Genomic DNA, 1,153,433 nt, shown 5'->3' with positions numbered 1-1,153,433 from the left:
ACTCACTTCCTCCCAGGACTAAACAAGAATTACAAAATTATAGAGCAATCATCCTGAATAACCAACTGAAAACTAGCTGAAGAGAAATCTTATAATGAAGAATTTATGAAAGATGCCCCATCAAGACTGGTAGGAAGGGTGGAAACATGAAGAAGGTTGGCCACGCTCCCGCAGTAGCTGAGATACCAGAGGGATATCTCAGCTGTAAAAGTTCCCACTGAGGAACTGTGTTTTTAGCATCATACAAGGCTCTCAGTTCAGAGCACTAGAAATGGAAAGAGGAGCCCACATAATGTCTACCCATAAAAATCAACAGGTATTCTCTCCACCAGAGAGAGAAAGGAGGCCTTTAGAGACACAGGCACCCTCTTAAAGGGTCAATGCATAAAATATTATTCATAGCTTTTCACCCTGGGCTTCCGGGGAAGAAGGATGGAGTGGGTTAGAGTTATGTGAGGAGAGACTGGGATTTGCGGCTCCGGAGAGAGAACTGAAGGGTCATCTGTCAGGATTCTTGTGCTGAGTTCCTCTCCCACACCATGGACATCATCTTTCTTAGGTGGAACACTCCCCTCCTTATGGCATTAGCATGGTGAATGCAATAGTCCAAACTCTGTCAATTTTTCCTGTGATCACCTTGTGTTGAGGAGTCAGATATCTGGGTCAAGGAGCAGAAGTAGAGGATGTCAGTGACTGAAGTGTGTGGCTGAGAGGTGGGGGTCATTCTCCTCACTTTCTCATGAACCTGAGATCCACTAGCCTCACCCTCCATGCTCTTGGCAGCTGCACTCTCTAGGAACTTGGTGGCCCCTCCTTAAGGAAGAAGTCTGGGCAGAATCCAGAACAGACTGAGTTCTGTGGCTATGAGGTATGGGCCAATTTTCCTACCTTCCCCCAAGCCTGACCTGCACCTCCCTTTGTGGGAGATCCACTTCTCCCATCCTCTCAACTCTTGGTGAACCTCCCTGCTGAAGTTGGACTCCTGGCAGAATCTGGGATAGACTGAGTTGTGTGGATCTAGGATGGGGCCACATTTTCCCTTGCATGCAAGACCACTACAGAGCCCTTCCTTCACACAGCCAAATCTTGGTCTGTTTGGACCTAATAAACTCTGCTGACCTCACCCTGACTACTCCCTGAGACCCCACAACACCAAAGAGTATTCAGGAACTCTGAGACTTTTGCTGAGCAGCTTGAGAATAGTACTGGTACCAAGTCTGAACACCACTCTCTTTTATTTAGTGACTCAATGAAAAATTTCCTCATACAACTCGAGTACTACCAGAGGTTCTTTCTGTGATGGAACCAGGATAACAGGCAGCTGGCAGAAGGAGGCAGGTTGAGGCTGATCTTAGGTAGCTTTGGGCCTTTTGTTAACCTGCCATGGCTTCAGTGCTGGAGGAGCCAGCATTGGTGAACACTTTGGTCCTGGGTAAGCACATGCAACCCAGGACAAGCAGAGGAAGCCACAAACTGTGGATTACTTGGATCTACAAACAGATTGCCCAGGGCCAGTCACAGGCAGCATCTGATGTTGAGCTGCATGAGAGTCCCTCTCAATAGGCCCCAGAACCAACAAACCCAGGGGCAAGCTTCAGAAAACATCAGAGCAGGATCCAATTAGTTTCACAAGTGGCATATCCAAAAGAAGATCTCAGCAGACACCTGACCTTGGTAAGGCAAATTCCACTAAGCATGGTCAGCAGCTCATACACTATGGTCAGCATAGAACATAACAGTCATCCGGCCCGAGGGTCAATCCCACACATGAAGGGGCCAATAACAATCAAGACCCAATTACAACAGAAGAGCTCACATAACCCACACAAGGGACATTGTTGGATTACCCCACTCAGGTGATCAAAAGACTTCACCACTGGGTCCTACAGAATACCTACTACATAAGGCCACTCTACCAAGACTGGGAAGCATAGCAGATCTACCTAATACATAAAAACAAACCAAAGAGTCAGCCAAAATGGTTAGACAAAGAAACATGCCCCAAATGAAAGAACAGGAGAAGATACCAGGAAAAGAACTGAACAAAATAGAGCCAAGCAATTTACCAGATATGGCGTACAAAAAAAATGATTAAAAAGGTGCACAATGGTAAATGGGATTTTTTTTTTTTTTTTTTAGTTTCTCTTTCTGAGAGTTCATTACTGGTGTATAAAAATGCCATCAATTTCTGAATGTTAATATTGTATCCAGCTACCTTGTTGAATTCATTTATTAAATCTAGTAGTATTTTGGTGGAGTCTTTAAGATTTCTATGTACAATATCATGTCATCTGCAAATAATGACAGTTTTGTTTCCTCCTTTCCAATTTGGATGCCTTTTATGTTTTCTTATTGTCTGGTAGCTGTGGCTAAAACTTCCAGTACTGTGCTGAATAAGAGTGGTGAAAGTGGACACTCCTGTCTTGTTCCTGTTCTCAGGGGAAATGGTTTTAGTTTTTGACCATTGAGTATGATGTTGGCTGTAGGTTTGTCATATGTAGCCTTTATTATGTTGATGTATGATCCCTCTATTTCCAATTTGCTGAGAGTTTTTAACAAAACTGGGTGTTGGATTTTATCAAATGCCTTTGCATCTATTGATATGAGCATGTGATTTTTGTCTGTCAATCTGTTTATGTGATGTATCATGTTTATTGATTTGTGAATATTATATCAGCCTTGCATCCCTGAATAAATCCCACTTGGTCATGGTGTATGATCTTTTTAATATATTGCTAATATTTTCTTGAGGATTTTAGCATCAGTGTTCATCAGGGATATTGGCTTGTAGTTCTCTTTCTTTGTAATGTCTTTATCTGGTTTTAGAATTAAGCTAATGCTGACCTTGTAAAAAGAGCTCGGAAGTGTTCTTTCTTCTTGGATTTTTTGAAATAGTTTGAGGAGGGTAGGTGTTAATTCTTCTTTGAATGTTTGGTAAAAGTCCCCTCTGAAGCCATCTGGCCAGGGCTTTTATGTGTTGGGAGTCCTTTGATAACTGCTTCAACTTCATCAGCAGTTATCCGCCTATTCAGGTTTTCTGACTCTGCCTGATGGAGTTTTGGAAGGTTGTATTTTTCTAAGAATTTGTCCATTTCATCCAGGTTGCCCAGCTTGCTGGCATATAGTTGTTCATAGTATTTTCTTACAATCTTTTGTATTTTTGTTGGGTCAGTTGTTATTTCACCTCTTTAATTTCTGATTTTATTTAACTGGGTCTTCTCTCTTTGTTTCTTGATGAGTCTTTTTACCCCACTGGCCCCCTCCACCCCACAGCCACAGACCAATGTCTGTGTCCATGGGTTAAAAGGGGACAATTGTAATATTTTTAAAACTAAAGATAAAGAAACAATTTTTTTTTAAAAAAAAAAGGTGCACAAGGAACTTAGTGAGAGCTTCAACAAAAGATAGCAAGCATAAAAAAGGGCATATGAACCATAAAAAGAACCAGTCAGAAATAGAGAATACAATACCTGGGATGAAAAATACTCTAGAAGTAATAAGTGGTAAGATGGATGAAGCAGATAATTGAGTCAGAGATTTGAAAGCAAGGTAGCAGAGCACACCCAATCAGAGCAACAAAATGAAAAAAGTTTTTTTAAAAATTGAGGAAAGCTTAAGGAGTTTTGGGGACAACATGGAGTGCAACAACATTTGCATCTTAGTGGTACCAAAAGGAGAAGAGAACGAGCAGGGGAATGGGAACCTATTTGAAAAATTAAGTACTGAAAATTTTCCTAACCTAGTGAAAAAATAAGGCAAAAAATTCCAGGAAGCACAGAGAGTCCCAAACAAAAGGAACCACACCAGGAGGCAAACACCAAGACACATCATAATTAAAATGCCAATGTTAAAGCCAAAAAAAACCCCAAACAAACAAACAAACAAAAAAACACCTTAAAAGCAGCAACAAAAAGACAGTATATTACTTGCAAGGGAGCTTTCATAAGATTCTCAGCTGATTTCTCAACAGAAACACTTCAGGCCATAAGGGATTGGCATAAATTATTCCAAGCGATGAAAAGCAAAAACCTGCAACAAAGACTAATTTACTCAGCAAGGGTATTTTTAAAATTGAAAGAGAAATATAATACTTCAAAGACAAGAAAAGCTGAAGTAATTCATTACAACCAAACCAACATTATAAGAAATGTTAAGGGGTCTTCTTTAGAAGAAAAAAAAAAAAAAAGGAACATAGCTATAAAGAATAAAATGGCAATATATACAAACTTATCAATACTCACTTTCAATGTAAATGGCTTAAATGCTCCAATCAAAATACATCTGGTAGCTGAAATAATAAGAAAACAAGACCCATATATATGTTGTCTACAAGATACCCACTTCAGAATAAAAGATACACACAGACTAAAAGGAAAGGGGTGGAAAAAGATACTTCATATAAATGGAAAGGGAAAAAAAGCTGGGGTAGCAATACTTATATGAGACCAAATAAACTCTAAAACCAAAGCTATTTCAAGAAACAAAGAAGGACACTACACAATGATAAAGGGAGCAACCCAACAAAAGGATAGAACACTTATAGACATTTATGCACCCAACATAGGAACACCTAAATATTTATAGCAACTCTTGAGGGGCATAAAGAGAGAAATCAATAGCAACACAGTCATAGTAGGAAATTTTAGTACCCCATTGGCATCTATGGATAGATTTTCCAGACAAAATATCAACAAAGAAATGGCAGCTTTAAATGACACACTAGATCTGATGGACTTAATTGATATCTTCAGAGAATGTCATGCCAAAGAAGCAGAATATGCATTCTTTTCAAGTGTACATGGAACATTTACTAGGATGGAACACATGTTAAAACACACAACAGGTCTCAATAAATTTAGAAAGATCAAAATCATATCAAACATTTTCCCTGACCATAATGATATGAAACTAGAAATCAATCACAAGAAAAAAACACACACAAAAATATGGAGGCTAAATAATATGTTACTAAACAATGAATGGGTTAACAATGAGATCAAGGAAATAATGAAATAACATATTTAAACAAATGACAATGAGAACACAACTACTCAAAACTTATGGGACATAGCAAAAGCAGTCCTAAGAATGAACTTCATAGCACTGTAAACATAATTCGAAAAAGAAGAAAATTCTTAAATAAACAGCATAACTTTACAATTAAAAGAACTAGAACAAGAAAAAACAAAGCCCAAAGTGAGTAGAAGAGAAGAAATAATAAAGAGCAGAGCAGAATTTTTTTAAAAAATACAGTCGAAAACAAAATTACAAAAGGTCAATGAAACCAAAAGCTAGTTCTTTTAAAAGATAAACAAGATTGACAAATCTTTAACTAGACTCATCCAGAAAATAGAGAGACGATCCAAATAAATAATATCAGAAATGATAGAGGAGAAGTGACAACTGACACCATAAACTACAAAAAACTGTGAGAAAATATTACAAAGAACTATATGCCAACAAATTGGACAATCTGGATGACACAGATAAATTTCCAGAAACATAAATATTCAAAAACTGAATCAGAAATAATAAACAAATTACACAAATTACAGTTAATTAAATTGAATCAGTAATGATAAAAATAAAATCTCCTAACAAACAAAAATCCTGAACTGGATGGAATCACAGGTGAATTTTAATAAACATTCAAAGAGGAACTAACACTTATCCATCTCAAACTATTCCAAAAAATTCAAGAGAAGGGAAAACTCCCAAGCTCATGTTATGAAACCAGCATTATCCAAATTCCAAAACCAGATACACACTAAAAAGAAATAAAATTATAAGCCAATATTCTTGAGAAATATACACGCTAAAATCCTCAACAAAATGTTAGCAAACTGGATCCAGCAATACATTAAAAAGATCATGCACCATGACCAAGTGGGATTTATTCTGGGGACTCAAGGCTGGTACAATATTCACAAATCAATATATGTGATATATCACATAAACAAAATGAAGGTTAAAAATTCTACAATCATATCAATAAACGCAGAGAAAGCATTTGATAAAGTACTCTACCCATTTATGATAAAAATCATCCAGCAAAGTAGTAATAGAGCAAATGTTTCTCAACACAATAAAGGTCATGAATAACAAACCCACAGCCAACATCATACTTAACACGCAAAAATTAAAAGTGCTTCCTTTAAGATCAGGAACTAGACAGAAATGTTTGATTTCAACACTCTTATTCAACATAGTCTTGCAAGTCCTAGCCACAGCAGTCAGACAAGAAGAATAAATAAAAGTCATCCAATTGGACAGGAAGAAGTAAAACTGTCATTATTTTCAAATGACATGATATTGTACATAGAAAACCTTAAAGACTTTATGAAAACACTACTAGATTTAATAAATGAATTTGGCAAAGTAGCAGGAAACAAAATAAGTGTCCAGGAATCAGTTGCATTTTACACACAAATAATAAACTCTTTCATTTTTAATTGCATAAAAACATACCCGGAAATAATTTTAACCGAGTATGTAAAAGATCTGTACTGAGAATATTATAAGATACTGAAGAAAGAAACTGTAGTAGATACAATCAAGTGCAAGCATATACTATGTTCATAGATAGGAAGCAAAAATGTCATTAAAATGTCCATACTACTCAAACAGTTGATGGATTCAATGCAATTCCTATCAACATACCATTGGCATATTTCACAGGACTAGAACAAATGTTCCAAATATTTATATAGAAATACAAAAGACTCCAAATAGCCACAGCAATATTGAGAGGGAAGAAAAAAGTTGGGAGAATCACACTACCTGATATCGAAAGGCCATTTTAATCAAAACAGCATGGTACTGGGATATAAACAGTTATATAGATCAATGAAAGAGAATAGAGAGGCCGGAAATAAACCACGCCTTTATGGTCAGTTAATACTTGACAAAGGAAGCAAGAATATACAATGGGATAAAGACAGCCTATTTAATAAATGGTGTTGGGAAAATTGGACAGGTACATGCAAAAAATGAAACTAAACCACCTTTTACACCTTGCAAAAGAACAAATTCAAATGGATTATAAACTTAATATAAGATACAAAACCATAAAAATTCTAGAGGGAAACACAGGCAGCATAATCTTGGAAATAACCCTCAGCAATATTTTTTCTGACATACGTCTTGGGGAAAGGGGGACAAAATAAAAGTAAACAAATGATACTACATTAGACTATAAAGTGTTTGCACAACAAAGGAAACCATGAGCAAAATGAAAAGACAATCTACTGAATGGGAGAACATATTCACCAATAATACATCTGATACAAGGTAAATCTCCAGAATTTATAAAGAACTCAGACACATCCAAATCAAGAAAACAAGTTATCCAGCTAATAAATGGGCAAATGATCAGAATAGATACTTATCAAGAAAATACCTACAAGTGGCCAATAGACATATGAAAAGATGCTCAACATTACATATTATCAGAGAAATTGAAATTAAAGACAAAATGACATATCATATCACACCTGTCAGAATGGATATTATCAATAAATCAACAAACAACAAGTGTTGGTGAGAATGTGCAAAAAAGGGTTACCCCCGTGCATTGTTGGTGGGAATGCAGATTGATGCAGCCACTATAAAAAGAATGGAGATTCCTGAAAATTTTAAAACAGAACTGCTGTATGACCCAGAGATTTCACTTCTGGGAATATATCCAAAGAAATCCAAACACTAATTCAAAAGAATAAATGCACCCATATGTTCATTGCAGTGTATTTTACAATATTCAAGATTTGGAAGAAGCACAAGTATCCATTAGTAGTTGCATGGATAAAAAAAGCTGTGGTACATTTACACAATGGAAAACTACTCAACCATAAAAAAGAAAGAAATCTTACCTTTTGCAACAGCATGGATAGACCTGGCGAGTATTATGTTAAGTGAAATAAGCCAGTCAATGAAAGACCAATACCATATTTTATTTCACTTATATGTGGAATCTAATAAACAAAATAAACTAACAAAATAGAAACAGACTCATAAAAACATAGAACAGATTGACATCAGAGGGGAGGGGGTTTTGGGGGCTGTATGAAAATGATGAAGGGATTAAGCAAGAAAAAACTTATAGACACCAACAACAAAATCTTAGGAAAGGAGGGTGAGAAGAGGTAGAAGAGGGTGAAGGGGGGGATAAATGGTGACATATAGAGACCTCATTTGGGGTGGTGAGCACACAATACAATATCCATGCGAGTAAAATATTTTTGTTTTTTAAATCATTACTGTAGAATATGTTTATTGATTTTTTTTTTTTTTAGAGAGAGGGAAAGGGAGAGCGAGATAGAGAAACATCAATCAGTTGCTTCCCATACACACCCTGACAGAGGATTGAACCCGCAACTTAGGTATGTTCCTTAATTTGAAATCAAACCCACAACCTTTCAGTGTACAAGAGGATGCTTCAACCAACTGAGCCACATCTTCCAGGGCTGAGTAATATCTTTTTGGATACATTCCATTGATCAAGGGCAACAAAGCCAGAAATAAACAAATAGGATTACATCAAAATAAAAGCATCTGCACAGGGAAGGAAATCATCAACAAAAGAAAAAGGCAACCCACTGAATGAGAGAATATATTTGCAAGTGATATATTTGATAAGGGATTGATATCCAAAATGTATAAAAAAACTCATAGAAGTCAATAACAAAAAATAAACCATAAGATCGAGAAATGGTCAAAAGACAGCAAAAAAAATTTCTCCAAAGAGGACATACAGATGATCAACAGCCATATGAAAAGGTGATCAACACCACTGACCATCAGGGAAATACAAATCAAATCCACAATGTGGTACTACCTCACACATGTTAGAATGGCTATTTCCAAAAATCAACAAACAAGTGTTGGCAAGGATGTGGAGAAAATGGAACTCTTGTTCACTGTTTGCTGGTCTACAGACTCATGCAGCCACTATAGAAAACAGTATGGTGATTCCTCAAAAAACTAAAACTGGATATACCATACGATCTAGCATGTCCACTTCTGGGTATTTATGCAAAGAAAACAAAAACACTAATTCAAAAAGATGTATGCACTCCTATTTTCATTGCAGCATTATATATATATATATATATATATATATACAGTAGTCAAAAGAAATGAAATCTTGCTACTTGTGATAACATGGATGGATCTAGAAGGTATTACACTAAGTGAAATAAGTCAGGCAGAGAAAAACAAATATTCTGTTGTTTCACTTACATGTGGAATCTAAAAACAAAACAAAAACATACTCATAGAAACAGAGATCAAAGGGATAGTTACCAGAAGGGATGGGGTGGGGGATGGGTGAAAATGGAAGGAAATTATAGCCAAAAATATTGTGATAAGTTTACATGGTGACACATAATTATTTTAATTAATGTGAACACATTGTAAAGAATAAAACTGTAGAATCACTGTATTGTACACTTGAAACTAATATATATTTTTAAATTTATCTTTGTTGCTGAGAGTATTACAAATGTCCCTCTTTTTTTCTCCATTTACCCCCTCCACCTCACCCTCAACCCCCCAGGCCTTCATTGCACTATTGTCTGTGTCCATGGGTTATGCATATAAGCATATAAGTTCTTTGGTTAATCTCTTCCCACTCCCCCACTCCCCCCCCTCTGAGATTTGTCACTAATATATAATATAAAATTGTATACTAACTATACTTAAATAAAAATAAATTTTAAAATAACACATATCTTCTTCAAATGAGGAACTATTACTAATAAGAGTAGACAGTGCTATTTTATTATGGCCTATGAAGAAAAAAACACCACACCATTCAGAAACTATGAGAGGTATTTGGAAATACAGTCAAAGGCAGTATTAATTCTTCATATGGGTCAAGTATAGAAATGCTAGTTCAAACTCTTTCACTTATCCCCAAGCAGTGAGGAGTTAGAGACAAGGAAGGACAAAATGGAAGGAAGCTCCAGGCACTGTTGTATCCTCTACCTCAGAACAGGGAGATGGGCTAAAAATGAAGCATCTTTCCATCTATTTCTCTTGATTTATATCAGGTTATATCACAAGTTCCCAAACATTCTTGTTTGCTGATACCCTTAACATCTCATTTTTCCCCACAGTGTTTCCTAACCAAAATAAATAAGAGTTCATTTATTAAGTATTTAAAATCAAACAACTCAATAAGTATGTATGCCCTAAAAACTTAGTAGCTACTTAAACTTTAATAAACCTAAATTGAGAGTAATATTAATATACATTAAATATTATTAGATTTCATTTTGAATAGCCACATTTTGGGCAAAGCACATCTCAATTTTTGAATCAGATTTGAAATCACCACCCCTATTTCCTGTTCCATGTGAATTTTCATATAGTACTTTATTTTTATCATGGCAGCCATCAAAAGAATATAGCACATCTAATGTTGAAATTGTCAACCACCTCAATCTAGTCTCTTGTGGAATGCCTGACAGATGTCAAGTATTGTTTCACTCAAAAAAGAAACAAATATGCCACAGTGTCTCTGTGAGTTCACTATGACACCCTGAAGAACGTCAGCTAACAATTTAGGAAACCAAGGGCTACAATATCCTGGCCTTTCTTAGTCATGACTTCCTCCCTTTCCTTCCACTGGCTTAAATGTCTTTCTTTAGTTCTATTTCCCCCATCACATCCTTTTTAGTTACAACAATCTGAAATAAGATGAAGAGCATGTATACATCATCCATAAAATTGCTATTGAAGAGGCGTTCTACTCACTCCTTCCAATGCATGCTTCACATTGCATCTGGGGACAACTTTTTAAAAGTGCATACCTGAAAAGCCCATCATATTGGAAAACATTTAGAAGCCTGAAAACAGCAAGTGGTGGTGAGAATGCAGAATAACGGAAGCTCTCATATATTGCTGGTGGCAGTATAAATCGGTACAACCACTTTGTGAAGATGTTTTAAATTATTTACTAAAGATGGACATATGGATAACCTAAGACACACATGTTCCACAACAGGTGGTATAATCTAAAAACTAATGTATCCATGTATCATGATGCATATACCAGAATGGCCATAATAGTATTGTTCATAATAGCACCATTTTTTTAAGCATCTAAATGTTGATGTAGAGTATAATGGACAGAAAGTAATGCATTTGTACAATGGAATACTATATGGTAATGTAAACAAAAACTATATTTATATGCAACTACATGTATTGATCTCACAAGAATAATTTTGAGCAAAAGACACCAAAGAAAAATATACACTATAAGATTCCATTAATATAATTAGTCAAAAGGCAAATCTAGCTATATTTTAATAGTTGTATTTGCAGATGGTAAAAACATATTTAAGACTCCACTAAAAACTATTAGATTTAATAAATGAATTCAGCAAAGTAGTAGGATACAAAATTAACACCCAGAAATTTATAGCATTTTCATATACCAATAATGAACTCTCAGAAAGAAAAACTAAAAAACAAAAAACAAAAACAATACCATTTACCATTGCAACTAAAAAAATAAGATACCTAGGAGTAAACTTAACCAAAGATATAAAAGACGTGTACTCAGAAAATTACAAGACACTGAAAAAGAAATAGAGGAAAATATAAACAAATGGGAAAATATACCATGTTCATGGATTGAAAGAATCAACATAATTAAAATGTCCGTACTATCCAAAGCAATCTGTAAATTCAATGCAATCCCTATTAAAATACCAACAGCATATTTCACAGAGCTAGAACAAACACTTTGAAAATTTATATGGAGCCAAAAAAGACCCCAAACAGCCACCACAATCTTGAGGAAGAAGAACAAAGTTGGAGGGATCACAATACCAGATATCAAGTTATACTATAAAGCCACTGTGATCAAAACAGTCTGATACTGGCACAAAAACAGATATATAGATCAGTGAAACAGAAAAGAACCCAGAAATTGACCCACGCCATTATGGCCAATTAATATTTGACAAAGGAGGCAAGATCATACAATGGAGTAAAGACAGTCTCTTCAATAAATGGTTTTGGGGAAATTGGACAGGTACACGCAAAAAAAAAAGAAAAAGAAAAGAAACTAAACCACCAACTTACACCATACATAAAATTAAATTCAAAATGGATAAAAGACTTAAATGTAAGACATGAAACCATAAAAATCTTAGAGGAAAATACAGGCAGCAAAATCTCAGACATCTCTCCTAGCAATATGTTTGCTGTTACATCTCCTAGGGCAAGAGAAACTAAGGAGAAAATGAACAAATGAGACTACATCAAAATAAAAACTTCTGCACAGCAAAAGAAGCCATCAACAAAATGAAAAACGAAAAGGGAGCTCACTGTATGGGAGAACATATCTGCCAACGACACATCTGATAAAGGGTTAATATCCAAAATATATAAAGAACTCATACAATTTAACAAAAGGAAGAAAAACAATCCAATTAAAAAATGGGCAAAGGACCTAAATAGACACTTCTCCAAAGAGGACATACAGATGACCAAGAGACATGAAAAAATGCTCAACATTGTTAATCATCAGAGAGATGCAAATTAAAACCACGATGAGCTATCACTTCACACCTGCCAGATTGGCTACCATCAAAAAATCAACAAATGACAAGTGCAAAGCAGAAATAGGTGGAACTCCTGTCCCCTCCTCCCACCCCCTCTTGTGTCAGCAGTTCTAGTGGAAACTGAATTTCCATCTCCACCATGCAGCAACAGAGCAATTTTAATTAGCTCTCCATGAGGGTTTACCTCACTCAGAGACAACAATATGGTGCCCTGATTTCAAGTATTAAGGGAGAAGGGGCGTTAGATTTCTACCCTCATGATCTACAGTGAAGCAGTGTGAGTCAGTATAATAATTTTGCAGAGTTGGAGTCAGCAGGACTCAGTGAGAAGCTGAACATACACACCCACCTATTCCTTATATTACACCTTAATAGGGGGACTACATTTTTTTTTAAAAAAGGAGATAAAATAATATATTTAAATATGACTTGGAATATCATTATATAATGTCCAAAATACCCAGAATTTAATAAAATATCACACATCATATCAAAGAAGAAAATCACAACTTGAATGAGAAAAAAGAATCAGATGACACCAATATGCAAATGTACATTTCTTTTTCCACCACCAAACCAACAAAATGTCCACAGACATTGCATGTCAGTGTCTCAAAAATACATTCTCATCACATTCCCAAGGTTTACCCTTCTCTTGTTTCCCTCTTTAAAAACAAAACAAACAAACAAACAAGAACTTGTTTCACTCTTCTGGTCCTTCAGATTCCTCTCTATGTTGACTAATTTTGGCATTTCAACTCAACTCTCTAGAGTATTTGCAGTCCCCTCCCACCACCATCACTTTTCTATCTTTCTTAATGTGCAGCTACAAGTTCTTCACAACCATGCTTTCCCAGTTCACATTTCTCCTGTATATATTTTTACTTAATTTTTATTTATTTTATTTTTTTGACAAACTTTGTGTATGGGCAGTTTTATTTTTTTAATATATCCTTATTACAGAAATTATTACAGATGTTCCTTTTTTCCCCCCATTGGTCCCCGCCACCCAACATTTGCCCCATCCTCAGGCTTTCCTATATTATTGTCTGTGTCCATGGGTTATGCATTTATGCATATAAATTATTTGATTAATTTCTCCTCACCAAATTCCCCATCCTTGAGATTAACCACACTGAGATTCCTCGGTGTGTTCCATGCTTTTATGTCTCTGTATCTATTTCATTCATCAGATTATTTTGTTCATTATCTTCCAACATGAGTGAGATCATGTGATACTTGTCTTTCCCTGACTGGCTTATTACATTTAGCATAATACTCTCCAGTTCCATTCATGCCATTCCAAAGTGTAAGAGATCCTTCTTTTTTACAACTGCATAGTATTCCACGGTGTAAATATACCACAGCTTTTTTATCCACTCATCTATTGATGGGTACTTGGCCTGTTTCCAGATCGTAGAATTGTTAAATTGCCCTGCTATGAACATAGGGGTGCATATATTCTTTCTTATTGGTCTTTCAGGTTTCTTAGGATATATTCCTAGAAGTGGGATCACTGGGTCACATGGTAGTACAGTTTTTAATTATTTGAGGGACCTCCATACAGTTTTGCCATAGTGGCTATACCAGTCTGCATTCCCACCAGCAGCATACTAGGGGTCCCTTTTCTACACTTCCTCACAGCACTTATCATTTGTTGATTTGTTGACTGTAGCCATTCTGACAGATATGAGGCAATATCTCACTGTGGTTTTAATTTGCATCTCTCTGATGATTATTGACTTTGAGCATTTTTTATATGTTTCTTGACCATCTGTATGTCTGTTTGGAAAAGTTTCTATTTAAGCCCTTTCCCCATTTTTTTTTTTTAAATTGGATTATTTGTCTTCCTCTTGTTAAAGTGTATGAGTTCCTTATATATTTTGGATATTAACCCTTTATCAGATGTGTCATTGGCAATAAGCTTTCCCATACAATGGGCTTCTTTTTCATTTTGTTGATGGTTTCTTTTTCTGTGAGGAAGATTTTTATTTTGATGTAGTCTCATTTGTTTATCTTTTCCTTTGTTACTCTTGCCATAAGAGATGTATCAGCAAATATATTGCTACAAGAGATGTCTGAGATTTTGCTGCCTGTTTTCTTTTATAATTTTTATGGTTTCAAGTATTACATTTAAGTCTTTTATCCATTTTGATAAAATGGATAAAATATTTTTATTTTATGTGTATGGAGTAACTTGTTGGTCTAGTTGTATTTTTTTGTTTTTACTTGTCCATTTTACCAACACCATTTATTGAAGAGACTGTCTTTACTCCATTGTATGCTCTTGCTTCCTTCGTCAAATATTAATTGAGCATAAAGGCTTGGGTCGATTTCTGGGTTCTCTTTTCTGTTCCAATGATCTATATGTTTGTTCTTATGTCAGTTCCAGGTTGTTTCAGTTACACTGGGTTTGTAGTATAACTTAATATCTGGTATTGTGATTCCCCCAAATTTGTTCTTCTTTCTCACAATTGCCATGGCTATTCCAGGGTTTTTGGGTTGCATATAAATTTTTGAAGTGTTTGTTCTAGATCTGTGCAATATGCTATTGGTATTTTAATAAGAATTGCATTGAATTTATAGATTGCTTTGGCTAGTGTGGACATTTTAATGATGTTAATTCTTCCAATCCATGAACATGATATATTTTTCCCTTTCTATCTTCCTCTATCTCTTTCTGCAACATCTTGTAGCCTTGTAGTTTTCCAAGTACATGTCTTTTACCTTTTACCTCCTTGGGTAAGTTTATTCCTAATTATCTTAATTTTTTGTTGCAAATGTAAATGGGATTGTTGTGGGGTTTTTTAGTTTCTTTTTCTGAGAATTCATTATTGGTGTATCCAGATGGCTTCACAGGGGCGTTTTACTAAACATTAAAAGAACTAACAGTTATCCTCCTCAAACTATGCCAAAAAAATCCAAAAGGATGGAGCATTTCCAAGCTCTATATACAAGGCCAGCATTAGCTTAATTCCAAAATCAGATAAAAACATTACAAAAAAGAGAATTACAAGTCAATGTCCCTGATGAACATAGATGCTATAATCTTCAAAAGAATATTAGCAAATTAGATCTAACAATATATTAAGAAGATCACACATCATGACCAAGTGGAATTTATTCCAGGGATGCAAGGTTGGTACAATATTTGCAAATCGATCATCGTGATACATCATACAAACAAATTGAAAGAGAAAAACCACATGATCATATCAATAGATGCAGAAAAAGCATACAACAAAATCCAACACTTATTTTTGATAAAACCTGTCAGTAAAGTGGGAAGAGAGGGATCATACATCAACATAGTAAAGGCTATATATGACAAACCTAGAGCCAACATCATACTCAATGGGCAAACACTAAAATTATTTCCCCTAAGAACAAGAACAAGACAGGGATGTCCACTTTCACTACTCTTATTCAGGACAGTACTGGAAGTCCTAGCCACAGCAATCAGACAAAAAGAAAACATAAAACTCATCCAAATTGGAAAGGAGGAAGTAAAATTGTCATTATTTACAGATGACATGATGTTGTACATAGAAAATCCTAAAAGACTCCATCAAAATACTCCTATATTTAACAAATGAATTCAGCAAGGTTAGCAGGATATAAAATTAACACCCAGAAATTGATGGCAATTTTATGCACCTTGTATATATTTGGTGGGGAGAGGAACTGGGGAGGGGGAGGGGACGGGGTGGAACAGGTCATTGGGGAGAAAAAGGGACATCTGTAATATTTTAAACAAAAATAAAATTAAAAACAAAAAGAATGAATATTAAAAAAAGAGTGAATATTTTTAAAAAAGGAAATTAAAAAAGTTATTTTCTTTAAAAAAAATTAAATATATTTTATTTTTTAATTACATTTAAGGTATAATATTTTATTAGTTTCAGGTGTACAACACAGGTGTACAAGACATTTATGTAACTTACAAAATGATCTCCTTGATAAGTGCAGTACTCATCTGAGAGCATGCATACTTATTACAATATTGTTGACTATATTCCCTATGTACTTTCCTTACCCATGATTCACTTTAAATAAAATGGTATCACTAAGTCAATGTGAAAATATAGAAAGGTATATCATGCAAATCTATGTTCATTTATTTACAATAGCCGAGATCTGGATACAGTCCAAGTGTTGATCAGCAGATAAATGGATAAAAAAAAATCTGTGGCATATTTACACAATGGAATACTACATGGCTGTAAAAAAAAAAAATATTTTCATTTGCAGCAGCATGAATGGACCTAGAGATTATTATGCCAAGTGAAATAAGCCAGTCAGAGAAAGACAAATATCATATTACACCACTTATATGTGGAATCTAATCAACAAAATAAACTGATAAACAAAATAGAAACAGAGGCATGAATGCATGGAAAAGACTAATAGCTGTCAGAATGTAGGGGTTAGAGGGACTGGATAAAAGAAGGTGAAAGTATTAGCCAAAAACATGCATATATAACACATAGACACAGACAACTTTGTCATGATATGCAGAGAGAAAGGGAGTTGGGGTAGTTTTAAAGGTGGACAAAGGGTGGTGGGAATGGGGACTCATCTTGGAATGATGAGTCCATGATGCAGTGTGCAGATGATGTTTTATTAAGTTGTACACTTAAAACCTGTGTGGTTTTCTGAACCAATGTTACCCTAATAAATTCAATTAAAAAATGAAAGTAGATTAGTAAAGAGCAGGAATAACCATATTAATATGTTAAAGTATACTTTGGACCAAAAAATTTACTAGAGACAAAACACATTACATAATGATAAAAGAATCAGTCCACCAAAAGTCATATATTTCTAAATGTGTGTGTATCAAAACACAAAATGCAAAACAAAACAAAATAAACAAAAAAAAACTGAAAGGATAAATAGACAAATCCACAAGTGTAGTAGAAAACTTCAACATCCTACTCTCAAAGATTGATAGAAGCAGTGGACAGAGAAAAAAAAACAATAAATTCAACTCAAATGATTATAAATGTACATATCTCTATATATCTATATAGATATATATATATGATCTGACAAGAAATTGTATGTATAAAGAACTCTCAAACATAAACAGTTAACAATCCAATTAGAAAATGGGTAAAAGACATGAAATGACATTTCACTGAAGAGGATATATAGGTGGCAAATAAGCACATGTAAATGTTCAACATAATTAGACAATGGGGAAATGCAAATTAAAACCACAATGAAACATTAATGCACATCTATCAGAATCACTAATCTGAACAGTGGTAATACCTAATACTGGTGAAGACACGACAAACTGGATAACTCTTGCATTTCTGGTGATACTAAAATGATACACTGGAAAACAGGCAATATCTTAGAAAATTAAACATGTACTTCTCATACAGCCCAGAAATTGCACTTGTGGGTATTTATGGCAAAGAAATTAAAACTATGTTCATACAAAAACCTGTACACTAATGTGTATAACATCTTTATTCTTAATAGCTCCAAAATGGAAACAACCCACATGTGCTTCAATGGGTGAATAGTTAAGCAAACTGTACTACACCTATTCCAAGGAATACAATAAAAAGGAACAGACTATTGAACAATCAACAATTTGAATGAATCACCATGGAATTATGCTGAGTGAAAATAGCCATTCCAAAAATATTACATACTATAAGATGCCATTACAACTTCTTGAAGTGAAAAAACATTAGAGAATTGGAGAACATAGAAAGCAGATGAGTAGTTGTCAGGGTTCATGTCAGGGGGACAAAGAGGTAAGTATGGCTACAAAAGTTCAACAGGAGGTGATCTTGGGGAGACAAAACTGTTCTGTACCTTGACTGTATCACTATCAATATCCTGGTTGTGATATTGTACTATAGTTTTTTTTTAAGTATATTTTTATTGGTTTTTAGAGGAAGAGGAAAAAAGAAGGAGAGAGATAAACATCGATCAGTTGCCTCCCATATGCTCCCTGATTAAGGATCAAGCCCACAACCTGTGTATGGGCCCTGACCAGGAATCAAACTGGTGACTATTTGGTGCAGGGGATAATGCTTCAACCAACTGATCCACACTGGCCACAGCTGTACTATAATTTTGCAAGTTGTGATTATTGAGGTTACTTGGTAAAAGGATCTCTCTAAATCATTTCTTACAACTACATACGTATGTACAATTAGCATAAAACAGAAAGTTTAATTAAAAAAAAAAAAAGATGTGTATCACTAAAGTCAGAATAGCTATTATCTCTGGGGGAAGGGAGAGGACTGGGATCAAGAAAGTTCAAATGAGGAGGATTAAAGATGGCAGGGGACTGAGCAGAAGCTACAGTGACATTCTCCTGGGACCAAACTGGAATTACAACTAAAATATAGAAAAAAACATCCTGAATGATCAACTGCAACTGAAGACAAGCTGGAGAGCACCTTTATAACCAAGGAGGAAATGTGGTGACCGCATAAAGACTGGTAGGAAGTGTAGAGGCCTGAGAAGGCTGACTGGGCTCCCACGGGCAGCAGCTGAAAGTCCAGAGGGATATCTCATCTGTGGGGGTTTCCCACTTAGAACTCTCAGGTCTAAACCCCAAGCTGGGATCCCAAGCCTAGAACACCAGAACTGAGAAAGGTGCCCACATAATATCTGGGTATGAAAAGCAGTGAAGTTTCTGTGGGACAGGGAGAAATGGCAGGAAATGCAGGCACCCTCTTAAAGAGCCAACAAAGAGAGCTTCGTGTGCAGCCACTCACCTTGGGCTCCAGCAGGGGGAGGGCAGAGCAGGTTGGAGCTGTGTGAGGAGAATCTGGGATTGTGGGCTCTGGAGATAGAGCTCATAGGGCATCCTTTTAAATTACTGTAAAGAGTCATTCCCCCATATAGCTGAGGACATCTTTCATAGGCAGGCATTTATCTTACAAGCACTTTTGCCTGGGGAGAAGCAATTTCTCCACCCTGCTAGAAAACCTCTTGCCCTGTCCCATGGAGTTTCAATAGCCTGAGGCTCATTAAGAGAATCAGATTAATCAGCCTGCAGGCAAAGGCAGACCTCAGAGTGCTTTGAGTCTGATCTGCTTCTGGACTCGGGTCTTGGAAAAGCAGACTTTAGCGTGCATATTGGTCCTGTCCAAATGCACCAATCCCCAGAAGAGGGGATTTGTTGACAGCTCCAAACAAGGTACACAAGGCCACTCAATAACAGCGTCTGACATTGGCTTGCACCAGAAACTTTCCAAAAGAGTCTGAGGAGGCCTATGTAATACATAGAAACAAACACAAATAGACAGCCAAAATGGAAAGGCAAAAAAGAAGCCCCAAATAAAAGAACAAGAGATGTCCCCAGAAAAAGAGCTAAATGAAATGAAGATAAGCAATCTCTCAGATATAGGGTTCAGAATACTGACTGTAAGGATGCTCAACAGCATGAGAAAAGAAGTGGAAATTATGAAGAAAATTAAGAATGACATAGTAGAAATGACACTGGAAGGAATAAACAGCAGATTAGGGGAAGCTGAGGATTGGATCAGTGAATTAGAAGATGGGTAGAAAAAATAAATCAGAGATCCAAAAAGAAAAAAACAATTAAAAAATAGAAGGACAGTCTAAGGGAGCTTAGACTGGAACAACATGAAATGTAACAATATTCGCATCATAGAAATGCCAGAAGAGGTTAAAAGTAAGAAAGGGTTAGAGAACATGTTTGAAGAATTAATGGCAGAAAACTTCCCTAACTGGTGAAAGAAAAAGTCACACAACTTCAGAGGGCACAACAAAGAGTCCAAAGCAAGAAGACTCCAAAGAGGTCCATGCCCAGACACATCAAAATTAAAATGCCAAAAAATTCAAGACAAAGAGAGAATCTTAAAGGTAGCAAGAGAAAAATAATCAGTTACCTACAAAGCAGCTCCCATAAGACCATCAGCTGACTTCACATCAGAAATTCTACAGGCGAAAAGGGAATGACATGAAGTATTCAAGATAATGCAAAACAAGGATCTGAAACCAAAACTGCTCTATCCAGCAAGGTTATCATTCCAAATAGATGGTGAAATAAGGAGCAGACCAGACATAAAAAGGCTAAAGGAATTTATCACCACCAAACCGGCATTGCAGGAAATGTTAAGCAGACTGCTGTAATTAGAAGTAGAAATAGAAAAATTGCAAGAAATGTTAAATAGACTGCTGTAATAATAAGTAGAGAGAGAAACATAGGCATAAAGATTTAAAATTACAATAAACAAGGACCTATCAATAATAACCTTAAGCACTTTAAGGGAGAGATCAACAGCAATACACTCATAGTTGTGGACTTTAACAGCCCAGTGACTTCACTGAATAGATCTTCCAGACAAAAAGTCAACACAGAAACAATGACTATAAATGGCACACTAGATCAGATGGATTCAATTGATATTCAAAGAACATTTCAACCCAAAGTTGCAGAATATGCATTCCTCTGAAGCGCACACAGGTCATGCTCAAAGATAGACCACATGTAAGGACACAAAACAAGTCTCTACAAGTTCAAGAAGACTGAAATCATATCAAGCATCTCAGATCACAATGGCATGAAATTAGAAATCAACTAGAGTAAAAACACTCAAAAACATTCAAACACATGGAGGCTAAATAGCCTATTAATAAACAATGAATGGTTAACCAATAAGATCAAGAAAAAAATCAAAAACTTCCTGGAAACAAATGGAAATGAACACACAACAACCCATAATCTATGGGACACAGTGAAAGCAGTCCTAAGAAGGAAGTTCATAGCACTACAGGCCTACCTCAAAAAGCAAGACGAATTTCTAGTAAACTATCTAACCCTACAACTTAAAGAATTAGAAAGCTCCCCCGTGAAGCTACCTGGACCAGGGCTTTTGTTTGCTTGGAGTTTTTTGTGGGTTTTTTATTGCTGCTTCAATTTCATCAATTGTTGTTAGCTTATTCATGTTTTCTGATTCTTTCTGATTCAGTTTTACATGATCCTACTCATATGTAGAATCTAATAAACAAAATTGACTGAGGAACTAAAGCAGGAAATCCCACAGGGGTGAGGACGACAGAGCCCGAAGCCCCTAGAACGCCTCCATGCACAACTCCTGAAACCAGGTTCAGTGACGCAGGTCTAATTTTATTGCGGAAGTTCAGCAGTATATAAAGGGTATTTGACCAACGGGATGGTGACACGTCCAGCTGGGCACCCAATGGAGTAAAGGGTCAGGGTACTGTGTATGCGGCCTCTTAGAGATGCCTCAGGTGGGTGTTGCCACTTCCTGGTGTGCCAAGGAAGTATGTTTGCTGGAGTGTGCTCACAGCATTGTATCCACCACTGCACCGAGGTATATCTCTTGGGCTCTACCTACAAGGAAAAAAATAGATCCAGAGACATAGAAGCATGGAACAGACTGATGAATCTCAATAGGAAGGTGAGGTTGTGGGAGTGGGTAGGGAGAGATTAATCAAAGAACTTATATACATATATGCATAACGCATGGACACAGAAAACAGTGTAGTGACGGCCTGGGTGGGGAGGATGGATGGGGAGTGGAGGTGATCAATGGGGAAAAAAGGGGGGATATCTATATTACTTTCAACAATAACGATAATTTTTTTAAAAAAAGTAAACATGACCTAAATATATGCTGTCTACAAGAGTCCCACCTCAGAACAGAAGATTCACACAGGCTGGAATAAACAAAAAACTTCTGAAGGACTTTAAAGGAGAGATTGACAGCAATAATACAATCATAGTAGGGGACTTTAACATCTCACTGACTTTACTGGACAGATCTTCCATACAAAATCTCAACAAGGAAACAATGATTCTAAATGACACACTAGATAAAATGGATTTAATTGACATTTACAGAACATTTCACCCCAAAGCTACAGAGTATACATTTTCCACAAGTGCACATGGGACTCTCTCAAAGATAGACCACACGTTCGGACACAAAACAAGTCTCCACAAGTTCAAGAAGACTGAAATCATATCAAGCATCTTCTTGGACGCTTACTTCATGGAATACTCTGCAGCTCTAAAAAAGAAGGTTCCCTTACCCTTTGAGGCAGCATGGTGAGACCTGGAGAGTATTATGCTAAACAAAATAAGCCACTCAGAGAAAAACAATTATCACATGACCTCACTCATATGTGGAATATAATGAACTAAATAAACCGATGAACAAAATAGATCCAGAGACATAGAAGCATGGGACAGACTGATTAATCTCAGAGGGAAGGCAGCAGTGGTTGAGGAAGTGGGTGGGGAGAGAATAACCTAAGAACTTATAGCATACCCCAGGGACACAGACAATAGTGTTTTGAAGGCCTGGAGGAGAGGGTGCAGTGTGGAGAGGATCAGCGGGGGGGGGGGGGGGGGCATTTGTAATACTTTCAACAATAAAAATAAATTAAAACAAAACAAACAAACAAAAAGAAATTTCACATGAATGTGTTTCTGTGGTCTTGGTAATATGTTGTTTATTGATTTTATAAATATTTATTGAATTGTACGAAGAAGTTTTATGCAGCTTATGCATACATGCCATATATCATAATGCCAAAATTATTTTTAAAATAAACATTGGATCATTTCATTCCTTTCTGTCAATTTCTCCAATGGCTTCCTTAGTTCATAAGATAAAATTCAAATTATTTTTAAATTAAATTTACTACAGTAACATTGATCAATAACATTTTATAAAATTTAGGTGTACAAATTATAATAAGATAACTATATACTCTATATTGTGTCTTACAGGGCCTTTGATTCCTACAGGGCCTTTTTCACCAATGATTACCCTCCTCATATTCTGTGCTACTAACGTATTGAGCTTTTTTCAGGCCTTCCCATCATAGAATTTTTGTACAAGCTTTTCCATTAGGTTGGAATGTTTTAGCACTCTCCTTACTGTCCTTCACCTACAGATTTAACTCATCCCTCCCAGACTACATTAAACCCCTTCAGTGATATGCTTTCTTAGCACCCTGTGTTTTCCCTTGTTATTTTCATAATTCACAATAACATATTTTAAGTAATAATTTGAGTATTGCCTGTGTCCTCCTTAACCCCTTGGCCTCCAGACCATAAACTTCATGCGTAAAAGAACCCTATCCACCTTTCTCCTTACAGTGCCTAGGACAGGGCCTGGCACATAGGACAGACCTAATATATATTTGTAGAATAAATTGAATGCAATTTTATTATGTCCTTCTGGGTTACTTTTGAAGGTAACAAGGTATGTTGGAAAGGTTCTTTAAAATTAAATTGATCAAATCTTGGTCAAATCTTGATTCTATCACTGACTAGCTATTCACCTTGGGTAGGATTCTTTACCTCTCTGATCCTTAATTTTATCATCTTCAAAATAAAATTTAATAATTCTTATTGAATTGTCACAAAGTTGAAAAAAGACAATTCATGTCAAGGTGCCTCATATAATGTTGAAATATAGGAAACATGCAAAAACTTTAACTGCATAAATACCTTTTCCATCTAATCCATGAGAAACTTTGATTCTCCTAAACAACTCATTTTCTTTAACAAAATACAGACATTATATAGTCCAGCATATTTCTCTTTTTCCACTAGCATAGAGAAAGCTCAAGCACTAAACTCCTCAGTGCAAGCGGTATAAGTGCCTCAGTTACACTAGATATATCTAAGGACCTTTTCAGGTCTATTTTTTTCTGGTTCCAGGATAGTGCTCAGTATAAGTAGAATAACATGCGCCAAATGAACCCCTATAGGTTGAATGAAGCTGTCAACCTCATGATTTTGCATACATGAAGCAGATAGTTGCTTATTTAGTATGATGTGATAGACCTAAGCAGGGTTGTAAATAGATATAATTTTTTTCCAATGCTTATCCATTGGCAGAGGATGATTTTGAGGAAATATCTAAGTTCTGTAGAGGAAAGTGGTATAATCAATTAGTGTCTTGTACACAGGTACAAAATGGGGGAATGTTGCCATTTTTACTCTATTAGTCCAGATCCTGTGTTATATCTCCCCATTGCCTGATCCAAAGCCTGAAATTACACTATTGGCGTTTTATACCTCTGGGAGGGACCAAGGGAAAAACTTGAGGCTAATAAGTAGGCCTCATAACAAGAACTGATTGACTTGATAGTAATGACACATAGGATAAGTCTGGCTGGGACTTGATAGTAATGGCACATAGGATAAGTCTGGCTGGTGAAAGTTCAGGGTATTGAAAAGGCATAAAGCTACTGATTCACAGGCTATATTCATTGTTTCTCTGGGCCTCCTGGGGTTCCTATACTCTTCAGAAGTCACTGTACAGAGGTGATGGAGCTGGAGCTGACTCTCACCTTGGCCCCCTAAATTAAGTTGTGTTCTAAGGCAGGTCATCTGATACCTGTGGGCTTCAAGAAATGAAAAGCTATAAAAGAGACTATATCAATAACCCAGTTCTATATACTAGCTAGGAAAATTTCCTCAAGTCTCTCCCTTATTCTTCCCTTCCCTCCTTTTTTTCCTCCCCCCCTTCCTCCTTTATCATCTCTTCCCTCCTTTCCCCACTTGTCTCCCTGGCCTTTTTTATAATGTTTCCTGCCAAATCCCAAGCTGTGTCTCCTCTGGACACTTATCAGGTGAGTGTCCAATCCACCTTCCCCACCTTGGCTTTTTTTAAGAAACTCTATTCAGGAACACTTATGGTTTACAGATGCCAAGTAATTATTCCCCACTTACCCCAGACTCAGGACAGGTTAGTGTGGCCTCCCTGCTCTTGCCAAAGTAGGAGCTCTGTGAGGAAAAGATAATATCTTGTTCACGTAAGGCCTGACATTAAGAAGGTGATTATTTAGTGATCATATTTGGACTGACTGAATGAGTAAGCTCAAAGAAATGTTAAGGGTCACCTAGTTGAAGTCTCTGGTCTATATTTTATTACATATTGTATTACAAATACGGAACTTGAGATCTGGAAAGGAGAAGGTTACACAGTGACTTAGGCAAAGAACTAGGGCTTAATTCTAAGACTATTTAGGTCCTTAGACAAGGGGTCTTTCTGCTACAGAGAACCAGGCTTTGGGAATTTAAGCCTTGGTTGTGCTGCATCTTAGCTGTGGTAACTTGGATCTCTGTTTGTGCCTCAGTTTATTCATATGTAAAATGAGGACAAGAATAGTACCTAACTCTTCCAAAAAATGTGAAGTTTAAATTAAATGAGATCATCCATGTTTAGCCCTTAAACTACTCATGGCCCATAGAAAAGTGTTTATACTGGCTATTATTATTCTCTTATTACACTGATTTCATTATATATAATATATTGTATTATTATGTTGCTATAATTCATCTTAAATGGAATTGCCTATCTCAGTTTGTTGTGATCACAGCTGATAAAAAAAGATCTATTTAGAGAAATTGGGATACCTTAAAAAGTGAAAAGTCAGGAAGGAGCTCTGCTCAAGAGTTCCTTCTGAGAACTCCCTTCCCATACTCCTTTTCAGGCATTTCTGTCTGCTCACTCACCTATAAGAAAACCTGTAAACCAGATCCTGAAATGCCCAGGGTATTGGTGGTAGAAACAGAAAAGCACTCCTGCTTCCTGGAAGACTGTATTTCATATAGTAGTCACTGGGCCAGACAGATCCATCCATAACCTCTGAGCTCATTCTACCACATGAAATCTGAGAATGACCTAGCTCTCTTGATGTATTTTACTTTTTGGATGGAGCCTCTTACAGAGAATTTCCATTTCACTCTAAAGTCCCACAAAAGCAATTATCAGTGTACCCTTCACTACCTATCTTTTGGGCCTTTCTGCCTCTCTAGCACGTGGCACAGATAGCTGACCTGCTCTACTCCAGGAGGCAGAGCTAGCACCAATGAGTGACAGCTATGAACAGGCCAATTTAGATTTAGTTTAAAGAATTGTCTAGTAATTTGTGTTGTCAGTCTAGCAGTAGACTGAATAGACTGCTTTGTAATGTGTGGACAGTCTCACTTTAGTGGTGTGGGAACAGGAGCTGGAAGAGATGTTGGAGAGGGGATTCTTGCCCCACACATTTCTGAGATTCAATTATTTGATAAGATTTTAAAAACCCTCAAAAAAAAAAAAAATCAGAGGATCCCACTGCCTACCTTAGTGTTTCTCAAAGTGTGGTTTATGAATCCTCTGCATTACTATCATGTGAGGCACCTGTTAAACATGATATTCATGGGCCCCACCTTATGCCTATTGAATCAGAATTATTGAAGAGTGGTAACCAGGAATCTGAATATTTAACAAGTTCCCTGCTACTCCAGATTGCTCCTACCCACTTGTTGGGTTCATTTGGTCCCCCAAATCTGCATCATTTGCCTGTCCAACCACTGACACCTTTCCTTCTTTTCTGTATTTCCATAGCTAAACCAAACCTGTTCATCTTCATTACTACTCCCTTCAACTTTTTCCTCCTTTTTATTAGTCTTCTAGCCTTGAACAAATTACTTAACTTCTCTAAGACTAAGAAGCCTAGCATACAATAGGTGCTCCTTAGATCTCAATTCCCTTCTGCTCTTTCCTTCCTTCTTTACTTTCTCTTCCATCTTGAACCCTTTGCTTTTAACTCTTTCTGTGATCACCAATACACTGACTCCCCACTCTCTTACTTGTATGATCATGTGTGTACACACATACATACGAAAAAAAAGAAATAAAAAATAGTAAAAAAATAAACTTCAATTAAGAATTATTTGAGTACTTACTACATGGCAGACCCCCTGATAGGCACTAGTGCTACAGAGATGAACATGACATGGTCCCTACTATCAAAGTTATAATTTTCCAGCAGAGGATTTCACATATAAGTGTTCAGCCTATACCCAGAGTATTAAAAGAGCTGAGAGATGGATTCTGAACTGCATGTGAGAAGGAACTAGAATTAGGGAAGGCAGTAAGGAGGTACAGGTCAGAGTTGTAAACAGAGCAATGTGGAGAAGAGTAGAAAGTGCATCTGGACAGGCAAGTAGAAATTGTCTAACATAGATGGGGACTATTGGCAGAAGAGGTGTTTTAAAAGTACCGTGAGTGTGAGATATCTGTATGTTCTAGAAGTGAAGATTATAAATAGATAATTGAATACCTGTCTGAAGTTAATGAGTAAAGTTCGGGCTGAAGAATTGGATTAAAGACAGATAAAAATACTTGGTAAGACTTAAAGCCTTGAAGTAGAGGATGCCAAATGTTTAAAGTGAGTGGCCAAAGAAGGCCTACTTAGTTCTTAGAGGCCTCTCTTTTTGGAATTCTGACCATCCTAGAGAGGTTTCTTGAATATTTCTTTCAAGAGGAGTTCTTAGGGTCTCCTCAGTGTTGCCCTAGCTTATACAGCATGAATTTGGGTGGAAGTTTCACTTTTGATGAGTGAAGTACTGTGATCAGCCATTTGTTCTTGGAGAAGGGAGATAGATGCTGGAATCTAGGTACGGTTCAATAAAAAAAGTCCAGGAAGCCATATTGTTTATAGCTGTTCCCATCAGTCCATTAGTCACCTCTTCCCTGCCTAAACCAGAGAGCTGGCTTGTGGGGCAGCTATGCATGCGGGCTGCATTCCTCTTCCTTGCCCTTCTCTTGGCTAATAGGAGCATGTAACCGGACACTGACTCTGAGGATAGAAGCTGTCAATAGCAGAGTAGGTCACTGCTCACAAGGCTTGTCAAAAAGTCTAGTGCTGATCCTTGTGTACAGAGTCCATCAGGAGGCTGATTAAATCTTGTTCATCAGACCATTCACCAAATGCTGGTGAGTACTTAGTGCCAGCTCTGGCCTATGGGGCTTGCTATACCTATGGGAATAAGCCCTGTGTTGCTACAATTCCTGTTGGAAGGAAGGAGTCCCAAACTATAAGTCACAGGTTCTAGTTCTGGCTTTGTCACACATTTGAAATACAGCCTTCAGCATGTCCTTTTCTTCTTTGTATCTCAGTTTCTCCATCTATAGCATGAATGATTTGAACCCCCTTAGTTCTATTACTTTGTAGCTTCCCAGTGACTCTAGCCTGGCCTATCCTTCTAGTGTCAGGCCTTAACTTCTGTCATTATTTATCTCAAGAAAAATTTCTGTATTTTAAGAAAGGCTTTCAAGAGATAACACCTTAAATCAGTGTTTTACAAACCATGGGTCACAACAAACTAATAAATTATGAAATCAATTCAGTGGGTAATAACTGGCACTTCTTAAAAATTAAATAAAATAAAATTTTCAAATCACAGTGATTGTACACACTCAGGGTATTGTTTAGTAAAACTTTTATATTTTGTTGAACAACATAAAATTGCCAATATTTAGCAATTTTTGACATATAAAAACTACAATTCATATGTACATGAAAATATATATGAACGCGCGCGCACACACACACACACTAGTGAAAGCATTTACTGGTTCATACTATAAAATGTATCCTTTACTGTGGAACAAAGTAACAATTAGTTAAAGCCACTGCCGTAAACAGAGGAATTGGCCAGAGGTAAGCTATAGGTAGATCACTGGAGGAAACAACTTTGGGCAGACATCTTTTGGGATTCTGCACTTGTCAAATAAATCCAGCAACTTTCTCTGTTATTTGTAGTATGTTCTCATTCTGTTTATACTGTAGTTCTGGTGCATTTTATATAGTCCTACCCTCACACCAAGAAAATAGTATGCATTCACGGTATTTTTTCTGAATAACCATACCTAGAAGGGGAAAAGAGCAACTAGGCTTTCTGGGACTGGTGGACTGAGGCTTCCATCTTTGGTCTTCAGTGTTTGCTGGGCTACTAGAAAACTCACTCACCCTGGTGTGTCCTCTACAAGTCATAATATACCAGGCTCAGCATTCCAACACTTCCTGTGTTTGCCTAGCTTTTAGAGCATGGATTCATTTTTTTATTGAGGAATAATTGACATAACATTATATTAATTTCAGGTATATAACAAATGATTCAATATTTCTATGTATTGTGATGTGAACACCAAAATAAATCTTTTTAACATCCATCATCATAGTCACAATTTTTTTCTTGTGATAAGGATTTTTAAGATCTACTAAATTAGCAACTTTTAAATATGCAATAAAGTATTATTAACTAGAGTCACCATGCTGTATATAACATTTTGATGACAATTATTCTATAATTATTCCATGATTAGAAGTTTGTACCTTTTGATCCCCTGCATCCATTTGCCTATCCCCTACCACTTGGCTCTGGCAACCACCAATTTATTCTCTGTATCTATGAGCTTAGTTTGTGTGTATTTTTTCAGATTCTGCATAAAATGAAATAATACAGTATTTATCTTTCTGTCTGACTTATTTCACTTAGCATGTTGTCTTCAAGGTCCATCCATGCTTTGTTTTGTTTTTGTTTTTTTTAAATATTTTTTTATTGATTTCATAGAGAAAAAAGGAGAGGGAGAGAGAGATAGAAACATCAACCATGAGAGAGAGTCATTGGTGGGCTGCCTCCTGCATGCTCCCTACTGAAGATTGAGCCTGCAACCCTGGGACGTGCCTTGACCAGGAATCAAACTGTGACCTCCTGATTCCTAGATTGACTCTCAATCACTGAGCCACATCAGCAGGGCTCCATTTATGTTTTCACAAACAGCAAGATTTCATTCATCTTAAGGCTGAATGACTATATAATGCAATAATGCTGCAATGAACAAGGAGATGCATATACCTTTATAAAGTAGTGTTTTCATTTTCCTCAAATAAATACACAGAAGTGGAATTGCTGAATCATAAGTAGTTATATTTTTAATTTTTTGAGGAACCTCCATATTGTATTCTATAGTGTCTGTGCCAGTTTACATTTCTACCAGCAGTGCACAGGCATTCCCTTCTCCTCACATCTTCTCCAACACTTATTATTTCTTGTGTCTTTGATACTAGCCTTTCTAACAGGTGTGAGGTGATATCTCGTGGTTTTAATGTGAATTTTCCTAATAATTAGTGATGTTGAGCATCTTTTCATGTACCTGTTGGCCATCTGTATGCCATCTTTGGAAAAATGTCTATTCAGATCTTCTGCCTATTTTTTAAATCAGATTGTTTGATTTTTAACTATTGAGTTGTATGAGTTCTTTATATATTTTGAATATTAGCCCATTGTCACATATCTCATTTGCAAATACTATCTTCCATTCAGTACATTGACTTTTCATTTTGTTCATGATTTCCTTTGCTGTGGAAAACTTTTTAGTTTGATATAGTTCTACTTGTTTATTTTTACTTTTTGTTGCCTTTGCTTTTGGAGGCAGATTCAAAAAGTTATTTTCAAGGCTGATGTCAAGAAACATACTACCTATGTTTCTTTCTAGGAGTTTTATGGTTTCATGTCTTACATTGAAATATTTAATCCATTTTGACTTAATTTTTGTGTATGCTTGTAAGAGAGTTGCCCAGTTTCATTATTTTGCATGCAACTGTCCAGTTTTTTCAACACCAGTCACTAAAGAGACTGTTCTTACCCCATTGAATATTCTCATCTCTTTTGTTGTATATTAATTGACCTAATAAGCATGGGTTTGCTTCTGGACTGTCAACTCTGTTCCATTTATCTATGTGTCTATTTTTATGCCAGTACCATACTGTCTTGATTAATATAGCTTTGTAATGTAGTTTAAAGTCAGGGAGCATGATTCTTCCAGTTTTGTTCTTCTTTTTCAAGAATGCTTTAACTATTCAAGTTCTTTTGTTGTTTCATACAAAAATTTTAAAATTCCTTTTCTATTTCTGTGAAAAAATGCCATTGGAAGTTTGATGAGGATTGCATTGAGTCCATAGAACACTTTGGATAGTATGGACATTTTAACAATATTAATTATTCCAGTTCATGAGCACAAAACACGTTTTCATTTATTTGTATCTTCTTCAACTTATTTCATCAATGTCTTATAGTTCTCAGTGTAAAAGTCTTTCATAAATTATTTTTTGTACGGGAAGAGAAGATCTTACAGTTCAAGGAAAAGATAAAGCATCAACTCTCTCCACAGGATTATATGCAATGGGATTGTAATCAGCTCCTCTACAGGTTGAGGGGTGCCAGGGGCATGGTTAGAAAGTAAAATTAAGAATATTCTAGAATGCAAAGCTATCCTAAATAAAGTGAGTGAAGTGGTCAGCCAGTTGTTGCAGTTCTTAATCCTCTCAAGACCCAATTCACTGGCAGCTATTTTCTCCTACTTGGCTTTTCCAGATAGAAAGGTCATTGGCCAGTGTTAGGAGGACAGGGCCTTTCTGGCACTGGGACTGCCACTGTTTCTAACTACCAAAATGGATCTCCTCAAGAAAATAAAACTAATCAAATCCTAGATGCCTGAAATGTAATGTTAACCCAGAGAAAGAAAGTGGCCAATGAGCTCTCATTCCTGTCAGGCTCTGAATGACTTTACTTCTTTCTAATCACAGTAGAAAAGGGGAAGCAACATCTAGGAGAGGAATCATGGGACATTCATGTAAAGAAAACTTTTTTTTTTAAATATTAGAATGTACATTCAATATTATTTTGTATTAGTTTCAGGTGTACAGCACAGAGGTTAGACAATTATATACTTTACAAAATGTTTCCCCTGATATTCTCAGTACCCACTTGTGTCCCATAGTTATCACAATATTATTGACTATATTCCCTATGCTGTACTTTACTCTCCCATGACTATTTTGTGACTACCAATTTGTACTTATTAATTCCTTCATAATTTTCAACGAGCCCCCCAACACCCCTCCCCTCTTACAACCATCAGTCTGTTCTCTGTATCAATGAGTCTGCTTCTTTTTTGTTTATTTTGTTTTATAGATTCCACATATAAGTGAAATCTACAGGTATTTATCATTTATAAATCATATGGTATTTATCTTTCTCTGACTCAGCATCATACCTTTTAAGTCCATCTATTTTGTTGCAAATGATAACATTTCACCCTTTTTTCTAGTGGAATAATATTCCATTGTATATATGTCTATTGATGGGAACTTGTGTTGCTTCCATATCTTGGTTATTGTAAAAAATGATGCAATGAAGTTAGGAATGCATATACTTTTTTCAATTAGTACTTTGTGTTTCTTCAAATATATGCCCAGAAGTGGAATTGCTGGGTCAAATGGCAGTTCCATTTTTAATTTTTTGAGGATCCTCCATACTGCTTTCCACAGTGGCTGCACCCATCTGCATTCCCACCAACAGTACACAAGGGTTTATGTAAGGAAATCTTAATGTCTAGATATCTTCATTTCTTGCCTCCAAGGTTCCAGACTTTTCTCTTGGTCTACCTTGTGTTTAAATTCTTTGAGACCCACTTAGCTGCTACCTCTTTTGATAAAATTTTCTTCCCTCATCCAGAATTGACATCACCATTTTCTATCATGCTATAGTACTTTATCTGCCTTATGATTCTTATCACTCTGACTCATATGTAAGCTATATGTATCCATGTCATAACCATCAGAGTCAGACAAAGCTGATTTCAAATCCAAGGACCAATACTTACTGAATTATTTTGGACCAATTTTTAATATCTCTAAGCCTCAATTGTTTAATCTGGAAAATTGGCACAGCAATAATATCCATCTCATAAAGTTTCTTGTAACTGTAAGAAGGAAATAATCTTTTCTGTCAAAGGGATTAGAATAGAACAAACTGAATAAACATCCACCTCAGCATGTTCCATTTTTCCTAGCAGCCTCCATTTTGTACTCAGTATATGTGTAAGCAATTGCCCAACCCAAGGGTCTACTCCGAGCACACGTTTTCCAAATTAGCCAATCAGTTTAGATTGTGAAGCTTCACCCTAAGGCATTCACATTAGGGAAAAAAGCCAAATGGACTTCCAGTTAGGTGTGCTTGCTTGCCTGATTTGGGTAGCTCCACAGCTTTCTGAAGAAGTAGAGTTTGCCCTTACCAAGTTACTTTTGACTTGTTGTGTCTTTATTTGCAGCACTGTTGAAACTTATTCCCAAAAATTTTGGGGCTCATCTGGGATCTCAAGTCATTCAGGTGAGTGCCCTGAACTCCTCACACAGGGGAAAAGCATCCTACTGCTCCATTGTGGTAACCTCCAAGTGTTTGGGGAACTCGGCAACTCCCTAACTGGCAGAGACCTGGTGATGAAGGTCTCTCAGCAACGAGGGCAAGGGCCCAAGTAAGCACTGCAGTGATCAGGTAACTCTGTGCATGGACCAAGGTAAGAAATGCCACAGAGGATGGCAAAGTATTACCTTGGTGGTCGGGTCATTCTGGAGACTGCAAGAGTGTGAATAAGACATGTCTGGGACAAGAAGCAAATGTGGAGTTCCAATCCACAGTTCTGTTAATATCTTGATGACTTCATAAGGCTTAAGACAGTCCTTTAAGACCTAGTCATGGGCTTATACCAACCTGCAAATTGCTAAGAAGCACTGGGCTAGAGATATAATCCCGCGAGAGAAATGGTCGGAGACGGACAAAGCAAGTCAGGAGAGTGCAAGAAACCTCCAATAGCGGGGTGTTGAGCCTTGACAGCACTCAGGGCCAAGGATCCAGAATGGGAAACAGAGTAGGAGAAATTCTGACTATAAAAAGAAAAATGAGGGTAAGATCCCCTCACACAGTCCCCTAAGTAGAATGCTTAATTATTGGAATGATAATTCTCAAACTGAGGGTAAAGAGAAGTAGAAAATGGTTAAATATTATTGTTTTATCTGGACTCAAGGACCCATCTTAAGGCTAGCTGTATTCTGGCCCAAATTCAGGTCAGATGAAAACTGGGTCTGCCAGTTGTTAATTGAAAACGTCAATGATAAGAGTCCAGTTAGTCGGGAAGAAATTGATTATGCTTTATGCTGGAGAAAGGGAGCAGTTGTATTGTTCTGTTTGAAGACAGGAGTTTGGGAGAAAAAGGAAAGGGAGGAGGAAGACAAACACTGCAACTCCCTCACTTGCTTACTTCCTCCTTATAACTCAGGAAGAGTCCCTCCAGGCCTGCCTCAGGAATTTAAGGAGGGAGAAAGAGAAGTGGGAACAGAAGAAAAAGAGTTCCGGTTGGCTGCAGGGGCCTCAGCACCTCCCCCACCACTTTATCCCTCCCTTTCCTGACTATGGAGAAAAGTAGAACAATGCAAGAAAGATATTCAAAATTTGCTTTCCCTCCCAAAAAAAGGGAAACCCCGAACTCTCTACCCTCTTTGGAAGGTTCCTTTAGGACAAGGGAGCATTGGATTTCTAAATGCCCCCTTCCCTAGTTCTGAGGTTTGGAACTTAAAGAAGGAACTCAAACCTCTCTTAGAGGACCCTCATGGAGTAGCGAACCAACTAGACCAATTTTTAGGCCCTCAACTCTACACTTTAGAGGAATTGATGTCTATTCTAAGTATTCTCTTCTCCAGGGAAGAAAGGGCAATGATTAAGAGAGCAGCTATGGCTGCCTGGGAGCAGGAACACCCAGCAGGTCAGGGTGTAACTTCTTCGGAGATGAAGTTCCCTAGTTAAGAACCTCAATGGGACAATCAAAATGAAGTTCATAGGGGTCACATGAGATATCTATGAGTTTTAGTTATCAAGGAAATAAAGGAATCAGTACCCCTCTCCCAAAACATAGGTAACGCCTTTGATGTACAACAAGGAAAAGAGGAAGGTCCTGCTGAGTTTCTCAGCCAGCTTAAGGATCAAATGAGAAAATATTCTGGGCTAAATCTAGATGATCAACTAGACCAAGGAATGCTGAAACTCCATTTTATTACAAACAGTTAGCCAGACAGCCAAGAAGCTACAAAAACTACAAAACTGGAAGGGCAGGAGTTTAAAGGAGCTGTTGAAGGAGGCTCAGAAACTCTATGTAACGAGGGATGAGGAGAGCAAAAGCAAAAAGCCAAGATAATGCTCTCCACAATTGAACAGGCAAATAGAGAGAGGGTTGGGGAGGGAGGCCCAAGACCTAAAGGGCAGCCAAAAGGGGCAAGGCCTTAAGGTAATCCCAAGGGAAGAAACAAGTCTTACAACTGTGGCTGGGAAGACCGTTTCAAGAGAGAGTGTCTTGAGCTAAGAAAGGAAGAAAAAGTAATACCTCTTATGACCTTTGAGGAGGACTAGGGAGGTCAAGGCCTCTTTTACAGACAGGAGTCCTACCAAGAGCCCTTGATAAATTTAGAAGTAAGATCCAATAGAGAAGAATTCATTTTTTTAGTTGATTCAGGGGTGGCCTGTTCCTCTCTCTCTCTACACCCATCTGCCTTGAACTTACCTGAAACCCACCTAGTAGTGTCAGGGGTAAACGGGGAGGGATTTACAGTGCCAATTTTTAAAGGAACTTGGGTCAGTTATCAGAATAGACAGACCCAGGTAGAATTTCTATTTGTCCCTGAGACAGGGACTAATCTCCTTGGCCTAGACCTAAGGTCTAAACTGAGAATAGGACTTAACATCATACAGGAGCAAATTCAAGTTTATCTCAACTTGTTATCCACAAAGGATGAGGAAAGGATACTCCCTGAAGTCTGGAAGAGGGAAGGTAACAGAGGCTGGTTAAAAATTTCCCCCATCAGGACTGAAATCAAAAATAAAGGGGAAACAGAAGGAAGTGAAATCCCATACCCCTAGAAGGAAGGTTAAGATTAAAACCAATCATAAAGATGGCCCCCTTGAACCCTGTATGTCCCCCTTTAACACCCCAATCCTACCAGTAAAGAAGCCTGATGGATCTTACTACCTTGTCCAAGATTTGAGGACAGTAAATCAGATAGTTCTAAGCAAACCCTTACACTGTCCTCAGTAAAATTCCACCATAGCATAAATGGTTTAGTGTAGTAAATTTAAAGGACGCCTTTTGGTCTTGTCCTTTAGCTGAGGAAAGCAGGGACCTATTTGCTTTTGAATGGGAAGACCCTCTTACAGACAGAAAACAGCAATATCTGTGGACTGTCCTTCCCCAAGAGTCACCAAACTTATTTGGACAAGTATTAGAACAGGTACTAGAGAAGTTTACATTACCTCCAAAAAATCAAGCTTATCCAATATGTAGATGATTTGCTACTCTCAGGGAGTCAGAAGAAGGAAATGGTAGATATAACCATAAACTTACTAAATTTCTTTTGTCAACAGGGCCTGCGAGTCTCCAAAAACAACTTACAATTTGTAGAGAAAGAGGTTAAGTACTTGGGACACTTAATAAGTGAAGGAAAGTGAAGGTTAGGCCCTGAATGAATCAACACACCCTTACCAAGCACGAAGAGAGAACTTCAGAAACTCTTAAGGCTAATTGGATACTGTAGGTTGTGTATAGACTTGTATGCCTTCTAGATCAAGTTTTATACCTCAAACTATTAGACAAGGAGCCTGACCCCCTCCTATGGAAACCTAGAGAAAAAGAATTAGTAGAAGTCCTCAAACAAGCACTTATCAGTGCCGCTGCACTAGTGCTACCATCATTATTAGAAAAGCCCTTCCATCTATTTGTTAATATTGACAAAGGGTTCTAACTCAGGAGCAAGGGGGTCAAAGGCAGCCAGTAGCCTACCTATCTAAGCTCCTTAACCTGGTAACAAGGGAATGGCCAGAGTACGTCCAGTCAGTAGCTAGCTGAGGAAAGTAGAAAAATAACCTTTGGGGGGCAATTGATTATTAGCAGCCTCCATCAGGTCAGGGCAATTCTCCATCAGAAAGTAGGAAGATGGCTAACAGATTCTAGAATTTTCAAATATGAAGCCATCTTGTTAGAAAGGGATGACTTCACTCTAACTACAGACAGTTGCCTGAATCCGGCTACTTTTTTAACTAGAAGTAAACCCTCGGACTTGGTTAAACATTGTTGCATGGACATCATAGACTATCAGACCAAAGTCCGGCCTGACCTTAGTGAAACTCCCCTTCTAATGGGGTTAAAAGTCTTTATAGATGGTTCTTCTCAAGTACTTGAACCAAAAAGACATAATGGGTACTCTGTTGTAGATGGAGAGTCATCCACTATTATTGAATCAGGAAGGTTACTTAATAGATGGTCAGCCCAGACATGCAAATTGTTCATACTAAATCAGGTCAGGCCTTAAAAATTCTAAAAGGAAAAGAAGGAACTAACTAGACAGATTCCAAATATGCCTTTGGGGTAGTACACACATTTGGAAAAATTTGGACTGAATGGGGCCTTATTAACAGTAAAGGCCAAGAGTTAATACATAAAGAATGAATTACTCAGGTCTTCAAAAACCTCAAGTTGCCTGAAGAAATAGCTATAGTACACATACAGGGCACCAGAAGGGCTATTCTATAGAAACCCAAGGGAATAGTCTGTCTGATGAAGTTGCTAAGGTAGTGGCACTCCAACAAGAAGCTCCAGTTTCCCATCTTAATCCTATCCTATCCTTTCCAGTTATTACTCCAGTCTTTACCCCTCAGAAGGAAGCTCAATTAACCAAGAGAGAAGTTGTCAAAAATTCTGAAGGAAGGTGGTTATTGCCAGACGGAAGAGAAATTCTCTCTAAGCCGATTATGAGGGAACGGATAGCTCAATTACATCAAGGGAGCCATTGCGGTCCACAAGCTATGTGTGATGCAGTCTTAAGAAACTATGGGAGGCCCGGCAGGGTGTGGCTCAGCGGCTGAGTGTAGACCTATGATCCAGGTGATCAAGGTTTGATTCCCGGTCAGGGCACATACTCAGGTTGCAGGCTCGATCCCCAGTCGGGGGCATGCAGAGGGCAGTGAGTCAGTGACTCTCATCATTGGTGTTTCTATCTCTCCCTCTCCTTTCTTCTCTCCGAAATCAATAAAAGATATATTTAATAAAATAAAATAAAAAACCTATGGGAGTATAAGAATATATACTACAGCTAAACAGGTAACGGAATGCTGTCTCAGTTGTCAAAGGGTAAATAAACAGACCCTCAAGAAACAACCCCAAGGGGGACAGAACCCAGGTTTAAGACCCTTCCAGGGTACTCAAGTAGACTACACTGAAATGCCTAAGGTAAGATGCCTCAAATATCTCTTAGTAATAGTAGATCATCTGACCAACTGGGTTGAAACTATTCCACTATCAAGTGCCACTGCTAATAACATAACCAAGGTATTATAAGAAGTTATCATTCCCTGATTAAGAATAGTTGAGAACACAGACTCAGACAATGGAAGCCACTTTACCACAAACATTATTAGGGAACTAAGGAAGATCCTAGGAATAAAATGAGAATATTACACTCCGTGGCACCCTCCCTCCTCTGGTAAGGTAGAGAGAATGAACCAGACATTAAAAGGACATTTGACTAAGTTAATACTAGAAACCAGATTTCCCTGGACAAAATGACTTTTGATTGCACTCCTCAAGATTCAAATAGCACCCCGTAGAGATATTGGGCTGTCCCCATATGAGCTACTATATGGGATACCATACTTAGGTAGGACTACAGATCTACCCACCTTTGAAACTAAAGACCAATTTCTTAGAAATTAGATACTTGGTCTGTCCTCTATTCTGTCTTCCCTTAGGCAATGGGGCTTATTAGCCAAGACTCCACCTCTTGAGTTCCTGGTACATCCATATGGACTTGGAGACCACGTGCTAATCAAATTCTGGAAATAGGACAAGCTAGAACCAACCTGGGAGAGACCATACCAAGTACTTCTAACAACCGAGACTGCAGTACACACCGCTGAAAGAGGTTGGACCCACTACACTAGGATTAAGAGCAGCCCTGCACTGCTGCCATGTACACCATGGACTGTAGTCCCAGGTCCCAATCCTACCAAATTAACCCTAAAATGAACATAATAAGGATCATTTTCTTAGTACAGACTACAACCAGTATATTAGTTATTAATATCACTGAAAGCTGATCACCAATAACCATTAGATTTGATGCCTGTTTAGTCCTCCCCTGTGGGAATCTACTCTCCCAACGTCAGCTCCAGTCGGCAGACATATATGTGTCCTAACCCAAACCCTGACCTAATACCTGCACATCCACCAGTGTAGGGCCATGTCCCTCTTCAACAGCATCAGGAGAGGTCTTGTAGGTCATGTAGGTTATAGTTGGGATGATGTATGGTGGACCACTCAGTTTAAAAGATGGATATCTAACTCCTCATCTTGGAAGTCCTCTTGGAAGTTAAAGAACAAGATCCAGTTATTTAGGGGAAGTACTTCCCCAAGCTGTCTGGAGTTCCAGTGCAATTCTTTACTATTAGTCATTGACAATCCCCAAACCATGACCCAGAGTCCCTCAGTAATAAGATATTATAGATTAGGTGCAGATGTCTCTGGTCGGGACCCTCGAGGAAGATTCACTTTAAGGCTAGTAGAGAATATATCAGCCACCACTACCCCAAGTACTGGAACCCCTAGCTCGGGCCTTATCCCAAACACCCCATTGACACCCATTAACGATCTTACCAAGGTCACAGTTGTAAAAGTTAAGGACCTACACCAGACCATAGTTATTGAGACTGGATAGGGGAAATGACTGCCTGGTTAGAATGAATCAAATATTCTGACCGCACCTTAAATAAAAGTGATTGTTACGCCTATGCAGCAGGCAGGCCAGAGTCTCAACTGGTACCCTTTCCCCAAGGATGGATCTCGGACTCTGCAGGCATGGGGTGTATGATAGCTCTCTTTCAGGACATGGCATGGGATAACCAGTCTTATAAGAACCTGTCACTACTCTTCCCAGCTGTGAAGGATTCCAGACAAAAAACCCCGAGGACTGTCAGGCCCCCGCCCCTTGAAGCTAATTACACCTCGTTCCTCTCTCAGTGGGAGGAGCAATTAGAATTCTTGGGAAATGTGTTGAGGTGCAGTGAAAGCCGGTCCTCTAAAGAGATGAGCAATCAATCTACTTTAGCAGTAGCCTATGCTGATGTCTGGTGGTACTGTGGGAGGCTACTACTAGAGACCCTACAGGCCAATTGGAGTGGCACCTGTACTTTGGTCTAATTGGCTATCCCTTTCATTCTGGCATATCAGCACCCTGAACCAACTCATGAAGGAGACCAACACCGAGCTAGGAGGGCAGCCGCCCATCCCTGGTGGCTCATTTGACTCTCACATTTACATTGACTCCATTGGGGTCCCAAGGGGAGTTCCTAATAAATTCAAGGCCAGGAATCAGATAGCAGTGGGTTTGAATCAGTATTATTTTGGCCGTCCACCATTAACAAGAATGTAGATTGGATAAACTATATTTACTACAACAAACAAAGGTTTGTTAATTATACCAGGGAAGCCATGAAAGGAATAGCTGAACAACTAGATGCCACCAGCAGAATGGCATGGGAAAACAGGTTAGCCTTAGTTATGATTTTAGCAGAAAAAGGAGGGGTATGAGTTATGAAAAGGGGGCAATGGTGTACTTTCATCTTGAATAATACCACCTCAGATGGAATCATAACTAAGGCCTTACAGGGTGTAATTACCTTAGCTAATGAACTAGTTGAAAATTCAAGATGACCCTTTCAACAATCTAAAGGAACAATAGTTCAGGAAGTAGAAAGGAATAATGACCTCAGTCCTGACCTTTCTTATCATTGTTTTCAGAGTAATGACTAGTAAGGTGATGTATAATTCCCTGTATAAGGGGGCTAGTTTAACAGTTTATAGAAGCAGTTATTACTAAACAATCCCCAGTCACATGCCAGAATAATCTCTTATTGTTAGAAACCTCTGACCATGAAAGTCAACGTATGCTAACCAAGTTTGAAGAAAAGAGTGAAAATGCATAGTAAAAGAGGAGGGAATTGTAAGAAGGAAATAATCTTTTCTGTCAAAGGGATTAGAATAGAACAAACTGAATAAATATCCACCTCAGCATCCTCCATTTTTCTGCAGCAGCCTCCATTTTGTGCTCAGTATATGTGTAAGCAATTGTCCAACCCAAGGTTCCACTCCGCAAGCACGTTTTCCAAATTAGCCAATAGGGTATGGCACAGTGGCATTCGTGTTAGGGACAAAAGCTAAATGGACTTCCCCTCTGGTGTGCTTTCTTGTTTGATTTGGGTAGCTCCGCACCCTTCTGCAGAAGTAAAGTTTGCCTTGTTGAGTTTCTTTTGATTTCTTGTGTCTTTATTTGCCTCACAGTCAAAACTTATTCCCAACATATGGACTAAAAAAGCATACTTAAAATACTTTCCCTGACTTCCATTTTTAGATCCATCACTCCAATCCTAGCAACAAGGAAAAAACTGAACAAACTAAGTATCAATTAATTTTCTTGGACCCATCAAAGCATTGACATTGCAGGGCAAACCACTATACCAAAATCTGAAGAAATAAGTGAATCCACAGAATCACAACCTAGAACTAAGACAGAAGTAAATTGAGTGATAGACTGGTAAAACAAATGGTAATTTTCACAAATTGTTGGAAGCAGAGAATGTATTAGTATGGGTTGAGTCATAGTGCAGGGCCCACGATTTTATGAAGTTTATCTCCAGGAATCCTGTTTTTTCTTATGGGGAAGAGCTAATGAAAATCCCCCAGTGACTCTGGCAAGGTAGAGAAAAAAGAACTTTTAAATGCACATAGAGCATTTTGCATAAAAAAAGGCTTACTCTCCAGTATATAAGACTTTACCAGAGTCTTATCCCATTTAAGAAGGGTATTAACTTACATTTAATTCCCTCAACCCTTCTTGTTTCAGATAAGGGGTAAAAAAAAGCTAAAAATCCACTTGTGAAGGTCATAGCCCAGTAACCAGGCCCACTAAAAGACAGAAATTTAATCATAAGACTATAGAACACTTCCCCTTATCCAGTATAATAACAGTAGTTTACAGCAGAAAGAGCTGCAAATCACAGAGCCTATTTAAGGAGGTCTTAGGTAAAATTAAAGATAACAGAAGAAGGATAAACAGGGACAAGAGGAATTTGAAGTATCTGGCGCTTATTTCTACAGCAAACATTAAACACACACCAACTCCTCCACAGATAAATGAAACCTCACACCAAAGGCCTATTTACCTCAGTTTCTACTATCTGATAAAGTTTTCAACAAAATATTACATGGTGCACTAATAACAAACAGGCAAAAACACAGTCTGAAATGATAAAGCAAGTATCAGAACTGGTATCTACGATTAATATATAAAAGACTAATAAAAAGTAGATAACATTAATGAACAGATCACTATTGAAAGTAGAAAGATGGAAACTCTAAGAAACAATCAAAAGGAAATCCTAGAAGTAAAACACACTATAACAGGAATTAAAAATCAATAGAATGGACACAGTCAAGGATAAAATCAATAAACTTGAAAATGTATCAATAGAAACTTCCCAGATAAAAATGAAAAAAGAATATCTCTATAGCCCACAACTCTAGATCATATGTGGAATATAATAAACAAAATGAACTGATAAAAAAAAAAAAAGAGATCCAGAGACATAGAAGCATGAAAGGATCAATGGGGGGGAAAGGAGACATCTGTAATACTTTCAACAATAAAGATAAATTTTAAAAAAATGAAAAGAGAAAAAGGAAAACAATATGCTATAACTATAAGGCAATATCAAAATGTGTAAGATATGCTCACTTAGAATACCAGAAGGAGAAGAAAAAAAGCATGGGGAAGAAGAAATATTTGAAATATTAATTGCTAAGAACTTTCCAAACAGCAAACCACAGATCCAGAAAACAGAGAGATCTTATCAAACCAGAATAATTAGCTACCAAAATATACACCTAGAAATATTATATTATAAATGTAGAAAAACCAAAGAAAAGAAAAAATCTTCAAAGGAGCAGGGTTGAGGATGGTGGGATGTGATAGGGAGGACACCTTATTTATAGAACAAGGATAAGAACAAATTTCTCATCAGAAACCATGTAACCAGAAAAGAGCATAGTGAATAATTTACAGTACTGAGAAAGAAAAAAAAATCCATGAACCTAGAATTGTATATCCAGCAAAATCATTCTTTAAAATAAATGGAAATATAAATACTTTGTCAGACAAACAAAAACTGAGGAAATTCATTCCTAGCAAAACTGCTCTGAAAAAAATTTTGTAAGAAATTAAAATAATATGTCAAAAATATGAATGCACATTGAGAAAAGGCATTGTAGAAGGAATAAATGGTTAAAAAAATTTTATTACCCTTAATTGATTTAAAACTGCTAGTTTAGGATGATACTAGTAACCATGTATTGCAATAATAGCATATAGATAAATGACACAAATGATAGTAATTGTATAAGGGACCTGAAGGAGGAATTGGGAATACTCTAAGGTACCTTCACTATACATGCAAGTGGTATGGTGCTGTTTGAAAGTAGACATAGATTAGTTGGAAAAGCCATGCCAGATATAGACTAACAGTTGTAAATTAATTCAATTTAGATCAGTTACAAATGAATTTAGATTGAGAGAGACGAGAAAACTAAATCATGTAAAATGCTCAATTGAAAACAAAAAATGCATAAACGAGGGGAAGAAAAAAGAAAACACAGAACAAATACAACAAATAGAAAAGTTATAAGCATTATAGATATTAATAAAATTACATCTATAATCACTTTCTATGCAAAAGCCTAAGTACACCAATTAATTATGACAGAAATTTTCAGAATAGATTTATTTTTATTTATTATTTATTTATTTATTTATTTATTTATTATTTATTTATTTTTAATCCTCAACTGAGGATATGTTTTTTAGTTGCATTTAGAGAGAGTAGAAAGAAGACAAGGAGAGAGAGAGAGACATCAATGCGATACAGAAACATCTATCGGCTGTCTCTATTTCGTGCCCTAATAAGGGAATGAACCCACAAACCAGGTATGTGCCCTGGTGGAAATCAAACCATCAACACTTCAGTGCATGGGACAATGGTCCAACCCACTGAGCCACACTGACCAGGGCAGTTCAGAATGGATTTTTAAAAAACACCAAAACATCACCTTAAGTATAAAAACTCTTGATAAAACTATAGGATTGAGTAAAAAGTAAAAGGCTGGAGAAAGATATACAAAAATATAATGATAAAGTGCTTTCAGAACATGGTAGAAGATTAGGTGGAAGCTACACTGACCTTCTCCCAGGCCCCAACTGGAATTAGCCAGTCCTAAATAACCAACTGAAGACTAGCTGGAGAAAAGCCTTATAACCAAGGACTTAAAGAGGAGGCCACATCAAGAGTGGTAGGAAGTGTGGAGGCAAGAGAGGGCTGGATGAGCTCCTAAAGGTAGCAGCTGAAGTTCCAGAAGGATATCTCAGTTGCAGGGGGTTCCCCCTGAGAAGTCTGATGTCTAAACACCAAACTGAGCTCACAGTCCAGAGCACTAAAACTGGGAAAGGTGCCCATATAACATCTGGCTGTGAAAAGCAGTGGGGTTTCTGTCTGCCAATGAGAGAGAGCTATAAATGCAGGCACCCTCTTAAAGAGTTAACACACAAAATTTCATTTGAAGCCACTCACCTTGGGCTCTAGCAGAGGGAGGGTAAAGTTGACTACAGCTGTGTGAGCCAAGTCTAGGATGGTGGGTCTGGGGAGAGAGATGGAAGAACAGCTGCCTGTACCCCTGAGCTGAGTCATTCTCTCATACTGAAGAAGTCATATTTCTCAAGCAGGCCTTTACCATCCAGGTGGCATTAGACTGGGAGGAAACAGTAATCATACACGTTGGAATCCCTTTAGCCCCACTATGTAGAGTTTAAGCACAACAGGAAGAGGAGGACATCTGGGTACTTTGAGTCTATGTCTGACTTGCTCCTGGGCCAGGGCTAGTAAAAGCAGACCTTAGTGCATAACTTGGTCCTTTCCATATGAACACAGGCCCAGCAGAGAAAGCCACAAGCTGTGGATTGCTGATCATTTCAAACAGGTTGCTCAGGGTAAAGCACAGACAGTGTCTGACACTGGCCTGCACCAGAGTTACTCTGAAGAGGCCCAGACAAGTACAACTTATAGCCAGCTTCAGACAACAGAATAGGATACAGTAAGTCCACAAGCAGCATATCCACAGGCAGATATTGGCAAGCAATATCTGAGGTGAATTTCTCTTCATGTGGTCAGCACCTGCACAGAACCTTGCATGATCTGTTGGTAGCTGAGTCTCATTGTCAGCCAGCTTGAGGATCAAACTCATGCATAAATTGGCCAATGGCAATCAAGACTCAATTATAACAGGAAGACGAACACAACAGGCACAAGGGACATATTTAGAGCACCCAGTTCTGGTAATCAGGGAGACTACATCACTGGGTCCCACAGGTCAGCTAGGACACAAAGCCACCCTACCAAGACTGGGAGTCAAAGCAGATCAACTTAATATATAGACACAAACACAAACAAGCAGCAAAAGTGGGGAAACAAACAAACAAAAAAGACCCAAAATGAAAGAACAAGAGAATTCTCCAGAAGAAAAGCTTAATGAAATGGAGATAAGTAATTTATCAAATATACAGTTCAGAGTAATGATTATAAAGATGCTCAAAAGCATGAAAAAAGATATAGAAACCTTAAAAAAAAGACCAGTCAGAAATTTTAAATGTTATATTGGAAATAAAGAACATACTGGAAGGAATAAACAGCAGGATAAATTAAGCAGAGGATGGGATCAGTAATTTAGAAGACAAGGTAGAAAAACACTCAATCAGAGCAGCACAAAGAAAAAAAAATTAAAAATGAGGATAGTTGAAGGGACTTTGGGACAAATGAAATGTAACAACATCCACTTGATACGGAAACCAGAAGGAGAAAAGAAAGAACACAGGATCAAGAGCCTATATGAAGAAATAATCTCTGAAAACTTCCCTAATCAGATGAAGAAAAAAGACATACAAGTGCAGGAAGCTCAGAGAGTCTCAAACAAGATGCACACAAGAGGCCCACACAAAGACACATTATAATTGAAATGGCAAAAGTTAAACACAAAGAAAGGATCTTAAAAGCCACAAGAGAAAGGCAGCCAGTTACCTACAAGGGAGCTCCTTAAGACTGTCAGCTGATTTCTAAATGGAAACATTTCAGGCCAGAAGGGATTGGCATGAAATATTCAAAGTGATGAAAAACAAGGACCTACAACAAAGACTACTGTACACAGCAAGAATATCATTTAAAATTGAAGGAGGAAATAAATAGCTTACCAGACAAGAAAAAGCTAAAGGAGCTTGTTACCAAGTGGCCAGCATTACAAGAAATATTAAAGACCTTGCTTTAAGAAGCAGAAGAAACAAAACAAAACAAAGCAAAACAAAAAACAGAGGAACACAGTTAAAAATATAATGGCAAGATTCCAAGATGGTGTGAGATTAAGTGGAAGCTACACTGACACTCTTCCAAGATCAAATTGGAATTACAACTATAATACAGAAAAACCATCCTGAATGATCAACTGAAGACTAGCTGGAGAGCACCCTCATAACCAAGGGCGAAAAATGGAGACCACATAGAGACTGGTAGGAAATCCAGAGGCATGAGAGGATTGGCTGGGTTCCCACAGGCAGCAGCAGAAGGTCAGGATGGATATCTCAGCTGTAGGGGGTTCCCACTAAGAACTGTGAGGTCTAAACCCTAAGCTTGGCTCCCCAGCCAAGAGCACTAGGCTAAGAAAGGTTCCCAAATGACAACCAGGTGTGAAAAACAGTGAATTTTCTGTATGCCAGGGAGAGATGGCTGGAAATGCAGGCACTATCTTAAAGGGCCAACATGCAAAAATTTTGTGTGCAGCCAGTGACCTTGGGCTCCAGCAGACGGTAGGGAGGGCAGAATGGAATACAGCTGTGTAAGGTAAATCCAAGGGTTCTGGCCCTGAGGAGAGAGCTTAGAGTAAAACCATCTGGATTCTTATGCTGAGTCATTCTTCAATAATAAAGAGGATATATTTCTCAGGCAGGCCTTTACCATCCAGGCAGCTTTTGCCTGAAGGGGAAGCAATTGCCTCACCCAGTTGGAAAACCTTTCACCCCACCTATGGAGTTCAAGGCTTGCTGTGGTACACAGCCTAAAGCCATCAAGTGACTGAAAGAAACAATCAGCCTGCAGGCAAAAGCAGATGTCAGGATGCTTTGAGTCTTTGCTTGATCTGCTTCTTAACCCAGGACTAAAAAAATCAGACACTGGTGGACACCTTGGTCTTTTCCTAATGCACCCAGCACCAGCATAAGGAGCCACAACTTTCAGAGTGCTGATAGCTCCAAACGAGGTACTCAGTGCCAGTTGTGAACAACATCTGACATTGTGCTGCACCAGAGACCTTCCAAAAAGATTGGGAGTCATACCAGATCTACCTAATACATAGAAACAAACCAAGAGGAAGCGAAAATGTAGAAACAAACAAACAAAAAAACAAGCCCCAAATGAAAGAACAAGAGAATTCTCAAGAAAAAGAGATAAAAGAAATGGAGATAAGCAATCTATCAGACATAGAGTTCAGAATAATAATTGTAAGAGTGCTCAACAGCATGAGAAAAGGTGAAAACTATGAAGAAAATTTAGAATGACATAGCAGATATAAAAACACATTGGAATGAATAAACAACAGATTAGGGGAAACAGAGGATCAGATACAGTGAAGGAGAGAACAAGGTAGAAAAAAATCACTGGGAGAACCCCTCTCCCCCACCCCCCAAAAAACAATTAAAAACCAGGAGGACAGTTTATAGGAGCTTTGGGACAATGTGAAACAGGACAATATTTGCACCATAGGAGAACCAGAAGGAGAAGAAAGTAATCAAAGGTTAGAGACCTGTTTGAAGAAATAATGACAGAAAACTTAACCTAGTGAAGGAAAGAGTCACAAAAGTTCAGCAGGTATAGAGAGTCCCAAGCAAGAAGAATCCAAAGAGGCCCATGCACAGACACATCATAATTAAAATGCCAAGAATTCAAGAGAAAGAAAGAATATTAAAGGAAGCTAAAGAAAATCAATCTCTTACCTACAAAGGAGCTCCCATAAGGCAGTGAGCTGACTTCTCATCAGAAACTCTGCAAGCCAGAAAGGAATGACATGAAGTATTCAAGGTAATGCAAAACAAGGATCTGAAACCAAGACTCTCTATCCAGCAAGTTTATTATTCAAGATAGATGGTGAAATAAAGAGCTTTCCAGTCAAAAAAAAAAAAAAAAAAAAGGCTGAAGGAGTTTATCACCACCAAACCAGCATTGCAGGAAATGTTAAAAAAAAATGTTGTAATTAGAAGTAGAAATAGAAAGAGAAACATAGCCATAAAGAATTAAAATGGCAATAAATAAGTATCTAGCAACAATAACCTTAAATGTAAATGGAGTAGATGTTCCAATAAAAAGACGTAGGATGCCTGAATGGATAAGAAATATGACCCAAATATATGTTGTCTACAAGAAACCCACCTCAAAACATAAAACTCACAAAGGATGACAGTGAAGAGATGGAAAAAAATTTTCCATGCAAATGGAAATGAAAAGAAAAAAATAAGCTCATATTGGACAAAATAGACTTGAAAATGAAGACCGTAATGAGAGACAAAAAAGGTCACTACATAATACTAAAGGGATTGATCCAACAAGAGGATATAACCCTGATAAACATATATGCACCCAATATAGGAGCACCTAAAGTCATAAAAATCTTTTAGAGGACTTTAAGAGAGAGATTGACAGCAAGACAGTTATAGTAGGGAACTTTAACACCCCAGTGATTTCACTGGATAGGTCTTCCAGTCAAAAAATCAACAAGGAAACAGTGACCCTAAATTACACATTAAATCAGATGGATTTAATTGACATTTACAGAACATTCCACCCAAAAGCTGTAGAATATACATTCTTCTCAAGTTCACATCAGTAGATGAGTGGATAAAAATCTGTGGTTCATTTATACCAGGGAATACTATGCAGCTGTAAAAAAGAAGTATCTCTTATCCTTCTGGACAGCATGGAGGAAACTAGAGAGTATTATGCTTAACAAAATAAGCCACCCAGAGAAAGACAAGTACCATGTCAGCTCACTGATATGTAGAATGTAATAAACAAAATAAACTGATGAACAAAATAGGTTCAGAGACATAGAAGCATAGAACAAACCGAGGGATTCTCAGAGGGAAGGTGGGGGTGGGAAAGTGTGTGGGGAGAGATTAATCAAAGAATTTATATGTCTGTAAGCATAACCCATGGACACAGACATTGTTAAGGGGAAGGCCTGGGATTGGGGTGGATGCCTAGTGGAGCGGATCAATGGGGGGAAAAGGGAGACATTTGTAATACTTTCAACAATGAAGATAAATTTTAAAAAATAATAAGAGAGATCATCAACAATACAGTCATAGTAGGAGACTTTAACACCCCACTGACTTCACTGGATAGATCTTCCTGACAAAAGAATCAGCAAGGAAACAGTGAGTCTACATGACACATTAGATCAGTTGGATTTAAATGACATTTACAGAACATTTCACCCCAAGGCTGAAGAATATACATTCTTCTCAAGCACATATGGGTCATTCTCAAAGACAGACCACATGTTAGGACAAAAACAAGTCTTTGCAAGTTATGTGGTGAAAAGTGAACCTCAGTACACTGCCGGTGGGAAGGTAAACTGGTGCAGTCACTATGAAAAACAATATGGAGTTTCCTCAAAAAATTGAATAAGGGACTGCCATTTGACCCAGTGATCCCACTTCTAGAAATATATCCTAAGAAACCCGAAACACCAATCAGAAAAAATACATATGACCCTATTTTCATAGCAGCTCAGTTTACAATAGCTAAGATCTAGATACAGTCCAAGTGTCCATCAGTAGATGAGTGAATAAAAAAGCTGTGGTGCCTCTAAACCATGGAATAATATGCAACTGTAAAAATGGATCACTTACTCTTTAAGACAGATGGAAGGACATGGAGAGTATTACGCAAAGCAAAGTAAACCAGTCAGAGAAAGGCAAGTATCACATGATGTCATTCATAGGTGGAATCTGAAAAACAAAATAAACTGATGAACAGAATTGATCCAGAGACATACAAGCATAGAATAGACTGAGGAATCTCAGAGGGAAAGCAGGGGGTCAGTGGGTAGGAAGAAATTAACCAAAAAACTTTCATGCATATTTGCATAACAGGTGGAAACAGACAATAGTGTGCAGAAGGCCGAGGGGGCTGTAAGGGTAAAGTAAAAGGGGTCAATGGGGGAAAATTAAACATCTGTAATACTTTCAAAGATAAAGCTAAAATTTGCCAGGCCTGGCATGGCTCAGCAGTTGAGCGTCGACCTAGGATCCAGGCGATCGGGGTTCAATTCCCAGTCAGGGCACATGCCTAGGTTGCGGGCTCGATCAATGATTCTCTCATCATTGATGTTTCTATCTCTCTCTCCCTCTCCTTTCCTCTCTCTGAAATCAATAAAGATATATTTAAAAAAAAAAAAAAAGATAAAGCTAAAAGTTTTAAAAATAAATAAAAAGCATTAAATGCTTGCCTATCAATAGTCACTTTAAATGTAAATGGCTTAAATACTCCAATCAAAGGACATAAGGTAGCTGAATGGATAAGAAAACAAGACCCATTTATATGCTGTCTTCAAGAGTCTCACCTCAGAACAAAAGTTACACACAGTCTAAAAATAAAGGGATGGAAAAAGATATTTCATGCAAATGGAAAGGGGGGAAAAAAGCTGAGGTAACAATACTTATATCTGATCAAATAGACTTTAAAACAAAGACTATAGTAAAAGACAAGGATGAACACTGCAGAATTGTAAAGGGATCAATCCACACAACACAGGAGCACCTAAATATGCAAATCAAATCTTGATGGACATAAAGGGAGAGATTGACAGCAATACAGATATATTAGGGGATTTTAACACCCCATTGACATCAATGGATAGATCTTTCAGACAAAAAATGAATAAGGAGATGGCAGTTTTAAATGACACAATAAATCAAATGGATTTAATCCATATCTTAAAAGCATTCCATCCCAAGGCAGCAGAATATACAGTCTTTTCAAGTGTTCATGAATGTTTTCTAGGATAGATCACGTAGTAGAACACACAACAAGCTCAATAAATTTAAGAAGATTTAAATCATATCAAGCATCTTCTTGGACCATAATACTGTGAAACCTGAAATCAACCACAAGAAAAAACACACACACACACACAAAAGTGGACGGTAATAACATGCTACTAAACAATGAATGGGTCAAGAATGAGATCAAAAAAGAAATCAAAAGATACCTTGTAATGAATTAATATCAGAACACAATCCCAAATAGGAGGGACACAAGGAAAGCAGTCCTAAGAGGGATATTCATAGCATTACAGGGCTCTGAAGAAAAAAGATAAATCTCAAATAAACAATCTAACGTTTCTCTTAAAGGAACTAAAAAAAGGCTCTGGCAAGCATGATCAGTGGTTAGAGCACAGCCTCCTACACTGATGTATCAGGGGTTCAATTCCTCTTTAAGGGAATGTACTTGAGTTCCAGGTTCATTCCCCATACTCAATTGGGCGGGTGCAGGAGGCAACAAGTCGATCAGTTGATGTGTCTCTCTCACATTGCAGTTTCTCTCCCCCCCTTTTCCTTTCTCTCCCTCTCCCTCTCCATCCGTAACTTCCATTCTCTCTGAAAAGCAATGGAAAAAATATCATCAGGTGAGGATTAACAAAAATATAGGAACTATAAAAAGAACAACAGACAAAGCAGAGAGGGAGTAGAAGCAGAAAAAAAAAAAAAAAAAGATCAGAGCAGAAATCAGTGAAAGAGCATTTAAAAGAGAAATAGAAAAATCAATTAAACCAAGAGCTGGTTCTTTGAGAATATAAAAAAGATTTGACAAACCTATAACCAGACTCATCAAGGAAAAAAAAAAGAGAGAGGACCCAAATAAATAAAATCAAAAATGAAAGAGACGCCCAGCGAGGCTTGGCTCAGCTGTTGAGCATCGACCTAGGATTCAGGAGATAGTGGTTTGATTCCCGGTCAGGGCACATGCCTGGGTTGTAGGCTTGATCCACAGTTGGGGGCATTCAGGAGGCAGCCAATCAATGATTATTCTCTCATCATTGATATTTCTATCTTCCTCTCTCCCTCTCCCTTCCTCCCTCTGAAATCAATAAAAATATGTTAAAAAATAAATAAATGAAAGAGAACGGAGAGCAAAAAAATACAAAAAAAATTATAAGAAAATACTACAAACAACTATATGGCCACAAATTGGCCAATTATGAAAAAATAGATAAAATCCTAAAAATATACATCCTTTCAAAACTAAATAAAGAAGAATAAGAGAATCTGAATAGATTACAATTAGTGACATTGAAGCAGTAATTAAAAAACTCCCAACAAAGAAATGCCTTCGTCTTGTTGGCTTTTCAGGTAAATTATACCAAACATTCAAAGAAGAACTAACACTTATTCTTCTCAAATTATTCCAAAAAATTCAAGAGGAGGGAAGACTCCCAAGTTCATTTTGCAAGTCCAACATTATCCTAATTCTAAAACCAGATAAACACATGACAAAGAAAGAAAATTATACACCAATATTCTGATGAACATAGATCCTAAAATCTTCAAACAAATATTAACAAACTGAATTCAGAAATACATTAAAAAATCATACACCATGATCAAGTGGAACTTATTTTCGGGATGCAAGGTTGGTTGGTATGACATCTGCAAAACAATAAACGTGACACACCACATGAAATAATTGAAGGATAAAAACAACATGTCATATCAATAGATATGTAAAAAGCATTTGATAAAATCCAGAACCCAGTACTCATTTATGATAAAACAAAAACAAAAAAAAAACCTCTCAGCAAAGAGGGAATAGAGGGAACATACCTCAATTTACAAAAGTCATATATAACAAACCTACAGCCAACATCATATTCAATGGGCAAAAATTACAAGTATACCCCTTAATATTTTGAAAAAGACTAGGATTTCCCTTTTCACCACTATTATTCATCATGGTACTGGAAGTCCTTGCCACAGTAATCAGACAAAAAGAAACAAAAGGCATCCAAATTGGAAAGGCAGAACTAAAACTCTCATTATTTGCAGATGACATGATATTTTATATAGAGGACCCTAAAGATTCCACCAAAAAACTGCTAAATAAATTTAGTAAAGTAGCAGGATCCAAAATAAATATCCAGAAATCAGTTTCATTTTTATATACCAGTAATGAATTATCAGAAAGGGAAACTGAAAAAACTATGCCTTTCACAATTGCTTCAAAACGAATAAATACCTAGGATTAAATTTAACCTTAAATGTAAAAGGCTGTACTCAGAAAATTATAAGACATGAGGAAAGAAATTGAGAAAGATACAAATAAGTGGAAGCATATACTGTGTTCATGGAAGAATTAATATCATAAAAATGTGCATACTACCCAAATCAGTCTTCATATTCAGCGCAATTCCTACCAAATTACCAATGGCACATTTCACAGAACTAGGATGAATATTCCAAAAATTTGCATGGAACTACAAAAGACCCTGAACAGCAACAATGATCTTGAGAAAGAAGAACACAGTTGAATGAATCACCTGCCCTGATGTCAAATTATTCTACAAGGCCATAGTAATCCAAACAGCATGGTGCTGGCATAAAAACAGAAGAATAGATCAACAAAACAGATTAGAGAGCCCAGGAATATATCCATGTCTTTATAGTCAATTAATATTCGACAAATGAAGCAACAGTATATAATGGAAAAAAAGAGAGTCTATTCAATAAATGGTGATGGGAAAATCAGACAGACACGTGAAAGAAAATGAAAGTAGACCACCTTACACCACACACAAGAAAAAAAACTCAAAATGGATTAAGACTTAAACGTTAGACGCAAAACCATAAAAATATTAGAAGAAAACATAAGCAGTAAAATCTCGGACATTTCTCATAGCAATATTTTTTCTGATATATCTCCGTGGGAAAGAGAAACAAAAGAAAAAATGAAACAAATGGGACAACATGTACCTGAAGAGTACTTGCACAGCAAAGGAAACCATCAACAAAATGAAAAGACAAACCCCTGAATGGGAGAACATATTCATCAGTGATACATATGATAAAGGGTTAATGTGCAAAATTTATAAAGAACTTATAAAACTCAACACTAAAATAAGTCCTTAGACCAATAGAACAGAATAGAGATCCAAAATTTAAACCCTGCCTGTATGGACAATATTCAACAAGGGAATCAAGGACACCCAATGGGGAAAATATATTCTCTTCAACAAATGGTGCAGGAAAAACTGGATTACTATATGCAGAACAATGAAATTCTACCCTTATCTTACACTACTCACAAAAAATAATTTGAAATGGATCAAAGATTTAAACACAAGATCTGATATGATAAAACTCCTAGAAAGAAATGTAGGGAAATCTTGCCAATGATTTTCTGGAAATGAGATGAAAAACCACAAACAAAAGCAAACATCAACGAATAGTACTGAATTCAAACTTAAAAACTTCTGTGCTGCAATGGAAACAATTAACTAAATACAAACACAACCAACAGAATGGGAAAAATTTCAAACCAAATATTGGATAAAGGCTATTATTTAAAAAAATTAAGAACTCTTAAAACTAAATAACAGAAAAACACACAACTTGATTAATAAATAGGCAGAGGAACCAAATAGACATTTTTGCAAAGAAGACATCCAAAGGGTAAACAAGTACATGAAACGGTGTTCAATATCACTAACCATCAGGGAAGTGCAAATCAAAACCACAATGAAATATCACCTCATGCATGTTAGAATGGCTATCATCAAGAAGACAACAAATAACAAGTGTTCACAAGGATATGGGGAAAAAGGAGCCCTTTTACAGTGTTGGTGAGAATGTAAACTGATTCAGCCATTACAGAAAAAATATAGAGGTTCATCAAAAAATTAAAAATAAATCTGCCATATGATCCAGAAATCTCACTTCTGGGTATATACCAAAGGAAATAAAGACAGAATATCAAAGAGGTATATGCACTCCCATGTTTATTGTAGCATTATTCACAATAGCCAAGAAATGCAAATAACTGAAGTGCCCATAATGGATCAATCAATAAAGAAGATGGCATATATATACATAAATAAAATTTTACATATATAAATAAAATTTTATATATATTATATATATATATATAATATATATAAAATTCAGCCTTGAGAAAGAAGGACAGCCTGCCATTTGCAAAAACATGTGTGGATAGTGAGTACATAAAGCTAAGTAAAGTAAGTCAAAGTATTGTGTGATATCACTTACATGTGAAATCTAAAAATGTCAATTAATCCTGGTACAACAACAGGCATATAGATCAATGGAACAGAACAGAGATCCCAGAAATAGACCCACAAAATTATGGTCAGTTAATATATGACAAAAGAGGCAAGAGCATACAATGGAGTAAATACAATCTCTTCAATAAATGGTGCTGGGAAAATTGGACAGCTACAAGCAAAAAACTGAAACTAGACCACTAACTTACACCATACACAAAAATAAAATAAAAATGGATAAAAGACTTAAATGTAAGTCATGAAACCATAAAAATCCTGGAAGAAAACAGGCAGTAAAGTCACAGACATCCCATGTAGTGGAATTCTTATTGATACATCTCCTAAAGCAAGAGAAACAAACAATAAAATAAACAAATGAGACTTCATCAAACTAAAAAGCTTCTGTGCAGCCAAAGAAATGAGTTTCAAAATAAAAAGGAACCCCACGGTATGGGAAAACATATTTGCCAAGGATGTATCTGATAAGGGGTTAATTTCCAAAGTGTCCAAAGAACTCATAAAACTCAACAAGAGGAAGGCAAATAATCCAGTTAAAAAATGAGCAAAAGACCTGAATAGACACCTCTCCAAAGAGGACATATAGATGGCTAAGACACATATGAAAAATTACTCAACATCGCTAATCATCAGAGAGATGCAAGTTAAAACCACTATGAGGTATCACGTCACACCTGTCAGAATGGCTACTATCAACAAATCAAGAAAAGACAGGTGCTGGCGAGGATGTGGAGAAAAGAGAACCCTGGTACACTGCTGGTGGGAATGCAGACTGGTGCAGTCACTATGGAAAACAGTATGGAACTTCCTCCAAAATTTAAAAATGGAACTGCTTTTTGACCCAGTGATGCCACTTCTCGCAATATATCCTAAGAATCCTGAAACACTAATCAGAAAAAATATATTCACCCCTATGTTCATAGTAGCGCAATTCACAATAGCTAAGATCTGGAAACAGCCCAAGTGCCCACCAGTAGATGAGTGGATTAAAAAGTTGTGAGACATTTACACCGTGGAACACTATGCCACTGTAAAGAAGGGCCTTTTACTCTTTGGAACAGTATGGATGGACCTGGAAAGTATTATGCTAAGCGAAATAAGCCAGGTAGAGAAAGACAAACATCACATGACCTCACTTATATGTGGATTCTAAAACACTTAATAAACTGACGAACAGAATAGATTCAATAACATGGAAGCATAGATCAGACTGATGAATCTCAGAGGAAAGGAGGGGAGTTTGGGGGGGGGGAAGATTAACCAAAGAATTTATATGCATATTTTCATAACCCAAGGACACAGACAATGGTGTGGTGAGAGACTGAGGAGGAGGGGAGGGTGGGGTGGAAGGAGTCAATGGGGAGAAAAAGGGACATCTGTAATATTTTGAACAATAAAAATAAACAAAAAAAATAAGAAAAAAACTAAAAAATTTTAAAAAATTAAAATTAAAAAGTTAATTCATAAAAACAGAATAAAATGCTGGTTACCAGGGTATTGGAGTGGGGGACAAATTTGCAACAAGTAGTAAATAAGTCCTAGAGTTCTAATGCACAGTGTAGTGAATATAGATAATAGTAATGTATTATAATCATCAAACTTGCTAAGAAACTAGAACTTAATTATTCCAACCATTGGAAAGAAATAATAGTTATATAATGTGACAGAAGTGCAATCAAATTATAATATATAAGTTAAAATTAATATATAAATTTACACAATGTTATATTTCAAATAGTTCAAAAATTCAAAATAAAATAAAGTGGTGATACAATATCCCTTGCTGCCTTCACAATTTTATCTAATAGCGTAATACATAAAGATGGTTTTGAAGAGAAATAAAACAAGCTGAGTGCTCAGGGCCATGCATGGAGTTAGGCTTAGCACTTCTCAGATAGAGACGTGATCCAAGACATAGCTAACTGGAGAGTCATTGGATCTGACATATCCTGACATTAGAAGAGTAATGTTGGTGTTGCCTGGCCTGACATCCCAGAGCATGATCCCTGGAACCCAACTGGAAATCTTACTCTATCCACTGCTGAATGATCAGGCTAATGTATGGGCTTCTCTTTGACAGAGACACAGTTAAGCTGAGAAAGAGGTTGCATTGAAGGTGATTTCTCAGCTAAGGTTATGCTTGTGCTCACTGATCAAGGTCATTTTTACATCACAGGCCTTGAGTACCACCTCTTGGAGCCTGGAGAAGGTGCCCTTCATGCTCCTAAAAGAATGAATGAGGTACTGCGTGTCTCAACAAAATTGCAAAACAGTCTTACATAGAGAGAAGAGAGGAGATTACTGTTAAAATTTGAAAGCTGTAAAAAAGCAGGGGTATATTTCATGCAAAAGAATTAGGTTCTAAAAATATATCAACAGGCTAAAAAAGTGATTGAACCTGAGGATATGGTTGATAGTTATACATGGAGAGTCCTGAACTTGGGTGCAGAAAACCAACTGGCTATAAACAGGATGGAAGAGACTGTCCAGGACACATTTTACAGGGCAGACTTGAGACTGTATAAGTATCACCATTGGGATGATGAGGCCAAGATATCTAATGGAAATTTAAGTTGAATTGCTATAATTATAGTATCCAGATAGAGAGAAGTAACAATCCCTTTCCACTCAGAAGATTCTGTCAGATACTCCACAGCTTTTCCTCTGGGAGTTCACAAGCTTATGTGCTGACTTATCTACTGACAAAGATGCTTTGCCATTCATAATTATAAAAAGTATCCTTTACAACCTTTCTTTTTTTTACCTTTTAATTGAATTTATTGGAGTGACATTAATTAATAAAATTATATGGGTTTCAGGTGCACAATTCTATAATATGTCATCTGTATATTGTATTTTGTGTTCACCACTCCCATTTTTTTATTCCTCCCTTTCCCTTCTTCTACCTCCACTCACCCCCCTTTCCCTCTGGTAATCATCATACTGGTGTCTGTGTCTATGAAGGGGTTATTTTGACTTAATCCTTTCACCTTTTTCACCAGTCTCCCAACATCCTTCCCCTCTGACAGCTGTCAGCCTCTTCTTTGTATCTATGTGTCTGTTTCTATTTTGCTTGCTAGTTTACTTTGCTCATTAGATTCCACATATAAGTGAAATCATATGGTACTTGTCTTTCTCTGACTAGCTTATTTCACTTAGCATAATACTCCCCAGGTCCATCCATGCTGGGTGGAATATTGCAGCCAAGTAATATTCCATTCTGTAAATTCACCATAGCTTTTTTATACACTTATCTACTGATGGATACTTTAGCTGCTTCCAAATCTTAACTATTTTAAATAGTGCTGCAATGAACATAAAGGTGCATATTTTCTTTTGAATCAGTGTTTTGGATTTCTTCAGGTATATTCCCAGAAGTGGAATTTCTGTGTCATAAGACAGTTCCATTTTTAATTTTTTGAGGTAACTCCATACAGCTTTCCACAGTGGCTTCACCAATTTGCATTCCTACCAACAGTGCACAAGGGTTATCTTTCTCCATGTCTTCATCAACAGTTGCTTGTTGATTTATTGATAATAGCCATTCTGACAGGTGTGAGGTGATATCTCATTGTGGTTTTAATTTTAATTTATCTGATGATGTGTGACAAGCAACTTTTCATGTTTATTGGCCATCTGTATGTCCTCTTTGGAGAAGCATCTATTCAAGCCCTTTGCCCATTTTTTAAAAAAGATTTTTTTCTTTGGTGTTGAGTTATATAAGTTCTTTATAAATTTTAAATATTAACCCCTTATCAGATGTATCATTGGTAAATATGTTTTCCCATTCCTTGGGGTTGTCTTTTCATTTTGTTGATGGTTTCCTTTGCTGTGTAAATATTTTTAATTTAATGTAGTCTCATTTGTTTATTTTTTCTTTGGTTTCTCTTTCCTGAGGCAATATTTCAGAAAAAAAATATTGTGATGAGAAATGTGCAAGTTTTTATTGCCTATGTTTTCTTCTAGGAGTTTTATAAGGCTCACATTGAAGTCTTTAATCTATTTTGAGTTTATTCTTCTGTATGTTGTAAGGTGATCTAGTTTTTGTTTGTTTGTTTGTTGTTGCCTGTAGCTGTCCAATTTCTTAAACACCATTTATTGAATAAACTATCTTTACTCCATTCTATGTTTTGCCACCTTTTTCAAATATTAATTGACCATAAGTGTGTGGTTTTATTTCTGGGTTCTTTTTCTGATTCACTGAACTATGTCTGTTTTTATGCCAGTACCATGCTGTTTTGATTACTCTGGCCTTGTAGTATAGTTTGATATCAGGTAGAGTGATTTCTCCAACTTTGTTCTTCTTTCTCAATATTGCTGTGGCTATTCAGGGTCTTTTACAGTTCCACATTAATTTTTGGAATATTTGTTCTAGTTCTGCAAAATATGCCATTGGTGTCTTGAGAGGAATTGTATTGAATCTATAGGTTGCTTTGGGTAGTATGGACATTTTAGTTATGCTAAGTCTTCCTATCCATGGACACAGTATATGCTTCCTCTTATTTGTATGTTCAATTTCTTTCTTCAGTGTCTTACAGGTCACCAAGTACAGATCTTTTACATCCTTGTTAAATTTATTCCTAAGTATTTTATTTTGATAGTTGTAATTAGACTGTTTTCTTAGTTTCTCTTTCTGATAGTTCATTAATGGGGTATAAAAATGCAACTGATTTATGGTTATTTATTTTGTGTCTTGCTACTTTACTGAAATCGTTTATCAGTCCCAGTAGTTTTTGGGTAGAATCTCTAAGGTTCTCTATATACTGATTCATGTCATCTGCAAATGATGATAGTTTTATTTCTTCCTTTCCAATTTGGATACAATTTATTTCTTCTAATTGTCTGATTGTTGTGACTATGGCCTCCAGTACTACATTGAATAAGAGTGGTGAAAGTTGACGTCCTTGTCTTTCCAGATCTTAAGGAAAACACTTTTAGTTTTTCCTCATTGAGTATGATGTTGGCTGTGGGTTTTCCATTTATGACCTTTATTACATTGAACTATCTTCCCTCTATTCCCATTTTGCTGAGAGATTTTATCATAAATAGGTGATGGGTTTTTCTGTATCTATTGATATAATCCTGTAGTTTTTATCCTTCATTTTGTTTACGTGATGTATTACATATATTGATTTGTGGTTGATGTAGCAACTTCATGTCTCTGGAATAAATCCCACTTAATCACAGTGTATGGTCTTTTCAATGTATTCCTGGAACCAGTTTTATCTTTTTTTAAGGATTTTAGTATGTATGTTCATCAGGAATATTGGCTTATAATTTTCCTTCTTTGTAGTATCTTTATCTGGTTTGGGAATTAAGATAATCCTGGTCTTATAAAATGAGTTTGAGAATCTTCCTTCCTCTTGAATTTTTTGGGTTAGTTCTTCTTTGAATGTTTGTTTAAATTTGCCTGTGAAGCCATGCAGTCCAGCACTTTTGTTTGCTGGTGTTATTGTAAGCAGGCATCAGTTAAAGTGCTGGCCTGGTTGGCCACTTTTGAGGCATGGGCTATACAGAGGTTACACAGAGGATGCAACACACTGGGATTAAAGGGTTACCAGCATACTCCAACCAGTTTCCCCACATGTGTGAGTGATGTGACCAGCATCAGGAGGTTAGCTGAAGGCTGTGGCATCTTCAGGGTTCCTGATAGCTGGTCCTGCAACTCCTTTCTCCTCACTACCATCAACAGTCAGTAAACACTGGAGAGTCTTCCCCCTTGTCCAAGATGGCACAGGAGGAGGTTTTTACACTGAGCATGCCAAAAGCTATAAAGATGAATGAACAGGGCTTAAGTGTAGCAAAGGCCAGCAAGAAAATTGGATAGGAAAAAAGCCCTCTTTTCCATATCCTTGTAAGGACTGCAGATTTGAGCAGAAAGGAGGGATTGTCTTTGAAATGGGAGTCCACCACTCTCTCAGGTCGTAGCACTTGAATAAAAACTCTTTCCTTTTGCACCAGCACATATCTCCGAAGTTTGGCTTTTGGTGCTGCAGACAACAGAACCTACATTTGTGGTTACAGTTTTTGGCAACCATGAAGGGATAGTATGGACCTCGGTAAGCTTTGGAGGGCCTTGGCTGGGGTTCCTGCTTCTTGTGGTAGGCAAACCCTGGAGTGGGACTGTGGGGATTTCCCAGCAGCTACCAAAAACTTGTCTCTGGAATTTTTCTCTATTCCTTCTAATAGCATCAGCCACATGAAATGCTCAACTGGTGAAAGAAAATGGGTTTCTGGGGAGCAGATGGACTGCAAGACTATGTATGCCAAACTGGCAAGCACACCAGGGGGGCACTATCCCTGTCACTTGAGCTTAGTGTCACTTGGGCTTTGTGCCACTTGTGTCTGGTTAGGACTATTTGCAGTACCAGTTAGTAAGCTATACTAGGCTATCCTGCCCCTTCGGCTTCATGCCACTTGGGCTTTGTGCCATTTGGGTCCAGTTAGGACCATTTGTGTACAGATTGGTAGACTATCTCTTCTGTTTGACCTTTGTGTCACTTGGGCTTCATGCCATTTGAGTCTGATCAGGACTGCTTGCGGTATCCATTGGCAGGAGATAAAATGCTAGGACTTGCTTATGAACACTCATTTGGACAGATGAAATTATGGATTCAAGTTTTGTTCATATGTTTCCACTTTTTCTGCTATCTTTGAATGGTTATGGCTTTAGGTTTATACTTCTGTGCCTTCAGGGGTTTTTCTGCTTCAACTCCTGAAAGGAGCTCACAGGGCCTCAATTTTAGTAAATTGGTCCACATACAGCTATGATCCACTGACTAAGAAGGAACTGATTTTCTACTGTAACACTGCTTGGCCTATGTATATTTTAGACTATGGGGGAAATGGTCACTAAATGGTTCCCTAAATTACTACACCATCAATCAATTGAAATTGTTTTGCCAACAGTCAAGGAAATGGGGAAAAAAAATCCCTTATGTCCAAATATTTATGTCTTTACACAGTAAGGATTGTGCAAAGAAAGAAAACTAATGAAACAGGGGAGGGAATTGGCTTCAAAACTCTTCCTTGATAGTAAGACACAGGAAAAAAAATAAGGAAAATGAAGAGATGAGTCTCTTTAATGCCTTGAACCTGTGGGACCCAGGATTAACAACAGGAAGATTTTCCACATGATCACCCCACAGGGCTCAGAAAATATTATGGTAAACATGACTTTTGTTGAGCAAAGTGTCCCAGATATTAGAAAGAAGCACCAATGTTTAGATGGGGGCATTTGGAATAAAACCTTCCTAGCTGCTAGACATAGCCATGCCTAGGAAACAAGAAAATTAAAGCAGGCCACCATCTTTCTTAAAAAGAGTGTGGGAAAATTAAAAAGACAGGAGGACACAAAAGCAAAAGGAAAGGACCCACTAGGTGCCAATCAATGTGCCTATTGCAAAGGAGAGGACCATTGGAGAAAGGACTGCCCCAAAACACAAAAATAAAATAAAAGTTCTTGCAGAGACATTTTAAAAAGGAATGACAGATCTTATGATAAATGAGGAGGGCCAGAGGCTCCCATAGACACATCCTGACCCCTGACCTATTACTATGTCCCCACAGGAGCCCCAGGTACAACTGACAATGAAAAACAAGGTAATTGACTTCCTTGTAGATATGGAAGCTACATACTCAGTGCTAAATACAAAACTAACCAGCTGCAGTATTTGTTATTGCAGTGACTGGACAATTACAAAAATAAGTGTTCCTTCAATCTCTAAAATGATAGCTTGGGGATCAAAAACTGAAGCATAGTTTTTCTCCTTCCAGACTGCCCTATTGCATGTTTGGGCCAAGATTTACTTTGTAAATTGCATGCACAAATAACTTTTCCCCCTTAGAAGAAGCAATTATGTTCAGAAGTCCTGCTGGAACATGTTTTCTGGCTCCAGATGCTCCTGACTTTCTTGGAAGGACCCAGAGGTGAAGTGTTTCCACCCTAGATCTGCAAGCAGGTTGATCGAACCTTTTGGGTGAAGGGAACTCCAGGTTGGGTGGTTAATACCCAACCCATAAAAATTAACCTAAAAGAAGGGGTGTGAATCCCATGGAAGAAATAATACTACCTTAAAAATGAAGCTTTAGAAGGAATTCAACCAGTATTGCTGAAATTCTTAAAATCAGGATTAATTTGGCCATGCCAGTCTCCCTATAACACCCCATTTTGCCAGTCAAAAAACCTCAAGCTAATGAATATAGATTTGTACAGGGTCTTAGGGCCATAAACTATGTTGACCAGGACATTTATCCTATTGTGCCCAACCCTGACACTTTGTTGACTACAGTGCATGGGATAGCAAATGGTTTTCTGTCCTAGGCTTAAAGAACTTTATTTTCTGCATCCCAATAGATGAACAGGTTCAACTATTATTTGCCTTTGAATGGCAAGACCCAAAAACTAAAGCCACACTCCAGTACTGTTGGACTGTGTTGCCAAAAGGATTTAAGAATTCCTTGACTCTATTTGGATAAATATTAGCAAAAAATTTAAGGGATAGTCAGTTGAAGTTGGGAATTCTTCTACAATATGTAGATGACTTACTAATAGCTAGCAATACTTATGAAGACTGTTTTCTCAACACCATCACAGGTCTGAATCATTTGGCAAAAAGAGGATACAAAATATCACCTCATAATGCCCAGATTTACAAACAGGAGGTGGCATACTTAAGATTCCAACTGAAAGAGGGCACTAGGAGCTTGATGGATGATTGAAAACAAGTCATCAACATAATAAACATTCCAGAAAATCAGTGGCAGCTTTGTGGATTCTTAGGGATTACAGGTTTTCCAGAATTTGAATTCCAAACTTTGGCCTTATAGTGGATCCATTGCATAATTCTTTGAAAGGACTAGATTCTGAACATTTTGAATGCACCAGAGACTGTCAGGCAGTATTTGACACTTTGAAGGAAAAACTAGTTTTGGTCCCCACACTAGGATCCCAATTTACAATAATCTTTCAAATTATACATTCATGAAAGGTAAAGAATTGGACTTGGGATAGTAACTCAGACCCTGGGAAATACCCCTCAATTTATAGCCTATCTCTCAAAGAATCTAGATCACATGACAAAAGGATGGCCACGATGCCTCCGGGAAATAACAGCTACTGGTGACATCTTACAGAAAGCTGAGAAATTCATTCTAAGGTAACTTACCATTGTATTTGTACTTCACCAGGTCCTAACCCTATTAGAACAGAAAAGAGGGTATTGGCTGATGGTAGGACACATAAGAATATATCTGGCCATTTTATTAGATAACTAAAATATTACCTTACAAACCACCACTACCTTGAACCTGGCCACCCTACTCCTAGACTCAGGCCTTCAACATGATTGCTTAGAAATCATTGACATAGTTTATTCCAGCAAAGCAGATCTACTGGACCAGCCACCAACAGAACCTGACTAGGAATTATATACAGATGGAAGAAGCTTCATGGGGAATTGTCAACGACAAGCTAAGTGCATGGTAGTCACCATAGACAAGGTATAGAGGCCCAGACCCTTGCTGTAGGAACCTCAGCACAAAAGGCTGAACTGATAACCCTAACTAGAGCTTTAGAATGATGCCCGGGAAAGAATGTGAACATCTACACTTACTCAAAATATGCCTTCAGGGTACTCCATGACCATGGGGCAATTTGGAAAGAAAGGGTTCTCTTAACTTCTGGGAATAAGAATATCTAATATGCAAGGGAATATTAAAATTGCTACAGGTAGTAAATATACCAAACAAGGTTTCTATAATGCACTGCCCAGGACACAAGAAGGAAAGTTCCCAAACAAGCCAAAGAAACCAAATGGCCAATAAAGCAGCAAAATAACTGCCTAAGGGACACCACATCTTGGGGCTTTAATTCTCCACCTAGACTAGTCAGAATTTAAACCCCATTACACAGAATGAGATGAGGAACAGGTCCATGATTGGGGATTCTCTAACACTGATCCTAATCCAAATGGAATATCAACGTTCATGGTATGGATATAATCTTACTTACTGAAGCTCTAGTATATCCCATCCTCAAACACCTACACGAAGGGGCCCATTACGGAAGTGATGCTTTAATGGGCCTCATTAGATTACATTTGAAGGGCCCTCATTTACAAAGGATCATTCAGAAGATTATCCAAAACTGTCAGTTATGCATTAAAAACATTCCTAAGAATGTGCCCAACAGGAAAGGGAGTACAATATAAAGGGATATGCCCATTTGGGGACTGGCAAATTGACTACTCCGATACTTGAAATCATAGGAAACTTTACATTTTTATTAGTTTTTGTAGACACATTTTTTGGATGAGTAGAGGCATATACCCCACTAGAACTGAGAAGGCAACTGAGGTAGCAAAATTTCTACTGAAAAAACTAATCCCTAGGTTTGGACTTCCTTACAGCATTCAAAGTGACAATGGACCATCATTCACTTCAGAAATCTCCCAGAAGATAACATAAGCACTACAAATTCAACGGAAATTACATGGATCTTGGGGGCCTCAATCTACTGGAAAGACTGAGAAAATGAAACACACAATAAAGAAGATCTTGTTGAAAATATGCCAGGAAACTAATTTGAAATGGGACAAGGCATTCCCTTGATTGGGTTTAGAGTAGTGTCCCAAAATGTGTTTAAATTAAGCTCTTTTGAAATAATTTATGGGGGACCCTTGCAAGTTTCTGTTTTAAGAACACTCTTTTAGATTTTAAATATGAATCAAAAGAATATTATGCTAAGCGAAATAAGCCAGGTAGAGAAAGACAAACATCACATGACCTCACTTATATGTGGAATCTAAAGAACTTAATAAACTGATGAACAGAATAGATTCAATGACATGGAAGCATGGATCAGACTGACAAATCTCAGAGGGACAGAGGAGGGTGGGTGGATGGAGGGGGAGAGATTAACCAAAGAGTTCATACGCATATATGCACAACCCAAGGACACAGACAATGGTGTGTAGGGCGACTGGGGAGGGGGATGGGAAGGGCTGGAATGGGTCATAGGGGAGAAAAAGGGACATCTGTAATATTTTAAACAAAAATAAATACACACACACACACACAAAAGTTAAACAATATGTGCAACATTGAGGACAAACACTAACAACTTCCCACAAGTTTTCTCATTGCAGGTCTATCTAACTGTCTGATGAGCCCTTACACCTTCCAGCCGAAAGACTGAGTCTTACTAAAGACCTGGAAGACTCAAGGTCTTTAAAAGCAGTTAGCCAAACAATGGACTGGTCCCTATGACATCCTACTGACAACACACTCTTCCCTAAAGCACACAGAAACCAAGCCTTAGATCCACCAAACACAGATACAGTGGGCACCTCCTGAGGAGGACTCAGATCTTACTGCTGCTGTTGATATTGCAAGGGAAAGCTGGACCTGTACCCCTGAAAGAGATTTAAATTTTCTCTTGAGGAAAAGTACAGCACCTCCCAAAGCTAAGTGAAAATATTACTATTTTATTATTTTTTGACAATTGCTATACTGTATAACCATGCTTGGATTATAACACCTTTGTCAGCATTTCCTAGAGTGTGGCTTCCTCAGCAAAATTATCCTACTGTTGGGTGTGCCACCCAAATCCTTGCTGAAGATTAGATCATGGGGACCCTTTAAACTCTCCAGTTTCTGATTTCATTACAATTACCCCTGCACACCCTAGCCAGTTTGTCTCTGTGGTTAGAGCATTGGCCTGTGAACTGAAGGGTCCCAGGTTCAACTCTGGCAAAGGGCATGTATCTCACTTGCAGGCTCAAGCCCTGGTCCTGGTAGGGGTATTTGTGGGAAGCAGCCAATCGATGTGTCTCTCTCACATTCATGTTTCTCTCTCTCTCCCTTCCACTCTGTCTGAAAAGCAATGGAAAAAAGAAATATATATTTTTAAAAAATTACCACACTATATATTTGATTGCTTGTCAGTCTCACTTTGCAAGCCCATCTGCAACACTACCCCTTGAAAAATTAAGCAGTCTACCAGGTTCACTTGTTCAACGGTGTGATCCTCTAGACATTATGTATGCCCCCTTCCAAAGAGAGGAGTCATTATCCCCCATGTAAAAACTTCCCTCCATTCTTGAACCCCTTCTTCCTTTAGTAGAGAGAAAGACTTTCTGGTTGCTACCTCCATCATTTTACCTTTGGACCCAGAGCTGAAAAAGGAGAGTTGTTACCACAAGCAGACATCAGTCAGAGTGTGGGCCTGGCTGGCCACTTCGTAGGGGGAAGCTACATAAGGCTGCACAGATGATGTGGGTGTGCTGGATCCATGGGTTCCCCAAAAGTTCCAACCAGCTCCCCTGTATGTGTGAGCACCATGTCCAGCATTGGGAGGTGGAGTGAGGGCTGCAGCACCACCCTTCCCACTACTATACACACTCAAGGAGCAACAAGGAGTCTCCTGCATTGGCCAAGATAGCACAGGAGGTGGTTCTTACGCCCAGTGTGCCAAAAGCTAGAAAGATGAATGGACAAGGCATGAACATGCCAAAAGCTAGCATAACTGGGAAGGAAGAAAGCCCTACCCTCCCTATCCCTATAAGAACTGCAGCCTTGACCAGAAAGTGGAGATGGTCTTTGAGACAAGAGTCCACCATTCTCCCAGGTCATGGCACCTAAATAACCTCTTTACTTTTTCACCAGCACCAGTCTCACAAGTTTGGCTTTAGTTGTGGCAGGCAGTCAAACCTACATTTTTGGTAACACTGAGTTTCACTAGTTGTAATCTGTCCACATTCTCTGATTTTTTCCTGATTCAGTTTTAGAAGATTGTATGTTTCTAGGAATTTAGCCATTTCATCCAGATTGTCCATTTTATTGCCAAATCGTTGTTCATAGTATTTTCTTATAATTTTTTTGTATTTCTGTGGTATCAGTTGTTACATCTCTTTAATTTCTAATTTTATTTACTTGGATCTTCTCTCTTTATTTGTGACATGTTTGGTTAAAAGTTTTTCAATCTTGTTTATCTTTTCAAAGAACCAGATCTTGGTTTTATATTGTTTTTTTTAGACTTTATTTCATTTATTTCTGCTCTGATCTTTATTATTTCCTTTCTTCTACTCACTTTGGACTTTGTTGTTCTTTTGTTTAGTTACTTTAAGTGTAAAGTTAGATTGTTTATTTGAGATTATTTCTGTTTCTTGAACTAGGCCTGTAATGTTATGAATTTCCCTCTTAGGACTGCTTTCACAGTATCCCATAGGCTTTGGGTTATTGCATCCTCATTTTCATTTCTTTCAAGGTATCTTTTGATTTTTCCTTGATCTCATTGTTAATCCATTTATTGTTTAGTAACACGTTATTTGAACATCAAGTCTTTGTGTGTTTTTCAATTTTTTTCTTGTGATTGATTTCTAGTTGTATACAATTATGGTAAGAAAAGATGCTTGACATGATTTCAATCTTCTTAAATTTATTGAAACTTTATTTGTGTCCTAATATGTGGTCTATCATAGAAAATTTTCATGTGCACTTGAAAAGAATGTATATTCTGCTGCTTTGTGGTGAAATCCTCTGAAGATATCAATTAAACCCATCTGATCTGGTGTGTCATTTAAGGCTGCTGTTTCCTTAAACTTTCTGTCTGGAAGACATATCCTTTGATGTCAGTTGTGTGTAAAATTTCCCTACTATGGCCCTAGCTAATTTGGCTTAGTGGTTAGAGTATTGGCCCATGGACTAAAAGGTCTAGGGTTTGATTCTTGGTCAAGGGCATGTATCTTGGTTGCAGGCTTGATCCCCGGCCCCAGTCAGGACATGTGGGGAAGGAAACTAATCGATGTGTCTCTCTCACATTGATGTTTCTCTCTCTCTGTCTCTCCCCCTCCCTTCCATTCTCTCTAAAACAAAATCAATGGAAAAAATACCCTTGGGTGAAGAAGGACAAAAAAATAAAAATAAAAAATCCCCTACTATGACTGTATTACTGTCAGTCTCTCTTTTATGTCCATCAAGATTTGCTTTACATATTTAGGTGCTCTTATGTTGAGTGCATAAATGCTTATAAGGGATATATCCTCTTCTTGAATTGCTCCCTTTATCATTCCGCAGTACCCTTCTTTGTCTCTTACTATAGCCTTTGTTTTAAAGTCTATTTTGTCAGATATATGTATTGCTACCCCAGCTTTTTTTTCCATTTGCATGAGATATCTTTTTTCATCCTTTCACTTTTAGTTTGTGTTTATCTTTCATTCTGTGGTGGATCTCTTGAAGAAAACATGTACATGAGTCTTGTTTTCTCATCCATTCAGATACCCTATGTCTTTTGATTAAAACATTTAATCAATTTACATTTAAAGTGATTATTGATAGATAAGAATTTGTTGCAGGCAGTCAAATCTTTATTCTTTTAACTCTGTTCCTCCTCCTCCTTCTCCTTTTCCTCCTCCTTTATCTACTGGAAGGGCCTTTAATAGTCTTGTAATATTGTTTTCTTCATAACAAACTCCTTCACCTTTTTCTTGTCTAGTAAGCACTTTAGTTCTCTTTCAATTTTAAATGATGCATGGCTAAGAACAGTAGTCTTGGTTGTAGGGCTTTGCTTTCTCTCATTTTGGTTAAATCATGCCAATCCTTCTGGTCTTGATTTATGTTGATAAATCCTCTGTGAACCTAATGGGAGCTCCCGTGTAGGTAACTGTCTTTCCCTTGCTGCTTTTAAGATTATCTCCTTGTCTTTAAATTGTGCCATTTTTATTATGATGTGCCTTGGTGTTGGCCTCTTGAGTTCATATTATTTGGGACTCTCTGTGCTTCCTGGATTTGTGTGTCTTTTACTTTCACTAGGGAAAGTTTCATTCATTATTTCTTCAAATAGGTTCTCAAGCCTTTGCCCTCTCTCTTCTCTTTCTGGTACCCCTATGATGCAGGTGTTGTTAGGCATCATGTTTTCCCATAGGTCCCTTAAATTATTCTCATTTTTTAATTTAATTTTTCTTTTTGCTGTTTTGCTTGGGTGTTTTTTGTACTCTGCCTTCCAGATCACTCATCAGACCTGATGCTTCATCCAATATACTGTTTACTTCTTCTAGTGTGTTCTTCATTTCCAATATTGTATTCTTCATTTTTGATTGGTTCTGTTTTATGCTTTCTATGTTTATTTTCATGCTGTTGAGTATCCTTTCGACCAATGCTTTGAACTCTATATCTGATAAATTTCTTGCCTCCATTTTATTTAGCCCTTTTTCTGGATATTACTCCTATTCTTTAATTTAGGGCATGTTTCTTTGTCTCCCCTTTTTAATGCCTCTTTATTTTTGTTTCTATGTATTATATAGGACTATGATTTCCAGTCTTTGTGGGGTAGCTTTATATAGTGGGTGTCTTGTGGGTCCATTGGTGCATTGTCCATGATTACCTGAGCTGCATGCTTCAGGAATGTCCTTTGTGTGGTTTAATGTGGGTCCTCCTGTTGTAATTGAGTCTTTATTGCTATTTGGCTTCTTTGTACATGGGAAAAATCTTCAGACTGGCTAACTGTGAGGCTCAACTCTGACCACAGCATGTGAGCTGTTGTGCAGGTGCTGACCACACACTCAGAAGAATTTGGTTCCTCCTGAGATCTCCCTTTGGATATGTTGCTAACAAAGGTTATTGGATCTTGCTCTTAAGTTGTCTGAAGCTGGCCACTGTGTGTTGGTTCTGGATCTTATTGTGAGAGACTCTTTTGAATGCCAATATCAAGTACTGCCTAGAACTGGCCAGAGGCAACCTATTTGCAGCTACAAGTGATCCACAGTTTTTGGCTGCCTCATCTGGACCTGGGTGAGTGCAGGAAGAACCAACCTTCACACCAAGTCCAGGGGCAGGTCTACAAAATTTTCAAGGCACCCTGAGATTTGTCTCTGCCTTCCTTCCCCCGCTGGCTACCTGTTAAGCTCAGTCACTGAAAGAGCCTCTGGTGGTGCTCAAGTTGCATGAGGTAGGTTCTTAGTGAGTCACATAGGGACATATAGTATTCACCAGATTGGTATGAGTTCAAACTTATGCCAGTGCTGGGTCTGAGGCGACTCAGCAAATTTTCCCAAGTATATCAAGCTTAGCTGCAATGTGCTAGGTTCTCCCACACCTCTTTGTGTTGGGACAGGATTTAAGGCCATCATCAGGATGATGTCAACAGAGTTTATCAGGCCCCAAAAGACCAAGATTTGGCCATGTGAATGAAGGGTTCTGTTCTGGTCTGGTGCATAATGAAAAAATAGCCCTTGTCTTAGAGCCACATAACTCAGTCTGTCCAAGATTCTGCCTAGAAGAGATGGAGCTCTGGAGGGTAGGGCCACCAGGAGTTGGGAAGATGAGCCTAGTGTATTCTTGAGTAGGAAGTGCCAGACAGGCTTGGGGGAAGGTGGGAAGTGTGGACCTGACTCAGAACCACACAACTCAGTCTGCCTCAGATTTTTCCCCTACATCAGCAGTGTAGAGTCACTAGGAGTCAGGCAGGTGGATCTGTCAGATTCCTGGAGAGTGGTTCTAGTGGATATACCCTGAGAATGAAGCACAAGTAAATTTCACAGGAAAGTGGGGGAAATAGCCCTGTCCTAAAGCCATGCAACTGTCACTGACACCCCCTGAGTCTGCCCATATATTAACATCCTGACAAAAGCATCTGAAACTTAAACAGGGCATGAACTCTGCAAGGTGGAGCCAGAGGGAATCCAGAGGGTGGGGTTATTGCTTTTTCCCAGGCTGATGCTGCACAAAGGGGAGTGTTCCAACTGAGAAAGATGGCATCTATGGTATGGAAGAATGATTCAGCACAAGGATCACAAGACTCTAGCTCACACTGCTCTCCCTCCACCAGAGCCCAGGGTGAGTGGCTGCAAATGAAATTTTGTGAGTTGACTCTTTAAGAAAATGCTTGTATCTCTAATGGACTTCTCTCTCTCCCTGATAAAAAAAAAACAAAAACAAAAAAAAAAACAACAACAACAACAACAAAAAACAAACCTACTTCTTGTCACAATCAGATGTTATGTGGGTGCCTCTTCCCAGCTCTGGTGTTCTAGCTTGAAGTTGAGACTCTATGCTTTTTAGGGGGAACACTCTGCAGCTGAGATATTTCTCTGGAGACTCAGATGCTGCCAGTAAGTGCAAGGCCAGCACTTTTTGCATCTCCACCTTTCTTTGCAGTCTCGTGGCTTTTTCTGTAAATTTTTGGTTATGATTTCTCTTCAATTAATCTTCAGTTGGTTATTTAGAATAATTTAGTTATAATTCCAGTTTGATTCTGGGATGATATGAGTGTAGCTTCCACATACTTCGCCATCACCTTAAAAATGTTTCTTTTTTAACACTATATTAAACTTATTAGGGTGAAAAAGTTAATATGAAATATAGGCTTCAGGTGTAGGTTTCTAAGTTAGAAGATCTGTATATTGCTCTATGTGCCCACCACTCAAAGTCATATCTCCTCCCATCACCATATATTAAGACTCCCTTAACCTCCACTCCACAAACCTCTTCCTTCTGGCAACAACCATACAGTTGTTTGTGTCCACAAGTTTCAGATTTATATCTCGCATATAAATAAAATTATATGGTTTTTAGCTTTTTCTGATTGGCTTATTTCAGTTAGCATAATATTATCAAGGTCCATCCATGTTGTTACAAATGGCAGTATTTCATCCTTTCTTATGACTGAGTAGTATTCCATTCTGTACATGTACCACATCTTCCATTTCCAGTCCTCTATTGCAGGACACTTTGGTTGATTCCATGTCTTGGCTACCATGAATAATAGTGCCATGAACATAAGGGTGCATATATCTTTGTGAATACATGTTTTTTAGTTTTTCAGGTAGATACCCAGGAGAAAGATTGGTGGGTCATATGGTAACTCTATTCTTAACTTTTTAAGAAATTGCCAGAACGTTTTCCATAGTGGTTGTACCAATCTACATTCCAACCAGAAGTGAATGAGAGCTCACTTTTCTCTACAATTTCTCCAACACTTGTTATCACTTGTCTTGTATATAATAGCGACTCTAACAAGCAGCATATGGTTGGGTGTGTTTGTTTTTTTAATATATATTTATTGATTTCAGAGAGAAGAAGGGGAGAGAGAGAGAGAGAGAGATAGAAACATCAATGATAAGAAAGGTGTCATTGATTGGCTGCCTCCTGCACACCCCTGACTGGGGATCAAGTCCACAATCCAGCATGTGTCCTAACCTGGAATTGAACCATGATCTCCTGGATTCTAGGTCAATACTCAACCCCTGAGCCATGCCTGGCCAGGCAGGTTTTGTTTTTTGATCCACTCTGCTACTCTGTGCCTCTTTATTGGTGAATTCAGACCACTTACATTTAGGGTAATCATTGACGTATAAGGATTTCCTATAGCCATTTTATCTTTTGTTTTTTGGTAGCTCTGTGCCTCTATTGGCTCTTTTCCTTTGTACTTCAGTCTGTTGTTTTTGTTTGGTGGTATTTCAAACTTCTTTCCTCTGTGTCGTCTTTTTTTAAGCTATGTGTCCTGGTTTGGGGATTTTTGTGTGTGGTTACTATTAGGTTTATAAAAAAGAAAGTTGCATATATACAATAGGTTTTTGGTGTGTTTTTTTCCTTTTAGTGCATCTGATGTTCATCCTCCTTTGCCAACTCAGACCATTACCTCCTCCCCCTTTATGTTTTGATTGTCACAAATTACCCCTGCTATGCTGTAAGTTTTTTGGTGATATTACTCATACTCTTTTGACCTTTTGCTCTTTGTTTCAGGTAGAATAACTTTCTTGAGTATTTCCTGCAATGGAGGTTTTCTGGTGATAAAATTTCTCAGCTTTTGTTTGTCTGGGAATGTCTTTATTTCTCCTCCAAATTTAAAGTATAATTTTGCTGAATATATTATTCATGTTTGGTACTTTCTCTTTCAGATGTTTGAATATTAGGTTCCACTCTCTTCTGGCTTGTAGAGTTTCTGTTGAGAAGTCAGATAAAATTATGATGGGTTTTCCTTTGTAGGTCACTTCTTTTTTCCCCCTAACTGCTTTGAGAATTTTTTCTTTGTCATTAATATTTGACAGTTTTAATACTATGTGCCTTGGAGAAGGCCTCTTTGGATTGAGATAACTAGGTGTTCTGTTTGCTTCTTGGATTTGAGGATTTAGTTCTTTCCATAGGTTTTGGAAATTCTCATCCACTATTTGTTTGAATACATTCTCTATTCCCTTCTTTATCTCTTTTCCTTCTAGAATACCTATTATTTGAATAATACTCTTTGTGATGGAGTCAGATAGCTCTCTTAGAGTTCTTTCATTTTTCTTTATGCTCAGGTCTCTCTCTTCTTCCCTGACTTATTTTTAGATTCCTACCTTTGATATTACTAACTCTTTCCTCCAACTGGTTGGCTCTGTGATCTCTAGCATAAATCAAAAGATTTTTTTTTTAACTCTGTTGTCTCCCAGGCATGACCTGCAAGGGTTTTTGTAAGACAGTACAGCTTCACTGCTTGAGGTTGAGGTTTGTTTTGTCCTCACTGTAATGATGACCCTGGACTTTAGTGGGGTCCAGCTCCCAGTAACAAAACTGGGGATCAGTCTTGAAGGAAACAGTGGTTGCACTGCAATAGCTCTTGGTTTACAGACAAAATATTCTTCAACCCGACACCAAAGGAAATGAGAGGTGAGTTTTGGAGGTACAAGGGGTGGCAGGGCTCTGTAGTTCTGTTTCTTTGTCAGAAACACCTCCGCCCAACAGTGGACAACCACATGGAGAAATCCACTCTCTGTCAAGCATCTGCTTGCTCAGTCACTTTTCTTTTTGCTCACCCTGCTTCACTGCTCCCCAGAGCTCTCTATTCCTCCAGGTGGAAGAAAGTGCCTGCTACTGCTGGCTTCCTCTGCTCTCCCAGCTGTACTGTGAGATCCTGGCTCTAGGGCTTTGTCTGAGGGCCTTCTGAGATTTCCTCCTTTCTCACCTCCTTGCTTATTACCGGGTTCCCACCTTTAGACATTTTGATGCATGGATCTCTCAGGTGTGCCTCTGTATTGAATAAGGAATTCTTTATTGAATTATAATTGGCTAACTTGTTGAAATTTCAAGGGGAGAGGCCAAGGTAATCTCTCATGCCACCATTCCTCTAGTGTCTGGAACCAACCTGTTTCTTAAGATGTGGATTGAGAACCAGAGAGTGACACTGAGAAAAATATAGGCATATGTTTTGATCAGGTCACTGAGAAAGATCAGGCTCAGGGAAGACACATGAGGTAGTGTGGGAGACAGGAAGACAGACAGACAAGAAACACACAACTCACAAGAGGATAAGGCAAATGAGGAGAGGGGTAGGAAGTGAACAGAGAAAGCCAAGTTGCTTAAATTGTACATTCATTGGACTCTCATTATAATGACAAAGCTCTCACCATCCTGTGTTTAGCAGTTAACATCTGGATATCTGAGACCTTCATAAGTATCAATTACTTCTGAATTCATTCTATCAAAAAGGGGTCAATTTCTATTAAATATGCCACTTATGCTAATTGGGGATTGGGTGTTTATTTTACACAAGGAAAGAGCAGAACAACCTCTACCTCCACCCATGCAAGGACCTCACCATCCACGGAAGGCAGATACAAGTCTAGACTGACACATTGTACTGAACTCCTGACAAGCTTGCAGGCTTCCCATTGGACATGGTCACAAACCTTGCAGCTAGGACTGTCACAAACTCACCTTAGCATGGGGTAGAGTGGATGGACAACAGCTGTGAAGATAAGCCAAAGAGAAGAATACATATTGACTATGCCCAATATTTGCCCAGCTCAGCATATAAAAAGACAATGAGAATACTCAAGATTATAATTTCCTATAAACAAGGAACTCCCATTTGTTCTTTTATTTAATCTTCATTCATTCATTTAACAGCTTCTATTGAAATCACACTATATATTAAGCACTATCCTAGGTTCTGGACATACTGAAGTGAATGAAGCAGCAAAAAATATCTGCCCTCATGGAGTCAACATTTCACTGGGAAGTTTGGAAAACAATAATCAAAGGAATTATAAAATATGCAAGAAAGTGGGAAATAGTTTGAAAAAAATGTAAAGCTGGAGAAAGAGAATTAAGAGTGCCCAATGAGCTAGTTCCATTCAAGATGACAAAATAAACTGTGCTTGCTTCCTCCCATAACTACCTCAAAATTACAACTTGATCATAGAAAAACCATCACTGAGAACGACTTGATGATTAACTGAATGGAATTCCTATAATAAACCGTATAAAGAAGAAACCATGTTGAAACTGGTAGGAAGAGCAGAGATGCAGAAATGGGTGGTCCCAAGTACACAGTTTTGCATATAAAATCTGGATAAACATCTCGGGTGTGGAAGTCTCCCCAGGAGGAACAAAGGGTCCCAGGACCACATTAGGCTACCCAACCTAGGGGACCAGTGCTGGGAAGTGGAATCTCCATAACATATGACAGTGAAAAACAGCAGGGATTTCTTCTGAGAAAGACTAAGAGCTCCTACAAGTCTTAGAAAGAATAAGGGCTGCTACAGGGACAATACAGAGATTCACTCACTTTAAGCTCCACTGCAGGGACAGTCACTCAAAAACTTCTAAGGACCTATGAAGAGGGACTAAATTGAATAATTTCAGGGCTAGTAATGGAAGAGCAGGGGTTGGAATAACTCATTCTTGGGATGGGAGCACAAACAGGCACCATAGTCCTTTTGTTGAATTCCCTTCCAACCCAACCATCCTGCCCAGCAGGTACCAAATTGGTGCTCTTCCTTAACTTGGCTAAAACTGTTTGCTCCACCCTTGTGTTTTCCTGAGACCTGGAGCAAACCAACATAACCACATGGACCTAGCTTATTCTAGCAGCTCTTCTACACAAACCTTGGCTCATGCTGCAGATTTCACCAAAATATCTCAAAGGTCCAGAAAACCAAAACAAGTAATGTCCCATCTCAGCATGTCTCATAGCTCTTGCTAAGCAGCCCAAAGTTCTGCACAAGGGGTCACCAGACTCAACTTTCATTATAAATCCCATCAGTTGTCCCCAAGCGTGGTATAAGTGGTGGCCAGTCTTGACTTCCAGGTCAAGAATGTAACTTCAACTAAGCAGCCACACATTAGGCACTAGGAACAGCTGACCTTAGCTCCAATCATGGTGCTCTCCAAAGGATATGAAACCAGGCACAAGTGGCAGCTAGCCTTGCTTCACAACATAGCTACTCCCAAGAGCTTACAAAAACAGTGCAAGCAGCAACAAGGCACATATCACTTTGTATCTCTTACCAAGAATCTCCAAGTCTGACACAAGTGGCAATTGATGTTAACTTACAATAAAGCACCTCCCAAGAGGTTCCAGAAGATGAAGACCAAAAGATTAGCTTCAGAATCCAGTAGAATGTCACCCAACTAGCTCCATAAATGAAACACCTGTAAGGGAAACATGACTAGCACCAGAGCCATGCTAAAGCTATTCCCATTGTGAGGTTACACTCAACACAAAAGCTCATCGGCTGTAGTCATGAAAAGCCTTCACAGCCAGTTCACCTGAGGGTCAATCCCACCAATTTTCATGCCAAAGCTATTGAGGTTCACCTACAACATAAGAGCACACACAATCCACACATGAGACACCCCTGCAACACCAATCTGAGGTTACCAGGTAGACAGCAACTAGATCCCAAAGGACACTTCCTACATAAAGCCACACTGTCAAGATTGGGACATGTAGCAGATCTATTTAATAAATAGAAACACTTAAAAGTCAGCAAAAATGTGGAGATAAAGAAACATGCTCAAGTAAAAGAAGAGAACAAAACTTCAGAAAAGAGAGAAAACTCAATGAAATGGAGACACACAATCTACCAGATACAGACTTTACAACACTGGTTATAAGAATGTTTAATGAAATTAGGGAAAGGGTGATAACTTAGTGATAACTTCAACAGATAAATATGAAATATAAAAGATGACATATAAACCATAAAAAAGAACCAGTCATAAATGAAGAATACAATAGAGAGTATGAATATCAGATTAGATGAACCAGAGAATTAAATCAGCAATCTTGGAAAATAGGTAGTAGATAACACCAAATCAGAACAGAAAACAAAAAATAAAATAAAAAATAGAGTTTATGAGACCTCTGAAACAACATCAAGCATACCAATGTTCATGTCATAAGGGTATTTAGAAGAAGAGAGAGAGCAAGGGGTTGAGAACCTATTTGAAAAAACAGTGACTGAAAACTTCCTTAACCTGGCAAAAGAAATGGGCATACAAGTCCAGGAAACAAAACAAGTGTGAAAAAAGATTATCCTAAAGGGTCACATAATTAAAATGCCAAAGGTTAAAGATAAAGAGAAAATCTTAAAGTCAACAAGAAAAAAACAATTAGTTACCTACAAGAGAGATCCCATTAGACTGTCAATTGATTTCTCAACAGAAACTTTGAAAACCAGAAGGGATTGGCATAAAATATCCAGGGATGCAAAGTAAAGATCTGCAAACAAGATTGCTCTACTGAGAATGTGCATCATTTAGAATCATAAGAGGCATAAAGTTTTCCAAACATAAAAAAGTTAAGGAGTTAGTTACCACTAAATAAATATTACAAGAAATGTTTAAAGGATTTTTTAAAGACAATAAAATATTAAATATATGTATAAAAAAATATAGGAGATGAAAGAATTCTCACTGACAAAGGCAAACTTGATAAAAGCAGTGAATCAATCAACTATAAAACTAGTCCAAAAGTTAAAAGACAAAAGTAGAAAGATCATGTGTAATTGCCACAATAATTTAAGAGATACACACAAACAAACACATACACAAAAGAAGTAAAATAAATGACAAAATCATAAACCTGAATGAGGTGAGTAAAACTAGTAGGCATTTTTGAATGTGTTCAAATGTAAGTAACCATCAACTTAAAGTAGACTGATATAAAAGTAGCTTAATATATAGGAAACTCATGGTATAAACACTAAAAAGCTACAAAATTATATATATATAAATTAAAGAGAAAGAAACTCAAACTTTGCACAACAGACAGTCATTAAGATATGAGAGAAGTAAGCAAGAAAATAAGAAAGAAACAGAGAATAACTACAAAACACTCTGAAAACAATTAATAAAATGGCAGTAACTATAAACCTGTCAATGATTATTTAAAATATAAATGGAGCCCGGTCAGTGTGGCTCAGCGGTTGAGCATCAACCTATGATCCAGAAAAGCACAGTTCTATTCCCAGTCAGTGCACATGCTCGCTTTTCAGGCTCTATCCCCAGCAGGATTATGCAAAAAGCAGCCAATCACTGGCTCTCTCTCATTATTGATGCTTCTATCTCTCTCTCCCTCTCCTTTCCTCTCTCTGAAATCAATATAAATATAAATAATAATAGTAAGAAATAATAATAAAATAAATGAATAAATAAAATGTAAATGGACTAAATTCTTCAATCAATTGGCACAATGTGTCTGAATGGATAATAAAACAAGACCTATTCATATGCTGCCTAAAAGACAGCCACTTTAGATAAAACACACACAGACTGAAAGTAAAGGAATGGAAATTATATTTCATACAATGAAATTATTTTAAAAAATATATAGTTATTGATCTTAGACAGAGGAAGGGAGAGGGAGAGATAGAAACATCAATGATGAGAGAGTCGTTATTGATCACCTGCCTCCTGCATGTTCCCAACTGGGGATCAAGCCCACAACCCAGGCATGTGCCCTGACCGGGAATTGAACCTCAATCTCCTGGATCCTAGGTCGATGCTCAACAGCTGAGCCATGCCCAGCCAAGCCATACAATGAAATTTTAAATAGTTGAGGTAGCAATACTTACATGAGACAAAAAAACCTTGAAACAAAGGTTGCAGCAAGAGACAAAGGGCATTCCCTAATGATAAATGGATCAATCCAACAAGAGGATACAACACTTGTAAAATCTACTCACCCAATGTAGAAACACATAAATATATAAAACAAATATTGATGGAGATAATGGAAGAGATTGACAGTAATACAGTAATCATAGTGGATTTCAATGTATCATTGGCATCAATGGATAGATCATCCAGACAGAAAATAAACAAGAAACAGTGGCTTTAAATTACACACTAGACCAGGTGCATGTAATTGTTAATTTTAGAACATTTCACCTCAAAAACAGAAGAATGTACATTCTTTTGAAATGCACATGAAACATTTCCCAAGATAAAGCAAATATTAGGCTGCAAAACAAGGCTCAATAAACTTAAGAAGATTGAAATAATATCAAGCATCTCTTTTTAAATCTTAGAAAACAATTGCAAGAAGAAAGCTGAAAAACAAACAAAAATGTAGAAGCTAAATAACATACTACTAAACAATGACTGAGTTAAGAACAAGATCAAAGGGAAAATATCGAAGGATATTTTGAGACAAATAAAAATGAAAACACTATGAGACAGTACTGTTTTGAGTTCCCACAAGCAATGAATGACAGTTCCTGTTGCTCCACATCCTCACCAGCATTTGGTGTTGTCAGTGTTTCAAATTTTGGCCATCTAATAACACCATTTGTCTCAACAGCAATTTTCAACCTTTTCCTTTTCATGGCACACATAGTTATTAAAATCCTGCAGCAAGACAGATTTGAAGATGGTGGCAGATTAAATGAAAATTACACTGACACTCTTCCAGGACCAAACTGGAGTTACAACTAAAATATAGAAAAACTGTCATGAATAATAAACTGAAGACTAGCTGGAGAGTACCTTCATAACCCAGGACATAAAGCAGAGACCGAATAGAGACTGGTAGGAAGTGCAGAGGTGTAAGAAGGTTGGCTGGGCTTCCCTAGGCAGCAGCTAGAGGTCTGGATGTATATCTCAAATATGGGGGGTTCCCATTGAGAACTCTGGGGTATAAACCCCAAGCTGGGCTCCCCAGTTCAAAGCACCAGAACTGAGAAAGGTGTCCACATAACATCAGGCTGTGAAAAGCAGCAGGGTTTCTGTCTGCCAGAGAGAGATGACTGGAAATGCAGGAACCCTCTTAAAAGGTCAAAACACAAAGTTTCATATGCAGCCATTCAGCTTGGGCTCCAGCAGAAGAAGGGCAGAATGGACTAGAGCTGTGTGAGGAGAATTCAGGGTTGTGGACTCTGGAGATGGAGCTCAGAGGGCAGCCATCTGGATTCCTGTGCTGAATTACTCCCCCATACTGCAGAGGACATCTTTCTCAGCAGACTTTTGCCAGCCAGGCATCTTTTGCCAGGAGGGAAAGTAATAGCCCCACCCACTGGAAAATCTCTCATCCTACATTGTACAGTTTAAGCCTTTCTGTGGTCTACAACTTGAGGCTCATTAAGATAATCAAATTAATCAGTATGCAGGCAGAGGTGAATTTCACAGTGCTTTGAGTCTTTGCCTGATCTGCTTTTGGACTTGACCCTTGGAAAAGAAAACTTTGGTGTGCAATTTGATCCTTTGCAATTGGGCAAGATAGTAGGATATAAAATTAACGCCCAGAAATCGATGAGATTTTTATCCACCAATAATGTATTCTTAAAAAGAGAAAATAAAGAAACAGTTCCATTTACCACTGCAAAAAAAAAAAAAAAAATAGGATATTTAGGAATAAACCTGACCAAATAGGTAAAAGAGCTGTACCCAGAAAACTACATGACATTACAAAAAGGGATAGAGGAAGATATAAACAGGTGGAAGAATACACCGTGTTCATGGATTAGAAGAATTAGCATCATTTAAATGACCATACTACCTAAAGCCATCTATAAATTCAATGCAATATTTATTAACATACCAATGGCATATTTCACATATGTAGAACAAACACTTCAAAATTTATTTGGAACCAAAATAGACTTCAGATAGCCATGGCAATCTTGAGAAAGAACAAATTTGGTAGGATCACAATACCAGATATCAAGTTATACTACAAAGTCAGTGTAATCAAAATAGCCAGGTACTGGCACAAGAACAGGCATATAGATCAGTGGAACAGATCAGAGAACCCAGAAATCGACCCAAGCCATTATACTCAATATCTGAAAAAGGAGGCAGGAACATACAATGGAGTAAAGATAGTCTCTTCAACACATGGTGTAGGAAAAATTGAACAGGTACATGCAAAAAAATGAAACTAGACCACCAACTTATACCATACACAAGAATAAACTTAAAATGGATAAATGACTTAAATGTATGTCATGAAACCATAAAAATCTTAGATGAAATCATAGTCAGCAAAATCTCAGACATCTCTTACAGCAATACATTTGCTGATACATCTCCTAGGGCAAGAGAAACAAAGGAGAAAATAAACAAATGGGACTACATCAAAATAAAAGCTTCTGCACAGAAAAAGAAACCATCAATAAAACAAAAAGAGAGCTCACTGTACTGGGCTCTGCAAATGATACATCTTATTAAGTATTAATATCCAAAATATATAAGGAATTCATACAACTTAACAAAAAGAAGATGAACAATCCAATTATAAAATGGGAGAAAAGCCTAAATAGACACTTCTCCAAAGAGGACATACCAGAGCCAAGAGACATAAAAATGCTTAAAGTCACTAATCATCAGAAAGATGCAAATTAAAAAACCACAATGATATATCACTTCACACCTGTCAGAATGACTACCATCAACAATTCAACAAATGACAAGTGCTGGTGAAGATGTGGAGAAAAAAGAATCCTAGTGCACTACTGGTGGGAATGCAGACTGGTGCAGCCACTATGGAAATCACTGTGAAGTTTCCTCAAAAAATTAAAACTTGAACTGCCGTTTGACCCAGTGATCCCACTTCTAGGAATATATTCTAAGAAACCTGAAACAGCATTCAGAAAACACTTATGCTCCCCTATGTACATAACACCTTAATTTTCAGTAGGTATGATCTAGAAACAGCCCAAGTGCTTATCAGTAGATAAGTGGATAAAAAAAGAACAAAACTGTGGTACATTTATACCATGGAATACAATGCAGCTGTACAAAAGAAGGATCCCCTGCCCTTTGGGACAGCATGGGTGGAACAGGAGATTATTATGTTAAGCAAAATAAGCCAGTCAGAGAAAGACAAGTATAACATGTGGAACATAATGAACAAAATAATCTGGTAAACAAAATAGATCCAGAGACATAGAAGCATGGAACAGGCTGAGGGATCTCAGAGTGAAAGTGGGTGTGAGGGAGTTGGTGGGGAGGGATTAATCAAAGAATAAATGCATAACACATGGACACAGATAATAGTCTGGGGAAGGCCTAAGTTTGGGACAGATATGGGGTGGAGAGCATTAATGGGAGGGGAAAACAGACATCTGTAATACTTTCAACAATAAAGATAAATTTAAAAAAATAAACACTCTGAGCCAAAATCTAGAACAGGTAGAGAAAGTCACATATAATAATGTGCAGTAGCTTAAGGTATTATTGTTTGTTTTGTTTTGTTTTGTTTTGTTTTGTTTTGTTTTAAATATATATTTTATTGATTTCAGAGAGAGGAAAAGAGAGGGAGAGAGAGAGAAACATCAATAATGAGAGAGTCATTGATTGTCTGCCTCCTGACTGGGGATTGAGCCCGCAGCCCCAGCATGTGCCTGCCCTGATCGGAAATCGAACCCCGATCACCTGGATCCCAGGTCAATGCTCAACTGCTGAGTCACGCCCAGCAGGGAAAGGTATTATTGTAAGGTCACCCAAGCAGTTGTCTTGTTCACAGTCTCCTTCCTCCCTCCAAGGATTTTATTTCTTGATATCTGTGTGAGTTACCTAGGGGTTTTAAACTTGTAAAAATTCAGGGAGATGTGCACTTAAGATAAGTAAAACTTTGTAAATACATATTATGCTTTAATAAAAAGCTGAAAGTACATTTTTTAAAAATCTGAGACACAGCAAAAGCAGTTCCAAGAAGGACATTCTTAGCAATACAGGCATAACTCTGTAAACAAGAAAAATATCAAATAAAAATCTAACTTCACACCTAAAAATTAGAAAAAGAACAACATACAAAACCCAAAGTGTGTAGAAGGGAAGATATATTAAAGATCAGAAAGGAAATAAACAAAATGGAATCTGGAAGAACAATAGAAAATGTTAATGAAACTAATATCTGGTTCTTTTTAAAGATAAACTTAATTGATAAACATTTATCCAGATTTATAAATAAAAAAGAAAGAGGACCCAAATAAATGAACTCAGAAAAGAAAGATGAAGTGACAGCCATCACCACAGAAATATATAAGACTATAAGAAAACACAATGAATGATTATATGCCAACAAACTGGATGACCTGTAAAAAAGGATAAATTCCTAGAAACATAAAATCTTCCTCAACTGAATCAGGAAGAAGCAGTAAACTGAACAGAAAAATATATACCAAGAAGTTTGACAGTCATCAAAAAATACTCCCAAAAAACAAGTCCTGACTAGATGTCTTCACAGGTGAATTTTACCAAACATTCAAAGGAAAATTAAAGCCATACTTCCCAAACTAATTGAAAAATTTGGAAAGGAAGGAAAGCTCCCAAGTTCATTGAACAAGGCCAAAATTACCTTAATATGAAAACTAGACAAAGACAACACCAAAGACAATTATAGGCCAATATTCCTTATGAACACAGGTGCAAAAATCTCCAACAAAATATTACCAAACATAATCAGCAATACAATGAAAAAATCATACATCATGATAAGGTGGGATTTATTATCTGGGATGCAAGAATGGTTCAGTATCTGTAAATCATTTAAAGTGATAGACCACATAAGCACAATGATGGATAAAATTATATGATCATATCAATAGACACAAGAGAAAGCTTTTCACAAAATCTAACATCCATTTATAATAAAATCTCTCAGCAAGTGAAGGGAATATTTTGCAACATAAAAAGGCCATAAATGATAAACCCACAGCTAACATTCTACTCAATGGTAAAAAAACTATAACTTTTTCTTTAATATTAAGAACAAAACACGGATGTGCACTTTTACCATTTTTGTTCAACATAATATTGGTAGTTTTAGCCACAGCAATTAGACAAGAAAGCGAAATAAAAGAAATTCAGACTGGATAAGAGTAAGTAAAAATGTCATTTGTAGATGACATGATACTGTATAGAGAACACAAAACATTAAACAAAAAAGTATTAGAACTAATAAAAGAATTAGGAAAATAGCAGGATGCAAACTTAATGTTGAAAAATCAGTTGCATTTTTATACACCAATACAAACTATCAGAAAACAATCCCATTTACAATTGCATCAAAAGAGTAAAATATCTAGGAATAAATTTAACCAAGGAGGTAAAAGACCCATATTCATAAAACTATCAGAAATTGAAGAAAGAAACTGAAGAAGACACAAATAAATCGAAGGTTATACCATGTTCATGGATAGGAAATATTAACATGGTTAAAATGTCCATGCTACCCATAGCAATCTACAGATTCAATGCAATCCCTATCAAAATACCAATGGAATTTTTCACAGAGCTAGAACAAATAATCCCAAAATTTATATGGAATCACAAAATACCATGGATAGCAAAGTGATATTTGGGGAGGAGAACAATGTTTGAGGTATCATGCTACCTGATATCAAACTATACTACAAGGACATAGTAATCAAAACAGCATGATACTGGCATTAAAACAGACACACAGATCAATGGATGAGAATAGAGAGGCCAGAAATAAACCCATGCCTATATGTTAAATTTATATTTGAAAAGGAAGGAAGAATATACAATGAGGTAACAATGTTCTCTTCAATAAATGGTGTTTGGAAAACTGGACAGATACATGTAAAAATGAAACTACACTACTTTCTTACACCATATGCAAGAATCAACTCAAAATAGACTTAAGTGTAAGACCCCAAACAAGTAAAACTCATAGAAGAAATCATAGGCAGTAAACTCTTTGATATCACTCTTAGCAATATTTTTTTTGGATATGTCACCCAGGGCAAGGGAAATGAATGAAAAAATAAACAAAAGGGGCTACATAAAACTAAAACATTTTCACAGTGATGAAAACCATCAACAAAATGAAAAGACAACCTACTAAATGTGAGAAGGTAATAACCAATAATATATCTGATAAAAGGTTAATGTCTAAAATATATAAAAAATTTATACAGCTTCACAACAAGAAAACAAACAATGCAATTAAAAATTGGGCAAAGGTCCTGAAGAAAGATTCTTTTAAAGAGGACATACAGATAGCCAATAGACATATGAAAAGATACTCAACATCACTAATCATCAGAGAAATGTATATTAAAACCACAGTGTGTTATCACTTCACCTCTGTCAGAATGACTGTCATTAATAAACCAACAAACAGGTGAGGATCTAGAGAAAAGGGAATCCTCGTGCACTTTGGTGGGATTGTAAATTGGTACAGCCACTATGTAAAGGAGTATGGAGGTTCCTCAAAAAAGTAAAGATAAAACTACCAGAAATTTCACTTCTGGGTATTTATTTGAAGAAATCCAAAATAACAATTTGAAAAGACAGATCCACCCCTATGTTTATTGCAGCATTATTTACAATAGCCAAGAAATAAAAGCCACCTAAGTGCTTATTAATCTACAAATGGTAAGGTAGATGTGTTACAAATATACAATGGAATATTAGTCATAAAAAGATTAAATCTTGGCATTTGTGACAGCTTGGAGAGGCCTACAAGGTATTATGTAAGGGCAGTCAGACAGAGAAAGAAAAATACCATATGATTTCTTTTATATGTGAAACCTAAGAAACAACCAACAAAACAGAAACATTCATAGATACAAAAAACAAATTGATGGTTGCCAGAGGGGAGGTGGTTTGGGGGCCTAGGTGAAAAAAGGGAAGGAATTTAGAAGTACAAATTGGTAGTTATAGAGGAATGTAAAATACAGCATAGGAAATATAGTCAATAACATTGTAATAACTATGCATGATATCAGATGGCCGCTAGATTTATTGGAGTGAGCACTTTTAAGGTATATAAATGTTTAATCCCTGTGTTGTACACGTGCAACTAATATTGTATGTCCACTTTAATTTAAAAATATTTTTAAAAAATATTCAGTGAAGTACTGTCCTAATTTTACAGATAAATTACCAGAGCTTTGATGAGCAAAGTGACTTCCCTAAGGTCACCAAGCTGGCAAGTGTTTTATCTGTTATAGAAACCCAATCTGTGGGACTCTTTCCATTTGTCATACTCTCTCCAAGGAAACATATCTAAGGAGGTGATAGCCAGAGTGTTTACCTGGTGGCAGAAGTGAGAATGGGCTCTATTAGGGCATAAGATTAGGAACAAGAGTGGTGGGGCCTAAGAAACCACCAGGTTCATCCATGCTGTCTGCAAAGTGAAATAAGCTAGTCAGAGAAAGACAAGTACCATATGATTTCACTCATATGTGGAATCTAATGAACAAAATAAACTAACAAACAAAATAAAAACAGACTCATAAATAGAGAGCAGGCTAATAGGTGTTGGGGAGGGTTTGGGTGGGTACAGGGCTATAGCAAAAAGAAATATAAAGAGAAAAAACTCATGGACAGAGAGTGATGATTACTGGGAAGTGGGGGAAGTGGAGGATGTTATAGGGGGGATAAATGGTGATTGATGGAGACTTGGTGGTGAACACATAATACAGTATACCGATGATGTATAGTAGAATTGTGCACCTCCTGCATACTTTTGTTAACCAGTGCCACCCCAATAAATTAAATAAAAAAGAAAAATTATATTTAAACAAACAAAAGAAAGAAACCACCAGGTTAAAAGTTTTTCCTGCTGGCCAGGGCTTCAAAATGAGATTTTCAACACCATCCCACAAAGGGCAAAAGATAGTCAGGAAATGTTTAGCGTGCTAGAGAGATCTAGGATTCACATATATATTTGAGGTACAGTTTCAGCTCCTTAATTCTTGTGATGGCAGGATCATCTCTTTGACTCTCCTGTAATCAAGGAATTAGACTTAAACTTTCTAAGACCTTCTGACTTTCTATGAGTCTTTGAGGTTAGTAACAGAACTCAGCCAGTTACTCAGAAAATTCTGTAAGATTCTATATTTATTGTGGTTTTCCCATGGTCCAGAAGGAGTAGTACTAACATACAAAGCTCCTGGGTGCTCACTTTGGGGGATGGTGGAAAAAGGAAGAAGCTGAGAAGATTTCATTCCAATCCACAGTTAAACTGCAACTGGGTAGATGGGAGTAGATCCCAAGGAAAATGAGTCAGTGATAATGTGAGAAGAAAGCATATACAATCCTGGAGCAAGAGGTAAGGAGGAAGGGGAGGCCTCAGCGAGACATGGATAAGGCACTCTGGTAACTTCCCAGCAGATTTCTGGATTCACTAACCATATTCTACTCTCCAGTCTGTACTATGACCTAAAAATACAGTCTGCATTGCACTTGCTGTCCAACTCTAGCTTACTACTATCATTACCTTCTTTTCTTCCTCTATGAGCCCATGGAACAACAGTTTGAAAAATTTAATAGATTATTGCATTGTACAAAGGGTGTATGCTTTTGTTTCAGAGGTTTGAGTTTTAGTCCAATTTCTGCTCCTGAGTAACTCTGTGGCTTTGAAAGTCCCAGCCCCTCCTGCCTCTTCTCAGGGACTCATCTGTAACTTAAAGGGATTGGAATGCTTCTTAACCTTTTTTGGATCACAGACTTCTGAGAATCTGATGAAATTTCTGAATTCAGATGCCACAATTTTGCATATAATTTCAGGAGACTCATAGATCCCTAAGCTAGGAATTCCTGCATGATAGCTAATGGCTCTTTCAGGTCTGAGTCTGTGGTTCTGTAATCTGGGCATGAAGCCAAGGCATGCCTGCCCCTTCCAGAGGAAGAGGAGGAAGGAACATCCTTCCAGATATATCCCTTAGCCTGTCCTTCCAGCTGCTTTTGGCTTTAACCCATGACACTCTAGGGTATGGGGAGTTTTTGTTTCCACCAGAGGGCCTGAAACTGAGTAAAAGAGACAAAGGCAAGGTGCTAGAGTTCCCTTCAAAACTGAGTGCCTCTAAGCTCCCTCCCTAGGGCCTTTTGGTCCCAGAAGAAAATTAAAGGCAATAGTAAGAGGGCCTCTGGTCTATGCAATAAATGACTCCAGGAAGACCGGCTTGCATTGCCGGCTGGTGAGGCTTGTTCCAGACTGCACTGTCCTCTGATGGCTGTTAATATGTAAGGGACCTTAGCTAGAGGCCTCAAACTTTAATGGTAGTATAGGGACAGGGACCAACGAGTAAATCCAAGGGAAATCCTACAAGGTGCTTGAATTTTGTCCAGAGCTACTGCTATAAAACAAGCTCAAAATGTGGCCTGTGGGGAGTGAGGAATGGGGAATCGTACTACTAGCACATTCTGATGTCAGCCTGCACAAGTACCAACACAGCCTTGAAGTTATCATCACTGATTCTAGTGAGCCCCATTTTTAGCTCCTTCCTATTCTTTCCCTGTGACCCTGTAGAGCTCCCCTATTATGACTCTGTCAAAATATTAAGCTAAAGAAAGGAAGGGGTGGTCACAATGGATAGCCAAGCCTCCATTTACAATGAAGGCCAGGGCTCCTTCCCCACTCTCAAGACAATCTCAGGTCTTCTTTTGGAATGAAACCCATTTAGCCAACAGCATGTGGGATTCACAAAACTAGATGTGTCGCAGACTGTTTTCCAAACTTAACATATCAAAATTTAGCTCATCACTTTCTTTTCCAAGCCAGTTTGTATGATTTGGGGGGGTAGGTGCAAGTTACAGAAATTTAAATAAAATAGATTGAATTATGATAAAATGTATAAACATTTATTGTCTTTAACAAATAATCTGGAGATGTTCAGTTAGGATGTTGTTCAATTCAGTGGCTCAGTAACATCAAGGGCCCAGGCTTTTTTTAAAAACAGGATTCTGAACTTTTTAAAATATGTTTTTATTAGATTCAGAGAGAGGAAGGGAGAGGGAGAGAGATAGAAACATCAATGATGAGAGTCATTGATCAGCTGCCTCCCACAACCCTGGCATGTGCTCTGACCAAGAATCAAATCTTGACCTCTTGGTTTATAGGTTGAGACTTCACCAGTGAGTCACTGCGGCTAGGCAATACATGTTCTATTTATCTGCCTCAGCATACATGCTACACCTCTTAATTTATTTTTAATATTTTATTTTTATTGTTCACACTAATACTTCTTTTTTAAATTAATCTTTATTGCTGAAAGTATTACAGATGTTCCATTTTTTCCCCATTGTCCCTTCTACCATGCCCCTCCCCTGCCCCAGGCCTTCACCACACTATTGTCTGTGTCCATGGGTTATACATATGTGTATATAAGTTCTTAGGCTGATCCTTCCCCTCCCACCCACCAATCCAGCCTACATTCAAAGATTCATCAGTCTGTTCCATGCTTCTATGTCACTGGATCTATTTTGTTCATCAGATTATTTTGTTCTTTAGATTCCACACATGAGTGAGATCATGCGATACCTCTCTTTCTCTCACTGGCCTATTTCACTTAGCATGATACTCTCCAGGTCCCTCCATGCTGTCTCAAAGGGTAAAAGTTCCCTCTTTTTTACATCTGCATATTATTCCATGGTGTAAATGTCCCTCAGCTTTTTTATCCACTCATCTACTGGTGGGCATTTGGGCTGTTTCCAGATATTAGCTATTGCAAATTGTGCTGCTTTGAATATAGGGGTGCATAAATTCTTTCTGATTGGGGTTTGGGGTTTCTTAGGATATATTCATAAGGGAGGATCACTGGGTCAAATGGCAGTTTGAGTTTTAATTTTTTGAGGAACCTCCACACTGTTTTCCAAAGTGGCTGCATCAGTCTGCATTCCCACCAGCAGTGTACTAGAGCTCCCTTTTCTCCACACCCTCACCAGCACTTGTCATTTGTTGAATTGATGGTAGCCATTTTGACAGGTGTGAAGTGATATTGCACTATGTTTTTAATTTGCATCTCTCTGATGACTAGTGATGTTGAGCATTTTTTCATATATCTCTTGGTCATCTCTATGTCCACTGTGGAGGAGTGTCTATTCAGGTCTTTGCCCATTTTTAATTGAATTGTCTCCCTTTTGTTAAGTTGTATGAATTCCTTATATATTTTGGATATTAACCCTTTATTAGATGTATCATTTGCAAATATATTCTACCATAAAGGGGGCTCTTTTTCCATTTTGTTTTTTTTTTTCCGTGCAGAAGCTTTTATTTTTATTTAGTACCATTTGTTTATTTTCTCTTTTGTTTCTCTTGCCCTAGGAGATGTATTGGCAAACATATTGCTACAAGACATGTCTGAGGTTTTGTTGCCTATGATTTCTTCTAGGATTTTTATGGTTTCATGACTTACATTTAAGACTTTTATCCATTTTTGAGTTTATTCTTGTGTATGGTTTAAGTTGGTCTAGTTTCATTTTTTTGCATGTACCTGTTCAATTATCCAACGCCATTTATTGAAGAGACTGTCATTACTCCATTGTATGCAGTTATCTCCTTTGTCAAATATTAATCGAGTGTAATGGCTTGGGTTGATTTCTGGTTTCTCTGTTCTGTTTCATTGATCTTTATACTTGTTCTTGTGCCAGTACCAGGTTGTTTTGATTACAGTGGATTTTTAGTGTAACTTGATATCTGGAATTGTGATCCATCTAACTTTGTTCTTCTTTCTCAAGATTGTTTTGGCTATTCAGGGTCTTTTTTGGTTCTATATAAATTTTTGGATTATTTGTTCTAGATCTGTGAAATATGCCATTGGTATTTTAATAAGCATTGCATTGAATCTATAGATTGCTTTGGGGAGTATGGATATTTTAATGGTGTTAATTCTACGAATTCATGAACACAGTTTGTTCTTCCAGTTGTTTATATCTTCCTCTATCTCACTTTTCAATGTCCAGTCATTTTCCAAGTACAGGTCCTGTACCACCTTGGTTAAGCTTATTTTTAAGTATCTTAATATTTTTTGTTGCAATGGTATTGTTTTTTTAGTTTCTCTTTCTGACAGTTCATTATTGGTTGTAAAAATGCTATCAATTTCTGAATATTAATTCTATATCCTGCTAGATTGTTGAATTCATTTATTAAACTTAGTAGTTTTTTGGTGAGGTCTTTATGGTTTTCTCTGTACAATATAGTGAAATATGCAAATAATGACAGTTTTACATTCTCCTTTCTAATTTGAATGACTTTTATTTTTTCTTCTTGTTTCATCACTGTGGCTAGGACTTCCAGTACTATTTTCAGTAAGAGTGGTGGGAGCAGACATGTCTGTCTTATTCCTGTTCTAAGGGGAAATGGCTTTAGTTTTAGCCCATTGAATATGATGTTGGCTATAGGTTTGTGATGTATGGCCTTTATTATATTAAGGTATGATCCTCCTTCTCCCACCTACCTAGGAGTTTTTATCAAAAATCAAGCTTGGGGCCTAGCTGCTTTAGCTCAGTGATTAGAGTGTAAACCCAAGGACTGAAGAGTCCTAGGTTCTTTTCCAGCCAAGGGCATGTACCTCAGTTACAGGCTCTATAACTGGCCCTGGTTGGGAGTCATGCAGGAGGCAATGTCTCCCTCACATCCATGATTCATTCTCTCTCTCTCTCTCTCTCTCCCTCCGCCCCCCTTCCACTATCTCTGAATAGTCATAGAAGAAATATCTGCAGGAGAAGATTAAAATAAAAAATGTGTGTTGGATTTTGTGGAATGCTTTTTCTGCATCTATTGATATGATCATATGATTTTTGTATATTTCAATTTGTTTATGTCACGTATCACATTTACTGATATGTGAATATTGTACCAGCCTTGCTTCCCTGGAATAAATCACACTTGGCCATCGTCAATGACCTTTTAAATATATTTCAGGGTCTGATTTGCTAATGTTTTGTTGAGGATTTTAGCATCTATGTTCATCAGAGATATTGTCCTGTAATTCTCTTTCTTAGTAGTGTCTTTTCTTGCTGTTCTTGTTCTAGTTCTCTTAGTTGTTGTGTTACACGGTTTATTAGAGCTCTTTCTTATTTCTTGAGATATGCTTGTACTGCTATGAACTTTCCTCTCAGGACTCCTTTTGCTGTGTCCAATAGATTTTCGGTTGTTTGTTCATTTTTGTTACTTTCATGAAGTGTTTGATTTCTTCCTAGCTCTCATTGGTAACCCATTCATTGTTTAATAACATGCTATTTAGCCTCCATGAGTTTGAATATTTTTGAGATTTTTTTATAGTGGTTGATTTCTAGTTTCATGGCATTGTGATCAGAGAAGATGCTTGATATGATTTCAATATTCTTGTATTTGTAGAGACTTGCCTTGTGCCCTAATATGTGGTCTATTTTTGAGAATGTTCCATGTGCACTTGAGAAAAATGTGTATTCTGCTGTTTGGGGTGAAATGTCCTATAAATGTCAATTATATCCATTAGGTCTAGTGAGTCGTTTAAGGTCTATGTTTCCTTGTTGAGTTTTGTCTTGATGATCTGTCCAATGCTGACAGTGGGGTGTTAAAGTCCCCCGCTATGATTGTGTTACTGTCAATCTCCCCCTTAAAGTCCACCAAGAAATTTTTTATATATTTAGGTGCTCCTATATTGGGTGCATAAGTGTTTATAAGGGTTATTTCCTCCTGTTGGATTGATCCCTTTAGTATTATGTAGTGAATATCTTTGTCTGTTGTTATGGTCTTTATTTTGAAGTCTCTTTTGTCAGAAATAAGTATTGCTACTCCAGCTTTCTTTTTCTTTCCATTTGCATGGAATAATTTATTCCATCCCTTCACTTTTAGCCTGTGTGAGTCTTTTGCTCTCAGATGGGCCTCTTGTAGACAACATATATTTGGGTCCTGTTTTCTTATCCATTCTGCTGATTGGACCATTCATTCCATTTACATTAAGGTTACTATGGATATAAAATTATTTAATGCTATTTTTCCTCTTAATGCTGATGTACCTTTCTCTCACTATTCCCCCTTTTTCTTAGAGCAGTCCTTTTAACATTTCTTGCAATGCTGGTTTGTGGAACTGAACTCCTTTAGGCTTTTTTTTTTTTTTTTTGTCTGGGAAGCTCTTTATTTCACGTTCAACTTTTAATTATAACCTTGGTGGATAAAGCAATCTTGGTTGCATGTCCTTGCTTTTCATTTCTTTGAGAACTTCATACCACTCCCTTCTGGCCTGAAGTTTCTGTTGAAAAATCAGCTGTCAGCCTCATGGGGGTTCCCTTGTAGGTCACTGCTTGTCTCTCTCTTGCAGCCCTGAATATTTTCTCTTTGATCTTGACATTTGCCATTTTAATTATGATGTGCCTTGGAGTGGGTCTCTTTGGGTCCCTCTTGTTTGGAACCCTCTGTACTTCTTGAACTTGGGTAGCTTTCTCCTTCTCCAGCATCTTTGCGGATCTCAATGTGATTATTATCTCCAACAAGTTCTCTATCCCTTGCTCTCTTTCTTCCCCCTCCGGTACTCCTACAATGCAAATGTTGTTTCACTTTACGTTGTCTCAAAGCTCCCTTAGACTGTCCTCATGCTTTTTAAGTATTTTTTCTTTTTGCTGCTCTGATTGAGTGACTTTTTCTACCTTGTTTTTTAAGTCACTTATTCTATCCTCTGCTTCATTGAGCCTGCTTTTAATTCCTTCCAGTGCATTCTTGATATCAGATACAGCATTCTTTATCTCTCTCTGAGTTTTATTTATGGTATGTATCTCTTTTTTCATTTTTTCACTAAGGTCCTTGATCTTATCATCTAGTGTCTACTTAAGTTCCTTGAACATCTTCATCATCCATACTCTGAACTTCATTTCTGATAACTTGCTTCACTTTATCTCATCAAAGTCTTTTTCTGGCGATTTTTCCTTTTCTTTAATTTGGGGGTTGTTTCTTTGTCTCTCCATTTTGGTAAGTCTTATTGTTTGTATCTATATATTAGATGTATTTGCTGTCTCCCTGTCTTCTGTGTTAGGATTTTGTATTGTAAGTTTAGTGGATCTCAGAGGTGTGTTTTCCTTATACCTCTGAGTTTTTTGCTCTAGGTGTGTCCCTTTTGTGACTGTCTCTTTTGTGGGTTCTTTGGGTTCTCCTGTTATGGTTGAGTCTAGATTGTTGTTCACCAGTCTTTGGGAGCACTCTCCTCTCAGGTTAGCATACTGTGTGTCTCAGTTCCAACCTTATCATGTAAGCTGTTGTATGGGTGCTGGCAAAGCAAGACAATACACAACTAACCTTTCAGGAAACAAGGGGTATCTTACATAATATCTTAACAGTCTAAATGAAAACCACCCAAGTGAAAATAGAACTAGGAAAGTGAAGAGAGAACACTCACACACACACACACACACACACATACACACACACACACACACACAAAAGCTTAAAAAAAAAGAAAGAGAAAAAGAAAAGTAAAGCTTAGAGAGCGAGAAGTATATTGTTAATAGTGATGAAAATTTAGAAAATAATAATAATAAACTAAAAGGTAAAATATAGAGAAGCTACTGTGAGATAACAGAGGCAGAGAAAAGATTCTGAAAGAAGGGCCAGCAAAAAATTAAGAGAGAGAATAGGAACAGGATTATAGTTGAAAATGAAAAAATTAAAATGCAATAAAAAAATAAGAGAAATTAACAATTGAACAAAAAAACAGGAAGACAGAAAGGAGGATAACAAAAGAAAGAAAGAAAAGAAGAAGAAGAAGAAGAAGAAGAAGAAGAAGAAGAAGAAGAAGAAGAAGAAGAAGAAGAAGAAAAGTTATGCTAATGTATGGAGAGGAGAGAGAGATAAAGCCCTAGCAGGGAAGGAGTCCAATAAGAGATATGGGGGAAACTATAGAGGAAAGCAATAAACTTCTTGGTTATAATGATAAAGTCCCAGCAATTAAGCAGGGAATATCAAGGAAGTGTTGATAGTAGAAGCAAGGACAAAACAAAACAAAGCAAATAAAACAAAACAGAGAAACAAACAAACAAACAAAAAAAAACACAAAAAAACAAGCTAAGCAATACAAAATTCTTTTATAAAATAAGAAAAAAAATAGTTAAAAATGTTTTTAAAAAATTATTATAAAATTTGAAAAGGAGAAAAAACAAATAATTTTTCTTTTTTTCTTCTTCCTAAAAGAAAAAGAGAAAAAACAAACAAACACACAAACAAAAACAGAAAACAAAAAAAGAAAAGAAAAAAAACAGCCGGAAAAAAAAGACAGATAAGTTTCTTCTGGGCAGCTTATGTTGTCTGCAGCTCACCATTTTGTATGCTGATTTCCGTTTTCCTGGGAGGTGCTTGTGTATCAGCCAATGTGAGGAGCTGTCTAGGTTTGGCTCTGGTGTCCTTAGGTAGATGGTTGATGTGAAGCTCTCTGTGGATCACCTCTTCTTATTAGCTATTTTGCAACCTTGTATTTACTGGTTTTACTCCAGAGTCTTCTGTAGAGTCTTTAAAGTGCAGGTTAGTGTAGCTCAGAGTATCACTTGACTCAGAGGTTTTGCTCTCAGGCACTCACTGTGAGGGAGTTAGTCTCTGCTCCATATCCAGTTTCTCTGTCTCTACCTGTCCTCTGATTTTAGTTCCCCATGCACTGGCCTGATGCAGTCTCAGATTGATTTCAGCCTGTTACTTTTTCTGTATGGGCCATTTCAGCAGTCTGGGCTCAGTGGGTTCTATTATAAAACATTCTGGTGTGCCCTTTGCCTGCCTACCCCCCAACAGGGGTTTTCAGCTTTTCTTTCAGTTCCCAAACAACAATCCCTGGGAGTCTTATTCTTGTAATGTCCTCCTGTGAGCTGTTCTCCCCTCCCCCTTAGGACTGTGCCCTGTGTGTGTGTGTGTAGGGGGTGGGTCTCAATGAGCTGGAGCAGCCACTTTCCTGTTGGGAGTGGTGCTCCTTGGCTGCAGAAGAGACAGGTGTGCTCCACTCCTCCCTTCCCAGATCTGGTTGGCTAGTCGCACTAGGCCCACCCCTCAAACAGTCTATTGTGTAGACACCAATCCCAGACTCTGTTGGCCCAGTGCATGCTGGGAAGGCAGGAGCCAATTCAGAGATCAGAATTCAAAAATGCACAAAGCAACACATAGGCAGAGAGTCAGCCTTACAAGAGCCTGCCACCCAGCCACCAAGGCACCCAGGGAGAGGAGACTCAAAATCAGCTCCCTGAAGCTCCCTGCACCACTGATCTCAGCAAAGCTGGGGTGGCTCCAAGTGCCACCATGGCACCCCTCAGGGCTGGTCATAAATCCTAGACTCTCCACACCCGGGTGGGGGGAGGGCTCTCCCCCCCTTCCCTGTTCCATGCAGATTCAATGCTTTCTGAGGCTCAACACAATGCCTTACAGGGAGGCAGAAGGTCCCTGTGTGTGGCTGCTCAGTGCAGACCTCTGGTTCCATACTACTTGGGTGGCACACGCTTTGGGACAGCCTTTCCTGTGGTCAGCACCCTGAGTATTAGATGCCAGTTGAGTCCACCATTAGAAGCTTTGTTTCATTAGGAGTGCGCCGTCCCCTCCTCATGGGCACACTGCTTCCCTGGAATCCTCTGCCTTCCGCTCTGGACACTCCTCCACTCTGGGTGTAAGATCCTTGCTTTTGGATTTTGGTGCACACTCCTGAGGGCAGGGAACTTTGCATCCTCCAAGCCTCAGTGTTTGGCGTGTAGCACAGGTTTCAGGTGGGACTCCCCCTTTCTACACCCCCACTCTCTTATCGGACTCTATGATGTCTCTTCAGCGCTCTCTACTCACACTATGTCCACTCAGGCATGTTTCTCTGGTTTTTCCAAGCTGGCTATGCAGTTTTTTAGGAGTAAATCAAGTCTGTGGCTGGGAGCGCGGACACTCTGCTGCTTCTCACAGTGCCACCATCTTCCCTCTTCTTAGTAGTGTCCTGGTCTGGTTTTGGAATTAGGATAATGCTGGCCTCATAGAAAGAGTTTATTAGTGTTCCTTCCTCCTAGGTTTTTTGGAATAGTTTGAGGAGGATAGGTGTTAGTTCGTCTTTGAATGTTGGGTAAAACTTTCCTGTGAAGCTGTTCAGACATGAGATTTTTCTTGCAGGGAGTTTTTGATTACTGCTTCAACTTCATCAGTTGTTATTTCCCTATTCAGGTTTCTTAATTCTTCATGATTCAGTTTGAAAGATTGTATTTTTCCAGGAATTTGTCAATTCCATCCACATTGTCTAGTTTATTGGCATATAGTTGTTCATACTGTTTTCCTGCAGTCCTTTATTTCTCTGGTGTCAGTTGTTACTTCATCTCTATCATTTCTGATTCTATTTATTGGGGTCCTCTCTCTTTGTTACTTGATGTATCTGGCTAAAGGTTCATCAATCTTGTTTATCTTTTCAAAGAACCAGCTCTTTGTTTCATCGATATTTTGTATTGTTTTTTAGCCTCTATGTCATTTATTTCCTCTCTGTTCTTTATTATTTCCTTCCTTCTACTTACTCAGGGTTTTCTTGTTGTTTTCTTTCTGATTATTTAAATTATAGGGTTAGGTCATTTATTTAAAATTTTTCTTGCTGTTTGAGGTAGGCCTGTAATTCTAAGAACTTCCCTCTCAGAATTCCTTTCACTGTGTCCCAAAGATTTGAGTTGTTGTCAGTTCATTTTCATTTGTTTCCAGGAATTTTTTTAAATTTCTTTCCTGATGTTATTGATAACCCATTCATTGCTTAATATCATGTTATTTAGCCTCCATGTATTTGAATGTTTTTGAGTGTTTTCACTGTTGTTAATTTCTAATTTCATGCCATTGTGATCAGAGATGTTTGATAGGACTTCAATCTTCTTAAAATTGAATAAACTTGTTTTGTGTCCTAACATATGGTCTATCTTTGAGAATGACCCTTGTGCACTTGAGAAGAATGTATATTCTGCAGCTTTAGAGTGAAATATTTTATAAATGTCAACTAAATCTATCTTATCTAGTAAATTATTTAGAGTTACTGTTTCTTCTTTGATGTTTTGTCTGGAAGATCTAGCTAGTGAAGTCAGTGGGGTGTTAAATTCCCCTACTATGACTGTATTTATGTTGATCTCAACACTTAATGACCTCCTGAAGTTTTTAATTATTTCAGTGCTCCTATATTGGATGCATATATGTTTACCTGGGTTATATCTTCTCCTTGGATTGTGCCTTACTTATTATTTAGTGACCGTTTTTGTCTCTCGTTATGGCCTTAATTTTTAAGTCTATTTTGTCATTATGAATATTGCTATCCCAGCTTTTTCTTTTTTCCATTTGCATGAAAAAAATTTTTCTATTTGAATGGAAATTTTTTTTCCATCCCTTCACTTTAATCCTATGTGTCTTTTGGTTTGAGGTGGATCTCTGTAAACAGTGTGTATATGGATCACTTTTTCTCATCCATTCAACTACCTTATATCTTTTGATTGGTGCATTTAATCCATTTACATTTAAGGTTATTATTCATTAGTACTTATTTATTGCAATTTTAATTCTTTTTTAAATTTGTCTACATTTTTGAAAGAAATACAGAAGTCCCCCTTTTTTTCCCATTGACACTTTCTACCCCACACATACCCTGAGCCCCAGGCCTTCATCACACTGTTGTCTGTGTCCATGGGTTATGCATTTATGCATATAAATACTTTGCTTAATCTCTCTCCCTATCATTGACCCACCCCTGCATTCCTTCTTAGATTCACCAGTCTGTTCCATGCTTCGATGTCACTGGAAATATTTTATGTTTATTTTGTTCTTTAGATTCCACATATAAGTAAGAACATGTGATATTTGTGTGTCTCTGTCTTAATTCCTCTTAGCATAATTTTCCTCATTCTATCCATGGTGTCCCAAAGGGTAAAAGATCCTCCTTCTTTACAGCTGCATAGTATTCTATGGAATAAATGTACCACAGCTTTTTTATCCACTCATCTACTAATGGACACTTAGTCTGCTTCCATATCTTAGCTATTATAAATTGTGCTGTTATGAACATAAGGGTGCATAAGTTATTTCTGATAAGTGTTCTGGGTATCTTAGGATTCTTAGAAGTGAGATCACTGGGTCAAAAAGCAGTTCCTTTTTTAATTTTTTGAGGAATCTCCATACTGTTTTCCACAGTGGCTGCACCAGTCTGTATTCCAACCAGCAGTGTACCAAGGTTCCCCTTTCTCCACATCCTCATCAACACTTTTTATTTGTTGATGGTAGCCATTCTGACAGGTGTGAAGTGATATTTCATTGTGGTTTTAATTTGCATCTCTCTGGTGATTAGTGACGTTCAGCATTTTTTCATGTCTCTTGGCCATCTGTATGGCCTCTTCAGAGAAATGTCTGTTCAGGTCCTTTGCCTATTTTTTAATTGGATTGTTTTTCTTCCTCTTGTTGAGTTTTATGAATTTTTCGTATAATTTGGAAGTTAAACCCCTTATCAGATGAATCTTTGGTAAATATGTTCTCCCATACCATGGGGTTCCTTTGCCTTTTGAGGATGATTTCTTTTGCTGTGCAAAAGTTTATAGTTTGATATAGTCCCATTTGTTTATATTTTCTTTTGTTTATCTTGCCCTAGGAGATGCATTATTGAAAATTCCACTATGTGAGATGTCTCTGACTTTACTGTCTACGTTTTATCCCAAGATTTTATTGTTTTTGAAATTTACATTTAAGTCTTTTGTCCATTTTAAATTTATGCTTCTGGCCCGGCCTGGAGTGGCTCAGCAGTTGAGCGTCGACCTAAGATCCAGGCTATTGGGGTTCAATTCCCGGTCAGGGCACATGCCCGCGTTGCGGGTTTGATCAATGACTCTCTCATCATCGATGTCTCTCTCTCTTGCTCTCTCTCTTTTCCTCTCTCTGAAATCAATAAAAATATATTTTTTAAAAAATTATTATTGTGTGTGAAGTAACTTCATGATCTAGTGTAATTTTTTTGCATGTACTTGTCCAATTTTCCAAACACCATTTATTGAAGAGACTGTCTTTACTTCATTCTATGCTCTTTCCTCCTTTGCCAAATATTAATTGACATAAAGGTGTGGGTCAGTTTCTGGGGTCTCTGTACTGTTCCATTGATCTATATGTCTGGTTTTGTACCAGGATCAGGCTGTTTTGATTACAGTGGCTTTGTAGTATAGTTTGATACCTGGTAAAGTAATCCTTCCAACTATGTTCTTCTTTCTCAGGATTGCTGTGGCTATTAGGGGTTCTTTTTTGTTGTTGTTCCATATTAATTTTTGTGATATTTCATCTAGTTCTATGATATATGCTATTGGTATTTTAATAGGTATTGCATTGAATCTATAGATTACTTTTGGAAGTATGGACATTTTAATGATGTTAATTCAATCAATGAACACGGTATATTTTTCCATTTGTTTATATCTTTCTCTATTTCTTTTTTCAGTGTCTTGCAGTTTTTGGTGTACAAGTCGTTTACATCTTTGATTAAGCATATTCCTAGCAAAGGGATTAAAGATGGCTGTAGACTGAGTGGAAACTCACTGACACTCTTCTGGGACCAAACTGGAATTACATCTAAAGTATCAAAAAACCATCTTGAAAAATCCACTGCAACTGAAGATGAGGTGTCGAGCACCCTCATAACGAAAGATCTAAAGCAGAGACTGCATAGAGACTGGTAGGAATTGAAGAGGTGTGAGAGGGCAGACTGGGCTTTCACAGGCAACAGGAGTTCAGGAGATATATCTCAGCTGTGGGAGGTTCCCACTGAGGATTATGGGTCTTAAACCTCAAACTGCACTTCCCAGCCTAGAGCACTAGAACTGAGAAATATGCTCACATAACAAATGGCTGTAAAAAGCAGCCAGGTTTCTGTCAGTGAGGAAGAGATGGCTGGAAATTCAGGCAACCTCTAAAAGAGCCAACATGTGCAGCCACCCACCTTGGACTCCAGAAGAGGAAGGGCAGAGTAGAATGGAGCTGTGTGAGGAGAATCTAAGGTTGTGGGCTCTGGAGATAGAGATCAGAAGGCATCCTTCTAAATTCTTGTGCTGAATCATTCCCCCATGCTACAGAGGACATCTTTCTCAAGCAGACATTTTACTGCTTTTGCCTGGAGGGGAAGCAATTGCCCTGCCCTGCTATAAAACCTCTCACCCTACCAAGAGAGGTTACTACAGCCTGAAGTTCATTAAGAGAATGAGATTAATCAGATTTATGGCAGAGGCAAACCTCAGAGTGCTTTGAGTCTTTGCGTGATCTGCTTGTGGACCCAGGACTTGGAATGTCAGGCTTTACTGTGCATATTTGTTTTGTCCAACTGCACCCATCCCCAGCAGAGGAGCCCTCAAGCCAAGGGTTCTTGAAAGCTCTAAAAAGGATACTCAGAGCCCATCACAAACTGCATCTGGCATTGGCCTGCACCAGAGACCCTCCAAAAGGACTGAGAGTTCCAGAAGATCTACCTAATACATAGAAACAAACCCAAATAGGCAGCCAAAATGGAAAGACAAAAAAAAAAAAAAAAAACCCAAATAATAGAACGAGAGAAGTCTCCAGAAGAAGGGCTAAATGAAATGGAGATAAGCAATCTAACAGATATAGAATTCACAATACTGATTGTAAGAATGCTCTACAGCATGAAAAAAGATGGAAACTATGAGGGAAATGAAGAATGACATAGCAGAAATAAAGAATACATTGGAAGGAATAAACAGCAGATTATAGGAAGGTGAGGATCACATCAGTGAATTAGAAGACAGGATAGAAATAATCACTCAGTCAGAGAACCAAAAAGAAAAAAAGAGAAAAAACAGGAGGACAGTTTAAGGGAGCTGTGGGACAACATGCAATGTGACAAAATTTGCATTATAGGAATGCCAGAAGAGGAAGAAAATAAGCAAGTAATAGAGAATTTGTTTGAAGAAATAATGGCAGAAAACGTCCCTAACCTGGTAAACAAGAAAGTCACACAAGTTCAGGTGGCACTGAGAGTCCAAAGCAATAAGAATCCCAAGTGTCCCATGACCAGAGACATCATAATTAAAATGCCAATAATTCAAGAGAGAGAATATTAAAGGAAGCTAGAGATAAGCAATCTGTTACCTACAAAGAAGCCCTAATAAGGCTGTGAGCTGACATCTTATCAGAAAGTCTATAGGCCAGAAGAGAATGGCATGAAGTATTCAATGTAATGCCAAACAAGGGTCTGAAACCAAGACTACTTTATCCAGCAAGGCTATCATTCAAGGGATATGGTGAAATAAAGAGCTTCCCAGACAAAAAAAAAAGTTTAAAGTGTTTAACACTACCAAACCAGCTTTGGAGAAAATGTTAAAGGAATTGCTGTAATTAGAAGCAGAAATAGAAAGAAAGAGAAACATAGTCATAAAGATTTAAAATATCTATAGATAAGAATCTATCAAAAATAACCTTAAATGTAAATGGAATAAATGCGCCAATTAAAAGACATAGAGTGGCTGAATGGATAAAAAAACATGACCAAAATATGTGCTGTCTACAAGAAACTCACCTCAAAACAAAAGACACACAGAATGAGACTGAAGGGATGAAAAAAAGTTTCCAAGCAAATGAAATTTTAAAAAAGGTGGGATATCAATACTCATATCAGACAAAATAGACTTCAAAATTAAAACCATAATGAGAATCAAGAAAAGTCATTACATAATACTAAAGGGGATATAACCCTGGTATACATATAGGCAGCCCTTATAGAAACTTCTAAATTTATAAAAAACAAAAACAAAACAAAACAAAAAAACCTTCTAGAAGACTTTAAGGAAGAGATTGACAGCAATACAGTCATACTAGGGAACTTTAACACCCCAGTGGCTTCACTGGATAGGCCTTCCAGACAAAAAATCAACAAAGAAACAGTTACCCTAAATGACAGTAAATCAGATGGATTTAATTTACATTTACAGAACATTCCACCTCAAAGCTGCAGAGTATATATTCTTCTCAAGTTCACATCAGTAGATGAGTGGATACAAAAGCTGTAGTACACTTACCCCATGGAATACTATGCAGCTATAAAAAAGAAGGATCTCTTATACTTTGGGGCAGCATATAGGGACCTGGGGAGTATTATGCTTAGTGAAATAAGGCACTCAGAAAAAGAAAAGTACCACATGATCTCATTCATATGTGGAATGTAATAAGGAAAATAAAATGATGAACAAAATAAATCCATAGACATCGAACCACGGAACAGACTGAAGGATCTCAGAGGGAAGGTGGTAGTGGGGCAGTGGGTGAGGAGACATTAATCAAAGAACTTATATGTTTATAAGCATAACCCATGGCCACAGACATTGATATGTGGAAGGCATGAAGGTGGGTGAATGTGAGGTGGAGGGGATCAAAAGGGTAAAAACGGGACATTTGTAATATTTTCAACAATAAAGATAAATTTTTATAAATGTCTATTACTAGATATCTTTTTTTTTAAGTTGCAAAGGTAAATGGTATTGTTTTTTCTGTGTCTCTTTCTGAAAGTTCATTATTAGTGTATAAAAATGTCATTAATTTTGTATGATGTTTCTTGCCAAATTCTTTCATTAAATGTAGTAGTACTTTGGTGGAGTTTTTAGGGGTTTCTATGTACAATATCATGTCATCTGCGAATAATGACCATTTTAATTTCTCCCTTCCAATTTGGATGCCTATTATTTTTTCTTATTCTCTGATCACTGTGGCTTGAACTTTAAGTACTTTGTTGAATAAGAGTGGCTATAGCGGACAACCCCGTCTTGTTCCTGTTTTTAAGGGAAATGGTTTTAGTTTTTGCCCATTGAGTATGATGTTGGCTATAGTTTGGTCATACATGGCATTTACTATGTTGAGGTATGATCCCATTATTCCTACTTTGCTGAGAGTTTTTATTAAAAATAGGTGCCTGATTTTGTTGAATGTTTTTTCTGCATGTATTGATATGATCATATGATTTTTGTCTTCATTTTGTTTATGTGGTGTATCATGTATCATATTTATTGATTTGCAAATATTATATCAGCCTCGAATCCCTGGAATCAATTCCACTTGGTAATGTTCTATGATCTTTGTAATGCATTGCTGGATCCAATTTGCTAATATTTTGTTGAGGATTTTAGCACCTATGTTCCTCAGGTATATTGGTCTCTAAATTGCTTTCTTTGTAGTGTCTTCATCTGGTTTTGGGATTACGATAATACTGACCTCATAAAAAGAGCTTGGGAGTTTTCCCTCTTCTTGAATTTTCTGGAATAGTTTGAGGAGGAGGATAGGTGTTAATTCTTCATTGAATGTTTGGTAAAACTCCCCTGTAAGTCCATCTGGACTCAGTCTTTTGTTTGCTGAGAGTTTTTTGATTACTGCTTCAATTTCATCAGTTGTTATTGGCTTAATCAGGTTTTCTGATTATTCCTGACTAAGTTTTGGAAAATTATATGTTTCTAGGAATTTGTCCATTTAAACCAGATTGTCCAGATCGTTGACACATAGTAGCTCATCATATTCTCTTACAATTCTTTGTATTTCTGTGGTGTCAGTTGTTATATCACCACTTTCATTTCTGATTTTCTTTATTTGGGTCCGCTCTCATTCTTTCTTGGTGAGTATGGCTAAAGTTTCAACAATCTTATTTATCTTTTCAAAGAACCAGATCTTGGTTTCATTGATGTATTGCTTTTTTTTTTTTTTTTTTTTTAGGTTCTGTCATTAATTTCTGCTCTGATCTTTATTATTTCCTTCCTTATACTTCCTTTGGTGTTTTTCTTGCTGTTTGCTTTTTAATTATTTTAGCTGTTGTGTTAGATAATTTTTTAGAGCTTTTTCTTCTTTCTTGAGATATGCCTGTAATGCTATGAACATTCCTCTCGGGACTACTTTCACTGTGTACCAAAGAATTTGATAGTTGTTTATTCATTTTTGTTTGTTTCCAGAAAGGTTTTTTTTATTTTTTGCTATTACTTTGAGAGGAAAATGATTTTTTTATATATTTTTTTGTTTAAAATATTACACATGTCCCTTTTTCTCCAAAATGACCCGTTCCACCCCGACCCATCCCTCTCCCCATTCCTTCTCCCCACCATTGTCCATGTCCTTGGGTTGTGCATATATGCATATAAATTATTTACTTACACTCCTCCCCTCCACCCACCCGCCCTCCTCCATCCCTCTGACATTTGTCACTCTCATCTATGCTTCCATGTCATTGAATCTATTCTATTCATCAGTTTATTAAATTCTTTAGATTCCACATATAAGTGAGATCATGTGATGTTTGTCTTTCACTGCCTGGCTTATTTCACTTAGCATAATTTTCTCCAGGTCCATCCATACTGTCCTAAAGGGTAAGAGATTCTTCTTCTTTACAGCTGCATAGTATTCCATGGTGTAAATGTATCACCGCTTTTTTATCCACTCATCTACTGATGGGCACTTGGGCTGTTTCCAGATCTTAGCTATTGTAAACTGTGCTGCTATGAACATCGGGGTACATATATTCTTTCTGATGAATGTTTCAGGATTCTTAAGATACATTCCTAGGAGTGGAATCACTGGGTGAAAAGGGAGCTCCATTTCCATTTTTTAAGGAACCTCCATACTGTTTTCCACAGTGGTTGCACCAGTCTACATTCCCACCAGTGTACCAGGGTTCCCCTTTCTCCACACCCTCGCCAGCATATGGCATTTGTTGATTTGTTGATGGTAGCCATTCTGAGAGGTGTGAAGTGATACCTCATTGTGGTTTTAATTTGCATCTCGCTGATGATTAGCGACATTGAGCATTTTCTCATGTGTCTCTTGGCCATACCTATGTCCTCTTTGGAGAAGTGTCTGTTCAAGTCCTTTGGCCATTTCTTAATTGGGTTGTTTGTCTTCCTCTTGCTGAGTATTATGAGTTCTTAGTACACTTTGGAAATTAACCCCGTATCAGATACATCCTTGGAAAATATGTTTTCCCAGACAGTGGTGCTCCTTTGTATTTTGAGGGTGTTCTCTTTTGCTGTGCACAAGCTTTTTAGTTTGATGTAGTACTATTTGTTTATTTTTTCTTTTGTTTCTCTTTCCCTAGAAGATGTATCAGTTAAAATTCCACTACTTGGGATGTCTGTGACTTTACTGCCTATGTTTTCTTCCAGGATTTTTATGGTTTCGTGACTTACACTTAAGTCTTTTATCCATTTTTAGTTTATTTTTGTGTATGGTGAAAGTTGGTGGTCTAGTTTCATTCTTTTGCATGTATCTGTCCAATTTTCCCAGCACCACTTATTGAAGAGACTGTCTTTACTCCATTGTAAGCTCTTGCCTCCTTTGTCAAATATTAACTGACCATAATTGTGTGGGTCTATTTCTGGGGTCTCTGTTCTGTTCCATTGATCTATATGCCTGTTGTTGCACCAATACCAGGCAGTTTTGATTACAGTGGCTTTGTAATACAGTTTGAAGTCTGGTAATGTGATCCCTCCCACTCTATTCTTTTTTCTCAAGATGGCTGCAGCTAATCGGGGTCTTTTTTGGTTCCATATAAATTTTCAAAATATTTGTTCTAGGTCTGTGAAATATGCTGTTGGTATTTTAAAAGGAATTGCATTAAACCTATAAATTGCTTTGGGTAGTATGGACATTTTAGTGATATTAATTCATCCATTCCATGAGCATGGTATATTCATCCACTTGTTTAAATCTTCCATTTCTTTTTTCAGTGTCACATAGTTTTCCAAGTACAGGTCTTTTACATCCTTGGACAAGTTTATTCCTAGGTATCTTATTTTTTTAGTTGCAATGGTAAATGGTACTGCTTTTTTAGTTTCTCTCTCTGAAAGTTCGTTGTTGATTTATAAGAATGCAATTGATTTCCAGATGTTGATTTTGTATCCAGCTACCTTGCCAAATTCGTTTATCAAATCTAGTAGAACTTTGATGGAGTCTTTAGGGTTTTCTATGTACAATATTATGTCATCTGCAAAGAATGACAGTTTTACTTTCCATTTTGGATACCTTTTATGTTTTCTTCCTGTCTGATGGATATGGTGAGGACTTCCAATACTATCTTGAATAAGAGTGGTGAATGTGGACAACCCTGTCTTGTTCCTATTTTTAAGGAAATTGGTTTTAGTTTTTGTCCATTGAGTATGATGTTGGCTATAGGGCTGTAATATGTGGCCTTTATTATGTTGAGGTATGATCCCTCTATTGCCACGTTGCTGAGAGTTCTTATCAGAAATGGGTGCTGGATTTTGTCGAATGCTTTTTCTGTTGAATAAGAATGGTGAAAGTCGACATCCCTGTCTTGTTCCTGTTTTTAATAGAAATGGTTTTAGTGTTTGCCCATTGAGTATGATGTTGCCTGTAGGTCTGTCATATATGTCCTCAGTTATGTTGAAATACGATCCCTCTATTCCAACTTGGCTGAGAGTTTTTATCAGAAATGGGTGCTGGATTTTGTTGAATGCTTTTTGTGCATCTATTGATATGATCATATGATTTTTGCCCTTCATTTTGTTTAAGTGATGTATCACATTTATTGATTTGCGGATGTTGTTCCAGCCTTGCATCCCCAGAATAAATCCCACTTGGTCATGATGTATGACCTTTTTAATGTATTGCTGGAACCGGTTTGCTAGCATTTTAGTGAGGATTTTAGCATCTATATTCATCAGGGATATTGGCCTGTAATTTTCTTTCTTTGTAGAATCTTTATCTGGTTTTGGGATTGGGATGATGCTGGCCTCATAAAAATAGTTTGGGAGTTTTCCCTCCTCTTGAATTTTATGGAACAGTTGGCATAGAATAGGGGTTAATTCTTCTTTGAATGTTTGGTAAAACTCGCCTATAAATCCATCTGGTCCAGGACTTTTGTTTGCTGGGAGTTTTTTTATTACTGCTTCAATTTCATTAGTTGTTATTGGCCTCTTTAGGTTTTCTGCCTCTTCTTGATTCAGCTTTGGAAGGTTGTATGCTTCTAGGAATTTGTAGATTTCCCCCATGTTTTCCAGTTTGTTGGCATATTGTTGCTCAGAATATTTTCTTACAATCCTTTGTATTTCTGTTGGGTCAGTTGTGATCTCGCCTTTTTCATTTCTGATTTTTCTTATTTAGGTCCTCTCTCTTTGTTTCTTAGTGAGTCTGGGTAAAGGTGCATCAATCTTATTTACCTTTTCAAAGAACCAGCTGTTGGTTTCATTGATTTTTTGTATTGTTTTTTTAGTCGCTATGTCATTAATTTCTGCTCTGATCTTTATTATTTCCTTCCTCTACTTCCTCGGGGTTTTCTTGCTGTTCTCATTCTAGTTGATTTACTTGTTGTGTTAGGTGGTTTATTAGATCTTTTTCTTATTTGTTGAGATAGGCCTGTAATGCTATGAGTTTTCCTCTCAGGACTGCTTTTGCCGTGTCCCATAGGTTTGGGGTTGTTGTCTGTTCATTTCCTTTACTTTCCATGAAGTGTTTGATTTCTTCCTTGATCTCATTGGTAACCCATTCATCCTTTAATAACATGCTATTTCGACTCCACGTGTTTGAATATTTTTCAGTTTATTTTATCATGGTTGATTTCTAGTCTCATGGCATTGTGATTGGAGAAGACGCTTGATATGATTTCAATATTCTTATATTTGTAGAGACTTGCCTTGTGCCCTAATATGTGGTCTATTTTTGAGAATGTTCCATGTGCACTTGAGAAAAATGTGTATTCTGCTGCTATGGAGTGAAATGTTCTGTAAATGTCATTTAAATCCATTATGTCTAGTGATTCATTTAAGGTCTGTCGTTTCCCTGTTGATTTTTTGTCTTGATAATCAGTCCAATGCTCATAGCGGGGTGTTAAAGTCCCCCACTATGATTGTGTTACTGTCAATCGCCCCTTTAAAGTCCCCCAACAAATTTTTTATATATTCAGGTGCTCCTATATTGGGTCCATAAATGTTTATAATAGTTATTTCCTCCTTTCGGGTTGACACCTTTAGTAATATGTAGTGACCATCTTTGTCTCTCGTTATGGTCTTTATTTTGAAGTCTGTTTTGTCAGAAATAAGTATTGCTACTCCAGCTTTCTTTTTCTTTCCATTTGCATGGAATAGTTTACTCCATCGCTCCACTTTTAGCCTGTGTGAGTCTTTTGCTCTCAGGTGGGTCTCTTGTAGACAGCATATATTTGGGTTCTGTTTTCTTATCCTTTCAGCTACCATTTGTCATTTGATTGGACTATTTATTCCATTTACATTTAAGGTTACTATTGATATCAACTTATTTAATGTCATTTTTCCCTTTATGCTGATGTACTTTTCTCTCACTATTACTTCTTTTTCTTAAAGCAGTCCTTTTAGCATTTCTTGCAATGCTGGTTTAGTGGTACTGAACTCCTTTAGCCCTTTTTTTTTTTTGGTCTGGGAAGCTCTTTATTTCAATTTCAATTTTAAATGATAGCCTTGCTGTATAAAGCAATCTTGGTTGCATGTTCTTGCTTTTCCTTTCTTTGAAAACTTCATGCCACTCCCTTCTATCCTGAAGAGTCCCTGTTGAAAAATGAGCTGTCAGCCTTATGTGCGTTCCTTTGTAGGCCACTGCCTGTTTCTCTCTTGCAGCCCTGAATATTTTCTCTTTATCCTTGACTTTTACCATTTTAATTTTTATGTGCCTTGGAGTGGGTCTCTTTGGGTCCCTCTTGTTTAGAACCCTCTGTGCTTCCTGAACTTGTGTGGCTTTCTACTTCGCCAGCCTAGGGAAGTTTTATATCATTATTTTCTCCACCAAGTTCTCTATCCTTTGCTCTCTTTCCTCCCCCCTGGTACTCCTATAATGCGAATGTTGTTTTGCTTCATGTTGTCCCAAAGCTCCCTTAGACTGTCCTAATGCTTTTTAAGTGTTTTTTTTCTTTTTGCTGCTCTAATTGTGTGATTTTTTTCTACCTTTTCTTCTTAGTCACTTATTCTATCGTCTGCTTCATTGAGCCTGCTTTTAATTCCTTCCAGTGCATTCTTGATATCAGATACAGCATTCTTTATCTCTCTCCGAGTTTTATTTATGGTATGTATCTCTTTTTTCATTTTTTCACTAAGGTCCTTGATCTTATCATCTAGTGTCTTCTTAAGTTCCTTGAACATCTTCATCATCCATACTCTGAACTTCGTTTCTGATAACTTGCTTCACTTCATCTCATCAAAGTCTTTTTCTGGCGATGTTTCCTTTTCTTTAATTTGGGGGTTGTTTCTTTGTCTCCCCATTTTGGTAGGTCTTAGTGTTTGTATCTATATATTAGATATATTTGCTGTCTCCCAGTCTTGTGGGATGGGATTTTTGTCGTGCGGGTCCAGTGGAGCCCAGAGATGTATTTTCCTTATACTTCTGAGCTCTTTGTTCTATGCATGTCCCTCTTATGGGTGTCCCTTTTGTGGTTTCTTTATGTTCTCCTGTTGTGGTTGGGTCTAGATTGTCATTGGTCAGTCCTTGGGAGGACCCCCCTTTCAGGTTGGCTAACTGTGTCTCAGCCCCACCTCGTCATGTAAGCTGTTGTATGGGTGTTGGCAAGGCAGGACAATACATAACTAAACTTACAGGAAACAAGAGGTATCTTACAAAATATTTTGACAGTCACAATGAAAACAACTCACGTGAAAATAGAACTGGGAGAGTGAAGGGAGAACACACAAACTAAAAAAAATGCTTATAAAAAAGAGAGAAAGAAAAGTAATGCTTAGAGAGAGAGAGATGTATATTGTTGTTAATACTCGTGAAAATTTGGAAAATAATAATCAACTAAAAGGTAAAAAATAGAGAAGCTACTGGGAAATCACTGAAGTAGAGAAAACATTCTGAAAGAAGGTCCTGCAAAAAATTAAGGGAGAGAATAGGAATAGGATAATAGTTGAAAATGAGAAAACCAAAATACAATAAAGACAATAAAAGAAACTAACAATCGAACAAAAAGACATGAAGACAGAAGGGAGGATAACGAATGAATGAAATAAAAGTAGAAAAAGAAAAAAGAAAAAGAAAAAAATTATGCCAATGGATTGAGAGGAGAGAGAGATATAAAGCCCAGGCAGGGAGGGAGTCCATAAGAGATCTGGGGGAAACTATAGAGGAAAGCAGTAAACTTGGTTATAATGATAAAGTCCCAGTCATTAAGCATGGATATCAAGAAAGTCTTTATATTAGAAGCAAGGATAAAACAAAACAAAGCAAATAACCAAAACAAAACTAAAAACAAGCTAAGCAAGACAAAATTCTTTTATAAAAAAAGAGGAAAAAAATAGTTATAAAACATTTTTAAAAAATTATTATAAAATTTAGAAAAGAAAAAACAAAAAACAAACTTTCTCCCCTTTCTCTCTTCCTAAGGGAAAAAGGGAAAAAATAAACAAACCTACAAACAAAAAATTAAAAAAAAAAAACCCAAAACCAAAAAAAAAAAAAAAAAAACAAAGAAAACAAAAAAACAGTAGAAAAAAAATAGTCAATCAGGTGAGTTACCTCTTGGAAACTTATGTTGTCTGAGAGTCACTGCTTTATGTGCTGATTTCAGTTCTCCTTGGAGCTACTTGTGTATCAGCCAATGTGAGGAGCTGTCTAGGTTTGGCTCTGGTGTCCTTAGGTAGATGGTTGATCTGAGGCTCTCCATGGACCACTCCCTCTTGTCAACTATTTTGCAACCTTGTAGTTGCCTGGTCTTACTCCAGAGTCTTCTGTCAAGTCTTTAGGGTGCAGGGTGGCTATTATAGCTCGGGGTATAACTCCCCTTAGAGGTGTCACTGTCAGGATCTCCCTCTGAGAGAGTTAGTCTCTGCTCCAAAGCCAGTTACTCAGTCCCTACCTTGTCCACTGATTCTAGTTCCCCATGCACTGGCCTGCTGCAGTTTCAGATTGATTTCAGCCTGTTGCCTTTTCTATATGGGACTTTTCAGCAGCCTGGGCTCAGTGGGTTCAATTAAAAACACATTCTGGTGAGCCCTTTGCCTGCCCAGCCCCCAGCAGGGGTTTTCAGCATTTCCTCCAGTTCCCAAACTGTCCCTGAGAGTCTTATTCTTGTAATGTCCTCCTGTGAGCTTCTCTCCCTTCCCCCTCAGGACTGTGCCCTGCGGGGATGTCTGGGGCTTCAGTGAGAGGGACCCACCCCTTTCTTGTTGGGGGCTGTGCTCCTGGCTGCAGAAGAGGCTGGCAGGCTCCTCCCTTTCCTGTTCAGCCCTGGTTGGCTGATCGCACCAGGCCGGACCCTCAGACAGTCTACTGTGCGGACACCAATCCGAGCCTCCACTGATCTGTCAGTGCAGTGCAAGCCAAGAAGGTGGGAGCCAGTTCCGCAATCAAACTTGCAAATGCACAAAGCAACACAGGCAGAAAGTCCGCCCTGCAAGGTCCCACTGCCTGCACACCAAGGAACCCAGCTGGAGGGGACCCAAAGTCAGCTCCACGCAGCTCCCCGCACCGCTGGTCTCAGCAAAGCCGGAGCGGCTTCACATGCCACCACAGTGCCCTTCAGGGCTGGTCACAGATACCAGCCTTTCCTCACCTGGAGCTCAGGAAGGGGAGGAAACCCTCAGAGCTGGTCACAGATCCCAGCCTCTAGGCACCAGGAGCTCAGGGTGGAGAGGGATCCTCCCCTCCCCACGGCATACAGATTCAGTGCTTTCTGGGGCTCAACACAATGCCCCACAGGGAGCCAGAGGGTCCCCATGTGCAGCTGCTCAGCTCAGTCCTCTCGTCCCTTACCACTTAGGTGCCACAGAACTTGGGACAGCCTTCCATATTGTAGGCACCCAGAGCACTAAGCACCGATCGTAGCAGCCACTAGCAGCTTTGTTTCGCTAGGATGCGCCGTCCACCATTAGAGGCTTTGTTTCATAGAAAGGTGCAGAACCTTCCGGGATTCACTGCTTCCCTGGGCCCCTCTGCCCTGTTTGCAGGTATCTCCTTCCCTTCTCGTCTCTCCGGGTGTGGGATCCCCACTTTTGGATGCTGTCTGCACTCCCAAGGGGAGGGAGCTTTGCAGCCTCCAAGCCTCTGGGCTTGGAGCCCAGCACAGGCTTCAGGGGGGACTCCCCGTTCCTATGCCCCTGCTCTCTTACTGGACTCCATGATGTTTCTTCAGTGCTACCCATTCGCATTCTGTCCACTCAGGTACATTTATATGTTTTTTTCAAGCTGGCTACATAAAATTTTAGGAGTAAATAGAGTCCGCGGCGGGGAGCTGGGGCGCTCTGCTGCTTCTCACAGTTCCGCCATCTTCCCTCTCCCCAGAAAGTTTTTTATTTCTTCTTTGATCTCATTGGTGACCCACTCATTATTTAATAACATGCTATTTAGCTTCCATGTGTTTGAATACTTTTGAGGGTGTTTTTTATTTATTCTGGTTAATTTCTAGTTTTATTCCACTGTGGTTTGAGAAGATGGTTGATATGATTTCAGTCTTTTGGGACTTGTTTTGTGCTGTAACTTGTGATCTATTTTTGAGAATGTTCCATGTGCACTTGAGAAGAATGTATATTCTGCTGATTCGGGATGAAATATTCTGTAAATGTAAATTAAATCCATTAGATCTAGTTTTTCATTTAAGGTCTCTGTTCTTTTGTTGATTTTTTGCCTATATGATCTAGCCATTGATGACAGTGAGGTGTTTAAGTCCCCCACTCTGATTGTGTTGCTGTCAATCTCTCCCTTATAGTCCACTAAGATTTTTTTTATATATTTAGGTGCTCCTATATTGGGTGCATATATTTTTATAAGGGTTATATCCTCCTGTTGGATTGATCCCTTTAATATTGTGTAGTGACTTTCTTTGTCTCTTGCTATGGTCTTTATTTCAATATCTATTTTGTCACAAATAAGTATTGCCACCCCAGCTTTTTTTTATTAAAGCTTTTTATTTCATCATGTATTTTGAATGATAGCCTTGCTGGATAGAGTAGTCTTGGTTTCAGATCCTTGCTTTTCTTTATTTTGGAAACTTCATTTTTTCTGGCCCATAAAATTTCTGTTGTGAAATCAGCTGACAGGTTTATGGGAACTCGGTAACAGATTGCTTTTCTCTTGTTGCCTTTACTATTGTCTCTTTGTATTGACTTTTTGGCATATTGTGATGTGTCTGGGTGTGGGCCTCATTGGGTTCTTGCTTGGGACTCCCTGTGCCTCCTGAACTTTTGTGACTTTTTCATTTACCTGCTTAGAAAAGTGTTCTGCCATTATTTTTTGAAACAGGTTCTCTAGTCCTTGTTCACTTTCTTCATTTTCTGACACTCCTATAATGTGAATATTGCATGTTTCATGTTGTCCCACAACTTCGTTAAGCTGTCCTTCTGTTTTTTAATTGTTTTCTTTGTGTTTCTCTGATTGAGTGATTTTTTTCTACCCTGTCTTCTAGTTCCCTGATCCAATTCTTGGCTTCCTCTAATCTGCTGTGTATTCCTTCCAATGTGTTTTTTATTGCTGCTCTGTCATTCTTCATTTTTGCCTGGTATTTTTCATAGTTTCTATATCATTTCTCAAGTTGTTGATCATTCTTATAATCATTACTGTGAATTGTATATCTGATAGATTCTTTATCTCCATTTGACTTATCTCTTCTTTTGGATTGTTCTCTTTTCCTTTCATTTGGGTCTTGTTTTTTTGTCTCCCTATTTTGGCTTTCTCTTTTGGTTTGTTTCTATATATTAGGTAGATATGCTATAACTCTTAGTATTTTGGTGGTTCTTTCTGGCAGACCAGTATCAGATGCAGCTTGTGACTGACCCTGAATACCTTGTAGCTCCTTCTGCTGGGCCTGGGAGCATCTGGAAAAGACCAAGATGTACACCAAGGTCTGCTTTTCCTAGCTCTTGGTCAAGAAACAGATCAGGCAAAGACTCAAAGCATTCAAATACCTGACTCTTCCTGCAGGCTGATTGTTATTCTCAGTCTCTTAATAATCCTCAGGCTGTAGACCACCACAAGGTGAAAACTCCATAGGGTTGAAAGAGAAGTTTTCCAGCAGGGTGGGGCAATTACTTCACCCCCCCCCAGACAAAATCTGCCTGGATGGTAAAGGTCTACCTGAAATAGATGTCCTCTGCAGTATGGGTGAATTACTCAGCACAGAAATTTGATCTCTATCCCTTGCACCAGCACCTCTCGATTCTCCTCACACAGCTCTTGTCCACTCTGCCCTTTGTCTGCTGGAACACAAGCTGAGTGGCTACACACATTCTGTGTGTTGGCCCTTTAAGAGGGTGCCTGCATTTACAGCTGTCTCTCCATGACACACAAAAATCCCCACTGCTTTTCACAACCAGATGTTATTTGGGCAACTTTCTCAGTTCTGGGTCCTTGAGCTGGGGACCCTAGCTTGAGGTTTAGACTTCAGAGTTCTCAGTGGGAACCCCTCACATCTGAGACATTCCTCTGGAACTTCAGCTGTTGTCTAGAGATCCTGGCCAGCCCTTTCCTGCCTCCACAGTTCCTACCAGTTTCTATCCAGTCTCCACTTTACATCCTTGGTTATGAGGGTTCTCTAAAGCTAGTCTTCACTTGATTATTCAGGATGGTTTTTCTATACTTTAGTTGTAATCCCAGTTTGGTCCTGGGAGAGTGTCAGTGTAGTTTCCACTTAATCCACCATCATATTTGAATCCTCTCCATGCTACATCTCTTGATCACTGCTGCAATGCACAGTGTCAAGTTCTCATACCATAATGTCCAAAGGCTGAAAGACAGCACAGTCTTCTCTTTTCACCCTTTGTAAAGAGGAGGCATCTTTCAAAGGAGCTCCACAACAGACTTCTCATATGTCATTGATAAGAACCGCAACATATACTATATACTTTAGAAGTTAGAATTAGATTAAGCCGCAACAAAGTAGAAATACAAACAAACAAAACAAAAAAGAATGATCTTACTATGATAAAATTGTATTTCTGTATTGAACATAGACAAGCATTCCATATCTGATATGATAGCCTCATGAAGTCATCAGAGATCCACATATTTTTTCAGTCTTCTGTTTTGTCATCTTTAGGGAATTTTCCATATCTATGTGGTCCCATATAGCTGTTGAACATCTAGTCATCATATTTATATTCAAGAAGGAAGATGGAATAAATAACTGAGATGATACATTTTCTCCCTTTTCAAAGTGTTTCTAGAAGTCCTATATAATGCTTCCACTTAAATATCATTGGCCAAAACTTAGTGTCATTGCTACACCCAGCTGTAAGAAAATCTGGCAGTAATGGCCCAGCCCAGCTAAAACTGGAACTCTATTGCAAAGTAAGAAGTAGAGAATGGATATTGTTGCTCCATCAGACCTCTGAAAAACATTCCACTTCCTAATCAATCACTAGCAAATAAAATTAAATTGCCATGGTTTGTTCAGACCAGTGGTTCTCAACCAGCAGCATTTTGCCCCCAGGCAACAATTGACAATGTCTGGAGACACCTTTAGGTACAACTTGGGGAAGCTTTTGTTACTGGTACCTAGTGAATAGAGGCTCAGGGTGCTGCTAAACATTTTACAATGCACAACAAGGATTATCTAGCCTAAAATATGAACAATGCCAGGGGATCAAAATTTGTCTTATACTTATCAAGTGCCACCATGTACCTACCTTTGGGCTGAAAAAGGGCCCAGGATCCTCTGTTTACCTATTTCAGTGAGTGGTACCACAATCTATCCAGTCTCTCAGACTAATATTCTGGGTATTGTCCTTTCTCTGTTTTAAACTCTACAGTGGCTTCTCCTTGCTCTCAGGATAAAGATGAAAACCCTTAATGTATCCTGAGAAAAACTACATGGTTCTCTATACCCTACCAGTCTTATATCACACCACTCTCTTCTCTCATTCTCTGTGGTCCATTCATACTAGCCTTTTGTTTTAGTTTTTCAAACATGCTGTGTTATTAACAATCTCTCTTCCTTCACTTTATCTTTCAAATCCAATGACAGTTGATTGATATCATTAATTGTCTCAATTAATCATCCTTCACTCTATGCATACCCATTGGCATGTAACATTATAGTGTCCTTCCATTCTGACTCTAGGCCTGGCTATATGATTTGCTTCAACCAATGGAAGGTTAGCATAAATAACAGCATGCCAATTTTGTAGCTAGGCTTTATGAAGCATCTCGTACCTGTAACCAATCCAAAACAAGCCAAGACTAAATAAAACCCCAGATGACTTGCAGACATTTGAATGAGAAATAAATTATTATTGTTAGAGAGCACTGAGGTTCTATGATTGTTAGGCAGCATTAGTATGGTGGAAGCTCACTGATAAACACCTCAATCCAATATTACCCAGATTCCATTCATTCTACTGCTTAAATATATTTCTTATCTATTCCATTGACTCAGTTCTGACTTAAAAAATGTTCTACCTGGTCTCTGCATTTCTAAGCCTCTCTTCTTCCAGTCAATCCTCCATTATGCTTCCATAATTATCATCCAAAACAAAATAAAACAATGATCATATTAGTCCCCTGTTTAAGATTTATTAATGTATATTAATTGCCTCCAGGGTAAAATCCAAACCCCTTAGTCTTGCATTACAGGCATTCTTTTTATGGCACTTCTACCTTTAAACCTTCATGTACCTTGTTCTTGGCATACTACAACCACAATACTCAAACATGCTCTGTACTATCAAGCTTCTAGACTTTGTTCTTCCCTTTGTTCTTTTCCCTCCACTCATTCGAATAAAAATTTTTTCAGCATTCTAACTGTAACTCAAATACCAGCTCTGCAGTGCAGGTCTCCCTGATTCTTTTCACTTCGGCCCAAATGGAAGATATCATGCCCTTTCTTTGTGCTTCAATGAGGAGCTGTTTAGCTCATACTTCCTTTAGCTTTAGGTTATAATTAGTTCTTTTTTTGCACTGTTAACAATCTTTTATTTTATATAACTTTGTTTCTCAATGCAATATATATTATACTCAGAGTTGATTTTTATCATTCTTTTATTTTTAATAATTATAACAATTACAAATTACAGAGAATAACTTCCTTATTCTTTGTGAGCATCCTTGTGTTATTTTTTCCAGACCCCTTCTTCACTCACACTCCTTCACCATACTTAGCACAGAACCTGGAATAAAATAAGCACTCAGTAATGTGTTGCAGAAAAAGAGTTCTCTAATTTTAAGTCTGTAATGGTAGATCTATAAGGTGTTGTTATATTAAAAGCAGTTATACTCTCCCAATTATCTTCCCTTCTGCCTTCACATTTTGAACCATTATCATCCATCAATAAGAAAGTAATTGGGCATAATGAGATCTCCCTTTTAAAGTAATATAAGACCAGGAAAGGGGAAGAATTTCATTAATGTGTAGTCTAGGTCTTCACTCTCACACATCTACTTGTGTTAAGGTAATAAGCATTTTGTTGTAGATACAAGTGGAGCAAGGATGCTGCATAGAATTGAACAGTGCCACTCAGAGAGGCTAAGGGTGGATTAAGATGGCATGGGAGCTAAGCATAATGATTCTGATAAAAGGGAACAGGGACGACAGAGACCAGAGTGTACTAAAGAGACCAAGAGATGAGAGAAGAAATAGAGAGAGATAAGAAGACAGGAGATATGAAAACCACGAGATGGAGGCTGTAGCAATTTTTCCACGTGCCGTGAGTCCAAGAGCATTTATTCTGCAGCTATCTTAGGACATGGAGACCACGATCCAGGATTAAGATTTCTTTAGAGAGTAAACATACAGTATATGGGTGGTCTGCATACTAAGCCCCTGGTGCCAAATATCCTCCACTTTTGCTTTCATCCCCAACTTTATGCTTCAAGAAGTTGCCAAATACCTCCTACTCTGTGACTCAATTCCCTACCTCATCACTGACTCCCTGTGTGACCTTAGGTTGATCCTTTCTACCCTATAGGCTACTGGACCCCCATTTATAGCATGAGGGAGGTTTGATAAGATGTTTTACAACAGCTTGGAGGTACTGTATCTATGATTCCAAAACTGCAAGGTATGTTTGTGAGTGTGAGTGTGTATGTATGCATATGCATTTGGACATGTCTTTGCCCCTTGGGCTCCAGTTAACTTTTAAAATGGGGATATTTGATCCAGACAATTTCTTAAGTCCTTTCTAGTTTTTAAAGGTCATAATTCCACAATTCTACAGTCCAGATAACTCCAAGTCAGAACCTAAGGATCCTCCTTATTTTTTTTTTTTTTAACATCTTCTTAATCATTTTCTCTGTAGCCCAAGGATACTTCCCCTATTGTAACTCCCAGAAAGAAACAAAGATTTCCAGGCCTTGCCCTAGAGCTTGGGAGCCAAGTTACTTTCTGGCCACACCACTGTCAGCTCCAAAGAACTAAAAAAATGCCAGCTGCTTGGAACTATGTATCTTACAACTTAGGGTTTTATAACAGTTGTCCTGAGAAACTAGTTATTCTCCAAACAAACTCCATTTAGGTATATAATGAATGTGATTTAATTAAGAAAATTATCACCCTCTCAGGCTGATAAAACCAGTCCAATCTCTCCAAGGAAGAAATGCCTTCATTAACCAGAAAATCCTGGAAAATTAAAGAATCTTACCCTGGTGGTGGAACTCCAAGAAATACAAAGACTGAGGGACTAAACTGAGTTTACAATTAGCCCCAGCACTTCTGGATGACACAGACATTCAGAGCCCATTGAGCCCTCAAGGGGATGATCCTACAAAGCAACCTGATCTCACATTGAGCTGCTTCTCTTACAAACCAGACAAATGAGATTTCTCTTTTTGTAAAGGTCTTTGTATATCTCATTCTACTATTTATGCTATAATTTAAATAACTTTATGGATTTTTAAAGATGATTAGATCTAACTACCTTGTTGAAGACATGAGGAGACTGAAGCCTAGAGAATAAAAGGATTCACCCAAGGTTACAGAGTGAGTCAGTGGTAAAACTAGCATCTTCCCAGCCTGTGAAAGAACAGCAACCACATTGTAGTTTAATTTTGCAAATTCTCCCTCCCTCATTCTTTGCCCTTTATAACCCAGTGCTCTAGTCTAAGTTATTCTTGTCAGTTTTGGTTTTGGATACAAGGAAAACTATCAGAGAGAGGGACCTACCACTTCCTTCAGTCTGGTTAAAATCACTTACCAGCCACAGTTAACTCTGCTTGAAACCTTGCTTACCTGACAGCAAAAGCTTATTACAAGCTCCTGGTATTTTTTTATGATTTCTCCGAGTTAGCATCCATAAGTAGGGATAGCTGCCCCATTTTTTCCATAGACAAAGCTCCACCCCACCCCTAAGAGCATGCCTCATGGGAAAAGAATAAAATGAAATCTGTTCATTGTGGAGATCTTGGTGACTTAGCCTTCTTCCACCCCAACTTCTGTCTTCTCCCCCATCCACCCTCACCACCAGTTCCCTTTGCTGACAGCTAGCCCAGTGCATTTGAGCAGAATACATTGTCTTACACAAAACAGGAGTCCTGGAGATGCATTTTAGGACAACATGAAAGAGATTTATCAACTTTGTCATTGGGAAGTTTAGGGTACAGGTATAATATGATGTCTATTGCTGCATTCCTTATTCATTTATTCATTTATTCATCCATTTCTGAACAATCATCAAGTGTCTATTGTGGGTCAGGTCCTGTGCCAGATGCTAAGGATAAAGATATTAGGCATAGACTGTTGCCCTCAAGGAGTTCATAGATTAGCAGAAACAGATGTCATAATATTATAATATACAGTAATTACTGTCAGATCAGGGTTTTGCACAAAGTATTGAGTAAACATATTTAAAGCAACACAAGGAGATATTTTTTAAGTGATTTTGGAAGGACAGTGGGAGTTTACCAACAAAAGTGAAAAACGGTGCTCCCAGCAGAGGGACTGCCATGTGAAAGGCCCATTGTTGAATTATAACAGCAAACAGTTATTGAGAACCTACTATGTGTCAGGTGTTTTATACACTAACTCATTTAATCCTGACAATAGTCCTATGAAGCAGATAATATTATTACCCCTTTTACAGAAGGGTGACTGAGGTACAGAGGTAAAGTGACTTGCCCAAAGCTATTTTAACTAGATAAAAGGAAAAGCAGTTGGACTTCAGGGATCGAGCTCTTAGCTACAACATTATATTGCCTCTTTCAGATGCCAGTAAAGAGCATCTTGACTGGCATGTAAGGTTGAAAGGAATGAGACACAGAGAGTGAAAATGGCAAGAAGAAGGTTGGAGAGATCATAATCAAAAGGCCATATGAAGAAACAATAAGAAGCCATTAGAATGGAGTAAGAATTTGCATTAGGTATGATAGTCAGATACAAATTCAGATCTATTTGGAATACCCTGTTTGCTTAGCTCTATGTATGACATTATTGACAACTCCCAAATTGGCACCAAAATCCAGAAGTATTTCGCAGTGTTCAGAAAAATGGGGCAGAGGGCAGAAGTGAGCCTAGCTTTAAAAAAAAAAAAAAAAAAAATTTACAAAACTAAAAATAATACTACACCTCTCGTCTTCTTTTGCCTCTCAAATGGATGGAGAGATGACTTAGTTCAATGGGGGTAGTCACAGTGGAGCAGTGGGCACATAATTTTTGCCTTTTCCTGTCTTTTCTTCCCTCAATGCAGATATGATGCATGGTGTTACAGGAACTATCTATCTATCTTGTAGATAGATTCTTATACCCTTAAGATGATACTGCAGATAAGAATGGTAGAGCAAAAAGACACAGGGGCCTGGATATACAGTGGGCTTTGACTCTAACTCCCAATTTCTTGTTATACACAAAAAATAAACCCCTTACTTGTTTAAATCTTGGGTTTGTTTGCTTTTATTATTTGTGGTCAAATGCAATCCCACATTGTTATAGTTTACATATGTTCTTGAGCTGGAGTTTGAAGAGTGGTGGGGCATGGAGGAAGAGGTGATTCTGAGGGGTAAGCTATGGGCAGCCACTCCTTAGCTCCTGCAGGCCTTTCTCCACAAGCTCCTCTTTGTCCAAACGTGGAAATTTCTTTGTTCTGATTATATCAGGAAGGCTGTTCCCTTACAAGGGGTAACAGTGTACACCAGAGCCTTCGAGGGAAAGCAAAAATTCAGTAGATAAAATATGGGCATTTGATACAAGCTGTACCTTCTTTCCTACATCTCTGTCTTTTGGAACTTTTCTCTGACAAAACCTAAGATTTTCCCTGTTCTGTTCTGTTTTGTTTGTTTGTTTGTTTGTTTTAGATTACACAAATGTGATGATTTAAAGACTATAAATAAGATGGAGTGATAGAATTTTGCTTCTTTTACATTGCTGAAAATGTTATGTTTATAATTTTTCCATACAAACTTGAAACAATTCACATTGAATAAAGAACTTGACAAATAACTTGTAGGTGATGAACACTCACACAGTTTGATCAAAGCAGAACATAAATTTAAAATAGTTGGAGTTATTCATATTTTCAATTTATGTTTGCTCTATTTAAAAATTAATACCTGTAAAAGATGACAAAAATGTTTATATATTCAGATTTTACAGAGAAGATATAGCCCATTGTTTATAACTGATAAAATAACTCAAATTAGAAAATACTGCTATGCCACATATTAAAACAAAAAACAAAAACATGATGATTTATTTTAAAAATTAAACATTTTTAAAAAAAAAATTACTTCAGAACAACAGTTATTAGTGTATATTTTAAAAGAATAACAAAGAAAATAGAAACAGACTCATAGATACAGAAAACAGACTGATGGTTTCCAGAAGGGAGAGTGGTTCTGGGGTTTGGTTAAAAGACGAAGAGATTAAGAATACTCAGGGATATTTTGAGTAAGGAGCATTAAAGAAACATCATGAAGTTTGGTAAGGAGGGGGGGGCATAGAAAAAGGGATTCTCCCCTGAAGCCAGTGTTTGGCTGCTAGGCCTGAGGGTTAGAGGCTGCAAAGTTCCCTCCCTTTGGAAGTGTGAACTGGCATCCAAAAGCTGGGATCGCAGACTCAGAATGGAAGAGAATGGAAGGAGAGTTAGTGCAAGGTGGGCAGAGGGAGCTAAGGGTGCAGTGAGCCTGAGAGGAAGGGGCCATGCCTTCCCAGTGAAACAAAGTGCCTAATGGCAGAAACACTGGCAGGAGAAATTCACTCCAGGTGTTGACCACAAGAGAGGCTATCCTGCAGTGTGTGACTTTTGAATAGAAAGTGGCCAGAGAAGTGTACTCATCAGTGACCTAAAGGGACTCATTGCTTTCCTGTAAAGCACTGTGTAGAACCCCAGAAAGCATTTGAACTGTATGGCACAAGGAAGGGGACGAGAACCCCCTCTCACCCAGGGAGGGGGACCAGTGCTGCTGGTGTGGCAAATCTAGGATTTTTTAACTCCATTGAAGAGAGCCAGGAGAGTGAACACAGAGCTACTTCAACTTTTCTGAGATCAGTTGTGCAGGAGACCTGCATGGGGTTGACTTGGTAAGCCCTCCTTCTTGTATCTGAGGTGCAAGGGAACCAGACACTCTCAAAGTAAGTTCTCTGCCTGTTAGTTGCTTTGTGAGTTTTTGATTTCTGAATGGACATCCACATTCCTGCCTTGCATTGGGGAGACAGAACAACAAAAGCTGGGATTTGTGCCTGCACCGTGAAGAGTTTGAACAGAGAGCCCTGTGAAATCAGTTAACCAGAACTGGGAAAGGAGGGTGGAGCATGCCTACCTCTCCTGCTGGGTTGGAGCACCACCTCCAACAAGAAAGGGGCTGCTTCTGCTCACTGAAGCCCCAGATATTCCCTGCAGGGCACAGTTCCAAAGAAGGGAGAACGGCTCACAGGATGACCAGAGAAGAGTAAGACTCTCAATGACTATTGTTTGTGAACTGGAAGAAAAGCTTAAAACCCCTTCTGGGGGCTGGGCAGGCAACATGCTCACAGGAGTCTCTTTTGATCAAACCCACTGAGCCCAGGCCAGCTGCAACTGCCTATGCAGAAAAGGCAACAGACTGAATTCAACCTGTACCTGCAGCAGGCCATTGTATGAGGGATTAGAATTGGTGGATTTTGTAGAAATAGAGGCATTAGCTTTGAAGCAGAGATCAACTTCCTCGCAGGGAGTGCCTGACAGCAAAGTTTCTAAGAAAGGGGAGCAATATCCTGAGTTACACTAGCTAGACTGCACCCTAAAGACTGCCTTCACATGACTCTGGAGAAAGAACAGGCAAGCACAAGGGGGAGGGAAAATAGGTGACAAGAGGAGGTGGTCCACAGAAAGCCTCAGACCAACCAGCTACATAAAGACACCAGAACCAAACCTGGAGAGCTCCTGACATTGCCTGAAAAACAGGTACCTCCCAGGGAACCTGAAATCAGCATACAAAACAGTGAGGCTCAGAAACATGAACTGCCCAGACAAAACTCACCTGGTTGACTTTTTAATTTCTTCTTTCTTGCTTGCTTTCTTGCTTTCTTGTTTTCTCTCTCTCTTTCCTTCTTTCTTGTCTTTTTGAAAAAAGAGGAAAATTTTTTTAAACTTTTTAATTAATTAATTTTATTTTTGTGATTTTTTTTAATTATTTTTTTTAGGATTGGTTTTGTTCTTGCTTTGCTTCTTTTTTTGTTTGTTTTGTTTTGTTTTTTTGGTCTATTAAGAATTTCTTAATATTGTCTGTTTTATTACTGGGATATTATCATTATAATCAATAAGTTTATTGCTTTTCTCTATTGTTCCTCCATATATCTTATTGGTCTCCATCTCTGCCCAAGCTGTACCTCTTTCTCTCATCTTATTCCATTAGCATAACTTTTTTTTCCTTTTCTCACCCTTTTAACCTCTTTTCCTTTTTGATTGTTTGTTTGTGTTTTTCTTTTTTTCATTTTTCAATAATTTTCTTAATTCTACTCTCTACCCTTATTTTTTACTTGCCCTTCTTTCTTTTCAGAATGTTTTTTCTGCTCTTTTTATCTCCTAGTAGCTTTTCTATTTTTAAAATTTTAATTCAATTTAATTTAATTTTTATTAGTAATAATAATATCCTTTTATCTTTCTTTTTGTTTTAGTATTTGTGTTCTCACTTCATTCTCCCAATTTACCTTCTCTTGGATAGTTTTCATTGGGATTGTCAGGATATTTTGTAAGTTCCTGTTTGCTTCCTGGCACTTTGGTTGTGTTTTGTTTTGACTTGTCAGCACCTATAAAAGAGCTCAAATGACATCATTGTGGCTGAGCCTCACAGTTATCCAAACTGAGGAGAGGGTCCACCCATGAATGGGTCAACAACAATCTAGATCCAATCACAACACAAGAGCCCAAGAAATTCTCAAAATGGATACACACAAAAGAGACATGCCTATAGCATGTAAGGGGGATGTATAAGAAAAACATACCTCTGCGTCTCACTGGAAATACACTATAAAAATATCACCCTACTAGGCTGGGAGGCAACAAATATATTTAATATACAGATTTAAACACTAAGAGTCACTAAAATGGGGAAACAAAGAAAAAATCCTCAAACTAAAGAAAAAGAAAAAATGGCAGAAAAAGGCCTTGATGAGATGGAGATAAGCAAGTTATCAGAAATAGAGTCCAAAGTAATGGTTATAAAGATGCTCAAGGAAATTAATGAGAACCACAGAACACTTAATGGGAAAGTCCAGGAACTTAGTGAAAGCTTCATCAGAATGAAAAAAGGTGTAAATGTGATAAATAAGAACCAGGCAGAAATGAAGATTACTATATCTGATATCAAGAATATGCTGGAAAAAAATTAAAAGCAAGTTCAATGAAACAGAGGATAAAATAAGTGATTTAGAATGGAAGATAGAAAAAACACTCAATTAGAGCAGCAAAAGGAAAAGAACACTTAAAAAGCAAGAGGATAGATTAAGGGAAATTTGGTATAACATGTAGCACAACATTTGCATCACAGGTGTGCCAGAGAGGGAGGATAGTGAGCAAGAAAGAGAGAACCAGGTAGAAGAAATAATGACAGAAAACTGCCCTAAGCTTGGGAAGGAGAAAGTCACACAAGTTCAGGAAGCACAGAGGTTTCCAAACAAGAGGAACGCAAGAGACCTACTCCAAGACACATCATAATTAAAATGGCAAAAGTTAAGGACAAAGAGAGAATATTAAGGTCTACAAGAGAGAGACAAGCAATGACTTACAAGGAAGCCCCCATGAGGCTGACAGCAGATTTATCAACAGAAACACTTCAAGCCAGGAGAGAGTGGCATAAGTTCTCAAAATTGTGAAATCAATAGCCTGCAGCCAACACTGCTTTAATCACAAAGGCTATCATTTAAAATTGAAAGTTGCCTGGCCAGGCATGGCTCAGAGGTTGAGCGTTGACCCAGGATCCAGGTGATCGGGGTTCGATTCCCAGTGAGGGCACATTCCCGGGTTGCAGGCTCTATCCCCAGTTGGGGGTGTGCAGGAGGCAGCCGATCACTGACTATCTCATCATTGATGTTTCTATCTCTCTGTCCCTCTTCTTTCCTCTCTATGAAATCAATAAAGATATATTTTTTAAAATAAATAAATAAATACATACATACATAAAAATAAAATTGGAAGTTAAATAAAGAGCTTCCTTGACAACAGAAGGCTAAAGGAGTTCAGTACCACAAAACCAGCACTGAAAGAAATGCTAAAGGGACTTCTTTAAGGTGAAGAAATATTGAGAGAAAGGTACATCAGCATAAAGGGAAAAAATGACATTAAATAAGGTATATATCAATAATAACCTTAAATGTAAATGGATTAAATACTCCAGTAAAAAGACATGGGGTAGTTGAATGGATAAGAAAACATGACCCATATATATGCTGTCTATATGCTGAGAGCAAAAGATTCACACAAGGCTGAAAGTGAAGGGATGGAAAAAAATATTCCATGCAAAAGGAAATGAAAAAAATGTGGAGTAGCAATACTTATTTTTGACAAAATAGACTTCAAAAAAAAGAGATAACAAGAGACAAAGAAAGTCGCTACATAATACTATAGAGATTGATCCTACAGGAAGAAATAATCCTTATGCATATATATGCTCCCAATATAAGAGTACCTAAATATATAAAAAATTCTTGGTGGACTTTAAGTGGGAGATGGACAGAAACACAATTACAACTGGGGACTTTAACACCTCACTGTCAATATTGGAAAGATCATCAAGACAAAAATCAACAGATAAACAGAGACTTTAAATTACACACTAGCTCTAATGAATTTGACATTTACAGAACATTTTATCCCAAAGCAGCAGAATACACATTCTTCTCAAGTGCATATGGAACATTCACAAAAATAAAACACATGTTAGGGCACAAATCAAATCTCTACAAACTCAAGTTTGAAATCATATCAAGCACCTTTTCAGATCACAAATGCATGAAAATAGTAATCAACCACTATAAAAAAACAAAAATATTCAAACACATGGAGGCTAAATAGCATGTTATTAAACAATGAATGGGTTACAAATGAGATCAAGGAAGAAATCAAACATTTCCTGAAAAAAATTGAAAATGACCCAGTCAGGGTGGCTCAGTAGTTGAGCATTGACCTATGACCCAGGAGATTCCAATTCAGTTCCCAGTCAGAGCACATGCACAGGATTCAGGCTCGATCCCCAGGGGGTGGAGTGCAAGAAGCAACAGATCAATGACCCTCTCCTCATTGATGTTTCTATCTCTCCCTCTCCTTTCCTCTCTCTTAAATCAATAAAAATATTTAAAAAAATAGACACCAACCCAAAATCTATGGGACACAGTGAAGACCATCCTGAGAGGTAAGTTCACAGCATTACAGGCATATCTCAAGAAATAAGAAAAAGCTCTTATAAACCATCTAACACAACTAGAAGAACTAGAAATAGAAGAGCAAGAAAAGCCCAGAAGAAGTAGAATGAAGAAAATAATAAAGATAAGAGCAGAAATTAATGACATAGAGACTAAAAAAAACAATAAAAAAATCAATGAAACCAAGAACTGGTTCTTTGAAAAGATAAACAGGATTGATGACCACTTAGTGAAACTCACCAAGAAATAAGAGAGAGGCCCCAAATAAATAAAATCAGAAAGGAGAGGCAATATAACAACTGACCCAACAGAAATACAAAGGATGGGAAGAAAATAAATACTAGGAGCAACTTTATACCAACAAATTGGACAACCTGGGGGAAATGGACAAATTCCTAGAAACATACAATATCTTCCAAAACTCAATCATGAAGAGGCAGAAAACCTGAACAGGCTAATAACAACTAATGAAGTTGAAGAAGTAATCAAAAAACTCCCAGCAAACAACAGTCCAGGACGAGATGGACTTACAGGTAAGTTTTACCAAACATTCAAAGAAGAATTAACACGTATCATCCTCAAACTATTCCAAAAATTCAAGAGGAAGGAAAACTCCCAAACTCTTTTTATGAGGCAGCATCATCTTAATCCCAAAACCAGATAAAAAATCTACACAGAATGAAAATTACAGGCCAATATCCCTGATGAACATAGACTCTGAAATTCTCAACAAAATACTAGCAAACTGGATCCAGCAATACATTAAAAAGTTCATACACCACAACCAAGTGGGATTTATTCCAGGATGCAAGGCTGGTATAATATTCTCAAATCAATAAATGTGATACATCACATAAACAAAATGAAGGACAAAAATCATATGATCATATGAGTAGGTGTAGGAAAATTGTTCAACAAAAAAATCCAAGAAACATTTTTGATAAAAACTCTCAGCAAAGTTGGAATAGAGGGAGCATACTACAACATAATAAAGACCGTATACTACAAACCTACAGCCAGCATCGTACTCAATGGTCAAAAACAAAAACCATTTCCCTTAAAAACAGGAACTAGTCAGGGTTTTCCGCTTTCACCACTCTTATTCAATATTGTACTGGAAGTCCTACCACACCTATCATACAGGAAGAAAACACAAAAGTTATCCAAATCAGAAAGGAGAAAGTAAAACTGTCATTATTTGCAGGTGACATGATATTGTACATGGAAAACCCTAAATACTCCACCAAAGTGTTACTAGAGTTAATAAATGAATTCAACAAGATAGCTGGTTACAAAATTAGCATAGAAAATGGGCAGCATTTTTATACACAAACAATGAACTCTGAGAAAGAGAAGCTAAAAGAACATTTACCATTGCAACTAAAAGTATAAGATACCTTGAAATAAACTTAAAGAAGTATGTAAAAGATCTGTACTTGGAAAACTACAGGACTCTGAAAAAAGAAATAGAGGAAGATATAAACAAGAGAAAGGATACACCATGTTCATGGATTGAAAAAATTAATATCATTAAAATGTCCATACTACCCAAAGCAATCTATAGAGTGAATGCAATTCCTATTAAAATATCGACAGCATAGCTAGAACATATATTCCAAAAAATTATATGAAACCAAAAAATATTCTGAATAGACAGAGCAATCTTGAGAAAGAACACAGTTGGAGGGTTAACTTTACAAAATATCAAACTTTATTACAAACCAGCCTAGTATTGGTACAACAGACATATTGATCAATGTAAAAGAAGAGAGACCCCAGAAATATACCCAAGCCATTATGGTCAGTTGATATTTCACAAAGGAGGCAAAAGCATACAATGGAATAAAGATAGTCTTCAACAAATGATGTCGAGAAAATTGGACAGCTACATGCAAAATAATGACGCTAGATCACCAACTTACTCCATACACAATAATCAATTCAAAATGGATTAAAAACTTAAATGTAATTCATGAAACCATAAAAATCCTGGAAGAAAATATAGGCAGTAAAGTCAGATATCTTAAGTAGTGGAATTTTCACTGATACATCTCCTAGAACAAGAGAAACAAAAGAAAAAATAAACATATGGGACTAAATCAAACTAAAAAACTTCTGCAGAGCAAAAGAAATCAGCCTCAAAATACAAAGAAACCCCAAGGGATGGGAGAACATATTTACCAAGAATAGATCTGATAAGGAACTAATTTCCAAAGTCTACAAAGAACTCATACAACTCAACAAGAGGAAGACAAAGAATCCAATTAAAAAATCACAAAGGACCTAGAAAGGCACTTCTTCAAAGAGTATGTACAGACGGTGAAGAGACATATGGAAAAAATGCTCAATGTCACTAATCATCAGAGTGATGCAAATTAAAACCACAATAAATAAATAAAGAAAAAATAAAAATAAAACCATAATGAAGCATCACTTCCCACCTTTTAGAATGTCTACCATCAACAAAACAATAAATGACATGAACTGGCAAAAGATGTTTAGAATGGGGAACCCTGCTACACTGCTGGTGGAAATGCAGACTTCTGCAGCCACTATTAAAAAAACAGTATGGAGGTTCCTCAAAATATTAAAAATGGAGCTGCCTTTTGGCCCAGTAATCCCACATCTAGGAATATATACTAAGAATCCTTAAACACTAATCAGAAAGAATATATGCACCCCTGTGTTCATAGTAGCACAATTTACAATAGCTGAGATCTGAAAACAGCCCAAGTGCCCATCAGAAGATGAATGGATAAAAAAGCTGTGGGACATATACACCACGGACTACTATGCAGCTGAAAAGAAGATGGTTCTCATACCCTTTGGGACAGTATAGGTGGACCTGAAGAAAATTATGCTAAGCAAAATAGCCAGGCAGAAAAAGAGAACTATCATATCATCTCACTTTTATGTGGAATCTAAACACAATAATCTAATGACCAAAATAGATTCAGTGACATTGAAACATGGCACAGACTGATGAATCTCAGAGGGAAGTTGGGGGTGGGTGGGTGGGGAGAGATTAACCAAACCATTTATATGCTTATATATGCATAACCCATGGGCATAGACAATAGTGTGGTGAAGGCCTGTGATGGAGAGTGAGTGTTGGTGGAAGGGGTCACTGGGGAAAAAAAGGGATATCTGTAATATTGTGTACTAGAATAAATAATAAATCAATAAATAATAAATAAATAAAAACAGTTTTGCAGTGGGGGAAAAAAGGATACATAGGAAAAAATTTCCTCAATGTGGAACTTGGCAATGAGGTTTTTTTGAGGGGTAAGGGAGGGTGTGACACCTAAAGCAAGAGCAGCAAAAAACAGAAATAAAGAAGTGGAAATATATCAATTAAAAAACTTGTGCACAGCAAAAGAAATAATTAACAAAATGAAAAGGTAATCTAAAAAATGGTAAAATTATTTGCAAATTCTATCTGACAATGGAATGATATCCAAAATTCATATATAACTCATACAACTCAATAGCAAAAGAAACCAAAAATCCAATTAAATAATGGACAAAAGACCAGAAAATGCATTTTCCAAAGAAGATATACTAGTTCCCATCAGGTAAATGAAAAGATGTTCAACATCACTAGTCATTAGGAATATGCAAATCAAAACCACAATGATTTTTCACTTCATGCCTGTTAGAATGGCTATCCACAAAAAAGGAAGAAACAACCAGTGTTGGTGGTGATGTAGAGAAAATAGCACTAATCTGCTCTGTTGGTGGGAACATAAATTGGTACAGGCACTATGAAAAACAGTATGGCGCCCGGCCAGGCGTGGTTCAGCAGTTGAGCACAGACCTAGGATCCAGGAGATTGGGGTTCTATTCCCAGTCAGGGCACATGCCCAGGTTACGGGCTAGGCAGCTGATCAATGACTCTCTTATCATTGATGTTTCTATCTCTCTCTCTCCCCCTATTTTCCTCTCTCTGAAATCAATAAAGATATATTTTTTAAAAAAACAAAACAGTATGGAGGTTTCTCAAAAAATTTTAAATAAAACTACGATATGATGTAGCAATTCCACTTCTGGGTATTTATCTGAACAAAATGAAAAAAGTACCTGCACCCCATTTATTGAAGCATTATTTACAATAGCCAAAAACAGTATTCATCAATGGATAAATGGATTAAAAAGTTGTGGTATATATATAAAATTAAATATTATTCAGCCTCAAAAAGAAGAAAATCTTGCCATTGTTGACATGATTGGACCTTGTGGGCATTATGCTAAATGAAGTAAGTCAAACAGATAAAGACTCTATGATTTCACTTATTGTGGATTCTTTAAAAAATTTAGAAATGGAGGTTATATTTGTTGTTATCAGAGGTGGGCATTGGGTTGCAGTATTAAATGAAGTTGGTCAAAAGGCATGAACTTCCAATTATAAGATAAATAAGTACTAAAGATGTAATTTGCAGCATGATGACTATAGGTAACACTGCTTAGAACTAACAAGTAAAATAGTGACACACTCATAGATAGAGAGCAGGTTGACAGCTTGAGGGGGGTTGGAGTGGAGTGGAGTGGAGGGACTGAGTGAAACAAAAAAACTCATGGACACTGACAACAGTGTGTTGATTGCTGATGGGAACGAGTGTGGAAGGAGGTGGAGGATAGTGTAGTTGGATAAATGGTGATGAATGGAGACTTGACTTGGGGTGGTGAGCACTCAATACAGTGTACAGATGATGTGGTATAATTTTGCACGTTTATTAACCACGGTCACCCCAATAAATTCAATGAAAAAGGAAAATAAAGAAAAAAACACTGCTGCAAGGTGTATTTGAAAGTTACTAAGAGAGTAAATCCTATAAGTCCTCACTACAAGGAAAAAACATTTTATTCTTTTTTTCTTAATATCTATTTGTAGTGATGGATGCTAAATAAACTCATTGTGGTCATCAGTTCAAAATAAATGAGAGTCAAGTAATTATGCTGTATACTTTAAATTATAAAGTATTTTGTGTCAGTTATATCTCAGTAAAACTCAGAAGAAAAACTACTGATTTGTCCATGTTGATTTTGTTTCCTGACATTTTACTAAACTCACTGATTAGCTCTAACAGTTTTTTAGTGGTTTTTTTTTTAGGGTTTCCTATAAATAAAAGTATGACATCTGCAAATAAAGTCAATTTTACTTCTTTTCTAATTCTAATGCATTTTATTTCTTTTTCTTGCCTAATGGCTCTGGCTAAGACTTCCAGTACTATGTTGAATAAGAGTGATGACAATGGACAACCCTGTCATGTTCCTGACATTGGGGGGAAACTTTAAACTGTCAGCATTGAGTATGATTTTATCTTATGGGCGTGTCAAATCTGGCCTTTATTATGTTGAGGTACTCTCCTTCTATAATGTGTTAAGAGTACCTTCCTTCTATAATGTGTAATGTGTTAAGAATTTTTATTATAAATCAATGCTGAATTTTGTCAAATGCTTTTTCTGCGTATATTAAGATGATCATATGATATTTATCTTTCATGCTCTTAACCTGATGCTTCACATTTTTTAATATATATATGTTCAACCATCTTAGCATCCCAGAGATAATTCCCACTTGATCATGGTTTATGATCCTTTTAATGTGCTACTGAATTTGGTTTGATAGCATTTTATTTAAATATATCATCTGTATTCATCAGGGGTATCAGACTGTACTTTTCATTTAGTGTTCTTTTTTTTTCAATTACAGTTTATATTCAATACAATTTTCATAAATATTGAACACTTTATGAACTTGTATGTTATCATTTTACAGGGGCCATGCTAAACTCTATATTGTTCCAGTTTTAGTATATGTGTTCCTGAAGCAAGAACTCCTGCTAAATTTGAGCTCAATTTGTTCTCTTTATTTCTAGTTGTTTGATATAGAGATTGTTTATTTGAGATCTTCCTACTTTTTTTGGTGCTGTGCATTTATAACTATAAGCTTCCCTCTCAGAACTGCTTTTCCTGCATCCCACAGGTATGTGCTGTGTTTTCATTTTGTTACTCTCAAGACACTTTTTAAATTTTTCTTTAAATTTCTTCTTTGATCCATTTGTTAAAGCAAGTGGTATTCCATTTCCTTGTATATATAAATTTTCCAGTGTTTGTCCTGTTATTCATTTCTAGTTTCATATCAGTGTTGTCAGAGACAATACATGGTATGATTTTAATCTTTTTGAATTTGCGATAACTTGTTTTATGCCCTAATATATAATTTATCCTAGAAATGGTGCATGGAAGAATGTGTATTCTGCTGCTGTCTGATAGAATGCACCATATATGTCTGTTATATCCATTTGGACTGTGGTGTTCAAATACAGTGTTTATGTATTGATTGTCAGTCTGGATTACCTACCCTTAGTGGAAAGTGGGGTATTTAAGTTCCAAACTATTATTGCATTACTACTTATTTGTTAGTATTTCCTTTATATATATTTTGTGCTGATATCAAGTGCATAAATATTTACAAGTATATTTTCTTGATGAATTGACCCCTTTATTATTTTATAAATATGGTCTTTGTCGATTGTACCATTTTTATCTTGAAGTCTATTTTGTTTCATACTCTTGCTTTTTTTAGTTACCATTTACTTGAAATATCATTTTCCATCCTTTCATTCTCTGTGTGTCTTTAAAGCTAAAGTGAGCTTTTTATACAGAGTATATCCATGGATCTTGTTTTTTATTCATACAGCAATTGTATGTCTTTTGATTGAAGAATTTAATTCATTCCCCTTTAAAGTAATTACTGATAGGTAATGACTTGTTATTGCCATTTTGTTCATTGTTTTCTAGCTGTTTTGTAAATTAATTTTTCCTGCTTCTTATCTCACTGTCTTCTTTTGTGATTTCATGATCTTTTCTATCAGTATGCATTGGTTTTTTTTTTTAAGCAAAAAAAAATGATAATTTATTTGTTCATATACCTGGGAAGTCCAGCAGTAGTTTTAACTCTCAGGTATGGTTAGGTTAGATACAGAGGTTTAAATGTTTCCTTTTTCCCTCCCTTCTTTCGTTCCTATCATTTATCATTTTTATGTTTCCCTCTATATTTCTTTTTTTTTATTAAATTTATTAAGATGGCAATAGTTAATAAAATTATATAGGTTTCAAGTGTACATTTCTATGATACATGATCTGTATATTTCATGTGCCTAACACCCAAAGTCAAATCATCTTCCATCACCATATATTTAACCCCCTTAACCCTTTAGTACCTCCACCCCACTTACCTCTGATAATGACCATACTGTTGTGTATTCACTTCTTTATTGTGATCTTTTGTGTAACTACTATGGGGTTTCCTCTCTGTTAACCATGAAGCTTACATAAAATATCTTGAAATTATAACACCTTATTTTAATCTGATATCAACTTCAATAGCATTTCTAAATTTTACACTTTTACTCTCTCCCTCACATTTAGAATATTAATGTTACAATTTAATATATTTATATTTTGAATCAAATAACATTATTTTATTTATGATCATTTTAAATGTATTTCTTTTTTAGCTTTTATACTAGAGCCATAAATAAATTATGCACACCATTACCATATTACAGATTGTCTTTGACTATATAGTTACCAGTGAGTGTTACACTGCCTTCATATTTTTCTATGATGTTGTTTAGTGTTCCTTTATTTCCACATGAAGAATGCCCTTTAGTATTTCTTGTAAGACAGATCTGGTGGTGATGAACTCCCTCAGCTTTTGTTTGTTTGATGGTCTTTATCTCTCATTTCTGAAGGATAGCTTTACCAAGGTGTAGTATTCTTGGTTGACAGATTTTTTTAGCCATTATTTTGAATATATCATCCCATTCTCTACTTCTTTGAAAACTTTTTGTTGAGAAATCTGTTGATGGTGAGAGACATTGACCATGATCTCTGCTCAAGTGCCACTGTAAGTGAGAATGTAGGGTGGGTTTTCCAGCTTAAAATGTACTGTGAGTAGGTTCCCTTATTAGGCAGGTAGAAGACTGTTTCTAGCAGTGGGTGAGGCTACAAAGTAGTTTTCCTGCCCATGTGTAGCCACCGTATAACCCCCAAGGTCAACAAGGCTCTTATGTGGGAACTATGCACCAAGTTTACTGCCCTGATGAAACTGCCCAGATTTTGCAGATGGACAGGGCTGATGGTTGGGCTCTCTACTGAAGTGCCACTATATTCAGTGTTGTAGAATGTTCTACACAGGTTTCTGGAGGTATGGAAATGTTTCCTGGTCAGGCAATACTACTGCCTATATTTAGCAGTGGGCAAGACTATAGATTAGTTTACCTGCTTTAAAGAAAAGGTATCAAGGCTGGCAAGTTTCTCATTTGGGGACTAAATCAAACAGAACTGTGCACCAAGCTTCCTTGCCAGACAAGGCTATTGATTTTGCTCTGAACAAAGTCACTGGTTGTGATGTCTGATTAAGTGTTGTAGGGCTAAGCAGCTTTCTAGGTGCTCTGGCAAGGCTTCCAGGTCAGACAGGACTGAGAGTTACACTCAGCAGTAGGCAGGCATTAATTCATTTTCCTGCCCCACAAGGCCATCAAGATTTATTGTTTTGGGTCCTTAATCAAGCAACCCTGCACCCTGTTGAGCTCCCTGGTAAGACTGGGACATCATCTTGACTCTACAGATGAGTAATGTTGCTTGTAAGTACTTCTACTTGGGCACTGTTGCAAGTAGAAAGTCTGTTTGATAATATTTGAGAACTGGTTGCTGAAAGCCTTATCCTTTTTCTTTGTCACTACCTGATCACATTAAATGAGCCCCACAGATTCTCACACAATCCTATTAATCTAGACAAGAGTGGGCCTTCTGAAAAGCAACCCGAAACACTGGAGCACCTGGATGTCCATCTTAGACTCTTTTTTCCACTGGAGAAATTGTAGGCTCATGGTGACACTCTCAGTGAGTTGTAAAGTCACCCTGGTAAAGGGTCAATATGGTCAGAGTGTAGCCACACCTATTACCCTTCTAATGTGATCAATCTTGATTTTTGTCATGCAATAGGCAACCTTACTTATCCCTATGTTATATGACTTACTCAGTAGTGACTTGTTCATGGATAGTTGTTAGTTGGCCTTTTAGTGAAGGGTACTGAAGTTGGGCTCATCTTAGGTCATCATTTTGATGATGTCACCCTAGGAAACTATATATTTTATTTTATTTTTTCAATTTTTAAAAAAAATTATTTTTCAATTACAATTTACATTCAATATTATTCTGTACTACTTTCTAGTGTACAGAATAGTGATTAGATACTCATATATTTTACAAAGAGGCCACCACCCCAATGTTTCAAGTACCCATCTAGCATCATATATATTTTTTGCAATATTATTGACTATATAGCCTATGCTGTACTTTACATCTCAAGTACTATTTTATGACTACCAATTTATAGTTCTTAATCCCTTCAACTTTTTCACCTAGGCCTCCAAACTCTCTCCACTATGACAACGACTGTTCTGTTCTTTTTATTTATTAGTGTGTTTCTATTTTGCTTCTTATTTATTTTGCTCTTTACAATTCACATGAAAGTAAAATCACATGGTATTTGTCTTTCCCTGGATGACTGATTTCACTATCATAATATCCTCTAGGTCTATTCATGCTGTCACAACTGGTAAAAAATCATTAATTTTTATGTCCAGGTATTATTTCATTGTACATATGTACTGTTAACATAAGAAACATTCAACCCTGTGAAGAATTTTTTGTGAGTTTATTTGAACCAAACTGTCAATATATACAAGGGAGCCAAAATCTCAATGAGTTGAAATAGACCTCTGGAGAATGGCTGCTTTGTATCTTGCCTTATAAATTATAATCAAAGGAAAATACACAAGTAGGTTACATAAAATCCATTGGTGATAGATTAGGGAGGTGAGAGAAAGCAATTCGGGGAAAGCTCTGGGATTGGATACAAAGTAAAATGATATACATATACTTCTTTTACATGAGTGGGTACAAGATAGTCAACAGTTAACAAGATAACAATAACAATGAGAGGATTAGTGGTCTCTGCCTTGGTGCATTGTGGGTCCAGAAAAGGGGGAAATTACTTATGTTTTGCAAAGGCATGTTATGTTTGCAAAGGCATGTTATGTTTGCAAAGACATGTTATGTCAGGTATGTTAGCTCAGATGCAAAAGACAACCAACAGACTCAGTTAAGGTGAAAATTAATCATTATTAGGAAAAAATACTGCCTCAGGACATGGTTCTCAACCATAAAATGCTTATGTTTAAAAATTTTTAATTTGAGATCCATTCTTGGTGGTTATTTTAGGTCTCTGAGTTAACAAAGCTGCAAAGCAGGACTGCCCTAAACTTTTCAGGTTTAGTATGTGGCACCTTTTCATCAACAGTACCATGGATTTTTTTTATCTGGTTGTTTATTAATGAACACTTGGGTTACTTCTATATCTTGGCTATATTAAATAATGCTGTAATAAATATAAGGGTGCATCTATTCTTTTGAATCATTATTTTGGATTTCTCCTGATATTGGATTTCTTTTTCAATTTTTGAGGAAACTCCATACTGTTATCCAAAGAAGCTGCACCAACATGTATTTCCACCAACAATGCATGAGGGTTCCCTTTTCTCAACATCTTCACCAGCACTTGTCATTTGATGATTTGTTAATGGTAGTCATTATAGCAGCTGTGAGGTGATACTTCATTGTGGTTTTAATTTGCATCTCACTGATGATTAGTGACATTGAGCATTTTTTCATATCTCTCTTGGAAACCTGTATATCTACTTTGGAGAAGTGTCCATTTAGGTCCCTTCCCCATTTTTTAGTTGGATTTTTTGTCTTCTTATTGTTAAGTTGTATGAGTTCCTTATATATATTTGGATATTAACTCCTTATCAGATGTATCTTTGGCAAATATAGTCTCTAGTATGGTGAGTTCCCTTTTCATTCTGTTGCTGTTTGTTTTCTTAGGCTCCATTCCTAGAGATGGACCTTTTCAGTCAAGATTGCTTCCCAGAAAGAATGCAGCAATTCACACTCTACCCAACAGAAGGAAAAATGTAATAGGAAATAAAAATGTAAGAGTGGAAATAAATGCTATAGGGACTAAAAAATAATACAAAATATCAATGAAACCAAGAACTGGTTTTCTGAAAAGATATACAATATTGATGAGCCTTTAGCCAGACTCATCAAGAAACAAAGAGAGAGGACCCAAATGAATAAAATCAGAAATGAAAGAGGTGAAGTAACAAGTGACCTTTCAGAAATACAAAGGATTGTAAGAAAATACTTTGAACAATTGTATGCCAATAAACTGGACAAACTGGATAAAATTCACAAATTCCTAGAAACATATAACCTACAAAAGCTCAATCAGAAATAATCTGAAAACCTGAATAGGCCAATAACAACTAATGAAATTAAAGCACTAATCAAAAAACTCCCAACAGCCTGGCTGGGCATGGCTCAGCAGTTGAGCATCAACCTAGGATCCAAGAGACCATGGTTCATTCCCTGGTCAAGGCACATGCTCAGGTTGCGGGATTGATCCCCAGTTGAGGACATGTAGGAGGCAGCAGATCAATGACTCTCTCTCATCATTGGTGTTTCTATCTGTCTCTCACCCTCTCCCTTCATCTCTTTCTGAAATCAATAAAGATTTATTAAAAAACAAAAAACAGCTCCCAACAAACAAAAGCCCTGGACCAGATGTCTACACAAGTGAGTTTTACCAAACTTTCAAAGAAGAATTAACACCAATCCACCTCAAAAATTCCAATAAATTAAAAAGGAAGGTAGACTTCCAAGTTCTTTTTATGTGGCCAGTATTATCTTTACTCCAAAACCAGATAAAGACACTACAAAGAAACAAATTATAAGCCAATATCCCTGATGAACATAGATGATAAAATATTTAAGAAATATTTGTAAATTGGATCCAGCAATACATTAAAAAGATCATACACTATGACCAAATGGGATTTATTCTGGGGATGTAAGGATGGTTCAATATTTGCAAATCAATAAACATAGTACACCACATGAAGAAAATGAAGGATTAAAATCATATGATCATATCAATAGGTGCAGAAAAAGCATTAAAAAATTATGCACCCATTTATTATAAAAACTCTCAGCAAAGTGGGACTAGAGGTATCACACCTCACCATAATAAAGGCCATATATTACAAACCTTCTGCCAACATTATACTCAATGGGCAAAAATTTAAAACATTTCACTTAAGACCAGGAACAAGACATGTATGTTTGCTTTCACCACTCTTATTAAACATAGTACTAGAAGTCCTAGCCAAAATGATCAGACAAGAAGAAGAAATAAAATTGGAAAAGAAGTAAAACTGTCATTTTTTTTACAGATGACTTGACATCCTACATAGGAAACCCTAAGGACTCTACCAAAAAACTACTATATCTAATAAATGAATTAGGCAAAGTTACAGGATACAAAATCAACATCCAGAAATTGATGGCATTTTTATACACCAATAATTATCTATCCAAAAGAGAAACTAAGAAAACAACACTATTTACCATTGCAACAAAAAGAAAAGGATACCTAAGAATAAATTTAACCAAAGAAGTAAAAAACCTGTACTTGGAAGATTATCAGACATTTAAAAAGAAAATAGAAGAATATACAAACAAGTGGAAGCATATACCTATTCATGAATTGGAAGAATTAACATAATTAAAATATCCATACTATACAAAGCAATTTTAAGTTCCAATGCAATCTTTATTAAAATGCCAACATTGTATTTCAATGATGTAGAATAAATATTCCAAAAATTTATATAGAACCAAACAAGACGCCAAATAGCCTCAACAAGCTTCAGAAAGAAGGACAAAGTTGGAGGGATAACAATATCAGATATCAAGTTACACTACAAAGCCATCATAGTAAAAACACCCAGGTACTGGCTCAAGTACAAGCATATATACCAAAGGAACTGAACAGAGACCCCAGAAATCAACCTACACCAATATGAACAATTAATATTTACAAAGGAGTAAATAACATACAATTGAATAAAGATAGTCTCTTCAATAAATGGTAATGGGAAAATTGGACAAGTACATGCAAAAATGTGAAACTACATCACCAACTTACACCATACACAAGAATTAATCCAAAATGGATTTATTCATAACAGAGAAATTCAAAAGAGCCAAATTTAAGTTATGAAATAATAAAAGTCCTAGATGAAAACATAGGCAGTAAAATCTCAGACATCTCATGTAGCAACATTTTCACTGATACATCCCCTAGAGGGCAAGGGAAACAAAGGAAAAAATAAATAAACAAATGGAACTACATCAAACAAGAAACTTCTGTACAGTAAAATAAACCATCAACAAAATGTAAAGGGAACCTACACTATGGGAGAACATATTCTCCAATGATACATCAACTAAAAGGGTAATTCCAAAGTATACAAAGAACTCATAGAACTCAACACCAGGAAGACAAACAATCCTGACCTGAATAGTCACTTCTCCAAAAAAGACATACAGATGGCCTTTAGACATACGAAAAAATGCTCAACATCTCTAATCATTAGTGAGATGCAAATTAAAACCACAATGAGGTATCACCTCACACCTGCCAGAATGGCTACCATCAATAAATCAACAAACAACAAGTACTTGCAAACCTACTCATGGGAATGCAGATGGATTCAGCCTCTGTGGCAAACTGTATGGAGTTTCCTCAAAAAACTAAAAATGAAACTGTTCTTTGATGCAGTGATCCCACTTCTAGGAATATATCCTATTAAACTGGAAACACCAATTGGAAAGTATATATGCACCACTATGTTCATAGCAGTGTTATTTACAGCAGTGTTATTCCAGCTAAGATCTGGAATCAGCCCAAGTGCCCATCAGTAGATGAGTGGATAAAAAAGCTGTGGCACATTTTTACACAAGAAGCTCTTACCCTTTCAGACAGCATGGATGGGTCTGGAGACTGTTATCCTAAGCAAAATAAGCTTATTCAAGAAAGACAAATATCACATGATCTGTTATATATGGAATCTAATGAACATAATAAACTGACAAAAGAAATAGGTATGGATGCATGGAACAGAGTAATAGTTCTCAGTGGGGAGGGGTGTAGATACAAGTGGGAGAAGAGATTAATCAAATGACATATATCCATAAATGCATAACCCATGGACAAGGACAATAGTATGGGGATGGTGTTGGGTGGAGGGGGACAAAAAAGGAGAAAATGAGAGACATTTATAATACTGTAAACAACAAAAAAGGCACTGAGTGGTACAATGGATAAAAAAACAAGAACCAAATGTATGTTGCCTATGAAAGATTTACTTTAGCTCTAAAGGCATGCATAGACTCAAAATGAAGGGATGGGATAGATATTTCATGCAAGTGGAAAACAAATGTGATTCCAGATACAGATAGTTTCAATGGTAAATGCTATGTAACATTTAAAGAAAAATTAATATTAATCCTTGGCAAACTTTTAGAAAAATTGAGTAAGGGAAACACATCTAACCTCCTCTTATGAGGCCAATATTAATCTAATACTAATATCAGATAAGAATACTAATATTATTATTAATATTAATATTATTAAGCCACAAAAGAGGAAAGATTGTCATTTGTGAAAAAATGAATGAATCTTAAGGACATTATACTACATGAATTCAGTCAAAAGTGAAAGTCAAATTCTGCATCATCTCACTTGTATGTGTAACTAAAAAAAGTGAACTCATGGAAAAAGAATACATTGTTGACCGCCAGTGTCAGGGGATGGAGGTGAGGGACATGAGTGAATGTGTAAAAAAAATAGAAACTTCCCATTGTAAAATTAAAAAGTTATGGAGATGTATTATACAGCATTTTGACTATAGTTAACAATATTGTTTTGTATTTTTCCAAGTTTCTAAGAGAGTACATTAAAACTTCTCATCACAACAAAAAAACCCTGTAACTATGTGAAGTTATTGATGTTAATCATTATTGTAATCATTTTGCAATATATCCATATATCAAATCAATATCTTGTGCACCTTAAACTTATACAGTGTTATATGCCAATTATATCTCAATAAAACTGGAACAAAAGAACATATTATAATTTAGTGTGATATTAAGGCAGTGTTATAAAATTTTATTTGAATTTATTGGGGTGAAGTGGATTAATAAAATTATATACATTTTAAGGTTACAATTTTATAACACATAATCTGTATATTGCATTGTGTGTTTACCACCCAAAGTCAAATCTCTTTCCATTACCATATATTTAACCCCCCCTTTACCCTTTGCTACCTCTCCTCCACCCCCTTTCCCTGTGATAACCACCATACTGTTTGTGTCTGTGGGTTTTTGGTTATCTCTTTGCTTTGTTTGTTCATTTGTTGCTTTCAGATTTATATCCCCCTTGAGTGAAATCAAGGTTCTTGACTTCTTCCATCTGACTTACTTCATTTAGCATATTTTCAAGATCCATCCGTGTTGTTGCGAATGGCAGTATTTCATCTTTTCTTATGGCTGAGTTGTATTCCATTGTATATATGTGCACATCTTCTTTATTCAGTCACCTATGGAAGGACACTTAGGCTGTTTCCATGTCTTGGCCACCATGAACATAGGGGTACATACAAATATTTTTAAATTACTCAAGTGGATGATCAAAAGAGGTGTTACTGGGTAATACGGTAACTCTATATTCTTAATTTTTGAGGAAGCTCCATACTGTTTTCCATAGTGACCATGCCAGCTTACATTCCCACCAGCAGTGAATGGGGGTTTCTTTTTCTCCACAACCTCTCCAACACTTATCACTTGTATTTTTGACAACAGCCATTCTAAGAGGTGTGAGGTGGTATCTCATTGTAGTTTTGATTTGCATTTCCATAAAAATTGAGGATTTTTTTTCTAATATCTGTTGGCCACTTGTATATCTTCCCAGGAGAAGTGTCTATTCAGGTCCTCTGCCCTTTTTATTTTGATTTTTGTTTCATTGCTGTTGAGATGTATGAGTTATTTAAATATTTTTTATATTAACCCCTTGTCTAAGCTGTTGTTTTCAAATATCTTCTCCCATTCAGTTGTTTGTCTTTTGGTTTTGTTGACAGTCTTGTTTGCTGTGCTGATGCTTTTTAGTTTGATATAGTTCCATTCATTTAATTTTCCTTTATTTACTTGCTTTTGAAGTAGAATTCATAACATCCTCTCTAATACCAAGATCAATAAGCTTAGTACCTAAGTTTATTTCTGTGTAATTGATTGTTTCAGGTCTTATATTTGGATCTTTGATCCATTTTGAATTATTTTTTCTGTGTATGATGACAAATAGCCATCTAGTTTCATTATTTTCCATGTGGATTTCCAGGTTTCTAGCACCATATATTGAAGAGGCATTCTTTTTTTTTTTTTTTTTTTTTTTTTTTGGCTTAAAATATTACAGATATCCCTTTTTCTCCCGAATGATCCATTCCACCACTTCCTATCCCCCTCCACAGTCCCTCTCCATGCCATTGTTTGTGTCCTTGGGTTGGGGATATATGCACAAAAATTCTTTAGTTAATCTCGTCCCCTCCATCCACCCTCCCTCCTCCATCCCTCTGACATTAGTCAGTTTGATCCATGTTTCCATGTCAATGAATCTATTCTGTTCATCAGTTTATTAAGTTCTTTAGATTCCACATAAAAGTGAGATCATGTGATGTTTGTCTTTGTCTGTCTGACTTATTTCACTTAGCGTAATATTCCCCAGGTCCATCCATACTGTCCCAAAAAGTACGAGATCCTTCTTCTTTACAGCTGTGTAGTATTCCACGGTATACATGTCCCACAGCTTTTCTATCCACTCATCTATTGATGGGCACTTGGGCTTTTTCCAGATCTTAGCTATTATAAACTGTGCTGCTATGAACATAGGGGTGCATATATGCTTTCTGATGAGTGTTTAGAATTCTTAGGATATATTCTTAGAAGTGGGATCACTGGGTCAAAAGGCAGCTCTAAATTTAATTTTTTGAGGAACCTCCATACTGTTTTCCATAGTGGTTGCACCATTCTGCATTACTACCACCAGTGTACTAGGATTCCCCTTTCTCCACATCCTCGACAGCCCATGTTGTCTGTTGATTTGTTGATGATAGCCATTCTTACCGGTGTGAAGTGATACCTCGATGTGGTTTTAATTTGCATCTTTCAGATGATTAGCAAAGATGAGCATTTTCTTATATATCTCTTGGCCATCTCTATATCCTCTTTGAAAAAGTGTCTATTCAGGTACTTTGCCCATTTTTTAACTGGGTTGTTTGTCTTCCTCTTGCTGAATAGTATGAGTTCTTTGTACATTTTGGAAATTAGCCCCTTATCAGATACATCCTTGGAAAATATGCTTTCCGAGACCATGGGGTTTCTTTGTACTTTGAAGTTGTTTTATTGTGCTATGCAGAAGCTTTTTAGTTTGATGTAGTCCCATATGTTCATCTTTTCTTTTATTTCTCTTGTTCTAGGAGATGTATCAGCGAAAATTTCACTACGTGGGATGTCTATGACCTTACTGCCTGTGTTTTCTTCCACGATTTATATGGTTTCATGACTTACATTTAAGTCTTTTATCCATTTTGAGTGTATTTTTGAATATGGTGAAAGTTGGTGGTTCAGTTTTATTTTTTTGCATTCATCTGTCCAATTTTCCCAGCACCACTTATTGAGGAGACTGTCTTTACTCCATTGGATGCTCTTGCCTCCTTTGTGAAATAGTAACTGACCATAATGGAGTGGGTCTATTTCTGGGATCTCTGTTCTGTTCCATTGATCTATATGACTGTTGTTGTACCAATACGGCGCTGTTTTGATTAAAATGGCTTTGTAGTACAGTGTGATGTCCAGTAAAGTGATCCCTCCCACTTTGTTCTTTTTTCTCAAGATGGCTGCAGCTATTTGGGGTCTTTTTTTGGTTCCACATAAATTTTTGAAATGTTTGTTCTAGGTCTGTGAAATATGCTGTTGATATTTTAATAGGAATATAATTGAATTTATAAATTGCTTTGGGTAGTATGGACATTTTCATGATATTAATTCTTCCAATCCATGAGCATGGTACATTCCTTTTTTCTTTTTTTATTTTTTTCTTTTTTTAATGCTCTAGGACTGTTCTCATATTTTTATTTTATTTCATTTTATTTTTGTTTAAAATATTACAGATGTCCCTTTTTCTCCCCAATGACCCATTCCACCCCAACCCTTCCCCCTCCCCAGTCCCTCTTCCCACCATTGTCTGTGTCCTTGGGTTGTGCATATATGCATATAAATCCTTTGGTTATTCTCTCACCCTCCACCCACCCGCCCTCCTCCATCCCTCTGACATTCGTCAGTCTCATCTATGCTTCCATGTCATTGAATCTATTCTGTTCATCAGTTTATTAAGTTCTTTAGATTCCACATATAAGAGATATCATGTGATATTTGACATTCTCTGCCTGGCAGATTTCACTTAGCATAATATTCCCCAGGTCCATCCATGCTGCCTCAAAGGGTACGAGATTCTTCTTCTTTACAGCTGCGTAGTATTCCATGGTGTAAGTGTCCCACAGCTTTTTTATCCACTCATCTACTGATGGGCACTTGGGTTGTTTATAGGTCTTAGCTATTGTAAACTGTGCTGCTATGAACATCGGGGTACATATATTCTTCCTGATTAATGTTTTAGGATACTTAGGATACATTCCTAGGAGTGGAATCACTGGGTCAAACGGCAGCTCCATTTTTAATTTTTTGAGGAACCTCCATACTGTTTTCCATAGCGGTTGCACCAGTCTGCATTCCCACCAGCAGTGTACTAGGGTTCCAATTTCTCCACACCCTCGCCAGCACATGTCGTTTGTTGATTTGTTGATGGCAGCAATTCTGACAGGTGTGAAGTGATACCTCATTGTGCTTTTAATTTGCATCTCGCTGATAATTAGCGACCTTGAGTATTTTCTCATGTGTCTCTTCCAATCCATGACCACGGTATTTTCTTCCACTTGTTTAAATCTTCCTCTATTTCTTTTTTCGGTGTCACGTAGTTTTCCGAGTACAGGTCTTTTACATCCTTCGATAAGTTTATTCCTAGGTATCTTATTTTTTAGTTGCAATGGTAAATGGTACTGCTTTTTTAGTTTCTCTCTCTGAAAGTTCATTGTTGGTGTGTAAGAATGCCATTGATTTCCGGATGTTGATTTTGTATCCAGCTAACTTGCGAAATTCATTTATCAAATCTAGTAGTACTTTGATGGAGTCTTTAGGGTTTTCTGTGTACAATATCATGTCATCTGAAAATAGTGACAGTTTTACTTCCTCCTTTTCAATTTGGATACCTTTTACGTTTTCTTCCTGTCTGATGGCTATGGCGAGGACTTCCAGTTCTACGTTGAATAAGAGTGGTGAAAATGGACATTCCTGTCCTGTTCCAGTTTTTAATGGAAATGGTTTTAGATTTTTCCCATTGGTTATGATGGTGGCTGTATGTCTGTCATATATAGCCTTTATTGTGTTGAGGTATGATCCCTCTATTCCCACTTTGCTGAGCATTTTTATCAGAAATGGGTGCTGGATTTTGTCAGATGCTTTTTCTGCATCTATTGATATGATCATAGGATTTTTGTCCATTTTGTTTATGTGTTGTATCACATTTATTGATTTGCCGATATTGTACCAGCCTTGCATCCCCGGACTAAATCCCACTTAGTCATGATGTATGATCTTTTTAATGTATTGCTGGATCCAGTTTGCTAGTATTATAGTGAGGATTTTAGTATCTATGTTCATCAGGGATATTGGCCTGCAATTTTCTTTCTTTGTAGTGTCTATATCTGGTTTTAGGATTAGGATGATGTTGGCCTCTTAAAAAAAAGTGTGGGAGTTTTCCCTCCTCTAGAATTTTCTGGAATAGTTTGAATAGAATAGGTGTTAATTCTTTGAATGTTTGGTAAAATTCGCCTATAAATCCATCTGGTCCAGGACTTTTGTTTGCTGGGAGTTTTTTGATTACTGCTTCAATTTCATTAGTTGTTATCGGCCTATTGAGGTTTTCTGCCTCTTCTTGATTCAGTTTTGGAAGGTTGTATGCTTCTAGGAATTTGTAGATTTCCCCCATGTTGTCCAGTTTGTTGGCGTATAGTTGCTCGTAATATTTTCTTACAATCTTTTGTATTTCTGTTGGGTCAGTTGTTATATCGCCTCTTTCATTTCTGATTTTATTTATTTGGGTCCTCTCTCTTTGTTTCTTAGTGAGTCTGGCTAAAGGTGTATCAATCTTATTCACTTTTTCAAATAACCAGCTCTTGGTTTCATTGAGTTTTTGTATTGTTTTTTTTTAGTTTCTATGTCATTAATTTCTGCTCTGATCTTTATTATTTCCTTCCTTCTACTTCCTTGCGACTTTTCTTGCTGTTCTCCTTCTAGTTCATTTAGTTGTTGTGTTAGATGGTTCATTAGATCTTTTTCTTGTTTCTTGAGATAGACCTGTAATGCTATGAATTTTCCTCTCAGGACTGCTTTCGCTGTGTCCCATAGGTTTTGGGCTGTTGTCTGTTCATTTTCGTTGCTTTCCATGAAGTGTTTGATTTCTTCCTTGATCTCCTCGGTAACCCATTCATTCTTTAATAACATGCTATTTAGCCTCCATGTGTTTGAATATTTTTGAGTGTTTTTTATAGTGGTTGATTGCTAGTCTCATGGCATTGTGATTAGAGATGATGCTTGATATGATTTCAATCTTCTTATATTTGTAGAGACTTGCCTTGTGCCCTAACATGTGGTCTATTTTTGAGAATGTTCCATGTGTACTTGAGAAGAATGTGTATTCTGCTGCTTTGGAATGAAATGTTCTATAAATGTCAATTAAATCCATTAGGCCTAGTGATTCATTTAAGGTCTGTGTTTCCCTGTTGATTTTTTGTCTTGATGATCTGGCCAATGCTGACAGTGGGGTGTTAAAGTCCCCCACTATGATTGTGTTGCTGTCAATCTCCCTTTTAAAGTCCTCCAAGAGTAGCCCAGCCGGGCATGGCTCAGCGGTTGAGCGTCGACCTAGGATCCAGGTGACCGGGGATCGATTCCCGTTCAGGGCACATGCTTGGATTGCAGGCTGCAGCCGATCAATGACTGTCTCATCATTGATGTTTCTATCTCTCTCTCTCTCTCTGAAATCAATAAAGATATATTTAAAAAAAAAAAAAAAACTCCTCCAAGAAATGTTTTATATATTTAGGTGCTCCTGTATTGGGTGCATAAATGTTTCTAAGGGTTATTTCCTCCTGTTGGATTGATCCCTTTAAAATTATGTAGTGACCATTTTTGTCTCTTGTTATGGTCTTTATTTTGAAGTCAGTTTTCTCTGAAATAAGAATTGCTACTCCAGTTTTCTTTTCTTTTCCATTTGCATGGAATATTTTACTCCAGCCCTTCACTTTTAGCCTGTGTGAGTCTTTTGCTCTCAGGTGGGTCTCTTGTAGACAGCATATATTTGGGTCCTCTTTTCTTATCCATTCAGCTACCCTATGTCTTTTGATTGGACCATTTATTCCGTTTACATTTACGGTTACTATTGATATCAACTTCTTTAATGCCATTTTTCCCCTTTATGCTGATGTTCCTTTCTCTCACTATTTCTTCTTTTTCTTAAAGTAGTCCTTTTAGCATTTCTTGAAATGCTGGTTCAGTGGAACTGAACTCCTTTAGCCTTTTTTTGTCTGGGGAGCTTTTTATTTCACCTTCAAATTTAAATGATAGCCTTGCTGGATAAAGCAATCTTGGTTGCATGTTCTTGCTTTTCATTACTTGCAGAAATTCATGCCATTCCTTCCTGGCCTGAAGAGTCTCTGTTGAGAAATCAGCTGTCACCTTATGGGGGTTCCCTTGTAGGTCACTGCTTGTCTCTCTCTTGCAGCCCTGAATATTTTCTCTTTGTCCTTTCCATTTGCCATTTTAATTATGATGTGTCTTGGAGTGGGTCTCTTTGAGTCCCCCTTGTTTGGAACCCTTTGTGCTTGCTGAACTTCTGTGGCTTTCTTTTTTGCCAGCCTAGGGAAGTTTTCTATCATTATTTTCTCCACCAAGTTCTCTATCCTTTGTTCTCTTTCTTCTCCCTCTGGCACTCCTATAATGCGAATGTTGTTTTACTTCATGTTGTCCCAAAGTTCCTTTAGACTGTCCTCATGCTTTTTAAGTGTTTTTTCTTTTTGTGGCTCTGACTGTGTGATATTTTCTACCTTATCTTCTAAGTCACTTATTCTATCCTCTGCTTCATTGAGCCTGCTTTTAATTTCTTCCAGTGCATTCTTGATATCAAATACAGCATTCTTTATCTCTGTCTGAGTTTTATTTATGGTATGTATCTCTTTTTACATGTTTTCATTAAGGTCCTCGATCTTAACATCTAGAGTCTACTTAAGTTCCTTGAACATCTTCATCATCCATACTCTGAACTACATATCTGATAACTTGCTTAACTCCATCTCATTCTGTCGATGTTTCCTTTTCTTTAATTTCGGGGTTTCTTTGTCTCCCCATTTTGGTAGGTTTTAGTGTTTGTATCTATATATTCAATATATTTGTTGTCCCACATTCTTGTGGGATGGGATTTTGTCTTGTGTCCAGTGGAGCCCAGAGGTGTGTTTTTTGAGGTCTTTGCTCTATGCGTGTCCTTGTGGGTGCCCCTTTTGTGGTTTCTTTATATTCTCCTGTTGTGGTTGGGTCTAGATTGTTGTTGATCAGACCTTGGGAGGACCCTCCTCTGAGGTTGGCTAACTGTGTCTCAGCCCCAACCTCAACGTGTAAGATATTGTACGGGTGCTAGCCAGGCAGGACAATACACAACTAAAATTCCAGGAAATAAGAGGTATCTTACAAAATATCTTGACAGTCACAATGAAAACAACCCACGCGAAAATAGAGCTGGGAGAGTGAAGGGAGAACACACACACACACACACAAAATGCTTAAAAAAAAAGAAAGAGAGAAAGAAAAGTAATGCTAAGGGAGAGAGAGACGTATATTTTTGTTAATACTGGCGAAAATTTAGAAAATAATAATCAACTAAAATGTAAAAAATAGAGAAGCTACTGGGAGATAACAGAAGCAGAGAAAAGATTTTGTAAGAAGGTCTAGCACAAAATTAAGGGAGAGTGTAGGAATAGGATAATAGTTGAAAATGAGAAAACCAAAATACAATAAATAGAAAAAGAGAAAGTAACAATCAGACCGGAAGACAGAAGGGGGCATAATGAAAGAATGAAAGAAAAGTAGAAAAACAAAAAAGAAAAAGAAAAAAAATGTTATGCCAATGGATTGAGAGGAGAGAGAGAGATAAAGCCGAGTCAGGGAGGGAGTCCAATAAGAGATTTGGGGGAAACTATAGAGGAAAGCAGTAAACTTGGTTATAATGATAAAGTCCCAGTCGTTAAGCTGGGATATAAAGAAAGTCTTGATATTAGAAGCAAGGATAAAACATAACAAAGCAAATAACCAAAAGTAAACTAAATACAAGTTAAGCAAGACAAAATTCTTTTATTAAAAAGAGGATGAAAAAAATTTAGTTAAAAAAAAACTTAAAAATAAAAAAAATCTTTTTAAATTATTATAAAATTTAAAAAAGAAGTAAAAACACATATTCTCTCCTTTCTCTTCTTCCTAAGGAAAAAAGGGAAAAAATAAACAAACCCACAATCAAAAAAAAACAAACAAAAACAACCAAAAACCAAAAAAACCAAACCAAAACAAAACAGAAAAACAGCAGAAAAAAAAAAGGTAGTCAATCCTGTGAGTTTTTTCTGGGTAACTTATGTTGTCTGAGGATCAGTGTTTTGTATGCTGATTTCAGTTCTCCTGTGAGGTGGTTGTGTATCAGCCAATGTGAGGAGCAGTCTAGGTTTGGCTCTGGTGTCCTTAGGTAGATGGTTGATCTGAGGCTCTCCATGGACCACCTCCTCTTGTCAGCTATTTTGCAACCTTGTAGTTGCCTGGTCTTACTCCAGAGTCTTCTGAAGAGTCTTTAAGGTGCAGGGTGGCTGGTGTAGCCCAGGGAATCACTCCTCTTAGAGTTGTCACTGTCAGGCGCTCACTCTGCGGGAATTAGTTTCTGCTCCATGGCCACCTCCTCAGTACCTACCCTGCCCTCTGATTCTAGTTCCCCAGGCTCTGTCCTGCTGCAGCTTCAGATTGATTTCAGCCTGTTGCCTTTTCTGTGTGGGCCGTTTTTGCAACCTGGGCTCAGTGGGTTCGATTAAAAACACATTCTGGTGAGCCCTTTGCCTGCCCAGCCCCCAGTAGGGGTTTCAGCAGTTCCTCCAGTTCCCATACAACAGTCCCTGAGAGTCTTTTTCTTGTAAAGTCCTCCTGTGAGCTGCTTTCCCTTCCTCCTCAGGGCTGTGCCCTGTGGGGGTGTCTGGGGCTTCAGTGAGAGGGACCTACCTCTTTCCTGTTGGGGGCGGGGCTCCTGGCTATGGGAGAAGCTGGCGGGCTCTGCCTCTTGCTGCTGGTCGCACCAGGCCCACCCCTCAGACCTTCTACTGCGAAGAGGTCAATCCCAGCCTCTGCTGGTTTGTCCATGCAGTGCCCGCCGGAAAGGTGGGAACCAGTTCCGTGATCAAACTCACAAGTGCACAAAGCGACACACAGGCCGAAAGTCTGCCTTGCAAGATTCCAGTGGGAGTGGACCCAAAGTCATCTCCACACAGCTCCCTGCACCACTGGTCCCAGCAAAGGTGGAGCGGCTTCACATGCCACCACAGCACCCCTCCCGGCTCTTCACAGATCCCAGCCTCTCCGCACCAGGAGCTCAGGGCAGGAGGGCTCCTCCCCTCCCCCACACCACACAGATTTAGTGCTTTCTGGGGCTCAACACAATGTACCACAGGGAGGCAGAGGGTCTTCGTGTGCGGCTGCTCAACGCAGTCCTCTGGTCCCTTACCACTTGGGTGCCACAGACTTTGGGACAGCCTTTCCTATGGTTGGCACCCTGAGCACCAGACGCTGGTCGCAGCCACGACTAGAAGCTTTGTTTCCCTAGGAAGGCGCCGTACCCTCCAGGACTCACCACTCCCCTGGGTCCCTCTGCCCTGTGCCCGGGGCACTCCTTCCCTTCTCGTCGCTCGGGGTGTGGCATCCCCTCATTTGGATGCCTTTGCAGCCTCCAAGCCTCCGGGTTCGGAGCCCAGCACAGGCTTCAGGGGTGACTCCCCCTTTCTATGCCCCCCTTCTCTTACCGGACTCCATGATGTTTCTTCAGTGCTCCCCACTCGCACTCTGTTCACTGAGGTATGTTTCTCTGTTTTTTTTTAAGCTGGTTACATAGGATTTTTGGAGTAAATCAAGTCCGTGGCTGGGGGCGGGAGTGTTCTGCTGTTTTTCACAGTGCTGCCATCTTCCCTTGACTACTTTTTTATATTCAATGTTTTTGGTTCCTTTCTTAAAAAATATTCGCCCATACACATCTGTGTTTATGTCTGGTATCTCAATTCAATTACACTGGTTTGTGTGTCTGTTTTTCTACCAATACCATCTGTTTTGATAATTTTTCCTTTGTAGTACAACTTGAAGTCAGGGATAATGATACCTCTGAAATTTTTCCTTTATCTCAGGATGGCTTTGGCTATTTGGGGTCTTTTGTGGTTTCATACAGATCTGGTGATTTTCTGTTTTATTTCTTTTAAAAAATGCCACTGGCATTTTGATGAGGATTGCATTAAAGCTGTATATTGCTTGGGTAATATGGCCATTTTAACTGTATTGATTTTTCCAATCCATGAACACATCATATCTTTTCAATTCTTTGTGTGTTCAATTTCTTTTAATAATGTACTGTGGTAGTCAGTGTATAGGTCCTTCACATTCTAAGTTTATTTCTAGGCATTTTATTCTTTTTGTTGCATTACAAAAATTTTGTTTTTCATTTCTTTCTCTGAAATGTTATTGTTAGTATGTAGGAATGCAAGAGATTTTTGTACATTGATATTGTGTCCTGCAAATATACTGTATTTATTTATTGTTTGTAACAGTTTTTGGAGTGTTTGGTGTTTTCTATATAAAGAATTACATGTTCTGTAAACAGTGACAATTTAATTTATTTTTTAAAAAAGATATTGTTATTGATTTCAGAGAGAGGACTGGAGAGGGAGATAGACTGATTGGCTGCCTCCTGCAAGTCCCCAACTTAGGATCAAGCCCGAAACCTGCCCTGTTGAGGAGTCAAACCTCAATCTCCTGGATCATAGCTTGATGCTCAACCACTGAGCCATGCCGGTTGGGCAACAATTTTATTTCTTTATTCTCAATTTGGATGCCTTTTATTTCTTTCTCTTGTCTGATCACTCTGGCTAAGACTATGTGCTGCTATGGTTAGGACTAGTGCTTGTACTCATTACTGTGTTGAATAGCAGTGGTGAGAGTATGCATTCGTGTCTTCTTCCTGATCTTAGAAGATAAGCTTTCTGTTTTTCACCATTAAGTATAATATTAACTGAAGTTTTGTCATATATGGCCTTTATCACATTGAGTAAATTTCCTTCTCTACCTATTTCATTGATTGTTTTAATAATAAATTAGTATTGCATCTTTTTAAATGCTTTTTTCTGCATTTAATGATATGATCATATGATTTTTACCCTTTATTTTGTTAATGTGTATTATATTTGTGTATGTTAAACCATACTTATGCCCCTCCAATGTACCCCACTTGATCGTGTTGTATTATTTTTAAATGTATTGCTGTATTTGATATGCTAGCATTTTGTTTAGAACTTTTACATTTGTATTCATCACAGATATTGGTCTGTAGTTTTGTTTTTTGTGTTATTCTTGCAGGCTTTGATATCAGGGTAACGTTGGTCTAGTAAAATGTATTAGGAAATATTGCCTCTTCTTTAATTTTGGAAGAGTTTGAGAAGAATAGGTTTTAAATCTTCTTTGCCCGTTTAGTAGAATTCATTGGTGAAGCCATCTGGCTCTGGACTTTTATTTTGTGGGAGGTTTTTGATAGTTATTTCAGTTTCCTCACTGATAGGTCTATATAGATTTCCCAGTTCTTCATGATTTAGTCTAGGAAGATTATAAATTTCTGGTAATTTATCCATTTCTTCTAAATTATTGAATTTGGTGATATGTCATCTTTCATAGTATTTTAGTATGATCTTTTGTATATCTATGATATTTGTGGTAACTTCTCCCCTTTCATTTCTGATTTTGTTTAAAAATTTTCTCCTTTTTTCTTAGTGAATCTAACCAGAAGTTTCTCAATTTTATTTATGTTTTCAAAGATCCAGCTCTCTGTTGCTTTAATTTTTTATGTATTGTCTTTCTCTTCTCTGTTTCTTTCAATTCCATTCTCTTATTTCCTTCTTCTGCTGACATTGGGCTGCATTTTTTTAAATCTTTTTCTAGTTCTTTAAGATGTAATGTTAGGCTTTTCTTTTGGGATTTTCTTGTATCTTGAGATCGGCTTGTAATGGTATAACTTTCCCTCTTATTACTGCTTTTCCTGCTTCCCAAAAGTTTTGATGTGTCATATTGTCATTCTCTTTTGTCTCTATGTATTTTTTGGTCCCTCTTTTTATTTCTTCTTCCATTCACTTGTTTTTTTAGTAGCATGCTGTTTAATCTTCATGTATTTGTGGTTTTACGTACTTTTTGTTGCAGTTGATTTACAATTTGAAAACTTTGTGGTTTGAGAAAATGCTTGGTATCATTTCACTCTTCTTAATTTTGGGTCTCAACTTATGGTCTATCCTTGAGAAATTTCATTTCCCCTAGAAAAGAAAGTGTAATCTAATGTTCTGGGATGAAAGTCTCTATAAATGTTAATTATGTCTATTTGATCTAGTGTGTCATTTAAGGCTGATTTGTGTGTGTGTGCTGTCCCTGTAGAACTGGTAAATGTTAAAGATAAAGAGAGAATATTAAATGCAGCAAGAGAGAGAGAGAGAGAGTTACCTATAAAAATGCTCCCATTAGACTGTTCACTGACTTCCCAGTACAGAGAATTTTATCTTTACTGATTTTTTGTTTGAATGATATATCTAGAGCTGTTAATGGAAATTTTTTTTTAATGTATCATTATTTTTGAAAATATTAAAATGTCCCCTTTTCCCCTCCTTTGATCCCCTCCACACAGCACCCCCTCCAAGCATTCAGCACACTGTTGTCTGTGTCCATGGGTTGTGCATATATGCATATAAGTTCTTAAGTTAATGTCTCCCCACCCACTCCTCCCTCTCTACCTTCCCTCTGAGATCCCTCAGTCTGTTACATGCTTCTATGTCTCTGGATTTATTTTGTTCATTGGTTTATTTTCTTCATTAGATTCAACATATGAGTAAGATCATTTGATATTTGACTTTCTATTACTGGCTTATTTCACTTAGCATAATTTTCTCCAGGTCTCATCATGCTGTCTCAAAGGGTAAGAGATTATTCTTCTTTACAGCTGCGTAGTATTTGAAGGTGTAAATGTCCCAGAGGATACTTGAGATTATTTCATTCTTTATGAACTTGTAGAGATTTGTTTTGTGGCCTAACATGAGGTCTAGTTTTGAGAATGTCCTATATACACTTGAGAATGTACATTCTGCAGGTTTGGGGTGAAATGTTCTGTAAATGTCAATTAAATCCATCTGATCTAGTGTGTCATGCAGCATCACTGTTTCCTTGTTGATTTTTGTCTGGAAGATCTATTCAGTGAAGTCAGTGGGGTGTTAAAGTCCCCTACTATGACTGTATTGCTGTACATCTCTCCTTTAAAGTCCTCCAGAAGCTTTCTTTCTTCAGCCTTTATATGTCTTTAGTTCTGAGGTGCGTCTCATATAGATAGCAATATTTGGGTCATGTTTTCTTATCCATTCAAGTATCCTATGTCTTTTGATTGGAGCATTTAATTTGTTTATATTAAGGTTATTGTTGATAGGTACTTATTTTTTGCCACCTTATTTCTTTATGCCTATGTTCCTCATTCTCTGTATTTCAACTTCTTATTACAGCAGTCCCTTTAAATTTTCCAGCAATGCTGGTTTTGTGGTGATAAACTCCTTTATCCTTTTTCCGTCAGGGAAGCTCTTTATTTCACCATCTCTTTTGAATGATAGCCTTTCTGGATAGAGTATCCTTTGTTTCAGATCCTTGTTTTGCATTACCTTGAATACTACATGCCATTCCCTTCTGGCCTGTAGAGTTTCTGATGAGAAATAAGCCATCAACCTTATGGGATCTCCTTTGTAAGTATCAGATTGCTTTTATTTTGCTGCCTTTAAAATTCTCTCTTTGGGTCCTGGCTAGTTTAGCTCAGTGGATAGAGCATTGGCCTGTGGACTGACTGAAGGGTCTTGAGTTAGATTCCAGCCAAGGGCATATACCCTGGTTGCAAATTTGAACCTCAGTCCTGGTCAGAGGCAACCAATCAATGTGTCTCTCTCACATAAATGTCTCGCTCTCGCTCTCTCCCCTTCCACTTTTTCTGAAAAGCAAGGGAAAAAACATCCTCAAGTGAAGATAAAATAAATTACCTTTGTCTTGAATTTTTGGCATTTTAATTACGATGTGTCTGGGTGTGAGCCTCTTTGGATTCTTCTTGCTTGGAGCACTCTGTGTCTCCTGAACTTGTGTGACCTTTACCTTCAACAGTTTAAGGATGTTTTCTGCCATTATGTCCGCAAATAGGTTCTCTCTACTTTGTTTATTTTCTACATCTTCTGGTACTCCTATGATGCAAATATTGTGACATTTCATGTTGTCCCACAGTTCGCTTAAACTTTCCTGTTTTTTAATTTTTTTTTTTTTTTAGTTCTCTGATTGAATGATTTTTCTGCCTTGTCTTCTAATGCACTGATCCAGTCCTCAGCTTCCCATAATTTTCTGTTTATTCTTTCCAATGATTTTTGTTTCTACTCTAATTCTTAATTTCCTTCATAGTTTCCATTTCTTTTCTCATGCTGCTGAGCATCCTTATGATCAGTATTCTGAATTTTATATACGACAGATTGCTTATCTCCATTTAATTTAGCTCTTATTCTGGAGAATTCTTTTATTCTTTCATTTAGGGCTTATTTTTATTTCCCCATTTTGGCTACCTGTTTGGATTTGTTTCTATGTATTAAGTAGATCTGCTAGGACCCCCAGTCTTTTGGATAGTCTTTGGTGCAAGGCAATGTCAGAAGCTGTTTGTGAATCACCTTGAGTACACTATTTGAAGTTTGCAGAACTCCACAGCTTGTGGTTTCCTCTGCTGAGGCTGGGTTCATTTGGAGAGGACCAAGATGCACACCAAGTTCTGCTTTTCCAAGCCCACTCAGAGTACTCAGAGGTTTATTCATATTCTGAGTCTCTTAATGAACCTCAGGCTATAGAAACTACACAAGGTGGGGCGGCTGATTGTTAGCAGTCTCTTAAGGAGACTCAGGCTGTAGAAACTCCACAGGGTGGGGTGAGAAGTTTTCCAATGTGTGGGACAATTGCTTCCCCCAGGCAAACTTGCTTGGAACATAAATGTGTGCCTTAGAAAATTGTCCTCTGCAGTATGGAGGAATGACTCAGTACAGGAATCCAGATGGCTGCTCTCTGAGCTGTATTGCCCAAGACAGCATCCCTATATTCTCTTCACACAGTAGTCTACTCTGTCCTCCCTCTGTTGGAGCCCAAGGTCAGTGTCTGTGCATGAAACTTTGTGTGTTGGCCCCTTAAGAGGATGCCTGCACTTTCCAGCTGTCTCTCCCTGGCAGAGAAAAACCTTGCTGCTTTTCACAGCCACATGTTATTGTGGGTACCTTTCTCATATCTGATGCTCTGGCCCGGTAGCCCAGCTTTGGGTTTAAGCTCCAGAGTTCTCAATGGGAACTCCTACAACTGATATATCCTTCTGGACCTTCAGCTGTTTCCTGTGGGAGCCCAGCCAGCCCTCTCCTGCTTTCACAATTTCTACCAGTCTGTGGTCTCCCCTTTTTATCCTTGGTTATAAGGGTGCTCCCCAACAAGTCTTTAGTTGTAATTGATCATTCAGAATGGTTCTCTATATTTTATTTATAATTCTAGTTTGGTTCTGGGAGAGTGTCAGTGTAACTTCCACTTAATCTATCCCATCTTGGAATTAAAAACAAAAATAAAAACAAAGCCCTCTTGGATTTTTTAAAAATACTTTGAGCAGGACACATTTCCGTTCTTTGAATATTTTGTATAACATTCTAGTGAAGCCAAATGAACTAGTCTTTTTGTTTGCCGCCATCTTGGAATCTCTCAATGGCACACTAAGGTCTCCAACTATGACTGTGTTTTAATCTGTTTTTCCCTTTAGTTTTTTGAGTAGTTGCTTTATATACCTCTGTGTTCCCTAATTGGGTGCATATATATTAAGAAGTGTTATACTTTTTGGATGTATTAAAACCTCTATCATTGTAAAATGTCCATTTTAGTCCATTGTTATCATTTTTATCTTAAAATATATTTTTTCAGCTAGAAGTACAACTACACACACTTTTCTTAGGATGCCATTTGCTTGGAAAATTATTTTCTACCTTTTTATTTTGACTCTATATTTGTCCTTAGAGATGAGATATGTCTCATGAAGACAGTATAGCATTGGGTCTTACTTTTTTATCCAATCTACTACTCTGCGCATATTAATGGCTTAGTTCAGTCCATTTACACTTAGGGTGGTTATTAATGTATAAGGTTTTTCTATAAACATTTTACTTTTTGTTTTTTTGGTAGCTCTGTGTCTCCATTGTTTTTTTCCCCTTGTGTTTCTGCTTGTTTCATTTTGTTGATATTCTGTGATTTTTTTCTTCTGTTTCAACATTTTTATGTTATGTGCCTCAGTTCTGGAGTTTTGTTGTGTGGTTAACATTAGGTTTATGCAAAAGAAAGTTTTACATACACAGTGCTCTTTTTTCTTCTTAATGTGTCTCACCTCCATTCCTCTTTGAAAATTCAACCCTTCAATCCATCCTGTATTATGTTTTTTGTCACAAATTATTCCTAATTATTCTGTGAGTTTATTTCTGAATTGCAGTAGCTATTGTCTTCTTTTTTTTATGTTTTTACCTCATTTAACCTTTCTGTTATATTTAAATGTATGATACCATATTCCAAAAAAGGGTTTTAATATAGTCTACTTTTATCTGTCTGTTAGTATCTTACACATAGTTTTGTATCCTTTTGTCTTTTGCTTTAGGTGGAATATCCCCCTTCAATATTTCCTGCAGTGGAGGTCTTGTGCTGGTAAATTCCCTCAGCTTCTCTATGTCTTGAAATTCTTATTTCTCCTTCATATTTAAATGATAACTTTGCCATATATATTATTTTGGGTTGGTAATTTCTCCCTTTGAACAGTTTGGATATTTGATTCCACCCTGTCCTAGCTTGTAGGGCTTCTGCTGAAAAATCTAAAATTAACAATAAGATTTCCTTCAGAACAGAGATACCAGAACTAGACCTATGAAATTATGGTCAGTTAATATTTGACAAAGGAGGCAAAATCATACACTGGAGTAAAAGAGTCTCTTCAATAAGTGGTGCTGGGAAAATCAGAAAGGTACAAGCAAAAAAATGAAACTAGATCACCAACTTACTCCATACACAAGAATAAATCAAAAATGGATAAAAGACTTAAATGTAAGTCATGAAACCATTAAAATACTGGAAGAAAACATAGGCAGTAAAGTCACAGACATCACTATAGTAGAATTTACACTGATACATCTCCTAGTGCAAGAGAAATAAAAGAAAAAATAAACAAATGAGACTCCATCAAACTAAAAAGCTTCTGCACACCCAAAGAAATCATCCTCCAAATACAAAGAAACCCCATTGTATGCTAGAACACATTTGCCAAAGATGTATCTGATAAAGAACTAATCTCGAAAGTGTACAAAGAACTCATACAACTCAACAAGAAGAAGGCAAACAATCCAATTAAAAAATGGGCAAAAGACTTGAATAGACACTTCTCCAAAGAGGACATACAGATGGCCAAGAGATGATTGAAAAAATGCTCAAGTTCTCTAATCATGAGAGAGATGCAAATTAAAATCACAATGAAGTATCACTTCACACCTCTCAGAATGGTAACCATCAACAAATTAACAGATAGCATGTGCTGGTGAGGATGTGGAGAAAGGGGAACCTTGGTACACTGCTGATGGGAATGAGGACTGGTTCAGTCATTATGGAAAAGAGTATGGAGGTTCCTCAAAATATTAAAAATTGACCTGCCATTTGACCCAGTGATCCCACTTCTAGGAATATATCTTAAGAATCCTGAAACACTAATCAGAAATAATATACGCACCCCTATGTTCATAGCAGCACAATTTACAGTAGCTGAGAATTGGAAACAGCCCAAATGCCCATCAGAAGATGAGTGGATTAAAAAGTTGTGAGACTTTTACAACATGAAATACTATGCAGCTCTAAAGAAGAAGAATATCTTACCTTTTTGGACAGTATGGATGGCCCTGGAGAAAATTATTTGTTAAGCAAAATAAGCCAGGTAGAGAATGACAACATGGCATGATCTCATTTACATGTGGAATCTAAAGAACTTAAACTGATGAACAAAATGATTCAGGGCCATGGAATCATGAATCAGACTGATGAATTTCAGAGGAAATGTTGGGGTGGGTGGGCGGGTAGGGAGAGATTAACTAAAGAATACATATGCATATATACGTAACCCAAGGACACAAACAATAGTGTGGTGAGGGACTGGGGAGGGGGTTGGGGGCAAGGTGGAAGGGGTTAATAGGGAGAAAAAGGGACATCTGTAATATTTTGAACAATAAAAAAAATTAATAATAATAATAGGATTTTCTTTACAAGTTATCGTCCTATCTTCCCTGGCTCCCTTGAGAACTTATTCTTTGTACAGCTTACCATTTTATCTTCCCTGGTTTCCTGGAGAATGTATTCTTTGTCATGAATTATTGACAGTTATAATATAGTGAACCTTTGCGAAGGCCTGTTTTTCATTTTTAACCAAAACAAAATATTATGGATATCATAGCTTATATAGAACACTACTATTTCTAGGGCTCAAATATAAGTGCTAAAATTAACCATAGTGGACATTATCCCTTGTAATTATTGAACTACATGCTCTGATAATGAGAAAAATATTAAGTCAAATCCCTGACCTTAAAGAGTCACTGACTTTAAAATCAGGGGCAGTCACATGCAAACTTAAAAGTCCAGTACATTGTGGTGGCTGTGAGACACACAGAAAGAGGTGGTGAGGAGGAGGACTCAGAAAAGATTTCCTAGTATTCCTGATTCTTAATTTAAGCAAATTTGAATTGAATTATAAAGAGGATGGTCCTGGAAAAATGAAAGCTGTGAATAAATCATGGAACAAGTTTGCATAATAAGAAATGCTAAATGTTTTTGTAAGCCAGAGCACATTGTTCAAGTTGAGAGGAACACTTGAGAGAATGGTGGGTGACCTCCAAGTCATGCAGGAGCCATGCATCCATCTGTAAAAACTTCAATTTTATCTTATTGTTGTGGCCTTTATCAGATTGTTTGATATTTGGTTCAGGATTTACTTTGTAAGAGTTGAATCAAAAAAATGAACAAGGTCACTCAAGTAGGAGCAGAAGGCCACAGTCAGATCCCCAGGGATACTGATATTTAGAATTGGAGAAGGTGTTTTTGGACTGAGATAGTTAGGTGTTTTATTTATTTCTTGGATTTGAAAGTCTAGCTCTTTCCAAAAGTTAGGAAAGTTCTCATCAACTATTTGAATTGCCTCTTTGTTTTCTTCTCCCTCTCTTCTCCTTCTGGCATACCCATTATTCTTATATTGCTCTAATGGAGTCAGTTTCCTACAGTTCTTTTGTTGTTGTTTTTTTACTCTCAATCTCTTCTTCCATCTGTCATTTCTAGATTTCTACCTTCAATATCACTAATTATTTCTTCTATTTGGTCAGCTCTATTTCCCAACTTGTTAGTTCATTATCCATATCTTGTGTTGAGTTATTCATCTCCATTATTTCTATTTTGGTTTCTTTTGTTTGCTGATTTTATTTCTGAATCTTTAAACTGCCTATCTGTGTTTTCTTGTATCTCATTGATTTTTTTCAGAAGTTCAATCTTGAATTCTCTGTCTTTTAAATTACATATTTCCATTTCTTTAAGTTTATTTTCTGGAGATTTTTTTTTTTTTTTTTGGTAAAATATGTCTTTATTGATTTCAGAGAGAGGAAGGGAAAGGAATAGTGAGATAGAAACATCAATGATGAAAGAGTCATTGATCAGTTGCCTCTTGAACGCTCCCAGCTGGGAATGAAACCTGCAACCTGAACATATTCTTTGACTGGGAATTGAACCTCGATCTCCTAGGCCATAGGTGAATGCTCAACCACTGAGCCACTCCAGCAAGGTATATTTCCTGGAAAATTTTAATTTTCTATCTGAATTGCTTCATTACCTTGGTTATTCATGATATTTGATAAATTCCTTCTCCATCTAAGAATCTATGGGAATGAAATTTGCTTTTACATTTTTTAAAGAGTTGCACTTTTCTATTTAGTATGTTGACAAGTTTTTATTTTCTTTTCCAGTAGATGGCCCTGAATCACATGTTTTTCTGTTTCTCTTGCACTGCTCTGGTTTGTGAGATCTCTGTGGGGTAAGGGGAAATGCCCTGTATTCTCTGGAGAGGGTGACGTCTCCTCTGTGACCAGGTCCCCTTGGTCTCAGGGAAGTACCTCGGGGAGAAATGTGGTGGGAGATTCAGTTCTGAGCTCAGAAAATCCAAGAACTGCACCTGCAATCAAACGATGCTGAAAGTGCAGCCATGATGAGTGGGGTTGAGGTGAGCTATAAGAGGCTAGCTGGTAGAGTTTGTGGCTTTTTTCTCCTTTCATTAATGGTAATTGTCAGACCTCAGCTGCCTCACCTCTGTATCCCCACCCTTGTCACTAGGATTAGCCACAGTGTTCACCTGCCACTCAGGGAAAAGTGCTTCTGTCTCTAGTTTTCAGGACAGCAGGTTATGTGCTCTGTAGCCCAACACTCACTGCTCACTTCTGGGTCTTGCTGCTACCTTTGGGAAGGTGTAAGGAAGTGAACTTTGGAAGGATGAGGAGAGGTGACTAGGCCCCATGGCTTTGTTTTTCTGCCTGGCAATGGCAGCCACCAGACAGCAGTGGTTGTACCTCTGTGCTTTGTCTCTGCCCAGGTCACTGGGTTATGTTGCAGAGCATACAGTCCTCTTCACCAGAAATGTTCACCTCATTGTATCTGCCTCCTCCTCTGGGCTACAATGAGTGCAGATGGTAAGCTGATTATTCTCTCCTAAGACCTGGGCTGCACTTTTTGGCACCATTCTCTGCTCTTTTCCCTTTACTCCTTCCCCACTTGTTCACTCACCCTCCTTTGTCTGTTTCAATGTGCAGATCTCTCAGACATGTTTCTGTGTTGAGCAGATAATCTTTGTTGAATTATAGCTGTTCACATTGTTATAACTTCAAGGGGAGAGACTATGGTGACCTCTCAAATAAGGTGGCTTTTCAAATCAATAGGAAAAGTATAGATTACTGAACACATGGTACTAAAAAAATTTATTCATTATTTGCATATGCAATGAGGATACTTTCTGAGAAATGCAATGTTAGGTGATTTTGTCATTGTGCGAACATCATAGAGTATACTTACACAAATCTAGATAATATAGCCTACTACACATGTAGGCTATATGGTATGCCATCATTGTATAAGCAGACTGCAACTTTGTTATACAGTGTACGGCTGTGTGTGTGTGTGTGTGTGTGTGTGTGTGTGTATACATATATATTATATGACTATAATTTGTTGAGTGTCTCTTATGTACTAATGATTTTACCTGTAATGTCTCCAATATTTGCAACAATCATGTTAGGTTGACATTTTGTCATTGTTAGGTAAGAAAAGTGAGTTTTATATAGTTCAGGTGTATTGATTGAAGTAAAGAACATGTCTCATGATCACTGCCATATCCACATTGTCTAGAACAGTGTCTGGCACATATAGCCCCTTCAAAATATTTTTTGAATGATTGATTCTTAAAATTATTGTGGAAAATGTATTTCATCTATGCATTATTCAACTTTTCCTTCTTAGTAACATAATTCTGATTTCTTTTGTTTGTGACAGTTTTTATCATTTTCAAAAAGAATATATTCCCAACTTTTTATGAAATTAGAAGTGGTAATATGACAAAGTTCAGGTCATTGAGATGTAAGTGGGAGTGTCTAAATAGGGTTTCCAGAACAGTTCTTTAAGTCAGGATGACTCATCTTGTGTATTTCCTTAGCTCTTTGCCCTTCCCCTTCTTCTTATCTAGCAAATGTATATGATACAGGAAGTAGAGTAACCAACTTGTTGTCTTAAAAAGGTATGACTGACCATAGCCAACCCATGTAGCTACTTCCAATCACAGCGTCCATTTCAGCTTTCACTTACCCCCTCACTGGACAATATTGGACTGTAAAAATCATCACAACTATTTGTGGAAGTTCTGGTTGAGCGGAAGACAAGAAGAAGCTTGAATTTCTCAAGGAATTACCTACCTCTGGACATACCATGTAGAAAAATAAAATCTTTAATAAAAACCACTGTATGAAGTTTTCTGTTATTCACAGGCAAATACAATGTTTAACATATATAACTATACACAAGGCTTTTGGGGGATGGCCATCATTGCCAAAATAAGGAGAAACCCACATGTTTTTGTTGACACTTGGTTAAAATGGATTTTCCTGAGGAATGTGAAGTGCTTATTTGAAAATTGGAAAGAGGAGCTGTCAGGCCTAAATATAAAAAAATTAAACTATATTCTTTATTTATCAGGAGTTTTTTTTCCTCTAAGATGACTAGCAAGAAAAAAGTATTGCTGAAATGCTGAGTTCTGATAATGACCCAACAGGTATTTCAACCTGGGTATGTAGACTGAAAATTTGTATAAGATGACAACATTGCATTCTCTTTATCTTATCAGTCTTGTCTTGACGCTGGAATGAACACAAACCATAAAATACATAACGGTTTTAACTTTTCTAACCTCTGCACCTTGCACTTTATCTCTGCTTTCCCAACATCTGCCTCCTGAACAGAAGCCCAAAGACCTAGTACTGGCTAGGTCATGGAGTCCTAATATCTTACTTAGAATTCAAGTACACTTTCTTACAGGCTGTCTTAAAGTGAGTGGGACAAGTAAAGCTTAAGGTGAGGGTTGGGATTATTCAAAGGTCAGTATTTCAAATATGTAAGCCGATATCAAAGACTAGCACACTCTCAAACCATTTATCCAAAAGATTCATCCCAGGCAAGAAATATTTAGACCACATTCTGCCACTCAACCTACACTCATTATATACAGTAGCACTCAGTCACCGTATTCTTTCCTATGAAGGCCAGCTAGAGCCACATAATTCTGTCCAACATGGTGCATAAAGCAATCACAACTAAGTAATTTGTCAGTACATGTGTTAATGTAAGAAACATTCAAACCACTGAAGAAATGTGTGTTTATTTGAACCAAACTGTTGACATGGTGCTGGGAAGCAGAATCTCAATGGATTGAGATAATGCTCTAGAGAATGGCAGTTTTTCACCTTGTTTTTATAGATTAAAATCAGATGGGGAGAAGTAAATGGGTTACATGAAATTTATTGGTGATAGACTGGGGAGATTGGAGAAAGCTAAGCGGGCAGACCTCTGGGGTTGAATAAAAAGTAAAATGTAGATATATACGTATTTTACGTTGGTCGGTACAAAATAGTTAACAGTTAACAGTTAACAAGATAACAACAGCAGTGAGAGGATTAGTGATCTCTGTCCTGGTGCATTGAGAGTCCGGAAAAAGGGGAAATTACTTTGTTTTGCAAAAACACGTGTTAGTCAGGTATCTTATATCAGATGCAAAAGACAATCTACAAGCTTAGTTTAAGGTGAAAATTAACCTTTGTGAAGGGAAAATACTGTCTTAGGACATGAATAACTACCATAGACTGCTTTTAGTTGAAGAGTTTTAATTTCAGACCAACTTCTGTGGTTACTTTAGGTCTCTGAGTTTTCAAGGTCACCATGCAGGCCTTCCCTGAGCTTGTCAGGTTTAGCATGTGACACCTTTTCATCCACACATGAAATATTACCTATGTGTCACTCTTAAATTGAGTAGAAAGGGAGAATCTGGACATGAGGCAGTCAAGTGATAAATAGGGATTAAGACAAAAGCAAAAAGATTAAAAATGGAGTGCAGAAGTATAGCCTCCAGAAATCAACTGAGTCAAAAGTGTAGGTACATAAGCTTTGTGGAAAGTAACTGAAAGCTTGGCACTGGTAAGAAGGAATAGGAGCACCTCAACAATGTTATGTCACAGGAATCGCTGGAGACAAGGCTCCTGGGAAATTCAAAGATGAAGGTCAAGTCAGAGAGCTGTGATATTGGGACTATGGAGAGGAAAAAGAAACTAATAGGTTTAGCATGTCTGGTCCAGTTTCTAGGAGTTTAAACATCTCATTCCTGCCTCTAGTCTAACTTCACTGGACTTTGGTCTATGACATAATTTTATTCTTATTTCCTTAAATCCTTTCAGAACTGCATCCTTCACTCTTGGACCCTTCTATAAGGCTGTTTTATATATCATTCCTTCAATTTCTTTGGAGACTGTTGATGTTGATTTATTCTGTTCAAGCTCTGAAGCTGATTCTGCAAAACATCATCTGTTCAACTGATCCTCAGAAGGGTGCCTTTCTAAAGGGACTCCAATTCTCAAGGCTAGCACTTGGAAAATGTCCCTCTTTATGAGATCACAATTATTTGGAGGCCCCCAAAAGCATCCATGTTTTTCAGAAATTTGTCAAAGGTAGCTCCTTAGAGACAGAGCACCATCCTTTGTTATGCCTCAAAACATCTTTCGCAAAATGTGTAACCTATGTTACTAATATTGAATACATGATTATTTGTTTTCTCTACTTCCTCAGTATGAGCATTCTACCCTACTGGAAGAATTGTTGCCCCTTTGCCTAAGTTCACTCATTCATTGTCCTCTGATTTTTCCCCAGAATCTAATGCTTATTATTATCAATTGCAAATTTACCTTCACTGTATTTCCCAGGAGGACTTGAACCCTGGTTTAACCAATTATCTTGATCTTAGACTTTGTTAGATCAAAATACCAAAGGTGGGTGTGTATATTAAGCCCTCTGCAACAATAATAATAACACATGTATAAACAGAGTAGTAAAGCTTTCAAAGCATGCATGCCCATGATTTATTTTAATCCTTCCTTGTCAAGTAAGTGAATTAGAGGTTATTATCTCTGTTTTCAAAAGGAAAACAGCTATGTTCCAGAGGGGTTATTGTGATAGGCAGTTAGACAGACATGAGCAGAGCAAGGGCGATGGTCCAGGTACAGAAGGTCTTCAGGATGGAAAACCTTATATGCCTAGTAAAGGACAATTGTAGGCTCAGACCTCACCCCAAGGTGGCCTTTCTTCCCCTAACATTTCACTGGTCATGTTGCTTGGACCCCTGACCTTTCTTCCCCAGAGATAATACCTAGGCCTCAGTTGTATTTCAATTCCAGGCCCAGAAAAGCAACAAAACCAGCCACAGTTGATCTCAGGACCAGCTGCTTAGAATGATACCCTTACCCACTGCAGTATGTGAATATGCAGTGGAAATCTGCTTTCCATTTGCAGTTTGCAGACTTAAAACCACAAAGTACTGGTTTGAAGCTCAAGAGGCATGAGAATGTTTGAGTGTGCCTACACTCCAAGAAAAGAACAGCATTTCCAGTACAGAGTCTTGGAAGAAGAGAGGAACATTTGTTTAAAACAGAAACTACTAAAGAGATGGAAGTAAGTGGAAAAGTGGTTATCAAAACACACTTTACACCACTGAGTCTCAGAAAAATGAAAGGATGTGATTGAGATCCTACTACAAATACTTGACAAGTGGTAGAATTTCAACTCAGTGGGTGTGCCCCCCAAACTGGTGCTCTCAACATTGTACTCCACCGCCATGGTAGGTGCCCTCTAATGAAAGTTTCCTATTGTGATTTGAATCCTTTCTTCCTTTGAATCAAGGCCTATGGTGCTCAACTTTCAAGTCCCCAAGAGAAACTTGGTGAGGTGGAATAAGGAGTAGTGGTGGATGATTTTGTCTTGCCCTGTATATATGATGAGAGAAGATGAGGTTTGCTCTTTCCAGCATGTTCAGAAATGAAGCAGTTTATTCTGGCTTACAGGCTAGCTTATTTTATCTCTTTTAAATTATTTAATAATTCATAGCAAGTGATTTATAATGTACCAGACATGCAAAAGAAAGATTTACAATGACTTAACTTTGTAAGTTAAATAAAGAATTTAGTATTGGCAAGTTCATACCTAAGTTTTAAACTAGATGGCCTCACATCTGCTTATAGCTAAATGTCTGGTGGAAGGTGTTCTCGCAGAGTTCAAGCCCTGAAGGGGCCTCCAACTTGCTTTGTGATATTTAGATAGTCATTTAAGTCTATGTTGCCTCTGAGGAGGAGGAGATACTGCCCACTCTTCAGGTGTGGGGTTATGAAAGATCACAATTTGTTCATATTTGATTTTGCAGTGCAACATAAATGTCTAGGCTATTCCTTGGAATTAGTGAATATAGTTTTCCAGGCAATTTCTGTCCTTTCCTGTCTAGCTTTACACTAGGTTGTTTGATTAAATGTGGTAGTAGGGAAGATTAGTAGGCTAGAAATCAGAACATCAAAATTCTAATCTTAACCATGATCTTTCTCTTCTTTGTGCCTTGGTTTCCACATCAGAACACAGAGAGGTAGATTAAGTAGTATCTATGGGCTTTTCTATTTATGATAGGCTCCTTTGGGCCTCCATTGTACTCTCACAGATTTAAGAATTTTTGAAACACTTTATTTTAATTAAAATATATTGTACAAGTATTACAAGTTCACTTGTATAACAATAAGAGAAAATGTAAACAACAAAACAGAATAATTTATTCAAATTTTACTCTTAGAGATAACTACTGTTAAAATTAAGCACTGTCTACCCTTCTAAACTTTTTTTATATGCCTACTTATTTATGCTTATAAATTGTGTTTTAATTTTATTTTAAAAACAGAATAAAAACATAAAGACTATTTTGTAATCTGCTCTTTTCTACTTCACAATGCATCATGAATATTGTGCAGAGGGAGAAAATTTATGCCACTCTACTCATGTTGCAGATTTAAAACAGAGGTGATCTCCATTCTCTCTCCCCATACAGGTTTATACTAGACAAACATTACATCTATTCTTTACAATTTCATTAACTCCTTTGATCCTTCTCATTAGTGTAGTTGTTAACTCTGAAAAATTTGTGGAGCCATATGTATTGATGAGCAAGACTGCAATACTTAAAATGAAGTATACTCTTTCCTTTCATTCCTTGTGCCTAGACACTTCTGGATTTCCTCCACATCCTGTTTCTATAAGGTAAGGAAACTACATAAAAAGACATAACCTGCCTTTTAGCTATCCTTTTAACTATTTTTCTTCTTCAGGCAATTAATATGTGGCAGTCTTTCATCCTCATCCACAGAACTTGTTGAGTAAAGTTACCCAAGCCCATTTTTCAGATTTAAGGGGCAGCAAAATGTAGCAACTCATCCTCAAACCTACATTATTATCTCTAAACCATAGCTTTACATTGCTGGTTATAACACTCTTGACCAATTGAATAAAATTAGCACTTGTTTCACATTTGGCTAGTGATCTCTGTGTATGCTTTACAATTCTCAGAAATCTGAAGAAACAAAAAAGATTAATAGTATTCTGATGTTTAAGAATGATGATATATGTCAATAACTACCTTTCTAAATTGTCATTTGAACTGGCTACAAGGTATCTCATTGTAAAAATGTTCTATATTTATTTAAACAATTCACAATTGTTAGACATTTAAACTTTTTTAACCCCAAGCTATAAGATCTATATGCTGAAAGTTACAAAATTCTGATAATAAAAATCAAAGAAGACAAAAATAAATGGAAATAAAAACCATGTTCATGAGTTAGGAGAATAAGTGTAGTTTAATACAATTCCTGTAAAAATTCCAGCAAAATATTTTGTGTATAGAGAAACAATTAATTTAAAATGTAGATTAAAAGACAAGAAAACTAGAATAGCTAAAACAGTTTTGAAAAGATATATAAAGTGGAGGGAATAACTTTATTAGACACAAAGACTTCCTATATAGTTAGTAATCAAGAGTGTGTAGATATGGCTGAGGGATAAACATATAGAACAGTGGAACAGAATAGAGAAACCAGAAATAGACTCACACAAATATGTTCAACATATTTTTGACAAAGTTGCAATAAATTCAAAAGAAGGTGGATAGGGTTTTCAACAAATGGTGCTGGAGCAATTGGATATTCATGGGTTAAAAAAAAAAAAAAAGAACTTTGATTTAAAACCATACCTTATACAAAAATGAACTCAAAATGTATCACAGACTTAAATGTAAAACATAAACTCTAAAACTTTTAGAAAAATATAGGAATTTTTTTTTAGAATCTAAGGCTAAGTAAAGAATTCTTAGATTTGACATGAAAGCCTGATCCATCAAAAGAAAATCTGATGAATTAGACCTCATCAAACTATAAAACTTTCATTCTGTGAAAGAACAAGTGAAAAGAATGAAAAATACTGCAGACTAGGAGAAAATATTTGCAAACCACATATCCAATGTGTGTGTGTGTGTGTGTGTGTGTGTGTGTGTTACATCATTGATAGGTTCTGTGATATTAAGTGAAACAATATATAATGAAACTAATTTTATCATAAGCTACTTGATTTTAATAAATGTCAAAAACCTGTGCCACCTTGTGAACATTATAATAAAATGGCATTAAATGAAACAACATTATTAAAGGACCTTTCCTCTATATTATCTCAAAATTCACCAGTAGAAAATTTGTTTTTGGTATGATAGTGTGAAGAGTTCCACTCCCTAGTGAAACTCATGAACATTATTTAAAAACAATCACTTAAAGACTCTGTAAATGGCCCCAAGAGCAAACAGCAAATGAAGCAACATCCATTCAGGGAGAAAAATATGAAAATGAAATAAGAATGTCAAGAATCTGTGATAATTGAACCAAGAACACTCCACCTCATCCTGCTCCCATTTTAATAAGGTGAAGACGCCATTCCAAATAGATGCAGCCAAGACAACAGGGCTCACTTTTCTTCTACCTACTAGTCAGAAGACATTCTTCCTTGGAAAAATAAGACATCAACATTTCTCATGTTTTCCCAAGATGCTTGTTCCTGAGGTTAAATACCAAGGCAGTTCCGCCTAGAGGTGGAGATTGCCTTCTTTTGCTTAACCTCCGCTTGCAGAATGCAGACTCTTTCTTGGGTCTGACACGTTGATAACTTTGAGACAACAATAATGTTTCCTGAACATGTGAGATGGTGATTCTACACTAGAAGGAGAAAGGTGAGAAGACCTGATGCTACTGTCCAGCTTTCCCACCACTACTGAGCACTCAGCTTCTAAAATAAGAGTGTCAGTCAGAGAAATGCTTGCCATTGTGCCCTGGTTTAAAACCCTAGTTCAAAGTTTTTGCTTCTTTGGAGAAGCAAGACCTAAAACAGTGAGCTCTTAATCTCTTCCCAAATGAGCTGGCTTCATTTGTAAGATGTTAAAAAAATCTAAACTAAGTGCTTTCAAAACAAGTGAGGGCCCAGCCGAGTGTGGCTCAGTGGTTGAGTATCGACCTAAGATCCAGGCCATTGGGGTTTGATTCCCGGCAGGGCCCATGCCCGGGGTTTTGGGCCCGATCCCCAAGAGGCAGCTGATCAATGACTCTCATCATTGATGTTTCTATCTCTCTCGCCCTCTCCCTTCCTCTCTCTGAAATCAATAATATATATTAAAAAAACAAAACATTAATAACAAAAAACAAACAGTGAGGTTGAGGTGAAGGGAATTGAGAGAAGATTTACATATCAAATGAAGATACAGCCTAAACTATAGAGTGGCAAGTTTTCAAGAGAGAACTAGGGAAGAAAGCAATTGTGCGGAGTTCTGTTGAGGTCAGAACAAATAGCAAACAATGACCATTGAACTGATTCTATAAAAGTAGTCACAATTTGATTACATTAGTTTCTAGATGAATTTTATGCTCCATTGCATTGCTGTAAACAATAAAGCATTAGGAAAGCATTTAGTGGAGCTTAACAGATTGGTGTGGTCAGAGAAAAAGTAGAAAAGAGCTTTAACATTACCACTGTCTACCCCTTGTGACTGTGGCCACACCCAAAATTTCACTTCCTCAAGGAAAAACAGCAGAGATTTAAAACTGTGAAGGATAGCCTGGCCAATGTTTCTCAGTGGTTGAGTGTTGACCCATGAACCAAGAGGTCCCCAGTTTGATTCCTGGTCAGGGCACATGCCCAGACTGCAGGCTCTATCCCCAGCGGGGGGTGTGCAGGAGGCAGTAGATCAATGTCTCTCTCATTGGTGTTTCTATCTTTCTGTACCTCTTCCTTCCTCTCTTCCTAAAATCAATAAAAACATATTTTAAAAATAAAAATTATTAAATTTTAAATTAAATTAAATTAAATTGTGGAAGGTAGAAGGGAAGCAGACTTCACTAAAACAATCCTATCATTTACTAAACAACTAAACAAGTCAATAATAATAGCAAATCCAAGGGGTTGCATGATCAGTAAACAGAACTGCTGCAATATATTATCTAAAATTTCACTTTCCCAACAAAAATATTACAAGAAATGCAAAGAAATGGGAAAGTATGACCCATACAACAGAAAAAGAAACATAAATTACCTGTAAAGGTGGCCAGATGCCAGATTTAAGAGAAAATTATTTCAGAGTACTCATTATAAATATGTTCACAGAACTAAAGAAAAATGACTACAAAGTAAAGGAAATTGTTATGAAAATGTTTATGAAAAATATAATAAATAGGGGTAAATTTTTTACAAGAAAGAAAATTTTTTAAAGAATGAAATGAAAATTCTACACTTGAAAATTATAACAGAAGTAAAATACTAAAGTGGCTCAATAATAAATTTGAATGGCAAACAAAGAAATAGCAAACTTAAACATAATTTGATAAAGATTGTGTGAGCTAAAGAATGGAGACAAAATAAAGAATGAAGACAAATTAACAGAGCTTCAGAGAAATGTGCGACACCATTGAGAACATCATAATGCACTTGATGGGAGTAACAAAAGGAGAAGAGCAAAAAAGTAGGAAAAAATGTTCAAAGAAATAATAGTAAAAAAAAAATCTATTTCATTTAAAAAATGATAACATACATATTCAGGAAGATAAAAATAGTCCAAGTAAGGGAAACTCAAAGAGACTCACAATTAGGTACATCATAGTATAAATGCTGAAAATCAAGGAAAAAACCTTGAAAGTACAAGAGAAAAATGTAAGATCAACAGCTGATGTATCAAGAGAAACAATGGAGGCCACAATGTGGTGGGATAACATATGCAAAGTACTCAAGGAAAAGCACTGTCAAGAATAATATATCCAGAAAATAAAATTACAAATTTAAAGCAAAAAAATAATAAATTTCCAGATGCAATAAAATTGAGAGAATTCATTACAAGCAGACCTACCTAATGAGAAACACACATAAAAATGTTTTCAAGCTGAAAGAAAGTGACCCCAGGTAATAATTTGATAATTTAAATCCAAAAAAACAAATATTGGTGCAGTAAATGGAAACTACACTCACCAGCTTTCAGGACCAAAGTGGAATTACAACTAAATTATAGAATAATCATCCTGACTAACCAACTGAAGACTTGCTGAAGAGAAGTCTTATAATCAAGGATTTACGGAAGAAGGCACATAAAAACTGGCAGGAAGTATGGACACACCAAAAAGGCTGACTCCACTCCCACAAGCCACATTTGAGGTTCTAGAGGGTTATCTCAGCTGTTAGAGTTCACCCTGTGAAGTGTGGGGTTCTAAACCCAAGCCAGAATCCTCAACCCAGAGCACCAGAGCCAGGAATAGGCACCTACATAAAATCTGGCTGTGAAAGGCAGTGAAGTTTCTGCCCATCAGGAAGAGACAAGAGTCTCCTAGATAAACAGACAACTTTTTAAAGGGCCAATGCACAAAACTTCATTCTCAGTCACTCACCCTGGCCCCTGGCAAAGAGAGGGCACAGTGGACTAGAGTCACTTTATTTATTTATTTATTTATTTTAATATATCTTTATTGATTTCAGAGAGAGGAAAGGAGAGGGAGAGAGAGACAGAAACATCAATGATGAGAAAGTCATTGATCAAGCCTGCAACCCGGGCATGTGCCCTGACCGGGAATCGAACCCCGATCACCTGGATCCTAGGTCGACGCTCAACAGCTGAGCCATGCCCGGCAGGGCAGGACTAGAGTCACTTTAAAAGACTGGAGTTTGTGGCTCTGGAGAGAGAACTGAAGGGAGAGTCACCAAGATTCCTGTGCTAAGTCATTCTCCTATACTGAAAACACCATCTTTGTTGGACGGATCACTTTTCTCTCAGTGGAATCAGCCAGGGGGAAAGCAATAGCCCCATCTGCTGGACTCCCTCTCACTCCACACTGACTTCCTTGTTGAGAAGTCAGCTGCCTTGGCTAATATGATGAGGTCTGGGCAGAATCAAAGGGTGTCAGTAACTCAGTTGTGTGGCTTTGGGTTAAAGCTATCCTCCTCCCACTTTTCCATGAACCTGATTGGTACTCCCATTACATGGAAGGTCTGCTAGAACCACCTTCAGAGCTTACTGCAGACCCACTTTCTGGGCTCCCACTCCGGCTCCAAGGACCAAACCCAACCAACACCTAATGGCTCCAACCTGCCTAAGTTGTGGGAAAATCTGGGACAGACTGAGTGGTGTGATTCTGTGTAAACGCCACTCTCCCACCTTTCCTGAAGCCTGACTGGCACTTCCCCTTCATGGGATATTTACAAGCCCAATCCTCCTGACTCCTGGCAGCTCCACTCTGCTGAACTCTGTCCACCCCCAGCAAAATCTAGGGCAGAACTGAGCTGTGTGGCTCTAGAACAGGGGTTGTTTATTCATCACAAGCCCAACCAGAGTAGAGAACTCCCTTCACATAGCCAAATCTTTCTCTGTTTGAATCTGATCAAATCTGCTAGCCTCACCCTGACAACTTTCTGAAACCCTGCCCCAGCACAAAAGGGTGTGAGCACCCAGTGGGTGGCTACTAGAGTTGGTATACCAAAGACTATTTGCTGAGTCACCTCAGACTCAGCACTGGTACCAAGTATGAACCTGTATCAATCTGGTAAACACCACACATCCCTAACTGGTGACTCACTCTGAACCTACCTCATGAAACTTGAGTAGAGACAGAGGCCCATCCAGTGACTGATCCTAACAAGCATCCAGCAGGTAGAGGCAGATAGAAGTTGATCTTGGGGTGCCTTGGGACCTTTGCTGACCTGTTCCCAATGCCAGTGTTAGTAAAAGTTGGTTTTTGTACACAACTTGGTCCTTCCTGCATGCACCCAGGTAGAGCAGAGGCACCCACAAACTGTGGATGGGTTGTAACTTCAAACAGGTTACCCAGGGCCATTCATAGGCAGTGTCTTACATTGTCCTGCACCTGAGTCCCTCCTAAGAATCCCAGAATGAACACACTCAGTAGACAGCCTCAGGTGTCATCATAGAAGGATCTAATAAACTTCACAAGCAGTTTACCCAAAGGGAGTCCTTGGCAGACACCAAAACCTGCAGAGGCTAATTTCCCTTTGTGTGGTTGGTACCTGCACAACAGCTTGCATGCCATGGTTGAAGTTGAGCCTCACAATCACCCAGCCTGATAGTTGATTCCACACACTAATAGGCAAATAGAAATCAAGACACAATTACAACAGGAGGGGCCATATAACACACAAAAGGGACATTCCAGGAGCACTAAGCTCAGGTGATAAAGGAGGCTGCATCACTAAACTCCACAAGACACCTAATACAAAAGGCCACCCCAAGAAGATTGGGAGTCATGGCAGATCTATCTAATACATAGAAACAAACACAAAGAGGCAGCCAAAATGGGAGGCAAATAAACATGTCCCAAACAAAAAAAACTCCAGATACTTCCAGAAAAAGAGCTCACTGAAATGGAGGCAAGCAATTTATCAGATATAGAGTTCAAATTAATGGTTAGAAGGATGCTCAACAGCATAAAAAAAAACAAAAAAACAAACCCAGGAACTCTAAAAAAGAACCAGTCAGAAATGAAGAATACAATATCTTAAACGAAGAACACACGGGAAGTAATAAACAGTATATTGGATGAAGTACAGAACTGAATCAGCAATTTGGAATGCAGGATATGAATAAAACACAGAGAGAAGCAAAAAGAAAAAAATAATGAGAATAGCCTTGGCCAGATCGCTCATCTGGTTAGAGTGTCCACTAAAACACAAAAAGGTTGTGAATTCAATTCCCTAACAGGGCACATACTGAGGTTGCAGGTTTAATATCTGGTCAGGGCATGAATGGGAGGCAACCAATCAAGGTTTCTCTCTCACATCAATGTATTTCATTCTCTCTCACTCTCTCTCCAAAAATCAATAAAAACATATTCTTGGGTGAGGATTAAAATAAAATGATGAAAATAGTTTAAGAAACTTTTGTAACAACATAAAATATAAGAACATTTGCATCACAAGGGTAACAGAAGGAGAAAAGAGAGAGCAAAGGATCAAGAACCTATTTGAAGAAATAATGAGAGAAAACTTTCCTAACATAGTGAAGAGAAATAACACACAACTACAGGAAGTGCAGAGTCCCAAACAAGATGTATCCAAAAATACCAACACCAAGATATATCATAACTAAAATGCCAAAGGTAAATTACCAAGAGAGAATCTGAAAATCTGCAAGAGAAATACAGTTAGTTACCTACAGGTGAGCTCCCATAAGACTGTCAACTGATTTCTCAACAGAAACATTTCAGACCAGAAGAAATTTGCTTGAAATATTTAAATTGATGAAAAGTAAGGACCTACAACCAATACTACTTTACCCAGCAAGGCTATCATTTACTACTGAAGAAGAAATAAAGAGCTCTCTAGATAAGAAAAAAATAAGGGAGTTCGTTACCACCAAATCAGCATTACAAGAAATGTTAAAGGGTCTTGGAGAAGAAGATAGAAGAGGAAGAAGAAGAAGAAGAGGAAGAGAAGGAAGAGGAAGCCTTACCTACCTAGTTTGGCTCAGTGGTTCGAGCATCAGCCTGGGGACTGAAAGGTCCCAGGTTCAATTCTGACCAAGGGCACATACTTCTGTTGGAGGCTCGATCCCTGGCCCTAGTTGGGGTGCATGCAGGAGGCAACCAGTCAATATGCCTCTTTCGCATCTATGTTTCCCTCTCTTTCTCTCTTTCTCTCTCTCTCTCCCTTCCAGTCTCTCTGAAAAAAAAAGGGGGGGGGGAGGAGGAGGAACAGAGGAATATAGTAAAAAGAATAAAATGTCAATAAATACAAACCTATCAAAAATCACTTTAAATTTAAATAGTTTAAATGGTCCAAACAAAGAACATAAGGTATCTGAATGGATAAGAAGAAAAACCCATATATATGCTGTCTACAAGAGACTCACCTCAGAATGAAATCTACACACAGACTAAAATTAAAGGGAGGTAAAAAGATATTTCATTGAAATGAAAAGGAAAAAGAAGCTTGTGTAGTATTATTTATATTTGACAAATTAGACTACAAAACAAAAGATATAGTAGGAGACAAAGAAGGGCACTACATAATGATAAAGGGAGCAATCAAACAACAGGATGTAACCCTTATAAACATTTATGCACCTAACAGGGGCACCTAAATATGTAAGCAAAATCTTGATGGACATAAAGGGAGAGATTGAGTCATAGTAGGGGATTTTATCACCCCATTGAGATCAATAGATTAACCTTCCAGACAGAAAATCAACAAGGAAACAGCAACCTTAAATGACACACTAGATCAGATGGCTTTAATTGATATCTTCAGATCATTTCACCCTAAACCAGCAGAATAAACATTCTTTTCACGTGCACATGGAATATTTTCTAAGATAGACCACATGTTAAGACACAAAAATCTAAGCAAATTTAAGGAGATTGAAATCATATCAAATAACTTCTCTATTATAATATGAAACTATAAATAAATCACAAGAAAACAACTGAAAAACACACAAAGACTTGGTGACTAAATATCATGTTACTAAACAATGAATGGGTTACCAACAAGATCAAGGAAGAGATACAAAATTACCTTTATATAAATGAATATGAGAATACAACAACCCAAAATCTACAGGAAGCAGTAAAAGCAGTCCTAAGAGGGAAATTCATAGCATTACAGTCCGACCTAAAGAAACAAAAAAAATCTTAAATAAACAATCTAACATTATACTTAAAGAAACTAGAAAAACAACAACAAACAAAGCCAAAAGTGAATCAAAGAAAGGAAGAAAATAAAGGTCAGAGCAGAAATAGAGTCCTTATAAAATGCAAAAAATCAATGAAACTAAGAAATGGTTCTTTGAAAATATAAACAAGATTGACAAAACTTTAACCATACCCATTAAGAAGAAAACATAGGGGAGTTAAATAAATAAAATCAGAAATGAAAGAGGAGAATTAACAGCTGACAGCACAGAAATGCAAAAGATTGTAAGAGAATATTGAAAAACAATTGTATGGCAACAAATTGAACAAACTGGGTAAAATGAATAAATTCATAGAAATGTACAAATTTTCAAAACTGAATCATGAAGAATCAGAAATATGGACAGATAGATTACAACTAATAAAAACGAAGGGAAAAAAAATATTTCCAACAAATAAAAGTCCCAATCTGAATGGCTTCACAGGCGAATTTTACCAAACATTCAAAGAATTAACACTTATCTTGCTCAAAATATTCCAAACAATTCAAGAGAAGAGGAGACACAGAAATTCATTTTATGAGGCCAACATTATCTTAATTCCAAAACTAGGCAAAGACACTACAAAGAAAGAAAATTATGGGCCAATATCCTTGATGGACATAGATGCTAAAATCTTCAACAAAATACTAGCAAATCACATCCAGCAATATATTAAAAAGGTCATACACCATGATCAATTGGGATATATTCTGGGAATCAAGGTTGGTACATTACACGCAAATCAATAAATGTGATATACCACTTAAACAAAAAACACATAATCATACCAATAGATACAGAAAAAAGACTTCATACAACCCAGCACCCATTTCTCAAAAAAGCTCTCAGCAAAGTGGTAATAAAGGAATCATACCTCAATACAATAAAAGCCATATATGACAAACCCACAACCAACATCATATTTAAAGGGCAAAAAATACAAGTATCCTTTTGATAAGGAACAAGACAGGATGTCTACTTTCACCGCTCTTATTCAACATAATACTGACTGTCTGAGCCACAACAAATATTCAATACAAAGAAATAAAAGGTATCAAATTTGTAAATGAAGATGTAAAACTGTCATCATTTACAGATGACATAATACTATATAGAGAGAACCTTAAAGATTCCACCAATATCTATTAAAACTGATCAATGAATTCAGTAAAGTACTAGGATACAAAATAGTTATTCAGAAATCAGTTGAATTTTTATGCACTGATAATGAAGAATCAGAAAGGGAAACAAAGAAAACAATCCCATTTACAATTTGTGGAGAAAGTGAAAACACTTAGACTTTCTCACTACCTTACCAAGGCTGAAGGCCCCAGTTATGTAAACATGATATACCACAGTCATAACAGATTCTGTACAGCTGACTAAGGCCTGACCCAGACCCATCCTTGGCTGAGAGACACTATTGTTCTCATGTCTTATAAGACAGGCCTGGGACTTTCAGAGTTTGTCCCCCAGGGTGAGATTTTGTCCCTTATGTATGCTGGACCAGCCACCAGCAAGAAAAGTGCAGTTTGTTTCTCTTGTTCAGATCTGCTGCAGGCTGAAATAAAGGCATGTCTCATCCTTCTTTGGCTCCCTAGGTTTTCTTCAGACTGTCTGGATCCAGTGTGAACCTCCCAGGCCTTTATCTTTGGCATTACACAATTGCATCAAAAAAATAAAATACCTAGGAATAAATTTAACCAAGGTTGTAAAATACCTGAACTTGGCAAATTATAAGACACTGAAGAAAGAAATTTAAGAAGATACAAATAAGTGGAAGCATATACTGATCAAGTATATACAAGATCAAGAAAGAAAGAAAAAAAATTATGGACAGGAAAAATTAACATCATTGAAATGTCCATACTACCCAAAACAAGATAGATTCAACAAACTTCCTCTCAAGATACCAATGGCTTATTTCACAGAACTAGAACAAATATAACAGAAATTTATATGGAAACTCAGAAGACCCCGAATAGCAAGAGCAATCTTGAGAAAGAAGGACAAAGTTGCAGGAATCATGTTACTTGATATCAAATTCTACCTCAAGGCCATAGTAGTCATACTAGCATAAAAACAGACATATAGATCAATGGAACAAAATAAAAAGACCAGAAATAAACCCATACTTTTATAGTCAATTAATATTTGACAAAGGAGGCAAAAACATAAAATGCACTCAAGATATCCTATTCATTACATGATGTTAGGAAATTTAGACAGAAACAAGCAAAAAATAAAGCTTGATGACCTTCTTACATCACACACAATAATGAATACAAAATGGATTAAAGCCTGAAATGTGAGACTCGAAACCTTAAAAATCTTAGAAGGAATCATAGGCAGTAGAATCTCTAATGATTCTCATAGCAATATTTTTTCCTACATTGCCTCGGAGAAGAAAAACAAAAAATAAACAGATGGAACTACATCAAACTAAAAATTTTTGCGTAACAAATAAGCCATCAACAAAATTAAAAGACAATCCAGTTTATGGGAGAACATATTCACCAATGACACATCTGATAAGGGGTTAATACCCAAAATTTATAAAAAACTTATACAACTCAACACCAAGAAGGCAAAAAAATCCAATTAAAAAATGAGCAAAAGTCCTGAATAGTTACTTCTCAATAAAACCAACACACAGGTGTCCAATACATGTATGAAAATATGTTCAACATCACTAATCATCGGAGAAATTAAAATTAAAACCACAATGAGATATCACTTCACACCTGTCAGAATGGTTATAATCAATAAATCAACAACAGAAAATGTTGGTGAGGATGTGGTAAAAGGGGAAACATGGTGCAGACTGGTGCAGCACCAGTGGAAAGCAGTATGGAATTACCACAAAAAAATTTAAAATGGAACTGCCTTATGACCCAGTGATTTCACTCCTGGTAATATATCCAAAGAAATACAGAACACTGATTCAAAGGAATATAAGCACCCCTATGTTCATTGCAGCATTACTTGCCAAATTTGGAAACAGCCCAAACATCCATCAGTAGATGAATGGATAAAAAAGCTGTGGTACATTTACCCAGGGGACTACAACTTGACTGTGAAAAAGAAAAATTTTTTTTTTACAAATATATTTTTATTGATTCCAGAGAGAGGAAAGGAAAGGGAGAAAGAGAGAGAGATAGAAACATCAATGATGAGAGATTCATTGATCGAGCCCACAACCCGGGCATGTGCCCTGACCAGGAATCGAACCCTGATCGCCTGGATCCCAGGTCGACGCTCAACAGCTGAGCCAAGCCCGGCTGGGCTGAAAAAGAAAATCTTACCCTTTGTGACAGCATAGATTGACTGGGAGAGCAGTAAGATAAGTGAAATATGCGAATCAGAGAAAGACAAGTACCATATGATTTCACTCATATGTGGAATTCTTTGAAAAAAGTGAACTAATAAGCAAAATGGAGACAGACTCATAGATAGAGCGCAAGCTTACAGCTATGACTGCGGAGATTGGAAGGCTCAGTAGTGGAGTGTGGAGGGATAGAGCAAAAAAAAGGGAGAGGAAAACTCATGGACATAACAACAGTGTGGACAATAGTGTGGTGATTGCCTGATGGGTGTAGAGAGCGTGACAGACAAAATTGGGGGGATAAATGGTTATGGAAGAAGGCTTAGCTTGGTGTGGTTAACACACAATACAATGTACAAATAATGTGTTGAGGAATTGTGGACCTGAACACATTAATTTGGTTAACCAGTATCACCCTAATAAATTCAATAAACAGGAAAAAAATCCAAACTGACAAATATCTTTTTATACTTATGTTAGTGTATTAGAGAGTACTAATGTATATATTATTTTTCTTTTCTTAACTCATTTAAACAAGAATTGTTTAAAATTATAAAAATTATATGTATATGCTAAACTTATATATCATAGTCTGAAGTTGTATATTATATATCATAAATTATAAAATTATGTATAAGTTATATGTATATATCTTTAAACAATTACAGTTTAAATGAGTTAAGAAAAGACAGTAGCAAAATATAAGAATAAATATATACAATTTACATTGTATATTAATGTATATAATATATATGATGTATGCCCAAGCCTGTAATATACAAAAAAATAACATAAGTGTAATATGTTTTCCAATAACAACACAAATTATGCGAGTGAGGCTAAGCTGTAGCATTCCAATTTCATTACTAATTTTTCTTTATATTTTAAAATTATTTTTAGTTCTTGCTCTTGGGCTTACCATGCTACATTAAGAAATGTTCACTTAATGCAAGTAAGACAGTAAAGAAAGAATAGAGAAATAAATATATGAAAATATAAGAACAAAATAAAGGCAGAAGTAAGTTGAACTATATCTATAATAACATTAAAGCTGATGGAATAAACAATCCAAATAAAAGATAGAGATTGTCAGGCTGGATTACAAAACATGATTCTACTCTATTTTATCTATATTAGAGAAACATTTGATTTAAAGACACATATAATAAAAGTAAATGGATTGAAAAAGATAAAAAATGAATACAATAACAAGAAAACTTAAGTGTAAATATTAATATCAGACAATGAACATTAAAACAAAGTTTTATGAAAGATTATACTAAATGATAGCAACCAGTCACAACAGTCCACATACTATGCGATTCCATTTATAAAAACTCTACAAGAAAGAAATCTATAGAGGCAGAAGGCAGGTTACTCATTGTTTAGGGCTGAGTGAAGGGGGTTACAAGTGAATAGAAAAGTAAATAAAGGAGAATAATTTAAAAATATGGATTTTTCACCCAAAATCTATGGATCACAGCAAAAGCAGTCTTGAAAGAGAATATTATAGGGTTACAGGCCTACCTCAAGAAGCAAGAAAAATCTCTAATAAATAATCTAACCTTCATGTGAAAGAATTGGAAAAAAGCAGCGGGGAAAGCCCAGAGTAAACAGAAGGAAGGAAATAGTAAAGATCAGAGCAGAAATAAATGACATAGAGACTAACAACCAATACAAAAAAGTCAATGAAACCAAAAGCTGGTTCTTTGAAAGGATATACAAGATTGATGAACTATTAACCAGACTCATCAAAAACCAAAGAGAGAGGAGCGAAATAAATATAATCAGAAATGAAAGACAGGAGGTAACAACGGATATCACAAAAATACAAATGACTGTAAGAAAATTTTGCAAACAACAAACTACAGGCCAACAAAATAGACAATTTTCTAGACAAATTTCTAGAACTTTCTAGACAAATGAACTAGATAAATTTCTAGAAATATATAATCTTCTAAAACTGAATCAGGAAGAATCAGAAAATCTGAATAGAGGAAAATAACTAATGAAATAGAAGGGGTAATAAAAAAAACTTCCAGCAGACAAAAGCTCTGGATCAGATGGCTTCAAAGATTAATTTTACCAAATATTCACAGAAGAACTAACATCTATCCTCCTTAAACTATTTTTAAAAATTCAAGAGGAGGGAAGATTTCCAAGTTCTTTTGTGAGGCCAAAATTATTCTAATACCAAAACTAGATAAAGACACAATAAAGAAAAGCAATTAGAGCCCAATATCCCTGATGAACTTAGATGCTAAAATCCTCAACAAAATATTAGCAAATTGGATACATTTTTAAAAATTATACACCATAATCAAGTGGGATTTATTCCAAATATACAAGGATGGTACAATTTTCACAAATCAATAAATATGATACATCATATAAACAAAATGAAAGGGAGCCCACAGTATGGGAGAAAATATTTGCAAATGATACATGTGACAAAGGGTTAATTTCCAAAATATAAAAGGAACTCATACAACTCAACAGTAAGACAAACAACCTAATTAAAAAATGGGCAAAGGATATGAATAAACACTTCTCCAAAGAGGACACACAGATGGCCAGGAGGCATATGAAAAATGCTCAATGTCATTAACAATCAGAGAGATGCAAATTAAAATCACAATGAGGTATCACTTTAAAACTGTCAGAATGGCAACCATCAACAAATCAACAAATGACTCCTGCTGGTGAGGATGTGGAGAAACCGGAACCATAGTACACTGTTGGTGGGAATGCAGACTTATGCAGCCACTATGGAAAACAGTTTGAAGTTCCTTCAAAATATCAAATATGAAACTGCCATTTGACCCAGTGATCCCACTTCTATGAATATACCCTAAGAAACACAAAACACCAATCTGAAAGAATTTATGCACATTTATATGTTAATAGCAGTGTAATTTACAATAGCTAAGATCTAGAAACAGCCCAAGGGCCCATCAGTAGATGAGTGGATTAAAAAGCTGTGGGACATTAACACCATGGAATACTATGCAGCTGTAAAAAAGAAGCATATCAGGGAGCTGGGAAGATGGTGGCACTGTGACAAGAAGCAGAGTGCTTTTACTCCAGCCACTGATTTGATTTACCGCTAAAATACTGCATAACCAGCTTGTCAAAAACAGAGAAAAATACCTGAGTGGAAATGTTTCAAGTAGGGAGCCCTGAAGAAACATCATAGAGTCTGGTAAGAGAGGGGTGGAATAGAAAGGGGCAGACCCCCTTGAAGTCTGTGCTGGGCTCAAAGCCCTGAGGATTAGAGGCTGCAATACTCCATCCTCTTGGTAGTGTGAACTGGCATCCAAAATCTGGGATCTCAAACCCAGAGCAGAGGAGAAGGGAAGGAATTACCGTGCACAGAGGGCAGAGGGACCCAGGGGAACAGTGTGCCTGCTAGGAGGGGACTGCACCTCCCAGTGAGACAATGCACTTAATGGCAGCCAACGGCTCAGAGCTCCTTCATCCCAGTTGCTGACTGTGGGAAAGGCTGTCCCACAGTGTGTGGCTCCTGAATAGAAAGGGTAGGAGGGCTGCACTGAGCAGCCACATACAGGGAGCCTCTGGGTTCCAGTGAAGCATTGTGTATAACACCAGAATGTGGGGAAGGGAACGAGAGCCCTCCTGCCACCAGAGAGGGTCCAGAGCCACCAGCTGCCAGAACTTCTGGGTTTTTTTGACCATTCTGTGGGGAGCCATGATAGAGTGCAAGGAGCTGTCCCAGCTTTACTGAGATCAGCTGTGCAGGGGAGATGCAGGAGGCTGATTTTGTGATCCCTACTTCTTGGTACCAAGGCATGGGGCAGACAGGAGTTCTCTGGGTGAGATCTCTGCCTCTGTATAGCTTTGTTTGCTTTTGGGTTTTGATTGCTGAATGGGCACCCACCTTGCTAGCTTGCATTGAGGAGACAGACCAGTGAAAACTGAGATTTGCGTCTGCATAAGAGACCGTTTGAAATAAGTGCCATGTGTTACCACCCAACCTGATCTGGGAAAGGAGCGGTGGAGCACGAATACCTCTCCTGCAGTCTAGGGAGCACCACCCCCAACAGGAAAGGGGCTGGTTCAGCTCACTGAAGTCCCAGATATTTCCCACAGGACACAGTCCTGAGGGGGCGGGGATAACAGCTCACAGGATGACAATACAAGAATAAGTCTCTCAGGGACTATAGTTTGGGAAATGGAGAAAAAACTTAAAACCCCTTCTGGGGGTTGGGTGGGCAAAGAGCTCACTAGAATTTTTTTTTTAATCAAAACAACTGAGCCAAGGCTACAAAAATTGCCCAAACAGAGAAGGCAACAGAATGAAGTCAAATTGAAACTATAGCAGGCCATTGTATGGGGAACTAGAATTGGAGGATAGGGTAGAGAAGGAGGAGCTGGCTTTGAAGCAGAGAATAACTTCCCAAAAGTGATTTCTTGATGGAGAACCCTCAAATTGAAGTGAGAAATATCCCAAGCTACACTAGCTGGACTGCACTCTAAAGACTCTTTCAAGAGACTCTGGAGTAAGATCAGGCAACAAGGGGGAGGCAAAATAGCTGACAAGTGGAGATCCAAAGAGATCTTCAGATCAATCAACTACCAAAGGACACCAGAGCTAAACCTAGAAAGCTCCTGGCATTAGCTGATACAAAATTACCTCCCAGGAGAACCAAAATCAGCATAGAAAACAGTGAGCCTCAGAAAACATAAGCAGCCCAGAAGAAACTCACCTATTTTTTTTTAGAAAAAAGAAAAAAATTTTCTTTTCAAATTTTTTAATATTTTTTTTAACTTTTAAACTTTTAAAATAATTTTTAAAAAATTGGCCCAACTGGGGTTGGCTCAGCAGTTGAGCACTGAACTAGGATCCAGACAATCAGGGTTTGATACCTGGTCAGGGCACATGCCCAAGTTGCAGGCTCAATCCCCAGTAGGGGACGTGCAGGAGGTAGCCTATCAATGACTCTCTCATTATTGATGTTTCTCTCTCTCTCTCCCTCTCCCTTCCTCTCTCTGAAATCAAAAAAGATATATTTAAAGAAAACATTTTGTTTAGCTTAGCATTTTTTTTTCTTTGTTTTGTTTTGTCTTTTGTTTCATTATCAAGATTTTATTGATATTCCCTGCTTAATTGGTGGGATATTAACATTATAACCAATAAGTTTACTGATTTTCTCTCTTGTTTCCCCTATATCTCTTATTGGACTCCCAAAGTGCCCTTGCTTTATCACTCTCTCTCTTCTTGTTCCATTGGCATAATTTTTTTTTCTTTATTTCTTCTTTCTTTTCTTTTTCTCCTTTCTGTCTTCCTATCTTTTTGTTTGTTTGTGTCTGTTTGTCTCTCTCTTGTATTTTTCATTTTTTTATTTTTCAAATGTTTTCCTATTCTTATGCTCTACTCTTAATTTTATCCTCGCCATTTTTTTGGAATCTTTTTTCTACCCATCTTTCAGAAACTTTTCTCTCCCCTCCTTATCTCCCAGTTGTTTCTATATTTTTTACTTTTTATTTTCTTTTTTATAATTATTTTATATTTTTCAATACTATTAGCAATAACATCCTTTTCTCTCTCACTCATTTTTTTTTTTTTTTTTGGCATTAGTTTTTGTGTTCTCCCTTCACTCTCCCAATTCTACTTTCACTTGGGATGTTTTCATTGTGATTGTCAGAAATTTTGTAAGATATTGCTTGTTTCCTGGCAATTTGGTTGTGTAATTTCTTGCTTTCCAGAAACTGTCATACAGCTCACATGATGTGATTGGAGCTGAGCTACACATTTAGCAAACCTCAGAGAAGAGTGCTTCCAAACATGGGTCAACAACAATCTAAATCCAATCACAAAAGGAGAGCCCAAACAACCGAAAAAGGGACTCCCACAAAAGGGACATGCCTAGAACAAATAACTCTGAAGTATAAGGAAAACACACCTCTGGGCACGATTGGACATACACTACAAAATCCCACCCCATAAGACTGGGAGACAGCAAATATATCTAACGTACAGATACAAACACTAGAAGCCACCAAAATAAAGAGACAAAGAAACAACCCCCAAACAAGAAAAGAAAAAAAATCACCAGAAAGATCTTTATGAGACAGAGTTAAGCAAGTTATCAAAAATACAGTTCAGAGTAACGGTTCTAAAGATGCTCAAGGAAATTAATGAGAAGAAAAAGACACTTAATGGAAAGGTCAGGGAACTTAGTGAAGACATGAAAAAGAACTAAATATCATAAACAAGAATCAAGCAGAAATGAAGAATACTGTATCTGATATCAAGAATACACTGCAAGGAATTAAAAGGAGTCTCAATGAAGCAGAGGATAGAATAAGTGACTGACAAGATAAAAGTAAAAAAAAAATACACTCAATCATAGCAGCAAAAAACCCCACACATACTTAAAAAGCATGAAGACAAACTAAGGCAGCTTTGGGACAACATGAAGCAAAACAATATTCACATCATAAGGGTACCAGAGAGGGAGGAAAGAGAGCAAAGAATAGAGAAATGGATGGTGGAAATAATGACAGAAAATGTTCCTATGCTAGTGAGAAAGAAAGCCACACAAGTTCAGGAAGCACAGAGGGTTCCAAACAGGAGAGACCCAAAGAGACTCACTCTAAGACACATCATACTTAAAATGATAAATGTTAAGAACAAAGAGAGAATATTAAGGGCTGCAAGAGCGATACAAGCAGTGACTTACAAGGGAACCCCCATAAGGCTAAAAGATGATTTCTCAACAGAAACACCACAGGACAGAAGGGAGTGGAATGAAGTTCTCAAAGTAATGAAAAGCAAGAACATGCAACCAAGAATGCTTTATCCAGTAAGGCTATCATTTCCAATTGAAGGTGAAATAAAGAGCTTCCCAGACAAAAGAAGGCTAAAGGAGTTCAGAACACCCAACCAAGCATGGCAAGGAATGCTAAAATAACTGCTTTAGAAGAAGAAATACTGAGCAAAAGGTACATACGCATAAGGAAAAAAATGGCATTAAATAAATATATATCAATAATAAATTTAAAAGTAAATAGATTAAATGCTCCAAATCAAAAGACATAGTGGAGAAAACAGGACCCAAATATATGCTCTCTTCTACAGACCAAACCAAGAGCAAAAGATTCACAAAAGCTAAAAGTGAAGGGATGTAAAAAAATATTCCATTCAAGTGGAAAGAAAAATAGTGTTGGAGTAGCAATACTTACAATACTTACTTCTGACAAAAGAGACTTCAATATAAAGACCATAATAAGAGACAAAGATGGTCACTACATAATGCTAAAGGGATCAATCTAACAGGAGGAAATAACCCTTATATATATGCACCCAATATAGGAGCACCTAAGTATATAAAAAATTTCTTGCTGGGCATTAAAGGGGAGATTGACAGCAACACAATCATAATGGAAGACGTTCAAACCCTACTGTAATCATTGGACACATCATCAAGACAAAATATCAATAGGAAAACACAGACCTTAAATGACACACTAAATCTAATGGATTTAATTGACATTTACTGAATGTTTCATTCCAAAACAACAGAATACACATTCTTCACAAGGACACATACAACATTAAATGACCACATGTTAAGGTACAAGGCAAATTTCTACAAATTCTAGAAGACTGAAGTGATTTGAAACATCATCTCAGATCAGAATGGCATGAAACTAAAAATTAACCACTATAAAAAACCTCAAAAATATTCAAACACATGGAGGCTAATTAGCATGATATTAAACAATGAATGGGTTACCAATGAGATCAGGGAAGAAATCAAACACTACCTGGAAAAAAATGAAAATGAAAAGACAACAACCCAAAATCTATAGGACACAGTAGAAGCAATCCTAAGAGGAAAGTTCATAGCAGTACAACCGTACCTCATGAAAGAAGAAAAAGGTCTAATAAACCACCTACCACAACAACTAAAAGAACTAGAACGAGAAAAGCAAGAAAAGCCTGAGAAGTGGAAGGAAGGAAATAATAAATATCAGAGCAGAAATTAATGACATAGAGACTAAAAAAACAATACAAAAAATCAGTGAAACCAAGAGCTGGTTCTTTCAAAAGACAAATAAGATTGATGCACCATAGCTAGACTCACCAAGAAACTGAGAGACAGGCCCTAAATAAAGAAAATAAAAAATGAAAGAGGCACTATAACAAATGACCCAACAGAAATACAAAGGATTGTAAAAAAATACGATGAGCAACTAGATGCAAGAAAACTAGACAACCTGGGTGAAATTAACAAATTCATAGAAGCATACAATCTTCCAAAACTGAATCAGAAAGAGGCAGAAAATCTGGATAGATCAATAACAGCTAATGAAATTGAAGCAGCAATCAAAAAGCTCTCAGCAAACAAAAGTCCTAGACCAGATTAATTTACAGGTGAGTTTTACTAAACATTCAAAGAATTAACACCTATTCTATTCAAAGTATAACAGAAAATCCAAGAGAAAGAAAAACTCCCAAACTTTTTATGAGGCCAGAATCATCCTAATCCCGAAACCAGATAAAGACAATACAGAGAAATAAAATTACAGGCCAATGTCCCGGATGAACATAGATGCAAAAATCCTTAACAAAATACTAGCCAACTAAATCCAGCAATGCATTAAAAAGATCATATACCATGACCAAGTGGGATTTATTCCAGGGATGCAAGGCTAGTATAATATCCCCAAATCATTAAATGTGATACATCACATAAAATAATGAAGGATAAAAATCATATGATCATGTCAATAGATGCAGAAAATGCATTTGACAAAATCCAGCACCCATTTTTGATAAAAACTCATGGCAAAGTGGGAATAGAAGGATCATACGTCAATATAATAAAGGTCATGTACTACAAACCTACAGCCAAAATCAAACTCTGGTCAAAACCTAAAACCATTTACATTAAAAACAGGAACAAGACAGGGTTGCGGGGTTGCCCACTTTTACCACTCTTATTCAACACAATATTTATTGGAAGTCCTTGTCACAGCCATCAGACAAGAAGAAAACATGAAAGGTATCCAAATAGGAATGGAGGAAGTAAAACTGTCATTATTTGCAGATGACATAATATTGTACATAGAAAATCTTTAAGACTCCATCAAAGTACTATTAGATTTGAGAAAGGAATTCAGCAAGGTAGCTGGCTACAAAATTAACTCTCTGAAATCGATGGCATTTTTATACACCAACAATAAAGTCTCAAAAGGAGAAACTGAAAAAAATACCACTTACCATTGCAATTTAAAAAATAAGATACTTAGGAATAAATTTAACCAAGGATGTAAAAGAGCTGTACTCAGAAAACTACAGGACACTGAAAAAAAAAAAAAAAAATAGAGGAAGATATAAACAAGTGGAAAAATGTACCATGTCCATGGATTGGAAGAATTATCATTAAAATGTCCATACTACCCAAAGTAATTTATAGATTCAATGCAGTTCTTATTAAAATACCAACATCATATTTCACAAAGCTAGAACAAATATTCCAAAAATTTATATGGAACCAAAAAAGACCCAAATAGTTGCAGCGATCTTGAGAAAGAAGATCACAGTGGGAGGGATCATATTACTGAATATCAAACAGTACTACAAAGCCACTGTAATCAAAACAGCCTGATGTTAGTACCACAACAGACATATAGACTAATAGAACAGAACAGAAATAACAGAAATAGATACAAGCCATTATGAGCAATTAATATTTTACAAAGGATGCAAGAACATACAATGGAGTAAAGACAGTCTCTTCAATAAATGGTGCTGGGAAAATTGGACAGCTACATGCAAAAAAATGAAACTAGACCACCAACTTATACCATGCATGAGAATAAACTCAAAATGGATAAAATGCTTAAATGTAAGTAGCAAAACTGTGAAAATCCTCGAAGAAAACACTGGCAGTAAAGTCACTGACATGTCACAAAGAGGAATTTTCTCTGATTCATCTCCTAGGGCAGTAGAAACAGAAGAAAAAATAAACAAATGGTACTGCATAAAACTAAAAAGCTTCTGCACAGCAAAAGGAATAAGCCTCTAAATATAAAGGAACTCCACGGTATGGGAGAACATATTTGTCAAGATTTTATCTGATAAGAGGCAAATTTCCAAGGTGTTCAGAGAACTCACACAACTCAAGAGGAAGACAAACAATTCAATTTAAAAATGGGCAATATACCTGAATACACATTTCTCCAAAGAGGACATACAGATGGCCAAGAGACAATTGAAAAAATGAAGAATGTCACTAATCATCAGAGAAATACAAATTAAAACCACAATGAGATATCACTTCACACCTGTCAAAATGGTTACCATCAACAAATCAACAAATGCCATGTGCTGACGAGGATGTGGAGAAAGCGTAACCCTGGTTCACTACTGATGGGAATGCAGACTGGTGCAGCCACTATGGTAAACAGTATGGAGGTCCTTCAAAATATTAACAATGGAACTGCTTTTTGACCCAGTGATCCCAATTCTAGGAATATAATCTAAGAATTTTGAAACACTAATCAGTAAGAATATATGCACTCCTATTTTTATAGCAGCATAATTTACAATAGCTAAGATCTGGAAACAGCCAAGTCCCCATCAGTAGATTAGCGGATAAAAAAGCTGTGGGATATTTACACCATGGAATACTATGCAGCTGTAAAGAGGAGGATCTCTTACCCTTTGGGACAGTATGGATGGACCTGAACAATATTATTCTAAGCGAATTAAGCCAAGCAGTGAAATACAAATATCACATGATTTCGTTATATGTGGAATCTAAAGAATTTAATAACAGAATAGATTCAATAACATGGAATCATGGATCAAAATGAAGGATCTCAGAGGGAAGGCAGGGGTGGGTGGGAGTATTTTGGGGGGAGGGATTAACTTAAGTATTTATATGCATATATGCGCACCCCAAGGACAAGGGCAATGGTGTGGTAAGGGTCTGGGGAGGAAGTTAGGGCAGGGTGAAAGGGGTCAATGGGGAGAAAAAGGGACATCTGTAATATTTTGCATAAAAAAAGAAGCATATCTTACCCTTTGAGACAGCATGATTCGACCTGGGGAGTAATATGGCAAGTGAAATAAGTCAGTGAGGGAAACACAAGTAACCCATGATCTCTCCTATGTGGAATCTATTGATCAAAATAAATCCAGATACATATTGCATGGAACAAACTGACACATCTAAGAGGAAATTTGTGGGTAGGGGAGTGGCTGAGGAGAGGTTGAAGAAGTTATATGCATATATACATAACCCATTAGCCACATACTATAACGTAGGTAAGGCCTGGAGGGTTGAGGATTTAGAGTGGAAGGGATCAATTGAGGGGGGAAAAGGGGACATCTGTAAAACTTTCAACAGTAAAGATAAATTTTTTAAAATGCTATAGTCCATTTACAAAATGGAATACTATGCGTCTGTAAAAAAGAAGGAACTGTTATCATTTCTGACAGCATGGATTTACCTGGAGAGTATTATGCTAAACAAAATAAGCCAGTCAGAGAAAGACACATACAATATGGTCTCTCTAATATGTAGAATCAAATGAACTAAATATGCTGACATACAAAGTGGAACCCGAAGCATGTATAAATAGAATAGACTAGCTGGTGCCCAAGGGAAGTGTGGCGAGTATAAATGCCTAAGTAAGATGAAGCTAAAAAACGTATATGTAGACCACATGGACACTGACAATATTTTGGAGAAGGCCAAGAGAAAAGGAGACAGAGCTGGGTGGCAGTAGGCAAAGGAGTGGAAAAGAGGGACATCTGCCATAATGTCAACATAAAATTTTATTTTATTTCATTTTTATTTTTGCATGATCTGTAAACAATTTTTTTTAATTTTATTTTTGTTTAAAATATTACAGATGTCCCTTTTTCTCCCCAATGACCCGTTCCCCCCCATTCCTTCCCCCTCCCCAGTCCCACTCCCCACCATTGTCCGTGTCCTTGGGTTGTGCATATATGCATATAAATTCTTTGGTTACTCTCTCCCCCTCCATCCACCCACCCTCCTTCGTCCCACTACATTCATCAGTCTCATCTATGCTTCCATGTCCTTGAATCTATTCTGCTCATCAGTTTATTAAGTTCTTTAGATTCCACATATAAGCGAGATCATGTCATATTTGCCTGGCTTATTTCACTTAGTATAATACTCTCCAGGTCCATCCATACTGTCCCAAAGGGTACAAGATTCTTCTCTCTTTACAGCTGTGTAGTGCTCTATGGTGTAAATGTCCCACAGCTTTTTTATCCACTCATCTACTGATGGGCACTTGGGCTGTTTCCAGATCTTAGCTATTGTAAACTATGCTGCTATGAACATAGGGGTGCATATATACTTTCTGATGAATGTTTCAGGACTCTTAGGATACATTCCTATGAGTGGAATCACTGGGTCAAACCGCAGCTCCATTTTTAATTTTTTGCAGAATCTCCATACTGTTTTCCATAGTGGTTGCACCAGTCTGCATTCCCACCAGCAGTGTACTAGGGTTCCCCTTTCTCCACACCCTCGCCAGCACATGTCATTTGTTGATGTGTTGATGGCAGCCATTCTGACAGGTGTGAAGTGATACCTCATTGTGGTTTTAATTTGCCACTCTGATGGTTAGCGACTTCGAGCATTTTCTCCTGTGTCTCTTGGCCATCCCTATGTCCTCTTTTGAGAAGTGTCTATTTAGGTTCTTTGCCCACTTTTTAATACAGTTGTTTGTCTTCCTCTTGCTGAGTAGTATGAGTTCTTTGTACACTTTGAAAATGAGCCCCTTATGAGATACATTCTTGGCAAATGTGATCTTCCAAACCATTGGGCTCCTTTGTATTTTGAGGCTGTTTTATTTTACTATGCAGAAGCTTTTTTGTTTCGTGTAGACCATATGTTTATTATTTTTATTTTGTTTCTCTTGCCCTAGGAGATGTACTAGTGAAAATTTCACTATATGAGATGTCAGTGACTTTATTGCTTATGTTTTCTTAGAGGATTTTTATGGTTTTTCCAGCTTACATTTAAGTCTTTTATCCATTTTGGGTTTATTTTTGTGTATAGTGAAAGTTGGTGGCCTAGTTTCATCTTTTTGCATGTAACTGTGCAATATTCTCAGAACCACTTATTGAAGAGACTGTCTTTACTCCACTGTATGCTCTTGCTTCTTTTCTTAAATATTAACAGACCATAATGGCTTGGGTCTATTTCTGATTTCTCTCTTCCATTGATCTATATGTCTGGTGCTGTACCAATATCAGGCTGTTTTGATTACAATAGCCTTGTAGTACAGTTTACTATCCAGTAAAGTGATTTCTCCCACTCTTCTAATTTCTTAAGATGGCTGAGGCTACTCAGGGTCTTTTTTGGTTCCATATAAATTTTTGGAATATTAGTTCTAGCTCTGTGAAATATGCTGTTGGTATTTTAGTAAAAATTGCATTGAATACATAAATTGTTTGGATAGTATGGACATTTTAATGATACTAATTCTTTGAATCCATGACCATGGTATATTCTTGCACTTGTTTATATCTTCCTCTATTTTTTTTTTTTCAGTGACCTGTAGCTTTCTAAGTATAAGTTTTTACATCTTAGGTTAAGTTTATTCCTAGGTATCTTATTTTTTTAGTTGCAATGGTAAATGGTATTGTTCTTTTAGTTTCTCTTTATGAAAGTTCATTTTTGGTGTATAAAAATGCCAATGATTTCTGAATGTTAATTTTGTATCCAGCTACCTTGCTGAATTCCTTTCTCAAATCTAGTAGTACTTTGATGGAGTCTTTAGGGTTTTCTATGTACAATATCATGTCATCTGCAAATAATGACAGTTTTACTTCCTCCTTTCCAGTTTGGATGCCTTTCATGTTTTCTTCCAGTCTGATGGCTGTGCCAAGGTCTTCCAGTACTATGTTGAATAAGAGTGGTGAAAGTGGACATCCCTGTCTTTTTCCTGTTTTTAAGGGAAATGGTTTTATATTTTGAGCATTGAGTATGATGTTGCCTGTAGGTCTGTCATATATTGCCTTTATTATGTTGAGGTATGATTCCTCTATTCCCACTTTGCTGCTTTTTATAAGAAATGGGTGCTGGATTTTGTCAAATGCTTTTTCTGCATCTATTGATATGATCATATGATTTTTGTCCTTCATTTTGTTTATGTGATGTATCATGTTTATTGATTTGCGGATGTTATACCAGCCTTGCATCACCGGAATAAATTACACTTGGTCGTGGTGTATGATCTTTTTAATGTATTGCTGGATCCAATTTTAGTGAGGATTTTAGAATCTATATTCATCAGGGTTATTGGCTTGTAATTTTCTTTTTTTGTAGTGTCTTTATCTGGTTTGGGGATTAGAATGATGCTGGCCTCATAAAAAGAGTTTGGGAGTTTTTTCTCCTCTTGAATTTTCTGGAATAGTTTGAATAGAATAGGTTTTATTTCTTCTTTGAATGTATGGTAAAACTCACCTGGTAAAATTCATCTAGTCCAGGACTTTTGTTTGGTTAGAGTTTTTTTTTGTTTGTTTGTTTGTTTTATTACTGCTTCAATTTCATTCGTTGTTATTACCCTATTCAGGTTTTCTACCCCTTCCTGATTCAGCTTTGGAAGATTGTATGCTTCTAGGTATTTGTCCATTTCACCCATGTTCTCCAGTTTGTTGACATATAGTTGCTCATAGTATTTTCTTACAATCCTTTGTATTTCTGTTGGGTTGGTAGTTATATCACCTGTGTCATTTCTGATTTTATTTATTTGGGTCTTCTTTCTTTGTTTCTCGTTGAGTCTGGCTAAAGGTGCATCAATCGTATTTATCTTTTCAAAGAATCAGCTCGTCGTTTCATCTATCTTTTGTATTGTTTTTTCCGTCTCTATGTCATTAATTTCTGCTGTGATATTTATTATTATCCTTCCTTCTACCTCCTTGGGGCTTTCCTTGCTGCTCTCATTCTAGTTCTTTTAGTTATTGTATTTGATGACTTAGTAGAGCTTTTTGTTATTTCTTGAAGTATGCCTTTACTGCTAGGAACTTTCCTCTCAGGACAGCTTTCACTGCATCCCATAGATTTGGGGTTGTCTGTTCATTTTTATTTTTTCCCAGGAAGTGTTTGATTTCTTCCTTGATCTCATTGGTAACATGTTCATTGTTTAATAACATGCTATTTAGCCTCCAGTGTTTGAATATTTTTGAGTTTTTTTATAGTGGTTGATTTCTAGTTTCATGACACTGTTATCCGAGGAGATGCTAGATATGATTGCAGTCTTCTTGAATTTGTAGAGACTTGCCTTTTGCCCTAATATTGTTGAGAATGTTCCAGACATACTTGAGAAGAATGTGTATTCTGCTGCTTTGCTGTGAAATGATCTGTAAATATCAATTAAATTCATTAGGTCTAGGTGTCATTTAAGATCTATGTTTCCCTGTTGATTATTTTGTCTTGATGATATGTCCAGTACTGACAGTGGGGTGTTAAAGTCTCCAACTATGATTGTGTTTCTGTTGGTCTCCCCCTTAAAGTCCAACGAGAATTTTTTTATATTTATAGGTGCTCTTATGTTGGGTGCATATATATTTATAAGGGTTATATCCTCCTGTTGGATTGATCCATTTAGTATTATGTAGTGACCATCTTTGTCTCTTGTTATGGTCTTTATTTTGAAGTCTATTTTGTCAGAAAGAAGTATTGCTACTCCAGCTTTCTTTTTTGTTTCTATTGGCATGGAATATTTTATTCCCTCCCCTCACTTTTAGCCTGTGTGAATTTTTTTCTCTCAGGTGGGTCTCTTGTAGACAGCATATATTTGGGTCGTGTTTTCTTATCCATTCAGCTACCTTGTATTTTGATTGAAGCATTTATTCCATTTAAATTTAAGGTTACTATTGATATATACTTATTTAATGCCATTTTTCCCCGTTATGCCGATGTACCTTTCTGTCAATATTTCTTTTTTTTCTTAGTACAGTCCTTTTAGCATTCCTTGCAATACTGGTTTGGTGGTACTGAAATCCTTTAACTTTCTTTTGTCCTGGAAAGTCTTTATTTCACCTTCAATTTTTAATGATAACCTTGATGGATAAATCAATCTTGGTTGCATGTTCTTGCTTTTCATTACTTGCAGAACTTCATGCCACTCCCTTCTGGCCTGAAGAGTTTCTGTTGATAAATCAACTGTTAGTCTTATAGGGGTTTCCCTGTAGGTCACTGCTTGTCTCTCTCTTACAGCTCTTAATATTTTCTCTTTGTCCTTGACATTTGCCATTTTAATTATGATGTGTCTTGGAGTGGATCTCTTTGGGTCCCTCTTGTTTGGAACCCTCTGTGCTTCCTAAACTTGGATGGCTTTCTCCCTAGCCAGCATAGGGAAGTTTTCTGTCATTATTTCCTCCACCAACTTCTCTGTCCCTTGCTCTCTTTCTTCCTTCTCTGTAAATCCTATAATGTGAATGTTGTTTAACTTCATATTGTCCCAAAGCTCCCTTAGACTGTCCTCGTCCATTTTAAGTGTGTTTCTTTTTACTTTCCAGATTGAGTGTTTTTTTTCTACCATATCATCTAAGTCACTTATTCTATCTTCTGCTTCATTGATCCTGCTTTTAATTCTTTCCAGCGTACTTTTGATATCAGCCATAGTATTGTTTATTTCTGCCTGATTCTTATTTATGATATTAATCTCTTTTTTCATTAGTTTTCACCAAGGTCCACGACCTTTCCCTTAAGTGTTTTGTTTTCATTAATTTTCTTGAGCATCTTTATAACCATTACTCTGAACTCTATTTCTGATAACTTGCTTAAGTCCATCTAATTAAGGTCATTTTCTAGTGATTTCTTCTTTTCTTTAGTTTGAGAATTTTTTTAGTCTTCTCATTTTGGTGGCTCCTACTCTTTTTTTCTATATATTAGATATATTTGCTCTTTCCCAATTTTGCGGGATGGTATTTTATAGTGTGAGTCCAGTGGATCCCAGAGTTGTGGTTTCTTTATATTTCTGAGCTCTTTCCTTTAAACATGTCCCTTTTGTGGATGTCTCTTTTGTGGGTTCTTTGGGCTCTCCTATTGTGATTGGGTCTAGATTGTTGTTTACCAGTACTTGGAAGGCCTCTCCTCTCAGGTTGGCTAACTGTGTGTCTCAGTCCCGACCACATCGTGTGAGCCTTTGTAGGGTGCTGAAAAGTCTGGACAACACACAACTAATCTTCCAGGAAACAAGGGGTAGCTTATAAAATATCTTGACAATCACAATGAAAACAACCCAATTATAATATAACTGGGAGAGTGAAGGGAGAACAAAAATGCTAAAGCAAAAAAATAAATAAAGGAAAAAATTTTTAAAAGATGAAGGAAAAATAAAGCTAGAGTGAGAAAAGTTTATTATTGTTAATAGTAACAAAAATTTTAAAAATTATCATAATAAACTAAAATAAAATGTAAAAAATAGAGAATATACTGGGAGGTAAATGGGGCAGAGAAAAGATTCTGAAAGAAGGGTGAGCAACAAATTAAGGGTACAGTATAGGAATAGGATAATAGTTCAATATGAAAAAATAAAAATACAATAAAGAGACAAACAGAAACTAACAATCAAACAAAAAGATAGGAAGACAGAACAGATAAGAAGAAAGAAAGAAAAAGTTATGACAATGGATCAAGATGAGAGAGAGAGATATAAAGCAGGTGCATGGAGGTAGTCTAATAAGAGATATGGGAGAAATTATAGAGAAAAGCAGTAAAATTATTGGTTATAATAATAATGTCCCAGCAATTAAGCTGAGAATATCAAGAAAATCTTGATAATAGAACAAAAGACAAAACAAAATAAACAAAAAACAAGTTAATCAGAACAAAATTCTTTTTTAAAAAAATTAATTTAAAAATTAAAAAAATACTCTAAAATTTAAAAAGAATTTTTTTTTTCCATTCTGTTTTTCCTACGGAAAAAAAGTTGGGTGAGTTTCATGCCCGTCCGGGCATGGCTCAGAGGTTGAGTGTTGACCTGGGATCCAGGCGATCAGGGTCCAATTCCTAGTCAGAGCACATGCCCTGTTATGGGCTTGATCAATGACTCTCTCATCATTGATGTTTCTGTCTCTCTCTCTCTCCCTCTCCTTTCCTCTCTTTGAAATCAATAAAGATATATTTAAAAAAAATAAAAAAGTTAGGTGAGTTTCATTTGAGCTGCTTATGTTGTCTGTGGCTAACTGTTTTGTATGCTGATGATAGGTCTCCTGGGAGGTACTTGTGTATCAGCCAATGTCAGGAGCTGTCTAGGTTTAGCTCTGGTGTCCTTAGGCAGTTGGTTGATCTGAGGCTCTCTGTGGACCACCTCCATTTGTCAGCTGTTTTGCCTCTCCCTTGTGGTTCCCTGGTCTTACTCCAGAGTGTTCTGTAAAGTCTTTATGGTGCAGGCCGGCTAGTGTAGCTTGGGATATCACTCCCCTTCCTTAGAGGCTTCGTTGCCAAGCACTCACTGTGAGGGCGTTAGTCTCTACTTCACAGGTAGCTCTTCAGTCTCTATACTATCCTTCATTTATAGTTCCCCATACAATGGCCAACTGTAGTTTCAGATTGACTTCAGTCTGTTGCTTTTTTTCATGGGCAGTTTCAGCAGCTTGGGCTCAGTGGGTTTGACTGAAAAACATTCCAGTGAGTACTTTGCCTGCCTAGCCCCCAGCAGGGGTTTAAATTTTTCCTCCAGTTCCCAAATAATAGTCCTTGAGAGTCTTATTCTTGTAATGTCCTCCTGTGAACTATTCTCCCTTCCCCCTCAGGACCGTGCCCTTTGGAGGATATCTAGGGCGTCACTGAGCTGAACCAACCCCTTTCCTGTTGGGAGTGGTGCTCCTAGCCTGCAGAAGAGGTATGCGTGCTCCACCCCTCTTTTCCCAGATCTGGTTGGCTGGTCTCAGGGGGCACATATTTCAAACACTCCTCTATTCAGACACAATTCACAGCTTCGGCAAGCCTGTCTGCTCAATATAAGCCAGGAAACTGGGATCCAGTTGAACAATAAAAAACTCAAAATCACACAAAGCAACACAGAAGCAGAGAAACTACCCTGCAATGTCCTACTGCCCAAGTGTCAAGGCATCAAGCAGGAAGGGACACAAAGTCAGCCCCATGCAGCTCCCTTGCACTTCTGATCTCAATAAAGCTGGGATGGCTCCTTGTGCACAATTCTGGAACCCCCTCAGGGCAGGTCAAAAATCCCAGAATCGGCCCAGCAGGAGCTCAGACAGCTGGAGAAAAACTCCCTTCCACAGGTAACTCTAGCCCATCTCCTGTGGTGGGAGAGCTTTCTTCCCCTTCCCAGAACCACATAGTTTAAATGCTTTCTGGGGTTCTACCCAATGCCTTACAGGAAGGCATAGAAAGTAGGAGCCTCTCCTGAAGCCTGTGCTGGGCTCCAAGCTCCAAGGGTTAGAGGGTGCAAAGCCCCCTCTCTGTTTGTTGGTGAGCCTAACTAAAGGTACATTTATCTTTTTTTATCTTTTCAAAGAATCAACTCTTGGTTTCATTGATCTTTTTTTATTGTTTTTTTTAGTCTCTATGTCATTTTTTTTTTCTTCTCTTATCTTTATTATTTCCTTCCTTCTGCTTCCTTGGGCTTTTCTTGCTATTTCCTTTCTAATACTTTTAGCTGTAGTGTTAGATAGTTTATTAAGGATTTTTCTTGTTTCTTGAAGTATATCTGTAATGCTATGAACTTCCTTCTCAGGACTGCTTTTGCTTTGTCCCATAGATTTTGGGTTGTGTTTTCCTTTTCATTTATTTTTCTAAGCTGGTTACCCAGTATATTAGGAGTAAATCAAGTCTATGGATGGGAGCAAGGGGATTCTGTTTCTTCTCACAGTGCTGTCATCTTCTGAAAAAAAATAATCTGATCCTCTTAGTGAGCCTCAGGCTGTAGAAACTCCAAGGCATAGGGTGAGAGGTTTTCCAGCAGGGTGGGGAAATTGCCTCCCCTTCAGGAAAAAGCTGCTTTGAAGGTAAATATCTGCTTGTGAAAGATGTCCTCTGCAGTATGTGGGAATTACCTGGCACAGGAATCCAAAGGGGTCCCCCTTATCTCTATCTCCAGAACTCACTACCCTAGATTCTCCCCACACAGCTCCAATCCACTCTGCTCTCCCTCTGCTGGAGTCGAAGGTGAGTGGCTGCACATGGAACTCTTTGTGTTGGCTCTTTAAGAGGCTGCCTGCAGTTCCAGCCATCTCTCCCTGGCAGACCGAAACCTGGCTGCTTTTCACAGCCAGATGTTATGTGGGGACCTTTCTCAGTTCTGGTGTTTTTGGCTGGGAAGCCCTGCCTGGGGTTAAGGCCCCAGGGTCCTCAGTGGGAAAGCCCTAACACTTAGATATCCCTCTGGACCTTCAGCTACTGCCCATGGGAGCCCAGCCAGCCCTCTTGCCCCTCCAGACTTTCTACCAGTCTCTATATGGTCTCTAATTTTCCTCCTTGGTTATGAGGGTGCTCTCCAGCTCATCTTCAGTTGAAGTTGATTATTCAGGATACTTTTTTCTATATTTTAGTTGTAATTCTAGTTTGGTCTCAGGAGAGTGTCAGTGTAGCTTCTACTCAGTCCACCACCATCTTTAATCTCCAGTAATGTAGCTCTCTAAATTAAAAAATACTTGAAGCAAATATGAGAAAATAGAAAATATTAATAATAATTTATTTGTTATTAAAATATTAATTGTGAAATCTGCATGATTGATAGAGAAATATTTTTTCTATTTTACTTGTAGTTTTCTGTGTTACTTAAAATATATCATAAATTAAACATATGCAAAAAACATAAATATGTATTTTCAAAGTAGGACAGATAATTTAATTAATGTCAGTCTAAATCAAAGTTCATTCTTTTGCTTTCTCCCTCTCTGTGACAAGTGTTAACAGAGTCTAGTTCCTCAGAGTACATAATATACAGAAGAAACATAACAGCAACAGGTAGTTTTCAGAATGATCACTTGATTCCCAAAGGACCAGCAGTTAGTAATGTAGGGGCTACTGGACATGGGGAGCACAGTGATGGAGAGACCTGGAAGAGGGTTTTACCAGAGATCCAGGCAGCATCTTGGATATCTGTTCACAGGCATTGGGGAATCACAAGTGAGAATGAATGTGGAGTTTGGTAATCTGAAGTGTTGTGACTTTCGAAGCTACAGTGAACACATTTCACAATGCAGAACTTATAGTTAAACACTAAAAATAAAATGGATGTCTGCTCACATCTGTGAACAATTCTAAGAGATACTGGCTCTGACTATAGTTATTTCTCTGATAGGAAGAGATGTTGGCTGGGACTCCACATCTCTGGTTCCTTGACCAGCTGCAGACTATCATAGTAAGTCCTCAAAGAACATACTGCTCAGAGGACAAACAGACACTTCAGGCCAACACAGAGTTTTTGTTCCATGTCAGTGGTGTAGAGTGGAATGCTACTGTTGTTTTTTACCTCCAAGATCAAGCTGGAGCCATTCCTGGCATGGCATGGCTCAGTGGTTGAGCATCAACCAAGGATCCTGGAGATTGTGGTTTGATTCCTGATCAGGGCACATGTCCGGGTTGAGGGATCAATCCCCAATTGGGGGCCTGCAGGAGGCAGCCAATCAATGACTATCACCATTAATATTTCCACTCTCTTTCTCCCTCTCCCTTCCTGTCTCTGAAATCAATAAATATATATTTAAAAAACAAATCAAGCTGGATCATTCAGTGCTATCAGGAACCAGAGAAAGGGCCAACCAGTCTGTCCTAGGCCATACTCACTTAAAAGGCCCTCAGAATCTTAGATATTGTGGTCCTCCTGATGTTATTGTTCCAACTGCCAGCAGAGGCCATGAAAATATGAGCTCAAAGAAAGAGCCCCTGGCTAATTCATATGTCCTTAATTTCCTAAACACCTTGACCCCATTTTTGTGTTCTTAATTATTGTATTTTGCTCTTATCTCTCTGGTAGAAAACAAAAATAAGGAGGAGTAGAAGCTTTTGTACTCCCCTTAGGTGTTAAAGAATGCCACTACTACTCTTTACATAATGTGGAGAATAGGATAAGGAACTTAGAGACTAGTTAATTTGGATACTTGAGTGTTTTTTTAGGATTATATTTTACTTTATTTTTAAATGCAGCCATATGAGATATAGAAACAAGAGCACCAACATATCCAGGCAATCTACTTCATGTCAAAACTTAAGACATACAAATGCCAAGAATGAGCAGATGGGCATGAGACACAGATACATCAAACAGTAGCAGCAGTGGGCATCTATTTCCTCCCATAAAGGACCAGCATTGAAAATTCAAGGCAGTATACACAATAGGCATCAGGATGTAAAGGGTGCCAGTAGGGGTAAACTGCTGCATAAATGGTTGAAGAAAGAGGATGCTATTGGCCACTGATCACTGTCAGAATCAACTGAAGTTTAGTTTTCTTTCAATAAGAAAGATAATTGGTTCCAGCTTACTACAGAAGAAGGCTTTATTTTGGCCCACCAGCATACTAATAGAACATCAGTAATAATGGAGTTCAGAATCAAGTCAACATACATTAGCAGTTACCAATTAGAAAATTTTACCGGGAAAAAAGATGTTTTTAATATCAGTCAAACTACAAAATATCTATGAAACTTAACAAGAAATGTGTAAAGCTTATGTGAACAAAAACTTATAAAACTTTACTTAAGTATATAAAAAAATCTGAATAAGTAAAGAGATATGCCATTGACATGGATAGAAAGACTCAATATTAAAGAGATGACCATTCCTTCCAAATGCTCTATATATTCAAAGGGATCTCAATAAAATCTAATCTGTTTTATTCCAACAGAAATAAACCCACTTGTATTAAATTTTATTTAGAAAATAAAATAAGCCTCTATAGAAAAATATTTTTGGAAGTAAAAATAACAAAGAAAGCTTTTCACAATGAGATGTCAAAATGTGATGAAGCTATTATAATTTTTGAAAATGTGTAATTGGCACAAGAATAGACAAATCAATGGAATAAATGGAGCCCAGTAACAGACCGTTGATACATAGATATATAGATGTTAACTGAAATGTAGATATAGATGTAAATTGATATATGACCAAAGTGGCATTTCATATTACTGTAGAATGGATGGTGAAATTTAATAATAGGTTAGGAATAATTGGTTATATATTTATTGAAAAAATGAAAAGTTTTAAAAAGTATGTAGCTAGTCTGACACTAGCTACAAAAAAAATTCCACATTAATTAAAAAGTTTTATGTGGAAAACAATTAATAAAGATTTTTATATGTAAATATATATAAATTTGGAGCTTGAAACGTCTTCTTATATAAGACATACATGCAAAACTTTAAAGAAAAAGACATGAATTTGACACCATCAAAATGCAACAAATGTTTATATATAAAACAAGACAAACAAAAAACAACAACAGATAGACCTGACAAAAATATTTTCATGGAACCCTGGTTCAGTTGGTTGGAGTGTAGTCTAATGTATCAAAAGGTGGTGAGTTCAATTCAGGTCAGGGTACATACCCAGGTTATCGGTTCTATCCCCAGTTGGGGCACATGTGGAAGGCAACCGATCAAAGTTTCTCACATCAATGATTCTCTCTCGCTCTCTCTCTCTCCTCTAAAATCAACAAAAAAAATTGAGAACTAAAAATTTAGCTTTTTATTTTTTAAAATATATCTTTATTGATTTCAGAGAGAGGAAGGGAGAGTGAGATAGAAACATCAATTATGAGGGTCATCGTTGATCGGCTGCTTCCTGCATGCCCCCTCCTTGGAATAAAGCCCTCAAACTGGACATGTGCTGTGACTAAGAATAGAATCTCCAGTTCCTGGATCCTGGGTTGATGCTCAACTCCTGAGCTATGGTTGGTCAGGCAAGAACTGAAAATTAAAAAGTATATTTTTTCATGGAATGAATACCTGGACTATAAAAAGAATAAAAACAAAAAAGAAAAAATGAAACAATTCAATTGGAAATGGACAAAGATAAGCAATTCACAGAATAGAGAATACAAATGGCCAATAAACATATAAAATGATGCTCAAATGAAAATGAGATATTTTTTGCTAATATAATAGCAAAAAATTTCAAGTATGATGGTATTAAATACTAATGAAGTTATAGGGGAAAATATTCTCATGCACTGTTGATGAAAATATAAATTCATACAGACTCTTTTCAAGTGAAATTAGTAGTTTCCATTAAAATTAAAAATGTATGTACCACTTAATGAAGTAATACCACTTCTTTTTCAACAGTCTCAATCATTTATCTTTTCCCTCAGTGACACAGAGTACAATAAATTCTTTGGATGTAGTAAACTGTTACAATAATACCCTTGAAACAATCATACATCCCTATGTCCATATTCTTATATGAGCTTCTTCTACACTGACTCGATGCTTAGACATGTGGTTGGCTTTGGTAAATGGAACACTAGCAAACATAATATAAGCAGTGGCTTAAAAGGTGCTTTTATTTTAAATTATTATTATTATTATTTTAAATTTTTGGAATACTACGCAGCTGTAAAGAAGAAGAATCTCGTATCCTTTGGGACAGTATGGATGGATCTGGAGAATATTATGCTAAGTGAAATAAGCCAGGCAGTGAAAAACAAATATCACATGATCTCAGTTATACATGGAATCTAAAGAACTTAATAAACTGATGAACAGAATAAATTCAATGACCTGGAAGTATAGATGAGACTGATGAATGTCAGAGAAATGGAGGAGGGCGGGTGGGTGGAGGGGGAGAGAGTAACGAAAGTATTTATATGCATATATACACAACCCAAGGACATGGACAATGGTGGGGAGAGGGACTGGGGAGGGGGAAGGAACAGGGTGGAACGGGTCATTGGGGAGAAAAAGGGACATCTGTAATATTTTAAACAAAAATAAAATAAAAATAAAATAAATGAAATAAAAATAAAATAAAATGAGGAAACAAAGTAATAGAAGAGTTAAACGACATATAATGGTCATAAACATAATAATCAGTGGAATCTGCATTTAAATCATGGCAGCTGAACTCCAGAGCTCATTTTCATAATCCCCAAACTCTAATGTTTGAATTTAATATTTCTTTATTGCCATAAGAATACAAAATCTGAATAGAGCAGCTTTATAATTCTTGATTTCAATGGTGGGAAAAAATCTTGATTATTAAGAAACAGTATTTTTCCCTCATGAACTGACTGGTATTTTAATAATTCATTAAACAAATAATCATTGAAAATAATAATAAAATAAAATACTAAACATGTCCCTTTTTCTCCCCAATGACCCATTTCAATCCCTCCCATCCCCCTCCCCAGTCCCTCTTCCCACCATTGTCTGTGTTCCTGGCTTGTGCATTTATGCATATAAATTATTTGGTTAATCCCTCCCCCTCCACCCACCCTCCTCTATCCTCGGACATTCATCAGTCTCATCTATGCTTCTATGTCATTGAACCTATTCTGTTCATCAGTTTATTAAGTTCTTTAGATTCCACATATAAGCTAGATGATATGATGTTTGTCTTACTAAGCCTGGTTAATTACACTTAGCATAATATTCTCTAAGTCCATCATTACTGTCCCAAAGAATATGAAATATATTTTTTTTACAGCAGCGTAGTATTCCATGGTGTATATGTCCCATAGCTTTTTTATCCACTCATTTACTAATTGGCACTTGAGCTGTTTTCAGATCTTAGCTATTGTAAACTCTGCCGCTGTGAATATAGGGGTGCATATATTCTTTCTGATTAGTGTTACAGGATTCTTAGGATATATTCCTAGAAGTGGAATCACTGAGTCAAAAGGGGGCTCCATTTTTAATTTTTTGTGGAACTTCCATACTGTTTTCCATAGTGGTTGCACCAGTCTGCATTCCCACAGCAGTGTACTAGGGTTCCCCTTTCTCCACATCGTCGCCAGCAGAAGTCATTTGCTGATTTGCTGCTGGTATCCATCCCTACAAGTGTGAACTGATACCTCACTGTGGTTTTAATTTGCATCTCTCTGATGATTAGCAACGTTAAGCATTTTCTCATGTGTCTCTTGGCCATGTGTATGTCCTTTTTGGAGAAGTGTCTATTCAGGTCCTTTGCCCATTTCTTAATTGGGTTGTTTGTCTTCCTCTTGCTGAGTAGTATGAGTTCTTTGTATACTTTGGAAATTAGCCCCTTATCAGATGCATCCTTGGAAACTATGTTTTCCCAGACCGTGGGGTTCCTTTGTATTTTGAGGTTGTTCTCTTTTGCTGTGCAGAAGCTTTTTATTTTGATGTAATCCCATATGTTTATTTTTTCTTTTGTTTCTCTTGCCTTAGGAGATGTAACCGTGAAAATTCCAATACGTAGGACATCTGTGACTTTACTGCTTATGTTTTCTTCCAGGATTTTTATGGTTTTGTGACTTACATTTAAGTCTTTTATCCATTTTGAGTTTACTTTTGGTAGGGTGAGAGCTGGTGGTCTAGTTTCATTTTTTTGCATATATCTTTCCAGTTTTCCCAGGACCACTTATTGAAGACACTGTCTTTACTCCATTGGATACTCTTGCCTCTTCTGTCAAATATTAACTGACCACAATGGCGTGGGTCTATTTCTGGGGTCTCTGTTCTTTCCCATTGAGCTATATGTCTGTTGTTGTACCAATACCAGGCTGTTTTGATTACAATGGCTTTGTAGTACAGTTTAATGTTCTGTAATGTGATCCCTCCCACTCTGTTCTTTTTTCTGAAGATGACTGCAGCTATTCAGGGTCTTTTTTGGTTCCATATAAATTTTTGAAATGTCTGGTGTAGATCTGTGAAATATGCCGTTGGTATTTTAAAAGTAATTGCATTGAATTTATAAATTGCTTTGGATAGGATGGACATTTTAATGATATCAATTCCTTCAATTCATGAGCATGGTATATTCTTCCACTTGTTTAAATCTTCCTCTATTTATTTTTTCAGTGTCACGTAGTTTTCTGAGTACAGGTCTTTTACATCCTTGGATAAGTTTATTCCTGGTATCTTATTTTTTTAGTTGCAATGGTAAAAGGTATTGCTTTTTTAATTTCTCTCTCTGAAAGTTCATTCTTGGTGTATAAGAATGCCATTGATTTCCGGATGTTGATTTTGTAACCAGCTACTTGGCAAAATTTGTCTACCAAATCTAGTAGTACATTGATAGAGTCTTTAGGGTTTTCTATGTACAATATCATGTCATTTGCAGAAAATGACAGTTTTACTTCTTCCTTTCCAATTTGGATACATTTTATGTTTTCTTCCTCCCTGATGGCTGTGGCTAGAACTTCCAGTACCATGTTGAATAAGAGTGGTGAAAGTGGACATCCCTGTCTTGTTCCTGTTTTTAATAGAAATGGTTTTAGTGTTTGCCCATTGAGTATGATGTTGCCTGTAGGTCTGTCATATATGTCCTTTGTTATGTTGAAATATGATCCCTCTATTCCAACTTGGCTGAGAGTTTTTATCAGAAATGGGTGCTGGATTTTGTTGAATGCTTTTTGTGCATCTATTGATATGATCATATGATTTTTGTCCTTCATTTTGTTATTGTGATGTATCACATTTATTGTTTTGTGGATGTTGTACCAGCCTTGCATCCCCAGAATAAATCCCACTTGGCCGTGGTGTATATTTGAATGTATTTCTGGATCTGGTTTGCTAGTATTTTAGTGAGGATTTTCCATCTATGTTCATCAGGGATATTGGCCTGCAATTTTCTTTCTTTGTAATGTCTATATCTGGTTTTAGGATTAGGATGATGTTGGCCTCTTAAAAAGAGTTTGGGAGTTTTTCCTCTTCTTGAATTTCCTGGAATAGTTTGAATAGAATAGGTCTTAATTTTTCCTTCAATGTTTTGGTAAAGCTCGCCTGTAAATCCATCTAGTCCAGGACTTTTGTTTGCTGGGAGTTTTTTGATTACTGCTTCAATTTCATGAGTTGTTATCAGGCTATTCAAGTTTTCTTCCTCCTTTTCATTCAGCTTTGGAAGGTTGTATACTTCTAGGAATTTGTCCATTTCACCCAGGCATATAGTTACTCATAGTATTTTCTTACAATCCTTTGTATTTCTGTTGGGTCAGTTGTTATATCACCTCTTTCATTTCTGATGTTATTTACTTGGGCCCTCTCTCTTTGTTTTTCAGTGAGTCTGGCTAAAGGTGCATCAATCTTATTTATCTTGTCAAAGAACCAGCTCTTGGTTTTATTGTTTTTTTTGTATTGATTTTTTAGTCTCTATGCCATTAATTTTGGCTCTGATCTTTATGATTTTATTTCTTCTACTTCATCAGGGCTTTTCTTGCTCTTTCAGTTGTTGTTTTAGATGATTCATTAGATATTTTTCCTTTTATTTTTAAGATAGGCTTGTAATGCTATGAATTTTCCTCTCAGAACTGCTTTCGCTGTGCCCCTTAGAGTTTGGGTTGTTGTTTCTTCATATTCGTTTTTTTCCATGAAGTGTTTGATTTCTTTCTTGATCTCATTGTTAACCCATTCATTCTTTAATAACATGTTATTTAGCCTCCAGGTATTTGAATATTTTTGAGTTTTTTGATAGTTGTTCTTTTTTAGTTTCATGGCATTGTGATCCAAAAAGATGCTTGATGTGATTTCAATCTTGTATTTAGAGCGACTTGCCTAGTGCCTTAACATGTGGTTTATTTTTGAGAAAGTTCCACGTGCACTTGAGAAGAATGTGTATTCTGCTGCTTTGAAATGAAATTATCTGTAAATGTCAATTCAATCCATTAGGTCTAGTAAGTCATTTAATGTCTGTGTTTCCCTGTTGATTTTTTGTCTTGAATATCTACCCAATGCTGACAGTGGGGTGTTAAACTCACCCACTATCATTCTGTTACTGTCAATCTCCCCCTTAAAGTCCACCAAGAAATTTTTTATATATTTAGGTGCTCCTATATTGGGTGCATAAGTGTTTATAAGGGTTATCTCCTCCTTTTGGATTGATCCTTTTTAGTATTATGTAGTGACCATCTTTGTCTCTTGTTATGGTTTTTATTTTGAAGTCTATTTTGTCAGAAAGAAGTATTGCTACTCCACCTTTCTTTTCCTTTTTGTTTGCATGGAATATTTTATTCCATCCCTTCACTTTTAGTTTGTGTGAGTCCTTAGGTCTCAGGTGGGTCTCTTGTAGACAGCATATTTTTGGGTCCTGTTTTTTTTATCCATTCAGCTATTCTATGTCTCTTGATTGGACCATTTATTCCATTTACATTTAAGGTTAGTATTGATATTTACTTATTTAGTGTCATTTTTCCTCTTTATACTGATGTTTCTTTCTCTCACAATTCTTTCTTTTTCTTAGAGCAGTCCTTTTAGCATTTCTTGCAATGCTGGTTTGGTGGTACTGAACTCTTTTAGCCTTCTTTTGTCTGGGAAGCTCTTTGTTTCACCTTCAGTTTTTAATGATAACCATGCTGGCTAAAACAATCTTGGTTGCATGTTCTTGCTTTTCATTACTTTTGGAACTTCATGCCACTCTCTTCTGACCTGAAGAGTTTCTGTTGAGAAATCAGCTGTTAGTCTTATGTGGGTTCCCCTATAAGTCACTGCTTTTCTCTCTCTTGCAGCCCTGAATATTTTCTCTTTGTCCTTGACATTTGCCATTTTAATTATGATATGTCTTGGAGTTGGTCTCTTTGGGTCCCTCTTGTTTGGAACTCTCTGTGCTTCCTGAACTTGTGTGGCTTTCTCCCTTGCCAGCATAGGGAAGGTTTCTGTCATTATTTCCTCCACAAAGTTCTCTATTCATTGCTCTCTTTCTTCCCCCTCTGTGAGTCCTATAATGTGAATCTTATTTCACTTCATGTTGTCCCAAAGCTCCCTTAGACTGTCCTCATGCTTTTTAAGTGTATTTTCTTTTTGCTGCTATGATTGAGTGATTTTTTTCTACCTTGTCTTCTAAGTCATTTATTCTATCTTCTGCTTCACTGAGCCTGCTTTTAATTCCTTCCAATGCTTTCTTGATATCAGATACTGCATTCTTTATTTCTGTCTGATTTCTGGTTATGTTATATATTTCTTTTTTTATGTTTTCACTAAGGTCCTTGATCTTGTCATCTAATGCCTTGTTTTTCTCATTAAGTCCCTTGCACGTCTTCATAATCAATACTCTGAATTTTGTTTCTCATAGCTTGCTTAACTCCATCTCATCAAACTTTTTTCTGGCTATTTTTCCTTTTCTTTAATTTGGGTTTTTTTTTCATTGTCTCCCCATTTTGGTAGGTCTTAGTGTTTGTATCTATATATTAGACATATTTGCTGTCTCCCAGTCTTCTGTGTTTAGATTTTGTCTTGTGAGAGCAGTGGAGTCCAGAGGTGTGTTTTCCTTATACTTCTGAGCTCTTTTCTCTAGAGGTGCCCCTTTTGTGGGTTTCCCTTTTGTGGTTTCTTTTGGTTTTCCTGTTGTGATTGGGTCCAATTAAACTGTTGTGCGGTGCTAGCAAGGCAGGACAATACACAACTAAACTTCCAGGAAAAAAAACAGTATCTTACATAATATCTTGACAGTCACAATAAAAGCAACCCAAGTGAAAATAGAACTAGGAGAGTGAAGGGAGAACACGAACCACAATAACAAAAAAAGCTTAAACAAAAGAAAGAGAAAAATAAACAAAGTTTAGAGAAAAAGAAGTATATTGTTAATAGTGATGAAAATTTAGAAAATAATAATAAACTAAAATGTAAAATACAGAGAAGCTACTGGGAGAAAATAGTGGCAGAGAAAAGATTCTAAAAGAAGGGCTAGTAAAAAATTAAGAGAGAGAATAAGAATAGGATAATTATTAAAAATGAAAAAATAAAAATATAATAGAGAGAATAAGAGAAACTAACAATCAAACAAAAAGACAGGAAGACAGAAGGGAGGATAACAAAAAAAAGAAAGAAAAAAAGAAGAAAAAAAGCTATGCCAATAGATTGAGAGGAAAGAGAGGGAGATGAAGCCAAAGCAGGGAGGGATTCCAATAGGAGATTTGGGGGAAACTATAGAGAAAAGCAGTAAACTTGTTGGTTATAATGATAAAGTCCGAGCTATTAAGCAGGGAATATCAAGAAAGTCTTGATAGTACAAGCAAGGATAAAACAAATCAAAGAAAATAAGCAAAACAAAACAGAAACAAAACAAAAAGCAATCTAAGCAAAACAAAATTATTTCATAAAAAAAGGAAAAAATTTAGTTAAAAAAAATTTTTTTAATTACTGTAAAATTTTAAAAGAAGAAAAAAATATTTTTTTCCCTTTTTCTTTTTCCTAAAAGAAAAATAGATAAAACAAACAAATACACTCACAAAACAAAAAAACAAAACAAAGAATAAAATGGGGAAAAAAGGTCAATCAAGTGAGTTTCTTCTGGGGCAGCTTATGTTGTCTGCTGCTCAGTGTTTTATATGCTGATTTCCTTTCTCCTGGGAGGTCTTTGTGTATCAGCCAATGTGAGGAGCTGTCTAGGTTTGGCTCTGGTGTCCTTAGGTAGATGGTTGATCTGAGACTCTCCATGGACCACCTCCTCTTTACAGCTACTTTGTAGTTGCCTGGTCTTACTCCAGAGTCTTCTGTAGAGTCTTTAGGGTGCAGGATGGCTAGTGTAGCTCAGGGTATAACTCCCTTTATTTAGAGGTTTCACTGTCAGGCACTCACTGTGAGGGAGTTAGTCTCTGCTCCACGGACAGCTCCTCTGTCCCTACCCTATCTTCTGATTCTTGTTCCCTATGCACTGGCCTGCTGCAGTTTCAGATTGATTTCAGCCTGTTGCCTCTTTTTGTATGGGCCATTTCAGCAGCCTGGACTCAGTGGGTTAGATTAAAAAACATTTCAGTGTGCCTTTTTTTTGCCCAGCCCCCATCAGGGATTTCAATTTTTCTTCCAGTTCCCAAACAACAGTCCTTGGGAGTCTTATTCTTGTAATGTCCTCCTGTGAGCTGTTTTCCCTTCCCCCTCAGGACTGTGCCTTGCAGGTATGTCTGGGGCCTCAGTGAGGTGGATCGGCCCCTTTCCTGTTGAGGGTGATATTCCCAGGCTGCAGGAGAGGCAGATGTGCTCCTCCCCTCCCTTCCAGGATCTGGTTGGCTGGTCACACCAGGCTTGCCCCTTAAACCATCTACTCTGTAGACACCAATCCCAGCTTCAGCTGGTCTGTCTGCCCAGTGCATGCCAGGAAGGTGGGATCCAGTTCGGGGATTGAAAATGCAAAAACGCACAAAGCAACACACAAGCAGAGAGTCTGCCCTTCAAGTTCCTGCCTCTCACTCTCCAAGGCACCCAGCAGGAGGGGACCCAAAGTCAGCTCTTTGCATGTTCCTGCACCACTGATGTCAGCAAAGCTAGGGCTGTTCCACACGCCACCATGGAGCTCCTCAGGGCTGGTCACAAATCCCAGACTCTCCATGCTGGGAGTTCAGGGGGGAGGGCTCTTCTCCCCTTCTTGGTGCCACACAGATTCAATGCTTCTGGGACTCAACACAATGCCTTACAGGGAGGCAGGGGCCCTTGTGTGCGGCTGCTCAATGAGTAAGTAGTAGACCCCTTACTACTCAGGTGCCACATGCTTTGGGACAGCCCTTCCTATGGTCAGCACCCTGAGCATTAGATTCCAGTGGCATCTGCCATTAGAAGCTTTGTTTTGCTAGGAAGGCACTGTCTCCTCCTCGCACACTCCCCACTCCCCTGGGCCCCTCTGCCCTCCGAACGCGGCACTCCTTCCCCTCTCTTCTGCCCTGGGTATAAGATCCCTGCTTTTGAATGCCAGCCCACACTCCCAAGGGAAGGGAACTTTGCAGCCTCCAAGCTTCTGGTCTTGGAGTCCAGCACAGGCTTCAGGGAGAACTCCCCATTTCTATGCCCTCCCTCTCTTACTGGACTCTATGATGTTTATTCAGTGCTCCTTACTCGCACTCAGGTATGTTTCTTTGTTTTTTCCAAGCAGGCTATGTAGTATTTTAAGAGTAAATTGAGCCTGTGGCTGGGAGTGGGGGTACTCTGTTGCTTCTCACAGTGCCGCCATCTTCCCTCTGCTTAGAAGGCGCTTTTGCACTGAGACTTGAACCCTCTCTTTTGCTGCTCTTGGAACACAGTAGCATATGAATAAGCCCATGATAGCCTGCTGGAGATGCATGACTCAATTCAATACCAGCACTAACCATGTAACATGTGAGTGAAGCCATTTTAAAAAATCTAGCTTTCTCCAAGTTGGCTCAGCCTAGGTGAAATGAGCAGGAGAACTTTCCTTTTGAACCCAGCCAAAATTTTTGATGCACAGAATTGTGAGTAAATAAAATGATGGCTATTTGGGGATTTTTTAACTTAATTTTATTCTTTTCATCACCTTGTATCCCCCTTATACCCCTATTACACCTTTACTCACAACCCTCTCCTCTCACAACCACTACACTGTTGTTCATGTCCATGATTTCTTTTTCTTTTTTTCTTTTTTGTTCAGTCTCTCCACCCCCCTCCCCGCCTCTGCCCCTCCTGAGAGCTGTCAGCCTACTCTCTGTCTATAAGTCTGTCTCTATTTTCTTGTTAGTTCAATTTGTTCAATATATTAGACAAATGAGTGAAATCATATGGTACTTGTCTTTCTCTGACTGGGTTATTTCACTTAGCATAATGTTCTCCAGGTCCATCCATGTTGTTGCAAAGGGTAAAATTTTCTTTTTTATGGACAAGTAGTATTTCATTGTGTAAAAATACTATAATATAGCTGTTTTTTCTACTCACCTATTGACAGACATTTTGGTGCTTTCAAATCTTCAGTATTGTAAATACTGCAGTGAACATAGGGTGTCATATATTCTTTTGAATTCTTGTTTTGGGTTTCTTCATATAAATTCCCAGAAGTGGGATCACTGGGTCATAAGGCATTTACATTTTTAATTTTTGGAGGTAATTCCAATAAAGCTTTCCACAGTGGCTGCACCAACATGCATTCCCACCAACATTGAACAAGGCTTCCCTTTTCTTCACATCCTCACCAACACTTATTTTTTGTTGATTTACTGATGATAACCATTCTGATAGATGTGAGGTGGTATCTCATTGTGACTTTAATTTGCATCTCTTTGATGATTAGTGATGTTGAACATCTTTTCATATGTCTATTGTCCATATCTCTACCCTCTTTGGAGACATGTCTAGTCAGGTCCATTTGTCCATTTCTTAACTTAATTGTTTGGTGTTTCGGTGTTGAGTTTTATAAATTACTTATAAATTTTAAATATTAAGTCCTTATCAGATCTATCAGCAAATATGTTCTCCAATTCAGTGTGTTGTCTTTTTGTTTATTGATAGTTTCCTTTGCTATGCAAAAACTTTTTAGTTTGATGTAGTCCCATTTGTTTATTTTTTCTTTTGTTTCTCTTGCCCAACAAGATATATCAGAAAAAAATATTGCTATGGGAAATGTTTGCTATTGTACTGTCTATGTTTTCTTCTAGGAGTTTTATGGTTTTGAGTCTAACATTTAAGTCTTTAATCTATTTTGACTTTATTCTTGTGAGATATGCTCCCTCTTTTCCCACTTTGCTGAGACTCTTTATCATAAATGGGTGTTGGATTTTATTATAGGTTTTCCCTCTATATATTGATATGATCATGTGTTTTCTATTTTTTGTTTTTTATGTGATGTATCACACTTATTGATTTTTGAATATTGTACCAACTTTGCATCCCCAGAATAAATTCCAATTAATAATGGTGTATGATCTTTTTAATGTATTACTGGATTCAATTTGATAATATTTTGTTGAGGATTTCTTTGTAGTGTCTTTATCTGGTTTTGGAATTAGGATAATGTTGGCCTCATAAAATGAGTTTGGGAGTCTTTCCTTCTCTTAATTTTTTGTAATAATTTGAGGAAGATAGGTGTTAGTTCTTCTTTGAAAGTTTGGTACAACTTGCCTGTGAAGCCAGAACTTTTGTTTGTTGGGAGTTTTTTGATTACTGCTTCAATTTCATTTGTTATAATCAGTCTCTTCAGGTTTTCTGATTCTTCCTGATTCAGTTTTGGAAATTTGTATGTTTCTATGATTGTGTCCAATTATCCCAGGTTGTCCAGCTTGGTGGGGTATGCTTGTTCTTAGTATTTTCTTACAATCCTTTATAATTTTAAGGTGTCTGTTGTTACTTTGTGTTCATTTCTGATTTTATTTATTTAGGTACCCTTTCTATGTTTATTGATGAATCTGGTTAAAGGATTGTCAATTTTGCTTGTTTCCAAATAATCAGTTTCTAGTTTCATTAATATTTTGTTTTGGGTGTTTTGTTTTGTTTTTACATTTTTTAATGTTTTTATTTATTTCAGAGAGAAGAAGAAAGATAGAAACATCAATGTTGAGAGAGTCATTGATCAGCTGCTCCCTGCATGCCCCATATTGGGGATTGAATCCACAACCCAGGCATGTGTTCTGACCAGGAATTGAAACGCAATCTCTGAGCCATGTTGGCTTGCTGTTTTGTTTTATTTTGTTTGTTTGTTTGTTTTGTTTTTGGTCTCTATATCATTTCCACTCTGATCTTTATTATTTCCTTCCTTCTACTTACTCTGGGCTTTGATTGTTGCTTTATTTCTAGTTTATTTTTGTTGTAGAGTAAGATTGTTTATTTGAAATTTTTCTTGATTCTTGAGGTAGGCCTGTGTTGCTATGAATTTCTTTTTGGGAATGTTTTTCCTGTGTCCTATAGATTTTTGATTGTGTGCTTATTTTTATTGTGTCCAGATAATTTTTTATTTCTTCCTTGATCTCATTGCTAAGCCAGTCATTGTTTAATAACATGCTATTTAGCTTCCCTGTGTTTGAATGTTTTCCATTTTTTTTATTATAATTGATTTCTAGTTTCATATCATTGTGGTCAGACAAGATGCTTGATATAATTTCAATGTTCTTGAATTTGTTAAGATTTATTTTGTGTCCTAACATGTGGTTTATCTTTTAGAATGTTCATTGTGCGCTTGAGAAGAACGTATATTCTGCTGCTTTGGGATGAAATGTTCTGCAAACACCAATTAAATCTATGTGATTGAGTGTGTTGTTTAGAGTCACTGTTTCCTGGTTGATTTTTTGTCTGGAAGATCTATCTATTGATGTCAGTGTGGTGTTAAAGTCTCCTACTCTGATGGAATTGCTGTCAATCTCTACCTTAAAGTCCACCAAGATTTCTTTATATATTTAGGTGCTCCTATATTGGGTTCATGTATGTTTACAAGGGTTATATCCCCTTCTTGGATCAATTACTTTAGTATTTTGTAGTGATGTTCTTTCTCTCTTTTATGGATTTGTTTTGAAGTCTATTTTGTGAGCTATAAGTATTACTTCCTCAGCTTTTTTACATTTCCATTTCCATGGAATATTTCTTTTCCAACCCTTCATTTTCAGCCTGTGTGAATTATTTGTTTTGAAGTGGATCTCTTGTAGACAGCATATATGTGGTTCATGTTTTTTTTTATACATTCAGCTACCCTATTTTGTCTGATTGGACCATTTAATCCATTTACATTTAATGTTATTTTAGATAGGTACTTATTTATTACCATTTTTTATTCATACTTATGTTCCTCTATCGTTATTTATTCTGCTTCTTAAAGCAGTCCCTTTAACATTTCTTGCAATACTGGTTTAGTGGTAATAAACTGCTTTAGCCTTTTTTTTTTTTTTTTTTCCTGGAAAGCTCTTTATTTCAACTTCAATTTTAAATGATAGCCTTGCTGGGTAGAGTAGTCTTGGTTGTAGGTCCTTGCTTTTCATTACTTTAAATGCTTCATGCTAATCATTCCGGGTCTGAAGTGTCTCTGTTCAGAAATCATCAGACAGCCTTATGGGAGCTCCCTTGCAGGCAACTAACTGTCTTTCTCTTATTGCCATTAAAATTCTCCCTTTGTCTTTAATTTGCCATTTTAGTTATGTGTCTTGGTATGGGTCTCTTTGGGTTCCTCTTGATTGGGACTGTCTGTGCTTCCTGAACTTCTGTTGCTTTTTATTCACCAGGTTATGGAACTTTTCTACCACTAGTTCTTTAAACAGGTTCTCTACTCACTTTAATTATTTTCCTTCTGGTACCCCTATGATGCAAAATCTGTTAATTTTCATGTTTTCAAAACTTCCCTTAACCCATCCTTATTCTTTTAAAGTTTTTTTTCTTTTTGCCACTCTAATTAAGTGTTCTTTCCAACCGTGTTTTCCAAACCACTGATATGATCCTCTGCTTCATCCATCCTACTTTTTCCCCTCTTCCAGGGTATTCTTGATGTCAGATATGACATTCTTCATTTTCAACTGGTTCTTTTTCATGGAGTCTCTTTCCTTTTTTATGCTGTTGTTCTCACCAGTTTCCTTGAGCATCCATATAACTGTTACTTTGAACTTTATGTCTGATAAATTGAATGCCTCCATTTCATTTAACTCTTTTTCTTTAGATTCCTCCAGTTATTTCATTTGGGGTCTGTTTCTTTGTATCCCCATTTTAGCTATCTCTTTGTGTTTGTTTCTTTCTGTTAAACAGAATGGTTATAATTCCCAGAGTTCATAGGGTGATATTACTTAGTAGATGTCCTGTGTAACCCAGTGGTGCAATCTCCTTGATGTCCTGAGCAGGGTGCTCTTGGAATGTCCCTTGTGTGGGTTATGCAGGTCCTACTATTGTAATTTTGTCTTGATTGCTGTCGGCCCATTTGTAAGTGGTATCAACTCTCAGGCTGGCTGACTGTGAGGCTCAACCCAGACCATGGCATGAAAGCTGCTGTGCAGCTGCTGTCTTGAGTTGTCTTTTTGACTCAGTGTCAGAATCTTCCAGATCACCTGAGCTATGATCTCCAGGAAAGATTTTTGTGGGTTATGTGCACCCCCTGTTGTAGTTGAATCTTGAATGCTGTTGGCTCTTTTGTGGGTGTAGTTAATCCTTCAGGCAGGGCAACTCTAAGGGTAAACCTCAATTACTGTTTATGAGACACTGTACATGGTATGTCTCCCAAGGTTGGTTTGTTCCCAGCAGGGTCTGGTGTTTTTCAGAATCCCCCTTTGGGTGTGCAACTTATTAGGCTAGTTTGACTGAGCTCTGGGGAGATGTGAAGCCCACCACCTGTGGTATTGGTTCTGGGTCCACTTGAGTGGAATTCAGGTACAAGTAACTATCAGACATTGTGTGTAACCAGCTTTCAGCTATTTGTCTGTAGCTACCACGTTTTTCACTGTTTTTGTCTGCATCTACTGGACTTGAGTGTGCATCGAAGGTGCCAACCTGTATTAATGGGTCAGCTTCTTCCAGCTTAGAGCTGGGGGCAGATCTTTAAAAAGACTGAGGCTTCCTGATGTCCACCTCCACTTGCCAGCTACTTTGCCTACTCCTGAGGTTCTGCGGTCTTCCTCCAGAGCCTTCAAAGGAAGATTGTAGGATGAGTCCAGGCTAGCCAAGATAGGGTTAGCGGGTCCCCTACTTGGGGATTATGCATTCAGGCCCTCAAAGAGGAGAAAGTAGCCCCTTTGTTCAAAGCCAAACCCTTCAGTCACTGCTATAGTCTCCAACTCTAGTTTTCACTAGGGGGGCTTGCTGCAAGTTCAGGTTGGGTACAGTCAGCCATCTCTTCTGCAGGAGCAAGCTCAATCATCCTGGGCTCAGGGGGATAAATCAAAAGTGTCTCTCATTGAGGATAATGCTGGCTCAGAACTTTGTCTTCTGTCCAGACAGTAGCTTCTGAGGGTCTCACACTTAGAATGTCCCTGCTCTGAGCAACTCTTTTCTCCCCTCACAGAACTGCACCCAGTGAGGTTATCTGGAACATGGCAGGGCTGATTCTAACAGTTTCCCACTGGAGGTGGTGCCCACCATCTGTAGGAAGATGTGGGCACTCCTTCTCCTTCCTGGGATAGCATAGGCTGAACTTGAAGGGGAAACTAGATTTGCCTTCACACAATCCAGCCACTCAGCCCAGCACTCTCCCCTCTGGCTCCAGGACAGAAAGATTCGCAGGAGACACAGCCTGGAAATCTCAGCTCTGCACAGGTCCCCAGACTTCACCTCCAATGCTGAAGAACCAAGCAGGATGGACCAAAGGTCAGTCTTGGGTGGCATTCTGACCTCTCAGAACAGCTGATCTCAGCAAGGTGGGGCCAAAAGTCCCAACTCCACTTGGGCCCTGAACCCAGCAAGACAAGGCCAAAATTCCTACTCCCCCAAGCCACCAAACTCAAGATCTGGTCAAAATTCTCAACCCTGCTCAGCTCCCCTGTGCAGCCAAACCCAGCAGTACAGGGCAAGGGGGTTGTTAGCTGTGTATTTGAAGTGGGCGAGACCATTTCTCCTTCCCAAGCCTCATAGTTTGTTCACTGTCAGTGCCTCCAAGACAAGCCTCCCCAGAAAACATAGGCCCACTTAAAGTCACTTTTGGTTGTAGTAGCCCCTTTACAGGACATGAGTATGGCAGCGTGGCCTCTCCAGCAGGCAAAGTTGAGTGAACTCCCCAGGCTTCTGCTGTAACTTTTGGAATGTTCTTTCCTTGGGAGGGTGCAGTCTGAGTCTTCCAGGCAGACCATATCCCCACTAACTCCTACTGCCACCTGTCCTTCCTGTCTCTGTTGCTCTGAGATAGGGGTACCAGTGTGGGCTTTTAATCCCACACTCCTAGAGGGAGGGAGTTCTGCAGCGGTGGTATCCCTCCAGCTTCTCAGTTGCCACCACATCTGTGTGAGGGGGTTCTCCTTTTCTGCTTCTCTGCCCTCCTTTGCAGTCTCTAAAAGGATTCTTCTCTGCTCTTTGTTTATAATATTTCAGATCAGATAGACTTTAATTTGTTTTTCAGGATCCTTTCCCTGTAATTTAGCTGTAAGTCTGGTTTAGGGTTGAGAGCAAGTAGGCACTGCTTCCAGCTACTATGCAGCTATCTCAGAATCCTTATATTGCTATATCTAATGGAATCAGATAGTTTTTGTAGAGTTCTTTTATTTTTTTACTCTCAATTCTCTCTTCTTCCACTCGAGTCATTTCTAGATTTCTATTTTCAGTATTACTAATTATTTCCTCTGTATAGTCTGCTCTATTTCGTAAACTTTCTAGTTTATACTTACTCAGCTATTAATTTCTTAAACTTCAGAATTTCTGTTAGGTTCCTTTTTAAATTTTCAACATCTTTAGTTCATTGATTTTAATTCTGAGCCTGTTGAATTTCTTTTCTGAGTTTTCTTGGATCTTGTTGAGTTTTTCAAACTACAATCTTGAATTCTCTGTCATTTAAATCAGTCTTCCATGTCTTTATTTTTTAGAGATTTTTAATTTTCTTTCTGAACTCCCTTTGTTACCTTGACTATTCATTTTGATTGATGGATAATTTATCTGCCTGGGCATTTTTAGAAATCAAATCATTTTTTTGTTTTTTTAAGTTTTTGACTCTTCACTATTTAGCAGGTTGATAAGTAGAGGTTTTTCCTTTGTTTTCCAGTAGTTGTTGCTGAACACAAGATTTCATTTTTCTCTTACCTGCCTCCTTGGGTAGGATCTTGGAAGATCTCTATGGGGTGGTGTTGCCTCTGCCATGAAAAATGCCACATATTCCCTGAGGAGGTCAGTGTCCCTCTTACAACCTGGCCACCTCCGTCTCAGGTTTCAGGGCACCACTTCTGTGGTTGGGTGGGTGGGTTTATGGGTCTCCTGGCCTGTGTGTTTTTGTAGCCAGAAGACCTTAGCAGAGCTGTTCTGTCTGAGTTGACCCAGCTGCCTCTCCCAAGCTCCACCAAGATGGAACGGGTGGGGCAGGTTGTGTAGTACAGCAATTTTGCATACCTGTGGCTCTGTTCTTTATACTGGGTTTGACTGCAATGAGTATAAATCAATTAGGCTGGAAAGTTTTTTCTGCCTCTTCATGATCTGCTGAGTGAGGATTTTACTGCCAGGTGGGTCACAGGAGAATGGGGTTGGCTGGTTCTCACATCTGGGTATTCCTTTGTCTGGTAGTGGCAGATTATTGAAAGCTGCCACCCTTTGCACTTCTTCCTTGCCCTTGCCCCTGTCCCTGCCTGTGGACTAAGCCTCAATGTGTACTGGTTACCCAGGCCCCATTGCTCTATATGCCCCTCTGGTTTGTCCAGTGGGGTTTCACCCTGACCCTTCACTGCTACCATGTTCACTGGAGCCACAGTGAGCACTTGATTGCATCTGAAACTCTTGTTCTGTACTTCCTCAATCCCAATTGCATCTCCTGTGTTTGCTCTGATATGTCCACCTTTAAATATCTCAATTTGTGAATCTTTTGGAGATGATTGTGTGTTGAGCAGTTCTGTCAGATGTGTTTTTGTGGTTGTCCAACTTGATGTAACATCAAGAGGAGAAACCTGGGGGTCTTTTCACACCACCACGCTAATAATATCACTCTTCAGAGACTTGCAATTTTGATGAACTCCAATTAATCAGTTTTCTCTACTATAGATAATGCACTTGGCATTATATCTAAGAAAATTTTGCCTACCCTAAAGTTACACAGATATTTTTCTTTTTTCTTTCTTTTTTTCTTCTTCCAAAAGGTTTATAGTTATATTGATTACATAGGTCTGTCATCCACTTTGATTTAATTTTGGGGTATAATGTGAGGTAAGAGTTGAGATATTTTTCCATACATATATCCAGTTGTTTCATAATACCATAAATCTTTATTGGTAGCCTTTTCTTTCCCAATTGAATTTCCTTGGCACATTTGTAAAAGAAAGAAAAAACAAGTGTGTGTGTGTGTGTGTGTGTGTGTGTTTATGTATTTCTGGACTCTCTGACCTATTATATTGATCTATATGTACATATTTTCACCATTACCACACTACTGTAATTATTTTAGCTTTAGAGTAAGTCTTGAAATTAGGCAGTGTAAGTTCTCCAACTTAGTGTTTTTCTTTTACTTTTATAAAATTGCTTTGGTTATTCTAGGTTGTTTTCCTGCCATATAAATTTTACATTCAGGTTGCCAATTTCTTCAAGAAACCTACTGGAATTTGTCTTCAAAAAGAAATTAACCAAAGAATGTATATGCATATATGCATAACTCATGGACACAGACAATAGTGCAGTGAGGGCTTGGGTAGGAGGAGGAAGCGGGGAAGAGAGGGTCAGCAGGCCAAAATGGGGACATCTGTAATACTATCAACAATAAAGATAATTTTTTAAAAAATTATGTTGAATCTATTAAAAATTTGACAAGAAATAGCATATTAATGCTAATGAGTTTTTCAATTAATAAAATTAGTATGTCCCTAAAAAATTTCATACCATAAAATTGGTATGTCCTTGCATTTATTTAGCTTTTCATTTATTATTGTCTGCAATATTTTGTAGTTTTAGTGAGTAAGAGGCCATGCACATTTTCAGTTAAATTCAGAACTGAGTATGTTGTGTTTTGGTGATATTTTAAATTGTATTTTTTAAAAATAATTCATTTTCAAGTTGCTTAATGCAATTATATAAAAATACATTTCATATATATATATTAACCTTTTTATCTTCTGACCTTGCTAAATCTTATGAATTTTCCTATGTTATTTATGTAGATTCTTTAGGATTTTCTATGTAAGCACTCATGTCATCTGAAAACAAAAAAAGTTTTACTTCTTCCTTTCTGAAGTTTATGCCTTTTCCCCCTGAGCTATTAAACTGAATAGAACCTCCAGTGCAATATTGAATAGATGTGGTGGGCATGGGAATACTTTTCTTTTTCCGATATTAGGAGAAAAGTTTTTGATATTTCATCATTGTAAGTAATGCAAGCTGTCATTTAATTCATAGTGTACTAAAGTTGCAGAAGATGCTCCCTATTTCTATTTTCCTCTGGGACTTTAATTATGAATGTGTCCTAAATTTTGTCCAATGCTCTTTCTGCACCTATTAAAATATTTTTAAGTTTTTCTCATTATTATATATATTCTGTCAATATGTTAAATTACATTAATTGATTTTAAAATGTAAAACCAACCTTGCATCTTCCTATTCATGGTGTATTGGCTTTGTGTATATTGTTGGATTTTATTTCTAATTTTTTGTTAAGGATGCTTCTATTTGTGTTTATTATTTATACTGATTTGCATTTCTTCTTCCATTCCTCCCTCCATTCTTTACTTCCTCCTCTTCCATTTTCTCTTCCTTTTCCTCTTCCTTTTTCCTCTTTATAATATCTTTGTTGAGTTTTTTAAATAGGGTTACACTGGCCTCTTAAATTGAGTTAAGAAATCTTTCCTCATCTTCTCTCTTCTGAAAGTTTTTCTGTAAAGTTAGTATTTTTTTTCCTTAAATTTTTGATAGAATTCCTCAGTGAAAATAGATGAATGGACGTAGAGTTTTCTTTGTGCAAGGTATTTTAATAATAAATTCTATTTTTTTTGTAGATATAAGACTCTATATTAAGATTTTCTGTTTAGTGTTGTGTCAATATTGTTAATTTGTATTTTTTAATGAATTTGTACATTTCACCCAAACTGATGAAGTTTTGGAATAAGTTGTTTGTAATATTATCATATGTTAATGTTTGTAAGAAAAGCAGTGGTGATACTGCTTTAATTTCTGATACTGATAATTTATGACATTATTTTTATTGTTTAGTTTACATAGGGGATTATCAGTTTGTTGAATGTATTTTTAAGAAACGAACTTGTGGTCTTTTTAATTGGTTGTATTATTTGTCTGTTTTTTATTTTATTTATTTCTGCTCTTACCTTTATTATTTCCTTTTTTTTTCTCTTAGTCTCTGCTGTTTCTCTTTTTTTTATTATTTTCAAAGTGAAGTTATAGTTCATTAATTTGTCATTTCTTATTTTCCCATATAAACATATAAAGTTATAAGTTTCTATATAAACACTGCTGTAGCTGCAGCCCACAAATTTTGATATGTTGTATTTTAATTTAACTTCCAAATATCAATAGATGCAGAAAAAGCATTTGATAAAATCCAACACCCATTTTTGATAAAAAGTCTCAGCAAAGTGGTAATAGAAGAATCATACCTGATCATAATAAAGGTCATATATGACAAACCAACAGCCAACATCATACTCAATGGACAAAAACTAAAAACATTTCCCTGAAGAACAGGAACAAGACACGGGTGTCCACTTTCACTACTCTTAATCGACATAGTACTGGAAGTCCTAGCCACAGCCATCAGACAAGAAGAAAACATAAAAGTCATCTAAATTGGAAAGGAGGAAATAAAACTGTCATTATTGCAGATGACATGATATTGTACATAGAAAATTCGAAAGACTTCACCAAAAAACTACTAGATTTAATAAATGAGTTCAGCAAGGTAGCAGGATACAAAATTAACACCCAGAAATTAGTGGCATTTTTATACACCAATAATGAACTCTTAGAAAGAGAAACTAATAAAACAATCCCATTTACCATTGCAACTAAAAAAATAAGATACCTAGGAAAGGTTTTTTACCAAAGATGTAAAAGACCTTTCCTCAGAAAACTACAGGACACTGAAAAAAGAAATAGAGGAAGATATAAACAAATAGAAAAATATACTATATTCATGGATTGGAAGAATTAAAATCATTAAAATGTCCATATTACCCAAAGAAATATATAAATTCAATGCAATCCTTATTAAAATACCAACAGTATATTTCACAGATCTAGAACAAAGACTTCAAAAATTTATATGGAACCAAAAAACACCCCAAAATAGTCATGGCAATCTTGAGAAAGAACAAAGTTGGAGGGATCACAATACCAGATATCAAGTTATACTACAAAGCCATTGTAATCAAAACAGCCTGATATAGGCACAAGAACAGTGGAACATAACAGAGAACCCAGACATTGACCTACTTCATGATGGTCAATTAATATTTGACAAAAGAGGCAGGAACATGCAATGGAGTAAAAACAGTCTCTTCAATAAATGGTGTTCGAAAAACTGGACAAGTACATGCAAAAAAAAAAAAAATGAAACTAGACCAATAAATTACACTATACACAAAAGTAAAATAAAAATGAATAAAGACATGAAACCATAAAAATCCTAGAGGGAAACATAGGCACCAACATCTCTCCTAGCAATATGTTTTCTGATACATATCCTAGGGCAAGAGAAACTAAGGCGAAAATAAACAAATGGGACTGCATCAAAATAAAAAGCTTCTGCACAGCAAAAGAAACCATCGGCAACATGAAAAGGGAGACCACTGTATAGGAGAACATATTTTCCAATGACACATCTGATAAGGAGTTAAGTTCCAAAATATATAAGGAACACATACAACTTAACAAAAGGAAGACAAACAATCCAATTTAAAAATGGGCAAAGGACCTGAATAGACACTTCTCCAAAGAGGACATACAGATAGCTAGGAGACATATGAAAAAATATTCAAAGTCACTATTCAGCAGAGAGATGTAAATTAAAACCACAATGAGGTATCACTTCACACATCTCAAAATGGCTACCATCAACAAATCAACACCTACAAGTATTGGTGAGGGTGTGGAGAAAAGGGAACCCTAGTACTCTGCTGGTAGGAATATAGAGTGGTGCAACCGCTATGGAAAGCAGTATGGAGGTTCCTCATAAGATTAAAAATTGACCTGCCATTTGACCCAGTGATCCCAACTCTAGGAATATATCCTAAGGAACCCCAAACACCAATCGCAGAGAACTTATGCACCCCTATGTTCATAGCAGCACAATTCACAATAGCTAAGATTTGGAAACAGCCCAAGTGTTCATCAGTAGATGAGTGGATAAAATAGCTGTGGCACATTTACACCATGGAGTACTATGAGGCTGTGAAGAGGAAGGATCTTTTGGCCTTTGGCACAGCATGGAGGGAACTAAAGAGTATTATGCTAAATAAAATGAGCCAGGCAGAGAAGGACAACTACCAAATGATCTCATTTATTTGTTGAATATAATAAACAAAATAAACTGATAAACAAAGTGGATCCAGAAACATAGAAGCTTGGAACAAACTGAGGGATCTCAGAGGGAATGGGGGGAGGAGGGTGTGGGTGGGGAGAGATTAATCAGGGAACTTGTATGTTTGTGATCATGGCCCATGGAGTGGACATTGATTGGTGTGAGGAGGGCCTGGGCGTGGGATGGATGTGGGGTGGAGGGGATAAGTGGGGTTAAAAGGGAGACATCTGTAATGGTCTCAACAATAAAGATAAAGAAACATTAAAAAAAGAAAAAGAAAAAAAAAAGAAACCCGAAACACCAATCACAAAGAGCTTGTGCACCTCTATGTTCATAGCAGCAGTATTTAAAATAGCTAAGATCTGGAAATAGCCCAAGTGCCCATCAGTAGATGAGTGGATAAAAAAGCTGTGGGACATTCACACCATGGAACACTATTCAGCTGTAAAAAAGAAGGATCTTTTATCCTTTGGGACTGCATGGAGGGAACTAGAAAGTATTACGTTGAGTGAAATAAGTCAGTCAGAGGAAGACAAGTACCAAGTGATCACACTTATAATTTGAATATAATAAACAAATTAAACTGATGAACAAAATGGATCCAGAGGCATAGAAGCATGGAAGAGACTGAGTGATCTCAGAGGGAAGGTGTGGAGGGAGGAGTGGGTGGGGAGAGATTAATCAAAGAACTTATATGTTTATAAGCATAACCCATGGACATAGACACTGGTCTGGGGAATGCTTGGTGGTGAGATGGATTCAGGGTAGAGGTGATCAATGGGAGTAAAAGGGGGGAAAAAATAGAAAACAATAAAAAAAAAAAGAAAAAAAATTTGATATGTTGTATTTTAATTTTCCTTCCAAATAAATTTTTAATTTCCTTTGTGATTTCTTTTATTTAGAAGCATATTGATTAGTTTTTAAATACGTGCTGTTTTTCTAGATATCTTACCATAATTTATTTTTACTTTAAAACTGTTGTGGTCAGAGAACATTCTCTGTACGTTTTAAATCCATTTGAATTTAATAAGTTTTGTTTTATGGACCCGTAGCTGGTGAATGCACAATGAACAATTGAAAAGAATATATATTTGGAAGTTATAAGGTAATCTATTATATAAATATCAATTTCAAGTTGGTTGATAGTACAGTTTAGATACTCTATGTCTTTACTGATTTTTTGTTTCCTTTTTATATCAGTTGTTGAGAAAGGGGTATTACTACAACAGTGCAATATTGCCTCTTTACCTCTTTAACTCTCAGTTTTGTCTTTATGTGCTTGGAGGCTTTTTAAAATTAATCACATACATGTTTATGATAATTATGCATTCTTGATTAATAGACCCTTTTATCTTTATTAAATAGCCATCTATTTGGGGTAATATTTCTTATTCTGAAGTCCATTTTACCAGATATTAATATATCCATTTCAGCCCTGCATTGCTTATTATTTTTCTAGTATATACATTCCCATCCATTTACTTTCAACCTTTCTATGTCTTTACAGTCCTGATGTGCCTCTTTTAGATAGCACACAGTTTGGCTTTCTTTTTAAATATGTTTTGATGATGCTGTCTTTTAATTAGAGCATTCGGCTTATTAATATTTAATGTAATTGTTGAAATTTAATTTAGGTATACCATTTTATTATTTATTTTCTATTTATCTCCTCTAATTCTTGTTCCACTGTGCCTTTTTCTTGTCATTAAAAAAATTAGATTATGTTCATTTTCTCAGTGTGAATATCTTATAGAGATTCATTTAATCTTTTTTATTGGTGTTTCAGCTATTCTTATTTGCATTATTCCTTAAGTAGTTGTTCTAAAGATTGTGATATGTGTACCTAACTTTTCACCATGTACTTAGAGTTAATATTTTTCAAATTCACATAAAACATATATCTTGCAACCATGTACTCCCATCATTCCTAACTATCCTAATTCTTTCATGCCATTCTTAATACACACAAAAGCATACATTATATATACAATGTCACACACACAAATACAGTAAGATACATTTTTAAGAATTTAAGAGGAAAATGTAACTTTTCATATTTGCCCAAATATTTATATTTTTGATGCTCTTCATTTAATCCTGAAAATCTGAGAATCCCTGTGTCATCATTTTCCTACAGACTAAAGAATATTGTTTGTTTAATATTTTGTGTTCTGCAGGTCTACTGATAGTGAATTATTTTAGAATACCTTTTTCTGAGAATATGTTTATTTGATCTTCATTTTTGAAGGTTATTTTCACTGGGTATAAAGCTATAAAGTGACAGTTTTTCCTCTTTCCCTTTAATGATGCTGTTCCACTCTCTTCTTGCCTCCATGATTCTGATGGTAAATTTCCCCCCATACTTAAGGTGTTATTTTGCACTGGCTACTTTCAACATTTCTCTTTATTTTTGGTTTCTAGCAGCTTGACTCTGATGTACTCAGACATGATTTTCTTTATATTTGTTTTCTTTAGGCTCTGATGTGGTGAATGAATATGTAACTTGATGTCTTTTACCAAAAGTTGAAAGTTTTCAGACATTTACTACTCAAATAAGGTTTGTTTTCCTGTCCCATTTTTCTCTCCTCTCTTCCTAGTACTCTCATTACCTACTTGTTAAAATTTTTCACAGGTCACCGTGGTTCCTTTTGATTTTTAATCTGTTTATAGTTCCTTATTTTTCAGATCTGGTTATTTCTATTGAACTTTCTTCAAGTTCACTCAGTTTTTCTTATACATCTCTATTTTGTCATTATGTCTAAATAGTAACTTCTATTAAAGAAATTGTGTATTTCCATTGAAGTTATTTACTTATTTTTTATATTTTCTATTTCTCTGCTAATATAACCTACATTTTTATTCCTTATGAGAATATTTTTCTTTAAATCACCAAGCAGCTGCTCTAAAGTCCTTGTTGATCACTCTAACATTAGGTGATGTTGGAATTGCCACCTTTATTCTTGAGAGTGGCTTATACTTTCCTGGCTGTTTATTTGTAGAATAATATTGGATTGTTTCTTAGACATGTTAAATATTATATGTAGAGCTCGGGATTGTCTTGTATGCCTTCTAAGAGTGTTGATTTTTTAGCCACTAATCAACTTTGTTAAAGTCAAATTATTAGTATTAATTATGAAAAGAACACTCAAATTTGGTTAAACTAAAATGTCAAGCTCTCTCATGCCTTCTAAGGGATGCAGCTCAGATCTCAGAAAAAACACTATCAAACTGCTCCATACAGCCATCGTTTAGCCAGTGACTTAGAAGGATTTTTACACAGAATGTACTATTCTCTATCTTTGGATTTCTCCTTTAGGGGAGCCCTTCAGTCTCTGGCAACCCTAGTTATATTTAGCACCTTCCCCTAGTCTTTCTAGTTAGAAATACAACAAGATTTCTATCAGAATTTTCTTTATCCCAAGATGGGCCACAATTTTAACTTCCCTAAGAAGAAAGCAATGAAAATGAAAAGCCCACCCCATTTGGTCACTTCTTCCAAGTTTAGATTTTCCTACAAAATATAATTGCTTTCATTTGTTCCCTATAGAGCAGGGGTGGTTGTTTTATTGTATTCAGCTCAGAGTTTATTTTTGTTATTTCAGAAGAGTTAATTGGTCAGGAATTTATTCCTCCACAAAGGGAGCAGTACTGTATAAATTTAAAATAAATATTTATAGTTATAAAAAGGCTACTCAAGGTTATAAAATTAGTATATGATAAAATCTGTCCTCAAAACCATTTTTCCCACTGTACAATGATTTTCAAATAACACTCACAAAGATAAATATACACCACTTATGCTAAAATGAGTTTTACAGTAAATTTTCATGATGCTTCTAGCTTGATATAATTTCTCAGGTGCTTCTGAGACAATGTCTACCCAATGAACACAGTATGGTGTTTCAACTGCCCTTTAATTACTTTACTTTTAAATATACCATTCTATCCTGAAAGCTCACCTTTAATACTTATAGATTCATAAATATCATTGCATTAGCTTCTCTGGGGATAAATTGGACTCAAAGGGGTTAAATTTATATTCACCAAACCACCAGAGAAGAATTGGTAAACCAGCCTATTAATTTTCAATGAACAATGTCACAGCTGAGAAATTTTTAGAACTCATGCCAGCTTATTCTCTTCTCAGTAGTGAAACACACATGGAAAAGCAAATCAAGACCAAAAGTCCCTGAGTGGATGCAGTCCGGGTATACCGAGTGAATGGTTTGAAGGAGACCATCAACTCCTGACAGTTGTGAATTTCTGCCCTCCTTAGCCACTTCTAGCTGAAGTCATGAATTCCTTCTGCTTGCCTTACACAATTCTGGAACTGGAAAGCCAAATTCAATAAAACATGTTGGAGTGTGGGATTAGTTTTCCTTCCTGCTTTGGTTTCAACAGGTTTTAATCCAGTAACTTGTTGAATCTAAGACTCTGCTCTGATTGATCTCCATTCTATCTAGTTTGGCCCTCTTCCAAGGTTGCTGCCTACTGTTCTTTCCCCATTTCAGCCAGATAGAGACTTGATGATATGACCTGTCTGCAATCTGGGCTCTCACTGCTGCCAATTACCCCCTCAGCAACTAAGCCTACACAAATTATGCTAAAGATCTATTGAGTCATCTTTTTTCACTGTCATACTCATTGTCATCATCATCATTATCATATTCATTATTCCATTTTAGTAATTCCAGCAAAGTGGATTTACTTACATGTTCTAATGCTATATTCCTAGTAGCTCTGTGAAGGTATAATCAGCTTTATATGTGAAAAATTTAAAGCTCAGAAAAGTTATTTACTCAAACATGTGCAGCTAGCTAGTAATGAATCCAGAACTGAGATCCATGTCTTTTACTTTTTAGTCTCAAACACTTTTCCCTACAATAGTATTTCACTGAAGATGCCTATTATAATATAGATTCCTAAGACTCATGCTCTTTTATCAGAAACTCAGTGAGAAAATTCTTCAAAGGGTCTTTAAAGGGTCTCCAAGGTCTTTCTTATGAACAGGCAAAATGGCAGACACTGCATAATATTCTACCAGCCAGGTTTAGAAATTAGTGCCTCCTTTCCCACATACAGTGCTGGAAATATTCTGTAAACATATACTTGTTGTTCTAGGTCTTTGAATTACATCATTTTTAAAAGTTCATATTCCTTGATATGGGCCACTTCAGGTAAGGAATTATGGCAGGCCAAAGGATAATCAGAGATGTTCTGCTATAGTCCCCACACACTTTTATTTCTGAGATTTCACTTATAGGAGTCTTCAACATTATGATTATTTTCAACTCTTCTTTTGTATGAGTCCCAGGTAACTCATATTGTTGTGTCTCTTTTTCACCCAATGTGAAATTGATTTTCTCTTCAAATGTCATAAATATTGCAGCCGACTAGTGTTTAATCATCCAAGGTCTTAGTTCCTCCATTAATACAGAGAAATTTCCATTGTATCCCATGGATCTAAAAACTGCTGGTGAGTTAGAACATCTGCCATAATTTTAAGGAGACTCTGTAGCTCAGCTGTTGAGAAATACTGTCAAAGTGCCCTTCAACCTTAGCTCTTCTAATTTTATAGCTTCCTCTTTCAGGAAACATGTACTCATTTACTTGAGGGGCCCATTGTTCTGCCCGTCCTTTTAGAAAGACAAGTGAGAAAGACAAAGGGGGCTATAAGAAAGGAGGCCACATAACCTGTTTAGTCTAGGAAAAACAGAGTCCTCCTAGTTTTGTAAAGCTGAGTCTACCTCACCAGGACTAAAGTTCAACAGTAAGATTTGGTCATCAAATCTTCCTTTTCCTTACACTGTTTCTTTTGCATATATTTCCTTCTGGGACCTCAGAGGCTGACCAAGCATAGGATTTTAGGATCTTTTGACCATATTCTCTCTTATCTTTTCCTCTCCTCCCCTCTCCCTCCTCTCCTCTCCCCTCCCCTCCCCTCTTCTCATCCTTTACCCTCCCCTCTTCCTTGTCCTCCTTTTTCTCCTCCCCTCCCCTCCCCTCCCCTCCCCTCCCCTCCCCTCCCCTCCCCTCCCCTCCCCTCCCCTCCCCTCCCCTCCCCTCCCCTCCCCTCCCCTCCCCTCCCCTCCCCTCCCCTCCTCCCCTCCCCTCCCCTCCCCTCCTCCTCTCCTCCTCTCCTCCTCTCCTCCTCTCCCTCTCCCTCCTCCTCCTCCTTCTTCTTCTTCCTCTCTCTCTCTCTCTCTCTCTCCCTTTCTAGATCAGTGACCTTAGCTAAGTCACTTAACTTCTGTGGAATTTACTTTGCTTACACGATAAATAGGGAAGAGAATTTAGCAACAACTTCTAAGTAAGTAGTTTTTAAACTGTGATCTACAGTATTTTGTTCTCATCACACTTCACTTTAGAGTAGCTGTTATTTTATCTGTAGTATAAGGAGGCTCCAAGTAAAAGTACAGTGAACAAAGGGTTTCACCACCAAAAACATTTAAAAATACTAGCCTAAAGTGTTTTTGAAGATCAGCCCTATCCTGACATGTATTTATCTGGTTGTCCAGGTAAGCAATGCCATCAATCTGGTTGGCCAGGTAAGAAATGTCATGAAAGATTGGTGAAGGAGATATTTGAGGGCAAGTTCATGGTCATTAAAAAATAATCCCAGAGCATGACCACCTTGTGGCATGCATCCAATAGATACTGAAGTCACCATAAGTTGTGTTAAAGAACAGAAAATCAACTGAGTAAAAATGAAGAGTCAAATGGTTTTATTAAACAATTCATGAATTGGGCAGCATCCCATTCCCATCTAATATGTAGAGAGGAGACTGAGAAATTTTACAATATAGAAGGTCTTATAGGTAGAAACTAGGTAGGGCAAGAAAGTTATTAGAAAAATAAAATGAAGGATTTTTTAGGAAATGTTACCTTCCCTTTGGGAAAGGCAGGGTGTCATTACACAGATTGCCTCAAATTCATTTTGGAGATAAAGACAGCCCACAGGGCAAATTACTTCATTGGTTCTTACCAGAAAATACCAGACTGTCTGATTAAGAACAAAATAAATGAACAAACCAAATTTAAAAAGACTCATAGATACAAAGAACAGACTGATTGTTGCCAGATGGGAGGATGGTGGGGGACTGAGTGAAAAGGTGAACAGATTAAGAGCTACAAAATTGGTAGTTACAAAATAGTCACAGGGCTATAAATTACAACATGGGAAATATAGTCAATAATATTATAATAACTATGTATAGTTGCAGGTGGATACCAGAAATATCAGGTGGAACACTTTAAAGCCTATGATTGTCCAAACGCTATTTTATACACCTGAAACAAATACAATAATATCTAAAGTAAACTGTAATTTTAAAATACTTATTTGGCCTCACCAGCATGCCTCAGTGGTTGAGCATTGACCTACGAACAAGGATGTCACCATTCCATCATTGATGTTTCTCTCTCTCTCTCTCTCTCCTTTCCTCTCTCTGAAATCAATAAAGATATATTTAAAAAAAAAAAAAGGATGTCACCATTCGATTCCTGGTCAGGGCACATGCCAGGGTTGCAGACTCCATCCCCAGGAGAGGAGGCAGCCGATCAATGATTCTTTCCCATCATTGATGTTTCTAGCTCTCCCTCCCTTTTCCTTCCTCTCTCTGAAATCAATAAAAATATATTTTAAATAAATAAATAATCATATTTGTTCATTTGTTACTTTTGGTTTTATATACCACAATAAATTTAATTAAAAAAAAATAAAAATACTTTAAAAAATAAAAGGCATTATGAAGAAAAAGAGAGGGGGAGGGAGATTACAATCTTGAAGTTTGAAACTGAAATTTGGTAAAGTATTAATTGTAGTATTGGTATCATGGATTTTAGCAAAAATTACTCCATTTGGGAACTGTGGTGTTTTCAACAATTCCTGACTTTTGATTAAACTCTCAGCTTGACTGAAAAATGTGATCAAAATTTGAGGCATTAGTGCCATTCTAAACTACTCCTCTGCACTTCTCACATTTGTTGATACTCTGATATTTACAGGTTATTGTTAGATCCCTGTGATGCTCACAAGCCAGGGCTTCCAGTTCATGATTTTTTTTTTATTGTTCAAAATATTACAGATGTCCCCCTTTTTCCCCCATTAACCCTTTCCATCCCGCACACACTCCCGCCTCAGGCCTCCACCACACTATTGTCTGTGTTCTTAGATTACACATATACGCATATAAATTTTTGGTTAATCTCTCCCCACCCACCCAACCACCCCCACATTCCCTCTGAGATTCACCAGTCTGTTCCATGCTTCTATATCGCTGAATCTATTCTGTTCATCAGATTATTGTGTTTAGATTTCACATATAAGTGAGATCATGTAATGTTTATCTTTCTCTGTTTGGCTTATTCGGCTTAACATAATTATCTCCAGGTCCATCCATACTGTCTCAAAGGGTACGAGATCCTTATTCTTTAGAGGTACATAGTATTCCATGGTCAAAATGTCCAACAGCTTTTTTATTCACTCATCTACTGATGGGCACTTGGGCTGTTTCCAGATATTAACTATTGTAAATTGTACTGCTATGAACATAGGGGTGCATATATTCTTTCTGATTAGTGTTTCAAGATTCTTAAGATATATTCCTAGAAATGGGATCACTGGGTCAAAAGGCAATTCCATTTTTAATTTTTTGAAGAACCTCCATACTGTTTTCCACGTGACTGCATGAACCTGCATTCCCACCAGCAGTGTACTAGGGTTCCCCTTTTCCCACTTCCTTGACAGCACTTGTCATTTGTTGATTTGCTGATGGTAGCCATTCTTACAGGTGTGAAGTAATACCTCACTGTGGTTTTAATTTGCATTTCTCTCATGATTAGCGACCTTGAGAATTATTTCATAGGTCTCTCAGGCCTCTCTATGTCCTCTGGGGAAAGTGCTCATTTAGGTCCTTTGCCAATTATTTAGTTGGATTGTTTGACTTCTTCTTGTTGAGTTGTATGCATTCTTTGTACATTTTGGAAATTAGCCCTTTATCAGATACATCTTGGGCAAATAGATTCTCCCATCCTATGGGGTTTCTTTGTATTTTGAGGCTGATTTATTTTGCTGTACAGAAGCTTTTTAGTTTGATTTAGTCTCATTTTTTATTTTCTATTTTGTTTTTCTTACCCTAGAGGTGTATTGGGGAAAATTCCACTATGTGAGATCTCTGTGACTTTGCTGCTCATGTTTTCTTCCAGGATTTTTATGGTTTCTCAACATTCATTTAAGTATTTTATCCATTTTGAATTTATTCTTGTGTATAGAGAAATTTGGTTAACTAATTTCACTTTTTTTCCCCATGTACCTGTCCAATATTCCCATCAACATTTGTTGAAGAGACTGTCTTTACTCCATTGTATGTTCTTGCCTCCTTAGTCAAATATTAACTGACCATAATGCCGTGAGTCAATTTCTAGAGTCTCTGTTCTGTTCCATTGATCTACATGTCTGTTGCTGTAACAATACCAGGCTGTTTTGATTAAAATAGCTTTGTAGTATAGTTTGATATCCAGTAAAGGGATCCCTCGAGCTCCACTCTTCTTTAGCAAGATTGCTGCAGCTATTTAGAGTCTTTTTTGGTTCCATATAAATTTTTAAAATATTTGTTCTAGCTCTGTAAAATATGCTGTTGGTATTTTAAAAGGAATTGCATTGAATCTATAGATTACTCTGGGTAGCATTGACATTTTAATGATATTAATTATTCCAATCCATGAACATGGTATATTCTTCCCCTTGTTTATATCTTCCTCTATTTCTTTTTTCAGTGTCCTCTAGTTTTCTGAATACAGGTCTTTTACCTCCTTGGTTAAGTTTATTCCTAGATATCTTATTTTTTAAATTTCAATGGTAAAGTTTCTCTTTCTGAGTGTTCATTCTTGGTGTATAAAAATGCCATCGATTTTAAGATGTTAATTTTGTATCCAGCTACCTTGTGGAATTTGTTTATCAAATCTAGTAGTACTTTAGTGGAGTCTTTATGGTTTTCTGTGTACAATATCATGTCATCAGCAAATAATGGCAGTGTTCCTTCTTCCTTTCCAGTTTGGTTACCTTTTATATTTTCTTCCTGTCTGATAGCTGTGGCAAGGACTTCCAGTACTATGTTGAATAAGATAGGAGAAAGTGGACAACCTTATCTTGTTCCTGTTTTTAAGGGAAATGGTTTTAGTTTTTGACCATTGAGTATGATATTGACTGTAGCTTTGTCGTATATGGTCTTAAACGTGTTGAGGTATGATCCCTCTATTCCCACTTTGCTGAGAATTTTTATCAAAAATAAGTGATAGATTTTGTCAAATAATTTTTCTGCATCTATTGATCTGATCATATGATTTTTTCCTTCATTTTTTTAATGTGCTGAATCGCATTTACTGATTTGTGAGTATTATACCAGCCTTGCATCCCTGGAATACATCCCATTTGGTCATGGTATATGATGTATTTAATGTATTGCTGGATCTGGTTTGCAAGCATTCTGTTGAGGATTTTGGCATCTATATTCATCAGGCATATTGGTCAGTAATTTTCTTTCCTTGCAGTGCCTTGATCTGGATTTTGGATTAGGATGCTGCTGGGCTCATAGAAAGAGCTTGGGAATATTCTCTCCTCTTGAATTTTCTGGAATAGTTTAACAAGAATAAGTTTTAATTCTTCTTTGAATGTTTGATAAAACTCTCCTGTAAATTCAGCTGGTCCAGGAATTTTGTTTATTGAGAATTTTTTGATCACTTCTTCAATTTCATTAGTTGTTAGCCTATTTATGTTTTCTGATTCTTCCTGATTCAGCTTTGGAAGATTTTATGCGCCTAGGAATTTTTCTATTTCAACTAGGTTGTCCAGTTTGTTGGCATATAGTAGTTCCTAGTATTTTCTTATAATCTCTTTTATTTCTGTTGGGTCAGTTGTCACATCAACTCTTTCATTTCTGATTTTATTTATTTCAGTCCTCTCTTTGTTTTTTTGATGAGTCTGGCTAAAGATGCATCAATCTTTTTTATCTTTTCAAAGAACCAGCCCTTGGTTTCATTGATTTTTTTGTATATATATATTTTTAGACTGTGTCATTTATTTCTGCTCTTATCTGTATTATTTCCTTCCTTCTACTTGCCTGGTGTTTTTCCTGCTGTTCTCTTTCTAATACTTTTAGTTGCCGCTTTATATGGCCTTTTAGGGTTTTTTCTTTTTTCTAGAGGTATGCCTGTAATGCTATGAACTTTCCTCTCAGGACTGCTTTTGTTGTGTCCCATAAATTTTGGGTTGTTTTCTGTTCATTTTCATTTTTTTTCCAGGAAGTTTTGATTCCTTCTTTGATCTCATTGATAACACATTTATTGTTTAATAACATGTTATTTAGCCTCCATGTGCTTGAATATTTTTGAGTTTACTTATAGTGGTTGACTTCTAGTTCATGCCATTGTGATCCAAGAAAATGTTTCATATGATTTCAAATTCTTGAATTTGTAGAGAATTGTTTTGTGTCTTAACATGTGGATTATTTTTGAGAATGTTCCATGTGCACATGAGAAGAATGTGTATTCTTCTGCTTTGGGATGAAATGTTCTGTAAATGTCAATTAAATCCATTAGGTCTAGTGTGTCACTTTAGGCCTGTGTTTCCCTGTTGATTTTTTGTCTAGATGATCTCTCCAATGACGACAGTAGGGTGTTAAAGTCCCCAACTATAATTGTGTTGCTATCAAACTTCCCTTTAAAGTCCACAAAGAAGTTTTTTCTATATTTAGGTGCTCTTATATTGGGTGCATATATATTTTTAAGGGTTATTTTTTCCTGTTGGATCGATCCCTTTAGTACTATGTAGTAAACTTTTTTCTCTCATTATGGTCTTTATTTTGAAGTCTATTTTGTCAGAAATAAGTATTGCTACTCTAGCTATTTTTCCTTACCATTTGCATAGAATTTTTTTTTTATTCCTTCATTTTCAGCCTGTGTGAATCTTTTGCTTTCAGATGGGTCTCTTGTAGACAGCATATATATTGGTCATGTTTTTAACCCATACAGCTACCTTATGATTTTTTTTTTTTGAATGTTAACAATGCTTTTTATTTTTATATTTATTTATTTTATTTTATTTTTCCTTTTTATTTCCATTAATCCCCTCCACCCTGCATCCATCCCACCCCCAGGGTTTCCCTATACCAGTGTCTGTGTCCATGGTTGTGCTTATAAACATGAAAGTTCTTTGATTAATCTCTCTCCAATAACTCCCTCTTCCTTGCCTTTCCTCTGAGATTTCCATGTTTCTATGTCTCTGGATCCACTTTGTTCATCAATTTAATTTGTTTATTATATTCCACATATAAGTGAGATCATGTGGTACTTGTCTTTCCCTGACTGGCTTATTTCACTTAGCATAATACTTTCTAGTTTCCTCCATGCTGTGCCAAAGGATAAAAGATCCTTCTTTTTTACAGCTGCATAGCATTCCATGGTATAAATGTGCCACAGCTTTTTTATCCACTGCTCTACTGATGGTCACTTGGGCTGTTTCCAGAACTTAGCTATTGTAAATTGTGCTGCTATGAACATAGGAATGCATAAGTTCTTTCTGATTGGTGTTTTGCGTTTCTTAGAATATATTCCTAGAAGTGGGACCACTGGGTCAAATGGTAGGTCAATTTTTAATCTTTTAAGGAAATTCCATACTGCTTTCCATAGTGGTTGCACCAGTCTGCATTCCCATCAGCAGTGTACTAGGGTTCACTTTTCTCAACACTCTCGGCAGCACTTGTAGTTTGTTGATGGTAGCCATTTTGACGTGTGAAGTGATACCTCATTGTGGTTTTAATTTGCATCTCTCTGATGATTAGCAATGTTGAGTATTTTTTCATGTCTCTTAGCTATTTTATGTCCTCTTTGGAGAAGTGTGTCATGTCTTTTGATTGGAACTTAATTTTGTTTACATTTAAGGTTATTATTGAAATATCCTTATTTAATGCCATTTTTCCCCTTTATGCTGATATACTTATCTCTCATTAGTTTTCTTCTTAAAGCAGTCCTTTTAGTATTTCATGCAATGGTTGTTTGGTGGTACTGAACTTTATTAACCTTCTTTTGACTGGGAAGCTCTTTATTTCGCCTTGAATTGTAAATGAGAGCCTTGCTGATCAAAGCAGTCTTGGTTGCATGTTCTTGCTTTTCATTACTTTGAAAACTTCATGCGGATCCCTTCTGGCCTAAAGTATTTTTGTTGAGAAATATGCTGTCAGCCTTATGGGAGCTCCCTTGTAGGTCATGGCTTATCTCTCTCTTACAGCCCTTAATAGTCTCTTTGACCTTAACCTTTGCAATTTTAATTATAATGTGTCTTGGAGTGGGTCTCTTTGGGTTCCTCTTCTTTGGATTCCTCTGTGCTTCCTGAACTTGTGTGGCTTTTTCTATCACTAGCTTAGGGAAGGATTCTGCCATTATTTCTTCCACCAGGTTCTCTATGCCTTGCTCTTTTTCCTCCTCCTCTGAAACTCCTATGATGTGAATGTTGTTTCACTTCATATCGTTCCCTAGTTCCTTTCAATTTTCCTCATTTTCTTTAAGTGTTTTCTCTGTTTGCTGCTCTTATTCAGTGTTTTTTCCTACCTCAATTTCTAATTCACTAATTTTATCCTCTGCTGCAATGAGCCTGCTTTTAATTCCTTCCCGTGTTTTCTTGAATTCTGATATAGTGTTCTTCAGTTCTGCCTGGTTCTTATTTATCATGTCTATATCTTTTTTCATGCCTTTGAAGCTTATACTAAGTTTCTGGCCCTTCCCATTAAGTGTCTTGTGGTTCTCATTAATTTCCTTGAATATCTTTATAACCATTACTCTGAACTCTATTTCTGATAACTTGCTTAACTCTATCTCATCAACGTCTATTTCTGGCAATTTTTCCATTTCTTTAGTTTGTGTGTCATTTCTTTGTCTCCCCATTTTAGTGATTCAGTGTTTGTATGTGTATATTAGATATATTTGCTGTTTCCCTGTCTTGTGTGGTGGGATTTTGTAGTGTATGTCTACTGAGACCCAGAAGTACATTTTCCTTATACTTCTAAGCCATATGTTCCTAGGCGTGTCCCTTTTGTTTGTGTCCCTTTTGTGGGTTATCTGGGCTCTTGTGTTGTGATTGGGTCCACCCGTTCATGAAAAGACCCTCTTCTCAGGTTGACCAATTCTGCAGCTCAGCCACAACCACATCATGTGAACTGTTATAAAGGTGCTGGAAAGTCAAAACAAAACACCACCAAACTTCCAGTAAGCAAAGAGGAACTTAGAAAATATCATGAAAATCACAATGAAAGCCACCAAAGAGAAGGTAGAATTGGGAGAGTGAAGCGAGAACACAAATATTAAAGCAAAAAGAAAGAAAAGAATATTATTGCTACCAGTAAAATATAAAATAAAATAAAATTAAAACTAAAAAAAAATAAAGTAGCTACTGGGAGATAAAAGGGGCAGAGAAAAGATTGTGAAAGAAAAGAAAAGCAAGCAAAAAATAAGGTTAAAGAGTAGAAATAAGAAAGTGCTTAAAAAAGAAAACGACAGACACAAACAAAAAACAAAAGACAAGGAGACAGAGGCTAAAATGGGAGGAGAAAAAAAGTTATGCCAATGGAACAAGAAAAGAGAGAGAGGTAAAGGGAGGGCAGGGAAAGATATCAATAAGAAACATAGAAGGCCCGGCCGGGTGTGGCTCAGCAGTTGAGCAGCGACCTAGGATCCAGGTGATCGGGGTTCTATTCCCAGTCAGAGCACATGCCCAGGTTGTGGGCTCAATCCCCAGTTGGGGGTTTGCAGGAGGAAGCCGACCAATGACTCTCTCATCATTGATGTTTCAGTCTCTCTCTCTCCTTCTCCTTTCTTCTCACTGAAATCAATAAAGATATATATATTTTAAAAAGAAATATAGAGGAAAAATAGAGAAAAGCAGTAAACTTATTGGTTATAATGGTCATATCCCCGTAATAAAGCAGACAATATCAAGAAAATCTTGATAATAGAACAAAAAAAACCAAAACAAAACCAAAAAATTAAACAAGTAAAACAAGACAAAACAAATCCTTAAAAAAAAATAATTACAAAAATAAAAAATTAAAATCGGTGAAAAAATTTTTAAAAATTTCCTTTTTTCTAAAAACTTTAAAATTAAAATTAAAATTTTAAAAAGTCAGCCAGGTGCATTTCATTTGGGAAGCTTATGTTTTCTCAGGCTCACTGTTTTGTATGCTTATTTTGGGTATCCTGGGAAGTACTTGTGTGTCAACCAATGTCAGGAACTCTCTAGATTTGGCTCTGCTGTTCTTATGTAGTTGGTTGGTCTGAGGCTCTCTGTGGACAATCTCCTCTTGTCACTTATTTTGCCTCCCCCCTTTGCTTGCCTGGTCTGTCTCCAGTGTCTTCTGAAGAGAGTCTAGGGTGCAAGCCGGTTAGTGTAACTCAGGATATTGCTCCCCTTAAGAGATTTTGCTGTCAAGCACACACTGTGGGGAAGTTTAAGTCTCTACTTCAAAGCCGACTTCTTTGTTTCTACAAAATCCTCCAATTCTAGTTCCCCATACAGTGGTCTGCTACAGGTACTGATTGAATTCAGTCTGTTGCTTTTTCTGTATGGGCAGTTTCACCTGGGATGTGCTCAGGGGGTTTGATTCAATGAGACTCCTGTGAGCATGTTGCCTACCCAGCTCCCAGAAGGGTTTTAAGCTTTTCCTCCAGTTCCCAAACAATAGTCCCTGAGTGTCTGATTCTTCTCTTGTAGTCCTGTGAGCTGTTCTACCTTCTCCCTCAGGACTGTGCCCTGTGGGGGATATCTGGGTCTTCAGTGAGCTGAGCCAGCCCCTTTCCTGTTGGGGGTGGTGCTCCTAGCCTGCTGGAGAGATAGGCATGCTCTGCCCCTCCTTTCCCAATTCTGGTTGGCTGATTGCACAGGGTGCTCAGTTCAAACTCTTCACAACTCAAGCACAAATGCAAGCTTTTGCTGGTCTGTCTCCCCAATTCAAGCCAGGAACCTGAACACTCATTCAACAATCAAATATGCACCAAGCAACAAACAAGCAGAGAACTTACTTTGCAAGGATCTGGTGCTCTTGCACCTCAGATCCAAGCAAAAGGAATTACCAAGTCAGCCCCATGCATGTCTCCAGCACAGCTGAGCTCAGAAAAGCTGGGGCAGCTCTGTGTTCACTATTCTGGCTCTCCTCAGAGTAGGTCAAAAATCCCTAATTCACCGCACCAGCAGCTCTGGTTCCTCTCTCTGGCTGTGGGAGGGCTCTGCTCTCTTCCCTTCCCTGTGCCACACAGTTCAAATGCTTTCTGGGGTTCTACATAATGCCTCACAGGAAAGCAGCGGGTCCCTTTAGGTCGCTGCTGAGTGCAGCAATCTGGTCCCTTTCTGTTTGAAAGCAGCATCTTAAGGGAAAGCCTTTCCTGAGGTCAGTACCTGGGGTGAAAATCTCCTGCCAGTGTTGCTGCCATTAGGCTCAGTGTTTCACAGGGAAGGCGCAGACCCCTCTTCGTAAGCACACTGTTCCCCTGTCTCCCTCTGCCCGCCCTGCACAGGCTCTCTTTCCCTTTTCCTTCACTCTGGGTTTTATATCTCAGCTTTTGGATGCCAGTCCACACTCCCAAGAGAAGGGAGCTTTGCAACCTATAACCCTTGGGCCAAGCACTGAATTCAGGGAGGACTCCCCTTTTCCATACCCCCTGTCTTACCAGATTCTATGATGTTTCTTCAGTACTCCTTACTCAAAATATGCCCAATCAGGTATATTTCCTTTGTTTTCTCAAGCTGTATATGCAGTATTTTAGCTGCAAATCCAGTCCATGTCTTGGAGCAAGGGTACACTGCTTCTTGTCAGAGTGCTGCCATCTTTCCCAAGTATCCAGTTCAGGATTTTTAGGTGGGTTATTCACTTCATCCTTTTTCTGATGTTCCAATCTGAGGGAGATCACTTGCCTGGTGGTTAGTGGCTTCAAACACACATTTAAAGCTTTTGAGGAAATACTATGAACCAGAGAGATTATTATGATAACTATAAATGAGATGATTCTCAATGTTTGGAGTGCCCTTTGTAGCCATGGTCCCCAAGACCTAAACCAATGAAAATCGAATAAATCAGACTCTATTAATGGAGTCATATTTTTAAGCCATGTGGTTTTCTTAGTGATTATGTGTAAATGAATTTCAAAATTCCCAGAAGTATTTTAAAATTTATTTTATTATTGAGAGTATTACAGATGTTCCCCATTTTCTCCCCTCTCTCGCTTCTACCCATCTCCCACCCCATTCCAGGCCTTCATCTGTCTATTGTCTGTGTACATGGGCTATGCACATATGCTTATAAGTTCTTTGGCTAATCTCTTCTCACCTTCCTTCCTGTGGGATTAATCAAGGTGTAGAAAATAATGTTGCCATAGCACAGACACATTCTTGTTTAGCTAAGAGATAATCAAAGCTTATCCTATTGTCAAGAGAAACATTACTCAGCAGCTATTGATTTAACAATAGATTCTGCAATATTTTAAGGCCTAAGGAGAGGTTCCTGATTATAACCTCATTTGTATTTACTCCTAACCAGGTCCACAACTACTAGGCACCTGCCAATGGTAGTGAATACTGAATCATAAACAACCTTGTAGTCCTTTCAAACTAAACAATGTAAATGTAGGAGAGTTGATCAATGAGGTGTCTCAATTTGTTTGTGAACAGTTAGGGACACAGTTAGATAACAAGTATTGCCTGATTTTGTGCCAACCATCTAGGCATTTATAGCCCAAGGAGAATGATAACCTCCACAAAAAAAGATAGATTATGTATGGCATAAGTCACTTCTTCTGCTAAGGTGGCATTGTTAATGGACAAACCTGAGTTTTTAATGAGAAAACCCATATCTGAATGGTTATCCTCCCAACCACCTCTTAGCAATGACCTGGGATATACCAATGATGGTGTTATTTTTTTCAGGTCCATGCCAGAGTAAAAGAAATAAAGAAAACAAGGAAGGGCTTTATGTTTAGTTAAAGTATAAAGTCTTGTTCTGATGTCTTGGGTGGAAGCAGTCTACATTGATGACAGCTACTTCTCTTCCCTATCAATTTGATTTATAGGTCTCCAGCATATGTAAGGAACAAATTTCAGGTGGAGCTTTCTTTAGCTTTGGGATGTGTAGCCAAGGCTCAGTGCCTTTAGTTTTGCATCAATGTCTGTGCTTAGAAGTATTTGGTAAGGTCCTTTTAATGGGGCTTTAAGACTGTCTTCCTCTAATGATGCTTCCAGAATACCTAGTCACCAAACTCTAGGCTGGGGCTAACAGAATCCCTTGAGTTAAGATCTGGAAAAGCTTCTTTAACTTAGTGATAATAGGAATGAGTATAAAACACTGAAAACTTAAAGTAGTTGGTCATAGTAGCATAAAACAATAGGGATACACTGAAAGTTCTATAATAATATACATTGGTCTACTGCTGACTATCTCATGTGTAGTGATTTTGTTTCGCAAAAGGTGTACTGAAAAGAGTCAGCAAGACCAAAGGCAATATCTTAGGTCAAGGGATTCAGCAAGTTTAGAGATTTTGTTTGTGGATGATAGTGACAGTGATAATATTTTTTAAATTTTATTTTTCAATTACAGTTTACATTCAATATTATTTTGTATCAGTTTCAGATGTATAGCGTAGTAGTTAGACAATCATATACTTTACAAAGTGTTTTGCCTAATATTTCAAGTACCCACCAGGCACTACACATAGTTATTACAATATTATTGACTATATTCCCTATGAACAGTGATAATTCTAAGGACCTTTTCATTAAGGCTTGTATGACTTGTCCATGAATTTGGTACATAACCACTGAGGATTGTAAGAGGTATACCCCACGTGGAAACACAGTTTCTAACAATTACTTTGCCACTGTCTTCACAGCCTTGTGGACAAGGAAGACTTCAACCTATCCTGAAAACATACATAGAATAAAAAACATATTAATAACCCATAATAAGTGCAGTTAATAAAGTCCAGGTGCACATGTTCAAAAGGTTCAGAGAGAGGATGTCTGAGGCCTCTGGGGACAAAATTAGTTTTTCCAGATTTATGGACCTCGCAGATCAGACATTACTGGCAGACTGCTTTCATAAATTATAGAAGTCTCTCACCAATGCCTTATCATAATTTGAGTCGTCTTAAATGAACTGCGGTGGGTGAAGGAATGCAAAAACCAAAAAATGTTTGCCAGGGAGCAATGAAAACCAAGTGGCTCTAGGGTTCGCTTTTCTCCATATCCTCACCAACACTTGTTGTTTGTTGATTTATTGATGATAGCCATTCTGACAGGTGTGAGGTAGTTCCTCATTATAGTTTTGATTTGCATTTCTCTGATGACTAGCAATATTGAGCAACTTTTTTTATGTCTAATGACCATCTGTACATCTTTTTTGGAGCAGTGTCTATTCAGGTCTTCTCCCCACTTTTTAATATGGTTGTTTGTTTTTCTGGTGTTGAGTTGCCTGTGTTCTTTATAAATTTTGGATAATAACCTCTAATAGATGTATCATTGGTGAATATCTTCTTCCATTCTGTAGGATATCTTTTCATTTTGTTGATGGTTTTTCTTTGCTGTGCAAAACCTTTTTAGTTTGCTGTAGTCACATTTGCTGGTGAGAATGAAGACTGGTGCAATCACTATGGAAAACAATGTGGAGGTTCCTCAAAAAATTAAAAATAGAATTGCCTTATAAGCCAGCAATTCCACCTCTGGGAATATATCCAAAGGAACCCAAAACACTAATTTGAAAGAATATATGAACCTCCATGTTCATTACAGCATTATTTACAATCACCAAGAAATGAAAGAAACCCAAATGCCCATCAAGAGATGAATGGATAAAAATTCTGTGGTACATTTATACAATGGAATGCTACTCAGCCATAAAAAAGAATGAAATATCACCATGTGTGATAGCATGGATGGACCTAGAGGGTATTATGCTAAATAAAATAAGTCAGACAGAGCAAGACAAATATCATATAATTTCACTTATATGTGGAATATAAAGGGCAAAATAAACAAACAAACAAAATAGAAACAGACTTTTAGATATAGAGACTAGATTGATTATTGCCAGAGGGGAAGAAGGTTGGGGAGATGGGTGAAAAATTTAGAGGGTTTAAGAAGTACATATTTGTAGTTACAGAAAAGTTACAGGGATGGAAATTACAGCCTTGGGAATATAGTCACTAATATTGTAGTAACAATGTATGGGGCTAGGTGGGTACTTGAAACATTGAGGGTACCATTCAATCAAGTACATGACTGTCTAACAGCTATGCTATAATCTGAAACTAATACAGAATAATATTTAATGTAAACTGTAATTTAAAAATAAAAAATAATTTTAAAAATCAAGTGGTTATCTTGGGTTTCTCATAGCTCTGACTGTTCATTTAATTTATAGTCATTGTTGCTTGGCAGGCATGATTCAGTGGTTGAGCATTGACCCATGAGCCAAGAGGTCACCGGTTTGATTCCCAGTCAAGGCACATTGCACAGGTTGTGGGCTGATCCCCAGTAGGGGGCATGCAGGAGGCAGCCAATCAATGACTCTCTCATTATTGATGTTTCTATCTCTCTTTCTCTCTCCCTTCCTCTCTCTCTAAAAAAAAAAAAAAAAATCAATAAAAAACACAGTTAACTTACAGCCATTGTTTACCCATATTAATTTATTTGATTTAGGATCAGACTGTTGCCATGTTACAAGGATATCAGCAAGGCAAGGCCTTGCAATAGGGGTTATTTTTTGTAGAAGCAAAATGGATTTCACCCACATGTGCCACCATCTTTATAGATTCCATTGCTGCTGATTTCCCATGAAAGTCAACTAGGGCATTTCCTTGATACTCAGGTTCAGTATTTTTAGTTTGAGCTTCTATTTTAATGACAGTAGTTTCAGAAGGTAAGAAAATAGTAGTAAGAAGATCATTTACTCATTGCCAATTTTTTATTGGGGTCTTAGAGAATATAAGAAAATCCCTTTTCCCCATGACATTCCAAAATCATGGATGAACCCAAAGGCATACCAGCTATTTGTATAAATATTTACAGTTTGTAGTTCTGATAACTGGATAAAGGTATGAAGTTCTCCTTGTTGTGCTGATTTAGCTTGTGAAATGCTTCCCTTTTTAAGTGAATCATATTGTTTAGTCATAACCAGCTTGAAAATTTTCTTTTTTATTAGTATAGTATGACCCATCTTCAAACAACATTAGATCAGGATTAAAGGGGTGGCTCATAAGTCAAGATCCAGTGTCACAAAATGGGGTGTTATTACTTCATAGTCATGATGTTTGCCTTCATCAGGTAGAGGTAGTAACGTAGTAGGATTAAGGGTGTTGCAACATTTAAGATGTAGATTACGTGGTGAAAGCAGATGGCTCTCATAAGAAGTTAGTCTACTTGCAGAGAAACGTTGAGTCAATTCAGAGTTAAGAAGACTTTGAACAGCATGTACAGTTTACAAATAAACATCATTTTCCAGAATTATATCTGCTGAGGCTTACACTGACCTTGCAGCTACAGCTATAGCCATAAAAAATCTAAGATAGGCAAGAGCAACTGAATGAAGTTGTATGCTATAATAAGCAACAGGCTTATGTTTATTACCATGTTCTTGTACAAGCATTCCGAGAGCTTGATTATCTCTTTCATGCATATGTTACTTTCAAAACCTAAAGTAAAAGGTTTTGAATAGTTAGGTAGCCCTAAAGGCAAAGGAGTTCTTGCAGTGATGGTTTTAGTCTTATAAAACCTTGCTCATGTTTATCTTTCCAGGGAACACGTCCAGGGACTCAAGTTTTAATAAGTTTATAGAGTTGGGAAGCTAATAGAGAAAATATAGGAACCTATAATCTGTAATAACCAGCCAAGTGTAGAAATCCATGAAACTTCCCCTCCATAATGACAAGTCTAAGAAATTCCTGGATTAGCTTGATTCTTTTGGGAGACTGCTGAATTTGTTCAGTGCTTAGATCATGACCTAGGTAGTGACAATGTCTAAAGATATATTTAATTTTTCTGTAGAGACTTTACGTTCTTTTTCAGCTAATGATTACAGCAAATAAATGGAATATTTTATGGATGGTTTTTTTGGTAACTGAGCACATCAAGAGGTCATCTAAATATTGTAAAAGGGACAACTTTCTTGGGAACTATGGGTGCTCAAATCTTGGTGAAATACTTGAGAAATAAGAAGCCTCAGGCCCCAGTTGGGTGACTCATTTGGAGTGTCATCCCATACACCAAAAATAAAGGTTGTGGGTTTGATTCCAGGTCAGGGCATATATCTGGGTTGAGGATTCAATTCCTGGTGGTGGTGCATACAGGAGGCAACTGATCGATGTTTCTCACATCGATGTTTCTCTCTCTCTTCCTCTCTCTAAAATAAATAAACATATCTTCTGGTGATGATTAAAAAGAAAAAAGAATAAGCCTCAGTGAGCTCGTGAGGCATAACTGTCCAAATATGTTGTCAATTGTTTCAATTAAATGCAAATAGATATTGACTGTTGGGATTTGCAGGAATGTTGAAAAGGCTGAACAAATGTCTCCAACAGTGAACCATTTTGAGTCTGATTAAACTTGTGACAAAAGGGTATTCATGTTTGGAATGATTCAAAAAAGAAGAATAACTATCTTATTAATAGTTCTCAAATCCTGGAAAAATCACCATTCCAATCCATTTGGTTTCTGGACCTGTAAGATTGGCATGTTGCAGAGGCTAGTACAGGAAATAATTAGCCTCTGGGCAACTAGGTCTTTGATACGTGTGTTGCTTTGTATGGCCTCAGGATTTAATGGATATTTTGGTAATTTGGAAAGTTAAGTTATATCTATCTGAATTTTCCAATGTCATTGTTAAAGGTAGTCCACAGATTTTGGGACACCTTGATTAAATTTAAGGACATTTGTTTGAATACTTCCTCTTCTATATGAAGATTAAATTGTAAGATCATGTTAAGTTTGGCAAGGAAATTCTAAGGTGAAGTCTCCTTTTAATTTAGAAAGAAGATCTCTACCTAACAGATGGACTGGGCCTGTATCACATAGCAAAAAGGAATGTTTTTCAGGAAAAAAAAAGCCAGTGTCATTTGTAGTAGTTGAGATAAAAATTCTATCTGAACTTTATTAGATACCAGCACTATGGAAACCTTCTTTTCACTCCAAGGAATTTGTTGTCTTGTGAGGGTGAGTTTTAAAGTAAAAAAGGTAGCTCCAATATCAACTAGAATTTGACAAGTTTTCCCATTAGTTTTAATTTTAGTTTCTCCTTGGCTGTTTAAAGGAATTACTACTAATAATTTACTAGAAAACTAATCAGATCCCCGTAAACTATGAGAGAGATCCATATGGGGGCACTCTTTCGGAGTGCATTCGAGTTGATGTTGAAGAATTTGCATAGGGCTTTTGAAGAAAATATCTTTTCCAGTATCGCTGTTAATTAAAAACAAGACATTGATTTCCAGGTCAGTGATTTAATAATAAATCCCCAAGGAATGCAAAATGACAAGCTAAGGAGTTATTTTGGGTCTTTGGCCTTAGAAGCTTTGTAGCTGTGAAGCTAATAGTATGACAGATTTTTTTATTCCAATCTTCTTCCAGGATCCTTTCAAAATACTCAGTTATAGAGTCTTAGCTTGACTTGCTTCTGGACTCAGGGCTTGTGAAAGAAGACCATGGTGTGCATCTTGGTCCTTTCCAAACACATCCAGCCCCAGCAGAGGAAACCACAAGCTGTGAGGTGTAGAAAGCTTCAAACAGGGTACTCAAGACCAATCACAAACAGCTTCTGATATTGGCCTGCAGCAGAGACCATCTGAAAGACTGGGAGTCCTCACAGATCTACCTAATGCATAGAAACAAACACAAAGAGGCAGCCAAAATGGGGAGACAAAAAAACAAGCCCCAAATGAAAAAACAAAATTCTCCAAATGAAATGGAGGTAAGTAATCTATCAAATATATAGTTTAGAATACTGATTATAAGGATGCTGAGAAAAGATATAGAAACTATGAAAAAAATTAAAAATAACATAGCAGAAATAAAGAATACATTGGAAGGAATTAACAGCAGATTAGTGAAAGCTGAGGACTGGAACAGAGAATTTGAAGACAGGGTAGAAAAAAATTACTCAAACAGAGATCCAAAAAGAAAAAACAAGAGGACAATTTAAGGGACTGTGGGATGACATGAAACATAAAAATATTTGTATCATAGGAGTGCCAGAAGGGGAAGAGAAAAAGCAAGAGACAGACAATTTCTTAGAAGAAATAATGGCAGAAAACTTCCCCAACCTGCTGAAGAAAAAGTCACACAAGTTCAGGAGGTACAGAGAATCCCAAGCAAGAAGCACCCAAAGAGGCGCATGCCCAGACACATCATAATTAAAATGCCAAAAATTCAAGACAAAGACAATCTTAAAAGCAGCAAGAGAAAAGCAAGCCGTTACCTACAAAGGAGCTCCCATAATGCTGTCAGCTGATTTCTCAACAGAAACTCTACAGGCCAGAAGTGAATTTCATGAAGTATTCAAGATAATGCAAAACAAGGATCTGAAATCAAGAATACCCTATCTGCTTGTTCAAGTTGGGGTACCTTGCTCTCAAGCACACTTTTTTAAAATTTATTTTTAAATCTTTTAAAAATTTTATTCAGTTACAGTTGACATATAATATTGTATCAGTTTCAGATGTACACCCAGGTGATTAGACATTACACAACTTACTAAGTGATCATCCTGAAAAATTCCACACTCATCTGACACCATATACAGTTATTAGAATATTATTGACTATATTCTCTAAGCTGTACTTTACATCTCCATGACTATTCTGTAACAACCAATTTGTACTTCTTAATCCCTTTAACTTTTTCACCCATTCCACCAGCCCCTCCATTTTCATAGCCACTTTCTTAATTACAGACTCATAATTTATATTCTGGACTACTGCAATTACTCATTGCAAATGCCATACAAAAGTTCTTGCCTCTCCAATCCATTCTTCACTCAGAATCAGTATCCGTATATAAAACATATCTAATCCTTTTGCTTCTCTTTTTCAATGTCTTCAAAACTCCCACTTTCTTTAATAAAGCCTGAGCTTAATATGAAGCATGAGACACTTCATGATACCACCCACATGCTTAAGCCAAAGCTTTGGAATCATCCTTGGTTTTCTTCTCTTCCCTTTATCTCCATTATCTATCGGTAAATTCTGTGTCCAGAGTCTCTAAGACATATCCCAAATCTGTGCACTTCCCAACACACTCCCATGGCATTTATAGCTACCATCTGTACCTGAGCTACCATAATATGATCTCTGTCACTCTTACTATTGCAATGGCCTTCTGTTTCACTCTTGACTACCTATATAAAGCGTATTCTTTGAACAAGAACCAAAGTAGTCTTTTTAAAAAGCAAATCATATTATACTATTCACCTGCTCAGTACCTCCAATGATGTCCTATATCATTCAAAGAAAGTTACATATAAGACTCTAAATAAACAGAGGGTGGTCACTGATGCTGGTATAAGAGGATGCATAGATCATTCCTTTCATGAACACACTTATAATTAGAGCAATTCCTCTGGAGAGACAACAGGGACAACTGAACAGCTTCTGTACAACGAAAAAGAATGAAAACAGAGAGACCACACAGAAAAGATTGAGGAAACCTGGGAGTCCCCAGATTTTGAAGGAACCCACCAGGAACAGAAGAGCTATTTAGTGTTATTGTTTAAATTCCCCCTTCACTTAAATAGTCCATGCAGAAGCTCTATCCACCTTTTTTTTTTTTTTAATGCACCTGGAACATTCTCCAGGATTCATAACATATTTGGCTACAAAACAAGCTTCAGTAGATATAAAAAAACCTAAAATTATATCAACTGTTTTTCTGACCACAACAATATGAAACTAGAAATTGACTATAAGTAGAAAACTAGAAAGAATTCAAACATGTGGAGATTAAAGAACATGTTACTGAACAATCAATGGGTCAAGGAGGAAATCCTAAAATACCCTGTGACAAATAAAAATGAAAACACAAGTCCCTCAAATTTATGGGATGCAGCAAAAGCAGTTCTAAGAGGGAACTTCATAGCTATACAGTCATAACTTAAGAAACTAGAAAAATCCCAAACAACTCTACTTCACACCTAAACGAAGTAGAAAAAGAAGTACAAACAAAACCCAAAGTAAGTAGAAAGTGGAAATAAATACTAAAAAAAGTAGAAGAGATCAATGAAATGGAGCTGATTTTGTGAATGAATAAACAAAATTAATAAACCTTTAGTCAAACTCATCAAGAATAAAAGAGATAGCCCAACTAAATAAAGTTATTTATGAAAGAAAAGAGGTTACAACCAGCACCACAGAAATACAAAAGATCATTAAAAATACTATGAACAATTATAGGCCAACAAATTGAACAACCCAACAGAAATTGATAAATTTCTAGAAACAAAGCCTTCAAAGACTGAACACAAAGAGAGAGGAAGGGAATGGAAAGGGGGGGGGGAGAGAGAGAGAATCCGAACAGAATAATTACTAGCAAAGAAAGTGAAGCAGTATTAAAACAAAAACAAACAAACAAAAAATTCCTCCAAAAATGCCCAGATCCAGATGGCCCTACAGGAGAATTCTACCATATATTTCAAGGTGAATTTATATCTATTAATCTCAAAATAATTTTAAAGTGAAGACAAAGAAACACTTCCAAACTTATTCTATGAAGTAAGCATTAGCCTGGGAAAACCAAAGACTCTACGAAAAAAGAAAAATGCAGGCCAAAGTCTTAGATGAACTTACATGCAAAAATTCCCCCCAAAATACTAGCATAATGAATTCAACAATACATTATAAAGATTATACACCAGCATAAAGTGGAAGTTATCCCAGGGATGCAAGTATGGTTTAATATCTACAAATCAATTAACATGACACACAATATCAACAAAACCAAAGATAAAAATCATATATGAGCTTCTCAATGCAAAAAAAGAATTTGACAAAATTCAATACCCATTTATGATAAAAACTATCAGCGAAGTGGGTATAAATGGGATTTACCTCAACAAAATAAAGGCTATATATGACAAACCCACAGCTAGTATCATACTCAATGTGGAAAATCTGTAATCTTTTTTTCTAAGGTCAGTAATAAGACAAAAATGCACACCCTCACCAATATTATTCAATATAATATTGAAAGTTTTAGGCACAGCAAAAAGAAATGAGTGGCATCCAAATTGAAAACTAAGAAGTAAAAATATCACTATTTTCAGGTGCCATGGACTCCTTAAAGACTCCATTGAAAATTATTAGAATTAATTAAAGAATTCAGCAATAGCAGGATATAAAGTTAATATACAGAAATCTGTCACATTTGTATACACTAATAACAATGATGAGGAGAAATTAAGAAAACAATGCCATTTATTTAATTTTTTATTGAATTTTTAAGGTGATATTGGTTAATAAAATTATATTGGTTTCAGGTGTACAATTTTCTAATACATTATCTACAATCATACAATTGCATCAAAAAGAATAAAATACCTAGGAATGAATTCAACCAAGGGGGTTAAAGACCTGCACTCTGGAAACTATAACACATGAAGAAAAATATTGAAGAGGGCACAAATAAATTAAAATATATATTATCATGCTTATGGATTGGGAAGGTCAATACCATTAACATTTCCATACTATTCAAAGCAATCTAGAGATTTAATACAATTCCTATTGAAATATTAATGTCAGTCTTAGACTGTCAGAACTAGAATAAGTATTCCTAAAATTTATATGGAACAACAAAAGACTGCAAATAGCAAAAGCAATCTTGAAAGGGAGGAACAAATTTGGAAGTATTATATTCCTCGATTTAAACTATATTACAAAGCTAAAATAATCAAAACACTATGGTACATGGTATTGGCACAAAAAGAGACACATAGAATAATGAATGGAACAGAAGCAAACCTTCTCTTATATGGTCAATCAAACTATGACAAAAAAGACAAGAATATATAATGGAGAAATGACAGTTTCTGCAATACCTGGTGTTGTGAAAACTGGACAGATACATGCAAAAAATGAAACTGGACCACTCTTTTCAACATATATAAAAATAAACTCAAAATGGATTAAAGACTTAAATGTAAGACCTGGAACTATAAAACTCCTAGAAAAAAACATAAGTGGTGAACTACAGGTGTCCCCCCAAAAATGTATTCACACTTTAAATGCTGATAGCTCAATTTTGAAAATAAAATGTATTTTAATAAACACTGCCTTTATAATTATTCACAGTGTATGTATACATTTTGGGGACACCCTATTTTTGACATTAGTCTTAGCAATATCTTTTTGAATATGTCACCTTGAGCAAGGGAAACAAAGCAAAAACAAACAAAAGGGACTACACACTAAAAAGCCTCTGCACAGCAAAGGAAACCCACTAACAAAACAAAAAGTGAAACTATTGAAGAGAAGAATGGATTTGCAAATGATATACTCTGATAAGGGATTAATATCCAAAATATGTAAGAAATTCATATAGCTCAATAAAAAAATAATAATAATCTGATCCAAAAAATGAGCAGAGGACATGAAAAAAACACATTTCTCTAAAGAAGGCATACAGGTGGCCAAGAGACATATGAAACGATGCTCAACACCACTAATCATCAGGGAAATGCAATCAAAACCACAATGAGATACCAACTCACACTTTTCAGAATGGCTATTATAAAAAAGTCAACAAATAAAAACTACTCTCAAGGTACAGAGAAAAAGGAACAATAGTGAACTGTTGGTGGGAGTGTAAACTGGTGCAGCCATTATGAAAAACAGTATGGAGCTTTCTCAAAAAAATTAAAAATAGATCTAATATATAATCCAGTAATTTCACTTGAGAATTTATCTGAAGAAAACAAAAACTCTAGTTTAAAAGACAGAGACATCCCTATGTTCACTGCAGCATTATTTACAATATCTAAGATATGAAAGCAACCCAGATGTCCATCAATGGATGAATGGATAAAGAAATGTGAGATTATATATATATATATATGGAATATTACTAGTAATGGAATATTACTCATCAATAAAAAGAATGAAAATTTGCTATTTGTGACAACATGGATGGATCTAGAGAGTATTATGCTAAGTGAAATCTGTGAGACAAAGACAAATAATGTATCATTTTACTTATGTGTGGAATCTAAAAATAAAACAAAACAAATGAACAAACAAAACAAAAAAGGACCCATAGAAACAGAGATCAAACTGATGGTTGCCAGAGAGGAGTGGGGTGGGTTAATGGGTGAAAAAGGTGAAGGTGAATAGACTAAAAAATACTATGATTACTTTGCACAGTGACAGATGGTTACTACACTTAGTGTGGAATCACATTGTAAGGTATATAAATGTCAAATAACTATAACATACACCTGAAACCAATATAATATTGTATGCCAAAATATAAATAAATAGGTGGCAGTGCATGGAACACATGAACTACCTTAAACTCTGTTATTTTTTTGTAAGAAGTCTGATTATTCAAATTTATTACCATCAAGTGTTATGCAATGATTCTGTAGTTTTCTTAACAAATAGAAAGCAATATTCCCAACTACTCTATTGCTATCTATCCTCTTTTTTTGCTTTTTGTTTATGCAAAGCACTATCACAACTTGACATTACATCATTTAGTTTACTATAGGTTTACTGTTTATCTGCCTTTGTTATTATCTCCAGTGTTTAGAACAGTGAAGGATAATATTTAATGTTACATAAATAAATAAGCAAATAAAAAGTATAAGTAAATAAATAAATAAATAAAAAGGACTCTAGAGAGTCAGTCTTTACTCCCTGCTACTCCATCTTCCTACTACCTCTCTTTCTGTTCCTCATACACATCAAATTTATCCCCATATTAGTGTTTTCTCTAAGCAGTTCCTTCCGCCCTAAATGCACTTCCTCTCTAATGTCTCATTTCTGGTTTCTTCTCACCATTTTGGTCTGTTTAAATGTCACCTCCTCCAAGAGGCCTCTCTGGACCACTCAAGTTAAAATCTACCCAGTTAGTCCTTCATATCACTTGATTTTTTTCTTTGCATAGCACTTACAACTATCTGCTATTTTTTGTTTATTATTTGTCTTCCTACACTACAGAGTAATTTCCATGAGGGTAACAACATTGTCTTGCTCCCTACTTTATTCCTAGTGCCTACAATAGCGTGTGGAACACAAGAAATACTCCATAGGTATATGTGGAATGGTTAAATTATCCCTTCCTACATCTCCAATTTCTTCTCTTACCGCTCCCTTTCTCACTCTGTTCTCAAGAATCCTTTTCAATATTGTGAAAGTCCCAAAAATTCCATGTTCTTTCTTGATTTTGTTTCCTCTTTCTAAGATGCCCTTAAACTGAATTCTTCTCCTGGCAAAATCCTAGTTATTTTTTCAAAACTCAGTTCAAATGTTATTTCCTCTAAGAAGCCTTTTCTCATGTCTACAGGAAGAATACAGACTGCCTCTGTGTTGCTAGGGAGCCTTGTCCATATAATCATTATACTTTGTATTTATTTACTATCATCAGTTTATTGTCTGTCTCTCCTTCTGAAGTGATTTCTAGTACTTTGCATAGTGACTGGCATTAAATAAATGTTTGCTGAATGAATAAATGATGTCAAAGCTGAAGCTGTCTATGTTCTACCAGACCAGTTCCTTAGCCCCCTTGAGCTACTGGTGAGACTGCTCGGATCTGAAAGACTTGACCATTGGAGTCAGATAGTCTCGTCTATGTTTCTTACTAGTTGCATGGCCTTGGATAAGTTATTTCACCTCTATAAGACTCAGGGTTTTCATTTGTAAAGTGGGCTAACAAGGGTAGCGAACAGTCTCAGTTTGTCTGAGCCTGAAGGATTTCCTGAACACAGGAATTTCTGTGCTAAAACCAGGTAGGTCCCAGGCACACCAGAAGATATCCTAGATAATGCCTACTTTGTTGTGTTCCAATAAAACTTAGAAATAACATATATGAAGGGCTTTGTACCTCTGTTATCTGGCTTTTCTAACATCTTTCTCTGTCCCTTCCCCTTACTGATTTAACTGCAAATATTGGCCTTCCACAGGATTTCTCAGAACTTTCTTTGTTAGCTTTCCCTTTGCTAGCTGACACTCCCAAATCCAATGAAAGAAATATAGCATGGTGTTTAACCTTTTGGAGTCTAGAATAAGACAGAACTGTTTTGACTACTAACTATGTCTACTAACTCTGTGATCTGAGAAAACTTATGTAATCTCTTTGAACATCAGTATCCTCAAATAATGAATAAAAATAATAATACTGATGTAGAGGAAAAGTTGCTTCCACCTTTTTCTTCATCCTCTGCCTCCTCTCTTCTTCTAAGAACAGGTAATGCTAACACCAATAACAGAAGCCTGTGGCATCGATTGGGTCATATTTACTAGTGAGTTGTCACTATGAATAAAAAGGTCATGTGCATCTTTATGCAGCTTCTACCTTTCTTTTGCATTTCATGCAAGCCTGCTTTTATAGGACAAAACTAGCTCTAAGTTCGCATATATCTCTGTTGTTCATCATTGTTATTGTCTCTCTGTTATTTTGGACTCTGTTCTACTTAAGCCCTCCTCTTCACATGCACACAAATGCACACTTTATCCTCTATGCGACTGAGTGAGACACTGAATTCAGAACATGCCCTTGGCATGTGCATATATCTTCTCTTAATCTCCCGATTCCATACATGTTGTTAGAGGTAGCAAAGTCCCAAGTTTGTTATTATGAGCCCCAAATGCACTGAAACAGGATCCTCACTGTCTCAAGATACCAAAAAGTGTATACATAAGATCCCTGGTCTATGATCCTAGACTCCTGGAGTTTGTGTTTTCCAGAGTAATGGGCTTAGGACACTCACTCATATAAGACCTGATAGTCTGTTTGGGGTTTGCAAATATCCACTTGTAGGTATAGAAAAGAACACTGAATTAACTTCACAATTGACATCACTACCTTTGTATAAACACAAAACTTTTCAGATCCCCAACATCTGGACCTCTGATAGATGTATCTTTAAGTTAAACCTTACTTAGTTTCTCAAGTTCCCCTCTCAGGCTGGGATCTTCTGGCACAATGGTAGGCAATGGGCTCCTACACATTCCCCAGATCTTAATCTCTAGTTAGACCTGGAGACTCCAGGATGTCTCCAAAGTCAATCACATGTACCTATATCAAGATTTCCCTTTTTCTCAATTCAATGAAACTATGAGCTCTGCCTCCTGCTTTTATCCTTACTATGAATTTCTGTCCACTCACCTTTACTTGTATTACAACCTATTCCCTGAAGACAGAATCCAGGTTAGTGGCCGTTATAATTTTGTTCAATTAAGTGGGTTCAACAACCCATTGCTATGCCCCAGTCAGTCAATAAAAAAACAGCAATGGACATTGTTCCTGACTACTTTGTGCATGGTTTTATCTCCCCAGCTCTGATTTCACAGCTCCATACCTTTGCTCCCATGACTACCTTCAATTGGGGGACTTTTCAGGCTTTGTAGACATTGGTTTCCCCATACAAATTTTTATTCTGCCCCTCTCCTTTGTTTTGGCATTTCTCTGTTACCTCAAAAGAAAACACAGTGAATTAAGAAATTTGGACAGCCTAGAACTTAATATATACTCTACTTTGGTATTAGTAGGGCACAGGAAAGATGAGTATCACATTTTTAGCTCTGGATTCTATTTTTATATTATTGCAGTTAAAGTTATGAATGACCTTTTTGACAACCTTTTCCACAAGCCATTCAATGAGCTTACAAGTTAAAGAAACTATAGACAATGACTATAGTCAAAAATTTCTAAGTAAATTTCACATCTGCTAATACTAAGCCAGGTCTTACGCATCCTGGTCCTTGTTTAATTGATTATTTGAATGTAAATGCTGGTTTGTACATTTAGTTATATTAAATGTAATTTGGTTTCATCACATTGTTCTTCTCTATTAACAAAGTTGGGAGAAAAATCAGTTCTAATCCACCCCTTCAAAATCCTGATTATAGTTAAAAGGGACTATTGGTTGCATATCACTCACTTTGCACTGTCAATGCTTGGCATACTTGAAAGATATTACTCTGACTTCTGACACTCAAACTTTTGGACACCTTAAGATAAACATAATCATGCACCCACCATCTGCCAAAGGTCATAATGCCATCCTGATAGAAGTGAACACCTTATCCTAATTATTCTTATCATTTTCTTTTAAGAATTATTCAATTCTCAATACATATCTTAGTGTTTGGGATGTCTCTTCCTATACATCCATCCCTACCATTTCTATTTCCACCTGTATACATCCCATCATGTGGAAATTGGCAGAGAGATGCAAAGTAGAATATTTGCTATACCTCCTACAGATGTAATAATCAATTTGTCTTCTTTCCCACTGCAGAATTTGCCTTGGTAGTAGAATATTCTCCTTTAACCAGAATTACATCTTCAAAGCAATCATGGAAACTCACCATGTAGGGTTGTGGAAAGTCAACAGAAGTCCTCAAACCTATAGATCCTGGATCCAAATATTCAACTGACTACATAGATTTAGCCCATCGTCCATCACTTCTTCCTTTGCCTAGCCCACAAAGGACTTGTTTTTTACTTCATATCACTATATTGTCCCCATAAATATAATATGAGACACTGTACCATGTTGTGGAAGAACTTCTGGACTTACATGAGCATTGGGGTCAGCTCCACTCTTTTGTTTAATGGATATGTGTATGAGAGTGATCATGGGAAGCTTCCCACTCCCAAATCAACAACTCCCAGGAAAATGTTAAGGCTTCTTAGTATGCAAATTCAGGGAAACTCCAATCCTGATCCTCCAGAGGAATGGAGTGAAAGTGCTATGATAGTAGAGAAAGGTGTATTTTCTTCCCTGAGTCACTTTAATCTGGGCAAACCTACCCACCCATCATATATACCTAAAGGGTCGAAAAGTAAACCACCGGCCAAATTTCATTCTAAAGAATAATTCAAAGCCTAGTACTGCTTCCTTTCCACTGCTTCTTATTGATTCCACATTCTGATAATTCCAGCACGTGCTCTGGCCCTCTTCACCATTGGCAATCTATTTCTACAAACTAGGAAACCATACTTCCTTCCAGGCTAGCTCCCTTCTACTGTTTAGACACATTGAGTTGTAAAGGTTTAAGTTTAGATAAGTTTGCCTGGGGGTTGGCCACATATAAAGTGATCAGTATAATTGACTGGACTTCTGAATCTTTCCCACCTAACATTTCCTGGCATAATATAGCAGTGGCTGTTATAACATTATGGTCAGAAAGAGCTAAGTTTAAATCCTGGCTCTGCTACTAACAAGTGACTTAATGTCTCTGAGCCTCAGTTTACTCATACATAAAATGTGAATATTAAAAGAAAAACAAAATTGAACTGGCAATGTTAATATGTGCTATAAGTCTTTCTTCCCCTCATGTTAACCATTGGCTTGACAGCACCTTTGTTCTCAATATCTGTGGCTGGTCCAGTTATTGCAACCCTTGTTCTGGCCCTAGAAGTTGGTCCCCAACAGATCCTGGCTCACTGCACCCCATCTATTTCCCTCCTAAATCAAGTTTCTGAATGCTGAGTCCTAAAAAAATAACCTTAAGTTACATTTCTGGACCAGAGGATTGTCCCCTTACTCACCCAATAAGGCCGGATAAGGATGCTTACATTTCAGACACAATGAGAGGAAATGCTCTAAAGTTGTAAAAGGAAATAGGTTCTTATAGTGTCGCAGGAAATGAATTTCAAGGACACACACATAGGAGGATTTTAAGTTCTAGTGTCAAAGTTTATTAGAGTGAAAACAAAGGGAGTGCTTAGGATAGAAGAGGCAAGATCACAGCAATGGGAGTGCGCATAAACTGAGCTGCCTAGACTCAGGAGAGGAAGTTATAGAGGCAAAAAAGAGAGTCCTTAAAGTCTACTGCTTTTCTAGTTGTACATTTTGTGGGGACCCTTAGAGTTTAGGAGGAAAAAAAAGGAAAAATACAGCCTGAGAGAAGGAAGGGCACATAGGGCACAGATGTCCCTTAAAAGGTTGCTGCACTCAACGAGGGGCTTCCCAGGCAGGTCTAGCAGTGGAAGCTGGTTGACGTTGTTGGTCTGTCCCCAGGTACTTCATGCCTGATGTCTCATCCACAACCAGTTTAGCTCTGTCTCACTGTGGGAGAAGCCCAGCTTCTGGGGCCCCAGGCCCACACCCGTGCCCACCAGGACCAGGAGGGCCACAGCCCAGAGCTTCAGTGCCATCATTCCAGCACCCAAGGCTCTGCTCGTCTAGCAGTTTCTGCTCCTGGCTGCACTCTGGCTCAACACTGCTGCCAAAAAGAGACTGGGGTATTTGATAAGCTTTGTTATGTTTCCTTGGGCTTGAGAGAGAACAGGCTTGCTTTCAAACTATTCAATCTTTTCCCTGGCTTTTCCTGGGCTTGCATCCTTATTGAATCTGATCTGTTTCCCAGATTTCCCAGGTTTGTCTCCTCCCCTTTATGGTCACCATTTTGGCTTCTATTGCACATGCACCCAATGAAAGGACTTCCCCCTGTGCCATCTCTTCTTTCACCAGTGGTAGTGGGGCAGATTCCCAGGGGTGACTATAAAGTTTTATCAGGCTTAATCAGATATCTGCTTTTGATTGGTTTGCTCCTTCCCTTTTGGTTAAAATCTAACTGCCTACTATAACAAAGTGACTATTTCTATCATCTAGTTGACAATCATTTTTCTGGCCTATAAGTATTTGTAGGTCTAAATTCTGAGACTCTAGCATGTGAGATGCTCCGTGGCATACTAGGAAGACAATAGGGACTTTAGAGTAAGAAAATCCTTGATTAAAATCCTGCTATGAGGCAAGTTTAATTCTTTGAGCTTTTGTTTCCTTTAATATAAAAATTAAATGACCCAGAAGAGTGTGTTCTCCCCTTATCCCTTCTTTTGTTTCATGGAAAAAAAAATTTAGGTTGACCTAGCCTAAATTTTTTAAGATAGGGAAATGGGCGGTGGTTGGTGAACTTTATCTCAGCCATATAAAGGGGAGGCTTAGAGTGCAAAGAGTGTTACAAAAAGAGCCAGGGAGAATAAAGCAGAGTTCCAGATTTAAACAAATTAATTAGATTACTAAAGCTATGGCCTTCTTGGCATTGTTGTTTTTGTTTCTGGTTTCTTTATAGTGCTCCTTCATTCTTTACCTCATGTTGTTTTTCCATTCTGACCTCTATTTGCCAACCTTTTCCACCCCCAACACCCATGCACAGGCACACACACACACACACACATACATACTTGGAGTGAATGACAATAAAATCCTACAAGCACAAAGAGCTTCTCTAAGGGACAGCAGCAAATGGAGCAGGTAGGCTAACTCTACTTCCAACTTTGTGGGAGTGGTATCTTGAAGGGTGGAGTGGTAAGGACAGATTAGAGGAGAAAAGCAAGCCGAGTCCTCAGGGCCTGTGTGTGGCAAGGAAGAGAAAGGAAACTTGGTGGCTAAGGGCAGCCAATGTAATTCAGAACCTCTCATGTCCACAGAGCAATAGGCCAAAAGATACTTTGTCTTTGTCCTGAAACCATGGTTTAAGCATATCCATGCATATTTGTAATACAAAATTACTCCACAACACATCTCATCTTTATTGTTGTTGGAATAGTAAACACATGTCCCTTTTCTACTTCTCCTCCAATTCCCAAAACCTTTTCCTTGCACTAATTGAATTCAGAAAGACAGATTTAATTCACAATCTCTCTCAGATAAAACAACAGCTATGTAAGGCAGAACTGTTTAGTGAAAACTGAATGGGCTTTTGAATAATAGTTTTTTGGTTCAGATCTGAACTGTGTCACTTACAAGCTGTGTGACCTTTGGCCAGAACTTAAGCCTCCATTTCTGGGTTTATAAAATTGGAATTATAGTATATTACTCATGGGTTGTTGTGAGAGCTAAATGAAATAAGGATTATAAAGGATTTGACACTTAGTGATTGACTAAATAAATAAATGTTATTTACATCTCCATCACAGACAGAGGAATTTCTAGGTACAGGCTACTATAGTTTATGATTCATTTGGTTGAGTTTTATGCTTAAGGCAGAGCATCTGCAGCCACCATATGCCTGGGTTTGAATCTTGACCCTGCTGCTTACTAGGTTTTTCAACTCTAAAACTGAGATTGTGATTATGATAATACGAGTAGCCATCCTATGTGAGAATTAAATGAATTAATATGTATAAATGTTTAGAATGGTAGCAAGCACATAGTAAGTGCTCAATAATGTTTACTGTTCTCATTTACCTAATAACTCCAAACGTGTAGGGAATTTTGGTCTGCTTTATTCACTGCTATTTTCCAGCACCTGACAGTACCTGGAACATAGTAGGTGCTTAGTATGTATTTTTTGAATGAATGAATGAATGAATGAATCATATTCACCTTCTATCCTCACAAAAATTTGAATTGGGAAGTCTCAAGAGAAGAAAGAAGTTAACAACAGGAACTAAAGCTGAAAAGGTCATAATACAGAAAAGTTGGAAGAACAATAAAGGGCCATGACAAGTCAAGTACAAGGCAGAGTTAAGAGAGAGTAGAGCATCTGAGGAAGTAAAACCTAATGGTCAATAAAAGATATAGAGAAAAGAAAGGAGCAGATACAGGGCCATATTCATAGCAGCACACAGCAGAATACAGAATCTAGTATTGCTATATAGAATGATAAGAAAATCTGGATAAAACAAAATCATTATTGAATGCAATATAGAATTACTGAGGCAACAAGAACTAGAGGAGTTAATAATACAGAAATGAAAGTATCTTGGAGGCATAAGCAAAATTCCATAGCCACTTTTATCTTTGTAGCATTTGCCTATTCTGGGCATGGGCGAGAACCTGGAAATCCAGTCTTTTCACTAGTGTGGAGCTGCTGCTGGGTGACAATGAAAACGGCAGAGCTTTTGGTGGAGATGGGAGACCTCAAGTACATGGCCTATATCCCCACATATCATTGAGAGATACTAGAAATACCTGGGATAGGAGGTGAAATCCTCCGAGGAAATATTCTATAATGTAGAGCAGGGTTTTATGGCACTATTGTGAGTCAAAAATTAGAGTTCAGGATCCACTAGGAGACTAGCCATATGAAATTCCCCAGGCACTGAGTTGAAAGCCCTTCAAGTGCTGTAGCAAACCAGATGAATATTGAGCCTTTCAAGGAGTGCAACTCAGAAGCAATTTAGCACATTCCTTGATTGGATTAATGCCAGTAGAGTAAAGGTTGAGGCCTTTCTATAGGAAGATAATCTTAATCTCACCTTCAACAATGTTTTGCACCATATCTAGCATTCACAAGAAAAGAATCATGTGTAGCTACAATACAGGATCATGTAATCAAATGTGAGAGAAAAACAGACATTAAAAATGCATCCATTCTTTTGAATAGATGTTTCAGGTTTCTTCAGATATATTCCCATAACTGGAATTGCTGGGGTATTAAGGCAGTTCATTGCAGCACTACTTACAATAGCCAAGATTTGGAAGCAGTCCAAATGCTCCTCAGCAGATAAGTGGATTAAAAAGTTGTGGCACATTTACAAAATGGAATACTACTCAGCTGTAAAAAAGGAAGAAATCTTAACTTCGGTGACTGCATGGATGGACCTAGAGGGTATTATGCTAAGTGAAATAAGCCAGTCAGAAAAAGACAAGTACCATATGATTTCATTTATATGTGGAACCTAATGAACAAAATAAATAAAATAGAAACACATTCATAGATACAGAGAACAGACAAACAGCTGTCAGAGGGGAAGGGGTAAAATAAGTGAAGGAAAAAAGAAAACACACACACACACACAAACAAAACCCAAGACACAGACAACAGTACAGTGATTACCAGAGGAACAGGTAGAAGAGGGGGTATGGGGGATAAATGGTGACAGAAGGAGACTAGTCTTTGGATGGTGAACACACAATACAATATACATATGATGTATTATAGAATTGTACACTTGAAACTTATATAATTCTATTAACCAATGTAACCTCAACCAAATCAATAAAAAATATGTCCAAAGATGGTTCAAATATTAGCATTAGCTGACAAGAACTTTACAATGAATACAATTAATATGTTCATGAAAGAGAAGAGTGAGTGAATAAAATAGGTAAAAGGAGAATTTCCTCAGATATTTGAAATATATAAAAACGAATCACAAGGAAATTTTAAAACTGCACAATACCTAAATTTAAGAATGAGTATAGTCCTGGCTGGTGTGGCTCAGTTGGTTGAGCATCATCCAGTGAACTGGAAGGTCACCAGTTTGACTCTGATCAGGTACATACCCAAGTTTCAGGTTGTATCCCTGTTTGGGGTGTGTATGGGAGGCAACCAAGCAATATTTCTTCCTCATATTCATGTTTCTCTCTCTAAAATAAAAAAATATATATATTTTAAGAAAGAGTGAGTTTAATGGGTTTGACTGAGGGTCCCTTATACATGATATGACAGCTGGATATCCATATGCAAAAGAATACCTCACTATAAGGCATACATTTTTCTCTTGATGCTCTTAAGATTTTCTCCTTGGCTTTTACTTTCAGCATTTTTATTGTGGATATCTTTGTGTTTACCCTATTTGTTATTGTTGAGCTTCCTAGATATTTAGGGAATTTCAGTAAAATTTTCAGATGACTTTTCAACAGAAGTTATGTAAAACAAAAAGGCAGTAGGATAACATATTCAAAGTGGAAAAGGGAAAAAAACAACAACCTGTCAGTTAAAAAGCCAAATGCAAGAAAACTACTCTTTTAAACCTGAAGGTAAAATAAAGATATGCCATGATAAACAAAAAATCAGAATTTGTTGTTAACAACTTGTCTTTCAAGAAATATTAAAGCAAGTTATTTAGGCTGAAAACAAGTGACTCCAGATGGTAATACAAATCAACACATAAAATAAAGAGCAGTAGTAAAGAAAACTATGTAATTATAAAAGCTAGAATAAGTATATATTATTTCCTCTTTTTTTCCCTTGACTGATTTAAGGAACAGTTGTATAAAATAATATGTATATAAAGTATTATTTGGGCCCAACAAATATAGAAATACAGTGGTACCTAGGTTTTTGAGTGTCTCCGTTGATGATCATTTTGGTTTACAGACACCGTAAACCTGGAAGTAAATGCTTTAGTTTTTGAACACACTTCAGAAGTCAGACATGCCACATGGCTTCCACTGAGTGCAAGATCCTGAGGCCTAGCTGTCAGCTGTTGACCCCTCAGTTTTTGAACAATTCAGAACTTGAAGAGTATTCCAGAATGGATTATATTTGAAAACAGAGGTACTACTGTATAGTATTTACCACTTGTAGCACAAAAAAGATGGGTGTGGAAAAAAGTATACTTGGGGGAGTTACAGATGGCGGTGGAATAGGTGAAAGAAATATACACCTGCTCCCAATGCCAAACCTGAAATACAGCTAATACTTTGAGCAATTAACCTGAATTAACAACAGAAAGACACCTAAGCAGGAGTAGTATATCCAAGGATTGAAAAATAGAAGCTACACAGAGGCTGGTAAGAGGGGCAGAGGTGCAAAAAGGGCTTGTCCTTGCACAAAGGGGCAGTGGCTTTAGCCGGAGAAATATTGTGGCTGCAAAAGCCCTCCCAGACGAAAGAGGACTCTCAATCCCAAACCAGGATATCCCAACCCAGAATATCAAGGCCTGAAAGAATAGCTTGCATAACATTTGGAAGCAAAAAATAACTGGAGAATTGGCCCACTGGCAAGGGGAGGAAGTCTGACTGAATCCAGAACATTCTTTGTAAAGGCCACCACACAGGTACTCACTCTCAAGCACTCACCTGGGGCTCTGGTGGAGGGGAGGAGACTCAGGGCCTACAGAAGCTAGAAAGAGAAGATCAGAGTGGCATGGTGCTAGAGATCTGGAAAGCAGGGTGCTGAAGTCCTAGTCCCAAGGCAACATCCCACACCATCCCCAGATGCCATCTCCCAGGGTCCAGCACTTCTATTCTTACAGCACCAGCTGGGGTAAATGCACTAACCCTGTCTTCCAAATACTGGCAACACCACCTTGCCAAACGTGAGTATGGTATAAAGAACTGTAAGCTGTACCTAAAAGGGACCTGAATAGTGCTTTTTGCTCTGGAGAAACGATAGACAGCCTTAGATGAACATTGAACTGAGTGGCTGAGGAATAAGAGCCAATCTTACTCCCTTCCCATGAGGTAGACTGGAGCAGTCCCCAAAGGAGGATGCCCTGGGCAGGGCCTCAAGCTACAGGCAGCTGTGGAATAAAGATGCACTTGCAAGCCTCCCTTCAGGATCTTTAGCAGGGCAGGTGCCCCCAAGCTAGAAAGCTAGCCACTAACTAACTCGCTAAGGTCCAGCACCACCTCCCAAAAGGGGCCACCTGAATATGCATTCCCAAAGCCTGGATTTGCATTCCAAAACTTGCCTGCAATGCAAGTCAAGTGCAGATCCACAGCTGGAGCAAAGTGCAAACCACAACTGGGACTTTGGAGGCCCCTCCTCAGAAACCTTCACCAAGGCCTCTGGCAGTGAGCTGCAGGGATAGAGGAGGGTAACAAGCTCTCTAATCCCCCACAAGAGCTAGTGCAACCTGAAGCAGATGGGGCAGCCTTGTGCTATCACTCCAAACCCCACCTGCACTGTCCTGCAGGAGCAGACTCTCTGGGAAAAGGGGTATCACAAATCAGAACTGTGAAACTGTGCATCCCCTAAGAGCCTCCTTACAAGAGTTCTGGTGGGGTGCCTCTGAGCTGTAGGGCAAGTGCTTAGTTACCTTCTTGAGAGCCAAGCACCTGCACTACTCCCAAGGGGCCACCTGAATTTGCATTCCCAAAGCCTGGATTTGCATTGCAAAACCTGCCTGCACTGCAAGCCAAGGGCAGATCCACAGACTGAACAAACTGCAAACCAGAACGGGGACTTTGACTCCGCCCCCCAGAGGCCTTCACCAGGGTCTCTGGCAGTGAGCTTCAGGGTGACAAACTCTCTACTCCCCCCACAAGAGCCAGTGCAACTCCAAGAAGAAGGGGCCACCTTGTGCTATCACTCTAAACTCCACCTGCACTGTCTTGCAGGGGCAGATTTGCTGGGAAAAGGGGCCACAAATCATATCTGTGAAACCTGGTGAATACCCTAAGAGGTTCCCTACAAGTGCTATAGTGGGGTGATCCTGAGCTGAAGGGCAAGTGCCTACCTCCCTTCTTGAGGACCTAGCACCTGCACCACCATCAACAAGGGGTCACCTGATTTTGCATTCCCAAGGCCTGGATTTGCATTCCAAAACCTGCCTGAACCACAAGTCAAGGGCAGATCCACAGCCCTTGTGCAAACCAGAACTGGATCTTTGGAATGCCCCCTCAGAGGCCTTCACTAAGGCATCCCCCACAAGAGCCAGAGAAACCCCACAAAGAGGGAGCAGCCATGTACTATCACTACAAACCCCATCTGCACCATCCTGTAGGGGCAGGCTCACTGGGAAAACGGGTCACAAATTAGAAATGTGAAATCTGGTGTGACACACTAGAAGCCTCCTTTCAAGAGCTCCCTTCTTGAGGGCTGAGGACCTGCACCACGTCCAACAAGGGGCCACCAGGATTTGCATTCCCAAAATCTATCTGCACCACCAGACAAGTGCTGACTAAAAGGGGGGAGGAATTGCAGGTCAGAACTGGGGCATCTGGAAACAACTCCTTGGAGGTCAACATCAAGGCCTCTTACAGTGAGATGCAGAGAGAAGAGGGTGACAATCTCTCTCCAACTCCACACAAAAGCCGGTGATACCTCAAGCAGAGGGGCAGCCTTGATCTATTACTCTAAGCCCCATCCACATTTTCTTGGAGGTGTAGCCTCACAGGGTAAAGGGGTCACAAATCAGAACTGTGAAGTCTGGTGCATCCCCCTAGGAGCTTCCCTTCCAGAGCTCTGGTGTGGAGCTTAAAGGAGAGCACCCACCTCCCTTCCTGAGGATTAAAGACCCTTGCAACCTTAATCAAAGGGTGGATTAGACTAGCATCCCCAGATTCTGCTGGCAACTCTCTGCTAATCTCATGTCCACTGGGAGAAGAGGATGCAAAGCAGAGCTTGGACATTGGACCTCATTCACATGAAGCACTCCAACAAGGCCTCTGGTAGAACACTTCAGAGACAGAAGCATGCAATCAGCTTTCTCTCTTCTCCCAAGGGAAGGTGACACTCCAAGTGGAGGAGGGCAGCCTTGTTCTCTTCCTTTAACCTCTGCCTGTACATCCCTGCTGGGGAAGCCACACAGGAGAAAGAGGGCATATCCCAGAGCTGGGGCGTCTGGTGTGATTTCCTCAAAGCCTCTGCTCAAGGTTTCTGACAGGGTACCATTGAGCTAGAAGGCAAACAGCTAGTTCTCATTTAGAGGTCTGAGATCCTGTGTCACACCATTCAAAGGGAGGATTGGATTTGCACTCCCATCTCAAGCTGACTCCATCATGTTAAACTCAATTCTGTGGGGTGAAAGTCATTCACACGATTGAATGGGAAAACAATCAGCTCCCAATCACTAGAGCAGGGTCCACATAGCCCACACAAGAGACATTACTAGAACAGGAGTTCAAGGAGACTTTATCACCTTGTCTCACAGGACACATAGTACATAAGGCCACCCCATAAAGAATGTGTGTCATAGTAGTTCTATCTTACACATAGGAACAAAAGCAAAGATACAGGTAAAATGGGGCAACAAAGAAATGACCCCTAAAATAAAAGGTTAAATCCCCAGAAAAAGACCATGAAGAGATGGAGGTAACAAAGTTATCAGAAATGGAGTTCAGAGTAATGGTCATAAAGATGTTCAAGGAAATTAGTGAGAACCACAAGACACTTAATGGGACCATTTAGGAACTTAATGGGAAATACAAAGAACTTAATGAAAACTACATGAGCATAAAAAAAGACATAGATACTATGAATAAGAACCAGGCATAAATAAAGAATACTATATCTGACATCAAGTATATGCTGGACAGAACTAAAAGTAGGCTCAATGAAGCAAAGGATCAAATAAACAAATTAGAGGATAAAGTAGAAGACATCACTCAATCAGAGAAGCAAAAAGAAAGAATATGTAAAAAGCATGAGGACAGTTTAAGGGAAATTTAGGACAGCATGAAATGAAACAACATCTGCATCACAGGGTGCCAGAGGGGGAGGAAAATGAGCAAGGCATAGAGAACCAGTTTGAAGAAATAATCACAGAAAACTTCCCTAACCTGGTGAAAGAAAAAGCTACACAAGTTCAGGAAGGACAAAGAGTCCCAATCAAGATGAACCAAGAAGGCACACACTAAGAGACATCATAATTAAAATTAAAAATGTTAAGACAAAGAGAGAATCCTAAGGGCCACAAGAGAGACAATCAGTAACCTTCAAGGAAATTTACATAAGGTTGTCAGCAGATTTCTCAACAGAAATACTTCAGGCGAGAAGGGATTGGCATGAAATTCTCAAAGTGATGAAAAAGCAAGAACCCACAACCAAGACTGCTTTATCCAGCAAGGCTATAATACAAAATTGATGGTGAAATAAAGACTTTCCCAGACAAAATAATACTAAAGTAGTTCAGTACCACTCAACCAGAATTGCAAGAAATGCTAAAGGGACTACTTTAAGAAGAAGAAGAAATATAGAGAGTAAGGCTCATAAGCATAAAGGGAGAAAACGGCATTGAACAAATAAATATCAATAATAACCTTAAATGTAAAAGGATTAAATGCTCCAATCAAAAGACATAGGGTAGCTGAATGGATAAGAAAACATGACAAATATATATGCTATCTGCAAGAGACCCACATCAGAACAAAAGATTCATACAGACTGAAAGTGAAGAGATGGAAAAAAATATTCTATGCAAATTGAAAAGGAAAAAAAAGTGTGGTGGCAATACTTCATTTTGACAAAATAGACTTCAAAATAAAGACAATAATAAGAGACAAAGAAGGTCACTACAGGACACTAAAGGGATACAATCAAAAGGAGGATATAACACATATAAACATATATCTACCCAATATAGGAGCACCTAAACCTAAAAAAAAATTTTGGTGGACTTTAAGGGTGAGATTGACAGCAACACAAACATAGTAGGGGATTTGAACAGCCCACTATAATCATTGGATAGATCATTCAGACAGAAGCTCAATAAGAAAACAGAGAGCTTAAAGGGCACACTAGAGCTAATGGATTTAATTGACATTTACAGAACATTTCATCCCAAAGCAGCAGAATATACATTCTTCCCAAGTGCACATAGAACATACTCAAAGATAGAACACATGTTAGGACACAAAACAAGTATCTACAAATTCAAGAAGATTGAAATCATATCAAGCATCTTTTTGGAATGAAACTAGAAATCAACCACTATAAAAAAACATAAATATTCAAACATATGGAGGATAAAAAGCATGTTATTAAACAATGAAAGGGTTACCAATGATATAAAGGAAGAAATTTTTAAACCCTGGAAAAAACCAAAAATGAACACACAACAACAAAATCTATAGAACAAAGCAAAAGTAGTTTTGACCAGAAAGTTCATAGCATTAAAGGCATACTTCAAAAAACAAGAAAAAGCTGTAATAAAAAATCTAACACAAAAACTAAAAGAATTAGAAAGAGAACAGCAAGAAAAGCCCAGAGGAAGAAGAAGGAAGAAAATAATAAAGATTACAGCAGAAATAAATGACATAGAGTCTTAAAAAACAATATAAAAGATCAAGGAAATGAAGAGCTGGTTCTTTGAAAAGATAAATGAGATTGATGCACCTTTAGCCAGACAAACCAAGAAACAAAGAGAGAGGACCAAAATAAATAAAATCAGAAATGAAAGAGGTGAATGAAAAATGGACATCGCAAAAACACAAAGGATCGTAAAAAAATAATGAACAACTATATGCAAACAAATCAGACAACCAGGGTGAAATGGAAAATTCCTAAAAACCTACAGTCTTCCAAAACTCAATCTGGAAGAATCAGAAACACTGAATAGACTGATAAAAAAAGAAAAGAAATTAAAGCTGTAATAAAAAAAACTTCCAGCAAAGTCCAGGACCAGATGGTTTTAGAGGTGAGTTTTACCAAGCATTCAAAGAAGAATAAACAACTATTCTCCTCAAACTTTTTCAAAAAATTCAAGAGGCGGGAATACACCCAAGCTCTTTTAATGAGGCCAGCATTATCCCAATCCCAAAACCAGATAGACACTACAAAGGAACAAAATTACAGGCCAATATCCCTAATGAACATAAATACTAAATCTTCAACAAAATATTATCAAATCAAATACAGTAATACATGAAAAAGTTCATATACCATGATCAAGTGGAATTTATTCCAAGGATGATAGGATGGTATAATATTCAAAAATCAATAAATGTGGTACAAACAAAATGAAGGACAAAAATCATATGACCATATTAATAGATGCAGAGAAAGCATTTGACAAAATCCAGCACCCATTTTTGATAAAAACTCTCAGGAAAGTGGGAATAGAGGGATCATACCTCAACATAATAAAGGGCATATATGACAAACCTACAGTTGGCATCATACCCAATGGGCAAAAACTAAAACCATTTCCCTTAAAAACAGGAACAAGACAGGGTTGTCCACTATCACCACTGTTATTCAACATAGTACCGGAAGTCGTTGCCACAGCTATCAGAGAAGAAGAAAAAATAAAAGGCATCCAAATTGTAAAGGGAGAAGTGAAACTATCATTATTTGCATATGACATGATATTGTATACAGAAAACCCTAAAGACTTAACCAAGGACTGCTAGATTTGACAAATGAATTCAGCAAGGTAGCTGGATACAAAATTAACACTGGAAAATCAATGGTATTTATATACACCAGCAATGTACTATCAGAAACAGAAACAGAAACTAAAAAAAAAAAAAAAAAAAAAAATACCATTTACCATTGCAACTAAAAAAATTAGATAACTGGGAATAAAATTTAATCAAGGATGTAAAAGACCTGTACTTGAAATTTTACAGTACGTTGCAAAAAGAGATAGAGGAAGATATAAAAAGGGAAAGAATATACCATGATCATGGATTGGAAGAATTAATATCATTAAAATGTCCAAACTACCCAAAGCAATCTATAAATTCAATGCAATTCCTATTAAAATACCAACAGCAAACTTCACAGAACTAGAAAAAAATATTCTAAAAATTTCTATGGAACCAAAAAAGACCCCAAATATGTGCAGCCATCTTGAGAAAAAAGAACAGAGTGGGAGGGATTACTTTACTGGATATGAAACTATAACACGAAGCCATTGTAATCAAAACAGCCTGGTATTGGTACTACAACAGGCATATAAATCAATGGAACAGAACAGAGACCCCAGAAATTGACCCAAGACATTAGGCTCAATTAATATTTGACAAAACAGGAAAGACTATACAACGGAGCAAAGACAGTCTCTTCAACAAATGGTGCTGGGAAAAATGGACAGGTACTTGCAAAAAAATGAAATTAGAACACCAACTTACTGTATACATAATAATTAATTCAAAATGTATAAAAGACTTAAATATAACTCTCAAAACCATAATAATCCAGGAAGATATCATGGGCAGTAAAGTCACAGATATCTCACACAGTGGAATTTTCACCAGTACATATGCAAGGGCAAAGGAAAAAAAACAAAAAAGAAACAAATGGGACTACATCAAAATAAAAAGCTTCTGCACAGCAAAAGAAATCAGCAAAAGAAAATACAAAGGAATCCCATGGTATGGGAGAACATATGTGCCAAGGATACATCTGATAAGGGGTTAATTTCCAAAGCGTACAAAGAACTCATACAAGTCAACAAGAGGAAGACAAACAATCCAACTAAAAAATAGGCAAAGAATATGAATAGATACTTCTCCAAAGAGGACATACAGATGGTCAAGAGACAGATGAAAAAATGCTTAACATTGGTAATCATCAAATAGATACAAAATTAAAACCACTATGAGGTATCACTTTACACCTGTCAGACTGGCTACCATCAAAAAAATCAAGAAATATCAAGTGCTGGCAAGGATGTGGCAGAAAGGGAACCCTAGTACACTGCTGGTGGGAAGGCAAATTGGTGCATCCACTATGAAAAACAGTATGGAGGTTCTTCAAATAATTAAAACTGTACTGTCATATGACCCATTGTTCCCACTTCTAGGAACATAGCCTAAGAAACCCAAAACACCAATCAGAAAGAACCTCTATGTTCACAGCAGCACAATTTACAATAGCTAAGATCTGAAAACAGCCCAAGTGCCCATTAGTAGATGAGTAAATAAAAAAGCTATGGAAAATTTACACCATGGAATAGTATGCAGCTGTAAAGAAGAAGGGTCTCTTACCTTTGGGACTGCATGGATGGAGCTGGAGAATATTATGCTAAGCAAAATAAGCCTGTCAGAGAATGATAAGTACACTTCTGGTAGGGATGCAGACTGGTGCAGCCACTCTGAAAAACAGTATGGAGCTTCCTCAAATAATTAAAAATGGAACTGAAATTTGACCCAGTGATCCCAGTTCTAGGAATATATCTTAAGAACCCTGAATTACTAACCAGTGTGAATATATGCACCCTTGTGTTCCTAGCAACACAATTTACAGTAGCTGAGATCTGAAAATAGCCCAAGTGCCCATCAGAAGATGCGTGGATAAAAATCTATGGTACATTTACACCATGGGATACTATGCAGCTGTAAAGAAGAAGGAACTCTTACCCTTTGGGACTTTATAGATGGTCATGGAGAATATTATGCTAAGTGAAATAGGCCAGGGAGAGAAAGACAAATATCACACGATCTCACTTATATGTGGAATCTAAAGAACTGAATAAACTGATGAACAAAATAGATTCAGTGACATAGAAGCACGGAACAGACTGTCGAATCTCAGAGGGAAGGTGTGGGTTGGGTGGGTGGGTGGGGAGAAATTAACCAAAAAATTTACATGAATATATGAATAATCCCTGGACATAGACAATAGTGTGGTGAAGGCCTGGGGTGGGGAATGGGTGCAGGGTAGAAGGGTCAATGGGGAAAAAAGGGGATATCTATAATACTTTCAAAAACAAAGATAATTTTTTTAAAAAAACACATATATTTTGTTAATTAAATGAATTTATATGTCAATTCAAATTCAAAAGAACCAATAATAATAAATAAGAAGGTTATTATTAAAAAGCTAAACTATATACTTGTTCCCCTTTCTCCTTTAAATTGCTTTCAAACCTAAAATTATATAAAATATTTATTATAAAAATGAATTGAGTTTGCAACTTATAGATCAAATATGTAACAATAATACCACCAAGAAGGGTAAAGGAGAATATAGATAAAAAGGAATAACATAAATTACTAATTGAATAATTTAAAAACATATAATAAAAATATCATCAAAGAAATTAAAATGGCACATTAGATAGTGTTTACATAATTCAAAAGAAAGCAGTAAAGAAGGAACAGAGAAATGATATGCAAAACAGAGAAACAAAATGTTAAATGGCAGATGCAAATCCAGCTATATTAATAATAATATTAAAAGTGAATGGAGCCTTAGCTGGTTTGGCTCAGTGATTAGAGCGTCAGCTCGTGGACTAAAGGGTCCTGGGTTCAGTTCTGGCCAAGGCTATATTCCTCAGTTGCAGGCTTAATCCCTGGCCTTTGTTGGGGCACTTGCAGGAGGGAACCAATAGATGTGTCATTCTCACATCAATGTTTCTCTCTCTCTCTGTCCCTCTCTCTCTGTTTCTCTCTCCCTTCCACTCTCTCTGAAAAACAATGAAAAAAATGTCCTCAGGTGAGGATTAAAAAAAAGTGAATGGATTAAATAATCCAATAAAAAAACAGAAATTGTCCTGTCTGGGTGGCTCAGTTGGTTGGGGCATAATCCCATACAAATAAATATTCTGGGTTCAATTTCTTGTCAGCACACATACCTAGGTCGCAGGTTCAATCCCCAGTTGGTGCATATATAGGAGGCAACAGATCAATGTTTCTCACATCTCTCTCTCTCCCTCTCTCTCTCTCTCTCTCCCCTCCTTCCTCTCCCTCTAAAATCAATAAACATATCCTCAGGAGATTATAAAAAAAGAAACTGAAATTATCAGAATGGATTAAGAAAATATCCAACTATATGCTGTCTACAGGAAACATGCTACAGATTTAAAAGTCAATAACCTAATCGTCTACAATAATACACTGGATAAATCAATACGAGGTAGAAATTAGACCTAAAGCAAGGTGATAGACCAAATAACAAAGATTAGAGAAAAATTAATGAAATGGAGCATCCAAAAATAATAGAGAAAATTAATAAAACAAAAATTTACAAAACTTTAGTTAGAATGACAAAGAAAAAAAGTGAAAAGAATCAGATTAGTGGAACCAAAAATGAAGAACTCACTAATGGCCTTACAGAAATTAAACAGAGTATAAAGAAATACTAGGAACAACGGCTATAAGTTAGAAAAATTAAATGAAATGGATAAATTCCTAGGAAGACACAAACTAGTAACATTGATTCAAGAAAAAATAGAGAATATAAATAGACTAATAACAAGGAAAGATATTGAATTAGTAATTTAAAAACTACCCACAAAGGAAAACTCACATCCAGGTGGCTTCACCATCTAATTCTACATCAAAAGTGTAAAGAACAATTAACACCAATTTTCATAAAAACTTCCTAAAATAGATGAGGAGGGAACACTTCCAAACTCATTCTATGAAGCCAGTATTACCCTGATACCAAAAGCAATGACATCACAAGATAAGAAATCTAAGACCAACATTGTCTTTCAATATAAATACAACAATCCTCAACTAAATACTAAATAACCAAATCCAGAAACATATTTTAAAAACTACATCACATTGGTTCAATATGCAAAGAATTGAATTAATATAATACATAATTATCAATAGAATAATAAACAAAAACCACATGATCATCTCCATAAATGCAGAGAAAGCATTCACCAAAAATTTACACCTTTTCATGACAGAAATATTGAATAAGCTGGGAATATAAGGGAATGTTTCATGTGTACTTGAGCAGAATGTATATTCTGCAACTTTGGGGTGAAATGTTCTGTAAATGTCAATTAATTCCATCTGATCTAGGGTATCATTTGTGGTTACCGCTTCCTTATTGATTTTTTGTCAGGAAGACCTATCCAGTAGGGTCGGTGAGGGGTTAAATTCCCCTGCTATGATTGTATTGCTGACAATCTCTCCTTTAAAGTCCACCAGAAATTTTTTTATATATTTAGGTGCACCTATATGGGGTGCATATATGATTACCAGGGTTATAGCCTCTTCCTGGATCCATCCCTTTAGTATTATGTAGTGACCTTCCTTGTCTCTCACTATGGTCTTCAGTTTGAGGTCTATTTTGTCTGGTATGAGTATTGCTACCCCAGCATTTTTTTATTTCCATTTTCATGGAAAAATTTTTTCAGTCCCTTCACTTTCATCCTCTGAGAGTCTTTTGTTCTGAAGTAGGCCTCTTATAGACAGCAGATATTTGGGTAATGTTTTCTGATCCATACAGCTACCCATGTCTTTTGATTGGAGCATTTAATCCATTTATTTGTATGGTTATTATTGATAGGTACTTATTTTTTTGCCATTTTAATTCTTTGTGCCTATGTTTCTCTCTTTCTCTATTCTTATTTTTACAGCAGTCCCTTTAACATTTCTTGAAATGCTGTCTTGGTGGTGATAAACATCTTTAGCCATTTTCTTGTCTGGGAAGACCTTTATTTCACCATATATTTTTGAATGATAGCCTTGCTGGATAGAGTAGTCTTAGTTTCAGTTCCTTGTTTTGCATTACCTTGAATATTTCATGTCATTCCCTTCCAGCCTGTAGAGTTTCTGATGAGAACACAGATGACAGCCTTATGGGGGCCCCTTTGTAGGCAATAGATTGCTTTATTTTTGCTGACTTTAATATTCTCTCTTCATCTTGAATATTTGGTATTTTAATGTTGATGTGTCTGAGCGTGGGCCTCTTTGGGTTCTTGTTGCTTGGGACTCTGTGCCTTCTGAACTTGTGTGACTTTCTCCTTCACCAGGTTAGGGAAGTTTTCTTCCATTATTTCTTCAAACAAGCTTTCCAATCCTTCCTTACTTTTTACATCTTCTGGTTTTCCTATGATGTGAATATTGTTATGTTTCATGTTGTCCCACAGTTCCTTTAAACTGTCCCCCTGTTTTTTAATTGTTTTTACTTTTTGGTTTTCTGATTGAGTGATTATTTTTACCCTGTCTTCTAATTCACTGATCTGATCCTCAGCTTCCGCTAGCCTGCTGTTTATTCCTTTTAATGTATTCTTTATTTCTTCTATGTCATTTTTAATTTCCTTCATAGTTTCCTTTTCTCTTCTCATGCTGCTGAGTATCCTTACAATCAGCATTCTGAACTGTATATCTGATAGATTGCTTATCTCCATTTCATTTACTTGTTCTTCGGGGGAATTTTTTTGTTCTTTCATTTGGGCCTTGTTTTTTGTCTCCCCATTTTGGTTGCCTGTTTGGATTTGTTTCTATATTTTAGGTAATCTGCTAGGACTCCCAGTCTTTTGGATGGTCTCTGGTGCAAGTCAATGTCAGACGCTGTTTGTGACTGATTTTGAGTACCTTGTTTGAAACTTTCAGCACTCCACAGCTTGTGGTTCCCTCTACTTTGGTTGGGTACATTTAGGAATGACCAAGATCGATTTCTTTACCTTTATAATCCACTATTACAAACTCCAGCTCCAAAACATACACCTAAAGAGCCTCTACATGATCTGCAACCTTGACACCAGAAAAAATCTTCCCTTCAGTCTTGATGTAAAAAATCTTATCAGATACTATTAACTGATATAGTAATAAAATTCAAAGGTATAGATACTTGCACTTGTGTTTTCCAGCTCAAAATATCTACATTCTTCCTCTTAACTTATAAACATCTAGAAATCATAAACAGGGTTCTTTGAAATACTCTGGAATTCACTGACTTCAGGGAAAGACAGCTTCTTTCTAAAACAGCGGAAAAATATTAGTTTTCTGATTATTCAATACTCTTTCCTGTCCCTTTACTACTAATATGACCTATTATTCCACTTTGGTATCTTGTAGAACACTAGGATAGTCTCTCTTATCTTAATCCTTTATTCTTATCTCACCTTTATGGTCTCTTATCATTTAAGAGAGAACAAAACTCTCTTATGCATTTTTCCCAGACAATAACTGCTGCTCTAAATCTAACAGGTTCCTGGCCCTGTCCCCTTTTACCTGACTCTCCTGAAAAAAAATTTAATAGCTATTCCTGTAACTCTTTCAAAAGACAACTTCCCTTTAACATCCACCTCCCATACTTAAGTTTACCTCAGATCATTAATCACAAACTTCAGTCTTATAAAAATTAAACATTGACCACATGTCATCAAAATGCTGTTACAATCCTATCAACAAGGCTTAGTCAATCAGAAATAAGCTCACATATTGGGGGATGTCCCAGCTATGAAAATCAGTTAGTTCTCTTAAGAGGTACTTTGGCTTCCTTAACAGAAATGGTTTAATTCCACTCAAAAGAATATGTGCACTTCAAGGTACACATAATTTACTCACTCCTATTATAGTAAATGATACAAACTGTATTCCACTAAGATACTATTTCATACATGGATATCAGGCTTATACCTGTCTACAGTACACTAACTTATTCTGTGTATTAGGAGTAATTGTTAGAAATTTGCAGATATTTAAAACTACCACACTTCTAGTAAACCATGTTTCCTTTAATATATCATCCAGAAACCGCCAAAATAAAACAAGCACAGATAATCCTAGAAAAAGTCATGAAGTATAATTGATATGTCTCATGTGACATATAATCTCCACAATGAGAATAATATAATTGGAAAAGGTAGCTCAAAACTTGTCTCAGACTTTAACAGAAGTCATTAAATGATAGTATTTCTGCTCTGGAAGTCCAAGAAATTCTGAACCTAAATCTATTAATTAATGTTATCATGGAAAGGGGTACAGCCTTTGATTTCCTCTTAGCTAGATTAGAGAGTTATTATAGCAAATACTTTTTGATGCATCAGTGTAAATACTAAGGGCAAATAGAATAGTCTGTGACTAAGCTAAAAGAAAAAGCACCTGGTTCTACAAAACAGATCCTGCTGAATTCTGAGACATTTTATGGTATGTGTTACATATTCTAGGCCCTTGGCTTCAAAAAAATGGGCAAAGGGCCTAAATAAACAATTCTCCAAAGAGGTCATATAGATGGCCAAGAGGCATATGAAAAAAATGCTCAAAGTCACAAATCATCTGAGAGGTGCAAATACCACAATCAGGTATCACTTCACACCTGTCAGAATGGCTACCATCAGTAAATCAACAAATGATATGTGCTGGCAAGATTGTGGAGAAAGGGGAACCCTAGTACACTGCTCATGGGAATGCAAACTGCTGCAGCCACTATGGAAAACAGTATGGAGGTTCATCAAAACATTAAAAATGGAATTGGATTTGTCCCAGTGATCCCACTTCTAGGAATATATCCTAAGAATCCTGAAACACTAATCAGAAAGAATATATTTAGCCCCTATGTTCAAAGCAGTACAATTTACAATAGCTAAAATCTGGAAACAGCCAAAATGCCCATCAGAAGATGAGTGGATAAAAAACTATAGGACATTTAAACCATAAAATACTATGTAGCTGTAAAGAAGAAGGATCTCTTACCCGTTAGGACAGCATGGGTGAACCTGGAGAATATTATGCTAAGTGAAATAAGTCAGGCAGAGAAAGACAAACATCACATTATCTCAGTTATATGTGGAACCTAAAGAACAGAATAAATTGATGAACAAAATAGATTCAATGACATAGAAGCATGGAACAGACTGACAAACCACAGAGGGAAGGTGGGGGTGGTTGGGTGGTTGGGGAGAGAGTAACCAAATGATCTGTATGCATATATGCAAAACCCATGGGCACAGACAATAGTGTGGTGAAAGCCTAGGGCGGGTAATTGGTGTGGGGTGGAAGGGGTTAATGGGAAATGGAGGACATCTGTAATATTTTCAAAAATAAAGATAAATCTTTAAAAATAAAAATAAATGCTCATCTTTATAACCTCAAATATCTATGTGCCCTTAGAGGTTTGTGAGTATAAATACTTGTATGCATACAGAAATACATGTGAATAAATGATATCTAATTATGTAAATGTAAAAAAAATCATAGCTGGAAACCTTGATACTCTATTGAAAGCTCTAGACAAATAAACCAAATGGAAAATCAATAAAGAATTACTGACCTTAAATGAAATGCCAGACCAAATGACATAATTGACATTTACAGAGCTTTTTACCACAAAATATCAGATTATACATTCTTCTCCATTGCACAAAAACATTCTCAAAGAGAGACCATATGTTGGGTCACAGAACTATCATCAACAAATTCAAGAAGATAGATATTATGCCAAGCATATTCTCTCACCAAGATGTCTTGATTTAGAAATCAACTGCAAAAGGGAAGTAAAGAAACCCACAAATACATGGAGATGAAACAACATACTACTAAAAAATGACTGGATCAAAGAAGAAATGAAAGACAAGATCAAAAGATATTCTCATTTGAGGCAAATGAGAATGACAATACAACATATCAAAACTTCTGGGATGCAGCAAAAGTAATAATAAGGGGGAAGTTTATATCATTACTGGCCTATCTCAAGAAACAAGAGAAATCCCAAGTAAACAACATAACATCACATTTCAAAGAACTATTAAAAGAAGAAAAAAGCAGTGCAGAGTCAGCAGAAGAAAGGAAATAAAAATTAGAGCAGAATTGAATAAAATAGAGAACAAAAAGACTAAACAAAACATTAATAAAACACAGAGCTGGTTCTTTGAAAAGATTAATAAAATTGGCAAACCCCTCACTAAGAAAAAAAGGGAGAAGACCCATATAAACTAAATCAGAAATGACACAGGAGAAATCAGCAGACATCACACATATACAAAGGATCCTACTAGAATATTATGAAGACTATATGCCACCAAATTCAATAACCTAGAAGAAATAGATAAGGTCCTAGAAATATGTAACCTTCCTAGACTAAATTATGAAGAATTGGAAAATCTAAAAAGCCAATCAGCAGCCAGGAAGTTGAAACAACCATCAAAACTCCCCCCAAAAATAAAAGTCCAGGAACCAATGGCTTTACCAGTGAATTCTACCAAAAGTTTAAAGGAGATTTAAAACTTATCATTCTCAAACTCTTCCAAAAAATTTAAGAAGCAGCAATACTTACTAACACAGTATATAAGGCCAATAGAACCCTGATACCAAAACCTGGTAAGGATAACACAAAAACAGAAAACTACAGACCAATATATCTGATGAATACAGATGCAAAAATCCTAAACAAAATATGAGCAAATTGAATACAGCAGCACATCAAAAAAATAATACTTCATGATTCAATGGAGTTCATTCCAGGGACACAAGGATGGTTCAACATATGTAAATCAATCAATGTAATACACCACATTCACAAAGAAAGTATAAAAATCACACAATCTTATCAATAGATGCAGAAAAAGCATTTGATAAGATACAACATCCATTTGCGATTAAAACACTCCATAAAATAGGAATAAAAGGAAAGTATCGCAACATAATAAAGGCCATATATTATAAGCCCTCAGCTAATTTCATACTAAATGGTGAAAAACTGAAAGCTTTTCCTCTAAGATCAGGAACAAGACAAGGGTGTCCATTCTCACAACTCTTATTCAACATAGTTCTGGAAGTCCTAGCCTGAGCAATAAGGCAAGCAAAAGAAATAAAATGCATCCAAATAAAGAAGAAAGAAGTTGCCACTTTTGCAGACAACATGAATCTGTATGTAGAAAATCCTGAAGACTCCACACTAAAATATATACTAGAAACAATAAACAAAGATAGTAAAGTTGCAGGATACAAAATCAATGTACAAAAATCCATTGCCTTCTTGTATACTAACAAGAAAGCTGCAGAAAAAGAAATGAAAAAAAATAATTTCTTTGGCAAGTGCAACCAAAAGAATAAAATGCCTAGAAATAAATTTACCAAAGAACATGAAAGACTTGAGGATTAAAAATGGCAGTGGACAGAGTGGAAGCTACACTGACACTCTCCCAGGACCAAACTGGAATTACAACTAAAATATAGAAAAAGCATTCTGAATAACCAACTGCAACTGAAGATAAGCTGGAGAGCACCCTCATAACCAAATAGAAAAAGTGCAGACAGCATAGAGACTGGTAGGAAGTGCAGAAGAGTGAGAGAGCTGGCTGGGTTCCCACATGCAGAGGCTGAAGGTCCAGAGAGATATCCCAGCTGTGGGGGGTTCCCACTGAGGATTATGGGGCCTAAACCCCAGTCTGGGCTTCCCAGCAAAGACCACCAGAACTGAGAAAGGTGCCCACATAACACCTTGCTGTGATAAGCAGCTGGGTTTCTGTCTGCCAGGGACAGATGGCTGGAAATGAGGGGAACCTCTTAAAGAGCCAAAGCACAAAGTTTTATGTGTAGCCACTCACCTTGGGCACCAGCAGAGGGGGGCAGTGTGGGCTGGAGCTGTGAGAGGAGAATCTAGGATTGTGGGCTCTGGCGATAGAGCTCAGAAGGTACCCCCTCTGTATTCCCATGTCAAGTCATTCTCTCATACTGCAGAGGCAGACATTGACCTTCAGAACAGCTTTTGCCTGAGGGGGAAGCAATTGCCCCACCTTGCTGGAAAACCTCTCACTCTATCCCTTGGATCTTCTATAGCCTGAGGCTCATTAAGAGAATCAGATCAATCAGCCTGCAGGCAGAGGCAGACTTCAGAGTGCTTTGAGCCTTTTCCTGATCTACTTCTAGACTCGGGCCTTGGAAAAGCAGACTTTGTTGTGCATCTTGGCCCTGTCCCAATGCACCCAGTCACAACAGAGAGCACCTCCAGCCATGGATTGCTGATAGCTCCAAACAGGGTAATCAAGGCCAGTCACAAACAGCATCTGACATTGGCCTGCACCAGAGACTATCCAAAAATACTGAGTCCTAGCAGGCCTACCTAATACATAAAACAAACCCAAATAGGTAGCCAAAATGAGAAGACCAAAAAACAAGCCCCAAATGAAAGAACAGGAAAGGTCTCCAGAAAAAAAGAGCTAAATGAAATACAGATAAACAATCTAACAGATATAGAGTTCAGAATACTGATTGTAAGGATGCTCAACAGCATGAAAAAAGATATGCAAACTATGAAGGAAATTAAGAATGACATAGCAGAAATAAAGAAAACAAAACATTGGAAAGAATAAACAGTAGATTAGAGGAAGCTGAGGATCAGATCAGTGAATTAGAAGACAGGGTAGAAAAAAATCAATCAGAGATCTAAAATGAAAAAGTCACACAAGTACAGGAGGCATAGAAGTCTCAAGCAAGACGAATCCAAAGAGACCCATGAATATAATAAATAAAAGGCTAAAAATTCAAGTTAAAGAGAGGATATTAAAGGGAGCAAGAGAAAAACAATCTGTTATCTACAAAGGAGCTCCCATAAGTCTGTCATCTGAGTTCTCATTAGAAACTCTACAGGCCAGAAGGGAATGGCATGAAGTATTCAAGGTAATGCAAAACAAGGAACTGAAACTAAGACTACTCTATCCAGCAAGGCTCATTCAAAATAGATGGTGAAATGAATAGCTTCCCAGACAATACAAAGGCTAAAGGTGTTTATCATCACCAAAACAGCATTGCAAGGAATGTTAAAGGGACTGCTGTAATAATAAGAAGAAATAGGGAGAAAAGCATATGCATAAAGATTACAATGGAAATAAATAAGGACCTATCAATAATAACCTTAAGGACTTGAAGAGAGAAATCAATAGCAATACAGACATAGCTGTGGACTTTTACATCTCACTGACTTCACTGGATAGATCTTCCAGACAAAAAGTCAACACAGAAACAGTGACTGAATGGCACACTAAATCAGATGGATTTAGTTGATATTTACAGAACATTTTACCCTAAAGCTGCAGAATATACATTCCTCTCAAGTGCATATGTGTCATTCTAAAGGTAGACCACATGTTAGGACACAAAACCAGTCCCTACAATTTCAAGAAGATTCAAATCATATCAAGCATCTCAGATCATAATGTGATGAAATTAGAAATCAACTACAGTAAAAACAATCAAAAACATTCAAACACATGGAGGCGAAATAACATGTTATTAAACAATGAATGGGTTTCCAATAAGATCAAGAAAGAAATCAAAAACTTCCTGAAAACAAATGAAAATGAACACACAACAAACCAAAATCTATGGGACATAGAGAAAGCAGCCCTAAGAGGGAAGTTCATAGCACTGCAGGCCTACCTCAAAAAGCAAGAACAATTTTTAGTAATCTATCTAACCTTACAACTTAAAGAATTAGAAAACTTCCCTGTGAAACCATCCAGACCAGAGCTTTTGTTTGCTGGGAATTTCTTTATTACTGCTTTGATTTCATCAGTTGTAATCAACCTATTCAGGTTTTTTTATTCTTCCTGAATCAGTTTTACATGATCTCACTCATATGCGGAAACTAACCAACAAAATAGACTGAGGAACAAAATAAATCCAGAGACATAGAAGCAAGGAACAGACTGATGAATCTCAGTGGGAAGGTGGAGATGGGGTAGTGGGTGGGGAGAATGTTCTGGGGTGACCCACAACAGACAACCACCAGAATTTGTGTTTGAATTTTTGGAGCCTTTATTAGCTGGCCAGCGGCTACAGTTGCAGTGTCTCACCTATGTAAGAGCCGAACTGCAGCCCTGACCCTTAGTTCTTCTCTCATTTTATACTCAGTAACCACAAAGGCACTGCAGTAAAGGGGTTTCCAAGAATTTTTTAGGTTGTCAGCTTTTGGTACAGGAAACAAGGGGGTACCTTTAGCAACATAAAAGGGACGATTTAAACACAATATTTTACAATGAGTAATGGGGTTATGCTTGGCCGGAGCATGACTGGTTTGTTCTTTCTATAGGAACTCAGGGGGAGCGGTAATTATTGGGCTAGCTTGTCGAGCTTTGTCCTGTACAATAGGGATCTTGTTCTACCTTTACTGTTAGTTCCTTAGGTATATTCTTCTGGCCATGGTGGCCAGAGCAGAGATATTAATAAAAGAACTTCTATGTATATATGCATAATCCATCAACATAGACAATAGTGTGAGGGAAGCTTGGAGGAGGGGAGGATGCAGGGTGTAGGGAATCAAGGGGGGGAAAATAGGGGGAACATCTGTAATACTTTCAACAATATAGATAAAATTTTAAACTTAATTAATTAAAACAGGATAAAAGAATGTGGAAGACTTATATACTGAAAATTGCAAAGCATTATTAAAAGAGATTGAAAAAGATATAACAAAATGGAAAAATACAGTGTATTTATGGATCAGAAGAATCAACATCATTAAAATGGCCATATTATCCAAAGCAATATAGAGATTTAATGCAACCTTCATCAAAATCCCAATGTCATTTTTTTTAAAGAAATAAGATGAGAAATCATCAGATTTGTAAAGAACCACAAAAGACCCCAAATATCTAAAGCAATCCTCAGAAAAAAGAATGAAGCTGGAGATATCATGCTCTTTGACTTCAAATTATGCTACAAAGCTATGATAATCAAAACAGCATGGTATTGGCACAAAAACAGACACACAGATCAATGGAACAGAATAGAGAGCCCAGATATAAAACCACATGAATATGAGCAGAAAATGTTCGATAAAGGAGCCAGAAACACACAGTGGAGTAAAGAGAGTCTCTCCAGCCAGGCCAGGTGTGGCTCAGCGGTTTAGCGTCCACCTAGGATCCAGGAAATCGGGGTTTGATTCCCGGTCAGGGCACATGCCTGGTTGCAGGCTTGATCAATGACTCTCTCATCATTGATGTTTCTCTCTCTCTCTCCCTCTCCTTTCTTCTCTCTGAAATCAATAAAGATATATTAAAAAAAAAAAAAAAAAAAAGAGAGAGAGTCTCTCCAATAAACGGTGCTCCGAAAATTAGAAAGCCACATGCAAAAGTATGAAAGTGGATTACAGCTGGTCCCCATGTACAAAAAGTAACTCAAAATGGATCAATGACCTTAATTTGAGACCCTAAATAGTAACTTACATAGAAGAAAACAGGTACTAAATTGATAGACTTTGGTTGTAGAGAATATTTTGTGAACTTGACCCCAAAGACAAGGGAAATAGAGGCAAAAATAAATGAATGGGATTATATCAAGCCAAAAGGCTTCTGCACAGCAAAATTAACTGACAACAAAACAAAGAGGCAGCCAACCAGATATGAGATGATATTTGCAAACAGTAGCTCAAGAAGGTTTAATTTCCAAAATATATAAAGAACTCATAAAACTCAACACCAAACAAACAAAAAAAAAAAACCCAATCAAAAAGTGGACGGAGGACCTGAACAGACACCGCTCCCAAGAAGACATATGAACAGCCAATAGATATATGAAAAGATGTTTAGTCTCACTAGCAATTAGGGAAATGCAAATCAAAACTACAATGAGATACCACCTCACACCTGTGAAAGTAGATTTATCAACAAGACAAGCAATCACAAGTGTTGGAGATGTTGTGGAGAAAAGGAAGCCCTCATTCACTGTTGGTAGGAATGTAGACTGGTACAACCACTAGGAAAGCAGTCTGGTGACTCGTCAAAAATTTAAGAATAGAGCTACCATATGACCCAGCAATCCTTCTCTTGGGTATATACCTGAGAAACTTAAAAATATGTAGTAGCAAAGATATATGTACCCCTATGTTCATTGCAGCATTATTCACAGTGGCCAAGACATGGAAAAAAAACCAAAGTGTCCTGTGGTAGAGGACTGGATAAAGAAATGTGGGACATGTACACAGTGAAATACTATTCAGCCATAAGAAAAGATGAAATACTGTCATTTGCAACAACATGGATGGACATTGATAATGTCCACATATAATATGCTATGTGAAATAAGTTGGTCAGAAAAAGCCAAGAGCCATATGATTTCACTGATATGTGGGATATAAGACTGAAACTTGTGGCCACAAACAGCAGTGTGGTGGTTGCCAGAGGACAGGGGGTGAGGAGTGAAGGAGGTCCTAATATATGGTAACAGAAAATTTGACTTTGGGTAGTGGGCAAACATTGCAATACACAGATCTTGTAACAGAAACCCACACTTGAAACTTATATGTTCATATTAAGCATTGTCACCCCAATAAATTTAATAAAAAAGGAATGTAAATATCAAATAAAAGATAATATCTGTAGTGGTGAAAATCTGGATATCATGTGTCTTTGGCCATATGTAGGGGACTGAGAGAAGAAAATAATCAGTCCCTCACACCCAGAATTGATCTGGCATTCACAGCTGGAACTCATTATTATTACGAACTAGTCTGAAATTTTAACCAGCACATTTTGTCCTCTTGTTGCACATAAACAATACTCTGAGACTATGATATAACAAAACTAGGTCACTTCATAATTTTGTTGAAGCACAGACTAAAACTGTTCATAAAATGGCCCCACTTTCTGGCATCATCTAATCTAAAGCAAAACCCCACTTCCTTCAGCCCTTTCCAAAATCACCCAACAAAGCCTAAAGCCTGTAATAGGTTCTATCTAGCACCCTTCTTCTAAGAGGAAACCCCACAGTATGTATCTTTCCTAACTCCAAGGAACAATAAATTTCACCTTGTTTAAATACAGGTGAATTTCTGGTTACCTTTGGCTAAAAGGTCATTAATTTCACCTAGTAGGTGCTCAATAAATATCTGTTAATGAATTACTCATAAAATCTGCTTCCTTTTCCAATCTGTTCTACACAAGATGACCTTGGAATTACCAAATCCAGTGTTTATTTCTCAGATTAAATGCTCCAACCCAGTGTGGGCCTTCATACACTTGACTGCTCTGTTACCCTCCAAACCACCAATATAAGGGTAGCCTCCCCTGGTTTTCTTCTATCATTCTTATTTCTTCGCTGCCTTCTCTTCTTAGTCCATTATTAGATCTTGGAGACTCCTAATATTCTACACACTCTTGGGAGATTTCATTCACTCCTAGGGCTTCAACTACCAACAATAAGTGAATTATTTCAAATGTTTTATTTACTACCAAGATTTTTCTCCTGCCTCCACATTAACTGCACCTGGATGTACAAACCTAACAACTGCCAAGCCATTCCCTTATACACTACCCTTTAGAATCCTTGCTTGCAAATCATTGATTAGGAAGCCATGCCTCCATGCTGGCACATATCTCCACCTCTTACAACGCAAGACAGTGAGATACCAGTATTTACCATCTAAAACATGGTGTGATGGAGTCTGAAAATTAGTATGGCTCAAGATTTTCTTTTTTGTCTTAATTCTGAAAAATTAGAATGCTGAAAAGAAAACATGTCCTGTAATAGTAACAGCCTGCCTTCTAAACTGCTATGTAATGTAAGGAAAGCAGACATTGATACTTAAGAGAGAAATGCTCCCAAACACTTAAAAACTTCCAAAATATAAATACTAATAGAGAATATAATATAAAATAAAGAAAAATAAACACTCATTAATTACGTGCTATGTGCCTGGTGTGGTATGCATCATCTTCTTTAATCTTCATAACAACCCTATGAAGCAATATTTTAATGAAAAACTAAAGGCTAGGGAGGTTAAGTGACTTGGCAAAAGTCATATAAATAGAAAGTGGTGGAGCCAGTATTCAAACCCTGGCAGTCTTGGAGGAGGCAAAAAGTTTTTAAGTGGTATATACAAAGTGTTAAAGATATTTAAAAATTGATAAATTGAAGTATATTAAGATTAATAACTCTGTTCATATAAAGATATCAACAAGAAAGAAGAAAAACCACTCTAGCCAGATTGAAGGAAGATGTTTGCAATGCATACATTTGACAAAGGATATATTTTCAGAATATATATAGAACACTTACAAACCAATGACAAAAAAGACTAATAAAAAATGAGCAAAACTATTAAAAAGGCACCTTAAAAAAGATTTCCAAATGTCCAATAAACATATAGGAAAGGTGATCAACTATTAGTCATCAGACAAATGAAATAGAAAGGAAACCATAATAAGATGCCACTCCAGAAAAACCAGAATGGCTAAAATGAAAAATACAAAATCCTCGTGTTGGTGAGGATTTAGAGCAACTAGAACTCTCATATACCACAGATAGAAATGCAAAATGGTACAACTAGGTTGAAATACATTTTGCAGTATCTACTAAAGCTGCATATATGCACATACAATAATCCAGCCTTTCCATTCCTAGGAATATAGTCAACTAAAATGAATGCATGTTCACTACAAGGCATGTAATTAAATATCCATAGCAGCAATATTCATAATTTCCAATAGTCAGAAATTACTTTATGGCCATCAATAACCAAATGGACTGGATACATATATTGTGGTTCATTCTGTAGAACAATGAGAGTGAACCAACTACAACTATTAGAACTATATTGTTGACTATTGCAAATATAACATTGAACAAAAGAAGTAGAACAAAAAGTGTAGATATGGTATGATTCCATTTATATCAATTACAAAAACAGGCAAGAATAATCTATGGTGTTAGAAGTGAGGACAATATTTTCCATTGGATGGGTGTGGTTACTATAAGGGAGCATGGTATGGGGGCATCATTCCAGGGTGCTCATAATGGTCTGTCTATTGATCTAAGTGCTATTACATGCATATGTTTATTCTGTGAAATTCAGTGATCTATACACATATGATTTATGCACTTTTCTGTATGTATGATATACTTCAATAAAAAAAAAACAAAAAAGGAAGTCTGCCTCCAGATATGACACACTTAACAATAACCCCATACCACTAATGAGGAGAAAATTGCAGAGCCAAGATGAGATAAAGATTCTGGTCTACTCATTAGTAAGTAACTCATACCACCAGACCACATTTGGCTTAATTCCTTCTTTGACATTTGACTGCATGTCAAGGTTTCCTGGGGTCAGATGCAAGTATTTAAAGCTCTGATTGTTAAATTTTCAAAATCTGAGTCCTGCCCCAGTCAGCTGGCAGCTGGACCTCTCCTCACAACACGTGGGTGAGACCACTCTTAAATAATCACAACAATAAATGTATAATTATACATTAAATAGGTAGATCACAACAAGGAAATTGCCTGGTTTAGTTTGAATCCTCAAGGCATGATTTTCTGAGGAATTAACATTTAATCAGTGAGCTAGAGCTGATCAATAAAAAGTTACCCAAGCAAAGAAGGGGAGAGAAAGTGTCTAAATCAAAAGAAAAATGTATGTGCTAGAACCCTGAGACAGAGAGAATGGCATGTTTGAGAAAACAGAAGTAAGCCAACGTAACCGGAGGAGTCTGAGATGGGGGAAAGAATGCTGTGAGGAGACTGGAGAAGTAATCTTGGGAGATATGAAGAGGTTTGTAGGGCATATTAAAATTTTGAATGTCAAGTGCAAAAGGAAATTATTCCAAGCAAAGGTGTAGTATGATCTGATTTACATGTATATGTATGTGTATATGTATATGTATATGTATATATACACACATATTTTATTGCTGACACTATTACATATGTCTCCCATTCTCCCTCCTTTACCCACCTCCACCGAGCCCCTGTCCCCCTCCCCATCTCTGGCCATCACCACAGTGTTGTCTGTGTCCATGGGATATGCATATATGTTCTCTGGCTTATCTCTTCTCCTTTTTTCATCCAGTCCCCCATTCCTCTCCCATCTGACCTCTGTCAGTCTGTTTCATGTATCCATGACTCTGGTTCTATTTTGTTCCTTAGTTTATTTTGTTCATTAGATTCAACATGAAAGAATAGTATTTGTCTTTTTCTGGTTGGCTAATTTTGCTTAGCATAATAATTTCTAGGTCCATTCATGCTGTCGCAAATGGTAAGAGTACCTTCTTTTTTAAAGCCACGTAGTATTCTATTGTGTAAATGCACCACTTCTCTACTGATGGGCACTTGGGCTGCTTCCAGATCATGGCTATTGTAAATAATGCTGCTATGAACATAGAGGTGCATATATTCTTTCTTTTTTTGTATTTGAATTTATTTATTTATTTATTTATTTATTTATTTATTTATTTATTATTGTTGAAAGTATTGCAGATGCCCCCCATTTCCCTCCCTAATCCCTTACTCCCTTCCACCCATCTCCCACCTGTGCCCAGGCCCCCACCTGTCCAATATCCCAGTCCATGGAGTGTTCATATATGCTCATAAGATCATTGTTTAATCTCTTTCTGCCTTCCTCACTGCCTTCCCTCTGAGATCTGTCCATCTGTTCCATGCTTCCATGTCTGTGGTCCTATATAGTTCATCAATCTATTCTGTTTCTTAGATTCCACATGTGAATGAGATCATGTGGTACCTGTCTTTCTCTGACTGGCTTATTTTGCTTAGCATATTACTCTCAAGGTCCATCCATGCTGTCCCAAAGGGTAAGAGATCATTCTTTTTTTACAGTTGTATAGTATTCCATGTTGTAAATGTCCGACAGCTTTTTTATCCACTCATCTACTAATGGGTAGTTGGGCTGTTCCCAGATCTTAGCTATTGTAAATAGTGCTGCTCTGAACATAGGGGTGCACATATTCTTTCTTATTGGTGTTTCTGGTTTCTGAGGATATATACCTAGAAGTGGGACCACTGGGTCAAAAGGCAGTTCCATTTTTAATTTTTTGAGGAATCACTATACTGTTCTCCATAGAGGCTGCACCAGTCTGCATTCCCATCAGCAGTGTACCAGGGTTCCCTTTTCTCCACATCCTACCCAGAAGTTGCCTTTTGTTGATTTGTTGATGGTGGCCATTCTGACAGGTGTGAGCTGATAATTCATTGTAGTTTTAATTTGCATCTCTCTGGTGATTAGCAACATTGAATATTTTTTTATATGCCTCTTAGGCCATAACTATATACTCTTTGGAGAAGTGTCTAGGTTTTTGCCCATTTTTTAATTGGATTGTTTGTCTTCCTCTTGTTGAGTTGTATGAACGAGTTCTTTGTACACTTTGGAAATTAGCCCCTTATCAGATGTATCCTTGGCAAATATATTCTCCCTTACCCTGGTGTCCTCTTGCATTTTGAGGATTTCTTTTGTTGTGCAGAAGCTTTTTATTTTGATGTAGTCCCATTTGTTTATTTTTTCCTTTGTTTCCCTTGCCCTAGGAGATGTATTTGCGAAAATTCTACTACTTGAGATGTTTGTGATTTTATTGTCTATGTTTTCTTCCAGGATTATTATGGTTTCACAACTTACATTTAAGACTTTTATCCATTTTGAATAATTCTTGTATATGGAGTAAGTTGGGGGACTAGTTTCATTTTCTTACAAGTACCTGTCCAATTTTCCCAGCACCATTTATCAAAGAGACTATCTTGGCTCCATTGCATGATTTTTCCTCCTTTGTTAAATATTATTTGACTATAATGGTGGGGGTAGATCTCTGGGGTCTCTGCTCTGTTCCATTGATCTATATGTCTGTTGTACCAAAACCAGGCTCTTTTGATTACAATGGCTTTGCAGTATAGTTTTAGATCCAGTATAGTGATCCCTCTAACTCTGTTCTTTGTTCTAGAGATTTCTGTGGCTATTCTGGGACTTTTTTGGTTTTATATAATTTTTTTTATTTTTGAACATATCTTTATTGATTTAAGAGAGAGGAAGGGAGAGAGAGAGAGATAAAAACATTAATGATGATAGTCATTGATCGACTGCCTCCTGCATGCCCCCACCTGGGGATCGAGCCCTCAACCCAAGCATGTGCCCTGACCAGGAATCGAACTGCTATCTCTTGGATCTTAAGCGGATGCTCAACCACTGAACTATGCCCTGCAGGGCTCCATATAAATTTTTGAAATATTTATTCTAGTTCTGTGAAATATGCTGTTGGTATTTTAATAGGAATTGCTTTGAATCTATAGATTGCTTTGGGTAGTATGGACATTTTAATGGTGTTAAATCTTCCAATCCATGATCATGTTATATTCCACTTGTATATATCTTCTTTTGTTCCTTTTTTCAGTTTCCTCTGGTTTTCCAAGCACAGGTTTATTACATCCTTGGTTAAGTTTATTCCTACGTACCTTATTGTTTTAGTTGCAATGGTGAATGGTATTGATTTTTAGTTTCTCTTTCTGAGAGTACATTATTTGTGTATGAAAATGTCATCAACTTTTGGGTGTTAATTTTGTATCTTGCTACCTTGCTGAATTCACTTATTAAATCTAGTAGAACTTTGAAGGAGTTTTTAGGATTTTCTATGTACAATATCATCTCATCTGTGAATAATGACAGCTTTACTTATTCCTCTCTAATTTTGATGTCTTTATTTCTTTTTATTGTCTGATCACTGTTGCAAGGACTTCCAGTACTATGTTGAACAAGAGTGTTAAAAGCAGAAAACCCTGTCTTGTTTCTGTTTTTAATGATTTCAGTTTTTGCCCCCTGACTATGATGTTGGCTGTAGGTTTGTCACACATGGCTTTTATAATGTTGAGGTCTGATCCTTTTGTTCCCACTTTGCTGAGTTTTTATCAAAAATGAATGCTGGATTTTTTCAAATGCTTTCTCTGCATCTATTGATATGATAATATGATTTTTGTCCTTCATTTTGTTTATGTGATGTATCATGTTTATTGATTTACAAATGGTAAACCATCCTTGCATCTCTGGAATAAATCCCACTTTGTCCGGGTGTATGATCTTTCTAATGTATTGCTGGATCTAATTTGTTAATATCTTGTTGAGGATTTTAGCATCTATATTCATTAGGGATATTGGTTTGTAATTTTCTTTCTTTGTAGTGTCTTTATCTGGTTTGGGGATTAGGATAATGCTGGCCTCATCAAAAGAGCTTGTGAGTCTTCCCTCCTGTTAAATTTTCTGGAATAGTTTGAGAAGAGGTGTTAATTGTTCTTTGAATGTCTGGTAAAACTTGCCTATAAATCCATCTGGTCCCAGTCTTCCGTTTGCTGGAAGTTTTTGATTACATCTTCAATTTCATCAGTTGTTATTCGCATATTCAAGTTTTCTGATTATTCCTAATTGAGTTTTGGAATATTGTATGTTTCTAGGTATTTGTCCATTTCACCCAGTTTGTCCAGTTTGCTGGCATAAAGTAGCTCATAGTATTTTCTTACAATTCTTTCCATTTCTGTGGTGTCAGTTGTTATATCACCACTTTAATTTCTGATTTTATTTATTTGGATCATTTCTCTTTGTTTCTTGGTGGGTCTGACTAAAGGTTCATCAATTTTATTTATCTTTTCAAAGAACCAGCTCTTGGTTTCATTGATCTTTTGTATTTTTTTGTTTGTTTCTATGTCATTTATTTCTGCTCTGATCTTATTTCTTTCCTTCTACTTCCTCTGGGTTTTTCTTGTTCTCTAATTCTTTTAGTTGTAGTGTTAGATAGTTTATTAGGGCTTTTTCTTTTTTTGAGGTGTGCTTGTAATGCTCTGAACTTTCCTCTTAGGACTACTTTTGCTGTGTCCCATAGATTTTGGGTTGTTGTGTGCTCACTTTCATTTGTTTCCAGGAAGTTTTTTATTTCTTCCTTGATCTCACTGGTAACCCATTACTGTTTAATAACATGTTATTTAGCCTCTATGTGTTTGAATATTATTGAGTTTTTTCATAGTGGTTGATTTCTAGTTTCATAGCATTATGATATGGCAAGATGCTTGATATGATTTTAAATTTCTTCAACTTGTAGAAACTTGTTTTATGTCCTAAAATGTGGTCTATTTTTAGAATGTTCCATGAGCACTTGAGAAGAATGTGTATTCTGCTGCTTTGAGATGAAATCTTCTGTGAATGTCAATTAAATCCATTAGCTCTAGAGTGTCATTTAAGGTGTCTGCTTCCTTGTTGATTTTTTGTCATGATGATCTGTCCAGTGATGACAGTGGAGTGTTTAAATATACCCCAATATGATTTTATTGCTCTAAATCTCCCCGTAAATCCCCCAAGATTTTTTTTAAACATATTTAGGTGCTCCTCTATTCGGTGCATATATGTTTATAAGGGTTATTTTCTCCTGTTGGATTGATCCTTTTAGTAATATGTAGTGACTTTTTTTGTTTCTTGTTATGTTATTTTTAAGTCTATTTTGTCAGAAATAAGTATTGCTACTCCAGCTCTTTTTTTGTTTCTATTTGCATGTTATATTTTTTTGTATCCCTTCACTTTCATCCTGTGAGAATCTTTTGCTCTGACTTGGATCTCTTGTAGACAGCATATGTTTGGGTCCTGTTTCTTATCCATTCAGCTACCTTATGTCTTTGATTGAAGCATTTATTCCATTTATATTTAAGTTTATTATTGATATATACTTACTTAAAACCATATTTTTCCTTTATGCTGATTTACTTATCTCTCAATATTTCTTCTTCTTCTTAAAGCAGTCCTTTCAGCATTTATTGCAATGCTGCTTGTTGTTACTGAACTCCTTTAGCTTTCTTTTGTCTGGGAAGCTCTTTACTTCACCATTTATTTTGAATGATAGCCTTGTTGGATAGAGTAGTCTTTGTTGCAGGTTCTTGCTTTTCATTACTTTGAAAATTTCCTGCCACTCCCTTTGGCCTGAAGTGTTTCTGTTGAGAAATCTGCTGACAGCCTTACGGGGGCTCCCTTGTAGGTCACTAATTGTCTCTCTCTTGTGGTGCTTAAAATTCTCTCTTTGTCCTTAACATTTGCCATTTCAGTTTGATGTGCCTTGGAGGTGGTTTCTTTGGATTCCTCTTGTTTGGAACCCTCTGTGCTTCCTGAACTTGTGTGGTTTCTCCTTCAGCAGCTTAGGGCAGTTTTCTGTCATTATTTCCTCCACCAGGTTCTCTATCCCTTGCTCACTTTTCTCCCCCTCTGGCACCCTTACGATGCCAATGTTGTTTTGCTGCATGTTGTCCAAAGTTCTCTTAAATTATCCTCATGTTTTTTAAGTGTTTTTTTTTTTTTTTTTTGGCTGCTCTGATAGCGTTTTTTTCTACCTTATCTTCTAATCCATCTATTTGATATTCTGCTTCATTGAGCCTGCTTTCAATTCCTTCCAAAGTATTCCTGATGTCAGATATAGTATTCTTCATTTCTGCCTGGTTCTTATTTATAATATCTATATTTTTTCATGCTGACATAGCTTTCACTAAGTTTCTAATACTTACAATTAAGTGTCTTGTGATTCTCATTAATTTCCTTGAACATCTTTTTAACCATTACTCTGAACTCTATTTCTGATAACTCGGTACCTCCATCTCATCAAGGCCTTTTTCTGGAGATTCCTTTTCTTTAGTTTGGGAGTTGTTTCTTTGTCTCCCCATTTTGGTTTTCTCTTTGTGTTTGTATCAGTGTATTAGATATGTTTGCTATCTCCTAGTATTGTGGGGTGGGCTTTTGTAGTGAATATCTTGTGGGACCCAGAGATGTGTTTTCCTTATACTTCTGAGCTGTAAGCTTCAGGAGTGTCCCTTTTGTGGGTTCTTTCGGCTCTGCTGTTTTGATTGGGTTTAGATTGTTGTTGCTCGCTTTGTGAGAAGACTTTACTTTCAGGTTTGGTAACTGTGAGGCAGAGCCACTACCATGTCATGGTGAGCTGTTGTAAAGTTGCTGACGGAGTAAAACAAAGCACAACCAAACTGCCAGGAAACGAATAAGAACTTACAAAATAACCTAACAATCACAATGAAAACAACCCAAGAGAAAGTAAAAATAAGAAAGCAAAGAGGGGACACAACTACTAAAGCCAAAAAGAAAGATAAAAAGAGTATTATTGGTAATAGTAAAAAATAAAGAAGCTATTGCAAGGTAAAAAGGTCAGAGAAAATATTCTGAAAGGAAAGAAGGGAGAACCAAAAATAAGGGAAGAGAGTGGGAATAAGAAAATGGTTAAAAAACAAAAAAATATAATAGGACAGAGAAAATAAAATGGAAAGAAAAAAAAATATGCCAATAGAATAAGAAGATAAAGTTATAGTAAGAGTAAGGAAGAAGGCCAATAAGAGATACAGAAGAAACAATTCAGAAAAGCAATAAATTTAATCTAAATAATAATAATATCCAAGCAATAAAGCAGAGAATATCAAGGAAATTTTGAAAAAAACAAAAAACAAAACAAAGAAACAAACAAAAAAGCAAATCAAGACAAAACAAATCCAAAAATATATATATATTTTTAAAGCCAGGCAAGTGAAGTTTATCTGGCCAGCTTATGTTGTCTGAGGCTCACTGTTTTGTATGCTGACTTCGGGCCTCCTGGGAGGTACTTTTGTGTCAGCCAATATAAGGGGCCCTCTAGATTTGGCTCTCATCCTTATGTAACTGGTTTGTATGAGGGTCTCTATGAGCCACCTCCACCTGTCAGCTATTTTGCCTCTCCATTGTGGTTGCCTGCTCTTACTCCAGTATCTTCTGAAGAGAGTCTTTAGGGTGCAGGCAGGCTAGTGTAGCTCAGATTATTGAGCCCCTTACTTAGAGGTTTTGCTGACACGCACTCACTGTGGGGAAATTATTTTCTCTTTCAAAGCCACTTCCTCAGTTTCCTCCAACTCTAGTTCCCCCTAAAATGGTCTGATGCAGGTTCATATTGTCTGTTGCCTTTTCTGTTTGGGAAGTTTTAGCTGACCTGGGCTCAGTGGTATTGATCAAAAGAGACACCTGTGCACAAGTTGCCATCCCAGTCCCCAGAAGGGGTTTTAAGCATTTTCTGCAGTTCCCAAAGAATAGTCCCTGAGAATCTTACCCTTGTAATATCCTCCTATGAGCTTTTTTCCCTTTCCCCATCAAACCTTCCCAGCAGGGGATATCTGGGTCTTCAGTGAGCTGAACCAACCCCATTCCTGTTGGGGATGGTGCTCCTAGCCTGAAGGAGAGGTAGACTGCTCCACTCCTCCTTTCTCAGTTCTGGTTGGCTGATCTCACAGGGCTCTCCATTCAAACTCTATACAATGCAGGCACAAAACCCAGCTTTTGCTGGTCTGTGTCCCTAACGTAAGCCAGGAAGGTGGATGCCGTGTGATGCCGACTAGTAGTCAAAAACATATAAAGTAAAAAACAGGAAGAAAACCTGCTTTTTGAAGATCTGGCACCCTTGTATCTTGGATCCAAGCAGGAGGGGTCACAAAGTCAACCCCAGGCTGCTCTCCGGCACAGCTGATCTCAGCGAAGCTGGGGCAGCTCCTTACATACTACTCTCTCAGTTTTCTTCAGAGCAGGTAAAAAATCCCAGATCAACCCCATCAGCAGCTCAGGTTCCTCTTTGGCAGAGTGGGCTCTCTTCCCCTTCTCCAAGCCACACAGTTAAAATGCTTTCTGTGGCCCTGTAAAATGCCTAAAGGAAAGCAGACGGTCCCTTTAGGTTGCTGCTGGGTGCAGCCCACAGGCTCCTTTCTATTCTGAAGCCACACACTGTGGGACAACCTTTCCTGTGGTCAGCACCCAGGGTGAAAGGCTCCTGCCCTGGTTGCTGCCATTAGGCGTGTTGTTTTACTGAGAAGGAAGGGCCCCATCCTTGCAGACACACTATACCCCTGGCTCCCTCTGCCCATGCAAGGGCTCTCCACTTCTCCACCACTCCAGGTTTGAGATCCTTTTTTCGGATGCCAGCCCACACTCCCAAGGGGAGGGAGCTTTTCAGCCTCTAACACTTGGGCCTTGCAGCCAAACACTGGCTTCAGGGGGGACTTCCCCTTCTATGCCTCCCCCTCTATGATGTTTCTTCACTACTCCTTACTCGAAATATGTCCATCAGCTATATTTCTCTTATTTTTCCAAACTGGCTATGCAGTATTTTAGCTGTAAATCCAGTCCATGGCTAGAATCAAGGGCACTCTGCTTCTTGTTAGAGTGCTGCCATCTTGCCAACCTTGATTTACATTTTTAATATATTTTTATTGACTTTAGAGAAAGGGAAAGAGAGATAGAAACATCAATGATGAGAGAGAGTTATTGATCAGTTGCCTCCTCTACTGGAGATCAAGCCGGCAATCTAGCCATGTGCCCTGACTGGGAATCAAACCATGACCTCCTAGTTCATAGGTCAATACTCAACCACTGAGCCATGCCAGCTGGGCATGGATTTACATTTTTAAGTGATCTCTCTGACTGCCATGTGGTGCATTTATTATAGGATGAGATGAGAGGAACTGAGGAGACCAATTAGTAAGACTTTAATAGTATTACTTTAGTACTATTAAAGTATTCCAGGTGAGAGATGGTGATAGCTTAGACTTAAGTGATGACTACAGGTAAGGACAGAGTGTAAACTTTTGACATACATTTTGCATGTAGAATTGTCAGGAGTAGTGATGCACTAGATTGGTAAATGAGAGAGAAGGAGACATTAACATGATGCCCAGGTCTTTTGACATGAACAATTCGGTAGATGTAGCTACTCTTTACTAATAAAAGGAAAATTAAGAAAGAGTACATTTAAATGAAGAGAGAAGAATAAATCAGAAGCTCAGTTTTGAACATGTTAAGTTTGAAATGCCAGGGATACATTAAAATTGAGATGTTAACTGGGTAGTTGGATTAGTAAATCTGGAACTCAGAAGAATGTATGGGCTGAAGAGACAACCTTGACAGTTGTTGGCAAAAAAAGATATATTTAAAGCCATGAGGATCTAGGAGGCCCCTGGAAAAAAATGTTTATAAAACAGATGGAAAGGGCCCAGGACTGAGCTCTGAGAAAAGTCTAATAGGAACAAAAAGAAGAGACTAAGAAAAAGTAGCCAAGGAGCAGGAGGAAAACTAAGATACTGTCCTGGGAAGAATTTCAAAGAGGAAGGAGTGGACACTGGTATCAAATGTAGAAGAGAGGACAAATTGAACCAGCATTGAAAAGTGTTGTTAGATTTAATATCACTGAGGTGCTTGGTGACCTTGGTAAGAGCAATTTTTGTTAAGTTGTGTGAAGGAAAGCTAGGTTGTAGTGGGTTGAGGTGTGAGAGGAATCTGAGATTTTGAGTATAACTGGCTCTCTCAAAAGTCATGGATATGTACAGAAGAATAATAAGGCAGGAACTAGAGAGGGGTAGAGCTAGAGGAGAATGAGAAAGACATAATGGTTGTGGAAGAATTTTTAATTAAGATGGAAGAGATTTGAGTGTGTTTACAGGCCTGCAGAGAAGTGGTCAGTTTACAGGAAGTTACTGAGAACACAACAGAAGGACCAATGTCTCATTGGTTGAATATTTTAAATTATTTTTGCATCAACACCTGCCACAACAGTCACATTGTGATTACCTTAGTTTAAGTTTTCATAATTTCTTGCTCATGTTATCTGTGACCATCTTTTAACTCTTGGTTTTTTTGTTTGTTTGTTTCCAGTCATCTCTGCCTTCAAAATATCTCTATACCAGCAGTTCTCAAAGAATGGTCCATGGTCTCCTGGAGGTCCCTGAGATACTTTCAGGGTGTCCATGAGGTCAAAGTTGTTTTCATAACAATACTAAGATTTTAGTATTTTAGTATTAAAATCATTTACCCCTCTCACTGTGTCAACATTTGCATGGATGGCAAATCAGTGTGAATCAAGGTGGCGAAACCAAAAGGTGCTAGTAGTCACTGGATTATTCACCACCACTAAATCTCATAAAAATAAATGTCATTTTTGCTTTTAAAATGTCCTTGATTAAACGGAAAAATAGTTAATTTTGTCAAATCTCAATTCTAGAGTATATACCTTTACAATATTCTATGTGACAAAATTGAAAGTACTCATAAAATACCTCTGTTGCACAACAAAGTAAGATTGTTTTCTAAGGGAAAAGCACTTAGGAGTTATGGGCTGACCTAACTGCTTTTTCATAGAACACCCATTTTAATTGACAGAGCAACTGACAAATAACTATGGTTATTCAGACTTAGGCATTTCGCAGGTATTTCTTGGAAATGAATAGTGTGAACCTGGAACTTGAAGGAAAATAGCTGACAATATTTGTTGTCAATGATAAAATTTTAATTTTCAAGTGAAAACCAAATTTTAGAAAATTTGGATCTGCCAAGATGAGCTAGACAGTTTCCCATAACTGTTTTGATAAGATCAATGGTAATTTTAGCACATACTTTTTAAACTATTGTATAATGAAATGTACATGCAGATTTGCATGACTAAGTGCACTAATATTTTCCAAGTAACCAATACATGATGCCACAAAATCATGCCTGAGTAAATGAAGCATTCATAGTGTAAGATAGGCCAATGATTTTAATGTAATAGAAAATGCAAAGTCCATTAATATGGATTCTGGTTCCACATTGCAACTAACTTTAAAAAACCTACATGTAGGAAGGGAACAAAATGGCAGCATAGGTAGCAGCTGTACCTGCTGCCTCTTGCAACCACATAAAAACTACAACTATCACTCAGAACCTCCTAAAATCTGGCTGAGCAGAAGCCCTACAACTAGGGAACTGAAGAAGCACCGAGACTGGTAGGAGGGGCAGAGATGAGGTAAGATTGGAGCTGAATCATGGAGATGCTGCTGTGGGCCCACACCCAGTGCCGCGGGTTAAATCGGGGAGGGACATTTTGGCGGTAGAGGTTTCCTGGAGGAGCGAGGAGCTCCAGCCCCACATTAGACCCCCAGCTCAAGGCTCCAGGGCTAGAAGAGATGGCCCTACACCTTCAGCTGTGAAAATCAGAGGGGACTGTGGCTGAGGGACACAGAGGCTGTGGGAGCTCCAGGACTTCTTCTTGAAAGGCTGTGCATGGACTCACTAAGTTGCGCTCCCTCTGAGCCCCAGTGCCGGGCAGCAACTTGAAAGGAACCTGGGACATTTGGGGAGAAACTAACCAGCCTGGAATTGGGGCGAGAGGTGGAGGGGCAGCTTTCTCCCAGAGAGAAGAGCTGGAGGAGGCCATTGCTCCTTTGGCCAGTCCTCCCCTCACACAGCTGGGAGGCAGGTGCCATATTTGAATCTCCAGCACCTGACTCACACCTTTGGCCTCACCCCAGAGATTCCTGGAGGCTCCACTCCTTCCTACCTGCAAGCTCATCCAGGCTATTTCCAGTGTCTTTTCTGTGCAAGTGGCCTCTCAAGCCTTATACTAGGACTTTCCTAAAATCCCTCAAACAAACAGCAGCTGGCCTCAGCATGCCCCATACATCTTGATAAGGGGTCCCAGGCCTGGCACTAGCAGTAGCCTGCATTGGTTCATAGCTTGGCCTCTCCTGGACAACACCAAGCCCAGCACAAGGAGCAGCCAACTACGGTTTGCTGTGTAGCTCATGCTGGGTGGCCCTGGGCAAGGCATTGACAGAGGCTGATTGTGCACCTCCTGGCAGACCCCAGAGACAGTGCACCTGGTGGTCAGACATGACCACACTAGTTTACAACCCTACCACATCCATGAGTGACATACTCAAGGGGTGCACTTGGTGAACACCAAAGCTCCACTGAACTAAATCCTGCTCCTTAGCAGTGTATCCAGTACAGAAGCTCTTTGGCTGTAGTTGCAGCTGGTCTTCACAGCTGATTGGCCTGGGGTCAGTTCCTCCCAGTGATGTCAACAGCAACCAAGGCTCAACTACAACAGGACAGTGCACACAGCCCACACAGGGGAGTACCTAGAAGGCCCAGCTCAGGTGACTGGGGAGGCTGAGCCACTGGACCCTACAGGACACCTACTACACAAAGCCACTCTACAAGTTTCAGGAGACATAATAGCTCTACCTAATACATAGAAACAGACACCAAGAAGCAGCCAAAATGTGGAGACAAAGAAACATGTCACAAAGGAAAGAACAGAAGAAATCTCCAGAAAAGAAACTAAATGAAATAGATCCAAGCTAGCTAACAGATACAGAGTTCAGAATAATGGTCATAAGGATGCTCAAGAATATTAGCAAGAGTATGACAAAAATAACTGAGAAAATAGATGACATAATAAAGTACCAATTTGAAATGAAGGCTACATGAACTGAAATGAAGAATAATTTACAGGGAATCAACAGTAGAGTAGAGAACACTGAGAGTCAAATCAGCAATTTGGAACATGAGGAAACAAAAAACACCCAACCAGAAGAGCAAAAAGAAAAAAGAATCCAGAAATATGAAAATAGTATAAGGAGCCTCTGGGACAACTTCAAGAGGCCCAACATTCATATTATTGGGAAGCCAAAAGGGGAAGAAAGAGACCAAGAAATTGAAAACCTATTTGAAAAAATAATTACAGAAAACTTCCCCTACCTGGGGAAAGAAATAGACTTACAAGTCCAGGAAGCACAGAGGGTCCCAAACAAGAGGAGCCCAAAGAGGCCCACAGCAAGACACATCATAATTAAAATGCCAAAGGTTAAAGACAAAGAGAGAATCTTAAAAGCAGCAAGAGAAAAGCAGTTAGTTACCTTCAAGGGAGCACCCATACAACTGTTAGCTGATTTCTCAACAGAAACTTTGCAGGCCAGAAGGGAGTGGCAAGAAATATTCAAAGTGATGAAAAACATGGAACTACAACCAAGATTGCTTTACCCAGCAAAGCTATCATTTAGAACTGAAGGTCAGATAAAGAGCTTCTCAGACAAGGAAAAGCTAAAAGAGTTCATCACCACCAAACCCGCACTACAGGAAATGTTGAAGGGTCTTCTTTAAGAAGAAGCTAATGAACAAAAGAATGTGATAAACTAAATAGATCCAGAGACATTGACACATGTAACAGACAATCATATTTCAGAGGGGAGAAGGAAGAGGGGTGGGAGGTCGGAAGAGATTAACCAAAGAATTTATATGCATATGTGCATAACCCATGGACACAGACAATAATGGGTGAAGGCCTGGGGAGGGGGTGGGAATGAGGTGGAGGGGGTCAATTGGGGAGAAAAAATGGGACACCTGTAATACTTTCAATAATAAAGATATATTAAAAACAAAAACCTACACGTGTTGAGGTTTGGTATTGTCTCAAAGAAGACTATGCATGTACTTGAGTAAGGTCAGGGTTTCTGCATTTCCTTCAAACAAAACAACACATCATAATAGATTAATTGCAGAAACAGCCATAAGAATTTGGCTATCTTCTACCAGACAATAAAAAGATTTGCAGAAAGCTAAAATGATATTATTCTTCTCATTACGTTTTCTTTTGGAGAATATATATATATGTTTCATTAAAATATACTTTTTATGTTAATAAGCTATTAATTTATTATTGTTATTTTAACTGAATTATTCAAAAAATTTTTCAATCCTTAATTTGCAGTATGGTTAACATCAACACATATCAACTACAAAAGCAAAGGCTTTCTGAGGTCCTCAATAATTTCTAAGAGTATAAATTGGTCCTGAGAACAAAACATGAGAACAACTTCTCCACTAACCATGTCATCTTTCTGGTTCTTAAGTCTCAATACCTTACAAGCATTGAAGTGTCTTCACAGATATGCCTTAAGGTTCCATTAAAGTGTCATCTTCTATCATTTGCATCCATGCACCCCACATGTCAGGTGCAACTGCATCAGGGAACTTGCTAGTCCTTCAAACTTTCATGCCCTACGTCACCTCCATGTCCAGCACATCTAGCCCAATTTAAACATCACATTATCTCTGGAGACTTCCTTCCTGCTTGGTAAACTTATTGATCTTACTTTCTCCAATGCACTTTATGAGGATGATTTCAGAATTCCAATTTTTGAAAATAAAGAAACAGGTCAAGTGAAAGGGACTGCATTCCACAGTGAGTGGGCGCCAGAGCTAGAGCCTAAATTTTTAGCATTCATTTGACATTTCTGTTCATGGAAGCTGTTGCAGAGACTCAGAAAATGTTGGAGGCACTGGAGTGCAAGGGGATTAAGTTAAATTGAACTAACAAAATGTTCTGGGTCTGAACATTATTAAAGGAAGTAAACTTTGATATTGACTTGGTCTAAGCACTCAATATGTCTTTACCCAAGTTGACAGCAGATGAAAAGCAACTCATGGGAAACATCTTTTCCTTTTTTGCTTCTTCAGTTCTTTTCCACACCATCCAGTCATTATCTTTATTTTTCTTTCTTTCTTTCTTTCTTTCTTTCTTTCTTTCTTTCTTTCTTTCTTTCTTTCTTTCTTTCTTTCTTTCTTTCTTTCTTTCTTTCTTTCTTTCTTTCTTTCTTCCTTCCTTCCTTCCTTTCTTCTTTCTTTCTTTCTTTCTTTCTTTCTTTCTTTCTTTCTTTCTTTCTTTCTTTCTTTCTTTCTTTCTTTCTTTCTTTCTTTCTTTCTTTCTTTCTTTCTTTCTTTCTTTCTTTCTTTCTTTCTTTCTTCCTTCCTTCCTTCCTTCCTTCCTTCCTTCCTTCCTTTCTTTCTTTCTTTCTTTCTTTCTTTCTTTCTTTCTTTCTTTCTTTCTTTCTTTCTTTCTTTCTTTCTTTCTTTCTTTCTTTCTTTCTTTCTTTCTTTCTTTCTTTCTTTCTTTCTTTCTTTCGTCTTTCTTTCTTTTTTACTTTATTTTTGTTGAAAATATTATAGATGTTCCTTTTTTCCCCCTTGACTCCTTCCACCCTGCACCCACTTCCCACCTCAGGCCTTCACCACACTATTGTCTATATCTATGGGTTATGCATATATGCATGCAAATTCTTTGGTTAATCTCTCCCCACCCACCCCCACCTTCCCTCTGAGATTTGTCAGTACGTTTAATGCTTCTATGTCACTGAATCTATTTTGTTCATGTTTATTCTGTTCTTGAGGTTCCACATATAAGTGAGATCATGTGATATTTGTCTTTCTCTGATTGGTTTATTTCGCTTAGCATAATATTCTCCAGGTCCATCCATACTGTCCTAAAAGGTAAGAGATCCTTCTTCTTTACAGCTACATAGTATTCCATGGTGTAAATGTGCTACAGCTTTTTTATTCACTCAACATCTGATGGGCAGTTGGACTGTTTCCAGATCTTAGCTATTGTAAATTGTACTGCTATGAACATAGGGGTGCATATATTCTTTCTGATTAGTGTTTCAGAATTCTTAGGATGTATTCCTAGAAGTGGGATCACTGCGTCAAAAGGCAGTTTCATTTTTAATTATTTCAGGAACCTCCATACTGTTTTCCATAGTGGCTGAACCAGTCTGCATTCCTCAGCAGTGTACCAGGGTTCCCCTTTTTCCACACCCTTACCAGCAATTGTCATTTTTTGATTTGTTGATGGTAGCCATTCTGACGGGTGGGAAGTGATATCTCATGTGGTTTTAATTTGCATCTCTCTGATAATTAGCTACATTGAGCATTTTTTTCATATGCTTCTTGACCATCTGTATGTCCTCTTTGGAGAAGTGTCTATTTAGATCCTTTGCTCATTTTTTAATTGGATTGTTTGTCTTCTTCTTGTTGAGTTTCATGAATGAGTTCTTTGTACACTTTAGAAATTAACCCCTTATCAGATGTATCTTTGGCAAATATGTTCTCCCAGACTGAGGGGTTCCTTTGTATTTTAAGGCTGATTTTTTTTTTGCTGTGCAGAAGCTTTTTATTTTGATGTAATCCCATTTGTTTATTTTTCTTTTGTTTCTCTTGACCTAAGAGATGTATTGGTGAAAATTCCACTACATGAGATGTCTGTGACTTAATTGCCTGTGTTTTCTTCCAGGATTTTAATGGTTTCATGACTTACATTTAAGTCTTTTGTCCATTTTAAATTTATTCTTGTCTATGGAGTAAGTTGGTGATCTAGTTTCATTTTTTGGCATGTGCCTGTCCAATTTTCCCAACATCATTTATTGAAGAGACTATCTTTACTCTATTGTATGATCTTGCCTCTTTTGTCAAATATTAATTGACCATAATGCTGTGGGTCAATTTCTGGGGTCTCTGTTCTGTTCCATTGATCTATCTATATGTTTTTTCTTATACCAATACCAGGCTGTTTTGATTACAATGGCATTATCTTTAAATGGAATGGCTGAGGGACCTTCAGGCACTCTGGAGGCCACCTGAAGGATAGTGTTTCCATCTGAAGAAGTCTACTTAAGCTGATGTGTTTTCAACACTGCCTGGTAAAACCATTGGCGTTATTTGGCTCCCTAGGCTGTGATAAGAAGTCTAGGTGAAGCCTTAAGCAACATTCAGGGTTTGATAGGAAATGTAGCTACCTGTTTCAGAGCACTTTGCTTTTCCTATAATTTGTCAAAAGATGGATATTGGGAATTTTATTTTTAGAGAAAATTGGTTTTAAAACTTTGGTGAATGTCAAGAGAGAGTTTCTGTGAGGCCTCCAAATTAAGCTAACCCTAACGAATGTTGCTTCTTCACAGAATCTAGCTAGTTAAGAAAGACTGATCCCAGGGTCAGGGAGTTACAGGATGTTAATGAAAATTAACTTGGTGTCTGTCTTAAAAACACTGTCCCATGATAAAGCTTTTAGGGTGGAGATGATCAGTTCAGTTTAACCCACGTTATTGCAGCACACTTGAGCCAGATCTTGTGCTAAGAGCTTAGACTGCACTGTTGAATGAAACTAGGGTCCTGCCCCTGAGAGTTCATTGACTCCTCAGGGATCCCGGCAAAAATACACATACTTACAACATAGAATTATCAGTACTTGAATAAGTATAACTGGAGAATAAGTAGTTATAAAGAAACAGAAAAGGCTTTCTTAGAGGGGTGATATTTGAGCAAGGCCTTAAGATGAACTGGTTCACAGAAGATCATTCCAGTTTTAGGGAACCATATGTGAGAGGTAAGAAATTGAGCTTCTTCATTATTTAGTTATTCTCCAGTTATCATCTATACCCCCAGAATAATTCTCTGCTCTTCTCTTCCCTTTTTTGTGTTCCAAGAGACTGACTCTGTGGATTGTATCAACTTGTCTGTTGGATTCTGGCAGGGTTTGGCTAATGGGAAGCACTGACAGATCAAGAGTGGGAGGAGGAGAAAGTCTTGGCATTTTGTCCCTACTCTTTCCCTGCTTTGAGTCTCATTTCTGGCACTGACTGGAATCTTCCCTGATTATAGTTCCTACTAGAAAGTTCTCCACAGCTCCAGCTTTCACTAGGCTCTGGCAATACTGTTCCATTGCTTCAGCCCTCCAGGCCAAGGGTGTAATGGTTTCCTGGTATTCGTAGACCCTGAGTACTTTACCACGCTTGTTGGTACTCCTAATTCTGTCCATACTTCTGAAATTTGTAGATTTTATTTCCTGCAGGAGTTTTACAAGTACAAGGAGAACATCCATGGGATCAGTTTTTATAGGATATAAAGTACATGGCTATGGGTGAGGTGAGAGGAGACAGGAAGATGAGACAAGGTCTACATGGCAGAGTCTTGTATGTCCCCTTTTATTAAAGACCTTGTGTGAGTAGGTCATGAAGAGCCTTTACAAACAAATTTTATTGGCAATTGGGAACTCTTTTTTTTTAAAATCAAAAAGATTTACTAATTTTTTCAATCACAATTTATATTCAATATTATTCTATATTAGTTTCAGAGGAACTCTTGAGGTTTGTTGTTCTGTTGCACAGATTATCCCAGAAGTAATAGCTTCAATTTATTTAACACCTTATCTCACTGAATCTCACAACTACTGAAGGTGAGCACTCATTGATCTTTATTATACAAGTGAAAAAACTAAGGCTTAGAGAAGTAACTTGCCTTCTTGATTGTTAATGAATTTAAGAGAAATAATTTGAACCTATTCTGTCTGAGTCTAGCATTTGGGTGGTTCACTACACCCAGCTGGAAGACGAATTGGTCTATAAGACCTTTAGGGTATCTTTCAGCCCTAGAACTTCATACATCTATGGGGTCAGCAGGTATTTCCAAATAAGCACACTGGCTCATCCTTTAACAAAGGGTGCTGGTGGCAGATTGTGGGGTACATGCAGGGATATGAATGAGACTTCTTGGGTCGGAATAATGCCTTCATTTCCTACAAATATCTCTCCTGCTAGCCATGTTGTCCTAATGTCTGGTCAGAGACAGAACCATATGGTTAATTAACTGTGGAAGAATTCCATCTTTAGAAATGCTAGTTTCATCAGCTCCTCTAGTAGAAATCTGGCACTCCAGTAAGAGTGAATTCAATCCATAGTCAGTGCTTGCTTAGCACAAGTACAGGCTAAGTTGACTTGGCTACTGTGTCTGGATATAAAATCATACTTTAGTACCAAGCCTTAGGAAAATGAAAAGAGGAACCAACTTTGAACACCTACTTTAGGCTAGGCACTTTCCATTGGATTCTTCACTACAACACTGGAAGGCATGTTCCATTACCTTCATGTTATAGGTGAGGAAACCAGGGCTTAAATAAGGGAAGTAAGATAGCTATCAAGTGTCAAAATAGGCATTGAAATCCAGAGTCTTCCTGACTCCCAAAGCCATATTATTTGCTACTGCATCATGTGGACAATAATAACATAGTAGTTAAAACCTCAGAATTGGGAACTCGGTTTTGAATCCTGGCTCCACCATTTTGTAGCTATATGTCTGTGGGAAAGTCACTTGACTTCTCTGTGCTTCAGTTTCTTCATCTCTAAACTGTTAATAATATCTACCTCATAGGGTTGTTGCAAGGATAAAACGCATTCGTAATTTTAAGTATTGAGAACAGTGCCTGCCAGAGTCAATGCCAGTCAATACACACACACACACATACATACATACATATATATTAATCCTCACCTGAGTATATTTTTCCCATTGCTTTTCAGAGAAAATGGAAGAGAGAGACACACACAGAGAGAAGCATCAATGTTAGACACATTGATTGGTTGCCTCCTGCATGCACCCCGACCGGAGCTGAGGATGAGCCTGCAATTGAGGTCCATGCTCTTGGCCAGAATGGAACCCAGTACCCTTCAGTTTGCAAGCCTATGCTCTATCCACTGAGCAAAACTGGCCAGAGCAATACCATATATTTCTTAAATAAATGTAGAGTCCTTTCTATCCCTTCAAAATATCTTAATTCTTCCATTCTCAGTCCTGGAGAAACAAAAGAACTACCTCAGAAGGAAGACTCTCCTAGAAGAAAATCAGCTTTTTTCCTAAAGTTAGAGAAAGGCTAAGGATATTGACCGACTTTGAGAAACCCAACCTACAAAGCTTCGGAGGGCTGACAGAGAAAGTACATGGTGTCCATGTTTTGTGGTGAATTCTTGTGTCCACCTACCCTTGCTCCCTCACTGCAGATAGATGTTGCTTGGTCAGCTCTGTCTGACTTCCTTTCTACCTTCAGATCCGGAGATGGCTGCTGAGATGACAGCACGAATGGAGGTGATTATCTGGAGGACTGGGCTATTGACCATAGGTTATGGAAGCTGGGCTTGAGGATCACAACACTGTTCGGCTCAGCTACATATGGGTTTCAGATTCTTTCACATTGGTACCAAGTAAGCAAGTGCAAAGAGGTGGCTTTATGGACACACCTTTCTAACCCCCAATCATATATATGTATATGTATATGTGTGTATATATATATGTGTGTGTGTGTATATATATATATATGTATGTATGTATATAGGTGTCTTAGGGTTTTCTGGAAGCCTGGGGTGGGAGAGAGGAAAATATGGTCTCCACTTCCCACTGAAGACATTTGTGAGAATGGGGAAAAGCTGATGATCACCAGGGAGACCCTGATACACAGGTCTCCCCTTCATCACCATGGTCAGGGTATTGGCTATTACCCTTTGCTGAACCAGGGATCATGGGACCTTGAACATGATTTCTGCAGCTTCTTATTCTTGAAGACTGTCACCAGCATTGAACTGACTGGACACACACTCAACTGCCCAAGAGTTACATTGTTAAGGGAGAAAACCACTATTTTTGCTTAGACACACCTGGGGCAGATCCCAGCATGACCAATTAATATTTGTGTGATCTTAAGTAAATTATTTAACCTTGTAGAGCTTCAGTTTCTTCATATCTGAAATAACACTATCTCCCCCAAGGCTGTTGTGGGGAATAAATGAGAAATTCAGTGTGAAAGTGCCTGGCAAAGGGACTTTCCCTCCTCCATTGCCTAATTATTTCTCTCAGCTACCAGCCAGTATCTTAAAGTTTTCAGGACTTTTAAAATAAAAGGTAATACTATAATTCAAAGCCCTTCCTTCCCATTAAGCTTTAATAACTCCTACTCCCTTAGAATCATGTAGGCCTTAGTCTGTAAGTGACCTTCTAGGTCTTATATGAATCTGAGGCACGTTCATTAATGTCTCAGTCCCATGATTATTTTATATCCTTTACCCCACTCTGGGTCTTTGAATGCAGTTGAGGTGGCCCCGTCCAGGGGTGCCTCTCACATTTCAATCAGAGATTTGTATATTTATTACAATTTTCTGGCAGATGGCCATAAAGTATCTTTAGTAAGGTGTGCTTTTTCTAATTTGCACAAAGGCTCCATATAAGCTAGAGCTGGTCCTGGCACTTTCCCTATCCCCAATTTGCTTCAGGTACTGGCCACACCCTTATTTGTTTCCTTTCCTCCCCATCTCCAGCAGCACAGCACAAACAATGAAAAGTTGCTTGTTTATTTTATCCCCAAACACCAGTTCAACACTGGGTTTCGGGGTCTCCCATGTTAGAGAAGTTTTCAGTAATGAAAATATGCCATCTTTGTGCAGGCTCAGGACTTCCACAGGTCTTGATTTCTATTTTAGTTTTCACCATTTATGTTCTATGTGACTTTGGGCAGTAACATTCTTCTGGATCTCAATCTCTTTATCTGTAAAATGGGACTAAAAGGAGGTGGTTAAGAGGCTCAAATGAGACAATGTACAGGGGTGGGCAAAAGTAGGTCTACAACTGTGAGTATGCAAAACACAGTTTATTCTTATTTATTAATTATTGTATTATTTATTTGTATTATAACTGTAAATCTACTTTTTAAAAAAATCCTCACCTGAGGATATTTTTTCCATTGCTTTTTAGAGAAAGTGGAAGGGGGAGAGAGAGAGACAGAGAGAGAGAGAGAGAGAGAGAGAGAGAGAGAGAAACATCAATTGGTTGCCTCCCCCATGCACCTCCACCAGGACTAGGGATTGAGCCTGCAGCAGAGGTATGTGCCTGTGATGGGAATCAAACCCAGGACCCTTCAGTCAGTGGGCCAATGCTCTAACTACTGAACCAAACTAAACCTACTTTTGCCCACCCCTATATATAAAAGGTAGGTAATGTGCCTTCCAGGTGGCCGTATCCTAACTCTTATGCCAGATCTCCTAGGAAGGTTCTCCCACTTCATGCTTGGCACACGACAGATGTTTTTTTTCCTTCCCTTGGTCCCAGAGGACCCTCAACTCCATTGTGACCCTTGTTTCAATTCTCAAGGCCTTGAATTCTAGGAACACAAATCATGCAAATGCTCTGGATTGAATTCTCATAACCTGCCCACTTGTGGTCAGAGCTCAGTTCTTTTCCCCTTTGTCAGAGTGGGAACATTCTGGCTACTTGGCTGCCAATGCTTCTTTCTCAAAGCTCTTCAAATTTATTTAAAGGATCTTTAGACCCATTTCCTTACGCATTTTGTGATGTCTTATTCACTTCAGCGAAAATGATGTGATTTCTTGTTGGATATAAATACAACCTGGACAGTCAAGAGCCCAGGGTTAATTTCCAATTAAGTATAAAATCAGCCAGCATCAGGATAGTGTTTCTTTCCTATCTCTCCACCAGGACCACTGAGTAGCTTTGGAGAAACACAATAAGCACAATTGTGTAATGACAGTAGTAGTGCAAAATGTAGGAGGGAGAGTAAGGCAATGTGGGAAAGATAGATGCTCTTCAGCAGAGCATATGGGGTCCTCAGGAGGGTAAAAGTACCCAAGCCACATCACCAAGAGTTGAATTGTCATAGGAAGCAGTCCCTGTCAGACCTCAAGGAATAGGAATCCTCAGGGCCTGACTGTTGGCAACTGCACAGAGCAGATTAGCTGGGCCTGAGATGAAACTTTGCATGAGAGAAGAAAAAATTGGGGGAAAATTGAAACAGATTTGGGGTCAGCTTAGATAGGGTGGTGGGAATCAGGGCGGCTAGTTACAGAGCCAAGAGAACTGACAATTTCTAAACAATCAGGTTACACTGTACTGAAGAATGCAAGAAATCAGGTGGAGGCTAACATTTGGGAAGATCCTGAAGAACAGACATAATCCACCAGTCTAAATTGGTGTAGAGAAGATTCCATTACTGGATAGCAAATGAAGCAGCTACTATTGCTGCTGCTGCTGCTGCTGCTGCTGCTGTTGGTTAATAATAACTGAGCATTTCTTAAGGACCAATCACAGTTATTTGGGTGAAGTAACTTGTCCATGGTGATTGAGGCATGAATATGGATAATGGTGGTCATGTTTCTTCCAGGGTAGTTAAAGGCCAAGTGTCTTATCAGCAATGGCTAGCAAAGAAGAAACAGTGAGCAATAAAGGAACTCAGTCTCTATTGAGTCCCTCTAGATCACAGACCCAGAAGGGAGACAGAATTCTGAGCCTTGCAGGATGGTAATGGGGGGGAAACAGGTGAGGGACCGTTAGGACTAAGGTTGTCTATACCCCATCTATCTCACATTTTGATGGCTCTGGGGGGAGCTACAATAGGATGGCACCTGCCAACATTATGGGACCTAGATGGGAATAGCTGAGGAAGCAGAAGCTAGAAGGATGAATCCAGGGCTGAAAATACTAGTAAAAAACTCAGTTCCCACCCGGCCGGGCATGGCTCAGCGGTTGAGCATCGACCTAGGATCCAGGCGATTGGGGTTTGATTCCCGGTCAGGGCACATGCCCGGTTGCAGGCTTGATCAATGACTCATCATTGATGTTTCTGTCTCTCTCTCTCTCCCTCTCCTTTCCTCTCTCTGAAATCAATAAAGATATATTTAAAAACAAAAAACAAAAGCACAAACAAACAAACAAAAAAACTCAGTTCCCACAGGCTTGCCAAGGGCTAGGAAAGGGTAAGCATACAGAAGGCCAAGGCCTATTTCTGTTCTCCAGGACCAGGAAAGCCCTCTCTTTTGCAGTCTTAATTTCAAGCACCTTTCTAGGCATTCAGAGGGCCTGGGTTTCCAGAAAATGGGCTTAATAGAGGTTCAGAGGAAGTGATACAAAACAGAGAGAACCCCTATCTCATGAGGAGGCTGTCAGGTAGAACTATTGCTCTGGAGAGGGCATTCCTGGGGTCTGACCCCTTGTGACCGCAACCACCTGGACTAACAGTCTCCTTGTCTTCCAGCCTCTGAGAAAAGGTTGGGCACTTTCACTTCATTGGCCCCATAAAACCCAGCAAGTCTTTAAATTTAACAGAATCCTTCAGAAAACTTAGCTGGATTGACTTGGGTTACCAGAATACCAGGACCCTGTAGGCAAGCTTAGAGGATCAAAGGTGCAAGGAACTTTGAAATCAACTTGGCCTCAATCTCTTCTCTGAATTTTCCCAGTCTGGTGGAAACCACAGGGGATTAGTTAAGGGAATGGTCTGCATTTGAATCCTGAATTCACCACTTCTCATCTTTGGGAATTTGAGCAAGTGATGTTAACTATTCTGTGCCTCAGTTTTCTCAGCTGTAAAATGGGGCTGATACCAGTACTTACATCATAGGACTATTATCAGAACAAACTTAGTAAACCCATGGAAAGCACTTAGAGAGCACATTTAGCATGTAGTAGTGTCAATCATCAAGTAACCAAGTGATATGGGGAATATATCTCATCTTGGGCCTTTGGGGAAACTGCTTCTGCCCTGCTCTTACTAGATAGAATGAGACTAATTAAGGGATTGGTAACCAGTAGCAAGGTGCCATCTAAGAATACATTCAGCTTCCAAAGAGCACCTCCTTGTACTACAGTTACCACTTTCATTTGTGTGTCGCCCAATTGTGTCTGTTGTGTTATTTCAGATGGGAGAAGTTGAAAAATACCAGGGTTTCTAACTGCCCACATTGAGTCTACCCCAGGATTAAGCATGTGTCTTTATGCTGAGAGGCAGGGCTTCTGTAGGCAGCTGCTTCATGCTTGTTGTAAGCAGCATTATGGCCTCCAAGATCCCATGTTCTAATCTCCAGGATTGTGATTACATGTTAAAGGAGAGGTTGAAGATGTTATTTAGGTTATTACTGACTTTAAAATAGGGAGACTGTCCTGGATTATCTGTGTGAGCCCAATAAAACTACCTCAGTGAAAGGTGAGCCCTTAACAGCAGAGGTAGAAGAGGAAATCAGAGGAAGAAGCAAAAGGATTTGATGTGCCATTTGTTGTTATCTTGAATATGGAAGGGCCATATGTCAAAAATGGAGACCTCAGTCCTACAACAACAAGGAACTGAATTCTGCCAACAACCAATGAACTTGGGAGAGGATCCTGAGCCCCAGGTCATAACCAAATCCTGGCTGATACCTTGATTTTAGTTCAGCGAGACCCTAAGAATAGAATCCAGCCACACTATGCAGAATTTCTGACCTAAAAAAACATGAGAAAATAAGTGAATGTTACTTTAAGCTGCTAAACTTGTAGTCATTTGTTACAGCAGCAAAAGAAAACTAAAACAATGGTCTTGGGCCTTAATTTGTACATCTGTCAAATGGGGGCAAAATACCTGGTCTTACCTACTTTATGGGACTATTATGAGGACAAAACGGTGGACAAAAGAGTGCTCTGCAGAGTTCTCAAGTCATAAAACTGTTAGAATACACTCCAACAGGGGGAAAAAATCAATCTGTTTTGAAGCAATTGGGTTGAAGCAATTAAGATCTTAGTGTTCCTGACATTTCCCAGAAGTGCCAAGGTTTTGGAGGACTGCTTCTCCTCTCCCAGAGAAGCAGTGCAACATAGCTGAAAACAGAAAACCTAGGTTTCAATCTATTTCCTATCTGTGTGACCTTGGGCAAGTTATGTCACCTCTCTGAGCCTCAATAAAATGAGAGAAAACTGCTCATCCCCCATCTGCCACTTATCTCTCTAGGTGATTCTGATGTCCATTAGGTAAAGACAACTGACTGTAAACTAGTCCTTTAAAATGGAGAAACAGACTCAGAAGGGACTTGTCTAATGCCACACACTAGAGTTCTGCCTAGATGATACAGCTGTGTGAGGTTCACCTGAAGCAATGAATGTGCGCATGTGATGGAAACAAAGTAGTACCCAGATGAAAGGCCTATGTGTCCTCCCCAGTGTGTGCTCTGCTTCTGGAAGGAGATATCTTGATTCTGGTAAACTAGTCATCCAAAAAAAGTAGAGTTGAAAACCCTTGGGTTGATACTCTGAGCACCTGTTTTGTGCCATTGGTATCTGCATGGGAAGACAAGCAATGACACTTGCTCTAGCAGCTTCCCTTTAACAAACAGAAAGAAATGTCTACTCTTCAGATTTCTCAGTAACTAGACCAATTGTGTTTTAGTTCCTTTCCAGTGATTTAGATGGCAAATGAGGAAGACTAGAAGCTTTTGTCTGGGAGTTTTTCATTTGGTGGCAAATATATGGGGAATCAAGAAAGAGGGTAAAAGCTAAACCCACAAAATGATGACCACTAAAGCCACACATCATAATACCCCTTGCTAGGTAAATGTGGTATAATGGAAAGAACCTTGAGCCCAAGGATCTGGGATCTTCTTTATGCATGGCTCCTAGTGTGTTCTGCCTCAGTTTCCCCAGTGGCAAATTTGGCAGTTAGACTAAATGATTTCTCAAGGCCCTTCCAATCAAATACTATATAGGTTGTAAAAAGAGTCTTTTATGTCAAGGTTGTGGTTCTTAACCTTTATTGGGTCACAGGCCTATTTGAAATTCAGTGGAATATTATGGACATTTCTCCGGAAAAGGCACATTGTCATGGAATTCTGAAGACCATTTCAGAGGCTTCGTGAAGTTCCTGAATCCATGGGCACTGGGTTAAAAACTGTTTCTTTCAGAAGATAAAAGTGATTAACTACAGAAGGCAAACATGATACAATGTGGCAGGTGCCTGGCCTCAATCCATCTTAACAATTTTTCCCAGCATTTGACCCAAAAATGGAACTCCTGCAGGACAAACACTGGCTCCCTTCTTTATAGAACTGTTTTCAGCTTTTCTTTCTTTTCTTTTCTTTCTTTTCTTTCTTTCTTTCTCCTTTCTTCTTTCTTTCTTTCTTTCTTTCTTTCTTTCTTTCTTTCTTTCTTTCTTTCTTTCTTTCTTTCTTTCTTTCTTTCTTTCTCTTTCTTTCTTTCTTTCTTCTTTCTTTCTTCTTTCTTTTTTTTGTTTCTTTCTTCTTTCTTTCTTTCTTTCTTTCTTTTTCTTCTTTCTTTCTTCTTTCTTTCTTTCTTTCTTTCTTTCTTTCTTTCTTTCTTTCTCTTTCTTTTTCTTTCTTCTTTCTTTCTTTCTTTCTTCTCCTTCCTTCCTTCCTTCCTTCCTTCCTTCCTTCCTTCCTTCCTTCCTTCCTTCCTTCCTTCCTTCCTTCCTTCCTTCCTTCCTTCCTTCCTTCCCTTCCTTCTCTTTCTTTCTTTCTTTCTTTCTTTCTTTCTTTCTTTCTTTCTTTCTTTCTTTCTTTCTTTCTTTCTTTCTTTCTTTCTTTCTTTCTTTCTTCTTCTTTCTTCTTTCTTCTTTCTTCTTTCTTCTTTCTTCTTTCTTTCTTTTTCTTTTTCTTTCCTGATTGCTTGGAAAGGAAGCTGCCAGGACAAAACAGGCAGAAGAATAATTCAAACAGAACTAGGCTTTGACATGCAAAACGTGTTTTATGGATATGTCCTAAGCGGCTATATGCAAGAGCAGGAAGGCCACCTTCCTGGGTCCACATGGAGGATTTGTGGCAGGCATCACCCAAGCTGTCTGGACCCACAGGAGCAGGCAGGTTCTTGGCTATATATTGCAGTGCCAGAGCTCCAACCTGGCACCAGGGTCCATATCATCAGTAAGATACATGTTATGATTCTCTAACGTTTAGCAAACGTTCCTACTCCCCTGCTTCCAAGGTAAGCAATGGCCCCAACCCAAGCAGCTTTTAATTCAGGGTGAAACCTTTGAGATCAGTGGTTAGCCCCAAATCTTTCAGAGTTTGATGTCCTTTTGAGGAGGCAGGAAGTTCAGAGAAGAGTTGAAAACTGAGCTCTGGTCAGTGGATAGCTTGGTTTATGCAGAGTCTGGCTTGAGGGAGTTCAGCCATTCACAGTCTTACAGGAGCTCAAGATAGACCTTCTGAGGGGATAAAGACAGAATAAAAAGGAGAAATAAACCTGTTCTAGGACATGTGTCTCCTATATATAGGATCCCAGAGCCTGAAGGTGCAGGGCCAGGAAGGAGCTGCTCTTCAGCACAAAATGACTCAGCACACAGGGTTTGAAGAAGACCCTTCCAGAACCTGAACAGGGTCTTCTGAGGCCAAAGCTTTTAAAACCTGAAAGGGAAAGAAGAGAATAGGGAATTAGCTAGGACTGGTCAAGCACTTAGCCACTGAGCAGTGGGGCCTCTCTTGATAGTTAGCTAAGCATACAATTGGTAGCTAACCTTCTGATTAATAGGGCCTAGCTAGGAAAAGGCCCTTATAATTCTGATCCCATGAAACAGGGCCTAAGACAGTCTTATATTCAGGAATAGAAACTGTGTACCTTAGGCCTCAACTCTAATCCCCAAAAAGTCTACAGGGATGCAGAAGCCTGATACCTCTGAGATTATCCCCCAACCCACCGTAACATGGCCACTGCCTTTATAGCACTTATAGCACTAAAATTACAAACTTCCTTTTATTGGGACTTCACCTCCATGAGGGCTGATAAGGATAAAGCTTATCAAGCTCTGCATCTCTGAGGACTAGCAGTGATAAAAAAGAAAAGGAAGCTTGAGGAACACATGGAAAGTTCTGCTCCAGACACCTGGATCTCATTTATGTGTATATTGGTTCATGTTATGCCAGCAATCTGATAGTCAAACAATCAGAACTCCCAGATAAAGAAATTTCCATGATCTCCATGGCTCCTGTTGACTTTGGCAAATTACCTATCCCCTCTGAACCTCAGTTCCTTTATTTGTTGAGTTAAAATACACATTATCCTCTCTATATCTGGCATTTGATATGGATCAAATGAGCTAATGAATGTGAAAGTGCCTTATGTCTGACAAATTTAAAGGACCAAGGAAGTTTCAGGGGGGTAACACTGAAATAGTGATTTGGTCTGAAGGAATGAAGTCTTATTACAGATACAAAGATGGACTCTTGGTACCTGCTATAATGCCAAGAGAGGTTACTGATCATCTTATAGACCCAAAGAATGCCAGAGTTAGAAGGTTCCAACTTTTTCATTTTACAGATAGAGAAACTGAGGCTCAGAGAATGAAATGTATTTGCCCAAAATGTCACAGTCTAGGATTCCTAACAAACTGGATTCAAAGGCAATTTGTAAAACTACACTGTAGTTTTGCTGGGGGAGAAGGAAAAGAAAGAGGCTTAAAAACACAGAGAATCTCAGAATTAGAAGGCAGTAAGTTTAAGGGTCATGTAATTATAGGGTAATGAATTGAGGCATGAAGGTAAGTTTCCACCCTCTGAACCAACACAGTATTCCAATCCTCAGAAACTCAGATCCTATAAGGAAGGCTTATGTGTAACAAGATTCTCTAATCAGTGTGGGAGACTACATACCTGAGTCTTCAACTCTCATCTCCAGGAAGTCTGCCTTGAGAACTGTGGGTAAAAGAAGAAAGACATTTCACTAAGACTCTAGAAATCATAATCGGAAAGGTAAAGCAAGGGTAAGGGTGGTCATTATGTGCCAGTGTCAATGTGGATATTTTAAAAATGGGGGAGTGATTCCATCCATATTTTTCAAAGCATTCAGCTCCATGCTTATAGGTTGAGCTACCTCTCTGGCAGCTTTAGAGAGGCCAGTCTCCCAGACACAAAAACATTTTATGTGCCAGGCCTTGAATGCAAGACTGTGGAAGGCTATGGGAGCCCAGAGAAAGTGGCCCAAGACCAAATACTGTATTCTGTAATTATCTCTAATAGGAAGACGGGCAAGGAAGGAGGGCAAATGCCATGCAAAACATGAATCCTCCATTGATGTGAAGACCAACTCAGCCTTGCCTGGCCTCTTCATGTGCTCAGATCAGTCCTAAATTAGCTTTGTCTAAAGACAGATGGAGGGAAAAGACAATCCTACAGAGTCAAACCCCCATATAGGGTGGCCAAGATAGTCCAGGCAACAGCTGGTCCCAGGGCTATATCCTCAGCATTATTTTTTTCTTTTCTCTCTCGTAAGTCTATTTACACTTACTTCCTGAGTGGTCATATTCCCATCCATGCTTTCAATCACCACCAAATACTAAGGATTCTGCCCCCCAAAAGAGCTACTATTCACATTTTGGTATATGTGAATGCCCTCATGAAGTCTAATAGCTATACTCAAAAGTTCTACACTAAATCTTTGTAGGTCCAGCCCCAACTACTAGTTTATGTTGCAGTTACCTAGTGAACATCTTCATCTGGATGTCCCATAGGGACTTCAAAAACAGTGTCCAAAGTTGAGCAGAACAACTTTTCCACAAGACTTGTTCCTCCATGATTAATTATTGTTACCATCTACTTAATTACCCAAGGTTAGGTTTTCCTCTCTTAATCCTCCATGTTACATGTTTGAAAAGTCAACAAGGTCTTAAGTGAATCTATCTCAAACCTCTCCTTCCATTTTATTCCTACTGGCAATGCCAGAGGTCAGAGCCTTATCAACTCTTGTCAGGATGATTAGCCTCCTAATTGGTCACTCCAGTCTTTATTTTCCCATCTAAACTCCCCATCACCAACAGAATTATTGTTCTTACAACTCAAACAACTCTGAATATGCATTATCATGCTTAAAAGTCTTCCATAACTCCCAATGGACTACAGTATAAAGACCAAACTCCTTAGTATGTTGTACAGGGCCTTTATAATCTGGCCCCAATCCCTCTTCCTGGACTCACCTCCAGCTAAGCTTCCCTCTTCTCACCTCCACATTCTAGCCAAAGTGGGACACTAATCACTTCCTTAACCTGTGTTACTGAAATGTCTTCCCCCACCCCCATTCTCGATGAACCACCTCTCTTTTCCCTTGTTTTATTTTTTAAAAATTGTTGTGAAAGGGAGATGAATGAAGGAGTGAAGTCATTCAAATGTCAGGTGTACAAATTAGAAGCAAAAAGGGGCAGAACAAAAGTTAAACAGATCATAATTTTCATTAGAGATGAGAGAAGAGCTTGGCAACAATGTTCATAGATGGGATTAACTGGCTAGTCTGAGGATCTTGACCAGTAGCCAGCATGAAGTTTCAATGATACAGGTGGTGGTTAAAATGTGGGGGCCTATACAGAAGGGGTGGTTTCCGATGTAAATGCTGAGTGGGAGAAACATGTGGGTACCTAGGATGGTGGCTGATGGCATACTGAAGAATAGGTGTACCCACTTTGGTCTTATATACACTCCTACCAAGATGGAATCTAGAGAAAAAGATTTAATCTAGGTTCCAGAGGCCTAGACATAAGGTAGGCAGAATGGTGCTCCAGCCTAAAGTGCCACCTTATGTTGTAGTTGGTCCAAGACTTTCCTGACCACTAGCTGCCAAAGTCCTGGCAGTAGTTACCAATATTTCCATGCTCTCAACACCTGTTTAGCTATAGTTTCCGCATGGGAAGTCAGTCTTCGTTAAGGATTCTATTGGACTATGTTCACTCCTCTTACATATTCCTTCTCAATGTCTTGGTTCTCTGTCCAAGGCTACAAACCAATCCCTCACATTTTTTTGGTGTTTCTATTTATCTTTTAAATCCCAGATCAGATATTACCTCTTCTAAAAAGCTTTCCTACAGATGTGCCCAGTTCATTATGCAAATTCTAGTTTACTTCACTCTATTTCCTTGGTATTTATTTCTCATATGGCTTATTCTAAAGAGGGAGAAAGGACCACCAAGAAGTAGGAAGTAGTCCTGTTCATATGTGAGTACTTTATTAAGAGTATTAAACTCTCTCTCTCTTTCTCCCCTTCCCTCTCTTCCCCTCCCTCCCTTTCCCTTTCCCTTTCCCTTTCCCTTTCCCTTTCCCTTTCCCTTTCCCTTTCCCTTTCCCTTTCCCTTTCCCTTTCCCTTTCCCTTTCCCTTTCCCTTTCCCTTTCCCTTTCCCTTTCCCTTTCCCTCTCCCTCTCCCTCTCCCTCTCCCTCCCCCTCTCCCTCTCCCTCTCCCTCTCCTTCTCCCTCTCTCTTTATCTGTTTTCCTTTTCTTCCCTCAAGGTAAACATTTTATTAGGCCTGCTTCAAAAATGTTCTAGGTGAAAACTTTATTTTCATTCTATCAGTAAGAGAAATCTGGGGTTTTAACCTCATTTTTATTCATTATAATAGAATAAATGGTAAATTATTACCTAAGGAGAATTTGGCCTAGCCCAGGGTTCCTTGTGAGTGTCTGCTAAGCAGAACTAGGGTGACCTGCTGTGGAGAATCATGTTCTGGTGAGGCAGCTCCCACAGTTTTGACTAGATGATGTCTAACCTACCTCATTTCACTGCTGGTAAAGGCACATTGTTCTGCTTTTAACTAACCACCTACAAGAGTTATACTCCTGTTACCCATCCAGAAGCACAATTTCAAACTTTCTCATAAGCAACATGAAGCACATTCACAAAAGAGTCCCTGAAGGCTGTTCTGGTCAAGACAGTCCCAAATGCCAGGTCTTAGACAGTCTGTATCAGCACTTAAGATAAAGGAAGAAGGGAAAGGTGGGAGAGAGAAAGAGAGAGAAGGAGGAAATAAAACAAAACAGATTCTCAGGCCCTACTCTTAGAGATTCTGTTTTAGTGTGTCTAGAGTGGAAGGCAGGATTTTTGTGTTTGTTTTTTTCCTTCAAATTTTCCAAGGTGATTTATATGTGCAGCTATTTTTAGAACAACAACTTAAATAGAATGTTTACCTCTGAAATGAGGGCTATGCTTATTCTAACACAGTTTATATTAGAGTGTTGCATTCTATATATTCTTGTGAGCTGCCCCTTAAGAATATAATAGGTTCTAAATAAGTAAACTAACAAAAAATAAGACCTACACTGAGTGCAAAGTTTTTGTAATACAACTTGGCATGTGATTACTGTGTGTGTGTGTGTGTGTGTGTGTGTGTGTGTGTGTGTGTGTGTGAGAGAGAGAGAGAGAGAGAGAGAGAGAGAGAGAGAGAGAGAGGGAGAGAGGGAGGGAGAGAGAGAGGGAGGGAGAGAGAGAGGGAGGGAGACACAGAGAGGGAGGGAGAAAGAGAGAGAGGGAGAGAAAAGCAGAAAGAGAAAGGGATAGAAATGCAGAGAGGCAAAGATACAGGTAAAGAAAGAGAGACATGGGGAGAGAGACAGAAAACATACAGAAACAGGTAAAGAAAGAGAGACAAGGGGAGAGAGAAAAAGAATGAAACAGAGTGAAACAGAGGGACAAAGGCAGAAACAGAGATAAGTAGAAAAACACAAGGAGAGACAGAAAGAGACTGAGAATGACAGAGACACCAAAAGAAACAGTGTAAGAGAAACAAATAGAATGACAAAAGACAAAGAGACTAACAGGTAGAGGAAAAAAGATAGAAACACAGGGTGAGAGACAGAGACAGAGTTGTGGAAAGAAAGGGACAACACAGAGAGACAAAAAACAGATACAGGGAAATAAAAAAGAGAATATAAAAGAGCAAATGAAATATTTCTGATACATCTATTAAAAAGTGATATTGTTTTTCTTACCTTCCTGTTTTCCGGGAAGCTGTTTCAAAGAACCTGGTCCTGGAAGCCACCCTGTAAACAGAAGCCAACCAAGTCCTATGAGTTGCTTTGGAATTTGTGTGAGAACCAATGTCCAATGTAAGAACAAGAAAATATAAATCAGATGGGCCATGAATGCCAGGCTCTGCCTTAGCTTGCAAAGGATCTGGGTCTGAGGAGAAAACCAAGTATCAGAATGTGAAATGGCTCAGAGACCATAGGCACTCTCAAGGCTATGGTTGATACCTTTGCTCCCTGTTGGTTCAGAATGGTCTAAGTATGTTGCTCATTCAGGTTATTCTTGGAAGAAATAAGTGAAAACAGTCCTAGGTTTCAAAGTATAATTTTTGGCATTATGAAATACACTTAGCTAATTGGTCAAAATGACTGAAGCTTTTTAAAAACTTGCCCTATGCCCTGGACGATGTGGCTCAGTTGGTTGAGCATCATCCCATGAACCAAAGGTCGCCAGTTTTATTCCCGGTCAAGGCACATGCCTGGGTTGCAAGCTGCATCCCCAGTAGGGGGCATGCAGGAGGCAGCGATGTTTCTCTCTCACATCAGTGCTTCTCTCTCTCTTTTCCTCTCTCTTTAAAACCAATGAAAAATAAATAAATAAAATAAAGATTTGCCCCATTTTACAATTATGGAAAACAAGAGACACAGAAAAAGTAAAAACCAGTAGGAACTATAATGAGAGGAGTCCCAGGCAGTGACTGAGGAGAAGACAGCCAGTTTGACTGTGGCCAAACAAGGCCAGTCCCTGAGAACTGTCCCAGTGTAACAGCTTTATCTCTGGCTTCTTGGTTTGCAGTCCAGCCTTAGGAAGGTGTGTGGGACATCAGCTCAGGCTCTCTGGAGGATCTGAGTCATTTTGGAATTTTAAAAAGGCATACACTTGCTTTAAAAAAAAAAAAAAAAAGCCTCAAAGCACAATTAGAGTGAATGAATTTGTTCATTAAATTACTTTTAAAACCAGTAGTAATAACAAGAAAAAAGAAAAATTCCAGAGCCAAGTGAGCATGAAAACAGAAGGTAATCTTATCACCCTTCAGAGATCAATATAGCCAGAAACAATGGGTCTCCTATTAGGTACTAAAGTTCGAACTCATCAGCTTTGGAGAAATCTCTCAGCCTTCAATGTTGAGTAGAACACTCTGAACAGGACTGGTCTGTACGTTCCCATAGACTACGAAGTGAATGATGCCCAGGACTGTGCACTGTACACCCTTCAAAGCCATAATGGTAATCCTGAAAGCATTCCTGGTGGCCTAAGATGGGCCTTAGGTCAAGGATAAGGAATAACTCTACTTACATGGATGACGGGATTTCCCCTGCATTGCCAGCTACAATATCTGGCTTTGGTTCTGTTTTCTGAGGAGTAGCTATCCGGCAGAAAGGGTCTGGAGGCCTCACTGGGGGACGGATGATGGTTGGCTTTTCTCCTGGAGGCTGCACTTTGCTGAAACTGTCAGAGTCTCCTGCAAGAGAAAACAACATCAAGAACCTTGATGGTTAGCCAAATGGAAAACTACACAATATCAGAGTTATCTAGGCCACTTCCCTTGGCACCCATTTCTCTTTGGTCACTAACAACTCTGGAGTTTTGTATTTTTTAAAATAATTCTTCCAGCAGTTACCCCTTCAGAAAGTCTATGTTTGAACACCAGCTCTGAAGTTCACATTTGTGTAACGTAGGGTATGTCACATCAATTTGCTGAGTCTCAGTTTCCTTATCTATATAATCAAGACGAATAATACAGTATTTTACCAAGATATTGAGATATTTTAATTAGGCATTAATATGTTTAGTACAGTGCCTGGCACATAGTAGGTGCTTAGTCAATGTTTGATGATGAATCTGAATTTGTTAAATTCACCACCACCAAAATTCAAACCTTTGTCACTTAGGCCTTGACTATTGTAGCAGTCTCCTACACTGCTTTCCTGCCTCTCAGTCTCCAGTATCCAGGTCAGTCAGTATAAAATAAATATACATAATTTTATAAGACATTTCTGGAAAGAATATGGTGAAATGAATGCACTCACACATTGTTGGTGGCACTGTACATTGGGCTTGTTCTATCTAGATAGCCATCAAGAATTCTGCAACAGTGTGGATGAAATGCAAAATCACACATATGAGGCAGTTCATACTCAGTGATCCAGTTGATCCACTTTGGGGATAAGATCCAAAGGAATTTAACCCAAAAGAAAAGAAATTTAAAAAAACAAAATACAATGGGCATAATACATGCTTCTTAACAGCAAAATGTCAGACCCAACCACAAAGGTTAAGCAACTGAGTCAATTCTTACAAGCATTTAACCAATACGTGTTAAGTATGAACTGACAAGGACTTGGGACAGGTCAAAAAATATATGTATATAAAATAATATAAGTGAAAAAAGGTCCACAAAAAGTGGTAATGGCCAGATGAACACAGTATGGAAACAGGCACATGTATAACTATGCAAGGGTGTTAGTAGATCTTGACATTCATAAAGCTTTCTTGTATAAAAATTTTAAGGTAAATGTAAAAAATATTAACTTTAATCCATATAATACTGCTGTAAGATTTACCCTAAGTATTTTTACACTGTTTTTCTCCTCCTTAAAGATCTTCCCAGTGGCTATGTACAGAATAAAGTTCAAACTCCTTAACATAAATTCAAGGCCCTCTATGAATTGGTTCCAAATTATCATCCCAGGCACTAATTCTGGACTATAACTACCAGCTCCACTCTAGTCAAATTGGTCTCCTCACTATCCTATCAAAGCAAGCTCTTGACTCTTACTTCTAGGTGAGACAGTATGGTATAGTGAAAAGTACAGAGAGTCAAGAGTTGGGTAGACCTGTCTTTGAGGCCATGTTCTGCTACTTCCAAGCTCTGTGACCCTGGGCAGTTACTTACCTCTGACTATCAATTTTTTCACCTGGGAAATAGGTATAATAACCCCTCCTCACAAGGTGATTGTAAGGACTAAATTAGATAACCTATAGAGAATGCCTAGCATACAGCAGGGGTAAGTAAGTGTTAGACTCTGTCCTGCTTCTTTTTTGATATATGCCCCTATTCTCATGTCTTAACTGTATTGTAACCATTCCTCAATGCTCAGCTCAAATCTTACCTCTCTGAACACTCCAGCTGGCATAGCTAATTCCCATCCATGTAAACACTCATGAAGTGCTTATATATTACCATATGGGTTTTTTAGTTCCTCCAGCTAGCCATTCTAATGAGGGAGACAGATATGAAAAGAAATAATAATAATACAGTGTGATTGGTGCTCTAGTGGAAGAATGAAACAGATACTATTCATGTACACACATATTAATTCTGTCTCCCCAACTAGACTGTGTCTTACATTTCTGGACATGCCATTCCTCTTAGCACCAGGCTGAGTACACTGAAGAAAAAAATGACCCAAATAATAATAGTAATCTGATTTTTTTAGCACACTTTATACCACTCAAAGCACTCTCCCAGAAAACTATTTGATGTTCACAATAAACTTGGAAAGAAAGAACAGATGGATCTTACTTATTGTCTCCATTTTACAAAGAAGGAAACTGAGGTTTAGAAAGGTGAACTGACTCACCCACAATCACATAGGTAAGTGGTAGAGTGATGATTGATACCCCTATGTCCTGTATCTGCAGCCACTGTTCTTCCCAGTGCCTGCTGTTTTTTTAATTAGTAGTAATAATAACAATAGTGGTAATGGTAATAAAATAACTGGTAAAATTTTATCTACCTTTTTACTGAACACTTGCTTTGTTTGAGGTAGGATTCATCTCTGTATTCACCAGAGGCCCAAGTAAATTGCTTTGCATGCAACTGGTATTTAAGAAATATTTATTGAGTAAAGAAAAATGTAGTTCTGCCCATTAAAAGGACAATGAAAAAAGCTTTCCCTTTTTAAGTCCCCACTTGTGCCATCTGTGATACATACAAACATGATATACCCAAATTTCAGGGTTATTCTGAAACTTAAATTGAAAAGTATTCAATATATTCAAAAGTATTCAAGCAATGGATATTGCTTGGGGGCTTTTATGCCCAACCTTATGTTCTCATAAGAAATGCACACAAATGATCTAACATAGACTTCACCCTCTAGAGGCTTAAAACTGAATTGGAGTATGAAGTCACACTCATGGGAAATGTGTGAATACTGTAACTCAGCATCCACATTAGAGGGCCAAACTTGGGTGCCAAAAAGAAGTAAGGTAAGGGAGAATACCCTGGGGTAGGATTGTCAGAAGGCTTCGTGGAAGGAATAGGACCTGAGCTGGACCTTGAGGGAGGGCTAAGAATCCTTCCTTGCCTCTTCCCCTCAACAATGGTTCTCCTCTTTCTCGGTGTTTTCAGCATGGTCAGAGACAAGTTGAGGGTGGAAAGAGTAGTTCTGAGCTCTTTTTTGGCATCCATATTTGAAGCCTGAGGCTTGTCTCATAGGCTCCAAAATACGAACGATTATACATCTACCATCTTCCATGCCTGCCATTTCCTGGGAGGTTGTTACCCACCAAATAGCACTATCATTTTTTGAACTTCTCTTATATTACCAGATGCCTTGTATACCTAATTTAATTAACTTCACAAAAAACCCTGCCTGCAATGTAGGCACTGTCCCCACTTACAGTTGAGAAAACTGACTCAAAGAAGTGATGTTTACCTAACTAAGACCATGTAGTTAGTAATCAGACTCTTATAAAAGCAAAACAACTGCTGCCACTTTACTGAATATACATTATATGTCAAGCACACAGATATTTCATTGTTACAGAAACCCTATGGGCATAATTATTATCTCCATTTTACACATGAGAAAACTAAGGCTCATAGAGATTGTGGCTTGTCCGATGTCCCACACCTAGGATGAGGCAGGATTCAAACACAAATCTGGGAGACTCTGGAGCCTAAGTAGCATCCAAGATTCCACTAAGCCTTTGAGCCTATGGTCTTTCTACCAAACTATACTTCCTATTAATTTCTTTTCAACCTTGGTCCACAACCTGACTTTTACTACAAATTTGACTTCTCTCTCCAGCTCGACCTGTTCTCCCCCTCCCCATTCTCTGTCAAATGACTATAACCAAAAAATCTTAGGATTCATAGATTTCTTAGGCTATCAGTCTTCAACCTTAACCAACTTTCTTCCACTTTTCCTTATATCCATCTACATCCAACCCAAGGGCACAGAGTAAGGGAAGATTGTTCCCTCATGTAGATTCCTCATCTTCTAGAATTATATCTTTCTTTCTATGATACTGCCCCATACTCACCTAAAAGCCTCTTATCTGCTTTAGTCAATAATGATCCTTTTGGATCAATCTAGAGTTAGGCTCCAGGGAAGGCAGAGAATGAAAACCAAACACAGTAGATAATTAAAGCATAATGAGTCCAAATAAGAAAATTTGGATAATGGCCAGCATAGGCCATTACTGTAAGAGCCAGTCTATTCCTAATACTTTTAGAGAAGATGAAAATGCCACTCATAACATTAGTCATCCCACTGGAGAACTGATGGCCCTGTGGCTGAGCAAGGCCTTACAGCACTATTTCTCCAAGCCCAAGAGCATGCCATCAGAATCCCCTTCTTAGCTCTTTTCTCTCCCATAAGACAGAGGTAAAGAGCTAAGGGCCCCCAAACTCACATGGTATAGGGTCCCAGCATGAATATATTCCCCATTTTTACCTCAGACAGAGTGAAGGGCTCCTTGCCTCATTCTCCTACCGGAATTTTTTCTCACCCCCACTAGAACATGGATCACAATGGACTGGGACTGACTGATTACATGCCAGCCTCACCATGAACCTTTGGAAGGCAGGGACCATGAACTTTAATCTTCGTCTGTCCCATTGCATAGTACTATGTTTGAATAAATAAGCAAATACATGCAAGTAAATGTCTTGCCCTTCCATTCCCCAAAGGAAAGCCCAAAGTCCCACTGTAGAAGCTACACAAATACCCTTTCCAAAGCCAGGCCTGGTAACAGGCAGTAACATCAACGGAAAGAAGGAAATTGGGCTTGTATAATTTTGCTTCCCTCAAATGAATGGTTCTTAGAAAACAGAAAGGGTAGCTAAAGCTGCTTATGAAATAAGAATGTGGTACCCAGGAAGTCTAGGTTCAAGCCTCATCTCTACATCTTACAAACTAGGTGTCTGGGCAATTTATTTCACTTATCTGGGTCTCAGTTTCTCCATCTATGAAATGGGGAGAACAAAACCTATCTCATAGGCCTATCACAATGACTAGATACAACAGAAGAGAAAGTATCCAGTTCGACGTCTGGAATAGAAAAGGGCCCTTGAGAAAATTATATCAGCAAACAATATCGATCTTCTCATAAAGTTGACTTCCATGGAACAAAGCAATTTAACACGCACCTTGCATTTGCTATTTTTAATTGCTAAGAAAAAATTTGGAGACTATCAAGTCCACTTGAATGTTGGATCAATGCAAGGGGTGAAGGTAGGGGACAGGACAGTGGCATATTGGATCACTAAAGCAATGAGGCCTGTACACTGACTCTCAGTATGATAGGCAAAGCTCTGAGCAACACAGGTGAAGTGGAGTGACAACTGCAAGGTGTAGAGTGGGTCTGCTGAGGTGACAGCTCTCTCCCTCTTACACTGCCATTCACACTGTTGGCCTAACAACTGGGACTAACAACCATCATTTATACCTCAGAGTCAGAGCTTTTTGCAGCTTTGGCTTAATTGCTATCTGCTCTCATTCTTGGGACCTATCACTGGAGTGGTAGCCAAAATGTTAGGAAGGGAGAAAGTAGGAGGTGGGAGTGGGCAAGGTCCAAAGAGGCAACAACAGAGGTTTAATTTTCTACCAAGGCTAGAACTACTACCTCAGTTATGTTTTCTGTAGCCAAGGCTGGAAGCATGTGGCTTTGAAAAAAGCTGCATCACACTAGCCTGAGGCAGAAAGCAAAGCCAGGCAATGCTGTGGCAGAAATTTAGATAGTCGGGCTTACACTGGACAGTCAGATCAGTATTTTCATTAACTGAAACCATTAGATTAGAGCAGTGGCCACCAGCAGCATGGGGCAGGCCTGTGGAGGAAGTGAAAGAGGGGAATGCAGCTGGGATTTAACTTTGCAGCAGAAGATGGTGAAGGCAGAAGTGATAGGGAGGGATAAGTTACTGGTGTTCTGAGTTGATAGGATCTGGCTGACCTTAAGGCTTGGTGACAGGCAAAACAAACTTTACTGAGATGAACGTAAGCTAAGTTACACAACTCTACCAGATTGATGTGAAGGTCAATATATGACTTATAAATTGAAGCAGATGTCTACATAGAGGTCTGGCCTTACTTGGCTATTTCAGAAGAGACAAGTCTTACAGAGGGGAAAGGCAAAGGGAGGGAATTAATAACATATTTTGAATATTGATTTATGTCAGATATTTTGTTATTCATTTTTAACCCTAGCAATAATTCTGTGGAGTGAGCTGTTTTTCCCATTTATAGGCATGGAAACCAAGGTGCAAAAAGGTTAAATAACAACTATAATCATACGGATGCTTCAGTGTGTTGAGCCAGAGAATGCATAGTCATTACTTAGGGAAAATCTTATGGGACCCCCACAGAATAGCTTTTACTGGATTATGCCCTGAGACCATGTCATCAACCCATACTGAGGCTGTTATATGCAACAATCCATGGGGAAAAAATGCTTCTTAGAAACATTCTCTGACTTCAAAAGCAGAAGAGTTGTGCTTTATTTCAACAACGGGCTTGTTGTTGTCACCTGAAGAACTTGGAATTATATAACCATTGATTCCCCCCCCCCCTTTTTGTTTTCTCGAGAAAGTTTGGAGCTAAAATGCTCTAGCAAGTGTGTAAGGATTCACAGCAAACATTTTGTGTACTAACTCCATTCTTTCCATCTTTCTACTATTATACATTTTCCCCCTCTTGGCCTCAACTTTTCTTACCTGTACTCTAGAATCTAAGGCAGAGGTTAGCAAACTTTTTCTGTAAAGTATCAGACAGTTAATATCAGACAGTTAGGCTTTGCAGGCCACAGAGTCTCTGCTGCCTCGAGTCAATTCTGCTATTGTAGTGCAAAAGCAGCTCTAGGCAATATGTAAATGAAGGGGCATATGTCCATGGACATGGAAATTTGACTTTTATATAACTTTCATGTGTAATACATATTATTTTTCTTTTGAGTTTTTACAACCATTTGAGGCCATAGTTAGCTAAGCTCTGATATAAGCCTCAAGCAGGCAGGGACTTTGTGTGTCTTATTTACTCTAATATCCTCAGGACCTAGAATGGGTCCAGACACACGGTAAGTACTCAATAAACATGTTTATTAAATAAATTATTCTTACTATTTTTAAGTTCTTATGTTTTTCTATATTATGAAATGCCTTAAATCATTTTTGGAACAGGACAGAATATAAAACATAAGGCACATTTTCGGAAGGTTATCTAGCTAGAAAGTAAAAGAATCAGGGTTTGGATCTAAGCCTATGTGCTATCAAAGTCAGTCCATATTCTTTCTATTTTACCATACTGTCTTCATATATTCTCCCCAAACTCCTGCTGGATTAGTCCCAACATCCCTACATGAGTCTCCACATGTTGTAGCCAATTAAATTTGCAGAAGCCAGCCACATCCTGAATTTGTAATTTTTTTCTTTTATTCCTTTCCATCACCAGTTATCCCCCCTATACCCTCTTCCACCTCCACCCACACCCCCCATCCCCGCAATCACCACAATATTGTCCATATCCATGAGTTCTTTTTTTTTTAAAATATATCTTTATTGATTTCAGAGAGAGGAAAGGAGAGGGAAAGAGATAGAAACATCAATGATGAGTCATTGATCGAGCCCGCAACCCGGGCATGTGCCCTGACCAGGAATCGAACCCCGATCGCTTGGATCCTAGGTCGACGCTCAACCGCTGAGCTACGCCCGGCTGGGCTCCATGAGTTCTTTTTCATTTTTTTTATATTTTGCTCAATCCTTCCACCCCCAACAGCCCTCCCCCCTACCAGAGTCGTCATCCTGCTCTCTATCTATGAGTCTGTCTCTGTTTTGCTTGTTAGTTCAGCCTGTTCATTATATTCCACATATGAGTGAAATTATATGGTACTCATAATTCTCTGACTGGCTTAGTTCACTGAGCATAATACTCTCCAGGTCCACCCATGCTGTCTCAAAGGGTAAAATGTTCTTTCTTTTTACAACAGAGTAGTATTCCATTGTGTAAATGTACCACAGCTTTTTTATCCACGCATCTACCAATGGACACTTAGGCTGTTTCCAGATCTTAGCTATTGTAAATAATGCCACAATGAACATAGGGGTACATATATTCTTTCTGATTGGTGTTTTGGGTTTCTTTAGATAAATTCCCAGAAGTGGAATTGCTGGGTGTTTTGCAGAAGTTGTGCCCCTTTGTCCCTATTTCTATAAAACTGGAGAGTAAGAATAAGAAAACAATAGTTCACAGATTCAAAGCTTCTTATAAAAAGGTAAAGTGATACTTGTGTCTTATTAAAAAAATATAGGCTTTGGTGCCTATCAGCCTTGGTAAGATTTAGAACACAGCTCTGCCAGTTAGTAGCCTTTGGCAAGTTACTTACCACTAGGAATCTCAGATTTCTAGTAGAAAAGAGAACAATAATAATACATTCTTCACAGTAAGGTTGCAAGGATCAAAAAGAGCCTGTCAGTACCTAGTACAATGCCAGGCACATAGCAGATACCTAATAAATGTCAACAGTACCAATAATAATATTTAATAAATAATATAATTATTAATTTATTCCAAAAATAATGACTGCCTACTATTGTGACAGTTAGGCATTGCTCTAAGCACTTGTGATATAGAGATAAATAAAAGAGGCTAAAATTCCCTGTCCTCATGAAGCTTATATTCTAGCAATTATTGTGAATGGTTTTTAAGTTCTTGTTTACCATTTCAATATTAGTGGTAGTAAAATGGAACAGATTCCTACTTAAATATCTCCAACTTCAGAAAGATCTCAAGGTGCAAAGTAGTTGGGTTCAGTTCTGGTTCCCTTGGGATTCCCAAGTACTTACCCTCCTTGTGATGAGCCAGGGGCCGAGGAGCTGGTCTCTTTATGTGGAAAGAGAGGGCCTTGGTGGGCCCAGAAACTGACACAGGTCCATTAGTGACCTTCAGTATAACCTTGGTCCCTCCTCCGTCCTGCAGCCTAGACACCAGTTTCCCCACATCCACCTCGGGGCAGGACTCCAATTTGCTATCTGAAGCAAGTCTGCTTGGGGACTTCCTCCCAGGATCAGGTTCCCCACTCTTCTGAATAGACAGGTTGGGGTATTGTGGTGGTTTGGGGACTTCTGTATTGTCGGTGATAGTGCCATTAGGTGTTACATGTTGAATTTCATCTAGGAAAAGTTGGTGCAAAGAGGGAAGGTTAATGATAACCTTTATCGCCTTTTCATTTTATACATGCATACATGGTATTGAAAAATTGTACACATTTTCAAAGAAGTTAGTATTGTAGATCAAATCAACAATATCTTACAAAATCAGTCTCTATCTATCCCAATTCATATGGAATCACAAGTTACATCAGATAGGGAATTCAAATAAAGATCTGAGTATTATTTTCACCACTATAATTCAATAAAACCACAACCTACCAAGGTTCTTTATTCAAAGGGATATGTAATTCAAAAGGAACTTAAAGGTTCTCAATCAATTGTATATTCTATTAATTTTTTAAAAGAGACATCAGGCCTGGCAGGTGTGACTCAGCGGTCAAGCATCAACCTATGATCCAGGAGATTGCAGTTTGATTCCCGGTCAGGGCACATGCCTGGGTTGCAGGCTTTATACCAAGTGGGGGGCGCGCAGGAGGCAGGCGATCAATGACTCTCTCTCATCATTGACGTTTCTCTCTCTCTCCATCTCTCTTCCTCTCTCTGAAATCAATAAAAATCAATAATAAATATAATAAATAAATAAGTATATAAATAAATGAGACATCAGTTACCAGTTACTCCTTAACTATTTCTATTGACTTTAAAAGTAACCAAATAATTTATATGCATATATGCACAACCCAAGGACACAGACAATGGTGGGGAGAGGGACTAGGTAGAGGGATGGGACGGGGTGGAACAGGTCATTGGGGAGGAAAAGGGACATCTGTAATATTTCAAACAAAAATAAAATTAAAAAAAAAAAAGAACACAGAAAAAGAAAGAAAAAAAATAAAAGTAATTTGTAAAGATCTCTCAAATTTCAAGTTAATAAACTTAACAGAATTTAACTTCTTTCTCTATTTTCATAGAAAACAAAACCCAACTAGCCATTTATGCTCTTCTAGCTTTTGTGGTCTATACAATTCCCTGTGACAATAGTACATGTTTCAGTTGTTCTGAGTCTTATTGACTTAAAGCTTTGACTGTAATGAGAGCCAGAGATACTCTCCCTAGAAAAATTAACCTACACAAGGACATGCAAAATTTTGAAAACTAATTTTAAGAAATTAATGTAGTCCCCTGAAACTGTTAATGAACCCCCGATAGAGAACTTCTTCTATAAGGAGATTGTCACCTCCCTTAGTAATAGGAAGCTTGGATCAGAGTATAGTGGTTAAGAACAGAGGTTCTGGTCAATTAAATGAGACCTGTGAGACATGTCAACCAATTGTAATTCATGGATCTTATTTGGATCCTGATTTTTAAAAACATTAAATATGAGAAAATGAGAGTGAACATTAGTAAAATAGGTAGTAATATAAAAGAATTACTGTTTTGTTTTTTCTTTTCTTTTAGACATGATGGCATTGCAATTTTGATTTAAAAGAGTACTAACCTTTTAGAGATACATACTGAAACATTTATGGATAAAATGGCATGATGTCATGGTTGGGGAACTGGGTAGGGGTACATATGGAACACAACTGGGTGTGTGGTGGTAAATGTCAAAGCTGGGTAATAGGTACATGGGGAATATGTTATACTTTTTTTCAACTTCTGTTTATGTTTGAAACTCTCTACAATAAAATGTTAACAGAAATGTTGGAGCATCATTCCAGCTACCAAAAGGTTGAGGGTTCGATTCCCAGGTGGAGTGTGTATGAGAGGCAACTGATTGATGTTTCTTTTTCACATAGACCTCTCTCTCTCCCTTGCTCTCTCTCTAAAAATCAATTAAAAAAACATAAATGGAGGCTCTGGAGCTAGGTGCTGATTCTTAGTTCTGCTTCTTACCAACTGTGGGATCTTGGGCAAGTTCATAATCTCTCTGTACCTCAAATTTTCTCCACAGAGAAATGGGAATAATAACAGTACCTACCTCTTGAGGTTGTGGCGAGGATTACATGAGATGATATACTTATTTCAGTGCCTGGTACGTAATATACATTCAATAATTGTTGGTTATTATTTATACTATTATGCTCCAAGTAGGCAGTGAGGCAAGAGTTTCTGTGTGGGAAAGAAGGGCTAAGTCTTACTGCAAAGACTTTTCCCCACAGAGGGTTTTCTTCTCCTTGGGAACCTGTCACCAATCACTGCTATCATCACCATAGGGGTCAGGGCCAAGAAGAGTTCCTCTATAGTTCCCCTTCTCTGGTCCCAGGGTAGATATATGGCCCTGCTTTTCTTAACCCTAACATAATTGCTATCAGACTAGAGCAGCTAAACAAAAGAATTACAAGCCCGGCCGGGTGTGGCTCAGCAGTTGAGCATTGACCTAGGATCCAGGAGATCGGGGTTTGATTCCCAGTCAGGGCACATGACTGGGTTGCGGGCTAGGTAGCTGATCAATGACTCTCTCATCACTGATGTTTCTATCTCTCTCTCTTCCCCTCCTTTCCTCTCTCTGAAATCATATATATATAAAATAATTACCAAAGGCCAAAGGTTCACAAATATTAGTAGGGACATAAACACACGACTGCCCTGTAACTAGATCACGTGCTTCCAGGATATGTCTTGTGGCAGAGGCCACCTTTAAACATCCAGCACTTAGGAGTAACTGCAAGCACATTTACCCTGTGAAAACAATGAAATAAACAGTGACATGAATTCCTTCTCCCACATGCTTTAGGTCCAACATCTCAGTTACTTGTTTCCATCTGAATACTTTCTTCTTCTGGTGGAAAGACCCTAGAAAATACCAACCCTGTTCTCCTTCGGAGGACACAGCAGGGGTTAGTTGTGTCCTACAGGTCATAACGGTATCATCATCATCTTAATACAGTCAGTATAAGAGTACAGTCTTGCCCGGCCGGTGTGGTTCAGTGGTTGAGCATAGCCCTAGGATCCAGGAGATCAAGGTTCAATTCCCAGTCAGGGCACATGCCTAAGTTGCGTGCACTATCCCCAGTGGGGGGCATGCAGGAGGCAGCCTATCAATTACTCTTGTCATTGATATTTCTATCTCTCTCCCTCTTCCTTCCTCTCTCTGAAATCAATAAAGACATATTTTTTTTTTAAAAAAAAGAGTACAGTCTCATTGAGACGTTCATTTACACAGTGTCACTTCCACATAGGAAAGAATTTTTTCCTAGCTCACAGAAATAGAGAATGGGATATGTTGGATAACAATGATAGAATGGCAATGATAATAGTGATAATAATGGTAATGATAACAGATACCATTATTTGAGCACATTCTCTGTGCCAGCCCCTGTTCTAAATATTTTTCATGGATTATCTCATGTAATCTTTAAAACTAGTCTCTAAAGTAGTAAACTCTTAGTAGTTCCATTTTACAGATAAGGAATCTAAGGCACTAAGAGGCTCAGTGTTACAAAATCAGTGTGGTAGAACTAGTTTTTAAAACGTGAAGTCTGTTTCCAGAGTTCACACTCTTTCTGAAAAGAGAGTTCATTGCTCCTTCAGATTTAATAAGAGTTCAGTATCATTCCCTTTTATTAACCAGACACCCGTTTACAAAGAAAAACACACAGACACACTTCAGAAACTGCAGAGAATTGGGAGTGAATCCTTATTAGTCAAGGAGGTCTCAAAAATAGGCGAGTAGCCAAGTGGGGGCTTCTCTTCTATGTGTGGGTAAGTGGTAGGAAGGAGTTTGAGAAGCTGCACACTAGTCCAGCAAGAGAAATAAATCAATTATTATAATACAAGTAGAATCACAAAAAATAAGTGCTATGAGGAGGACAGTGCTAATTCTGTTTGACGGGCTGGAGAAGATCTTGTAAAATAGGTCACATTTGAGCTGGCACTTGAAGGATTACAATAAGTGGAAAAAAGGAGAAAGGGGATTTCAGACAGAACAACTTGGAGGAGTGAAAGATCATGGTTTGTCTAAGAAAATGTAAAATTAAAATAAAAAGTTTAGTGTGGCTTGATCATAGAAACATATTTTAGATGAAAAGTGTGAGTAGCTGGAAATAAGGTTGTCAAGGTGGGTTGGGGTTATATCATGAAGGCCATGAAGGCCATGTTCAAGAGTATGAACTTTATCATGGGGTGCAGAGGACCATAAATTTTTTAGGGAAATGGCATTATTACATGTGTTTTTAGAATATACCTTAGGGTTCATTATGAAAAGCATAATTGATTAGAGAAACTAGAGGTAAGAAGAGCAGCTAGGGGACAGCTAATGAGAAAGATCTAAACTGGAGCAGCAGCAGCAAAGACAGACAGATTCAAGAGATGCTAAGGGAGCGGATGGACAGCACTTATGGAATATGAATGAGTCCATGATGATAATGGAAGGACTCACTAAAATACTACATACAAGTGGTATAAGAAGTATGGGAGAAAAATAATGAAATGCTACTGGTAAAGAACTGTGGTGAGTTGAAGGATTGGTTCCTTCTCAGAACAGCATTCATACAGGGTATAGGAAGTACAATATTATAGTACACAAATGAATTCTGGAATAAGATTCCAAATTGTTGGAATTGGGCAAACTACTCACCCTCTCTAAACCTCCAATGCCATCACTATAAAATGGATCTCAAGACATCACCCTCATATGATAAGTGATGAGCACTAAATGAGGATGAATTCATACCCACTTAGGATGTCTATAATTCAAAAGACAAGAAGTCAAGGAAGCAACCTAAGCATACCCCAACAGATGAATGAATAAAGAAATGTGATATTTAGCCTTAAAAGGAAGGATATCTTGCCATTAGCAACAATATGGATGAACCTGGAAGACATCATACTAAGTGAAATAAGCCAGACAAAAAAGACAAAAAGACTGCATAATCTCAGTCATATGTGGAATCTAAAATATTGATTGCACAGAAGCAAAGAGAAGAATGGTAATCACCAAGGGTTGGGAGACGCTTGGGGAACAGGGAGATGTTGGTCAAAGGGTGCCAAGTGGCAGTTATGTAGTATGAATAAATCTGTATATCTAATGTACAGCAATGGTGACTGTTGTTAATAATATATTTCACACTGGAAATTTGCTAATAGAGTAAGTTTTGGGTGGTTTCATAAAAAAAGTAGTAACTATGTGAGGTGATGACATGTTAATTAGCTTGATTATAGTAATCATTTCACTATGTATATGTGTATCAAATCATCATTTTATATACCTTACATATATAAAATTTTTACTAAAAACAAAAACAAACAAGTGTTGGTGAAGATGTGGAGAAATTGGAACATTTATCCATTATTAGCAGAAAAGAAAATAGCCTCAAAATAGTTCCTAAAAAGTTCTAACACAGAGTGGTCATATCACCCAGCAATTCCACTCCTGTATGAAAACATACATTCACACACAAAAAAATCTGTTCATAAATGTTCATAGCAGCATTATAGCTCCAAAGTGGAAACAACCCAAGTGTCCATAAATTGATAAATGGATAAACAAAATGTGATATGTCCATAAGTCAATATTACTTATCAATAAAAAACAGATAAAATATTTATACATACTACATCATGGATGAACCTTGAAATCATTACGATAAGACAGCCACTGAAAACATTATATATGATTCCATTTATATGAAATGTCCAGAATAGGCAAATTCATAGAGAAAGATGGTAAATTGGTGATTTCCAGATGTTGAGAGGAGTGGGATTTTGAGACATACAGGGTACTTTTTGAGGTGATGAAGATGTACCGGAATTAATGGTTGCACAAGCTGGTGAATATATTAAAAACCACTGATGTGCACTTTAAAATGGTGAATTTCGCCCGGCCAGGTGTGGTTCAGCGGTTGAGAATCGACCTAGGATCCAGGTGATCGGGGTTTGATTCCCTGTCAGGGCACATGCCCCGGTTGCGGGCTCAATCAATGACTCTCTCATCATTGATGTTTCTATCTCTCTCTCTCCCTCTCCTGTCCTCTCTCTGAAATCAATAAAGATATATTAAAAAAATAAAATGGTGAATTTCATGCCTGTCATGTGAATTATATCTCAGTAAAAAAGTTAAAAATATAAATGTCTAGATTAGGTGATCCCATTGGTGATCAGGCACAAAGCCCTCATCACACAGAGGGGCAAACTAAATAGTAGAATGGGAAAATGACTAGCCCAAGTTACTCAGCAAACTAGTGACCAAGATAAAATTAGACCGTAGGTCTACTAACACCCAGTTCACTTATTTGTTACATACATTTATTGAGGACTTAAAATGTACTAGGTGCCATGTTGGTACTAGGGATATAGAGTGAAAAAAATTGTTTCTGCTGGCAAAGAGATTATAATCTCTGATGTTTATTTGGAGAGCTTGTAAATAAACCAATCTATGAATTTACTCAATAAAAAATAATTAGATTAAATGATTATAGAACAACAGAGTAAGCATTCACTGTTTCTTTCCACTTTCTCCTGAATGTCAGTTCACATCTTCTATGAAGGAGGTTATTCCTTAAACTGGGTAATCCCTTTCTCTTCACTACTCCTTATACACCCATTCATTTATTCTACAAGTATTTACTGAACATGCAATTTATAGGAATTGTTCTAAAAGAAGGTGATAAAGTAGATCTTACATTCTAATGAAGACAAATAAACATGTGAACAAATAGTAGCCAAGTGATGTTAATAAAATAAAGTAGTATAAAAGGAAAGGAGGGGGAGAAAGAACTCTTTAACTAGAGTACTCGGAAAAGGTCTCTATGAAAAGATGGCATTTAGAAGAAATCTGAAGGAAAGAATGAGACTTGCAACATTCTGGAGGAAGAATGTTTAGGGCCGAGAGAACAGCAAATGCAAAGGCCCTCAGGTAAGTTTGACATGTATAAGAAACAGCAAAACCAATGACATTAGAGCAGAGATTACAAAGGGGATGGAGAGATAGTGAATTTCAGAAATGAGGACAGACAGGTAAGCAAGGATCATATAATGCAGAATGAAATGTGAATTTTCTTCTAAACATGAAGAGAAGTCATTTAAAATCTGTAGCAGGGAGAATTACATGATCCAATTTATATTTTTAAAAGGATGTACATCTTACTGGCTGCTGTGGAGAATGGATTATAGTCAGGCAAGAAGAAAAGCAAGGATAGCAGTTTGGAAGCTACCATAGCCACCCAGGTAAGAGATGATAGTGGCTCAACCAGGAAGGTAGCAGTGGCAATTAATAGGGTTTAGCATGTAATGTGCATGTAGAGCTAAAATGAATTGCTGATGGATTAGATGTAATGTAAAAAAGAAAGAGAATAATCAAGGAAGATTCCAAAGTCTTGACCTTAGTAATTGGGTGACCAGTACTGCCAATTACTTAGATGGGAAAGACCAGAGTAAGAGCAGGCTGAGGAAAAATATGGAATCAAGAGTTGTGTTTTGTGCATTTTAAATAGATGTCCATGAGCTATCCAAGAATAGCTATTGAACAGGGAGCTTGAGATGGAAATAGAGGGGTTACAACAGTCCTACATACATAACTTTAGAAATCATCCTCAAATTTACAATACTTTAAAGTTGTGGAATTGAATGAGATCATACAGGAAACAAATATAGACAAAGAAGTCGACTTGAAAAAAGTCTGAGGCCTTCCAAAATGTAGAAGTTGGCAAAATAATGAAAGTCAGAAGAGGAGACTGAAATACATATGTTTAGTAAGGTAGAAGGAGAGCTTGGTGTCCTGAAAGACAGGTGAATAAAGTGTTTCAAGAAAGAGTTAATCAACTGTGTCAAATGTTCACAAGCTGGATACGATGAGAATAGTGGAGTGGCCATTTTGTTTGGCAACATGGAGATTGTTGGTAGCCCTGACAAAAACGGTCTCAGGAGAGTAACAGGGAGGGAGGCCCATTTAGAATGAGTGCAGTCTCCATACTAAGCAATTATTCTACTGAATGGCATTTATTTGTTCACATACATCTCCCTTCACTCAGCCTATAAACTCCTTGAGCATAGAGCCTGTGTTAATTCTACCTAGCACCTAGCACTGTACTTGGCAGAGAGTGGTTAATCCATGAGAGCTTATTTTCTCCCCAAATTTATTGAGATATAATTGACAAATAAAAATTGACTCATAGATAGAGACAAGGATGACAGTTGTTGGGGGAGGGCACATGGAGGGATTGAGTAAAAAAAAAAAAAGTATATATTTAAGGTGTACAATGTGATGTTTTGATACATAGATATATTGTGAAATTATTATCACAATCAAGCTAATTAACATCCATCACTCCACACAGTTACTAATTTTTTTAATGTGATGAGAATATTTAAGATCTACTTTCTTCACAAACTTCAAATACACAAACAATATTATTAACCATAATTAAATGCTATACCTTACCCCTCCAGAACTTAGTCATCCTGCATAACTTGACTTTTTACCTTTTGATCAACACCTTCTCATTCTCCATCCACCAAGTCCCTGGCAACCACAACTTTATTTTGTGCTTCTATGAGTTTGACTATTTTAGATTCCACATGTGAGTGAGATCATGCAGTATGATTGGTCTTTCTGTCTTTGGCTTATTTCATTTAGCATAAATTTCTCCAGGTCCATTACTGTTTTCATAAATAACAGAATTTCCATCTTTTTAAAAGACTGAATAGTATTCCTGTGTGTGTGTGTGTGTGTGTGTGTGTGTGTGTGTGTGTGTGTATCTCCCACATTTTTTTATCCATTCGTCCATCAATGGACACTAGGTTATTTCCTTATTTGGCTATTGTGAATAATGCTGCAACTAACATGAAAATGAAGAAATCTATTTGAGATACTCATTACATTTAGATATATACACAAGTGAAATTGCTGGGACATATGGTAGTACGATTTTTAATTTTTCAAGAAATCTCCATACTGTTTCCATAAGGGTTGTACCAATTGATATTCCCACCAACAGTGTATAAGGGTTCCTCTTCTTTATATCCTCATCAACAGTTATATTTTATCTCTTTTATAAGAGCCATTCTAACAAGTGTGAGTTAATATCTCATTGTGAGTTGATTTTCATTTCCTTGATGATTAGTGAGGTTGAGCATTTTCCATATACCTGTTGGCTAATTATATGACTTGTTTTGATAAATATCTAATCAGATTTTTGATCTTTTAAATTTTGAGTTATGAGAACTAAGATGGCAGAACTCTAAAAAGAGGCAGAGTGCACTAGCTTCTAGCCATGGACTAGATTTACAGCTAAAATACCACATAACCAGCTTGAAAAACAATAGAAATATAGCTGATTGGACATATTTTGACAAAGGAGCACTGAAGAAACATTGTAGAGACTGCACCTGTACAGCAACTCACAAGATGGCTTGTGATTGAGCCTCACAGCAAGCCTGAGAGGAGAATCCTCCCACCAATGGGTCAACAAAAATCTAGACTTAATCACAACAGGAGAGCCCAAAGAACCCCAAAAATGGACACACCTAGAGCATACAGCTCAGAATTATAAGGAAAATACAACTCTGGGCCTCACTGGACATTCACTACAAAAGCCAAACCCACAAGCCAGGGAGAAAGCAAATATATCTAATGTACAGATACAAACACAGAGAGACAGTAAAATGAGGAGGCAGAAACAAATCTCAAACTAAAGAAAAGGAAAACTCATCAGAAAAAGACCTTGATGAGAGAAAGGTAAGGAAGTTATCAGAAATAGAGTTCAGAGTAATGGTTACAAAGATGCTCAAGGAAATTAGTGAGAACCATAAAATACTTAATGGGAACATTCAGGAACTTAGTGGGAGATATAAAGAACTTAGTAACAGCTAGATCAGCATAAAAAAAAAAATAGATATGATGAATAAGAACCAGGCAGAAATAAAGAATACTATATCTGTAATAAAAAATATGCTGGAAGGAATTAAAAACAGGCTCAATGAAGCAGAGTATATTATAAGTGAATTAGAAGGTAAGGTAGAAAAAACAACTGGAGCAGCAAAAAGAAAGAATACTTTAAAAGCATGAGGACAGTTTAAATGGGCTTTGGCACAACAAGAAAAGAAAAAGCATCTGCATCATAGGGGTGACATAGGGGGAGGGAAGTGAACAAGGGATAGAGAACTTGTTTGAAGAAATGTACAGTGGTACCTCGGTTTTCGAATGCAACCCATTCCAGAAGACCGTTCGAGTTCTGAAATGTTTGAAAACTGAAGGATCAACAGCCAACAGCTAGGCCTCAGGATCTTGTACTCAGCAGAAGCTGTGTGGCATGTTCAACTTCCGAGGCATGTTTGAAAACTGAAGCATTTACTTCCGGGTTTATGGCATTCATAAACCAAAATGTTCATCAAAGGAGATGTTAAAAAATCTATGTATCACTGTACCAGAAAACTTCCCTAAGCTGGTGAAGGAGAAAGCCACAAAAGTTGAGGAAGCAGAGGGTGTTCCAAATGAGAGGACACCAAAAAAAAACACTCCAAAACACATCATAATTAAAATGGTAAATGTTAAAGACAAAGAGAGAATCTTAAGGACAGCAAAAGAGAGACAATCAGTGACCTACAAGGGATCCTCCATAAGGCTAAGAGAAAGTTTTTCAACAGAAACACTTCAAGCCAGAAGAGATTGGAAGGACATTTTAAAAGTAATGAAAAGTAAGAGCCTGCAATGAAGACTGCTCTATCCAGTAAGGCTATCATTAAAAATAGATGGTGAAATGGCGAGCTTCCCAGACAAAAAAGGGCTAAAAAGTTCAGTACCACCAAACCAGCATTGCAAGAAATGCTAAAAGGACTGCTTTAAGAAGAAATATTGAGAGAAAGGAACATAGGCATAAAGGGAAAAATGGCCTTAAATAAGTATATATCAATAATAACCTTAAATGTAAACTGGAATAAATGTAAAATGGAATAAATGCTCCAATCAAAGACATAAGGTAACTGAATGGATAAGAAAACATTACCCATATATATGCTATCTAAAAGAGACCCACCTCAAAGAACAAGATTCACACAGGCTGAAAGTGAAAGAATGAACAAAAAATATCCCAAGCAAATGGAAACAAAAAAAAAAGCAGAAGTAGGAATAGTTATTTCTGACAAAACAGACTTCAAAATAAATACCATAAGAAGAGACAAAGAAGGCCACTACATAATTCTAAAGAGACCAATCCAACAGGAGGATATAACCCTTATAAACATATATGAACCTAATATAAAAGCACCTAAATATATAAAACAAATTTGATGGACTTTAAGGGGAAGATGGACAAGAATATAACTGTCATCAATAAATGGATGATCCAGACAAAAATCAACAGGGAAACAGAGCCCATAAATGACACACTAGATCTAATGGATTTAATTGACATTTAAGGAACATTTCATCCCAAAGCAGCAGAATATATATTCTTCTCAAGTGCACATGGTACATTCTCAAAAATATACCACGTTAGGTAAGAAAACAAGTCTGATAAGTTCAAAAAGAATGAAATTATATCAAGCATCTTTTCAGATAACACTGCCATGAAACTAGAAATCAACCACTAAAAGAAATTTTAAAAATATTCAAACAAAAGGAGGCTAAATAACAGGTTATTAAACAAAAAATGGGGTATCAGTGAGATCAAGGAAGGAATAAAAAACTTTCTGGAAACAAATAAAAGGGAACAAACAATGACTTAAAATCTATGGGACAAAGCAAAAGCAGTCATGAGAGGAAAGTTCACAGTAGTACAGGCATACCTTGAGAAAAAGAAAAATTCCTAATAAACTGTCTAACACTACAACTAAAAGTATTAGAAAGGGAGTAGCAAGAAAAGCCCCAAGGAAGTAGAAGGAAGGAAATAATAAATATCAGAGCAGAAAAAAAAATGACATAGACACTAAAAAGAACAATACAAAACATCAATGAAACCAAGAGCTGTTTTTTTTAAAAGATAAAAAGGATAGATGTGCCTTTATTCAGGCTCACGAAGAAACAGAGAAGACCCAAATAAATGAAATCAGAAGTGAATGTGGTGATATAACAACTGACACCACAGAAATACAAAGAATTGTAAGAAAATACTATGAGCAAATATACATCAACAAACTGGACAATCTGGGTGAAATGGACAAATTCCTAGAAAAGTAAAATATTCCAAAACACAACCAGGAAGAATCAGAACACATGAATATGCCAATAATAACTGATGAAATTGAAGCTGTAATAAAATAAAATAAAAACCTCCCAGCAAACAAAAGACTGAGAACAGATGGATTTACAGGAGACTTTTACCAAACATTCAAAGAAAAATTAAAATCTATTCACCTCAAACTATTCCTGAACATTTAAGAAGAGGGAAGACACTCAAGCTCTTTGATGAGGCCAGCATTATCCTAATCCCCAAACTAGATAAAGACACTACGAAGAAAAAAAATTACAGGCCAATGTCCCTGATGAACATAGATGCTAAAATGGTCAACAAAATATTAGAAAATCAGATCCAGCAGTATGGTACAAAGATCATACATCATCACCAAGTGGGATTTATTCTGGATGGAAGGCCAGTATAATATTCACATATCAATAAATGTGATACATCACATAAACAAAATGAAGAACAAAAACCATATGATCATATCAATAGATACAGAAAAGTATTCAACAAAATCCAGCATGCATTTTTGATAAAAACTCTCAGCAAAGTGGAAATAGAGAGAACACACCTCAACATAATAAATGCCATGTATGAGAAACCTACAGCCAACATCATACTCAATGGTCAGAAACTAAAACACTTCCCTTAAAAACAGGAACAAGGCAGGGTTGTCCGCTTTTACAACTATTATTCAACATACTACTGGAAGTCCTTGTCACCATTCTCAGAGAAGAAAAAAATAAAAGGAATCCAAAATGGAAAAGAAGAATTAAAACCATCATTATTTGCAGATGACATGATATTGTACATAGAAAACCCCAAAGACTTCACCAAAGTACTAGTAGATTTAATAATTTGGCAAGGTAGCAAAATAACATCCAAAAATCAATGGCATTTTTATAGACCAATAATGAACTCTCAGAAATAGAAACTAAAAAAACCAAACCACTTAACATCACAACTAATAAATAAGACACTTAGAAATAAACTTAACCATGGATGTAAAAGACCTGTACTCAGAAAACTACTGGACATTGAAGAAGAAATAGAGGAAGATATGAAGAAGTGAAAGAATATACCATGCTCTTGGATGGAAGAATTAACATCATTAAAATGTCCATACTACCCAAAGCATTCTATACGTTCAATGCAATCCCTATTAAAATACCAACAGCATATTTCACAGAACTACAACAAATATTCCAAACACTTATGTGGAGCCAGAAAGACCTCGAATAGCCACAGCATTATTGAGAAAGAAGAACAAAGGTGGGGGGAACATTCTACTGGATATTAAACTATACTACAAAGCCACTGTAATCAAAGGAGACCAGTACTGTCAGAAGAATGGACATATAAATCAATGGAATAGAACAGAGAACCCTTAAATAGACCCACACCATTATGGTCAATTAATTAATATTTGAAAAACGAGGCAAGAACATTCAATGGAGTAAAGACAGTGTCTTCAACAAATGGTGATGGGAAAATTAGACAGCTACATGCCGAAAAATGAAATTAGACCACCAACTTACTCCATGTACAAGAATAAATTCAAAATGGATAGGACTTAAATGTGAGTTGCAAAACCATTAAAATCCAGGAATCTAACATAGACAGTAAAGTCACAGACATCTCATGTAGTGGAATTTTCACCATTACATCTCCTAGGGCAATAGAAAACAAAAAGAAACAAATGGGACTACATCAAAATAAAAAGCTTCTGCACAGCAAAACAAATCAGCATCAAAATACAAAGGGACTTCATGGTATGGGAGAGTGTATTTTCCAAGGATACATCTGATAAGGGGCTGATTTCCAAAAAATTCAAGAACTCATACAACTCAACAAGTGGAAGACAAACAATCCAATTAAAAATGGGCAAAGGCTCTGAATTGACACTTCTCCAAAGAGTATCTACAGATGGCCAAGAGATACATGAAAAAATGCTCTACATCGTTAATCATCAGAGAGATGCAAATTAAACCACAATCAGGTATCACTTCACACCTGTCAGAATGGCTACCATCAACAAATGAATAAATGACAAGTGTTGGCAATGATGTGGAAAAAGGAGAGCCCTAGTACACTGCTGGTGGGAATATAGACTGGTGCAGCCACTATGGAAAACAGTATGAAGGTTCCTCAAAAAATTAAAAATGGAACTTCAATTTGACCCAGTGATATCACTTCTAGGAATATATCCTAAGAATCCCAAAACACCAATCAGAAAAAATATATCCACCCCTATATTCAAAGCAGCACTATTTATAATAGTTAAGATCTGGAAACAGCCCAAATGCCCATCAGTAGATGAGTGTATAAAAAAGCTGTGGCACATTTACACCATGGAATACTACACAGCTGTAAAGAAGAAGTATCTCTTACCCTTTGGGACAGCATGGATGGACCTGGAGAACATTATGCTAAGCGAACTAAGCCAGTGAGAGAAAGACAAATATCACATTATCTCACTTATATGTGGAATCTAAATAAGAAAATATATTGATGAACAAAGTAGATCCAGTGACAAAAGCATGAACCAGACTGATGAATCTCAGAGGGAAGGTGGGCATGGGTTTGTGGGTGGGGAGAGATTAATCAAAGAACTTTTATGTGTATATGCATAACCCATGGACACAGACAATAGTGTGGTGAAGGGCTGGGGCATGGGATGGGTGCAGGGTAGAAGAGGTCATTGGAGGAATAAAGGGACATCTGTAATACTTTCAACAATACAGATAATAAAACAAATAGAAAAAATAATAAACTAAAATAGAATAAAATTTGAGTTATTTCTCTTTTGTTATTGAGTTATGTGAGCTGCTTATATATTTTGGATATTAACCCTTTATCAGATAATATGGTATATAAATCTATTCTGTAGGTTGTCTTCCATCCTATTGTATCCTTTGTGATACAGAAGGTTTTTTGTTGGACACTATCACATTTGTCTATTTTCCTTTTGTTGTATGTGCTTTTGGTATCATATGCAAAAAATTAAAAAAATTAAAAAATCATTGCCCAAACCAATTTCAAGGAAGCTTTTGCCTTGTGTTCTTCTAGGAGTTTCACAGTTATAGATCTTATACTTATGTCTTTAATACATTTTGAGTTGATTTTTGCATATGGTTTGAGATAAAGGTCCAATTTCTGTCTTTTGCATGTGAATATCCAGTTTTCCCAGCACTAATGTGTATTCTGGGCAAATCTGTTGAAGATCCATTGACCATAAATGTGTGGATATATTTCTGGGCTCATTATTCTGTTCCATTGGTCTAAATATCTGTTTTTATGCCAGTACTATACTGTTTTGATTACTATAGCTTTGTACTATATTTTGAAATCAGAAAGTGTGATGTCTCCAACTTTGTTCTTCTCATTATTGATTTGGCTATTTGGGGTCTTTTGTGTTACCATATTCATTTTAGAATTGTTTTTTCTATTTCTAAGAGAAATGCCATTGCAATTTTGATAGGGATTGCAATGAATTTGTAGATGGTTCTGGGTAGTATGAGCATTTTTACAATATTAATTCTTCTAATACATGAACACAGAATATCTTTCCATTTATCTTCTTCAATTTCTTTCATCAATGTCGTCTAATTTTCAGTACATGGGACTTCAATTCCTTGGTTAAATTTATTTCTAAGTATTTTCCTTAAATATGTCTTAATTGATTTCAGAGAGAAGAAAGAAGAGGGAGAGAGAGAGATAGAAACACCAATGGTGAGAGAGTCATTGATTGGCTCCCTCCTGCACGCCCACCACTGGGGATCGAGTCTGCAACCCAGGCATATGCCCTGACAAGGAACTGAACAGTAATCTCTTGGATCATAGGTCTATGCTCAACCACTGAGCAATGCCAGCAGGGTTTTTCCTAAATATTATTTTCATGCTATTGTAAATGGGATGATTATCTTAATTTCATTTTGCATAATTCATTGTTATTATATAGAAAAACAACTGAATACTGTATGTTGATTTTGCATCTGCACTTTACTGAATTCACTTATTAGTTCTAATAATCTTATAGTAGTCTTTAGAGTTTTCTATATATAATGTTATATCATTTTCAAACAGAGACAATTTTACTTCTTCCATTCTAATTTGGATGCCATTTCTTTCTTTTTTTTCTTGCCTAATTTTTCTGGCTAAGTACATTCAAGTACTATGTTGAGTAGAAATGGAGATAGCAAGCATCCTTGTTCCTGATCTTAGAAGAAATGTTTTCAGGTTTCTCCTTTGAGTATGACATTAGCTGTGGGTTCATCATATATGGTCTTAATTATATTGAACTACAATTCCTTATATACCTAACTTGGTGAGAATTGTTATCATAAAAGTATATTAAAATTCATCAAATGCTTTTTCTGGGTCTACTAAAGTGATCATATGAATTTTTATCCTTAATTCTGCCACTATGGTTTGTCACATTTAGTGTTTTATGTTGAACCACCCTTGTAGCTCCTGCAGGGACAAATCCCACTTGATTATAGTATAAGACCATTCTAATATATTGATGAGTATTGTTTCTAGTATTATGCTGAGGGTTTTCTCATCTACGTTCATCAGGGATCTTGGCTGGCAGTTTTCTTTTCTTATATTATTCTTTTCTGGCTTTGGTATCAAGATAAAGGTGACCTCATAAAATAAATTTGGCCTTGTTCCCTCCTCTTAAATATTCTAGAAGAGTTTGTGAAGGATTAGTATTAATTCTTAATTAAATGTTTGATAGAATTTTCCAGTAGAAAAAGACATCAGGTTGTGAGGATTTTTCTTGTTGGGACGTTTTTATTTAAAAAAATTATTTTATTGTTGAAAGTATTACAGATGTCCCCCATTTCCCCCCCACTGCTCTCCTCCACCCACCTCAAACCCCACCCCAGGCCTTCACCTGTCTATTGCCTATGTTCATGGGCTATGCATATGTGTTTTTAAGTTCTTTGGTTGATCTCTTCCCTACCTCCTTCCAACCTTCCCTCTGAGATCTTTCAGTCTGTTTCCTGCTTCCATGTCTATGATCCAATCTTGTTCATCAATTAATTTTGTTCGTGAGATTCGACATACAAGAGAGATCATGTCATATTTGTCTTTCTATGACTGCCTTACTTCACTTAGTATAATATTCTCCAGGTACATCCATTCTGTCTCAAAAAGTAAGAGATACTTCTTTTTTACCACTGCATAGTGTTCCACTGTGTAAATGTATCACACCTTTTTTATCCACTCATCTACTGATGGGCACTTGGGCTATTTCCAGATCTTAGCTATTTAAATAGTGCTGCAGGAACAGGGAAGATGGTGGCACTCTGACAAGAAGCAAAGCACCTTTGTTCCCAGCCATGGAGTGGATTGATCTCTAAAATACTGTGTAACCAGCTTAGAAAAACAAGAGAAATATACTTGAGTGGACATATTTTGAGTAAGGAGCACTGAAGAAACATCACAGAGTCTAGTAAAAGGGGGGGGGGGGTGCTGAAAGGGGGAGTGCCCCCTGAAACCAGTGCTGGCTCAGAGGTCCAACGGTTAGAGGGTGCAAAGTTCCCTCCCCTTAGGTGTGTGAACTGGCATCCAAAAGCTGGGATCTCAAGCCTGGAGTGGAGGAGAAGGGAAGGAAAGCCCATGTCCCATGTAGGACAGGCAGAGGGAGCCAGAACAGTGAGCTTGGAAGGAGGGCACTGTGACTTCTCAGTGAAACAATGTACCTGATGGAGGAAGCCTGGACAGGAGACTTTCACCCTGAGTACTGACCCCAGGAAAGGCTGTCCCACAGGGTGTGGCTTCCAAATAGAAAGGGGCAAGAGGGCTGCACTCAGCAGCCACCTACAGGGACCCTCTGCTTTCCTGTAAGGCATTGTGTAGAACCCCAGAAGCATTTTAATTGTGTGGCTTGGGAAAGGGGGAAGAGAGCCTTCCCACTGCCAGAAAGGGACAAGAGTCACCAATGGGGAAGATTAGTATTTCAGCTGCCAGAGCTGCAGGTGGGTGAATTAGAGACTTTTCACTTGCTCTGGGGGGAGTTGGGATAGCACAGAAGGAGCTGCCCTAGCTTTACTGGGATCAACTGTGCAGGGGAACTGTGTGGAGCTGATTCTGTGACCCCTCCTGCTTGCTTCCAAGTCATGGAGCTACTGGGGCTTTACAGGGCACGTTCTCTGCCTGTTTGTTGCTTTGTGAATTTTTGATTGCTAAATGGATGTCCACCTTCCTGGCTGGCATTGAGGAGACCAGTGAAAGCTGGGATTTGTGTCTGCATTGTGGAGAGTTTGAACTGAGTGCCCTGTGAGATCACACAACCAGATCAGGCAAAGGAGTGGGGGAGCATGTCTAACTCTCCCACAGGCTAAGAGCATCACCCCCAACAGGAAAGGGGCTGGTTCAGCTCACTTAAGCCCCAGATATCCCCCACAGGCCACAGTCATGAGGGGGAAGGGAGAACAGCTCACAGGAGGCAGTACAAGATAAGACTCTCAGAGACTATTTGGAAACTTGAGGAAAAGTTTAAAACCCCTTCTGGGGGCTGGGCAGGCAACATGCTGACTGGAATATTTTTTTAATAAAACCCACTGAGATCAGGCCACTGAAGCTGTCCATACAGAAAAGGCAACAAGCTGAATTCAATCTGAAACTGCAGCATGCCATTGTATGGGGAACTAGAATTGGAGGATATGGGAGAGACTGAGGAGTTCCCTTTGTAGCAGAGACTAACTTCCCCACAGTGAGTGCCTGACAGTGAAACCTCCAAGTAAGGGGCTCAATAGCCTGAACCACACTAGCCAGCCTACACCCTAAAGACTCTTCAGAAGGCCCTAGAGTAAGACCAGGCAACCACAAGGGGGAGGCAAAATAGCTGACAAGAGGAGGTGGTCCACAGAGGGCCTCGCATAAGCCAACTACCTAAGGAAACCAGAGCAAAATCTAAACAGCTCTTGACATTGGCTAAAACACAAGTAACTCCTAGGAGACCCCAAATCAGCATAGAAAACAGTGAGCCTCAGGCAACATAAGCTGCCCAGAGGAAGCTCACCTGGTTGACCTTTTTTTTTAGTAAAAAGATAGAAAAAAGAAAAAAAATTCTTTTTAATTTTTTTAATTAATTAAAAAAAATATTTTGTCTTGCTTTCCTTTTTTTGGTTCTTTTTTTGCTTTGCTTTTTGTTTTGTTTTTTTGTTCTATTATCAAGATTTTCTTGATATTCTCTGCTTTCTTGATGGGATATTATAATACCCAATAAGTTTATTGCTTTTCTCTATTGTTTCCCCCATATCTCTTACTGAATTCTTTCCCTTGCTTGACCTGGCTCTCCTCTTGTTCCATTGGCTTTCTTCTTTTTTTTTTTGTCTTCTCCCCTTTTATTCTCTGTCTTCTTTTCTGTTTGTTTGTGTTTGTCTCTTTATTTTCCTTTTTCAACCATTTTCCTATTCCTACTCTCTCCTCTAATTTTTTGATCCCCCTTCTTTTCTTCAAGAATCTTTTGTCTTCCTCTTTTATCTTCCAGTATCTCTTCTATTTTATACTTTTTATTTTATTATTATTATTATTATTGTTATTATTATTATTATTGTTATTATTATTATACTATTAGCAATAATATCCTCTCTCCCTCTCTCATTTTTTATTTTTATTTTTGCTTTAATCTTTGTGTTCTTGCTTCACTCTCCCAATTTTATTTTCTCTTGGGAGTTTTCATTGTGACTGTCAAAATATTTTGTAAGTTATTATTTGTTTCCTTGCAGTTTTGTTTTGCCCTGTCAGCACCTGTATAACAGCTCACATGACGTACTTGTGGCTGAGCCTCACAGTTAGCCAAGTTGAGAGGAGTCCTCCCAATAATGGGTCAACAAAAATCTAGATGCAATCACAACAGGAGAGTCCAAAAAACCCACAAAATGGACACCCACAAAAAACAAACAAACAAACAAAAAAACACAAAAAAACATGCTTAGAGCAAATAGCACAGAAGTATAAGGAAAACAGACCTCTGGGTCCCAATTGACATATACTACAAAGTCCCACACCAAAAGACTGGGAAACAGCAAATACATCTAATATACAGATGAAAACACAAAGATTTGGTAAAATGGGGAGAAAAAGAACCCAAAAACTAAAGAAAAGGAAAAATTGCCAGAAAAAGACCTTGAAGAGATGGAGTTAAGCAAGTTATCAGAAATAGAAATCAAAGTAATGGTTATAAAGATGCTCCAGGAAATTAATGAGAACCACAAGACACTTAATGGGAAGGTCCAGGAACTTAGGGAAACAGGAAAAAGAGCAAAATATAACAAATAAGAATCAGGCAGAAAAGAAGAATACTATATCTGTTATCAAGAATATGCTGGAGCAATTAAAAGCAGATTTAATGAATCAGAGGATAGAATAAGAGAATTAGAAGGTAGAAAAAACAATCAGAACGGCAAAAAAAAAAAATCACTTAAAAAGCATGAGGACAGATTAAGGGAACTTTCGGACAACATGAAAAGAAAAAACAGTGGCATCATAGGGGTGACAGAGGAGGAGAAAAGTGAGCAAGGGATAGAAAACCTGGTAGAGGAAAAAATGACAGAAAATTTTCCTAAGCTGGTGAAGGAGAAAGCCATAGGAGTTCAGAAAGCACGGAGGTTTCCAAACAAGAGCAAGCCAAAGAGACCCACTCCAAGACAAATCATAATTAAAATGGCAAATGTTAATGACAAATAGAGAATATTAAGGGTTGCAAGAGAGAGACAAGCAGTGACCTACAAAGGAACCCCCATAAGGCTGACAGTAGATTTCTCAACAGAAACACTTCAGGCCAGAAGGGAGTGACATGAGATTCTCAAAGTAATGAAAAGAAAGAACCTGCAACTGATTTATCCAGCAAGGCTCTCATTTAAAATTGAAGGTGAAGTTAATAGCTTCCAAGACAAAAGAAAGCTAAAGGAGTTCATTATCACCTACCCAGCATTGCAAGAAATGCTAAAAGAACTGCTTTAAGAAGAAGAAGAAATATTGAGAGAAAAGTACATCAACATAAAGGGGAAAAATCACATTAAATAATCATATGACAATAGTAACACTAAAATAAATGGAATAAATGCTTCAATCAAAAGACATAGGGTAGCTGAATGGATAAGTAAACGGGACCAATATATATGCTGTCTACAAAAGACCCACTAGAAAGCAAAAGATTCACATGGGGTGAAAATGAAGGGATGGAAAAAAAATTTTCCATGCAAATGGAAACAAAAAAAAGGTGAAGTAGCAATAATTATTTCTGAAAAAATAGACTCCAAAATAAAGACCATAACTAGAGACAAAGAAGGTACTTACATAATACTAAAGGGATAGAATGAACAGGGGAAAATACCCTTATAAATATATATGCATCTAATATAGAAGCACCTAAATATATAAAAAATTCTTGACATACTACCTCTAATGGATTTAATTGACATTTACAGAACATTTCACCTCAAAGCAGCAGAATACACATTCTTCTCAAGTGTGCATGCAGCATTCTCAAAAATAGACCACACGTTAGGGCACAAAGCAAGTCTCTACAAATTCAAGAAGGTTGAAATCATATCAAGCATCTTCTTGGATCACAATGGCATGAACTAGAAATCAACCATTAGAAAAAATCACGAAAAATATTCAAACACATGGAGGCTAAATAGCATGTTATTAAACAATGACTGGGTTACCAATGAGATCAAGGAAGAAATAAAAAACTTCCTGGAAAAAACTGAAAATGAACAGACAATAGCCCAAAATCTATCAGACACAGCAAAAGATGTCATTAGAAGCAAGTTCATAGCATTAAAGGCATACCTCAGGCAACAAGAAAAAACTCTACTAAACCATCAAAGGCAACAACTAAAAGAATTACAAAGAGAACAGCAAGAAAAGCCCCAAAGAAGTAGAAGGAAATAATAAAGATCAGAGCAGAAATTAATGACATAGAGACTAACAAAACAGTGAAAAAGATCCATGAAACTAAGAGCTAGTTCTTTCAAAAGATAAATAAGATTGATGCACCTTTAGCCAAACTTACCAAGAAACAAAGAGAGAGGACCCAAATAAATAAAACCAGAAATGATAAAGAAGATATAACAACTCACCCAACAGAAATACAAAGTATTGTAAGAAAATATTATGAGCAACTATATGCCAACAAACTGGACAATCTGGGTGAAATGGACAAATTCCTAGAAACATGCGAACTTCCAAAGCTGAATTAGGAAGAATCAGAAAACTTGAATAGGTTGATGACAACTAATTAAACTGAAGTAGTAATCAACTCCCAGCAAACAAAAGTACTGGTTCAGATGGATTTACAGGTCAGTTTTATCTAACATTCAAAGAAGAATTAACACTTATTCTCCTCAATCTATTCCAAAAATTTCAGGAGAAGGGAAAATTCCCAAGCTCTTTTTATGAGGCTAGAATCATCCTAATCCCAAAGCAAGAAAAAGACACTACAGAGAAAGAAAATTACAGGCCAATAGCCTGATGAACATAGATGCTAAAATCCTCAACAAAATACTAGCAAACCAGATCCAGCAATACATTAAAAAGATCATACACCACGACCAAGTGGGATTTATTCCGGGGATGTAAGGCTGGTATATTATGCACAAATCAATAAATATGATACATCACATAAACAAAATGAAGGACAAAAATCTTATGATCATATCAATAGATGCAGTAAAAGCATTTGACAAAATTCAGCACCCGTTTCTGATAAAAACTCTCAACAAAGTAGGGATAGAGGGATCATACCTCAACATAATAAAGGCCATATATGAGAAACCTATAGTCAACATCACACTCAATGGTCAAAAACTAAAACCATTTCCCTTAAAACAGGAACAAGACCAGGTTTTTCCCTTTCACCACTTTTATTCAATACAGAACTGGAAGTCCTTGCCACAGCCATCACACAGGAAAAAAACAGAAAAGGAATCCAAATTGGAAAGGAGAAAGTAAAACTCATTATTTGCAGATGACATGATACTATACAGAGAAAAAAAATAAAGATTTCGCCAAAGCATTACTAGATTTGATAAATGAATTCGGCAAGGTAACTGGATACAAAATTAACATCTGAAAATCAATGGCATTTTTATACACCAACAATGAACTCCCAGAAAGCGAAACTAAAACAATACCATTTACCATTGCAACTAAAAAATAAGATACCTAGGAATAAACTTAACCAAGTTTGTAAAAGATCTGTACTCAGAAAACTACAGGACAGTGAAAAAGAAATAGAGGATGATATAAGCAAGTGGAAGAATATACCATATTCATGGATTGGAAGAATTAATATCATTAAAATGTCCATACTACCCAAAATATTCTATAAATTCAATGAAATACCTATTAAAATACCAACAGCATATTTCACAGAGCTAGAACGAATATTCCAATAATTTATATGGAACCAAAAAAGACCCTGAATAGCCTCAGCCATCTTGAGAAAGAACAGAATTTGATGGATCACTTTACTGCATATCAAACTATATTATGAAGCCATTGTAATCAAAACAGCCTGGTATTGGTATAACTACAGACATACAGATCAATGGAACAGAAATAGACCCACTCCATTATGGTCAGTTAATATTTGACAGAGGAGGCAAGAAGACACAATGGAGTAGAGACAGTCTCTTCAATAAATGGTGCTGGGAGAATTGGACAGGTACATGCAAAAAAATGAAACTAAATCACGAACGTACTCCATACACAAGAATGAATTCAAAATTAATAAAAAACTTAAATGTAATTCTCGAAACCATAAAAATACTGGAAGAAAATATAGGCAGTAAAGTCACAGACATCTCATGTAAAGGAATTTTCACCAATACATCTCAAAAGAAACAAAAGAAAAAATAAACAAATGGGACTACATCAAACTAAAAAGCTTCTGCACAGCAAAAGAAATCAGCCTCAAAATACAAAGGAACCCCATGGTACGGGAGAACATATTTGCCAAGCATGCATCTGATAAAGGTATGTTTCCCAAGTGTTCAAAGAACTCATAGAACTCAACAAGGGGAAGACAGATAATCCAATTAAAAAGTGGGCAAAAGACCTGAATAGACACTTCTCCAAAGAGGACATACAGATGGGCAAGACGCATATGAAAAAATGCTCAAGGTCACTAATCATCAAAGAAATGCAATTTAAAACCACAACGAGGTATCACTTTACACTTGTCTGAATGGCTACCATCAACAAATCAATGTGTTGGCGAGGATGTGGAAAAGGGGAACCCTGATACATTGCTGATGGAATGCAGACTGGTGCAGCCAGTATGGAAAACAGTATGCATGTTCCTCAAAAAATTAAAAATGGAACTGCGTTTTGACACAGTGATCCCATTTTTAGGAATATATCCTAAGAATTCTAAAACAGTAATCAGAAAGAATATGCGTGCTTGGAAAAAAAAGTGTAATCTACCGCTGTTAAATGAAGTTTTATGTATATGTCTTTGTCAAATTCAGCTGTCTCCATATTTTCTGTATGATCTATGCATTGTTCAAAGTGGGGTACAAAAGTCCACTATTAGTATTTTATTGCTGAATATTTCTCCCTTTATTTCTGTTAATATTTGTTTTACATACTTAGGTGCTAGGATTGTTGTGTAAATATATATACTTACATTAGTTGTGTCTTCTTGACAAAAGATATAATTATCATTATATAATGACCTTCTTTTATCTCTTGTGACAGTTTTTGTCACAAAGTCTATTTTGTCTGATGTAAGTATAGCCACTCTTGCTCTCATTTGTATGGGAACACATTTTCTATTCTTTCACATTCATCCTGTGTGTATACTTACAGCTAAAGTGAGTCTGTTGTAAACAGCATAACTTTGTGTCTTATTCTTTACCCAGTCAGCCACTCTAAGTCTTCTGAGTGGAGAATTCCATACATTTTTTATTTAAAGTAATTATTGATAAGAACTACTATTTACATTTTCTTTTGTTAAAAGATAATTGAATTTATCATTTTTTCCCCAATGTTTTTGTTAATCCTCACCTGAGGATATTTTTTTCATTGATATTTTAGAGAGAGTGGAAGAGAAGGAGAAGAGGGAGAGAGGGGGAGAAAGAGAGGGAGAGAAAGAAACATTGATGTGAGAGAGACACAGCATGCACCTTGATTGGAGCCGAAGATCAAATTGCAACGCAGTTATGTGCCCTTGACTCCGTTATGAACCCTTAACCCTTTGGTCTGTGGGCTGACACTCTAACCATGGAGCCAAACCAGCCAGGGTGCCATTTTCTTAATTGCTCCTGACTCTTTTACCTTTCATTCTTCCTTACCTCCACTCTTGCTGTCTTTATTGATGATTTTTTTGTAGTGGTACACTTTGATTCCTGCTGTATATCTTTTGTGTATCTGCTACAGGTATTGTATTTGTGAGTATCATAAAGTTTACATAAACTATCTTATTGGTATATCAGTCTGTTTTAAGCTGATAAGTAATTAACCACATATAGAAATTACATTTTAACTTCTCCTTACCCTACAGTTTATGTTGTTAGTTGAATAATTTGTATCTTTTTACATTGTGTATCCATTAAAAAATTATTGCAGCTATAATTATTTTTAATAATTTTGTATTTTAACTTTTATACTGGTTAAAAGTGATTTACACACCATTTTGTAGTATTAGAATATTCTTATTTGGACTATATATTTATCTTTACCAATGGATTTTATATACTTTCATGTGTTTCCATGTTGTTAGTTAGTGTCCATTTATTTTAACTCGAACAAACTCTTTCAGAATTTCTTTGAAAGCAGTTCTATTGGTAATGAAATCCCTCGGTATTTGTCTGGAAATGTTTTATCACGCCTTCATTTTAGAAGGATTGCTTTGTCAGGTATAGTATTATTGGTTGACAGTTTTTTCTCCCTTTCAGTACTTATCATATATCATTCCACCCCCTTGGGCCATAGAAGGTTTCTGCTGAAAATCTGTTCATAGTGTTATAGCGGTTTCTTTGTATGTGACAATTCAGTTTTCTCTTGCTGCATTCAAAATTCTCTCTTTGTCTTGATATTTTGAGAATTTAATATAATATGTCTTAGTGAAAATGTCTTTATGCTGAAAATTTCTTTATGTTTAATCTATTTGGGTTTTGGGGGCTTTGAGGATCTGAATATTCATTTCTCTCTTCAGATTTAGTAAATTTCCTGTCATTATTTCCTGAAATAAATTTCCCCTTTCTCTTTCTCTGCACCTTCTGGGACTCCCATAATGTATATATTACTTTGTAGATAATGTCCCATAAGTCTCTTAGTTTTCTGTTACATTTTATCAATCTTTTCTTTTTGCTCCTCTGACTGGATGATTTCAAATGACCTGTCTTTATGCTCACTAATTCCTTCTTCTGCTTGGTCAAGGTTGAGTTGAAGCTCACTACTGATTTTTTCTGTGTAGTCACTGTCTTCTTCAGTTCCAGAATTTCAGTTTCGTTCTTTTCTATAGTTTCTATCACTTTCTTGAACTTCTCATGTATTGTTTTCATAATTTTGTTTAGTTGTCTATCTGTGCTCTCTTGTACCTCTGTGAGCATCTTTAAGATTATTTGGAATTCCTTGTCAGGCAGTTCATAGATCTCTGTTTCAATAGGGTCAGTTTCTGGTGTTCTATGTTGTTCCTTTGATGGTCATATTTATACAATTATTCTTAACCCATGAGGCCTCGTGTTGTTTGCCTATTTGAAGAAGCAGGCACATCTTGCAGTCTTTACAAACTGGCTTTGGTAAAGAAAGACCTTTATCAGTCAACACACCAGAGATTCTGGGTAGGCCATTTGATGGGCTCCACAGGTAGGCTTGCTGCTGGAGTTCTTAGGCTGGTCCAATGCCTAGGTCAGTTAGTGGGCACACCTGCTGCTTGAATCTGCTGGGGTAAGCTCTCAGCCTGGGGTCATAGGGCTGACCTGGCATTGGGGTAGACCTAGAGGTGGAGTCCATAGGGGGACATCCTGGAGGCTGGGTCTGTGGTTGCATCATGGAGACTAGAACCACAGTCACTGTCCTGGAGCCTGGGACCACAGGCCTGGCCTGACACTATGTTATGTCTGGAGTCAGGGTCTGTAGAGAATTATGTGGTTCTGAGGCAGGCATGGAGCCTTGGTCTGTAGAGGCCAGAAGAGAACCTGGGCCAATGAGGAATGGGTTGGTGCTGAGGTTCACTGGGGTAGCCCTGATGCTAGTGTTCAAAATGAAGTTGGGTGCTCACTACACTTTAATCCCCCCAGATGTAGGGTAATTTCCTCATACTGCACTGTGTGAGCTTAGGGGAAGAGAGACATGGGTAATATAAAAATGTTCTTCCTACCATATGCACTGCACCTTCTCTTGTTTCTGTACTCTACCCAGGTGCTATAATCTCTCAGCTGGGAACCATAGCTTTCATGAAGGTATTTTGATGCCTGGATGATTGTTCAAATTGATGTTACTGTGAGGGAACACGCTCTGGAAACTACTATTCAGCCATCTTGCTGACATCATTCTTCGATCTTAGCTAGATTTGAAATTAAAACCTCAGAACATTCAAAAAGCACATTGTTCATCCATTTTAATGTACTGAGGTACAAATCTAACATCTTGGATTCTCCACTGGCCTCCTAGGGGGTCATGGTAACTGGCTTTACAGGTTTATCATTAACCTATCCACTGACAAAGGACTAATTTGCCCTCTGGGCACAAATTTTTAAAACCTTGTTTTGCATAGCCCAGGGGCCAGGAAAAGTCTACATTTACATGGAGAAAAATGGACACACCTCCACTTCTGCTTTCTTTGTATCTAATCACTGTTGAGAAGATAATGGCAAACTTTAGTACTGACCTTCACTTTCATCTAAGGAAGAAGTATAGAAAACTGTCCTTTCCCGCAGAAAGCGCTTCGAAATCGTGATTGGTTTGTGCCTTCTGGCTGTCACTCGAGGTGGTGGCACTGGGGGTGCAGCACTTTCCTCAGGTGGACCTGAATAGATCTGTAAAGGGGGAATATTTCCAGGAAACAATTAGAAAGATCAAGTTTTTGTCTCCCTAATGCTAACTACTAGTTGATGCCCACCAGCATTACATCTAGAATCTGCCACAGCAATTCTAAAATGACTAAAGAAATTGGGAGAATTGTCTGAATCACTCTAGCTACTACAAAGTGTTTTGAAATCTCCCACCATGTTCGAGGCACAGGACCTGGCATTTCTCAGTGTGGAGGAAATAATACAGACAAAACTCCAACGTCAGTACTGGATTTTCTACTTACTGCCTGGGGAAACCTAGTCAAGTCACCTCCCATCTCTGAGCCTTCGCTTCCTCATCTGTAACATGGAGAGAAAACCACCTATCTCACAGGGTGCAGTGAGAATCTAGTGAAAATTCTAATCAAGGTACATTGTATAGGTAGGGGTGGGATGGAGAGATAACAAAATACCCACATGCACTCAATATTTCTGAGTAAATACCAAAGAAACTGGTTATACTGTTTGCCTCAAGACAGGATTAATGGGTGGCTGAGAAAAAGGTGAAGGAAAACTTATTTTAACTCATATCATTTTGATTTTTAAAAATTCATACCATTTATGTATTACTTAATCTAAAAAAAAAAAAAAATAGTGCCTTAGAAGATGCAAAAAGTGTTGGATTAATGAGGAGCTTTGATTAAAATTTTTATATAGTGTCTCACATGTCCTTGCAGAGGATGACATTTTGGCCAGAGTGTACATACTTTGGGAGGACACACATATGTGCTGAGGGAGGGAGGTGACCCTTGTTCAGTGCAATAATGAAATCAACCCCAATGATTAGTCCAAAGAGAAATGTCAGAGCCCACATTCTATCAGAAAAGAGTTAACATAGGCTGCATAGTCACAGGGCTTATATGATTGGAAACACAAGGTATGCTTGTGTTATAGCTGGATAATGGTAGAGAACAATGCAAGAATAATCAAAAGATAGCACATGTCTCAGTGTCTCATGGCTTAAGGAAGAGAGACTATGACAGAGTAGCAAGCAGATGAGCTCTGAGGCCATACAGTTTGGGATCATATTTCTGGTTCCAACACTATTTAGTAACAATATTATAAATACCTAATATTCTGTGAGCATTTGCTTAGGCACTCTAGTAGTTGTTACAAATATTCCTTATTCATCAAACACACCAGGGCCTTTGCACTGAGTATTTCATCTACTTGCAGTGCTCTACCTCCAAATATCCATGTAACTTGCTCTCTCAATTCCAGTAGGATTATAATCAAATACACTCCATTTAGTAAATCCTTCCAGGTGAATGAATCTAAAACTTTGACATACTTCCCTCTTCCCAACACTCCCTATGCCCCTTTCCTATTTAAGTTTTGTTCTTCTAAGCATTCCTTATCACTTTACAAAATAGTATATAGTAATTTTTGTTGTCTGTTTCCCCACTCAATTGTAAACTACATGGAAGTATATCATCATGTTCACTGTTATATCTCCAGCAATTAGAAGAGTGACTAGAATTGCTCAGCCAAAAGTCAAATACACTTAAAATTATTATACAAATGACCAAATTGTCCTTTGAAAAGACCATTATAGCTACTCCCATTTCCAGCTACAATAGGGCAAAAGGGACTACATTAACATCTTCAGCCTGAAGCAATTAAAAAACTAGAAAAATACATGTAGCAATGGTTTTCAAGGCATTTGAAATCTGGCAATGAAGGACAGTGATCCATGAGAGACAGGAAAAACAAATAAGATGAGACCCACAGTTGTCCCAGATTACAGCCTGGTGTCTGCACAACATAATGCGGGGGGGGGGGGGAGGAACTCAGGGGGAGCGCAGCAGTCTCCCTAAGTTGATGACATTGAGTTGTAAGTATGGAGAGGGCAAAGAAGTGAGAGTTTTCAGGGCAGAGTACCAGAGAGAAAACTGCTGCACAGAGAGTTCTGGAGATCTGCAGATGTCCTCTTTAAGACTTTAGCTGAGTGCTGACCAACACATATGTGTGAGGCAAGAACCACATGATAGAAATGGAGGGAACAAATACCTAAGATCACAGAGCCCCTGGAAGAGTTACTGTTCTTACCAACCACTGTGGAAAATGGAATAATTCATAGGACACTGGGTAGAATACACAGACAAGTTGTGCCTCATTAGTAAAAAATAAATAAATAAATAACCTAAACAGTATTCTTTTCTGCCTAAAAAACACTAAAAGAAATACTTTTAAAAGAAAGCACTGCCCTAGCCAGTTCTGCTCAATGGTTAGAGCATCGGCCCAAGGACTGAAGGGTCCCAGGTTTGATTCAAGCCAAGGGTACGTACCTCAGTTGCATACTCAAGGCCCTCTCTATAAGAGGGCCTGCGGGAGGCAAGCAATAAATGTGTCTCTCTCAGATGTTTCTCTCTCTCTCTTTTCCACTCTCTCTGAAAAGCAATGGAAAAAATATCCTCAGGTAAGGATAAAAAAAAAAAAAATTAAAAAGAAAGCACCAAGCTGTTTTCAAGTAACTTAACTATATCTCAGAAAATAGCTCAAGAATATTTATAGGAATACAAATAAATGGCCAAGATCCGAGAAGGCAACATTAGCAATATCTTGCACCCAATAATAAATTATCAGAAACAACATATATAGCTCTTTCCAATTTTGATATCTTTTATTTCTTTTTCTTGGCTAATCGTTCTGGCTAGGAATCCAATACTATGTTGAATAGGAGTAGTCAGAGTGAGCACACTTGTATTGTTACTGATCTTAGTGAGAAAGCTGTACACTTCTGACATTTGAGTACAGTGTTAGCTGTGGGCATGTCATATATGGGGTGTTACCCATATATGGGTACCCAATTTAAAAAATATTTTTATCATGAAAGGATGTTGAATTTTTGAAAATGGATTTTTGCATCTAGTGAGATAATCATATGATTTTTATTTTTAATTCTATTAATGTGGTGTGTCACATTTATTGATTGTGTATGTTGAACCACCCTTGCATCCCAGGGGTAAATCCCACTTGATCATGGTGTATGATCCTTTTAATATGCTGTTGAATGTGGTATGCTAGTATTTTGTTTAGAAATTTTGTGTCTATATTCAACAGAAATATATGTCTGTAGTTTCCTTTTTTTTTGTAGAGTCCTCATCTGACTTTGGTATCTAGGTAACGTTGGCCTCATAAAATGAGTTTAGTACCATTCTTTTCTTATTCAATTTTTTTTTTTTTTTTTGAAGTTTGAGAAGGATTGGCATTAATCCTTCTTTTAATTTGGTTGAATTCACCAATGAAATCATCTAGTCCTCGGATATTCTTTTTTTGGGAGATTTCTGATTATTGATTCAAACTCCTCACTCATTATTAGTTTGTTTATATTTTCTATTTCTTCATGATTCAGTATTTGTAGGATGTATATTTCTAGGAATTTATCCTTTTTTTCTAGGTTATCCAATTTGTTGTCATAAAATTATTCATAGTAGTCTCTCATTATTCTTTGTATGACTGTGGTGTCTCTTCTTTCATTTTCAATTTTATATATTTGAGTCTTCTCTCTTTATTCTTAGTCAAGCTAAAGGTTTGTCATGTTTTGTTTATCTTTTTAAAAATAACAGCTCTTAGTTTGATTGATTTTTCTATTGTTTCTCTGGTCTTTAGTACATTTATTTCTGCTCTGATTTTGGTTATTTCCTGCCTTCTGCAAACTTTCGGCTTATTTTGTGTGTGTTTTTATAGTTTATTGAGATGTAAAATTTGTTTATTTGTGATCTTTTTTTTTCTTTAATGTAGGTGTTTATCTCTATAACATTCCCTTTGAACTTCTTTTGCTATATCCCATAAGTTTTGATACATGTTTTTTATTCTTTGCTTCTAAATATTTTTATTTCCCTTTTGATTTCTTCCTTGACCCATTCATTGTCCAGAAGTGTGCTGTTTGGTTACCACTTATTTGTAAATTTTCCAGTTTTCTTCCTGTTATTGATTTCTATTTTCATACCATTGTGGATAGCAAAGATATTTGGTATGATTTCAATTTTCTTACACTTACTAAGATCCTTTTTGTGACCTAACATATCCTTGAGAATGTTCCAGGTGCATTGAGAGAAATGTGTATTCTTCTGCTGTTGGGAGGAGTGTTCTCTATAGGTCTGTTAGGTTCATTTGGTGTGTGGTATATTTCTACTCCAATATTTATTAATTTTCTGTCTGGATGATCTATGCATTATTGAAAGTAGGGTACCAAAATCCTCTACTATTATTTTATTGTTGTCAATTTCTCCCTATAGATATGTTAGGCTTTGCTTAATATGTTTAGGTGCTCCAAAGTTGGGTGAATATATGATTCAACTGATATGCGAATAGACCGCTTGATCATTATATACTGATCTTCCCTGTCTCTTGTTACAGTCTTTGGCTTAAAGTTTACTTTGTCTGATGTAAGTATAGCTACTCCTCTCTCTTTTGGTTTTCATTTACATGGAATAACTTTCCATACCTTCACTTTGATCCTATGTGTGTCCTTAAAGTTGAAGTGAGTCTCTTTTAGACAGCAATTTCTTGGTTCTTGTTTATTTTATTTTTTAAGTTACATTTGACATACAATATTACATTAGTTTCAGGTGTACAATATAGTGATTAAACACATAAGTCTAGTATGTTGGGCCTTGTTTTTAATCCAGTCAGCCATTCTATGCCTTTAGATTGAAGACTTTAATTCATTTATATTTAAAGTAAATATTGATAGGTAAGGACTTAACATTTCCACCTTAATAACAGTTTTCTGGCTGTTTTGTAATTCACCTGCTTTTTTTCCCTCCTCTCTTACTGTCTTTCTTCTTGTCAAATGATAATTTTCTGTAGTGATATGTCTTCATTCCCTTCTCTTTGTTTTCTGTATTTACTGTAGGTTTTTGCTTTGTGGTTACCATGAGGCTTACATAAACAAAAATATGAGCCTATTTATACATTCAGGAATCTAATTAACAAAATAAACTGACAAAATAGATCCAGATACATGGAAGCATGCGACAGAGGGAAGGGTGGGGGGCAGAGATTAACCAAAAAACTTATATTCATAACCTATGGATACAGACAGTAGGGCAGTGAAGGCCTGGGGAGGGGAAGGTGGGGAGGGCAGTGAAGGCCTGGGAAAGTAATACTTTCAACAATAAAGATAAATTTTAAGAAAGTTTATTTAAATCTGACAAGATATTTTTGATCACATATAAAACCATCTACCATTTTATATCTCCCCCCATATTTTACGTTTCTCATGTCATAATTTACCACTTTTTAGATCATGTATCCATTAATAAATTAGTGTAGTTAAAGTTATCTTGAATACTTTTGACCTTTAACCTTTACATTATGGTTACATGATTAACAAACCGCCATACTAGAGTATTCTAAATTTGACTCTATGCTTACCTTTAACAGTAGATTTTAATTTTCATATATATTTGTATTACTTATTAGTGTCCTTTTATTTACTTCAGCTTGAAGAACTCCTTTCTGTATCTCTTGTAAGGCAGGTCTAATGTGGATGAACTTCCTCAGCTTTTCTTCATTTGCTAAAGTCTTTATCTCTCCTTCATTCCTGAAAGACGATTTGCTGGGTAAAGCATTCTTGGTTGGCAGTTGTTTTTTATACTTTAATTATATCATCCAACTCTCTCCTGCAAAGTGTCTGCTGAGAAATGGGCAGACAGCTTTATAGGGGTTTCCTTTATATGTGTGCGTCTTTTTCTCTTCCAGCCTTTTAAAATTCTCACTTGTCTTTGATTTTAGACTCATTATAATGTGTTGGAGATCATTTGGAGTTGAAATTTTGAGGTGACTTGTTAGTCTCATAAATGTCTCACCAGATTTAAGAAATTCTCAGACATTATTTCTTTCAATAAGCTTTCTCCTGCTGTTTTCCTTCCGGGATTCCAACAATGAATAGATTGAATCTTTTATTGAATCCCATAATTTACATAGAATATCTTCACCATTTTTCATTTGTTTTTCTTTTTGCTCCTCTGACTGGATTATTTCAAATGACTTGCCTTTTAATTCACTAATTCCTTTTTTCTGTTTCGTGGAGTATGATAAAGTTCTCTACTGAATTCTTCAGTTCAGTCATTGCTTGTTTTTTATGGTTTCTATTTCTTTGTACTTTTCATTTTATTTATGCATTGTATTCTTAATTTTATTTAGTGCTCTACGTGTGTTTTCATGTAGTCCACTGAATTTCTTTAAGATGATTATTCTGAATTCCTTGCCAGGCTATACCTAGATCTTAATTTCTTTAGGGTCACTTTTAGAGTTTTATTAGTTTCATTTGGGGGTACGATTTTCACTTTATTTTTTTTAAATATGTTTTTATTGATTTCAGAGAGACGAAGGCAGAGGGAGAGAGAGATAGAAGCAACAATGATGAGAGTCATTGATTGGCTGCCTCTTCTATGCCCCCTGCTGGGGATCGAGCACAAAACCCAGGCATGTGCCCTGACTGGGAATTGAACTGTGATGTACTGGATCATAGGTAAATGCTCAACCACTGAGTCATGGCAGCTGGGCTCCGTTTATTTATTTTTTCCTTTTTCAAATTTTCTTTTTCTTTTCTATTGTTGAAAGTATTATAGATGTACCCCTTTCCCCCATTGACCCCCTCCACCCGAGATCCACCCACACACCCATACAGATCTTCTTCACACAACTGTCTGTGTCCATAGGTCATGTATATATGCATCTGACTTCTTTGATTATACACTCCACCATCCACTGCCCACCCACACCATTCCTATAAATTTGTGCAGTGGCTCCATGGTTCTATATATCTGTATCTATCTTGTTCATCAGTTTATTTTGTTCATTATATTCCATACGTGAGTGAGATAATGTGGTAATCGTCTTTCTCTGACTGGCTTATTTCACTTAGCATAATCCCCTCTAGGTTCATCCATGCTGTACCAAATGTTAAGAGATCCTTCTTTTTAACAGCTGCATAGTATTCCATAGTGTAAATGTCACACAGTTTTTTTATCCACTCGTCTACTGATGGGCACTTGGGTTATTTCCAGATCTTAGCTATTGTAAGTTGCACTGCTATGAACATAGGGGTGTATAAGTTTTTTCTAATTGGTGTTTGAGGTTTCTTAGGCTATATTCCTAGAAGAGGGATCACTGGGTAAAATGGCAGTTGTTTTATATTTTTTGAGGAAACTTCATACTGTTTTCCATAGTGGCTGCACCAGTCGGCATTCATACCAGCAGTGTACTAGGGTTGCCTTTTCTCCACAACCTCTTCAGCACTTGTTGTTTGATGATTTGTTGATGGTAGCCATTCTGACAGGTGTGAGGTGATATCTCATTGCTGTCTTAATTTGCATCTCTCTGACGATTAGTGACTTTGAGCATTTTTTCATATGTCTCCTGGCAAATTAAGTTCTTTGACCATTTTTAATTGCGTTATTTGACTTCTTTTTGTTAAGTTGTAAGAGTTCCTTTATATTTTGGAAATGAATCCTATATCAGATGTATCATTGGCAAATATGTTCTACCATACAGAGGGCTCCTTTTTTGTTTTGTTGATGGTTTCTTTTGCTATGCAGAAGCATTTTATTTTGATGTAGTCCCACTTGTTTATTTTCTCCTTTGTTTTCCTTGCCCTAGGAGATGTATCAGCAAACATATTGCCACAAGAGATGTCTGACATGTTGCTTCCTTCGTTTTCTTCTAGGATTTTTATGGTTTCAAGACTTACATTTTAGTCTTTCATCCATTTTGAGTTTATTTTTGTGTATGATATGAGTTGGTGGTCTAGCTTCATTTCCTTGAATGGACCTGTCCAATTTTCCCAACAACACTTGTTGAAGAGACTGTCTTTACTCCATTGTATGCTCTTGCCTCCTTTGTCAAATATTAATTGAGTGTAAAGGTTTGGTTCCATTTCTGGGTTCTCCGTTCTGTTCCCCTTATCTATATGTCTGTTCTTGGGCCAGTACCAGGCTGTTTTGATTACAGTGGCTTTGTAGTATAACTTGATATCTGGTACTGTGATCTCTCCAACTTTCTTGTTCTTTTTCGAGATTGCCATTGATATTCAGGGTCGTTTCGGGTTCCATATAAATTTTTGGAGTTTTTATTCTAGATCTGTGAAATATGTTGTTGGTATTTTAATAGGTATTGCATTGAATTTATAGATTGCTTTGGGTAGTAGGGACATTTTAATGATGATAATTCTATCAAACCATGAACACAGTATATTCTTCCAGTTGTTTACATCTTACTCTATCTCTTTTTTCAAAGTCCTGTAGTTTTCCACATACAGGTGTTTTACCTCTTGTTAGGTTTCATCTTAAGTATCTTAATTTTTTGTTGCATTGGTAAATGGGATTGGTTTTTTAGTTTCCCTTTCTGTGAGCTCACTGTTAGTGTATACAAATGCCTGGGATTTCTAGGTGTTAATTTTGTATCCTGCTACATTGCCAAATTCATTGATTAAATCTAGTGGTTTTTTGGTGGAGTCTTTAGTGTTTTCTATGTACAATATCATGTCATCTGTAAATGATGACAGTTTTACTTCCTCTTTTCCAATCTGAATGCCTTTTATTGTTTTTTCTTGTCTGATGGCTGTGGCAAGGACTTCCAGCACTATGTTGACTAAGAGTGGTGAAAGTGGATATCCCTGTCTTGTTCCTGTTCTTAGGGGAAATGTTTATAGTTTTTGCCCATTGAATATGATGTTTGCTGTAGGTTTATCATACATAGCCTTTACTATGCTGAAGTATGAATCCTATATTTTTGCTTTGCTGAGAGTTTTTATCAAAAATGGGTGTGGATTTTGTCGAATGCTTTTTCTGTGTCTATTGATATGATGATCATGTGATTTTTGTCTTTCAATTTGTTTGTGATGTATCACATTTATTGATTTGAGAATATTGTAGTAGGTTGCATCCCTGGAATAAATCCCACATGGTCATGGTGTATGATCTTTTTAATATATTGCTGAATCCATTTTGCTAATATTTTGTTGAGGATTTTAGCATCTACGGTTCATCAGGGGTATTGACCTGCAGTTCTCTTTCTTTGTATTGTCCTTAGTTGGTTTTGGAATTAGGCTAATGCTGGCCTCATAGAAAAAATTTGGAAGTGTTCCTTCCTCTTGGATTTTTTGGAATAGTTTGAAGAGGATAGGTGTTAGTTTATTTTTACCTTTGTTTCCCTTGCCCTAGGAGATGGCTCTGTGGGAGTTTTGGTAAAAATTCCATGAAGCCATCTGGCCCAGGGCATTTGTGTTCTGGGAGATTTTTTATTACTGCTTCAACTTCATCAATAGTTATCGGCCCCTTCAGGTTTTATGACCCTTCTTGATTGAGTTTTGAAGGTTCCATTTTTTGAGGAATTTGTCCATTTCATCCAGGTTGTCCACCTTGTTGGTGTATAGTTGTCCATCGTATTTGCCTACAATTCTTTGTACTTTTGTTGGGTCCGTTGTTACTTCACCTCTTTCCTTTATGATTTTGTTTATTTGGGTCCTTTCTCTTTGTTTCTTGATGAGTCTGGATAAAGGTTCATCCATCTTGTTTCTCTTTTCAAAGAACCAGCTCTTGGTTTCACTGATCCTTTGTATTTTTTTTTTCATTTTCTATGTCATTATTTCCTCTTTGATCTTTCCTATTTCCTTCCTTCTATTTACTTTGGGCTTTTCTTGTTGATCTCTTTCTAAGTCTTTTAAGTTGTAGGGTTAGATAATTTATTAGAAGTTTTTCTTGTTTTTTGAGGTAGGCCTTTAGTGCTATGAATTTCCCTCTCAGGACTGCTTTCATTGTGTTCCATAGATTTTGGGTTGCTGTGTGTTCATTTTCATTTTTTTCCAAGAAGTTTCTGATTTCCTTCATTTCTTTGGTAACCCATTCAATGTTTAATATCATGTTATTTAGCCTCCATGTGTTTGAATATTTTTAAGTTTCTTTATTGTTCTTGATTTCTGATTTCATGCCATTGTGATCTGTGAAGATTCTTGATATGATTTCAATCTTCTTCAACTTGTAGGTATTTGTTTTGTGTACTTAACATGTGGTCTATCTTTGAGAATGTCCCATGTGCAATTGAGAAGAATGTATATTCTGTATCTTTGGGGTTGAGTGTTCTGTAAATGTCAGCTAATTCCATCTGGTCTAGTATGTCATTTAGGATCACTGTGTCCTTGTTGATATTTTGTCTAGAAGATCTACCCAGTGATGTCAGTGGGGTGTTAAAGTTTCTGACTACGATTGTACTGCTGTCAATCTCTCCCTTAAAGTCCTCCAGAAGTTTTTAAAATGTATTTGGGTGCCCCTATATTGGATGCATATATATGTTTATGAGGGTTATATCCTCATTGGATCAATCCCTTTAGTATTATGTAGTGATCTTTCCTGTCTCATGTTATGGCTTTCATTTTGAAGTCTATTTTGTCAGAAATGAGTACTGTTACTAGCTTTTTAAAAAATTTTCCATTTGCGTGAAAATTTTTTTTTCATCCCTCCCTTCACTTCCATCCTCTGTGAGTCCTTTGTTCTGAGGTGGGTCTCTTGTGGACAGCATAAATATAGGTCATGTTTTCTTTTCCATCCAGCTACCCTATGCATTTTGATTGAAACATTTAACCACTTACATTTAAGGTTATTATTGATAAGTACTTATTTATTGTCATTCTTCCTTTAGGTCTGTGTTCTGTTCTTTCTCTACATTTCTTCTTCTTCTTCTTACACCAGCCCCTTTAGAATTTCTTGTATTGCTGGTTTGGTAATAATCAATTCCTTTTGTCTTTTTTTGTCTGTGAATCTCTCTACTTCACCTTCAATTTTGAATGATAGCCTTGCTGGATAGAGGAGTCTTGGATTCAGTCCCTTCTGGCCTAAAGTGTTGCTGTTACTCTAATGGGTGCTCTCTTGTAGGTAACTTTCTGTCTCTCTCTTGTTGCTTTTAAGATTCTTTATCTTTAATGTTTGCCATTTTAATTATGATGTGTCTAGGTGTTTGTCTTTTGGGGTTCATTTTGATTGGGACTGTGTTTCCTGAACATGAATGACATTTTCTTTTCCCACGTTAGGGAAGTTTTCCGTCATTATTTATTCAAACAAGTTCTCTAATCTTTGGATTCTTCTCCTTTTGGAACCTCTATGATGGTGATATTGCTATGTTTAATGTTGTTCTTAAGCTCCCTTAAACTGTGTTCCTGATTTTTAATTTTTTTTCTAATTGCTTCAATGATTGGGTATCTTTTTCTACCCTATTTTCTAATTTGCTAATTTGGTCCTCAGCTTCTTCTAATCTCCTGTTGATTCCTTCCAGTGTATTCTTCATTTCAGCTATGTCATTCTTCATTTTCAGTTGATTCTTATGCAGGTTTTTGAAGTTCTCATTAAGTTGCTTGAGTATCCTTATAACCATTATTTTGAACTCTATATCTGATAAACTGCTTGCCTCCATTCAGTTAGTTCTTTTTCTGGTGATTTCTCCTTTTCTTTCATTTGGGTGTTGTTTCTTTGTCTCCCCATTTTATTATGCCGGTTTTCCAGGGGTGCCAAGTCAAGGCTGCAGGGCATAAACAAGGCCTTATTTCCAGTAGTCTCAGGGTACTGGGTGTGGCATCCAGGTCCTGATGGCAGTCCTGTGCGTTTGGGAGGCATTAGGTCACAATGGCATGGGCAGGTGCACTACATCAAGGCTGTAGGCCAGGTAGGCAGGCAGGCCAGTTGTGCTGCATCAAGGAGTCAGGAAGGTAAGCAGGCAGGTCTGGCGGGTCTTGAAGAGGGGGCAGGGAGGCCATGCGCACCCTGTCAAGGTGGCACAGAAGGCAGGCAGGCCAGCAGGCAAGCCGTCAGTGCCCCATTAAGGGGGGGGGACAGACTGGCAGGCAGGCAGGCAGGCCTCACACTACATCAAGGAGGCACAGTAGGTAGGCAAACAGGCATGCCTTGCGTGCTGTGTCAGGAAGGTTCCGCTGGCAGGGAGGCAGGCAGGCAATCAGGCCAGCTATGCACCCCCATCAAGGAGACAGGCAGGTAGTCCTGTATCCCTATCAAGGAGGTAGGCAGGCAGGCAGGCGGGCAGGCAGGCTCATTGGCTGTAGGCACCATGTCAGGGAGGCACTGCTGGCCAGGAAGCAGGCAGGCCAGCCAAGTGACCCCATGAAGGAGGTAGACAGGCAGACTAGCAGTGCGACCCAGTCAAGTAGGCAGGTAGGCTGGCTGTGAGCACCATGTCAAGAAGGCATGACCTTGTCAAGGAAGCAGTCAGGCCGGCTGTGGTCACTACTGGCAGGGAGGCAGGCAGGTAGGCTGTATGAGCTGGATCAATGAAGAGGTTCATTTGTCTGGGGGATCTAGTTCAGGAAAGCCAGGTCACGGTGTCAGGCCCAGTTGGGGAGCACTGGGTCTTCACCCACAGTGTCTGTGTACCTGTCAGTGGCCTCGGGGTGCTGGGTGGGGCTGCTCCCCATAGCCTCCTCCTGAGGAGGACCCTGAGGATGCTCCAGAATGGCATGCTCTCCACTCTCAATCAGAGAGAAGTGCCTGGCTGAGCAGCAGGGCCATGGAAACAGCTCCTCTGCCACAAGCTCTCAAACCCCCAGGAAGCTCCTGCACTGACTGACAGATGTCCCTTTCACTCACACCCATGCACACTCTCCCTTGCACACACTCACCCACTTGCACACTCAGCATACGTCAGGTCCTGTCAGCTGCCGTCTTGGAACCATGTCCCTTTATTCTTGATCCTTATGGCCTTACGTTGATGTCTGTGCATTTGAAAAAGTAGGCATATTTTCCAATTCTTTACAGATTGGCTTCAGCAGGCAAAGTTCTTCAGTAGTCAGCCCTTACTGATATTCTGGGTAGACTATCTGGTGGTGTCCTGGGAGAGGCTTGCTGCTGTAATTCTTGTGCAGGCAGTTCTGGAGTCTGGGTCAGCAGGTCAGCAGACTTGGTGCTTGGGTCCACAAGAACAAGGCTGGTGTCTGATTCCAAGTGGGTGTGTCTTGAGTTTGTGTTCACTGCGGCAGACCTGGTGCTTGAGTGTGCAATGATGTGCCTGCGGTCTGGTTTCAGGTGGATGGACCTGAATATGGGCTCATGGGGCATGGCCTGGCTCAGGGAATCACTGGGGTGGTATTGGCATCTGGATCCACAGAGACTGTTCTGGTGGTGGATGGGCTGGGAAACTTGGTTGCATAAGAACTAGCCTAAAGGCTGTGGCCATGAGATCTGGCCTGACACTAGGGCAAGCCTGGAGCCTAGGGCCACAGAAGTTGGCCTATAAACTGGAGCCTTGGAGACGAGCCTGTAGTTTGGGTTCATGGTGCCCTGCCTGTTCTTAAGGCTGGCCAGAAGCCTGGCTTTGTGGGATCTAGCCTATAGGCTGGTGCTGGTGCTGGTTTTGGTGCTGGCCTGGAACTGAGGTAGGCCAGGAGCCTGGGTCTGCAGGAGCTTTCATGGAGCCTGAGATGCAGAAACAGTCCTGGTATTGAGGTGGCCCCGGAATCTAGGTCTATGAGAGCTGTTCTAATGACTAGGTCTGTAGAAGGTGACCAGTTCTGAAATGGGCCAGAAGTGTGGGTTCTGGGGAGCCTACCAGAAGCCTGGTGACATGGGAGCTAGCTAGCACTGGGGTTGGCCAGAAGCCTGGGTTTGTGAGATCTCACTGGTGCCTTGGGAGCTGACTGGAGATGTGGGAGCTGAGTGATATTGATATGGTTTTGAGACTTGGGTTTGCAGGAGCCAACTGGGTACCTGGTGCTGCAGGATCCATCTCAGGTTGTGAAAGTCACCTGGGGTCACAGAAGCTGGTGGACACCTGGGTGAGCCAGGAGACCATTGGGAAACTGAAGTAGACATTGAAGTCTGCATGAGTTGGCCAGTTGCTGGGGTAGGCCAGCACTGGAGTCCATGGTGAAGTCAGGTTCTCACTTCACTGTCCTTTTCCTATGAGAAGTATGTATTCTTTGTTCTGGGCTTCCAAGGTTTGGGAGAGAGGGTTATTGATGGCAGTGTAACTCTATCTTCACTTCTCAGTATGTCTTCTTATTTCTGTGCTTCACCAATGTGTTGTAATCCTTCATCTGGATTCCTTAGCTCTTGTAAAGATACTTTTGCATATAGATAGCTAATCAAATTGATGTTTTGAGGACAGAACGAGTGCTAGAATTTCTTATACTGCCATCTTGCTGATGTCACTCCACAGTCCCCTGACCTCCATTTCTTCATATCCCATTTGCTCATTAACCTGGTCTCTGCCCACATTAATCTTTTGTAACTTTTTACAATGATCACCACATCCCCCTAATTATCAAATCTAATGGGCACTTTTCAATTCTTATTTTGACTTTGCCCCAGAAATTGATGTGGTTGAAATTCCTGCTCTAAAACAGCCTTTACCATTTACCTTTCTGAATGACCATATTCCTACTCTCTGAACACTGCCCAGTCTCTTTCACTGGATCTTCCTAAAGGGTGATCTTCCCCAGGATTTTGTTCTCTGTCCTCTATTTATCTCACTAATCTAGATGCATTCTCTAACAGTTTTATCCACTCTCGTGGTTTGCATTACCAGTTTTCTCTAATAATTTCTATACTAATATATTTAACTGCCTGCTTAATACTGCCACCTGGATATCTCATAGCTATCTGAAACTCAACATTTTAAAAATGTAACATATTTAATTATTTTCTTATAACTGTTTATTACTTAAAACAATGCTAATGTCCAAGCCAGGAATCTGGACATTATTATCCAAGCATCCTCTATTTCTCTCACATCAGACAGCCATTTAATCAACATGTTCTATCAATTATAAATCCTTAATATCTCTCTGTCATCTCTGTTCATTGCTACTGCCTTAGTTCAGGATCTCACCATTTCTCTCTAATATAACTACAGTGGTCTCTTAATTGTTCTCTATGCCTCCTGTCACTCTTTCCTTTAATCTGTCTACCAAACATGGATAGAGTGACCTTTCTAAACTCAAAATGTAACTGTATTGCTCTACTCCATAAAGTATTTCAGTGACATGTCCCTATCTCTGGGACAAAGTCCAAATTCCCTAGTTTGTTCCATAATCTGGCCACTGCCAATAATCTCCAGTTTCATCTTTTACTATTCCTACATCCCTCTTAAATTATAGCCATGCTGAATTATTATAGTTCTTTACATGCTATGTTTTCTCATTTCTGTGTGTATAGAGAATTCTCTATGCTTAGAACACCTTTCCCTCTTAAGACAGAGGCTGCTAATTGCTTTCCAGTATCCAGCACCCTTCTTCCTTTTACTAATAGAAATCACTGAGTTTTAGCTGTGTACCCATGCTTACATTTCCTAGCCTCCCTTGCAGCTAGGTAAGGTTATGTATTAAAGTTTTAGACAACAGAATAAAAGTGCAAGTTATGTTTGCAGACTTCTGGATCATGTTTTTATACAGAAATTGTCTGCATTACATTGTCTCTTATTCTTCTCTCTGGGTGGTAAATGGAGACCAATGGAACAAGTTTCTAGGACACAGAGATTGAGGTAACATGGCGAGGATGGCAGAGCTACCCCACCAATTTAAGACTGTTTACCTCTGGACTTTTACATGAGAGTGAAATAAACTTCTGAATTTATGGTTCTCTGTGTCATAGGAGGTCAGTCTGTACTTTAATTAATCATCCACTTCTTTAACTTTCAGGACTCGATTCATGCAATGTGCACTGCATGAAGCATTTTCTGACTCCCAAGACAGAGATGTTTCCCCTTTTATGTGTTCCCATAGCATCTGATGAACATCTTCATCATACTAGTTATCACATTCTATCCTGAGTATTAGTGAGTCCAAATTCCTGCCAGTATCATGAATTTCCCAAGAGTGGAGATTTTTCTCTCATTCATCTCTAATAAGGCACCATGCAAAATATAGCAGCTCAATGACAGTTTTTAGACTGAATAGATGAATTTTGGCAGCCAGGTCCCTCAATAGCTGTAAAATAATAGAGCCTTTTCATATTATTCCTCCTCCAACTGGAATTAGAAAAAGAAAGTATAACATAGAGATTAAAGAATCAGTTATGAAATTGGACCACTGAGGAACCCTGGTACACTGCTGGTGGGAATGCAGACTGGTGCAGCCACTATGGAAAACAGTATGGAGGTTCCTCAAAATATTAAAAATGGAACTGACATTTGACCCAGTGATCCCACTTCTAGGAAAATATCCTAAGAATCCTGAAACATCAATCAGAAAGAATATATGCACTGCTATGTTCACGGCAGCACTATTTACAATAGCTAAGATCTGGAAACAACCCAAGTGTCCATCAGCAGATGACTGAATAAAAAAGCTGTGGTACATTTACACCATGGAATACTATGCAGCTGTTAAAAAGAAAGATCTCTTACTCTTTGGGACAGCAATGGATGGAACTGGAGAGTATTATGCTAAGCGAAATAAGTCAGGTAGGGTAAGACAAATATCACATGATCTCACTTATATGTGGAATCTAAAGAACAAAATGAACTGATGAAAAAAATCGATCCAGTGACATAGAAGCATGGAACAGACTGATGAATCTCAAAGGGAAGGCAAGGGTCAGGGGGTTGGGGGGTGGGAGGTGGGGAGACATTAACCAAAAAATTTATCTGCATATATGCATAACCCATAGACACAGACAATAGTGTGGTGAAGGCCTGGGATGGGGGGTGAGTGGCAGTAAGAGGGGTTAATGGGAGAAAAAAGAGGACATCTGTAATACTTTTAACAATAAAGATAAATTTTTAAAATGAAAAATGAATAAAAAATCAAATCAACGAACTAAAAAAAAACAACAACAACAAAAAAAACCAACACAACACACAAAATGGGTTAAAGACTTAAATGTAAGGCCTGAAACCATAAAACTCCTAGAAGAAAACATAGGAAATAAACTATTTGACATTAGTCTGAGTAATATTTTTTTAAATAAATCCCCTCAAGCAAAGGGAAAAAAAGCAAAAATAAACAAATAAGACTTCATCAAACTAAAATGTTTGGGCACAATAAAGGAAACCTTAAACAAACCAAAAAATATAACTTATTGAATAGGAGAATATATTCACAAATAAGATATTTGATAAGGGGTTGATATAAAAAATATATAAGAAACTCACACAACTCAATAACAAAAGATTAAACAATCCAGTTGAAAAATGGGCAGAGGACATGAAAAGGCATTTCTCTAAAGAAAGCATATCGATGGTCAACAGACATATAAAAAATGCTCAGCATCAATAATAATAGGGAAATGCAAATCAAAACCATAATGAGATACCACCTCACACCATACAAAATGGCTATTATCAAAAAGTCAATAAATAACATGTGTTGGTGAGGATGTGGAGAAAAGGGAGCCCTTGTGCACTGTTAGTGGGACTGCAAACAGTTGCAGCCCCTATAGAAAACAGTATGGAGAGTCTCACAAAACTAAAAGTTGAACTATTATACAACTGAGCAGTTCTACTTCTGGGTATTTATCCAAAGAAAAAAACACACACTAATTTGAAAACACATATGCTATGTTCACTGCATCAGTACTTACAATAGCCAAGTTATGGAAGAAACCTAGGTGTCCATCAATAGACAAGTGGATAAAAAAGATGTAGTATATACACAATGGAATATTATGCAGCAATAAAAAAGAATGAAATCTTGCCATTTGCAATAATATAGATGGCTCTAAAGGATATTATCCTTAGTGAAATAAGCCAGGCAGAGAAAAACTACAGTATGGTTTCACTTATATGTGAAATCTAAGAAAGTAAAACAAGTAAACAAAACAAAAAACAGACTCATAGAAACAGAGAACAAAGGGGTGGTTACCAGAAGGGAGGGTGTGTGGTGATGGATGAAAAGGGGAAGGGAAATATAGTCAATAATATTGTGATAAGTTTACATGGTGAGAAATGATTACTAAAATTAGTTGAGTGATTACATTGTAAGGTATATAAATGTTGAATCACTATATTATATAACTGAAACTAATTTAACCAGCATAAGATTATATGCCAACTATACTTAAATTTTTAAATATTCAGCTTTGAGTCAGAATCAACTGTGTTGAGGCTTTTCCACTTAGCTATGCAGTCTTGATAAAAGCTTCAATCTTGTTTACTTTTTTTATTGAGTTGTATGAGTTTGTTATACATTTTTTATATTAACTCCTTATCAGATATCTTATTTGCAAATATATTCTCCCATTCAGTACGTTGTCTTTTTGTCCCAAATGTAGTTGCAAAACGAGGATAATGATACAATCTAGTTCATAGGGTTGTGCTGATTGATTGAGAAAATATATGTAAAGAGCTTAGTCCAGAACATATTAAGTGCTCAATAAATGGTAACTATTCATAGCAACCTAACAAGGATTTAAACCCATGTTTCTATAGAGGAAGAGAGGAAGAAAGATGAAGGAAGAGGGTGGAGGAAGTGGAGGAGGGAGGGAGGTTGATATTGAAGTAATAAGAGTGAAGTGGTTATGTGCTAAGCAAATCAGGGATTGTGGACTTGGTACCTGATGGCTTTTCAAGATCTCTTCCACATTAAATGATTTTATTTTCCTCCTCTAGTTATACAGATTATTCACTCGTCATTAACAAAACTTTCCTCACAGCTCGCTCTTCTTCAAGGAGCTACCCAACCCCCAAGACACTAAGGTTAGTAATGAGAGCTGCTAATCCCATCTGGAAAGGGTGTAGTCTATAGGCCTGTCTCCTCCAAGTAGACTGAGACATTGTTTGGCAGCCTTTTGAGACCAGTTCTGCCAATGTGCCAGTAGGCAGGGCTCAGAGAAGATGCTCACTAGGCTTTAAATCACACTCTGTAAATGAGAAAAGTCTAGAAAAACAGAGAGGGCACATTCTATTTTGTATCCTCTCTAAAATTAAAACATGGCCTGGATAACCATACAGTCAACATGTATTGTAACATCTTCCCCAAAACTAGCCTACATATGTAAACCTTGGAGCCAAACTTTAATGTGCAAATGTTGGCAATTACTATGATAGGAAGATTCCACTTCTCTGTCTCTCTGTTCATATCTCTTTTAAATGATAAGCTTTAACCTGTTACTGCTATTCCCTTTGAGCAGAATAATGGAGTAAATGATCCCCCTTGCTCATTCAACTCTAGCCACTTTGACCTCTTTGTTCTTCAACCTGCCAAATATCCTTTTGCCTAGGGAACTCTGCACTATTCCTGGATCTGCTCGTCCCCAAAATATCCACCATGGTTTATACCATTACTTTATTCAGTTCGTTGCCTAAATATCAGTAACACCATCTTCTATAAGACAACAATCTCTTACTTTTTTCATTTTTCTTCAGAGCAGTTATCACTATCTGACAAATATACTAAATTATTTATCATCTGTCTCTCCCTGGTAGAATATAGGATCCATGAAATAAAGGCCTCTGTTTTGTTTACAGGTGTATCCTCAGTGCCTAGAACTTTGCTGGTATGTAATAAAAACTTAGTAAGTATTTATTAAATTAATGAATATCATTAGTTCTTTGAAAACAGTGCTACAAAGTACAAATATAACTAGCAGGATTGGGAAGAAAAACCTGGTAAAATCTCCACAATTTCTCTTAGGAGATGAGGAAAGAGAGATGATGGGCTCATGATCTCTGGACTTACTTTTGACAGCCCAATTTTAATGAGAAGAAAACTTTTAGAGATGGAAAAGGAGTTAAGAGAGACCCAAGAAAAGAAACTCAGCCTGTTCTACTTAATTCTCTATTGACTTCTTGAGTATTTATAGGGGGGAAAAAGTATTCTGAGCATATTCTGAGAAATTAATAACAATAAACCCTTTGAAGATAGAAAAAAAACCCACAAATTCTAAATGAATGGGAAACTCAGTGTGCGGGTATTTCTTACAGGGAAGAATGGGACCAAATACCAAGTGGAATGGGATACAAAACTAGCTCCTCGGCATCTCATGTGTTCATTGTAAAGGGGAAGTGATAGAAGTGGTAGGAGAAGGCAAACATGGTTTTATCAGCTACTAAACTGACTAAAACATGGCTTTGGTGGAACAAACTTTTTCCAAGTTCAAGGCATGGGTCAGAACTCTTTTAACAGTGAACTCCTTCCTGTCTACTATGTGTCAATTACAGTTCTAAGTATTTTACATATATTAACTCATTTATTGATTGTTCACAAATTCCTTTCTCTGAACTTCCAAACAGGTTTTGGGAGTAAAGGACATGGTTGATCAGCTAACACATCCCCTAAATTCCACCACAGAAAAAATCCCTATTTCATGGGATTAAAGGAGGAGAGAATAACTGAAAACATAAGTGAAAAGTTGAAGAAATCATAAAAACCTGACAGGGTATAGCATTCATTTTCCTTCCTCAGGACACTGGGATGGCTCTTCCATAGCTAAAAAACCAAGCAGTAATTCTTAACTCATAAGTAGGCTAAGTCAATCCACTAAGAAGAAGACTAGAGAGGAGATTTGAGGCCAAAGGGTTGGCTAAGAATAAAGAATGTGCATTGTCCAAGGTTACCTAATAGCAAGTGGCAGGGCTATGATATGAACTCAGATGTGTCCAACTTCAAGGTTAATACTCTTTCTACTGTATAATATAGAAATAAACATTTTAACTTTAGAAAATAATTCCTTGGGTGAAAACAGTATCAGGTACAACTTATTTTCCCACCTTTTAAAACTCCAGCAACAGGACAGAATGATTTGGCTTTCTGAAGACTGGTTAAGAACACTTAGGGTTTTGCTGTCTTTGATAGGGACTTCAGGAAAAATCCCAGAGGATATACAGAGCAGAATCGAGTCAACCAGTGCTGTTTGTTTTCTGAAAACATGGTTAACACTGAGTGAATGTTAGCTTAATTGAATTTTAAAGTCCTAGTCTAAGAGACCAAAATACCCAAAGAAAACTACTTCACTCTCTTGGGCCTTGGCTATCACCTGGGGTTGTAGTCAGGAGCCCAATTCCTGGGAATCCTTTTTCTGAAGGCTCATGAGGACTAAAACTGGATGATAACATTTGTTCAGCTTTGAGGTACAACCAAGAAAAGTATCACCTTCACTAGGAAGTGGATTCATGATCTGCTTGCCTGAGCTTAGACACATATTAACCCCCTTCCAGATTCTTCTCTGTCATGCCTTCAAGTGTGAAAGAGAAGGCATTTAACACAAGGCAATCATTTCTCAACTACCAAAAGCCATGATACCCAGATTCATTCAAAAACTTGGAAATTTGGGCAGAATAGAACAACTATCCAGATTCACTCCAGATGCCGCCTCAAGGCTGCAAATATCACATTGTTCAAAAAGTATATTACCTTTCCCTAAATTAAAGCTCTAAGACTTGGCCCTAATGAATCCAAGGTTTCCACTGAGTCTCCATTTATACTCTGGCTGAGGCTGTGTTACACTTTCTGGGGTTTGGTTATATTAGCAAAAGCTGTACTTTGAACTTCATTAAAAATAAAAGTGGTGATGGGGTCAAAAATAATGAGCTCTTAGCATTTGGCAGAGACCATTTTAAACATCAAGTGTGTCACCAAGTTTTCTTAGAGTATGCATACAACTTCGAAAATGTCATGTCTGTTGTTACCAAGAGCCAAATTTTTTGTAAGAGGGCTATCACCAGGTCTGTCTTTGGCCTTTGCAACAGTCTAGAATCTTATCTAATCTACCCATACATTATACTTATGGCAAAACTGATGTCTAAAGAGGGGAAGTGATTTACCCAAGGCTCCAAAGCCAGCAGATGGTAGAACTGAGATTCAAACCCAAGAATTCTAATCCCCAACCTGGTGCCTTATTCCCTTAAAACACAATACCTCCTATATGAAACAGTTTTATACTCCCACTGATTATATCTAATAGGTCTATAATTCATGCTCTGTCAGTCCATTCCCCTGGGCAGTTATTTTAGGAAGAGAATCCTGAGAGAGAGAGAGAGCATGAAGTCAGATCCTCGTAAGGACACCTCTATCCACTTGGCCTGGATTATGTGGTACCTACTAAGAATGGTATGGCAGATTTCAAGTGGAATTTTACTTTTAGACCTACTTAGGATTATTTTAGGCTTGGCACATAAAGAGTTTCTGTATCATTAACAACCATGATTAAACATGGTCTAAGGAATTTTAAGAAAAGCCCCTTTAACTATGAAGACTTAATAGATACCAAGGTAAAAGGATGGGGAGAACTCCATAATTAAGATAAAGTTAATCTCCTGTCAATACAGTAAATGGGTGGTAGTATTAGAGCATGGGGAGGTATTAAAATTTGGTGGGAAATACTGTGTACAAAGTACTTGACATATTTATCTCACTGAGTCCTCCCAACTGAATGAGGAATGTCTAATTATTAGTCCCCATTTTAAAATGAGGAGGGAAAGGCTTAGGGAGGTCAGACTGGGTTGTTGAAGATCACCCAGCTAGCAAAGGATGGAGCTGGGATTCAACCCCAAGGTTCCAAAGCTATTTTTCCATTCTTTCTATAATAGTCTCACCTCCATGGATATTTGGAAAGCCTACAGATGTAGCCTGGGAATTTCAAAGTTATTTTAAGAAGTCTTAATCCAAGAAAGTAGCAATGATGCAGCAATCATTCTTAAAATCTCAGAGCAAAGAAAAATTTCCTCCAATCTCAATGCTCCTCCATTGATTTCTGGATTCTGAAATTTGCACAGTTATTATCACCAGACTGAGGAACCCGAGTCTGCTTCAAATCTGGCTGATAAAGTACACCTCTAGCACACGGGCAACAGTCTTTCTCCATTACCCAGACTCTGATGTTCAAACCTGAGACTCAGACCATTCAAAGGAGAATAGCAAAGGTAGAGGTATATAATATAAGAAAATCACTGGCCATTGAAAGAAATGGACTATATGATCTTGGATATCTTTTTCAAATTCTCAAAAATCTGATCCTATATTTAATTTCTCCCTCCCCTTCTCCTTCCTTCCCTCCCTGCCCCCAGCTCCTCCCTCTTTGCTCAAAATACAATAAAAACAGATATTTAATTTTGATAGTCCATAACAAATTTAATCCCTCTTGGCCTCAGTTAACCTTTAAGTAAAATTAGGGATTACCTCACAAAACTTTTGAGGATTCAATGAGATGTTGAATGTCAAAATTTTAGTATAGTACACGGCACATTGCAAGCTCTCAATAAGTGCTCTTATAATTATTTTACCGTTATAATTATTATTTTAGTGCCAGCTGCAGAGAAGAAAATGAAGCAGAAGGTATTTCCACCTTTTCCTGAATCTTGAGGATAATTCTTACGGTGAAGAGAATCAAAAGGGTGACTCGTGGGGAATGTTTCAGCTCTTTGAACATTGGAGGGTAAACCCTAGCTCACAGTTGCATCCTACACTTATCACACTATCTCATCAGGCTTAGAGATGCTTATTCATTTCAAATAGGCTCTGACTTCACTTCAAAGCTAAGAGAATAGAATAGATTCAATGACATGGAACCATAGATGAGACTGACGAATGTCAGAAGGATGGAGGGGGGTGGGTGGGTGGAGGGGGAGAGAGTAACCAAAGAATTTATATGCATATATGCACAACCCAAGGACACGGACAATGGTGGGGAGAGTGACTGGGGAGGGGGAAGGAACGGGGGGGGGACGGGGCATTGGGGAGAAAAAGGGACATCTGTAATACTTTAAACAAAAATAAAAATTAAATTTAAAAAAAAAAAAGCTAAGAGAACTACGCCTTTGGAAAATGTGTGAAAAGTCTTCTTGATTACGACAAAATTGAAAACTTGAAGACATGTTTTCAAAGATTCACTAAGACTAATAAGTATGTCTGAAATTTCTCAATCTTAATAATTTTCTATTCAAATATATTTTCTTCAGGTTACACTTTGTTCTTAACATTCAGTAATTAAAGATGCTTTTTTTTTCTGAAGATTCACTTGAAAAGGTCTACCAAATCCCCACCTAACTACATATTAGAATCTGAAAATGTCCTCATGCTAATAAATGTTATTTTTAATAACTTTAAGCTTAATTTTATCATTTCATAAATTAAAGGCAATGAAGTAGATTTCTGGCTTAATTAGATTTTCTCTCTCTCTGTCTCCCTCTCCATGTATGTGTATGTGTAGATGTATATATAGATATGTATTTAAAAATATATAAAATATAAATCTGTAAAGCATAAATCTATATTTATATGTACTTCTATTTTAAAATATCTATCTACCTACTAATATCTTTCAAAAAAAGGACAAGGAAATATTTATCTATTATCTTGCTGCCCTCTAGAGACATACCAAAATTCACATAAACCACATTTCAGAGAATAAAGGAAGATCAGACTACAACAGAATGTTTCTTCTGGTTTGCTAGACTGTGTATCAGAAAAATACATAAATCAGAGTTGTTCCTTAAAATGACTCTTGTTTGCCTCCCCAAATCCCTTACATGGCTATGATGTTGGGTTTTTCCTGGCCAAGGCCCCATTTGGCCATTGAGAACACAGGCAGCATTTGAGTTCCCACAAACCCAGCTGCCTCTGGCCAATTTACAGGAAGAACTGCCTTTGACCATCTACATCTTCAGCAAAGGATATACCGTTCAGTTTCCTCAACCATGGCTTCTAAACAAACATCTTTAGAAATAACATTAAAATTCATTTTCACATACATTGGTAATAGAATTTCTAATTATCTTAAAAATAATTATTCTCCAAGAAAACTACATTTAAGGTAGTAAAACAAGATCCTGCAGGATTAAAAAGTAGCCTCCAACCTAGTAAAAGAGAAAAATTGGCAATGAAGAGAGAACTCGAGGGAGGTTAGAAGAGCTAAGTCATTATCAGTGAAGCAAAGACAAGTGCAACTGGTTGTCTTTAACATCTCACATAAAACAGATCCCTATTCCCTGAGGTGCAGCTTTAACCCAACCAGCCTAGATTTAACTCTTGGTTTTGCCACGTACCACAATCAGTGCTTCTGTTTCCAAAGCCAAAAAAAAAAAGGGGGGGGGATAATAATATCCATCATTCACAGAATTAGAATAAGGTCTAAATGAGATAAAAATACATTGTCCCACACTGGGCACAGAACCTAATTCCATGTTCCTTGAATAAAAGTCTAAATCTAAAGAGGCAAAACTACTGGTTACTAGCTCCAATCCAATGATCTCCATAGCAGTAAAGGAGGAAAATGGCCAACAATAAGTAGTGTAATTAAGAAGATGAGTATGCAAAATACAAATGAGACAACTGGCAAGACTTTGGGGCCGGTACCTGAGTTCTCTTATAAACTAGTTGAAAAGAACTGTGGGGGTTGGTGGGTGGGTATGCTAAAGTTCCAAATACTAGATGAGGGGGAACAGAGTTGGAGAAATAAAATTTGTCATCACTATCACAGTATGTAAAATGGGACTTCATGTAAAATGAAGAGCCTTGGACCAGAAGGTCTTCAAGCTCACTTTCCAGTTTTAATATTCAACTGGATCTATCCCCTAGTATTTTGTTCCCTTAAGTGAAATAACTCACTGTCCTCAAAACCAAATTGCTAAGAAGTGCCTGCAGAGTTTGACCTCTCTCTTCCCCTATTATTCCCAACAGTCACCCTCCCCACAAAGTTCAGAAAACAGAAGTCAACTTTCTTCTGTCAGTTCAAATTGCCTCTGTGTCTCAAGGCATCAGGTACATTCCCCTCAGTGAGATAGGAAGAGAGAGAACTTAAGAATGATTGATATTGTTCCAGCGATCAGTGTAGTGGTAGATCTTCTCCTATCACTTACCTACTCATCAGAAAATAAATAATTTAGAGATGATTGAAATTGTTTTTAAAAATTATTTAAAAAGACTTAGAAATGGATTCCTTCTTCTGATGCATTTAAATTTATTTACAGACCCTGGATATTCTTAAAAGAAGCTGAAGGGATGAGATGACAGAAACTTAAAACTAATATGTTTAAGCCCTTTTATACTACAGAGAGAGTATAAATGAAAAAAACACATTACTAAAATTATAAAATATGTCAACTGAAAGTCATATCCCATTAACTGAACAACTTGGCAGGAACATATAATCCCTGATACTTGCAGAACAGCATCAACTCTCATATATATTATCTCTTTTAATCCTCACAACCATTCTATGAGATTACACCTACAAGGTCCAGAATTTCTGGAACATATCATTTTGCTCTTTTTCAAAAGAAGCAATTTGATAAATGTATAATAACCTGGGACTTCATTTCATATCTCCATATGTTTCATATTAATAAATTCATAAATCAGAAAAGATCCTTGGTTACCATATCTTTGTTTAGAAAACATGGTCAGAGTACATCTCTGGTATCACACAAAGGTCAACAGTGTGGAGAAGGTCGGGGGGGGGAAGGGGAGGATACCAGGTGCAGGGGATCAATGGGGGGGGGGAGGGGACATCTGTAATACTTTCAACAATAAAGATAACATTTTTTAAAACTTTAATTATTTAACACATTTGACCATTGTTTATACAAGGGTCTAACAACTTCACTCAAAAGCTGATCATGGGTTAGTAAAAATTATCTCCTATTGAATCATGGGGATAACAGGTAACCAGCACTTTAATTGCTCTTCAAGTCACCCTATGCATTACGCTTTTGATATCCTGGATATCCTGGACAAAAGCACAGCAAAATCACACTTTTGTGAACTCAGTAGGGATTCATTGAAAAACTAATTTTCTGCTAAAATTGAAGTTGGCATTTCCCCTAAAAATTATGTAGAATAACAACAACAAAAAACTATTTTATTAGATTAATGAGTGACTAAAATGCTGTCTTGTGCCAGTCTTGTGTCTACTTTTAAATTAATTAGAATATTTAAAATGTGATGAATCATGCAATGAACTTTCATGGCTCCCTACTGCCTTCAGGATAAAGACAAAATTACTTGTCAAGTATGCAAGATGCATGATCTGACCCCAAAATGCTAGAGTTAGAAGAACATTCTCTAATACAAAATCATAGTCTATGTGAATGACCCTTTAGCAATTCTTGCCTCAAAGTTCTTTGGCCTTCTCATCACCAATGATCTTTACCTCTACTTCAGATACCCATTTTTATGAACATAACAAACATCTGGAGGTAGTGTAATATAGATCTGAACTGTCTGGTTCCAAATCTGAGCTTCAATACTCACTCTGTGACCCTGGAAAAGTCCCAACTTCTCTGTGCCTTGGATTTTCTTATGTAAAATTAGGTGTAAATGTCCTAATATGTGTAATGAGCTTCAAACAGTGTTTGATACATAGTAGGGGCTTTATAAGTGTTAACTAATAACTTGTCATCACCTGAAAACTTGCTTCATCATTGACATCCAAAATACTAGTATCCAACTCTGATGACAACTTCCTATCCTTCTAGATATCTAATGCCTTTGCTCTCCCTATTCCTGGTCTTCAACACTGAGACCTCTATTCCCTTGATTCTTCCACTTTTTCTCAGTCTACCAATTCCCTCACTTCCTCCCTTTTTCAGTTTGGTCTAAATGGTGGATAATAAACAATTACCAACACCCTCAGCATTTTTGGTAGCTGTTCATTTTCTGCAATTCCCTAATATCACCAATGCTGAAGGCAGCACATAATTAGTCATTTCTAATTCTACATACTTGCTTTTAAGCAGTGTTGTGGGGAAAATTATGGCATGCATTTTCTTTTAACAACACTTCAACTTAAACTTTGTCAGCTCTCTCTCCATTCCTTCATAGACTGTTCTAAACCTTGTCTTACTTTCCTCATGCCTCCAGCCCTACACTCACTTTCCCTCACTCTCAGCAGATAAAATAAACTCACATCTTACTGAGAAAACAGTGCAGCAATCATAATCTTCCTCAGTTTTCACAAACACTGTTTCCTCATGCCCCCAGATGGCAAACTCATACGCATCTATTCCTATTTCCCTCCCTTCCGTTAAAGGCTATCCAAAACCAATCTTTCCTCAAGTAATCTGGAGGCCATATCTGCTCAAAGCTCCCCATTAATTATCCTCCCTCTTACTTGAATCTTGTTTTTTTCAATTATAGTTGACATACAATATTGTATTAATTTTAGGTGTACAACATAGTGATTAGACATTTACATAATTTATGAAGTGATCCCCTCAATAAGTTTAGTATCCTCCTGGCACCATGCATAGTTATTATAATATAATTGACTATATTCCCTATGCTTAACATTACATCCCATAACTATTTTGTAACTACCAATCTATACTTCTTAATGCCTTTACCTTTTTCACCCAGTCCCCCAAAACCTCTCCCATCTGGAAACCACCATTTTGTTCTCTGTATCTATGAGACAGTTTCCATTTTGTTCATTCATTTATTTTGTTCTTTAGATTCCACATATAAGTGAAACCCCATTGTATTTGTGTTTCTCTGACTTACTTCACTTAGCATAATACCCTCTAGATACAGCTATGCTGTCGCAAATTTAAAATATATATATATATATGGTCATGTAATATTCCATTCTATATATGCACCACATCTTCTTTATCCATTCAATTATCAATGGGCACTTAGGTTACTTCCATATTTTGGCTATTGTAAATAATGCAACAATGAACATAGGGATGTATATATCTTTTCAAATTAGTGCCTTTGATTTCCTTAGACAAATACCCAGAAGTGGAATTGCTGAGTCATATGTTAGTTCTATTTTTAAATTTTTGAGGAAGCTCCATACTGTTCTCCATAATGACTGCACCAATTTTCAACCCTACCAACAGTGCATGAGGATTGCCTTTTTTCCACATCCTCACCAACACTTGTTTAATTTTTTGATGGTAGCCACTCTGGCAGGTGAGAGGACAAACAGATGGCCAATAAACATATGAAAAGATGCTCAGTATCACCAACCATCAGAGAGACACAAATTAAAACCACAATGAGATAACCTCTCTCACTTGGATTTTCACTGTCTTCCTCCATAACAGCTCTACTCCCCGTGGTTTATAAACATGCACAAGTTTCCCAGCCTTAAAAAGATTCTCTCTTGAGTCAATGTCTCTCTAGCCACTGCCTCCAATTTTTCTTTTCCTTTACAATCAAGCTACCTGATGCTCATTTCCTCACCTTCCCAGATGTTTTAAAATAATTTATGAAATATTTGTTATAAAAATATTATAACAAAAAATCCTGTGTAACCACTACTTGCTTTAAGATCATTAACCTTCACCTATTGCACTCCCTTTCTCCTCACAGAGGTAAATACTATTCTCCAGTGGATTCTTCAGTAACTGAAGATTAAATGGGTGCACAAGAATGATAAGCATACATTCAACTGTCAACCCAATACAAGCAATATGCTTCCCCCATCTCTCAACTGAAATGGACAGCTGTTATGAACTATGTCCCCCCAAAATTCACATTTTTCCAATATGTCTCTACTTGGAGAAAGGGCCTTTAAAAGGTGAAAAGGGTTAAATGAGGTCATATATGTAGTGTCTAATCAAATATGACTTGTGTCCTTATGAGAAAGAGACACTAGGGAAGCACATGCACAGAAAAAAGATTACATGAGACACAGCAAGAAGGCAATCATCTGCAAGTCAAGGAGAGAGGCCTCAGGAGGAACTAGCCCTGACTTGATTAGCACCTTGATTTTGGACTTCCAGCCTTTAGAAGTGTGAAAAGGTACCCAGTACATGGTATTTTGTTATTGCATCCTAGAAAATTAACAACCAAAAGTGTATGAAAAGATACCCAATCTCATTAACAACTTTTAATTAATAAATTAAGAATTTATTTGAAAACAATGTAATATAATTATTCAATTACCAGTTGGATAACATTAAAACATTTGGTAATACCCAAGTTTACTGAGGATGTGAGAAAATAGGCCAAATACTGATGGTGCCAGTATACACCAATAAAACATTTATTTAACTTTTTATTTTGAAATGATTTTAGACTTACCGAAAATTGCAAAATTAGTACAGTGTTTCTGCATGATTTTCATCCAAATTCCCCTAATGTTATTATCTTATAACCACAATGAAATTATTAAAGCCAAGAAATTAACATGGGCACAATAATATTAGTTAATCTACAGATTGTGGTTGAATTTTATCAGTAGTCAAGTTAATGCCCTTTTTTATGGTGTAGGGTGCAATCCAGGATTCCAGATGACATTAAGCTGTCATGTCACCATAGTCTCCTCCAGTCTGTGATATTTCCTCAATATTTCTTTGTCTTTTATAACCATACCACTTTTGAAGAGTACTGATACTCTTGAAAATAATGGTACCCTTCAGAATAATTATTCCCAAAATGTCCATAATCCCAAGAACCTGTTATTGTAACCTACATAAGAGACTTTATAGATATAATTAAGGTAAAAATTTTGAGATGGGAAGATTATCTTGAATTATCTAGGTGTCCCCAATATAATCACAAGGCTCCTCATATGGGGGAGGCAGGAGGTTCAGAGAGATGAGGGAATGTTATGACAGAAGCAAAGGTGTGTGAGAAAGAGACAGATTGAGATTGATTTGAAGGTGCTATGCTTTGAGGGAAAGGTTCACAAACCAAGGAATGCAGGGGGATTCTAGGAGCTTCAAAGGGGCTAGTAAAGAGAGATGCATGCAGCCTGCCAACCAATTTTATATGTCTGACCTCCAGAATTGTTAAGATAATACATTTGTTATGTTTTAAGCCACAAAGTTTGTGATAATTTGTTACTGCAATAATAGAAAATTAATATAAGGTTTGGAATCCAAAAATTGTATGCTATTGTAAAAACTACTTAAAAGTTTTGGATGTAAAATTTTTTAAAAATATTGTAGAAGTGGCTTTGTAGTTGGGCAATGAGCAGATGCTGGAAGAATTTGTGGATCATGATAGAAACAGCCTAGAATGCCTTGAACAAGCTGTTAGTAGAATGTGAGTTTATGTTTCTGCTATGGAAGGGTCAGAAAAAAGTGAGGACCACAGTAGAGAAAACATATAAACAAATGGAAGTATACAGTATGTAACCTTTAAGATAGGCTTTTTCACTCAGTAGAATGTCCTTGAAATCCATCCAAGTTGTTGTGTATATAAATAATTCATTCTTTTATATTGCTGAGAAGCAATCCATGGTATGAATTACTGCAATCTGTTTAATCATTCATCCATTGAAGGACATCTGTTTTGTATCCAGTTTTTGGCTATTACAAATAAAGCTGTTATGAACATACTTGTAGCAGTTTTGTATGGACATGTTTTCATTTCTCTGGGATAAATGCCCAAGAGTGTAAATGATGGAATGTATAGTAAATGCATGTTTAGTTGTGTGCTTTTTTTAATATGTTTTCATTGATTTCAGAGAGAGGAAGGGAGAGGGAGAGAGAGATAGAAACATCAATGATGAGTCACTGAGTCACGGTTGTCTCTTGCACACCCTCTACCGGGGATGGAGCTTGCAACCCTGGTATGTGCCCTGACCATGACCTCCTGGTTCATGAGTCAACACTCAACTTCTGAGCAACACCATCTAGGTAGCTGTGTGTTTTTATAAGAAATTGAACATTTTTTCCGGAGTAGCTGCAATATTTTATGTTCCCACTAAAGGGTATGAGAGATTCAATTTCTGTGTACTATGGTCAGCATTTGGTGTCATAACTATTTTAAACTTAATTATTCTAATAGGTATATAGTGATACTCATGTGGTCCCTTCTTTTTCATTGTTGAAAGATCTACAGATGTCCCCCTTTTGCCCCCATTGATCCCATCCACCCGGCATCCAAGTCAGCCCCCCCCCCAGGTCTTCTCCACACTATTGTCTGTGTCCATAGGTCATGTATATATGACTCTAACTTCTTGATTACCCCCCACACACATACTCCTCACAACCACCTTCCCTCTGAAATTCATCTGACTGCTCCATGGTTCTATATCTTTGTATCTATTTTGTTCATCAGTTTATTTTGTTCATTAGATTCCACATATGAGTGAGATCATGCGGTACTTCTCTTTATCTGACTGGCTTATTTCGCTTAGCATAATACTCTCCAAGTCCATCTATGCTGCCCCAAAGGGTAAGTGATGCTTTTTTACAGCTGCACAGCATTGGTATAAATGTACCACAGCTTTTTTATCCACTCATCTACTGATGGACACTTGGGTTGTTTCAAGATCTTAGCTATCGTAAATTGTGCTGCTAAGAACAAAGGGGTGCATAAGTTTGTTCTAATTGGTGTTTTGGGTTTCTAAGGATATATTCCTAGAAGTGGGATCACTGGGTGAAATGGTAGTTTCATTTTTAATTTTCTGAGGAAACTCCATACTGTTTTCTATAGTGGCTGTACCAGTCTGAATTCCCTCCAGTAGTGTACTAGGGCTCCCTCTCTCCACATCCTTGCCAGCACCTGTCATTTGTTCATTTGTTGATGGTAGCCATTCTGACAGGTGTGAGGTGATATCTCAATGTTGTTTTAATTTGCATGTCTCTGATGATTAGTGACTAAGCAATTTTTCATATGTCTCTTGGCAATCTGTATGTCCATTTTGGAGAAGTGTCAATTTAGGTCCTACGCGCATTTTTAAATTGGATTGTTTGTATTCTTTATGTTAAGTTGTATGAGTTCCTTATATATTTTGGAAATTAGCCCTTTATCAGCTGTATCATTGGCAAATATGTTCTCCCATACAGTGGGCTCCCTTTTCTTTTTGTTGATGATTTCTTTCACTGTGCAGAGGCTTTTTATTTTGATGTAGTCCCACTTGTTTATTTTCTCCTTTGTTTCCCTTGACTTAGAGATGTATCAACAAACATATTGCTACAAGAGATGTCTGAGATGTTGCTGCCAATATTTTCATCTAGGACTTTAATGGTTTAATGACTTACATTTAAGCCTTTTATTCATTTTGAGTTTATTCTCATGTGTGGTGTGAGCTGGTGGTCTAGTTTCATTTTTTTGCATGTTCCTGTCCAATTTTCCCAACAACATTTGTTGAAGAGACTGTCTTTACTCCATTGTATGCTCTTGCCTCCTTTGTCAAATATTGAGCATAAAGGTTTAGTTCAATTTCTGGGTTCTCATTGATCTATATGTGTGTTCTTGTGTCAGTATCAGGCTGTTTTGATTACCGTGGCTTTGTAGTATAACTTGATATATTGTGATCCCTCCAATGTCTTTCTTTCTCAAGATTGCCATGGATATTCAGGGTCGTTTTTGGTTCCATATAAATTTTTGGAGTTTTTATTCTAGATCTTTGAAATATGTTGTTGATATTTTAATAGGGATTGCATTGAATTTATAGATTGCTTTGGGTAGTGTAGACATTTTAGTGATATTAACTCTATGAACCCATGGGCACATTATATTCTTCCAGTTGTTTATATCTTACTCTATCTCTTTTTTCAAAGTCCTGTAGTTTTCCACGTACAGGTGTTTTACCTCCTTTGTTAGGTTTATTCCTAGAATCTTAATTTTTTGTTGCATTGGTAAATGGGATTGGTTTTTTAGTTTCCCTTTCTGTGAGCTCACTATTGGTGTATAAAAATGCCTGGGATTTCTGAGTGTTAATTTTGTATCCTGCTACATTGCCAAATTCATTGATTAAATCTAGTAGTTTTTTGGTGGAGTCTTTCGTGTTTTCCATATACAATATCATGTCATCTGCAAATGATGACAGTTTTACTTTCTCTTTTCCAATTTGAATGCTTTTTACTGTTTCTTCTTATCTGATGGCTGTGGCTAGGACTTACAGTGCTATATTGAGTAAGAATGGTGAAAGTGGACATCTCTGTCTTGTTCTTGTTCTTAGGGGAAATGCTTTTAGTTTTTGCCCATTGACTATGATGTTGGCTATAGGTTTGTCATATATGGCCTTTATTATGTTGAGGTATAATCCCTCTATTCCTGCTTTGCTGAGAGTTTTTAACAAAAATCGTTGCTGGATTTTGTTGAATGCTTTTTCATTGTCTATTGATATGATCATGTGATTTTTGTCTTTCAATTTGTTTGTGTAATGTATCACATTTATGGATTTGTGAGTATTGTACGAGCCTTGCATCCCTGGAATAAATCTCACTTGGTCATGGTGTATGATCTTTTTAATGTATTGCTGGATCCAATTTGCTAATATTTTGTTGAGCATTTTAGCATCTATGTTCATCAGGGATACTGGCCTGTAGTTCTCTTTCTTTGTAATGTCTTTATTTGGTTTTGGAACTAGGCTAATGGTAGCCTTGTAAAAGAGCTTGGGAGTGTTCATTCCTCTTGGATTTTTTTGAAAATTTTGAGGTGGCTAGGTATTAGTTCTCCTTTGAATGTTTGGTAAAACTCCCCTGTGAAGCTATCCAGCCCAGGGCTTTTGTGTGCTGTGAGTTTTTTGACTACTAGTTTAACTTCAACAGTAGTTATCGGCCTATTCAGGTTTTCTGACTCTTCCTGATTGAGTTTTGGAAGGTTGTATTTTTCTAGGAATTTGTTCATTTCATGCAAGTGGTACAGCTTGGTGGTGTATAATTGTTCATAGTATTTTCCTACCATCCTTTGTATATCTATTGGGTCAGTTGTTACTTCATCTATTTCCTTTAAGATTTTGTTTATTTTCATCCTTTCTCTTTGTTTGTTGATGAGTCTAGCTAAAGGTTCATCAATCGTATTTCTCTTTTCAAAGAACTAGCTCTTGGTTTCATTGATATTTTGTATTTTTTATTTATTTATTTTTTAGTCTCTATGTAACTCATTTCCTCTCTGATCTTTACTATTTCCTTCCTTCTACCTCCTTTGGGCTTTCCTTGTTGTTATCTTTCTAAGTCTTTAAGTTTTAGGGTTAAATAATTTATTAGAAATTTTTCTTATTTTCTGAGGTAGGCCTGCAGTGCTACGAATTTCCCTCTCAGCGCTGCTTTCATTGTTTCCCATAGATTTTGGTTTGTTGTGCGTTCATTTTCATTTTTTCCAAGAAGTTTTTGATTTCTTCCTTGAGTATCCTTATAACTATTACTTTGAACTCTATATCTGATAAATTGCTTGCCTCCATTTTATCTAGTTCTTTTTCTGGCGATTTTCCCTTATTTCCTTTGGGTGTTGTTTTATTTTATTGTGCTGGTTGTTCAGTGGTACCAGGTCATGGCTGCAGGGTGTGAAAAGGACCCCATTTCTGGTAGTCCAGGGCTCCCATTCTTCATCCAGGTCCTGATGGCATGCCTGTGTGTTTGGGAGGAGTTGGGTCAGGATGGCAGGACCGGGTGCAGTAAGTCAAGGCTGTAGGCCAGGTAGGCAGGCAGATTGGTTGTGCTGCCTCAAGGAGTCAGGAAGGGAGGCAGGCCGGCTTGGTGGCTCCTGTCCAGGAGTGGCAGGTGAGCAGGCAGGTTGGCCTCACACAGTGTCAAGGAGGCACAGCAGGCAGGCCTGGTGTACGGAGTTAAGGGGGAAGGCCAGACAGGCAAGCAGGCCTTGAGCTCAGGGTCAGGAAGCTGCAGTTGGCTGGGTGGCAGGCAGGCAGGCAGGCCGGCTGCCAGCTGTGCACTACCCCCATCCCCACCGTCAAGGAGGCAGTCAGACTGCCTGTGGGCTCCGAGTCTGGAAGGCCCTACTAGCAGGGAGGCCGGCTGTGGGTGCCGAGTGAGGGAGGAGTGACCCAGTCAAGGAGGCAGGTTGGCAAGCTGTAGGTGCAGCGTTAGTGAGGTACTGCTTGGAGGCAGGTATGCTGTGGCCACTGGACCACTGAGGCGGTGTGCTCATCATTGGCCTTGGGGTTCTGGGTCAGGCTGCTCCCCGCAGCCTCCTCCTGAGTAGGACCCTGAGGATGCTCCAAAATGGCGTGCTTTCCACTCTCAATCGGTGAGAAGGCCCTGGCTGAACAGTGCGGCCCTGGGGGCAGCTCCTCTGGCAGGAGCTTCTGCACTCCCAGGGAGCTCCTACACTGATTGACAGATGCCCCTCACACCCACACCCATGCACACACTCCCTCACACACCCACTCTCACTCTCACTGTCCCTGAGATCCTGTCAGCCGCCATCTTGGAACCGGATAGACTCACTCATGTTGTCTTAATTAGCATTTCCCTAATGGCTAGTGATCTTGAACATCTCTTTATATGGTTATATGTCATCCATACATCCTTTTCATGTATTTGGTTCATTTTCAAATGGGATTGTTTGATTTTTTTACTGTTGAGATTTGAGAATTCTTTATATACTCTAGTTATGAGTTCTTTATCATATATATGGTTTGCAAATATTTTCACCAAATTGCTACCTTGTTTTTTTCATTATTTTTTTAATCCTCACTGGAGTATATTTTTTCCATTGCTTTTCAGAGAGAGTGGGAGAGGGGAAAAGGGAGGGGGGCAGAGAGACGGGAGGGAAAGATGTGAGAGAGACATATCAATTGGTTGCCTCCCACAAGCACCCCAACTGCAGCCGGGGATCCAGCCTGCAACCCAGATATGTGCCCTTCACCAGAAATAAACCCGAGACCTTCAGTCCACAGGCCGATGCTCTAACCACTGAGCCAAACCAGCTATTGCTTTTTTTCGTATTTTTAATAGTCACTCACAGAGCAAGTTTTTAATTTTCAGAGTTTAATTTATTATTTCTGTAATACTTTGTGCATTTAGTGTCTTACTCTTCAGTAGGACTCTTCAGTAACTCCTGAAGATTTTCTCCTATGTTATCTTCGAAAAGGTTTATTGTTTTATATTTAAATGTATACTCATTTTGAGTTAATGTTTGTATATGATATGAGGTTTAAGTCAAAGTTCACTTTTGTTGCCTGTACATATACTATTGCTCTAGCATCATTTTTAAAAGAGTATCCTTCCTCCCTTGAAATGCTTTTGTACCTTTGTCAAAAAACAATTTGGATATACTTTGTGAGGTTATCTGTGTATTCTCTTCCATTGACCTGTGTACTTATCCATCTGTCAATCTCACACTGTCTTGATTACTGAAGCAGTAATATAAATACAGTAAATTTTAATATTATTGATACCTCCCAGTTTACTCTTTATTTTCAAAATTGTGTTAGATCTTCTAGCTCCTTTATATTTCCATATACATTTTAGTATAATCTTGTCTCCACAAACTATCATGCTGGTATTTTGATATTAATTGCCTTAAACTAAGATATCAACTTACAAATAATTCACATATTTACTATGAAATCTTCCACTCTATGACCACAGAATGTCTCCCAATTTACTTATATTTTCTTTGACTTCTTCCATCAGCATTCTGTAATTTACAGCATATAAATCCTATAAATGTTTTATTAGACTTATACCTAAGCATGTCATTTGTTTTGAAAGACTGTAAATGGTACTACTGCATTTTAAATTTCATTTTCCACACATTAATAACTAGTATATAAAAATAAAATTGATTTTTGCATGTTAGCTTTGTATCCTATAACATTGATAAACTCCATTATTAGTTCAAGGAGTATTTTTATAGATCCCTTGGGATTTTCTATATAGACAGTCATGCCATTGGCAAATAGGGAAAGTTATATGTCTTCCTTTCTGACCTGTATGTGTTTTTTAATTCTATTTTTTATTGAGTTTATTGGGGTGACAATGGTTAACAAAATTATATAGATTTCAGGTATACAATTCATCATCTGTATATTGTATTGTGTATTTACCACCCCAAGCCAAATCTCCTTCCATCACCATTTATCCGCCAATTACCTGCTTCTACCTCCCCTCAGCCCCCTTTCCCTTTGGTAATTACCATACTGTTGTCTGTGTCTATGAGGTTTTTTTCTTAATCCCTTCACCTATTTCACAAATCCCAGAATATTCTTCATTCTTTGAGGAATCACCAGACTGCTTTCCATAGTGGAAGTACCAGTCTACATTCCCATCAGCAGTGAATGAGGGTTCCCTTTTCTCCACAACCTCTCCAACACTTGTTATTACTTTTCTTGTTTATAATAGCCATTCTAACAGGTCTGAGGTGGTATTGCACTGTAGTTTTGATTTCCATTTCCCTAATAGCTAGTGAAGTTGAACATCTTTTCATATATCTGTTTGACGTTTGTATGTCGTCTTGGGAGAAGTGTCTGTTCAGGTCCTCTGGCCATTTATTAATTGGATTGTTTGTTTGGTGTTGAGTTGTATAAGTTCTTTTTATATTTTGGCTATTAACTCCATGTCAGAGCTACTGTTTGCAAATATATTCTCCCATTTAGTTGGTTGCCTTTTTGTTTTGTTGGCAGTTTCTTTTGCTGTGCAGAAGCATTTTAGTTTGATATAGTCCCATTTGTTTATTTTCACCTTTACTTCTTTTGACTTTGGGGTCAAATTCATAAAGTATCCTCTATGCCCAAGGTCCATAAGTTTTGTACCTGTTTTCTTCTATGTAATTTATTGTTTCAGATCTTATTTTTAGGTCTTTCATTTATTTTGAGTTAATAGTTGTATATGGTTTCACTTATATGTGGAATCTAAAAAAACAAATTAACAAGTGAAACAGAAACAAACTCACAGATACAGAGAACAAAATGATAGTTGCTAGGTAAGAGGGGGGTTTGAGGCTGGGTGAAAAAGGTGAAAGGATTAGGAAGTACAAATTGGCAGTTACAAAATAGTTACGAGGATATAATACACAGCATAAGGAATATAGTCATTAATATTGTAATAACTATGGTGTAGGAGGAAGGTACTAGACTTATCAGGGGAATCACTTTGTAAGTTATATAAATTAGTATAATCACTATGCTGTGTACTTGAAATTAATATAATATTTAATGTCAATTGTAATTGAAAAGTAAAAAATAAATAAAACTGCAAACCCATTTCCCTTCTCTGCTTTATTTTTTTCTTAAAGTTCATTACTATCTAACACATTATATATGCTACTAATTTTAAATATGTACTGCTTTGCTACTTGCTTTAGAATATAAACTCACTAGGGCTTTACCTCCAGTTTTTAAAACAGTAGTTGGCATAGATTCAGTGACATAGAAGCATGGAACAGACTGACAAATCTCAGAGAGGAAGTGGGGAGGTAGGGAAGGGGGAGAGATTAACCAAAGAATTTATATGCATAACCCATGGACACAGACAATATTGTGGTGAAGGCCTGGGGTGGAGAGTGGGTGCTGGCTGAAAGGAGTCAATGGAGAATAAAAGGGGACATTTGTAATATTTTCAATAAAGATAAATTTTAAAAAAACAGTACTTAGCAAATAGTAAGTTCTCAATACATATTTGTTGAATGAATTACTCAATTGATAAATAAATGATATCTGGACTTTAGACCAAGGGTCAGGAAATTAAAGCCCACAGACCTCCTGCCTGTTTGTAAATAGAACTTTATTAAAATATTCATTTGTTAACATGTTGTCTATGGCTGCTTTTCCAATACAAAGGTATATGTGAGTAGTTGTGACAGAGTTCTATGACCTGCAAAGCCTAAAATATTTACTATATGGTCCCTTAAGAAAAGGTTTGCCAATCCCTGGTTTAGATTCAGAGTTAATCTTTCAGGAATCTCTAATCCAACCTACTTCAAGCTGAGCTTTTCTGTACCTCCCTAAAAGTTTTCCATTCTGTATTTGTTATATGTATGAAAGACTGGGAACATGAATGCCCTCCACCAAAAAAACTACATTTCCCTGACTCTCTTGTAGCTAGATGTGATCATGAGATTAAATTCTGACAAAGAGTAAGTTAATGAAAGGAATGTGTATGACTTTCAGGTCAAGATCTTAAAGGAAAGGGCTGTGTTCTCTACTTCCCTTTATTTCATCTTTCTCAATTGATATAATATAGAAGATATTTGTTCATGCACATGAAACAGTACTTTAGGGATGGCAGAGCAATGAGAAGGAAAGAATCTGGGTTTGTGTCCCTGTCCACTCACCATACCAGCCCTGGACCACTTTGTTGGACTATTCCACAACAAAGAAATAAATGTCTTTTGTATCGGAGCCACAACATTTATATGTAGAGTCTTAGAAGCCTAACCTATATACAACCTAATACATCTAATAAGTGGCAGACCTTAGATTTGAACTGTGGCTATCACCTTGATTATATCATCAGTATCATTCCCTTGCAGAAAAGTTTTTATTGAATTATACCATTGGGACAGCCTTGGCTGCTACAAGGTGTAGAACCAAACGTAGGAATATCTGAAGCAAGTGCACAAGAGTTGTCAATAAATAATTTTTCTCTCGCCTCATTCCTGGGTTCATTTTCTGTCTCTATCCTTATTTATGCTTTTATACTTGAGCTAGTTATAATGTACACTACTTCATATTTTACAGTCATATAAAATATACCACCTTAAATTATTTCAGAATGATATGGATTTAACCAAGTATAGGTATTGCTTTCTTTATGGTCTCGTTATACATACAGCATTTTTATAGCTATCATTTTCCTTTGTTTACATGTCTACCACCATATTACACTGCTAACTCCTTATAGATAGTGATATTTTTTCTCCTTCTAGCATGATGCCTGATAATAAAAGAGCTACATATCAAGCAATATTTGCTGAATAAATGAATTTCACAAGGGCAGAAATGCTATTAAATGTCATTGTGCCATAATGAAATTTCTTTCCATTATCGACTTGACCCAGGAGGGGAGACACAACTCTAAAAGGTGGCTAGGGAAAAGTGTTACATGTGTGGAGGAGTGATGGTGAGGAAAGAAAATACATACCTTGACAAAGTGCTCAATTAGGATTTCTACCACAATGTTCTGGAATTTGATATTCATCATGGCAGCCACAGTATCCTCCTGAGCTCTCATCAGTGTGGGACCAAAGATTACCCCCATGTTGGAGGGGGTCATGAAATTCTCTTTGCTGTGCTCACACACACTGCCAAAAGAGAAAGAAAATGATTAACAAGATTTTCTCCAAGACTCCCATAAAAGTTAAGAGAAGTGGGTTGGGGGACCATAGTTAGAAAATAGTTGGAAAGAAAGGAGGGAAGCAATATGGCATTCCAGGCAAGAATTATAATATATATAAAGAAGAAAAAAGTACATAGAGAAAGTGTCTACCAGTCTCATCAGTTAATCCAGTCCCTTCCCTACCCTGAGTTATAGAAGCAAAAAACTCAAAGCACTGTAAGGGATCCTTAAGATTTGGCCTTTATCACTGTCCTCATTTTATAGATGAAAAAGCAGGGGTCCAAAGAAGAAAAAATATTTGCCTGAAGTTACACACAAACTAATTACAGTAGGGCCTTTAATCCTAAATTTTCTGATCCCTAGTCACCTCCTTGGTTAAATTCCCTGTACCAGTGTCCTGTTTTTTATAGAACCAGACAAACTCTTATGAAAGTAGCAATTAAGACCTTCTGTAACTTGATAACTATTTCTAATCCCAGTGCACAGCTTGGGCTCTGAAGCTGATGTGGGTGGCTCATTAGCTGTGCACAGTGACTGTTAGTGACCTAAACTCTCTGGGCTCCAGTTTTTCCGCTAGCAAAAATAGTATCCACCTCAGAGGGTTGTTGAATAGAGCTAAATGGCTTTAGCATGGTATCCTGGGAATAATCCATTAGAAGTATCTTCTTCTTATTACCTCTCCAGAAGTCTCCATCTAGACACTGCTGCCCTCAGTCACTTGATATACTCCACTGCTTAAGTCAGCTTTTCTGGCTAAACAATGTTGTTTCGGACCTCCATGTCTTTGCTCATGCATTCCCTCTGCTTAGAATGTTGTCCTCCTCTTAGATCTAAATAATGTGAATCCATTGAGATTCACTTTACCTGATATTACCTTCAGGGCCCTCCTAGCCCACTGTCCTCATCTTGATTGACAGACACTATTGGCAAGCAGAGCATATTGCAATTTTCTGTTTATTACCCACCTCTCCTACTAGGTGGTAAACAACTTTCAAGTGTATGTGCCTTGCACACAGCAAGTACCAATTAATTATTTTTAATGGATCTGAGTGTCTCTACTGTTCTTTCAAATAGTATTGGAGGCAGCCAAGCAAAAGATGTGCTGCCCTTTGGTCAAAATAGCTGTGGAGCAGGGATGTGAGTAGATGAGACAGCCCAGGAAAAACCCTAATTTTCAAACTCCATCCAGGTCAAGAGAGATCCAGGATGGCAGAGTAGGTACTAGTTGCACTAACCTCCTCCCACAACTACATCAACATTACAACCAAATTACAGAACAATCAACCTGGATAACCATCTGAAGACTATCTGAACAGAAGTCGTATAATTAAGGATATACAGAAGACGCCACAAAGAAACCAGTAGGAGAGGTGGAGAAGAAAAACGGGCTGGCCCCTCATCCACGTATGGCAGTTGAAAATCTGGAGTAATATCTCAGCTGCAGAGGTCCCCCCTGAGGAGCAAGGAGTCTCAAACCTACTCTGCACTCCCCAGCCTGGAGCACCAGTGCTGAGAAGAGGAGCCTACATAACATCTGCCTGTTATAATCAGTGGGGATTAAATCTGCCTGGGTAAGACAGAAGAATGCTGGAAACTCAGGCATCCACTAAGAGGGATGGAACAGAAAAATCTTGCTCACAGGCACTTACCATGGGCTCCGGTGAAGGGACAGTGCCTGGGAGGATGCCAGCATCTTACAGGGTGAAACTGAGTGTGTGGCTTCAAGGAGAGGATTGGAGTGACAGCCGCCAAAGTCCATGTGTTGAGTCCCTCTCCCATCTTGCCCACAGATGACATCTTTTCTGGGTTGACCACTGCCCCATAGGGCATTAGCTTGGGGAGCTACACTATCTCCACCATGATGACTCCCAGAGGCCCCGTCACACACAGCTGTGGGCTCTGCCAGTGGTGAACAGCCTGGGCCTATGTTGTAGTCTTTCTTTCTTTCTTAAAAATCTCTCAAGGAACTATGGGCAAGCTTAGAGCGTGCCAGAGACACACAGGGAGAGGCTGTTATGTGGCTTTAGGGAAAGGACCATCTTCTTGTGAAAAGCCATATCTTAATCTGCTGTAGCCTGCTGAACTCTACTGGCTCCCCTCTGATGACTCCCTGAGACCCTGACCCACAGGACCCAAGTAGGTGGTGGCTGGTCGCAGTATACCATGAGAATTGGCTGAGTGGCCTCAGACCCAGTACTGATGCAGTCTGAATCTGTATTAAACTACTGAACACCAATTGTCATTACATGGCGACTCACTGAGAACTTACCTCATACAAGTTATGTACTGTATGAGGCTATTTCAGGAGCTGAGTCTAATGGGAAGCTAGCAGATGGGTGAAGGACTTGGGGTGTTGTAGGACATTTGCTAACATCACCCAGGTCTGGTACTGCTGGCTGCCAGCCCTCAGTATACATAGCTGGGCCCTTCCATTCATAGCCAGGACCAGCGCAGGCAGCTAGCAACAGTGGTTCCTAACAGGTAGCCCAGGGACTGTCACAGGCAGAATCTGACAATGACCTGCACCATATTCCCTCCCAAGAGTTCATATAATAAACATACTTAGTGGCTGGCTTCAGAACACAATAGAGTACATCCTGATTAGCTATACAGGCAGCAAACCCAAAGGGAGGTCTAAGCAGGCACCAGATCATGTTGGGGCAAATTCTGCTTCTTGGGGTAAGGGCCAACACAGCAGCTTGTACACTGGGCTCAGGTTCAACTCTCATAATCAGCCAGCCTGAGAATCAACTCCAACAGACAGGCCAATAGCAATGAAGACTCAGCTACAAAAGGAGGGCTCACATAATCCACACAAGTATCCAGGTCAGGTGATTAGGTGGACTGTGCAACTGGGTCCACAGGATACCTGCTACATGAGGCCACCATACCAAGATTGGGGAGACAGAGCAAATCTACCTAACATATAGAAACAAATACAGAGAGGTAGCCAAAATGGGGAAACAAAGAAACATGCTCCAACCAAAAGAACAGGAGAAATCTCCAGAAAAAGAACTGAATGAAATGAAGACAAGCAATCTACAAGATACAGAGTTAAAAACAATGGTTATAAGGATGCGCAATAAACTTAGTAAGAACTTCCACAGAATATAAAAGGACATGAAACTATAAAAAATAATTAGTCAAAAATGAAGAATACAGTAATGGAAATAAACAATATACTCTAAGGAATCAACAGCAGATTAGATGAAGCAGGAGATCAAGTCAGTGATTTGGCAGACAAGGTAGCAGAACATCCTATCAGAGCAGCAAAAATAACAAAGAATTTTTTTAAATAAAGAGTCTAAGGTACCTCAGGCACAACTGAAATGTAACAACATCTGCATCTTAGGGGTATCATAAGGAGAAGAAAGCAAGCAAGGGATAGAGAACCTGTTTGAAGAAATAATCACAGTACAATTCCTTAAACTGGTGAAGAAAAAAGGCACACAAATCCAGGAAGCACAGACATTTCTAAACAAAGTCAATTCAAAGAGGCTGACAGCACATCATAATTAAAATGGCAAAGGTTAGCGACAAAGGTTGAATCCCAAAAGTAGCCAGAGAAAGACAGTTAGTTACCTTCAAGGACACTCCCATAAGATTATCAGCTGATTTCTCAACAGAAACACTTCAGGCCAGAAGAGATTTGCATGAAGTATTCAAGGTGATGAAAAATAAGGACCTACAACCGAGACTACTTTACACAGCAAAACTGAAGGTGAAATAAAGAGCTTCCCAGGCAAAAAAAAAAGATAAAGAAGTTCATGACCACCAAAGTAGTATTACAAAAAATGTTAATGCACTCTTCAAGAAGAAGAAAAAAAAGAGGAACATACATTTGAATAATAAAATGACAATACATATGTACCTATCAATAATCACTTTAAATATAAGTGGATGAAATGCTACAATCAAAAGAAATAGGGTAGCTGAATGGATGAGAAAACAAGACCTATATATATGCTGTTTACAGGAGACATACTTCAGATCAAAAGACACACACAGACTGAAAGTAAAGTGATAGAAAAAGATATTTTATACAATGGAAACCAAAAACAAAAAAAATACAAAAACTGAGGTACCAAATAGTTAGTTGTATCAGACACAATAGTTTTAAACAAAGGCTATTATAAGAGAAAAGGAGGACATTATATAATGATAATGGGATCAATCAAATAAGAGAATATGACCCTTGTAAACATGTATCTACCCAACACAGGAGCACCTAAATATATAAAGCAAATCTTAATGGACATAAAAGGGGAGAGTGACAGTAATACAGTCATTGTAAAGAACTTTAACACCCCAGTGACATCAATAGATAGATCTTCCACATAGAAAATCAACAAGAAAACAGTGGCCTCAAATGACATATTAGAACAGATGGATTTAATTGATATTTTCACAGCATTTCACCAAAAAGCAGTAGAATATACATTGTTTTCAACTGTACAATGAACATTTTCCAAGAGGGACCTCTGTTTGGCCATAAAACAAGTCTCAATAAATTTAAGAAGACTGAAATCATATTAAGCACCTTCTCTGACCAAAACAGTATGAAACTGGAAATCAAGTAGAAGAAACAAAACTGAAAAATACATGAAGACATGAAGGCTAAATAACATGTTACGAAACAATGAATGGGTTAACAATGAGATCAAGGCAGAAATCAAAAGACATCTTGAAACAAATGAAAATGTAAACACAACAATACAACATCTATGGCACACAGCAAAAGCAGTCATAATCCGATAAGGGGTTAATATCCAAAATTTATGAAGAACTCACACAACTCAACACCAAAAAACCCCCACAAACAATCCAATTAAAAAATGAGCAGAAAACCTGAATATATACTTCTTGAAAGAGGACATACAGATGACCAACAGATAGATATTTTTAATGCTCAATTTCACTAATAAGCAGAGAAATGCAAATTAAAACCACAATGAGGTATCACCTTACACCTGTCAGAATGGATATCATCAATAAATCAATAAACGAGTATTGGTGAGGATGTGGAGAAAATTAACCCTTGTGTACTATTGGTGGGAATGTAGATTGGTGCAGCCAGTGATCCCATTTCTGGGTATATATTCAAAGAAACAAAAAAAAAAAACCTAATTCAACATTATATATGCACCCCTATGTTTATACCAGTATTATTTACAATAGCCAAGAATTGGAAGCAACTCAAGTGCTCACCAATAGACTAGGGGATAAGGAATATGTGGTGGTACATACACATATATAATGTAAAAAAAGGAATGAAATCTTACCATTTATGACAACATGGATGGACCTATAGGGTAATATGCTAAGTGAAATTAGTCACAAAAAGACAAAGACCATGTTATTTCACTTATATGTGGAATCTAAAGAGCAAAACAAATGAACCAGCCAAATAGAAACAGACTAATAATTGCAGACTGATGGTTGCCAGAGGGGTTGGGGGTTTGGGGGACTGGGTGAAAAAGGTAAAGGGATTAAGAAGCACAAATTAATAGTCATGGAGATGTAAAGTATAACATTTGGAATATAGTCAATAATATTGTAATAAGTATGTATGTGCCAGGCGCATACTTGAAATATTAAGGGGATCAGTTTGTAAAGTATATGATGGTCTAACTACTTTGCTTTGCACCTGAAACTAATACAAAATAATATTGAATGTTAACTATAATTGAAAAATAAAAATTTTTTAAAAACCTATTCAGGTCAAAGTCCCTGAAGGACTGACCCCATTTACAGATAGGCTCTTTATCATTAAGTGGGTAATTGACAGGAACAGAATATTTAGAAAAATCTTAATGAAGCCTGTTATAACTGTGACAAAGTCTATGTGCCATTCTGATAATGAACAGCAATCATTCACAGGCCTTCGGTATTGCTTGGCTGTTGATGGGACCCTTTTAATAGTTTAAATACTTCTGAAAATAACTCTTATTCTTTATTGACAATTTTTTTTCAGATGTTGCATTTTTAAAAGCAACTCCGTGCTTCACCAAGGGATCCAGAATGGCTAAACAATTACTAACAGCCTCCAGCAGATGTAAATGTTCTCCTTTTCTGAGCTTTGAAAGGAACTGACTGGTTCAATGTGCCAGAGCTCATTTAATTCTCACAGCTCCAAATGGCAGAGTATTTTATCTTTGAAGTTTATGTTTATAGAGGATAAAAGCTCTTAGTCAATGTAGACAGTTTGTGGATACATGGCAATACAGGGATACAAACTCGTATCTGTGAGGATCTAAGTCTTACATTCTTCCCATTGCATCTCACTGCCTGCTTGTCCAGTTCCTCTCAAGAAACTGAAGTCCCTTAAGGGGACCCCTTTAAACTGTACCTACCTTCTATTTCTCTGAGGGAGATTTGTTGTACCTCTTTTAAGATACTTCTTTACCTTTTTATGAGAATTGGAAGATAATCTATTCTTTGAGGAGATTTCTTTACATTTGAAATCTTTCCTTTTGTTATGCATTCTTTTTTTTTTTAACCTTTTTATTTTTTTATATTATGTATTAGTTTTGGGTGTACAGCTTCGTGGTTACACAATCACATACTTTGTACAGTGTCCCCCTCGATATATCTAGTACCCTCCTGGCACCACATATAACTATTAAAATACTATCTACTATATTTCCTGTGCTGTACTTTACATCCCATGACTATCATGTAACTATGATTTTGTATTTTTCAATGACTTCACCTTTTTCACAGGTCCCTCAAACCCCTGCCCCTCTGGCAGCAATCAATCTGCTCTGTGCATCTATGAATTTGTTTCAATTGTGTTTGTTTGTTTATTTTGTTCATTAGATTCCAAATATAAGTGAAATCGTATGGTACTTGTTTTTCTCTGATTGACTTATTTCACTGAGCACAATGCCCTCTAGATCCATCCATGCTGTCAAAAATTGTAAGATTTTGTTTTTTTTTGTGGCAAAATAATATTCCCTTGTTTATGTGCACCACAGCTTTTTTATCCACTCATCTACTGATAGGTACTTGGGCTGTTTCCAGATCTTAACTATTGTAAATAACACTGCTATGAACATAGGGGTGCATATATTCTTTCTAATTGGTGTTTCGGTATTCTTAGGATATATTCCCAGAAGTAGGATCATTGAGTCAAACAGCAGTTCCATTTTTAATTTTTTAGGTAACTCCATACTGCTTTCCACAGTGGCTGCACCAATTTGCATTCCCACCAACAGTGCACAAGGGTTACCTTTAATCCACATCCTCGCCAACACTTGTCACTTGTGGATTGGTGATAGCCATTCCAACACTTATATAAGGTGATATCTCACTGTGGCTTTAATTTCCATTTCTCTGACAATTAGTTGAGCATTTTTCATATGTCTATTGGCCTTCTGTATGTCCTCTTTGGAGAGGTGTCTATTCAGATACATTCTAGTCCACATGAACTAGAGAAAATGAGTACAATTTCTTGAACATCAAAATTTAAAACAAAGGAAGAGTATTAGATGGAGGTTGCAAATACCTCCAGTTTAGGGAAAAAATAATTTCAATTAAATGGTCTAGATCAGAGTCCATAAATCAAAATGCCTATATCTAGACCCGCCTTATGATCCAGCAATCCCACTTGTGGGTATATATCAAAAAGCAAATGAAATCAGTATCTCAGAAAGATACCTGTACACCTATGTTTATTACAGCATTATCCCCAATAGCCAAGATATAGAAACAACCTAAGTGTCCACAGATGGACAAATGTATAAGTATACAAACACAATGAAATATCAGCCTTAAAATAGAAGAAAATCCTGCCCTTTGCAACAACATGGATGAACCTGGAGGACATTATGTTAAGTGAAATGAGCCAGACACAGAAAGACAAATACTGAATGGTTTCACTTATATGTGGAATCTAAAGTAGTTGAACTCTCAGAAATAGAGGGTGGAAGGGTGGTTGCCAGGGACTGTGGAGAAAGGAAAAATGGGAAGATGTTGTCACGAGGTACAAACTTTCAGCTATGTAGGTTAAGTTCTGGAGATCTAATATACAGTAATGTCATTACAGTTAACAATACTGTATTGTATACTTGGAATTTACTAAAAGAGTAGATCTGAAATGTTCTCATCACAAAATTAAGGAGGAAAGAAAGAAAATGGTAATTACATGAGGTGATAGAGATATCACTTGGCTTTATTGTGGTGATTCTTTCACAATGTATATCCACACCAAACATCAAGTTGTACACCTTAAGTATATATAATTTTTATTCATCAATTATACCTCAACAAACAATAAAAACTGGTGCCATTACTAATGTGCTGTGTGACTTTGGGCCTCTTTTTCCTTCGCTAGGTATATGTTTCCTCATCTGTAAAATAAGGTTTTTAGGTGATATAAACGGCCTTCCAGCTCTGCCTTTCATTGAATCTAAGTCATTTTTTTTTGGAAATAAAGGGGAGGGGGAGATAGCCATGCATTGTGTCTACTGTTGGAAAAGCACAGAACCATCTGTTAAGTATGCTTGCCCTCCCCACTCTACATACCAAAAAACAAACAAAAAAACACCACAAAAAACAAACAAATTTTAAAAACCCCACAGAATCAGAGCAAGCCTCTTGATCCAACTATGGTAAAATTTAAAAGATAAATGACCTACTTTCATTAACACAAAAATTACAAGAAAAAATAAAGAGAGAAAGGGAAAACCCGTAAATTGGAAAATAGTAAAAACATAGAGGCCCTATTCTATACTGCATCAAGCCTTGGCCTCTGTGCTGTTTATTATAAGCTCTCCAAGTGATTCTGATACACACACAAGTTTGAGAACTACTGCTATAGAGCAGGAAGTCACCAAACTATGATTCTTAGGACAAATCAAACCTTTCAACTGTTCTTTTAAATAAAGTTTTACTGGAGCACAGCTATGTCCATTCATTCACATATTAACAATGGTTGGTTTTATACTAGAAAGGAAGAACTGAGCAGTCATGACAGAGTTCATAGAGCTCAACTCATGGACATGGACAACAGTGTGGTAACTGAGGGTGGGGACAGGTGGAAGAGGGCATAGAGGGGATAAATGGTGATTGAAAAAATTAAATTAAATTAATTTTTAAAAGACAAAAAATATGACATATTTGCAAATACTGGAAATTTGAACGTAGACTATTTTATATTAAATTATTATAAATAATAAATTTAATTCATAAAAAATAAATTTATTTTTAGATGTGATAATTGTATTATTTATATGTACAAAGAATTTTCATTTTTCAATATACATACTGAAATGTTCATGAATGAAATAATATGATGTTTTGGATTTGCTTCAAAATAATGCAGGAGGAGAAATAGGTGGGAGTACAGATGAAATAAGATTAGTCACATATTGATAATTGTTGAAGCTGAGTGATGGGCATATGAATAGTTCCTGAGACTCTTTCACCCATACCCACAACCCTCCTCCCATCTGACAACAATCAAGATGTTCTCTGTATCTATGAGTTTCTTTCTGTTTTGTTTGTTCATTTATTTTAATTTGGGTTTTTTTGTGTGTGTGTGAAAAAAAAAGGAAGGGATTAAGATGTACAAATCAAGAGTTATAAAAACAGTTACAGGGATGTGAAGTCCAGCATAGGGAATACAGGTAACAACTATGTATGGTGCCAGGTGGGCATAAGACTTATCAGGGTGATCACTCCATAAGTTACATAAATGAGTAATCACTATGTTGTACACCTGAAACTAATATAATATTGTATGTCATCTGTAACTGAAAAATAAAAAATATATATATAAATGAGAGAGTTCCTTAGACTATTCCTTCTATTTCTGTATATACTTGAAATTTTGCATGATAAAATATTTTTTAAAAGGACAAGATATTAATAGCAGACGGGAGTGTATCGTTCACAATGTGAGCAGTCCTCTCTTGGTGTGATATTATCTGTAATTAACTTGAAATACTTCAACATGGTCAGTGCAGTGTACTGAATTTCATCAATGCCGTCAATTGTAACCACATCATTATTTCATGTACCACTGAGGAAGAAAAATCATTTTATTGTCAAATCACTATGCAATATTTTTAAAGACATTTTAAATAGAAAACAATGACCATAATTTAACCAAAACGACTATAATATAAGCTGCTATTACCAAGTTCATGCAAGCAGAGGTTATGATAATTACATCAAAACTGCTACCTGACAACAGTGATTTTAACACCCCATTGATTTTAAGATGCATCTTGAATTAGGGGTACAATTTGAATAAGAAAAGTGCCCCTTAGAATTGATGAAATTTGATATATGTGTTTGGTAGTTTTTCATGCATACCCTAGCACAGGTTAATAGATTACCTACTCTAGGGTTGATTAATTAGTATTTAAAAGATGAATCAAGCCTAGCCGGGTGTGGCTCAGCGGTTGAGCGTCAACTTAGGATCCAGGAGATCGGGGTTCGATTCCCGGTCAGGGCACATACCCGGGTTGTGGGCTGAAGCCGATCAGTGACTCTCTCATCATTGATGTTTCTATCTCTCTCTCTCCCGCTCCTTTCCTCTTTCTGAAATCAATAAAAATATATTTAAAAAAAAAAAAAGAGATGAATCAGCCCTGGTTGGTGTTGCTTAGTGGTTAAAGCATCAGCCCATGCACCAAAGAGTTGCAGGTTTGATGTCCAGTAAAGGGCATGTATCTAGGTTGCATGTTTGATCCCGGGCCCTGGTCGGGGTGTGTGCGGGAGGCAACCAATTGATGTGTCTCACTCACATCAATGTTTCTCTCTCTCTCTCTCTTTCTCCCTTTCTCTCTCCCCACCCCACTCCCTCCCTTCTACTCTATAAAAAGCAATGGAAAAAAATATCCTTGGGTGAAGATTAACAACAACAAAAAAAAGATGAAAGACTAATCAGAAGCAAGAGGGGCTACTATAAGGTCAGCTAACTTCATCTCCAATCAACACCAGTGGCTTTCTTAATTGGTATGATTGATGGTAAAGTGATTTCTCATTGCTTAGATGTGTCAAGATATATGGATAGACTAGAAGTATTGTATAGACACTCCCAAACTTGCACAGACAGGTTAGAAGAATAGAGCAATGGTCAATCTTAAAACCAGTAAGGTGGGTCAACCTATATTATGCATCTTCAGAGGTGATTCAGTCTAAGACACACAACATCATCATGTGTTCTAGTAAAAAAATAGTTAACTTGTATCCATCTAGTCTTTAAACATAGCCTCTATTTTACAAGAAATAAAGGAAATGGGTGAAAAAACTGAAAATATGGCAATGAAGAAAGTAGACAAAACTAGTAAGACTCGCCCTGGCCAGTGTTGCTCAGTTGATAGGGAGTCATCCCATGCATCAAAAGATTGCCATTTAGATTCCTTGTCAGGGCACATGCCCAGGTTGTGGGGTCAATCCCCAGTATGGTGCACGCAGGAAGAAGCCAATCGATGTTTCACTCTCACATCAATGTTTTCTCTCCCTCTCCCTTGCTCTCTCTCTAAAAATCAATTTAAAATCTTAAAAAACAACAACAACACTAGTAAGACTCTAAGAATTACTTTAGTTCATCATACAAGCCAAAGTCATAAAAGAGAGACTGTGCTAGATTAAAAAAATGAAAAGGATATAAGATGTAAATATAAAGTATAGCCCTATATTGAGTACTAGTTTGGAAAAACCACCTATAAAGAGCATTTTTGGGTTAACTATGAAAATGTTAATATATTCTGAAAAGGTGGTAATTGTTGAACTGAAAGTAGAAACAGAGGTATGGATACATGGAAGAGACTGACAGCTGTCAGAGGCAAGAGTGGTTGGGGCTGGATGAAAGTAGGTGAAGAGCTTAAGCACAAAAACATATATAGGATGTCCCAAAAATGTTTACACACACTTTGAATAATTATAAAAGCAGTGTTTATTAAAATACATTTCACTTTCAAAATTGAGCTATCAGCTATTGTGTACAGTGGAACCTCAGTTCTTGAACTTAATTGGTTCCAGAAGGCTGTTTGAGAAGTGATTTGTTCGAAAAATGAATCATTTTCCCCCCATTATAAATAATGTAAATTGAATTAATTCATTCTAGACCCCCCAAATGATTCCATTTTAATCTACCTTATATACATTACATGTCTAATGTACTCCTTAATCTATAAACAAACACTTCTTTTCTAAAATTTATTGAACCACCTACTAGCTTTAAACAAATCACTTTCAGCATTTTCCAGGATTGTCTTTCAGATCAGCAGGTGGCTTCTTCGCTTGCTGTTACTGGCTAACAGCTTTTCATTTATCCAAATCAACAAGTTTTTCTACCTCTTCAACTGTCTGTGATCATTGATTCTTTCACACATTATCACCTTTTTAAGTTGTGTTTTTTTTTAATTCTCACCCGAGGATATTTTTTCCACTGATTTTTTTTTTTTTTCCCAGAGCATAGAGGAGAGGGAGGAGGGGGCAAGAGACAGAAAGAGATAAACACCGATGTGAGAGAGACACATCAATTGGTTGCCTCCTTCACATACCCTGACCAGGCAGGGTTGCGAACCTGCAACCGAGGTACATGCCCTTGACTGAGAATCCAACCCGCAACCCTTCCATCATGGGCTGACACTCTAACCACTAAGCCAAACCTGCCAGGGCAACATCAGCACTCTTGATGGCCTCTTTATGTTTTAAAATTGTGCTAATTGTTCATTTCACCAACAACAAAAGCAAAAAGCAAAAAACAAAACACTACACACAAAAATATTCACAGCACAGTTTCCTGAGATGTTAGAGGTAAACTGACTCATACAGGCGACTTCACTCCTTCGCTTGTGGCCAGAGAGATGCTTTTTGCAGTATCAGCATGAAAGGGTTGTCAGGTCAAAAACTGAAACTTGTTCAACAACAAGTTTCTGTTCACAGAAAAATTTGTTCATCAATTGCTCTTCCATCATTGATATTTCTATCTCTCTCTCCCTCTCCCTTCCTCTCTCTGAAATCTATAAAAATAAATTTTTAAAAAAGTACGTGGATTTTCTTCTGTGTAAATTTCCCTATTGGAATTAAGCCTACTTTTATTTGCACTCTCCCTAGAACTTTTGATTTTAAAGGTTTTCAAACATACAAAATGTTTGAAAGAATGGGCATTATGAACAATCATGCTGTCTAGATCTGGATTCAAGAATCAACATTTTTTTCTTTCTGTATATATATTTCTGAACTATTTATTTATTTATTTACTTATGTTTTCATTGATTTCAGAGAGAGGAAGGGAGAGATAGAAATATGGATGAGAAAGAAACATCACTGATTGGTTGCCTCCTTCACGCCTTCCACTGGGGACTAAGCCTGCAATCCCAACCAGCATGTGCCCTGACCAGGCATTGAACCATGACCTCCCTGTTCATAGGTTGATAACCACTGAGCCACGTGGGCTGGGCTAAAAGTAAATTGCTTCAACCTTAAATACCTCAGCATTCATCTCCAAAGAACAAATACGCTGGCCTACAAAACCACAATAACACTTCACATCTAAAATTTACAATAGTTCCTTATCATCTAATGTCTACTCCATATACAAATTTTCTCAAATGCCATGCAAAAAGTTATTTTACAATTGAGTTTTTCAAATCTAGATCCAATCAAATTCACGTACTGCATTTGATTCTGTTTCTTTAGTCTCAGAATGTAGAACAGTGCCCCTATTTCTTGTTCCAGGATACTGGCTTTTTTTTCTTATTTTTTACATTTATTTTTATTATAGTTGACATACAATATTACATTAGTTTCATGTGTACAATATAGTGATTAGACATTTATATACCTTGTAAAATGATCACCCTAGTAAGTCTAATAACCACCTGTCACATAGTTATGATATTCTTTATCTGAAAAATGGGGGTAATAATTATACTCAATTCTAAGGGTTGTTTGGATTAAATGAGATAATAATGTAAAGTATCTACCACAATACTTACTCCATAGTAATAGTAGCCTAATATCAGAAAACCATCAATATTATTTTTAAGTTCAAGGGCAGTCATTCTCCCTTATTTATATTTTCTCTTCCTATATTACTTAGCTAATGGTGTGCAAATTGTAGACATTCGACACTGACTTTTTTGAAAAGTCCAAACCAGTGTCTTATAGAATATCAAATGTTCCGTATTTTTCTATGTCCTGTATTTTGTGTAAACTGGAAAGGTAATTTGATTTGGGGTAAACATTTTTGGCAAACATATTTCAGTTTATGTTGTGTATTCTTACTGTATCCCAGGAGGAGGCACGTAAGTCATTTTGTACTATTATTAGCAATGCTAACTTTTGTGTTGTTTCAAACTTTATTCCCAGGATTCTCCAGCATAATTAGCTGCAAAGAATGATTTGTGTATAAGCCAAAACTGAAGAGAGCTGCAGTGCCCAAAGGGTTTGGAATTAAAAAAAATTAGAGATCTAGATTTTATCAGATCCATAAACAAAATGTGAAAAAGCAGTCAACATAAAATAGCAGCTCCCAGTAACTTCTTCAAGTTAAACTTCTTCAGAAGTTGACTGAATTCAGTTTGCTTCATTCTTGGAAGCCTCACCAAAATTCTCTACAAGATCTGGAACTTCATCATCATTATCTTCTCCAATAGCAAATGGTGCTTTTTCATCCACAGATTGTTTGGGCAGAGCTTCAGCCAGCCTTCTTAAACTAGTCAGACTCTGTCCCATGCTGGTCTGAGATGCTGGGTACCAGAACTTCTGTCAGCTGCTGTGTCTAGGCATGATCTTTAATGGTGAAAGTGTTTGCTGCCAGAGATGCCTGAACATTAGGGCTGGTAAAGGGGGACACTGTTCCTTGGTTTGTGAACATATTTACCTCTTCAATACCAGAAATATTGTTTACCCCTAACTTCTTTAAGGAGAACTGAAGTTTCTATCATGTGCTGTAGCTGTTCTGTGAATCATCTTCTTTCTAGGAGAGGTTCCTTTCCCACCAATGCACATTTGTACCTGTGGTTTGGCGAGCTTTTCCTGGTTCAGGATAATTTCTTACATCTTGTTGGAGAGGAAATGGGGCAGCAAGGGGAACTAGGGTTGGCACGCAGTGGGTCTTGGGCAGATTGGCTGAGAATAAGCTCACACACAAAGAGATGAAAGATGGCAGCTCAGTGATGCTAACTGATCAATTAATTAAAGTGGTGTTTGCCAGATAGCTTCACTGTAAAGATACATTTTTCCATTTGTAATTAGTAAGTAATCTATGGGTAATACATTAAAACTATGTGAATATCTTGTTCCTGAACAATCTTTTACCCAATGGTTTTGATCCATGCCTGAAACAGCTAGGGCACTGAAGTTGCAAAGCAATAGTTTTTCTAATTCTATCATTCCTCCCACATTTATTAGCTGGCTTTCTTCTTTAATAAAGAGCTTTCCTAATTCTCCCTACTTCACATAGATTTTATTTATTCAAAGAGTTATAATCACATACAATATTTATTATATTTTATGTCCAAGCAGCCCCCAGATGCAGTGAGTGCCACCCTTTTCAAGCAGGTCTCTGTGTCCTTGTGATATGATGCACTTATTAGTGCTCATGCTGTTCTTTGCTTACAAAAGTACACTTTATCCAACCTTGTCCCATAGCTGGCATCAGTCATTTCTCTAAGAAACTTTGGTACTTTTGAGAAGGGAATGTTATTTATCAACAAAGGTCAGGGCACTATGTATATCTATTGCTTTTTTGGGTAGAATCACTTCATGATTGATTTACAGTTCTTGTTGTTTTGTTTTAATATTGGGAATTCATACGGCATTCTCAATTCAACATTAGCATTATTTTTTTCTTTACATCTTGAATTTTGTATTTTTATCTTTTTTTCTTATATTCTATATATTGGCTTATGATAATATTAATAGTACTTGTTTTTTACTTTATCCTTGTGAAATATATATACATAAAAGAGTTTCACATTATAACAATATTACTAGTACTAATGAATGCATTGGTGATGCTTACAATTTTTTTCACTGCTATTTTAGAATATATCTCATTAAGAATGAGTCAGAGGAGATTCAAAGATGGGGGTGGATTGAGTGGAAGCTACACTGACACTCTCCCAGGACCAAACTGGAATTACAACTAACGTACAGAAAAACCACCCTCAATAATTAACTGAAGACTAGCTAGAGAGCACCCTCATAACCAAGGACATAAAGCAGACATCACATAGAGACTGGTAAGAAGTATGGAGGAGCAAGAGGACTGGCTGGGCTCCCACAGCAGCTGAAATTCCTAAGGGATATCTTAGCTGTGGGGGTTCCCACTGAGAACTCTGGGGCCTAAACCCCAAGATGTGCTCCCCAGCCCAGAGCACCAGAACTGAGAAAGGTTCCAACATAACATCTGGCTGTGAAAAGCATCACGGTTTCTGTCTGCCAGGGAGAGACAGCTGGAAACACAGGCACCCGCTTAAAGGGCCAAGACACAAAGTTTAATGTGCAGCCAGTCACCTTTGGCTCTGGCAGAGAGAGGGCAGAGTGGACTAGAGTGGTGTGAGGAGAATCTAGGGTTGTGGGCTCTGGAGATAGAGCTCAGAGGGCAGCCATTTAGATTTCTGTGCTTAGTCATTCCCCCATACTGCAGAGGCCATCTTTCTCAGAGGATATCTTACCCATCCAGGCAGCCTTTGCCTGGGGGGGAATAATTGACCCGCTCACTGGAAAACCTCTCACCCCACCACTGCGTCTACATCCTGAGGCTCATTAAGAGACTTCAAATAACAATCAGCCTCTGGGTGCTTCGAGTCTTTGCCTGATCTGATTCTGGACCCAGGGCTTGAAGAGCAGAGCTTGGTGGACAACTTGATCCTTTCCAAATACACCCAGCTCCAGCAGAGGGAAACATTATCTGTGAAGTGGAGTGCAGAGAGCTTCAGAAAGAGTACTAAAGGCCAGTCACAAACCACGTCTGACATTGGTCTGTATCAGAGACCATCCAAAAGACTGGGAGTCCCAGAAGATCTACCTAATAGATAGAAACAAACCCAAACAGACAGCCAAAGTGGGGCAACAATAAACAAGCCCCAAATGAAAGAACAAGAGAATTCTCCAGAAGAAAAGTTAAATGAAGTGGAAATAAGCAATCTACCAGATATAGAGTTCAGAATACTGATTGTAAGGATGCTCAAGAACATGAGAAAAGATATGGAAACTATAAAGGAAATTAACAATGACATAATAAAAATAAAAAATACATTGGAAGGAAGAAACAGCAGATTAGAGGAAGCTGAGGATCGGATCAGTGAATTAGAAGACAGAGTAGGACAAAATCACTCAATCAGAGATCCAAAAAGAAAAAACAATTAAAAAACAGGAGGACAGTCTGAGGGAGCTGTGGGACAATGAAAAGTAACAATAGGAGTGCCAGAAGATGTAGAACCTGTTTGAAGAAATAATGGCAGAAAACTTCCCTAACCTCATCAAGAAAAAGTCACACAAGTTCAGGAGGCACAGAGAGTCCTAAGCAAGAAGAACGCAAAGAGGTCCATGCCCAGACACATCATAATTAAAATGCCAAAAATTCAAGACAAAGAGACAATCTTAAAGGCAGCAAGAGAAAAGAAATGTGTTACCTACAAAGAAGCTCCCATAAAGCTGTCAGCTGATTTCTCACCAGAAATTCTATGGGCCAGAAGGGAATGGAATGAAGTAATCAAGGTAATGAAAAGCAAGGATCTGAAACCAAGCCTATTCTATCATTCAAAAATAGATGGTGAAATAAAGAGCTTCCCAGACAAAAAAAAAAAGACTAAAGGAGTTTATCACCACCAAACCAGAATTGCAAGAAATGTTAAAGGGACTGCTGTAATAATAAGAAGAAAAGAGAGAGAGAAAGATAGGCAAAAAGAATTAAAATAGCTATAGATTAAGTACCTACCAATAATAACCTTAAATGTAAATGGATAAAATGTTCCAATCAAAAGACAGAGGGTAGCTGAATGAATAAGGAAACATGACCCAAATATATGCTGTTTATAAGAGGTCCACCTCAGAACAAAAGGCTCATACAGGCTGAGAGAGAAGGGATGCAAAAAAAAAAAAAAATTGCATGCAAATGGAAATGGAAAAAAAAAAAGCTGGGGTAACAATACTCATATCAGACAAAATGGACTTCAAACTGAAGGCCATAACAAGAGACAATAAAGGTCACTACATAATACTAAAGGGATTGATCCAACAAGAGGATATAACCCTGGTAAACACATATGCACCCAACATAGGAGCATGTAAATACATTTAAAAACAAAACAAAACAAACTCCTGGGATACTTTAAGGGAAAGATTGACAGCACTACAGTCATAGTAGGGGAGTTTAACACCCCACTGACTTTACTGGATTGATTTTCCAGACAAAAAATCAACAAGGAAACAGCAATTCTATACAGCACATTAGATCAGATGGATTTAATTGATATTTACAGAACATTTTATCTCAAAGATGCAGGATATACATTGTTCTCAAGTACACATGGGACATTCTCCAAGATAGATCACATGTCAGGACACAAAATAAGTTTCTACAAGTTCAAGAAAATTGAAATCATATCAAGTATCTTCTAGAACATTTACACCATGGAATACTATGAAGCTGTCAAAAAGAATAATCTCTTACCCTTTGACACACCATGGTGGGACCTGGAGAGTATTATGCTAAGAGAAACAAGCCAGTCAGAAAAAAACAAGTTTCACATGATCTTACTCATACATGGAATCTAATGAACAAAATAAGCTGATGAACAAAATAGATCCAGAGACATAGAAGCATGGAAGAAACTGAGGAATCTCAGAGGGAAGACAGAGGTGGGGGGGCGGGGAAGGGGAGAGATTAACCTAAGAACTTATATGCATATATGCATAACCCATTGATACAAACAATAGTGTGCTGAAGGCCTGGAGGAGGGCTGCAGGGTGGAGGGGATCAATGGAGGGAAAGAGGGACATCTGTAATACTTTCAATAATAAATATAAATTAAAACATAAAAATAGTTGTAAAAGAAAAATGAGTCAGAAGACTGCTGATATGTTAGTTGAAATAATTCTTTTCTCCATGTGTCTGTGTTATCAATTTGATAAACATTTAAATTTCTTTGCTTTATGTGTTCAGTTTTAGGGTTTGTAATGTTTTCCTTTTGATCAAATTTTACTTTTTGGTTATATTAAACAATAATATGGCTCAAAAGTCAAAACCACAGAAGGAGGTGGGCTTAGAGGAATCTCCCTCTCATCCATATCCTTTTCACTCTATTCACCACCTGTCCTCTTTAGTAACCATTTTTATTAGTTTTTTTTTATAACAGCTTTAGTGAGATATATTTCACATACCACAAAATTCACCATTTTAAAGGGAAAAGGGTATGATTCAGTGTTTTTTAGTATATCACAGAGTGGTATAAACATCACTACTATCCAATTCTAGAACATTTCCACCATGCAAAAAACAGCCATAACCATTAGTGTCACTAACCACTTCCTCCCATGTTCCCACGTCCCAGTCCTAGGCAACCACTAATCTACTTTCTGTCTCTATAGATTTGTCTACTGTGAACACTTCATGTAAATGGAATCATAGAATATGTGTCCTTTTGTGTCTGGCTTCTTTCACTTAGCATACTGTTTTCAAGGTTTATCCATATATCATTACTTGATTCCTTTTTATAGACGAATAATGTTCCACTGTATGTTTATATCACATTTTAGATTTTCATTCATCAATTGATGGTCACTTCTCTTCAGTATATACCTAGGAGCAGAATTGCTGGGTCATGTGGTAAATATGTTAGCATTCTGAGCCATTAGTTTTTTTAAATTATCTTACTGTGCTTCATTTGACAAAAGAAAATACGTGTTTACATATTTTTTTCCTAAGTATGTTTTTTATTGATTTCAGAGAGATGAAGGGAGAGGGAGAGAGATATAAACATCAATAATGAGAGAGTCATTGGTTGGCTGCCTCCTGCACAACCCTCACTGAGGATCAAGCTTATAACCCAGGCATATGCCTTGACCAGAAATCAAATAGTGATATCCTGGTCTATATACTGTGTTTTACACCTTTGTTGTTGTTGCTGTCTGTTTTACATGCTGGAAATTTGTAACAGATCCTGGAAATCACTACAAATAACAAGTCCTTAGATTTTTTTCCATTCTTTTTCATGACTGTAAAATACAACACTGTTTGAATATACCATTATTTACTCAACTCGTCCCCTATTATTGAACATTTGTGTTGTTTCCAATCTCTTGCTACCAAAAATTATGCTGCAATGATGAATCTTGTGGATATGTTATTTTTTGGAGGGGTCTCCAAAGTAAATGCTTAGAAGTGGGATTGCTGTGTCAAAGGGTAACAATATGCAGATTTGTTAGATATTGTCATATTCCCCTCCTCTAGGTCTATATTGCATTAATACCAGCAATGTATTAGCATACTTGTTGCCCCAAAGTCTCATCAACAGAGAATACAGTAAAGCCTTAGGAGATGGTATCTCAGTTTTGTTTTAATTTGCATTTTTTTCTTAATATGAGTAAACCTGAGCAGTGTTTCATTTTTTCTTTCTATTTCTTTGTTCTGTATGTTCATGCTGGCTCTTGATCATTTTGTTCTGGGGATTTTAAGAACCAAGATACTTGCAGTAAGACCAGGTGGCCAATCTTTGGGTGGAGGGTGGAAGGTGTTGCTCACCTATTGCTAAGAGGAGAATCCTCAACCAAGTCCTTGACTGCTATCACATATTGAGACTCTTCAAAAATCAGCTGGAAGAACTCTTCAAGATTATCTAGTCGAGTCCCCTCATGTTACAGATGAACAAACTGAGGCCCAGAGAGTAAGTGGAACTTTCTTAAGGGTACATAACAAATTAGTGATACCGCTGGAACTTGAACACAAAGTGTTTCCTCCAGGGCAACTTCAAATCATATGTGCTGATTTTTGTACCTTTACTGAGATTATTACAAACAACTTTTCCAAAAGAAAATATAATCTTAATATTCTCTAATAGTCCAAATTGCAAACATTGGCAACAAATATAAAAGTCATCCTCTTGTCAATTCTGCCTATTTATCTGCATTAGTGTCTATAATATTCATTAAAAATGTAGAATGTCAGAGCTGAATCATATCTCAGAGATATTTCATTATATCACAGGGAATGTGAGGTCCAGTGATGCAGAGTGATCAGGATTTATCACAGAGGGAGACCAGGAGGGCCACTTAGCCTGGAGCCTCACCTTTACTAAGGGCCTGAATTCTCTGTGTTTGAGATCCTCTCCCAATGAGGTTAAAGTGTATCATCATTGCATTTTTGTGAGTGTATGGATAACTTTATTTTTTTAACTACACTTAAAATGCACAAAATTTTTCTAAGATTGTTGTCTCATTTATTTACTTTTTAATATACCAGAAGTGGCCTAGAAAGTGACCTTCCATGATCATCAAGAAAGCTAGTAACAGAACAAAAACTAGAATCCAGGTTTGCTGACTCTTGGATGGAGTACTTTCTGCTACACCATACTGCTTCCAAAGAGGCAGCAACTGACCATTTATGAGTCAGCTAAATTCATCTTTATTCATATCATTGAACCCTCTGGGCAGGAAGCACTGAAGTGGGGCACACATGCCCCTTACACCCATTACCATGCCTATTCTATGGAATGCTGCTGTCTGATCTGGCCTTCCACACCCAAGCAAGAAGTTGACTATAATTTTAATAATAACTCCCATTTCTTGAAAACCTCCTACATGCCATGCAGTTTACTTGTGTTCATTCAAATCCCCACAACAATTCTGCTGTATGGTAGGCAATACTATTTCAGAGATGATCAAACAGAGACTAAGAGAGGTTTGCCTAACATTTTACAGCTAAGTAAGTGGTAGAGTTGGAATTCCAAACCAGGTTTATCTGAGAGCAAAGCCTGTGTTCAGTCCACTCTACCTAGTGTTACCCCTCAACTGAGACAGCCCCTCAAATGAGATGTGTGATGACTCTAGGAGGATATATACAAGGGTCCAGGCAAAATCGCCTTCCTTACAGAGAACTCAGCACACCCAGGATGAAGCAGTTGAGGGCTGGGACTTAGAGATGGCAGGCAGTTTCTTTGCAGTGCTACCATGTGGGCCAGTCCTCTAATATGAACTTTTCCTGAAACTCCAGAAGTTACTTACTTGACCAAGTGCCTTATAAGAAGTTCCAGCATCTCTCGGTTCTTATCTGGTAGCTTATATACCAAGGAGTGAATAGCTCCCAGCCGATAATCCAGGTTTTCAGATTCTGAGAGAGAACAGAAACAGAGAGTTTTGCCTTCTGGGCAATTGGATCAAGCAAACTCTCACACACACATGCACATGCAAAGATAAACAATAAGAGATGCAGAGAGTGTCAGAGAGATGAAAAGAGAGAGATAAGCAGGCACAAAAACACAATGGCAAAAAGATATACTAAGACACAAAGACACTGAGACAAAAAGAGAGAGAGGAAGACAGAGAGAACAAAAGGCAAGAAAAGAGAAATAAAAATAAAGAAATAGTCCTAGAAAGATGAAGAAATTAGAACAGAGAGGTGAAATATGAGAAGACAAGGCTGTCTTAGAAGCAGACAGAATTCTGGGTACAGAAGGTCACTTCTAACGTTTCATATGTAAATTTCTGGATGGAAACCCTTGCCCACTCATCATCTTTGTGGTACTGGGAGGTATGCTCCTGCCTCTGGGTTCCTAAGAAAATCATTAAGAGGGCTCAGAGAAAAAATCAAAGGTATCTGGCCCCAACATTCATTATGAGGACAAGTCCCATGACTCTTTTTCTTGTAAACCACACAGGGCACAATGCAGAAGTGTCATGTTGAAGCCTCAGTCAAAATTTTTAATGCTTCTCCAGTTGCCAAATTTTGGGGTGATTCTATATGCCTTATTTCCCATGTTCCTTTCCACCTTCACCTGCAGTTTTAACATCTAGAAAATGTGATGCTAGCACTAACAGATTAGGAGTAATGACTCACAACATAATTGAAAAGCATTTAAAAAGGTAAAGTGCTGAAAACAACCTGAAACAGCAGGTGTAATGGAACCATTGTGCTTTCCCCTGATAGTGTAAGCCAATGTTCTTGTTTGGATGGAAGAGGCACAATGGATCAATAAAGTCTTTGCACCTGTCACATCCCCAAGTTAGCCAGTTTTCTCCAACCTACTTTAGCAGTGACTTATGAAAAATAATACAGCATTTGAGTTAGACAGCAAGCAAGAATACTTTCATTTGGAAGTGGGTAAAAGCCTTGGTTTATTTTTTCACTCAATTACTTTCCCTCAAGCAGTTTTCTAGGCTTATTGCTGTAAATATTAAGAAACCAGGACAACACAATTAACTGGTAACATAAATACTTACTGGCAGCAGAGACCAGCTCTTTATGTAGTCTATAGGTCATGACAGGTTCAGAAAGATTCCTGAAATTAATGAAGACTGTAAGTTCCTTTGGGAAGGGAGTATCCAGGCCTCAGATTCCCAGTTCTCTGGGTAGCAAGGCTGAAGATTTTGAGTCCTGCAGTTTAGTGTGACTATACACATTTTTCTCCTCATCTGAAATTTTGTCAGAGGAATCCTGTTTTCCTAGTAATTCAACAGAAGACCTGTAAAATTATGGGTTGAGACCTTGATCAAGGTCTTTAATTCATTCCCCAAAATGAAGAGGCACAAACCAATCCTGAAAAATTCCAAGTGGACCCACTCTGAGTGCTACTATGAAGTTTTTACAGTTTGATAGCTGCTTAGTGGCTTTCACATCTGTCTTCTCATTTGATTCTTCCAATGATCCTGTGTGGTGTAGCAGTTATTCAAATCCTCATTAAATAAAGGAGGAAACTGAGGCTCAAATAGGTTCATTTAGTAAAAAAAAAAAAAAAAAGTAACTTAGTATATATTTGTGTCTGGCATTGTGCCAAGTACTGAAAATCCAGAGATAATTATGACATAGTCCACACCTCCAAGGAGCTAATAGTCTAATTGAGGATAGTGTCATATACAAAATTTGTAATACAACAGGACAAATGTGATGATAAAATAAAGAGAAGTTGTTGGTGGCTCAGAGAAAGAAAGTAATCTACTAAAATAAATAAACAATAATAATAGCAGACTCTTCATTGTTCTAAGTGATTTATATACATTTACTCATTTAATCCTCACGTCAGCCTTATAAAGTATGTATTTTTTAAAAAATATGTCTTTATTGATTTCAGAGAGAGGAAGGGAGGGATAGAAACATCAATGATGAGAGAGTCATTGATCGGCTGCGTCCTGCATGCTCCCTACTAGGGTTCGAGTCCGCAACCCAGGCATGTGCCCTGACCAGGAATTGAACCATGACTTCCTGGTTCATAGGCTGATGCTCAACCACTGAGCCACACTCACCTGGCAGTAGATATTCTTAATATCTCCATTTTACAGATGAGAAGCTGAGGTTCAGAGAAGTTAGATAAATAGTTAATTCAAGACCACACAGCTAATAACTGCAAAACTAGGCAGTATGCCTAGAGTCCATCCTCTTAATCACTATGCTATACTGCTTGGCACTGTTATTACTGTAGTAATCCAGGTGAGAGATAACAAAGGTCTAAATAAAAATAGTGGCATTAGCGACAGAAAGAAAAGGTGAGGAGAGTTATTGAAAGACAGTAAAGACAGAAATACAATGATTGGGTTGTTGGTGAGGGAGAGAATAATCTGGTTTAGGTGACTGGGTAGGATAGAAATTGATTCAGAGGGTAGCGGAGATGCTAAGTCAGAGGGGTCACTGGGATAGCCAGAGGGAGATGTCTTTTTTATTTTTATTTTTTTATATCTTTATTGATTTCAGAGAGAGGAAAGGAGAGGGAGAGGGAGATAGAAACATCAATGATGAGAGAGTCATTGATTGGCTGCCTCCTGCACACCCTCGACTGGGGATCGAGCCTGCAACCCGGGCATGTGCCCTGACTGGGAATCGAACCCCGATCACCTGGATCCTAGGTCAACACTCAACCGCTGAGCCACACCTGGCCGGTCGAGGGAGATGTCTTTTAGAAAGACAGATGGAGTGACCTTCTGGATCTGAGAAGTAGAGATAAAAATCATGAACCCGGGAGAGTGATTAAAACCATGAGAACAGATATGGCTGCCAGAGATGGCTATCTGGCAGCCAATAGCTACATGAGGCTTTCCAAAATTTATTTGTCCAGAATAGTAAATAAAAAGAAATGGAATTGAATCAGTCATCATAATATAAAAAATTGAAATATTTCACATAAAAATCCATATTTTATTCCTCTATTAAAAATCCGAAAGATATAGCTACATTGGGTCCATATGGTTATTTGTGGAAGAATACTGTTGTTTATATATAAACAACGGGATTGCTATACAAATAAAGGTTCCGTGTACAATATGTTTAATATGAAAGTAGTCTACTTCACACTCATTTTCATGTCCTGGCTCCTGTGGATATCTAAATTTTCCATCGCTCCAGTGCAGTAAAAAGAGAGGAGAGCCCTGGGAAATAGCAGATAGAAAGTTCATTAATTAATGGGACTGCTAAAAATGGTCAAAGAGGCCCTAGCTGGTTTTACTCAGTGGTTAGAACATCGGCCCACTGACTGAAGGGTCCCCAGTTCAACTCGAGCCAAGGGCATGTACGTGGGTTGCAGGCTTGATCCACTGCCTGGGTCAGAGCACGTACAGGAGGCAATAAATTGATGTGTCTCTCTCACATCGATGTTTCTCTTTCCCTTCCACTCTCTCTGAAAAGCAGTGGAAAAAATATCCTCGGGTGAGGATTTAAAAAAAAAAAAGGTCAAAGAGGCGGGAGAAAATCCAAAAGCAAGTGATATAGCAGAATCTAAAAGAGGAGTAAGTTTCAAAAAGGGCTTCTTAACAGCTTCAGATGATCCAAAGATATAAAATAAGGTAAAGACTGACAACTGTCCATTGTGTTTAGCACTGAAGGAGTCACTGGTGACCTTGCCAACAGAAGCTTCAATGGAGCAGAGAGGCATATTGCAATGGGTTAAAAAGTAAGCTGGGAGATTAAGTAGGGATAGGGAGGGTGTATTACTTCATATACTGAAGTTTAGCTTGAAAGAGGGTGAAGCATCTCTTTCATTAGGTAATCTTGTCTAACTTCCTGCCTCCTATTAATATTGTCAAAGATTCTCAATTTTTTAATCTCAGGCCTAGAACTCTTTGCTGAGTTTCATTCCTCTATATTTCCCATATATCCAATTGCCTGTTTAACATCTTATCCTGATTTCTTCAAAGACATCTGAATTTGACATATCTAAAACCTAACTTGTCATCTCAAATCTAATAATTTTCTTATTTCCCAAATCATAAAATGCATGACCATCATTTGGTTGTATGGGCCCAAAACATGGAAGTTATTGTTTTATTTCCCTACCCCTTATCCTAATATCAAATTTTACTCCCCAAATCTCTTTTTATATTTTTTTTTAAAAAATTGAATTACAACTTACATTCAATATTATTTTGTATTAGTTTCAGGTATACAGCATAGTAGTTAGACAATCAGATAGCTAAATCTCTTGAGTAAGCTTATTTCTACTGCCATCCCTGGTCCAAGGAGAAACACAGTCTCTTTCCTGGATGACAGCAATACCCTGCTAATTGGTTTCCACCTGCACCTATTTTGCCTCCCTCTAATATGATCTCTATTTTTCCCCCCAAAATAAAAATCTTATCACGTAATCTCCTCTTTAACACTTTCAATACAGGGGTTGGCAAAAGTAGGTATACAGTTGTTCGTATGGAAAATAATACAATAATAAATAATAATACAAGAATAAAGTCTGTTTTGCATACTCACAACTGTAAACCTACTTTTGCCCACACCTGTATATTCTCATTCATTTTAAGATAATCTCAGACCCCAATTCTTACAATGTTCTATAAGGTCTTGTATGATCTGGCCCCTGCATATCTCTTCCCTCCCTCTCTACACTCAATACCCCACCTATACAAGTACATGGAGTTTCTTGAAAGGGTCTTACTCCTTCTTACTTCAGGCCTTTACATGTTGAGTTCTCTCTGTCTGGAATAGCCTCCCACAGTTGACTCCAAGTTATAATTCAAACCTCAGATCAAACAAACAACCAGAATAAATTAGGTCTCCCTATTACTTGCCTTCACAGTATCCTGTATCTTTCCTTTGGAGCACTTATTATAGTTTGTTATATTTGTATAATTATTTGTCTTTTGTCTGCATCCCTCACTGCTCTATAACCTTTTTAAGGTCAAGGACCACACCATTCACAGCTGTATGCCTGCCGTCTAACACTAAGCTAGACTTAGAGTAGGCACTCAGGACATGTTTATTGAATGATTTAGTGAATGGTGGATTGAATGAATGAAAGGTGGCACAGGGTGAAGGAGATGTGCACTACTAGAGCATATTTATATGCTGAGAGGAAAGAGCCAGTTGAATGAGAGAGGTTAAAGATACAGGGAAGAGAAGGGATAGTTTTTAGAGTATTTTTCTGTAAATGTTGGAAATAAGGGGTGAGTTAGATACCTAGAACACAGATGGGGGAGGCCTATTCTGAAAATTCTTATATCTTTGAGAAATCTTAAGGGTGTTGATTAGCTAGTGCATATTAAAGGCCAATAAATAACAGTCTTAAGAATTAATATCTCTTATTGGGGGTGCTATCCACTCATACTTTCAGGCTCAATTTTCCTATCTTTCAAAAGGGCTACACTGTTTTTCGAGGGATGAGCTGGAAAAGATGTGGGAAGGGACTTAAGCTATATAAAACTTTGAAAAAATTGATTCCTTTGAAGGAAGCTACAGGCAGAATCATTTATTCCCACTATTCTTATCACCACAAGTGTCCTGAAAATATGCATAGCAGATTGTTCTCTTTCTTTAATAAATTACCCTAATAACTCCAAGAAAGCCACAGTCCCTGGTGGTAAGAAATAAGATGCTCCAATACCAGTGGCCTTACAAGTCAGAGATATTTAGGTTCAAATAATATGATTTGTGACCATGGATATTACTTAATAAGAAAGGGGGTGCACTTCAATTTCGTCTCTAAAATGAGTATTAGTTCCACCTACCTTATATAGGGATATTGTGAGGGAAAAAAAATGATATTGTCAGTGTAAGCAAGTAGAACACTAGCTAGCAAAGAATAAACCTTCCAAAAACAGTACCTTTCTTATTTGGCAGATGCAAGAGAAATACACCTGGAAAGAGTATTCATGTTCACATAAAGTTCTAGGATGATGCAACGGCAAAAGGTCATTTAACAGCAATATCTGGGACCCAATCTATTTTGGATTAATGATATTTCCCAGAGCTTAAGTATATATCTTAATGACTAAGTACAATAACTTAAAAGAAGACATTTTAGCACATAAAGTATGGTAGATACTATAGAACATAAAAATTGGTAAGAAATAAATATGTTTAAAAGTATGTAAGTAAAAAATATTTTTACATAATATAAATTTATGCCAGTAAACTGAGCAATATATTCATCATGATTGTGAATCCACAAAATTTACTGGGGAATAAACTTTTTTCCCTACTGTTGCCACTTCACTTAATTCCAACATTTTTATGGTTGTATTTTATAGTTTTTTTCCCATTATGTCAATTAAAGTATTAGATATGAAACCCATACACAAATGTACAGATTATATTTGTACAAATTCAATTTAATGTTTCAAAATGGTTATTATTAACCAAAACATGTTGGTAACCTTAAATGGTAGCAAATCCCAATTTTAAAAGTGAGCCCATAGTGACATCAATATCAGTGCACAATGGCAAAACATAAATTTTAAGGATATGACTTTTAAAATAATTTTTCCCCTAAAAAACCCCTCATGGACACAGGCAACAGTATGATGATTACCAGAGGGAAAGGGGGGTGGAGGCAGGTAGAAGAGGGTAACGGAGGGATAAATGGTGACAGAAGGAGACTTGACTTTGGGTGGTAAAAACACAATACAGTATATGAATGATGTATTATAAAAGTGTATGCTTGAAACCTATATAGTTTTGTTAAACAATGTCACCTTAATAAATTCAATAAAAAGTACAATAATTAAAAGAAATTAATTTTCCTCTTAAAAAGACAGTTTTCAATAACAATTCTATTATTTTGATGCTTCCTTTGGTTAAATTCCCAGATTTAAAAAATGCTTTCTCTATTCTTCCTGAACTTGTGTGTCACATGATCTCACTCATATGTGGAATCTAAAAAAAATAATAAACTGATGAACAAAATAGATTCAGTGACACAGAAGCATGGAATAGACTGAGGAATCTCAGAGGGAAGGTAGGGGTGGGGGAGTGGGTGGGAGAGATTAACCAAAGAATGTATATGCATAACCCATGGACACAGACAGTGTGGTGAAGGCCTGGGGCGGGGAGTGGGTGTGGGATGGAAGGGGTCAATGGGGAAAAAAGGAGACATCTGTAATACTTTCAACAATAAAAAAATAAAAAAAAAGAGAAACACAAATCGGTATTGTTTAAAATAAAATAAAATAATAAAATAAATTAAATTAAAATAAATTAAAATGCTTTCTAATACACATTCTCCTTTAAGAGAGGTCCTTTTCACTCACTTTTTCTTTAGCAATTCAATCCAATGTCCTGAAGCTGGGACCACATTAACTCCAATCTCCATCCATACAACTTTCATCAACTATGAAAACCAAAGTCCCAAATCATATCAGGCATACCTGAGGTAGAATTTCAAGGAGCTGGTGATTGTCTTAATGTCCCAGTCACTATTATGAAAATCAACATCTCCTGGGCATTTAGGATCTATTTGAGAAAAGAAAATGAGAAAAAAAGTTAACGTTCCAAAGATATAACCTTTTACCCCTTTAAAAGGAAAATAAAGTGCCTTAATTAAAAGACAGTTATTCTAACCAGTTTTCAAGAGATGAAACTTTACAACAAAAATCTATTTGATGTCTAAAAAAATCCCCTTGCATTTATTTCAGTCAGGCATGTAAGGAGCTTGGAAATCATCTCTTCCATTCACACAACAAGAAAAAGTGTAACAAACAGAAAATAAACTCATCCTAGATCAATCAGAGGATTTAGGTCATACATAGGGCAAACTACTGTCACTAAAATTGAAGAGATAGAGAGGCAGATACAGAGAATCAAAACTTCCTAGACTCAAGGCCCAGGAGCAAAAAACCCCTTGAAAACATGAACAGGGTTAGAAAAACCTAATCTGCAACTGATGAATTGCTAGAGGCTTGGTGTGGACAAGTTTGAGAGTGAAAAATTCTACAGGGACCCAGTCCTAGGAGGGAACCCCACACTTTTGTGACTTTTACCTCCAGGAGCCCTATAAGGTTCTCACAATGAGGATCTGAAAAAAAAATCCTTCATGTTTCTGTGCTTTTGAGAGGAAGAGAGGAAAAGTAGCCTTTTAAAAATGTTTTTATGTTTACTTATTATTGTTTTTAGTCTCTATATCTTTATTGTTGAAAATATTACAGATGTCCTCTTTTTACTCCCATTGATCCCCTCCACCCCGCATCCATTCCACCCTCAGGCCTTCCCCAGACCAATGTCTGTGTTCATGGGTTATGCTTATAAACATATAAGTTCTTTGATTAATCTCTCCCCGCCCACACCACTATCCCCACCTTCCCTTTGAGATCCCTCAGTCTGTTCCATGCTTCTATGTCTCTGGATCAAGTTTGTTCATCAGTTTGTTTTGTTTATTACATTCCACATATAAGTGAGATTGGGAACCCTAGTACACTGCTGGTGGGAATGCAGACTGGTACAACCACTATGGAAAGCAGTATGGAGTTTCCTCAAAAAATTAAAAATTGACCCACCATTTGACCCAGTGATCCCACTTCTAGGAATATATCTTAAGAAACCCGAAACACCAATCACAAAAAGTAGCCTTTTAAAAATTATGCAAAGAGTATTTCATTCTTCTTAACAAAACCCACCCTCAAGAGAAACTACTTTACCAGATTCTCATGTACTGGAGTTTTACCAGAGCTTAACTGACCTAGGAAAAGGGAAATTCATAAGTACAGACCCGCTTGCCTTATCTCTTCTAAGTGGGAAAACCAAAATAAAACTGACAAACACCTGTGAAGATCAAAAGCGAGGGGCACAAGCTCACTAAAAGATGTAATTATAGGACTGTAGAATGCTACCCCTCTCCTGACATCTTACCATCACATCAACAGGTCTCCTGGATAATGACATGGAAATATGACTAAATAACTATGTTTCTCAGATAATATTTAAGAAGTCCCTAAGGAAAACCAAAGACAACAGGGGAAATAAAAACAAGGACACCAGAAGTAAGTTCGGCCTCTGACCTATAAATACAGCAAACAACACATACTAAACCCTAGCCAGATAAACAAAACATCACACTAAAGGTATGTTTACCTCAGTTCCCTCTACACATTACATCATATTTGGCTTGCAACAAAAAATTGCAAGATACTAAAAAACAGATACTTTTTAAGAGATACTAACAAACAGCTGGCTGGCATGGCTCAGTGGTTAAGTGTCGACCTATGAACCAGGAGGTCACGGTTCAATTCCCAGTCAGGGCACATGCGCTGGTTGTGGGCTCAATCCCCAGTACAGGTTTGCAGGAGACAGCCAATCAATGACTCTCTTATCAATGATGATTCTATCTCTCTCTCCCTCTCCATTCTTCTCTCTGAAATCAATAATAAAAAAAAGATACTAAAAAACAAAACAAAAGAAAACAAAACAAACAAACAAACAAACACAATTTGAAGAGACATAGCAAACCTCAGAGCCAGACGCAAATATGACAGAGATGTTGGAATTATCAGACTGGGAATTTCTATGAATATTGCACTAAGGTCTATAATGGATAATGTGGGAAACATAAAAGAGGAGATGGATGATATAAGCAGAGAGATAGAAGCTGCAAGAAAGAACCAAAATGAAATTCTAAAACCAAAAAAAACACCATAACAGAGATGAATTCCAGCCCGTCCGGATGTGGCTCAGTGGTTGAGCATCAACCTGGGATCCAGGCGATTGGGGTTTGATTCCTGGTCAGGGCACATGCCCAGGTTGTGGGCTCGATCCCCAGTAGGGGGCCTGCAGGAGGCAGCCAATCAATGACTCTCTCATCATTGATGTTTCTTTCTCTCTCTCCCTCTCCCTTCCTCTCTCTGAAGTCAATAAAGATATATTGACTACAGACCAGCTTGCCTTATCTGGACTAGACACAGCTGAGAAAATAATCAGTAAGTTTGAAGAAATGTCAATAGAAACTTCCGAAACTAAAATGAAACGAGAAAAAAGAATGAATAACAGAATATCCAAGAACCCTGGGACAATTAAAAAAAAAAAAAAAAGTATAGCATACATGTAATGGGCATGCCAGAAGGAGAAGAAATAGAAAAGCAGAAATATCTGCAGGAATAATGAGTGAGAATTTCCCCAAACTAATAATAAACAGCAACAAAAAAACCCCCACAGATCCAGGAAGCTCAAAAAACCCCAAGCAGAATACATACCAAAACATCTATACCTAGGTATATCATATTTAAACTAAATATCAAAAACAAAGAAAAAATCTTGATAAAAGCCAGAAGGAAAAACACCTTACCAAAGGAGAATCAAGGGTAAGAATTACATCATACTTCTCTTCAGAAACCACACAAGCCAGAGAGTAGGGTAAAATATGCAAAGTGTTAAAAGAAAAGGTCAGCCTGAGTTCTCCACCCAGTGAAATTATCTTTCAAAAGTAAAAATTCTTTTTTTATAGCTGCATACTATTCTATGCAGCTAAATGTCCCAGAGCTTTCTTATCCACTCATCTACTGATGGGCACTTGGGCTGTTTCCAGATTTTAGCCATTGTAAATTGCACTGCTATGAACATAGGGGTGCAAATATTATTCCTGCTTGGTGTTTCGGGTTCACCCACCTCCCATGCCAGCCCTTTACCACATTATTGTCTGTGTCCTTGGGTTATGCATATAAGTTCTTAGGTTAATCTCTCCCCATCCATCCACCCCTGCCTTCCCTCTGAGATTCATCAGTCTGTTCCATGTTTCTATGTCTCTGGATCTATTTTGTTCATCAGTTTATTTTGTCCATTATATTCCACATATAAGTGAGATCATGTGATATGTGTCTTTCTCTGACTGGCTTATTTTGCTTAGCATAATGCTCTCCAGGTCCCTCCATGCTGTCTCAAAGGGTAAGAGATGTGGGGTAGAAGGGGTCAATGAGGGGGAAAAAAGGAGACATTTGTAATGCTTTCAACAATAAAGATAAATTTTTAAAACTGTAAAGGAGAAATATTTTCTCATTTAAACAAACATTGAGGAAATTTGTCACCAGTAGACCTGCCTTGCAAAAGATGTTAGAAGAAGTTCTTCATAGAGGAAGCTATAGGTCAATAACTCAGATCTACATGAAGAAAAGGAGTATAAGAAAAGGAATAAATGATGGTAAATAAAACCTTTTGATTCTCTATTCTTAATTGATCTAATAGGTAAAAGTTCAAAATAACAGCAAAAATGCATTCAGTGATTATAGCTTATATATAAGGGAAATGAATGACAATGTTATAACAGATTAAAGATAAGAATTAGGAATATTCTGTTATAATATTACCACTTGTGTAGTGGTATAAGTGATATCTAAAAGAGGACTTGGATAATTTCTAAATGTATGTTGCAAATACAAGGGTAATTGGTAAAAAAAAAAGTTTCACAAAAAAGTATAACTGATATGCTGACAAAAGAAGAAAAATGGAATTGTACAAAATATCCAATTAAACCAAGAGAGGGTAGAAAGAGAGTAGAAGAGAAAAAGAGAAATAAAGAATAAGGACAATGAATTGAAAATAATAAAAGATATGGTAGATTTGAATCCAACTATGTCAATAATCATTTGAAATATCAATGATATAAACATACTGATTAAAAGACACTATCAGAGTGTATTAAAAAAACAAGAATCAATGCAAGACATTGTCTACAAGAAATCCACTTTAAATATAAAGATACTTATTGCCCGGCTGGGCGTGGCTCAGTGGTTGAGTGTCGACCTAGGATCCAGGTGATCAGGGTTCAATTCCCGGTCAGGGCACATGCCCGGGTTGCGGGCTGCAGCCGATCAATGACTCTCTCATCATTGATGTTTCTATCTCTCTCTCCCCCTCTCCTTTCCTCTCTCTGAGATCAATAAAGATATATTTAAAAATAAATAAATAAATAAATAAATAAATAAATAAATAAATAAATAAATATAAAGATATTTATAGATTAAAAATAAAAGGAATAGACAAAGATATGCCATGCTAGCACTAATCAAAACAAAGCAGGAGTAGCTCTATTTATTTCAAACAGAGCAGACTTAGATAAAGAAAAATTATCAGGGATAAAGAAAGCCATTACATAAAAGGATTAATTCTTCAAGAAGACAACAATCAACAACAAAACATCAAAATACGTGAGAGAAAAACTGGTAGAACTGCAAGGACATGAATCAGCTATTATTGCTGGAGACTTCAGCACCCCTCTATCAGTAACTGACAGATCCAACAGGCAGAAAATCATAAAAGATATAATTGAATTTAATTGGACTGTCAATAACCTGGATCTAATTGACATTGATAGACTACTTTATCCAACACAGCAGTATACACACTCATCTCAAGTCCATACGAAACATTTTACCAAGGTAGACCACATTCTGGGCCATAAAACACCCCTTAACAAATTTAAAAAATAGAAGTCATGCAAAATCTGCTCTCAGATTACAATGAAATTAAACTAGAAAGCAATAACAGTGAGATATAAAAAAAAACAACCAAAATACTTGGAGATTACACAACACACTTATAAATAACATGAGTCAAAAATAGAAAACTCAAGAGAAATTTTAAAATATTTCAAACCAAAACAAAATAAATATACAACTTATAAAAATTCACAAATTCACAATAAAAGAAATTCTCAGAGGGGAATTTATAGCATTGAGTACATATATTAGACAAGTAGGAAGAGCTAAAATCAGTACTCTAAACTTCCACCTTACGAAAGTACAAAAAAAAACAAATAAAACCCAAAGAAAGCAGAAGTAAAGAAAGAAAAAATAGAGCAGATATCCATGAAACTGAAAACAATAAATCAATAAAGAAAATCGATAAAACTAAAAGATGATTCTTTGAAAACATCAAGAAAATTGATAAACCTTTAGCCAGTATAATTAAGAAAGAAAAAGAGAAGAAACAAATGATAAATATCAGAAATGAAAGCGTGACATTCACTATTGATCCCATGCACAGTGAAAGGAAAATAAAGGGATATTATGAAGACCTCTATGCCTATAAATTGAACAACCTGGATAAAATGGACCAATTCCTCCAAAGACACATTCTATCAAAATTCACACACAAAAAAGAAATAGAAAATCTAAATAGGTTGGTATCTATTAAACAAATTAAATCAATAATTAATAACCTGCCAAAACAGAAAGCACCAGGCCCAGATTTGTTCACTGGTAAATCCTACTAATATTCAAGGAAGAAATTATATCACTTTCTACAGAATCTTCCAGAAAATAGAAGGAAAGGGAATATTTTCTAACTCATTCTACAAGGCAAGCATTACTCTTATACCCAAACCACACAAAGGCATTATAATAAAGGAAAAGTACAGACAGAATATCTCTTATGACTATAAATGCAAAAGTCCAGAACAAAATATTAGCAAATAGAATACAAACTTTTATAAATCCCACAACCAAATGAGACTTATTGTAGGTATGCAAGGTTGATTAAGCTTTCAAAAATCAATTCATGTTATCCATCACATTAACAGGCTAAAGGAAAAAAAGCATATGATTATACCAATAGATGCAGAAAAAGCAATTGAGAAATCTAATACCCAATTACAATAAAAACTCTCAGTTAACTAGGGATAGAAGGAAACTTCCACAACTAGATAAAGAACAAAAAACATACAGCTAATATTACACTTAATAGTGAAAGACAGAATGCTTTCCCCCCTAAGATCAGTAACAAAGTGAAGATGTCTTCTCTCACCACTCCCATTTCACACTGCAATGGAAATCCTAGTTAATAAAATAAGAAAAAGAAGTAAAAGGTATATAGATAAAATGATTGTCTATGTAGACAATCACAAACAACAACAATGACAACAAATAGTTGCAAGGTTGCAAGATACAAGTCAATTGCTTTCGTATATACTAGCAATTGAAATATGAAATTAAAAACATAACACCATTTACATTAGCATCCCCAAAATGAAATACTTAGATAAAATTTAACAAAATATGTACATGAGCTATGTGAAGAAGCCTACAAAACCCTGAAAAAATAAATCACAGGTGGAAATAAATGGAGAGAGATTCCATATACATGGATAGGAAGTCTCAATATGTCAGTTCTTCCTAACTTGATCTATATATTCAATGCATTTCAAATCAAAATCCCAGCCAGTTATTATGTGGATATCAAAAACTCACCTGAAAGTTTATATGAAAAGGCAACAGACACAGAATAGGCAATACAATATTGGGGAAGAACAATCTGAGCACTGACACGATGCAACTTCAATACAGTGGTACCTCAGTTTTCGAATGTCTCCGTTGATGATCATTTCAGTTTACGAACACCGTAAACCTGGAAATGCTTCGGTTTTAGAACATGCCTCGGAAGCCAAACATGCCAGACGGCTTCCGCTGAGTGCAAAATCCTGAGGCCTAGCTGTCAGCTGTTGATCCATCAGTTTTCAAATGTTTCAGAACGCGAAGGGTCTTTCAGAACAGATTACATTAGAAAACTGAGGTACCACTATACTTACTATAAAGCTATGGTAATCAAGACAGTGAGTGAGTGTTTTGGTTCAGGCTACTATAACAAAAGGCCAGAGACTGGGTAGCTTATAAACAGAAATTTATTTTTCACAGTTCTAGACGTGCAAGTCCAAGATCAAGGTTCCAGCATGGTCAGGTTCTGGTGAAGGCTGTCTTCTGTGTTGTAGCCTGCAGGCTCCTCATTCTGGAATCTCTTATAAGAGTATTAATCTCATGAGCCTTCATGGCCTTATCACCTCCAGAAGGTTCCACTTCCTAACACCATTACCTTTGGAGGTCCAGATTCAACACGAATTTTAGGTGGATACATTCAGACCATAGCATTCTGCCTCTGCTCCCCTCACCCCCAAATTTCATGTTAATTTCACACATAAAATACATTCATTTCACCACTGTATTTCCAAAAGTTAACTCTTTCCAGCATCAACTCAGAAGTCTAAGTCCCATGTCTCATCTAAATGTCATCTAAATAGATACGGGTAAGAAAATTCATCCTCAAGCAAACTGCTCTCCACTTGTAAACCTGTTAAACAAGTCAGGCGCTTCCAAAAAACAATGGTGGAACAGGTACAGGATAAACATTCCCATTCCAAAAGGAAGAAATAGGAAATAAGAAAGAGATAATGAGCCCTGAGCAAGTCTAAAAGCTTAAGGCTTGCAGGGGTGGGGATCCACCTCTGGACACACTGGGGTTGTGGATCTGTTACCAAGGATTTGGGTGGCCCCAATCCTACAGCTTTGTTGGGCACTGCCCACTTTGCAGCTCACCTGGGTTAGAGTTCAATGCCTGGGGCTCTCCTAGGCTGGAATTGCCTAGGAGACATGGTGGTTCTACTTGTCTGGAGACATGGTGGCAGCCCTGTTCCCACAGCTCCACTGGGCATTGTCCTAGTGAGAGCTCTCTCTGATGGCCTTGCCCTCGCAATGACCCTTTGCTTCCATACATGAAAATATATGTGGAAGTAGCTACAATCCCATGGCTCTTACACTCTGCATGCTGGCAGAGAAGTCACCATGGTGATGCTCCCAAGGTTTACTGCCTGTGCCCCCCAGAGGGGCAGCCACTTCAGTTTGTGCCTATGTTTCTTCATGCACCTATATAACCCTTTTCTCCAAGAAGAGTGCCTGGCATATAGGAGGTATGCTCCATCTTTTGCAACAGGAAAAGACAAAGGAATCCTGGCTATAGGATCAACATTTCAATTGCTAGAATGAGAAATATTTTCCTATATAAATTATATTCTCCTATATAAATTGGAAATTGGTATGTTTTGAAGCATACTGCAGCCTTATTTGTGTAAAATCTTGGCCCTGCCCATAGCCTCTTTCAGTCCTACTGCAAGTAAAGTGGCCATCAATTTTGCCATGTGCCTGTCCTAATTAGACTCCTTCATTTACAATCAAGTGAGGCCATCTACCCCAATTTCACCTCACTTGATTGTAAAGCATATAGGTCTGCATGTAACTGAAAAGATTATGATTTCTGCATTCCAATTACTACTCAAAGAATGCCAACTCCAGCTTTATATAACATAATTCTAATATACATCTTCATGACAAGATAGTATTTATAGAGGATTATCTAAAGAACATGCAGTCCATCTTTTCCTCTAGGTTGGTGACTGAACTGTTCTTTTCCACCCAAACATAGTAACTTCTGAATCGGTGATTCACCACAGTAGTCTTTGTTGAAGACATTATTTTTTTTCCTTTTTTATCCATTTGGAACTGAAAGTTTGGGGCAAGAACTCATATTGATATCTTACAAACCCAAATATAATTCCTCCTTGTCTATAACACAATAGACAAAAACAAACTAAAATGTTATTAGGTCTAGGAAAAGTCAACATAGTTCAAAAGAAGAAAAATACTCTGAAGAATCAAAATACAGGCATCCCCCTGAAAAAAAACATTTACTATAAGGAAGGTTTTAAAACTTTGCTGATAGAAGTTGTCAGTATGATTGAAGGTGACTGCAGTGAAATTCAAATAGCAATAAAGATAAAAATCATTCTTAGCCTAGTAACAGAAAGATATTCTTTAACCCAATAAAGACCTATAGTGGTGTGCTGGTAAATGATCAATGACTATGTAGGCTGGGGGAGAAGAAAAGCCCTGATTTATAGCATTTGCCAATTTCCACAGTATGGGGCCAGTTAAGCTATCAACATGACGTTAATAAACTTCAAGTTGGGAAAAGATGTACAGAATCAGATCTCATAAGCCAGAATGAACTGCCACCAGCATCACTGAATCTGTTTCAAATGATCAGTTGATATGACAATGGTGAAACACTGGAAACTTAAGACCTGAAGCCAGAAAGGAATCCTGATTTCATCACTATTACTTACCATTGAGTCAGAGTGTCTAGGATAATGATTCTCCTAGAAACATCTGAGAAGCGCTTAAAAAATGATAACACTTCGTGTCTATCCTAAATGTATTAAATCAGAATACATTTGTATTAAATCAGGTGAATGATGATTGTTTTTTTAAACTCTCCTGGTGACTTCAATGAATGGCAAGGGTGTTGTATACTGGGCTATCTAATGGAATTAAACAAGAAGCAGAAACTGTAATGTAATTATACAAGCAAGAGAAAACTGAAAGTTCATGTTAGAAAGGAGATAGCATAATCATTATTTACCTATGACATAACTGTCTACCTGAAAAAAACAAGATAAACAATTGAAAATTTGTTAAAATTCACAAGAAAGCTTGTATAAAATCTCTAGTCTGAAAATAAAAATACAAAAATCATAAACATCCTATATACCAGCAACAATCAGTTCAAAAACTTAATAGAGAAAAAACAACGGTACTCTGTGTGTGCTATTTATATAATCAAACCTAGAAATAAATATCCATAATTACTTAGGAATTTTCTAAAGAAAAGTATAAAACATAAACGAAAACATAAATGAAAAATACTCTAATTCTAAATATAAGGGCTAAATATTGAAAATTTGACAACTTGATTCCACTTAAGTTTTAAATTAATACAATTCATATCAAAATGCCAACAACTTATGTTTTCTGGAACATGATAAAATATTTCTAAAGTTTATCTGGAACAATGAACTAGCAAAAATAACAAACATTTTTTAGAAGAAGGGTAATTGGGGAGAATTTGTGCTACTTGATAAGAAAATGATTAATAATGCTAGTCATCCTGGTACAAGAATAGTCAGATCAATGGAAAAAATGAATAGCTCAGGAAAAGATGATCATGGTAAATATAAGAACTTAATATACAATAAAAGCAGCATTATGAATTAGTGAAAAAAGAAGAAATGTTAAATAAATGCAGCTTAGAAAATTAAGTACTTGAAAAAATAAGTTAGGTCTCTATTTCACAACCAAACAATATATTCAATTTCAAGTAAATGAAAGAGTTAAAGGTATAAAAAAATAGTCATCAAACAACTCATTAAAAAAGACAAGTAAATTTTTGTAGGCTCTTGGTTAGAAAATGACTTTCTGAGCATAAAGAAAATGAAGCTTTGAATGCACCCAGGAGCACACCATGGATATATTACAAGGCTGACAAGCTCTAGAAACTGGCACAGAGATGACCACTTGAGAGCTGTACTGGGGTCATGATTTGATGGAGAGCATACACTGAAACTATACATCCTCAAAATGAGCATATAGTCAGGTGCCAAACTGCATGAGAATTATTTGGGAAACTTTGTAAAATGTGGATATTTGGATCTCAAGACAAGAGATCCAGTATGAGGTCTAGGATTTTGTTTGTTTGTTTTTTAAATAATGATTTCTCAAAGGTGATTCTAGAGTGATGCTGGTTTCCTGTCATATAATGTGACAGATAATAAGATTGGGTGTAAAAATATTCATAGAAATATATTGTCAAAATTGTAACCACCACTCCAAAGGAGGGCACAATGGTCTTCTCCTTACATTTAGAGGCAAAAAATAAATAAATAGAACCCAAAATAGCAAGAAAGGTACAGTAGCTCCTCTAATACACAAGTCATGTCAAGGTGTCCAAAGCAATCAACAAATGTTAGTAATATGATATTACTGTGAAAGTTCCAGTTGCATAAATAGTAAGATCAGTTTTGATTACTTTCAGTTGATAAACCTGATCAAGTGAGAGGAAGAAAGACAAGTGACTAACAGAAAGTATAGGCAGAAATGAACCCATCAGGCTCTGACACAAGTCATAAAGGCAATAATGACTAATGTGAGGATTGATTAGTTTCACCAAGTAATAGTCCTGACAGCTGTATTTTAGACTCTTGCTCACCCCCTTCTCCAGTTATGTCATCAGACTAAAGGATAGGTGAAAGGTCAACTGTTCTTTTGTTATTGCTATGTATAAGATGTGTGTCACAAATGAAAATGGTGAATGGATTAAGAAGTACATTGGTAGTTACAGAATAGTCACAGAGATGTAAAATACAGCATAGGGAATACAGTCAATAATACTGTAATAACTAGAAATATTGGGGGGATCACTCTGTAAAGTACAGCATTGTCTAACCACTATGCTATTCACCTGAAACTAATACAAAATAATATTGAATGTAAACTGTAATTGAAAAATAAAAGTAGAAAATGCCATTAAAAATAAGAAAGTGTATTTGGTTGCAGCAGCAAAGAGATATGTCATACATTTAGTTTTAAATGCTAAGACAAGAGAGAACGTACAAACTGAGTTTAAAAGTCAATTCCATAACCAGGAAATACAGTTGTTAATAGCCCTTGCTCCAAGGGATTTGAGATTGTACTCTAGAGAGGCTGAATAGCCTGCTGTTGTTGACTTCAACGAGCAACTAGAAATGTGCAGTGACAAAAGCTTTCACAATATATTGGATCACAGACAAAAAGTACCTTATAAGTGAATGGAAAAAAAGACAATCTATCCATAGAATAATAAATGTTATAAACTATGGAAGTGGGAGACCTTTGAATATTTAATAACTAGTAATGGTACAAAGTTCCATCAATCAGCAGAGAGGCTGGTCATAAATACCAGAAATAGTCACACAGCTATTTCAGAATTGGTTCATGCTATATAATTAGGAGAGAGAGGGGCTACCTGAAAAAAAGATGGAGGCTATGTTACTCAGCCGCTTAAATATATCTGTGGTCTACTGATTTTCCCTGGATTCAAATTATATTAAGATTGTTAATAATACTTATAACCTTGAGGCAATAATTCTACCTTGGCAAATGTACCCAAAGAATACACTGGAATTAACTCATCCATAAATATGTCATCACAAAAAGAGAAACAAGTGAAATGCTCAACAAGAGAATGATCTGATAAGTTTTGGTTCTTTTATCTATCATAATATTATATAATCATTAAAATATTTGAAAAGAATTTTAATCATATGGGAAGTGCTTATGTCGAGGTAATGTTGGCCATGTAAATATAAACCTCCTTATACATCCTTGCTAAACAATATAGAACCACAAGAAAAACATAAAAGTTCACAGTCATGCCCTCCACATAACAAAAAAGCACCCAAATTGCTAATTTCTTGTAAGTAGAAAAATAAACATCAAATCCCAGTGAGCTACCACTCATATTCTCCCTCTACTAACATTTGCAGGGAGCAAGAGCAATGTTGGAAAAAGTTCATTCATGGCTAGAGGCCTAAGATTAATCTATAACCAGCAACTGAGTGACAAACTGAGTGACAAACTTACTGGAAAATAGGATAGATCTGGGCACTTAGGGAAGTGCGTTTTAATCAGTCTTTCAAAGGTAGTCTTTGAAAGGTATTCTTTCTACGAAAGATGAAGACAAAACATAAAGAACAGACACCTTTTGGAGATTAAGTGGACAAAGCGAAGGGAAGCAAGAGGAAAATTAAGAAATGAACAAAGATCTACGAGACAAATAGAATCAATATCTGACAAGGTAGATTTTAATACAAAAAAGCATTAAATGAGACAAAGGATAGTTTTTAATGTCACAATTCATGTTCAAAATGAAAATAGAACAGCTGTAAATATCTGTGCATCAAATAACATAGCAACCAATTTTATAATGCAAAAACACAGGACATATGAGGAGACATCAATAGAAACATTAACAATAACAGACTTTAACATACCATCTTCATTACATAACAGATCAAGTAAACAAACAAGTCAGGATTTAAGGGATGTAAATAACAAAATCAACAAGGTCATTCTTACAGATGTACAGGCATGCTTCGTTTTATTGTGCTTTGTTTTATTGCCCTTTGCAGATACTGTGTTTTTTCACAAATTGAAGGGAAAATCCTCCACCAGCAAAAAGGTTATGATTTGCTGAATGCTCAGCTAATAGTTAGCATTTCTAAGCAATAAAGTATTTTAATAAAAGGTATGTACATGTTGTTTTAGACATAATGCTACTGCATACTTAATAGACTTCAGTATAGTGTAAAAATAACTTTATATGCACTGTGAAACCAAAAAAATTGTGTGACTCACTTTATTTCAGTATTTGCTTTATTGTGGTAGCCTGGAACCAAAACTGCAATATCAGTAAGGTATGCCTATATGTCAAATAACACACCATGACAACAGAAACTATACTTCACCTCAAGTGCACATAGAACACTCACAAAAAGTGATCACATACAGATCACAAAAATAGCATCAAAAAGTTCCAGAAAATTGAAATATTACACACATTTTCTTATCACAATACGATAAAACAAAAAAACATTTTGAAGTCCATTCTACCTGAAAAAATTTAAACTTTGTATTAAACAATTCATGAGTAAAAGGGAAAATACAAAGTAAAATTACAAAAACACTAAAAAAAACACACCCACTAATAATGAAACACTACATATGAAAATGTATGAGATGCATTTAATGAGATGATAATGGAAAAAATTCACTAACTTAAACATTTTCATCAATAAAATGAAAGACTAAAAATAAATTCTTATCTCAAAAAGCTAAAGAAATTAAAACCAAGCAAACTCAAAAAAAATCAATAAAGAAAATGACAGAAAGAGAAGTGCCCTGCAAGGTGTGGTTCAGTTGGTTGGATGCCATCCTATACACCAAGAAGTTGCTGGTTCTATTCCCAGTAGGGAGCATGCAGGAGACAGCCTATTGATGTTTGGCTCTCATATCAATGTTTCTCTCTCCCTCTCCCTTCCTCTCTCTCTAAAAATCAATTTAAAAAAAATCTTTTTAAAAAATTTTTAAAAAGAGAAATTAATGAGGTGGAGAATAGAAAAACACAGAACTAATTAATAAATCAAAATTTCTACTTCTGAAAAAGTTAACAAAATAGATAATCCACAAGCTAACTTTATTAAAAAACAAGACATATACAAGAAAATACAAATACACAAAAAGGAGAAAACTACTGAAACAGAAGACATTTTAAAAGTCAAAAGAAACTAATTTGCAGAACTCAGTGCTAATAAATTTTAAAGCCTAGCTTACATTTTACCAAGATTAACCCCACTAGAGACAAAAAGCTTAAACAGATAATTTTCCATAGTAGATATAAAGTTATCACTAACTAATGCACATGTATGTACACACACACACACACATGAACACACAGAGAAAATTCTATCAAAAATTCAGAGAACAGAGATGACCTATCTATTTTTTTGAGGCATTAAAAAACAAAGAAAAAGGTTATGATTCTTCGTATAAACAAGTGTAATGTTGGTAACAAGACCTGATAAAAGATAGTACCAAAAATTATACAATACCACCTATGAATAATGATGCTATAATTCATAATGAAATATTAGTAAATAGAATCCAATACCATATTAGGAAAGTAATATACCATGGCTAAATTGGATTTATTCCAGAAATGCAAAAATACAAAGGTGGTTCAATATTAGGAAATACCCTTATATAATATACTATTTTAATAAGTCTAAAGAAAGGTCATGGTTATCTCCAAAGATGTTAAAAAAGCCTTTAAAAAATTCAACACCTTGGCCTGACTTTTTAAAAAATTAAACTTAGGAACTGATGTATTAGCATTCTTAATATGATAGAATACACACACATGCACATACATACACACGTACACAGAGCGAGAAAGGGGGGGGGGTAGAGAGAGAGAGAACAGTGCCTAAGAATTGGGGGGGAAAAAGAAACACTAACTCTATTTGTAGATAATATGAACGCCTAAAGAACAAGTGATAAATTATAAAAACAATTTAGCCATTTGGAAAGGCATCAAAATATAAAGTTAATATACAGAAATCAATAGCTTTTATATATACAACCAATAAGCAGTTAGAAATTATAATAGTAGAGGAAATCCCATTGACAATAACAGCAAAGAAGATTAAATCATTAGAAATAAACTTAATAAGAAATGTGTAGTAATTAGCCAAGAAAAATAACATAAAAATACTTAACAAATGAAAGGATGTTTTTTGTTCTTAGATAACATGGCTAAATGTGATTAAGGTAACATTTATCCCTAAATTAATGTATAAATTAAACACAATCCCATTAAAAATACCAACAACCTACACAAGTTCCAAATTCATATGGAAAATAAACACACAAGAATGGCCATGAAAAACAGTGAATAAAAAGGTACACAGGAGGACTAGCTCTGTCATTAAAAAATACTAATTAGACAAAGATACAATTAGCCATTTGAACAAAGATAAAATTAGATCCATACTTCATACCATATATAACAATAATCTCTTAAGTGGATCAGAAATCTAAATGTAAAAAATTAAATCATAAAGGTATTAGAAGAAAACTCAGATAATTCTCTCTTTATAGTGAGTGATCTGTGTAGGATAAGGCTTTCTGACTATGACCCTAAATCCAGATGCAATAACATAAAATACTGATATATTTTACTACCTAAATATTTTAAATGTATGCTAACACTATCATTAGTAATACTAAATAATAGTTGACAAATTGGGAGAAAATATTTGGAGCACATATACAGCAAATAAAGGGCAAATATCCCTAACATAAATAACTCTCTCACCATGGCTGGTTAGCTCAATTATTAGAGCATTGGCCCAAGGACTGAAGAGTCCTGGGTTCAATTCCAGCCAAGGACACATATCTCAGTTGTACACTCGTTCCCAGCCTGGGTTGGGGTACATGAGGGGGCAACCAATCAATGTGTCTCTCTCACATCAATGTTTCTCTCTCTCTTTCTCTCTCTCTCTTTCTCTCTCTCTCTCTTCCCATTCCACTCTCTCTCAAAATCAATGAAAAAAATATCCTCAGGTGAGGATTAAATAAATAAATAAATAAATAAATAAATAAATAAATAAATAAATACATAAATAACTCAAAAATACTGAGGGGCAAAAAAATTGATTTTTAGTATTAAAGACATGAACAGAGAATTCCCACACATAGTATATATACATCTGTTTGTTTATGCACCACTAAGTATATGAAAAGAAGACAAACCTATCTCATAGTAAGATAAATGCAAATTAAAACTTCACTGAGATACCATTTCTTATCTATTAGATTGGTAATTTTTTAATTATAAAAATACATTCTGTTGCCAAAGCTATAGGGAAAAAGGTGCTCTTATATATTAGTGGTAGAAATATATATTGGTGTAACCCTTCTGGAGAAGAATTCATAAATATCTAATAAAATCTAGTAAAACTACATATGCACTTACATTTTGCCCCAGAAATCCCATTTCTAATAATTTACCCTGAAGATATACCTTTAACAATGTGAAAATATATGTGTACAAGATTATTCATTACAGCATTGTTGGTAAGTACAAAACACTGTAAATAACTTAAATGATCCTCCCTAGGACTGTGGCTGAATAAACTGTGGTACATCCATATAATGGAGTACTCTGCAGCTGTAAAAAAGAGCAAGGAAGATCTCTCTGAACTTATATGGTGTTGCTTTAAGTTTTAAAAGCTCTAAGTGCATAAGAAAGAAGAATGGGGATAAGAAAATATATACCCATTTTCTTATTTGAACAATAAAAGCAACATAGGAAGGGTAAAACAGACACTAGTGAGACATGTTACCTTCAGCATTTTGCTGGGAACTAGTAGAAAATATGAGAAGGGATAGGAATAAAGTAGAAAGAATTGGGAAGACATGACACCTCTTTTGAGTAGACCTTTTGGTATAATTCTGACTTTTGCGACCAAGCAGGGTTTCATATACTCAAAAAATAAAAGTGAAGGAATGAAGAAACCATGCAATGTAATATATATGCAAATGAAAATAACTATCTAATGTATAACAAAACATACCAAGGACAGGGCTAGTGTAGGGGAAGGTGGAAAATCTGAGTAAATTTTGAATAAATTTTTGTAACTATATATATTTAGGCAAAGGTCAAAAGAAATATAAACAAATATTGAAGCCTAGTTAGATTGTTTCTTTAAAGGGTATAAGCTAGCATCTTGAGAGTACATTCTGTGTATTCTAGAACTAAGAAGAATTACAATATGTTTTCAGTAATGAGAACTAGGTTTATCAATTTCTGAGAATCAAATTACAAATATGGAAAGGAAGTAGGTTTGGGGGGATTCCTAGATGGCCGTGGTTTAAGTGGAAGCGACACTGACACTCTCCCAGGACCCAACTAGAATTACAACTAAATCATAGAAAAGCCATCCTGAATAACCAACGGAAGATGAGCTGGAAAGTACCCTTATAACCCAGGACCTAACCTGGAGACCACATAGAGACTGCAGAGGTGTGAGAGGGCTGGCTGGGATCCTACAGGCAGAAGCTGAAGGTCCGGAGGGATATCCCAGCTGTGTGGGGTTCCCACTGAGAACTCTGAGGTCTAAACCCCAAGATGTGTGCCCCAGCCCAGAGCACCAGAACTGAGAAAGGTGCCCACATAACATCTGGCTGTGGAAAGCACTGGGATTTCTTTCCAGCAGGGACAGTTGGCTAGAAATGTAGGCACCCGCTTAAAGGGCCAATGCACAAAATTTCACTTGAGGCCACTCAGCATGGGCTATGGAAGTGGGAGGGCATAATGGACTAGAGCTGCGCAAGGAGAGTCTGGGTTTGGTAGTTCAGCAAGGAGAGGGCAGAGAGGACAACTGCCAGTATCACAGTGCTGAGGTACTCCCACATGCTGCAGAGACCACCTTTCCCAGGCAAACCTTTCCCATCAATGCAGCTTTAACCTAGGGGGAACAAATTCCCCTCCCTTTGAAAACTCTATCATCCCACCCTGTGGAGTTTACAGCCAACTGAACTTCACAGCCAGAAGCTCATTAAGTGACTGAGAATAATCAGCCTAGGGGCAGAGGCACATCTTGGTGCACAACTTGGACCTCCAAACATGCATCCAGCTATAGCAGACAGAGCTACAAGTTGTGGATCACTGATAGGTCCAAACAGGGTACTCAGGGCCAGTGACAAACAGCACCTGACTGTGGCCTGCATCACAGACCCTCTGAAGAGGCCCCAGACCAATAAACCCAGAGGCCAGCTTCAGACCACAACAGAGGAGGATCCAATAAGCTCCACAAGAAGTATGTTCACAAGGAGATATTGACAAGCTACAAACCTGGCAGGGAACAATTCTGCTTCATGTAATAAGCAACTGCACAACAGTCAGCACGCTGTATTGGAGAACGAGCCTCACAGTCAGCCAGCAAAAGCACACAAGGGACATTATTAGAGCACTCACGACTGGCAATCAGGAAGACTGCGCCACTGGGTCACACAGGTCACCCACTACATGAGGCAACACTACCAAGGCTGGGAGTCACAGCAGACTGGCCTAAAACATAGAAACAAACCTAAACTGATGAACAAAATGGGAAGACAAATAACCCCCAAATGAAAAAACAAGAGAATTATCCAGAAAAAGAGCTAAATAAAATGGAGATAAGCAATTTATCAGATACAGAGTTCAGAGTAATGATTATAAAAATGCTCAACAGCATGAAAAAGATAGAGAAACTATGAACAGCAAACTTTCAGTAATGAAGAATGACAGCAGAAATGAAGAATACAATGGGAGGAATAAACATCAGATTACAAGAAGTGGAGGATTTCTGTGAATTAGAAGACAGGGTTAAAAAAATCACCCTATTAGAGAATCAAAAAGAAAAAAAAAAACTATTAAAAAACAAGAAGATAGCTTAAAGGAGCTGTGGGACAACATGAAATATAGCAATATTCGCATTATAGGAAAGCCAGAAGGGACAGAGAATAAACAAGGGATAGAGAATTTGTTTGAAGAAATAATGGCAGAAAACTTCCATAACCTGGTGAAAGAAAATGTCACACAATTTCAGGAGGTACAGAGAGTCCCAAGCAAGAAGAACCCAAAGAGGCACATGCCCAGATACATCATAATTAAAATGCCAAAAATTCAAGACAAAGAGACAATCTTAAAGGTTGCAAGATAAAAACAACCTGTTACCTACAAAGGAACTCCCCTAAGGCTGTCAGCTGATTTCTCATCAGAAACTCCACAGGCCAGAAGGGAATGGCATGAAATATTCATGGTAATGAAAAGCAATGATCTGAAACCAAGACAACTCTACCCAGGAAGGCTATCATTTAAAATAGTTAAATAAAGAGCTTCTTAGACAAAAAAAAAAAAAAAAAAAAAAAGGCTAAAGGAGTTTATCACCACCAAACAAGCATTGCCAACAATGTTAAAGAGACTGCTGTAATAAGAAGTAGAAATCGAGAAACATAGGCATAAAGAAATAAAATGGCATTAGATAAATACCTATCAATAATAACTTTAAATGTAAATGGATTAAATATTCCAATCAAAAGACACAAGGTAGCTGAATGAATAAGAAAACATGAGCCAGCATGGATGGACCTGGAGAATATTATTCTAAGCAAAATAAGCCAGTCAGAGAAAGACAAATAGTACATAACCTCACTGATATGTGGAATATAAGGAAGAAAATAAATTAATGAACAAGACAGGACCACAGACATGAAACAGACTGACAGATCTCAGAGGGAAGACAGAAAGAGGGTGGGAAGAGATTGACCAAAGAACTTATAAGCATATATGTACAACCCATGGACACAGAAAATAGACATGTGAAGACCTGGGGAGGGGTGCAAGATGGGTAGTGAGGTGTAAAGGGGAGAAAATGGGGGACACCTGTAATATTCTTAACAATAAAATAAATTTAAAAAAAGAAAAAAAAGAAAACATGACCCAAATATATACTATCTACAAGAGACCCACCTAAGAAGAAAAGACTCACATAGGCTGAAAAAAACTGCTGAAGGACTTTAAGGGAATGATCAACAGCAATACAGTCATAGTAGGGGACTTTAATGTCCCACTGACTTTACTGGATAGATCTTCCAGGCAAAAAATCAACCAGGAAAAAGTGACTCTAACTGACACACTAGATCAGATGGATTTAGTTGCCACTTACAGAACATTTTATCACAAAGCTACAGATTATACATTCTTCTCAAGTGCATGCAGGACATTCTCAAAGATAGATCACATGTTAGGAAACAAAACAAGTCTCTACAAGTTCAAGTTTGAAATCATAACAAGAGCAAGCATCTTCATGGATATTTACACCATGGAATACTATGCAGATGCAAAAAGAAGGATCTCTTACTCTTTGAGACAGCATGGTGGGACCTGGAGAGTTTTATGCTAAGCAAAATAAGCCAGTCAGAGAAAGACAAGTATCACATGATCTTACTCATATGTGGAATCTTTTTTTTTTTTTATCTTCATCAGAGAATATTTTTTCCATTATTTTCCAGAGAGAGTGGAAGGGAGAGACAGAAGGAGAGAAATATCAATGTGAGAAAGACACATTGATTTGTTGCCTCAAAAATGAGCCCCAACCAGGGCCAGGGATTGAGCCTGCAACTGAGGTATATGCACTTGGCCAGAATCAAACCCAGGACCCTTCAGTCCATGGGCAGATGCTCCAATGACTAAGCCAAACCGTCTAGGGCCATATGTGAAATCTAATGAACAAAATAAATTGATGAACAAAATAGATCCAGAGACATAAAAGCATGGAACAGAATGATGAATCTCAGAAGGAAGGCAGGGGTGGCTGAATGGGTGGGGAGAGATTAACCCAAAAACTTACATGCATATGTGCAGAACCCATAGACACAGACAATAGTGTGGTTAAGGACTGGAGGGGGAATCAATGGGGTAAAACAGAACATCGTAATACTTTTGACAATAAAGACAAATTAAAACATAAATAAATAAATAAATAAATAAATAAATAGCCCTAGCTTCTTTTGCTCAGTGGTTAGTGCATTGGCACATGGACTGAAGTGTCCCTGGTTTGATTCTGGCCAAGGGCATGTACCTTGGTTGTAGGCTCTCTCACATCAATGTTCCTCTATCCCTTCCCCTCTCTCTGAAAAACAATGGAAAAAATATCTCTGGATGAGAATTTTTAAATAAATAAATAAGTAAATAAATAAGTAAATAAAATCTGAAATGAAAGAGGTGAAGTAACAAGTGACACCACAGAAATACAAAGGATTGCAAGATAATACTAAAAACACCAATATGCCAACTAATTGGGGAACCTGGACAAAATGGACAAATTTCTAGAAACACGGAGTATTCCAAAACTGACTCAGGAATAATCAGGCACTTTGAATAGACCAACAACTAATCACATTGAAACACTAATCAAAACACTCTCAGCAAACAAAAGTCAGAACCAGACAGCTTCATAGGGGAGCTTTACCAAACATTCAGAGAACTAACACTTATCCTATTCAAACTATTCCAAAAATTCCAAGACAAAGGAACACTTATGAGCTCTATTTATACGGCCAACATTATCCTAATACAAAACCCAGATAAAGACACTACAAACAAAGAGAACTTCAGGTAAATAACACTGATGAATATAGATGCAAAAATCCTCAAGAAAATATCAGAAAATCTAATCCAGCAATACATTAAAAACATTATTCATCATGACCAAGTGAGATTTATCCCAGTGATGGAAGACTGGTACAATATTTGGAAATTAATAAATGTGATACATCACATAAACAAAATGAAAGATGAAAACCATATGATCATATCAATAAATGCAGAAAAAACATTCAACAAAATCCAACACAAATCATTGATAAAAACTCTCAGCAGAGTGGGAATTGAGGGATCATATCAGGAGAGATAAACGAAATAGAGATAAGCAATATATCAGATATAGAGTTCAGAATAACAATTATAAGGATGTTCAACAGCACGAGAAAAGATATTAAAACTATGAAGGAAATCTAGAATGACATGGCTGAAATAAAAAATACATTGGATGAAAAAAACAGCAAATTAGAGGAAACCAAGGACTGGATCAGCAAACAACAAGACAGGGTAGAAAAATATCACTCAATCAGATCCAAAAAGAAAAACAATTAAAAAACAGGAGGACAGAATAAGGGAGCTGAGGAACAAAATGAAACATAACTTTTCACATCATAAGAGTGCCAGAAGGAGAAGAATGTGAGCAACAAATAGAGAACCTGTTTGAACAAACAATGGTAGAAAAATTCCCTAACCTGATGAAGAAAAAAGTCACACAAGTTCAGGAGGCAGAGAGAGTCCCAAGCAAGAAGAACACTAAGAGGACAATGGCCAGATACATCATAATTAAAATGACAAGATTTTAAGACAAAGAGAGAATCTTAAAGGAAGCAAGAGAAAAGCAATCTGTTATCTACAACGGTACTCCCATAAAGCTGTGAGCTGATTTCTCATCAGAATCTCTACAGGCCAGAAGGGAATGGGATGAATTGTTCAAAACAATGAAAAGCAAGGATCTGAAACCAAGACTACTCTATCCAGCAAGGCTTCATTCAAGAGAGATGGTGAAATAAAGAGCTTCCCAAACCAATGAAAAAAAAAAAAAAAAGTTAAAAGAGTTTATCATCACCAAATCACCATTGCAAGCAACATTAAAGGGACTGCACTAATAAGAATAAATACAGAGAAAGAAAAACATAGGCATATATAATTAAAATGGCTATAAATAAGTAGTGGTCAATAATAACCTTAAATGTAAATGGAATAAATGCTCCAATCAAAAGACATAGGATAGCTGAATAGATAAGAAAACATGAACCAAATATATGCTTTCTACAAGATACCCACCTCAGGACAAAAGACTCACACAAGATAAGAGTGAAGGGATGGAAAAAAATTTGAATGCAAATGGAAATAATGAAGAAGAAAAAAAAAGCTGGGGTAGCAATACTATATCTGATGAAATAGACTTCAAAATGAAGGCCACAGCAAGAGACAGGAAAGCTCACTACATAATACTAAAGGAGTTGGTCTAAGAAAAGGATATACCCTGGTAAACGTATAAGTACCCAATATAGGAGGATCTAAATATATAAAAAACCTTCCGGAGGACTTTAAGGAAGAGATCAACAGCAATAAAGTCATAGTAGGAGATTTTAACCCTACATTGACATTACTGGATAGATCTTCCAGACAAGAAATCAACAGGGAATATTGACCATCAATGAACCAAAAGATTAGAAGGATTAAATTCACATTTTTAGACCATTTCAGCCCAAAGCTGCAGAATATACATTCTTCTGAAGCATACATGGGTCATTCTCAGATAGACCCCACGTTACGACATGACACAAGTGTCTACAAGTTCAAGAAGATTGAAATCATATCATGCATCTTCTCGGATCACAATGCCATGAAATTAGAAATCAACTACAGTAAACACACTTAAGAACAAATGAACCCACAAAAATACAAAGAGTCACAAGAAAATACTACAAGCCAACAAACTGCACAACCTGGGTGAAATGAACAAATTCCTAGAAAAATTCAATTTTCCAAAACTCAATCAAAAAGAATCACAAAACCTGAATAAACACATAACAACTAATGAAAATGAATCAGTAATTAAAAACACCTCCCAGCAACAAAAGTATAGGACCAGATGTATTTACAGGCAAGTTTAACCAAACATTCAAATATAAATCAAAACCTATTCTCCTCAAACTACTCCAGAAAATTTAAGAGTATGGAAGATTTCCAAGCTCTTTTTATAAGGCCAGCATTATCCTAATTCCATAACCAGGTAAAGACATTGCAAAGAAAGAAAATGTATAGGCCGATATCATAGATTAACACAGATGATAAAATTGTCAACAAAATATTAGCAAATGAGATCCAGCAATACATTAAAAAGATCATGCACCATTACCAAGTGAGATTTAGTCCACGGATGCCAGGCTGGTATAATGTTCACTAATCAATAAATGTGATACTTCACATAAACGAAATGAAAGACAAAATGTCCCATGATTGCATCAACAGATGTGGAAAAAGCAGTCAATGAAATCCAGCACTCACTTTTGATAAAAACTCTCATCGAAGTGGGAATAGAGGGAACATACCTCAACATAATAAAGGTCATATATGACAAACCTACAGCTAATACCATACTCAATGTGCAAAAACTAAAATCATTTCACTTAAAAATAGGAACATGACAGGGTTGTCTGATTTCACCACTATCCTTCAACATAGTAATAGAACTCCTTGCCACAGAGATGAAACAAGAAGAAAAAATAAAGTGCATCCAAATTGGAAAGGAGGAAGTAAAACTGTCATTATTTGCAGATGACATGATATTGTACATAGAAAATCCTAAAAGCTCCACCAAAAAACTAACTAGATTTAATAAATGAATTTGGCAAGGTCGTAGGATACAAAATTAACATCCAGAAATCGATGACATTTTTATACACCAATAATGACCTCTCAGAAAGAGAAACTAAAAAAGCAGTCTCATTTACCATTGCAACAAAAAAATTAAGATACTTAGGAATAAATTTAACCAAGGACATAAAAAAACCTATACTTGGAAAACTACAGGACATTGAAGAAAGAGATAGAGGAAGATATAAACAATTGGAAGAATAAACCATGTTCATGTATTGGTAAAATTAATATCATTAAAATGTCCATAATACTGAAAGCAATCTATAAGTTCAATACAATCTGTATTAAATTACCAATGACATTTCACAGATCTAGAAAAAATTCTCTAAAAAATTATATAGAACCAAAAAAGACCCCAAATAGCCACAGAAATCTTAAGAAAGAAGTACAAAGTTGTAAGGATCACAATACCAGATATCAAAGCCACTGTAATCAAAACAGCCTGGTACTGGCACAAGAACAGGCATATAGATCAAAGGAACAGAACAGAGAACCAGAAATCAACCCAAGCAATTATGCTCAATTAATATTTGACAGAGAAGGCAAGAGTGTACAATGGAGTAAAGACAGTCTCTTCAATAAATGGTGTTGGAAAAAATTGGATACATTAAAAAAATGAAACAAGACCACCAACTTACACCATACACAAGAATAAACTCAAAATGGATGAAAGTCTTAAATGTAAGTCATGAAATCACAAAAATCCTAGAAGAAACCATAGGCAGCAAAATCTCAGACATATCTCGAAGAAATGTTTGCGGCCACATCTCCTAGGGCAAGGGAAACAAAGGAGAAAATAAATAAATGGAACTATATCAAAATAAAAAGCTTCTGGACAGGAAAAGAAAACATCGACAAAATGGAAAGGGAGTCCACTGTATGGCAGAACATATTTGTCAATGATACATCTGATAAGGGGTTAATATCCAAAATACATAAGGAACTCATACAACTTAAAGACAAACAATCCAAATAAAAAAGGACCTAAATACACACTTCTCCAAAGTGGATATACAGACTGTCAAGGGACATATAGAAAGTGCTCAAAGTCACTAATTATCAGGAGATGCAAATTAAAATGACAATAAGGTACCTCACCTCATAACTTTCAGAACTGCTATCAAGAAATCAACAAATGACAAGTGCTGGTGAGAATGTGGAGAAAAGGGAACCCCATTACACTGCTGGTGGGAATGTAGACTGGTGCAGCCACTATGGAAAACAGTATGGAGGTTCCTCAAAAAATTAAATATGGAACTGCCACTTGACCCAGTGATCCCACTTCTAAGAATATACCCTAAGAAATCCCAAACACCAATCAGAAAGAATATATGTACCCCTATGTTCATAATGGCACAATTTACAATAGCTAAGATTTGAAAACAGCCCAAGTGCCCATCAGTAGATGAATGGATAAAAAAGCTGTGGTACATTTACACCATGGAATACTATGCAACTGTAACAACAAAGGATCTCTTATCATTTGAGAAAGCATGGAAGGACCTAGAAAGTATTATACTAAGAGAAATAAGCCATTCAGAGAAAGGCAAGTATTCTATGATCTCATTCATACGTGGAATCTAATGTACAAAACAAACTGATGAACCAAATAGAACCAGAGGCATAGAAGCATGGAACAGACTGAGGATTCTCAGAGGGAAGGCAGGGTGGGTGGGTGAGTGGGTGGAAAGTGATTAACCAAAGAACTTATATACATATATGCGTGATCCATAGACACAGACAATAGTGTGGTGACAGCCTGGTGTGGAGGGTTGGGTGAGGGGTAGAAGTGGTCAATGGCAGAAAAAAGAGGGTATCTGTAATACGTTCAACAATAAAGATAACATTTAAAAAAATAAATAATCACAAAATAAACTAATGACTTAAATATATGACCTCAAACTATAAAACTCCTAGAAAAAATCATAGGCAATAAACTCTTTAATATTAGTCTTAGCAATAACTCATTGGCTATGCCACGGGCAACAAAAGCTAAAATAAACAAAGGAGACTAACAAAAAAGCTTTTGCACAGTGTGGAAAGCCATCTACAAACTGAAAAGTCAACCTACTAGAAAGGAGAAAATATTTGTAAATGATATTTCTGATACAGGATTAATACCCAATAATATAATAATTCATATAACTCAATATAAAAAAAACACACAATCAATTAAAAATGGACAGAGAACATAAATAAATATTTTTCCAAAGAAGGAAATACAAATGGCCAACAGACATATGTAAAGATGCTCAACATCACTTAGCATAAGGAAAATGCAAAAAAAAAAAAAACCTATGAGGTATCACAACTGTCAGAGTGGCTATTATCTAAAAGGCAAATAATAATATCATAATAACTATGTATTGTGACAGATGGTTACTAGACTTATGGTGATTAATTTGTAAGGCATATAAATGTCTAGTCATTAGTGTCTATACCACACACTAATATAATATTGTATGTTAAATATAATTTTGAAAAATAATTAAAGAAAAACTCAAATAAATGCTGGCAAGAATGTGGAGAACAGAGGACCCTCCTACCTTGTCGAAGGGATTGCAAATTAGTGCAGTCACTATGGAAAATAGTATGGAGGTTCCTAAAAAAATTAAAAATAGAACTATCATATGACCTAGCAATTACACTTCAGGATATTTACCTGAAGAACTTTAAAACACTAATTCAAAAAGATATATGCACCCCTATGTTCACTGCAGCATTATTTACATTTGCCAAAATATAGAAGCAATTCAGTTGTCCATCAGCAGACAAATGAATGAACAAGTTGTGCTGTGTGTATGTGTAAATATATATATATATACACACACACACAATGAAATATATATATATATATACACACACACACAATGAAATATAAGCTAAAAAAAAAGATGAAATCTTGCCATTTACAACAGCATAGATGGACCTAGTGGTAAGTGAAATAAGTTAGAGGAAGACAAATGCCATAAATTTCACTTATATATGAAATCTGAAGGAGAAAACAAATGAACAAGGAAAAGAGAATCAAACTCATAGATACAGAGAACAAACTGATGGTTGCCAAAGCGGAAGAGAGTGGAGAAATGAAGAGAAAAATACAAACTTCAGTTGTAAAATAAATAAGTCTAGGGGATGTAATTTACATAGGATATAGTTGATACTATCATAACTTTTTAAGGTGACAAGTTATTAAAATTCTTATAGAATCTTATGCTGATATCTTCTTAGGGTGTACAGATGTCAGATCTCTATATTGTACTCCTTAACTTAATACAATTTGTATGTCAAATATACATTAATTCTAAAAAGTGTAGAAACTTGGCAGCAACAATAATGCACACATACACACACACACACACATATACACACCAGAGTTTTTGTCCATAGAACAAGATGAGTTCCATACTGAGCATATTAATGAGTGTGTAAATCATGGTGGGGGTGAGGTGGAAATTACCAAAAGAGTGCAGAGTAGAGTTTTATTAAAATAGTAAGATCAAGTCAATTAAAAAAAATTTAAAGTAAGGCAGCTAATTTGTACCCCTGACAGGAAAAGCAAATACAATGAACAATATAAGAATTAAAAGAAATTTGAAAACTCTTCTCAAGTTGTGTATTAGAAAATTCAAAGAACACTATAGAAGTGGTTGTCAAACATCAGTATGCATAATATTCACCCAGATTCTCTGGCTCCACCTTTAGAGACTTTGAACCTTAGGTCCCATCATGTTTAACTAACATTCCAGATGATTTAGGTACAGGTTGCCTACCATATATGGACATACACTGCCCTCTGTAGGCTGTGCTTCTGATATTTTACCAGAAAACTCAATCCACCCTCTGAGATGCACACTACAAAATAGGAAAATGTAGGAAAAAATTTTTACCACAACTTTGAAACCTACTGCAGAGGGTATACTGTGGCAAATAATTCTATTTTGAAAGAAAAATACAAATAATTAAAAGAGATTTCAACTGAAAAGATAAAGCCTTCTGAGTACCATACAGCAACTGTCATCTGACCAAAGTAGCAACCGTCTATTATATTCAGAGAAATTGTGTCAGCATCACCCAGATCTCAAAAGTTTAGTCTCAAATATATAACCACAATATAAAGGATTCCAGTATATTAGTCTATACTTAAAGATATGCATTTTCCTACTTTATCACAAATTCCTTTTTCTATCACAAATTTCTTAAAGGAAGTAATATAAGAAGCATGACATTTTTGCCAAAGGTGGTGTTTCTCAAATAATAATCTTTTGGCCACCTACATCAGAATCACCACAGTTGGTTGTTTAAAATGAAGATTACCATGTTAGTTCTACTAAATTAGAATTCCTGAGAGAAGAGGTCAATAAACTTCATACACACACAAATAGGCATGCACAAACATCCACAAATATTTAACTGTACAATTCAGCAGATTTTAGTATATTCAAAATTTGGACAAGCACCACCATAATGAATTACAGAATACTTTCATAATTCCAAAATGAAACTCCTTTAGCAGTCACTCTCCTTTTTCTTCTTCCCCACCCCCTGCCAAACTAGGCAACCAGTAATCTAATTTTTTTCTATACTGCTTTATTATGGAAATTTTGCATAAATGGAATCATAGAATGTATGGTCTTTTATTACTGTCTTCTATTAGTGTAAGGTTTCCAAGGCTTATCGATGTCATATGTATCAGTATTTCATACCATTTAATTGAAGAAAATATTGTATTGAGTGAATATACAAAAATGTATAATTTAAAAAAGTATCTCATATAAAATTGACAATGAAAACAAAATTAGATGCTTGTTTCCAAGGAGAATTCAGGAGTTGATTTCACTTATAGACAGTTCTCCATAACTCCTGCCCTTGTTTATTGACAGCAATTATAAGAAAGTAAGGAATCAAGGAGCTTAGAGCACATACAATAAATAAGATAACAACAATACAAGAAATGGTGGAATTAACTCTATGAATACAAATAGAAGGCAAAAAAAAATAAGTCTTAAAAAGATAACATGGCAAGGCATATGACTCTCTGAGTGTGCTGTCAGGCAGCCATAGCCACCTTTAGCTATTTTAATCTAAATTTAAATTAACTAAAATTTATAGGAATTCCAAGATGGCAGCAGAGTAAATAGAAGCCAGAATACACTCTCCTGGAACCAAAAGGGAATAACAACTAAAATATAGAAAAACTATCCTGAATAATCAACTGAAGACTAGCTGGAGAGCACCCTCATAACCAAGGACCTAAAGTGGGGATGGCACAGATACTGGTAGGAAGTGCAGAGGCACAAGAGGGCTGGCTGGGTTCCCAAAGGCAGTAGCTGAAGGTCTGGGGGGATATATCAGCTGTGGGGGGTTCCCACTAAGAACTCTGGGGACTAAACTCAAAGCTGGGTTCCTCAGGGCAGAGCTCCAGAACTGAGAAAGGTGCCCATATAACATCTGGCTGTGAAAAACAGTGGAGGTTTCTGCATGCCAGGGAAAGATGGCTGGAAATGCAGCCAAAGTACAAAATTTTGTGTGCACCACTAAATTTGGGCTCTGGTGGAGGGAGGGGAGAGTGGACTAGAGCTGTATAGGGAAAATCCAGAAGTGCTGGTGCTGGGGATAGAGCTCAGAGGGCAACCATCTGGATTCCTGGGCTGAGAAATTCCCCCACAATGCAGAGGACACCCTTCTCAGGCAGATGTTTGCTAGCCAGGCAGCTTTTGCCTGGGGAGGGGAGAAGCAATTGGACTGCCCATTGGAAAACCTATCAGCTAACCCTGTGGAGCTTACACTTTGCTGTGGGTGACAGCCTGAGGCTCATTAAGAGATTCAGATTAATCAGCCTTTAGGCAGAGATGGACCTCTGGGTGCTTTGAGTCTTTGCCTGACCTGTTTGTGGACCTGGGCCTTGGAATAGCAGACTTTGGTGTGCATCTTGGTCCTCTCCAAATGTGCCCAGCCCCAGCAGAAGGAACCACAAGCCATGGATGGTTAATAGCACCAAACAAGGTACTCAGGGCCAGTCACAAACACCACCTGAGATTGGCCTGCACTAGAGATCCTACCCAAAAGTCTGTTAATCCTAGCTGATATACCAAATACATAGAAACAAACCCAAATAGGCAGCAGTCAAAATGGGGAGATAAAAAAACAAGCCCCAAATGAAAAAAACAATAAAATTCTTCAGAAAGACTAAATGAAATGGAGATAAGTAATCTATCAAATATATAGTTCAGAATACTGATTATAAGGATGCTGAGAAAAGATATGAAAACTATGAAAAAAAATAAAAATGACATAGCAGAAATAAAGAATATATTGGAAGGAATAAACAAACAGCAGATTAGTGGAAGCTTAGAATTGGAACAGAGAATATGAAGACAGGATAGAAAAAAATTACTCAGAGATCCAAAAAGAAAAAAAAAACAATTAAAAAAAGGACAGTGTAAGGGACTGTGGGACGACATGAAACATAAAAATATTTGTATCACAGGAGTGACAGAAGGGGAAGAGAAAAAGTAAGGGATAGAGAATTTCTTAGAAGAAATAATGGCAGAAAACTTCCCTAATCTACTGAAGAAAATGTCACACAAGTTCATGAGGCACAGAGAGTCCCAAGCAAAAAGCACCCAAAGAGGCCCATTCCCAGACATATCATAATTAAAATGCCAAAAATTCAAGACAAAGACACAATCTTTAAGGTAGCAATAGAAAAGCAAGCTGTTACCTACAAAGGAGATCACATAAGGCTGTCAGCCGATTTCTCAACAGAAACTCTATAGGCCAGGAGGGAATGGCATGAAGTTTTCAAGATAATGCAAAACAAGGATCTGAAACCAAGAATACTCTATCTAGTAAGGCTATCATTCAAAATAGATAGTGAAATAAAGAACTTCCCAGATAAAAAAAAAGGCTGAAGAAGTTTATCACCACCAACCCAGAACTGCAAGAAATATTAAAGGGACTGCTGTAATAATAATAAGAAAAGAGAGAGAGAGATACATAGACAAAAAGAATTAAAATGGCAATAGATAAGTACCTATCAATCATAACCTTAAATGTAAATGGATTAAGTGCTCCAAACAAAAGATAGAGTGTAGCTGAATGGATAAGAAAACATGGCCCAAATATATGCTGTTTACAAGACACCCATCTCAGAAGAAAAGACACATACAGGCTGCGAGTGAAGGGATGGAAAAAATTTTCCACGCAAATGGAAATGAAAGAAAAAAAAGCTGAGGTAACAACACTCATATAGGACAAAATAGACTTCAAAATGAGGCCATAACAAGACACAAGAAAAGTCACTAAATAATACTAAGGAGATTGATCAAATAAGAGGATATAACCCTGATAAACATATATGCATCCAATATAGGAACACTTAAATATACAAATAAAACTTCTGGAGGGCTTTACAGGAGAGATTGACAGCAAAACAGTCATAGTAGGGGACTTTAACACCCCAATGACTTCATTGTATAGCTCTTCCAGGAAAAAATCAACAAGGGGACAGTGCCCAAAAATGACACACTAGACAAGATGGATTTAATTGACATTTACAAAACATTCCACCCCAAAGTTGCAGAATACACATTCTCCTCAAGTGCACTTGGGAAATTCTCAAAGATAGAACACATGTTAAGACACAAAACAAATGTCTACAAGTTCAAGAAGATTGAAATAATATCAGGCATCTTCTCACATCACAATGGAATGAAATTAGAAATCAACTACAATAAAAATACTCCAACAAATTCAAACACAGTAAGCTAAATAGCATGTTACTAAACAATGAGGGGGTTAACAAAGAGATCAAGAAAGAAATAAAAAGCTTCCTGGAAATAAATGAAAATGAACACACAACAACCGAAAATCTATTGGGAACAATTAAAGAAGTCCTGAGAGGGAAGTTCATAGTACCATAGGCCTACTTCAAAAAAGAAAAACTTCTAGTAGACTCTCTAACCCTACAACTCATAGACTTAGAAAGAGAACAACGAGAGAAGCCCAAAGTAAAAGGAAGGAAATAATAAAGATCAAAGAAATAAATGACATAGAGACTAAAAAAACAGTACAAAAGATCACTAAAACTGTGAGCTGGTTCTGTAAAAAGAGAAACAAGATTGATGAACCTTTAGCCAGACTCATTGAGAAACAAAGATAGAGGACCGGAATAAACAAAATAAGAAACAAAAGAGATGAAATAACATCTGACCCAACAGAACCACAAGGGATTGTAGGAAAATACTACGAACAACAATAGGCCAGCAATCTGGACAACGTGGATGAAATGGACAAATTCCTATGAATATATAATCTTCCAAAGTTGAGTGGGGAAGAATCAGAGAACCTGAATGGGCCAATATCAACTGATGACATTGAAACAGTAATAGAAAAACTCCCGGCAAACTAAAGCCCTGGCCCGGTTGGCTTCAGAGGTAAGTTTTAGCAAGCATTCAAAGAAAAATGAACACCTATCCCTCTCGAACTATTCCAAAAAAATCAAAGACCAAGTACCACTTACAAGCTCTTTGTATGAGGCCAGCATTATCCCAATTCCAAAACTAGATAAAGACACTACAAAGAAAGAATTATAGGCCATATCCCTGAGGAATGTAGTTGCTAAAATCATAAACAAAAGATTAGCAAATTGGATCTAGCAATGTATTAAAAAGATCACACATCATGACTAAGTGGGATTTATTTCAAGGATGCAAGGCTGGTACAATATTAACAAATCAATAAATGTGATACATCACTTAAACAAATTGAAAGACCAAAGATCATATGGTCATATCAATAGACCAAGAAAAAGCATTCAACAAAATCCAAGAACCATTTTTGATAAAAACTCTCAGCAAAGTGGGAATAGAGGGAGCATTCCTCAACATAATAAAGGCCATATATGACAAATCTACAGCTAATATCATACAAAATGGGCAAAAATTAAAAGCATTTCCCCTAAGAACAGGAACAAGACAGGGGTAACTACTTTCACCACTCCTTTTCTACATAGTACTAGGAGTCCTAGCCAGAGTATTCAAAGAAGAAAAAATAAAAGGCATCCAAATTAGAAAGGAGAAAGTAAAACTGTCATTATTTGCAGATGATGTGATATTATACATAGAAAATCCAAAAGGCTCCACCAAAAACTACAAGATTTAATAAATGAATTCAGCAAGGTAGCAAGATACAAAATTAACAACCAGAAATCAGTAGCATTTTTACATACCAATAACAAACTCTCAGAAAGAGATACTAAAAAAATCCCATTTACCACTGCAACAAAAAAATTAAGATACTTAGGAATAAACTTAACCAAGGAGGTAAAAGACCTGTACTCGGAAAACTACAGGACCTTTAGAAAAAAAGATAGAGGAAGATATCAAAAAGTAGAAGAATATTCCATGTTCATGGGTTCGTAGAATTAACATCACTAAGATGTCCACACTACCCAAAGCAATCTATAGATTCAGTGCAATCCCTATTAAAATAACTATGGCATATTTCAAATACCTAGAACAAATACTTGGAAAATTTATATGGAAGCAAAAAAGATCCCAAAAAGCCAAAGCAATGTTTAGAAAGAAGAACAAAGTTGGAGGGATCACAATACCAGATATCCAGTTATACTACAAAGCCACTGTAATCAAAACAGCCTGGTACTGGTACAAAAACAGGTGTATAGATCAATGGGACAGAACAAAGAACACAGAAATTGACCCAAGCAATTATGCTCAATGAATATTTGACAAAGGAGGCAAGAACATACAGTAAAGAGAGTCTCTTCAATAAATGGTGATGGGAAAATTGGACAGATACATGCAAAAAAATGAAACTAGACCACCAACTTACACCATAAACAAAAATATACTCAAAATGGATAAAACACTTAAATATAAGACATGAAACCATAAAAATACTACAAGAAAACATAGGCAGCAAAATCTCAGACATCTCTTGTAGCAATATGCTTGACAATACATCTCCTAAGGCAAGAGAAACAAAGGAGAAAATAAACAAATGGGGCTGTATCATAATAAAAACATGCACAGGAAAAGAAATCATCAACAAAACAAAAAGGAAGCACACTGTACTGGAGAACATATTTGCCAATGACACATCTGATAAGGGGTTCATATCCAAAATATATAAGGAACACATACAATTTAAAAGGAAGACACCCGGCCAGGAGTGGCTCAGTGGTTGAGCATCGACCTAGGATCCAGGCAATCAGGGTTCGATTCCCGGTCAGGGCATGTGACTGGGTTGCAGGCTAGCTGATCAATGACTCTCTCATCATTGATGTTTCTATCTCTCTCTCCCTCTCCCTTCCTCTCTTTGAGATCAATAAAGATATATTTTTTTAAAAATAAAATAAATAAAAGGAAGACAATTCCATTTAAAAATGGTCAAAGGACCTAAATAGACATTTCTCCACAGAGGGCATACAGATGGCCAAGAAGCGTATGAAAAAATGCTCAAAGTCACTAATCATTAGAGAGATGTAAATTAAAACAATGAGATATCACCTTATACCTGTCAGAATGCCTACTAGCAAAAAATCAACAAATGACATATATTGGCGAGGATGTGGAGAAGAGAGAAGCACGTTACACTCCTGGTGGGAATGTAGACTGCTGCAGCCACTATGGAAAACAGTATGGAGGTTCCTCAAAAATTAATTATTGAACTGCCATTTGACCCAGTGATCAATATATTAAAAATATATTCTAAGAAACCTGAAACACCAATCAGAAAGAATTTATGCATCCCTATGTTCATAATGGCACAATTTACAATAGGTAAGATCTGGAAACAGCCCAAGTGCCTATCAGTAGATGAGTGGATTAAAAAGCTGTGGCTTGTTTACACCATGAAGTACTATGCAACTGTAAAAAAGAAGGATATTTTATCCTTTGGCACAGAATGGAGGGAACTAGAAAGTATTATGCTAAGTGAAATAAGCCAGTCAGAGAAAGAAAAATACCACATGATCTCACTTATATGTGGAATATAATAAACAAAATAAACTGATGAACAAAATAGATCCAGATACATAGAAGCATGGAACAGACTGAGTGATCTCAGATGGAAACTTGGGAGAGGGGAATGGGTGGGGAGAGGTTAATCAAAGAACTTATATGTTTATAAGCATAACCCATGGACATAGGTTAAGGAAAGCCTGGGGGTGGGATGGATGCAAGGTGGAGGGGATCAATGGGGATAAAAAGGGGACACCTGTAATATTTTCAACAATAAAGATAAATTTATAAATGAAATAAATAAATAAATAAAAAATAGCCGTGGTGTATTTATATCATGGAATACTATGCAGCTGTAAAAAAGAAGGATCTCTTACCCTTTGGGACAGCATGGATACTACAGGAGAGTATTATATTAAATGAAATAAGCCAGTCAGATAAAGACAAGTATCACATGATCTCATTCACATGTGGAATATAATAAAGAAAATAAATTGATGAACCAAATAGATCCAGAGATATAGAGAAATAGAACAGACTGATGAATCTCAGAGGGAAGGTGGGGGGATGGGTGGGGAGAGATTAACTAAAGAACTTAAGTGGAAGTATGCATAACCCATGGACACAGATAATAGTGTGGTGAAGGCTTGGGGGGTGAGGGGGGGATGCTAGGTGGAGGCAATCAATGAGGTATAAAAAGGGGATATATATAATATTTTCAACAATAAAGATAACTTTTTTAAAGGTCACAAAATAAATTTATAATAGAATTCTATAATTACACTGGTCACATTTCAAATCCACAATGGCCAAATGTATCTAAGAGCTACCATATTGGACATATCAGACATAGAACATTTGTATCATGGTAAAAAATTCTGTTGTACAGTGCTCCTACAGAGATAGATAAAACTATCACAGCATTACCCATTCATTAACTCAAAAAATATTAATTAAAAATCTACTATGTGCAAGGCACTGTTCTGTGTACTAAAGATACCATAATAAAGAACACAGAATTCCTACCATGGTGGAGCTTAAGTGTGAATGATGGGAAAGAGATGATAAAAAAATAAAATGTATCACACAGAATATATTAATGGGTAAAAACAGAAAAATGTGAGGGAATGAAAAAACAGACACTATTTTAGTTACAAGGATCTGGGAAAGTCTCAACAATAAAGTGATATTTATGTAGAGGACTGAAAAAAGTGGGGAATGAGCCTTATAGATATATTAGATAAAAGCCTTGCGGAAAGAGAAAATAGTTAAAGCAAAAGCCCGAGGCAGGTATATGCTAGACATGCTCCCAAATACAAAAAGGCAGCTACTGTGACTAGAAGACAGTAACATATGAAAGACTAAAACCAAAATATAAGCAATTGTATAGAAAATGTAGATTTTCTGGTGAAAAATTTAATGTTGTTTAGTTTTGTTAGGTTGGTAAATACAGAACATTTTTCATATGTCAAATTAATTTCATTGTTAAGAGATTTGCATTTGAAATAGTAATGTGTGGACTTCCATGAATCATCTCCTTAGCAAAACAACCATAAATAGAGAAAATTATTTCAACAAAAACACAACCACTTAGAATCTTTACAAACTGTCCTGATGGCATACACCAAATAAACATTTTTAGTAAAATCTATTAAATATCAGTAAGAACAGTGAGAGTCTGGCATTTGAGCCACATTCTGCCCCATCTGTCTTCTGCCAATTCAAAAAGATAGAAGCCCTATATCCTTGCCAAATCAGTCAAGAACATGGAGCTTTCTTTGAACACAAAAAGTTCTTCAGGCACATGCCAGGGTTGCGGTCTCGATCCCCAGTGGGGGGCGTGCAGGAGTCAGCTGATCACTGACTTTCTCATCATTGATATTTCTATCTCTCCATCTCCCTTCCTCTATCTGAAATCAATAAAGACACATTTTTAAAAAAAGTTCTTCAGCATTTCTCATCTCGAGCCTTAGGTTACAGAAGCTCTATCCAAGAAAGCATGATTGAAAATTGTAGAGCCCCCTTCTTCAAGTCAGTCCCCATTCATAGGGTGGAATCTTGACTCTAAAATTAGCAGGACATTAATAATACCCCCAAATTATCCCTGTGCCAGCTCACTAAAAGGGCAGAAGTTCCATGCAGAGAGGGGGAAGCTAGGAAGACCATGGGGTTTTGCTTCTACCCAATGTTCTGTTCATAGAACATGGGTTTCTTTTTGGGAGTACGAAGTCAAGGTCCTAACCACCAGATTCCAGATGATTTGTGCTGAGGTTGTACCCAGGGAGTAAAGGCAGGCCATAAGAACAGAGTTCCAAATCTCTTCCTCAAAAAACTGACATTACTAGAAACAGAGTGTGAGATAGTTCAAGCCAAAGGATATTCTAAAAATAATGAAAATGTTGATGGTAATTAAGATAAGGGTGATAACTTCATGAGCTCTCTAAACCATAAAAGAACCATTTTAACAGAGAAAACCAAGGGAAGACATAGCTAAGAAGAGCACACCTAGGGATCCTACAAGCCTGAAACAATTATCTCAAATTTAATTGGATCACTGTGAAGTGACTTGCATACAAGGGTATTATCAAATACAATGCAGCTATCAGCCAACTATTACTCATGGCTAACAACTTAGTGTGATACCAAAAGAGGAAGATAATTTAACATAGAGATCAGGGAAAGGGACAGTAGAAGATCACTTTGGTAAAACTATTGTCATGCCAGAGTTACTGAGCACAAGTCCAAGGCAGTGTTCTTTGAGACACAACATCAGAGGCTGAACAATGCAGGGGAAATGTCCTTCACTGAAATAGTCCATAGGAATGACTAACAAACAAGGAAACAAAACAAAATCAACAAGGCATCTGTGTATGAAGGGGACAGTAATTGGTATTCAAAGTTGCTTAATATATCATTTAAATGTTCAATTAGACAAAAAATGATAACATATGCAAAGTGAAAGGAAAGTTAAGAATGGCAGGCAAAAAAAAATTCCACTGAGAAGGACTGGACAATGCAATTTGCAGAAAAATATTTTGAATCAACTATCTTAAATGTTTAAAAAACAAAATCAAACCAGTAGGCAGTTAGACAGACATGAGTAGAGCAAGGACAATGGATCAGGTACCTGGAAAGCTCAGGGTGCCTAGCAAAGGACAATTGTAGGGTGGGACCTCATCCCCAGGGTGACCTTTCCCCCCCCAGCATATCACTGGGCATGCAGTTTGAAACCCCTGACTTTGCTCCCTAGAGATAACACTTAGACCTCAGTTGTACTTCAGTTGCAGGCCCAAAAAAGCAATAAAATTAGACCAGCAACCCCATGGTTGACCTCAGGACCTGCTGCATTGGATAACGTCCTGCCCTGGTGCCAACCAATCAATCAGTAGAGATTGATTTCTAGATGCTGAAAGGACACAACTGGAGAGCTGCTGAATATTCTGTTAAGATCTTCCCCTGGGACCTCCCTTAAAATTTCCACCCTGAAAACTGTCAGGACTGAGGACTCAGTGCTCTCCCTCCCAGGAGCATGCCTGTGCCTTTCCCTTCCCCTCCCACCAGGCACATTACCATTACCTTCCTCACTCCCAAGCTCCAGGGGCCCTTCCTTCGCATCTATAAATTGTTTCCTCAGCCCATTTCTTCTTCAAATAACTTCCTCTACCTCTGTGATTTTCCAAATAATTGTTCCCTTATATTTCCAGTCTTGACTCTGAATTCTTTCCTAGCCAGAACTCAAGTACTGAGGTTGCTGAACCCAAGTCTGGTTTGACCCCACCCTTCCAACACCCAGTATCACTCCCACTGCCTACAACAAAACCATGCTTTAAAAAAGTAAAAGAACATATGAAGACAATGGCTCCTCAAATAGAAAAATGTCAATAAAACAATAGAAATTACTTTTTTCATTGAAATTATTGGGGTGACACTGGTTCACAAAACCATACAAGATTCAAGTGTATAACTCAACAAAATATCTGCACACTGCATTGTGCACCCAACACCTGAAGAAAAGTCTCATTCTATCCCCATTTATCACCTCTTTGCCCACTTCCACCTACCACCACCAGCCTTTCATCTGGCTATCACCACACTGTTGTCTGTGTCTATGTGTTATATACACATATGTGTGTGTGTGTGTGTGTGTTCATTAATCCATTCACCTTAAAGAACGAAATCTTACCTTTTGTGACAGCATGGATGGACCTAGAGAGTATTATGCTAAGTGAATTAAGCCAGTCAAAGAAAGAAAAGTACCATATGATTTCACTTATATGTGGAATCTAATGAACAAAATAAACTAACAAAGTGGAGACAGACCCGTGGGTACAGAGAACAGACTGACAGCTGCCGGGGGAAGGGTTTTTTGGGGCTGGGTGAGAAGGGCAAAGGGATTTAGCAAAGAAAAAAAAAGAAAGACTCATTGACACAGACAACAGTATGTTGATTGCCGGAGGGAAGAGGGCATGGGCAGGTAGAAGAAGGTAAAGTGGGAACAAATGGTGATGGAAGGAGACTTGACTTGGGGTGGTAAACACACAATACAATATACAGATGATGTACTGCAGAACTGTATACCTGAAATCTATATAATTTTATTAATCAATGTCACCCCAATAAATTCAATAAAAATATAAAAATTTCACTTAGCATTATTTTTCAGTTACAGTTTACATTCAGCATTATGTTGTATCAGTTTCAAGTGTACTGCATAGTGGTTAGACAACCATATACGTACTTTACAAAGTGACCTCCTGATATTTCTAGTACCCATCTGGCACCATATGTTTCTTACAATATTATTGACTACATTCCCTATGTTGTACTTTACAACCCAATGACTCCTTCCTAACTACCAATCTGTACTTCTTAATCCCTTCACCTTTTTCACCCAGTCTCACAACCGTACTCCCTCTGGCAAACTCCAGGCCACTCTCCGTATCTATGAATCTGTTTTTATTTCATCTGTTTGTTTATTTCTCCTTAAGTTTCTGCGCATAAGTGAAATCATATGGTATTTGTCTTTCTCTGTCTGACTTATTTCATGTAATGTAATGCCCTCCATGCCCATCCACGCTGTTCCAAATGGTAAGATTTCATTCTTTTTTATGGCTGAGTAATATTCCATTTTATATATGTACTCCAGGTTTTTTTATCCACTCATTTATCCATAGACATTTGGGTGCTTTCATATCCTGGTTATTTTAAATAACGCTACAATGAACATAGGGGTGCATACAGGTTTTAAAATTAGTGTTTTGGATTTCTTCAGATATATACCCAGAAGTGGAATTGCTGAGTCATAAGCAGTTCCATTTTTAATTTGTTGAGGACCCCCTCCATACTGTTTTCCGTAGTTGCTGCACAAGTCTGCATTCCTACCAACAGTTCAGGAGGGTTCCTTTTCCCCAAAATCTTTACCAGCATTTGTTTTTTGTTGATTTCTTGATGATAGGCATTCTGACTAGCAGTAAATATCTGACATTTCTCTTAGCAATATTTTTTCTGACATATCTCTTCATACAAGGAAAATAAAAATTAAAAATAAGCAAACAGGACTATATCAAACTAACAAGTTTTTGCATAGCAAATGAAACCATCAAAAAATAAATAAAATAAAAGACAACCTACTGAATGGGAGAGAGATTTGCCAATGACATATCTGATAAGGGGTTAATATCCAAAATTTATAAAGAACTCAGACAACTCAACAGCAAAAAACAATAATAATCCCATTAAAATGTGGGCAGACAACCTGAATAAAATATTCTCTAAGAGGACATACAAATGGCCAATAGATATATGAAAAGATGCTCAACATCACTAATCTTCAGAGGAATACAAATTAAAATCACATGGAGATGGTTAGAAAGTATGTTTTTAATAGAAAAAAGAGTCGGCTACTTCTGATAACAACAAAATGGTTTCAATTACTCAAGAATAGGAAAAAAAATAGAACTTTAATATTTAGGATGATAAAAAATGTAAGGCCAGTCTTGCTGGGAATGGTTCATCTAAAACCTCAAGAAACTGTAAAATATTCAGAGCTGTGTGAAAACAAACAAACAGAAAATGTATCTTGCATAGTATGATTATAAAAATTATTATGTGGGAGATTGTTTCACCAATAAAAATGAAGAAAGAGATTTAGGAACAAACTGTATACTGTAAATCTAACAATTATGTTCCCTAAGTACATAAAAAACTGTCTTCTGAGTCACATACAAAGTAACATTCTGCAAGGCAGAATAACTTGAGTACACAGTTGGTAATATGTTTAATTTAATTGGCAGGAAAAAATAAATTGTAGCATGACCAAAAAAACCCAAACCTATAACTATTTAAGCCAAAACAGGTTTTTCTTATTTAAATATCCAAGTACAAAAACAACCTAATTATTTTCTGTTCAAAATTCAGGATAATATTTTAGTCCAAATCTTGGCAAGTTTACTTAACTATTTGACAATGGTGAACTTTATCTGAACTTTGTGCTCCAAGGAAACAGATATGGTTTAGAATTCTCCCCATCTTTAAGGCACATCTCCATCCTTTCATATGACTCATATAAAATTCCTGATAACTCCTTTCTCACCTGCTTCTATAAAACCCCAAATTTCATTCCTCTTCTATGAGATGCATCTCATTAATAAAGGTTCTCCCTATTGCAACAATCTGAATAAAACCATCTCAACTGTTTGTGTTTGACAAAACTACAGTAATCAAAATAGTGTGGTACTAAGAGAGTAGATATTAAAAGTCCTCATAACAAGATTAAAAAAATTGAAACTATGGGGGAAAAAAAGTGTCATAGTTTTATAAAGAGAAATAGACTAATGGAACAAAATAGAGATATCAGAAATAAATCCCCCCATATATGGTGAAATGAGTTTTGACAAAGTTATCAGGGCCCTTCAATGGGGAAAGGACAGTCTTTTCAACAAATGGAGGGAGGAAAACTTGATATCCACATAATTTGAGATTCCTTATGGAAAGTTCCCACAAAGCATGCATAAAAATGCATATGCAGGGGATCTGGGAAGATGGCTGCACTGTGACAAGAAGCAGATTGAACATGCTCCCAGCCACAGACTCAATTTACTGCTAAAATACTGTGTAACCAGCTTGAAAATCAGAGAAATATACCTGAATGAACATATTTCAGGTAGGGAACAAGGAAGAAACATCATAGAGTCTGGTAAAGGGTGGGGGCATAGAAAAGAGGAGTACCCCCTGAAGCCTGTGCTGGGCTCTGAGGCCTTAGGGCTAGAGGCTGCAAAACTCCCTCCCATTGGGAGTGTGGAGTGGCATTCAAAAGCTGGGATACAAAACCAGAAGTGGAGGAGAAGGGAAGGAGAAGCCTTGCACAGAGGGCAGAGGGACTCAGAGAAACAGTGTGCCTGTGAGGACGGGACTGCACCTTCCCAGTGAAACAAAGCTTCTAATGGCAGTAAGGAAAGGAGTCTTTCACACGGGGTGCTGAACACAGGAAAGGCTGTCCCAAAGTGTGTGGATTCCAAATGGAAAGGGGGCAGAGGGCTGCACTGAATAGCCAAATACAAGGACCCTCTGCTTCCTGTAAGGAATTGTGTAGAACCCCAGAAAACATTTGATCTGTGTGGCTTGGGAAAGGGGAAGAGAGCCCTCCTGCACCCATAGAGGGTCAGGAGCCGCTAGCAGGGAGGATCAAGACTCCAGTCCCTGAAGCTGCAGGTGCAGCGAATCAGGGATTTTTAACCCGCTTCGAGGGGAGCCAGGATAGTGAGCAAAAAGCTGCCCCAGCCTTGCTGAGATCAGCTGTGCAGGGGAGCTGTGTGGAGCTGACTTTGTGCCCCCTCTTCCTTGGTACCAAGGTGCAGGGGCAAAGGGACTTCATAGGGTGGGTTCTCTGCCTATATGTTGCTTTGTGCATTTTTGAGTTTTTGATTGCTAAGGAAGTGTCCACCTTCCTGGCTTGCATTGGGGAGGCAGACTAGCAAAAGCTGGAATTTGTGCCTGTATAGGAGAGAGTTTGAAATAAGCGCTCCATGTAATCAGCCAACTAGATCTGGAAAAGGAGGGCCAGAGAATGCCTACCTCTCCTGCAGACTAGGAGCACCACTCCCAAAAGGATAGGGGCTGGTTTAGCTCACTGAAGCCCCAGATATCCCTTACAGGGCATAGTCCTGAGGGGGAAGGGAGAACAGCTCACAGGATGACAACACAAGAATAAGTTTCTATGGGACTATTGTTAGGAAACTTGAGGAAAAGCCTAAAACCCCTTCTGGGGGTTGGGCAGGCAAAGTGCTGACCAGAATTTTTTTTAAAGCTTTTTAAAAAATATATCTTTCTTAATTTCAAAGAAAGTAAGGGAGAGGGAAAGAAAGATAGAAACATCAATGATGAGAGAGTCAACATTGATCGGCTGCCTCCTGCATGCCCCCTACTGGAGACTGAGCCCGCAACCCAGGCATGTGCCCTGATGGGGAATCAAACTACATTCTCCTGATCCTAGGTCGATGCTCAACCACTGAGCCACACCTGGCTGGGCCAGAATGTTTTTTTAATCGAACCCACTAAGCCCAGGCTGCTGAAAATGCCCATTCAGAAAAGACAATACACGGAATTCAATCTGAACCTGCAGAAGGCCACTGTATAATGAAGTAGAATGAGAGGATAAGGTAGAGACTGAGGAATTGGCTTTGAAGCAGAGACTCACTTGCCCACAGTGAGTGCCTGACAACGAAACCTCTAACTAAAGGGAGCAATAACCTGAGCTACACTAGCTGGCGTACACCTTAAAGACTCTTCAGAAGGCTCTGGAGTAAGACCTGGCAACTATAAGGGGGAGGCAAAATACTGGACAAGTCCAGGTGGTCAACAGAGAGCCTCAGACCAGCCAACTACCTAAGGACACCAGAGCCAAACCTAGACAGCTCCTGACATTGGCTGATACACAAGTAACTCCCAGAAGAACTGAAATCAGGATACAAAACAGTGATCCTCAGACAACATAAGCTGCCCAGACGAAACTCACTTGATTGACTTTTTTTTTTTTTTTACTGAGAGAAAAGAGAAAAAAAAATTAATGTTTAAAAATTTTTTAATTCTTTAATTTTTTCAAAAATTTATTTTGGTTTGTTTTTATTTTATTTTAGTTTTTTGCTTTGTTTTATCCTGTTTTTTGTTCTATTATCAAGATTTTCTTGATATTCTCTGCCTAATTGCTGGGATATTATACTTATAACCAATAAGATTACTGCTTTTCTATATTGTTTCCCCCATCTTTCTTATTGGACTTCCTCCCTGAGCTTGCTTTAACTCTCTCTCTTCTTGTTCCATTGGCATAACATTTTTCTTTTTTCTTTTGTTCTTTACTTTTTCTCCCATCTATCTTCTTGTCATTTGTTTGTTTGATTCTCTTTGTCTCTTTATTGTATTTTTACTTTTTCTTTTTCAACTATTTTGCTATTCCTAAACTCTTCCCTTAATTTTCTGTTTGCCCTTCTTTCAGAATCATTTCTCTGCTCATTTTATCTCCCAGTAGCTTCTCTATTTTTCACTTTTTAATTTATTTTATTACTATTATATTATACTTTTCATTGCTATTAGCAATAATATCCTTTTCTATATTTAAAACATTTTTTTTTTGTCTTTAGCATTTGTGTTCTCACTTCACTCTCACAATTCAACTTTCACTTGGAATGTTTTCATTGTGATTGTCAAGGTACTTTGCAAAATTCTGCTTGCTTCCAGGCAGTTTGGTAATATATTGAGTTGCTTGTGAGCACACATCCAATAGCTAACATGACATGGTTGAGGCTGAACCACACAGTTAGCCAACCTGAGAGGAGATTCCTCCCAAGAATGAGTCATCAACAATCTAGAACCAATCAGAACAGGAGAGACCAAAGAACCAACAAAAGGGACATGGACTAAAGGGACACAACTAAAGTAAATAGCTGAGAAGTATGAGGCAAACGCACCTCTGGGCTCCACTGGACATACACTACAAAATCCCAGTCCCAAGACTGGGAAATAGCAACTGTATCTAATATACAGATACAAACAATAATATCAACTAAAATAGGAAGACAAATGACCTCCAAACTAAAGAAAAGGAAAAATCACCAGAAAAAGACTTTGATGAGATAGAGTTAAGCAACGTATCAGAAATACAGTTCAGAGTAATGGTTATAAAGATGCTCAAGGAAATTAATGAGAACAACAAGGCACTTAATGGAAACGTCCAGGAACTTAGTGAAAACATGAAAAAAGAGATAAATATCACAAATAAGAATCAGGGAGAAATGAAGAATACTATATCTGATATCAAGGATGTGCTGGAAAGAATTGAAAGCAGGCTTAATGAAGCAGAGGACAGAAAAAATGACTGAGAAGATTAGGTAGGAATAACAATCAGATCAGAAAAAAGAAAAAACACTTAAAAAGCATGAGGGCAGTCTAAGGGAGCTTTGAAACAAAATGAAGCAAAACATTCACATGATAGGGGTTGCAGACGGGGAGGAAAGTGAGCAAGGGGTAGAGAAATTGATGGAGAAAATAATGACAGAAAACTTGCCAACACTGGGGAGGGAGAAATCCACACAAGTTCAGGAAGCATAGAGGGTTCCAAGAAATGGGAACCCAAAGAAACACACACCAAGACACATCATAATTAAAATGGCAAATGATAAGGACAAAGGGAGAATATTAAGGGCTACAAGAGAGAGAAAAGCAGTGACCCAAAAGGGAACCTCCAAAAGACTGAAATCAGAATTCTCAACAGAAAAACTTCAGGTCACAAGGCAATAGCATGAAATATTCAAAGTAATGTAAAGTAAGAATCTGCAACCAAGACTGCTTTATCCAGCAAGGTTATCAATTAAAGCGGAAGGTGAAATAAAAAATTTCCCAGACAAAAGAAGGCAAAAGAGTTAAGTACCACCAAACCAGCATTGCAAGAAATGCTAAAAGAACTGCTTTCAGAAGTAGAAGAAATACTGAGAGAAAGGTACATTGGCATAAGTGGGAAAAATGGCATTAAATGAGTATATATCAATAGTAACCTTAAATGAAAATGGAATAAATATTACAATCAAAAGACATAGGGTAGATGAATGGATAAGAAAACAGGGCTCAAATATATGTTATCCACAAGAGACCCACCTGAGAGCAAAAGATTCATCACACAGGATGAAAGTAACAGGATGGAAACCATATTCCATGCAAATGGAAACAAAAAAAAGGTGGAGCAGCAATACATATTTCTGACAAAATAGACTTCAAAATAAAGACCATAACAAAAGACAGAGATGGTCACTACATAATACTAAAGAGATCAATCCAACATGAGGAAATAACCCTTATAAATATATATGCACCCAATATAGGAGTACCTAAATATATGAAAAAAATTCTTGGTGGACTTACAGGAGGAGACTGACAGCAACACAATCATAGTGGGGGACTTTAACACCCCACTGTCATTACTGGACAGACCATTAAGACAAAAAATCAACAGGGAAACACAGACCTTAAATGACTCACTAGATCTAATTGATTTAATTGACATTTACAGAACATTTAAACCCAAAGCAGCAGAATACACATTCTTCTCAAGTACACATGGAACATTCTCAAAAACAGACCACATGTTAGGGCACAAGACAAGGCTCTACAAATTCAGGAAGAATGAAATCATATCAAGCATCTTCTCAGATCACAAAGGTATGAAACTAGAAATCAATCACTATAAAAAAATTCAAAAATATTCAAACACATGGAGACTACATAGCATGTTATTAAACAATGAATGGGTTACCAATGAGATCAGGGAAGAAATCAAACATTTCCTGGAAAAGAAAACAAAAATGAACAGGAAACAACCAAAAATCTAAGAGACACAGCAAAAGCAGTCCTGAGAATAACGTTCATGGCAATACAGGCCTACCTCAAGAAAAAGAAAAAGCTGTACTAAAGCGCTGAACACAACAACAACAAAAAATAGAAAGAGAACAGCAAGAAAAGGCACTTGGAAATAGAAGGGAGGAAATAATAAAGATCATAGCAGACATTAATGACATAGAGACTAAAAAAACAAAAACAAAAAAACAAAAAATCAATGAAACCAAGAGCTGGTTCATTGAAAAGATAAATAATATTGATGAACCTTTTGCCAGATTCACCAAGAAAGAAAGAGAGAGGACTTAAATAAATAAAATCAGAAATGAAAGAGGTGATGTAACAACTGACCCAACAGATATACAAAGGATCATAAGAAAATAATATGAGCAAACATATGCCAACAAACTGGACAGCATGTGTGAAATGGATAAATTCCTAGAAGCATACAATCTTCTAAAGCTGAATCAGGAAGAGGCAGAAAACCTGAAGAGGCCAATAACAATTAATGAAATTGAAGCAGTAACCAAACTACTCCCAGCAAACAAAATTCTTGGACCAGATGGATTTACAGGCGAGTTTTACCAAACATTAAAAGAAAAATTAACACATATTCTCCTCAAACTTTTCCAGAAAATTCAAGAGAAGGGAAAAGTCCCAAACTCTTTTTATGGGGCCAGCATCATCTTAATCCCAAAACCAGATACGGAAACTACAGAGAATTAAAATTACAGTAAAATTTCCCAGGTAAACATAGATGCTAAAATGCTAAACAAAATACTAGCAAACAGGACCCAGCAATACACTAAAAAGAACATACAACACAACCAAGTGGGATTCATTCTGGGGATGGGAGGATGATATAATATATGCAAATCAATAAATGTGATACATCACATAAGCAAAATGAAGGAAAAAATCGTATGATAATATCAATAGATGAAGAAAAAGCATTCAACAAAATCGAGCACCCTTTTTTGATAAAAACTCTCAGCAAAGTAGGAATAGAGGGAACATACCTCAACATAATAAAGGTCATATAGGGCATACCTACAGTTAACATTATACTCAATGGTCAGAAAATAAAACAATTTCCCTTAAAAACAGGAACATGACAGGGACGGCCGTTTTCACCACTCTTATTCAACATAGTACTGGAAGTCCTTGCACAGCCATCAGACAGGAGGAAAACATAAAAGGTATCCAAATTGGAAAGCAGGAAGTAAAACTATCATTATTTAGAAGTGACATGATATTGTACATAGAAAACCCTAAAGACTCCAACAAAGTACTACTAGATTTCATAAATGAATTTGGCAAGGTAGCTGGATATAAAATTATTATCCGGAAATTGACAGCATTTTTATACCACAACAATGAATTCTAAGAAAGAGAAAGTAAAAAAAAATATATATCACCTAACATTGCAACTAAAAAAATAAGATAACTAGGAATAAATTTAACCAAAGAGGTAAAAGACCTGTACTTGGAAATCTACAGGACACTGAAAAATGAAGTAGAGAAAGATATAAACAAGTGGAAGAATATAGCATGTTCATGGATTGGAAGAATTAATATCATTAAAATGTCCATACTACCCAAAGCAATTTATATATTCATTGCAATTCCTACTAAAATGCCAACAGTATAACTCACAGAAGTGGGAAAATATTCCAAAGATTTATATGGAACCAAAAAGACCCCGAATAGTGGCAGCCATCTTGAGAAAGAAGAATAAAGTGAGAGGGATTGATTTACCGGATGTCAAACTATACTATAAAGCCATTGTAATCAAAATACAGCTTAGTATTGTTATGACAAATAGATCTATGGAAGAGAACAGAGACCCCAGAAATAGACCCATGCAATTATGGTCAGATAATATTTGACGAAGGAGGCAAGAGCATACAATGAAGTAAAGACAGTATGTTCAATAAATGGTGCTAGGGAAATTGGACAAGTACATGCAAAAAATGAAACTAGATCACCAACTTACTCCATATACAAGAATAAATTAAAAACCGATAAGAGATTTCAATGTAAGTTGCAAAACCATAAAAACCCTGGAAGAAAACAGGCAGTAAAGTCACAGAAATCTCACATAGTGGAATTATCACTGATACATCTCCCAGTGCAAGAGAAGCTAAAGAAAAAATAAAGAAATTAGACTACATCAAACTAAAAAGCATCTGCACTGCAAAACAAATAATCCTCAAAATACAAAGGAAATCCACTGTATAATTGGCAGAACATATGTGTCAAGGGTATATCTGATAAGGGGTAATTTCAAAAGTGTACAAAAAACTCATAAAACTCAACAAGAGGAAGACAAACAATCCAATGAAAAAATGAGCAAAGGACCTGAATAGACACTTCTCCAAAGAGGACATACAGATGGCCAATAGACATATGCAAACATAGTCAATGTTCTTAATCATTAGAGAGATTCAAATTAAAACCACAATGTGGTATCACTTCACATCTGTCAGAATGGCTACCATCAACTAATCAATGGACTACAAGTGCTGGCAAGGGTGTAGAGAAAAGGGCACCCTAGTACACTGCTGGTGGGCATGGAGACTGGTGCAGCCACTATGGAAAACAGTATGGAGTTCCTCAAAAAATTAAAAATGGAACTGCCTTTTTACCCAGTGATCCTACTTCTAGGGATATATCCTAAGAATCCTGAAACACTAAGCAGAAAGAATATATGCACCTCTATGTTCATAGCAGCACAATTTACAATAGCTAAGATCTGGAAACAACCCAAGTGCCCATCAGTATATGAAGGGATAATAAAACTGGTGCATTTACCATGGAATACTATGCAGGTGTAAAGAAGCAGGATCTCGTACCCTTTAGGACAGTATGGATGGACCTAGAGAATATTATGCTGAGCAAAATAAGCCAGGTAGAGAAAGACAAACACCACATGATATCACTTATATGGGGAATCGAAAGAACTCAATAAACTGATGAATAAAATAGATTCAGTGACATGGAAGCGTGTGTCAGACTGACGAATCTCAGAGGGAAGGTGGGGGTGGGTGGATGGGAAGAGGTTAACCAAAGAATTTATATGCATATATGTATAACCCAAGGACACAGACAATAGTGTGGGGAGGGACTGGGGAAGAGGGTGGTTGCCAGGTGGAAGGGGTCAATAGTGATAAAAAGGGACATCTGCAATAGTTTGAACAATAAAAAAAAAAAAGCCTATGTAGTTTATTACAATTATTGCTTGACTTATTTAAATAATCAGGTCAAATGTAATGAAGACAAACTTACTTTGTAAAGAAGACTCAAAGAAGAAGATGGTTTGTTATGAGAGACATCTATGTTTCAATGGAAAACCATAGCACACCTTTAAGGATCACTAGATTCTTGTTCTGTTGATTGTCTTTAAAGTGCTTTGCCCCTCTTGGCAAATTACATTTTATCAGTACCTAGGAAATTTTCAATTATTCTAGTTTCCTTAAATATGTGGCTCTAACTCAGAAAATTAACATTTCCACTTTTTCCAGTCCTCCTGATTTGGCATCACTAAGGACAAAAACTTCCAACTTCCCAAAGCCCTACAAGTTCAAACTAGACAACTTGATTAAAACTTCAAAAAGAGAGTGAAATCAGAGCAATGGCAGTGTGTGAGATACCACTGGCCACTCATCCTGAAATTTCAACAAGTTAACCCACTATAATTAAACAAAGACCTCCCTATTCAAATAGAGAGGCACACCTGAGAGACATGCGCATTGAAATATCTAAAGGGGGGCAACTGGGAATAAGCAGGGGGAAGAAAAAGGAGGAAAGCTCAGATGGCCTGAAGATGCAGCCCTGCAGCTGGGAGCTGGCAGGGTGGCCGGGAGAGGGGAGTCAGCCCTAAGTAGCAGGCAAACCTTTGAGCCACCCCAGAGGAACAGAGATAAGGGAGGCAGTCCAGCAGGGTGAGCAGAGAGAACAATGACTGAGCCAGCAGACACCTAAAAGAGTGCGGAGTTCAGACAGGCTGCTGTACACTGTCAGGGGAGGTTTCTGACAAAGAGAGAGAAACACATATCCCTGCCACCACTTGGACCCCCAAAACTCACTTCACATTATCCTCAGTGTCTCTGTAAACCAAGACCTATTGCAGTTGAATCAGTTTCCCTCTGTGACTGATCCCAGGGTTTGGTACTTAGGGCTGGATGGCACAGTGGTCCAAGGTCTGGTGTCACCATTATGGTGAGGGCAAAACAAACCTCAACCCCAAGTTGCATGGTCGTACTATTTTATAGAAGACGATGGAGGTCAAGTCTGGGAGATCACAAAGGCAAAAAAAAAATCAAAAAAAAAAAAATCTTCGATTTAGCACCATCTATTAGAAAATAGAAGAAAGACTCCTTCAGAGAATGCTGCTATACAAGGGACATTTATGCCTAGACAAAGAAAAGGAGCAAGTGCAGAGAATAAGCACACAAACAAGGATGATAAGAAAGAAAAAGAAAAATCCCAAGAGAGCAAACTGGAACACATGGAAACATGTGATATAAATGACAGAGATTTCAAGACTGCACTTTTGAAAATATTCAAGGAGATGAGAGAAAATATAGACAGGTAATTCAGTGCACTCAGAAAACAGATAAATGAACAAAATGAGTACTTTACCAAAGAGATTGATACTTTAAACAAGAACTAATCAGAAATCCTGGAAATGAAGCATGCAAGTAAGGAGATTGAAAAATGAGCTATTGAGCATAGAAAACAGCCAACCAGCTGGATGAAAGAATTAATGATATTGAAGACAGAAATCTAGAAATAACTCAGAGGGGAGAAGAGAGACCTGAGTATAAAGAAAAATGAAAGAACTCAAGGAGAACTATCTGACTCCATCAGAAAAAGCAATATTAGAATAATAGGCGTTCTGGAAGAAGAAGACAGGGAGAAGGGAATGGAGAGTCTATTCAAGCAAATAGTGGATGAGAACTTCTGACACCTATGGACAAAACTAGATGCTTGAATCCAAGAAGCAAACAGAACACCTACTTACCTCAATCCAAAGAGGCCCCTTTCAAGGCTTACTATATTAAAACTCAAAAATTAATGACAAAGAAAAAGTCCTCAAAAGAGCCAGGCAAAAGAAGTGACCCACAAAGGAAAATCCATCAGAATTTCATCCGACTTCTCAGAAGAAACTCTACAAGCCAGAAGAGAGTGGAACCAAATATTCAAACATCTGAAAGAGAGAAATTACCACCCATGAATGATGTATCCAGAAAAATTATCCTTTAAATATGAAGGAGAAATAAAGATGTTCCCAGACATACAGAAGCTGAGAGATTTTATCACCAGAAATCCTCCACTGCAGAAAAGACTCAAGGAAGTTATTCTACCTGAAACAAAAAACATGAGGTCACAACACTATAAGTAGGATCACCAAAAAACTTACAGCATAAACAAGGATAATTTGTGACAACAAAAACATAAAGTGGGAGGGAGTAAAGGATGATGAACATCAGATGCACAGAAAAGAAATACAAAACAAAAAACTATTGTATATATGCAACGTAATTTTTTATAAATGTAATGGTAACCACACACAAAAATTCCCAAACTAGGAAACATAAATCAAAAAAAGAGGATACAGAGGAAAGAAATATGAAACAGTGCCAAACAAAAACAACAGACAGTAGTACAAAAGAAAAGAGACAATGGAAGCACAGAGCTACCAGAAAACAAAAGATAAAATGGCTATAGGAAATCCTCATACATCAATAATTACCCTAAATGTAAATGGTCTGAATTCACCAATAAGGAGGCACAGAGTAGCAGAGTGGATCAAAAAACAAAACCCAAACATATGCTACCTACAAGAGAAATATCTAAGCTGCAAAGGGAAAGGTAGATTCAAAGTAAAATGATGAAAATGTTTCTCCAGGCAAATAACATCCACCAAAAAGCAGGTGTAGGCACACTTATATCAGACAAAATAGATTTCAAGATGACAAACATAACAAGAGACAAAGATGGACAGTTTTTAAAGATAAAGGGGACACTATATCAAGAAAGCATAACACTTCTTAATATATATGCACTCAACCAGGGAGCACCAAAATGTATAAATCAGCTATCACCGAACTAAAGGGAGAAACAGATCAAAACACCACCATAGTTGGGAACCTTAATACTCCACTGTCAGCTCTAGACAGATCAATCAAACATAAAATCAATGAAGAAATATCGGCCTTAAATGAAATGCTAGACCAAGGAGACATAATTGACATTTATAGTCTTTCATCCCAGAACATCAGATTAGAGATTCTTCTCAAGTGCACATGGAACATTCTCAAGGAGAGACCATATGTTGGGTCACAGAACTAGCATCAACAAACTCAAGAAGATTTAAATTATACCAAGCATATTCCTTGACCATCATGCCTTGAAATTAGAAATCAACTGTAAAAAAGAAGTAAAGAAACCCACAAATACATGGATGTTAAACAATATGCTACTAAAAATGACTGGGTGAAAGACAAAATAAAAGATGAGATCAAAAGATAGAGAGAGGCAAATAAGAATGACATACAACATATCAAAACTTCTGGGATGCAGCCAAAGCAGTAATAAGAGGGAAGTTTATATCATTACAGGCCTACCTCAGGAAACAAGAGAAATAGCATGTATACAACCTAACATCACATCTTAAAGAACTAGAAAAAGAAGAACAAAAGCAACCAAAGTCAGAAGAAGAAAAGAAATCAAGAAAATAGAGCAGAATTGAATGAAATAGAGAACAAAAAGACTACACAAAAAATTAATAAAACAAAGAGCTGGTTCTTTGAAAAGATTAATAAAATTGACGAAATCCTGGCTAGACTCACTATGGAAATAAGGGAAAAGACCCATATAAACAAAATCAGAAATGAGAGTGGAGAAGTCACCACAGACATCACAGATATACAAAGTATCATACTAGAATACTATGAAAGGCTATATGCCACCAAATTCAATAATGTAGAAGTAGATAAGTTCCTAGAAATATATAACCTACCTAGACTAAATCATGAAGAACTGGAAAATCTAAATAGACTGATGAGCAGTAGGAAATTAAAACAACCATCAAAAACCTCCCCAAAAATAAAAGTCCAGGACCAGATGGCTTCCCAGTGAATTCTACCAAAGGTACAAATAAGATTTAAAACCTATCCTCAAACTCTTCCAAAAAATTGAAGAAGAGGCAATACTTCCTAACACATTTTATGAGGCCAATATAACCCTGATACCAAAACCTGGCAAGGATAAAACAAAAGAAGAAAACTACAAATCAGTATCTCTGATGAATACAGATGCAAAAATCCTAAACAAAATACGAGCAAAGCGAATACAGCAGTACATCAAAAAAATAATACATCACGATGAAGTGATGTTCATTCCAGGGGCACAAGGATGGTTCAAGATATGTAAATCAATCAAGGTAAAACACCACATTAACAAAAGAAAGGATAAAAGTCATATGATCTTATCAATAGATGCAGAAAAAGCATTTGATAAGATACAACATCCATTTATGATTAAAACACTTGATAAAATAGGAATAGAAGGAAAGTATCTTAACATAATAAAGGCAATACATGATAAAGCCTCAGCTAATATCATAATCAATGGTCAAAAACTAAAAGCTTTTCCTTTAAGATCAGGAACAAGACAAGGATGCCCACTCTCACCACTCTTATTCAACATAATTCTGGAAGTCCTAGCCAGAGCAATAAGGCAAGAAAAAGAAATAAAAGGCATCCAAATAGAAAGGGAGGAAGTCATACTGTCATTTTTTGTGGATGACATGATTCTGTATATAGAAAACCCTAAAGACTCCACCAAAAATCTCTTAGAAATAATAAACACAGTAAAATTGCAGGATACAAAATCAATGTACAAAAATCCATTGCCTTCCCGTATACTAACAACAAAACTTCAGAAAAAGAAATGAAAATAACAATTCCTTTTGTAATTGCAACCAAAAGAATAAAATACCTAAGAATAAACTTAGCAAAGAATGTGAAAGACTGGCCCAGCTGGTGTGGCTCAGTGGTTGAGCATCGACCTATGAACTAGGAGATCAGGGTTTGATTCCTGGTCAGGGCACATGCCCGGTTGTAGGCTGGATCCCCAGTAGGGGGCATGCAGGAGGCAGCTGATCAATGACTCATCATTGATGTTTCCATCTCTCTCTTCTTCTCTTCCTCTCTCTGAAATCAATAAAAACATTTTAGAAAAGAATGTGAAAGACCTATATACTGAAAATTAAAAAGCATTCTTAAAAGAAATTGTAAAAGACACAACAAAATGGGAAAATATCCCGTGTTCATGGTTTGGAAGAATCAACATAGTTAAAAGGCCATATTACCCAAAGCAATATATAGATTTAATGCAATTCCCATCAAAATCCCAATGCCATTTTTTTAAAAAATAGAACAAGAAATCATCAGATTTGTAAGGAACCACAAAAGACTCCAAATAGCTAAAGCAATCCAGAGAAAAAAGAACGAAGTTGAAGGTATCACAATGAGTTCAAATTGTACTACAGAACTAATATAATCAAAACAGTATGGTATTAGCACAGAACGAGACACAAATCAGTGGAACAGAATAGAGAGCCCAGATTAAAAAAATCCACATGTATATGGACAGATAATTTTTGACAAAGGAGTCAGAAACACAGTGGAGTAAAGATAGTCTCTTCAGTAAATGGTGCTAGGAAAACTGGAAAGCCACATGCAAAGGAATGAGATGATTACAGTTTGTTCCCATGTACAAAAATTAACTGAAAATGGATCAAAGACCTAAATATGAGACTCCAAAAAAATAAGTTACATAGAAGAAAGCATAGTTACCAAACTTATGGACCTTGGTTGTAGAGAATATTTTATGATCTTGACCCCAAAAGCAATGGAAGTAAAGGCAAAAATAAATGAATGGCACTATATGAAACTAAAAAGCTTCTGAACAGCAATAAAAACTGACAACCAAACAAAGAAGCAGCCAACCAGATGGGAAATGATATTTGCAAACATTAGCTCTGACAAAGGTTTATTTTCCAAAATATATAAAGAAAGGACTCATTAACACTCAACACCAAACAAACAAACAACCCAATCAAAAGGTGGGCAGAGGTCCTGAACAGACGCCTCTCCCAAGAAGACATACGAACAGCCAATAGATATAAAAGGATGTTCAACCTCATTAGCAATTAGGGAAATACAAATCAAAACTACAATGTGATACAACCTCACACCTGTGAAAGCGGCTATTATCAACAAGATAAGGAATAACAAGTATTAGAGAGGTTGTGGAGAAAAAGGAATCCTCATTCACTGCTGGTGGGAATGTAGACTGGTACAACCATTATGGAAAGCAGTCTGGTGATTCCTCAAAATATTAAGAATGGAGCTACCATATAACCCAGCAATCCTTCTCCTGGGTATATACCTGAAAAACTCAAACACATGTATTTGAAAAGATATATGCACCCCTATGTTCATTGCAGCATTATTCACAGTGGCCAAGACATGGAAACAACCAAAGTGTGCTGCAATGGAGGACTGGATAAAGATATGACACATGTAAACAATGGAATACTACTCAGTCATAAGAAAGCATGAAATATTGCCATTTGTAACAACATGAATAGGTCTTGAGAATATTATGCTAAGTGAAATAAGTTAGTTAGGAAATGCTAAGAACCATATGATTTCACTCATATGTGGGATATAAAACTGAAACTTGTGGACACAAATAGCAGTGTGGTGGTTGCAGGGGAAAGAGGGTGAGGGGTGGGGAGTGAAGGGGGTCTTAATACACGGTGACAGGAGAAGATATGACTTTGGGTGGTGGGCACACAGAGCAATATACAGATCTTATAACATAGAAACCCACACCTGAAACCTATATGGTCATATTAACCATTGTCGCCACAATAAATTTAATTTTAAAAAGTGGAGAGAAAAAACTTCAAAAAAATCAACACAACAGATCATATATGGGGAACATTTATGCATGGAGTTGCTGTTCTTTGTGCCACTCAGGGTGCTATTAGTTCAACACCCAGAAATCCTCACAACTGGTTTCCCAAATACCAAGTCTCAACAGATGGTTCAGCTGCTCCTTAACAAACAAATGGTGACCAAATGAGAAATGAACTTATATCATTCGAAGAATAAAGAATGTCTACTCTTTCCTTGATCAAGTGAAAGGACAGACAGGAAATCAGGGTCAGGATGGAGGAGTAGGATGATCCTGAGCTCACCTCCTCCGACAACACAGCGAAACTGCAACTACTTACAGAACTATCACTAGGGACTACCCGAAGACTAGCAGGACATATTTTTCTATAACTAATAATATAAAGAAAAAGCCACATCGAGATCGGTAAGAGGGGCAGAGTCATTGTCTAGTTAGGGCCTACACTCAGAGTGCGATGAACCACAAGTGGTAGGGATATCACAACTGCAGAGGTCCACCCTGAGGAGCATGGGATCTGAGCCCTACATAGGGTCCCCAAGCCAGCACACCCACATCAAGAAAAGCAGTCTTCATAATATCTAGCTATAAAAAACAGTGGAGTTTACGTTTGGGAGAGCTGAAGGACTATAGGAAACCGACTTGTCTCTCAAAGAGCTCATATACAAACACACTCACAATGAGTCCCATCACAGAGGCACCAGTCTGAAAACTGCCTGGGTCATATGTGAAGGAGATACATTGACCAATCTTAGGACAAGAGCTGGAAGATCAGGTATCTGTTGAAATTTTCTATGAGGATGGAAGTGCTTGTAGATACCATTTTTAAAATTCTCCTTCCACCTAGCTGGCCTCGTGCTGGTGGGTGCAATTTTTTACATTCTCAATTAATCTTGGTAACACTGTTCACCCCACAGTGGGCGTTTTGGAGGTCCCACCCACCCAACCTGACAGCTCCAACTGGCACCCCTCCAAAGTGGTTTCCACTCTACCACCAAAAAGAGGCACCCTCAGCCTACACCAGAACCCACCCAAAGCATCTCCAACCCTACACCCAGCATGTAGATTCAGCAGGCACTGTGTCCTTCAAAAACTACTGAAACCCTGTCAAAGTTTAACGGTGGGCTCAGATAGAATCAGTGCCCTTCAAAACAGGTCCTGCCCCACCACACCAAGCAGGCGGCCCCAGATGGTATCAGTGCCCCTCCAAAGTGGCTCCCAATTCAAGAGCAAGGCCCCATACAACAGTGCACTCTCAGTAGCCAAGGTCAAGCCTTCCAGGCAGTAGCAGTGAAGGCCAGTTGCTCATATAAGTGTGCCAGAAGCCGTTGTGGTAAAACCCAGCAGCAAGCCAGACCAGGGTTCTGACTTGCACACAACTGTTCCCAAAGAAACCACAGCCAGACCTCACAGGTAGCCAGGGTGGGGGACAGCCTCATCCAGCAGAACACGGGTAGCAGTTGTGGCTGGGCCTTGTGGACAACCAGGCCAGAAGCCAACCCCACCCAACAGTGCACCCACAGCAGTCACAGCCGAACCTCACAGACAGCTAGGCCAGGGACCTGCCCTGCCCACCTGCATGTTGCCAAGTGTCAAGGCTGAGTCTCACAATCAGCTGACCTGGGGCCAAATACTTTCCACCAGCACACCCCAGAAATCACACCAGACTACAACAGATGAGTGGACACAACCCACACAAGGGAAACCCCTAGAACACCTGGCTCTGGTGAATAGGGGAGAATGTGCCACTGGGTACCACAGGACACTTTCTATATAAGGCCACTCTTTCAAGAACTGAAAATGTAGCTGATCTACCTAATGCATAGAAACAAACGGAGTTAGACAAAATGAAGAGATAAAGGAATATGTTCCAAATGTAAGTTCATGACAAAACCTCAGAAAAATAACTAAACAAAACAGAGATATTCAACCTATCAGATAAAGAGTTCAAAGTCATGATTATAAAGGTGTTCACCAAATTCACCAAAGAAGAACAGATGAACACAGTGAGAATTTCAACAAAAAGAAAATATAGAAAAGGATCAAACGAGACTGAAGAATACAATAACTGAAATGAAAATTACACTAGTGTGAATTAACAGCAGATTAGATGGTGCAAAAAGAATATCCAGTGGAAATCATCCAATCAGAACAGCAAACAGAAACAACAAAAATTTTTTAATGGGGTTAGTTTAAGGCACATCTGGGACATCAGGTTTACTAACATTCACATTATAGGGATCCTAGGAGGAAGAGAGAAAGGGATGGAAAACCTATTTAAAGAAATAAAAGCTGCTCTGGATGGTGTTGCTCAGTTGATTGAGTGTCATCCCATGCACCAAGAGGTCACAAGTTCAATTTCTGGTCAAGATACATGCCCGGGTTGTGGGCTCAGTCCCCAGTAGGGGGTGTGCAGGAGGTAGGCAATCAATGTTTCTCTCTCATCAATGTTTTTCTCTCTCTCTCCCACTTCCTTTCGCTCTGTAAAACCAATAAAAACATATTTAGGAAATAAATAAATAATAAAATCTGAACACGTCCCTAACCTTGTGAAGGAGACATCCAAGTTCAGGAAGCACAGAAATTCCCAAACAAAATGAACCCAAAAAGACACACAACAAAACACATCATAATTTAGATGTCAAAACTTAAAGATATATCATGTATTTATCAGATGAGAGGATAAAAAAACTTGTGATACATTTACACAGCGGAATACTACACAGCCATAAAAAAGAAGGAAATCTTATCTTTGCGACAGCATGGATGGACCTGAAGAGTATTATGCTAAGTGAAATAATCCAGCCAGAAAAAGACAAATACCATATGATCTCACTTATATCTGGCATCTAATGAACAAAATAAACTAACAAACAAAATAAAAACAGATTCATAGATAAAGAGAACAGACTAAAAGCTGTCACAGGAAATAGGAGTTATAAGGCTGGGTGAAAAAAGTGAAAAGATTAAGGAAAAAACAACAACAGTACAGTAAAACCTCCATATAACGGATTAATTCAGGAGAGGGAGTTGTCTGTTAAAGCCAAAATTCCATTATATAATAAAGTAGGTTTACTAAATGTGTATGTTAAAAAATTGACAAATTTATCTGTTTTTACTTATGTAGACACATTTGTGTAATTAAAATTAAGTACGTATGAAAAGTTTAATTTCACATAAAAGCTTTCTATATGTATTACTGTAATTTTAAATTTATACTGAATGGGTCTAGTAAGTGCATGCATTTACCAGTCACCCAAGTAAATAAATGCCCATGACCGGGCATTGGTTTAGTGCATGTGGGAACATTGGCTGGCACACGACAACAGAACCAATTACTGTGAGATGCAATATGACCACGTGCTAATCATTCACTGAACATTGTTTAAGAGCGCTGACTTGGATTCAAGTATGTAGGCTATAGTTATAGATATGCAATATTTATTTATGTCAGTGAAATTACTGTAGTGTTTTTTCCAACATATGGCCTATTCACTAAAATTTGTTAAAAATAACAGTGAATTAATAACAATGAATAACCAGTTAACTTAATTATAAGCAAATCTTGTTTAAAAGTATTTTAAAATTAACAAGGTATTAATTTTTACATATGACATATGGATAGGAAATTTTGTCCATTAAATCCAAAGTCAATTAAGTTGAGGTCCACAAAATGAGGGTTTACTCTATGGTGATTACCAGAGGGAAAGAGGGGTGGGAGATGTAGAAGAGGGTAAGGGGGGATAAATGGTGATAGAAGACTTGACTTGGAAGGTTGAACACACAATACAATAAACAGATGATGTATTATAGAATTGTACATCTGAAACCTATATAATTTTATTAACCAATGTCACCCCAATAAATTCAATCAAAAAGTTTTAAAAAGTTAAAGATATAGAGAGAATCTTAAAAAGGGAAAGAGAAAAATGACCAGTGACATACAAAGTAACTCCTGTAAGAGAAAAAGCCAATTTTTCAGTAGAAATTTTGCAGGCCACAGAGAATAGCAGAATATATTCTATGTTGTGAAAGGAAAAAAAAAACAAAAAACTTACATCCAAGGCTACTATATCTGGCAAGGCTGTCATTCAGAATTGATTGAAAGATAGAGTTTCCCGGACAAGCATAAGCTAGAGGAGTTCTGCACCTCTAAACCAACATTACAAGAAATGTTAAAGGGAATTCTTTAAGCAAAAAAGGCCAAAACTATAAATGAGAAAATTCATGACAGAGAAAATCTCCCTAGTAAAGGCCAACATACATTAAAGGTAGTGGATCAATCACTTATAAAGCTAGTATGAAGAGTAATAGACAAAAGTAGTAAAAAATTACCTATATCTACAAAAATTAGTTAAAAGACACACATACAAAAAGATGTAAAATATCACATCAAAAACATAAAACATGGGACAGGAGTAAAATGTGGTGCTTTCAGAATGTGGTTGGACTTAAGCAGCAATCAACATAAAATAAACTGCTATATACATAGGTTGCTATCTATGAATCTCATGGTAACCACAAACCAAAAACCTGTAGTAGATACACAAAAAAAGGAAGAGAATGGAATCCAAACATAACATACTTTCTAAGCTTGGTTGGAGTAGTTACAGTGGAGAGGTTGGGGAAGAAGCCAATTGCAAAGGGTTTGAGGAGTAAATAGTACGTGACGAAGGGGAGATGCTTGCCATTTCTTCCAAGGCAAGACTGTCTGTGACCCAGGGTAGGTAAATATGTGTACATTTTACCTTTAAATATATATATATATTTAATTCTACAACCTTCTTTAGTACTGTCTCCTTTTTCTCACAATCACATTACCTAATATATAAGCGACTCCAAATAAGGATTATGAAATTAAAATTGTTACCAAAAAATGCATTCAGTAGCCTCTGAACCTGAATATTGCTGCCCACAGTACGGTACAATCCCTCTGTCTTGATCCCTATGGAAAGAAAATCAAGTCAATTTTGTTTATATAGCTAGAGCTTTCATAGAGAAAGTAAGTACTTACACACTGGAGTCAGTTCAAACAGGAAAGGATTACCCTATTCTCTCCAAGCTCTCCAGCCCTCCCCTGCAGTAGGGGAACAGTCCTGAAGCATCTCTTCAAATTATATTCTCTTCATACTTTCATTTGGGTTGTACCAAGACTTCATTAATCTGAACAGAAGTGAACACACTCTATAGTAAATAGAATAATATGCTTAGCAGCAGAAGACTGAGGATGGTGCTACCATTTTGGAAAGGAGCTAGGATCTAAGTGAAAAAGAAGCAATATCAACCTTCAGGATGTTCCTGAGCAGTGATAAAAAGGAAGAGAGGGCTGGAGTATGGCAGATGTAAAACAAAAGGCCATTTTGTGCATGGAGAGGACTGAAGCAACATTTCAAAGAAAAAAATAGACTGCTCATACAGTACACTGGCCGATAGTCTAAATATTGTCAGAGAGAAACTAGAGAGTATCATCAACCTGGAAAAATGCTTATTCCACACTTGTCTGAATTCAGCTTTGCACCCATCAATTTTTAAACCAATATGTATCATGGCAGAAACTAAACTCTTGTGTATTTAGGACTACCATCATAATACTACTTTAGGAGTACCAGGTAGTATTTAAGAATACTTTATAAGCCATTTGAAGCTCTTTTTCTTTCAAAGCAGAAAGTCACAAATTTTCCAAATATGTTTGGATTCCACTGGTTTGGAATTCACTGAAATTATACAAATTGTGTCTAGTGTTCAATGTTTATAAACAGTGTTTATTCCTGAAATGGTTCATGAACAATAGATGACATCATTGCTACTTTCAAGAAATTGCCCCAAAATAAATTTAGACTGGTTGCATTCAAACACTGCCAAGGCTATGGTTCATTATCTTACCTTTGGTCTCAATGACATTGATGCACTTTCTAACAAACTTGAAGCCCACTTCATTCAACTCCACTGTTTCAAGCAAACAAAAGCAGAGTTAGATCTTGATGTGCACAAGCTTCACCTACCAATCATTCAATTATCATGCTAAGAGACTGCAGTGAGGAAACTAGGGGTTTGTTTGGTAATCTCCAATCACCCTTAAATGGAAAGGTCCTCTACCTGAGTGGAGGGGTTAGAGTTTTCACTCTTGATAACACAAAATGCTTTCAGTTAGCCCCCTGTATTATGTCTGCTTTAGGCACGAGCAACATCAAATGTGAAATGCTAGGTTGGATATGCACACAATTTCTATCATGTGTCCAAAACAAGAAGGATATGATGTTTCTTTATATTATTACTGCTACTCCCACCATAAGCTAAGATAAAGTGACATCCTCAAGAGACGCATTTTTTTCAAAATACGTATAAATTTCATTCCACACAGAGGCATCCATAAACACACTTGCATCAATTTTACTTATCATTGATGACAACATTTATTATGATTAAGACATAGTACATGGCAGTTTATAATGTCAGTAGATCAGAAATTTGACTCACTTTCTTCCTGTTTCGTTATGGGGCTGTGGTAGATCTACAAAAGAAGAGAAACAGAAAGAGCAGTGGCTGTTGTGAATCACTATATGTAAGTATGGCAAATAATATTAAATCAAAACCATTAACAACTCAAAGGCTTTAACGAGAAGGAAAAGTGGGCTAAACATAATCACCTTTGCCCAGGTCCCTAGGAAACAGTTGAAATAACAATCCCTGAAGATTACACTGGATTTTACACTGCTCACTGCAACTGAAGTTATAGGCCTCTTAGACATTTACTTAGGTAAAGCTTGGAGGGTTTTTCTGATGGAGCAAGAGAGCATGAGAGAAAGAAAATGGATTTCTCATGCATACCTGGGAAATAGGCATTGATGGTAAAATGTAAATGTTCCCAATATCAACCTCCCTGACCCCCAAGACAAGTTAATAGGTGTTTCTCTGTGGAAAGGCAAGTGTCCAGCTGAAAGAGATCCATGCACTGACCAAGATTTCTCTGCATTATCTTGAAGTATACATTGTGATAGCTATGAAGAGACCAAAGAGGAGATACTTGACTCTTCAAGTTTAGTCCTGGCTCTGTCTTTCACCTCATTATGAAATCTAGGGCATGTATTTTCATTCTCTAGACTTCAAAATTCATATGTCTAAAATTATCAAGATTGGGTAGACGTTCCTTCAAGCCCCAATCTTCTTTGACACTTTAAGCAAAGGCACCCAAAACATGTGTAAGATTAATAGATTGGGGTGTTAAGTAAAGCAGCAAAGACATTAGCAATGTGAGCTCAGCTGCAGGAAATAAGCCCTCTATATGTCATCTGTTAGAGTCTGTTTTAACAATCTTTCCTTCTAAAATATTTTTTTGTTGTTATATGCATGTATACCCATGAGTATTTGAGTGATTTTAGAGAGGTTTCTGTGCTGGCCAGCCCTTGATGCCACTTTGATAAACAAGATATTTGTAATAAGTCTGCCATAATCAAGCTGGTAAGGTCCACATTCAGTAGGCCCATATTCTAACATTATTCTCCACACTAAAACCCTTCTGTATCCTTTGATGTTTAAAACCTAAAGAAAGAACAATTTCAGGAGAGGGACTGAGGAGTAAAATTCCTTGCTAAGCCTCCTAGCAGCCTCCTAGAGAAATATCAAAGACATGAAATAGTTAAGCTCCAATTTCTGGGAGGGGAGGGAGAGGACAGGTCCTTGACTACTTTCTGGATGGCACTCCTCACACCACCACTTCTCATTTATGGCTATCTTCTTGTTGCTATAAATGCAATCTGGGATCTATGCACTACAGTTTAGATACCAGGGCACTGAGTACAGACAGAAAGAAAACCCTGGAATATATTTCCCCTCCTAGTAAGGGGAATAAACAAGGAGATTAGACTATATCCAAATACTGTTGACTCTCAGTGGCTTTGCATCCATACTTCATACTATTTAAAAGCACCTAAAACTAATATATCACATTATGGTTGACAGACTAATTTTCATTTGATGTTCATTTCATTCTATCAACCCTGTGAAGTGGGTAGAAAAGATATTAAAGCTATTTTACTGAAGAGAAGAAAACTGAGTCTCAGAGAGATTGAATTAACGTGCTCAGGGTTATACAACCACTGAATGGCAGAATCATGATCCAAATCTAGGCCTTTCATATTTCAACACTATAAAGCTGATATTATTTCATATGCCATTAGAACAAACCTACTGGGAAGATACTGAAGAGAGAAAATGCTTTTCAATTATTTCTTACTGTTCATATTGGTCTTTATAGAATCATTAACCCTTTTAAGTTATTGCCTGTCCTCCTGTGCAACAGTCTTCTAAATAGTAGTGCATCTTGGGATACAGGATGTCAATGCCATCTCCTCTACTAGCTGTACCCTTAAAGGTAATAAACTGACTTGAGGGTATAATAAGGGGCAGTGAAACAATTTTGAATAAAATCTTAATAAATGCTTGTTCACAGCCATGCCAATTATTTTAAATCCATCTATAAGAACACATATTAATTGTAGAAAATGAAAAAAGGCTTAGTTTTCTTTAAGAATATCTTGTAGGCACAGCTGCATAATGTAAAACTGGGGCAAGAAACTACGGGCCCTGGATTCTAGGCCCAGCTTTGATGAGGGTGGTCCTAGAGAAGTTCTTCACCCTCCCTAGAATTCATGTTGTCTTACTTGTTTGTTTGTTTTTAATTTATGGATTTGAGAGAGGGGGAGGGAGGGAGAGGAGGGGAGGGGAGAAAGAGAAACATAGATTTGTTGTTAAGTTGTCTAACTTGTTAAACAAGAGATGGTGAATCAACAAAATTCCTTCTGGCTCTAAAAATTTTGAGTCAGATGGATCTGTATTACCCTTTAACTGTACTAGACCCATTTGAACCACTAGAGGGCACTCACACGCTGGGCTATGCTGCAGAGGTATCACTAGTGTCTGAGGTAACTTACAGGCTCTTTCCCATCCATGGCCTCCATCCATAGCCTTCTATTAGCTTCTGAAAGGGCCTGCAGAGTGATGGCTCCTGGCCTGAGGAAAGAAAAATGAGAAGTTGAAAGCAGAAAACTCATCTGAGAGAATGGAGTCTTGTGATCTAAGGTCCCTTTCAGCCCAGGGAGGTGTCACACTGAGTAGGCACAGGCACACAGAACTCAAAATGTTCAAAATCTGTTTTACTCAGAAAATAACAGAACATTTAGAGAGCAGTAACTTTGGGAACCCTGAGGGAGATAGTATCTTAGCAGCATCATGCTAGGATGGGGCAAGGAAATAGGAGATGCCAAATATCTCGCCATAATACACACTTAAATTGGCCTTCTACTGCTTGAGCCAAACTGAGGTTCTCTCTGCCTCTCTCAGAAGCCAGCGGTTTGGTCTGGGCTCTAGGGGTTAGCATGTTTATCATGGGCACATTCATCTTCAGGAAAAAGGCTTTGCTACTTCCACCACCTAGGATATCCAGGAGCATTTCCAGATGGAAAGAACTCAACAACATGCATAGTGACTCAGCCCCAGTGACAAGGCCTTTTGGCTGACTTAAGCAATCTTATGACTAATAATAACAACTAAGAATTAAATGCTCACTAGGTACCAGGTTCTGTTCTAAGTACTTTATAGGTATTAATTTATTTAATCTACCCAGGAAGCCTATAAAGCAGGTACTATAGTTTTAAAAAATCCTATTTTACAGAAGCAGTACCTGAGGTATAGAGAAGTTACCTAAATTCACATATTGGATAAAATATAGTGGACCAGGATTTCAGTTTAGTAATTCTGGCCTTGCAGCCATGTTCTTTCTTAATCACTAAATTATAGGGCCTCTTCTGCATGGAAGAGGGCCTCAACCCCAATATTATTCTATTTACTTGCAGGCTACCGATACCCAGAGATATCCCAAGTTTCTAAACTGTGTACTGTCTTTTTAGACCTTCAAAAACCAAACTGGAAACGGGATTGACCATAGTATTGCAAGCATAAAGTCTCCTTGCATTCTCTGCCTCACTGTGCCATTATGAGAAGCTTGTTCCTCTCACTCCTCCTATAAGATGAGAACTCTCTCAGTCATAAAATGATAAGAACAATGACGAGAGACCTTGAAAAAGTCACTGGGCCTCTCTGGGCCTGTTTCATTATTCATAAGGGTGTTGAAACACACAAGCTGGGAGGTCCTTTCCAGTTCTGATATCATGGGATTCCTATTTTACCTGCCCTTCTCTTACTTCATTAAAGTACTCCTTAAAAAAGAAAGCTCTTAAATCATCCTTTAGCAAGAATCAATTGAGCCTGGCCTGCGTGACTCAGTGCTTAAATGTTGACCTGTGCACCAAGAGGTCACTGGTTTGATTCCCTTTCAGGGAACATGGCTGGACTGTGGGCTCAATCCCCAATATGGAGCATGCAGGAGGTAGCTGATTGATGTTTCTCTTTCATCAATGTTTCTATCTCCTTCTCCCTTCCTCTCTGAAATCAATTAAAAAAAAAAAAAAAGAATCAACTGAAAACCAAGACTTGGCTTTGGATACTGGATTTTTTCATGTTATCTTTCCTCTTAGAAACACCCAACCTTTCAGATATATCTTATGGGGCTAGAAAGTCTAGAAATCTTTGTAAAAGCAGCTATGCAGCTGAATCCTGCAGCTAGGAAGAAGGTGAACAAGCAAATGGGCAACAGACAGAAAAGCAGAAACTGAGGACCAGATGTGATATTAAAACCATTCTGGAACTGAGCTTCCCTATCTGAGAAATCAAAAAGCCAGTGTGTGGTGTGTCCTTCCTTCACCTTACAGAGAAGCTGAAAGAATAAATAAGTGACTATTCAGGAAGCATTTGGAGATTCTTAAGTACTACAGAAAGTCAAATTCAAAAAACAATATTGTTTAAGAACAGAATGACAAAGTAGAAAGAGTGCTGACTTCTAGTCCAGGGTCTTCTATTATAACCTAAGACAAATCCTTTGGCCTCCCTGAGGTCTCAATGACCCTTCTGGAACAAAAAGGCATACACAGCATATTTTGCAGAAGAGTGTAGCAATTAAGAGTGTGAGCTTGGAGAGTAGAATGCCTGGATTTAGATACTGGCTCTACCATTTTCCAGCTATGAAATCTGGCTTGCTTACCTTCTCTCTGTCTCCTTGTCTTCGTTTGTAAAATTAGGACAATAATATCCCCTACCTCACATGACTGTGATGAGGACTAAATGATATTATCACTTAAAGGGCTGAGAATACTGCTTGGCACATAGGAAGTATTCAGCAAATGTCAGCATTCGTGTTGCTGCTGCTGCTATTATTGCCATTCAAGCTCTGATGGATTATGAGCCTGTGGCTTCAAATACTTGTAGGAATACTAAGAAAATGTTATCCTCTATTCCTGAAATAGAAAAAAAAGGACGCAAAGCCTCCTTTTCTCTGTGCTGCAGGAAACATGAGTACAGGTGCCTGCTGCCTGCTAGACAGTCCAACTCTGTTCCTTAGAGCAGAATGACTAGACAGGAAAACAGATGTCACATTCCTCAGAAAATGCCACATGTGCAGAAGTGCCTCAGCATCCATTCAATGTTATTTTTGACCTTCTATTTCACAGCACAGATATTTTGCTTACAACAGACAATGGAATTAAGTTAAAAAGAACATGGGCTTTGGAAACCTACAGACCAGGTTGTGAGCCCAGCCTTGCCACTATGTGATTTGGCAAGTCAGTTAAGCATATTCAAGTCTCAATCTCCTTACCTGTAAAATGAGGAAGGGAATTAAATCAGGGAATGTTTTTAAAAGTAACCAATATGTGGTAACTAAATTCACAGACACATCAAAACTTTAACTCCTGGGTAAGAAATCCTTAGCATTCCAGGACAGGAAAAAATAGATTAAAAATGAATACCAAATTTATTATCTACCATGAGCCATGCATAGCATTAAGTGCAAGATACATAAATATGAATTGCTCTCAGCTCCTAACCTCAGATCCAAATTATTTGCAACTGCTTTGAGTCCATGGGAATATTATCTGCAAACATATAGCTTGCAAATTTAAGCTAAAAAGATAATCAGAGTGAAACTAAAGGCAGAAAACTTTTATTTCTTTTAAGCACATTCATGCTGCAAAGCCAGAGACAGCAAAGATTCATGAAAGGAAAGCCATAGCAAAGTCATTTCCCCCTTCCTACTAGGCCGGTAGCTTTGGTGAACATGAGTGACAGATTCATGGTTACCAGTAACTACGTTTACTATCAGAGTCATCTTTGATTGGGACCATCCATTTTTAACCAAAAAAATCATATAGATTCACAAACAGAAAATTAAAATGGGGAAACTGACCTGTAGTTATTTATTTCCAGATCAAAAATATTAAAAAGCCCTCATCTCTCAGACTAATCTTTATGATTCCAGTCATACAATTCACATGATATTGTAATTGAACCTCTAAGTTCCTTTCTAGTAATCTGATCTTTTTGTTAAATTCTATTCTATTACTCAGTATTAAATACATAGTAACAACAGATTGAAATAAAATATAGAAGCCGATTTATTCACTGAGATTTAGATAAACTTCCCACCTACATAACATGCATTTATTCAAAGTCATTCCAAATGCTCTCAGTTTAAAATTTAAAGGTTTAATTCCCCTCTGACAAAATGTCCCCAGGTAAGAAAAAAAAAAAGAGAGCATTGGAGAGAAACAAGTGCAACCAAGTCCAAAGTTTGTAAGCCTTGGCTGAAATCAGAAAGTTGATAATCAAACTATTTCCACTTTACATCAATATCTGCAAAGTAGGGAAAGTCTGTCTGTATGATAATTGTACCAAGTGGGGGGAAAAAAGACTCCTCAGTACCACTACAACCATCCCACACATCTAGCTCCTTTAAAAATGTGTTCCAATTCACTTGTTCTTATATGTTATATTAGGAGATTTTTAAAAGAATGAGTTTTGTTATCTTGTCCATTTTGCAACATCATCAAATGCTGACCTTTTGCATATCTGATAGCAAATTAAATCCTAGGAATGACTCTCTGCTTAGAGCAGGTGAGGTGAAGCTGACTGAAGTTTGCATAGAAAGAACCAGCTCAGGGCCAGGTCTAACATGGATCCCTGTGAAGGGCAGCCGGAAGAGCCAAGACAACAATGTCAGGAATATATTTGCTCTTTAAAATTTTTTTTTATTATTATTATTTCAGAGAAAGGAAGGGAGAAAAACATCAATGATGAGATAGAGTCATTGATCGGCTGCCTTCTGCACGCCCCCTGCCAAGATAGAGCCCACAACCCGGGAGTGTGCCCTGACTGGGAATTGAACTATGACTGCCTGGTTCATAGGTCAACACTCGACCACTGAGCCATGACGGATGGGCTAGATTTGCTCATTTTCTTTTCTTTTTTTAAAAATATATCTTGACTGATTTCAGAGAGAGGAAGGGAGAGGGAAAGAGAAATAGAAACATCAATGATGAGAGAATCACTGATCGGCTGCCTCCTGCACGCCCCCTACCGTTGATTGAGCCTGCAACCTGGGCATCTCCCTGACCGGGAATCAAACCTTGATCTCCTGGATCCTATAGGTTGATGCTCAACTGCTAAGCCACACCAGCTGGGATAGATTTTCTCATTTTCATCAACAAGATATGATAGAGGAAAAGTCCTACTCAGGCTCAGCATCTGATGCATGGGACACTGCCAATTCACATCAGCACAGCTTACCTTTCATTAGTTTCTATATCAAAACAGAACCTCTTGTCAATAGACTCTGTCTTCCTTCTCACGCAGTACTTCAGGGTTAAGTCCAAGGGACCCTGATAAAAGAGAAAAATTAATAGTCAATTTGAAAAAATGCACAAAAGCTTTTTCTACCTCCTGCAGTGTCCTTAATGTCACTTGGAAGGCATCTGCCAGGCAGCAGGAGCAATGCATAGCCTCACTGAGAACCTTTGTTCCTTCAAATGGTAGTTGTAGCAAAGTGGCAGATGGTTTGTCCCTGTTCCAAAAATCAACAAATAGCTGAGACAAAGAGACAATTATATTCAGGGTAGGCCATTACTCTTTACCAAGTGCACTAGATTAAGTAGGAAGCTCATTTCACATCATGTAAGGGGAGTGTAGGAGAAATAGGCTGCCCCAAATCACATTAGGTATCCACAATAGAATTTTCATTAGATGTCTAGGTAGGGAGATCGGTATGAGTAAGTGTCTTTCTGCAACCCTCCTTCCATTAAAGTGGCTGATGAAGGAGGGGAAGGCAAACATTTCTCCAACTCTAGACTCTTGAGGGCTTCCAAAAGCAAGGTCTCCAAAGATAGGGCAGGAGTAGGAAAAATAAGCCAATATGTGTATTAGCCAAGGTGGCATTTGGTATTTCATATGTGTAGGGTAGTTTGGTCCACCTTAGTCTTATGGGCACTTAACAAGGCTATTGAAACCCACTTTGTCACCCAGCCGGCGTGGCTCAGAGGTTGAGCATTGACCTATGATCAAGGAGATCGAGGTTCGATTCCCTGTCAAGGCACATGCCCAAGTTGTGGGCTCAATCCCCAGTGGGGGGCGTGCAGAAAGCAGCCGATCAATGACACTCTCATCATTGATGTTTCTATCTCTCTCTCTCTCTCCCTTTCCCTTTCTCTCTCTGAAATTAATAAAGATATATTTAAAGGAAAAAAAAAAAAAAGAAATCCACTTTGTCCACAGACTAAAATTCCCGAGTTCCACACTGTTCAGTTCCCCTCTATTATCTCAACAGAGACAATGTTATATGGTAAGAGAAGTAGCATTTATTAATCACCTACTAGGTATTAATAAACAACTTTCTTCATAACAACCCTTGGAGGAAGCTCAGAGAGGTAAAATGGCTTACCCAAAGTCACCCAAGTTGGTATAATGAAAATGGCAATAAACTAGGAAGCTTAAAACCTGGGATCCTGTCTCAGTTAAGACATTTACTAGCTATATGACCCAGGGCAAATCATTTTCACTTTCTGAATCTTAACTTCAAAGTCTATTAAATGGGAATAATACTGCCCACCTTGCTATCTCAATTTCAGAAAAATTGCCCAAGTGCCAGGTCTGTGCCTAAGCACTGCACCATCTAAACTGGCCCACATAGCTGATCATCAAATACTTTTCTCTCATTGTCACACTCAATCCCCAAAAGCCTATTCTTTTGCTACTCCTGCAATATAAAAACTCAACTCAAAATTCATCATCCAATCTGCCTTCCCTGTGCCAACACTTAGAATATCAATAATTGTTATAGTCACTCAAGATGTGAATGATTAATAAAAGCATTATGTAGTCGCCCTCCCACTTTAAACTATGAACTCCCTCACATTCAGTGGCATCACTGCTCAGGGGCCTAGGCCTTGTCCACCACTCCAGGTTCAGCTGAAGCCATCCTCGTCAGTGCAAAATTGCTCTTATTTCACACATATATCATGCTTTATCATGATGCCATAACTTTGCATTTACTGTTTCCTACACCTGAAATGACTATGTATATTATTTGCCTGGCTAAACTCTTGTTCTACAACTTGCAGTTTAGCTTCAATTTCCCCCAAAACCCTTATCAAATCCCATACATTGCCCACTATATGTTTTCCACATTATATTAAAGTTTTATGTTTTTATGTCTGATTCTCCTACGTGACTGAAAACTCCTCAAGAACATGGGCAGTGTCTTATTTATCTTTATATATTTAGTACCTAGTAAAAAGTCAGTGCTCAATAAATGTTTATGGACCACATTAACAGCCTTGCCATTTTTCTAAGAAAGAAAATGATACTGAGCAAAACGTAATTTACTCAAGATCAAAAAGGCACTAGGCTGCCATGGCCAGTGTCTCTTAGTTGGAGCGATGTTCTGTGCACTGAAAGGTGGCAGGTTTGATTCCCAGTCAGGGCACATACCCAGGTTGTGGGTTCGATCCCCAATCAGGTCATATGTGGGAGGCAACCAAATGATACATGTTTCTCTCTCACATTGATGTTTCTTTCTCTCACTCTCCCTGCCTCTCTCTAAAATCAATAAAAAATATATCCACAGGTGAGGATTAAAATAAATAAATAAATATAAAATAAAAATAAATACTAAACAAAAAGCTACTAGGCTACAGAGCTAGAATTTAAAACCAGTTCTTGAGACTCAAGAGTTAGCACTCTTTACTCTTACCACAACCATCTGACAGGGAAAGGATGAATAGTGTTTGGGAAAGTATAACTCTAATGGAAGTTGATATGCTGAAATAATAAGGGGAGCAGTGGTAAGTACCATAATCTAAAAAAGAGTGAATTCCTCCATCTTCAAATTTGGCTAATCATAACTCACAGTGCAGCTGGGAGAGTAAATGAGGCACATGATGGAAAGTATTCAGAGTCTGGCACACAGCAGACATTCAATACACAGTGGCTTTTTAAGATATTATCATTGTCTCATTTATTTAAATAATTTGCCTTTCTAGAACAAAAGCTAGTAATAGGAACTAAGTCAGAGAACTGACAAGAAGTCATTTCCAACTCCAATTAAGGGAAATTCAAATAATTACTTCCACCTACTCTTCCTTCATAATAGAGAACCAATTTCCTCTTTCCATTCCATAAGGAATCCAATAGTAAAACTGCTAAATCTGTGACACAACTGAAGTTTTACAAGCAGCCAATCAATGAAAAGGGAAGAGGGGAAGAAAAACTAAAAGGAGGGCTTGCTCTTATTCACTAGGAGGATATGAAAGTGGCATCTACTGCTTCTGTCTTGAGCTTAGCAGTAGGCACCTCTGAGCAGGAGAGAAAGAGCCTAAATGAGCTTACTGTCTAAGAAATAAAGTTTCAAGTCCAGGATTTGGGAAGTCACATATGTATAAAAAGAAAAGAAAGAGACTGCAGGACAGTTTTGCTCATAAGCACTTGCCAGTCTGGTATATCAGCTCAGTTCGGACAGAACAGGAACAAGTTCTGTGCTTTAGCACAAGATGAATTCATTGGAAGTGCACTGAAAGGTGCTTTGGCAATTAGCAGACTGGAAAGTAAAGAGAGCTTTGGAGTCATGAATAAGTAACAGGCCCACACAGAAGCAGGGATGAAAGTTCTGGAAATCCCATTTGGTACCCTTCATTAGAGTTGCATCCCATTTCCAGTCAACATTTGAAGCAGAGTAACAATATGTGTGCATAAGAACAAAAAAAGGTCCAATTCAAACATTCCTAGTACCAGCAGAGGCAACCACAAACTGTGGAGTGCTGAAAACTTCAAACAGGGTAATGAAGGCCAGTCACAACTAGCGTCTGACATTGGCCTGCACCAGAGACCATCCAATACACTGGGAGACCTAGCAGAACTACCTAATAGATAGAAATAAACCCAAACAGGCAGCCAAAAGGGGAAAACAAAAAAATCAAGCCCCAAATGAAGAATTATTCAGAAGAAGAGATAAATGAAATGGAGATAAACAATTTATCAGATACAGAGTTCAGAATACTGATTATAAGGATGCTCAACATCACAAAAAAAGATACGGAAACTATGAAGGAAATTAAGAATGACATAGTAGAAATAAAAAAGCATTGGAAGGAATAAACAGCAGATTAGGGGAACCTGAGGACTGAATCAGCAAATTAGAAGACAGGGTAGAAAGAAAATCACTCAATCAGAGAACAAAAAAGAAAAAACAATTTAAAAACAGGACAGTTTAAGGGAACCGTGGGACAAAATGAAACATAAAAATATTCGCATCATAGAAGCACCAGGAGATATAGAAAGTAAACAAGAGTTAGAGAACCTGTTTGAAGAAATAATGGCAGAAAACTTCCTTAACCGGATGAAGAAAAAAGTCACACAAGTTCAGGAGGCACAGAGAGTCCCAAGCAAGAAGAGCCCAAAGAGGCCCACGCCCAGACACATCATAATTAAAATGCCAAAAATTCAAGAAAAGGAGAGAATCTTAAAGGCAGCAAGAGAAAAGCAATCTGTTACCTACAAAGGAGCTCCCATAAGGATGTCAGCTGATTTCTCATCGGAAACTCTACAGGCCAAAAAAAAAAAATGGCATAAAGTATTCAAGGTAATGCAAAACAAGGATCTGAAACCTAGACTACTCTATCCAGCAAGGCTATCATTCAAAATAGATGGTGAGCTCTGGTCATTTTGGGTTAATGGTTAGAGCATCAGCCTGCAGACTGAAGAGTCCCAGGTTTAATTCCGGCCAAGTGCAAGTACCTTAGTTGAGGGCTCAATTCTTGGTCCTGGTCAGGGCTCATGTGGGAGGCCACTAGTCAATGTATCTCTCTCACATTGATGTTTCTCTCTCCCTCTCTCTGAAAACCAATGGAAAAAATATTCTCAGGTGAGGATTAAAAAAAAAAGATGGTGAAATAAAAAGCTTCCCAGACAAAAAAAGACTAAAGGAGTTTATCACCACCAAATCAGCACTGCAAGAAATGTTAAAGGGACTGGTGTAATAAGAGGTTGAAATAGAGAGCACAAGATACATAAGCATAAAGAAATAAAATAGTAATAGGTAAGTACCTATCAATAAGAACTTTAAATATAAGTGAATTAAATGCTCCAATCAAAGTACAGAGGGTAGCTGAGTGGATAAGAAAACATGACCTGAATATATGCTGTTGACAAGAGACCCACCGCAGAACAAAAGACTAGCTCAGGCTGAAAAAATAAAACTTCTGGAGGACTTTACTGGATAGATCTTCCAGTCAAAAAATCAACAAGGAAACAGTGACACACTAGATCAGATGGATTTAGCTGACATTTACAGCTGCAGAATATGCATTCTCCCCAAGTGCACATGAGACATTCTCAAAGATAGACTACATGTTAGGACACAAAACAAATCTCTACAAGTTCAAGAAGACTGAAATCATATCAAGCATCTTCTTGGACATTTATACTATTGAATACTATGCAGCTGTAAAAAAGAAGGATCCCTGCCCGGCCGGGCGTGGCTCAGCGGTTGAGCGTTGACCTGGGATCCAGGCGATCCAGGTTCGATTCCCGGTCAGGGCACATGCCCGGGTTGTGGGCTCGATCAATGACTCTCTCATCATTGATATTTCTCTCTCTCTCTCTCTCTCTCCCTTTCCTTTCCTCTCTCTGAAATTAATAAAGATATATTAAATATATATATATATATATATATATATATGTCAATTTAAAAAAAAAAAAAAAAAGAAGGATCCCTTACCCTATGAGACAGCATGTTGGGACCTGGAGAAGTGAAATAAGCCAGTCAGAGAAAGACAAGTATCACATAATCTAACTCGTATGTGGAATCTAATGAACAAAATAAACTGATGAACAAAATAGATCCAGATCTAGATCAGAGGGAAGATAGGGGTGGGTGTGAAGAGATTAACCTAAGAAGTTATATGCCTATATGCATAACCCATGGACTGATAATAGTGTAGTGAAGGCCTGGGGGGAGATATGCAGGGGGGGATCAATGGGGGAAAAAGGGACATTTTTAATACTTTCAACAATAAAGATAAAATTTTTAAAAAAGAACAACAAAAAAGCAGTTTTCAGCACCCTACCACTAAATCTCAGTCTTCTCTAATTTCCTATGCAAAAGCCATACAAGCACGATCTTCCATGGAAAACATCACAATAGAGGAAAATTGGCCCAATTTCCTTTCTACCTAAATTGGGTCTTCATGTACCACAACATTCAATGCTAACAAGTGACATGGTTTCACTTTGTCAATTTGTAAGAAACTAAAATCCTTAAATATGACCAAGACCCTGTCTGAGAGACAGTTAAAAGGACACATTGAACTATTTTAGCATATTAATAGTCTATTGGCTTTTATCTTAAGAAATCTTGGAGTTTGTGTGTGAGTGTGTATTCCCAAAATTCCTACAAAGACAGGGAAAAGTGGGATGACAGAATAAAATTTTTGTCCCCATGGTCTAACATTACAAACTTAATATAACATATCAGGCTCTTGCAGATGAGTAAACTACGTTCTCAGTATGCTAAACTCATTTTGCCACTTTGGGGAGAAGGGTAAGATTTGGTGGATGGAAGAAGAGGCATTAACTGCTTAAAGATATTTGAGTATTACATAGACTGTGAGATATAGGTTATTCTAACTTTATGCAACAAATTAACTCTTTTAAAAAATAATTTTGGTAAATGATTTATATTTTAAACTTTTGCACTTAAAGGAATCCTATAGTAGAGCCTTCTTAAAAACAAGTCATACTCTCCAACCACAATTCAGCCATAGTTTTGCAAATTTTATTTGTACAATGTGACAGGCAGTTGTAATAATTTAGTAATTGGTGTGAAAGAGTACAGGCATTTTCCAAAGGCCTGACATAATTAACAGAGATCTTTCACTCAACTGAAAAGTATCGGGCCCAATGCAAACTTAGGCCAGGGAGAACATATGAAGCTATGGCTTCACATGACAGTGATGTATTTGGTTGTTTGACACTAAGTCAACATATACTCTCTTCTGAGATGCAGTCACAGATGTGTTGCAAAAAATGTGGCACAAGAAAGAACTGACCTGCTTAGCACCTGGCTTCTGCTCCATTGGTGTCATGGTGAGTGTTTTGGTCTCTTTCTCATACTGGCAGTAGTATTTCACCCAAGATATTCCCAGAGCCCCTAGAAAGAGAGGCAAAAGTGAGCTGACAAATTAATTTTTTGGCTGCATGGTCAGTCCACCCCTAAGATGGAAGCTGCATACAGTTTAGCCTTCAGGGTCATGCTCCAGATCCAGCCCTCCCCTTCCCCTGAGTTCCAGCCTTGTATTACCACCTGCCTATTGCACGTACGGAGATGTGAACACTCATCAACTGCTTTCCACATCTGCTCTGGCTTGCTCCAAACCACTCACCTTGCCATGTTCTCTATGAATGCTACCACTACATATCTTATTATATAAGCTGAAAACCTGTCATCTTCTGCTCCTACTTCCCTGTAATGTGCCCCATTTGATTGGTGGTTGGTTCTGCCCATTCAATCCCTTAAATGTCTCTCCTTAAGCTGTCTTATCCTCTCCATCTCTTTTAAAACTAACTTAGTTCAACACCCTATTGCTGACTTATCTGTTTCATGTTTTATAAGATATCTAAGCAAAACAAAAATTCATTATTTTTCCAATTAATTTTACTCCTTTCAAGTCCATTCTCCACTCTTTTGCTAGAGGGATATTTTAACTATATATCTCTATTTATGTCATTCTTCTCATTATAAACCACCCATGGTTTCCCATTATCTCCAAACTCCTAAGGTTGGCCCTCAAAGCCCTTCATATTATGATCATATTTATCTTTTCAACTTTGTTTCTGTGTTCCTGTCTCATTGAATTAATTTCAGTTTCCAAATAAAAAGGTGACCATATAATTTATCATACATATTCAAGACATATTTAAGAGTGAATGAGGTACCATTGTTAATTACATTAGGACAACAGATATAAACTAGGACTATTCTTGGCAAATCAAGACCCTACAAATAAACTACATCCTCATAAACCTCTGTGCCTTTACTCATGCAGTGGTATACACCTGGAATTTTCTTTCCCTTTTTCTTTACCTGTCAAGAGCCCACTCATAATTCAAGTTCCAGTTCAAACATCACTTTCTCAGTGAAGCCCTTATATATATGCCCCTTATATATATGCTCAACATATTTCATTATAATTATTGATATACTTGTCCATCTTCCTCATCAGACTGTGTACTTCTTGAGGTCCAAAATGAAGGTGGATTCATTTTTTTGTATGCCTAATGCATTGAATATTATCTGGAAAAAAGGATGCTCATTAAGCATACATTCAACTGAGTAGCAATAACATATCCACTTGACAAATTAGAAAAATGGGGCATAGAAGGATCACATAGCTAGTTAGGATTAGAGCCAAGATTACAAACACATTATTCTGTACCTCTTTTATAATATTACAGTGGTTCACAAGTAGGGGCAATTTTGCCCCCCAGGGGACAGTTGGCAATGTCTAAAGACATTTCAGATTATAACACTTGGCAAGTGATAAAGTGGCGAGAGATGCTGCTAAACATCCTATAGTGCACAGGATGTCCCCTTCAGAACAAGGAATTACTCAGCATGAAATGTAAATAGTGCTGAGATTGAGAAATCCTGCAATGCAGAGTTGAAGAGATGAACCTGACAGATGTAAGATCACATCTTTAAAATCCATCAAAAGTTAATTGCTCTAAGGGAGGAAAAGCAAAATAATATCACTGCTACAATATCATGCTTTGTGTATTGCAGTGGTTTTTGCCACTGGTAACCTGCTCTCCAGGTAGAATAATTCTGGTCAGGGAATGAAATCACAGACTTTGGGGTCATTAGGTCATAGTTCATAAGGAAAATAAAACAGTACATACAGGTTTGCATAATGTAATTTAGAAGGCAGGAAAACTTGAATCATCTGTAATGTTTGGTGACTGGGTAAGTTAACCCATTTTCCTTGGCTATCAATGAACAACTGCCTTGCCCACTGAAATCATGATGGTTATTTAGTGGTTTAAGAGCAACCGTGTAATCCTAAAGCAGTGGAAGGTAGAGAGTATAGAGGTAGGAGCATAGGTTTTGACATTTCACAGACCTGAGTTGACTCTAAGTCCTGTTACTTAATAGTTGGGTGACTTTCAACTAGTGAAATCGCTAAGCCTTAGTGGTCTCATGTAAAAAATGGGTATAAAGTGGTTTCAAAGATTAAATGAGATAGTGTATTTAAAGCACTTAGCACCATGCCTGGCACATAGGAGGTGTAACAAATATTATTTTTCTATCTCCTATCCCCTACCTCCTTTTTTGCCCCAGCCAAAGTCATTAAAAGCACTAAATGATTAACAATTACCATTTTGAATCTCAGAGAAAACCTGAGGTCTTACTATTCCAGAACCTTTGGAAGACAAATCTTTAACCTCCCCTTCCAATTTCCCCTTCCTTTTAATTTTCACTATTACCAGGCTACTCTCCAAAGAGGTATAGTTCTCAGGGGTCTGTGACCATTATTGGTGCCAGAGTTTGGAAAAGCCAAGAAGCAGTAGGTGCCAGTCTACTTAAACCCAGTGGGTATACCAGTATTCCCACTCACATTTCTCTTGGGTATACAGATAGCCTTCAATGGTTGGCTGTCCTGGAAGTTTGCAAGTCTGGGGAGCCTCTTTCATCCTTTTCTTAAGGTCTTCCATCTCTTCTCGGGTACTGGAGAAATGATTTCTTGTCTGCCAAGACATTATCATCATAATCATTATTATCATCACCATCATCATAAATACGCAATTTTTGGTCAGAGACCCAGAGTTGTCTTGGCTTTCATTATGTGTTACAACACAGCAAAAACCAAGTGTTGAATGCCATAAACTTTGGAAACTAATTTTATAGAGTTTAACAGTAGTAAAGACTAAAAGGGCCCGGCCGGGCATGGCTCAGTGGTTGAGCATTGATCTAGGATCCAAGTGATCGGGGTTCGATTCCCGGTAAGGGCACATGCCCGGGTTGCGGGATCAGTCCCCAGTCAGGGGTGTGCAGGAGGCAGCTGATCAATGATGACTCTCTCATCATTGATGTTTTTATCTCTCTCTCTCTCTCTCTCTCTCCCTTCCTCTCTCTCTGAAATCAATAAAGATATATATTTTTAAAAAAAGACTAAAAGAGAAACAAACAAATAGCAATGTACACATAAAACCACATTTGAGAAACTTTTTCTAACAGGAATCACATAAGACTCAAATAAATAAGAGCTCTTAGAATTCTGAGCAGGAGACTGACCCATGCTTGACCAAGAGGGCAACTTCTAACTTCTGCCTCAAGTAAAGTTACTGCCTACTTAACTCTGATTTAAATTCTGACCAGTAGGATAAAATATATGAGAGGGTGCTCTCTTTGAAGATAGGTGAATAGAAAATTATGTTTTCATAATCATGAATAGCAAAAGCTAATGGTGAGAAGTAATATTTTAAAAATATACAACTAAAACACAATGGCAAGACACAGCTTGAAATGTGGATATGAAAATCATTAGAGGCCCTTAGTATTTAGTCTCAAGATTGTCACATGACAGTGACAAAGGTGATCTTAGCTACCCTATCTAGTTGGGCTCACTCTATTCATTATCCTTTAAATGAGTTCACCATATATATCCATGCAAAGGCTTGCTAAACTCATACTTTTCAAGCTATATTTGAAAGAAGATTCAAGCAATTAACCTGGTTATAGAAATACTTTATAAGTCAGCAGAAGATAAGGGCTCTCACATTCTGGTGAAGGAAAGTCCCCAGAAAAGAGAACCCGTAGAAAAGAGAGTGCCCCAAAAGAAAAACAACAATAGCAACTGTAAGTCAGGAAATTTCACAAACAAGTGAAATTTATTTCCACTGCCATTTACCAACCATTTTCATCTAAAAATACACTTATAAATTTCATTTAATGTAATAATTAGTTCAAAGTAACTACGTTAGTGATGCCTTCTCTGAATGTACTCCACAGTCAATTGTCAACTCTCTGTGCATGTTTAAAATTTTTGGTCTTAATTTTATTATAGCAGTTATCAAAAGGAATTATTATTTATATGTGATTATGTCTCTCTCCACCAAGAGACTGTATATTTCTTGAAGACAGAAAAACTAACATGTTTCATGTTACAATGAGGCATGTTACAATACCTAACACACAGTATATGTTCATTATATCCACAAGTATTATTAAATGTGAATTAAATAAACAAATAAGAAAAAAATGTGACAAGAAGGAAGGCTGTGCTTATGCCCATCTATAAGGACCAATATGGGAAAGGAGGTGGAGAAAACCTTGAAAAATAATTCAGTTAACTCTAGTAATATTTAGTAAAAAAAGGAAGAGGGGGGAAATTGGCATTCATGATAATAAAACCCACAATGAGAGTGTCTTGATTGATAAGCAGGGAAGTAGCATAAAACCTGTGCATAAATAAGCCCATAGCTGGGTTCTGATCTAAGAGAGATGCAACAATTTAGCAACACTTAATAAATATTGGATAGATAGAGGTGTCAGTAGGTATAAGGGTGGGTTTGAGCAACAGTCGGCCCCAAAGACAGGGAAGAGCAAGAACAGTCCAGTATACTAAAGTATCTGTGATCCACACCACTGTGTCTTGACAAATTGGCTGGAGTGTTAAAACCTAGAATTTGAAGGTCAAGGTCATCAGGGTTCAAATCCAATTGTAATGCAGAGACAGGTGACAAAACCCACACACGATCTTACATTCTGCAAACTGAGCTGGAGCTTTTGTTTGTATGGGAGGAAATCCTGTGTGAGCTCCACAGTCAAGTTGTTGGAAATGAAGAGGCTATGGAGAAAGGCCAAGACCTAGGGAAAACATGTAAAAATAACTTTATCACCAGCACCTTCTCATTAATCAAATAAATAAAACACAATCACAGAAAAGAAATTCCACACAGTGTTTACCCAGTATAGTCTTAAAATTAGTCATGCAAACACAAACATGTCTACTCATAGCTATTCTACTCATAACTATTCTCTTATTTGGTTAAGCGTTTATACTGAACTCAGTTCCAGAAAATAAGTACTACTAACCAATTTATTCACTCAGATACTTTTTAGGTAGCATATAAAACCATTCATAATTTGGACCGTATGGGGATAGACTGTCTTTTCTCTCTAAAACATCAGGAATATAAATATTTGTGGAATTGGTAACTAAATGGATAAATGAATAAAGTAAGCATCTGTACCCTTATGAAGACTGCCATAATGCTAAAGAATCCAAGGAGCCTAAACCCAATTTTAAATTAGAAATGTTTTGAGGGAGTTGCAGAAGACAGGATACAAATGATCAATACAATATTTTTAATGTCCAAAATGTTCAACATCATTAAAAATCAAATATGCATAAGTAAAAATAAAAAATATGATTTTCACCTATCAAATATAAACATTTTAAGAATAATGCTCAATGCTGGCAATAGGCAAGTATAATAAGAAGTACTAAAAACTGGTCTATTCTTTTTAGAAAGTAAACAGGTGAGCACCCATAAATATGCACACACCATATACATATAAACATATGTATATATAAATACAAACTGCATATGTATATATACATAAACACATACAAAAAACTATGTATATAAACACATGTGTATATATAGTACTATGTACCATACACACATGTGTGTATATATGTATATACACACACACATACATATGTGTGTGTGTGTATATGTGTGTGTGTGTACCACACACAAAATACTACACACAATCTTCCTATTTCTTTCCCAAACTTTCCCATCTCAGGAAATGACAATGCTACCCAATCAATCAAACCAGAATATAAAGAATCATACCTGATTTCTCTTTCAATCACATCTCAATCCAATCTATCAGTAATTCCTGTCAGTTTGCTTCTAAATATGTCTCCAATCTTTTCTATTTCCACTACCACTCTAACCCAAATCAACTTCTTCTCTTGCCTAGAGCACTGCACTAACTTCCTAACTGGTTTCCTCAGTAACCGTGTTGGCTTCTTCCAAGCCATTCTCCATATAACAAAATCGGGTCAATTATATCTTGTTTATTTATTTTTATTGATTTCAGAGAGAGGAAGGGAGAGGGAAAGAGAGATAGAAATATCAATGATGAGAGAGCCATTGATGCACGCCCTCCACTGGGGATCGAATCCGCAATCCGGACATGTGCCCTGACTGGGAATCAAGCCATGACCTCCAGGTTCACAGGTCAATGCTCAACTACTAAGCCATGGCAGCCAGGCTTATATACTGTTTAACACCCATCAGAGGTTTTCCCCTTCCCTTAGACTAAAATCCAAACACCTTACCATAGCTACAGGCCCTATGCCTTCCTTTCAGAAATTATTTGCTGCCACTCCCTTATATCTCATCTGTATCTAAAGGTTAATCTTTTCGTTCCTTGATTACACCATTATTTCCTAAGTTAATGACTGTGCCTGTCTGTCTTGCTGTGTCTTGAATGTTATTTCCCTATTATTTACATTACTTCACCTTTGTTTTCTTTAGATCTTAAATGACACTTTCAGAGGACCTCCTTGACTACTTGATCTAAAGTAGTTGTCCATTTTCATTCTTTGTTTTAGTGATTATCACAACTTACAATTATTTTATTTATGTATATTTTCCTTCCCTTCAGTCTATCCCATGACATAGTAGTATTCATAAAGACAGAAACTGAGTCTCTTTGTTCACTACAGGATAACGAGTGTTAAGCAGATGAATGAAATAAATACTTGTTTGTACATATACGTATACAGATATATACAAATGACAGATACACATGAACACAGATGTATATACTCATGTTTAATATATGCATGTCTATGCACACAGGTGTACACATGCCCAAATCTATAAGTACCTGGGTATACATTGATAGAGAAAAATATATATATAATAGATACACAGAGAATATGGGAAGAAAATGCCACAATATTAACAGTAATTATTTCTGTATGGGGAATCTGTTGTTTTGTTTTGTTTTTCTAATAATTTTTTATAGCTTTTCTGCAATAAGAATAATTTGTTATAAAAAAAAGTTGTTAAAATTCAACATAGTTGTCAAATCAAAGCACATCATATTTTATAACAAATTAAGGAGATATAAGTAAAAAAAAAATAAAGGAGATAGAAGTAAAAATGGTAGAATGGGAAGTCATTGAGTACAAGGGACATGAGTTCCCAGCACAGTGCCTGGTATATAATGGGTATTTTGAAAGGTTTTATGAAAGCATAAGAGGAAGAAACGAAGGAGAACAAGGTAAAAAAAAAAAAAAAAGGAGACAGAGACACCATAGAGGGAAAGGAGAAGAAAGGAAGAAAAGAAAGAGAAAGAAAGAGAAAGAAAGAAAAATCAAAGCTAGAGAGAAAAAGAGGGGAGGAAAGAGTAAGATTCATTATTAAACACTATCTTTCACATTCTTTGAAGTTCCAACTTTATGATCAAAGTTCTCCACATTTACCAAGCATTTAGGAAATATTTTTAGAGCATTAATCAACAGATAGATCTTACCGGCTCCACAATATTGAACTTCTTGGACTCCTGAACTTCCTGGATTTGATGAACATAATCAAGGGAGGACTCAAAAAAAATGTGCCTCTCCTTGTCCACCTGCAGGTCTGCCTGAAGAAGAGTAGTAAATGTCACAAATTAGTAAGTCAGTACTTACGGAATCAATAGAATGCTAGAGCTACAGAATTTAGCCAATAAGTAGTGATCTTATTTCTTTATTTTATAAATAGAGAACATGAAGCCAAGAGATAAAAAGTGACTGACACAAGACTTCCAGTTTCTGGTCCTAGAGTAAGAAGCTTAGAATTATCATGCCCATCATCATACAAGAAAAAAGTTGAACAAGGTGAAAATCAACAACTCCGCTTAGATGCAACAGAGGATTGAAGTCAGAGAGAAAACCAATGTCTCAAAAATTGTACAGACATTTGAATATGGAGAATCAGAGCTTTGCCTCAGTCAATATCAAACTTTACTTAAGAACTCTCTAGGGGGTCCAAGATGGTGGCATATGTGGATGCTGACCTTGAACCCTCCCCAAAACACATTCAATTTACCCCTATATTTAGAGCAATTCCTCCTGAAAGACAACTATAGCCAATTGAACAGCTCTGCACAACAAGCAACAGAGAGAGAGGCACAGAGAGGGTTGAGGAACCAGGAACCACAAGAGCTCTCCAGAAGCTGAGTAAACAACCCAGGACCAGAGGAACACAGTGCATGTCATTGTTTACATCTCCTGGGCATGTGGATAACAGACGGAAGCTCCATCCAGGTTCTATGGTCAACCTGCAGAGCCGTGAAGCACATCCCCAGCCACCACCCCTGGAGCTAGATTCAACAGAAGCAGGAGGGCACCATAGCTTTAATCAAAGGAGCTCCTTCACTAGGTGACTGATCCAACAGGTATGGCAGGGTTATTCTTCACCCACTGGATTGCACATGCATGTGGCGCTCCTCTGCCTGGAGAGAGTACAGAGCTAGCAAAACACTGTGGTACTGGCTATAGGGCTATCTTATCCAGAGGAAGTACAGAGATAGTGGGGCACTACTGTGTGCTCACGTGGCACTACCCCTCCGAGAGAGTGTAGAGCTGACAAATGTGCTTTGGTGCCTGCACATAGGACTGCCCCATCAGAGAAAGTGCAGAGACAGTGGGGCACTGCTGCATGCACAGGTGGGGCTCCTCTGCCCAAAGAAAACACAAAGCTAGAAAAATCTTGCAACCCAATGTGGAGTGAGTGGAGTGATGTTGTGCATGTGCACAGGGTTGCCAAGCCAAGAGAAGGTAAAGAGCTAACAAAGTAATGCTGTTTGTGCACACAAGTCTGCCCTACTAGGAGAAAGGGTGGAGCTAATAGGGAGTTGAGATACAAGAAAGCAATCATGCAAAGCAGCCCAGCCCAGACTATGCTCCTACTACAGATAATTAAAACAACAGGACAAGCCAAGCACACACCAAGCAGTCTATTCTATACCAGGAAGCCCTACCCAGATTAGAAGGGCAAGTAAGCCACACACACCAGGCTACCCAACTCGGAATCCACTCCTTCAAGCCAGGTGAAACAATAGGCATTGCACACACCCACCCCAACTACAATCAGCAAGCTAAAACTATTCAACACATAATCTAACAAGGGCCACTTTTTCAAGACTGAGAAAGGTAATGATTCCATTCAACTCAGAGGAACAAACACAGAAAGTGAAACAAAATGGGGAGACAGAATATACCCCAAATGAAGGAACAAGAAAAAACTCCAGAGGAAAACCCTAATGAAAGAGAGGGAGGTAATTTCTCAGATAAAGAATTCAAAGCAACAGTCATAACAATGTTCAATGAATTGAGCATAGAATATAGGAACAGAGAACACTTGAACAAAGAGATAGAAAATGTAATAAAGAACGAATCAGAGATGAAGTGTCCAATAACTAAAGTGAAGGATATATTAGAAAAAAATCAACAGCAGCTTAATTAATACTGAAGAATAGATTAGCGAACTGAAGGCAAAATAGTGGAAATTATCCAATCAGAAACAAAATGAAAATAGAATTTTTTAAACTGAGGCTAGTATAAGAGATCTCTGGGGTAACAAAAGAACCTAACATTCACAATGAAGCATGGAACAGACTGACAAAACTCAAAGGGAAGGTGGGGATGGGTGGGGAGAGATTAACCAAAGAATTTATATGCATATATGCATAACCCATGGACACAGACAATAGTGTAGTTAAAGCCTGGGGCAGGGGTGGGGAGGTGTGGGGTAGAAGGGGTCAATGGGGAAAAAAGGGGACATCTGTAATAGTTTCAATAATAAAGATAAAATTTATAAAAACAACATTATAAGAATTACAGAAGGAGCAGAAAGAAAGGGACAGAAAGAATAGTTGTAGAAATGATGGCTGAAAACTTTCTTAATCTAGGGAAGGAAAGAGATATTCACGTCCAAGAAGCACAGTGAGTTCCAAACAAGATGAGCCCAAAGAGAACCGCACCAAGATATATTGAAATTAAAATGACAAGACATAAGAATAGAGACAATCTTAAAGGCAGCAAGAATGAAACAAGTCACTCACAAGAGAAACCTTATAAGGCTATCAGCTGACTTCTCAGAAGCAACTTTATAGACCAGAAGAAAGTGGCAGAAAATATTTAAGTGCTGAAAGAAAAAAATCTACAGCATTGAATACTATATCCAGCAAGGATATCATTCAAAATTGAAGGAGAGATAAAGAGTTTCCCAGACAAGCAAAGACTAAAACAGTTCAGCTCTGGCCGGTGTGGCTCAGTTGGTTGGAGCATCACCTCATATACTAAAACGTTGCAGGTTCCATTCCCTGTCAGGGCACAGACCTAGGTTGCAGGTTCAATCCCCAGTCAGGACACATATAGAAAGCAACCAATCAGTTGTTCTCATGTTCTCTCTTACCTCTTTCTCTCAAATCAATAAGTATATCCTCAGGTGAGGATTTAAAAAAATCTAAAAAGTTCGCGATCACTAAAATGTTAAAGGGATTTCTTTATGAAGAAAGGAAAAATGTCATAATCTGATATAAGAAAACATGGGAAGGAACAAATCTCGCTGGAGGAAGATGAGGGAGGAGTAGGTGGAAGTTGCACTCCCCTCCTCTCAGCCTCAAACTAGAATTACAACTAAAATATAGAACAATCGACCTAAATAACCAACTGAAGACTAGCTGAACAGATTTTACAACCAAGGATTTACAGAAGCAACCTTGACACTGGTAGAAAAGGCAGAGATGTCGCCGAACCCCATTCACAGTCGACAGCTGAGAATCCAGAGCAATATCTCAGCTGCAATGGCGCCCCCTGAGGAAAGTGAGGTCTCAACTAGATGCTCAGCTCCCCAGCTTGAAGCAACAGAATAAAGAGAGGTATCCACATAATATCTGGTGGTAAACAGTGGGGATTCTGTACACCTGCAAGAGAAGGGAGTCACCTAGAAACCCAGATGTCCTCTTAAAGGGCCAGAACACAAAATTTCGTTTGCATCCACTCCCCCTGGGATGTGGCAGAGAGAGGGTGGGTTGGAGTCAACTAGAGTCTTGTGAAAACAGACTGGGCTATATGGCTCTGGGAAGAAGGCTAAAGCGACAGGGATGGCCACTGGGTACCTGCGGTGAGCCCTCTCCCACATTACCCACAAATGCCTTCTTTCCAGGGGCAAACACTCCCCTCCAATCTGTATTGGCCTAGGGGGAGTTGCACAAGCCCCAACCTCTTAGCACCCTGTTGTCTCACCCAAGCTCACACTCTGTGGAGGAGTCTGTTGCCTGAGCCTGTATTATAGATTTTTTTGAAGGGATCTTGGGGACAAAATAAAGAAGAATCAGAGATAGAGTTGTGTAGCTCTGTGTGACTCGGGGAAGAGACCATTTCCCTCCTCAACTGCAGGCCAGAGGACCCCCTTCCACCCCAATGGAGCACCCCTCTCCCAGCAGCCATAGCAGCAAAGCCACCTGCCACCTGGAAAGTTCTCCCAACATGACAGCAGAAACGTCTACAGTGGGAGAGCCCTTCCCTTGCAGCCAGAGCAGTGGCATTGCTAACTTCAATAGGAGACCCAAATAGCCCCATCAGGGGAGAAACTTTACCTCGACCCTCCTGACTATGGGTGGCCAGACCCTGCTGAGCTTGTGCTCCTCAGCATTGTTAGCCATTTGTAGTCAGCCTGATTCCCCAGTGTAGAGCATTGTCCATGAGGTCTAGGCAGAATCTGGGGAATACTGAGTTGTGTGGCTCTTAGGTTGGGCCATTTTTTCTGCACATACCAGAACAACATCACCATTCCTGTGAAGAACCCTCCCTCAACATGGCCAAACATTGGTCTGTGTGAACCTTATAAATACTACTGGCCTCACCCTGATGAATATCTGAGACCTGGCACTATCACAAAGGTCAACAGGAGCAGGGCGAGTGGTGGCTTACCATGGTGTACCCTGAAAATGTTGCTGAATGGCCTCAGACTCAACACTGACAGCAAGTTTGAATCTATATCAATCTGTTGAACACCACTCACCTTCAGCTGGTTTCTAACTGAGAGCCTCCCTCAAGAAACTCAACTACTGTCAGAGGCTCTTTCAGTAACTAAACCTAAGAAACAGATAAAAGGTGAGGGAAGAGCTCGGGGAACCCTGGGCCTTTTGCTGAAATGCCCCCAGGCTCAGTGCTGGTGGAAACAAGCACTGGTGCTCAGATAGGTCCCTCCCACAAAGGCAGACTCACCAGAGGCAGCCACAAATTGTGGATTGTATTTCCAAATAGGTAGCAAAAAGCCCATCACTGTAAGCACCTGACATCGATGAGCACTGGATCCCCTAGCAAGGGGTCCCAGGGCCAATACAACCAGAGTTTCAGGACACATCAGAGCACAACCCAATTAGCACCACAAGCAAAACACACAAAGAAAGATGTCAGCAGACATCAGACTCTGTTGGGGTGACTTCAGTGTTGTGGAGCCAGTTCCTGCAGAGCAGTTCATACATTGTGTTCAGAGTCAATCCTCACATCCAAAAGTAGGAGCAACCCCACCAATGGACAGTCAACATCAATCAAGACTCAAACACAACAGGAGGATTCACATAACCCACACAAGGGACATTCCTGGAGCACATAGCTAAAGCCATCAGGGAGACTGACTCTGAGCCCCAGAAGACACCTTATACATAAGGCCACCACACTATGGCATGGCAGATATACATAATACACAGAAAAAATGTCAAAGAGGCAGTAAAAATGAGGAGAAAAAGAAACATGCACCAAATGAAAAAACAGGAGGAATCCTCAAGAAAAAGAACTAAATAAAATGGAGCAAAGCAAGCAACCAACCAAAGAGTTCAAAACAATAGTTATAAAAATGCAAAAGGAACTTAGCAAGAACTTCAACAGCATGAAAAAGACATAGAAACCATTAAAGGAATCAGTCAGAAATTAAAAATACAATAACAAAAATGAATAATACATTAAAAGGAATCAAGAGCAAGGTAGATGAAGCAGAACATCAAAATAGTGATTTGGAAGAAAAAGCAGGATAAAACAACCCATCAGAGGAGCAAAAAGAAAAATAAATTTTAAAAACTGTGGGAGGAGGGGAAGATGGTGGCACTGTGAGAAGCAGCAGAGTGCCCCTGCTCCCAGCCATAGACTCGATTTACTCCTAAAATCCTACGTAGCCAGCTTGGAAAAACCAGAGAAACATACCTGAGTGGACAGAGCGCAAGTGGGGAGCACTGAAGAAACATCACAGAGTCCAGCAAGAGGGGGGCGTAGGAATGGGGAGTCTCCCCTGAAGCCTGTGTTGGGCTCCAAGCCCAGAGGCCTGGAGGCTGCAAAGCCCACTCCCCTCAGGAGTGCGGACAGGCCTCCAAAAGCGGGGATCTCACACCCAGAGCAACGAGAGGGAAAGGAGCGCGCCACGCACAGGGCAGAGGGACCCAGGGAAGCGCTGAGTCCACAAGGAGGGGACGGTTTCTTCCTAGGAAACAAAGCCTCTAACTGCAGACAGCACCTTCCTAGCAAAACAAAGCTTCTAGTGGCAGCTGCAACCAGCATCTCATGCTCGGGGTGCCGACCATAGGGAAGGCTAGCCCAAGGTCTGTGGCACCCAAGTGGTAAGGGACAAGAGAATTGTGCTGAGCAGCCGCACACAGGTACCCTCTGCCTCCCTGTGGGGCATTGTGTTGAGCCCCAGAAAGCACTGAATCTGCGTGGTACTGGGGAGAGGAGGGGCCCTCCCTGTCTGAGCTCCCAGTGTAGAGAGGCTGGGATCTGTGACCAGCCCTGAGGGGCGCCGTGGTGGCGCGTGAAGCCGCCCCAGCTTTGCTGAGACCAGCAGGGCAGGGAGCTGCCTGGAGCTGACTTTGGGTCCCCTCCCGCAGGGAGCTTTGGTGCGTAGGCAGCAGGACCTTGCAGGGTGGACTCTCTGCCTGTGTATTGCTTTGTGCATTTGTGAGCTTGATCACAGAACTGGCTCCCACCTTCCCAGCCTGCACTGCAGGGACAGACCAATGGAGCATGGGATTGAGGTCTGCACAGTAGACTGTCTGAGGGGCGGACCTGGTGAGACCAGCCAACCAGAGCTGAGCAGGGAGGGGCAGAGCCCACCTGCCTCTCTGCCACCAGGAGCACTGCCACCAACAGGAAAGGGGTGGGTCCAGCTCACTGAAGCCCCAGACACACCCATAGGTCACAGTCCTGAGGGGAAAGGGAGAGACACTCACAAGAGTACTGTACAAGAATAAGACTCTCAGGGACTGTTGTTTGGGAACTGTAGGAAAACCTGAAAACGACTGCTGGGGGCTGGGCAGGCAAAGGGCTCACCAGAATGTTTTTTCAGTCAAACCAACTGATCCCAGGCTGCTGAAACAGCTCATACAGAAAAGCAAACAGGCTGAAATCTATCTGAAGCTGCAAAAGGTCAGAGCATGGGGAACTAGAATCAGAGGACAAGTGAGGGACTGAGGAGCTGGCGGTAGAGCAGAGACTAACCCCCGCAGACTGAGCGCCTGACAGCGAAACCTCTAAGGGGAGTGATACCCTGGGCTACACTACCCACCCTGTAACCTAAAGACTCTACAGAAGACTCTGGAGTAATACCAGGCAACAAGAAATTTGCAAAATAGTTGACAAGAGGAGGTGGTCCACAAAGAACTTCAGATCAACCATCTACCTAAGGACACCAGAGACAAAACTACACGGCTCCTCAAATTGGGTATACACAAGTACCTACCAGGAGAACTGAAATGAGCATACAAAACATTGACCCTCAGACAACATAAGTTGCCCAGAAGAAACTCAACTGATTGACTATCATTTTTTCTTCTGTTTTTTTGTTTTGTTTTGTTTTTGTTTTTTTCTTTGTTTTTTGTTTGAGTGTTTGTTCTCTTTTTTCCTTAGGAAGAAGAGAAAAAGGAGAAAATTTGTTTTTCCTTCTTTTTTAAATTTTATAATAATTAAAAAAAAATTTTTTTTGAAAATATTTTTTAACTAATTTTTTTTCTCTATTTTTTAAACAGTCTTGCTTAGCTTGTTTTTAGTTTTGTTTTGGTTACTTGCTTTGCTTTGTTTCATCCTTGCTTCAACTATCAAGACTTCCTTGATATTCATGCTTAACAACTGGGACTTTATCATTATAACCAAGTTTACTGCTTTCCTCTATATTGCCAACCAAATCTCTTACCGAACTCCCTCCCTGACTGGGCTATATCTCTCCCTCTCCTCTCGATTCATTAGCATAACTTCTTTTTTCTTTTTCTTTTTTCTATTTCTACATTGCTTTTGTTTTTTTGTTATCCTCCCTTCTGTCTTCCTGTCTTTTTGTTCAATTGTTAGTTTCACTTATTCTCTTTATTGTATTTTTGTTTTCTCATTTTCAACTATTATCGTATTCCTATCCTCTCCCTTAACTTTTTGCTGGTTCTTCTTTCAGAATCTTTTCTCTGCTTCTGTTATCTCCTAGTAGCTTCTCTATTTTTTACATTTTAGTTTAGAATTACATTCTAAATTTTCACCAGTATTAACAACAATATACATCTCCCTCTCTAAGAGTTACTTTTCTTTCTCTCTTTCTTTTAAGCATTTGTGTGTGTGTGTGTGTGTGTGTGTGTGTGTGTGTTCACCCTTCACTCTCCCTGTTCTATTTTAATGTGGGTTGTTTTCATTGTGACTGTCAAGATATTTTGTAAGATACCTCTTGTTTCCTGGAAATTTCATTGTGTATGGTCCTGCTTTGCCAGCACCAGTACAACAGCTTACATGACGAGGTTGGGGCTGAGACACAGTTAGCAAACCTGAGAGGAGGGTCCTCCCAAGGACTCATCAATGACAATCTAGACCCATCCACAAGAGGAGAACATAAAGACACCACAGAAAGGACACCCACAAGACAGACACACTGAGAGCAAAGAGCTCAGAAGTATGAGGAAAACACACCTCTGGGCTCCATTGTACCCACAAGACAAAATCCCATCCCACAAGACAGGGTAACAGCAAAAATATCTAATATATAGATACAAACACTAGGACCTACCAAAATGGGGAGACAAAGAAACAACCCACAAATTAAAGAAAAGGACAAATGACCAGAAAAGGACTTTGATGAGATGGAGTTAACCTACTTATCAGAAATAGAGTTCAGAGTATTGATGATGAAGATGTTCAAAGAACTTAAGGAGACACCAGATGTAAAGATCGAGGACTTTAGTGAAAACATGAAAAAAGAGATACATACCATAAATAAAACTCAGACAGAGATAAAGGATGCTGTATGTGATATCACGAATGCACTGGAAGGAATTAAAAGCAGGCTCAATGAAGCAGAGGATAGAATAAGTGACTTAGAAGACAAGGAAGAAAAAAATCACACAATCAGAGCAGCAAAAAGGAAAAACACTTAAAAAGCATGAGGACAGTCTATAGGAGCTTTGGGACAACATGAGGTGAAACAACATTTGCATTATAGAATGGACAGACGGAAAGGAAAGAGAGCAAAAAATAGAGCACCTGGTGAAGGAAATAATGATAGAAAACTTCCCTACGCTGGCGAAGGAGAAAGCCACACAAGTTCAGGAAGCTCAGAGGGTTCCAAATAAGAGGGACACAAAGAGACCCACTGCAAGACACATCATAATTAAAATGGCAAATGGCAAGGAAAAAGAGAAAATATTAAGGGCTGCAAAAGAGAGACAAGCAGTGACCTACAAGGGAACCCCCATAAGACTTCCAGCTGATTTCTCAACAGAAACTCTTCAGTCCAGAAGGGAGTGGTATGAAGTTCTTCAAGTAATGAAAAGCAAGAACATGCAACCAAGATTGCTTTATCCAGCAAAGCTATCATTTAAAATTGAAGGTGAAATAAAGAGCTTCCCAGACAAAAAAAGGCTACAGGAGTGCAGTACCAGCAAACCAGCATTGGAAAAAATGCTAAAAGGACTGCTTTAAGAAAAAAAGAGGAATAGTGAGAGAGAGGTACATCAGCATAAAGGGGAAAAATGGGATTAAATAAGTTGATATCAATAGTAACCTTAAATGTAAATGGAATAAATGGGTCAATCAAAATACATAGTTTAGCTGAACGGATAAGAAAACAGGATCCAAATATATGCTGTCTACAAGAGACCCACCTGAGAGCAAAAGACTCACACAGATTAAAAGTGAAGGGATGGAGTAAAATATTCCATGCAAATGAAAAGGAAAAGAAAGCTGGAGTAGCAATTCTTATCTCTGACAAAACAGACTTCAAAGTAAAGACCATAACAAGAGAAAAAGACGGTCACTACATAATAATAAAGGGAACAATCCAACAGGAGGAAATAACCCTTATAAACACTTATGCACCCAATATAGGAGCACCTGAAAATATAAACAATTTCTTGGGGGACTTTAAAGGGGAGATTGACAGCAACACAATCATAGTGGGGGACTTGAACACCCCACTGTCAGCATTGGGCACATCATCAAGACAAAAATTGAACAGGGAAACATAGACCTTAAATGACTCACAAGACCTAATGGATTTAATTGATATTTACAGACCAATTCACCCCAAAGTAGCAGAATACACATTCTTCTCAAGTGTACATGGAATATTCTCAAAAATAGACCACATGTTAGGGCACAAGGCAAGTCTCTACAAATATAAGAAGACTGAAATCATACCAAGCATATTCTCGGATCACAATGCCATGAAACTAGAAATTACCCACTATAAAAAAACTCAAAAATATAAAACACATGGCAGCTAAATAGCATGTTATTAAACAGTGAATGGGTTACCAATGAGATCAAGGAAGAAATCAAACACTTCATGGAAAATAAAAAAATGAACAGACAACAACACAAAATCTATGGGACACAGCGAAAGCAGTCCTGAGGGGAAAATTCATAGCATTATAAGCCTGTCTCAAGAAACAAGAAAAAGATCTAATGAACCATCTAACACAACAACTAAAAGAACTAGAATGAGAACAGCAAGAAAAGTCCCCAGGGAGTAGAAGGAAGGAAATAAAAAAAATCAGAGCAGAAATTAATGACATAGAGACTAAAAAACACTACAAAAAAATCAATGAAACCAAGAGCTGATTCTTTGAAAAGGTAAGTAACATTGATGCACCTATAGCCAGACTCACTAAGAAACAAAGAGAGAGGAACCAAATAAATAAAATCAGAAAAGAAAGAGGCGATATAACAACTGACCCAACAGAAATACAAAGGAGTGTAAGAAAATTTTATGAGCAACTATATTCCAACAAATTGGAAAACATGGGGGAAATGGACAAGTTCCTAGAAGCATACAACCTTCCAAAGCTGAATCAGGAAGAGGTAGAAAACCTGAATAGGCTGATAACAACTAACGAAATTGAAGCAGTTATAAAAAACATCCAGCATACAAAAGTCCTGGACCAGATGGATTTACAGGCGAGTTTTACCAAACATTCAAAGAACAATTAACACCAATTCTATTCAAACTATTCCAGAAAATTCAAGAGAAGGGAAACCTCCTAAAATCTTTTTATCAAGCCTGTATCATCCTAATCCCAAAACCATATAAAGACACTACATAAAAAGAAAATTACAGGCCAATATCCCTGATAAACACAGATGCTAAAATCCTCACTAAAATACTAGCAATCTGGATCCAGCAATACCTTAAAAAGATCATATATCATGACCAAGTGGGATTTATTCCAAGGATGGAAGGCAGGTACAACATCCACAAATCAATAAATGAGATACATCACATGAAGAAAATGAAGGACAAAAATCAAATGATCATATCAATAGACGCAGAAAAAGCATTTGACAAAATCCAGCACCTATTTCTGATAAAAACTCTCAGCAAAGTAGGAATAGAGGGATCATACCTCAACATAATAAACGCCATATATGACAGACATACAACCAACATCATACTCAATGGGAAAAAACTAACATAATTTCCATGAATGACCAGAATAAGACAGGGATGTGTAGTATCACCACTCTTATTCAATATAGTACTGAAAGTCCTCACCATAGCCATCAGAAAGGAAGAAAACATAAAAGGTATCCAAATTGGGAAGGAGTAAGTAAAACTGTCATTATTTGTAGATGACAAAATATTGTACATAGAAAACCCTAAAGACTCCATCAAAGTACTACTAGATTTGATAAACAAATTTGGCAAGGTAGCTGGATATAAAATCAACATCCGGAAATTAATGAGATTCTTATACACAAACAATGAGCTTTCAGAGAGAGAAACTAAAAAAGCAATACCATTTACCATTGCAACTAAAAAAAAACAAGATATCTAAGAATAAACTTAACCAAGGATGTAAAAGACCTGAACTCGGAAAACTACATGACACTGAAAAAAGAAAGAGAGGAAGATTTAAACTAGTGGGAAAATGTACCATGTAAATGGATTCGAAGAACTAATATCATTAAAATGTCCATACTGCCCAAAGCAATTTATAAATTCAATGCAATTACAATTAAAATACCAACAGCATATTTCACAGACCTAGAAAAAAACATTTCGACAATTTATATGGAACCAAAAAAGACCCCAAAGAGCTGCAGCCATCTTGAGAAAAAAGAACAGAGTGGGAGGGATCACATTACCAGATTTCCAACTGTATTACAAAGCCATTGTAATCAAAACAGCCTGGTATTGGTACAACAACAGGCATATAGATCAATGGAACAGAACAGAGACCCCAGAAATAGACCCAACCCATTATGGTCAGTTAATATTTGACAAAGGAGGCAAGAGTATCCAATGGAGTAAAGACAGTCTCTTCAATAAATGGTGCTGGGAAAATTAGACAGATATATGCAAAAAAATGAAACTAGACCACCAACATTCATCATATACAAAAATAAACTCAAAATGGATAAAAGACTTAAATGTAAGTCACGAAAATATGAAAATCCTGGAAGAAAACCAGCAGTAAAGTCAAAGACATCCCACATACTGGAATTTTCACTGATACATCTTCTACGGCAATAGAAACAAAAGAGAAAATAAACATATGGGATTACATCAAACTAAAAAGCTTCTGCACAGCAAAAGAAAACAGCCTCAAAATAGAAAGGAACCCACGGTCTGGGAAAACATATTTTCCAAGGATATATCTAATAAGGGGCTAATTTTCAAAGTGTAAAAGAACTCATATTACTAGGCAAGAGGAAGACAAACAACCCAATTAAGAAATGGGCAAGGACTTGAATAGACATTTCTCCAAAGAGGACATACAGATGGCCAAGAGACACATGAGAAAATGCTTAACGTAGCTAATCATCAGAGAGATGCACATAAAAAGCACAATGAGGTATCACTTCACACCTGTCAGAATGGCTTCCATCAACAAGTCAATGAACGACATGTGCTGGCAGGGATGTGGAGAAAGGGGAACCCTGGTACACTGCTAGTGGGAATGCAGACTGGTGCCACCACTATGGAAAACAGTATAGGGGTTCCTCAAAAAATTAAAAATGAAGTTGCCTTTTTTAGCCAGTGATTCCACTCCTAGGAATGTATCCTAAGAATCCTCAAACATTAATCAGAAAGAATATATGTACCCCAATGTTCATAGCAGCACAGTTTTCAATAGCTAAGATCTGGAAACAGGCCAAGTGCCCATCAGTAGATGAGTGGATAAAAAAACTTTGGGCTATTTACATCGTGGAATACTATGCAGCTGTAAAGAAGAAGAATCTTGTACCCTTTGAAACAGTATGGATCGACCTGGAGAAAATTATGCTAAGTGAAATAAGTCAGGCAGAGAAAGAAAAACATCAAATGATCTCACTTATACATAGAATCGAAAGAAGTTAATAAACTGATGAACATAATAGATTCAATGACATGGAAACATAGATCAGACTGATGAATGTCAGAGGGATGGAGGAGGCTGTGTGGGTGGAGGGGTGAGAGTAACCAAAAAATTTATATGCAGAAATGCACAACCGAATGACATGGTCAATGATGGGGAGAGGGACTGGGGAGGGGGATGGGACAGGGTGGAATTGGTCATTGGGGAGAAAAAGGGACATCTGTAATATTTTATACAAAAATAAAATTTAAAAATATAAAATAATTGAATAAATAAATAAGTAAACAAAAAATAAAATGAAGATATATTTTTAGAAAAATAGGATAGTTTTAGAGACCTCAGAGAAAATATAAAGCAAAACAATATCCGCATCATAGGGGATGAGAGGAAGAAGAGAGAGACCAAAGAAATGAGAATCTAGATAAATAAATAATGGTTGAAAAACTTCCTAAGCTGATGAAGGAAAAAGACAGGTTCAGGAAGAACAGAAAGTCCCAAAAAAGATGAACACAAAAAGTTCCACACCATGACACATCTTTAACATCCTATGTTAAAGAGAAAAAGGGAATCTGAAAAGCAACAAGAGAAAAAGAGTCACCTATAAGGGACTACCTTATAGGAACACCAATAAGACTGCTAGCTGATTTTTTAACAGAAACATTTTAAACCAATAGTGAGGGAATTAAATATTCAAAGTATTGAAAAGCAAGAACCTACAACTAAGATTAAGCTACTCAGCAAGAGTATCATTCAAAATTGAAGGAGAAATAAAAAGCTTCCCATACAAAGAAAAGCTAAAGCAGTTCATTACCACCAAAACAGTATTACAAGATACATTATAGGGTCTCCTTTAAGAAGAGGAAGGAAAAAAAATAAAGAGTTATAAAGAAAAAAAATGGCAATTAATAAATACCTATCAATAATCAACATAAATGTAAATGGGTTAAAGGTAACAATCAAAAGACACGGGGTAACAGAATGGATAACAAATCAAGACCCATATATATACTGTATACAAGAGAACAACTTCAGAACAAAAGATGCACAGAGATTGAAAGTAAAGGGATGGAAACGGATATATCATGCAAATGGAAGCAAAAAATACTAGGGTAGCAGTACTTATATCAGACAAATAAAACTTTGAAACAAACACTCTAATAAAAGATTAAAAAAGGACATTAATAATGATAAAGAGATCAATCCAAGAGGATATAAGCTGTGTATAGATTTATCCACCCCACATAGGAGCACCTATATATACAAAGCAAATCATGGTGAAGATATGGGAGAGACTGACAGTAATATAATCACAGCAGCAAATTTTAACACCCCATTGACATCAATAGATTGATCTTCAGTGCACCTGGTAGTCAGCTTCGACCACGCTGGATCAGAACACAACCACATCCACAAGTGACACACTCAAGGAATGGACTTGGTGTACCCATAAGCTCCACTGAAGTAAATCCTGCTCCATAGGGGTGTCTCCGGTACACTACCTCTTCAGCTGTAGCTGCAGCTGGTCCACACAGCCAATTGGCCTGGGGGTCAATTCCTCCCAGTGACACCATTAGCAACCGAAGCTCAACTACAACAAGACAGTGCACACAGCACACACGGGAGCACCTAGAATGCCCAGCTCAGGTGACTGGGGAGGTTGAGCCACTGGAACCTACAGGACACTTTCTACACAAAGCTAGCCTCCCAATTCTAGGAGCCATAGTAGGTCTCCCTAATGCATAGGAACTCCCTAATACATAGGAACAAATACCAGGAAGCAGAGAAAATGCAGAGGCAAAGAAACATGTCACAAAGAAAAGAACAGAAGAAATCTCCAGAAAAAGAACTAAATGAAAAAGACAAGGAAGCTACTAGAAATGGACTTCAAAATAAAGGGTATAGGGATGTTCAAGAATCCTAGTAAGACTATTAAGGAAACTCGTGAGATCATCAATGGCATAATAAAGTACCAATCAGAAATGAAGGCTACAGGAACTAAAATTAAGAATAATTTACAGGAAATCAACAGTAGCACAGAGGACGCTGAGAATCAAATCAGCAATTTGGATTATGAGGAAGCAAAAATCACCCAACCAGAAGAGCAAAAAGAAAAAGAATCCAGAAATATGAAGATAGTGTAAGGCATCTCTGGGACAATTTCAAGGGGCCCAACATTGAAATTATGGGGATAATAGAAGGAGAAGAAAGAGAGCAAGTAATTGAAAACCTATTTGAAAAAATAATTACAGAAAACTTCCCCCCCACTACCTGGGGAAAGAAATAGACTTACAAGTCCAGGAAGAACACAGAGTCCCAAACAGGAGGAAGCCAAAGAAGCCCATAGCAAGATGCATCATAATTAAAATGCAAAAGGTTAAAGACAAAGAGAGAATCTTTAAAGCAGCAAGAGAAAAGCAATTAGTTGCCTACAAGGGAGCACCCATATGTCTGTCGGCTGATTTCTCAACAGAAACTTTCCAGGCCAGAAAGGAGTGGCAAGAAATATTCAGTGGTGAAAAAGCAAGAACCTACAACCAAGATTGCTCTACCCAGCAAAGCTATCATTTAGAATCGAAGGTCAGATAAAGAGCTTCACAGATAAGAATAAGCTAAAGAAGTTCATCATCACAAAACCAGTATTACATGAAATGTTGAAGAGTCTTCTTTAAGAATAAGCTAAAGAACAAAAGAATCTAACAAACAAAATACACCGAGAGACATTGAAGCATGCAACAGATGGTCGTATCTCAGAGGGAAGAGTAATGGGGGGTGGGAAGAGATTAACCAAAGAAGTTATATGCATATATGCATAACCCATGGACACAGACAATAATGGGGTGAATTTCTGGGGAGGGGGTGGGAGTGAGTTGAAGGGGGTCAATGGGGGGGGAAAAATGGGACAACTGTAATACTTTCAACAACAAAGATAAATTAAGGGGAAAAAAGACAGTCTATTCAATAAATGGCACTGGAAAACCTGGACAGACAAATGCAAAAGTGTGAAATTGACAGTTCTCTTACACCATATACAAGAATAAACTTTAAATGGAGCAAAGATTTAAATGTTAAGACCCCAAACCATAAAACTCATATATGAAAACAGGCAGTAAACTTTTTAACATCAGTCTGAGTAATATCTTTTTGCATATGTCTCTTTAGGCAAGAGAAACAAAAGCAAAAATGAAAAACTGGGACTTCATGAAACTAAAAGGCTTCTTCACAGTGAAGAAAATCATCAACACAACAAAAAGACAACCTACTGAATGGGTTAGTATATTTGCAATGATACATCCAAAAGGTGTAAATATTCAAAATATATGAGGAACGCATACACCTCAATAAGACAAAAACAAACAATCTGATTTAAAAATTATCAGAGGACCTCAATAGATATTTCTCCAAAGAGGATATACAGATGACCAATAGACATACAAAAAGATGCTCAACATTACTAATCACTAGGAAAATGCAAATCAAAACCATAATAACATAACTCCTCACACCTGTCAGAATGGCAGTTATCAATAAATCAACAAACAAGTGCTGGCGAGGATGTGCAGAAAAGTGAAAGCTTGTGCACTGTTAATGGGAATGTAAATTGATGCAGCCACTGTGGAAAACAGTATGAAGCATCCAGCAAACTAGAGAACAGAACTACCATATGACCCAGTGATTCCAGGTCTGGGTATTAATCAGAAGAAAACAAAATCTCAAAATTGAAAAGATATATATACACCTATGTACATTGCAGCATTTATTAAAATAGCCAACATATGTAAGCAGGCTAGATGTCTTTCTATAAATGAATAAAGAGGGTTGGTGTATATATATATACAATGAAATATTGTACAGCAATAAAAATATTAAATATTGCCATTTGTGACAAAATAGATGGCCCTAGATAGTATTACACTAGGTGAAATAATTCAGAGAAAGGCAAATACCATATGGTTTCACTTATATGTAAAATCTAAAAAGAAAAACAAATTACAAAAAAAACCCACAAAACCACAGAACAAAGACAGGTAGTGAAGATGGCAGCAGAATAGGTGAAAGCAACCCACACCTCCTCCTGGCTCCAAACCAGAGTTCGAGCTAAAACTTAGAGCAATTAACCTGAATCAATGACAGAAGGACACCTGAACTGGAGAATTATATTCAAGGACTGAAAAAAATAAGATATACAAAGAGTGGTAAGAAGTGTTGAGATGCAGAAAGGGCTGGGCCCTGCACCCAGGGGTAGTGACTGTGAAGCCAGAGAAGTATTGTGGCTGCAAAAGCCCCCCAAGAAAAAAGAGGGGTCTCAATCCCATGCCAGGACCCCCAACCCAGGATGCCAGGGCCTGGAAGAAGAGCCTACATAACAGTTAGCAGCAAAAATAAGTGGGAATTAGTCCACTGGAAATGGGAGGGAGTCTGCTTGAATCCTGGGCATTCTCCATAAAGGCTATTGCAAAGGGACTCACTCTCAGGCACTCACCTGGGGTCTGGAAGGAGGCTCAGGGAATACAAAAGCCATAAGGAGAACATCTTGGAGGCATAGTCCTGGAGATCAGGAAGGTAGGCTTCTGAGGTCCCAGTCAGGAGCCAACATCCCACACTGTCCTCAGACACCATCTCCCAGGGTACAGCACTTCTACTCTTACAGCACTAGCTAGAGAAAGTGCACTAACCCTGTCCTCCAAATACTGGCAACATCACCCTGCCAAGCTTGAGTCTGGCATAAAGAACTGTAGGCTGTGCTTTTTTTTTTTTTTTTCCTGGAGAAACTATAGGCAATCTTAAACGAACACTGAATTGAGTGGCTTAGAAACAAGAGCCAACCTCCCCCCCCTCCATGGATTAGGCTGGCGCCATCCCCAAATGAAAGGCACCCTGCTCAAGGCCTAAAGCAGCAGGCAGCTGTGGAATTAGGGGGAGGCATGCACTTGCAAGCTCCTCTCCAGGATCTCTGGCAGGCCACTGCCAAGATAGAAAACCAACAGCCAATTACCCTGCTGAGGACCTGAACCACCCCCAAGAAAATGTATGCCTGGATTTTGGACTTGCATTCCCAAAACCTGCCGGCATCGCCAGCCAAGCACCTAACTCACTTCCCTAGGCCCATCACCCCGAAAAAGAGTCCACCTGGATTTTCATTCCCAAAACCTGCAACACTACCAGCCAAGCACAGAACCACAGTGGGAAGAAAGCGTAAACTGAAACTAGGACATTTGGAGCCCCACCTCAAAGACCTTTACTAGGGTCTCTGCCAGTGAGCTGCAGGAATGGAGGGGGGTGACAAGCTCCTTCCCCACCCCCACAAGAGCTGATGCCACCCCATGTGGAGGGAGCAGCCTTCGTCTATCACTTGAAGCCACAATGGCACTATTCTGTAGGTGCAGAGTCACAGGGAAAAGGGGTCACCAATCAGAATTGTAAAATCTGGTGTGACTCCCTAGGAGCCTCCCTTCAAAAGCACTAGTGCGGTGTCGCTAACCTGTAGGGCACATGCCTAGCGACCTTCCCAAGGGACCAGGGTCTGCACCACAGCCAACAAGGAGGATCCTAGATTTGCATTCCCAAAACCTGCCATCATCACCAATCAAGTGTAGACCTAAAATAGTTAGGAATTGCAAGTCAGAACTGGGATATATGGAGCCACCCCTTTGGGCCTCTGGCAGTGATGTGCAGAGATAGAAGGGGGTGACAAGCTCTCTTCCCTCCCAAGAGCAGGCACTACTCAAGTGGAGAATGTAGACTTAATCTATAAGTCCAATCCCCACCAGCACCTTCCTTTAAGTGCAGTCTCACATGGTAAATGACTCAAAAATCAGAACTCGGAGCCCCAGTTCACTTGGCTCAGTGGTTAGAGCATCGACCTGCAGACTGAAGGGTCCCAGTTTTGATTACAGCCAAGGCACATAGCTCAGTTGTAGCCTCGATCCCTGGCCCCAGTCAGGGCACATGTGAGAGGCAACCAATTGACGTACCTCTCTCATATCAATGTTTCTTTTTCTCCCCCCCCAACTCACTCTGAAAAGCAATAGAAAAATATCCTTCAGTGAGGATTAAAAAAAAAAAAAGAAAACTGTGAAATCTGGTGTGACCCCTTTGGAGCCTCCCTTCCAGAGCTCCAGCAAGGAGCTAAAAGGACAGCAGCTACTCCACCTCTTGAGGGATAAGAACCTGCACCACCTCAATCAAAGGGCAGATAGGATTTGCATTCCCAGATTCTTCTGGCCCTGCCCTGCTAATCTAATAACCACTGGGGGAAGGGCGCACAATCAGAGCTTGGACATTGGACCTGACTTGCTAGGAGCACCCCAACAGAGCCTCTGGCAGTGCACTGCAGACATAGAAGGAAGTGAGCAGCTCTCTTTTCCTTGCAAGGACAAGTGAGACCACAAGCAGAGGGGGCAGCTATGATCTCTTCCTCCAAGCCTTGCCAACACATACTTGCTGGTGCAGTGTAACAGAGGAAAGGGGAGAGAGCTCAGAATTGGATGATCTGGTGCGACCCCTTAGGAGCCTTTCCTCAGGGTCTCTGACACGAATCACTGAGCTACAAGGCAAGCAGCTAGCTCCCTTCTCAAGGTCTGAGGGTCTGTGTAATCACAATCAAAGGGAAGATTGGATTTGCACTCACATTTCCAGCTGGGACTGCTAAGCTTATTTCTGATAGGTTTAAGTCGATCCAACCCAAGAATGGGGCCAACAGCAATCAGCTCCAAATTATAACAGGAGGGTCCACATAATATACACAAGGGACATTACCAGAACATTCAGCTCAGGAGATCAAGGCGTCTTTACCACCATGTTCCACGGAACACTTACTATATAAGGCCACACCACAAAGACTGGTAGTCATAGAAGTTCTATCTAACTGATAGGATCAAATGCAAAGAGACAGCTAAAATAGGGCGGCAAAGAACCCCAGATAAAATAAAAGGAAAAATCACCAGAAAAAGAACTAAACGAAATGGAAGCAAGTAATTTTTCAGACACAGAGTTCACATAATGGTTATAAGGATGCTCAAAAACCTTAGTGAGAACTACAAAAAACTTAATCATAACTACACTGATGTGAAAAAGGTGATAGAAACTCTGAATAAGAGCCAGTTGGAAATAAAGAATAACATATCTGACATCAAAAACACACTGGTAGGAATTAAGAGTAGGCTAATTAAAGCAAAGGATAGAATTAGCAATTTGGAAGACAAAATAGAAATAAAAACCCAAACAGAAAAACAGAAAGAAAAAGAATTAAGAAGACTAAGGATAGTTTATGGGAACTTGGGGACACAATGAAACGCAACAACATACACATCATAGGGTAGCCAGAAGGAGAAGAAACTGAGCAAGGGATAGATAACATATTTGAAGAAATAATCCCAGACAACTTAAATCTGGTGAATGAAAAAGCTACACAAATTTAGAAACAAGAGTCACAGTCAAGATAAATCCAGAGACCAACACTAAGACACATAGTAATTAATATGACCAAGACTAAAGAGAGAAAGAAAATATTAAAGGCAGCAAGAGAGACACAGGCAGTCACCTAAAAGGGAATCCCAATAAGGCTGTCAGTGAATTTCTCAACAGAAACACTTCAGGCCAGAAGGGATTGGCATGAAATTTTCAAAGTAATGAAAAGCAAGAACCTGTAACCAAGGCTGCTCTATCCAGCAATGCTAATATTTAAAATCGAGGGTGAAATAAAGTGTCCCAAATAAAAGAAGGCTAAAGGAGTTCAGTACCACCAAAGCAGCATTTCCAAAAATACTAAAAGGTCTATTCTAAGAAGAAGAAATATAGAGAAAAAGGCACATGGGCATAAAGAAAAAAATGGCGTTAAATACATACATGTCAATATAACCGTAAATTTAAATGAAATAAATGTGCCAATCAAAAGATATAGGGGAGCAGAATGGATAAGAAAACAACACACATACATATAGTGTATAAAGGAGATCCACCTCAGAACAAAAGATTAAAACAGACTGAAAGTGAAGGGATGGAAAAAATATTCCACTCAGATGGAAACAAAGCTGGGGTAGGCCTGGCTGGGTGTGGCTCAGGGGTTGAGCATCGACCTAGGATCCATGAGATTGCGGTTCAGTTCCTGGTGGGGGGCACATACTCAGATTGTGGGCTCGATCCCCAGTAGGGACATGCAGGAGGCAGAAAATCAATGACTCTCATCATTGATGTTTCAACTCTCTCTCTCCCACTCCCTTCCTCTCATTGACATCAATAAAGATATATTTTTAAAAAAATAGCTGAGGTGGCAAAGCTTATTTCTGACAAAACAGACTTCAAAATACAGACCATAAAAAGACATAAGGAAAGTCACTACATAGTACTAAAAGGACCAATGTAAAAGAAAGATATAACTGTTATAAACATCTATAGACCCAATATAGGAGACCCTAAATTTACTTAAAAATTCTTGTGAAATTTAACTGTGATATCGACAGCAACACCATCATATTAGGGAATGTTAACACCCCACTGTCATCATTGGATAGATCACCCAGATGAAGTATCAACAAGGAAATATAAACCTAAAGTGACACACGAGACAAGATGGATTTAATTGACATTTACAGAACATTTCATGCCAAACCAGCAGAATATACATTCTTCTCAAATGCACAGGGAACATTCTAAAAAATAGATCACATGTTAGGACACAAAGCAAGTCTCTATAAGTTCAAGAAGACTGAAATCATATCAAGCATCTTCTCGGATCACAATGACTTGAAATTAGAAATCAACTACAGTAAATATATTCAAAAACATGGAGGCTAAATAGCACGTTATTACACAATGAATGGGTTATCAAAGAGATCAAGGAAGAAATCAAAAACTTCTAGGAGTTAAAAAAAAAAAAAAAAAAAAAAGCCCGGCCGGGCGTGGCTCAGTGGTTGAGCGTCGACCTAGGATCCAGGCGATTGGGGTTCGATTCCCGGTCAGGGCATATGCCCGGGTTGTGGGCTTGATCAATGACTCTCTCATCATTGATGTTTCTATCGCTCACTCTCCCTCTCCTTTCCTCTCTCTGAAATCAATAAAGGTATATTTTTAAAAAACAAAACAAAAAAACAACAAAAACTTCCAGGAAACATGTAAAATGAACACACAAAATCTATGGGACACAGCAAAAGCAGTCCTGAGAAGACAGTTCATAGAACTAGAGGCTTACCTTAAGAAACATAAAAAACTTCTAATAAACTATCTAACCCTACAACTAAAAGAATTAGAATGAGAACACCAAGAATATCCCAGAGGAAGGAGAAAGAAAGAAATAATAAAAATCAGAGCAAAAATAAATGAAATACGGACTTAAAACAACAACAGCAACACCAACAAAAACACAGTATAAAAGATAAATAAAACCAACAGCTGGTTCTTTGAAAAGATAAATAATAACGATTGACCTTTACGCAGATTCACCAAGAACAAACAATGAGCATCCAAATAAAATCAGAAATGAAAGAGGCGATGAAACAATTGACACCACAGAAATACAAAGAATAATAAGAAAATACTACGAGCAACTATCTGCCAACAAACTGAACAACGTAGGAAAAATGGGCATATTCCTAGAAACATACAATCTTCGAAAACTCAATGAAGAAGAAGCACTGAACCAGAATAGGCTGATAACAACTAACGAAATTGAGGGAGTAATTTTAAAAAATTAGCAGCAAACAAAAGTCCTGGACCAGGTGGATTTACAGGCATTTTTTACCAAACATTCAAAGAGTTAACACCTATTCTCACAAATTATTTCAGAAAATTCAAGAGGAGGGAAGACTCCCAAGGTCTTTTCGGGAGGCCAGAATTATCTTAATCCCAAACCAAATAAAGACACTGAAAAGAAAGAAAATTATAAGCCAGTATCACTGCTAAACACAGATGCTATAATACTCAACAAAATATGAGCAAATCGGATCCAGTAATACATTACAAAGATCATATACCATGACCAAGTGGGATTTAGTCCAAGGATGCAAGGCTGGTACAACATCTGCAAATCAATAAATGTGATACATCACATAAACAAAATGAAGGACAAAAATCATATGATCATATCAATAGATGACAAAAAAGCATTCCAAAAAATCCAGCACCCATTTTTGATAAAAACTCTCAGCAAAGTGGGAATAGAGGGAACATATCTAAACATAATAAAAGCCATATATGACAAACCTACAGCCAACATCATACTAAATAGTCAAAAACTAAACCCATTTCCCTTAAAAACAGGAACACAGGAGTGTTCCCTTTCATCACTCTTATTCAACATAGTACAGGAAGCCCTTGCCACAGCCATCAGACAGGAAGAAAACAAAAAATGTATTCAAATTGGAAAGGAGGAAGTAAAACTGTCATTATTTGCAGATGACATTATGGTCTACAGAGAACACCCTAAAGACTTCACCAAAGTACTAGTACATTTGATAAATGAATTCAGCAAAGTAGCCGGATACAAAATTAACATCCAGAAAACGACAGCGTTTTTATACACCAACAATGAACTCTCAGGAAGAGAAACTTAAAAAACAATACCATTTACCATTGTAACTAAAAAAATAAGATAACTAAGAATAAACTCAACAAAGGAGGTAAAAATCTGTACCCGAAAAACTACAGGACACAGAAAAAAGAAATAGAGGAAGATATAAACAAGTGGAAGAATATACCACATTCAGGGATTGGAAGAATTAACATCATTAAAATGTCCAAAGCAATCTATAGGGTCAATGCAATTCCTACTAAAATGCCAATGGTATATTTCACAGAACTAAAATAAATATTCCAAAAATTTATATGAAACCAAAAATACCCAAATAGCCATAGAAATTTTAAGAAAGAAGAACAAAGTTGGAGGGATCACTATAACAGATATCAAACAATATTCCAAAGCCATTGTAATCAAAACAGCACTTGTACTGGCACAAGAACAGGCATATAGATCAATGGAACAGAACAGAGACCCCAGAAATCGACCCACACCATTATTCTCAATTAATATTTGACAAAGGAGACAAGATCATGCAATGGAGTAAGGACAGTCTCTTCAATAATTGGTGTTGGGCAAATTGGACAGGTACATGCAAAAAAATGAAACTAGATCACCTATTTAAACTATACACAAGAAAAAATTCAAAATGGATAAAAGACTTAAAGGTAAGGCACAAAACCATAAAAATATTAGAAGAAAACAGGAAGTAAAATAACATACATCTCATGTAGGAGAATTTTCACCAATACATCTCCTAGAGCAAGAGAAGCAAAGGAGAAAATAAACAAGTGGGACTACCTCAAATTAAAAAGCTACTGCACAGTAAAAGAAACCATGCTCAAAATGCAAAAGGAGCCCATGGTATGGGAAAACATATTTGTCAGTGATACATCTGGTACAGAGTTAATTCCAAAATATAGAAAGAGCTCATACAACTCAACAAGAAGAAGACAAACAATCCAATTTAAAAATGGGCAAAGCACCTGAATAGACACTTCTCCAAAGACGACATACAGATAGCCAAGAGCCATATGAAAAATGTCCCAAGTTCCTAATCAGCAAAGAAATGAAAATTAAAACCTCACACCTGTCAGAATGGCTACCATCAACAAATCAACAAACAGTAAGTGCTGGCGAGGATGTAGAGAAAAGGGAACCCTAGTCCACTGCTGGTGGGAATGCAGACTGGTGCAGCCACTATGGAAAACAGTATGGAAGTTCCTCAAAAATTAAAAAATGGAACTAGCCATTTGACTCAATGAAACCACTTCTGGGAATATATGCTAAATACCATGAAACACCAATCAGAAAGAATATATGCACTCCTATGTTCATAGCCACATTATTTACAATAGCAAAGATCAGGTAACAGCCTGAGTGTTCATCATTAGATGAGTGGGGAAAAAGCTGTGGTAGCCCAGACTGCGTGGCTCAGTGTTTGAGCATAGATCCATGAACCAAGAGGTCATGATTCAATTCCTGGTCAGGACATATTCTCAGGTTTCGGGCTAGATCCCCAGTAGGGGGCGTGCAGGAGGCAGCTGATCAATGAGTCTCATCATTGATGTTTCTCTCTCTCTCCCTCTTCCCTCCTCTCCCTGAAATCAATAAAAATATAATTAAGAAAAAAAGCTACCATACATTTATTCAATGGAACCCTATGCAGCTATAAAAAAGATCTTTCCCTTTGAGATAGCATAGATGGACCTGCAGAATATGCTAAGTGAAATAAGCCAGTCAGAAAAAGACAAATGTCACATAATCTCACTTACATGTGGAATCTAAGGAACAAAATAAATTGACCAACAAGATAGTCTGACAGCTCTCAGAGGGAAGTTGGGAAGGAGGGCAAAAAGAGATTAACCAAAGAACTTATAAACATTTTTAAATAGTGCAGGGACACAAACAATAGACAGGTGAAGACCTTTGGTTAGGTGGGATATGGGTGGAGGGGAGCAATCAGGGGGAAAATGGGAGACATTTGTAATACTTTCAACAATAAAATAAATTTTAAAAAAACATACATGTAGAAACAGAGCCCCAAAGAATGGGTGGAGTTGGTTGAAAAGGGGAAGGGGAACATCTTCAATAACACTGTGATGTGCTTGCACAGTGACAATTAATAGAATTAGTGAAGTGATTACATTGTAAGGTATAAAAGTATCAAACAACTATATTTTACACTGGCGATTAATATAACTAACATAATATTGCATACCAACTATACTTATATCTTAAAAAATTATATTACATTTTTTAGAAAGCATGATCTATTAAAGGAAAATTTATAAGTTGGATTTCATTAAAATTAAAAAACTGCTCTGTGAAAAAATTTTTAAGAGAATGAAAAGACAAGCCATAGGCAGGGAGAATAATCTTTGTATTACTCATATCTGATATTGGACTCGTATCTAAAATATACAAACAGCTCTTAAACTCTAACAGTGAGTAAATAAACAAAACAATTAAAAATTGGCAAAATATGTGAACAGACACCACAACAAAGATTATCTAAAAATGACAAATAATCATGTAAAAGATGGTCCACATCATGTAACAATAGGGAAATGCAAGTTGGAAAAACAATGAGATAACAGTACATTCCTGTTAGAATGACTCAAATGAAAATGACAGACAACATCAAATGCTGATAGGAATATAGAGCAACAGGAACTCTCATTCATTGATGGTAGGAATAAAAAAAATTGTAGAGCCACTTTGAAAGATATTTTGGCAGTTTCTTACAAAATTAAATATCCTCATATCATAAGATTCAGTAAATTAACTCTTTACTATTTTTCCAATTGACTTGAAAAGTTATGTACTTAAAAACCTGCACAAAAATGTTTACACAGCACCTTTATTAACAATTTACAAAATTTAGAGGAAGCCAAGATGTCCTTCAATAGGTAAATGGATAAACAAACTGTGGCACATCCATACAATGGAATATTATTCACAGCTAAAAAAAGAAGTGAGCTATCAAGCCATGAAAAAACACAGAGGAATCTCAAATACATATTGTTAAGTGGAAGAAGCCAATCTGAGAAGCTACATGCTGTATAATTCAAACTATATTACATTCTGGAACAGGCAAAAATACAAAGATAAGAAAATAATCAGTGGTTGCCAGGTGGTTGAGGGTGTAGAAGGAGAAAGGGATGAACAGGTTGTTCCAAGTGGCTTTTAGGGGCAGTCAAGTTATTAAGTATGATAGTGTAATGGTGGGTTCGTGCCATTATATATTTGTCAAAATCCATAGAATATACAACACATTGGCTCATCAATTGTATCAAATGTACCTCATTAATGTAAATATTAATAACAGAGGAGCCAGAGATATCATGCAAGAGAAAGAAATAAAAGGCACCCAAATTGAGAATGAAGAAGTAAAACTGTCACGTTTTTCAGGTGATATTTTTATATAGAAAAGCCTAAAGACTTCACAAAAAAAACCCACTCAAAACAGTAAACAATTATAATAAAGCTGCAGGATACAAGATCAATGTACAAAGGTCATTATGCTGCTATGTACTAACAATAAAATTTCAGAAAAAAAAGAAGTGAAAAAACCAATTCCTATTGCAATTACAAGAGAATAAAATACAAAGGAATAAAGTTAACAAAGGATGTGAAAGGCCTATACAGTGAAAACCGCAAGACATTATAAAAAGAAACTGAGGAAGACACAAAGAAATAGAAAGAAATTCCATGTTCGAGGATTGGAAGAATCAACAGAGTTAAAATGGGCACATTACCAAAATAAATATACTGATTTAATGCAATCCCCATCAAAATGCCAATGGTATTTTTTAAAGAAATAGAACAAAAAATCATCAGAGGTATCACCCTCCCCAACTTCAAATTAGATTACAAAGAGGCAATAATGCAACAGAATGGTATTGGCAGAAAAATAAAGACACAGATCAATGGAACAAAATTAAGATGCCCGAAAAAACACACATGTATATGAACAAATAATTTTCGACAAAGGGTCAAAAACATACAATGAATAACGAAAGTTTAGCCTCTTCAATAAATGATGCTGGGAAAATTGGAAACCCACATGCAAAAGAATGAACTTAAGAGTGCTATTTTTCACCATACACAAAAATGACTCAAAATAGATTGAAGACCTGAAACAAAAGATTACACAGAAGAAATAATAGGTACTAAACTTATGAACTTGGTCTTAGAGAGGATTTTATGAACTTGACTTCAAAGGCAAGAGAAGTAAAAGCAAAAATAAATGCATGGGACTATATCAAACACAAAATATTCTCTACAGAAAAAGAAACCTCCAACAAAACAAAAAGACAACCCACTGCATGGGAAAAAATATTTGCAAAAACACCTCTGATAAGGGGTTAACATCCAAAATATATATTAAAAAAACTCATATAATTCATCAATAGCAGCAACAAAACAATCCAATTAAAAAATGGGCAGAGGGAGATTAAAGATGGAGGTGGACTGAGTGGAAGCTACACTGACACTCTCCCAGGACCAATCTGGAATTACAACTAAAATATAGAAAAACCATCCTGAATAATCAGCTGCAACTAAAGATGAGCTGGACAGCACCCTCATAACAAAGGAGGAAAAGTGGAGACCACACAGAGACTGGTAGGAAATGTGGAGGCATGAGAAGGATGGCTGGACTCCCACAGGCAGCACCTGAAGGCCCAGAGGGATATCTCAGCTGTGGGGGGCTCCCACTGAGGACTCTGGGGCCAAAATCCCAGGCTGGGCTTCTCAGCCAAGAGCACCAGAACTGAGAATGGTGCCAATGGAACATCTGGCTATGAAAAGTGGCCAGGTTTCTGTCTGCAAGTGAGAGACTGCTGGAAATTCAGGCATCCACTTAAAGAGTCAACACATAAAGTTTTGTTTGTAGCCACTCACTTTGGGCTCCAGCAGAGGGATGGCAGAGTGGACTGGAGCTATGTGAGGAGTATATAGGGTTGTAGGCTCTGGAGATAGAGCTCAAAGAGCACCCCTCTGGGTTCCAGCGCCAAGTCATCCCCCCCATACGGGAGACGCAGACATTTACCTTCTAAGCAACTTTTGCCTGAGGGGTAAGCAATTGCCCTACCCTGCTGGAAAACCTCTTGCCCTACCTGGTAGAGGTTCTACAACCTGAGGCTCACTAAGATTCTGATAACAATCAGCCACCCCACCCTGTGGAGTTTCTACAGCCTGAGGCTCATTAAGAGAATCAGATTAATCAGCCTGCTGGAGGAGGCAGACTTCAGAGTGCTTTGAGTCTTTGTCTGATCTGCTTCTGGACGCGGCCAGGAAAAGCAGACTTTGGTGTGCATCTTGGTCTTGTCCAAACACACCCAGCCCCAACAGAGGGGACCTCAAGCCATGGGTTGTTGATAGCTCCAAACTGGGTACTCAAGGCCAGTCACAAACAGCGTCTGACATTGGCCTACACCAGAGACTGTCCAAAAAGACTGAGAGTCCTAGCAGGCTTACCTAATACTTATAAACAAACCCAAATCACAGCCAAAATGGGGAGACAAAAAGAACAAGGCCCAAATGAAAAAACAAGAAAAGTTTCCAAAAAAAGAGCTAAGAGAAACAGAGATAAGCAATCTATCAGATACAGAGTTCAGAATACTGAATTAAGGATGCTTAACAGCATGAAAAAGATATGGAAATTATAAAGGAAATGAAGAATGACATACTAGAAATAAAGAATACACTGGAAGGAATAAACAGCAGATTACAGGAAGCTGAGGATTGGATCAGTGAATTAGAAGACTGGGTAGAAAAAAATCACTCAATTAGAGAACCAAAAAGAAAAAACAATTAAAAAACAGGAGGACAGTCAAAGGCAGCTGTGGGAAAACAAGGAATGTAACAATATTTGCATCATAGGAAGTCGAAAGTAAGCAAGAATTAAAGATCCTGTTTGAAGAAATAATGGCAGAACACTTCCCTAACTTTGTGAAGGAAAATGTCACACAAGTTCAGGAGGCACAGAGAGTACCAAGCAAGGAAAATCCAAGGAGGTTCATGCCCACATACATCATAATTAAAATGGAACCAAATGGAAAATTTATATGAAACCAAAAAACACCCCAAATAGTCACGGCAATCTTGAGAAAGAAGAACAAAGTTGGAGAGATCACAATACCAGATATCAAGTTATAATACAAAGCCACTGTAATCAAACAGCCTGGTACTGGCACAAGAACAGACATATTGATCAGAACAGAGAACAGAACAGAGAACCCAAAAATTGACCCATGTCACTATGGTCAATTAATATTTGATAAAGGAGGCAAGAACATACAATAGAGTAAAAACAGTCTTTTCAATATATGGTGTAGGGAAAATTGGACAGATACATACAAAAAAATGAAATTAGACCACCAACTTACACCATACACAAAAGTAAATTCAAAATGGATAAAAGACTTAAATGTAAGGCATGACACCATAAAAATCCTAGAGGAAAACATACGCAGCAAAATCTCAGACATCTCTTGCAGCAATATGTTTGCTGATACATCTCCTAGGGCAAGAGAAACTAAGGAGAAAATAGACAAATTGGACTTCATCAAAATAAAAACTTTCTGCACAGCAAGAGAAACCATCAAAAAAATGAAAAGGGAGCCCACTGTATGGTAGAACATATTTACCAACAACACACTGGATAAAGGGTTAATTTCCAAAATGTATAAGGAATTTATACAATTCAACACCAGGAAGAAAAACATGTAATTAAGAAATGGGCAAAGGACCTAAATAGACACTTCTCCAAAGAGGACATACAGATGGCTAAGAGACATATAAAAAATGCTCAATGTCACTAATCATCAGAGAGATGCAAATGAAAACCACAATGAGGTATAACTTCATGCCTGTCAGAATGGCTACCATCAACAAATCAATGAACTACAAATGCCAGCGAGGGTGTGGAGAAAATGGCACCCTAGTACACTGCTGGTGGGAATGCAGACTGGTGCAGCCACTACGGAAAGCAGTATGGAGTTTCCTCAAAAGATTAAAAATTGACCTGCCATTTGACTCAGTGATCCCACTTCTAGGAATATATCCTAAGGAACCCGAAATACCAACCACAAAGAACTTATGCACCCCTATGTTCATATCAGTGCAATTTACAATAGCTAAGATCTGGAAATAGCTCAAGTGCCCATCAGTAGATGAGTGGATAAAAAAGTTGTGGCACATTTACAACATGGAATACTATGCAGCTGTAAAGAGGAAGGACCTTTTAGCTTTTGGCACAGCATGGGGGGAACTAGAAAGTATTATGCTAAGTGAAATAAGCCATTCAGAGAAAGACAAGTACCACATGATCTCACTTATATGTGGAATATAATAAACAAAATAAACTGATGAACAAAGTAGATCCAGAGACATAGAAGCATGGAACAAACTGAGGGATCGCAGAGGGAAGGTGGGGAAGGGGTGTGGGTGGTGAGATTAGTCAAAGAACTTATATTTTTATAAGCATAACCCATGGACACAGACATTGGTATAGAGAAATCCTGGGGGTGGGATGGATGCAGGGTGGATGGGATCAATGGAGAAAAAAACCCAGGGGATACTGTAATACTTTCAACAATAAATATAAATTCAAAAAAATGGGCAGAGGACCTAAACACTTCTCCCAAGAATACATATAAATGGCCAACAGATGTATGAAAAGATGCTCAACTTCACTAACAATTAGCGGAATGCAAACCAAAACTACAATGAGATGCCACCTAACACCTGTTAGAATGGCTATTATCAACAAGACAAGAAATAACAAGTGTTGGAGAGGTTGTGGAGTAAAAGGAACTCTCTCATTCACTGATGGTGGGAATGTAAACTGGTACAGCCACTATAAAAACCAGTATGGAGATTCCTCAAAAAATTAAGAATAGAGTTACCATATGACCCAGAAACCCCTCTTCTGGGTTTCTACCTGAAAATGCTGAAAACATTTATTTGCAAAGGTATATGCACCCCTATGTTTATTGCAGCATTATTCACAGTGGCAAAGACATGGAAACAACCAAACTGTCCTGCAATATATTACTGGATAAATAAAATGTGGTATATGTACACTATGGAACACTACTGAGCCATAAGAAAAGGTGAAATACTGCCATTTGTGATAACATGGATGGGTCTTGAGAATATCATGCTACATGAAATAAGTTAGACACAAAAAGTCAAGAACCATATGATTTCACTCATATGTGGGATATAAAACTGAAAGCAGCAAATGAACAAACAAGACAAACAAAAAACCAGACACAGACAACAGTATGGTGGCTACCAGAGGGAAGAGGGTTGAAAAGTAGTGAAGGGTAAAGGGGGTCAAATATATGTGATGGAAAGAGATCTGATTTTTGATGGTAAACACATAATGCAATATACAGATGATGTATTACACAATTGTACACTTGTAACCTAGATAACTTTACTAACCTATGTCACCCCAATAAATTTAATTAAAATAAATAAATCAGAGAGGAAACAGTGTGCAGGGTAATAGGGATGTATGGGAACTCTCTGCACTTACCATTCAAGTTTTAAACCTAAAACTGCTCTAAAAATATTCTCTTAATGTTTAAAAAAATGTGACTAAGGATCTCCAGCTTTTTTGTGTTTGAAAAAGTACAAAGGCTGTATTCTTGCTCATTAGGAAAGTCACCAGGGACATGTACATACAGCATTAAATTGCTAGGATACTCCAAAAGCTTTCATTGAAACCACCTCCAAAAGAATAAAGTTTGGACAATGTCCAGAGTTGCAAACCCCCAGCTTTGGTAATTCTCTAGGACAATTCACAGGACTCAGCATATAGTCATATTCATGGATAAGGTTTATTTTACTGAAAACATACAAACAAAATCATCAAAGTAAAAAATACATGGGGTAAAGTCCAGAGGAAACTAGGTGCAAGCTTTCAAGGGTTCTCTCTTAGTGTAGTCACACAGGAAAAACTTCAGCAAGAGGTTATGACAACACATGTGCAATATTATCTACCAAGGAAGCTCACTAAAGACTGAATGTCCTAAGTTTTTTGGGGGGGTGTACATGCCAAACATGTACCAAATTCCAGACTCCCAGAAGAAAATAAGGTGTTCAGCATAAACCACATTGTTTCTACAGGCACTCTAGGCACAGTGCATCAATTACATTTATGGAAACTTTTATATCAGTATAGGGTACTGTATTCCAGCCAAGTTCCCAGACAGCAGCCAAGAGCAATTCTTGTAAGCAGACCTTTTGAAGCATAGTCTCAGACCTGTTATGGTAACTTTTCTGCATAGGTATTTTGGCACAGGACAGATGAAAAAGGAAGGGTAAAAAAGTGTGAAAGAAAATGGCACAAGAACCCAGACTAGTACTTTGTTCCGGTTTATTACAAAGAAATAGTCCTTTACCTTCTCAATACTAACTCCATCCAGCACTGAGGCTCTCGACTCATCACCTTGAAGCACCTCGCATGATGTGATGTTTACTCACTAAATCAGGTGTCTGGAGATGACCTTCAACTTTGCCACAATGTGTGTAACCTTGGACAGGATGATTTCTAAGAACATTCACAGCTCATGTCTATTACTTTATTCAACTGGGTATCTCTTTTCCTATTTAAATCTATAAATATCTCCATATGTTACTGGACTTTTTATCCAACACATAGATCCATTTTCCACTTTAAAAAATCTTAATCAGTTAATTCCTTCTTTCCCTTCCCCAGTGCTACTCTTCTGACTCAGACCCACTCCCCTACATCACTAAAATAGTTTCCTAAATCAGTTTTTCTGCTTGCAGTCTCTCCCTGATCTAATTCATCATATAGCCCCAGCCAGTTTAAGATTCCTAAAATAAAATTCCACTATATTGCTTGCACAACCAAAGGCCTATAATGATCCTCCCAGGGGCAACACAATTCAATACAAACTCTTGAGCCTATTGCTCCACAATATAGCCTCAACTTGCCTGATCTTAGCTTTTCTTTCATTACCTTCCAGAGGTAATGCAGATTCTGGTTAAACTGTTTCCCAAACATACTCTATGTTTTCCATCCTTGGTGCCATTGCCCTCCACTTGAAGGGTCCATTTCTCTATTTCTATCCATCAAACATTTTATTTTACCTATTATTAAATGACTACCTTAAATTGAAAAGCAATATTCTCCCACAAAGGCAATTCTCCACATTCAAAGTTTTTAATCCTCCAAATACTTCCCACCCCTACAAGGACACCACATACACATACATATAGAATGTAAACAATTCTACTTGTATAAGAGTCATGTGTATTGTTATCCAAATGGTATGCTGCAGAAGGGCAGGAAGTATGTCTCATTGTCTTTGTAGCCCTGCTGCAACCAGCAAAGAACCTGACATGTGGTAGGCAATCACTGAATAGTGACTTCTTTGAACTGAAATCATTGCAAGTCCCATATAAACTGTAGTCTCAGTGCAGACTACTATTTATCAAAAAATAGCTAATGTTGGAATACCTCAGAGGGGAAAAGTAGATCTGTTCCTGATCTACCAAATACAACACTAGTTTAACTCTATCCTCATGTGGAACCTGGAATCAGAAACTTAGAACTGAAAGGGATTCTGGAGATCACTGAGTACCACTCTTCCTTTGACAGATAGGGGAACTCGGACCAAGAAAGAAATATATTATTCAAAGTCACACCATGAGTCAGTGGAGAAGCTGGCTTGAGTACATAGGATGTCTGAGTCCCAGGCCATGGTTTTAACTGCAAGCACTACTATCATATGTGATTCTCAGGTGAGGAAGGGTATGAGGAAAGCCTTGCAATAGGAAGCTGTCACAAGGCATAGCTGGCAATGGAAGGGAAGGGCATGATTTTGAACATACCTCTTGTAACTGAGATTCTTTCTTTTTGGAAGACAGATGTAAGTGACGATCCAGCAAAGAATAAAACCTTTCACCATCCTTTTCAAATTTCTTTTTCCGCTCCTAGACATGGGAGAGAAGCACAGATTAAAATGTCTATCTATAGTTTAAATTCAGTTTGCTCAGAACTGAGAACAAAGGACACAGTACTGGGTTTCATGTGGCCAATCTCTATTTCCTGGGAAGAAAAGAAAAAAAAGCAAGAGGGTATTTGCTTTTGCATTGGTCTCAGTAGTTTTGACTTCCTCAAATATAGCCCTGAATTGCTCCACCTACACAAAGGGCAGTTCCTACTGGTATAGCTGAAGGCTCTGGGAGCTGCTGCTCAAAGAATGACACTTAAAACAGGCCTGAATGCTGGCTACTTTTCCTTCTCCCCAATTTTTTTCATAGTCATTAACTACTCATTCAAATTTTTTAAAAGGAGGAAGAAGGAACACAGTAGTAAACTAAATGTATGCTTTTAAAAGGTTAATCTACAATGCATTTAGACAACCTATTAATAAGTAAAACATTTCCAAGGCAATAGAATATGGGCCTGTGAATGATGAGTTCTTTGATACTGTTTAAGCATTTCACTCCTGTATATTATAGATTATTTAAAAATCCTGAAAGGTTTAGCTGGAAAGCAAGAGTTGGAAAACTTTATGGGGGATGGAGGACTCAATCCTCACTCTCCTCAAGTATGAAATTCAACTAATCTCTCTGCCTCTCAGCACAAAAAATTCCAAAGGGACACTAAGAAAGCTTGTCACAGACTAATGCTGACACTGAAAATCCTGTAATCAATGTACTGGGAAATCTATGTAAAAGTCTTGTGTGGTCTCACAGAAAATCCAAATTTATTGAGCACCTACAGTGTGCTGAGTACTAGAAGAGGCACAGCAGGGGACACACAGATTAAAAAAAAAAAAAGGAAAAAAAAAAAACCCTCACCCATGGTTTATTTCTAGAGACTATCTGTTGCTGGGCAGGAAGCCAGGAGAGAGCTCAGTGACCTCTGACCTGCAAGGAATGTGCTTTTACCAGAGGGAAAGAAGTAGAGAGAAAGCTAATATTAACTCAAGCCTACATCAGTCCAGGCAGTGTGCTGCTACTTAAATTCTATAATCTCATTTAGTTTTCACACCACCTAGAAACAGGTATTGTAGAGGAAATTAAGGTTCAAAAAAGGTGAACAAACTTGTCCAAGGTGACATAATATGCAGGTCTATTTAATTCATTCCATACAGTCAAAGAGAACCCAGATGATCATTGGAGCAATTACACTCAGGCACCTTAAAAGTAATCAGAGAGCCTTGTGAGTAAAACTCAAGTAGGTCTATAGCCCTACCAACAAACTCAGATTCCAAACACAGGTCATAGAGATTTTCTCACAAAAGATAGGTAGGGCAAACTCTTTCCAGCTGCTGAGCCTACTTAAAGTAGCAACTGTTTGAAGAAAGCATGCCAGTCAGAAAAATGGCAATGACTTCTGTGGGAAACTTTCTACTCCACTTCTATTTTTTAAAATAAAAACTATAAAATATAATAAAAAAAAACTATGAAAGCCCAGCTAGTGTTGCTCAGTGGTTGAGCATTGACCAATGAACCAAGAGGTCACTGGTTCAATTTCCAGTCAGGGCACATGCCCAGGTTGCAGGCTCGATTCCCAGCAGGGGGCGTGCAGGAGGCAACCGATCAATGATTCCCTATCATCATTGATGTTTCTATCTCACCCTCTCCTTCCCTCTCTCTCTGAAATCAATTTAAAAAACAACAGATTTTTAAAAAACTATGAGATATAATTCACATATAAAATTCAATCTTTTTTAAAAGGGACAATTCAGGGGTTTTTAGTATATTTACAAAGTTGTACCACCATCACTGCTATCTAATTTCAGAATATTTCTATCACCTCAAAAAGAAAGCTCATACCTATTCGAAGCCATTCCCCCACTCCCTGTCTCAAGAAACCACAATTGACTTTCTGTCTCTACAGATTTGTCTATTACAGACTTTTCATATAACTAAATCATACAATATGTGGCCTTTTGTGAATGTCTTCTTATACTTAGCATAACTGTTTCAAGGTTTACCCATGTATCAGTACTTCATTCCATTTTATGGCTAAGTAATACTTAATTGTATAGATACATCACTTTTTTTTCCTCTTTAAAAATATTCTTATCGATTTTTTTTTTTGAGAGAGGAAGAGAGAAGGAGAGAGAGAGAAAAATCTGGATGTGAGAGCAGAACTTTGATTGGATGCCTCCTGCAAGCCCCATACCAGGGATGGCACCCACAACCTGGGCACGTGCCCTGACTGGGAATTGAACCAGCAACCTTTTATTCACAAGACGATGTCCAACCAACTGAGCAACACTGGCCAAGGCATACACCACACTTTCTTTATGAATTCATTGGTTGGTGGACTTCAGGGGTATTTCCATTTAGAGGCTCTTATGAATAATGCTGATATAAACATTCATGAATATGATTTTCTGTGGTTATATATTCAATTCTTAAAAGCATATACACATAAGTGGAATTGCTGGGTCATATGGCAACTCTATGGGTTTTAATTTATTTATTTGTTGTTTTGTTAATCCTCACCAGAGGATATTTTTTCCATTGATTTTCAGAGACAGTGGAAAGGAGGGGGAGTGGGGAGAAATAATATGAAAGAGATACATAGATCGGTTGCCTCCAGAAGATGCCCGACCCAGGCCAGGGATTGAACCTGCAACCCAGGTACATGCCCTTGATCTGGAATCTAACCTGTGACCCTTCAGTCCATGGGCCAATGCTCTAACCACTGAACCAAACTGGTCAGGATGCTTTTTTGTTATTGTTAAGGACCCGCCAAACTCCATTCCAAGGGTACTGTATCATTTTACCTTACCAACAGCAATGAAAGAGACTTCCAGTTTTGCTACATACTCAGTAACACTTATCTTTTTCATTAAAACCAACCCAGTCAGTGTGAAGTTGCATTAACTTTGGTTTGATATGTATTTCCCTAATGACGAATGATGTAAATGTATTTTCATGTTTATTAATTCTGTGTGTGTGTCTGTTCTTTGAAGAAATATATTTTGAATTATTTTGCCCATTTTTAACTTTTTCTCTCTATATTTTTGAGTTATAAGAATTCATATTACTCTGAATACTAGATGTGCAAGTATTTTCTCCCATTCTTTGTTGGTTTATCTTTATCCTTGAAAGTATTACAGTTGTCCCTCTTTTTTTCCCCATTGATCCTCTCCAAGAACTTCACCACACTATTGTCTGTGTCCATGGGTTATGTATATATGCATATAAGTTCTGGGGTTAATCTCTCCCGACCCCGTCCACAAGGCCCCATTTTCCCTCTGAGATTTGTCAGTCTGTTCCATGCTTCTATGTCTCTGGATCTATTTTGTTCATCAGTTTATTTTCTTCATTACATTGCATGCATGAGTGAGATCATGTGATACTTGTCTTTCTCTGACTGGCTTACTTGGCTTAGCATAATACTCTCTCAGTCCCTTCATGCCGTATCAAAAGAGTAAGAGATCATACCTACTTACACCTGCACAGTTTTCCATGGTGTAAATGTCCCACAGCTTTTTTTATCCACTTATCTACTGATGGGCACTTGGACTGCTTCTAGATTTTAGCTGGTGTAAATTATGCTTCTATGAACACAGGGGTGCATAAATTTTTTCTGATTGGTGTTTCGGGTTACTTGGGATATATGGGTCAAATGGCAGTTCCATATTTCATTTTTTGAGGAACCTACATACTGTTTCCCATAGTGGCTGCACCAGTCTGCATGTGTAAAATGATACCTCATTGTGGTTTTAATTTGCATCTCTCTGATGATTAGTGGCCTTGAGCATTTTTTCATATGTCTCTTGGCCATCTGTATGTCCACTTTGGAGAAGTGTGTATTCAGGTCCTTTGCACATTTTTTAATTGGATTGTTTGTTTTCCTTTTGTTAAATTGTATGAGCTCCTTATATATTTTAAAATTAACCCCATTGGCAAATATGTTCTTCCATACCATGGGCTCCCTTTTCATTTTGGGACACAATGAAAGCAGTCCTGAGAGGGAAGTTCATAACATTAAAGGCCTACCTCAAAAAACAAAACTTCTAATAAACTATCTAACCCTACAACTTAAAGACTTAAAAAGAGAACAGCAAGAAAATCCCAGAGGAAGTAGAAGGAAGGAAATAATAAACCTCAGAGCAGAAATAAATGACATATAGACTAAAAAAGCAATACAAAAGATCAATGAATCAAAGAGCTGGTTCTTTGAAAAGATAAACAAGATTGATGAACCTTTAGTCACACTCATCAAGAAACAGAAAGGAACGAAATAAGTAAAATCAGAAACAAAAGAGGTGAAGTAACAAGTTCTCCCATTCTTTGGATTGTCTTGGAACTTTCTTAATAATGTTTTTTAAAGCATAACCATATTTAATATTGTGAAATCCAATTGGACAATTTTTTTTGGTTGGTTGTGGGTTTTATGTCATGTCTCAGAAACTATTGCTGGATCTAAGGCCATGACGATTTACAACTAGGCTTACTTATGAGTTTTATATTTTTAAGCTTTTATTTTTGACCATGGTGTGATGTAGGGGTCCAGCTTCATTCTTTTCAAGTGGATATCCAGTAAACCCAGCACCATTTGTTCAAAACGCTATTCTGTCCCTACTGTATTGTTTTGGCATCCTCATAAAATATCAATTAAGCATAAACGTATAAGTTTATTTCTGGATTCTCAGTTTTATTCTATTAATCTATATGTCTATTTTTATGTCAACATCACACTGTCTTCATTACTATAGTTTGTAGTAAGTTTTAAAATTAAAAATTGTGAGTCTCACAAGATTTCTTTTTCTATTCTGGTGCTTTTAGGGTAATCCTATCAATTTGTGCAAAATGATGAACTGGGATTTTGCTAGATATTGCACTGAATCGGTAGATCAATTTGTGAGTATTACCATCTTAAGTATATCAAGTCTTCCAGTTCATGAATATGGGGTATCTTCCTGCTTATCTATTTATATAGGCTTTCCTTAATTTCTTCCAGTGAAATTCAGTGTACAAGTCTTATACTTTTTTTGTTAAATTTAAGCCTAAGTACTTTAATCTTTCTGATACTATGGTAAATAAGATTGTTTTCCTACCTTAATTTTCAAATTGTTCATTAAGCGTGTATAGAAATAGTTTTAGGTTTACAGCACAGTGGTTAGACAATCAAACACTTTACAAAGTGTTGCCCCCGATATTTCCAGTACCCACCTGGCATCAAAATTGTAATTGAAGAGTCAAATTTTGAAAAAAAGAGTGATAGAGATATAATTTATTTTTGTATAATGATCTTGTATCCTACAACATTGTATCCCAATTCATTTATAAGTTCTAATAGTGTGTGAGTATGGTGTGTGTGTACTCCTTAGGATTTTCTATACACAAATCAAGTCATATGCAAATAAACATAGTTTTATTTCTGCTTTCCAATCTTGGCTAATTATCTTGGGTAGAACCTCCAGCATAATGTTGAATGGAAGAGGCAAATGTACATATCCTTTTATTGCTTTTTAACTTAGAAAGATTTGAGTTTTTCACTATTAAATATCATGTTAGCGATTCATCAGGTTGGGAAACTTCCCTTCTATTACTAGTTTATATAATATTTTTATCATGAAAAGGTATTTTTTAAATGTTTTCCTTTGTGTCTGACATGTTTGTGAACTTTAATCCTTTAATTTATTAATATAGTGTAATTCATTGATTGACTTTTTAGATATTAAACCAACAATGCATTTCAGGGATAAACCTCACTTGGTTATGCTATATAACTTTTAATATGCTGTTGAATTTAGTTTGCTAGTATTTTGCTGAGGATTTTTACATCTATATTCATGAGTGACACTGGTCTGTAGTTTTCATTTCTTGCTATTTTTGATTTTGCTATCAGGGTAATACTTGCCTCATAGAATGAGTTGGGAAGTATTTCCACCTTTTCTATTTTTAGTATAGTGTGTGAAGAATAAGTTAATTCTTTAAACCTTTGGTAGAATTCACCACTGGGGCATCTGGTCTTGGGCTTGTCTTTTGTCTTTTGAAGAAGTTTTCTGACTGCTAAATCAATGGCTTCTCTTGTTATCTGTCTATTTGAATTTTCTGTTTCTTCTGAAGTCCACTTGCATTTAATTCCTCTAAAGTCAACCACCAGTGACATCAGTCTGCTGCTTCTTGGCTATTCCAACACATGTTAAAAAGAACTTCTTTTTCAGGGTCAATTTGACTACAAGTGCCAAATATAGCAGAGGCTCTAATCAAGAGTCAATTTCCATCCTCAGGTCAAAAGGCTGTTGGACTGATAAATAAGGGAAGGAACTCCTATTTGTTGAGAACACCCATTTGCCAAGAAATATGTGAGGATCTTTAAAAAAATCATATAAATTCTGATTGTTAGGTTTAACTTTTTCAATTTTTCAGAATTGAAAATTTATATATTATTTTTTTATTGAATTTATTGGGGTGACAATGGTTAATATAATTATATAGGTTTCATGTGTACAATTCTACAACACATCATCTGTATATTGAATTGTGTGTTTACCACTCCAAGTCAAGTCTCCTTCAATTACCATTTATCCCCCATTTACGATCTCCTACCACCTCCACCCCCCTTTCCCTCTGGTAATCACCATAATGTTGTCTGTGTCTATGAGGTTTTTTAAATTGCTTCACCATTTTCACCCAGCCCTGCAACCCAGCTCCCCTCTGGCAGCTGTCACTCTGTTCTCTATTTATGAGTATGTTTCTGTTTTGTTTGTTAGTTTATTTTGTTCCTTAGATTCCACATATGGTGAACTCATATGGTATTTGTCTCTCTGACGGGCTTATTTCACTTAGCAGAATGATCTCCAGGTCCATCCACGTTGTTGAAAAGGGTAAGATTTCCTTCTTGTTTAAGGCTGAGTAGTATTCCATTGTGTAAATGTACCACTCTTTTCTTATCCACTCATTTGCTGATGGAAACTTGGGCTGAATCCAAGTTTCTTGGCTATTGTAGATAACACTGCAATGAACATAGGGATGCATATATTCTTTAAAATTAGTGTTCTGGGGTTTCTTCAGATATATTCCCAGAATATACTGTGCAATTACTGGGTGAGATGGCAGTTCCATTTTTAATTTTTTGAGGTAACTCCATATTGCTTTCCACACCAATCTGTATTCCCACCAACAGTGTACAAAGGCTCCCTTTACTCCACATCCTTGCCAGCACTTATCATTTGTTGATTACTTGATGATAGCCATTCTGACAGAGGTGAGGTTATATATCATTGTAGTTTTAATTTGCATTTTTGTGAGGATTAGTCACATTGAGTATCTTTTCATATGTCTATTGGCCATCTGTATTTTCTCTATAGAGAAGTGTCCATTCAGGTCCTTTGCCCATATTGTAATTAGATTGTTTTCTTGGTGTTGTGTTATATAAGTTCGTTATATATTTTGGATATGAACGCTTTATCAGATGTACCATTGGTAAATATGTTATCCCACTCAGTAGTTTGTCTTTACATTTTAATGATTTACTTTGCTGTGCAAAAACTTTAGTTTGATGTCATTCCATTTCTTAACTTTTTCTTTTGTTTCCCATGCCCAAGGCATTATATATAAAAAATATTGCTTTTAGAAATGTCCTAGCTCTAGCTGTTTTTTCTCAGTGGTTAGAAGGGTCCAGGGTTCGATTCCAGTCAAGGGCACGTACATCAGTTGCAGGCTTGATCCCAGCCCTGATTGGGGCATGCAGGAGGCAACCAACCAATGTGTCTCTCTCACATCAATGTTTCTATCTCTCTCTCTCCCTTCCACTCTCTCTGAAAAGCAATGGAAAAAATATTCTTGAGTGAGGATTAAAAAAAGAAAAGAAATGTCCTAGATTTTACTGCTTATATTTTCAGCTAAGGTTTTTATGGTTTTGAGTCTAACATTTAAGTCTTTCATCCATTTTGAATTTATTCTCCTACAACAGCGTTGGGGAACCTTTTTCTGCTAAGGGCCATTTGGATATTTATAACATCATTCACAGGCCATACAAAATTATCAACTTAAAAATTAGCTATGGAAAAAGCTCCTAGATTTATTGAATTTTGACTCCTGCCTGCAGTTGCCTTGGCAGGGCCAAATCAAATGATTTCTAGGGCCATATACGGCCCATGGGCCAGACGTTCCCCATCCCTGTCCTATTTGGTTTAAGAAGGAGGTCTAGTTTCATTTTTTTCACATATCTGCCCAATTTTCCCAACACCATTTATTGAATAGACTATCTTTACCTCATTGTATGTTCTTGCCTCCTCTGTCAAATAGGAATTGACCATAAAGGCATGGGTTTAGTTCTCAGCTCTCTATTCTGTTCTATTAATCTATACATCTGTCTTTTGCCAGTATCATGCTGTTTTGATTACTATGGGCTTGTAGAATTGTTGGGTATCAGGTAGCCTGATTCCTACAACTTTGTTGTTCTTTTTCAAGATTGCTGTGGCTATTTGTGGTCTTTTGTGGTTCCATATAAATTTTTCAAATATTTGTTCTAGGTCTGTAAAATATGCCATTGTTATCTTGATAGAAATTGTGTTTAATCTAGAGATTGCTTTGGGTAGTATGGGCATTTTAATGATATTAATTCTTCTTATCAACACAGTTTATGCTTCCACTTATTTGTATCTTCTCCAATTTATTTCTTCAGTGTTTTATAATTTTCTGAATACAGGTCTTTTACATCCTTGGTTAAATTTATTCCTATGTACATTTTTTAAGCAATTGTGAATGCGATTGTTTTCTTAGTTTCTCTTTCTGATAGTTCATTATCGGTGTCTAAAATGCAATTGACTTACAGATGTTTATTTTGTATCCTGCTACTTTACTGAATTCATTGATCAGTTTAATAGTTTTTGGGTAGAATCTCAGGGTTTTCTCTATACAGTAGCATGTCATCTGCACAGGACGGTCAGAGTGGGGTGAGAGGGAGTGAGGAGGGTGGGGTGAGAGGGAGTGAGAAGGGCTGGGCTATTGCATTCCCCTAGGCTGATGCCACACAGAGGGGCATGCTCCACCCAATAAAGATGGTGTCTGTGGTGTGGGAGAATGTCTCAGCACAGGGATCCTGGCAGTTGTCCCTTCAGCTTTCTTACCAGAGCCACAAACTCCAGACTCTCTTCACATGACTCTCGTCTGCTCTGTCCTCCCTCTACTAGAGCCCAGGGTGAGAGACTGTGAAAAAAATTTTGTGCATTGTCCCTTTAAGAGGGCATCTGTGTCTCTAGTGGACTCCTGTGTCTCCCTGATGGGCAGAAATCCCACTCCTTTTGACAGCCAGATGTTATGTGGGGAACTCTTTCTGGTTCTGGTGCTTTGGGCTGGGAAGCCTGGCCTGGGATTTGGACCCCTTGCTTCTCAGAGTGAACCCACTGCAGCTTGAGATATCCCTCTGGAACCTCAACCACCATCTATGGGAGTGGGGCCAGCCCTTTTCACATTTCTACTCTTCCTACCAATCTAGATGTGGCTTCTTCTGTAAATCCTTGGGTATAAGACTTCTTTCAGCTAGTCTTCACTTGGTTATTCAGGATGATTGTTCTATAATTTAGTTGTGATTCCAGTTTGGTCCTGGGAGGAGGTGAGTGTAGCTTCCACCTACTCTGCCACCATCTTGGATTTCCCAAATTTTTCTCATTTTATAGAAATTTATTCAGAATCAGAGACTGAAGAAAGGAACCACAACCTGGAAGCTTGATTGTAGCATAACACTCATAATGCTCAAATGATCACTTACAAAGCATTCGAGGTTAAGATTATTTATTAAATTTTTTCTCTTACAAATAGTCATGTAGTTCCACATAATAGGTTAGGACAAGCAGCAATCCCCAGTCCTCTTTTTCCTATTTCTCCTTCCACAGAAGCAATGGTTTTCATCATTTTAAGCCAATTATTCTAGTATTTTATTCCATCTTTTTAACATCTCAAAAGTAAAAATTTTATTACTATTGATAATTTTTAAGCTTTATGTGTTATCTATTAACTTTATAATAAAGATGAGGATTTAGCTCTTCTTCCTGTCCCATTACCACCACCATCACCACTAACACCATCACCACCTTTCACCCCCCCACCCAAGCACACTTCCTCATATTCCCAATATACTTCTATTGTAATTTTTATTTATTCATATTTAGTATTTGCATTATCATGACTATCTAAACATTATTTATAGCTGATATATATAACACAATGTGTTAATCTTACTTTCCAGTATAAGCTTTTATATTCCTAAAGTTACTAATTGCCTTTTTTGTTTTGCTTTGTTTGTTTGCTAATTTTCAACACACTTAGCACTATATCTCTAACTCTCCTCTAGTTCTCTAAAACTCCTCTCAAAATGTTCATTCATATCATTTCATTTTAAAGTAGTATCACCTAGAAACTTCTGGTAGCTCTAATCTGAACTTATTGCCTTCTATGCATACTACCTAGTTGTCATTTGGGGATCTTGTTTTACCTTCATCCTAAGGAATTCTCTTTGCTTCTTCTCTATGTTGGAATTCTCTTGCCCAATATTTTCTGTTCTCATTTTTCATGCTTTGCTCACCTATTATGAGGAAGCTCATTCACCTGTAGCTTCCTGAAACGGAGTATATATGTCAGTTTCTGAGATGTTGCACATCTAAAAATTTCTTTATTTATACTCCTACTAGTTTGGCTAGCTATAGAATACTAGATAGGCAGGGTACCATCTTGGTTCCAGAGATCCTGAAATTTCTGATGATGTCTTTAAGGTAACAATCTATCTCCGTCCATCTTGGTGGTTACTGGAAGGACCCTTCAGTCTTATATTCAGAAAAATTCTGTCTTAAATTCAAGGAAAATCCTCTCAGTTACCGCCTGTATAACTTCCTCCTTTATAAAATTTATTTTCTTTGGACCTCCTAGATGGGACTTTCACTTTTCTATTTTCACTCTAAACCTTTCCTTTTTTGACCATTTAAAACATTTTCTTAATCTTATCTTCAAAACCTTTGACTAAGTTTTTCATATATGTTATCACTTATTTTAATTCCAAGAGTTCTTCTTTGCCCTTTTAGAAGTGTACTGTTCTTGTTTCAACAGATGCAGTCTCTTTTCATCTATCTGAAAATAGTCAAGTTACATATTTTAAGTATTTCTCTTCTATTTTCTTCCACTTGCCTTTGATCTATTTGTTTCAGTCTCTATTTTTCATGTTAAGAAATTTGCTTGACTATGGGGAACTTCCCTCGACTATTGAAGAATGAAGGACTAGAAAGCTATTGCACATAAGGGAACTGTCAAATTTGGGCTTTATTTGCCTGATCTATTTTGACATAGCAAGTAACCCTGTACATTCAAATAATTTTAGAGTAGGGTTTGGGCCAAGGTAATCAGGGACTAGAAAGAAAAACCTAGTCTCAACACAAAACTTCAAACTCATGAAGAAGCACTGACCAGGGGGGCTGGGTTGGAGCAGCATTCCATACATTGAAAGGCTGCGGGTTCAATTTCCCATCAGGGCACATGCCCAGGTTGCAGGTTCAATCCTCAGCCAGGGTATGTATGGGAGGCAACTGATCAATGTTTCCCTCTCTCCCTTCTTCTATCTCCCTTTCTCTCTTAAAAATAAATAAATAAACTCATGAAGAAAAAAGAAATATCAGATTTTAAAGAGTCAGATTTTTAACTATTCTTTGAGTGTCATGATATCTCATGTCAATTTTAAAGTAAGTTCTCTTAAATCTAATCTGTGGTTTTCCCTCTACACCTTTTCACAAATGACAATTAATGGAGATCATATATCTGAACATGAAATATGCTTTACTTGACTTACAGGTGCAGTGCTCATGTATCAAACTTGGTTTCCTTGCCGGTAGCCTATTCCCTACTATTAAACCATCTACTTCTTGGCAGCCCTAGTGTTGTATTACTTGGCAATAAATATTCTACTTGATCCAAACAAATATGAGAATTCTGATGTTATGGAAAATATATTTTCCTTCTCATAAATTAGTCACAGAGGCAGGCCCCATCTAAAATTTAATATCTACTGCAAAAACGTGTCCTGGAAATAAAGTCATTAACTTAATGACAGATCACAGATCCATTTGGTAGACTACCCAAAAACCACCCCTTGGCAAACAGCCTCAGAATGATATGAGTGGATTCTTTTGCAACTGGAAAATGCAACCTACTATTCAAATATTCTCTAGCAAGAACACCCATTCTATTCACTCAATATAAAAGTTTCTTAATCTGAGTATGTAAATCTACCCAATATGATATTTAAATGATGAGCAGTACGTATCTCCCACAATAAAGTGGTAATAAAGACTGAATGATCCCTAGGAGCAATTCTTAAATCCCACAAGGAAGGAATGCTCAGAAAAACGGAGTTATATACTCAGCACTCTTCTCTAATTTCAAAGCATTTTCTCCCTAGGTCGAAAATGAAGAAATAAGGAGAGATTTTCATTTTGGGATGTATAATGTATAAAATACAATGACTGTGGACTAAGAAAACAAAAAAGCTGCATAAAATACTTTTTAATATTTTAAAAAGTTCTTTAATAAGTGGCACAAAAGGAAGATAAGTGCAGAGCACAAAAACAAAGTGAAAAGAGAAGCCCTGAGAAGGCTTTAATCTAAAAGATTTCTTCAGCCTGCCCAGTGTGACTCAGCAGTTGAGCATCGAACTATGATCCAGGAGATCAAGGTTCAATTCCCAGTCAGGAAACATGCCCAGGTTGCAGGCTCATTCACTGGTAGGGGGCATGAAGAAGGCGGCTGATCAATGACTCTTTCAACATTGATGTTTCTATCTCTCTCTCTCCATCTCCCTTCCTCCATCTGAAGTCAATAAAGACATATTTTAAAAATAAAAATAACAATAAAGAAATAAAAGATTTCTTTAGAGCCCTGAAGACTTTGAATTTCCACCTATATAATTATATGAGGAAGAAGGAACAGGATATAAGACAACTTTGAAAGTTTTACCTTTCAGTTCTAGGTCTAGAATCCACCTATTTTTGTGCTGTTAGGAAAGTAACCCAGTTTCATGTTCCTCTATATAGTGGTCTAGTTTCCCAAAATCACCTATCTAACAATTTTTCCTATCACCTGTAATTGAAAATGGTATAATAATTTCATAATAAATTCATATATAAGTTTGTCACTAAGCTCTCTATTCTATTCCACTAGTATTCTGTTTTGGGGCAAATATTACAATGTTTTTACTCCACTGATGTTACAGTATGTTCTGATAATTGTCAGGGCAAATCTCCTGTCCTTAGTCTTCTTTCTTAAGATTGACAGCTATTTGTGAACCTCAAGACTTCCAAATGAATATTGGGTACAGAACAAACTAAATACAGTGGTACCTCAGTTTTTGAACATTTCAGAAATCGAAGGGTCTTCCAGACAGATTACATTCGAAAACCAAGGTTCCACTTTATTTTAACTTAAAGATTAAGTTGAAGAGAATTTTTATAAAATTATATCACAGAAACACATCTGAAAACATTGAATGACTCAAATTTATTCATATTTAGTTTTTTTCTATGTCCTTTGGTATGCAGTTTCATTTTTTATCAAAAATACAGTTTAATGATTCCTATTAAAACTAACTTCTAGAAGTGGCAGTGGTGGGGTAGCGCAGGGTCAGGAAGCTCAGCTGGAGCAAGGGAGGGATTTTGGCTTGAGCAAGAGCAAGAGCTGGAGCCAGAGACAACACTGCTGCCCATGAGCAGCAAGTCGGGGAGAAAGTGGCAGCTGAGGTGTCTTTTCTATTAAGTTTAAAAAATGTTGAGGACTTCAAAATAATGGTGAAGTAAGAGATACCTTTGGCATCACTTCCTGATATTGCAACAAATAACCAACTATAATTCAACAAAGAATTCCCTATTCAACACAGAGGCACACCTGAGAGATCAGTACATTGAAACATCGAAAGGTGGTCAACCAGGAATAAGCTGGGAGACGAGAAGGGAGGAGAGCTTGAACTGCTCACAGATGCAGCCCTGCAGCCAGGAGCTTGCAGAGTGGTATAGCCAATATAAGGGAGGAAGCCAGAAGTAGCAGGAGCGTCCTTGGCTGGGAAGAGCAGGGAGCTGTGGGGGAAGTCCAGCAAGGCAAGCAGAGTGAACAGTGACCAAGCCAGCAGATGTTTAATAGAGCATGGGGTCCTACAACGCAGCTGACTGCTATCTGTGGTGATGTTTCTGACAAAGAAAGAGAACCACAGAGCCCTGCTGCCCCTTAGACTCCAAAAACTCACCTCCTGTTGCCCTCGATGATAGGCCAAGGAACATTTTATCTGTAAACCAAGAGCTATTGCAGTGGAATTGCTGTTTCTCCCTGACTGATCCCAGGGTTTGGTGCATGGGGTGGGACCCCACAGAGGTCGGGGATACCATTATGGAAAGGTCAAAATAAAACCCACACACAAGCAGTATGGCTGTACTGTCTTACAGAAGACTGCGGAGGCCAAGTGTGGGAGATCACAGAAGTAAAAATAATCTTAAGATTCAGCACTACCTACTGAAAAAAAGGAGAAAGACCTATTCAAAGAATGCTACTACTGAAGGGTAATTTATGCCTAGACAAAGGAGAGGAGCAAATACCATGAACAATCACAGAAATAAGGATGATCAAAAAGAAAATGAAAAATCCCTAGAAACAAGCTGTAATACATGGAAATATGTGATATAAATGAAAGAGATTTCAAGATTGCAGTTCTCAAAACACTCAGTGAGATGCGAGAAAATACAGACAGTCAATTCAGTGCACTCAGAAAACAGATCAAGGAACAAAACAAGTACTTTACCAAACAGACTGAAACTTGAAAATAGAACCAATCATAAATCCTGAAAAATGAATCATGCAATAAAGGAGATTGTGAATAAGCAAATAAAGCATAGAAAACAGAGCCAACCAGATGGAGGAAAAAATTAGTGAAACTGAAGCTAGGAATCTAGAAATGACACACAGGGAAGAAGAGAGAGACCTGGGCATAAAGAAAAATGAAAGAGTTCCAGGAGGACCATCTGACAGCATCAGGAAAAAACCTTTTAGAATAATAGGTTCTGAAAGAAGAAGAAATGGAGAAGGGAATGGAAAGTCTATTCAAACAAATACTGCATAAGAACCCCCCAAACCAATGGAAAAAAATAGATCCTCAAACACAAGAAGCAAACAAAACACCTAGTTACATCAATCCAAAGAGGCCCTCTCCAAGGCACACTGTATTAAAACTATCAAAAATTAATGACAAAGAAAAACTTTTCAGAACACTAGGGAAAAGAAAGAAGTGACCTACAAAGGAAAACCCATCAGAATTTCATCCAACTTGTCAACAGAAACTCTAGAAGGCAGAGGAGAGTGGAACCAAATATTCAAAAGTCTGAAAGAGAGAAATTAAGAGCCATGAATAATGTATCCAGCAAAAATATCCTTTAAATAGGAAGGGGAAAAAATGATTATCCCAAACATACAGAAACTCAGAGATTTTTAGCAATAGAAAACCTCCATAACAGAAAATACTCAAGGAGGTTATTCTACCTGAAACAAAGAACATAAGGTCACAACACTACAAATAGGATTACCAAAAAACTTACAACATAAAAAGGGATAATTTGTGGCAAAAACATAAAGGGGAATGGGGTAAAGGTCTGAACTGGCAAAGGAAGATGAACATCATATGCACTTGAAAAAAAGAAAATTATTATATATTTGCAACTTTATTTTTTAAAATTCTAATGATAATCACACACAAAAATCCTCAAACCACACGCAAAAATACCCACATAGCTTAAAAAAAGAGGACACAGAGGAACAAAGTATGAAACACCACCAGACAAAAAGATCAGACAGAAGTACAAATGAAAAGAACCAATTGAGGCACAGAGCTACCAGAAAACAGAAGATAAAATGGCTATAGGAAATTCACATACATCAATAATTACCCTAAATGTAAATGGTATGAATTCACCAATAAAGAGGAACAGAGTAGCAGAGTGGATCAAAAAACAAATTCCAAACTTATGCGTCCTACAAGAGACACATCTAAGCTGCAAAGGGAAAGGCAGATTCAAAGAAAAATGGTGGAAAATGATTCTCTAAGAAAACAACATTCACCGAAAAGCAGATGTAGCAGATGTAGTTCTATCGGACAGAACAGATTTCAAGACAGCAAACATAACAAGAGACAACTATGGACAGTTCATAATGATAAAGGGGACACTACATCAAGAAAACATAATATTTCTTAACATATATGCACCCAACAAGGGAGCACCGAAATATATAAAGCAACTATCACCAAACTAAATGGAGAAACAGATCAAAACACAATCATAGTTGGGAAACTTAATATTCCATTGACAGCTCTAGGCAGATCAAGCGAACAGAAAAGAAGTAAAAAAAATATCGGCCATAAATGAAATGCTAGACCAAATGGACATCATTAACATTTACAGAGTCTTTCATACCAGAACATCAGATTATGTGTTCTTCTCCAGTGCACATGGAACATTCTCAAGGAGAGACCATATGTTGGGTCACAGACCTAGAATCAACAAACTCAAGAAGATTGAAATTATACCAAGCAAATGCTCTGACCACAATGACTTGAAATTAAAAATCAACTGTAAAAAAGAAGGAAAGGAACCCACAAATACAAAAAGATTAAACAACATAATAAAAAAAATGACTGAGTCAAAGAAGAAATAAAAGATGAGATCAAAAGATAGAGGCAAATGAAAGTGGTAACCCAACATATCAAAACTTCTGGGATACAGTAAAAGCAGTAATATGAGAAAAGTTTATATTACAATAAGCTTATCTCAAGGAAAAAGAGAAGTATCAAATAAACAATCTATCATCAAATCTTAACTAGGAAAACAACAAAAGCAATCCAAAGTCAGCAAAAGAAAGAAAAGCAAAAGAATTGGAGTAAAATTGAAATAAATAAATAATAAATAAGTAAATAAATAAATAAATAAATAAATAAATAAAGAGACTATATGAAAAATTAAACAAAGAGTTGGTTTTTTGGAAACATTCATAAAATTCACAAACCCCTGGCTAGACTCACTAAGGAAAAACAGAAAAAACACACATATAAATAAATTCAGAAACGAGAGAGAAGTCACCACCGACATCGAAGATATACAAAGGATCCTATTAGAATATTATGAAAGACTATATGCCACCAAATTCAATAACCTAGAAGAAATGGATAAGGTCCTACAAATATATAACTTCCCTAGATTAAATCATGAAGAATTGGAAAATTTAAATAGACTCATCAGACCAGTAGGGCATGGCTAAGTGGTTGAGCATTGATCTAGGATCTTGGAGATCATGGTTCGATTCCTGGCCAGGGTACTTGCAGGCTCAATCTCCAGGAGGAAGTGTGCAGGAGACAGGAGATCAATGACTCTCTCATCATTGATGTTTCTATCTCCCCTTCCTCTCTCTGAAATCAATAAAGATATAATTAAATAATAATAATAAAATAAAATAGACTGATCAGCAGCAGGAAACTGAAACAACCATCAAAAATCTTCACAAAAATTAAAGTCCAGGACCAGATGGCTTCACCAGTGAATTTAAACAAAGGTTCAAATAAGTCTTAAAACCTATCCTTCTCAAAATCTTCCCAAAAAACTGAAGAAGAGGCAATACTTCCTAACACATTTTATGAGGCCAATATAACCCTGATACCAAAACCTGAGAAGGCTAAAACGAAAGAAAAAACCTACAGATCAGTACCTCTGATGAATACAGATGAAAAAATCCTAAACAAAATATGAGTGCCCAGCTGGGCGTGGCTCAGTGGTTGAGCATCGACCTAGGATCCAGGCGATAGGGGTTGGATTTCCTGTCAGGGCACATGCCCGGGCTGTGGGCTCGATCAATGACTCTCTCATCATTGATGTTTCTGTCTCTCTCTCTCTCCCTCTCCTTTCCTCTGTCTGAAATCAATAAAGACATATTTATAAAAAAAAAAAAAAAAATACAAGCAAAGTGAATACAGCAGATCAAAAAAATGTATATATTATGATCAAGTGGGGTTCATTACGGGGACACAAGGATGCTTCCAGATACATAAGTCAATCAAGGTAATACACCACAAACGATAGGATAGGAGAGGGAAGATGGTGGCACTGTGAGAAGCAGCAGAGCGCCCCCACTCACAGCCAAGGACTCAATTTACTCCTAAAATCCTACGTAGCCTGCTTGGAAAAACCAGAGAAACATACCTAAGTGGACGGAGTGCGAATGGTGAGCACTGAAGAAACATCATGAAGTCTGATGGGGGTAGGGGGAGTAGGAAGGGGGAGACCCCCTGAAGCCTGTACTGGGCTCCAAGACTACAGGCTTGGAGGCTGCAAAGCTCCCTCCCCTCGGGACTGCGGACAGGCCTCCAAAAGCAGGGATCTCACACCCGAAGCAATGAGAACAGAAGGAGCGCCACGTGCACAGGGTAGAGGGACCCCGGGAAATGGTGAGTCCAAGAGGAGGGGACTGAGCCTTCATAGGAAACAAAGCCTCTAGTGGCGGCTGTGACCTGCATCTAATGCTCAGGATGCCGACCATAGGGAAGGCTGGCCCAAGGTCTGTGGCACTCAAGTGGTAAGAGACCAGAGGACTGCACTAAACAGCCACACATGGGGACCCTCTTCCTCCCTGAGGGGCATTGTGTTGAGGCCCAGAAAGCACTGAATCTGCCTGGTATCGAGGAGGGGAGGAGCCCTCCCGCCCTGAGCTCCTGGTACAGAGAGTCTGGGATCTGTGACCAGCCCTGAGGGGTGCTGTAGTGGCGCCTGAAGCCCCCCCAGCTTTGCTGACACCAGCGGTGCAGGGAGCTATGTTGAGCTTACTTTGGGTCCCTTCCCACTGGGTGCCTTGGCGTGGGGATGGCAGGACCTTGCAGGGCACACTCTCTGCCTGTGTGTTGCTTTGTGCCTTTGTGAGTTGATCTCGGAACTTGCTCCAACCTTCCCAGCGTGCACTGCTCAGACAGAACAGTGGAGGCTGGGATTGGGGTCTGCACAGTAGACTGTCTGAGGGGTGGGCCTGGTGAGACCAGCAAAACAGAGCTGAGCAGGGAGGGGCAGAGTGCGCCTACCTCTCCCACAGCTAGGAGACCTGCCCACAACAGGAGAGGGGCTGGTCCAGCTCACTGAATCCCCAGACACACCCGCAGGGCACAGTCTTGAGAGGGAAGGGAGAGAAGCTCACAGGAGGACATTACAAGAATAAGACTCTCAGGGACTGCTTTTGGGAACTGGAGGAAATGCTGAAAACCCCTGCTGGGGGCTGGGCAGGCAGAAGGATCGCCAAAATGTTTTTAATCGAACCCACTAAGCCCAAGCTGCTGAACCGGCCCATACAGAAAAGGCAACAGGCTGAAATCAATCTGAAGCTGCAAAAGGTCAGAGCATGGGGAACTAGATTCAGAGGACAGGGTACAGACTGAGGAGTTTGCAGTGGAGCAGAGACTACCTCCTGCAGAGCGAATGCCTGACAGAGAAACCTCTAAGGGGAGTGATACCCTGAGGTACACTAGCCACCCTGCACCCTAAAGACTCTACAAAAGACTCTGGAGTAAGACCAGGCAACAACAAGGTTGCAAAATAGTTGACAAGAGGAGGTGGTGCACGGACAGCCTAGATCAACCATCTACCTAAGGACAACAGAGCCAAACCTAGACGGCTACTCACACTGGGTAATATACAAGTAACTCCCAGGAGAACTGAAATCAGCATACAAAACAGTTACCCTCAGACAACATAAGTTGCCAAGAAGAAACACCTGACTATCTTTTTTCCTTCTGACTTTTGGTTTTCTTTTGGTTTGGTTTTTTTTGTGCTTTTGTTTTTTTGTTTGTTTGTTTTTTGTTTGAGTGTTTGTTTGTTTGTTTCTCTTTTTTCCTTAGGAAGAAGAGAAAGGGGAGAAAGTTTGTTTTTTTGTCTTTTTTAAATTTTATAATAATTAAAAAAAATTTTTTTTAAACATTTTTAATTAAATTTTTTTCTTTTTTGTAAAAGAATTTTGTCTTGCTTAGCTTGTTTTTAGTTTTGTTTTCATTATTTGCTTGTTTTGTTTTATCCTTCCTTCTACTATCAAGACTTTCTTGATATTCCCTGCTTAATGACTAGGACTTTATCATAACCAGGTTTACTGCTTTCCTCTATACTAGCCACCAAATCTCTTACCGTACTCCCTCATGCCTGGGCAATATCTCTCTCTCTCCTCTCGATCCAATGGTATAACTTTTTTTTTCTTTTTCTTTTTTCTTTTTCTACTTTCCTTTCATTATTTTGTTATCCTCCCTTTGGTCTTGCTGTCTTTTTGTTTGATTGTTAGTTTTTCTTATTCTCTTTATTGTATTTCTGTTTTCTCACGTTCAACTACTATCCTATTCCTATTATCTCCCTTAATATTTTGCTGGCTCTTCTTTCAGAATCTTTTCTCTGCTTCTGTTATCTCCTGGTAGCTTCTCTATTTTTTACATTTTAGTTTAGTATTATATTCTAAATTTTCACCAGTAATAACAATATACATCTCTCTAAGCCTTACTTTTCTTTCTCTCTTTCTTTTAAGCATTTTGTGTGTGTGTGTGTGTGTGTGTGTGTGTGTGTGTATTCTCCCTTCACTCTCCCAGTTCTATTTTCACGTAGGTTGTTTTCATTGTGACTGACAAGACATTTTGTAAGATACCTCTTGTTTCCTGGAAGTTTCACTGTGTATTGTCCTGCCTTGCCAGCACCCATACAACAGCTTACACAATGAGGTTGGAGCTGAAACACAGTTAGCCAACCTGAGAGGAAGGTCCTCCCAAGGACTGATCAACAACAATCTAGACCCAACCACAACAGGAGAACATAAAGAAACCACAAAAGGGACACCCACAAGAGGGACACGCATAGAGCAAAGAGCTCAGAAGTATGAGGAAAACACACCTCTGGGATCCACTGGACACATAAGACAAAATCCCATCCCACAAGACTGGGAGACGTCAAATATATCTAATAAACAGATACAAACACTAAGACCTACCAAAATGGGGAGACAAAGAAACAACCCCCAAATTAAAGAAAAGGAAAAATCATCAGAAACAGACTGATGAGATAGAGTTAAGCAAGTTATCAGAAACATAGTTCAGAGTATTGATGACGAAGATGTTCAAGGAACTTAAGAAGACACTAGATGATAAGATTGAGGACCTTAGTGAAAACATGAAAAAAGAGACACATACCGTAAACAAAACTCAGACATAAAGAATGCTGTATCTGATATCAAGAATGCATTGGAAGGAATTAAAAGCAGGCTCAGTGAAGTAGAGGATAAAATAAGTGAGTTAGAAGACAAGGTAGAAAAATTCACTCAGTCAGAGCAGCAAAAAAAAAAGCACTTAAAAAGCATGAGTACAGTCTAAGGGAGCTTGGGGACAATATGAAGCAAAACAACATTCGCATTATAGGACTGCCAGAGGGAAAGGAAAGAGAGCAAAAAATAGATCACTTTGTGGAGGAAATAATGATAGAAAACTTCCCTACGCTGGCGAAAAAGAAACCTACACAAGTTCAGGAAGCACAGAGGGCTCCAAACAAGAGGGCCCCAAAGAGACCCACTCCAAGACACATCATAATTAAAATGGCAAATACCAAGGACAAAGAGGAAATATTAAGGGCTGCAAGAGAGAGACAAGCAGTGACCTACAAGGAAACCCCCATTAGGCTGACAGCTGATTTCTCAGCATAGACCCTTCAGGCCAGAAGGGAGTGGCATGAAGTTCTCCAAGTAATGAAAAGCAAGACCATGCAAGCAAGATTGCTTTATCCAGCAAGGCTATCATTTAAAATTGAAGGTGCAATAAAGAGCTAAACAGACAAAAAAAGGATGAAGGAGTTCAGTACCACCAAACCAGCATTGCAAGAAATGCTAAAACGACTGTTTTAAGAAAAAGGAATAGTGAGAGAAAGGTACATCAGCATAAAGGGAAAAATGGCATTAAATAAGTTTATATCAATAGTAACCTTAAATGTAAACGGAATAAATAAAAGACATAGGGTAGATGAATGGATAAGAAAATAGGCACCAAATATATGCTGTCTACAAGAGACCCACATGAGAGCAAAAGACTCACACAGATTAAAAGTGAAGGGATGGAGTAAAATATTCCATGCAAATGGAAAGGAAAAGAAAGCTGGAGTAGCAATGCTTATTTCTAACAAAACAGACTTCAAAATAAAGACCATAAGAAGAGACAAAGACGGTCACTACATAATACTAAAAGGATCAAATCAACAGAAGGAAATAACCCTTATAAATATTTATGCACTCAATATATAAAAAATATATTTCAGGAGCACCTGAATATATAAAAAAATTTCTTGGCGGACTTTAAAGGGGAGATTGACAGCAACACAATTATAGTGGGGGACTTTAACACCCCACTGTCAGCATTGGACTCATCATCAAGCCAAAAAAAATAAGCAGGGAAACGCAGACCTCAAAGGACTCACTAGACTTAATGGATTTAGTTGACATTTACAGAACATTTCACCCTAAAGCAGCAGAATACACATTCTTCTCAAGTTCACATGGAACATTCTAAAAAATACAGCACATGTTAGGGCACAAGGCAAGTCTCCACAAATATAAGAAGATTGAAATCATATCAAGCATCTTCTCAGATACAAAGCCATGAAACTAGAAATCAACCAGTATAAAAAAATTGAAAAATATTCAAACACATGGAGGCTAAATAGCATGTTATTAAACAATGAATAGGTTAACAAAGAGATCAAGGAAGAAATCAAACACTTCATGGAAATTAATGAAAATGAACAGAAAACAACCCAAAATCTATGGGACATGGCGAAAGCAGTCCTGAGAGAAAAATTCATAGCATTATAGGCCTATCTCAAGAAACAAGAAAAAGATCTAATGAACCATCTAACACAACAACTAAAAGAACTAGAAGGAGAAGAGCAAGAAAAGCCCTGAGGAAGTAGAGGGAAGGAAACAATAAAAATCAGAGTAGAAATTAATGACATAGAGACTAAAAGACAATACAGAAAATCAATGAAACCAAGAGCTGGTTCTAGGAAACAGTGAATAAGATTGATTAATCTTTAGCCAGGCTTACTAAGAAACAAAGAGAGAGGACCCAAAGAAGTAAAATCAGAAATGAAAGAGGTGATATAAAAAGTCACCCAAGAGAAATACAAAGGATTTTAAGAAAATATTATGAGGAACTATATGCCAAAAAATTGGACAAAATGGGGGAAATGGACAAATTCCTAGACGCATGTAAGCTTCCAAAGTTGAATCAAGAAGAGGCAGAAAATCTGAATAGGCCAAAAGAAACTAATGAAATTGAAGCAGTAATCAAAAATTCCCAGCAAACAAAAGTCCTGGATCAGATGGATTTACAGGTGAGTTTTAACAAACATTCAAAGAATAATTAACACCTCTTCTATTCAAACTATTCCAGAACATTCAAGAGGAGGGAAAACTCCCAAACTCTTTTTATGAGGCCAGCATCACCCTAATCCCAAAACCAAGTAAAGATACTACCAAGAGAGAAAATTACAGGCCAATATCCCTGATGAACATAGATGCTAAAATCCTCACTAAAATACTAGCAAACCGGATCCAGGAATATATTAAAGAGATCACACATTATGACTAAGTGGGATTTATTACAGGGATGCAAGGCTTGCACAACATCCGCAAATCAATAAATGTGATACATCACATAAACAAAATGAAGGACAAAAATCATATGATCATATCAATAGAAGCAGAAAAAGCATTCGACAAAATCCAGCACCCATTTCTGATAAAAACTCTCAGCAACGTGGTAATAGAGGGATCATAACTCAACATAAAAAAGGTCATATATGACAGACCTACAGACAACATCATACTCAATGGGAAAAACTAAAACCATTTCCATTAAAACCCGGAACAAGACAGGGATGTCGACATTCACAACTCATTCAACATAGTACTGGAGTCCGCACCATAGCCATCAGAAAGGAAGAAAACATAACATGTATCCCAATTAGAAAGAAGGAAGTAAAACTGTCATTATTTGCAGATGACATGATATTGTACATAGAAAACCCTAAAGACTCCATCAAAGTACTACTAGATTTGATAAACAAATTTGGCAAGGTACCTGGATACAAAATCAACATCCGGAAATCACTGCCATTCTTATACAGCAACAATGAGCTTTCAGAGAGAGAGAAACTAAAAAAGCAATACCATTTAACATTGATACTAAAAAAAAAAAACCAAAAAAAACCCAACAACAAACAACAAAAAACCTAGGAATAAACCTAACCAAGGATGTAAAAGATCTATACTCAGAAAACTACATAACACTGAAAAAAGGAATAGAGGAAGATTTAAACAAATGGAAGAATATCCCATCCTCATGGACTGGAATAATCAATATCATTAAAATGTCCATAGTACCCAAAGCAATTTATATATTCAGTGCAATTCCTATTAAAATACCAACAGCATATTTCACAGACCTAGAACAAACATTTCAAAAATTTATATGGAACCAAAAAAGACCCTGAATAGCTGCAGCCATCTTGAGAAAAAAGAACAGAGTGGGAGGGATCACATTACCAGATTTCCAACTGTATTACAAAGCCATTGTAATCAAAACAGCCTGGTATTGGTACAACAACAGGCATATAGATCAATGGAACAGAAGAGAGACCCCAGAAATTTACCCACGCCATTATGGTCAGTTAATATTTGACAAAGGAGGCAAGAGTGTCCAATGGAGTAAAGAGAGTGTCTTCAATAAGTAATGCTGGGAAAATTGGTCAGATACATGCAAAAGAATGAAACTAGACCACCAACTTTAACCATACACAAAAATAAACTCAAAATGGATAAAAGACTTAAATGTAAGTCATAAAACCATAAGAATCCTGGAAGAAAACATAGGCAGTAAAGTCACAGACATCCCACGTACCAGAATTTTCACTGATACATCTCCTAGGACAAAAGAAACAAAAGAAAAAATAAACATATGGGATTACATCAAACAAAAAATCTTCTGCACAGCAAAAGAAAACAGCCTCAAAATAGAAAGGAACCCACGGTCTGGGAAAACATATTTGCCAAGGATGTATCTGATAAGGGCCTAATTTCCAAAGTGTACAAAGAACTCATAGCACTCAGCAAGAGGAAGACAAACAATCCAATTAAGAAATGGGCAAAGGACTTGAATAGACACTTCTCCAAAGAGGACATACAGATGGCCAAGAGACACATGAGAAAATGCTTAATGTAGCTAATCATCAGAGAGATGCAAATTAAAACCACAATGAGGTATCACTTCACACCTGTAAGAATGGCTACCATCAACAAATCAACAAACGACACGTGCTGGCGAGGTTGTGGAGAAAGGAGAGCCCTAGTACACTGCTGGTGGGAATGCCGACTGGTGCAGCCACTAAGGAAAACATTATGGAGGTTCCTCAAAAAATTAAAGATAGAGCTCCCTTTAGACCCAGTGATTCCACTCCTAGGAATGTATCCTAAGAATCCTGAAATATTAATCAGAAAGAATATATATACCTGATGTTCATAGCAGCACAGTTTATAATAGCTAAGATCTGGAAACGGCCCAAGTGCCCATTAGTAGATGAATGGATAAAAAATCTGTGGGACATTTACACAATGGAATACTATGCAGCTTTAAAGAAGAAGAATCTTGTACCCTTTGGGACAGTATGGATGGATCTAGAGAAAATTATGCTAAGTGAAATAAGCCAGGCAGAGAAAGACAAACATCACATGATCTCACTTATACGTGGAATCTAAAGAACTTAATAAACTGATGAACAGAATAGAGTCAATGACATGGAAGCATAGATGAGACTGACAAATGTCAGAGGGATGGAGGAGGATGGGTGGGTGGAGGGGGAGAGAGTAACGAAAAAATTTATATGCATATATGCACAACCCAAGGACACGGACAACGGTGGGGAGAGGGACTGGGGAAGGCAATGGGATAGGGTTGAATGGGTCATTGGGGTGAAAAAGGGACATCTGTAATATTTTAAACAAAAATAAAATTTAAAAATTATTTTAAAAATGCTTAGATGAAATGGAGAAAAAAGTATATAAATTGGGAAAAAAATAGGATAAAAGTCATATGGTCTTATCAATAGAAGCAGAAAAAGCATTTGATAAGATACATCCATTTATGATTAAAACACTTGATAAAGTAGGAATAGAAGAAAAGTATCTTAACATAATAAAGGCCATATATGATAAAGCCTCAGCTAATATCATACTCAATGGTGAAAAACTGAAAGCTTTTACTCTAAGATCAGGAACAAGACAAGGATGTCTACTCTCACTACTCTTATTCAACATAGTTCTGGAAGTCCTAGCCTGAGCAATAAGGCAAGCAAAAGGAATAAAAGGCATCCAAAAAGAAAAGGAAGAAGTAAAAGTGACACTTTTTGAAGATAACATGATTCTGTATATGGTAAACCGTGAAGGCTCTATAAAAACTGTTAGAAACAATAAACAAATACAGTAAAGTTGCAGGATATTAATCAATGTACAAAAATCCACTGTCTTTCTGTACTACCAACAAAACTTCACAAAAAAAAAAAATGTTTAAAACAATTCCTTTTTCAATTACAACCAAAAGAATAAAATGCAGGGCAATAAACTTAAGAAAGAATGTGAAAGAGCAATATACTGAAAACTACCAAGCATTATTTAAAAAGATTGAAAAAGACACAACAAAATGGAAAAATATTCTGTGTTCATAGTTTGGAAGAATCAATGTAGTTAAAATGGCCATATTACCCAAGGCAATATACAGATTTAATGCAATCCCCATCAAAAGATTAATGTCATTTTTTTAAAGAAATACAACTAGTGATCCTCAGATTTGTATGGAACCACAAAAGATCCCAAATAGCCAAAGCAATCCTGAGAAAAAAGAATGAAGCTGAACTTATTATGTTACCTGACTTCAAATTATACTTCAGAGCTATGATAATCAAAACATCATGGTACTGGCACAGAAAGAGACACACAAATCAGTAGAAGAAGATAGAGTGCAGGTATAAAACCACATGTATATGGGGAAATAATTTTCAACAAAGGAGCCAGAAATGCAAAGGAGTAAAGATAGTCTCTTCAAAAAAGGGTGATGGGAAAACTGGAAAGCCACATGCAACAGAATGAAACTGGAGTACTTTGTCCCCATGTACAAAAGTTAACTCAAAATGGATCAAAGACCTAAATGTGAGACACTAAAAAATAAGTTACACAGAAGAAAGCATAGGTCCCAAATTTATGAATTTTGGATGTAGAGGACTTTTTATGAACTTGACACTAAAGACAAGGGAAGTAAAGGCAAAAATAAATGAATGGGACTATATCAAACTAAAAAGCTTCTTAACAGCAAAGGATACAGACAACAAAACAAAGAGGCAGCCAAATAGATGGAAAATTATGTTTGTAAACAGTAGTTCCAACAAAGTTTTAATATCAAAGATATATAAAGAACTCATTAAACTCAACACCAAAGAAACAAGCAACCCAATCAAAAGTAGGCAGAGTACCTGAATGGACACCTCTCCCAAGAAGACATATTACCAACCAATAGATATATGAAAATATGTTCAACCTCACAAGCAATTAAGGAAATACAAATCAAAACAATGAGATACTACCTCACACCTGTTAAGAGTGGCTATGATAAAAAAGACAAGCAATAACAAGTGTTGGAAAGACTGTGGAGAAAAGGGAACCCTCATTCACTGCTGGTGGGAATGTAGACTAGTACAGCCAGGATGGAAGGCAGTCCAGAGATTCTTCCAAAAATTAAAATGAGAGCCACCATGTAACCCAGCAACCCCTCTTCTGGGTATATACCTAAAAAACTCAAAACCATGTATTTGCAAAGATATATTCACCCCTATGTTCATAGCAGCCTTATTCATCTTGGCCAAGACATGGAAACAACAAAAGTGTCCTGCAATAGAGGACTGAATAAAGATGTGGCACATGTACATGATAGAATAATAGCCGGAAGAAAGGATGAAAAAATTACAAGATAGCAACAGACTGAGTGGAAGCTCCACTGACATTCTCCCAGGACCAAACTGGAATTACAACTAAAACATAGAAAAACCACCTTGAATAATCAACTGAAGACTAGTTGTTGAGCGACCTCACAACCAAGGATGTAGGAAGGATTCCTCATAGAGACTAGTAGGAAGTACAGAGGTGCAAGAGGGCTGGCGAGGCTCCCACAGGAATCAGCTGTGGTCCAGGGGGACATGTCAGCTGTGGGGGGTTCCTACTGAGGACTCTGGGGTCTAAACCCGAAGCTAGGCCTTCCAGCCCAGAGCACCAGAACTGATAAAGTTGACCATGTAACATATGGCTAGGAAAAGCAGTGAAGTTTCTGTCTGCCAGGGAAAGAAGGCTGGAAATGAAGGCACCCTCTTACAGTGACAATGCACAAAATTTCATGTGCAGCCATTCACCTTGGGCTCTAGTGGAGGGAGGGAAGAGTGGATTAGAGCTATGTGGGGAGAATCCATGGGTGGGGCTCTGTGGATAGAGCTCAGAGGGAAGCCATCTGGATTCCTGTGGTGAGTTATTCCCCCAGATGGCAGAGGACATCTTTTTCAGGCAGATATTTACTGTCCAAGCAGTTTTTACCTAGTGGGGGGAAGCAACTGACCAGCCCTGTTTGAAAACCTCTCACCCCACCTTGTGGAGTTTCTGTAACTTGTGGCTCATTAAGGGACTGAATAAGAATTAGCCACCAAACATGTGGAGTTTCTATAGTGCGAGGTTTATTATGAGACTGAATAACAATCATCCACCCCAACCTGGGGAGTTTCTACAGCATGAGGCTCATTAAGAAACTGAAAACAAACGTCCTTCGGGTGCTTAGAGTCTTTTCACGATTTGATTCTGGACCCATGGCTCCAAAAAGCAGACTTGGTGGGCATCTTGGTCCTCTCCAAACACACCCAGGCCCAGAAGACAGAACAAGTTGTGTACAAGGCCAGTCACAGTCTGACATTGGCCTGCAACAGAGAACATCCAAAAAACTGGGAGTCCTAGCAGGTCTACCTAATACATAGAAATAAAAACCTAACAAGTAGCCAAAATGGGTAGAACAAAAAAACAAGACTCAAATGAAAGAACAAAATAATTATCCAGGAGAAGAGTTAAATGAAATGGAAATAAGCAATCTATCAGATATAGACGTCAGAATATTGATCATAAGGATTTTCAACAACATGAGAAAAGAAAAGGAAACAATGAAGGAAATTAAGAATGACAACAAAAATTTTTTTAAAAAGGAAGGAACAGCAGATAAGGGGATGCTGATGACTGGATCAGCAATTTAGAAAACAGAGTAGAAAAAATCACTCAAACAGAAAACCAAAATGATAATACAATTAAAAAATAAAGGACAGTTCAAGGGAGCTGTAGAAAAACATGAAATGTAACAATATTTGCATCATAGGGGTGAAAGAATATATAGAAGTAATGAAAGTGATAGAGAGTCTGTTTGAACAAATAATGGCAGAAAACTTCCTTAATCTGGTGAAGGAAAAAGTCACACAAGTTCAGGAGACACAGAGAGTCCCAAGAAACAATAACCCAAAGAAGCCCATGCCCAGACATATCATAATTAAAATGCCAAAAATTCAAGACAAAGAGAAAAGTCTAAAGGTAACAAGACAAAAGCAATTTGTTACCTACAAAGGAACTCTCATAAGGCTATCAGCTGATTTCTCATCAAAAACTCTAGAGGCCAGAAGAGAATGACATGAAGTATTCAAGGTAATGAAAAGCAAGGATCTGAAACCAATACTATTCTATCTAACAAAGGCTATCATTCAAAATAGATGATGAAATAAAGAGCTTCGCAGACAAAAAAACCCAAAAGACAAACAAACAAAAAAACAGCTAAGCGTTTATCACCACCAAACACTCATTGCAAAAAAAGTTAAAGGGACTGTTGCAATAAAAAGTTGAAATAGAATGAGAAACATAGGAGTAAAGAAATAAAATGGAAATAGATAAGTACCTAACAATTTTAAATATAAATGGATTAAATGCTCCAATCAAAAGACATAGGTAGCTGAATGGATAAGAATATGGGACCTCCTAAAAAATGATTATAGAGAAGGTCCAAGAGGGTGGCGGACTGAGTGGAAGGTACACTGACACTCTCCAAAGACCAATCTGGATTTACAAATAAAACCTAGAAAAACCATCCTGAAAACCAACTGAAGATTAGCAGAACATCCTCATAACCAAGGAGGAAAACAGAAGACTGATAGAGGCTGGTAGGAGGTGTGGATGTGAGAGAGCAGGCTGGACTCCCACAGGCATCAGCTGAAGGTCCAGAGGGATATCTCAGCTGTGGGGTGTTCCCACTGAGGAATCTGGGGCCTTAACCCGAGGCTGTGCTTCTGAGACAAGAGCACCAGAACTGAGAAAGGTGCCCACATAACATCTGGCTGTGAAAAACAGCAGGGCTTCTGTCTGCCAGGGAGAGGCAGCTGAAACTGCAGGCAAACTCTTAAAGAGCCAACACACAAAGTTTACTGTGGAGCCACTCACCTTGGGCTCTGGTGGAGGGGAAGCAGATAAGACTGGAGCTGTGTGGGGAGAGTGTGGGGATCTGGGCTCTAGAGACTGAGATCAAAGGATGCATATCTGGATTCCTGTAGCTAGTCATTCCCCCAGAGAGTGGAGTACAACTTTCTTGGAAGAAAAATTTTCCACTTTTGGTTGAGGGGGAAGCAACTGCCCCACCCTACTGGAAAGCCTCTTGCCCTTCCAAGAGGAGTTTCTAAAATCTAAGGCTTGTTAAGAGGCTGACAACAACCAGGAAGCCCACCTTATTGAGCTTCTACAGACTGAGGCTCATTAAGAGAATCAGATTAATCAGTCTGCAGGAAAAGGCAGACATCAGAGTCCTTTAAGTCTTTGCCTGATTGCTTCCAGACATGGACCTTGGAAAAGCAAACTTTTGGTACATCTTGATCTTGTCCAAATGCACCCAGCCAAACAGGAGACCTCAGGGATAGCTCTAAACAGGGTACTCAGGGCCAGTCACAAATTGCATAACATTGGCCTGTACCAGAGACCCTCAAAAAGACTGAGAGTCCTAGGAGATGTGCCTAATTATAAGCAAATGAAAAAAGGTAGTCAAAATGGGGAGACCAAAAAACAAGCCTCAATTGAAAGAACAAGAGTAGTCTCCAGAAAAAGAGCTAAATGAAATGGGGATAAGCAATCTCTCAGATATAGAGTTCAGAATACTGATTGTAAAAATGCTCAACAATATGAAGAAAGATATGGAAACTATGAAGCAAATTAAAAAATATTTAGCAGAAATAAAAATACATTGGAAGGAATAAATAGAAGATTAGAGGAAGCTGAGGATTGGATCAGTGAATTAGAAGACAGGGTAGAAAAACAATCACTCAATCAGAGAATCAAAAAGAAAAAACAATTAAAAAACAGGAGTTGTGGGACAACATGAAATGTAAAAATATTTGCATCATTGGAAAGCCAGAGGAGGTTGAAAGTAAGCAAGGGTTAGAGAAGCTATTTGATGAATGGCAGAAACCTTCCCTAACATGGTGAATGAAAAAAATCACAAAAGTTCAGAAGGCACAGAGAGTCCCAAGCAAGAAGAATCCAAAAAGGCCCATGCACAGACAAATCATAATTAAAATGCCAAGAATTCATGAAAAAGAGAGAATCTTAAAGGAAGCTAGAGAAAAGCAATCTATTACATGAAAAGGAGCTGCCGTAAGGCTGTCAGCTGAATTCTCATGAGAAACTCACCAGGCCAGTAGGGAATGGGATTGAGTATTCAAGGTAATACAAAACAAGGATCTGAAACCAAGAGTACTCTATCCAGCAAGATTATCATTCAAGATAGATGGTAAAATAAACAGCTTCACAAACAAACAAAAAAGGCTAAAGGAGTTTATCACTACAAAACTAGCATTACAGGAAATGATAAAGGGACTGCTATAATTAGAAGTAGAAATAAAAAATGAGAAACATAGGTATAAAAAAATAAAATGGCAGTACAAAAGTGTCTTTCAAAAATAACCTTAAATGTAAATGGTTTAAATGCCCTAATAAAAAGATATAGGGTGGCTGAATAGATAAGAAAACATAAACCAAATATATGCTGTCTACAAGAGACCCACCTCAGAAGAAAGATGCATACATGATGAGCGTGAAGGGATGGAAAAAATTTTCCACGCAAATGAAAATGAAAAAAAAGCTGGGGTAGCAACACTAATATCTGACAAAATAGACTTCAAAATGAAGACCATAATAAGAGACTAGAAAGGTCATTACATAATGCTAAAAGAATCAAACCAACAAGAATATATAACCCAGATAAATATATATGCACCCAATAAAGGAGCACCTAACTTGACCAAAAAAAAAACTTCTAGAGGACATTAAGGGAGAGATCAACAGCAATACAGTCATACTACGGGACTTTAACACCCCACTGACTTCAATGGATAAGTCTTCCAGAAAAAAAAAAATCAACAAGGAAACAGTGACACTAAATGATACACTTGATCAGATGGATTTAATTGATATTTACAAAGCATTACCAAAAGCTGGAGAATACACACTCTTCTCAAGCACACAAGGGAAATTCTCAAAGATGGACCACATGTTAGGACACAAAACAAGTATCTACAAGTTCAAGAAGATTGAAAGCATATCAAGCATCTTCTCGGACCACAATGGCATGAAATTAGAAATCAATCACAATAAAAATACTAAAAAAGCATTCAAACACATGAAGGCTAAAAAGCATGTTTTTAAACAATGAATGGGTTACCAAAGAGATCAAGAAAAAACTCAAAAACGTCCTAGAATCAAATGAAAATGAACACACAACTGCAAATCTATGGGACACAATGAAAGCCATCCTGAGAGGGAAGTTCATAGCACTGCAAGCCTATCTCAAAGAAGAGAAAAAAAATTTAATAGTATCTCTAACCCTACAACTTGAAAACTTAGAAAGAGAAAAACTACAAAACAAAAAACAAACAAACAAAAAAACAGAGTAAGCGAAAGGATGAAAATAATAAAGATCAGGGTAGAAATAAATGACATCTAGACTACAAAACAATACAAAATATCAATGAAACCAAGAGCTGGTTCCTTGAAAAGATAAACAAGATTGATGAACCTTTAGCCAAACTCATCAAGAAACAAAGAGAGATGACCGAAATAAACAAAACCAGAAAACAAAGAGGTGAAATAACAACTGACCCAACAGAAATACAAAGGATTGGAAGAAAATACTATGAACAACTATATGCAACAAAGCTGGACAACCTGGATGAAATGGATAAATTCCTAGAAAAATACAACTTTCCAAAATTCAATCAGGAAGTCAATAAGCCTCAATAGGCCAATAATGGTTAATGAAGTTGAAGCAGTAATCAGAGGGCTCCCAGAACACAAAAGCCATTGCCTAGATAGCTTCAAAGAGGAGTTTTATGAAACATTCAAAGAAGATTTAACATCTACACTCCTAAAACTGTTTCAAAAAATCCAAGACGAAGGAACACTTCCAAACACTTTTTACGAGGCCAGGAAAAGCCTGATTCCAAAACCAGATAAAGACACTACAAAGGAATAAAATTACAGGCCAATCCCTGATGAACATAGATTCTAAAATCCTCAACAAAACATTAGCAAATTGGATACAGCAATATATTAAAAAGATCATACACCATGACCAAGTGGGATTTATTCCAGGGATACAAGGCTGGTACAATATTTGCAAATCAATAAACATGATACATTACATAAACAAACTGAAAGATAAAAATCACATAATCATGTCAATAGATACAGAAAAAGCATTTGATAAAATCCAACACCAGTTTTTAATAAAAACTCTCAGTAAAGTAGGAATAGAAGAGTAATACCTCAACATAATAAAGGTTATACATGACAAACCTACAGCAAACACCATACTCATGGGCAAAAATTAAACCATTTCTCCCAGGAACAGGAACAAAAAAAGGGTGTCCACTTTCACTACTTTTATTCAACATAGTATTGGAAACCCTAGCCACAGTGATCAGAGAAAAAGACAACATAAAATGCATCCAAATTGGAAAAAAGGAAACAAAACGGTCATTATTTGCAGATGACATGATATTGTACATAGAAAATTCCTAAAGACTCCACCAAAAAACTACTAGGTTTAATAAATGAATTCAACAAGGTACCAGGATACAAAATTAACAACCAGAAATTGATTGCATTTTTATACACCAATAATGAACATTCAGAAACTAAAATACAATTCATTTTACCATGGCAACTAAAAAAATAAGATACCTATGAATAAACTTAACCAAAGATGTAAAAACCTATACTCGGAAAACTACCTGGCACTGAAAAAAGAAATAGAGGAAGATATAAACAAAAGGAAAATTAAATCATGTTCATGGATTGGAAGAATTAACATCATTAAAATGTCCATGCTGCCCAAAGCAATCTATAAATTTCATGCAATCCCTATTAAAATACCAACAGCATATTCCCCAGATCTAGAACAAACACTTCAAAAACACATAGGGAACCAAAAAACATGCTGAATAGCCACGGCAATCTTGAGAAGGAAAAATAAAGTTGGACAGATCAAAATACCAGATATCAAGTTATACTACAAAGCCACTGTAATCAAAACAGCCTGGTACTGACAGAAGAACAGACATATTGATCAGTGGAACAGAACAGAAAACCCAGAAACTGACACACTCCATTATGGTCAATTAATATTTGACAAAGGAGGCAGGAACATACAATGGAGTAAAGAGTCTCTTTAATATATGGTGCTGGGAAAGCTCGACAGGTACATGCAAAAAAATGAAACTAGACCACCAGCTTACACCATACGCAATAGTAAACTCAAAATGCATAAAAGACTTAAATGTAAGACATGAAACCATAAAAATTCTAGAGGAAAACACAGGCAGCAAAATCGCAGACATCGCTCATAACAATATTTTTGATGATACATCTCCTAGAGCATGAGAAATGAGGGAGAACATAAACAAATGGAACTCCATCAAAATAAAAAGCTTCTGCACAGCAAAAGAAACAATCAACACAATGAAAAGGGTGCCCACTATATGAGAGAACATATTTGCGAACAACACATCGGATAAAGAGTTAATATCCAAAATATATAAGTAATTCATACAACTTCAAAAAAGGAAGTCAAACATTCAAATTTAAAAATGGGCAATGGATGTAAGTAGACACTTCCCCAAATAGGACATACAGATGGCTAAGCCGCATATGAAAAAATGCTCAACGTCCCTAATCATCAGAGAGATGCAGATTAAAACCACAATGAGGTAACACTTCACACCTGTCAGAATGGTTGCCATCAACAAATCAAAGAATGGCAAGTGCTGGCAAGGGTGTGGAGAAAAGGGAACACTAGTACACTGCTGGTGAAAATGCAGACTGGTGCATTCACTATGAAAAGCAGTATGGAGTTGCCTCAAAAGATTTAAAATTGACCTGTCACTTCATCTAGTTTTCCCATTTCTAGGAATATATTCGAAGAATCTGGAAACAACAATCAGAAAGAACTTATGTACCCAATGTTCATAGCAGCACAATTTACAATAGCTAAGATCTGGAAACAGCCCAAGTGCCCATCAGTAGATGAGTGGATAAAAAAGCTGTGGCACATTTAAACCATGGAATACTTAAGCAGCTGTAAAAAAAAAAAAAAAGGATCTTTTATCTTTTGGAAATGCATGGAGGGAACTAGAAGGTATGCTACATGAAATAAGACAGTAAGAGAAAGAAAAGTACCCCAGGACTTCACTTATATAGGGAATGTAATAAACAAAATAAACTGATGAACAAAATGGATCCAGAGACATAGAAGCATGGAACAGACTGATGGATCTCAGAGGGAAGGTGGGGAGGGCGGAAGGGGCGGGGAGAGGTTAAACGAAGAACTTATATATTTATAAGCATAACCCATGGACACAGACATTGGTCTAGGGAAGGCTTGAAGGTGAGGTGGATGTGGGGTGAAGGGGATCAATGGGGGTAAAAAGGGGACATTTGTAATATTTTCAACAGTAAAGAAAATTTTTTTTAAAATATGGTACCTAGATATATGTTATCTACAAGGGAGCCACTTCAGCCTCAAAACAAAAGACTCACACAGGCTGGAAAAAAATTCTGGAGGACTTTAAGAGAGAAATCAACAGCAATACAGTCATAATAGGGGACTTTAACTCCGCCACTTACTTTACTGGATATATCTTCCAGACTAAAAAATCAACAAGGAAAAAGTGATTTTAAATGACACACTAGATCAGATAGATTTAATTGACATTTACAGAACATTTAACCCCAAAGCTGCAGAATATACATTCTTCTCAAGTGCATATTGGACATTCTCAAAGATAGACCATGTTAGGACACAAAACAAGTCTCTATAAGTTCAAAAAGACTGAAATCATATCAAGCATCTTCTTGGACATTGACACCATGAAATACTATGCAACTGTAAAAATTAAGGATTGCTTTTCCTTTGAGACCACATGGTGGAACCTGGATAGTATTATGCTAAGCAAAATAATACAGTCAGGGAAAGACAAGTATCACCTGATCTTACTCACATGTGTAATCTAATGAACCTAATAAACAGATGAACAAAATATATCCAAAGACATAGAAACATGGATCCGACTGAAAAATCTCAGAGGGAAGGCAGGGATGGTTGAGTCTGTGGGGTGAGGTTAACCTAAGAATTATATGCAAATATGCATCACCCCTGGACACAGACAATTGTGTAGGAAAGGCCTGGAAGGGGGTTGCAAGGTGGAGGGAATCAATGGGAGGAAAGGGGAGCATTTGTAGTACTTTCAACAATAAAGATAAATTAAAACTTCAAAAATAAAATAAAATTGGAAAGAACTAAATACAAAAAGAGAAAAGAAAGGATGAATTACTATCATTTGCAGCAACATGGATGGACCATGAGAATATTATGCTAAGTGATAAGTTTGTCAGAAAAAGCTAAGAACCATATAATTTCACTCATATGTGGGATATAAAACTGAAACATATTGACACAAACAGAACTGTGGTGGCTGCCAGAGGGAAGGGGGTGGGGAGTGAAGGGGGTCCTAATATATGGTGATGAGAGAAGATATGACTTTGGGTGGTAGGCACACAAAGCAATATACAGATCTTGTAACAAAGAATCCCACACCTGAAACCTATATGTTTGTATTAACCACTGTCACCCCAATAAGTTTAATTTGAAAAATTAAAAAATAACTTCTGCATATTTTATAGTTTTGTTGTTAATATAAATTTTATTTTTATTTACATTTCTGAATGGTTATTGCATGTTGAAAATTATATTAATTTCTGTAGATTGGTAATTCCCAATCTGGTTTAATTTCTTATGTAGCCTAATTAGTTTGTTGATACTATCAATTTTTCTACTTAGATAATCATATCATCTGCAAATAATGCAAATTTTATGTCTTTCCTTCACATCTTTTCACACTTACTTAATTTTCATCCTTGTAGCCCTCAAGTGGTGGGTTAAACAGTAGTAGGTTAATGGCATTCTTTACTTGTTCCTCATTTTAAGAGAAATGTATTTAGTTACTCTACTAAGTACAGTGTTTGCTATAGATTTTAATAACATAACCATTGTTGAGATAAGGAATTTCCCTTCAATTGAGATATGCATATAATTTTTATCCTCTTTACACTAAGTCAATTGCAACAACAGATTTTCAAGGCTGTATCGGCAAACATATAACTATGAGAGATGTATGAAATTTTACTTCCTATGTTTCCATATAGGATTTTTATGGTTTCATGTCTTACATTTAAGTCTTTTACCCATTTTGAATTTATTTATGGTGTAAGTTGGTGGTCCAGTTTCATTTTTTTACATGTATCTGTCCAATTTTTCCAACATTATTTATTAAAAAGACTGTCTTTACTCCATTGTATGTTCTTGCCTCCTTTATCAAATATTAATTAACCATAATTGCATGGGTCAATTTCTGGGTTCTCTGTTCTGTTCCCCTGATCATTATGTCTGTTCTTGTGCCAGTACCAGGCTGTTTTGATTATAGGGTCTTTGTAGTATAACTTGATATCTGGTATTTTGATCCGTCCAACTTTGTTCTTCTTTCTCAGGATTGCCATTGCTATTCGTGTGTTTTTTGGTTCCCTATACATTTTTGAAGTATTTTTTTCTAGATCTGTGAAGTATGTTGTTGGTATTTTAAGAGGGATTGCATTAAATTTATAGATTGCTTTGGGTAGCATGGACATTTTAATGATGTCAATTCTTCCAATCCATGAACATGGTATACTTTTCCATTTGTTTATATCTTCCTCTATTTTTAATTCAGTGTCTTGTAGTTTTCTGAGTAAAGGTCTTTTACATCTTTGGTTAAGTTTATTCCTAGTTATCTTATTTAGTTGCAATGGTAAATGGGATTTTTTTTTTTTAGTTTCTGTTTCTGACAGTTTATTACTGGTGTATAAAATTGTTATTGATTTCTGGTTGTTAATTTTGTATCCTGCTACCTTGCTGAATTCATTTATTAAATCTACTGGTCTTTTGGTGGAGTCTTTAGGATTCCCATATACAATATCATGTCATCTGCAAATAATGACAGTTTTGTTTCCTTTCCAATTTGGATGCCTTTTATGTTTTCTTCTTGTCTAATCCTTGTGGCTAGTACTTCCAGTACTATGTTGAATAAGAGTGGTGAAAGTGGACACCCCTATCTTGTTCCTCTTCTTAGGGGAAATGGTTTTAGTTTTTGCCCATTGACTATGATGTTGCCAGTAAGTTTCTCATATATGGCCTTTATTATGTTAAGGTATGATCCCTCTATTCCCACTTTCCTGAGAGTTTTTATCAAAAATGGGTGTTGGAATTTATCAAATGCTTTTTCTGCATCTATTGATATGATCATGTGATTTTAACTTTCAATTTGTTTATGTGATGTATCCCACTTATTGATTTGAGAATTTTGTACCAGCCTTGCCTTGCATCCCTAGAATAAATCCCACTTGGTCATGGTGTATGATCTTTTTAATATATTGCTGGATCCAATTTCTAATATTTTGTTGAGGATTTTAGCATCTATGTTCATCAGGGATATTGGCCTGTAATTCTCTTTCTTTGTAGTGTCTTTATCTGGTTTTCGAATCAGGCTAATGCTGGCCTCGTAAAAATGTTTGGAAGTGCTCCTTCCTCTTGGATTTTTTAAAATAGTTTGAGGATAGGTGTTAATTCCTCTTTGAATGTTTGGTAAAACTCCCCTGTGAAGCCATTCGAGCCAGGGCTTTTGTGTGCTTGGAGCCATTTGATTACTTCTTCAACTTCATTAGCAGTTATCAGCTTATTTAGACTCTCTGACTCTTCCCGATTGAGTTTTGAAAGGTTGTAGTTGTCTAGGAATTCATCCATTTCATCCAGGTTGTCCAACTCGGTCGCATATAGTTAGTTGTTCATAGTATTTTCTTACAATCCTTTGTATTTCTTTTGGATCACTTGTTATTTCACTTCTTTATTCTCTAATTTTGTTTATTTGGGTCGTCTCTGTTTCTTGATGAGTTTGGCTAAAGGTTCACCAATCTTGTTTATCTTTTCAAAGAACCAGGTCTTGGTTTCATTGATCTTTTGTATTTTTTTTTAGTTTCTATGTCATTTAATTTTGCTCTAATATTTATTATCTCTTTCCTTCTACTTACTCTGGGTTTTTCTTGTTGTCCCCTTTCTAAGTTTTTAAGTTGTAGGGTTAAGGAGTCCATTAGAAGTTTTCCTCATTTTTTGAGGTAGGCTTGTAGTGCTATGAACTTCCCTCTCAGGACTTCTTTCATTGTGTCCCATAGATTTGGAGTTGTTGTGTGTTCATTTTCATTTGTTTCCAGGAAGTTTTTTATTTGTTTCTTAATCTCTTTGGTAACTCATTCATTGTTTAAAAATATGCTTTTCAGTATTCATATGTTTAAATGTCTTATAGTGTTTTTATTGTAGTTGATTTCTAGTTTCATGCCATTGTGATCCAAGAAGATGCCAGATATGATTTCCATCTTCTTGAACTTCTAGAGACTTGTTTTGTTTCCTAACATGTGGTCTATCTTTGAGAATGTCCCATGTGCACTTGAGAAGATTGTATATTGTGCAGCTTTGGGGTACAATATTTTGTAAATGTTGATTAAATCCATCTGATCTAGCATGCTATTTAGGGTCATTGTTTCCTTGTTGACTTTTTGTCTGGAAGACCTATCCAGTGACGTCAATGAGGTGTTAATGTCCCTGAGTATGACTGTATTGCTGTCGATCTCTCCCTTAAAGTCCTCTAGAAGTTTTTTATGAATTTAGGTGCTCCTATATTGGGTGCATATATGTTTATCAGGGTTATATTCTCTTGTTTGATTGATCCCTTTAGTATTATGTTATGACCTTTCTTGTATCTTGTTATGGTCTTCATTTTGAAGTCTATTTTGTCTGATATGAGTATTGCTACCCCAGCTTTGTTTTCATTTCCATTTGCATGGAAAAAATTTTTCCATCCCTTCACTCTCATCCTGTATGAGTCTTTTGTTCTGAGGTGGGTCTCTAGTAGGCAGCATATAGTTGGGTCATGTTTTCTTATCCATTCAGCCCCCCTATATGTTTTTATTGGGGCATTTAATCCATTTACGTTTAAGATTATTATTGAAAGGTATTTATCCACTGACATTTGCTTCTTTATAGCTTTTTCTCATTCTCTTTATTTATACTTATAATTATAACAGCTCCTTTAACATTTCCTGTAGTGCTGATTTTGTAGTGATAAAGTCTTTTAACTTTTTTTGTCTCAGATGTATATATTCAACAGTATATATAATACTGTTGAAATCAGTTAAATAATGCTTTAGCATCTATGTTATAAGTAAAAGGGTGTTTTACTTTTTTTAAGACTTTATAGTTTTAAAACAGTTTTAGGTTCATAGCAAAATTAAGTGGAAGGTAGAGATTTCCCATATACACCTGGTCCCAAACATGAATCGCTTCTCCCCATATCAGTATCTCCCACCAGAGTATACATTTGCTACAACTGATTAATCTACATTGACACATCAAAATCATCCAAAGTCCATACTTTACATTAGGATTCACTCTTGGTGTTTTATATTCTACCGGTTTGAACAAATGTACAATGACATGTATCCACCATTATAGTTTCATACAGAGTATTTTCACAACCAAAAGTCTCTGTACTCAATCTATTCATCTCCTCCCCACCAACCTCTGATTTTTACTGTCTCCAGTTTTGCTTCTTTGTTTTTATTGTTGACAGTATTACAGATATCCCCCATCCCTCCCCCTCACTTTGCCCACCTCCACCCAGCCCCTGCCCCACCCAGGCCTTCCCCACACTATTGTCTGTGTCCATGGGCTATGCATATATGCATATATATGTGTTCTTCAGTTAATCACTTCCCATCCCCACCATTGCCTTCTCTCTGAGATCTGACATTCTATTCTAGGCACCCATGCCTCTGGACCTATTTTGTTCATCAGTTTATTTGGTTAATTAAATTCCATATATATGTGGGATCATGTGGTACTTGTATGTCTCAAACTGGCTTACTTAGCTTAGCATAATAATCTCCAGGTCCCTCCATGCTTTCTCAAAGGGTAAGAGATCCTTGTTTTTACAGACGCATAGTGTTCCATTGTGTAAATATACCACAGAATTTTTAATCCACTCATCTGCAGATGGGCATTTGAGCTGTTTCCAGATCTTGGCTATTGTAAATAATGCTGCTATGAACACAGGGTTGCATAAGTTCTTTTTTATTCATGTTTTGAGATTCTTAGGGTATATCCCCAGAAGTGGGACAACTGGGTCAAATGGCAGTTCCATATTTAATTTTTTGAGAAAACTATAGTTTTGCCTTTTTCAAAATGTTATATAATTGAAGTCATACAGGATGTAGCCTTTTTAGATTGATATCTTTCACTTAGCAATATACATTTAAGGTTCCTATCTGTCTTTCATGGCTTTATAGTTCATTTCTTTCCAGTTCTGAATAATATTGCATTGTCTGGATGTACAACAGTTTATGCATTAATTCACCTACTGAAGAATATCCTGCCAAAAACACCCATGTTGTGGTTTTTGTATGGACATAAGTTTTCAATTCCTTTGGGTAAATACCAAGGACTGCAATTCCTGGATCATATGGTAAAAGTATATAGAGTTTTCTCAGAAACTGCAAAACCGTCTTCCAAAGGACAGTACCATTTTTCATTCCAACCACCACTGAATGAGAATTCCTGTTTATCCTCATCCTTACCAGCATTTTGTGTTGTCAGTGTTCTGGATTATGGCCATTCTAATAAGTGAGTAGTGGTATCTCATTGTTATTTTAATTTGCCTTCCCCTGATGACATATGATGTGATACAGCTTTTCATATGCATATTTGCCATTTGTATATTTTCTTTGGTGAGGTGTCTGTTAAATTCTTTTGACTATTTTTAAATCCACTTGTTTGTTTTCTCATTGTTGAGTTTTAAGAGCTCTTTGTAAAGTTGTGGTAGATATATACAATGGAATATTACTTGGCAATAATAAAGAATGAAATCTTACCATTTCCAACAGTATAGATAGACAGGGTATTACGCTAAGTGAAGTCAGTCAGAGAATAACAAATGCCATATGATTTCACTAATATGTGGAATCTAAAGAAGAAAGTAAATAAACAAAATTGAAACAGACACATAAATACAGAGAAGGGACTGATGGTGGCCAGAGGGGAGTGGGGTTGGAGGACTGAGTGAAAAAGATGAGGGGATTAAGAAGTACAAACTGGAAGTTACAAAATAGTCACAGGGATATAAAGTACAGCATGGAGAATAGAGTCAATAATATTGTAATAACAATGTATGGTGCCAGGTGGGTACTGGAAGTATCGGGAGGGAACAATTTGTAAACTATATGATTGTTTAAACACTATGCTGTACACCTAACACTAACACAAAATAAATTGAATCCAAACTATAAATGAAAAATAAAATTAAGAAAAAAAGTTCTTTGTATAGTTTGGATCATGGACCTTTATCAAATGGGTACTTTGGAAATTTTTTCTCCCTGTCTATGGCTTGTCTTCTCATTCACTTGGCATTGTTTTTCATGGGGCAGAACTTTTTTTCTAATTTTTAATGAAATCTACCTGATCAATTATTTTTTTCATAGATTGTACCTTGGATATAATATCTAAAAAGTCATGACCATCCCCAAGATCATATATATTTTATGTTATCTTCTAAGACTTTCAGAGTTTTGCATTTTACATTTTGGCCTATGAACGCTCTGTTTTTTGCATATGGATTCATTTTTTTACATGTGGATGTTCAGTTGTTTCAGCACCATTTGTGGAAAAGACTACCTTTGCTCCATTGTATTGACATTTGTTCCTTTGTCAAAGATCATTTGACTAGATTTGCTTCGATTTATTTCTGGGCGCTCTATTCTGTTACATTGTTCTATGTGTCCTTTCTTTCCCCAGTGTCACACTGCATTATTACTGTAGCTTCATAGTAAGTCTTGAAGTTGAGTAGCGCCAGTCTTCCGCCTTTGTCCTTCTAGATCCCCAACATTATGTTGGCTATTCTGTATTTTTTGCCACAAAATAATTTCGTAGGATTTTGATTGGGATTATACTGAATATGTAGATCAAGTAGGGATGAACTAACATCGTGACATTACTAAGTCTTCCTATCCACAAATATGGAATATTTCTCTATTTAGTTTATTTTTAATTTCATTCATCAGAGTTCATCAGTAAAAGGGTCCTCTGTTTTTTTTTATTTTCCTTATTTCATTTTGTAATCAAAATTATAGTACTGTAAGTTATACTGATAGCTTTTGCTCTTTTCATATATCTGGGAACACTTTGTATATCAATAAAAATAAATAGCTCCCTTAAATGCTTGGTAGAACTTACCAGTAAAGCTAACTGGGACCATTTCTATGGGGGAGTTAAGGAAAGTGGAGGTCTTTAACTTCCATTTCAATTTCTATAATATGTATTTGTCTATTGAATCTCTATTTTTACCTAGTGCCAAATTTTGGCCTTTTGTATTTTTCAAATGTATTATACATACCTGTTTAAAATCTTGTCTTTAAAAGACCTCCGTTCTCTCTATAATATTTTGTTTATTTATTCTATAGTCTGTACTTTGTTTACATGCATCTTTTCTTTTTTTGATCTGACCTACCAGTGGTCTATCTTGTCTTTAGTGAATTTTTAGTTTTATTAATAATCTCTAACAGTTTTATTATTAAGTTATGCTTTAATTTAAATTCTACATTTAACTTTTTAAAATTTATCTTTATTGTTGAAAGTATCACAGATGTCCCCATTTTTCCCCCATCGATCCCCTCCACCCTGCATCTACCCCCCCAGGCCTTCACCATGCTACTGTCTGAGTCAATGGGTTATGCATATATGCATATAAGTTCTTTGATTAATCTCTCCACACCAGATCCCCTACCCCCACCTTCCCATGAAGATTCATCAGTCTGTTTCAGGCTTCTATGCCTCTGGATCTACTTTATTCCTCAGTCTATTTTGTTTATTAGATTCCACATATGAGTGAGATCATGTAAAACTGAATCAGGAAGAATCAGAAAACCTGAATAGGCTAATAACAACTAATGAAATCAAAGCAGTAATAAAAAACACACCCAGCAAACAAAAGCCCTACTCCAGACAGCTTCTAAGAGGAGTTTTCTAATTCTTTAAGTTGTAGGGTTAGATAGTTTAATAAAAAATTTTCTTGCTTTTTAAGTTAGGCTTGTAGCTCTATGAACCTCCCCCTTAGGGCTGCTTTCACTGTGTCTCATAGATTTATGGGTTGTTGTAGGTTCATTTTCATCTGTTTCCAGGAAGTTTTTGATTTCTTTCTTGATCTCTTTGGTAACCCATTCATTGTTTAAAACATGCTTTTTAGGCTCCATGAGTTTGAATGTTTTTTAGTGTTTTTATTGTGGTTGATTTCTAATTTCATGACACTGTGGTCCGAAAAGATGCTTGATATGACTTCAGTCTTCTTGAATTTGTAGAGACTTATTTTGTATCCTAACATTTGGTCTGTCTTTGAGAATGAATCATGTCCACTTGAGAGGAATGTACATTCCTTAGCTTTGGGGTGATATGTTCTGTAAATATCAATTAAATCCATCTGATCTAGTTCACCATTTAGAGTCACTGTTTCTGTGTTGACTTTTTGTCCAGAAGATCTATCCAGTGAAGTCAGTGGGGTGTTAAAGTCCATGACTATGACTGTATTGCTGTCCTTAAGGTTATTATTGATAGATCCTTATTTATTGCCCTTTTCATTCTATATGCCTATGTTTCTCTCTCTATTTCTTCTTATTATTAGAGCAGTCCCTTTAACATTTCTTGTAATGCTTCTATTTTTTTTTTTTTCTGTCTGGGAAGCTCTTTATTTCACCATCTATTTTGAATGATAGCCTTGCTGGATAGAGTAGTCTTGGTTCAGATCCTTGTTTTGCATTACCTTGAATTTTTCATGCCATTCCCTTCTGGCCTCTAAAGTTTCTTATGAGAAGTCACCTGACAACCTTATGGTAGCTCCTTTGTAGGTAACAGATTGCTTTTCTCTAGCTTCCTTTAAGATTCTCTCTTAGTCTTGAATTCTTGGCATTTTAATTATGATATCTCTGGGTGTGGGACACTTTGGAGTCTTCTTGCTTGGGACTCTCTGTGCCTCCTGAAGCTGTGTGACTTTTTCCTTCACAAAGTTAGAGAAGTTTTCTGCCATTATTTCTTCAAACAGGTTCTCTGTCCCTTACTTTTGACCTTGTCTGGCACTCCTATGATGTGAATATTTTTATGTTTCATGTTGTCCCACAGCTCTTAAACTGTCATTTTTTAACTGTTTTTTTTTCTTTTTTGTCCTCTGATTTTTTTCTACCCTGTCTTCTAATTAACTGACCCCATACTAAGCTTTCTCTCAACTACTTTTTATTCCATCCAATGTATTCTTTACTTCAGCTATGACATTCTTCATTTCTGACTGGTAATTCTTCAACATTTCCATGTATTTTTCCATACTATTGAGCATCCTTACAATCAGTATTCTGAACTCTATATCTGACAGATTGCTTATCTCTGTTTCACATAGCTTTTTCTGGAGACTTCTCTTTTTCTTTCATTTGGGCCTTGTTCTTTTGTCTCCTCATTTTGGCTGCCTATTTGGGTTTGTTTCTATGTATTAGGTAGACCTGCTAGGACTCTCAGTCTTTTTGGAAGGTTTCTGGTGGAGATCAATGTCAGATGCTGTTTGTGACTGGCCTCGAGTACCCTATTTGGAGCTATCAACAACCCAAGGCTTGAGGTGCCCTCTGTTGGGGCTGGGTGCATTTGGACAGGACCAAGATGCACAACAAAGTCTGCATTTCCACAGCCTGGGTCCAGAAGCAGACCAGGCAAAGAGTCAAAGCACTCTGAGGTCTGCCTCTGTCTGTAGGCTGATTAATCTGGTTCTCTTAATGAGCCTCAGGCTGTAGAAATTCCATAGTGTAAGTGAGAGAGTTTCCAGCAGGGTGGGGAAATTGCTTCCCCCTCAGGCAAAAGCTGCTTGGAAGATAAATGTCTGCTTATGAAACATGTCCTCTACAGTATGGGCGAATGACCTAGCACAGGAATCCAGACGGGTGCCCACTAAGCTCTATCTCCAGAGTCCACAACTGTAGATTCTCTTCACACAGCTCCAGTCCACTCTGTCATCTCTCTGCTGGAGCCCAAAGTGAGTGACTACACACAAAACTTTATGTGTTGGCTTTTTAAGAGGGTACCTGCATTTCCAGCCATCTCTCCCTGGCAGACAGAAACCCGGTTGCTTTTCACAACCAGATGTTACACATTGGCACCTTTCTCAGTTCTGTTGGTCTTGGCTGGGAAGACCAGTCTGGCTGGGGTTTAGGTCCCAGAGTCCTCAGTAGGAGCCTCCCAGAGCTGAGATATCCTTCTTGACCTTCAGGTGCTGCCTGTGGGAGCCCAGCCAGCCCTCTCATGCCTCTGCACTTTCTACCAGTCTATGCAGTCTCCTCTTTCCCATCTTGGTTATGAGGTTTCTCTCCAACTCTTCAGTTGATTATTCAGGATGGTTTTTCTATATCTTAGTTGAAATTCCAGTTTGGTCCCTGGACAGTGTCGGTGTAGCTTCCACTCAGTCCACCACCATCTTTAATCTTTCTACATTTAACACTTATATGCTGAGTCTGTCTTCTTATTTTGGGTATGCTCTATCATTTATAATTTCTTGAATTAAATGCTCATCTTATTTTCTAATTTTTTTGATTGTTGATCAATATATTTAAAGCAATAACCTTCCCTCTTAAAAAAATAAAATGAAAATAAACTTCCCTCTATGCACTGCTGAAATCTGTCTCACAAATGTTGAGATATAGTGATTTTATCATTGCATTCTAAAATGTATTTCTTTTTGAACTCAAAACAATTTTAGCATTATGTTCACTTCAATACATGGAATGTTTTAATATTTATTACTAATTTTTCATTTTATTGCCTTATGGTGGGAGAACATAGTACATATGATATTGATTCTTTGAGTATTTGAGGTTTCTTGTATAGCCTAATATAAAATCTATTTTGGAAATGTTTTCCGTATAACCAAAAAGAATATATATTCTGTTTCTTAGATACAAAGTTCTATGTATTCTATGTATCTCTAATAACTCAAGCTTATTTTATTATTAAAACCTTGGTAGTGCCATTTATTTTTTTCTCTATTACAATCAGTTTCTAGGAGGCACACATTAAACATTTCCAATACAATTGCTGTTTTATGGATTTCATGTATAATTAAGATGTTTGTTATAGTATTATTAATAACGTCAAACCAAATAAAAAACTAAAAATAGCCTGTTTTCTAAATTATGATTCATTTATGTAATATAACATCATGAGCCATTAAAAAATATAAGGTATCACCTTGGCTAGGTGGCTCAGTTGGTTGGAGTGTGATCCCGTATACCAAAAGTTTGGGGGTTCAATTCTTGCCAATAATTGTTATTACATCAACTCCTTTTAGTCTACTCTTCTGGGAAATTTTTTTCATTTAAATTATATGTACAGTGGCACCTCAGTTTTTGAATGTCTCCGCTGACAAACATTTCGGTTTACCAACACTGTAAATCTGGAAGTAAATGCTTCAGTTTTCGAACACGCCTCGGACGTTGAACATGCCACATGGCTTCCACTGAGTGAAAGATCCCGAGGCCTAGCTGTTGGCTGTTGATCCCTCGGTTTTCCAATGTTTCAGAACTCGAAGGATCTTCCAGAACGGATTACATTCGAAAACCGAGGTACCACTGTAATATAGTAATAGTTACCATTTATTGAGATTTACATTGTTATGATAAGCATTTTACATGCATTACTTCTTTAAATCCTCATCCAAGCTTCTGAGCATTGCTATTGTTAACCCATTTTACAGATGAGGAATGAGTCTGAGGCTCAGAGAACTAACTTGTTATAGTTGCACACCTAGAAGTGGAGGAACCAAGACTTGACCCCAGAAGTGACTCTAAAGTCCTTGCTTCTAACCCCACCACTATACTAAGTTATGGAAAGGGCATTGAACCATGTTTAAATTCTGCCTTTTTACATCTACTACTTATATTATCTTAAACAAAAATCTTACTGACCCTCAATTTCCCAATGTGGAAATAGACAATCTTCTGAAGAGACTATTATATATTTTATAAGGAAAAACAATCAAGGAAATGCTTTAAGGACACATAGCACACCACTGAACCAGATGCCAATACACCCAATTTGGGATAGTAATAGTAGGCTTAATTCAGTTCAAAGTTTGAACTCTTTGGCCTGGCATTCAAGGCCCTTCAATCTCACCCCAATCTATTCTCCAGTCTCATATCCTACACCCCTTGTATGAACTATTTATGTTCTAACCATACCAGAGTATTCTATGTTCTTCAAATATACCACACTTTTCATAGCTGGCCGATTTCTTCTCCTCCTAAAAGTAGAGGCTACTTGATATGTTTATAAAGGTCAAGCCTGGCTCCAATTGCTGAGCATAGGCCTAACATGGGGCAGGATGTATTGAGAACTGTGGCCCTACACACTGGACTCACCACTATGTCAATGTGGACACTATCCTGACTTTGACTTTGTGTCCCATTTGAGACATCAAGATTTCCACCTGGTTCATAATACCCAGTTTCTATCTTGCATTTCAGTTGAGGCCCAGGCTAACTTCCTATGCCTTACTACCCCCATATGACTATTGTTTTATAAATGAAGAAATTAAACTTCAGAGAAGTTAAGTGGCTTACCCAAGGCCATGCAACCAATAAGAAATGAAGCAAACTATCTAAAATCTACACAATTTTCCTGCTTAAAAGTCTTTAGTAATGACTGCAAGTTTATTCACCTTGATAAGATATACAGGATTCTTCAAGAGACCATTGATGTGTACCTTCTATCTTGAGCGCCTTGTATCTGCACAAACCATGCCATCTACCTAGCATGTTCTTTCCTCACATCCTAATTCACTGGTTAACTCCAGTTTAACCTTCAAGATTCCAGTCCTATATCATATTCTCTGAGGTGTCTTTTCTAAGTGCTCCTTTATGCCTCATATCCTAGTCTGAGTTTGGGATTTTTTGTTCTCTCTCAGAACTATGTACATAGTGAAAGAGCTGACCCCACTGTACTGTAATTGTCTGTTTGCTGGTCTAGACTGTGAGTTCTTTGAGAGCAGAAACTGTCTTATTTATTTATCTCTGTACTCCCAGACATAATAAGTACCAGAGGACATGTTATACAGTAGGTACTCAGTAAACGTTGAGTGAGAGAACAAAAATGTGAGAGTGCAAGAAAATGGGAGAAAGAAAAGATGGGCATATTGAAGGAAGAAAGGAACATTGCTATGAAGATTATATGTATTATGTAAATATTTTTGTCATTCTAGTACATTTAATAACTAGAAATATTGTCACTGCATCATTTCAACATGAGTAGGCTGTATTGCTATTTACATGAACTAGAATTGTTATAAAAGAACATTATAAAGGAAACAAATCATCATAGGCATCAAGGCTGTGGGCAAACAATTTTCTTTTTCCTCTCTAGTTTTGCTTCTTAAACATAATTTCAGCATTTCAGTCATAAGATTGTTTTATATGTGTGCTTGAGATAAACATAGTAAGTTTGCACCAGGCAGGGGCTCAGCTCTGATGGGAATCTTGAAGGGGAAACAAGCCTTCAAGATGCTCATAGACAAGCAAGGACAAGATACGTACCCCAAATGCCCAATATTTCTTTCAGCTGCAAAAAGAAATGTGGTAGCTATGTCCTTCGACAAATAAACAGAGTTGGAGTAAATAAACAACAAACTGCTTATGGAGATTGCTGTTTCTTATATGTGTCTTTTAGGATTCCCTTCCTTCCTTCCTTCCTTCCTTCCTTCCTTCCTTCCTTCCTCCCTCCCTCATTCCTTCCCTCCCTTCCTTCCTCCCTCCCTCCCTTTCTTCCTCCCTCCCTCCCTCCCTTCCTTTCTTCCTCTCTTTCTTCTTCTCTTTCTTCTCTCTCTCTCTCTCTCTCTCTCTCTCTCTCTCTCTCTCTCTCCCTCTCTCTCTTTCTTTTTTTCTTCGATTGAACTGAACACTGAGACAAGAGTAACTGTCCAACCAAAAGTCTGAGTGTAATAGGCTTTGTAGTCTTCTATCATGAGGACCTACAGTAGACAAGCAGTTGGACAGGAACCACTTGTGGAACACACAAAATTTCTAGAAAACACCATATTTGGACAGCCTGAGCCTTCTGTCCTAGCTGGAGAAAGTTAATATAAATTGACAAAGGTTAAAACATTGGTTCTGGTTCAGCAAATCTCCCTTCTATATGCTGAGGAGGCTCCTTTTCTGCCCAGTTGAAGCTGGGATCACTTGGGCTGGTAAGACCAGCTCTGGAGCTGAAGGTTCTTTTCCTTCTTCTCCTCCTCAAACTTGGAAGGGGATATAATTTAATATAACCTTCTCCACCCACTTTCACCAATCCCTGGGGATTCCCACATGTAGCGCATGCAGGGCCATGAGCTTTGTGTGGACAGTTTGTTACTCTTTTTATGACAGGATGATGCTTCATTTCCACAGGACGTGAGACTCTGGCATTTAGCAACATACTCAGACCCTTCTTCACAAGGACACCAGCAAATGTTTAGTAATTTTTTGCTAGGGGTTCAGAGGAGAATAATGTACATAACAAATTAGATAACTCAAAACCACAATATAATATTCACCCTGAACAGTACATACAGAATTCAGATTCAGTACAATTTTAAAGGTCAGGATAAATTAGGAAAAAGGAGACGGCACAGCTCAGCAACTTCTCAGACAGCCAAGACACATAAGGTCACTGGATCTCAATCTCTGTCCTGAGGGAAACTGCCTCATTGCTGTTTTCTTTGTGTTAAACAGAGATGGAAATACCAAATGAACTTGTAGAGTTGCTAAAGAGTAAATCATATAGATAAATCAGTTAAACTGAGGTTGTGAAGGATTAAAAGGAATATTTACAAAGACATTTTAAAAACTGATAGTACTTCATAAAAATGGAACTGTTTCATCTCCAATCATGGCTTATTCATTATCTCATTTAATGTCAACAACAACCTTTTGAGGTAGATATAATTATTTTCTACATTTTACAGGTGAAACTGAGGCTGAAAAGGTAATTTGTCCCATGTTACAGAGCCAGAAAAGATAACAGAGCTGGTCTGTTCAGTTCTGATGACTTTGTGCCTTGATATTGCCTATATGGTTGCATAATACACTGGTAAAGGGCAAGGACTGTGGGTTCAAGTTCTGTTCCTTCTTAGTGCTTGACTATGGGAGTTACTTAGTGACTCTGCCTTAAGTTTTTGTTTTTGTTTTGTTGTTACTGTTTGTTTTGTATTTATTTTAATATTTAAAGAGGAATAAATAAGACTTCCTACCACATAGGGTAGTTCTGAGGATTAAATGAATATCTGTAAATAGAAGAATATCTGGCAAAAAATAAGCAAATGTTTAACAAATAAACAATTATACACACAGGGTTACAGTACCATAAAGTTATAAGAGGTCATGAATCATATCTAGCCCACCCACTTTGCTGCTTCAGGAATGATTCCACTTAACACCATCACAGAGCAAAAAATGCCTCCTTGAAATATCTACCAAATGAATGTCAAAGTTAGTTCTCAAACCCACATCTCCTGACCCCAAGACTGTTCCCAGTACATCTCTCTGTTTTCATCAAAACATCTTCTGGCTTTTCATTATCACTAACTTTCAGTAGGCCATGGTAGATTGATATATTGTTCCCAAATCTTCCCCCCTCCATGTATACATCTGTTCTATCATGTGAATCTGTAGTTCCTCAGACTAGAAGCAGAAATTATTTTATTTCCAAACCAATGCTAGGTTTGGCCATATGACTTGTTTCAGCCAATAAAATTTGTGAGGAAGTGATGATGTGCCAGTTTTGAACCTAGCTTTAAAAGACCTCACATTTCTGAGATCACCCAACCATGCACTTCTGCCATCATTATGAGAATATACCACTGACCTCTGAAAAATACAGACACATGGACAAGACCTAAAAACAACTGTGTGCAGAGCCAAGCCATTCCAACCTAACTGACATCAACAAAGCTACTCCTGCTATATATATCAGCAGAAAATTTCATATACCAATAATTTCCAATGATTTACCAATGCAAGTATTTACCCTTGAACTCAAATGCCAGCTTAAAGTTATTATTTCTTGCTTCTCCATTTTCTCATCTCCAAAATAAAGACAATAATAGTACCAATATTATAAAGTTGTTGCAAAGCTCAAAAGAGATAATTTATGGTAAATACTTAACACTTATTGTTTAATAAGATTAGCAATAATTATAAGCAAAGTCACCCTTGTAATCACAAACACACCCTCAAATAGTTCAAGTGGAATGGACACTGAGGTGGAAAAGAGGAGCATATAACAATCTCATTTTCATTGCTGAAGGAAGAAAAAACTTTTGGTATCATTCTGTTCAATGATACTCTAGTGAAGGATGGCAAGGGGGATAGAAAAAAAATTTGACCTCCTACTGGGGCATGGTCTATTCTACATCACTGATATTGAGGGTGACACTCCCTTTTAACCCTCTTCTCTTCAAGCTAAAGGCAGCTGCAGTTCTATTTTTTCAGGGATATTCTACCTTGTAAAAGGATCTTATCAAAAACAACCACATTAGCCTGTATGGATACATTTCTAGATTACTTGAGCAAAGAGATCTACTATAGGCCACGTACTTCACATATGTAATCTCAATGTGATCTCATTTGATATTAAGTAGAGTTGCTTTGTGTTTGCAAGAGAGTAGATCCATCTTCCACAGGTGACTGTTTTCTTCTGTATACAGAGTAGAGACACAATAAATAATTGCTGAACCATATTCCCTCGTATCTTTCCAAATTAGATTGTTTTCCTTGGATTTGGAACAAAGACAACTTTTTATACTGCTGGTGATGACATAAATTAGGACAAACACTTGGAGATCAATTTGGAAATGTATCTAGTAAAGATGTGTATGCTCTACAACACCAAAATTATATTTCTAGGTTATAAATTTTCAAAAGTGCACAAGACATGTGCAACACTTTTATAGTATTGGTTGCACTATCATAAAAATGGAAGCAAATAGCTCATCAAGAAACAATAGAATGCTTAAAGAAATCATTATATATTCTCACAATGGAATACTATGTAGCAATAAAAATGAAATAACTCACCCTGGTCAGTGTAGCTCAGTAAGTTGGAGCGTCATCCCATACACCAAAAGGTTTTGGGTTCGATCCCCACTTGAAGTGCATACGGGAGGCAACCAATCAATGTTTCTCTCTCACATCAATGTTTCTCTCTCTCCCTCCCCCTAGCCTAAAGTCAATAAAAATATATCCTCAGGTGAGGATTTAAAAAAAAAAAGAGCCTTGGTGGTGTGGCTCACTGGTTGAGCATTGACCTATGAACCAGGAGGTCAGGGTTCTATTCCCAGTCAGGGCACATGCCTAAGGTTGTGGGCTAGATCCCCAGTGAGAGCCATGCAGGAGGCAGCCAATCAATGACTCTCTCTCATCATTGATGTTTCTATCTCTCTCTCCCTCTCCCTTCCTCTCTATGAAATCAATAAAAATATATTTTTAAAAAATAAATTTGGTTGTGTAGCCAACTGGGAAAAATAATAAATTTGGATAATACTTTATATCTGAAATCAAAATTTTTTTAAAAAAAGAACTCCAATTAAATATATGAACACAAATGAATCTCACATAGATGGGTGGGCAAAAGGAGGTTTACAGTTATGAGTACACAAAACAGTTTACTTTTGTATTACTTATTAATTATTTATTATTAATTTGTATTACAACTGTAAACCTTCTTTTGCCAATCCCTGTATAACATCAAATTATTAACAGAAGCAAGCTTCAACCACATTTTTGTTACCCCATAAACTATATGCTTTCCACAATACTGCACTCTGAGCCTTGTTTTGTGGGGATGCAATGGAAGGATTGAAAAAAAAACAAAGATTAATAATGCCTATCAACAACTGAGTGGGTATATGCATTGTGATAAACTCACATTACTTTATGGCCATGAGAATGAGCAAACTAGAGCTGCCATTTACCACAATATGGATTATTCTAACAAATATAGGGTGGGCAAAGTAGGTTAATAATAATAACAATAATATATAATAATTAATAAATAATACAATAATGAACTCTGTTTCTCATACTCACAATTGTAAACCTACTCTTGCCCACTGCTGTATATCATGTAGGTGTTATTTGGCCATTATAAGTCTTGACTTTCTCATCAGTAGGATATGGATAACAATGCTTAGCCATGATAACATATAGCAAGTACCTAGTAGGGTAGTAATTATTATTATAAGGACTATAGAATATTTGATGTTGGCTTGAAAATCACTTATGGATTAATGTCACATAGCTTAGCTCTTGTAGCATTCCCCTCTGCCAGGGCATGCACTGGCCTTTGGAATGCAAGGCAGACTCATACCTTTGGCTTCATCTGTCCTATCAGATTTGTGCCTTGTTCCATCTTCTGTATTTTTTCAACCCCATCTACCTCCAAATCAAGTCCTTTCCCTAAACTTCTTTCTATAATCTTTGTTCATAGAAAGAAAAAACAAAAAAACAAAAAAAAACAGCAACAAGAATGAAAATCCCATGTCTTGCTGCCAATGTCTTCTTGTCTGCCATCTATTGGGTGACAACACAATATATCATAGCTTCCACAACAGCTCCAACTCTCCAAAAAGTAGTCTAAATACATTCTCAGATGTGTTAGGCAGTTTGGCCCTGGTCCCACCAGAAACCACACAAAGGCTCCTTGATTCAGTGACTATTCCTCTCTGGCAAGGGTATTCTTGAAAGAAAACTGAAAGCATCATACTGTGGGCAACTCTTACAAGACCCCAAAAATATGAATCAAAGAGTACAAATGCTCTCCCTGTCACATGTCTAAGAGGATGACTGAGTCTTTATTCTGCAGTCTCCAATGGACAGCCCAGCATTCTACGCTGCAGGATAAAAGACCCATTATGAACAGAGATGGACTGAGCCTCATTTGTCCTCCCTTGACCTTAGGTGGGGGAAGTCCCATGGTGATGAGAAGGGAAATAATGGTGGAAAGGGTTCTGCTAATCAAGTGATAAATAAAACATACACATGGGGGGGACTCACAAACTTTACATGTTCTGGGACTTTTGATAGGTGAGAGGGATAGAAGGAGTTAACCAAACAGGAAGTTAGAGTAGGTAGACAAAGAACTCTAAACCTAGAAGACAATAAATTAGGAGAAAAGGGTAAGGAGGGGGTCATCATCGCCAGAAATAAACTTATATTAACTCAGTACAAGAAATGTCAAAGTGCACAGACTCAGAGCCAAGAAACTTGAGTTGAGTTGAAATCCTGGATTTGTCACTGTAAAATGAACCTAAGAATAACTACCAACAACATTTAATTAAGGTTCCAGGCTAGAGAATTAATGTTATCAACCCTAAGAGTGAAAAGTGAAGATGTGGCTGATAGGAGTTGAGAGTTGAGGTAGTAAAAGTAGACAGAGGTGCAAATATCTTCATCTTACAAAGCTACAGTCAAAAATTGATGGAGTAAGAAATAGGGGTTTAAATATATTACTTAAAGTGGCAAAGGTAAGCAATAGAAGAACTAAAAGGATATTATACTTATCAAAAATTGGAAGATGAGGGAAAGAGGACGGTATGAGCAATGATCTCCTGTATACATAACATGAAGAAATAATTTATAAGTTTGATAAATAAAGAATACCAATATAAGCATATTTTTTTTCAAAAATATGAAAGTAATCACCAAAATAATATAAATAAAAATGGTTAAGTCCCAGCTAGTGTGACTCAGTGGTTAGAGCATTGTCTTCTGCACTGAAGGGTCATGGGTTTGATCCCAGGTCAGGGCACATACAGAAGGCAACTGATCAATGTTTCTCTCTCACATCAATGTCTCTCTCTATCTCTCTCCACCCATTCCTCTCTCTCTAAAATCAATAAAATAAAATAAAAACACACATATCCTTTGGTGAGGATTTAAAAAGATTTAAATTTTTTTAAATGGTTAAAAATGAACATCTATGAGGAACAGGGAAAGATGGGAGATTTTTGAGATTTTTAAAAGATCCCATTGCACTATTTTATACTTAATTATATGTGCAAGAGTGTTATATATAATTAAAATTTTGATGCTAAAACTAAGCACCATTTTTTCAAAACATAATGGTTGTAAAATGCAAGTACTCTGATGAAATTGTAGATTACACATTAAAATTAAAAAGCAAGTGTCATCTAGTTGCACAAATATCCAAACTGCCATACATAGGTGGAAAGAAATATCTTATTAAACTGGAAAGGGTGAGCTATCAGGTTTTAGCATAAGGAGGTGGTGTGGAAATTTCTTTTAACCAATAGTGTCCTGTTTTAAAGGAAATATTGCCCCAAAAGTCCATCAGATAACAGATCCAAGGGGGGGAGAAAACAAGATGGTGGCATAGGTAACAACTGTACCCGCCACCTACAACAACCTCATCAAAATTGCAACTAGAATACAGAACCACCATCACTCAGAACCTCCTGAAATCAGGATGAACAGAAGCCCTACAACCAGGGAACTGAAGAAGCATCCAGCCTGGTAGGAGGGGCGGAGACGCAGGTGGATCAGAGCAGGGTGGCTTAGTTTAAACCCGGGAGGGATATCTCGGAGGTGAAGGTTTCCCTGAGGAGTGAAGGTTCTCAAACCCACATGGGGCCACCCAGCCAAGGGCTCCAGGGCCGGGAAGAGAAGTCCCCACAACTTCAGGTTGTGAAAACCATCGGGGACTGTAGGTGAGGGTCTCAGAGGCTGCAGGAGCACCAGGCTTTCCTCTTAAAGGGCCCGCACAAGGACTCACTCAGATGCACTCCATCTGATGCCCAGAGTGGGGCAGCCGCTTGAAAGGAATCTGAGACACATGGGGAGGAACTAACCTACCTAAAATTTGGGTGAGAGGTGGAGGGGTGGCTTTCTCCCAGGCAGAAGAGCTGGCAGAGGACATTGCTCCTTTGGCAAGCCCTTACCCACAGAGCCGGCAGGCATGCGCCATATTTGAATCTCCAGCACCTGAATCATACCTTTGGCCCCGCCTTGGTGATACCTGGAGACCTCGCCCCTCCCTACCTGCAAGCTCATCCAAGCCATTTCCAGTGGCTTTTCTGTGCAAGTGGCCTCTCGAGCCTCATGCTTATGACTTTCCTAAAGTCTTGCAAACAAGCAGCAGCGTGCCCCATATGGCTTGATAAGTGGCCCCAGGCCTGGCCCTAGTGGTAGCCTGCATTGGTTCATAGCTTGGCCTCTCCTGGACAACGCCAAGCCCAGCACAAGTAGCAGCCAACTACGGTTTGCTGTGTAGCTCATGCTGGCTGGTCCTGGGCAAGGCACAGGCAGAAGCTGACTCTGTACTTCCCAGGAGACCCCAGAGACAGTGCACCTGGTGGTCAGACTTGACCATGCTGGATTAAATCCTCCCACATCCATGAGTCACACACTCAAGGGGTGCATGTGGTGAACACCAAAGCTCCACTGAAGTAAATCCTGTTCCATAGGGGTATCTCCAGCACAGCAGCTCTTGGCTGTAGTTATAGGTGGTCCTCACAGCCAACTGGCCCGGGGATCAATTCCTCCCAGGGATGCCAACAGCAACCAAGGCTCAACTACAACAGGACAGTGCACACAGCCCACACAGGAGAGCACCTAGAAGGCCCAGCTCAGGTGACTGGGGAGGCTGAGCCACTGGACCCTACAGGACACCTGCTATACAAAACTAAAAATTCCAGGAGACAGAGCAGCTCTACCTAATACATAGAAACAAGCACCTGGAAGCAGCCAAAATGTGGAGGCAAAGAAACATGTCACAAAGGAAAGAACAGAAGAAACCTCTAGAAGAGGAACTAAATGAAATAGATCCAAACAAGCTAACAGATACAGAGTTCAGAATTCTGTTTATAAGGATGCTCAATCATATTAGTAAGAATATTATGAAAACAACTGAGAAAATCGATGACATAATAAAGTACCAATTTGAAATGAAGGCTACATGAAGTGAAATAAAGAATAATTTACAGAAAGTCAACAGTAGAGTAGGAGACGCTGAGAATAAAATCAGCAATTTGGAACATGAGGAAACAAAAAATACCCAACCAGAAGAGCAAAAAGAAAAAAGAATCCAGAAATATAAAGATAGTATAAGGAGCCTCTGGGAAAACTTCAAGAGGCCCAACGTTCATATTATTGGGGAGACAGAAGGGGAAGAAAGAGACCAAGAAATTGAAAACCTATTTGAAAAAATAATTACAGAAAACTTCCCCTACATGGGGAAATAAATAGCTTACAAGTTCAGGAAGCACAGAGGGTCCCAAACAAGAGGAACCCAAAGAGGCCCACAGCAAGACACATCATAATTAAAATGCCAAAGGTTAAAGACAAAGAGAGAATCTTAAAAGCAGCAAGAGAAAAGTGATTAGTTACCTACAAAGGAGCACCCATAAGACTGTCAGCTGATTTCTCAACAGAAACTTTGCAGGCCAGAAGGGAGTGGCAAGAAATATTCAAAGTGATGAAAAACATGGAACTACAACCAAGATTGCTCTACCCAGCAAAGCTATCATTTAGAACTGAAGGTCAGATAAAGAGCTTCACAGATAAGAAAAAGCTAAAGGAGTTCATCTCTACCAGACCAGCACTACAGGAAATGTTGAAGGGTCTTCTTTAAGAAGAAACTAATGAACAAAAGAATCTGACAAACTAAATAGATTGAGACATTGATGCAGGCAACAGACGATCATATTTCAGAGGAAAGAAGGAAGGGGGGTGGAGGGTGGGAAGAGATTAACCAAAGAAGTTAGATGCATATATACATAACCCATGGACACAGTCAATAACGGGGCGAAGGTCTGGGGAGGGGGTGGGAGCTAGGTGGAGGGGGTCAATTGGGGGGAAAAATGGGACACCTGTAATACTTTAAACAATAAAGATACATTTTTAAAAATTAAAAAATAAAAATAAAAACTAAAAAGTTCAACTATTGAAAATTTTAAACTAAAAAAAACACAATAACAACAGGTCCAAGGGAAACTGCTCTGGCTAAAGTAGGGAGTTAGGAGCCCCACCTAAACAGTTTCCCCCTGGGGAAGTTGGGGATACCATTGATGGAGATGATACCTGTGAAATCATTGGGCTGGTGATTTCATGCTTGGGAAGCCAATCATCTGGCAGCCATTCAGAAGTCATTGCATAACAGAAGCTAGTTCCCAAGGCATCAGAAAGGTTAACCTAAAATGAACTGGTTACCTTTGTGAACAGAGACAGTTAGAAAATAGCCTTCTTACATTTTGTTATTGAATGATCCTGTCTACTGGGACATAGTCACCCAAGTGGAACTGACAACAGAGCTCATTGGCCTGCAAATGGACTCTGCAGAATAATTTGGTTTAGCCAGCAAAACCATCTTTGACCAACAGCTGAAAATCTACCCACAGGAGAAAAATATTGAGTATCACAATTCACTCCCCTCCATGCTTGTCCCATTACCTTTCCACAGGTTTTACACAAAACACTTACTATTTCAAGAGGTAACAGCATCAGTGTCATTTGAAAAGTTTAATAATGTTTGAAAACCAAGATGTTTATTCTCAATGTGTCCCCTTTTAGTTCCCAGCACTCTGTTATTTGTATTTTTTTTTTAAATCCTCACCAGAAGATATTTTTTTCATGGATTTTTAGAGAGAGTGGAAAGGAATGAAGAGGGAGAGAGAGATTTGAGGGAGACACATCGATGGGTTGCCTCCTGCACGTGCCCCAACCTGGGCCAGGGATTAAACCTTGGGACTTGAACCCAAGACCCTTCCGTCCTTGGGTCAATGCTCTAACCACTTAGCAAACCAGCCAGCGCTATTTTGTATCTTTTTAAAATATATGTATGACAAAAAGATATCTCCAGCATTATGCAGTGCCACAGACACAGATCTGGAGGCCTAGTGACATGAAACTTCTCCATAAATCAGTAGCCACTTGGGAAACATTCATTGACCCAACTCTCTCTTTTTGCCTCATGTATTAACTTCTCTTTTTTTATTTATTTGTAAATCAGAGTAACTCCATCATCAATTGAAAAATTTCATTGGGAGTGTCCTATTCTACCCATTTTGCTGCCAATGATGATGATGACTGTGATGATAATGATGATGACAACAATGACAGAAAACACTTAACATTTTTCAGGTACTCTCCTAAGAACTTTAACTAACTTAATTAATTCTATGTGTATATAAATTTTCTCTTTTTTAATGTTTTATTGATTTATTTTTAGAGAGAGGAAGGGAGAGGGATAGAGAGATAGAAACACAGATGAGAAATGTCAATCAGGTGCCTGCTACATGACCCCTAGTAGGATCGAGCCCACAACCCGACATGTGCCCTGACAGGGAATAAAACCGGTGACCTCTTGGTTCCTGGGTCAATGCTCAACCACTGAGCCATATATTAATTTTCTTTCAATGCTGCCCCCTGTTGATTCTGAACCCAGAGATTTCCATTTTATATCCCACATATGAGTAAAATCATATGGTACTTAACTTTTTCTGTCTGACTTATTTTGCTTAGCATCACCCAATAAATTTAATTTTAAAAATCCCCCTCAAAAGGAAAATGTTAGGTGAAATCAACTTCAATAATATATTCTTTTTAACTCAATATACCTAAAATGGTATCATTTCAATATGTAATCAATATAAAATATTAATGAAACATTTTCCATTCTTTCATACTGTCCTCAGAATCTAGGATATATTTTACATTTACAGCACACTAAATTCTGATATGCCAATTTCTACTACTCAAGAGATGCAAATTTAGTTAATTACTCTGATAATTACAAACAGAATATGTGATTAGGAGTTATTTGCCCATGGTTCTTATTGTACACATGAGAAAACTGAGGCCCAGAGAGAAGTGGTATCTCTCATAAAGGGAAATCAGCCCTAGTCTTATGACCAGAACTCAATTCAAATCCAACAATTCTGCCACTTCATGGTTGAGTGCCTTAGACATTATACCTCACTGAATCTTTGTGTTCTCGTCTGTAAACACGCTATAATAACCTCTACTGCACAAGGCTGTTCTGAGGTTCAAGTGAGAATATACATCTACAAAGCACATGCCACCACCAATAAAGTCAGAGTCATCTTGCAGCAGTTCTGGGTATATCAGTCTGGGCCCGATCAAGAGATAGAAACCAGTATAAAGAATTACTACACTACAAAGTTATTAAACTAAAAAAGGTAAATATAAGATATAGGGAAACTAACTCTGTATAGTACCATAGGCTGAGGAAAGGTACCCCAGGAAGAGTGAATTTGGAAGGGGTTCAGATCTCACTGAAAAGGTATAATTTAAGCCACTGAATAGCACAGAAGTTTGCTAGGTTGGCCTGGTGGTATGCAGTCACCAAGTAAGGAGGCAACTCTCCAGAATGCAGGCGGGGAAGGGACAACCGGCAATCAGTGGAATAGGCATACGGAGAGGATAGAAAAAATCTAGGTTGAGGTTAGCTTCACAGGGAAAGTCTGCCTCGGTGGGAAGTTCTTAAGGTGCAACCAGACTGTATGAGGGCTGGCAGAGGAAGCAGGAAGTAGCAGCTCTGTTGTAAATCTTCATTCAGTAGGCATGCTACATGGAAGACCACAGAAAAAAGGTGGGGGAAAGCATGGGTGGGGAGCCCTTCAGGGAGAGATCTATATTGAGAGACCTGTAAAAAGACTATCACTAGGCCAGGTGGAGGCTTTCAGGTCACTGAGGGACCACATATTCCAGGTGTGGGGTGGGGCCAGAGTCCCATGGATGTCACACTCCCACTCTAATGACCCACCAGTGCAGCAACCAGAAACTTTAGGAGTACCCCTTCCTCCTGCCATATCCCTCTAGCATCTTTTGCTGAGAAAGCTTAACATCTTGCACACTGTTAGGGAAAGATGCTCAAAAGAATTCTGTCCATTTACATAGAACAGGTATTGAGGAGTGTTAGAAGTAAGAGGCAATAAATTAATAAAACACAGGGGTACACAGGAAGCTACACTTTCTAGTCCTAATTTCAGAGCTCTTTACACTACCTTACATTTTACTACCATGAGAATTTTAGGTAGTTTTTTGAAAATGACTCTCACACTGAATGTTGGTCACCCTCCTTGTATGTGTACATGTTGGCCCCACTGATAAAGAAGTAGGGAAAAAGGACTGATAGGAATTTAACCTTTCTGAGTCTCAGTTTCTTCATTGGGGTAATGGATATTATACATCCTACAGGTTTCCTGTAAGAATTAAGGAAGAGAGTGTATGTAAAATCCTCAGCTCAGGCCTGTGACATAGGAAGTACATAATAGAAATTCATTTTCTTCCCCTCAGATGACATGAAGTCAACCACTGCAGCAAATTCTTACTTTCCTTTTTCCTATTCTCATCCAGGAATGAATGTAAACCATGTGTGTAAGGGTTTTTTATGTTATCTGTCCTTTATCCTCTTTATTCAGTATTATGTAACAATTATCATGTCACTTAACAAGTAGTTAATTATTTTCATACCGTACTTTTGCATATAAAGATCCTCCTCTCCTTCTATTATATACTTTTCCAATTTAGTTTTTATGTTAATGAGACTCCAGATGAACTAAGTGGAATCCAGAATTGATGGGTTATCCAGAGAAATGACTTTGCTTGAATTCAAATCATTCAAATAATGTTCATGTCAACTTGAATGCTGACATCAGGCAGTGAGAGGACTTCTACTAGTCTGCTCTTTCTTCTCATAACTGCTATTTTCATATCCTGGATCCAAACTGTTTGTCATGATATTCCAGATAATAACAACTGGATGTTGTATTCTTACTTCTAAAAGGGCTAGATACTTTGTCAAGTTGCTAGATTTAGTTCTGGTAGAAACTCTTGGTTACATGGTGTTTACATACTGAAGCTCACAAAACAGGCCTACACCTAGCTGATAGAATAAATTTCACAATTGTTCATCCCCCTTTATGAGAAACTGAGAAATCACTAATCCATGAGCAGTCAAGCTGAGATTATCTGGCACAAAGCTGTCCAACTGAAATTTCTACGATGGAAACATTCTATATCTATGCTGTCCAACACAAGTTACTAGCCACACATGGCAATTGAGCACTTGAAATATGACTGGTATGAGTGAACAACTGAATTGTTCATTTATTTTCTTTACATAAGTATCAGCTACCATATTAGACAGCACAAAGCTGGATAGTATGGTTCAGTGGAATAAAGGATTTGAAGCTAAAAAGATCCTTAAATCTAAATCCTAGCTACTGGGTCCGGGAAGATGGCAGCACTGTGACAAGAAGCAGAGTGCCCTCACTCCCAGCCACAGGTATTTTACCAATAAAATACTGCATAACTAGCTTGAAAACACCTGAGAAATATACCTGAGTGGGCATATTTTGAGAAAGGAGCACAGAAGAAACATCATAGAGTCTGGTAAGGGGGGGCATAAAAAGGGGGAGTCCCCCCTTAACCTGTGCTGAGTTCCAATCTCTAGGGATAGAGGCTGCAAAGCTCTCAACCATTCTGAGTGTGGACCAAAAGCTTGGATCTGAAACCTGGAGGAGAGGAGGAGGGAAGGAGAGCCCGTGCACAGCGAGCAGAGGGACCCAGGGAAATAGTGTGCCTGTGAGGACGGGACTGTGCTTCCCAGTGAAACAATGTGCCTAATGGCAGCAGACTGCACCAGTCTCACCATGGGTGCTGACCTTGGGAAACACTGTCCCACAGGGTGTGGTTCCTGAATAGGAAGGGAACAGAGGGCTGCACTGAGCAGCCACATACAGGGACCATCTGCCTTCCTGTAAGGCATTGTATATAACCCCACAAAGCATTTGACCTGTGAAGTGCAGGGAAGGGAACTGGAGCCCTCCAGCCACCAGAGAGGGGTCGGAGCCGCCAGAGAGGCGGACTGGGACTCCAGCTGCCAGAGCTACCTATGCAGCAAATCCTGGTTTTTTGACCCTCTTTGTGGGGAGCACAGATAGAGCACAAGGACCTGCCCCAGATTTACTGAGATCAGTGTGCAAGGAAGCTGTGTGGGGCTGACTTTGTGATGCCTCCTGCTTGATACCAAGGTGTGTGTGTGGGGGGGGGGGTTGGGCCTAGCAGGGAGCGTTATCTACCTGTGTGTTGCTTCGTGGACTTTTGAGATTTTGATTGTTGAATGGGCGTCCACCTTCCTGGCTTGCATTGGGGAGACAGACCAGCAAAAGCTGGGAAATGTGTCTGCATAGTGGAGAGTTTGAAATAAGCATGACAGGCGAACCGGGCAACCAGATCTGGGAAGGGAGGGGCGGAGCACACCTACCTCTCCTGCAGGCTAGGAGCACCATCCCCAACAGGAAAGGGGCTGGTTCAGCTCACTGAAGCCCCAGATATTCCCTGCAGGGCACAGTCCTGAGAGGGAAGGAAGAACAGCTCACAGGATGACAATACAGGAAAAAAAACTCTCAGGGCCTAATGTTTGGGAACTGGAGGAAAAGCTTAAAAACCCCTGATGGGACCTGGGCAGGCAAAGTGCTCACCAGAATTTTTTTTTTTAATCAAACCCACTGAGCTCAGGCCTCTGAAATGGTCCATAAAGAAAAGAAAACAGAGAATTCAATCTAAAACTGCAGCAGGGCATTCTAGGGGGAACTGGAATTGGAGGACAAGGTAGACAATGAGGAGTCAGCTTTGAAGCAGAGACTAACTTCCCCACAGTGAGTGCCAGTCAACGAAACCTTTAAGTAAGGGGAGCAATATCCTGAGGCACACTAGCTGCCCTGCACCCTAAAGACACTTCAGAAGACTTTGGAGTAAGACCAGGCAACCACAAGGGGGAAGCAAAATAACTGACAAGTAGAGGTGGTCCACAGAGCCTCGGACCAACCAAGGACATCAGAGATAAATCTAGACAGCTCCTGATATTGGCTGATGTACAAGTACCTCCCTGGAGAACTGAAATCAGCTTACAAAACAGCCTCAGACAACATAAGAGGCCCAGATGAAACTCACCAAATTGACTTTTATTTTCTTTTTAGAAAAAAGAAAAAAAATTGTTTTTAAATTTAAATTTATTTTAAGTTTTTAATAAATGTTTGAAAATTTTTTCTTTTGCTGTCCTTGTGTTTGTTTTTTTTTTGCTTTGTTTTGTTTTGCTTTTTGTTCTATTATCAATATCTTCTTGATATTCTCTGCTTAATTGCTGGGATATTATCATCATAATCAATAAGTGTACTACTTATCTCTATTTTTTCCCCCAAATCTCTTACTGGACTCCCACCCTGCCCTTCCTTTATCTCTTTTTCTCTTCTTTTTCCATTAGAATACTTTTTTTCCTCTACTCTTTCTTTTTTTTTCTTCCTTTTTATCCCTTCTGTCTTCCTGGCTTTTTCTTTGTTAATTGCTGTTTGTCTCTTTATTGTATTTTGATTTTTTTCTTTTTCAACTATTTTTCTATTCCTAAGCTCTACATTTAATTTTTTGCTGGCTCTTCATTCAGAATGCATTCCCTGTCCATTTTATCTCCCAGTACCTTGTCATTTTTTACATTTTATATTATTTTTTTTTATCGTTACTATTAGCAATAATGTCCTTTTCTCTCATGTGCATGAGCTCTAATTTTTCTTTCACTTTTTCTTATTTTTTTCTTTAGTACTTGTGTACTCCCTTCACTTTACAAATTCAACTTTCACTTGGGATGTTTTCATTGTGATTGTCAGGATATTCTGTAAGATACTGCTTATTTCCTGGCAGTTTGGTTGTGTATTGGGTTGTCTTGCCAGCACCCATAAACAGCTCACAGGATATGGTTGAGGACGAACCACAGAGTTAGAAAACCTCAGAGGAGAGTCCTCCTAAGAACAGGTCAACAACAATGTAGACCCAATCACAACAGGAGAGCCCAAAGTACCAAGAAAAGGGATACGTCTAGAACAAATAGCACAAAAGTCTAAGAAAAAAACATCTCTGGTCTCCACTGGACGTACACTACAAAATTCCACTCCAAAAGACTGGGAGACAGAAAATATACCTAATATACAGAAATGAACACTAAGAGCCACCAAAATGGGGAGATAAAGAAACAATCCTGAAAATAAAGAAGAGGAAAAATAGCCAGAAAAAGCCTTGATGAGATGGAGTCAAGAAAGTTATCAGAAAAAGAGTTCAGAATAACAGTTCTGAAGATGCACAAGGAAATTAATGAGAAGAACAAGACAATTAATGGAAACGTCAAAGAACTTAGTGAAAACATGAAAAAGGAGCTAAATATCATAAATGAGAACCAGGCAAAATGAAGAATACTGTATCTGATATCAAGAATACACTGGATGAAAGTGAAAACAGGCTCAGTGAAGCAGAGGATAGAATAAATGACTTGGAAGATAAGGTAGAAAAAGAAAACATTCAATCAGAGCAACAAAAAGAAAAAACACTTAAAAGCATGAGGACAGTCTATAGGAGCTTTGGGACAACATGAAGAGAAACAACATTCGCATCGTAGGTGACCCAGAGGGGGAGGAAAGAGCAAGGGATAGAGAACTTGGTGGAGGAAATAATGACAGAAAACTTCCCTATGCTAGAAAGGGAGAAAGCCACACAAGTTCAGAAAGCACAGAGGGTTCCAAACAAGAGGGACCCAAAGAGACCCACGCTAAGACACATCATAATTAAAAAGGCAAATGATAAGGACAAAGAGAGAATATTTAGGGCTACAAGAGAGAGACTAGCAGTGACCTACATGGGAAACCCCAAAAGGCTGACATCAGATTTCTCAACAGAAGCACTTCAATCCACAAGGAAGTGGCATGAAATTGTGAAAGTAATGAAAAGCAAGAACCTGCAACCAAGACTGCTTTATCCAGCAAGGCTATCATTTAAATTGGTGGGTGAAATAAAGAATTTCTCAGACAAAAAAAGATAAAGCTGTTCAGTACCATCAAAGCAGCATTGCATAAAATGCTAAAAGGACTGCTTTTAGAAGAATAAGAAATATTGAGAGAAAGGCACATCAGCATAAAGGGGGAAAATGACATTAAATATGTATATATCAATAGTAACCTTAAATATAAATGGAAAAAATGCTCCAATCAAAAGACATAGGGTAGCTGAATGGATGAGAAAACAGGACCCAAAATCTATGGGACACAGTAAAAGCAGTCTTGAGAGGAAAGTTCATAGCATTATAGGCCTGCCTCAAAAAACAAGAAAAAGCTCTACTAAACCACCTAACACAACAACTAAAAGAACTAGAATGAGAACAGCAAGAAAAACCTTGAGGAAGTAGAAGGAAGGAAATAATAAAGATCAGAGCAAAAATTAATGACATAGAGAATAAAAAAAAATTCAAAATATCAACGAAACCAAAAGTTGGTTCTTTAAAAAGATAAAAAAGATTGATGCACCTTTAGCCAGACACCAAAAACAAAGAGAGAGGTCCCAAATAAAAAATCAGAAATGAAAGAGGCAATATAACAACTAACCCAACAGAACTACAAAGGATCATAAGAAAATACTATGGGCAACTATATGCCAAAAACAGGACAACCTGAGTGAAATGGAAAAATTCCTAGAAGCATACAATCTTCCAAAGTTGAATCAGGAAGAGTCAGAAAACCTGAAAAAGACAATAGCAACTAATGAAATTGAAGCAGAAATCAAACTAAAAAGCTTCCACACGGCAAAAGAAATCAGCATCAAAATACAAAGGAAACCCACAGTATGGGAGAACATATTTGCTAAGGATGTATCTGATAAGAGGCTAAGTTCCAAAGTGTGCAAAGAACTCATACAATTCAACAAGAGGAAGACAACCTATCCAATTAAAAAATGGGCAAAGGATCTAAATAGATACTTCTCCAAAGAGGAAATACAGATGGCCAAGAGACATATGAAAAAATGTTCAACATAGCTAACCACCAGAGAAATGCAAATTAAAATCAAAATGAGGTATTACTTCACACCTGTCAGAATGGCTACCATTAACAAATCAACAAATGACACATGCTGGTGAGGATGTGGGGAAAGGGGAACCCTGGTATACTGCTCGTAGGAATGCAGACTGGTGCAGACACTATGGAAAACAGCATGGAGGTTCATCAAAAATTAAAAATGGAACTGCCTTTTGACCCATTGATCCCACTTCTAGGAATATACCTTAAGAATCCTGAAACACTAATCAGAAAGAATATATGCACCCCTATGTTCATAGCAGCACAATTCACAATAGCTAAGATCTGGAAACAGCCAAAGTGCCTATCAGTAGGTGAGTGGATAAAAAAGCTGTGGGACCTTCACACCATGGAATACTATGCAGCTGTAAAGAAAGAGGATCTCGTACCATTTGGGACAGTATGGATGGACCTGGAGAATATTATGCTAAGCAAAATAACCCAGGCAGAAAAATACGAACATCACATGATCTCACTTATATGTGGAATCTAAAGAACTTAATAAACTGATGGACAAAATAGATACAAGGACATGGAAACATGGATTAGACAGACGAATCTCAGAGGGAAGGAGGGGGGTGGAAGAGGGGAGAGATTAAGCAAAGAATTTATATGCATATATGCATAACACAAGGACACAGACAACAGTGTACTGAGGGACTGGGGAGGACGGTGTGGGAGGGGTGGAAGAGGTCAATGGGAGAAAAAGGGACATCTGTAATATTTTGAACAATAAAATAAAATTAAATAAATAAATAAATAAATAAATAAATAAATAAATAAATCCTGGCCACTCTCACGTGCTAACTATATAACTTTGGTCATGGTCTTTACCTTGTCTAAATCTCATGCCTGGTTTGTAAACGGGTCCTAAAATCTAACCCTTCAGATGTATCTGAAACAGAACCTTACAAGGTTTTTGTGATTAAAGAATGAATATAAACCATCTAACCCAGTGCTCAGTACATAGTAAATAGTCTTTAAATAATAGCTATTATTATCAAGCTCCTTATTCTCTATATGGAGAACCTGAAGCTCCCAAAGGAGAAGTGTCTCGTCCATAGATTCATAGTTAGTTGAAAGCACAGCCAGAAGCCAATTAATTTTCTCATCTGTTTTGACGATGAGTTTTCTTATAGAAACAAACCTTTCTCACCCCAAAAACAGAATAGTGACTGCCAAACAACTATTCAACTGCTGTAAAAATATGTATCTTATGCACGTAGAGAAAATGTACCTTGGTGAAGCCTATTTGCTCCTTCCGAAAATTTTCCAGGGGTTTGATCAGCAAATCACTAGCATTGTGTACCTAGAAAAAAAAAACAAAACACACACACAAAAAACAATTTTTAGATTACCAAAATTCAGATTCAACATTCCTTCTTACCAGGATATTTCCTTGTAATATACCATCCTGTAAAATGTTAACTACTGTGCTGGCTATTTGAGTTTTGTTGCAGTCTTTTTCCTATACTGGTCTCTTAAAATCAAATGTTTAAAGGGGAAGTGAGAGAAGGAACATTAGGGGCATTTCTCTGTAAATTTGCTGGTACTCTGATCAGAAATTTTAATTGATAAATATACAGAATTATGTCCAGAAACAAACACAGGAGGCCTGAAATATATGTCATAAGTTAGAAGACAAAGAGGGGCAACTGTAATATTTTCAACAATTAAGATAAAATTTTAAAAATATGTGAAAAAGCCAACTGCACCAAGCACAAACCAATTCATGGGAGGAAAATGAGTTAGTACTAATAGTATCAAAAAAACCTGTTTCCAGTCTCCTCCTGGTATGTCATAAAACAAGAACATTTCCTTCAGAATTTGGACCATATTAAAAGCATCACAGAGAACACTAGGCCAAGCTTTGCAACTACCTAAATATAGATGCTATTTTTTTTTTTTAATTTACCTATATTGTTGAAAGTACTACAGATGTCTACCTTTTTACCTCATTGATCCTCTCCACCCCCCATCCACCCCACCCCCAGGCCTCCCTGAACCAATGTCTGTGTTAACAGATTACACATATAAGCATACAAATTCTTTGATTAGTCTCTCCCCACCCACTCCCCCATGCCCACCTTCCATCTGAGATTCCTCAGTCTGTTCCATGCTTCTATACCTCTGGATCTATTTTGTTCATCAGGTTATTTTGGTGATTATATTCCACATGTCAGTGAGATCATGTGGTACTTGTCTTTCTCTAACTGGCTTATTTGCTTCCCATAATATCCCCAGTTCTATCAATTCTGTCTCAAAGGGTAAGAGATCCTTCTATTTGACAGTTGCATAGTATTCCATGGTATAAATGTACTATAGTTATTTTATCCACTCATCTACTGATGTGCACTTGGGCTGCTTCCAGAGCTTAGCTATTGTAAATTGCGCTTCTAGGAACACAGGGGTGCAAAAGCTCTGACTGTTGTTTCGGGTTTCTTAGGATATATTCCTAGAAGTGGGATCACTGGGTCAAATGGCAATTCAATCAGAAGCTAATAGGAACAGCCTGTCCAGGTACTAAAAATTGAGATTGATATAATTCTTCCTTTTTACAGCTGTATAGTATTCCATGATGTAAATATCTGAGATGCTTGATATGTTTTCAAATTTCTTGTACTTGTAGAGACATATTAATATATTCTGGAGATATAAAAACATCATCTCCAAATTGGATCCCTTGTTCAATGGGCAGGTAGAAATATAGAAAGCTTTGTCTTCATATAAACCTCATGGGAGATGGCATCTGTCCAAGGCAACAAGTGAAATTTGTTTCTTCAAGGGTGTGAAATATCTGCACGTATTAAAAAATGTATCTTTATTGTTGAAAGTATTACAAATGTGCCCTTTATACTCACTGATCCCCTGCACCCTGTACCCTGTCCCCCAGGTCTTCACCCCACTACTGTCTGTGACCATGAGTTATGACATATGCACACAAATTCTTAGGTTAATCTCTCCCCACCCTCCCCTACCTTTCCACTGAGATTCCTCAGTGTGTTCCATGCTTCATGTCTCTGGATACATTTTTTTCATCAGTTTATTTTGTTCATTAGATTACACATATAAGTAAGATCATGTGACACGTGTCTTTCTCTGCCTGCCTGGTTTTGTTTAGCATAATACTCTCTAGGTCCCACCATGCTGTCTCAAAGGTAAGGTATGCTTCTTTTTTACAAATGCATAGTATTTGATGGTGTAAATGTCCAAAAAAATGCTTGATATGTTTTCAATCTTCTTGAACTTGTAGAGACTTGTTTGGTGTCCTAACATTTGGTCTATCATTGAAAATGTCCCATGTGCACTTGAGGAAAATATCTATTCTTCATCTTTTGAGTGGAAAGTTTTGTAAATGTCAATTAAATCCATCTGATCTAGTGTGTCATTTAGAGTCACTGTTTCCTTGTTGATATTTTGTCTGGGGATCTATCCAGTAAGGTCAGTGGGGTGTTAAAGTCCCCTACTATGACTGTATTGTTGTCAATCTCTCCTTTAAAGTACTCCAGAAGTTGTTTGTTTTTCCAGCCTATGTGACTCATTTGTTCTGCGGAGGGTCTCCTGTAGGCAGAATATATTTGGGTTCCTGTTTTCTTTTCCATTTAGGTACACTCTGTCTTTTGATGTGAACATTTAATCAATTTATATTCAAGGTTATTATGGACAGGTACTTATCTATTGCCATTTTATTTCTTTATACCTATGTTTCTCCTTCTCTCTATTTCAAATTCTTATCACAGAAGTCCCTTTAACATTTCATGCAATGCTGGTTTGGTGGTGATAAATACCATTAGCCTTCTTTTGTTTTGAAAGCTCTTTATTTCACCATCTATTTTGAATGATAGCCTTGCTGGGTATAGTAGTCTCAGTTTCCGATCCTTGTTTTGCATTACTTTGAATACTTCATGCCATTCTCTTGTGGCCTGTAGAGTTTCTGATGAGAAATCATCTGATAGTCTTATGGGAGCTACTTTTTAGGTAGCAGATTGCTTTTCTCTTGCTGCCTTTAAGATTCTCTCTTTGTCTTGAATTTTTGGCATTTTAATTATGATGTGTCTGGGTGTGGGCTCTTTGGATTCTTATTACTTGGGACTTTCTTTGCCTCCTGAACTTGTGTGACTTTTTCTTTCACCAGGTTAGGGAAGTTGTCTTCCATTATTTCTTCATACACGTTCTCTAATCCTTGCTTACTTTCTACCTCTTATGGTACTCCTATGATTTGAATTTTTTATTTTCATGTTGTCCCATAGCTCTTTTAAATTGTCCTTGTGTTTTGTTTTCTTTTTTGTACTCTGATTTTTTCTACCATTTTCTAATTCGCTGATCCCATCCTGAGCTTCTACTAATCAGCTGTTCATTCCTTCCAATGTTTGTTTGTTTTTTATTTCTACTATGTCATTCTTTATTTCCTTCATTGTTTCCATTTCTTTTCTCATGCTGGTGAGGAGCATCCTTATGATCAGTATTCTGAACTCTATATCTGATAGATTGTTTATATCCGTTTCATTTAGTTCTTCTGGTGAATTCTCTTGTCCTTTCCTTTGGGACTTGATTTTTGCCTCTCCATTTTGACTGCCTATTTGTATTTGTTTCTGTCTATTAGGTAAATCTTCCAGGACTCCCAGTCTTTTGGATGGTCTCTGGTACAGGCCAATGTCAGACGCTGTTTGTCTGGCTTTGAGTACCTTGTTTGAAGTTTTCTGCACCCCAAGCTTCTGGTTTCCTCTGCTGGGGCTGGGTGTATTTGGACAGAACCAAAACAGGCAACGTCTGCTTTTCCAAGCTCTGGGTCCAAAAGCAAATGAGGCAAAAACTGAAAGCACCCAGAGGCTGTTCTTCAGTCCTTTAATAAGACTTAGGCTGTAGAAACTCTACAGGGTGGGTACATAGGTTTTCCAGCAGGGTGGGGTAATTGCTTCCCTTGTCCCAGGCAAAAGCCACTTAGATAGTAAATATCTGCCTGAGAAAGATGTCCTTTGTTGTATGGAGGAATGACTCAGCACCAGGATCCAGATGGGAATTGTCTGAGCTCTATTCGCACAGCCAGTTCCTTGTAAATTCTCCTCACACAGCTCCAGTCCACTTTTCCCTGCCTCTATCAGAGCCCAAGGTTAGTGGCTACACAGAAAACTTTCTGTGTTGGCCCTTTAAGAAGGTGCCTGCATTTCCAGCCATCTCTCCCTGGCAGACAGAAACCCTGTTGCTTTTCTCAGCCAGGTGCTGTGGATACCTTTTTAATTTCTGGTTCTCTGGGCTGGGGAGCCCTGCATGGGGTTTAGGCCCCAGAGTTCTCAGTGGGAACCCCCTACACCTAGATATCCCTCTAAACTTTCAGCTGCTGCCTGTGGAAGCCCAGCCAGACTTGCACCTCTGCACTTACTACCAGTCTCTATGCAGTCTCTAATGTGGGCCCTTGGTTATGAGGGTGCTCCCCAGCAAATCTTCATTTTCAGTTGATTATTCAGGATGTTTTTTCAATATTTTAGTTGTAATTCCAGTTTAGTCCCGAGAGAGTGTCAGTGTAGCTTCCATTCAATCTGCCACAATCTTAGAAAATCAAATCATCTGCACTTTATTGGAGGACCTCAGCAAACACATCTAAAGGGCTGGATTTTAGGACTCATTGCATTAATTTTGATCTACTACAAGATGGAGAAATGAGGGACTGGTTTCCTTGTTAGATGAGACGTAAAGTATCAGTAAGACAAGATATATCTTCATAACAAAAATAGAAGACAGAGTAAAAAGCAAATTTTGACCATTCCTGTATTCTCCAAGTAGTATTTAAACTACCACCAAAAAGCATGGCAAATTGAAGAATTAGTACATATTCTATCCAGGTCCTGCAGGCACTGTGGATCTCCTTTTTTGTATCCAGGTATGAGAAAGGTTCATTTAAATTGGTAAAACCTTACCCAATCAAAGAGCTCCACTAGCTGTCCTTGTATCAAAAATAAAGATACAAGTGACTCTCCTTGATTGAAAATAAGAATCTTTCTACTAAAAGTACTAGCCTGTCTCTTTTGCCTAGCACACTTCTGTGGATCATGAATTAGGTACTATTAACTTCCTATATCCACATGGAAACAAATTAAGTCTTGGTGTCATATCCAGTAAAGTCAATTTTTTTTGTTTTTTTGTAGAGTTTTTAAAACATGGCCAAAAAAATCTGTGACGCTCTTCTCATTGAGAGGTGATGACTCTGTCCCCTCTACCTTGAGAACCAATAGAACACAAAACAAATTACACTATGTGAGTTGGCACTTCTAAATAGAGTAGCATGTGTAAAGCTGCTGTATGGGTATTTATTCAGATGAGCCTTTGCATATGCAGGCATTCAGTTTTCCTATGTTTCAAAAATTGTTGTGCTGCATAATCAGGTGTGCCAGCAACTTGCCACATGAGGCCACTGCTTTTTATATGCTTTGGCCTGTCTCAGTCTAGGAAAGTAATACATGATAAACCAAAATTGGAGTCCATAGTTTTACCTTAATCACGTTGCCAATACTGCTCCCAGTCTCCTACAAAACAAATAGATACTCTGTACCTCTTCATCTCTTTGACACTTATTGGTTATTACACTACTTTTTGCCAAAACACAGAGCTAGAGATGTAGGAAAAGGTTACACTGAAGCTTGGTTCTTTTTCATTCTGTTTTATCCTTTAAAAACTTAGAATTCTACCAAGTACTTATTCTGTGTCAACTGTAATTAGAAAATAAATTAATTTAAAAAATAAGAAGTCTATACCCGGCCAGGCGTGGCTCAGCGGTTGAGCGTCGACCAAGGATCCAGGTGATCGGGGTTCGATTCCCGGTCAGGGCACATGTCCGGGTTGTGGGCTGCAGCCAATCAATGACTCTCTCATCATTGATGTTTCTCTCTCTCTCTCCCTCTCCTTTCCTCTCTCTGAAACCAATAAATATATATTTAAAAAATAAGAAGTCTAGCGACAACTCATAAATGCTCTTCTAAGTAAACTCAGCCCTTATTCCCCTATCTGATCACTGTATCCATTTTGTGAGCTCTCTAGGAGAAAAGATCCTACCTGTCTGTTATCTCATGGTAGAATCCCCAGGATAATAAGTGACATTCTAAACATATTAGTAAGTTTATCTAATCAGGTTTCTATTTATGAAGCCCATGTTAAAACTAGAAAGGACATTTAACAGGGTAGAGATCATATTAAATCCAATAGTGCAAAACTGCTTCTGAATAATTGACTGTTAACCAATTACCAAAAGAAGGCATGAAGGATACACTGTTTTAAATATCATGGGCCACTCCAGGTTATTCTTGACAGTGCTAAAACACAGACCTTGCACACTGCTTATAGCGTAGGGCACAGAGTCATAAAGGAATCTAGGCAAGCCTCCTATCTTTAATCATACAGGAAGTCTGCCATCCAGAACTTTTTAAATCTTCACCAGAGGGTATTTTTTCCATTGATTTTCAGAGAAAATGGAAAGGAGAAGGAGAGGGAGAGGGAGAGGGAGAGGGAGAGGGAGAGGGAGAGGGAGAGGGAGAGGGAGAGGGAGAGGGAGAGGGAGAGGGAGAGGGAGAGGGAGAGGGAGAGGGAGAGGGAGAGGGAGAGGGAGAGGAGGGAGAGGGAGAGGGGGAGATGGGAAGAGGGAGAGGGAAGGGGGAGGGGGAGATGGGAAGAGGGAGAGGGAAGGGGGACAGGGGAAGGGAGAGGGAGAGGGAAGGGGGACAGGGGAAGGGAGAGGGAGAGAGGAAGAGCGAGGGGGGAGAGAGAGAGGGAGAGGGAGGGGGAGAGAGAGAGAGGCAGAGGGAAAGAGAGAGAAATATGGATGTGGAAGAGACACATTAATTGGTTGCCTCACACATATGTACCATGGCCTGGGATGGGGATTGAGCCTGTAACTGTGATACATGCCTTTGATAAAGATCAAACTCGGGACCCTTCAGTCCATGGGCCAATGCTATAACCAGTGAGCCAAATGGGCTGTCATCCAGATATTTAAAGGCCACCTTCTAAGGTACTACAATCTCCCCTAGGGTACTGTTTAAGAAATCACAGCCAGGAAGCTCCTATTTATGTATTCCATTCATAGTTCCTTTCATAATTTAAATTCATTTCTGAGGATGACTAGAACATACCCAACTGTCACATGCTAGTACTTTGAACTTCCTTCTTGTTCTTTTAAAGCTTCTTTTGGTTTCTTATTACAGAAAGGAAAAAAAGCCCATTAACATCTCCCACATTATTCACATTGGGGTATAGGAGTCCTTTTTGTTTTACAATTTAATTTTATTGTTGAAAATATTACAGATATCCCTTTTACCCCCATTATTCTCCTCTACCGCGCATCCACACTACCCCCAGGCCTTCCCCAGACCAGAGTCTGTGTCCATGGGTTATGCTTATAAATATAAAAGTTCTTGTATTAAACTCTTCCCGCACATTCCCCCCTCCCCACCTTCCCTTTGAGATCCCTCAGTCTGTTCCATGCTTCTATGTCTCTAGATCCATTTTGTCCATCAGTTTATTTTGTTTATTAGACTTCCACATATAAGCGAGATCATGTGGTACTTGTCTTTCTCTGACTGGCTTATTTAACTTAGCATATACTTTCTAATTCCCTCCATGGTGTCCCAAAGGATAAAGGATTCTTCATTTTTATAGCTGCATAGTATTACATGGTGTAAATATGCCACAGCTTTTTTATCCACTCATCTACTGATGGGCACTTTGGCTGTTTCCAGGTATTACCTATTGTAAACTGTGCTACTGTAAACATAGGGGTGCATAAATATTTTGTGATTGGTGTTTCAGGTTTCTGAAGATATATTCATAGAAGTGGGATCACTACGTGAAGTGGCAGGTCAATTTTTTATGTTTTAAGGAAATTCCATACTGCTTTCCATAGTGGATGCACCAGTCTGCATTCCCACCAGCAGTTTACTAGGGTTCCCTCTTCTCCACACCCTTCCTGGCATGTGTCATTCATTGATTTGTTGATGGCAACCATTCTGACAGGTATGAAATGATACTTCATTGTGGTTTTAATCTGCATCTCTCTGATGATTAGCCCTGTTGAGCATTTTTTCATGTCTCTTAGGCATTTGTATGCACTCTTTGGAGAAGTGTCTATTTAGGTCCTTTGCCCATTTTTTCACTGGAATGTTTGTGTTCCTTTTGTTAAGTTGTATGTGTTCCTTATATATTTTGGATATTAACCCTTTATCAGATGTGTTGTTGGAAAATATGTTTTCCCCTACAGTGGGCACCCTTTTCATTTTGTTGATGGTTTCTTTTGCTATGCAGAAGCTTTTCATTTTGACGCAGTCTCATTTGTTTATTTTCTCCTTGCTACGAGAGATGTCAGAATTTGCTTTCTGTTTTCCTCCAGGATTTTTATGTTCTCATGTCTTACATTTAAGTTTTTTATCCATTTTAAATTTACTTTTGTGTATGTTGTCAATTGGTGGTCTAGTTTTATTTTGGGTTTTTTTTTTTTTTTTTTTGCAGGTACATGTGAAATTTTCCCTACACCATTTATCAAACAGATTGTCTTTACTCCATTGTATGTTCCTGCCTCCTTTGTCAAATATTAATTGACCATAATGGAGTGGGCCAATTTCTGGGTTCTCTGTTCTGTTCCACTGATCTGTATGTCTGTTCTTGTGTCAATACCAGGCTGTTTTGAATACAGTGGCTTTGTATTATAACTTGATATCTGGTATTGTGATCACTCCAACTTTGTTCTTTCTCAAGATTGTCGTGGCTATTTGGGGTCTTTTTTGGATCCATATAAATTTTCAAAGTGTTTGCTCTAGATCTGTAAAATATGTTGTTGGTATTTTAATAGGGATTGCATTGAATTTATAGATTGCTTTGGGTAGTATGGACATTTTAATGACGTTAATTAAACGTGGTATAGTTTTCCATTTGTTTATATCTTCCTCTCTTTCTTTTTTCACTGTCCTGTAGTTTTCCGACTACAGATCTTTTATATCTTTGGTTAAGTTTATTCCTAGATATCTTATCTTTTTAGTTGCAATAATAAAGGGGATTTTTTTTTTTTAGTTCTTGTTTCTGAGTGCTCATTATTGGTGTATAAAAATGTCATCCATTTCTGGGTGTTAAATTTGTATCTTGCTACCTTGCTGAATTCATTTATTAAATCTAGTAGTTTTTTGGTGGAGTCTTTAGGATTTTCTATATACACTATCATGTCAACTTCAAATAAAGAAATTTTGGTTTCCTCCTTTCCAATTTAAATGCCTTTTATGTTTTCTTCTTGTCTGACTGCTGTGGCTAGGACCTCCAGTACTATGTTGAATAAAAGTGGAGAAAGTGGACACCCTTGTCTTGTTCCTGTTCTTAGGGGAAATGGTTTTCATTTTTGCCCATTGACAATGAAGTTGGCCATAGGTTTGTCATATATAGCCTTTATTATGTTGAGGTATTACCCGTCTATTCCCACTTTGCTCAGAGTTTTAATCAAAAATGGGTGTTGGATTTTATCAAATGCTTTTTCTGCATCTAATGATATGATAATATGATTTTTGTTTTTCAATATATGTGGTGTATCACATTTATTGATTTGGAAATATTGTACTAGCCTTGTACCCCTGGATTAAATTCCACTTAGTCATGGTGTATGATCTTTTTAATATATTGCTGGATTCAGTTCGCTAATACTTTGTTGAGGATTTTAGCGTCTATGTTCATAAGGGATATTGGCTTATAATTTTGTTTCTTAGTAGTGTCTTTAACTGGTTTTGGAATTAGGCTAATGTTGCCCTCATAAAAAGAGTTTGGAAGTGTTCCTTCCTCTGGGATATTTTGAAATAGTTTGAGGAGGATAGGTTTTAATTCTTACTTGAATGTTTGGTAAAACTCCCTTCTGAAGCCATCTGGGCCATGGCTTTTGTGTGTTGGGAGCCCTTTGATTGCTGCTTCAACTTCATCAGCAGTTATCAGCCTATTCAGGCTGACTCTTCCTGATTAGCTTTTGGAAGGTTGTATTTTTCTGGGAATTTGTCTATTTCACCCAGGTTGTCCAGCTTGGTGGCATATACTTGTTCAAGTTATTTTCTTACAATCCTTTGTATGTCTGTTGGGTCAGTTGTTACTTCATCTCTTTATTTTCTGATTTTATTTATTTGGGTCCTCTTTTTTCTTGATGAGTCTGGCTAAAGGTTCATCAACCTTGCTTATCTTTTCAAACAACCAGCTCTTGGTTCCACTGACTTTTTGTACTGTTATTTTAGTCTCGATGTCATTAATTTCTGCTCTGATCATAATTATTTCCTTCCTTCTACTTACTCTGGGCTTTCCTTGTTCTCCACTTTCTAAGTTTTTAAGTTGTAGGGTTACGGAGTCTATTAGAAGTCTTTCTTGTGTTTTGAGGTAGACTTGTAGTGAGTGCTATGAACTTCCCTCTCAGAACAGTTTTCTTTGTTTCCCATACATTTGGGGTTGTTGTGTGTTCATTTTCATTTGTTTCCAAAAACTTTTTTATTTCTTTCTTAATTTTTTTGGTAACCCATTCATTGTTTAAAGACATGCTTTTTAGTCTTCATGTGTTTGAATGCTTTAGTGTTTTTATTGTGGTCGATTTCTAATATCATGCCATTGCAGTCCGAGAAGATGCTTGATATGGTTTCAATCTTCTTGAACTTGTAGAAACTTGTTTTGTGTCCTAACATGTGGTCTATCTTTGAGAATGTCCCATGTGCACTTGAGAAGAATGTATATTTTGCAACTTTGGGGTGGAATGTTCTGTAAATTTCAAATCCATCTAACTTAGTGTGTTATTTAGGGTCACTGTCTCCTTGTTGATTTTATGCCTGGAAGACCTATCTGGTGAAGTCAGTGGGTTGTTAAAGTCCCCTAGCATGACTGTGTTGCTGTTGACCTCTCCCTTAAAGTTCTCTAGATTTTTTTTTATACATTTAGGTATTCCTTTATTGGGTTCATATATGTTTATAGCAGTCCTTTAACTACAGATCCAGGAAATTTAAGAGGTGCAGTCAGGCAATGAATTCCTGGCATATTGTAAAAGGCCCTCATTGAGCCTAACCTTCACAGCATTCCTGGAATTAAATGAGAAATGGGGAGCCAACACTCAATACATGATTGAAGAGCTGGGGGGACAAAAGGGCAAAACATAATTAAAGAAAAAAAAATGATTCAGTCCTTTGGCAAAGAGCCAGCAAGATGGGTGAGAAAAACATCTCAAAAGATGGATCTTCAGTATTTTAGAGCTTTGTTATTGGGTAAATAAAAGAGATTAAGAAACAACTAGGGCTGAAGAGAAGTACAGCTGACCTTTATAATGGTATCTGAATGAAACGGAGGTAAATGCCTTTGAGATTAACAATTGCAGCAGTCCACAAACTCTTCAGGCAGAAAAAACATTTAGTAGAGTGTGGGTTAGCCAGTAAGCCATCTACCAGGCTGCAAGGAAACTACTCATATTTATCTTTCAGTGTCCTTAGAAGCTATTCTCTTGAACTAAGATATTTCCCAAGTGAAATTGCCACAAGCAGAATCATGAAAACAACAAAAGATAACTAAAATCAACACATATAATCAGTGTTTTCTCCTATTAATAAAAAACTTCTATGTCCATTATATCATTTGGAGTATCTACAACAACCTTGGAGGTGGAGATTATTTTCCTAATTTTACAAAGAATAAAAAAAACACTCAGAGAAATAAGGGATAAATCTAAAGTCAACAAGTAAATTAGTGACAAAACCATAATTAGAGCCTAACAGTCTCTAATTTCTCTACCTCCAAGCCCTGCCTTCAATGATTCATAGCAAATAAACATATGAAACGATGCTACACATTATACATCTTCAGGAAAATGCAAACTACAATAACAATGATATCTCACTATACACTTATTAAAAAGGGTAAAATTCAAAACACTTGATAGCATCAAATGCTGGCAAGGATGTGGAGCTACAAGAACCTTCATTCATTGATGGTGGAAATACAAAAGTTACAGTAACTTTCAAACTTTGGCAGTTTCTTACAAATCTAGACTTACTCTTATCCTACAATCCAGCAACTTCACTCTTTGGAATTTATCCAAAAAACATGAAAATTTATATCTCAAACATCTGCATGTATGTATATAGCAGTTTATTCATAATTGCCAAAATTGGAAGAAACCAAGATGTCCTTCAATAAGTGAAAGGATAAACAAATTATGGTACATCCATATAATGGAACATGTACCAATGATAAAAGGAAATGAGTTGTCATGCCATGAAAAGATAAAAAGACATGAAGGATCTTTAAATGAATATTGTTAAGTGAAAGAAGCGAATCTGAAAATGCTACATACTATATGACTCCAATGATATGAAATTCTAGAAAAGGCAAAACACAGAATGAAAGATTAGTGTTTCCTAGGGGTTTGTAAATAAGGGGAGGAGAAAGGAATGAATAGGTTGAGAACATGGGCTTTTTAGGTCTGTGAAAACATTCTGTATGATGATATTTTATTTGGAAATTTATGTCATTACACATTTGTTAAAACCCATAGAATGTTCAACACAAAGAATAAACCTAATGTAAACTACAGACTTTAGTTAATACTGTGTCAATATCAGCTCATGAATTGGAACAACTGTACCACACTTGTAGATATAAGTATAGGGGAAACTGTGTTTTAAAAAGGGGTAAAGGGAGAAAGGAAGTATATGAAAACTCTCTATAATTTCCACTCAATTTTCCTGTAAAGCTAAAATTGCTGTAACTATTAAATTATTTTTTTAAATTACACTTTAAATGTAATAACAAAGTTTTCATAAAAGATTTAAATTAAATAATCATATATAAATAAAGCCATATTATTTCTGGAAGCAGAGACATAAATAAATTGGTAATTTACTTAAGAACACTAAACACCACAACTTTGGTGAACATATTCAACAATCCAGAGTAATGTCCTCTGAAATCCCTTCTCACTGAAATGACTATGAATAAGATTTCCCTATCTGAGATGCTAAACACTCAGGGTGGGAGCTTGAGATAGAATAACCAGATCTATTTTCTAACTATCTTTACAATACCAGGCAGCCATGAGACAGCAATCAAAACAACAGAGCATCCACCTAACCAAAGAAGGTAGGAAAAATCCCCAATATCAGCAATGATCTAGGCTCCAGGCACAGTGGCAGTGACCTACCATCATCATTCTTTCATTTTCAACTTCATTGAGTAATTCAGCAAATTCCTTGAAGGATTCAGCTGGAAGGATAAAATAAAAATAAATCACATTAATCATGGTACTTGATAGGAAAGTGGACATAAATCTGTGCAGCAGGACGTAGGAACCTGTTCCCCAAGCCCATATGGCCACCCAAAGAAGGTGTCAAACAGTAGGAGAAAGTGTTCAGTGCCTGTAGAATGTTTGTTTCATCTTCTCCTTTTATTTTTTTGCCAATCCCCCTACCCCAGAGACTTTTTCCCTCCAGTTTTATTGATATAATTGACATACAACACTGTATAAGTATATGGCATAATGACTTGATATACATATATTGTGAAATAATTATCATAATATGTTGTTAGCATCCATCACACCATATACTTACAAAAATGAGTTTTTCCTTGTGAGAACTTTTAGGAAGTACTTTCTTCATAACTTTCAACTATACTATACAGCAGTCTTAACTACAGTTATCATATACATAACATCAACAGTACTTAATTATAACTGAATGTTTATACCTTTAGACCACCCTCACCCAATTTCCCCACCGCACTCCCCCCTCTGGCAATCAAAAACCTGACTTCTTTTTCCATGCGTTTGATTTGTTTAGATTCCACATATGAGTGAGATCATATAGTATTTGTCTTTGTCTGATTTATTTCACTTAGCATAACCCCTACAAGGTCCATCTATGTTGTCACAATAGACAGGATTTCCTTCATTTCTATGGCTGAATGGTATTATGTCACATATATATGTGTATGTGGTGTGTGTCACACTTATATCACACACACACACACACAATAATATTTTACTTATCCATTCATTTGTCAATATGCACTGAGGTTGTTTCTATGTCTTGACTATTACAGATAATGCTGCCATGAATATAGGGGTGCAGATATCTCTTCAGCATTATAATTTCATTTCCTTTAGATATACAGCCAAAAGTGGAATTGCTAGATCATAAGTTAGTTCTATTTTTTAATTTTTTCAAGAACCTCCATACTGTTTTTTATAGCAGCTACATCAATTTACATTCCTACCACCAGTACCCAAGTGATCCCTTTCTTCCACATCCTCACCAGCAATTACATCTTGTCTTTTTTTACCATAGCAATTCTAACAGGCAAGAGGTAATATCTCATCATGGTCTTTACTTGCATTTCTCTAATGATTAGTGATGCTGAGCACCTTTACATTGTACCTGTTGGCTCCTTTAAAATCTCTTTAGGAAAATACCTATTCAGGTCCTTTGCCCACTTTTAAATAAGATTATTTGTTTTTTTTGCTATTGAGTTGTATCAGTTCTTTATATTTTCTGGATATTAACCCCTTATCAGATAGATGATTTGCAAATATTTTCTCCCATATCATTGGTTGCCTTTTCATTTTGTTGATTATTTCTTTTGCTGCACAGAGATTTTTAGTTTGAGGTAGTCCTACTTGTGTATTTTTTTTTATTTTGTTGCTTCTGCTTAAGGTGTCCTATCCAAATAAATGATTCCCAATACGCATCCCAAGAAACTTTTCCCCTGTTTTCTGGGAGTTTTGTGGTTTCAGGTCTTACATTTAAAGTCTTTAATCCATTTCCAGTTAATTTTTGTGAGTTGTGTAAGATTAGAGTATGGTTTCACTTTTTTACATGAGAATATCCAATTTTCCCAATACTATTTATTGCAAATATTGTCATTTCTCCATTTAGTATTCTTGGCTCCCTTGTCAAATACTAGTTGACTGTATATGCACAAGTTTATTTCTGGGCTCTCAATTCTGTTCTATTGGTCTACATGTCTACTATTAAACCTAAATCCATCTCCCTGAATTGGAGCTTTCTTTCTCCTCCGGTTCCTGAAAAGCTTTTGTAGGATTGTAGATGAAAAAGAATGTGGTATGTTACAAAGAAAATTAGATGAGTAATAAATGAAAAAGTTCTAGTCTAGGAGACAAAATAGAGAAATAAAAGGAGCATGAACTGTAGAGACAGATAAACTTGTATATCCAGCCTCAGTCTACCATACTCTTGATGTGTAATTAAAAATTAAGTGACTTGACCCCTTTGAGATTCAGTTGCCAACCTTGTCAAATAGGCATGATGAAATACCTGAGTAGTATTTTAAGGACTAAATTAGAAGGTAAATGTAGAATGCCAACACACAGTAGATAATAAACATTACACTTTTTCCCCCATCTCAATGATCTACTCTCCTAGTGCCAGTTCTGCCACTTACTGACAAGATGATTGAGGGAGTCACTTCTCCCTGAATCTCAGTTTCTTAATATACTAAATAAACAAATAAACAAATAAAAAAAGCTAAATTAAACTAGAAAGTCTTCAGCACTCCTTTCTATTCTAATAACTACTACTTTAAAGTTCCCAAGGAAACAAGATGGTGGCATAAGTAACAGTTGTACCCACCTCCTCCCACAACAACATCAAAATTACAACTAAAAAACAGAAAAACATCACTAAGAACCTCCTGAAATTTAGCTGAATAGAAGCCCTACAACCAGAGAACTGAAAAACCATCAAGACCAGAAGGAGAGGCAGAGACACGGGTGAATCAGGGCTGGATCGTGGAGATGCAGCTATGGACCTACAATAGGTGCCGCATGTTAAACTCGGGAGGGATGTCTCAACGGTGGAGGTTTCTCAAAAAAGTGAGGGGTCCCAGCCCCAAATCAGGCCTCCAGCCCAGGGCTCCAGGGCTGGGAAAAGATGTCCCCACAACTTCAGGCTGTGAAAACCAGCGAGTAGTCCCTGAGGATAGTAGAGGGTGTGGAAGCCCCAGGCATTCCTCTTAAAGGGCCTGCACAAAAACTCAGAAACGCTCCCTCTGAGCACCAGCCTGGGGGAGAAGCTTGAAAGGAAACTGGGACATTTGGGGAGGAACTAAACTGCTTAAAAGAGGGATGAGAGGTGGAGGGGTGGCTTTCTTCTAGGCAGAAGAGCTGGCAGAGGACATTGCTCCTTTGGTGAGTCCTCCCCACACATAGCTGGGAGGCAGGCACCATATTTGAATCTCCATCACCTGACTCATACATTTGACCCCACCCCGTTGATTCCATGAGATCCCACCCCTCCCTACCTGAAAACTCCTTCAGGCCATTTAAAGTGGCTCTTCTGTGCAAGTGGCCTCTCGGGCCTCATACTTAGGACTTTCCTAAAATCTCTCAAACAAGCAGCAGTGTGCCCCATACATCTTGATAAGTGGCCCCAGGCCTGGCACTAGTGTGAGCCTGCATTGGTTCATAGCTTGGCCTCTCCAGGACACCTCCAAGCCCAGTACAAGTAGCAGACAACTATGGTTTGCTGTGGAGCTCATGTTGGGTGACCCTGGGCAAGGTACTGGGAGAGGCTGACTTTGCACCTCCCGGGAGTCTCCAGAGACCGTGCACCTGATGGTCAGACTTGACCATACTGGATTACAAATCTACCACATCCATGAGTGACACACTCAAGGGGCAGACTCAGTGAACACCAAAGCTACACTGAAGTAAATCTTCCATCGTGGTGTCTCCAGCACAGCAGCTCTTTGGCTATAGTTGCAGCTGGTCAACACAGCTGATTGGACTGGGGATCAATTCCTTCCAATGATGTCACCAGCAACCAAGGCTCAACTACAACAGAATAGTGCACACAACCCACACAGGGAAGCACCTAGAAGGCCCAGCTCAGCTGACTGGGGAGGCTGAGCCACTAGATCATACAGGACACCTACTACACAAAACCACTCTACAAATTCCAGGAGACAGAGCAACTCTACCTAATACATATAAACAAGCACATGGAAGCAGCCAAAGTGTGGAAGCAAAGAAAAATGTCACAAAGGAAAGAATAAAAGGAATCTCTAAAACAGGAACTAAATGAAATATATCCAAGCAAGCTAACAGATATAGAGTTCAGAATTTTGTTCACAAGAATGTTTAAGCATACTATTATAAAAATAAATGAGAAAATCAATGACATAATAAAGTACCAATTTGAAATGAAGGCTACATGAACTGAAACGAAGAATAATTTACAGGGAGTCAATAGTAGAGTAGAGGATGCTACGAAACAAATCAGCAATTTGGAACATGAGGAAACAAAAAACACCCAACCAGAAGAGCAGAAAGAAAAAAGAATCCAGAAATATGAAGATAGCATAAGGAGCCTCTAGGACAACTTCAAGCGGCCCAACATTTGTATTATTGAGATGCCAGAAGGAGAAGAAAGAGAGCAAGAAATTAAAAACCTATTTTAAAAAATAATTACAGAAAACTTTCCTAACTGGGGAAAGAAACAGACTTACAAGTCCAGGAAGCACACAGGGTCCCAAACAAGAGGAATCCAAAGAGGCCCAAAGCAAGACACATAATTAAAATGCCAAAGGTTATATGCTAAGAGAAAAAATTAAAAGCAGCAAGAGAAAAGAAGTTAGTTACCTTCAAGGGAGCACCCATACAACTGTCAGCTGATTTCTCAACAGAAACTTTGCAGGCCAGAAGGGAATGGCAAAAAATATTCAAAGTGATGAAAAACATGGAACTACAACGAAGATTGCTCTACCCAGCAAAGCTATCATTAGAACTGAAGGTCAGATAAAGAGCTTCACAGATAAGAAAAATCTAAAGGAATTCATCACCACCAGACCAGCACTACAGGAAAAGTTGAAGGGTCTTCTTTAAGAAGAAGCTAATGAACAAAAGACTCTGACAAACTAAATAGATCCAGAGACATTGACGCAGGCAACAGATGATCATATTTCAGAGGAATGAAGGGGGTGAAGAGTGGGAAGAGATTAACCAAAGAAATTATATCCGTATATGCATAACCCATGGACACAGTCAAAAATGCGGTGAAGGCCTGGGGAGGGGGTGGGAGGGAGGTGGTCAATTGGATGGAAAAAGGGACAACTGTAATACTTTCAACAATAAAGATAAATTTGAAAAATAAGAACGCAAGCCCAGGCATTGACAGACTAGAAAAAAATAATAATAATAAATAAACAATAAATAAAAATTTAAAAATAAATTTCCCAACTTCTCACCAGAAACAGGAAGTATAATCTCAAATAGTATCTGAATTACAGTAAACATAGTGAAAGCACAGATAAACAAATACATCTATGTTAATATTTTTAGATAAAAAATAAATTTCCCTTCCTAAAAGAACTCCAGCATTATCTACTACCAAGGAAACTATGTTCAGGGTCAATACAGGACACCACAAAATGACATTTTTTCTCCTGAGGATTAAGTTGCTGCACATATCCAGCAAAATCACCTTTGTAAACACTGAAAATTAAAAGCTCAATCTCAGTACAGAAAAGAAAAACACCCTAATCACAAAGAGTAAATAGGAAAAAAATGAAAATGTTCACTGACCCGCTGTTCCCAAATGCTTTACACTAAAGGAGTCAGAGAGATTTTTTTTTTGTTATTCTGGCATTTTTCCAGGCAACATCAGTTTTCTTATCTTCTTTGAAAATATATCTATTCAATTATTTTGCCCATTTTGTAATTGGGTTATTTCTGTTTATTGTTGAGTTGTGAAAGTACTTACATACTCTGAACAAATGTGCTTTTCATGTAGATGATTTGAAAAATTTCCTTGCATACTATGGGCTGTCATTTCACTGTCATTTGAAGAAAAAAGGGTTAAAATTTTATTGAAATCCAATTTATCTATCTTTTATTTGTCTATTGTACTTTTGTTGTCATATCTAAGAAACCACTGTTTAGATAAGGATATTAAGAGTTATACCTGTGTCCGGGTGGTATGGCTTAGTGGACTGAGCATCATCCCATGCACCAAGAGGTCCCTGGTTCAATTCCCTGTGAGGGCACATGCCCAGGTTGCGGACTCAATCCCCAGTCGGGGGTGTGCAGGCGGAAACCGATTGATGTGACATCAATGTTTCTATTTCTCTGTTCCTCTCCCTTCCTCTTAATAAAAATCTATAAAAAACATTTTTTTAAAAAAAGAGATATACCTTTAGTTTTTTCTTCTAAGAGATTTATATTATTAGCACCTACCTTATTTCCTTAATCCATTATGAGTTAATTTTTTGTATATGCTGTGTGGGAGAGGACTAACTTCATTCTTTCATATGTCTGTATCCAGTTATTCCAGTATTATTTTTATTAAATTTCTTGGGGTGACACTGTTTAATAAAATTGTATCATTTTCAAGTGTATAATTCTATAATACATCGTCTGTACATTGCATTATGTGTTTACCACCCAAAGTCAAATCTCCTTCCATCACCACATATTTGACCCCTTTCTACTCTCATAACCCCCTTCCCTCTCAAAACTACCACTGTTGTCTGTGTCCATAAGGTTTTGTTTGTTTGTCTTGTTTGTTCATTTGTTGCTTTCAGTTTTATATCCCACATATGAGTGAAACCTATGGTTCTTGACTTTTTCTGACTGACTTCTTTCACTTGTGGTATTCTCAAGATCCATCCATGTTGGAACCAATGGCAGTATTTCTTCTTTGCTTATGGCTGAGACGTACTCCAATGTATATAAGTACCAAAGAAGACATTGGCTCCCAGAATCATTTATTGAAAAGAGTATTCTTTCCCCATTGCATTGCCTTGTTACACTTGTCAAAAGCCAGTTGACCATAAAGTAAGGGATTATTTTTGGTCTTTTAATTCTATTCTATTGATCTCTATGTTTGTCTTATGACAGTACCATACAGTCATAACAATATCCTTGCAATGAGTTTTGAAATGGGAAAGTGTGAGTCATCCAACATTGTTCTTTTTTAAGATTGCTTGGCTTTTCTAGCTAGATCCCTTGAATTTCTAAATGAATTTTAGCATCATCTTGACAACTAAAGGCAACTAAGATTTTTATAGTTATCACACTGAATGTGTACAGGGATCATTGCCAACTTAACAATATTAAGTCTTCTGACATGTGAACATGGGTTACCAATTGTTTTAGTATAAGGGCAATGGGGGCCTCATGAAATTAGTTGGGAAGTGTTCCCTCCTCTGATTTTTTCGAAGACTTTGTGATGGGATAGTGTTAACTCTTTAAATTATTTCATAGAATTCACTACTAAAGTCATCCATACCTGGTCAATTTTCTGGGTATATTTAAAATTACAAATCTATTCATATTTCCTATTTCATGAGTTTTAGTAGTTTGTATATTTCTAGGAATGTGTTGATTTCATCAGGGTTATCTAATTTGTTGGCATGGAATTATTTATTCCATTTCCTTACTATCAGTTTTATTTCTGTAAGGTCAGTAGTAATGACCTCTGTTTAATTCCTGACTTTAGTAATTTGATTATGCTCCTGGTTGGTCTAGCAAAGGGTTTGTCAATTATGTTTAAATTTACAACAAACAAATGTTTGGCTTTGTTGATTATTTATATTGTCTTTCAATTCTCTATTTCATTAATTTCCTCTCTATCTTTATTTTCTTCATCCTGCTTGTGTTGGATTTGAATTGCTCTTATTTTTCTGGTTTCTTAAAGTGGAAGGGTTATATTATTGATTTGAGATGTTTATTCTTTCTTAATATAAGGTTTTAGGGCAGAAATTTCCCACCAATCACTATTTTAGCTGCATTTCATAAGGTATGGTGTGCTGTGGTCTTATCTTCATTCATGGCAAAGTATTTTCTCATTCCTCAGTGATGCCTCTTTAAATCTATTGGTTATTTAGGAATATACTCTTTAATCTCTACATATTTATATATTTTCCAAATTTCTGTTATTGATTTCTAATTTCATTCTACTGTTTACAACAAAAATAATTTGGATGATTTCAATTCTTTTCAATTTATTGAGGCTTGTTTCCTTGCTTAACATATTATCTCTTCTGGAGAATATTCCATGTCCACATGAAAAGAATATACTGTACTATTCTTGGATGAAGTGTTTTAAAAAGGTCTGTTAGATTGGTTGATTTATTGTGTTGTTCAAGCCTTCTGTGTCTTTGTTGATCTTCTGTTCAGTTGTTCTTTCAATTAATAAAAATAGGGTATTGAAGTGTCCAGGTATTATTGTTGAATTGTCTAATTCTGCTTCATGTATTTTGAAGTTCTATTTTTAAATTAATATATATTTGTAATTGTTATGTCCACTTGAATTACTGACCCATCATAATAAAATATCCTTCATGTCTTTACTAACTATTTCTTAGTTAAATTCTAGTTTTATCCACTCCAGTTTTAGTTCATACTATTTACATGGTATATCTTATTCTGTCCTAATGAGAATTCTAGTTATTCATTTTCACTTGAAGGACTTCCTTTGAGATTCTTCAGGGCAGATTCATTAGTGGTTAATTCTTTAAGTTTTTTGGTTACCAAGAAATGTCTTAATTTATCAGTTTTTAATAGTTTTGTTAGATATAGAATATTGGTTGATAGACTATTTCATTATAATTATTTTAAGTATAGTTGGGTTTACCATATTATATTGGTTATCTTCGTTCAGGGGTACAATACAGTGATTCAACATTTTTATACCTTACAGTGTGATCACTCCACTAATTCTAGTAATCATCTGTGATGGGGAATATAGTCAATAACACTGTGATACGTTTACACAGATGCTTATCACACAAAAAATAATAGACTCTTTTTTCAGTACTTTGAATATGTCACCCCACTGCTTTGTGCCCTTTATGGTTTCTAAAGAGAAGTAATCCGTTATTATTTTTTAAAAATTCTTGAGTATGATGTCATTCTTCTCTTATTTTTTCAAGATTTTCCCTTTGTTGCTATCTTTTGACAGTTTGACTATGATGTATTTAAGCATTTATCTCCTGGAGTTTCTCTTGCTTTCAGTGTGTTGAATTTGTGGGATGGGCAGACTAAAGCACTGCATAAAATTGGTCTAGTTTTTGTCCATTGATTCTTCAATTATTATTTCTACCCTTTCTCTCCTCTTCATCTAGGATTCCCATTATGCATATAAATTTTATACTTGATGATATCCATGATCTCTGAAGTTTTCTTCATTTTTTTAAATTATTTTTTCTTTATTTTTCTTAGCTTGAATAAGGTCAACTCATCTGTGCTTAAGTTACTCTGATTCTATATTCTCCCAGTATAAATCTGATGTTAAACCCCTACACTGAATTTTTAACTTCAGTTATTGTACTTTGAAACTGCACAATTGTTAAGTGGTTGTTTTAAATTAATTAAATAAATTGAAATTTTTATTTTCTAAAGAGTACATAAATATTTAAACTAGCCAATTGAAATTCTCTTTTTATTTATTTATTTTTAATACATATATATTTTTAACTATATCTTTATTGATTTCAGAGAGAGGGAACGAGAGACATAGAGAGATAAAAACATCAATGATGAGAGAGTCATTGATCGGCTGCCTCCTGCATGCCCCTGACTGGGGGTGGAGCCCACAACCCAGGCATGTGCCCTGACCGGGACTCAAACCCCGATCGCCTGGATCCTAGGTCAATGCTCAACTTCTGAGCCATGTGCGGCCGGGCAAAATTCTATTTTTAGAAGGTACAATGGCTTGCATTCCAAAAGGACAATTTCTATTTATTTTTGTTTTTGTTTCCCTTGTACATGGGCCATTTTTTATTTCTTTAAAGATCTCTTAATTCTTTTTGTTAAAAAGTGAACATTTTACCATGTTTGTTGAGATATCTTGAGAGAGATCAAAGATGGTGCTGGACTGAGTGGAAGCTACACTGACACTCTCCCAGGACTAACCTGGATTTACAACTAAAACATAGAAAAACAACCCTGAAAACCAACTGAAGACTAGCTGTAGAGCACCCTCATAACCAAGGAGGAAAAGTGGAGACTGCATAGAGATTGGTAGGAAGTGCACACACGAGAAGGCTGGCTAGACTCTCACAGGCAGCAGCTAAAGGTCCAGAGGGATATCTCAGCTGTGGGGACTCCCACTGAGAACTCTGGGGTCTAAATCACAGGCTGAGCTTCCTAGCCAAGAGCAACAGAACTGAGAAAGGTGCCCACATAACACCTGGCTTTGAAAAGCAACACGGTTTATGTCTGCCAGGGAGAAGCAGCTAAAACTCCAGGCACACTATTAAAGAGCTAACACACAAAGTTTGCTGTGCAGCCACCCACATTGGGATCTGGTGGAGGGGGACCTGAGTGGACTGGAGTTGTGTGGGGAAAGCTTGGGGTTCTGGGCTCTGGAGAGTTAGATCAGGGGATGCACATCAGAGTTCCAGTGCTGAATTATTTCCCCAGACTGTGGAGGACCTCATTCTCCAGGTGGGCAATTTTCCGCTTTTGCCTGAGGGGAAAAGCAATTCCCTCACCCTGCTGAAAAGCCTCTTACCTTGCCCAGAGGAGATTCTAGAGCCTGAGGCTTGTTAAGAAAGTGATAATAAACAGCCACCCCACCCTGTGAAGCTTCTACAGCCTGAGGCTTATTAATAAAATAAGATTAATCAGCCAGCAGGCAGAGGCAGACTTCAGAGTGCTTTGAGCCTTTGCTGATCTGCTTCAAGACCCCGGCCTTGGAAACACAGACTTTGGTGTGCATCTTGGTCCTGTACAAATGTACCTAGCCTGAGCAGAGGAGACCTCAAGCCTAGGGTTATTGATAGCTCCAAACAGGGTACTCAGGGCCAGTCAAAACAGCTTATTATATTGGACTATACAAGAGACCCTCCAAAAACAATAAGAGTCCTGGAAGATGTACCTAATAAATAGAAACAAACCCAAAAAGGTAACCAAAATGGGGAGACCAGAAAAAAAAGAAAGAAAGAACAAAAGAAGTCTCCAGAAAAAGAGCTAAATAAAAAGGAGATAGGAAATCTCTCTGATACAGAGTTCAGAATACTGGTTGGAAGGATGCTCAACAGCATGAAAAAAGATATGGAAAGTATGAAAAAAATTCAGGATGTCATAGAAGAAATAAAGAATACATTGGAAGGAATAAACAGCAGATTAGGTGAAGCTGAGGATCGGATCAGTGAATTAGAAAACATGGTAGAAAAAATCACTCAGAGACCCAAAAAGAAAAACCAATTAAAAAAAAACAGAAGGACGGTCTAAGGGAGCTGTGGGACAAAAGGGAATGTAACCATATTCCCATTATAGGGGTAACAGAGGAGGACAAAAGTGAGCAAGGGTTAGAGAAACTGCTGAAATATGGTCAGAAACGTTCCCTTACCTGGTGAAGGAGAAAGTCACACAAGTTCAGGAGGCACAGAGAGTCCCAAGCATAAAGAATCCAAAGAGGCCCATGCCCATACGAATCATGATTAAAATGCAAAGAACCCAAGACAAAGAGAATCTTAAAGGAAACTACAAAAAAGCAATCCGTTACCTACAAAGAAGCTTTAGTAAGACTGTCAGCAGACTTCTCATCAGAAAGTGTATAGGCCAGAAAGGAATGGCACGAAGTATTCAAGGTAATACAAAACAAAAATCTGAAACCAAGACTACTCTTTCCAGCAAGATTATCGTTCAAGATAGATGGTGAAATGAAGAGCTTTCCAGACAAAAAAAAAAAAAGGCTAAAGGATTTTATAACTACAAAACCACCTTTAGAGGAAGTGGTAAAGGGACTGCTATAATTAGAAGTAGAAATATAATGAGAAACATAGGCATAAACAAATGAAATGCCAGTAAAGAAGTATCTTTCAATAATAACCTTAAATGTAAATGGATTAAATGCCCCAATAAAAAGATATAAGGTGGTTGAATGGATGAGAAAATATGAACCAATAGTCCAGTGCAGTTAGACCTCAAAAGCCTTTCTCTCCCACTCACAACAACAAAAAATTTTGAACAAAATGCAAAAGGCAACTATTTCACAACACTGAAAAATAAGAAAAGCAGGCATATTTGGGAGGAGAGTCAAACCTTCAGAAGAAACCCTTTCAGTGTACCACTGAAAAGGTGGAGGCACAGAGAGGGATGATGGCAGCACTGTGAGAAGCAGCAGAGCATCCCAGCTCCCAGCCACAGACTAGATTTATTCCTAAAATACTAGGTAACCAGCTTGGAAAAATCAGAGAAACATACCTGAGTGGACATAGTTCAAGTGGGGAGCACTGAAGAAACATCATAGAGTCTGGTAAGAGAGGGGGGCATAGAAAGGGGGAGTTCCCCTTGAACCCTGTGCTAGGCTCTGAGCCCCGATACTTGGAGGCTGCAAAGTTCGCTCCCCTTGGGGCTGCGGATCAGCATCCAAAGGCCGGGATCTCACATGCAGGGAAAAGGTGAGGGAAGGAGTGCCGTGTATGGAGGGTAGAGGAACCCAGGTGAGTGGTGAGTCTGCGAGGAGGGGACAGTGTCTTCCTAGCAAAACAAAGCTTCTAATGGCAGATGGCATCTTCCTAGCGAAACAAAGCTTCTAATGGTAGACTAGTCCAGCGTCTAATGTGCAGGGTGCTGAACATAGGAAAGGCTGTCCCAAAGCCTGTGGCACCCTAGTAAAGGACCAGAGGACTGCACTGAAGAGGCGCACAGAGGGAACCTCTTCCTCCTTGTAAGGCATTGGTTTGAGGTCCAGAAAGCATTAGATCTGTGTGGCATGGGGAAGGGGAGGAAAGCCCTCCTTCCTTGCATTTCCAGTGCGAAGAGTCTAGGATGTGTGACCAGCCCTGAGGTGCACCTTGATGGCGTGGGGAGGAGCCCCAGCTTTACTGAGATCAGTAGTGTGAGAATCTGCATGGAGTTGGCTTTGGCTCCCCTCCTGCAAAGTGCCTTGGCATGCAGGCAGAGAAACTTTGCAGGGCGGACTCTCTGCTTGTGTATTACTTTGTGCGTTTTTGAGTTTTTTATCACTAAACTGGCTCCCACCCCCCAGCATGCACTGGGTAGGCAGACCAGCTGAAGCTGGGATTTGGGTCTGCAGAGTAGACTTTTTTTGAGGGCCGCACCTGGTGCGACAAGCCAACCAGAAATAGGAAGGGAGGAGCTGAGCATGCCAGCCTTTCTTGCAGCCTGGGAGCACCACCACCAGCAGGAAAGGGGTTGATCCAGCTCCCTGAGGCCCCAGACACAATGCAGGGCACAGTGCTGAGGGGGAAAGGAGAACAGCTCACAGGAAGACATTACAAGAATAAGACTCTCAGGGACTGTTTGGGAGCTAAAGGAAAATTTGATCACCCCTTCTGGGGACTGGGCAAGCAAAGGTCTCACTGAAATGCTTTTAATCTAACCCACTGAGCCCAGGCTGCTGAAATGGCCCATATAGAAAAGTAAACAGGCTAAAATCAATCTGAAAATGCAGCAGGCCAGTGCATGTGGAACTAGAATCAGAGGATAGGGTAGAGACTGAGGAGCTGGCCATAGAGCAGAGGCTAACTCCCTCACAGTGAGAGCCTGACAGCGAAACCTCTAAGTAAGGGGAGTGATAGCCTGAGCTACAGTAGGCATGCTGAACCCTAAAGTCCCTACAGAAGACTCTGGAGCAACACCAGGCAACTACAAAGTTGCAAAATAGCTGACAAGAGGCAGTGGTCCACAGAGAGCCTCAGAACAACAATCGACCCAAAGACACCAGAACCAAACCTAGACAGCTCCTCGCATTGGCTGATACACAAGTATCTCCTAGGAGAACAGAAATGAGCATACAAAACAGAGAGCCACAGATAACATAAGTTGCCCAGAAGAAACTCACCTGACTTTTTTTCTGTTCTTTTGTTTTGTTTTGTTTTTTGTTTTGATTTTGCTTGTGTGTTTGTTTGTTGGTTGTTTTTTTCTCTTTTTCCCTTAGGAAAAAAAGAAAGGGAAAAGTTTTTTTTTCTTCTTTTTATATTTTATAATAATTTTTCTTTTCTTTTCAATTTTAATAAATTTCTTTTCCTTTTTTTATAAAAGAATTTTGTTTTGCTAAGCTTGTTTTTTGTTTTGTTTCTCTGTTTTATTTATTTCCTTTGCTTTGTTTTATACTGCCTTCTACTATCAAGATTTTCTTGATGTTCCCTACTTAATGATTGTAACTTTATCAGTATAATCAACAAGTTTACTGCTTTCCTTTATAGTCTATGCCAAATCCTTTATTTGACTCCCTCCTTGTCCGGGCTTTATCTCTCTCTCTCCTCTCGATCCACTGACATAAGTTTTTTTCTTTCTTTCTTTTTTTCCCTTTATTCTTCTTTTCTTTCTTTCTTTTGTTATCCTCCCTTTTGTATTCCTGTCTTTTCGTACAATTGTTAGTTTCTATTATGCTCAATATTGTATTTTTATTTTATCGTTTTTAACTATTATCCTATCCCTATTCTCTCCCTTAATTTTTTGTTAATCCTTCTTTCAAAATATTTTCTCTGCCTCTATTATCTACCAGTAGCTTCTATATTTTTACATTTTAATTTATTGTTATTTTCTAAATTTTCACTATTAAAAACAATATACATAAGCTTTTTTGTCTGTAAAATTTGTTTTCTCCCTTCACTATCCCAGTTCTATTTTCGCTTGGGGTTGTCTTCATTGTGACTGTCAAGATACTTTGTAAGGTATTACCTGTTTCCTAAAAGTTTAGTTCGGTAGTATCCTGCCTTGCCAGCATCGGTACAAAAGATTACATGAGAAGGTTGGGGCTAGGACACACAGTTAGCCAACATGAGAGGAGAGTCATCCCAAGGACTGGTCAACAACAATCTAGACCCAAATGCAACAGGAGAGCCAAAAAACCCACAAAAGGGACACCCATAAAAGGGACACATCTAGAGCAAACAGCTCAGAAGTATAAGGAAAACACACCTCTGGGCTCCACTGGTCCCACAAGACAAAATCCCGCACCACAAGACTGGGAGACAGCAAATATATCTAATATAGGAATATAAACACTAAAACCAACCAAAATAGGGAGACAAAGAACCAATCCCCAACTTAAAGTAAAAGGAAGATCACCAGAAAAAGACTTTGATGAGATGGAGGTAAGCAAGTTGTCAGAAAGATCGTTCAGAGTATTGGTTATAAAGATTTTCAAGGAACATAATGAGAGAAAAAAGACACTAGCTGATAAGATTGAAGAGCTTAGTTAAAACATGAAAAAGGAGATACATAAGATAAACAAAAATCAGAGAGAAATAAGGAGTGCTGTATCTCATATCAAGAATACACTGGAAGGAATTAAAAGCAAGCTGAATGAAGCACAGGATAGAATAAGTGACTTAGAAGACAAGGTAAAAAAACAATCAAAGCAGCAAAAAGAAAAAACATTGAAAAAGCATGAGGACATTTTAAGGAAACTTTGGGACAACATAAAGTGAAACAACAATCGTATCATAGAAGACAGGGGAGAAGGAAAAAGTGCAAGGGATAGAGAACATGGTGGAGAAAATAATGATAGAAAACTTCCCTACAATGACAAGGAATAAAGCCACACAAGTTCAGGAAGCACAGAGGGTTCCAAACATGAGAGACCCAAAGAGACCCACTCCAAGACACATCATAATTAAAATGGCAAATGTCAAGGACAAAGAGAAAATATTAAGGGCTGCAAGAGAGAGACAAGCAGTAACCTACAATAAAACATCTATAAGGCTCACAGCTGATTTCTCAATAGAAACTCTTCAGACCAGAAGGGAGTGGCATGAAGTTCTCCAAGTAATGAAAAACAAGAAAAATGCAACCAAGATTGCTTTATAAAGCAAGGCTATCATTTAAAATTGGAGGTGAAATAAAGAGCTTCCCAGACAAAAAATGGCTAGAGGAGTTCAGTGCCACAAAACCAGCATTGCAAGAAATGCTAAAGAAAACGAAGAATAGTGAGAGAAAACTATATCAGCATAAAGGGGGAAAATGGCATTAAGTACGTTTATATCAACAGTAACCATAAGTGTAAAAAAAATAAGTGGTCCAATCAAGTAGCTGAATGGATAAGAACACAGGACCCAAATATATGCTCTCTACAAGAGAGCCACCTGAGAGCAAAAGATTCACACAGACAAAAAGTATAAGGATGGAATAAAATATTCCATGCAAATAGAAAGGAAAAGATAGTTGGAGTAGCAAAACTTATTTTTAACAAAATAAACTTGAAAATAAAAACCATAACAAGAGACAAAAAAGGTGACTACATAATACTAAAGGGATGCATCCAACAGGCAGAAATAACCCTTACAAACATTTATGCACCCAATATAAGAACACCTAAATATAAAAAAAAATTTATTGGGGGACTTTAAGGGGGAGTTTGACAGTAACACAATCATACTGGGGCATTTTAACACACCACTGTCAGCATTGGAATGATCATCAAGACAAAAAATCAACAGGGAAATACATACTTTAAATAACACTATAGACATAAAGGATTTAATTGAGTTACAGAACATTTTATCTCAAAGCAGCAGAATACACATTCTTCTCAAGTGCACATGGAACATTCTCAAGAATAGATCACATGTTAGGACACAGGGCAAGCCTTTACAAATAAAAGAAGATTGAAATCTTATCAAGCATCTTCTCAAATCACAAAGCCATGAAGCTAGATATCAACCACTACAAAAAATCTCAAAAATATTCAAACACATGGAGGCTAAATAGCATGTTATTAAACAATAAATGAGAGACCATTGAGATAAAGAAAGAAATCAAAAACTTCATTAAAAACCAACAAAAATGAACAGACAACAACCCAAAATCGATAGGGCACAGCAAAAGCTGCCCTGAAAGTAAAATTCATAGCATTACAGGCCTATCTCAAGAAACAAGATAAAGATCTAATGAACCATCTACCACAACAACTAAAAGAACTAAAACGAGAACAGCAAGAAAAGCCCTGAGGAAGCAGAAGGAAGGAAATAATAAAGATCAAAGCAGAAATTAATGACTAGAGACTGAAAAAACAATGCAAAAGTTAAATGAAACCAAGAGCTGGTTCTTTAAAAACATAAATAAGATTAGTGAAACTTTATCCAGGCTCACTAAAAAGCAAAGGGAGAGGACCCAAATAAAAAAAATCCGAATTAAAAGAGGTGATATAAAACTCAACCCAACAGAAATACAATGGAGTATAACAAAATATTATGAGTAACTTTATTCCAACAAACTGGACAACATGGGTGAAATGGAAAAATTCCCAGAAGCATACAATCTTCAAAAGCTGAATCAAGAAGAGGAAGAAAACCTGAATACACAGGTAACAACTAATGAAATTGAAGCAGTAATCCAAATCTCCCAGCAAACAAAAGTCTCAGACCAGATGGATTTACAGGCGAGTTTTTCCAAACATTCAAAGAATTAACACCTATTCTATTCAAACTATTCCAGAAAATTCAAGAGGAGGGAAAACTCCCAAACTCTTTTTATGAGACCAGCATCATCCTAATCCCCAAACCACATAAAGATACTACAAAGAAAGAAAATCACAGGCCAATATCCCTGATGAACATAGATGTTAAAATCCTCACTAAAATACTATCAAAATGGATCCAGCAATACATTAAAAAGTCCATAGACCACGACCAAGTGGGAGTTATTCCATGAATGCAAGGCTGGTACAACATCTGCAAATCAATAAATGTGACACATCACATAAATGAAGGACAAATATCATATGATCATATCAATAGATGCAGAAAAATCATTTGACAAAATCGAGCACCCATTTCTGAAAAAACTCTCAGCAAAGTGGGAATAGAGGAATTAATACCTCAACATAATAAAGGCTATATATGACAAACCTACAGCCAACATCATACTCAAAGGTCAAAAACTAAAACCATTTCCAATAAAAACAGGAACAAGACAGGAATGTCCACTTTCACCACTCTTATTCAACATAGTACTGGAAGTCCTTACCACAGCCATCAGACAGGAAGAAAATAAAAAGGTATCCAAATTGGAAAGGAGGAAGTAAAACTGTCATTATTTGGAGATAACATGATATTGTACATAGAAAGCCCTAAAGACTCGATCAAAGTACTACTAGATTTGATGAACAAATTTGGCAGGGAAGCTGGATACAAAATCAACATCATGAAATCAATGCCACTCTTATACACCAACAGTGAACTTTCAGAGAGACAAACTAGAAAAACAATACCATTTACCACTGCAACTAAAAAAATAAGATACCTAGGAATAAACTTAACCAAGGATGTAAAACCTGTACTCGGAAAACTATGGGACACTGAAAATAGAAATAGAGGAAGATATAAACAACTGGAAGAATATACCATGCTCATGAACTGTACGAATTAATATCATTAAAGTATCCATACTACCCAAAGCAATTTATAAATTCAATCCAATTCCTATTACAATACCAGCAGCATATTTCACAGATATAGAACAAACACTCCAAAAATTTATATGGAACCAAAAATGACCCCAGGTAGCTTCAGCTATCTTGAGAAAAAAGAAAAAAGTGGGAAAGATCACATCACTGGACATCAAACTACTACAAAGCCACTGTAATCAAAATGGCATGGTATTGGTACAACAACAGGCATATAGATCAATGGAACAGGACAGAGTTCCCAGAAATAGACCCACACCATTATGGTCAGTTAATATTTGACAAGGGAGGCAAGAGTATCCAATGGAGTAAGGACAGTCTCTTCAATAAGTGGTGCTGGGAAAATTGGACAGATACATGCAAAAGAATGAAACTAGACCCCCAACTTTTACCATACACAAAAATAAATACAAAATGGATAAAAGACTTAAATGTAAGTCTCGAAACTATAAAAATCCTGGAAGAAAACATAGGCAGTTAAGTCACAGACATCCCATGAAGTGGAATTTTCACATGTACATTTTCTAGGGCAAGAGAAACAAATGAAAAAATAAACATGTGGTACTTAATCAAACTAAAAAGCTTCGCACAGTAAAAGAAAACAGCCTCAAAATACAAAGGTAAGAGGACATAAACAATCCGGGTTAAAAATTAGGCAAAGGACCTAAATAGACACTTCTCCAAACAGGACATACAGATGGCCAAAAAACAGATGAGAAAATGCTCAACTTAACTAATCATCAGAGAGGCAAATTAAATCCACCATGAGGTATCACTTCACACCTGTAAGAATGGCTACTGACATAAAATTATGAATGACAGTGCTGGTGAGGGTGTGGAGAAAAGGGAACCCTAGTACACTGCTGGTGTGAAGGGAGACTGGTGCAGCCACTATAGAAAGCTGTAGGGAGTTTCCTCAAAAGATAAAAAATTGACATGCCATTTGACCCAGTGATCCCACTTCTAGGAATATATCCTAAGAAACCTGAAACACCAGTCACAAAGAATTTATGCACCCCTATATTCATAGGAGCAGAATTTACAATAGCTAAGATCTGGAAACAACCTAAGTGCCCATCGGTAGATGAGTGGATAAAAAAGCTGTGGCACAATTACACCACAGAATGCTATGCAGCTATGAAAAGGAAGAATCTTTTATCCTTTGGGACAGCATGGAGTGAACTAGAAAGTATTATGCTAAGTGAAATAAGCCAGTCAGAGAAAGACATGTACCCCATGATCTCACTTATATGTGGAATACAATAAACCAAAGAATCTGATGAATAAAATGGATCCAGAGACATAGAGGCATGAAACAGACTGAGGGATCTCAGAGTGAATTTGGGGAGGGAAGCATGGGTGGGAAGAGATTAATCAAAGTACTTATATGTTTATAAGCATAACCCATGGACACAGACACTGGTCTGGGGAAGGCCAGCGGGTGGGATGGATGCAGTGTAGAGGGGATCAATGGGAGTAAAAGGGTGACATCTGTAATATTTTTAACAATAAAGATAAAGAAACTTAAAAAAAAGGATTTAGCACATAAAATAATTAAAAATAAAATAAAAATTAAAAATAAAATATAAAAGAAACATGGGACTGACAGATCTCAGAGGGAGGGCAGGAAAGAGGGCAGGAAGAGATTAACCAAAGAACTTACAAGGATATATTAACAGCCCAAGGACACAGACAATGGACAGCTAAGGGCCTGGGGAGGGGCGGGGGAATGGGTGCAGGGAGGTGAGGGGAAGGAATGGAGGACTTCTGTAATACTCTCAAAAAAAAGAAACAAGTGAACATTATATCCTGGCCAGTGAGGCTGAGTGGTTCAGCATCAACCCATGGACCTGCAGGCCACTGTTCGGTTCCCAGTCAGGGCGCATGCCCAGGTTGTAGGCTCCATCCCCAGTGGAAGGCATGCAGAAGGCAAAGGATCAAGGATACTCTCTCATTAATGTTTCTCTCTCTCTCCCTCTCCTTTCTTCTCTTTTCAATTCAATGAAAACATTTTTTTTAAAGTGAAGATTTTAAATAATGCAATGTGACAATGGTGAAAATCAGAACGCCACTCTTTTCCTGTAGTTTACTGTTCTTGTTGGGCTTTGTTTAGTGACTTCATGGATTAATTCTATTGTCTGTATTTTTTGTCATGTTAATTTACTGAAATCTCTCGTCAGTTAGCTTAGTAGTCAGCTAAAGATTGGACAAATATTTATTTAAATGCTTTAAAAAAATAAGTCTCCCAGCCTTTGTTGAAGGGCTCTGTTTGTGTGTTTGTATATAACTTCAACACTCATCCAGGTGGTTTATAACTCTGTTTTAGTCTTCACTTCCAGCTTGCAGATTTCTCAGGTCAGTCAGAAGGGAGAGATTAGAGCTTCCTCATGCCTTTTCTGGACAGGTGCAAATTTTGGACATGAGCAAAGCCCATACATGTATATGACCTTATAGATTTCCAGGGCTATGTTGTACATTTTCAAAGCTCTTCATGGACAACTCATTTTCAATTATCCTGTTAGGTTTACTTTTCAGTTTCTTGTGAGCAAGCTACTCTTTTTTTGCTACCAGAGTCAGCTGAAGTGCTAAACAATTACCACTGGTTTTTTTTTGACAAATTCACTAAGAAAAAATCCACTTGCAGTAAGTCATCTCTAAGTCAATTCATATAAGACAGTATGATAAGTTATATTGTTCAGCTTTAGAGGAGCTTCAAACCCATTGTACCCTCTCCAATGGCTGCTGGAATGGTGGATTATAGAGCTTTCATGATTGTGTAGCTCTTACTTTCTGAAGCTACTGTGGAGCTCGAGAGAAGGAGATGGAAAAAGAGCAAGTTAAAACAGAACAAAGATCACTGATATTCCAATTATTCTGCCCTTTTTCTTGAATAACCACACCTTATATTGTTGCAAACTTTGGTTAATTTCCAGGGTTTTAAACAAGGTGGTTTTGAATATATTTGCCAGTGTTTTTATTGGTTTTATTAAAGAGTAGCTTTTCAGAGGCTATTTCTTGACCATTACCACACAGGTAACTGGGTCAGAGATTTTTTGATACATATTTACAATAAACAAGACCTTCAGTAATTATTAAATATATTTAAAATTACATTACTGAGACAGAGTGTGGTTGTACTGTTTTACAGAAAACCATGGAAGTCAAGTCTGGGAGAATACAAAGGTGAAAAAAAAAAAATCTTGCAATTCAGCACCATCTACTGGAAAATAGTAGAAAGACCTCTTGAGAATGCTGCTATAGAAGGGAAATTTATTTCTATACAAAGGAGTGGAGCAAATGGAGAGAATAACCTCAGTAATGAGGATGATCAGAAAGAAAATGAAAAATCCCCAGAAAGCAAGCTGGAACACAAGGAAATATGTGATATAAATGACAGAGATTTCACGATTGCAGTTCAGAAAATACTCACTGAGATGCAAGAAAATACAGACAGGAAATTCAGTGCACTCAGAAAACAAGTCAATGAACAAAACAAGTACTTTACCAAACAGATTGAAACTTGAAAATAGAACCAATCAGAAATCCTGCAAATGAAACATGCAATTAAGGAGATTAGGAATAAGCAACTGAGAATAGAAAACAGAGACATTCAGATGGAGGAAAGAATTAGTGAAACTTAAGCTAGGAATCTAGAAAAGAAGCACAGAGAAGAAGAGAGAGACCTGAGCATAAAGAAAAATGAAAGACCTTTATCTGGCAACATCAAAGAAGCAATATTAGAGTAATAGGCATTCTGGAAGAAGAAGACAGGGAGAGACAATGGAGGGTCTATTCAAACAAATAGTAAATGTGAACTTCCCACACCTCTAGGAAAAACTAGATGCTCGAATTTAAGAAGCAACCAGAACACCCAGTTACATCAATCCAAAGAGGCCCTCTCCAAGGCATATTGTATTAAAACTGTCAAAAATTAATGACAAAGAAAAAATTCTCAAAGCAGCCAGGAAAAAAAAAAGTTATCACAAATTAAAAAACATCAGAATTTCATCCGAATTTTCAGCAGAAACTCTACAAGCTAGAGGAGAGTGGAACCAAATACTCAAACATCTGAAAGAGAGAAATTATCAGCCATAAATAATATGTCCAGCAAAATTACCCTTTAAGTATGAAGGGAAAATAAAGATGATCCCAGACATACAGAAGCTAAGAGATTTTATCACCAGAAAACATCCATTGCAGTAAATACTCAAGGAAGTTATTCTACCTGAAACAAAGAACATAAGGTCACAACACTACAAGATCAATCACCAAAAAACTTACAACATAAACAGGAGTAATATGTGATAATAAAAACTTAAAGGGGGAGGGAGTAAAGGAGGATGAACATTAGATGCACTCAAAGGAAAAAAAACAAACTATTGTACATATGAAATTTTATTTTTTATAAACCGAATGGTAACCACACATAAAAATCCCCAAACAAGAACACATAAAATAAAAAAAGGTACAAAGGAAAGAAGTATGAAACACCACCAAACAACGACAAAAGGCAGAAGTACACAGGAAAAGCACCAAGGGAGGAAGAGAGCTACCTTATCCTAAATGTAAATGGTCTGAATTCACCAATAAGAAGGCACAGAGTAGCAAAGTGGATCAAAAAAGAAAACCCAAACATAAGCTCCCTACAAGAGACACATCTAAGGTGCAAAGACAAAAGTAGATTCAAAGTAAAAGGCTAGAAAAGGATTCTCCCAGTAAATAACATCCACTGAAAAGCAGGTGTAGCCATATTTATATCTAACAAAATAGTTTTCAATACAAAAAAGATAACAAGAGACAAATATTGACACTTTATAATGATGGAAGGAACACTACATCAAGAAAATATAACACTTCTTAACATGTATGCACCCAACAAGAGAGTACCAAAAATATATAAAGCAACTACTCACAGAACTAAAAGGGAGAAACGGATCAAAACGCAATCATGGTTGGAGACCTTAAGACTGCATTGACAGCTCTAGACAGATCAACCAAACATAAAATCAATGAAGAAATATTGGCCTTAAATTAAACATTAGACCAAATGGACTTAATTGACATTTATAGAACCTTTCATCCCAGAACATCAGATTATATATTCTTCTCCAGTGCACACAGAACATTCTCAAGGAGAGACCATATGTTGGGTCACAGAATTAGCATCAACAAATTCAAGAAGATTTAAATTATACCAAGCATATTCTCTGTCCACGATGTCTTGATTTGGATCTCAACTGCAAAAGGGAAGTAAAGAAACCCACAAATACTTGGAGATGAAACAACACACTACTAAAAAATGTATGGGTCAAAGAAGAAATAAAAGATGAGATCAAAAGATAGAGAAAGGCAAATGAAAGTGGCAATCAAACATATCAAAAGTTCTGGGATGCAGTAAAAGCAGTAATAAGAGGGAAGTTTGTATCATTACAGGGCTATCTCAAGAAACAAGAGAAATGCAAAGTAAATAACCTAAAATCACATCTTAAAGAACTAGAAAAGAAGAAGAAAAGCAACCCAAAGTCAGAAGAAGAAAGGAAATAAAAAAATTAGAGAATTGAATGAAATAGAGAGAGAAATAGACTATACAAAAAAATTAATAAAGCAAAAAGCTGGTTTTTTGGAAGGGTTAATAAAATTGGAAAACCCTTGACTGGATTCATTAAGGAGAAAGGGAAAAGGCCTATATAAACAAAATCAGAAACCAGAGAAGAGAAGACACCACAGACATCATAGATATACAAAGGATCCTACTAGAATATTATGAAAGACTTTATGCCACCAAATTCAATGATCTATAAGTGGATAAGTTCCTAAAAATATATAACCTTCCTAGACTAAATCATGAAGAACTGGAAAATCTAAATAGACTGATCAGCAGCAAGAAAATTGAAACAACCATTAATAACTCCCCCCAAAATAAAAGTCCAGGAAAAGATGGCTTCACCAGTGAATTCTACCAAAAGATCACAGACTTTAAACCTATCCTTCTCAACTCTTTCAAAAACTTGAAGAGGAAATACTTCCTAACACATTTTGTGAGGCAAATATAACCTTGATACCAAAACTTGGCAAGGAAAACACAGAAAAAGAAAACTACAGACCAATATCTCTAATGAAAACAGATGCAAAAACTTTAAACAAAATATTAGCAAATCAAATAAAGCAGTACATAAAAAAATAAAATAAAACATCACCATCAAGTGACGTTCATTCCAGGGCCACAAGGATGGTTCAACATACGTAAATCAATTAATTTAATGCACCACATTAACAAAAGATATGATAAAAATCATATAATCTTATCAATATATGCGGAAAAAAACACTTGATAAGATACAACATCCATTTATGATTGAACACAGTAAAATAGGAAGAGAAGTACCTTAACATAATAAAGACCATATATGATAAACTCTCAACTAATATCATATTCAATGGTGAAAAAGTGAAAGCTTTTCCTCTAAGATCAGGAACAAGACAAGGAAGTCCATTCTGACCACTCTTCTTCAGCATAGTTCTAGGATTCTTAGCCAGAGCAATAAGGCAAGAGAAAGAAAGAAAACACATCCAAATAGGGAAGAAAGAAGTAAAACTGTCACTTTTAGCAGATGACATGATTCAGTGTATAGAAAATCCTAAAGACTCCACTGAAAAATTATTAGAAACAATAAACAAATATAGTACTGTAGCAGGATACAAAATCAATGTACAAAAATCCATTGCCTTCGTGTATAATAACAACAAAACTTCAGAAATAGAAATGAAAAAAAATTATTTTGCAATTGCAACCAAAAGAATAAAATACCTAGAAATAAACAACAGAGAATGTGAAAGACTTCTATACTGAAAATTACAAAGCATTATTAAAAGAGATTGAAAAAAGACACAACAAAGTGGAAAAATATCCCATGTTCATGGATTTTAAGAATCAATATCATTAAAACAGCCATATTGCCCAAATCAATATACACATTTAATGCAATTCCCATCAAAATACCAATGTCATTTGTTCAAGAAAAATGAATGAGAGATCATTAGGTTTGTATGGAACCAAAAAGGACCCCAAATAGCCAAAGCAATGCTGAGAAACAAGAATGAAGCTAGAGGTATCCCACTACCTATCTTCAAATTATACTACAGATCTACAATAATCAAAACAGGTTAGTATGGGCACAAAAAGAGACACACAGATCAGTGGAACAGAATAGAGAGCCCCAATATAAAACCACATGTATATCGGCAGATAACTTTTGACAAAGGAACCAGAAACACAATGGAGTAAAAATAGTCTCTTCAATAAATGGTACTGCGAAAACTGGAAATCTGCATGCAAAAGAATGAAACTGGATTAGAGTTTGTCCCCATGTGAAAAATTAACTCAAAATGGATCAAAAACCTAAATGTGAGATCCTAAACAATAAGTTACATAGGAGAAAGCATAGGTACCAAATTTATAAACCTTGGTTGTAAAGAACTTTTTATGAACTTGACCATAAAGACAAGGGAAGTAAAGGCAAAAATAAATGAATGGGACAATATCAAACTAAAAAGCTCCTGCACAGCAAAAGACAATGACAACAAAAGAAAGAGGCAGCCAACCAGATGGGAGATGATATTTGCAAACAATAGCTCTGACAAAGGTTTATTTTCCAAAATATATAAAGAACCCATAAAATTCAACACCAAACAAAACAAATCAAATGTGGGCAGAGTACCTGAAAAGACATCTCTCCCAAGAAGACAAACGAAAAGCCAGTAGATATATGAAAAGATGTTCAACCTCACTAGCGATTAGGGAAATGCAAGTCAAAACTACAATGTGATACTACCTCACACCTGTTAGAGTGGCTATTATCAACAAGAGAAGCAATAACAAGTGTTGGAGAGGTTGTGGAGAAAAGGGAACCCTCATTCACTGGTGGTGGGAATGTAGACTGGTACAACCACTAGGAAAAGCTGTCTAGTGATTCATCAAAAAATTAAGAATAGAGATATCATAGGACCCATAAATCCCTCTCCTAGGTTTATATTTGAAAAACTCAAAAACATGAATTTGAAAAGATATATGCACCCCTATGTTCATTGAAGCATTACACACAGTTGTCGAGACATGGAATCAACCAAAGTGTCCTGCAATACTGGACTGGATAAAGAAGATGGGGCACATGTACACAGTGGAATACTACTCAGCCATGAGAAAGCATGAAATACTGCCATTTGTAACAACATGAATAAACCTTGAGAATATTATGCTAAGTGAAATAAATCAGTCAGAAAAAGCTAAGAACCATATGACTTCACTCATGCGTGGGATATAAAACTGAAACTTGTGAACACAAACAGCAGTGTGGTGATTGTCAGAGGGAAGGGGGCAGGGGATGAAGGGGATCTAATATATGGTGACAGGAGAAGATATGACTTTGTGTGGTGGACACAGAAATCAATATACAGATCTTATAACAGAGAAACCCACACCTGAAATCTATATGTTCATATTAACCTTATGACCACAATAAATTTAATAAAGTGTTTAAAAACATAAGTTACTGAATCAGAAAATCCCATTGCTCCATGTGTGACCTCTAAAAGGCCATGTAAATTCATTTAATTGGTGATAAAAAGACTTTAAAAGCCCACTGAAATATATGGCAACAGGCAAAAAGCATTAGTAAAATCAAGATAATTTCTGCATTCTGATAAACTACTGTCTTAAAGGTTCAGACTTTTACAGATCATCTATATTAATCCAACTATCTCATTTTATTCATGAAGAAGACTGGAATCCAGAAATAGGGACTGACTTGTCCAAGGTGACACATATAGCTGCACAATCAGAAGGAGACTCCATTTCAATGCTCTGTTTTAAGATAGCCATGCATCGCCAGCCACAGCCAAAATACCTATGTTATATACTCCTCTCTATCTAATTGACCCCAAATGGTATTTAGTTTCCCCAAAAGGTTTCATATTATTTTTTGCTCATGTATATAGTGAGTTGAGAATTGCATAAAGGGCTAAAAAAAAGCCCCTTCCCTAGGCTTTTACCGCATTATTGTCTGGGTCTATGGGTTTTTCATATATGCATATAAGTTCTTTGGTTAATCTCTTCCCAACCCTGTCCCCCCCTTCCCCATGAAATATATCAATTTTTTGCATGCTTCAATGTCTCTGGGTCTATTTTATTCATCAGATTATTTTGTTCAGTAGATTCTTCTTAAAAAAGACTCTTCATTTCATGTAATATTGGTTTGATGGTGATGAAATCCTTTAGCTTTTTCTTGTCTGTGAAGCTCTTTATCTGACCTTCAATTCTAAATAATAGCTTTGCTGGATAGAGTAATCTTGGTTGAAGGTCCTTTTCATCACTTTGAATATCTCTTGCAACTCCCTTCTGGCCTGCACAGTTTCTGTTGAGAAATCAGCTGACAGTCTTATGGGTGCTCCCTTGTAAGTAACTAACTGCTTTTCTCTTGCTGCTATTAAGATTCTCTCTTTGTCTTTAACCTTTAATTATGATGTGCCTTGTTTTTAACCAAACATCTTGGCTCATTACAGCACTGTCTGAGAGCTAACACTGCAAATGGCTCTCTAGAGTTACTGGAAAGAAAACAAAAGCTTTAGTAAAATGAGACAATCCATTGGAGTTTTATGGAAGAGAACAGCAACTAAAGAGCAGGGAGAAAGAGTTCAAAACTTATCCTCTATTTAGATAAGAGGAACAGTGACTGGGAAAACTGGCTAGAAATGGAAGAAAACAGGCCTACATACCCACCATTGTCACCACCACCACCACCACCCTCAGCAACATTCTCTGTCTCACCATCACTACAAAGCACAGCTTAAAAAACTGACTACAGTACTCTTCAATAACATCTAGCAGTCCCACAGCATTAAAAAGAAAGTCCAGCAAGAATTAACTCTCCCTAGAGAATTCCAAGAGAAAAACAATAAAATGCTAAGAAAATAGAGAGGAAGGGAAAGTCACTACATAAGATGCTTCTCAAGTCTTACATTATTTTTCATTATAATTTTCTTAATAAGAAAACTGAGGTTCAGCAAAGTCTAGTATTTCCTAATACTAGTATGCACTGTCTTCCAAAAGGTTTGCAAATTTCCAAAGAATGATGATAATATGGATCAAAAGTATTAAAATTGTTTATACCCCACACCTAAAAAATAATCTTGAATACAAGGGGAAAACCTTTGTACCCAAATATCAGCATTCAACATTATTAATGATAATGAGTAATATAAAATAAAAAATGCCCAATGATTGAGGAATGATTTAGTATATTCACTTAATGGACTATTATTACAGCCATTAAAAAGGAGAAGTAAAGCCCAAGTATCCATCAGTAAAGGGGTGGATTAAAAAGCTGTGGTAAATGTACACAGTGAATACTACACAGCTGTAAAAAAAAAAAAAAAAAAAAAAAGAAACTTACCTTTTGCAACAGCATGGATGGACCTGGAGATTGTTATGCTAAGTGAAATAAGCCAGATAAAGACAAAAACCATATGATCTCACTTATATGTGGAATCTAATAAACAAAATAAACTAATGAACAAAATGGAACAAGAGAAATGGTGTGGAGATTAGAAATCTGGAGGGATATCTCAGCTGCAGAAATCCCAACCCCATACCCAGATCCCCAGCTCAGGGCACTAAGACCAGGAAGATGAGTTCCCATAACATCTGGCTGTGAAAACCATTGGGGATTACCTCTGAGAAAGACAAATGGCTGCTAAGACCAAGGCGCTGCTCTCAACTGTCCTGCACAGAGATTATCTGGCTAACAAACCCACTTGCTCTATGCCTTAGTACAAGAGAAGCAGCTCAAAGTGTCAGGGGCATGTGGGAAGGACCAAAATTAACTCAGGGTGAGGGCTGGTGGGGCATATGGGAAAGAACTAAATTAACTAACTCTCATTGGGAATGAAATTGTTGACAGGCGCCACCGTTACATGTTAAACTCTCCTCCCACAAGCAGGATTGGTGCAGCCAGGTGCCAAACCTGCACTCTCCATTAACCTAGCTAATAATATTTGCCCTACCCAGGCAATTCCCTGAGACCCCACCCCAACTAACTCATTCACCCCTCCCAAGCCTCTTCCAGTGGCTCCTCCAAAGATATGGCCTGTGTCTGCTCATGCTGGAGCCTTTACCAAAATATCTCAAGGATCCACAAAACCCAAACAAGCAGAAGATAGCTCTAGTTTACCTTATAGTTCTTGCAAACTGGCTCCAAGCCCAGCATAAGTGGAAACCAATCTCAACTTAAATGGTAAGTCCTATCAGGTGGCTCCAAGGCTGGCATAAATGGTGTCCAACACAACCTGAAACATAGCTTCAACTAAGCAGCTACAATCTTAGCACAAATGGCAGCTGCCCTCAGTTCTCACAGCAGCATCTCCCAACAGCTTCCAAAACCAGCATAAACAAAACCAACCAAACATCACATTATAGCTGCAACAAAGCACAGGCACAGGCAGTGGCTAAACTTGAGCAGCAATGGATGCCATCCCAAGCAGGTCTAGACCCAACATACCTGTTTGCAGTTCATATCACACTACAGCACAACCCAACCATGTCCATAAATGACAAACCTGAAGGTTTGACTCAACTAGCAAGAGACCTGCACTAAAGAGACTCTGTCTCCATGGGGTTATCTCCCATAAAACAGCTTTTCTGCTGTAGTCACAGCTGGCTCTCACAGCCAGTCAGCCTGAGAGTAAACTCCACCAACTAACATACCAACAGCACTTGAGGCCCAACTACACCAGGGGGACACATAAAAACAATATGGGAACCAAAAAACATGCTGAATAGCCACGGCAATCTTGAGAAGGAAAAATAAAGTTGGACAGATCACAATACCAGATATCAAGTTATACTACAAAGCCACTGTAATCAAAACAGCCTGGTACTGACATAAGAACAGACATATTGATCAGTGGAACAGAACAGAAAACCCAGAAACTGACACACTCCATTATGGTCAATTAATATTTGACAAAGGAGGCAGGAACATACAATGGAGTAAAGAGTCTCTTTAATATATGGTGCTGGGAAAACTCGACAGGTACATGCAAAAAAATGAAACTAGACCACCAGCTTACACCATACGCAATAGTAAACTCAAAATGCATAAAAGACTTAAATGTAAGACATGAAACCATAATAATCCTAGAGGAAAACATAAGCAGCAAAATCTCAGACATCTCTCGTAGCAATCTGTTTGATGATACATCTCCTAGGACAAGAGAAACAAAGGAGAAAATAAACAAATGGGACTGCATCAAAATAAAAGACTTCTTCACAGCAAAAGAAACCATCAACCAAACAAAAAGGGAACCCACTGTATAGGAGAACATATTTACGAACAACACATTTGATAAATGGTTAATATACAAAATATATAAGGAACTCATACAACATAACATAAGGAAGACAAACAATTCAATTAAAAATGGGTAAAGGACCTAAATAGATACTTCTCTAAAGAGAACATACAGAGGGCTGAGAGACTTATGAAAAAATCCTAAACATCACTAATCATCAGAGAGATGAAAATTAAAACCACAATGAGGTATCACTTCACACCTGTCAGAGTGGCTACCATCAACAAATCAACAAATGGCAAATGCTGGCAAGGATGTGGAGAAAAGGGCACCCTAGTACACCGCTGGTGGGAATGCAGACTGGTGCAGCCACTATGGAAAGCAGTATGGAGTTTCCTCAAAAAATTAAAAATTAACCTGACATTTGACCCAGTGATCCCACTTCTAGGAATATATTCTAAGAAACCTGAAACACTAATCATAATAGGTAGATGAGTGGATAAAAAAGCTGTGGGACATTTACACCATGTAATACTATGCAGCTGTAAAAAAGAAAGATATTTTATCCTTTGGTAGAACATGGAGGGAACTAGAAAGTATTATGCTAAGTGAAACAAGCAAAAGAAAGACACCACATAATCTCACTTATATACAGAATGTAACAAACAAAATAAACCAAGAACAAAATGGATCCAGATATATAGAAGCCTGGAAAAGACTGAGGGATCTCAGAGGGAATGGGGGAATGGGGGAGTGGGCAGGGAGAGATTAATCAAAGAACTTATATGTATAAGCATAAGCCATGGACACAGACATTGGTCTGGGGAAGGCGTGGGGGTGCAATGGATGGGAGGTGGAGGGGATTAATGGGGGTAAAATGTGGACATCAGTAATATTTTCAATAATAAAGATATAAAGAAACAAATTTTTAAAAAACCCATAAGATCAAGAACAACACGGGGATGTTCCCTGTCACCACTCTAATTCAACACAGTACTGGAAGCTCTAGCCACAACAATCAGACAAGAAGAGGAAATAAAAGACATCCAAATTGGAAAGGAAGAAGTAAAATTCATTATTTGAAGATGATGATATTGTATATAAAGAACTCTAAAGGTTCCTATTAATTCCATAACTAATAGAACTGACAATGAATTCAGAAAAGCTGAAGGATAGAAAATAAATATCTTGAAATCAGTTCTATTTTTATACACCAATAATGAACTATTACAAAGAAAAGCTAAGAAAACAATCTCATTCACAATTGCTTCAAAAAAGGCAAATCACCTAGGAATAAATTTAACGAAAGTCGTGAAAGACCTGTACTCTGAAAATTATGGGACACAGAGACAGAGGGGAAGATGGCGGCCCTGTGAGAAGGAGCAGAGCGCAACGGCTCCCAGCCATGGACTTGATTTACTCCTAAAATCCTATGTAGCCAGCTTGAAAAAACTAGAGAAACATACCTCAGTGGATGGAGTGCGAGTAGGGAGCACAGAAGAAACATCAAGGAGTCCAATAAGAGAGGGGGGGTGTAGGAAGGGGTAGTCCCCCCTGAAGCCTGTGCTGGGCTCCAAGCCCAGAGGCTTGGAGGCTGCAAAGCTCCCTCCCATTGGGAGTGCCGACTGGCCTTCAAAAGCAGGTATCTCACACCCTGATCGAGGAGAGAGGAGGGAGCATCCCCCTGCACAGGGTAGAGGGACCCAGGGAAGCGGTGAGTCCTGGAGGGATCGGAGCCCTCCTAGGAAACAAAGCCTCTAATGGCAGACAGCACCTTCCTAGCCAAACAAAGCTTCTAGTGGCCATTGCAAACAGCATCTAATGCTCAGGGTACCGAACGCAGGGAAGGCTGTCCCAAGGTCTGTGGCACCCAAGTGGTAAGGGACCAGAGGACTGCGCTCAGCAGCTGCACACGGGAACCCTCTGCCTCCCTATAAGGCACTGTGTTGAGCCACAGAAAGTACTGAATCTCCATGGCATGGGGGGAGGGGAGGAGCCCTCCCCACCTTGAGCTCCCAGTGCTGAGAGTCTGGGATCTGTGACTAGCCCTGAGGGGCGCCATGGTAACTCCTGAAGCCGCCCCAGCTTTGCTGAGACCAGCAGTACCGGAGCTGCGTGGAGCTGCCTTTGGGTCCCCTCCAGCTGGATGCCTTTGCACACGGGCGGCGGGAACTTGCAGGGCGGTGGGACCTTGCAGGGCGGACTCTCTGTTTGTGTGTTGCTTTGTGCGTTTATGAGTTTGATCACAGAACTGGTTCCCACCTTCCTGGCTTGCACCATGCAGAAAGACCAGTGGAGGTTGGGATTGAAGTCAGACTGTCTGAGGGGCAGGCCTGCTGAGACCAGCCAACCAGAGCTGAGCAGGGAGGGCCTGAGCACACCTGCATCTCCTGAAGCTAGAAACACTGCCCCCAATAGAAAAGGGGTGGGTCCAGCTCACTGAGGCCCCAGACACACCAGCAGGGCACAGTCATGAGGGGGAAGGGAGAGACACTCACAGGAGGACTGTACAAGAATAAGACTCTCAGGGACTGTTGTTTGGGAACTGGAGGGAAACAAGAAAAACAGTGCTGGGAACTGGCGGGCAAAGGGCTCACCAGAATGTTTTTGTAATCGAACCCACTGAGCCCAGGCTGCTGAAATGGACCATACAGAAAAGGAAACAGGCTGAAATCAATCTGAAGCTGCAGCAGGCCAGAGCATGAGGAACTAGAATCAGCAGACAAGGTAAGGACTGAGGAGCTGGCTGTGGAGCAGAGACGAACTCCCACAGTGAGTGCCTGACAGCAAAACCTCTAAGGGGAATGATACCCTGAGGTACACTTGCCATCCTGCACTCTAAAGGCTCTATAGAAGACTCTGGAGTAAGACCAGGCAACTACAACGTTGCAAAATAGTTGACAAGAGGAGGTCGTCCACGGAAAGCCTCAGATCAACCATCTACCTAAGGACACGAGAGCCAAACCTACAGGGCTCCTCACATTGACTAATACACAACTACCTCCCAGGAGAACTGAAATCAACATACAAAACAGTGACCCTCAGATAACATAAGTTGCCCAGAGTAAACTCATCTCATTGGATGTCTTTTTTTTCTTCTGTTTATTTGTCTTGTTTTGGTTTGGTTTTGGTTTTGTCTGTTTTGATTTTGTCTTTTTTGGTTTTGTTTTTTGTTTGTTTGGTTTTTGTTTCTGTGTTTGTTTTCCGTTTTCCTTAGGAAGAAGAGAAAGGGGAGAAAATTTGTTTTTTCTTCTCTCTCAAATTTTATACAAATTTTTTTATAATTTTTTAAACATTTTTAAACTAAATTTTCTCCTCTTTTTTATAAAAGAATTTTCTCTTGCTCAGCTTCCTCTTAGTTTTGTTTTGGTTCTTTGTTTTGTTTTGTTTTATCCCTGGTTCTACTATCAAGACTTTCTTGATATCCTTGGTTAACGACTGATGCTTTATCATTATACACAAGTTTACTGCTTTCCTCTATAGTTTCCACCAAATCTCTTACCAGACTCCCTCTCTGCCTGGGCCCTATCTCTATCCTCTCAATCCATTGGCAAAAGTTTTTTTTTCTTTTTCTTTTTTCTTTTTCTACTTTCCTTTCGTCCTATTGTTATCCTCCATTCTGTCTTCCTGTCTTTTTGTTCGATTGTTGGTTTCTCTTATTCTCTTTATTATATTTTTGTTTTCTCATTTTCAACTATTATCCTATTCCTACTCTCTCCCTTAATTTTTTGCTGGCACTTCTTTCAGAATATTTTCTCTGCTTCTGTTATCTACCAGTAGTTTCTCTATTTTTTACATTTTAGTTTATTATTACAATCTAAATTTTCAACAGTATTAACAACAATATACATCTCTCTCTCTCTACGTGTTACTTTTTTTTTTAAGCATTTTTTTGTGTGGTGTGTGTTCTCCCCTCACTCTCCCAGTTCTATTTTAATGTGGGTTGTTTTCATTGTGACTGTCAAGATATTTTATAAGATACCTCTTGTTTCCGGTAAGTTTAGTTGTGTATTGTCCTGTCTTACCAGCACCCATACAACAGCTTACACAACGAGGTTGGGGCTAAGAAATAATGATAGAAAACTTCCATATGCTGGTGAAGGAGAAAGCCACACAAGTTCAGGAAGCACAGAGGATTCCAAAGAAGAGGAAACCAAAGATACCCACTCCAAGAAACATCATAATTAAAATGGAAAATGGCAAGCACAAAGAGAAAATATTAAGGGCTGCAAGAAAGAGACAAGCAGTGAGACAAGGGAACCCCCATAAGGCTGACAGCTGATTTCTCAACAGAGACTCTTCAGGTCAGAAGGGTGTGGCACGAAGTTCTCCAAGTAATGAAAAGCAGGAACATGCAACCAAGATTACTTTATCCAGCAAGGCTATCATTTAAAATTGAAGGTGAAATAAAGAGCTTCCCAAACAAAAAAAAAGCCTAAATGAGTTCAATACCACTAAACGAGCATTGCAAGAAATGCTAAAAGGACGGCTCTAAAAAAGAAGCAATAGTGAGAAAAAGGTACATCAGCATAAACGGGGAAAATGGCATTATATAAGCTGATATCAATAATAACCTTAAATGTAAATGGAATAAATGGTCCAATCAAAAGAAATGTGATAGCTGAATGGATAAAAAAACTGGACCCAAATATATGTTGTCTACAAGAGACCCACCTGAGAGCAAAAGACTCACACAGGCTAAAAGTGAAGGGATGGAGTAAAATATTCCATGCAAATGGAAAGGAAAAGAAAGCTGGAGTAGCAATTCTTATTTCTGACAAAACAGACTTCAAAATAAAGACCATAACAAGAGACAAAGACAGTCACTACATAATACTAAAGGGATCAATCCAACAGGAGGAAATAACCCTTATAAACATTTATGCTCCCAATGTAGGAGCACCTGAATATATAAAAAATTTCTTGGGGGACATTAAAGGGGAAATTGACAGCAAAACAATCATAGTGGGGGACTTTAACACACTACTGTCAGCACTGGACAGATCATCAAGACAAAAAATCAACAGGGAAACACAGACCTTAAATGACTCCCTAGACCTAATGGATTGAATTGACATTTAGAGACCATTTCACCCCAAAGCAGCAGAATACACATTCTTCTCAAGTGTACATCGAACATTCCACCAAATAGACCACATGTTAGGTCACAGGGAAAGCCTTTACAAATTTAAGAAGGTTGAAATCGTATCAGGCATCTTCTCAGATCACAATGCCATAAAACTAGAAATTACCCATTATAAAAAAAATCAAAAATATTCAAACACATGGAGGCTAAATAGCATGTTATTACACAATGAATGGGTTACCAATGAGATCAAGGAAGAAATCAAACCCTTCATGGAAAGTAACAAAAATGAAGAGACAACAACCCAAAATCTACAGGACACGGTAAAAGCAGTACTGAGAGAAAAATACATAGCTTTACAGGCCTATCTCAAGAAACATGAAAAAGTTCTAAGGAATCATCTAACACAACAACTAAAAGAACTAGAACGAGAACAGCAAGAAAAGGACCGAGGAAGTAGAAGGAAGGAAATAATAAAAACCAGAGCAGAAATGAATGACATACAGACTAAAAAGACAATACAACAAATCAATGAAACCAAGAGTTAGTTCTTTGAAAAGGTAAATAAGATTGATGCACCTTTAGTGAGACTCACTAAGAAACAAAGAGAAAGGACCCAAATAAATAAAATAAGAAATGAAAGAGGTGATATAACAACTTACCCAGCAGAAATACAAAGGATTGTAAGAAAATATTATGAGCAACTATATGCCAACAAATTGGACAACATGGGGGAAATCGACAAATTTCTAGAAGTATACAACCTTCTAAAGCTGAATCAAGAAGAGGCAGAAAACCTGAATAGGCTGATAACAACCAATGAAATTGAGCGGTAATCAAAAAACTCCCAGCAAACAAAACTCCTGGACCAGATGGATTTACAGGCGAGTTTTAACAAACATTCAAAGAAGAATCAACACCTATTCTATTCAAACCATTCCAGAAAATTCAAGAGGAGGGAAAACTCCCAAACTCTTTTTATGAGGCAGCATCATCCTAATCCTAAAACCAGATAAAGATACTAAAAAGAAAGAAAATTACAGGCCAATATCCTTGATGAACATAGATGCTAAAATCCTCAACACATTCTAGCAAACCGAATCCAGCAATACATTAAAAAGATAATACATCATGAACAAGTAGGATTTATTCCAGGGAAGCAAGGGTGGAACCACATCCGCAAATCAATAAATATGATACATCACATAAACAAAGTGAAGGACAAAAATCATGTGGCCATATCAATAGAAGCAGAAAAAGCATTCGGCAAAATCCAGCACCCATTTCTGATAAAAACTCTCAGCAAGGTGGGAATAGAGGGATCATACCTCAACATAATAAAGGCCATATATGACAGACCTACAGCCAACATCATACTCAATGGGCAAAAACTAAAACCATTTCCATTAAAACCTGGAACAAGACATTGATGTCTGATTTCACCACTCTTATTCAACATAGTACTGGAAGTCCTCGCCATAGCCATGAGATAGGAAGAAAACATAAAAGGTTTCCAAATTGGAAAGGAGGGAGTAAAACTGTCATTATTTGTAGAAGACATTATATTGTACATAGAAAACCCTGAAGACTCCGTCAAAGTACTACTAGATTTGATAAACGAAATTGGCAAGGTAGCTGGATACAAAATCAACATCCAGAAACAATGGCATTCTTATACACCAACAATGAACTTTCAGAGAGAGAAACCAAAAAAGCAACACCATTTACCATTGCAACTAAAAAAAAATAAGACACCTAGGAATAAACTTAACCAAGGATGTAAAAGACCTGAACTCGGAAAACTACGTGACACTGAAAAAAGAAATAGAGGAAGATTAAAACAAGTGGGAGAATATACCATGCTCATGGATTGGAAGAATTAATATCATTAAAATGTCCATACCACCAAAGCAATTTATAAATTCAATGCAATTCCTATTAAAATACCAACAGCGTATTTCACAGACCTAGAACAAACATTTCAAAAAATTATATGGAACCAGTAAAGGCGCCGAATAGCTGCAGCCATCTTTAGAAAAAAGAACAGAATGGGAGGGATCACTTTACCAGACTTCAAATTGTATTACAAATGCACTGTAATCAAAACAGCCTTGTATTGGTACAACAACAGGCATGTAGAGCAATGGAACAGAACAGAGACCCCAGAAATAGACCCAAGCCATTATGGTCAATTAATATTTGACAAAGGATGCAAGAACATAAAATAGGAAAAGATGGCCTATTCAATAAATGGTGTTGGGAAAACTGGACAAACACAAGCAAAAAAATGAAAATAGACCACCTTCCTACACCATACATAAGAATAAACTCAGAATGGATTAAAGACTTAGACTCAAAACCATAAAAATCCTAAAAGAAAACATAGGTAGTAAAATCTCAGATATTTCTCATAGCAATATTTTTTTTCGGATATATCTCTTCAGGCAACCCAAAACACTGATCAGAAAGAATTTATGCACCCCTATGTTCATAGCAGCACACTTTACAATAGCTAAGATCTGGAAACAGCCCAAGTGCCCATCAGTAGATGAGTGGATAAAAAAGCTGTGGGACATATACACCATGGAATACTATGCTGCTGTAAAGAAGAAGGATCTCGTACTCTTCAGGACTGCATGGATGGGCGTGGAAAATATTATGCTAAGAGAAATAAGCCAGGGAGAGAAAGACAAGTATCACATGATCTCACTTATTTGTGGAATCTAAAGTACAAAATAAACGGATGAACAAAATAAATCCAATGACATAGAAGCATAGAACAGACTGACGAATCTCAGAGGGAAAGCAGAGGTGGGGGGAGAGATTAAGCAAAGAATTTATATGCATAAATGTATAACCCATGGACACACACAAAAAACAATGGGGGGAGGGGGGAGGGGACATCTATAATACTTTCAACAATAAAGATAAATTTAAAAAAAAACAAGGGCCCTAGCAGGTTTGACTCAGTGGTTATAGCGTATGCCTGTGGACTGAAGGGTCCCGGGTTCAATTCTGGCCAAGGGCACATAACTCGGTTGCAGACTCTATCCCTGTCCCTGGTCAGTGTGAGAGTCAGAGGCAATAAATCGATGTGTCTCTCTCACACTGATGTTTCTCTCCCTGCCTCCCTTCTGTTCTCTCTTCAATGGAAAAATATCCTTGGGTGTGGATTAAAAAGAAAATTAAAAAAAAATAAAGACAGAAAAAATAGTATGGTGACGACCTGGGTCAGGGGGTGGTTGCAAGGTAGAAAGGGTTAATGGGGGGAAAAGGGGACATTTGTAATTCTGTCAACAATAAAAATAAATTTAAAAAGTAGGGTCTACATCAAACCAAAATGTTTTTGCACAGCAAAGAAATCACCAACAAAATTAAAAGAGAAACAACTGAATGGGAGAAAATACTTGCCATTGATACATCTCATAAGGGGTTAATCTCCAAAATTAAATAAAGAACTCAACACCATAAAAACAAATAATCCAAATGAAAATTGTGCAAGGGACAGGAATAGACACTTCTCCAAAGAGGACATAAAAATAGGTAGCCAATAGACTTATGAAAAGATGCTCAATGTCACAAATCACCAAAGCAATGCAAATTAAAACCACAATGAGATATCACCTCACATCAGTCAGAATGGGTATCATCAATGAATCAACAAACAAGTGTTGGTGAGCATGTGGAGCAAAGGGAATCCTCATGCACTGTTGGTGAGAATGCAGATTGGTGAAGCCACTGTGGAGAGCAGTAAGGAATTACCTCAAAAAATTTAAAATGGAAATGCTTTATGACCCAGTGATTCCACTTCTGGGAATGTATCTGAAGAAACACAAAATACGAATTTGAAAGAATATATGCTCCCCTATGTTCACTGCAGCATAATTTATAATAGCCATTTTGAAGCAACCCAAGTGCCCATCTGTAGATGAGTGGATAAAAAAGCTGTGATACATTAACACAATGGAATACTACCCATCCATAAGAAAGAAGGAAATCTTACCTTTTGAGACAGCATGGGTGGACCTGGAGAATATTATGTTAAGTAAAATAAACCAGTCAGGGAAAGAAAAATACCATATGATTTCACTTATCTATGGAATCTAATGAATGAAATAAACTAACAAACAAAATAGAAACAGACTCATAGATACAAAGTACAGACTGACAGCTGTCAGAGGGGAGGGGATTTGGGGAGCTGGTGAAAAAGGTGAAGGGATTAAGCAAAGGGAAAAAAACTCATAGACACAGACAACTGTATGGTGATTACCAGAAGGAAAGGGGGGTGGGGGGAGGTGGAAGAGAGTAAAGTAGGGATAAATAGTGATGGAAGGAGACTTGATTTTGGGTGGTGAACATACAATACAATATACAGGTCATGGGGTATAAATTATACCCTTGAAACCTATATAATTTTATTAACTTATGTCACTCTAATAAATTCAATAAAAATTTTAAATAAAGATTTAAAACAAAATAAATGAACAAACAAAACAAAAACAAACTCATAGACACAGGAAATAAATTAATGGTGACCAGATGTGAGGGGGACTGTGGAAATGGTTGAAAAAGGTGAATGGTATGAATTACAAACTGTCAGTTATAAAAAAGCCACTGGGATGTAAATCAGAGAATAGAGAATGTGGTCGATAATATAATAACTATGTATGGTGTTAGATGGGTACTAGACTTATAGGGGGCTCACTCTATAAGATACATAAATGTCTATGCACTACATTGTACACCTTAAACTAATAGAATATTGTATGTCAACTGTAATTGAAAAATAACTTTTAAAGTAGTAATAATAATATTTTTATATTTTAGTTCTGAGGTTCACAAATATGGTATTAATTTGGTTCAGTGACATTACATTATTCACAATAGTTCTGTGGTTCAGTGTTATAATCTAACAAATGGTTTACATTGTCTTTAACTCATTGGTAACCAAACCTTTTCTTAAATTGCCAGGGGACAAATATTCTAGGCTTTGAAAGCCATCTTGTCTCTGCCATTACTATTCAATATTACTGTTGTACTGTAAAAACACCCATGGAAAATACTTACATAAATAATTATGACTTTGTTAAAACAAATCTTTATTTATAAAAAAAGGCAGAGGGCAAGATTTGGCCCAAGGACCATAATTTGCAAACACTACCTTAACCTCATAACAACTAATACAAACTTCTTTTTAATTCCACTGTTCAATCTCCTCTTTGTAACATCCCTGAGATAGATATTTATTACATTTTACAGAAGACAAGGCTTGTAGACAGGAAATTCCTTGTCCAAGATGGCACAGCTCATAATGTGAGTTGTTAAATTCATTTGCCAAGGGATATGCCAAATCCCCTTTTACCTGAAAATGTGTACATATATAAATGTTAAACTTTCTAAGGAATTTGTTCCTTAGGAGAATATTACTCTGATTCATTCTGGAAAATAAACAAACAAACAAACAAAAAAACACACACACAAAAAAACAACAACACAAAAACAGTCTTTAATTTATCCATTACAAAAATATATTTTTTCATGTATCAAATTCTTTAAAGATAAATTCCCCTTCATAACTGACTGAGAAAAAGGTCTCAATGGAGGTTTAAGGGGTATCTTTTGATTACTCTTGGTGAGAAAGACATGGGAATGGGAAAAAATATTTCTTTGTCCTTCTTAAGTAGCTTCCCAGGAGCTCGGCACTTGAACACAGGGGACAAAGATGCCCAGGTTCTCTGTATCCACAAACAAAGAGGAGTAATGGTCTCAGACCTTCCTTGAGGCAGCACATGGCCTCATGTAGATGAAGACTTACCAATGTTAATCTCATCATCAGTCAGAGTGTCTCCAATAAAATCAAACTGAAAGGACTGCAGTGTCTGGGAAAATTTCTGAACAGCCGAGGAATAATCTGCAAAGAAAAGGAAACAGGAGAAATGGTAAACACTGCTGTATTTTGACTGATATCTTCATCTGTTAGGGCAGACAGGAGAAAAACAAAGGGAAATGCTTCCAGAAGGTAGTAGCAACTGGCATTGAATGATATTAAACAAAAGATCACACTATCAGTAAAAGATTTGAGCAACCAAAACCACACATTAAAGAGGAAGAAGGGCAGCTTAGAGAAGTCTTTCAAGTTATCAGACATGTTTTATCTACAATCCCTGTCCTCTCTGACCTGTTCTATCCAAAGCCTGTAAAACCTGCATCTACTTAGTTGTACTTAAGAGAGTATGCTTAAGCATAAATTGAGTTCTCGTTATGGGCAATAGACTAGATGCTTTCTTGCTTCTCGTGAGACAAATACTGACAGTCATTTAAGAAAGAAATAATTAGCTCCAGGTCCCAGAGCTAGCTGGAAGAGCTGGAACTAAAAGACAGATGGTCTGTCTCCCTCTCAAGGACCCTATTAATGACAACATAGGCAACAACTGGACTTTTTACACATTAACCAAATGACAGTCTGGGTTAGGATACAATCTAGCAGAAGAACAAACAAGTTTAACGTCCTCAGTGAATATTAACCAAGGGACCTAAACTAAGAAGTAGTGAATGTAAAAACTGAAGGTGGAATGCCTAGATATATGTGGGTGTTTTTCTGGTAGGGGGGTCAATGATTTCAAATTTTATTATACAAAACTTTACTGATGGTATAAAATCACAATTAACTACCTGTTAGGACTTACAATGCAATAAAATTCTTTTTCTTTTAAATCTTTTTTGTGTGTGTTTACTTTTCTTTAAAATATTACACATGTCCCTTTTCTCCAGAATGACCAATTCCACCCCTTTACACCACACTCCTCAGTCCCTCTCCACACCATTGCCCATAACCTTGGGGTGTAGACATATCCATATGAATTCTTGGATTAATCTCTCCCCCTCCAACCACCCACCCTCCTCCGTCCCTCTGAGATTCTTCAGTCTGATCCATGCTTCCCTGTTACTGAATCTATTCTGTTCATCAGTTTATTAAGTTCTTTAGATTCCACATATAAGTGAGATGTGATGTTTGTCTTTATCAGCCTGGCTTATTTCACTTAACATAATATTCTCCAGGTCCATCCATGCTGTTCCAAAGGGCATGAGGCCCTTCCTCTTCACAGCAGCATAGTATTCCATGGTGTATATGTCCCACAGCTTTTTTATCCACTCATCTACTGATGGGAACTTGGGCTGTTTCCAGATCTTAGCTATTGTAAATTACGCTGCTATGAACAGAGGGGTTAATATATTCTTTCTGATTAGTGTTTCAGGATTCTTAGGGTATATTCCTAGAAGTGGGATCACTGGGTCAAAAGGCAGCTCCATTTCTAATTTTTTGAGGAACCTCCATACTGTTTTCCATAGTGGATGGACCAGTCTGCATTCCCACCAGCAGTGTAGTAGGGTTCCCCTTTCTCCACATCCATGCAAGCACAAGTCACTTGTTTATTTCTTAATGGTACTCATTCTTACAGCTGTGAAGTGATACCACATTGTGGTTTTAATTTGCATCTCTCTGATGATTAGCAAAGTTGAGCATTTCCTCCTATGTCTCTTGGCCATCTGAATGTCCGCTTCAAAGAAGTGTCTATTCAGGTCCTTTACCCATTTTTTAATTGGATTGTTTGTCTTCCTCTTGCTGGGTAGTATAAGTTCTTTGTACACTTGGGAACTTAGCCCCTTATCGATGCATGCTTGGCAAATGTTTTCCCAAACCGTGGGGTTCCTTTGTATTTTGAGTCTGTTTTCTTTTGCTGTCCAGAAGCTTTTTAGTTTGATGTAGTCCCATATGTTTATTTTTTCTTTTCTTTCTATTGCCTAGGAAATGAATCAGTGAAAATTCCACTACATGGCATGTCTGTGACTTTACTGCCTATGTTTTTTTTACAGAATTTTTATGCTTTCGCAACTTATATTTAAACCTTTTATCCATTTTGAGTTTATTTTTGTGTAGGGTGAAAATTCGTGGTCTAGTTTCATTTCTTAGCATGTATCTGTCCAATTTTCCCAGCACCACTTACTAAAAAGACAGTCTTTACTCCATTTTATGCTCTTGCCTCATCTGTAAAATATTAAATGACCATAATGGCATGGGTCTATTTCTGGTGTCTCTGTTCTGTCCCACTGATCTATATGTCTGTTGTTGTACAAATACCAGGCTGTTTTGATTACAGTGGCTTTGTAGTACAGTTTGATATCCTGTAACCTGATCCCTGCGATGCTGTTCTTTTTTCTCAAGATGGCTGCAGCTATTCAGGGTCATTTTTAGTTCCATATAAATTTTCGAAATGTTTGTTCTATATCTGTGAAATATGCTGCTGGCATTTTAATAGGAATTGCATTGAATTTATAAATTGCTTTGGATAGTATGGACATATTAATGATATTAATTCTTCCAATCCATGAGCATGGTATATTCTTCCCCTTGTTTATATCTTCCTCTATTTCTTTTTTCAGTGTCCCATAGTTTTCCGAGGACAGGTTTATTACATACTTGGTTAAGTTTATTCCAAGGTACCTTATTTTTTTAGTGGCAATGGTAAATGGTATTGTTTTTTTAGTTTCTCTCTCTGAAAGTTCATTGTTGGTGTATAAGAATGCCATTGATTTCTGGATGTTGATTTTGTACCCAGCTACCTTGCTAAATTCATTTATCAAATCTAGTAGTACTTTGATGGAGTCTTTAGGGTTTTCTATGTACAATATCATGTCATCTACAAATAATGACAGTTTTCCTTCCTCCTTTCCATTTTGGATACGTTTTATGTTTTCTTCCTGTCTGATTACTGTGGAAAGGACTTCCAGTACTATATTAAATATGAGTGGTGAAATTGGACATCCCTGTCTTGTTCCTCTTTTAAAGGGAAATGATTTTAGTTTTTGACCATTGACTATGAAGTTGGCTACAGGTGTGTCATATATGGCCTTTATTATGTTGAGGTATGATCCCTATATTCCCACCTTGCTGAGAGTTATCAGAAATGGGTTCTGGATTTTGTCAAATGCTTTTTCAGCGGCTATTGATATGAATATATCATTTCTGTCTGTAATTTTGTTTATGTGATGTATCACATTTATTTCTATGCAGATTACACCAGCCTTACATCCCCAGGATGAATCCCACTTAGTCGTGGTGTATGCTCTTTTTAATGTATTGCTGGATCCAGTTTGATAGTATTTTAGTGAGGATTTTAGCATCTATGTTCATCAGGGATATTGGCCTGTAATTTTATTTCTTTGTAGTGTCTCTACCTGGTTTGGGAATAAGGATGATGCTGGTGTCATAAAAAAGAATTTGGGAGTTTTCCATCCTCTTGAATTTTCTAGAATAGTTTGAATAGAATAGGTGTTGATTCTTCTTTGAATGTTTGGTAAAACTCGCCTGTAAATCCATCTGGTCCAGGACATTTGTTTGCTGGGAGATTTGGATTACTGCTTCAATTTCATTAGTTGTTATGGGCCTATTCAGGTTTACTGCCTCTTTTTGATTCATCTTTGGAAGGTTGTAAGCTTCTAGGAATTTGTCCACTTCACCCATGTTGTCCAGTTTGTTGACATATAGTTGCTAGTAATATTTTCTTACAATCCTCTGTATTTCTGTTGGGTTGGTGGTTATATCAACTCTTTCATATCTGATTTTATTTATTTGGGTCCTCTCCCTTTGTTTCTTAGTGAGTCTGGCTAAAGGTGCATCAATCTTATTTATCTTTTCAAAGAAACAGTTCCTAGTTTCATTGATTTTTTTGTATTGTTTCTTTAGTCCCTATGTCATTAATTTCTGCTCTGATCATTATTATTTATTTCCTTCTACTTCCTCGGGGATTTTCTTGCTGTTCTCATTCTAGTTCTTTTAGTTATTGTGTTAGATGGTTCATTAGAGGTTTTTCCTGTTTCTTGAGATAGGCCTGTAATGCTATGAATTTTCCTCTCAGGACTGCTTTCACTGTGTCCCACCGATTTTGGCTTGTTGTTTGTAAATTTTCATGATTTTCCATTAAGTATTTGATTTTTTCCTTGATCTCGTTGGTAAATCTTTCATTGTTTAATAGCATGCTATTTAGATCCATGTGTTTGAATATTTTTGACTTTTTTTATACTGGCTGATTTCTAGTGTCATGGCATTGTGATCTGTGAACATGCCTGATACGATTTCAACCTTCTTAAATTTGTAAAGGCTTTCCCTGTGCCCTAACATGTGGTCTATTTGGGGGAATGTTCCATGTACACTTGAGAAGAATGTGTATTCTGCTGCTTTGGGGTGAAAAAGTCTGTAAATGTCAATTAAGTCCATTAGGTCTAGGGAGTCATTTAAGGTCTGTGTTTCCCTGTTGATTTTTTGTCTTGATGATCGGTCCAATGCTGACAGTGGGGTGTTAAAGTCCCACATTGTGATTGTGTTGCTGTCAATCTCCCCCTTAAAGTGTACCAAAATTTTTTTATATATTTAGGTGCTCCTATATTGGGTGCATAAATGTTTATAAGGGTTATTTCCTTCTGTTGCATTGATCGCTTTAATACTATGTAGTGACATTCATTGTCTCTTGTTATGGTCTTTATTTTGAAGTCTATTTTGTCACAAATAAGTAGTGCTACTCCAGATTTTTTTCCTTTCTATTTGCATAGAATATTTTATTACATCCCTTCGCTTTTAACCTATGTGAGTCTTTTGCTCTTAGGTGGGTCTCTTGTAGATAGCTTGTATTTGGGTCCAGTTTTTTTTATCTATTCAGCTACTCTATGTCTTTTGATTGGACCATTTATTCCATTTAGATTTAAGGTCACTATTGATATTGATATATACTTATTTAATGCCATTTTCCCCCTTTATGGTCATGTACATTTTCTCACCATTCTTTTTTAGAGCAGTCCTTTTAGCATTTCTTGCAAACCTGGTTTGGTAGTACTGAACTCATATAGCCTTTTTTGTCTCAGCAGCTCTTTATTTCACCTTCAATTTTAAATACAGCCTTGCTGGATAAAGCAATCTTGGTTGCATGTTCTTGCTTTTCATTACTTGAAGAACTTCATGCCACACCCTTCTGGCTTGAAGAGTTTCTGTTGAGAGAGCTGATATCAAACTTATGGGGGTTCCCTTGTGGGTAACTGTTTGTCTCTCTCTTGCAGCCCTTAATATTTTCTTTGTCCTTGGCATTTGCCATTTTAATTATGATGTGTCTTGGAGAAGATCTCTGTGGTTCCTTCTTCTTTAGAACATTCTGTGCTTCCTGAACTTGATTGGCTTTCTTCCTTGCCAGCATAGAGACATTTTCTGTCATTATTTCCTCCACCAAGTTCTCTATCCCTTGCTCTCTTTCCTTCCCCTCTGGCACTCCTATAATCTGAACGTTGTTTCACTTCATGATGTCCCAAAGCTCCTATAGACTGTCCTCATGCTTTTTAAGTGTTTTTTCTTTTTGCTCCACTGGTTTTTTTCTACCTTGTATTCTAAGTCACGTATCCTATCCTCTGCTTCATTGAGCCTGCTTTTAATTCCTTCCAGTGCATTCTTGATATCAGGTACAGCATTCTTTATTACTTTCTGATTTTTGTTTATGTTATGTATCCCTTTTTTCATGTTTTCACTAAGATCCTCGAACTTATCATCTAGTGCATTGTTTTTCTCATTAATTTCCTTGAACATCTTTATTATCATTACTCTGAACTCTGTTTCTGATAACTTGCTTAACTCTATCTCATCAAAGTCTTTTTCTGGCAATTTTTCCTTTTCTTTATTTTGAGGGTGGTTTCTTTGTCTCCTCTTTGGTGGCTCTCATTGTTTGTATCTACATGTTAAATATATTTGTTGTCTCACAGTCTTACATGGAGGGATTTTGTATTGTGAGTCCAGTGGAGCCCAGAGGTATGTTTTACTTACACTTCTGAGCTCTTTGCTGTAGGCATGTCCCTCTTGTGGGTGTCCCTTTTGTGGTTTCTTTATGTTCTCCTGTTGTGGTTGGGTCTAGATTGTCATTGATCAGTCCTTGGGAGGACCCTCCTCTCAGGTTGGCTAACTGTGTCTCAGCCCCAACCTCATCATGTAAGCTGTTGTACGGGTGTTGGCAAGGCAGTACAATACTCAACTGGACTTCCAGGAAACAAGAGGTATCTTATAAAATATCTTGACAATAACAATGAAAATGACCCAAGTGAAAATAGAACTGGGACAGTGAAGGGAGAACACAAATTCTAGAGAAGAAAAAAAAAGGATAGAAAAAAGGAAAGGAAAGCTTAAAGAGAGAAAAGTATATTGTTGTTAATAGCGATGAAAATTTAGAAAATAATAATAATAAACTAAAATAAGATGTAAAAAATTGAGAAGCTATTGCGAGATAAAAGAGGCAGAGAAAGGATTCTGAAAATGGCAAGCAAAAAATTAAGGGAGAGAATAGGAATAGGATAATAGTTGAAAATGAAAAAATAAAAATACAATAAAGAGAATAAGAGAAACTAACAATTGTACAAAAAGACAGGAAGACAGAAGGGAGAAAAACAAAAGAATTAAAGAAAAGAAGAAAAAAGAAAGAAAAAGAAAAGGCATGGCAATGGATCAAGAGGAGAGAGAGACAGAGATAAAGCCCAGAAGGGAGGGAGTCCAATAAGAAATTTGGGGGAAACTATAGAGAAAAGCAGTAAACTTGTTGGTTATAATGACAAAGTCACAACAATTAAGCGGGGAATGTCAAGAAAGTCTTTCTAGCAGAAGCAATGATAAAGCAAAACAAAGCAAATAAACAAAATAAAACAGAAATAAAACCCAAAAAAAGCTAAGAAAAACAAAATTCTTTAAAAAAAAGTAATTAAAATTTTTAAAATATATATATATAATTTTAAAAGAAAAAAAATAATAATTTTTTCCTTTCTCTTCTTCCTAAGGGAAAAAGAGAGAGAAAAAAAGAGAGTCAATCAGGTGAGTTTCTTCTGGGCGTATTATATTGTCTGCGGCTCACTGTTTTGTGTGATTTCCGTTCTCCTGGGAGCTACTTGTGTATCAGCCAATGTGAGGAGCTGTCTAGGTTTGGCTCTGGTGTCCTTAGGTAGATGGTTGTTCTAAGGCTCTCTATGGATCACCTCCTCTTGTGAGATATTTTGCAACCTTGTAGTTACCTGGTTTTACTCCAGAGTCTTCTATAGAGTCTTTAGGATGCAGGATGTCTAGCGTGGCTCAGGATAACACTCCCCTTACTTTGAGGTTTTGCTGACAAGCACTCACTCTGAGCAAGTTAGTTTCTGCTCCACACCCAGCTCCTCTGTCTCTACCCTATCCTCTGATTCTAGTTCCCCGTGCACTGCCCTGCTGCAGCTTCAGATTCACTTCATCCTGGTGCCTTTTCTGTATGGGCCATTTCAGCAGCCTTGGCTCAGTGGGTTAGATCAAAAAACATTCCAGTGAGCCCTTTGCCTGCCCAGCCACCAGCAGGGGTGGCAATGTTTCCTCCAGTTCTCACACAATACTTCCTGAGAGTCTTATTCTTATGTCCTCCTGTGAGCTGTTCTCCCTTCCCCCTCAGGACTGTACCCTGTGGGGGTATCTCGGGGATCAGTGAGCTGGACAAGCCCCTTTCCCTTTGGAGGTGGTGCTTCTCGGCTACAGGAGAGGCAGGCATGCTCCACCCCTCCTTTCCCAGATCTGGTTGGCTGGTCGCACCAGGCACAGCCCTTAAACAGTCTACTCTGCAGACACCAATCCCAGCTTCAGCCTTTCTGTCCATCCAGTGCATGCCGGGAAGGTGGGAGACAGTTCAGCAATCAAAAATTCAAAAATGCTCAAAGCAACACACAAGCAGAAAGTCTTCCCTGCAAGGTCCGACCACCCATGCACCAAGGCACCCAGCAGGAGGGGACCCAAAGTCACCTCCACGTAGTTCCCCTGCGCTGCTGGTCTCAGTAAAGCTGAGATGACTCCATGAACCACCACGGCACCCCTCAGGGCTGGTCTAAAATCCCAGACTCTCCTCACTGGGAACTAAGGGCAGGAGGGCTCTCCTCCCCTTCCCCACGCCACACAGATTCAGTGTTTTCTGGGGATCAACATACTGCCTTACAGGGAGGCAGAGGGTCCCTGTGTTTGGCTGCTCAGTGCAGAGCGCTGGTCCCTTACTACTTAGGGTACCACACACTTTGGGATAGCCTTTCCTATGGTCAGTACCCTGAGCATTAAACATCGGTCCCGGCCACCATTAGAAGCTTTGCTTCACTAAGAAGGTGTTGTCCCCTCCTGGAGCACACACAGATCCCCTGGGTCCCTCTGCTCTCCAAGCCAGGCACTCCTTCCCCTGTCCTCTGCTTCTGTCTGAGATCCGCGCTTTTGGATGCCAGTTCGCACTCCTGAAGGGAGGGAGCTTTGCAGCCTTCAAGCCTCCGGGCTTGGAGCCCAGCACAGGCTTCGGGGGGTGGACTCTCTGATGTTTCTTCAGTGCTCCCTACTCATGATTTGACCACTCAGGTATGTTTCTCTGTTTTTTCCAAGCTGGCTACATAGTATTTTAGGAGTAAATCAAGTCCGTGGCTGGGAGCAGGGGTGCTCTGCTGCTTCTCACAGTGCCACCGCTTCCTCTTCCACAATATAAATTCTTAATGGCCACTTTGTAAGCTTCCACACCTCAGGAGAAGAAAGACCAGTAATACTTGTGGGACAGAAAATGCTGGACACCAGTAATCAAATCATGTAAGGAACTAAAACTGCCAAAAAGCACCTGATTGCACATCTGCCTTCCTGTTGACTCAACTCCACTGCCCAGGACCACAAACCAAACCCCCAAAATCCACTGGTGACAAAAGCATCCTGCCAGTGACTGCATATAAGGATGAAACTCCAGATCCTAAGAGCTGCCATCATGGACCCAATACCCTTTGGCTCCATGCTGTGTAGCTCTTCCCTTTCAATATCCCCATCCCCCATCACCTTTTCTTTAAGTAAATTCAATTTTTCTTTATTCACTGTCTGAGATTGCTTTTCAGCCTGCTCATGCACCATGGACTTTAACCTTTTACTACCTTTTTGACAAATTGTCTTGATTCAAATTTTTAAAATATAACTTCCACGAAGAGATCCAGCCAAACTCTCCCCAGTTACTATTTCAAGAGTGTTCTTAGTACAAAAATATCATCATCACCTGAAAGCTCAATGGAAATACACATTCCCAGGTCACACCCAGACCTGCTGAATCAGAATCTTCATTTTTAAATATTCCCTAGGAGATTAGTATGCTCTTTAAAATTTGAGGAACACGGCTCTCACCAAGCAAAGTAACTCATTAGAGCATCTTCTAGGAAAACTCAAGCTTGCTGGTTATTTTTGGTTCTCTGTTCCTGTTTTGTAATTCACTTCCTAGTTTCACCATCCTCCATCTTCATGTCTATCAGATACATAGGCTTATTATGAATTTTTGCTCTCAGGCTAACAGAAAGTGAAATAATACAAACAATAGCATCTGTTCCTTTCAATTAAATGCTATCACAGTTAAGCTATCATGATTAAACACAATAAAATGTGTGCAGGCATTTGGCCAGAAGAGATTAATCTGTCAATAATTTTATTACCATCTTGTCTATGTTCCCTATTCAGAAGTACTTATTTTCAGTACTTAGAGCCTTGACCCATTGAACATCCCATTGATGATGATCATGATGATGATCATGACAATAATAATAATAATAATAATAATAATAAAAGTTTTACAGAGATTAGGGACTGCAGGCCAGGTTACCATGCCTTCTCAAATTTCCACAATTTAGAATCACATTTCCCACTTCAAATCTGGGCCACATAAATGTGAAAGGGACATGCATACCCTGCCCTCCATATTTCATCAGCAAAGAGAACACAAAATGGCTCTATGTCTGGGAAACAATCGCTTTTCTCTGGCCTACGTGGCCAGCAGAAGAAAAGGACAAGCCCAGAATTCCCCAGGCTCTCTGTTTCACTCAGGGTAATTGAATAAAATTATCCATTATATTTCCCTTTCAAACATACCAGAATTTCTTAAATGTTATGGAAGCGAAACAAGGTACAGTTCTTATTCATTTCTCTTTTAGAATTATCTGAACATTTCATAAGCCACAAATAATATGATTTTCAACACATAGTATTTTGTACATAAAGGTATAAAGGCCTCAGTTTTCGAACGCCTCCTTTGATGAACATTTTAGTTTACGAATGCCATATACCCAGAAGTAAATGCTTCAGTTTTCGAACACCCATCAGAAGTTTAATATGCCATAGGGCTTCCACTGAGTGCAAGATACTGAGGGCTAGCTGTCCTCTATTGAGTCCTGAGCACCTGCGTAACACGGAGGTGATATTTTGGCTTATTTGGTGACTGTGTGCACTCAATCTGTGCTCATCTCATCTCAGGAGCACTCTTGCAACCAATTTGTTTTTGTGACTGTGTGCAATCAGTCTATGTTAATGTCATCTCAGGTGCCCTCTGCTAATCACCCCTTGCTGTGAGAAATGGATAAAAGCTGCAAAGCCAACAGAATCATTAACAGAACAACAATAGAGGTAAAGAAGAAAATTATTTCCAAACATAAAAGTGTTGTCCATGTATGTGATCTGGCAACGCAATTTGGTATGGCCAAATCTACAATTTGTACCATCTTGAAAAATAAAGAAGCCATTAAAGGAGTCAATGTTGCAAGACATGTTAAAACACTTACAAGACAAAGAACACAAGACAATTGAAGAAGTGGAAAAATTGCTTTTCATATGGAAAAATGAAAAACAGTTGGCCAGTGACGGCATTTCTGAGAGCAAGATTTGTGAAAAAGCTTTACAGTTGCATGCTGACCTCATCAAAAACACCCCTGGAACAAGTTCTGAGAATGATATTTTCAAGGCAAGTAGAGGGTGGTTTGAAAAGTTTAAGAGGAGAACTGGCATACACAGTATGGTGAGACATGGTGAAGCTACTAGTGCCAACAAAGACGCTGCCAACCAATTTGTTTTGGAATTTAAAGATTACGTAGAGGCAGAGGGTTTCCTTCCCCAACAAGTTTTCAGCTGTGATGAGACAGGCCTCTTTTGGAAGAAAATGCCAAAGAGGACCTACATAACAAAGGAGGAGAAATCATTGCCAATACACAAGCCCATGAAAGACAGGCTAACCCTTTTATTTTATGGGAATGCAAGGGGGGATTTTAAATTGAAGCCTTTGCTAGTCTACCATTCTAAGAACTCCAGGGTATTCAAGAAAAACAATGTCATAAAAAGCAAATTGCATGTGATGTGGAGGGCAAAGAGCAAAGTTTGGGTAACCAGGAAATTTTTTATTGAGTGAGTTCATGAAGTGTTCGGGCCAAGTGTAAAAAAATACCTCCAAGACAAAAATCTTCCAATGAAGTGCCTGCTTGTTATGGATAATGCTCCAGCTCACCCTCCAGGCTTAGAGGACAAGTTGATGGAAGAGCTCAGTTTTATCAATGTGAAGTTTTTGACCCCCAACATAACTCCACTCATCCAGCCCATGGACCAGCAGGTCATATTTAATTTTAAGAAGCTTTACACTAAAGCACTGTTCCAAAGTTGCTTTGAGCTGACCTCGGACACAGAGCTAACCCTCAGAGAGTGCTGGAAGAATCATTTCAATATCCTACTTTGCTCACATCTCATAGACAAAGCATGGAGGGATGTGTCTCACAGAACAATGAAGTCAGTATGGAAGAAATTGTGGCCAGAAGCTGTCCATGAATGTGTATTTGAGGATGTTGAAGACGATGCCCCTACTGTTGAGAATACTGTGTCTCAGAAAGTCCATGGGCTTAGAAGTGAGTAGTGATAATGTAGATGAGTTAGTGGAGAGCCAGAAGACTGAACTCTCCACAGAAGAACTTCAAAACATTCTGACGGAGCAGCAACAGGTGGCAACTGAGGAATTGTCTGTGGAGGAGAAGGAGAAGGGAAGAGAAAGTGTTTCTATTGCACTGATCAAAGAAATGTGTGAAAATGGGTTGAAGTGCAAAATTTTGTTGAAAAATATCACCCTGATAAAGCTGCTGTAAGTCATGCCACTTACACTTTCAATGATAATGCTATATCTCACTTTAGACAAATTTTAAAACATCAGAAAAAGCAAATGTAAATTGAAAAATTTTTAGTGAGGAAAAGATCCAGTGAGTGTGAACCAGCTGTCAGTGGTGTAAAAAATCAAGGGAAGGAATGGCAGGAGAGGAGTCACCTACAGTGATTATGGAAGAGGGCTACAGAACACCTGAAGAAAAGTCACCTATTGTGATTCTGGAAGATGATCACAGAACACATGAAGAACAGACACCTATTGTGATTATTGAAGGGGACCCCCCCATCCAAACCATGAATATCATCGCTGCAGGTAAGAAAAAATTACATTTCATTTTTATCATCTATAATACTGTTTTTACATTGTGTTTATTATTGCTTTTACAGTACAGTATATTGTGTTTATTGCTCTCATTGTATATCATTTTATGGATCTGTGGTAACATTAGATAATAAAATTCATGTTAAATTGCTGTTTTAGGGATTGATTTTAAATGTCTGGGATGTATTAATCCATTTTGCATTACTTTCTGTGGGAAACTGTGCCTCAGTTTTCAAACTTTTCAGAACTCGCATAGTCTTCCAGAATGGGTTACATTCAAAAACTGAGGTACCACTGTAGTAAGGATGGAGTTCCATTCATTCCCTTTTTCATTATTTACACTATTTATTTTTTTAATGTTTTAAATATTTCAGTTATAGTTGACATACATTATTATATTAGTTTCAGGTATAGAACCACTTCTCTTCTCCAGATTTCTGGCCTTCAAAACACTACCTTACATATTCACAGAGCCTGAAAAAGTTTAAGAAAGTCTTTCTATAAACATTCTCATTTACTCTTTCCAACTATCCAAAGGTAGGTATTACTATCCTTACCTTATAAATTAACAAACAAAATGAGACAATGCACAAAAATCACATTGAGAAATATGAACAACCATAAATTAACTGTTCTTCATGGAAAGGTATTATTTATTTGGCCTTGGTATTGAGGGAAATGCCCAGAAAGAATCATATATTTTAGATAAATGAGTTGAGTAACTGCTGGACTCCAAAAAATCAACAGATAACCTAAAAGTGCTTGTCACATATAGGACATTTATTTTATCCTTAATATGACTGCATCACTCCAAGGCATGTAAATTAATCATTTTATCTTCCCCCATACTTCCTTATCCCTGTCTATCAACTCACTATCTTAAAATTTTTCATACTATATTTGAGGGTTCTCTCTCCATCACCTAATTTATTCATGTGTCTTCTATAATGTTTTCCCTCTCTTTTTCCTTACTTAGTCTAGAATGTAATTAGATAATGCTTTTTCAGGAAATTGAAACTCTCTGGAAATGAGGTAGAATAAAAAGAGGATTAATTGGTTCATTAGTTAACTAATGTTATATAAATACCAATTTTCTTTCTATCATTATGGTTTTCTATGGAATCACACAGAATATACTTTTATGTCTAACTTATTTAGGTCTGCAACTTGTCTTGGAAATACACTAACATAAAAAAATAAAACAGAAGCTATTGGAACCAATATTGTAGCAGCTCTTTGAAACAGTAAGAGGTTTGCTACAACCAACCAAAGGCCCAATCAGGGAAAATATATCTTCAAAATGGCAGGAAAGATTTTTGGTGTTTCCACTAGCCCTAGCTGCCCTTGTGGAGTAGCGGTCTTGGTTTTAAGCCTATGGCAGCCTATTTGCCAATTCTGGACATCAAACCATAGGAACTAGAGCAGACTTTATTTGCAAATTATTGTGTATATCTGTTCTAATCTATCTGGAAGATACCTAAAGGGCTGATCCAAGGTGATCATCTCAGTTTCACATAGGATGGCAGGGAGGGAATGCAGTGGGCACTGCACATAAAAGATACAAAGTCGCTACAAACCTACTATATTAGCTTGCTAAGGACTGCCATAACAATGTGACATAAACTGGGTGACTTAAACAATAAAAATTTGCCCAGCTGAGCATGGCTCAGCAGTTGAGCATCGACCTAGAATCCAGGCGATCGAGGTTCGATTCCCTGTCAGGGCACATTCCTGGGTTGCAGGTTCAATACCCAGTCAGGGGTGTGCAGGAGGCAGCTGATCAATGACTCTCTCATCATTGATGTTTCAATCTATCTCTCTCCCTTTCCTTTCCTCTCTCTGAAATCAATAAAGATATATTAAAAATAAAAAAATAAAAATTAATTTTATCACAATTCTGGACACTAGAAATCTGAGGTATCTGAAGGATTAGTTTCTTCTAAGGCCTCTCTCGTTGGATTATAGATGGCCGTATATGGCCTGTGTCTTTACATGGTCTTCCTTCAGTGTATGCCTGTATCCTAATCTACACTTCTTATAGAAAACCAGTCATGTTGGACTTGGGTACACCGATATAAACTCATTTACCTTAATTACCACTTGTAAGGCCCCTATCTACAAATAGAGTTACAACATAAAATACTTGGGGTTAAGAATTCAACATATTAATTTTGAGGGGCACGATTCGGCCTCTAACAGCCACAGATTACTGGGGCAAAAGATAATCTGTGGAGACATACAACATACCATCTAAGGCCCATAGGAGAAGCTCGAGTGAAGACACTTTGGGAAATTATGACACTCAAGAGCAGCAATTTATATGGGAGAAATTTAGAAAGACATGCACATGCCAAGGCATGATGTATCCTCAGAAAAGACCTAAGAAGAACCTTTTACCACAGGCTGTTCCCTAGGCTCAGAGTAGGCCTAACTAAATGGTGGAGTAACCCAGCACAAGGCCAATCTGAAAAGACTAGGAAAAGAAGCTGATATGTCTTATTTTTTTATGCTTTTTGTTTGTCTGTTTGATCTCCTGGAATTCCAAGAAATCTGTCAAAGCATGAGCTGAAAACAACTAAAGGAATGCTCTTCAGTTATCACACATGACAAGGGAAAGTCATTGCAAATACAGTTTGTAAATGTCTCAAAACAAATGGACAACAACAGCCTTTAAAAATCAAAATACTGTTAAAAATTTTTAAAAGTAAACTCTATGAAAATGAGAGGATCTAATTTGATTTCCTGAGTTGCTACATTATAATAGTCAAATACCCAATTTTCAACAAAAGTTAAAAACACAAGGTATACAGAGAAACAGAAATATAAGGCTCATTCAAAGAAAGAAAATAATTGGTGGAGTGGAAGATGGCAGCACCCTGAGAAGCAGAACAGCGCCCCCGCTCCCAGCCACAGACTCAATTTACTCCTAAAATCCTACGTAGCCAGTTAGGAAAACCCAGAGAAACATACATGAGTGGACGGTGAGTGGGGAGCATTGAAGAACCATCACAGAGTCCAGTAAGAGAGGGGGGGGTGTAGGAAGGAGAAGTCCCCCCTAAAGCCTGTGCCGGGCTCCAAGCCCAGAGGCTTGGAAGCTACAAAGCTCCCTGCCCTTGGGAGTGTGGAACAGCATCAAAAGCGGGGATCTCACACCAAGAGTGACTAGAGGGGAAGGAGCACCCTGCGCACAGGGCAGAGGGAACCAGGAAAGTGGTGAGTCCACAAGGAGGAGAGGGCACCTTCCTAGGAAACAAAACCTCTAATGGCACACAGCACCTTCTAGTGAAACAAAGCTTCTAGTGGCAACTGCAACCAGCGTCTAATGCTCGGGGTGCAGATGATAGAGAAGGCTGTCCCAAAGTGTAAGGCACCCGAGTGGTAAGGGAACAGAGGGCTGCGCTGAGCAGCCACACACGGGGACCCTCTCCTGTAAGGCATTCTGTTGAGCCCCAGAAAGCACTGAATCTGCTCCTAGTGCAGAGAGGCTGGGATCTGTGACTAACCCTGAGGGGCGCCATAGTGGCACCTGAATCTGCCCCAGCTTTGCTGAGACCAGCAGGGCAGGGAACAGCCTGGAGCTTACTTTGGGTCCCCTCCAGCTGGATGCCTTGTGCGGGTGGCAGTACCTTGCAGGGCAGACTCTCTGCTTGTGTGTTGTGTTATGTGTTTATGAGTTTGATCACAGAACTGGTTCCCATCTTCCTGGCTTGCACCATGCAGAAAGACCAGTGGAGGTTGGGATTGAAGTCAGACTGTCTGAGGGGCGGGCCTGCTGAGACCAGCCAACCAGAGCTGAGCAGGGAGGGCCTGAGCACACCTGCATCTCCTGAAGCTAGAAACACTGCCCCCAATAGAAAAGGGGTGGGTCCAGCTCACTGAGGCCCCAGACACACCAGCAGGGCACAGTCATGAGGGGGAAGGGAGAGACACTCACAGGAGGACTGTACAAGAATAAGACTCTCAGGGACTGTTGTTTGGGAACTGGAGGGAAACAAGAAAAACAGTGCTGGGAACTGGCGGGCAAAGGGCTCACCAGAATGTTTTTGTAATCGAACCCACTGAGCCCAGGCTGCTGAAATGGCCCAAACAGAAGAGGCAACAGGCTAAAATCAATCTGAAGCTGCAGCAGGCCAGAGCCTGGGGAACTAGAATGAGAGGACAAGATAAGGACTGAGGACCTGGCTGTTGAGCAGACACTAACTGCGGCAGAGTGAGTGCCTGACAGCAAAACCTCTAAGGGGAGTGATACCCTGAGCTACACTTGCTATCCTTCACCCTAAAAGCTCTATAGAAGACTATGGAGTAAGACCAGGTAACTACAAGGTTGCAAAATAGCTGACAAGAGGAGACGGTCTATGGAGAGCCTCAGATCAATGATCTACCTAAAGACACCAGAGCTAAACCTAGACAGCTCTTCACATTGAATGATACACAAGTACCTCCCAGGAGAACTGAAATCAGCATACAAAACAGCAAGCCTCAGAAAACATAAACTGCCCAGCGCGGGGTGCTCCTTCCCCTCTAGTCACTCTTGGTGTGAGATCCCCACTTTTGATGCTGTTCCACACTCTCATAGGAGGATCATCTCAAGGACTGATCAACGACAATCTAGACCCAACCACAACAGGAGAACATAAAGAAACCACTCACCTAATTGACTGTATTTTTTTCTTCTCTTTTTTTGTTTTGTTTTGTTTTGTTTTTTGTTTTGTTTTTCTTTTTGGTTTTTTTTGTTTGTTTTTTGTGTGTTATTTTTCCCTCTTTTTTCCATAGGAAGAAGAGAAAGGGGAGAAAATTTGTTTTTTCTTCTTTTTTAAATCTTATAATAATTATTTTTAATTTTTTTAAAAAAAACATTTTTTAACTAATTTTTTTCTCTTTTTTATCCAAGAATTTTGTCTTGCTTAGCTTGTTTTTAGTTTTGTTTTGTTTATTTGCTTTGTTTTGTTTTATCCTTGCTTCAACAATCAAGACTTTTTTGATATTCCCTGCTTAACGACTGGGACTTTATCATTATAACCAAGTTTATTGCTTTCCTCTATAGTTTCCACCAAACCTCTTACCGAACTCCCTCCCTGCCTGGGCTATATATCTCTATCTCCTCTCGATACATTGACAAAACTTTTTTTACTTTTCCTTTTTTCTTTTTCTACTTTTCATTCATTCTTTTGTTATCCTCCCTTCTGTCTTCCTGTTTGATTCTTACTTTCTCTTATTCTCTTTATTGTATTTTTGTTTTCTCGTTTTCAACTATTATCCAACTACTATTCTCTCACTTAATTTTTTGCTGGACCTTCTTTCAGAATCTTTTCTTTGCTTCTGTTATCTCCCAGTAGCTTATCTATTTTTTACATTTTAGTTTAGTATTATTTTATTAATTTTCACAACTATTAACAACATATGCAACACTCTAAGTGATACTTTTCTTTCTCTCTTTCTTTTTTTTAAGTATTTTGGTGTGTGTGTGTGTGTGTGTTCTCCCTTTACTCTCCCAATTGTATTTTCATGTGGGTTGTTTTCATTGTTACTGTCAAGATATTTTGTAAGATACCTCTTGTTTCCTGGAAGTTTGGTTGTATATTGTCCTGCCTGGAGAGCACCTGTACAACAGCTTAAACGAGGAGGTTGGGGCTGAGAAACAGTTAGCCAACCTCAGAGGAGGATCATCTCAAGGACTGATCAACAACAATCTAGACCAAACCACAACAGGAGAACATAAAGAAACCACAAAAGGGACATCCGCAAGAAGGACACGCCTACAGCACAGAGCTCAGAAGTATAAGGAAAACATATCTCTGGGCTCCACTGGACCCACAAGACGAAATCCAATCCGACAAGACTGGAAGACAGCAAATATATCTAATATATAGATACAAACACTAAGACCTACCAAAATGAGGAGACAAAGAAACAACCCTCAAGTTAAAGAAAAGGAAAAATCGCCAGAAAAAGACGTTGATGAGATGCAGTTAAGCAAGTTATCAGAAATAGGGTTCAGAGTATTGATGATGAAGATGTTCAAAGAAGTTAAGAAGACACTAGATGTAAAGATCGAGGACCTTAGTGAAAGCATGAAAAAAGAGATACATACCATGAACAAAACTCAGACAGAGATAAAGAATGCTGTACCTGATATCAACAATGCACTGGGAGGATTTAAAAGCAGGCTCAATGAAGCAGAGGGCAGAATAAGTGACTGAGAAGACAAGGTAGAAAAAATCAATCAATCAGAGCACCAAAAAGAAAAATCATTTAAAAACCATGAGGACAGTCTAAGGCAGCTTAGGGATAACATGAAGCGAAACAGGGTTCAGATTATAGGAGTGCCGGGAGGGGAGGGGGCGTGCGGGGGGAAGAGAGCAAGGGATAGAGAACTTAGTGGAGGAAATAATGATAGAAAACTTCCCTAGGCTGGTGAAGGTAAAAGATACACAAGTTTAGGAAGCACAGAGGGTTCCAAACAAGAGGGACCCAAAGACACCCACTCTAAGACACATCATAATTAAAATGGCAAATGTCAAGGACAAAGAGAAAATATTAAAGGCTACAAGAGAGAGACAAGCAGTGACCTACAAGGGAACCCCCATAAGGCTGAGAGCTGATTTCTCAATGGAAACTCTTCTGTCCAGAAGGGAATGGCATGAAGTTCTCAAAGTAATGAAAAGCAAGAACATGCAACCAAGACTATCATCTAAAATTGAAGGTGAAATAAAGAACTTCCCAGAAAAAAAAAAAGGCTAGATGAGTCCAGTACCACCAAACCAGCATTGAAAGAAATGCTGAAAGGCCTCCTTTAAGGAAAGGAAGGGTCCAGCCAGGCATGGCTCAGCACTTGAGCATCAAACTAGGATCCAGGCAATTGGGGTTTGATTCCCATTCAGGGCACATACCCAGGTTGTGGCCTCGATCAATGGCTCTCTCATCATTGATGTTTCGCTCTCTATCTCTCCCTCTCTCCTTTCCTCTCTCGGAAATCAATAAAGATATATTTTTTAAAAAAAAAGAAAAAGAAAAAGAAAAAGTAGGAATAGTGAGAAAAAGGGACATCAGCAAAAAGGGGAAAAATGGCATTAAATAAGTTTATATCAATAGTAACCTTAAATCTAAATGGAATAAATGGTCCAATCAAAAGATATAGGGTAGCTGAATGGATAAGAAAACAGGATCCAAATATATGCTTTCTACAACAGACCCACCTGAGAGAAAAGACTCACACAGGCTAAAAGTGAAGGGATGGAGTAAAATATTCCATGTAAATGGAAAGGAAAAGAAAGCTGGAGTGTAAATTCCTATTTCTGACAAAACAGACTTCAAAATAAAGACCATAACAAGAGACAAAGATAGTCACTACATATTACTAAAGGGATAGATCCAACAGGAGGAAATAACCCCTATGAACATTTATGCACCTAATACAGGAGCACCTAAATATATAAAAAATTCTTGGGGGACTTCAAAGGGGAGATTGACAGCAACACAATCATAGTGGGGGACTTGAACACACCACTGTCAGCATTGGACACATCATCAAGCCAAAAAAAATAAGCAGGGTAATGCAGATCTTAAAGGACTCACTAGACCTAATGGATTTAATTGACATTTACAGAACATTTCACCCTAAAGCAGCAGAATACACATTCTTCTCAAGTGCACATGGAACATTCTAAAAAATGGACCACATGTTAGGGCACAAAGCAAGTCTCTACAAATATAAGAAGACTGAAATCATATCAAACACCTTCTCGGATCACAATGCCATGAAACTAGAAATCAACCACAACAAAAAAACTCAAAAATATTCAAACACATGGAGGCTAAAAGCATGTTATTAAACAATGAATGGGTTACCAAGGAGATCAAGGAAGAAATCAAACACTTCATGGAAATTAGCAAAAATGAACACACATAACCCAAAACCTAAGGGACATGGAAAAAGCAGTCCTGAGAGGAAAATTCATAGCATTACAGGCCTGTCTCAAGAAACAAGAAAAAGATCTAATGAACCATCTAACACAACAACTAAGAGAACTATAACAAGAACAGGAAGAAAAACCCCAAGGAAGTAGAAGGAAGGAAATAATAAAAATCAGAGCAGAGATTAATGACATAGAGATGAAAAAAACAATACAAAAAATCAATGAAAACAAGAGCTGGTTCATTGAAAAGGTAAATAAGATAGATGCACCTTTAGCTAGACTCACTAAGAAATAAAGAGAAAGGACCGAAAAAAATAAAATAAGAAATGAAAGAGACGATATAACAACTGATCCGGCAGAAATACAAAGGATTGTATGAAAATATTATGAGCAACTATATGCCAAAATATTGAACAACATAGGGGAAATGGACAAATCCTTAGAAGCATACAAACTTCCAAAGATGAATCAAGAAGACGCAGAAAACATGAATAGGCCGATAACAACTAATGAAATTGAAGCACTAATCAAAAAACTCTCAGCAAACAAAAGTCCTGTACCAGATGGATTTACAGGCGAGTTTTACCAAACATTCAAAGAAGAATTAACACCTATTCTATACAAACTATTCTAGAAAATTCAAGAGGAGGGAAAACTCCCAAACTCTTTTTATGAGGCCAGCATCACCCTAATCCCAAAACCAGATAAAGATTCTACAAAGAAAGAAAATTACAGGCCAATATCCCTGATGAACATAGATGCTAAAATCCTCACTAAAATACTAGGAAACCAGATCCAGCAATATATTAAAAAGATCATACATGATAACCAAGTGGGATATATTCCAAGGATGCAAGGCTGGTACAACATCCGCAAATCAATAAATGTGATACATCACATAAACAAAATGAAGGACAAAAATCATATGATCATATCAATAGACGCAGAAAAAGCATTCGACAAAATCCAGTACCCATTTCTGATATAAACTCTCAGCAAGGTGGGAATAGAGGAATCATACATCAACATAATAATATGACAGACCTACAGCCAACATCATACTCAATGGGCAAAAACTAAAACCATTTCCATTAAAAACAGGAACTAGACAGGGATGTCCACTTTCACCACTCTTATTCAACATAGTACTAGAAGTCCTCACCATAGCCATCAAACAGGAAAAAAATATAAATGGAATCCAAATTGGAAAGGAGGAAGTAAAACTGTCATTATTTGCAGATGACATGATACTGTACATAGAAAACCCTAAAGACTCCATCAAAGTACTACTAGATTTGATAAAATAATTTAGCAAGGTAGCTGGATACAAAATCAACATCCAGAAATCAATGGCATTCTTATACACAAACAATGAACTCTCAAAGAGAGAAACTAAAAAAGCAATACCATTTACCATTTCAACTAAAAAAATAAGATACCTAGAAATAAACTTAACCAAGGATGTAAAAGACCTGAACTCAGAAAACTACGTGACACTGAAAAAAGAAATAGAGGAGGATTTAAACAAGTGGAAGAAGATACCATGGTCATGGATTGGAAGAATTAATATCATTAAAATGTCTATACTACCCAAAGCAATTTATAAATTCAATGCAATTCCTATGAAAATACCAACAGCATATTTCACAGACCTAGAACAAACATTTCGAAAATTTATATGGAACCAAAAAAGACCCTGAAAAGCTGAAGCCACCTTGAGGAGAAAAAAAAACAGAGTGGGAGGGATCACATTACCAGACTTGAATCTATATTACAAAGCCACAGTAATCAGAACGACCTGGTATTGGTACAACAAAAGGCATATAGATCAATGGAACAGAAGAGAGACCACAGAAATAGACCCAGGCCATTATGGTCAGTTAATATTTCACAAAGGAGGCAAGAGTATCCAATAGAGTAAGGACAGTCTCTTCAATAAGTGGTGCTGGGAAAATTGGACAGATACATGCAAAAGAATGAAACTAGACCACCAACTTTCACCATACACAAAAATAAACTCAAAATGGATAAAAGACTTAAATGTAAGTCACGAAACCATAAAAATCCTTGAAGAAAACATAGGCAGTAAAGTCACAGACATCCCATGTAGTGGGCTTTTTACTGATGCATCTCCTAGGGCAAGAGAAACAAAGGAAAAAATAAACATATGGGACTACATCAAGCTAAAAAGGTTCTGCACAGCAAAACAAAACAGCCTCAAAATACAAAGGAACCCCACGGTTTGGGAAAACATTTGCCAAGGATGAATCTGATAAGGGGCTAATTTCCAAAGTGTACAAAGAACTCATAGCACTCAGCAAGAGAAAGACAAACAACCCAATTACGAAATGGGTAATGGCCCTGAATGGACACTTCTCCAAAAGGACATACAAATGGCCAAGAGACACATGAGAAAATGCTCGACGTCGCTAATCACCAGAGAGATGCAAATTAAAACCACAATGAGGCATCACTTCACACCTGTCAGAATGGCTACCATGAACAAATCAACAAATGATTTGTGCTGGCGAGAGTGTGGAGAAAGGGGAAGCCTAGTACACGGCTGGTGGGAATGCAGACTGGTGCAACCACTATTGAAGACAGTATGGACGTTCCTCAAAAAATTTAAAATGGAGCTGCCATTTGACCCAGTGATTCCACTCTTAGGAATGTATCCTAAGAATCCTGAAATATTTATCAGAAAGGATATATGTACCCCGATGTTCATAGCAGCACAGTTTACAATAGCTAAGACCTATAAACAACCCAAGTGCCCATCAGTAGATGAGTGGATAAAAAAGCTGTAGGACATTTACACCATGGAATACTACACAGCTGTAAAGAGGAAGAATCTTGTACCCTTTGGGACCGTATGGATGGACCTGGAGAATATTATGCTAAGTGAAATAAGCCAGGCAGGAAAAGACAAATATCACATGATCTCACTTATACGTGGAATCTAAAGAACTTAATAAACTGATGAACAGAATAGATTCAATGACATGGATGCATGGATGAGACTGATGAATGTCAGAGGGATGGAGGAGGCCCGGTAGGTGAAGGGGGAGAGAGTAACCAAAGAATTTATATGCATATATGCACAACCCAAGGACAGGAACAATGGTGGGGAGAGGGACTGGGGAGGGGTAAGGAACGGGGTGGAACGGGTCATTGGAGAGAAAAAGGGACATCTGTAATATTTTAAACAATAATAGAATTTTAAAAAAAGAAAGAAAGAAATAGTTCTGATGAACCATCTAACACAACAACTAAGAGAACTACAACAAGAGCAAGGAAAGCCCCGAGGAAGTAGAAGGAAGGAAATAATAAAAATCAGAGCAGAGATTAATGACATAGAGACTAAAAAAACAATACAACAAATCAATGAAACCAAGAGCTGGTTCTTTGAAAAGGTAAATAAGATTGATGCACCTTTAGGCAAACTCACTAAGAAACAAAGAGAGAGGACCAAAGTAAATAAAATCAGAAATGAAAGAGGCGATATAACAACTGACCCAACAGACATACAAAGGATTGTAAGAAAATACTATGAGCAACTATATGCCAACAAATTGGACAACATGGGGGAAATGGACAAATTCCTAGAAGCATACAACCTTCCAAAGCTGAATCAAAAAGTGGCACAAAACCTGAATAGGCCAATATCTAATGAAATTAAAGCAGTAGTAAAAAAAAAAAAAAAAAAATGCCAGCAAACAAAAGTCCTGGACCAGATGAATTTACAGGCGAGTTTTACCAAACATTCAAAAAAGAATTAACACCTATTCTATTCAAACTATTCCAGAAAATTCAAGAGGAGGGAAAATTCCCAAACTCTTTTTATGAGGCCTGTATCATCCTAATCACAAAACCACATAAACATACTACAAGGAAAGAAAATTACAGGCCAATATCCCTGATGAACAAAGATGCTAATATCATCACTAAAATAGTAGCAAACCAGATCCAGCAATACATTAAAAAGATCATACATCATGAACAAGTGGAATTTATTCCGGGGATTCAAGGGTGGTACGACATCCACAAATCAATAAATGTGATACATCACATAAACAAAATGAAGGACAGAAATCACATGATCATATCAATAGATGCAGAAAAAGCATTCGACAAAATCCGGCACCCATTTCTGATAAAAACTCTCAGCAAAGTGGGAATAGAGGAATCATACCTCAACATAATAAAGGCCATATATGACAGATCTACAGCCAACATCATACTCAATGGGCAAAAACTAAAACCATTTCTATTAAAACCCGGAAGACAGGGATGTCCACTTTCGTCACTCTTATTCAACATAATACTGGAAGACCTCCCCATAGCCATCAGACAGAAAGAAAACACGAAAGGTTTCCAAATTGGAAAGGAGGAAGTAAAACTGTCATTATTTGTAGATGACATGATATTGTACATAGAAAACCCTAAAGACTCCATCAAAGTACTACTAGATTTGATAAACAGATTTGGCAAGGTAGCTGGATATAAAATCAACATCCAGAAATCAATCGCATTCTTATACACAAACAATGAACTTTCAGAGAGAGAAACTAAAAATAACAATACCATTTATCATTGCAACTAAAAACATGAGATACCTAGGAATAAACTTAACCAAGGATGTAAAAGACCTGTCCACAGAAAACTACAGGACACTGAAAAAAGAAAGAGAGGAAGATTTGAACAAGTGGAAGAATATACCATTCTCATGGATTGGAAGAATTAATATCATTAAAATTCCCATACTACCCAAAGAAGTTTATAAACTCAATGCAATTCCTATTAAAATATCAACAGCATATTTCCCAGATCTAGAACAAACATTTCGAAAATTTACATGGAACCAAAAAAGACCACGAACACCTGCAGCCATCTTCAGAAAAAAGAACAGAGTAGGAGGGATCACATTACAGGATATCAAACTGTATTACAAAGCCATTGTAATCAAAATGGCATGGTATTGGTACAACAACAGGCATATAGATCATTGGAAAGGAACAGAGACCACAGAAATAGACCCATGCCATTATGGTCAGTTAATATTTGACAGAGGAGGCAAGATTATCCAATGGAGTAAAGACAGTCTCTTTAATAAGTGTTGCTGGGAAAACTGGACACATACATGTAAAAATATGAAACTAGACCACCAACTTTCATCATATCCAAAAATAAACTCAAAATAGATAAAATACTTAAATGTAAGTCACGAAATCATAAAAATCCTGGAAGAAAACATAGGCAGTAAAGTCACAGACATCACACATATTGGAATTTTCACTGATACATCTCCTAGAGTAAGGGAAACAGACAAAAAAAATAAACATATGGGACTACATAAAACTAAAAAGCTTCTGCACAGCAAAAGAAAACAGACTCAAAATACAAAGGAACCCGACGGTCTGGGAAAACAGATTTCCCAAGGATGTATCTGATAAGGAGCTAATTTCCAAAGTGTACAAAGAACTCATATTACTCAGGAAGAGGAAGACAAAAAAACCCAATTAAGAAATGGGTAATGGACCTGAATAGACACTTCTCCAAAGAGGACATACAGATGGCCAAGAGACACATAAGAAAATGCTCAACTTTGCTAATCATCAGAGAGATGCAAATTAAAACCACAATGAGGTATCACTTCACACCTGTCAGAATGGCTACCATCAACAAATCAACAAAGGACATGTGCTGGAGAGGATGTGGAGAAAGGGGAACCCTAGGACACTGCTGGTGGGAATGCAGACTGGTGCAACCACTATGGGGAACAGTATGGAGTTTCCTTAAAAAATGAAAAATGGAGCTGCCTTTTGAACCAGTGATTCCACTCCTAGGAATGTATCCTAAGAATTCTGAAACACTAATCAGAAAGAATATATATACCCCAATGTTCATAGCAGCACAGTTTACAATAGCTAAGATCTGGAAACAGCCCAAATGCCCATCAGTAGATGAGTGGATATAAAAGCTGTGGGACATATACACCATGGAATACTATGCAGCTGTAAAGAGGAAGAATCTTGTATCCTTTGGGACAGTATGGATCGACCTGGATAAAATTATGCTAAGTGAAATAAGCCAGGCAGAGAAAGACAAACATCACATGATTTCACTTATACATGGAATCTAAAGAACTTAATAATCTGATGAACAGAAGAGATTCAATGACATGGAAGCATAGTTCAGACTGACGAATGTCAGAGGGTTGGAGGAAGGTGGGTGGGTGAAGGGGGAGAGAGTAACCAAAGAACGTATATGTGTATATGCACAACCCAAGGTCACGGACAATGGTGGGGAGAGGGACTGGGGAGTGGGTTGGGATGGGGTGGAACGGGTCATTGGGGAGAAAAAGGGACATCTGTAATATTTTAAACAAAAATTAAATTTAAAAAATAAAAGTTAGCATACAACCAGAAGTTCCACTCCTAGGAATCTACTCAAAAGAATTGAAATCATATGTTCACACAAATAATTGTGCACTAATATTCATAACACTACTTTTAGATATTTAGTAATATCTATCAACTAATGAATGGATAAACAAATGTGGTATATCCTTATACTGCAATATATTTGGCAATAAAAATGAAGTATTGATGCATATTACAGCATGGGGATGCACCTTGTAACATTGTGCTAAGAGAAAGAAATCAGTCACAAAAGGCCACATGTTACATGATTCCATTTATGTGAAGTGTCCAGAGTACACAAATCCATAGAACCAGAACCCAGAGACAGAAAGTGGATTAGTGGCTCTCTGGAGTATTAGAGTATTGTGAGAAGGGAAAATGGAGGAATGGGAATGATTGCTAATGGATAAGGGATTTCTTTCTGTGGTGATGAAAATGTTTTAAAATTATATAGTGGTGCTGTTTGACAACTCTTTAATTGTACTAAACCGCACTGGATTATATATCTTTAAAATATTGAATGTTATGTGAATTACATTTCATAAAGCTGTTATATTAAAAATCAAACAATTAAAAAACAAAAAAACAAAACGAAATAAAATAATTGACAGAAACCAACAGACACTGAACTTAGTAGACAAAGACATAACAGTTGTCTAAAATATGCTCAAAAAGCTAAGGAAAAATATGGAATAAGAACTAAATGGATTCACGAAAACAATATTTGAATAAAATAAGAATGTTAAAGAGATGAGAATTATAAAATAAAAACAAAGGACATTATATGTTAATAAGAGGGTCAATATACCAAGAACATATACATTTATGAACATATATGCAGCAAATGTCATATCCCTAAAATATATAAACAAAATTTGGCAGGATTAAAGGGAGAAATAGACAGTTCTGCAATGATATTTCCAATAATGTAGAGAACCAAACATAAGATCAGTAAAAAACAGAGTACTTAAAAACACTATAAACCAATTGGACATAAGTGCTATATAAAGAAGACTCTACACCACAACAGAATGTATATTTTGTGAAGTGTACACTGAACATTCTCCCGAATACACACTGGGTTAGGCACAAAACAAATTTTAATAAGTTTTAAAAGGTTGAAATCATAAAAAAGATCTTTGCTTATCAAAATGGAGTGAAACTAGAAATTAATAATAGAACTGAAAAATTCACAAATGTGTGGAAATTAAAAAGTACACTCTCAAACAACCAATGAGTCAAATAAGAAATCACAAAGTAAATTAGAAAATATCTTCACACAAATGAAAACAAAAACACAAAATACATGGTATGCAGAGAAAGCAGTGTTAACAGGAAAATTTATAACTATAAGTGATTACATTAAAAATGAAGAAATACCTCAAATCAGTAATCTAACTTTACACATTAAGGAACCAGAGAAAGAAAAGAAACCTAAACCCAAAGAAAGCTGAATGAAGGAAATAAAGAGCAGAAAAACAATATAGAAAGTTAATAACAACAAAAGTTGATTCTTCCAAAAAATTAACAAAATTATCAAGCCTTTACTAGATTGAATAAGAAAAAATAGAGAAGACTCAAACTACTAAAGTCAGAAATGAAAGTGGGAACATTACTAGCAACTTTACAGAAATAAAAACGATTATAAGAAAATACTATGAACAATTGCACACCAGCTCGAATCACTAGAACTTGGAAAGCTATGTTAAGTAGAGGTGGCAAAAGTGAGAATCCTTGCTTTATTCTTGACCTTCGGGGAAAAGATTTTAGATTCTTACCATTGAGTATGATGTTAGCTGTGGGTTTTTAATATGTGGCCTTTATCATGTTCAGGAAGCTATCTTCTAATTTTATTGACTATTTTCTTTTATCATGAAAAAGTTTTAAATTTTATCAATTTTTTTATCCCTTCCACACCACATCCGCCCCACCCCCAGGCCTTCCCCATAATTTTGTCTGTGTCCATGGGTTATGCATTTTTTTCTCTCAATTTATTTTATTTTTTTAAATTTATCTTCACTGTTGAAAGTATAACAGATGTCCCTCTTTCCCCCCCCCCATTGATCCCCTCCACCCAACATCCACCGCTTTCCCCCCCAGGCCTTCTCCACACTATTCTTTGTGTCCATAGGTCATGCATATATGCATCTGAGTTCTTTGATTAATCTTTCCCCCTTCATTCCCTATCAACGCTTTCCCTCTGAAATTCGTCTGACTGCTCCATGGTTCTATATCTCTATCAAATTTGTTCATCAGTTTATTCTGTTCATTATATTCCACATATGAGTGAGATTGAACCATTTTTGCATTCTGGAGACACATAGTGATGGAATTTATTCCTTTTAATATGTTGCTTGATTCGGTTTGCTTTTTTTTTTATATGTTCTTGTTTTTTTATTGATTTCAGAGAGAGGAAGGGAGAGAAAAGAGAGATATAGAAACATCAATGATGAGAGAGAGTACTTGATCAGGTGCCTTCTGCATGCCCCCTGCTAAGGATCGAGCCCGAAACCTGGGCATGTGCTCTGAACAGGAATCAAACCTCGATCTCCAGTATCATAGGTTGATCTCAACAGCTGAGCTACGCCAGCTGAGCAGTTTGCTATTATTTTGTTGAGAATTTTTGCATTGCTATCCATAAAGGATGTTTGTCTATAGTTTTCCTTTCTTGCACTGTTTTTTTCTGGCTTTGGTATCTGAGTAATGCTGCTTTCATACAATTAGTTAGGAAGTGCTCCCCTCTCTTGAGGACTAGTGTTAATTCTTTCAATGTTGGTAAAATTAAGTAGTAAAACCATCATGTTCAGCTATTCTTTGTTGGGAGGTTTTTGATTACTGATTGAATAATCTAGCCAAGCAATGAAGCAAGAAAAGTAAATAAAAGTCAATCAAATTGGAAAGGAAGAAGTAAAATGATCTGTTTTCAGGTGATATCATTTTATATGTATAAAATCCTAAATATTCACAAAAACACTATTAGAGCTAATAAACTCAGAAACGTCACAGAATTCTAAATCAACACACAAAAAACAGTTGGATTTCTATACACTAATAATGAACAATTTGAAAAGTGCATGATGAAAACAACTGCATTCATAACACTAAAAAGAATAAAATACTTCAGAATAAATTTCACCAAAAAGGCAAAAGACATGTACACCAAAAACTACAAAACGCTGATGAAAGAAATTTAAAAATACGTAAACAAATGGAATGACATCAGTGTTCATGGACTGAAAGACTTAATATTGTTAGGATGACAATACTATGTAAAGTGACCTACAGAGCCCTGGCATGCTGCAGGTTCAATTCTCAGTCAGGGCACATGCCCAGGTTGCTTGAGGGCTCAGTCCCCAGTAGAGGGCGTGCAGGAAGCAGGTGATCAACGTTATGTTCTCACATCAATGTTTCTCCCTCTCCCTCTCCCTCTCCCTTCTCTCTCTAAAAATCAATAAAAATATATTTAAAAATAATAAAATAATAAAGTGAATTACAGATTTAAGGCGATCCCTATTAAAACCCCAATGATGTTTTATAGAAAAACCCATTCTGGAAAAAAAAAAAAAAAGAAATCTCAAGGGAATCTGAATAGCCAAAATAATCTTTAAAAAGGACAAAGTTGTATGACTCACAATTTGTGATTTCAAAACTTGCAACAAAGGAATAGTAATCAAAATAGTGTGGTACTGGAAGGACAGACATTTAGACCAATGGAACAGAATAGAGGACCCAGAAATGAACCTTAGCGCAGAGGGTCAACTGATTTTCAATAACAGTGCTAAAACTACTGAGTGTGGAAACGTCTCTGCAACAAATGGCCCTGAGAAAACTATATATCCACAGGTATAAAAATGAAGTTGGACCCTTTATGCCATATAGAAAAATTATCTTAAAATAGATTAAAGCCCTAAGATATAAGACAAAAATATGAAACGCTTAGAAGAAAACAGAGAGGAAACCTTCATGACATTGAATTTGACCAGGAATTCTTAGGTATATCATCATAATTTTAGGCTATAAAAGGAAATATAGATAAACTAGACTTCAAAATTTTAAATTTTGTGCATCAAAGGGCACTAACATGACGATGAAAAAACAGCCCACAGAATGGGAAAAAATACCTGCTAATCATATATCTGATAAGGGATTAGTATCCAGAAGAGTTAAGGTACTCCCAAACTCAACACAAAATAACAACCCAAGTCAAAAATGGACAAAGGATTTCTCTAAAGAAGACACACAATAGTCAAAAAGCATATGAGAAGGAGGAAAGATGGCGGCACTGTGAGAAGCAGCGGAGCGCCCCACTCCTAGCCACAGGCTCAATTTACTCCTAAAATACTACATAGCCAGCTTGGAAAAAACAGAGAAACATACCTGAGTGAACATAGTGCGAGTAGGGAGCACTAAAGAAACATCATAAAGTCCAGTAAGAGAGGGAGGCATAGAAAGAGGGAGTCCCCCCTGAAGCCTGTGCTGGGCTCCAAGCCCAGAGGCTTGGAGTCTGCAAAGCTCCCTCCCCTCGGGAGTGTGGACCAGCATCTAAAAGTGGGGATCTCAGACAGGAGCAGAGGAGAGGGGAAGAAGTGCCCTGTGTAGAGGGCAGAGGGACCCAGGGGAGCTGTGTGCCCTCGAGAAGAGGATGGGGCCTTCCTAGTGAAACAAAGCTTCTAATGGTGGCCATGACCAGCTTCTAATACTCAGGGTGTTGACCACAGGAAAGACTGTCCCAAAGCGTATGGAACTCGAGTACTAAAGGACCAGAGGTTAAAACTGAGCAGCCACACACAGGAACCCTCTGCCTCCCTGTAAGGCATTGTGTTGAGCCCCAGAAAGCATTTAATCTGCATGGTGCAGGGAAGAGGAGGAGAGCCCTCCCGCCCTGAGCTCCCAGTGGGGAGAGTCTGGGATTTTGGGCCAGCCCTAAAGGGTGCCATCCCAGCTTTACTGAGACCAGCAGTGCAGAGGAGAAACATGGAGCTGACTTTGGGTCCCCTCCCACTGGGTGCCTTGGCACACAGGCAGCGGGCACTTGCAGAGTGGACTCTATGCTTATGTGTAGCTTTGTGCATTTTTGAGTTTTTGATCCTGGAGCTGGCTCCCACCTTCCCAGCATACAATGGAGCGGACAGACCAGCTGAAGCTAGGATTTGGGTCTGCACAGTCGACTGTTTGAGGGGCATGCCTGGTGAAACCAGCCAACCAGACCTAGGAAGAGAGGGGCAGAGCTTCCCTGCCTCTCCTGCAGCCAGGAGCACCACACTCAACAGGAAAGGGGCTGGTTCAGATCTCAGGAGCCCTAGAAACTCAAAGCAGGGCACAGTCCTGAGGGGGAAGGGAGAACAGCTCACAGGAGGATATTACAAAAATAAGAATCTCAGGGACTATTGTTTGGGAAATGAAGGAAAAACTGAAAACCCCTGCTGAGGGCTGGGGAGGCCAAGAGCTCACTGAAATATTGTTTAATTGAACCCACGGAGCCCAGGCTGCTGAAACAGCCTATACAGAAAAGCCAGCAGGCAAAAATCAATCTGAAACTGCAACAGGCTAGTGCATGGGGAACTATAATTAGAGGATAGGGTAGAAACAGAAGAGCTCACTGTGGAGCGGAGACTAACTCCCTCACAGTGAGTGCCTGACAGCAAAACCTCTAAATAAGGGGAGTAATACCCTGAGCTACACTAGCCATCCTGCACCCTAAAAACTCTACAGAAGACTTTGGAGTTAGACCAGACAACAACAAAGTTGCAAAATAGCTGCCAAAAGGAGGTGGTCCACGGAGAACCTCAGATCAACCAACTACCTAAGGACACCAGAGCCAAACCTAGACAGCTCCTCACATTGGCTGATACACAAGTACCTCCCAGGAGAAAGGAAATCAGCACACAAAACAGTGAGCCACAGACAATATAAGCTGCCCAGAAGAAACTCACCTGATTGTTTTTATTGATTGTTTGTTTGGTTTTTCTCTTTTTCCCTTAGGAAGAAGAAAAAGGGAAAACAAATTATTTGGGGTTTTTTTTTCTTTTTAAATTTTATAATTTTTTTTAATTTAAAAAAAATTTTAATTAAGATTTTTCCTTATTTTATTTTTTTAAAGAATTTTGTTTGGCTTACCTTGTATCATTTCTTTGTTTTGTTTTGTTTATTTACATTGTTTTGTTTTAATCTTGCTTCTAGTATCAAGACTTTCTTGATATTCCTGTTTAATTGCTAGGACATTATCATTATAACCAACAAGTATACTGCACTTCTAATACTTTACATCAAATCTCTTATTGAACTCCCACCCTACCCAGGCTTTATCTCTCTATTCTCAATCCATTGGCATAACTTTTATTTTCTTCCTTTTTTTCTTTCGTGTTCCTCCCTTAGTCTTCCTGTCTTTCTGTTCGATTGTTAGTTTCTCTTATTCTGTTTAAAGTATTTTTAGTTTTTCATTTTCCAGTATTATCCTATTCTTATTCTCCCCCTTAATTGTTTGCTGGCCCTTATTCAGAATCTTTTCTCTGCCTCTCTTATCTCCCAGTAGCTTCTCTATTATTTACATTTTAGTTAGTTATTATTATTTTCAAATTTTCATCACTATTAACAATATAATTCTCTCTCTAAGCTTTCTTTTTCTTTCTTTCTTTTTTTTAAGCTCTTTTGTATCTCTAGAATTTGTGTTCTCCCTTCACTCTCCCAGTCCTATTTTCATGTGGATAGTTTTTATTGTGACTGTCAAGATATTTTGAAAGATGCCCCTTAGTAGAGGAAATAATTATACAAAACTTCTCTAGACTGGTGAGGGAGAAAGCCACACAACTCCAAGAGCCACAGAGGGGTCTAACAAAAGGGACCAAAAGAGACCCACTCCAAGATACATCATAATTAAAATGGCAAATGGCAAGGAGAAAGAGAAAACATTAAGGGCTGCAAGAAAGAGACAAGTAGTGACCTACAAGGGAACCCCCTTAAGGCTGACAGCTGATTTAGCAACAGAAACTCTTCAGGCCAGAAGGGTGTGGCATGAAGTTCTCCAAGTAATGAAAGGCAAGAACAAGCAACCAAAATTGTTTTATTGAGCAAGGCTATCATTTAAAATTGAAGGTGAAATAAAGAGCTTCCCAAACAAACAAACAAAAAAAAGGCTAAATGAGCTCAGTACCACCAAACCAGCATTGCAGGAAATGCTAAAAGGACTGCTGTAAGAAAAAGAAAGAATAGTGAGAAAAAGGTACATCAGCATAAAGGGGGAAAATGGCATTAAATAAGTATATGTCAATAGTAACCTTAAATCTAAATGGAATAAATGGCCTAATCAAGAGACACAGAGTAGCTGAATGGATAAGAAAACCTGACCCAAATATATGCTATCTACAAGAGATCCCCCCGGAGAGAAAGAGACTCACAAAGCCTAAAAGTTAAGGGATGGAATAAAATATTCCATGCAAAAGGAAAGGAAAAGAAAGCTGGAGTAGCAATTCTTATTTCTCACAAAATAGACTTCAAAATAAAGACTATAACAAGAGACAAACACAGTCACTACATAGTACTAAAGGGATCAATCCAACAAGAGGAAATAACCCTTATAAACATTTATGCACCCAATATAGGAGCAACTAAATATATACAAAATCAATTGGTGGACTTTAAGTGGGAGATTGACAGCAACACAATCATAGTGGGGGATTTTAACACCACACTGTCAGCATTGGACAGATCATAAAGACAAAAAATCAACAGGGAAACACAGACCTTAAATGACTCACTAAACCTAATGGATTTAATTGACATTTACAGAACATTTCATCCCAAAGCAGCAGAGTACACATTCTTCTCAAGTGCACATGGAACATTCTCAAAAATAGATCACATGTTAGGGCACAAAGGTAGTCTCTACAAATACAAGAATATTAAAATCATACCAAGCATCTTCTCAGATCACAATGCCATGAAACTAGAAATTAACCACTATGAAAAAACTCAAAAATACTCAAACACATGAAAGCTAAATAGCATGCTATTAAACAATTAATGGGTTACCAATGAGATCAAGGAAGAAATCAAACACTTCACAGAAAAAAATGAAAATGAACAGACAACAACCCCAAATCTATGGGACACATCGAAAGTAGTCATAAGAGGAAAATTCATAGCATTACAGGCCTATCTCAAGAAACAAGAAAAAGATCTAATGAACCACCTCACACAACTAAAAGAAATAGAATGAGAACAGCAAGAAAAGCCCCAAGGAAATAGAAGGAAGAAAATAAAATCACAGCAGAAATTAATGACAAAGAGACTAAAAAAGAATATAAAAAATCAATGAAACCAAGAGCTGGTTCTTTAAAAAGATTAATAAGATTGATGAACCTTTACCCAGACTTACTAAAAAACAAAGAGAGAGGACACAAGTAAATAAAATCAGAAATGAAAGAGGAGATATAACAACCGACCCAACAGAAATACAAAGGATTGTAACAAAATACTATCAGCAATTACATGCCAACAAATTGGACAACATGGGTGAAATGGACGAATTCGTAGAAGCATACAACCTTCCAAAGCTGAATCAGGAAGAGGCAGAACACCTGAATAGACAGGTAACAACTAATAAAATTGAAGCAGTAATCTAAAAACTTCCAGGAAAGAAAAATCTTGGACCAGATGGATTTACAGGCGAGTTTTACCAAACATTCAAAGAACAATTAACACCTATTCTATTCAAACTATTCCAGAAAATTCAAGAGAGGGGAAACTCCCAAACACTTTTTACGGGGCCTGCATCATACTAATCCCCAAAACAGGTAAAGACACTACAAAGAAAGAAAATTACAGGTCTATATCCCTGATGAACATAGATGCTAAAATCCTCACTAAAATACTAGCAAACATGATCCAGCAATACATTAAAAAGGTGATACACCATGACCAAGTAGGATTTATTCCAAGGATGCAAGGCTGGTATAACATCTGCAAATCAATAAATGTGATACATCGCATAAACAAAATGAAAAACAGAAGTCATATGATCATATCAATAGATGCAGAAAAAGCATTCACAAAACCCAGCACCCATTTCTGATAAAAACTCCCAAAAAAGTGGAAACAGAGGGATCATGCCATTGATCCCTCAACACAATAAAGGCCATAGAGCACAAACCTACAGCCAACATCATACTCAATGGTCAAAAACTAAAACCATTTGCCTTAAAGAGAGGAACAAGACGCGGGGGGGGGGGTATCGATTTTCACCACTTATTCAACATAATACTGGTAGTCCTTACAACAGCCATGAGACAGGAAGAAAACATAAAAGGTATCCAAATTGCAAAAGGGGAAGTAAAACTGTCATTATTTGCATATGACATGATATTGTACATAGAAAGCCCTAAAGACTCCATCAAAGTACTACTAGATTTGATAAACAAAAATGGCAACATAGCTGGATACAAAATCAACATCCGGAAATCAATGGCATTCTTATAAACCAACAATGAACTTTCAGAGAGAGAAACTAAAAAAGCAATACTATTTACCATTGCAACTAACAAAATAAGATACCTAGGTATAAACTTAACCAAGGATGTAAAAGACCTGTACTCAGAAAATTACTGGACATTGAAAAAAGAATTAGAGGAAGATATAAACAAGTGGAAGAATATACCATGCTCATGGATTAGAAGAATCAATATCATTAAAATGTCCATATTACTCAAAGCAATTTATAAATTCAATGCAATTCCTATTAAAATACCAACAGCATATTTCAGGGATATAGAACAAACATTTAAAAAATTTATATGGAACCAAAAAAGACCCTGAATAGCTGCAACCATCTTCAGAAAAAAGAACAGAGTTGGAGGAATCACTTTCCTGGGCATCAAACTGTACTACAAAGCCATTGTAATCAAAACAGCCCGGTATTGGTACAACAACAGACATATAGTTCAATGGGAAAGAACAGAGACACCAGAAATAGACCCACGCCATTATGGTCAGTTAATATTTGACAGAAGAGGCAATAGCATACAATAGAGTAAAGACAGTCTCTTCAATAAGTGGTGCTGGGAAAATTGGACAGATACATGCAAAAAAATGAAACTAGACCACCAACTTTCACCCTACACAAAAGTAAAGTCAAAATGGATAAAACACTTATATGTAAGTTGTGAAACCATAAAAATCCTCGAAGAAAACATAGGCAGTAAAGTCACAGACAACCCACGTAGTGGAATTTTCACTGAAACGTATCCTAGGGTAAGGGAAACAAAAGAAAAAAATAAACATATAGGACTACATCAAACTAAAAAGCTTCTGCACAGCAAAAGGAAACAGCCTCAAAATACAAAAAAAAAAAAACAAAAAACCACAGTCTGGGAAAACATTTGCCAAGGATGTAGCTGATAAGGGGCAAATTTCCAAAGTATACAAAGAATTCATACTGCCCGGCTGGGTGTGGCTCAGGGGTTGAGTGTTGACCTAGGATCCAGGCGATTGGGGTTCGATTCCCCGTCAGGGCACATGCCCGGGTTGTGGGCTCAATCAATGACTCTCTCATCATTGATGTTTCTCTCTCTCTCTCTCCCTCTCCTTTCCTCTCTCTGAAATCAATAAAGATATATTAAAAAAAAAAAAAAAAAAAAAAGAACTCATACTCTTCAGAAAGAGGAAGACAAACCCAATTAAAAAAAGGGCAAAGGATCTGAATAGACACTTCTCCAAAGAGGACATACAGATGGCTAAGAGACACATGAGAAAATGCTCAACGTCGCTAATCATCAGAGAGATGCAAATTAAAACCACAATGATGTATCACTTCACACCTGTCAGAATGGCTAACATCAACAAATCAACAAACAACATGTGCTGGCGAGGGTGTGGAGAAAGGGGAACCCTAGGACACTGCTGGTGGGAATGCAGACTGGTGCAACCACTATGGAAAACAGTATGGAGATTCCTCAAAAAATTACAAATGGAGCTGCCTTTTGACCCAGTGATCCCACTTCTAGGAATATATCTTAAGAATCCCGAAATACTAATCAGAAAGAATATATGCACCCCTATGTTGATAGCAGTACAATTTACGATAGCTAAGATCTGGAAACAGCCCAAGTGCCCATCAGTAGATGAGTGGATAAAAAAGCTGTGGGACATTTACACACATGGAATACTATGCAGCTGTACAGAGGAAAGATCTTGTACCATCTGGGACAGTATCGATGGACCTGGAGAATATTATGCTAAGTGAAATAAGCCAGGCAGAGAAAGACAAACATCACATGATCTCACTTATATGTGGAATCTAAAGAACTTAATAAACTTATGAACAGAACAGATTCAATGACATGGAAGCATAGATCAGACTGACTAATGTCAGAGGGATGGAGGAGGGTCGGTGGGTAGAGGAGTAGAGATTAACCAAAGAATTTATATGCATATATGCACAACCCAAGGACAGAGACAATGGTGGGGAGAGGAACTGGGGAGGGGGATGGGACAGGGTGGAATGGGTCATTGGGAAGAAAAAGAGACATCTGTAATATTTTAAACAAAAATAAAAAAGTCAAAAACAAACAAACAAACAAAAGCATATGAAAAATTGTTTACCATCTGCCATTAGGGAAATGCAAATGAAAACCACAATGAGATAATACTTCACACTCATTATGATAACTATTAACAAAAACATAGACAATAACAAGTGTTGGTGAGTCTATAGAGAAATTGGAACACTTGTGCATTGGTGGTGGGAATGTGAAAGATGTAGCACTGTGGGAAATGATTTGGCAGTACCTTACAAATTAAAACTGATAATTAACATATGATCCAGCAATTCCATTTCTAGGTATATACTCAAAAATATTAAAAGCTTCAGTCAAATACGTAAATAATATATATATATATATGTATGTATATATGTATATATATGTGTGTGTACGTGTGTGTGTGTATATTTCAGCCTTATTCACATAAGCCAAAAAGGTGGAAACAACACAAATGTCTATAAACAGATAATAAACAAAAGGAATATTATGTAGCCTTAAAAAGTAATGAAAATAATCAATTACATTAAACTCAAAGGAATATGTACTATAATTTTTTTTAATGATTTTTATTGATTTTTAGGGAGAGGAATAGAGAGATAGAAACATCAATGAGAGAGAAACATCATCAATTGGCTGCCTCCTGTACACCCCTTACTAGGGATCAAGCCCACAATCCAGGCATGTGCCCTGACTGGGAATTGCACCAGTGACCTCTTGGCTCATGGGTTGGCACTCAACCAGTGAGTCATATGGGCCAGGCTATAAATTTTTAATATTTCCTATTTTCCAGCTGCCTCAACATCCCCAGAAAGTCTGTAAACCCTCTGCCCTGGTGACGTTGTGCCCCAGTGTGATAAAGCTGGTCCCAGCCACAAGTTTCTCTTCTTACCCTCCCCTGACTGTGACCTGGTAGCATTCAAACACACCAATGAAGTTCCCTCATGCCCTTTGCTTGTATACTCAACCCTGACACCAATAAAGGCACCTGCCCATGGGTTCTTTCCTCTCTTCTTTCTTCTCTCTTTTTTCTTTCCTCCTCTTCTCTTCTCTATTCGTCTTCCTCTTCCTCTCCCCCTCTCTTCCCTACTCCTCGTCCTCCTCCTCCTCCCACCTCTCTCTTTCCAATTCATTCTCTCTCACTAATTCTCCCTTTGTTCTCTCCCTCTTGTGCTAAGGTTCCTCCCCATTTGCATGGTTCCTCCCCATTTGCATTTCCTTTGAGCTCCTCCCATAGGGTCTCCTTCATGCAGGGCAGTGCCCCCCTATTATAGATCTGGTGAGTATAATAAATCTCTCACTTTTATACAACTCTCCATGGTGTTAATACATGTGTGCACTTGATTGACATAAAAAACCTTTTAAGTAACATAATTATTCCTGACAACACACATGAAATTATGATACATGCTACAGAATTGATAAACCATGTAAACATATTAAGTGAAATAAGCCAGACATAAAATAATTCACAGGTTAAAGAAGAATTTATTTTAAAAATTGAAAATACAATAAATGACAAAAACACAACATATCAAAAGTTTCAGTATGTAGCTAAATTGTTTCTTATGAGACATTTCTTACTTAAATGGATGTATTAGAAAACAAATATAAGTTAAAAGACTGGCATCAATTTTAAAAGCTAGAAAAAGAAAATAGTCTACAAAAATGTAGAATAAATTAAATAATAAGTATAGAAGCAGAAAATAATGAAAAAGAAAAAAAGATATGAAGGAGCAACAAAATAAAAAGTAGATTTTTAAAAATTTTACTTTATTGTTTTTTTCTATTGATTTGAGAGGGGGTGGAGAGAGTTGTTGTTCCACTTATTTATGCATTCATTTGTTGATTCTTGTATGTGCCCTGACCAGAGACTGAACTCGCCACCTTGGTGTATTGGGAAAATGCTCTAAACAACTGAGCTACCTGGCCAGGGCAAAAGTAGTTTTTTGAAAAAACTAAAAATATAGGCAAACATCTAGCAAGTCTGATCAAGCAAAAAACAAATGGCCCAAAATTGATTAGGGATGAAAGGGGACATAACTACAAATACAGGAGAGATTTTAAAATCATGAGAGAATTCTATAACAATTAAGCAAATAATTTAAAAATTAGTAAAAGGAGCAATTATTTGAAATAGTTCAGAGAATTATTTACACTAGGAGAGACCATTATCAGTAAAAATATAAAGTAGGAATAAGTCAGAAAAAAAGGGGCTAAATACTTTATTTTTATAAATTCTAAAACAATATTGAAAAATAAAAAAAAGAACTCCACTTCAATAAATGTTGAGTTAAATCATTTCCAAGGATAGGAAAATTCATCATAATTAACTAAACTAACAACAACAAAAAAGAAACCCAGGAAATCTGAATGGACAACCACTAACTTTGTGATATAAACTACAAACTCCCCACTGGAACTTACACCATTTCCCCTGTAACAAAGGCACAAAGTTCAAGCAGTTTTACTGCTTGAACTGTTAGCAAATCTTGAAGAATGAAATAATCCAAATGTTTTATAAGCTGTTTCAGAGAATTTAAGAAAAAAAAGGGATTTTTGTTTCAAGAAAGTGAAAGTAGATATCCTTTTCCCAATTCTCCACTAAGTTAAAAACCATAGACATTACACATGAAACACACATAAAACTAAAAAGTGAAGAGAAAAAGTAAAATCAGCTTTAAAGTGTTTAGAGAGAAAAAACTATCAACTTACTAATAGTAAATTGGGAAACAGATCTGAGGAAATCACCCAGAGTACAACACAGAGATAAAACAGCTGGAAAAAATGTACTTAAAACAAAAGAGACAAGACTAGAACAAGAAACCCTGATAGAAATTCTATCACCTTGAACAAAAACACTGACATGAATTCCCTGAATTACATTTTGGCTTCATATAGCCCAGGCTGGATGCTGAAAAAGCCAACAATCTGGAAATAACAAAGGATACAGATAAAAAATGGGCCAGGTAAAGCCTGTTCTCTTTACCCCAAGGGCAAGAAAAGAAGCAGCCTACTAAGACAGAAAACCTTTAGACAACACCTACTCTATAACAAGAAATACAACAGAAAAAACTCTCACCCACCCTGCCAACAAAGGCCAAATTGGGGCCTGTAATGCAGTGCCCCAACCTCCATCATATCACTACAGTGGTGTCAGAGAAGACCAAGTGGGGTGTTCATCTCTGCAAGTTAGTAACAAGCCACCTACTCCCCCATGGTGTCACTGCAGATTAGAGAGTACCTGATTTTTTACTCCCAGCCAGCAGTAATGTGCCTTTCCGCTAGCATGCTGTGGAGGAGGCCTAATGGAAATCCAAGATTGGACTTCCACAATCACTCAGTAATAACAAGCCATCCCATCCCCACAATGGAGGCACATAAGACGCAGTACTGAGGCACTCCTGCCTCTCCCAGAAAAGATGATACAAGTGGAAGCCTACTGGGGACCTGAATACCTATCTCTCCCTCAACAGAAAGGATGGTACCCCTGGGCTACAAAAGAGAAAGAATGAGAAGCTTGCACTAGTGTCCCCATCTGAGAGCAATTAGGTTGTATGTGTTTACCCAGAGAAGTGGTATAAGGATAGCTTGCTAAAATCAAAGATTTAAATAAGATCCATATTCTCATATCATAATTCCTAAAATGTCCAGACTTCAATTGAAAATCATTTGTAATGTTTAATACTGGGAAGGTCTCCAGCTGTATGAGAAAAGACAATCAACAGAAACACAGAGATGATACAGATGCTAGAATTATCTGACAATGATTGTAAAGCAGCAATCATAAAAATAAACAACTATAGGCATGCTTGAAACTAATGAATAAATAGAAAGTCTCAACAAAGAAATAGAAACTACCAGCAAAAATAGAAAATACTAAGAAAATAACAAAGTAAAAAATACAGTAACTGAAGTAAAATAAATCTCAAAGGATAGACTAAACAGAAAAATAGAGAGGAAAAAAGAAAGGATCAGTGCACTTGAAACAAAACAATAAATAGTACTCAACCTGAAAAAAAAGAACAGTAGACTGGGGGGGGGGAGAAAAGGATCAGAGAAAAGATCTCACTTTCATGACATCACTCCTCAAAACAGTGGAGAAAAAGGCAGCAATGAAAAAGTACTCAAAGAAATAATATCTGAAAATTGCAAATTTGGCAACAGACAAAAACCTGCAGATTCAAGAAGTTAAGGGAACCCTAAACCAGATACCCCTTCACAAATATCATTGTCAAACTATTAAAAACAAAAGACTAAGAAAAAATTCTTGAAAGCAGGGAGAGAAAAAAATGACACCATACCTATAAAGGAAAAATTTTAATGACAGAAGATTTTGCATCAAAAAATGAAGGCCAGGAGAAAGTGGCACAACATGTTGGAAGCACTGAAAAAAAAAATGAACTGTAAACCAAGCATTCTGTATCCATAGAAAATATCCTCAGGAATAAAGACAAAATCAAGACATTTGTAGATGTAATAAAACCAAGAGTTTTGTCACTAAAGAATGGGTAAAGGAAGTTCTATAAAAGAAAGGAAATGCTTAAAGAAATCTTTGAACATGAAGAAAGAATAGCAGTAATAGCAAAAATATGATTAAATAAAATAGATTTGCCTCTCTAAATTTTCTGAATTATTTTTGACAGTTGAAGCAAAACTTATAAAACCCTCTGGTGTAGTTATCAATGTATGTAGAGGAAATATTTCTTTTTAAAAAAATATGTTTATTGATTTCAGAGATAGGTAGGGAAAGGGAGAGAAAGATAGAAACATCAATGATGACAGAGTCGCCATTGATTAGAGGCCTCCTGCACACCCCCTACTGGGGATTGAGCCTGCAAGCCAGGCATGTGCCCTGGCAAGGAATAGAACCATGACCTTCTGGTTCATAGGTCGATGCTCAACCCCTGAGCCATGCCGGCTGGGCTGTAAAGGAAGAATTTCATACATGTTATATTATAAATGGGAAATAGGAAAGGGACATAAAAGCAGTAAAGAAACTAGAAATAGTAAACTAGAAATAGTAAAATGTTAATACCAATAGACTGTGAGAAAGTATGAAAGTAAATATACAAATATACTATATATATACTATATTTACACAAGCATGTATGTATATATGAAAATATATAAAAATATATCTACACACATAATACAGAGAACAACTTTTAAAAGCTATACAGAGATATATTCAAGTAGAGATATATCTGTACACAATAGCCAAAAGGTGGAAGTAACCCAAGAGTCCACCAACACATTAATGGCTAAAGTAAATGTAGTATATATATACCATGGAATATAATTCAGTCTTATAAAGGAAGGAAATTCTGACACATGCTACAACCAGGATGAACTTTGGGAAGATTATTTATGCTCAGTGAAATAAGCCAGTCACAAAAAGACAATGTTTGATTTCACTTATATGAGCTATTAAGAGTAGTAAAACTCATAGAAACATAAAATAGAATAGTAGCTGACAGGGCTGAAGGGGGAAGTGGGGAGTTACTACGCAATAGGTATAAGGTTTCAGTTTTGCAAGATGAAAGTTATCAAGATTGGTTACATAACAATGTGAAAATACTTAATACCACAGAACTGTACACTTAAAATGGTTAAGATGGCAAATTTTATGTTATGGGTATGTTGAAACAATTAGATTTTTTTTTAAAAGAGTTACACTAAAAAATATTAGAGAGCCCAGCAGGTGAGTTCAGTGGTTGAGTGTCAACCTATGGGCCAGGAGGTCATGGCTCAATTCCCAGGCAGGGCACATGCCCGGGTTGCAGACACTGTCCCCAGTAGGGGGTGTGCAGATGGCAGATGATCAATGATTCCCTCTCATCATTGAAGTTTCTATCTCTCCCTCTGCCTTCCTCTTTCTGAAATCAATAAAAATATATTTTAAAAATATATATATTACAGATAAATCAAAATGGAATGCTAAAATAAATTCAAGTAACCCAGAGAATATAAGGTAACAAAAAACATAGAAACAGAAACAGAGAGAACAAATAGAAAACAAATAAAAAAATGACAGACTTAAGCCCTAACATACAAATAATTATATTAAATGCTAATGATCTAAGTACAGCAATGAGCAGACAGGTTGGTAGAGTAGAATAAAAAAAAAACCACAATGCAACTATATGATATCTATAAGAAACTCACTTGAAATATAAAAGTACCTTAAAAATAAAGAGATTTAAAAAGATACACTATGCAAATATTAATTTTTAAAAAGTAAGAATGGAGAAAATATGAAAAACACAAAAAAGTAAACAGGAGTGAAAACAAATTTAACCAAAAATATTACTATTTAGAGATATTTCTTTTTAAAGTTTTTCTATAATTATCATTAAAGTAAAAGGAATTATAGTGTATATTCTGCTTTATTAAAATATCATTTTGATAACTTTAGTGTTATTACAAATGTTTTATATATTGTAATTTATCCAATTTATAAATTTCTAATTACAACTTATAAAAAGTTATATATTTTTATATTTTTTTTACAAATGGCTTCATAATATACCAACATCTAGGTGGGTCATAGTTACTTAACCACTCTTCTGTTGTTAGACTCTATGTTTGTTTTTATTTTCTTCACCATCACAAATATATATTGTGGTGCATAAAGCTTTTTATATACTGGTTAAAAAAACAAAGAAGGATAAACACATAAAAAAATAAAAGCAGGAATGAATAAACTAATATCAATTAAAGAATACATCAGAGCAAATAACCAGGGACTGAGAAGAACTTACATATACATAATATAAAAGTATCCACCACGAAGACAGCATTTCAAAATGTGTATGCACAGATGTTCAACGTACATGAAGCAAACACTGATAGAACCTTAAGAAGAAAGAGACAAATCACTTCTTTTTCAACAACTGATAGAACTAGACAGAAAATCAGCTATGATATAGAAGAACTCAAAAATACTATCAATGGATATCTTTAATAGTGTCAACAATAAAAAAAAAAAAAATACCACCGACTTACATGATATAATCAACAGTTATGTAATATATCCTAAAATCAGCAGAACATACATTCTTTTCTTTTTTTAAAATATGTTTTTATTGATTTTTAGAGAAAGAGGAAGGGAGAGGGATAGAGAGAGAGAAACATCAATGAGAGAGAAAAATCTATTGGCTGCCTCCTGCATGCCCCCTACTGGGGATTGAGCCAGCAACCCAGACAGGACCAGGAATTAAACCAGTGACTTCTTGGTTCATGAGTTGATGCTCAACCACTGAGACACATCGGCCAGGCCACATTCTTTTCAAACATCTATAAAACATATACTGATATAGACTACTTTTTTCATTTTCTATTTGCTACCATAAAAAATTACCAGAAATTTAATGGCTTAAAACAATGCAAATGTGTCATCTTAACATTCTGGAAGTTGAAAGTTAAAAATAGGTCTCACTGGGCTAGAATGAAAGTGTTGGCAGGCCTGCATTCCTTCTAGAGGCTCTATGGGGATTCCCTTTTCTTGCCTTTTCCACCTACCCATACTCCTTGGCTTGTGGCCTGATTTCTCCAACTTCAAAGTCAGCAACATCAGGTCATCTTTCTGACACTCCAAAATCTGGATCTCTCTTTCCTGCCTCTTCTTCAATTTATAGGGCTCTTGTGAAAACATTGGGCACACTTGGATAATTCAGGATACACTTCCCATCTCAAGATCAGCCCATTTAAGATTACCTCATTTGCAACTTAATACACCTTTGTCATATAATATAACTTATTCACAAATTTCAGGAATTAAGATGTGAACATCTTTGGAGAGCTATTATTCTGCCTACTGTAGCCAGATCCTGGGCCATGAAAGCAACTTCAGAAAATTTAAATAAATGCAATTATACAGACAGTGTTCTCTGGTCACAACAGAATGAAATTTAAAATCAATAACATAAAAAAAAAGATATCAGGAAATTTTCTCAAAACTTGGAAACTAAAAAACACACTTTTAAATAATTTATGAGTCAAACAGGAAATCAAGGGAAATTAAAAATTTATTGAACTAAATGAAAATAAAATTCAACACATCAAAGCTGTTCATATTTGGAATGAGTAATGGCCTATGTAGAAAACACCAAGTACAGTTGGCCAATAAACAATGCAAGTGCTAGGGTCACTGATGCCCTGTACTATAAAAAAATCCACCCATAACTGTTGACTCCACAAAAACTGAACTAACAGACAACTAGGGAATGGGAAGCCTTACCAATAACAAACAGTTGATTTACACTTATTTTTTTAGCTAATAAAAGAAAATGGTATTAAAAAGTCATAAGGAAGAGAAAATACATTTATAGTAAAGTGCATATTATGTGGACATTCACAGGTCAATCCTGTGTTGTTCAAGGGTAAACTGGAATCTTGATTAAATACAAAGGACAAATAAGTTAGTTTAGCAAAGTTGTCCAATATAAGACCAACATAAAAAAATCAATTGTATTTCTGAGAACTAGGAATGGATATATGGAAATTTCAATTAAATATACAACTTTTATTTACAATTGCTCAAAAAAGAAGCACAGTTATAAAATTTAACAAAACATAAGATTTGTATGCTGAAAACAACAGAAAGCTAATGAAAGAAATCAATGGTATAATAAATGGAAAAACTTACCATGTTCATGGATTAGGAAACTGACCATAGTAAAGATGTCAACTCTCCAAACTGATTTATAGGTTTAAGGAAATTCCTATTAAAATCTTATCAAGACTTTTTAGAGAGACAGACAAAATAATTCTAAAATTTATATGGAAGAACAATGGGACTAAAATAGCTAAAACAGTTTTAGAAAAGAATAAAGTGAGAAGAATTATTTTGCCTGATTCCAGAACATATTTTATAGCAACAGTAATCAAGAATGTATGGTGTTGATTTCCAAGATGGTGGATGATTGATTGGAAGCTACACTGACACTCTCCAAGGAAAAAACTGGAATTACAACTAAAATATACAAAAAACATTCTGAATAATCAACTAAAGACTAGGTGGAGAGCACCCTCATAATCAAGGACCAAAAGTGGAGACCACTTAGAGACTGGTAGGAAGTAGGGAGGCACAAAAGGGATGGCTCATCTCCTCCCACAGGCAGGAGATGAAGGTCCAGAGGGATATCTCAGCTGTACGGGGTTCCCACTGAGAACTCTGGGCCTAAAACCCAAGCTCAGCCTAGAGCACCAGAACTGAGAAAGATGTCCACATAATTTTTGGATATGAAAAGCAGCAGGGTTATTGTCTGCCAGGGAGAGGCTACTGGAAATGCAAGAAACGTCAACGGCCAATGTACAAAGTTTCATGTGCTCCAACAGAGGGAAGAAAGAGTTGACTAGAGTGGTGTGAGGAGAATACAGGGTTATAGGCTCTGGAGACAGAGCTCAGAAGGCAGCCATCTGGATTCCTGTGCTAAGTCATTCCCCAATACTGCAGAGGACATCTTTCTCAGGCAGACCTTTGCAAGCCAGGCAGCTTTTGCCTGGGGGAAAGAAAGCAACTGTCCTATCAATTGGAAAACCTCCCAAGCCATGCTGTGGAGTTTACACCTTGCTGTGGCCTACAGCCTGAGGCTGAGTAAGAGACTCACATTAATCAACCTGCAGGCAGAAGAGGACCTCTGGGTGCTTTGAGCCTTTGCCTGATCTGCTTCTGGACCTGGGCTTTGGAAAAGCAGACTTTGGTGTGCATCTTGGTCCTCCTGAAATGCACCCAACCCCAGCAGAGGGGACCACAAGCTATGGATTGTTGAGAGCTCCCAACAGGGTACTCAAGGCCAGTCACAAACAGCATCTCACACTGGCCTGCACCAGAGACCCTCCAAAAATACTAAGAATCCTTGAAGATGTAACTAATATAAAGAGACAAACAAAAATAGACAGCCAAAATGGGGAGATAAAAAAAGCCGAAAATTAAAGAACAAGAAAATTCTCCAGAAGAAGAGCTAAATGAAATGGAGATAAGCAATCTATCAGATAAAGAGTTCAGAATACTGATTATGAGAATAATGAGAAAAGATAAGAAAAGTATGAAGGAAAATAACAATGACATAGCAGAAACAAAGAATATATTAGAAGGAATAAACAGGAAATTAGTGGAAGCTGAGGATAGGATCAGTGAATTACAAGACAGGGTAGAAAAAGTCACTCAGAGATCTAAAAAGAAAAAAACAATTAAAAAACAGGAGGACAGTTTAAGGGAGCTATGGAACAACAAGAAACGTTACAATATACCTATCACACAAATGCCAGAAGGGGAAGAGAATAAGCAAAGAGGAGACAATCTGTCTGTAGAAATAATGGCAGAAACTTCCCTAACCAGTTGGAGGAAAAAGTCACACAAGTTCATGCAGTACAGAGAGTCCCAATCATAATTAAATTGTCAAAAATTCAAGAAAGGGATAGTATCTTAAAGGTAGCAAAAGAAAAGCAATCTGTTACCTATGAAGGAGCACCCATAAGACCGTCAGCTGATGAAACATCAGAAACTCTACAGGTCAGAAGGGAATGGCATAAAGTATTCAAGGTAATGAAAAGCAAGGATCTGAAACCAAGACTACTCTATCCAGCAAGGCTGTCATGCAAAATAGATGGACAAATAAAAAGCTTCCCAGAAAAAAAGGCTAAAGAACTTTGTCACCAACAAATCAGCATTGCAAGAAATGTTAAAGGGACTACTGTAATAAGAAATAGAAATAGAGAATCATGGGCACAAATAATTAAAATGGCAATAGATAAGTACCTAACAATAATAACCTGAAATGTAAATGAATTAAATGCTCCAAACAAAAGACAAAGGGTAGCTGAGAGGATAAGAAAACATGACCCAAATATATGCTGTCTACAAGAGACCCACCTCAGAACAAGACTCACAAAGGATAAGAGTGAAGTGAGGGGCCTTCCGGTAGGCCCCACAGCACCAGACCCCTGCTCATGCACCACGGCAGCCATTCGCGCCTGCACAGCCAAGCTGGGCTTTGCAGAGGCGGCGCCAGCCTGGCGGCTGCGCAGGCAACAATTCCCAGCAAGGTGGGCAAGCGGTAGGCATGGCTGGGCCAGGTCAGGCTTCCCGGGCCCACAGAGCTGGCATGCACGCTGTGCAGGCACCTGCTGGCCTTTGTGCTGCAGCTGTATGCACCCCTGCCCAGCCGCGCCGTCGCCTTCCACCACGGCCTGTTCCTCTTCTGCTGCCACACCTCTGGCCTACGAGTTTTTAGAAATCAGCTACCCAGAAAAATTGACACTTACTAACATGAGCTGCCTGCTGAGTGTCCTCCCCCAGAGGAGGGAGAATCCGTGTGCCTCCAGCTCAAGTCCAGGGCTCATCTCTGCAGGGTTTCCGGCTGTTTAGGCCCATGGATGTCACCAGGCACATTACTGCAGTAAGGAGCACCAGACTGTGGACTGGAGATCGGGATATAAGCAGGCGTGTAGACAGTCAGAGAATTTGGACAATACAGTTTGAGATCACAGCTTCCTGTTTCAAGAATTTGAAATTGTCATAGAAACAGAAGATGAGATTACACCTGAAATTTCAGAAAAAGAAGATGAACTGGAGATTATAGGGAGCATGGGTGAAGCACCCCAGGAAGAATTGGATTCATGACAAAACATGAATCCAGGGAAGACAGAATTTTCCAGTTTAAAACTAAAATAGCCCTGGAACCAGAACAGATTCTCAGGTATGGCAGAGGGCTTGCCCCCATCTAGTTCTCTGGTGAAAACATCCCCCAAGAGAAGGATATTCCAGACTGTCCCTGTGGTGCCAAGAGAATATTTGAATTCCAGGTTATGCCTCAGATGCTCAACTACTAAAGGCCGACAGACTGGGCAGGAGTGTTGACTGGGGTGTCCTGGCTGTCTTCACCTGTGCTGAGAGCTGCAGCCTGGGTACTGGCTACACAGAGGAATTTGTTTGGATGCAAGATGTAACAGACACACCTTAAAGATAACCTCGAGCCCTGGCCAGTGTGGCTCAGTTGGGTGTCGTCTAGTGCACCAGGAAGTTGTCAGTTTGATTCCTGGTCAGGGTACATGCCCAGGTTCTGGGCTCCATACCCAGTAGGAGGCGTGCAGCAGGCAGTTGATCAATGACTCTCATCATGGATGTTTCTATCTCACTCCTCCTCTGCCTTTCTCTCTAAAATCATAACAATATTTTTTTTAAAAAACCACTAAAACACATTTGAACATATGGAGGCTACATAGCATGTTATTAAACAATGAGTGGGTTACCAAAGAAATCCAGGACGAAATAAAAAACTTTCTTGAAACAAATGAAAATGAACATACAAGAATTGAAAATCAATGGGAAACAATGAAAGGAGTACTGAGAGAGCAGTTCATAGCATTAGAGGCCAACCTCAAAAAAAAAAAGAAAAACTTTTAATAAACTATCTAACCCTACAACTAAAAGACTTAGAATGGAAACAACAAGAAAAGCCCAGAGTAAGTAGAAGGAAGGAAATAATAAAGATCAGAGCAGAAATAAATTACACATAGACTAAAAAAAAAAAAAAAATGCAAAATAGAAAAGATCAGTGAAACCAAGAGGTGAATCTTTGAAAAGATAAACAAGACTGATGAATCTTTAGACAGGCCCATCAAGAAACAAAGAGACAGGACCCAAATAAACAATATCAGAAATGAAAGAGGTGAAATAACAACTGACCCAACAAAAATACAAAGGATTTTAAGAAAAAACTATAAACAATAATACGCCAACAAGCTGGACAACATGGACAAAATAGACAAATTCCTAGAAAAATACAACCTTCCAAAACTCAATCAGGAAGTCAGAAAACCTGAATAGGGTGACAACTACTGATGAAGTTGAAGCAGTAATCAAAACACACCCAGCATACAAAAGCCCTGGCCTGGACAGCTACACAGGGGAGTTTTACCAAACATTCGAAGAAGAACTAACACCTGTCCTCCTCAAACTATTCCAAAAATTCCAAGAGGAAAGAACACTTCCAAGCTCTTTTTATAAGACCAGCATTAGCCTAATTCCAAAACCCGATAAAGACACTACAAAGAAAGAAACTTACAGGCCAATATCCCTGATGAACATAGATGCTAAAATCCTCAACAAAATATTAGCAAACCAGATCCAGCAATATATTAAAAAGAGCCTATAACATGACCAAGTGAGATTTATTCCAGAGATGCAAGGTTGCTACAATATTTGAAAATGAATAAATGTGATACATCACATAAACAAAATGAAAGACAAAAATCAATGATCATGTCAATAGATGCAAAAAGAGCATTCAACAAAATCCAACACTCAGTTTTGATAAAAACTCTCAGCAAAGTGGGAATAGAGGGATCATACCTCAACATAATAAAGGTCATATATGACAAACCTATAGCCAACATCATACTCAATGGGCAAAAACTAAAAGCATTTCCCCAAAAAACAGGGACAAGTCAGGGGTGTCTACTCTCACCACTCTTATTCAACATAGTACTGAAGTCCTAGTCACAGCTATCAAACAAGAAGAAAACATAAAAGGCACCCAAATTGGAAAGGAGGAAACAAAACTGTCATTATTTTCAGATGACATGATATTGTGCATAGGAAATCCTAAAGACTACTAGATTTAATAAATGAGTTCAGCAAGGTAGCAGGATACAAAATTAACACCCAGAAATCGATGGAATTTTTATACACCAATAATGTACTCTCAGAAAGAGAAACTAAAAAAACAATCCCATTTACCATTGCAACAACAAAAAATTAAGATACTTAGGAATTAACCAAGAAGGTAAAACTCAGAAAACTACAGGACCTTGCAAAAAGAGACAGAGGGAGATATAAACAAGTGGAAAAATATACCATTTTCATGGATTGGAAGAATTAGCATCATTAAAATGACCATACTATCCAAAGCAATCTACAAATTCAATGCAAGCCCTATTAATATACCAAAGGCATATTTCACAAATCTAGAACAAACACTCCAAAAATTTATATGGCCTGGTTGGGGTGGCTCAGACATTGAGCATCAACCTGTGACACAGGAGATAGCGATTCAATTCCCAGTTAGGGCACATGCCCAGGTTGCAGTCTTGATTCCCAATAGGGGGCAAGCAAGAGGCAGCAGATCAATAACTCTCTCATTATTGATGTTACTATCTCTCTCTCCTCCCTTCCTCTCTCTGAATCAATAAAGATATAAATATATATATATATTTTTTTAATTATATGGAACAAAAAAGACCCCAAATAGCCACGGCAATCTTGAGAATGAAGAACAAAGTTGGGGGGATCACAATACCACATCAAGTTATACTTCAAAGACCCTGTAAGCAAAACAGGCTGATACTGGCACAAAAACAGACATATAGATCAGAAGAACAGAACAGAGAACCCAGAAATTGACCCAAGCCATTATGCTCAATTAATATTTAACAAAGGATGCAAGAACATACAAAGGAGTAAGGAGAGTCTCTTCAATAAATGGTGTTGGGAGAATTGGACAGGTATACGCAAAAAAATGAAACTACACCACCAACTTACACCATACACAAAATAAACTCAAAATGGATAAAAGACTTTAATGTAACATGTGAAATCATAAAAATTCCAGAAGAAAACATAGGCAGCAAAATCTCAGACATCTCTTGTAGAAATATGTCTGCTGATACATCTCCCAGGACAAGGGAAACAAAAGAAAAAATAAACAAGTGGGACTACATCAAAATAAAAAGTTTCTACACAGTATGACGCCATCAACAAAACGAAAAGGAAGCCCACTGTATGGGAGAACATATTTGCCACTGACACATCTGATAAAGGGTTAATATACAAACTATGTAAGGAACTCATACAACTTAACAAAAGGAAGAAAAATAATCCAATTAAAAAATGGGCAAAGGGCCTAAATAGCCACTTCTCCAAAGAGGACATACAGATGGCCAAGAGACATATGAAAAAATGCTCCATGTCACTAATCATCAGAGAGATGCAAATTAAAACCACAATGAGATATCACCTCACACCTTTCAGAATGGCTACCATCAACAAATCAACAAACAGCAAGTATTGGCAAGGATGTGGAGAGAAGGGAACCCTAGTACACTAGTGCTAGTGGGAATGCATACTGGTGCAGCCACTATGGAAACTAGTATGGAGTTTCCTCAAAAAAATAAATATGGAACTCCCATTTGACCCAGTGATCCCATTCCTAGCAATATATCCTATGAAACCTGAAACACTAGTCAGAAAGAATTTATGCACCCCTATGTTCATAGCAGTGCAATTTAAAATAGCTAAGATCTGGAAACACCCCAAGTGTCCACCAGTAGATGAGTGGATAAAATAGCTATGATACATTTATACTGTGGAATATTATGCAACTGTAAAATAGAAGGATCTCTTACCCTTTGAGACAAAATGGATGCAACTGGAGAGTATTATGCTAAGCAAAATAAGCCAGTCAGAGAAAGACAAGTATCATATGATCTCACTCATATGTGAAATCTAATGACCAAAATAACCTGATGAACAAAATAGATCCAGACACTTAGAAGCATGGAAGAGACTGAGGAATCTCAGAGGGAAGGTGGGGGCAGGTTAGTGGGTTGTGAGAGATTAATCAAAAAACTTACATACATAAATGCATAACCTATGGACACCGACAATAATATGGGGAAGGTCTGGGGGTGGGGCAGACATGAGGTGGAGGGGATCAATTGGGGGGAAAAAGGGGATATCTGTAATGCTTTCAACAATAAATATAAATTTAAAAAAAAAGAATGTATGGTATTGTTTATAGATCAATGTTATATAAAAGAAAACCCAGAAACAGACCCACACAAATATGCCCTAATGTTTTTTTAAACAAACTTTTTTGGAACAATTTTAGATTTACAGAAAACTTGCAAAGATAATACAGAGTTCCCATATACCTCACACCCAATTCCTCTATTGTAAACATTAGTATGGTGCATATGTTATAATTAATGAATTAAGAGTGGTAAAATTATTATTAACTAAAGTCCATATTTTATACAGATTTCCTTAGTTTTTCTTTTTTCCTAATGTCCTCTTTGTTTTCTAAGATCCCAGACAGGATATCACATTACATTTAGTAGTCATGTCTCCTTGGGTTTCTCTTGGATGTGACAGTTTCTCAGTCTTTCCATGTTATTGATGACCTTGACAGTTTTAAGTACTAGTCAGGTAGTTTGTAGAATATCCTCCAAATGGAATTTTATGATGTTTTTCTGGTGGTTCGACTAGCATTATATGTTTTGGGGGGGAAAACACAGGAGTAAAGTTCCATTCTCATCGCATCTTATCCCAAGTACATACCATCTACATGACTTATCAATGATGCTGACATTCATTGATCACCTGGATGGATAATGTATGTCAGGATTCTCTACTCTAAAATTATTCTTTCTTTCCTCCACCCCATACTGTATCTTTGGAAAAAAATCACTATGTGAAGCCCACATTTAAGGAGAGGTGAGTCATGCTCCATCTCCTTGAGGGTAGAGTATCTACATAAATTATACCCCAACTGATTCTTATTAAAAGTGTAAAAACAATTGATTGAAAGATAGCTTTTTCAACAAACAGTGCTAGAGCCATTAGACATCAGGCATAAAACTGAACCTCAACCCATACATTTCATACAAAAATTAACTCAAAATGGACCATAGACTTAAATCTAAGACAATAAAATTTTTAGAAGAAAACTTGGAGAAAACTTTTAGGTCCTTGCTAAGGAGTTCTTCGACTTCATAGAAATATGGAACAGACTGAGGAATCTCAGAGGTAAGGAGGGGGTGGGGGAGTGAGTAGGAAAAGATTAATCAAATAATTTATATGCATATATGCATAACCCGTGGATACAGACAATAGTATGGGGAAGGCCTTCGGGGGGGGGGGGGCAGACGTGAGGTGGAGCGGGTCAATGGGGGGAAAAAGGGGATATCTGTAATACTTTCAACAATAAAGATAATTTTTTAAAAAAAGAGTTCTTAGACTTGATACCAAAAGTGTGATCTATAAAACAAAAATTTATATAAACTGAACATCAAAAATTTAAAATTTTGATCTATAAAAACCCTATTAAGCCCAGCCGGCGTGGCTCAGTGGTTGAGCACCGACCTATGATCCAGGAGATCGAGGTTCAATTCCGGTCAGGGCACATGCCTGGGTTGCAGGCTCAATCCCCAGTAGGTGGGGTGCCGGAGGCAGCCGATCAATGACTCATCATTTATGTTTCTATCTCTCTCTTTCCCCTCTCCTTTCCTCTTTCTGAAATCAATAAAGACTTTTTTTTTTTTTTAAACCCTATTAAGAGGATAAAAAAACAAGCTACAGACTGAGAGAAAGTATAAACCACGTATCTCATAGAGGTCTCCTATAGAATAATAAAGAATACTCAAAATTGAAAATTAAATACAAGCAATCCAGTTAGAAAACAGGCAACAATATAAAAAGGTATTTCGTTGAAGAGAATATATGGATGGAAAGTCAGCATCAAAAAAAAGGATTCTCAACATCATTACAGATTTGGGAAATGCAAATTAATAGCACAATGACCTACGTCTATATACCTATCAGTAAGGCTAAAATAAAAATAAATATATATAGTGACAATGCCAAATCCTGGTGAGGATGCAGGAAAAGAGAATCTCTCATACATTGTTATTGCAAATGCAAAATTGTAAAATCACTCTGGAAAATAGTTTGATAGTGTCTTTAAAAACACACACACACACACCAAAAAAAACCAACAAACACCACCATACAACCCAAAAATTGTACTCCTAGGTATTTAGCCCCAAAAAGTGAAAACATATGTCTGCTCAAAATCCTCTACACAAATGTCCATAGCAGTTCTATGAGTAGCCAAAACCTGGAAACAACCCAGATATCTTTCACCAGGTGAACAGTAAAACTGTGGTACATCTATACCACAAAATACTACTCAGAAATAAAAAGCGACAAATTATTGACACATGCAAAAATTTGTTACAATTTCCAGAAAATTGTGCTGAGTGAAAAAAAAATAGCCAATCTCAAAAGCTCATATACTGTATGATTCCATTCATATAGCATTCTCAAAATGACAAAAATATAAAGATGAAGAGCATATTCTTGGTTGCCAGGGAATAGAATACTGTCAGGGAAGTATTCACACAAATGTACATGTGATAAAATGCACAGTACTGTACATATGCATTATATCAAAGTCAGTTTCCTGGTTTTGTTATTGTATTATAATTTTGTAAGATGTAATCATTGGGAAAACTAACTGAAAGAATCTTCTGAATCTATAAGTATTTCAAAATATGTTTTCAAAAACAGAGAAGGTGCCCAGCCGGGCGTGGCTCAGCGGTTGAGCATCGACCTAGGATCCAGGCAATCGGAGTTTGATTCCCGGTCAGGGCACATGCCCGGGTTGCGAGCTCGATCCCCAATCGGGGGCACGCAGGAGACAGCCGATCAATGACTCTCTCACCATTGATGTTTCTATCTCCCTCTCCTTCTCGTTTCCTCTCTCTGAAATCAATAAATATATATATAAAAAAATAGAAACAAAGAAGGCTATCCAATTATTTATTGACCTGAGAGCAAAGTTTTAGCCACAATGGCTTCTTTTCTGTTCCTTGAACTCATCACAAACATGACCACTTCAGGGCCAGTATAACTTCTCTTCCTTCAGATGTTTTTACTGAAATGTCACCTTGCCAGAGAGCCTTTTCTATAAGTCCTTATCTAAGATTGCAGATCCCATACACACACACACACACACACACACACCCTCACCCTATTCTCATTCCTGCTTATTTTTTACCATTAGCATTTGTCAACATCTAACACACCATATGTTTAATTATTTTATAATCTGTCTTCTCCCTGGTAAGTTTGCTGAGAGTAAGTAAGGATTTTTATCTATTTTATTCACTACTCAATCCACATTTATTAGAACAATACCTGAAACAGTACAGACTCAATAAATACTTCTCGAATGAGTGAATGATAAAATGTACAGGGAAAGAAAATTACAGGCCAATCTCATTCATGAAGATAGATATAAAAGTCCTAAACAAATATTGGTGAATAAGCAATGTATAAAAAAGTCATTATAGCCCAGCTGGGCGTGGCTCAGCGGTTGAGCGTCGACCTAGGATCCAGGCGATCAGGGTTCGATTCCCGGTCAGGGCACATGCCCGAGCTGCGGGCTCGATCAATGACTCTCTCATCATTGATGTTTCTATCTCTCTCTCTCCACCTCCTTTCCTCTCTCTGAAATCAATAAAGATATATTTTTAAAAAAAAGTCATTATAAGAAGGAAATCCTGCCATTTATGACAATATAGATGAACTTCGAGAGCACTATACTAAGTGAAATAAGTCAGACAGAGAAATAAAAATTCTTTATCATCTCAAATGTGCAATCTAAAAAACAACAACAAGCCAAACTCATAGAAAAAGGGATCAGATTTGTGGTTACCAAAGGCAGGGGTGAGGGTGGGAGAATTGAATGAAGATGGTCAAAAGGTACAGACATCCATTTATGAGATAAGTGCTGGGATGAGATATACAACATGATGACTACATTTAGCACTGCTGTATGGTATACTTGAAAGTAGTTAAGAGAGTAGATGCTAAAAGTTCTCATCACAAAGAATAAAAATATTTTTCGCTCTCTTTATAAATACACACACACACATATACATATATATACACACGTATATATGTGTGTGAATATATATAATGATGATTGTTAACTAAACTCCTTGTGGCAATCATTCTGTAATATATGTAAGTCAAGTCATTAAGTTGTACACCTTAAAGTTACACAGTGCTATATGTGAATTATATCTCAATAAAACTGAAAAAAATAAAGTTACGATACATCATGATCAAGTAAGATTTATTCTAAGACTTCAAGGATAATTTAACATTAGAAAATCTATTAGCGTCATTTGCCATATTTACAGATGTAAGATACAAAAAAGCATTTGATCAACATACAAGACTCATTCATTATCATTATTACCAAAAGGGGGGGGGGAAGCAGTCTCAGATTAGAAAAGAACTTCCTTAACCTGAAAACCACTACCTACCAAAAACATCAAATATCAGACTTAACAGTGAAATTTTAAAAGCATTCTCATTAAAGTATGGATCAAGTTCAAGGTGCCCCTATAGCTCTTTCTAATAAATATTGAATGGTAACCCTAGCCATTGAAGTTAGACAAGAAAAATAAATATGAAGTATAAAGTTTGGAAAGAACATCTGCATTAAAATTGTGAATGTTTATAAGTGACATGATTTACTACTTAGAAAATCCAAGCAAATCTACAGGCAAACCATTAGAACTAATGAGTTCATCAAGGTTAGTGGATACAAGATCAACACAAAAATCAATAAAATTCCTGTATGTCTAAAACAAGCAAAGTATAGTTTTAAAGAATTCATTATAGCAACTAAAATACAAGCAACCTTGGTGTGCATGAATTTTATGTAAACATATTTTAAACAATATTAAAATACACAAATGGCCCCTGATTAATAAAACCATCACCCATTTCCATACATGGGAAAACTCAGTATCATATGGGGTCAGTTCTCTTAATATAAATTCAATGCATTATGAAACTTGATAAACTCAGCCATTCAACAGTGAAGTGTCAATCCAAGAATAGTGAGGAAAATATAAAGAATAAGTTGGTCAAGCATGCCTTTACCTGCTGCTTCCATGTCTGGAGCACTTTCAGCAAGGCACTACCCTATTTCAACCCGCATCCACGTGCAGTTTCCCCGTGAAACCTTAAGCTCTGGGTGAGGGAAAAGAAGGGTCTCTATTCATCCACCACCTGCCAGCAGAGGCTGTGTGCAGGCGGAAGTCCCTGCTCCAGTCACCCCCTAGTGCCATGGTCCAAGTAACACCAATGGGGATAATCCCCACTGATGCCCTCAGGGGTCTTAGAAATTAGACTCCCTCCAGGGTGAGTTCACATGTGGCAACTCTTCCCCTTCCAGGGTTAAAGCAGACATTACTGCCCTTTAAGGGATATTAAATGCTTTTATTTTCAATATTAAAAATCAGCAAACAAAAAGAAAAAAAAAAAGTTGGTCAGACTCTCCTTACCAATAAGCTAGACTTGTTATAAACTATAATAATTAATATAGTATAGGTACTGGAAGAGTCAAATAGCCAGATGGAGTAGAAATGTGGAAAACCCAGAAACAGATCTACATATATATGAAAAATTAGCATATGACAGAGGACACATCACAATGATATAGTAGGCAGTTAGATAGACATGAGCAGAGTAGGAATGATAGGCCAGGTATGGAAGGTCACCAGGAAGGAAAGCCTCTGGTGCCTAGCAACAGACAACTGTAAGGTGGGACCTCACCCCTACGGTGACCTTTCCTCCCCTAGCATATTGCTGGTCATGGGGTTTAAAACCCCTGATCTTTCATATCCCTGGTCATGCAGTTCAGACCATCCCTTGGTCTTTCCTCCCTTAGCATGTCCATAGTCATGTGGTTTTAGAACCCTTAGAGGAGGAAAAAGGAGGCCAGAGAATAACCTCATAGACTCCCATACAAGTACTTGCATGACCACTCCCTTAAGTCCTCTGGACAATGAGGTTGTGGCCTGCATCAAATAATCAGGAGCAAAGCCTCAGGTCTGTTGACTACAGAGACAGAGTTCTGGTCAAACTAGAGATGACATTTAGGCCTCAGTTGTGTTTCAGCTCCAGGCCCAGAAAAGCAGCAAGGTCAGGCTGGGCAATGCCATAGCTGACATTATGGACAATGCCACGGCTGCCCTGGTGTTGACCAATTAATGGAGACCATGAGCCTGAAAGGACACACCTGGAAAGCTAATGGATATTCTACTGAGATCCTCCCCTGAAACCTCTAGATAAAAATCCTCAAGATGAAGGACCCAGTTCTTGTTAGTGCTCTACTCTCTCCCTTGAGCATGTACACGCCTTTCCCCACCTCCTTCTTTCCCTTATCTCTGTCTGTCTGTCTCCCCTCCCCTTTCCTTCCTCCTTTCTCCCCTCAAGGCAAGTACCCTTGCTTTCTTTCTTCTAATTTCCAAGGGGCCTTCTTTTGCCTCTGTAACTTGTTCTTCTACCTCTGTAACATCCTAAATAAGTTTTCTCTTATAATTACTAATTATGAGTTCTTGGCTCTGAATTATTTCTCAGCCAAAGTCAAGGACTGAGGTCTAACTTTGCCAGTTAAATCTGTTGCTGTATTGCCATTAACAAAAAAACAGACATAAATTATATATTATTACATAAATGATGTTGGGCAATTGGCTATCCATATAAAAGTTTAGACACCCATCTCACACCATACATAAAAATAAAACTAGATGGACTTATAACCAAAATGTGAAAAGCAAACCTTTAAAACCTGTAGAAGAAAACAAGAAAATATATTTCTAACTTTAGTGTAGGGAACAATTTCTTAAATAAGAAACAAATGCAAAAATAATAAATGAAGTCATGATATATTCAAGAGCTAAAAACTTCTGTATAACAAAAGATACCACAAACAAAATGAAAAGGGAGAGAAAGTGGTTGTCTTTGGCAATGGAGGAGACTAGAAATAGGGGGAAATTATTTGTAACATATTTAACAAATAAGGGTTTAACTTCTGAAATAACACTTTTAAATCAATAATAAAGGCCAACAACCCAAAAGACAAATGGGTAAATAATACAAAAATAGGCAACTCACAAAAGAGAAAATATGAATGACCAATAAACATATCGGAAAGTGCTCAATTAATAGTTAGGAAAATAAAAATTAAGTAATAATGAGATTCCATTTCATACGCATCAGATTGACAAAATTCTTAAGGTATAACATTATCAAATGTGAATGATGATGTGAATAAATGGAGAATCTAATCTCATATTTGTTGGTGGAAGCCTAAACAGGCATAACCATTTAGAAATGCAATTTGTAAAGATCTGGTAATGTTATATAAATGCTCATTACCTGAGAAACTCTTGTACGTTTCTGAAGAAGGAATATATGAGGATGTTCTGGGCATATTACTAGCAATAATGAAAATTAGAAACAGCCGATATGCCCATTAATAAGGAAATCAATAGATAAAAATGTTGCGTATTGTAGGACTGAATGTTCCTGGCTGCCATAAGGGAAAGGCATTTTCCCCTCTCTCTTTACTTAGCTATATCCTTGAAAAAATTTTTACTTGCAAAGTTGCCTTCAGTCACTTTGACATGTATACAAATCTTTGTAAAAACTAAAAAAGCCTCTCACCCGGGCGGGCATGGCTCAACAGTTGAAAATTGACCTATGATCCAGGAGATCAATGTTCGATTCCGGGTCAGGGCGCATGCTCGGGTTGCGGGCTCAATCCCCAGTGTGGGGCATGCAGGAGGCAGCCAATCAATGACTCTCATCATTGATGTTTCTCTCTCTCTCTTCCCTTCTCCCTTCCTCTCCCTGAAATCAATAAAGATACATTTAAAACATAAATAAACAAATAAATGAATAAATAAATAAATAACATGCTTGCCAGCATTACAACCCAGGAATACTTTTCTTGAGGGCATGGGATCCATCTCTTTGGAATAGTAACATCAAGAAAGATATGTTTTATCTCCCTGTTACCCTGGAAGTTTGCCTTGCTTTAAGTCTTAATTCTCTGCTTGTCACAGAGATAAGAAAAGTTTTATTTTTTCCTTTCCATAAAGGCAGTGAGCTAACATATGATTACCTAAATTACCAGATGCATTTTGGTCAAACTATGTATAGCAAATAGTGCTGTCAAGTCATTTTAATTGAGGGAAAGTTATGGTTTATCTTGGAATATGTACATAATGGATTGTATCTGTTTGGCTACTTTATAAAAGGGTGAGATTTTTCAGTCTTTTCAGTCTCAGTCATTTACATGCCAGTTTGGTTTAGTGCTTATTCAACAATAAAACTGTTTTCTTTCTTTTCTACATTTATGAAAAGGATTTTCTAGGTTAGCAGATTTTATTTTCAATTTTCTCCAACAATTTTCACAACAGAAGTGTACCAGTATATTATTCATTATTAAAAGTAAATGAATTACATCGATATATCAACATGGAAATATTTAAATATTTAAAAGGAATAATGATGCCTGGCTGGCATGGCTCAGCAGTTGAGCATTGACCTATGATCCAGGAGAACACGGTTCAATTCCCAGTTAGGACACATGCTTGGGTTGCTGGCTCAATTCTCAGTGGGGGGCGTGCAGGAGGTAGCTGATCAATGACTCTCAAATCATTGATGTTTCTATCTCCCTCCCTCCCCCTCTCCTTTCCTTTCTCTGAAATCAATAAAGACATATTTGAAAAATAAATAAATAGAATATTGCTGAGTGAAAAAAAGCAAGTTCAATGGTACATGTGGCATGACTCCATGTGTGAAAATATTTTAAACATATAAAACAATTTTAGGAGAATGGACATCATATATATATATAGATCCCCTAGAATATGGTCAAGGATACACACCCAATTCATTCAGGATTGTGGTAAAAGCAGATTTCACTCTCTCTGTTTTATTTAGAGAAAGATAGCAATGAAGCAAATGACAAAAGGTTGTCTAGGGGGTAGGTACAAGGATGTTTATTACATGACTTTCTGTAGCTTTAAATTTGCATTAATAATAACAAGAATAAGTAATTTGCTTTGCCCTGTATCTCCTGTGCTCTTTCCAACCAGAGAATTTTTTTTCACCAAGTTTCCTACATGTTTTTGGCAGCAATGAGCAGTTCAGCACTCACTAGCAGCTGGTGTTAGGGACTCAGAAAAAAACAAAAAAAACAAAAAAAAGAAAACCTGGCACCCAAATAGGCACCTGGTGTTGCCAGTGCTTTTTTGCTTGCTGCGACTTTTGGAAGTAGTTTGAATTCTACCTTTGTGATCCTTTCTTTAAATTATCACCAAGAATAAGAACCTGGCTACAGGCCAGGGAAAGGTTATAGGGCTTGGGTATTTAATCTGGCCCCTCAGGCTGCACAGCTTCCAGAGTCCTGTTTAGACTTATTAACATCTGAAAAGCTTGTCTTTTTCAGATTTACTGAGTACTGGGCCTTGCTCTGATTCCCAAGGGAAAATTTTAGTTCTCCTTGGAAGAGAGTCTGGAAAAGACTCAGCTTTTTTCTTTTTTTTTTATAATTATAGAATATTTATTTATTTACTGAAAGAACAAAGCAGGAGATTCTTGTGACAAAAAAAAAAAAAAAAAAAAAAAAAAGGAAATCTTTATAACCTACCAAACATTTTTCCCACTTTAATTGGCCATTTGTGGAAATTTTTTTTTTTTTTTTTAATCAGAGAGCTTAAAGCCTTCAAATCCTCAGAATATAAGCAGCTACTATGCCTACCCAAAGACCTACAAGAGGTAAAGCAAACAGATTCTACTACCTGGATGCAGAAACAATAGCAAATGTCCTTTGGGGGCAAATTTGTTTCTTTAGAACAGGAACACAATATTCTTCAGAGACTGACTCCTCCATTACTGGCTAGCTTCTTGGTCAGTTAAAAACTTACAGAGAAAGGAACCAAAATGCTGCAATTTGAAGTTCACATTCTAACCCGTTAAGTCACAACTACATTATATACAACGGTGGCCAAGAAGTGCATGTAAGTGTGATATAATGTGATAATATGTAGCAAGTAAGATTGGTACTTCAAACCACATACACATGTGTACACACACACATACACAGGCTCATACTCCCCACATGAAAGGACTGTAACAAAACACATTAAATGTTCACATTTACAGTGAGTACCTTTCTCTTCCAAAACAAATGTCATTAATTTGAGAGTAAGTCCCTCCCTGACTTTTAAGAGGCTCTAATCACACTCCTAAGGACCAATATTGATGGGGAAATTTTCTCTAATTCAACGGCATTTTCTATTCTGATGCAACACAATCCAATCAGTCAAAATCATATATATATTGATGTGCTGATAGTTAGTCCAATTGAGAAAGACAGGTACTTCTGTACTTCTTAAAGTTCACTATGAGAACAGTTTTTATAGATTTTAACAATCACTACATTTCACACCTAACAGCACATCTTAAACTAACACACTAAAGTGGAAAGGCTAATTAAAATATATAGAACTGCTTATTTTTTTAAATATTTTTTAATTGATTTCAGAGAGAGGAAAGGAGAAGGAGAGATAGAAACATCAATGATGAGAGAGTCATTGATAGGCTGCCTAATACATGCCCCTGGCATGTGCCCTGACCAGGATTCAAACCATGACCTCCTGGTTCATAGGTCAACACTCAACCACTGTGCCACGCCACCTGGATTGAACTGCTTATTTTTAAATGAAAAGACTAAAGTCCAAGACAAAACATGATTTCTTCTACATCACAGAATTAACGAGTATAGTGTCAGAGCTAAGTGTTAACAGGAACTAGCTAATGATAGAACAAGCCAGGATTACATACTTGTCTAGGTGAGGTGGGAGAGTGCAACAAAACTCACTTAGTATTTTAATAAACACCATTCCTCCCCTATCTCTCCTGTTGGATTAGGATATAATCGGGGGGTTTTATTTAGTTAGATTTTGATATAGATGAATTTTGATGTAATTGGAATTTCAATTATTTGTATTTTTTTTTATGTTTTAATTTACCTTTATTTTTGAAGGTATTACAAATGTTCCCCTTTTTTCCCCATTGGTCCCCTCCACCCTGCACCCCGGCTCCAGGCCTTCACCACACCATTGTCTATGTCCTTGGGTTAATCATACATACATATAAATTCTTACGTTAATCTCTCCCTACCCCTGCCTTCCCTCTAAGATTCATCAATCTGTTCCATGCTTCTATGTCTCTAGATCTATTTTGTTCATTAGATTCCACATATGAGTAAGATCATGTGATACTTGTCTTTCTCTCACTGGCTTATTCTGCTTATCATAATACTCTCGAGGTCCCACCATGCTGTCTCAAAGGGTAAGGGATCCTTCTTTTTTAGAGCTGCATAGTATTCCATTGTGTAAATGTCTGAGAAGATAATTAATATGATTTCAGTCTTCTTGAACTTATAGAGACTTGTGTCCTAACATGTGGTCAATAATGTCCCATGTACACTTGAGGAGAATGTATATTCTTCAGATTTTGAATAAAATGTTTTGTGTCAATTAAATCCATCAATCTAGTGTGTCATTTAAATTCACTATTTCCTTGTTGATTTTTTGCTGGAAGACCTATCCAGTAAAGTCAGTAGGGTGTTAAAGTCCCCTACTATGACTGTATTGCTGCTGATCTCTCCTTTAAAATTCTCCAGAAGTTTTTTGTTTATTTTCTTCACACTGCGTGAGTCTTTTGTTCTGAGGTGGGTCTCTTGTAGACAGTAAATATTTGGGTAATATTTTCTTATCCATCCAGCCATCCTATGTCTTTTGATTGAAGTATATAATCCATTTATATTTAAAGCTATTATTGACAGGTACTTATCTATTGTCATTTTAATATTTTATGCCTATGCCTCTCTCTCTATTTCTATTTCCTATTACAGCATTCCCATTAACATTTCTTGCAATGCTGGTTTGGTGGTGATAAATTCCTTTAGACATTTTTTGTATGGGAAGCTCTTTATTTCACCATCTATTTTGAGTGATAGCCTTGCTGGAGAGAGTAGTCTTGATTTTGGATCCTTGCATTTCATTACCATGAACACTTCATGCCATTCCCTTCTAGCCTCCAGACTTTCTGATGAGAAATCAGCTGACAGCCTTATGGGAGCTCCTTTGTAGGTAACAAATTGCTTTTCTCTTTCTGCCTTTAAGATTCTCTCTTTAAAACTTTAAAAAAAATTTAAAAGACAAAACAAGATTCTCTCTTTGTCTTGAATTTTTGACATTTTAATTATGATATATCTGGCTTTGGGCCTCTTTCTTTGGGTTCTTCTTGCTTGGGACTCTCTGTGCCTCCTGAAGTTGTATGACTTTTTCCTTCACCAGGTTAGGGAAGTTTTCTGCCATTATATCTTCAAACAGGTTCTCTAACCCTTGCTTACTTTCTATATCTTCTGGTACTCCTGTGATGCAAATATTGTTTCATTTCATGTTGTCCCACAGCTCCCTTAAATTGTCCTCCAGTTTTTAAATTGTTTTTTTTTTTTCTTTTTGGTTCTCTAATTGAGTGATTTTTAAAATAAAATATGTTTTTATTGATTTCAGAGAGAGGAAGGGAGAGGAGGAGAGAGAAATATCAGTGATAACAGAGAGTCATTGATCAGCTGCCTACTCCACACCCCCTAATGTGGCTCAAGCCCACAACCAGGACATGTGCCCTGACAAGGAAAAGAATAGTGTCCTCCTGGTTCATAGATGGATGCTCAACCGCAGAGCCATGCCAGCCGGGCTGAGTGACTGATTTTTTTCTACCCTGTCTTCTAATTTGCTGATCCGATCTTCATTATCCCCTAATCTGATGTTTATTCCTTCCTATGTATTTTCTACATCTACTATGTTATTCATTTCCTTCATAGTTTCCATTTCTTTTCTCATGCTTTTGAGCATCGTTAAGATCAGTATTCTAAATTCTATATCTGATAGATTGTTTATCTCCATTTCATTTAGCTCTTCTTCTGGAGAATTCTTTTGTTCTTTCATTTGGGGCTTTTTTGCCTCCCCATTTTGGCTGCCTCTTTGGGTTTCTTTCTATTAGGTAGATCTGCCAGGACTCCAGTCTTTTGGAGGGTCTCTGGGGCAGGCCAATGGCAGACACTGATTGTGACTGGCCTTTTGATGCTTTCCACACTACACAGCTGGTGGTTCCTTCTACTGGGGCTGAGTGTGTTTGGAAAGGACCAAAATGCCCATCAAGGTCTCCTTTTCCATGCCCTGGATGCAGAAGTAAATCAGGCAAATATTCTAAGCACCCAGAGGCTGGTTGTTATTGTCTCTTAGTTAGTCTCATGCTGTAGAAATTCCACAGGGTGGGATGGCTGATTGTTATTCAGTCTCTTAATGAGCTTCAAGCTATAGAAACTCCACAAGCTGGGGCCAGAGGTTTTCCAACAAGGTGGGGAAATTGCTTCCCCCAGGCAAAAGCTGCTTGGATATTAAATATCCACCTGAGAAAGATGTCCTCTGCCATCAGGGAATGACTCAGAACAGGAATACAGAAGGCTGCCCTCTAAGCTCTATCCGGAGAGCTCACAAACCTGGATTCCCCTCATACAGCTCCAGTTCACTCTTCCTTCCCTCCACCAGAGCCCAAGGTGAGTGGCTGCACAGGAAACTTTGCACGTTGGATCTTTAAGAGGTTGCCTACCTTTCTAGCAGTCTCTTCCTGGCAGACAGAAACCCCACTGCTTTTCACAGCCAGATGTTATATGGGATTCTTTCTCAGTTCTGGTGCTCTGGGATGGAGAGCCCAGCTTGGGTGTTAGGCCCAGAGTTCTCAGTGGGAACCCCCCACAAGTGAGATATACCCCTGGACCTTCATGTGCTGCCTGTGGGAGCCCAGCCTGTGCTCTCAGCCTTTGTATTATCAGTCTCTATGCAATCTCTGCTTTACATCTTTGGTTATGAGGTTTCTCTCCACCTAATTTTCCATTGATTATTCAGGATGGGTTTTTTTATATTTTAGTTCTAATTCCAGTTTAGTCCTGGGAGAGTACCAGTGTAGTTTCCACACAATCCACCACCATCTTAGAATCCCTGTATTTCAATTTTTAGATTCCAATACAGTTTTAAAATAAATTGTATGGCTAAATAATTCTATCAGTACTTGTAAAGTAGTTAAAGACTAAATGAGATAACATAGATACAGAGGTCCTGTCCTGGAACAAATGCTGGATAAATTATAGTTTTTCAAGTTCATACTGATGCCTTACATGTTCATATAGGCTTAATAATTCATAAAGGGGATTAGACTCTCTGATTAGTCTCACAACTGTGTGAGTTAGAGCAAATATTCTTCTCCTTTAAAAAAAGTGTAAAGGGGGGCATAGAGAAATAAATAAGTTGCCCAGTATCACCCCAGAGCTGGCCAGTGATAGCTCCCAGACTCAGAGGAAGTGTTCAAACCCCAAAGCTGAAGTACTCTTTTCCTTTGCCAGTAGTTCTCAAATTTCAATGCACATCAGAATTAACTGAACAGATAAAGTTTGTTAAAACAGTCTACTGTGCCCCACTGCCAGAATTTCTGATTCAGTAGATGTGTGATGGTGCATGAGAATCTGTACTCTAATGCTCCTGGTGAGGGACCACACTTTGAGAATTAGAGGTCTATGCCATACTGACAAATTAAGGAGATGTAGCCTAACACAAGTTAAGGATTTCAGGGGTAACACCTCTCTTACTCAGAGTATCACAGAATGTCAGAGCTGCAAGGTACCCTGGCAATCATCTATCCCAGTGGGTACAGCCCATGGTTTATTATTAGAATAACAAAAAACAATTTTTTTAAATCATCTTTGCTTGACTCTACCCTCAGAGATGCTGAATTCGATTGCATAGGATGAAAATCAGGCTCTACTAAAAGAATCCTTTGTTAGCAGACTTAACTTATAAAATAAACTAAAAGACTTCTTCAGACTAAAAATAACTGAACACAGACAATAATTCAAATTCATATGAAAAACTAAGGCCTCGTGCAAAATTAATTATATAATTATAAAAGAGTATAAATGTGTATTTCCTCTCCTTTCTTCTGTTAACTGATATAAAAAGCAATTTTATAAAAGAATATATGTATAATTGTATTTGGGGAGTTGTAATATAAGGAAACATCATATATTCTAAATAAATTCACAAAGGAGGAGTTAAGGTAAAAGCAAAGATATAAAAATGACACAAAATGGTAACTTAAATGACAGACAAATTAAGAGAACCAGAAGTTGCACTCAGGATGGTTAATATAACAAACTGTAAAAATGTGTGCCTATTCTACTCTCTTCTCTAAACTTTGTTAAAACACATAAAATCTTATAAGGTAATTATGAAAACAACGATTTCTTTAATTTCTAAATATACAAATGTAATATGTATACCAATAAGAGCAGTAATAGCATTTAATACAAAAGAAAGCAGTATATGTGGGATATATGAACAAAGAAACATGAGACATATAATAAAGTAAAACAGCAGACACAAATCCAACTATATCAATAATTTTAAAGTGAATTAATGAATAAATCAAAAGCCAGTGAGTGACAAACTGGATTTTTTTTTAGTTCAACTTGCATACTATCTACAGAAGACACATACTACATTCAAAAACACAAATTAGTCAAAACTAAAAAGATGAAAAATATATAAGAAAGCTTTAGTGGCTATATAAGCATAAGATAAAATAGACTTCCAATAGAAAATGATACTAGAAATAAAGAAGGAAATTTTATAATGATAAAAGGGCCAATGCATCAGGAAGATATAACAACTATAATGAACCTAAAAATTGTATGTGCGTAACAATAGAGCCCACAAAATACATGAAGCAAATCATGACAAAATTGAAGGGAGAAATAAACAATTCAGCATTAATATTTGGAGAATTCAATTCTTCACTTTCAACAATGGTTACAACTAAACAGAAAATCAATAAGGAGATGTAAGAAGTGGACAAAATAAAAAACTAAAGACATCTAACATATACCTATAGAACCCTCCAACCAACAACAGCATACACAGTCTTCTCAGGTACACATATTATATTCTAGCAGATAGACAACATGCTAATCCATAAAACCATCCTCGATAAATCTGAAATAACTGAAATCACAGGAAATATGTCCTATGACCACTTAAAATAATATTAGAAATTAATAATGAAAATAATTAATAACCGAATTGGAGAGAATCAGAAAACGTGAATAGGAGAATAACAACTGATGAAATTGAAGCAGTAATCAAAAAATTCCCAGCAAACAAAAGTCCTGGGCCGTATGGCTTCACAGGAGAGTTTTACAAAGCATTCAAAAAAGAACTAATACCTATCCTCCTCAAACTTTTCCCAAAAAATGCAAGAGGAAGGTACATTTCCAAGCTCTTTTTATGAGGCCAGGATTATCAAAATTCCAAAAGACATTGCAAAGAAAGAAAATTACAGGCCAATATCCCTGATGAACATAGATGTGCTAAAATTCTCAACAAAATACTAGCAAATCATATGCAGTAATATATTAAAAAGATCATACACCATGATCAAGTGGGATTTATTCCAGGGATGCAGGGCTGGTATAATATTTGCAAATCAATTAACAGGATACATCACAAAAACAAATTGAAAGACAAAAATGACATGATCATATCAATAGATGCAGAAAAAGCAATTGACAAAATCCAACACCCATTTTTTATAAACATTCTCAGCAAAGTAGAAATAGAGGGATCATACCTCAATATAATAAAGGCCATATATGACAAACCTATAGCCAACATCATACTCAATGGTCAAAAACTAAAACCATTTCCCCTAAGTACAGGAACATGACAGAGATGTCCACTTTCACCAATCTTATTCAAAATAGTACTGGAAGTCCTAGCCACAGTGATCGAACAAGAAGAAAACATAAAAGGCATCCAAATTGGAAAGGAGGAAGTAAAACTGTCATTATTTGCAGATGACATGATGTTGTACATAGAAAACCATAAAGACTCCACCAAAGAACTACTAGATTTAATAAACGAATTCATCAATGTAGCATGATACAAAATTAACACCCAGAAATCGATGGCATTTTTATACACAAATAATGAACTCTCAAAAACAGAAACTAAAAATACAATCCCACTTACAATTGCAACAAAAAAATTAAGATACTTAGGAATAAACTTAACCAAGGAGGTAAAAGATTACGTGGAAAACTACAGGACATTGCAAAAATCATCTCACACCTGTCAGAATGGCTACCATCAACACATCAACAAATGACACATGCTGGTCAAAATGTGAAGAAAGGGGAACCCTAGTACACTGCTGGTAGGAATGCAGACTGGTGCAGCCACAATGGAAATCAGTATGAAATTTCCTCAAAAAATTAAATATGTAACTGCCATTTGACCTAGTAATCCCACGTCTAGGCATATATCCTAAGAAACCCAAAACACCAGTCAGAAAGAATATATGCACCCCTATGTTCATGACAGCACAGTTTACAATAGCTAAGATCTGGAAACAGCCCAAGTGCCCATCAGTAGATAAGTGGATAAAAAAGCTGTGGGACATTTACACCATGGAATACTATGCAGCTGTAAAGAAGGATCTCGTACTCTTTGGGACAGTATGGATGGACCTGGAGACTATTATGCTAAGTGAAATAAGCCAGGAAGAGAAAGACAAACATCACATGATCTCACTTATATGTGGATTCTAAAGAACTTAATAAACTGATGAACAGAATAGATTCAATGACATGGAAGCATAGATCAAACTGACGAATGTAAGAGGGATGTGGAGGAGGGTGGGTGGGTGGAGAGGAAGAAAGTAACCAAAGAATTTATATGCATATATGCACAACCCAAGGACACCGACAGTGGTAGGGAGAGGGACTGGGAAGGGGGATGGGACAGGGTAGAATGGGTCATTGGGGAGAAAAAGGGACATCTGTAACATTTTAAACAAAAATAATTTTTAAAAAGCAATGGAAAAAATTTCGTCAGATGAGGATTATAAAAAAAAAAAAAAGGTTAGGAAACACTGACTCAGACAATGGCTATAACCTTTTTTGATATAGAGAAGCACTATTTGCCATGTTTCTTCACTCTTGTAACTCGGGGACCAACAGCATAGTTTCACCTTCTGGACCAATAAACATACTTAACAATTTCTCATCCTAAAATAATATTTAAAAACCCTCCCTTGAGCCATAACCTGCTATGGCTGGTGATCTCTCTCACATTTACAAATTTGAGTGATCTATAGCCACACTCAAAGTGTGGTTTCCAGACCTACTGAATCAGTCTTATTTTTAACAATTTCCAGATGATGTGTATTCACACTCAAGCTTGAAAAGCACTGTTGTAGCTAGCCCATCAATATAGTAAGTCCTGGCAATTGCATAGCAAAGTAATGACTATCCAAAGGTGTGGCCAGGTCAATGTCATTTTTAGAAAGGGAAACTTTGTAGTCTAACTTATTTGACACTGTACCTATTATTCTAATAATAGAAAGACAGAACTTCTATAAAAATCCAGCCCCTTTCACTGACCAAACAATTGCTGTTTTCTCATTTGCACATTTAAAAGAAGCCATAAGCAGGTATATATCTAAAGAAACACTAAAACACTAATTCAAAAGAATATGTGCACCCCCACATTCATTGCAGCATTATATACAATAGCCAAGATATAGAAGCACCCCTAGTGCCCATCACCAGAGAAGTGGATAAAAAAGTGGTGGTGCATATATACTCAATGAAATACTACTTAGTCATAAAAAATAATGAAATATTACCATTTGTGACAGCATGGATGGACCTAAAGGTTATTATGCTAAGTGAAGTAAGTCAGACAGAGAAAGACAAATGCCATATGATTTCACTTATATGTGGAATCTAAAGAACAAAATAGAAACAGACTCATAGACACAGAGAACAGACTGATGTTTATCAGAGAGGAGGGGGACTGAGGGGCTGGGTGAAAAAGGTGAAGGAATTAAGAAATACAAATTGTTATATACAAAATAGTCATGGGGATATAAGGTACAGGGTAGGTAATATAGTCAATACTATATCCTTTGGCCAGGTAGATACTTGAAATTTTAGGGGGACCACTCTGTAAAGTATGCAATAGTCTAACCACTATGCTGTACACCTAAAACTAATATAGAATAATATTAAATATAATCTGTAATTGAAACATAAAAAGAAATAAATAAGCCACAAGCACAGTGTATGCACAATTTAGGTAAGAAATAATAAATAAGCATATAAAATGTAAATTAGTCAAGAATACATTAAAATGGATTTTTTAAATGAGGAAATCCCATGCTTATAAGGCTGCAAGAAAACACATATATACTTCTAAATCACTGCTGGTACTAAAAATTATCATAACCTATAATATTTATTCAATGAATATTTATTCATTACTTACTTTGCAGAAAGTACTGTTTTAGGTGCCAGAGATACAATAGTGATCAAGATAGACACCATCCCTCCTCTCCTGGAATTTACAATCCAATGAGGGGCATATAATAATGATGCTTCCTATTGTTGCAATATGCAAAATGTATTATATATGTTTTTATCATTTAACATTCAAACAACTCTGGTGTGCAAATTATTATTCCCATTATAAAGACAAATAAAGTAAAACTCAGAAAGAAGAAACACTTGACAGAGGTCACACAGCTGGTAAGTGGTACAGCCAGGACTCAACCCCAGGTCTGCCTCACTAAAATGATCCTGCTTTCAACCACCATGCAAACTTCCTCTCAAGAAAGTCAAGTTCAGCTTGGAAAACACTTCCAAAATATCTATACCCTTTGGCCCAATTACTCTCAGTGGAGATTTTGTCCTAAGAAAATAATTTGAAAGAGATTATAAATCTGTATTTTCAAAACTTCAAAATTAAGTATGAAAGCAATCTAAATGTCCAAAAACAGGCTAATTAATCAAACATCTTAGATGAGATTAATTTGTTTTAAAAACTTCAAAATTGGGAAATGTTGCATAAAGTCTGTAGATTACATAATAGTATTATATCAAAGCTCATTTCCTGATTTTAATAATTGTACTGATTATGTAAGAAAATGTCATTGTTTTTAGGAAACACACACTGAAGTGTTTAGAGAAAGGGGTTAATTATGTTAGCAACTAACTCAAATGTTTCAAAGAAAAAGAGAGAGGGAGAGAAAGAAAAAATGATAAAGTATGAGAAGTGTTAACATTTGAAGAACCTAGGTGAAGAATATGAATTATATAGGAATTCTTTGTACTATTTTTACAACTATGCTATAAATCTACAGTTATTTAAACATATGAAGTTAATGGAAAACCTCAAAATTGTATTTATACAGTAACTACATTATTTTTTAAAAACTATTTTAAAAAATACCATTTTTTTAGTTTGTACCTTTGACCACCTTCACCCAGTTCCCACCCACACCCTGCCTCTGGCAACCATCAATCTCTTCTGTTTCCATGAGTTCGTGTTTATAAATTCCACATATAAGTGTGATCATACAATATTTGGCTTTCTCTGTCTGACTTTTTCCACTTAGCATAATGCCCTCAAAGTTCATCCATGTTGTTGCAAATGGCAGAATTTTATATTTTTTATGTCTATATATATATATATATATATATATATATATATATATCCTTTCTTCTGCCATTCAAGACTAAGACTGTTTGCATGTCTTGGCTATTGTAACTAATGCTGCTAAAAATATGGAGGTGCAGATACCCCTTCAAGATAGTGGTTTTGGCCCCGGCCGGTGTGGCTCAGTTGGTTGGAGCATTGCCCCTCAGCAGGTACGGGAGGCAACCAATTGATGTTCCTATCTCACATGGATGTTTCTCTCTCTCTACCTCCCTCTCCCTTCCTCTCTCTCAAATAAAAAAAAAGAAGATAGTGGTTTTGTTTTCTTTGGCTACAGACCCAAAAATTGAATTGCTAGATCATATGGTAGTTCTATTTTTAATATCTGAGGAACCTCCATACTACTTTCCATAGTGTCTGCAGCAATTTACATTCCCACTAACAGTCACAAAGCTTCTCTTTTCTCCAAATCCTCGTCAATACTTGTTATTTCTCGACCTGTCGATGACAGCCATTCTGACACGTGTGAGGTGGTATCTCATTGTGGTTTTGATTTGCATTTTTCTAATGATTAGTGATGCTGAGCATCTTTTCATGTGCTTGTTAGCCTTCTTTATATCTACTTTGGAAAAATATCAATTTGGAGCCTCCGCCCATTTTTTCATTGAACTGTTTGCTTTTGTAAACCATAATAATAATAGTGGTTGAACTAGGGTGGTAGCATTCTGAGGCGATTTGTACTGGGAAAAAAGGTATTTATACTGGAAAAAGGGCATTCAAAAACAAATATATAAAACACATAAGGATAAAATTAAACAAGAACATAGAAAAATTTTAAAAAGCTAAGCCCTGGTGATATGGTTTCCTCGTAGGAAGGACCTTTCATATGCAAGATGTTGACATATAAGACTGCTTCTACCATACTTTCATATCCCTTAGCCCACATATTAACTTTTAATGACTACTTTATTTATCAGAGATTCTTAAGGTATTCCCTCAATCAGATTGCAACCACATGTAAATGAAAGGTGAAGAGGAATAATGAGGAAGGAATTCAGAAATAAGTTTAGGGGTGATCTCAAAAGAGAATTACAAAATTCCAATTTATCTGTATGTACAAATTTTCAATGTTATTACAATAATATTTTAATAGTAAATAAATAAATACTCTTTTCCAAGAAACCTCAGCAGAGGTGCAAGCTACATAGCCTTGAAATACACATACTGCTATATTTGGAGGTGTCCTAACTAAAATAAAATAGGAGTGGAGTCCTCTCAGCACTGAATGAAAGGCATAGTTTTCAGAACTGATGAACTGAGGAAAGAGGTAACCAAGAATACAAATCTATATTATCAGGAGAAAAACGGAGTTTGATGAGCAATGAACAAGCAAAGAAACAACTATGAAACAGAGAAAACAAAGGTATCTGCAGAAATAACAAACACACCCTGTCTGTAGCATGAAACAATCTAATTAGGAAATATGGAGAGATAAGGTTCTCTCCTGGAATGTAGCAGATTGCTGAGAAGAGTGGTTGCTTCAGCAGAACACTGAAAATGCTCTTAGAATCTAAGATATCAGCACAAGAAAACCCATGAGAAAAACTAATGTAATCTCACATTTTACATAAGGGGAAACCAAAGCCCAGAGAGGAGAAAGGGCCTAATGAAAATTCCACAGTTCTGACAGTGCTAGGACTTAATCCCCAGGCCAGATCTCTTTCCACCAACATCAGCTGCCTTCACCAAAGTACTATATGCTGAGAATGTTACTATTTTTACAAGGGAAATCTAAAGCCCCTAAACCATTATTCTCTTCTTTTAATTTGTTTTTATTTTAAACATTTTTAAATTAATTTTTAGAGAGAAAGGGAGAGGGGGAAGAGAGAAACATCAACGTGATTGAGAAACATCAACCACCTGCCTTCTGCATGAACCCCAACCGGGGATCGAACCTGCAACCTGGGCAGAATTGAACAGGCAACCTTTGGGTGCACAGGATGACGCTCAACCAACTGAGCCACACCAGCCAGGGATAAATCATTAGTCTCCAATTTGTGTTCATTGTAGAAAGCTAGCAAAAGAATATCAGTTTCTTTCCAGAGAATACTTCTAGGAAAATAATTTCTTTAACTACTTTGAGATAACCCCTTGTGTGTTTATATCACACAGGACTAGAGTAAGAAGCAAATACATTTTTGTGGGCCACTTCACACTTGTAAATATGATAGTAACTCTTACATGTCAGAAAAAGGACATATCCTAAACCCATTTCCACTTACCCTCTGGCTTCCTGCCTAGACATATACTCTAACATCTTTTAGTACAAATGGCAGGAGGCCTGAGCTCCTAGTACTATCTCTGCCATTTACAGCTAAGTGATCCTGGGCCCCATTTCCTTCATCATCAGCAGAATAGGCTGCACTAGTTGACTTCAAAGGTTTCTTCCAGTTCTAACATCCCATGATTCTGTGAATCCTAAATTAACAATGCTACAATCAAACTTTCAACACCTCCATATTCAAGTGTGTATTTCCTTATAATTAGAAACTCTCCTCAGAGAAACCAGCTAGCCCTCAGAGCCTAAATTCAAAATTTAGGAGTCTGAATTTATGAATCCTATTCCTAGCTCTGCTAAGAAGTTCTCTAGGTAAACCTGGGAAAAGTTCCAAAGCAAGGAACTGTTCTACCCTGGATCAGTCAGTCAGTCAAGCTAACATGCAGGAAAACATTAATTTTGCAATGAATTTTGGTGAAAGAGAAAAGGCACATGGATTTGGAGATAAAAGGTATTTTCAACAGTCAAACAACACTACAACAGAGTAACCTGTCAATACATGTTGACTTAAAATCAGGAGATCTGGAATCTAGTCCTGATGCTGCCAATTACCAGCCATGTGATCTCAGTAGACACAATAGGGCAGGAGCAGGGAGGACACTAACATTCACTAAGCACCTACTGTGTGCCAGAAACATGAGTTATCTGAAAAAGACAGAGAAGGATTACCTTCCCCAGAGTCTCTTCTAGCTTGAACATCCAAATTTGATCTCCATCACTGTTTGAAGAACAAGGTAGAGAAGCAGATGGATTTAATCATACAAAACTTATTCTGAATGTTGGTTTTATAACAGGTTCCAAAGAAGAACAAGGTTAGTGAAGGTGGAGGGCATAGCTGGCAGAGAGAATAAAATAAGTTTTGAGGAGGAAACTAGCAAGTGTGAAAGCAGAAGATGAAGAGGAGAGAAGATAGTAACTGTTAACATGACCAAAGCAAGAACACCAATTAGGGTAACAGTAAAACATGTGATTGAGAAGAAATAATGAGCAATTTGTTGACTATTTACCAAAATAATAACAATGATCTACAAAACATATGTTTAGAGAAAAAGACTGGAATAAAATGTCAAAAAAACTCAACATGGTTGTTACAGAGACTGAGCATGATTGTTACTTTCTTATTTATATTCTCCTATATTTTCCACCTTTTTTTAGCAAGTATATATTAATATTACTATTTTAGTGGGAAAAAGAATAAACCTCATGCAAAATGTTTACTCAGCATTTTGTGTGTGTGTGTGTGTGTGTGTGTGTGTGTGTGGTCAGGAACTGTGATAGGTACTAGTGCTACAAAAACAAACAAGAGAACAACTGTTTTGGCATAGGAAAGACTTCACAAAAAAGAGGTAAATATTTGGTTGTGACTTCAGGGATAAACATTGGCCCAGGTGAAAAGGGAGAAGGAAATTCCAGGAAGAGAAAATAACAGATGAACAGACAGGGAGTCTGGGAAAAAATTAGAAATATTCTGAGAACCTCAAGCAGTTGGAAAGTAGTGGGTATGGCAAGTAGTAGTAGGAAATAAAATTAGTGAAGTATTATAAGTAGAAGACAAACTGTGAAGAACCTTGAATGTCACACAAAGAAGTTTAAATTTCAACCTACTAAGGTTTTTATGATCCAAAGAATAACTAAATCACATTTTCATGGTAGGAAGAGCCTTTAACATGTCAAGTGTTAACGAGGTGTAAGACTGATTCTGCCATATTTTCATATCCCTTAGCCCACGTACTATCTTTTAGTGACTTCTTTATTTATCAGAGATTCTAATGGTGTTCCCTCAATCAGGTTTCAACCACATAAAAATGTAAGGCAAGGCGAAAGAAAGAGACAAGGAAATCAGTAGTAAATTTAGGGGTGCTCTCAGAAGAGAATTACAAAATCCAATTTATCTGTATATAGTACTATATGTCCCAGAAAAGATGGAAAAGCACCAATTTAAAATATTCCATACAATTTTTTTACCATAATCATACAAGTACATTCTTATAAATAAAGAGCCAAATTTTGTTGACTAAGCATGGTCACCATAGCATGGGAAGTTATAAATATGACATTGGCCATGTGCTACCTGTAGGCTGCCACTCTATCCACTTCATCACTCTATCTTCTGCACCTAACACAGGACCTTATGGTAGCCTCATGGTACTCAGTGGGTAAACCCTCTTAAGAGGCTTAAACTTTGTAAAATTTCCCAGAGAATATTCACTTAATTGCTAAAAGTTTTAACTATTAAGAAAATGTAGTAGTTTGTCCCTGGAAAGATACCTTTATAAGTTTTTATTTCATATTAACAAGCCAAAGAAATGGGGTGGGGGGAGCCCTCTCCAAACCACATCAACATTGATAGAAACCAGATTATCAGCAGAGCCCACCAATTTGCTATGTGCACATTTCTCATAAGTTTTTACCTCTATGTAAAGAAGTATCACCAGGGCTACAATTACAATGTATTTACTGGCAGAAAGGTGAGGACAAGGACTAGATACTTCCCCCAGATATAGGAAAACAGTGACTTATTAAAATAAACACAAGGCCTAAAATGGAAAACAACTTAGGTTCCATTGGGGATTTTGCTGAAACTGAAGCACAAAATCCTTAATAAAGTCCTATCAATGTCAGATTAGACAGGGTTTTAATAAGACCAATTTATTTACTATATTATTCATTTTGAATTTGGCCTGGTTGTTTGTATGAACACAATAAAAATAACACTTGATAACACAGGCTTTTTAAAATCTGCTTTGCTAGAATCTCATGATTGAGCTTTAATTAGCTCCTCAGAGCAAAGATACTAGGCCACCTAGTTGTCATCAGGTTTGTCTACACTACCTATACACTTGGGTGAATTTCTGGAGTTACTGACGTCCCCAATGATGTATTGAGGTTCCTTCCTTGCTATCTCTGAGAAAAGCAACATTTGTTCCTTAACTGGAAAGACTGCCATGAATCACGTGATAAAGCAAGGTACCAGGGTATTTCTCCAAGATGCTCTTATTGACTTCAAAGTCAATCTTCATTTCTTAAGGCTTTCTGGTGAAATCCAGAGCCAGGCATAGACGTCTCTCGCTTAGAAATGACATTGCAGGTCAAAGTCTTGGCTAATAAAACTACAACTGGAAACTGCGATTATTGAATTTATAAAAAGAAACATATTGTCATGACTCAATAATTAAGAATTGCCATTTCTGACAAAAGGAACATCAAAATAAAGACCATAACAAGAGACAAAGATAGTCACTACATAATACTAAAAGGATCAATCCAGGAAGAGGAAATAACCATTATAAACATTTATGCACCCAATATAGGAGCACTTAAATATATAAAAAACATCTTGGTGGACTTTAAGGGGCAGATTGACAGCAACACAATTATAGTGGGGGACTTTAACACCCCACTGTAAGCATTAGACAGATCATCAAGACAAAAAATCAAAAAGGAAGCACAGACATTAAATGACTCACTAGATCTAATGGATTTAATTGAGATGTACAGAACATTTCATCCCAAAACAGCAGAATACACATTCTTCTCAAGTGCTCACGGAACATTCTCAAATATACACCAAAAGTTAGGGCACAGGGCAAGTGTCTACAAATTCAAAAAGACTGAAACCTTACCAATCATCTTCTCAGATCACAATGCCATGAAACTAAAAATCAACTATTATAAAAAAAACTCAAAAATATTCAAACACATGGAGGATAAACAGCATGTTATTAAAAAATGAATGGGTTACCAATTACATCAAGAAAGAAATCAAACACTTCATGGAAAAAAAAGAAAATGAACAGACAACAACCCAAAATTCATGGGACACATCGAAAGCAGTCACAAGGGGAAAATTCATAGCATTACAGGCCTATCTCAAGAAACAAGAAAAAGATCTAATGAACCATCTAACACAAAAAGTAAAAGAATTAAAACAAGAAGAGCAAGAAAAGCCCCAAGGAAGCAGAAGGAAGAAAATAATCAAGATCACAACAGAAATTAATGACATAGAATCTAAAAATAAAAAAAAAAAATACAAAAAATCAATGAAACTAAGAGCTCGTTCTTTGAAAAGATAAATAAGATTGATGCAACTTTAGCCAGACTCACTATGAAACAAAGGGAGAGGACCCAAATAAATAAAATCAGAAATGAAAGAGGCGATATAACAACCAACCCAACAGAAATACAAAGGATTGTAAGAAAATATTATGAGCAACTATATGCCAACAAACTGGACAACATGGGTGAAATGAACAAATTCCTAGGAGCATACAGTCTCCCAAAGCTAAATCAAGAAGAGGCAGAAAACCTGAATAGACTGATAACAACTAATGAAATTGAAACAGTAATCAAAAAAATTCCAGCAAACAACGTCCTGGACCAGATGGATTTACAGGCAAGTTTTAACAAATATTCAAAGAAGAATTAACACCCATTCTATTCAAACTATTCCAAAAATTCAAGAGGAGGGAAAACTCCAAACTTTTTATGAGGCCTGCATCATACTAATTCCAAAAACCAGGTAAAGACACTACAAAGAAAGAAAATTTCAGGCCAATATCCCTGATGAACATAGATGCTAAAATCCTCAACAAAATACTATCAAACCGGATCCAGCAATACATTAAAAAGATCATACACCACGACCAAGTGGGATTTATTCCAAGGATGCAAGGCTGGTATAACATCTGCAAATCAATAAATGTGATACATCACATAAACAAAATGAAGGACAAAAATCATTTGATCATATCAATAGATGCAGAAAAACATTTGACAAAATCCAACACCAATTTTTGATAAAAACTTTCAGCAAAGTGGGAACAGAGAGATCATACCTCAACAAAATATAGGCCATATATGACAGACCTACAGCCAACATCACACTCAATGGGCAAAAACTAAAACCATTTCCCCTAAGAACAGAAACAAGACAGGGGCACCACTCTTACTCAACATAGTACTGGAAGTCCTTGCCACAGCCATCAGACAGGAAGAAAACATAAAAGGTATCCAAATTGGAAAGAAGGAAGTAAAACTGTCATTATTTGCAGATAATATGATATTGTACACAGAAAACCCTAAAGACTCCATCAAAGTACTACTAGATTTGATAAACGAATTTGGCAAGGTAGCTGGATACAAAATCAATATCCAGAAATCAATGGCATTCTTATACACCAACAATGAGCTTTCAGAGAGAGAAACTAAAAAAACAATACCATTTAACATTGCAACTAAAAAAAATAAGATACCTAGGAATAAACTTAACCAAGGATGTAAAAGACCTGTACTTGGAAAACTACAGGACACTGAAAAAAGAAACAGAGGAAGATATAAACAACTGGAAGAATACACTATGTTCATGGATTGGAAGAATTAATATCATTAATATGTCCATATTAACCAAAGCAATTTATAAATTCAATGCAATTCCTATTAAAATACCAACAGCATATTTCACAGACCTAGAACAAACACTTCGAAAATTTATATGGAACCAAAAAAGACCCTGAATTGCTGCAGCCATCTTCAGAAAAAAGAAGAGTGGGAGGGATCACATCCCTGGACATCAAACTGTACTACAAAGCCATTGTAATCAAAACAGCCCAGTATTGGTACAACAGATGCACAGATCAATAGAACAGAACAGAGACCCCAAAAATAGACCCACGCCATTATGGTCAGTTAATATTTGACAAAGGAGGCAAGAGCATACAATGTACTAAAGACAGTCTCTTCAATAAGTGGTGCTTGGAAAATTGGACAGATACGTGCAAAAAAAGAAACTAGATAGCCAACTTTCACCATACACAAAAATAAACTCAAAATGGATAGAAGACTTAAATGTAAGTCACGAAACCATAAAAATCCTGGAAGAAAACATAGGCAGTAAAGTCACAGACATCCCACATAGTGGAATTTTCACTGATACATCTCCTAGGGCAAGAGAAACAAAAGAAAAAATAAACATATGGGATTACATCAAACTAGAAAGCTTCTGCACAGCAAAAGAAATTAGTCTCAAAATACAAAGGAACCCCACGGTCTGGGAAAACATATTTTTCAAGGATGTATCTGATAAGGGGCTAATTTCCAAAGTGTACAAAGAACTCATACTACTCAGAAAGAGGAAGATAAACACTGCAATTAAAAAATGGGCAAAGGACCTGAATACACACTTCTCCAAAGAGGACATACAGGTGGCCAAGAGACACATGAGAAAATGCTCAACTTCGCTAATCATCAGAGAGATGCAAATCAAAACTACAATGAGGTATCACTTCACACTTGTAAGAATGGCTACCATCAACAAATCAACAAATGCCATATGCTGGCAAGGATGTGGAGAAAGGGGAACCCTAGTACACTACTGGTGGTTATGCAGACTGGTATAGCCCCTATGGAAAACAGTGTGGAGGTTCCTCAAAAAATTAAAAATGGACCTGCCTTTTGACCCAGTGATCCCACTTCTAGGAATATATCCTAAGAATCCTGAAACACTCATCAGAAAGAATATATGCACCCCTATGTTCATAGCAGCACAGTTTGCAATAGCTAAGATCTGGAAACAGCCCAAGTGCCCATCAGTAGATGAGTGAATAAAAAAGCTGTGGGACATTTACACCATGGAATACTATGCAGCTGTAAAGAAGAAGGATATCGTACCATTTGGGACAGTATGCAAGGACCTGGAGAATATTGTGCTAAGTGAAATAAGCCAGGCAGAGAAAGACAAACATAACATGATCTCACTTATATGTGGAATCTAAAGAACTTAATAAACTGATGAACAGAAATGATTTGATGACATGGAAGCACGGATCAGACTGACGAATCTCAGAGGGAAGGTGGGGGTGAGTGGGTGTGTGGGGAGGGGTTAACCAAAGAATTTATATGCATATATGCATAACCCATGAACACATTCAATAGTGTGGTGATGTCCTGCGGTTCGGAGTGGGCGCAGGATGGACAAGATCAAAGGGGAAATCTGTAATATTTTGAACAATATAAAATAATAAATAAATAAATAAATAAATAAATCATTAAAATTTAGTTATTATTATTACTGTTTCATGTGCTAGGCTCCTCTCATAATACAAAGAAAAAATATATACTGTCACTGCCTTCAAATGAACATACTAATCGTGGAGAAATGCATTTAAACAAATAAATTATAATATCTTATTCCATGTACAAGAATAATACTATTCCTCTGAAAGGGTAATCTAACAAGACTTTACCAAACAAAAAGGTGAGCCTTAAAGAATATGCAGTTGTTTTCCAGGTACAGGAAATGAGAAAGCATTCCAGGCAGATAGAAACAATGTGAGCAAAGCACCCAGCATGCTGGGGAATCTGGGAGAAGACAATTACAGTGAGTAGGTAGGGGGTATGTTTAATGTAAGGCAGCTTCTGAAGCAAACATAAATAGGAAGTAAAAGTTTCATAAAGTATCAGCTGACGTAATGAATTTATCACTTTGTTCATTTTCCATAAACAGCTGTGCTTTCCTCCTCACTTAGCATTAGGAATTTCTCTCTAGAGAATTACAGCTTACAGCTGCTACCTTTTCCTCAGCTACAAACAAATTCACCAGAGAGAATAATGGTAATTTAATTCTATAGAATCATAATTATAAACCATGTTTGGGCTGAGAAAAGCAAAAGTCAGTGAACCAACTTTTGTCCAAGAAGTAAAAAAGAGAACTAACATTAGTGGTTATCTACCATGTACTAATCATTATACTTATAAGTGATACCATTTTACTCTCAAAAAACTCTATAGGATAGCAATTATTCCCATTTTTTAGATTTCTAAAACTATTCAGCTCACAGAGTTTAAACTGCTGCCCGAGATCTCATGGCTATAATGTGACAACTGATTTTGAGTTCCACAACTTATGCTTTTAGGAAAGACCCCACTCATTCTGCTAATTCAGAATTTTAGAAATTAGATAATTTTCCTTAAAAAAAATACCCACAATATCCTACTTCCTCCTTTTCTTTCTACTTTGTGCACATTGCTAACAAACACCTAACATACCTACAACAGTGAGAGACTAGGAGGACATTATTCATAGGGCAAACTGCTAGCTTCAAGAGACAACTGGGCCCCTGACAACATGGAACATAGAATAAAAATCAGAGGACCGGGGTTCTAGATTTGGTTAAGACATAACTTCCTACATGTTTATGAGCAAGTCACACAAAATAAACAAGTGAGACTACATCAAATTAAAAAGGCAGAAAAGAAAATCATCAACAAAATGAAAAGGTAACCTACTGAATGAGAAAAAATAGTTGCAAATCATATATCTAATAAGGGCTTAATATCCAAAATATATAAAGATCTCATACAACTCAACAGTAAAAAGAAACCAAAAAACTCTAATTAAAAAATGGGCAGACATTTTTCCAAAGACATACAGATGGCCAACAGGTACATGAAAAGATGCTCAACATCACTAATCATCAGAAAAATACAAATCAAAATTACAATGAGCTACCACCTCACAACTATTATAATGGCTATTATCAAAAAGATAAGAAATGAGTGTTGACAAGGATGTGGAGAAAAGGGTACCCTTGCACACTGTTGGTGAGGATGCAAACTGATGCAGCCACTATAAAAAACAGTATGGAGGTCACTCAAAAAGTTAAAAATAGAACAGTCAAGTTACCTGGCTGTTAAGTAAATACAATAGGAAGTAGGTGTCCCTTTGTGCCTTCCATTTGTTGTGTTCTAGGAACATTCTGCTCGAGCAGCACCCAGGCATTGACTCCTTTGTCAGCAGCAGTGAGTTCAGAAGGGCCTTGCCAGCTTTCCTGGTTAACCGCCAGCTTTCCTGGTTGCCCGATAGCTGACCCACCAGTGAAATGCATGAATAGGATCACACAGAGGTGCCCCCCCATTGTAATGGTAACCACACATAGGTTGCTCCGTTGCTATAGGAAACGCCATAAATCAAGCACTTATAAGAAATCCTATAAGAAGAGCTTCCCAAGGGGCCCTATTTGGAACTCTACGATGGGAATGCTCCCCGGACACCCCTGAAACCAAGGCGCTGCCTCAGTTTCTCTGCGTCTTGGAAACACTCTTTGGGTGGTGAGGACTTGCTTTACTCTTTGTCTCACTTTGCTTTACTCTGTCTGTTTTACTTAATGCTCCAATAAACAATGTTTTGTTGCCTCAACTCCGTTTCAAGTGTGCGTGGTGAATGCATATCCGACCTCCAAATTCTTGTGGCCACATAAGACATTGTTCCTTGTTGCTACACCAGCTATTCCACTTCTGAGTAGTTACCCAAAGAAAATAAAAACACTAATTTGAAAACATATCTGCACTCTATATTCACTGCATCATTATTTATAACAGCCAATATATGAAAACAACCTAAGTGTCCATGGATGGAAGAATGGATAAAGAAAATTATATATATTAAGAATGGCCCGGCCGGGCGTAGCTCAGTGGTTGAGCGTTGACCTAGGATCCAGGCAATCGGGGTTCGATTCCTGGTCAGGGCACACGCCCGGGTTGCAGGCTCAATCCCCAGTCAGGGGGCCGTGCGGGAGGCAGCCGGTCAATAACTCTCTCATCATTGATGTTTCTACCTCTCTCTCTCCTTCTCCTTTCCTCTCTCTGAAATCAATAAAGATATATTTAAAAAAAAAAAAATACCAGAGAAAGTTTAAAAAAAATGGATAAAGAAAATTATATAAATTATATATATATATAATATATATTATATATATATTAAAGATATATATATATATCTTTATTCTTCTATCCATAGACACTTAGGTTGTTTCATATATATATATGCTTTCATATATATGTGTGTTTGTATATGTATATATATACATATGTGTGTGTGTGTGTGTGTATATTAGAATGCTATTCAACCATAAAAAAGAACAAAATCTTGCCATTTGTGAAAACATGGATGTACCCTGAAAGCATTATGCTAGGTGAAATAAGACAGAGAAAGATAAGTACCATATGATCTCCCTTATATGTGGAATTTGGGGGAAAACTCATAGACAACAGATTGATGATTGTTAGAAGTGGGGGAGTGGGGGTCAGAAAAATGGGTGAAGGAGGTCAAGAGGTACAAACTTCCAGCTATAAAATAAGTAAATCATGGTAATGTATAATGTACAGTATGGTGACCACAGTTAACAATGCTGTATTGCATATTTGAAAGTTCCTCAGAGATTAGATCTTAAGAATCCTCATCATGCCCTGGCCAGTGTAGCTCAGTTGGTTGAGCATTGTGCCATGAACCCAGAGGTCACCCATTCATTTCTAGTCAGGGCACATGCCTGGGTTGCAGGCTCAAACCCCAGCAGGAAGCAGCCGATGGATGTTTCTCTCTCTCTTTCCCTCTCCCTTCCTCTCTCTGAAATCAATTTTTTAAAAACATATTTTTAAAAATAGTCCTCATCACAAAAAATGTTTTGTAACTATGTACAGTGACAAGATGGCAACTAGACTTACTGTGATAATTTTGCTATATATACAAGTACTGAATCATTATATTGTACACCTGAAACTAATATAATGTTATATGTCAATTACATTGCAATTAAAAAAAACAAGATCCAACTATATGCTATTTACAACAGACTCACTTTAGATCCAAAGACAGAAACCTATTCAAAGAAGTAAAGGATGAAAAAAACTATTCCATGCAAATAGTAACTAAAAGATAGTTGAGATGGATATACTAACATCAGACAGACTTTTTAAGTAAGAAACTGACAAGGATGCCAAATCCTATACAAAAGAATAAATTTGGACCCCTATCTCATGTCATATACCAAATTTTACTCTAAATGAATAAAACTTAAATTAAGAGCCAAAAGCATAACTCTCTTAGAAGAAAACATAAGGGTAAATCTTCATGATCTTAGACTTGGCAATAAATTCTTAGATATATTTACAAAATCATGAGCGACAGAGAAAAATACATAAATCGGACTTCATCAAAATTAAAAACTTCTGTGCATCAAATGACATCATTAAGAAAGTGAAAAGACAACCTATATAAGAGGTGAAAATATTTGGAAATCATATATCTGGTAAGTGTTAATATACAGAATATGTTAAGTACTCCTACTACTCAACAACAAAAAGATAAATAATTCAATTTTAAAATTGGCAAAGGACTTGAATAGACATTTTTCCAAAGAAGATATATAAATGGTCAATAAGATATGAAAAAATGCTTATCCTTAGTTATTAAGGAAATAAAAATAAAAACTATAATGATACACCCGCTCCATGCCTATTAGGATGATTATAACAAGAAAATAAGTAAGTACTGGTGAAGATATGAAGAATTTGGAATACTTGTACGTTCCTGGTGCAGCTGTTATAGAAAACAGTTTGAAAGTTCCTCAAAAAGTTAAACACTGAATGACCATATGACCCAGCAAACTTACTCCTAGGCATATACCCAAAAGAATTGAAAACAAGTATTCAAACAAAAACTTGTACATGAATGTTAACGGCACAGCAACACTAGTCAGAGTAGCCAATATATGGTAACAACCTAAATGCCTATCAACGGATGAATGAATAAACAATATGTAATATATATATGTGTGTGTGTGTGTGTGTGTATACATACACAAAATATTTATATTATTTGGCAAGAAGAAATGACATGCTGATACACATTATAACATGGATGAATCTGGAAAATATTATGCTAAGTGAATAAGTCAGATGAAAAGACAAATACTATGATTCAGCCTACATGAAATATCTAGAACAGCCAAATTCATACAGACAGTAGATTAGCGGTTACTAGGGGCTGAGGGGAGAGGGGTAAATGGGGAATTATTTAGCGGTTACAGAGTTTCTGTTTGGGGTGATAAAAGAAATTTGGAAACATAATGGTGATGATTATACAACATTATGAATATAATTAATGCCACTGAATTGTACACATACAAATGTTGAAAATCACAAATTTATGTTGTATTTTACCAAAGTACAAAAATTCAAAAAAAAGTAAGCAATCTGAGAACCTATACTCTTGACCACTAAGAATGATATCCCAACCCCCTCCAGCTCCAACTCCCTGATAGCTTCTATATCTGTAAAATATGAATAATAATCCCTACCATACCTCTCTCATCTTTGTTATAACACTCAAATAAAAGGGGGAATAGCACAGGGCTTTCTAAATTGCAAAGGCCTGAAGTCAGGTGCCATTATTATCTTGGATATTTACATGTAAACCGCCATATAAAGTTGGTCTTCTGTACTGTGCAATAAAATATATTTGTTTTGCCATATCCTGCAGCTCAGATGCAATTTCAATTTCAACTATCAGTTTCCAAAAACACTACTCCAAGCAGGTAAAATTTTACATTTGACCAGACAGACAGGGATCTCTGGTCAGACTGGTTGTGCCTACAACTTTTCCATTTAATAGCATACTTCCTTTCAGAGTATTTTGCACATGCTTTTCACATAAGAATAATTTACCTAGGATCTCAGAACACTGATGAAAGAGGAGGTGAAAAAGCAAACAAAAAAACTGGAGCTGCCAGTTCTTTCTCAAAGAGACTAAGGAGAGTTCCTGGGGAGCCAACATGGCATGGAGTACCAGAGAGCATAGTGAGGATCAACAAAGTGGCAGTGGTATTCCGTTTTTGAAATGGCAAAGACACACCACAGGTATAATCAGCTTCCTCAGAAGCTTCTTCAAACTTTTCATTTACGTTGAGCAATGTTTTAGAAAGATTACCCAAAGGGGATCTGGCATATCACCAGGCTATTGGCACCAAAGCAGCAGTGCTCACAGCAAAACACAGTCTTGGATTCAATTCGTTTGGAAAACAGATAGCAAAAGGCTCCCCACACAGCTAGTGAAGGGCATCCTGAAGTGAAAAACCAAAGGCAACACCTTTAAACAAGGCTATGAGGCCAGCACTCAGTAAGAGGGTACATCAAGACCCTGTTTTATTTATGCTCAGGGTCCATGACTCCTTTGCCTTACCCATTTAATCAGGAAGAATTCTTCCCAAGATCCATAATACCTAACTCCATTTTTCATTTCCTCTTTTTTGGCTACACATTCTTGCTTTGTATTGAACCAGCCTTGGCCTCAACTCCCTTCACAACTGGAAATAGCTATGGCTTCCCGACTATAAGTGACGTTAGTCATCATCTCAATAGAACCCATCTTCCAGAACCCTACCTCCACACTGACCCATGTGCCCCACCATCCTTTGAAGGGATTAAAAGGGTCAATGTATTATATGTTATCAAATTTAGTAAATTATATAGTAAAACCTCAAAATTTGAAACTCTATAAAATAAGTGCTATTAATGGCTACTGCTATCTACTGTGGGTAGGCGTTTACACATATAGTCTGGAATCCTCACTTCAACATTAGGAAGTAGGTCCTATTATTATACCATTTTTCAGAAAAGTGACAGCATGAAAAGTGATTTTGCAAGGTTTCACAGTTAAGTGGCAGGGTTTTTCAGCAAATGGTATGGAGCAATTGGACATCCACAGGCAAAAAAATAATAATAAAGTCTTTGTGACCTAGGGTTCTGTGACATGACCTTTGACATGATTTCATAACCACAATCCATAAAGAAAAAGTGAATAAATTGGACTTCACCAAAAGTAAAAACTTTTACTTTGTGAAAGACCCTAAAAAGAGGATTTTCAAAAGATAAGCCATAGGCCTGGCCAGTGTGACTCAGTTGAGCATCATCCTGTGCACCGAAAGGCCACCAGTTTGATTCCAGGTCAGGGTACATGCCCAGGTTGTGGGTTCTGTCCCTGGGTGGGGTGCATATGGGAGGCAGCAGACCAATGTCTCTCTCTCACAGTGATGTTTCTCTCTCTCTCCCTCTCCCTTCCTCTCTCTCTAAACTCAACATAACGTATATTTTTTTAAAAAGATAAGCCACAGACTCATCTGACAAAGGACTCATACCCAGAATAAAGGACTCACTAAACCCAAAAGTCACAAAACAAACAATCCAATTAGATAATGGGCAAAATACCTGAACAGATATTTGACCAAAGAAAACATATAGATGGTAGGTAAGCACATGAAAAGATGTTCAACATCATTAGCCACTAAGGAAATGCAAATTAAGGCATAGATGAGATACTACTACACACTTATTAGCATGGCTACCATAAAATATAGTGACAATACTAAGGACACACAGAAACTGGAATTATCACACATTGCTAGTAGGAATATAAATTGGTACAGACACTCTGGCTAGGCAGCTTCTTATAAAATTAAACACATACATATATAAGCCCATAATCCCATTCTTGGGCATTTATTCTCTAGAAATGAAAACTTATATTCACACAAAAACCTGTTTAACAATGTTAAAAGCAGCTTTATTGGTAACCACCAAAAACTATAAACAATCAAAATGTCCTTCAATTGGAGAATGGACAAAGTGGTGCATCCATACAACGGAACACCAGTCAGGAATATAAAGGAATAAACTATGGATAGGCTGGGATGGATCACAAGGGCATTATACTGAGTGGGGGGAAAAATTTCCAAAGGTCATACACTGCCATAGCCTAGTGGTTAGAGCATCCACCTGCACACTGAAGGGTCCTGGGTTTCATTCCAGCCAAGAGCATGTACCTGGGTTGCAGGCTCAGTCCCTGGCCCCGGTCTGGGTCCTGTGCAGGCAGCAACCAATCAGTATGTCTCTCTCACATTGATGTTTCTCTCTCTCTCCCCCTTCCACTCTCTCTGAAGAGCAAAGGAAAAAATATCCTCAGGTGAGGATTTAGAAAAAAAAAAAAAAAAAAAAAAGGTCATATACTATATGATTCTATTTATATAACATTCTTTTTTTTTAATTTATCTTAATTGTTGAACGTATTACAGGGGTCCCATTTTTCCCCCCAACTGACTCCCTCCACCTCGGTCCCACCCCCTCCCCAGGCCTTCACCCCATTATTTACTGTGTCCATGGGTTATGCATATATGTATATAACTTCTTTGGTTAATCTCTTTCCACCCTCCACCCCCCTTCCCTCTTTCCTCTGAAATATGATCATCTGTTGCATGCATCATTGTCTCTGGATCTATTTAGTTCATCAGATTCTTCTGTTCATTAGCTTCTTCTTAAAGAAGACCCTTCAACTTTTCCTGTAGTGCTGGTCTGGTGGCGATAAACTCCTATAGTTTTTTCTTATCCGTGAAGCTCTTTATCTGACCTTCAGTTCTAAATGATAGCTTTGCTGGGTAGAGCAATCTTGGTTGTAGTTCCATGTTTACATCACTTTGAATATTTCTTGCCACTCCCTTCTGGCCTGCAAAGTTTCTGTTGAGGAATCAGCTGACAGTGGTAGGGGTGCTCCCTTGTAGGTAACCAACTGCTTTTCTCTTTCTGCTTTTAAGATTCTCTCTTTGTCTTTAACCTTTGGCATTTTAATTATGCTGTGTCTTGCTGTGGGCCTCTTTGGGCTCCTCTTGTTTGGGACCCTCTGTGCTTCCTGAACTTGTAAGTCTATTTATTTCCCCAGGTAGGGGAAGTTTTCTGTAATTATTTTTTCAAATAGGTTTTCAATTCCTTGGTCTCTTTCTTCCCCTTCTGGCACACCAATAATACAAATGTTGGGCCTCTTGAAGTTGTTCCAGAGGCTCCTTATACTATTTTCATATTTCATATTTCTGGATTCTTTTTTCTTTTTGCTCTTCTGGTTGGGTGTTTTTTGTTTCCTCATGTTCCAAATTGCTGTTTTGATTCTCAGCATCCTCTACTGTGGATTCCATGTAAATTCTTCATTTCAGTTCGTGTAGCCTTCATTTCAGATTGGTACTTTATTATGTTACCGATTTTCTCAGTTATTTCCCTAATAGTCTGCTTAAACATCCTTATAAACAAAATTCTGTTAGCTTGCTTGGATCTATTTCATTTAGTTCCTCTTCTAGAGATTTCTTCTGTTCTTTCCATTGTGACATGTTTCTTTGCCTCCACATATTGGCTGCTTTCAGGTGTTTGTTTCTATGTATTATGTAGAGCTGCTATGTCTCCTGGAATTTGTAGACTGGCTTTGTGTAGTAGGTGTCCTTTAGGGTCCAGGGGCTCAGCCTCCCCAGTCAACTGAGCTGGGCTGTCTAGGTGCTCCCCTGTGTGGGCTGTGTGCACTGTCAGGTTGTTGTTGAGCCTTGGTTGCTATTGGCATCACTGGGAGGAATTGACCCCCAGGCCAATCAGCTGTGAGTACCAGCTGCAACTATAGCCAAAAAGCTGCTGTACTGGAGACACCCCTATGGAGCAAGATTTACTTCAGTGGAGCTTTGGTGCTCACCGAGTCCTCCCCTTGAGTGTGTCACTCCTGGATGTGGTAGGGTTATAATCCAGTGTGAACAGGTCTGACCACCAGGTGCATTGTCCCTGGGGCCTCCCGGGAGATGCAAAGTCAGCCTCTACCAATGCCTTACGCAGGGCCACCCAGAATGAGCTACATAGCAAATTGTAGTTGGCTGCTACTTCTGCTGGGCTTGGTGGTGTCCAGGAGAGGCCAAGCTATGAACCAATGCAGGCCTGGGGCCCCTTATCAAGCCATATGGGGCATGCTGCAGCTTGTTTGAGAGATTTTATGTAAGCCCTAAGCATGAGGCTTGAGAGGCCACTTGCATAGAAAAGCCACTGGAAATGGCTTGGGTGAGCTTGCAAATAGGGAGGGGTGGGGTCTCTGGAGTCACTAGGGTGTGGCCAAAGGTGGAGTCAGGTGCTGGAGATTCAAATATGGCACCTGCCTGCTGGCTGTGTGGGGGGAGGACTCACCAAAGGAGCAATGGCCTCTGCCAGCTCTTCTGCCTGGGAGAAAGCTGCCTCTCCACCTCTCACCCTGATTTCAGGCAAGTCAGTTCCTCCCCAAATGTCCCAGGGTCCTTTGAAGCTGCTGCCTTGGTTGCTATTGGCATCACTGAGAGGAATTGACCCCCAGGCCAATCAGCTTTGAGGACAAGCTGCAACTACAGCTAAAGAGGTGCTGTGCTGGAGACACCCCTATGGAGCAGGATTTACTTCAGTGGAGCTTTGGTGTTCACCAAGTGTGCCCCTTAAATGTTTCTCTCCTGGATGTGGTAGAGTTGTAATTCAGGTGGTCGGCTCTGAACACCAGGTGCACTGTCTCTGGAGCCTCCCGGGAGGTGCAAAGTCAGCCTCTGCCAGTGCCTTGCCCAGGGCCACCCAGCATGAGCTACACAGCCACCTGTAGTTGGCTGCTATTTGTGCTGGGCTTGGCGTTGTCCAGGAGAGGCCAAGTTATGAACTAATACAGGCTGCCACTAGTGCCAGGCCTGGTACCACTTATCAAGCTATATGGGGCACAATGTTGCTTGTTTGAGAGATTTTTGGAAAGTCCTAATCATAAGGCTGGGAAGAACACTTGCACAGAAAAGCCACTGGAAATGGCTTGGATAAGCTTGCAGGTATGGAGGGCTGGGTCTCCTGGAGTCAGCCAGGCCAGGTGAAAGGTGTGAGTAAGGTGCTGGAGATTCAAATTTGGTGCCTGCCTGCTGGATGTGTGGGGGGAGGACTCATCAAAGGAGCCATGGCCTCTGCCAGCCCTTCTGCCTGGGAAAAAGCTGCCCCTCTACCTTTGGCCCCAATTTCAGGCAGGTTAGTTCTTCCCCAAGTGTCCTAGGTTCCTTTCAAGCTGCTGCCCGGTGCTGGGGCTCAGAAGGAGCGCGTCTGAGTGAGTCTGTGCACAGGCCCTTTAAGAGGAGTTGCCTGGGATTCCTACACCCTCTGTGACCCTCAGCAACAGTCCCTGCTGGTTTTCACAGCCCGAAGTTGTGGGGATTTCTCTTCCAGGCCCTGGAGCCCTGGGCTGTGGGCCTGATGTGCGGCTAGGAGCCCTCACTCCTCCGGGAAACCTCCACCACCGAGATATCCCTTCGGGGTTTAACCCACTGCACCAGGTGTGGGCCCGCTGCTGTGTCTCTGTGAGCCAGCCCTGATTGGCCCGCGTCTCCGCCCCTCCTACAGGTCTTGATGCTTGTTCAGCTCCCTGGTTGTAGGGCTTCTGTTCAGCTAGATTTCAGGAGGTTCTGAGTGATGGTGGTTCTGTATTCTAGTTGTAATTTTGATGGGTTGGGGAGGCGGCAGGTACAGCTATTACCTATGCACCATCTTGTTTCCTCTCTCTATAACATTCTTAAAATGACAAGATTATATAGAGGACAGATCAGTGATGTCTTGGGTGAAAGAGCTTGAAATTGTGACCTGTCTAAGGAAAGCCTGCTGAAGTCTTTAATAAATATGCCAGTAGCTACATATACAAAGATAACAGGTATTCTTTATTGAGTAATCACATGGCGAATTATCAAAACTGTTGTAAGAAACTCTTAGGAGAGATACTAATATGAGGTGAGACTAAAATCTTAAAATGTCAAGGACTTTTACCAAGGAAAATATTTTTTTTAAATGTGCACCCAAGGATATGTGTCTTGATTTTAAAGAGGAAGGGAGAGAGAGAAATAATGAGAAACATCAATGTGAGAGAGAAACGTTGATCAGTTGCCTCCTGTACTCACCCCAATAAGAAGATTTGAACCTGGAAATGAACCTTACAACTGAAAACATGTCACACACACACACACACACACACACATACATGAGGAACTTTATTAAGTGCAACCAGATGTTCCTTAACAATCATTTAAGAAGAAAAAAAAACACAAACAGTAAATTCCATTACACTCTGTTGTTCACATTTGAAATCCAAGTGAGTCTGCATTAGGGGCAAGTAAGAAAAAATTTGGAAAAAATTCGGACAACAGCAAAGTGTTCACTCTGCTGTATCCATGTGTTTCAGGCTAATGAAAAACATGGGTGGTTTTTTTGTCAGTTGCATCCCAAGAGTCAAAAGGGTGGACTTGAAGAGGCTTTGCTTATTGATATAATTTACTATTTTTAATGACTGCTCTGAAATTGTTCCCACAAATCTGCATGGTGTATTCTGCCTTATGGATCAGAAAGGATGAGCTCTTTGTGTCTGCTACTTATCAATTTAAAGGTAAATCAGTTGGAATAAAAATTATAATTCCAGTGTCTTAAGTACAAACTGTTGTAAGCTGACAATTAAACTCACTGATACAATACAGGAGCCAAAGAGAGAACATCAAAGCCTCAAGCACCTCAACAGAAGTAGTACCAACAGTTAAACAGAATCTTTTGAAAAGATGGCTTTGAGGAAAAAAAGCTTTTCTAATTTCTCTGGACACAAATTATAATAATTCCATCCAAACTCATTGCTTATCAAAGTCAAATTTAACCTCTTCCTGAAACAAGCCAAGAGATTATAGTGAATAAACCCTTTCCTTTTAAGGATGTACAGTATTTCCAAAAGCAGTGATTTTCTGTGTCAGAAAAGGCAGGCCTCTGTGGCCAGCCACACCTTGGCAGCAGTCTCCTAGAATATAGCCTAGAGTCCCAGAAATTTTAAAATCCTGAATCTGCGCTAGTCATTTCTGCTAGTGGCCTCAATAGGCTGGTATCCAAACTTTAGGTCTAATGTTTCAAAATAAAGCCAAACTCAATACTGAGCAATCATCCTTACTGCTTAGCAGTGTCTGTCTTCTAAGAATATTTTGCTACCAGCAAATTCTTGTCTATACTGGGGAAAATAATATCCATATTTGGCTCTGACAATCAGTTATTTTCCCTGCCACCCACCAATTGACTTCTCCTAGCCAGTCTATCCATAACTGTTATTAACCTTCACAGACCCAGTCAGCTCTTATGGGCCAGTTTTGTGGGTCAGTTTACAATACAGATGGGGAGGGGTCAACAACATCTTGTCTCCATCTAACATTTACAAAGGATGGAATATACGGGAAAAAATAATTAAACTCTTAGCAAATTGAATGCATCAGCAAATTGATTTTTAACTATCAAAACACTTCCTTCTCTCACCTCTGCTCTTATAAATCAGAACAATAAGCAAACGAAAATGAAGTTTTATTCATAGTACATAGTTGATAAAAATTTTATACTGACAAAAGCTACCCTTGTTTTATTTCAAATAGGCATCTCAAATTTTATGATGTCCAAACAAAACTCTCAGAGCCTTCTCTCTCTCCCCACCTTCTCAGGCACACCCACAGCCTGCAAGCCCCCACAGCATCCAGATGCTTAAACCAAAAAAAGTATGACTCATCCTCTCATCCTTGATTTCTCTTCCTCTCTCTCCTCTCCCCCTCTTCCTTTCTTGCCTTTCCTCCCCATCCCCCACCCCCTCATCCAATCCATTAGCAAGTAATAAATAGTGATGGTTCCACTTTCTATTTATGCATATACTGAATCCCTATGCTCTTCTCACTACCTCCACCACTACTTCAGTCCAGGCCACCATCATCTTTTGCCCAAATTAACACAATAGCCTTGTAATTGATTTACCTGCTTCCATTCTTACTCCTATAATCCATTCCACTCACAGAAGCCTGAAGTACCTTTTAAAAATATAAAATAAGATACTCTCTATCTCATCCTGTTGTATTTTCTTCATAGAACTAATAACTATCAGAAAATATCTTATTTGTTTACTAGTGTAATGTATGCCTCTCCCCATTAAAATTCAAGTTACGTAAAAGAAAAGACTTGGCTTGTCTCTTTCACCACTGCATCTACAACAAATAGAACAGTGCCTGGAATACAGGAGATGTCCAATAAGTATTTGCAGAATGATTGAATGAATGAATGAATGAATGAATGAATGAATGATTATTGGACAAACTTTTAGTGAGCACTTATCTGACAAAGCTATGCTAGGTGCTATGGGTGATGAAGACAAAGACATGGTCCCTGACCCGGAGGAGCTCATAGGAGAGACACAGACATTAAATAATTACAACACAATGTTGTGAATGCAATAATAAAAGTATAAATCAAAGGCACTGGAATAGAAGGGTCATCTGATTATATTTGGGTAAGATGCAGAAAGCTTCACAGAAGAGATAAATTTGAGCTGCAATTTGAAGAATGAGTACATTTTCCAGACAGAAAATGTGCAATGGCCGTGGCAGGCAAAGGGAACAGCACAGGCAAAGAATGGAGTCTTAAGCAATGATACAGAGCACAAGAGTGTTGACTATGTTCAGGAAACAATAACTAGTTTGGTGGGTGGAGTGGAGGACATATATAGGAGGAAATGATAGAAAAGGAAGCTTAATGAAATGGGCCATGGTCAGATTATAAATGATTTTACAGACCTTGTGAAGAAGTTTGGTATTAATTCTTATAAACAGTAGGGACTCAACTGCAAGCAAAGAGTAAAAGCGAGTCATCCATTCAACAAATACTTATTGAGGATCTGATCAGATTTGTTTGTGTGTTTTTTAGGAAGATAACCCTGGCAAAGTAGCAGGAGTGCATTCAAGTGGGGAACAAATGGGAGGTAGGCAGAACAATTGGAATGCAGCCGACAATTCAGCTAGGAGATTTATTAAACACCATTGGTTCCCAGCCCCACCCCAGAACTACTGAATCTAAATTTCTCAGGATTGAAATCAAGAATCCATGTTTAACTTATTTATTTTACTTTGAAAGCAATACATATTTATGGAAAAAATACTCAATCTGTACAGAAGAGTATAAGTTGAAAAAATGTCTCCCTTCCCACCTCCTGAAATAACAACTACAATCACTCCCACCACCTGCTCCCAGTAATGTCCCATTGCTCCAGGTGGCCAAAGGTTGAGAATTACTGCACTCCAAGGTCCAATTACATAGGCAGTTTATCCAAAATTTCACTGATAGTAAGAATTGCCTGGGATACTTTGTATTTTTAAGAGAGCGAAGCAGTCTTCCCCCCTCAAGATTCTGAGTCAGTGGATTTTAGGTTGGCCTGGGAAACAACTGCACCAGGTGAGTTGTATCAGGTAATTTAGGACACCTGTCAGATCCTAATTGTGCCCAAACTTTAATATACATAGTAGCCACCTGGGTATCTTGCAAAAAATGGCTGATTCAGATTCAGTAGGTGTGGGGTTCGACCCAAGTTTCTACATTTCAAACAAGCTCCCATGTGATGCCACTGCAGCCTGCACAGGACCACACTTTGCTAAGCACTGTTTCTCAGCCCTGACTGCTCATTAGAATCACCTGGGGAGCTTTTAAAACTCAGTCACCAAGCCTTCCAAACTCTTCCAAAACAACAGAAAAGGAGATAACAATTCCCAACTGACTTTATGAGTCCAACATTACCCCGATATCAAAGCCAGATGAAAACACTACAAGGAAAGAAAAGTACAGGCCAATATCCTTTATGAATATTGATGCAAAAATCCTCAACAAAGTACTAGAAAAACAAATTTAAAAGCATATTAAAAGGATTATATACCATGACCAAATAGGTTTTATTCATGGAATGCAAGGACGTCTCAACATACAAAAAAAAAAAAAATCAATCAATGCAATACATAAATAGAATGATGAAATAAACAAATGATCATTTCAATCAATGCAGACAAAAAGCATCTGTAATGATATGGAGAGATGTTCATAATGTGTGATTTAGTAAAAAAGTAAGTTATCAAAATCAGCATATACAGTATAAGCCAATATTTTTAGGAGAGTGTAGAATGTAGCAGTTAAGAGTGTTAGTTAGATCTGGAATCTGACAGAACTGAGTTTCTGCCACTTAATAACTGTGTGACCTTGAGCAAGGGAGATAATAATAGCATCTACTCCTCATGAGGTTTTCGTAAAGGTAAACTGAGATAATGTATGTAAAGCACTTAAAAGATTATTATCAGCTATATGTGGCAAGGCCTACTTTAAAAAAGCAAAACATTGGGAAACTCTGAATATCTAAAACAAAATAATAGTAAAACAAATTATGGTATATTCATTGATTTATTAAATAGTTATTAAGGGTGCACTATGGAAAAGACATTGGAAATATAATGTGATCAAAATATAAATAAAAGGCAGCTATGCTCACCACTACACAAAAATCAGTTGCATTTTTCCCTAACCAGGTAGTGCAGTTGTTTAGAGTGTCATCCCGATACACCAAGGTTGTGGATTTGATCTCCGGTCAGGGCACATACAAGAATCAACCAATGAATGCATAAATAAGTGTAACGACAAATCAGTGTTTCTTTCTGTGTGTCTCTCTTTCTAAAAATCAAGCAATAAAAAAACTAAGTTGCATCTCTATACACTAACAACAAACTATCTGAAAAAGAAATAAACAATCCCATTTACAATAACATCAAAAATAATAACCTAGCAATAAATTTAACCAACAAGATGAAAGATCTGCATGTTAAAAATTATAGACATTGATGAAAAATTGACACACACACAAATAAATGGAAAGACATCCCGTGTTCGTGGATTGGAAGAATTAAAACTGTTAAAACACCCATACCATCCAAAGCCATTTTTTGGATATGAAACCAAAAGTGCAAACAGTAAAACAAAATAGTTGTGATTGCAGTAAACTAAAAAGATTCTGCAGAGCAGAGGAAACAATCAACTGAGTGAAGAGACAACCTACACAATATGAAAAACTATTTTAAAACCATACATCTGACAAATTAGTATCCAAAATATATAAAGAATTCAAACAACTCAACAGCAAAAAAGAAAACACAAGTAACCTGAGTAAAAAAATAGGCAAAGGCCCTGAGTAGACATTTTTCCAAAAGAGACAAATTCCTATCATGTTCATTAAGAAATGCTCAATATTGCTAATCATCAGGGAAATGCAAATCGAAACCAAAACAAGTTATTACCTCACACTTGTGACAATGGCTATCATCAATAAATCAACAAACAACACGTGCTGGTGAAGATGTGGAGAAAAGGGAACCCTAGTAAACTTCTGGTGGGAATGCAGACTGGTGCAGCCACTATGGAAAACAGTATGGAGGTGCTTCAAAAAATTAAAAATGGAAGAACCATATGACCCAGGAATACCATTTCTGGAAATTTATCCGAAGGAAAGGAAATCACTGCATCAAAGGATTATTTTCACCCCCACATCCACTGCATTCAAAATCGCCAACACACAGAAACAATTAAGTGTTGCATGGATCAAGAAAATGTCACACACACACACACAGGAATAATATTCAGCCATAAAAAGAAGGAAATCCTGGGGGACAGAACACGATGGTGGCATAGGTAACAGCGGTACTAGCCACCTCTCACAACCACATCAAAATTACAACTAAAATACACAACAACCATCACTCAGAACCTCCTGAAATCTAGCTGAACAGAAGCCCTACAACCAGGGAGCTGAACAAGCATCGAAACCGGTAGGAGGGGCGGAGTCACAGGCGGATTGGGGCTGAATCACAGAGACATAGCAGAGGGCCCACACCCGGTGCCGCGGTTTAAACCCCAGAGGGATATCTCGGTGGTGGAGGTTAACTGGAGGAGTGAGGGGTCCCAGCCCCAAATCAGGCCCCCAGCCCAGGGCTCCAGGGCCCAGAAGAGAAGTACCCACAACTTTGGGCTGTAAAAACCAGCAGGGACTGTCACTGAGGGTCACAGAGGGTGCAGGAGTCCCAGGCAGCTCCTCTTAAAGGGCTGTACACAGACTCACTCAGACGCGCTCCCTCTGAGCCCCAGCACTGGGCAGCAGCTTCAAAGGACCCTGGGACATTTGGGGAGGAACTGACTTGCCTGAAATCAGGGTGAGAGGTGGAGAGGCAGCTTTCTCCCAGGCAGAAGAGCTGGCAGAGGCCATTGCTCCTTTGGTGAGTCCTCCCCCCACACAGCCAGCAGGCAGGTGCCATATTTGAATCTCCAGCACCTGACTCCACCTTTGGCCACACCCTAGTGACTCCAGAGACCCCACCCCTCCCTATTTGCAAGCTCACCCAAGCCATTTCCAGTGGCTTTTCTATGCAAGTGGCCTCTCAAGCCTCATGCTTAGGGCTTACATAAAATCTCTCAAACAAGCTGCAGCATGCCCCATATGGCTTGATAAGGGGCCCCAGGCCTGCATTGGTTCATAGCTTGGCCTCTCCTGGACACCACCAAGCCCAGCAGAAGTAGCAGCCAACTACAATTTGCTATGTAGCTCATTCTGGGTGGCCCTGCGTAAGGCACTGGTAGAGGCTGACTTTGCATCTCCCGGGAGGCCCCAGGGACAATGCACCTGGTGGTCAGACCTGTTCACACTGGATTATAACCCTACCACATCCAGGAGTGACACACTCAAGGGGAGGACTCGGTGAGCACCAAAGCTCCACTGAAGTAAATCTTGCTCCATAGGGGTGTCTCCAGTACAGCAGCTTTTTGGCTATAGTTGCAGCTGGTACTCACAGCTGATTGGCCTGGGGGTCAATTCCTCCCAGTGATGCCAATAGCAACCAAGGCTCAACAACAACCTGACAGTGCACACAGCCCACACAGGGGAGCACCTAGACAGCCCAGCTCAGTTGACTGGGGAGGCTGAGCCCCTGGACCCTAAAGGACACCTACTACACAAAGCCAGTCTACAAATTCCAGGAGACATAGCAGCTCTACATAATACATAGAAACAAACACCTGAAAGCAGCCAATATGTGGAGGCAAAGAAACATATCACAAAGGAAAGAACAGAAGAAAGCTCCAGCAAAAGAACTAAATTAAATAGAACCAAGCAAGCCACTAGATATAGAGTTCAGAATTATGGTTATAAGGATGCTCAATGATATTAGTAAGACTATTAAGAAAACAAGTGAGACCATCAATGACATAATAAAGTACCAATAAGAAATGAATAACTTACAGGGAAACAACAGTAGAGTAGAGGACACTGAGAATCAAATCAGCAATTTGGAATATGAGGAAACAAAGAATACCCAACCAGAAGAGCAAAAATAATAAAATATATAGAAATATGAAAATAATGTAAGGAGACTCTGGGAGAACTTCAAACAGCCCAACATTTGTATTACTGGGTTGCCAGAAGTAAAAGAAAGAGAGCAAGAAATTGAAAACCTATTTGAAAAAATAATTACAGAAAACTTCCCCTACCTGGGGAAAGAAATAGACTTACAAGTCCAGGAAGCACAGAGGGTCCCAAACAAGAGGAACCCATAGAGGCCCACAGCAAGACACATCATCTTTAAAATGCCAAAGGTTAAAGACAAAGAGAATCTTAAAAGCAGCAAGAGAAAAGCAGTTGGTTACCTATAAGGGAGCACCTCTACCACTGTCAGCTGATTCCTCAACAGAAACCTTGCAGGCCAGAAGGGAGTGGCAAGAAATATTCAAAGTGATGAAAAACAACAACCTACAACCAAGATTGCTCTACCCAGCAAAGCTATCATTTAGTACTGAAGGTCAGATAAAGAGCTTCTCAGACAAGGAAAAGCTAAAGGAGTTCATCACCACCAGACCAGCACTACAGGAAATGTTGAAGGGTCTTTAAGAAGAAGCTAATGAACAAAAGAACCTGACAAACTAAATAGATCCAGAGACATTGATGCATGCAACAGACGATCGTATTTCAGAGGGAAGAGGGAAGGGGTGTGGAGGGTGGAAAGAGATTAACCAAAGAAGTTATATACATATATGCATAACCCATGGACACAGTAAATAACGGGGTGAAGGCCTGGGGAGGGGGTGGGAGCAAGGTGGAGGGGGTCAATTGGGGGGAAAAATGGGACACCTGTAATACTTTCAACAATAAAGATAAATTAAAAATGGAAGGAAGGAAGGAAGGAAGGAAGGAAGGAAGGAAGGAAGGAAGGAAGGAAGGAAGGAAGGAAGGAAGGAAGGAAGGAAGGAAATCCTGCCTTTTGTGACAACAGGAATGGACCTTGAGGTAATGAAATAAGTCAGACAGAGAAAGACAAACACTGTATATTATCACTCAGAAAGAATCTTAAAAAGCTGAACTCAGAAATAGTCGATTGGTGGTCACCAGGGGTTGGGGTTTGAGGGAAATGAGATCTTGTTCAAAGGCTACAAAATTCCAGCTATAACATGAATAAGTTCTAGTGGTCTAATTTACACCATGGTGACTATAATTAATACTAATGTATTATACACTTGAAAATTGTTAGAGAGTAGATCTTAAATGTTCTTACCACACATCAAAAAAAAAAAAAAAAAGGCAATTATGTGAAGAGATGGAGATGCTAACTAACCTTACTGTGGTAATCATTTCACAATATGTAGGGGTGAGCAAAAGTAGATTTATAGTTGTTCATATGAAAAAATATATAATACAAGAATAAATAATAATATAAGGATAAACTCTGTTTCTTGTACTCACAACTGTAAACCTACTTTTGCCCCACACTGTATATGTGATTGTGTGTGTGTGTGTGTGTGTGTGTGTATAAAACCATCACATTGTACACCTTAAACATACATATATGTCAATAATATCTCAATAATGCTAGGGAGAAAAGACATAAATGAACCCTGCCCTTCTATAACTACAGTCTAGAAAATAAGGCTAATAAATAAGTAAGAATAACATTAAAGAAAGGAGCCATTACAGTGTTCACACACACAAAAATGTTAAAGCATGTGGGAAAATGCTTATCATTCAAGATACTGCACTACTTTCCTAATGCCACTGTTACCAAATTACCACAAATTCACTATTTTAAATGACACAGACTTACAGTTCTAGAGATCAACGTCCAAGAATTCAGTCCTTATCTTTTCCAGCTACTAATAACTGTGCACATTCCTTGGCTCCTGGATGTATCACTCAACCTCTGCATCCATTTTCACATCACTTTCTCTCTCTCTGACCTTCATGCCTCTCCCTTATAAGGATACTTATAATTACATTCAGCCTATTCAGATAAGCCAGGACCATCTCCCTATCTCATGATCCTTACTCACATCTACAGTCCCTTTTGCCATGTGTGATAGCATATTCACAGGTTCTGAAGATTAGGGCTTGAACAGATTTTGGAAGCTATTATTCTGTGCGCCACAGACATAATTCTGAATAGAAAAAAAAAAAAAAAAAAAAACAATAGAAGGAAAAATATACCAAAAATATTAACAATGGTTGAATTTGGATGGATTATAATTTTTTATGCTTTCTTTTTTACATTTTCTAAAATCTCTACAATAAGCATATGTCATTTTTTTAAAAAAATAGAGAATACAGACAGACACACAAACAAAAAAAGTAAAAGGGGCATACAGGAAAGCATCTTTGTGTAATACTCGTCCCTCAGCCCCAGGTTCTTCAGGTTCCTCTCTCCAGAGGCAGTTATCATTAGCAGATTCTTTTTCTTCCAGAGGTAGGGTATGCAAGAACATGTCGACACTAAGCTGAATAGTGGGCCCTCAAAGATGTTCTCATCCTAATCCCCAGAACCTGATAATATTTTACCTAACACAGCAAAAGGGATTTCCAGCTGTATTAAGGATCTTTAGACAGGGTGATTATCAACAATTATCTGCATGGACCCAATATAATGACAAGGATCCTGATAAGAAAAGGGAGGCAGTGATGTGACAACAGAAACAGAAATTGGAGTGATGTGCTTTAAAGACCAAGGAGGCACCCTAGCCGGTTTGGCTCAGTGGTTAGAACGTCAGCCTGCAGACTGAAGGGTCCCAGGGTTCAATTCCGGCCAAGGGCACTGTTGCAGGCTTGATCCCCAGCACCTGGTCAGTGCGCCAGCAGGAGGCAACCAATCGATGTGTCTCTCTCACACTGATGTTTCTATCTCTCTCTTCCCTTTCCACTCTCTCTGAAAAGCAATGGAAAAAATATCCTCGGGTGAGGATTAAAAAAAAAAAAAAGATGGAAGTGGTCACAAGCCAAGCAATATAGGTGGCCTCTAGAAGCTGGAAAAGGCAAGGAAATGGATTCTCCCCACAGAGCCTCCAGAAGGAACCATCCGTGCTCATGCCTTGACTTTATGTGTTGTTTTAAGCCAAGCCACTAAATTTGTGGTAATTTGTCAAAGTGGCAACAAAAATTATCTTTGTACTTATACCTTTTCGCACATGTATGGATATATTGAGTATATATCTATAGAATAAAATGAAAAAAGTAGAATTCCCGGGTCAAAGTATATGCATTTTTAAATTTTATTTAAATTGCCAAACTCCATCCACAGAAGTTGTGCTGATTTCCACTGTGGCAATGACTGCCACTCATTTGGCTTTTGACTTTATTCATGATGCTGTTTTTCCATACAAAATTTTTGCCTTTCATGCTCTCAGAGATATCATATTTTCCTTTCATTGATTCCTACTTTTGTATCATATTTAAAAAATCCTTCCTCACTCTAAAATTAGTTTTTAAGCACTCCCATTTTTCCTAGAAGTTTTATGACCCCATTTTTTACATTTAAAACTTTTATTTATCTGTAATTTACATGGGTGTTAAGTATGAGGTATTTTAAGTATGAGGTGTTCCTCAGTAACATTTCTTTTTCCTTAATATATATGACTACCAAGGTGACCCAACAACCTCCCTTAAATAATCCATCTTTTTCTCATCTGAAATGCTATCTTTATCAGATGTGAAATTTCTATGTGATTTCAATATATCCCTAGACTTTCTAGTCTGTTTCACTGATTTGACCTTAAAATCATGTACCAGTACCATACTGTTTTAACTATTGTAGCTTAATGTTATTTTAATCTCTAACAAAACTAAACTCCCCTAATTACTCTCTTTTTTCTAATGTTGCTGGGGTTTTATGCTTACTTGTTTTTACAAAGGAGTGAATTGATATTTTTATGTTACTGTTCATTTAAAAATATGGTATGTCTATTAGTCTAAGTCTTCTTTTGTGTTACTCAGTAATATTTCTTTTTCCTTCATATAAAACTTACATATTGTTTATTAAGTTTATTCTTAGGTATTTTCTCTTTCCTGTTGCAATTTAAAAGGGGCTCTTTCCTACCATTATATATTCTGATTGTTACTACTTTATATGAAGGCAATTCAGGGTGATTTCAGTATACCTGAGGAGTGTAGGGTATTTTTTGAAGGCATATCAAGGATTCAGACCAATAGATTACTAAGGGTGGAGGCTGACTGGTAGGACCCTCAACCATTCCTCCCTGAGACAGAACACGACAGGACTTCCCTGTACAGCAATAAGCATCAAGGCTGTGGCAGTTACAGGAATCTACATGCCTTCTCCCTATATCTAGGGCTTGAGGGACTTATGTAAGGGACCACCAGGGAGTTCCTGACTCTGAATACTAAGAGTAGCCTTGTTTGAAGGTTGAGCTCCTGGTCAGCAGTAATTGGCTAGAAGGTTACCTATCACTCCCCACCTTCTCAGGGAAATTTGTCCCCAGAAGCATGCACTGAGAGACTCATGGAAACTGCAGATAACTGGATCTTGTGTCATCTTCTCTGGTGGTAAATAAAAACTATCTCCCCATTGTGAGCAGATCTTCCCTTGGGAGCAATACCAGGGCTGCTTAGCAAGAGCTGTGTTAGAACAGCTGCCAGCACAGTTCACCCAGATTTCTTTAATCTCCTCTCAGCCTGTAATATAATTTCTATTTAGATAAAATCATAGCAAGGTTAACCACCTTTTCCTATTTTTGGTTTTTTGCTTCTAGCTTCTAATTTGCTGTAAACTGGGATCACAGGCATTTGCTAAAGGGTTCCCAGCAAGTTTACAAAACAGCCCTCCCCCAGAACCCCCAGGTCTCTTATTAGTGAAGCCAAATACACTTTGCTGCAGGCCTGCAGTTTCCCAGGTAGCTGAATCCATTGGCCTCAACAGAGCCTGAAAATCTGTTTCTTTTGGCTTTTTTTTTTCCTGTTAGGTTAATTAGTTAATCCTTTCCTAATTCACTAGGCTTTTTTTCTTTAACACCACCATCTTCCTTTTAGCACTGGCTTATCTAACATTGTTCTTCCTTGTTATTTTTTCTTTTCATATCAGGCTCCTTCCATCCTCTAAAATTAGTAAAGATAATTAAATGATCTTGCTTGGGTTTGGGGGGCTGGAGAGGAAGTTGGTGCCTTGGAAGAAAGACTGAGAGGCCAACTGTTTGCAGACCACAGAAACTACAGGAAAACTACCAAATTGGGGCACCACATACTGCAAAGAAACTAGAACTGACTTTGATCTTATGTTGCTTCCTATCTTCATTTAATAGCTTTTATTTGCTAGTATTTTTAGGAGACACTTTTATAGTTGTTCATGACTACATGTGTGCATTTGCCTCCAATTATGCTCTATCCAATGGGAGACAGATCCACCTAAAGATCACCCTCTTCCACAGCGCCCCAATGCTTGAGTGATCTTTGGAAGTTTTGGATTTTCATTTTCTGTTCCATTAATTGATATCAGCTGCAGCTATAATAACCCTATGGAATGGTTTCCAAAGATTTCAAGGCAACACATTTTTCACTTGAAATTTTCAAACCCACAAAAATTTTCTCCAACCCCTTCAATGTGTTCCATTTCTGCAGGGTGATGCATTTAACGGTGGAAAAGAAACCACATAAGAACATAGGGCTGAGTGGCTTATAAAAAACTCACTTGCTCCAGTACCCCTACCTTGAACCAAGATCATGTCTACACAGTATCAGAAAGCTAAGGCCCTAAGGCCCTAACCTAAAGATGGTGTGCTGCCTCATACTGTGAGTCAGGAAAGTTCCTCAACATATATAAAATCTAACATCCAATCTTCCCTACAAAACTTGTCCTTTCTAGGGTTCCCCATTTCAAAGAATAGCCCCATCTAGAAACTAGGTAGCCACCTGTGATATCTCCCTCTTTCTCACTTCCATATATCCAACCCATCACCAAATCCCATTGATTTAAACTCATAAATATCTAATACACTTTGTCCATCTCCACCCTAAACTAAGCCATCATCATCTCTCACATGTAATACTGTAACTACCACCTAACCACTGTGCCCTTGTCCATTCTTGCCCATCTTGAATTCATTCTGCATAGTGCAGCCAGAGTAAGCTCAAAATCACATCAATTAAATCTTCCTGCTTTAAAGCCTCTAATGGGTTCCCAACTGTATCCCCCTACCTGGTCTACAGGCCCTGAGTGATCAATACCTTCCAATCACACTGCCTTATTTTAGTATCTTGAAGTGGTGGGTGGGGAGGGACTAGCTCTTGGCAACCTCAGAGTCTTTGCATAATCTTCTCTCTGTCTGGAATGTTCTACCCAACACCCCCACCCAGGTCTTTGTGTGATTTGTGCTTTCTTATCATTCCCTTCTCAAATTAAATGTCACCTCTTTTATGAAGACTTCCCTGACCACACAATCAAAAGAAAGTCCCCCCGTTACTCTCTCAGCCTTTGTTTAGTCCCTTACTTTATTTGTCCGATTACTTATTTTTTGCTAGCCTCTGGGATATAAATTAGTTCCTTGAAGACAGAAAACATGTTAGTCTTGTTTACCATACTATCCCCAGGGCCCAGTATATAAAAGGTGCTCAATAAGTATCCTTTAAGAACTTAAGTTCTAAGTTGAACACTTCCTTATCCCTCTACCCTGCCCTTCCTAAGCATCCAGATTAGGTTTTTACGATATTGTTTCATAAAGTCTTTACCATGTGTGGAAGAAACTAGTGCTGTTAACCAAATATTACTGATTCTTCTGTGAAGGCAACTAGTAGGGTTGTATTTCCCCACCTCCTCTGAAGGCAGGCATGAAGTGTGTCATTTCTAGTAGAAGCTTTAAGGGTCATAGAGCAAACCTCATATTCTTTTCCCCCTGGCTCAATGATCATGAAAATGGATCTCCATCAGCCTCAGACTCTGAGTGTCTCTGATAGCAGAGTACCCAGCCAAACTTCCATATATCATGTTAAGGAAATAAGCTTTTGTTATACACCATTGATATTTTGAAGGTTGTTCGATACTGCAACATAAATGTAGACCATCCTAACTAATATTTGTTATCACTGATTTTTAGCACTAGATTCAAAAACAGATTTTTTTAATGTCATAATCTTCCACTCTTGCACACAACCTCCACTCCAGATGTGTTTATACAGCCTCTACTTCCCAGTAGATATTGGAATTTCACCATTTATGATTGTGACAAAGAAATGTTGTTAGTATGAATCTCAAATATTTGGAGAAAATGTGTTTTATATACTAATTACCCTATGAATGTGTCTGACTGGTCACAAGAATACCTTTATTGAAAAGAAAAAAATGGAAACTTTATGATAATTATATTGAGTTACTCAATTCAACCAATGATCACTGAATGTTTACTATGAGCCAGACACTACGCTAAGTGGCATCACAGAGAAAGATAAATCAGAACCAATCCCTCTCCTAGGAAGGGAAGATAGATATTCACAAATATGGATAACTTAATAACAAATGTGCTATAAACAACATATACATGACCATCAAGAGGGGGAGTAGTAATTCTCACTCAGAAGGTGTGGCTTAGAAAGATTCCAGATAGACTACTGGAAAAATAAATAAAATTCTACTCAATTTCACAAATACTTTCTGAAAGCTAGATACATGCAAATTATTGTTCAGTAATATAAAAATTATTAAGAAACAAGTCTTGTGTTTCAAGGACAAAATCCAATACAGCACTGAAGATGAGCACATAAATATCTGTAATATTAAGGATGATACAAGCATCATGAGACATAGATAGTCCCATGAGAGTGCAAATAAGGAAGAAATCACATTCAGTTGGCAGGATGTGGGAGAAATGCAAAGAGAAGGTAAGATATGAGATGGGTCTTGCAAGATGGAAGGATTACAACAGAGATGGAGGGAGGCAAGTGCATCCCAGCAAAAAAGAATAGCCTAAGCAAAAATGACTGAAGTGTTCACTCCATACTCAGATGTGCTTCATTGTTAAGTGCATATTTAGATTAGGTTCTTGAATTGTAATATTGATCTGCTGCCTTTTTAAAAAAATATAAAATTTGGCCCTAGCCAGTTTTGCTCAGTGGTTAGAGCATCAGCCCATGGACTGAAGGGTCCCAGGTTCGAATTCAGTCAAAGGCACATAGCTGGGCACATAGCTGGGCTGCAGGCCCAGTGGTGGCATGTATGGGAGGCAACCAATCGATGTGTCTCTCTCACATCTCTCTCTCTCTCTCTCTCTCTCTCTCTCTCTCTAAGAAGCAATGGAAAAAAATATCCTCAGGTGAGGATTTAAAAAATTTTTGACTGAAAATGTTTAAACAAAAAAGACTGAGGTGGAACAGAGCTGAGCATAGGTTGGGAGAACAATAAAGAGTCCAATTTAGCTTGAAATCAAAGGATACAAATGGAGATAGCAGGAAATTAGGCTAGAACAAAGAACTGGGTACATAATCTGAAAAACCTTGAAGTTCAGTCTGAACACTCATTTTTTTTTAATAAGTTCACAGTATGAGCAGCCACTTAATCTCTCTGAATAGGAAATGGCATGACAGGTTCTTTGGTTTGGAACAGTTTATCTGGATTTGGTACAGGATGAACTAAAGAAATAAGAGATCAACACCAGGAGACCAGTTTTGCTTGGGCAAAAAGTAACAAGGGGGTGATCACTTAGTAAGTTATATAATGTCTAATCACTGGGTTGTATACCTGAAACAAATATAATATTGTATGTCAACTGTAATTGAAAATTTTAAAAATTATTTGAAGTCAAAAAAAAGTAACAAGGATTTGAAATGCAGCAGGGGGGAGGGCAAGAGAAAGGTGGAGATGAATGCAAAAGACACTGCTGGAGGTTAGCCTACCAGACTTGGGCTTTTATTGGATGTGAGGGTCATGGGAGAAGAAAGGAAAGAAAGGGAGAAAGGGAGAGAGGGAGAAAGAGAGAGAGAGGGAGGGGGAGAGAAAGGGGTAGAAAAGCTGTCTTTGAGGTTTTAAGTCTGGCCAACTGGCAGCCTGGGGATACCATGAACCAAAATAAGGAAGTCAGCAGGATGTGGGGAAAATACTTAGCTGGGTTTTAACTCAAAACAAAGTAAATGATGACAAAATGTCAGTATAAATCAAATCATTAAACTCCAGGTGTAAATAAATCCTGTTGCATACCTTATGTTGACAGGCCTTGTGATCTGTTCTCTTCAAACAGCCCAGAAAGAGTTATAGATAGTGCTACAACAACAACAAAAAACCAAAGAAGTCAGCCCTGGATCACTCCCTGGAAGTGCGGCAGACCCATCCAACTCTGGCTGTGTTTGAGGCGGAGAGGAATTTCCAGAATTATGGCAAAATCTGGGGTGGGGCTGGATTCTGAGAGTGTAGCTGCAGCCACTGTGCTAAAGTAGGCAGTGGAGCTAGAGGTACCAGCAGGCTTTGGTGTGTTACCAGGAGGGGATTGACCTGCTCTTGCATGTTCTAAAAGGGACCAAAGATGATACAAAGAAATGTAATCTCAGGGGAAAAAAATCTGGCTACATGGATAGAGCAGAAAACATAAATACTTGGATGAAGAAAAAGAAGACAGCCCTGGCCAGTGCGGCTCAGTTTGTTGGGCACCATCCCATGCACCAAGAGGTCGCTAGTTTGATTCCTGGTTGCAGGCTCCATCCCCGGTAGGGGGAGTGCAGAAAGCAGCCAATCAATGCTTCTCTCACACATAGATTTTTTTTTCTCTCTCTCTCCCTCTCTCTTCCTCTCTCTCTAAAATCAATAAAAAAGATATTAAAAAAAGAAAAAGAAGACAAAATATCACAAGCAAATTAAAATAGAGGAGAATACAACTCAGCTACAAGTCACTTTTTCAAGAATACCTTAATAAAACAGTAATAGAAGTTTGGGTAGAAGATCCTTATATTAGACATACTCATCAGCTGAATAACTTTCTTTGATTTTGTGAGATGCTTATTAAGAGACCATGTAAAGTAAAAACAATTCATCTTCTCACTTCCCTGGATTGAGGCAGTGGGAAAGAGCAGCAAATTAGTGGCTTGAAAGAAACAAAAGAGTCACTCAAGAATTAGAGTGCTGTTGGAATTAGAATATTCTTCTTCAATACATGACCAAGAAAGTAGGTTCAACAATGGATGGATGATTAAGATTGGAAGGGGACTGGATTATTTTAAGAAACCACAGAGTCATTTATCCCTTGGATATTGTGATTTCGATTTAAGACCAGGTCATGAAACAACAGTAGATATTTTTCATAACAGGCACACACAAAAACTAAGTGAATATTGGATTTTTTTTTTACTTTGGACAGATCATTCCTATAATGTGTGAATTTAATAATAAGCTTGTACATTTCTACTAAAAAAAGATATTAGCCCTGATAAGATATTCAGAGGAGTGCTTACAAGATCAGGTTTGCAAATTATTCCCCATATTTTCATAACAAAAAGGGCCAAGACCGGTTCCACATATGCCCAGTAGTTTTTAAAATTTGGGAATTGATTGAACACTATGGACTTGATCCCTGAGAAAAGCATATATTGGCACATACTCACACATTAACATATAAAATCGGGGAGGTGGGTGTTTCCAAAAAACTCCTAATGGAGAATTATAATTGTACAAGAGTATTTGTAGTAAAGAGTCAGTGTTTTGATGTCCTGCTTAGAAAGAATGATAGTGTCTTAGAAGACTGGAACCTGAACAGCCAGCACTAAATCACAGGTGGGTAAGGAGAGATGATGAAGAAAACAATGCCAAAGAGAATTAAGATACAGTCCTAGCTGCCAACTGTCACTGGGTGCTGAATAGGAAAAGGAGTACAGATGCCAAATGTTTCAAGTCTGCCGACTCAAGTAGGGCATTGTTTATTCAGAAATATGTGGCTTCAAGAGCTTGTCTTAGAAACTGTCATATCACCATACTCAGATCTCAGATACAGAACCAGTGTCAAATGCCTTTAACTTGAGCAGAAGAGAATACTGAGATGATCTTTACGAAAGGCAAAAAGGGTACAAAATAAACTGAAAACCAAATCTAAAAAACTCAAATCAGGGAGACAAAACTCCTGGTAGGAGCACTCCTCTAGTGTTCATTAGAACTGATATATAAAAATCATTTTTTTTAAACTATCACTCTTCCCTACAGATCAGCAATCTTTGTGCATGTGTGCAGGTGTGTATTCTTTTTGGAGGTGTTGATGTTGAAACAGTATCTGCTTTAAATCTGCAGAAATCCAAGGAGGTGGGCTCAATGCTCAGCAACTAAATCAAAGTTCAACTGTGCTGTTCAACTTTAAAAAGGAAAATTCCCTATCACTGACCTACCACCATAGAGAATCACAGAGCTGTGCCAGTTGGCTGCTTCCTTATGTATGCCCCATGTGCGATCCCAGTCTCATGAGAACAAGACAAAGGAGCAGTAATGAGTCTGAACTGAGGCAGCATTCTGGTCTAAGAAGTCAGGCACTGTACATACTGCTTGATAGATGGGGTAGTTCTTGGGCAAATAGGACAGCTGTACCATGTAGTTTCAATGAAAATTCTAAAAGAAAAGTGTATTTTCAACAACAAAGATAATTTTTTTTAAAAAGTGTATTACTTATAAGAGCCAAGGCATGGAAACAACCTAAGTGTCTTTCAATAGATGATTGGATAAAGAAGATGTACATATTTACAATAAAAAAGATGAAATATTTGCAACACTGATGGATCTTGAGAGTATTATGCTAAGGGAAAAAGATAAGAACCATGACTTCACTCATGTGTGGAATATGACACAAAAAGTAGTAAGCACACTAACAAAACAAACTCATAGATACAGACAATGGAACAGTGGTTACCAGAGAATAAAGAGGGTAGAGGGAGGGTAAAGACAGTGTAATATGTGGTAACAGAAGAAAACTACACTTCAGATGGTTACCACAGAATAGAATATACAGATTTTGAATTTAAATCTTATACACCTGAAAATTATATAATGTTATTAAGCAATGTTACCTTAATAAATTTAATTAACTAATTACTTAAATATAAAACAGAAGTGCCACCATCATGTCTGAGGACCTCACCAGTATGACACAAATATAAGAGTAATAAAGGAAGAAATGAGATACTGAATACAGAGTGAGAAGATCTGGATTGAAGTCTCAGCTTTACAACTGGGTAACTATACTGAAGTCATTTCACTTCTCTATCTGTACAACAGGGTTAATGACAACAACCCTACCTGTTTCAAAGAATAGGCATGAAATACAAACATCATCATAAAACTGATGCATATTATTTTCTTTGAAATAATAAAGTCCTACATAAAGGTACAACATTTACTTGTCCATCATCTATCCCTCTATTCCATTCATTACAGTCTCTGAGATTATTTTCTTTCTTCTCTATCTCCTATATTACAGTTGAGATCAAACTTGTGCACCCCTGGAATTTCCTAGATGTCAGCAGAAGAGTGGGAGGGGCCCAAATCCCCAACTTGTAGAAAGCAGAAGCTTCTGGAGAATAAGTAATCTATATATAAACTTCATCAGGTCTGGGTGGTACATAAGGTCTCACAGAGGGTGCAAGCAACCTGAGGTGAGTGCACATTTCCATTTCTGTCATTTAATTCATTATATGTACATCTTTTGTCCAAGAAATTTTGCTTAGACTTTTAGGACATAGTGGCCTAAGGAAAACAATATTATATAAAGAGCACTGATCCAATGATAACTAAATACAATCCATAATCCCAGACTGGTTCCTAGACCAGAAAACAAATAGCTGTAAAGGATAATTTTAGGACAATTAGAGAAATCTGAACACGGACTTCAGATTAGGTAATACTATTATATCAGTGTTAAATTTCCTTATTTTCATAGGTAAACCATGGGTATGTAATAAATATCCTTGTTATTGGGAAATACATACTGAAGGACCCAAGGAAAAAGGTCATGATATATGCAATTACTCTCAAACGGTTCAGAAAAAAATTAATAATATGTAAATATTCAGGGAGAGAATAAGGCTAAAAGTAGCACAATGTTAACAATCAGTGAAATCGCCCGGCCGGGCGTGGCTCAGTGGTTGAGTGTCAACCTGGGATCCAGGCAATTGGGGTTCGATTCCCTGTCAGGGCACATGCCCGGGTTGTGGGCTCGATCAATGACTCTCTCATCATTGATGTTTCTATCTCTCTCTCTCACTCTCCTTTCCTCTCTCTGAAATCAATAAAGATATATTTAAAAAAAAAAAAAAAAGAAAAATATGTTTAAGTGGCAAATTTAAAAAAGAAAAAAACACAAAAAAACAATCAGTGAAATCAATAGACCTGAGTTCTAGCCATCATGTAACCCCTGGGCAAGTCACTGTTATTGTATTTTCTTCCAAGCCAACACCATCTGCCTATAAAACCCATGCCATGACCACCCATTCTTCCCTACATCACCACCCTGGTCCTTTTGTTCAACCTCAGCTCTGATGAAGAAACAACAAAAAGAGCCCCTCCCTATTTGTTGTAATTTCAACAACTATGAAATCCTAGACAAAACATTGTACTTTGAATTGCCATATGGCACTCTCATTGCATTTTAGCCTACACTCCTAATTTAGGTAGAAGCAAATCACCAGCTGGTAAGAGGGAAGGAAGTCTCTCCACATTATACTGCAGAATATGCATGAGGCAAGAGGAAAACGGGCTGGAAAGGAAAGGATTTGTGTTAAGAAACAAAGGCAGTACTTTTGGTGCCAGAACAGCTTTCATGAGTGGCAGGGCAATATCCTGTATTGGAAATTTTATATATACAAAATGTGAAGAAATAAATAAAAAAGTAAATTAAAAATATGTTATAAAAAAACATTGACAATAAACCACTCATTTTAAAGTAGTTTGAATACAGGCTTCAAAACTCAAAATTAATTTTCTGGTAAGAACTTCAACTACTTTACATCATAAAGTGTAAAAAGTGTTTTAAACAGAAAAAAACATCCTTAAGGCCCACAAAATGTAAACTCTTAGATATCTGTATCCCCAAAACATAGTCAATAGATTTTTCCTAAAACATGGAAGACCTCATTCAAAGGAAAAAAGGGGACAGATTTAATTTTATTTATATTGCCCAGAACATGAAAATAAAATATGTGTATCATTTGCTAGTTTAATAAATAGCAAACAATTTTCATAATTCAAAACCAGTTTGCTACCAGAAGTAATGGCAAATGTTAAGTATAATAGAAAATTAGAGCAAAAAGCCATTCAGCTTCACTCTTTACATACCATGAATAAATCATTAAAACATCACATGGAGAAATTTACATGGTGGTTGTTCACCTGCAGTACTGTGGACTTTTAACATTTTTTCCCCTTTTCAGTGAACCAGAGTAAAAATATTCATCTATCATTACTGTTATTTGCTTAATTTTTTTATGGTAATAGTCTATCCATAAGACACTATTACAACCAAATTGGCTTTACCATCTTGGCTTTAGTAGGTATAGAAGACAATGGCTTATTTCTATAATGTGTTAAGCACTATATGCTAGTAGAATCTAGTTTAATTGTTTCAGGTGGAAAGTATTCTTCCAGTTTCTATTTTGAATGTGTTTAGACTAAACAAACAATAAACTACTGATGTTTGCAGCATTTACCTATGTCCCTAACTTTATAGGCTTGTGTTCTAAAATGTTTCCTCCCAATTGCATTTCCACGCATCCTAAATAAAAATAAAGCATTGTTCTCAAACCAACTGCTTATTATTTGAGAAATTTGATGTATAAAAAGTAAAACATTTAAGTAAGACCTGAACACTGTTAAGAGATTTGTCCCAGTTCAGTTGGTAGCTGGTTTACAAGTTAAAGAATGTTGGAATAGCCCAGCTGGGCGTGGTTCAGCAGTTGAGTGTCACCATAGGATCCAGGCGATCAGGGTTCAGTTCCTGGTCAGGGCACTTGCCCAGGTAGCGGGCTCGATCCCCAGTTGGGGGCATGCAGGAGGCAGCCGATCAATGGCTCTCTCATCATTGATGTTTCTATATCTCTCTCTCCCTCTCCTTTCCTCTCTCTGAAATCAATAAAGATATATTTTTTAAAAAAAGAATGTTAGAACAATGATAAGTAGTAAGGAAGGTGAGAATGATCTAAGGCAGATACTAAACATTTATATTTAAGAAAATCTTGGATTTTCCCAAAGGATTGCTACCCTCACATCTCAGAAGGACAGGAGAAAAGGGATGGGAATATTGAGGCTATCTAAGTTATGGACATGACTCAATTCAGAAATTGAAACAAATTTGTCAAGCTCTAAAAGAATATTAAAGAATAAATAGTCATTTAATCATATTTATGAGTCCTAAAGCATATGTAATTTCAAAATTTGAGACTTTTTCTTTGTTAAAAGGAATGGTATAATTGAATTCTTCCTGATATATTATTCAATGATTTGTCAAATCAGACTTCGCAAGTTTGTACTGGAAAGAAGCCAGAATAACCATTATTTAAATACTCTTAAGGAAGTAAGACTTATGATTTTTATAAATGTATATTAAACTCACTTTCCATTTTAATTATAATGCAATAACTTATCTAACTTTCTGGCTATGGAAAAACATTTTTTAGAAGGGATAAAATGTGTATGCCATACTATTGAAAACAACCAAATTTCAAGGACTAAAATTATTTGGTCCAGGAAATTTATATGAAACAAAATATTTGAATATTTTAGCCACATAAGATACTTCATTTTAATTGTGCTATATTATACAGTGTTTAGAACAAGTGAATAAAAATTACAGATTGATGTTCATATTTTTTCCTTTAAATTAGGAAAACTTGCTCATCATAATTTATTTTTTAACTACAGATGAATGAAGAGCCTTGACTTTTCTTTCTTTTTAAAAAAGAAAGAAAGAAAACAATACAGGAGACTAGGTTTCATTATAGATAAGCCTACAGTTTCTGTGTTAATCCTTGGATAAAACCATTTACCTGTTCTGTGTCTCAATTTATCTGCTGTAAAATAGGATCGAATTATTCATTCAAATAAAATACAGTACTTAGAGAATACTGAGGGCCAGGCACTATGTTAGGCCCTTTGGCCAAACATAAAGAATGTTCCTGTTCTTAGTGCCAGTAGAGCCACAGAGAAGATATAACTTCATACTCAAGGATACCAAGGACAGGCACACTGATACCTTCTTTGTGAGGGAACTTTCTTTTATATGTTATCCCAGAAGGCTTTCTGATCAGGCCCTATTTTACTCTCATTGGAGTGTCTGCAAGGCTGTACGCCAGAAAGCAATATGACTCACATTCCTTTGTTCTTCTCTTTGCAAAATGTATTCTTGAATTCTCAAGGAATGTTCCACATCCAAACTCTGATCAAGTTGTCAATGACTACATTTTAAGTTTATTTATGGCACAAGCATTGCCATAAATGTTTTTTCAAAATATATTTAGCAGAGACTAACATTTATTAAGAGGATGTAATTTATAAATATGTTACTTCATTAATACGCTCAAAGACTAAGGTTAGTATTACTGTCTCCACTTACAGTTGAGGAAATTGAGACTTTAAGAGGCTGGTGGCTTGCAAAATGTGGAATTTGAACCCAGGTCTGTGTTCCTCCAATGCCAGTGCTCACTCTCACAACATCATGCCACTGTACTAAGCTCACTGTGTCATTCCTTGCTGATGAGCTTGATTTCATAAGTAGAGAATATGCTGAAACCTAACCTTAGTAACATAACTTCAATCATGACTATATTTTAAACTACTTTCATCCTAAGTGCCTTTTAGGCAAGATTTTGAAAAAATAGAAGACTCAGTTAAAGCTCTGAGGTCCAAAAGTTGTATTTCCCTGACAAACTAGTTTCTAGTGCTCCCAATAAGACAGAAGTTAATCATGGGAACCATTCCCCAGGGCAGCAATCTAATTTCATTTCCTTTTCTCACTCTCAAGTATACTGGCTAATTTAGATGGCTGGAAAACAGAGTAGTTGACTCCATGACCTCCCAGACTCCTAACACTATAATTCTAATTTTCTTTGCCCTATTTACACAGGGGGACCTGTGGTTATTCCCTAAAACTGGGTTTTAGAGGCCAGATTGTTCCATTTTAGTAAAGATACCAAAAATAACATCTAGCAACTGCCACACCTTTAAAATTCCTGTTAAATCATACCAAAATAATCCTATAAAATACCAGAATCACAGCAATCAATCACAAGGAATAAATAAGAACCAGGGAGGCTGAGAGGGACTCCTGTTCATAATATTTCATTTCTTTAGACCTCAGTGAAATATTATCTGACAAGTTGGAAAAAGCATGACTAGCCAACATGCCCTGCTGTGACTTTGTGGTTCCTATTCCATTGCCTTCACTACTTGGTATATTACATCACTGTTAACTATAAAGGGAACTGCTGACTGCCCCCTTTAATTTCCAAAATCTGTCAAGGAAAGATAAAGACTCCTGTTATCTTATGACAAATAATAGATCAGAAATCATGGGTTTCCCTTCTAGCAGAGCCATAGATTACATATGTATTACTTAGTTGTACCATACCAATTCAAATTTCAAAACCAGCAAATGCATATAAACTATTCAGGGGCTTTGTAAAATATCCCAATGACTGTCTATACTGAGAAAGAGGAATTGCGTTCGTGACCATATGCCAAAAGACAATCAAAAAGAGAGAAATACTTGCACTAGAAGAATAATGTGTTTCAGACTGGTCATTGGGGAAAGCAGAACCCCTGGATGACAGCTTCCTGAGGACAGAGCCAGGACTGTGTGAGGCCCTGTCCTAGACAATAGAGATATATCAATGATAATGAAGACAGTGCCCACTCAAACAGGAAAACACTGATTAACACCATATGGATTCTAAGTCTTCATTAGGTATGAGGAAGTAGGCTAAACAAAAACAAGAAGGTCCAAGGAACACTCAAGAAACCTAGTGTCATGCCCAATTCAACAATAAACAATTACTGTTGCAGAGCCTATTTTAGTCTTTGAGGGCTGTTCTGTCTGTCACAATTACTCAACTCTGTCATTTTAGCACAAAATGCAGCCGTAGACAATATGTAAACAAGGGGGCATGGTTATGTGCAGATAAAATGTTATTTACAACAACAGACATTATTTACGAAAACAGGTGGTGGAAAGGATTTGGTCCATCGGCCATAGGATGCTGACCCTTGCTCTACTGCAAATAGAGCAAAAAGATCTCTTTGAGAAATCAAGTTACACCCCTCATCCCTTCTCTCTTCTGCCCAGGACTCCTGAGAGGAGCAAAGAACAAAGGTTCAAAGCTAAAAAGTTTCCTTAATCAGTTATTTTCAAAGTTAGAGGTTACAAAACACTTCAAGGTAAACAATGCCTGTCAGTACCTATTCTCCTTACCTCTACTTGTCACCATTAGAAAATAAAAATCATAGAGATTAAAGATGGCAGCAGAATGAGTGGAAGCTACACTGACACTCTCCTGGGATCAAACAGGAATTACAACTAAAATATAGAGAAACAATCCTGAATAATCAACAGCAACTGAAGGCTGGCTGGAGAACACCCTCATAACCAAAGACAAAAAGTGGAGATGACTTAGAGACTGGTAGGAAGTGTGGAGGCATGAGAGGGATGACTGGGCACCCACAGGCAGCAGCTAAAGGTGCTGAGGGATATCTCAGCTGTGGGGGATTCCCACTGAGGACTCTGGGATCTAAATCCCAGGCTGCGCTTCCCAGCCAAGAGCACCAGAACTGAGAAAGTTGCACACATAACATCTGACTGTGAAAAGCAATGGGGTTTCTGTATGCCAAGGAGAGACAGCTGGAAAGGCCAGCACCCTCTTAAAGAGCCAACACACAAAGTTTCATGTGCAGTCGCTCACCTTGGGCTCTAGCAGAGGGAGGAAAGAGTGGACTAGAGCTGTGTGAGGAGAATCCAGGGTTGTGGGCTCTAGAGATAGAGCCCAGAGGACACCCACCTAGATTCCTGTGCCAAGTCATTCCCCCATATAGCAGAGGACATCTTTCACAGGCATTCATTTACCTTCCAAACAGCTTTTGCCTGGGGGGAAAGCAATTGCCCCACCCTGCTGGAAAACCTCTCAACCTACCCCAGAGACTTGCTACAGCCTGAAGCTAATTAAGAGACTGAATAACAATCAGCCATCCCACCCTGTGGAGTTTCTACACCCTGAGGCTCATTAAGAGAATCATATTAAAAGGCCTGCAGGCAGAGGCCGAACTCAGAGTGCTTTGAGTCTTTCCCTGATCTACTTCTGGACCTGCGCCTTGGAAAAGCAGACTCCGGTGTGCATCTTGGTCCAGTCCAAGCTCACCCAGTCCCAAAGGAGGGGACTTCAAGCCATGGGCTGCTGATAGGTCAAAACGGTACTCAAGGCCGGTCACAAATAGCGTCGGACATTTGCCTGCACCACAGACCTTCCAAAAGACTGAGAGTCCTAGCACATTTACCTAATACATAGAAACAAGTGCAAATAGATGGCCAAAATGGAGACACAAAAACACACACCCCAAATAAAAGAACAAGAGAAGTCACCAGATGAAGAGCTAAATGAAATGGAAATAAGCAATCCAACAGATATAGAGTTCAGAATACTAATTGTAAGGATGATGAGAAAAGAAATGGAAACTATGAAAGAAATTAAGAATGACACAGCAGAAATAAAAGACATGTTGGAAGAAATAAACAGCAGATTAGAGGAAGCTGAGGATCAGATCAACAAATTAGAAGACAGGGTAGAAAAAAATCACTCATTCAGAGACCAAAAAGAAAAAACAATTTAAAAACAGGAAGACAGTCTAAGGGGGCTGAGGAACAACAGAAAACAAAACAATATATGCATCTATGATTGCCAGAAGAGGTTGAAAGTAACCAAGGGTTAGAGAACCTGTTTGAAAAATAATGGCAGAAAACTTCCCTAATCTGGTGAAGGAAAAAGTCACACAACTTCAGGAGACAAAGAGGGTCCCAAGCAAGAAGAATCCAAAGAGGCCCACACCCTGACACATTATAATTAAAATGCCAAAATTTCAAGACAAAGACAATCTTAAAGGCAAGAGAAAAGCAATCTGTTGCCTACAATGAAGCTCCCATAAGGTTGTCAGCTGACTTCTCATCAGAAACTCTACAGGCAGAAGGGAATGACATGAAGTATTCAAAATACTGCAAAACAAGGATCTGAAACCAAGACCACTCTATCCAGCAAGGCTATCATTCAAAATTGATGATGAAATAAAGATCTTCCCAGATAAAAAAAGACTAAAAAGGTTTATCACCGCCAAACCAGCACTGAAGCAAATATTAAAGAGACTGCTGTAATTAGAAGTAGAAATAGAGAGAGAAAGATAGGAATAAAGAATTAAAATGGCAATAGGTAAGTACTTATCAATAATAACCTGAAATGTAAATGGATTAAATACTCCAATCAAAAGACATAGCTAAGTGGATAAGGAAACATGACCCAAATATATGCTGTCTTCAAGAGACCCACCTCAGAACAAAAGATTCACACAGAATGAGAGTGAAGGGATGGAAAAAAAATTTCCATGCAAATGGAAATAAGAAAAAAGCTGGGGTAGCAATACTCATATCTGAAAAAAATAGACTTCAAAATGAAGACCATAACAAGAGACAAGAAAGGTAACTACATAATACTAAAGGGATCAATCCAACAAGAGGATATGACCCTGATAAAAATACATTCACCCAATATAGGAGCACCTAAATTTATTTAAAAACTTCTAGAGGACTTCAAGGGAGAGATCAACAGCAACACAGTCATACTAAAGGACTTTAACACCCCGTTGATTTCACTGGATAGGTCTTCCAGACAAAAAAATCAGCAATGAAACAGTGACTCTAAATGACACACTAGATCAGATGGATATAGTGGACATTTACAGAACATTCCACCCCAAAGGTGCAGAATATACATTCTTCTCAAGTGCACATGGGACATTCTCAAAGATAAACCAAATTTTAGGGCACAAAACCAGTCTCTACAAGTTCAAGAAGATTGAAATCATATCAAGCACCTTCTTGGCCCATACGACATGAAATTAGAATTCAACTACAATAAAAACACTAATAAACATTCAAACAGATGGAGGCTAAGTAGCATGGTATTAAACAATGAATGGGTTACCAAAGAGATCAAAAAAGAAACCAAAATATTCCTGGAAACAAATGATGAAAACACAACAACCCCAAATCTATGGGACACAATGAAAGCAGTCTTGAGAGGGAAGTTCATAGCACCACAGGCCTACCTCAAAAAACAAGAAAAACTTCTAATAGACTCTCTAACCCTACAACTTAAAGACTTGGAGAACAACAAGACAAGCCCAGAATATGTAGAAGGAGGGAAATAATAAAGATCAGAGCAGAAATAAATGACATAGAGACTAAAAAAAAATACAAAAGATCAATGAGCTGGTTCTTTGAAAAATAAACAAGACTGATGAACTTTTAGCCAGACTCATCAAGAAACAAAGAGAGAGGACCCAAATAAACAAAATCAGAAACGAAAGAGGTGATGTAACAACTGACCCAACAGAAATACAAAGGATTGTAAGAAAATATTACGATAACTATGCGCTACCAAGCTGGACAACCTGGATGAAATAGACAAATTCCTAGAAAAATACAACCTTCCAAAACTCAAGCAGGAAGAGTCAGAAAACCTGAATAGGCCGATAACTGCTGATGAAGTTGAGGCAGCAATTAAAAAAACTCCTAGCACACAAAAGCCCTGGCCAGGATGGCATCATAGGGGACTTTTACCAAACATTCAAAGAAGAACTAACACCTATCTTCCTCAAACTATTCCAAAACATCCAAGAGGAAGGAATACTTCCAAACTCTTTTCACAAGGTCAGCATTAGCCTAATTCCAAAACCAGATAAAGACACTACAAAGAAACAAAATTATAGGTCAATATCCCTGATGAACATAGATGCTAAAATCTTCAACAAAATATTAGCAATTGAGATCCAGCAATATATTAAAAAGATCATACACCATTACCAACTGGGACTTATTCCAGGGATGCAAGGCTGGTATATTTGCAAATCAATAAACGTTATACATCACATAAACAAACTGAAGGACAAATATCACATGATCACATCAATAGATACAGAAAAAGCATTTGATAAAATCCAACACCCATTGTTGATAAAAAAAACTCTCAGCAAAGTGGAAATAAAGGCATCATACCTCAATATAATAAAGGCCATATATGACAAACCTACAGCCAACATCATACTCAATGGGCAAAAACTAAAAGTGTTTCCCCTAAGTACAGGAACAAGACAGGGATGTCTACTTTCACCACTGTTATTTAACATAGTACTAGAAGTCCTAGCCACAGAGCTCAGACAAGGAGAAAACATAAAAAGCATCCAAATTGGAAAGGAGGAAACAAAACTGTCATTATTTGCAGATGACATGATATTGTACATAGGAAATCCTAAAGACTCCACCAAAAAACTACTAGATTTAATAAATGAATTTGGCAAGGTATCAGGATACAAAATTAACACCCTGAAATTGATGGCATTTTTATATATGAATAATGTACTCCTAGAAAGAGAAACTAAAAAAAAACAATCCCATTTACATTGCAACAAAAAATTAAGCTCCATAGGAATAAACATAACCAAGGAGGTAAAAGACTTGTACTCAGAAAACTACAGGACGTTGCAAAAAGAGACAGAGAAAGATATAATCAAGTGGAAGAATATACCCTGTTCGTGGATTGGAATAATTAACATCATAAAAATGTCCATACTACCCAAAGCAATCTATAAATTCAATGCAATCCCTATTAAAATACCAATTGCATATTTCAGATCTACAACCAACACTTTGAAAATTCATATGGAAACAAAAAAGACCCTGAATACCCATGGCAATCTTGAGAAAGAAGAACAAAGTTGGGAATCACAATACCAGATATCAAGTTATACTACAAAGCCACTGTATCAAAACAGCTTGGTACTGGCACAAGAACAGACATATAGATCAGTGGAACAGTACAGAGAACCCAGAAATTGACCCAAGCCATTAGGTTCAATATTTGACAGAGGAGGCAAGAACGTACAAAGGAGTAAAGACCATCTCTTCAATAAATTGTGTTAGGAAAATTGAACCGGTACATGTAAAAAAATGAAACTAGACAACCAACTTACACCATACACAAAAATAAACTCAAAATAAATAAAAGACTTAAATGTAAGTCATGAAACCATAAAAATCCTAGAAGAAAACACAGGCAGCAAAATTTCAGACATCTCTCATAGCAGTATGTTTGCCAACACATTTTCAAGAGCAAGAGAAACAAAGGAGAAAATAAACAAATGCGACTACATCAAAATAAAAAAGCTTCTGCACAGCAAAAGAAACCATCAACAAAATGAAATGGGAGCCCACTGTATGGGAGAACATATTTGCAAATGACACATCTGATAACAGGTTAATATCCAAAATATATAAGGAAGTCATACAACTTAACATAAGGAAGACAAACAATCCAAAGGACAAAGGACCTAAATATACACTTCTCCAAAGAGGCCATACAGAGGAAACATGAAAAAAAGCTCCATGTCACTAATCTTCGGAGACATGCAAATTAAAACAACTGTGAGATACCACCTCACACCTGCCAGAATGTCTACCATCAACAAATCAACAAATGACAAGTGCTAGTGAGGATTTGGATTAAAAAGACCCCTAGTTCACTGCTGGTGGGAATGGAGACTGGTGCAGCTACTGTGGAAAAAAGTATGGAGTGTCCTCAATAAATTAAAAATTTAACTGCCATTTGATCCAGTGATCCCACTTCTAGGACTATATCCTAAGAAACCCGAAACACCAATCAGAAAGAACTTATGCACCTCTATGTTCATAGCAGCATTATTTACAATAGCTAAGACCTGGAAACAGCCCAAGTGCCCATCAGTGGATGAGTGGATAAAAAAGCTGAGGCACATTTACACCATGGAATACTATGCAGCTGTAAAAATGAAGGATCTCTTACCCTTTGAGACAGCATGGATGGAACTCGAGAGTATCATGCTAAGCAAAAAAAGCCAGTCAGAGGAAGAGAAGTATCTCATGATCTCACTCATATGTAGAATATAATAAACAAAATAAACCGATGAACAAAATAGATCCAGAGACGTAGAAGCATAGAATAGACTGAGGGATCTCAGAGGGAAGTCGGAGGTGGATGAGTGGATCGGGAGAGTTTAATCAAAGAATTTATATGCTCATATGCATAACCTACGGTCACAGACATTGGTATGGGGAAGGCCTGGGGGTGGGGTGGGGGTGGGGTGTAGGGGATCAGTGGTGGAAAAAAGGGGGACACCTGTAATACTTTCAACAATAAAGATAAATTTAAAAATAATAATAAATAAATAAATAGGTAGATAAAATTTATATTAAAGCTGGGAAAAGAAAGGAAAAGAAAAATCTTAGCTGGTCCCATGGAGAGCTACCTGCTCTGATATTCCAATGGAAAACACATGTTTTTTATTAAGCATCATGTTATTAACTGCTGCCTGATGCAGAAACTCAGAGTATCCCACAAGAAACATCAAAGTCACAAGTGGTCAGTAGCCTTCAGAACACCCAGATGCTCCTAGGGGGCCACACTTTGGGAAAGCCAGTCCTAAAAGAGGCTACTAACTCCTTGAGGGTGAAATGGCTAACAAAACAAAAAAATTTCTCCATGGAGAGTAGACTTGCCAAGCAAGTGCCTCCTTTGCCCAGTGGCCAGTTCAATGAATCAATCAGCCAGATCCTGCTGGACTTGTCTGACCTGATGAAAGAACAGCAACAGCTGTGGTAATAATGCCAGACATGTGTTAGAGCAAAATGGCCTACTGCAAGGGAAATCTGTATAATGGGCTCTGCCCAAGAAACCTGACAAATTATCCCCATATTGCTTGTGGAGCAGAAACTGAAAAAAGGCACAGGGGTAAGAGAAAGGCAAAGGATTGGTCCTAAATATCACCAACACATATCTGTATTCATGAGCTCTTTTGAATGGGGGCTACCTAACATGTGGCATGAGAGTGTCCAAAAGACTTTCAATCACAATTTGGAGGGTGGCAAGTGACTCATCAGAGCAGGAACAGGGGGCTAGGCATAAAAACAAAGCACAGTAAATCAAGGTGTCTAAGAGAGCTTCCTGGGATCCTGGAGGGAAAAGGAAGTGGCAGCTATCAATGGGCAACATTGAGGAAAGTGAATGATAGAGTTTTACAGAGAGTGAGCTACATACAGAGATGGTGTTGGGAGGACAAGCTCAAGAAGCAGGACAGTGCTGAGTACAAAGCCAGGCCACAGCTGGGACAGACATCAGGAGTAATCAGGTAACTAACATGGCCAGGGGTCATAAATGAAAGCCCAGAGACACAGACATCCTAAACTCACCCTGCAAGGCATAATCACTGACCCCTTCCTACAGAAAATACATCAGAATACAGTAGAAAATTTGGAGCCCTTAGGAGCCAGATCTAGGTTTGGACCCCAATTGTCCACACACTAGCTAAGTAACTTTGAGCAAATCATTTAACGTCTCTAAATTTCAATTTCCTTGTCTGTAAAACTGAGACCATTTTCTGCCCTTAGTTACTTCAACTGTGTATGAGGAACACTAATAATACCCTGGCTGATTAGCTCCTAGGGTTGTTGTAAAGATCAAAATGAGATAATAGGTCAAACTGTTCAGTGAACTGAATAATACTAAGAAAGATATTATATTCTCATTATTTTTATGAAGCGTTATTATGTATGGCATCAATGTGAACACACATGTCTATCTAAGGATGAAACTGGTTTCAAAAAAGATGTGTATTGGCCCCCAAACTCACTGTTCACAGATAACTTGAACTAAATAATGTCTGCATCACCTATGAAACTTCTAGAATAGAAAAACAAGTGGCCTATTAAAATATACCCTTATTTTTCCTCTTTATTAACTAATTTACAGTGTTTCAGTTTATTTTCCATCCTAAAGATGTAATGAAAAAGGCTCAGGGTCACCCCCTTCCCCATCACCAATATGAGGCTTCCCCAATATTTTTTAACCACCTCAACTGGCTTCAGAGAACTCTCCTTTAAAGACCTTTACCTTGGACTGGACTGTCTTCTCCACAGCAGCCTTTACAGAATGGCACACAGTCTGGTTGATGACACAAGAAACTCTACCTACCACAAGCTCTGGTCTATTAGCCCTGTCAGCTACCCACTTTTCTACTGCTGTTTGCCAGCTTCCAAATTTTTCCTAATGGCCGCTTCCTGTGGACCTGTGCACTGGTAGCTGCTTCTCTACAGAGTCCCCAAGTCTCTTCTTCATACCTCTACTTTCTGAACTACCTGTTCCTCTGAACAGCTCTTATATTCTCTTCCGTCATTATAGGGAATAAAAGCAATGCGGAACAGTGAAAGAATACTCAGAAAATCTAAGTCTTAGCTCTACTACTGACTAGCAGTTCGAAAGTAGTTAGTGCCCTAAGCCTTAGTTTCCTCATCTATAAAATGGAGATGATAACTTCCTAGATTGAGTTATATAAAATATGTGAAAGTGCCTTGTATACCATAAAGTGCTTTGCAAATGTTAGTTCATGCCCATATCTATATTTATATCCACATCCAGGTAGGTAATCAGTCAGCCTGAGTGAGGTCACATTCACAGATCCACCCTTCCACAGCACAAACATTACCATAAGCCCAACCCAATTTGTATTAGAATTGTTTCTTCCTCATTCATAATTGGATTCTCTAAATTCCATGTATCTGAGGGAGGGGTCTATGATAGAAGGGCTCTCTCTCTTAATCTTCTATTTCATCAAGCTTCTACTGGGCAAGTGCCAACCAGAAAAAGTACAGCAGTAAATTCAGACTCCTTCAGCCTTCCCCTACTCCATTCCTGCAGGTCTGTGAAATGCTTGGCTCTTTCAGGCCAACACTGAAGGTGCATTCTTGGCAAGCAGAAGCAAAGAGAAAATTCTTTTCTTTCACAAGCTGAAAGTGATCCTTGAAAAAAAAAATCACAGTCTCAACAAAAAGATGTTGGTGAAGGGTAGAGACTATTTCTGTGAGGCACTGTGACACTGTGGGGAGCCCTGGAGTGGAACTGATTATTTGGTTCCAGTACACACTGTGATTAACTGGCTCTGTGACCTTGGACAAGGGCGATACACTGAGGTTTGTTTCCTCATTTGAAATATGAAAGAGTAAAATGAAATGTTCTCGTAAGGCCCCTTAGAACTCTATGAGTCCATTTCCAACAAGATGTTGCCCATTAGTCAAGACAGCATCTGCTTTTCACAAAGGAAAAAGCAAACAAAATGCCAAGAATCCTCAGCTTTCCCTCCCCTTCCATTCTGCTAGTGCAGCCATACAGTCCCTGGTTGGGCTGTTACCCAATCAGCACACTGTTATCCCTTGCTTTCCCATTTGGTACCACAACAAAATCATCATTCCCATAAACCCTGAAACATGAGCCCTGGATTCTAGAAGACAAATCTCTCTTCATAAACCAAATATGGAGATATATCAATATTCCCCATGTTAAGAGCAAGAAAATTCAGCATGGTGATGATGGTGGCAGGAACATTCTCTTTACAACTCTCTTTTCAGTTTTATTTTTGCTACTCTAAACAAAAGCTGTAAGGGACAGCTATAAAACTCCTCGATGGTTTTTTACCCACCGTCCTCCGCCCACCTAATAAATTCAGTATGGATGAATTCAGCATTAGTCTCCAGCTGTCAACCACCACATACATAATACAAAGTTTTCCAATCACAGGGAGAGGTTTTTCCACAACAGCCAGGCTCTGGAAAGAGAGTTGGAAGCTGAAATGTGGACCTCCTGCTTCTGGAAAGTCCTTAATGAAACCCTTTTGCAAAAAACTGCCTTGAAATTCCTAATATGGTACTATAGTGCTGGGCTGACTGCTTGCCACTTGTAAGAAATTTCATGCTGCCTTAGAATAAAAATAATATTGGGAGGGGGGTTTTGTCACTCTTTAGTAATGCCACACATTTCCCAATATACACTATCGCTACATGGAAAAGCAGCTGCATTTGCCGTAAGAAGTCAACAGATGAGCAGAGAAGAGGGGAACTGCCCAACCAGTTGGTGTAGGCTCTTGGAGCAGAAGACAAAGAGGACAGTTGTCACACCACCAAGATGTATTGTCGTTGTTCTATGACAAAGGAAAGAAAATAGAACCAGACCCTGATTAATTTGGGACTAGATTGCTCAACAGGGAAAGCATCTGATCCCATCCATGATGGTGCAGGTGAGGGAATAAAAGGGAACTTTCCACTAGCACAGTTCTTGGCAGCCAACTGGGTCATTTCAAACAAAAGCACCCCCAGCCCCAATAAAGAACATCCAGACAGCTGTTGTTTTTTCTAATCCTCACCCAAGGATATTATTTTACTGATTTTGAGAGAGAGAGAAAGGGAGAGAGTGAGAAAGAGAGAGAGGGAGAGAGGGGGAGAGGAGGACAGGGAGAGAGGGGGACAGGGGGAGAGGGGGAGAGAGAAAAACATTGATGTAAGAAATAAACATCGATCAGTTGCCTCCCATACCCAGCCAGGGATCAAACCCACAACCTAGGTATGTGCTCTGACAGGGAATAGAACCCACGACCATTTGATGTACGGGATGACACTCCAACCAACTGAGCAGCTGAGCCAGGGCTGGACAGTTTTAATGTAAGGTACCTGCTTTAGAGCACAGTGCAGTAAGAGCCTTGGAATGGAAAAGCAAGAAATCTGATTCTACTCCCAATCCAGGCTCTAGCTCTAAGTCCCTGGAAGAGTCAGTTCTCTCCCTTGGCTTCCTTTTCCCTGGATATAAACACAACAGAGTGTATGTGAAACTTTCTAAACAACCCTCCAGATCTATTGTTCTGTAAGGAAGAGCCAGAAGGAAGGTATAGGTATATAAGCCAAGCATCTCTGTGTCTCTAAACACAATCTTTTAAAAAAAAAAATGGCTTTGAGAGAAAACTTACATACCATAAAATTCACTCACTAAGTATACAATTGAGTTTTAGTATACTCACAGTTCTGCAACTATCATCACAATCTAATTTTAGAAAATTTCACAATCCCCAAAGGAAATCCTTTACCCATTAGCAGTCACAACACACCCCAACTCTTTCCCCTAGCCCTACACAAGCACAAACATAATATACCTAATTTGTTTAGTGTTTTTAGCAAGAATAAGGTAGTAGACATTTTTAAATGTCTACATCTATTATAACAATATGGGTTTTCCCTTATTCTAATTATTTGTTTTATTACATTATTACATGGATTAATTTTCAGATGTTAAACTAACTTTGCATTCCTGGAATGAATTCTACTTAGTTATGGTGTATAATCTTTTTTATATGTTGCTGTACCTGTTATATGTTGGTTTGCTAGCATTTTGTTGAGGATTTTTGCACCTATCCTCTTCAGGGAATTTGGTCTATAGTTTTCTTTTCTTGTGATGTCTTTGGTTTTGGTATCAGAATACTACTCACCTCAGAGAATGTGTTAAGAAGTGTTCTCTTCTGCCCTAGCCAGTTTGGCTCAGTGGTTAGAGCGTCATCCCACGGACTGAAGGGTCCCAGGTTCGATTCCAGCCAAGGGCATGTACCTCAGTTGCAGGATCAATCCCCAGCCCTGGTTGGGGTGCATGCAGGAGGTAACCAATAATCCATGTGTCTCTCTCACATCAATGTGTCTCTATCATATTGATGTCTCTCTCACTCCTCTTCCACTCTCTCTGAAAAGCAATGGAAAAATATCCTCTGGTGAGGGTTTAAAAAAAAAGTGTTCTCTTCTAATTTTTGGAAGTTTGTTAAGTATGTGTATTAATTTTTTTTAAAAAGTTTGGAAGAATTCACCAGTGAAGCCCTCTAGGCCTGGGCTTTTCTTTGAAGATAGTATTTTGATTACTATTTCAATGCTTTTATTTGTTATAGGTCTATACAGATTTTCCATTTATTGTGAAGTGAATTTGTGTAGTTTGTGTCTTCCCAGAAATTTGTCCATTTCATCTAAATTTGTTGGTATAAAATTAGTGATAGTATTCCCTTTCATTCTTATTTTATTTTTATAATGTTGGCAGTAGTGACCCCTCTTTCATTCCTACTTATAATAATTTGAATCTTCGCTTTTTTGTCTTTGTCAGTCTAGCTAATGGTTTCTCAATGTTATCTTTTTAAAAACCAACTTTAAAAAAAAAGTATTCTCTGTGGTCTCCCTATCCTTTATTTCATTTAATTCCACTCTAATCTTTATCATTTCTTTCCTTCTACTGCTTTGGGAGTAGTTTGATCTTCTTTAACTTCTTAATGTGGAAGGTTAGGTTATTGAATTGTGACGTTTCTTCTTTTCTAGTGCAGGTTTTTAAAGCTATAAATGTTCCCCTAAGCACTGCTTTTGTTGCACCCTATAAGTTTTGCCATGCTGTGTTTTCATTTTCATTCATTACAAAGTGTTTTCTAATTTCTCTTGTCATGTATTCTTTAACCCACTGGTTTCTTAGGAGTATGATATTTAATTTTCACATACAAAATGTGGCAAAAGTAGGCTTACAGTTAGTTACTAGTATGTGAAACACAGAGTTTATTCTTTTTTTAAAAAAAAATATATCTTTATTGATTCCAGAGAGAAGAAGGGAGAGGAAGAGAGAGAGAGAGAAACATCAATGAGGAGAGAGTCATTGATTGGCTGCCTCCTGCACACCCCCTACTGAGGATCAAGCCTGAAACCTGGACATGTGCCCCAACTGGGAATCCACCCCCAATCTCCTGGATCCTAGGTCAATTCTCAACCACTGAGCCATGCCCGGCCAGGCCAGAGTTTGTTCTTGTATTATTATTTATTAATTATTGTATTATTTTCCACATGAACAACTGTAAACCTACTTTTGCCCCACCCTGTATTTGTGAACCGCTTTCTGTTGTGAACTATCCTTCTGTCATTGACTTGTAATTTCATTCCACTGTGACTATAGGACATACTTGGTATAAATCAATATATTCAGGCATGTTTTGTGTCCTAGCAGAGGGTCTATCCTGGATAATGTTCCATGTGCACTTGAGAAGAATGTGTATTCTGCTGTTGGTGTCAAATGTCCTACAGATGTATATAAAAGATCTAGTTGTTTCATAGTGTTCTTCAAGTCTTCTATTTCTTTGTTGATCTCTGTCTATTCTATCCATTATTGAAAGTGGAATATTAAAATCCCCGATTACTGCCTAGTCGCTGTGGCTCAGTGGTTGAGTATAGACCCAGAGACCAAGAGGTTACGGTCAGGACACATGCCTGGGTTGCAGGCTCATTCCCCAGTGGGGGGCATGCAGGAAGTAGCCAATCAATGATGTTTCTTTCTCATCAGTATTTCTATCTCTCCCTTCCTCTCTCTCTAAAAATCAATAAAAAACATTTTAAAATAAATAAAATCCCCAATTATTTTTAGGTTATCTATTCCTCCCTTCAATTTTCTCCACTTTGCTTCATGTATTCCAGGGCTCTGTTGTTAGGTACATGTTTATAATCTTATACATTCCTGATATATTGACTGTTTCACCATTATAAAATGTTTTTCTTTGTATATCATAGAAACTTTGTCTTAATGTCTACTTTGTCTGATATTAATATACAGCCCTAACTCTCTTTGTTACTATTTGCTTGGTATATTTCTCCATTCTTTTACTTTCAATCTATTTGGGTCTTTGAGTCCAAAATGTGCCTCTTAAAAACAGTATATATTTCAATCTATTTATCCATTTTTATCAATTTATCCATTTTGCTAATCTCTGCCTTTCTATTGCAGTGTGTATTCCATTCACATTTAATATAATTACTGATAAGGCAAGATTTATGTCTGCCATTTACTTAGTTTTCTTTATGTCTTTTTTTTTTTTTATATTCCTCCATTACAATCTTCTTTCCTGTTAAATAAATTTGCCTAAGGTACTATTTTAAAACCCTTGTTGTTTCTTTTACTATATATTTTAGTTATTTTCTTAGTGGCTGATCTCGAGATAACAATTACCATCTTAACTTAAAACAATCTAGTTCAGATTAACTGAAATTAATTTAGATAGCTTACATAAATGCTGCTCCAATATACTTGTTTCTCTCCCCTCCTTTATACTATCTTTTCGTACATTTTGCATCTTTATATGTCATAAGCTTATCAACAGTTTTATAACTACAGCATTATGCAGTTGTCATTTAAATCAGGAAAGAAAGGAATAACTAAAAAAAGAGTTATAATGTCTTTTATGCCTACCTATGTAGTTATATTTACTGGTGCTCCTAATATTTTGTGCAGATTTTAGTTATTATCCATCATCCTTTCATTTCCTTCTGAAGGACTCCCATTGGTATTTCTTGTAAGGCAGGTCTGCTAGTGATAAATTCTGTTTTTGTTTTAATTCTCTAAGGATGTATTAATTTCTCCCTTAGTTTTGAATGATAGTTTTAATGAACAGAATTCTTGGTTGGCAGTCTCCTTCCAGCACTTTGAATATATAAACCCACTGCCTTCTGGTCTCCATGATTAAGGATAAGAAGTCAGCTCTTGATCTTATTGAGGATCCCATTTACCCAATGAGTCATTTTCCTCTTGCTCTTTCAAGATTCTCTCTTTGTCTTTGGTTTTCATCAGTTTGACTATAATGTACTTAGGTATAGATCTTCTTAAGTTTATCCAATTTGGAGTTTGTTGAGCTTCTTGGATCTGGAGATTAGTGTTGTTCATCAAATATAAGAGCTTTTTTGCTATTATGCCTTCAAATATTCTTTCTGCTCCTTCCTGTATCCTTCTTCTGGGACCCCCATTATACGTACATTAATTCACTGGATGGTGTCCCACAGTTTCTGGGACTCTGTTCATTTATATTCATTTTTTTCTTTCTTTGGCTCAGACTAGATAATCTCAATTCACTTATCTTCAAGTTCTATGGTTCTTTTTTATTCCAGTTCAAATTTATTGTAGAGCCTCTAGTGAATGTTTTATGTCAGTTATTTTACTTTCAACTACAGAATTTCTATCTGATGCTTTTCAATAATTCTTATGTCCTTATATTGGGTCTTTGGTGAGACACTGTTCTCATGCTTTCCTATAAATCTTCAGCAATGGTTTCCTTTATGTCACTGAATATATTTATATTATCTGATTTAAATTTTTGTCTAAATCCCCAAATTTAGGCACCATCAGGACAGTTTACGCTGACTGCTTTTTTTCCTGTGTAAGGACAATACTTTTCTGTTTCTTTGCATGTCTGATCATCTTTTGTTGAAAACTGGACATTTTAGACAATATAATGTAGTATTTCTGAAAGTCAGATTCTGACCCCCAGGCTTTATTGTTATTGTTGTTTTTGTCGTTGTTGCTGTTGTTTGTTTGTTTAGTATCTTTCCTGGACTAGTTCTGTAATATCTGTATTCCCTATAGTATGTGGCCACTGAAGTCCCTGCTTGGTTAGCTTAGTGGCCAGCTAGTAAGTGTTCAGAGATCTCATTAAATGTCTTGAACCTTTAAGTCTCTCTTCTTTTGCTGAGGGGCTCTGTGTGCATATTGGGACAGTCCTTCAACATTCATCCAAGCAGTTTATAACTCTGCCTCAAGTTCAGCTGGAGGAGAGAAACTGGGGTCCTCTCAGGTCTTTTCTAGGAACATGCATAGCCCTGAGTCTGCACACAGCCCTCTAGATCCCCAGAAATATGTCAGAGCTTTTCAAAGCCCCCTATGAATACCTCATACCCAATTTATTCCTTTTATGTTTTGGGCCAGGCTCTTTCTTCTCCTGACTAGTATTATAGCCTCAGGAAACTATAATGTTAAACTCCCTGAGGAAAGAACTTTTCCCAATGAGCTAACTCCAAGTCAGGTGACATACTGAGAAATCTTATGACTGGGGCTTTTCTAGGTAACTTTGAAACAGGTTAAATAATGACAAGGCTGGGGGTATGTGAGTTCTGTGATTATGTGATTTTTTGAGGAGGCACAAACTGAGTCTTCCCTCTCAGGTGCTGAAAGGCTGCTGGTTTCCACAGCTACTGTAGTTATGAAGTTGTTGGTTATCAACGCTACCACAAAGGTCTAGAGAATGGAATGGGAGGCAGGGTAAGTTAAAATGCCAAAAATCTCTGCTGCTTCAGAAGTTCAACATGTTTTCATCAAGAAATACTCTTCAGATTACTGTATGCCTTTTGGCTAATTTCAAAAGTTCTGAAAAAGTTGATTGTGACAATTTTTGGCAGTGTTGTTTTTTGTTTTATTTTTTTAATTTGGTGTGTGTGTGTTGGTTTTTTTGTTTGTTTGGTTGAGGGTTTTCTTTGTTTGTTTGTTTTTTGCTTTTATGGAGGAGATGATTTTCTGAGATCTTTAGTCTGCCATTCCCTTCAAGTACAATCTTAAAGAAATCTTGTTGCAGTGTGGCTGGGAATTTGCCTACAATGGAACATAATCCTGAGAAAGTAGAAGTTGAAAGAAGCACTGGGATAGTCTTTTTAAGGATAAACAAACAGTTGCCACTTGTTGCCTCTAAGGTGGAGAACTAGGGAACTAAACATAGGAGGAGGAAAAGATCTACCCTTTTGTACCTTTTGAACTTTGTACCATGTTCATGTGTTACCTATCTAAAAAAAAAAAAAAACATTTTTAATACACTTATAAAAGAAGAAGGAAGTAGTAGGTACTTTAGGTTTACCCCAAAGATCCCATGATATATACTACACCCTGTCTGTTTCTGAGAAAATCTTTATTCACTTTAAAAGTATTGCTCATTACCAGGGTCATTAACTACCAAGACAGCAAAACTGGGAGCTTCAACAGGAACTCTTACTCCTCAGTTTATTCTTTTCCCCTAAGGACAGTTACATCCCCATGGTCTAGCTCCTTTTTATCCCCACAAAGCCCCACTCTGTAGCATGTGATAGAATATATATCATATACTCAACTTCTTCATAGCTCTTCTCACAATTGTAATTAAGTATTTAAGTGGGTAATCAAATGTTTAATGTATGCTCCAATAAGTCAGAGCCTATAGCAATCTTATTCACCATTATATTCTCAATTTTAGGATAGTGCTTGACATTTAAGTAGGTGCTTAGTAAAACCTTATTGAATTGCTTTTACCATATGCAAGGCTTTAGCACTTGATGCAAGCCAGATAAGACATCATGAGGGCCATTCACCCCACACACAAAAACTCAGCTCAAGATTTCCAGAGTACTCCCCTGAAAAAATATCTATCTTTTCAGATTCTCATGGGCTTTTAGGAAATTTCTGTGGTAACTGATTAGAAAAACAGATGCCAGATTAAACAAAAAGATTTTGGCTATGCTTTTAAAATGAGGCTATAAAAATGAAGGAGCAAAGTAATTTTCCTTCATCACTCTTAACTCTGAAAAACTTTTCTTAACAAGCAGGTCAAGCCATAATCTTCCCTACTCTACCCCAACACTATCCCCATCCCTTAAAAAACAAACAAACAAAAATAAAATAGCTTCTTATAAATGGTCACACTGAAAGGGTAGTTTGATTCGCTTTTCCACCCTAGTTCCCAAAGGATTCCTCCCAGTCCAGCTACTTTGGAATCTGGTCTCCAGAGGACCTTCAATGAACATGACAATATAGTCTCCACCAAATTCCATTTGACATTGCTTCATATCTACTAACAGCAGTACCATAAGACATACTCATTACATTGATCTGAGTTACTCTGGAGGATATCTAAAATAACTCCACGTGCTCCAAGGCACTGATCGAATATCATTGGGATAATGTCAAGATGTCTGCTGACTGAGAATGTATATCACATAACCAACTCCTCCCTGCACACCATGGTACTATACCCACCCCAAAGGGATTAAAAGCTTTGGTTTCCCTCACTATAGAGTTATTCAGGACAGAATTCAAAGACAGAATTGAAGGGCACCTGTCAAGATGTATTCAAGAGGATAATCAGATAAGCTAGCACAATTCAAGTCATCTGCTCATGTTGGACATATCAGTTAGATTTTCCTTTTGCCCACTTTCCCAGATTAAAAACAAATTGGCTCTAAAGTTTATGATAGAATCAATTTAGGTTGCTCTAACTATCTGAGCAAGACAGTTAACAGCCCAGAAAACAGAATGGTAATGCCAGGCAGAACCCTGAAGCTCACTGAACAAACCTCTAATTTTACAAATGAGAGAACTCAGGCTGATGAAACTAGAGGCTTATTCAATGTTATATAGCTAGCTAGCTAGTGGCAGGGTTGGAACCAACACCCAGGTTCTCTCTGTGTCAAGCTAAAGATAACTCCACTAAGTATATTCAGTATCAAATTTACTTCAAAGATGGAATCAACCCATCCTTCCAGGAAACCAATTACTTACCAGATAGATGCCCTAGGTATCAAAGCAAGAGCTAAACAGGCAACCCAAAAGGTCACCTAAACATCTAAAACGCTTGTGTTTTTAAAAGTATGACATGAAAGAAAGTGACATTTTTGCCCAGCCTGCATGGCTCAGTGGTTGAGCGTCCACCCATGAACCAGGAGGTCACGGTTCGATTCCTGGTCAGGGTATATGCCCGGGTTTCAAGCTCAATCCCCAGTAGGGGTCGTGGAGGGGGCAGCCAATCAATGACTCTCTCTCATCATTGATGTTTCTGTCTCTCTCTCTCCTTCTCCTTTCCTCTCTCTGAAATCAATAAAGATATATTTTTTAAAAAAAAGAAAGTGACATTTTTATAAAAATTTAAGAGTAGGTTGTAAAAGTTACACCAATTATATTATTTGAATTTTATCAACTTTATATTTTTAATACAGAATGTATCTTTTTATATTCTTTTATATGTTTTCATTAGTACAAGACAGCCTATGTATGTATGGTTGTATATATACATGTGGGTTTAGTGAAGTAATTCTTTTTTCTGCTATCTCTTTTATAGATACAAACATACATACACATAAGATATGTTATCCTTGGTTTTTGAAAGTTACTTAATTTTTTTTTAATTTTTCTTTAATTAAATACTATCATGAACACTAAAATAATATGAAAATTTGTGTAGGCATAAAGTTAGAAGCTACAATTGGGTTAGTTATTCATTTCCCAATTGATTAAAATACAATATAAAATGCAATTTTTAAAAAGTCATGGTAGCTCAGGTGATTGGAGCATCATCCCATACACCAAAATGTGGCAGGTTCCATTCCCTGTCAGGGCACATACCTAGACCGTGGGTTCAATCCCTGGACGGGGTATGTATGGGAAGCAACCGATCGCTGTTTCTCCCTCACATTGATGTTTCTCTATTTCTCTCTCTCCCTCACCTTCTTCTCTCTCTAAGTCAGTAAAAACATATCCTCCGGTGAAGTTAAAAAAAAAAAAAAAGTTATGGAATGTTAGAGCTGAATGTGAGCCTATAGATCCTCTAACTACCACCTTTATAAAGTTGCAAAGCTAGCGCCCCAGTAAAATAACTTACCAAAGTCACAGGTTCCATTAGAAGCAGAACTAGCACTGTACCCAGGTATCTGGACATCATTTCTAGGATTTTCTCCCCATTATATCATCCTTCCACCTTTATCATTTGCAAACAGTGTTCAGTGGTACTTCCACAGAGAAATCTCTATCTGTACACTGTCACCTTCCACTTTCCCAACCAATTAGAATCTAAGACTCACAGAATGATACAGCTAGATCATCTAGCTCAGGAGTTGCAACCTAATTGAATGTAGGCAGTGAATATATTTTATTTAGCTAGCACATTTTTTTAAAAAAGTTAAGTAAAGACCTTTTGAATGGGGTGAGGCTGCCGTCTTTTACCCCAATCACTCCAATCCTATTAACCCACTTCCAACAGCTTCATATTTTTCTATTTTCTCCTTGGCCTCTCACAGCATATGAGCTTGTGATCTCTGAATCCAGAGCAAGCATAATTAACAGCACACCAAAGTAAAACTAGTTGATGGAAAATGTGAAATATTCTCCCAATAGCTTTATTCACTGTCTTATCCATAAAAATCCACTTAGGTTTTTTTTTTAGGTTAACTAGTTATATCAGAGGTCCACAAACTATGACCAATGAGAAGAACCCAGCCCACCACCTATTTTTGTATGTCCCCTAGCTGAGTTGACAATGGTTTTCATATTTTTAAACAGTTGAAAAATTCAAAGAAAGAATAATATTTTGTGACATGTAAAAGTTATGTGAAATTCATATTTCAATATCAATAAAGTTTTATTACAACACAGCCACTCTCATTTCATATACATATTATCTACAGCTGCTTTCTCATGACAATGGCAATTAATTAATTGCCACAGTGACTGCATGGTCCTCAAAGCCTAAATATGACCCTTTACAGAAGAGGTTTGCTGACCCCTGAGCTACATCAAAGAATATTTAAAGCTGCCAATTAACTGCTGAAAAGTCACAAATATTTGTGTGGAATTGCTAACACCTTACCCATCACTATCTGACGAATCTTCATAAAACACAGCTCAAGCCATGCGTCTCTCCCACCAAAAATGTTTTTAGTACTCTCTGCCTATGAAGAAAAGTTAATTGCTGCATTATTCATGGTGGCTAAGACATGGAAACTACTGAAGTGTCCCTCAATAGATGATTGGATAAAGAAGATGTGGTACATATATACAATGGAATACTACTCATCCATAAGAAAAGATGAAATACTGCCATTTGCAACAACATGGATGGATCTTGAGAATATCATGCTAAGTGAAATAAGCCAGACTGAAAAAGTTAAGAACCATATGATTTCACTTATGTGTGGGATATAAAACTGAAAGTAACAAGTCAACAAGCAAAAAAAAACAAACAAAAATCATAGATACAGACAACAGTATGGTGGTTACCAGAGGGAAGGGTGGTGGTGGGGTAGTAAAGGGTAAAAGGCATCAAATATATGGTGACAGAAGGAGATTTAACTTTGGGTGGTGAACACATAATGCAGTATACAGATCAGGCATCATAGAAATGTACACTTGAAACCTATATAATCTTATTAACCAATGTCACTCCAATAAGTTTAATTTTTAAGTCTCAAGTATTTAACAGTTCCTGCATGGTCAAGACCTCAACCTCTATTCCAACCTTATCTCCCAAACTTCCTTTCCTGTGCCTCATATTCCAGATGACTTGAATTATTTGCTGTCCCTTTACATTCTGTGTCATTACTACTACAATAAATGCCCTGTCCTGAATACAGTGCAATGCAGTAAAATAAGCAGGGCCTTTAGAGTCAGTTCTAGGTTCTAATTCAGACTCTTGCCCTTATTAGTTGAGAAAGTTACTTAAGGCCTCTAAATGTCAGTTTTCTCATCTATAAAATGAGAATAATAATCCTTACCTCTTAAGGGTTGCAGGATGTTAACGCCTGGAACGTGGGAACAGCTAAACAAGTGGTAAGTGCTATTAATTCTCCCCAATTCCAATGCTCTTTCCTCCTTTGTTTTTCCTTATCCTCCCATTGGGAAATGAGCTCTCCCTCTGATGTCACACACCATGGTATCCACCTGTCCCACTCTTATGGCTCTGATCAATATTTACTACCTTATATAATACTACCTATATCTCTACCTATATCTTGTCTGGGAACTCCTTGAGGACAGGATCCATTTGTGACTCACTCTGACACATCTGTGACAGCCCTGAGAACAATATGTGCACAAATATTTACTGAATGAATGCTATGTATTCATTGAACTATGTATAACACTTATAAGGTGTGTCATGTTCCATTGGGATGTGAGCAGTAGCCATACCACACTTGTTCTGTATAATGCTTAGACTGAGCACTTAGAAAATATTCAAACCACATCAGGGAACAAAATTGCCAATATAAAAACAAAGAACAAACAGAAAAACATGCAATATTATTCACCTTCAGAGTGGTGGTGTTTTTATTTTCATTACTTTAAGTTATAATCTTCATCTTGTACTGCAACAATTATAAATGGATCAAATTTAAAGGGGAGGAATCCACCATTTCCCCAAGGGAAACATGTTGAATATCATTAATAAGATCAAATACCTCTGAGCACATATTTAAGCAAATCTAAATATTCAAACAGGACCTACATTTAATAAATTAAGCATCACAAAGTTGTGACTAAAACCTCATCTAAAGCTCTGTACAAAATCAGACACAAGCAGGATAAACGTAAGAATCAAGTCACACCTAGGCTATCAACTGACACAAAAACTGCAGTGGGGGTTTGCAGCAGGATGTACCCTGATTCATTAATTCCTAGAAACACTAGCCATTTGATTCAGTGGTCAACTTCATAAGTTAAATAAATAAGGTGTCAATCATTTTCCTGACTTTTGTTTGTTTGTTTTTTATCCTCAACCTAGGATATCTTTTCCATTGCTTTTCAGAGAGAAAGAGAGAAAGAGAGAGAGAGGGAGAGAGGGAGAGGGAGAGAGGGGGAGAGAGAGAGAGAGAGAGAAGCATCAATGTGGGAGACACACTGGTTGCCTCCCACACACGACCTGACCAGGGGCCAGGGATTACACCTGCAACAGAGGAGCATGCCCTTGACTGGGACTGAACAGGAGACCCTTCAGTCCGAGGGCCCACATTCTAACCACTGAGCAAAACAGGCGTGGACTATTTTAAGACTTTTAATGCCAGACTCCAAATGCCAAAATGAATCCACATACGTGAATACAAAATGACCTGTTGAGACATGCCAATGTAGAGAGTGTTATCATTTTTCCAACAAAATGATAACAAAAAATTTGTTCCTATGTCTGCTGATGCATTTCCCTTCAGAAACCTCTTGACAAGTACACCATCACCAGCAGATATATTATTAAACTGAAGATGTATTATGAACAACTTACAATGTTCAGCTGCTTCCATTTGCAAAGCACTTTCATAATCCATTACCTTCTTTGATCCTTACAACAACCCTGTAAGGTGGACATAATTACCCCCACTTTACAGATGAAGTGATTTGTGCCATCTTATACCAAGATAGTGAAGCCCAGATGGTAACCCAAGTCTTAGAAATCTAGTTACCAATATTCTCTTCTCCTTTCTCCTCCACACAAAGCAAGAGTCTACATTTGTTTTCCTCCCACCCCACTTACTCTCAACCCCTCACCCAGCTAGCACAGCATGAGGAAGCAGAGTGGGAGTATAAACATTACTGCGGTCAACACACTGAAATACATCTCACCTTTGCCTCTTGCTAATCACATTTTTAGAATCATGCAACTTAAAGGAAAGAAATGGAGTATGGGTTAGCTGCTGAGTTTTATTTTCTACTTGTCTTATTTTGGGCTTTCTATGCATACTCAGAAACAGAGAACCACCATAAACATCAAGAAGGCCCCTGGGCCAAAATAGTTCTTGGATCTTTTGCACATATTCAAAAGTCTAGGCCTGCATAATTGTTGACTCTTACCAGGCTTAGTCTCAGAATAGGAAAGAAAAAAAAACAATACTTGCCCCTAGCTTACTAAACTTTTGCCCTTCCTCAAATGTTTCATTGAACTGTTTATTTTTTCTCATGAATCTTAATCTCTCTGATGTGCCTTAGCAGGTCATTTTTTTTAGCAGAAACACTTTCAACTTACCATAGGCTTCACAAAGCCACTTCCTTCCTGGGGCTTGTGAGGAGCTTCACTTGACTGTGGATACTGTACCAAGCAGTTTACTATAATAAATAAAAGCAAAACCCGAACATTCTCCCCTTTTCCGTTTGGTGAACCATCACCTTTCTAACTACTTTTGTGGCACAACCTGCATATCTTGAACCTCTAAATGAACTCTTTAGTAGCAAAACACCCCAAAGCCTGGTCTATAAGTCTCTAAGAATCAACATCAAATACCCCATCTTTAAGGTGCTGCCACAACAGGACAAACCATTAAATGAGTAAATTCAATCAAATGACAGGCTGGCACTTAGACAATTTATATATTCTGACTTAAGCAGGCAGAGAGCACGTGCCAGGAAAGCATAGACTCCAAGGGGCAAATTCAAAGAGCTACACAACAAATACCAGCTGGTAGTAGTTACCACTGCACTGATGCTCCAAGCCTTTCTCCCTCCCTGCTCTTGGTAGGTTGCATCTACCTTAGGAAGGTCCCCACGCTGGACCTAGACACAGTACGTTTGGGATAAATCCACTCAGAACAAAGTTATAAGCATACAGGACATTTTTGCCGGTGAGTCCGATTTTATTTTTCACAATCATCTTTCAGCCAAGAAAACAAATGAATAATTATCACTCTACCCAATCACTACTATCCATTCTTCTGGGTATATATTTTGGCACAAAGGGTTGGTTTGCCTGCATTCTTGTTTGGGGATATTTATTATTCTTTATCTTACTCCAAGCCTTCTGCCAACTATCAGAAATAAAAACTTCACATACTGGGGGGGGGGGGGGGGCAGGGGAAGAGTCCCACAGCTATCAGCTGTGACCAGAAAAGCCAAGCTAGGTGAGGTCCCTCAAGTCCTATGGCTCCCAACCCTAGCCCTGTAATTTGCTCCCTGGGGGCTAGGCTCCTTGTGCCAGGGAACGGGCATGTCTTTGTCCCACACTCAAGCATAATTCAGTGGCATGCAAGGCCATCCAGTAATTCTGAGCTTAGACTGACAACTAAAACCATAGCTCAGTAACTTAAAGAAAAAAAAATCACTGGGACAAAGGTGCTTTCCTTAGAAAATAACTTGCCATGGGGAATGTTTTACTGCCCCCACATTTATCTGTAGCAACTACAGACCAGGACAAAACCACTATTCAGCTGCTGACCTTAATTTCCAATTCTTTAGGAGGTGCTAGCAGTTACATGGTCAGGTTGGATGTCCCCTTGCGGTAGGCATAAGTGCTAAACATGTTTGACAGTACAGGCCGATTGTCCCTTTGGAACAACAATGTGCCATGACAGTTGCAGAGCAAAAGAGTCCCTGGCACAGCTATAGATCCTGTCTTACAAGGTCAAGGCCACTAAAGGCAAAAGCCCAGTGATCTAAATCCTCCCTTCCCCCTGCAGTGAGAAAAGTGTTAAAGGCCAGAGCCATGGGATTAAGGAAACACCTCATCCCGGAAGCCTTCCACTTACTTCTCATTGTGCTGATAAGCGCGTTGCCGTCTTTGATCACGTCTTTGATGAATTTATTGGTCCTCTCCAGCTCCTGCTCATAACACTTGAGCCTCTCCCGGAAATTGGGGCTGTCCAGGTAGCAGTCCCTGAATTCCAGAGGAGGATGCCCCATGGTTCTGATGGCAGAGGATGGGAGGAGAAAAGAAAGATACAAAGACCAAGAGCATCAGTGGCACAGTAGGGCGAGTTGATGGGATGGATTGCTCGCAGCCTCCCTCCCTCTGGAGGACAGGTACCTGTTCCGATGAGATTCCCGGGGAGAGGTGGCTGGTCTGTACCGGAAACGGGCGACAGGAGGATTGCTTCAGGTGACTGCGTGAGCTAACTAGTGCAATCGGATTCCGGTGGGGTGCTGCCTAGTAATCAGCATACCCCCTAGGCATCACCTCCCCACACAGGCAGCAGAAACCGCAGTCGGCTCGCCTCCGGAGACTGGCCGGATCCTTCTAAGCAATTGCAAACATGACACTTCAGCCAGCCCGTGGTGTAGGCGGGGGGCGGGAGCTAACGATGGAAGCCTCCTCTCCTCTCTCCTCGCGGCTCCTCGCGGCTCCTAACTTCCGAGCTAGCAGATTTCCTTTGCTGAACTCCGCAAGCAACCCTGATTGCACTCTCCCCTCTCCGTACTTAAAGCCAGCGTCTCTAGTCCCCAGTCCAGCGAAGCCCTAGTACCGAGCGGGAGCACTCCTGCTCCTTCTTCAACTGTCTTCTTTGCCCCCTAGGGTCTTGTTACCGGAGTCCTCCAGCTCCCAGGAGTTTTTCCTGGTCCTAGGGAGTCGGCCTACTGTCCAGTTACGCGCCGGAGGGGTTTAGCCAAGGCGGCAAAGAAACGTAGCCTTCCTCCACAGACTTCCGAGCTGGAAGAGGATGGGGAGACAGCGACACACAATAGCAGCGGTGGCCCGGCGCTTCCCTACGGAAACTGGGGAACAGTCAGTGCCCTAGGTCTCCAGCTGGAAAGCGTGGCGACCTGGGAGATGTAGTCTTTCTGCTTCATGCCCCATGACTCCTCCCTGCAATCCCCTGACCACCCCGCGTGGGCGGCCGCTCTCCCAGAAAGGCATTCCAAGCCTGCCCCAGGCTCACAGGCCCGGCCCAGCCTCCAGGGACAGGTGTGTCCCAGTGGAGTCTTAAGTGGAAAGTTTCAGAAACTGAAGCAGAGCCCAGGAGGATATTGTGGAAGGCCATCTCTCATTTACCATTATTTGGCTGGATTGTTTATTTGTTTTCCTTCCAGCCTCCCTCCAACCTACCAACTTCTTTTTCTCTACCCTTTCCCCTTTCTCCTGGTCCTAATTCCCATGGGCCTTCGACCTGCAGGACCTCTATGTTAAGCTCAGGATCCCCTGCCAAAATAATAATAATAATAAGAGGCTATAATTAGGAGTTCACTTTTTACTGAATAGGACCTCAGAGCATGGTTTTTATGACCCAACTCATTGCATAGGCCGTTGATTAAAGCACATGATTTTCCATGTGTAAGTGGAAAACCTAAGAAGAGGATGTTATAAATATAAATTGTCTTGCAGCTTACCTAAGAGGCCACTTGTCCATTGTTCATTGCAGGAGAACAGGAAATACTCTTTTTTTTTTAAATCTTCACCTGAGGACATGTTTAGAGAGAGAGAGACAGAGAGAGAGAGAGAAACATCAATGTGAGAAACATCCATCAGTTGCCTTGTGTAGGCAGCCAGACTGGAATTGAACTTGCAACCTGGATATGTGCCCTGACCAGGAATCGAACCCAAAACCTTTCAGTGCATGGGACAATGCTCAATCATCTGAGTCATTCCCTCTGGGCAAACAGGGGCTACTCTTAACAGATGGCTGCCTTGAGATTAAGAGTAGCTAGGAGCTGGAAAATAGTGTGTACATGGGCAAAAAGATCTGTTTTGATTTTGGAGAAGTGTTTAAGATTACATTGTCCTGTGAAGAAAGTTTAGAAAAGCCAGAAGTGAAGGGGTTGTAAATACAGTAATAATGGCTAATTTACCTGTGTTAGTGTCTTATTGCTGCTGTAACCAATGACCAAAAATTTGATTACTTTAAGCAGCACAAATTTATTATTCTACAGTTCTGGAAGTCAGAAATCAGCAATGGATCTCACTGACCCAAAATCAAGATGTCAGAAGGACTGTCTTCCTTTCTGGAGGCTATTGGGAAAATCTATATCCTTACCTTTTCCAGCTCCTAGAAGCTGTCCATTTCTCTTCAATAATAGCCCCCTTCTTCCATCTTCAAAGCTAGCAATGGCTGATCAAGTCTTTCTCCCACTACATCACTGTGATACTGACTCACCCACCAAATAACCCAGGACAATCCATCTCAAGATCCTTAACTTAATCGCATCTATAAAGTCTCTTTTGCCATACAAGGTAACACAGGTTCCTGGGATTAGAACATGGCATCTTTGGGGGTACATTCTTCTACATAATCTGATAACCCACCTCCCTAATCCTCAAAACAATCCTATGAGGTTAGTATTATTTTTGAACCTATTTAAAGATGAGATAGCTGAGTCAGAGAGGTTAAGTGAATTACCCAAGGACACACAGGTAGTTAAGTAGCAGTGCTTGAGCTTGAGCCTAGCCTGGCTGGTTCTAGACACACTGCTCTTAACCACTCCACTGTATCAGAGTATGGTAAATGAAGAAACACCTTCTGCAAATCGATAAGTAGCCACACCCCAGGGTAAGATTTTATTTTCTACTCTTTTTATCTCTATCACATTTTATCTTTATTTCCTACACTTTTTATTTTTATGAGAAAATGCACCAAATGCAGGTACTAAGGGAAGGTGCCCAATGAATAGGTATAGGGCCTTTCATTCTAGCAAGGTTCCCTATAGCATTCATTCAGGAATTTGAAAAGTATTTATTGAGCCTCTGCTATATGTCTTGATTTACAGAGCTTATATTTTCATCACTATGAACATTATCATTGATGTTATTGATGTTAGGTACAATTATGCTCATCTAACTTCCTATACTCAAAGTGTTTTATAGTCATCTGTGTTATCCTTTATCTAGACAATGAAACTAAAATGCAGAGGGAAACAAATACCCTGGACCAAATCCCAAAGAAGAACAAGGGTTAAAATTAGAACTCAGTCCTTCAGATAAGAGCTGCCTTAATTGAACATGATCCTCAACGTTTTGTACACTTTATACCTAACCCTCACAACAGTTCAATAGGATTGGGGTCTTCAATTTTTTATTCACATTACCCCTAAAAGAATTTTGATATTTTAATTTAATTTAATTTATTTATTTATTTAAATATATCTTTATTGATTTCAGAGAGAGGGAGAGAGAGAGAGATAGAAGCACAAATGATGAGAGAGACATTGATTGGCTGCCTCCTGCACACCCCGTACTGGGAATCAAGCCTAAAACCGCGGCATGTGCCCTGACTGGGAATCGAATCCCGATCTCCTGGATCAACTGCTGAGCCATGCCAGCCAGGCCTAAAAGAATTTGGAGAAGCTATGTACTCCCTCATGCATTTTTAGGTTGACATCTATATTTTTCATCATAGTTGCAAAAGTTGTAATTTCTAGCAAACTATACATATTAACAATTTAAAACTTTTATAGTGCATTTTTAAAGATTTTTCACTAGTTTTATCATCAAACATTAAACACAAAGCACTACAAAAGTGTGAACTTTTCTTTAACCTTCAGAAAATTTACACTGTTCCTTTTTCCTCCTTGAAATCAAATGTCCATTGCATTTTCCCCACAGAATTTGTGTTCTATCATAAAGTATATTTATACTTGAAAGTCCTCTATTGATCACCATATTGACTTTCTTCTCTGCAACAAAATATGTCCATAAATAGAAACTGGCCAGGCTGGGCGTGGCTCAGGGGTTGAGCATCGACCTAGGATCCAGGAAATCGGGCTTCGATTCCCGGTCAGGGCACATGCCCGGGTTGCAGGCTAAGCAGCCGATCAATGACTCTCTCATCATTGATGTTTCTTTCTCTCTCTCCCTCCTTTCCTCTCTCTGAAATCAATAAAGATATGTTAAAAAAAAAAAAAAGAAACTGAATTATTTTATTTCCTTTTGACTATAAGGCTTCAAGTATAAAGTCTTCTGGATTGAGTTATAATTGCAAATATTATTTATACAAAATAGATAAAAATAATATGAAGATATACGGTTTTCAGGCAAATAATTTTTAGGGAATAGTAGTAAAGGAAGTTGAGGGTTTGGAAATTCAGTTCCATTTCAGCTTTATTCATAATCACCAAAACTTGGAAGGAACCAAGATGTCCTTCATTACATGAATGGACAAATAAACTGTGGTACATCCAGACAATGCAGGAAGTGAGCTATCAAAACATGAAAAGACATGGGGAAGCTAAAATGTCAATCTGAAAGTGCTACATACTGTACGATGCCAACTATGTGATATTCCGGAAAAGACAAAACTATGAAGACAGAAAAAGAGCAGTGGTAGCCAAGGAGTGAGGGTCAGGGATAGAGAGATGAATAGGTAGAGTACAAGAGGATTTTTAGGGCAATGAAAATACTCTGTACAATACTATAATGGTGGATACATGTCATTATACATTTGTTAAAACCCATAGCATGTACAACACCGAATGAACCTTAATGTAAAATAGGGACTTTGGGTGATGATGATGTGTCAATGTAGGTTCATCAGCTATAACAACTGTATCACTCTGGTGGGGAACGTTGATAGTGAGGGAATCTATGCATGGGTGAGAGGCAGGGGTATATTTGAAATCTCTGTACTTCCCTCTCAATTGCTGTGACCCTAAAGTTGCTCTAAAAAAATAAATTTTTAAAAATGTTCAGGGAGACAAATGCCATTTCCCCTGTTTCTTGTCTGTCAAGCACCTCCACAGTCTTGATAAAGGACAGTACAGTATCTCTTTCCTAAGCAATCACTCATTTCAGCTGTGATGCTGTGAAAAAAACACTGAGCTTGGAGCAATACAGGTAATTCAGATCTTATTCTTGTTCTGATGGACAGCACCAGAGGCAGAGAGGAGTCAGATTGCTCACAGATTCCTAGAAAAAACATTATTATTTACATAACCACACAACTTGATCCCTGTTCATTATCATCATAGGAAAAAAAAAAAAAAAAAGCCATGCTCAGAGGAATTTACATTTCAACTCACATAAAATCTCTAGCTTGGTTTGCGGTCTGGTTAATATACTGTCTCAACTTAGGGCAGTGAAAATACTCACAAGGTCTGCAACATAGCAACAAGACTCATACTCTCATTTGGAATTTCAGAACCAGAACCTGAAATCCTGGAGTTAATCATTTTAGTGGATTACTCCAAGGTGGAGTTGCAGGACAGCTATAAGTCTGGACACTGTTCAGCTCAGGTCATCCAGGATAGGGCCTTCTCAGCTTCATGTGTCTGTCTGTCTGTTCTTCATGCTGGAATGAGAACTATAATCCTTTAACCTAATGAAGCAGATCAGCCTCTTATACATTTGAAATTGCTTTCACAACTTGAAATATATAAAAAGAGAGAAAGTAAAGAAACCAGATGATATAGATTCTTAGGAAAGGCAATGTACCTGCCCAAGAAAACAAAATAAATATCCAATATTGACTTAACATGCCAGCTTTAGCTTTATCTCTGCCATCTGGGACCACAGGTAGCCTCATTAAAATATTTCTTTACAATACTTATAAACAATTTACTCCTCTCCACAGATGAAAAAATATATAAGTAGTTCTTTTAAAAATGGTCTGAGAGCCTGAAATGAAAGGCAATTTTCCAAATGACACTTTTTAGGCTTCAGTAATTTATGAGATGTGTTTTAAAAGAGTTTTAGCTTAATGATACAAGTAATATTTTATAACCCCAGTGCTTCTTATAAAGTATCCTAAAGCTCTTTGTCCTAAAATGCTACAGTCCCTCTTTCACAAAAAGGTAGAGAAGATTCAGATGTTAACTGGCCGATATCAGTAACAAAAAAAGACACTTGAGGGGGATGTAGGAGTGAGAAGTGGCGAGAGAGGGGGCAGCATAGGTTGATGACTTCTCTTAGGCCAGACACTTTACATAAATTCTCTCATTTACTTCACACAACAAATCAGTGAGGAAGGTTCTATTGTCACTTTGATTTAAGAGATGAAACAACTGAAACTCAGAGAAGTTAAGCTACTTAGCCAAGGTCACCCAGAAAATAAATAATGTACCAGCGGTTTAAATACAACTGAATCTGGAACCATTTTTCTGCCATTGCATCACAATGCTTTCCAGTCCAATACATCAACATCTAATCCCTATTCCCTACTGTTTATGTGACTGGATGTACTTAGTACTGTAATATGGAAAAAAATAGTTCAGGATCATTTGTTGGTAATTGTAGCAAATCATTTGAGATTATCCCAGATTTAGTATTAATGAAGGCTTTATGCTGAACTTCTCTGAAGAGCTAGCTGACAGATCTGGCATTCATGCTACATATGCCCAATCCTCTAGAATTGCCATACTTGCACTGCTTGGAACATAAGACAAAATGCATATCAGCTCCCTAGCCTCATCACACTGCTAGCCTTGCCCCTAATTCTAGCTTAGCCTAAATCCTATACTACTGTTGGCACCATTCCCAGACCCAATAATGGCTCTGGCCCATTCTCTGCTTTGACTGCACTTGGCCTAGTTTCTTTCCTTAGCCTAAGCCAAGATTTTAGGAGTTCTAAGTGGCAAATGGTTGAAGGAAGGGAAAATCCTTTTCCACAGTTCTCTATCCATCCAACTCTGCACTTACAACCCCTCTTCACTTGGCCCTTTTTCATGTTTGTTGATGGAAAAAAGCCACCAATTTATAGCTTTAAAAAATGTGATCTTTTTTAATCTATGTGATCAACTATCTACCAAACTCTTTTTATTTATAGGATTCACTATTTCTATCACACTTTTATATCAGCAGGACCATATCAAAGTTGTCTATTAGTAAGGACCTGGGGATTTTCTCCATGTGGCCATTTTCTGTGTTCATTTTGATTTCCAGTTATTCACAGTTCAAAAAAAAAAAAAAATCCATACAGAACCTATTTCAATTCAGAGAGACTTTATAAGGGTGATGAAAACATGGCTGTTTATTTTGAAACTCCCAGAAAGATATCTATACTCACCATTCCAGTACAGTCTTCATACAATGGTTTTGATTTGATAACATGAGTGGAGGTTTCCACTCCTCATTGTGGCAGCAGTTAAGCTTTCTGATTTCCATACTAGTTCATTTTACATCTAAGTCATAATTAAATAAATGTGATTAAATAACTATACATTTGCATATCATTTTATATGTGGTTATTTTCACTTGTATCACATAGTACATTACATACTTTTAAAACACAATTACTAGAATGACAACTCGAGTAAAATAAAACAACTAAAATATTTTCCAACAGGTTTCTGGCCCTGGGGATGATAAGACAGGAAGAAGCTTTCAGATAATTGATCCTAACAAAGTTCTTTTAGTTTCTCCTAAAATAAAACAACACGAGATGAAAGATGCAATTCTTTCCAATTTTTAAAAAAATATGTGGTGTGTTTTTTATTTTAGAGGGGAAGGGTGAGGGAGAGATAGAAGTATGGACATGAACAACAATTGGCTGCCTCCTGCACGCCCCTGCTGAGGATAGAGCCCAAAACCCAGGCATGTGCCCTGACTGGGAATTGAACTGGGACATCCTGGTGCATAGGTCGATGCTCAACTGCTGAGCCACACCAGCCAGGCATTCTTTCCAATTTATCAATCTCTTATTTTTTTCATGATGAAAACAAGCAGTAGACCCCAGGCCAGGTGGCTCAGTTGTTTGAGGTGTCATCCTGAAAATGGACAACAAAAGGATCCTGGCGTTTATTCCAGTAATGTGCACAGTATGGGAGAGCAGCAGGATCATCCGCATAAAATCTGCTGTTCCCCCCTCCCCCCAATAAGCCAGCTGCTTATATTGGGTAGAAGGACAAAGATTACATGGGAAAGGAGGAATTACAGGTATGGGGAAGTAGGGAAGGTATAATGCTAACAGGTTACAGGCAATGCGGGCTGGGGGTCACAAAGGCTGATCGCCTCTGGGACTCCTTGTTTTGGGAACAAGGTTGTTATTCTTTCCATGATGACAGGCAGTTCTCAGAAAGGGAGAATGGACTACATTCCAATGTTAACTCCCATGTCCCAGGGCATACAACTCTCAGACAGGTTAGAATGATTTCTCTAATCAGAACAGAACAATCATGGTTAACAGATCATGATTAATATTTCTTATTACTAAAGCTAGTCCCCATTATTCTATCTCTGACCTTGACAACCCCATACACCAAAAAGTTGCTGGTTCAATTCCCAATTAGGGCACATACATATGTTGCGGGTTTAATCCCACATCAGGGCATGTACCGAAGGCGACCAATGGATGTTTCTTTATCTCTCTTTCTCTCTCCCTTTCTCTCATTCTAAAATCAGTAAATATCCTCAGGTGAGGACAAAAAAAAAAAAAAAAAGCAATAGACAAATGCTTAGAATAACATCACTGATATGTATTTATACTTAGAGTAAATTAAAATATTAAGATATTAAAAGAATTTTAATAAGGTATTCTAGAACAATATATATTGGTCTCTTTTACACAAATTTGCTATAATTTCATTCTAGCAATTTTATAAATGGACATATCATACAATGGACACCAAGATGGTGGTCTAAGAAGGCAATAGTACAGTGGCTATGCTCTGGCAAGGAGCCAGTGCATGCCAATCATACTTTCTCCCTCTTGTTATTAAACCAACATTACCCCAGGAAGGAAACTGGTTTCAGAACCTTACTAAGGAAGATGGTGGCATATGTAAATGTGGTATTCACATCCTCCCACAACCACATCAAAAATACAACTAATCTACAGAACAACCATCATTCAGAACCACCTGAAATCTACATAAACAAAAGTCCTACAACTAAGGATATAAAGAAAGAAGCCACATGGAGACTGGTAGGAGGGGTGAAGGCACATGTGGTGGATAAAAATAAGGAGGGAGCCCGGCCGGGCGTAGCTCAGCAGTTGAGCGTGGACCTAGGATCCAGGCGATCGGGATTCGATTCCCAGTCAGGGCACATGCCCGGGTTGTAGGCTCGGTCCCCAGTCAGGGGCGTGCAGGAGGCAGCCGATCAATGACTCTCTCATCATTGATGTTTCTATCTCTCTCTCTCCCTCTCCTTTCCTGTCTCTGAAATCAATAAAGGTATATTTATTTTTAAAAAAATAGGGAGGGATATCTCAGCTGCAGAGGTCCTCCCTGAGGAGTGAGAGGTTCCAGCCTCACACCAGGCCCCCCAACCCAGGGCCCCAGTGCTGGGAAGAGAAGGCCCCTAACTCCTGCCTTTCAAGGGACTGGGGAGGGGGATGGGATGGGGTGGAATGGGTCATTGGGGAGAAAAAGGGACATTTGTAATATTTTAAACAAAAATTAAATTAAAAATAAATAAAATAAAAAACAGCGGAGACTGAGGCTGAGTGACACGCAGGCTGCTGGCCCCAGGCATTTCCTCTTAAAGGACCCACTTACGGACTCACTCCCTCTGAGCTCCATTTCTGGGGCAGCAGCTTAAAAGGCACCAGGGACATAAGGAAAGGACCTGGAGGGGGCAGCTTTCTCCCAGACAGACGTGCTGGCAGAAGCCATTGCTCCTTTTATGAGCCCTTTCCCTCACAGAGCCAAAGGTGGGCACCATATCTGGGTCTCTATCAACCTGGCTATCACTCTTCGAGCCCCATCCTAGTGATTCCCTGAGACCCTGCCCCACTCAACTTTCCAACCCACCCAAGCTGTTTCCAGTGGCTTCTCCATACAAATCGCCTGTCTTGGCTCATGCTTCAGACTTTTCTAAAATCTCTCAAACAAGCAGCCTAAAATCACTTTATTCCCCTGGCCGGTGGATTCAGTTGGTTCGGTATCGTCCCATGTACTAAAAGGTTGCCAGTTTGTTCCCAGACGGGCACATGCCGGCTTAGGTTGCAAGCTCTATTCCCAGTAGGGGGTGTGCAGGAGGCAGCCAACTGGTGTTTCTCTCTCAGATGGATGTTTCTTTCTCTCTCTCCCTCTCCCTTCCTCTCTCTAAAATCAATAAAAACATATTTTAAAAAGAGAATCTTATATTTGTTGATATGAGCCTTCTTAAACTATATTATTATAACAAAAATAAATCAATAGAATATTGAGGAGAAAATACAAACTATTTTATGTTTTTATATTGTTTTTATCAACAAACAGTAAATCTGAACTATTTATACTTTAAACAAATATGAAACGGTACATTCCCCAGCTCTTTAAATAACCATTTTGGAAGAACTGAAAACTTCTATCACTCTCATGTCTAACCAGTACTTTGCTGCAACAACTCTAGGCTTTTATTATGTAACAACTTTATTTTATTTATTTATTTTTATTGTTGATGGTATTACTGATGTCCCTCAATGCCCTCCTTTGCCCCCCTCCACCCAGCCCTCACCCCAGACCAGGCCTTCACCACACTGTCTGTGTCCATGGGCTATACATAGATGCATATGTGTTCTTTGGTTAATTTCCTCCAGGCCCCCCATGCAATTCCCCTCCATGATCTGTCAGTTTGTTCCATGAATCCATGTCTCTGAACCTACTTTGTTCCTCAGTTTATTATGTTCATTAGATTCTACAAATAAATGAAATCATGTGATATTTGTCTTTCTCTGACTGGCTTATTTCACTTAGTGTAATACTCTCCAGGTCCATCCATGCTGCCTTAAAAGGGTAAGATGATCCTTCTTCTCTACAGGTGCATAGAATTCCATTGTGAAATTGTACCACAGCATTTTATCCACTCGTCTACTGAGGGGCACTCGAGCTGTTTCTAGATCTTAGCTACTGTAAATAATGCTGCTATGAACATAAGGGTTCATATATTCTTTCTGATTGGTGTTTCAGGGTTCTTAGAATATATTCCCAGAAGTGGGATCACTGGGTAAAGGAGCAGTTTCAGTTTTAATTTTTTGAGGAAACTCCATACTGTTTTCCATAGTGGCTGCACCAGTCTGCATTCCCACGAGCAGTGCACAAGGGTTCCCTTTTCTCCAAATCCTCTTCAGTACTTGCTGCTTGTTGATTTATTGGTGGCAGCCATTCTAACAGGTGTGAAGTGATACCTCATTGTGGTTTTAATTTCATTTGGTTGATAGTTGGGGTTTTCGTTTGTTTGTTTTGCTGTGTGCAAGCTTTTTTTTTTTTTATGTAGTCTCATTTGTTTATTTTCTCCTTTGTTTCTCTTGTCTAGGAGGTGTATTGGCAAACATATTGCTATGAGAGATGTCTGAGATTTTACTGCCTATGTTTTCCTCTAGGATTTTTATGGTTTCATGTCTTACATTTAAGTCTTTTATCCATTTTGAATTTACTTTTGTGTATGGTGTAAGTTGGTGGTCTAGTTTCATTTTTTTGCATATATCTGTCCAATTTTCCCAACACCATTTATTGAAGAGACTCTCTTTACTCCATTGTATATTCTTGCCTCCTTTGTCAGCTATTAATTGACCAAAATGGAGTGGGTCAGTTTCTGGGTTCTCTCTTCTGTTACACTGATCTATATGTCTGTTTTTGTGTCAGTACAAAGTTGTTTGGATACAGTGGCTTTGTAGTATAACATGATACCTGGCATTGTGATCCTTCCAACTTTGTTCTTTCTCAAGTTTTCCATGGCTATTCGGGGTGTTTTTTGGTTCCATAAAAATTTTTGAAGTGTTTGTTCTAGATCTATGAAATATGCTATTGGTATTTTAATAGGGATTGCATTGAATTTATAGATTGCTTTGGGTAGTATGGACATTTTAATGATGTTAATTCTTCCAATCTATGAACATGGTATATTTTTCCATTAGTTTATATCTTCCTCTATATCTTTTTTGGTGTTGTGTAGTTTTCCGAGTACAGGTCTTTTACATCTTTGGTTAAGTTTATTCCTAGGTGTCTTATTTTTTTATTTGCAATGGTAAATGGGATTTTTTTAGTTTCTCTTCCTGAGAGTACATTATTGGAGTGTAAGAATGCCATCGATTTCTGGGTGTTAATTTTGTATACTGCTACCTTGCTGAATTCATTTATTAAATCTAGTCATTTTTTGGTGGAGTCTTTAGGATTTTCTATGTACAATATCATTTCATCTGCAAATAATGACAGTTTTGTTTCCTCCTTTCCAATTTGGATGCCTTTTATGTTTTCTTCTTGTCTGATCTCTGTGGCTAAGACTTCCAGTACTATGTTGAATAAGAGTGGTGAAAGTAGACACCCTTTTCTTGTTCCTGTTCTTAGGGGAAATGGTTTATTTTTTGCCCATTGAGTATGATGTTGGCTGTAGGTTTGTCATATATGGCCTTTATTATGTTAAGGTATGATCTATTTGGGTCATGTTTTCTTATCCATTCAGCCACCCTATATCTTTTTATAGGGGCATTTAATCCGTTTACATTTAAGGTTATTATTGAAAGATACTGCTATCCTGCCATTTTATTTCTGTATGCCTTTCTTTCTCATTCTATTTCAACTCTTATTACAACAGTCCCTTTAACATTTCTTGCAATGCTGATTTGGTGGTGATAAACTCCTTTAGCCTTTTTTTGTCTGGGAAGATCTTTATTTCACCATCTATTTTGAATGATAGCCTTGCTGGCTAGAATAGTCTTGGTTTCAGATCCTTGTTTTGCATGACCTTGAATACTTCATGCCATTCCTTTCTGTCCTGTAGAGTTTCTGATGAGAAATCAGCTGAAAGCCTTATGGGAGCGTCTTTGTAGGTAACAGATTGCTTTTCTCTTGCTGTCTTTAAGACTGTGTCTTTGTCTTGAATTTTTGGCATTTTAATTATGATGTGTCTGGGTATGGGCTTCTTTGGATTTTTTTTGCTTAGGACTCTCTGTGCCTCCTGAACTTGTGTGCCTGTTTCTTTCATCAGGTTAGGGAAGTTTTCTGCCATTATTTCTTCAAACAGGCTCTCTAACCCGTGCTTACTTTCTACATCTTCTGGCAATCACAGATGCGAATATTGTTTCATTTTTTGTTGTCCCACAGCTCCCTTAAACTGTCCTCCTTTTTTTAAATTGTTTTTGATTTTTGAATCTCTGTTTGAATGGTTTTTTTACCCTGTCTTCTAATTTGCTGATCTGATCCTCAACTTCTCCTAATCTGCTGCTCATTCCTTCCAATATGTCTTATATTTCTGTTGTGTCTTTCTCAATTTCCTTCATAGTTTCCATTTCTTTTCTCTTGCTGTTGAGCATCCTTATGATCAGTACTCTGAACTTTATATCTAATAGATTGCTTATCTCCATTTCATTTAGCTCTTCTTCTGGAGAATTCTTTTGTTCTTTCATTTGGGGCTTTTTTGTCTCACCCTTTTGGCTGTCTGTTTGTATTTGTTTCTATGTATGTGTTAGATCTGCTAGTACTCCCAGTGTATTGAATGGTCTCTGGTGCAGGCCAATGTCAGACACTGTTTGTGACTGGCCTTGAGTACCCCACTTGAAGTTTTCTGCTCTCCTCAGCTGTGGTTTCCTCTGCTGGGGCTGGTTGTGTTTGGACAGGACCAAGATGTGCACCAAGTTTTGCTCTTCCTAGCTCTGGGTTCAGAAGCAAATCAGGCCCTGATAGCTTATTTTAAAATTTTAGCCATGAAACAGGTACAATAATATTAGCAAAATGCATTAATTTATAGATAGCAGTTGGAATAAGTTTATCTGCTCAGATATTCAATTAAGGAATAAGTTTATCTGCTCAGAAAGTGATTAAAGGAATCTTAATTCCTAGCCATTATATCAATTGACTATTATTTTATTATTTGTGGAGGAGACTTTTAAGATTTGTTGTTGTTCCTGACAAATAAGGGAACTGAGAAGATTTTAAGGAAACTGGGCTAGAATCTGGGTGATAAAGCCTTTCTACTAATTTGTACTTTTTAAAAAATAGATTGAGAGAGAGAGAGAGACGAGAGAGAGAGAGAGAGAGAGAGAGAGAGAGAGAGAGAGAGAGAGAGAGAAACACCAATATGTTGTTCCACCCATTCATGCATTCATTGGTTGATTCTTGTATGTGCCTTCACCTTGACCTCAAACCTTGGCCTATGGAGTCAATGCTTCAACCAACTGAACGACCTGGCTAGGGCTGTAGTTTTTTTAAAGACCTCATTTCCTCCTTTATTTTCTGTGGGTTCAGGTTTTCTTGGTTGAGTTCATTAGGCTCAGTCTCAGGCCGTTGTGGGATGTTATCTCCTGAGGTCTTTACATTTTAAAGACATGGTAAAATTTATAACTGCAAGGGAGAGAAAAAATGTGAAGGTTTTTTCCCCTTCTAGAAGTTTAATGTAATTGCTGTTTCAAATTTCCTTCCTTTAAGTACAAAATAATTGTACCCCTAATGTGCTAGATTTTGTAATATCTGCAAATGTCTGAAGGTATGTAGTAAGGGGTCTGAGTTAACTTTGATTTTTGTTTTAATTTCTGTCCTTCCATTTCATTAAAGGAATCTTAATGCCTAGCCATTATATCAATATGAGAGCTCTCTAAATTTCTTTTCTCAGTTTAGAAGTTTCTCCAATTAATCTCAATAGTGGCTTAAGTCAATAAGCCTTTTATGGCTTAACCAAAGCACAAGATCTAGAAAATTTACTCCTAGTTAGCCTAAGAAAGATAGGGGCCCTATCTTTTTTTTTTTTTTTTTTTACAGCAGTTCCTAAACACAGGAAATCATGTGTTTTATTCGCTTTGAACAGAATTGAGGTTTAGATTTTCTAAGCTTGGATCCGAGGCTTATTCGGCTGTCTGCCAGGTGCATATGCATCTTCTAGCTGGCAGAGAAAGTAGACGAATGAAAACAGTGACCATCTCTGGGAGGAAAATTATCAATAGAAACAAGAATACTAAAACCAAGTTTTTACCAAAGGGGCTATGTCCAAGGAACTAGCTCCATAAATATTTTCTCCTGCTAATCTAAATTTAGAAAGAGGAAAATTTTTAATCATTTTCTTTTTTATGGGACCCACAGATAAAGGTTTTAGGGGGCTGACAAGGTAAGATAAGAAAAGCTTACTTGTTTGTTAGCTCTATTGTCAGGCACCCACGACCTCTTAGCTGCAGTTGTCTCAGGAAAAACATCCAAGAGTGATATTCTCCTAGCTGGCCTGCCAAAACCACTGGGCAGGCAGAGAACTCCTCCCCACCCCAAACTTTCTTTAGTTCTTATGGATGGACTAGTAATAAAATAAAATTGACTCAAGACTAGATTAACAGGAGAAAAAGCAATTCAATACCTGTACACCAAAGAATCACAAATACAGTGCTCAAATTATAAAATAAGGACCAAAGAAATAATAGAACAAGGCACCTTTTTATATTTTCACATAAAGAAACAATAAATTTGTGAGAAATTGACAGGAGAAAGAAAGTTAGTGCTCACTGGAAAGGAATCTAAGCAAAGTTTAGGTATTCATTAATGAGAAATTTAAACAAAGTAGTAAATTAGAAAAGAGGAAATAAGAGTTGATTATACAGACTTTTTGGCTCTGAATTGTTTAACTCTAGCAATAGGGGTGTGTCTTCTAGGTGCAGGGAGAACACCTTTCACAGGGGAGAAAAGGGAGGGTCACTGGCTGCTGGTCAACTAACTTTAATTCAGTGTAATCAATATGCCACTGTGAGATATTTGGGGCCAGCTAGTCTTGGGCCCCAACATATTCTTCTCTTCCTATTTTATTAATGTATTTATTTTCAGGAATGGAGTTGAATTTTCAGCATGGAGATGATGGTGTTTTTCTTTGACCTGTTAAAATGATCAATTATCATCACTACATATACAGCTTCTAAACAAACTTTATTTATTTTTCTTTTTTTCTTATTTATTTATTAAAAAATGTTTTTAGTTTTTCAGTACAGTTCATATACCATATTGTATTAGTTTCAGGTTGAATGAACTTTATATTTCTGGGAAAAATTCTACTTGATTATGGGGTATTATTATTTTAATTTTTAAGTGCTTATAAACTATTTATTTTATTTGAAAATTTTTGTTGTTGTTAATCCTCACCCAAGGATATTTTATCCATTCACTTTTTCCTTTTTTTAGGGAGAATGTGGAACACAGGGGGAGAGACACAAGAGAAACATTGATGATGTGAGACACATGGATTAGTTGTTTCCCACATGTGCCCCCACCAGACCGAGGATCAAGCCTGCAACCGAGGTATGTGCCCTTGACTGGAATTGAACCTGAGACCCTTTGGTCCAAGGGCTGACGCTCTAACCACTGAGCATACCGACTAAGCCTGGGATATTATGATTACGTCAGATTTTAATTTTTATTTATTTATTTTATTATTTTTAATCCTCACCCAAGGATATTTTTTCCATTGCTTTTCAGAGAGAGTGCAAGGGGGAGAGAGAGAGAGAGAGCGAAACATCGATGTGAGAGAAACACATCAAATGGTTGCCTCCGGCACAAGCCCCATCCAGGGCCAGGGATAAAGCCTGCAACCGAGGTATGTGCCCATGGTGGGAATCAAACCCAGGACCTTTCAGTCCGAGGGCTGACTCTCTAACCACTGAGTCAAACTGGCTGGGGCTGTCAGATATTATTATTTTTTTAAATATGTTTTTATTGATTTCAGAGAGAGGAAGGGAGAGGGAGAGAGAGACAGAAACATCAATGATGAGAGAGAATCATTGATCGGCTGCCTCCTGTACGCCCCCTACTGGGGTTGAGCCCACAACCTGGGCATGTGCCCTGACTGGGAATCAAACCCTGACTTCCTGGTTCATGGGTCAAAGTTCAACCACTGAGCCATGCTGGCCAGGCTGTTTTGTCAGATTTGATTTGCTAACAGTTTAAGATATTTGTAACTACATTAATAAGTGAGACTGACATATAGTTCTATTTTTTAGTACTGTGTTTGTCAGATTTGATACCATGTTTACACTGGGACACTAGAATTATAAATTTTTTCTTTTCTCTCTCTGTAAAAATTTATATAGGGTAGGAATTATCTGCTCCTTGAAGACTTGAATGAATAACCTGTGGAAGCATCCAACCCTTTGGGAGTGGGTGGGGTGGATAGATCTTTGGCAATTTTTTTTGACAAAGTAACACATGTATATGGTAAAAATTTCAAACTACATGAAGGGTCATACAACTGGATAGTCCTCCCTTGAAAGTCCCTCAGTTTCTTCCCCTAGAGGTAACCACTGTTATCAGTTTCTTGTGTAGCTATGAGGACACAGTCTGTAAATATTCAAGCATGTAGATATATATACTATATTCCCTTCCTCTGGTAGCATATCATAAAAATGTTCTATACCTTGCTTTTTATATATTTAAATTTTTTCTTCAAAAATGTGTCTTAATTAAATTCCCTACTTCCTTTTTGAATTTATTTTGATTTTTCTAGGAAACTGCCTATTTTCTCAATATTTTACATGTTTTCAGAGAGTTGTACATTATATTGTCCTGTAATTTAGAACAGCTAGTAAAGTTCTCTATACATATTGGCCTAAATGTTAATCCCAACTCCACTGCTTAACAAAACTTCTGGGTAAATCATGAGAGTCCTGCTGTACTGTAAACATTCATAGCCTAACAGAGGGTAATGACTGTAAGTGTATTAAAGAATATTGAGTTCGTTTGGCAATTTTGTGACATACATTCGCAACTAAAAACATAAAATAATTCCTAGTTTAGGAGCTCATCCCTATGCTACCCCCCTCCTCCACAACCTCCCATCCAGAGTTTCTTTCTTCATAGCATATTACCTCACACCCAACCTGTACCCTATTAGTTAAAGGAGGAAACTGGCATTTTTAGTCTGAAACAATGCCTATGTAACCTGAACACTGACTGCCTTAACTATTGTTTTATGGCCTGTCCTCCTCTTCACCCAGCATCAAGGCCAACTAGAAAAGATTAGCAAAGAGGCCAAGAGATGAGGTTAGGTGGCAGAAGTTGGAGCTTGCGGTTAGGGAGAGAGAACTAATTTTGGAGGTTGGCAAGGAAATGTAAGACGTTATCAATGGCCTCAGGGAAGTGGGAAGAGACTTGGCAATCCACAATAAGCAGTGGAAATCGGGGGTGGGGGGGTGGGGGGGTAGCATCCCGGGTGGAGCGCATTGCAGTAGGGGTAGAGTGGGTGTGGGAGGCTGAGGCTGGGACATTGCACATAATATTCTATTGTAAAAGGTAGCATATCTACTGGTCTAAATTTTAATATCACTCCCATCAGTATTTGCACAAGTGCTGAAAATGTTCTTGGTTGGAAGGAGAATTATGATAATATTTAAACAAAACAAGACAATACACACACAACTCAATTAGTTTACGAACTTCATCCCAGCACTTTCCAGATTCTTTTTCCTTAAGTTTACTGCTTGAGTGTTTTCCTGGATTGCCTATCCAAAAATAGAAAGTACTTTATTTTACAGCCATTTCCTACCTTGCTTTTTAAAAGCTGAAAACTGGTTTCACATGCCCAAAGGGCACTAGGTATCCTGAATACTTCTTAGTCTACACTGGATGTATTGCCTGACCGCATTTTAGCCTGGGGTTGAGGTGAACTGGAGTCAGAAACACCTAGAAAAACCCGTGGTGAGGTTAGGACATGCAGGGTTTTAAAAAGTTATTCTTACAATAATCACCCTCTTTTTTAGACCTTGAACATATTCAGTACTTGTCCCAAATGGCTTAGCAACTTTGGAAGTTGTAGTGGGGTTAAAATTTCGTCTACTATCTATAGAGAAGCTCCCCTCTTTCCTCAAAGGGGGTGGGAGAAAAAATTAATCTTGGAGGTCGGTGTGGAGACAATATACAAGTTTATATAGTTCGAGAACGTGGGAAGCGGCTAAGTAGCGGGATGAGAAGCGCAGGGAATCGGCCGGGCAGGGGCGACAGTGGCGGGAGCAGCACGTTAGGGAGGGCTAAATCCCTTTATTCAGGAGCTAGGAAACGCAGTTTTTCTGTGGCCGGGGCGGGGCACGCTTGTTTCGTGAGGCCCTGCGCTGCGGCGGACAGCACTTTGAGCCTACTCCTGAGAGCCGAGACCAGTGCTTGGGCAGGGGGAGGGAACGCAGCACAGGTCCCGAGACCCACGGAGCGATCTGAGAATCTGGCTTGAGTGGGAAACGGGAAACGCGTCTGGCAGGACCCGCGGCCCTGAAGAAGCGAAGCAAGGAGACAGGAACCTCTCCCCAACACCCGATGCCAGGCGCCTATCGGTGACGCGGCCCTCGCGCGACGAACGGGCTGACGGGCCGCGGCCTCCACGTCTTAGGTTCCGCAAAGGCCTGTGGGAGCGACCCAGGAGCAGGAGGGCCAAGATGGCGGAGGCGGCGGAGTCTCCAGGAGACCCAGGGACAGCATTGCCCAGGCCCCTGGTGAGCTGGGGATCTGCGACAGAAGGGTCCGAGGGTGAGGCAGAGTGTCTCTTAAGGAAGTCGGGTGACGGGCCCGTGGCCTGAGAGAGCCAGAACTCCTTCCTCCCCGCAGGCCCTTCCTGTACCCGATGCTAGAACCAGTCCCGACACTGCACCTGTTCTTGGGGCTAACCGCTTCGCCTCCTGCCCTCCTCGTTCCTTCCACGCCTTCTTGTGAAACTCTCATTCACTTTCCTTTCCCATACTCTCAGGGCTTGTCCTCTTCCCCTACGTTGTGTTAAAAGCGGAGGTTTAGGTGGTTTCTTGAGTATCTTTGCTTCTGTCGTCCCCAGATTTTATCAAGACCTGTCACTAGCCCTGTTGGAGTAGCAGCGTTCTAGGGTTAATGAGAGATTGCAACGTGGTAACCTAGTTATTGATTTGTTCAGTGACCCAGGTAGTCTTGGTTTCATCACTGCCCTCCCTCTCCCAGCTCCGTGCAGTCCTCTTCAAGATGTTCTCTTGCTCCAGGGGATGTTTGTACAGGGGATAGTATTTCTATTGCACGTGCAAGCCCAAAACCAGGACAGTGTTTAGTAACACAGGTTTTGGAGTTAAACTTACCTGGACTAGACTCAGCCATTTTGCTGCTTGTGTGAATTTGGGCTAGTCATTTCATGAGTATTTCTTCATCTGTAAAATGGAGGTAAAAATACGTGCCTCAAAGAGTTTTTAGGAAGACGAAATGACAATTTATGTAACGTGTCTAATACAGTTACTGCCATGAACTGAAGAGTGTAATTAAATAAACATTATTAAGTCCCTTAAGTCCCTTATCCTAAATAAGGTTCAGTTATCTCCCAGTGTTTAGTTATATAGCAGTTGCTCAATAAATGGTACATCTCATTCCTCTGCTTTAAACATAGTAGAGGACTGAACTAGGAGTCAGGTGAAATTGATTCTAGCCCTGCTTACTAGCTCTATTTGTTCATCTCTTCATTCATTCAAATATTTATTGAGAATCTATTATGTTCCAGTCACTCTTAGGCACTGAGGATACAGCAATGAAAAAGAGTGAGTAGGCCCAAGTTCTCATGGAGCATTTGTGACCTTGAGGAAATCACTCTGAACTTACTTCCTCATTTGGAAAAAGGGGATAGTAACTCATCACACAATTAGTGAGAGTACTAAATGAGCTAATATACACATAGTTCCTGGGATGACACAGTTACAGGTGCCTAGCTGTTTTGGGTTCTTTCATTTATACTGCTCTACTGCTATTTTTTTTTTTTATAAATATATCTTTATTGATTTCAGAGAGAGGGAGAGAGAGAGATAAAAACATCAATGATGAGAGTCGTCTTGGATCGCTGCCTTCTGCACGCCCCCAATTGGGGATCAAACCTGCAACCCGGGCTTGTGCCCTGACCAGGAATCGAACCATGATCTCCTGGATCCTAGGCTGATGCTCAACCGCTGAGCCACGCCCGGTCGGGCATCTCCGCTGCTCTTTTAATGAAAATTACCCCAATTAATTTAATTTTATTTTTTAAATATATCTTTATTGATTTCAGAGAGAGGAAAGGAGAGGGAGAGAGAGAGGAAAGGAGAGGGGGCGAGAAAGACAGAAACATCAATGATGAGAGAGTCATTGATCGAGCCCACGACCTGGGAATGTGCCCTGACCGGGAATCGAACCCCGATCGCCTGGATCCTAGGTCGATGCTTGACCGCTGAGCCACGCCCGGCCGGGCTACCCCAATTAATTTTAGTGGTTCTGGTTAGTCATTACTCAGTATCCAACCCACTTCTGTTCAACAATGTTTATTGAACTCCTGCAATGCACTGTGCTAGTTGTTTTAGGGACTATAAACTGCCTGTCTTTACGGTGTTTACAGTCTGAATTGTAGGGATAAGACAAATGTACAATGCTAAAATAAGGCAGATAATATTAACAAAATTTAAAAGAAGATGCTATCATGTCTAGTTGGGGTGATGAAGCAGGCTACACAGTGAAGTTATATTTGAGAGGGCCTCAAAGGATGGGTAAGATTTGAAATTCCAGGTGTGCATAATAGCTATCAATGATTGAGTACCTGCTACAAGCCAGGATTGTGCTAAACATCCTCTGCATATTTTCTAAATTTCACAGCAACCATTTCAATTAGGTGTTTTTTAAACTGTGTTTTACTTGCCAATGAGATGAGACTCAGAGAGGTTTGACAGTTTTCCTAGGGCCTCACCAGTAGTTAGTGGTCAGGCCTGAAATTTGAATCTAGGTCTGCTTCTGAAACCCAGATGATTTCTAGTAGTACTACACAGCCTCTTATTGCAAAGGTGCAGAGGTTGGAAGCTACTAACGTATTTCTAGAAAAACAGAAAGATCACTTTGGCTGAAGCACGGGCAAATATTAGGAGGTAAGCCCTAAAAGATAAGGCTGAACTGAGAGGCACTATGGAACAGTGGTTAGGAATGTGAACTCTGGGGTCAAATTGCCTAGGTTTGATTCTAAGCTCATTCATTTAACTAGCTGTGTGATATTGGAGAAACTCCCAAACCCCTTCATGCCTCAGTTTCCCACCTGTAAAATGCAGAGATAGTAATACTTAGGTAATAGGGTATTTAGGTAAATCGAATAAATTTAACACATGTAAAACACTTGGTAGAGTGCCTGGCACATAATAATCATGCAATAAGTGTTATTTCTTATTGACTACTAAGCTGGGAGGTTTAATAGGCAGCAAGAAGCCAGTGGAAGTTTTTGAGGAAGAAACTTTAAAATCGTGAATTTGACAACATAATAGAGGAAGAATTACCATAGGGAATGTCTGGAATGTAGGAGACCAGTGAAACTATTGCAGTAGTTCTAGGAAGAAGTAATGGGTACCTGGACTACAGCAGGGGCAGGAGACATGAGGATTCCAGAAAGGCAGAATCCTTGAGGGTTTTCAGTGCTTGGGAGGAAGTGTCTTAGATCAGTTTTGCAAACTTTAGTGTGCATAGCAATCATCTGGGAAATCATGTTAAATTGCAGATTCTGATTCAGTAGGTCCAGGATGAGGCCCAAGATTTCTGCATTTCTAACAAGCTCCCAGGTGCTGCTGCTGCTCCCAATAACATTTTGAAAAGCAAGGCAGTAGGCATAAGGGAGGACAGTGATGCCCTGAACAGAAATACGTAAGAAGAGGATGAGGGCCCTAAAAGTTGATAAACTTACTTTTGTACATGTTTTGTTTGAGATATTGGCAGGCCATCCAGTAGATATCCAGCAGGCAGTTGGACCCAGACTTCAGGATTCAGAAGAGGTCTGGGCTAGAGATGTTAATTTATGAGTCATCTGCAGAGAGTTGGAAAGACAGAATCTTTAGTAATGCCTACCTTTTGCCTGTATATTTAGGGAGCAGGAAAAAGAGCTGTAATAATGGCTGTAGCCTGGGGTCTGTAAGGAAGCTGGTTTCAGGTGAAGGGACTCGCTGGTCACCCACTCCCCACTTCTTAGAACCCCTCTTGGACTGAGCTAGTTCCTCCTTGATGCTGCCCCAACCCCCACCCTTGTTGATTCCTTTCTCCAGGATTTTAGTCCTTAATATAACCCATTTGCTCCCAGCCACTTTCTTAAAGTTTCAGTCCCTGTTTTTACTATGTGTTTTTGGCCCTGCCTCTACCTGCTCCCCTTATTGGCCCAAGACAGACTGCAAAGTGAGCATGTGTGTTTCTGTGCACACATGTACATACATGTGCATGATCCTGCCTGCACAGGGGCAAGGGAAGGGACATGGGGCCCAAGCCATCTTTCATTCTCACTGAGGGGCTAGTCAGGGAGTAGCATCCACTAACTGAGGGCCTGCAAATCCTGTTTGTCTTATCTGGGTCTGGAAGGCCACAGATCCTGGCTCAGCTCAAATGAACAATGTCACTAATTCTCTTGGGAAGAGATATTGAGGAAGGGTTGGGATGGGGGATAGGGTGGGAATCATGTGGCAGTTTAGTGACTGCCACTTCTGAAACCAGTTAGGTGGAGTTAGGTCAAACTTCATAAGCCACAGTCTTCCACAAGACTGTCCTCACTTTAGATACCAGCCACAGGTTCAGAGGTTCCCAGGACCATCCTTACTTCTGACTTACTGTCTACAAATTCAGGGTTCTCTCAATCCCCTCAGTCTCCATAATTCACTAGAATGACTCACAGAACTCAGGACAATACTGTATTTAAAATTACAATTTTATTATAGCAAAAGGATACAGTTAAACCAGCAAAAGATGGAGATACATAGGGTGAGGTCTGGGAGGGCCCTTAACACAAAGCTTCCTTGTCTTCTCACTGGGGACTCAGGACCCTGTTATCCTCCTGATACATCAGAGTGTGGCAACATGCAGAATATTCCTCACCAGGGAAGCTCACCAATGTATCTAGAGTTTTTATTGGGGTTTCATCATGTAGGCACGATGGACTGGATTACTGGCTCCTCCCCTCCCCAGAGGCCAGGTTTATGACATGTTCAAAGCCCCAGCCCTCTAAACTTGTGTTTGGTCTTTCTGGCGTGGTTAGTCCCCATACTGAGTCACCTCATTAACATAAACTATCTAGGGGCCTACCGTAACTCACCTGTTAGCTAAACTATTAGGGCCCACCATGAACAACAAAAATACTATCATTTGGGGAATTCCAAGAGTTTAGAGGCTATGTCCCAGGAACAGGAGACAAAGGCTAGCCAGATTTTTTATTATACAACAGTGACAGAACTGGAAATGACTCCCTGGGAATCATGAACTAACATTTATCTAGCCTCTGTTGTGATTCTGTTGAGTCCTTTACATGTATTAATGCATTTCTTTGTCATGACAACCCTGTGATGATGGTATCATTATTTCAGTTTTATAGATGAGGAAACAGGCACAGAGAGGTTAAGGAATCTGCTCAGTGTCACACAGATAGTAAATGATGGAGCTGTGATTTGAACCCAGACTATCTGGCACCAGGAGCTTGCACTCTTAAGCAAAACTCTCCAAATACAATACATTGAACATTGACTATGTGTTAGGTGTTATGCAAGTGTTATCTAATTCTTATAGCAGTGTTTCCAGGTGAGGACAGAGCCCTGTTTATCTTCAAAGCCCATTCCTTCTGTACTACCCTGCCACCCCTAGCAGTAGCAGGATAGAAAATGCAAAACAAGCAATCCTGGAGCTTGAAAGGGCAGCGTCATAGTAGTGAAGAGAGAATATGGGTTCAAAAAGGGAGTGGTTTAACATTAAATGCTGCAGAATATTCAAAGAGGGTGAAACTAAGAAAAGATCCCTTATTTCTTTATTATGAGGTCACTATTAGAGAGCAGTGTCAGTAAAGTTGTGGAAAAACCAGTCACAGATTACAAAGGACTAAGTGAGTAAGAGAGTGAAGAGCAGTTTGCTTGGGAAGAGAAGAGGAAGGAGAGTACTTTGAGGGAATGGCAGAAATAAGGAAGTGATATCTTTTTAAATTTTATTACTGAAACCTTAATATAAATAAAATGTAATCAACCCATGTACCTGTCAACATTCAGCTATTTTTATTGCATCTATCTCCCCACCACTTTTCTTTTTTTTTGGTTAATCCTCATCTGAGGATATTTTTTCCATTGCTTTTCAGAGAGACTGGAAGGGAGGGAGGGAGGGAGACAGACAGACAGACAGAGACATTGATGTGAGAGCAACACATCAATTGGCTGCCTCCCACATGCTCCCTGACGGAGGCCAGGATTGAACCTACAACCCAGGTACGTGCCCTTGGCGGGGGATTGGACCCCTGACTCTTTGGTCCAAGGGCTGATGCTCTAACTGCTGAACCATACTGGCCAGGGTCCTGCCACATTTTTTCTGGAGTACTATTTTAAGCTTTTTCTTCTGAATTAATTTTGGACATGCAGAAAAGTTGCAAAAATGGTAGTTAGTGTCTGTATACCCCTTACCAGCTTCTTCTATTGTTAACATTGTACATAACCGAAGTACAGTATCAAAACCAGGAAATTAACATTGGTACAACACTGTTAACTACAGACCTTACTTGAATTTTATCAGGTTTTTTACTAATGTCCTTTTTGTTCCAGGATCTTATCCAGGATTCACAATGAGTTTAGTTGCCTTTTTCCCCCTGTAGTTTCCTTCAATCTGTAATGGTTCTTCAGTCTTTCATGATGTTTCTGAGTGTTTTAAAAAATATCCCAGACATAGCACTTCACCTGTAAATACTTCAGTATGTTTCTCTAACAGGTAGGGACTTTTATTTGATTTTCTTATCACACATAACAAAACTAATAATTCCTTAATATCATCTATGTTTATCTCCCAATTTTCTAAGAAACAAATGTACTTTTACAGTGTGTCCAAATCAGGATTCAAACAAGGTCAATGAATTGCATTTGGTCTCTTAAGTCTCTTTTAATATATGTGTTCTTCTCTTTTTAATAATTTATTTGTTTAAACTCAGTCATTTGTCTTGTTGAATTCTTCACTTTCTGTATTTGGCCAATTGTATCCTTGTGGTATGTTTAGTGTATTCCTCTATCCACATATTTCCTGTAAACTCTTAAGATCTAAAGGCTTTATTATATTTAGGTTTATTCTGGCTGGAGGAGTGGGGCAAGAATAAAAAAGAACTTAGATGACCCCTAAAATTACAAATGTTTGTTTTTAAACTTTTTATTAACAAGAATTTCAAACATATACAAAAGTAAAATGGTAAAATGGACCCTCATGTACCTACCTTCAATAATTATCAGTTTATAGCAATCTTCTTTCTTCTATATCCTACCCACTTCCCTTCTATACTATTTTTTAAATTGATTTTTACAGAGGAAGGGAGAGAGAGGGAGAGGGAGGGAGGGGAGAGAGAGAAACATTGATGTGAGAAATTAACATTGATCTGTTGCCTCCCGTGCACTGACTAGGGATTGAATCTGAAACCTGGATATGTACCCTGACTGGGAATTGAACCTACCACCTTTTGGTGTATGGGACGATGCTTCAGCCAACTGAGCCACACTGGCCAGGGCCCCTTCCGTACTATTTTGAAGAAAATCACAGACATTATTACATTAGTAAATATTTAATACATATCTCTGAAAGGTAAGGATTCTGTTTTAAAGAACATAACCACAATATCATTAGTGCACCCCAAAAATTAACAATTCCCTTATATCAAATACCTTGTCACATTGCCAATTTGAACATTGTCAGTGTTCAAATTTCCAATTATTTCTAAATGTTACATTTTTATAATTTGAAATATGACCCACTACCTATTTTTATAAATAAGATTTTGTTGGAACATAGCCACACTTGTTTATATGTATTGTCTTTGACTGCTTTCATGCTATAGCAGCAGAGTTGAGTAGTTACAACAGAAACCATATGACTTTCAAAGCTTAAAATATTTACTACTTGGTATTTGGGCCCTTTACAGAAAAAGTTTGGTGACTCCTACTTTAGGCAATAATTTTTTAGAATAATTAATAAGAAAAATGATTTTATATTTACCTTTATTTTCACCACTTCCACAGAATCTTGATTTCCTTGTATAAATCTAAGTTTCCTTCTGATACCATATTCCTTCCTGAAGAACTTCCTTTAACATTTCTTGTAATGAATGTCTCAGCTCTTGCTTATCTGAAAAAGTCTTTATTTTGCCTTCATTTTTCATAGCTGTTTTTGCCGGGTTTGGAATTCTGGGTTGACAGTTTTATTCTTTTAGCACTCTAAAAGTGTCTCCACTGTCTTCTGGCTTGTGTAGTTTTGGTTAAGATGTATGTTACTAATCTTTGTTCCTATGAATGCAATGTCTTTTTTTCTCTGGCTGTTCTCAAGATTTTCTTCTTTATCTTTGGTTTTCAGTAGTTCCAATGTGCCTAGGTTTGTGGAATTTTCATTTTGTTTTGTCTATAAGCAGTTATTTATTTATTTTTGTAAATCCTCACCCGAGGACATTTATTCCATTGATTTTTTTTTTTTTTCAGAGAGAGTGGAAGGGATGGGGAGAGACAGAGAGAAACATTGATTTGAGAGAGACACGTTGATTGGTTGCTTCCTGCACTCACCCCGACCGGGGCCAAGGATTGAGCCTGGAACTGAGATACATGCACTTTACTGGAATAGAACGCGACACACCTTGGCCAGGGCTAAGCAGTTATCTTTTTTTTCCTTTTTATTGAATTTATTGAGTGACACTGGTTAAAAAAATTATTCAGGTTTCAGATGCACAACAACACATCATGTGTACCCTGTGTTGTGTGTTCACCACCCCAAGTCAAGTCTCCGTTCATCACCATATATCCCTCCCTACACCCTTCTTCACCTTCCTCCATCCCACTTCTCCGTGGCAGTCACCACACTGTTGTCCCGTGTCCATGCATTTTTGTCTCTTTTTTTATCTCAATCCTTCTGCTCCTCCCACCCAGCCCCCCTCAACCCCACCTGCCCCCAACAGCTGTCTAGGTATTTATCTTGATTGGGTTTCTCTGGGCTTGGATCTGTCATGTGATGTCTTCCATTATTTTTAGCTGTTATCTTTTCAAATCCTTCTTCTGACCCCTTATCTCTCTTTTCTTCTGGGATTCCCGTTATTTACATATTAGACCATTTAATATTGATCCACAGCTCTTGGATGCTCTATTCTTTTTCTTTCTCCAGTTTTATTAAGATATAACTGACATATAACACTGTGTACATTTAAGATGTACAACATAATGATTTTATATATCTAAATATTTATAAAATCATATATAAATATATATCATGTTTATATGTGACATATATTTATATATTTATGTCATATATATTTTTTTTCTTTTTAAACTCTTCTCTTTCTGTTTTAGTGTGGATAATTTTGGCTGACCTATCACTGATCTCTTTCTTTGGCTCTGTTGAGTCTACTGATAAAGACTGTTAAAGGCATTCTTCATCTGTTAACTGTGTTCATTTATTTCTAGCATTACCATTTGACCCTTACAGTTTCCATCTCTTTGCAGAAATTAATCATAATTTGTGCATATACCTTTTTACTAGTGCTTTTTTAAAGTTTATTTTTTGATTGATTGATTTCTAGAGAGAGGGAGAGAGGGAGAGAAACATCAGTGTGAGAGCAAAACATCTTATTGGCTGCCTCCTGCATGCCCCCTACTGGGAATAGAGCCCTTAACCCCAGGCATGTGCCCTGCCTGGGAATTGATCCCGCAACTTTTCCGTGCATGGGATGATGCCCAACCAACTGAGCCACACCAACCAGGGCTTTTCTAGTGCTTTTAACATAGTAACTATAGTTATTTTAAAATATTTTTTCTGCTAATTACAACATTTGGGTCATCTCAGAGTCTGGTTTTATTGATTGCTTTGCTTTGTCACAGTGGGTTTTTGTGTGTGTGTGTGGATGGGAGTGTATGTTTGTGGGGATAATTTTTTATTGAATGGTGGCCATCATGTATAGATCAGTACAGACATCCTGGAAATGGTATAACTTTTCTGCTTCATTGTTACTATGGGGGTTAAGTCAATCTATTCAAGAGTCGAACTGTGTTTGGGTTTTGTCCTGGCTATAGGAACATTTAACGCATTGCCAGCTTCAAATTCCTCTCCTATTATCTTGTGCTTAGAGTGGGTGCTAGGTTGTCCCAGGGTTTTTCTTAAGGTTCCTGTTCCATGCTCAGCTTTCTGCCTTCCCTTTGCATAAAATAGTGAGTCCCTCTCCAAGCTCTAGCCCCTCCCCTAGCACTAGACTTCAGTTGCTGGTTACTCCATACTTACTAGCCTGGTTGTGGGGATCTGGGAGGGGGGATTCTTTTTTGTCCTGGTCCAGCTTCCACCTTAGGTAAGGTGTGTATCCCTGGGTCTCCTGGGTATAATTTCAAAGTGATCTTGTCTGCCCCCCAGCTGAGAAGACTCTAATGGTTGGATTCAGGATGATTCCCTACTCTTCGCCCAGGATTAGAGAGATACAGTATGTCTTTTCCCTTTCCTCAGTCGTAATGGGTCTTGACCTGTGCCTTGAAGACAACAGAGTTTGCTGATCTCTCCCCAGCACCTTAAGGCTCTTTCTGTAGGGGAGAAGGATCCGAATGGGGTTCTGTGCTTTTCTCAGAAGTAGCAGCTGCTCCCCTTCCCCACACTTGGACCCACTGGAAATCTGTGGAGATGAGTCTGAAAGTGGGTATGAACTCTCATTTTGTCTGATGCTTCCTGGGGTTCTGTACTCTCATACTGGTCTACACTTGGCTTTTTAGCAATTAATTTTAAATTTTAGATGAATTCTTAACCATCTGTGTGATGCCCATTGAAGTCTTCTTGTGCTTTGCTACAGATGAGCTAGTGCTCATGTCCAATCTCGTCTTGGAAGCACCCGTCTTTCCTTAGATTTTATTTAGGCTACTTGGTAGCCCTATAACCTCAGCTCTCTGATGGGTTCAAGGAAAGTTATAATTTTGTTATTTTTTTAGATTTTTCTCATTGTTCTGGTGGGAGGGATGCTCTTTCCAGATTTCTACATCCTAGTCAGGAGTCAAATTACAGTGTTGTAAAGACACTTGAAATAGTTGCTTTCTGTGTAGTTGTGTATTTAATTCAACATAAAGTAAGTTCATTTGCTTAATTTTTCTTTCAGTTTTAAGGGACTGCTTTTAAATTTTAATTTTGTTTCATAATTATGTGAACTACTTATATGATTTCAAGTCATATATACAGAACAATGTGTATATAGAGAAGCTTTGCTTCTCTCCCTGTCTCTTCAACCTTATTTTTTTCTTTTCTCAGTAGGCAACCTCATTTTTTAAAAAAATATAATTTATTTTTTACATTATATATGACTTAAGTCATATTACATATGATTGTTTCTTACACATTTCTTACACTTAAAAGATAACACTCAGATATGTATAAATATTTGTATCCCCTTTTTTTCTTAGATAAATGGTAGCATATATAGTATACAAACTTATCTCCACATTGTTTTTTTAATTTAACACTTTACAATAGTTATTTAGAGATATTCTCATTCCTTCTTACAGCTGCGCAGCACTCCATTATGTGGACATACCATACTTGATTCAGCTAGTTCTCTATTGATGAGCATTGGGGTTGTTCTCATGTTTTTTGCTTTTACAGATAGTGTTGTAATGAATAGCCTCTTGTATTTTTGCCATTTTAGCTTTAGACTCCTAAAAGTGGCATTGCTGAATTAACAAGTAATTCATATACACTTGCTAGATATTGCCAAATTTATCTTCAGTAGAGTGTAGTACCATTTTGTATCCCTACAGAAGTGTGTGAGTGCTCTTTCCCCTGCAGAGTATGTTGTGAAACTCTATAATTTTTGCCAGTCTAAGAGGTGAACATTTTTATTTCAAGAAGTTTTAATTTGCATTTCTCTTGAGAGTGTGATTGAGAAGTTGGTTTTTATAAGTTCTTTGAACAACCTAATTTTTCTTAAAATTTCAGTATAGTGTCTTGTATTTCATTTACCTGCAACTGTTGTCCACAAAATGTTGTGCCCTTTGGGCCAAAAACCATATGAGAAGGGACTGCTTCTGTTTCTTAGCGATTTGAAGATTCCAGAGTTTCAGTCACAAAAGTTAAATTTGGCAGATGAACATAAGAGTTTAAAGGTTTGCAATCTTGTAGTTCACTTTGGAAATGTTACTTGATCTCTGATTGCCAGGTAACCTGATAAAAAGAGTATAGATCAAGATGGATGTGGCAGTAAAAAAGAAGGATCTCTTACCCTTTGAGACAACATGGATGGAACTGGAGAGTATTATGCTAAGTGAAATAAGCCAGTCGGAGAAAGACAAATATCACATGATCTCATATGTGGAATCTAATGAACAAAATAAACTGATGAACAAAATAGATCCAGAGACAAGAAGCATGGAACAGACTGAGGAATCTCAGAAGGAAGGCGGGGGTGGGCTGGTGGGTGGGGAGAGATTAACCAAAGAATTTATATGCATATGTGCATAACCCATGGACACAGACCATAGTGCTGTGAAGGCCTGAGGGTAGGGCAGGTGTGGGAGGGGTCAAGGGGGAAGAAAGGGGGACACCTGTAATACTTTCAAAAATAAAGGTAAATTTTTAAAAATATATATTTAATATCCCAGAAAAAAAAAAAAGAGTGTAGATCAAGAAAAGTATTTTGCTATTTTCTTACTCTTCCCAATTTTCCTTTGGGCTTCACATGATGCTCCATTTTGGCCAGCAGAGGCCACTAAGGAGCAGAAAGTGCGACAGAATTGTGACTGTGCTAAGATATGGTTTGCCGAAAGGTCACAAATAGCCCTGCAGTCTTGCTGGCTTGTGTCAGGTGAAGATTTCATGCTTGGAATAAACCAAATATTTGAGGGAAAGAAGTGTCTATGTCATTTGCATTATATTTTTTTCCACCATATGCCATCCCCTTCAAATTAAAAGAAACATTTGAGAATTTTAGTTAACTGCATTGTTTGGTGAACTTTTACTTTAAAAACTGTATAAAACCCAACAAAAAGACATAGTCCCCACTCAGGAAATGATGATGTCTTTGAGGAATCCTGTGGTTAATTACAGGCTTTTAATGTTTTTTCTAATTCTTTTCAGTTTGCAGGCCTTTCAGATATATCTATCTCACAAGACATCCCTGTGGAAGGAGAAATCACCATTCCTCTGAGATCTCGCATTCGGGAATTTGACAGCTCCACGTTAAATGAATCAGTTCAGAATACCATCGTAAGTTTGACTAGTTGAAAGAATTTCTGTTCAATATCAGGGGACTAAGTAACTAATAGTACTTTGTAATATTTTTGTTTGATTCATTGATCTTCAGTATATTTTATTTATTGAAATTTCAGATTCTCTAGAATAATTTGGTACAGTCTTTGGGATCGGTTTAGCTACAATGGGTTTTAAGAATCTTAAAATTTCCAAATCTTTTTAAGCTGATAGTTCTGCTTCTCCAGATATAGTATAAAGAAAAAATTTTTTAAATAGAAAAATAATTTTTAAAAATACTGAAAAATATTATTATGCAAAAATGTTCATTACAACATTCTTTATAATAGGGAAAAGTTGAAAAACAGGTTAAGTAAGTTATGTTACATCTATGTGGTAGAATGCTAAACAACCATTAAAAATTATGTTTATAGCAAATTATTAATGACATGAAGAAATTCTAGGTGAAAATTTAGGATGGAATTATCTTAACTATATTTTGAGAGGTTATATTACCATACTTTTCTCAAATGTCTTGATTATTAGTTAATGTGGCTTCTAGGATTTATTTGCCAGTTAAATTGGGAGTGTTGAAAATTATTTTGTATATTGTGGAGAATATGGTGGCTAGGGAGCATGCTGATTTGCCCTTGGGATGTCATTGTGTATAAACTGAAAGTCAGATGCTTTGTTTTGCAGAACAGATTTTAGTTTCTATAAGTAACATATTAGGAGGGCTACATTTCTCTTTTACAGAGTTTTAGAAATCAAAACAAGACTGGTAGATATGGTAAAGAGTTAGATGTTGACTTAAGGAGTTCATAGAAAAAAAACTGCCTCTCTGGTTTGTTTGTATAGTGAAGGGGCTGAACTCGAATTTTAGCTCTAAAATTCAACAAAGGACTCCCAGGAGATTGAAATAAAAGAAATTTTAGCAAATTAAGAGGCTGTCTGGTAACCTTGGATCCCACAATATAATAGTTGTTTATGTCTTTCAGATGCGTGATCTAAAAGCTGTTGGGAAAAAATTCATGCATGTTTTGTACCCAAGGAAAAGTAATACTCTTTTGAGAGATTGTAAGTATGAGGTTTTTGAGGATTTGCTGCTTCTCATCATACCTTATCATAAGTACTTTATAAGGCATGGGCTCTGTGGTAATAAAACTGACATCATTTTGCAGTATAAAAAAGTATATAAATGAATATATAAATGAAATTTTTGGAAGAAGTTAAAAGTTTAGAATGGAATTTCAGAGATTGTCCTCACCTATAAATATACACTGTATCCTTACCTGCTATAATAGACACTGTAAAAAATATTTCTGGAAGCTGTGAACACACAGGAACTTTGTTCACCAAAAGGGCTAACAATCCCCAAGGAAAAGGCAAAATGTTCAACTATTAAATTAGAATAATAGCTATACCCATTAAGGATTAACAAATTTAATAGTACCTTTGTTGACATTTCTATTTTTAGAACTATCACTTAGTCTTATGACTGCTTTCTTTGTTCAAGATTTCTATCAACAATGTTTGCAATAAATTATGCTGTTATTTAGAATTTATTCTTCAAAATATTAGACCTTTTTCTTTTCTTATCAAGCATTATTGGTTTTCTTAGTACCCTGTGTCAGAAAAAATGAATTAGCTCTTTGAGAATAGTGGCAATGATGAACATGAGTGTACTTTCTATTTTGACAGCATTCCAGCTGTAATATAGGGATGTCAAATGTGTGGCAATGTGCTATCACTCTGGGTGAAGACTGGATGTAGCGTCAGAATTGTTTTCAACACAGTGCACTGTGGGCTGGAGCTGACAGATGATTTGCTTCCATTAGTATATAATGGAAAGAACATGGACAAATCTGGATTTAAATAGTGGTCACACCACTAGCTGTGTGATCTTGGATAAGACAGTTAACTTTTCTGAGGCTCAAGTTTCTTCCTCTGTTAAAGTGCAGATAATAACATGGAACTACTAGTAAGGGTTAGAGATGATAGTGCATATCAACCACCTTGCACAGCATCTGGCATTTAGTAGGCACTCCATAAATGACAGCTATTACTCTAGTGCCTTTCTGTTCCTTCGACACATCTTTTTTAATCCTTACAACAACCTTGTGAAAGAGGAGTTATTGTTTGTGTTCCACAGATTAAGAAAGTGAGTCTCAGAGAAGCTGAGTGCCTTGTCAAGATCACACAGGCAGGATTAGAACCCAATTTTCAAGTTCAGCACCTTTTCCAATCTACCACTGCTACCCCAGATGTGAAGATCCTTTTAACTGCTGCTCTGGTTCAGTTCAAAGCAAGGTTGCCTCTCACAATATAGAACAAGTGTGTTAGTTTGCTGATTAATGATGAATATTAGCTTATGTCATATGTTAAGGTCCATTCTCAAACCTTGTTGGGGTGGGTAGATAGACTGGCACAAAGGGTGAGCAAGTCATGGCCAGAGTTTGCACTTCTGCCCTGCCCTGTTATAGCCCTTGGCAAAGTGGCAAGGAAAAAATTCATGACTTAAAAATTAATCTAAACCCCCCCGCCAACAATGCAATAAAATACTACTTCATACCCATTAGGATAGCTGTTACCAATCAAAGAAGCAGAAAATAACATGTTGGTGAGGATAAGGAAAAATTGGAACCCCTATATGTTGCTGTTGGTGGTGGGGGTGTAAAATGGTGCAGCCACTATAAAATAGTATGGTGGTTCCTCAAAAAATTAACAATAGAATAATTCCAGCAATTTCACTTATGGATGTACACCCAAAAGAATTGAAAGCAGGGACTTGAACAGATATTTGTACACCCATGTTCATAACAGCATTATTCACAGTAGCCAAGAGGTGGAAACATCTTAGACATTCATCAATGGATGGATGAATAGACAAAATGTGGTATATACACCATGATACGTACCATAAATGGATAGAATATTACTCAGCCATAAAAAGGAGCAAAACTCTGACACATGCTGCAACATGGATAAACCTTGAAGACATGATGCTATGTGAAATATGCCAGACACAAAAGGACATATATTCTATGATTCCACTCATATGAGGTACCTAGAGTAATCAAATTTATTGAGACAGAAAGTAAAATGATAGCTGCCAGGGGCTAAGGGGAGAGTGGACAGTTACTATTTAATGGGTTGAAGTTTCAGTTTGGGAAGATGAAAAAGCTCTGGAGATAGATGGTGGTGATTGTTGTGCAACAATGAATGTACTCAATACTGGTACACTTAAAAGTGACTCAGCCCTAGTGGTTTGGCTCAGTGGTTAGAGCGTCAGCCTGAGGACTGAAGGGTCATGGGTTCGATTCTAGTCAAGGGCACGTACCTTGGTTGCAGGCTCCATCCCTGGTCCTGGTCAGGTCATGTGTGGGAGGCAACAAATCAATGTGTTTCTCTCACATCAATGTTTCTCTCTCTGTCTCTCCCCCTCCCTTCCACTCTCTCTAAAAAATTCAATGGAAAAAATATTCTTGGGAGAGGATTAACAGATAAACAAAAAAGTGACAAAAATGGTGAACTTTGTGATTTTTTTTACAACAATAAGAAAATAGTTTTAGAATGCTGTTACAGAGCACTGGCCAGGTGGCTCAGTTGGTTGGAGTGTTGCCCTGTACCCCAAAAGGTTTTGGGTTTGATTCCTGGTCAGGGCACATCCCCAGGTTGCAGGTTCCATCTCCAGTCTGTGTGTGTGTGTGAGGCAGCCGATTGATGTTTCTCTCTTTTTTTGTAAAAATCAATAAAAATATATCCTTGGGTGAGGATAAACAAATACATTAAAAAAATACTGTTACAGATTTTTTATGAATTAAAACAATTTTCAGTGCATTAAAAAAGCCACTGTATTAATATCATTTGTACTTGAAGTCAGTTTTTCAGTTGGTAAGTGTACATATGCATTCTTTTAAGTAAAGTTATATACATGTGAGGAAGGTAATTGTGCTCTAAGCTGCATGTTACTGAACTGCTGGCATATTAATCACCAATCACTATTGATTGAGAACCACTGTGGTTAGACCTGATGTTGGCAGAACCTTTTATATAATTTTTCAAAAAGCTTTCATGCGCCCGGCCGGGCATGGCTCAGCGGTTGAGCGTCGCCCTAGGATCCAGGCGATTGGGGTTCGATTCCTGGTCAGGGCACATGCCCAGGCTGCGGGCTCGATCTCCAGTCAGGGGCGTGCAGGGGGCAGCCGATCAGTGACTCTCTCATCATTGATGTTTCTCTCTCTCTTTCCCTCTCCTTTCCTGTCTCTGAAATCAATAAAGATATATTTAAAAAAAAAAAGCTTTCATGCTATTTGTTAAAGTTTAACCTTATAGCCCTGACTTGGTAGTTCAGCTGGTTGGAGCATTATCCAGATGCACCAAGGTTGCGGGTTCGATCTCCTGTCAGGGCACATACAAGAATCAACCAATGAATGTGTAAATAAGTGGAACAACAAATAGATGTTTCTCTCTCCCTTGCTCTAAAATCAATAAAGAAATTTAAAAAATTTAAAAAGTTTAACCTTATAAAATTACCAATATTGGGCTGATTTTTCACCTATAAGAACAGCAATTCCATTCTGGTTCAATGTAATAATTTTAAAAGGGAAGCAATGTGGCAAAGTGGAAAGAACTTTGCAGTAGGAATCAAAAGACTTTGGTTCTGGTCCCACTTCTATACCTAACTGTTAATGTAAACTTGGGAAAGTGACTTCCTTCTGAGCTTTATTTTTCATATTTGTGAGATGGACCTGATTATACTTGCCTTATCTAATGTACTCTCAGATTGGTTAAGTGACTTGAGTCTAGTCTTCTTTCTGAGGATGCAGGATGGGATACTCCTTGTCCATTGGTCTTTAACTATAGCATGTTGGAATGTGACTTGGTGGAGAGAGGGGTGATTTGTGGGGTATGAAGTAAATAAAACTTAAAGGAGCTATAAAGAAAGATTCAGAATTGGGGACCAGGGAGGGCAAGTAAAGGGGTAAGAGAGGAGGGAAGGCTTGGGCAGACAGACAGAATATTGATGTCTGAATTTCAAGAGTGGGAGAGATAAATATTGGAATAAAGATCGAAAATATTACATGGTTGTTTCTTAACAATCTTCTGTGTTTTCTTGTAGGGGATTTATGGGGCCCTTTGATCCTTTGTGTGACACTCGCATTGTAAGTACACATATTTCCTTTGTCATTTGAGATAGACTGGACTTTTTTTTGGAGTTTTAAAATTGAGGGGAATTTTGACGGATATTTTATTTATGACTTCTATGACATATTGTACTCCTTATGCATTTAAATCTAAAAAGTCACGTAGCTCTCCAGATCAGTTCAAAGAGTGATGGAATTAAAAATGTAAAAATTATGTCTACCTCCATTTACCAATGACTTCATAGCCTGTTTTAGCCATTCTATTCAAACATTTATTTACTCTCATACACTTCCCTATCATTAAGTGAATTAAATATCTATAGGTTTAAGCACTGTTTATTTGTAAACATAATTCTTTTTAAATCTTACTAAAATATGAATGAGAATGAGAATATATTAGAGAGAAGTGGTAGAGTTCAGAGCAAGGGTCTCATTTCCAAGTGTGATGCTTTCCATATGCATTGTATGTAAAGGGAGACTCAGGCAAAAGAAGGAGAGCAAAGTTCCATTGGAGAGGGGAGTATAACGATAGGTAGAGTGGAAAAAAATACTGTACTAGGATTCAGTTCTTGATTCCCATCTTGACTACTAACAGCAAAGTGACTATGGGCTATTAATAACCAAAATTTGTATAATAATTTTTCCCAGAAAACTTTTAAATACCTTCTCTTATTTTATCCTTATAACAGGAAGTAAATGTTATTTTCCTTTCTCAACAAACAAACTTAGGTTCATAGAGAGTGAGGATGAACAGTGGTAGACCTGGGATTTAACCTCAGGTTTCCTTGACTGCCCATTCTCTACCTCTGTGAATATTTTACATCTCTTCCTGCATAACCTCTCTGGGTTTTCTTTATCTATAAAAGGGGATGGTTGGGGATCCTTTCAAAGCCTAACCTATTATGATTCTAAATTCAACAAGTTTCTTACTGGCTTCTCTACCCAGTTTTTAATGTGTCAAGCATATGCTAATTTAGGTAATATCATAGAATGCTATTTTTTATGCCTTTTTAAAAATTTACCTTTATTGTAGAAAGTATTACAGGGGTCCCATTTTTTCCCAATTGACCCCCTCCACTTCGTTCCCAGCCCCTCCCCAGGCCTTCACCCTGTTATTAACTGTGTCCATGGGTTATGCATATATGCATATAACTTCTTTGGTTAATCTCTTTCCACCCTCCACCCCCCTTCCCTCTTTCCTCTGAAATATGATCATCTGTTGCATGCACCAATGTCTCTGGATCTATTTAGTTCGTCAGATTCTCTTGTTTATTAGCTTCTTCTTAAACAAGACCCTTCAACTTTTCCTGTAGTGCTGGTCTGGTGATGATGAACTCCTTTAGCTTTTTCTTATCTGTGAAGCTCTTTATTTGACCTTCAATTCTAAATGATAGCTTTGCTGGGTAGAGCAATCTTGGTTGTAGTTCCATGTTTTTCATCACTTTGAATATTTCTTGCCACTCCCTTCTGGCCTGCAAAGTTTCTGTTGAGAAATCAGCTGACAGTCGTATGGGTGCTCCCTTGTAGGTAACCAATTGCTTTTCTCTTGCTGCTTTTAAGATTCTCTCTTTGTCCTTAACCTTTGGCATTTTAATTATGATGTGTCTTGCTGTGGGTCTCTTTGGGTTCCTCTTGTTTGGGACCCTCTGTGCTTCCTGGGCTTGTAAGTCTATTTATTTCCCCAGGTAGGGGAAGTTTTCTGTAATTATTTTTTTAAATAGGTTTTCAATTTCTTGGTCTCTTTCTTCCCCTTCTGGCACCCGAATAATACGAATGTTGGGCCTCTTGAAGTTGTCCCAGAGGCTCCTTATACTATTTTCATATTTCTGGATTCTTTTTTCTTTTTGCTCTTCTGGTTGGGTGTTTTTTGTTTCCTCATGTTCCAAATTGCTGATTTGATTCTCAGCGTCGTCTACTCTACTGTTGATTCCCTGTAAATTATTCTTCATTTCAGTTTGTGTAACCTTCATTTCAAATTGGTACTTTATTATGTTATCGATTTTCTCAGTTATGCCCTAATAGCTTAAACATTCTTATAAACAAAATTCTGAACTCTGTATCTGTTAGCTTGCTTGGATCTATTTTATTTAGTTCCTCTTCTAGAGATTTCTTTTGTTCTTTCCTTTGTGACATGTTTCTTTGCCTCCACATTTTGGCTGCTTCCAGGTGATTGTTTCTATGTATTAGGTAGAGCTGCTATGTCTCCTGGAATTTGTAGAGTGGCTTTGTGTAGTAGGTGTTCTGTAGGGTCCAGTGGCTCAGCCTCCCCAGTCACCTGGGGTGGGCCTTCTAGGTGCTCCCTTGTGTGGGCTGTGTGCACTGTCCTGTTGTAGTTGAGCCTTGGTTGCTGTTGGCATCCCTGGGAGGAATTTATCCCCAGGCCAATCAGCTGTGAGGACCAGCTGCAACTGCAGCCAAAGAGCTGCTGTGCTGGATCAGGATTTACTTCAGTGGAGCTTTGGTGTTCACCAAGTGCGCCCCTTGAGTGTCACTCGTGCATGTGGTAGGGTTGTAATCCAGTGTGCTCGAGTCTCACCTCCAGGTGCACTGTTTCTGGGCCCTCGGGGGAGGTGCAAAGTCAGCCTCTGCTAGTGCCTTACCCAGGGCCACCCAGTGTGAGCTCCACAGCAAACCATAATTGGCTGCTACTTGTGCTGGGCTTGGTGTTGTCCAGGAGAGGCCCAGCTATGAACCAATGCAGGCTGCCGCTAGTGCCAGGCCTCGGGCTGCTTATCAAGCTATATGGGGCCCACTACTGCTTGTTTGAGAGATTTTAGGAAAGTCTTAAGTATGGGGCTTGAGATGCCACTTGCATAGAAAAGCCACTGAAAATGGCTTGGATGAGTTTGCAGGTGGGGAGGGGCGGGGCCAAAGGTGTGAGTCAGGTGCTGGAGATTCAAATATGGCGCCTGCCTGCCGGCTATGTGTGGGGAAGACTTGCCACATGAGCAATGGCCTCTTCCTCCTTTTTTGCCTGGGAGAAAGCCACCCCTCCACCTCTCGCCCCAATTTCAGGCAGGTTAGTTCCTCCCCAAATGTCCCAGGTTCTTTTCAAGTTGCCCCCCGGTGCTGGGGCTCAGAGGAAGCGTGTCTAAGTGAGTCCGTGCGCGGGCCCTTTAAGAGGAAAGCCTGGGACTCCCACAGCCTCCTCGACCCTCAGCCACATTCCCCGCTGGTTTCACAGCCAGGAGTTGTGGCAACATCTCTTCCCAGCCCTGGATCCCTGGGCTTGGGGCCTGATGTGGGGCTGGGACCCCTCGCTCCTCCGGGAAACCTCCACCGCCCAGATGTCCCTCCGGGGTTTCAACCGCAGCACCGGGTGTGGCCCCCGGGCCCAGTCTCCGAGATTCAGCCCCAATCCACCCACGTCTCCACCCCTCCTACCGATCTCAATGCTTGTTCAGTTCTCTGGTTGTAGGGCTTCTGTTCAGCTAGATTTCAGGAGGTTCTGAGTGACAGTGTTTTGTATTTTAGTTGTAATTTTGATGTGGTTGTGGGAAGGGGCGGGTGCAGCTGTTAACCTACGCGGCCATCTTGTTTCTCCTATTTTTTATGCCTTTAATAACCACAACAAGGAAATAATTCATTGCCTTGGTGGGAGGGCTTATATTAGAAGCTCTGAGCGTATACTTTTTTTAGTTTTCAAAGATTAACCTTAGAGATTATGTCATTTAACCCCACTATTTTCAGAGAAGCATACTGGAGCCCCAAGACATCAAGTGATATTCTCCATTTTACATATCTAGTGACAGAACTGGAATCAGTATCTGACTTTTCTGTCTTCCAGGCCAGTTCATTTTTTTTTTTTTTTCATTATGCCATGCTGAAGCAGTAGGGATTCCAGACAACACATGATCATGAGTGCTGGCATTCTTTGCATCAGATTGTCAGGACTCAGGACAGAGTATGTACAACCATAGAATACAAAAGCCTGTATTGGCAAACAGCGTAGCAGGGCAAGATTTACTGTGTGACTTCTCTATACTATGTAATAAGAAGACATTGTGAACTTGATGTTACATGTTGTTTTTCTGAAAAAATAACACCAAGTCCAAGTGTCCTAAGTTCAAAATTCAAGATAGTTTACATGTGTAAAATTCTTAGACAAAGAAAGGATATTTAAGTGACTGTTTGACTACTCAGTGTGAAAGCAAAGTCTTTTAGTAATAATCTGTATAATTTGATTTAAAAAAATCAACAACTAAATAGGTTTATAGACTGTTTCCATTTTAAATGTCAGAACTAAAACCTTAACCCAGGGATTACAAATTCACATGTATCTGAGGACTAGAGGAGTAAGTTGAATGCATGCATTGTGAATTGGTAACTGGAAGCCCTTTGTGAAGGAACCTGCTGCCATGTCAACTGCACCTGATTGTTGTCATGTAGGAATGCCAGCTCAGTGTTAGAAACTCTTCTGATTTTTCAAGAAAATCAGAAATAGGCCCTGGCTAGGTAGCTCACTTGGTTAGAGCGTCATCCAGATAAGCCAAGGTTGCAGGTTCCATCCCTGGTCAGGGCACATACAAGAATCAACCAATGAATGCATAAATAAGTGGAACAACAGCTCATTATTTCTCTCACTCTCAAATCAATAAATAAAAGAAAATGTAGAAATACGTTATTTTTATGTGAAACCTCTCAATTTTAAAATAATGTCAACTTGAATTTAAAAGCATTTCAAGTATAGTATGGACCAACAACCTTACGTCTGTGAGCCACATTTGACCTTTCAGTTTATAACCTCTGCTTAACCAAAAAAAGATCTTCAGTAACACATTTAAACATTCCAACAAAGCCAAATGGAGCACCTCTTGTACTCCTGAGACCTTTGGAATTCAAAAGAAGGGGGCCTTGACAAATCCTTCTGGAATTTTCTTTTCGCACAGCCTACTATTACAGATCTTCGGGTGAGGTGTAGGGCAGCTCCCTGATTCAAACTTTGAGAACCCAAGCCTTAACTTTATTGCCCTAAGTAAAAGTTTAGACAATTCTCATTCCATTTCCTTGTCACAGAATGCTTCAGAGAGGCTCTGCAGATAGCGAAAATGATGGAGGGCCCCAGTTTGCAGAAGTGTTTGTCATTATCTGGTTTGGTGCAGTTACCATCACCCTCAACTCAAAACTTCTTGGAGGAAACATGTGAGTATTATTAAAATTCATCCTTTTTCATTTGCTAGGTAGCATATCTTAGATTTTTTATGGAGCCTGGCTAGTTAGGTAATTTTTGAAAAGAAAAATCAAAATAAATGAAGGACAAAGATAATGTTCTCTTAAAACCACTCAACCTGGTTGAGTTAAATTATCTTAAAATTTCCAGAGTCCTTTGATAAGCTTCAGATGTTCTCTCCAGCCCTAAAATCATAGGCAGAATTTTTTTGTTAGAGGATTATGTTCATTTTGGGGAACAGATGGTCCATAGCTTTCAACAAATTCTCAAATAGGTCTATAAACTGGAAAAGATTAAGAAGTACTCTCTTAGAGGTTCAGTGGGAGAAAGAGATCTTTAGGAATTAGAGTAGATCATTTGATATCCTAGATAGCTGACTCTTAAGGAGTTTAAAAGGAGAGAAGGAAGAGTATGGAGAGAAAAGTTAAAGCATATGCTAATATAGAGGCCTAGCCTCATAAAATCAATGTTAGGGTATAGGTATTATGTAGAAATCTGTGTAATAACTATCATGATACAAGTCAGCTATATTTGTGATTTTTATGGATGTATGTTGTTTTTTAGATCTTTTTTTCAGAGCCTCTGTGTGCTGGGTTACTGTATACTTCCCTTGACAGTGGCATTGCTGGTTTGCCGGCTAGTACTTTTGGCCAAGCTAGGACCAATAAACTTCATAGTCCGGCTTTTTGTGGTGATCGTGATGTTTGCCTGGTCTATGCTAGGTAAGAATGTACTTAACTTTACAATAGCAAAGCAGACAAAAGCATGCATTAGAGATGAAGACCAGATGAGAAGCAGTGTAACTCCTAACTCACATGTGAGTAATATGATTCTTGCCTATATTGTCCATAGAACCCTCTGTTCTTTTTTTTTTTTTTTTAATATATCTTTATTGATTTCAGAGACAGGAAACGAGAGGGAGAGAGAGATAGAAACATCAATGATGAGAGAGTCATTGATCGGCTGCCTCCTGCATGCCTCCAACTGGGGATCAAGCCTGCAACCTGGGCATGTGCCCTGACCGGGAATCGAACCCCGATCGCCTGCATTCTAGGTCGACGCTCAACCGCTGAGCCATGCCCGGCAGGGCAGAACCCTCTGTTCTTAATGGGCATTGATAGATATGGTGTCCATCTTATCGGAGTTGGATACCTGGACTTCTAAGATGTGGGGAGTCCTACCTTTTTTTAAAAATCCTTAAATATTGCACTGGGTTAGAAAAGGAGATTACACCAGACCTAGCTCAGTCCTGGCATATATAGGATGCATAGGTGACTTGAGAAATGATGGGCCTTTCCCTGACAATCATAATAAAAACAATAGCTAGCATTTATAGATTGCTAATCATAGGTCAAGCACTATTGTAAGTGCTTATGTGTATTATCTCATTTACCCCTCACAATGACCCTGATAAATAAAAACTATTATTACTAGTTCCATTTTTAAAAATACATCTTTATTGATTTCAGAGAGAGCAAGGGAGAGGGAGAGAGAGATAGAAACATCAATGATGAGAGAGTCACTGATTGGCTACCTCCTGCACACCCCCCCCCCCCACTGGGGATTGAGCCCGCAACCTGGGCATGTGCTCTGACGGGGAATCGAACTGCGATCTCCTGGATCATAGGTCGATGCTGAACTGCTGAGCCACGCTGGCCGGGCAGTAGTCCTATTTTTATAAATGAGGAACAGACAGAGAGGTGAAGCAACTTACCTTAGGACATATAACTATTGAATAGGGGAATCAAGTTTCAATCCCAAGCAGATCACATACCCATTTTAGAACTTTACTATACTACCTCCCAGTATAGGTTGTTAAGTATCATTACATAGAACTTTCCTGCTTCATTACAAAAGTCTGCTAAACATTAGGAAGAGCCTATAGCAGTGGTATTGAATGCTATGTGCTCATTGTTTTCACATTGCTAAAATTCTCTTAAAATTCTACCTTACACTAGAAGTTCTCACTAGCATCGTATTAAATGAGATAAACAGATTGCCTAATATTTTAAGTGAAGTTACATCTCTTTGCTTGGAACATGGTTAAAAGCCAAAAAGTAATAAATAAATAAAAGTCTGAGAGTGCCAGAATTGATATTACAAAGATTGTATATTAAGCTTGGGTGTTTTACCTATATCCTCACTTAGAGCCTGATAATTTATCATACACATAGTTCTGAATAGCTGAAATGTCTATGAAGCACAAACTATGTGTCAGGTACTATGCTAGGCACAGTCTCTATCTTCAGAGTTCACAATCCAGTGGATCAGCTAGACATGTAAATACTTAAAGGCAATAAAGTGTTCCAGGTAGGAAATGGAAGTCTGTGTAGGGCACAGGGACACAGAGGAGGGAAGTGGGCAGTTCTACCTGAGCTGGCAGGATGCCAGCTCTTTGTTCAGGAAAGATTTCTTTGCAGGGTGATAATTGATAATTAGGTGTTTCCTGGGCAGATAAGAGGGACAGTATGTAAAAGAGCTGATAATAGAAAGAACAATTACTCAAAAGACCCAGTAGTATAAGGCCATTTGCCATAGTAGCAAAAAACCTTGCACATTTTTGTAAGCCTATATAGCACAGTTCGATGATTTCTCAGAAAACAGTAAGAAAACCCTTTTAGAAGGGTTTCCATCTGAAATGCTGAAAATTTCAAAGCTTGAGTGTTGAAACAAGCAGCCCTCAGCTGTCTGGAAAACTGTGCTGCAGAATGCCTTTTTCTCTGAGGGTTACAAATATAAATGAACTTTTAGTATAATTCTGTTCCAGACTATGCCAAGCACATTAAAGTTAGTAAATGTTAGCAGTTATGATAATCTCATTGTATTCAATACTCTTTTTTGTTTTGTTTTATTTTCTTCAGCCTCTACAGCTTTTCTTGCTGACAGCCAGCCTCCAAACCGCAAAGCTCTTGCTGTTTATCCTGTTTTCTTATTCTATTTTGTCATCAGTTGGATGATTCTCACCTTCACTCCTTAGAAAATCAGAAAATGGAAATTAAAACCAGTGAATTAAAAGCTCATCTGAACAATGCAGTTCACTGTGAAGCTTTCCCTCTGGCCCTGTTTTGTCTAATTTTGGAGGTATTTTGTAACTGGCTATATATGTGAGGAGATTTCAAGGGAGCCATAAAGCACTGTCACCACTTATGTATGGAACTGATGTTTGAAAGGCTGTTCTTTTTCTCTTAATTCTGTTTCTTTAAAATACATGTGCAGCCCAGCCGGGAGTGGCTCAGTGGTTGAGTGTCGACCTAGGATCCAGGAGATCACGGCTTGATTCCTGGTCGGGGCACATGCCTGGGTTGCTGGCTCAATCCCCAGTGTGGGGCGTGCAGGAAGCAGCCGATCAATGACTCTCTCATCATTGATGTTTCCATCTCTCTCTCCCCCTCTCCCTTCCTCTCTGAAATCAATAAAAATATATTTATTAAAAAAACCACACAAAAACATGTGCATAGTATAGACAGTATAATAATGCCTTCTTAAGGCATGATAGGGGTCACTGTGGTCCACTTGGGTGACTGCCAATGACTTGGAAAATACATGGATACATCCTGCAAGTTGAATAGATTTGGTAACTGTATTTTCAATTTTGAGAAAACCAGTTTCGGTATAGCTCTTAAACACATTGTCTTATAACTATTAGAATATTCCTCTCTTAATAGAATAAATAAGTCTGTATCCATTTTATTTCTCAAGTTTAAAAAGGCAATGACAGATGGGGTTCATAGATGTGCAAGGAGAAAACATGCATTAATCAGTATTTAGATTTTGATCATAGTAAATTCTGCACTTGTTGCTTAAAAAACAAAACAAAAGACATTTAAAGAATCAGCTTTTTTCAATATTTCTGTATCATCACCTATTGCCATGCTTAACAGCACCTCAATGACACTCTAGTTTTAATCTTACACCCTAGCTCTGAATACATAAGCTAAGATGTTAACAGCAACATGTAGTTTTCTTTGACTGAAGCTCTCAGTGGTCCAATGCTTGAACTTATCCAAGTAGAACACCTCCAAAATATAGATTGGTGGGTCCCTAAGGCATATTATCATGTGGGTACCCTCTCCTAAAGGTAGAATGAGGCAGTTCAAATATAGCATAGCTATAAGGAATTCTTCATTATTCTGTGTATTATAGCCTGTAACTAGAAAGTAAAGCTAAATAAGAATCCTGCATTTAACCATGTGAACAGGGAGGGATTTAATGTTCTGATGGCTGATTCACAGAACAGCTAGATGCTTAAAGCATGAAGTAGGATGAGTTGGCTTTACAGCTGCTGCCTTTTCACAGTGGGCACAGCAGGTTTTTCATTAGATGTGGTTTTGGGGTTGGAGAATAGCAATTTATTTTCTTGGTTCTGGACTTTATTTGTAAAGCTAATTAGCTCTCCTTTACACAAGTACATTTTTGCACATGTGCACCTACTTGTATTCTAAGTATTCTCAACTATTTATGCACACAAATGTGAAGGCTTTTCAGGAAGCAGAGTGTCTGGGGCAGGCTGATTCTGAGCTAAACAGGGCTCCTCTAGTGTAATATGAGCTTCTGCCTTCTATAAATTGCACACTGAAGAACTCTTAATAGACAAAGACTAGGAGTCAGCAAAAAACATTTATTGTAAATATACAATTACTTAGAAAGATAGGAATTTCTTATTCCACATTTTTTCTTTATTGTAGAATTTAAATATTCATTTTGTATTTTAAATACACATATATCTATGTGTAGATATATGATTTTAAAAACAATTTTCTTCATCTCCAGATTAACCAAGTGAACAATACTTTGACAGTTGGGTTCTTGAAATGATATTCAGCTACAAAAGCATTACAAAGTTGCCCCCTCTGTCCCAGCCTTGGCCAAAGTTTTCGGTTATATATTTGTATTTATTTCAAATTCCCTTTTAAATTTTAAAATAAGCCTGTGCTAGGAGTAAGCCAATGCTTTAGTTAGGTAAAGAAAATACTTTGAAACTGATCCTAATTTTGAAATTAGTCTTAAATTATCATCCATATCCATTGTTGGAAATTTTCTAACTGCCACTAAAAATATCTCCTCCAAAGTTGTTATAATCTGTCAAAGTGATTATAATGTAAAATGAAGGAAATAACTATGCTCCTCAAAAGGAAATTAAGTAGTTACCAAATTTTAATCAGGCTAAATATTTGGTGAGAAATTTAAAAAAAAAAAGAAAAGTTTTTATTGGTTTCAGAGAGAGGAAGGGAGCAGGGGAGAAAGAGAGAGAAACATCAATGATGAGAGAGAAGTATCCATTAACTGCCTCCTGCACTCCCCCTCCAGGCCTTGTGCCCTGACTAGGAATCGAACCGTGACCTGGTTCATGGGTTGACAACCACTGAGCCATACCGTCCGGGCTGGTGAGAAATTCTTAAGACCACAACTCTGCAGGGAGTTTGTGTATGTATGGGAGGGGGTCATACATAGTAGGTGTGAAGGCAGTTTGTTCTTTGTATTAATCTGTTTCTCTTGGGTGACTTAGCAAATGGTTTTACTTGATTTAAATGATGGTGGGTAAAATGGAAATATAATTATCTTTCTGAAGAAAACGAGTGGTCAGTTTGAGGGTATAAATATTTTCTTATCTGTAAAAAGTGCAATGCTTTCTGTAACAGAAAACCTGAGTATCTAGAAGTTGTAACATCTTCCTCTGATTTGCTGCAAAGGCACATGGCTAATTATAGAAAGGAGGACTAGAAGGGAAGGGGACTCCAGCAAAGGCAACCCTGTTCCAGGAATTGGGAAGTTTCGTACTTCAGATGAAATTCCACCATGTAAGCATCATTGCTGAATGTGGTGCATCACTGCCATTGTGGCTTATCACTTTCTCCTACTTCCGAGATTGAGACTCCATTGTTATATTCTGTATTTAATCGCTGTCCAGATTATAAAAACTCAAATGATGGGAACATATTTGAGTATGCAGTGTAGTTTTAAAAGTGTCAGTCATTAATTGTCAGGTCTTTTACCTCTTAAGAGGCTTATTACTTGGGTTGAATTGTGTCTTTTCATTGTGGTGGGGGTTTTCTGTTGTTCGACAGGGTGGGGTCACAGGGCATGGCACTGGAAGCATTTTGCTGTTGACTGCAATTGTCTTTTTATAAAATGCCCCCTAAAATGTGATTAGAAGGCTAGCAAGCCTGTATACGAAGACTTAATTATTTGCCTTATATATTCTACTTACTGGAATTCCTGTTTATTCCTGGGGATGAATGAAAAATCTCCTGTCATTTCAAAATTTTGGGTAACATCAAGTCATTGGAATTTATCTAAAGCCTATCATGATATGATCAGATGTCCATTGCATGCAGCTGATTTATTCCAGAGTAAAATAGTGAAATTGTGATTCTCACACTGTTAATTTCTGAGGCAGTTTAGATGGAAATAAATGTGTAAATGTTAATCCATGTATGTAAATTAGAAACACTTTTTTAGATTCTGTGGGCTTTTATTAAAAATAAAAAATTTTTAGGGATTTACTTACACCATAAGATAGCTGAATAATAATGACAATAATATTACTGCTAATAATAGCTAACATTTACTGGGCACTTACTCTGTGCCAGGCACTATTCTATTTTTTTAAGAATTTTTTATAGCTTTATTGAGATACCTTAACCATAAAATTCACCCTTTTAAAGTGATTTTTTTTCAGTATATTCACATAATTGTGCAACTATTACCACTCTCATTTTAGAACATTTTCATCACTCCACAAAGAAAACCCATATCCATTAGCAGTCACTCCCCATTCCCCTTCTCCCAAGTCCCTGACAACCACCAGTCTGCTTTTTGTCTCTCTTGATTTGGCCCGACACTATTCTTAAGTGCTTTTCATGCATCTTTAATCCTCAGCATAAAGTGCTACAATTCTTTTGTAAGCAGAAAATTGAGGCACAGAAACGTTAAGTAAATTGATTTAAAATAGGAAAAACATGTTAGATGAGATCATAGTAGGGCCACAATTTTGAATTGCATTGTTATGTACATGATTAATATGCCCCTTCCCCAGGGTTAGTTCCCTGTTATTAGCCATTATACCCTACAAGTGACTGAAGGTAGACAACTCGCTATCTTTTTTTCCTGAATATGATAGAACACTATATTAGCAGCATCTGAGAAAAACACAAGAAAAGTTATACATTGGGAAGTGTTAGGTTTGCTCCCTGTTTCCCTCCTTGAACCCCTTTTATCTCTCCTCCACTTCCACCATGACCACACACATACATCCCGCCCCCTTTTCTTTTAAAGTCTTAAGGGTAAAACTACTCCTGCCTCTTTTTAATTCTCCCAGAAGGATGGTAATGCATCAAAATTTCACTTGTCTGTTCAGGAATTCATAGTCAAGGGATGTATCTGGTTGCTTATAATACCAGTTATATTCCTAAGACCTCAGAGAGCAGTAGTGTGAAAACAGAATGCCTTTTTTATTTGGGTTAAACTAGGAGGGAGGAAGAAATAACAGAGTAAAAGTTTTGTCTTAATGAAGTCAGTGCTTCTGCCTGACAGGAAGTAGCCACACACACACTGGTCTTGTTCATTCTGTTCTCTTTCTTTTTGAGCCTTTGTACTCTGTGCCATCCCTGCTGGTAATTTTTTGGAACCCTTCAATGCTCCATTTTAATCCTGATCTTTCCCATAATGAATCTGTGAAAAGAATAAATCTGTAAAATTATTTGTGAATGTTAAATGCACAAATAAAAAACACTGGAAAAGGAGACTGTGTGTTTCCCTCTTCTTATGCTGAAAGTATGAAGATATTTGCAGCATACAGTAAAACCTAGATATAACAGACTAATTTGGGCAAGGGGGTGTCCATTAAAGCTGAAAGTCCATTATATCATAAAGGTTTTCTGAATGCATATATTAAAAAATTGACGGTTTACCTGATTTTACCTACTTAGACACATTTGTGTAATTAAAATTAAGTATGTGTGAAAAGTTTAATTTGACAGAAAAGTTTTCTATATGTATTACTGTAATTTTAAATTTATATTGAATAGGTCTAGTAAATGTTTGTATTCACCAGCCACCGTGAGGAAACAAATGCACACGACTCGGGCACAGCTTAGCACATGTGGAATCATGGGCTGGCATGTGTTAAAACTGCTACAGACAGTTACTCCACGTGACGACAGACCCAATTACGATGCACAATGCAGTGTGATCACATACTAATCGTTCCCTGAACATTCTTTACAAGTGGTGATACTTGGATATAAATATGTGGACTATATTTGTAGATATGTAATATACCCTTGGCCTCTCCCTCTGAAATTTCAACAAGTTAGCCTACTATAATTGAACAAAGAGTTCCCTACTCAATACAGAGGCACGCCTGAGAGACCCCGATATTGAAACATCTAAAGCTGGGCAACTGGGAATAAGCAGGGAGATGAGAAGGGAGGAAAGTTGGTACAGCCCTCAGATGCAGCCCTGCTGCCAGGAGCTTGTGATGTGGCCAGGAGAGGGGAGGAAGCCAGTGGCAGCAGGCGCTTCCTTTGGCTAGGAGGAACAGAACTGGGGGGGGGGGCAGTCCAGCAGGGCCAGCGAAGCTAATAGTGACAGCGTGGCTGTCCACTGTCAGGTGGGGGTATTTTGACAAAGAAGCAGAAACACAGAGCCCTGCTGCCCCTTTGACTCCCCAAACTCACCTCCTGTTACCCTCGGTGATGGGTGGAGGAAAATTTTATCTGTAAGCCAAGAGCTATTGTAGTAGAACCACTGTTTCCCTCTGTGACTGAGTGTGGGTTTTGGTGCTTGAGGCTGGACCCCACAGAGGTTGCCATTATGGTGAGGGCAAAACAAACCCCACTCCCAGGCAGCATGGCTGTACTGCCTTACGGAGACAGGGTGGTTAAGTCTGGGAGGTCACAGAGGTAAAAAAATCTTGCAATTCAGTGCCATCAACTGGAAAATAGTAGAAAGGCCTCTTCAGAGAATGCTGCAATAGAAGGGATATTTATGCCTAGATAGGAGAGTGCAAATACCATGAATAACCGTGGTAACAAAAAAGATCAGAAAGAAAATGAAAAATCCTGAGACAGCAAGCTGGAACATAGAAATATGTGATATAAATGACATTTCAAGATTGCAGTTCTGAAAATACTCAACGAGATGCGAGAAAATACAGACAGGCAATTTAGTGCACTCAGAAAACAGATCAATCAACAAAAGGAGTACCGGAGAAACTGAAATTTTAAAAAAGAACTAATCAGAAATCCTGTAAATGCATGCAATTAAGGAGATTAGGAGTGACTTACTGAGCATAAAAAACAGAGCCAACCAGATAGATGAAAGAATTAGTGATATTGAAGATAAGAATCTAGAAATGATTCACAGGGAAGAAGGGAGAGACCTGAGCATAAAGAAAAATGAAAGAGCTCTACAAGAACTGACTCCATCAGAAAAAGCAATATTAGAATAATAGGTGTTCTGGAAGAAGAAGAGAGGGAGAAGGGAATGGAGAGTATTCAAACAAATAGTGGATGAGACCTTTCCAAACCTATGGAAAGAACTAGATCCTCCAATCCAAGAAGCAAACAGAACACCTAGTTATCTCAATCCAAAGAGGCCTCTCCCAAGGCACATTGTATTAAAACTGTCAAAAATTAATGACAAAAAATTCTCAAAGCAGCCAGGGAAAAGAAAGAAGTGACTTACAAAGGAAAATCTATCAGAATTTCATCCAACTTGTTAGCACAAACTACAAGCCAGAAGAAAGTGGAACCAAATATTCATACATCTCAGAGAAATTACCAGCCACAAATAATATGTGCAGCAAAATTACCCTTTAAATATGAAGGAGAAATAAAGACTTTCCCAGACATACAGAAGCTGAGAGATTTTTACCAACAGAAAACCTCCACTGCAGGAAATACTCAAGGAAGTTATTCTATCTGACACAAAGAACATAAGGTCACAACACTACAAGTAGGATCACCAAAAATCTTACAGCATAAACAGGGATAATTTGTGACAACAAAACCATAAAGGGGGAGGGGGTAAAGGTCTGAACTGGCAGAGGGGGATGAACATCAGATTCACTCAAAAGAAAAGAAAAAACCTGTTGTATATACGCAGCTTTATTTTCTATAAACCTAATGGTAACCCCACACAAAAATTCCCAAACTAGGACACATAGCTTGTAAAATGAGGACACATCCCGGCCAGGTGTGGCTCAGCGGTTGAGCGTCGACCTAGGATCCAGGCGATCGGGGTTTGATTCCTGGTCAGGGCACATGCCCCGGTTGTGGGCTCGATCAATGACTCTCTCATCATTGATGTTTCTATCCCTCTCTCCCCCCCTTCCTTTCCTCTCTCTGAAATCAATAAAGATATATATATATAAATTTAAAAAAATTATTTAAAAAAAAAAAAAGAGGAAGGAAGGCTGAAAAAATAAGATAACTATTAAAAACAAACAAACAAACAGAAAACAAACAAAAAACAACAACAAATGAGAACACAGAGGAAAGAAGTATGAAACACCACCAGGCAAAAAACAGACAGAACTACAAAGGGAAAGGACCAATGGAAGCACAGAGCTACCAGAAAACAAAAGATAAAATGGCTATAGGAAATCCTCATACATCAATAATTACCCTAAATGTAAATGGTATGAATTTACCAACAAAGAGGCACAGAATAGCAGAATGGGCCAAAAAACAAAACCCAACCATATGCTGCCTACAAGAGACATGTCTAAGCTGCAAAGACAAAGGTAGATTTAAAGTAAAAGGCTGGAAGATAATTCTCCAAATAAATAGCATCCACAGAAAACAGGTATACCCATAGAAATGGATAAGTTCCTAGAAATATATAACCTTCCTAGATTAAATCATGAAGAATTGGAAAATCTAAATAGACCAATCAGCAGCCAGGAAATTGAAACAACCATCAAACACCTCCCAAAAAATAAAAGTCCTGGACCAGATGGTTTTACCAATGAGTTTTAGCAAACATTCAAAGAAGATTTAAAACCTATCCTCAAACTCTTCCAAAAAATTAAAGAAGGAGCAATACTTCCTAACACATTTTATGAGGCCAATATAACCCCAACTCCAAAACTTGGCAAGGATAACGTACACAAAAGAAAACTACAGACCAATATCTCTGATGTATTCAGATGCAAAAATCCTAAACGAAATGCTAGGAAATGGAATACAGCAGTACATAAAAAAAAATAATATATCATGATCAAGTGGAGTTCATTCTAGGGGCACAAGGATGGAGCAACACATGTAAATCAATCAATGTAATACACCACATTAACAAAAGAAAGGATAAAAACCATATGATCTTATCAATAGATGCAGAAAAAGCATTTGATAAGATACAACATCCATTTATGATTAAAACACTCAATAAAGGAGGAATAGAAGGAAAGTAACTAAATGTAATAAAGGCCATTTATGATAATGCCTCAGCTAATATCATACTCAATAGTGAAAAACTGAAAGCTTTCCCTCTAAGATCAGGAACAAGACAAGGACGTCCACTCTCACCACTCTTATTCAGCATAGTTCTGGAAGTACTAGCCGGAGCAATAAGTCAAGAGAAAGAAACAAAAGACATCCAAATAGGGGAGAAAGAAGTAAAACTGTCACTTTTTTTGTGGATGACATGATTCTGTATATAGAAAACCCTAAAGACTCCACCAAAAAATTATTAGAAACAAATACAGTACAGTTGCAGGATACAATATCAATGTACAAAATTCCATTGCCTTCCTGTATACTAAAAACAAAACTTCAGAAATAGAAATGAAAAACAAACAAACCAATTTCTTTTGCAATTGCAACCAAAAGAATAAAATGCCTAGAAATAAACAACACAGAACGTGGAAGACCTACATACTGAAAATTACAAAGCATTATTAAAAAGGATTGAAAAAGACACAACAAAATGGAAAAATATCCCGTGTTCATGGATTGGAAGAATAAATATTGTTAAAACAGCAATATTACCCAAAGCAATATACAGATTTAATGCAATCCCCATCAAAATGTCAATGTAATTTTTTAAAGAAATAGAATGAGAGGTCATCCGATTTGTATGGAACCACAAAAGACCCCAAACAGCCAAAGCAATCCTGAGAAAAAAGAATGAAGCTAGAGATATTCTGCTACCTAACTTCAAATTATACTACAGAGCTACAATAATCAAAACAGCATGGTATTGGCACAGAAACAGACACACAGATCAGTGGAACAGAATAGAAAGCCCAGATATAAAACAACATGTATATGGGCAGATAACTTTTAATAAAGGAGCCAGAAACACACAATGGAGTAAAGATAGTCTTTTCAATAAATGGTAATGGGAAAACTGGAAAACCACATGCAAAAGAATGAAACTGGATTACAGTTTGTCCTCATGTACAAAAATTAACTCAAAGTGGATCAAAGACCTAAATATGATACCTGAAACAATAAGTTACATAGAAGAAAACATAGGCACCAAATTTATGGACCTTGGTCGTAGAGAACATTTTATGAACTTGACCCCAAAGGCAGGGCAAGTAAGGCAAAAATAAATGAATGGGATTATATCAAACTAAAAACTTCTGCACAGCAAAAGAAACTGACAACAAAACAAAGAGGCAGCAGACGAGATGGGAGATGATATTTGCAAACAGTGGCTCTGACAGAGGTTTAATTTCCAAAATATATACAGAGCTCATAAAACTCAACACCAAACAAACAACATAATCAAAAAGTGGCCAGAGGACCTGAACAGACACCTCTCCCAAGAAGACATACAAACAGGCAATAGATATATGATAAAAATATATGTTCAGCCTCACTAGCAATCAGGGAAATACAAATCAAAACTACAATAAGATCCCACTTCACACCTGTTAGAGTGGCTATTATCAACAAGACAAGCAATCAACAAGACAAGTGTTGGAGAGGTTGTAGAGAAAAGGGAACCCTCATTCACTGCTGGTGGGAATGTAAACTAGTACAACCGCTATGGAAAGCAGTCTGGCAATTTCTAAAAACAGTAAGAATAGAGCTACCATATGACCCAGCAATTCCTCTCCTGGGTACATACCCGAAAATCTCGAAAATATGTATTTGAAAAGATATATGCACCCCTATGTTCATTGCAGCATTATTCACAGTGGCCAAGACATGAAAACAACCAAAGTGTCCTTCGATAGAGGACTGGGTAAAGAAGATGTGGTACATGTACACAATGGAATACTACTCAGCGATAAAAAATGATGAAATACTGCCATTTGTAACAACATGGATGGACCTTGAAAATATTATGCTAAGTGAAATAAATCAGTCAGAAAAAGTAAGAACCATATGATTTCACTCATATGTGGGATATAAAACTAAAACTTATGACACAAACAACAGTGTGGTGGTTGCCAGAGGAAAGGCGGTGGGGGATGAAAAGGGTCTGATATATGGTGACAGGAAAAGATATGACTTTGGGTTGTGGGCACACAGAGCAATATACAGATCTTATAACAGATCTTAGAAACCCCCACTTGAAACCTATATGTTCATATTAACCATTGTCAGCCCAATAAATTTAATAAAATGTTAAAAAAAGAAATGGCTAAGACACTGGCCCTTGCTATCAGTACTAGCTCTCAACAGAATATAGTTTTTATAGTAACAATTAAATGGCAGGGTAAGAATGAAGGGGATATCAAACCCAGAAAATAATGGGAAGCTAACAGGCAGTGACAGTAGCCACAGGCATGGATAATATGTTGAGTGATTGGAGTAGGCAGGGAGTAGGCAGAAGTGAAAGAGGGATTGAAAATCAAGATAAAAAATTCAGCTAATCTAGTCCAGGAAGACATCTAGAGTTCCAGAAGACATTTGACCCAGGATCGTAACAGCTTCAGAACTAAGAGTGGGAATGTGTTCCCCTCTAGCTATCATCCAAATGCTACCCTGTTCTCATCCAAACTTCTCAAACAACAACAAAAACTTGTCTACACTCACATTCACTCCTCAGCCAACTGCAGTCTGGCTTCTATGCATATTTTAGTGACACTGCTCTCACTCCTAATGCTAAGTCCTTATTTAACTTACTCTGCTGCACTGACACTATTAATCAACCCAATTCCTCAAGGAAATATGTTCCTCTCTTGTCCATGACATCAAACTTTCCTGGTCCTCATAATAGTCTATTTCTTCTTAATTCCTCTTCTCCATCTGCCCCTCAAAAGTGTGTTGTTCTCTCTGGCTCCTGCTTTTCTCAATCTACAAACTCTCCATAGATAATGAAATCCACTCTAAAAATTTCAACTTCCACAGCAGGCTATTTACCCTATCATTTTTATCCAGCCAGCATGTACTTCCATCCTCTTTCTGGTTCCTTTGGAGAATTCCTCCCTTAACTCCATATGATCCTGGTAAAAATGTCAATCATGGTACTCTGCATCCTCCCTGCCACAGGAGTGGATGTCCTAGACTGAGCCAATCAATTTATTTCCCTTTCTTAAACATAGTGATTGATTAAGAGATGAGTACCTGAGCCAAAGTGGGCCAAACGGAGGCCTCCGTAGGTGTTTTCTGCTGGACCTAATAGGGAAGACTGTTCCTTTTGGAAGAAGACAGCAGAATAAAATGAATCTATCACAGAAATAATGGCTAATAGCTGAGGGAAACTTCATGAGATTTGAACCCTGAATGCAACTGTGCCTGAAGGCAGCAAGAGCCACTCCTGGATGGATAAGCCAATAAATTAGAAGAATTCTGATAACTCTGTATTTGCCAGTCCAGAACTTTGACAAATGATTTCTAGCATGATATAGAAATAAGTGCCTGTTAGTCACTTGAAAGTCCCATATGCTCTTTAAACTTGTAATATCTCAACTGGACTTGGCAGGTCCCCGAAAGCCTGTTCCTTCTCCTGTGTTCCTTATTTTAAGGAGCGACATCACTGTTATACAGTTACCCAAGTTAGAAATCTAACAGTCACTCTAAACTCCCCACTCAATTCCCTACATTTATTGTCACCAATCCCGCTAATTTTACTCATGAAACATATCTCAACTCCATCCCTTCCTCTGTATTTCCACTGCCACAGTTCCGTCCTCATCTTCTCATTTGGACTATAGCAAAAAACACCTAAGTAATCTCCTGTTTGCATGTTGCTCTGCTCAAATCTAGTTGTCACACTGTTGCCAGAGTGACCTACTTTAAGTATAGATTTGACACATCTCTCCTCAATTTAAACTCTCTCCACTGCCTTCTCATCTCCTCTAGGACAAAACTGAAGCTCCTTATAATATGGATTACAAAAACTTCTGTGATGTGGCCCTAGTTTTCCTCTTTCACCTCATCTCACATGACTCCTGACCTTGACATTTGTGCTCTAGCAACAATGAATTACTTGTTCCTAGGCACAAGCAAGCTGTGCTATTTCTTATCTCAGTACCATTGCTCACACTATTTCCTCTGCAATGTCCTCCATACCCACCTTTTCCTTTAAATATCAGCCAGGCTTCAGCTCATTCGGGAAACCAAATGCCCTCCCCCATTCCTACCCCATCCCTTTTCCCACCTGGTTTAGGTATTCTGTGTATTCCTTCAAAAAATATTTATTGAGTGCTTAATAAAGTAAACAAAACAGAGTCTGAACCCAGGTTGCAGGTTCAATCTTGGGTCAAGACGTGTATGGGAGACAACCGATCAATGCTTCTCTCTCACATCAATGTCTCTCTCTCTCTCTCTCTCTCTCTCTCCCTCTCTCTCATCTCTCTCTCTCTCCCTTCCTCTTTCCCTAAGAAATCCTCAAATGAGGATTAAAAAAAAAAGAATGTCTAAAGGTGAGAGGTCAAGGTCTGGCATCATCAGGGACCTAAGCTCCAAATTCTTGGTGCCACCATCTTCAGTATTAGCTTCCTACCTGAGGGTTACCTCATGATCTAAGATGGTTGTTGGAGTACAATCCATTATATATGTATGCCAGGCAGCTATTAGAAGTAGAGGAAGACAGCCCAGCCAGCGTGGCTCAGTTGTTGAGTGTCGACCTATGAACCAGGAGGTCACAGTTCAATTCCTGGTCAGGGCACATGCCTGGGTTATGGGCTCGATCCCCAGTAAGGGGCATGCAGGAGGCAGGGGATCAATGACTTTCTCATCATTGATGTTTCTCTCTCTCTCTCTCTCTCCATTCCTCCCTCTGTAATCAATAAAAAAAGAAAAATTTTAAAAAAAGAATTAGGAAAGACAAAAGGTTTGTATTTCCTAGGCCAGTCAGTTCCCTTTAAGCTACCTTCTTAGAAGTTCATCACAGCACTTCTGCTTGCTAAGGAGCTTAGTCAGATGGGCATATCTAGCTGCAGGGCAGGCTGAGGAATGTAGTGTTTCAGCTCAGTGAATTGCTGCCCCCAAATAAAATTAAAGTATTGTTACTGAAGAAGAGGGACTGGATATTGAGTGTGCAAAGCAACCTGTTACAATTCTTAAATAAATTTTAAAGATAATTTACATATAATAAAGTACTCATTTTAATGTACAGGCTGCTGAGTTTGACAAACGTAAACAGTCATGTAATCATCGCTGTAATCAGGATATTGAATATTTTCATCATTTCCAAAAGGTCATTTGTGTCCCTTTATAATCCATCTCCTCCCATCCCTGATCTCATACAATCAGTGATCTGTTTTCTGTCACTTTAGTTTTTCCTATTGTAGAATTTCATGTGGTCTTTTGTGTGTAATTTCTACTTGGTATGTTTTGTGGGTTGATCTTTGTTGTTGCACATATCTGTAGTCGGTTCCCTTTTATTGCCGAGTAGTATTGCATTGTACAAGTATCCCACAGTTTATTCATTCTCCTATTAATGAATGTTTCATCTGTGCCCTAGAATCCTTCACTAAAGCCATGCTTCCCAAAGCCTTCCCTTCAATGAAAGTGTGATGGGAATACTAAAGCAGGTCCATTCTTAGAAGACAGGTGATTTCCTTGCTGGATGATTTTGGTTTAAAGACTCCCAGACAGCCTTGATGAACTTTTCTTAAAACTGTGCTACAGTCAAAGATGCTTCCATCAAACCTGCCTTCTTCCCTTACTTCTTCAGTCAGAATCAGGCCTGCACGATGGTTCAATAGGTCTCCCATTCTCCCTTAGCTCCCACTTCATTTTCTCTCACAGATTTTTCTTCCTACATTTCTTGCACAATGAACCCAATTTTGACACCTGCACCTCAGAGGACTCAGACTAACAGATTATTTCCAACATCTGGCTATTTTGAGTAAAGCAGCTATGAACATTCTTGTTCAAATCTTTTTATGGGCTGTCCTTTCTTTTGGGTAAATATCCAGGAAGGGAATTGTTGAGTTACATGGTAAATGTAAATATAATTCTATAAAAAATTGCCTAATAGTTTTCCCAAGTGGTTGGACCAATTTACATTCCCACCAGCAGTGTTTGAGAGAAACATTGTTCCACATCCTTCCTAACCTTGGTTTTTCTAATTTTATAAACTCATTGTTTATAATTTTAGCCATTCTAGTCATATATAGTGGTATCTCATTGATTACCATAATTTTTAATCCGTACAAAGCCATAATTTGACCCCACGCCTCTGTGAATATGAAACCTGTGCTCTTTCCACTATCTGAGACCCCTAGCCCCAGAATGGGAGAGGTGAGGAAAAATATTAAGGCATTAGGTAGAAAAGGGGATGAAATTAATGTGTGAGTAATAGGCTTGTGGATGAATGAATGCTAAATAAGTAGAGATATAAATGAACAAGAATATAACTAAGATCAGACTCTCAAAGCAAAAATGAACAGGAACGTTACTCAGCCATAAAAAGGAATGAAATACTGATACATGCTACAATGTGAAAGAACCTTAAAACATTATGCTAAATGAAAGAAGCCAGATGCAGAAGGTAATATATTGTGATTCCATTTATATGAAATATCCAGGATATGTAAATCCTCAGTTGTCTAAGAAGTGAACAGCTGGTAACTTTTTGTAAGAAATAGGTCTCTAATAGGACCAGTATATGGAAACCTGCCTTGCTCTGCCATGCCCCCCCTTTTTTTCTAAGTATTTTTATTGATTTTTAGAGAGGGAGAGAAGAGAGAAACATCAATGTGAGAGTGGAACATCAATTGACTGCCTCCTGCACTCCCCAACCATGTGCCCTGACTGAGAATCGAACCAGCAACCTTCTGGCGCATGGGATGATGACGAACTGAGCCACAGCGGCCAAGACATGCCATATACATTTTTTTGAAGCTCCCATCTGGATCTATTCAGAAATGCTGAAAAAATAAGCAACGTATGGTCTTCAGATGAGGTGATTAGCAAGATAAAAAAGCCCAAAGTTTACAAATCTATATTTGTTAATTTAGGATATCTAAGGAAGCTGGTTGCAGATAAAAAAGAACTAATATTTCTTCAGAGTTAACTGTGTGCCAGGCACTGGGGTAGACACTTTGCATACATAATCTCTTTAATTTTACATCTGTAAACTTTTGGTTGCAAGTAACAAAAATCAACTAGCTTAAGCCAAAATACACACGCGTACACACACATACACACACACACACACACTTAACTGGAAGTCTGAAGGGCTAAGCTAACTTTAGCGCAAGATCCACATGCTCAAACAATGTCTTTAACACTTTTTGTGTCTTCTCCCCTTCTCTCAGCTCTGGGGGTTGACTTCATTCTCAGATAGACTCTGTTCACATATTCGCAAATATGGCCTTCAGCTCTTCACAATGTACGTGGTCCTTAGTGCTCAAATCAAGCTCTCTGAAGGCCAGGGACCTTCTACCTCACAACAGTGATCTTTTCCTAAGGTCTTGGATAAACTTTGCCTGGGTAATTTTTACTCCCTTGAATCCCCTGTGGCCAGGGGAATAGAAAGATCTCGTTGATTGTTTTGAGTCAAGTGCCTCCATCTGTGGTGGTGGAGATGGACTCCTGCTGATTGATAACTGGCTGGAATCACACAGTGGAGGAAGGACAGGTCCCAATAAGAAGAGACATGAAGCATCAAAAACATAGACATCAAATGAACATTATCATCCCCATTTTACAAATGAAGACACTAATGAATAAAATAAACTGACGAACAATATCGGTCCAGAGGCATTGATGCATGGAACAGACTGACAGAGGAGAGGAAGGTGGTGGGGATGGGAAGAGATTAACCAAAGAACATATATATGCATAGACTATGGATACATACAATAGTGTGCGGAAGGCCTGGGGTGGGACAGGGGCTAGGTGGAGGGGGACACAGGGGTGGAGAATTGGGGGACATCTATAATACTGTAAACAACAACAACCAAATAATAAATTTAAAAGAAGACACTGAGGCTCAGAAACGTGAAGTCGCTTGCTCTAGATCACACACCTAAAAGGCTGGAGGTCTGAGAACTGGAAGAGGTGGCATGAAAATGAACTAAGCTCAGGACTATGGATCAACAGACTGGAATTCAGCCTGGCTTTGGCCACTGACTGTAAATATAATATGTGAAATGGGAATAATAGCCCTTCTTCTCAGTTCATCGTGAGGAGTAAGTGAAATATTTATGTGAAAGCACTTTGTAATAAAGTGCTATGTAAATTTAGAATGTATTATTTTTTCCAATGTATTTGACAATGGGAACAGATATTTTAATGTAGTTGTGAGTTTTACTTTCTAAATTCACATACAGAAAATTGGCTTTTTAAGGGGCATACAGTTCTATGAGTTTTAACATAGAAATAAATTTGTATAATCAGAATACAGAATATTTCCATCAACCAAAAAAGTCTCCATACTGCTATCCATTTTTAGTGACCCCCCGCCCCCCAACACTAGCAATAACTGATCTGTTCTCCACCACAATGGCTTGTCTTTTAGGAAATGGTATATAAATGCGATCATATAATACAGGGTGGGGCAAAAGTAGGTTTACAGTTCTTTGTATGGAAAATAATACAATAATTAATGAATAATAATAATTCAATATTAAATTCTGTGTTTCTCATACTAGCAACTGTAAAATTACTTTTGCCCCACCCTGTATTTAGGTGCTCTTATGTTGGATACACAACTATTTACCAGGGTTATAAACTCTTATTTCATTGATCCATTTACCATTATGTAGTGTCTCTCTTTGTCTCTTATTATAGCCTTTGTTTTAAGGTCTATTTTGTCTGGTATAAGTATTGCTACCCCAGGATTTTTTTGGTTTATCTTTTTCCACCCCTTTACTTTTAGTATGTGTGTATCTTTTGTTCTGAGGTGGGTCTCTTGTAGACAACATATGTACCGGTGTTGTTTTCTTATCCATTAGGTTACCCTATGTCTTTTGATTGGAGCATTTATGCCACTTACATTTAAAGTGGTTATTGATAGTTATGTAATTATTGATATTTTATTCTTTATAATTATGCTTCTTTTTTCCCTTTCTTTTTCTTAAAGAAGTCCCTTTAACATTTCTTGTGATACTGGTTTGGTAATGAACTCCTTTAGCCTTTTCTTCTCTGGGAAACTATTTCTTTTTCAATTTTAACGATAACCTTGCTCAGTAGAGTAGTCTTGGTTGTAGGTCCTTGCCTTTCATCACTTTGAATTTCATACTAATTAGATTTCATGCTAATCCCTTCTGGCCTCAAATATTTCTGTTGAGAAATCAGCTGACAGTCTTATGGCAGCCCCATTGTAGATAGTTGTCTTTCTCTTGCTGCTTTTAAGATTCTCTTTGTCTTTAAATTTTGCCATTTTAATTATGATGTGGCTTCGTGTGAGCATCTCTGGGTTCATCTTCTTTGGGATGTTTCTTTGGGGTGCTTCCTGGACTTGTGTGTCTTTCTCTTTCACCAGGTTAGGGAAGTTTTCAGTCATTATTTTCTTCAAATAGGTTCTCAATCCCTGCTTTCACTCATCTCCTTCTGGTACCCCTACGATGAGGATTTTGTTACACTTGATGTTGCCCCAAATGTCCCTTAAACTATCCATATTTTTAAAAAAATATGGTTTCAGAGAAAGGAAGGGAGAGGGAGAGAGAGAGATAGAAACATCAATGATGAGAGTCACTGATTGGCTGCCTCCTGCACATCTGCTACTGGGAGCTGAGTCTGCAACCTAGGCATGTGTCCTGACCAGAAATCGAACTTCAATCTCCTGGATCATCGGTTGATGCTCAACAGTTGAGCCATGCCAGCCTATTCTCATTTTTAAAAAATATTTTTTCTTGCCCGGCCGGGTGTGGCTCAGGGGTTGAGCGTCGACCTAGGATCCAGGCAATCGGGGTTCGATTCCCGGTCAGGGCACATGCCCGGGTTGCGAGCTCGATCAATGGCTCTCTCATCATTGATGTTTCTATCTCTCTCTCCTTTCCTCTCTCTGAAATCAATAAAGATATATTTTTAAAAATTTTTTTTTTCTTTTTGCTACTTTGATTAGATGTTTTCTGTTACCTTGTCTTTCAAATCACTGATTTGAGCCTCTGCTTCATGTAACCTACTGTTGATTCCTTCTAGTATATTCTTCATTTCTTACTGGTTTATTTTTTATGGTTTCTATGTCCTTGTTTATGCTTGCTATCTGTTTAAGTTCTTACTGAGTTCGTCCATTGCTTACCTAAATCCTTTGATCATTTTTATAACCATTGTTTTGAACTATGCAATCTGGTATCTTGGTTGCTTCCATTTCATTTAGCTCTTTTTCTAAAGACTTCTCTTGTTCTTCCATTTGGAGTATGTTTATGCCTCCCCATTTTGGCTGACTCTTTGTGTTTGTTTCTGTTTATTAAGTAGATCTACTATGTCTTCAAGTTCTGGTAAGGTGGCCTTATGTAGTAAGTGCCCTGTGGGGCTGAGTAGTGCAATCTCCTTGATCACCTAAACAAGATGCTCCAGGAATGTCCCCTGTGTGGGTTATGTGAGCCCTCCTGTTGTAGTTGGGACTTGATTGCTGTTGTCATGTCCATGTGTGGGGTCAACCCTCAGGCTGGCTGACTATTAGGATTGACTCTAGTCATAGTGTATGAGCTACTGTGTAGGTGCTGGACACAGGAATTGGAATTCTCCCCAGCAGGATCTGGAGACTGCTGAAATCTCCCTCTGGATGTGCCACTTTTGTAGCTAATTGGGTTCTGCTCTGATGTTGTCTGAAGCCTGCCATCAGATGTGTTGGTTCTGGGGCCTCTTGGGAGAGACTTCAGTGCAGGTCAATGTCACACTCTACCTGTGACAGGCCCTGAGATATCTTTTTGGAGCTACAAAGCAATCCACAGTTTGTGGCTGCCTCTGTTGAGACTGGATGTTTATGAGAAGGGCTGAGCTGCATACCAAGGCCTGCTTCCACCAGCACTGAGCCTGAGGGCAGGTTATCAAAAGGCCCAAGGTATCCGGAGATTTGCCTCCATCTGTTCTGCTTGCCAGCTGCCTACTAGGCTCAATCACTAAAAGAGACTGGCTGTATGCAAGTTGTGTGATGTAGGTTCTCAGTGGGTCAGCAGATGAGGGGAGTGATGTTCACCAGATTGATACAGATTTAAACCTGGTACCAGTGCTGGGTCTGAGGTCACACAGCAGAAGTCCCAGAGTACACCAAGGCCAGCCGCCACTTGCTGGCTGCCCACGGAACTTTGTGGCAGCTCAGGGTCTCAGAGAATCATCAGCGTGAGGTCAGCAGATTTCATCAGGCCCAAACAGACCAGAAATTGGTTATGTGAAGGGAGGGCTTTGCACAGGAATGGTGCTGCTGGTCAGACAACCCTTGAGTTTGCTCTAACCTCTACACCATGGGCCCAGGCACCTGATGCTTCTGCAGTTTGAGCTTAGCAGGACAGGTCAACAAGAAGTTGGGGGCTACTGTATTCCCCCAGACAGATGCCATATGGAGAGGAGTGCTTGACTTAAGAAACATGGCATCTGTGGGAGGTGTGGGAGAGGGTCTCAGCACAGGCACTCTGGCAGCTCTCTTTGCAGTCATCTCTCCAAAGCCACACAACCAAGTCTCCTTGCACAACTCTAGTCCACTTTGAACCACTCACCCTCTGCCCACACCCAGGGTGAGTCATTACTAACAAGATTGTGTGCTATATTTAAGAAGGTGCTTGGATTTCGAGTAGACTCCCACCTCTCTCTGGCAGACAGAACCCCTCTTGAATTTTACAGCCAGATATAACACAAGTTCCTGTACCCAGCTCTGGTGCTCTAGCCTGGGGAGCCCAGTGTGGGATTGAGTCCCCAAATTCCTTAAGGGGGACCTTCGTAGCTGAGAAATCACTCCAGATTTTCAGCTGCCACATGTGGGTGTGGCTCCAGCTTTTTTCGCATCTCCCTCCTTTCTACCAGTCTCGATGTGGCTTTTTCTGTAAATCCTTTGTCAAAGTACTTCTGTTCAGCTGGTCTTCAGTTGGTTATTCAGGTTGACAGTTCTATATTTTAGTTTTAATTCCAGTTTGGTCCTGGGAGTTGCTGAGTTTAACTTCCACCTACTCTGTAGCCATCTTGGATTGTTCTTTATTTAATTGAGTTATTTGTTTTCTTGTTTAGTTTGAAAACTTCTTTGTATATTTTAGATAATAGTTCCTTTTCAGATGCTTCTTTTGAAAATATTTTATCCCAGTATATAGACTGTCTTCTAATTCCCTTGATATTATCTTTTTAAAAAGTAGGTACTATTATTTTTTTTTTCTTTTTTATTAAAGTACTAATAGGCATATTATGTTAAGATGTACACCACAGTGATTGGTTGGTTGTAAATTTTACTTTTTCAGCACTTTAAATATATCATGTCACTTCCTTCTGGCCTGCAAAGATTTTTGTTGAAAAATCAGCTCAGAGTCTTATGGGCATTCCCATGTATGTGACTTCTTGTTTTTCTCTTGCTGTCTTTAATATTGTCTCTTTACCTTTAGTTAGTTTTTTTTGGTGTTTTTTTTTTTTTTTTAATTTTTGTTTAGAATATTACAGATGTTTCTTTTTCTCCCCAATGACCCATTCCACCCTGTCCCATCCCCCTCCCCAGTTCCTCTCCGCACCATTGTCCGTGTCCTTGGGATTTGCATATAACATATTAATTCTTTGGTTAATCTCTCCCCCTCCACCCGCCCACCCTCCTCCATCCCTCTGACATTCGTCAGTCTGGTCTATGCTTCCATGTCATTGAATCTATTCTGTTCATCGGTTTATTAAGTTCTTTAGATTCCACATATAAGCGAGATCATGTGATGTTTGTCTTTCTCTGCCTGGCTTATTTCACTTAGCATAATTTTCTCCAGGTCCATCCATACTGTCCCAAAGGGTATGAGATCCTTCTTCTTTATAGCTACATAGTATTCCATGGTGTAAATGTCCCACAGCTTTTTTATCCACTCATCTACTGATAAGCACTTGGGCAGTTTCCAGATCTTAGCCATTGTAAATTGTACTGCTATCAACATAGGGGTGCATATATTCTTTCTGATGAGTGTTTCAGGATTCTTAGGATATATTCCTAGAAGTGGGATCACTGGGTCAAAAGGCAGGTCCATTTTTAATTTTTTGAGGAACCTCCATGCTGTTTTCCATAGTGGCTGCACCATTCTGCATCCCCACCAAAAGTGGACTAGGGTTCCCCTTTCTCCACATCCTTGCCAGCAAGAGTCATTTGTTGATTTGTTGCTGGCAGCCATTCTTACAGGTGTGAAGTGATACCTCATTGTGGTTTTAATTTGCATCTCTCTGATGATTAGCGATGTTGAGCATTTCCTCATACGTCTCTTGGCCATCTGCATGTCCTCTTTGGAGAATTGTCTATTCGGGTCCTTTGCCCATTTTAAAATTAGATTGTTTGTCTTCCACTCGTTGAGTTGTATGAGTTCTTTGTACACTTTGGAAATTACCCCCTTATCAGAAACTTCCTTGGGAAATCTTTTCCCAGACCGTGGGGTTCCTTTGTATTTTGAGGCTGTTTTCTTTTGCTGTGCAGAAGCTTTTTATTTTGATGTAGTCCAATTTGTTTATTTTTTCTTTTGTTTCTCTTGCCTTAGGAGATGTATCAGTGAAAATTCCACTATGTGGGATGTCTGTGACTTTACTGCCTATGTTTTCTTCCAAGATTTTTATAGTTTCACAACTTACATTTAAGTCTTTTACCCATTTTGAATTTATTATATTGTATGGAGTAAGTTGGTGATCTAGTTCCATTTTTTTGAATGTGCCTGTTCAATTTTCCCAGCACCATTTATTGAAGAGAGTATCTTTACTCCATTGTAAGCTCTTGCCTCCTTTGTCAAATATTAACTGACCATAAAGGCATGGATATATTTCTGGGGTCTCTGTTCTATTCCACTAATCTATATGTCTGTTGTTGTACAAACACCAGGCTGTTTTGATTACAAAGGTTTTGTAGTACAGTTTGATATCCGATAAAGTAATTCCTCCCACTCTGTTCTTCTTTCTCAAGATGGTTGCTGCTATTTGGGGTCTTTTTTGGTTCCATTTAAATTTTTAAAATATTTGTTCTAGCTCTGTGAAATATGCTGTTGGCATTTTAATAGGAATTGCGTTGAATCTATCAATTGCTTTGGGGAATATGGACATTTTAATGATATTAATTTTTTGAACCCAAGAACATGGTATATTCTTCCACTTGTTTATATCTTCCTTTCTTTTTGCTTTGTCTTATAGTTTTTCAAGTACAGGTCTTTTACATCCTTGGTTAAGTTAATTTTTAGGTATCTTATTTTTCAAGTTGCAATGTTAAATGGTATATATATATATATTTTAGTTTCTCTTTCTGAGAGTTCACTGTTGATGTATAAAAATGTAGTCAATTTCTGGATGTTAATTTTGTATTCAGCTACCTTGCCAAATTCACTCATCAAATCTAGTAGTACTTTGGTGGAGTATTTAGGATTTTATATGTACAATATCATGTCATCAGCAAAAAATGATAATTTTACTTCCTCCTTTACAGCTTGGATACGTTTTATGTTTTCCTCCTGTCTGACGGCTGTGGCAAGGACTTCCAATACTATGTTGAATAAGAGTGGTAAAAGTGGACATCCCTGTCTTGTTGCTGTTTTCAAGGAGAATGGTTTTAGTTTTTGACCACTGAGTCTGATGTTGGCTATAGTTTTGTCATATATGTCCTTTACTATGTTGAGGTATGTTCCCTCTATTCCCAATTTGCTGAGAGTTTTTATAAAAAACGGGTGATGGATTTTGTCAAATGCTTTTTCTGCACCTATTGATGTGATCATATGATTTTTGTCTTTCATTTTCTTTATGTGATGTATCACATTTATTGATTTGCAGATATTATACCACCCTTCTATCCCTGGAATAAATCCCACTTGGTCGTGGTGTATGATCATTTTAATGTATTGCTGGATTTGGTTTGCTGGTATTTTGTTGAGGAGTTTAGCATCTATGTTCATTAAGGTTATTGACCTCTAATTTTCTTTTTTTGTAGTGTATCTAGTTTTGGGATTAAGATGATGCTGGCCTGATAAAAAGAGTTTGGGAGTTTTCCCTCCTCTTGAATTTTCTGGAATAGTTTGAATAGAATAGGTGTTAATTCTTTGAACGTTTGGTAAAACTTGCCTCTAAATCCATCTGGTCTATGACTTTTGTTTGCTGGGAGTTTTTTGATTACTGCTTCAATTTCATTAGTTGTTATTGGCCTATTCAGGTTTTCTGACTCTTCCTGATTCAGCTTTGGAAGATTGGATGCTTCCAGGAATTTGTCCATTTCACCCATGTTGTCCAGTTTGTTGGCATATAGTTGCTCGTAGTATTTTCTTACAATCTTTTGTATTTCTGTTGGGTTGGTTATATTTTTGTTTCATTTCAGATTTTATTTATTTGGGTCTTCTCTCTGTATTTTTTGGTGAGTCTGGAAAAAGGTGAATCAATCTTATTTATATTTTCAAATAACCAGCTCTTGGTTTGATTGATTTTTTTGTTGGTTTTTTGTTTTGTTTTGTTTTGTTTTTGTTGTTGTTTTTTTTTGTCTCTATGTCAATTTCTGCTTTGATCTTTATTATTTCTTTCCTTCTACTTCCTTGGGGCTTTTCTTGCTATTCTCATTCTAGTTCTTTTAGTTGTTGTGTGAGATGATTTAGTAGAGCTTTTTCTTGTTTCTTGAGATATGCCTATACTGCTATGAACCTTCCTCTCAGGACTGATTTCTCTGTATTCCATAGATTTTGGCTTGTCCTTTTTTTTTTTTTTTTCCAGAAAGTGTTTGATTTCTTCCTTGATCTCAGAGGTTGCACATTCATTGTTTAATCACATGCTATTTAGCTTCCATGTGTTTGAATATTTTTAAATTTATTTATAGTGGTTGATTTCTAGTTTCATGGCATTGTGATCTGAGAAGATGCTTAATATGATTTCAAACTTCCTGCATTTGTAGAGGCTTGCCTTGTGCCTCATGTGGCTTATTTTTGAGAATGTTCCATGTGGAGTTGAGAAGAATGTATATTCTGCTTCCTTGGGATAAAATGTCTGAAAATGTCAATTAAATCCATTAGATCTAGCCTGTCATTTAAGGTCCTTGTCTCCCTGTTGATTTTTTGTCTTGATGATCTGTCCAGTGCTGACAGTGGAGTGTTAAGATCCCCTAGTATGATTGTGTTACTGTTGATCTCCTCCTTAAAGTCCACCAAGAAATTTTTTATATATTTAGGTGCTCCTATATTGGGTCCACATACATTTATAATGGTTATTTCCTCCTGTTGGATCAATCCCTTTAGCATTATGTAGTCACCATCTTTGTCTCTTGTTATGGTCTTTATTTTGTAGTCTATTTTGTCCGAAACATTTATTGCTGCTCCAGCTCTTTTGTTTGTTTCCATTTGCATGGAATATTTTTTCCATCCCTTTACTTTTAGCCTGTGTGCATCTTCTGCTCTCAGGTGGGTCTCTTGTAGACAACATATATCTGAGTCTTGTTTTCTTATCTTTGTCTTTTGGTTGGAGCATTTATTTCATTTACATTGAAGGTTACTATTGGTATATACTTATTTAATGCCATTTTGCCCCTTTATGCTGCTGTACCTTTCTCTCAATATTTCTTTTTCTTCTTAAAGCAGTCCTTTTAGCATTCCTTGCAATGCTGGTTTGGATGTACTGAACTTCTTTAGCCTTCTTTTGTCTGGGATCTCTTTATTTCACCTTCAATTTTAAATGATAGACTTGCTGGATAAAGCAGTCTTGGTTGTAGGTTTTTGCTTTTTATTACATTGAGACATCATGCCACTCCCTTCTGGCCTGAAGTTTCTGTTGAGAAATCTACTTTTAGCCGTATGAGGGCTCCCTCGTAGGTAACTTCTTGTCTCTCTCTTGCAGCCCTTAATATTCTTTCTTTGTCCTTAACGTTTGCCATTTTAATTATGTTGTGTCTTGCAGTGAGTCTCTTTGGGTTCCTCTTGCTTGGAACCCTCTGTGCTTCCTGATCTTGTGTCCCTTTCTCCCTCTCCAGCCTAGGGAAGTTTTCTGTGTTATTTTATCCACCAAGGTCTCTATCCCTAGCTCACTTTCCTCCTCCTCTGGTACCCCTATGGTGTGATTGCTGTTTCGTTCCTTGTTGTCCCAAATCTGCCTTATACCATCCTTGTGTTTTTTAAGTATTTCTTTTCTTTTTGCTGCTCTGATTGTTTTTTTTTTCTACCTTATCTTCTAAGTCACTTATTACAGCCCCTGCTTCACTGTTCCTGCTTTTAATTCCTTCCAGTGTATTCTTGATATCAGGTATAGTATTCTTCCTTTCTGCTTGGTTTTTCTTTATAATAACTAGCTCTTTTTTCATGTTTTCACTAAATTCTTGGACCTTTCCATTAAGTGTCTTCTCATTCCCATTAATTTCCTTGAACATCTTTCTAACCATCACACCGAACTCTGTTTCTGACAACTTGCTTAATTCCATCTCATCAAGGTCTTTTTTGGGCAATTTTTTTTTTCTTTAGTTTGGGGGTTGTTTATTTGCCTCCGCATTTTAGTGGATCTTATTAGTGTTTGTATCTGCATATTAGATGTGGTTGCTGTCTCCCAGTCTTGTGGGGTGGGATTTTGTAGTGTATGTCCAGTGGAGCACAGAAGTGTGTTTTCCTTATACTTCTGAGCTATTTGTTCTAGTCATATCCCTTTTGTGGGTGTCCCTTTTGTGTGTTGTGATTGGGTCAAGATTGTTGTTTGACTGTTCTTGGAAAGGCTCTCCTCTCAGCTTGGCTAACTCTGTGATTCAGCCCCAAACACATTGTATGAGCTGTTGTACACGTACTGGCAAGGCAAAACAAAACACAATCAAACTGCTAGGAAACAAACCAAGCAGTATCTTACAAAATATCTTGACAATCACAATGAAAACATCCCCAGAGAAAGTAGAATTGGGAGCAAGAAGCAAGAACACAAATGCTAAAGTGAGAAAACAAAACAAAAGAGAGAGAGAAAAGGATATTATTACTAATAGTAAAATAGAATAAAATAAAAAGTTAAAAATAGAGAAGCTACTGGGAGATAAAAGGGGCAGAGAAAAGATTCTGAAAGAAAGGCAAGCAAAAAATTAAGAGTAGATTGTAGGAATAAGAAAACAGTTGAAAAATAAAAAATAAAAATACAATAGAGACATAAACATAAATAAACAAATAAACAAAAAGACAGGAAAACAGAGGGAGAAAAAGAAAAGAAAGGAAAGAAGGTATGCCAATGGAACAAGAAGAAAGAGAGAGAGAAAAGCCAAGAGCAGGAAGGGAGTCCAATAAGAGATATGAGGGAAACAATAGAGAAAAGCTGTAAACTTATTAGTTATAATGATAATATCCCAGCAATTAAGCAGACACTATCAAGAAAATCTTGATAATAGTACAAAAAGCAAAAGAAAACAAAGCTTAAAAGCAAAACAAAACAAGCAAAGCAAAACAAATTTTTAAAAATTAATTGAAATATTAAAAACAATTATAAAATTTAAAAATATTAATTTTTCCCCCCTTTTCTCTCTTTTTTCTAAAAAAGAAAAGAATTGTCAGTCACGTGAGTTTTGTCTGGGCAGCTTATGTTGTCTGAGGCTCACTGTTTTGTATGCTGATTTCAGTTCTCCTGGGAGGTACTTGTGTACCAGCCAATGTCAAGGGATGTCTGGGTTTGGCTCTGGTGTCCTTAGGTAGTTGGCTGATCTAAGGCTCTCTGTGGACCACCTCCACTTGTCAGCTATTTTGCCTATCCTTGTGTTTTCCTGATCTTACTCCATAGTCTTCTGAAGAGTCTTTAGGATGCAGGCCAGCTAGTGTAGCTCAGGATATTCCTCCTGAGGTTTCACTCTCAGACACTCACTGTGACAAAGTTAGTCTCTGCTTCAAAGCCAACTCTTCAGTTTCTACCTTATCCTCTAATTCTAGTTCCCCATACAATGGCCTGCTGCATTTTCAGATTGACTTCAGTCTTTTGCCTTTTTGTGTGTGGGCAGTTTCAGCAGCTTGAGCTAAATTGGTTCAATTAAAAATAAATTCTGGTGAGCACTTTGCCTGCCCAGGCCCCAGTAGGGGTTTTAATCTTTTCCTCCAGTTCCCAAACAATAGTTCCTGAGAGTCTTATTCTTGTAATGTCATCCTGTTATCTGTTCTCCCTCCCCCCTCTGGACGGTGTCCTGTGGGGTGCATCTGGGGCATTAGTGAGATAAACCTGCCCCTTTCCTATTGAGGGTTGTACTCCTAGCTTTCAGGAGAGGTATGTGTGCTCCACCCGTCCTTTCCCAGATCTGGTTGGCAGATCCTATGGGGCACTTATTTCAAACTCTCCACAATGCAGACACAAATCCCAGCTTTTGCTGGTCTGTCTCCCCAGTGCAAGCCAGGAAGGTGGATGCCGGTTCAGCAATCAAAAGCTCAAAAATGCACAAAGCAACACACAGGCAGAGAACCTGCCCTGCAAGGTTCTGTTGCCCCCGGACCTCAGTAACGAGCAGAAGAGCTCACATAATCAGCCCCACACAGCTCCCTTGCACAGTTGATCTCAGTAAAGCTGGGGCACATCTTTGTGCTCTATTCTGGATCCCCTCATAGCTGGTCAAAAATCCTCGATTCACCACACCAGCAGCTCCAGTGGCTGGAGACCCGACTCTCCTCATCAGCAGCTCTGGTGGCTGGCGTCCCGATCTGCCCTGCTGGTCACTCTGGATCCTCTTTGGTGGCAGGAGGGCTCTCTTCCCCTTTCTTGTGTCTCACAGATCAAATGCTTTCTGGGGTTCTACACAATGCCTTACAGGAAGGCAGAGGGTCCTCGTATGTGGCTGTTCAGGGCAGCCCTCTGGCCCATTTCCATTCAAGAGCAACCCACTGTGGGATATCTTTTCCTATGGTCAGAACCCAGGGTGAAAGACTCCTATCCTGTTTGCCATTTGACACTTTGTTTCACTGGGAAGATGTGGTCTCCTCCTCTCAGGCACACTATTCTCCTGAGTCCCTCTGCCCACTGTGCATGGGCTCTCCTTCTCTTCTCTGCTCCAGGATTGAGATCCCAGCTTTTGGATGCCAGTCCACACTCCCAAGGGGAGATGATTTTTGCAGCCTCTAGCCCTCAGACCTCAGAGCCCCACACAGGCTTCAGGGGGGACTCCCCCTCTCTTTGCCCTCCTCTCTTACCAGACTCTATGATGTTTCTTCAGTGCTCCCTACTTGCAATATGTCCACTCAGGCATATTTTTCTTGTTTTTCCAAGCTGGTTAAGCAGTATTTTATTGGTATATTGAGTCTGTGCCTGCGAGCTAGGGTGCTCTGCTTCTTGTCATAATGCCACCACCTTCCTCCTTTGAAGCTTGTAATGTCTTGCTCCTAATGAATAGGATAAAGATAATAACTAGTGGAAGGATCCAAGATGTCAACAGAGTGGATGGATGTTACATTCACCTCCTCCGAGGACCAAACTGGAATTATATCTAAAATATAGATCAACATGAATAACCAACTGAAGACTAGTTTAACAGAAGTCTTCTTTACTGAAGAAGCCACATTGAGACTGGTAGGAATGGCAGAGATCCAAAAAAGGCTGGTCGTGCTCCCAAGATGGTGGCTGAGATTCCAGAGGGATAGCTCACCTGCAAAGGTTATGCCTAAGGAGCTAGAGTCTCAACCCAAAGTTGGGCTCCCCAACCGAGCGCACCAGAGTGAGGAAGAGACACCCACATATCATCTTGCTGTGAAAATCAGCAGGGATTCTGTGTGTCAGGGAGAGACAGGAGTATGCTAGAGACCCAGGTGCCATCTTAAAGGACTAATGCACAAAGTCTTATTTGCAGCCACTCAGCTTGGGCTCTGGCAGAGGAAGGGTAAAGTGGAGTAAAGTCTTGTAAGGACAAACTGGGGGTTATGGCTTTGGAAGAGAGCTGAAGAGACAGATGCCATAACCCCTGAGCTAAGTCCCTCCCCTACATCACAGATGCTTTATTTTTGGGGTGGAGCACTCTCTTTCTTATGACATCAGCCTTGGGGTAATGCAGTAGCTCCACCTTTTGGACTTCTGTCACCCCATCCTGTGGAGGTCATGCTCTGCTGGGGAGTGAGTTTCCTGGGCTGTGGTGTAGAGATCTGGGCAACCTCAGGGGGTGCCAGTGACTGAGTGGTATGGCTTTGGACTGGGGGCATTCTCTCTACTTTCCCATGAACCATGCAGGTGCCTCCCTTTTATGTGTGGTCCACTAGCCCCATTCCCCAGCTTCCAGCAGATCCACACTTCTCAATCCTAGTGGCCCTACTCTGCAAAGGCCTGGGCTGAATGTGTATGGTTTTGGGGCAGGGGCCACTCCTCCCACCTTTCCCAAGCCTGACCAGCACCTCAATCTCACAGGAGACCACTAGCCCCACTCTCATGATTTCTGGCAGCCTTGCCCTGTTGATCTTGGCCTCCCCACAGAATTTTGGACAAACTACTTTGAGGGGCTGTAGGACAGGAGCCTTTTCTCTCTTGAATGCTTAATAGGGGCAGAATCCTCCCTTCACATTGCCAAATCTTGGTTTGTTTCGGCCAGATAAACTCAGTTGGCCTCACCCTGACAACTCCTTGAGACCCTGCCCCCCACAAAGGTGTGTGGGCACGCAGCAGTTGAAAGCTAGACTTGGTGTACCCTGAGACATTTGCTGAGTGGCCTCAGACCCAGCACAGGGACTGAATTTGAACCTGTACTAATTTAATAAACACCACTTTCTCCTCACTGGTGAATCGAGAACCATCTTCATGGAAATTGAATACTGTCATAGGCTTTTTCAGTAACTGAGACTAATAGGCAGCCAGCAGGTGGAAGCAGGCAAAGGTGTACCTTCGGGTGACATGGGACTTTTGCTGACCTGTCCCCAGGCCCAGTGCTAGTAAAAATTTGTCTTGGTGCACAGTTTGGTCCTTCCTTTGCACACCCCGGTACAGTGGATGCAGCTACAACCTGTAGATCACTTTGTAACTCTAAACAGATTGCCCAGGGCCAGTCACAGGCAGAGTCTTACATTGTCCTGAACCAGAGTCCCTCCCAAGAGGCTCCAGAACAAACATGCTCAGTGGTAGGCTACAGACATCATCAGAGCAGAATTCAATTAGTTTCACAAGTGGCATATCCAAAGGGAGATCTTGGCAGACACCAAACCCTGCTAGGTCAAATTCCACTTTCTGTGGTCAGTACCTGCACAGCTTCTTGTATACTGTGGTATGTGTCAATTTTTACAGTCACTCAGCCTGAGAATTGACCACAGGCATGAATGGACAAATAGCAATCAAGATGCAATTAAAACAGGAGGATCCCTTTGAGTATCCTCAGTCTGTAGCATGATTCCATGTCTTTGGGTGTATTTTGTTTGTCAGTTTATGTTGTTCATTAGATTCCACATATAAGTGAGATAATGTGATATTTGTCTTTCTCTGACTGGCTTATTTTACTTAACATAATACTTCCAGTTCCCTCCATGTTGTCTCAAACAGTAATAGATCTTTCATTTTACAGCTGCATAGTATTCCATTGTGTAAATGTACCACAGCTTTTTAATCAACTCATCTACTGATGGTTACTTGGGCTGTTTCCAGATTGTAGCTATTGTAAATATAATGCTGTTATGAACGTAGGGGTGCATATATTTATTTGGGTTGTTGTTTTGAGATTCTTAGGATATAGTCTTAGAAGTGGGATCACTGGGTCAAATGGCAGTTCCATATTTAATTTTTTGAAGAAACTCCACACTGTTTTCCATAGTAGCTGCACCAGTCTGCATTCCCACCAGCAGTGTACTAGGGTTCCCTTTTCTCCACATCCTTGCCAGCACTTGTCATTTGTTGATTTGTTGATGGTAGCCATTCTGGCAGGTGTGAGGTGAGATCTCATAGTCGTTTTAATTTGCATCTCTTTTCATGTGTCTCTTCGGCATTTGTATATCCTCTTTAGTGAAGTGTATACCAAGGTCCTCTGCTTATTTTAGTGGGAGTGTTTGTCTTCCTTTTGTTGAGTTGTATGAGTACTTTATATATTTTGTAAAGTAACCCCTTACAGATGTATGATTGGCAAATATATTCTCCCATACATGTGGTTCCCTTTGAATTTTGATGCTGGTTTTTGTGTGTGTGGGTTTTTTTGTTTGTTTTTTTGCTATGCAGAAGTTTCTAATTTTGATGTAGTTCCATTTGTTAATTATTCCTTTGTTTTTCTTGCCATAAGCATTCTATCAGTGAAAATTCTGCTACATGAGATGTCTGAAATTTTGCTGCCTACGTTTTCTCCCAGGATTCTTATGGTTTCATGACTTACATTTAAGTCTTTTATCCATTTTGAGTATGTTTTTGTGAATGGAGTAAGAAGGTGGTCTACCTTCATTTTTTTGCATGTACATGCCCAATTATCCCAACATGATTTACTGAAAACAGGCAGTCCATTGTACGCTCTTGCCTTCTTTATCACATATTAATTGAACATAATGACTTGGGTTGATTTCTGGATTCTCTGTTCTGTTCCATTGATCTTTCTGCATGCTGTGTGCCAGTACCAGGCTGTTTTGATTACACTGACTTTGTAGTATGGCTTGATATCTGGTATTGTGATTCTCCAACTTTGTTCTCTCTCAAGATTGCTGCAGCTATTCAGGGTCTTTTTTAGTTCCATATAAATTTTTGGAATGTTTGCTCTAGATCTTTGAAATATGCCATTGGTATTTTAATGATTGTATTGAATCTATAAATTGCTTTGGGTAGTATGGATATTGTAATGATGTCAATTCTACTAATCCATGAACACAGTATATTCTTCCACTTGTTTATATCTTCTATCTCTTTTTTCTCTGTTCTGTATTTGTCTGAGTACAGGTCATTAACCTCCTTGGTTAAGTTTATTCTTAAGCGTCTTTTTTTGTTGTTGTTGCAGTGGCAAATGGGATTATTTTTTTAAGTTTCTCTTTCTGAGAATTCATTATTGGTGTATAAAAATGCCTTTGATTTTTGGAGGCTAATTTTGTATCCTGCTACCTTGCTGAATTTATTTATTAAATCTAGTAGTACTTTGGTGGAGTCTTTAGGGATTTTATGTATGATATCATGTTATCAGCAAATAATCACAGTTTTACACCCTCCTTTCCATTTTGGATGCCTTTTATGTTTTCTTGTCTTATCGCTGTGGTTAAGACTTCCAGTACTATGTTGAATAGTGGTGAAAGTGGACACTCCTGTCCTTTTCCTGTTCTTAGGGGAAATGATTTTAGTTTTTGCCCATTGAGTATGAATTTTTGCTGTAGGTTTGTCATATATAGTCCTCATTATATTGAGGTATGATGCCTCTATTCCCACTTTGCTGAGAGTTTTTATCAAAAATGGGTGTTTGGTTTTATTGAATATTTTCTCTGCATCTATTGATATAATCATGTGCTTTTTGTCCTTCACTTTGTTTCTGTGATGTATCACATTTATTGATTTGTGAATATTGTACCAGCCTTGCATCCATGGAATATGTCCCACTTGGTCATGGTGTATGATCTTTTTAATATATTGCTGGATCTGATTTGCTAATATTTTGTTGAGGATTTTAGCATCTATGTTCATCAGAGATATTGGCCTGTAATTCTCTTTCTTTGTAGTGTCTTTATCTGATTTTGGGATTAGGCTAATGCTGGCCTCATAAAAAGAGCTTGGGAGTCTTCCCTCCTCTTAAATTTTTTGGAATAGTTCAAGTAGAATAGGTATTAATTCTTCTTTGAATGTTTGGTAAAACTCACCTATAAATCCATCTGGTCTCGTAGTCTGGTTTGCTGGGAGTTTTTTCATTACTGCTTCAATTTCATCAGTTGTTGTTGGCCTATTCAGGTTTTCTGATTCTTCCTGATTGAGTTTTGGAAGATTATATGCTTCTAGGAATTTGTCCATTTTACCCAGTTTGTCCAGTTTGTCGGCATATAGTTGCTCGTAGTATTTTCTTACAATTCTTTGTATTTCTGTGGTGTCAGTTGTTATATCACCTTTTCCCTTTCTGATTTTATTTATTTGGGTCCTCTCTTTGTGTTTCTTGGTGAGTCTGGCTAAAGGTTATCAATCTTATTTATCTTCTCAAAGAATCATTTCTTGGTTTCATTGATCTTTTGTATTTTTTTTCTTTTGGTTTCTATGTCATTTATTTTTTCTCTGATATTTATTATTTCTTTACTTTTATTTTCTCTGGGCTTTTCTAGCTGTTTTTTATCTAATTCTTTCAGTTGTAGTGTTATATAGATTTTTAGAGCTTTTTCTTGTTTCTCGAGATAATGTACTTTTCTTACAGGACTCCTTTCACTATGTCCCAAAGCTTTTTCATCTTCATTTGTTTCCAGGAAGTTTTTCAGTTCTTCCTTGATCTCATTGGTAACCTACTCATTGTTTAATAACATGCTACTTAACCTCCATGTGTTTGAATATTTTATAGTGGTTTATTTCTAGTTTCATACCACTGTGATCTTGATATGCTTTCATTCTTCTTGAACTTATAAAGACATTTTTGTGCCCTGACAGGTGTTCTATTTTTGAGAATGTTCCATGTGCACTTGAGAAGACTGTATATTCTGCTGTTTTGGGATGAACTGTTTTATAAATGTCAATTAAATCCATTAGATCTAGTGGGTCATTTACGGTCTCTATTTCCTTGTTCATTTTTTTTTTTTTTGTCTGGATGATTTATCTAATGATGACAGGGGGGTCTTAAAGTCCCCTGCTATGCTTGTATTGTTGTCAATCAATAATTTTTTTTATATATTTAGGTGCTCCTATATTGGGTGCATATATGTTTATGTGTTATATCCTCTTGTAGGATTGACACAGTTATTGTTAGGTAGTGACCTTCTTTGTCTCCTATTATGGGATTTATTTTGAAGTCTATTTTGTCAGAAGTAAGTATTGCTACCCCAGCTTTTTTTGTTTTGTTTTCATTTGCTTGGAATATTTTTTTCCATCCCTTCACTTTCAGCCTGTGAGAATCTTTTGCTTTGAGTTAGGTTTTTTGTAGACAGTATAGATATGGGTCATATTTTCTTATTCATTCAGATGCCCTATGTCTTTGGATTAGAGTATTTATTCCATTTACATTTAAGATTGTTATTAATGTATAGTTAATTAATGACATTTTTTCCATGTCTGCCTATGTTCCCTTCCCCAATATTTGTTCTTCGTAAAGCAGTACCTTTAGGATCTCTTGCAATAATGGTTTGGTGGTAATGAACTTCTTTGGCTTCTTTTGTTTGGGAAACTCTTTATTTCACCACTTATTTTGAATATTAGCCTTACTGGATAGAGCAGTCTTGGTTTCTGGTTCTTGCTTTTCATTTCTTTTAAAACTTCATGCCAGTCCCTTCTGGCCTGAAATGTGTTTCTGCTAAGAAATCTGCTGCCAGCTCATCTGGGCATGGCTCAGCAGTTCAGTGTCGACCCAGGATCCAGGCAATCGGGGTTCAATTCCCAGTCAGGGCACATGCCCGGGTTGCAGGCTTGATCCCCAGTCAGGGGCATGCAGGAGGCAGCCCATCAACGACTCTCTCATCATTGATGTTTCTAGCTCTCTATCCCTCTCCTTTCCTCTCTATGAAATCAATAAAGATATATATTTTTAAAAAAAGAAATCTGACGACAGCCTTATGAGTGCTCCCTTGTAGGTCACCAAGTATATCTCTCTTGAGGCCTTTAACATTCTCTCTTTGTCCTTAACATTTGCCATTTTAATTATGCTGTGTCTTGGGTTCCTCTTGTTTGGAACCTTCTGTGCTTCCTGAATTTGTGTGGCTTCTCCTTCACCAGCTTATTGAAGTTTTCTGCTTTTATTTCTTCCAAGAGATTCTCTATCCCTTGCTCACCTTCTCCCTCTAAGTAAAAGTATAATGTGGATGTAGTTTTGTTCCATGTTGTCTCAAACTTCCCTTAAACTGTCATCATGCTTTTTAAGTATTCTTTTTCTGCTGCTCTGATTGAGTGTTTTTTTTCCCTACTTTATCTTCTAATTCACTTATTCTATCCTCTGCTTCATTGAGCCTGCTTTTATTTTTTTCCAGCATATTCTTGATGTCAGATATAGTATTCTGTATTTCTGGCTGGTTCTTATTCCTAATATCTATATCCTTTTTTATGCTGATGTAACTTTCACTAAGTTCTTTGTATTTATCACTAAATTCCTGAATGTTCCCATTCCGTGTCTTATGGTTCTCATTAATTTCCTTGAGCATCTTTATGACCATTACTCTGAACTCTATTTCTGATAATTTGCTTACCTCCATCTCACCAAGGTCTTTTTCTGGTGAGTCTTCTTTTCTTTAGTTTGATGGTTGTTTCTTTGTCTCCCAATTTTAGCGTCTCTTTGTGTTTTTATCTGTATATTAGATATATCTGCTGTCTCCCAGTCTTATGGGGTGAGCTTTTATAGTGCATGTCCAATGCAACCTGTAGGTGTGTTTTCCTCATACTTCTGAGCTGCATGCTCTAGGTGTGTCTTTTTTGTGCTTTCTTTGGTCTCTTCTGTTGTGATTGCATCTAGATAGTTGTTGACCCATTTGTGGAGGACTCTCCTTTCAGGCTGAGAGGCTCAGCCACAACCACATAGTGTGAGCTATTGTACAGGTGCTGAGAGGGCAAAACAAAACAACCAAATTGCCAGGAAACAAACAGTAACTTAAGAAATATCCTGACAATCACAATGAAAACAACCCAAGAAGAAGTAGAATTAGGAAAGCAAATCGAGGACAGAAATACTAAGGCAAAAAAGAAAGAGAGAAAAGGATATTATTGCTAATAGTAAAAATAAATAAATAAATAAATAAATAAATAAATAAATAGTGAAAAATAGAGAAGCTACTGGGAAATAAAAGAGGTAGAGAAAAGATTCTGAAAGGAAAGAGGGGCGAGCAAAAAAATAAGAGTAAGAGAGTATGAATAGGAAAATGGTTTAAAGAAAGACAGGAAGACAGAGAATGAAAGGGGAAAAAAATGTTTCACCAAGGGAACAAAAAAAGAAAGTTAAAGCAAGGGTAGGGAAGGTGGTCAATAAGAGATATGGAAGAAACAGTAGAGAAAAGCAATAAACTTAATGAATGCAAAAATAATATCAAAGCAATAAAGCAGAGAACATCACAAAAATCTTGATAATAGGAAAAAAAAACACAAAAACAAGCATAACAAGACAAAACAAATAAAAAATAAGTTAAATAATTAAAAAATTTTTAAAAAGTTAAAAAATTTTTAAAAAGTAAATAATTTTTATTTTTTTAAAAAAAAAAAAAATAAGAAAAAAAGCCAACCAGGTGAGGTTCATCTTTGCAAGCTTATGTTTTTTGAGGCTCGCTGTTTTGTACACTGATATCAGGTCTCCTGGGAGGTACTTTTGTGTCAGCCAATGTCAGAAGCTGTCTATGTTTGGCTCTGGGTGTCCATATGTATCTTGTTGGTCTGAGTCTCTCTCTGTGAACCACCACCACCTGTCAGCTATTTCACCTCCCCCTTGTGGTTGCCTGGTGTTACTCCAGGGTCTTCCAAAGAGTCTTTAGGGTGCAGGCCAGCTAGTGTAGCTCAGGCTATTGTGCCCCTTAGAAATTTCACCATCAGGCATGCACCACGGGGAAGTTAATGTCTGCTTGAAAGCCAACTCCTCAATTTCTACCATATCTTCCAACTCTAGTACCCCATAAAATGGCCTATTGCAGGATCACAATTAATTCAGTCTGTTGCCTTTTCTTTATGGGCAGTTTCAGCTGGCCAGGGTTCAGTGGGATTGATCACAAGAGGCTCTGATGAGCACCTTGCCTGCCCAGCCCACAGAAAGTTTTTTAAAAAATAGATCTTTATTGATTTCAGAGAGAGGAAGGGAGAGGGAGAGAGTTGAAACATCAATGATGAGAGAGCCATCATTGATCAGCTGCCTCCTGCACACCCCCAACTGGGAGTCAAGCCCACAACCTGGGCATGTGCCTTGACCTGGAATCGAACCGCAATCACTTGGTTCCTAGGTTGATGCTCAACCACTGAGCCATGCTGGGCCTGGCCACAGAAGGTGTTTTAAGCATTTCCTCAGGTTCCCAAACAACAGTCCTTGAAAGTCTTACTCTCATAATGTTCTCCCTTCTCCCACTGAACTGTGCCCAGCAGGGGATATCTGGGGCTTCAGTGAGCTGAACCAGCCATTTGAGGGTGGTGCTCCTAGCCTGCAGGAAAGGTAGGCAAGATCCACCCCTCCTTTCCAAGTTCTGATTGATCTCACAGGGCACTCAGTTCAAACTCTCCTCAATGCAGGCACAAATCACAGCTTTTGCTGGTCTCATTCCTCAGTGTAAGTCAAGAAGGTGGATGTCGTGGGGTGCCATCCAGTAACCAAAGACATATAAAGTAACAAACAGGCAGAAAGCCTGCTTTGTAAGGATCTGGTTCCCTTGTGCCATGGATCCAAACAGGAGTGGTTACAAAGTCAGTCCCAGGCAGGTCTCCTGCACAGCTGATCTCAGTAAAACTGGGGCTGCAATGTCCAGCTCTGGTTGGTATCCCAGCTCTCTTCAGAGCAGGTAAAAAAATCCCTAGTCTTCCCCACCAGGAACTCTGATCTCTCTCTGGTGGCTGGTGGGTTCTCTCTCCTTTCCTTGAGCCACACAGTTCAAATGCTTTCTGGGGCTGTCTCTACTATGCCTTACAGGAAGGCAGAGGGTCCCTTTAGAGGGTCACTGCTGGGTGTAGCCCACAGGCCCCTTTCTATTCTGAAGTTGCACACTGTGGCCCAACCTTTCAGTCAGAACCAGAGTGAATCTGTCCTGCCCGGGCTGCCACCTTTAGGCCTGTTCTTCCAGTGGGAAGGCGCAGAGCCTTTCGCACAGGCAGACTCTTCCCCTGGCTCCCTCTGCCTGATGTGCACAGGCTCTCTTTCCCTTCTCCGTGACTCAGGCTTTGAGATCCCTGCTTTTTGATCCCAGTCCACACTCCCAAGTGGAGGAGCTTTGCAGCTTCTAACTCTTGGGCCTTGCAGCCCAGCACGGGCTGCAGGGGGACTCCCCTTTTTTCATTTCCCCTTCTCTTACCAGTATCTACAATGTTTCTTCAGTGCTCCTTAGTTGAAATATGTCCAATCAGCAATATTTCTCTTGTTTTTACAAGTTGGCTATGCAGTATTTAACTGTAAATCCTGTCAGTGGCTGGAAACAAGGGCACTAGGCCTCCTCTTAGAGTGCCACCATCTTTAAACCTCATCTCATTTTTTCTTGATGAGTCTGACTAAATGTTCATCAATCCTGTTTATCTTTTCAAAGAGCCAGCTCTTGATTTCATTGATCTTTTGTATTTTTTTTTTTTGTCTTTATTTCATTTATTTTCTCTCTGATCTTTATTATTTCCTTTGTTCTACTTACTCTGGGCTTTTCTTGTTGTTCTCTTTGTAAGACTTTAAGTTGTAGGGTTAGATATTTTATTAGAATTTTTTCTTGTTTCTTGAGATAGCCCTGTAATGCTATGAACTTCCCTCTCAAGGCTGCTTTCATTGTGTCCCATAGATTTTAGGTTTTTGTGGGTTCATTTTCATTTGTTTCCAGGAAGTTTTTAAAATTTCTTTTTTGATCTCATTTGTAACTAATTCATTGTTTAATAAAATGCTATTTAGTCTCCATGTGTTTGAATGTTTTAGGGTGTTTTTATTTTAGTTGATCTCTAATTTCATGCCATTGTGATATGAGAACATGCTTGATAGGATTTTAATCTTCTTGAATTTGTAGAGGCTTAGTTGTGTCCTAACATGTGATCTATCTTTGAGAATGCCCCATGTGCACTTGAGACGAATGTGTACTCTGCAGCTTTGGGGTGAAATGTTCTGTAAAGGCAATTAAATCCATTTTATCTAGTGTGCCATTTTGGATCACTGTTTCCTTGTTGATTTTTTTGTCTGGAAGTTCTATCCAGAGATATCAGTGGGGTGTTAAAGTCCCCTACTATGATTGTATTGCTGTTGATCTCTCCCTTTAAGTCCTCCAGAAGTTTTTAAAAAATATATTTGGGTGCTCCTATATTGGGTGCACATATGTTTAGCAGGGTTTCATCCTCTTGTTGTATCAATTTCTTTCGTATTATGAAGTGGCTTTCATTGCCTCTTGTCACGGCCTTCAATTTGAAGTACATTTTGTCAGATATGAGGATTACTACCACAGCTTTTTTTTTTTTTTTTTTTCATTTCCATATGCTTGGAAATTTTTTTCCATCCTTTTAGCTTTTCCCTGTGTGAATCTTTTGTTCTGAGGTGGGTCTCTTGTAGACTGCATATATATGGGCCATGTTTTCTTATCCATTTAGCTACCCTATGTGTTTTCATTGGAGCATTTAAACTATTTACATTTAAGGTCATTATTCACAGGTACTTATTTTTTTGCCATTTTAATTTTTTATGCTTGTGTTCCTCTCTGTCTTTATTTCTTCATCTTACAACACAGCCCCTTTATCATTTGCTGCAATGCTGGCTTGGTGGCAATAACCTCCTTTAATTTTTTTTTTTTTTTTTGTCTGCAAAGCTCTTTATTTCACCTTTAATTTTGAATTATAGCCTTTCTGGATAGAGTAGTCTTGGATTCAGTCCCTTGCTTTCCATTACTTTGTATTCTTCATGCCACTCCCTTCTGGCTTGAAGTGTTTCTATTGAGAAATCAGCTGACAGTCTAATGGGAACACCCCTTGTAGGTATGTTTCTGTTTGTCTCTTGCAACATTTATGATTCTTTCTTTGTCTTTAACATTTGCTGTTTTAATTATGACGTGTCTTGGTGTGGGTCTTTTTGGGTTCATCTTGTGTTTGTGCTTCCTGGACTTGTGCGTCTTTTATCTTCACCAGGTCAGGGGAGTTTTCTGTCATTATTTCCTCAAAAAAGTTCTCTATTCCTTGCTCCCATTCTTCTCCTTCTGGCGTCCCTATTATGCTGATGTCATTAGTTTAATGTTTTCACAAAGCTCCCTTAAACTCTCATCCTGCCTTTTAAATTTTTATCCAATTGCTGCTCTGATGGGTGTTTTTTTTCTACCTTGTCTTTTAATTCACCAGTTTGGTCCTCAGCTTCTTCTAGTCTACTGTTGATCCTTCCACAGTCTTCTTTATTTCAGTTATGTCATTCTTCATTTCCAATTGATTCTTATTCATGGTTTCTACCTCCTGTTTCATACTTGTGTAGTTCACATTAAGTTCCTTATAGTTCTCCTTAAGTTGATTGCAGTTATCACTAAGCTGTTTGATAACCCTGGTAACCATTTTTTGAATTCTTTATATGACAAATTGTTTAAATCCATTCTTGTAGATTCCTCCATTTATTTATTTATTTATTTATTTATTTATTTATTTATTTATTTATTTTGTATTCCCATTTAGAAGTCCACTAGAGCGGGTCACAGTTGAGGTGGGCTGGGTTGTGAGGGCACGTCTCTGTGTCTGGGGGTGACAGGTTGTGCTGGATCACAGCAATCAGTCTGATATTTTGGTGGAACTGGGTTAGATGTTCAGGGTTGTTTTGGAAGGTTTGTGTCTGGGGATGTCAGGTCAAAATGGGGTCTGGTCTTCTAAGGGTGCCTGGTTGCAATGGCAGGTCTGTGTTTCTTAGGGTGCTGGGTCATGGTAGCAGGGCCTGTACACCACATCCAGGCAGTGATACCAGTCATCTAAAGGCACTGGTTTGGGCTTCTGAGTTGGCCTCATGTCAGGGCATCAGGGCAGGCCAAGTGTGCTGTTCCTCCAAGCAGTGAGGTGGGCTGGATGTACTGCTCAGGAAGGAGGCAGGGTAAGTCAGGTGCTTGGCACATGAAGTCTGAGTGCTCCACTGGTGAAGGCCTTGTTCTGTGTTTGTGAAGGAGGCAGGGCAGAAAAATATATTTTATGCAAAAGGAACAGAAAAAGAAGCTGAGGTAGCAGTACTGATATGAGACATAATAGACATCAAAACAAGGTCACAACAAGAGGCAAATAAGGACATTACATAATGCTAAAGGGATCAATCCAACCAGAGGCTATAGCAATTGTGAACATTTATGCACCCAACATAAGAACACCTACATATTTACAGAAAATCTTTTTTTAAAAATATATGTCTTTATTTTTTTCAGAGAAAGGAAGAGAGAAGTAGAGAGAGAGAGATAGAAACATCAATGATGAGATAGTCATTGATTGGCTGCCTCCTACATGGCCCCCACTGGGGATCAAATCCACTACCCGGGCATGTGCCCTGACTGCTCAACCACTGAGCCATGCTGGCTGAGCTTACAGCCATTTTGATGGACATAAAGGAAGAGATTTACAGTAATGCAGTCATAGTAGATGATTTTAATATCCCATTGACATGAATGGATAGATCTTCCAGACAGAAAAAGATCAACAAGGAAACAGTGGCCTTAAATGACACACTGGATGTAATTAATATCTTCAGAGCATTTCACTCCAAAGAAGCATAATATACATTCTTTTCAAGTGCACATGAAACATTTTCTAGGACAGGCCACATGTTAGGACATAAAACAAGTCTCGATAGATTAAAGAAGATTGAAATCATATCAAGCATCTTCTCTCATCATAATGGTATGAAATTGGAAATCAATCACATGAACAGCACTGAAAAGCATACAAAGACATGGAAGCTAAATAACATGTTACTTAACAACGAACGAGTTAAGAATGAGATCAAGGACAAAAATTAAAAACTACATTGAAAGAAATGAAAATGAGAACATAACAAACCAAAATCTCTAAAACCCAGTAAAATCAGTCCTAAGAGGGAAATTCATACTGTTACAGGCCTCTCTCATGAAACCAGAAAAATCTCAAGTAAACAATCTAACTTTACACTTACAGGAACTAGAAAAAGAACAAGAAACCAAGCCCAAAATTAGTAGAAGAAAGGAAATAATAAAGATCAGAGCAGAAATAAACAAAATAGAGTCTAAAATACAATACAAAAAAATCAATGAAACCAAGAGCTGGTTCTTTGAAAAGATAAACAAGATTGACAAACCTTTAACTAGATTCATTAAGAAAAAATGATAGAGGACTCAAATAAATAAAATCAGAAATGAAAAATGAGAAGTAACAACTGACTACAAAGAAATACAATGGATTGTAATAAAATATTATGAACAACTATATGCCAGCAAATTGGATAATCTGGATGAAATTCATAAATTCCGAGAAACATACAATCTTCCAAAACTGATTCAGGAAGAATCAGAAAATCTGAATAGACAGATTACAACTAATGAAATTGAAGCAGTAATAATAATAATAATAATAATAATAATGATACTCCCAACAAACAAAAGTCTTGGACCAGCTGGCTTCACAGTTGAATTTTAACAAACATTCAAAGAACTAACGCATATTCTTCTCAAACTATACTAAAAAATTCAAGAGGAGAAAAGGCTCCCAAGCTCATTTTATGTTACAAGCTTATCTTTATGCCAAAACCAGATAAAGACTCTATAGAGAAAGAAAATTATAAGCCAGTATCTCTGATGAACATAGATGCTAAAATCCTCAATAAAATATTAGCAAACTGGATTCAGCAATACAATAAATAGCTCATACACCATAATTAACTGGAATTGATTTGGGGGATGCAAAGTTGGTACAATATTCACAAATTAATAAACATGGTACATCATATAAATAAAATGAAAGATAAAAATCGCATGATCATATCAAATAGATGCAAAAAAGCACTTGGTAAAATAGTGTCCATTGATGATAAAAAAGCTCAGCAAAGTGGAAAAGGAGGGAACCTATCTCAATACATTAAAGGCCATATATTAGAAACCCACAGGCAACATCATAGTCAACTTGCAAAAACTAAAAGCGTTTCCCTTAAGATTGAGAACAAAACAGGCATGCCTGCTTTCATCAATCTTATTCAACATAGTACTGGAAGTTCTAGGCACATTATATGACACTTTATATAGAATACCCTAAAGGCCCAACTAAAAAAACTACTAGAACTGATAAATTTAATTCAATAAAGTAGTGGGATACAAAATAAACATTCAGAAATCAATTGCATTTAAAAATGTATTTATTTATCATTTTTAAGATTTTTAAATTGATTTTTAGAGAGAGGGGAAAGGAGAGGGAGATAGAGAAACTGATTTGAGTGCAAAACATTGACTGTCTGTCTACTGCACACCCTGCGCCAAGGATGAAGCCTGCACCCCAGGCATGTGCTGTGACCAAGAATCGAACTGGCAACCTTTTGGTGCATGGGACGACACCCAACCAACTGAGCCACACTGACTATGGCAATCAATTGCTTTTTTACACACCAATAATGAACTATCAGAAAAGGAAACTAAATAAGCTATTTCATATGTAATTGTATTAAAACCATAACTAGGAAAAAAGTTAACCAAGGATGTAGAAGATCTGTACTGGGAAATTTATAAGACATTGAAGAAAGAGCTTGAAGAAGATACAATTAAAAGGAAGCATATACCATGTTCATGGATAGAAAGAATTAACATCATTAAAATGTCCATACACTCAAAGCAATCTATAAATTCAACTCAATTCTTATCAAGATACCAATGCCATATTTCTCAGAACTGGAACAAGTATTCCAATTATTTACATGAAGTGATAAAAGACCCTGAATAATCTTGACAAAGAAGAACAGAGTTGGAGGAATCACACTACCTGATATCAAACTACAGTACAAGATTATAGTAATCAAAACAACATTGTACTGACAAAAAACAGACATATAGATTAATGGAACAGAATACAGAGCCCAGAAGTACACCCAGGCAGTGTAGTCAATATTTGACACAGGAATCAAAAACATACAATGGGGTAAAATAGTCTATTCAATAAATGATGGAAAAATTTGACAGATACATGCAAAAAATGACACTAGACCACATTTTTACACCATACACAAGAATAAACTCCAAATGAATTAAAAATTTAAATCTTAGACTGGAAACTATAAAAACCCTAGACGAAACCATAAGCACTAAAATCTCAGACATTTCTCATAGCAATGTTTTTTCTGTTATATTGTCTCGTCCAAGGAAAACAAAAGAAAAAATAAACAGATGGCACTATGTCAAATTGAAAATTTTTTGCACAGCAAAGGAAACTATCAACAAATGAAAAGACAATCCAATGAATGGGAGAACATATTTGCTGATACATCTGATATGGACTTAATATTTAAAAATTATAAGTAATTTATAAAGCTAAACACTGAAAAATCAAACTATCGAATTAAGAAATGGCCAAAGGACCTGAATAGACACTTCTCTGAAGAGGACATACAGATGACCAATAGACATATGAAAAGATGTTCATGGTCACTAATGATCATAAAAATGCAAATTAAAGTCACAATGAGATATCATGTCTCCTCTGTCAGAATGGTTATCATCAATAAATCAACAAACAAGTGTTGACAAGGATGTGGAGAAAAGGGAACCCTCATGCACTGTTGGTGGGAATGCAGATGGGTGCATTATGGAGTGTCCTCAAAAAATTAAAAATGGAACTACCTTTTGATCCAGTGATCCCACTTCTAGGAATATATCTAAAGGAGCCCAAAACATTAGCTCAAAGAATATATACACCCCTATGTTCATAGCAGCATTATTTACAATAGCCAATATTTCAAACAACGCAACTGCTCATCAGTAGATGAGTGTATAAAAAAAGCTGTGTTACATTTACACAATGGAATGCTACTCAGCCATAAAAATTAAGGTAATCTTATATTTTGTGACAGCATGGATGGACCTGGAGAATATTACGCTAAGTGAAATAAACCAGTCAGAGAAAGACAAGCACTGAATGATTTTACTTATACGTGGAATCCAATGAATAAACTGAACTAACAAGCAAAACAGAAACAGACTCATAAATACAGAGAACAAACTGACAGCTGTCAGAGAGGAAGGGGGAAGGTGAAGGTGAAGAGATTAAGGAAAGAAAAAATAAGTCATAGACAACAGCAAGGTGATTTCCAAAGGGAAAGGTGGGTGGGGAGTGGTAGAAGAGTGTAAATGGGAGATAAATGGTGATGAAAGGAGACTTGATTTGGGGTGGTGAACACAGAGTACAATATACACATGAAGTATTATAGAATTGTATACCTGAAACCTATGTAATTTAACCAATGTCACCCAAATAAATAAAATAAAATAAAATAAAATAAAAAATAAATAAAATGCATATGCTGAAATACCCTCAATGTTATGGTATTATAAAACATGGGGCTTTTTGTGGATGATTAAGTCATGAAGATGAAGCTCTCATAAATGGATTACTGCCCTTATAAGACTCCAGACAGAACTTCTTATAAATTTTATGATTTTGTTTTTATGCACCTAGATTTTTTCTCTTATGATTTATTCTTTGATTCATTGGTGATTTAGATATGTGTTATTTAATTTGCACATATTTGTGAATTTACCAAAGTTCATTTTTTTATTAATGACAAATTTTATTCTCTTGTGGTTGTAGAACATACTATTATGATTTCCTTATTTTAAATTTATTGAGACTTTATATCATAACATTATAGTTTATCCTGGAGAATGTTCCATGTGCATTTTAGATAAATGCATATTCTGCTATTGCTGTATGGGATATTCTATAAGTTGTATGAGTTGGTATATAGTATTTTTCAAGTCTTCTATTTTCTTGTTAATCTCCTATCTAGCTGTTCTATATATAATTGAAAGTGGAGTATTAAAGTTTCCAACTAGTATTGTTGAATTTTCTATTTTTTCAATTCTGTCAGTTTTTGGTTCATCTATTTTGAAGCTTCATTTTTAGGTGCAGATATATTTCTAATGGTTATATCTTCTTGATGGATTAACTCTTTTGTTATTATACAGTATCCTTCTATATCTTTAGTAATAATTTTTGTTTTATCTGTTTTTTTGTTGGTTTGTTTTTAAATTTCTCTTTATTGTTGAAAGTATTAGAGATGTCCCCCATTGATCCTTTCCACCTCACATCCACCCCATTTCCAGGCCTTCCCCATAACAATGTCTGTGTCCATGGGTTATGCTTATAGAAATATAAGTTCTTTGATTAACTTCTCCACACCCATTCCCCCACCCCCACCTTCCCTCTGAGATCTCTCTGTCTGTTCCACGCACCTATATCTCTGGATCTATTTTGCTCATCAGTTTATTTTGTTTATTACATTCCACTTATGAGTGAGATCATGTGGTACTTGTCTTTCTCTGACTGGTTTATTTCGCTAAGCATAATACTCTCCAGTTCCCTCCATAATGTCCCATAGGATAAAATATATTTTTTTTTACAGCTGCATAGTATTCCATGGTGTAATTGTACCACAGTTTTTTTATCCACTCACCTACTGATGTGCACTTGAGAAGTATGTATATTGTGAAGCTTTGGGGTGGAATGTTCTGTAAATGTCAATTAAATCCATCTGATCTAGTGAGTCACTTCAGGTCACTGTTTCCTTGTTAATTTTTTGACTGGAAGACTTATCCAGTGAAATCAATGGGGTGTTAATGTCCCCTAGTATTACTGTCTTGCTGTTGATCTCTCCCTTAAAGTCCTCAAGAAGTTTTTAAAATAAATTTAGGTGCTTCTATATTGGGTGCATATATGATAATCAGGGTTATATCCTCTTGTTGAATTGATCCCCTTAGTATTATGTAGTGACCTTTCATGTCTCTCTTTATGGTCTTCATTTTGAAGTCTAGTTTTTTTTGTGTGTGTTTTTTTCATTTCCATTTGCATGGAAAATTATTTTCTATCCCTTTACTCTCATCCTGTGTCAGTCTTTTGTTTTGAAGTGGGTCTCTTGTAGACAGCATATATTTGGGTCATGTTTTCTTATCCATTCAGCCAAAATACGTCTTTTTATTGGAACATTTAATCCATTTACATTTAAGGTTATTATTGATAGATACTTATCTATTGCCATTTTAATTCTTTATGTCTATGTTTCTCTTTATTTCTACTTCTAATTACAGCAGTTCTGTTAACATTTCCTGCAGTTCTGGTTTTGTGGTGATAAACTCCTTTAGCCTTTTTTTTTTTTTTTTGCTTGGGAAGCTCTTTATTTCACCTTCTATTTTGAATAATAGCCTTGCTGGATAAAGTAGTCTTGGTTTCAGATCTGTTTTGCATTACCTTGAATACTTCATGCCATTCCCTTCTGGCCTGTAGTGTTTCTGATGAGAAGTCAACTGACAGCCTAATGGGAGCTCCTTTGTAGGTAATGGGTTGCTTTCCTCTATCTGCCTTTAATAGTCTCTATTTGTCTTGAGTTTTTGGCATTTTAATTATGATGTGTCTGGGTGTGGGCCTCTTTGGGTTCTTCTGGCTTGGGACTCTCTGTGCATCCTGAACTTGTGTGAATTTTTCCTTCACCAGATTAGGGAAGTTTTTCTGTCATTATTTCTTCAAACAAATTCTCTATCACTTGCTTATTCTCTTCTTCTTCTGGCATTCCTATAATTCAAATATTGTTACTTTTCATGTTGTCCCACAGCTCTCTTAAACTGTCTTCTTGTTTTCTAATTGGTTTTTATTTTTGGATCTCTGTAGTAACTTTTCTACCTTGTTTTCTAATTCACTGATTCAATCCTCAGCTTCCTATAATCTGCTCTTTATTCTTTCCAATGTATTCTTTATTTCTGCTATACCATTCTTCATTTCTGACTGGTCATTTTTCATAGTTTCTATATCTTTTTTCATGCTGTTGAGCATCCTCACAATCAGTATTCTGAGCTCTATATCTGATAGTTTGCTTATCACCATTTCATTTAGTTCTTTTTCTGGAGATTTCTCTTGTTCTTTTATTTGGGGCTTGTTTTTTTGTCTCCCCATTTTTGCTGCCTGTTTGAGTTTGTTTCTATGTATTAGCTAGATATGCTAGGACTCTCAGTCTTTTTGGAGGTTCTCCAGTGCAGGGCAATGGCAGATGCAGTTTGTGACTGGCCCTGAGTACCCTGTTTGGAGCTTTGAATAACCTTTGGCTTGAGGTCTTCTCTGCTGGGGCTGGGTGCAGTTGGACAGGACCAAGATGCACACCAAAGTCTGATTTTCCAAAGCCTGGGTCCAGAAGCAGACCAGGCAAAGACTCAAAGCACTCTGAGGTCTGCCTCTGCCTGCAGGCTAATTAACCTGATTCTCTTAATGAACCTCAGGCTGTAGAAACTCCTCTGGGTAAGGCAAGAGCTTTTTGAGCAGAGTGGGGCAATTACTCCCCTTCCCCAGGCAAAAGCAGAAAATGTCAGCCTGAGAAAGGTGTCCTCTGCAGTATGGTGGAATGACTCAGCACAAAAATCCAGAAGGGTGCCTTCTGATCTCAAACTCCAGAGCATACAAACCTAGGTTCTCCTCACACAGCTCCAGTCCACTCTGTCTTCCCTCTGATGTAGCTTAAGGTGAGGGGCTGCACATGAAACTTTGTGCTTTGGCTCTTTAAGAGGGTGCCTGCATTTTCAGCTGTCTCTCCCTGGCAGACAGAAACTCAGCTGCTTTTCACAGCCAGATATTATGTGTGCAATTTTCTCAGTTCTCATTGCTCTTGGCTGGGAAGCCCAGACTTGGGTTTAGGCTCCAAAGTCCTCAGTGGGAACCCCCCCACAGATGAGACATCCCTCCGGACTTTCAGCTGCTGCCTGTGGGAGCTCAGCCAGCACTCTCATGTCTCCGCACTTCCTACCAGTCTCTATGTGGTCTCCACTTTTTCTCTTTGGTTATGATGGTGCTCTCCAGCTCATCTTCAGTTACAGTTGATTATTTAGGGTGGTTTTTCTATATTTTAGTTGTAATTCCAGTTTGGTCCCTGGAAAGTGTCAGTGTAGCTTCCACTCAATCCGCCACCATCTTTCTGTCTTATCTGTTTTGTCTGGTATTAATATAGTCACTCTAGCTTTCTATTGATTACTGTTTCCCTGGTAGATATTTTTCATCATTTTTACTTTCAACTTATTTTTGCTTTTAAACATAAAGTGTGTCTGTTAGCCCTGGCCGGTGTGTCTCAGTTGGTTGGAGTGTTATCCATGCACTGAACGGTCACAGTTTCAATTCTAAATCAAGGCACATACCTAGGTTGAGGGTTTGATCACAGGTCAGAGCAACCCATAAGTGTGGGAGGCAACCCATCAATGTTTCTCTGTCATGTTGATATTTCCTTTTCACGTCGGTGTTTCCTCTCTCTCTCTTTCTTCCCTCCCTCTTGCTCTAAAATCAATAAAAGAAATAAAAAATAATAAAGTGTGACTGTTAGAAACAGCACATAGTTGCATCATGTTTCTCTTTATCCATTCTGTAAATCTCTGCTTTTCATTGAAGTGTTTAAACCATTTGTGCCTAGCAGGCATGGCTCAGTGGTTGACTGTCGACCTATGAACCAAGAGGTCATGGTTTGACTCCCATTCAGGGCACATGCCCTGATTGCAGGTTTAATCCCCAGTAGGGGGGTATGCAGAAGACAGCCGATCAATGACTTTCTCATCATTGATGTTTCTAACTCTCTCTCCCTCTCCCTTCCTCTCTCTGAAATCAATGAAAACATATGAAAAAAAACCATTTAGGATGGACCTGGAGAATATTAATCTAAGCAAAATAAACCAGTCAGAGAAAGAAAAATATCACATGATCTCACTTATATGTGGAATTTAAGGAACAAAATAAATTGATGAAAAAGAGAGGGCCACAGACATGGTAGCATGAAACAGACTGACAGGTCTCAGAGGGAAGGCGGAAAGGAAGGCAGGAAGATAATGACCAAAGAACTTATAAGCATATATGCACAGCCCATAGACACAGAAAATAGCCAGATGAAGACCTGGAGATGGTTGAGAGACAGGAGGGAGGTGGGTAAAGGGGAGAAAATGGGGGGCATTTGTAATACTATCAACAATAAAATAAATTTAAAAAAATAAAAATGAACATTTGCATTCAATGTATGTACTGATAAAGGTAGGGTTTACATCTGCCATTTTGATATTTGTTTCATATGTATCTTATCTTCTTTTTTGTTCATCTAGTTTTCCATTACTGCCTTCTTTTATACTAAATAGGTAATTTCAGTGTATGATTTTAACTGTCCTGTCCTCTCTTTACTAGTTTTGGGTTATTTTCTTACTTTCTGAAATGGGGATTACACTTCACACCTTAACTTAAAACACTCTACTTCAGATTAATATATACTTAATTTCAATAGTACACAAAAATGCTACTTCTGAGCTCCAACTCCTTTCTGCCCCTTGCATTGGCTGCCAGGCTTCTGGTTTCACTGTGATTGTAAACTGTTGATTTTCAAGGCTACTGTGAAGCTGGAAAGGGGGGATGGTAATAAGGCAAGTAAAAACGCAATGGAGTATGGTGTTATTGAGATTTAGCCTTTTTCTTGAATAAACACTCCTTTAATTTTTGAAAACTTTCAGTTAACTTCCTAAGTTTTAAAAAAACCTAATTCTGATAATTTCTGCTAGTATACTTGTTAATTGTATGGAGAAAAGAATTTCTGATGTTCTTTACTCTGCCTTTATTGATGACATTACTCTTAGTAGCACTGCTTTAAAAAACCGCTTGCCTTGCTCTCTTCATTGTATTAAGAGGAAAAAGTCCAAAATCTTTCACTTTACCTTAAGGCCTACTAAGACCCATCCCCTTCTTATCTTTCTAGCTCCAACACTCCTCTTTTTACTCTCCTCTCAAATGGTGCTATTTTTTTTTCTCCTTCTTCAAAACATCATATTTCCTCTTTTTTGTGAGTCTTTGTACACTGAATTACCCACTACTGGGATGCTCTCCCTTTACCTCTTTTTTACCTGGTTAATTGTAGATATCTTAATAAATCCATTCTTATTAAAAGTCTTCCATCTGTGCACTCTCTTATGAATTAACATTTGTTGTAATTATTTTGGCAGTGTCTGCTTTCTATTAGAATGTAAGCTCAGGAAGGGCATGCCTGTGTTGTTCACAGTTCTTGTCCTCATAAATAGTTTTGAATAAATAGGTGTTATTCCCACTGTCTAGTTGAGGAAATTAAAGCTCAAAGAAGTGAGGTAACTTGTTCAGTGACATTCATTCATGTGGTAAATAGCATGTGGGTATATTTTGAACCCATATTTTATTTCAGAACCAATATTCTTTCTTTTGTGCCAACTGCTTCTATATGGCTTCTATCAAGTAGATGGACTGTAGGTCCTTATGACCTGAAACATGACTCTGTGGGGCAGGAGGAATCCCTACCCTGGCCTGGGTAAAGCAGCTATTAATTTTTCTCAACAACCAAGATTGGAAATGTTCTGCCTGGGCAAAACTGTCATATTAAGAGCATTGAGATAAGAGCTAGCCTCTTACCACATCCTTCCTCCATATCATCACACTTTTTAACAGAGTCAGAGCCAGAGCCAAAAATGGGAGGAAAGAAAAATAGTGTGTGGTCCCAGGATAAGAAAGTCTGTGCCTTTAATGGGGAAAGGCAGGGCATGTGTAGGATTCTTTTGAGGGTAAAAGATGAAGACACAAGTAATACAAGAGAGGGGTATGAGAACTATATAAATTAACTAAGTCAATCAAAGTCAAGTCAGGGGCCTGCTACATTTTGCCTGCCACAGAATGCAGCTGATAGGAGATGCCTCCGGAAGAAAATTCCTGAAAAGATTGATTAATAGCTATTCATGCATATCTTACCTTTTACTTGCACCATAAAGGGAAAACAAACCACAAAATATACTGTGTAAAAGTTAAAGTTAATCCCAACTTTTCCCCACTCTTTATTTTCCTATATCAGTAATTTCCTATAGAAAATACAAACAGATATGAGTTCAACCTCTAGAGATAGTTGAGGTCTCCCTTGTCTCACTTGTAAGGAGAGACCATTGCTCTGTCTGTAGAGTAGCCCACTCTCTATCTCACTGCTTCACAACAAACTGTCTTTCACTTTAACCTCTTGTCTAGCTCATATCTTGAATTCTTTCTTGCAATTCTTCTTGGCTCAGGGTTTGAGTCCCTTCTAGGGATCCACTCCTCTGGTACCACAGGGAAGAAAATGTTCAATCTTTTTTGACCCCTTGCAATAGGGCTTCTGCCTTCATCTCTCTCCACATATATCACTGACATCCTAGTTTAAGATCACAATCCAAATATTCATCTTCCTGCAGCCTCTCACTGACTTAATATTGTTGACAACCCCTTCTCTCTTGGCACTTGATTTTTCTGTGTTGCATGTCATAGCTTCATGTTAACAAATTTTCTTCCCACTTCTTTGCCCATGCATTCTCTGTACTAGTTGGGACTTTCTCTTGCTGTCCCTCAATGTAGTGTTGAAAATGCTCGTTTTGATGCTGGGTAGATGTGAAAAGTGAGGCTGAAGATATGGTTGTTGAAAGTCTGTATACAGAAGAGCTAACCCCCTCTACAGGAAGTAAGTCTCCATTCCTGGTTTCCAGGAGAATGAATTTCCTAAATCTGTCCTCTTCCCACAACTCTAATTGTTGAGTTTAGAAGGAGAAGCCAGGAAGGCAAGCCTAGTTCATTTCACTCTTTTCCTTCTTAGGAGGGTCCTGCCCACAGAGAATGCTGATCTCAGTGGATCTTCACTATACAGCCACCTTAGCAGAATAGGCCTTACTTTTCTGAAGAGGCCTGGGATGGTCCAGCACTTCAGACAAGTGGCCAATCTTCTCTAATTCTGAGCTTCAGTATTAGGAAACTGATTTGGCCTCAAATGTATACCATGTTTTAATTTCAGCTTTATGAGTATAAAGATGATATTTTGTTGATCATATGCCTTTCTCCCTTGTCTTATTTCTCACTTGATTTAGAACTTAGGCAGAAAAGACAGGTACTAGTATTTGAACCATGTCACCCTATCACCCTCCAATAAGTTTTTTATTCTCATCTTCAGAAGTGAGGTGCCTATCATTTGACCCCAAAAAAACTGAAGAATTTTTCTCTAACAAAGTTGACAAACTCCAGAGAAAATACTTCCATATTCTGAAATTTTGAGGTTTCTTAGTATATTGTCTAGCTTACCACCCAATCATCCTAAAATGAAGCATACCTGTCAACACACTGCTCCCGCCAGCTTTCAACCAGATTTTTAAATGTTTATTTTTAAATTATTTCACATTTCCAGAAAAGTTGCAAAAATAGTAAAAGAATTCCTATATACTCTTTACCCACATTCCCAAAAGTGTTAACTATCATTTTACCATATTTGCATTGCCTCATCCTATCTATAGCTATCACCTATTTATCTATATCATTATATATATTATATATATATATATATATATATATATATATATATATATAATTTCAGTCATGATGCTCCTTTACTCTTAAATACTTCAGTGTCAGTTTCTTATGAATGAAGACATTTTCTTATATAAACACAGTACAATTATTAAAATCATGAAATTAACATTGATATGATATTATTATATAATCTATGAACCTTATTCCCATTTTTCCACCTGATTCACTAATATATTTAGAGCAAAATAAAAATAAATTATTTCTCTGGTCCAGGATTCAATACAATCTCCTTTAATTTGGATCAGTTCCCTTGTCTCTCTTTCTCTTTCTTGACATGAGCTTGACCTTTTTTTGAGAGTATAAGCCATCTATTTTGTAGAATGAATATTCCCCACTTTGAGTTTGTCTGATGTTTCCTCAGGATTATATTTGTGTTATGCATTTTTGTCAAGCATACTACAGAGGTGATGTTTTATCCTCCTCAGTGCATCATATCATCAAGTATATGATATTTATTTGTCCCATTGCTGGTAATGTTCACTTTAATCTCCTGGTTAAGGTGGTGTTTGCCAAGTCTGTCCACTCTAAAGTTACTACATTTACCTTTGTAATTAATAACTAGCTTGTGGGGAGATACTTTGAAACTATATAAGCATCTTATTTCTCATCAAACTTTAACCCACTAGTTTCAGCATCAGTTGATGATTCTTGCCTCAGACAATCATTACTACGGTGGTTGTCAAATGACAATTTTCTAATTCCAGCATTACTTTCACATTTATTAGTTGACATTCTGCTATAAGAAAGAGCCTTTCTGTCTCCATCTATGCATTTAATCTTTTATTTATATCAGCATGGACTCAAGGATTCTTTTTTATTCTATGGGTTATATTCTCTTACTTTCATTATTTATTTCGATATTCAAATTGTCCCACATTTGACCAGTACAAGTCCCTTCAAACTAGCTCCTGTGTCCTTTTGACATGTGCCCAACATTCTTTGAGAATGTCTTTACTTTTTGGCACACAAAAATGCTTCAGGTTCATTTGTACTTTTTTTCCCTCTAGCTCTGAAACTAATCATTTCTTCATTTTTAAAACCAATATGGATGGAGTCTTCAGAGGATGGAGCTAGAATAAATGCAGACAAACTCTACTGATACCTTCAAATCCAATATACCATCTAACCATCTTCCTTCCATATTTGTAAATCCCTCCTTTAGCAGTGAATCTTTCAGCTCCCATTTTCCACAATATATTTACTTATGTGTTCAATCCTAGAACACACATAAGGTCATTTTGGAAATAAAAATCATACCACTGTAAAAAGAAAACCAACTAGAGTTTGATATTTTCTTAGATTTCTTTTTTTTCATCTTTAGCCTGAGACTATACAGTCAAAATTCTGTGTCTAAAAGTTACTTGGGTTAGTTCTTTATTTCCCTCTTCAGTGACGTTATGTTATTAATTTAAAATACAGTTTATTTTATTTGTTTGTATTTCATTTTTGGCTTTCCTCCACTCTTGTTGATTTTATTTATTTGTAACCAGATTTTCAATTCCTTATTATAAAATATGAATGGAAAATCAAGAATATCCAGACTTATGAAGAAAGTTTCCAACACTATAGAGAACAGACAGGCAGATAAAGGGACATAAGAGAATCAATCCTAGTAAAACCTTGAAGTTCCAGGATGATGAAAACTGCATCTGGCCTACCGACAAGCCAATTTAGATACAAGCAGGAGGATGATCTGGGGCAGGAGTGTGTTGGAAGAGAACTCTGAATAAAAAGGAACTTGCTAGAGTATCTAACATGCTAGAAAGTTTGAAGAAAATTATTGAGTCTAATGAAAATAGCTTTTGAAAATGAGAGAGCCCGGCCGGGCATGGCTCAGTGGTTGAGCGTTGATCTAGGATCCAGGTGATAGGGGTTTGATTCCTGGTCAGGGCACATGCCTAAGTTGCAGGCTCGGTCCCCCAGTTGAGGGCATGTAGGAGGCTGCTGATCGATGACTCTCTCATCATTGATGTTTCTATTTCTCTCTCTCCCTCTCCTTTCCTCTCTCTGAAATCAATAAAGATATATTTTTTAAAAAATGAGAGAAAGATAAAGGCAATTACAAACAAAAAGTTACACAAGAAAAAACAATTATTATAGTACACTACTTGGCTCTTCAGTGATTAATATTTACAAGGAAACAATGATGTAAAAAGTTTATGGCTTTTCGACTTTTCAAATAAGCATCATTTTGTTACCTCTCTTTTAATAAACATTGTATTGTGCATGGAAGTTAACTTTGGGAATTCCCATCTGCATAACAGCCTCAGCAGCTTCAGCAACATGTGGTTGTTTTTTCCAGAGTAAGCTTCTGGTGGTTCAGAATTTTCAGAATTGTTTGAGCTCACTGCAGGTGAAGTTTGCATTTCCCAACTCCTGCAGTTTATTCTTGAGTTCATATTGTATATTTGAAATAAACAATGATATTACTGTGATTATTAATAAAAGTTCACAAAAAATTGCACTATGTTTCCTTACTGGCCATTATTCTAGTAATTATTAGTAAAAATAAATTTTCATATAGAGGGGGAGGCATGTTAGAAAATGATCCTCCCTTACCCTTTTCTTCAGATTTCCTCCTAACTATTGTCATCTGTACTTTAACTTTTACATTCACATATTGATAACATTTATATCATCTCTACTTTGTTCTATGTCAACATTTGTTTCTTGTGCCAAATTTCCTTCCTGCCTACCTGGAGGAAGAGAGAGTGGTGGTAGGGAATTCCTAGATTAAGAAGTCGGCAGTGAGATCTTTAAAAGCTCAGGCAAGTCACTTGCCCTCCAACCTAGCCAAGAGAAAACCCCTCTCCATTTCCCCAGTATGTTTATTTCAGAATGGATTCTGATGTTCATGACCAGACTCTCTCCCTCCTATACCCCTCTAAACATAAATGCACCCCCCTGGAGGACTGGCTTGGAGGACTGGCTCAGAGGACTAAGAGTGGGCCCCTCAAGGCAGCAGCAGGGCCCAGTAAGGTGAGTTTTCAGGGTACTAAGTCTTGTGTATGTCAGCCCTGAGCAGGGCTAAAAGATTCACTAGACCTTGCCCCAGTTCCATCCTACTGACTTGCCAGCAGATATGTAAATACACCAGGAGATGTGGTACATCTCACAGAAGTGTGACTCCTTTATACCACGTTCTTTTCACATATGCTATCAGTATGTCTCAACATGTGTATTTTTGCTCTTATTTTTATTATTTTTTGCAATTTCAGTCATTTTTTATTTTCAATTACAGTTGATATACATCATTATATTAGTTTCAGGTGTACACCTCAGTGACCAGACATTACATAACTTAATAAGTTATCACCTCAATAAATCCCACACCCATCCAGCACCATGCCTAGTTATTAGAATATTATTGACTATATTCCTTATGCTGTGCTTTACATCTCCATAACTATTCTGTAACAACCAATTTGTACTTATTAATCCCCCTCCCATCTGGCAACCAACAAAAAGTTTTCGGTATCTATGAGCCTGTTTCTGTTCTGCTTGTTCACTTTGTTTGTACATTCAATTGTTGATAGATATGTATTTATTGCCATTTTATTGTTCATATTTTTTATCTTCTTTTTTCTTCTTCATAAAGACTCTTTAACATTTCATCTAATACTGGATTGGAGGTGATGAACTCCTTTAGCTTTTACTTGTCTGAGAAACTCTTTATATGTCCATCGATTCTAAATGACAGCTTTGCAGGATAGAGTAATCTTGGTTGTATGTCCTTGCTTTTCATTGCTTTAAATATTTCTTGCCACTCCCTTCTGGCCTGCAAAGTTTTTGTTGAGAAATCAGCTGGCAGTCTTATGGGAGCTCCCTTGTAGGTTACTAACTGCTTTTCTCTTACTTCTTTTAAGATTCTCCGTTTGTCTTTAACTTTTTGCATTTTAATTATAATGTGTCTTGCTGTGGGCCTCTTTGGGCTCATCTTGTTTGGGACTCTCTGTGCTTCCTGGACTTGTATGCCTATTTCCTTCAGCAAGTTAGGGAAGTTTTTTGGTCATTATTTTCTATCAAATAGGTTTTCAACTTCTTGCTCTTTCTCTTCTCCTTCCAGTACCCCCCTGATGCAAATGTTAGTATGCTAGAAGTTGTCCCAGAGGCTCCTTACACAATCTTCATTTTTTAAATTCTATTTTCTTTTTGCTGTTCTGATTGGGTGTTTTTTGCTTCCTTATATTCCAAATTGCTGATTTGATTCTCATCTTCACCTACTCTACTGTTGATTCCCTGTAAATTATTCTTTATTTCAATTAGTGTATCCTTTATTTCTGACTGGTTCTTTTTTATGCTGTTGAGATTCTCACTAAGTTCCCTGAGCATCCTTATAGTGTTTTGAACTCTGATCTAGTAGATTGCTTGTCTCCATTTTGTTTCATTCTTTTTCTGGAGTTTTGTTCTGTTCTTTCATTTGGGACATGTTTCTTTGTCTCCTCTTTTTGGTCACCTCCTTGTGTTTGTTTCTATATATTAGGTCGAGCTGCTACATCTCCTAGGCTTGGTAGTTTGGCCTAATGTAGTAAGTGTCCTATGGGGTTCAGTAGCACAATCTCCTTGATCACCACAGCTGGGCACTGGAGGTACACCTCCCCATGTGGGCTGTATACCCTTCTGTGGTAATTGAGTCTTGATTGCTGTTGGCACATCAGTGGGAGAGATTTACTCAGGCTGATCAGCTGCAAGGACTGGCTTTGACCACTGACCACAGGCTCCTGACTACCTTGGAGGATTAGCTGTGCAGGGACCCACCACACAGAGCAATACTTACTTCAGCAGGGCTCTGGTACCCATTGAGTGCACCCCTTGAGTGTGTTGCTTGTGGAGGTGGTTGGGTGGTGGTGCTTCAACGTGGTCTGAAGCTGTCCACTGGGTGTTCTGGCTCTGGGGCCTCCCAAGAGGTACAAGCCAAGGTTAGCTACCGCTTATGTTCTGCCCGGAGTCACCAGGCAGTAGCTACAAAGTCATCTGCAGGTGGCTGCTTCTTGTGCTGGGCTTAGAGATGCCCAGACAAGGCCAAGCTTTGAACTAAGGCTGGTTGCTGCTAGTGCTGGGTCTGGAACCACTTAGCAAGAAGTATGAGGCATGCTGAGGCTAGATGCTGCTTGTTTGAGAGATTTTAGAAAAATCTGAAGCCTGAGCCAAGACAGGCCATTCCTATGGTAAAGCCACTGTAAACAGATTGGGTGGGCCCAACAGTTGTGTGAGGTGGAGTCTCAGGGAATCACCAGGGTGGGGAAAACAGTGTGAGTTAGGTTGATGGAGTCTCAGATATGGCCCCTGCCTTCTGGCTCTGTTGGGGGAGGGCTCAGAGAAGGAACAATGTCCTCTGCCAGCACTTCTTTTTGGGAGAAAGCTGCCCCTCCAGCTCTCATCCTGATACCAAACAATTTAGTTCTTCCCCGTATGTCTCTGGTGGCTTTCAAACTGCTGCTCCCATGCTAGAGCTCAGAGGGAGGGAGTCTGAGGAAGTCTGTGCACAGACCCTTTAAGAGGAACTGCCTGGGACTCCAACAACCTCAGCTCCCCTCAACCACAATCCCTGCTGGTTTTGACAGCCAAAAGTTATAAGGACTTCTCTTCCTGGGACTGGAATCCTGAGCTAGGGGGCCTGGTGTAAGGTTACAACCCCTCACTCCTCAGGGGGAGCACCACAGCCAAGATATCCCTCCCAATTTTTATCCCTCATATGTGGGTGTGGGACCAGCCCTTCTGAGTCTCCACCCCTCTTACCAGTCTCCATGGGCTTCTTTAATTTCATAGTTGTAAGATTCCCATTCAGCTAGATTTCAAGTGGCTCTGAATGATGGTTGTTCTGTAGTTTAGTTGTAATTGTGATGTGGTTGTGGGAGGAGGCAAGCACTGCATCTTTGCTCTTATTTTACACATCAGGAAATTGAAGCTGAGAAGTGAATGTGAATGGCAGAACAGATATTACTTCCAAGGCCACCTGAACTTGATTCCAGGCTCCAGAGCCAAAGGGAGATTCATATTCTACAATTTTCTGGAGTTGCCTGTGAGCCCCTGCCACTCTCCTAATATGTGAATTCTTATGCTGTGGTGTAGATCAGGGGGCTTGAGTCTGTGGAGTTGGCTGCAGGCCGGGGTTTTGGATCTGTATCTCTCCTCCTTTCCTCTCTTTCCCCTTTATCAGCCCTGGGCCTGGTTCTTACACTTCAAGGATGAAATCAGGATAGAACAGGTGGCATGGGAAACCAATCATGGAAGAAAGCTGCAAACTGTCCAAAAACTAGCATTCTTCCACTGGTAAGCAAAATGGAATCGTCTGATTTTTACACAAGGTGACATTAAATGTCAAATAATTGACTACAACGTGAAATGCTGTTTTGAAAAATTCAAGATGAAGAATAAAAATGAGACAGGCTCAAATGGATTCCAAATTCCAAAAGATTGGAAAGTGGAAGGCTCTGTGAAGTATATTTATCATTCATTTTCTCCTCCTATGAAGAGCTTTCCAACAATCTTCCCTTCTAATTAATGCTGAGCAAAGAGAAAATACTTTTAAAATATATATATATATCTTTATTGATTTCAGAGAGAGGAAAGGAGAGGGAGAGAGAGAGAGAGATAGAAACATCAATGATGGGAGAGTCATTGATTGAGCCCACAACCGGGGCATATGCTCTGACTGGGAATCGAACCCCGATCGCCTGGATCGTAGGTTGACAATCACTGAGCCATGCCCGGCTGGGCCAAGAAAATACTTTTAAAGTTGCTTCTTATAGTACAGATGGAGTTGCCTGTTTTGTTATGCTAAAGGAATGCCTAAAAGGCCAGAATGGAATTATAGGATAAATCATGTTTCGAATCCATGAGGAGCCCTGGATTTGAGCCCTAGCTCTGCTGTTAATCCTCCTAGTCATTCAGGTCAGTTCTCTCTGGTCCATCTTTTTCTTATTTATTAAATGGGAAAAAATGGGAATGACAGGGGAAAATGTTAAACTAAATGATTCTTAAAGTCCTCTCTGGTTCTTTAGACCATTCCCAGCCTGTCTTTCTCCTCTCAGGAGTATAGTTTCCATGTTACAAAATGGGAATGTTGAACTATATTACCTTGAAAGTCTCTTCCAGTTCTTCCATTTGGTATATGAGATGAGGAGACACTTCTATCTCACCTGTCCTCTCCTCCAGATCACCACACAGGAACCACACTGGATACCCTGTCCTTGAAGTTGAGGGAGTACCCCAGAATAATGAGGTATGCACGTGTCCAGGCAAGGAAGGGAGGAGGAATTATGGCATGGTGGGGAAAATGCAGAATTGAAATGCAGACAGATGGATTCAAATTCCAGTTTCACCATTCTCAGGTGACTTAAAGCAAGTCACATAAACTTTCTGAGCCTTACTTTACTTATTGTCAAAACATGGATATCTTCTCATGGGGTATTGTAAAGACAAACTGAAAGAAGATATGTGAAAGGACTTAGGACAGTGTTCATTACTCTACAAATATCACTTATGGTCAAGTCTAATGATAATCAGTGGGTTCACACTGGTATGATGTCCATTCTGATTGGTCCGAATTTGTGCCACAGCAGTTGCAAAATATTTTGAGTATCACTCCTTGGTGGTTATTACTGTCATTATCCAGGATTTCTAGAAGGTTAGTACTCTCAGAAAAAAAACTGGAAGGCTTTTCTTCCTAAGCCTCAGCCAGCTTGTTCAGATACAGGTAAAGAGCAATTGCTGAGCATGTGTGCTCCTTTGGGCTATGGCGTTATCAGGTGGTTCCTAAGAGATCTAGGTTGAAATATGGCAAACTACGGCCATAGGTGAAGAACCCCTTGAACAGGCAAGTTGAAAAGACATCTAAGGTCACTGAAGACAAGTTGTGGAATGGTTTTCATAGAGATCTTGGTAAATAGAAGTCCCACTTTCTTGTACTTGAGCAAATGTCATGTTTTTCCATGAGGAGATGGACTGACTGCCATGTTCCTCAAACTTAAGTGTGCATAGAAATCACCTAGAGATCTTGTTAAAATGCAGGTTCTGATTCAAAGGTCTGGGATGAGACCTGAGATTTTACATTTCTAACAAGCTCTTAGGTACTTCATAGTGATCATTTTTCCTGAGATGATTACTTCTCTTGGGAACAAAAGACTGACTGCTATACTTTTGATTTTTCTACTACTGTTCAAAGTCAGATCCCAGTAGTCAGGAAAAAAGGACAGGAGTACATGCTGGTCAGAGAAGTGGTGGCATATCTGCAGCATAAATGGACTGAAGACCTCTACTATCCATAGATCCCTCCCCTTTTCTGAGTTTTAAAGGTCCCAACCAGCATGGGCCTAACCAGGACATTCAAAGAAATGGACTATTTACCATCTCTTACCCCAGCTACCTCATTCATTCACTAACCATCTAACCTAACCATCCATTCATTAAATAAACATTTACTAAGTCTCTTCTCTCTATGAAACCTTGTGCTGAGCACGTTCATTCAGAAATGTATCATATGTAGCTTCATCCTCAAGGTGGATCACAGTGTAATGGGAGAGACAGACACATAGATAAATTGCAATTATAGTAAAATATGAAGGGGATAAAACATATTCATGAAGGAGGGATGTTCATCATTTCTGGGTATAGATTGATGGTTAGAAAAGCTTCATAAGGAAGAAGGTGACATTTAAGATGAGACTGAGTGTATGAGTACTTGTCATGCAGATATGGTGGAGAATGTATTCCAGAAAAAGAAACCGGCAGGCACAAAAAAATGTACTAGTGTGTTCATGCAACTATAAATTGTTGAATACGGTGTCTATTAGTTAGGATACTTTTAATTGCAAGTATCCTAGTAAAAGTATCCAAGTAAAAGTATCATGAACACATGAACATTAATTAGTTTATTATTTCACATGATAAGAAGCCCAGAGCAAGGTGGTTCCCAGGTAGGTTCAGTGGTTGAATGTTGTCATCAAAGACCCAGAGGCTTTCTTATCCTTCTGCTCTATCATCCTTAGTTTGTCAATAACATCTCTCTTCTGGGTTGCAAAATGGTTATTGTCAAATGTAGACATAACCATGTCCAGTGAAGGGCAAGAGAAACACTTTATACCACATGTCCTTTTGGTAGGCAGGAAATCCTTTCCCTGAAGGTCTCCTTGAGACATCCCTTTCAGTCGCCTGCCAATGCCCTAAATGCAAGGGAGGCTAGGAAGGTGAGTATATGGCATTTTTAGCTTCTATAGTGAGAGGCTCAGTCACAAGAAAAGGATGGCAGCATAAAGAGCCTAAAGAAGGGATGACAGAAAAAAAGCCTAAAGAAGGCTTTATATACCTGGCTAAGAATTTTGCATTTTCTCCTACAGGTTATTTGGGAGAAATTGGATCAGAGGAGTGACATAATCAAATCTGCATTTTGGAAAGATTGCATTGCTATATACATACATATGTATGGAAATATGCAGAAGAAGCCTGGAATGATAGTTGTCAGCTGATACTAATGATCATCTCTGAGGAGGGGAGTAGGATTGGTGGAGATGAAGGGGGTATGCTCTTTTTACTCTTTAGCCGTGGTTCTCAACAAGGAGTGGTTCTGCCCTCCAGAGGATATTTCTCAATATCTCCAGATGTTTTTTAGTTGTCAAAACTGGCAGAGTGCTACTGGCAATTAGTGGACAGAGGCCAAGGATATTACTAAACATCCTACAATGCATGGGACATCTCCCCCAGCAAAGAAGAATGTAACCCAAAATGTCACTAGTGTAGAAGCTGGAAGAGTACAGTCATAAGCTTCTTTATTGTTTAGACTGTTTACTGCAAAACCATATTCATGTAGTATTTATATTTTAAAACATTTTAAAAACATTATTGCATAAACCACAATTTATAAGCGATGTTGCAAAGCACTTGGAAGGATGGAGACTGGAGGCAGAGAGACTGGGTAGGAAACTGTTGCAATATTTAATTCAATGATTCTCATTTTTTTTTCTTTTTCCTCCCTTCCTACCTTTTTTCTTTCTCCCTCTTTCTTTTTTTGGACAATAGGAACCCTTTATTCTAATGGCATTTTCCTGGATCTCAGTATACAAATCAAGGAATCAATCAGCACTGCTCTGGTTGAATCAGTAGTGGGATCAAGAGCCCTAGCTTTTGACGCTGTCCTTCTCTCATGGTGGCTGACATACTTTCACTGAGAACTTTGAACCCCTCCCCTAGAGTAGAAGCTGAGGCCTGACCCAGGCCAAAGAGAGAAAGAATGGAGAGGCTGAGAAGATTCAAGAGTTAGGTGTATGTAATATGCTTGCTAGACCAGTCATGATAATAACTCACATAGCCAATTACAAACTGTTAGAATTTTTTGAGTAAAAAGGGGCATTTTTGAACCATTTCTAATTTGTAACAAATAACTCCCTTACCATTAATATCAAGTAAAGGGGAAAAATAGACAAACCAAGACAGAGCAGCAGATGGAACTGATGAAACACAATGGTTGAATATTAGAATGAGAGAGAGAGAGAAAGCATGGAGGATTCCCAGGTTTCTGGCTGAGATTACTGTGTGTGTGTGTGTGTGTGTGGGAGGGTGCTAGTCATTAAGGTGAGGAATACATCCATACAGAGGTGTTGAATTGGCAACTGGATATGTACAGAGGTCTGGCATTAAAAAAAAAAAAAAAAAGGTTGGAAGTCATCAGCACATAAATGGTGGCTGAAACCGTGAAAATGAATGATTTCATCTGGGGAGAGGAGAGTTTGCCTAGAATAGAACTTTAGAAAAAAACAGTGGTGAGGGAATAAGCAGGCAAAGAGGTCTCTCTGTAGGAGAGGGGGAAGAGGTGAAGCAGAAGCAGAAGGGGAGAATAAGGAGGATTAGGAGTCTTCAACACATAGAAATGTTTTAAGAAAGAGAAAGTAATCAGTCAAATGGAGTGGAGATGTCAAATAAGAAAATTACTAAAAAGTGAGCTGCTTTGGTTTCTCTCTTGGGGCTCTTTCACAGTGCTGGCTATAAATGCTGTGAGAATGAAAAACCAGGACTCTTTGTGTTAGAAATTGAGCCCAAACCCCAGTTCATTTAAAAGTAGCTTAGGCAAAAAGTGTAATGTGTAGGGTTGAACAACTAAACCTCAGGAGGGGTGAGGATACAGCTGGGCGTCAGCAACAACTGGAACCAAGGCCTTGAACACTGCCAGGACTTGAATCCAGCTGGATCTCACTAATCAGCTTTTCTCTGCCTGTCATCTTCAGTATCGCCTACTGCCAACTGGTCCCCTTTACAAGATAGCATAACCTCTGTGCCTTTTGTAACCAGACAGTGACTGAATCCCTTTATAAAAGTTAATTCAATGGTCCAGGCTTAGGTCAACCAGCCATCCCTGGACCTGTCTCTGGGTCAATAAGCTATGGTCAGGAAGTATGTTTCTGAGAGTAGTGGTAGCATTGGGTATCTAAAAATATGATGGATTTTATTTTAAAATGGAGGATGGAGCATTTATCAGAAGAAGGGAGAGAATTGCTGAGCAGACAGAACAACTGAACATGAGAGATTAGTGAGCAGTCCCTGAGGTCTTTGAGCTCCTGAGACTTCACATGTCTCTTCCCATTGCTCCTCCATCCTTTTCCCAATGGACACACATCTGCACACAGACATGGGCACAGGAGGTCATGTTGTATCTCTAAGGCCTGCTTGTCCTGCCCTCACTCTTGTATCCCCCCCCTTTTTTTTTAATCCTCACCCGAGGATATTTTTTTTCATTACTTTTCAGAGAGATTGGAAGGGGAAGAGAGAGAGAGAGAAACATTGATGTGAGAGAGACACATCGGTTGGTTACCTTCTGCACCGCCCCGACCAGGGCTGGGGACCAAGCCTGCAACTGAGGTACTTGCCCTTAGCTGCAATTGAACCCAGACCCTTTAGTTGGCACGCCAACACTCTAACCACTGAGCCAAACTGACTAGGGCACTCCTGTATCCTTTGATATCTATACTCCAAATGCCAAGGAGAGGGACTAAATGACATATTCTTTACACTCCCAGATCAAGTCCCTCTCCTCCTGAGGACGTCTCCCTGTGGGGAAGCTGTCAGTTTCCCTCTTCACTAGGGCCCAGATTACTGCAGCTTGGTCTCCTTCTCTGAGGACCTCAGCTTAGCCAAAGGAACCCATCCCATCTCAATACTGTGACAAAGTGCTCAAAGTTGATGCTAAAATGGAGTGACCTGTCAGACAATTAGGATCTACTGGAATGCCTAATTCCAAATTAGAGGATTCTAGAAGAAAATGTAATGGAATCTACATTTTATAGTAAAAACACATTTCCATAGTGTTTTACAACTCACAAAGAACATTTCACATGAATTAACTTATTTAATCCTCAGAGTTAAGAAGAGCTGAAGTCCAGTGAGAAAAGTATGGCATTGTATCTAATCGTTTGTGTATTTAAAAATCACTTGTGAATTTTGCATTTAATTTAACTGTTTACCTTTTCGAGGTTGATGTTAAAGCCAAGCTGCTTTCATAAAGAATTCCATTTTTATGAAAAAAGTGTAAATGAGTTGAAAACCACAACATTCTAGTCTTAGTTAACCTCTGCCATAGCCAGCTGAGCTGTTCAGACCAGGTTAAACACCCCCTTCCATTTGCATGGCACTTTACAGATCCCGAATACTTTCATACCCATCCTATCATTTGATCTTAAAAATAACTCTAGCAGGTGGGCAGAACAGAGATTGTTATCCAGATTTTTCAGAAGGGGAAACCGCAGCAGGGAGTGATGCAGAGGTTTGTCCAAGATCACTCAGCTATAAGGGGCTGAACTAGGACAAGGTGCTCACATTTGATGCTAAAATGGCCTGACCTGCCAGACAATTAGGTACGTCTGCTGCCTCTCAGCCTCTAGCCCCTCCCCTTCCAATACAAATATCTGTTTTGTTTCTGAGACTAGATTGCGAGCTCTTTGAGGGCAGGGTTGTGTCTTATTCATCTTGAGTAAGTCCACAGTAGCTTATTCTCCAAAAATTGCTGACTGCCTGATTTTCTGAATGGGGCCCAGATTTACCCTCATCTGAAAGCCTAGGGGCTCACTGCTAGTAAGTTCTAGGAATTTATGAGAAAACTAGCCTCTCCACGCATTGCTTGGCCTTGCCACCAGGAGTCAGCACTGGAGCCCAGAGCCCAGGGCGGTGGGGAGCATGCATGAAAAAGAGGAAGGTAAACTTGAGCTTCTATTCTTAATGGCTAGTAAAGGAACTCCCATTGCTCATGAAAAGAACCAGCCCACCACTTGCACTGAGACCTGGCCTTGGTAGGATGTGGTAGAACCCAGGGCTTGGTGAGATGTGGGCTGGAGGGTGAGGAGGCAGAGTTGGACAGTAGTAGGAAGCCTGGCCTGGCATAGAAAGACCGAGGCTCCTGTTCCAGCCCTGGTGCTTTGATCTGCTGTGTGACTTGAGGCAGACACTTTTTATTCTCCTCAGTTTCCCTATCTGTTACATAGGAGGTTAAGCCAGAGTGTTAGTTCATAAACAGGCTTGTTTATCAGTATAATCTGAGAAGCTTATTTCAAAACTCACAAGCCCCAAGATCCCCACTCCAAATCTACCGAAACATTGGTGCAGAATCTCCAGAAGGTGGTTCAGCCATTTTGTCTCTGAAGACAGCTCCCAAGCTGATTCCTCTGCATATCCCTGGTGTGAGAACTGCTGGTCTGGATTGTTGCTAAGTGCTCTGCTAGCAATGTAGCCCCTGCCTCTTCACAGGCAGTCTTTGGCAAGGGGGTTCACACGGTACCTTCTGAGCCTACCTTCAAGCTCTTCTCTTACTCTATTCCCAGGAGTGACACTGGCTATCTAGGGAGGGTCCTTTGACACTGTCCTCTCTAATCACACCCTGGCTCTGTGACCTTGCTGGGTGGAAGGCACAGGGCTTCAGAAGTACCACTTCCTCTGCATGTGGGCAGCACACCCCAGGCTATCTGCTCTGCCTTCTTCTCTGGAAGTGTCCTTTGTATAAAAGAGAACTTCAGAAGGAAGTTCTGGGAAGGAACCATCACAGGACTTGCAGGGGGAAGGGAAACATCTATGAGACAGGAGCTTGGAGAAAGGGGTCTTTAATGAGACAGAAAGAAAAAGGCAAAGAGCAGACTTTCTTGGCACTAAGAGTGTGAACCACTCCTCCCATCTGGGCAGTCATTAACCACTTTATATTTTGAGCCTCAACAGCAGCCCTTGGAGGTAGGGGCCATTATCTCCAGGTCTCCAGACCCCACTTCCCTGACTACTCTAGCTAAAGTAGCCCCACCCTATACCCTATCATTTTCATCTCCTTCCCCATATTTTTATAGCCCTTATCACTTGTTTGACATTTTATATTGTTGTGTATTGATTTGATTACTTGTCTATTGTTTGTCTTCCCCACTAGAATGTAAACTTCAAGAGGGTAGGGACTGTGTTTGTCTCATTCACTATTGAAACCCCAGTGGTTAGAAGAGTGTCTAGCATATGATGAGAGCTCAGTAAATATTTGTCTAATGGATAAATGAAATCTATAAATGGGGAAATTACGATCCACAAAGAACAGATTTTCCCAAATCACACAGCTAGTCAGTCACTGCTTTGGACAGGATTAGATCCCATGTCCCTCTTTCTTCTGATTCCCAGGACAAGGCTCTCTCTGCTTCCACAGAGTCAGAGTGGCTGCACAGTGCTTAGCTTGAAAACCACTCAGATGATTTGGGGGCCAGGACTCTAAAAGAGGGGCATTGGGCTTGGTGGTTAGGGTGGATGGCAATCACTGCAATCTTTTTTTCTTTTTATCCTCACTTGAGGATATTTTTCTATTGCTTTTTCAGAGAGAGTGGAAGGGGAAGAGAGAGAGAGAGAAACATCGATGTGAGAGAGACATATTGATTGGTTTCCTCCCTCTCACGTGCCAACCAGGGCCAGGGGTTGAGCCTGCATCTGAGGTAATGTATCCTTGGCCAGAATCAAACCCAGGAACCTTCAGTCCGCAGACCAATGCTCTAACCACTGAGCAAAACTGGCTAGGGCAATCACTGCAATCTTGAAAACAGCTAGTTTGCCTGATACAGAGGTAAGCTCTGGCTTTAGCCTTAAAATGAACCCTTTAACTTAGCCAGATAGTATCCCTCCTCACAGTGTTCCGGAGGACTGGGTGAGAGCGTGGATGATGACCAACTCTTGCCTACCCGTGGAGACACTTCTGCTAACTGCAGTTGGCACAACAAAAATAGCTAAAGCTTGTTTATTATTATTATCCCCATGAACCTCCTTGTGAGAGGCTGTTGAGCATGAGAGTCACTTATTCAGGTTTAAGAAACAGTCAACTAGGATTAGAAAGCTGGCTCTACCACTTACCACTTGTATGACCTTACGCAGACATCTCTGAACCGCCTCCATTTCCCCATCTCTACCTATCACATAAGGTTACTGGGAGGGTTAAATGAAATAATCCATGAAAAGTGTTTAGAGGAGTGTCTGGCACAAAGTAAGTACTTAATCCATGTGAGCCATGATTGTGGTTATTTTGTTACAAAATTCATTATTATACTTCCTTATTATTATTGTTCTATTGTTATTTACTTTATTTCACCATCCTCATCATTGTTATTATTATTTTTTTACTTTTCTTTCTTCTCTTTCCCTATATTATATGCATTTTTTTCCCTCCTACCCTAAGGATTGCTGGCAGATGGGGAAATGGAGGCACAGACACCAAGCAGCGGCTTGTCCCTGGTCTCATAATTCACCAAGTCACCATGAAGGCCACAGCTTCCCAGCTCAGGGCTTGCATTTGTTGAGCCTGGGCTGCGGGGGAAGCCTTCTTGCCACTACAGCAGGGTTTGAGCTGCACTGTACAAGCTGAGTTGTGTCAAGCGCAGGGAGGCAGACACTTCTGGGCTGAACTTAGCACTGTGAGAGGTCTATTATTTAAAGTTGCCTGGGACCTAGCCACTTCTGGTCTCCTTTCCCCATAACCTTCTGACCCCACTTGCAGGCCCAGCCCATGCCTGGCACCCATCTTGACACTGGGAGGCACCAGGCCCACCTGTTGGCCTCAACATCATACCCATTCTATAGCCTGGCCCTGACCCTGTGCCCTGTGCCCTGTGCCTTGGTTCAAATCAATAGGCTTTGACTGGTAACAGTGATCAAGTTTCCACTTTGTCCGCCGCAGCTCTGATCCTTGGTACCATCTTTGGTGACCTGATTGCTGAGTCCTGCCTTGCCTTTGTTGATCCCTTCTCGGACTAGAGTTAAGGCCTTTTTCCATGTTGGAATCCTGCTGCCACAGGCCCAGCTGCCCCCAAGAGTGCTTGTCATCACTTACCCCCACGCTTTTTGTCAGTTGCCATGCCCTCCCCCAAAACATTGTGTGAGGCTAACGACCCACTCTCCTGGGTGTCCACTTCTGGCTGTCACCTCAGCTCTCCAGAAAGCCTATTCTGCTTGCCTTACTGCAGGTATAGCATGGCTTATCCCATAGTGCCTGTCCAGGTCCTGTCATTTTTCAGTGCATCCAGGTTTACTTCAACAAACTGTGGACCTAATCCTCTGAAAACGAATCTGACCTCACCTACCAAGCCAGGTGAGAAAGTTCCCAAGCATTAGCTGCCACTAACCCAGAGTCTCCTTGAGCTCCTCCCACAGGCCATCCAGGGGCTTTAGGAGGAGGTCTCCACTGTGTCTTTGGCGCAGACCTTGTTTTGACCCAGTTTGTTTCTTTTGCATTGTTTCTCAGCCTCCTTTCCCCCATCTCTGACATATTCTCCCTTTCCCTCTCCTTCCTTGCTGCCACTTAGCCCTCCCAAACTCTATCAGACCTGTGAGAGCCAAGACACCAGCCTGTCTTCCAGAGCATTTGGAGATACCATTTCATGCAGAAAATTGTTCATGTGCATTATCAGCCTGACAATCCTGCTGATAATCGGATGCCCACAGGATTCAGCCCTCAGTTGCCACCACTTCCAGTGAGGCCCCATCAAGTCAGCTGGGGTTCTAAGGGGCCCTCACACTTAAGATTGGAGACCAAAGCCTCCCAAGAGAAGTGGAGTGGGTTGGCCCAAGGTGGGGGCCGCTGGGCCTGGCTAGTAAACATAGCAGAGTTTGGCCCTTGGGGATCTCATATTCCCTGCCCTTCCTCTAATTCTCAGCACACCAGGATGGCTGGTGTAGGACCACAGGAACTAAGAGGTGCTGAACTAACCTATGGGCAGGGGCACTGTGGTCCTGAGCTAGGAATTCTGTTTCCCATCCAGATCCCGGTGACGGATAGACTAGACTTTACAACAGCAGGAATTTCACTTCTCCAAGAGGCATCAAATGTATTTTCTGGAGGTCACATTCAGGCCTGCCTCTGTTTCTGTCTGCTTGCTTTTATGGTCCTGTGACACACACAGTCTCAATTCCATCTCCCAGCCACCCCTGGGCTCCTCCTTTGGGCAGGAAGAAATCCCTGCCAAGGTAAGGGGCATTTTGCAGCAAAGAAGTGATTAGCTCTCTCTCATCTACCAGAACTCCCCATAGTGTGGGCATTTAATATGGTAGTATTCTGTCTCTGGGAGAGGAATGGAAGAGGACTTCCAAAGTCTTCTGTGTTGGGGCTCCTGTTGAAGAAACCCGGAGGACAGAAGGGGCTCAGAGATTTCAAAGTATAAAGGTATATACTGCCTCTCCAGCATTATCAAATTTTGGATTGGTCACAAGGAACATGGGAGCTAGAAGGACCCTCAGAGCCACCCACCAATTGGTTTCCAAACCTAGCTATTCACCAGAATCACCAGAGAATCAAACTATACCTCTTAAGGTTCTGATTCAGGAGGAGCTTGGCAATATAGATCTTAAAATATAGGCAATATATATTTTAAAATATAGATGTACAGCCAGTGGTCTAGTTCAGTGCCCTCACATTACAGATGGGAGAAACTAAGGCTCAGAGAGGGATGATTTAAAGGTCATATGGAAACTACCTAACCTGACAAGATCTGGTTCTAGTCTACCTTTTCTAGTATCTCATTTATATATCCTTAGGGCTGCTGTATAAAATACAGGATGGCAGCTAAATTTGAATTTCAGGCATATTTACACTAAAAAAATTATTCATTGTCTGTCTGAATTTCAAATTTAACTGAGCATCCTGTACTTATATTTGCTCAGTCTGGCAACTCTATGCACCTTACACAGATCAACTGAATGAACAGTCACATGTAATTTCTGAATTCCTACTTTTTGGCCTTTATTTATGCTGTTCCCTCTGTCTGAAATAATCATCCTATTATTTCCCCTAAATCCTGCCTATTCTTCAACTTGAATGCCTCCTCTCAAGCTTTCTTACCCTTTGAGCTGACCTTATTCTAGCCTTTGATAACAGTTTCTTTGTCTCTGTACTTCCACTTCCTCATGCGCTATCTGGGATCAGAGTTCTTTATCTACTTGGCTTAACTCTCCTGTGGAGCATAAATCAGCCCCTTGCCAAGGCAGAGACCATATCTGAGTAGAGAGTAAAGTGTAAAAGCATGGGCTCTGGAGTCAGATGAGTTTTGTTTGATTTCAGCTCTTCCACTTACTAGCTATGTGACCTTGGGAAAGATTTTTCCACCTCTTTGGGACTCAGTTTTCTCATCTGTAAAATGGGAATTATAAGAGTAATTTCTGCATAGGGTTGTGGTAAAAACTAAATGAGATAAAACTTTGAGAGTCTTTAGGACAGAGCAAGTATACGCAAAATGTTCAGTAAATGTTAATTATTGTTGTAAATCATTGTCTCTGTACCCTCAAGGTTAAGCACTGAGTAGTGATCAGTAAAGTCTACTCAGTGAATGAATGAGTGAATGAATGAAGAAATGAATACATGAGTACAAGTAAAAGGCCTGGATATAAGATCCTGTGCCTTGTTACAGAAAGTGCTAGAAGTTTGTGTGAGTGGCTTAGTATTGAAAATACATGTGTACTGGAGAAGCATGTTTCCTTGGGAGAAAGTTTCTGCTCTCAAGGAGCTGTATATAATATATTATTCCTCTCCGGGGGAGTAAATTGCTGTTAGGAGGTTGCTACACAAATGTTTGTGTCATTGGAGCACTTCTATGTTTCTATTCTCTGCAGAAATTATTGGAATTGGAAATCTAGACTTGTTCCTTTCACTCTGTCTCTGTCCTGTGGACTGCTAAGAAACTCTCTCCCTCTGTTATAGTGGAATTAATTGATTGAAAGATTGGTAAATACTTGGAGACCAAGAAAAATATTAAAAAGATGACAGACAACAGATTGGTGGTTAGCAGAGGGGAAGAGGGTGGGGGTGGCAAAATGAGTAAATGGTGTCAAATGTATGGTGAGGGATGGAAAGTAGACTTTCGGTGGTGATCATACTATAATGCATACAGATATTGAATTATAATGTACACTCAAAACTTATGTAATATATAACCAATGTTATCCCAATGAAAAGAAAAGAAAAAGAAAAAATGAAATACAAGTGCCAAGTTCTGTTCAGGTTTACTTTTCTGATTCCTCACTGTTACCTCCTGTCCCTTCCTGCCGAACAAATGAAGTAGTCAAGGGTTTCTTGGGTCCATGGCATTCATCAAAATGAACAGGTAGAGATTGAAATAAAAGGAAGTGAGACAGGTGGTTTTGTAGTGCAATGAGATATATTATTCTCATCTGAAATCACTTATGCTTTTGTTGAAGCAATGCACCCAGCATATTGCCTGATATATAGAAGCTGTCAAATAAATATTTGTTGAATGAATGACTGGACATTGTTGAATGAAAGTCAGAGTATAATAAACACATACATATATAAATTGTGGGGTTTTTTAATAAAATAAATGTGGACTAAATCTTTTACACCTTCTTTCTGCCCATCATGTTCCTGGTTCAACTTGGAAAAGTGACTGATTAGGCTCTGCCACAGGAACCCTGAAGTTTGGTGCAAGTACCATTTATAATCACCTCTGTTTGGCTCTTAAGGCTTATAGAAACATGAAAAATTAGGCCAACATTTCCCTTGTATACATCTAATGACAGGAAGATCACTACTTTATAATCTTTGCTATGCTCTTGTCTTATGCTATCATCTTTGAATGATCTGAAAGCCCTTACTACTGCATCAATGACAGATCTGGTACTAGAACCCAAACCTCTCTATAACCTGGAGAAGAGTACTCTCCACTGTGTTGTCCTTGGAACTATAAAGCTATATTTATTCAAAGATGGTGGGAGAAGAATTTTTCTAGGAAGCAGGGCTCCAAGTGTGAACTCTGTCGTTGACTTGCTGTGTCAAATTGGGTAACCCCTTTCATTACATTCCCTTTTTGCACAATGAGGGGGTTTCAAACTGGATGCTCTGCAAGACTCTTCCAGTTCATCTGTTCCAGGATTCTCTAGTGAAGGCTAATTAAGATCTTGTAATACAGGGGTTCTCAAAGTTTGACCCAACAATCTCTAGGGGTCCCTTAGACCCTTCTCAAACTACATATCTGTGGGAGGCAGGATTTTATTCATATCACAACAAACTGAATGCAGAGCAGCTGTCAGAATTCAGCTTCTATTAAGCCAGACATTAAAGAGAATTGCAAAAAAGGTAAAAGCATACAACTCTTCTCAGTAAATTTATTTTTGTTATAGAAAATATTGTTATTCTTTATAAAATATATTAAAATATGCTGTAAAATATGTCACTTATGTTAACATGTCAACTTTTTAAGCATTTAAAAAATAAATGAAGGAGTGAATCAATACCCTTTAAATGTCTCCATCTTAATATCTAATATGATAAATTACTATAGATATAACCCACACACATAAAAACTCTTTGGCCTTTAACAACTTTTAATACTTGTAAAGGGATCCTGAGGGCAAAAAGTTTGAGAACTGCTGTTCTATAGGTCTCTGACTTCCTGTCTCATTCTGTACAGCCTTGTCCCTCCAAAAGTCCCAAGTGGGATCTGTTCAATATGTGACAGAGGGATGGACACAATTACCTTGGGAGGGAGGGCATTCTTCCTAACTCATGGGTCTCAGCCATACTGGGCTTCTCCTCTCCTTCACCTGGGTTCCTTGGTATAGACTGTGACTCAGACCTTAGAAAAGGCACACTATCTCAAATAGTGCCAGTTCCCGGGTGGGGAAATAAAACAGCTGGTCAAGTGCAGGTTAATGTGATCGCCTTCCTACTTGTATGCCCACAGGTTCCTAGCCCCTTCTGGTTCCACCTGCCTTAATTAATACACTATACCCCAGAACTTCCAATCCCCCAAACCTTTCCTGACCCCTACCACCAGAAAAAAGGAGGCTACATGCCTACTATGCTGCTCATGGAAGGCCTTGGGTGTGAGGCCAGGGAGGCCCTCCCAGATTTAGAGCCACCATGGAGTGTAGGGGATGGAAGGAGAAAAGAAAGGAGTAAGGATTTGTGTTCACTGAAAGAACCCACTACATGTCATATTCTTCATGTCCTTTCTTTAATGACAAGCCTGGGAGGTGAGTAGGGATCTTCATCTTCATCCTCATGTTACAGCCAGGGATACTGAGGTTAGGTGCCAGAAATAAAGAGTCTTGCCTAGAGTGTTTACACAGCCAAAAATTATCTGGGATTGGATTTGAACTCAGGTCTAGATGATGCTAAATCAATGCTCTTCCTGCCTTACCAGCTGCAGGGAGAGTCAGGAGCATCCAGGACAGGAAGGGGGAGCAGGTACTAACTTTGATTGAACACTATTTGTCAAGCATAGCAAGTGTGAATGCATCATCTCAATGACTCTTAACAGTAGTCCCCTTACGTAGGCAGCAAACCCACAGTTTACAGAAGAAGAAACAGACTTTGAGAAGTGAAGTGGCTTTCCTAAGGACACACGGCTAGAAGGTAGCAGAACCAACATTCAAATCTAAGTCTGTGTGGTCCCAGAACCTCAGCTTCTTCAATAATAACAAATAACATTTATTGAGAATACTTTGTGTCAGGCACTGTAATAAATGCTTTAACTCTTTCAACTCTTTCAATTTAAACTTTCCAACAAGGTAGGTACTCTGATTATCTGGCTGTGGGGGAAGAGGGCATATGCTCAAAAGAGGGAACACTGCTCTGCTCTGGATCTTTGTATTACTCCCCTGCCACATGCAGAGAGCTTCGCCTTATAAGCCTGGAGGCAGTTGGAGGTGGGTGGGAAGGAGCCATTGCCTTACTGCTGGATTGACTCTCATCCTGACAGGGTGCCATAGAATGGGATAGAGAAAAGGGGAGAGATCAGTTATTGTAATCTACCCAGGATACAAATAGGAAAACTGAGGGCCACAAAGTAAGTTGTAAGCTGAACTGGAGGGATATTTACAAATCCCCGGGACAAATCTCTGGACAGAAGCACTGACGAGGAAAGTCATCAAAGCCAGTCATAGGTGTGCTCAAAGCAGGCTTTGTACCTTCTAGGGTCCTAGCATTTGGCCCCTTGTCTGACCACCTCAGGTCTCTGAAAGGGAAGTGAGGCCATGGGGAGTAAGTTATTCTGGGCCTCATGATGACATGTGCCCCCAGAGACCCAAGCCTGGCCTTTTGCCCTGGGGTCTCTGGGAGCCTTCTGGCTGCCAGCCATGGCACTCTGCCTGTGGAGCCTTGGGAGAGGAGGAATCACTGCTTCTTAATGGCTTCCTGCCCAGAAAATCTTTAGAACTGCTTACTGCTAACTCTTTTCACTGAAAGAACTGATTTCGGTGCATCCAGAGTGTTCAGGTTCAGATACCAGGCTAACCTTCTGGATCTGGAGGGGTCTGAGCATAAGAGTGACTAAAGGAGGAAAGATATCATATCCTCAGAAGATGTTCACAAAAGGACATACACCCAGGCTATCTGAGCTGGAAGAGAGCTGTGATGCCCTGAGTCAGGGGGATGGGGGAAATGGCCATTGAGAGCTCAGATTCTCATTGGGGCATTACCTGACTTCCTGTGGATTCCCAGGGCAGCACAGGAGTTCTGAAAGGAGCTGTGATTGTTGGCCAGAATGGAGGTTTTTCCAGACTTACCCTGTCTTTAACCCCAAATAGGAGTCAAACAATAATAGACTTGAGACAGAGACTTGTGACCCTGCCTTTCATTATATAGCCAGGAAAACTGAGGCCCAGAATAGAAGGGGACTCTTGGAGGTGCCAGAGTGAGCTGTGATTTCTGACTTTAGAGCAGGGTTGGAGAGTGATCCCATAATACAGGGCCCAGAGCTTCCAATCTGAGGTTTCCTAAGGCCACAGCTTTTCCCCATCCACCGGCTGCCTTCACACCTGCTTGGGGCCTGCCCATGTTGAGGGCTCTCCTCCCTGGGCCTTTTTCCTTGGCACTTTTTTACACAGCACTTGTGTGGTCTTGATTGTACCCAGAGGCCCCCAGGGAGAACTGATGTGTCACTGAGCAGAAGGCAAGCAGACAGGCATGCTGGCATGCAAGTGACTGGCCTGGAGAATGAGCAAGCAAACGGGCTGGACACTCCAAGCTTGGGAACTATAATGTTCAGGGAATTTCAATTGGCATTGCTGTCTGGTCCCAGCCAGCTGGTTAACGTGCAGAGTTTGAATCAGTGACCCGCCTTTTGGTCCCTCCTCCTTAGCTGGCCTCCTCTCTCCTTCCCTCCCCTTCTTCCCTCCCTCGGCCAGCAGTCTGGGAGACGCCTGGAGTGGAGGCAAGCTGAGCTCAGAACAGCCGCTGTTCTGCTTCTCCCCTCTCTGTGCAGTGTGCCTGATGGAACACTGGGCCAGGGCTGGATCTCACAGAGCCTCTGGTTCCCTGTAGCCTAGTCCCCAGAGAAGGAGAGACCTGTGCCCAGCAGAGCTCTACAGGGCCCTGCCAGCTTCACGAGCCCCACCATGCCTCTGCTGGACATTTTCTGGGCTTGCTTCAGGAAAGTGAAGGTAAGTGGCTGCCCAGCCCCAACCCACCCACTGCTCAAGGGAGAAGGAGGCAGCTGAGGACCACTGTATGCTGGCTGGAAGGCAGATGGGCTTCTGAGACTGCCTTGGCACTAGAAAGGCTTGGGTTCAAGTCTCACCTTTGTCATTTAACCAGCTCTGTGATCTTCTGCTGCTTTCCCACGGAAATGAGTAGGCTAGCAGGCTCTTTCTCATAAAACTTGCCTTTGTTGCTTCCCAGATTCTTAACACCCTTGAGACCTCAGTTTTCTCAGCTTTAAAATGAAGACAATAACAACACCAACTTTACAGGGTGAGAAGGTTGGTGTTATTTTTGGTATATTAAATGTTTACACATATAAGAGATAATGCGTATAAAGTACCTAACATGATGACTGGTATGTAGCATCAATACAAGTAATGGTAACTGTTATGATAATTATTATTACTAATAATCAAGCACCTACTCTGTGCTAGGTACCATAGGAGTTACCCAAAGGCAAAAAAGGACATGGCTTCTGTCCTCAAAGAGGATGTAGGAAAAGTGACAAATATTTATCAAGCACCTACTATATGCCAGACACTATTCTAAATAGTCAGTTAAATATTTGGTGAGTACTGCTATATCCTGGAACAGGGAATATAGGAACATATTAAGACCCATAAGGCTGTGTAGGGCATGATTTCTTCTCTCAAGAACCAAGGAACTGATATTTCTTTAGTATCTTCTATGTACCAGACATAAGCACTTTCTTTCTTTTTTTCTTTTCATTTTTGGGGACTGTTTTTTTAAAATGATTTTTTCATTAAAATAGTTGTATGACCCTAGCCAGTGTGGCTCAGTTGGTTGGAGCATTATCCCATACACCAAAAAGGTGGCTGGTTTCGATTCCCAGTAAGGGCACATACCCAGGTTTCGGGTTTGATCCCTGGTCGGGAGATTGTAGGAGGCCACCGATCAATGTTTCTCACATCTCTCTCTCCCTCTCTCTTTCTCTCTCCCCCCTTTCTAAAATAAATTTAAAAATTTTAAAAATAGCTGTATATTCTTACTGAGACAACTTGGAAAACAAAAATGGAGAAGAAAACACAACCATCCATTATTTTCAATACCCAGGAAAATCATTATTAATATTCGAGTGTATTTTTTTTCTTCTACAATTCTTCCTTCATCTTTCAAAGCTGCAATTCTCCACTCTGCATATATTATTTTTATTCTGATTTGAAATTCATTTAGCTCAAATTTCCCCTAAGGCATATATATTTTTAAATATATTTTTATTGATTTTTAGAGAGAGAGGGGAAGGGAGAGAGATGTAGAAACATAGATGTGGGAGAGAAACATCAACTGGCTGCCTCCTTCATTGCCCCCTACCAGGGATCGATCTTGCAACCCAGGCATGTGTCCTGACTGGGAATTGAATTGGTGACCTCTTGGTTCATGGGTAGACTCTCAACTGCTGAGCCACACCAGCTGGGCATATTTTTAATGTTTGTATAGTATGTTATCAAGTTCATTTACTACAATTTAGTTAATCGTTGCCTTAATATATGAACATTGATTTTTTTTTATCATGGTTTTGAATAACATTACAGCAAACATCTTTTGAGTCTTTTTTTTTGTAGTGATTCCCAAAGATGGAATTTCTAAGCTAAAAGGGTATGACCAATTTTTTATGGCCCTGGATATGATTACCAAATGGTTTTATCAAAAAGGTCAAGTGGTTACATTCCCACTGGTAGTGAATGAGCTCACAGTGCCCCAAAGCTATGGTAACCTGCCCTTCAGAGAGCCAGCTGACAGCTCTCAGGCAGTAAGACCAGTGGGCAGCTGTTAAAGATGCCTCCAGACAGAGGAGGAAGTCAAGCCATCAAACATCTGCTCCTGGGCGGTGGCGGAGCACTCAGGGTCAGTGCTATTCCTCTGCTCCCTTCCAGGGTCATTGATGATTCAAGATGCCCATTTGGAAACTGAAAGCCTTTGATATCAATAGAGTAGAAAGGATGATACTCCAAGGGAGGACTAAACAGTGATCTCACCAATTCATTAACTGTGGTGGTAATCTTCACCACAACCCACTGTTTTTCTGCTTTTATAGATGGGGAAAGGACCTTGACAGCGATTGAGAAATGTTTACAAGGTCACTCAGGTATGACTGGTAGATTTGGGGCCTGAACTCCTAAGTCCGCACTCTTCTTGACACTGTGTGGCTTTTCATATTTCAACCCAGTAGGAAGACTTTCAAACAACTAGCTTGATTATGAGAGGATGAAACTAAGTCTGGGATCCTTGGAAGGAAAGATCACTTCCAGCAGGAGGGACTTGGAAAGGTTTTATAGGAGGTCACATTTGGACTGAGACTGAGCCTTGAAGGAAGAGTTTGTCAGTCCAAAAAAGGGGAAGGGCATTCCAGGCATGCCTGGCAGAGGGAACTCCATGAGCAAGAGTCTGCAGGTAGTTAAGTGGTGATGGGTTGGGGAAAGGGCTGCTTTCATAATGTGCCTCAAGTGCAGGGTTCGAGGGGAGAGGAGCTAGAGAGGGGGAACCAGGAGCTGTCTCCCAGAAGGTTTGGAATTCATCCGTGAGTTGATGATCCTAACCTAGAGGGAGGTCCCAAATGAGATTTTCTCTCATCTGCCGTGAAATGAGAGAAAAGTGGAGATAATGTAGTGCAGTTTTCAGAAAGCTAAATTAATTCAACTCAAAAGACTATTATTTATTTGAAGATTATTATGTCCTTATGGGGATGAGGTTTAAATGATCTCTCTTTAATGAAATAGGAGTGAGATATTTTTTAAATTATCTGTCCTCAGAAAAATAAAAATGTCTGTGACTCTCTGACTGTTCCCCTATTTATTTAAACGCTGTCTTCCTCATCCATGAAATTCCAAAGTCTGGAGACTGTTGTGTTAGGGGACAGAGGAATTTTAGTGAAGTAGGGATATAATTAAATGTATGGTTCTAAGGAAAGAGCTCTAGCAATTTCAGGTAGGGACAGCGTGGAAGGGCCCACGTGGTGATGTGGAGTCCAGTAAGGTAGCTGCAATGGCAGTGAGGATGGGTGAGGAGGAGATGAGAGATGGATCTAATGAGAAGGACAGGGCAAGGGGGAAGTGAAAGTGCCTGAGAGGTTTGATGCCCTATTGGCACCACTGTCCACTTCCTTGGCCAACTATTTTGGGTGCTTGGCATAGATTTAAATCCCTTTATGCTAATTACCCTAATATTTTCAGACTCCCAGCACACACTCCCAGCCCATGCTAACCTCTTAGAAATTGTTGGGGTAGGAAAACCCCAAGAAAGGCCAGGGACCTCTAGCCCAGGTCCTAGACACTAGCACCCACACACACATTCACTCATGTGTGTGTCCAGAAGCACACAATGTACACATGTGTTCATGCACACTCTCAGCTACACACACACATGTATAGACATGTCATTGAAGCTTGCATACACACACATATAGAGACAAACTCATGCAAATGTACATGCACACACAGTGCACAGCCACAAGCATGTAGACTCACATATATATACCTGTATGCACATACAGAAGTAGGCACACTTGCACACAAATGCATGCCTTCCCATGCACGAGCATGCAGACACACATGGACCCAGGAACATACATAAGATTATGTAGACATATTAAAGCATGCACCTAGTGCAAAGGCATATGTACACACATGTGTACACATAAGGCTGTGGCAGACACCAATCAACACATGGGTAGATCTCAGGGAGAAGAGGCAGCCTGCCAGATCCCCTCCCCCCCACATGCACTTGGGTTTTGTGTCTCCTTTTCCAATGCTACTGCTTTGAGGCCCCCCAGTAAAACAGGCAGGAATTCTGGACTTATGAGGCCAGTCAAGGGCATGGGCTGCTCTGAGCCCCCTGACCTCTCTGAACCAGGCCCCCTTGTGAGCAATTGCATGGCAGAGCTGATGGCAAGGAGGGGCATTGCTGTGGCAGAGCCTGCTATAGCTGAAAGGGCCCTTCAGATCATCTCATTCAACCTTCTTGGAGTCCTGATGGGGAAACTGAACCCTTGGCATACCACACCATACGGAGCTCTCCTTCAGCTGGGGAGGCATGAGAAGCAGGGAAGCAGAGAAACTTCAGTTTGAATTCCACACCCCTCCCCCCCAACACATACACACACATAGTAGCTGTGTGCCTTTGAGCAAGTCCTCTCTGAGTCTAAGTTTCCTTGTCTGCAAAATCAGTGCCTGTCTCACAGAGATGCCATGAGGATTTGGGGAGGTTGTCTTTAAAGTGACCAGCACGGAGTGGGTGGTTAACACACATGACTTGTTAGAAGCAGATTTCTAAACTGTATACTGGAGGCACCAAAGCAAAGAACAAGGATTATTCCATATTTGGAAACTGCAGGTTTAAGGTTTCAGATCGTGTCTGCTCTTTTGCCTCAGCCTCCACCCCCAGCCCTCTACTCTGACCCTGCCTAAGTCTAGGATGAGAAACAATCCATTTGGGAGCTGAACGGTGACACCTTAGAAACGAGGGATACTGGAAGGTAGTGAGAAGCCAGGCCAGGGTCCAGGACTGCTTTGAGCTACACTGGTGTTTAGGGGCGGCCAAGGGACAAGATGCTTAGATGTGAGATGAACCCGGTATAAATAGTTCCATGCATATCTGATGTGTCTTCCCTGGAGGCCAGTGGGCTGGGAAGGTATCCGTGGTCTCTCAGAACAACCAAACACACATATGAGTGCCCCACCCCCAGCCTCACACTTTCACACATGCACACACAAGACTGTTTCTTTGATGTGTCTTTTTGTCCCCTTCCAGCACTTAGCATGGTGGTATGCACATAGCAAGTGGACAGAAAATGTATCCTCTCTTGTATCAGATGAGCATATCAGTTCCTGGAAAACACTGGCCTGGAAAGCAGAGTATGTGGTTGGATCTCTATCTAGGTGGCTTTGGGAGGGTCAATACTTGCTGTTGTCCCTCAGTTATTTCCTCTTACAACATAGGTAGATAGTCCCACAACATCAGGGATGGAAAGGCCCATAGAAGTCATTTGTTCCTTCCTCATTTTTCCTCCCTTCAAACTACTGATGCAGAAACTGAGGCCAAGAAGAGAGGAGATGTGCCCAAGGTCACACAGGGCAATAGGACACAACTGGATCCACACACAGTCTATGTAACAGACTGTAATCTCCTCACTTATTCTGTGGCAAAATCTAAACACAACCAGTCTCTGGTAGTATCTAACAGCAATCCCAGGAGGGGCATCTAAACAAATGCCACACACATATGCACACATCCACACACGTGGAATAATGCTGTCTCACCTACCCATAGGGCTTCTTCTGTGAGAGGTAAAACAAATCATGGACAGTAAAGTCCCTGATAAATGAGGAAGCCTTGTAAAGGTTAGCCACCCAGTAGTCATGGTCCAATAAGGGACACCACACTTTTCCCCAGTCTTTGTCCTCACATACTTTTTTTTTAAACTCTCACCAAAATTACTTTTATTTGTATTTGCTACAGAAATAGTGATTGGTAATTCATGGCACTTGGTAATGTGTCCAGACATGAAAAAAGGTGTATGAAATCAGTAAGCGCCATTTTGAAATCTTCTGTCACAAATTCAAGATTGGCCTGTTCAGCCAAATCTAATACTATTCCTTCAGTACTTTATAAATGGAATTTTCTCCTACTTGTATCTATTTCCCAGGGCTTATGAACCTATTAATATTCTTCATATTTAGAATCAAAGGTTCCTTTCTGAAGAGATCTTAATTTTAAGGTAAAACATGACCCAAGTTCCTGAATTCCCACTTTCTTTTCACTCTTGAATATGTATCTGTGAAATCTGAGGAAGATATAATCCCATTGATTGTGAAATGAGGCATCCTGCCTTCCAATAAACTGAGTATTATGGAGAAAGAGAAATGCAAACATCTGTTCAACAGAATTACCCAGCCATGTTGTAAAATTATTCAGAATTATTTCAGGTATGTGTTCTGTGGAGTCCTTTCTTCATCTCTTAATTTCTTTACACAGACAAACACTGCTCATTTGGTCCATTTGGCAAGTGACTAAGAATTGATCCATTTGGTGTTTTATGATCTTCATTAATAATCATCAATTCTGTAAAATCTCTTCAGATGCACTGTGAAATAATTTATTTTCAGAGTTAGTCCTCTTCTGTAATATGTAATAAACATGTGAGTTTGGTGTAACTGTGGAGAGCTGTTCACAGAGTAGTATGGTTCTCCCATGAGGTCTATCTGATGTTGTAATGACAACCTTGGGAGAAGTTTGTTGCAGTAAGAAGCAAATATATCTGTAGCTTCATCATAAACAATTTCTTCATCATTAAGATCTACTGTGGTTTCATCATACACTTGCTGGTTGTCAGTGGTCTTGGGTATAGACTTTGGTGGAGCCTTATCACCAAGAGTCTCTCTCTCTCCTTTTGAAGTTTTTTCTTAGCTGTGAACTTTTCCTTCTGCTGTTACTGTTCCCACCACATGAACATTACGTATCACCGCTGTTTGTTTTAAATCTCCGAAATGCTGAAGCCTGGAGGAAAGGCAGAGGCTTTCCGGGGTTGGATTCTGCTTTCCGTTGCCCCATCCTCAATGACTGCAGCCTCCTGAGGTTCTTCAGTAGTGCCTCTGCGTTTCTTTCTGCTGCTGCCAGTCTTCTCCATGGTGTTTGCTTCTTGGAGTTTATATGGAAAACTGTCCTCACATACTTAGTCACACATCTGAGTGCATATGTGCATGAGGGCTCTCCTGTATTCACCCAAGGACACATTCTCAAGTATCCTTTCCTGTTCTTGAGCTCCCACAGTGTGCCTAGGACTTCCAGGTGGCTGCCTGGGGACCTGTTCACATGGGTGTGTGCTTTTATATCCTCTCCGTAGGCTCATCTTCATGCACATACATATGCCCATGTAAACATGTGTCTTCAAGTGTGCTTGTTCACACTCCAGGCCCTCTCTGTCCCAGCCCAGCTTGCAGTTTCCCAGTCTTTTCCCAGAATCAGCCTGGCAGGATATAGGGTGAGAGTGTGACAATGACTGGTGATTCAGCAGTTCTGCTCCCAGCCCCCAGGATGTCTCCACTTTTTCAGACCTTTTCTCTTGTCATCCCAAGCAAGACTCATTTGCCACATGCAGTATGTATTTGCTGTAGGAGGGGGAGGAGGGAGTGTAGAGAATTCAGAAGAACATATGAATGCATAGAAACCCTCAAATACTTCTGGATGTCATTCCCATGGTCCATGTAGATGTCCTCTTTACCATGACCAGACACTGTTGTATACTGCCAAATATCTGGAGCTCACCACCTCTCCAGATAGTTTGTTTCATCTTAGGATACTACCACAGGTCCTTTAACCAGCCTGAATTTGGGTGTGTATATCTGAGGCTTGTACATACGACCACCTCTCAATTATTGGGTTCAAAGAAAGGAGCTTTGACATAAACTCTCAGGTCATGGCAAAACCACTTAGCAAGGTCAGGGTAAGGCCATAAACCCTACAGAAGGAGGTTTCACCCCCAAGACCCCTATCTGCAGTTCCACAGCCCAGTCAAATAATGTGTCAGTTGAGTGCTGGGTACTGGCTCCCAACATGGGTGAAAAATCCACACTATAGATTGTCCCTGTGTGGCTAATTGTAATTCATCTAGATGCTGACATATGTTATGTATCTGTGAAGCACAGATCCATGGGCTGAGGGGAAAGAATAGGTCATTGGCATAGATGGACTTAAAGAGAACTGTGAGTTCATTTCTGGGTGATTTGGGAAGCTTTCTCAGAAGAGTTTCTGGTTCAGAACAGAAGGCAGCTTGGTGTGGCAGAAAGAGCACTGAACATGGAGTCAGATTGACCTGGACATAATGTCTACCTTTGCCACATCTAGGCTGAGTGGTCTTGAGCAAACCACTTCTGATCAGTGGATAAGACTTGGCGGAGTTGCCAGTACAATGCTGTATATACAAGCCTGGCACATGGCAGATGTGCAATTGGATTGAAATCTGAAGGGATGATCCGTAAAGGAAAGAAGAAGGGAAACTTCTTCAAGGAAGAGTAAGGTTGAAGACAGAAGGGGGGAGGAGGCACAGAGCCAGGAGACTTGCCCTGGATGTAGGCATTAAGTGTGAATGGTGATGGAAGAAAGGGCCAAAATGAGAGACTTGCAAATTTGTGTGTGGGAATTTGACCTTGGTGTTCTTGATGCAGTGAAAAGACCAGGACCTCTAGAGTAAGAAGACATGGCTTCAAGCCCTTTACTATCTGAGCCACAACTTGCTAGCTGTGTGAGTTTGAGAAAATTACTTCACCCTCTGAGCTTTAGTTTCCTCTCTGCAAAATGGAGCTAATAACAGTACTCACCTCATAAAGCTGCTATGAGGTTTAAATGATTTCATATGTATAAACAGCTTAGAAAAGTACCTGGCATGCAGTCAGCAAGCATTATCCATTGCTATTATTTGTATACTGCGAAAATTATAATTTCTACCTCGTAAGGCTGTAGTGAAGATCACATTAAATAATGATGGCAAAGGCTATTGATATGTTTACTTTTATTTTTATCTTAAATGAAATGAAGGGTTTCCTTAGACTGAGAATAGCTTTCAGGAATTCGTACCTTTATCATTCAACTGAGCAGTATGGATTCTGGCCCTAATACGTGACAAGTCCTGTGTGTTAGGCCCTGGAAAGATCCATAACAGTTAGCAAAATAGTTCCTACCCATGGAGCTTTATGTCTAGTAGATATAACATGAGAGTTTTCTGCACTCACAACTCACAAGTACCCTGTGAATGGGTATGACTGATTTATTCCAGAAAAGATCAGGGTATGAAACTGTCTGATTAGTTAACAACTGTAATCTATCTAGCACTAGTGCATAGCAATCTAGCCTGGTTCACAAGGTAAAGGGATGGCTAAACTGAGGTCCAGCAGTGCAGCAGCTGCACAGCCTGGGATGGGGACCCTCAGAACTTGCCTTATCTGAGTTCACTCCTAATGCTTGTCCCCCTCCCCCAGTTGCCCATCTCAGCAAAATGGATGTAGTTTGCTCAAGAGTCATCTGAGATAAGACCATGTTTGTTCTGGGACATGGGAGAGATGGGGATGGGCACTGGGGAGGTGAGAAGCTGGAAGAAAAACTTTGACTCTGACATGTTCTTACTTTGTCTTCAGCTTCTCTAGTGCCAAAAGCAATATAAGGGAGGCTGCTTGGGGGGGGGGGGGTGCTGGTTGGAAGACATACTTGACAATATGGCTGGTGGGAAAGGCTACAGATTGGCATTGCCAGGTTTGTTTGTTTTTCCCCAAAAGCACTAGAGACAGTTAGAATTAATATTAGCTAACATTCATAGAGCACATACTATGTGGCAGACACTATTCTAAGCCCTTAGCATATAGTAACTCATTTCACTATCACAATAACTCAGCAAAGCAAGCCCTACTATTCTTGTCATCCTCATTTTACTGAAACACAGAAAGGTTTGGAAACTTATCCAAGGTTACACAGCTCTTAAGTGATAAACTTGGAATTTTAAACCCAGGTAATCTAGGCCTAAAGTCCATGTTCTATCCACTATGTTTATGTAATTTCTACCTCAGTTTCTCCACCTATAAAATGAGAGGGTTAGATTGGTTTCTCTCTGACAATCCTTCCAGCTCTGGCACTCTCATTATATATTTTTTTACTTTTTTGAATTGAATTTACTGGGCTGACAAGGGTTAATAAAATTATATAGGTTTCAGGTGTACAATTCTATAATACATCATCTGTATATTGTATTGTGAGTTCACCACCTCAAGTCAAATCTCCTTCCATTACTACTTATTCCCCCTTTACCTTCTTCTACCCACCCCCATCCTTCTCCTCTGGTAATCACCATACTGTTGTCTGTGTCTATGAGTTTTGTATTTTCTGCTTAATCCCTTCACTATTTTCACCCAGCCTTGAAAACCCCTTCCCTCTGATAGCTGTCAGTCTGTTCTCTGTATCTATGAGTCTGTTTCTATTTCATTTCTTAGTTTATTTTGTTTATTAGATTCACATATAAGTGAGATCATGCAATACTTGTCTTTCTCTAACTGGCTTATTTCACTTAGCATAATGCTCTCCAGATCCATCCATGCTGTCACAAAAGGTAAGAGATCCTTCTTTTTTATAGCTGAGTAGTATTTCACTGTGAAAATGTAACATAGCTGTTCTATCCACTCATCTACTGATGGACACTTGTGCTGCTTCCAAATCTTGGCTATTGTAAATAATGCTGCAATGAACATAGGGATACATATATTCTTTCAAATTACTGTTTTGGATTTCTTCGGATATATTCCCAGAAGTGGAATTGTTGGGTGATAAGACAGTTTCATTTTTAATTTTTTGAGGAAACTCCATACTGCTTTCCACAGTGGCTGCACCAATCTGCATTCCCACCAGCAGTACACGAGGGCTCCTTTTTTTCCACATCCTCTCCAGCACTTGTTGTTTGTTGATTTATTGATGATAGCCATTCTGACAGGTGTGAGGTGATATATCATTGTGTTGGGGTTTTTTTAATCCTAATCCTAGGATATTTTTTCCATTGCTTTTCTGAGAGAGTGGAAGGGAGAGAGAGATAGAAACATCTATGTGAAAGAGACACATCAATTGGTTGCCTCCCCAACGTGCCCCAACCAGGGCTGGGGATCGAACCTGCAACCAAGGTACGTGCCCTTGGCTGCAGTCAAACCTGGGACACTTCAGTCCACAGGCCAATGCTCTAACCACTGAACCAAACTGGCTAAGGCTCATTGTGGTTTTCATTTGCATTTCTCTGATGATTAGTGACTTTGAGCATCTCTTCATACGTTTATTAGCCATCTGTGTGTCCTCTTTGGGGAAGTGTGTATTCAGGTCCTTTGCTCATTTTTAAATTGGATTGTTTGTTTTTTTGATTTTGAGTTTCATAAGTTCTTTATACATTTTGGATAGTAATCCCTTATCAGATGTATCATTGGCAAATATGTTCTCCCATACAGTGGTTGTCTTTTTATTTTGTTGATCGTTTCCTTTGCTGTCTGAAACTCTCATTATATTTCATATACACTTCTCTAAACTTCTAGACTAAGTGAAAAAAAAAAAAAACTGCTCCCCAAATGTCAATGATTTCCACTCAAGGTCCCTGGGGAAGACAGGGAAGCCTAGGTCAGGGAAATGAGCCTGAAATGGAGAGCAGTCCTCCCAGTGGCCCCTAGGTCCTGAGAACAGCTGGAGGTTTGGGAAGTTCTGGCAGCCAGGATCTGGTCTGCATTTCCAAGTCACTAGCAACAATAACAAGGGGCAGCAACTCACATGACCTGGGCTGGGATGTGGGGTCAGAGGTTTCACAGTAGAGTATGAGAGTGGAGTTCTTTGACCCCACTTCTCTGGCCCACCTGTGAGCTGCTGGGGTTGTCAGCTGTCACCAGGGATCTTAGAGTCCAGTTGCACCTGTAGTTCGAAGGCTGGGGCTGCCAAGGGACAGAAGAAAGGCAGTCTTTCACTTGGGGAACAGGGCTTGAAGCCCTGGAAGTGAGCTGACTTTCTCTGGCCTGTTTTCTACCCTGGGCTCTATCACCATGGGAGCTTGAGAGAAGAATGTGGTATGATGATATAATGCAGTAGTTGCTGGAAATAGGACACTGATCTGCTAGCCCAGCTTTGGCCTCTACTTTCTCTCATCTGAGCCTCAGTTTCCTCATCAACAACATAGGGAGAAGATTTCCTACTTCATAAATGATTGCAACAATGACCTATGTGAAAGGACCTGCCACTTGTAGATGCTCAGCAAATCTGGGTTCAATTTGAGGAAAGTTGAATGGCTGTTCTACGTGATGCTGAGCCCATGGCTTGTGCCCTCAGTGTCTTTGTCTATAACATAAGAGAAATTGTACTTGTCTGGGGAAAGCCTAGAACTAGGAACATCCTGTGCAAGCAAAAAGACCATAGGAAACACTTATATTAGGAACCTGAGTCTCAGAAAGTGGGTGGTTTAGGTAACTCTCCCCATTCCTCCTATCCTCACACCTGGTCTAACTAGTTCAGAGTCTGGAAAAGAGGCTCCATTCTACCCTGGAACCATTATGTGTCTCCCCTCTAGTCCCTTCCTGCATTCACCCTGTATAAGACCCCTCTCCTGGAAGGACTCCCAAGCTCTGGGCAGGAAGAAGGGTCCCTGTTGGCCAGTGGGAAAGTCAAGTCTTTGGGATATGACATTCCTGAGATTATCCAGGCAGCCCCTGGGGGTTGCAGCTGCTAGCTCACTCTCTTTTCTAGCTCAGCTCTTGCTTGCTGTGGAGGTGGGGAAGACAGTATGCTGGAGAAAGCTGGGCGGGGGGGAGGAAAGGGCCCAAATGCAAGAAACTAGACCTGGAGAAACCCTGTGGGCTAGGTGAGGAGTGAGGAATGGGGAAAGTGGAAAGGAAGCCCTGCCAAGACTGGGAGAAGGGAATTAAGGTGAAAGAAGTCCAAGGCAGCAGGGATTTCTGTCACAGGGTGAGTTATAAAATGATATGCAGATAAGCATCCCTGAGGCTATAGATCAGACACTCTTTAGGGGGTGGGTGAGTGGGTATTAGACCATGTAGTCCTGGTAAGTACACAAGGGGAGTCAGGTTTTCTGAGAGGCCCCAAACTCCAAACTAGTAAGGACAGCTCACACCCTCAGAGAGGAAACAAGGGAAATAGACCCTCTGGGGATTCCTCAAAAAAGCCATCTCAGACTCTGAGTTCTATCAAGACCTTCTAGAAGACATTTATTCTATTGACTTATACTGGTTGGGATTGTTCTCACCATCTCCCTTGTTATGGAAAGATAAGAATTGTCAGGGACCCACTTATCAATATAAGCAACAACTCTGAAGCCCAGCAAAGAATTGGTCAAAGTCACATGGTCAGGTCAAATGCCTGTGTTGATCAGTCCTACTCTAAACCACCTCTCCTCTTCCCTTTCTAGGGAAGAGATTGGAATCCCTCAGGGCTGCAACAACCTACTCCCAGCACACATCACAGCCAGAACATGAATGCATGAACCCAGGCCACTGGGATGGGGTTTAAGAGTGGCCCCATGACACCAGTACTTTAATTTAGGACCTGGTGGCACACTCAATCCAGCCCCAGCGCACATACCACCCTTCATGTATCCAGCTGTCTCCACCCGGGACTGTAAGAACCTTTGAGGAACCAGCCTGTGTCTTATCTACCCCTGTGTCCAGTCCAGAACAGCCGTATTCTAGGCCTAGCCTAGAGGAGTTGGCTGACTACATAGAGCATACACATACACTCATGCACACACGAGTGTCCAAACTCACTGAACCCCCTCCGAGGGGAGAAAACCCAAGAACAGAAGAGTCAGCTCTTGAGGGGTCTGGGGGGCCTGATTCCCACAGTGTCCATAGTCTGTGTTGTCAGAACATGGACTGGGCCTGGGGGTGGTGAGAGCTCACTCCGGAGGAAGGGAGGGTCAGGCTGTGAATAAGGCTCTGTGTGGCTCAACTGAGAGGGCTAGGGAGGCTGGAGTGTGAAGAACATGCTCTCATGACTGGCCTCAGGCTTGGGCCTGTGGCATAGGGCTGGCTAGGAGGTGAGGGGAAGCAGAGAAACCATACAAGGAAAGGGTGAAAAATTTCTTTAGGCTTCCCTTCAGCAGGATAAAGGATGGTTGTAGAAAGGATGCTGGGGACAGTGAGCTCCATCCCAGCCACTTTTGGCTGAGAACTCCTTGATCTGGACGAAGCCTGTCAGTAGCATTTGCAGCTTGTCCCCAAGCCACCGCTCTCAGACTTCCCAGCTTCTTCCTCAACAACCAGCTTTCTGCCCCCATCCCCCTTTTGGTTCTCTTTTTCATTCTTTCAACATGATTACTTTTATCTCTCAAAGACTCCTGATCTGTTTTTTTCTGTCTGACCACTCTATCTACCACTAGACTGCAAGCTCCTCAAGCATAAGGACCATATCTGCTTCTGTGCAACTTTGCATGTGCAGGTAAATCACAGTGCCTAAAGGACAACTCTGAGTGGGTGTTCCACAGGCCCCTCAAATCCAACAGGTCCAAATGAGATTCATTATAAAAGGAAGATCCCCCTTTCCCCTGCCACCAACCATACCTTTTCATTTGTTCCTGACCTCAGTTATTAACCCTGTCATCCACCCTGTTGCCCAGGCCAGAAACCGTGAATTCATCCTTGACTCCTCTCTTATCCTTCCACATCCTATCATTGACTTTGGTTCTAATGTATAAATAGTTCATATCTTGGTCCCCTCCTTGGTCCCCAAAGACCACTGCTCCTATCTGCTCTGGCTTCCCTATCTCCCCTATCCCCATTCCCAATTAATTTTTACTCAACAGATAGAGTTACATTCTGAACTATAAATCTGACTATGTCAATCTCCTCTTTAGACCTCTTCAATGGCTCCCCAATGGGCTCTGCATAAAGTTCAAGGTCCTTCATGTGACTTAGAAGGTCCTTCATGATCTGACCCCTACCTGCTGCTCCAGACTCATTTCTCACTCTCTGTCTTGCACTCTGTTCTCCAGCCAGACTATACATAGTTCCTCAAATCACATGCTTCCATACCTCCTTGCCTTTTGCTATGCTCCCTTCTGCCTGCCATGCTGTTTGACTCATCTGCCTCATGAACTATTATTCATCCTTCGAGACCTGTTCCAAATGCTGCTTCCTTCCCAAATGCTCATGTGACAATGCACCTGCACTTTTACCATCTAATTAATCCCTCTGCTCAGTTCCACAATGCTTTATACTTCCCAATAGCACTTACATGTAACTGTGATGATTTGTGCATGTGCCCTACCCACCCCCCAAGTTGGCCATAAATTCCTCAAGGGCAGGGAACATGCCAGTTTTAGCTGAATCTCTGAGTACCCGGCACAGGCCCTGGCCCTGAGGAGGCTCATAATGAGTGAATGGATGACTCACTGTATGGGAAGACTGTCACCACTAATCCAGGTCTTCTTCAAGAATGGTTGTCTACAACCAGAAAACAAAAAGAGCTTTTACCTGGTAGAACTTTCTGATGCAAAACCTCATGCCTCATCTTTCCCTGTAAGCCTCTGAGCTACCAAAATAGTGCCAGGATCAGGGTCCAAAGTAAAGTGGGACTCATAGTCCTGGCCCATTCTGGGTTATCCTGGACTGCAGAGAAAAAATAGAATAACATACAATTGGCAGCCTCATAAGCCTAAGTTACTATATACTTGGTTCTGACATTTACTAACTGTGTGACTTTGGGTAAGTCACTTCACTTCCTCTGGGCCTCATTTTTCTAATGTATCACATGAGGATAAAACTTACCATGCAGATTGGCTGTGACAGTTGAACAAAAGGTCACTTATTTGTAACCTGTAAATTCCTGTGTAAATTTAAAGCCCAGTTAGTTCCTGAACTATATTTAATTCTGTTATATCTATGATAGGTTGGGGGTAGGGTCAAAGAGAAGGCAATTATATATGAATAGGACTACAGAATAGTCTGTTCCTCCTATCAGTGTTTCTCCTAGTTTCCCAGAATTGTCACATTTAGGACTGTAGCCCTGCCAGGCATGGCTCAGCATTTGAGAGTCGACCTAGGATCCAGACAATCAGGGTTCGATTCCCAGTCAGGGCACATGCCCAGGTTGAGGGCTCAATCCCCAGTCTGGGGCATGCAGGAGGCAGCCGATCAATGACTCTCTCACCATTGATGTTTCTATCTCTCTCTCTCCCTCTCCTTTCCTCTCTCTGAAATCAGTAAAGATATATTTAAAAAAAAAGAAAAAAAAAAAAAGGGCTGTACAAGGGGTTGCTTCCTCCTCTCTACTACTCCTTTATCTTTTCTTTTTACTACCCCTTGTCCACTAGTGAGAATTATATTGACTTACTCAATCCTAAAGAGGTCCAATTTGTAGCTTAGTAGAGGAATTTCATATTTGTCTCTCTTGATTGGTCTTTCTCCTCTTTTGACACTTATCTCATTCCAGATTTTTCCATGTCCTTCACATTAACATCCCTCAAGGGCCTTCTCAATAAACACCCAGGGGTTGCCTCCTAATCCCTCCTCTCTCTTGTTACCAATTGTGGGTTGAAGATTCATCAGATTGTCTTGTGGTCTACAAGGGTGGATCTGACCTTTAGTCATTTTAGGATGATCTAGGACTGAACCTAATCTCCAAGGATTAGAGATCATTATTGTCTGCACCTGGTGTGGAGATCATTGTTCAGAGGATACGAGAGATGAAAAATACTGTGACCAACTCTTTTCCTGATAATCTTTGTTTTACAGGCTGGCTGCACAAAAGCAGGAGAATAAGCAAGAAGATCCTTCTATCTCTAAGAAGAACCCTTTTTTCTTTCTTACTTTTCTACCTCTACTTTTTTAGCCCAAGCCACAAACATTGCTTATCTAACTATTGCAGAAACCTCCTAAGAGATTCCCCTGCTCCCACTCTCACTCTACAATCCATTCCCCACACAGCAGTGAGAGTAGTTTTTAAGGTGGAAATCACATCTCTTCATTCTCCTGCTCTACACCTGCTCTACAATGGCTACCTACTGTGATTTGAATCAAAGCCAAAATCCTCACCCTAGCTTTCAAAGTCCTGCATAATTTGTCTCCCACTGTTCTCTTCATCCTCTGTCTGTAATCTTCTGCACTCAGTTCATCACATTGCTGACTCCTTGTCATTCAGGCCTCAGCTCAAAGTTCAACTACTCTGAGAGACACTCTCTGACCACCATTTCTAAAGTAAAGCAATCCCTTTATTCTTCCTGCCCTATCACTATCTACCTCATCTTGTTTTTTAAAGTTTCCCCTTCTTGGTTCTTAGTGATGTCTGAAATTTCCTTATTTATTTATTGGTTTACCTGTTTATTGTTTGCCCCTGCTCCACAAGGACAGGGACCTTACCTGCCTAGATCACTGCTATATCCTTAGCATCTAGCATAGTGCTTTGAAGGCCATTGGTACCCTATAAATATTTATTAAATGAATAAATTTATAATGTGCTTTATCATTTTTTAGAAGTACTTTCAGGTACATTAATTTCTCACAAGCCTTTGAGGTCAGTATTATTACTATCCTAGTATTACGGATTCAGAAACTGAAGTTCAGGAGGTTATGTCCAATGACACATAATCAGTAAGTAGAGGAAAGTGGCCGTGAACTTGAGCTTGCCATTCTAAATACTGCTCTTTCCACCAACACACCTTGCTTCTAACTTGGTTGATACTATACAAAGAATAGTATGTGCCAAGTCAATGCTAATTGATTCTTTGATAATCCTTATTTTTAGACCTTGGAACAGTACTATGAACTGTGAAGATTGTTTCCAATCCCCTGATTTGGGGCTGATGAGAGTGAACAAGAGGAGTCAGCCAGTGGAATAGGAGAAAGTATTATGGTGTGGGCAGCCAGGAGTAGGTTTCTAGGTGCCATTTTGCTCCACTTGTCCTTCATTTTCCTTTTCTGTAGACCTCAGTGTGCCTTTCTGTAAAATGGGAAGATTGAACTTGCTGACTACAAAGATCCCTTCTAGTTCTGACATTGCATGGGTGTCTGCAATGCTTTGATTTCTTCTCTGTTTCCTTTGCAGTGTTTCCCGATGTGGCAGGGGAGGAAGAATGCTGGTAAGTGTGTGAGGTGAGGCTCACAAGTGGCATGCAATGGGACTGAGATTCTCAGTGCTCCTATTGAGCAGGCTGATCAGGTTCCTGGGCAGTACAGCCAATGCCTAGGTGTAAAATCTGGAAGCATTCTCTCTGTCTCCCTCCAGTGGACATTTCCTGGACTACTTGGGCCTGGCCTTTTGGAGGTGAGTGAGCATGCAGAGCTTCTTCGTTTCTCAGATGGAGGGTTTTCTCTGGTTAGGGAGCCAGGGGAGGATTTCCCTAGAAAGCTATCAACAAATGGCACCCACCCATATATTTACCTTGTTTTCAGAGGCCTTTTGTCCACTAGGAAGTATATTAGGGTAGGGAGGTATGCTGGGAAAGGGAACAGAGGGTGAAGGAAAGAGTCTTGACATTTGAGAGTCAGTGTCTTTGGTATTCCCACCATTTGTTTTATCTGGAAGGCTACAAAGAGGTTTAGTTAGAACTTGGGTGATATATGTAGCCTTGAGAGAAAAAATTCCCTCCTTTTTATCTCTAACAAGCTTCTTTTAGCCTGACTGCCTGACTGCATATCTGCCTTCTGCCTCTGGTATCCTACTTGGGTATGGACAAGTGGATATCATTCTGGGAGCAACTGCTGAGGGGACACAGTCATCTAGGGGAAGATGATTGCTTTAGGGAGGAATAAAAAGAAGGATACTGGCCAGGAATACATTTACTGGCTGGGCCTGAACTCCTGGCATCATCCAGGCTTTGCCGAGGTCATTTGGGCCATCCTCCTGGTTCCAGCCCAACCTAAGCAATTCCCATTGGCTCCAGTTTTTCATTAGGATGAGCTTGTGACTTGAGTGAGGATGGCTTCTAGGTGGTGGTGATGGGAGTCATGTGGAACAGAAAGACAATTAACAAGTGACATACTAAGGACATGTGCGAGGTCCTGAGGACCTCCCCAAGTAGTTGTAGTTGGTTTGGGCACAGTCTTACCAGGAGACAGAAAGGGGATCTGGTAACCTCCCAAGGAATTTTCAACCTTAAGACCCTGAGTTCTTGGGTGGTGGCTGCTAAAAAAGGAAAAAGAGCCAGCAGGATGAGGTGTTTATTTGCATTGCCATGACAGCAGATGAGAGGGGACCTATTTTGAAGCAGGAACACTGCTTTGATCAGCACACAGCACACATCTGCTTCTCCACCCCCCACCCACCTCCTCCCTCATCACCATTCCAGAGCTTCTTGCTGAGCACAGTTCCTGCTTTGCAACAGAGACTTCTGGGGGCACAATATTTGTGGCCTGCCCATACTTGGGGAAGGATGAACTTCTCCATTTTAGAGACACCAGCTGCAAAGACTAAAAAGGAACCCCAAAGGACCTGAATTAGTGACCCCTCCTCCAGACAAATGCTTTTGCAGCTGCCAAGTTGCCTCTTTAGAATGTCTGTGCCAAGCTAAGATGCCATCCTGAATCCTGGAAGGTGGGCACCAGGTGACTGAATGGTATGTGGCTTCCAGAGGACAGAGGAGTGTGGTTTAGGGGATGGGGCCAGGCAGAAGAGGTGTCCACCTACACAGCTGAGCTGGGACTGGTTGTGCTAATTCTTTAGGTTAAAGTTTGAAAATGTCTATTTAAGGGCAAATGTAAACACTTTGGTTCAGGTTGATCTGAGGACAATTTGGTACAAATTATGAGGTTTGTGAATGTGGCTATGGAAGCATCAAGGCACTGGAGATTGGGGGTATGCATTGTAGCCCAAATCTCAGTGCTGATTCACTGTACGAGCCTAGGCAAGAAACTTCCTCTCTCTAGATCAATGTCCACATCTATAAAATGGAGCAATTTGTTGCATGGGGTTCTTATATGGACCATAAGAGATAGTACATTAAAAACTTCAAAGTGCTGAATAAATGTTATTAGTTTTGAGATTTAGCTCAGGAAGTGATTTATTTTGTTATTTATTTTTAAACTAGGTAATGACTTCAGGTGTTTCAAAACTCAAGAGGTACAAAAATAAAGTCTTCTCACTCCTGTCTCTTAACCACCCAGAATCGTCTTGGAGGTGACCAATGCTACCAGATTCTTGGGTCTTTGATAAGTCCAGAAGATCTAAAGAAAGTGAGCTGTGCCAGATAAGACTTCAGTGGAGGCTGTAGCTGCCTGACTTGGGGGTGGAGATAGGGTTGAGGGGAGTGTGCAGAAAGGGCAAGGGAGAAGGAAATGTGGGCAGGAAATGTGGGGCAATAGTTGAATAAGCATTAGTTTGGGAGTCAAGAGACCTGGGATCCAGTCTTGACTGTGCTTTTCATGGTTGAATGATCTTAAGAACATTCCTCTCTCTGGCCCTCAGTGTTCCATCTTAACCTTGAGCCTATTTGGTCTTATATGCCATTCTTACAAGTTCCACCGAAATAGAACAGAAGTAGTGGAGAGGACCAACCAGTGACTTTTTAGAGAAGAAAAAGCTGATATACTGACTCACAGCTGACAATTTCATGTGATTTGCATATTTAATTTTCTTCCTATTAAGTAAGATCAGTCAATCAGAGGTTTCTTTGACTCGATACTGTTTTTATCCTAAGTGGACCCATTAACAGAGCAAACATTTGGCACTGTCTTCATAAAAGAACATTAAGAGGTCCAACCAGCTTCAGCTGCCCAGGTCCAGGAGTATTGCCTGAATGGTCTTTGCTGGTCCTCCTATCATGATCCAAGATCCACTAGCACAGTGTTTTCCAAATTTCACTTATATGTGAACCAACTTCACAATATTTGCCATCACTTCATTCTATGCCATTATATGCTTATTGTTTTTCTTTAATCAACCCAATTTTAAATACAACCTCACTCTAAGCTCTAATATCTATGAAATTAGGGTTTGAGGTACTAGCTATATCTTTCCTAATACATATTGAGTTCAGTATATTTCTGTCACAATTCAAAATGTCAATGTATAACTCCAAATCATCCCATGCATATAATAATACCAAGCACTGGAAAACAAAGAGCTAGCTATGGGGACACAAACCAGCAGGTCAGGAGGAGATTCAAGCATTTGGTGCTCACTCCAAGACTCACTAGGTGCTCTCAGACTCCCTACATCACTTCGTACTTTTTCCGAGTCCTCACATCATGCCATTAAGCATGATTTTCTCCTGAGATAGAGATAGGTTCTGGAGTCTCCTCCCTCCAACAAAATCCACAATTCTGAACTGCTTTGTAGGTACTGAGGTGAGAACACTTGTTTGGAGAATCAGAAGCTCTAGATTTCAGTTTTGGCTCTGCCCGTTGCCAGCTGTATGATCTTGGACCTGTCCCTTCCCCTCTCTTGGCCTTAGTGTCCCCAGGCATAAAATGAATGGTTTGGTCTAAACAACCTCTAAGGTATCTTGCTGCTCTTTAATTCAATGACTTCTTGACTTCCAAACCTCACATGTCTGCTTAACCCATTAGCTTCCCTTCCCAGCAACCGTGGAAGTGAGGAGGTTGCTAACCTTCCCTCCCACCTCCCTTGCACCAAGTCTTCCCTGAGGCCCCTTGCCCCCAGTGCACAAATGTCCTTTTGTTGCCAGGAGCCATTCAGGGCTTCTTTCCAGGCTCCTGCTGAAGTGGATGAGGCAAACTGGAGGGTAACAGTTGACCTGTAACAAGAGCCTCTGCTCCACAACCAAACTTGCTCCAGCCTGGCCACAGACTTGACCTCAGTACCAGACTCTATCCATCAGCTACCCCAGACCCCTCCCTTCAGGTCTGAGGGTACATGGAGACAAGTTTAAAAGGGAAAAATATAAAAACAGATACATTTATTTAAATGTATTTATTTAAGTTGGGCATCACTTCCAAGGTTCAGGAGGGCAGTAGATTGAAATGCTGAGCCTATGAAAATCATCAGAATAATAATTCAGTTAACTTCCTTTCTTTTGAAAATTATTAAAGAATTCTTATAACTAATTCTTGACATATCAGGTCAATTAGCATTTGCTATTGTGTGAAGAACATTTGCAGGGCATAACTTATCTACCATTTCACAGATATTTTACCTGGCAAGTTGCAGCAGTAGAAAGATCTACTTGGTTAGGGGTTATCTGGAATTGATTAGCATTTGAGACAGGAAATCTACCATGGTCTATAGTGAATTCTGCCAAGACAAAAACACTGGACTGTGAATTGAGAATTCTAAGATCTAGTCCCAGATTTGACATTAACTTCTTCTGTGACCTTCAGTTAGTTGTTTCCCCTCCCTGGGCCTCAGTTTTCTTGTCTGAAAAATGAGAAGGTTGAACTAGAAGGTCCCAAGGTCTTTAGCACCCTGAATCTGTGTCAGTCTCCACCGCCCCCCCCCCCCCCCATGCTAGAGTCAGCTGAAAGGAGGGAGAGGCGGAGATAAGGTCAGTGCAAAGGGCAATTTCAAGATGTTCTTTGGGATGGGGAAAAGATTTCCAGGACTGTGGAGGAGTGTAACAGCTTTCTTTGTGGTCAAAAGGAGCTGGAAAACCCAGGTTCCTGATGCAAGAATGCAAAACACAAAGTCAGGCTCAGGCTTGCAAACGTAGATCAGGCAAATATGAGGCACAGCTTAGTTGGCCATTTTCACAGCCTGGGCCAATCCAGAAGATCAGAGCAAGGGCTAGCTGGCATGGGATAGCTATACAGGGACTCAGGGAGGAATGGAAATTGCAGGTGGAATGACAGGTCTAGAAAGGACCTGGGAAGTACTATTAGACACTTTCACCAGAAAGTCTCACAAATACTTCATAATTAACACTAAAGATCATAATTCTTCATCATTCTTCTGGAAACCTTCTCCTTCTCCTTCTCCAAGACTCTCTTTCTTGGTTAATGCATCATCATCCACCCAGTCACTAAAGCAAGGATTATGGGAATCACCTGGATTCCTCCATCTTTCTCATTTGCTGCCATCCAGTCACCAAATCATACCCAGGAAACTTCTCTGCAATGTTTCCTAAATCAGCCCTTCTCTACCAATACTACCATAGCTCTCCATCTTGGCCCTTAGCAGCTCTGACCTGGATGTTTGCTACGGCTTCCAAACTGGACTTCCTGCCACCATGCCTTCCCTTCCAGTCTACTTCCCATACTGCTCCCAGAGTTCTTATTTATTTATTTATTTATTTATTTATTTATTTATTTATTTATAATTTATCTTTATTGTTGAGGGTATTACAGATGTCCCCCATCCCCCCCCATTGATCCCCTTAACCCCATGCCTGCCCCACCCCAGGCCTTCCCCATACTATTGTTTGTGTCCATGGCTTATGCATTTATGCATATAAGTTCTTTAATTAATCTCTCCCCACCCACTCCCTCACCTCCTCCTTCCCTCTGAGATCTCTCAGTCTGTTCCATGCTTCTATGTCTCTGGATCTATTTTGTTCATCATTTTATTTTGTTCATGATAGTTAATGTGAGTGAGATCATATGATACTTGTATTTCTCTGACTGGCTTATTTTGCATAGCATAATACCCTCCAGTTACATTCATGTTGTCGCAAAGGGTAAGAGATCCTTCTTTTTTATAGCTGCATAGCATTCCATCCATTCATCCACTGATGGAAACTTGGGCTGTTTCCACATCTTAGCTGTTTTCCATAGTGGCTGCACCAGTCTGCATTTCCCCCAGCAGCATACTAAGGTTCCTTTTTCTCCACATCCTTGCCAACACTTGTCTGTTGATATGTTGATGGTAGTCATTCTGACAGGTGTGAGATGATACCTCATAGTCCTTTGAATTTGCATCTCTCGGATGATTAGTGACTTTGAGCATTTTTTCATATGTCTCTTAGCCATCTGTATATCCTCTTTGGAGAAGTGTCTATTTAGGTCCTTTGCCCATTTTTTAATTGGATTGTTTGTCTTCCTTTTGTTAAGTTGTATGAGTTCCTTATATATTTTAGATATTAACCCTTTATCAGATGTGTCATTGGCAAATATGCTCTCCCATACAGTAGCCTCAATTTTCATTTTGTTGATGGTTTCTTTTGCTGTGCAGAAGCTTTTTATTTTGATGTAGTCGTATTTGTTTATTTTCTCCTTTGTTTCTCTTGCCTTAGGAGATGTATTTGCAAATGTATGTCTAAGAGAGATGTCTGAGATCTTCCTTCCTATGTTTTCTTCTAGGATTTTTATGGTTTCACATCTTACATTTAAGTCTTTTATCCATTTTGAGTTTATTTTTGTGTATGGTATAAGTTGGTGGTCTAGTTTCATTTTTTTTTTTTTGCATGTACCTGTCCAGTGTTCCCAACACCATTTATTAAAGAGACTGTCTTTGCTCCATTGTATGTTCTTGCCTCCTTTGTTAAATATTAATTGAGCATGATGGCTTGGGTTGATTTCTGGATTTTCTGTACAGTTCCACTGATCGATATGTCTGTACTTGTGCCAGTGCCAGGCTGTTTTGATTACAGTGGCTTTGCAGTATAACTTGATATCTGGTATTGTGATCCCCAACTTTGTTTTTCCTTCTCAAGATTACTGTGGCTATTTGGGGTATTTTTTGGTTCCATATAAATTTTTGGAGTTTTTGTTTTAGATCTGTGAAATATGCCATTGGTATTTTAATAAGGATTGCATTGAATTTATAGATTGCTTTGGGGAGTATGGACATTTTAATGGTGTTAATTCTTCCAATCCATGAACAAGGTATATTCTTCCAGTTGTTTATATCTTCTTCTACCTCTTTTTGCAATGTCCTGTAGTTTTCCAAGTACAGGTTTTTTACCTCCTTGGTTAAGTTTATTCCTAAGTATCTTGACTTTTTTGCAGTGGTAAATGGGATTTTTTTTTTTTCCAGTTTCTCTTTCCAAGGGTTCATTATTGGTGTATAAAAATGCCATTGATTTCTGGGTGTTAATTTTGTATCCTGCTACCTTGCCAAATTCATTTATTAAATCTAGTAGTTTTTTGGTGGAGTCTTTAGAGTTTTCTATGTACAATATCATGTCATCTGCAAATAATGATAGTTTTACTTCTTCCTTTCCAATTTGGATGCCTTTTATGTTTTCTTCTTGTCTGGTCGCTGTGGCAAGGACTTCCTGTACTATGTTGAATAAGAGTGGTAAAAATGGACACCCTTTCTTGTTCCTGTTCTTAGGGGAAATGCTTTTAGGTTTTGACCGTTGAGTATGTTATTCACTGTAGGTTTGTGATATATGGCCTTTATTATGTTGAGGTATGATCCCTGTATTCCCACTTTGCTGAGAGTTTTTATCAAAAATGTGTATTGGATTTTGTCCAGTGCTTTTTCTGCATCTATTGATATGATCATGTGATTTTTGTCTTTCATTGTGTTTATGTGATGTATCACATTTTTTGATTTGAAAATATTGTACCAGTCTGCATCCCTGGAATAAATCTCACTTGGTAATGAGGCATGATCTTTTTAATATATTGCTGGATCTGGATTTGTTAATTTTAGCACCTGTGTTCATCAGGGATATTGGTCTGTAATTCTCTTTCTTTGTAGTGTCTTTATCTGGTTTTGTAATTAGGCTAATGCAGGCCTTGTATAAAGAACTTAGAAGTATTCCTTCCTCTTGGATTTTTTTGAAATAGTTTGAGGGGCATAAGTGTTAGTTATTTGAATGTTTGGCAAAACTCCTCTGTGAAGCCATCTAGACCAGGACTTCTGTGTGCTGGAAGTTCCTTAATCACTCCATCAACTTCATCAGTAGTTATCAGCCTATTCAGGCTTTGTGACTCTTCCTGATTGAGTTTTGGAAGGTTATATTTTTCCAGGAATTTGTCCATTTCATCCAGATTCTCCAGCTTCATTCATAGTATTTTCTTACAATCCTTTGTATTTCTGTTGGGTCAGTTCTGATTTTATTTGGGTCCTTTCTCTTTGTTTCTTGATGAGTATGGCTAAAGGTTCATCAGTCTTGTTTTTCTTTTCAAAGAACCAGCTGTTGGTTTCATTGCTCCTTTGTATTGTGTTGTTGTTGTGGGGGTTTTTTAGTTTCTATGTCATTTATTTATGCTCTGACCTTTATTATTTCCTTCGTTCTACTTACACTGGGCTTTTCTCCTTGTTCTCTTTCTGTCTTTAAGTTGTAGGATTAGATAGTTTATTAGAAATTTTTATTGTTTTTTGAGGTAGGCCTGTAATGCTATGAACTTCTCCCTTAGGACTGCTTTCACTGTGTCCCACAGATTTGGGGTTGTTGTGTGTTCATTTTCATTTATTTCCAGGAATTTTTTTTTATTTCTTCCTTGATCTTATTGGTAATCCATTCATTGTTTAATAACATGCTATTTAGTCTCCATGTGTTTGAATATTTTTTAGTGTTTTTACTGTAGTTGAATTATAATTCCATGCCATGTGATCTAAGAAGATGCTTGATATGATTTCAGTCTTCTTGAACTTCTAGAGACTTGTTTTGTGTCCTAACATGTGGTCTGTCTTTGACGATGTTCTCTGTGCACTTGAGAAGAATGTATATTCTGCAGCTTTGGTGTGGTATGTTCTGAAAATGTCCATTAAATCCAACTGGTCTAGGGTCTCATTTAAGGTCACTGTTTCTTTGTTGACTTTTTGTCTGGAAGACCTATTCAGTGAAATCAGTGGGCTGCTAAAGTCCCTTACTATGGCTGAATTGCTACTGAGCTCTCTGTTAAAGTCCTCCAGAAGTTTTTTTTGTAAATTTAGGTGCTCCTATATTGGGTGCATATATGATTATCAGGGTTATATCCTCTTGTTGGAAGGATCCCTTTAGTATTATGTAGTGACCTTTCTTGTCTCTCTTCATGGTCTTCATTGTGAAGTCTATTTTGTCACATATGAGGATTGCTACCCCAACTTTTTTTCATTTCCATTTGCATGGAAAATTTTTTCCATCCCATTCACTTTCATCCCATGTGAGTTTTTTGTTCTGAGGTGGGTCTCTTGTAGACAGCATATATTTGAGTCATGTTTTCTTATCCACTCAGCTACCCTATGTCATTTGATTGGGACATTTAAAAAATTTACATTTAAGGTTATTATTGATAGTCACTTATCTATTTCCATTTTATTTCTTTATGCCTATGTTTCTCTTTCTATTTCTGCTTCTTATTACAACAGTTCCTTTAACATTTCTTGCAATGCTCGTTTGATGGTGATAAACTCCTTTAGCTTTTTTCTTTCTTTTTTTAAATAATTTTATTTTTGTTTAAAATATTACAGATGTCCCTTTTTCTCCCCAATGACCCGTTCCACCCCATCCTTTCCCCCTCACCAGTCCCTCTCCCCACCATTGTCCTTGTCCTTGGGATGTGCATATATGCATATAAATTCTTTAGTTACTCTCTCCCCCTCCACCTACCCGCCCTCCTCCATCCCTCTGACATTGGTCAGTCTCATCTATGCTTTTATGTCATTGAATCTATTCTGTTCATCAGTTTATTAAGTTCTTTAGATTCCACGTATAAGCAAGATCATGTGATGTTTGTCTTTCTCTGCCTGGCTTATTTCACTTAGCATAATTTTCTCCAGGTCCATCCATACTGTCCCAAAGGGTAGGAGATTATTCTTCTTTATAGCTGTGTAGTATTCCATGGTGTAAATGTCCCACAGCTTTTTCATCCACTCATCTACTGATGGGCATTTGGGCTGTTTTCAGATCTTAGCTATTATAAACTGTGCTGCTATGAACATTGGGCTACATATATTCTTTCTGATTAATGTTTCAGGATTATTAGGATACATTCCTAGGAGTGGAATCACTGGGTCAAAAGGCAGCTCTATTTCTGATTTTTTGAGGAACCTCCATATTGTTTTCCATAGTGGTTGCACCAGTCTGCATTCCCACCAGCAGTGTCCTAGGGTTCCCCTTTCTCCACAACCTCGCCAGCAGGAGTCATTTGTTGATGTGTTGATGGCAGCCATTCTGACAGGTGTGAAGTGATACCTCATTGTGGTTTTAATTTGCATCTCTCTGATGATTAGCTTCATTGAGCATTTTCTCATGTGTCTCTTGGCCATCCGCATGTCCTCTTTGGAGAAGTGTCTATTCAAGTCCTTTGCCCATTTCTTAATTGGGTTGTTTGTCTTCCTCTTGCTGAGTAATATGAGTTCTTTGTACACTTTGGAAATTAGCCCGTATCAGATACATCCTTAGCAAATATGTTTTCCCAGACCGTGGGGTTCCTTTGTATTTTGATGCTGTTTTCTTTTGCTGTGCAGAAGCTTTTAGTTTGATGTAGTCCCATATGTTTATTTTTTTGTTTGTTTCTCTTGCCCTTGGAGTTGTATCAGTGAAAAATCCAGTACGTGGGATGTCTGTGATTGCTGCCTATGTTTTCTTCCAGGATTTTTATGGTTTTGTGACTTACATTTAAGTCTTTTATCCATTTTGAGTTTATTTTTGTGTATGGTGAAAGTTGGTGGTCTAGTTCCATTTTTTTGCATGTATCTGTCCAATTTTCCCTGCACCACTTATTGAAGAGACTCTCTTTACTCCATTGGATACTCTTGCCTCCTTTGTCAAATATTAACTGACCATAATGGCATGGGTCTATTTCTGGGGTCTCTGTTCTGTTCCATTGATCTATATGGCTGTTGTTGTACCAATACCAGGCCGTTTTGATTACAGTGGCTTTGTAATATAGTTCGAAGTCTGGTAATGTGATCCCTCCCACTCTGTTCTTTTTTCTCAAGATGGCTGCAGCTATTCGGGGTCTTTTTTGGTTCCATATAAATTTTCAAAATGTTTGTTCTAGGTTTGTGAAATATGTTGTTGGTATTTTAATAGGAATTGCATTTAATTTATAAATTGCTTTGGATAGTTAGCCTTTTCCTTTCTGGGAAGGTCTTTATATCACCATCTATTTTGAATGATAGCCTTGCTGGATAGAGTAGTCATGGTTTCAGATCCTTGTTTTGCATTACCTTGAACACTTCATACCATTTCCTTCTGGCCTATAAAGTTTCCGATGAGAAATCAGCTGAAAGCCCTATGGGAGCTCCTTTGTAAGTAACAGATTGGTTTTCTCTTGCTGCTTTTAAGACTCTCTCTTTGTTTTTAAATTTTGACATTTTAATTTTGATATGTCTGGGCATGGACCTCTTTGGGTTTTTCTTGCTTGGGACTCTCTGTACCTCCTAAATTTGTGTGGCTTTTTACTGAACCAGGTTATGGATGTTTTATGCAATTAATTCTTCAACAAATTCTCTATACCTTGCTTATTCTCTTCCCCTTCTGTACCCATATGATGAGAATATTGTTACTTTTCATGTTTTCACACAGCTCTCTTACACTGTCTTCTTGTTTTTTAATTACTTTTTTCTTTTTGTTTCTCTGATTGAGTATTTTTTTTCAACCCTGTCTTCCAATTCAGTAATCCAATCCTGAGCTTCTTCTAATCTGCTGTTTATTCCTTCCAATGTATCTTTTATTTCTGTTGTGTCATTCTTAATTTCCATTTCTTTTCTCATGCTGTTTAGCATCCTTATGATCAGTATTCTGAACTCGAAATCTCATAGATTACTTATCTCTATTTCATTTAGCTCTTCTACTGGAGAATTCTCTTGTTCTTTCAGTTGGGCTTGTTTTTATGTTTCCTCATTTTTGCTGCCTATTTGGGTTTGTTTGTATGTATTAGATAGATCTGGTAGGACTCACAGTCTTTTGGATGGTATCTGTGGCAGGCTGATGTCAGATGCTGTTTGTGACTGGCTTTGAGCACCCTGTTTGAAGTTTTCAGCACTCCACAGCTCTTCTGGGCCTGGGTGTGTTTGAATAGAACCAAGATGTGCACCAAGGTCTGCTTTTTAAAGCCCTGAGTTCAGAAGCAAATCAGGCAAAGACTCAAAGCATCTAGAGGCTGATTGGTATTCAATTTCTTAATGAGCCTCAGGCTGTAGAAACTCCACAAGGTAGGGCAGAAGGTTTTCTAACTGGGTGGGGCAATTGTTCCCCTTCCAGACAAAAGCTGCTTGGATGGTAAATGTCTGTCAGAGAAAGATGTCCTCTGTCTTTCAGGGGAATGACTCAGCACAGGAAACCAGATGGCTGCTCTTTGTGCTCTGTTCCCCAAACCAACATCCCTAGATTCTCCTCACACAGCTCTAGTCCACTCTGCCCTCCCTCTGCCAAAGCCCAAGGTGAGTGGCTGCACACAAAACTGTGTTTTGGCCCTTTAAGAGGGTGCCTGCCTTTCCAACCATCTCTGCCTGACAGACATTAACTCCATTGCTTTTCACAGCCAGATGTTATGTGGGTAACTTTCTCAGTTCTGGCACTCTGGTCTGGGGAGCCCAGCTTGGGGTTTAGACCCCGAAGGTCTCAGTGGAAACCCCCCACAGCTGAGATATCCCTCCATACCTTCAGCTGCTGCCTATGGGAGCTCAGCCAGACCTTTCATGGCTCTCCATTTCCTACAGTCTCTATGTGGTCTTCACTTTAGGTCTTTGGTTATGAGGGTGCTCTCTAGCTTGTCTTAAGTTGATTGTTCAGGATGTTTTTTTCTATAATTTAGTTATAATTCCAGTTTGATCCTCCGAGAGTGTCAGTGTAATCGCCTCTTAATCCACTGCCATCTTGGAATCCCCAGAGTTCTTTCTGTAAAAGAAAAATTTGCCCATACTAAAAAACCTTTGTTTGCTACCTACCTTCGGTCAATGTCCAACTTTTTTGCATTGGCATTCAAGGTTCTTCACAACTTAAACGACCTATCTTTATTGCTTTATCTGTCACCACATACCCCCATTTCTCAGTCCCATGAGACAACTCACTCTTTACGTATAATGAATATTCATATTGCTCTCTACTGGATGTGTCTGCCAGCTGCTCTACTTTGCCTGTCAATCTGTCTTCTGGCATCCCATCCCATCTTGACCATATTTCTATTATAACACATCACACTCTTCTGAATTTGCCTCTTTTCTGTATCTCCCATAGAACATGAGCTCTTGGTATATGAGGGCTACATCTGATTGCCCCTCGTATTCCAAGAACTAAGCACAGGGCCTCACATAAACAATGACTCTGCCAAAGACTATCTTTTATTTATGATGGCATAGAAAAAGAGCTTCTAGTAATCAGATTAGTGCCTTCTTCCACTCAGCAGCCTTTCTTCTCTACCATTTCAGCTCTGAACTAGCTATTACAAATTGACGGAAAGCCTCCATTTGTTCCAGATGACAAATTGTTTTGAGACAGAGCCTTGAGAATCCAGTAGTTTCAGCCTATGGTGCAGATCCATGTAAAACACATTTCCGCCAAACCTTTGAAACTTGGAGTTTTCTCTACATCTCAAGGCAGGAAGGGCATTCAAGGACAACATTAACCCATGGTTTTTCAAACCTGGTACTGAGGTACTCGAGATTCTTTGTGGGAAGTGAGGACAGAACAGAGTTGAGGGGTTCTTTATTCGACCACATCTATTTTATCTTTTTGAGATTCCATGAAGTTTTCATTTGGAGACTGTAGTTGGTTATATAAAAGTAGATGTTGGAGACCACTGCTCTAGTCCAGTACTCAAATGGCTAACAAGCTCCTTTTTATACCATTCTTACTATGTGCCCACTGGGGCCTACACCAAACTTTCCAGGTATGATCAAGAATCCCTTTCCATTCTACACTCAGTCGAAAGTTCTATTTTATATTGAGCCAAAATCTGTCTCACGAAGTCCACTCAACAGTCCTAATTTCACCCCATGGTGTCTCATGAAAGTCATATGTTCCATCTTCTCTATGACTAAACTGTTGGCATTTAGAATTTTCCAAAGTCTGAGATGGAAGGGATTTGGTAACTTATACAGTCCAATGCTCTCATTGCAGTTGGGGAGCCTGAAGCCAAGAAAAAGTAGGTGATCTATTTGCACAACAGCAGACAGCTTGTTGGTGGTGAAATAGACTAGAACCCAAGTCCCCACTCATTTATAATGTCATCCCCAGAATTGTCCTTCCATAGAGTGAAGAGTTGCAGCTCTTAAAATGATTTCACACAGTACTGATGACTTTCCCCTAAACTCACTCCCAGTTGGCAGTCACCAATGGCTGAAGATTAGAATGTCAGCTGGTGGAACCCCTTGGTACCCAGGCTTTGGTGGGTGTGGGAGGGTGGGAGTAAGTGCAAAAGCAAAAGAGAGGAAACTCATGTCAGAAACAGAGTTGTTCTCCCCCAAAGCCTTTCTCCTTGTCCATAGGACTAAATTCCATTCAAGCAGCTCTCCTCCCATGCAGGGCAACCAATGGGCAGCTTTCAAAAGCCCCCTCTGATCTGTTTGCTAGAGAGTACTTGCTGTGTGACCTTCTAAATCCTAAACCCAGAAACAGGAAGAGCTGGTTTGATTTGTGTTTTGAAAAGAAAAATGAAAACATAGGAAGTAGAGCTCCTGAGAACAGAGGCTTCCAAATATGTGGATCATGATATTTTAGGGAAGACATTCCACAGGGGAAGGGAACAGCTTTGTTATTAAAAATAAAACACAAAGCCCTCCAAGCTTTGGAAAGAGAAAAAGGCTAAAAGGAGACTCTCAAGGAGGGAAGAGCAGTCTGGTTCAGAATCTCCAACTCTTCCCCACCATGCCCCACTTCTGGATGTCATCCTTTGATCTCACTGTTGTTATCGCCACCTATGGCCCCCAAAGATGCCCTGCTCGCTTTAACCTATGGTCCAGGCTGGGACTCAGAACATGCTTTTAAAATCAAGGAGATAAAATCAAGAAGAAAACAGACATAAATTAAGTACAGAACAAGCAAATATCAGAACAACATTCAGGCTTTATAAGGTGCATGCCTTTTGTCTTAAGAAAGACAGCAAAAGCAGGAAAGTGCTTTCCTGGTCCCCACATATCTTTCAAGGTAATTATTTCATCATCCCACATCACCTGCTATAAGTTTGCCTGCCTTTTTCTCCTCTCAGATCTCTGTCACTGAGAGTTAGGTGTCATCTTGTTTCCCAACCACAGTTACTAGAAGGGCTAATGCAAAAGGCACTTTAGAAAAAGAAAATCTCCAGAACCCATTGGTTCTTTCCAGATCTGGTTTCTGGGCTGCAGTACATGGCTAGTTCACAACTAGCTGGCAGAATAGAAGTGTGAATCATTTGGGTGCCAAAGGAACATGATCCTGAAGGAAACAGCTCTGGCAACCTCTGGAGCTTCTATAGGCACACATACATGTTTCACATACTTGCAAGCACATAGCCTCTTTACGAAACTCTTGGTTTTGCAAGATAAAAACACCTTCACCACACAAAATTTACCACTGTCTCTTGCTTCTCAAAGGGGGTTATTTGTCCTCCCTGTGCCAGAACATCTCCCTGAAAGGTTTTCAAAAGTATCTGCTAAGAATGGTCCATTTTCCCTAAAAGATCAGGGGGAAAACATTGTTTTCATATTAAAACAAGCATAGATATTTGCTATGAAATAGCATGTTAAATTCACATGAATTGTAAAATGAAAGTGGAGACTTCAAAGGAATTTCTCACTTGTGGCTAGCTGCATGGGGCTCTGTAAGTCCTTCTGGCTTTGTGGGGAATGTTCAGCCACTGGGGGTTCTTTGGTACAAAAGTTTGAGAAGCACTCACTGACGCATTGGGCTGCTAACAAACTCTGTGACCTTGGGCAAGTGCCTTCTCCTTCTGGGCCCCAGCTTCTCCATCATTAAATGGGAATTGGATAGGGCAGTCTCTAAGGCCCTTTAAGCTCACATGATGTTCACATGATGTTCATCTGACCCTTAATTAGAAAGGAGTTTGACCCTGATTTTCGAAAAATGTGATCAATTTGGTCATCTGATTATTTGATATTTAATCCTGAAGCTTAGTGAAAAGCAGTGTGGGGAGGCCTGGCCGGGGCTCCCTTCTGTTTGTAAGTCTGCTGGTTCCTATGGCTCCTTCTGTCCATGCGTGGCTAGACTGGCCCAGGTGAGCTTTTCCAGAGCAATCCATGTTCACAGTCTAGGTGAGGGACTGATGGATGATGCAGGTGTTTCCCAAACCCCAGGCTCTGGCCCAGGTAACTCACAATATAAAATGAGGAAAGGAAAGAAAACAAGAAATCCTGCCCAATACATACACCTAATTGTTTGGGAAAAACTCCTTCTAGGCAGGTCTGTTGCCTCAGAAGCCAGCAACAGCTGCTGAGTTGGAAAGCTGACTGCTGCTACACTCTCTGGGATTCTGGGACTGCCCTGCCCCCATCTCAGTCTGTTTACACCTTTCCCATTCTATGAAACTCAGTTCAAATACTGTCCCCTGCCCCCTTCAAGTCCCCAGCATGCTGTGTATCTGTCTTACTGCATGGATCAAGTTGTGCCTTGATTTGGAGCTATTTCTTTTCACATATAGATTAGAAATAAAATACATTCTCTGAAGAAAAATGTCTACTTGTGTGTCTGGATATAAACTGAAGAGCCAAAGTTTCATAACCCCTCATTCCCACTTTCCAGAATTAGCCACTGTTAGGAGGGTTTTTTGTAGTGTCTCAGAAAACTTCTATTGTCAAAGCTGTTGAAAATGCAAGAGCATGATGCTTTGGACAGAGCTCTGGCTCTGGAGAGCAAACACCTGGATTTGTGTCTCAGCTCTCCACTTGATGCTTAGATCAGCTTGGGTGAATTTTGTTTCCACTTTGATTCTTGGTCCTCTGTTCTGTAAAACGGGATAACAGTTCTTCTCCTGCTATCTCACAGGTTTGTTGTGAGGACCAAAGAGAAAAAAAAAAAATGAAAGCACTTTGGAAACTGTAAGAGGTGCTCTATTTATCTTCATGTTTATCTCTGTGACTTGACTGTAAGCACCTTGAGAACAGAAACCTGACCTGTCTGAAGTCAGATCCCCATTGCTCTAGTCCAGATGACTTGTCTGGAACAGGCAGTTGTGGTGAATGCCAGGGACATGAGCTGAATCCCAGGAGGTGTGCTATACCTAGAGGGGTTGATGTTTTGCTCCTTCCCTGATTTGGGGTACACAGTTTCTTGATCTTCATTTGGAGCCAAACCCAGTGCAAAGGACCACTGTTCTAAAGTTATTTGGCTTTCAAAATGCTGCTCCACTTTGAAAATTCTGCAATTACTGTTCCCACCCTCTACCTCCCTCAGCTCCCATTTCCTCAGATTCTGGTCCCAACTAATGTTTTCAGAGTTTCCTGCGCAAGTGTGCACACACATAAGTGTGTGTGTGTGTGTGTGTGTGTGTAATGAGAGACAGGTTGGGAGAGAGGAGAAAGTCGACAAGAAGATTCAATTTTCTCAATGGACCAGATGTAAAACAGTGGGAAATTAGAGTTGGAAAGCTACTCAGATATCATTTTTTCCAATCACTCCCCTTCAATCTTTAACAGAGAAACTGAGACCCAGAAGAAGGAAGGGACTTGCCCAGGGAGTTAGTGGCTCTACTGGTCAAGTAAAGTCAGGAAGGGGCAAGCCTCTGGGCTGAGGGCGTTCAAGTTGAGGGAAGTAGCCTGGAAAGGTGGGTGGGACCCAAGAAGAGATGAATGTGGCCAGAGAGGGAGGATTAACCCTGTGAAGTAGTCGGGACCAACTGCAAAATTCCCCTGGAAAGTAGAAATGTAAGAAATATGAGGGTTGTGGTTTAGCAAGTTATTGTGGATCTTGCTGAGCAAAGACGGGGAGGAGAGAGGAAAAGAAAAATAGAGGGAGCCGGAGAAGGAAAAGAAAGGGAAAAAGGCAGGCTAAGCTAGGCAAATGGAAGACAATGATGGTGGTAGGGTCAGTAAGAGCTGAATGTAGCATGTCAGTAGTCTTGTCTTGTGCAGGACATCTAACCACTTTATAAGTTCTGAGAAGCTCTGCTGCTTGGTTTCTTCCAGGCTTTGAGCTTATGAGCCAGTCTTTATTTTCTTAGCAAACTCAGCATTTTTCCACTTTCCATGATTTGGAGAAGTGGCCCTAGACTGTAGGCTAAGTGTGGCACATAAGGGTTGCCAAAGCAGGAACACACCCACTCTCTAGTCATGATCTGATTTTTAGGCACAGTCACAATACAAGGTGAACTCAGCCCATTGTACAGAAGAGGGTAACATAATTTTTCAATGAAAATAATGATTACCACAGGAATAATAAAAATAACTAAGTATGCATTGAGAACTAATAATTGTACTGATTAAGAGTAAGGGTCCTAGAGCCAAACTGCCTGTATTCAAATCCTAGTTGCACCTTTTACTAGCTTTGTGATCTTGGACAAGTTGCTTAACTTCTCTGTGCTTCAGTGTCCTTATCTGTAAAATCAAGATAATAATAGTGTCTTCTTGAGAAGATTTGGAAGGATCAAATGAATTGACCCAGGTACAGCCTTTGAACAATGCTTCACACATAGTTGGTGCTCAATAAATGGTAGCTATTATTGTCATCATCTTTATGTGCTGGGCACTGTCCTAAACATTTACTTGTATAATGGCATGTAATGATCACTCAGAAGGTAACTGGGCCCAGGTGCAAGAGGAACATATCTAGTCCATTGACTTTAAAAATTTTCTTTTCCCCCCAAACTGAACCCAATGTGGAACCCCAATATATAAAACAGACACAAAGCAGCATGGCTCTGCTTTTAGCAAGGTGGGGTAGGGTTTGGGGCCTAGAGCTCCCAGGCTCAACCTTCCCTGTTCTTTCCTCCCTCAACATCCCCAAGGTAGGCCTTGAGGCTACTCCACTGCCACTGTGAGGTACAATTCACGAGCCTGATTTAGTGCATCTAACCTTTTTATGCTCATTGACCCTGAATGGGTAAGTAACATGCCCAAGGTTACACAGCAAGTCAAAGGCAGAGAAGGGTACTGTGACACCACCAGGTGTGGAGGACAATAACTGGTAAAAGATAACAACCTCTTTTGTTAAACTAGAACACAGAACATCCAGGCTTGGGAATAGAAAAGTTAGGAAAAGAGGGTGAACAGGCAGAAAGAGGAAGCTGATCCAGAGGTCCTGCCCCTGAGCTGCGAGTTTGAGCAGCTACTTTGGACCCTCCTATCTTGCTGGAACACCATCCCAGACTTCAAAACAAGACAAGGTCTGTCCTCATAGGGCCTCTCACTGCACAGGGTTTGGGGTTATTTTTTGACAAAGAATGTAGACCCCTGTCTCTGTGGTCTCCAGTCTGGAAGATGCAGCTGACCTGGGGCTAAATCCTGCTTAATAACTGACCCAAGTGGGCATTTCACAGGGCTTTTTTTTCTCCAGGGTTTATGGACTGCAGCTGGGCTTCCAACCCATTGTTGTTGGAGAAGTACAGGGGGCTGGCCTGGAGCAGCTACACCCCTTTCACAGCTACATGTGGGTGCCCCTATCTGTTAAAGCCATGCTGCTCCTTGTCTAAGAACCTGTGCATTGCCAAATTTTGTTTCCAGACTTCAGCATGGGTTACCTGAGGACACCACACTGAAGAGAAATTACAAGAGAAGTTTTTCCCAAAGAAATTTGGAACTTCTCTGGAAACCTTTCTTTTGACCTGATTGCTTGAACTGCTCAGGGCCCAAGGGAGAGAGCTCTGGGAGACCAAATCTCCAGCACAGGATAAGGTAGGCACAGATACTGGAGGGCAAAGCCCTGGTGCAGGGCTCTGAGTTGCTTGCCCCTCCTTCGATGGGAGTCAGGATTTCCAACTGTACCATGAGGGGTGAAGTCCATGCTCACTGAGAACCAACCAGCTCCAAGCAGGGCTGCATGGAGGTTTGGGCCACTCAGAATCTCTTTCATGAATGACCTGAAATTCCAGAGGAATGTACCAAGTAATGGATGTAAATAAAGCCTGCCACTGCCATAGCTTGCTGACCCTCATGGCTAGTCACAATGGGGTGGGGATACAGGAGGCAGGTAACTGACTCCCAAGCTGAAAACTGCTTCTCTGACACAAAAGCAGCTTTTGTTCATGGCGAGGCCAGCTGCTCAAATGGACAGAGCCCTGGATCCTTGAGCCAGACTGCAGGGTATGTGTTATCTTGGGTTGGAGCTACACTGCCAGGTGATGGGAAGAGGAGGAGGGGCTTCTGCCAGTTCTGACAGGTGAAGGTGTATGTACTGAGGCCAGTGAGTTGAGGGTGAAGGGCAACTATGGACAGGTGCTGTAACTACTTCCCGGATAAAGACAATTGGTAGGCATTGGAAATGAACAGCCTACATGATACAAGGACAGAAAGAAAGTGATGAGCCAGGGTGAAGGACTAAATAGAGTAAGTTTGTTACTGACAAGAGCATCTTATCAAAGATTTGGTATTTGATCTACTTAACAGTTTAGGTAGGTAGGTGTTATTGTCTCCTTTAATAAGTGAGGAAACTGAGGCCCAGAGAAGTGATACATGTCATCTAGTAAGTGTTAAAGCTGGTGTTCAAAGCCAAGGCTGCTTTGAGAGTTGCTGTTCTTAGGGGCCCCTTCTTTAGAGCTGATAAAATCCACACATGTTACTGTCCATCCACCAACCCTTCTAAGGTTAGGTTGCAAAACCTAGGAATTATCCTTCCCATTTTACTAAAGCCCAGAAAAGGCTGATTATTGGTCTATAGGCATACACAGCCAGGTAGAGATGCAGAAAGGCTGAGGCTCATGCCATTGACATTTCTGCCTTCATTTGGAAGGCTGCAACACTGATGTTCTCTGTGGCTGGTCATTTCCATTTACAAAGTGCTCTCAGATCCATTATCTCGAGGTTTGCAAGGCAGAAAAAGAGTTATTTTCATTTTCTAGGTGAAAAAACTGAAGGTCAGTAACTTGCCAAAGGTTACACAGTTTTTGTTGTTGTTTGTTTGTTTGTTTACTGAATGATGGAAACAGTTATGCTCACATTTCCTTCTACTTTTTCACAAAGTGTATTTGGCCAGCAAGGGAAGGACTGAGCAACTTCACTGAAGCATAATGTCTGAGGCCAAAAGAAGAAAAACCCAACTCCCTGGGGTGACATTTAAGCCATTCTCTCTCTTCCATATAATCCTCTGAATTGCAGAGGCAGTCATGTGGCCTTTGAGGGGGCAAAAGAGAAGCCAGTGAGCTCAGTTCTCTGGAGCAGACCCTAGAGAGACTGGCTTTCACGGCATGCTGGATGCCCCATCAGCCCAATGATTTTGTGGTCAGAGTGCCAAGTTTGGTCCAGACACATGAAGGTCAGGATGGGGTGGGAGGAGCCTCACCACTTGTGGTTGCATTTCATGTCCTGTCTTTCAGTCATATTTACATTCCTCTATCCCAATGACATTGGGAAAGGAAACTCCAAATCTCTCAGCCACCATTTGGTTTGGTCAAGGCTGCTCCTGGGCCACTCACTCATTTATACACTCACTCTTCATTCAGTCCTTTAAGAAATATTCCCTAAGTGCCAATATAACTCCATGCCAAACTCCTTCCTGAGCAATGAATATGTTGTAAATAATAAAACACAGTCCCTGCCCTCAGAGAATTTAAACGCTTTTTGGGCAGGAAGACATATATTAGATAACTAAATTCAATATAGAATGATTGCTGGTGTAACTGTGCTGTGGGAGCCCCCAGAAAGGGAATGGCTTATGGTATTCATACGAGGACCTGAAAGGATATATAGGACTTTTCCAGGCGCAGGGGATAGGGAAAATAACCTCTTTGTGCCTCAGCTTCCTTATCGGTAAAATGGGATAACAGTACCTACAGGGTTTCTGTAAGGCATCTGTAAGATAAAAAGTGCAAAGAGCTTAGAACAGTGTCAGGCACATTGAAAGCAACAAATAACTGTTTGTGAAATAAGTCAAAGGAAATAAAGATGAGCATTTTCATGAGAGAGAAGGGCATATTGTTATACATTTAGAGGGTGATGAAGTTAAGTTAATGAGGTTCTAGGAATGCCAGATCATTTGGATGGGTTACCTTGTGCAGCACTTTGAATGTCAATCTTAGAAGTGTGGACTGGTCCCTGTAGATGGATGGGCAGCCATTTCTGAAGCTGGATCTTTGCCATGGAGGGTGGCTGGATCTTTGCCATGGAGAATCCTGCCTGAAATTCTAGTGCTCTGTCCACCAGCTCTATAGGTGTTAGGTCCAAGTCATAAGCAAGGAAGCAGTCAGTTGCCACACATGAATGACCAGCCCTATGCCCAGCCCAGCCCCTGGCATACCTTCAGTCTGGGAAAGGTTGAGTTGGGGAGATAGGCAATGCATCTTTACCCTCAAGGACCTGCTAATCTAATTGCAATAAGGCTTGTTTCTGCCAAGAATCAACCCAATCATCCTGATGGAGATGGGTGGGTAAGAGAGGCTCTGTTGTAGCCTGAGAGGTGGTATGTATGGTGGTTACTAGCCAAGGCTGACAGGCTGTCTGGATTTAAAGTCCAGTGGTCACTTCCAAACTGTGTGACCATGGGCAAATTGCTTAACTTCTCTGTGCTACAGTTTTCCCACTAAAAATGAAAGTGATGATAATAACTTGACATCCTCATAGAGTTATCATGATGATTAAATTATATGTGAAAAATGCTTAGAATGCTGGCTCACATATCACATGATTCATAAACATTAACTCTTCTCAGTGACTAAGGGCCTACCATGTGCCAGGTGTCTAGTACTCCTGGGGTATAAGGCAGTGGCCTGGAGTATATGAATGCACAGAACCAATTTTTTCCATCTTCCTGGAGAGCCAACTTTCCTCAAAGACACTGGGAAATTCAAGCAGATGTTTAAGATAAAACCAAAGAGAGAGAAATCCAAGATGGCAGCAGATTGAGTGGAAGCTACACAGACACTCTCCCAGGACCAAACTGGAATTATAACTAAAATACAGAAAAACCACCATGAATAATCAACTGCAACTGAAGACTAGCTGGGAAGCACCCTCATAACCAAGGACCTAAAGTGGAAGCCATATAGAGACTGGTAGGAAGTGCAGAGGCATGAGAAGCCTGGCTGGGCAGCAGCTGAAGGTATGGAGGGATATCTCAGCTGTGGGAGGGTTCTCACTGAGGACTCTGGGGTCTAAACCTCAAGCTGGGCTCCCCAGCCCAGAGCACCAGAATGAGAAAGGTGCCCACGTAACATCTGCTGTGAAAAGCAACAGGGTATCTGTCTGCCAGGGAGAGAGGGCTGGAAATGCAGGTATCCTCTTAAAGGGCCAATAAACAAAGTTTTGTGTGTAGCCACTCACCTTGGGCTCTGGGGGAGGCAGAGTGTACTAAAGCTGCGTAAGGAGAGTCCAGGGGGGCTGGTTGGGGGTATAGATCTCACAGGGCACCCATCTGGATTCCTGTGCTGAGTCATTCCCCCAAGAGGCAGAGGACACCTTTCACCGGCAGACGTTTACCTCACAAGCAGCTTTTGCCTAGGGGGAAAGCAATTACCCCACCCTGCTGGAAAACATATGGCCTCACCCCAGTGGAGTTTCTACAGCTTGAGGCTCCTAAAGAGACTTGATAACCATCAGCCACCCCACCCTGTGGAGTTTCTATACAACCTGAGGCTCATTAAGAGCTTGAATAACAGCCTCTGGGTGCCTTGAGCCTTTGCCTGATTTGCTCCTGGACCCAGGGCTTGGAAAAGCAGACCTTGGTGCACATCTTGGTCCTGTCCAAACACACCCAGCCCCAGCAGAGGAAACCAGAAGCTCTGGAGTATGGAAAACTTCAAACAGTGTTCTCAAGGCCAGTCACAAACAGTATCTGACATTGGCCTGCACCAGAGGCCATCCAACACACTGGGAATACTAGCAGATCTACTTAATACATAGAAACAAATCCAAACAGGTAGCCAAAATGGGTACACAAAAAAACAAGCCCCAAATGAAAGAACAAAAGAATTCTCCAGAAGAAGAGCTAAATGAAGTGGAGATAAGCAATCTCTCAGATATAGAGTTCATAATACTGATCATAAAGATGCTCAACAGCAGGGAAAAAAAAGAAATGGAAACTATGAAGGAAATAAAGAATGACATAGTAGAGATAAAAAAACAACATTAGAAGGAATGAGCAGCAGATTAGGGGAAGCTGAGGATCAGATCAGCAAATTAGAAGACACGGTTAAAAAAAATCAATCAGAGAACCAAAAAGAAAAGACAATTAAAAAACAGGAGGATAGTTTAAGGGAGCTGTGTGACATGAAACATAACAATATTCACACCATAGGAGTTCCAGAAGTGGTCGAAAGTAAGCAAGGGTTAGAGAACCTGTTTGAAGAAATAATGGCACAAAACTTCCCTAACCTGGTCAAGGAAAAAGTCACACAAGCTCAGGAGGCACAGAGAGTCCCAAACAAGAAGAACCCAAAGAGGCCCATGCCCAGACCCATCATAATTAAAATGCCAAAAATTTAAGACAAAGAGATAGTCTTAAAGGCAGCAAGAGAAAAGAGATCTGTTACCTACAAAGGAACTCTCATAAGGCTTTCAGCTGACTTCTCATCAGAAACTCTACAGGCCAGAAGGGAAAGTCATGAAGTATTCAAGCTAATGCAAAACAAGGATATGAAACCAAGACTACTCTGTCCAGCAAGGCTATCATTCAAAATAGATGGTGAAATAAAAAGCTTTCCAAACAAAAACAGGCTAAAGAAATTTATCACCACCAAACCAGCATTGCAAGAAATGTTTAAAGGACTGCTGTAATAAGAAGTTCAAGTAGAGAGAATGAGAAACATAGGCATAAAAAAATAAAATGGCAATAGATAAGTACCTATTGATAATAGCCTTAAATATAAATAGATTAAATGCCCCAATCAAAAGACTTAGGGTAGCTGAATGGATAAGAAAACAAGACCCAAATATATGCTGTCTACAAGAGACCCACCTCAGAACAAAAGACTCACACAGGCTCAAAAAAACAATGAAAACTTCTGGAGGACTTAAAGGAGAGATTGACAGCAATACAGTCATAGTAGGGGACATTAACACCCCACTGACTTTACTGGATAGATCTTCCAGACAAAAAATCAACAAGGAAACAGTGACTCTAAATGACACACTAGATCAGATGGATTAAATGGACATTTACAGAACATTCCACTACAAAGCTGTAGAATAGGCATTCTCCTCAAGTGCACATCGGACATTCTCCAAGATAGACCACATGTTAGGACACAAAACAAGTCTCGACAACTTCAAGAATATTGAAATCATATCAAGCATCTTCTTGGACATTACACCATGGAATACTATGCAGCTGTAAAAACGAAGAATCGCTTGCCGTTTGAGACAACATGGTGGGACCTGGAGAGTATTATGTTAAGCAAAATAAGACAGTCAGAGAAAGACAAGTGTCACATGATCTTACTCATATGTGGAATCTAATGAACAAAATAAATTTATGAACAAAATAGATCCAGAGACATAGATGCATGGAACAGACTGATGAATCTCAGAGGGATGGTGGGGGTGGGTGAGTGAGTGGGTATAGATAAACATAAGAACTTATATGCATAACCCATGGACACAGACAATAGTGGGGTGAAAGCCTGGGGGGAGGGGTACAGGGTTGAGGGGATTAATGTGGGACAAAAGGGGACATTTGTAATACTTTCAACAATAAAGATAAATTTTTTAAAAAAGATAAAAGCAGGGACTTCAAAGACATTCCCTGCTTAGAGCCAAAGTTTCAGAGTCCATTTTCAGCCCTCCCCTGCAGGGTTTCTTCACATTCTTCTCTGTTGGCCCTTAGGGGTACTTGGGTACAAAAGTTCCAGGCACACAGACACATGTGAACTCTTGGAACTTTTATGATGGATCATTCTCTGAGGTAGGAATGATGACTGCCTTTATAAGGATGAAAAGTTAGCTTCTGGGCTCAAATTCTGCCATGTCCACTATTAGCTGTGTGAACTGAGCAAGTTAAATTATGTTTGTCATCCCTCAGTTTCTCTATAAAATGGAGATGATGATGTTGATGATAGCACCTACTTTAGAGGGTTGTGATAAAGAGTTAGCACTCAGTACACATCAGCTTTTATTAAGTCCCTTCTCACATTTCCTCCCACACCACAGCAATATTGTCAAGTGGGTGTCATTCTGTCATTTTATAAAAAAGGAACTTGACACTGTTAGAGGTTAGGTCAGATTTTCTAACATAGGGCCTTCCTACAATGAAGAGGGAGTGCGGATAAGTGATCTTTGGGGTCCTTTCCAGTTCTCAGGTTCTGTGATTCAAGTTAAACTTTGGAGTCCTTTCACATCACTGTTCTGGCTGGGACTGAAGCAGCAGAACTCAGGAAATAGGGGAGGGACTGGCCAGGGAGGGAGATGACTTAACAGGGTACGTAATAGCTGCTGCCTCCCTTCCTTCTAGGCTGCAGCCTTGGAGGGGCTGTGTCCATACTTTGGCTCCACCAGTGAGCAAAAGGGAAACTCCTATGCTTGCAGGAAGCTGACTGAGCCCTCCTTTTCCCCAGAAGGGAACTTGCCCTTGTGGCAGGGGTAGTGCTGGAACTTCAGAAGTCAAAGGCTCAGCAGCACCAAGCTGCGCATGCAGAGGAACCTCCCAGTGGCTGTTCATCCTAGCTGAGCTGGTCCAAAATGAGGACTGCTGATAAGCCTGAGTATGCTGGGGGAGAGGAATGGGCTCCCCCTGGTTTATGATCACATAGAGGGAAACCAAAAAGAAGTCCATGAAGAAACATGGCCTAGTAGAAGGTGGAGTAGACAGGAGATATGACTCAGTTCTGAAGTGGAGTCACTGTGTGACCTTGGGCAAGTCCTCTGCTCCATGTGAAAAATACATTCAATAAATGTTTCGTGAAAACCTACTGTGTGCCTTGGGGAAAAGGATGACTGGCATAGAGATCACAATGTTAATCTCTTATTCTCTTCCAACTCTGACACTGAGTCTAGGAAAAGTGGGTGCAAATCTCTTTCAAATAAGCACACCTCAATTCACAGACTCTTCTTTTTCCTAGCATGTCCCTCCCCCATGGGGTTGCTTAGCTCTAGTCTTGTGGCACAAGATGTGAACATGGTAGAAAGAGAGGTTGTGACCTTCACCTGTGTATCCCTTTATCATAATTCCCATTGTATCATAGGATTATTATCTTGTTGCAGATGAGGAAACCGAGGTTGAGAGAGGAAAAATGGCCCAGATTATGCTGCAGTTAGTGCAGAGCCACTATTAGAACCTTGCTCCCCTGGCCACCAATAGAAGTGGAGTGGAAATGACCAGGTCTGAGAGCTGGCAACTTTCTGTCTTCCCTCCATTGTAAACAAAGACAGATCAGGTAATGCAAGTTTGCTTGCTGTGGGTGGAGGTTAGGGGTAAGGGAATCTAAATTATGTAACTTAGGGTCCTGGGACCAGGCTTTTTAGTGTGGTAGATCTCCAGTGCAGATCTCTTTGAGAAAAAAAGTGAATCTTTCTTTACAGAGACTGTACTCGGGCACCATGCTCAGCCCTTTTGTATCCTCACAACAGTTCTGCAACGTAGAGATAATTGTCCACTTTAGATAATTGCCAAGTCATTTGCATTCTTGAGCCTCAGTTTTGCGTCTGTAACATAAGAGAGTCTATTAGGCATGCTTCTGCTCAAAAAGCCCAGGATATTCTTGGTACTAGAAGGGTTTCAAGGTGTTTTTGTTGGAACCCAAAGTCCCCTTGCTCTGTTGGTCACACAGAAAACCAGGGTGGATGGTGAGAAGTGTCTGAGTGCCTAGATGGTGGGAGCCATGTTCCCTCTCCATCTGACTGTTGCACAAGGTTTTCTCCCATGTCACATTTTGGTGAGATTTGGGGTAGACATGCAGTGGAGGAGCTGACCCTGGTACTAAGAAGACCCTCACTCTCTGGCACTGAGGTAGGAGAGTAGAAGGGAGTGGGATTGGTGGTGAGACACCTCCCAAATAGGTGACCAGGGTGGAAAGGGTCAGAGGGTGACTCCAACCCTGGAGATGAGGCCTGACTGCAGTAGGGAGTCAGAATATAGGAGCTAAATGACTTGAGGCCAGTGTGGGATAGAGAAGGGGGGCAGTTCTTGGGGGGCGTGGAACTCTCTAGATGCTATGAGGGGCAGAGCAATCAGGCCTTGGCTCTTCCCCTGCCATCTGTTGGCTCAGTTTAGGTGCAAGCACCCAAAGCACGATGACCCAACCCGGCCAGCTGCCTGCAGGCTTCGGAGCCACCACCAACGCATGGCCAAGGCACAGGGCTGGGGGCCAGCCCTGCGGCTTCCGGAGCCACTGACGTGGACACGGAGCACGGCTTGGGATGTGAAGGGCACTTGGGGAGACCAGACACGCTGGAAACCAGGTGAACAGAGCAGGGCCGACCCTGGTGGGAGGTCAGGGCTCTGCTGCACTTGGCCGAGAGCTTTGGCCCTGCTGTCCCATGGCTCTAAGCTCCCAACCCCTTCATCTTTGGTTCTAGTCTCATTTTCATTTGTTAGTCCCATGTCCATTTGTCTAAACCCCACCCCTGGCTGGCAGTCCCCCTTTTTCAGACCTTCCAACTCAGCATGCCTGCTTTCTTCTAATTCTTAGCCACCTCTTGCTCTGTCCCAAGGTGTCCCGTTTGTTCATTCCTACTGTCCTTCTGGCTTCATTCTTACCCACCTCTCTCCCTCTGCCTTCATCCACTCAAAAAGAACATTATTTCAGTTATTAACACACAGTAGGTGTTTAATAAACAGTATGTCCTTAACCCTTTATTCCTACAACACCTTCTTTGTCTCTACCTCTGTTTTTGCACTTCTCCTGTCTGTCTTCCTGTCCCACTATATATCTAACTCTCGTCAGTTATTTTCACCTCTTCATTCTATTGTTTTCCTGTCTGTCCTTCTATCTCTCTTGTTGTCTCCATATTCTTGGGTCTCACTACCTATTCATTAGCATCCTACACCCCACCACATCACTCCAAGGGCCCCTTACTGCCCAGCTCTGTCCTTTGTTTGCATGACCCAGCCCAGCTACCCTGGCAGCACTTTTTTAGTCAGCTCGAATTGACTAAACGCTCCATCCCAAAGCCTGTTTTCACTCCAGCAGGTCTCCCAGAGTGCCTGACACTTTGTCTTCTTAAAAATATATATTTCTTTAAGAACTTTAAAACATTTCCAGGCTCTGCCTGTTCCTTTTCCCCAGTAAATTCTCCCTTGTTCCTGCCCTAATGGCAGGGAGGAAATAGCAAATTGGGTGGGGTTTCTCAACATGGATTTGTGGTGGAACATGAATGCACTGAAGGATAGGGCCCTCAGGGATGCTCAGATCAGACTCTTTGATTGTACCTATGTGGACATTGATGCTCAGAGAGGGTGACACTCCTAGCAAGGTAACACAGCATCTCTGTGGTAGACATAGGATAGAAGCCAGAGTTGCAGTGTCTTACCCTTGATCCAGGAGCCTAGATGGGGATAAGGGTGGGGGTGGGGCCCAGGAGCCACTTTCTTGGTGTTTCCTGAGGGATAAGGAGCATTGCTGTCATACCTCTCTCCCTGTCCTCTGGGACCTGATCTGGCTTCCCACCTGCCTGGGTTGGACATTCTCCACCTGGGGCTGCTGTTGCCTCCCCTACTGGCGTGGCAGCTCCAGGAAGACAGGGACACTACAGCTATTGGCTTTATCTATCCTGGCCTGTACTCCAGCTCCCTGTTGGTGCCTGGGTGCCCATATTGACATATGCATAGGGAAACCCTGGCCCTGGCTGAGAGTCAGATCAGAACTTTTACTTAGTAAGTGAGTGAAAGAGAGAGGGAGGGAGGAAGGGACAGAAGGGGTATTGGGAGAGTAGGGGTGGAGAGTTGTACTTGGATAAGGGCCTACTGAGAAGGGACAGGGACTCCAAGACCAAGAAGAGCCCAGACACTTTGTTGAGTGGCCCTCAAGCCTTACCACACATCCCAGGTCCTCTCTGATGTCATCCTGGGGCCTCTGAGTTGTTTTCAGGGGAAGGATACAGGGTGTGTGGCTGTCCAGGAGATAGACTGTGTCTGCTTGAATTGTTATTGCCAAGTCCTAGAGACCCATAATTACAAGGTTGTACTGGGCCAGGCTCTGGGCATAGCCTGTAAAACCACACACACACACACACACACACCAGCCCTCCAACTTCATGGGCACCGGATTTGGTCAGGCTGATTGGTTCCAAAGCCTGTGGGTGGGAAAGAAGAGCCCCATCTCTCCTCCTCTTTCACCTCCTCCTCACCCTCCCAGGTTTTGTCTTGGGAGCGCCTTTCCCAGAGAGACATGTGGAAAGGTCCCAGGCAAGGGGGCAGGATCCTGAACTCTGTTCAGGGGCTCTGGGTGTCCACTGCCACAGGATGAGCTGGGGACAGTGCTAGAGGCAGAGGTCAGGTCTCCAGCCTTCTAGGCTGGGTTACCTTCAAACCCCCTCCCTTTCCCTGCTTTTCACCTGAGCCTTCCCCCTTCCTTTTTCTCACTTTCCTCTGCTCTTTCTGACCTGGTCCCTAGCTACTCCCCATCTTCAGAGGACCCTCATGCCCCCACCACCCCCTTCCTCTGCAGAAGCCCCATGAATGTTGCCTTCTGGAGGCCCCACTCCCACAGGAACACACAGAGAAGCTCACAGAAGCAGAGAATAAAGGGACCCTAGAAACCCAGGCCCAGCCCTGTTTTTTAATTTAATTTACTTTTTAATATGTTTTTTATTGATTTCAGAGAGAGGAAGGGAGAAAGAGAGAGAGAGAGAAACATCAATGATGAGAGAAAGTCATTGACTGACTGCCTCCTGCAACCTGGGATCGAGCCCAAAACCTGGGTATGTGCCCTGGACTGGTAATGGAACTGTGATCTTCTGGTTCATGGGTCGATGCTCAACCACTGAGCCATGCCAGCTGAGCCCCAGAGCTGTTTTTTTATGTGAGGAAACTGAGCCTAGCCAGGAAGGGGCAAGCTTGAGAATCAAAACTAAATCAGGCAGAGGTGACTGTTGGGGAAGAGGTAGAGGGAGGGTTCCTCTGACCTCAGCTGCTTGTATGTATGCATGGGGAGGGTATGAGAGGGCTTGTATTAGAAGTGGGTTTGCCTTTACACATCTTCTTCCAACCCCCTGTGACCTTCCTCTCAAGGACAGGAATGAGGTGGGATGTGGAGGGAGTGGAAATCTTGCTTTGGGTGTCTGTGCCACAATCTCCAAGTGCTCTGCCCATGGTGACCTCACCTATTTGTTTAGACCAAGGTAGGCATATCTCCCTGAGGGAAATGAGGAAGGGGGTGCTCCATCTGCCTATAGCAGAGAACCTCTTGCCCCTTTGATATGGGCCAGTAAAGCCAAGTCAGGGGCCCACCCTGGGTGTGAAATGGGGCCCATCACACTGTCATGGCCTGGAGGGTCTGTTACATGGATGCTGGGGGCCAGCCCTTCATCAAGCTGACACTCTGGTGTTTGTTGGGGAAAAGGGGACAGGCTTTTGGGTGTCTGGGGAAGAGTCAGGGACAGGCACTGAGCGGGCCTCAGTTTTCTGCCTAGAGGCCTGAAGAGCTATCCTAACACTTTTCTTCTCAATGGCTCTAGGAGGCAGGTGGGAGGGAATGAGTGCCTTTGTGTCCTAGCTTAAAGAGGGGGATTCCAGAGAGGGTAAGTGGCCCCTGAAATTCCTCTGACCTGCGCCTGGCTTGGCCAGTGCTCCAGCTCCCCTCACAGCCAGCCCAGGGCTCCCAGTCCAGCACAGAGCTCCTCCTTCCCTTCTAGGGTCTCTAGTGTATGGGGTGAGCACAGCCATGGTGGTCCCTGAGCTGTGGGCTGAGAAAGAGTCTTTGTGCTCCTCTCAGGACCTAGCTCTGTGTTCACCACCCATACTTAGCAGTGCGCAGTCGGTGAGGTTCCTGTGTGCTTCTCACCTTTGCAAGCCCCTCCCACTACAGCCTCTCTACCTCCCCTACTCTGGCTGCCCTTCTTAGTGCAAAGTCCCTGCCATGGCAGTGGCTTTTCAGGATTTCTTTTATGAGCTATAACTAACTATCCCACATTGTAGGAGCCTGATCAATATCCCCCTTTCATGAAGCTGGGTAGGGGCCCCAAACTACCAAGGAGTGAGCCTTTACCCTCCCAGGCCTGACTGGTGGGCTTTCAAAGAGGCATGCAGGATGTATGTGCTAGTGCAAGGACACCCATGGTCACTTGCTGGATGGGCCTGAGTGTAATTTATTTTCCCCTCAGGCTTCTTCTCCCCTTTTATCCTTCCTGGATGAGTTTCCTGGGATTATTTGCTGCTGCTCTTTTAGCTCCATGGAAAAAGGTAGTGGAAGGGTCTGTTTGGTTTCTTCCTGATGTTACCCTCAGCCATTTCAGAGTGGGGTTATGGGTCTGCCTGCAGCAGTTTTCAGAACCCCCATTCCTAGGCAAGGATGGGTGTAGGGACTGTTGTAAGTCCTCAGGCACTATTGAGACCTAGGTGTCTTGGAGAGAGGCTCAGGGTAATGGCATATGGAGTTTCTCTCCCCCACCACCTAGAAGAAAAGGGCTGATTAGCCCTGGAAAAAACTTGGCTCTGCAACACATTCAGTGCCATTCTGCCACCTGTTACCACCCTTATACCACCCTCACATTTGTTGTCTCAGCTCTGCCTGCTAGGGATTGTGCTCTACCCTCATTCTACAAGTGAAGAGACTGATGGTTGGAGCACACAATGACTTGCCTTGGGTGACACAGCCAGAAAATGGTAGAGCTGAGGCTAACACCCAGCTCTCCTACTTCCTGATCCAGGGCTGTCACCATGTCTAACACTTAGAAGCACGTTCTATGTGCCAGACACCATTCTAAGTGTGATTTAGCCCAGTGGGTCTGCTCAACAGCTGCATAAGGTCAGGACTGTGATTATTATTCACACTTTACAGATGAGAAAACCGAGGCACAGAAAGTTGGGAAGTAATTTGCCCAAGGTCACACAGCTAGTTAGTAGCAAAGTTGAGCTTTGTACCCAGGTCGTCTGGCTCCAGTAGCCATTGCCCTGCCTTTTGCATGACACGACTGGTCTGTGGTGGTAGTAGAATGAGAAAAGCTCCATGTCTCAGGCATAGAAACACATGCACGCAAGCCCACGCCCAAGACCTTTTCACCTGCCCTCAGCCAGCCCTCATGCACTCTGTGTTTTCCTTCCTGGTGGCTGAGCAGGCATCCGGGACAGCAGCAACAGTACTATAGGATACATAGTCAAGAGTGGGGGCTTGTGGAAAAAGCAATTCCAAGGACCTAAAAGCTCCAGTTATCTCCAGAGCCACTCAAGATGCATCCCAGAAAGGAGCTTGTGAAAAGGTACCATTTCCTCATCCGTTCCAGGCACCATCACGGAATACCTGTTATATGCAAGACTCTGGCTTAGGTCAGGGGTAAGGGTGTCTTGGGGAGCAAGAGATGGTGGTGGGATTGAAAGAGATGAGCTATCTTTGTCTTTCCAAAGGGACTGAGCTCTTAATGCCTTTCTGAAGCTCATGAAGTCAAGGAAGACCAAACAAAATCCAAAGAAATAGCCCAGACATCACTTGGGCCATTTCAAAATGTCATGATGTGCATGGCAAATATTAGGATTGTTGCTTTCCCTGACTAATATGTTCACTCAAGCCATTCAACAGGTATTTTTATTGAGTACCTACTCTATGCCAGACACTGGGAAGCTCTTGTTCTAGTTATTTATAGCAATTGCTCTTTTTGTACCTTTTGTACTTTTTGTACTTTCTATAGTTTTCTGGTTCCATTGCCTTAAAAAAAAAAAAAAAAAAAAAGAACTGGGTGTCCCAGAGCCCATCATATCTGATTTAGTTAAGTGTATCTACTAAAAGATAAGTCAAGTTTGCTCATTATTCATATGATTGTAATTTCTTCATGGTTGTCCCTTGCATATCTTTTGACATTCATTTGTCCATTAGAAGACATTACTGAGAAACTGCTGTAGTACTGCACTTGGTGCCATGGGTGGAAGGAATTGGCTCTGACATGATTTCCTGCCTTTAGGGAAGCTATAGAATCATTGCAGGACCCACACTTTTATATCCTTCTAGTATTTTCCAGAAGCAAGATAAGTTTGGCTCCAACTCAAAGGCTGACAGATATAACAGCCCAACCTCAGAAAGGAGGTCATCTCCCTTCCCACCCATCATAAGGGTTTCTGACTCTGGGTAAGATTTTATATCCAAGAGTGAGTTCTGGTGTACAGGTCTCATCCACATCCAAGATCCATAGGGACGTGGCTAATCTTGAACAAAGTGCCACCTGCAGTCTTGCCATTGAGAGGAAAGGAGGGGTACACACTGGAGGTAATCTTACTTCATCATTTCTCTTCTGATTCTCATCAGGGTTAACCGGGGAAGAAGGTAGGAGAATTCCAGTTTGGCCTAGTGGACTGAAGGCCAGACAGGAGGGGAGCACCTGGGGCTAGATCTGGCTCTGCCCCTGCCTCTGGAGACCTTAAGAAAGTTGCTGTCTTAAGAATCACTAATTTTTGCTCTCACCTTTGTTGGGTACTCTAGCAAACAAATTACATGAATGCAGTCCCGCTTTTTAGGAGCCTCAGCTTCATTTCTCCCATCTGTTAGGTATGGAGAAAATAACCAGTGTGCAGGTATTGTCCCTGCCATGGATTTTCTGGGTAAACTTGAGTGAGTCATCTCTTCTCAGTTTCTGTACTTGTAAATGTGGAAGATAGTGGTTGGATGCATGGGCTCTTGGGTATTCCCATCCCAGGTTAATAGGAGTTTCCAATTCAACAGTGAAATCAAGGTTGTGAACTTGTGTTGGAGCCTTGTGAGGAAAGGGAAGAGAGAAATAAAATCTTAACTTAAACCTGAATTTAAATGGGCTTTCTTGTGGTGCTTGCTGTCACAACTCTTGGGAGCTCTGCCCTGCGGTGATTAATGCAGATACTTTGAAGTTTTCCATGCATTTCTCTGTGCAAGTACAGTCTAGACTTGGGGTAGAGAGCTGGGAGTAGTGGGGAAGTTGCAGAATGCTGGAGCCTGGCAAGGGGGAAATGGCAACTTCCTGCTCAAACATCTAATGTCCCAGTTCTATCTTGGTTGCTTCTACTAATCTGAGATCTCACGGAAGCTGTGTCTTCTTAATTCCCAGTAAATTATCTTCAGCAAACCTCTGAACCTTCCCGTGCACATGGCATTTGCACATAAATTCCCCACACAGTGCCATACACATACAGACCTCAATAAACGTTAGTCTGTGTACCTGGCCCACTCACTCCTTTACTCTCAGTCCTTGGCTCTTGGCTAGAGCCTTTATCCCCACCTCCCGCGGCGCCCCCACCTCCTGGGGTGTGACCAGCGGAAGAGACAGCGGCGATGGGATTGGAGGATCTAGAAGGCAGAGCCTGGCCCACGACAATTTGGACGACTTTCTGAAGAGTCTGGTAGGCCGGACTGCACCCTCATTGGTCGAGGGCCCTATAGGTGGGCGGGGCTTCCCTACAATCTACTCGCCGCTGCTCCCTCCCCACCTGCTCCGAGAGTGGCTTTGGGTTCGCTAGAGCTAAGCAGCTCGGGCAGCTGCTTCTCTGGCTAGCACCGTTACCCCCGCCCGACCCCAGGCTCTGGGCGTGCCCAGGACTTAGCAGTGCCGCATACGCTCTCTTCCTGCTCGCTGGCAACTGTGTCTGGGTCTCAGACCCGAGGCGGTGGACGCGGCCTCCAGGTAGGAGTTGCGGCGACGACCCACGCAGGGGAAGCGAACCAAAGCACCTTTGCCCTTGGAATTTGGGGTAGGAGTCGACAAAATTGGGGTACCCCTGAGCCTGACCGCCGCGCTTCTCCCAGGGAAGTCCCACTAGTGGGGTGGTGGAAGACGGCTGGCTGCCCGTTAGCCTCGGGCCCGGTTGGCGTCCCGAGCCATAGCTCTGAGGTTTTGGAGGGGGGCTGGAGCTAGGCGGGGGCGGCAGAGCTCCTGTCTCTGTGCCTGGGCTATGCTGCTTCTCCTACACTCTTCTCTTTCTTCTGTTTTTGAGGGCATTTTCAGGAAGCCTCTGGTCGGGCAGAATGTACTTTCCCTCCGCCAGTGCCTTCCCTTCTGAGAAACGCCCCAGACTTTCCGGTATTAGGGTAGCTGAAGGGATCAATCGAAAAACTTTGGATAAATTGCATGTTTCTGGGCTCAGTTTCCTCATGAAGTCCAAAACGGTTTTGGATTAGAGAACTGAGCGTTCTAGTAGAAGTTTTTGGGATTTCCAAATTAGATAGTCTGGCGGTCTCTTTAATTCCCCTTCTCCCAAGACTCTTTAAAGTTGAGCACTGAAGCCCTACCCGGGTTGGCTCAGTGGTTAGAGTGCTGGCCCATGGACTGGAAGGGTCCCAGATTTGATTCAGGCCAAGGGCACTTACCTGGGTTGGAGGCTCCATCCCTGGCCCTGGTGGGGTCCTGTGAGGAGGCAAATAAATAATCAATGTGTCTCTCTCACACTGATGTTTCTCTTTCCCTTCCACTGTCTCTGAAAAGCAATGGGAAAAAAACATCCTCGGGTGAAGATTAAAAAAAAAAAGTTGAGCACTGAATTATGACTCAGGAAACCAGGGTTCAACTACTAATTCATGTGACCTTAGGAGAGTCATGCAACTTGTGTGAGCCACAGTGTTTTCAACTGCAATGTAGGTGGTGGGCTGGCTAGATTTTGGTATCTAAAGAGCCAGTATCTTCTGCTCTGACATTTGGTCACTTGGTTCATGGGTCCAGGCTCCTAACTGACAGGTAAAGGGTTGTCTCTGAGATGCTTGGGGTGAGAGGAGCTAAGCAGATGGAAAGCTTTGTGGTAATTATGTAGCTAAGCCAGCTAGAAAACTAGTGGTGGTGGGGAGGGTGAACAACAGCCAGACTGAAGGTGGGGAAGGGTGGAACTAACACAGAACCCCATGCCCCAGAAGTTGGGCTGGAGGCCCCTGGCTTGTCTCCTTCTTATTCAGAGCACCCAGGTTTGCAGACCAGAGAGGAGGCTGATGACACATCCAGGGCTATTTTCAAACCCTGACTCCTACTGTAGAACCTGTTCTTGTCATCCCCACTGTAGGGGTTGCTTTACCACCCACCAGCTGTCTTATTGCTTTCTGAATTTTTCCTTCACTTTCATCTTCCTGGAATGGAGGAAGACAATTCTTGTCTGAGGATGAGAAAGTAGGCAGCCCAAGGGTGTGGAGAAGGTGGGAGCTGCAGGTGGTTTCTGAGTGTTCGATGGAGCAAGTGGGAAGAGTGTGATGGAATTGATGATGTTGGGGACAGGGGACTCTTTCACCGTAAAGCTACAGCTACCATATTGCTGAACATTCTGGGCTGGTCCTCATTTTTTTGGATTTGGCCTTTGTTCAACTGTGTTCTGGATTTGAGATTTCTGCTCCCTGAGCCTCTGTAGTTAGGGCTAGAAAACACCACGTGGAGAGAATTTGTTTGGTCTCCCCTATTTGCTTGCCTTCTCTCCACTCCTTAAGCGACTCTTGGGGACAATTATACTAACCTTCTATGTGCGTCTGTGGCTCCCCTCCCTAATATGGAGAGAAAAGGCTGTTGAGAGATGACATCTGGAGGTGTTTAGAGCAAGAAGAGGGGCTGAATGTGTGAAAAGGGCAGTGTACCTTGTGTGCATGTTGGGGGTGAGGCTTTCATGTTAAAACACACCTTCTGAGTTTGAGCAGAGAAGCAAAAACAGTGACACACAGAGGCCCAAACTTTTACCCTCTCTCTCTACTTGAAGTTTTAAATTTTCATTCTTAAGGCTACTGATTGGAAAAGGAGTAAAGGACCTGTGTAGCCAGGTATAAGGATAGAAGCAGTGACAGGAAAGCAAGAAGTTCCCAAGAGAGGAGAGGATAGAGTCTCTGATCAGGATGCTATTGGAGCTGCCAGTACTTTTCTGTTAGGAGACTTCTGGAGCTACCTGTTGCAGTCATGGAAAGTTCAGATTCAACACATGGCAGGCTTAACAAAGGCAGGCTGTGCCCCTTCCTTCTTGGGGAAGGTGGGGTGAGGAGTGTCTGGCTGAAAGAAGGAATTGCTTCTGGTTTGAATAGAATAGAGATAATTTTTTCCTTGGGCTCTCAGTTTGGGTAAAATGAGTGTTATAACCTCGGTCTTCGGGAGGCTGTTATCAGATGAAATAGAGATTGAAATCTCAAAGATGCAAGGGCTTTAGGAGGGGAAATGTAAGCTCCCCCACCCTGCAACCTTAATCAGAGTAGTTGAACATAAGGCTAGGCACACAGTTGTTGTGTCAAGTGTCTATTAAGGCTCTATTCATTTGTGACTCAGGGTCCTGGGGTGTGTGTGTGCGCTTGCTCATGAGTGTGTGTGTGTGTGTGTGTGTGTGTGTAGGAGGGTGGGAGTTGGTCCTGATAAACTTGAATCAGTGGATTGGAAGCCACAGTATGGATTGTGGCCACAGTCTGAAGTGCTGTGTTTATATGCTGTCTCTTCTTGCCCAGCCCTCCACGTTGAGAACCTGCATGCTAACTGTTGCTGTACCTGTTACTTCAACTGGCATGGACTGTAGAACTGGATGTTAACTTCCTTGGGGGTCCAAGGTGGTATGTGGCAAAGAACTGGGAATTCAGTATCTGCTACTCTGCTTGACCTCTCAGAGTCTTGGTTTTCTCCCCACTTTTTCCACTTCACTGGATTAAATGAGGTGATTCATGGCCAAATGCTTTTTAAACTACTAATTGCTGTACAAATAATTAAGTTCAGGCCCGGTGCTCAGTCTTGTGGAGGATATAGAGTGTAATCCCATCTTCAGGGAATCTACCATCTAATTTGGAAGTTAGTGGCATGTATAGTACATGACACACCGAGTCCTTACCTCAGTGCAGGCTTTTACAAATGTATTATGAATAATTTCAAACAAATATAAAGGTAGAGATGGTTGTTAGTGTAATAAGGCCCTATGTACTCATCACCCAACTTCAACAGTCATTAGCCCATGGCCAATCTTACCCTAATTACACCTCCATCTTTCTTGTTATTTTGAAACAAATCCCAGACACTTTATCAATTTATCCATAAATAGTTCAATATGTAGCTCTAAAAGAAAAGGATTCATAAAATATAGCCGCTGTACCACTGTCACAACTAAAAGTCCCTTAATATACCACATATCCTGGCAGTGTTCATATTTCCAGTTGTTTAGGAGGCCATTGTGCACTGGGAGGCAGACTGGGGCATGAGTGCTTTTGATTAAGGGGAATGTGACTGACAGAGGCCGTGACATTTGAGCTGAACCTTGGAAGAGAGGCTCACCAAAGGTTCAAGCTGGAGGGATTATGGAGCTCTAGTCCTCATTTTACAGCACCCCTCCCTGTCTCTGGGGCTCCAACTCTGAGGCTGACTTGTGGAGGGTTCTTGTGGAAACTCTGTGCCTGGTTCTCTATTGGTAAATGGGAGTTCTCACTCTCTGCCTTGCCTCCCCAGTTCAGAGTCATCCTGGAGCCTGAGGTCAGCTGTCCTGGGAATATTCCTGGGAGGCTGCTCTCCTCCGGGCCCCTCCCCAGTGCCTGGCCCTGAGGCCAGTTTGGAGCAAAACAGGATGCACTCAGGATGAGTGTCTTTCCCAACTTGTCATTTAATCGCCATGGCCCAGCTTGAAGCTTCCTCTCTCATTCATGATAAAAACCCTCACAGTCTCCCTTTTCCCTCAGCCCAGTAAGGGCGTGGTGACTTCCTGCATATCCGGGCAGCCCTCCTCCACCCTCATGTGGGGCTGAGGAACAACTTCCCTCATCCAGGGCTCTCTTCCAACTTCCAGGGCCAGGAGGAGAGCAGCCTCCCAGGAATTCTCCCAGGACCTCAAGCTTCAGGATGTCTCTGAACTGGGGAGGCAAGGGGGAGAGTGAGAATTCCCATTTACCAATAGAAAACCAGGCACTGAGTTTCCACAAGAACCCTCCACAAGTCAGCCTCAGAGCTGGAGCCCCAGAGACAGGGAGTCTGTGCTGTAAAATGAGGACTAGAGCTCCATTAATCCTTCCAGCTTGAACCTCTCTTCCAAGGTTCAGCTCAAATGTCACGGCCTCTGTCAGTCACATTCCCCTTAATCAAAAGCACTCGCTCCCCAGAGCAGGCTGTGAGAGGGACTGAAAGATCCCACAAATGCTGCTGCCTCCTGTTCTTGGGCTGTCCTTGGGAAAGGAGTGGCTCTTTTCCAACAAGTGTGGGGTCCTGCCACTGCTTGGTTAATGATTGAGCCACATAATAACCACCTTGGAAAGTCACCTCTTGAAGATGGCCACTAACTAATTCCTGTCCACCCCAGGCCTTAAAGGGACCCTATCCTGAACCCTCACCTTTCCCCTAGGGGACATTAAAAACCTTCAGTCATAGGAACTTCTGGAGCCAGTTAAACTGCCCCTCTGTCTTCCTTTGGGCAAACAGAAATAGTTATTCATATTGCTTCAAGGACACATATTCAGTTTAGGTGGTGAGGGAATTGATTTGATAAGGATTCAGATGGGCAGTGGGGTAAGGACATTTTTAGGCATCAGACAGAGTCAGAGGCATGTAAGGGTGTTTCCAGGAGCTGTTGACACCCTGATCTCAATTTAAAAGTCTAAAAGAGCAAGAAGGGTCTGCCATTACTTGGGGTGGGATGGGGCCATGTGTGTGTCTGTTTTCAGCACAACTGTGGGTCCCTCTACACCAGGCTAGGATGTGAGCTACCAGCCACACTGCTGCTGCCAGGCTGGAAGAGGAGGCCTCCCTCAGAGAGCCTGTATCTTGACAACCAACAGGAGTTGGGAAGGGTCAGGCTAGTTCCCAGGTCCAATTTAGAAAGCTCTAGACCACAAGCCATTTTCTTCAGTTTCAGCGAAAAGAGAAAGAATCAACATTTCATGCACCTTGCAGATTTCACTATAGAGTCAGGAAACCTGGCTTCTAGGTGTGCCTCTCCATAGCTACTTCTCTATCAGTGACTTTAGAGAAACCTTTTACTTTCTCTGGGCCTCAGTTTCCACATCTTTAAAATGGGAAGGGCAGGTGGCACAGACTTAGTGGTCTCTCAGGCTCCCTTTTAGCTATGAAAGTATGTGTTCACAGTCAAGGCCCTTTTCTTATCCACAGGCAAAGGTGAGCTGGCTTCAAATTCTGCCAGGCCCAGTCACTAGATATCATCAGCTGGCTGCCAGTTTGGGCCTGTCAGGTCTTGTGCTGCCACAGCTTGGTTTTCCTTGAGCATGGCTTTCCTGCAGTTTGAGCTCTAGCCCCTCCCCATGTTTGTGTCTGTCCCAGCTCGCCACCTTCTGACCCATTCAGCCACAAGTTAATGAGTGACCTGTTCTCCCTGGGTAGTACCAGCCCAAGGTGCTGCTGGTATCCCAGGTCTCTGTGGGAACCCTCTGAGGGCTTAGTCAGCTCCAGTCACCTTTACACTTTCTCCCATGATGCCCCAGAGGTAGGAAGCAGACAGACCTTGGCAAAGAAAGGACTTTAGAAGGTACTTTGTCCAACTCTCCTTCTGAAGCTGGGGTCTTCCCTCCAAGTACTTGTGCAGTTCCTATTCACCCATCTCCCATCTTCAGTACCTAGGAGTGCAATGTTTCAAGGCAGTTGCTTTCATCCATGGAATGTCTAAAAATTTTATTTTATGTTGATCTGAACTCTGTCTCCCTGTGACTTTTATCCCTGGGCCTTGGCTCTACTCCCTGGGACCACCTAGACCCCATCTGCTCTCTTTGACCTTCAGAGATCTGAGGAAAGAATCCTAGTTTCCCTGCATCTTCTTCAGGCCAAACAACCTCAGCTCTTCCAGGTGCTCCTCCAGGGACCTGGGACCAGTCCCCTTCCTAGCCTCATTACTGTCCTCTGCACATGCTACTGTTTGTGGTCTTTAGGGTGGGAAATGAGGCTCTAGAAGCTCTTCACTCTCCCCTTTATTTCTAGCCTGAATTTTTCTAGCCTCAACTACAGAATCCTAGTTCCAGGAACCTCTCACAGCTGTCTGATTTGTTCATCATTCAGGTCCAGCCAGCTCCCATGACTGGAAAGCAATTGGAGAGGACAGTCATCTTCTCATGTCCCCATAGCAGAGGGCAGTCCTGGTGAGAAGGCACTCACCTTGATGAGTTGACTGCAGTATACTGTGTGGGGGCTGACAGTGTATACTGCTTTCCTACCACTTGCTTTCTTCTCTTGAGCTGGTGGGGGTAGTGGGAAGGGGATATTTTAAGGAACATTGAAGCCGGAAATAAGTGTAAGCCATGCCCACAGGGGAGCCTAGAAAGGTGAATCAGAAAGGGAGAAACACAAACTCAGTCATTCTTCTAGCTGTCAGTGACAATGAATGCTCCCATGTCTTTCAAGTTTCCAAGGCACTTTCACTTCTACTATCCCATTCTGTTCTCAGAGCAGCCCAGTAAGATAGACAGTATGATTCCCTAGTGTGACCCTGGGTGATCTCTACCTGAGGCCCAGGAAGTGGGAAGGGCACTGTCTTCAGGAAGGGAGGATTTGGAACCCAAGTCTCCTAACACTCAGTCTTCCTTGTTTTCCCCAAACCATACGCCGCAGCAAAAGCAGCTGGGGCTGACTCCACAGCTTCCCCACCACAGAAGAACCTCTGTCCAGGCTGCAACTCTGTTCCCACAATTGAGGAAGCGACTTCAATGGGAGGTGGATGAGGATTTCCTATTCTTTATCTGGGCTGGCCAAAGGCTGGGTTGTCTGAGGTGTGACATAGGCACTTGCAGACAGCGTTTTTGCCCCAGGCTGAGGTCCAGTCAGGCTGGGGAAGGGGCAGGGAGCTTGGGAGACCCTTGCCCCAGATATCCGGCCTGAGTAGTCCCCACCTGAATAAGGCCTTCTAAGTGGGAAAAACAAAGAGGGGCATGTGGGAAAGGGGCCAAAACAAAATACATCCTGAGTTGTACACACGGTCCCTGGGTCAGAAGAGTGTCATGGTGAAGAGTGGGTGCAATGGTATATGCAATAGTGCATGACATTGGGCATATTACTTAATACCTATAAGCTTCCATTTTGTGAGCTATAAAATAAATGGAGATATGTACCTACCTCATGGGGCTGTTCAGTATTAGAGTCAATAGTATAAACAGAATTCTTATTGTTGTTTAGTAGTAGTTTTTGCCACCTCATCACTTTGCCGTGTTTCACTGAAATGGGTATGTGCAGTGCTCAAACCTGCCACCTCCTGAGCATTAGGTTTGAACTTTTCTGTCGCTTCAGTTTCCACCTGCTCTGGAAAAGCTCTCCCTTACCATTCTCTCCTACAGGGCTCCCTTCCTCTGGCCTCCTTTACTGGCAATTGTGACGCTGCAACAGGGTGTAATACCAATAAGAACCCAATAACAATAGTGAACTCTTCTAGATTCTTGACACATTTGAAGTTATTTAGCTACCATGACAATGCTGTAAGGCAGGTACTGCTCTCATCATCCCCATTTTACACATGAGGAAACTGAGGTTAAATGAAAGTACATGAGGCAAAGAGAGGTTAAATGAAGAACTTACCCAAGGTTACACAGGTAGGGAGTGATGGATCTGGGATCAGAACCCAGGCAGACTGACCCCACCGCCCACACCTTTAGTGACTAGGCCATGCCTCTCCTCTCCCTTTCCCAGATGCTTGGCCAAGAGGCAAGAACTGAGGCTTGGGTTTCCCTTCTGCCCCTGATTGCTTATCACACCCACCAGCAATCAATCATTCCTGAGCAGACAGTCCCCAGATCCTTGCCTGCCCCCCTCATCAGGTGGACAGATGGACAGGAAAGAAAACTCGAAGGGCTGGGTTTCATGCTCTAAAGCATAGCTGCATTAGGGTGTGAGAAGGTGTGCAGGAGGGAGATGGGGTGGTTCTGATAGCAGTAGCAGGCTTGCTTGATTAGCACTTTCCAGCAATGAGGGGTGGAGATCAGGGTGCTGGGTGCCATCGGGAAGAAAGGGCATTTTAATGAGCTATCTTGACAAGTGAGTTGCATTATTTAGGAGGCATGGGTGGCAAGAGATAGGCAAGAGGCTAGCTAGATTACTTTTGTGATCCCATCAGCTGGTATGGCCCATGCTGGAATTGGGTATGTGGGGAGGGGTTGGCTTTTGTGCAGAAGCTGTAGCCCTCCCCACAATGTTCTCACCTCAGCACCCTTGGGTGCTGCAAGCTTCCTTCCACCAGGCTGTACCACCTGCCAGCTCCATTGCTTTTGAACTCATTATCTATTATCTTGCATCCAAACAAGCTCCATCAGATGCTACAAAGGACATTCCATCTTAGCTTCTGCCTCCCTGAGAATGATGAGCTTGGTAGCAGCTCTGGCCAAGTACTCCAGGGAAGTTAGGCTTTATTTTTAGCTTCCAGACCTTGCTGTCAACATAGGGCCTGGCACCAAGTAGGTGCTCAGGTAATATTAGTTGAATAAGTGCACGGCCAAGGGGGAATAGATTTGAGGGGAGAGCCAGGAAGGCTAATGTGGTAACAGATTAACAGAAGGGCTCTGAACATTTAGGGGAGCTCCTGGCCTAAGAAAGTTCATTTGGCCTTTCATAACTTCAGTTTCCCCACTTGTGCAGTAGGCCTGCTTTAGACAGGGCTGTTGGGACCAAATGAGATGTGGGATGATCAAGTGCTTTCTCCATGATGGGAATTTGCTTCAGGCTAAGGATTCATACTGTAAAAATCCTGGTATATGTTTTTTATATCTATGGCTTAGGCTGTTTCTCCTGTTTAAAGAGGAAGATTCTAACTTTTTAAAATGTTTTTATTGATTTCAGAGAGAGGAAGAGAGAGAGAGAGAAGCATCAATGATGAGAGTCATTGATCTGCTGCCTCTTGCATCCTCCCCTGCCCCCCCACTGGAGATTGAGCCCATAACCTGGGCATGTGCCCTGACCGGGAATCAAACCTTGATCTCCTGGATCATAGGTCGACGCTCAACCTATGAGTCACACAGGCCAGGCAGGAGGATTCTAACTTGGTGGCTCTGACTCTGTAGCCAGACTGCCTGGATATGCATCTTGTTTTACCACTTCTTAGCTGTTGACCTTGGGCAAGTTACTTGCTATCTCTGGGCCTCAGTTTTCACATCTGTCAAATAGATTATCAGAGTGCTTATCTCACAGGGTGGCCAAGAAGATTCAATGATATTAACCATATAAAAAGTAGCTAAAGAAATGCCTGGGACATAACAATGACCTTTGGCTATTATTATTATCTCATTTTATACTTGCATAAACCTCATGTCAATACTATGATCATATCACAATTTTACAGATGAGAACACTGAAGCATGAGAAATTAAACCTTGCCCAAAACAATCTGGCACATACTCAATAAATATTGGTGTCTATTATTAATTATATATTGTTATCAACAATGAGCACAGCCATAGCTAAGAAGTAGCAAAGCCAGGTTGAAAAGTTATGTTTTCAGATTGCTAGCCTGTTATTCTTCCCACTATACCTCAAAACCTTTATGCTCTTAAGTCTTATGCAGCCTTTTGGCCACCATTTGGAGTTCTGTTTCCCTTTGCCCAACTATCGTCTGAACTTGAATGTTGTCACGCCCTGTCCCCAAAGCCCTAGGCCCTTGCTCTCTCTTTGTGCTCAGCATCAGAGCCTTCTTTTTAGCTGACCACAGGGCTCAGGGGAAGGGTTGTGTCGCTTTCAGAGGGAGAACAGACCTGGGCCTGAGGAGGCTACCTCTCTCAAGCCCATTTCCTTTGTGTCAGAGAGTTTTCTCTGGATCTCAGGGTGGGGACAGGCTCCCTCAAGGCATTTCCTGTTCGGGAGATTATATTTGGCCTCAGAAAAAGGAAAGGGAAGTAGGCAAGGCAGTGGGATATAGAAGTGGTGGCAAAGAGTCAAAACGGATGAGAGCCAAGATTTCACAGGCCAAAAGAGGGAAGCAGGAGGTGAAGCATGTCCTTTCTTTCGAGCTTGGATGTCCTACAGGTGCTTGGGATGGGAAAGCTAAGTGCACCTTGAAACCAGAATTTCTCCACCCTCAGGAACAGTTTATTTTCCCTCTCACATCTCTGGGCCTTGGTTCCTGGCCCTGTGGTTACTGTCCTGGAGCAAGGTTCTACCAGTCAGCCAGTGTGCCGAGTTGCAGGTGTGTGCTCAGTTCTGTGTCCTTGCTATGGGGATACCAGAGAAGGGGGTGGAGTCAGAGGCCCACACACACTGTTTAGTTGGGAAGCAGAACTTCCTGTCTAGGAGTTGCCAGAACATTCAGTAGCCCTTACCACACTACAGTGAGGATCCTGAGACCAATAGGACCCAGTGGAGTTGAGCTTTGGTTGAGTCAGTTAGACAGACTCTTGTGCTTTTGGGAAGCTAATGTGTGGGGAGCCACTTAATTTAACTGAGCCATTGGGTGGTAGGAGGTTGGTGAGAAGTCAGGGATGGAAGGCTTCATGGGAGGCAGTGTTTGGCCTCTATCTTGATGAATAATAGGAGTTTTCAGATCAAGTCAGACGGAGTCTACAGTGTGGATAACCTCAAGTGCTAGGTAGAAGCAATCTGCTATATTCACCCTGGGCTGTGGGCTGTAGGGAGTCTGTTAGGTTGCAGAGTAGGAGAGTGGCCAGGTCAGAGCTGGGCTCTTAGAAAAAGAAGCTGGCAGGATGACCTATTGAAAGGAGAAGCTAGGGACTGGGAACTTGGAGGACTGAAATAATCCAAGCATGAGAACCTAGAGCACGGTTGGGTGTGGGAAATCGTGACCATATGATGGAAAAGTTGATAGAACTTGGTAACTAAATACATGAGTAGAGAGAGAACAGACCAGGATGACTGGGCATTTAAACCTAGATGTTTGGTGGCTTAGGAGGGAAAGATGAGTTTGGTCTTGGTACCCACCAAGGACTCTCACTTGTTTCTCCCAGAAGAGAATATGCAGGGAAAAGACAGCTCCCTCTACTGAACCAGCAACTGCCAATTATACCTACCTCTGCTCCAGATCGAGATTTTGGTGAATGGCCATGGGAAACTGAAGCTCAGACAAAGACAGTAGCTTGCCCAAGGTTACCCAAGAAATTCCTAGTGGAACTAAAGCCAGAATGAGGTTCTCCTGACCTTCAATCCAATAGTCTTCCATACCACAGTGAAGAATAGTTACCACTGGTCTAACATCTGCCCCAGACTGATTAGGCTGGCATTTCTTGCCTCTAGGCTGGGGACTAAAGGTGATGGAGTAGCATGTGGCTTATTAAAACACCTGTTTTTCCTTGTCACCATGACCTTGTCAGAGCACCTAGGACTGTGTTGGGGGCAGGATCCCCTGGGGGCAAGAAAGCTAATGGAGAGACTGCAGCAGAACAGGTGGCAGCTTTGACCTTCGCTGTCACAGGGAAGCCCTGGGCCGGGCAGGAATGTTAGCTGCCTGCTTTGGCCCTGCTGTATCTAGTGCTAGCCTCGGTGACCACAGGCCTGGCTGACTTTAGACCCAGATTTTCAAGCAGCCCCAGCAAGCCAGAGGTCTGCTTTAGCCACAGGGCCCTTATAAACCTCCCTTATGACCCTCAGTACAGCTACATATGGAGCTCAGGCCACAGTTTCTTGAGGGGAGGGGCACAGTTGGTGGTTCCTAGTGTAATGTTCATATTTATAAAAACTCCCAACTAGAACTGCTACCTCTCCTTGGCTAACCCTGCAAGGTGCCCACAGTGTCCAAAGACAAGGGACATTCATTGAATATTGAGTCCATTCTTTGTCTCACCCCACAGGACATCCCCAAGGTGGGTGGGGCTGCCTGGAGGTGCCTGAGGCCCCCAGGTAAGGTCTCACACTTCAGGTTTGGAATCAAACTTTTTTTGGTTGCAGGGGCTGTCCTGTGCAGTGTAGAATTTTAGCAGCATCTGTGGCTTCTACTCAGTAGATACTAGTTGCATCCTTCTCCAGTTGAAACGATCAAAAATGTCTCCAGATATTTTCAAAGATCCCCTGGGGGTAACTGTCACTGGTTGAAGAATCCCTGTGGCCCTGTAGCCTTGGACATGGAGTGCTAAGGATAGAGGGGTGTTAGAATGGAAAGCCACACACGTGAACCTACCACTGGCCAGCAAGAAGATTCAGTGGCTTCATTTTGTTGCCACCCAACCCCACACTACTGTACCTTCCTGGGCCTTTTGCCATGTTGGTGCCTCAGTTGTGACAGGGAGACTCTGAAGTGTTGCTTGCGTAGCCCCAGGAGCCGGCATCTAGCCATGACTCCATCTGAAACTGAGGATGGCATCTGAACAGGTGTAGTAGGAACCCCAAGTTCTGCCTGTCTACCTAACAAGCTGGAGTCCAGCCAGTGTCTAGTACTGCCAAGCTAGGCCACTTGAAATTCAGCGGCCCTTGCTGTGGTGCCACTCCTGTGAGGTTTGGAATGTGGGATGACAGCTATTTTGGTCTTGTCTCCCTTCCTCCTTCTGCCTCCCTCCCCTGTAAGAATCTAGTTAGAGTTGTGATTCCAGCTAAGAGCAGCAGAAGCAGGGAGAGACAAGAGTGTACCCAACCTCCCATGGACAGGGTATTACAGACCCCTCTGAATGTCTACTCCAGGTTTGGAAGGGGACGTCTTAGCAGTCTTGGAATCCATGACAGCTTTTAGTATGGGCCCTTTTAAAGGCTCCTCTCCTTTGGTCCCCCAGAGTATCTCTGCCATTCTAGAGGGCCCTTTTGTGCAAATTCAAATGAAGCAACCGCCTTTGAAGAATCCAAGGCTTGAGGGTGGGTAGGCATGCTTCTTGTGGCCTAGGCCCCTTAGTGTATCCTTATAGGAGGGTGAAAGGGGTTAGTCATTTGAGCTTGGGGCCAAGCGAGATGTAAGCCCTCTGCCAAAAGTCCAACATCTCCTTAAGCAGGTCCCTCTAAGAGTAGGGGTGAATGAAAGAAACAGGCCTTGCATCAACCAAGAGAAATGATCTGAAAAGCTACTTGTTAGGACCTAGTAATTGCCAGGTGGGACAGCAGGGCCTGGAGTGGTAGGCAGCCCCTCTGCCTACCTTGGGTACTAGCTTGGCCTTGGGGACAGAGCCCACCTTGGGAACTTGGGTTTTCACATAGATGATGGCTATACAGGCCTTTCTCCAGCACTTTAGAACGCTGGCCTTCTTCCTGCACTCACTGAAGGTGGGAGAGGCCATGCTGATAACAGATCTTGTTTTGGAGACACTCATCCTGCCTCGAGGGCCATGGAGGAGATGCCTTTCCAGATAACCAATACATTGTTTGGAAGCTGCCTTAAGGAGCAGGTCAGCTGTTTGAATAATTACCTTCACAAACACCCACAGACCTGCCCGCTCCTGTTCTACCATAAGCATTCATATTACTGTTCATTGCTCTCTCCTGCTCTTGTACTCCCCCTAGAGAGAACATGGGCCAGTGATTAGAATGGCCTGAGCCTGGTCTCTGGTTAGAATCTTTCCAGAGATCTATGCTATGGTTTTTTAGCTGGCCACATCTGTTTATGGCAGTGGTTCTCTTATCTTGGTTGCACTTTAGAATCACCTGGAGAACTTTCAAAAACAAACAAAAAACAGATCCTCTCCCTAGAGACTAATTTATCTGATCATGACTGAGGCTCAGGCACTGGCATTTTTAAAAGCTCCCTAGATCAGCATGGCCAGAGTGGCTCAGTTGATTGGAGCATCATCCAGTGCACCATAAGGTTGCCACTTCGATCCCTGGTTGGGACACATATGGAAGGCAACCAATTGATGTTTCCCTCCCTCCCTCCCTCCCTCCCTCCCTCCCTCCCTCCCTCCCTCCCTCCCTCCCTCCCTCCCTCTATCTCTCTCTCCCCCTCCCTCCCTTCTTTCCCCCTTCCTCTTGATAAGCATGTCCTTGGGTAAAGATTATAAAAATAAAGCTCCCCAGATTATAATGTTCAGCTTGAGTCGAGAGTTTACTGCTCCAGCTATAACAAAGACACTTTAATCTGGCTCCAGTGACATCCACCCATTGTTTGTCCTGGGCCCTGTGTCTTGCCTGGTCCTTAGTCCTGAGCTGGACTTTGGATTTTGGATTATCAGGCAACAGGCTGAACCAGGGCCTGGGCAGCTCTCTCACAGCCCAATGAGTGCCCACAAGGCATAAGGACTAGAGTTTCCCAATAGTGGCGTGAAGAAGACACAGTTGGTGACATTAGCTTGGTAAGGTATGACTTCCCAAAGCTTAGTTGCCCACTGCTTTCTCTTTCCCTCCTAGCTTTCTCTCTCACTTCTTTACAACTAAGACACAATCAGAACTGAGCCTTTAAGACTATGTGAATACAAAGTTCAAGTAGTCCTAACAAAGGAAGCCCTTTCTAATGATAGCTTTCATATAGATACTTTCAAAACCAGATAAAACCTTACCACATCCAGACTAACCAGAAAGGTAGGCAGGAAAGTTATTGGTCCTTACTGTTTAGATTTGGAAATGAAACCTTGGAGAATGAAGAAAGTTGCCTAAGATGACTTAGGCAGCAAGTATGGGAGCGGCTTAATTGGAAAAATCTTTTTCTCAAACTCAGTTATCATGTTTGGGCATTATTGCATTTCCTCTGTGGGGAATGTTGCTGCCTTTCTCCTGGATGCATAAACTCTACCCTCGTTCATAGAGTGCAGCACAAGAAAAGAAGTCTTGCTTTTCTCCTCATTGCATCCTTCTCTGCACAGAAAAATGCTCCATACTAAGAGGGTCCTTGGTATGTGGCCTGTTGTAAGTGTAGGTGCAGGTACCATCATTGACCTCAAAAACCATCTGCTTCTGCTCAGCCAGTTCTTCCTTGATGCTCCCTCCAGGAGGAGGCTTGTGAGTGTGGCCCTGGGGCCAGATTTGACTCCAGAGCTCTCTAGAATGCCTCCTCCCCCAATTTTTGGGGGTTCAATTCAGGTGGGCCCCTCCCCAGGGGAAGAGTCTGGTCTTAAATCTCGATGGAATCCAGCTTGTGCCAGCTGAGTGCTGTCCCTGACCTGTCCTGGCATATCAGCCTTGCCTTGGCCAGAGCACAGCTTGCATGATATAGATGCTGAAACTACTGGAATCTGCACATCTGGCCACAGTCAGGCATTCCTACATCAATTGTGTCAGCCTGTCCAGTGTCACTCTCTCTGCCAGGCACATAAGGCAATCCTCAGTCTGGGCCACCTGGGCCCTAGCTCCAGGTGAATTGATTCTTCTGGGAGTGGGTGGTCACTCCTGGCCTCAGCTTGGGCAAGCTGAGATGGGTGGGAGGGACGAAGGCAAAACACCTTACCTCAGCCCTTAATCACCAAGACATATATCCCTGATTGCTCATCTGGGAGGGGGCTTCAGAGCCTCCCAGCATTCCATGAGGTGGTATGTTGTTGGGAGCCAATGTTCTTGACATCCTGTTGGGGAATAACTTATTACATTCTCCAGATTCCTGCCAGGGAGGGCTGCTGGGGATGCAGGCTGGGGCCCTGCTTTGGACTTCTTGGCTCCTTTATCTTTTTGAGCTATTGTGGTCTCTGAAATTTCTGCCTCATAACCTCACTTCCCTGAGCCATTTGGCTCCAATTCTGATGGTAATAAGGATGCTGCCACTTTCCAGATCTAGAAGGGAGCTCTAGCTGAGCCTCTTTCTCCCATTTCCTCTTTTTCCTTAGGAAGCTTCAGTTATGGTGGGGTGGGAACTCATCTGTTGAGTGCTTGGTACTGTATGTCAGGGATATTTTTGTCCAGTATTTTATTGAATGCTTTTATTCCACAGAGGAGGAAATTGAGTCTTAGAGAGGTTAAACAACTTGGTCAATGTCAAAGAGCTAGTGACTGACAGCTTCAGGATTTAAACTCAGGCCTGTCATTCCACTAGACCAGAAGGGGCAGAAAACAAGTTTGAGGGCCTGGAGTTGGTTCCTTTGAGTCTAAGCCCCTTGTTTACCTGGCATCTGAGGGCAGGTGTACATAATGCCATGGAGAAGAGTGCCGGACATGGAATTTGAAGGTCAGGGTCATATTCTCAGTTATGACACAACATTGTGTGACTTGGAAAAGTCCCCTGGGCCTTAGCATGCTCCATACTGTAGCTTTTTAAAAATATGGATTTGGAGAGTTCCACCACAGACTGATAAAATCAGCCTCTGGGGATGGGACCTTGGGGAATTAGTATTTTTAAAACTTCTTAGTTGATTCTAATGTGCATCCAAGGATGAGAATACCTGAGCTAAGTGATTTAAGTCAGCACTTCTCAAACTTTAATGTGCTGCAAATCACCTGAGGATCTAGTTCAATGGAGATTCAGTTCAGTAGGTCTTGGACTCTGCTTGTCTAACACGCTCCCAGGTGATGCTGATGCTGCTGGTTCAGGGACCATGCTTTGAATAGCAGGGGCTAGAGGGCCCTCAGTCTGAATGAAACAACTTGGCACTCACCTGAGTGAGCTGATCCCCTTCCCAGCAATCCTGACTAGGGTCACTGTCTAACATTAAGGGGGCAGGCAGCCCACCATTATCCCACGGGCCCCATGGCTCAGGCAGATGGCACAAGACACAGGACTTCATCACTGTGCTCTGCCTCCCCACTTAGGCTTAGGGAGGAGCATAGGAGTAATGGACAGGCAGGTACCTCTCTCCTCCCTTCTCTTCCTCTTTGTTCTGCCTCAAATCATGAGTGACAGGGGGCTGTAGTGGACTTCAAGTGTGTGTTCCTGACATGTACGACTATCCTTAGGGATTGGCTCCCCTGACCCTCGTGGCCATACCAGACTTATAGCCCTTTAGGTGTCACGTTTTCCTTCTATGCGCACCTTTCTGGAAACTCCTACCTGGTCCCTCCTTTGGCACTTCCCCTTTGTCTTAATGACAGGAAAGCAGAACTGGCTGCTGGGAGGGGATCTGGGGACAGGGAAGGTCCTTCTCCTGGGTGTGTGGCAGGAGTAAGAGACTATGGGGTGGTTGCAGCAGCCAGCTCAGCTATCCTAGCAGCGAAACCATGTCCCTCAAATGCTCCCTGGGTGGGTGTGAAGTCCCTTCAAGCTACTCTTATCACCCTCCCCCCACCTGCCTAGAGACCTGGAGCCTTTCCCAGGCCTGCATTACCTCCTGCCGGAGAGGCTGAGGTAATGCTAGCTGGGAGGTCCTGGTGCTTCCTAGCTCTTGATCATAGGTAAGAGTTGCAGTAACAAGAAACATGCACATACATACAGATGCAGGTGCATGCACAGACCAAGGGGCCTGTGGGGCTGTGAATACAAGAGCACAAGCCCACACCAATCCATGTGGATCGTGAACATGAGCAAACTTGGCTACAGCTGTACACAGAAGCACACACTTGAGAAAATACACAAGTATTTTCCCCATCCTTGTTTGCCCTCAGGGGCCCCAGAGCCTTCTTTTCTCCCTCTCATTAATGTGTGACCCTTGAGGATCTTGTTAGTTTTTCTGACGGACTTCCACCTTCCCACATTCTTTATCTCCTCCTCCACCCACCCAACATATCTGAAATATTGTTTTGTGCTTTAAGTTGTCAGCTCCAGCTGCCAGGTTCTCATCCTGGATTCTTTGTGGGAGGGCACTGCAGAGGAGAGCACTTGCTGCCTTGGAAAAACCCCACTAGTCTCCTTAGAGTCCCCTGGTCACAGGTGCTAAGAAAATGGAGGAAATGGGGACAGGACTCTGTGGTCAGAGCAGCTCTGCTGAGCAGCAGCCCACCCCACCTTTAATACCAGGTCCCATGTCCCAGCCCCGCTGCTTCCTGGCACCACTTGGGTAGGGACAAATAGCTGCCTGGGCAGTCTCAGGGCTTCGCTGCTGGTATTCAGCCTACACTGAGCCAAGAGGGCCTCCTCTGTGGCTTCAGTCCAGCTACACGTCTGCACCGAGGCTGGCAAGGTTGTCCCACTAAGTGCCCGGAACTCCCAGAGAAGAGGTAGGAGGCCGATCCAGCCATTGCCCTCCAAGACGCCCACAGGCCACCACCGTGTCAGTAAGGTAGTCAGCACTGGGTTATGCCGCAAATAAGCCAGTCTCAGAGGAGAGCTGAGTCAGTCCTGGGAGACTCCCAGGGGGGAGAGAGCTGGACCTTGAGTGGTAGGGGAGGAAGAACACTGGGGCAGCCGCCATGTCAGAAGTGGCAACCCTGAGCTGGAGTCTAACTGAACTTGGACTCCGGGCCTAGGACTGCTACCCATTCCTTTCTGAGCTGCTTTGGAGAGCTGTGAAATGGTGATAGTAAAACCTTCTTCACAACTTCTTGTGTGTGTTCAGTGAGATTTGGTTATCAAAGTGCTGGAGAATGTTAGGTATGATGAGGGAAAGAGCATAATAATTGGTGAACATTCCATCTCCTTAACTGGACTGAGACAGTCTACCCAGGCCATGGAAAGGGATGGCTCCCCGAAGAAGAAGGGTGAAGATACAGCTGTGCCTCCCCTCTCCCAGCAGTACTCTGATCCCAGATGGTACTAGGAGGTGCTGCTGTTGGCAGGTTCTGTTCTTGGGCAGGGGCAGAAGACAGGGATGGCATTGGGACAGGTAAAGAATGAGGCTCAAGAAAGGGGTCTCAGGACATACAGGAAATGGGGCTTGGGGAGTAGAGAGTAAATCCTAGCTGCTTGTGACATGAAGCAAATGTGCCAACCCCTCCTAGCTTCTCTTGCTATTTCCAGATCACCAGAACTAGAGGTGCCTGCCTGTTGGAGGTGAGGCAGCAGGCACCCATCACCCCACTAAGCCCACTTTTCTGCCTCATTCTCTCTTCCTGTTCTATTTTAGAAGCTGAGACCAAAAAAGCATGTGAGTGGCTCCGAGCAACAGGATTTCCTCAATATGCTCAACTTTTTGAAGGTAAGGTTTCCCTTCCCCTAACCTCCAAATGTTCCTTATCCCTCCATTTTTCATCTGTAAAATGGGGAAAATCAGATCCTTTCTATGACTGTACAAGAAGCTGTGTATCCTGGCCCTGCTCCTATAGTTAGAACCTCTACATCATCATCTCTACTGAATAGCTCTTATTAGCTCTTACAAGCTCTGCTGTTGCCCATGTGTAAAATACCTTGTCTTGACCAGGGCCACTGCTTTGTACCATTCCAAGGATGCCAGCTGCATAGATGCAGTGTGGAGGGTGTGCCCTGGCAGCTCGGTCCTCACTTCATCTTCCCCATGGTCTCATTTCTGTTTTCCTTCATATTTCCATTTTTCTTTAGCAGTGTTCCTACTCGCTGTTTCTACTTCTGCTCTTCTTTCCACATTCCCACTGCACCCTGGCTTTCCCTCACCTCACCAACAATAGTCCTTGTCAAGCTCACCAGTGAGCTTGTGGTCAAATTCAGTGGTCACTTCCCAGTCCTTACTTAATCTCTCAAAAGCTTCAGTGCAGTTGGCCACTCACTTCAGCTTCTAGAAACCCTCCTCTCCTGACTGTCTCTCTGGCTGCTGCTCTCCATCTCCATAGCTGACTCTGCTTCTGCTAAATGTCTGGTTGTCTCAGGGCCAAATCCTTGCTCCTCTTCTCTCTCAACATTTCTTTCCCAGGAGATTCTTTTTTTTTTTTTTTTTTTAAATATATCTTTATTGATTTCAGAGAGAGGAAAGGAGAGGGAGAGAGAGAGAGATAGAAACATCAATGATGAGAGAGTCATTGATGGGCTGCCTTCTGCACGCCCCCGACTAGGGATCAAGCCTGCAACCTGGGCATGTGCCCTGATCGGGCACATGGATCCTATGTCAACGCTCAACCACTGAGCCACGCCCAGGTGGGCCCCAGGAGATTCTTGTCCAAGTACCATCTATATTCTGGTGACTCCCAAATGTCTCTCTGTCCAGACCTCATTCCCAAGCTCCAGATTTATCTGTTCAACTGCCAATTACTACCTCTACCCAGATGTCTGCCAGGTGTCTCAGATTTAACAGGTCTCAATCTGAGTTCCCCATGGCATCGCCACCTACTCAAGCCCCAAATTCAGGAACCATCCTCAGTTCCTTTTTTCCTTTGTCTTCCATAGCTAACCCTTCAGCAAGCCCCTTCTCCTTCCAGAATATTTCTTGAGTCAATCCACTTCCTACCATCTTCACTGCCACATCAGTGTGACCTGCTGTCACCACTCACCAGGACTAGTGTGCCAGTCTCCTTCTTGCACTCCCTCTTTTACTCTGAATGCAGAGCAGCTAGAGCCCCCATCACTATAGGCCTCGCTATGTCACTCCTCTGCTCTCTGTCACTCCAGCATACTTAGAATGAAGTCAGCCCAAGTGCTTTATCTTCACCCTTTCTTTATTCCTCTTCTCTTTGCTCACTATACTCCAGGCTCCTTTTTATCACTTGTTCACTCCAGGCCCTTTTCCTCTTCAGAGAATTAATTCCTCTTCAGAGAATGTTAGTCCTGCCAGGAACGCTCTACCCAGGTACTTTGCACCGCTGGCCCCTTCTTGTTCTTCAGGACTCAGCTCAGAGGTTAGCCCCAGAAGGCCTCTACAGACCACCTTTCTAAGAGTAGCCCCCACCCAACATCTCTTTACCCCATCACTTTGGTTGATGTCTTTCATAGCATTTATTATTGCATTCTCTTGTTTGTTTCGTGTATTGTTTATTGTCTTTTGCCCCCAGGAGAGTGAGAAGCCCATAAAGGCAGGGACCATTTCTGTCTCATTTGCTGTTATATCCCCAGTGCCTGGCACAAAGTAGATGCTCAGTGAATATTAGGAAATGAGTCAATGGGCTGGTTTTACCAATAAGGTAGAGAGGTGTGGGATTTCCCAGCTGCTCTCACTTCTTCCCTTGTTCCTTTCTCTCTCTCTTCCCCTCCCTAAACCCCAGGGACTGGGCTACATGCTCTGGGTAGCAAAAGGAAGTATTTCCTCTGTCCTTGCTCTCTCCCTACTCCCCTCATTCACGTTGGGACAGGGAGGAGATTCCCTGTTTGAGCAGCCCAAGATTCAAAGGGAACTGAGGGAGCCCCTGTTGATTCTTGGCAGTCACCCAGGGCCTCAGGCCTGCTGTCCCCCATAGACCTGCCTAACTGACTGATGGGTCCTCTTGTCTAGCTCTACCTTTCAGGCCTCTCCTCATCCTTTCTGCTGATGGCCAACCCAAGCTTCCAGGGCCCCTCCTGTCCTGCAAGCATCCTCTTTCTTCTCTGATCTTGCTTCCCCAGCCTCCCTGCTTCCCCAGCCTCTCCTTTCCAACTCAAGGGCCACTGGCAGAGTTTCTGACCAACCACTCTCGACTTATCTTGGCTTCTCTCTGCCATGCAGAAGGTTCATTTCCCCTGGATATTGGCTGTGTGAAGAAGGACCAAGGTTTTCTGGAAGAGGACTCTTTGGGGGCCCTGTGCAGGTAGGGGGGGCTGAGGGCCAGACCTGGGAGGCCGGGACCCAGCTTGGGGCTTCCTCATGTTAAAAAATCCCTGTTCCCCTAACACAAGAGGAGCCTCATCTATTAACAAAGCTCATCTATTGCCTGGAGGAAAGGCATCCTCGCTCACTCTCTCTTCTGGATCTGTGACACCCTCATCCAACCAGGCACTCTAGCTGGAAAGCCAACATCTGGCCTTGATTCTTTTCTCCCTTTAGTTAGATTCCACATACCATACTTTGATTTGTCCCCTCTCTACTTACACCAGTTTGGCCCTGGTTTGAGGTCAAACCACAACTTCTTGGATCCATCACAGCCTCCTAACTGGCCTTCCTGACTCCCATCTCTGCATTCCCCTCCTTGTCATGGTCCAGCGGCCCAACAGCCCCTAGAGTCAGTTTCCAGGTGGGTGCTACCTCCTCTGTTTAAAATGTGTCCTGCCTGAAGGGAGAAGCCCAATGCTTTTTGGCATAACACCTGAGGCCCTTGCCTTTCACAATCTGGTTTTGACCAACCTTATTAGCCTCAGTCCTCTTTCATAACTACACTGGTCTGTTTACTGTTTCCCTCCCTACCTTGTTCCAAGTTCCTATTGAAGTCTGAGATAGGAGTCCTTCTGTCTCTCTCTCTCCAAATCCCATTTCTGTCTTCCAGGAAGCCTTATTTAACTACAACTCCTTTGTTCATGGAAGTTCCTTGTCCTAACCTCTGTGCCTGCTGTGCCTTCTGTCTATTCTGTTCATGAACCTTTCCCATCTCTGTAATGGTTTGTTTCCACATCTTTAAGCTCTCAGAGAACAGAGGTCATAATCTACCCAGCATTGCGTGTAGCACTGAAACCTTCATGAACACTGGGCTTGGGAGAAGTTTCATTGGCTGGGCATGTGAATTAGTGGATGGCATCTTGGGAGTGTTTTGGTAGGTTATGCCCTGCAGACTTTGGAGGTTGGGACCTTTGGATGAACACTGCTTTGTTTCCTTGCAGGAGACTGATGACCTTGAACAATTGTGCCTCGATGAAACTGGAGGTTCACTTTCAACGCAAGCAGGTCAGTTATAGCAAGAGTGAGGTCTATGAACTTGTGGGAACCTAAGACATACACAAACCACTTTCGAAACTAGCTCCAGTGTCCCAGGGATGTCCTGAGCAGTGCCTTGCTTCAGCCTAGGAGTGCAGTGTAGGAAGCTCTATGAGGCCTCTGGGTTTTGGCTAGCCTGGTCTAGAGACTGGAGTATGAGAACAAGTACCCTGGCCCTTGGCCTCACTCACTTCCCTCAGCTCACCTCTACCTTTTGGGTTTACTAATAACTTGACTTAGAGATAGTTGTTCCTTAAGGAAATCCATCTGCCTCCACTCCTTGCTCTGAGATGGCAAAAATCCCTTGATTAGGGGGTAGACAGAATAATTTGATGGAAAAATCATGGCCTATATGATCTTAGAAGTCAGGGTCCTTAACTCCACCCATACCAAGTCCTTTCCCTCTAAGCCTCATTTTTCCCATCTCTACAATGAATAAGGGTGTGGGGGATTAATAGCTTCCAAAGGCCTTTCTGACTCTGCCAATCTGGGATTGTAGAAACCACGAGAATTGTTGGTCTGCACATAGCCTTGGATTGTGGACCTGATGACCCCATCTTGCCCTGGGGTCAGACTTTGTGGGTTTCCTCTGGGGTTTTCTCTCCCAGAGGCCTGCAGCCAAGTGTATCAGCCAAGTTGCCAGACCCTTACCCAAGAAGCAGAAAACCCCTGGGACCTGGTCCCCACTGACTGCTCAATGACTTTGGGCAAACCTTCTGGGCCTTAGTTTTCCCACCTTGCATATTAGAAAATGAGAAAATCTAAAATCTCCTCCCAGCTCTGGCATTTGTGATTCTGATCTAAGACCAGCCCAGACTTGAGAGGTTGCTGAGGACAGGAGGTCAAGCCACCTGGATTCCAGCCTGGCTCTGTCACTGACTTCCTGAATGACATTTTATGACCTTGGGCAAGTGGCTTCTCATTTGTGGGTCTGAGTTTCACTATCTGTAAATTGAAAGGGATTAGATTAATCAGATGACCTTTACCATCCATCAGGGCTCCATCTACGACAACTGGCTTCCTCCTTCTGGCACTCTCAGAGCCAGCCCTCCCTCTAGGATATGTATTAACCAAAAAACAGGACCCTGTGCCTCAAAGTCCCCCAAGCATTTGGAGGTAGAGTGGAGCACAAGCAAGGGCTTGTGGGTGGACTTCTCTGACCCGACCCTGTGGTGCTCTTCCCAGAATGAAGACTCAGAAGAGGAAGAGCAGTGTACTATCAACAACTCTTGGGCCTTGCAGAGAGAAAGTAAGTGCTGGTCTCACATGGGCTCTTCTGACCTGCTGGCCTCACCAAACCCTGGACTGCCAGTCACCTCCAGCTGTGAGAGTGTACTCACTGAGCTTAGTGCCATCTCTCTGCCGGCCATCACCGTGAGCCTACCACCCAAGCCAGTGGACCTGCTTTTGCTAGGCCATGACCCCAGCCCAAGTGACAGGCCCCAACTCAGCACCACCCAAGGCCCAGAGGGTCCCCAAGACAAAGTCAAGAAGCGCCGTTCCCGGAGCTTCCTGAAGCACCTTGAGTCTCTGAGATGGAAGGAAAAGGGTGGCAGCCGGCAAGCTGAGCCTGAGCGTAGCCAAGCCACCTTGGAGAAGGCCACCAAAGGCTCTTCTTTCCGAAGTCACCACAGCTTCCTCTCAGCTGGATTCTATAGGGCCAAGAACTGGGGAGACACCTTAGCCAGTGGCAGTGGTGCTGAGACTCAGAGGGGCTGGGAGGTTTGGCCTGTGGCCACGCTCTGGCACCCTCAACGGGTACACAGGGGTGACTACCTGGTGCATGTGCCTAGGGACCACAAACCAGGCACATTCCCTCGCTCCTTGTCCATTGAGAGCCTGTGTCCTGAGGACGGACACCGTCTAGCCGATTGGCAGCCAGGTAGGCGCTGGGGCTGCGAAGGGCGCCGGGGCTCCTGTGGCTCCACAGGCAGCCATACCAGCACCTATGACAACATGCCTGAGCTGTACCCAGCTGAGCCTATACTGGCTGGAGCTGACGCCGAAGATGAAGAGGAGAGTGGGGGCAGCTATGCCCACCTAGATGACATCCTCCAGCATGTGTGGGGGCTGCAGCAACGGGTAGAGCTTTGGTCTCAGACCATGTACCCAGACCTGGGGCCTGGAGATAAGGAAGAGGAAGAAGATGAGGAAGACGCTACTTCGTCAGTAGAAATAGCCATAGTTGAGGTAGGAGGTCAACCTGAGGCTCTGGGCCAGGTAGAGGCTCCCACCCACAGAGAGTCCTCAGCCCTGGACCAGGCTGATATCCAGACAGTCATCTTGGCTCAGGCCTCAGCTGAGCTCCAGGCAGAGGCTGAGACCAAGTCACTTGACCAAGCCCAAGATAATGAGCAGGAGGTGAATTCAGGTGGGGAACCCACCTCTGCCTCCAGCCTATCTGTGGAAGAAGGACGCTCCATTTCTGACACTGTGGCCTCCTCCAGTGAACTGGATAGTAGCAGGAACTCCATGAACGAGGCTGAGGCTGCAGGGTCCCCGGCTGGATTCCAAGCATCAGCACCCCGTGAACGACGAGATTCAGGTGTTGGGGCCTCACTTACCAGACCCTGCAGGTGGGAGTTCAGGATAGGGAAAGGGGCAGGGGGCTGTGTTGTCTCTGTCTCTTCCCTTCCCAATTCCTTCCTTCCCCTTTCTCCCCTCCCTCCATTTTCACTCCCCCTCCCAAGCCAATTTCTTGGTTATGAGGCCCAGGGGCAGGTTCTTGGGAGCTGGCTGATTGTCTTTAGGCACCCAGTTGCAGGAAAGAAACAAGACTACACCACTTGGCAATCCAGAATATTGGGTTCCAGACCTGCCTCTGCTGTGGCCTTGAGCAAATCCTAGCTTGTCTTTAGGCCTCTGTTTTCCCATGTGTAAATCGAGAGCATTAGAAGAGATGAACTGTGATCCCCAGCTTTACCATTCTATGTTTTTCAGAACACCCCATCCACTGCAGTCCTGAAAGTGTAGGGGTTGGTACTACTTGCTAGCACTAGATGGGCCTGAGCTCTGTGCCACATCCCTAACAGCATCTGGGCCACTGGGCCACCCTGGAAGCTGAGACTAAGCTTTTTCCACCCTGGGGCCTAGCAGCTATGCTGGCAATGGTCCCATCTCCCTGCATTTTCTTTGTTTTGGGGAAAAAAGGGGTCCAGAAGAACACAGCCCATTCTAACGTTGACCCAACCCTGATCCTCTGGCTTTCTACACTCCCCTCCCTTCCTTACCAGGAAGCTCCGTTGGCACAGCTTCCAGAACTCCCATCGGCCCAGCCTCAACTCGGAATCACTGGAGATCAACCGGCAGTTTGCCAGCCAGATCCACCTGCTGCACAAGGGCTCCTTGCTGCGACTCACGGCCTTCATGGAGAAGTACACTGTGCCCCACAAACAAGGCTGGGGCTGGTGAGTGCTCCTGGGCCACAATGCCGGCTCCCTCCCTGCCCCTACTCCAAGGTCCTGGGAGTATCAGCTCCAGAAGGCAGGTGTAGAGCCCACTGGCCAATGGAGTGGTGGGGTGTGCCAGGAGGCTAGAGGGGCTGTGGCCTGCGAGATCAGCATTGCTCTGAGTGGCTTGTACATATGTCTGCGGAGGGTGCACATAAGATGCATGGAAGTATGTGTGGCATGTACAAGGAGGGATGGCGGTGGGTATCATGAGGTCCTCGAGCTACCATTAGCAAGGTTGTCCTAAAATGCAGCTTTGGTTGTCACACTCTTGATAAACACCTTTCTGTGGCCTTGTGGCTTGGCACTGCCAAAGTTTCCTCCCTATAATGATCCTTTCATGTTCTAGTACTGCCCTTCTTTTGGGCTCTTTCGCCTGCCACTCCTGAGCAATGCCATTGTATGGGCCAGTCGCCCTTCCCTGAATGTGCCATGCTCTTTTCTTTGCCTCTTTGCCTTTGTCCATGTTTTTTTCTTGGCCTGGAATGCCTTTTTCCCATTTCTCTTCTGGGACAATGTCTACTTATTTTCAAGAGCCTGCTGAATTTCTACCTCTTTTTGAAGCCTTCCCTGACCCACTAGGTACAGTTCCCCTCCCTCATGGGTCTTCCCCTAAGTTCTTGGCCCACTACTGACCAAATGCATTGTCACTGCCTGTTGACATAGTTATTTCTTTAACCAGACTGAGAACTCCTTGTGTTCCTCTGTGACTCCCTAGGGCTGGGCCCAGAGCAAGTGCTTAGTGAATGTTGACTCTGGGGATGTGGTATGTTTCTTACCCACTCACCCCTGCCTGAGTCCCCCAAGGCTGCAGACAGTCTCCAAGCTGTGTCCCCACCTACCCTGTGCCCCTTCCTGATCTCTTGTCACTCCTCCATACAGGTCAGTGCCCAAATTCATGAAAAGGAACAAAACCCCAGACTACCGGGGCCAGCACGTGTTTGGGGTGCCTCCTCTCATCCATGTGCAACGTACAGGCCAGCCGCTGCCACAGAGCATTCAGCAAGCCATGCGCTACCTGCGCAGCCAGTGCCTGGACCAGGTGAGCCCCCCGAGGGACTGCATAGAGATGGCAATGGGGAGGAAGCCCAAGGCTAAGAAATTGGGGTGAGAAGCTGCTCTGCTCTGCTCCTTCCCCTTTGGTTTGACCACCAGAGACCTTTTCTAGCCTCAGGAAGGCCCAGCAAGGATCGAGCCAAAGCTCTCTTCTGCCCAGCTCCATGCCAGCCTCTTGTTGGCCCAACCACTATAGTCCCCAACTTCCAAGAGCCTGCATTAGCCTAGGTTCCCCTTTTCTTACTCATTTCCACTAAAGCCATGTTTCTCCTTGGCCTGAGGCTATAAAAACCGTTTTCTTTGGTTTTACCATTTCTCTACAATCCTGCACAGCAGGAGGCCTGCTGGGCTTGGATGTTTCTGGGATGGCCTACACTTGTGACTCCTGGTCCCAGCCTGGTTTCACAGTCTCCCCCTCCATGTCTCCCTCCCTCCCTGATCTGCATGGGCCAGGTGGGCATCTTCCGCAAGTCTGGGGTGAAGTCTAGGATCCAGAACCTGCGCCAAATGAATGAGTCCTCTCCCGACAATGTCTGCTACGAGGGCCAGTCGGCCTACGATGTGGCTGACCTGCTGAAGCAGTATTTCCGAGACCTGCCCGAGCCTATCTTCACCAGCAAGCTCACCACCACTTTCCTGCAGATCTACCAGCGTGAGTTGCCTGTACCTATCCCTAACATTCTGCCCCATTCTCAACCATCCCTGAGATAAAACAGGTTCTATTTCCCCAAACCCACTATATGGATGGGTAGACTGAGGCCCTGAGGAAGTTTACATTGTGCATTTGAGCAGAGCTTGATCTAACACTCAGAGACCTCCCAGAGCCCACCTTTGCCCTTCTCTCTCATTGGATTCTCTTAGAACCACTGTTTCTTCTGTATTCCTGGAAGCAGTTGGCTCCAGGGTAATAAGGAAATCCTTCTGCCATTCTTTCCTCACAGTCCTCCCCAAGGATCAGTGGTTGGCAGCAGCGCAAGCTGCCACTTTGCTGCTCCCCGATGAGAACCGAGAGGTGCTGCAGACCCTGCTCTATTTCCTAAGTGACATTGCCTCTGCTGAGGAAAACCAGATGACAGCCGGCAACCTGGCAGTGTGCCTGGCACCCTCCATCTTCCACCTCAACATCTCCAAGAAGGATAACACCTCACCCAGGTGAACAGGGTAACATGTGGCCCGGTCAGGCAGGGAGGGTTTGGCCCCTCAACCTGGTTGGACTTCAGGCCCTTAATGGCTGGCACTGCAGTTCCCAGGCATCACCAGAAGGGGTCAGCCTGACTCTTCAGGGGCAGGGGACTGGTTGATTGCTGTGAAGCAGGGCCTTCTGAAAGACAGCAGGTTGTTTTGTGTTAGGGACTGGTAAGCTGGATTCCTGGGAACTGGAAACCAGTCTGTCAGCCATATTGTCTCCTGCTCTTGTGCCACCCTCTCCTCTTGGCCCTCCCCTCCAGAATCAAGAGCAAACGCAGCCTGGTTGGTCGGCCAGGCCCTAGGGACCTGAGTGAGAACATGGCGGCCACCCAGGGCTTATCACATATGATCAGTGATTGTAAGAAACTTTTCCAGGTGAGTAACTCCAGGCCATGATACCTACCTCTCAGACCCAGGGGAACCATCAGGTCTGACCTTTGTATTCCCAGATTTGACACATGCCCCTCAACCTCCTACTTCCAGATCTTCCCGGCAAGGTTTGTCACCTACTTCACCACAGTAACCAGGCTTCCCCACCCTGTGAACATGAACCTGACAGACTCTGTGGGCTCTGGGACTTAGGCTCCCTGACTCTCTGCTGCTTGCTCCTCATGGCCCCAGCCCAGTGTATGCGTACCCTACCAGGTGCCTCAGGACATGGTGCTGCAGCTGTGTGGCTCCTACAGTGCAGCTGAACTCAGGCCTCCTGGCCCAGCCCTGGCTGAGCTGCGTCAGGCTCAGGCTGCTGGTGTGAGCCTGAGCCTCTACATGGAAGAGAGCATCCAGGAGCTGCTACGGGATGCTGCTGAACGCTTCAAGGGCTGGATGAGTATACCAGGGCCCCAACACACAGAGCTGGCTTGCAGGAAGGTGAGTGCTGCACTTCCCATGGGCTCAGAAGAAGGTTTGGTGCAGGTTAGGGGACCAGGGATCCCAAAAGAAGGAGCTTCCCTGCCAGTGCTGCTGTATCTCAGCCTGATACTTGGATAACGTCAGTCGGTAAAGCAAGAACCAAATGAGACCAAGGGATCTCTCTCGGGGATTATTTCCCCAGAATTACCTTCCCAAAGCCCCACTCCAGACATGTCACTACTTTTAGAGCCTCACTTCCCATTTCATCTCTGCACCACAGTCACACTGTGTTTCTGCCCCTGATGTCATGCTACCTGGAGTGACCTGCCTCAAGCATTACATTTCCCAAGCCACTTTGAGCCCCAACTTGATATGCCCCCTCCTCCATTCAGAGCCCCCTGTCATGCCCTGGGCTGGAGGTGGTTTCTCTTTGTCCTTCTCTTGGCACCAGCCATGTTCTTCCTCAGTTTCTGATTATGGGTAAGACTGCACACTTGAGGTTTATCATATATAAACCTGTCACAGTGAAACCTCCCCTACAGGGTAGGGGTGAGAAGCTGGCCCAGTGCCTGGTACATACAAAAAGCTCAGTGAGTGGTAGCTTTTGCTGCTCTATACATTGTCTACTTTGTACACTATGTGGTGAGTTCCTTGAGGACCATCACCATCTTCTCTTCCAGTTCACTTCCAGAAATTCCAAGCACTGTGCCCATTTTATGGTAGAACCTAGTAGGCCTCAGAGAATGTGTGTCTGTCATCTCTTTGTGCTCTTGAGCAGGTGAGGAAGCAGACATCTGGAAAGGAGAGAGAGGACAGGGAACACAGGGATGGCCTGGTTGGGTGTGACAAGGGTTAGCACAGTAACCCTGCAGCCTTCTTTTCTCAGGGACTGAAGTGAGGGTAGGCCAGGAATGGGAGGTAAGTAGGAGTTCTCCAGCCCTTACAGCTGCCTCCTGTCCCTGCTCACATGGCCTGCAGGCACCAGACGGGCACCCCTTGCGTATGTGGAAGGCATCCACAGAGGTGGCGGCCCCTCCAGCTGTGGTGCTACACCGTGTTCTGCGGGAGCGGGCCCTCTGGGATGAGGACTTGCTGCGGGCCCAAGTGCTAGAGGCTCTGATGCCAGGTGTGGAGCTGTACCACTATGTCACTGACAGCATGGCACCCCATCCCTGCCGCGACTTCGTGGTGCTTCGGTGAGAGACTTCAGCTGCCACTCTGCTGTGCTTAGAGGACAAGGGAGGTGGGGTGGGGACCAGCTTCAGGAACCTGAATGTGTGTGTCCCTTCCCCATAGGATGTGGCGTTCTGACCTGCCCCGCGGGGGTTGCTTGCTTGTGTCCCAGTCCCTGGATCCTGAGCAACCTGTGCCAGAGTCTGGGGTACGGGCCCTGATGCTCACTTCCCAGTACCTCATGGAGCCTTGTGGCCTGGGCCGCTCCCGGCTCACCCATATCTGCCGTGCTGACCTAAGGTACCAGGCTCTCTTTGCTCTGGCCCCGTCCCTGTCTCTGCCCCATGTCATTGAGCCCTGGGAGCTGGAGCAAGTCCTCTCTTCCTTCCTCCTGGAAAGGGCTCCTGGTAAGAATTCATGGCTCATGCTTGCTTGCTTCTACCTCCCCAGGGGCCGTTCTCCTGACTGGTACAACAAAGTCTTTGGGCACCTGTGTGCCATGGAAGTGGCAAAGATCCGGGACTCCTTTCCCACCTTACAGGCAGCTGGCCCTGAGACAAAATTGTGAGCCTCAGCCTGGTTCCAGGGTGACACCACCCAGTCCCCTTGGTACCAAAGGAGTAAGAGGGGAACGAGAACACAGCAGCCCCAGATGCTGCTTCCTGGGGCAGAGCCAGTCTCTGTGCCCCAGCTGCCTGTCCCCATCTCCTGAAGTTCCTCTGCACATACAGAGGAAGAAGAATTTCAGTGTCCCATCTCCACTCTCAAACCTGTGTTCTGCCTTCCTGAGAGAGAAGAGCCATTTTACGAGTAAGAAGACTGCTGCTGCCCTCCAGGTCACGGAGCCACCAGTCAAACTGAAGCCTTACCAGTTTTCCTCCTGCGGGGATGGAGGGAGAAGGCAGTATGTGCTCCCAGCTCACTGCCTTTTGGAGAGTCCAGGCTATCCTGTTTGGTACTAAGGTCCCTTTGAGGTTGAACAGGAGGTTCTGGTCCTGCCTTTGGGCCCAATATTGGCCCTAAACTGACTTTTCTAGAGAAATTGGATGGGAGTGGATAGTCACAGGGGCAGAGCACAGGGCAGCCCCAACCACCAAAAAGTGTTTTATTTGTGTAAATACAATGCTGATTTTTATGAGGCTGATTTAAAGAGAGGGTACTGACGGTCCCCTGGTAGGCTACATGCTGATTTGGGATAGCTTGGGACATGAGAGTAAGAGAGGGAACTTCCTTTCCAGGTCTCAAGAGACCAATGAACCAATTTCCTTTGGCGTGGGCCCCACATTTGGTCTGCCACTCCGTGGGGTACAGTGCAGCCTTTGGTCATGCACTGCCATGTCTGGAGAATAAACAAGCTCACTCTCACTACACAGGCTGAGCAGAAGCAGACAGCGTCCCTTCTGCTCTTTGTGCCTGCAGTATCAGGCTCTTCTTCAAGCAGACACCTGGCCCCCAGCTCAGGTGGCCAGCCAGCCAAATGGAAGCCCCAGTGTCATCTCAGCCAGTTCCAAACTTGATCTATCCTACCCATTGGCCATCTTAGTTCATGTAGAAATTCAAGTGCTATTCAAATGCCAGCTCATGACTTATTCTTCTTTTGGCTGAATAAAATGAAGTGGGATTGTTCCTAGCCAATGTTATAATTTTTAAGCCTATCTTGTATCTATAAATACTGTATAGTCATAATATGTATATATACTTGTGTATATAAAGATACATATATACACATACACACATCTATATACACACAAATATGTTCTATCATGAGTATACTATAATCTATGAGTGGGATTGGGTTGGGGGGCAGGGCACGTAGGATGAGATGGAGGAGGTGGAGAGCAGGAGCCACATGACCTCCTCAGCAGAACAATAAAGCATTACTAGAGATGTATTCTTGCTGTGTGACTGTCTTTGCTGAGATGATGGGCTAGGGACTGGGTTCCGCGTTAGGGTCAGAGGTTGTGAGCATCACTGGCCTAAGTCTCAGGGAAGTCACAAGAGGAATGGGGGCAAGGACTCAACTCTTCTCTTTTGGAGGTGGTTTGGGGATAGGGAGGCAAGATTCTAAGAAACCAGGGCTTGGGCAGAAGCTGCAGACCCCATCCGCTTTCTTGGCCAGGGTCCCCCATCTGAGCAGCCCACAAGCATGAACTCAGGAGCCTTGATAGTAACCATAGGGAGAGATGTCCCTGGCTATGCTGTCCTTCCTTTCCCTGATACACACACCTTGGGTTGAGGGACAAAGTATGGAGACCCAGCCCCAGGAGGCTGGGAGAAGCTGTTGCACTCATAATCCAGGTTATGAGAGGTCTGAGTGCCTTGTGGCAGCTCCTGCCCTGGTTCCAGTGGCCAGCAAAACCCAGGGGACTAGAGGGTCCCTTTATTTTTATTTCCCTGGAGGAATGAGCTTTCTTCCTCTGTTGCTGTGGCTAGAAAATTCCCAACCTCCAAGGGGCAGCTAGAGAGAGCACAAGCTTTGCAGTCAAATATGGCTGCGTCCCTTGAGTGCTATCAAGTAGCTTACGTATATCTATCTATCTATCTATCTATCTATCTATCTATCTATCTATCTATCTATATCTATCTATCTATCTATCTATCATCTATCTATCTATCTATCTATCTATCATCTATCTATCTATCTATCTATCTATCATCTATCTATCTATCATCTATCTATCTATCTATCATCTATCTATCTATCTATCTATCATCTATCTATCTATCTATCTATCTATCATCTATCTATCTATCTATCTATCTATCTATCTATCTATCATCTATCTATCTATCTATCTATCATCTATCTATCTATCTATCTATCTATCTATCTATCTATCTATCTATCTATCTATATCTATCATCTATCATCATCTATCTATTATCTATCATCTATCTATCTATCATCTATCTATCTATCTATCTATCTATCTATCTATCTAATCTATCTATCATCTATCTATATCTATCATCTATCTATCTATATCTATCTATCATCTATCATCTATCTATCATCTATCTATATATATCTATCATCTATCTATCTATCATCTATCTATCTATCTATCATCATCTATCTATCTATTATCTATCATCTATCTATCTATCATCATCTATCTATCATCTATCAATCTATCATCTATCATCTCTCTCTGTGTCTGTCTCTCAGCTTCCTTGTAGAGCAAACAGGGGTACCTTGTCACAAGTAGGCCTCAGTAAGTGTTTGGGTTGGCCTGCCCCTGTCTGCACCCACACTCAGCCTGAACAGGTCTGGGTGCCTGTCAAGTCCCACTTCACTGTCACCTCCTTCCTTTCTCTTGGGTTTAGCTGTCCTTACATACCTTTGGTCTTTCCTCACTGCTGCTTCCTGGGGTTCTGGGCTAGTCCTGGAGAGGAGCAAGGTGAGCAGAGGGCCTGTCAACCCCTTGCCTTTGGGAAAGCAGTGGAGGCACCAGCCATGTGTGTTTGGGATGGAGATGGCTCAAGCAGTACTGGTGTTGAGGGATACCAGTGTAAAGTTCTGGCCAGTAGTTTTAGAGGCAGGCAGGCAGGGGGCTTTCTGGCACAGGCACTGCCCCACCTGGGCATGGAAGGATGCTGACTGATGGTATAGAAGATGAGAATGAGCATTCTGTTAATGGGTGGTATGAAAATGACCTTTCATGTGATCATTGCTAGGAGACAGATAAAGAGTTATGAGGGAGGCTCTTGGAAGGATTAGCCCAACCTTTCAGCCCTGGACTCTGTGTCTCTGGACCAGCTGCCCAGTGTGGTTCCTTTATATCTGGCATTCTTGGAGAGGTAGTGCCAAGCAGGGAAGCTTCTCTGGGCTTTAGTGTCATTCCCCCTACATAAAGTGGAGGCTTTCATGCTTGCCTAGCTCTGCCTGGCTCACTGTGGAATCCATGAATGCACCACCATGGCCAACAGACGTGGCTGAGGCCTTTTACTGCCTCACATTGCGAATATCACCCATGGCCATTTCTAGCCCCTCAGTCTTATACCTCCAACCACCCTGAGTTGGCCTTTTCCTTACACTGATACCAGTGTAAGGAAAGGATGAGCATTCCTTTCACCCTCAAATTCCCAGCAGCATTGCCTATACTTTCTCCTCTTGTGCTTCCACTGACCCAGTACCTCAGGGAAACCAGGCTGTGGGTGAAGCCCACGTGGGCATTGCACAATCTAGCTGCAAGCTTTGGTCTATTTTTTTTTTCCCTCTAGTCTCCAGTGCCCTGTCACTGGAGTGGCTGAGAGTCAATGGTAGGAAGACCCATGTTCAGATTGCCTATTTCATTGCCTGGCTGTGTGAACTTTAGTGACACATTTAACCTTCCTGATTCCTTTTTCTCACAGAAGATAATTTATATCTTGCAAGGTTGTCATCAATGTTAAATGAGCCAACGTGAATGTGGCTACACAGTTCCTAGCAGATAGGGGACATGAATAAATGGTAGTTTCCTCTGCCCTGCTTCCTTCCTGCCAGTCAAGCTCTGTAGGAAGGGCTTGGGCCTGGGTGGATGAGTGGGTGGGCAGGAGTATGCATATTATTTTCTGCTTGGCGTCAAGGACCTACCTACCCTCTTGGTTCCCAGACCCCCACAGCCTCAGCTCCCACCATCTGGACAGAACACCTACCTCCTCAGCAGATTCAAAACTTCCCAGTGACCTCTTTGCATCCTAACTACTGATTGGATTTCACTCCACTTCCTCCTTGAGAATGTGGCCCCATGGCCACATCTTCCTTCCTGAGACCACCTTCCTCTAAGCAAAGAAATCTCTTCCCACTTATTTGACCATAGCTCCTGGCCTTCTTTCCTTGCCACTTCTCTCCTCCCTCTGCCCCACTTCATTCTAAAGCAATCCTCCAAGTTCTTATCCTTCTCCTCTTTGGCTCACCTTGCTCTTTAAGAGACCTTGCTGACATCCATTGTTTCACCTAGAGGCCCAAGTCAAACTCATCACCTTCCAACACACAGCCTGTTTCCTGTTGCCTGATCTATCTCTGTTGGTAGATGCCCAGCTCAGATCCCCAAATCAGGCATAACCCTTCCCTTCTTCTCACCTTCCCTCACAACCAATGCATCCTTCCATCTGTATGTCCATCCATCCATCCATCCATCCATCCATCCATCCATCCATCCATCCATCCAAACATTCGTCCATTCTGCCATTCAACAAACATGTAGTTGTGGAAGTCTGCTACATGCCAGGTTCTGTTGAGATGCAGAGAATACAGCAGTGAACAAGACCAATAATGTTCCCACTTACCTTTAGTGCACATTTTACTAGATGGGTGAGTGGATGGAGGTAGACAGTAGACAAATACACAAGCTAACTTCAGCTATGATAAGGGTGATGAAGGCAATAAAGCAGAGTGAGGTAGTAGTGACTGGGCAGTTACTTTAATAAAGTGGTCGGAGAGAGCCTCTATGAAGGTGTGAGAGACCATGTAAGCCAAGATCTTCTTGGTTCACCTTGCCAAGGGAGGATAAAGAATCAGCCACACAAAGCTCCAAAGTGGATAGTCCTAAGCGGAGGAAATAGCAAGTACAATGACCCTGGTGTGAGGAAAAAGTTGGCATTTTCCAGGATGAGCAGTTGGTCAGTGTGACTGGGCTGCAGGGAACAAGGGAATAGTGGGAGGAGATGGGGTCATAAGGGCCGGGTCATGTAGATCTAAAGGGGAATTAGCCATGTCCCATCCACTCTACCTTCACAGCATCTCCTGTATCCAGCCCATGCTAGATACAGCACCCAAGTTCATATTGCACACCCTTCTACCTGGATATTAGAGAGAGTCTCTCACCTCCTTTGTCCCCTCCTGCCCATTTCTACCTATACGTGGTACCAGGTAATCTTTCTAAAGTCAAGTGACATCCTATGTCTTTCTGGCTCAAAAACTGTCAATGCCTCTTCCCCTTTTCCCCCAAACTGTGACTACCAAACTGTGGCATTCAAGATCATACAATGTAGCCTTGTCCTGTCCACCAAATTTCTCCTTCCCTTCCCTTCTTCAGCCATGTCCCAGCATGTTCCTTTAGTTACCTCTTCCAGGAGTGGACGTAGGACTGTCTTGGACTCTGACCCAGGTTCAAGTCTCAACTCTGCCAGTTCTTAGCTGTGGGCAAGTTATTTAACATTTTGGGGTCCCAGTTTCCCCACATATAAAATGAGGTTCAGAAATGTGTGGATTCCTTAGCAATGTAGGTTGAATATCACAAAATGTTATCACCCTCAAAGCTCAACAGCCTGGCAACACTAAATTCTGATGCATCACCACAAAGTCATCCCTGAAGCTTCCAGCAAGGTTTGCTCCCTCAATCCATTAATCTGGGAGCACCTGAGGTAAGTTACCTCTTGGGATTTCTCTGAGTCCTTCATAGTGTCCAGCTCGGGGAGGTAGGAAGGTCCAGTGAAAGGCATCTGGGGAAACACAGAGGTGTGTTTAAGTCCTGGCCCTGCCACTTCTTAACAGTGTGACCTTGAGCAATCTACTTTGCTCCCTGAGCCTCAGTTCTCTCATCTGTAAAATGGGTACAGGAATGCCTACCTTGCTAAGCCCAATCCAGTGCCCAATACAGTAATGGCACAAAGGGAGCATTTCATCACTATTTATAGGCATGCCACATTTTATTGCACTTCACAGATAATGGATTTTCAGCAACATGGAGGCAAGACCCTCCACTAGCAAAAACATTACAACTTGCTGATGGCTCAGGTGTTATAGTATTTTTTTAGCAATAAAGTAGTATTTTTTAATTAAGGTATATACATTGTTCTTTTTCAGACATAATGCTATTGCACACTTAATAGACTACAGTGCAGTGTAAACATAACTTTTATATGCACTGGGAAACCAAAAATTTCATGTGACTAACTTTTACTGTGATATTGCTTTATTACAGTGGTTTGAGACCAAACCCACAATATCTCCAAGGCATACCTGTGTTGTGTTGCCTCATGCATTCCAAGCCATTGCTCTAAAAGGCCTTCTTTACTTGGCTTGACCCCCTATATCTTCTCTAGCTGTTTATACTCTTCCTGACTCAGCTAGCCTTTCCTAACCAACCAAGTTCTTGAAGCACTTTTCAAGTGGACTTTTATCACATAAAACTACCCTCAAGTGTACAAGCCAGTCTCTCCTTGCCTAGGCTGTGACATCAAGGACAGATACCAGGTGAGCCACCTCTGTGGTCCCATGTCCAGCACAGGGTCTGGTCTAGAAGAGCCAGTGTTCAGGGAGCTAAGGGAGTGTATGTTGAATACAGTTAAATATTTGTGTGTGAAAGTAAGGAGACAGGAGAATACTTGAGGTAGAGGCTGTGGGATGGAAAGGGACACGAGCTCAAAGGAGCCTGGGGAAAGGTGGGTGAGGACAGTATCAAACTCTTCTGCTGCCTAGGAGGGAACTAATGGATACTGAACTCCTATTGTATATTAGACACCATGCCATTCATTTTCCCACACAGAATATCATTTCAACCTCCAAAGTGCCCTGTGGGGTACTAACATCCCCTTTTTCTGGATGGAGATCTGAGAGTCCAAGAGGCAATGAGACTTGCCCTGAAGCAGCTGAACTGGGACTTCCCACCAGACTCCCAAGCCTGTCTTCTTTTCACTATAGCCCTGTGCAAAAGGAGAGGACACTGCTACCTCTGGCTGGTGGTTTCCATGGGGGTTGGGGGTGGGGGAGGGCAGGGGCACAGTGGAGAGGGAACCGATAGTGGTGGGTGCGAAAGTTGTTGAACAAAGGAGGGAATGCATTTGAGGAAAGCTGGCTGAAAAGAAGTTAGACCAAGAAGGAGGGAAGAGGGGCAGGACTGTAGGCATGCCCTGTGGTGTAGAGGTTACCCTCCTCTGTTTCCAGTCCACCCCCGCAGCCTCTGAAAGTTAGCTTGCCATGCCCTGCCTGCAGGATACTGGTTATGGTCACCAAGGGCCCTAGGTTGGCCTGGGATGCCATAGCCACTAAGACAGGCAGATGGTACCTCAAGCCAATGGAGAGGGCCTGGGTCAATATTGAGTAGAGACCAGGGCCACATCTGGACTTTCACAGGCCCTAGTCACTTCTGCCTTTGTGGGCTCTTTCTTCATAAACAATATTAAAATACATATTGTGTGACTATTGGTATGAAGATGAATATTATCTGGGCTGGACTAATCATATATTCATTGACATATATTCATTTTTTTTCTTCTAATGTTAAAATAATTTAAAACATTTTTGTGGACCCTAGGTGCTGGGCCTAACAGTAAGTTGGCCCTGGCAGAGGGCAGCACAGAGCCTATAAGAAAGTGAAAACATTGCTTCTGGGGAAAGGGGAGGAGGTACTGACTGAGGCTCAGGGACCTGAACTCCTGTCTCTACACTTGGGGCACATCTAGCAAATGCAACCACAGCAGCACTTTCTGCCTCCCTTGTTGGAGTGCAGGCACTCCTCATTTCCCAACTCCACCTCAGATATACTTTGCAGGTTCCTGTCGGGGCCTCTAACTGGCTCCTGTGGCCTCAGACAAGCTCCTTGATGTCAAATGAGGAGAGCAATTTATGACCCAGAGCTCCTGACTCAGATGCAGAAACCTCACACTCCAAGCCTCCTCTCCTCTGAGGGTGGAGGGAAGAGCAAGGCATGAGCTGGTGTACTCCCAACAAGTCTCCCAGAGGGACAGAGTGTGGCAGCTGAAACAGTGGCTCCAGCTTGTCCATGGTGTGGCTCATGTTGCCCAGATCACAGAAAAGTGCCAGTATAAACAAGAACTGCTTGTGTAGGCAGAGGAAATGGCTATGTCCTGGCCTGTGACAGCTTCATGTGGAGGGGAAGCAGAGGACATGAGGGAGAGTGAGATGGGGACACAAGGGGGCAGGGTACTAAGAAGGGAGGCAGTGCTCAAGGCCTAGGGAAAGGAGGAGGAACTACAGAAATGAAAACCAATCCCTCTCACTAGATACTCACAAAACCCTGAAGGCAGATATAATTTTTATCCCCATTTTAGAGGTGCAGAAATGGAGACTCAGAGAGATGAAAGGAAGTACTTGGCCAACATTGTACTCAGCTAGTTAGTGGTGAAGCTAGATTTGAACAAATTGGACCTGTGTGACTCAGTACTGGGTGGATGGGAAATCAGTCAGTGAAGTGATGGCGGAGAAGTAAGGGAGTGAGCAAGGCAAGAGCACACTTTCTCCTGGTTTTACATGTCTGGGGAGCCAGTCTGTCTATGCAGCACCCCCAATAAAATATACTTGGTTTGTTTCCAAAAGACCCTGAGGTGGGTATCAACATAATAGTAACTAACATGAATTTAGTACCTACTATATGTCAAGCACTGCTAACACACTTCAAAGGCCTTTCCTCCTCTAACGCTCTGTGTGCACCTATCATGCCAGGCATTGTGTTGAGTACTATATATGCATTAGATAGTTTTTCCACAATAAATCTATGATAAATAGCCTTATTTTATGCATGAGAACAATTGAAACCCAGGGAGGTGAAGGGACTTACCTGAGGTCACAGAGTTAGCAAATGACAGAGCCTGGATTTGAAGCTTGGTCTGTCAGACTCTAAAGACCAAAGAAAGGCTGGGATTGGACAGGGTGGTGGGCATTAGATCCAATGGAATAAGTTCAGCAAAGAAAAGGGACCTGAAAATAGAGCCCAGTCAGAGAAGAAGCAACAAATGACTGAGCCTGTTTTTCACCCAGAGGGCATTGAGAAGTGGTTTTCATGTCCATGGAAGAAAAAGAGGAAGTAAGTGTAAGAAGCAGCTGGAAAGATTGAGGTTGGATGTTAGGAAGCCCTTCTTCAGTCTGTGGATTACTAAAGCACCCACTTATTGTGAAGCATCTTCCTTGGAAGCAGGGGGCTATCTAAAATGACTCCCATGAGGCTTGGAGTTTGAACCAAAATTTGGGGAATACATGCAAGGACTCAAATTGCCTGGCAATAGTAGGGCTAAGTCCCTCCTCTGGAGACCAGCTTGTAGGTCCTACTGCTTAGAATACAGGACAGGCTCCACAACAAAGAATTTCCTGACCCAAAATGTGAATAGTTTCAAGGTTGAGAAACCCTCATTTAACCCAAATGCTTCCAGCTGCAATTGGAGTTAACTGGTGAAGGATGTTGGGGCCAAAGTCTATAAAGCCAGGAGATCAAGGATGAGAAGATGAAGGGAGAAGGAAAGAAGGGCTATAGGGAACTGACTGTGTACCCCACAGCACTACTCTAAGAGCTCTGAAGGAGGGGCCCTCACAGCCAGTTCAGCTTAGGCATGCAGTTCCAGATAGATGAGATAGACATGTAGCTGAGAGAATTCTTCAGCAGTACCTAGAAGGTGACAAGCAAGTAGACAGAACTGAGTGTCCTTCATGGGTTCAGCATCCTGCAGGACAACCTAGGGAGACACAATGAATAAGAGTCACCTCACACAGCCACACAGCTATTTACACCCAAATAAGCATTGCTCTGCCCTTTGGCTGCTGTGGGCCTCAAGAACACTGCATGAGATTGGCAGGATGAAAGTTCTCTCTGCTCTGGGGTAGTAGGAAAAACACTGCTCTGAGAATCAGGTACTGTGGGGTCTTGTCTCAGCTCTGTTGTTTCTGAATTAGGTGGCCCTGAGCAAGACCTGTATACCCAGATATTATTCCAAGCCCACCAAGAGGAAGTAGAGATATGGTCTAGGGAGGTGAACCAGGCTCTGCTCTCCACAGCTCCCAGCAGTCCCAGGAGATGGACTTGGGGACTTCAGGGCCTCTGTTCTCTGGAAATAAGACCCTGTCCCTCCCCTGAATGCAGGTAGGCCTGTGCATAAACACATGTGCTTACAGACATATTCACTGCACACACATGCTCATGCATGCACACACAAATTATCGCCCCCTCACACACACACACACACACACACACACGTGCACTCGTGCTCACACACACATGCACAGGCACAGATATAGACATCAGATTCCTTACTCCCTGGCTGGAGCAAACACAGGAAGAAGGGAAGACAGGATAAAGACCTTGCAAAAAGTACAAGGAACTCAGTCCCAGAAAGGTGCCCAGGCTGAGGTTATTGCTCTCCAGCATCCTGTGAGGTGGTGAGCCTCAATAAAGAGGTACAGCACTTGGACTTTGCCCAGGGGCACAGACAGAATTGGGGTCTCCGTCTGCCTGTCCCCGACTGCTACCCTCATCCTGAGCAGCATCCAGGAGAGCTTAACAGAGTTGACCCCACCACAATGGGACCAAGAAGTTTGTGAACACTTGAGGTGGGCTTCCTTCTGAAGGTTTGCCTTACTAGGCCCTCAGCCTTGTGCTGTCCTTGTTTATCCAAACATAGGGGTGACACAGCAACTGTTGTGTGAACTGGTTTACTGTTTCACTGTTCTTCAGGGTGGTCAGGCTGTGTGGCCAAGGTATAGAGGCAGATAGTGCCACTCAGAGAAGAAACCAGTGCTTGATTTGAGGTCGCTGAGAACAGACAACACACACACCAGGCTCAAGAGACACAGTGCTACTTACAGCAAGAGGAGAAAAACAGTGCACAAGTTCCAGCCCCTTATAGTGTGTCGGTCCCCCATGGGACAGCAGATCTGTTCTACAGTCAATGCCTCATGTGACTGCAGGAACCCACTTTGTGCTGCAGTGAAGGACCCCCCATCCCTCCTCTGTGAGGTGTGAAATGCGGAAAGCTGGGGGTGTTCCTGAGGGCCAGTGACATGCATGTTTAAGCAAACAAAGGAGTACACATCAAGCCAAGAACAGAGAGAGAGTCCTTCACAAGAACTTAAGCCTAGCACAGTGTTCCAGGGCAATGGCTCTGGGTGGGTGGGGAGCTGTTGGGGGAGGATCGGGCATGGAGGGTGGAAGACTTCAGGATACTGCCTTATTCATCACTCACAGAGCCTTCTCTTGACTCTCCTCTATCTTCCTCCCATTCCCAGAAGGAAAGAAGTCACTCAGAACCACTCTAGGTAAAGGTCTTGAAAGAGGCAGGGAGAAATACCACCAGGGCCACAGATGACAGATCAGAGTCTGGGGCAAGGGAAGGGATGGGCATGGAACTTGCCTAGGCAGCAAGTGTGCTCAAGGAACCAGGAGGGCTAGCTTGAGTGGAAAAGCAAGCTCTGAAGTGTGAATCTTATCTAAGAGAGAAACACATGGTAAATTATTAGTTAGCCAGGAAAGGCACAGACTTCTTTCTCTGGTGAGTCCTCCTGTGGAAGATTCATTTTTTTAAAGGTTCTTTTTGCCTTAAGTGTTCTATTGCTTCCTTATAAGAACAACTTCTCCAAAGGGGGCAGTCAGCTCACTAGTGCGCAGGGTTGCCAGGGGAGCAAATGAGAGTGGGGATGGTTCTGTGTAGCACATATACTTGCTGGAGAGACAACTTACGGTCCTGGTCTTTAGACCAAGAATGGAGACTAAAGTCTTGGTCATCCTTGTTAAGGAAGGACTTATAAGGTATGGGGCAGGAAGAGGTGACAGAGATCTCTACAGGCCTGACCAGTGATCCCTGGGATCAGAGACAAGTGAAACTCTAGGATACAGGGTCATTTACAACTCGGGGCTGAACACACCTCCCTCCTGCCCTGCTCAGGGCTGATAGCCAGTGGCCAGCAGTCATGAGTTCCAAAGAAAATACCAAGGCCACCTCAAACCCAAGTTTCTCTCTGGGCTGGCTGGCTATTCTAAGATAGACTGTTCTTTGATAAATGGCCCATCCTGTCCTCCCCAAGCCAAAAGCTGAGCACTCCCAACTAGTACCCAAAGCCTCAGCCCCATACTTACTTAACCACCCACCCTAGGCTCCATCCAGGAAACCTGGCACTCACAGCATTCTCAGTGGTGATAAGCCTTTGAAAGCCTTGGGAGTGATGGAGAGAACTGAGCTGTCAAAAGGAAGCTGTGAGCAGAGAAAGGGTCTAAGGAGTCTTACAGTGTCCCATGCTCTTGTGCCCCAGAGAAGCCCAGGGTCCGAGGGAAGAAACAGGTCCTCAAATGTTGTCCCTGGCCGCATTGATTCCCCCAGGTTCCACATTTTCTACATGGGCCTGCCTGAGATCTTGTTCCCTTCCTTCCAGCAAAACACATGGGACTTCGTCAAGTCAGGTGGGACCGACTGGGTGTCTGCACTGAGGAGGATGAATGGGCTTTGCAGAAACTGGGTCTGCCTCCACCTGTCCTGCAGATTATGTCTGATTATCTGAAGCAACTAGCAGTAAATGGAGACTGCATCTTTCCATTGCTCAGGCCGAAAGCCTTGACTATTCTTTCTTACATACCCCACATGCAATCTAAGTTCTGTTGGTTCTTTAAGCACTTACTTTATGCCAGGTTCTATGCAGAGTGCCAGGGTGAAAGAAGGTCATCCAAACCCTAATTTTGGCCTTTCTAGCGTTTATTTCTTTTCTCCATTTATTAAATCTGAGCCTCAGAGGGAAGGAGAGAGAAACAGACTCAGAGGGTAGAAGTGCATCATCAGGAAGGAGGTAAAGGAGAAGCTAAGACACACCAGCGCCCTCCTGTGGAGGTGGGTGAGTTCCCAGGCCTTCCCCTCCAGTTCTACCCCATGGAGGCAGACCCTGACACTGACTCAGGCTGCCTGAGGGCCAAACGGGGCCCAGCTGACCTGGGGATGGCCCATTTGAGCTTTTTAACAGACATTAAAAAAAAATCCAATTAGTGAGCACTGCTGAATTAGTAGGCTGGACTGACAATATGCTGGCCTCACTGTTGTGTGTGGGCTGCAGCTTCAGTGGATGCCAATAAGCCAAGAGTGGTTGGCTATTCTTACTGAAGCTGCATAGAGTATATTATATAATGTACAACTGTTCAATTTCAAGTCCATTAGCTTGACCTAAAGAACCTGAGGCACTCTGAGGGTTTCTTGACAAAAGCCTCCATATACTTGCTTTTGCTCTCTCATTCCCTCTTTCTGTCCCTCTTTTTCTTTTTCTTTTTCTTTTTTTAATATATCTTTATTGATTTCAGAGAGAGGAAGGGAGAGGGAGAGAGAGAGATAGAAACATCAATGATGAGATCGGCTGAAGCCCGCAACACGGGCATGTGCCCTGACTGGGAATCGAACCCTGATCGCCTGGATCCTAGGTCGACGCTCAACCACTGAGCCACGCCTGGCTGGGCATCTATCCCTCTTTTTCTTAAACTTTCTCCTTTTTCCCTGCTGCTCTTTCTGTCTCATCTCTCCATCCAGCATTCACTGAGAACTGGCAGGCCCTGGGCTGGGGTCTGGGCCCAGAGTTGAATAAGGCCCAGAACCTGCCTATAAGGAGCTCAAAATCCTATGTGGGCAGCAAATATTGAAATAGTTTCAATACACGATAACTGACAAGTCAGAGACAAGCACAGCCTGGAGAGTGAGGAATGGGTAGTGGGTAGGGGAAGCCAGGGTAGGCTCCCTGGAGAAGGCACAGTCTAAAAGTATTGAAAGGTTAGTAGGAATTAGGTAGGCAATGGCGAAGACCAAGAAAGGCATTCCAGTTAAGGGAACAGCATGAATAAAGAAAAGAAGGCTGTAGGTACATGCAGGTCCCAAGTCCCAGAGAACTGCATATGGCATGTTGAGCCAGTGTCTCCCAAACTTGGTTCTGCTGAACACTATGTCCCATGAGAAAGATGAGATAAAGAGTTATACATTAGCATAGTACAAATGCCAATCTGTTCTACAATAAAGACACCTGTTTGCTTTGTTGAATGAGGTAGTCTCTTAGTTTATTTGCCCTTGGAACCTCTTTTATCACTGTCACATAGTTTGGGAAATGCTGCCATAGACACTAGAGAACCATCAGATGGTTTTAGGCTGGGAGTGATGAGGTGGGGCCTGTGTTTTGGAAGGGTCACTCTAGATGTTGTGTGGGTCATGGACTGAAGGAGAGAGAGAAGAGCTGAAGGGAGAATAGGAAAGAGCCTGCTGCAATTCTCCATGCAAGAGAATTGAGTCCTGCCAATGTTCAAGGGTGCAGCAGGAAGGGCAGGTGGTGTGGGAGCCTGTCTCATCTTTGAATTGGGCCCAGTCCATGCACCCTGAAGCCTGCTCAGTCCAACCCTCGGTCTGTCTACACTCTCTCCACCTAGCCCTCTTCAATCCTCCCAGCCCCAGTTCCTCCAGACTACCCAGAATGTCAGGGTGCTAGCATTATAGGAGGCTGGATTCCTGGACTCTCTCTACCCAGAAATCTTGAAAGGCTGGTATCCCAGGAGGCCCACAGTCTTCAATTCCATTTCTCCCTAACTGGATTTGCAACTTGGGTGGGCCTGGCCCCAAGTCCCCTTCTGTTTTATGAAGCATTGTATGACTTCTCACTAGAGGGACTTTGTTGGGAAAGCTAGCTGGACTGATAGCAGTGATGAAAAAAAGTGAGGAGGCAAGTGCAAATAGCTTCTCTTCTTCCCATGGATCAGCCTCATGTCCTCATCCTGGCCAAGTGTGGAGTCAAGGTCACAAGTGGAAACACCCTGACAGGTTATTCCTGTGGACAATGCTAATGGGTACCTTCTCCACATGGACACACACTGTACACCAAACAAGGTACCTGGCTGGCCCAAATGTACATAAAAGGGAGCACATAGCCAGTGATCCTCTTGTACTCACTCAGAAGCACTTGAGCAAGTGCTCACACACACACACACACTCACATACACTTGGATACATGACATTTTGATCTGGCTGCTTTGATGCATTCATTTGGACACCAGGAACATTTTGTTCTGATTGATTTAATGGGGTGGATTAAACACAAAGATACTTTTACAAGGTTTAAAATTAAACCATAAAACTTTCAGCTTAAAAACAAAGGAGTATTATCGAGTGTTATTTGAAAAAGATATCCTCATCTCATCACTTCACCTTACTCCGTTGGTGCTCCAGCTCTGATAGGGGTTGGTGGTGGAATTCAGGAGTGATGGAAGATCAGTGATGTTAAAGGAGCCCATTATCTAACAATAAAAATGTGGTCATTTTATTTGGTAACACAGCCATCTGGGCATAACATGTTCAATGGCTCCAGCAAAATGGTCCTCAACATGTTCTGTGTTAAGATGTGCTGATTTTGGTTATGCTTGGAGATGCAGGACACATGTCCTCACAGTAGCACAGAAAAACAAGCCCAGGCACAAAGACTCACACATGCCTGCACAAAGACACAGGAGTCTCAAACACACATCTTTTCCACTTCTCATTTACTGCTTGTGGGACCCTGGGTCATGGGGTATCCATGGTGGTCACACTAGTCATGGGGCAAAGATAGAAACACATGGGCACTTACAGCCCTTCACAACATGGGCATTGGATGAATTACTTCTCTTGGAGCTGGTGGGGCTGAAGGAGGGCTGGAGACTTGGGCCTTGGCTGAGAGTCACCATCCTAGATGGTCTGTGAACCTCCTTTCAGCCTTAAATTACATGGCACAGAGACTGTGTGCTGCTCATAAGGCTCCTGGTGGAGGGGAGAGGACACTGAAGGGTGAGAGGAACAGGCCTCTCTGTGAAGGCAGTGTATTGAAGTGGAGAGAACACTGAACAATCTTTGACCAACTGCTAAGAAGGTGAAGGAGGAGGGCAGCAGAGATGCCTGGCTGTGAACAGGCAGAGTCCGAATATCCAGCTTGAAATCACTCAATCAGAGATTCCAAGATGGTGGTGGATTAAGTGGAAGCAACACTGACATTCTCCCAGGACCAAACTGAAATTACAATTAAAATACAGAAAAAACATGCTGAATAACCAACTGTAACTGAAGATTTAGCTGGAGATCACCCTCGTAAACAAAGATGTAAAATGGAGACCACACAGAGACTGGTAGGAAATGGAGAGGCGCAAGAAGGCTGGTTGGGCTCCCACAGGCAGCAGCTGAAGGTCCAGAGGGATATCTCACCTGTGAGGGGTTCCCACTGAGAGCTCTGAGGTCTAAACCCCAGGCTGGGCTCCCCAGCCCAGAGCACCAGAACTGAGAAAGGTACCCACATAACATCTGGCTGTGAAAAGGAGCAGGGTTCCTATCTGCCAGGGAGAGAAGGCTGGAAATGCAGGTACTCTCTTAAAGGACCAATGCACAAAGTTTTGTGTGCAGCCACTCACCTAGGGCTCTGGCAGAAGGAGGGCAGAGTGGTCTAGAGCTCTGTGAGGAAAATCCAGGGGTGCTCGCCCTGGGGATAGAATTCCAAGGGCAGCCATCTAGATCCTTGTGCTGAGTCATTCTCCCATACTGCAGAAGACATATTTCTCTGGGAGACCTTTACCATCTTGGCAGCTTTTGCCTGGGAAGGAAGCAATTGCTCCACCCAATGTAAACATCTCTCCCCACCTGTGTGGCCTACCTTCAGAGGCACATTAAGATAACAATACCTCTGCAGGCAAAGGTGGATCTCTGGATGCTTTGTGTCTTTGCCTGATCTGCTTCTGGACCTAGGGATAGGAAAAACAGAGCTTGGTGCTTTGCAGACACACCCAGCCCCAACAGAGGGAGCCATAAGCAGTAGAGTGCTTATAACTCCAAACTGTATACTATGGGCCAGTAACAAACAGCATCTGACATTGTCCTACACTAGACACCCTCCAAAAAGACTAGAAGTCATAGCAGATCTACCTAATACATAAAAACAAATCCAAACAGGCAACCAAAATGGGGAGACAAAAAACAAGCCCCAAATGAAAGAACAAAACAATTCTCCAGAAGAAGAGCTAATGAAGTGGAGATAAGCAATCTACCAGATATAGAATTCAGAATACTCATTGTAAGGATGTTCAACAGGATGAGAAAAGAAATGGAAACTATGAAGGAAATTAAGAATGACATAGTAGAAATAAAAAAATACATTGGAAGGAATAAACAGCAGATTAGGGGAAATTTAGGAGTAGATCAGCAAATTAGAACACAGGGTTGAAAAAAATCACTCAATCAGAGAACCAAAAAGAAAAGACAATTAAAAAACAGGAGGACAGTTTAAGGGAGCTGTGGGACAACATGAAATGTAACAATATTCACACCATAGGATTACCAGAAGGGGAAGAGAATAAGCAAAGGGTAGAGAATTTGTTTGAAGAAAGAATGGCAGGAAACTTCCTTTACCCGAAGGAAAAAGTCACACAAGCTCAGGAGGCACAGAGAGTCCCAAACAAGAAAAACCCAAAGAGGTCCATGCCCAGACACATCATATTTGAAACGCCAAAAATTCAAGACAAAGAGAGAATCTTAAAGGCAGCAAGAGTAAAACAATCCATTACCTAAAAAGAAGTTCCCATACGGCTTTCAGCTGACTTCTCATCAGAAACTCTACAGGCCAGAAGGAAATGGAATGAAGTATTCAAGCTAATGCAAAACAAGGATCTGAAACCAACACTACTCTATCCAGCTATCATTCAAAATAGATGGTAATATAAAGAGCTTCCTGGACAAAAAAAAGCTAAATGAGTTTATCATCACCAAGCCAGCATTGCAAGAAATGTTAAAGGGACTGCTGTAATAAGAAGTAGAAATAGAGAGAGAGAGAAATATAGACATAAAGAATTAAAATATTAATAGGTAAGTTCCTATTGATAATAACCTTAAATATAAATGGATTAAATGCTGCAAAGGACATAGGATAGCTGAGTGAATAAGAAAACATGACTCAAATATGTGCCAACTACAAGAGACCCACCTCAGAATAAAAGACACACACAGCTGAAAAAAAATACTTCTGGAGGACTTTGAGAGATCGATAGCAGTACAGTCCTAGTAGGGGACTTTAACACCCCACTGACTTTACTGGATAGATCTTCCAGACAAAAAATCAACAAGGAAACAGTGACTCTAAATGACACACTAGATCAGATGGATTTAATGGACATTTACAGAACATTCCACTACAAAGCTGTAGAATAGGCATTCTCCTCAAGTGCACATGGGACATTCTCCAAGATAGACCACATGTTAGGATACGAAGCAAGTCTCTACATCTTCAAGAATATTGAAATCATATCAAACATCTTCTTGGACATTACACATGGCATACTATGCAGCTGTAAAAATGAAGTATCCCTTACCCTTTGAGACAACATGGTGGGACCTAGAGAGTATTATGCTAAGCAAAATAAGACAGTCAGAGAAAGACAAGTGTCACATGATCTTACTCATATGTGGAATCTAATGAACAAAATAAACTGATGAACAAAATAGATCCATGGAACAGACTGAAGAATCTCAGAAGGAAGGCAAGGGTGTGTGGGTGCATGTGTCCTATGGACACAGACAGTAGTGTGGTGAAGGCCTGGTGGGGGGGGTGCAGGGTGGAAGGGATCAATGGGGAGGAAAGGGGGGTATTTGTAATACTTTCAACAATAAATTTAAAAAAAAATAAGAGAAAAAAAGGAAATGAATTTAAAAAGCAACACAAGCCAATCTGGACCATAGGTAAAGCCTCTAGATCATGCTACTAAATGACTTTACACTTCACCAGTTTAGGCATTGAGTTTTTAAAAAAATCCATAAATGAAGTACCTTGACTCAAAATTTTCTATATTCATTTCTACATCTAATATTTTGAGACTGGAATTCAGAGGAATATTCTTATAGTTTGCAGTCAGAAGCATTCCAGCTGTGCTCAAAAGTGTAAAAGGTAATGTATGCTGCAGCTACTTAGCACTACATCTAAGAAAAAGAAAAAGAGATATAATTTAAACGATGACATCAGATTACCTTTGTATGTACTTAAAAGAAGCTCATAACAAGTGATTGCTTGGTCTCTCAAGATGAACAACAAAGAGAACAAAATTGAAAGAGTAAGGTGAGCATAGACTGAAGGTAGACATGGTTGGTGTGAGTAGTGCTTCTTCTGTTACAAGCTTTCTCTGTGTTTCACTAATCTTTCTATAAAAGGCAGAATTATTGACTTGTAGGAGGCAGCTGATCAATGACTCTCTCATCATTGATGTTTCTGTCTCTCTCCATCTCTCTGAAATCAATAAAGATTTTTTAAGAAAAGTTCTGAAATTAAATAATAATGGTGTTTGCACAACTATACAAATATGCTAAAACCTATTGATTTGTACACTTAAAATGGGTGAATTATATGGCATGGAAATTGTATCTCAATAAAGCTGTTATAAGGAATAATCTAAAAAGCAATAACATGATAAAATAATTTGGGCTCCAAAAAAAAACACCAAGATGGCAGTGTAGGTCACAGCTGCACCCGCCGCCTCCCGCAACCTCATCAAAATTACAACTAAAATACAGAACCACCATCACTCAGAACCTCCTGAAATCTGGCTGAACAGAAGCCCCACAACCAGGGAGCTGACGAAGCACAGAGACCGGTAGGAGGGGCCAGACGCGGGCGGATCTGTGCTGAATCTCAGAGACATGGCCGCGGGCCCACACCCGGTGCCGAAGTTGAAACCCGGGAGGGAATCTCAGCAGCGGAGTTTTCCCGGAGGAGGGAGGGGTCCCAGCCCCACAGCAGGCCCCCAGTCCAGGGCTCCAGGCCGGGAAGAGACGTCCCCACAACTCCGGGCTGTGAAACCAGTGGGGACTCTGGCTGAGGGTCCCGGAGGCTGCGGGAGCCCCAGCAGCTCCTCCTAAAGGGCCCTCACACGGACTCACTCGGACGCGCTCCCTCGGAGCCCAGCGCCGGGCAGCAGCTGGAAAGGACCTGGGACACTAGGAGAGAAACTAACCTGCCTGAAATCCAGGAGAGAGGTGGAGGGGTGGCTTCCTCCCAGGCAGAAGGGCTGGCAGAGGCCGTTGCTCCTGTGGCGAGTCCTCCCTGCACACAGCCGGCAGGCAGGCGCCATATTTGAATCGCCAGTGCCTGACTCACGCCTTTGGCCCTGCCCCGTGATTCCCGGAGGCCCTGTTCCTCCCCACTTGCAGTTCATCCAGGCCATTTCCAGGGGCTTTTCTATGTAAGTGGCCTCTCCAGCCTCATGCTTAGGACTTTCCTAAAATCTCTTAAACAAGCAGCAGCGGGCCCCATACAGCTTGATAAGCGGCCTCAGGCCTGACACTAGCAGCAGCCTGCATTGGCTCATAGCTTGGCCTCTCCTGGCCACCTCCAAGCCCAGCACAAGGAGCAGCCAACTACGGTTTGCTGTGTAGCTCATGCTGGGTGGCCCTGGGCAAGGCACTGGCAGAGGCTGACTTTGCACCTCCCGGGAGGCCCCAGAGACAGTGCACCTGGTGCTCAGACTGGACCACGCTGGATTACAACCCTACCACAGCCACGCGTGACACACTCAAGGGGCGCACTTGGTGAACCAAAGCTCCACTGAAGTAAATCCTGCTCCATAGGGGTGTATCCAGCAAAGCAGCTCTCTGGCTGTAATTGCAGCTGGTCTCACAGCTGATTGGCCTGGGGGCCAGTTCCTCCTAGGGACGCCAACAGCAACCAAGGCTCAACTACAACAGGACAGTGCACACAACCCACACAGGGGAGCACCTAGAAGGCCCAGCTCAGGTGACTGGGGAGGCTGAGCCCCTGGACCCTACAGGACACCTACTACACAAAGCCACTCTACAAATTCCAGGAGACATAGCTGCTCTACCTAATACATAGAAACAATCACCTGGAAGCAGCCAAAATGCGGAGGCAAAGAAACATGTCACAAAGGAAAGAACAGAAGAAATCTCTAGAAGAGGAACTGAATGAAATAGACCCAAGCAAGCTAACAGATACAGAGTTCAGAATTTTGTTTACAAGGATGTTTAAGCAGATGGTTAGGGAAATAACTGAGAAAATCGATAACATAATAAAGCACCAATTTGAAATGAAGGCTACACGAACTGAAATAATTTACTGAAGAATAATTTACAGGGAATCAACAGTAGAGTAGAGGACATTGAGAATCATATCAGCAATTTGGAATATGAGGAAACAAAAAACACCCAACCAGAAGAGCAAAAAGAAAAAAAGAATCCAGAAATATGAAAATAGTATAAGGAGCCTCTGGGACAACTTCAAGAGGCCCAACATTCGTATTATTCGGGTGCCAGAAAGGGAAGAAAGAGACCAAGGAATTGAAAACCTATTTGAAAAAATAATTACAGAAAACTTCCCCTACCTGGGGAAAGAAATCAACTTTCAAGTCCAGGAAGCACAGAGGGTCCCAAAGAAGAGGAACCCAAAGAGGCCCACAGCAAGACACATCATAATTAAAGTGCCAAAGGTTAAAGACAAAGAGAGAATCTTAAAAGCAGAAAGAGAAAAGCAATTGGTTACCTACAAGGGAACACCCATACGACTGTCAGCTGATTTCTCAACAGAAACCTTGCAGGCCAGAAGGGAGTGGCAAGAAATATTCAAAGTGATGAAAAACATGGAACTACAACCAAGATTACTCTACCCAGCAAAGCTGTCATTTAGAACTGAAGGTCAAATAAAGAGCTTCACAGGTAAGAAAAAGCTGAAGGAGTTCATCACCACCAGACCAGCACTACATGAAATGTTGAAGGGTCTTCTTTAAGAAGAAGCTAATGAACAAAGAATCTGATGAACTAAATAGATCCAGAGACATTGACACATGCAACAGATGATCATATTTCAGAGGAAAGAGGGAAGGGAGGTGGAGGGTGGAAAGAGATTAACCAAAGAAGTTATATGCATATATGCATAACCTATGGACACAGTCAATAACAGGGTGAAGGCCTGGGGAAGGGGTGGGAGCGAAGTGGAGGGGGTCATTTGCGGGGGAAAATGGTATACCTGTAATACTCTCAACAATAAAGATAAATTTTAAAAGAAAAAAAAAAAAAGACTCAACCAATATTAGCTATTATAGTACAGCAATGGATTTGTGGTTGGATAGAATGATGCAGGCTTATTAATAATATGAAGTGATCTTTTCCATATCAATAAAAAGTTCATAATGTAGGTAATGAAATACAATATATATTGTATTTTAAATTTGAGATTAGATGTGACAAAGTGTTACTGTTGGTCATTTAGGGGCAGCCTTGTGTTCAGGTTGTAGCTGGCATTTAAAATGGTACCTGAATCGCTCTGGTCCTAGCCCAGCAAGATCTTCACTTTGAGAGTTAAGAATACTTATGTGGAAATAAAGCTTATTGTCTGGAATAATAATAATAATAATAATAATAATAATAATAATAATAATTTGGGCTCCAGATACAAGAAAGAACTAATATTCTTAATAGATAAATTGTTCTTACAAGCTAATGATAAAAAACACACAGGCAAAGGAGACGAATATGCAAAGCCAAGAAGGCATACAAATTAGCTAATGAATATTTAAAGAAGGCAAAAAACCAATAGCACCCCACCTAATAAGGGCTAACACGTCCATGGCACATGCAACGTAATTGCTTCATGTGTATTATCTCATTTAACCCTCACAATCACCCTATGAAGTAGGCTCCCAGTCTCGCACAGTGAATGCCACAGGCTACCCAAGACTGTGTGACACTCCCAACCCATTCATGGTTGTCTTCTGACTTGTGTGGGGTGTGGGCACCACTGACTCCAGTGGCCTGACTTCACTCCAGGGTTCATTGGGAGTGTCAGGAGAGCTGCTCCTAGAGTCTTTATTTCTGGAAGTACAAGTTTGTTATGTGCTAGGTGGCAATAGGTAAGCCCATTTACACCAATGAGCTCCTGGAGTGCCAATATTCTGTGTGGTGGGATATGTGCACACCTATCAGCCTTAGCAATCATCTAGGCTTTGAGTGAGGTTGTCAGCTGCTGATGGAAGGTGGGTTGCTGACAAAGACACACATACCCATAGACGAAGACCACCATGCTTCTGCCAGCAGTGGGTCCTGAGAGGTTCTGCTGGCAGGACCAAGATTTCTTGCAGGAAGCAGTTCTGTTATGAACCAATGTGAGGAAAAATGGGTAATCAGAGTCACAGAAGCCTGTGACTTATTGCCTGTCCCTGGTTATTTCAGCCTGAACATTTTTAAAAGCAGGTGTTACCAATTATCCTCTTTGTCCATAAAAGCCCTTAATAAAATGCCCATGGAAAATCCAGCCTGAAACCTGTAAGTTCTGCTCCTTGCAGAATGTTCTTGGGAAACTGAATAGGTTGCCTGCTTTCCAAGGTTGTCAACTCCAAACCAGGGCCTTGTTAGACCCCTAGAGGTGGGAGCAGGTAAGTGTGTGTGTGAGGGAGCTTGAAACCCCTTGGATCCCCACAAGGAGCTTTTTCTTTCCAGCCCCAGCAGGTACTCTTTGCGCAAAGGACTACTACAAACACAGCGTCTGAAAGAGAGAATCTCAGGTGAGTGGCTTACTTGGGGAAGGAGAGAGGGCAAAAGTGAGATGTCTCAGTTTCCTCTAAGGCCACCAGGCTGAAGAAAAGCAAAATGGCTCAAGTCGATGCCACAGGCAAAAGTAAGGCTCTACTCGATGGTGTTTGCTGGACTGGGACTGTTTGCTAGCTGGGCACAACATGGAGTGAAGGGAACTAACTCAAGCATCTCTCATCTCTTTGAGCTTCAGATTCCAACACCTGCCAGGATCCTAGGGGAGGCCCAGCAGTGTTTGTGAATTGGACTGACCCATGTTGGTTCCTGGGAGACTCTGGGTATTCTAGTGGTAGCAATCTCTGATGGACTCTCCCTCTGTGGTTCCAGATTCTTGAATTTTTCAAGTGCCCATTGTCCATAAGAGTAACCTAGTTGATGGGACCTGGGGGATTGCACATCTGGACTGGGCAATTGGTTCTTCTGTCAAATGAGCAAACTAGAGAAGACTGGTCCTGAGATGAAGAGGAAGGATGCAGAACTAGTCTCTCTGTGCTCTGTGGAGCATATGGTCTTTGCTGTGGCCTACACCATGCCATGTTGTCAGGGTCTGAGTCATAGTTATCCCCTTGTCCCTTCCAGGGGTAAAGGCAGTGCCTGGCATATAGTAGATGAAGGTAACTTGTAGCTTGGAGCTATAGAGACCTGTCTCAAACCTTGGGTCTTACTAAACACAATATGTTATTTAGGACACTTGACTTCTGAGAATGTCAGTCATCTGTATATAAAATGACTTTTGAAAGAAAGAATGGATACAAAGTACCTGGAACATAGTGGGTGTTCAATAAATAGTAGCTGTCACCACCATCACCACCATCACCATTAGCAACTTTTTGCACACCTTTTGTATATCCTTCCCTATGGTTGGCTTTGATGTGAAAGATAAAGGAGAAGCAGTCAGTGGTGTCTGCCCCAGATTAGTATATAGTGGGAAAACTAAGATGTACACAAATATTGAAAATCCAAATGATAGTCATAAGCAATACAGTCAGGGTACGGAGCTCAAAGGAAGGAACAAGTCTGTGGGGTAGGGCCTTCTAGGAAGGTTGCCCAGAGGAGGCAGGTGTTAAGGTAAGCCTGGATAGATTGGATTTCCAATACTGAGAGAGAGAGTGGGGAGGAGAAGGGACGGTGTTTCTAGTTTAGCTCAGCTCAAGCAAGTACTGGGAACTGGCAGTGTCCCCCATGTCCCATTGGATCGTTGGAGGCCAGGCTCAGTGCTAGGTCACCTTTTGGAATGCAAATACTGAGCTGGCCACTGGGGGTCGACAGAGATTGAGGAATAGGGAGGCTAAGAGGGCAAGGAGATTTCCTTGGGGACTCTACCCTTTTGATTCAACAACCTGCTGAATACCTCATTTATTCACCTCTAAAATCCCACCTCCTCCCTCCTCTGTCTTTAGAGCCCTAATCCCCTAATTCAGAAGCCCCGGGAGCTTTCTGCCTTCCTCACTCTTGCCCAGGACGCCAATCCAAGAAGGAAAATTCCCTCCTTCTCCACACCCCTTCTTCCACCCTCCATGGCTGAGGCTGGGGCTGCCAGAGGCTCCACTTTGTGTCCTGGAGAGGGGCTATGAAGGAAAAACAAGCCAGACAAGGAAGAATTCTGTTCCTCTGAGGGCGTTGGCTTCCTCGTGAGGAAGAGGTTGGGTGGTTTGTCAATTGAGGTCTCACCCATCCCCAGCTTGGACAACCGTGGGGAAGTGGAGGTCTGGTGGGGGTAGGGTGGGGAGGCTTGGCGTGGAGACTAAAGGAAAGCCTTAGAAAGAAACTGGGCCCTCAATGGGAGGTACACTGAGTTCATGCCCTGGGGCTTTCCTTACCGAAAGTGAGAAGGGGTCTCTAAACCAAGTGGACTAAGTTGTGAATGGTGAGGGGAGGTTTCCATGTCAGAGATCATGGCTGGGTTAGCTCAGGGGCAGCTGGAGGGTGGTAGCCCTGAATGCCATGTATCTGTTATGGTTATCTGGCCAGCTGGGTCCAGTACCCAGTAGTCCTGCGTTTATCAGTTGAGAAAGCCCAGAACTTGGCTCTTTAGCCTTCCTGGTAGGGTGGAAGGTAGGGGGATAGCTCATAGAGATAGCAGGGATGGAGAGATCAGAAAGCAGCTGCCCCTCTTCCCTCTGCTCCTTGGGTTATCCAAATGTTTGCCCCGCTTGGTGTGTTTCTCCAGGGGAACTTTATCCCCTGTGTTTGTAGAGCCTGACATGTCCAGAGTGTTCACTAAGGAACCAGGAGCAGGACTGGGTAAATATGCCATTTCTTTAGCCAGCACTGTCCTTTCCCAGGCCTACTGGCCCTGTGAGATGGGACACTAGGATGGGGTCAGTGACAGGTGGAGACAGCTGCTGCTCCCCATCTCTGAATTCCTGAGCCCCTGACAGTGATGGATGGCCCAGCCCCTATTTGCACATTCCCCAGGTAACTGGAGTGAGGAAGCAACAGGTGGGCTGGGCTGGAGTGCTGCAAGATTTCCCCCAGCATACTGCCCTATGCTGGGCTGGAGAGCAGAGGACAGGAGGAACTGCCAGAGAAAGCTGAGACCAGATTAGTTACATACAGGAGGTCAGGGATGTCAAAGATGAGGCCTGTAAGCAGCCCCGGGTCCCAGCAATGGTTCACAGCCTTGTGCCATCTGCTATGCCCCACTGAGCCATGCTCTGGCTCTCAGATGCCCTGTTCCAGGCTCATTTCAGGGGTAGAGGGCAGGCCATTTGCCTGTATGGCGCCTAGGGGCTTGGGACAGATTTTAAGGCGTCAGGCTTGCTGGGACAGAGTAAAGTGATATAAGTAGGGGATAAAGTGTGTGTGGGGGGGAGGCAAGCCCATCTCCAGAAGAGAGGGACTCCTCCTATCCATGGTCCCTTCCTGCCAACAGCCTGAGCTGAGCCAGGATGACACCTGGAAGATCAAAGTGATTTCAGTGCAAATACCCACAAACAAGGCGTGAAGCTGGGGCAGGGACCAGAGAGTAGCTGGGGCTTGAGTGTTTGGTTGAACCTTAAGCCTTTGGGACAACCCCTTCCTTCCCCAGCCACTGGGACTTGTCCTGGCTACAGTAAAACTAGACTTGCAGTGCATACTCACTTGGGGCTGGATCAGACCTAGCCCTGGGGTGTGGCACAGGTAGGATATGGGAGAAGAAAGAGTGGGAGGGCTTGGGCTCCATCCTGAGCTTGCCCTGGGCCTGACCCAAAGAGAGACTGATGGGAAAAGCAAGGTATTTGTGGGAAACAGGGGACAGCATGGGTCAACACAGACCCCAGCTGGTCTCAGCTAGGGGAAGGTGAGGGCAGAGAGAAGAACAGGAGAGAAGAGGGTGTTGAGAATAAGCCAGGTGGGCAAAAGTGGGCTTTGCAGGTGGAGGTTGGCAGGGCAGGGGATGCAGCCAGATTGAGCCTGAAGCCTGTTTTCTCATCTCTAAAATAGACCTATCAATACCAACCTCAGGGATGTTGTGAGAATTAAACAAAGAGCACCAAATGTGATACTATAGCACCCAGCTACAATGCCCGGCACACAGTAGATATTCAAGAAATGGAACCTTCACATTTCACCCCAAAGCTTCAGAATATGCATTCTCCTCTAGTGCACATGGGACAAAGATAGACCACATGTTAGGACACAAAACAAGTCTCTACAACTTCAAGAAGATTGAAATCATATCAAGCATCTTCTTGGACATTGGCAACATGGAATACTATGCAGCTGTAAAAACAAAGGATCCCCTACCCTATTAGATGGCATGGTGGTACCTGGAGAGTATTATGCTAAGTGAAATAAACCAGTCAGAGAAAGACAAGTATCACATGATCTCACTCATATGTGGAATATAATGAACAAAATAAACTGATGAACAAAATAGGTCCAGAAACATAGAAGCATGGAACAGACTGACGAATCTCAGAGGGAAGGGGGGGGTGGGTGGGTGGGGAGAGATTAACTTAACAGCTTATATGCATATATGCATAACCCATGGGCACAGGCAATAGTGTGGTGAAGGTCTGGAGTGGGGGGTGCAGGGGGCAGTTAATGGGAGGGAAAGAGGGACATTTGTTTTTTTTGGAAATATATCTTTATTGATTTCAGAGAGAGGAAGAGAGAGATAGAAACATCAGTGATGAGAGAGTCATTGATCCTCTGCCTACTGCACACCTCCGACTGGAGATCAAGCCGGCAACCCAGGCATGTGCCCTGACCGGGAACCGAACTGTGATCTCCTGGATCCTAGGTCCATGCTCAACCGCTGAGCCACGTCTGGCTGGGCAAGAGGGACATTTGTAATACTTCCAACATTAAAGATAAATATATAAAGATGTAACTAAAAAGAAAACAAACCTCTGGAAGATATTTTACAATATGGAAAGAGCAAAGGATAAAATGTTTGAAAGATGGTTCAAAATTAAAAAGGACTTTGAGAATTCATCATGACATAAAACAATGCTCACTCTATATCAATGAGTTATATGACAAGAAAGCAAGCACCGTTCAAATTACTCTTGATAACAGAAATAAAACACTTTAATTCTTAAAAAAAAAAAAAAAAAAAAAGGAATGGAACCTTCCCTCTTTTTGTAGGGAATGGGTGTGTGTACCTGTGATGAGGGTGCAGGCTCTTTGAGGGGACACACAGAAGGTCTAGGGCAGGCCATAGATGACTGTAAAGATGACTGTAACTAGGAGAGAAGACTGCTAGCCTTGCAGGTGGGCTCTCTCCTCTCTGACCCTTTGGTGTGCCAGGCCCACCCCTTGGCACACACTTCTTTCCAGGGCCTTCAGATATCAGCATAGAGTCATGAGTAGAAGCTTATGTTGTGTAGCCAAATGGCCCAAGTTTGAAGCCTGAGTTTCCCACTTCTTGGCTGTGTAGTCCTAGGTGAGTTAGTTCACTTCTCTTGTCAGAGTGCAAGGCAGGCAAGGAGAGATCACGGACAGGGGCTCTGGAAATAGAGGGTTTGTGTGTGTATGTTCATGCATCTGTGTGTTACAGTGACATGAGAAAATGTAGAGGCCAGGCTCTATGTTCCATAATGGCAGGCCTGCCACCTGGTGTGGCATGAGTGGGTAGGAGAGAAAGACCAAGAGTTCATGTATGAATATGTACATATGTGAGAACACCAGAAGGGCTGAAAAATGTGCACATGGCACACAAAGCATGTGTGAACAGGTGAGAATGTGTGTGACTGGCAATGAGGGTGTCTCTGTGGGAGGCTCTGTGGAGCAATAATAGTTTCCATTTAGAAAGTGCTGTGGTGGGCCAGGCATGATGTTAAGCCCTTTACATGCATTATCTCATTCACCCCTCACTTTTGTGAAAGAGGCATGATCTCCAGGTTATAAGCACTGAAGCACACAGAGGTGAAGTGACTCACTCAAGATTGCTGGTGGGAATGCAGACTGGTGCAGCCACTATGGAAAACAGTATGGAGGTTTCTCAAAAAATTAAAAATGGAGCTGCCGTTTGACCCAGTGATTCTGCTCCTAAGAATGTATCCTAAGAATCCTGAAACATTCATCAGAAAGGATTTATGCACCCCTATGTTCATAGCAGCACAGTTTACAATAGCTAAGATCTGGAAACAGCCCAAGTGCCCATCAGTAGATGAGTGGATAAAAAAGCTGTGGGACATTTACACCATGGAATACTACGCAGCTGTAAAGAAGAAGAAGCTCATACCCTTTGGGACAGTATGGATGGTCCTGGAGAATATTATGCTAAGTGAAATAAGCCAGGCAGCGAAAGAAAAATATCACATGATCTCGCTTATACGTGGAATCTAAAGAACTTAATAAACTGATGAGCAGAATAGATTCAATAACATGGAAGCAGAGTTGAGACTGACGAAATGTCAGAGGGATGGACGGGGGCAGGGGGGTGGAGGGGGAGAGAGTAACCAAAGAATTTATATGCATATATGCACAACCCAAGGACATGGACAATGGTGGGGAGAGTGACTGGGGAGGGGGAAGGAACGGGGGGGAACGGGTCATTGGGGAGAAAAAGGGACATCTGTAATACTTTAAACAAAAATAAAAATTATAAAAAGTTAAAAAAAAAAAAAAGACAGAGCTGATAAGCAGTGAAATCTGTGGCTCAGAAGCTTATCTCCTCTGCCTCCCATGGGGGTGAGAAGCTGAGCTCAGGGTGTGGTGCCTGAGGCCTTCTGCATCCCTGGGCCCAGGGGGTCCCCACACACTGATTTCAGTCTGCTTGGAGCTCCTCCAAGGCAAGGCTTGGTGGGGTTCCTCTGTGGGTCACCAGGATAAGCCCAGCTCATAGGCTAGCATAGGATCAGTGCTCAGAAAACATTGGTGAACCTGAAACCTGAGGGGGTGTGGGCTTGGATAAGAGAGGGCCCACCTCCCCCATAGATCCTGACTTCCTCTCAGTCTCCCTTGGGGAGTAATTTTTCCCTACCTCAGGGGCCTGAATCACTACATCTGAGGCCCTGCTAAGGTGGAGCAGAAGGTGGGGGCCCAGAGTCACCAGCCCCGGCTGGAGCAGAGAGCAGTCCCAGCCCTGCTCCTAAGGCTCCTGTACCTGGGGTGGACAAGTTGAGGCAGAACGTCTGTGCCATGACCAAATGTGAGCAGCATGTGGAGAAGGCCTAGACATAAAAATGTCTCTCCTCTCTCCTCTGCTGCCCTTCCCACTCAGAATTAGGTGTTGGCACACTCAGGAATTGCTTCTGTCTTCCCAGGTTTTTGCAGCCTAGCAACAGAGCCTCCTCCTTCATCCCACACCTGATCTGGGGTTTGCCTTCCTCCCAAGGGGCACTTGGAAGGTGGAAAGTGAAATCTGAGGCTGGTTCTGGGGTTGGCAGTGGTGATTTTAGCTGGGCCCTTGGGGATGTGACCAGGGACACAGATGAACTTTCCTAGGCCTAGTAACCTCTTGGAGGACTGTGAGTTAAGAGTAGGGTCCTGGCTATCCCGAAGACTGCTGCTTTTCAGGCATGAACCAGCTTTTAACCAGGAATGAATTAAGTAAGCACATAAGTCAGAAGGGGCTGGAAATGTGGCAAGTCAGTATGGTAGAGGGGAATGGGCATGGGCTTTGGAGACAGATAACTCTGGAGTCAAATCCTGCTTCCACCACTGAGCAGCTAGGTGACCTCGATGAATCACTTCTCCTCCCTGAGCCTTAGTGTTCCCCTTGTGTAAAATGGGGATAGTGAAACTCATCTCAAAGGATTGTGAAAGGAAATGCATCTAACACAGTTATTGACACAGAGTAGGCCCAGTAAGTGGCAGGCTGCTTTCCATACTCAAGTTTTGATGTCCTGCCATGCACTTGGGGGGAACCTCATCTCCAAGCTAGAGTTTGATGTGCCCTTGCATCTTGTTCTCATCTGTTCTTGCTCACAGCCCAATAAAGGGCCCCGGTAGGATCTAAGAGACCCTAGGCAGCTCCTCCTCAACCCTGTCTACCCAGATCCCTCTCACTCTGGAGGCCCTGTCCCTGAGTGTAAGAGGGGCCCAGCTTCTTCTTTTTTATTTCCCCCCAAATAGAGGTCCGCTCTACAGCCAAAGAGATAATCAGAGAATTCAGTGAGAAACTCAGTATCTCAGTCTCCTACTTAAATGCGATAAAGGCATGAAACTATAAATGGTAGAGCACTTCTGTGCCCCAAATGGTTCCTCACTTAATTATTTCCATAGAGAAACAGCAAGGAGACTTTATATCCTTGGCAGTCCCAAATCCATATCTTTCTCCTGTGCTTTCTCTTCTTCCTCATACTGGGGCACAGTTCTGCCAAGGTCACCACAGTTGTTCCAGGCCTTGTGTTCAAGCGCGTGTGCCAAGCTAGTGTGTGCCACACTCCTGTTCAGTGAGAGCCTCATTTGTCCCAGGCGCCCGCAGTGCTATGAAAGACCAATAGGGGGAGACATTAGCATGTGAGTGTGTCTGTTGGGGTCCAACCAGGGAGAGTAGGTCAGACCAGGAGGGCCAGAGCTATGGGATGGAGCCAAAGTTATAAGCTAGGAAGCAAGGAGGGGCGGGGAGAATGGGCCAGGGCTGGGAGACAAAGGCCCAGATGGCGAGGCCCGGAGAGGCTGGAGTCCAGTACCTCGAGGCCGGGAAACCCGCTTTTGCTTTGACAAAAGGCGCCTGCCTCTCGCCTTTTATTCTTTGCCCCCGAGGTGTCTTTCTTAATGGAGGTGCCCCCTTATCTCTGTTGGCCTATCCCGAGGCCTTGCCTACGCCTTCAGACAGGAATGGACTCTAAATCTGTCCTCCTGGGGCTCTCCCCCAAATCTGAAATTCCGAAGGCCTAGTACCTAGGGGTGAAAATCTCAACTCCCTCCCCCCCCCCCCCCCCCCCCCCCCCCCCCGCCGGATCCCGTACTTAACCTGTCTGAATCTCCACTACCCACTGCTATCCATTTGTATGTTCAGGATTCCGGGTCCATGTGCAAACGGACACTGCATTGCGAGGGCTGAAGGAGGAATGGTCACCAGAGCCATACCGGAGACTGGCCCAGAGCAAACAGACTATCCTTGCCACAGAGCTGAGCACAGAGCAGGATTTCAGGGTTCGCGTATGTATAAAAGAGAACGGAAGTACTACTTTCCTGGGATACTTGTGACAGGGCCTATGTGGCCCAGGTCAGTCGGAGTGTTGACCAGGCCCTCGGGGAGGAGAGGAGGCAGACAGCTCTAGAGGAGCGCCAACTTCCCACGGGTGAGCGCTCTGGGAACAGGACTAGGCGGAACCCACCCCTAACCGCACCAGCCACACACTCAGATTGGTGCCATCGAGAGCGCGGCGTCCTTAAGAGCTCCATGAAGCCCCGCCCCTTCCTGTTCTGGGGGCGTGGTATGGGGCAAGGACCCCGTAACGGAGCTTGCTATTGGCTAAGAGCAGTAGGGTTGGCCTTGCTTTCGGAGGAGCAAAGGAGTAGACAGCTCAGCAGTCACGGAAGGAGTCTAAGCGCGCTGGACAGCAGTGGGAGGTGTGTGAGGCGTGTGAGGCTCACATTGGCCGCAGACCCTCGGGTGCAATCGCCAGGGAGCGAGGACTCTGAGACGCGGCTACTGGGCCACCCTGCCGAGGCTTCAGAGGCACAAACTGATGGGACTGGCTCGCACTGCTGCATCTCCCTGCTCGTCTAAGTGCACTGAACGGTGGCCGCGTTGAAGAAGAAACTGTCGGGGGGCGCGGAGCCCGGAGTCCCAGTGTGGCCTGGAGGAACGGAACCCGTGTCAGGGCGACCCAGGCGGGAGCCCCCGGACCGCACTCGGGTTGTAGGGAGACTCCCACGTCTTCCGAGGGGCCCAGATCCCTGGACGGTCAAGGCTTCGGGGAGGCCACAAAGTCCCCAGCAGGGAGACCGCGTTGGGGAAAGGGTGTGCAGTCCACAACAGTCTCCGAAAGCAGAGCGGAATCGAGCGGGTGCACCCGGGGGCGTAGAGCCCCCATCACGCCTAGTGCGGCGGAGAGGTCAGGGGAGCGAACCCTCGGAGGCCGCAGCCCCTGCTCGGGCTGGGGGCGACTGCCCAGTGAGTCCTCCTGGCCAGCCGGGAGGAGAAGAGCGACACCGAAGCCGGCGGGAGGGGAGCACTTCAAGGCCGGCAGCCGCGGAGGATGGGAGCCTGAGCGCCTCAGAACGCAGAGCGGCAGGGGAAGACCAGGCGAGCTTTGCTGAGGAGGCGCCAGGGGATCCCGAACTGCAGCCTGCCCCCGGGAAGATGGCCCGGCCTGGGCAGCGTTGGCTCGGCAAGTGGCTTGTGGCGATGGTCGTGTTGGCACTGTGCCGACTTGCCACGCCGCTGGCCAAGAACCTGGAGCCCGTGTCCTGGAGCTCCCTCAACCCCAAGTGAGTAACTTATCTGCTCTGGTCCCTGGGGGTGGAAGGCACTCACTCCCTCGGGGTGAGGCCGTGGGCCCCAGAGTGCGAATGGGGAGGTGTTCGGAAGAGGAGCGGCGCCACATTTTGTCTCTGTTTTTTTGCGAGTGTTTTCCTGCGGGCGTGAGGGGCAGGGTGCGGCGGGGTGGGGTGGGGGCCCTTGGCTGGGTTGTGACCCTGAGGCTTGTGACCCCTCTCCTCTGTGCGTCCCAGATCAAGTAGAGATGGTCGCGCCAGGCGGAGCTGGGATTCCAGGCGCTCGCAAGCGCACTAAAGAGCTGGGTGGTGGGGTGGGGGAGAGAAGGCAGCCTCTTCTGGGGCCCCTGGGAAGGTGGCGGTTTTCGCCCAGAGCCTGGGGGGAGGGGGGGGAGGAGCTTGACCTAGGCTGGGGATGAGGGCGGAACATTGATTCCTCATTTGTTTAGCTGTGAAGGGACCAAGGCCCGGGACTCTGAGCCTGGGGCGGGTAGCAGCACCCGTATATCAGTTCGGGCTTCTCCCATTTTCATTTCTCTTTCTTCCCTGTTTGCATCCCTAGCTTTTCGCTTTGCTGTCTCTTGTAGCCCCCCTTTTCTCCCTGCCGGGCCTTGGAAGGGCGGGCACCACTTCCAGGCTCACAAAGGCGGCGGGTGGAGAGCGGGGAGTGGGAGAGGGGTTGGGGGGGGCTTCGACCCAGCGCCCCGTCGGGAGGTACAGTGGATCTAGTGGCAGAGATTCCAGGGCACCCAGGAAGACAGCGGCTCAGCCTGGGAGGGAGGTGGGTGGGGAGGGAGGGATTTGAAGAATTTCTGCCCAAGCAGTCCCCTGGCCCCCACCCTATGTCCCTCAGATTGGAGAGCTGTGCTTAGCTTTCCCCAAGGGGTTGGGTAGGCAGCTATGTAGAAGAGACCCTTTCTTTTTTTCCTCCTTCCCCTTCACAACCGCTCCCTCCCCCCCCCCCCCCCAGAGCAACACACACACCTTTCAGGGCGGTGGCTCACTGGTTTCTGGGCTGTTAGTGGGGAGTGGACAGGGGCTGCATGGTGACCTCTGGACCTTTTTCTCTTTTGGATTCCAGGACTCAGGTTGGAACCCAGGGTCAAAATTGCTCTTCCTTCCTATTTTCTTGAGGCCCCCACAGTGTGCAGACACCTCCACTTAGTGGGAAAGTGGGGGGCCTTGGCCTGCCCTGTCTGTGATCTCACATTCCTGTTTCTGAAATATTTTCCTGTCCAATCTCCCGGGATCCTCACTAACTTCCCAGGATCTTGCCCACCTCAGCCTCTTAGGTCCCAGGGATGGTGTACTTCTCAGCTCTGGACTGTGAGAGGACAGCTTATTTAGTTCTCCTTGGGTTAAGGTAGGGTCCTATTTACTGGTCTGTGGGGTAGCTAAACCAGGGTCAAGGTAGAGGGCTCTGTCTGGGTACCACAAAGGGATTAGCAAGAGTTTCTCCCCTACCCAAAGCCAAATTGGGTGCAGTGCTCTCCTAACAGTAGGAACTCAAAATGGCCTGGGGGCCCTGGGCTGCTGAACCTAGGGGAAAAGGTCGTAAAGTGCCCAGTTCTCCCCTGTAAGGTTGGAGGCTGGGAATGTTCCCTCTTGAGCAGTGAGAGCTGAAAGCTTCCTGGGGTAGCCCATCCTAGGGGCTCATGGGAGTGACCTAATTGCTCTCTCGGGTCTCTAACCAGAGATAGCACACAGCTCCGCAGCTGGAAGGGAGCCCTCCTGCAGAGTTGAGGCGATGGGGGTGGGGGGAAGCTGAGAAAAACAAGATCTCTCTGAGCTTCCTCCTTTTTGTGTTTTGAGCCTTTAGTACTCTGGACTGGTTTACAGGTTTTTGAGATCTGACACCCCTGCATCCACTTCAAGCTGAATACAGGCATCCTGGGGTGTGGGGGCGAAGGCTGAGGACTCAGTAGGACCTGCACGAATTCCACCCTATAATTGAGCAGGTCCTGGGAATAGTTGGGAATGGTCCTGGTACCCCTGCACCCCCCCATGCACCGTCCATCTACTCTTAGGGGTCTGCAATGCAGCTGCCAAGGGGAGAGGCGAAAAGACAAGAAGGAGGCACTGCCCTCTGCTCAGCTGGAGCTCTGGGAGCTGCCTCTGCCTCCACGTCCAACCCTCAGGCTGCCACAGCCTTTCAAATGAACAGTTTCTCTCTGGCTCCGTCCATCTCCCTCTTTGCTTCTGGCCTGAGATCTCCCTCTCAGGTCCATGTGGATCGGCCTTCTCTGCTTTCTGATCCGAGCTCACCTCCCTTCTCTAGCTAGGCTCACCAGCTCTCCCTCTTTCTCACACTCCCTCTCACTCTTAGTCACTCTCTGCCTCTTTTTCTCAAGTCCTTTTGTTTCTCGCACATGCCCGTGCTCTCCCTCACAGGCTCATTTTCTCTGGTCCCTCCCCTCTTCCTCCTGGCTTTTGGTCTGTCTTGTTAGCCCTGTCAGAAGCTGCCCCCCCCCCCCCAATCTCCCAGCGCTTATAAACCCTGCTTAATTGCTTCCTCCTTGGGTAAAAATCAAAATAAAGAAGTGGTGGGGCCAGGAGTATGTTACCACATTCCGGGGCGCACCTCAGCCCTGAGCAGCAGAGGAGAGCTGGAAGGGCCAGCTCAAGACTCTCAGCCTCTTTCCCAATTGGCACTAGGGCCTCCCAGTTTGGTAGACCCTGGGTGGCAAGAACTTTTGCCTCCTTTGCCCTCTTGTCAGTTTTGTCCGATGAGCACAGGGTGGGGAGGGGGGTTTGGTCCAACTAGAGTCTGGGAGGAACCAGTGTATATGCCTGTGCTTGGGTGGGGGACTGTGATGGAAGGTCCCAGGGAGGCCCCTTCCCCCAGCTTCTTCCCCTGAGAGCTTGGGGCAGCCGGCAAACCTCACATTTGAGTCCTCAGCCAAGTCCAGCTGCTGCAATTCAGTCTCTCAGTCCCTTTCTGACCCCTTCGTGCCCCCCACTCAGTTTCCCCCACCTCCAGAGGGTGGGAATGTGCCTGAGATCACATTACACCTTTCCTACAAGGGGATGGGGGTGGGGGTTCAGCTTGGCGTCCAGGACCCTTGACTCAATCTAGCATGGGTGGGGGCGGCTGCAGACCCCAACCCAGGCTTGCCTGCTACAAGCCAAAGTGTTGGCCCCAGCCCCCTCACAGCTGTTCCAGCTCACAGTCCTGGGGAGGCCAGCTTATGGGGCCCCTTCCTGGGGTGGCTAGGGACCTGACCTCCTCTACTCTGTGGCTGATTGGCCACAGGTGGGGGCCTGAAAGTGATGGGAACCCAGCAGCTCCTTGAGTTCCCTGTTCCTCTCACTCTCCACCCCCACCCCATACAGCCAGGCCAGGGCTAGAAGGGCCTGTGTAGAAGGGCTGTGGGTCTGGGGTGGGAGCTGAATCAAGGGCTCCCTTTCTTCCCTCGGGCTCTCCACTGCTTCACCAGCTCAGTGGATGATGATGGGCAGGCTCAGGATACTATTGTACATCATGGTTTTCTGGGGTTGGGACTACAGAAAAGAGGCTACTGGTTGCCATGGGAATACCAGGTTTGGGGGAGGGTCCACCCTGTGATTATTAGGGGACTGAGGTGGAGGGATGCTCACCAGCCACATTTGGGGTTCCTTTCCTTGTGCTCCACAGCAGCCCCTCCTGGGTGTGTTGGTATGGTACTCATTTTGGGTGGGGGTGCTAACAGCCAGCACTGTAAGGTCCTTACTTCTAAATAGCACTGTGCTTGGTGTGCTAACTAACAGCAGCACCTTGCTACTCACGAGCATCCTCATATGAGTTCATTGGATGTTCCCAATATCCCTGGGAAGTTGGAATCATCTCCATTTCCCAGATGAGGAGGCATACACCCAGAAAAGGGAACTGACTTGTCTATAGTCAGCCTGTAAGGGTAGAGCTGTGCTGTGTGCCATTCTGCCCACACCATTCTGCTGTCTTGGACTCTAGGAGAGATGGGAATTCAAGGTGGAGTTTGTAAAGAGGCAGTGGCTCCCAACCCCTGGATTCCCCTCTCACCTCACAGGTGTGCATGCATCTGTCCTTGTGACTCAGTCTCTCCCTGTGTGGGATGAGCAGTGCTCTGACTTCCTCATTTGAATTTGCTGGGCCTACATCTGAGGGCAGCTTGCTCGGGTGACCTAAACTAGAGGCAGCCAATTCATTACCTGGCAGTCTTCCTCCTGAGCTCTGAACAGCACCTTTGCTTCCTCTCTAGGCCAAGAATCTTCCTCTCAAGGACCCCACAGAAAGCAGACAATGAGGAAGGGAAGGCTAAGCCCCCAGTGGACCCTAGCATTGGCCAGGTGGGGCAGACAGAAGGACACAGTCAAGTGTGGGTGGGAAGGGTGACTTCCTCTGGGACTCTCCTGGCTTCCCTGTCTCCGACAGTGCTGTGTGTATGCCAGGACCCAGCTGCTGTTCCTGCCCACCCACGCCTGGGCGGGCACTGCTGGGACATGCCAGGCCTGCTCCTGCCGCCTCAGGGGCTGGGTGGAGCTGGGGGAGTGAAAGAGGATCCTTTAATTTGAGGACTCCCCACCCTTGTTGGGAGGAGAGCAGACTTGAGCTCTGGCTTGGGGTCTGCTCTCCACTGGTCCTGCCACCCTGAGGGGTCCAGGCACAGTAGTGCTGGGATCACCCAATCAAGGCTGTGGCTAGAGTCTCTTCTACTAACCTTGGACTAGCATGGCCTGAGATCAGGCTCTCCCTTTGGCCACTCCCTGAGCACAAGTTCCTAGAGCCTGAGGTAAGGATGAGGAGAAAGGAAATGTAGATTTGGTCAAATGTGAGCAAGCTTTCTGGGCATGACCCCACACTGAAAGCTCTCCCTACTGGAGATTGTATGTGTATGGGTGGAGAGGGGCTCAGCTGGACAAAAGAAACAGGGCACAGTTGGTCTCTGACCAGTTCAGGGCCTTAGAGGCTACTACCCAGACCCTTCAGGCTTCTCCTATTCCACCGTTCGTTTTAGCAGTACTTCTAAGCTCAGTAAAAATGCTGTGGGGGAGACTTGGGCTAGGGTGCAGGGAAAAGACAGGTCCCAAGGCAGGAGCTGGATTGCTCAGGCTGCCTTCCCCAAGTCCTTTTACTCCCTAGGGTGGCTCCATGGGGTCTAGGGGCTATCAGATGCTAAGGAGGGAAGGCCTCAGAGGTTACCATGACAACCTGCTTCAGGCTTCCTGCTGGGCCATGTCAATCTCCTTAGTTTCCAGAAAAGAGCTTTGTCTGGGGGTGGCCCCAGACAGGAAAGCTGGGACCTATAGCAATTTTTGAAAAGTGGAAGATAAAGAGTTTAACTTGGGGGCAAACTCTTCCTCCTCCTCTCCTGCCTCTACTCCTAACCTGGTATGAGAGGAGACCTGTAGGGTCCCCCTGTACAATGTGACTAGTGTTTGTACATGGCTTTGTGGCCTCACTCTCTCACTGGCTACATACCCACCCTTCTTGGCCCCTTGCCACTTTCTTGGGCTTCTCATAGGCTAAGAAGCAGTTTTTCCAGTGGTGGGGAAGGTACTAATAAGGCACCATTATGGGGGTTCAGAGTCAGGGAAGATAGGTCTCCTCGGGCTCCTCTCCCTTCTGTACTTTAGGGGAAGGTACTTTTTCCTCTGCCAGCTGCTATGCAAATGAACTGATGAATATTTATTAATTCTGTTAACTGAGGTTGAAGAGAGTCTGAGGGTGTTGGGGGCAATAGTCCTCTCTTCTTTCCTCGCCCATACCCACTACTATATAGACATCTGTTTCCTCTATGTCTTTGGGGTCCAGATACAGCCCTGAGTAGCTGGAATCCCTGTGTTCCAGTTAGGGCTCCAGGTCCTGAATGGCGATGGGAGACTGTACTCAGGGTAGACAGGGCACCCTGGTGAGTAAACCAGGGCCAGGTGGTTAGAAGGCTAAGCTGGCCTGTACTCCCTTGCATGCCCTCTATGTACCTGCTGTCACCTCCAGGTAGGGTCTTGTTGAGGTGCAGCTGTACGCAGTTTTCTTAGATGCCCTAAGGGTTAATGTCCTGGGTGACTTTAGTCTCCTCTGGTTGGCTCTGAGCACCTCCTTCAATGGAAATGTCCATCTGAAGAGAGGACTATTGCCCCCAACACCCTCATACCTTCACATGGGGAGCCTGGGCTCAGTGGGTCTGGAAGATGCCTTCAGTCTCTAAGGTGTTAGAAGTTGTCTAACCTTGCTGTCTGGATGGAACCAGTGTGAGGGTTGGAAAGTGAAAAATACCTTGGGAATTAAGAGGCTTTGGTGAAACATCTTGGCTTTTTATGGTGCATGGGGTGGGAGTGTTCCCTCTTAAATGTTTATGTGTGCCCCCATCCCATGCCTGCTTCCTTTCTGGCCCTTTGGGGTACAGCAAACTTAGGTACCAAGGGGGAGACCTTGTTGTGCCTTTTACCATCCTGCATAGCAAGATGGGAGTCCCCAGCTTGGTAGAGACTTACTCGACATGAAGAAAGGGCTGCCTTTCTTCATACCTTTCATCTACTTGGTCTAGTTCCCCTACTTGCCTCCTTGGTTGTCATTTCCTTCCCTGGGGTTAGGACATAGAGCTCCCAGTTGGCCCTCATACCTTGTAGTCCCCACTGTGGAACATACCCTCACAAAGTGGAACCATGCTCTTCCACTGTTGGCTTTGTTCTCTTGAAGTACTACCCTAAGCCCTTCATTTTCCTTCTTCTAGAAGGTCTGTCCCCAGTGGGGTGAAACCCACAGTATGGGTTGTGATCCTTGAAGCCTTTCAGTCTGGCCTCAGCTGAGCTTTTCTATCTCTTCCTCAACCCATCACTGGGCCACTCACTGATTTGGGTTTTGTTTTCCAGCCACTGCTGTTCACTCTTTTTTAAATTTTATTTTTTATTATTTTTAATTTTTATTGAATTTATTGGGGTGACATTGGTTAATAAAATTGCATAGGTTTCACATGTACAATTCTATAATATAATACATCATCTGTATATTGTATTGTGTGTTCACCACCCCAAGTCAATGCTGTTCACTCTTGCTGTGTGTTGTCTTCTTATTTGTCACCCTTGTACCCATAGTTTACAAGGGAGGAAATAGAACCTCAGAGAGAACAGGCAGCACGTCCAAGGCTACAGAACTAGTAAGGGCCCTTGTCTGTCTGATTCCAAAGTCTGTCTTCTTTCTCCTACATAGTACTGCCTACCTCCCAGCTCCAGCTTGCGCAGGATCAGATATGGCCAAGAGATCACCACTTTTTTTTTTACTATGTGTTTAGGCAAGGATAGTGATGTGAATAGATGGCCCTGGGCAACTGCCCTCCCTCTGCTATTCCCCAGTGCCTGGCCTTCTGGAATAGAAGACCTACCCAGCTCAGATGGCATTTATCTCCTCTCAGGATCTGGAGCAGAGGCAATGTGGAAGTGGGGGAACTAGAACACAGATGAGGGAGGTTCCTGGGGCCCTATATTATATGATCTATTGTCTCTGCTTTGGCCCCCTTTCCTCTCTCTGTTCTTAGGAGTAAGACTGGTCAAGTTTGGGGATTCAGACTCTTGCATGGTGGGGCTGCGATATGTCCAGGTAGGACACTGGACAGTGGGAGTGGGGAGATCTGTGTTGAGTCTCACATAGTCAGAGACTGTGCCCATTACACCTGGGCTCCAGGAGATGCCTGTTCCTATCTCCCCATCATGCCCAAGATTAGCAAGGATGGGGGAGAAAGTGTGGGTCCCAAGCAGGTTGAGCTCCCCGAGCCATTGGCTGGGAGATGTGGGGGTGGTGGCTAAGGCATGTGTGGGTTTGTGTGTATATGTGCACATATTCATGCATGCATATGCACACGTGTGCAGGGGAGGTGGTAGCAGTGGCTATGAAGGAATGTGAGTGTGATGGTGGTGGGAGGATGATTGGGGTGCCACCTCCAAGGCAACACAGGCCTGAGACCTTGGTACCCAGCCCATCAGCCACATCAACCCCCTGTGGAAATGCCACATTAAGACAAAAGGCTCCCCCAGCTAGGCAGTGCCCCACCCTGCCGAGCAGTCAAAGCCTGGCAGCCTTGCCCATGGGCCACCCCTTCCACACCCTGGTGGCAGTGTGGTTCTCTCTCCCCACTCCCAGCACGAGGATGGAGGAAAGAAAGAATTCCTGTTCTTGCCATCTCCACTCAGGAGGCCCAGCCTGCTTTCACTGTCTGCTCCACTTGCTCAGGAGATGGTCTGAAATCCCCAACCCTGAGGCTGACCCTCTCTTCCCTTCTGAGCAGGTTCCTGAGTGGGAAGGGCCTGGTCATCTACCCAAAGATTGGAGACAAGCTGGACATCATCTGTCCCCGAGCAGAAGCAGGACGGCCCTACGAGTACTACAAGCTGTACCTGGTTCGGCCTGAGCAGGCAGCTGCCTGTAGCACTGTGCTTGACCCCAATGTGCTGGTCACCTGCAATCGGCCAGAGCAGGAAATCCGCTTCACCATCAAGTTCCAGGAGTTCAGCCCTAACTACATGGGCCTGGAGTTCAAGAAGCACCATGATTACTACATTACTTGTGAGTCCCTGCCTATCATGTTGGTCTCTTCTATCCTGTAACAGTGGCGACCTCTAAGTAGTGCAGTGAGACTGCACACAGTTAAGGCCCTGACTGATCTAGTCCGCTTTGAAGACTGGCATGTTCTCCTCCCAACCTTGGAATTCTGGCCCTAATATTTACCAAGGGTTCACTGCCAGCTCGCCTCGGCTCTAGGAGTTGAGTGGGAGATTTCTCCAATTTGTGGTGCTCTCTCTTATTTTATTTGCCCACCTAAGATCCAATCTTGGGAATGGCAGAATTGGCAGAGCTTTTGGGGGTCAGCCAGCTGTTCGGCTTTTCTCTTTATGGGAAACTGCCACCCCAAGAGGGGAAGGGACTTCTTTCCCTAGATCACACAGGAAGTTTGGGATAGGATTGGGACTCCAACATGGTTCTCTTGGCCCCCTATTCCAGGGTTTCTTCCAGTGTGTGTAAAAGCCTCCCTCAAGATGCCAGTTCTGATTGCTTTGCTGCTGAGCAACATTGCCCAGTGAGAAGACACAAGGGCCAGGGCCTGGTCATGAGCAGCACCCTTGGGGAGAGGTAGTTACTGACCAGGCAGGGCAGGACTGGCTACTCTGTCCCTGTGGGAGGGAAAGATGTTTGAAGGGTCACGGGTAGGTGGGGGCTCCTTGCCACTCTCCTCCTCCCAGTTCTGTCCTAATGGGGACTAAGGCAGCACTAGGGTTTCTGGGTAATGCGAGCAGGCCTGTCTGTCCTCCTGATGGTGCTGACTTCTTGCTGTAGCTACATCAAATGGGAGCCTGGAGGGACTGGAGAACCGGGAAGGAGGTGTGTGCCGCACACGCACCATGAAGATCATCATGAAGGTCGGGCAAGGTGAGTGCTCAATCTGAGGGACCCCATTTAGGCCTTTGAAACAAATGTCCCTGACTGGGTGTGAGTGTGTTGGGAGTAGAGGAGGGGGCTATAGAGTTAGAGTAGATGAGGTTTGGTATACAGGTCATATTAGGCCTACCTTAGATGATGGAGGCCCCCATGCTGGTGGGATCCCTTTCCCTCACCTGTCCTCTCTCTACCCATAGATCCCAATGCTGTGACGCCTGAGCAGCTGACTACTAGACGGCCCAAAAAGGAGGATGACAATACTATCAAGATGGCCACGCAGGCCCCCGGTGGTCGGGGGTCCCTGGGTGACTCTGATGGCAAGCATGGTGAGTGTATGGGTGTCTCCCAGAGGGCAGAAGCCATTGCCCACTGCCCTTTCAGGCCCTGTCTCTGAAGAAAGGCAGGACGAGGCCTAGTCTGAAATCTACACTGTATCCCTCACTTTTCTTTCCCTCCCTTCCCCTTCCTCAGAGACTGTGAACCAGGAAGAGAAGAGTGGCCCAGGTGGGAGTGGAGGCAGCAGCGGGGACCCTGACAACTTCTTCAACTCCAAGGTGGCATTGTTTGCAGCCGTTGGCGCTGGCTGTGTCATCTTCCTGCTCATCATCATATTCCTGACGGTTCTGCTGCTAAAGCTGCGCAAGCGACACCGCAAGCACACGCAACAGCGGGCACCAGCCCTCTCACTCAGTACCCTGGCCAGTCCCAAGGGGGGCAGTGGCACGGCGGGCACGGAGCCCAGCGACATCATCATCCCCTTACGGACTACAGAGAACAACTACTGCCCCCACTATGAGAAGGTGAGTGGGGACTACGGGCACCCCGTCTACATCGTCCAGGAGATGCCACCCCAGAGCCCAGCGAACATCTACTACAAGGTCTGAGAGCCCGGCGCAGCCTCAGGCCCTAAGGGACAGTCGGCGGGGACCACACCTCTCCTTTCTTCCCACGCCCTTCTCCTTACCAGCTGTGCCCACCTTTGTATTTAGTTTTGTAGTTTCTTGGCTTTTATAATCCCCCTTTTGCCCTGCCCCTGGGCTTCAGAGGGGGTGCTCATGCCCCTAGCCCCCATGCTCTTGTGCCTTCCCCCTCTGGCCAGGCCTCTGGGCTCTGCGGGGGTGCCCCTTCTTGGAGGGCAGGGTTGGACACTGATGGACAATAGGCAGGGAGATGCCACCCTAGCCCTCCCCTCCTCCCCCCTTTTCCCCCTTCCCAGGACTGCTTGTCCGCTATCATCACTGTTTTTAATGTTTTTGTGTTCATTTTTTAGCTGTCAACTCCTTTTCATCTGTTTTTTTTGGAAGAAAAATGGAAAAGGCATCCTCTCCCCAGGCTTTCTGAGCCTGACTCAGCCTAGTATAAAGGGCCAGGGGCAGGATGTGGTCAGCCCAGAAGCATAGGATGGCATTTCTTTTATAAACTCCTTGTTATTGGGGGTGGGGCCAGCAAGGGCTGTTCTTGCCCATGAGGGAAGACAACAGTGCCATTGGGCAAGGTGTCTCACCCTCCCCTCCTGACCCTTCTGCTACAAAGCTGATCTTGGCAATGGGGTAGTAGCTGCCACCCTTACACACACACACACACACACACACACACAAATCCCTTCCTTGTGGGATTCTCGGGCATCTCCTGCCTCCCTCACTCTCAAGGTAATTAACGTCTTAATTGGTTGTTGCCTGGGGAACAGGAGCGCTGCTGCAGGCAGATGACCTCATGGTGGGTGGAGGGAGGTGAGGTGCCCAGGTGGCTATTTGCCCTGCACAGCTAGGAGTTCTCCCTTTTCCCCCCTCCCCCGCCCTGTTCTCTTCTCACCTTTGGCCCCTTTGGCCTGGTGGGGAGACAGAGGCCCAGGGCAGATACCTAAGCGGGTATAAGGCCAGGTAGCCTGCTCCTTTTTGGGGCTCTAGCACAGGTGGGTGACCCCCAACCCAGCTCTCATTGGCCCCCCAATCTTGGGCTGGGGCTGGAAAGAGAAAGAGGCTGCCCAGGGCTGAGCCAGCACGCCGTGCACGTTGACCCTGGCTCCTGGACAGCACGGCTGCTAACAGGGCTGCTAACGGACTGCCACTTGAGTGTGCCTTGCAGGCGCTCCCAGAGTGGCCATGGAAGGAGCTGGGCCTTACACCATCCACCTCCACACTGCCTCCTGGCCAGCTGCCTACCCCAGTGCCAGGTGGGAGAGAGGGAGCAGAACAGCCAGCCCCTTCCAGGTGGCAGTCGGAAGGGTTTTTTCGTTTTTGTTTCTGTTGCCATTTGTGTAAATACTAGTCTTTTTTGGAAAAAAAATAATGTAAAGATGTTTTGTATAAACTCTGAATTATTTTCTTGTTGCTTTTTTCTTAGAAAAAAAAAAAAATGAGAACTAAAAAAAATTAACCACAAGGAGAAATGGGTGTAAAATGGTGTCGTGATGTTGGGGAATGAAGTGTGAGTGTATGAGTGAGTATGAGAGAGGGAGAGTGGGAGTGGGGGTTGGGGAGAGATTTCCTGTGCCCAAAACACGGTGATCTGGACAGGTGGGAAGAGGGCAGCTATCCTAGTGGAGTAAGGTGTTTTAAGTCTTCTGTGCCCCTTCTGCTCTCCTGCCCAGTTTCTCTGTCCTCTTGTTCTGCTGGTGCCTTAGACCATTTCCCCCTCTTCATGGAATAATGTAAAGATGGCATTGGCCATGGGCATCTGCCCAGTATGGCACTAGGCTCAATTAGAGAGGGTGGATGGGGGAGGGGTTGTTCCCATAGGGACTTGGGTGTGTCTACAAGTACTGCCACCACCTGGCTGGGGCTAGATCTGGAACCTGCTGGCAGGCCCAGCCCTGCCCTGCCTCAGGATGCCTGGAAGCAGATAGAAATAACTTCACAAAAGCTGGCTCTCAGCTGCAGCCCACTGGGTCTTAAGGCTGATTCAGGTTTCCAGTTCACTTCTTAGCTGGAAGAATCTTCTATCCCCTGTCTTCAGAGCTGGGGTACCCCAGAGGCCTCACCATGACATACTTGGGGGCTTCTGGCCGGCAGCTGAAGCCCCCTAGTTAGAGTGGCCTTGAGCATCTGGTCTACCTGCCACAGGCTGGGGATTTGAGAGTGTGGTGAGGGCCCTGAAGAGGGTTTGGCCTCAGTCCCAAGGTGGAGACCCTGACTGACAGGGCCTGGGCCTCCCCACTCCAGCTTGGAGTAGCCTGCAGGCCTTGTGGGGAGATTCCCTGTGGAGATGGCTAAGACAGATATCAGGAGAGGAGCACAAGTAAGATCCTAGCAGCTAAAAATGGGTAAGAAGGCACTAGAGGAAAGGAGGAGGAAGGAAGAGGAGGGTTAGTTCGTGATCCAGAGCAGGAAGTCCCAGTGAACCAGCCAAGAAGCAGTCTGGGCTGTGAGGGAAGTGGGAAGCACATGGAGAAAGGAGGCGGAGGAGTCACAGAGTCACGAGACCTGCAAGGGAGGTAAGGGAAGCTGGGCTGGAGCAGGGCTGGGCCCGGCTTGGGTGCTCCAGGAGCCAGCTGGGGCAGAGGCTGTTTATTTGGTTTCTCATTAACCAAAGGAAGTGCCTGGATCAGATGGGGCCTCTGTTGCTTGACTGCCTGCCCAGAGTGGGGCCCAACTTGGGCCAAGGGTCTCCAATGAGGGCTGCTTCAGGCCAGATTGATTACTCTAACTGAGGTGGATCCTCACTCTGGTTGGGTGGGCCCTTCCTACGCTTCTCTAACTGGGTGTCCTTAGGTGGTCCCCAGCCCACCTCAAGATACCAGTTGCCCTCACCCTACTGGTGGGTGGGGGATGGAGTTCCTGGGGGCCCCTGGAGAGTAGCTGTGAAAGTGTGAAGTAAAATCTGTGGGAGAGGGCAAAGGAAAGCATAGGCAGTCTCTCCAATAGCCCAGAAGGTTTGTGAATGGCTGTTCCTACTTGCCCTGGCCCAGGTGCCATGACTGGCACTGGTATGAGCTCAGTGCTTGTGCTGTGCTGGCCATACAGTGATGCTCAGTAACCTTTTGTGGCAGAGTGTCCTTCACCTGGACAGTGCCTGCCACTTAAAAAAACCAACATTATCTCATTGAGTTTCCTAAACTGCCCTGTGAGGGTGGAAGGGGTGGAATTATTTGCCTCATATTTGAGATGAGGAAACTGAGACCCTACAAGGGATAGTAACTTGCACAAAAACACACATCAAGTGAATGGGAGCACTAGGGTTCAAGGCCAGGCCTTTTACTACACCCTGAGCAAATAGAAGTTCCTTTAGGGTGATTCTCCTTTACCCTACTCCCCTGCTCCTTGCCTCACATTGGGTGACACTGAGCAAGAGTGCTTCCTTCAGGATCTTGAAGAACAAGAGCCCTCCCCCATTCTCTTCCCTTCTGTGTGGGTCAAGGAGGGACCAAGCTTACTAGCTGGAGGCTGGGGCTAAGCCTCCTGTTGTAGGGCCCAGACCAGCCCCACCCTCTGCTCTCCTTCCTGCCCCAGCTGAGCCCAAGCGCCAGGTGAGTCAGGGATAGAGGATGCTTCCCAGGTAAGGGTGGAGCTGCCTGGCTTCCTCCGCAGGCTGAGCTCAGGACACCAATAAAACCAAGCTGGGCAGGTGCTAATCAGGCCTCAGTTTCCCTGAAGGAACAGGCCTTGTGAAGCTGTAAGGCCTGGACTCTTGTGACTTATTGCACTGGTCCATTTGTGCTCCCAGGAGGCCTCCCTGAGGCACCAGGGATGTGGATGGCCTGGGGCCCTCTAGGCAAGGGCATGAAGGTGGGCCGAAGAACCTAAGGAGAGACCCAGTCCCAACTGGGATCACCCTAGGTTGGGTCCTTTGACCACCTAGCATCAATCACTCAGAAATACGGCCTGCGTAACTGCCTGCCAGACTTCCTGTCCTGACCAGGCATGTCATAGTCCTACTGACACCCCAGCTGAGTCAGCCCCAACCTGCCTGGGGACCCTCCTCGCCCATCTGCTGCTGGCCTCCTATACAGCTGGCGATTGGATTTGGGGGGCTGGGGCCCCAGCTGGTGCTTGTTAGCTTTGCTCCCCACTTGGGAGGCTGCTGAGGGGGAGACCAGCCCACACCCAAGACAGGGGTCACAGAGCCCAAACTGAAAGCAATTTAAGGGCATGGGGGAGACAATTATAGGCTCTATTTCCAATGGTTAATTATTCACTTGGCAAAGAGAAAGTAAAGAGGGAAAGCTGGGGTGGGGTGGGGGTGGGGGGACAAGGAATGTGTGAAGGGATATGAGAGGGTGGGAGAGTTTGCCATGGGCCCTTTGATACAGGCAAAAGAACCCCAGGCTGCTGTGCTGCAAGGCTGGGGGTTGAGAACCTGTCCCAGCTCTAACATGACCCTTTTTGACGAGGGACAGGCAGGTCTCTGCCTCTTTGGGCTTCAGTTTCCTTGTCTGGGTAATAAAGAGTGAGACTAGATGTCTTCATTTATTCAGAAAATATTTACTGAGTACTTACTATATGCCAGTCAGTGCTCTGGCCACTGGGGTACAGTGATGAACAGGATAGACAAGGTTCCTGCTCCCAGGGACCTCACATTCTACAGAGGCCTTTAAGTGCTGGGTTAGCTCTTAAGGGTGCTTATGTGTTGACTGGCAGTGGAAATGTGAGAGGCAAAATGGAGGATACACAGATTGAAAACTTGATTCTAAAGTAAGCCTTTCATACATTCATTCATCCACCTTTTTTAAACAAATTTTGAATGCTTAGCATGTAGTAAGCACCAATAAATGGTAGCTGTTGCTTCTCTTGTGAGGTGTGGTGTGGGAAATTTGACTCTGTGGCTGGGCTTCTTGGGCACTCTTTTTGCTTTGAGAGTAGATCCAAGGCCTGGCTGTTCCCTCATCACTGACTAAAGCTAGTCTTTTGCAAAATTCCTGAATCACCTTCATCAGAAGTTATGCTGAGGCTCCAATCCCAGTGTGCCTCCCCAGGCTCCATCCCAGGTACCTGGGCTGAGTTGGGTGATGTACTCATAATAAATACTTCCCAAAGCCAAAGCCCAAGAGTTATGTGTACTCAGTCCTTGCCTGCCACTGCAGCCCCAGGGACTGGTCCCTCCCAGCCTCCCCAGAGGCCATGGGTGAAGACCTGGCTTCTAAGAGAGGAACTTCATCCTTCTCTGGCAAGGCCCTAGCGAGAGGCTCCAGGGGGCTCTCTTGGTTCCAGGGTCCCAGGAGATACAAGGGAGATCCTGGAATCCACCCTGCAGCAGGGACTCCATGCTGGCTGGATTCTGTTGGGCAGAGCCATTGCTGTCACAGGACTGGTGGCCTCCCTGGCTACACTCAAGCCTGCTCAGTAGAACCTAAGAGGTTAGAGGCCAGGAAATGGTAGAGCTAGGACTTTCCAGAGAGCTTTCTAGATCAAACCCTTCATGAGGAAACTGAGGCCCAGACATGGGAAGGGACTTATTCAAGGACACACAGGGAGTGCTGGCAGAGCCAGGCCTCAGAGTCAGCTTCCTTGCCTCACAGGCCACAGCTGTGTCGCCCTTCTTGTACACTGTTGCTTTGTTCTCCCAGAATCCCCAGGAGTTTGTGTGTGTGAGTGAACCAAACAAATATATATATATATATATATATATATATATATATATATATATATATATATAGTTTACGCAAGGCAATTATCAAAACAATACATTATAACCATGAGGAAAACATGGTCCTGGGAGGTTTAGGCCTGGTGGGAACAGACCTTGAAAGTGCACTGTGCATTTTCTGGGGTCATCTGGGGTCCCCTCTCCCTTAGCATCTCATATAACTCTAAAGTCACTCATCTGCACAATAGTTTCAAGGCTTCTGTAAGGGCCAGACACACTGGTTAGAGCAGCAGACCCAGAATTGGGCAACTCAAGGCTGGGGGCGTCATTAATGGTTGTTCGGGTTCCCCCTTCCCTGGGAGCCCAGGGTGGTCGGTGGTGCAGCCTCCAGTGCATACCTTCAGGGCTGCCCTCTCTCCCACTGGCATCCAGTCAGCCAGGCCTTTCTGGCCAGCCTGACAGTTAGCTGTCCTTGCCCTGTCTTCAGCCCCCCTGCACACACTAATAGCCATGGCACTAACATGCTTTCACATGCAAATTGCTATGGAATTCTCAGCCCCTGCTGGTGCCCCAGGCCCCAAGGCCTCCCCCTGAGCAGATTCAGAGAAGAGAATGGAATCTTTCAAGCTGTTAGGGCTGTTAGAAACCTTCTAGTCCAGCCCCCTTATTGGATGGATGGGAAAACTGAGGCCCAGAGAAGGGAAGAAGTAACTGCCCACAGTCACACAGAGAGTTCACTGGGACTGGCCCTCACCCAGGTTTTCTAACTTCCAGCCCATTGCCTCTTCAAGCAACCACAGTCTCTTATTCCTCCTGCCCTACCCCCTATCTCAGGCTGTTTACTATGGATTCAGGGATCCCTCCCTCTGGCACAAACACTCATTCCAAGCACCCTTCAGTGTGGTCTGGGAGTGTGGAATCCAGAGAAAAAGCCAGAGATGTCCATGCCTTAGGGGCATTACCCAGGGAAGGGAGCTATTCTCCTTTGAAACAGGCAACAGGCAGGATTCACTCCTTTCTGTGCACCCTTCCAACCCCTGATCCTGGCCAAACCACTCTGGCCCCCCACAGCAGGCTTGCCAAGCCATGCCAAGCATTCTCCTGGGCCTTAGTCCCACCAAATCTTTCCATCTTTATGGATCACCACTCTGCTGGAGTTGCCACCAGCAAAGCCTGGGCCATGGGAAGCCCAAGGAACCTAGGTCTCAGATGGAGTATGGAAAAATCTCCCTTCCCTTTAGTTCAGCTGAAACAAGATTGGAATTTTCTGAAATGAACTTTACAAGGAAACAAAAATAAACACCAAAGGGGAAAAAGAGACTAGTTTATAGAGCACAGGTGTCTGCTCCCAGCTCAGCCAAGGTCCTACCACAGATGGGCCCAAGCTAGACACTTGTGAGTTATCTTTCATTTCTGCTTCTGAAACAGCTCTTGACTCTGCACATCTCTGACAACCCCCAACAGCCGCTTTCATCTCCTGCTTGCGCTATGGCAATAGCCTCCTAACCAGCCCAACTGCTTCCATCCTGCCCCCTCTCTTGCAAAACAGCAGCCAAAACAATCTTTCCTAAACTCAATCCTGACCTTGTCAATTTCTGTGTATCTTTCAAATTTGTCAATCATTGCTAAACTCTTCAGCATGTCTGTCAGGGCCCTGGGTGATCTGACCTCTGCCTATCTCTTAAGCTTTGCACCTCTACCCCTCCACACCACATGCACACCCCTACAACACAAACCTACCCACTTGTCCCCGACCAGGACAAGCGCCCTTAAGCCTCTGAGCCGTTCTTTATGCGCTTCCATCAGCCAGAAATATCTGTTCCCTTGTGTCTGGCCTGAGAAACTACTCTTGATCCTTCATGGACCCTTCTGACCCTTAAATCCAGGCAAAGTTGGTTCTCTCAGCTTTCACAGTGTTGCTCACAGTACATGGCATGTGCCTGTTTCCCCCCACTAGATTGTGAGCTTCTGGAGGACAGAAACTGTGTCTAATTCATCTATGTGCCTCACCTAGCGTAGGGCTGGCACACAGCTTAGCACGGAGGCAATATCAATAAACCTTTGAAATGTGTGTTGAAATGAATGGGCTTGGCTGGGACAGTCATTCCAGGCTCTGTCCCTGCCCTTCACCTGCTCGCATTACTATCCAGCCAATCTAGAGAGTTAACATCTTATCACATTACGCTACAATAACAGCAAACTTTTATTGAGTACTTATTATGGGCCTGGCACTGTGCTCAGTGCTTCACATGCATTACTCCATTGACACCTCATGTCTCAATGTGGTCTCAGGGAGGTGCTTATCTGAGGTAGGACCATGATCAGCCCTGTTTTATAGATGAGGAAACAGAGGAGCAGAGAGGGAAAGTACCTTGTCCAAGGGCACATGGCTAGGAAGTTTTAGAGCAAGGATTTGAACATCAGAAGCCTGAATCCAGAGTCCAAATCCTTAGGTACCTTGCTGCACTCATGAAGCCAGGTGGTGATGCCAGCATTGGGAGAGAGTGAGACTAGGCCTGCCCCCTGGCCCCTTGATGTTAGTCATGTGGCTTCAGAAGCTGTCTTATGTGGTAGTTAAGAACCCAGACTCTGGAGTCAGGCCACCAGGATTTACATCCCAGCTTTACCACCATCTAGCTATGAATTCTCAAGCAAGTTACTTAAACCCCTCTATGCTTCTGTTTTTCCCCCTCCATAAGATAGGGCTGGGAGTAGCAGCCATCTCGGGAGACTTCAGTGAGGATCAAATGAATGCACAATGGCAAACCCTGCAAACAGTGTCCTGTCATTTATTAGTCTTTGAGCTCTGAGGCAGCCTTTAGTTTCTGCCACCCAGCTGTAGGCAGCCAAGTCCACTCCAGGTTGGTCTGTGCATGACCACTTGAATTAGAGACTCAGCAGCCAGAGATTCAGTGGTTTCAGCTGCAGTCTGAATTGCTATGGCCCCAAGGAGAGGCCAGCAGTAGTGGGCTGCAAGCTCCTCCTAGGCCCCAGCCTGAAAGCCCAAGGGGAGAAACATCCAGTACACTGTGCCCCCACAAAGGCTTGGAGTCAGGGTCGGGAGGCCTGCACTTGAAGTTAGACTCTTCCACTAGTATTTGAATAAGTCATCTCTTCTCTTGAGGCTGGGGTTTCTTCTTCAAATGTTAGGAATAGAATGATGTAAGCAAAACCGCTTTGTAAAAAGCAGCAAGTGTAAGGTAATACATGTTGATGTAAGGAGCCACCACTTCATATCAGAATGTGTGTTCTTTCAGGGCAGTGAACCTGGCGCTCAGTAAAGAGTTGATGAATGCATGAATAAGTGAGTGTCTCTTCCACCCAGAATCTCTCTCTGTCCCCAGCCAAGCTCCAGCAGCCAGAGGTACAGATCCAAATGAGGGGCCCTCACCTTGGTAGTGAGTGTTCTCTAGAGCTTCTGGGAGTTAAGAAGCTGGTGTTATCCCATTCAGGAGAAGCCCATTAGCCAAAACCTGAGATCCAGAGACTATTTTGTTCATATCTTTAGCAGGGTCACCAAAGCTTCCAGGTATGGTTGGAAACAAAGATGCTACACTAAATGGCTTCTTTTTACTCTTGTTAAGCTGGTGAAGTTTAAGCTAGCATAGCATTTCCAGGGGCCACTTAGATAATAATCTATATTAAAAACCTAAAAAGGTGCAGACCTTCTGACCTAGCAAGGTCCTATACTGACAGGTTGAGGAGTGTGGAGAGGGGAGTGGTAGCAAAGCTGACCTGGGGACCTGGAGGTGGGAGTGGGGTACAGGATAGGTGGCTATGAATGTGAGTAGAGACTGGGGGTTCTGTGTAAAGGATTTTTATCACAATTATTACTTTAAATTTGCAGAAATCTCAAAAGACATTTTCTCCGGGAAGTTTTCACAATGTACACACACACACACACACACACACACACACACACACACACACACTGCTCCAGTAACAATGAAAATGTGTTGAGATAGCATATATTAACTGTTCTCTCCTTTGGGAAATCTTCCCAGTTCTCCATCAGAGCTCTGCATGTGTCTCTAGATTCTTGTATAATAGATGGCAATGACCAGTTCTTCACCTCTCTGTAACTCAGTTTCTTCATCTGTAAAATGGGGCTGCTGATACTCTCAATGGTGTTGAGTTGTTGAGGAGAGGCCTTGAGATAATACATGTTGAGTTCTTAGCATAGGACCTGGCATGTCATAACCATTCAATCAATGCTAGTATTATTATTACTGTCTCAATGGAAGAGAGTTACATGACTGCTTCTGTCATTAGACTATGATCTCTTCAAGGGTAAGAACTATGCTATATATTTTTTTTCTCACTGATTCTCTATGGTCCAGAAAGATCTTGGAACACAGTAGTTGCTGAATAAGTTTGGTGAAAGAGAAATTTAGTCTAATGCTCTCAACATGAAGAAGAGGTAGCCAAGGCCCAGGAGAAGGGAAGTCAAGAGTTGGGCCTAGAACTTGGGTCTTCTATCCTCAAATTGTGGCCCTTGGGGATTTGGGGGTAAGGGTGGGAGTTGTGGGCAACCTTCTAGATTCCTTCAGCTGAACCGCCTGGGTTCTTTCTTTGCTTTGGGTCTGGGATCCCTGGGATCAAAAGGACTCCAGGGCTGGGGTAGTTGTGCTGACCCTCCTCTTCCCCCATTCTTGCCCTCATCCTCTCCATCGTGGGCTCTAGCCTGGCACAGTCAAACATGAAGATCCATTAACCACCTAAATATACAGAGCCCAGGGACCATGTGCAGCCTGCAACAGAGCTGCGGTACCAGCAGGGCCAGAGCCTAAGGCAATGGTGCCAGAGAGGGTTGGCTGGGAGGGGGCCTGGTGAGGAAGAAGCCCCAGGAACAGCTCATGTGATGATTGATGGAGAGGTGACTGAAGCCAGGCCAGTGCCAGGCCTTCGGAACCCCCAGTCTCTACTCCCATTCATAGCCACCTATTCTTGCACCCCACCCCCACCCCCAGATCCAACACTGGTTCCCAGGCCAGTTTTGTGACTGCCCTCCTCCCCCGCCCCCATCCACACTCCTCAAGCTCTTAGTATAGGGCCCTGAGCCTCACAAAGTATGGAGCCTAAGAGGTGGGCAACCAGGAATGGGGGTGGGTTTCCCCAAGCTCCTGTCTGCTTATTATTGTAAGGGCTATTTCTCTAATCAAAACTCCCCAATTACCCAAGGGCCCCTCTGATTAATATTCCATGATAACAGGAACAGGTCACATCTGGCTGCAGGAGCTGGAATTCGACACTCCAGGAGACACATGATTGGTCTGCAGGAAGAATAATAAACTTCCTTTCTCCTGCCCCTTTCCCTTCCTTCCCATTCAGAGGCTCCCCTTTTCTTCCAACCCCCTTCCCAGCCCCTGCTTGCCCCTCTCAACCCCCACTCAAGTTTCCTGCTTTGCTCTCTGCCCTTTGTAGAGGTGGAAGCCACATTTCCAGTTCTGATCAGCCCTCTGGCCATCACTGGCCCCTGCTTTGTTAGGCTGGCTCTTTGGCCAAGAAGCATTTTATGTGAGATGCAGCAGGCTGAGCAGGGTGGGAAATCTCGGAGTGATTGTGGGTGCTCTGAGTGTAATATCTCATCAAATCCTCATTACTATCTTCTGATGAGGATCTGGTGTTATCCTTGTTTATTGATAGGGACAGAGTGCCTCTGAGAAGCCTCAGGACTTGCTCAGAGTCACATAGACTTTCAGTGACTGAGATGGAATTTCAAACCAGAACTTTCTACTTCCAAGCCTCCTTCCTCCACCCCTGTACCGCACCCTAATCTGATGAAGATGGTTTCCTGCCTGAATGCTCAGATTACGATGAGATCCACTAAAATGGCAGAGTCAGTGACACCAGACCTCTGGGCTTCCATTGGATTAGAGATGGGCTTTTAGGCAAGAATGACCAGAGACCTTTTAGTTGAATCCCACTTGCCAGGGAAGAGGAAAGATTTGTCCACATTCATTGAGGAAGGTGGTGGTAAGTATGGGACTCAGAGGGAAACCCCTTCCATTTGGCAGCCTGTAGATGGCTCCAAGTGAGAGAGCTTTCCCATCACACCTGCATGCAAGGCATTGCCAGATGACCTGACCCAAGACACCCCAGGCAGGGTACAGCTGCCTATTTGTTCAGTCTTCACTGGAGATCCTGGGCAGAAAGTGGTCTCTGCTTAGCATGGGGTCGGGGCAGCAAGCGAAAAGATTGTAGTCAATGCTGGTGGCCAAAAAGGATTTGCCTTCAGCCAGTCCTACCCTAGGGTGCATGGCCTTCTGGCAGCTGCTCCCTCCTTTCCCACCATACTTCTCAGTAACTAGGAAGAGGGGCAGGAACTTGGGTGTCAGGAGCACAACCCTCCCCTCTTCTCCCTTCCTCTTGGAAATGGTGGGGCACAAGCTTTCCCAGCATCTGAAGATCAGGAGAGCAGTTTAATTTTGCTGAGGAGGGGCAGGGCAGTGAAGTGTGTCCCCACCTCACTGCCTTACCTAGCACTTTCCTCTGCCTCTCACCTGCCTCCTACCTTGCCTGGTATGTTATTTGGAAAGGCTCTTGAACCACCTCCTTAATTTATAGCTGGGTAAACTGAGAACCCTGGATGAAAAGATTGACTAAGACTTTGACTCTGGCTCCAATGGCTCTTTCCATTCCCTCCATTTCCTGGATGGAACAGTCCTGGCTAACACATGGGGCTGCTTAGTCCTCATGTCCTGACCCTTGGTGAGATCTGAGACCCACTGTGCTTTTTAGGGAGCCATGAGGTTTCTGGGACACAATTACCTCAAGATTAGTGGAGGCCTAGACAGGCCTTGGAAGACCTTGAGCCTTGCCTAGAGAACAGAGACCCAAGTCTCATCCCTGTGTCTCTGCCTTCTCCCTGACACTGCTCCTATTACCCTGGCCCCACAGCCTCTCCTCAAACCCTGCTTCTACCTTCCCCCTGGTTCCAGGTTACTTTCAGGTTGCCCTCTAATTCATCTCCTATACACTGAAGCTAGGTTGGCCTTCTTAACTCCAGATCCAGTTCAGATCCAGGTTAGGTGCTATGTCTCAGCTTCCTCCTCTTTAAGGTGGAGATAAAATCAGACCCATCTCATGGGGTTATGAGGATGAACTGAGAGCATGAGGAAAAACTCTTGGAACTATGCCTGGAGTAGAGGAGCCCATCTGTTAATAATGAAAGAGACTGACACCAAATCGGTGGTTACTCTGCACCAGGAACTGTTCTAATACTTCCTATGTGATAGTTTATTTAATTACTACAACAGTTTTATGGTAAGTATTACTGCTATCATTCCCATTTCCCAGATGAACATACTGAGGCATAGCAATATTATGCAACTTGCCAAAGTTCACATTGCTAGTAACCTGCTGAACAAACACTTGAACCAGCATATTTTGACTCCTGAAACCACTTTTGTAACCACTCAGCCATTTTGCCCCCCTAGAAACAGTCAATGACACCCCAGTATCTATAGGATAAGTCTAAATTCCTTGAGCTGTCAGTCAAGTCTCTCCCAACTCTCTCCTTCTCACATTACAAATCACCTTGACAACTGAATGACTGCATCCAGAACACCAAGGGTACTTACCTGCTTCCAAGCCCTGGCTTAGGCAGTTTTCTCCACTTAGAATGACACTCTCTCCTACTCCCACAAAAAGTCCCTGCACACACACACACAAACTCTGCCTCTCTAGGTGTTTATTTATTTATTTTTAAATATATCTTTATTGATTTCAGAGAGAGGGAGGGAGAGGGAGAGGGAGAGGGAGAGGGAGAGGGAGAGGGAGAGGGAGAGGGAGAGGGAGAGGGAGAGGGGGAGGGAGAGGGGGAGGGGGAGGGAGAGGGAGAGGGAGAGGGAGAGGGAGAGGAACATCAATGATGAGAGGGTCATTGATTGGCTGCCTCCTGAATGCCTCCCACTGGGGATCGAACCCACAACCCAGCCATATGCCCTGACCGGGAATCAAACCGAGATCTCCTGAATCTCTAGGTGTTTATTTTTAACCCATTTCCAAAGCTGATGGGTTCAAAGTAAGCACCTGAAGAGGTGGGGTTTGTGTGTGTACGTAAGTGGGTTTTAAGGGAGAGGTTTAGAGGGATACTTCAGGTGTGACCACCCTAATGAAGCTATATGGGGCCGGAGAGGTGCCCTGACCAGTGATCCTTAACCATTTTAGCACCTAAGATTATCCTTTTAAATTATTTGCCCAAACTCCTCTCTTCCCTCTGCCCTCAACACTAAGGCTTTGAAAGACCTTGTTTATCAAACACTCTGCATTTAAAAAATATACAGCAGGGTTAACAGGGAAGGCTTCCCTTCTGGGAAATCAGATACCACATTTGAGAGTTATGTGGATTTTGCCTTCTGCCCAGTCTCACTTCTTCAGAACTGGAGTTCAATGACTCTATTTGACTTCTGGGCAAACCGGATGCAGAGGCTGGACCCCCTGAAAATAAGTATAGAAAGATCAGTATTTTTCTCTCCACTCTTGATATGGTTTTATTATCATGCTCTAAGACTGACTGCAACAAACAATTGATCCTCTTGCTCAATTATTGTCAGAAAGCAGGCTTTAAGATCAACTATCCAAAAACCCAGATCATCAGTGTTGGCATACAGCCTCCAGCATTCAATTGGTTTCTCTCCAACAATTTAATACAGCAGATCAAATCACTCAGTTACCTGGGGGTGCAATTTGCAACTAATTCATCTTGGAGGGTTCACCAGGAAGCTATATTGCCTAAATTAGATGTTCTGGGGGTGTTTTATTGAGAGTTTTTAAGTGGCCACAGTGGCAATTGGTAACGCCTGCTTTGAAAGCTTTCCAGACAAATGGTTGCAGGCCTGGCTCCATGGTGGAGAACCTTGCACGTTGGAGGGGATTTTGAACTGTTTTCAGGGAAACACTGCCCCTCACCCATAGGTAGCCCTCCAGGCCTCCCTGTGAAAATCCTCCCTAGGCCCTCTTGATCTATCTAAGCCTTTCCCTCTGCCTAGTTATCAGGCCAAGTGTGGATCTCTGCCCTGCATTAGTGACCCACAACTGGTACACTCTGGGATCTTCCTCCAGGTAACTCAGCCTCGGAGCCCCTGATACCCCAGCTTTATCAATAGCTCAGTTGGGAAAACTAATATTTGTGACAGACCATATGCAGAGCAGACTGTCCAGCCTATCTCCTGGAGTCTTATTTTTAGCTTAAGGCAGCTCATCAGAGATCTGGGAAATTGAAGTGCAGCACTGTAGCCTTTCCAGAGGCAGGAGAGTACAGTGGTTATGAGTCTGGCTCAGTGTCTAGCCCTACCACTTTCTATCTGTGTGTCTCTGGGCTAGTGATTTCACCTGACTCTCAGTTTCCTTGTCTGTAAAGTGGGGATAATAACAGTGCATACCTCCTGAGGTTATTTGGGGGGAATTCAATGCCTGGCACATAGCAAATGGTGACTATTACTATTTATTGTTATTCTTAAAGGATTGCCTCAGGTCCTTGTAGCAGGTGGCTGGAGGGAACATTGTGAGAAAGTCAGCCTGGTACTCGCTGGCTGTCAGGATGTTGTGGAGGACACCGGATGGTGGCTGGTCCCAGGATCCTCTTTGTGAAAGATCAAGGGGAATATGTGATATCTTTTCTGACTAGGGAAAGCCATGCTTCTCTGCATACATGGTTTATTTTTATGTTACAGATGCCATGAAGCTTATAATTGATGATGTTTTTCTCTTATGTGGCTACCAGGGCAGCTAAGAGACAAACACAGGCTCCAGGAAGCGTATAGAACTTTAGAGAAGGATTTTATGTGTGTCATTCTTACTTCTGGCTTTATTATTTTCCTAACCTTATTTTTCTTTATCTTGATTTCTCTCAAGTACATATATTATATTTTATGGCATTTGTTCAATTGTCCCAAATTCTTTGATGAATAATTTGTGATATAAATGACTTTTAAAGAGCCACCATCATTTAGTGAAAGTTTGTTATTATCAGAGCTTACAAAAAATTGGCTTATTTAATCTCATAACAACACTATGAGAAAGAGACTGTTGTTATTATCTCTCTTTTAAAGATAAAAATGAGGTTCATAAAGGCTAAGTTACTCATGCCAGGTCACACAGCTTGGTAGATCTGGGAAGGAACTTGTGTTGCCTGAGTCCAGAGCTGTCTCCTCACTCTGCTGTGTGCCTCTTATAGATAGATGAAAGGTAGGTACGCAGGCAGGTATGTAGGGGCTATGTGTATATAGATGACCGATTAGATAAATAGATACAGGCAGGTATGATAGGAATAGATGGCAAACAGACAGTGAGATGAAAGATATGATTGGTTTTTCCATAAGATAACCAGGGTTGCCTCACTGAGGTGATATAATTCTAGCCCAAGGCAAAAAGAACTTGATGTCTTAGCCTGAACAATCCTACCATAAGGAAATGTTCATTCTCCCTTAGGGATTTTGAAAATTGAGATACTCAGGCTGTTCATTAATGCCTTCGTGGATCCTTGTTCACTCATGCGTTCATCCATATTGCAACTACTATTTGGCTGGGCACTGGGGCACAGAAATAAATAGGACCAATGGGTCTCCTCCTCCAAAGGCTCCTGGCTCACTGAGAGAGACATACATGAAGACTAAGGATCCCAACACAGATGCTGGAACCCAGGCATCTTCAGGGTGTTTGGGGAGCACAGAAGCAGCCAGAATGGGGAGCAAGAGGTCAGCAAGAGTCAGGAAATGCTTCAAGTCATCATCTCACTGAGAAATGCTTCCAAGAGGAGGATTTGAGCAAAGGGTAGAGGATGATTAAGAGTTTGCTAGGTGGCAGATGTGCCAGAGGGCAGACAGAATCATGTGAGCAAAGGCACAAAGGCAGAGAAGACCAGGGAACTTTGGAGAAGCTGCAAATAATCTGTTCTGGTCAGAGAGCAGGGGGTGTGTTGGGTGGCCTAAGAAGTGGAGTCAGAGGGTTAAGCCACGTCACAAAGAGCCAAGGTATTTGGAGTTCATCACATGGCTGATGGGGAGTCTTGGAGTGGTTGGAGACTGGGGAGGGACCTGGTCAGGTTGACATTTTGGAAAGTCATCACTTAGAGCAGTGTGGAGGGCAGAGGCAAGGAAACCAAGGCTCTTTGTACCTGAGGAGTGAGTAGAAGAGTCAGCCATTGGAGAGTTGCTGACAGTCTCTTGCTCAGGGAGGGAAGCAGCTTCTCTGAGCTCCAGTAAGACCAAAACTGAGCCGTGGGCTGGGCCTGTGGCACTGTGGCTGTTGCCGCTGCCATGCACCACTGGGCATGAAAGCACCATGTGGCAGAGCTGGAAGAAAGCCGTGACCAATAATCAGCTCAGCCCCTATGGGATGGATGGGGATGCTGAGGCCCAGGAAGAACAAGGGACTCATCTACAGACACACAGTGAGTGAATCAGAAACACCCATCACTGGAGTCCAGGTCTCCTGCTTCCCGGAGGCTTTTTTGACCCAAGCAAATTTGTTAGTTATGGCCTGCCCCGTTTTTTATTTTGTTTTCTTACTGAGGTTTCCTTTGGGAGCCTGAAGCCCACTGCTAAAAATTATAATAATAGCTAACATTTAGCATTCTTCCAAGAGATTTCCATTCGTCGTCATCTCATTGAGTCTCTCAACAACCCTGTGAAGTGTTATTATTACCCCTACTTTTATTGGTGAGGAAACTGAAGCAGAGATGTGAAGTGACTTGCCCAAGGTCACACTTTAGGAAGTGGGAGAGCTGGCCGATTTGGGCAGTTTTGTTCATGAGTCTGTATTTAGCCACTAGGTTATACAGGTGTGAGATGAATGTGTGTACATGATGATTATGTGTGTGTGTGCATGTGTGTACATCATGGTTGTATGTGTGAATATGGCTGAATGTGTGTTGGAAGGGCTTGCTGCCTAACTCTCAATTGCTCTCTCATGCTCTGCATAGGAGCTGCGTGGTGGATAAGGCAAGCTCTCAAAGAGATCCCTCTGGCAGGCCCCTGTGGGAACTGGGGGTGCTTGTGGCTCAGAGTTGTTGTGACCTAGACATAGCAAGAACGTGCACAGGTACCATGGTAGATATGAAACCCTTTGCATGTAGTCCTCCAACTGTAGTCTCAGGACCAGCAGCATCAACATCACTTGGGAACTCATCAAATGCAAATTCCTGGTCCCCACCCAAGTCTGACTGAATCAGAGACTGGGGTGGGACCCAACAATCTGTGTTTTAACTAGCCCTCCAGATGATTCTGATGTCTACTCAAGTACAAGCATTAGCTACAGACAGGAAAGGCCCAAATCATGCTGTGGTGCATGCTTCTGTGTACATGTACACATGTGCTCAGAGCACAGCACTTTACAGTTTTCAAAAGGCCTTCTCACCCACAACCTCCTCTGATCCTCTCAACAACAGGGATCCTGCCCACTTCCTAGATGAGTAAACTGACATTCAGGGAAGTGAGGTCATACGGCAGCCAGTTGCTGACAGATGCCAAACATTTTGGTCTTCCCAGTATCCAGTGCCTGTCTTGGATCCTCCCACCACTGCCCCCAGGGCTCCCTATGCCCACAGCAGCCTCTCAGAGGAAACAGAGAGACAGACTGGATGGCTGTCCTTGGCTTCCTGCCCACCCCACCACACCCCACCTCTTCTCTCTCCTTTCAGCAGCACCTGTAGAACAAGTTCCCTCTTCCTCAGGTGAGTTCACCTGGCAAGGAAGGAGAGTGGTGTCCATGGAAGCAGAAGTGGCTCCGGGGACCCAAAGGCTGTGTTTTAGGTGATATGTAGAGGTGGATCCAGGGGCAGCAGAAGGTTTGGACTTAGAGTCTCCTCTCCATTTGCTCCACTGGATATGTTGGCTCCACAGCTATAATTGGCTCAGGAGATAGGGTCCCACCCTAGTGGAAGGTGAAAGGTGGAGCTTCCTACTGACACCTGCCTAGGTCTGTCTCCCACTCTGATCACATACCTGGTCTGGAGGCCTTGGCAGGGAAGTGAGAGGCCTATCTAGCCTGCCAGAGTGGCTGAAAATGACAGGAAGGGACAGGGAGAGGGGCAATGTCTGGGTCCATGGAAGTAAGGTATGTACACAGCCAAGAGACCAAAAGAGTAGGCATAGGCACAGAGTATGTTGGCAAACATTTGGCCTAGTCATTCTCAGCCTGGGATTTGTGCAATTGGGGGGAGGGGTCTGCTGATATATTCTCAAGGGTCATGAGTTCTTTGAGAACTGAACTTTTATATTCTTATTTTGATGGTAATCTGAACACGGTCTTCCTTACACTTATAAAAACAGCTATAATTCACAACTGGAAGATGTTTTCATAGCCTGTGTTCAATTCTGAAAATGGAAGACATGCAGATCTCGGGGTAGGAGTTGTAGTTGTCCAAAGATATCTTCTCAGGGGCTGGTTATGCTGGAATTTTTGTCCTAGAAAGGGAAAATCTGTGTATTCCACCCCAAGGTTGAAAAGCACTGATCCAGTCCAGCTCCATGTTTCAACTGAGCACAGTGAGGCCCAGAGAGGGCCAGGCCCTTGCTGGAAGTCTTCTAGCAAGTCAGAAGCAGACCTGAGATTGCAGGGCTGGGCTAACACAGCCTGGCCCTGAATTGTTCCTGTCACACTCTGTAGGTGCCATGGCTCAGGCTTGGGCAGGGGTATTTGGAGTGGCAGAAGTGTGTGCCATTATAGATTTGTCCGTACTATTTCTGTTGTTTGGGATTTCATGGACTCATTTAGATCTTTTTAAGAGATCCAGACAATCAGAGGGTGAATTGGTGGTGGTGGAGGCAGGGGAATGGGTCACTCAAAATTTCCTGCCATGATGATTACCTATTTCTATTGTGTGAAAGATACACGGATGGGCAAGGTCCAGCTCCTGCCTCTCCCCTGCTCCTGCACTAACAAGGGAGGCAGGTGTTAAAATGCAACACCTCACAAGTCTCCAAAACAAACTTGTCTATCCATAGTGACAGTGGACATTTATTGAACATTTACTATATGCCAGGCACTTTATATGTAAGATGTCAAGATGGCATTGAGGAAGGTGTGGCCTCATTTTGTAGATGGGGAAAATGGTGCATGGAAAGGTTAAGTAAACTGTTTCTAGGTGGCAGAGCCAGGCAGACTGATTCTTGAGCACACTTTTTTAACATTCATGTCTCATGAGATCCTTGCAATAGTCCTGGAAACAGGCCTGAATGGGTCATTTCCTCATATCTCACAGGAGAGCAAACTGTGGCTCAGAGCCAGGGGTAGGGGCAGCTGGATCACAGGGTACAAAAGTAGGAAGTATTCTGTCTGCTTCTTGATGTAGTGTCTGCTCACTAACCCTCCATTGCCCCATGGAAGACCTTGGACTGTGAGATCTTCAAGGATTTGGAAGCATGTCAGAAACAAATTTGTCAAAAATTGGTGACAACTGCGAATTAGTTGAAATTATAAATTGGTTGAAAATAAATATTTCCAGTCAACGATTTTCCATGTAATAGTAATTTCCAGGCACTATGGGAAAGCGTGTTGGGTTTTTTTGCAACTTTTGAGCATGTTTTCTAGATTTTTTTCCATTTTTATTTTGGGGGAGGATAATTTGGGAATTCATTTTCAACTCATTCTTCTTGTTCTGATTATTCAGCAATGTTCTCATACACGTTGAAATCTTACCTCTGGTTCTAAGTAAATTGCCCTTAAAAACAAATAAGTTGAAACTGGGATGTTTTCATTTGCTGGTCCCAGCTTCCACAAGTGTGTGCAACCTAGGACGAATAGACAACCTTTAAATGCAATACAATGTGCTTTTCAAGTGCTTTGCCTTTATGTTTTTCAAATCAATGTTTTTGCCAGTGATGGCAACTTTCTTTTGCCTATGTTCTCACCAATTTCAGTATGCACCCCTTTCAATGTAAGCAGCTTTTGCTCAGCACCTTTCAGCTGTGCCATGCTAGTCACTTGCTCCCTTTGGAAATGCTGCTTGCCGTTAGAATTTAAGTGCCGTGTGGTTTCCAGGACAGGGACAGGCATACTCTGAGCTTTGTTGGTGTAATGGTGCTTGAAAGGAAAATGCCAGTGGGCATAATGTCCACACACACAGCACACCAGGTGGAGTGTGAGGTGAGGAAGGCATCTGAAATCATTGGAAAGAATCAGGGTGCACGGTTCATTGCAACCCATGTACTGCAGCCTCAGTGTTGGCTACATTGTCTGAGCCTTGGTGCTTCCGACACTGGCTGCCCCTCAAAAACTGGCTCTCCTGGGTGGCAGTGGTGTGGATTCCAAGGCCAGAGTAGTTATTCTACTGACCCTGCATGCATCGACCCTTCCACTAAAATGAAATGATGCTCTCGATGCAGCTGACCAGGAAGAATAGGAGTTTAAATGAATTAGAAATAACTCACAAGTAAAAAAACAAACTTTTTCCCCCAGTATGAACAATGCACTAAAAATGCTTAAAGCTGTTGAAAAATTTGCTAAAACATCTCATGGTATGTCAAAATGACCAATACCTGGAAAACCAGTGACTAGGATGTGAATTTTTCTCTAGTTTACTGTTTAGAACCAACTTTTTTTTTTTCCCATCATTTCACTTGGACCCAGATCAGATGGGTTGGAACAAAGGTCTTCATTACTTTCTCCATAAGTTGCCTAGAGCACCTAGCCCAAGAGGCTCACTGAGTCCATGGTTGGCTTGAATGCAGCTGGGCCTCCTACCTCCTTTTCCACACACCTGCACCACAAATATCTACCCTGAACTAGATATCCTCTGGCTTCAGAATTCTGAAAAGAGATGCATGTGGGCCAATAGAAGTCAAATCAACTTTATAGCCATTATGGATTCAAAGTAGATTTCTCCCTCTTTTATTGGGTTTTCCTATATTTTCAAAATTTCCTACAATTACTATGTGTAACTATTATAATTAGCAAACATAAATCCCACAATGAAATCAAATGCAGAACCAAACCATGTACCCATGAATGTGACGGGCACTTTAAGACTAGGACTGTGGGTCCCCATCCTAGGCTGTCTGGTCCTACAGGGAGCTTACTCTCTCAGCTAATGACTGGACTTTTCCCGCCCATCCCTTTTTCACACTGGCTGCATCTGCCAAGAGAGCCAGGAAGGGAGGTGGGGGGCTTGGTCTCTTTCACCAGAGGAACGAAATGATTAGTCTAAGAGGATAGACAGTAAATTGAGATGAGGTTGGGATAAGATAACGACATTTAAGACAGCAGGAGCAATTATTCAACACATGTTTTGGGTGCCAATTATGTGCCAGCTGTGGGGGGTGCTCAAGAAGGCAGAATTCTACCCTTTCAGAGGCAGAATTTGATGTCATGAGTCAGTGGGGCATCTGTACATCAAATGGCTAGCCTGGCACACAGTACATGTTCAACACAAGCTGATTCACTTCCCTTGAAGATCTCCCATTCCAAGGTGGACAGTGGAGGGAAAAGGGAAGGTCTATGTATTGCCCAGGAAAGAAATTTCCATCTCCAGGACGAAGGACTCTCTTGGCAAGTGTCTCTTCTCCTTCTTTAACCCTCAAGCACGATTACAGCCCCCCCCCCGCCCAACCTGGGAAGCTGCTTAGTTGTGGAGGAGGATCCCCCAGGCCAGAGGTCATCTAGTGCTCACCTTCCTCTCAGAGTGCAACCCAGATCCTCTGAGGCCTTCCCTAAAGAGAAGACTGGAGGCTCTCTCAAGAGGAAGCCATACTTCCCAGTATCGACAGGCTCAGTGTGGATCCTGCTAAGAGGAAGTGAGAAAATAAGAGTGCATTGGGGCCATCAGAGCTGCAAGAAAGGGGTAGGCAACCCTCTTCCTTACCCCCTCCCCCCAGCCCAGGACAAACCTCTTCCGCCCCCTCCCTACGGTGGGTCTTGGCCAGTCTGTCTCCCCCATCCTGGCAAAGCATTAAAAATTGAAAGTTCCTTTGAAGAGAAAACAGTTTAATAAAAGCTTCATGAGAGGACCAGGAGAAGAATGGTTAAGAGAGGAGAAGCAAGATGGGGGAGACAATCACAGGTGACTGGCAGTGAAGGGCTTGAGAGATCCCTGGTGGGATCTCAGCAGAGCAGGGGCCAGGAAGAACTGCCTATCCCAGTCTTCTCTATGGGGAAGGCCTCAGAGGATCTGGATTGTACTCCCTGAGAGAAGGTGAGCACGAGATGACTTCTGGCCTGGGGATCCTCCTCCACAACTGAGCAGCTTCCCAGGTTGGGCAAGAGGAGGCATGTGACTTGAGCCTTGGCTACATGCTTGGCACCCAGAAGACCAGGCTGGGCACGGGTTAGGGGGCTGAGTTTTGAGAAGTCCAACAGAGAGATTGTTGGGGCATGGGGGGACTGAGGGGAATTAGGTTCAGGTCCTGGTTTGTGTTCTTTGCACCTTAGAACATTTTCCAACTACAAGAGACATAATTATATTCACTGTTGTGCCCAGCACTCACCTTTTCTTACTGGTTCCACCCTAACAAAGACAGGTCTGCTTAAGACAGAGATCTCACAGACTGGCTCTGCAGGAGAGATGTGCACCTGGGTCTAATGTGTTTCTGTCTCTGGCACTAGCCTGTGCATGTGCATGGGTGTCTACATGTGCCAGTGTGTGTGTGTAGTGGCGTATGCATGAGTGTGCATGACCAGGGCTGTGTGTGTACATGTGTGTTCGTGTGTTCGTGTGTTCGTGAGCAAGGATATGGACTGGTGCTTATGTATGATAGTACAGCTGGTCCACAAATAATGTTTTATTCAACATAGTTTCATTATGTTGATGAGATGATGTAGGAACTGAACTCTTGTTTATATCAATTAGCTTATGATAACATTGGTTTTGTTATACGTCATTTTGCTTGAAGTTGTAGAATTTATCAATGATGTTAATTGAGGACTTACTATATTTGTTCCTACTGCTCTCACTTCTAAACAGAAATGAGCCCTTCCTCAGCATGTGCTGTGAGGCAGATGGGATGGCTATGGTGGGTGAGAGGGTAATGGGAAGAGTGGAAAGGAAGGAAGGCCCTGGGGTCCGATGTGCCAGTGTAACCCCAAAGCAGGTCCCTTTGGGACCTGGAAACTGAGAAGTTTGCTTCATTTTTTTCCCAAACTGAGGAGGGCAGAAAGGTGTGCGTGCGTGCGTGCGTGCGTGCGTGTGTGTGTGTGTGTGTGTGTGTATGACAGTAGCAGGGGCTTTAACTTCATCAGCATGACCAAGTGGGGCTTTGGAGGATATTCCTGTAGTGACAGTTGGGGAAGAGATTGAGAGGCTCTTTGATGGTGCCTCTGGTTTGGGGATCCAGCTTTCTATCAAAGCTCCAGGTCAATTTTGGCAGAGCTTCCTCCCCACCCCTCTCTGGTCCAAGGAGAGTCAGGTCCCTAGGGTCAAGCCTATAGGTAGCTGGGGTGCGAGTGAAGTCCTGGTTTCTAGGAGAGGATTTGGGACCATTGTGGGATATACTGGCTGGGCCTTCTGTGTTTGCTCCAAACATGTACCAAGCTAGCTGTTCTTCCAATCATCCATCTACCCAGCATATATTTACTAAGCCCTGGCTCTTGGGCCATGAATTTTATCAGGACATCGAACAGGCAGATATGTCCCTGCCCTCTTTGACCACTGAACTTGGTGCATTCTTGGTTGTCTTTCGCCACAACTTCACATGCCCAGCTTCGTCTGTGGTCGTGTTGGGCAGGTGGCAGCCCTGGTGCTGGCTTTTCACCCTGGCAGCTCAATAGGCCAGTAAGTCAGGAAACACCATGTGACCTGGGCCAAGTCATTCCCTGCCATGTTCTCCATTTGCCCATTTGTACCAGGACTGATTGTCCTAAGATAGAATCTTGCTTCAATAACTGTCGTGGGCCCAGCTGGGAGTGGCTCAGTGGTTAAGCATCAACCTAGGATCCAGGAGATCGAAGTTTGATTCCTGGTCAAGGCATATGCTTGGGTTGTGGGCTCGATCCCCAGTTGGGGGTGTGCAGGAGTCAGTGGATCAATGACTACTCTCTCATCATTGATATTTCAACTCTCTCTCTCCCTTTCCCTTCCTCTCTCTGCAATCAATAAAGATATATTAAAAAATAATAATAACTGTTGTGGCCTGTGGATACACATTAAGATCTAGGACTGATAATTCTTGTGGACTTTTTCCTTGGTCAATGACTGAGAGTGGCCTTAAGCAATTGATGGCATCTTTTAAACCTCAGTTTCCTCAACTGTAAGAAAGACATAATAAAACTGCCTTGCTCATAAGATCTTTGGGAATATGAACTGTGGGTGCTCAGTTATACAAAAGTCCTGGCATGAAGTCAGTGGGCCTAGAGCAGTATGAGGCCAACGAGCTAAGGTTGGTGGTGCAATCCCTGACAACGTTCCCAGTCCCAGGGCCAGGCTTACCTTCTTTGCACATTGAGGTATGGGTGTGAGTTAAGGTGGTAAACATTAGGATTGGTGGTTGAGGGTGCTGGTCTGAGTCTTGAGGAAATCTGACAAAAGAGGCAGGAAGAGAGACCACACCAGATATGGATTCCACTTGTCTTGGCTACCTGAGCCCAATGTTGGAAGGTTCCCATAGGCCCCAAGGCAGAGAGGAGGGGTGGTTATAGCACCCCACTACATTGTCCCTTTCCCAGTCCTCCTTCATGTGAATGCCAGAGCTAGAGAACAGCTGCTGACATTGACTTTGGTGGGTAAAGCATGGAAGGACAGGGAAATAAAGGAATGCAGCAGGAAGCCAATGGTCAGGGGCCCAAGCGCATTTCTCCGCTTTCACCTCTTAACTGCCCTCCTCCCTCCACAACACACACCCACTCTCCTCAGAAGAAAGAGTGGCCTTCCTCCTCCCAAGTCAAAGCAGCCCATCCCCCAGGGACCACACTCTAGTAATTTTCTCCCCTCTTCTGGCTTCCTGCCTTTAGCCTGCAAATACATTCCAGCTTTTTCCATCTGAAAAATCCTCTCTTCCATGCTATTACCCCCTTGAGCTCCTGCCCTCCTGATCACTTACCCTCTCACAGCCCAGTGTCTATGCTTACCATCTCCTGGCCTGGCCTACCTCCCACTCTACTCTCACTGCACAAGCCAGTGATGTCTGGATGACTAAAGGTGGTATCCTACCTGCTTGGGTCTTGACCACACCAAGTTTTGAATGGCTGCCCAGCCTCTCCTTGCAGTGCTCTTTCCTGAGTTTCTTTCTGCAGGTCTTTCTTAGGCTTCTCCACGGCTTCCCTCAGATCCCCTCTCTTTTCCTTCTAATATCTCACCTTTGAAAACTCATCTATTCCTGTGGCCTCAGCTCTCTCACTAGGTGGAGAAGAGGGCATGTGAGACTGGACTAGGAAGGGGCTGAGGCCAGAGACTGTGACTTTGATTAGTCTCGTATCTCAGTTTTCAATGTCCTGCCTTTTGACTCTCATCCTCACCCTTGCCTGCACCATTCTCCTTCTTTTGTACCCACCAGCTAACATCTTCTGAGTGCTTACTATATTCTGAGTGTGAAGGGCTCATCAAAGAAGGGGTCTGTGGGATTAGACGTAATTAAGCAAGGGGGAGCATGATGAGGGCTGGGGGGGAGAGGCAAGCAGGGCCTTGTGGGCCATTGAGGGGGTGGGGCAACTATTCTAAGCCAGATGAGAGGCCAGTGTGGGGTTGTAAGCAAAAGAGTGACTTGATCTGATTTTCAGTTTTCAAAGGCTCACTCTGGTGTCTGTGTTGAACATAGGCTGGGGGTGAGGGGAGGTCAGTTAGGGTAAGAGAAGGGGGTGGGTGAGCCAGGCTTGCGGAAGGGGGGTGCTGAGGAGCAGATGGATTTGGATATATTTGGGGGGTGGAGTAGCTGGATTTGCTGATGGATTGGATATAGGATGTGAGAAAAAGAAAAGATTCCAAGATAACTTCCAGGTTTAGGGCTGGAGCAACTGGGTGGGTAGTGACAGCATTTACTGAGCCAGGGAGCACTGGGGCACTAGGAGAAGGAAGGTATGGGGGTAACCGAAAAACTGGGATTTGGCCATGTTAACTTCAAGATCCTACTAGACATCCAAGTGGAGGTGTCAAGTAGGCAGCTGTTTGGAGCTCTGAAACAGTCAGGACAAGAGGTAAACGTGAAAGAGATTGGTTTTTACTTCAGGTCCTTGAACTTGCTCTTCCCTCTGCCTAACACTCTGCCCTCATTTAGGTCTCAGCTCAAACATCCCCTCATTCTAAAGTCATCTACCACCTCCGAACCCAGGCACCCTTTATCCCACACTCTTGTGGCATTTACTTCCCAGCACTCATCACTAGCTGAAGTGATCTTGTTCACCTACTTATTTTAACATGCTTCTCCACTATGCTAACCTGTAAGTTTCATGAAGGTACGGGTTGTTTGATTTTGTTCACAATGCATACACTTCCTTCATCCTGACAACAACCTAGTGAGAGTGGTAGTTGTGACCCTGGTTTTCAGAGTAGGAAACTGAGGCTTAGGGAGCTTGCTGAGTGCTTACTACAGTCCAAGGCCACACACTAGGAGGTGGTGTAACTGGGCCAACATCCCAGGTCTACTGGGCTCCAAAGCTCATGTGTCAACCACTCCTTTATGCCAGAGATTGCCTTTGAGACAAGGCTCGGGTTGGAGTCCACCCCTGCCACATCTTTGTTCTGAGATCCTGGGAAAGTTTTTAAGCAGTTCTGCCCCTCAATTTCATCCTGTCTAAGCTGGGCTAATAATCATCCCTTACTTATAGGATTCTTCTGAGGATCATGTGTAGGAGTGCCAGCTAAAGCACTTTGTCCACTCTATCAGTCTGTACATATATAAGAGATTAATAACCTCTTAGGGAGTCAGTCTCCTTATCTGAATAATGAGTGGGGTAGGGGAGGTGTAGAGGAGACTAGATGATCTCTGGATGTCTTTCCAGCACTGAAATTTCAAGAATCCTTGGTCTCCAACATTTGTAGAATTGCATTGAATTTATATGTTCTAACTGTGAGTGTTGTGAACACGGGGCCTCAACTTTGACAATGGATGCTTTAGCTCTGTGGATGTGGGAGGCCTCTTTGAAGCTTGAGGGAGGTAAATTGAGGACAAATCAAAGGAAGTCCTTCCTCACCTCAACTTAATGAGCTTATGGCTTTCATTACACACAGAAGTGGGCCAAGCAGGAAACAGGAATGGCTTTGGATGGAATGATAAATGCCAAAGACACGAATGGCTCTGAGCAGGAGCTGGCAGGACTAACCTCTAAGGTCAATGGGAGGTAAATGGCCCCTTAGGGCCCAGAGACTAGCTTTAGGCTTCCAGAGCCGCGGTTCTGGTGGTGAGAATTGGGAATAAGGTATCACCAAAACCATCTACCTGTACTGCCTCCACTGAAAACCCTTAGGTCAGCCCCTGGCTGGGTGGTGGGTAGAGAAGGGGTGGGGATTGCAAGAGAGGCAGTAGCATGCAGAGGTTCCAGCTCCCAACTTCCACCCACTTTTTTAGGAAGACTTAAGCTGGCTGTGCCAACACCAGCTGCTGTGAGGAACACCTGGCATATGATATCCCTTTCCTTCTGCCTCACCCCACGTGCACCTGATGACATAAGCTAGAAGGAAGGACTTTGTCCCTTCCATATACCACAGGGCAGGAGGAGATTGGTAGCTTTGGGAAGCTGGTGAGGTTTGACTCTTGTGCTTTCCTCTTGACCTGATCAAAGCCCTTCTATTTCTACAATTCCTGTCTTCCTTCTTCCAAAAGCCAGTCCTGTAGGGTCTTGTTCTAGGCTGGCTGTCAACTAAGGTGTTAGCTGTCAACTAAGGTGTTAGCTGTCAACTAAGGTGTTAACTGATATCTAAGGTGTTAGCTGATAACTAAGGTGTTAGCTGACAACTAAGGTGTTAGTTGATAAGGCTTAACACCTCCCAAGGGGTATGTGCATTTTAATAGGGGATTGTTGAAAAGGACTGGCCTTCAAGATTCAAATGATATATGCTATATGGTGGAATTTCAGGCAATGGTGTTGATTATGAGTAAAGGTGTGGGTAGCCCCCTCTAAATCATACCACTTAGGTAATCACTTCTTCATAAGGTCACACACACACACACACACACACACACACACACACACACATCTCTATCACTCTTGCAAAAAGGTTCTAAATTGTGTGTATGTAGGTATACAGTTTTATGATGAGTAATAATAACAACAAACACATAGTACACTATGACAAGCACTGTTCTAAGTACTTTATATATATTAACTTAAACCATCTGCACAACAACAGCCTTATGAGATAGATACTGTTAATATCCCTATTTTACAATTGAGGAGTCAGAGGCTCAGAGAGGTGACATAATTTGCCACTAGGTGACACAGCTAGTTGGAGCCAGGCTGTGCAGACATACAGGGTGACTCTGCATCCATGCTCTTTATGCCCACACCGACCAATCCTCACCTGGTGCATGGTGGGATGTGTTGACTGTAGTGTAAGCATATCCTACCCTATGAGGGGGTGTGCTTGTTTGCAGGTGTGCATTCCAAGTATTTATATTCTGAAATATAGAGTTTGGAGAGGCCTCTTTGAATGGAGAAAGGTGCCTGAGCGGTGTGGGTCAGCTCAGGTCAGCTACTACAGGGGCACCATGCAGGGCTATATGTATGTATGTATTCTGAGCTCACCAGTCACATAAGACAGTCCCATGGTCCTCTCTGCCCCACACTCAGTCTCTACTTTGTGACTCATCCTGCTGCCCTTTGGAATTGCCTCCATCAGGAGGCTGGGCTCTATCAGAGTGTACTTCTGAAGCACAAGAATGACCCTCTGTCCCTAGCCAGAGCATCAGCCCTCGGACTGAAGGGTCCCGGGTTCAATTCCAGCCAAGGGCATGTACCTCGGTTACAAGCTCAATCCCCAGCCCCGGTTAGGGTGCATTCAGGAGGCAACCAATTCATGTGTCTCTCTCATCTCTCTCTCTCTCTCTCTCTCTCTCTTCCACTCTCTGAAAAGCAATGAATATCTTACAGTGAGGATTTAAAAAAAAAAAAAGCCTCTGCTGGCCAGGCCAGAGATGAATCCAACACCCAAATGAGGGCAGATGAGAGAAATAGATTGGGAGTGAATAAAGGGCATGTGTGTAGGGAAGGTGGTGTGGGGTGAGTCTTGGTAGGACTCCTGCCAAATAAGGATGGGACAATAGGAGCAAAGGTCCTGGGAAGTGGTGTGTGTGTGTGTTCCTCCCCTTGGGAGAGTGGAATCTGAGAAATAAAATTTGTAAAGGGGATGAAGGCCCATAGGTCTATTCCTGGAGGCACTTGGGAACCACTGACTTTTTTTGCATGTGGGAGACATAATTGGATGAACCTTTGAATAAAAGTTGCCCAGATTGCAGCATGAGCAGGGTAGAGTGAAGGAGGCCAGGCCAGAGGCTGCAGTAGCCCAGGCTAGGTGTGGCTGAGGGGAAGCTGGAGAGGGCATGGGGTCCAGATTGTGCAGTTAACATTGCTGTGGCCATGGAGGTGGGGGTGGGGCTGGGAGGAGACTGCAGCCCAGTGTTCAGGCTCTGGCCCTAGCTGGGGTACAACCAACAGTGGGTTTTGGAGTCTGAGCTGGGGATGAAGATTTTGAAAATTAGTTTACACTATTTTGCTGCTTTTTTTTTTTGTATTGCTTATTACAAAAGCAATACATGCTTATTAAAGAAAATATGGCAAATGTAGGCAAGCAGAACAACAACAAAAAAAGACAGTGATGATTTGCCGTGTCCCTGCCAGAGATAACAAGTGTTAACATTTTGACGTATTTCCTCCTTCTGTTCTTTTCCCTGTACTTTTTACTGATTTGGTTTATAAAATTGTCTTTAAAGTATATTGTAAACATTTTCTGACACTAAATTGAATCTCCAAGTTCTTTTTGTTACAAAGCATTCAATACTATGGGTAAACTAGAATTTACATACTCAATCCCCCATTGTTAGACATTCAAGCTATATTTTAAAAATCCCTATTATAATGATTGTTGTAATGAATGTCTTTGTGGCCAGTGAGACAGAGATTTGGAGGCTGTCAGATCTATCCCTCTCAGCCCGCTCTTTTCCAGGGCCCTTCAGCTGAGGTGGGCCAGAGAGAGTCCAAGCTTGGGTGTTTGGAACCCTGCAGGGACAGGTTGTGGGGTCTTTGGCAAGACCCTTTCTCTCTCTGGGGCCTCAACCTCCCCACCTGTGCAGTGGAGGAGATTGAACTTGTTGAAGTTCTTGGCTTTTCCTTGGCAATGTAAGTACTGTTCTCACAATGTGTGTTCTTTGCTTCCATTCCTTTTAGCCTCTTACTCTAGTCCCCATCTCCTTCTTTCTCTGGTCTCCCTTTTTCCCCTTTTCATTTCCTCACTTTTGCCTAGCCCTCCTCTGCTCTGCTTCTCCTTGTCTCTCCTACTGGTTCAGGCTGTCAGTGAGCTGCAGCCATGTCCCAGCTGGCTGGCTTTCTCAACTCCCCCATTCCACATTCCCTTGCCCAGCAGAGGTAGGGAGCTCCAGAAGAGACCTGCCATGGACATCAGGGCTGTTGGGGTAGCTTCCCCAGTGGCTATAGTGACCCTAGGCTTTTCTGGCACTTCCTGTTAAGTAACTGGGTGGGCAGGCAAGATACTCCTGAAATGGAAACTGAAGTTCTGAGAAAGGGCAGAGAAAGTTGAGGATTTCTTGAGCTTATCCTGAAGGAGTCCTCTTTCCAAAGGACCCCAAAACATGGATCCCAAAGCAATCTCAAATCATTGGACTTCCAGAGAGGTGGTGGCACCATGCAAGGGAGATCCACTGGATCCGTTTCTGGGTCTAAGTTTATGGCCAGGATCTCTGAACAGCTTCTAGAGGTCTGGGGACCATTTCTTTAAAATGAATTGCAAATAGTGTGGGTGTTACAACAGTATAGTTCATTCATCAAGATGCTTGAGAAGGCCTGGCCTGGTGTGGCTCAGCGGTTGAGCACTGACCTAGGATCCAGGAGATCAGGGTTCGATTCCCGCTCAGGGCACATGCCTGAGTTGCGGGCTTGATCCCCAGTGGGGGCTGTGCAGGAGGCAGCTGATTAATGACTTTCACTATTGATGTTTCTATCTCTCTATCTCCCTCTCCCTTCCTCTCTCTGAAATCAATAAAGATATATTAAAAAAAAAAAAAAAAGATGGCCCAGCCGGGCGTGGCTCAGCGGTTGAGCATCGACCTAGGATCCAGGCGATCAGGGTTCGATTACCGGTCAGGGCACGCACATGCCCGGGTTGCGGGCTGCAGCTGATCAATGACTCTTCCATCATTGATGTTTCTCTCTCTTTCTCTCTCTTTCTCTCTCTCTCTCTCCCTCTCCTTCCCTTTCTCTAAAGTCAATAAAGATATATATATATATATATATATTTTTTTTTTTTAAAAAGACAACCAGATCAAATATACTTGGTTGAATTTAGTTTAAAAAAAAAAAAAGATGCTCAAGAAGCACATGACTTCAGAAAAAGAGTAAGAAAGCCCCTCCTGGGGGTTTCTGTTCCTCCCTTTGTCTTCAGGCAGGACCCATTCCCCAACCCCAACACAGACACACACATAGACACACACAAGTCTAGACACTGGGGATTTACTCCAGTGATGTCACATCACTGGGAAGGTGATATCAGTGTGGCTTAGGGTTGTGCTCCTCACACATTGCTTTCAGGAGTCAGTGTTCTTCTAGCAGCTACCATCCAGCTCCTTCTGCCCCTTCCAAAGTTTTCTGTGATGAGCAGAAGTTGCTCAGCCAGGAGCCCAGGCTGGGGGCATGTGCATGAGAGGTAGCAAGGACCGGAGCATCTGCTGCCTGGGGCTTCTGAAAATGCCTGGGGACATGAGTGTGTGGAGTGGTGTAAAGCTGGATTGGAGAGGATTAGATAATTGACCTCATAATTGACCTAATTAGTGAGTGGCTGTGTGGAGAGCCCTTGGGGATGCTGGGCCCGCAGGTGGCAGAAAGGCCAGACAGAATCACATAGGGGCTGTGAGAGACAAAGTCTGGACATTTGCCAATAATGGTGGAGGGAGGGCAATGCAGGGTGAGGGCTAGGACTTGGGGACACCAAGCAGAGAGGGACAGGGGTAATAGGGGTTACTGAAAGAACAAAGAGGGGGCAGGAGAGACATGACAACAGAGGGATAGTGGCTGTAGGGTCTACGAGGGGAAGGATCAAGATCTGTGGACACTAAGGTGAGAGTAGCAGGGACTTGGGAGAACAGTGAGGGGAGGGGGAAAGGCCTGGGACATAGGGGGAAGGGTCAGAGGAGGGATAGGGAAGACCTTAAGGGCAGAGAGACAGAGGTTGGGGATCTGGAGGGAGTTGTTGGGGTTATAGGAGCAGCAACTGAGAGAAACCTAAGAAGGAAGGGAAGGGCAGGGCCAGGGGGCTTTCTGGAGGTCAGTGAGCCAGAGATGGAACCAAAGCACCTGAACCCAGTGCCCATATCTGGGAGGTATGTGTGTGTGCACGCACATGTGTATTTCTGTACATGGTCACTCTAATGGCATTTGGGGCTGTGAAGAACTTAACAGCCTCTTGATGGGAGAAGAGAGGGTTGGATAGCATTGAAAATAAGGACTGGAACTCCTGGATCCCAAAGCAAGCTTTGGAAAAAACTTGGCCCTTGGGGTTTTCTCTCAAGGATGCATTCTTAAAACAAATGTTCATTGTGTGCCTAGTAAATGCCAGAAAATATTTTAGGAACTGGGATTCATCAGCAGTGAGATCTGACAAAGATTTCATGGAGCCTATATTGTAGTGAGAGGAGACAGACAAATAATAAACATAATAACTGAGTAAATCATGCAGTGTGTTAGAACAACATAAATGCTATGGAGAGTAAAAGGACTAGAGTATGGGGAATAGGGAGTGCCAGTGTGGGGTGGGCAGTGATCTACAATTTTAAATAGAGTGGTCTTTGGGAGCTAATTGAAAAGGTGACAGGGCCCAGCTGGTGTGCTCAGTGGTCGAGCATTGACTTATGATCCAGTAGATTGTGGTTTGATTCCTGGTCAGGACACATACCCAAGTTTTGGGCTTGATCCCCAGTAGGGGGCATGAAAGAGGCAGTCGATGGCTGATTCTCATCTTTGATGTTTCTATCCCTTTCTCCATCTTCCTTCCTCTCTCTGAAATCAATATAAATTTATTTTGAAAAATAAAGAAAAGGTGACAGAAAGCATATGAGTAAAAACATGAAAGAGAGGGAGTGAGCTAAGAGTATATCTGTAGGAGAGCCCTCCAGATAAAAGGAATAGCAGGTGCAAAGGCCCTGACAGGAGAATACCTGGTTCCTAGAAGGATGCCTGCTAGAAGGAGGCCTGTGTCACTGTAGGGCAGTGAGTGAGGGGGAGAGTTAGGAGAGGAGGTCAGCACAGTAATGGCCATGAATAGGATAATTACTTTTACTCTGAGTGAGATGGGAGCCACTGTAGGGCTTGTGGCAGAGGGATATGATCTAGTTTTAACAGACCACTCTGACTGGTATGTGGCAGCGTCAAGGGGGAAAGGCAGAGAACAGTGAGGAGGCTCTGTGACAATCTTGGAGAAACACAAAGGGGGCTCAACCAGGATGGCAGTGGAGAACCAAGTAGAAGTCCCCATAATAGCCAGCCTAACATGTTTGCTTGTGCTGAATAGGGTTGATTAGGGTGCAGTAAAGGACCCTGTCAAAGAAGAGAATAAGAATCCAGCCCAGGAGTTCCTGCCCATCAGGAATCTGGCATCTTTGATGCAGGTATACATCTAGGGATACTATGTTGGGAGTTGCTGATGTACAGAGCTTGGTCCATGGCACTTGGAGGGCAATTAATTTACCAAAAAAAAAATGGCATCCCCAGTCACTGTACCTGGGGAACTGGCAGTGTAGTTGGGAAGACCAACACACACATGGACACACTAACTAAGGAAGAGCCTGTCCCCAGCCCTAATGTCTACTAGGAACAGAATGGCAGTAAGAAAAAGGGCTTTTTGGAGATGGCTCAGGAGAATAAAGGAAGACTTTCTGGAAGAGGTGGCTTTGGACCCACCTACCCACACATATGCACACACAAGAGCACACATTCAGATACAAATGCTCATTGCAAAAGGGACCACCATTGCATATGCACACAAGCTGACATGTGCAGTCAGGCCTACAGGGGTGTGTACACACGGACACTAGTGCATGGCTCACACCATCGTATATTCACAAAGAGCCTTCACCATGGGCCACAGCCCACTCCTAGCCTCATCTTTCACCAGCCTCTGCCTCTTTCTGTTCCCACCCCAGCCAGGCCACCTTCCTCAAACAGGCTACGTCGTCCTGCTTCTACTCTTGTTCCCTCTGCCTGGAGTGACCCTCCTTCAACAATCGATGGGCCCCTGCCGACATGGCACAGAGCACACAAAACTGTCAGTACTTGTGCATTCCTCTCTCTTCTCCCCTGCACTGTGGCCTGAGGTCTTGTCAGTCTTCTTCATGACTAGACCCCAAGATCAGTGCTTGATACATGTTAAGTGCTCAAGCAATTGTTGAATGAATGCAAATCTCTAAGGAATAGAGGGTCTGAGGTGGGTTGAGGGGAAGACAGATCCAAGGTAAGATGACCAGAGCAGACTGGGGGCATTTTCTGAGAGGCAGCAGTCATCACAACCTGGGGAGCTGACGTTTTTCCCTCTCCAGGAGTGAAGGAACTGTTTGGGGCTGGGGGTACAGTAGAGAAGAGGTGACAGGGAGAAGGAGCAGATTAATCTGGGGATTAATTGAAGGACTTGGCGGCCCAGTAGCATGAGTGCTTGGGGCAGCGGCTCTAATGGCTTAATCAGATTACAGGCCTCAGCACATGGTCTGTCCCAGCCGTGCCCAGCTCACCCTCAAAAGCATTCCCATTCCAGGACTCTCTAACCACCACACCTGTGGTTAGGACCCACTCTGAAGCCTGGCATCTGAAGCTCCCATTGTAGAGACCCCCTGTTTGTCCATTTTAGCCAGGCCCAGGCCCAGTCCCACCGAATGAGCTGATTCCAAAGGCACAGATTTGCAGTTGAGACAAAATGGGGTTCAAAGCAAAGCTCCACAATTTCCTAGCTGTGTAGCCTCGGGTAAGTTATCTAACCTCTCTGAGCCTCAGTGTTCTCACTTGTGAAAGGGGATAGCAATACTTCCCTTGAAGCACTGATGTGGTGATTAAACAAGATATAAGCGAAAGCACTTTGCAAGTGTTCCTTATTGCCAGTAGAGTTGGTCAACCCCTCCCTCCCACTGGAACTATCCAGCTAAGGCCAGAGGTGAAGAATACAGAAAGGGCAAGAATTAGTAATAATAATAACAATAATCAGCAGCAATCATCTGGTGTGTGGCACTTTAAAGTCAAGGAAGCACTTTCCTGTCCCCGACCTTACTTAATACCTAGGACAGCCTTAGGAGGAAGCCAATGGGGAATTCACAGCCTCCATGTGAAAGACAAGGAAGAAAGCAAAGCCGGAAGAGAGATGATTTGTCTCAGTTAGTGGCCAGAGCTGTGTCCACAGAGGAAATCCTGCCCACACAAATACTGGTAGGATGGCCATGAACCAAATAAGTTGGGGGCCTTCTGCCTGAGTTTCTGAACCTGACAGCCTGGGGATGGGAGCACGCAGCCTTGCCACCTCTCCTTTCATGCCAGGCAGAGCTGGGCAGAGGCCTTGAGGTCAGTGAAGGTAAGAGCCTCTGATCTGGGAGGGCCCTGTGGTTCTGAAGCCTGGGGAACCTCCAATCCTAAGGCTGGGGCTGGTGGGGGTGCTGGAGATGTACTCCATGTAGGCCTTCTTATGGGAAAGACTATGGCTGTTCCTGGAGTGGCCAGGCCCACCAGGACACAGACAAAGGTGCTGCTTCGGGAGCAGGCTGGCTTCCAGCCTCCCTTCTGCTTGCCCCAAGTAGTTTATTAGGAGTAATTTGTTAAGCTGTTTCAACTTGTCAGCAGTCACTTGAATGCCTCTGTCTCATGCTTGCTTTTGGGGGGTGGGTGTCCAGAATTGTAAGGAGCTGAGGGGCAGGCTAGAGATGGGGGAGGTTATCTGAGAAACAGAGCTCTGGAGGGAGGTAGCATCAAGGCCCCTCTCCACCTGGAAGCCTCACCTCCACAGGGCACCATGTCTGAAAGGAAGAGAGATGGGTGGTGAGTCCCTTGTCCTCACACCTCTGCCCCATCCAGTTTTGTTTCAATCTCAGGGCAAAGAGAGGTGTCCAGGGAGAAACTGCTGGCTGGGATGGGGCAGGCAGTCAGGGTGACCTCTGATGGATTGGGGTGGGGCCTGGGCCTGGAGAGAGGTGGAGATGGCTTGGGAGGCCTTAGGCTGTTCTGCAGTACTTGGCCCCAGGTGAGACATCAAGAATTTCCATGAGAAGGAAACTTCTCAGAGGGTCACCTTGTGTCAGGCACTGTGCTCTAAGTTTCACTAGAATTAATTTATTTTACTCTCATAACCTTATCATTCTATAGGTGGGAAAACTCGGGCTCAGAGAAGTAAAGTGATTTGCCCAAAGTCACTCAGCTAGAAACTGAAAGGGCTGAATTGGAACATAGATCTGGTCAAGGCCTTCAGAGTCCCTAAGACTGCTTTGAATTAAAAAGAAACAAGAAGTTCAGTTGGGCAGGCAAGAGAGTCACTCACCAACTCGCCAGGACTCTGGCCCTGATCTGAGCTTTGGTTTCCTTCCCCTATGAGAAGCAAGAGCTGAGTTGGAGGATGCTGGAGGACCCTGCCAGCTCTGATGGTCAAGGATTTCCAAGATCTGTCTTTTGCTCCTCACTTTGGCCAATCTGCCAGCCACTCAGGGCTGGGGACAGGAAGGCAAGCCTGAAGAGCTTGAGCCACCTTGGGGTGAGGGTGGCATGTGGGGGATGGCTCCTGAGAGAGCCAGGTCCACAGTACCTGACCAGGTGCAGCTTTGAGCAAGACTTGGCAAGAGGAGACAGGTATGAGGCTAGCTTTGGCTCTTAATCACTGCTTCCTTCCCTCCTGCACACTCTGCCACTCCCCCACGAGCTGGGCACCATGAGGGGCTGGGAATGGGAAGGACTCGCCTACCACATCCTCTCTCTGCTTCTGCCCCATGGGCTCTGGGGGAAGCTCATTAGCTTGAGGGGCGCCCTGGCCCTCCCCTCACAGCTTGTCACACAATTAGCCACCCTCTCTGTACAAGTTGCTGTGTAATTATTGGGTCTTGGAGGCTTTGGGGCTGTGTAATTAGCCTGCCCCAGCCTCCAACTAGCTTTCAAGGTCATTAGTGCACCCACTGGGGGTGGGCAAGGGGACAAAGCATCTGCATGACAATATACACGTTGTGGTGCCTCTGCCTGAACCCAGGGCAGAGGGGCAGCTGGTGCCACAGTGTGGCCCAGTTCCTGGGCACATCCACCCCTACCCTAGCTGCCTGTTCAGAGTTACCTCAAACGTTTCCAGTCAGTCATAGGTTACAAACCCTTTCCCATTCTCTTTTTTGTGTCTCATCACAGTCCCTGGAGGTAGGTACTCTGCTTACCCTCACTTCACAGATGAGGCAACTGAGGCTTAGAGAGGGGCCAGGACTCCCATAAGTTCCCTCAACTCACAGGTGGTAGAGCTAAGATTGGCACTTAGATCTGCCTCACTTGTTCACTTTCTCTGTCTGGTCAGCCTGGGAACAGACTGGGTCCCGAGGGGAAGTGTTTGATGCTGAGCCAGATGTTGCCCCGAGGAGCTTTGCTCATTCTAAGGGCCTCTGGGGGGTCTCTTTACCCAGCCCTGAAGCCCTCTGTCAGACTGCTCCTGGGCCACCCCAGCTCCTTCCCTGACCTTCCTTCAGAAGCTCTGGAATTCTCCTTCAAGTCAGCAAGGCAGGTAACTTCCCTAAGTGTTTGGACTTTCAAGGGAAGAGCTGTCAAGATTCATTTGGTACCACTGACTGTACAGAAATATCTCTCTATCTGTAACCAGTCATATCCCATACCCCTCCAAGTCTACTTCTCCTGCTTTGAAAGGTACTTCATCATCTCTCACCCTAACCTGCCAACTGGGATCCTGGGCTCTGATGCCTTCCATGAGGACCTTCTGTCTGGTTGGTGGAGGTGGGGAGGGATATGACAAGGACACCTGGGTGCTTAAGCCACTGTTCCTGCTTTGCAGAGGTGTCAAGGTACATTTACCATGGGACCATGCCTGGTTAATAGCTCCTTACTCTGGCCATTTAGAACTGTACCATCTTGAGTGGGTTCCCTAACCTTGCTGAGCCACCCAGGAGTTGTTGTGAAGACTAAATGACATAACTTTGGCAAGTGGCTGGCTCTGCTACTGTGGGCACCAAGTGACACATTGAATTCCCTTCCCATTCCCAGCAACTATCAGTCTCTGAAGCCAATCCCATCTTCCATTTCTCCAGGGCCCAGAACAAAGTCCCCACAGAGCCCCAGTGTTCTACACCTTGCCCTCATCTCCTGCTGCCTGCCCCCAGCAACCCCCAGCCACCTTCCAGCTCCCCCTGAGCCCTCTACCCATTTTGAAGGCTGCATTATCCTGGAATCAGGGAAATTAGTTGTTCCCTTGAAACCCCCTGCCCCACCCTCCCTGCCCCCCTTCCCAGGGCTGGTGACAAGTCTATGGGACTTAATTGGCTGGCATGAAAGGCAGCACTGACATTAATTGGCTACATTTGGCAGGCAGGGCCCCAGCCTTCCCCTCCTTTCTCCAAACCCCCACCGCTTCCCAGGAACCTTATCAATCCCACCACAGGGACCAAGAGCTTCGAGGCCCCTGCCAATTAAGCACTTTTTGCTCCTTTTCTTACCCTGATGGGGTTTCGTTAGAATTTATGACACTCTATAGGGGTAGGGGTGAGGGAGTAGGAAGCAGGGGATGGGAAGGCTGGGGGAGGCCCATTCCTATGGCGGACAGGCTGGGGGATGTGAAAAGGACACTGGAATTAGGCCCTGAAACTGGAGGGGAGGGAGGTCTGTGGTGCAGGATGTAGGGCCTGGGGGAAGGGGGAGAAGGGCTTCAGCCAAGCCAAGAAGACTAATTTAATAGGCACTGTGTGCACACTTGGAGGAAGGTTTGAGAAAATTTGAGGCAATCCGGGAACATGGCTAGAGGACAGAGTTGGAATGCTGAAGACCTGGCTTTTCTTTCTAGCAATCCCTGTGTGCCCCTGGACCACTCACTGTCTCTTGCTGGGACATGAAGTGATGTGGCAAGATCCATGGTCCCCATCTCAAGTCAGTGTCCATGAAGAGAACAACTAGAGAGGCATCTGAGAGTCAGCTACAGGGCTTCAGAAAACCTGTCCTGGGCTGGGGTTGTTGTGCCCATGGCAGCTCAGTGCAGTCTTGGCCAATCTTATTCTGGTCAGAAGCTTCAACTGACAGCCCAGGATATCTGTGCAATAAAACTAGGAAGACAAATTAATTGTCACTCCACAAATTCTGTGTGTTTGGGAGAATAAATCTTTCAAAGCCTGAAGAAGCTGGTGAAAGAGATTTCTAGTGATGCTAAGGGGACCCACCGGCCTGGATGACCTGGCACAGATGTGGAAGAAGCAGGGACCAGGGGCCATCTCTTGTCACCTCCTGAAACCAACCTGGCAGACAACACTGCTGCCCTGGTGGCATTAGAAAACCTTCAGCTAATTCAGGGCTCCCAAGTCCATCTGAATACAGATGTGTGTTCTTTTGGAAAAGGAAAGCCTCAGGCATTTCAGATCTATACTGGCATTTTGGTGTTGACTACCAGATGAGACACTATTCTTACTGGCATGTGTTATTCACTGTCTTCACATTGACTTATCAGTCTCTTCTTCCTTGTTCTTTGAAAATATGCCTGCTTCCATTTTTGTTTTTCCCTCTCTTTCAGGCCACATATGAACCTCTCATTCTTCTTAGAACCTTGGCATCACCTCTCCCAACATTGAACTATCCCTCAATCTTTTCCCTGGCTTCTCTGAACTCTGTATTCTTGGTGTCTAGGTTTTATGTCCTCACCCAGCCCTCCCTCGTGATGAGAGCCAGCCCTGATAAGACTGCTCACTTCCTCCTAGTGCACCCAGCACCTCCCCCTCCCCTGCCAGGTCCTTCTTGTGGGCCAGGATTAGGTCCAAAGAAGCCACTGGCCCCAGCACTTTCCCTCTGCCTGCTGAGAGGCCTATGGTCACCAAGAGACATCAAGGATGGGGCAGCCATTCCCCTTTTAGCAGCAGGAGTCTGAGACCCACAACAAGCTGGAGAAGGATCACTCAGCCTGCCCCATCACTGCTGCTGTTTTAACAAAGGATGACTTTCAACTAGGAGAAGAGATGAAAATAGGTCCTGTGTCCCCAAGGTTTTCAGGTCCATTATCAGGGTTTCCAGGTCACTTAGGACTCATTCCAAATTTTGTCCGGTGGTCTCATTAGCAGGACTGGGAAGTGACCCTGAGGGGTCTTTCCAAGATCCCTTCAGACACATCTTGAACATAACTCACCTCTCACATGTGCCCCTTTATCTCCTTGAACAGATGTTTACCTTTGCCCAAACTCATCTCTGTTTCTACTGAGATGGTGCTATTATCATAACTATGAGTACTACTAGAAAATTATAATAACCACCATTTGGGAGAGGTGCTTAGAATACTGTCCCAGGTGCTTAGAATACTGCACTTTATTCATATTAACTCATTTAGTTCTTACAACAGTCCTATAAAGTGAGAGCTATTATTATTTCTGTTTTACAAAGAAACCAAGGCCAAGAAGGGGAAGGTAATTTGTCCTAGGTCATACAGCTAAGAAGAGGTAGAATGGGGCTTCATATGCAGGTCTGTGTGATTTGGAACCTTGGATCTTTGCCTCCAGGACAACTGGGTCACTCCTGGTAATGCTGGAGAGCAAAGGCTGCTGGGGTGGATGTGTGCAGACTGAAGTGTCCCGGGGGACATGTGCCTTTCCTTTGTTTTTTGATCCCATGGCACTGAATGCCCCTCCAGGTCTTTGGACTCTCTTTATTCTTGTATGACATCTTGTATTCCATTAAAAAACCCTGAATTCCCTTTGATGATGACTTGTATTCCATCTAAGAAAGTTGAATCTCCTCTGCAGATCCTGAGGGGAAGGGTGGGGAGAGCCAGCAGAACACACACTTGGCCATAATCTTCAGGCCCCAAAGCTCAGGGACAAAGACTTCAGTGGCCACCAGGGTTGCGTTTTAAGACCTTTAGAGGCCTTAAGCTCTGAACAGACTGTACAACCCCTGCCCCCCACTGGCCATATATAATTAAAATTAAAAACAATACTAACCCATAAAATACGTGTAAGGAAGTCCAACAGAATTTTGATTTTTCCCAAGATACTACTTTGATGCTTGGAAAAATATATCAAATTCTTTGAAAAATTTTTGCTCTCTTTCTTGTGTGTGCACATGGGCATGCATGCACTACTGCTAGTGCCTTCAGTGTAGGCTGCCTGCCAGTCCAGAAATCCAGCAATGGGGCCCTCACTGTTGTCTTCACTTTGCAGGCAAAGTACTACATTCTCACCTCCTCTCTGACACTGCCGTTTTGCTCCACTTCTGGCTCCTGAGCCCTGTACTCTTCTCCCCAGTCTGTTTACCTCTCTGCTAACCTGCCATCTTGGTGGTAGGGAAGGGCTGGTAATGAATTAAGTCTCAACCACTCCTCTAAGCCTTGCTACCAGAGTGTGGTCTGTGGAGCAGCAGCTACATCACCTGGGAGCTTAGTAGAAACTCAGAATCCCAGGCCATGCCCGGGCCCTCTCGATCAGAATTTGCAGTTGCTCAACTTCCCCAGGTGTTCATGTGCACATGACAGTTGTTGCTCTAAGGCAGTGATTCTCAAAGTGTGCTCCCCAGACCAGCAGCATCAGCACCTCTGGAAATTGTTAGAAATCTAAATTCTTAGGCCCACTCCAGTCCTACTGAATCAGAAACTCTAGGGATGGGGCCCAGCAATCTGTATTTTAACAAATCCTCCAAATGATTCTGATAAACTCTAGAGTTTGGGAAGCACTGTTGCTGTAAGATACACTAAGCAAGAAGCTCTCACAGAAAAGACTGTTGGATTTCCCTATCCTACACCAGGCAAGCTACAGCATTAGAAGGGGACCCTGCACTGTCCTGGTTATTATTTAGGCATCTGGGAAGTGGTACTAGGTATTTGGGAGATTCTCCAAGGCTGTCCTTTATTGAGTACCTAGTATGTGCTAGGGATGGCCAGACACAATCATAGATATTTCTTCATCTAATCTGTAGACCATCCTGTGGGCTAAGAGTTAGTCCACCACTCCCTTTAAAGATGAGGAATCTGAGGCTCAGAGAGGTCAAGTGAGAAATGGAAGGTTCTGCCCCAGTATGTCAGGATCCAAGTCTAATGCCTTTTCTACAGAACCTGTGCTGCCCAAACTGTAATGCTCTAGAAATACTGAGTGCTTACTCTATGCCAGGCACCATTCCAACTGCTTTACCAATAAGTCATTGAATTCCACACACCCCATTTTACAGATGAGGAAATCAAGGCACAGAGCAGCTAGTAAGTGGGTAAAGCTGGGATTCCAACCCAGGCAGAGTGGCGCCAGAGGCCTTGCCTAAAAACCGGAGTCAATTTGTTGTCCCTTCAGAAGCCAAGCACAGGTCAGGCAATGGGAACAAAAGAGGGAGTTTTCTGGCCTTGACAGGTTTATTGATGTGGTTTATGTTTGATTTCCCCAATTTTCAGCTCAGCTGTTTCACTCACATCCCCTCCCTCCCAGGCAGTATCAGCCTGGAGCTGCAGGCCCCTACCCTGCTCACTCCAGTGCTTCTCTCATTGCATTCTCTAGGCTCCTTAGGGTCCCTGTGGCAATTGCCCCCAGCTCAGGCTGGGCCTCTGGACTTTCTGCCCCACATCCAGTTCACAAGCCTGAGGCCCCGAAACAGCCAGAAAGGCAAGAAATGGCAATCATACAGGTCCTGGAGTCCCCAGGGGACAGTCTTAGCTGGGAGACAGATGTATGCCTCCTCTTGGACCCTCCCCATGCTTCCCTCCCCCTAGAGGTCTGGTTTCCCACCCCTTTCTCCACTGGACCTCTACCTGTCCAAGAACAGCAGGTTCCCAGCTTGGCACAGGTCCTTGGCTCCCAGCTTCCTATACTGACAAGTGGGAGCCAGACATGTTGATGGGTAGACTGGCCTTCATCAGAGTGCCTCGGGCCATGGTCCTCCTCCCAGGGGTAATGAGATGCTCTCAGCTGATATCTCAGCTATGACCAACGATTTACAAAGACTTCTCAGAGCATTCTCTTAGTTAATCATCACAACCATCTTGTGGGAAAAGCATTCTTCCACTGATTTTTCAGATGAGGAAACTGAAGAGGTTCAGAGAACAAAGCAACAAGACAGAACTTATATAGGCCTGCTTACATGGTCTTATGCCAATATGGTGGTCTGTCAACATCACCAAAAACCTGACCTCAATTTTCTTCAAGAGGTATTAGGGCCAAATTCTTGACAAATAAAGTGGAGTGGCTGGTTCAGCTGAGGAGCCTCCAGGAAAAGGCAGGAAGCTTGCCATGCTTTGTGCTGGTCAACCTCAGGAACTCAGGCAACCTTAGCTGCTGTCTCTTCCATCCGGCCCTGCTGGCAAGGGGGTGGATAAGCTTCTGTGGTCATGCTTCCAGAGGTCAGTCTCATCTCCCTGATGGCCCCCTTCCTTGACTCCTGGTCCTGCCACATATGGTGACTGCTCCAAGGACAAAGGGCTCTCTCAGGTGCTACTCCAGTCCCTTGTTCTCTCCCAGGTCTGATGTTACCTTGTCACCACCCCGACTGTTGTCCATGGGAGTCTGTTCTATTGGAAGCAAAGCTACCAGCTTCCATCTTTTCTCTAAAAACATCTTCCCTTTACTCTCAGATCAGATGTGAAACTTGGTGTCTACCTTTAGCAACCCTGCTATGCATGCCCTGATTTTATCTTTGCCCAAATTGGCTTCTAAAAGCAGTAAGGAGACTGGTGTGGTACAAGTGTGCAATTGCTGTTTATGGCCCAAATATCCTTCTACCTACTTCCAATTCCCACTCTTCCATAGAAAGCCATGCTATTGAGTAGAAGCTCCTCTCCGCTTTCTCAGCCCCACTGGCCACCAGAATATTGGCTGGTCTGCAGTTCCCACAGCACAAGGCCCCCAGGCCTTTGTCTCCACCCTGGTCCCTGTTTTCCTCCTCACTGGCTTCAACATCCTTCTGGATGTCCCTGCAGCCTGACATCTAGCCATCCAAAGCTTCCCACTGGCTTGGTCACATCTCAGCCTTGGCATTCCTTGGGAAGGCTTCAGCTCAGATGTTTCCAGTCTTCAGCTTCTCTACTCTCAATCCCTCAGATGACTGTCTCCTTCATTCCTCCTGAACCTGGTTTTAGTTCCAGTGTTTGGCATTGGGCTGTTAAATAACCATTTGTTGAATAAATGAAAAAAAAAGAAAAGAATTTCCTCCCTCCTCCTCAGCATTTCAATCCCTCATTTCCATCTCCTACCCATTCTCCCAGCCCTCCATTTTCTTCAGGCCTCTCTCACCTCCCTGCTTCATATTTTCCAGACCAGCAATTTGCAACCGGTGTGCTGCAGCACACTGATGTGCCACAAGAATTTTTAAAACATGCATACCTGACTATTTAGTTAGAGGCACTGACCTCTTTTCCCTTAGATTGTCAAATAAAAAATGACAATAGCCAACACAACAATAACCATCCTGTGTGAAATTATACCTAACTTTTTGTCAGATTAGCAAAAAATTTAATATAAATATATATATATATATATATATATATATATTTGATAGTTTATTTTATTATTTTTTCTTGTTTTTTAAAAAATTATCTTTATTGTTGAAAGTATTACAGATATCTCCCTTTTCCCTCATTGATCTCCTCCACCCTGCATCCACCCCACCCTCAGGCCTTCCCCATATCAATGTCTGTGTACTTCACCCCTGTCAGAATGGCTACCATCAACAAACCAGCAAACAACAAGTGCTGGCGAGGATGTGGAGAAGAAGGAACCCTAGTACATGCTGATGGGAATGCAGACTGGTGCAGCCACTATGGAAAACAATATGCAAAATATTAAAAATTGAACTGCCATTTGACCCAGTGATCACACTTCTAAGAATATATACTAAGAAACCCAAAACACCAATCAAAGAACTTATGCACCTTTATATTCATAGCAGTGCAATTTACAACAGCTAAGATCTGGAAACAGCCCAATACCCATTGATAGATGAATGGATAAAAAGCTGTGGTAAACTTACACCATGGAATCCTATGCAGCTGTAAAAAAGAAGGATCTCTTACTTTTTGGGACAGCATGGATGGAGTTGGAGAGTATTATGCTAAGTGAAATAAGCCAGGCAAAGAAAGACAAGTACCACATGATCTCACTCATATGTGGAATATAATAAACAAAATAAACTGATGAACAAAATAGATCCAGTGACATAGAAGCATGGAACAGACTGAGGGATCTCAGAGGGAAAGATAAGGAAGAACTGAAAATCCTCCACTGTCTCCTCAGTCCCCTGCATTATGTCCTCACTGCCTTTCACCTGAAATTGCTCTTTTAAAGGTCACCAATGACTTCCTTGTCACCAAATCGAGTGACCTTTTCCCATAATCACATCTGACCCTGTCACATGTCCTTTCCTGCTTTCCTTTCTCTCTTCACTTGGCTTTGGAGACACTGAATGGCTCCAGGTCTTTTCCATCTTGTGGCTCCTTTACTCTCCCTCCTTGCCATACATAGTTCTGTTTTGCTGCAGCATTTGCCTTTGGTCTTCTCTCTCTATGCTCTCTCCAGAGTAGTAACATCCACTCTCTTGCTTTCAGCCATTCTAATCAATTCTCATTATTTATCATTAGCCCTGATCATTCACTCAGTTCCAGACTCAGGTACCAGTGTACCTACTGGGCATGTTCATTTTATGTCAGATGTTTTATGTCCAGAACTCAATGCATCAAGTTGAATTCACTATCTTTTCTGCCAAACTGGTCCCTTCTCATATTGTCCAGTTTCATAAATGATACAACTATCCACTCAGTTAATAAAGCCAGAACCCAAGAGTTAGTCTCTTCCTCCCCGTTACTCACTATATCCAGTCCATCACCAAGTCTTATCATGTCTACTTCTTTAATATCTCTCCAATTTGTTCCCTTCTTTCCAGTCCCATTTTCTGTTTTGCTTCATTTATCCATTTATTCAGCAGTTGTTGAATTTTTTATAACAGTCACTGTGCCAGACTGTGGGGAAACCATAGTGAACAAGATGGTCAAGGTGTTTGTCCTCATGACACTTGCATTTGAGTGAGGGAAACAGTGAAGAAACAAACAGACACAAAGGAAGTAAATAGAGGCAGTGACAGAAAACAACAGGGGGATGTGTTTTAGATATGGTATTCAAGGAAAGCCCTTTTTTAAGGAGGTGATATTTAAGTTAAGGCCTAAAGGCTGCCAAAGAACCAGCAATGTTAAGAGATGAGGAATGAACTTCCCAGGCACAGGGACCAATGCCTGCAAAGGTACTGAGGCCAGAAAGAGCTTATGCCTACAAAGGTACTGAAGCCAGAAGGAAGCAGACAAGATGTCAGTATAACTAAAGTGGGGAGAACAAGGGGACCAATGGGACAAGATGTGGTTAGTGAGGGAGGCAGGAACCACATCTTGGGTGCAATTGTAAGCCAGAATAAAAAACTTGCAATTTATCCCAAGCATAATCCAAAACCACGGTCAGGTTTTAAGTTAAGGAGAGACAAAGTCTGATGTGCATTTTGAAAATTACTCTGGCCATCGTGAAGAAGCTAGACTGTGGGAGGGTAAGAGATGATGTGGGAGAGTGAAGAGGAGACCTGCACAGTGGTTCATGAGAGAGAAGATGGTGATGGTGGGACAGATGGAGAGGCATGGATGGACGAGATATGCTCAAGGTCGACCAGAACCTGTCAATCGATTTAACATGGGGAGAGAGGGAAAGGAAAGAATCAAGTAGGACTCCTGGAGTTTGGAACTGAGCAACTAGTGAATGGTGCCATTTACTGAGATGGGAAGACTGGGGGTGGGGGTGGGGAGCAAGCTTCAAGATGAATTCAGACTATTTCTTTGGACATGTTGAATTTGGATTGTTCTTTAAGCATTCAAGTGAAGTTATTAAGTAGGTAGTTGTTTAAATGAGGCTGGAGATCAGAGAAGGTTAGGATAACATGAACATTTGGGACTTACAGACATATAAATGGCACTTGAAGCCATGGGAATGGATATACTACTCACTTAGGGAGAGAATACAGATAGTAGAGGAGAGAGCCCAGGATGGGGCTCTGAGAAATTTCAGTATTTAGAGGTTGGAAAAAGAAGGAGAAAACAGGCCAGTGAGGTAGTGGAAAATCCAAGAGAGTGTGTTGTCACGGGGTTGACAGAAGAGGCTTTTTGCAGAAGGGCAAGGTTGATCTGCTGGGAAATCAGGTCAGATAAGAACCACTGATGGAACCAGCCCTTATGGAGCATCTGTTGTGTGCCAAGCACTGTGAGAAGGTGCTTAACATGTATTATTTGCCTCATTCAATCCTCACATCGACCCTATGATGTAGGCACTATTATTATCACTTCCACTGTACAGATTAGGCCATTGAGTCTTAGAGAGGTTAAGTATCTTTCTCAAGGTCACACAGTTGGTGGTAGAGTCGGGGTTCAAACCTAGGCAGGCTGGCTCCAGAAGCCCCTTCTTAAGCACTACACTGACCTGCCTCTCATAATATCAGCTCCTAGAAGTGTCTGCTGGATTTGGCTATCTGGTAGTTGTTGGTGATTTTGACAAGAGCGATTTTAGTGGAGAGGTGAGGGTAGAAGCTAGAATGCAGTGGTTGATAGGTGGAAGGTGAAAAAGCAGAGATGGAATAGAGATGGCTCTTTTGAGAATCTTCTTTGTGAAGGAAAACATAGAAATGGGGTCATATTGCCCTGCCGGGCATGGCTCAGCGGTTGAGTGTTGACCTGGGATCCAGGCGATCGGGGTTCGATTCCCGGTCAGGGCACATGCCTGGGTTGTGGGCTCGATCAATGACTCTCTATCATTGATGTTTCTATCTCTCTCTCCCTCTCCTTTCCTCTCTCTGAAATCAATAAAGATATATTTAAAAAAAGAAAAAGAAAAAAGAAATGGGGTCATAGCTGAAGGGAGATGTGTGATCAAAGGAAAGTCTTGTCTTTAAAAAAGTTTCCATTTATCCTTTCTTCTCCTCCTCTCCTCTCCCCTCCTCACTTCTCTTCTTCCCCCTCTTTTTCTTTTTCCTTTTCTTTCTCTTTCTCTCTATCTCTTTCTCCCTCTCTCTCTCTCCCTCCCCCTCCCCCTCCCTCTCCCCCTCCTCCCCCTCCCTCTCTCCCTTCCCCTCCCCTTCCCTCTCTCCCTCCCCCTCCCTCTCTGCCTTCCCCTTCCCCTCCCCCTCCCTCTCCCCCTCCCTTTCCCTCTCCCTCTCCCTCTCCCTGTCCTTCTCCTTCTCCTCCTCCTCCTCCTTCTTCTTCCCCTTCTTTGGTAAGAAGGAAGATACTGAACTTGTGTCTTTGCTAAAGGGAAAAAGTCAGACTAGGAGCTACTCAAAAAAAGCCTTGAGAAAGTGAGAAGGGTGAGCTCCTGAGTACAGTTTGAAGGGCTGGTCTGAGTTACAAGAAAGGCTTCGTCCTCCATTGTGATGGAGTGGGAGGGCAGGGGCAATGGGGCTGTGGACTTTGTGAGGATAAAAGGAAATTTCTATCTGATGGAACTTATTTTCTCAATGCATGATGAGGTGAGGTTGTCAGCAGTGAGGGGTGGGGATTGGGGAAGAAACAGGAGTGAATCATATCCCCATCAATGGCCCCTGAGCTATTACAACAGTCCCCAACAGGCCTCCCTGCTTCTACCTTTCCCTTTATCCTCCACATGGAAGCTAGGATGCTCTTCCTAAAGATTAAAAAGATTAAGCCCTGGGCCCAAACCATCAATATCTTTACCCTTGTCTTCTCCTTTCCTTGGAAGTCCTCATGGCCCACCTTGGCCTGTTGAAGCCTTCTCTAGAGCTCTCCAAGTGGATACAACCTTTCTGTCCAGATGGAACTGATCACTTCCCATCCCTTGTGAGTAACAGATCTGCATGCCCACATCCTGGCCCTCTGAGAGCACAGACTACCATATTCACCTCTGTGCCCATGCCAACACAGTGCCTGGCACATAGTAAGTTCCTTATCATGTGTTTATCTACAGAGTAGATATAAATGTGTGTTGATCTGAGCACGCACATGGGCCTGAAAGTCAGGAAACCATGTGTCTAGTCTCTTTCCCTTCCTGCACTTCAGTATCCATCTTTGTAACATGAGTGATGGGACCTGATGGTTTTTCATGCCTCAGTCCTGGTGCTTGATGCCTCCACCATCCATGAATTTGCCTGACTGTTCTAGAAAGCCATTGAAGTTGCCAACCTTTAATCTAAGTTTACAAACCTCTGGATGAAGAAGGATGGCTTTCAACCTATGTGTCAACTTGTGCCTGAATCAGCCCTGCTAGCTAATAATAATAACCAGCATTTGTAGAGCACTTACTATGTACCATGGCAAGATATTTGTATGCATTTCCTCTTTTAATCCTCATAACAACCATGAAGGTCATATTGCACAAATAAAGAAAGTGAGATTTGACAAGATGAGGTAATCAACCCAGTGGGACACAGTGGAGTAAGTGGCCGTAAGTCCAAGTAAACTTGGACTCTAATTCAGGCTTGTCTGCTTTCAGAGCTCCTATTCTTAACCATTCTGTGGATGATGACCTCTCATAGTGGTCTCAACTTTGATTGTACATTAAATTCACTTGGGGGAGGGGCTTAAAATCATTGATGACTGGATCCTACCTTCAGAGGTCCTAACACAAGTGATCTCGTACTTAGGGATTTTTCAAAGCTCCATAGGATTGAGACCAATGATCTAGAAGCTCAACTCTTAGGTCTGAAGCTAATCCTTACTTGGGCCACCTCAGCCCCACTGGGTTGTTGGGATAGGGGTGGGAGTGGAGCTTAGGGTAAAGGCAGGACATAGGGGCAGGAGTGGGAAAGAATAGCTGACAGAAAAGATGTCTGGGGATTTTCTTATTATATAGGCTGTAGTGCCTGGAACTGGGAGAGAATCCTGGGCCAAACTTGTGTCCATTGTGACTTCCTTGCCACTCTTAGCCATACATGGGTGCAAACTGTATTATTTGCCCAGCACAACATATCTTTTCTTCACTGGGTTGACTCTATCCAAAGCCCATTCCCCACCCAAACCTTGGATGCTATCTTCTTCACACTCAGGACTTGGCTAGAATCTCATTGTCAGCACAAGGTATTGAGAATCATATCACTCTGCTACCAACAGATAGTCATCCACCTTCTGGCTTCTTGTTACTGGACCTGCCCCAATACTGAGTTTGACCAAGGTCAGGGTCCACACCCCATTGGACCAAGTTTCTTGCTCTGGAATCAAGCTCTTGGCCTCAGCTTCCCCAGAGTCTGGCTTCCTCTTTCTCCACCAATCCTGATGGCTGAGATCATAGCATGACTTGTACACAATGCCTGCCCAAGTTATGGCATGACAAGGTCAAGCAACCTCTTTCCAGAGGACCAGGGTGCTCTTTGGGGGCAGTGCCAACCTGGGGCAGTACTGTGCCCCCAGAAACTGGCCTCTGCATGCCTGTGTGCCAGGGTGGGGTATTCCTGAGGTGGAGAGGGCCTGGTCTGGGGAGGAATGCTGTGAGCTGCCCGTGGGCCAGGTGGGTGTGGAGGAATTCTCTGTCCAGCTGCACATCTTTATTCATAATGCTTGATTGTTCCTGGCTAGGGAGCTGATCATGCCGTGTGTGTTGGGGGATGGGGGGAACCCAGGGCAGGCGGTGGGCTCAGTCTGCTCCCTTCTCTGTAACTGCAGTGGGAGTGGGGGTGGCCATGAGCCTGGGGCTCTCAGGCTGCTCACAGCTGGTCCCGATTTGCGGACAATGGGAACTCAGCTCACAGTGCATCCCATCCAAGCCCCAGCTCAGTCTGGGACTGTTTGAAGGCTTGCACAGGAATGTGGAGCGGAAAGGCTCAGAGGGCATACTGCAGAAGAGGCTGCAACAAAAAGCTCTGCCAGAGAAGGGAGTGAAGAAATGTGGGGAAGGGTCGCCAGAATGAGGTGTACCAACTGACCTCACAGAGCCAGACAGGTCCTTAGCAGTGACCTCCACTTATGCATCTTGGAATCCTTGCAGCCTCACTGCTGGGGCAGGGAGTACCAGCTGACACCCTTGTGGATCAGGGACTCAGCCAAAGGCACACAGAGTCCCTGGCAAATCTGGGACTGGCAGCCAGGCCTCCAGACCCCAGGCCATGCCCCTCCTGCTCATAGAGCTGACAACTCCCTGCGTTGAACCTTAGTGCCTGGGCCAGCCTGAGACCTACACACCCACCCTTCTTGCCCTAGGCCTGCCAGAGAGCACTGGAAGCAGCCTTGGATGACAAGGACCCCTGCAGTCCTGGCCCAGCTCATTCTGAACAGGACTCCCTCCTCCCCTTCTGCCCTGGCAGGCATGGGGGCACCTGGGCTGCTCTGAAGGGATGTGGGTCTGGACTGGGCCAGGTAGGGTGGGGGTACTGTGGTGAAATGGAGGCAAGGGGTATAATAATAGACCAACATGTTCTCATCACAAAAAACAATGCTGATTCTATGTGGTGATGGATGTTAACTAAACTTATTGTGGTGATCATTTCACAATATGTATATGTATATGTATATGTATATGTATATGTATATGTATATGTATATGTATACGTATATGTATATGTATCATAATGTTGTACACCTATGACTATTCCAATGAACATATCAATTATATCTCAATAAAGAATAATAGCCCAATGTATTGAGCATCTAGTATGTGTTAGGCACAGTGCTAAGCACTTTGCACACATGATCTCATGTCACCCCCACAAGTACCCTATGGAGTAGGTATGGTCATGAACCCCATCTTACAGAGGACGAAACTGAGGCTCAGAGAAGATAGGTAACTTTCTCAGGGTCTCTTGACCAGTGATCTGCAGAGCTGAGATTTCAGTCCAGGACTGTCTGGCTCCCAGATGAACATTCTTGTCACTAAACTGTTTTTATGAATGCTGCAGGCAAAGAGGGCTTTTGAAAATATATCTAATCACGCCTCTGAACTCAAGTAAGACTGTAAATGCCAGCCCCAAAGGCAAAGATTGAACCTAAATCTTCCAAAGAGCTGCTAGGAGCTGGGAAATCCTCCCTCTCTCTGGGTGGAGTGAAGTACTATCCTGCCTGGAGGTGGCAACCCCTGCCCTGGGGCAGGAGGGCAGGCAGGGGATTCAGGTTACTTCAACTCACAGAGGGGAAGGCTGAGCTCAGCCAGGAGGGATGGAGCAGACATTCCAAACCTTGGTCTTCTCATTCTCCACCCAGGGCTCAGCTGAAGTGGTGTGAAAGAAGAGCTTGGCACCAAGCTGGGCTCCTTCCTTGGGAGATGTGAGTTACTAAGAGACCAAGAATTCTGGGAGAGAGCGAGAGGAAGTGAGTTAGTTCATTAGGGATACTTAGGACCTTTGTGGAGACTCAGAGGCCTCCCTGCCCTAAGCAACTTTGTTGCCCAAGCAATAGTCCATTAAAGCAGCCTGGGCTGGGGTTGGGGCACAGACCAAGAGTGGGAGGAGGGGAGGGAGCCCTGCAGGCTCCCAGCACCAGTATAGTGAAACCCTGGCTTTGAGAACAGCTCAGCCAGCTCTCACCTGGGAGTGCACAGGCTAGAGGCAGAGGCCTGCATTGGGTGGAGAGCTCCTGAGCAGAGGGGCCTCTCTGTGCCCACACGCTCCACCGGGCTTTTTGCACAGAGAGCTCTTATTCTTCCCACCAACCTAGCAAAATGGGCCTGAGGAGTCTTCTAGTGTGATAAATGTGGAAACTGAGGCCCTGAAAGGGGATTACCAGAGGCCACAGAGCTCCTGGATTGCCAGAACAGGATTGGAAACTGGGCTGTGACTGGCCTTAGCTGGCAGCTATGGGCACTGGCTAGGTTCCTGTGCCTATGGTCTCACCTGGCCAGCCTGGGCCAGGGCAGAAGTGTGAACCAGGAAGAAGGGCAGGATGTGAAGAAAGAGAGGCTTGTGTGTTTGCGTGACTTTCTGTGGGTGTGAGCGTGCCTGTGCGTTTATGTGTTTCTGTGTGTCTCCGGGCGGCTGTTCTGCTTCCCCTTCAAGCCTTCCCTGACCACTCCTCTTGGTTTCTCTTTCTTCTTTTCCTTACTCCTCATCCTCATCTTCTCTTTTTTAATGAGACTTAATTAGCTTAGAGTTTCTCCTCAGGCTCCCTCTCCTCCCCCTCCCCTCTTCCTCTCCCTCTTTCCTGAAGTACAGGCCAAGCGATCTGACAAATGCACTTGAGAACAAAGCGCCAGGCTAATTCGGGGCCTGCTCAGGAAACAGGAGCTGAGCTGAGATAATGGGTCTGAAATAGCCCAGCATGATTATGCTTCCTCAGCCTGTGGCCAGGCGGGTGTGCAGGCTCAGGCTGGTGGCGGGTGGACGGGCGGGAGCCTGATGCCTCTTGCCTAAATCTTGCTGGTGGGACCAGGCCCAGTCCTCTTCCCTTCCTTAAAAGTCCTCCAGATGCCCTGGGTGGTGAAGGCCATGCTTCTGCACCCAAGTCAGTCTTTTTCTGACCTCTGAGGAGCCACTATTCCTCTCAAGGGCCTTCAGACCCCAGCGGTCACAATCCTGGGTCAGCCAGGACCAGACACTTGACCAGAGTCACCCACCAGATTGGTGACAAAACTGCGTCAAGAAGCCATCCACCCCACCCACCCCCACCCCATCTCAGTTCACCTCACTTGGTCATGCTGTCCCAATCCCAGCTTGGTGGAAGGGAAGTGGTATCAGAGCAGGGCTTGGGCCCTCAGTCAGGGCCCTCTAGGACCTTGAGGACTGAAGGGAGATGGACCCTCCAAGATGGCCAAAGGAAAAGGGGCAGCTGGGTCTGTTCTGGCATCCTAAACAAGACAGGACATTGGCTTGGAGCCCACTAGAGGGTGGGTCAGATGTCACTTGGATATCCTCTGTCTCAGCTTCCTGGAGCTTGTCCAGAGTTTGAAGCCAGACTGAGAGAGGAACAGTCAGGAGTATGGGCAAGGATGAGCAGAGACTGCCCTTCGAAGGCCACTGTCTCATCCCGTCTTCCTGTCCCTCCTGCTGTACCTTTGTCCAGATCCAGACAAGGCCTGGGGCCCTATAATGAGAACAGTCATTGAGCTTTTCTCTCTGGCCCAGTTGTCAATTTCACTGCCCTTCTCAGATCCAGTGTGCAGTGACCTGCGAGTGGACATGTGTCCATTTCATTTTATCCACTTACCCAATATGCATTTATTAAGCTCCTCCCAGCACCGGGCTCAGTGCCAGGCCCTGGGATTCAGAGACAAATCAGACAGAGGCCCTGCTCTCAGGGCCCTTAGTTTGGTGAGGAGGTGAGAGACAAAACTGAGAGATAATGCATTGTGATCTGTGTGGTGACAGTCGGAGTCCAAGAAGCTATGGGGGCTGAAAGGATGCCAAGGTAGGAGGTCAGGGAAGGCTTCACAGAGGAGGTGACATCTGAACTAGGCTTGAAAGATGAATAGGGCTCTGCCAGCGTAAAGGTAGAGGGGGCTAGAGATTTGCTCCCTTCAAGGAACAAGGGAGCTGGTATGTGAAAGTGCTAAACAAATGTGTTTTGGTGTTCTAATAATTATTTACAACCTTGGGATCCTGGGGCTAGAAAGTGACAGAAGAACGGGAACTGCCAAGCTAGGGAATTGGCCCCATTTGCACACAGACCTGGTGGACCACTGCCCACTGCTTCTACCCCGAATAGTGACCTGACCTAACACAGGACTGAGAGCTCTGTCCAGCAGCACTGATCTCTCCCATCCTTGATCAGTCCTCAGCCTTGACCACACAGATGGAAACTCAACCCATCTTCTCCAAACAGAACCCCAGGCCTTACATCTTTGGCTTTCATTTTGAACTTCACTTCTGAGCCCATTGTGCCAGCCTGCCCTCAACCCTGCATCCCCTCCCTAACCACCAGAATCCCAGAGATGATCTTGCCATCTGCACTTTGGCTTCAGAGGTGGCCAGCTATAGAGTGAGCGGATCACCTTCCTTTGGTGACTTTCCATCTCTTGAGCTGTTCCAGGACTTGATATTCCCTTCCTGGCTTTTTCTGCAGGAAGGTCACTAAAGGAGCCCAATCTGGGCTTTCTGAGCATGCATTAGAAGGCTCAGGCTGTCTCTCAGAGCTGCCCTGTGTCTAGTTGTATAGGCTATGAACCGCTCAAGGGTGCCTGGCAGAGGGTATGTGTGGGTACTGACATCCAGCCTGCCTTCTGTTTACCAACCTTTTTTTTTTTTTTTTTTTTTGAGAGAGAGAGAGAGAGAGGAAGGGAGAGGGATAGAAAGATAAAAACATTGATGAGAGAGAAACATCATTGATCAGTTACCTCTTGCACGACCCCCACTGGGGATCAAGCCCGCAACCCTGAGCAACCTGGGCATGTGCCCTGACCTGGAATCCAACCAGTGACCTCTTGGTTCCTGGATCAATGCTCAACCACTAAGCCACACCTGTTTACCAATCTTGCTCACACTGGTGCAGGGTGTGTCTGCCTACAGGGGGTGCCCTTTTCTAATTGGTGCAAAGGTGCTAAATGAATGGGAAAAACCCTGGCTACCCCTTCCCCCATCCTTGTGACAGAGCCCTGGGGGAAGGGGACTGGAGGTGATGAACTCTACAAGGGCCTCCCAGCTGAGAAACCTAGGTTTGTGAGCTGCAACAAATGTATGGTGAATAGAGCCAGCTTTGGGACAGAGGCTGTTTCAGGCTTTGTAAAGGGCTGTATGAGGATTACTGAGAGGAAATGAAAAGTGGGGATGGCCCTCAGGAGAATTGACTGCTGCTGATGTCAGAAAGGAGGCTATCTCTGGGGTGGGGGCAGGGAGGTGTGGGAAGGAGAGAGCTATCTCCACTGTCCCCAGCAACTAAGCAGGCAGCCACATTGAAGGCTCAGGAACCAGTCAGCTCACCTGGTTTTCTGACCCCAAACCACCTCCTAGCTGTCCTGGCACCTTGGAAGCTGAGGAGTCACATTTCTGTTGAGGATGTCCAAGAACCTGGGCTGGGAGGGCAGGATGGAAGGAGTCATCAGGGCAGGGTCTTACTGCCTGGTGGCACAGCATGCAAAAGGATTCATTCTTCCAAACATGTCACTATAGATTCTCTCAGCCACATAGCAAGGCAGGTGCTCTTATTCCCATATTATAAGTAAGGAAACTGAGGCTCAGGGAGACATGCAGTAGTGACCTAGCTAAGGTCACTCAGCTGGTACGTTGCAGAGCCTGTATTTGAATCCCACTCTGCTTAGCTCCAAAGCCCAGGCTTATCCCATTTCACCCACTACTGCCATGGACAGGAGCTGAGGGCCCAGTGTTACCTGTTAATGGTTTAAAAAACTCAAACAATCTGCCTTAGAATGACTAGCTCCATTTTCCAGATAAAGAAAACTGAGGTGACACAAGGCTATTAAGTGACAGAGGTGTCTATGATGGTCTTGGAGTGGGGCCATAAGGGGACAGTGTTTTGAGAGAAAGAAAGAGAAAATGTCTGCCTGTGTGAGTGTGCGTGTGCGGGTGCGTGTCAGGCAAGGGGCCAGGATGCATCATGGAGCACCCATGCCAACTGGGCAGAGGCATGGAGATGGGAGGGCCCAGATGGAAGTGACTTTTGGATGGGTGAGGAGGGGAGTGGGTAGAATGTGGGTCTGGTGATGTGGCTCCACTTATCAAGATTTGTCCCTGAATTTAAAAATAGCGTTCTTCTTTCTCAGGGAGGCTGAGCTTTCTATCCAAGGCTGTGCCACTGCCTGCTCCCAGGTCTCCAGTTGGCGCCCCCAGTCTTGCTCCTTAATTCCAGTGGGGCAGGCAGTGTGCCACATACCCGATTGCTTCTCCCAGCACACGCAGGTAATTCATCTCAGCTTTCCTTTCAAGCCCCCACCCCCAGATGTGCAGCCTTCCCAGCAGCCGGAGGCCAGCTCTCCCCACCCACATGGGCGGCCAGCTGTAGCTCCTCATTTCCCAGAGAAGAGAAAACTGATAAAGGACAGTCTCTGAGCCCCAGCCCCCTCCCCATTTTTTCTTGCCACAGCCTCCTCATAAAACTGAAGGGAGGGATACAAAGAGAGCAAGTGTGAGTGGAGATAGAGTTTCCATCTGAGGAGGGGAATGAAAGGTGGAGATGTGTGGCTGGAACAAGAGTGGGCCAAGGCTGGGGCCTGGGCAGAAGTGGAAGTCACTATTCACAGCTACTATGGTCCCTACGGCAGCTCCCAAAGAAGAAGGGGGATCTGAAATAAAGGGTGGTGAACGTGCCAAAGACAGTAGGCCTAGTGTGGGCCCCCAGGATGGGAAGACCTGAGGGCAGCCTTTCTGCTTTTCCTTCCCTTCCCTGTCACCTCCCAGAGTCCAGCAGAGAGTCAGTAGCCTGGGGCTCCAAGCCTAGCTCCAGGCCGACCCTTGGTCTGCTCCTTTACTCTTCTCTCCATTCCTCAGTCTTCCCAACTGTGGAATGGACTCCACCAGACACCCTGCAAGTCTGTGAGTTAGGACATGTTGAGCTCCATGGGAACATGTGGGAAGCCCTTTGTTCCTCACCTCTGAGAGCTGGTAGAGCCCTCAGGAGAAGGTGGGATCTCATAGGAATGTGTGCCAGGTGCTCTGGGATGTGTAGAATCTGGACTCTGCTGGAGGTATACCATCTCCCATTCTGCCCAGGAGAAGGAGGTGGGCAAATCTTAAGCTATGAAAGCCCCCCTCTCCATTTATGAGGCTCCTGGTATAACATTCATTCATTGATTCAATCTGGCCATTATTTAAAATGTGCTATGTGCCAGCCACTGCTGCAGGCACTGGGAATCGAGGAGTGAACAAATATGAGAATCTCTACCCTCATGGAGCTGGCATTGTAGTGGGAGACAGACAATGAGTACGCAATTCTTCTATAAACCAGAGCTTGCGGGATAAAGGCAGGAAGCAAGGCCAGGGGTCTCTGGGCCATGCCAGGACCTTTCCTCCCTGGCATTACTCTAAGAGGAGGCCCATGCCCTTCTCCCACGGCAGCTTTTTTGCCAGCATGAGGCCATTTGGGGCTGGGTTCAGAATTTAAGGGTAGGGTGCAATGACCAGACCCTCATGTCTGGTCCTGGAATGGGAACACCCTCTTAGCCTGTGCACTGAGCTCAGCCTGCTTGGGATGGACCCACAGTTTAGCCCTGCGAGGGCAGCCTAAGCTGGCCTTGGTGGAGGCTCCATGGCTGACAGCAACAATCCTGGTGGCAGAGGACCTGGGCTACTGGGGTCCCCTGCTGCCTGAGGAGCAGGGCAGAAAGAGCACTGGTTTGGGGTTGGATGACTAGATTCTAATCCGCTCTCTGCCATCCACTCCCTAGCAGACAGTGAGCATAAGGTTAATCACCACTTACCTTGGTTATCAGGAAGGTAGCAAGTGTGACATCTGAGAGATACTTTGGAAACAGTAAAGCTCTCAGCAGATATTAGTTTATTCCTGTCTGTCTTTGCATTTCCCTGGGGTCTGGCTCAATGTGGGACCTCAGTGTTTGTTGACAAAGCCTTTGCATTAGAGAGCACCTACCTGCTCCGTTGTCTACCATGCCCAAGGTCCTGGTTCCCGGAGCAGAGTTGGGGTAGGACAGTACGGAGCGGTTGACATTTGTTCAGCAGGTTTTACTATTACTCCAGATCTGTCATTGACTGGCAGATGTCCTGGTCCAAGTCCTCTGACTTCTTGGAACTCAAGGCTCTTTTTTATGAAGCAGACAGAAGAATCTCTTGCTCCACCTTCAAGAGGTTTCTAGTGATGATCAACTCATGCTATTAGAGCATTGGCCAGTTGTAAAGTGGGAAGTTGATGACACCAACTCCCAGGCTCCATAGGACTGATAGGGTGCCAAGACCAGTCTTCCCTCCCAGCAGTGCAGAGGTTTAATTGAGATGGTTATTCCCAGGGCCTGACTCAAGAAGGGCCTGACATGTGGGGAGGGGGACTTCCCAAGCAGAGCCAGACCTAATGCCATCAGTACCCACCCCTGCCCCCACTCAGCCTGGCCCCCAGCAGGAGTCTGGCACTCTCAAAGCTATCATTCCCACCAGTCCCAGATGCCCTTGCTCACTCTAGGAAAGGATGAGGTGATATTGATCCTCAGCTTTCTCCTCAGCTCTCATAGAGCAATGGAGAGAGAGGTCAGAGAGGGGACATGATACAGAGACTGAGAGGAACCCCCAGCAGCTGAGAGAGACAGAGAAGTGGGAAAAAGATACAGTGTGAGAGAGACAGAGAAGCAGAAGATACCCAGACAGAAAGACAAAGGAAGGAAATAAGCATGTGTAAGAGAGAGTCTGAGCAACAGATGAAGGTGAGAGAAAGATCTGGGGGAGACTGATATTGTATAGGAGAGAGACAGACAGACTGAGAGAGAGGGAGAGAGATGAAGAGAGTGGAAGAGAACCTGCAGACATGGGTGAGATGAAGAGAGAGGGCCAGTGTGAGTGCAGCACTAAACTAGAGGCAGAAAGCAATCCAACACCTTTTCTTCTGCTACCTCCCCGCTAGGGGTGGGGGAGTTTGCAGGACTGGTGAAAGCAGGCTAGTCAAGGCAGAGCTGAGCTCCTTGGGGTAGGGGAGATAGGTGTGGTGAAGTCAGCACCCCAGAGCCTCACATTCCCTCAGCCAGGATAGCCCTTAGGACTTGTCCCAGCCCCATGCAGCTTCAGAAGTAGGCTGAGAGTGTGCTTCCCTGTGGGGGAAAGGTTACAGGAGTGGGGAAGGACCCTGACTTGGATTTGGATTCCAGCTCTATCACTACTTAGCTTCAAACCTGGTGTTGGGCTTTTCCCATTTTTGGGGCCTCAGCAATGAGTGCATGTCAGGAGGATTGGGATGGGGGCATTGAATTTAATCATATTTTCCAGCTCTAATGTTCTAGGATTCATCTAAGGAAAAGCGGAAGAAAATGAGACCCCTCAACTTACAGAAATCTGCAGGTGAAGAATTTTGTCGCCATATGAATTTTTTTTTCTGTAAAGAAGAGTAAGAAATTAGATTCCCAATCTCCAGAGGGAAACACAACTGGGTGTCTGAGCATGGTGGGGTTGGGAGTGGGGTAGTGGAGAAAGCTCTGAAGGGGGGCTGTTTGGTCCTGAGCAGAGGGAGGCTCCATCGGGTGAAGGAGAGCTTAGTTGACTGGGATTATTTTGAAGCCCCTGCCAGTCTGCTTACAGGAGTTTTGAGGGTTGCTGGGTAGGGACTGTGTACCCCAGTGGCTGTGCTGTCTCCAAGCAACCTGAGGGCCTGGCCACTGTGGGGCACAGTCTTGCTCCCTGCCCTAGCACCTTAGAGATCGATCAACAGGGTAAAGGAAGATGGTGTGGGCTGGTGTTAGCTCCAGGAGTGGGCCAGCAGGGAACAAGTAACAGAACCCTTATCCTGTCATGCTGCTGGAGTGGGGACACGTAGAGATTACACAGCCACGCCTTGAGTGCCAGGGACCTGCAGTGTGGCAATAAAGATGACAGAGCATCTGCCTGGCTGGTAGGTTTGGGAGACACGAGGGTAGCCTCATGCAGGCCCTTTTGAACATGCTTGGTGCTTCCTTCTCTCCACTTCATCTTGCAGGTCTGCCCTCCACTCTCATTCCCACTCCTACTCCCACTCCCACAGTGCACAGGTCTTGTCCTGGGAGATGGAGAGGGAGATGGGGTCCTCCTGCGCTGGAAGGCTTTGCCCAATCCATGAGCTTCCTCCTCCTCAGCTCTATGGCACAGGGATCAGACCTGCTCATAGCACTCTCATTTTCCACACTGATAAACTAAGGCCACAAAGAGGTCCCAGACACACCTTCCCCTTTCTCTTAAAAAGTATTTCTGGTTGAGACTGAGGGTCACACCCAGTGCTTGCTTGCATCCTGGCGGTTTTTTCTGAGGATAAGGATGCCAGTTTCTCTACCTATGTTCTTGATCTCTCTTGAGGGACCAAAAGAAAAGATAAATTGGCTCTACAGAAAAGACAAAGAAATTTGATATCACAACACTCATCCCAGAGGTGAGAGACATTTGAGACTCACAGAGCCTGGGTGACTTGTCCACAGTCACATGGATAGGGGAGGCAGGGCTTCAACCCCTGGTGCGTCAGATTCCAAATCATCTGCTGATTTTCTCAGTTGGTTTCTTTCTGTCTTTCTCATTTGGGGAGAGGAGAGGGGGAATGACAAAAGTAATACATACTCACTGCAGAAAGTTTGAACACCACCAAAGAGTATTACCAAGAAAATATCGCCTATAATCCCACTAACGAGGAAAACATTTTAGCATCTTTCTTTCTAGCTACATGCACACACACAGTTCTCCTTTTTACATAAGAGAGCACACTGGCCATTCTGGGTTTTTTTTTGTTTTTGTTTTTAATTGTGGTAAAAATCACATAACATGAGATCTACCTTCCTGACAAATGTTGAGGTGTACAGTGTTGTCAATATAGGCACACTGTTGTATAGCAGATCTCTAGAACTTTTCTGTCCTGCAAGACTGAAACTCTACACCCCCTTCTCCCAGGCCCTGGCAACCACCATTCTACTCCCCCGTTCAAGAGCTTAACTATTTTAGATTCCTCATATAAGTGAAATCACGTAGTATTTGTCTTTCTGTGACTGACCTATTTCACTTAGCTTAACGTCCTCCAGGTCCATCCTTATTATTGCAAATGGCAGTATCTCCTTTTTTAAATAAAAAAAATATATATGTCTCTATTGATTTCAGAGAGAGGAAGGGAGAGGGAGAGAGCGATAGAAACACCAATGATGAGAGAGTCATTGATCGGCTGCCTCCCGCACGTGCCCCACTGGGGATCCAGCTCGAAACCCGGGCATGTGCCCTGACCAGGAATCGAACAGCGATCTCCTGGATCATAGGTCAATGCTCGACTGCTGAGCCATGCCAGCTGGGCAGGATTTCCTTCTTTTTTAAGGCTGAGTAGTATTCCATTGTGTGTTTGTATGTATATCACATTTTCCTTATTCATCCATCCATTGATGAATACTTAGGTAGTTTCCATCCTTGGCTATTGTAAATAATGCATGGGGCTGCAGATGGCTCTTTGAGATTCTGACTTAAATTCTGAATATATACCCAGAAGTGGGATCACTGGCTCATATGGTAGTTCTTTTTTAATTTTTGGAGAAAACTTCCTAGTGTTCTCCATTGCAGCTGCACCATTTTACATTCCCAGCAACAATGTACAGGGTTTTCTTTTCTCCACATCCTCACCAACAATTGTTATTTTCTGGTTTTGTTGTTGCTATAATGGCCATTCTAATAGGTGTGAGGTGATATTTCATGTGGTTTTGATCTGCATTTCATTGATGATTAGTGACATTAAGCATCTTTTCATGTACCTGTTGGACATTTTATGTCTTCTTTTGGCCATAGTGTTTTGTACCTTGAGTTTCCCATATATCACCGAACCATAAGCACTTCTCCATATCATTGAATATTCTTTACACTGCCCCTTACTTCACCCTGAAGGCAGGGACCTGAGCTTGAAGAGCCTCGAGGTCCTGCAAAGCTTCTGTCGGTGCCTGGTGTATAAGCAGGTCCACAGCCTGGCAGGAGTAGAGGTAGGAATAGATCCAAGAGAGGCCCTGGAGCACTAATGGCTAAGAGTGTAAACTTTGGCAGCAGATAACCTTAGGTTCAAGTCTAGATTTTGCCACTTCCAGGATGCCTGGTTTTGGGCTATCAATTCCTCTCTGAGCCCTGGCCTCCCCATCTGTAAAATGGGGATAATAATGGCCCTTTTGTGTAGCATCACTGAGCATGCCAGGACTCACTGAGCATGCCAGGACTCAAGACACGGGAATTTCCCCATGAACATCAGCTATTATTATTATGGGAATGTCAGAAGGCTTGAGCAAGTTCCTTCCCCTCTCTTTGGCCTCAATTTCCTCATCTGTAACATGGGAAGACTTTACTGGATGTCCCCTTTCAGTTCCGATTGTCTTGAGGTCTTTATGAGTGGAGGTGGAAGGAGGGTGGATTTTAGCCAGGGGAGGAGCTGGGCATTCCTCCTGGGACTTCCTCGTCTTTGTGGGCCTCAGCCTTTTTCTCCAGCAGATCCCCCTCTCCTGGGGATGAGACCCAGACAGGCTTTCACATGGCCCTGGCTTGGTCGGGTCTCTGGAGGGAGTAGGACTAGGCTGGGCTTCACCGCTACAATAAGCCGTTTTGTGGGCCTGGGTTGCATCCGTTAACACACTGGAGAATGTAAGCATTTGATTTTGGTGCCTTTTGGGAGAGTCACAGGGAGGGGGAGGCTTGTCCCCTGGCAGCTGGGATTGGGCAAAACTGGGTTCACCTTATTCTGGCTCAGAAGCAGCTACTAAATTTGGCTTTATAAAGACAGAGACAGCCTCTAATATGAGGTTTCTGCCAGTCCTCAAGACTGGCCTTCTTCTTGCCACAGAAGAGACCCAACCGTGGGAGGGCTTCCTAAAAATATTGAATCCATTTCTTCACATTGTACAGATGGAGACACTGAGGCCAAGAGAAGAGAAAGGATTGATCTGTAGTGCTTATCCCTTCCATGTTACTAGGTAGGGTGTGAAGATCAGTTCTGTTCTAGCTTCTCTGGAGATTATGGATTCATGGAATATAGGTTAGATAAGCAGGTGAACTTCCCAGCAAAGCACTAAGCTCATATAATTTTACTGTGTCAGACCAGAAAGGAATCAAGAGAGGTTGGAAAATGATTTTTAGCCACATAAACTGCACAACTTGTGGCCTCAGTATGAAACCTAACCCCTACACCCTCCTCCAGTAGCACCAGAAAACACACCTGCAAAGAACCCTGAAGCTCAGCTCCCAAAGAGGGAGTGGCTGGCTCGAAACCCAATGAGGAGGCATGGATTTGCCTATTTGGTGTCCCTTCCAGGACACACCTTGCCCTTCAGTTAGTCATCTTCAGCCTGCTCTCTGGGGACTCCAGCTTACGGTTTCTTTGCATCTCTACTCAATCCCTGCATATGTCACATCAGGGGCTCAGCTCTGTGTTGGCTGCCTGAGTCTGTGGGTACCAAGGAATACCAGACCAGGGAGGGGGGTACCAGAGCAGTCAGAAGAGCCACAGTCCAGGGCCCTGACAGCTGTGGTTATCTGACTCCTAACCTTCCCCAGTAGCAGTGACCTGGGGCCTTTCCTAGGCAGCCTTTATGTGCCCAGGAGTTTCCCAGAGGACTGTGCCCATAGTCCTTAGGCCACAAGATGCACTGGAAGGGGAAGGTTTGTCCATCCAGCCCTAACCTCTGTGGTCCACAGCCCCTTCTGAAGTCCAAGCAGGTGGCAGTGGGAACTGCTGCCATTGAAAGCCAAGGTTAAAAAAAAAAAAAATCCAAGACTGTGGATTGGGGTCACAGGCCAGTCAGTATGCTTTTTATCCCTCACTCAACTTCGTTCTGCTCCCATTTTTTGATAATTCTTACTTGGAGGCCAAGAGTAGTTGGCCCCTCTGTCTGCATGATATCAGAGGAGAAAGAGATTAGGTTCATGCATTGAGCATTCATTATGTGCTAGGCATTAGGTGAGGTGCTTCTCTTATATGATTTGATTTACTCCCCAACTGACTCTATGAGGCAAGCATGATCATCCTCATTTTACAGCAGAACTAATCAAAGCCAAGAGAGGATATGCTACTCCATTAAAGCTATACAGCAAATAAGAATCTGGGCTGTCTTCACCCCAGAGCCGGTGGTTTTCCCATTGCTCCTATGAGCCTCTCACAGAGACTTAGAAAGCTGCTGGACATTGGGGTAAGGCTGGGAAAGGAGAGGGCTGAGGTTGGGTACCCTTGTCTGGGGCCCCTAGTGAACTGGGCTCCCTTTGAGCCCTTCCTCTCCCTTCTCCCTTTCAGCTCTCAGACCTGGCAAGCAGCATGGAGGACAGGGGGTTGGGAGGGGCCGAATGGGGCTGGGGGACAGGAGAAATAGGGCTGGAGGATGCAAAGAGCTGTCTCCAGCCCCAGGAACTCCCTGATTTGCCCCCTGCCAGAGGGGTGGCTTCAGAGAGACCTTCTGGGAATAGAAAGAAATCCATTAGCGGATGTGCAAGTTCCAAATTGATGAGCGATTTATACTCTGAGCTCAAACAGCAGGTGGCTTAGGTTTATTATTTGACTTAGCCCTAAGGCCACTCAGTTCCACCCCTCCCTTCTTCTTTCCTTTCTTCTTTCCATCATCAGGAATGGCTCCTCAGTCTGACTTGTCCTAGGCCCTTTCCTTAATCCCCACAGAATAGGCCAGTTCCCAGGAGCGTATGTGCTGGAGACAGTAGTGATGGGGACTGACTGATGGCAAGGTGCTGGAATTTCCTCCTGGATGCCACGAGGTTTCAAATCTAAGCTTTGAACATTCAGGGACCAAAAAGAGGACTTAATTTCCATTTTGGGGCAGAACAGGAGGAGAGAGAGTGGGGTACTACAACAGGAAAGATGGAGGCTAGATATCAAGAGGAACTTCCAGAGTGCTCAAACTTTGATTCCTGGGCTGGGATAAATGCACTGCTTGGCTGTGGAAAAGGCACTGGGATGGAAATGACACAGGCTGGGCCTGTAACCAATGGGAACTTCCCCACAGAAGATGCCACTTAAAAGTGTTATTAAACCCTCAGGACTTTTAAAGCAGAGAACAAGGTGACTGTGAACACCCTTTAAAGCTATATTGAAGTTCCCAAGGTAGCTCTGTGTCTTTTTCACTCCCCTCTGCCTTGGGATGCAGACATGTGGCTCCCCCCACACACACACACATACACACACACACTGTGTATATGGTCGTGGCCGCCATCCCCTTCTCTATCCTTCAGCTTAGTGTCCCCCCCCTCCCGTTATGGGCTCTGAGCCCAGGGACCAGCATTGATTTCTGAGCTTCTCTGTAGTGAAAACAGAGGGTGGGCCTGGGTCTTTCTGTTTCAGCTGGGTTCTAGACCATGGGTGGCGTCTCCAGAGAAAGAAGCAGTGGTGGCCTTGAGTTCCCACCTCTAATCAGCAGCCTTAGTGCTGAACTGGGAACATTCTTAGGTGCCATTAGCTCCAGATTAGTAGATAGAAAATGAGGTGAATGGACTCGCCTCTATCCTGGGAGCCCCTCAACCCCCAATGCTGTGCTCTGAGCTTATGGATACAGGTGGAAAAGTCACTCAGCCAGCCCATGCCCAACTCTAAATGTTACTTCCTTAATCCCTTGGACTTCCAGGACAGGGCAGGAGACTGCAGAGTCTGCCTGGATTGCTGCTTCTGTGGGGTTCCACATTCATGAAGTTCTTCCTCATGTGTAACCTTAAGCCTTCCTGCTGTAACTAATTTTTTTCTGATTTTGTCCAGGGAATCATGAGGCTAAACTTTCTTGTTTGAGATCACACTGCTAGTGGAACTTAAAAGACTGGGAAGCACAGGCTGGACCAGGAAGCCTAATGGGGCTCTGAGTCTGCTAGGGTGGGAGCTGAGGGGCTGACCCCTTCTTCCTGGTGGCTCTTGAGGTTTCTGCTCCAGTCCCATGAAAGAGGCATCATGGGGCAGTAGGAAAGGGCTCAGTGCAGCTACTTCTTAGCTGTGCAACCTTGAATAGAGCCAATCCTAGAGTTCTGGTCATTGCTTCCTGGTTCAGGGTCCTGTTACTCACAGTGTCTCTTGGTACCATTAGTCCTGCCTGTTAGTCAGTTATTCCACCAAGTGCTGTGTGCCCATCCCAGGGTGAGGCACTGCTGGGGGTGGGGGTGGTACTGACAGGAATGTGACCAAAGTGACCAGGCCCTACTCTTCAGAGACTCCCAACCCAGCAGCCCTTCCAGGCCTCACCTCCTCTTTGATAAACAACCTGGGCTGGGGGTACCTCCAACCCAGCTGAACTGAGTAATTAAAATCTCTTTTCTTCCCCTGACAGATGACCTCCAAGGTCCTTCCAGCCTTATGATTCTGATTCTAGCTGAGGGTATCCAATTAACCCTTGTCATGCTTGGCTAGGCTTTGTGAGCTGTGGAGTGGGAAGCGGTGGGGATGCACACACCAGGATGCTCCACCCCATTCCTCTCCTCCCCCTTCATCCCCATCCCTGCCCTCTCCATGCCAGGGTGGTGCTTATGAAGCCTGGGACCTGGAGTCAGAGTGTCTGAATAAGGACAGGGTTACTGGTAGATGTGGTTCTAGGGGGCTGCCTCTCTCTAGCCTGGGCCTGAGGGCCAATGGTAGGTAGATCATCTATGGCTTTGCATGGTATATGCCTGGCTCTTGGTCCAGGCCCAGGTAGAATGTGTTCCCAAAGGAAGGCCTTAAAGGGCTTGGCTGAGGTAGGAAGAAGTAGGGAATTTGGAAACAAGATCACTGGCTAGTAAACAGGCCATGTAGAGGCTTAGAATCTTAGGCGACGTCTCCTCCACCTAATGCCAAGGCAAGGCAAGGCAATCTCTTCCTGGTGGTACACTCTGCCCATTCTCCAAGGGCATGAGATTTGGGTGAGGTTTGGACTCCACTCAGGATGGTGGTGGAGCCATAGATGTAGCGTTTGTCAGAGCTGATGTGGGCCTTAGAGACTGCCATAAACAGGCACCTTATGGGCCACTTAAGACCCTCAAAGTATTTTCTTTGGCTCACATAGTGCCTACATTAAAAAGGAATTAGCTGCCATCATTTAAAATTCAGGAGATTTTTACATAGAAATCCAGATTTATAACTTCTAAAAAATCCAAAGAGCTAGTAACAGCAGGTTCCACCTTTTCACAAGGCAACACTGGAGCTGAGTGGTGGCTGTCCCCTCAGCCAGGGCTCATATTCTGCTTCTCTACGTCCCCATCTACTTAACTTTGTCCTTCCTGGGGCAAATGGGAAAATCGAGGTCCACAAAGAAAGGATGTCACTTGCCGAAGGTCATCTAGCCAGACTGAGGTACTGGGCCAAGATTAGGACCCAGGCTTCCTGCCTGTTGGCCAGCCCCAAGCCCTTTCCCCTACACCTTTCTCCACAGAGCTCTGCAAGGCCCTTCTGCTGCTGCTGTCTCCTCTATCCCCAATGCCTGGTCGCTGCAGTGGCCAGGCTTTGTCTGGTAGCCTTCCTGCACAGCCCCTTCAACTGCCCAGGCCCCAGCCGGGGCCCAGGCTCCCTTCGGGTGAGAGCAGAGGCGCTGTGGAGCCTCCGCAACCTGGCCCCATCTTCCGCAGCTCTGAACAAGAATCTCATTAAGTGCAGGAGGCGGCAGCCGCTGGGCCTGGGGCTGCCTGACCACAGAGCTGGCTTCCTTCTACAAACAGCCAGCCAGGGCTGGGCCTGCCATGCTGTGCATGGAGTGGGCACTGAAGCCTCCTGTCCAGACCTTGAGGGCTGCTCTTGCTTCCTTCCCCGCCCGCCCCGCTGACCATCCCTGTTCCTGTCTCCCCACTGCTCTTCCTGCATCCATCCCTTTACTTTTCTCTTTCTTCTGCTACTTTGTCTTTTTCCTCTCAACCTGGCTGTTTGTCTCTTTCTATCTTGTTTTTATCATCATCTCTCTCTCAGCCCTCCATTTTTTTTCAGGTCTAGTTTCCCATCTCAGCCCCAGAGTCCTGCCTGCTTCCCTCTGTCTACATCTTGCACCATCACCATCTTGCTGCTCCAGAGGGACCCCCTCTTAGTGTCTGTCTCTCACCTTCCATCTCTGAGCGCCACTCTCTCTTCTCAGTCTCTCCAGCTGCTCGCTCTCCCTCACTTGGGGCCTTTGAGTCACCATGTCTCTCCCTCACTCGGGCTCTGGCCTGCTCTGAGTCTGTGTTTCTGAGGCTGCCACAATACGCTTTTGGGGAGGTTTGCTGTACTGAATAAACATGGCCCCAACAGCAGGGCTTGAGGAATTCTGCTGACTGCGCTTTCCTTGGGGATTGAGGAGGGGCAGTGTGAGCTTGCAGCCAGGAGCCCCAAGAAGATGGCAGTGCCTTTTCCATGGCAGTGTGCCTGCCTTCCAAGCCTCTTAGCAAGCTCAGAGTGTCTTCCCAGCTGGAAAAAAGGAACAGGTCTCAAGGGGTTGCTCACCCCAGGCCTAACCCACCCATTGACACCCTCTGTTGCACACACTATGCATACACATCCCTCCAGTATGCACTGCCCGAAGTCAAGTAAATGGAATTCAATGTTGTGTTTCTCCTGGCCTGGCCTGCTTAGGCTTCCAGGACAGGGGCTTTGGGGAGGCAAAACAACCTCAGGGGCTTTTGAAGAAAGGTAGTAGATGCTAGAACCCATTGGAGGTCATTGCAGCCATCCTTCTGCTCCCAGACAATATCCTGCCCTTTGTAATTAATTGGTTCTGTATTTAAAATCCCACTGTTTGTCAGAATGTTACTATATCAAACTGAAACCCTTCGTCCTGAGACTCAGTTGGAATATGGGTGTGCCAGTGATGTGTATGGTGTGTGGGGCATGCATGTGGTGGTATGGGTAGGGCTGGTACCCAGACAAAGTGGAAAGGGAACATTTATTGGGGGAGGGGGCGGTAACAAGAGCAGGGGATGAGATAGGATGCAGGGAGTTCAGAGGAGAGGTTGGTACAATAGTCCACGGAGGGACATTGGGGTCCAGTGGCAGAAATGCTGAAGGAGAGAAGACCCAATAGTGCAGGAATAGCTGTGGACACAAATGCTGAATAAAGGAATGTAGAAAGAGTTGTGACACTTTCAGACCGAGGAATGTAAGTGCTATGGAGTTATGTGGAGAAGCGAGAGGGTCTTCAGAGAAAGGCAACAGGGACTGCTTCCAGGAACAAGCACTAATCTAACACCTACTCTTAGGGTGACCAAGTCATTTTGGTTTGCTCAGGACTGTCCAGATTTTAGCACTGAAAGTCTCACATCCTGAGAAATCCCTCAGTCCCAGATAAACAAGGATGGTTGATTTCCTCATCTTCTACCAATCCACCCATTCACATATCAGGCAGTGTGCACAAGATGGCCCATGTCAACCCCTCACAACAACTCTGGGGCAGGCAGCTGTGGAGTATACTAGCCCCATTTTACAGGTGAGAAAATGGAAGCTAAGAAAATTGAAATAACTTGCTTTAACGTCCCACAGTGAGTGGCAGGTTTGAAACCAAGGTCTGTTGTTTCACTGCATTGAGTTGTCTTATCTTGGACTGAGAGACCTTCAGGGACAAACTTAGTACCCCCTCCATCCCCTACACACATCCCAACCTTAGAGGAAGTTCAAAGTCTTGGCATGAGGCAGTGTCATTTGGATCTACTGCCCCAGTCCACTGGACTGGGGCTGGGAATGAGGGTAGGTTAGAGGAAGGGGAGCTTGGTCCCTTTCAGCCCTTGGCTGACCAGGCTTCACCATGGACTGCCACCTGTTGATTTTTTGGCTTTGCTCCCAGCTGAGGACAGGACCAGCTGCTGGGGGGTGGGGTGGAGGTGGAAGCTGGGAGGAATGTTGGGAGGGGTGTCTCCAGAGCTTTGCTGGGTTCCTGGGCTCCAGGTGGTGGGTCGGGGGAAGACTGGCGCAACATCTGAGAGCAGGCTGGGCCCCAGGAGTCCTGCACTGTTGGTCAGTGCCTCTGATGTGCTGGGGTGTGAGGAAGCAACCACAGAACAAACAAACAAAGCCTATGAGGACAGGAAGCAATTATGGACCACCCGGCCTAGGCTGGTCAGAGTAGAAGGAGGGCCCGCTGAGGCAGGGAAAGCTAGTTGTGGCCTGGGGCAAGTCTAGGGAAGTGGGATGAAGAGGTTCTAGACTGCTGGGATTCCGGGGAGGCCATAGTAGGTGTCTCCCTGCCTTTAAGGGACATCTTTCCCTTTAGAAATAACTTCACAAAAGGGACTACCTTGGTGGGCATGGGGTCCTTGGTTTCTGGTCCAGCTTCACCACTCATATGCTTTTGTTTGAGGCCTGTCCCTTTCACTCATTGACCCTTGCTTGTCTCATCTTTATAATGAGATAGTTGTAATAAATGATCTTCAACAGCCTCTCCAGTTTTGCTACTCCATAATGCTCTAAAATTTCTGAGAGCTAAGAATTCCTTAGCTAACAAGGATTTATTGAGTGCCAGCTGTAAGCAAAAGCTGGGGCTAACTGGTGGGGTTGGATAAAGCAATTTGGAAGTTTAAGACCTGGGTTCTGTCCTTAATGAATGATATTATCTTAAAAAATAATAAGTATTGAATATCTTTACATAGGCTGGGAAGTGTATTGAAATGATCTCATTGAATTTTCTCCCAAGTCCTGTGAACTAGGTACTATCATTTTTCCCATGTTACAGATGAGGAAACTGAGACTAAGGAAATTTAAGCAACTTGCTTAAGATTGTATATCCAGACTTTCATCTGGAGCCATCCTACTGCAAAGCCAGTGCTCAAAACTCCATTCTAAATTCCTTTATTGTAGATGATAAACCAGTAACTGCCCTCATTCTTTACAAGGTGCTCTTCTATTCATTAGCTCATTTCAGCTTTGCAACAGCCCTGTGGGCCTGGGGATATTATGCCCACCTTACAGATGAGTGGATTGAGGCTCCGAGATGGGAAGAGCTTGCTGCTCTCCTTCCGATGCCTGATGTGTGCTGGTTTGCAGCTAAACTCCCCTGTCCTCCCACTCTGGGTCCAAGAGAAAACCAGCAGCACTCCTGCAGTATCTGGGAAGTGTCTCATTTTGTCACTCCCTAGGGGGCCCATGGATTGGTAGGCAGCATTTTGTCCTTTGCTCCTGCCTGGATGTCTGCACTTTCCTCTTTTCTTCCTTTCCCAAGTTCTATAGAACACCTAAGACTCTCCAGGTGTTGTGCTAAGGGATTCTGCACAATATTCCCTTAATCTCACAGTTACTCGATGAAGTCATTTGAACCTTTATTTTTAGATGAGAAAACTGAGGCCCAGGCACTTCCAGAGACTCCCTGGGCATTCTGGCCTGCCTTCCTCCCAGGACCCAGTGCAGAGGCTATAGGGGCCTTGGGGGCCTGTGCTTAAGTTTTATCCCCTTCCCAGGACCCCTTCAGTGAACTGCTTAACCTGGGTCAGATCTTCCTCTTAGCTCCTGGAAATGAGGCCATGTTCAGTCTCTCACAGCAACCTTCTTCCCTCCTTCCATGTCAGCTCTGTTTTCTGACTAGCATGGAGCCTCAAGGCTAAGGGCATTTGGGTGTGGGGGGGGGGGGAGGGCTCAAACCACAAGTGCTCTTGTGCTGCTGGAGCCCTAGCTCATAATTACTATCAGAAGCTCTATTACCCAAACTACCCCATTTAAGCTTCACTGTAATCCAGTGAGGTAGATCCTGGTATTATCATCATCATTGCATTTTTCAGATAAAGAAATTGAGGCACAGGATGTTGAATGGATTGCCCACAGTCATCAGCTGGTAAGTGGTGGAACCAGGATTCACACCCAAGCCAGCTGGTGCAGAACCCCTGTGCTGATCCAAAACATGAAGGCCCTTAATTGTCATCCCTAAGGATCATGGCCTTGACCCTGAGGCAAGAGGAAGTGACTGAGAAGCTTAGCCTAGGAGGTACATAATCTGCTTTGCCTATGAGAACAATTTGGCAGCAGTGAGGAGGGAACTTGGAGGGGCGGATGAGAGGCAGGGACACAAGTGAGAAGACTAGGGTAGCTGG

General features: G+C 39.5%; 4 protein-coding genes and 4 pseudogenes across 13 annotated transcripts in view; 5 read left to right on the top strand and 3 right to left on the bottom strand.

Moving 5' to 3' along the window:
• Positions 1–322,761: 322,761 nt before the first annotated feature.
• On the bottom strand, positions 322,762–830,159 carry OPHN1 (oligophrenin 1). 2 transcript variants are annotated; one of them, XR_013997964.1, is made up of 26 exons: positions 829,472–830,159; positions 829,194–829,351; positions 683,236–683,331; positions 641,791–641,852; positions 628,852–628,923; positions 558,631–558,732; positions 523,905–524,015; positions 521,106–521,210; positions 518,959–519,088; positions 516,394–516,494; positions 509,585–509,676; positions 504,841–504,919; positions 502,388–502,421; positions 501,794–501,856; positions 500,781–500,855; positions 438,209–438,293; positions 431,852–431,910; positions 430,637–430,742; positions 408,251–408,410; positions 367,456–367,603; positions 339,208–339,534; positions 330,435–330,600; positions 329,102–329,152; positions 325,007–325,048; positions 323,604–323,764; positions 322,974–323,039 (listed from the first exon to the last, which is right to left on the bottom strand). XR_013997964.1 is itself a non-coding variant. In XM_081125000.1 (25 exons), exons 2-24 carry the CDS (start codon positions 829,345–829,347, stop codon positions 325,015–325,017), a joined length of 2,412 nt encoding a protein of 803 aa, XP_080981126.1. In that variant the 5' UTR covers positions 829,348–829,351; positions 829,472–830,152; the 3' UTR covers positions 322,762–323,764; positions 325,007–325,014. The 2 variants fall into 2 exon arrangements, 1 of the variants encoding a protein (XP_080981126.1); XM_081125000.1 differs by having other exon boundaries at positions 322,762–323,764; positions 829,472–830,152.
• On the bottom strand, positions 422,943–423,802 carry LOC308551661 (transcription factor BTF3 pseudogene; annotated as a pseudogene). The gene is made up of 2 exons: positions 423,728–423,802; positions 422,943–423,445 (listed from the first exon to the last, which is right to left on the bottom strand). The product of its transcript is annotated as a transcription factor BTF3 pseudogene (transcript).
• On the top strand, positions 695,563–733,581 carry LOC308551659 (programmed cell death protein 2 pseudogene; annotated as a pseudogene). Its single transcript has 2 exons — positions 695,563–695,734; positions 732,484–733,581. The product of its transcript is annotated as a programmed cell death protein 2 pseudogene (transcript).
• LOC308551658 (MIT domain-containing protein 1 pseudogene) lies at positions 795,382–796,378 on the top strand (annotated as a pseudogene). The gene is made up of 2 exons: positions 795,382–795,632; positions 795,842–796,378. The product of its transcript is annotated as an MIT domain-containing protein 1 pseudogene (transcript).
• Positions 830,160–848,565: 18,406 nt separating the features above from the next.
• Positions 848,566–879,416, top strand: YIPF6 (Yip1 domain family member 6). 2 transcript variants are annotated; one of them, XM_081125994.1, is made up of 7 exons: positions 848,566–848,669; positions 861,247–861,375; positions 862,356–862,434; positions 866,480–866,522; positions 871,521–871,646; positions 872,239–872,396; positions 874,536–879,416. In XM_081125994.1, the coding sequence occupies exons 1-7, from the start codon at positions 848,613–848,615 to the stop codon at positions 874,649–874,651; spliced, it is 708 nt and encodes a 235-aa protein (XP_080982120.1). In that variant the 5' UTR covers positions 848,566–848,612; the 3' UTR covers positions 874,652–879,416. The 2 variants fall into 2 exon arrangements, with proteins under 2 accessions (XP_080982120.1, XP_080982119.1); XM_081125993.1 differs by having other exon boundaries at positions 872,239–872,491; positions 874,536–876,859.
• A 78,520-nt stretch (positions 879,417–957,936) lies between these two features.
• Positions 957,937–958,957, bottom strand: LOC308551527 (ribosome production factor 1 pseudogene; annotated as a pseudogene). Its single transcript has one exon. The product of its transcript is annotated as a ribosome production factor 1 pseudogene (transcript).
• A 46,214-nt stretch (positions 958,958–1,005,171) lies between these two features.
• STARD8 (StAR related lipid transfer domain containing 8) lies at positions 1,005,172–1,037,619 on the top strand. 3 transcript variants are annotated; one of them, XM_081124873.1, is made up of 14 exons: positions 1,005,178–1,005,363; positions 1,024,353–1,024,424; positions 1,026,831–1,026,912; positions 1,027,916–1,027,979; positions 1,029,195–1,030,585; positions 1,031,243–1,031,416; positions 1,032,341–1,032,500; positions 1,032,968–1,033,166; positions 1,033,456–1,033,666; positions 1,033,963–1,034,077; positions 1,034,348–1,034,572; positions 1,035,533–1,035,750; positions 1,035,851–1,036,027; positions 1,036,178–1,037,619. In XM_081124873.1, the coding sequence occupies exons 4-14, from the start codon at positions 1,027,923–1,027,925 to the stop codon at positions 1,036,293–1,036,295; spliced, it is 3,045 nt and encodes a 1,014-aa protein (XP_080980999.1). In that variant the 5' UTR covers positions 1,005,178–1,005,363; positions 1,024,353–1,024,424; positions 1,026,831–1,026,912; positions 1,027,916–1,027,922; the 3' UTR covers positions 1,036,296–1,037,619. The 3 variants fall into 3 exon arrangements, with proteins under 3 accessions (XP_080981000.1, XP_080980999.1, XP_080981001.1); XM_081124875.1 differs by lacking the exon at positions 1,005,178–1,005,363 and adding an exon at positions 1,005,365–1,005,430; XM_081124874.1 differs by lacking the exon at positions 1,026,831–1,026,912 and having other exon boundaries at positions 1,005,172–1,005,363.
• Positions 1,037,620–1,068,865: 31,246 nt separating this feature from the next.
• EFNB1 (ephrin B1) overlaps positions 1,068,866–1,153,433 on the top strand; it is an 88,559-nt gene continuing 3,991 nt past the window's right edge. Inside the window, exons 1-5 of one of the 2 annotated variants that reach the window (XM_081126029.1) lie at positions 1,068,866–1,069,804; positions 1,078,048–1,078,325; positions 1,079,094–1,079,186; positions 1,079,393–1,079,521; positions 1,079,667–1,081,519. In XM_081126029.1, the coding sequence (XP_080982155.1) occupies positions 1,069,677–1,069,804; positions 1,078,048–1,078,325; positions 1,079,094–1,079,186; positions 1,079,393–1,079,521; positions 1,079,667–1,080,079 (1,041 nt within the window). In that variant the 5' untranslated portion in view covers positions 1,068,866–1,069,676 and the 3' untranslated portion in view covers positions 1,080,080–1,081,519. Of the gene's footprint in view, positions 1,069,805–1,078,047; positions 1,078,326–1,079,093; positions 1,079,187–1,079,392; positions 1,079,522–1,079,666; positions 1,081,520–1,153,433 lie in introns of those variants that run through there. The other variant, XM_081126030.1, reaches the window with a different exon arrangement.

This window comes from Miniopterus schreibersii, assembly GCF_964146895.1.
Source record: "Miniopterus schreibersii genome assembly, chromosome: X".
Taxonomy (NCBI): Eukaryota; Metazoa; Chordata; class Mammalia; order Chiroptera; family Miniopteridae; genus Miniopterus; species Miniopterus schreibersii.
The sequence above is the reverse complement of the archived record's forward strand: the minus strand, read 5'-3'. Positions and strand labels throughout refer to the sequence as shown.

Bases quoted from the DNA above. Each gene is read 5' to 3' on its own strand.
- OPHN1 (XM_081125000.1), bottom strand. From the start codon at position 829,347: ATGGGGCATCCTCCTCTGGAATTCAGGGACTGCTACCTGGACAGCCCC. The intron at 431,911-438,208 runs GTATGCCTGATA...CATTAATTTCAG, and splicing joins TCCTTGAAATTCTACCTCAG to GAATCTTTCTGAACCTGTCA. The intron at 430,743-431,851 runs GTAAGTATTTAT...GTTCTCTCTCAG, and splicing joins AGAGCTGGTCTCTGCTGCCA to AATCTGAAAACCTGGATTAT.
- YIPF6 (XM_081125993.1), top strand. From the start codon at position 848,613: ATGGCGGAGGCGGCGGAGTCTCCAGGAGACCCAGGGACAGCATTGCCC. The intron at 848,670-861,246 runs GTGAGCTGGGGA...AATTCTTTTCAG, and splicing joins CAGCATTGCCCAGGCCCCTG to TTTGCAGGCCTTTCAGATAT. The intron at 862,435-866,479 runs GTAAGTATGAGG...GTTTTCTTGTAG, and splicing joins TAATACTCTTTTGAGAGATT to GGGATTTATGGGGCCCTTTG.
- STARD8 (XM_081124874.1), top strand. From the start codon at position 1,027,923: ATGACCTTGAACAATTGTGCCTCGATGAAACTGGAGGTTCACTTTCAA. The intron at 1,027,980-1,029,194 runs GTCAGTTATAGC...TGCTCTTCCCAG, and splicing joins TTCACTTTCAACGCAAGCAG to AATGAAGACTCAGAAGAGGA. The intron at 1,031,417-1,032,340 runs GTGAGTGCTCCT...TCCTCCATACAG, and splicing joins CACAAACAAGGCTGGGGCTG to GTCAGTGCCCAAATTCATGA.